At 47.0% G+C, this 1153433-nt stretch overlaps 1 protein-coding gene across 1 annotated transcript; it reads right to left on the bottom strand.

Moving 5' to 3' along the window:
• Positions 1-527232: 527232 nt before the first annotated feature.
• On the bottom strand, positions 527233-1084505 carry LOC138521653 (carcinoembryonic antigen-related cell adhesion molecule 1-like). Its single transcript, XM_069634644.1, has 12 exons — positions 1084368-1084505; positions 976298-976385; positions 682174-682521; positions 668764-669045; positions 634175-634462; positions 620905-621144; positions 619160-619483; positions 605580-605741; positions 605470-605494; positions 545118-545140; positions 529098-529135; positions 527233-528513 (listed from the first exon to the last, which is right to left on the bottom strand). Exons 2-12 carry the CDS (start codon positions 976323-976325, stop codon positions 528400-528402), a joined length of 1872 nt encoding a protein of 623 aa, XP_069490745.1. The 5' UTR covers positions 976326-976385; positions 1084368-1084505; the 3' UTR covers positions 527233-528399.
• Positions 1084506-1153433: the final 68928 nt, after the last annotated feature.

Here is a 1153433-nt window from a genome sequence, read left to right as displayed (position 1 = left end):
TCCCAGCACTGGTCTTTTTAGGGTGTGTGATGGTTCTATCACTCCTATCACTCGTAGGGCCAACATCTTGAAGACTTCCTCCTTTATGGCGTCCCTTACCTTATCAGTCTTCCAGTGAATTCTGCTTTTCAGCAGTCTACTGTCTCCAGTTTCCACATCATAGGTCACCAATCTCCGTGACCTTGAGTCAATTAAAACTGACCAGCAAACTGTCCTCATAAATGGCAACAGTCTGTCAGTTGCTGTTCTGACAGATCAGTTGCAAGGTTGACACCCTCGACTGACCCATCTCTGGCTTCAGTGGGCAGGAGGTCTGGGAGGGGATTGGTCCTCAGTCTCTCCATCTGTCACTAATGCTGTGACCAAATCATCCCAGCTATAATCAGGTTTTAGATGGTTGACATGAAAGGTCTTTGCGCATTTCTTTAGGCCCATTCACAGCAAAGGGATAATTTACCTCACTGACCTTTTCAAGTACACAGTAAGGCCCAGTTCATTGTCCTGAGGGGCACTGTGTTTGACAGGTTGCATAATCCGCACTCACTGGCCTGCAGAATAATCTGTCACTGTGGCCATGTGGTCATGCCAGTGCTTAATCAGCACCTGACTGATCTTTAGATTCTTTGTTGACTGTTCCATGTACTTTGTCATTCTAGACCGAAAGCCAAGAACATAGTCCAACACATCTCACATGGGGGAACAGGTGTTGTCCTCCCATCCCTCTCTCACTAGACTGAGGGGACCTCATACATGGTGTCCAAACAGAAGGCGAACAGGAGGCATGGCAGGAGAATATCACATTATCTCCTCAGGTGCTCTTCTAAGCAGCCACCTATCATGCCTTTCCGGTTCTTGTTGAACCGTTCAATAAGCCAGTTCATTTGTGGATGGAAGGATGTGGAGAACCAGCTGGTGACTCCACACTCTTCCCACGTACCCTTCATATAGAGTGAAATGAAGTGTCTTCCCCGTCAAAACAACTTCCATTGAAAAACCAACACGGGAGAATATCCCAATCAGAGCCTTCACAATCATGGGGGCTTTGATCCTCCTCAGAAGGACAGCCTCAGGGTACCGAGTGGTGTGGCCTACCACCACCCAGATGTATTTGTTCCCTGAGGTGGTGTGGGGATCCAACGGACCCACAATGTCCAAGCCTATTCTCTCTAAAGGATGCCCAACCACAGGTAGTGGAATTAAGGGGGCCTTTGTGGCACCACCTGACTTGCCAGACACCTGACAAGTTGGGCAGGACCGGAGAAATTCCTTAGCATTTACGTCGAACTGTGGCCAGTAAAATTGCTCAGACAAATTCTCTGATATCTGAGTGTTAGGGGTGACCCGCTAAAGGAATCTGGTGAGCCAAATCCAAAAGGAACTTTCTGTGGCATTGGAGAATCAACCAACTATCTGGTGCCTTACCCTGAGAGGCGTTTTGCTCACTGTACAAGAGGAAAACATACAAGTGAGTACAGGCTACCCCACCTTTTAACACAGAGGTCAACAGGAGGACAAGAGTGTGTGTCTCTCTGTTGTTTCTGATCAGCTAATAGTAAAAAAGCTGATAAAACAAAATGTATTCACAATTCATGATACACCAATATAAAAACAACACATAAATATATATCTAACAGAATTGCTAGTAGGTTCAATTTCAACTTCACAAAGTATAACATAGTTAACAGGGATAAAGTGGGGTTAGTACCTAAGTTGATTTAATGTGCTCTACTCATTATCAGCACACTATTCCTCCTGTTGACCTCTAACAGAACCTTACTGTGTTAAAGGGAGGGGTAGCCTGTACTCACTTGTATATTTTCCAATTGACTAGTCCCTCATGAGTCATGCACCCCGATAACACACAAGAGGGTCTTTACCCATATTATTCCTTACATCACTGTACAAGAGTCCATCCTCCAAGTACACTTTGAACAGTCCAGGGGCCTCGCTCTTAGCTTACTGCTCCGCCTGCTTCTGCAGGCACACCAGAGTGGGACACTCTTTCAGGGCTTTAAAGAAGGAAATCTAATATGGGCCTACATCTGATGTAAACTCATCCAGCTTGGGCAGACCGACCCTTCAGATCTGAACTTACCTGGTCCTCCACCTTGCATTCCTGAGCTGCACCAGGCAACTCTAAAGTCACTGAGTCCCCTTGCTACCAAAGTAGGATACTCAGTGGCTACTAGCCCCTCTCCTACAGGAGTAGATGACTCAGCAGTTTGTGGCACTGGACCAGGGGCACCTGGCCATGCCAGACCCTTGCACAAGCCCTCTGGAAATACTTTGGGTCCTAAGGCTCAATCTTGCAGCCTCTTTGGCCTTCGATTTTGTAGCTGCCACAAATTTCTCACGGTCAAGAAGATCATTACCCAACAGACATGGGACAGGGATTGTGTCCTTCACCATTACATGGAACTTGGTCAGACCCATAGACCGTACAATCAGGTCCAGTAATATACGGTCCTTGCTGCACCCAATGCCATATGTCAGTAGAGTTTTGTGTCCATTGATATACAAATCTCTTCTGGAGACCCAGTACTGTTCCAAATCCTGAGCCTATTGGGAGGTCTTCCTATGGGAGGCCCACACCAACGATGGCCTCCACCATGAGTCCAACATTAACTATGGCTTGCTTGGGTAAGCCCTTGCAAGAAGGATCCCCTTTTCTATGGCACAGCGCCTTACACATGAAAAAACATTTGGGTTGAGAGAATGCAGGCGTCCCAGTGTTAGGGGTGTCTGCGCTCTTCTTTTATGTGTGTACGGCTGAACTAATGTTTTGGAATTTCCCTTAATTCTTTTGGGGACCTGGCATAGAAGAGGAGTGGGTTGGACCTTTGTCCTTCCCATCCATGTTACTTTTCTTGTCTCCAGATTTCTCTTCTGGTGTGGGTGTGCACACCTGAGCCATTTTCTGGACTCGAGTACTGACAAACCTGTCGGCAGCCTTTGGAAGCTCCCTAGTATCTGTAATAGTCTTGTCCAAAAATGCTGGTGTAGGTCAACCTCACAATTCTTCAAGACATGCTAACACGCAATTAAATTGTACTTTAAATGTGTCAACATTATTACCAGACACCCACCCGCTCAGGTATTTCAAAGACAAGTTGGTGAATGCTTCAAATGTCTGCCAAATTTTCTTTCCAAACTCTCTGAAGCTCTTGAGATACTGTTCTGGTGTTTTACAAAAATTCCTGAGAAGGGCCACCTTCATGCTCTCATAATCAGGCCTTTCCTCAGGAGTTAACTGAAGAATTCCCCTCGGTTGGTAAGTGACTCATCAGGGCTGCACCCCACAGTACCTTCTCCACCTCTTGGAGCTGAAAAGCCTGCTCGAGAGCTTCAAACCAATCAGAAATATCCTTCCCCACTTCATAAACCTGTGCTAAATCTTTGGGGAAGTTGCACCAGGGCTTATCCCGGGCACCTTGGTTTGAGCCACTACTGCTGCCCTCATTAGAGGGGGATCAGTTGTCCTCCTTCTTCTCTTCTAGTGTATGTGACCTTGTTTCCACTATTTTTGTTCCTCCAGCAGTAGTCACCTCTCCTCCAACAAGAGTTTTCTAGCTGCTACATTGTGTACCACCATAACAAATCCTGGTCCACTTAGAGCCTGTGCCGAGGCCGGGGACCTGTGGGATGCCGCACTAGCCACTGACCTCCCTGACAGTCTGGAGAGTTGAAAAAAACACTTTGCCCCCCGAGGGAAGGTTGGTGAGAAACACCTCTCATACTGTCTTCCTTTCCATCTTGCACAACCCCTTTTGGTAGGCCTTTTCTTTTGGGTACGCAGGGCCTAGCCCATCCCCTGAGGTCTCTTCCTCATCCGCCCTCGCTTCTACCCAAGCTTGGCTGTAAGAAATATTCAATCAACACTACAGCTAAGTCAATGCCTAGTCTGGGATGCTGAGGAAAACCCTTATTGATGTATTTTTATATCCAGTTCAGTACTCTGGATGACAACCCTTGTATAACACCCCCCTCTTAGAATCCTCCTGACCCCACTGAGCCAAGAAGTAGGTTTGTTTTGCAAATTTAAAAACAATTCAACAATATATATCTATCACACTTTATAAATAAATTGATAACTGATATCACACTTCAGAATACGACCGTGATCAACAATGGATAATGTTACAGGGGTACACTGATTTGGTTACTTAGGAGTAGTGTAGAGGATGAGGTAGCTGAAAATGCTTGATGGTTTCAAGGAAATGCAAGGTGGAATAAAATGCAGTACAGAAATAACTTGTTATGATTTTAGCAAAAGGTAATATGATCACTTTTTCTTTTGACAATTCACTCCCCCCTATGCAATACAAGAAATGGAAGGAGAGCACACAGTCTTCAAGAATCCCAACAAATCACACTTTATAATGCAATACACAGTTCCAGTTCCCCCAGCAAGCTTAGAGAAAACAGGGTTGAGTTTTAAACACAGGCGAATTACTTTAATGTGGTTTGCAGTGAAAAGGTGCTAAAATTGCTTTTAATTCCCTCTAGAGGTTCAGGGTGAGTGAGAGATGCTTGTTGGTATTAGTTCAGGCTCACTTTAGCAATGCTCTATGAGTTATTATCAGGTTGCAAACGGATTTTAACAAAGGAAAGAATGGAGCTGCTATTTTGACAAGTGGAGAAATTGAGCCAAAATCGCAAATCGCGGTAAATTTCGCGAGTGCGTGTCTCAGAAAATTTGCAGTATAGGGAGAAGGAAGCCTAGATTCTAAGCTTTCAGATGAAAGTTAAATCTCGTTCCTAGCCCAAACGGTTCTAGAGATACGGACGATTTAATAAAGGTAGATTTTCGGATTTAAAGTAACTCAAAATGACAGGTGACAGCTTGCAGCTGCAGAATTGACAGGTGACAGTTGTGCAGCTTTAAAAATGACAGATGACACGATTTCTAGGAGGCTGTTCTACTTAGGTTAAAATAGTTTGGATTAGATTATTTTAACTAAGAGATTGGTTCTGCACAGTTCTACTAGGTACTCACAATATCAATTTAAAATAGGCCTTGTCACGGTCTGGTCAGGTTGGACGGGACTTCCGGCGGGTGGTTCTGAAGTCCCGGCTATCTGGGTCAGCTCTGCTCTCTGGGTCTGTCAAGCACCGGATCTGCTCACAACAGTCTGGTTTGTGGTTCTCTCGGGTTCCGGATACAGCACTGCTTTCTGGATACTGCTACAGGTTCTTGCAAAAATTCTTGGCAAAAATTCAAACAGCTCGCCCGGCTGTTTGGTTGGTTTTGAGGCCTGCTGAAGAGGATTCAGCTGGTGGATTCAGGCCTCTCTGCTACAAATTCTGGAGTTAATTTCTGCTACAGGTTCTGGAGGTTGATGGATTTGAAGTCTGGATCTCTGGATGTGAAGTCGTCGGTCAGCATGCTCGGCAGCAAATGGAATTGAATGTCCCTACCTGTTCCAGCAGTCTCTTTTTATGTGTTTTAAAAAATGGATGGAGAGGCTAGCATCCCTAAGCCTGCCCCTCTATTGATTCGATAGGTCAATACATTCTTTGGTCCCTGATTTTGGAAGGGATAGTGTGTCAGAGTGATGTCATGTTTATGGCCTGCAGAAATGACACTCCCCTGGTCAATGTACACACAAATCTATTCCTGATCCAAATACATATTTCCCAGGTACACAGTTGTTTGACATCACATACACACATAATATATTACTAAAGATAGTCCCTGTCCCGACTCTGGCGTTTCTAGGAGCTTGCATTCAAAAATGGCAACTTATTTTCGATTTTAGTGGGTTTTGCAACATTGGTTTTTCATCAAAAATTATACAAAGGTACATTTCCCTTCCACATATATCCCAGTAACTTTCCATGTCTCTAGCTTAAACACATTGTCTACAATAATCATAATTAGCAGGGTTTTGCCCCAGAACATGGTACAAATTGGAGTTTGGACTCAAATCGTGAGGGCATTTTTCAAACTAAGACTCTCAAAGTTGTACATTCCTGTCATTTGGTTACAATAAATTATCACTGTTTCTATAAAATATATATTTGTTGCAATTCAACTCCCCCAAAGTGTTTGGGTCTGCCTCCAGGAGTCTGGGTGGGTCAGTGATCACATGTCTCTCCTTGCTGGCAGAGGGCTGTTGACAGGAAACACTCAAAATTAACATACCCCATTCAACAGAAAGAGCCTTTTGTGTGGGCTCCAGCAGGCTGCCTGGAAGTCTCTCCTCAATCAATCAACAGGGTCATGTGATATCCTGCCTCCTGGGGTGGAATCTCTGAGGTGTTAAGGTTTCCCAGCCTCTTGGCCTCTGGGAACAGCAGGTGGCTAGATTTTCAATTAACCAACAAGCTTTGAAGTCCCTGCCCCTCTTGCAACTCCTAAATACAGTTTCCCTGTCAGAGTTTAGACCGCTAGCGCCACCTTGGGGAATTTGTCGGTACTGCATCCATTTTTGAGTTGTCTTGAATTACTGCATTTCAATAGAGTCGTCTTTTGCTTGATAGTATAGGACCCTTGCTTAACATTGTTTTGATGGCATCCTTACAGTAGAGTGGTGATGTGGAACCCCCCACAAGAAGGTTGTATCTTTGGAGTGGTCTCGTGCCAACTGCGCAGTTCTCGTATTCTGGCGTGAATGTGGGTGGCGATAGCTCATCCCCACATCCACCCAGTCTATTGATTTAGTTTGTTCTGGGATAGAATAATGGGCGGCGACAGCTCATCTCCACATCTACCCAGTCTATTGATTCAACATGGGTCAAAACCCTTGACAAATCCCCCCGCCCGACTGCGCTTTGATTCAAGTCGAGGGGAAGTCGGGTGCAAAGGAGGTTTTGAGCCCTTGCGCTGGTATGTCCGCATTATCTTCTTCCAATTCTGTAGATGGCACAGTTCAGCATCTTTTCCTCCACCCAGTTGGATCGATCGGTTCTCCTCGCCGGTCCTGATGGGAATATTGGGCGGTACCCCGGGCCCCTCGGGTCTCTGCTCCCGGTCCCCGGATCGTCCTCCTTGGACAGTCTCCAGGTTTTCTTTCTCCTAGGACGACAAAGGAAAGCGGCAATACCTATTCATAGACATTTCTTCCCCACCATTGATATAGTGGGGTGGCATATACATTTTATAGTCAAAACATTTGCGTTCTTATTTTAACAAAAAACAAGATACAATTATAAGACTTTTTTTTTTTCCAAATCATAATATTTCAGAGACTATATGTGGGATATTTTAGGGTTGGAATTGAATTACTCTGGAGCGGTCCCCTCTGGTATTGCAGAGGACTCCTCCAGTTGTTGCAGAGTGTGCCTGGGATGGCAACACTTTAGCTGATTTATATGGACCCACTTATCTTCCCCCTCTGCCAAACTGCCTTTGGGGATGCAGATCTTATAGGCAACAGGGGAGATCTTGTCTATCATTTCAAACGGTCCCTTCCATGTAGGCAAGAATTTTCGCTGTTTGGCCTGGTTCCTTTGGAAATTGTATAGATAGACCCAGTCTCCCACATCATATTCCTTCCTGGTGGTTTTCAAATCATAGTGCGTTTTTCATACTCTCAGCTGATCTTTCTAGATTCCGCTGAGCATAGGCAAAAGCATGTTGGAGGTGTTTCTTTAAATTCTCCACATACTCATGAGTTGTGGAGGCATTTATCAGTGTCTGCTCTTTGGTCCTGTAGAGCAAATGCTGAGGAAGCACCATCTTGCGTCCGGTCATCAACTCAAATGGTGACATTTTAGTTGCAGATGAAGGGGTAGATCTGATGGCCATTAGGACCAGAGGTAATCGGATATCCCAACTTGGCCCAGAATCTGCCACAACTTTTTTAAGATGCTCACAATGGTTCGGTTATATCTCTCCACTGCTCCAGAAGAAGCTGGCCTGTAAGCAATGTGTAGCTTCCTTTTAACCCCCAGTGTCTCCCACATCTTTGTCATTACTTCACTGGTGAAGTAGCTACCTCTGTCTGACTCAATCCTTTGAGGTAGACCAAAACGGGAAAAGATGTGGTTAATCATCAGGGCAGCTGCTGTTTCTGCCTTTCAGTTTGGAGCTGGGAGACATTCCACCCACTTGGTAAACAAGCATGTAACGGTCAACATGTACTTGTTTCCTCTAGACGAGCGAATCACAGGGCCTACAAAGTCGATTTGCAAATCTGACCATGGCAGTGTCATCCCCCTCTTTTGGAGAGGCGCACGGTGTGTGAGGGATGATGGCTAAAACTGTGCACACACAAGGCACCCCTTCAAGTATTGGTCGAGGTCCTACCCCAAGTGTGGCCAGTATGCAACCTCTCTTGAGATTTCCAGTGTTGTGTGAAACCGCCTATGACCGGCGGTGGCCGCATCATGGGCGTGACTTAACATCAGGCTTCGGAATGAGGTAGGGACCACCCACTGATCATGGCCAGCTTGGGATTTCCTTACCAGCAAACCGTCTTGGATTCGGAACATTTTTGGACATTTCATCAACACTCTTAGGTCCTATTTCCCAATGTAATCGGTATCCGTCAGGGGAAAGTTCTCAGGGTCCTCAATGTGTTGGTAAAACTTACCAATTATTGGATCCCCCTTCTGAGCTGTAATCAAATCAGCATCAGGGGTCTCCTTACTCCATTGTGCAGTTGAAAGATCATTGTGAGCATTTGTCTGGGACCTAGTGATAGCAGTGACCTGGATTTCCCCCAATAGGGACTCTATTTCTATTAGATCCCCTTGGATGGCCCCCGTTTTGGCCAGCTGATCAGTTAGGTCATTTCCAGTTTTGTCTGGTCCCTCTACTTTGGAATGACCCTTGATCTTTTTCCAGTAGATGGTCATCCCATTCGATGTGACCAGATCATCAATGTTTTGGATTAACTTCCCATGTTTCAAGGGTTTGTTATTAGCACATAACATGCCTCTGGTTTTCAAATTAACCAGGTGCTCCACGAACCCGTTCCGTACATAATCCGAATCTGTGATTATGACCAGTTCGTGGAGTTGATGTTGGACAGCAGTGAGGATGGCCTGATGCACAGCCATCAATTCTGCCACCTGACTACTTCGGGGACCAATTTTGTATCCAGCGGAGGGTTCTGGAAACTCCTTCACCCATGCATTCCCTACGCCGGCCACCAGTTCTTTCTCCCCGTTGTTGTCAACATGGTAAGAGCATCCATCCACATAGACAGTGGGCATTCCCTCACACTTGTCTTCTTCAAAGACTTTGTGTGGGGAATTAAGGTATGCCTCCATGTTGTCCTTGATTTTTAGACTTTCGTCCTCGAGACAGTTTTCTCTGGCACAATCATGCAAGTCAGCCAGACCTTGCGCAAGGGGACTCTTCTTGTTTTGGCCATTTCTGACCTCCACAGGAAAGCCTTGCATTGACGGAATCCATGAAGTAATTCGGGAATTACTCACATTTCCGGCCCAGATTCTGTCACTTTGGAGGTATTGCAGAGGCTGGTGTGGAGTCTCCACTATGATGTGTTCCCCCTGGATAAACGGGCGGTAATTCTTCAATGCCCACACCGTTGCCAGGAGTGCCTTCTCACAATCATTGAATTTTTCCTCCACAGAGGATAAAGTTTTGCTCGCATAGGAGATTACTTTATTGACCTTGTCATGCTTTTGGTATAATACTGCCGTCAAGCACGTATTAGAGAATCCTGTCTCCAGGAAGAACTCCTTGTTTCTGACAGGGTAAGCTAGGTAAGGCGCTCGTGAGAGGCTTCTTTTGAGTTGTCTTACTGCCTCGGATTGTTCTGGGCCCCATTCCCACTTGACCCCCCCTTTCAGGAGATGAATCAGGGGTCTAGTGATCTCTGCGTAGCCCTCAATGAACTTTCTGCTGTAATTAGTCAGTCCAAGGAGGCTCCTTAGTTCCCGCAGAGTTGTGGGATCCTTCAGTTTCTGGAGTGCTTCCACTTTCTTTTCTTGGGGTCAGAGACCCTGAGGAGTAATCTCATGCCCTAAGAAATTAACACGAGTTCTACACCACTGTGCTTTCTGAAAGGAAAGTTTTGCTCCGGCGGCCCTCAACTGTGTCAGAACATAACGGATCTCCGCTATGTGTTCCTCCACAGATGAACTTTTGATGAGGACATCATCTACATAAGCCAGGTTACCCCTCGCACCCAGGTCGGGCATGGCCTTATGTAAGAAAATGTTGAATTAATTGCCGGAGTTCAGGTATCCGAAGGGAGTCCGGGTCCATGTGTACTGCTGGCCCCCAAAGGTAAAAGCCAGTTTGTATTGGTCCTCCCTACTGACAGGCACGGTCCAGTATCCATTGGTCAGGTCTATTTCAGTGAATACCTGTGACCTCTGAATCTGGGCCAGCCCTTGGTCAATGTAGGGCAGAGGCCATCGGGAAGTATGGACCCGTTTGTTGAGCTCCCTAAGGTCGGCGCAGAGTCTCCACTGGCCGTTTGGCTTCAATATTCCCAGCACCGGATTATTGAAGGTGCTGTGTACTGGACGGATTATTCCCCAGGACTCAAGTTTTTTACCTATTTCAGTAAGGGACTCCATGGATGCGAGAGGCAAACAATATTGCTTCACAAACACTGGAGTCATTCCAGGGTCCGTGGGAATTGTTGTGGTGTGGATGTCAATGCGACCACAGTCATATGAGTCTACCGCAAAGAGATCTTGGAAATCCAAGAAAACTTGTTTCAACTTTTGCTTCTGTTCCAGAGTCACGCAGGCATCAGCTAGGTTGACTCTCTCTTCCACCATCTGCCTGAAGCCTGGAAAGACTTCTGGTTTGGCTATCTCAGCAGCCTCCTCCAGCTGGGTGGAGAAGTCCCTGGTCAGAGTGCTGATTTGGACTGGAGGCTTCAGGTGAGAAAGGCAGCCCTCATGGACCTGGAAAATCACCTCATCCCTCCTGAAGTCACAAGTCACATCTTCCTTACCATAAGGGCAAGAAGTGTACACCAGGAAGTTCCCCCCATGCCGGGTGAAAATCCTGTCTGGTGTTCTATTGTCCTCACTGTCACTGTCAAAACAGTCCTTGGGGATTGGTCCTAACAGTTCATTTCCTAAATCAATGGAGAAATGTCGGTCATCAACCGCCATTCCAATGATGGTGCCTGCGGCTAGAGTAATACTCTGTAAGTCGCTTTTATCCACCTCTATTGGAATGGTGGCATGTTCTATGTTGACTAATGGAGTTGGGTTTACCCCAACCCTTGCTGTTGGAGAGAAGCATTTAGATGTATGTAAGCATCAGGGTTTTTCAATTTTTGTCCTCTTTTAACTTTCACTTCCAGGGAGAATTGTCGGGTCCTTTCTGGGATGGTGACTTCCTCTTTAATCTGAATTTTAACTGCATAAGGTAGCAATTGAGCTGACCTAAATGCTTTTTCTGGATCATCAAAGCCCATGGGATTATCCGCTAATCGGGACCAAGCTTTGAAGTTTATTAGGTCCAAACTAATGGCAAAGCGATTGAGAATGTCACTGCCTAAGTAAAAGGTGGCAGTAACGTCTCGCACGACCCAACAATTATGGACTATGCTCTTGTTGCCAATGGAGATTTTGAGCATACACCTGCTTGGCAGGAGATGTTTGGAATTAGGTGCTTTCAGGTCCATTTCCCATTTGTCTATCAGTTTAAATGGGGGAATGGCTGGATCTTTTGGGAGTTGGCGGAACATGGCTTCGCTGATGAAGCTCTTACCGTTGTTCACACACACTCGAGCGAGAACAGAGTCCTTCCCATCATTTAACTGAACAGGGATGAACAACTGCTCTCCAATTTGCTGAATATCAGCCAGGCTCTGAGCTGATTTCACATCTTTCTGGACTATAGGAGTGGGAGTTTCTGATTGTGGATTAGTAAAGAATTTCAGGGTGTTTCCTTCCAGTGTGGAATACCACCTTAAACTGGAAGGAAGGTTGATTTTCAGAAATAGAGAGGACCCCCCATCACCAGTTTGTTGTCCTACTGCTATTACTGTCACGTCTGGAATTTGGTTGTTCTGGAAGTGAAATTCTACTTGGTCAGATTTTTGTTCAACCATGTGGCAGGTGCCGTTTAAACTAACATGGTTGACACTCTGTTTTAATTTTATTGGTCGGCTAGTCTGGGTCCAGAGGACCTTGTTTACGCAATCTATTAGGGGTGACAACCTTCTCAGGAGGTCATTCCCTAGTAAACAAGGGGTGCCCTCTGGAGTCACTACTTTGACCGGGTGTTTCACCTTGTGTCGCCCAATTTTGATGTCCAAATATGCAGTCCCCTCGACAGGAATTTCCTTCCCGTCAAAGTTCTGCAGTTGTCCAGGAAGAGAGGTGAGAGGAATACGGTAATTCCCCCCCCCCTTCCTGCATTTAGTTCATCAAAGGCCCTTTTGGACAGAAGGGTAGCTTGGGATCCAGTGTCCACCAGTGCCGAAATTGTACCCTGCCCCTGTACTTGTACCGGGGCATAGTATCTTCCCTCCTTCTCCTCAAGGGGGCACAGATAATGCACATTTTTGGACAACTGGTGGGCTAACTTTCTGGTTTTGGACATTGCTAGCGAAGAGATTTGGGCAGAATTCTGTGGAGAGCCTTGGGAATCTGAAAGAAACAGTTGGCAACTGGAGATCAGAGCCATTGTGGGTTCCCCTGGTTCCGGTTCTGGGAAGCCCCCCCCTTTTTGGAGGCAGTCACCAGGATGGGTTTGAACCAGGGGATTTTGGTATTGTCGGTTCTGGGATGAGATGATGGGCAGCGGTAACTCAGTCTCCACATCTCCCCTGTCTGAATTGGCATCCCTTGGGACCCATTTTTCTTTGGGAGGAGTTCCCCCATCTCTGAAGGAGAAGATCCTTTTCCCAGGATCTTCAGAGGATCCCTCTCCCTCAAATTGGAAGACCTGTACCTCCTCCACAAAGTGGGTCTGTTTGGGTCCTTTGTTTCTCCTACCCCCCCCTCTGCTGCTTGGGAGGCAGGCTTTCAGGGGCAGGAGATTTTGTTTCAGGTTCCTGGTTTTCCAGGGGCTGTTTACAAGTTGGGAAGGAAGCTTCCTCCAAGGCTTTACACCCCCCTTCCCCTTGTGCCTCCTCCCTGGGAACCGGTGGGTTATTGGGGTGCTGCCCCTGTCATTGTTCTGGAGCACCAGGTCCAGAGTTTGGGGCATTCTGCGGTGGCATGCTCATCTGAGGTTTCTGTTGAGCCCTCAGTATGTGACCCAGATCCCGTGCCATATTTTGGACCTGGCGCTCAAGTTGTGAAACCTGCTCCGGCTGATACGGGGCTCTATTTTCTCCCCTGGGCTGATCCCGGGAAGGGTAGCTATCCCTTCTCTGGTAACGTCCCGGATTGGGAAGATTACGGTACCCCTCCACCCTTGGCCTCCCCTCTCCCAGATTAGGTTGTCTGGGCTCAGGGAATTGGGGAAAGAAGGATGGATGATTTTGGGGCTGGAAATTGGGTGGATACCTGGGGAAAAAGTTCTGCCCAGGATTTGGAGAATTTCTGCCCTCCTGTGGGAAGTTGGGAGGGAAGTTCCCTGGGTTAGGTGCTTGGCTGGATCCCCCCCTTGGGCTGGAGGAGTCCACACATAACCCAGGATTGGTCGGTTTCCCTTGTAGCGGGGACTTACATAGTCAGGGGAGCGGGGGACCTCATTTGTGGGACTACCTCATCGACTCCCTGTCTGTGACTGGCCCGAGGGCCTTCTGGGCTGTGAATTATTTGGTGCAGGCAGGTTTTTAGGCCCCCCCATCTCCAAATCTAAAACGGGGGCAACCTTTACCTCTGCCACCTTGGCAGCAGCAGGGGTGCTGTTGGTTTTGGGGTTTTTCGGCGCATTATTTTTATTTTCGATGGGCTTCTGCACCTCATAGATCCGGGTAGCCTGTTCAATGACCCAGTCTAAAGATCTTTTCTCATGAAAATCTCTCACGAGCTGGGTCGTTATGTATTTGGGTAAGGCATGGAAAAACGTATTGATAAATTCTGTGCTATCCGTGCGCACCCTTCTGGTGGTCTGCGCAAAAGCACTCTTTAATTCTTGCACAAACTCTTGTGGGGCCTGATCCTCCCCACATTGCAAATTGTAGGCTGCCTTGCGAGCCTCTTGAGGATTTCTGTGCGCAGAAAAATGTTTCAAGATGGCCGCCCTGTATGTAGACCACCTTGAATGGTTTTGATCCTCCAGCCCCGCAAAGAAACTGGAGTATTCTGGTGAGAAGGTCCACTTTACATATTGAATACAGCTTTGGCTGTCCTTCAAGTGGAAAGTCTCCATCATTTGCTCATAGAGCTCCAAGTGTTCCCAAACAGAATACTTGGCGTTCTTATGATAAGGCGTGATGACACTCCTTATTGCCTTTATTTGTTTTAATGGGTCCTTAAGCAAGGCCCTTTTTTGCCTTATTGGCCTTTTTGGTTCGGGTAACCCTGGTCCATTCAGCCTCCGACTCAGAAGCGCTGCTCCCAGAGGTGCCCGTCTGATCTTCCAGGTTTTCCTGGATTCTGCGAGCCTGGGATTGGCTGGCAGAATGTGGGGACCTGGTCTCCTGTGCCTGTGATGCTCAGAGGAGTCTTCAGATCCCTCCTTGCTACCAGGATTTGCTGGGTATCCCCCCACTGACCTAACTGGGCAGATGTTTTCAGGATGCCCTTAGTGGGCTTACTCTCCTGGGGTTCCCCACTAAATTGCACTGTGCTTGGGTGCCCATACCCGGATGCCCGCCCATCCATTCCTGGAAGGTACTTACCTATGAGCCCCATACTTCTAGCTGGATAGTAATCTGCCATCCCCGTGGCCCTGGGCTCATGTGCGCGAGGGGACATGGGGTTGGCAGAGTCCAGGGACTGGGAGAGATGAAGGCCTCTGGTACTAGGGCTCCTGAGGTTATGCTCAGGAGTTTCTCTTTCCCAGCGAACCTCATCTCTATCCGCCCCTTCTCCCTGTTGCAATGCAAGAGCCTGCGCTTTCAGTTCCTCAGTTAAGGCCTTACTAGACTCTATCAGTCTCTCCTGCATGGCTACCTGTTGCTGGAGCCTATCATTGTGCTGACAGAGAGCCTCATTTTCTCTCTGTGCCTCCTGATTGGTCCTGGAGTACTGGGCCAGTCTCTGCTGCAGGAGGGTTACCTCCTCAGTCCCATCCCTACTGGCCTGCTCCTTTCTTGCCAGCGCCCCCTCTACCCTCCTGGTGTGATCTAGCAAGCCCTGATGCTCTTTTTGTAGGTCACCCAGCCCCTGGAGGGCCAAGTGATTTTCTTCAATTTTTCTTTTTAAATGGCAGACTTCCTTCTGGCGTTCTTCATCAAACTCTGCCTGGTATCCAGGTCTTTCAAAATCAAAGTATTGCTTTCCTCTTTCTCTCTGTCTAGTTGGATTTGCAGGGTGGCTACCTGCTCTGTGCATGCCCTGTTGAAATTGATCTGTTGCTCCAGCGTTTTCTGGCTCTGCAGTAAGGATTCCAAACTGTCTTGGTGCTCCTTCTGCAAAGCCAGAATTCTGGTATTTTGGTCTGTCTTTTCCTGTTGCAGTATATCCATGTCTTCTTTTATTTTAATGATATACTTCCTACTATAATTTTCTGGCTCCTGGCTCCTCTGCAGCCTCTGCTCAGAAGAGACCAGGTCAGATTGGGCCTTTTCTAACGCCATCTGTTGCCTATTTGCCAGATCTTGGCCTTCAGCACATTTGTCCTGCATGGCTCCCATATATAGATACAAATATGCCGCTATCCTGGCAATCTTATTATGTTCATCTTTGGCTTTAGGGGCCATATATAGTTCACTCAGGGCCACATGTAGGGGACCCTGATCTCCCCATATATCTGACCCTGTTTCAGTGACCTGTTGCGCGATTGCCTGCAACCAGACCGTTTGGTCCTGATGAGTCCACTCACCTCTCACAAATAGCTTATGTACGAAGTGCTCTCTGGCTATTTTCATATCTACCAAGGTCGTCATTCTGGAATTTGAGTTCCTTCCTGACTTACAGAAGTTTGTATTTTATTTTGCAAAACAGACTGTTTCCTTAGAGCGTTCCTTTGAGGGAGGCTTTCACAGTGTAAAACAGCGTGGTGATCTAACCGGATATGTGTATCTGGTCAGTTGGCACACTGTATTAATCTGCAGAAGTGGTAAATCTAACCCAGAATATCCCGGCTCCGAGCCCCCACTTTTGTAAGCGATATTCAATCAACACTACAGCTAAGTCAATGCCTAGTCTGGGATGCTGAGGAAAACCCTTATTGATGTATTTTTATATCCAGTTCAGTACTCTGGATGACAACCCTTGTATAACACCCCCCTCTTAGAATCCCCCTGACCCCACTGAGCCAAGAAGTAGGTTTGTTTTGCAAATTTAAAAGGTTTATTTGGACAATTCAACAATATATATCTATCACACTTTATAAATAAATTGATAACTGATATCACACTTCAGAATGCGACGTGATCAACAATGGATAATGTTACAGGGGTACACTGATTTGGTTACTTAGGAGCAGTGTAGAGGATGAGGTAGCTGAAAATGCTTGATGGTTTCAAGGAAATGCAAGGTGGAATAAAATGCAGTACAGAAATAACTTGTTATGATTTTAGCAAAAGGTAAAAGAAATGGAAGGAGAGCACACAGTCTTCAAGAATCCCAACAAATCACACTTTATAATGCAATACACAGTTCCAGTTCCCCCAGCAAGCTTAGAGAAAACAGGGATGAGTTTTAAACACAGGCAAATTACTTTAATGTGGTTTGCAGTGAAGTGAAAAGGTGCTAAAATTGCTTTTAATTCCCTCTAGAGGTTCAGGGTGAGTGAGAGATGCTTGTTGGTATTAGTTCAGGCTCACTTTAGCAATGCTCTATGAGTTATTAAAAGATTGCAAACGGATTTTAACAAAGGAAAGAATGGAGCTGCTATTTTGACAAGTGGAGAAATTGAGCCAAAATCGCAAATCGCGGTAAATTTCGCGAGTGCGTGTCTCGCGATTGCAGAAAAAGTATGGGGAGTAGGAAGTTCCAGAGATACGGACGATTTAATAAAGGTAGATTTTCGGATTTAAAGTGACTCAAAATGACAGGTGACAGCTTGCAGCTGCAGAATTGACAGGTGACAGTTGTGCAGCTTTAAAAATGACAGATGACACGATTTATAGGAGGCTTTTCTACTTAGGTTAAAATAGTGTGGATTAGATTTTTTTAACTAAGAGATTGGTTCTGCACAGTTCTGCTAGGTACTCACAATATCAATTTGAAATAGGCCTCGTCACGGTCTGGTCAGGTTGGATGGATTTCCGGCGGGTGGTTCTGAAGTCCCAGCTATCTGGGTCAGCTCTGCTCTCTGGGTCTGCTCACAACGGTCTGGTTTGTGGGTCTCTCGGGTTCCGGATACAGCACTGCTTTCTGGATACTGCTGCAGGTTCTTGCAAAAATTCTTGGCAAAAATTCAAACAGCTGGCCCGGCTGTTGAATAGTTTGGTTGGTTTTGAGGCCTGCTGAAGAGGATTCAGCTGGTGGATTCAGGCCTCTCTGCTACAAATTCTGGAGTTAATTTCTGCTACAGGTTCTGGAGATTGATGGATTTGAAGTCTGGATCTCTGGATGTGAAGTCATCGGTCAGCATGCTCCGCAGCAAATGGAATTGAATGTCCCTACCTGTCCCAGCAGTCTCTTTTTATGTGTTTTAAAAAATGGGTGTAGAGGCTAGCATCCCTAAGCCTGCCCCTCTCTTGATTTGATAGGTCAATACATTCTTTGGTCCCTGATTTGGGAAGGGATAGTGTGTCAGAGCAATGTCATTTTTATGACCTGCAGAAATGACACTCCCCTGGTCAATGTGCACACAAATCTATTCCTGATCCAAATACATATTTCCCAGGTACACAGTTGTTTGACATCACATACACACATCATATATTACTATAGATAGTCCCTGTCCCGACTCTGGCGTTTCTAGGAGCTTTCATTCAAAAATGGCAACTTATTTTCGATTTTAGTGGGTTTTGCAACATTGGTTTTTCATCTAAAATTATACAAAGCTACATTTCCCTTCCACATATATCCCAGTAACTTTCCATGTCTCTAGCTTAAACACATTGTCTACAATAATCATAATTAGCAGGGTTTTGCCCCAGAACATGGTACAAATTGGAGTTTGGACTCAAATCGTGAGGGCATTTTTCAAACTAAGACTCTCAAAGTTGTACATTCCTGTCATTTGGTTACAATAAATTATCACTGTTTCTATAAAATATATATTTGTTGCAATTCAACTCCCCCAAAGTGTTTGGGTCCGCCTCCAGGAGTCTGGGTGGGTCAGTGATCACATGTCTCTCCTTGCTGGCAGAGGGCTGTTGACAGGAAACACTCAAAATTAACATACCCCATTCAACAGAAAGAGCCTTTTGTGTGGGCTCCAGCAGGCTGCCTGGAAGTCTCTCCTCAATCAATCAACAGGGTCATGTGATATCCTGCCTCCTGGGGTGGAATCTCTGAGGTGTTAAGGTTTCCCAGCCTCTTGGCCTCTGGGAACAGCAGGTGGCTAGATTGTCAATTAACCAACAAGCTTTGAAGTCCCTGCCCCTCTTGCAACTCCTAAATACAGTTTCCCTGTCAGAGTTTAGACCGCTAGCGCCACCTTGGGGAATTTGTCGGTACTGCATCCATTTTTGAGTTGTCTTGAATTACTGCATTTCAATAGAGTGGTCTTTTGCTTGATAGTATAGGAGCCTTGCTTAGCATTGTTTTGATGGCATCCTTACAGTAGAGTGGTGATGTGGAACCCCCCACAAGAAGGTTGTATCTTTGGAGTGGTCTCGTGCCAACTGCGCAGTTCTCGTATTCTGGCGTGAATGTGGGTGGCGATAGCTCATCCCCACATCCACCCAGTCTATTGATTTAGTTTGTTCTGGGATAGAATAATGGGCGGCGACAGCTCATCCCCACATCTACCCAGTCTATTGATTCAACATGGGTCAAAACCCTTGACATGGCGGCTGGTCAGCAACTCAGGTTTATTAATTCTGGTGCTGTGGGGAAGTCCCCTCTCTTGACATAGGATGCACAGGACGTCACTTGCTCATGCATTTCACAATCTCCATTTCAAGATCCATGAATATCAACAAATACCAATGAGTTCTAAATTTTAATTCCAACAGTAACTTTATCATTGGGTGACTAAGCTGTGCGCAAGGCTCCAACTAGATCAAACCATCTGCCACCAATGTGATGAATCTGCTTCTGGGGTACCAGTGGTCCAGGGGTTAATATTGATTTCTAAACCATCAATCAGCCCCACAACTCGAATACACCAGAAGGGATACAAACAGATTGGAAACACAAGCAAACAATTCAAATGTTAAACCTCCTTGCCCAATTTTGGTAACGTGGACAGAACAGCAGGCCTATCTCCTCTAAAGGTTGAGGATCGTTGATTAGTTGCAATACGCAAAAATACAATTAGTACCCGATGATGAAAGGATTGTCCAGTCAAGGTTGCATACAAATATCTACTTTATTATTATCACAACAGACAGTCTAACAACACTAGGAAGTACAACCCACTCTGTAAAGGAATGCAGAGGGCAGACATTTTCGAAAAAGGAAAAGGGATACACTCTGGATACTGACAGGAGGGTAGTCGGAATGGTTAATAACAACAACAGTATGTTAAGATTTCTTGGCTTCAGCTAGGGTCTTAAAATGTCTCTAGGGGCTTATGGGAAAGACCAGGGGGACAGAACCACAACATACTTTTTGCTGTAGGTATTCTTCTTGCTTGACACAGTGAAGTCGGCTTCAGGGTGCTTTGTAGGCTTCTGTGACAAAGTTTGAGATGGGGGTCAGCTGCGGGTATCAGGCAACCAGATGGTTCGGCGAACAAAGCTTGACAAACGGCAGCATGCTGGCCTACATGGCGGGTCAGGGTCTGGAATTGTTGGCTCAGTGATGATCAGTGGTTCTGAAGCACTGGTTGAGACATCTCTGGTTTCTTTTAGCGACTGTGGCTTGACAATGGTCAGCATTGCAGTCGGTTGCAGATCGAGGAACTCGACTGGCTCAAAAATGTCCTTTAAGGCGGACAGAGGTAGGTGGAACCCTTATAGACTGGCTCACCACTTGTTCTCATCTTAGTGCTATTGTACAGGCACCCTTCGTGGGAATGCCTCTAGCATCTGCAAATGTTTTACTGTAAGTCATTTCTGATTCATAATTGACATCCCTGTTCTTCAAATAAATAAAATATATACATACATGCAGAGTTCATTTTGTGGACCCCCAGTAGGGATGTTCAGGTACAAGCTGAAACTCCCACTGGGTGGGCTTTGCCTCTCTTCCCATGAGTGCATCTGTAGTTACACCACTGAGAGCATGGCAGGAGTTGCGATGTCAGTATTAGCCTAGGTGCACCACAAACCCAGGTAAAAGAGGACTGAGTTTACGCACTATTGTCTAAAGCATGCTATGACTTTCCTGAGCACTGTTATAATGTGTATGGGTGGGTGATGTCACGGACAGTGGGGAATGTTGTGAGGTTAGTGTGGAATGTTGAGGTGTGTGACGTACGATTGTTCCAAAGTAGTCAGTTGGAGATCGTTGCTGGCTTGGTGAGATGTGCCAGTGTTCTGTTACTTCTTGACCTACGTTATATGATGGAATAAACATAATTAACTTACCTGCTGGCTCAGGTGGTGATCAATCCATCTTCCATTATTACACTGGCAATGAGGATTTGGCAGCTGCTGTGAAGGGGACGGCAGAAACGTGTCAGAACACTGCCCTTCATACTCCACATCTCATCCTGGGGTGCCAGCCTACCCTAGACAAGATGCTGCAAGTCCAGGGCACTTCGGCAGTGTGGCAGTGCTGAAGTAGAGTGGGCCCAAGTTGTTCCACTGAAGCCGGGTGCTGAGGCTGAGCGCTTGGGGTCCAGTGCAAGAGTCGTGGTCCCGGGTTTGTACTGAAGCCAGGTGCTGGAAGCGGAGCGGCCTGGGGTCCAGTACTGGAGTCACGATCTGGAGCCAGGTCCTCATTGCTGGGGAGCTATGGCAGGGTACCAGGAGCTGCAAGAACGGGGACGGAGAGCAGGAGTGATGGGACCCAGGGGAACAAGTTTCCTACAGCGGGCCATCTGGTAGTAGGGAGCTACAGAGTGGCGGCACACCCCGCAGGAGACTTGTGGTGGACCTGTTTGTCACGTCAGGCGTGTGGGATCTGGTGTTAGTGACCTGGCGGTCCTGGCAGTGAGCACAGTGTGAAGGAAAGGTGTTTGGCCAGTAACCAGTTGGCGCTGGTAGCAGGCAACCTTTCAGCACACAGCGGGAGTAGTGGTCACGGACTGGTTGGTTACAGGTCCGGGCACTGTGCAGTACCAGTTTGAATTTTTGTAACTGTGCCCCCAGAGTTATGGAGGGTGCCAGTGGAATGATCAAGCAGTTTCCAAGGCACGGGGGAGATGGTCAGTGTGTTTGTGATGACAGAGGTGTTTCCTCTGTTGAGCCAGCGACAGAAATGGTGACATCGCCAGCTCCGAAGGTGTGTTCCAGCAATGGAAGCTGGAATGCAGCATTGAAATGGAACGCGGTGCAAGTTCCAAAGAGGGAGAGCAGAGGTGCGTTCTCGTTCCGCCACCGAGAATCGAGTGTTGCTGGAATGGAGCATGAAGTGGCAAGAGCAGAGGAGGATGTGACAGTGTTCTGTTACTTCTTGACCTACGTTATATGATGGAATAAACATACTTAACTTACCTGCTGGCTAGGTGGTGATCAATCCATCTTCCATGATTACACTATGCTTTCAAAAGGTTTCTACATTATGTAACTGGGGCCCACGCGCTCAGTGTGAACCAAGTTCTGTGCTTGTTCACTGCACCTGTCGCTCACCCCTGCCCTCTGTGATAGGTCCATGGAGTCATATAAATTTCTAACTTAAAATCCTTTCCATTTCTGTGCAGACACGATCAAAGGAAATTGAAATAGTGTACATCAAAAAGCTAAAGTCCAACAAATGTAATGGATACCACATCAGTAGCTAGAGTGCTTAATTTGTGGGGGTGGTTGCCGGTGCCCAACACCGGCACTCTTTTTTGGGGACCGGAACATGGCTGGGGCACGTGCAATTACTTTGTTTGTTCAGTTTCCAAAGTTCCAAGATCATAAATCATTCTGAGTCTGCTCTGCGGCTCTGCTTGCAGCTGCAGGCCATGGCTGGCTGCTGGGCCTGGGAGTATAGCAACAAACAGCCAATGGAAACCAACATTCTGTTGTTACTATGCAGTATTTGATACATTCTGTATAGTAACACAGAATGTACAGTTTTCATTGGCTGTTCATCTGAATCTCCAGCCAGTGAAATGACATGATGATGTGTGGGGGTGGATCACGTGGGTCTGTTGTTGTTGCCGAGGCAGGCCACCTTCACCTCACGAGGCACACTTGCTTTGTTAAGGCGTGGCGTGACTCGTGAGGAAGGAAAGCCTGCCCCTGAGGTCCCGTAAGCGGCCTACTTGCAGGCAGCTTAAGAAGGCCTGGCTGGCTGGCTTAGTGTGCGGTGTAAATTCAACTCAACTCAGTAACGTAACGGTAAGTACTAAGCCCCCCCCAACTCCCCAACTTTGACTGCGGCCGGCCGGAGTGGCACGCTGTGGTGACTGGCGCATGCAGGAGGCAGGCAGCTGCTTGCCTGCTCCGCTCGTCGTGTGCCCACGGCCGCCGCAGGCTCAGGATTTGACCCGAGCTGGCAGGCAGGCCGCGGGGCAATGCGAGCGGAGCAGTGTTATGGCTGCTGCTCTTAGCATAGTCCTAGCAGCGGGATGGTACGGCAGCTAGGTGTGTGCAAATGTTTTCTGGGCTTGCCGATGGGCCTGCCCTGCCCAAAAGGTGGCTTGGCAGGCAGGTGCGACAAAGGGTTAAACATTAGTTACGCCCTGGGTGATGGTGAGAGGGCCGCGGGTGTTATTTGGATAACCTGTGACATCTGCTTTCCGGGGGAATGAATTAGGCTAGCGCGTTAGCCGCGTTAATTTAAAGCCATATTGTGAATTGGCCGTACATCAGCAATTGGGCATGGCTGGCGCAGCCGCGCGTTGCATTTGATTATTTATGTTATTGTAAAGTTGATGGCTAGCTGCGCATGGGACATCAGTAGCTCAACGTGTAGAGCATCAGTCTATCAGAAACCACATGCAGGGTTCAAGCTACCTATCATCAGGCAGGTCGCATTTGACCTCCGGGATGCACGCCTTTTCAGTGTTCTGAAAATGTTTTATAAAAAGTGCACCTTTGGGTTTAGCCCCTCTCCCCCCCACATATGTATCTTGACAATTATCTGTTGGCAGTTAAGCTCAGCTGCGCATTTTCTCCATGCTGCAGCAGCCATTGCAGGAATAAACTTGGAATCAAATTTTCTTTTTTTTTTGCAGGCCGATCGCCGTACTGGCTACTAGTGGCCATGAACAAGACGGGCGTTTTAATTAAGCTCTCTAGCAAAAGGAAACAAATAATGTTGTGGGACTGCAGTCTAGCATTGCAAATTAATTAATATTAACGCATTAAAATCCGTCACCTCGATTAAGGTCATATGGGAAATGGGCGCCATAACCGTAGTTTCTTTTGAATTCAATCGTGCATAGGGTTTGTTATTACAATCACTGTAGAGATGGCCGGGACACTTTAAGTTACGATGTTTCATTCGGATGGCTTTGGGCCTGCTCCCATTTTTCATTCAGTGTTAAAGATCCCTTCTTAGGTAGGATTACACGCGCGGGACAGAGAGGCATGTAGAGTTTGTTCCCCATAGGCGTCACTATGTCTTGGTGTGATTTATTCACGCTTGTTTTCCCCAGCTGGTGTGGTTGCCTAAGTGGGGGTGGGGAGCACGCCAGCACAGCACCATGTGGATGGACACCAAGCGACACTCGTTTTAAGACCATTTAGCCTTATGGATTACGCCAGGGGGTTATTGCCAGGAACTGGAATGAGAGGGGTTTATGTGCTGCGTTACAATACATGCATGGATTGTGATTTGGTTCGCTCGTTGTTCCATCCAATGCGGTGCAAAGGAACAACAATTTTATTTGACACGAGTTTTTGTGCTTAAGGGGCTTCGGCTGGTAAAATAGCTCAGTGAGTTGAGCGCCCACTGTGCCAATAGGGACGTGCCATGTCTGTCACAGGTCCAAACAGGAAATGCTTTACAGGATGGCCCAGTTATGGCAACAGTGTGTCTGTGATGAATTTACTTTTAAGAGGTGGTTTTTATCACCGTCCGTTCTACTGACACTGCGAGGGAGGCATATAAAGGGTTCAATCAGCCAGAAACCTCCTATTTATTGTCTCGGTCTGCTTAGAGAGAGGGCGCATTTGAAGGGGGACGGCAGTAGGGCTCCATGCCTGCAAGTTAGGTGGCTACCCTACTGTTCACGTCATTATACAAGCAAAAATATACAAACAATGATAGCACTAAATGGCCATTCTGTGTTATTATACTCTTGTCAGGTGCCACTAATTCGACCAGGCCATTATTAAACATGGTGATGGTATATATCAGTGGTTCAGACATTCATCTTGGTATGTGGCTTTCTTTTTAATGTGTGGTGGATGTGAACCGGCATCAATGACGCATTAATATTTTTAGAAAAAATGAAAATGAAGCAGTTGAACATGTCACCCAGTGCAATTCATCCCCATCATCCACAATATTGCCTTGTGCACAGTGCATTTTAGCACCAGTGGAGCAGAATAGCCAAAAAATGCAATGCAGCACTGCATTCTTCATTTGTGAGTTTGTGACACTGGTGCAGTTGCCCTAATTTGGCCCCCTGCCGGTAATGATCAGAAAGGCCAGAAGGGGGGACTCAAATAGGCACCGGGACTTAAAATGCCTTTTCAAACACAATGAACGATTTATCGATAGCAACATTTACTTCATGGAACACCGAATAATGTTCAGTTTGTGCACTTTGGATGCCAGTGGCACGTTGGAATAGTTAATCTGTATAATTCACCAATACATATAATAATGTATACCTTAATTCATAGCAACTGAGATTTTAGTTTGGGGAAAGTGCGTGTTTAATGTTGCTTTTTCATGCACACTGTGCAAGTGAAATTGGTCAATACTGCCGACAGCACGTTGCACTAACACTAAGTGATGAAACATGCCCACGGTAGCATACAAAAGAGACCCCCGTTTCCCTGTTGGACCAGGCCTTTGGGCATTACCTTATTGACATTTGGGACAGTTTAGTCTGTGGGCAGGGGTGAGGAGGAGCAGGCGTTGCTAAAGGGGGGATTGATTGAGGGGGCTATAACCCCAATCTTTTGCCTCTGGCATTTTTTGGCACTCTTTTGCCTCTGGGGTTGCCGGAATGCTGGAACCACTACACCTACCATAACAAGTGTTTTCCAACTTTAAAGCATTATACTTTCTCAACCCATGTGTGCCCTTCCCCATTCATCCCACTATCAGCCTGTGCCAGCAGTTGCTCATGCAGCGCCAAACATGTGACATGAAGCAGCAGCAGTGTGATGGGCTGCTGGTGGGTCGATCTAGGTCTAGCACTGAAGTGGTGCGGGCGACGCGCTGGTGCCGCACCTGCACTGCGGGCGGCGCCGCGCCTGGTATTATAGGGCCAATATTTTTTGGGGACCGGCACTTATTTTTTTACAAATTAAGCACTGAGTAGCTAGCACGTCATGTCCGGTACCAGTCGAGGACTGGCCAGGCATCCATGGCCTCTTAAATGGTCAGCATCAGAAGGTGAAAGCCATAGCAGTGGGCGCAGGTTTCACATTGTGGTGAGTTGCGAGGTTCCCCAAGGCCAAGAAAACTGCAAGCACCTCAATCGTGCGAAAGGCAGGCTTTCTCAGGTTCTCGTATGGTGTTGGCTTTAAAACCAGCATGACTACGAGTTTTTGGAAATTCTTTTTATTCCCTGTGGGCATCATATAATTTCACTTTCTAATACATAAAGAACTTATGTCTGATGGCATTGCCTGGGATTTCATGATGTTCTCTAGTGCGTTGCTTGAATGACTGAGTGATTGCAGGGCGCCTAAACCTCATTGATTTCTAACTTGCCCTATTTATGACACCTATTTTTCGTAGCATCTGTGTTGTCAATTAGTCGGTTGTCTTGTCCTGTAGTCGCCCTAGCTCTTGACTCTGTGTGTTTCTGCACTACTGCAAATATTGCAAAGCTATAGTGCTTAAATCTTCCACTGCAATAGTCTGTCAAGTGCTTTGCGTCAGTCGTGGGTACAATTCCTCTGCCAGGAATAGTCCACACATCCAGCGAAAATGTAGCCATAGAATCAAGCATATTTTACTAATTCATGAGTACCAACCAAAGTATATGAACATGCTTTATATCCATAGATATGTGCACGATCAAGTACCTTATTGAATGGAATTTCCTCCTGAAGTTAATGCAAAGTATCAAAACAAACACATCCGTTGTCCTTTTGTAGACGTACAGGCAGCCAATGTGTGAGGAATTTCCAGCTGGCAAGGCTGTAGAAGCCCTGGCCTTTTTACTTGCATTAATCTCTGAAAGGAAAATCTGCTGATCGCATTTCCGCTTTCTTAACCTCCATGCAAAAAGCAGAGGGGGTGCCTGGCCCAGCTAAATCAGTATCCTGTGTGATCCCGACCAGTGGCGGCTGGTGAGTTTGAAACCTGGTGGGGCGTATATTTCCCCAGGGCAATTTTCGAAAAATTTTCCAAAATGTGCAATTTACTGTCCAAAAAACCCACCGAAATATGAAAAAAAGCATTAGGTTTTACATACTAATGGTGGTACATTATTCTTATGTGTGCAAGTGTGTGTGTGATGGTGTATTTTACAGCAGCTTGTATTGAGAATAGCTGGTACTATGGTGTATGCATAAAGACATTCATTATATAGTCAGTAATGATGGAAACATATATGTATGTCATGCTGTTACTGGCATTCATATGTCTTCATCCTCTTGCTAAGGTGGGATTTTAGGCATTTTTTGAAATGGGGAGCAACTAAGCTAAAATATGACATTTAAATGAAAGTCCCCCCACCCCCTGCCAAATGAGGGGGACAAAATGGTGTGCTACAAAAGTTGGGGGACACAAACACCCTTGTCCCCCCTGAAATTACTCCCATGAATTCAAGGTGTTCAGACACTGAAATTGTCTTCTCCCTGATACTAAAATGGTGCACACAGAGCCAATGAATATATTCACCTTCCAAAGGGCATTCAACCTACCAGCGCTTTGAAGTCATACCAATGATACATAAGGCGCTATATAAATGCCAAGTAACATAACATACCAACAATTATGAGACATTTTCTTTGAAAATCATATTCTCTCTGGCACCAAAAACATTTGCACTCAAGTCTTAAAGAACTATAAGGTTTGCTATTTGCATCTTTGCAAGCAACAAGAGCTTGCAAGCAACAAGAGCTTGGTATGGCCACTGAAAATAATCCATGTCTGCCGACCAAGAATTTAGTGACTTTTCCTATACATTCAACAAGTTTGCTCTGTTAAAGTGAGCAATGAGGAGGCCTGCAATGGTTGCGAGCTGTAACAATACGTTTTCCATTATAATATTTGATCTCAATCACCAACATGATATTTTTGCCCTGCTTGATAGCTCGATGGATGGCTGTGTCGCAGAGCCTCCAGGGCCAGGCTCAGTCCAACAAGCCTACAGTTTATTGGACTCAATACTCTTTGCAATTGCAAGTACTGTGGCAACAAACACGAACATTTATGCTGTTCTTTGTAAAGTAAAAAGGGTCTGCATCAATGCAAACAGCGTGAGCGGATCAAAACATAATGCAGCATTTCACTTGGGCGCGTGCCTGCTTCCAACAAACAATACATTTCCCAATCTTAATGGGACGCCTACAATTTGCAGTAAGAAGACGAGGCAGTATTATTTAGTAATTTTGGTGGCAGTGGGTGGAGTTCCCCCTCTGCAGAAGGGCCAGGTTACACGTGATTGTATTCACAGCATGGGAGGCCACTAGGCTGGGCCTCGCTTCATTACATTACTAAAGGGAGGCAGCCCGTTTTCTTTGTGCTGGAGCCAGCGTTTGCCTTCAAGCTGTTGGGTACCCGTCACTAGCTCAGGCTGAAGATCATACCAGAAGCACAATATGAGCGAAACAGGTTTCTGGAAAAGGTTGCTGTATTGCAACCGCAACAGTAGATCTCAGCTGTGCAAACCTCTGGGCCTTCTGGGTGGGCCACCCTGAAGTCCCAGACGGTTGCACAGCTGAGATCTACTGGGGTGAGTAACTTCCAGGAAGCAGTGTTCAGTACTCACTTAAACAGTGTAATATGGTAAAAGAAGACGAGTGCGCGTGGTTCTTTGGTGCAGCTCTTCAAATTTATGGGAATCGAGGAAAATAGCTGTCGTATGACTTCAGGCACACGAGGACCCCACCTGGACACAACTTCTTCCATCCCCTTTGTGTCAAACATCTAGAAACAAACCCAGAAACAGAAATCTGACATCCCTGTACTGCATGCACAGGCCAACTCCCAGAGACATGCCATTAAAGAGGCATACGGGTGCTATACATGACTATTCTATGTTACATTAAGAACTCTACACCTCCACAAGTCACACCCAATTATCCTACTGCCACTCCAACCTGTGCACCCTATCACCATGCGCACAACAGGCCCCTATTTGGACACAAATGCCTCTATTTGAGTGATGGGGCAAACCACAGCCCTCTGGACATTATGGGGTGCCGTGCCACTCCCATCAGCCCTAGCTACCAGAGTCAATGGGTCGGTGAATTGTAAGAATTGTGAACCAGAGTATATGGGGGACTGCAGTTTGCCCACCGCTGCTTTATTCACTCTAATTAAACCACACAAATAGACCAACAATACCCCGTGACTTCCGAACTGCTCACAACAATACAGCAGCAAAGCTACCTTGCTTTTCCCTCTCTCCCCACTGAGCTGACCCACCTCCTAATGGAGGTGCGCCAGAGAATCCAAGACCGAACCTTGCCCGAGGGCGCCTCGGGCACTTTTAAAAAAGTAAATGAGCACTATGTATTTCAAATACGTAGTGGTCATTTACTGTTTTAAACTTGGCCTTCACCAGGATTCCAATACTGGTCCAGGTCAGGAGGACATGATTGCAATCCTGGTGAAGGCCCGGTGGAAGGCCAGAGGCACAACACAATGGTCGGCGGGCCGCGGCGGGAGCTGTGACATGCAGCATCTTGCATTCGCCAGTAAGCAGAGTGCTGCAGTCTGCGGCCCGCAACTGCTGGCCACGCCACACACGACAAACCTCTTAGTCTTCACCATGCAGCATGTCGCATGGTGAAGACTAAGAGTTTAGCAGCAGCATGCAAGCCCAACAGGCCAATTATAACACGACTTGTGTTATAATGGGCCTGTTGGGCTTGCATGCTTTACACAACGTCGGTTACGGTTTGTTTCACTTACCTCAAATCACTGTTGTTGGAGTTGGTCTTCGCCAGATACTCTGTCGGCGTACGGCGGGCAGCAGGCAGCAGGCACAGCAGCACACGTGGATGGGCCTACTCGGGAGGGACAGCTGGCACGCACACGACCACCACACCAGCAAGGCCCTGTCGAAAGAACGAGAAAGAGAAGGTGAGGCACCGTGTGCCCACCTATCTCCGCCCACACCAGTCCACACACGGATTGTCATTGGCTGGCAAACAGCCAATGACAATCCAAAACTACCTGTTGCTATGCTGCATGGCCTGCCAGCATACAGTAGGTAGGAGGGGTTTGGAATCACCCGCTGGTGGTGCGCTGTTTGCGCACAATTCCAAGAGTGTGGGGCCACCCCTCCAGCGCCCCGCCAGCCTCCTGAATGGCAGAGTAGTTACGTAGAGTGCGTGGAGCTACGAGCTCCACGCACTCTACATTACAGATTTTTAACTAAATCAGGACGCGCCCCTCCGGGCCTCCGCAGCAGCAGGCCAGGCCCAGCCAAACAGCACAGCATTGCAGAGCGGCAGATTAATTAATAAATTATTAAATAATAATTAGGCTTTTATATAGCGCTACAAACCCTCAGGTATCTGAGGGCTGCTTATTATTACCCACGGTGTGTGGTGCTCATTTATCGACCTCGGAAGGATGAAAGGCTGAGTTTGGCCCCGCCGGGATTCGAACCTGCGTTAACAGGCTCTGCACGGGTGTCAAAGCGGGCGCTCTACTCGCTGTGCCACTTGACCGCCACTTGCCGCTCTGCAGAAATTTAATTTGCATTTTAGTTGAGAAGAAGAGAAATACTCTGTTCTCTTCTTCTCTCTCTTTGGGGTTGGGGGGGCGGCGCCCCCCCGCCCATTGTAAGCAGCCGCCACTGATCCCGACGCATGCTGGGCTCTGCATCTAAGATCTACACTGGGCAAAGCCTTCAAAAACGCTCGAGAGTTTTGATTGGCTGATAGAGATCAGCATTAAGGCCATACATACACTACAGTGGGCCAAGTTGAAAATAAGTACAAGAACTATCCGTGGTGCTGTCTAAAAGTCTACACTGTAAAGTGTTTATGCCTTCAGGCAGGGGCGTGAAAGACAAATTTTGTGGCGCAGCTCTGACATCTTCTGGTCACAAGTGGGATAGCCCAGAGTTAACGGCTCATAGGCCGGACAAATACAATCAAAATGACCTAAAATCTTCATACCTAAAAACCAGATAAATTTTGAAGAAGAGAGATCCAAAAATGCGTCAGCGACAGAGAGTAGGAGCACAAGCATGATTACCGAATTTGCTCGTAAAAGGTTTTTATAGCCAAATATGTTCAAGACAGCCACTAATTATCTAGCAGTGGAGCAGCAAAAGTGCAGGTATAACGTGTATGATTGATGAATGCCTGTGTGGAGTATAGGATTTATAAAGCATGAACCTAGCTGGAACTCAACAGAAGGTTGCTCAAAGGAGACGCGCCCAGGAGTTACAAGTTGTGTGCAGAACTGGGGTGATGTAATGAAAACTAGACACATGGTGGGAAGCAGAGCTGAGACACGTCAAGAAACTGCTCCCAGCAAATTTAATTACTCGTGTGTAGGACTTGGATCTTTGAATATCAGGGCAGCATTAACTTAAGAGCACACATTGGAGTAATGAGCAACTGCAGCTGGGAATATTTGTGAAACAGGCCTCAAGTGTCAACGATCACTTGTAGCACAGATGGAAATGGACTGACCGGGCAGCCATTTCATACTCAAAGCCAAGCAAAGACTCTATGAACAGCCTAACACAATGAATGTCTGCTTCCTGCCAGGTCAAGGATATACGAACATAACAGGAAACATCCTGGACTTTATTGATGGCCAAGTGGATTTTTAGGAAAATGAGAAAAAGAATTTCAGGAGAAGTAGGCATCTGACCAGGCAAATATGGTATACAATAGTACTAAAATAAATTAAAATGTCCCAACTGCAAAGTTGACGCCGAAATCTGAAAAACGAACTACACAGAACAATCCATTAAAGACCGGCAAAGCCCTGTTGAGAAATCACTAACAATGAAGCAACTAACATACAACTTAACAAATGAAGATTAAGTTAATATTTTGTCCCTTGTGATATTTTAAATTAAGATGTTTACATTTAAAACGAATTAGAGTTTTTAGTGCAAATTGCAAAATTCGCAGGCACCTAGTCACAAGAGCTACTTGCCTAAATACATATAGAAGTAGGGATTACTTGGACCCCGACAACCACAGCAGCCTCTGAGTTACCAACAAATTTACATTAAAATCAGAAAGGCCATCTGTATTTTTATGAATGCATCAAGGCTGAATGTGTTCCTATAATAATTACCAATAGAGCCAAACATGACTCATGTCCACACACCGAGCCAGAGATTCCATCCACGGACATCCTTTTGGGGTTAGGAAAGGTTGCGGCTGCTGTCCATGGTTCCCCCTTTCCCAGCTCTGCTGCTCCCCTTGTGGCCACTGGGCTGGTGATTGCAGCAGAATGCAAACAGGGCAACCTCTCAGTCATATGTACTTTCTCTAATTCCCATCTCTCTCCACTAGCCACTTATTTTTATTTATTTGCATTTGTATAGCGCACTGGCAGCCCAGAGGCATCGAGGTGCTCTTACAAGAATTTTGTAGGAAGTTTTGATTCATATGTTAACATGCGATCAAAGGTTTGTTGGTTAAAGGTACAGACTACATGAAATACAGATATGATCAGAGTTACATACAGATAATTAATACAATGACGTCATTTTACAAAGTGATCATTGACAGTTTACTTATATCTCTTAACAAAGTCTGACCGCCACACTGAGTATTTAACTTGATCTTGTATAGTATTCAAAAACAATGAATATTCGTTCCTGTATATAATCATCTTAGAATGTCTGTTCATTGGAAGTTCCACACGTGCACAAACATCCATAGCCTGAGACCCAGCTAACATTCTGTCACGAGGAAAGGAAACATTATCTCCTCGTTTAATGTGAACCCCAATGGAGCCCCTGATGTCGCAGCCATTCTATCTTCACATCTGAGTCCTGAGGCTGTCCACATTGGAATATATGATTCAGCGATGCAAACAGTTTAATGTTAGGGTGAGCGCTGTGAAATAATTAAATAAACACCATGCCCAGTGTGCATTAAGTACTTAGTGATTCAAGCATACAGCCAATTTTTCACAGACATAATTCTCAAATGTAAAGATCTGTGGCCATATGCAAAGCAGGCTGCAAACATCACTGGTGTTATTTGTCCGCTTCCTCACAGCGGTATTTGGAATGGTAGTGCGCCAGACGGTCCATTCTGGAATGATATGACTTATATCAGAAAAAATGTATATGTTTTGATAATGTGCTTTGTTCCGTGAGACAAATCTAACATTTTTATTATTACAAAAATATATACTGGAAGTGATCCTTAGAAAAAAACACTACACATTTTTTTTTAAAACAAACCGTTTTCAATGTTATCACAATTCAATAATTCTGCTTTTTTTTAATAAAAAAAAATCCCTCACCGCTCAAGATATCTGTATTTTACCCTTTGGTCAAGCAGCTGTAAGTAAGGGGTGTTGTGACTGTAGAAAGCACGCACCTGACAACAAGACTCTCACCATCAGAGAAAGAGACAGACAAAGACATAAAGTGAGACCGAAGAGTGAGTGTCAGAGAGAGAGAGAGCGAGAGAGAGAGAGACAGACAGAGAGAGAGACAGAGAGAGGGAGCAGCGAGAGGCAGAGAAAGAGCGAGGACTGGGTTGGCGTATTATACCCCGGGGACATCTAGTTCCATTGTTTTCATTTTGTGAAGATTAATGTATGAAGACTATTCATTGTTATCAGTATTCATAGATTACTAACAGAGTATTATGGATGACTACATGAAGCGGCATTTAGCATATGTTATGTTATGTTATGTTGTGTTATGTTATGTTATGTTATGTTATGTTATGTTAGTGAGCTCTTGTAATACTGTTAGTTCCTCTACAGATGAGGATGTACTGAAACCACAAGGCTGGATTGGGCACTATGGCCCTCATTAGTACTTTGGAGGTAGCCATGCCCTTAATAAGGGCATGGCTACCTCCAAAATCGTGTCTGGGTTCCCTGAATGGGGAAATACCGGCCATTCTTACTTTGGAGGGCCTGGTATTTCCTCATTCAGGGAACCCGGACCTGGTCCTTCCCCATTCCCATTCAAGCCCCGATAGAGCTCAATGGGAATGGGGAGGGAGCTAACAACGGGCTGTTAATAATGGGCCCATTGTTAGCTCCCTGGTCCCCTCGCGGGACCCACTATGGACGTCTGGTAAAACCCGCAAGGGAACCTCGTAATACGGCGGAATGAGATTAACAGCGCCGGCACCATTACCGCCGCTGTTAATCCCATTCCGCCCATCATCTCGTAATGAGGCCCTATGAAAGAAACGAAAAATACTGTAATGTTTGAATTAGCGCCTTTATTTATTTTATGTAGAGGATGAGAATTGATCTCATCATTGTTCTTTACTTGATTAGATTACTTTACTTTTCATTGTAATGTTATGAAGATATCGTCCCTTTCTTCTGTAGGGTGTCCTTCATTCGCAAAACAGTCACAGAATCACTTTTCTTATTTGTTCAGTTGGTTTGTGAAATGACGATTTTGTTTTGTGTTAGATTGCTTTCCAATAGAATGTCCTTCATTCACAAAACAGTCAGTGAATCACTTTCCTTGTTGTTCCCTTGGTTTGTGAAATAACGTCTCTTGTGCTTGTTTTATGTTGTTTTTCAATAGTTTATTTGATTGATTATCTTACATTCCTTTGAGTCGGAGGCACCTCGACTTGTGTTTCCCCGTCTAAGTATTTGGCGGTTCCTCAGGAGGTTCCTGCGTATTTGTTTTAAGTTGCCTCAGAGTGTGATAAGTATTTGGGTATCATCGGCGTAATTAGTGAATGATATACCCAAAGAGTCGAGGTAGTGGTGAAGGGGTTTTGTGTAGATGTAGTATAATGTTGGGGAGACGCAGGAGCCTTGTAGGACTTTGCAGGGAACTTAAGTTTGGTGGGCAGCTGCTCTTCCCACGTAGACAAAGGCCGTTCTGTCTGCAAGGAAAGAGGCGATCCATTTGGCGACCATGGGGGAGAAATTGATGGCTGTGGTAAGGTGGCGGTAGAGAGTTCGTTGGTTGACCAGATCAAATTTGGCCGAAAGGTCTAGCAGTAGAAGGAAGACTAGGTTGCTGGCATCACGAATATCATCTAATTGGTTTTTGAGATCCAGTAGGGCTGATTGTGTGCCATGATCTGGATGAAAGATCGACTTTCGTGGAGTCAGGATTTTGTGTTGTTCGAGGTAGATTTGTATCTGAATGTATGCAGCATAGTTCAGAATTATTAGTAGGAAAGGGACAATGGTAATAGCTCAGTAGTTGATGGGAATTGTAGGATCGAGGGAGGCATTTTTATGAGTGTGGGGATACATTCTTCCTTAAGGGTTGGTGGGACAAACCTGTTGGTGAATTAGGAGTTGATGAATACGGTGATGATAGGAACAAGGGCTTAGACACAGTCCAGGAGGTGTCACCTAGGCAGCATGAGGGTTACAGACCAACAGCTTGGATATTTTGAATTCTGTGCCGCGGCAGAATTCGCGGCAGTTGAAGTAATTTCAGTGGAGGGGAAGGAACAGTCTTGTGGTCCTAGTGAGGATAGAGGCTTGCTTCTTCTCAATTTCTTCCTGAAGGGTGACAATCTTGAGAGCATCTAGGATATTTTGGCACCAGGTTTCATCTTTGGTGTAATTAGCAGTTGGTGTGATGTGTGTTTCAAACTCGGGTAGGATAGAGAATAGTTTTCATGATTGGGCTTTGCAGATTCTGTTCGAAAGGGCAGTTGCTTTCGCTTTAGCTATATGGATGGCTTTTTGTATTCCTTGGAGCAATTTCGGAAATTGGCCGTGTTGGCTGCAGATTTGGATTTACGCTCGATGGAGCACATCTTGGCTCGCATGGCTTGGAGAAACGGTGTAAACCAGGAATTTATATGCCAAGTTGGTTTGGCTCTGCAAGCTTTGAGTGGGGCGATGGCATCGATAGCTGATAGGATGGAAGTGTTGTAAGCAACAACCAAGTCTGTAGGATCAGAAGGTAGGGAGGCTTGGTCGAGGGTGCAATCAGCTGTGAGGACAGGGAGGAGACATTCGTGGGTGAGGTTGCAGGAGTATCTTGTGCTCACAGGGGGTAAATGGAGGATGTTAGTTAGCTGGACAGGGCTAATAGGCACCATGAAGGTGATAGTGTGGTGATCAGATCAGAGATTGGTGGAGATGGCTATGTTGGATGCATTACAGCTCAGGTCTGGGATCCAGTCTAGAGACCTACCTAGTCATATTTTTGGCCGTGAGATATGTTGTGTGAAACCAAGAGAGGCTAGTGAGAGGGGATATTTGTTGGATGGGTCCTTAAGTCCAGGCTTTAGGTCTCCCAAAGTAGGACTTTGGAAGTGGGTTTAATGCTGGTTCTGAGAAGCAAAGAAAGGTCTTCATCAAAGATTTAGCCTGGCCAGGAGTGCAGTAGATGACATGAATGGCTATGGTGCAGGTAGGTGATAGTGTTAGCCTAGTGCTGAGTAGGTAGAGCAGTGGTGGAGATAGTTTTGAAGGTCAATGTGTCTTTGTGGAAGAGGGCGACTCCACCACCTTTGTAAAACAGGTGGTCACAAAGGAGGATCATGGACCTGCGGGAATGGCAATGGCGAGAGCTGGTCCTGACGCAGGGTGTAACTATGTTTCAGTTTCGGCTAAGATGTCCAGATTGTGGTTAGTGATAAGGTCCCAGACATATGAGGCATGAGTGATGATTGATCTCTGGCATGGAATGGGTCTATGCCATACTATTAATGCTAGCTATAAACAGATGTTCTAGGATACAATAGATAAGCCTGTGCACATGGAGCTGTAGTGAGCATTTGATTCAAGGCCTTGCACATTAGGCTATCATTAGTGGCTGTTTCTGAGCCTACGACGATTGATCTCTGGCATATGAGGATGTATCTGGCATTTGACTACATTTGATTTTTGGTGGCAGTAAAGTATGAGGCTTATCCAGGCAAATGATGGCAGGCATGGGGATAAGATAATTGTAGACAACATTGCTGAAGTAATCTCTGAGAATGAACATAGGCTGAAATAAGGATGAGACTGACACGGACATGGTTGTTCCTTCCTATTATAGCACAACAAAGATAAAATAATGTGTCCGATTGGGCTGTCACCCACTCAGGAAGTTCTCAACCTCATTATCTCACTCACTGTGCACTACCAGAGAAGAATCTCCATAACATTCGGCTCGCACCCATGAAGGCAGTGCATCCCAAAACTACCAGCCGATCCACTGGGCAAGAGTTTCAGGAGCAACCCCAGCCTTATTGGGCATCATCCCTCAGGTGCAGGTGTGGTGCTCTGCCTCTCTATGCACAGAGAGCAAGGGGTCAAGGCCTACACTACACTAATCACTTCCAGGGAGACACCAAGTCATTCACAATTAGCCAACAATTTGAAAACTCATCTAATACCAACTAAAATAGCTGGTTCTATGGGCTATTGCAGGGGTCTGCAACCTGCAGCACGCCAGATGTTTTGAGCTTTGACTCCCAAGATCCGTCATCATTGAATATCCTGCATTGGGCTGATGAGAGACCTGTTTTATTTTATTTTTATTTATTTATTTGGATTTGTAGAGCGCACATCTGCCCGGGGGCATCGTGGCGCTAAGAAGTCTTACTTGTTCCAGGCATACATGGTGAATATACAGATATACAGATTAGCATAGACGCGTTTTTTCATACATTTGCTGTTATTTCCATAATTACAGTGGTGAGAATACAGGTGAGGCGGGGTTAGTGGAACAGCGTGGTTTTGAGTAGTCTACGGAAGGCATGGTATGATTTTTCGCTTCTTAAGGCGGTGGGGAGTGCGTTCCAATTTTTGGGTGCTAGGTGTTGGAAGCTGGACCCTCCGGCTTTGCTTCTTTTGAAAGTGGGTACATAGGTCTGGTTGGTCAGGTGTGACCTGGTAGGTCTAGAGGAGGTATGGAGGGTGATCCTTTCAGAAAGATAGGGTGGGGCATTGGCAGAGAGGCATCTGTGTGTGATGGCCATGGATTTAAATAGTATGCGTTCTTTTATAGGTAGCCAGTGTGCTTCTTTTCTGGCTTGGGAGATGTGCTCCCTTTTTGGAATGCTTAGGGCTGCTCTTAGAGCATTGTTTTGTGTGACTTGCATTTTTTTAATGTTTTGTGCAGATGTGCCCAGGAAGAGGGCGTTGCAGTAGTCCAATTTGGTACCTACTGTGGCTCTGGCTACATTCAGGCAGTTTTTAGGGGATAGGAAGGGTTTAATGGCGTTGATTATCTTAGTGGTTAGTGCAGCAGAGGAGGCTACGGCATTGACTTGCCGTGTCATGGAGAGAGTGGAGTCGAGGTATACTCCTAGCGTTTTTACCGCAGTGGAGACTGTGATGGTGCAGTTATCGACGTTAAAGGATTTGTATAGAGGCGGGAGTTTATTTAGTGTTTCTTTGGTGCCAACTAGTAGGATCTCTGTTTTGTCCCCGTTAAGGCAGAGTCCGTTGGCTGCCATCCAGGTTTGAATGGCTGTGTATATTTTAGTTAGTGCTGCGGCGTCTTGTTCATATAAGCCAGTAAGGGGGAGCAGGACTTGTGTGTCGTCAGCATAGTTGGTGTAAGCTATGTGGTGATGGTCGAGGTCATTGAACAGAGGGAGGGTGAAAATGTTGTATAGGGTGGGTGCAGTGCAGGATCCTTGTGGGACGCCACAGTGGATGGTGGTTGGGGTAGCGTTTGCAGATTCAGAAAAGACTTTCATAAGTCGACCCTCGAGGAAGGATTTGACCCAGGAGACGGCTTCCGGCGAGAAGTGAGCTTCATTTTTAAGTTGTGTGCCTAGAATGTCATGATTGACCAGGTCGAAGGCAGCAGATAGGTCTAATAGTAGGAGGAGAGCCGGTTTGCCTTTGTCCATGATGTCATTAAGTTGAATTTTAAGGTCTAGAAGGGCCGATTCGGTCCCATGCCCCGGGCGGAAGCCCGATTGCCTTTTGCCTAAGATGCGATTTTCTTCAAGGTAGTGCTGTATTTGTGAGTAGGCGACTTTGTCGACGATCTTGAGCAGGAAGGGAACTGTTGTAATGAGCAGGAAGGGAACTGTTAGTAGAGCAATCTGTTCCCTACTTTAACTTCTATTCCTTCTCAGAGGTTTTTCTGCCTGGTATTTTCTAAACCCACCAGTCAATGCTAATGAATGCCCACTTTGACCACGCCTATTATGCTGTACAGGAAGGAAGCCGGGGACACAACATTTAACAATGCTAATGTGGCAGAGCATGCACAGAAACCTCACAGTTAGCGTTGTATAAACAGGTAGTACACGTGCACAAGTAGAACGCGCCTAAACCATGGGCATGGAGTGAACTGTGGGTACACCCTATCCTGCTCAATGTACAGAAATGCACCTTAAATCTATTCACCGCTTTTAGTAAAGTGCCCCATATGCTCTCCACCAGCAGGTCCTGAAAGACGAAATAACCAATCACACCTAAAACTTGCTTGAGTCTGATAGGAGGTCACCATACTGGCACCACCCAGTCAGCTGCACCACCTATCAAAATAACATGATCGAAAAAAAAAAACATATGCAGGGAGAAGGATCTTTCTGAAGAAAAAAAAATGAAATCCATCATACGGTCCACCGAGATGCAGCCAGGGCAATATAAGGACTATGAGGATATTAGGCCAATCCAGGGGCCCAGTTGAAATTAAGGTATGGTTCTACAGGGACTGCAGGCCGACACAGCAAGGGCAATATTTCATCATGGTGAAATGCATCTGGGATAATACCGAGACCTCTCGTAGACATAGCTAGGGCAATAGCGCGTTTAGGGTGATATCCTCCTAGTGCAGTACGCACACTACATGCAATATACAGCCTACCTGAAACAGCCCATCCAGAAATATATAAATGTTCTATTTATAAAGTGTAACCTATTGGCACCAAAGGGGCAACTTGGCACTTTAAGAAGAACATTAACAGGGTTGTCAAAAAGGCCCAGGAGCACAAACAGAGAAACCATATTTCACAGAATAGATCCTGCTTTGATAGCCAGTCTGAAATGAAAAAGATGGAAATTAAAACAATAAAATATGCTCAGGCCTCGAATTATAGAAGCGAGTTGCTTGCACCAAATAACAACAGCCACCAAACAGCGGCCGCCAAAGCAATTGAGTGGGAAACTGGCTATCACATGCCTATTACAGGAGAAGGAGGCAGCGCAGAGTACACCGTTAGGACATTAACATTAAGGCAGTAGACGCTGGTATAAGGACGCAGCACAATGTGTTTGTACTGCTTTGCTTTGTAAGACATTGAGATGAATGCATGAAACAGTAAACAAGGGGGATGTTGGGTAATTGGTCCTGCTTCACATGTCCGCTCTCTTCCACACTATGGATCCTGAAATTTGACTGCAAAGATAAGGAGTTAATTCATCTTCACATTTCAGTTGGGATGCTTGTGCAACAAAGCCACGAGGTGAGGTGTCTTGTGAAACCGGGAAAACGTATCCCCATCAGCCCCATAGTGGGGTTTCTCCACTGAATCCTGGTCAAGAAATGTCCACAAATCAAGATCATGTCCATAATACATGAATCCATTCAGAAGTTCAGAGCTACAGCCCAATTCCCAGCATGCTTTGCTGCTCCTCTCCCTTTCCACTCAACTGCAGCACAACCTTTGATGATGGGGAGGAGCGAGGAGGCCTTTCTCAGAGCAGGAGTTCAGCCTCTGGAAGACTGTGACGCAGGGACGTCTTTTCACCAAAATGCCAGGGGTAGCCGAAGTGACATCATATAACCCTTGACCTCTGATGACATCATAGGAAGTGATGTCATTTGACCCCACGCCAAAGTGGTATCACGGGAAGCGATGGAATATGACCTTTCAGCCTGTAACAAAACAGGAAGCGTATCATATAGTCTTGTTCCTATGTACAGTATGAAAAATATGGTTACAATATCACTATAATGTGATATGCATTTCATACAAGAATGGGTCGCCATATGTATCTTGAAGATCAGTGTGTATAGGCCCATATTACCAAATGACTGTAAATGCAAGCAGACGTCCATGGCCAGATGATAATGATGTGTTATTATATAGTGCTTACGCTTAAGCGCTTTATATAGAACAAATATACATACAATTTCACCCAACCTGTGTTGGTACTCATTTACCGACCTCAGAAGGATGAAAGGCTGAGTTGAGGTGTTTAAGAACAGACTAAATCAGTGCCTCACCCTCTGAAGTGTGCCTGAAATAAACCTTTAATGAGTCTAGCAATTATTGTATAGAAGTCCAGAAAGACAAATTATTAGATATTCCCATTCTTTCTTATTTAGGGTCACTGCTGAAAGCGTTAGACTTGTGGACCCCCTGTTTTTTTTAGTCTTTTTTTTAAGAGGCCTGAACAAGAAAGCCAGCCACTCCAGAAGCAAAGAGCCACATGGTGCTGGCCACAGCCCAGGAAATGCATAAAAGCGGGGGTTTAGAGGTAGCAAGGGAGACCACAGGGGTAGCAAGGGAGACTCAGGGGTCGCAGTTGTGACACCTGACGACCCCTAAATGACATCCCTGCTGTGACAATCAAGGTAATTAACTACCCGCTTATTTTAGGTAGGCTGTCCGAACCTAGCTCGTCACAAAGAAATAGCCATGCGGCCCTTAACAGTTGTACTCAGGTTTATGACCATTTCCAAGAAACCATTGCTGCGTCAAAGGAGGCTAGATCACGAAACTGAAGGCTGTTGATCTTTGCATCAGATTTGTAGACTACCTCAAAGCGGTGCAGAATGCAAAGTGGAGGCAAACTCTCACCAGCATCAAAAAGCACAGTTAGTAAACAGAAAAAGACAAAATCATAAACAAATCTACGGTTAAATGTGCCAACACACACGAGATTTTATGAACAAATACTAAAAATGGGCACTGTACGACTCATTCTTTCGGAAAACCACAAAGGCAGGAGTCCTCCAGGTTACGCAAGAGATGAGCAACGCAAAGAGATTAGGCACACTCACTTTCGCCCCTCTCTTCTCTCATGCTTGGGGATCCATTGAAAACAATGGGGATGGCAGTACCTGCTCCCTCCCTGTATGTGACCAGTTACTATAGGGATCACTTAATTTCAGCTCTGCCCCAAAAGCAATTTACAAAGGTAATTTGCAAAATAAAATGTCCTCATTTTGCATTTTGAAGTACCTGCCTAATTTTCCATGACTTCAAACATTTTTGAATTTACATGAAAACACCTTTCTGAAGTATGTGGGAAACCTGTGAAAGAAAATATATGTAGGGCATGTCTGCCCTCTGCTGGTCAAATTTCATTCTTCCGCAAGAAACGATAAGCGTGTGTGAATGACTTAAAAGACAAGCTGCCCCCAGCCAGACAACCAAGAAATATCCAGCATATTCCAGGATTCAGGATTCTTTAAATGATCTAGCTATCATCTGTCTATCTACCTATCTATCATTATATCACTAATATTAGTAATTGTTTGTTTGAAATCATGATGGTCAAATGATTATTTTAGCACGTTTTCTAAAATTGCCATTCATATTTGGTATTCTACGTATGGTAGATAATATACAAAGTAAAATGTTTAATGTTAAATGGAAATGTTAGTGAGCCAAAAAGTAGGCAGACCGCTGTGTATTCATTTTAATTGTTAGTAGTTTGAGGTGACAACAGCCTGCATTTCATTGATTTATTATTTTAGATAAATAATGTTCTGATTAAAAAACACTGTTTCTTGTCCCAGATTATGAGTTGGGGTTGTTGCAGAGAGGATATTTGATCTGTGTCATCCCTTTGTAATAAGTGTACAAGAAACTATATTTTCCTTAGCGATATATTACAACATCATGTCGCCATTACTCTTTAATTTTTACATTCAACCTCTTCTTCACCTTGAGCTAGGAGTTCAGTATACTAACTACGCAGACGATACACAGGTCGTCATCCAGCTTAGCGGTCAGTACAGAAATGATGTTCATGCCATCAATAACATCTACAAAGCCATCCAGGATTGGATGGCTTGTAACTCTTTAGCTTTAAACAACAACAAAACCAAACTAATGATAGTATCCTCCAAGAATACCCAGAGCAAACTAGATAACGACTATGCATATTTCCCTATTGCAGACAACATCATTACTGTCCAGAGGAAGGTAAAAACCTTGGGAGTTGTCTAAGACGACACATTATCTATGAAGCCGCATGTCTCTAACATCAGGTCCAGCTGCGGACTGATCAATAAGCGAATCAATTACATCCGGCCATTTATAACAGCCGAAAACTGTGCACTCTTGTCTACGGCGTTGATAAATTCCAGACTAGACTATTGCAACAGCCTACTGTCCGTCACTACTGCCGCAAATATTCAATCCTTACAAGTGGCCTAGAACAATGCAGTGCGGACCATATTCAACCAATCTCGCCGCTCCCACATTTCCATCTTCAGGAAGACGCTTCATTGGCTTCCTGTTAAACATCATATTACACACAAAATGCTTACAACAGCACATAGATGCCTCTCTTGCAGCAGTCCCATCGACTTGTCTAAACACATTAACATCAAGAGCAATGGAAGAAATCTTCGCTCCTCCTCTGCCACAGTCCTTGCTCCCCACAGATTTAAGACTGTTAAATTTGGTGGCACTACTCTTGACGTTCAAGGTCCTCTACTTTGGAATGCCCTGCCGGCTGGGCTACGACAGATCCAAAACTACCTCCTATTAAAAAAAGCCATAAAAACTAATCTTTTTAACTTGTAGTAATCGTTTATGACCCCTCCTTTCTGCTCCTACTTGCTTTCTTTGTTGTCTTGTCTTTGTCTTTGTTTTTGTGCGCCCTGAGGCCCACGGGCACGCGGCGCATTATAAGAATTAAAATAAATTAAATAATTACTTGTTTCACTTCCCTTATGGACATGAATTAGCAACACTGTGGTGGTACAGTTTTTAAATACTGGAAACATTTTCAGAAATGTGACTACTTCTACATTCATTCAACAATTCAAATGTACAGATCAAATTTGATAAAGCAGCATAAACATCATATTAGCATACATGTGTGTAACACCAGCAGTGGCGGCTGGTGAATTATTTAATTGGAGGGGCATAAATATGTCCCATAAATTTGAAAGAGCAACAGTGTGTAGCTCAGCATCCCGAATCAACACAGTTTATGGACGTTCTCCCCCTGAGCAAATTAATACCAGGTTAAAACGGTGCATTTTACAGCACATTTTCTGTGAGAAATTGAGTAAAAAACCAACACAGTTTGCAATCAATTGTGTAGGGTAACACATGGAAAAATCCAATAAAGGAAAGTAACAAACAGTGGACAGCAATATTTTGCAACATTGTTTCATGATGCCTTTCTCCACAATATATGTCTGTGCAGTCTGCATCAATCTATGCCATTTTTTCCTTTATGAGAGTATACTCATATTTGCTGGGCACGTAATGCCAGTAATAATACTATCCTCATAAGAACATAGTCCTGTTGGCTTTGTCAGTAACTATGCTGTGCTACAGTAAGAAATCACCTCAAGGCCGGCTGCAGTAGTAGGCCAGTTAAGCCACGCAATAACTTTACTTTACATTATTTGTTATGCGCAACAAAAATGGCCTGGAGGCATACGGGAGCATATCCTATCCGTATCTCATCCCCTGGTAAAAGATCTAACCATTACTTCATTTAAATATATGTGTTTTGAGTTTATTTTTAAAAGCATAACACTTACGCTTTCGTCTTGATTCCCATGAAAGAAATTGCCAACTGCTGCATTAAGAAAATAGATTGTGACTGGCACCACCAACTGGGGCCATTACTGCTAAATAATAACACTTATCCTGCTGGCTTTACCCTTGATTCCCAGTAAAAAATGACATGCCACAATAAAGCTATATGGACATAAAAGTAGGCCATTCTTGCCACGTAAGAACACTTATGCTTGCTATACCTCTAATTCCTAGTAGAAAATGCCATACCACAGTAAAAAAGGAATGTGCCCTGGCTACCGCTACACCAACCACCCCCACACCACCCCCCCCAACATCAACATCCCTCTCCCACAACCCCAAATACATGCATTCATTCATCTTATTCACTAGTGAACACATACATCTGTTTCAGGTAACAATGTCCCCATACATAATGTCATTGGCGACATTATATATGGTGACATTATTACCTGATACCGATGTTTATGTACACTAGTGTAATAATGTCACCACAAAAAACTGCAACTTTATTTTGTCAGGAGACATTTTTGTGGGGACATTATTACATGGAACCTATACATCATACACTCTCTCACTCATAGGTGCACAAAACAAACACCCTCTCATTCATGCGCCCACTTACGGACACAAACCCTCATGCAGGAATACATAGATAGATCCATACATACACACATAAATACAATAAATGTCTTTACCTGAAGCCCCCTTTCAGGAACTACTTGCCACAATGGCCCATCAGCTCCCACACCCATTGTCCGGGAAGCAGAGAGAGCTCAGAAGGTTTACACATCACTAGAACAATCTTTTTCACAGGTCCCTACACAGATTCAGACCAGAGAGGGTAACAGAATCTACACTCTACATGGGAAATGCTGAAAAACAACAACAAGCCTAACTCACCGAATGCACACATGCTACTGAACATCCCGGCTGCATTTTTTTGCTATCGCCCACATAATTCTGCCAAAACGATTGGAGAACATCCTGTTAAAAGCAAACGCACTACACTGAATCACATCATTCCTCACAGATATGACAGAATTAAAAGATATGACCCGGCATGCCCATGGCAGGTCATACCCCCATACCTTCACCTTTGGAGTACCCAAGGATTGGATCTTCCTATCCTTCCTTTCTTAGCCACTTGACCTCCTTCTTCGATAGAACAAATCAATAACTTAGGCTTCTGATGCTTCAATTGTGCAAGATGACACCCAAATCAAAAAGCAAGCTGACTGGCACACTGTGTTGTGACTGTACGAGGTGAGAACCAGACATTCCCAGACATTCCGTCCAGCACTGGGAAATTCATGGGTGTGGGACATGCGGGGAATGGGGGAGACAAATCCCCCCACAATCTTCAATGGCGGGATACAATGGCATTTATCCCCCCAGTTTGTGTGTCTGCAGCAGCATGTGCCATGTGCACTGATGTGTGCAAACTTCTGACTCTGAAGGCCAGGCACAGGCCGTGGATTCTATCCGTATCTGCAACAATTCCATTCCATTCCATTCACGATTCCATTCACAACAACAGTGGGGGAGGGGGAGGAGAACGACGCAGGACCATGAGCAAGAGTTGTTCAGAACAACTCTTGCTCGTGCATTCCCCCGCTCCCCCACCCATGGGGAATACGGAACGTGCCAGCCCTGCCCACCCTGGAGTGTGCAGTGTACTTCTGCGCAGCTTGCCAGCCTCCTCCTCCTCACCTTCAGAAGCCACTAGAGCAGCAGGCAGTGACGCGTGCTGCTAGGCTTCCGAGAGTGAGTGTGAGCCTGTTTTAGTGATAGTGTATTAGACTGATGCTCCCTGCCTCCTGCTACGAGTTCTGCGATGCCGACGCCCGTCAAGACTGGACTCACTCGACGTGTCTGGAAGAGCGAACAGAACAATTATCACCAGCTACCAGCTGCACCTCCACGGTCCTCAGGTATTCTTCCTTTCTGTCCCTGCTCACTGAACCGCCTCGTGTTGCAACCACTCGCTTCCCTGCTCTCTGGTTTAGACGCTTGTGATCCTGTGTCCTTTCCCTTCCTCTCACCTGCCTTCTCTCTTCCCGCTGCCTTCTTCCTCCATGTCATCGCGTTTTGGTAAATAATTCTGGAAGGTTTCTAACAACTCTACAGCCACATTATGCATTTAAGGGAAAAGTGGGCTCTAGGATAGAAAACTCCTGTGCTGAGCTCTATTTGTTTTCTGGTTATCACTAATTATTCTGTGCAACAGTTGTGGAAAGCTGAACCCAACACCTTTCATAATTAGAAAGTAGAAATTCCTGGTTAACTTGCTGCAATTTGATTTCATAGAGTTTTGTGACTACAAGAATGTACACGCCTGTAAACTACTGAGGAACAAAACGTATTGAAACGTATCAAAGACCAAAAAAAACAGCTTCAAAATACACCCTTCCCTCGCGTTTTGGTAAATGCGAATTCTGGTGGATTCCTATTTTGTATTGGGTTTCCATGCTTTGTTACTTCGAATCCTGATATATTTAACAACTCTCTTCTCCCACACAAGGCAAGATCAAAATGTACTGCTGTTTGCAGGCTTTTTCACTGATTAAATCTTCAATGCATTTTAAGCTTTTCTGAGTGTTTTGGAGCTTGTATTTACCATCTGTTGATACATTCAACACGTGTGCATACTCACTTGTAGTTTTCTGGCTGGATTTTGAATGATGACATTTTCAATGCATTTTGAGCATCAGGTCTATGTGTTTTTCAGAGCTAGTTTGTCCCTCTCTCCTCCTATGCGTCTAACGGCTAGTTTTTCACTGATGACTCTTTGAATGCATTTTGAGAACTAGGTCTTGCTCTGGAGCTATTTTTCCCCCCACTGGATCTTTCAGTACATTTTGATCCTGCCTTGCGTTTAGAGGCTGGATCATGAATGATGACATTTTCAAAGCATTTTGATCATTTATGTTTGTTTCAGAGGTAGGTTTTCCTCGTTGAACCTCTCAACACGAACTGGTTTTTACTTCGGTTGAAACTGAATACATTTGATTCTACCTTTCAACAAAAAAAAGAAACAACCTGGATGGGCTGACAAAATGTTGCCACTCCACTACTGAACAACCCCAGTATGCATGCACACCCCTAGACTTTCAGAAACACCTGCATGCACACAATTCCATGTAACACGTGTGGCATGGTGCGTGCCAGCAGAAGTGTGTGATTGCATGACTGCAGCACTGCTAACAGAACTGTGTTCATCTCATGGTCTGTGTGGAGGAGTTGTGAGTGCAAGCATAGGTGAGTGAGCACACATGGAAGTGTGAGTTAGGCTATCTTGTTGGATTTATTAGGAGCACCGCTGCTATTTGCATTGTCTCTTAATGTTCTGGGATATGTAAGGGAACATGGTTGGCTTTCGTTAGTACTCACAGCATGAAACAGTACAAGATTGCTTTGATGCTGTATTGATGCATGCAAGCTCTAGTATATTTGTATGTGTTTTGTGTCAAGGAACACTTGATGTATTTGTATCGAGAGATGCGCTTTATGCTTTGCTAGAGCGAGGTTGGTGGACTTATGCTGTATTTTACAAGCAAGTGGAAGTAGTGTTGTGTTTAAATAGTGTGTAGCGGGAAGGTAGACCAAGCTGGTACTCAATGTCCATGTGTGATCGGTTTGGTGAGTCAATGTAATTTGTTATTCAGTTATATACTACAGCAGTTGCCTCTGTAGTATATAACTGGATACTGTGCTTCCACGTGTCCAAAGTGTGGAATATGTTTTCTGTGACCTGGTTCTCCAGTCTACAGATTAGTGGAGCAGAGAATAGGAGGAGAGGATGGATGGAGCGGAAACAGATTTTTGATAAGCCTGAGAGATGTGCAGCGTTGGGCAAGTGTCCGGTGTTGGAAAGCTAGCAATGTGCATGCTCTAAAACTTCATTAACAAATATGTTGTGCTGTGTGCATCTAACATTGTGCTTCATATGTCCTTGGTTCAAAAAGGAACTTTGAAGACCTGAAGCAGTGAAGCGCATGTGTCAGAGTTGATTTTCGATTACTTGCAGCAGCCGAACCTCACACTGGAAAGCAGACAATGTACACAGCATAATAAGCGAGTAAAGTTGATTAACAGAATGGCATATATGTTGCAATCCTCTTTTGTCAGATCCTATGTGTACTGATGATTTTGGTTGGAAGTATTACTGTTTTTATTTCCCTCGCTGACCACACCAACTTCTCATGGGAACACTTTGTGCTCGCTTTATTCAAACCTTACCATCAAACGTTGCTCTCAAGGGCCTGTCAGTGTTTTTTTAAAGCAGTTGCGAACCCACTACTGGTGTAATAAAAATGATGTACCCAGGTCTACCTTCAGCCACTCGATTTATAAGCACTATGCATGTCCTTCACTGAAGTTCTGTTAAAAACACGCATTGGCAAAGCCGACAATTTCAACTTGTTTATCAATATCAGGCATTCATCAAGCAGTGCTATTATATGTCCATAATACCCATGTACTCTCACCACCTTGCAGCTGCTAGAATCCAGTTAAGACCACAATGGAAGTGCTGGAAAATGCCTTTGCCATACCTACACAAAAGCCAACATTGTTGGCATTGCCAATGCCCAATTAAGAATGCCTTTCATCTGTGTGCACTGCTGCCCTTCCCTCTCAACATGGGAGTAGGATGAAATGGGTTGGGGATGCATGTTGCCTCTGGCACCTTGCTTTGTTCGAGAAACTATGTTTATAGAGGTAAGTAATTTATTTTTCTAGTGATATAATTCCCCATGATTTCATTTCCTGTAGTCACCCTACACACATTACATTGGTCCCACTTCCACACTTGAATTGCTGAACTTAACTTCACAAGTCCGTGGAATGGCCCTGAGTGGAGAGCGAGACACAGAAAATATTTCTGGCAAGCCACTCACACATATAACACACACACACACACTTACGCATACTATAGGTTTATGGCCCTAAAAGAAATTGATCAACCCCTCAGTGTTTATTGGCGAGTGGATTTTTTTTTTTTGCATTTCTATATCAACTTTCACTGTGGCATTCAGTGTGCAACCTCCCCACCCTCACCCATCTACCCTGGCCATCAACATATCTGTGAGAAAGTCACAGGAGTGGGCATCTTGGATAGGTACACTGTACTGCAGACAACAAATACTTAAATGGTAACATTGCATTGCCAATTCCATGTCTGGCCGAATTGGTATAGCTGTATAGTCTCCTTTTTTTTCTCTTTCTGAATGTAGTCTTCTTTTTTTCTTTTTCAGAATGGACATTTGTAAATTCTTTGTTACAAAACAGTCCAGTGAAGCAGAGAACATGCCTGTTTTGCAGTTCACTGACCAACAGGTAGGATCAGAGGTTGAATGTACTTATGAGGTTCAAATTGAATGCATTGCAATGACTTCACAAGATGGCATTCTAGCCACGCCCACAAATTAATATAACGAAAGGATCTATGGAGCAGAACATATCCTTGGGGAAACAACTGGCAATGCAGAAGATGACCAGGACAAGTGTGAAATCTTTGTTGAACAAAAATCAACCAGCCTTTCAGATAGTGATGACGAGGGAGCTCTTCTAAGTGCAATGGTTCCAAATCACCCATCTGTGAAATGTTACCAGTTCAAACCATTGTAGTACAGTCCCAAAATCAGAAGAAGCACATATTGCATTTTCAGGAAAGCTGGTTCAAAGATTGTCCATGGTTCACTACAGTACCAAACTGGAAGGAGTTATTTGCTTCCCCTGTGCAAAGTCTGCTGCATTGAAACTGGTTGATCTCTCGAAGAACGCTGAGCAAGTATTTGTTACTATTGGTTTCAACAATTGGAAAAAGGCTATAGAAAAGTTCAACAAGCATCAAAATAGTTCTGCTCATGCATACTCTGTAAAGCAATTGGCACACCATAAATCAAGTAAACCAATTGATTCACAACTTTGGCAACAAGTAAAAAAACAACAACACGATTCTTGGTTGTGCCTTAACAAGATAATTCACATGATTGCTCTTCTGGCAAAACAAGGTCTTGCCCAGCGAGGGCATGATGACAAAGATGGGAATTTTAGGCAAGTTCTCGATGCACAAGCAGATGATGTGCCTTATCTGAAACAATGGATCACATCAAGCAGAGCTGAATACTTGAGTCCAGACATCCAAAATGAAGTTCTGCAGTTATTGTCTAATTTAATTTTGTGTATAATCCATAATAGTATTGGAGACAATCCCTTTGCTGTTATAGTTGATGGCACACAAGATAAAACTGGTCAAGAACAAGAATGTTTTTGTATCCGATATGTTAACCAAGATCTTTGGCCACATGAAGATTTTATTGGACTGTACCAAGCAGAGGATACCAGCGGAGCAACAATTGCTAACATTGTAAAGGATGTTTTATATTGTCAGGGTCTGTCTTTGTCAATGCTTAGAGCACAAACTTATGATGGTGCAGCAAATATGGCAAGGAAGTACCATTGTGCACAAGCAATAATGCGGCAACAACAACCACTTGCATTGTTTCCATTGTGGAGCTCAGGCAGTAGCACAACAGTGTGCCATAATGGAAGATGCAATACTCTATGTTCAAGAGCTTGGTAATCTGTTTGGGCAATCTATGACATGCCGCACACAATTTGAAGATATTGTCCAGCAATCAACGGAAGGTCCAGCCAAGGTTGCCAAAATCAAGCCATTATGTCCGACGCGCTGTTCGGTTCGGGTAAACGCTGTACAAAAAGTAATGGATAATTATGAGGCTATTCTGGAAACATTAGAAGAATTGGCAGTTTCCAAGAATAGTGGTGATTTGTCCGCTCCTGCCCGTGGCCGATTAAAACAATTTCAAAAGGGAATAATTTTCTTAGGCCTGCAGATTGTTGTCCAAGTGATGCAGCTCCTTGAGTGCTTGAATATTGCCATGCAAGGAAACCAACAAACAGTATCCGGATTCATTGCAGCTGTGAATCACATGCACAGTGCCATCCTAAAGCTTTGCAAAAAACAATCATTTGACAGTTCACTGATGTACAATAACAATATGGTGACAAAATATGAACTGAAGGAGATAGAACTGCCCAAACGACACCACATTCCAAAACGTATTGATCAAGGATTAGCTGAAAATGTTCATCCAAGAACCATAAAGGACTACTACAGACCCCATTATTTTTAACTTTTAGATACCATTTCTGTTCAACTTAAGCAGTGTTTTGACCAGGAAGGCATCCAAATGTATGAACACATTGAACAGCTGCTTCTAATGGGCAGAAGCACTGAAAATATTGTTAAGTATCCAGAAATTCAATATCCCCTCCTCTCAGCACAATTAACAACATTAACAAGCGTCCATATATATTCTTCGATCTCAGAATTGGTAGAGATCTTTTGACGGATGCATCCCACAGAAAGAGCTTTCTTTGCACAGGTTGAAAAGCTTCTGCAGATCCTCCTAACTGTTCCATTATCTTCCTGTGAGGCTGAGAGGAGCTTTAGTGCTTTACGATGACTGAAAACATGGCTGTGCACAACTATGACTCAGAAAAGACTCAATCATGTTTGTGTGTGTATTATCCACAAAGATATAATGGATCTGGTGGACATACAAACAATAGCAAAACAATTTATCATGCGTACCGAACACCGGAGAAAATATTTGTTTTTTTTTTACAAATGCTCCTGATCATCACTCACTACCAAATAATGGACAGATAATTTTACTCTGTGGTTTGTGTCTGCAGCAAAGCCCTGTTAAGAGGGTTGTACAGTTTGTGAGATTTGTGGACAAGCCAGGAATGGTGGGTGGACAGCCAATCTTTTTGGGAAGAGTTATGCACAGGCCATGAAAGCCTTTTGACCTGGGAAGTGGTAACATTTTTACGTGAGCTGAGCCTTCTGAAGTGAGATGCCAAATAAAAGGATTTTGTGCTCTGACTGAACTGCTTTTCTTTTTCTTAATTTTCTTCTGTTTTCTTTTTTTCTTTTCTCTTATTTTATACAGTGATGATATATGTGATTTAATACGTACTGCTATTTAAATTTTTGCGAAAAGCCGAGTTCTTTGACTAAAAAACAATAAATAAATAAAAAAAGAAAAGTCCCAAGGTGTCCCCTGTCTCCCCCCCACCCCAGATGTTATGGGTCTCCTACGCCCCTGGGGAAATTGCTTGGGTTTTAATCTGGAGAGGACATGTCCTGTGCTCAGGAACAAGTTTGGGACCCACATATATGCTCTGTGGTGGGTGCACCTGATAAGGAATATCTGCTGCTTCAAGCCAAGATCTGGGCCCCAGGCACGGTCTGAAGAGCCAAACTCTCTGTTCAGTAGTCAAACAAGCTGGGAGGCACAGAAGACTCTAAAATAAGCATGGGCTTCAATTTCTCACATCCAATTCTGCAGTACCCATGTGCCTGTTCCCCCAGCACCCCTTCATCCTTTGTTTCCTTTTGGGGTTTTAATGATGGACCCTTCTTAAGCAGGGTCGGACTGGGACAAGAAATAGGCCCTGTCACCCAAAAAAAAGTGGCCCACCCCTCGCCTCAAAAAGGTGTCCCACCAATCACCTCACAACCCTTGACCTACCGTACCCCAAAGTGAAATCCCGGGAAGTGATGAAACACGACCTTTCACCCCTTGACAAAACAGGAAGTGTCATCAAATAGCATTGTTCCTAGGTACACTAAATTACTGTGAATCCAAGCCGATGTCCAAGGCGAAATGAGAATATGTTATTGTATAGCACTTACGCTTAAGCTCTTTTTATGGACAAAATATGCATACAATATTACCCAACCTGTGTTGGTACTCATTTATCGACCTAAGAAGGGTGAAAGGCTTTTTGAAAAAAAAAAAACCAGTACAAAAAAAGTATTTTTTTTTTTTAAAAATATTTCAAAACCGGCCCAGACATGGCCAGAAACCGGCCCGCACACCCCATGGACGATTTCGGCCCGGCCACGGGCCAATCCAACCCTGTTCTTAAAGCTGTGCTAGGCTCTTCTGCATAGGCAACCGCTTCCCAAAATCCATCCCTATTTTGCAGTTAGTTTCCTTCTTGTGTCACACTAGAGAAGTGGGGTGAACCCCAAATCATTTACATCTAAGAATAAAATATGCCTAATTCTTAAAATCTACATTCAAGGTCCCCTCAGAACACACTGGGCCACTTCAATCCTTCAAACCTATAAACATGACCTTGCAGAAAAACAAGGGTCTCACCAAGACTACAGACCAAGTAGTCTAGAAGAAGCATTTTCAGTAAAGCAGGTGTCCGTTCAAACCTGGATACTAGACTTCCAGTAAGGCACAAGAATCTTTAAACCAATAGACTTCTTTTAAAGAACAAGTCTCTAGAAAATACAGATATGGACCTAAATCGATATGTTGTTCATTTTAGATCTATAGGCATAGATTTTCCAGAAAAGTAGCAGCTTTCAAGAATTTCAATTGTGGGAATTTGTAAAGCACATCTTCGACTAAGAGTTCTTCACAAAGGGTGGGTCTCTGGGAAAGTGGCATATCGTCTCGATCTGAACAGTAGACGTTTCCAAAAGCCTTTTCCGTGGGGAGGGTCCTCGCTGCAACCTTCTGGAACAGCCTAGATGTGCCTCCACTGTCTAAAAAATCCTGTATCGGGGCAATGAGTGCTGACATAACACCAGAAATAGCCCCTGCTCAATCACTATTCCCACGCACCAGATATAATTATGTTTTTAAGGCATCTTTAATCTGGCTAGCTGGACGTTGTACTTTCTTCGTCATCACCTTATTCGTTTGCAGCACTCTTCCCAGCTTGGCAGTGTGTGTGCCAATGCTCTGTCAATACGGTTAGACACCAATGTGTTGGCAATAAAAAGGATTCTTATCATAGCAGTGATTAATATGGATGGAATCTAGGTTAATGGGAAAGGGCTTCATCGCGCCATTGAATAACTCAGTCTCAGTCGCTGTGGGCCCCTGCTCTGTTCCTGTGCTCCTGTAATGCAGTGCGGGGCTGAGCTTTGATCCGAGCTGACACAAAAGATTGCAGAGGCCCGTCCCAGGCAGCATGCTTCTTGAGACATACATATGTGCAGACAATCTTCGATGTTCTAAAACCAGGCCTTGGTTCCTTTGGGGAAGTGTGAGCATGCATAGTCTCTGTGAGGCTCATACTCTCAGGGCTGGATTAAGGGCAGATGGACAATTTGATTGACACTTTGAACCCGCCATATCATTTTGCAGACTGGGGTGGGTCTCTAAGGAGGAGCCGCCACTGATCACCAGAGACATGGTACAGATGTTATTCAGAACTCAAGCTTATGCTGCACAGCTTCGGACCTCCAAGTGGGTTTGTAGCAGTACGTTGTACAGAATAAGATTGGGAAAAACTAACATGCATAGCTTGTCAACTTCCTGATGAAAGTGATAATCCATATGTATGTCATACTGTGCAAATTTACTAGACACATATGTGTACATCTTCCTGTAACAGAACGTTTGAAAACAAAACAAGTTCTTACTAAATGCATCATTATGAAACCACACTTTAGTAAATGGCCAGCTCTCTGCAATTATGAACCATCTGAAATAAGCATCTTCGAAATGTATGAATTAATTTGCAAATCTCATTCCCTAAAAATGGGGGCTTGGTGCGAAGGGGGTGAGGAGGTATGGTGTTGTCTAGAATGGGTGTTTTGGAGGAACACCTCCCCGCCATTTAAAAAACAAAACAATCAGTCAAAATCATGGGGAAGAAAAGTGCACAAAGTGCACACAAATGTATTGCTGACAAAAAACAAAAAACTATATAGAACAGGCATCAAAATGATTAACCTGTACAAGCTTCAATGGAAATCTGTTGACATCAAGTGGATTAGTTGTGGTTACCATTACAATAGAAAGTGGATATTAAAACCATATGGTCAGATGGAAATGTTTGTTAACATTACTCCAAACAATAAAGAAATTCTTAAAATGGAGATCACTGAACTGGTCGATCAAACCACCTAAATGATTTCTGTTTATAATACGTTCTACAATATTACACATTAAAAAAACAATGCTTTAGAATTTGTTGAAAGTGCAGTTTTAATTTAACGGTGCAAATGTCTTTCTTGTGAACATTCACAAATCCTGCCTCAAGTAAAAATAAATATATTATTATTGCCTTCTTCTATAGCTTTTTTTTTTTTACCACGCACAAAGAAGCTGAGTTAATAGGGACATCCATCACTCATGAAGAATCCTTCAACAATGTGAAGGACACCACACAATGCCCACAAATCCAAAATTACTTACAAATGTCCAATGACGAAATTAAGCAAGAAACAATGATTGAAGTGAAACTTCACAAAGAAACCCAGAATGTCAGATTAGACAGCATGCAAATCAGCCATCACCTCAAGGCTATCCAATACTGCACAATGAAGCAAACATGGCAAACAATTAGTTGCTACAATGATTCAGGCACAATTGAAGGAGAGAACCTACAGTAATTACTAAACACATTAAATCAGAGAACCAAGGGATATTGTCAATTCAATTGAAAATAACATAGATCATGATTTTATTTTACATGGACAAAGTGCATGCCATTGTGAAAATGACCAATCTAATTGCATATACCTTAGTGATGAGACTGGTACAGGTAAAAGCTACTTGAAAAAAAGTTATCTTATCTTTTGTTCCTGAAACATTTAAAAGACCATTAGCTTGTGTTGTGACATCACCAACTGGTCTTGTTGCAAATACCTCTGATGGAATTATTGTATTCCATGCATTCATGTTACTAATACAGCATAAATAATTACACGTGGAAGTCACACAAACATTGACAATTTAAAAAAGATTAATGTCCTGATGATGTATGAAATAGTATGGTATCATGACAACGGCCTTAATAGTTTTTTCAGAGACAAAATTCGGAATATTCAAAATAACATCAGGCTTCATGGAAAAGCAGAAAAAGCCTTTCAATCAGAGACTGTTAATCTAACTAAAGAAAATGGGGGGGGCTCTGGAGACGACACCAACTGAGACAACTCAGCTCAGCTTCAAACTAGTCTCAGAGGGTGATATTGCTGCCCTTTTGTCTCAATTGAAACCCACAAACGATTCTTTGTTTTCCAATTCCCGCTCTGGTCGCTAAACGACTTTCTTTGGAACTTTCCCCTTTTATGACTAGATTTTTTAACCTTTCACTAACTCAGGGGTTAGTTCCAGATGCCTTGAAATTATCGGTTGTCTCCACCGCTGTTGAAAAAAGCCAGTTTGGACCATGAGGATTACAACAATTACCGCCCAATCGCCGGTCTTCCTTGGCCGGGCAAAATGCTGGAAAAGTTGGCCACTAAACAATTACAGGACTATGTTGAGGACCACTGCCTTCTCCACCCCCTACAATCTGTTTTTCGCCCCCTGCACGGAATGGAGACGGCATTGATGGTAGTCTGGGATGATATGTTCCTGGCTGGGGATGTAGGTAAACTCTCCCTGCTTGTGATGCTCGACCTGTTCAGTGCCTTTGATACGGTGGACCACGGTATTCTGTTTGACCGTATGAAAAATCTTGTCAATGTGGACTCCTGTGCGCTTAAGTGGTTCACCTCATTACTTACTGGTCACCAACAGCGTGTTCAGGTCAGTGCAGTGGCGTGCCACATGGATCAGCACTTTCTCAACTTCTTTTTAGTACCTAACTTTTGTGCCGTTATGGATATCTTGGAGAAATATCTTCCCATTTGTATGCTGACAATACCCATCTATACATTAGTCTTGATGATGTGGAGGATGCTTTTGCCTTGGTAGGCAGGTGTTTGGAAGAAATAGGAACTTGGATGGAAAAGAATTAGTTACAACTTAATCAAAAAAAAACTGAGGTGATCCTGTTTGGTCCTAGACATCTGCTTGAAGGAAATAGCTGCTCCCCATCACCCCAGTTTTTGGGAACTAGCCTTAAGTATACCACTAGGGTAAAGCATCTTGGCTGCATTTGGCAGAGTGATCTGGGATGTAATGGCCAGGTCTCAGCCAAAGTGCAATAGCTTTTCTGTTATATTTGCCTGCTGCGTTAAGCACTACATTATGTTCCCACTGCTGACTGGCTGTGGTGGTCGGGGCTCTAGTCAATTTCAGTTTAGATTATTGTAATGGACTTTTGGTTGGAGCACTGGGCAAACAGACCAACAGACTTCAAAAAGCGCATAATGCGGGTGTAAGACTGGTTTTTGATGTAGCAAAGAACACCCTCATTTCTGGACTTCGTCGGTCGTTGCACTAGTTAGCGGTGGAAGACCAGATAAAATGTAATATCGGGTGTCTGCTCTACAAATGTTTGACTGAGCTAGCGTCAGTTTAACAAATAAACTGAAGCGCTATCAACCTTCTTGGACCCTTAGGTCTGAAGATCAATTTCTTCTAATTATTCCTAGGACTAACTGTATCTCGAGAGGAGATCGCTGTTTCTCAGTTGCCGGACCAACACTATGGAATAGTCTTCCACTGAGTCTAAGACAGGAAAACTCTTTATTGAGTTTCAGAGCGGGTCTAAAGACCTACCTCTTCAATTAATCTGATGACTTTGGCTATTGTTGAATTTCTGTGGCGTCAGTCTCTACTAGGTTGATGTTTTCTTTTACTATATGGAACCACCTGCGCCAGGACTCGATTAAGTTTGTTGTGTGTGTGTTATAAAGCCTTCAAATTCAAATTCAAATCCAATATAATGTTTTCACTTACATTTTTAAGAATTTGAGAAATATTAAAACATTATTTTATAGATATTTTGGAGTACGCATATCATTTATTTGGAGATCTCTTATTGCTGACTCCTGTAAATAAATGGGCACTCAGTTTGCAATACCGTAAAAACTGAAGACTGTATTAAAACCATTGGTAATATTAGAAATGTCAATTTATGGAAATGTGTCATAATATGTGGCAATGTAATCATCACGAATGTGGTTAAATACTTTAAAAGATTAGGATCGGACAAAAAAAGAACGATAGTGCTATTGATATGTTAATTACAAGACACACCTCAAATTTATAAGGTCAGTGTTCTACTCAACCAGATGTATAAGAACATGAATTCAGGAAGGTACACATTCTATATGTCTAATGACCACATTAGCAGACCATGAAAAATTCAATAATGTCATGTTAAATAAAGAGAAACAGCCATTACTACTAATTGAAAAAGTAGGAAAATAAAACAAGACAGTAGACACTAATAAAATCAACAAGCAAGGTGAAAATGATTACATGATTTAGAAACCACTTGGACAACAAGAGCATAATTAGATAGTGCACTAAATGTCTGTTTAAATTTAAATGTGGAGAGAAAATTGGTCATTTGAGATTTGGGTAATAGAGCAGGTTTCATGTCAAAAAATTGTACATACAGTTTAAATAAAGTTTGACAATATTGTGTACAAGAAACCAAAAGAACTATTTGACTGTACATTTTCCAAACATAAATTAATGTAATTAGAAAACATTTCTGAGTGAGGCAAGCATATACTCCCATTATATAAAAATGACATGGCATATGGTTAACTACTGCAATTTCAGATGTTGGTTCTAAAGTGTTCACAAGTGGAATTATCTATGTCAGACATGTTCAATTGTATGAACATTAGGTTGATTGTACGTTTTAAAATGTAAAGCAAATAAAAGAATTTCTTATATAGCTTAAATAAAAGAATATCTTAGATTACAGACTTTTATATGCAGCTCACATACCTCAAAATGATAGCCACCAACAAATCAAATAGTAAAGTTAAACAGGGCACCCACAAAGAAATCACAAAGTAACCAAGTTCCAAAAATAAGCCCGCATTCAAAAAAGATAGTTAATTAACAGAAAAAGACAAAAATCAAAAGCAAGGCCACCATTGCATGTATTACCAGATACACATGCCTTAGATAATAGTCCACTTAGACAACAGAAGAAAGGGGTACACTCACATGTAGAACCAACCACACTTGTCAAGATTATGGACAATACAATGTCAAAAGATAATAATATGAAAAATCTGGTCTGGGTGATGGTGCTAGGTTGGACCCCTGTGCCTAGTTGGAATCCTGTAGATAATTAGTCAAGAATTATGTAATATCACATTGTGCTGATTAACCATGAATTTTAATCATTGAACAAAGCCAACACGTGTTTCGACCTCACGGTCTTCTTCAAAGGCATTAGGTGCAGTTGATTAATTAAAAGTCAGGAGGCTCCAATTTGGCTGTAACCTTGGAGCACTGGTGACTGAGCACAGCTGCCAATTTTTCACGCTGCAGCCCTGATACCAAAATTGTATACCACCATCAATACGGATGAATAGCACTGTGCAACGTGAGCCTTTTGGCTAAAGCCCCCCTCTCAACCTAGATAATATTCCACCAGTTTTCTCAAATGATACTGAGTAAACTGTGATGCTGTAGTAATGTTATATTTACCCTTAGAAATAACACACATGGTGTAACAAATGAAAAGACCTTCTATACATCACTCTGAAACCAAGCTGTAAATACCCTTCTTTACGACATTAATACAGCCCCAGCTTAAGCCCATGCTTACACTCCTGTACTCAGTGTAATTAATAATATATCAGAATAACAAATATTGACAAACCATGAACAACAATATACTTATGAATTGTTACGTGTAATTTTTTAAACAATAAGCCTCCTCAAAATTGTTTATAAACCACTTGCAGGGTAATTCATGGAATTAATGTGTGCTGAAAACGGGGGCGCAAGTGTGAAAATCACAGCGCACCCATGCGAAAGCCGCGCAAGCGCCCGTTTGGCGATTCAGGAAAGGCGCTGCATGTGTCATTGCGACATCCCGAAGCCAGTGTGCGAGACAGCCAGTGAAGGCACACACCACCGAGCGCACACACCTAAAAAGGGGGTGGAACACGAAGAATGGGGAACAACTCGCGAAAATGTGGCCCTTGCTGGGGAAGTACCGCTGCCAAATCCTCGCAATGCCCACACGCGTGCTAACAACACATATTCATGGAATCGAACAGGGGAAACCCGCGCGCCACAAAAGACGCGCTAAACTGGAAACACGTACGCTAGGCGAACAAGCTCATACCGCTACAATTAATGTACCGTTCCTCAAAGCAGTGGTCGTGGGACACCACAAGAGGAGGAGGAGGAGGATAGCCAGGCCCTGCATTTTTTTACCCAGGACTAGCCTTTTTGGGATGCCTGATGACCAGGTCTATGGCAGCTACAGGTTTCCTGGACCAAGCACCCCGGCAACCGGGATACCACGTTTTCACCACTACCGCGAACCGAAAGGGTAGTACCTTTGTACCAGAGAACTCCGCGGCTGGTTTCTTCCCTGGCAGTGTAACGACCTTCATCCTTCCTCCACGACGAGATACTCTCTTCCTCTGGACGACGCTGTGACTTGCATCTGCTGCCAGGAACAACTGCCCCCGCTGGAGGATCCTCTCCATTTAAGGTACCGTGTTCCGCCTGGCTTCCCTTGCAACCGTTTGAACGGGGTGTATTAAATCCTCGTCTCTCGAACCTGGTTTAGCCTGGGACACCTTAGTTAACTTTTCTGCACTGAACTAAACCTTTTTCGAACTACCTCCACAAACTTCGAAGACTCTGTGTAACTGTCTGATCTTGGGCATCCTCCGCCTGGCTCCCTTGAAAGTGGGCCTGGCACCTAAACTTCCTTGCTCACCAGTAGACTGTGCCTTCCTAAACTTGCTGTGGGTCTTTAAAAAGTGTTTAGTGTGTATGCTTCCATAATTCTGCTTTTCCCTACCTTTTTATCTAACTTGTTGGAGTGCCATCGAATGTTAAGCGCTCACCTCTGTCTGGAAATAAGTGGTGTTAACTAAGACTTGTCCAACAAGTAATCAGGGATGTACATATGCTAATAGTGATTGGCCCTCATTACGACCTTGGCGGAGAACCATGGTGCTATTAGCACCATGGTCCATGGCGCTAAGTTGCCAACTCCGCCATGGTGGTTGGCGGACTTACCGCCCCATTCCGACCTTGGCGGGGCGGTAAGTCCCCAATCCCCATTTACCCTTCCCCATTCCCATTTTTGCCCCATAGGGCATAATGGGAGTGGGGAAGGCGTCAATTACGCCACCGTAAATTACGGTGGCGTAATTAACAACAAGGTCCCTTAGCGCCATGGATTTTAACACCTGCTAAAAGCAGGTGTTAAATCCGCCATGGCGCTGAGGGAACTCGTACTCAGGCGGTAAGGGTCGGCGATGTTTACGCCGGCGTAAACCCCTTACCGCCTGGGTCGTAATGAGGGCCATTGGCCCTCATTACGACCTTGGCGGAGAACCATGGTGCTATTAGCACCATGGTCCATGGCGCTAAGTTGCCAACTCCGCCATGGTGGTTGGCGGACTTACTGCCCCATTCCGACCTTGGCGGGGCGGTAAGTCCCCAATCCCCATTTACCCTTCCCCATTCCCATTTTTGCCCCATAGGGCATAATGGGAGTGGGGAAGGCGTTAATTACGCCACCGTAAATTACGGTGGCGTAATTAACAACAAGGTCCCTTAGCGCCATGGATTTTAACACCTGCTAAAAGCAGGTGTTAAATCCGCCATGGCGCTAAGGGAACTCGTACTCAGGCGGTAAGGGTCGGCGATGTTTACGCCGGCGTAAACCCCTTACCGCCTGGGTCGTAATGAGGGCCATTGTGTTTTGAACTTATCTTACCAATTTAGTGCTAGTGTGTTTTATAAGTGTGTGTCAAATAAATAAGTAAATACTTTTACACCCAAGCTCTGGTCAGTGTTTGCTTGTGCTACTGTATTTCTGTACCTATTTTGTATGCTCTGTATACTGCCTAACTCTTCTTGAGGGAAGTCTGACTGCTCAGCCACAGCTACCAAGTGAATCTGTGTGGTACAGACTGCTACCAAGTGGGTTTACTGCCAAACACCTGTAGTCTTAAATCTTTTGCAGTGGTCCCAGAGGGAACTGCACAGGTTTCTGCCTAACAAGTCATAACTGCCATGTGTGACCCATCTAGTGCCTCCAAGCCATCCCCCGCAATTGAGGTTGGGGTTCACTGTATCCCTACTGACCACTGCAAACACTTTGCACAGGATGACTGCACTTGCCTTTAAACTGCCATCATGCCACGACATTCTTATTACAGTTGTTTCTCTTTATTCTGCCTGATTGATGGAATCATTTGCATGAAAAATGCAGATTTGCATACCTTTCTGCCTGAAAATCCCCATACTGAAGTATGGTGATTTTCGGACAGAAAGTCACGCAAATATATGCTTTTCATGCAAGTCATTCCATCAATCAGGCTGATTGACTGCTGCGCACCTACACATGTACTGCATCCGCTCACTTCTGAGCCCTGTTTGAACCTTCAACATGACAATTCACTTGTGTCATTTCAAAGTGACCTACCATTCATGTATCCATGTGCCTCCCATCACTGTATTTGATCACATTGGCGTTGTTGAGCGTGTGACACATGTGTGTTTTGTCCCACTCTTTTGCATGTCTGTTTGATGATATGCGTTTTACATGGATAGGGGACAGTAGTGATTAACTCCCATCTAGGTGTCCTTGTCAGTTCTGCCATGGCTATGGCACATGCCATCGGTGGGCTGGCATGTGTCATGTTTCTGGATGGTCCATGCCACTCACAGGCTTATGTGTGATACATGTGCTATGCACCATGCAGCACATGTGTTGCTTTTCCATTTTGGAGTCATCAGTATCTGCTTTCAGGGTCCGCTCCACACTATTTGCTCCTGTTCCTGGGGCAGCAGATCAAAGGAGGAATGCAGTGTCATGACCACTGTGAGGGGGCACAAGTTGTTCCACAAGCAGGCTCCCACCCGAACCCTGAGGGCCTTAAAACCACTGCAAAAGGGCTCCTGGAGCCAGTCCTGGCGCCTTTGGCACCAAGCTCATATGTAGGAAGGAAGGGATGTTCAAACTAGGTCCCATTTATGTACATGGACCTTTAAATCCAACATCGAAGCACCCACACAGTCTAGTTCTAAGAACCAAGCCATGCGGTCTAGTGTTTTGGGTCTGGAACTACTTTCCCTGGTACTACTTTACCTGGGCTATATAAACCACACCCTAACTGCAGAACACACTTCGTGTTATTCTGCAACCAGCAGCTCGACGCTCACTGTGTCCAGCTCCTGGTCTTCAGCATCTTCCTATAATCCTGCAAGAACAAGAACAAGATTATTCTGTCTTACCTGAGAAAACACCACCCAGCACTCAGCATCTCAACTGGGCTGCAATTTGTGGAAACCGAGAGAAGAAGAAACATCACTCACCTGTGAGTACTAGTTTAAGGACATTCGGTGAACCGCTACCACAGCTGCTGTTCGGACATTGTGACCTGCAATAACGAGAAAGGGAAAAACAATATTAGAACGTGTGCTTCCAAAACATCGAATTCCATCAGTCTTACCTGAATTCCATCGCGCTATGCCATGCTTCCATCCGGAGCACCACAGCAACATCTGCAATGGAAATAAGACATATTCAGGTTCACTTTCAATATTAAACATCGACAGAGTGCTGTACTTACCTTAGCGGATTCCGGGGGCCTGTTTTTCATTTCACTCTCATCCACTCGCAGCACCACAGTGGCCTGTGAGGAGAAGAAGAAGAAAACACAGTTTAGCTTTAAAAGACAATAAAGGCACTGCGCTTCGCGTTTTCTGTTACCTAGAAACATACCTCTCCATCCGGCATGCCAGCATCAAGACCTTCTCATCTGAAAAAAAGGAGTTAAAGACATTAACAAATTCCCACCATAAACAGAACAAAGACTTACAATTAACAAACCTACCTGCCTACCAGCAGATTTGGGGTCACAGCAGGCCTGGGCCTAGAAAGGCGTACTGCAGAAAGGCGTAGTGCCAGGCCTGTGTGCGCTCAGCAGGGATGGGATTTTAGGTGAAAAATGTTGCCACAAGCTGGGTACGGGCTGCCTCGCCACATGCACTTTCCCCTCCCATGTTGTTGGGGATGTGGGGGCACCACCATGTCCACCGGCACGCCCCGCCGGTTTGCAACGTTGTGCAGGACACATGCTGCCACAATAATCCTGCACACTACTGGGGGCGCATATAGTAGCTGGTTACCAGAGCAGTCAAGGGAGCGGAAACGTGACTTGAGCACTCCAAATGTACGCTCCACTATGCCCCGGGTAGCAATATGGGCTGTGTTGTATCTTACCTCGGGTGGTGTGGTTGGGTTCCGTATTGGCGTCATCATGTAGGTGCTCACAGGGTGGGCACTCTCCCTTGTGGTGGTGATAATGTTTGTGATTAGTTGGGTTTTGCCATTTCTCTGTGTGGGACATGCATGCGCACAGGCATTTGTACTCACCAATGAGCCATGTGTCGCCATTCCTCCCAGCTTCCAGGTCCCGGTTTAGGGGTGACATTCAGAATAAGAAACTATCATGGGTGACCCCTGGATAGTTTGCGTAGACAGAAGTGATTATTTCCTTGGCATCGCATAGCATCTGCACGTTGATGGAATGCCAGTGCTTGCGTTTGCAATAGATGTGCTCATTGGCCCCAGGAGGACGTAGAGCCACATGGGTGCAATCAATGGCACCAAGCAATTTGGGGACGTTTGCCACCCCGTAAAGGTCCTGGCCCACGGCCAGCCTTTCTGCGGGTGTTCTGGGCATGTATATGTGCCTGCGGACTGAGGGGCGTGCAGTTATGATCGCCAACACCTGGTGTAGGCAGCGTGACTGAGTGGGCTGTGAGACACCCCCAACTATGGCACTTGTCCGCTGAAATGACCCAGTGGCCAAAAAATGCAGTACATTTTCCAAGGGGCTCAGTGCTTGGGAGCACAGGGTGGGTGTTGTGAGGTCATCCTCCCACTCAGCGACCAGGTCTAGGACCCCGGTCTAGGTCGTTACACTGCCAGGGAAGAAACCAGCCGCGGAGTTCTCTGGTACAAAGGTACTACCCTTTCGGTTCGCGGTAGTGGTGAAAACGTGGTATCCCGGTTGCCGGGGTGCTTGGCACAGGCAAGGCGGCCACAAGATGCTCCAGGAAGGCGAAAAGAAGGTAGACTGGTTATCCCCACCAGTCGAAGGAAGAAGACTGTCCGGGCTGGAGATCTCCTCTGTCATTGGGAAAAGTGGTGAGACGGTTCAGCAAGGCTCCACCAGTGGTGTCGTCGTTGCAGGCCGGCTCAGTTTCTCCCTCCTCGGATTCTTAGGTCCTGTGGCGACTTCTGAAGTTCCAGTCCCCAAAGCCCTGCTTTTATGCAGCACACCCCCATTCACTCAGCCTAGCTGTCAATCAAACATGCTAAGTGGTGAGCAGGCCAGCTCACCACTTGGGCCAATCACACAAGAGTGCGACTTGAGTTACCAAGGTAACTCAGTCCAGGGTGCCCAAACCCCCTCCCACACCCCCTGTGGTACCCAGACAGAGTGGCACCACTTTTGGAGGCCTCTGTGGAGAAGCCCGCCAAAAAGTGGAACAAAGGGCTCGACTTGGGTTGGAGTCGCAGAAGAGAACACAAACGCCATTTTAGAATCGAGTTCTGGCAAAAAATACCAACCGGCGAATTAATATTAAATAAATAAACCGGCGGTATGATCGAGGCTATAAGAATTAAATAATTAAAGTTGGTAGCCTCGAACAATGGGAAAATCCCATAGAGATATATTCGCGGTCGAATATAAAAAGTAGTATCCACTGCCACCAGCCAAAACTCAATCAAGGGGGACGGAGACGTGCCCCCTCGAACAACAGACCCCGGGGCAATCGAATTGCCCCGACCAGTATGTCCACAATATGATGGTTTGTACTGGTTTCTGTTCATAATTTGGGACTAGCAAAGCCAATGGTGACTTTACATGCCCTGGGAGACAGTAGTCATCCCCAGGGTATGGAGTCTATGTTGGGGGGTCGCTACGACACCCTGGGGTTACGGCACGGAGGGTGCTGTGTAACCCACAACAAAAAAACACATGAGACCCTATGGAGTAAAAGACCCCATAGCCCATAAAACACATGGAAAGTTAAAGGAACACCTCAAATCATGTCTAAGAGTGGGAGCAAAAGAATCTCACTCTTAGCAGGAGAGAAAAAAATAAACCCCGAAAATCCAGCAAAGCTGCTGGGGGACTCACTAGGTTTGGGAAATTAGCCTTACCGAGAATTCTCCCTAACACTCGCCTCTGCCCCCCCAGACTAAGGGACAGGAGGATTTAATCCACACTTGGATGAATCTCATACCTCTATTCGGTTACAAACACCCTAGAGAGACCATCAGCATTTTGGTGGTGACACCCTAACTTCTGTTCAGTGGTAGAGTCAAAGGTTTTCCTTTGTAAGTTATATGACCTACAAACCCTTTGAGGAACAACAGTCTTTTTAAAGTTATAGGGGATCTGGTTGACCAGTCCCTCAGAAGTTGTTACAACTTCTGAACCTGTGTTAGGCTTTTTCAAGGGTTCCTTATAAAGGATTCCCTTAGATCTAGAGGGGCCTCCATAGGTCCTCACCACCTATCTGTTGGTAGAAGGTTGGGTTTTAGGCCTCTTGGTTGGAGGGGATGGAGATAAGCAAGGTACATGCTTCTCCTTTCTCTTAGATCTACCTTTACCTACTTTAGGAGTTTCCCCCTTAAGACTAGGAATTGGGTTGGAGGCTTCTGTGGAAGGTCCAACAGTCTGAAGGTTTTTGGCTTTAGACCTTTCTTTTCTGGTTTTCTACCAGCACTGAGAATTACCAGTTCTCTTAGGCCTAGTTAGGGTTCCAGTAGGTCTATCCACCTCTTCCTCAGAAGCAGGGGGAGTCACAGATTCTAAAACTGGGGGAACAATGATGGAGCTTGGTTGGGGCTCCCATTTCCCTAACATTGTAGCCTGAAATTTGCCTGGGTCAGAGGTCAACTTACCAACACCAGGGCTTGTAGTGGGGTTCTCAGTAGAGGTTCCCACAGGTTTAGAGTGGTTCCTTAAGGTGGCCTCTCTAGCCAATTTGGTTTGGTTCTGGGTCTCCATACTGGGAGGCCTGGGGGTACTGGATACTACTCCTAGAGTTCTTAGATCATTCCCCAACAGGACTCTGCCAGGCACCTCAGTCTGAACACTGACAGGAATCAACACTGTCATGTCATTACACTGAATGAGGGCTGGTAGAATTGGAACCATTTGGACAGGGCCTCCAGACATCTTAGTGGGACCTTTGGGTGCCTTAGCAACATCCTCAGGCCTGAAAAAGCTTTCATCCACTACTGTTCTGCTGGCCCCAGAGTCTCGCCTGGCAGGAGTATCCTGGCCATTGACAAGAACACTGTCCATATAATAAACTTTAGAGTTTTCTGGTATGGAGTTGTACACACTCCTATTCTGATCACTAACCAGACCCACGGACTCTACTGTTACACTTGCTTGAAGATCCAAAGTCAGCAAAGACTTCAAAGTGAGCACTAGCCATTTGGACTTCCTCCTCAGGAGTGAAGGCTAAGGAGACTGTGCTGATCCCTGAAGGTTTACCCTTACATCTGGGATCTCCTTTGATATGGTCAGTTCGCCACAGAGATAGCATGTTCCAAATGCTCTCTGAAAGGGTGGCTTGGCCTGACCTCCTTCTGGTTTGTGACCAGCAGGTACACTAGCCTGTTGCGGTTTACCCTGTGACTTACCCTGGTTATTTTGTTGTTTAAGGCCCTCTTTGGTTTGGGAGGTATTAGAAATCTCTTGGTTCCCTTTTGGTGGCTGCTTTCCCTCATCCTTTTTCTGAGTGACCTCTGAATCCTTGTGAGTAGCCCTGTTGGCAACCCACAAGTCAGCAGCCTTAGCTAATCTTCTAGGATCTAATTCCTTTGAATCAGCCAAGTGCTGGCTGAGCTCAGGAGAGCAGGCATCATAAATTGACTCCAACATTACAAAATGTCTCATTGCCTCATAAGTGTTCACCTTGTAACCCTTAATCCACCCCTCTAAGTTCTTCAAACACTCACTCACCCAGGTAGCCCAAGGGGTACCATCATTCTTTTTGAGGGTCCTAAACCTCTTAAGGTACTTGGAAGGGGTCTTTCCAAATCTAGCTATCAAAGCTAGCTTCACACATTCATAATCCTTCCTATCTTCCTCCCCCAACTCCATTACCACATCAGTTGCAACAGGGGGGAGCCTAGAGAACAACCAGGAAAGTAACTAATTTCCTGTAACGCTCTGGCGCCCATGATTATATTCAAACAAACTCAACCAGTCCAACACATCCAACTTAGGTTCATACATACCCACCAACTCCTTAGACATACGGGGTCTTTTGGGACTGGAACTCCTAGAGGATTCGGAGAGAGAAGCACTTTCCACAGACAATTTTTTCATTTCTAGCTCATGGTTGAGCTCCATTTCTCTGAGTCTTAGTTCTTGGTGCCGTTGTTCTGTTTGAGCATTAATTCTTTTGAATTCTAATTCAAGCTTCATTTTTTCTAGTTCCATATATTGAGGATTAAGTGTGGGACCTGGTAAGGGTCCAGTAGGAACAGCTGGCAGGGCAGGTAGAGGCCCAGGGGAGAGAACTCTAACATCTTCCACCTTCTCTTCTGCTTCTGATTCCAAGTTATCAATACTAACATTCATATCAATATCATTGCTGTTATCTCAGTTGCTGGAGTGGTAGGTTCCTCTGAACCACCATCCAGACTTTGGTTTGCTAACAACCTTTCTATTAGCTCCATTTTCTTGCCTTTAGTCAGGAGATTCTTATGCTTACAGAGAACTCTTAAACAATCAGCAGTTTTTGTAGCAAGGGACTCTTGACTATAACGTTCCATAGTTGACAGGTTTTTAGAAAATACTTCTTTCAGTGCTAAGCTTTGTGGTTATTTGCACTAAGGTATCTCTAAGCACACTAAAATGTATACGCAATACAAATCCCACCTCTGTACACCAGTGTTAGGCAGAAACCTGTGCAGTTCCCTTAGGGACCACTGAAAAAGTTTTAAGACTACAGGTGTTTGGCAGTAAACCCACTTGGTAGCAGTCTGTACCACACAGATTCACTTGGTAGCTGTAGCTGAGCAGTCAGACTTCCCTCAAGAAGAGTTAAGCAGTATACAGAGCATACAAAATAGGTACAGAAATACAGTAGCACAAGCAAAATTTGACCAGAGCTTGGGTGTAAAAGTATATACTTATTTATTTAACACACACTTATAAAACACATTAGCACTAAATTGGTAAAATAAGTTCAAAACACAATCACTATTATCATGTGTGCATCCCTGATTACTTGTTGGACAAGTCTTAGTTAACACCACTTATTTACAGACAGAGGTGAGCGCTTAACGTTCGATGGCACTCCAACAAGTTAGATAAAAATGGAGGGAAAAGCAGAATTATGGAAGCACACACACTAAACACTTTTTAACGACCCACAGCAAGTTTAGGAAGGCACAGTCTACTGGTGAGCAAGGAAGTTTAGGTGCCAGGCCCACTTTCAAGGGAGCCAGGCGGAAGATGCCCAAGATCAGACAGTTACACAGAGTCTTCGAAGTTTGTGGAGGTAGTTCGAAAAAGGTTTAGTTCAGTGCAGAAAAGTTAGCTAAGGTGTCCCAGGCTCACCCAGGTTCGAGAGACGAGGATTTAATACACCCCGTTCAAACGGTTGCAAGGGAAGCCAGGCGGAACACGGTACCTTAAATGGAAAGGATCCTCCAGCGGGGGCAGTTGTTCCTGGCAGCAGGTGCAAGTCACAGCGTCGTCCAGAGAACGTCGTGGAGGAAGGGTGAAGGTCGTTGCACTGCCAGGGAAGAAACCAGCGCGGAGTTCTCTGGTACAAAGGTACTACCCTTTCGGTTCGCGGTAGTGGTGAAAACGTGGTATCCCGGTTGCTGGGGTGCTTGGCACAGGCAAGGCGGCCACGAGATGCTCCAGGAAGGCGAAAAGAAGGTAGACTGGTTATCCCCACCAGTCGAAGGAAGAAGACTGTCCGGGCTGGAGATCTCCTCTGTCGTTGGGAAAAGTGGTGAGACGGTTCAGCAAGGCTCCACCAGTGGTGTCATCGTTGCAGGCCGGCTCAGCTTCTCCCTCCTCGGATTCTTAGGTCCTGTGGCGACTTCTGAAGTTCCAGTCCCCAAATCCCTGCTTTTATGCAGCACACCCCCATTCACTCAGCCTAGCTGTCAATGAAACATGCTAAGTGGTGAGCAGGCCGGCTCACCACTTGGGCCAATCACACAAGAGTGCGACTTGAGTTACCAAGGTAACTCAGTCCAGGGTGCCCAAACCCCCTCCCACACCCCCTGTGGTACCCAGACAGAGTGGCACCACTTTTGGAGGCCTCTGTGGAGAAGCCCGCCAAAAAGTGGAACAAAGGGCTCGACTTGGGTTGGAGTCACAGAAGAGAACACAAACGCCATTTTAGAATCGAGTTCTGGCAAAAAATACCAACCGGCGATTTAATATTAAATAAATAAACCGGCGGTATGATCGAGGCTATAAGAATTAAATAATTAAAGTTGGTAGCCTCGAACAATGGGAAAATCCCATATAGATATATTCGCGGTCGAATATAAAAAGTAGTATCCACTGCCACCTGCCAAAACTCAATCAGGGGGGACGGAGATGTGCCCCCTCGAACAACAGACCCCGGGGCAATCGAATTGCCCCGACCAGTACGTCCACAATATGATGGTTTGTACTGGTTTCTGTTCATAATTTGGGACTAGCAAAGCCAATGGTGACTTTACATGCCCTGGGAGACAGTAGTCATCCCCAGGGTATGGAGTCTATGTTGGGGGGTCGCTACGAGACCCTGGGGTTACGGCACAGAGAGTGCTGTGTAACCCACATCAAAAAAACACATGAGACCCTATGGAGTAAAAGGCCCCATAGCCCATAAAACACATGGGCCCTCATTACGACCCTGGCGGAGTGGGTTACCGCCAGCGGTAATCGTGGCGGACCCGTCCGCCCTACTACGAGTTCCCGTAGCGCCATCGAGCCTTTCTCCGCCTGGTTTTACCGGGCGGAGAAATCCATGGCGCTAAGGGACCTCGTTGTTAATTACGCCACCGTAGTTTACGGTGGCGTAATTAACGCCTTCCCCACTCCCATTATACCCTATGGGGCAAGAATGGGAATGGGGAAGGGCAAAATGGGGATTGGGGATTTACCGCTCCGCCAAGGTCGGCATGGGGTGGAAAATCCGCCAACCCCCATGGCGCTATCGGCAGCTTTCCGCCGTGCTCCGCGGTGCATTTAGCACCGCGAATTCCGCCAGGGTCGTAATGAGGGCCATGGAAAGTTAAAGGAACACCTCAAATCAAGTCTAAGAGTTGGACCAAAAGAATCTCACTCTTAGCAGGAGAGAAAAAAATAAACCCCAAAAATCCAGCAAAGCTGCTGGGGGACTCACTAGGTTTGGGAAATTAGCCTTACAGAGAATTCTCCCTAACATGACTACACAGCCTGACCTGGCACTCGATCACAACACATCACCCAAGCAACATTCACATGGTCTGGACACACACGCATGGGCACTCACTGGACATTGTCTCAAGATCTGGTAGGTCTCCCATGCCTTGGATCTGATCCTCTGCGATGAACCCTCCAGCGATTGCCTCATGTTCTGTGAGTTCATCCTCCTCTGGTGGTGACCCACTGCCAGTCACCAGAGTAGAGGCGTAATTAGAAGCCAGCTTGTTTTTTGCTCTGCGTTTGAAGTAATTCCAACGCTTTGAGCAATCATCAGCTGTGCACTTCACATATCCCAAGGAACTGATGTGGTCCGCGATACACTGCCAGTGGGCCCTACGCTGAGCAGGCGTAATCTTGCACCCTGCCATCACCAGCATGTTGAGGCCATATACTGACACGTAGCCCACAAGTGCGTCTAGTTCCACATTATTGAAACTCTGCTTCCTTGATGTGCCGGAGGGGCGAGCCGTGTCTGTGGTCACAGCCTGTTCCGCAAGAGCATGCTTCTTCCTCTTGAGAGGTGGTGCGGACCCTGAGTGGCTTATGCTGCTCCGGTCTGTAGGGACTGAAGCGCAGGTGGACTGGGCACTGGAGGCATTGGCTGCTGGGTGCTTTTGCCAGGACCAAGTGGCACAACTGCCTTAGTGTGAGGGGCCGGGACCCCTGACCATGCCCCCCAGGCAGCCAATCACCCCTGACCATGCCCCGCAGGCAACCCACACCACAGGGGACCATCCAACACCCCTGACCATGCCCCGCAAGCAGACCACACCACAGAGGACCACTCAACACCCCTGACCATGCCCCACAGGCAGCTAATCACCCCTGACCATGCCCCACAGGTAGCCCTTCACCCCTGTCCATGCCCCGCAGGCAGCCCACACCACAGGGGGGACTTTTTCAATGCTATTTGCGTGGCACAGGAAGGCTAGACGTATTGCAGGGGGTGCACAAGGAGATTTTCACTCTATTTGGCTGCCCGTGCATGGTACGTGTATTTGTGGGGTTACGGTAGGCCTTTTCCACACGAATTTGTAGGCGCGAGCGGTGTACGCGTATTCAAGGGGGTGCGCAAGTAGATTAAAATGCATTTTGCTGCCACGAACGGGGTATGCGTATTGAAGGGGGTGTGCAGGGAGATTTTCACACATTTTGACTGTCGCGAGCAGGTACGCGTATTCAAAGGGGTGCGTGAGTACATTGTTTTGGCTGCCGCAAGCTGGCTACAAGTAATTTTTCACGCGAATGTAGGGGGCCTGCAAGCTACTTCATACTTGTGATGGCTCGTGATGGCTTGGCAGGACTATGCGAATGGAACATGGAATGCGGGTTGAGAGAAGACAGATCGGTTCAGCTGGAGCCTGGCAGTGCTCACACAAGCTCCCTCCTATTCAGCCCATTAATTTACTTTTGATAATTAATAAATATATAAAACTTTCCATCATCCAGACGAATTAGGTATGGATGTACTTGGTCCGGTGTGTAGTAATGGAGTGCAAAGGTTTTGCTTAGTTGTGATTGATCTTTTGACCAGGTGGGTGGAGGTACTGATAACAGTCACAGTGGCGTAACACAAAATGTGGGGGCCCCCATGCGGGCCATGCTGAGGGGGGCCCCCAACTCAGCAACAAATCACGGGTCACGCCACACTCTGGGGCGGCCTAGATTGTCACACTTGTGCAATACGCATGAACGTGCTGCTGAAGGGGTATGCCACACACTGCACTAGGAGAAAGCTAGACTGTTTGCAATTGTTTTGTAGGGTAACACAATCCAATACATGCAAGTCACCAACAGTGCACAGGAACATTAATGCTTTGCTATTAAAAATGCCATGCCACGGGGGGCGTGGCTACGGGGGCCATGTAGGAGGACGTGATCTGGAGGAGCTCCCGAGATCCTGTAATGATCCGGGCGAAAAAGTGCGTAATGATGGGCCGACGGCCGCTGAAAATACACATGTCGGTCTGTGAATGATTGGGCCACTCGTGGTGAACTTCTGGATGGTGCAGGAGAAACGGCGGCAGAGATCGGTGCGGAAAAGATAAGGAGCGCCGGAGACGAAAGACGACACAGAATGGCTGACCAATGTCCGGAACAAAGGAAGGAGCAGGCCGCACGGTGACCTAGCGAAAGGGGCGTACTGAGTGCACATTTGTCATTTGTGCAAAATACAGGTCCTCTGGGTCATGTCGAATAGAACGGTGAGGCCGAAGGCGAAACAGCCCACCTTAGACGACTTCACTAAGACGTCCCCGGGTCAAGACAATACCAAGAGCAGGGACAAGCCGCCTGCAAGCGGCATGACGACTTCGGGCGCTAACCAAGAAGTCCTAGCTGCAATTGCGGACCTAAGGGCGGCCTGGGAATCTAAACTCGAACTAGCCGTCACTGAACTGAAAGCAGCACTGGACCTCAAGGTCGGAGAGGTGCAGGAGGACGTTAATCTACTGCGACAGGATGTCAGGGCCTTGGCGGAGCGCACAGAGTCCCTTGAGAAGGAAGTTAACCCGAATACTGCAGATTGCGCCTCCCATAAGGCCGAATTGCATGCCCTGATACAAAGAGTGGGCAACTTGGAGAGCAGAGCGGAGGAGGCGGAAGGACGAGCCCGACGAAACAACATCTGCATCGTGGGCCTGCCGGAGGGATTGGAGGGCCACGATCCCACGGAATTCATTGAATCCATGCTACTGCAAGAGATACCCAGAGGAGCCCTATCCCAAGGATTTGCAGTGGAAAGGGAACATAGAGCTCTAACAAGGAGGCCGCCGCCAGGGAACCCGCTTAGGCCGGTGATAGCCAAAATTCTTAACTACCGAGATCGGGAGAGGATATTGGAACACTTTCGTAAGGGAGGAACGATTACACGAAGAGCGGCAAACATCACGGCCTACCCAGACCATACCCTGTCTGTGCAGCGTAGCCGCATGAACTTTGGGACGGTAAAACGGAGATTGAGAGAGGCGGGCCACAAATATATGTTACTATATCCGGCAAAATTGAAAGTCATTCATAAACACAAAACTTTGTTTTTTGAGACCCCGGAGGATGCCATGGGTTGGCTCGATGCACAAGGATGTCCCCAGGAGTCAGAAGTTCGGGCGGAGGAAGAGCACGGAAGAGATAAGTAATGCACGAAGAAGGTGCCACAAGATGGCGCGGCACGTGGGACTTGAATATAGTCGTTTGCGCAGCCTTCAGTAGAGAAGGTCAGACTATTGCACTAAATGTTACAAGCACTGTAGTTAATATTGAATTAACGGGAGCCTTACAGAGCGGTTCTCTTTACCCCACAACAATTTTAGTTAAGTGGCCATTAGGGCGACTTCACCCTACTGAGCTCTGTGCATTGTTTGGTGCTTGCAGGGCTAGATGTGGGGGTGCCTGAGTTCCGAGGATGGAGCTGGGCAGCAGTTGGGGTGTGCGATGTTGGGGAAGGTACGGGTGGGGGGAGGGGAGGGAAGTTGGGAATTTGCTGTGTACATAGTTATGGGGAGTTTGAGCTGGTACGAGAAGCTACAAGCAAAGATGGAGAGCTGTATCTGTATCACATGGGCAAAGGGGAGTCGCTACACGGAAGGCAAGAAGACACTCATGAGCCATGGGAGACCTTAAGATCGTAACATGGAATGTCAGGGGACTTAACAGTTACTTAAAGAGAAACAAAGTCATGATGTACTTAAAAAGACAGAAGATTGATATTGCGTTGTTGCAGGAAACACATTTGACCCAGCAAAAATTGGAACTGGTGGGGAAGAAGTGGAGAGGTACTGTAGTAGGCTCTCCGTATTCTGCCTACGCCAGGGGAGTGCTGGTCTGGGTGGCACCGCACGTTCCGCTCCAAGTTACACAAGAGGTGGTGGACACAGAGTGGTGGTCGGTCATATTTAAGGCTTTGGTAGAGAATAGAGAGGTGTGCATTATAAATACGTATGCCCCCAACCAAAACACTGCAACGTATTTTAGGACCCTGTGTACTCATCTGGGCGCGTGTATGGGAGGGGCGGTTATCTGGGGAGGGGACTTCAACTGCGTGCTCAATCCAAAGGCAGACAGATCTGATGGGAAGATTGATAGGCCCACCCCAGCGGCCAGGGTATTGCAGACATTACTAGATGTCTTTGGGCTGGCGGATGTTTGGAGACTGAAACACCCTAATGAAACACAGTACTCGCACTACTCAGCTCCGCAGCACCTGCACACGAGGCTGGATTACTTTTTTGCCAGATGTGGTGATAGAGACCACCCAAATAGACTATAGAGCTAGGGTCCTGTCGGACCACTCGCCACTGGTGCTGAGCTGGCAGTACTGCCGCCCCAGGGCGCGGATACCGACATGGCGCCTCCGGGCGGAGGCGCTCCGAGACCCAGTCTTCAGGGAAGATATCAGGGATGCGATCACACAGTACTTTGAGGTAAACACAGGCAGCGTAGATTCAGCGTGCACGGACTGGGAAGCCTTTAAGGTGGTATTGCGGGGTGCTGCTATTGCTAAGCCAAAAGGCCTACAGGGTGGGGTCCTAACGGAACTAGAGGAAGCGGAAGAGAAACTGGAGCGCGAAAGCAACAGGGCGGGAGGGGATGCGGAACTTGTACTCGAGTTGCAGCAAAGGTGCGCAGAGCTTTGAGAAAGGCTCTGCAACCTTAACTACAAGAAGTATGTCGAGAGGCAACATGCAGGTGGGGATAAAACTGGCCGCTTGTTGGCGTGGTTATATAAGAGCGAAACCCCCAGGCCCCCGATTAGGACAATAACTAGAGAAGACGGGGAGGTGGTTGACACCCAGGAGGGAGTCAACGAGGCATTCTTGGACTATTATAGAACATTATATGAGGACAGAGGAGGGGCCAATCGGGAGGAGATACACTAGAAGACATGGAATTACCTAAGATTAGTGATGAAGAAAGGGAGGAGCTGGACGCACCGATTACCTTAGAGGAATTAGAGGAGGTGGTGAAGCAGCTGCCCACCTGCAAGACCCCGGGCGCGGACGGATTCCCTGGCGAGTTTTACAAAACATATAAAGTGGAAGTACTCCCCCCTATGCTAGAGATGCTCAATGAGTCTTTTGAGAAGGGTCGGCTACCGGAATCGCTCAGAGAAGCATTAATTGTGCCGCTCCCTAAGCCCAACAAGCCAGGATATAGCTGCGGCTCCTATAGGCCGTTGTCAATGTTGAACCAGGATAGCAAGATCTTGACGGCGGTCCTGGCCAATAGGCTGCGAAGGGTTATTAGCAAACTGATACACCCGGATCAGACAGGTTATGTCCCCAACAGAAATATAACCCACAACCACAGGCGACTCCACCGGGTGACTGAAGAGGGAAACAGGAGCGAGGGGGAAATGGCGGTGGTGTCCCTAGATGCAGTCAAAGCTTTTGATTCAGTGAGGTGGCCATGGTTGCTGGCGGCCCTGGAAGAATACGGGATGGGGCCGGGTTATGTTAGGTGGGCAAAATTACTATACAGTGAACCACTGGCCAGAGTACGCACAGGATCGGTGATATCTGAGAGGTGGCAACTCAGAAGAGGCACCAGACAAGGGTGCCCCTGGTCCCCGATGTTACACATTCTAGCCCTGGAGCACCTGGCAGTGTACCTCAGACAACAATATGACATGGTCGGTGATTTATGTTACAGAAATGTTCTTTATGAATGCAGAGTGAATTTCAAAAGAAACTTTTTTTTTTGGGAAAAAAATATTTTCATTTTTTTTAAGTGCGGTCCCCTCCCAGGACATGTGCTGGTGGGGCCCCCCACACTGCGGGGGGCCCCGCACCACAGGGGTTGCAGGGCCCCCTGTTATGCCAGTGAACAGTCACCAATTTCCTTTTAGAAGTCTGTGAGAGAGAGGGGTTTCCGAAAAGTATCATGACTGACAATGGTACACAATTCCGCTCAAAAGAAATGGAGTAGTTTTGCAGCAGGAATTCCATAGAACATAGAAGGAATGCCATATATTACCCACAAACCAATGGAGTAGTGGAACGTTTTAACAAAGTGCTTAAGGAGACCATTTGGTGGGCGTGGTCGAATGGTTTAGACTGGGAGGAAGCTGTACGAGGGAAGATTCTTCCACATCGTTTCACTCCACACTCTGCCACAGGTTTGTCTCCATTTGAGTTGAGCCGGGGGAGAAAAGCTAGCACGAAATTAGTCCCATCATGGATGGATAAAGAAACCGATGTAAAGAGGGATTTTGAGTCGGTGTGTGAGAATATCAGGAAAGTCCAGTTAAAAAAACAAATGTGCTTATGACAAACGTTTCTCTGTGGGTAGAAGAGTCACAAAACCTATAGTAGGTTATGTGGTAAGAATTAAACTTCCACCTACTTTGGAAGAGTTATGGGTAAGTGGTCAAAACCAATTAAAGTTATCGTAGTGTTTAAACACGCCATTAAAACAGTAGATGGGAAGGTATGGAATATAGAGAGAGTGTGTGTTGTGAAGCCACATAACGATAACGTTGAAATTACCAGTGGACGAATGAATGGTGCTACTGCAAGCGAAGGAAGATGTGTGAAGAGAGTATTAAGAATGGAGATTGTGAGGAGAGTTTCTTTGCTGGGTGAGAAGAGAGATGTGTACGCAAGGAAGGGACTGAAATTTTCCTTGCTAGATGTCACCTCAGATGTTCCTCACAAGTCAAGATGGGGAAGAGTTTGTCACAAACCACGACACATGGAAGACTTTGTGTAAATATTTTCGAGTTGTGGACCTCATGAGGACTCTACAGTTATTTGTTTGTGTTATTATTTGTTTTCGTGTTTATTATAGTGGAGGGAAGATGTGTAGCATTTCCATCTATGCTGCAAGCTGCTACTTGCTCATGATGGCTCGTGATGGCTTGGCAGGACTATGTGAATAGAACATGGAACGCGGGTTGAGCGAAGACAGATCAGTCGAGCTGGAGCCTGGCAGCGCTCACACAAGCTCCCTCCTATTCAGCCCATTAATTTACTTTTGATAATTAATAAATATACATAACTTTCCATCATCCGTGTGTATACATATTTAATGGTTATACATTGATAGTACATCACTACATTCCTCATAGTCTCCTCACAGGTCCGGTCTCTGCGCAGTCTCCTTTCAGGTCCGGCTCTGTCCGGACAGCTGGGTCTTTGCGTTTCCTCCTCCTTACATCCGTTGGAGTGGTGTCTTCTTCTCTGGCACCATTGTGGTCTGAATTCGCTTGTAGCCACCGCCCTCCTTGTGGCTGGCTGTCACCACCTCCTCCTCAGGTGGCGTTGGCTCCGGCACTTTGTCACCAATTGTTATGATTCAATGGCCGCCATATACATATGACACGGGACACAGGTTGTGCGTGTGTAACTCCTTTAATCTCCATACACATTCTGTCTTATCCTTCCCCTCTCTGCTCCCCTTCACTTCCTCCCTTAGGTCCTCCTCTTCCTGTTGCGGTCCCTCCCTCCTAAGGGGTCTGTGTCCTTTTCCTCTGCAACACCTGCCCCTCTGTTCTCAGTGATACCCGAATTGGACACTGGGCTTGTGGGATGTTGTGCCTCTGAGTGCTTATTCCTAATGAACTCTGCCCCAGTGCCCTCTCACTGTGAGCACCTAGTGACAAGTTGTGAATGTGAATGAAGCCTGGCCCCATATGCTCCTCTGCCCGGGATTGTTGCTTGCCTCTGCCTCCTTGACTGATTGCGGTGCCTCCTGCCTGTGTGCCCTGGACCCTGTGAAGCCTATCTGTGACCCCAGCCCCCACGCAGCCATGTCAGTGGTGTGGCTCAGGTGCTGTTTGTTTGTGTAAGCATTAGTTTGTTCAAGATCAGTTGCCATATGAAGTCCACCCGACTGGAGGTAAATGGACAGCGAATCACCTTCAGAGACCCTGTGCTCAGCCTCGCTGTCACCTGTACGTTAACAATAGGACACACGGTGACATGGCTGCCCTATAGGATGTCTCATTCTTGAAGGACTATTTCATTTTACAAGTCTTTTCAACCGAATGAAAAAAAACTTTTTTTTCTGCTGAAAAATTTCCAGTCACTGCCAAGAGAAACTATCTTAACCTAGAAAGGCCCAGCTCTCCTTTGCTTATTTAATAACATGTGTGACTCAGGCCACTTCCGTTTACTGAATTCTTGTTCTGCCTTTAGCATTGGTGTCACTCCCAATACAAACATTAAACAAAATACATGCATCTTTCAAATGGTTCCCAATGTCGCTGGCCTATTATTCGGCAGCATTGTTAAAATGTGCCTGCACAGCACGCTACTCCCAGTGAGATAGCTTCCGGCGTTCAAACATGCACATGCATTTGAGGTTGGCAGTGCTCTTTTGTGTGCATGACTGCATTGGTTATGTACTTTCTGCAGCTCGCTCACACTCAATGATGTTTTTTTCCTTATAAAGAATCATAAGGTATGGGGTATGTTTGTAGCGCTGTCCAAACAGCCGGGATGATTTGGGAACTAGGGCATGAATGAGGAGAAAATCCTGATTCATGGAACGTTTTCCTATGGGATTGCTCCAATATAAAACAATTCCATGAATCAGGCCCAATGCATGTCTGGTGCACTTAGTTTTCGGCACCCTCCCGGCCACTGGCCAAATGAGAGCCCCTTCTGTAACTGTGCTGGCCCGTGGGTTGCTAGCTGGCTCTATTGGTGCAGCGTTTTCAGGGCAGTGGTGTAAGTGGAAGAAAGGAACTAGTGGTATTCCGGCTGCATCCAAAAAAGAGGTAGAGGGATGATCGGACAGATTGGGGGAGTGTAGTGATAACCAGGATTACAAACTTTGACTCAAATTGTTGGAACTCAAGGTCTACACAGTAATAATGTCCTATAGAGTTGACTTACAAAAAACATTAATTGCATAATATAGCCACATGACAACATGTAAATCCTTATAGCAACATGTTAAACCAAAAGAATATCATTGTGGGTTTACTTTTCACATCCTGAATGGTAAACTATAAGTCCCAGAATACAAGATAATGGCAACCTGAAAAATCCAGTTAACCCCACTGTACTTTCAGTGATTTAAGACATGGAATACAAGATGGTGTGTGTGTGATAAACAAAGATAGATAGATATGCAGATTATTTGTCGCAAACTTCAAGCTCATTGTTATTCAAGATGTTCAAAACATTTGGCTTAAAGCAACATTTGCATGTCAAGATAGTAGACATTGTGGATATAAATAAATGTTTACATGGGTGCTTTGGGTTGCTCACTTTAATTATCCTAGATTTCAAGTTAGATAACATAAGGAAGCATGAGTACACACACGTGAACAGCCAAATGCGGCAGTGCGGCAGTGTTTGATGTGTGCACTAATTCTAGCACTCTCTTGCAGCGTTTGAACTGCTACTATGACACATTCTGGCACAACAAATTCACAGGAGACAACAAGGCACCCTCTGGGTGATAACTAACCTAAGCTAAGTGTTGCAATACCTCATGTGTTTTTATTATGTTGCTGTGTCTTTGTATACTGCTATAATGATATGGTATGTGTGTGTAGAGTCAGAAAGAGGGACGTGTGTATGAGTGTAACAGCACGCTGGAAGTGTGCGCAGTGGTCAAAATCTTACCCTAACATCCCCAACCTATCCATAACCTCTCTCTAAACCTCAATCCGGGTTTCCTACTTCCCCTATCCTGTCCAACCATTGTCACCCTAACCCTCCTTCCCTGCTGGGGTTTCAGAGCCCTGTTTAAGCATGGACTTGCAGGTGCCAAAACTGCAGTGGAGGGGGTTGGTGTGTGCAACTCCTGCGCCTCAGAGCTGTGGAGCCTGTCACAAAACTGCAAGTATGCAAAGTTATTATTTTTTTTTAATGAGTTGTGTTGTAATGTAATATTTGAGCATACATACAACTGGCAAGGTATTTTCCGGTGTCATCATTTGGCTGTATTGCTAATTAAATGCAACTCTGTTTTCATTACTGGTGGCAACTAGTAAACATGCATTGAGTCTGGTTCTGCAAAATAAGTATAGTATTTAGCAATGTGATGATGATTTTTTTAAAAAAAGATCAAAAGGGATGTTATCCCAAATCATTACATGCAGCAAACACCATTAACCCTCCATAAGTAGTATTTTCTGTAAAGTTGTGAATAGGTGCGATTCACGGATGATGGTTTGAGGGCCACTTTTTTTGAGGTGAGGGGTGGGACACATTTTTTTAGGTGCCCAGGCCTATTTCCTGTCCCAGTCTGACCCAGGAAAGAATCCATATTAGCAATGGGAGGGGAGGCCATAGGGGGAGCCTATATCATAGCTGTGGGAGGAGCAGTGTCTTCTCCTTCTACCTGCTCTTCTTCCTCAGGCTGCAAAGGGCTGACATGATCCTGGAGGTTTTCTAGCCTACTGTGCTTCAGCCATCTCAGTGCAGAGCCCTCAGATGGTCTGAATTAAGGGAATAACTGTATCAGTGACAGCTTCCTTGCATAGGCTGGGGAAACCATTGAAAAACAGATAGATCGTGTATGTGGGGCAGTCACTCATGTCCTAACCAACCCAGGTCCTCCCCATAGGTACTATGCAATGGAGGCATCCTAGATCACAAGGGCAGTGGGAAGGAGGGCAGAAAGGCAGCCCTGATAATGCCCAGTGTCGCAGGTGGAACAGAGTCTCAGTTCAAGGGATTTTACTATCAGATAAGTGGGATCTATAGTGTTCCCTCTCTCCCTCGTCTCATACACCAGCCTCCCTAGCCCAAGTTTCGTTATCCCTGAGTAAGTGCTTCCGATGGTTAGACCGGTAGTATGTTAACATCTAGAATTGGGATGTGAAGATGACCTAGAGGCCATGGCCATATCTATCTAAGGATCCCACAGGGACTTTGTAACTCTCCCTACACTAGCCATGGGGCAGTGGTCTAATGGGCATTGGGCGAGTGCCTTACACCTACTCTGTTGTATTCAACTGGTTCACTCTCATCACTGATCGCCTTGCCCCATCTGCTCAACCTACCACTGCTCCTCTATTTCCTCCCAATGATCCTCTGCCCCTCCGGTGTTGAACTCCACCTGTCTCCTGCCTCCACCCTTTGATATTACCATTCCTACTTCTCCTCCTCCATCTGTACTACTCCTCTTCTTCCCACACTACTTCTCCCCTTCTCTTCCCACACTACTACCTTCCTTACACCAAGTACCAGCCTTTTCACATTCACACCTTACAATGGGCTCATTATGAGAATGGTTTTGCGGGAAACAGAATTACTGCCATATTTCCCGCTCTGCCGTACTATGAGTTTGGTCTTGGAGTGAGGGATTTATTTCCAGCATCACACAGAGGTCAATCTTCCCACTTTCTGATTAAAAGTATGCAACATCCGCAGAATTACCCCCATGGAATCCTATGGACTCCAAATTAATGGGGACTAAGCGTGCCACCACCACTTAATCCAGCGGTAAATCCACTGGACCAAGTGAGAGTAACAGTAATTCAGTTTGGCGCTATTCGATCAGATTTACCAATGGAATACTGCCCAACTCATAATTAGGTCCAATGTCCTCTCACACATCTTACGAAAACACACAATACAGAACCACTATCACTCCTAAGTCAATGCCTCACCTGTTCAAAAACTCTTTTCCACCATTCACTTCTCCTTCCTTCATCCTGCTTGTTTCTTGGTTGCTGTCTACCTCCTCCTCTGACTTCAGATGATACACCCACACTTCCTGTTTCCTGTTACCTCATTATAGAGTCCTGCCTTGTTAAGGTTTGGCCAGATTTCCACATCCAGTCTCCTCTCTACTTTTCCCTCCTCAGATGTGTATGCCTGGCAAAACACTTAAAAAGTAGGCCACTTACTGCACACAGGCTCACCGCCCAGGAGATCTGGAAGTGATGAGAAAACAGTGTTGAAGTTCATCTCTTTGGGGCCTTGGTGGCAGCACCCATGGATAAGTTTGGGGAACCTTTCCCTTTCGAGTTCATGGCAGTCTAATGTGTGATTCTTCATTGCAGGAATGCCGTCTGCCTTTGCCGGTCCCGTTCACTGTGCGGCTGCTCTGTACTGTTGAGCATATGCAGCCAGCCTCTCCTTCACAATGAGTGTGTCCCTGTAGCACTGGGGCTTTTTTCGTGGAGGTAGCTGCTTCTGTTGTTCCCAGCTTTTCGTCCTAAAGTTCGGTGCTTGCATGAATCTCTTCTCTGTCTATGGGGCCTGTACCTGAAATAGCAAAAGAACAGGGGAGAGCCTAGACACTCGGAGGCAAGGCCGGACACAGGGTTCTGCTCAGAAACATACTGGCACAAAGGGGAAAAATAGGTATCAGGGCCTGTTTTGTTGAGATGTCCCCCAGGGTTAGGACTGTGCCTGGACTTCTCATTTCACCTCCTCTTCCAAAACAAAGCAGGGAGCTAATTGAGGGTACAAGCAGTTGCTAACGGGCTGTAATACCAGAATAATCTATGTAGAGAATCCACACAGAAAAGTCACAATGTGTTCCTTTATCCACGAAGATGTTCCAAAAGTAAGAAAAGGAGCAATGCAAAGGAAAATTGACACAACATGTCCATGTATAATGAGAGCTGTCAGAGAGATAGTGCTGAAGTTGAAGTAACGAGATAGAAGGTGAACTAGACTGAGAACTGGAGGGACGAGCAGCAGCCACGTAAAGCGTAGATGACAAGCTATCATAGAAGGGAAAAAGGTTCTCAGAGAATGAAAAAATCGTTACAGATAGCCAGACCACAAAGCAAGTAACAGGTATTGCCTAGTGGACTTGGAAGGATATAGTTGGCCCGAAGAATGTCGTAATTCATGGAGGAGTACAGGAACCTGAGCAAAAACCTAGGAGTTGGGCCTAAACAATAGGAAAAGTACAGGGCAGAAATCCGTACATTAACATAGCTAAGATCAGGAAAAAGTAGTATCAATTTGAAACTGATGAGAGAGGTACAAACAGGGAGGTACTATGAACCAAAGGTGGCCCTGGAAAACGTTTTCAAAGTGGCCCCTTCTATGACCGAATTGGGGCTATCCCCCAAGGAAATGTTGAAGAAAATGAGTCAAAATGAGTGCATTTAAAGTATGCTTGTGGTAGCAGGGAAACTTTGGTTGGAGGAGCCAGGGCTTTCATCAGCATATGGATTACAGTAGTATTGAAAACTAGTGAAACATAGCTTACAGATCATACATAGTACCTGAAGACTATATTGTGTGCATCCCGGTTAGCAGTAATGCCACTTTGCTACATTGGCATTTATCACTTGTTTGCATAAGGTTTTTCACGGTGTGCTGCCAAACTGCCAATCTGATTTGACAGTTGCAAATCAAATGTGAGCTGAGGTTGGAAGCTGTTGACTTGAGTTGCATGCACTAATTTCACAAATGTTTTCAAAGAAATTCTTGATTCCAATGTGTTTTCAAGTTGTTTCAAGAAGGAAGGCTTCTTCGGGGATCTCTGCCTATGAAAGTACGTTAGACCTTAGGCTGTGATAGCGTGTGCAGGACTACATGTACTAGCGAATACTGTTGTGTAAGTATAGCATTTATAATTAGCTAACATGAGTACCCATGAGAATGTATTTCATGTAATTTGGTCTGTTAAGACGGTTCTTGTGGAGTCTGATCTGCTGCAGCAGAAACTGGGGTACAGGGAGCCAGGCCCCACACCAAGATATCTAAACCACCAATGGGACTGACAACCAAAGCACCCATGCCCCTCATTAAAAGTTGCCGGGAAGTCAACCCTCCTTCTGCAGCTTGACTTGTCTACAGCCTTTGATCTTGTCAATCACCAAATCATGTGCCAACACCTGGCCTCAGCAGCACATTTCTCACCAGACGCATTCTCCTGGATATCATCCTTCCTCTCTCAGAGAACCATGAGGGTGTTCTCATCTGGTGCCGCTGCCCTCCAGCCCCTGTTACGTGTGGAGTCCCACATGCATCTTGTGTTTCTCCTACACTTTACAAAATATTCATAAAAGCCACTATTTGATCTGCTTGATGACAAAGGAATCATTTACACAAACTATGCAGATGACACGCAGATCTTGCTCCCTCTCACTGGAAACTATGCCGCTGACTCTTACAATCTCCTCACTATATTCCACATCATCCAGGATTGGATGGCATCTCACCACCTCTGTCTTAATGATGAAAAGACGGAAATCCTGCTGGTCGGGTCACACTCCACTCTTAACAAGCTCGGTCTGCTTACAAATCCTTCACCATTGAGGGCATTCCCATCATGGTTTCCAGGAGTGTCAAGACCCTGGGTGTCTATCTGGACGCTACTCTCTGCCTCTCCAGGTCAACATAATCACATCTTCTGCAGCTCACACCTCTAAATTATTCAATGCCTGCAGACCCTTCGTCACCTGAGAAAGTTGTGTCACCAGTGCCATAGGCCTCGAGGTTTGACTGGACTACTGCAATGCTCTACGAAACTCTTCATGCACTATCAAAAAACTACAAATTGTTGAGAATAATGCCCTTAGAGCAGCACTCAACATTCAGAAGCATGAGCATATTTCTGCAGTATGAAGAGGTGCCCACTGACTCGATATCCGGGAGTACATCATTTTTTAATATTTAGCCATCATGCATAAATGTCTCTCCAAATCTGCACCTAAATACATGTCACAAAAACTTTCCAAATGGCAATCCATCAGACCCATCCGATCTGCTTATGCCCACCAGCTAACCATCCCCATATTCAGAAGAAAGAGATCTGGAGGGGTCAGCTTCCTGGTCATTGCCTCTAAGAACTGGAAAGCTCTCCCCCTAAACCCGAGATCTGAACAATCATACTGGACTTTCTGAAAACACCTCAAGACCTTACTCTTCTCTGCCAACAGGCCTTGTGTCTAAGCTTTCTTATGTAACCTCCTTTGTTCTGCTCTCAGCATGCCGGCACCTCTTACGGGATGACGGCCACAAGTACTTGATATGCCTCTAAGCTTTAACCGAACTTGTAACCAGCGCCTTGATACCTCCGGGTTTAGTGCGCTTAACAAATGCAAAAAATACATAAATACATAAATAAGGCTGCCTTGCAGGTCACAGCAGAAACCTGCATTACTGATTAAACACTCCACAAGAGACTGAAGCGACTCAATGACATGAATCTTATCTAATGACTACTAACTTGTAACAATATCAGCCTTAAAAACAGATACACTTTAAGCAGAACACTACACAGTTGACACACCTAGACCTTGGCCCCTAAGAACTCACATTATGACCTCAACTTTGCATTGCAAAACCCACCGGCATATTTTTCAGAAACACCAAAGTGATATGGGTCCATTAGCTGACGTGGCCCCATTGACAGTGGAATGTTTTAACCCTCACCTGGCTGCACCTAGCACCGCTTCCCCCTCCCAGTCACACCAGGGATACATTGAAGAGGGAATCACCTGTCCCCAAACCAGAGTTTACAGGCACCCCGCCAGCAACAACACCCTACTTCACAGAATACAGAAGCCATCACAACCATACCCACCTACAGCATTTGCATACACTGACTCAGCAAGAGTTAGCCTGAGAGCACAGGTACATCCAAGCAGCAGGCACCCCTAAAATACATGCAAACCTGTGATAATGCATTACAAAACACAAAAGCAACTGTGATAAAAAAAAACTACACCGAACAACTTCAGACCCCAAAACAGACATGCACTAAAAAGCAGCCCCTACGAGTTACGCAATGATCTGCAACTGCAGTCCATAAAGCATGCATATCGGAATCTAAAATAACAGTTTATGCAATTATGCAACTAAGCGAGCCACCTAAACACACCCGGGAATCGAGATCCGAAACAGCAGTCAGCTAAACTAACCACAGACACAAGGGCTGAACCCACAGCCACTTATGCAAGCACAGCATCAGCGTCACCGGGAAAAAGCCACCACATAGGCGAACAGGAAGGAACCTGGTTTCATTTATTTCTGTATTAAAGTGTCTTAAAGTTAACCTCAAATAACAGCCATCTTAACCACTAAATCACAACAAGGCAATTTCAACAGTTAGCCGTCACCTAAACACAGAGGGGGCTCTGGCAGCAGCCCCACAACACACACATTGGAGACACACAGCATGCCCTAATGCCAGAACTCATACACTGGAGCATGCAACCAACCTCCCTCCCTACAGCACACACACACACACAAGGGGTCAGCCACATACAAGCACTGTACGACTCTGCAACATCCGATCCACTAAACATTGATGGCATCACATATGCGCACAGCACTGTTGTGGGACAATGCATGCATGCCATGGAAATCAATGGAGAAGCGGGTCCGACTCCCGCTCAGAGAACGCAGTGTTTTTCAATGCTACATGCTGGACTGTTCATAGGGGAAGCTAACCCAAAAACCCGGAAATTATGCAACAACACAGTCTTCTAACACCCAACATCTTTAAAACAACTCTCCAGAAGAAGCGAAACCAAGGGCCCGATTCTCAAGTCTGTGTTAAATATTGAAAAGGGCGTTAAAAGGCTTAACAACCTTTTCGGTATTTAAGACCTATTCTGAAGTTGGCGCATTCCTCCGAAGTCAGAAGGTATGTGCTAATTTTGGAATATATGTGGCGGTTGCTGGGATGGGTTGGAAACCAACCTGGCAACCGCCACATTTGTAAACTGGCTTTTTGGAAGCCTATTCTTGTGGCACTCCTCCAGTTTAATATGTGCGCTAAACTAGCGCACATTTACAGTACCCTTTTGGTGCCGTTAAACTGGAGGAGTGTCATAAGAAGCCTTGTTTGTTATAAATGGAAGTGTCCATACACCCGTGTTGTAAATGGACGTTTTCATGTACACCAAAGCAAGCAGCTTCAACGTTGCTGCAACGTTGAAGCTGCTCGTTTTGGTGTAAATGAAAGTGTTCATATACACCGCACAGGTGTAGATGAACACTTCCATTTACACCAAAGCAAGCAGCTTCAACGTTGCAGGATGCAAGGTTGAAGCTGCTTGCTTTAAATGAAAGTGTTCATATACACCACACAGATGTATATGAACACTTTCCTATACACCAAAGTAATCAGCTTCAACATCCTGCAATGTTGAAGCTGCTCACTTTGGTGAATAGGAACTGTGTTCTCGGCAGCATTTTTGTAGAATAACGATTCTCTCGTTATTTAACGAAAATGCTGCCGAGATTCTGCAATCCGCCTGTTTCCATTAGAAACAGGCGGATTACAGCGAAAGCACTGTCGTGCTTTGTGAAAACGCCCAGGTCCACATGAGAATAGCAGTGGTGCCTGGGCGTCAAGAAATGGCGCAGTGAGTCGTGCTATTTAGCACGATCACTGTGCCAAGATGAGAATGTGGCCCCCAGTCGCAAGGCTCCTTCTATTGCCTAAAATCAGGGCCTGTTGCTTCGACGAGCAAGTACACGCTGCCATGCCGAGAACCTGCTAATAAACATCATTTCTTTGGCTCTCTAGTGTAATTATCACCTGTGAGTGTGACTGACAAAAGTCAAAGAGATGGTGCCACTGCAGCACCAAGTACTTTTTTTGGCCCAGAGCCATATAAGCGTTACTGTGTGAAACACATGAAATATGCCCTGTCCACAAACCCACCACGGAGAGCTCAGTCAAGGACGACCCATGAGGTCTCCCTTGCTACCCCTACATTATTTATTTTAAAGTTAACGTTTTTTGTTGTTGTTTTTCTTTTAAATGTAAGTGTTAGGCAGAATTACATGCAGTACCCTTTGGGAACACTACACACAATTACGACTACAGGTGTAAGCACAATCTCACCTTTGGTATAAGTCTGTACTACACAGTTTTGTGGTAGCAGGGCTAAGCAGCCAGGCTTATCTCAAGAGGGATGTGAGCAGTACAAGGTGTTGCACAAAGGACTTGCAATCACAGTGGCTCAAACACTTACTCAAGGTTTCTTGGTAAACTAATATTAATGTATTTACACAGTCATTTAGAAAACATTCCACTAACAATAAGCAGCTCAATATCACACTATAATACACTGCAGTACCAAACCAATAGGTTTCTGAACAAGTTAGGCTCCCCTGAAATAGGAGCAAAATGGCACTTCAGTAACTTTAAAAAGGGCTGAAAAGACACAGGTTATAAAAATAACACAAACACTTTCTCAGGCACGGCATATAGTTTCAGTTTACTACAAGAAGAAATTAAATTCAATAGGTCTGGGCCAAAGTCAATGGATCAGTGTCTTGGATAGAATAGCACAGTTCTGGGAGTAAACGGTTAAGTCTTTGCCAATGTTTTTAGAAGTAGTTTGCACGAAAAAGAGTTATATGGCGGATTAGGAGTGAACAAGGCTCCAAAGATGGGAAAGTTTCATGAACTTTCACCGCAGCAGAGAGGATTTCTCAACCGCGTTTGCACAGTACCTTTGTAATGAAGAAAAGCTGTAGCTGAAGAATTTGTTCCTGGCAGTTCCTGCAGATCTCGCTGTTTCTGGGCCTCAGTCATGGCGACAAGAGAGAGGATGTCGAGAGGTTCCTGCACTGCATGGGGATGGAGCCACAAGCTTGGCAAAATATTGGTTTAAGGTGTGAGTGCCTTAAAGTCCACAAACTGGTATCCTTCTCACTGGCTATCGGGTTTTCAACAGCACTCTGAAGAAAATTTGACCAGTATGGAGATGGTTTCCAGGTGGCTTGCGAGTTGGTTGTTCCCACCAGCTCAAGGGAAGAAGTCGTCCTTGAAGGGGGTTCTCTGTTGAGGGAGTTTCAGGCTATTCGGACCTGCAGCAGGGCTTCAGTGGGCAAACCAACTGTCCAGGGGTTCCAGCAGCCGTCTTCCTTCAGCTTGTCTTCAGTTCTTTCGTTCCAGTGGTCGATTCTCCTTCCAAGTCGCAGAGACCTTCTTTTAAACAGTTTGCTCCCATTGATTCCAGCCTGGCTGCCACTCACCAATCATGCCAGAGTGCATTCAGGTCTCCTAGGAGACTAAGCACAGGGAGTTTCAGGCACCTTACTCACTTTCTGTCCACCTCAGACACTCAGGCGCCAGAGGGGGGCTTCATTACTGAAGCCTGCCAAAGGCAAATGAACAAAGGGACCAAACCTGGTTTGGCGCGCAGAGACAAACGCTAGAAGGACCTTTCCAAAAAGTAATGGTGAAAAAAGTTGATCGCAACCTGTTTTTACAGAGGAGACTCAGACGCCATCTTGAAAAACATGGCTCCAGTAGATTTTAGCTACTGGAGTGTTTAAACGGGAAAATCATGGTAATGCCACTGCCAAGAGCCATTCAGAGAGGAAAGGGTAGCTTTTGAGGGCTACATGAGTTTTCTAGGCATAGGGAATACTAGGTATTCCCTCCAGCAGTAAGCCAGTATGTGCTGGGTCTAGTAAATTAAAAAGACTAGCAAAGTCAATTTAACTTTACATTCACTGGGAGACAGTAGTCAGTCCCAGAGAAGGTGTTTAAACCTTGGGAAGTCTGAAAGACATCCCTGTGCCACTGCACTGAGGGTGCTGTGTGACACACAAGAAAAAGATGATGCCTCTGGAGTTGTCTAAAACTCCATATCCAAAGAGCACACAAGTAAAACACACATCAAAATACATGAAAGAGTGGGGACAAAGACTCATACTCTTTCCAGGTATAAATTAAAGTCTTAGAAATCCAGCAAAGTTGCTGGGGGTGTCAAAAGGTAAGTTAAATTAGCACATTTATGAGAATTCTCCCTAACAGTAAACTCCTGGGCTGACACCGCACCATGTCGCTCTTTGTTTCTGGAGTGGCTGGCTTTCTTGTTCAGGCCTCTTTTTAAAAAAAATAAATAAAAAAAACAGGTGCTAGCACAAGTGTAACACTCTGAGCAGTGACCCTAACTAAGAAAGAATAGGAATAACACATCATTCGTCTTTATAGAATTCTATACAATAATTGCTGGACTCATTAAAGGTTTATTTAAAGGCAACACTTCAGGGGTGAGTCACTGATTTAGTCTGTTCTTAAAATCCTCAAAATCAGATTTCATCCTTCTGAGGTCCATACATGAGTACCAACACAGGTTGGGTGATATTGTATATACATATAATTCAATGAAAAAACGTTGTTAAGGGGACGTTATGGTTAAGTTGCACTAATAAAAACCTAGGAAATTCACTGAAAAAACTTTGTTAAAGGGACGTTATGGTTAAGTTGGACTAATAAAAACCTATGAAATTCAATGAAAAAATGTGTTAAAGGGACGTTATGGTTAAGTTGCACTAATAAAAACCAATGAAATTCAGTAAAAACGTTGTTAAAAGGACGTTATGGTTAAAAGTAAAATCGAAAAACCCCTGAAATTTGCCAGTTATGGTAAGCTAAGCAACCATAACTCGCGCCACCACCATGCACTGCTAAGACTGACACCCAGGACCTCAAAGATGACATCACAAATATCACTGATGACATCACTGATGACATCACATGTCTAGCCCCTTCTTTTGTGTTCACTGCCATATCTAGCCCAGGTGGGTTTATTTACTGACAGTCAGAAACTTAACTTTCAAAAGGTATTACATTTAAAGATATTGCTATTCTCACATGTTCTTACACTACTTTCCTTAGAATTTAATTGCATCGTATAATGTGCACATATAGGGGAAGAAGCAGGCCAATAATTTTTGTATGTGAATACAATCATGTAGATTATACACAGTTTCTAATGATACTGCCTCTTGTTTGCTTACTTTACTCTCTATATATAAGCTCCATATGTGTATGCATTGTAGTCTATTTATGTGTTGCGTCTATTAGTAGAAATATGTAGTAAGTGATGCATTATTAGCTATAAAGTCTGATACAGAAGCATTCACCATTTTATTATATTACTTTGGAAAATTACAGATATAGCACCTCTGTATGAGTAGGTTCATGTACTAGAAAGAACACTGCAATGGAATGTTCTTTAGAAGACTATATTGCGTGATGAAGTATTTAGTTTATTACACATCTCCCGATAATCCCTGATACTTTTTTGCCAACATTACATTCACAACCCCTTGTATGAAAGGTAAATGCACATGTGATGTCATCAGTGATGTCATCAATTATATTTGTGATGTCATAACGTCCCTTCAACAAAGTTTTTTCATTGAATTTTATAGGTTTTTATGAGTCCAACTTAACCATAACATCCCTTTAACAAAGGTTTTTCAGTCAATTTCATAGGTTTTCATTAGTGCAACTTAACCATAACGTCTCCTTAACAACTTTTTTCATTGAATTTCATAGGTTTTTATAAGTGCAACTTAACCATAACGTCCCTTTAACAAAGTTTTTTCATTGAATTTCATAGGTTTTTATTAGTCCAACTTAACCATAACGTCCCTTTAACAACATGTTTTTCAGTGAATTTCATGGGTTTTTACCAGTGCATGCTATTTTCGTACATCTTACTAATATTATACTTACCAAATATAACAATATGTGTGTCCAATTTACAAAGTGTCTCCTTAAAACTCTGTGATTTCCCTTCTAGAATCACTTTTAACACTTCTATACACTTTTTGCAACTATTTCAATTAGTGTTGCGCGGCATGATAACGTGTCTGGGAAACCTGTCCACACTTCACAATAAGATCTATCCTTCGCAGACAGTTCGGGACTGCATTTTCTACTGATCTAGGAACTTTCAACTTCAAAATTTCCCTTGCACACCTCCTACACCTTTTCGTACTCATTATCCATTAACAATCCAGTACACAGTACATACTTGGAAGAATTTGATCAAAACTGCTATTTATCTTAAAAATGGCATCAGTTATTCCCATCCCTCCTCCCCAAGAGCCACCACCACCACCAGCTGGAGGACCTTCACAACAAAAAAAAGCGCAGTACTTTCAAAGACAATGAAGAGGACCAAGAAGATGAGGTAGAGGAAGTTCCTACTTCTAGCACCAAGATCGAATCATGGGTGTGCCAGTTCTTTGCTACTGTTGGGAGTGTACCAAAAGCTAAAGCTACCAAAGTGAAATGCACTGAGTGCACTCAGTCGCAGACTACCTGGGCAGTACTCCTATGGGACCACCTCCATGCGCCGCCACACCAAATCCAATGACCGCAATGCTCTCAGAAAGGTTGTTCCTTTCTTAGCAAGTAGTAGGCTGTCTTCTTCCACCTCATCTTCCTCAACAAATACTGTAACCACACAGCCTGATGTCTGCGGGCATTGGTGCGTTATAAATAAATACATAAGGAGGGCTACGGACCATTATCGTCCAGTGCAGCCCCTGAAATGGGGGATAAAGGCCATTAGCACCCCTGGTTCCCAAAGTGGGACCACAGGGTGCTAAAACATAGATTTTTCTTCCTATAGCGGGACGCCTGCGATGTCCTGCTGTAGGAAGGAAAATCCTTTTAAAAGACAGCCAACATGGAAAGAGAAGGCGGGGCTCCGTACACAGCCCCTCTTCCCTTGCCATGGCAGCCTGCAAAACCCTATGAATATATTACCACACGCACTTGTTTTCCCTTTCAAACCTATCCTACCTTCGAATAACTTTATTGCATAGCCGGTACCAGGTAGACATAGCCACTTAAACACCATTTTTCGTCCATAGCGGTCATGGTCAGTAGCCAGATTGTCTGCGTCATGACCTTATGCCATGACCCAGACAATCTGGCTACTGCTCACGGCCACAGGCTATACCTCAATCACCAAAGGTATATGACTATTGTTGGTACCTACATCATTACACTTGTAAAAAAATAAAACACAGGCGCATTTGCAAAACCATGCTTTAATGTCCTTGCCAATGCTCCTCACGAGTTTGCTTGAAATCCGCCATGTTTTATTTTTTTTAAAGTGTCAAAATGTATGTACATACAATGTCATACAACTTAGCCCCCACTTGACAAAATCCATTCAGTCTTTACACAAACATTGAAGATTGGGTCTATAATCTTTCTCAAAACATTTGTCCACATTCGTCAAATAGCAACAAAGTTATAAACCATCTAAAAAGGTTAAGACCCCCCTTCTAATTTTACCCCGTCTTGAGAAAAACCCACTAAACTTTAGAAAACCATTTATATTTAGATCCAAAATCGTTTTGCCAAATGTTGTTCAGATTCGTGAAATGACACCACATTGATATGCCTTTACAATATTTTGGGACCCCTCTGCTAATGTTGCCCCCTCTTGACAGAATCCCACACAACTTTGCAAAACCATTCAGGATTTGTTCTAGAATAAAATTGCAAAATTGCATGCAGTTTGATTGGATGGCGCAAAAGTTATAAGCCATCCAAAAACTGCTTTACCCCAACCCTGTAATACAGAAATAGGAAAGTGTCCGCGAACACCACAGCACTGCCCCCAGGACATCTGAAGTGTTCGCTGACTTTCGGGGGGTGAAACAACCTGTTTTTTGGCTCTTATGGCCATATCCAATTCAATACTCATCCCCCCGACAGCCCCAGAGATTGTTTGTTGAGATTGACAAGCGAAATGCTGCTTTTTAAAAAATGTTTGCACTGCGCTGTCCGTGGACCCCAAAAAAGTCTGCGTATCCAAAATGGCGGGGGCTTCAGGAAAACCGACGCATTTCACGTTTTCCCATCAGCCAATCAGCGGGCACGTCCCGATGTCCGCGGATCAGGCAAAAGTCTGCTGATTTTCTGGCCAATCGGAGGCCAGTCCATAGACAGCACAGCCAATCAGAAGCCAGTCTGCGGACCGAACAGGGAAGTGGGTCCGCGGAGCGGACATAGGTATAATTAATTTTTTTCCCTCACATTTTGGTCATTTAAAAAAAAAAATACCAGACGGCTTTACACCAAATTCACAAAAGAACGCTTTTGGGACCAAGCCGCCGCTCCTGCCGCAAATTTGGTGAAAATCCGTCCAGCGTTTTGGGCTGTAGGCGTGAGCAAAGTTTTTTCCCATTATGTCTATGTGAAAAAAAGAAATTTTGCGACCCCCTATAACTTTGCCCCCCTGGACCAAATCTCACCCAACTTTGCAAAAAGATTCAGCGTGGGCCATATACTTTTTCTGTAAGGTTTGGTGAGGATTCGTCCAGAGAGAGCAAAGTATATATAAGTCACCCAAAAAGTGCTCTTCCTATGGGATTAGCATGTAATAACGCATCATCATTATTTAGCCTTGGACGTCTGCTTGCATTCACAGTAATTTAGTAATAAGGGCCTATACACACTGATATTAAATGTACATCTGGTGATCCATTCCTATATGAAATGTATATCACATTATAGAGATATCATAACCATATTTTTCGTAGTGTACTTAGCAATGCTATGTGATGCCCCTTCCAGTTTTGTCAAGGGGTGAAAGGTCATGTCCCATCACTTCCTGTGATGTCACTTCTGGGTTGGGTCAAATTACATCACTTCCTGTGATGTCATCATAGGTCAAGGGACTTGTGATGTCACTTCAGCTACCCCTGGCATTTTGGCAAAATGACGTTGCTGAGCTCAGTGGTCAAATGGTGGCTGCTGCTGGGATCTGTGTGCCATCCTCAAAGTCAAAACCAAAAATCACTTAGTTGGTATTGCTTGAAATAAATGTGCTCTGACGAATAGCCTCTCTCCCTTGCTAGAGCCACTGCATGAAGGTATGCACGGTCGTCCTGGCATACCGTGGCAATTTAAATTTGCATTTCTATTTCCGTGCCTAACTCGGATGGAGTCTGAGGCAAGCAACTGCCCAGTCCGATACCATCGTGATGCAGCCAAGATGCTTACTGCCTGCACCAGGTAGAAGGCGCTACTGAATGTTCAGGCAACGGCATCCCTCAACCAATGGTGTAACAGGGGCCCCCGCAGCCCCTGCGGAGCGGGGGGCCCCGCCAGCACATATCCTGGAAGGGGGCCCCACTTGAGAAAAAAAAAATGAAAACACATATTTTTTCAAAATCTTTTTTTTTTAATTTCTTTTTGAAATCACTCTGCCTTCAAAAAGAAATTATTTCTGTAGCAGAAATAATGTCTTTATGAAGGCAGAGTGACAACAAATAGAAACTTTCTTTTTGAAGGGCTGCTCCCACCCCATGGCATGGAAGACCCCAGGCTGGAGGCCTGCATGTCATGGGGTGGAGGAGCCCTATGACTTCAAAAAGAAATATTTTATTTTTGAAGTCACTCTGCCTTCATAAAGAAAATATTTCTGTTATGGGTCGATCCTTAACGGAAATAATTTCTTAATGAAGTCAGAGTGATATCAAAAAGAAACAATTTCTTTTTGAAGTAATAGGGCTCCCCTCAACCCCATGACGTGTGCAAGCGTATTGTGAAAGGGTATACACTTAAATGTGTAGGAGGCTGCCTGTGTGAGTGTATGGTGAAAGGGTGCACACAAATGTATGTGTAGCTGGGTGTGCGCGTGTGCGTGTACAGTGAATGGGTGCACACTTAAATGTATGGGTGGCTGCCTGGGTGTGCCTGCATGGTGAAAAGGTGCACCCTTAAATGTATAGGTGGCTGCGTGTGTGAGTGTGTGGTGAAAGGGTGCACACTTAAATGTATGGATGGCTGCCTGTGTGGGCCTGTATGGTGAAAGAGTGCACACTTCAATACATGGATGGCTGGGTGTGCGTGTATACGGTGAATGGTGTGTGTGCTTGTGTTCAGGGGCACAACTATACCTAATTATCGGGGGGCTGATCGTTTAAACGTTGGGAGGAGCGCTAACTTCACTGGCTGTGGGGGAGGGGCAAACTTATTTGTGTGGAGGTGTTAAGCGGAAACCTGTGCAGTTCCCTCTGGGACCACTGCAAAAGATTTAGGCCTACAGGTGTTTGGCAGTAAACCCACTTGGTAGCCGTCTGTACCACACAGATTCACTTGGTAGCTGTGGCTGAGCAGTCAGACTTCTCTCAAGAAAAGTTAGGCAGTATGTGGAGTATACAAAATAGGGCAATTTACACAGTAGAACAAGCAGACACGGAACAGAGCTTGGGTGTCAAGATAAATAATTATTTATTTTAAAAACACATCTATGAAAAACACACTGGCACTAATACGGCAAACAACTTCAATCACAATTACTATAAGTATCTCAATCCTCTAACAATATTTCGACAAGTCTAGGTTCAACGGCACCACTTATTTGCAGACAGAGGTGAATGCTTTAACCTAGATGGCACTCTAATATTCGATAGAACGGGAGAGAAAAGGCAGGGTATGAAACCAACTCGGTACCAACACTTTTTCAAAGCAAATTCAAGGCAAGTACGGCAGGGTCTACTGTTGATCGCAAAGTCAGAGGCCAAGCCCACTCGGAGAGAGGTAAAGCGATATGTCCCAAAAAGTATCACAGTGGAAATGCACTTCGAGTCTTAGTAGCAAATTGTCACAGAAAGGTTGGACCAGTTTAGAACAAAAAGTTAAGAAGGTCTGGTGGCGACCCAATGGAAAGGTAAGGATTTAAGACACCTCACGCTAACCGTCACAAGGGCAGCCAGGCGGACACAGTCCCTTGTAAGTGCAGAGACAGCTCCGGCGGGGGCAGTTGTTCCTGGTGGTGGATGCAAGTCGGGGCTTTGCCAAGAGATGAGATGCTCTCGTCGTCGAAGGAAAGTTGAAGATTGTTGCACCACCAGGGAAGAGACCAGCCGCGGAGTGCTCCGTCACAAGGCACCACCTTTTGGTCGCGATACAGTGGTTAGTGGCTATCCGGTTGCTGGGGTGTTCAGCACGGGCAATTCGACCACTACGTCCTGGAAGCGAAGAAAAAGCAAAGGGACTGGTTGTTCCCACCAGTCAGGGGAAGAACACTCTCAAGCCGGAAAATCTCCTCTGTCGTTGGGAAGTGGTGAGTTAGTTCAGCAGGGCTCTACCGGAGGTGTCGTCATTGCAGGTCGGCTCAGCTTTACCCTCGTCGGATTCTTAGGTCCTGTGGCGACTTCTGAAGATCCAGTCCCAAAAGCTCTGCTTTTATGCAGAAAACCCCCATTCATTCAGCCTAGCTGTCAATCAAACCACGCTAAGTGGTGAGCGGGGTGGCTCACCACTTGGGCCAATCACACCAGAGTGCGACTTGAGTTGGCAAGGCAACTCAGTCCAGGGTGCCTAAACCCCCTCCCACACACACCCCCTGTGGTACCCAGACAGAATGGCACCACTTTGGAGGGCTTCTGTGCAGAAGCCTGCCAAAAGTGGAACAAAGGGCTCAACCTTTGGTTCGGAGTTACAGAGGCGAACACAGACGCCATTTTAAAAACCGAGTTCTGGCAGGAAATACCAACCGGTAGATTTATTTAAGACAAATAAACCGGCGATATGTTAGAGACTAACGGGAAAAAGTATTAGCCCCCAACAATGGGAAGAATCCCATAGAGTTATATTCGGGGTCGAATATAACAAGTCGTTTCCACTGCCACCAGCCAAAACTCGACGAGGGGGGACGGGACAGTGCCCCCTCGAATAACAGACCCAGGGGTAATCGAATTACCCCTACCAGTACGTCCACAATAGGATGGTTTGTACTAGTTCTGTTAGTAAATTTAGGTCTAGTAAAGCCAATGGCGACTTTACATGCCCTGGGAGACAGTAGTCAGTCCCAGGGTATGGAGTCTATGGTGGGGATCCTCTAGGACACCCCAGTGTTACGGCACGGAAGATGCGGTGTAACACACATAGTAAAACACATGAGACCCTATGGAGTAAAAGACCCCATAGCCCATAGAACACATTGACATTCAAAGGAATTAACCACATTCCTGTCCAAGAGTGGGAGAAAAGAGTCTCACTCTTGGCAGGATGGAAAAAAACACAAACTCCAGAAATCCAGCAAAGCTGCTGGGGGACTCACTAGGTTAGGAAATTCAGCCTAAACAGAGAATTCTCCCTTACAGGGGGCATCTAACGCATTTTAATGAGACTATTCTAGTGCAGCTAGTGTTACAAGTAGTTAAATCTCTCCTTCAAGTGTGACAGCACCCACTTATGAACTGCTGTGGGATGAACAGTCCCCTGTTCCCTTTCTACCCTTCCAATCACTTCCCTGGCATGAAAGTACTAAACCCACATCACAATTTAAAGTGCCTACAAAATGTGGCATTTGAATGTATGTACTAACAGTGAATGCTTTACGTTCATAATTGCTGGGCCCTTGTTAACAGCGAAACCCAGGTGCCGTTTAATGTCTGTATCCGGTTCTGTTCGGTTCGGTTCTGTTCGGCAACTGCTCTGAAGGTCAGCCAGGTTGAATCAACATAACCCAACATTTCTGGGGAGTGAGTGCTGCAGCCCAGTCAACTCAATATTGTTAAGCCCCTACTTGTGTTTAATGCCTTAATTACTTATTGGTAATCATCATTACTCCTAGCCCTATTCTTCTTCGCCCCTGTACTTGTGTATGAGTCAGTACTCGTGTATGAGGACATTTGCCTCATACACAAATAATGGGATGAGGTAGAGGTACATGAAGGTAATGCCTGACTTAGCTACCTGTGTCTTCATTACTCCTAATCCCACTCTTCCTCATCCCAGTACTTACCTATGAGGCAAGGACCCTCAAACATAAGCTCTGGGACAAGGAAGAGGGATGTGAAGGTCATTCTGGGCCAAGGAGCTGACTTCGAAGGTTGGGGTAGGGCATGGGAGTGAGAGGGGATGTTTGGGGGTGGGATTGTGTGATAAATCATAATAGTTGTCCATGTCCAGGCCAAGCAGGTATCATATGTGGTATTAGTGGCGAGAGAGGCATTTTGGTGCAGCCAGTTAGTTAGTCCTCAGTTTTGGTATGACTTTTTTTTTAACTGCACATTTCTGATAAAGCAGTCCTGCTAAGTGCAATTAGCTGGCTAGACTGACATTTGGGTGCTGCCAGTCTAGCCGTTTCTTACTGCAGCATTTTATATGTTTTTGGGCATCTGTGATAAAATAATATGATATAAGTCTATTATAACACACCTGTTCACAAGTGTTTCTAGGCGCGACAAGCAAGGGAGGGACGATGGAGGCCAAGACAAATGATCTTACTAGGCCTTGTGTCATTCAGATTGTTGCAGTGCGAGAATGAGAAATGCAAGTTGAAAGGGAGGGGGGATGTGCAAGGAAGAAGGGAGGGGAAAACAGGCAGTAATGCTCAGAGTAAGTGCAGCCAGGGCAATGTGGCTCTGGGTAGTGCAAGGAGAACAAGGGACTGTAGGGTTACAGTTACAGCCCCGAAGTGCGTGGCAGGCCGGAGGCAGTACAAGAGTGACTGATCAAGAAAGAGCCTGGACTCAGTGGGACTCTGAGGGTAGCCAAGCAACCAGTCGGTACAGCAGACAGGTATCCCAGGTAGGTCAACAGGGGAGGGAGAGAGTGAAAACAGAGGAGAAGAGGCATGTTTTGAGCTGCTTCCAGAACATCAGGTGGTCTGCTCAAGTTTGAGGGGGGAAGAGAGGCCATTCCAGAGGGTGGAATCCGCAGAGGAGAGAGATCTACCCCCCACTCTCTACCTGGAGAAGCGTCCAGCCCTTAGAGAGTTCGAGGTAGCTGGGGGAAGGACTCAAGAAAGAAGGTATTTTGGAAGAGAGCATTGGATGTAGTGTGGGCCCAACCCGAGAAAGCCTTGTGGAAAATGCAAAGGGTCTTGAACTTGATTATTGCAACCACCGGGAGCTAGTGCGAGATTTCAGAGCTGGAGAGATGTGATCCCTGGGCTTGTGGCCAACGATAAGTCTCACAGTCCTGGTCTGGCTTAGTTGCGGAGGGCGGAGAGTAGAGGAAGGCAGCTTGAGAAAGAGAGAAAGGGAAGAGTCCCTTTGAGGAGGAGCAGCTGGTAGGTATTGGGACTTCTTGACGATGTTTGAGATGCAAAGAGAGATAGCGAGAGTGGAGTCGATGATGACAGAAAAGGTTTTTTGCCTCGCAGGAAGGCGAAGGAGGGCCCAAGATGGGCAGCTAGAGTGAGAGAGGGAAAGCAGAGCAGGGTTCAATGAGAAGGATCTCCATCTTAATGGCATTAAGGCAGAGATCGATGGAGGTGCACCAATCCTGAATCATGGATAGAGAGTCAGGAACGAGCGAGAGATGAGAGGAGCCTGAAGGAAAGCTGAGTGCCATCTGCATAACACTGAAAGTTAGAGGAGAAGGTATAGATCAGGTAGGCAAAAGGGGCCAAGTATAGGTTGAAAAACCAGGGTGAGAGGATAGAGCCATTGGGAATGCCACAGGTAGAGAGGTGGCAGAGAGAAAGGGACCAAGTTGGACCTGGGAGCGGCAGTCCAAGATGAAGGAGGTCAGCCACTCCAGGGCCAGATCGGTGATGCTCAGGTTCTCACGTAGTCGATTGATCAGTATGGCATGGTTGACTGTGTCGAAAGTAGAGGAAAGATCAAGGAGGATTAGGACAGAAAGAATGCTGGAATCAAGGTTAGAGAGCAGATCTTCACAGGTGTTCAGGAGAGCAGTTTCCATGCCTCTGGCAGCTCTGAAGCCAAACTGATGGTCATGGAGACAACCAACAGATTCAATGTGGAGAGTAAGCTGGGAGATGGCCAGCTTTTTTCAAAAGTTTGCCCAGGAAAGGGCTGATGGAGATTGGTCGATAGTTTGCTGAACAGGTAGGACCCACAGACGGCTTCTTGAGGAGTGGGTGCACAAGAGTGCTTAAGGGGAGAGAGGATTGTTCCAGTGGTGAAAGAGTGATTACAGAAATCGGCCAATGCTGCAGCAAGGGTTTCAATATGGTTGTGATGGTTCTGGAGGAGCAGGGGAGCACCTGTTTGGATGGAACTTTCATGGATCGGACTTGTCTTGAAAACTTGTCAGGTGTTGTCAGAGAGAAAGGGGAGAAAGGAGGAGGAGAGGTAGAGATGGCCAAAGGGGGGCCGAGAGAGGAAGACAGAGAGGAAGAGGAGATAGTGGACTGGATGTCCTGAGTTTTAGCAGCAAAGTGAGAGGCCATAGCCATACAGAGGGCCTGGGAGGGAACAGGAGAAGTGAAGACCGCAGAAGGATTGACCAGTTCCATGCAGATTTTAAAGAGTTTGGCCATGTTGTTAGAGGCCGCAGAGACCCGTGCTTCAATGTGTGCTCTCTTCTTGATGAGTGTTATTGCTTTGACTGGTAGTTTTGTGCTACCGGTCTAGGTATGTCCAAACGTGGCCTGGCACGCTTTACTGTAATGTTATTACGTGTCTACACTGGTCTACATTGTTCAGCCAGCCGGTGACTTGCATGTATTGGATTGGTGTTACCCTACAACACAATTGCAAACACTCTCTCTTTGTAGCCAATTTTTCTCAGAAAGTGTGCTGTACATTGCATTAAAACACATATTTATATCTTTCTCCTAGTACAGTGAGCGGCATACCCCTTCAGCAACACGTTCATGCGTCTTGTGCAAGCGTGATAATCTAGGCCGGCCCAGAGAGTAGCAAGACCCGTGATGTGTTGCAAGTTGGAGGGGGGGCCCTCAGCAGGGCTTGCAGGGGGCCCCCACATTTTGTACTACGCCACTGCCCTCAATTTAAGAATCTTCGTTGCGGTGTCACCGACACACGCAGGTATTCAACATTCAAGCTGATTACATTTACCATCTTTGGTCAATTTGCCTCGCACAGCTGCTGAAGTATGGATAGATATAGCCCCAGGGAGAACAGTAGGGCTCTTGTTTTCTTTAATCCTATAGAAAAAACATATTGATTTATATGAATTTTTATACCACGTCGCATCCTCAAAGTTATCTCCCCTCTCCCACCTGGCATGTCTCAGGCTCACAGGCCACGGTAGCAAAGTTCATGGTGGTTAAATAGGGCTGTGTTCACATGCTAAAAGGATCACATCAGAAACATATAAATAAATAATGTTGCAGGGGTGGGTGCTGAAGCAGCAAAGCCCAGTGAGCACTGGGGTCGTCCTGGTGATCTCAGAGTATAAGAGGCCACAGGCCTGAGATGTTGGGTTAGGGGGCAAATGCAAATATTTCATCCATTGATGGGGACATTGCAGCACGTCTCATCAACAAGATTTTGAGAAACTGCCCTGATTCATGGAATTATTTGCGTGTAACAAGGGATTTGCGTGCCATTCTGCCCGTAAATCCCCATTCGTCAAACAGGGATTTGGGGGCAGAATGGCACGCAAATCCCTTGTTACACGCAAATAATTCCATGATTCAGTGTCTGAAAGTGAGGACTTTAGCTTTTCAGCTGGTATCTCGTATGGATGGAGCGGGTATGTTGCCAGCGGGCCAGCATCAGAGCCTGAAAGGTTATACCAAAAATAGCTTGCATGCAAACCAGTAGATCCATCAGGTCAGGCATACAGGTCCTTTTGCTCGTGGGAGTTTGGGAAGCAGATTTAGACTTGTATTGCAGCTGGAGGCGGGCATTGTGTGAGATCCTGGGGGATATGTGCCTAGGGGTTTCAGTTGTTCATGGGAACTAGCACAGCTTCCTGTGCTTTGCTTCCGAAAACCACAGGTCGACAAATGACCTTTTTCAAAAGCAAAATTACTCGGAAAACAGCATCACCAGGTGTATTGAATACTTCACAAATTAAAGAGCAATTGGGCCTCATTATAAGTTTGCCGGTCCAGTAACAACGATACCGATAAGCTTGCTGGTACTGTTGTTACCGGACCAGCAAACTAAGAGTCCTGCTCGCGGGTGCCTTCCCCATCTGACCTGGCGGGCGTAACGGCACCCGCGAGCAGAGCATGTTGGATGCACCGGCACCATTCTGAATGGTGCGAGTGCATCCGACCTCCCCATTCCCATTGAGCCCTATGGGGCTCATATGGGAATAGGGAGCATTTCATTTCGGCGCCCGCAAATAGGCAATTACGGGGTCCGTTAGGGCCGTAATGACCCAGTAATTGCCCATTCGCGGGTGCCAGAATAATTCGCAATTTTTGCGGCAGCCTGATGGTTTTACTGCCAAACTTGTAATGAGGCCCATTGTAATTACGATCACAGCATTGCAAACTGGTCCAAGGCAATACAGAACAGACGTGTGCTTGGAAGCAGAATGGTGGTTATCAGTCAGGTGTTTAGACTATGCAAATGTAAGCACATGGCACAGCCCTTAAAGGGCTTTAGGCACCAAAGCATAACAGGGCAGACGGCCCACGACGCCCCACCCTGCCTTCTGCCTCAGTAAGGAGGTGCAGAAAATAGGAAGTGGGGTGATAAAGGACCTGCGCTTGGGGAGCAGTGTCTTCGCATGTCCGCTCCCCCTGCAGCAAAACAGAGCAAAGAAAATCCATACAGCTGCTCTTACCTGTAGATGGAACCGTAGGACTGGTAGGACTGCAGCAAAGTCATAGGCAAGGAACAGTGGACATGGGCCGAATACGCTGTACAGCCTGCTGCAGAAGAGGAGCAGGAAAGCATGATCTGGGGGTGAGACAATACAGACTTCCAACCCGCTGGCTGATGCAAGGCGCAATAAAAGACATCAGCCATCCGGTGGCCTCCCTGCTCTGATTTGGAACTCTATCCACATGCCAGTGCAGAAAAGGAGCGGTGCACAGCAAGCGGCAACCGTGTATGAAAGAACCTGGGGCCTCGCAGCACGGGAAAGTTCTCTGCACTTCGCCCCCCGCAAGAAGCGCATCCGTAACAGGGACCTTCCCGGTGTGCAAGAAGGACGATAGGCTGTCAGGAGGAACGGCTGCAGCGCACGTTGTAGGGGCAAGTTAGAGGAAAGGTCTTAGGAACATGTAAGCCAACTTGGCAGCTATCTTGGGGGAAGGAAGCTGCGTAGTGCAAAACCAAATAGTGGAAAGCACATAAGATCGTGGAGGCTGCCCGGTGGCCATTTTTTGGGAACAATAACAGAGTGCCAGGAGCCCATCAAAGGAGTCAGCCTCCTCGCCGCAATACTTGGACAATGTGACAGAAGCACACAAAGGGTAAGACTTGCTGGGAATATTTTGTCTGGCAGCACCGCTCCTGCCTTCAAGAATAATGAAGAATTAGAGGAAGATGGAAGAATGGACATTACCAAGGAGATTGCAGACCTACTGAGGAGGATCAGAGCAGCCACAAGAGACAAAGGTGCGAACTGGGTCATAGAGCAAGCAACATCAAAGGAAGAAACGGAGCAGGAAGGAGTGGTGGAAGGAGTGGTATTGCTGGAAGATGTAAAGAGTGAAGACTACGTCCCAGACACGCCCCCAGAGAGTGGGTGGTCAGAGAACAAGGTGAAGAAGAACAAGACCATGGTGGGGTTCTCTGAAATGCCACTGGAGGCGGTGCTAAAAAGGAAAAGAACGGAAGAGGACACCGACCCGCCAGCAGCTAAGAGACCTCAATGAGCCAGGAAGGCATCAGGGAAGGTGTCAGAAGCTAATAGCAAGAGCGAATCTCCGAAGCACAGGCAGCAGCCGAATGCCAGAGCTAAGAAGCTGCTGGGGGCCTTAACGGCAGCAGCAGAACAGGAAGCATTGGGTGAGAAAATTGCAAAGATGTTAGAAATGCATGTAGAAAGAGCGCTGAAAGGTTTGCATGAGAACTGGCGGGTTGGTAATGTAAATTCCTGCAGGGACAACTATGTGTTACAAGCGGGGACAAGTGTGGAAAAGAATACAAACAAAGTGCTGGTGGAACAAAGGAGGGCCCCGATAGTGGCAAACAAAGCAGCCAATTTGGGGGGGCATGCAGGAGAAAGATTCACTGCCACCTAGTCAGCTGCCGCAGAAGAGGTACGCAGCTCCCGAGCCAAGCAGGGGAGTTCTCAGGAATAAGGGTGTAGCCTCCTCCTCTACTGGTGGGGTTTTCAGGGGAAGCATCGGGGCTCGAAAGGAGTGGTAACCAGGGGACGGAAAGGCAAGGAGACACACCTGCTTCAGCAGTAGGGGTCAGAAGGGACCTCGGGTGCACACCCAAGGCCACCAGGCCTAGTGTGGCACGTACCCATGGAAGTGAAAGAGAAAATGTGGTGCAAGGTATTTATCGACATATTTACTTTATTTGAGCTGGAGCAGGTAGGGTTGGACATAGCAAAGGAGGCGAAGAAGGAGGATGACAGGAGGGATAGCATGATGAGAGTGAGGAAGGAAAGGAACGTCATGAACTGGTACACCTGCATTATGGTTGAGAAGTACCCGGGTGATACCGCTGCGCTAATCACGTATGAGCACCACATCCATGAGGCCCATAAGAGTGTGAGGGGGAGGGGTGCTTGGCTCAAATACAATGAGGGCTTCAGGTAAAAGATGCAAATGTTTCCCAGCATGAACTGGGATGACGAGTATGTGCCAGGATTTATCCACAAAATGATATCTAGCAATGGCCACAAGAGAAGGCCAGTGGGGAGCAGCAGCCAGTTAGGAGTCAATACCCAGATTCAGGGAACAGGAGTTATCAGAGTAGCAAGAGAGGAAAGCACCCCTTTTGGGGCAGAAGTGGTGCCTGGGCCAGGAGCAGTGGATTGGGGAAGAACACCACCTGTTGGAAATTTGAAAAAGGGAACTGCATGTGGGGAGCGAATTGCAAGTTCGGGCACGTGTGCAGCATAGGCGGCTGAGACCACACGGCCACCCATTGCGGAAGGAAGGAGCAACTCGCACCCAAGCAAAGGAAGCAATCAAAGCAGAAGGGAGGTGTTATAAAAAGCTGCCGATCATCTGAGGTTGTAAAAAGTATTGAATATGTTATTGTTTGGTATGAAGTGATAGTGTGAAATATTTAAGAATATAGCTGCAGTCTTGTTGTTCCACGAATAAGAAGAGCTGGTCTGGCCTCAGTTATTTAGCCAAGGTGGGCTACAGCAGGGCGGTATGTATCTTGCCTGGTGGAGGGCAAACAGTACACGACTGTTCATGTTATTATTCTCCTCAAAGGTTGGTAGACTAGCTTGCATTACCAAAGCTGAGGAAACATTACATACATGCCGTGAAAGTGTCCCTTTCTTTGCGTGTTGTTCTTCTTTTGGGTCGCATTTTCTTGTTGCTTTGCTTCAGTCCCATGTTATCCTTATGCCTGTACAGTTGCCCATTTGAACCACAGTTTACACACAACATCTGTGAGAGCTTATCAGCCCCATGCATCCCCAGCCCCAGAGGCACCCGCTTCTTTGCACAGTAAGCAGGACTGACTTCAGTCAGCCAGCAGCAGTGCAGCCACCCATTCATTTAAATGTTCCAAATCCAGGCCAATAGCACGCAGTGCAGATTCATTTAAGTAACTATATAATCTTACTGTCCGATGAGGATGCAGCCTGGATGACCCAGGGTGACGGTCGTCATTGGTGTTTCTGGTGATGAGAACATTGTGCACAGTGGCACTGGCAGCAGCTGCAAGCAGGCCAGGGTGGATGCAGGAGGCACTGTAGCCAGCAGCAACACGGCACTGGCAGTGGCCATGCCTGAGACCTTCTTGCTTCCCCTTTGGGTTGTCTGGGCGGAGTTTGGCTCAGTGTTGCAGGCTGCTGTCTGGTCTGCACTTGCATGCAGCTCATCGTGGAGCACAGCCTGCGCCTCACGCCCGGCTCCAGAAGGGGGAGCAAGGGGACCAGGCCCCCAAGGCCACCCACTGGTCCCCCCTAGAAAGGAGGCCATGCGAACCTGAGGAAGAGGGGGTGTGAGTGGGTGGATTTCACTCAGAACGTGCAGCAGCGCCCTCAGAGACATCATTCTGAGAGGCTGAACTGCAGGAGGCCTGGACAGACAATGATGTATCCCCCAAAGCCATCAAAGCACAAATGACCAGTAAGTTGGGGGGCCATTCACACGTCTAAGTGAGGTGGCACACCTATTCAAACAGGCTGCCTACAACTATTTTCTCAAACCTAAAATCACAATTTTGATTTCTGTAAATTAAAGTATGTTTATTTTTGTGTGGGAATATAGCGGCTTTTCATATCATGCCAAATAAAATGGTTAACTATTTCAAACAATACATTACAGGTAATGTTGCGTGAACATAGATTTCTGCAGAAGGTGCATCACCTGACTGAGGGCCATTACAAATTACATTCAAAGTATATATTGTGCTGCATTAACTACTTGATTATCATTGAAACGATAAGGTTAGTATAAGGTTAGTAGTTACAAAAAGGTAATTCTGGAGGTGAGAGTGTAGTAAAATCAAAAAGTGATAGATGTAAGGCTTTGAATTAAACATTACCACTAACGTTGCTCTGTGCAACATTCCATGTCATAATTCTGTAGTATGTGCATTACAGAATGGGACAAGCTATTAGCAAATGACTATTGGCGCTACCACCAAAGGTTGCAGTTCAATCTCAATTGCTAGGCCATGTTCCCTCTGCACTGGAACATAAGCAACAACATGCATTTTTAGGCTGTGTGGTCTAGCAGTTTAGGAAGGGATTCTCACATTACTGACAGGGTCAAGAATGATTTGCAACACTGGTATGGTAGGCTGGCCAGAGCAAAGCCGGTGGTTATAATTAATTCACAGACTTTTGACTATAAGGTGCAATCACACAGTGGGACACAGAGAGGATGGAGATAAAATGTGAAGAGAAACACACATCCGATGTGTGTGTTTGGTCATTTAAAACCCACAATAAACATAAGACCTGATGACTAGCCATGGCTATGTTAATGCCTATGGCAATACCACCAACTACCTGCCTCTTGCCACCAAAAGGTAACTTTTCTGGAACTCTTTGAGTGAGCTCTATCACAAGGTAAGCCCAAACCTGCTGCTGTATAGGGCCTGCCAGTGTTAAATCTAAGCATTCTTTTGAGTGCTTAGTTACTTAATTACCTTTGTAAATGGCTACTGGTGTAATAAAAATCTCTTAATTTGTGTCTTCAGCCAGTCGATTTTATAAGCAATATCCTTGTCAATGCCTCTGTTCCTTAGACTGGAGTCCTGCCTGAAACCAAGCAATCACAAAGTCAATAATGTTGGCTTTGGTATAGGTATTCGACAGACATTTGCCAGGCAATGCCATCATATTCCCAGGTACTTGCACTGTTTTCCATCTGTTCCCATTTTATGGCCAGGTGTTAGCCTTATGGCAGTGCCTGTCAAATACATATCCATACTTAATCGAAAGCCCAAGCTGTTGGCTTTGTCAATGCATGTTGGCTTCAGGTTTTGTCCCTAAGTGAAATTGTATATTCCCAGATGTGGCTACCTGTTTTCTACTCCTAGGAAATTAAGCTGCACCTCACTGAGCTGGTCCAAAAAGGCCCTAATTGAAAATCATAAGGCTAGGATGACATGTATGGACCAGTTTCAGATCTTCTCATGCATACTTGCCAGTGGGGCTCCGACCTAAATAGAATGTATCTTTTGTCTGTGTGGAAGCCTAGTCCACTCTGCCAGAACATTTCATGATTCTATTCTTCTAGCACTGACTTGATAACCTCATACTGTTTGAGTAGCTTAACAGAGTTTGCATGCAAACAGAATACACCATGGGCCCAATTCATATAAAAGTGTGCATTGATCCCACAAAGTCCCCGTGCTGAGAATGACATTGCGGATCCCTACGTGCAAAATTTCCTATGCGCGCTCTGCCTATTCACAGAATTTAGGCCGCAACGTAACCCTAAGTGACAAATTGCAGCTAAAACGCCCATGACACGCCCCGACACAAAGCACATCCAGCCACATTTACCTACATTTGTGTGTGCCTCGGCCACAAAGTCATACACCATGGTAATACTGCGCAGGTTCCCCCACAACCATTTCTATGCTGGAGCTTGTAGGCTTCCACTCACGATGGGGAAATAAAGCTACAATCATAGGGGGTCCAGCGGAGTGGAAGAAGTGGCACTAAATTCATTTATTGCCACTTTTTATGAGCTGCAGCATTTTGTATGATTTTGCATGTGAAGATGGAATAACAAGGTCCCGCTGCCAAATTGATTGGTTTTCCACAAGGACATATTTTTATGTTGGCAGGAAGCCAATGGATTCCTATGGGATCCACCTGACATTTACACCTGATAAAAGTTGGCAGATTCCAAAGGAATCCATTGTGGATGGCTCCCCCAATCATCAATTGTGGAAATGATTAACACTTTTCCAGACTTGTAGTGGAAAAGTTAAAAGTGAAGGTGATTTTTGCCTGTGTTTTACTCTTTACTTTTCCACTACTTTTCCACTACTTGGTGGAAACTATTAAAATGATTGAATGGCCCTTTTGCAAATCTTTGCAATTTATGATTCAAAACAAAATGCCCCCTTACTCAACACGTTTCTACAATGATGAATACATTGTCAGGTTTGTTCATCATGTGACTTGTGCAGTCTGCATGAAATGTAGTTATTTTATGTATTCAAAACCAATCTTCTACCTTACCTGCTAAAATTAGGTGCCCCTAGAAGTGATTCAGTTCTCAATATAAGCTATTCCGAAAAGCTTCACGCATGGTTTGATAGATGGGTAGCACAGGCATAAGGTCCTGCCAAGACAACACACACACACCCACACACACACACACACACACCTTTTATTGAAAGTATCATGCCACACTTATTGTTATTGTTAATGAATCTTGTACCAGGCACTGTTGCCACTTGAATGGCCACGGTACAACGTCCTTTCATTGGAGGACTTTTTTAACGAAAAGAAACATAACATTTTTTGGGGGGGTTAGAAAATTATATATATGGGATGTGGGTGTTTGGGAATAGATAAAAAATGAAAGGGAATGGGGGGTTTCGTTAAAACATTTGCGGTAAAAAACCCCATGAAAAAACATCCCGGGATGAAATGACATGACGGGATGGAACAATGGCCTCTTGGCGTTCTGGTGTATCTGCAATGTAAGGAGGGTTTGGGGGTCTGTTAGTGGGCTTGAGAGGGAGAAGACCAAGAGAGCTTTGATGTGCTGTTGGCAGTTTCAGTTTGGAGAAACCGGTCACTGAGCGTTGGTGCATTATTCGGCTGTTAGCCGTTATGTGGTGTTGAGGTATGATTGTGTACAGTTTTGTTTCATGTTGGGTGTTGTAAAGTGTGTGCGGTTTGTGATGCGGTAGGGGTGCAGTTGTGTTTAGTTCAGCGTTTGAGTGTGAGCATGCAGAATGGTGAGTTTTTAGTATGGTTTTGGTAGTAAACACATTTCCAACCCCCAACAACCCATCTAGGTGCGACAACATTTACTACCCCCAACAATCCATTGAACAAATTGAACAAAATTGTGTCATTCAATAAAAAAATCAAAGTGATCACATCAAACAAAGAGTCATCATGGACAATTGCATATTATAACCAGTATGTAAACAGTATCTACCAGGCATTGATGTACAGGGGCATGGCAGGGGAGTAAAGCACTCTCCTCCCTGTCACGCCTCAAGTTGAGCGATAGCAGGATGCTGGAATCCCCTCACCCAACACCACCTGCCTCCTGATGTGGCTCTTTTAGCCCTAGAACTCTCTCTTACAAGCTAGCACTCCCTCGCACCCTCAACTCAATTAAAATGTGTTGCAAAAATAAAACCAAAAATAAAATGTTGTGTTTTAAAATGTAATTTTGTAAGAACCAAAATCTCCTATTCCTGGGTTCAGTATTTTGGTTGGGGGGGAGGTTCTACCTTTCACAACAAGATGAAGGGACCATAAGCACCTCCTTCGGGGCCTGCTGGGAATAGCTGCAGTGTTCGGGAAGGCATTTTTGGGGTGAAAACCATTCTGAGATCGTACAAAGACTGGGGACCTCACTGCTCAGCCGTCTCAGAGAAGGAGGAGGTATCCGATTCTCTCCAGCCAGGCCAAGAAAGAGTTTCTGGGGTCTGGTGGGAGTGGAGGTAAATTGGAATGGTGGTTAGGAGAGCTGAAGTAAGGTCACTGGGGGTGAAAGGTGAAGGAGGATAGACATAATAGAAAGGGGAGAGCAGATGGCAAGGGCATATAGGTAGATTAATGTTGAAACACTATTTTCCTTACTTCTCTTTGGCTCTGTACTGTTTTCTATAGAGGGGTGAAAATGTATACTTTTAAGCTGGATCACAGATCTAGAAATCTGGATCAACCCCAGCACTTTTTAGGGTTCTCCTAGACCAACACCCAGTGAAATTTGGGCCCCCCTGATCATAAACCTGCCCCACCCAGATGAAAATTCCTGGAGCCGGGCTTGCCGTGCCTGCTCATTTGTAGATAAGAGCATCCCAGGGCACATGTGTTACCCTATGCTCACAATGCACAGGCACGGGCCCCAAGCCACAGACTATGACTATGACTCCCATGATCCCTCACCACTGACCATACAAACTAGGGTTGATGCCAGTTGTTCTCCAAAACAATTGGGAAGCCACAATACGCAATACATAATTGATTAGCATGTTCAAAAATGTACATGCACCCTCAGGGGAAAACTCAGAAATGGCGGGGATTAAGCTGCAAGAGTCTCATAGATTTGCAGGGTAATTCATAGAATTTCGCACAAAAGTGGCGCATGCGGCTGACGCACACTGTGCGCATGCGAATGTCTGCGCCAGCCACGTGCGCTAAAATCGATTTCCGCGCACTGCGTATTCCTGGATTTTAGCCTCCAAAACCAGCCGTGGCGCAGAGTGGCGCAGCGACCCTGCAGCAGCGCCAGTTACGGCCCCAAGAACGCCTTTGCGCAAGGAAAAGCCATCAAAATTCCCAATTCAGCGGAAAGGGCTGCGCTAACCCTTGACCAGTTTACAGGGCTGCCAAACAGCAAATACCAAGCGGGGAAACTGTATTACTGGGGTGCACATGAAGTTTCACACGCGAAAGGGCCTGTGCGAGTGGGATACGTGTATTATTGGGGTTCACAGGAAGTTTCACACGCGATTTCAGCAGGGTACGTGTATTACGGGGTTCGCAGGAACTTTCACACGCGAAAGGGCCTGCGCGAGTGGGGTACGTGTATTACGGGGTGTGCGGGAAGTTTCACACGCGATTGGGCTGGGTATGTGTATTTCAGGGGTGCGTGGGAAGTTTCACACGCAATTGGCATGGGTACGTGTATTTCAGGGGTGCGCGGGAAGTTTCACATGCGATTGGCCTGGGTACGTGTATTTCGGGGGTGCGCGGGAAGTTTCACACCCGATTGGGCAGGGTACGTGTATTTCAGGGGTGCGCGGGAAGTGTCACACGCAATTGGCCTGGGTATGTGTATTTCATGGGGTGCACGGGAAGTTTCACACGCGATTGGCCTGGGTACGTGTATTTCGGGGGTGCACGGGAAGTTTCACACGCGATTGGGCTGGGTACGTGTATTTCAGGGGTGCGTGGGAAGTTTCACACGCGATTGGAGTAGGGTACGTGTATTACACGCGCGATTTTGCTGTTAGAGCGGGGAACGCGTATTTCGGGGGTGCGCGGGGGGTCCTACACGTGAATTGGCAGTGTGGGTCCTCCCAGGTGTCCCCTCTACCCCCTCCATGGCCTCTGCAGGCAGCCCACACCACAGGGGACTACCCTGCACCCCTGGTCATGTCCCGCAGGCAGCCCATCCACCATGGGCATGCCCCCCAGCCAAGCCACATGTCACGTTGTAATATGATCACCAACTCCCAGCACCCCCACCCCCCAGCAGTGAGGGGCACCTGCCAGCAGGCCCCCACTCATGTCCCCCAGCACCCCCACCCCCCAGCAGTCAGGGGCACCTGCCAGCAGGCCCCCACTCATGTCCCCCTGCACCCCACCCCCCAGCAGTCAGGGGCACCTGCCAGCAGGCCCCCAATCATGTCCCACACATGTCCCCCTGCACCCCCACCCCCCAGCAGTCAGGGGCACCTGCCAGCAGGCCCCCACTCATGTCCCACACATGTCCCCCTGCACCCCCACCCGCCAGCAGTCAGGGGCACCTGCCAGCAGGCCCCCACACATGTCCCCCTGCACCTCCAACTCCCAGCAGTCAGGGGCACCTGCCAGCAGACCCCCACACATGTCCCCCTGCACCCCCACCCCCCAGAAGTGCAGGGCACTTGCCAGCAGGCCCCCACACATGTCCCCTGCACCCCCACCCCCCAGCAGTCAGGGGCACCTGTCAGCAGGCCCCCACTCATGTCCCACACATGTCCCCCTGCACCCCCACCCCTGCTTTCAGGGGCACCTGCCAGCAGGCCCCCACACGTGTCCCCAGCACCCCCACCCCCCAGCAGTGCAGGGAACCTGCCAGCAGGCCCCCACACATGTCCCCCTGCACCCCCACCCCCCAGCAGTCAGGGTCACCTGCCAGCATGCCCCCACTCATTTCCCACACATGTCCCCCAGCACCCCCACCCCCACCCCCCAGCAGTCAGGGGCACCGGCCAGCAGGCCCCCACTCATGTCCCACACATGTCCCCCTGCACCCCCACCCCCCAGCAGTCAGGGGCACCTGACGGCAGGCCCCCACTCATGTCCCACGCATGTCCCCCTGTACCCCCAGCAGTCAGGAGCACCTGCCAGCAGGCCCCCATTCATGTCCCACACATGTCCCCCTGCACCCCCATCCCCCGGCAGTCAGGGGCACCTGCCAGCAGGCCCCCACTCATGTCCCACACATGTCCCCCTGCGCCCCCACCCCCCAGCAGTCAGGGGCACCTGCCAGCAGGCCCCCACACATGTCCCCCTGCACCCCCACCCCCCAGCAGTGCAGGGCACCTGCCAGCAGGCCCCCACACATGTCCCCTGCACCCCCACCCCCCAGCAGTCAGGGGCACCTGTCAGCAGGCCCCCACTCATGTCCCACACATGTGCCCCTGCACCCCCACCCCCCAGCAGTCAGGAGTACCTGCCAGCAGGCCCCCACACATGTCCCCCTGCACCCCACCCCCAGCAGTCAGCGGCACCTGCCAGCAGGCCCCCACAAATTTCCCACACATGTCCCCCAGTACCCCAACCCCCCAGCAGTCAGGGGCACCTGCCAGCAGGCCCCCACTCATGTCCCACACATGTCCCCCTGCACCCCCACCTCCCAGCAGTCAGGGGCACCTGCCAGCAGGCCCCCACACATGTCCCCCTGCACCCCCACCCCCCAGCAGTCAGGGGCACCTGCCAGCAGGCCCCCACTCATGTCCCACACATGTCCCCCTGCACCCCCACCCCTCAGCAGTCAGGGGCACCTGCCAGCAGGCCCCCACTCATGTCCCACACATGTCCCCCTGCACCCCCACCCCCCAGCAGTCAGGGGCACCTGCCAGCAGGCCCCCACTCATGTCCCACACATGTCACCCTGCACCCCTACGCCCCAGCAGTCAGGGGCACCTGCCAGCAGGCCCCCACACATGTCCCCCTGCACCCCCAACCCCAAGCAGTCAGGGGCATCTGCCAGCAGGCCCTCACACATGTCCCCCAGCACCCCCACCCCCCAGCAGTTAGGGGCACCTGCCAGCAGGCCCCCACTCATGTCCCACACTGGTCCCCCTGCACCTCCACCCTCCAGCAGTCAGGGGCACCTGCTAGCAGGCCCCCCCTCATGTCCCACACATGTCCCCCTGCACCCCCACCCCCAGCAGTCAGGGGCACCTGCCAGCAGGCCCCCACACATGTCCCCCCGACAGGTCATCACACTCCAGACCCATGCCCCTCATGGCCACCCAAATCCCACCCCAGTCCAAACACCCCACATTGAATTCCCAAAGTCATGATAGAAAATACATAACCAGCATGGCCATGAATCAATGTCCCTCAGACCCACGCAATGGTGACACATGACTGTGAAAAGATCAACATTGTGACATGCACAAAAGAAAAGAGGTAAGACCACATCAGTAAAGTATATAATATATGTGTATTCAATAATTAACCAAATGAATTAATAAAAACACACAATAATGGAAATAATGAAGAAAGTGCTGCATGTCCAAAATAATCAAAAAAATGTGTGAAAGCAGAATCCAAATCAATCCAAAAGCAAATGGGTCCAAAGAGTCTGTCCGTCCAACCAAATCCAAAGTGTAAAGATAAGACACATCCATTGATCCATGGTAAAAAAGAAACTTAAATTAAGTGAAATCCAGTGTAGAACTATATACAAAGTACAAATCCAGTGTCCATGAGCCCAACCATTGAAAGGAAATCTAGAAAAACCCTACCTAATGAACAACTATATACAAAAAGGTGGGACATTGTCCAAGCGCCCCAAATGAAATGAAAAACAAAAGGAAACCTAACACTAATTAACTATACACAATGGCAGCGGGCTAGTCCGACGGCTCACTTCCTGATTTCCCAGGCCAGGGCATCATCGAACTCCTGCTTGATGTCCCGGAGGCGGTCCTCTTCTAAGGCCCCGAGGGTTCGCAGGGACGATGACATCCAGACCTCCAGGTCTCTGCGAATTGCCTGGAGGCACTCGGCCCACCTCAGAGCCCTTTGCATGGAGTTCTCTGCCCTGACCATCGTGAGCCGTGCCTCTTCCGCCCGCTGCCACTCTGCATCTATAGCATCTATAGCATGGCCTAACCACTGCCACACGGAAGACACTTCCCGTCCTGGGTCCTCCTGTCCTCCGGCCGATGCCTGCCCCTCCGATGTCGAAGGCCCCGAGCCATCATGCCTCCCACCTTGTTGCTGCTGCTGCTGTGCCTGTTCCCGTGCCCTGGCTCCTGCTGCCTGCACATCCTCCTCCGGGTGGGATGCAGTTGTTGAGGTGGCCACACCTGCTGGACGTCCGACTCCCGACTGTGGCAGGGATGTGTCCTCCACCAGCCTGGCCGCACGGTCAGAGGCAGCTCCACAGGGTACCCAGGAGAGACATGGGTGGTAAGATGGCACGGAGGACGACTGGCGCATAGGGGGTTCAGGTGAGGAGGGGGTCGAAGCAAGGTTCAGCAAACTGAGGAATCGGCCTGGGTGACCTGTCCCAGTAGGCTGACGTGGTCAACGAGCCATTCAAGATGACGTGCAGTCTCCCCATGAAAAGACTGCAGGTCACCTCGCATGTCCCGTTGACACAACGCCACCCTACCCAGGACAGGCTCAACCCGGTCCCGGATAGCCACATCCGCAGGGAGAGGAAGGCCAGTTGTGGGAAGCGAATCCCCTCCCTGAAACCGGGTCTGGACGTAGGCATCCCTGCTGGTGCGGGATGATGCAGTCACAGGATCGGGGACAGGATTACACACAGGCACCTCTGCGGCGGCCTGTGCTGCCTCCTGTCCCTGCCCCTGCACTGCATCACTGGCACCAGTGAAATCCCCACCTCCAGACCCCATCTCTGTCCCTTGCGCGGCCTCCTCCTCCACCAAACCCCTCACCAACCTGGATGACTCCGTGCCATCTTCCTTCGTCGGACCCTTCGTCTCAGCTGCCCCTTCTGCTCCCGAGGAGTCCAACTCCGACCTTGCCTCTTGGACCTACCCTCGGCAGCTGCGGCCTGGGACGCGGCACCGGACTCCTCACTCCCTGAGGAGATCACAACCTGGGAGGGGAGCCGGGCCTTGCGTCTCCGGCTGGTGGTGTGATCCCCGCCGCTGTGCTTCACAGCACCTCTCCGCCCTCTTCATCAGTTGACGCTGCAGACAGGGAGAGATAGGAGACAGGAATCAGGACATTGTACAATGGACTGATACACACATGCCAGTTGCACATGAGTGGCAGTGTCGAACTTCAGACATGGCATCACAATCCCCAACACACATGGCATGTCAACTCACACACCTGAGCAATTCCACAGCCATATGGCAACAGCCAGCACCATCCATACACATACAACAGCATGAGCAGCCAAAGGTGAGCCAGACATCACATGAAACACTAGACATGCACACACACCACCACCCTTACATGCATGTGTACACCTCCACCAACTGTCGCAGTGATGAGATCGGCATCCATGTCACATCTGGCAATCAGTCTTCTACATATCAGTGTCCCCAGCATCCATGTTGCATCACTGTTGCACCCTTGTGAAATAAACACACATGCACATGTACATGGTGCAGATACATGCAGCTGGAACCGACATCCATGTGTGACACCACAACCATGCCAACTTACATACACAGTCATTCAAGCATGTGTGCTCACACATCTGCATTTGGCATGCAAGCTTACACACACATGCACCATCCATGTGTCTCACACATGAGAGGACTCGCATGTGTTAGCCTCACGGCCCTGTACATACACATCCATACATGGCCCTACAAAACCACATGTGCAACCTGCACACTACTGGCACACCACCACATGCACAGCTCACAATCAGTATGCATGTGCACTTACCGCTCGACCCCAGACGGGTCTGCCTCTCAAGGACCTGGACGTGGAGCGCTGGGGATATGCGTTCCAGGACCCTCATTTGATGTTCCGACAGGTGGCCCCTGCGCCCCTTAGCATACGCTGCCTTCAAGAGGCGCCGGGCCTTGTTGAGGGTCCTAGACCTGAAGCCCTCCCAGCGCTTCTTGACATGTTGGAATTTTCGGACTGCCACCCCCTCCGCGTTGATGGCAGTCACGATGTCCGTCCAGATCCTGGTCCGTCCTTCCTTGTCGGCGCACGAACTTCCGAAGAGGGCATCATACTGCCCCAGGACTTGCTCCACCAGGACACCAACTTCGGTGGCAGTGAAACTGGTGGCCCTCTGCCTCTCTGGCTGGGGGTTGCCAGTGCTGCCAGATGGTGGTGTAGTCGACATGGCAACCCCAGAGGCAGGCGTGGGTGGGCAACTGGGTCCTGGGGCTGGGCTGTGGAGCAATGGTATCCCAGTCGGGAGTCTTCAGTTCCAACAGGGGTGGTCACAGCAACTGCACCCCTTCAGATGGCTGATGTGCAGGCAGCAAACAGCAGGGCACGTGGGCAGCAGGCAGGCAGGCAGGCAGCAGCAGATGGCAGGTGGGAGCGTGCTCGGGGCTCTTGGGGGCAAGAAAATGGCCTTCAGGGCAGGAGCGTGGTCTTCCGTGTGTTTTCGCGTGGCCAGCTTGATAAGAAGTGATTCGGCACGTGAAAATCTTGCACGTCAGCGTGTAATTCGAGGAAAGGGCCTTAGCGCGTAAGCACGTAAGCGCGTAAGCACGTCAGCGCACGCACGCGATTCCATTGGACCAAAGGCCCTTAGCGCGTAGGCGCGTAAATTACATTACACGCACGGGCGTTTCCCTCATAGCACGTGATGACAGAGCACACGTGGAAAAACTGCACGTCCGAGTGTCATCGCATGTAATTGGATGAAAGCGCCCGCGTACATGCGTCTCTGACGTGTACGTGTTGGCCAGTTTAAAAGCTGCGTGTAGGATGCCATTTCCTTGTACGTGCTTTTCGTGGAGAGCGAGTGGGTGAAATCTGTACTTCTTGTCGGTTCACACGCGATTACTTCACAGCGTTTCTAGTTCGTACTCCCTGTTACCTCTGACAGCTCTTTTCAGATTTTTTGTTGGGCCTGTTTCCTCAAACAGAGTTCACTTCTCCTTTTGTCCTGTTTCCTCAGACAGCGTACAATTCTTCTTTTGGCGGGGGTGTTGCCAACGCGCACACGCACGTATTTTTCACATTCTTTTTCCAGGCAGACGGTGAGGTCCGCACGTACTTAGCAACTGTGCTTGCCCCGTGTGTCGCGTTCCCTTTCAGAGGTCATTGTAGGCTGCGTGTATTATGCGTACGCTTATTTTTGTGTTTCTGGGTGCCACAGCGTAGTGCGAGTTCATTTTTTCATGCACGTGGTCTACGAGGGGTTGCGTGCACGTTTATTTTTGATTTTGGGCTGCCTGTGCATTGCGTGACCTGTCATCTTCCCCCAGGGGTCACAGACAGCCTTGTTAGAGCACTAGGGTACGAATTCCATCTGGTATCCTACCCCTTTGACCCCCAGTTGCCCAGGACAATAGTTTACTGCAACTCCCATACACACAACAAAATCAGTGCCATGGCTGGGAGGCGACTAAGCTGTAAGGGAGGCAAAGGTGGCCGACCCTCAAAAGGTGGGCGTGGTGGGTGCGGTAGGGGACGTGGCCGGGATTTGCAGGGTGCCCCTATGCCCCCATGTGTGGAGGAACAATCAGGGACACCCATGCCCCCCCCCCATGGTTGAGGGAAACGTGGCTGACACCATCCAAGTTCAGCCCCTGTTGGACCAGCCCATTGTGGCACCTGACCTGGCACAGGATGACTCCCTGGCTGACTTCCAGGTCAGCAAGTCTAGGCCACCTGTGGCGGTGCAAGTTGTTGTCACCAATCCACGTGGATCTGGGGCAGCTATGTCATCTGCTGCCCCAAGTATGCAGGGTGGGGAGGCTGCAGGGGCAGCTGCAGCTCCATCCGCCCCAGCTATAACTCTCCCAGCCAGGACAGTGTCAGTCCCAGTCCATCAAACTGACGTTCCCCCTGCCAACATTACCCTACAACCAATGCCTGCAACAAGAACTATGGTCATTGTGCATTTCCAAACTCCTACTATCCAGTCCACTGGTGATTCTGCCCCTACTGACCAGAGCGGCGTAAGCCACTCTGGCTCTGCTCCACCTTTAAAGAAAAGGAAGAAGGGTGCTCTGGCAGGACAGGCTGACACCCCAGACACAGCTACACCTCCGGTACCTCAAGGAAGCCTGGCTTCAATGATCCGGAACTTGATGCACTTGTGCGCTATGTGTCGGCACATAGACACGAAATGGTGGTGACTGCAGGGTGCAAGACCACACCTGGTCAACGTAAGGCACACTGCAGACCATCGCCGACCACATAGGTGCCCTTGGATTTGTGAGGCGCTCATCTGATGATTGCTGCACGCGGTGGAATGACCTGAAACGCAGAGCAAAGAACAAGCTGACATCAAATTATGCCGCTACTCTGGTGACTGGCGGTGGGTCTCCACAAGAGGACAACAAACTCACTGAACATGAGTCTGTTGCTGGGGCCTTCATCACAGAGGAACAGATCCAAGGTGTGGGAGTAATACCTGATTATGAAGCATTGCCAGGTGAGTGCCCAGGCATGTGTGTGTAATGCATGTGTATGTTGTTTGGGTGACGGGTTCTGATTGAGTGCCAGGTGAGGGTGTGTGTGCCTGAGTGGTATGGGTCACCCATGTGCTTCATCCAAAACATTCAGCGGCCTTGGATTTGGGTGTGACAGTATCCCTTCTGCCCACATTAGTAATTTGAATCAACATTACGGCAGTTGCCCTTGAAGTGGCATCTTGCAACAACATTGTTTGTATTTTTCAGTGTTCGTTCAGGCTGATTGTTTCAATTCTCCAACTTTGGCTACGCATTCCTCAGCCCTATTGTCACATTTGTGACATGCTTCTGTCATTGATGAACCCCACATTGGACCACATGTGTTACCTTGTTAGATGAATGATTTGACCATTCAGGCTAATTGAGTATTGGCCTGATCACAGGAATTTATGGGGCCTGTTTGAATGTGGAACATGATAGTTGTTTCCTGTCATATTGAAGTGACAAACCATTGATGTGTACATCGGCCTGCAATCACTGTATTTTCGTACACTGGATGTGTTGCAGTGTGTGGCACATGCCTATTTTGTCACACTATGTATCATTTTTCATCTCATCATGTCCATCTCACATGGATGGCTGACAGTATTCATTCACTGACATGTGGAATTTACCATGGTACATGCCATCTGTGTGAAGGCATGTGTCATGTATGTGTATTGGACATGCCACTCACAGGCCAATGTGTGATGGCAGTGCTACCCAGCATGCAGCAAATGTGTTGCTCTTCCATGTAGGTGTCATCAGTGTCTGCCTTTTGGGTCCCCTTCAAACTCAGTGACAGTGCATGCATGGGAGGGTTATAGTCATGTGGGACATGTGTAAATCGTGTAAATCATGTACTGGTTATGTAGCTTGTCAGACCTATTTGTGTGCTATGGTGCTAATGCCTGTTTCCATTTTTTGTCTTTCATGTTTTTGCAGGGGATGACGCACTTGATGCTGTTGAGGTTGAGGAGATGGTGCAGACACAGGAGGAATCTCAGGCACGACCGGGCACCAGTGGGGGACGTGGTGTGGTGGTGGGTCAGAACCCAATCTTGCTGCAGAACATTCTATCGAGAGGTGCCTCTGGGTGCACCTCCCCAGACCTCTATTCAGGTGCTGATTCAGATGATGAGACCTACGTGGCGTCGCAGGAAAGTGCTTTTGGCAGGGATTCGGTTCTGTCCAACCCACCTGTACCAGGGGTAGAACCCTCTATGGGGATGTCAGTGTTGGTAAGTCCGCCTTTGGCGGTTAAGGATGCAGGGTCACACTCCACAACATCTGATCCTGTTCCTGGGCCAGCGGATCAGAGGGGGAATGCAGTCCTGCAGCCTCAGGCAGTGCCGGCACAGCAAGGCGCAGATCGCCTTGCCCCAAACAGGTGTGGTGCCCGCCGACGCGGTGGCCGTACGCCAACAGGCAATACCGCATGGGAACAATCCATTTACAGTATGGCAACCCAACAGGCAGCATCATTTGAGATGATGGCTCAAGCAATGGAGAGGGTAGCCACTTCCATTGTCCCCCCTGAAAGGGAGATGGAGCTACTACAGTAGGCAACAGACTCCATTTGCCAATCACACAGGGAGGACATGTTGGCGTCCAACAGGGACAGACGGGCGGCACTGGAGACTCTACGCCAATCAATATCAATATAGTCCCAGGGCCACAGGGAAGCCCTGAGGGTAGAACTCCATCACCTCAGGGAGACTCTTGTTGACCTTGAGGCTTCCACTAACTTGAGGACAGAACAGCAGCTGGAGCGGCTCACACGTTCGCTCTCAGCTGAGATGCAGGCAACTCAGGAGGAGCGTCAGGTGCTGCATGGCGATCTCCGCACTATAATCCTCCAAAACGAGACCTTCCACACCCGCATGCTTGCTGCCATGGAGGACCATACCATGGCTTTGCGTGGGCTGCCTCCCATTGCACCACCACCTCCTGTGGCAGCACCACCTCCTGTGGCAGCAGCAGAGGGTGATGATAGCGACAGCAGCAGTTCTCCCACATTGGCATAGCCGTGCAGGCCATGAGCCCATGGAGTTGTTTTTTTTGTTCCCAACATCCACACAGGTGAGTGTTGGTGCGCACCCTGTCCTCGGACCTCCTGGGTGCCCCTCCCAACCCCCACATGGCCATTTTTGATTTTTGATATATTTTTTTTTTTTTGCGGTGTGTTGCCTTGTGTGGCTCCCGTGGGCATCCACTGTATTCCGGCTGGGCACATGCAGGCTTGTCCTGAGTTTGGGTTAGATGCTTGGGTTTGTGAGACACACATCCCTCCCGTTTCTATGGGCTTGCAAAGGGTGTGCCCAAGTGACATTGACGTACACGGTGACGTAGGACTCCCATGAGCTGTGTGGGCAGTCTGTAGTCAATACTGTGTATACATTCCTAGTGGATATTGTTGTTGAATTGTACACTGCATGGTGTATTGCTATGTGCTTGTGCATCCATGTCTTTCGCCTAATTTGCAGGTTAATTCCTCATGTCTTCACAAGGCCGTCTACTATGGAGATGGAGTTCATGTTGTAAGCAGTGCACTTGGACATTTGCGTGGCAGCAGCACTTTACAGTTGGAAGTGGCCGATGTGCTGGCATGATCAGGTTGTAAGACTACCACTACTTTAACTTAGTACTGTCATGTTTATGCTATGTTTGAGGTAGCTGCATTGTATTGTTGGTAAGTATTTGGTCATGTGTGTTGTTAGTTCCACATTACTGGGAGCATATTGTGTGTGGGCAGTTTCCATTGAGGACACTGTACTTTGACACTTGTGTGATGTTTTGGGGATTGCTTTGTTTGCTCTCCCATAGCATTACATGCCATTGTGTGTTGGGTGGCGGTGCTGGGGAGGGGTTGGGTGACATGGCACTGTTGTCATGTTGTATTTTGCAAGGGGGGTAATGATTTTTGCAGCATAGAAGTGTGTCTTTTGATGACACAGCATTGGTGGTGCTTGTGTAGGTAGGGCACACAATATAACACTTCCAGGTGACCAATCTCAGGCTGGTATGGTTGTGACAGTTGACTGTCCCTTATGTCATCATCATTGATTGTCAGTTGGCATGTGCCAGGGCTGTGTGCACTCCACAGGGGTGTGATTTTAGGTGAAGTAATTATCCACCAGCTGTGTACGGGCTGCCTCACCCCGTGCCCTTTTCCCTCCCATGCGCATCTGGCGTGCTTGTGGTTGTGGTTGGGGATGTGGGGGCACCACCATATCCACGGGCAGGCCCCGGCGTGTTGCTACGTTGTGCAGGACACATGCTGCCACTATGATCCTGCACACCACTGGGGGAGCGAATAACAGCTGCGCGCCAGAACGGTCAAGGGAGCGAAAGCGTGTCTTGAGCACTCCGAATGTGCGCTCCACTATGCCCCGGGTTGCAATGTGGGCTGTGTTGTATCTTACCTCGGGTGGCGTGGTGGGGTTTCCAATTGGCATCATCATGTGGGTGCTCAGAGGGTAGGCACTGTCCCTGGGGGAGGTGGTGATGGGTATCATTAGTGGGGTTGTGACATTGCTCAGTATCTGACATGCATGCATGTGCTGTGGCATTTATACTCACCAAGCAGCCATGTGTCGCCATTCCGCCCAGTTTCTAGGTCCGGGTTTAGGGTTGACATTCTGTAGATGAAACTGTTGTGGGTGGACCCTGGATAGTTGGCATACACTGAGGTGATGATTCCCTTGGCATCATATACTACCTGCACGTTGATGGAATGCTAGTGCTTGCAGTTGCTATAGATGTGCTCAGATGCCTTGGGGGGACGTAGAGCCACATGGGTGCAATCAATAGCACCTAGCACTTTGGGAAATTGTGCCTTCCCGTAGAAATCCTGGACGGCAGCCTGCCTTTCTGCAGGTGTTCTGGGCAGGTATATGTGCCTGCGGACTGAGGGGCGTGCAGTGATGATGGCCAAGACCTGGTGTAGACAGCGTGACTGCATGGCCTGTGACACCCCCCCCCACTATGGCACTTGTCCGCTGAAATGATCCAGTGGCCAAGAAGTGCAGTACATTAAGGACCTTCTCCAGGGGGCTGAGTGCTTGGGAGCACAGAGTGGGTGATGTGAGGTCATCCTCCCACTCACTGACCAGGTCGAGTAATATATGAGGTGGAAACCTGTACCTTCCATACACCTGGTCACCAAGCATCCCAAAAAGGCTTGTTCTGGGTGTAAGAATTCTGGCCCTGACTATCTTCCTCCTCCTCCTGCGGTATCCAACGGCCACTGCTGCTAGGAACGGTATATTCATCCTTGTGTCTGAGCTTGTTTGTTGTTTACGCGCACTTTTATGCTGCGCGGGTCAACGTACGCCTGCTTCCTGCTGGCGTACGTCTTTCCGGATTGGCTCGACTTTTTTGGCGCATGCCTTAGCCCCGTTCGATTCCATTAATACGTGTTGTAGGCGAGCGTGTGGCCGTTCCGCGCACTTGCCTCCTGTACTTCCCCGCCCACCCCAGTAATACATGTACCCCGCTCGCCCAGGCCCAATCGCGTGTAAAACTTATCGCGAGCCCCTGAAATACACGTACCCTGCTCGCCCAGGCCCAATCGCATGTAAAGCTTCCCGCGAGCCCCTGAAATACACATACCCTGCTCGCCCAGGCCCAACTGCGTGTAAAACTTCCTGCGAGCCCCTGAAATACACGTACCCCACTCGCCCAGGCCCAATCGCGTGTGAAACTTCACACGAACCCCAGGAATACACGCACCCCACTCGCACAGGGCCTATCGCGTGTGAAACTTCCCGCGAACCACAGATTTACACGTACCCCGCTTGCCCAAGGCCAATCGTGTGTGAAACTTCCCGCGCACCCTGAAATACACCCACACGCTATTTTTGACACAGCGGGTGTCCGTGTTTGTTGCGTACCCCTTTGCACGTCATTTGTCCTAGAGTGCCACAGTATGGGACATTCATCAGAGCTGTATATACGTGCTTTTTGTTAGCGCACATTTTTTTAATGCGCAGGGATGCTACCGCCTGCCTTCGTGTGGCCGACGTGTGTTGATGTACATAGTTGACTTTTGGTTTGTGTCAGAAGATCGCCATTTCACTGCTGGGGGGTGGGGGTGCTGGGGGGCATGAATGGGAGCCTGCTGGCAGGTGCCCCTCACTGCTGGGGGGTGGGGGTGCTGGGGGACATGAGTGGGGGCCTACTGGCAGGTGCCCTGCACTGCTGGGGGTGGGGGTCTTGAGGGACATGAGTGGGGGCCTGCTGGCAGGAGCCCTGCACTGCTGGGGGGTGGGGGTGCTGGGGGACATGAGTGGGGGCCTGCTGGCAGGTGCCCCTCAGTGGTGGGGGGGGGTGCAAGGGGACATGAGTGGGACATGAGTGGGGGCCTGCTGGCAGGTGCCCTGCACTGCTGGTAGGTGGGGGTGCAAGGGGACATGAGTGGGACATGAGTGGGGGCCTGCTGGCAGGTGCCCTGCACTGCTGGGGGTGGGGGTGCTGGGGGACATGAGTGGGGGCCTGCTGGCAGGTGCCCCTCAGTGCTGGGGGGGTGGGGATGCAAGGGGACATGAGTGGGACATGAGTGGGGGCCTGCTGGCAGGTGCCCTGCACTGCTGGAGGGTGGGGGTTCAAGGGGACATGAGTGGGACATGAGTGGGGCCATGCTGGCAGGTGCCCTGCACTGCTGGAGGGTAGGGGTGCTGGGGGACATGAGTGGGGGCCTGCAGGCAGGTGCCCATTAGTGCTGGGGGGTGGGGGTGCTGGGGGACATGAGTGGGACATGAGTGGGGGTCTGCTGGCAGGTGCCCTGCACTGCTGGGGGGTGGGGGTGCAAGGGGACATGAGTGGGACATGAGTGGGGGCCTGCTGGCAGTGCCCTGCACTGCTGGGGGGTGGGGGTGCTGGGGAACATGAGTGGGGGCCTGCTGGCAGGTGCCCCTCAGTGCTGGGGGGTGGAGGTGCAGTGGGACATGAGTGGGGGCCTGCTGGCAGGTGCCCTGCAGTGCTGGGGGGTGGAGGTACAAGGGGACATGAGTGGGGGCCTGCTCTCAGGTGCCCCTCAGTGCTGGGGGGTGGGGTGCTGGGGGACATGAGTGGGGGCCTGCTGGTAGGTGCCCCTCAGTGCTGGGGGTGGTGGTGGAGGGGGTCATGCGTTGGTGATCAGTAGTGCAAGCTGACATGAGGGTTGCCTGGGGGGCATGCCCATGGTGGATGGGCTGCCTGCGGGACATAACCAGGGGTGCAGGGTAGTCCCCTGTGGTGTGGGCTGCCTGCAAGGGCCGTAGAGGGTGTAGAGTGAAGACCTGGGAGGAGCCACACTGCCAATTGACGTGTAGTACTCCATGGCACCCTAGAAATACACGTGCCCTGCTGAAATCATGTATGAGACTTCCAGCGAACCCCAGATTTACACATACCCACGGCAATTGCGTGTGAAACTTCACGCGAACCCCAGGAATACACACACACCACTCGCACAGGGCTTATCGCGTGTGAAACTTCCCGCGAACCCCAGATTTACACGTACCCAGGCCAATTGCACGTGAAACTTCACGCGAACCCCAGAAATACACGCACCCCACTCGCACAGGGCCTATCGCATGTGAAACTTCCCACGAACCCCAGATTTACACGTACCCCACTCGCCCAAGGCCAATCGCATGTGAAACTTCTCACGCACCCCCGAAATACACGCACACGTTATTTTTGACACAGCGGGTGTCCGTGTTTTTCGCGTACCCCTTTGCACGTCATTTGTCCTAGAGGGCCACAGTATGGGACATTCATTTTAGCTGTATATACGTGCTTTTTGTTAGCGCACATTTTGGTGCACATTTTTTTCATGCGCAGGGACGCTACGATTCACGATTCCATGAATACGAGTTGTAGGCGAGCGTGTGGGCATTCCGCTCACTTGCCTCCTGTACTTCCCCCGTGACGCCCACATTTTCACACTTTGTTCCCCATTCCGCATGTCACGCCCCGTGTTACGCCTAGTTTTGTTATTTGCGCCGCGCTATGTGCGCTTTCGCTGTGGCCGTAGCACACGCTGTTAGATGACCTGTGCGCCGGTGGGCGCCACGCAGATTTTCAGCGCACATCCCAGATTTTACTTGTGCAGGGACTTCCATGAATCGATGTGCACGGGTTTCGCTGCGATTTTTGCACTTGCACTGCGATTCGCACGGTTTCGTACGCTTGCGTGGGAATTTTCAGCGCACATTAATTCCATGAATCAAGCTGTTGGATATTTGGAAAGAAACACATTTTGATTAGTAGGCAAATAAGGCATTTAGAAAAAGCCAGTGGTGGAAGGGCGGGCGAGGAAAGCGTGCGTACCAAAAACAGATACCATAAATTAGAGGTTGTCATGTATGGAACAGGAACTGCTCGGTTAAAAGAGTGAGGCAGACTTATATGAGTACAGAGAGTAGGGGAGGCTGAAGAAGAAGGAGACAGGGAGAAAAGGAACTGCTAATCAGGGAGAGGGAAAAATTTAGGGCCCGATTCATGGAATATTTGCCCAGTTCATAGTGAATTTGCAATGCTGAAAAGTGACTTTGCACTACCGACACAAACCCTGATTCATGGAACTGTGCAAAGTGTATTTTTGCAGTGCAAAGCCCGGGCAAAGTGTGCACAGTCATTTTTGCAGTACAAAATGACTATGGGCCTCATTACGACCCTGGCGGAGTGGGTTTACGCCAGCGTTATTCGCGGCGGACCCGTCCGCCCTACTACGAGTTTCCGTAGCGCCATGGAGCGTTTTCCGCCTGGTTTTTCCGGGCGGAGAAATCCATGGCGCTACGGGACCTTGTCGTTAATTACGCCACCGTATTTTGAGGTGGCGTAATTAACGCCTTCCCCACTCCCATTATACCCTATGGGGCAAAAATGGGAATGGGGAAGGGTAAAATGGGGGATGGGGATTTACCGCCCCGCCAAGGTCGGAATGGGGCGGAAAATCCGCCAACCCCCATGGCGCTATCGGCAGCTTTCCGCCGTGCTCCATGGTGCATTTTGCACCGCGATTTCCGCCAGGGTCGTAATGAGGGCCTATGCCTGTCAAAAATACACTTTGCACAGTTCCATGAATCTGGGTGTGTGTTTCGGTAGTGCAAAGTCACTTTTCAGCAGTTCAAATTCACTTTGAACTGGGCAAATATTCCATGAATCAGGCCCATAGGGTCACATTCAGAGTTTGACGGCATTACAACCAAATACAAATGCTGTTACAGCATGTGGTAAGAGTGCATGCAGTCACTTAAAGGGGCCACATGATTCAGAGTCAGGGCAAATCTTCAGTTATTCCCCATTTTGAGAAGAATCAGCTATTAACACATTCGTTTGTTGCCACATGCTGCAATGCCACATGCAGTCATTATTTTTGTGGAAGACATTTCCGCCACAATAAACCAGGTAGCTTTCCCAACTTTCACTTATGGAACTCTGAATTTTGGGGTGCAGTAAAAGTGGTGGTAATTCATTTTTCAGCACATCCCCCACCTTTAAATGAGGCCCACAGTTGGTAAAGGGTGCATCAGGAGCAGAAACAGTGAGGAGGGGTTGATTTTTTTATTTGTACTTATTCAAAGAACATGGGTGTCAATTTCGATCTGAAATGGCTTCTAGCAGAAGAGATGGCGGCAATGCCCAGAAGGATGCCTGTACAATAACGCAAACATGAGAACCATTTATGGGGGAATGAACAAAGATAGACAGTGACCAGGGATAAGAAAAGCATAAAGAATACAAATATAAGAAGCCTAATTTTCAAAGATGATATTAACCATGGGGACGTTAAATAAATGACATCAGACATAGCTGGAATTTCTAAGCCCAGATCAAGTACAGCTCAGGAGAGAGAGAGGACCAAACCTGGGAAAGGATCGGCAGAATAGGATAGCAATTCTGTTGCCAGTATATCTTCTGGCACAGGAGTTTGAGGGGATCCTCATTGGTAAAGCAACGATAATGAGCATTTTCCTATTCTTTGTCCTGGCACAATATCTAAAATTATTTCTCCTGTCTCAAATTTTATCATCATATGATTTTCTCTCCAAAAGATCATATTGCCACTATCAGTCAGTTGTGCATAAATTGGTAGCATTTGATGCACACATTTCTACTCGATACCATGGAAAAAGCTCCAGGGTCCTGCAGAAGGCTCTGAAGGTTTGGATTATTTCATCAGCTCCCCTTCAGGACGGTCTCCAAAACCAGAAATCTATGGTGGTCTAAGTAGATGGACTCTATGATACTATCATGCATTCTTATTGATGTGGTGTGTGTTGTACTTGCTTTGGGATTTATATACTTTGGGTATGTCAAACAATTTGGAATGTTTTTTTATTTTTTATTTAGTATTCATGACAAATTATATTATTGTTTGTATATTGGATTTTTTTTTGTGATTGCAAGACTTTCAATGCCAATACCGTTCATACCGTCCCGCAAATTACGAGTTATGTGCGCGGGTGCCTGACATCCCGCCAGGTCTTACCTGGCGGGCTCTGCGGCACCCGCGAGCATAACTCGTAATTGCACTGTCATCGTTATCAACAATGCCGGTGCATCCATGCTCCCCAGCCCCATGGAGCCTGGCAATACCGCCACCCGCGAATGGGCAATTACCGACCCATTCAACTCGTAATGGGCCGGTTATTGCCCTATCGCGAGTGGCGTTGCCGGTAGCGAGCATGGCAGTAGCTGTGCCTACCATACAGGCAGGGCCACCGCCATGCTCGTAATGAGGCAATTTCTTTAGCAGGACAGTCCTCAATCCCCTTTTCAAACGTATCTGGTTCATATCAGCCAAATGTATCCATTCCATTTGGGGGATGGTAGTCCAGTCCTGGTTTTAACTTTGCATATTTAAACTTGTAGTCCTGATTTTTGTAATGGTGAAATCCAGCACTCCAAATCCCAGAAAAGGTTTAGTGTCTATGGCCTCATTACGACCCTGGCGGTAGCCGTGCCCTTATTAAGGGCACAGCTGCCGCCGGAAATGATTTTTTACTGGGTTCAAGAAAAGGGCAATAACCGGGTTATGCCGACCTTGGCAGACCCGGTAATTGCCCTTTTCTTGGACCCGGTAAAAATCAATCCCCATTCCCATTTGAGCCCTATAGGGCTCAAATGGGAATGAGGAGGATGCTAACAACGTGCCTGTTAATGACGTGCCCGTTGTTAGCATCCTGGCCTGCTAGCGGGTTCCGCTTTTCACGTCTGGTCAGACCAGACGTGAAAAGCGGGACCCGCTAGCAAGCCTCGTAATAGGGCAGCCCGTAATGAACAGTGCTGGTCCCGTACCGGCACCGTTCATTACGAAGTGCCAGGGTCCTAATCAGGTCCTATCTCTGCAATAGAATGGATAATATTGACAGGTATGCCGGTTTGCTGTGCTTTCATGTTTGAGGGCTGAAAACTATTTCAGAAAAGCTTTCATTTGGGTGCAACGTGTGTGTGTGTGCCACACAAAGCTGCTAACAATGTCAGGTTAATGGAGCTATGTTTTGCTAGGTGTCTGGTTGCAAGGCATGTTCTAGACAAAATTGCTCCCAGGGCAAACTACTAGAATGAACACCACACCACTAATCCTGCATTGCAAACCCACCCCAACATTATAAAATGATTGCACTACGAATACAAAAAATGGTTTTACTCATGTAAAACTACAGTTCTTAAATTGTATAAGATGACACAGCAAAGTAGACAATATTGCAAATTAGGTATTCGCTTTCATTATCTCGTGTTGTGTTATGTCATAACGTTTAATACTGCATCAATCACCACCGTAGTTGTATTCAGAGCCAGTTCCTTCTCTGTGAAAACGGTATATGGTTCCCTGTCTGAGGTAAGCAGACTGTAAGTCTGTGGAAGAAAAATAAAGGAAAACAAGGCAAAACATGGTGTGCAGAGATAATCAAGAATAGGATAGCAACACACAGAACTCAGACATTTGGAAGATACAATGGGGTTGTTCTGTTATTCAGCTTTTGCCCCAAATCACCACTGTGGGGGTCTCAGAGCTTCGTTTCTTGTCCCAATGTTGGCGTAATGTGACCCAGCTGGGCTTTCGATGTCCGATTTGTGAACGAAAGAGGTTATACAGAGAGATCTGTGTCTGGGAAGAGACGAGAGTAGGGATAAGGTATCCAGAAGGGAGTGTTTGAAAATGGGTGATCGTTCTGTTACATACAGACACTATGCACATGTTGTAGCATAATAGTGATTTGTTTTAAGTGTCACAAATGGGCATGAACTCAAAGAACTATGGATGGGTATGCCCCTTGCTTCGTAGACACCTGGGGAAAATAGTAATGCAAACACAAAGTGGTGTCTCACGAGAAACTGCAACAATTATCTCCTGGTCAGAGCCCCAATACATGTGAGTGCAATTGTTGATGCCCGTTGTAGCAGCGAATAACAGTACAGAGAAAACAACTGCTGAAAGCATGAGCACTAGAAGAAAGTAGGATACAACCACACAACAGATTTGTAAATATCGATCAATCAACAACCAAAAAAACTAAAATTAGTAGTTCAGAGGGAAATGTACATGGCCATGAGAAATTAAGAAATATAGAAGAAACAAGCTCAGAAAGAGCACAAATTGTGATTTTGGTAAATCAAGAGAAACAAATCTGGAACATCCTGCCTGGCTACCTGAATTTATTACCAGAACAAAAGTAAAAGCTTAATCAGAACAAAAGTCATACCAAGAAGGAACTCCTAAGGAGCAGAATTTATCAGAATCATAAGTGTGGAAAAGTGCTTCACAATTGAGATGCATACCTTTCCACTTACAGACAAGAGAAGGCCAAATGGACTCAGAGCTGCATTCTCATCAAAACACTTCGTTCTCATATACTAATAACCAGATCATTCAACAAAAATTGTCTATACCTAATGCTAATACCTCTGCTACATCCTCAAATTGCTCTAACAAGGCATACCAAAACCAGACACAGATCTATTCAAGTGGAACGCAAAAGAGAGGAGAGAAAGAGTCTACAACAAGCTCAGACTCGTCTAAATCATCAGTTACTTCCACAAGAGACTCGGTCAGACCAAAAAGAAAATCACGAAACGTGTTTGCACCCACCCAAGGAAATCACGAACAGATATATCGCTGTCAAAGAGAGAGAAACAAAATGTCAGAAAACACGGAGCACTTTCAAACACAAAACACCCAAATGTCAGCGCTAACAGTTGTGTTAGCACCATTTATGAAGATCTATCAGTCCATATATGATAGCTTCAAGAATCAGGCTACACTGCTTGCTATGACTCACACAACAATTATCCATATAGAAGCCTTTGTAAATTTATTACAGCAGAAGTTAGACAGAGGGCCTCATTATGGCCATGGCGCTCCCGTAATGAAGGGTGCCGGTACGGGATGCCCTATTACGAGGTTCCCTTGCGGGACCCGATAAGGACACCTGGTAAAACCAGGCGGCCTTAGCAGTCCCGTGAGGGGACCAGGGAGATAATAACGGGGCGGTGATTAACGGGCCCGTTATGGGGATGGGTTTTTCCAATGAGGATTTACCGGGTCCTCCATGGTTGGAATAGCCTGGTAAGTCCTCATTGGAGGAACCAAGTACTGGACCCCGGTATGAAGGCAGCCATACCCTTATTAAGGCAATGGCTATCTCCATACTCGTAATGAGACCCAAAGAAACTGGGGGCCTAATTACGGTTTTGGAGGTAGCCATGCCCTTAAATAAGGGCATGGCTGCCTCCAAACCCTGGTCCGGGTTCCCTGAATGGGGAAATACTGGGCCATTCTAACCTTGGAGGGCCCGGTTTCCCCATCCAGTGAACACGGACCCGGTACATCTCCATTCCGATTCGAGCCCCCAAAGGGCTCAATGGGAATGGGGAGCATGCTAACAACGGGCCCGTTAATGACGGGCCCGTTGTTAGCATGCTGGGCCGCTCGCGGGACCTGCTAAGTACGTCTGGTAAAACAAGGCATCGAGAGCGGATCACGTAAGCGGACCTCATAATGAGGCGGTATGGGGTTAATGGCGCTGGCAACTCTACCGGTGCTGTTAACCCCATAATGGCAGGGTCCTATTGAGGCCCAGAATCAGAAAGCTTGCTACAGAAATTAATAACTAATCATAGGAGAGAAACAGGAACCAATAGAAGGATACAGCTTGAAGTTGCAAAAGAAATACTAAAATGAGGCAAAGAAACACACTCAAAAAAATCACTTGGATCTTGAAAGAACAACTCAATCAACACAAACAAAAGTAACTCAGAGAACAGACTCTGACCCAAACATAGAGAAAGAAGAAGTGCAGAGATCCCTGCCGATGTTAAACCACGAATTAGAAGAGGATTCCATTTCACACAAAAAAAATAAGAATATCTCAGACCTTATTAACAAGAGAATCTGTCAAACTCCCGATAAGGGCAGAATCGAACATACTCAAGCACAAGTTCACCTATGCTCTGTAATGGTCCCAACATCTGTACCAGCTGTGAATAATTTACAAAACGATTCTGTGGAAGTAACAGAGATAATAACACCATTCAACTAGCACATTGGAATCAATGCAGCCATCGACAAGTTCTACAAATATAAATCATGATGCAAATGCTATAAATCCCACAAGCGAACAGGAGGTGAGAACTGGAAATCTCATAAATGAATAGGATGAGAGCGGAGCCAATTATGACATCTTTTATTCACAAACAAATAGCAAAAAATGGCACTCGGACACAAACAAAAAAATCAAAGAATGTTGCAACTCAACAAGTAACTAAACCAAGTGGAGCTAGAAGCTTTATTCGTAACTTGATAATTCCGAGTCAAACGTGCAAATCTATTCCACATCCCTGCAAATCACAGAAAAAAAAAAAACATATGGCGGCTAAAAGTGACATGCCAGAAGAGTCGACAGACTTAACGATCGAAAATATTGAAAATGACCAATCAGATGAATATGTCCATCCACTCCATAAAAGATATAGATTAGATTTCTTTCTGAGAAGAAGGACCTGAAAATTGAGAATTGATTTTCTTATTACTTAAATCAGCACTAAACCCTACTCCAGTTCTAGAGGCTAAGAAGAACAACATGCAGCAAGAAGAGAAGGTAAAGCAGGTGAGTGCGTTGGAATCAACTGATATCTATGGATTTGTAACATTGGAAGAGCGTCAGGAGAATGTTATTCATAATTTCGAGCAAAAAATATACCAAAGTACAAGTGAACAGATGAATCAGAATGTATAGTTTTCAGCACATAAACAATTGATTCCCAATCCCGCGCTATGTAGAAGATGGTTCAAAACATATCCAGTGGCGAAAATGATTATTATAAAACAACGGCTGAATCTAAAAACAATGGAAATCAAAAAGAAATCAAAAGTAACCCTAAAATGATCATAAAAGATAAGACACAATGGGCCTCATTACAAGTTGGCCGGTCCGGTAACTATGGTACCAGTAAGCTTGCCGGTACCGTAGTTACCGGACCGGCAAACTATGAATTCTGCTTGCGGGGGCCATTGCGCCCGCCAGGTCGGACCCTGCTGGTGTACCGGCAAGCGCAAGCAGACACTGCCGGTAGCACCGGCACCATTCTGAATGGTGCTGGTGCTACCGGCCTTCCCATTCCCATTGAGACCTGCTGGGCTCAATGGGAATGGGGAGTAAAGGTTTCTGGCCCCTGGCAATGGGGAAAGACAGGATCTACCAGAGTTGTAATGGCCCTGTATTTCCCCATTGCCAGGGGCTGGAAAATTTCACAGGTTCGGTGGCAGCCTGCTGGTTTTACCGGCAAGGCTACCGCCAAACTTGTAATGAGGCTCCATGTGTATATCTAGAACGGCTATTGCCTATACATGATGGGTTGATGATGAATCGAACTAACATCTTATAGTTGTTCAACCTTATACCTCGCCTGCATAGCTTTGAATCCCGTGATATTGCGGCTGTAGAATTTCCAATCTCTGGATTATTTGATTGTGCATGTCTGAGAATCGAATCAAAAATAATAAGAACGTTACACTTGGAAGAGGCTAAAACTTTATGGCAGTTAGGATTCAACATAAAAGAAGATGGCCCTGGCTCCTCTGTACGATTGGAGCAAACAATGATGCGGTCCAAGTTGGTGAAGTGCCGACGCCATCTGGTAGAACAGCTGCGGAGAAGACAATTAATTTTAAATCTGACCAGACATATAGACCCACATTGAGAGGCCCTCAGCTGTCTGAAAATCTGTAGGAGAGTTTAGCCAAGTCAGGAAAACTGCAAGAGAGTGAATCTAACTCTATGATGATAACATTCAACAATTTGCTTAGAGGCAAATGAGAAATAAGTATACTGCCTACAAAGTTCATTCAACATCCAGCTGTTGAAAATTTGGAATGGCTGTCGAAATGTTTAAACTCTAACCAAAATCAATAGAGTCTTGTGCCCAAAGAAACATTGATAACAGGAAGCTGACATACGCGAAGAGTATACAAACATATTTTCAATACTGAATGTGTACATTTAAAACCAATTGAGATAATTGTTCTAAAAGAAACTTGGCTAAGTGCAGCCCCGCTCGTTGATGGCTACTCCCTTTTCATTAACCCGGCAAGAAAAACAAACAAGAACGACCACCTCCAGAATTAATAATTATGACTGAAATCGAGTTGGGATTCAAAGTCATCAAACAAAAACATCCTAATCACTCGATGCAATTAATGACTCTAGAAACTGAAACCAAACAAGGCCAGTGTAAATCCATACTGTTAATATTAAATCTTTACTGGAATCCAATTGAATGGAAATATGAGTCCTTCACTGATGAAGTGATTGAACCTATAGACAACAACAGAATTGACTATCCTAATAGCCTTGTAATTCTGTGTGGTGACCTAAACATGAATTTCTTAAGTTATAATACAGAGTGCAAGTCAAAAATGATCAAGGAAAGCATTGGGTACTCAGCAAGAATAAACAAATGGATGAAATAAATGAAGGTGCATGATTTACACTTGTTAAATGGTTAAGCAATAGGAGAAATTCCTGCACCTCCAACATGGCGAAGAGGGTGAAAAACATTTACTCTGGACTATTTCTTTGTCTCAAATAATATTCATCAGTTGATCAATTCATTCCAAATCATCAGAACGACAGTGACCACGAATAAGTAGAATTGAACCTACACTGGCAAATCGAAAGGATAACATCAAGTTGAATGTGGCAGTGGAGGCTGAACCAGGTAGAGGGAGACTATGAATAAAACCAAGAAAAATCAGAGAAATGACTCGACAATATCAAACCACATCAGAAAATGAAAACACAGAGTGCAACTACATGTCATTTTTGAATGAATACAAAACAACATTGTTTCTTAATACGAAACCCCACTTCAAACCTATTCATAAATATGATGAAGAGATTGCAGAAAAAAGATGGAAAAGAATAAAGAGTTAAGATGTTTAAAATCCTCGCAATTGAGCTGCATTACATCGCTAATTCGAGCGGGGCCAGGGGTTGGTTTCCTCCTTATATAATATGTTGCTGGTGAAATCCCCATATCTGTCCCCAAAAGCATGTATGGAATGGGCTGATGAGCTTGACATGGAGATCCCAGATGACATGTGGAAGAAACTGTACTTTCATACACGCAGGGTCTCCCTTAATGTTCTGTTCCGCTGCATGCAATATAAACTATTGAATAGATTATACTATACTCCTTATAAACTTACCAAGTTCACCCGGAACAAATACACACCTGTCCTAGATGCCGAATGGAGGGAGCTGATCACCTGCACATGTTCTGGTCATGTAGTGGGTTTAAGGGCTTCTGGGACGAGGTACTTCGGGCTCTCTCTGAGGTTATAGGTTCCTCTGTAGGCCCTGACCCACTTGGAGTGTTGTTTGGGATGTGGACCAATACAGGTGTCAGGAAGATGTCAAGCTTCTTGAATGTAAGTTGTATGGTAGCCAAGAAATGTATTCTTCAATGTTGGAAATGCTCTTCCCCCCTGCTTTTACAATGTGGTTGAATGCACTTACCTAGCCCCAGATCTGTGAGGAGGAATACATTAACTCTCTTCTGATGCAGTCACGCCCGAAAAATGTATGGTCAGCATTCTGCAGTTACCTTATGAGGCAAACTGAAGCCAATCCAGGATCACCTGCCATCGGCCCTCCTTTAAGAGTGACCCCGACCGAATGATAATGATGTAATCCTATGATAAGGCATAACGTACTCCAATTTTTCATTTGCCAATGTGTTTGAGTGATGTCTCTATGTAACTTGAATGACATGTACTTCACTGATTGTGCCTGCTGTAAACATCTGCCAATAAATAAAAGGTTAAAAAGAAAATCCTTGCAAATGGAAGGAAAAGAAATTCGGATGAAACAATGCAAACAAAAATATAGAAATTGGCTACGGAATCACTAACAAAGTATCATTCAAAATGACGCAGAATATATGCTAAGGTTAATCACAGCAAACAATTCTAAATCACTGTGGTCGGTGTTAAACAATCTAGAGGGAAATCAAATAGCACTTCTTGGCTGTCCAGTAGAAGAATCAGCTTGGGTCGAGTTCATTGATGCACTCTTTGGCCAAAAATCAACTGTTCCATCAGATGCATGTGTACAATCTGATGACAAGTGGGATCTGCCAGTGGACAACCATGAATTTGTCATGTTACTAAAAGAAATGAGTAACCCACGTGCACCAGGACCAGGCGGCCTAACCAACTTTACTCTTAAACAAGCGAAAAAAGAATGGGCCAATTTCTGTATAGTGCTATTGAATGACATATGCCAAAAAAGAAAATCCCTCAATCCTGGAATAAAGCAGTTGTGATACCAATCTTCAAAAACTTTCTAAGACCAAACCCGAAGAACTATCGCCCCATCGCATTACTCAAAGTGCTGGGCAAAATATTTGACTCTACCATCTTAATAATTCTTAAGGAGTGGGTTCTTACAACCGGACATTATGACAAAAGGCAAACCACATTTGTCAAAGGTGTAGGTTGTAGTTTAAACCTGTTCATTTTAAACCTCCTTAAATTGAGAGCAATAAGAACAAGCTCCAAAATCTGCACGGCCTCAATTGATTTGGCCCAGGTGTTCAATAGCGTAGATCGTGGGCTGCTGTGGAAAAAATGAGTAGTAGGAATTGTCCACAACACATCTTAGGAACAATGAAAGAGCTATATTCCAACACCTCAATTCAAATAAGATTCAACAACGATGGATTACTTAGTAGAAGTATATCTACTTGGAGAGGATTAAAGCAAGGTTGTCCACATGCTGCTGAACTGTTCAAGGTTTAGTACTAAATACAGTGAGAGCTTTCCCCTGAAAAATAAATGGCCAAAACATAAGCTGGATGTTATATGCAGATGATCTTGTAATTATAGATCAGACTCCGATCAGTATGCAACAAATGCTAACTGCCCTCAATGAGTACATTGAAAGGAACCAGCTGAAAATAAATAACCCGATATCAGGGAAAATAACCCGATATCAGGGATAACGGTCCTGGAAAGAACAAGAGGCAAGTGGAAAAGTGGAAGAAAACATCATCAAGCTGGTATGTAGGTAACACACTGATCAAACAAGTATTCAACATCCAATATTTAGGAATAAACATAAGTTTAGCTATAGGTGATAAACCTCGAATAGAAGAGATAAGATCACGCATGAGGAGTTTTGCATTACAAGCAGCAATGATACAGAAAAATTATGGAAAGTTCTCATTGATTCCGACAATACAGTAATACAGATAAAAAGTAATGCCAACCCTGACGTATGGTGCTGAAGCCCTTCAGTTGTTTCCATGGAAAATATTGGCAATCTTGGAAGGCATGTTTTTGCAGAAAATTATATGTTTGCCAACATGTACTCCTATGAGACTGATAAGATATGAACTAGGCTTATCCCCAATATATTCTGTTGTCGCATGCAAGACCTTGGGCCTCATTACGAGTATGGAGGTAGCCATGGTGCTATTAGCGCCAGGGCTGCCTCCATACCGGGCTCCAATACCGGGTTCCTTTAATGGGAAATTACCAGGTCATTCTAACATTGGAGGACCCAGTAATTGCTCCTTGAAGGAAACATTCCCCATTCCCATTTGAGCCCCTATAGGGCTCACTGGGAATGGGGAGGGAGCTAATAATGGGCATGTTACTAACAGCCTGGTATCAGCTCCCTCTTCCCCTCACGGGATCCGGAAAGGATGTCTGGTTTTACCAGACGTCTGTAAAGGGAACCTTGTAATAGGCACACCCGTAATGAAGGGTGCCGGTCCCGTACCAGCACCCTTCATTACGGGAGCGCCAGGGTCGTAATGAGGCCCCCTGTCTCTCTATCAAAAATGTATCTGTAATTAACCACCATTTAAGTTCTATATGTTTGTTGGAAACACGCAAATGCAAAGAGATAAATTACTAAATCAGTGGTACCACCATTGTGAAGCTATAATAATCAAAGCCAATATAGAGAAAGAAACATTAAAATCAAATCCGGATGCAGCAATACTCAAAAAACGAGATTGCGACTGGGTAGATACAGAAACAGAGAAAGCCTGCTGTAAGCTACATGCAGATCTAAACCGAGACATAAGAGCTGCAAATACAATTGCAAATGTGCCCCTGCAACACATGATCCTACGACACATATTCTTACAACAAATAATCCTACCACACAGGCACCTACAACATTTGCTGCAATCATGTACACACAGTGTATGAGTTTTATAGTTGGCACATTGCAAAAGTAACATCTCAAATCTCACATCAAAGGCAGGTCAGATGAACTATAAAGAGTTATAGGTTTTAATGTTCATACATTACACAATTAACATCTCCTACAAGCTTACATCAAAGAGAAGTCACAGCAAACTTTGATGTCAGTTTTAAAGTGATGGAACAAATGTATACTTTTCATAAGACCTTTACACAAAGCGCATGATTTGTACAGTTCATTCATTATGCAATGTAAGGAAGGCATGGTATCAACAGGTAAGGGCCTCATTATGAGTATGGAGGTATGGAGGTATGCCTCCATACCGGGCTACCATATAGTGGGTTCCTTCAATGAGGAATTACCGGGTCATTCCGACATTGGAGGACCCGGTAATTTCTCCTTGCAGGAACCCATCTCCATTCCCATTTGAGCCCCCATAGGGCTCAATGGGAATGGAGAGGGAGCTAATAACGGCGCCGTCAATAACGGCCTGTTATTAGCTCCCTCTTCCCCCCGCGGGACCCGCTAAGGACACCTGGTTTTACCAAGCATCCTTGGTGGGTCCCACAAAGGGAACCTTGTAATCGGCGCTGCCGTAATGAAGGGTGCCGGTCCCGTACCGGCACCCTTCATTACGGGAGCGCCAGGGTCGTAATGAGGCCCTAAAACAGACACAAGTGACCACAGTTCAAGGGTGTTTATTGAACTTTGATAAAGGTCTATCTAACCCTAAATCTACAGATGGGAGCAATCTATTACCATCAAATTATAATAACGCAGTCCGAGTTGAATCTTGTCAAAATAAAAGGGCCTATACTGATGAGCCTATTGTCAATCCGTACCTCTAAATACTAACAGTGTGGGAAATAGAGTTATGAAAAAGGAGAAAGTGTTTACAAAATGATATGTCAGGATGTTGGCCTCCCTTCCCCACGTTTTCAGCATGGGACAAGGAGGTTCACTAGAGCGCAGCACAGTCTCAGGCTTCTTTAGCATGAGGATACAGTTCATTCATTAGCATCAGGGCCTTCTGTGCTCAAGTCTCTCTGCTTCTCAGAGTCTCTTCATTCAGAGAGCCTGATCCAACCAAGTTGTTTTCCCCTTTAGAATTTCACAAGTATTCACTTTAGGTGATTCACTATTCACCTCGGATCCCCCTCAGCCCGGCTCTGATCCCTTTAGTACAATGCTCGTCATCTTGGATCCCACTCATCTGCGCTCAGATCCCTTTAACATACTGTTCGTAGGATGTTCTTTTTCAGATGACATACGGTTCACAGCGGATCCCCCTCAGCCAGGCTCAGATACCTTTTTAACTCAATTAGTCTCACTTGGCCGGGCTCAGACCAATTTCAATTTTACTTCAAGTATCGAAGACTTTTGAATTTACACAGGGTTTGGCTTGACCAGTTGCTGGACCACTTTGATTTCACAATTCCTTTCCTTTTAACATTCTTCACCTTTCAGTTGGGTACCTAACAGGGACTTTTGTATGAGCACCCACATGGCGCCAGACCCCTCTGTCTACGGTATAGTATTTTAGCTTCAAAGTTCATTCACTCATCTGCTGTTTCAATTATATTTGCTTTGCTTGCCACATATGCTTCATGCACTGTTTTCTTCAATTTTCTGTGTACAATGTTGCCACTTGCAAACTTGGTTTCCATACAGACTGGTCTGGTATCAGTCTCCCCAACTCACTGGCTGTGCTGACTTCACTGGTGCTGCTTTGTTGTTGGAGCCAACGACAGTACCACGGCAGCAAACAATTCTCCCTGTCTTGACTATCAACGTGGGAGAGCCCCGGATACCTCAGACACACAATGCAGGATTCTTCTGCTTTGATTCCAGGTCTTACATTTCCTATTCTTGAAGGCTCATGAAAGTTAAGGTCTTTCATTGAAAAGGTCAAGGGCACTTTCCCCCTTGCAATCCTCTTTGGTCTTGCCGTCTTTCGCCTTGTATTAAACTGCCATCTTGGAACTGCTGTGTCCTTGTGTGCTTTGCCTTGCTCATAGTGTGCTTTCAAGCCCCATCTTTAATCCATGTGGGGAAGTGTGATGGAAGTCAGGTGTGTGTAATGATCAGTAATTGCCTGACCCTGCCTGACCATTGTATTGGGACACGTCAGGTATGCGGCTCTGGTGTTAGTCCATTTTCTCTCACAGTGAGCTGTCCATGATTAAGTGTTTGTGTTGGAAAAGGGGGTGGGGGTTGACTTCCTAAGTATCCTACCTGGTAGGATGACGTAAAGGTATTACAGGGAAGTGGTTATGAATCTCGTCATCCGGTGTCCCACTTCCACTCCCGGAAGACCCCTCATCCAGGTGATTCTCCCACACTGAACCAACCCTAGGTACTGGATCCAAAAGCGATGTCCATGTCCAGGCCACCTGGATGACAGATCCCTGGTGATTAGCGGGTGAGACACCTTCAAGTTTGCCACAACAATTAACATCTAAAAACTCACATCAAAGTTAAGTGACAGCTGCTTTTTATGTCAATTTTAATGTGTTGGAACATATGTGCACTTTTCATTCAAAAAGGTACACCTTTCATATGAAAGTTTACACTTTTCATACCCAAATGCACACTTTAGGAGGCATACAATGCATGAGCAGAATGAGGTCCATTTTATAGTAAATCCCTACGTGTACCTTTGTGATATTCGCATTGTTCAGATTAACATTAATAACACAAACTCTTACTATGCACCCTATGAAAACACACTCTCCTATGACATGTGATTATATAACACACACTACTACAACATGTTCTCCTACCACAGACACTTCTATGACACACTCTTATAAAACATATTCCTATGACCTACAACATGCACTGATATTACTCGTAAGACACACACTGTTATCATCCACTCACCTGACACATGCTCCTATAAAACATGCACCCACAATATTTGCCATTACAACACATGCACATATCACACCTGTGCCTACAACACATCCACCTATAACACATGCACCTACAGAACATGGACCTACAACACATACACCTACCACACATGGAGCTACAACATGTGGATGCATGACGCACTCCTGTGGCACATGCTCCTATAGCATGCCGCCTGACTACACACACTCTTATAACACACACTATTATGACATATGTGCCTACATCATACCCTTCTGCAACACACACTATTCAACACACACTCCTATATCAGGTGCTCCTTCAACACATGCACCTTCAACACACATTACACCCAGTCTTAGGACACATGCTCTTACAACACAGAAGCTGACAACACATGAACTTACAACAATTAGACTTACAAAACGCACTCTTATCAAACATGCACCTATGCCACACACACACTTATACTACATGCTCTCACAACACACACTAGTATTACAAAAAGCACTCAAAATCAATAATCATGTAACAGTAAAAATAAAGTAATTCTTTGAAATTTTCAAGGTTAAACCAACAATAGCTTAAATTCTTCAAACATCAGAAATAATAATATTATGGTAACAACATAAACTTTATTAATAAATAAAAAATATATATGCTATTGAAATTAAATATCATAGTAACCTTAACTCAACCACACACTTAAAAGCATTCAATATTACCATAAAATGTATAAAACGTTCACATATGAAAACATTCAATTGTATAAAATGTACAATTATTCATATGTTTGTAATACAAAATTACTTCATAATACCAAACTTCAAATATGATGTACACAAGCACCATTCCTCAACAAATTGCGATAAAAAATACACAAAATATTTTCAAAAATAGATCTACAATAACAACATTTTCATAAGCATTCAAGTTTCATACTTCACAAATACAATATCAATTTAATGTATTTTTAATGTGTTTATATTTATCTATTTATAAATACAAATCACAGGGAAAGCAATGCATTTTTAGCACAAACACACTTCGATCATTGATAACAGAGTGGAGTACATGGGTCCTTTGCAATGGGGCCAGAGAATGTGACTTCAAGACGGGATGTTCCATAAACCAGGGATGAGGATAGGGCAAAATGACAAAGAAACGGGATGGTGGAGAAAGTTTTGAATGAAGGATGGTGGGTGGAAAAGTGCTGTAGGGTTGTCTATAAAGGGTAGGGAGAGAGGAAAACAGGGCGTTGCACTAACGCAGAGTGCAAGGAAACAGGTTGAGGTTGGATTTAAATAGTGGTACATTTGGTGACAGCAGGGAGAGGAAGAGCATTAGAGTAGGGGAGTGAGGAGAGATAGAGAGTGGAAATGAGAGGGAGCACAGGGGCTCAGGTGGTGGCACAGAGGTGAACTGTGAATTATCTTAATGAGTGAGGAAGAGAGTAGGGAGTGAGATGAGCAGATGGGTTGGGTGGGGTGAGTAATGGATAGTTTTGAAGATAATGAGACAAGGTTTATACTTAGTCCTTTGTTTCCTAGAAAGCCAGCCAATCTGGCAATGGGCAGAGGGAGTAGAGGAAAAGCAAGAAAGGTGAAGGACCGCGAAGCTGAGAGGTGAAAAAGCATAGTTGGAAAGGCCATAGAGTAGATCGGCAAAGTAGTCAGATCTAGAAAGAACTACTGTGCAGGATATTAGCTCCTTAGCAGTATTGATGAATTATTCTGATTTTGAGGAGCTTGAGTCTGGATGCAGTAGCAGATTTGGAGATGAAGAGCGAGAAGTTGTGTGATGTGTCAAACATGATACCAAGGTATGAGCTGAAGCAGAGTAAGGAAGGTAGTCAGAGAGGCAGAGGAGGCAAGGGATGGATAACCTGTTTGACTGGGAAGTAGAGAACTTCAGTCTTAGTGGAGTTGAGTATGAGCAAGTGAGACGCCATCCAATAATTGATAGCGGAGAGATAGTTTGACATGTTTGACAATAGTTCATCACCTTAGAACGTGTGCCCTAATAGCGTTGCTGTATTAAAGTTGAACTTAAAAGTGTGCCATAGTAGCGTCACTGTGTTACAGTTGAACTTAGAAAGTGTGCCTAATAGAATTACTGTGTTAAAGTTGAATCTAGAAAGTGTGCCTAATAGCGTCACTGTGTTAAAGCTGAACTTAGAAACGTGCCCTAATAGCATCACTATGCTAATGTTGAATCTAGACAGTGTTCAAACATCATTGCGTGTGCTCAATAGCGTCACTGTGTTAAAGTTGAACTGTGAAGTATGCCCTAATAGCGTCACTGTAGTAGAAATGAACTTAGTAGGTATTCCCAACATTCACTGAGTGTACCTAGCCACATACACTTTACTGATTACCACAATATCCCACTACTACGCTTACTCTCTCCTATACACCATCATTCAACTAGAACACAGCAGTACTATGAAACATTCGGTAAAGCTGTTCTCATACTAACATTACCCATCAAACTACCCATCATCCTTATAAAACAGATAGCTAGCACACACCGGCTAGCTTAGGCATCTCCTCAGGCCTAACGCAGCCAGAACTCAGTCTGAATGTCCACCCTCCAGACTGAACACATTCAATTGATCTCTTCAGCACCACACCTACCGTTAAGAAGCAGCTATCATGCAACAACCACCCCAGCTGCACACATACCTGGTGTGCCCACACACTTTACGACCCACTCTCTCTCAACTGACTCAAACTGCGGTTCCCGAGGGCGTTCAACCTACCAGCGCCTTCAGATCATACCAATGGTACATAAGGCGCTATACAAATGCAAAATAACATAACAAAACAACATAACATATAAGAAGTGAAAGCAGAAGAAGCATTGAGTGTAATCAGTGAAGAGTTGATAGGAAAAGCCAGAAAAAGGAGATATGGGCACCAAGCTGAATTATAGAGAGTGAAGAGATGTTTACCAAGGACACACCCTTGGGGAACTCCAACAGTAAGGGAGGTGAGTGGGGAGGTAAAGCTTTTCCAGGACACCTTACCTCTGATGCCAAGGAGAGATAATGTAAAAAGAAGGTCAGAATGTTCAACAGTATTAAAGGCAGCAGATGGAGAAGAATAAGAATAAAGTAAAGCTATGTATGCCAAGAAGAGGAGGTGAGGTTGCTGACATTGAGGAGAGATGTCTCAGTAGAGTGAAGAGGTCAGAAGCCAGATTGAAGGGGGTCAAGGAACTCAGTGAGTAGATTGGAAACTACTCACTCTAGGATTTTGGAATAGTATGGTAGAAGAGATACAGGGGGAACGTTGGCAGGACAGTTAGGATCTAGACCAGGTTTCTTAGGGAGAGGAATGACATTAGCTATCTTATAGGATGAAGGAAAAGTGGCATTGTCAAGAGAGGAGTTGGAAGTGGGAAGTAAGATGTGGAGCAACACTGGGAGCTATGTACTTCACAATGTGGGGAGCATTGGTTCAGTAAGGGCACAGGAAGTGTTAGCCTTGAGGAGTAGGGCAATTATCTCATCAGGATTGATGGGGCAAATGACAACATAGTAGCAGGGGAGGAGGGAAGGAATGGTGGAGAAAAGTGAGCAGTAGGACTAGATAGAAGGTAATTAGTGAGATTATTGTGAATGGTAGACATTTTATAAGCAAAGTAGAGAGCAAGATCATTTGCAGAAAGAGTAGAGGAGATGGAGGTGGGTTTAGGAGGCGAGCAAATTGAGTTTAGAGATTTTGGAGGCGCCTAGGTTGGGTGGATTGAGATGAAATGAGAAAGAGATAGAGTCATGATTAGAGATATACAATTAACATAATGCAATGAAAACATACACTGAACAACTAAAAAAGTATTAAATATCATATACAGCAACACCTTGGTAACAATTACTTCAACAAATAATACATACACAACATTTATAGTCATTACACTATGCATAAAACATACAAACATGTAATGTGTGCTGAATTAAATTCAGTAAATAATGCAAGCTGGAAATACTAAAAAAAGCAGCACATTTTTTTTCCAATTCATTTATATTCATAATTTGAAAAACAAAAAGTCTACACACATCAGAAATAATATTGTTACGTTAACAACATAATAAACGTTATTAATACATTAACAAATATATTAACATCAAATGTAATAGCAACCTTACTACCCCTCACCCTTAAAAGCAAACAATATTACCATAAAATTATAACAATTCTACACATACAAACATGTAATTGTATGGAATGTAAAATCATTCAATAGTACATTAAATCTAGACCTATAATATTTTAAGATAGTATAATAAATGTTTGTAATACAAAATTACTACATAACAACAAATGTAAAATTGAATGTGTGCAAGCATAATTGCTCCAAGAAAATGCAATTAAAAGATATTCAAATATGTTTAATAAATCTACAATAGCAGAATATGCATAAGCATTCTAGTGTCATACTTCATATATACAAACATATCAAGGTATATGTAATTATTGTAAATAAATACAATTTACCAAACAATTAACAGAATAATATACAAAGAAAACATACACTGAACAACTAATAAAGTATTATAATATATACAGAAAAATATTAGTAACATTTACTTTTTCAAATAACAATATGTACACAACATTACAAACAAAAGGAGCACATTTTCTTTTCAATATATATACATATCCCCCGAAAAAACGTACTTAAGGTGCAGTTAAATTGCACAGATTTAACGCAACGAAAGCTTGAAATTCAGCAGATGTGGAAAGTTATTGCCAGCTTAACTCAGCGTGTTCCCATTGCAAAGCCCTTGAGCACATACATATTGTAAGAGAAATGATTCACAATGACATGTAAAATGGCATTGTGGTGGACATGGCATAATGGAGGACATCAACGGGAGTGCGCCATGTTAAGCTGGTTATGACTTCCCACATCTGCTGAATTTCAAGGGTTTTGTTGCATTAAATCTGTGCAACTTAACTGCACCTTAACTAAGGTTTTTTCTGTCAATATACATGTACATATATTCAAACAAATAACTTTAGTTGCAGGGACGTTAAGGTGAGAAATTAATGCAACAAAATGCTTGAAGCTCAGCTAAAGCCACCCTAACTCCCCACCCCCTGCTGCACAGCCTATGACCGCATTGATGATGTCAAAAATGACATCACTGATGACATCACTGGTTACATCACTAATGAAATTATCTATGAAATACACACTAGTCAATGTATTAAAAAATGTGGTACTATTTACAGATTACTTTTACTTACTACAGTATGTGTTTGATTTCAATTAACATGTTAATCACTTACGAAGGACACAGAGAAAGAAATATACATCTACTAGCTGTTCCCGGCATAACATACACTGCTCTAGCATACCTTAGAGGTCAATATTGGTTGGTAATTCATAGGGTAACTTCTGTCCCCTTTCTTAAATATTGGAATAACCACTGATCGCTGCCAGGAAGTGGTCCCTTTGACTTATTAATGGTATTTGAAAAGGCTAAACATACCAGAAGGAATGGGCGGAATGCGCGGTATAAGAACATCATCTAAGTTCCATCAATTACACAGGCCTCCATGCAGTGTCTTTGTTGATGCGTAATTGTCCACCTTGTTCCATTGCATAGTCCGAGTGATGGCATAAGATTGCGTAGTAGTATAATTACAGTACCTACTTTTAGTCGTAGCTCATGCAGAGGCATTCGTCCTACAGCATTTCACTCTTGAGAGACTGAAATGTTGAGCCGGTAGTTAACTGGTCATAGACACTGGAACCGCCTTGCACTATGTGAAGAGAAATGGGGATGGAAAGAAGTAACTTCTGAATGTTTGCGATAGTGGAAGGTGACAGTGACCTCATAAAACCGTGCTCATTCTGTTTTGTTCAAATGGTTGCTGTTGTTGAAGTGGGTGCACTTTGCCATTTGGAGAGCAGAGGGCACCCTAATGCTTATAAATTGCATCTGTATGTTGTAATGATAGCTGTTGTTGAAGTGGGTGCGCTTTGCTGTTTGGGCAGCAGAGGGCAAGCTAACACTGATAAATTGCATCAGCTGAGTACGGAAACATACCTAAGCATTTTATATATGGAGAAAGATGTACATATTTTCAAGCAAATGTTGAATTTTAACTACGTTGTTTCTTTTCTACACATATATAAATATAGATAAATAATCCCTTTTTTCAATACCCATGTATGAATATTCTTCAAATATATCCTAATACTTAGTTGTTCCCTTTTTTAAAGAACTTCTCATGTCATTTAGAAAATGATACGTGTACACATTTCTCTTATAATAAAACAATTGAGTATTTACCTATGTTTATTTTAAAACATTGTCAATTATTAGGGTTCAACATGTGCCGATTTCTACTAACTTCTTTTGTAAATCTGTATACAGATGATTTTATAGTGAACATGTCTTAGATATATGTTGCACAAACAGGTATATTCTAAGCAGTGTACTATTTATAATTCAGATATCATCTTTTACAAACGTACTACAAAGGAAAGCTTCACAAGTAGTATTATGATGCATGTGTAGCTGTTTACTGTTTTAAAAAATGTACTCATTGGTACAAACTATTCCAAAATGCTAATATCACATTTCTAGAAATGTAGGGTGTTCTAAATATGGGCAAATATGTCTGATGCCAATAGTTAAATAATCAATGATGTCATTTATGATGATATTAGCAATGATGCCATCAGTGCGGTCATAGATGATGTCATTAGTGATGCCACCAGTCATGTCATCAGTGATGTCATCTTTCATGACATCATTGTGGTCATAGGTTGTCTAACATGGGTCGTGAATTTAAGGTGGCTTTAGCAGAATTTCAGGGGGTTTGCTGCATTATGTTTGCACCTTAACATCTCTGCAACATTTTTTTTTTGTTGAATTTCAGGGGCATTGTTATTTCATACATTTTTAGAACACTTGCCATTGCCTTTGGCTTTATAAAAATAACTTTAAAAGTACACATTCCATGGTGTCACTCAAATATATAAATCCTTATTGAAATAGGTTAGGCAAAAAGTGTTCAATTGTGGCATTATTCCCGCGTCTTGACTGGGAGACCACTAATACCAGAATGCAATTCAGCAAAAGGTAAAAATATTGTCTCTGAGTGCAATACTTTCAAGGGCTGACAGTAGCATGATTTGCCAAAACATTATGAGGAAGCCATGTGTTTTATGAGATATTTAAAAACAAGAACACACAACACCAGACTGTGGACTGTCTCCCATCCGAGCAGTAACCAGGACCAATTCTGCTTAGCTACAAAATGGGAAAGAGGACTGCCCCCTTAGGCCATGTGGCTCTAAGGGGTCTTGTAAGTTAAGCTCACCTGTTAGGCAACATGGCCTGAGAGGGGCTGGCCTTTTCCTTGCTTTGAAGCTGAGCAGGGTTGGTGCTGGTTACTGCATGGATGGGTGACCCAGGTCACCAGTGATTTTTCACCCACAATGTCACTGTCACTGTAAACATATCTATTTAATGTATTAGGTCAAAACAATTTCAGGCTTTGAGAACTCACAATGTTTTAGTCAATGTGCTGTGTGATTAAATTATTTGCCAAGGATCACACACTTTGTGTAAGCAGAGTTCTACAAGCTCCTTTTTTATGGCTGGTCTCTTGGTGAATGTTGTGACATCACATAACCCCAAATAATCACATTTAAGCAGCACGGAAAAGGGTAAACCAAGTGTGTGCTCCTTACTATGGTCTGTGCACTTTCAAGCCAACTTTTATAAACATAGAAATGTGCAACTTATTTCTATGTTTATAAAAGATGGCTTGAAAAGTACACAAACCATAGTAAGGTATGCATACAAATATATAAATGCTTATGTACATTTATATATGTTTGCGCACCCTACTATGGTTTGTGCACTTTTCAGGCCACACCCACCATGGAAGCTCTCAGGTTTCCCCCACAATTAATCCTAGTGCACACCCATAAAATTGATATATCTTACCCTGGAACACCCGAGGATATACCCACCTCATGCACAAGGCGGGCTCCCTCGATCTTCCCGAGGAAAAGTCAAATCTTCATGTTACAGGAATGCTGACTGACTTTTTATATTTTGTTAGATGGTTTTCAGACTTATCCAAATTTGAGCCTCAGAGGAACAATAGGACACGGCCTGATTACGGGGGTATCGAATAGCATGAAAACTACAAGGGTGCCTGTTTAGTCTAATGAAAAGAATGTAATTGCTGTAGAAATTAGCTTATAATTGGAAGCCAGAAGTTATTATTGTATGTGTTTGACCCACGCTGGTGGACTGCACACTCAAGGATCTTTCACAGTATAAAAGATCTGCTAGTTGGATGCCTCAGAAAAGAAGAAGACAATGGGCCTCATTACGATTTTGGCAGCAGCCATGCCGCTATTGGCGGCATGGCTGCAGCCAAAATCGGGTCCAAGTCCGGGTTCCCAGAATAGGGAATTACGAGGCCATTCTGAGTTCGGAGGGCCTGGTAATTCCTCCCTCCAGGAACCCGGGCCCAGACCTTCCCCATTCCCATTTCAGCCCGATAGGGGGAGGGAGCTTACAACGGGCCGATTATGACCGGCCAGTTGTTAGCTCCCTCTTCCCCTCGCGGGACCCGCACTGCACTTCTGGTAAAACCAGACGTGCACGGTGGGTCCCGCGAGGGGACTCGTAATGTGGCAGAATGGTGTTAACGGGTCCGCATCCTTTTGCGGTACCCATTAACCCATTCCATCACTCTTGTAATGAGGCCCAATATGGTTTTACTTGGAGGCGACTTGAACACATATTGCGAGGACCTCAAAGAAGTGCAGGGGAATGATTATGTATCTTCTAAGAGCAAAATGATCTTGCACAGAACTGTTAGACAGGGTAGGTTGTGGCCTCGAGCAGAAGGGGTGGTAAATGCAGTGGGAATAGGATCTTCTGGTCGGCCAGGAACCTAACCAAAATTAATACATTTGTAGCTGATGTATATTATGAAAGGCTGTCTCCAGCAGATAAAATGATGGTGAATGAAATAGAGGTTTGGATTACAAACCTTACGGGTAAATTTACGGTTGGCAGTAACACTTATATAATATGGGATGGGCAGGATGAAGCTAAAGTGTTTAATGTTGCAGTTATGAAAGGCAAAACAGGCTGTCAGAGAGGAAATAAGGAGAATGAGGAGGCTGAACACAGAATTATATGAGATTTCCATGGCAATTAGAAATATTAAGAATAGGTACACTAATTGGATTAAAAGGAGGAGACATACAACATAAAATGTAGGGTGGCAAAAAATACTGAAAGCTTTAAGTGGTGTAGTTGTTAAATGTATATGGGAGATACTGGGAACCTACAAGGGAAACCAAGTTATAAAACCAATCAACCCAGCAAAGACACATGGGAGAAATGTTTAACTGATCATTATTATGCTATAAATGACCTGTTGTACAAGAGAGGGATTTAATCTAATCCTGGATAGGGACAGTATTGAGCTTACCATTAAAAATATTAAAAGGTCCATAGCTCCTAGGCCTAATGACATAGCAAATATTGTTCTAAAACAGGAGCCTGAGTATTGGGCCTCCATCTTGCTAATCGTATTTCAGAACGTTTGTGTGGCCGGTGTGGGGGGGCATTCTTGATTCATGTCGCTGTTCCATTCTCATTCTGGTAAATAAAAAGGGATTAAGGATGTCCCCTTTGAATAACCGTCTACTCTCAATGCTAGAGATGACTAGAAACATATTTGTGTCCTTTGTTCTAGAGGAATTACAGAAAAGGGTTGATTTTTTCACACTGTTAGGAATCTACCATGTGGGTTTTAGAGATGTTCTGGTAACTGTTCACAATATTATGTTGTTAGATATTCTAATTAGAATAGCCAGGAGTAAGAAGGGTCCTCCCTTGAACGTTCCATATGTAGACTTGAAAGCTGCTTTTGACTCTGTCGACAGGGAAACATTGTGGCAGAAATGAATCAGATATGGTATACCAAATTGGCTGCTGCAGGTGTTGATACAACTTCTTGTAAAGACTCAAGTACAGGTATGGTTGAGCACTGGGGGAAAGGGCACAAACCCCATCTTGATAAATGGAGGTGTAAAACAGGTGTGTGTGCTAACCCCCCTTCTGTTTAATATTTATATGGTGGATCTACCTTCTAGATTGCAAAAGGTTCATAATTGCCCGTCAAAGCTGGGAGTGCCCACGTAGAATGGGTATCCTATGCGGACAATATTGTGATATTAGATCATAGCTAAATTGGCTTGTGGAGAATCGTGAATGAGTTGTGTTCCTAAGCCACTGAGAATAACGCTGTATTAAATGCTGAGAAAACAAAATATATGTGTTATGGGGAAAAACACTTTAGGAAAAACCTCTATAAATTCAATAGGACGCACTGCATGAACATATGTATTGTTGGGGTAGTTGATAAGGGACCCATGGGTAAAGAGAAGTTTGAATTGCGCTCGACATATTGGTGGCTGTGGTGACAGCGATGTTGACATGATGTTGCAATTTAGCTATGAATCCAGTGTAGCTAATGGAATGAGATATATGTTATGTTTAGCGTTGTTTGTATTTTAGTTAATACATTTCGAATTGCATGTGCGCAGCAAGATACATGTCAAAACTGCTGATACAATATAAATGCAATATAGGAGTGTCATGCCACATAGCGCCTAACAATCGGGCAGCGAGGAGCTCCACATGTGCATGCAAGTTAAGAGATTTTTAATGGGAAAATCAGTGTGAGAGGATGTGGTAGTCCTGAACATACAGGTAGAGATACACATACATAGGAGTCTCTAGGAAAATAGATTTTGAGCAGTATGAATATACAGATCAGTGTTGCCGCAGTGTTTTCTGATAAGTTAGGAATTGTGCTGGCTGAAAACCTGGGTTGGGCAATTGAACTCTCTGTGACTGAGAAACTAGTTTTACAAGGTTGGGGAAAGGCAGCAGCAGTTGTGATGAATATTAGATTGTCAGTTTCGGGAAGGCCTCTTTATGGCCTGGTACATTGTGATGGGGAGATGCAATTTCTGTAAAGTATATGGTGGTCTGTTATTGAATGAGGGAGGGATTTTGGCCACTTGGTAGTGCTGGATTTTAGGGCCGGACAATTAACCCTGATGCGAGGGTTGCTTGCGGTGAAAGGTGCTTTTCAATTGAGTTGTCAAGGTGTAGTTTGGAACCATGTGGGCTGGAATGGTAAATCGGATAGTTTAGAATGAAATGTAGACACCAACATGTTTCGGCTATAAAACAAGCAACAATAGATCAAAAGGAAATGCGTTTGTTCCTCTCTTCTTCACATCAATGGAATTTCCATAGAATAGCTGTGTGCATCACAAGTAGGGGTAAAGGTTTCCAACCAGATGGAACCTGTAATAATTTAAATTGTTTGTAAGTTGTGTAAAATATGTAACTAGGAGATGGGGCTATGACCAAATGTGGAAGAGCCCCAGAGAGGGGTGTTGTGTAAATATGAAACGTGAAATCATAGGTTGAAGAGGATGGTGCTCAGATGAATCTATCCAATAAGAAGTTTGGGAACTGAAGGGGATATGGTTACATTGTATAGGTGTAACCAATCATGTCTGGGGGTAAAAAAAAAACTCTGGGAGTGTTTTAACTGTTGAAAATTGTATAAAATGTGTGTTCATTGTGCAATTCAGGGAGACAGGTTAGTTTGACTCTTTAATGTCATCTAACCCCTCCCAGCCATTTGTACAATAAACTTGCTTTACGGACAAGCGTACCCTTACTCTTTAAGTATAGGCCTGCTTTGGGTTACGGTGATCAAACTCTCCTACAGTATCTTGGGGTGATGATCGGCCAAAAGAAAAACCATGTTGAATTAATAGCCGAGAAAAGCCATAAAGCTTCCTTGCATATGGCTTTGATAAGAAGGTTTGCTAATGGGACCGCCGGATATAGTCTCCAGGGGATAATTCAACTGTATAAGCAGAGTTTCTGTCCAACCATTCTCTATGGACTTGAAGCACTGGTATAAGAGGATTACCAGTTACAAAAGACTATTAAAGGGATATTTTGGCAAGACATCCTGAATCTTCCCCAAGCTGTCACCATTGAAATTCTCAGACTGGAACTTTGGACTAAATTCATTAGCTGGATTAGCTCAAAGAAGACAGGGGGCACTGTATGTTAAGGCAATTAAAGTCCCACAATGCCCTCTTTTGAACCTGTTGGGGAAGGTGCTGAAAAATGAATCTGACAGTAAAATGGCAGCATATCGTAAAACTGTTATAAAGCTATTCAAATCCATTGAGTGGTCCCCTAATTGGGACGATGATTATTATCGGTTAAAAGTGATTTCGAACGCACATTTGACCTGCGGGATTGGCGATCAAACTTTGGACACACAGCTACACTTAAAAGGTATAGGTCAGAGTGATATTTTTATTTGAGAACGCAAAAATATCTTATAATGTGCCCTTCACATGATGTTAGAAGATAAATCCTGCTAATAAGGATACATCAATTGTCCACTTTAACAACAACAGGTCCCCAATTGCATATACCACACAAGCTCCCCCCAAGCATCCCAATCCGCTCCCCACTCGCTATATGCGGGGCACCTGGCTCTCGGCAAAGCTATTGCTGCAAATCAAACTGTGAACAACGAAGAGCCAGTTGAAAATAATGTGCAAATCGAGACAACCAGTGGAATTCAAGTGAACAGAGAAGAAGAGATGAGTGCTACTCTAGGTGTCTCAATCCCAATGTTATGGGTGTTGGCGTGGCGTGTGGAAGGGGCGGAGGTGGCGTGCTGCCTTAATCAAGACCAGCAAACGCATGAAAAAACATAAGGCGAACAAAATGAGACGGCGCAATGCAAAGTCGCTCAAAGCTACGCTATTACCATGGAACCCCGGCTTGACAATAACTTACAGCAGACTGTCACATCTGATTTATTAGCAGAGTCGAACGTTGCTAAACAACACTAGGAGGAGCAGTGCAAAGCTTTAATCTCCTTATGTGAACTTAGTGTCTTGGCTGGAGCATGTTATTCACACCGAGAAGCAGTGCAAAGGTCCTCAATACACAAACCCCCTATACTATGCTGAATGCACAAATAATCAAAACCAATGGACGCTTCACAGGACAGCATTGAGAACAACTATAGGCTTAACCACATAAGATTGAATGTGGCGTGGACTCAAGTAAGTGTTAACAGTGAAGAAACATTCTCTAGCCAGAACCTTGTAACCGGCACGCCACAAGTGCAACTTAAACCTAATTAAACATCCAAGCAAGCTCGACAACACTTAGAAGTGGTGGTGCCGTCATTGTCATCAAATCCGGACATCAACTATATTCAAGAAAACGCATCCTTAAATTTACGTCCAAATTCATTAGCCGTTGTCGACAAACTACTGAGAGATTTGACTCAGATAAACAACAAATTGAGCTATAGTGCAACGCTCAACAACCCCTCCAAAGTGGATGACCTTATGTGGTTGGATAATTGCCCAACACAGGACGACGTGTTCAAAATGAACACCAACATCAGCAAACACCCACACAAATGCTGAAGAGTGGACCTGAGTGAATCACCGGCCATACTGAAAGACCTCAAACATCAAAAGGAAATACCCGAAAGGGACGTACCTAACAACGTAAACATGATGAAACCAGCTTGAGCGAGGAACGAATGTACCCAAAAATGCAAACAGCTCAAACATGCCAAAACATTGCACTAAATGGAATAAGTCAGCAGATAAAGATACAGCTTGACAGGATGGCAAAAGACCTCATCCCTAACATCATATCCACCATTACTTTAACGGTTTCCCCATTTCTTAAAATGTATGAGCATTTAAATGACAATCTTGAGGATCAAATCACGCTTAGCGCCTTGATGAACTCCAAGTTGGTTACCTTGGAATGTTAACTTGGAACGTGAACTTGCCATTTTAAAATCACACATCTCAAAGGAAATCCCAAACGCAGATACAACAATTAGTCTCCTAAAAGAACAACTAAAGAACAATGCTGAGGATAAGTGATTACTCGCAGAATTAGCGAAAGAAGCTCTATGCACCCTAAAGCAGTGCAAACGAGACCAAGAAATAAAAATGTCATGATGTGTCTTGGACAATTGAATTTAGAAATGTGCCCAGTAGACGCTCTGTGAAAATTGCATTTAGAAGTTTATCCAATAGCCTCTGCGAGAGTTACACTTAGAAGTGTGCCCAGTAGCCTCGCTGATAAATTGAATTTAGAAATGTTCCCAATAGCCTCTGTATGGAAAATTGTACTTACAAGTTCGCCCAGTAGCCTCTCTGTGGAAAATAGAGCTTAGAAGTTCGCCCAGTACCCTATCAGTGAAAGTTGCATTTAGAAGTTTGCACATTGAAAGAGCATATAACCATTCATACCACACCCCACGCTTACTCTCTCCTTTACATCACCACTCAACTAGAACACAGAGATACTATGACACCATTCGGTATAACTGTTCTCATACGAACATCCGCCGCTTACTCCACATCAGCCAGGCGTTATCCTCAGGCCTAACGCAGCCACATCCGTTCCGGATAAATCCTGCCAGAACGAACACATTCTCCTGATCTCTCAACCACCACACCTACCGATAAGAATCAGCTATTGCACGTGTACCTCACGAGCTGCACACATATCCGGTGCACACACGCACCTTTTGACTCTCCCTACTCTCTCTACTGATCTGAACTTCGGTTCCAAAGGGCGTTCAACCTACCAGCGCCTTCAGACCATACCAATGGTATATAAGGCGCTATATAAGTGCAAAATAACAATAACAATAACACAAGGCAAGAACCTGTCGATTATGCCAATCAACTAAGACACTGGAGTCTATTCAGCATGTGTTTACCTCATGTAAAGAAATGGGTCCACTATATATGACAAAGCTGGCGAAATCTGTGCATAGTTACAAAACTATCAGTAGTGATGAGATTTGGAAGTTCTGTTTGAATTCTGGAAATGTCTCATTGCAGATTGTCTTATACAGAATCTGCTAGAAGATCGCACTGAGGTTGAACTTATAATATAGAGGGCATGCTTGCTTTTGAAATGCTGTATCGTGAAATACTTTATCGTGAAACATCTTATACAAAGAGTGTGGAAATCAGTACTGGTTTGGTAATATTGAAGCGGTTTTACTATGAAATACATGAATCATATTTATTATTTCTAATTATGAATTTGGTGCTGTATATAAAATGTTATCTTTTTATTGATTGTTTTACATGTGAAATGTTTCTTTGGAACTGTACCACATGATATATAAATAAAACAATATATATATTATAAAAGATATTAGACATGTTAATTACTCTCCTTCTCTGTTTGCTTCTATATAGACATTACCATTTACTTCAAATACAGCAGTGCCTCTTTTAAGCCAGTGTATGTTTTTGAGTGTGGGGTTGTGATTGTATTGACTGTGTGACGATCATTCACATGTAGGCAAGGACGATTACAACGGACTCCCACGAGGTTGAATTAGAAAAATAATGGTCTCAGAATAGTGTGCTCTTCTCTGATCACACATTTGTGCATTCTTTTCAGAATATGTTTGTGCAGGTTTTTCTGAACATACATATAACTTTCAATATGTGTGTGTGTGAGTGCTGCTTTAAATACACATGTGTGTGCAGCTTTAAAGACACATCTGTGTGTGTTTTGCTTTCAATCTATTCTATTGTGCTTTCCTTCAGCTTAAGAAGTTTGGACTGGGGATGTACTTCTCCAGTCAAAATGTATACTTTTACAGCATCCTTGCCCTATCACATTGCACATAAGTCTGCTTGTGCATTTCAAGACAAGGGATTGCAGAGGTTTAACACTCTCCATGATTCCCTATGAATAGAATAATTCTCTGTGCTTATTTAGTTTTTCACAAACATATAATTAATCGCTAGACTCACATTGGCAAATCATTGCATGAAATCACATTAAGCGGTAGTATGTCACAGATACAATATCATCTGGATAGCATACCTAGATGTTCCCCATAGTCCAACCACAATCTCACGTAGGTTTTTCTTATTTTGCCATGTAGTATGACATCATACACACATCATAGACATATTACTGAAACATGGTTCATGGCCAGATCTTTCACAAGCTTTGACACTCTCCTCCCTGATGGCTACAAGATCCTCTCCGCACCCAGATCCTCCCGGTCTGGTGGGGGGTAGCGCTGATCTTTTGTGAGTGGATTCCTGCCTCTATCATTCCCACTCAGACCTACTCCTCTTTTAAATGCTTTGTCTGTAGGCTTTCTCTCTCACCTACCCATTCTCTTACTGTGGCTACCATCTACCGGCCTCCTTGTCAAATCACCTCATTTCTCTCTCAGTGGGATGACCTCTCCTCCTCCCGCCTGGCCTTTACCACTCAACTCCTCCTCCACTGTGACCTCAATATACATTTAGACGATCCTTGTTCCTCTTCTGTACTCTTCCGTGACCTCTGCGACTTCCTCTTCATGTCCATCCTCCCCTCTGGCCCGACTCACTCTGCAGGGCACACACCCGATGGCTTGATCTCTTCTGACCTCCCCCTCTCCATCCCTCTGACCACTCCTCTCTCCAGGCGTGATCACTCCCTCCTCTCCTCTCATCTCTCCCTCTCTTCCCCCCAAGCCAAGCCTACCCCAACACTGCCACCTACCGTCTCAGACATCCGACCCATGAAGCATGTGTCAGTTGAGGCTTTTGCTGCCACTTTCTCTCCCCCCTTCCACCTCTGGATGTCTCACATCCTGCCACAGCCCTGTCTCTGCTCTACTCTTCGATTTCTGATACTCTTGATGCTCTTGCCCCTGTCATGAGGATCTGTTTGAAGTCCAAAGCCAAGTGCAATTCCTGGTATGACTCTGACCTAGCTACACTTAAATGTAAGTGTAGGGTGGCTAAGAGGAAATGGAGGGCTTTCTGTTCATCCTCTGACAAACTGGCCTGTCACCTGCTACAATGGCAATACCCACTCTCTGTCCTCACCAAGAATAGAGTCCACATTCAAGCTCATGTCTTTGCGCCATCTAACAACTCGGCCAAACTCTTTAAAATCTGCAAGAAACTGGCCAACCCGGTGGTAATCTCTACCCCTCCTGTTTCCTCCCAGGCTCTTTGCAATGCCCTTGTCTCTCACTTCATTTAATAAAAAACAGGCAATCCTGTCCACCCTCTACACCCAACCCCTCCTCTACCCTCTACATATGTGCTTGCTGACTCTCCTTTAGCCACCCCCCCCACCATCCTTCTCGTCCTTTACTCTTTTCTCCCCTAACGAGGTCGTAAACAAGTCTGATCTATGAAAGCCTTGTCAAAAATGGTTCATCCCTGTTCCTCTAAAACCATCAAGGACCACATTGACACCCTCACTCCGGCCCTTGCTGATTTTTGCAAGCACTCCTTTGCCTCAGGATCCTTCTCCTCCCCTCTGAAGCACTCCCTTATGCATCCTCTTCTCAAGAAACTCACAGCTGATCCTTCTTGTCCAGTTAACTATTGCCCAATTTCCATTACTCCCTTTCTGGACAAACTCCTGGAAAAGTTGTCCATCTCTCAGCTTAATCTTCATTCCAGTTCTGTTGGCTGTCTCCATGACCACCAGTCTGGCTTCAGAGCTGCCAGAAGCACGGAAACTTCTCTCCTGAACATCCATGAAGATCTGCTCTCCAACCTTTACTTTAACATTTCCCCTGTATCATCCTCCTCGATCATTCTTCTGCCCTACCATCCTGCTCAACTGTCTCCGTGAAAACCTGGGTATCACTGGTCAAGCTTTGGCCTGGCTGACCTCTTTCCTCTCTTATCGAACCTCCCAGGTCCAACTTGGATACTTCCTATCATCTATCTTCCTCTCTACCTGTGGTGTTCCCCAGGGGTCTTACCTCTCGCCCTGGCTTTGCAACCAATACCTGGCAACTCTCGCCCACTGCATTGCCATTTTCTGCTCAAATTTCCAGTGCTACGCTGATGACACGCAACTAATTTTCAGGCTGCCCGATGCCACCTTCTCTCCCTCTCTCATCTCTGATTGCCTAACTGCCATTCACGATTGGTGTGCCTGCAATGATCTTTGCCTGAATGCCAGCAAGACGGAGATCCTCCTCATTGGCACACCTTCACCATCCTTTCCCCTCACTCTCTGGCCGGCTTCCCTTAGCCCTCCTCCTACCCCCACCTGCGAGGCTAAGAACCTCAGGGTCATCTTTGATTCCACCCTTTACTTCTGTGCACACATCTCTGAGGTCTCTAAAAAGTCATACTTCCTACTGCATCTCCTCAGAGGTACTCTGCCTTTCCGCTCCTTCCCCCAACAGCTCATGATATCCCAAGCTCTGGTTCTCTCTAGGTTGGACTATTGTGACAGCCTCTTTCTAAATCTAACTGCCTCTACTCTCCGACCCCCTGCAACTAATCCAGAACAGAACTGCGAGACTTGTCCTTGGCCTCAAGCCCTGGGATCATATCTCTCCAGCTCTAAATCTCTCCATTGGTTCCCAGTGGATGCAAGGATTACATTCAAAACCCTCTGCATTGTCCACAAAGCTTTCTGGGGCCTGGGTCCAAAAAACCTTCAGCTATCCCTGCACAAATACCTCCCATCTCAAGCTCTTCGCTCCTTTACCTCGAACTCCCACAGGGTCAGTTGTTTTTCAAAGATCTGAGCTGGGGGTAGATTTCTATCTTCGGCTGGGGCCTCCCTCTGGAACATCCTCCCTGCCACTCTTAAACTTAAGGAGAACCATCTCTGGTTCCGGAAGCACCTCAAGACCTTCCTCTTTTCTTCTGCCTTCGCTCCCCCTCTACTCCGCTGATCTGTTCTCTCTTGGCACTGTGCACCTGGCCACACTCTGTCCTCCGGGGCCAGGTACCCGCTCACCCTGTCACCCCACTGCACTGCCTCCGGGCCACCCCTTGCTCTGGGGTCTGTATCTGTACACATACAGCCCCCCCTTTTTCATCCTGCACTTATCAGACCTACCCTGTCTGCTGCCTTAAACCTAGCACTTGCAAATTGCTGGCTGCACTACCACTGTCTGTTGCCTTTATTATTTATTTATTTATTTATGTATTTAATATTATTATTTATGTGTTTTCTGCTTCACACTTTCGACTTCTACCCCCTTCCATGCATTTTTTCCCCTCCCCCTCTCCCATGAACTTGCGCGTTCTCAATGTCACTGGCCCTAGAAAGATCGCTGTTTTGTTCTCCCCTGTTCCCCTGCCTTGCCTTGCCTTGCCTACGGGTTCACTTGTATAGTGGGAGAGAGGCCTAGGTTTCACAATGCATTTAGAGTACACAATAAAAGCACAGCTAGATTTGCGAGACCTGCATAGTGGGCGAGAGGTCTAGGTTTCACAATGCAGTTTGAGTACAAAAGGAAAGCACACCTGGATTTGAGAGACCTGTATAGTTGGGGAGAGGCTTACGTTTTACAATGCAGTTTAAGTACAGGAGAAAAACACACCTAGATTTGAGAGACCTGTATAATGGAAGAGAGGATGTAGCGGTTTTATAACACGGCAGGGACTTCTCCCACTGACACTTAAGGTGGCGGACAATAAAAATGATTATTTTTATTTTTATTTGATTCCTGGATTCTTGGCTTGAGTAGGCCCCAACCCGTCTCATACCCACCTTGACAAATACCCTGCGTCACAATGGACCATGAACCAGGCCGGTGTGTAACAATTAAATGTTTATTTATTTTTTTAATTCAATGCAAAATCAGAGCAAAACAAAATTAGGGCAGCAGCCAGCACGGTGTGGCAATACAAATGCAAAATCTTATAACACAGTTAATTCAACTTCCTAACATAATCTTTGTAAACCTTTAATAGAAACAGAAGCAAAATCTTTTTCTTTTTACAATGACATATGGCACACAGGTTATGCACTCCCCCTGCAACACTTCCCTCAAACACCTGCTGACTAGATTCTTTGTGGATGGAAAGAAGTGGCACAGAGTCAGAAAGAAGGAGAAAAAAACATATTTAACATTCAGTCCACCACCCCAGAATGGGAGGCGAGAAATGAAAATGAAAACCTTCAAAAGGAGCAAAATGGTATAATCTGATTTTACTTGTTACTTATAGATCAGTTACAGGTGTGGTAGGATAGCTATGAAACTAAGCATGCCACAAGTAACAGTGCCATAATGCCTCCGGGCTATATGTGCGCTATACAAATGTAAAAAAAAAAAAAATAGAACAGAACTTTGAGTGGCTGCACTTAAGAAACAAGGAAGCTTACAGACTACTGAGCAGGGCACCAAAGCAACGTGAACACAGGTGAGAAAATTGATTTTTGGTAGTAAAACAATGCACAGGAGAACAAACGTGGCAGAATTGTAATTTCTTATTTTACACAGGCTTTCTAATGACAAACAGCTAAGAAAAGAGGATTAGCAGTCAAAATCGGAAATCGGTTTTTGGGATGAGAAACAAAGGCACAGAACACATAGGATTCTAAGGGAAAGGGGTGACTCTTAATAGGATGATAGTGTGGGTTTTTTTTCTATGAGAAATGCAAATCGGATTTTAAAGAAAAGCAAACACACCGGCAAATTCGGTTTTGCTAGCACAATGACTAGTTCTCCTGAGACTATATTTTAAGGACTATTTTTATTAAAGAAAGGCACGTGACATGAGGTGGTGGAGTTCGAATTGCAACCAGCTCACTGCAAATCTCTTTATAGGGGAATTAATTGATTTAATTCAAAATGGTACTAAGGACTTACACAGATAACTGAAAGAATTAGAAAAGTAATATGCTAACAGATATAGGCTAACACAGATTATTTTATGGAAAGGGTAAACAGAGGATACTAGCAATTTGGGAAATTACTGGGATTTATATGGGATTTTAATAGGATTTGAATAGGATACAAAGGTCAAAGAGCAGGATATGCAGTTTCTGGGTGCTGGGTGGTGTGATGCTTACATGTAAGCTTGAGTTTGGTCATTTGGACAGCCAGCAAGGTCACTGGGACAGCTGGGCTCTCCAGAATGGGATCAGCTGGGCAAGATCTACTTACTTTTGACAGTTAGATAGGTCAGCTGGTCAAGGGGTCTGGTCACTAGGCTCTCCTAAATGGGATCAGCTGCCACTCCTCATTTGTCCCTGGATTCTTGGGTATTGTTGGGTCTGGAGGAGTGGTTCTGCCTGGATCTGGATCAGCTGCCTCTGGGTCTGGTTTTTGAGTCTTAGAATCTTGAATGCCTTTTGTGTCTCCCTATCTCCGCTTTAAATAAACAAAGTGACATCACAGAATTTTACAATCTGGGGGGAAATACTCTGGACTTACCTCTCTACTGGGATAGGCCAGGCTACTGGTGTTCCCTCCTCCCTCTGGGCTGATTGGTTCAGGGGAAGTGACATCATTTTAGGTATGTGCATTTATGATTTCCTTTGTCTCACAAAGCCTGTATTTTACAAAAATGAATTATGGATCAAAATATCAGATTTACGCTAGTCACCATCATAAAAAGCAGATATGTATATCCCATATTTCACAATGAATTGGCCAGTTCGAACACAAATTCTGTGTGATGTTGCATCGCCCTTTGGCACAATTTCATCATTTTCATGAACAGTATAATATTTAAAATTCTGAAAATAACTACACACATGCCCATTAGTATTTGGCATATCTTCCCCAAGTTTTATGTCTGTGCTATTTCTAATTCACCCAGAAATTCAATTTTCCTGCCATTCCAGTCCACCACGTGCCAGAAGGATGCACATGGTCTACTTTTGCTTGTCCAAAAAACCCACAAACTACTAGCATAATATTGAATTCTTGCTTATTTAGGGTGCTGGGCAAAATGTCTTAATGTACAACAGTTTTCAAAATCAATGGGCTAGATTAGTCACTTCTGTGGGTGGTCCTTCCACCACCACAGCCAAATTGTCTTCCTCCTCGGTCAGGTTGCGCAGAGGGTTTCCATCACGCCCTTTGAAGCCATCCAGTGGGTGCTGGGAAGGGATGAAAAAGGAAATCACACCTGCGGATCAAAACACAGGGTGTCACCCCATTCCTTTGTCCTTTTGGGCAGTTCTGCCTGGCAGAGCCAGTAATTATCACACTATTAATCCCAGCACGTGTCCTTGAAGCTTCAGTTTCCTTGTAAGTGCGAAATTGGGAGGCGAGCCTTCCTGCCAAACTGGTTTAAATGGAATTCCTGGGCCTCAGCCAGACTTATTGAAGTCTTATTGGTGGAAAATAACATAATATACATAGCTTTGCAGCCCCTCCACCCGCATAGACAAATGTGTTTCTGTGGCTCTTTTTAAATGGCATTTTCCTGGTTTGCAAAATCAGATGTACCTGTGTGTTCATTTTCTTTCATGTTAATTTCACAAATGCGGTTTCTGCCGCACACAGTTACTTTTGAATTAACTTTCTGGAAGGCTTTTAAAGATATAGTAAGTTTCTGGACACAAAGATATGCTGCAAAGAGTTTTGTTGTAATTGACACAAGGCAAGAGAGAGAGAGCCATGCTATTGCTTTCCTTTGCAGTAATTTGTGTGCGCTGGTTCATTTTAAAAGTAAAACATAGCTGTGTGGACTGAAACAGAATACTTTGCTCTACATGGACTTTATTAATGACAACTATGCCATTCTGGGAGGTATTGCCTTTCTTTATGGCAATCAGATGAAATACACATGCAGTGCTGTGCTTAACGGAGCAAAACTTTGTGGTGTTTAAAATGAAAGGAGGAACACGTGCAATGCCTTCTTGAATGCAGGTCATTTTCTTGTGCTTGATGTGATGCAAAACAAATGCAGCCATTCTCTGGGGTGGCAGTGTTCAAAGATTGCCTTGCATGTGCCAAGGCGAAAACACCACTGCCATTTTTGTGTGAATGGTGAAATGAGGTTACAGCCATTTTGGGGTGAATGTTGAAATGCGGTTCTGTGATGAAGGGAATTTCTGTTAGGGCTGGTAAATGTACCCCACAAGGCCTAGGTTCACAATGCAGTTTGAGTACAAGAGGAAAGCACACCTAGATTTGAGAGTCCTGTATAGTGGGAGAGAGTCCAAGGTTTCACAATGCATTCAGAGTATACGAGAAAAGCACATCTAGAGTGGGAGAGAGGCCTAGGTTTCTTAAAATACTATCTGTCTATGTTGTAAATTCTAGAATGTAAAGGTGAGAGTGTTCCTACCATATCTGATGATGCTGGATGATGGCAGTCTGTTCCTCGTGTGTTTGTCTTAGTACTGTGGCTGTCTGCTACTGCTGGTCTGCTGGTGGGATTGTGCCTTTGCAGCCGCCTCATTGGCTGCTTGGGTGGGGTGCTTGGAGTATGGTGCTGTGCCTGGTGACTTACGTTGGGCGCTCCTGGATCTTCTCTTAGAGCTCTGCGCTGTGAGCCGGAACTAGGCGAAATGGCCTAGAGTGCTTGTCTCATTGTTAAGTACCGCTGTAGGAGGAGGACCCTGGCCTCCCCTGCTGATGCTATCTGGAGCTGCTACTGTGGGAGCCGTCCTTTGCGTTGGGCCCTTAGCCACGGGGCTACACGGGCAGAGGGCTGCCCTGGTAGGTTGGGTTAAGAGTGGTGAATAACGAATCAGGATAGGGGCAGGAGCGAGGTGGGGCCAAGGGCCGGTAGGGAAGGGGAGAGGGATGGATACAATCAGGCACAGAGAGCTCTGGAGTATTGCTATTACCATAAAAAGCAGGCACAAATTCACAAAAATAGAGGCCTAGCAACCAGGAATCTTACTTCACTGCAGGGCAAACACCAGCAGACTGCCTCGACTGCAAACTTGTGGGGCATAGTGCCGTCCACAACACCATGCGATCATGGACCAATCAGGAGAGGGGCAGGAGGGAGGAGAGGACAAGAGCCGGTGGGGAAGGGGAGAAGTAGGGAGACAATCAGGCAAAGAGAGCACTGGAGTAATGCTATTGCCCTAACAAGCTGGCACAAATTCAAGAAAATAGAGGCCTAGCAAGCACAAATCTCCTCTCACGGCAGGGGAAACATCAGCAGAATGTCGTGACTGCAAATGTGTTGGGTCTAGTGCCTTTCACAGCACTGTGCATGCAGGGAACAATCAGGACAGGGAACGGAAGGGACGAGGGGACAAGGCTGCTACGGAAGGGTAGAGGGAGGGATACAATCAGGCGCAGAGAGCACTGGAGTAATGCTATTACCCCAACAAGCAGGCACAAATTCACAAAAATAGAGGCCTAGCAGCCAGCAATCTTACCTCATGTCAGGGGAAAAACCAGCAGAATGCCACAACTGCAAAGGTATGGGGCCTAGTGCCTTCCACAACACCGTGCAAGCAGGGACCAATCAGGAGAGGGAGCGGGAGGGAGGAGGGGACAAGGGCCAGTAGGCAAAAGGAGAGGGAGTTATACAATCGGGTGCAGAGAGCGCTGGCGTAATGCTACTACCACAACAAGCAGGCACAAATTCACAAAAATAGAGGCCTAGCAACCAAGAATCTCACCTCACGGCAGGGGAAACACCAGCAGAATGCTGCAACTTCAGACATGTTGGGCCTAGTGCCTTCCACAACACTATGCGAGCAGGTACCAATCAGGGGAGGGGCGGGAGGAAGGAGTGGACAAGGGCCGGTAGGGAATGGGAGAGAGAGGGATTCAATCAGGCGCAGGGAGCACTAGGGTAATGTTATTACCCCAACAAGCAGGCACAAATTCAGAAAAATAGATGCCTGGCAACAAGGAATCGTACCTCACGTCAGGGGAAACACCAGTAGAATGAAGATGATGAAGACAATGGAAGAAGAGTATTTGGTCAAAGATTCGACCAGAGGGGGGAATGTAGAGGAGCAGGTAGACGCTTTCTCAATAGTTCCTGCCCCCTCACCACCGTTATAATACTGGAATAGCCAGAAAAAAGAAGTAGATGGGACCCCCTCTATTGTTCCCATACAACATCGAGTGTATGAGAGATGTTATGCACTCAGACAGCCATACAGAATGTACCTTCACGTTGAGCCAGTGGAAGGATGCCACATGGAAGGATGTCATGGAATGCTAAGTGAAACCTGGCAAGGGCAGAGTGATGTCATGAAGAAAATGTATGAATCTATGCTGAAATGATATGAAAAAAGAGTGACACTGTAACTGAAGCACTAAGAGAAACATGTACCTAAAGCTAAAGTAATTGTGAATACAAAGACGATGAAGTAATTTATTGATCAATAACTTTAAATACGCAGTAACACAAGGTAGAAGGGAAACGCATAGAAGCTTGCTATAGGAATATATAACGTGGCTAGGACGGCCATACTAGGAAAATGGACACTGGCTCATGTTGAATTCAACAGACAAACTCAGAGACAAACCAGGGCTGCAGAATCAGGAGACGTGGAAGAACAGCTCTGTGTGCAGAACCGGTGATGAGTCAAGGTTGGCCCAGAATTAGGGATGCTATTTTTAATGAATAAGCACAGAGCACAAAGGGAGTTACATGCATAAGCTATGAATGTTGAACATTCCTCACAGATTGAAGGAGAAGAAAACATCTGCAAGGATCCAACGGTTGGTCAGTTAAGTTTGCAAAGTTCATATTGTTATTGTTATTGTTATTTTGCACTTATATAGCGCCTTATATACCATTGGTATGGTCTGAAGGCGCTGGTAGGTTGAACGCCCTTGGGAACCGAAGTTCAGATCAGTAGAGAGAGTAGGGAGAGTCAAAAGGTGCGTGTGTGCACCGGATATGTGTGCAGCTCGTGCGGTACACATGTAATAGCTGATTCTTATTGATAGGTGTGGTGGTTGAGAGATCAGGAGAATGTGTTCGTTCTGGCAGGATTTATCCGGAACGGATGTGGCTGCGTTAGGCCTGAGGAAAACGCCTGGCTGGGGTGTGAGACCAGCAGTGTTTACATAGAATGATGTGGAGTAAGCGGTGGATGTTCGTATGGGAACAGTTATACCGAATGGTGTCATAGTATCTCTGTGTTCTAGTTGAGTGGTGATGTAAAGGAGAGAGTAAGCGTGGGGTGTGGTAAGAATGGTTATATGCTCTTTCAATGTGCAAACTTCTAAAATCACTTTCCCAGAGAGGCTACCGGGCGAACTTCTAAGTACAATTTTCCATACAGAGGCTATTGGGAACGTTTCTAAATTCAGTTTATCAGCGAGGCTACTAGGCACACTTCTAAGTGTAACACTCGCGGAGGCTATTGGGTACACTTCTAAATGCAAATTTTCACAGAGCGTCTACTGGGCTACATTTCTAAGTTCAATTTTCCAGAGAGGCTATTGGGCAAACTTCTACTTGAGACTTTCCAGGGTGTCTATTGGATACACTTCTATAATCAACTTTCACAGATGCTATTGGTAGCACTTCTAAATGCAGCTTTCACAGCGTGGCTAATGGGCACACTTCTAGATGTAGCTTTCACAGAGGATATTGGGCCCATATCTAAATTCAATTTTCCACAGAGAGGCTACTGGGCGCACTATTAACTTCATTTTCCTGCGAGGCTATTGGGGATACTTCCAAATTCAGTTTTCCAGCGAGGCTATTAGGAACATTTCTAAATTCAATTTACCCGGGAGGCTATTGGGCACACCTCTAAATGTAACTCTCATTGCGGCTAATGGGTACACCTCTAAATTTCACAGAGGGGTTGTTGGGCACACTTCTGAAAGCAACTTTCACAGAGTGGTTATTGGGAACACTACTAAATTCACAGCGAGGTTATTGGGCACACTTCTAATGGTACTTTCCAGAGTGTCTATTGGGTACATTTCTAAATGCGGCTTTCCAGAGTGTCTATTGGGCACACTACTGAATGCAATTTTCACAGAGTGGCTATTGGGCTCACTTCTAAATGCATCTTTCACAGAGGATCTTGGGCACACATCTAAATTCAATTTACCAGAGAGGCTATTGGGCACATTTCTAAGCTTGACGGAGAGGCTGTAAGGCACACTTTCTAAATGCAAATTTTACATGCTAACTTTCACAATTCCATCTAAGAGTGGACATGCTAACTTTCGCAATTCCGTCTAGGAGTGGACATGCCAACTTTCACAGTTTTAGAGTGGACATGCTAACTTTCACAATTCCGTTTAGGAGTGGACATGCTAACTTTCACAGTTCTAGAGTGGACATGCTAACTTTCATAATTCCGTCTAGGAGTGGACATGCTAACTTTCACAGTTCTAGAGTGGACATGCTAACTTTCACAATTCCGTCTAGGAGTGGACATGCGAACTTTTACAGTTCTAGAGTGGACATGCTAACTTTCACAACTCCGTCTAGGAGTGGACATGCTAACTTTCACAGTTCTAGAGTGGACATGCTGACTTTCACAATTCCGTCTAGGAGTGGACATGCTAACTTTCACAATTCCATCAAGGAGTGGACATGCCAACTTTCACAATTCAGTCTAGGAGTGGACATGCTAACTTTCACAGTTCTAGAGTGGACATGCTAACTTTCACAATTCCGTCTAGGAGTGGACATGCTAACTTTCACAATTCCGTCTCGGAGTGGACATGCTAACTTTCACAATTCCGTCTAGGAGTGGACATGCTAACTTTCACAATTCCGTCTAGGAGTGGACATGCTAACTTTCACAGTTCTAGAGTGGACATGCTAACTTTCACAGTTCTAGAGTGGACATGCTAACTTTCATAAATTCCGTCTAGGAGTGGACATGCTAACTTTCACAATTCCGTCTAGGAGTGGACATGCTAACTTTCACAGTTCTAGAGTGGACTTGCTAACTTTCACAAATTCCGTCTAGGAGTGGACATGCTAACTTTCACAGTTCTAGAGTGGACATGCTAACTTTCACAATTCCGTCTAGGAGTGGACATGCTAACTTTCACAATTCCGTCTAGGAGTGGACATGCTAACTTTCACAGTTCTAGAGTGGACATGCTAACTTTTCACAAATTCCGTCTAGGAGTGGACATGCTAACTTTCACAGTTCTAGAGTGGACATGCTAACTTTCACAGTTCTAGAGTGGACATGCTAACTTTCACGAATTCCGTCTAGGAGTGGACATGCTAACTTTCACAGTTCTAGAGTGGACATGCTAACTTTCATAATTCCGTCTAGGAGTGGACATGCTAACTTTCACAATTCCATCAAGGAGTGGACATGCCAACTTTCACAATTCAGTCTAGGAGTGGACATGCTAACTTTCACAGTTCTAGAGTGGACATGCAAACTTTCACAATTCCGTTTAGGAGTGGACATGCTAACTTTCACAATTCCGTCTAGGAGTGGACATGCTAACTTTCACAATTCCGTCTAGGAGTGGACATGCTAACTTTCACAGTTCTAGAGTGGACATGCTAACTTTCACAATTCCGTCTACGAGTGGACATGCTAACTTTCACAGTTCTAGAGTGGACATGCTAACTTTCACAGTTCTAGAGTGGACATGCTAACTTTCACAAATTCCGTCTAGGAGTGGACATGCTAACTTTCACAGTTCTAGAGTGGACATGCTAACTTTCACAGTTCTAGAGTGGACATGCTAACTTTCATAAATTCTGTCTAGGAGTGGACATGCTAACTTTCACAGTTCTAGAGTGGACATGCTAACTTTCACGAATTCCGTCTAGGAGTGGACATGCTAACTTTCACAATTCCATCTAGGAGTGGACATGCTAACTTTCACAGTTCTAGAGTGGACATGCTAACTTTCATAAAGTCCGTCTAGGAGTGGACATGCTAACTTTCGCAATTCCGTCTAGGAGTGGACATGCTAACTTTCACAGTTCTAGAGTGGACATGCTAACTTTCACAGTTCTAGAGTGGACATGCTAACTTTCACTAATTCCGTCTAGGAGTGGACATGCTAACTTTCACAAATTCCGTCTAGGAGTGGACATGCTAACATTATGGCAATCTATGTTATTTGGTGGTAAGATAGAGTGGCATGGGCTTTCTGGAGTGGAGTGATTGCTCTACTCCCCTACCCATACCACACTCACGGTTTTGGTGGTGACTGTTGGTTGCTGGCTTCCTTGGCGTCCCCTGCGGACACCTGCTGACACTTCCTGGAGCCGCCTCTGTTGGAGCCGCCCTTGGCCATGGGTCCTTAGCCGATGGGGCTGCCGGGCAGGGGCTGCCCTGGGGGGATTGGCTATGAATGGAAGTCCTCTTGATGCGACCAATGGGAGGGGGTGGGCGGGAGCGGGAGGCGGGGAGGGCCGGGGAATGAGGAAATGGATGCGGGGAGGGAATGGGAGGCGGATGGGCTACGGGGGGGAACGGGGACTACGGATGCCACCAGAAGGGTGGATTCGGACCTAAAACACGGGCGGCTGCACTCACCAGGCTCTCGGGGGCTATGGGAGCCAGGCCGGGCACGCGAGTAGCTAGGGTGGATGAGAAGTTGGCTTGACCAATGGGAGGGGGTGGGCGGGAGGCGGGGAGGGCCGGGGAATGAGGAAATGGATGTGGGGAGGGAATGGGAGGCGGATGGGCTACGGGGGGGAACGGGGACTACGGATGCCACCAGAAGGGTGGATTCGGACCTAAAACACGGGCGGCTGCACTCACCAGGCTCTCAGGGGCTATGGGAGCCAGGCCGGGCACGCGAGTAGCTAGGGTGGATGAGAAGTTGGCTTGACCAATGGGAGGGGGTGGGCGGGAGCGGGAGGCGGGGAGGGCCGGGGAATGAGGAAATGGATGCGGGGAGGGAATGGGAGGCGGATGGGCTACGGGGGGGAACGGGGACTACGGATGCCACCAGAAGGGTGGATTCGGACCTAAAACACGGGCGGCTGCACTCACCAGGCTCTCGGGGGCTATGGGAGCCAGGCCGGGCACGCGAGTAGCTAGGGTGGATGAGAAGTTGGCTTGACCAATGGGAGGGGGTGGGCGGGAGCGGGAGGCGGGGAGGGCCGGGGAATGAGGAAATGGATGTGGGGAGGGAATGGGAGGCGGATGGGCTACGGGGGGGAACGGGGACTACGGATGCCACCAGAAGGGTGGATTCGGACCTAAAACACGGGCGGCTGCACTCACCAGGCTCTCGGGGGCTATGAGATAGAGTGAGAAAGTCTCTAGAGGCCATGAGGAGCAACTGCACCCTGTATAATTAAATCACATAGCAGTAAATAAGAGGCTAAAATGGACACATTCATGGTCTGCTAACACGTGCCTTAGAAGTCGAAAACAAGGGCTATTCATTAAAGCCTCAGAAAAAGATAGTGTTGTGCACACATCCCTTGAATGTTCCAGAACAGTGAGCAGCCAACAAGATTAACTACAAAAGGAAGGCTTTAGCTTATGGCCTGCCGACGGGAGATGATGTTCTAATTGGGAAAATGGGGAGTAGTCTGATGGGATTCAAACACGTAAGTTTTGTTTCACGTACGTGCTGCTAAAGAGTCCAAAGTTCAAGGTTGGGACAGTATGCCAACAAATCAGTTGGTTTGAGGGACTACCTAACATACAATCTTGCATAGACCAATCCACACCTATTTTTTTCGCTATAATCAGTACTAATCCTTTTTAGAGGTAGCTCAAGGCATGCCCTACAGTAAGGGGTAGCCATTGATGCACTAGTCCTTGTATGTTCTATAAGTAGATATGTTCCCATAACCAATCCCTTTCATCGAGAAGTTTTGTATTTTGCCACGTAGAATGCCGTCATAGATGACGCATATTGGGGTATAAGACCTCTATGTTATTAAGCTACTGTGTGAGTGTGCATACATCAGCCCAATGTCTATCAGGTCTTCCTGCTTTATTAAATGAGAATAAAGTAGTGCTTTCCTATATTCCTTGTAATTCCATCTAGCACAAAATACGCTTCAAGGTGCTAGAGCACATCTTTATAAATAATGATGCATTTAAGAGCCATTATCTAGGACAAGGCATTTAAACGGGGGATTGTATTCTGAAAGTTCACCAAACACTTTGTTTGCAGCCCAAATCTGACTTCTTTGAAGACAATTACAATATGTTAACAAAAAAGAGAAGTTAATTATTTTCTTAGTTTTGTTGTGTTTGCTTTTGGTGTGGCAAATACATATTTTTTTTTTGTTTTACGTCACATTTCTCTCAAATCTTATAAAACATGGCTTTATCAAAAGATGAACCCCAGGTTACCTTTTCACATCATGTTTTGTTTTAAGTTTGTAAATCTTGAAAGACAGCCTACAAGCCATTTCTTTTTATCATGCTGTGGAATTGCATCCTGGCATTTGTTGTCTTCAAGATGGGGTGAAAATAATGCAACAGTTGTACTCTTTTTGTTAAACATATTTCTATAAGGATTCCTACACTTCTTGAGTTCTTTAATGATGATGTGAGTCAATTTCAAGGCATCTTTATAAAACAGAGTATGGTTGAAAGCCAAAAGTGGTGGCACAGAGGGGAAAGGATCAGAGGGCAGTAATAATTGACCAGGTCCATGGATGTGGGAAGAGAGGTTTCTGTACTGAAGATGTTATCCCCGGTGCTGTGCTGATTTTCAGGGTACAAGTTTAGGGTGCCTGTGGATTGACAGCATCTGCCCATTTTTTAAACAGTGCCGATGCCATCCCCCTTCTGTGTTTTTGAGGCCAGTATCCAAAATAAGCTTCTTTGTTCAAGTATTCGCCCACCAGGATTTTGACCCTGGTCCTCAAGCTCTCAGGGCACACACATTTACCCACAAGACCACATCAAAGTGTCTTCAAAACACTTCTTGTATTGGTATTCTGCTTTCCATGGAATATTTCAATAAAGATTTTTGGTTTTAAAAGGTGTGCACCTTTTATACTTTGCCAGCAGTGTTATAGGAAAGTCTCCTCTAGCTGGTTATTTTTCAGGTATTGATGATTATGTTTTATAAATAAAATGCTAATTTGTTTTCTGCATTTTCTTCTATTGGGAAAGGCCAGTTGAATTAAATGTGCATATTTCACTTTAAGATCTGGTCAGTCCCTGTGTGCATGTTAATGAGCCACCCCTCTTTTTTTGTGACATTATTAACATTTGAAGACTTGTGGAATTGCTTACTCTGACTGCCTCAGTTCCTTTCCGGCAAATACACTCTGCTCCAGGATTGCCTTATAGTGCAATCGAAACAAAGGCCCTTTAAACCAGTCTGGTCCAGAGCAAATCCCTGCCCTTACATCCTTGGAACGTGTAGTCACATTAGGTATTCTTTGATTACTTACCAGTGATCTTTACTACTCTTTGCCCTGCTCTTCCTCATCACAGTACTTTCTTTTGAGGACTCATGGCTCAGCTCACTCTGTCGGCTAGTCCAACATCAGCATCAATCCTATTATTGATGTACATAAAGGGCCCTACACATGTTTTGTTGCCCAGGGTCCCACAAAACCTAGGGCTGGCTGTGTCAATAGTCATCAGTTGTGGGTCAACCCATTTCAAACTATCGAGGACATGCACTTGCATGTTCTGAACACTCACAAGGCATAGTAGGTTTGTCTTCCCCGCCCCATTGTCTCGATCTTCTTATGTTCCCCTGTCCTCTCCCTGTTGCCCTGTGGGCGCTGTGAAACAGTATTAGCTTCCTGTATAAGCGCCAAATAGGTGAACAATAAATAAATAAATGTACCCTGTCCGGATTGTAACAAAACGAGGCGTTTATGGTTAACGTGAGAACCCACCCTCGAGTCTCTGGTTGGTACCAAACAACCCTGGCACGCAGAGTGCCAGTTTGAGATGTTGCCAGGCAGCAGACAAATCCGGCATGTCCCTCCTGGACAAGCATTAATCTCCCAGAGTCCCCAAACTGGTTTCCCTTCAAGAAAACGAAAGGTAAATTGTGGTACAGGACAACACGAACTTGGCAGCGTGACTGGAATGCAGAACCTCTCTGAGGAGGTGTGGAAAGAGACGGTTGAGAGGCAGTAGGTGAGAAGAAGGAAGCACAGGCGGCATTGTGTGTGTCCGAAACCAGTCTGTTCTGGTTTGGTGCCTGCTTATCTTCTGATAGGATCTTCGCCCCATAAGGGAGGGCCTCTAGTGCTCGGGGCTGTCCCAGTAGCCAGCAGGGGGTGTTGGGCGGGGTCTTGTTTTCTGGGTTTTTCGCAGGGCTTTTTGTTTCGTTTACTTCAGGTTTCAAGGTGATCGGCTGAGGGCTTGGATCAGTAGTGCTGTGCCTTTTCACTTGGCCCTACACCTTCTCAGCGAGCGGCTGCAATGAGGACCACCCTGGCGATGGCACTGGTGCTTCTGCTCTGCCTCTCTCACTGCACGGGCCATAGAGGTAAGAACTCGTGCATGCTTTACTTCATACGTAGAGCGTTGTACGTCGTGCGTGCATTCAGTTTCGCCGCGCTGTTTCTGACTAAAAGGCCCTAATTTAGGCGGCGTCGCTCCCTTGGGAATCCTGATCTATAACAGCCTTTCAATAAGTGCAAAGCCTCCCAGAGGCTTTCATGGCACCACCCGACAAAAAATGCCCTTCTGCAAAAACGTCACACTGGCAGTGCACTCCCCACCCCCTAAAGACTAAACACGCTGAGAGGACGTACTTCTTAATGTATAACAAGGCGTGCATCTTACGTTCTGCCTCATATGGTGTCAGAACGTACGGCGCTTGACTGGGCACACTGACGTACAAGCACTTCTAGGCACATATATCAGATCGTTAATTTTAAACTGTTCTAAAGGTTCCTGCGTTCTGATCAAGGAAGATACGCCGTATCCTCTCAGTATTTCCCGCTGGAGGGCCGGGAAAAGTAAATGTACAGTATGTTTCTCTTCAAACACGTGCAATGAGCACAGGGGGGCTTGCCAGTACGTGTAAATCACCGAGATATTAGGATTGAAATAGCCGGGCTTTCAGGAGAAGCTTTGGTAAACCATTGAAAATATGCTATTACGATTCACTGGACCCAAATGATTAAGAGTATGAGGCCTCCTCCTGGTTGTTGTCATGTAGCCTTCAACAGACGAGACGCAGTCCATCCAGTGACTGCATCTCGTCTTTTCAAGGCTGTGATTGCATTACCAGGAAACGTAAATATGCAATTAAACCAACAGATGTGGAGCAGTTGGGACCTTAGAGCCTCATTTGAAAAATGTTAAAAGCCCCCGACGCCGTCCGTCAGCGCACCCCTACAACCAATGCAGGGAGCTCAAGTTGTCTCATTGCAAGGTAGATTACCACAGTGCGTTTGCATTTCCACCAAACAAAAAAAAAACGTATGTGCTTACTGCGACCATTTGCAATTTCTCATGTGGCAAGCTTTACACATTACCCCGTGGCTCAGTGGTGGGGAAATGGGGGACAGTGCCAGCCTCGGGTCCGCCAGCGCCCTGTGTGAATTATCCGCCGAACAACAAAACCGAGCCCCCTGCTGTTCCTGTGAAGTGTTTTTAAGGGCCTCGCCCAGCGCAGCGTGATTCTTTAACCTTTGATAGGCGCTGGGCCAGACCTTGCCTCCAGCTCAGTGTCATGTACACTTAATTACATGACACGCAGATGGAGGCAAGGCGCCCTTTATTTGCCGCCCGTGCCATATTATGCCTGTGTGCCTAGAGATGAGCTTTCACTTCAGAGATAATCCCGCGTATGCAAATTCGCACCACTTGACTCCAGAAAAAAGCACCTTGTTCCCCGAAAAGGTGGTTTAAAGGTGTGTCCAGCAGGTGTTTCTTGTGGCTCGGTGTGGTGAAGATAGGATGGCTGCATTTTCCCGAATCAAAATCCCGGGACAATTTTACAAAGTTAATCATAGAGAAAGGACTACAGGTGCACATTGGCCCCGTCTATTCTTCCCTCTCTCAGATCCCAGCTGCCATTGCGTGAACTCCTGCTCCTTCCTGTCCCTCTCATAAAATGCCGTGGGCTTTATTTTCCCCCATGACTTGTCCACGCGGTGTTTCATATCTCAGTTGCTGTAATCACTTCTTGGTGCGTTCAAAGCTTTTGTCTTTCCAGCACCAATAAGAGCGGCTTATATTGATTGCCCCCTCTCCCTCCCTCCCCCCACAGAAGGCTTTCCCTTTTGCTGGCAGCTGGCCCACATTCACCTTTTTTTTTTTAAATCAGAGAAGTGCTCTAATAAGGATCTCGTTTTTCTAAAACTGGGGTCTTTGACTGTTTAGCATAAGCTTGAAAAACTGGTACTACACCCATATCCCGCCAAAAAAAATTAACCTATGTGAAGAGGAGCAGACTTTCCAACGTTATATGCGTGGATGCTAAGAGAATGAGTTTCAGGATGTACTCCGATGTGGGGCTTTTTGCAGGTTATTTTTTACACTAACAAAACCCCTTTTCTCATTCCCAGGTTCCCTCAGGCATGAGAAGGGCCTGACCGAGCACCAGTCCTTACCCGGGCGACATCACCATGGACACGGTAAGCAGCATGTCCCCTGGCCTGCAGAGCACCCAAAGCAAAATACTATTTACTGGCTATCTGCGGGGCAGCACATGCTGGTCTAGCTTGATTGCGGGCTCTGCTCCAGCTGTGCGGTGCTCTGCCCTCCACTGCTGTCCGCACTGGGTCCTGTGTGCCTCGTGATTTGTGCTGTGCGCCCTATGACCCGCATGATAGAGGAGTAGGGTTTCCGCTGTACCTGCTGGAGACATATGTATAGGCGGTCAGGGCTTTAAGTATGGCAGGGCTTCCCACAGCGCAGCCCTGGCAGTCTCTTTTTTTTTTAATTCAGTTAGTTAAATATAATCAACCTTACAATAACAAAATATCTACATCATAAATAATTTCATAATAAAATCTTAATTGCATAAAAATCAATCAACATTAGGTACGTGTTAGGAAAGATTTCGTAATTGTAGGTAATTTTCCTTCCATGTGGCAACCCCTAAACTTTTTGCTGTTGTTTTGCACCTTGTTCTTAACTTTGCCAGAGAAGTGCAGCCTTCTGCTGCACTCCTCTGGGCTTTCCCTCCTTCTTACGGGGAAACTGACATGCCCTTAAGACAGTCAGTACCGGGGAACGCTGTTTCCCGTAGTTTCTTTTATCGTGTTGCGGCTTTCGTGCAACATGACACAAGAGGGCACTGTAAGCTAAGTTACAGCTCTCTTGGGTCTCTTGCCTTCTACAGGCCCTAGATACTCTTTTAGGATGGTATTTGATCGGTGCAAGTCATTCAGGGACTCGAATGGTGGCAGCGATCGTTTTGTTTATTTTGAGCTTCTTTTGGCGTTCTGAGCACGTTTTTCGCACTGAACCCAAAATGGTGGCCTGGCTCCCAAAATGGCCAGACCACGAGGCTCCTTTGTCTTGTCCACTGACCGGCTTGCTCCCTTCACCTTCCCCAGGTCGAGCGACCCGGGGCCTTCCTTATTTGGGCATGTACTTTCCCGCGAAACCTGGTTGCTTTCGCGGGCTTCTACATGTCGTTTGTGTGCCTCCAGGGTGTGGGCTGGGATGTCTGGTCCCAATACACATCCTGGGTGCCAGAGAGTCTAGGGTAGTGTGAATGCCTGGGACCACCGTGGTCCGTGATTGGTCCACGTATGGTGTGTGTGTTGATGAGCGGATCTCCCATTGGCTCCCCTCCGTTTTGGCGCGAAGGGAACCGTGGATAAGAGGGGGCTGGAAACACCACTACCATGTCGATCTCCTGAGTTCTCACGAACAAAGGAATACAGGAGCCAAGTATCCTGCAACCACGAGGCTGGACCGAGGAATCGCTGGTGACCCGCTGAAGGAATCCTCCTTTGCACTGCTGTCGTCCTGTGAAACCCTTTCCTCATTTGATCGAACCAGAAGGCCTGTACTGGTGCTTCGACCTTTGGAATAGCAGGAACAGCTATTCCCGGCGACTTCATCATCTCCTGCCAAGTAAGCCTTCGGAAGTGTCTCTGGGCCATCCAGTTGACTGACCAGCTTACAAGGGAGTCCTGCTCTGAAACCGCCGCCAGGTTGTGTTGTATTTCGAGTCCTGGTCACTCTCCCACGCTTCGTACACTTGGCGTTCCCAAGTCTGAAGGGAGGAGTGTACATTTGGCTCGGATACACACGGCCGCTCCGTTGTCCTGCTGCGGCAACAAACTGTGCTGGTTTCGTCGATTGGGACGTCTTTTTGCTCTACACGACTACGAGGCGTTCCCTGCTCTTCTGAACCTGCCAGCTGCTGAAACTAACGTGGAGAAGCCTGGGTCTGCTTGCTTCGGGGACCGGTGAGTAGTTTAGCAAGGATCTGGTCGCCCTCCTGCAGTAGCCCATTGCTTTTCCCCGCTGTGTAAAAACAGCACCCTTTTGTCCGTACTCGCGCTCTGCTTCTGCTCGCTGTGGAGGCTGCGCTTGAGTTGCGGAACCTGTTCTCCTTCTGCTGGGCACTAACCCGAACTGCCTGACTTCCTCCGAAGAGCTTCCCCTTTTGCCAGTTGGCACTGGCGTGGCAGGTACTTTGAGCACAAGGCTCCACTCTTCGCAGGGCTCGGACTTCCATCTAGTTAGGTGCCTCTGAAGGCGAACTGAGTCTAAAGCGTTATCGCACTGCCTGTTTTCCTTCCCTTGCAGGTGGACTACACATTTCGTGCTTATAACGCTAGCGACTGTTGTATTTGTATATATATTGTGTTGATATGGTATGTGTTGGTTTAATATTGTGATATTGTGATTTTCTCGCTACGGTCATTGTTTTAAAGGCCTTAAAATAAATGTGTATCTATTTTTGATATAACAACTGTTTGGAGTAGTTTGTAGCGCTCTTGCTTTGTGTGCTCATTGCGGGCTTTCAGTCACCCTCACCCCTCTTGAGACCTAGTCTTGACCGCCGCGATCGCTACCTTGATTGGTCTGGCTCGTCCAGAGGTTACCCTGTTCCAAGTAATTAGGTTGGCCTTCTGAACTTCTGCGCCACCAGGACAGAGTTCAGAAATCCGTCTTAACAAATTGGTGTACAGCGGTGGGATACGACTGAAGGTATCCAGTGTTGCGCTCGAACTAAGGCATTTCAGGTTATTCCAACCAGTACACGTAGTGAATTGTTGTAGTATAACTTTAAAAAGGCCATAGTCCTATCTAACAGTATGGAAACAAATACCTTGTTAACTTTAAATGCTTCCAAATCAGAAACATTGAAGAAGATGTGTGCGGAGAGAGGTGTTTCCTCTCAAGGCACGAAATTGGAAATGATCCAAAGAATCGTGGCGTGGCAAGAAGTGCAGCTTGACGCTATAACTTCTGAGGACAGTGCAGAAGGTGGTGGGGCTGCTCTCACTGGTAGAACCGACGGTTCTGCCGCTGCACCGATCCATCGCGACCACGAGGACAGGGAGGATGTGATGTCTAATGTTTCCTCTGCCAGTGCTGATGGGGAGGCTATGCTTGAATTCAAGAAGCAAGAGCTGCGGTTTAGGCAGCAGGAGCTTGAATTCAGCATAGCCAAACTAAAAATCGAACAGGCAGAAAAACAGAAAGACAGGGATCACCAGTTGGAACTGGCCAAGCTTCAGGTTGCAAATGGGTCCAAGGGTCCTGGACATGGGTCTGGGGCCTCCTCTCATCCACGGTTTCTGAAAGATCTGCTCAGTGTGTATGAAGAAAGGAATGACATTATGGACTGGCTGAATGCGTTTGAGTATGCATGCAAGGTTCAAGAAGTTGACAATGCTGATAAGATTGCGTGGTTGCTCAGTAGACTGCCCCATTCTGGCTGTAGTGCCATTATGGAAATTTCAAAGGCTGAGCGAGCTGATTTCGCAATGTTAAAGCAAACTCTCATTTTTAAGTTTGGGAAGACTCCGGCCCAATATTTAAAGCGTTTTCGAGAGTATAAGAAAAAGGAAGGTGGTACTTGGGTATCTTATGTCGCTGAATCTTTGAAAAACTTAACTGGCTGGGTCGAAGGTTATAAGGTTTCTACCTTCGAAGGCATGATAAATCTTGTCATGCTGGAACATATTTTTGCTTCTTCTTCCCCGGAGCTTAAGCAGCATTTGGCCGATTCGAAGGAGATAGATCCTAAGAAGCTGGCCATTGCAGCAGACTTATGGGTGTCACATCGAGTGTCCCATAAGGACAAAACTCATCCTGGTAAGCAGGAGGAAGGGAAAAAGTCCAAAGATATGGAGGGTGGAGAATCTGCTAAATCTTCTTCCCATAAGGGCCACAAAAAGAAAAACAAGGGTAAGACACAAGAGAATTCACAGGGTAGTGGAGGTTCGCCTCCGAAACAGAACTCTGGTTACAATAAGCCTCCCTATGTAAACAGACCCACTGGGGCTTGTTTTTCTTGTGGAGCAACTGACCATGTGAAGGGGGATCCCCGGTGTAAGGTTAGACCTTTGGGGGTCCACTCCGCTAATCTGGCCTTCTCCTCCTACGAGGAAGAAGAGATTACAGGAGCATCCTTCTCCTCAGACTCATTTCCCAGCGGGATAGAGGCTGAGGTAGTTTTAGTGTCCCTGGGTTCCTGGGAGCCTAAAGTCGCAGAGGCTTATGCTAGGATTCCGGATAATACCAAGCACTACTTTAAAGACAGTGTGCTGATCAATGGAGTGGATACTCCAGCTCTTAGGAATAGTGGGTGCAGTCGCACTGTAGTGGATTCTACCTTGGTAGACTCAGAGGAAGTTGCCAGAGCTACTCTGATGCCCACTAAGTTGGCTGACGGCCCCCTCCGTATGTTTCCCGTAATACCTGTAAATCTTACTTTAAATGGTACAGCAGTCAGGATTCCAGTGAGCATTCAGAGAAACGTCCCGGGAAAGGTCTTGTTAGGTAATGATCTCAGAGCTTTAGGGCTCGTAGGAGACACTGCCGAAAGACCCTACACACGGTCTCAAGCACGGGCAGCATTGGCCAAGTCCAATACGCCGCCCCAGCCAAAGGGGAAACCCAAGGCGAAAGGAGTCTACAAGTCAAAACGAGGGAAAGAGAATATTCCCCCGAGCTCGCCTACCACTGCGGTGGAGGAAGTTGGTCAATCGCCCGGGCCTGACGAGGAGGTGGCGATGCCTGAAGTATTCGACCCCAACGATCATCCTGAACTAAAAGACTTGTTAGTTGAAGGAGGTCCTGATAGGGACAAATTTAGTAAAGGCCAACGTGAGTGCCCATCTCTGGAAGGCCTAAGGAGACAGGCCTGCTCCCAGCTTGAGGGTGAACCTCCTGGGATGCATAGGATTTATTGGGAAGGTGGACTCCTGTATAGTGAGCCCACAGAGTCTACAGAAGGAGACCATAGGAGGTTGGTGGTTCCCCTTGCTGTTAGGCCCTTCCTCCTGCAGTTGGCGCATGAAGTTCCCCTTGCTGGTCACCTTGGTATGAGGAGGACCAAGCAAAGGTTCTCCATGCACTTCTACTGGCCCAAGATGGGGGAGCAAGTAGAAAGTCACTGCAGGAGTTGTGCCGCCTGCCAGTTGTCTGGTAAGGTTGGCGCGACAATCCAAGCTCCGTTGGTACCGCTCCCAGTTGTGGGGGTACCATTTGAAAGGGTATGGATCGACATGGTTGGTCCCCTTGACCCGCAAACATCCTCGGGCAATAGGTTTATCCTGGTGCTGGTCGACCATGCAACCAGGTATCCTGAGGCCATCCCATGGAAAACTGTAACTGCCAAGTCAGTTGCAGAAGCTTTACTCGGCATATTTACTAGGGTTGGCTTCCCTAAAGAAGTTGTGTCGGATCATGGCAGCAACTTTATGTCGAAGTATAGGCAGGCTATGTGGAAAGAATGTGGGGTCACCTACGGGTTCTCTTCTGCATACCACCCCCAGACCAATGGTCTGGGGGGGCGTTTCAACAGGACGTTAAAGAGCGTGATTGGGGCTCTGGAGGAGCCTCAGAGAAGAAAATGGGATCTTCTTGTTTCATGCTTACTGTTTGCCTACCGAGAGGTACCACAGGAGGGTGTTGGCTTCAGCCCCTTCGAACTTCTGTTCGGTCATCCCGTGCGGGGACCCTTAGCCATCGTCAAAGAGGGATGGGAGATGCCCACTCCCCCTGTTACTACCAATGTAGTTGATTATGTGCTATGGCTCAGAAAACGGATGGTACTTCTGATGGGCTTGGCTAGTGATAAATTGAAGGCAGGGCAAGCGCTGGTGAAACATTGGTACGACCAGAAAGCTTCCCTCATCAACTTTACACTTGGTCAGCAAGTCCTGATCATGAATCCCATAAGGCCTCGAGCTTTACAGGACAAATGGTCAGGCCCTTACCCAGTGGTGGAGCCCCTGGGTGAGGTTAGCTATTCAGTGGACCTTGGAAGGCCTGGACAGGCTCTAAAAGTGTTTCACGTGAATAGGCTGAAGGCTTTCGGCCCAAGCGTCGAAATCGCAGCACTGCTACTGGCTTCAGACGTTGCGGGAGAGGAGTCTGAACCTCTCCCCGACCTGTTCCCAAGCAGTCCTTCAGATAGCTCTTTTGAGGGTGCCCGAGTGGCCCCTCACCAAAATGGACAAGGCTCAGTGGTTTACCTTGGACATGAAGTAGGTGGAGGGAGGAGACAGCCTCTACTCAGTCAGGTACAAGCAGTACAAGACTGGCCTACCCCCACTACGCAAACCCAAGTGAGAGCCTTTTTAGGACTCACGGGGTATTACCGCACTTTTGTGGCAGACTATGGCACCATAGCTGCTCCTCTGACTGCCCTCACAACTCCGAAGAAACCCAAGAAGGTAACTTGGACCGACGAGTGTGAGAAGGCCTTCAATGGCTTAAAAGACTCCTTGTGCCAGGCCCCTGTCCTCAGGGTCCCTGATTATCAAAGACCTTTTATCGTGCAGACGGATGCCTCTGACACTGGGATAGGAGCTGTACTATCACAAGTAGATGAGAAGGGTAAGGAACACCCTATCGGTTTTATTAGTCGCCAGCTTAAGGACAGAGAGCTCAGATGGTCCACGGTAGAGAAAGAATGTTTCTCTGTTGTGTGGGCCCTAAGGAAGCTGAGGCCCTTCCTCTATGGGACCCACTTCACTGTGCAGACTGACCATAAGCCGTTAAAGTGGCTAATGAACATGAAGGGGGAGAATCCAAAGTTGCTTAGGTGGTCCATAAGTCTACAAGGCTTCGACTTCACTATTGAGCACAGGCCAGGTGTCCAACATAGCAATGCTGATGGGTTGTCCAGAATGTTTAACCGACCTGTCAAGAGACTCATCCAGGGGTGGATTAGTTCCCCCTGTCCATAGTCTGGGAGGGGCGAGTGTTAGGAAAGATTTCGTAATTGTAGGTAATTTTCCTTCCATGTGGCAACCCCTAAACTTTTTGCTGTTGTTTTGCACCTTGTTCTTGACTTTGCCAGAGAAGTGCAGCCTTCTGCTGCACTCCTCTGGGCTTTCGCTCCTTCTTACGGGGAAACTGACATGCCCTTAAGACAGTCAGTACCGGGGAACGCTGTTTCCCGTAGTTTCTTTTATCGTGTTGCGGCTTTCGTGCAACATGACACAAGAGGGCACTGTAAGCTAAGTTACAGCTCTCTTGGGTCTCTAGCCTTCTACAGGCCCTAGATACTCTTTTAGGATGGTATTTGATCGGTGCAAGTCATTCAGGGACTCGAATGGTGGCAGCGATCGTTTTGTTTATTTTGAGCTCCTTTTGGCGTTCTGAGCACGTTTTTCGCACTGAACCCAAAATGGTGGCCTGGCTCCCAAAATGGCCAGACCACGAGGCTCCTTTGTCTTGTCCACTGACCGGCTTGCTCCCTTCACCTTCCCCAGGTCGAGCGACCCGGGGCCTTCCTTATTTGGGCATGTACTTTCCCGCGAAACCTGGTTGCTTTCGCGGGCTTCTACATGTCGTTTGTGTGCCTCCAGGGTGTGGGCTGGGATGTCTGGTCCCAATACACATCCTGGGTGCCAGAGAGTCTAGGGTAGTGTGAATGCCTGGGACCACCGTGGTCCGTGATTGGTCCACGTATGGTGTGTGTGTTGATGAGCGGATCTCCCATTGGCTCCCCTCCGTTTTGGCGCGAAGGGAACCGTGGATAAGAGGGGGCTGGAAACACCACTACCATGTCGATCTCCTGAGTTCTCACGAACGAAGGAATACAGGAGCCAAGTATCCTGCAACCACGAGGCTGGACCGAGGAATCGCTGGTGACCCGCTGAAGGAATCCTCCTTTGCACTGCTGTCGTCCTGTGAAACCCTTTCCTCCTTTGATCGAACCAGAAGGCCTGTACTGGTGCTTAGACCTTTGGAATAGCAGGAACAGCTATTCCCGGCGACTTCATCATCTCCTGCCAAGTAAGCCTTCGGAAGTGTCTCTGGGCCATCCAGTTGACTGACCAGCTTACAAGGGAGTCCTGCTCTGTAACCGCCGCCAGGTTGTGTTGTATTTCGAGTCCTGGTCACTCTCCCACGCTTCGTACACTTGGCGTTCCCAGTCTGAAGGGAGGAGTGTACATTTGGCTCGGATACACACGGCCGCTCCGTTGTCCTGCTGCGGCAACAAACTGTGCTGGTTTCGTCGATTGGGACGTCTTTTTGCTCTACACGACTACGAGGCGTTCCCTGCTCTTCTGAACCTGCCAGCTGCTGAAACTAACGTGGAGAAGCCTGGGTCTGCTTGCTTCGGGGACCGGTGAGTAGTTTAGCTAGGATCTGGTCGCCCTCCTGCAGTAGCCCATTGCTTTTCCCCGCTGTGTAAAAACAGCACCCTTTTGTCCGTACTCGCGCTCTGCTTCTGCTCGCTGTGGAGGCTGCGCTTGAGTTGCGGAACCTGTTCTCCTTCTGCTGGGCACTAACCCGAACTGCCTGACTTCCTCCGAAGAGCTTCCCCTTTTGCCAGTTGGCACCGGCGTGGCAGGTACTTTGAGCACAAGGCTCCACTCTTCGCAGGGCTCGGACTTCCATCTAGTTAGGTGCCTCTGAAGGCAAACTGAGTCTAAAGCGTTATCGCACTGCCTGTTTTCCTTCCCTTGCAGGTGGACTACACATTTCGTGCTTATAACGCTAGCGACTGTTGTATTTGTATATATATTGTGTTGATATGGTATGTGTTGGTTTAATATTGTGATATTGTGATTTTCTCGCTACGGTCATTGTTTTAAAGGCCTTAAAATAAATGTGTATCTATTTTTGATATAACAACTGTTTGGAGTAGTTTGTAGCGCTCTTGCTTTGTGTGCTCATTGCGGGCTTTCAGTCACCCTCACCCCTCTTGAGACCTAGTCTTGACCGCCGCGATCGCTACCTTGATTGGTCTGGCTCGTCCAGAGGTTACCCTGTTCCAAGTAATTAGGTTGGCCTTCTGAACTTCTGCGCCACCAGGACAGAGTTCAGAAATCCGTCTTAACAAATTGGTGTACAGCGGTGGGATACGACTGAAGGTATCCGTCTTAACAGTACGTGTGATATAAGTTAGATGTCCCTTTCTTAGGAATGGAATCACTTAAGGAAGAGAAGAAGGAGAAGAATAAAGGAGCAAACATAACAAATAACTAATATCAACATATTTGTAACTCATGATCTTTACATATATACTCATGATTCATAGTTCATTCCTGGTACATTCATAGTTCACGATTTGTTAATAATTGTTTCAACACATAGTTTACAGTCAGTAATGATGAACTTATTTACAATCAATCGATCAGGACATGATGATGAAACGTTTTGAGAAATGCACTATACAGTCTCCAAATATTTCCCTCCAGCCCGGGCTCTGTCAGGGCTCTCCGAACTCACTTCCCTCAGCACATTTCTTGAAAAATCTGAATGGCAATACTGCTATTTGCCACTAGATGGCCCTTCCGTAATGTTTAGAATCACACGATTTAAAGATTTGTGAAATCAGGTACTTTTCAAATAAGAAAGGGGAATTATAAGAGAATGCATGGTTTGATTTTTTTTTCTCCACACATCGTAGAACAGTATTATCATTAAAGTGGGTTAACAAAGGTAGCTGGCGCCCCTCTCTCGACAGAACAAGGCCTGATAACCTGTTCAGTGGTTATTAACCACTTGAGAGTTCGCAGCCACTGCTTTTACTCACTGTGCCTTTCACAGATGGGAAATATCCATTTGCATATCAGTCTTTGTCCTGCCCAGGGGCAGTCCAGCACCGAAATACAATGGCAATTCCAATCTGAACGAGAGTACCACCAGCAACCCCATACACGTGTTTCACCCTTGTTGGGGATCATCAGTGAGGTGAAGCTGATGCCTCTCTAAGCACAGTGAGAGGGAGACCACGTCTGGTTGCCCCCAGGAGACCTAGGGTTACCAATCCCAGGTTCCTTGAAATTTAGTTTACAAAGGTAGCGGGCGCCCCTCTCTCGACAGAACAAGGCCTGATAACCTGTTCAGTGGTTATTAACCACTTGAGAGTTCGCAGCCACTGCTTTTACTCACTGTGCCTTTCACAGATGGGAAATATCCATTTGCATATCAGTCTTTGTCCTGCCCAGGGGCAGTCCAGCACCGAAATACAATGGCAATTCCAATCTGAACGAGAGTACCACCAGCAACCCCATACACGTGTTTCACCCTTGTTGGGGATCATCAGTGAGGTGAAGCTGATGCCTCTCTAAGCACAGTGAGAGGGAGACCACGTCTGGTTGCCCCCAGGAGACCTAGGGTTACCAATCCCAGGTTCCTTGAAATTTAGTTTACAAAGGTAGCGGGCGCCCCTCTCTCGACAGAACAAGGCCTGATAACCTGTTCAGTGGTTATTAACCACTTGAGAGTTCGCAGCCACTGCTTTTACTCACTGTGCCTTTCACAGATGGGAAATATCCATTTGCATATCAGTCTTTGTCCTGCCCAGGGGCAGTCCAGCACCGAAATACAATGGCAATTCCAATCTGAACGAGAGTACCACCAGCAACCCCATACACGTGTTTCACCCTTGTTGGGGATCATCAGTGAGGTGAAGCTGATGCCTCTCTAAGCACAGTGAGAGGGAGACCACGTCTGGTTGCCCCCAGGAGACCTAGGGTTACCAATCCCAGGTTCCTTGAAATTTAGTTTACAAAGGTAGCGGGCGCCCCTCTCTCGACAGAACAAGGCCTGATAACCTGTTCAGTGGTTATTAACCACTTGAGAGTTCGCAGCCACTGCTTTTACTCACTGTGGCTTTCACAGATGGGAAATATCCATTTGCATATCAGTCTTTGTCCTGCCCAGGGGCAGTCCAGCACCGAAATACAATGGCAATTCCAATCTGAACGAGAGTACCACCAGCAACCCCATACACGTGTTTCACCCTTGTTGGGGATCATCAGTGAGGTGAAGCTGATGCCTCTCTAAGCACAGTGAGAGGGAGACCACGTCTGGTTGCCCCCAGGAGACCTAGGGTTACCAATCCCAGGTTCCTTGAAATTTAGTTTACAAAGGTAGCGGGCGCCCCTCTCTCGACAGAACAAGGCCTGATAACCTGTTCAGTGGTTATTAACCACTTGAGAGTTCGCAGCCACTGCTTTTACTCACTGTGCCTTTCACAGATGGGAAATATCCATTTGCATATCAGTCTTTGTCCTGCCCAGGGGCAGTCCAGCACCGAAATACAATGGCAATTCCAATCTGAACGAGAGTACCACCAGCAACCCCATACACGTGTTTCACCCTTGTTGGGGATCATCAGTGAGGTGAAGCTGATGCCTCTCTAAGCACAGTGAGAGGGAGACCACGTCTGGTTGCCCCCAGGAGACCTAGGGTTACCAATCCCAGGTTCCTTGAAATTTAGTTTACAAAGGTAGCGGGCGCCCCTCTCTCGACAGAACAAGGCCTGATAACCTGTTCAGTGGTTATTAACCACTTGAGAGTTCGCAGCCACTGCTTTTACTCACTGTGCCTTTCACAGATGGGAAATATCCATTTGCATATCAGTCTTTGTCCTGCCCAGGGGCAGTCCAGCACCGAAATACAATGGCAATTCCAATCTGAACGAGAGTACCACCAGCAACCCCATACACGTGTTTCACCCTTGTTGGGGATCATCAGTGAGGTGAAGCTGATGCCTCTCTAAGCACAGTGAGAGGGAGACCACGTCTGGTTGCCCCCAGGAGACCTAGGGTTACCAATCCCAGGTTCCTTGAAATTTAGTTTACAAAGGTAGCGGGCGCCCCTCTCTCGACAGAACAAGGCCTGATAACCTGTTCAGTGGTTATTAACCACTTGAGAGTTCGCAGCCACTGCTTTTACTCACTGTGCCTTTCACAGATGGGAAATATCCATTTGCATATCAGTCTTTGTCCTGCCCAGGGGCAGTCCAGCACCGAAATACAATGGCAATTCCAATCTGAACGAGAGTACCACCAGCAACCCCATACACGTGTTTCACCCTTGTTGGGGATCATCAGTGAGGTGAAGCTGATGCCTCTCTAAGCACAGTGAGAGGGAGACCACGTCTGGTTGCCCCCAGGAGACCTAGGGTTACCAATCCCAGGTTCCTTGAAATTTAGTTTACAAAGGTAGCGGGCGCCCCTCTCTCGACAGAACAAGGCCTGATAACCTGTTCAGTGGTTATTAACCACTTGAGAGTTCGCAGCCACTGCTTTTACTCACTGTGCCTTTCACAGATGGGAAATATCCATTTGCATATCAGTCTTTGTCCTGCCCAGGGGCAGTCCAGCACCGAAATACAATGGCAATTCCAATCTGAACGAGAGTACCACCAGCAACCCCATACACGTGTTTCACCCTTGTTGGGGATCATCAGTGAGGTGAAGCTGATGCCTCTCTAAGCACAGTGAGAGGGAGACCACGTCTGTTTGCCCCCAGGAGACCTAGGGTTACCAATCCCAGGTTCCTTGAAATTTAGTTTACAAAGGTAGCGGGCGCCCCTCTCTCGACAGAACAAGGCCTGATAACCTGTTCAGTGATTATTAACCACTTGAGAGTTCGCAGCCACTGCTTTTACTCACTGTGCCTTTCACAGATGGGAAATATCCATTTGCATATCAGTCTTTGTCCTGCCCAGGGGCAGTCCAGCACCGAAATACAATGGCAATTCCAATCTGAACGAGAGTACCACCAGCAACCCCATACACGTGTTTCACCCTTGTTGGGGATCATCAGTGAGGTGAAGCTGATGCCTCTCTAAGCACAGTGAGAGGGAGACCACGTCTGGTTGCCCCCAGGAGACCTAGGGTTACCAATCCCAGGTTCCTTGAAATTTAGTTTACAAAGGTAGCGGGCGCCCCTCTCTCGACAGAACAAGGCCTGATAACCTGTTCAGTGGTTATTAACCACTTGAGAGTTCGCAGCCACTGCTTTTACTCACTGTGCCTTTCACAGATGGGAAATATCCATTTGCATATCAGTCTTTGTCCTGCCCAGGGGCAGTCCAGCACCGAAATACAATGGCAATTCCAATCTGAACGAGAGTACCACCAGCAACCCCATACACGTGTTTCACCCTTGTTGGGGATCATCAGTGAGGTGAAGCTGATGCCTCTCTAAGCACAGTGAGAGGGAGACCACGTCTGGTTGCCCCCAGGAGACCTAGGGTTACCAATCCCAGGTTCCTTGAAATTTAGTTTACAAAGGTAGCGGGCGCCCCTCTCTCGACAGAACAAGGCCTGATAACCTGTTCAGTGGTTATTAACCACTTGAGAGTTCGCAGCCACTGCTTTTACTCACTGTGCCTTTCACAGATGGGAAATATCCATTTGCATATCAGTCTTTGTCCTGCCCAGGGGCAGTCCAGCACCGAAATACAATGGCAATTCCAATCTGAACGAGAGTACCACCAGCAACCCCATACACGTGTTTCACCCTTGTTGGGGATCATCAGTGAGGTGAAGCTGATGCCTCTCTAAGCACAGTGAGAGGGAGACCACGTCTGGTTGCCCCCAGGAGACCTAGGGTTACCAATCCCAGGTTCCTTGAAATTTAGTTTACAAAGGTAGCGGGCGCCCCTCTCTCGACAGAACAAGGCCTGATAACCTGTTCAGTGGTTATTAACCACTTGAGAGTTCGCAGCCACTGCTTTTACTCACTGTGCCTTTCACAGATGGGAAATATCCATTTGCATATCAGTCTTTGTCCTGCCCAGGGGCAGTCCAGCACCGAAATACAATGGCAATTCCAATCTGAACGAGAGTACCACCAGCAACCCCATACACGTGTTTCACCCTTGTTGGGGATCATCAGTGAGGTGAAGCTGATGCCTCTCTAAGCACAGTGAGAGGGAGACCACGTCTGGTTGCCCCCAGGAGACCTAGGGTTACCAATCCCAGGTTCCTTGAAATTTAGTTTACAAAGGTAGCGGGCGCCCCTCTCTCGACAGAACAAGGCCTGATAACCTGTTCAGTGGTTATTAACCACTTGAGAGTTCGCAGCCACTGCTTTTACTCACTGTGCCTTTCACAGATGGGAAATATCCATTTGCATATCAGTCTTTGTCCTGCCCAGGGGCAGTCCAGCACCGAAATACAATGGCAATTCCAATCTGAACGAGAGTACCACCAGCAACCCCATACACGTGTTTCACCCTTGTTGGGGATCATCAGTGAGGTGAAGCTGATGCCTCTCAACTCTCAAGTGGTTAATAACCACTGAACAGGTTATCATGTCTGTTCTTGCGAGAGAGGGGCGCCCGCTACCTTTGTAAAACAATTTTTTAAGGAACCTGGGATTGGTAACCCTAGGTCTCCTGGGGGCAACCAGACCTGGTCTCCCTCTCACTGTGCTTAGAGAGGCATCAGCTTCACCTCACTGATGATCCCCAACAAGGGTGAAACATGTGTATGGGGTTGCTGGTGGTACTCTCGTTCAGATTGGAATTGCCATTGTATTTCGGTGCTGGACTGCCCCTGGGCAGGACAAAGACTGATATGCAAATGGATATTTCCCATCTGTTAAAGGCACAGTGAGTAAAAGCAGTGGCTGCGAACTCTCAAGTGGTTAATAACCACTGAACAGGTTATCATGTCTGTTCTTGCGAGAGAGGGGCGCCCGCTACCTTTGTAAAACTATTTTTTAAGGAACCTGGGATTGGTAACCCTAGGTCTCCTGGGGGCAACCAGACGTGGTCTCCCTCTCACTGTGCTTAGAGACGCATCAGCTTCACCTCACTGATGATCCCCAACAAGGGTGAAACATGTGTATGGGGTTGCTGGTGGTACTCTCGTTCAGATTGGAATTGCCATTGTATTTCGGTGCTGGACTGCCCCTGGGCAGGACAAAGACTGATATGCAAATGGATATTTCCCATCTGTTAAAGGCACAGTGAGTAAAAGCAGTGGCTGCGAACGCTCAAGTGGTTAATAACCACTGAACAGGTTATCATGTCTGTTCTTGCGAGAGAGGGGCGCCCGCTACCTTTGTAAAACTATTTTTTAAGGAACCTGGGATTGGTAACCCTAGGTCTCCTGGGGGCAACCAGACGTGGTCTCCCTCTCACTGTGCTTAGAGAGGCATCAGCTTCACCTCACTGATGATCCCCAACAAGGGTGAAACATGTGTATGGGGTTGCTGGTGGTACTCTCGTTCAGATTGGAATTGCCATTGTATTTCGGTGCTGGACTGCCCCTGGGCAGGACAAAGACTGATATGCAAATGGATATTTCCCATCTGTTAAAGGCACAGTGAGTAAAAGCAGTGGCTGCGAACTCTCAAGTGGTTAATAACCACTGAACAGGTTATCATGTCTGTTCTTGCGAGAGAGGGGCGCCCGCTACCTTTGTAAAACTATTTTTTAAGGAACCTGGGATTGGTAACCCTAGGTCTCCTGGGGGCAACCAGACGTGGTCTCCCTCTCACTGTGCTTAGAGAGGCATCAGCTTCACCTCACTGATGATCCCCAACAAGGGTGAAACATGTGTATGGGGTTGCTGGTGGTACTCTCGTTCAGATTGGAATTGCCATTGTATTTCGGTGCTGGACTGCCCCTGGGCAGGACAAAGACTGATATGCAAATGGATATTTCCCATCTGTTAAAGGCACAGTGAGTAAAAGCAGTGGCTGCGAACTCTCAAGTGGTTAATAACCACTGAACAGGTTATCATGTCTGTTCTTGCGAGAGAGGGGCGCCCGCTACCTTTGTAAAATTATCATTAAAGTGCCTTTAATATGTGTGACTAATGGATTTCTTGCAGAAGAACTTTGTGTTGGCATGGTGTAATTATTTTGGTCAACATTTTTACAAACATTAACCATGTTTAAATACATCTTTTAAACCAGAATGTTTGCCCTTTCATTGCACACATGTAAACTCGATTGGCTCTGTTGATCACTCCTTTAATTACACAGGCCACGCCTCTTTTAAAGCTTCATTAACTACTTGGGATTTTAGGTTACCTGAGACCTTTTATAGGGCCCTCTGACAAATCTCGGGAGGATAGCTCAGCGGCAACGTGCTTGCCTTGGACGCAAAACGACATGGAGCAACACAGGTTCGATCCACAGGTCCGTGCTTAGAAACCTCCTGTTATTAAGCACATTATAAATAACCTACCATCATCAAATATTGCATCACGACACATTAGAGCTTTCGTGCACTTCGACCACTGCTTCTTTCCAAGCTCGACATGGGTCGGAAGAATGAAAGGCTGAGCGCCTCATTTCTGGGAGTAAACCTGTTATTTCAGGGGACACATGTTTCTCTGCAGCCCCTTCTCATGGCAATGATCTGTGCTATCCTGTGCATGGCTCTGCTGTGGTTTAATGCTGGAATCAAGGCAAATTGCGACTTTTGAGAATGGCGGCAAATGAGAGATGTTATTATCGACACACAGATTTACAATTGGGGGACATATTCAGATTTTAAAAATGAGTCGATGGGTAACGGTAGCTCTGCACCCGCATTCCCCCCCTTTTTTTTTAGAACAGTGCAAGACGGGCAGTGCCTGCGTCTTGCGCAAAACATGCATATTATGGGCTAAACCTACACACCCCAAATGTATCAAGGACAGTGCAAGCTATCCCGGTATAGAAACCAAGTGCAATACAGCACGGGCATGGCAACCTGTGCTTGCACTGCACAAAACAGCTCTGTACTGATCAGTGCCTGGTTCTATCACACAGAACTGTTACTATATCGTCCGTGCAAGAACCGCTTACTTTCTGCAAGTAAGAATGCAGACTGCAAGCTTTCCTGGCGACAGCATGGACTGCGCAAGGCCCCACCAAGCACCACAAGCACTGCCTGGACAGTGGCACCTCATCTCACACAGAACATGGAGACTGCAAGCCTCCCTGACACAAAGTGCGCGATGACGACATCAGCCCTTGCCACGGTCACTTGTGAGGGACACCAGAAAGGCACGAAGTGAGACAGGGCGCAGTGCCAGGGTCCAGAAGAACTGGGCTCCTAATCCTGGGGGTCCTTTTGCCATTCCCGGGCATTTACGCCAGAGTGACATGTAATTCCGGGTATTTAAATGTAGATGACAAGCGTCACTTCCGGTCTTAATGAATTCCCAGTGATGCTCAACATCACGTCTAGGTAGATTCCTTTTCGAGTTAACGTCCACCTCTGGTAGTTGTTACTGCCAGGAACCCTATTTTTGCTCACCTGCTCTGCGGGGAGCGTAAGCCAAGCTGCTCCTTTCATTCCTCCAGCGTCATGCGTTTTCCCCGTCATCTATCCTCATAGTGGTCCCTTCGTAAATCTTCCAACGCTCCCATGGATTCATTAATCCCCACATTCATATTCATTTACCCACGCCACCTGCATCCACTGTTCACTCCCTCTGAGTTCCCCATGACATTTCCGGAGTCTGCCTACATGTGTCTTTGATCATGACGTTTTCATCACACAGCAGTCAAAACTGTTGTTTTTGTCAATGTTTGTGTGAGTTTTGGAAAGTAGGCGTCTCACAATAGTCATTCGGATCAACAGGAACTCAGCAAAACAGGTATTTTAAAAAAACAACCTTTCTGCCATTTTGAATGGTTGTCTGGGCCAATTAGTTTCTTAAAAGGCCTTCCTGGTCCCGTAAGATTTACTGTTTCTTCTAAATCCAACAAGACATAGAATGTCCTTTAATATATACCTAAATCCCTAGTGGCCGAAGGATCGGGGGGAGTGAGGGAGAGAAGGGGGGGCGGTGGGGGTGGAGGTATTGATTGCCCTCCCGGAATGGGAGATACGCTCCCAGGGGCCTGTAGGCAGCGGACATTTTTATCATAATTTCAGAAAACCTTTTCGATCCCATTGGACATCATATTTTGTCTCCGTGTAACAGGACCCAGTGGTCTTTTACACAATGACGGGCATCCTTGTATGTGATGGATTATTACTTGAAGTCCCTGCCCCACTCCCTGTTGGCTACTTTAGTATAATTGCACTCTTGCCATCAGACAGCCATTGGAAAGTGGCACTCACAGATCCTGTAAAGAAGCACTATGCTACTATATCATGCTATGGGATGTGGAGAGTGAGGAGATAGTGTTGACCCGTCAGGATTCCGGCCCTCGAGGCCCGGAGTTGGACATCCCTGTGTTAGTGCATTAATCCCATTGTGCATTCATCTGAAATTCCTTTATCTCAACCTCCCCATAAAGTACAGGATTAAGTTCTGGCTTCCAGATGCACCATCTATGAGCCTAAGCCGAACAAGCAGTGGCCAAGCCAACAGTTTTAGCTTGGGATTTCCCATTCAACGCCATGTACTACTATGCCATAAAATGACAGCAGCTGGAAATGGTGTAAGTACCTGGGCATATGATGTCAGTGCCTGGCAAATGTCTATCTAATACATATACATAAGCCAAAATCGTTAGCTCTGCCAATGTTTTTTCAAGTGTTCATTGAAAAGAATTATGCAAGGATACACATATTTCTAATACATCAAGGGGCTGAATGCACTCTCGTTTAAGACCTTTTATTTCATGAACAACTCATTTACTGCTGTAATTAAACCCTTAACCGCAGGAAGAGTGCTTCAGGAGAACAGTGGCAGGCGGTATCAGGTAATATTATCCCCACCAAAAATATCCCCGTATATATGGTCGTCTGGAACGCCATAGGTGACATTTTTTTGGGGGATAATTTGTGGGAGCGGGGGTTGCGGGGGTGTCCCCCACACATTTAAAAATAATGGGGGTTTGCGGGGGTGTCCCCCGCAGGTTGCATGCCTCAATATCGTCGCAAAAATATGGCGATATTTTTGTATCGCAATATTTTTGCGGGGATATTAACACATGGAACCTGGCAGGCTCCATACAACACACAGTTTGATGTGTCTGTGCGAAAGATCTAGCTCTAGGAGAACCCTGGACTGTATAATATGGGTCTGGAAGGCAGGTAGGTGGGAATGGTCATAGGGAATAGCATCGCTATGGATGCTCAATTGTATTTATTATTTATTTATTTATTCTGATTTGTAAAGCGCGCAACAGCTCGGATGCGTTGTGGCGCTGGTTACATAAGGTTACATAAGGGGGTGACAACTTAGTTACATAGGTAGCAGTAAAAAGAGGTCACAACTTAGTTACATCGACAGCAGAAGCAAAACTTAGTTACAGTGGTCGCAGGCAAAGTAGAATACTCATTGAGGAACAGACAGTTTGTAGCAAAGCTAGTGGAGAGGTTTAATTAAAGAGAGAGTAAATAACCAAGCACTGGCCATAATCTGTGTATCCCTCCACACATCCGACCTTCCTCATATCTGTACTCCAATGCAATAGTGTTGGCTTACAGGTGGTGCTAAAAGACCACCTATTAACCAAAACTAAAAAGGGTTTGCTATGTGTATCCCTCACAACCATGTAAGCTTTACTTATATAGGCAGGAGAATCAAATCACCAACATTTCAGTTCTGAGGGTGCTGGGATAATAGATGCATCGCCGTGCTGATCCCCTGAACTAGCTGTAGCAAACTAGCCTGTGCTACTGTTTCTTATTTTCTAATACTTCTGAAACTATGTATCCTCTAGGTGCCATTGAACAGGCGAGTCCTGGATTAGAGGAAAGCGTTGTGCGCCGAAAAGAGGCAAAGGATTGCAACTGTTCCCTCTTCCGCGTGCGTAAGTAATGTTAGGGCGGATACAACTTTCTATCGAAATGACTTCAAGATGGGATATAGAGAGCTGCCAGGGCCCCAGCACCCTTTCCACTCTCCTGCACCTGGTAGACGTCAGCACGCATCAGTCAGAAGTGACGGGGGGGTGTGGCACTATCTAAATTCAGGATTCTCTCTGCATTTAATGCGTTCATGAAGATGGCCTTTACTTTTTCTGATTGAATGGAGGTTATGCTCAACAAACCTCTAGCGTTCAGCGTTTAGTGCCCCGCCCTATTGAGGTAAATTGATGTAAGCTTCCTAATCCATTAACAAGTTATATGCAATCAAACGTTTTTTTCCAATGTGTAAAATGAACATTTCTGGTAGTACATGATTTTCTGTTGAATTTAGATAACACAAGATTTCACTACATCAATGCTAGTCAGTCAATATTAAAGCTTTGGTAAAAGCCCAAGTTCTGAATTTTGATATAAGATTATAGAGGAGCACCTCAGCGAAGCAAAATACCAGTCCACCCCAAACTCCCAGATAGACAATACACCATTACTGTTGTATAAGAGGTTATCTGCATTGATTGTTCTACCACAATGTACAGTTCTTTGCCCTGATTACCCGGCAGCTGTGGCCACTCATCCCTTGTGGATACATAGAGGAGAAACATTGGTTGCATGTGGGAGGGCAATAGTCGTTGTGGTGCAAGTGGCTCTGCGCAGGCATGTCTTGCAATTCTTGAGGTTGCATATGGGCTTGTGAATCATTTGTATTATATCTGCACATACACAGTCCGAAAGAGTGAATCATATTGACATAAAAGCCATATCACTCAAACTTACAAATGTCTCCTCTGCCTCATAGGGAGACGGCGACACGGCAAGATGTCCCGCAACAAGAACAAGACCCGGAAGTGCATGCAGCATTGCAAAGGAATACTAAAGAGAAGTGGCTGCTTCCGAGAACCATGCAACATGGACTTAGCAATGCCCTTGTCATAAACTCCTGAGGGATGTGGCATTACATTGTCAGGATAACAACTTGAGGGATACTGTTCTTTCCGTTTTTAGATGATCTATTCCAGTAGAGCAAAGCCAAGTTGGGCCACGTTCCCCATGGCCTGCCCAGTGGTCAGGAGTGACCATATTGTAGCGATAACAATTTCAGTATTGATGTTGTTTGGAAGACTTACATAGCTCGGCTCACATATGGGAGGCTAACTCTGCAGTACTGAGTAGATGTAGCTATGGGAGGCAAGGCTCCAATCTAGGCATTGTTAGAATGAATCTAGGTATTGTATGCTAGAAGAATTCAAATAATTATGTAAGTCAGTGCGATCAGAAGGGAACCAGCAGCATTATTGATCTCTTTGACGCTACTGCTGGGGGTTTGGCGGATATGGCAGTGTGTGGTTGCCACATGGTTTCTAAAGATAACAGATAGTTGAAGTCTGTCGTTATAATAAAGCTGTCTGTTGCCTAACAAATGCGTGTTTTTGGGAGTTTTGGTACATATGTTGGAGGTTGTGCCACCTGTGGCCAAATAATTGCCAATGAAAAGTGAACAAAAGAAACTTATGAATGAAGAAGGATCTTTGGTTGGCATGGCAATTGCAATACTTGTTGCATGTATTGACTGAAGTAGTATTTCCTATTTTCTGTCTTTCTGCCATGTAAAAGAATAGGGGAGTGTGCTACTGGTTGTGGGCCAATCAGTAGTTGGGTGCAAGGATGGTGTCCACCCTTTAGCTCGCTAATCAGACCCCACGTTGATGTCTGCTCCATCAATAATGCACCCACACCCCCATGTGTATCCTTTCAAGGCATTGTGTGTTGCAGGTGGCACCAGTGTGGTGGCATACTCCAAACTAAGGAAATCCCTCCCCTCTGATAGCAAATGTCCTTGTGCAGGAGCCTGCCCAGCCCGTCAAAGATGAGGAGGAAGGTAAAGAAGCCTTGATTGAGTCAAGCTGTGGTTCCTGCCTGCAAGTGCTGCTACTCTCCCTGGGGGATGGGCTGCCCAGCTCCCTACCCGTATCCTCTTTCCCCTGACCCATGCACTGTGCTTCTGATCTGGTCGCAACATTCACTGTGGTGGTTAGTTTATAACACTGTCACTTTTAATGTTACAGGCATGTGTCTTCGTGAGGGTAAAGCCACGTTGACACCATAGACACACGTTGACTTAGTTCAGCTTGAATATAACAGTTTGAAGTTGTTGCCTGATCTTCCTCCTCCTCCACACTTTGCATCGTGTATCCTTGGCCTGATTGCTTGTGGTGAAAATCCACATTCATGGAGTCCGATAGGACTCCATGCGGGGTTTGCCAGTATTACTTGTGCCAGTATTTTTGGCACCTGTAATGCCAGTGATTTTTACTGGTATGGTGGCGGAATGACCTCCAGCTCATATTTGGAGGTTATTCTGCCACCTCACTGGCAAACTTATAGTTGCCTGGTGCGAAATGTGTGGCACGTTAATTCCACACTGGCCAACTTGTAATGAAGCCCAACGAGCCCTACTTGAATCTTGAGGTGGGCGTGGGAGCAGCATAGGCGGCCAAAACACCCACTATATCAGGTGTGGCCCAGGAACAGTATGGGGAGGATCCCCGGGTTATCCCTGCTGCAAATCAAGACATTAGTCCATTATCAAAACAGCCTCTTTACGAGATGTAATGTGGAGCTTTGTGGGGAAGGTGTGAGTGGACACGGGGTGTTATGATGGCATTTCCAGTGAGTAATTGTTTGCTGTTGTAGACAAGTTGTAAATAGGATCATTGTGTAAAAGAGCTGGGCACAGAGAAGCCATATGTCCCACCAGCTTGTTAGAACAGCTGGGTGTGTTATACATGTTTTTCACTAAGTGGTAACCTCTAATTTATCACCACCTAATATTCAGTCCCAGTCCGCAACTCTGGGACAAGAAACAAGCTGTATTAGAGCTCAATATTTCATTTTATTGTAGTAAAATCAATTCAGAGATTGTTCTCCAAACGTTATTCTGGGGATTTGTTACCACAATATATGATATATACATAAACATAGGCAGCTTGTCTACAGAAGAAAATCAACCTTCATATGAAGTTCTTACTAGGGGTCAAAAGGCACACAGTCTTCCCTATGAATCAGCTAAGTATATTTATGAATATCTAATTCTAATAAGACAAAATAATTTCTAGACAAAGCAATGCAATTCAATTCTTATATTATCGCTTATTGGTCGATATGCTTAAATAATGTACACAACTTATACAAAAAAATCTTTCCTTTGATGAGTAGCAGATTCTTTAGGATACTTTATTTTCTCCGACATCAAAACAAGTATTGGTACCAGAGAAATGTTGTACACAAAAATTCATTCAGCATTTGGCAGATATTTCTTATCAGCAATGTGTTTCCTTGTGCAATGTGGTGTGATTGCTTTCTAACATGCAAAAGCAAGGCAATCTCTAAAGGGTTTCATCCAAATGTACTGGCTTGTTTTAAGGGAAGCTGTGCAATCAAGTTAGCATGCACAGAATGTCAGTTTATCTTCACTATGTATCAACCCAAAATTATGATTTTCTGAAATGATAAGTGCCACCCAACCCAATTCCTTTGGATGATTTGGATATCTTTAAATTGGGGCCCTCACATTTTGCACAACTTAATTGGCAATGTTTTGCTGTTCATTTGAAGTGCATCTTTTCTATGGATGATAACAGTTCAACTAAGCTCCCTTTCACCCTAAAATTTCATTTTAAATGACTAGGCTTTCACAGTTGTGGATTTTATAAATTCTCTGTTAAGTTATGAAGCAGGCGCTTCAGTTCATAGTCTCAGAAATTGACTAAACCTGTGAAAAGTTCAGGTTTAATTTACTTGGCTTTGGTTGTAAGGGAATGCATGATCTCTGCCAAAATGCAACAGGGTTCCAGTTTAAACTACCCTTCCTATGGCATTTAATGTGGACACAAAAGCAGCGCACATTTCAAACTAAAATGCTACACCATTGTACTTGCATTCAATTGGTTATAGTTTGTAAGCCATCACCCTGTGTGGTTACAAATGCTATTTGTTCTACATTAAATCAGACCCCACTTGGGTTTGAATATTGTGAGAAAGCAAGGTGCATTTCACACTAAATAATAAAGCAATATATTTAGAATTAGTTCCCTCTTAATGGCTCTCCCCTTCCAGATTCTCCCATTACATGGAGTTACGATACTGGTGATTTTAGAGGATCTGTATCTAATTGCATTAGGGATTTTTGTACTCACTTTAAAATAAATATTTTAAGGCACAAAACCAGCTTATGCCAACACAGCCTCTAGGTAATTTCTACAGATAGACAGTAACCTCTGATTTCAGCTTAATTCCCATCTGTGAATCAGGGATGCCTTAGGAAAAATCTTCTTCAGGCCCCCTCTTGTATAAGGCACATGGCCTCTGCCATTTGAAGATGTCATCCCAGTTTAGCACTCATTCATTTGGAGAGATATCCTCCTCTCTGCAGCCTTCAAAATGCAAGCGCTCTTCCTCAGGAACACGTGGCATGAATTTATAAGTTTACTACTTTCAAAGTTATTAAATTATATGATTTGATAAATTATTAATAAATATTAACATTTAGACTCATTGTGTTCGGGAGACTCTCATCGTTACAGGATACATTTTCATTTTGCTCTAATGTTGCTGTAGAGTTATGTCAAAAGCTTTGTCACACTTCAGCTACTTTTAAAAATGATAGTTCATTTTCTTGCAAATTGGGATGTGAATACCTTGCCTTCACTTACTGATTTATCTCAGTAGCTAACAGAGTTGTCTTCTGTTTGATTTTCCATTGCTCAACAGATGGTAGATTTTATGGGTAATAATAATAATAATTTAGCATTTATATAGCGCTACGAACCTTCAGGTATCTGAGCACTGCTTATTATTATTGATGGTGTGTGGTGCTCATTTATCGACCTCGGAAGGTTGAAAAGCTGAGTTTGGCCCTGCTGGGATTCAAACCTGTATCAGCAGGCTCTGCACAGATGTCAAAGCGAACACTCTACTTGCTGTCTTATCTGACCAGCTGATTGGCTTTCTCACACTCTGATACCCACTACTTGTAGGGAATAATGTAAAATATTGTTTTAGGTGAAGTGTTGCTTTGCATTTCATACGCTCCATATGCCTTGTTTGCAGAGTTCTGTCAAGTGTTAATGCAGTAAAGTGCCACAATTTATGTTCATTGTTAGAGAGAAAGTACAAGATGCATAAGCACAACAAGGCACCATTCCTGCACCTCTTGCTTGAGATTTAATCAGTCTCCATTTCTCTTAACTGTATCAACAAACTCCACTTGTGGGACCCAGTATGTTTATGCATGCATGGTTTCTATATTCTAAGATGTCCAACCAGTGTTTTAAAGGCTAAGTCCGTGGCACCCAGAAAAGTTGTGAACTGGAATGTGTTACACCTGAGTCTATAAGCCCTTTGCTCCCCAGTCAAGGTCTGCACAGAAGCACTTATGAAGTTCAACTGTGGCTGGTTAGGAAAGACCAGTGGGTGAGATCAGATACATTTAAAGGGGAGCCAGAGAAAGTCACAATGGGGGAGTTTGGCATAGTGGAGCACAGTGGTGCAGTGATGAAAAGAGACGTTGGGGAGATGAAGTTGCAGCAGGAGGAGGAGGTGAAGCAGGAGAGGTTAGAGAAGAAGGTGCAAGAGGAGGAGGAGGTGAAACAGGAAAGTTCATAGGATGTGTAGATATAGGAGAAGGAGTAGACAAATAGGAAATCTTTGAAAAGATCGATCATTGTGTCAGGAGCAGGAAAAGTGGGAGAGGCCACAGGAACAAATAAATGATCACGAGTGGGTGTTGAAGACTGAAGAGATGGAAGGAGGAGATGGAGAGCAGGAGAAGTATGATAGAGGAACATCCAGAACTCCATTGGAAACACAGGGAAAGCCTGAGGCAGGATGAATGGCAATGTAAGGGTGCACATTGGTCCTCATTATAAGTATGACTGTAACAGCAAAAAGTGGTGGTAACGGAATTACTACGACTTTTAACTCTCAGCCACATTAAAGCTGACATAAAGTAGACATTAATGTGGAATTGGGGTATTCTAAATAAGCTGCTTCTTTTGCTGCCAAAACTGCTGCGCTGTTACCATAAGCAATTGGGTCTGTATTTTTAGGGTGTGCTGCGCATGCTGTAAGGCGCCCTAATTCATCTATTAACCTGAAGAGTAATGCAGCATGCTGCATGGGTATACCATCTGATTTTCTTTTTAACAACTTTATTCATTTCAGTTACAGCAGTGATAAACATTACATTCTTTGCTGGATTCCCCTTCCAGGCCATATTTGTATTGCATGCCCAATACCCCCTCCCTTTATTCGGTCACCTGTCCATCCTTTAGTCTGTGGTGCTCTGCTGGGATGGGGATCTGTTAGGACCTTGGGGGCCCAGAAAGTTCGACACCAGGCAGGATTGAAATGTTAACACCGGGAAACAGGAATGATAGTCCAGTAGTGGGGCCAAGAAGTCGGTGAAGCGGTGGAGAGACCCTTCCCTAGCAGCTGTGACCTTCTCCACCACCAAGATCTCCCAAACCCTTATCCACCAGAGGGCCAAAAGAGGACCCTCCTGCACTTTCCACTTCCGTGCCACTGTGATTTTCGCTGCTAGCAGCAGGTGTGTAAGCAGTTTGGCAGCTCAACCTGTTTTGGGATAACAGTCTGGGCTCGCTACCCCGAGAAGGATCACCTCCAGGTCCATCGTTAGTATACGCTGGGTGATGTCCCCAATGATCCGTAGAACCTCCCCCCAGAAGGATTGCACTGTCGGGTATCCCCACCACATGTGGAAAAAGGATCCCCGCTCGCTTCAGCGTCTCCAGCAGCTCGGATCTATCTCAGCGGTGCAGTGTTGCATGTAGACTGGGGAGTAGTACCAGCGGTGAAGAAGCTTTAGGGCGCATTCCTTGTTTCTGGATGTCGAATTGATCCTAGACCATATCTCCACCCATGTCTGATCTTCAATGGGGTGTCCCAGGTCCGCCTCCCATCCAGGCATATATGGAGGTCTAACTTTCAGCATGTCCTCCTGGAGCAGGCGATACAGTTTGGCGATCCGACCCCGGTCTGTATCTTCCCTCAGCGCCTGTTCCAGTGGGTGAAGGTCTTGAGTGGCACCTATACGGACCATGGGCTGCGAGATCCAGTGGCGTAGCTGGGCATATGCAAACCTCTCTCTTTCTGTCAGTTGAAAGAGCTCTTTGCATTCCTCTAAGCTGAGCGGGTTGTTGCTCTCGTAGAGTTGAGAGAGGGTTCGGAGGCCCCCACGGTCCATCGGTTGAAGCACGTTGCCTCCATTCCTGGCCTGAAGTCAGGGTTCCAGATGACCGGGGAGAACAGGCTCAGGCCCCTGGGTACCTTCTTCCTCCGTCAGGCCCACGACCATGCCTCAAGGGTCGCTTTGGTGATCGCTAATATCTATATTCCGTGGCTCTGGTGGGGTCCTGGGATATGTCGTAGGGAGCCTAGTTGTGGCTGGTATCTGGTTCGCTCGATGCGGGACCATTTTGGGGGTGCTCCCAGGTTCACCCAGGCAGCCGTGCTCGCTAGTTGGGCAGCCAGGAAATAGTTCATCAGGTTGGACAGCCCGAAGCCACCCCATTTCGCAACCCCAGTGATGACCCTCATAGGTATTCTGGCTCTGCGTCCCCACCATACAAATTTTGCAAGCTTTCTCCGTAGTTGTTCCAAGGTCTGTTTTGGGGGGGGGGAGCCAGGAGAACTGAACACAGGTACAGCAGTCTAGGGAGGAGGTTCATTTTTCATGCTGTAACCCGTCCCAGTAGAGAGATTTCTTGGCTGTCCCATCGTTTGAGGTCCTTCTCCAGTTCCCTGAATAGTGGGGGGAAGTTAGCGGTATACAACTGTTTCGTGTCCGTTGCGAGGTGTACACCTAGTTAGGCCGATGAGGAGGTGCTCCATGTTAACGTGCACAGTGCCTGAAGGGTGGCTATAAGGGGGGCATCCAGGTTGACACCCAGTGCCTCTGATTTGAAGTAGTTTACCTGAAATCTCGCCACTCTTTTGAATGCCTCCAATTCAGTTAGGACCGCAGGCAGGGAGGATTGACTGTTGGTGATCGAGAATATCACGTCGTCGGCGTACAGGGAGATCTTGAAACATTCACCATTTATTTCTTGCCCAGTGATGTTATTGTTGGCTCGTGTCCTTTGGGCGAAAGGTTTCATGACCAGGGCAAAGATCAGTGAGGAGAGTGGGCATCCTTGTCTTGTCCCGCAGAAGGGTTGGATCGGGGTCGAGGTCTTCTGAGTTCTACCGGAGTGATGTTCTCGGGGCTTTGTAATTTGCTAGCACAATTTTTTGGAATATCAGACCACACTGGAATGCCTCCAACGTGATGCGTATGAATTTCCGGTCCACCCTCTCAAAGGTTTTGGTGGCATCCAGGGTTAAGACTGCCAGGCCTCGTCATTCTTGGGTTGCTATTTCGATAAGATTAAGCGCTCAACAGATGTTGTCTGTGGTGCATCTCCCTCTGATAAACCCTGCCTAATTCTGATCTATGATGGACGGTAGGATTAATGCCAACCTGTTCGCCAGGACCTTTGTGTTTGCATTATTGTCCACATTCAGCAGTGATATCGGCCTGTACGAGGAGCACTCCTTTGGATCCATGTCGGGTTTCAAAAGCATGATTGTGGTAGACTCTTGCATAGAGGGTGCTATAGTGCCTGTGTCTCAAAAGGAGTTAAAGAGCTCTGTCATTGGGTACAGCAGCAGGGGGCAAAAAAGTTTGTAAAATCTTGGTGGGAAGCCGTCTGGGCCCAGGGCCCTAGGTTTCAGAGATTTTAGTACTTCTTCCACCTTTTCGGTTGTGATTGGGGCTTCCAGGGCAGAACTGTCTTTTTCTGAGAGGTACGGTAGCCGGGCGTCAGCTATCAATTGTTCCTGGAGGGCCTGTGGGCGGGGGCTGAGGTCAGGGTGTCGGCCATATGGGCCACCGCCGCTTGAAGTTTTGCCCCTTCTCCGTACAAGGTTTTACCTTTCGGGTCTTTCAGTGCGATAATATGGTTCCGTCGGCGGGATTTGGCTAGCTTGCTCACCAAGTATTTATTAGCTTTGTTGCCATTTACGTAGTAGCTCTGTTTGGTCCAGAGCAGGGTCTGGGCTGTGTCCTCGCCATAGTGAGCTTCCAATTTCGTGTCAGCTAGCCTCACCATTTTGGCCGCTTTAGGTGAACACTTATTTTTTAGGGTTGCATCTGCCTCCGCCATTTCCTTCTCTAGCCGGTTTCTGTTTAAGGTTTGCCTTCTCGTATATATGCGGCAGCCTGCGCTATCAGTTCCCCCCTGATTACTGCCGTCATGGCTTCCCATCTCGTTGCTGTAGAGGTGAGGTTGGGGGGTTTTCCTTAAAATAGTTGCTGATTGCTGTGGCTATTGTGTCACGCACCGCCATGTCGTGTAACATTGGTTCATATAGAGACCACTTGCGTATTTCTGGGGGGTCTGGGTCAAAGATCCTTGCAGTGAGGAGGATCGGGGCATGGTCTGACAGCACTCTCGTGCTGATTTCCTCTTCATCCGTGAACTGCAGGAGCTGATGGCTAGCCAGAATCAGGTCTATTCGGGATTAGGAGCAATGGACGTGGGAGAAGAATGAGTAGTCCACTGCATCTGGATGAAGGACTTTCCAAGTGTCCACCACGCCCAGTATTTTGAGGAGATGGCAGAGGCCCAGATTTAACCTGAAGTCTCTGGTGGATGGGACGCCTGCCCTGTCCAGTTGGGGGTTGGGCACCCAATTAAAGTCCCCACCGAGGACCACCTGCCCCTCGAGGAAGGAGAGGAGAGTGGATTCCAGGGCTGTGTAGAAGGCCTCCTGACCATCATATGGCGCGTAGACCGCGATCAGCGTGTGGAGTTGACCATAGAGATCCCCCTTAATCACTATGAATCTGCCGTCTGGGCTCCGTAGAGTCTCCTTCTCTTTAAAGGAGGTCCCCCTTGCTAGCAGGATCACTGTGCCTTCCTTGTTGCTGGGGCCAGAAGCCAGGTATTATGTTGGGAACGCTCGACATTTCAGTCTAGCAAAGTCCTCGGCTAGGAGGTGGGTCTCTTGGAGGAACCCTACCAAGGCCTGAAGGTCCTGTGGGCATCAAGGATGGCCTTACATTTTGCAGGATAGTTCAGGCCCCTGACATTTAGTGAGATGTAGCGTAGCTTGGTGTGTGCTGGGAGGGAGGTCTGCGGGGTGCCGTTAGTAATCAGGTGGGTGGTGGGGGGGGTTAATCCTGTGCTCAGGGGAGTCCGCCGGGGGGGCGGTGTTGACGTGTGTCCGCTGCAACCGTGTTTTAACTGTGTTCAAAACTGGGCCAACTGAGGCCCGGTAACAAGGGCATGCGGGGGGTGTCTCAGTCCAACAAGAACAAGGGTAAGAACAAAAGTTAACCAAACTGGCCCGAGGGGCCTCGGACTGGAGTGACTGTCCATCCACTCGGCTGGGGCATTGCGTGGGATGCCTGGGTGCCAAGAGTGCAGGTTCCAGCATGAAGCGCTGATGATCATTTACGAGTCTTGTGCGGCGGGAGGTTTTCCTCCTTTTGGAACTTTCATCCAGTGGCTGTGCTGGGGTTTCGGTGTTGAGCTGCACAGTTTATCAGATGGGGAGGTAGATTTATCTCCTCTGGTATCGAGGCCCCCCCCCCATGATACTGCATGCTTCCTTAAGGGCGTGAATTATTCTTGTTTTGCCCTCCAGTGTGAACTGGATCGAGGCTGGGTAGAGCCATCGATATTTGATTTTCTGATCCTGTAGAAAAGTTGTTAAAGGTTGAAGGGCTCCCTGATGTTGGACTGTGGAAGCAGCTAGGTCCTGCAAGAGCTGTATGTTTGGTATCTGAGGTCGCCTTGTGAGCGACTCGCTATCATGGTCTCCTGTTCTGTAGACAAAAAAGGCACTCTGGTGATCACTTCAGGGTTAGCGACTGGCTGGGTATTTCTGCGGTCTCTCAGCCTATGGGTGCGATCCAGCAACAGTAGTGACTTATCGCAGTCCAGGAGGAGAGTCTGGAACAGGTCCCCGATGTAGGCAGGGAGAGCCTGGTCCGGAATCGATGAGGGAACTCCTTTGATGCGGATGTTGTTTCTGCAGGCCCTGTTTTCCAGGTCCTCTTGTTTACGGTGCATATTTTCCGAGTTGTCCTCCAGAGTCTGGATTTTCTGTCACAGCTCTGCAATCTGTGATGTATGTTCCAGGACTTGGTCTTTGATGTCCCCGACTCTATGTTCCACCTCCTCAACGTGGTTGTCCAGGCCATCTATCTTGGTTGTAACCTCTGTCATGCAATTGAGGAATTCCATTTTGATGGTGGCTAGTAGGCCCTAGATATCGTCTTTTGTAGCCCATTGTCCTTGGGCCCTTGCGGGTGAGGAAGGCTGTGTCGGGGGGGGGGGTCCGTCTGCTTGGGCCTCTCCTTCAAGTGGAATAAATTGGCTATGTCTGCTGATTTCAGGCCCTTCTGCTTAGACATCTTGGTGGCCGGGTCGGCAGCGTATTATCCACAAGCCGGTGTTAGGGGGCTAACTGCAATGTGTGTCAGGCGTGGCCAATTGGTCCAGGTTGGAGCAACGGGTTAGAGCTGGGACCGTGCCACTGCCAACTACTGCTGTTGTCCAATAGGGGATATGCCAGGTTGCCAGAGAGAATTATTGTCTCCAAGAGTTGGGTCATAGGCTGGGTCCCTCCGTTCCACAGACCCCTCAGAAGCCTCCGCAGGCCGGAGTTTGCTCCAGCTTACTGCATTGATGGGGCTGTTTCCTACTGTTTTGCCAATTTTGTTTGGCCTGCTGATTGCCTGCTGATCTCAATATTCCAATATAGTGTGTTGGGGCTGTCAAGGCAGATCCTCCAGTGTTGTCCGTGTTAGTGAGGGACCACATGTGTCAGGGGTGAGGTCGGGACCCCTTTGCCAGGCAGCCGAGTGAGGCCAGCGCCGTACCACTGTGGACCCGAGGTGGTGTGCAGAGAGGGGGGCCCCCAAAGCAGTCCAGTTGATCCTCGGATACTGAGGTGAAAAGAACCCAGGGGGTAATTGCCTTGAGCAGGAGGGGACTCAGGAGGAGGAGGTATCTTGGGCCTCCCCCAGGCCGATGTCAAGGTCCGCTGTTGCAGGGATAGAAACATGAGGCAAATCCAGTGAAGGGCCGGCTCCGGCTGATGCTGGGCCCATGCTGGGGGGGCCCTCTGTTGTTCCTCGGGGTCGCAGTGGGTCAACGGGGGACCGTGATGGTGTGATGGTGGGGGCGACACTGCAGGCGGGGTAGGCAGTGTGGCTGGGCCAGCCCCTGGCCGGATATTAGGATTTGGGCCTAGTCCGGGCATTGTTGCATCTGTACTGGAGGGCGGTCGGGCCAGGGGACCCCCCTGCGACTCCCCACCACTCCGGAGCTCAGGCATGGGGGGGCACGTGATGCTGTTCGGGCTCCTAGGCAGTGTCATAGCCCAGCCCCTGCTTCCATGTGCGTGGCTGTGCGCCAGAAGCCGCAGGATGGAGGGCCAGAGCAGGCGCCAGAGCCGCGAGGGAGGGGGTCACCGCGGTTCGCCTCTGCTGGTCAGGATCAGGGTAAGGAGGACCCGCGGTGAAAGAGTGGCAGGCCTGGGGGACCATGGGCGAACAGGGAATATCTTCTGCTCCACCGGCGGGCTCCTGGGGGGAGCTCCTCCGCTGGTGCGGTGGTCACAAGTGGGGGGCACCACGGTACGGCTATGCCGATCAGGATCCAAGAAAGGCGGGCTTGTGGCAGAAGGCAGGTGGGCCCCAGAGACCCCTCGCAGCACCTCACAGTTTACTGGCAGAGGGGACATCCGCTGTTCCGCCGGCTGGGTCCCGGGGGGGCTGGCGTCAAGCCCCAGCTCCTCGTCGCACCAGGCGCTGATCTCCTCCTTGTAGCTGCGTGCAGGGGTACATGGCTGAGGCGAATGCTGCAGCCCCTTGCCGCTCTCAGGCTGGATGTCTGGGGACCTCGGTTTGTGCTGGTCTGGACGGCTGGGCTAGAGGCTTCAGTATGGGCCTGCAAGAGTTGCCATCTTGGTGAATAGCAACATGCCCCGGGGAAGGCTCTTTGGGTAGGAGAACGAGGGGCTTTCCCGTTCCGATTATGCTATAGAATTGGGCTGCTTGCTCCCAGGTTGTTCTGCCGCACCTCAGGCTATCCTCATGCCGGGAATGATGATATTAACAGACATTCTATGGCAGCTCTCAGTGAGTCGTCCGCATCATTGGCGCCTCAAGCCACACCCCCTGATTTTCTTTTTTTAACCCTCTCCTGTGCCTTCGGGGCAGGCCTAAAGGACCAGTAGATGTGCATATGCTGAATCTGAGGAAATGGTAGTGGAGCAATCTTGAGCCATTTCTAAAGCAGTTATGAGGGCCACACGTTCTGCTGCTTGTGCATAGTAGTGGGAGGGCAATGGCACCTTTGCTAACACAGTATGTTCTGATTTTAAGTGCATTCCGCTGACAGTATATGTTTTTAACCTGGGTGCATTTCACTCAGAGTGTATGTTTTGAATCTAGGTCTACCTTGCTCACAGTATATGTTTTGATTCTAAGTGCATTTCGCTCACAGTGTGTTTTTTGAATCTGGGTGTACCATGCTCACAGTATATGTTTTGATTCTAAGTGTATTTAGCTTACAGTATATGTTTTGAATCTACTAACATTTAAGCACTGTCCTCACATTCTAATTGTAATCACAATTTAGGTTCAGCAATGTTTTTGCATCCAGTCGCATTTTAGGTACTGTCTTGCCATCCAAACACTGCTCCATGTAGGCACGCTCTACTGTTTCGGTACAGTTACACCTCTGAAACTAACAACATTGTATAAACTGCCTTTCACACTCCAATTTTAGCTGCATTTAAGGTTTCAGTACTCATTTACATTTGGCGTATCCCAATTAGCAATTGGGTTGAACCTTAACTTACTTCTTAGTTGGCCACTATTTTGAACCTGGCTGTGCTCTCAAATCAACCATTGTCCTAAAAAGTGTTGGGCTTTACACATAGCCACTGTGCTGTACCTCACCGTGCCCCCAAGTTAGCCATTGGGCCGCTTTAAAAGTTTGACGGTAGGCTTGCTGGTAAAACCGGCAGGCTGCCGCCAAATGTGCAATTTTTTGCAGCACCCGCGAATGGGCAATTACCGGGTCCAGCTGGGCCGTAATGACCCGGTAATTGGAAATGGGGAGGTTGTATGCACCAGCACCATTGAGAATGGTGCCGGTGCATCCTTCATGCTCTGCTCGCGCATGCCGTTCTGCCCGCAAGGTCAGACCTGGTGGGAGAAAAGGCACCCGCGAGTAGAACTCCTAGTTTGCCAGTCCGGTAAGTACGGTACCAGCAAGCTTACTGGTACCGTAGTTACCGGACCGGCAAACTTGTAATGAGGCCCATTGTATTTAATTTGCTGTACCCTACAGTCAGCCAATGAGTTGAACCTCGCTAGACTTTACAGATAGCTATTGTGTTGTACCTTGCAATGCTTTATAGACAGCCTCTGGGTTGAACCCTGCTGCATTTTCTAGTTAGCCACTGTCTTAAACCTTGCACTGCTCTATTGTTAGCCACTTTGTTGAACCTCGCTGTGCCTGCTAGGTAGACTCTGTGTTGAACCTTGCTGTGCTTTCCAGTTGGCCACTGTGTTGATCCTTGGTGCGCTCTCTAACTATTATGTTAAATATTGCAGCGCTTTACAGACAGCCACTATGTCAAACGTGGCTGCACCTTCAGTTGGCCACTGTCTTGAACCTTGTTGTGCTTTCCAGTCGGCCATTATGTTTAACCTATTGCACCTTCAAGCGTATGTTTTACAATTAAGTGCTTTCTTCTGACACAGTGTTTGTTTTGAATCTGGGTGCATTTTTATACAGTGGCACTCATTAGGAGTTTGCCAGTACCCTGCCGGTACTACTGGCGCGTTACCGGCAAACTTCTCTTACCGTTACTGGCACACAATATCCTGGTGTTACCACGATATTACAGGAGCCGCCAACAACGCTAAATTCCCATTCCAGGGAGTTGCATATACTCCATGGGATGGGAACCACTGAATCACCGGCACTGCTGCAATGGTGCCAGTGATTCAGTGAATTCTGTGGCGCTAGGGGTCTGAACCCCTGAACTACTGAACTACTCTCTGAACTACTGGCAGATCAGGCATGCCGGTGGTTCACTGCCCCTACCGGTGGACTTTGAGTATGCCTGTCCAGAAGAAAATGTCAGACCAGGTATTACCAGCCATTTTACCGGCATTGTTTCCGGAAGCGCATGATCATAATGAGGCCCAGTGTATGCATTATTTTACAATCTGGGTGCATTTCCACAGAGTTAATGTTTTGAAACTAAGTGCTTGTGTCCGACACAGTGTATGTTTTGAATATACACAGTGGGCCTCATTACGACCCTGGCCCTAATGGGTTAACGGCGCCGTAAAAGGCTGCGGCGCCGTTAACCCATTAGCGCCTGATTACGAGGTCCCTTTGCGGGACCCGACCTTAACGGCTGCTCTACACCAGACGTTAAAGTAGGGACTCGCAAAGGGACCTTGGTGCTAAGTACGGTACCGCAATTTGCGGTACCGTACTTAGCGCCTTCCCCATTCCCATTGAGCCCTATGGGGCAAAAATGGGAATGGGGAAGGGCCATGGAGGAAGGGGGAATTACCGCCCCACCAACCTTGTAATGGGGTGGTAATTCCCCCTTTCTCCATGGCGGAGTCGGTAAGTTACCGGCATGGACCATGGTGCTGTTAGCACCATGGTTTTCCGCCTGGGTCGTAATGAGGCCCAGTGTCTGCTTTGAGGCTGGTGCTTCTCCCACACATTGTATGGTTTAAATCTAGGTGCATTTCCACAAACTGTATGTTCTGAAGCTATACACTTCTTTCCCACACAGTGAATGTAGAAGCTAGGTGCCTCGCCATGCCCTACTCTACCCAGGTCAGAGACGCATGTTGGTATTCCAAAAACCTAGCCAATGACATGCCCCTCCACCGACTCCCCCTCTCCACAATCCAATATCCACCCTCTTCTTCACCCACTCCCCCTCCCTTACCAGCCACTCCGGCCTCCTCTCCCATCATGCTTCCCTCACCCACCTCCAACTCACATCCTCTAAAACCCACCCCCGTTATATCCCCCACACCTCCGGGAACAGAGCGGCACACTGGTGCTCTACTGCCCAGAACATCAGCACCAGCCCACCGATCACCGGTCCCTCTCCTTTACCAACTCCTCCCTCCATTAGGAACCATGCTGGCCCCTCTTCCATCCTACATTCCTTACCCGCCTTCACATCACATCCGCTAAAACCCACTCTGCCTGCATCCCTCACACTACCAGGAACAGAGCAGCACACTGGTGCTCTACTGTCCAGAACATCAGCACCAGCTACAGCCCAACAGTCCCTGCTTTCAAAAACCCTCGCCTCCCTCCAACAGACACTCCCTCCCCGACACCATCCTCCCCTTTTAACCACCAACCCTCTCCCCCTACACCAACTCCCAGTACCCCCATCTTGCGCTTCACCGCCCTTAGTACAGCACTGGCCACCTGGCTAGCACACCATGCTCAACATCCCCTCCCACTCTCACTCACACCCCTATGCCCCCCATATTAGCCCCTAAACACACGAGTCTCTTCAAAGCAGAGTACACCCAGTCCTCACCTGAGCTCCACCCAGGATACCACCGTACACCACCTATTTACTCCTCCCAACCCTCTCCTCCCACTTCCAACCAACCCCATCCTCTTCACCTCCCTGCTAAACCCACCATCCCCTACCAGCAGCCCACATACACCCCCCACCCACAAAACACTGATGTGCCTCCCACCACTTCCCCCCTCCCTGCCTCCAATACCACAACTGATCACCACTCTAATCTCTTCACACCCTCCTCCCTCCCCATCACCCTTCTCTGCTACCCCGACACCAACCTCCCCTGCAAACCCCTATCGTAACCTGCACCAGAAACCAAACCAGCTTTCCTGCATACTCATTTATGCCAGCTCTTTCTAAGAAAACGAATACAAAATTTTGAATCTTATCTCCAATGAAAATCCTGATATCCTATTCATCACTAAAACATGGTTCACCAAAACGAATACAAAATTTTGAATCTTATTTCCAATGAAAATCCTGATATCCTATTCATCACTAAAACATGGTTCACCAATGACTATGGACCCAATGCACATGAGGCTTTCCCCCCGGACAACTCCCTGATTGTACAAAATAGGTCCAGCATAGCAGGAGGCCTAACCATCCTCCACAAGCAACACCTCTCAATCATATCCACTGAGAATCTACCCTGTAACTCTGCATGTGAATCATTACGAGTAAAGATCCGCCTCCACCCACAGCTTCCTTTTCATATATAGGCCTCCAGGTTATAACAGGAACTTCGCCAACTCCCCCTGTGACTTCCTATCAGCCACCCTAATCCTGCATCCATCCCTTAATATATTTGAAGATTTCAACATCTGTTTTGATGTCCCCACTAACCCGATGACCCGTGTGCTAACTGACAACTCTGAAGCTCTCAGCTTAACTCAGCTGATATTGCTCCCAACTCATACAGTAGGGCACACCCTCAATGCCCTTTCAGCACATTGGACCTACTCTCCATCCATCTGTCTCATCCACTAACCTGGACAGATATATTCTTCTCCCTTGTGCACCCTTCTCTCACCCCCCCCTGCCAACCCCACCTCTAACCCCCACCCGCAGTACCTTTCTGGAATAATGTCATCATAAACCCTGATCTGGACAATTCCCTTTTAAAAACCCTTCCAGTCCTCCTATTGCAGGGTGGATACCAGTGGTCGAAGTGAGCGGGAGCGGTCGGGAGCGGTGCTCCTCTACTTTTTTAAATTATGTTTTACAGCTCCTATACTTTTATTTTAAAAAGAAACCGTTCCGGAATGGTTTCGTTTTAAAATAAAAGTGTAGGAAGACGTTGCAGCTTGCACTTTTAGTGCACTGCACTGAACGTTCCCTAAAACAGCAGGTGCAATAGTTTGGGGATTTGGATTGTGTGTGGGAGGGCGTGTGGTGATGTGGCTTGTGGGGAGTGGGTGCAGGCCAGCAGGGAACATAGCTCCACTACTTCTTTTTGTACACTTCGACCACTGGTGGATACCCTTCCATTGACCTTTTTTCGACCCTTGACTCACCAGTGCCCTGACCACCCCCTCACACCGACTAGATGCACCTCTCAGAGATCAGGCCCCATCCCGAACTGGTACACCCCCTCCCTCAAATCCCTTAAAGCCATTAAGCATTGCCTAAAGTGAACGTGGAAGACAAACCCCACACCTCAAAACAAAATTGCGTGTGCAAGATTAAATAGGGCCTACCTGACCAAAATAAGAAGAGCCAAAAAGCCTTCTATGGAAACCAGATTTCTAACTCCAATAACCTGAGCAAGGAACTCCACAAAATCGTCACTGAATTCAAGACCCCGAGCTGCTCAACTCTTTACTCACCACACTCCCAAGCTTTCGGCGGCACACTATTTGACCACTTTCACAACATTACAATGGAGAGGCACGCCTGATCCTGGCCAAACTAGCTTTGCTCACTCCCCTTCCACCTATGCCTCCTTCTGCAAGTCCTTGTTCACATCTCTCTCTCACTCAGAATTCCTCAAACTCCAAGCACTAAGACGACCTCTGGGCTTCCCTGGAGATCCCTGTCCCACTACACTTCTTAAAAAAATCCTAACTACAAAATGTGCTGGCAATGTTGCTTGGGCCATTATTAACAATTCTCTCTCATCTGGTATCTTCCCGGAAGCCTTCAAAACCTTGTGTCTAGTCCCTTCTAAAAAAAAAAACACTCTCGACCCCCTCCTTCCTGTAAACTACAGACCTAACTCCAACACCAGCTTCATTGCAAAACTCCTAGACCACACTGCTTACAAGCAACTCGGCCTATTCACAAAAGCCAATATGCGCCTCGACCCAGCCCAATCTGGCTTCAGGCCCCTTTGAGGAACCAAATCCGCTGTTGTATCCATCTGGGATGATCTAAGAAGAACAGCTGACTCGAAAGGACGTGCTGCACTCATCCTGCTTGATCTAACTGCAGCTTTTGACACCATTGACCATGCAAGTTTCATGGGCAGACTTCACACACTAGGCATCAGAGACTAAGCTCTAAAATGGATCTCATCACTCCTAAATAAATCGATTGCAATTCAAGCTCCTTCTGCCTTTCACCTCCGCCCCACACCTTGTCCTGATAGGAGTACCTGAGGGTGCCTCCCTGTTGGACCTTTTCTTCAATCTCTACCTCATCCCACTGCCGGCACTCATCCGCTCTCACAACCTTGCATCCTATGCATATGATACCCAGAACATTTTAAATATCCCCAAAACAACAACATTCCCTAACCCCTCTTCCTGTCTCTCTGAAATCGATCACTGGATGACAGCCAAACTCATTCTCCTCAACCCTGGCAAAACTGAAATACTGAACAACTGAAATACTACTATGCAGCAAAACCACTCTCATACCACAACTGATACACTGCCACACACCATAAGAGCCCCACATGCAGCTTCCACCTCTGTTAAAATTCTGGGATGCACAATGGACTTGTAGCAATCCCTCTCCCAACACATCAACTCACCGTCCAGAACTTGTAACTTCTACTTATGTATCCTAAGGCAAATCTTACCTTACCTATCCTACCCTCATAGACTCTCTGCAACACTTGCCATTATTCTCTCCTGTTTAGACTATGCCAACTCGCTCTATCTAGGGGTTCCAGCAGACCAGCTCAGGAAACTCCAGGGAATCCAAAACTCTGGGGCTAGACTCCTCCTCACCCTCTCACCCAGAGAACATATCACTCTGCCCTCAGAGTACTAAGCTGGCTGCCTATCAGTCAACGGCCCACCTTTAAAACCATGTGCCTCACACACGGCAATCTCCATAACACTGAATGAGAGTTCCTCCAGGACAAGTTCACTCGTTACCATTGGACCGGATCTCACTGATCAGGCTAGGCACTCCTTCTCGTAATACCCCACCACAACCCCACCAGAATGGGAGGATCCACCTTCTCTGTCCAAGTCCCTTCCATCTAGAACTCCCTTCCACTATGCATCCTCCTCAAGAAACACTACCTCTACTTAAAAAAGGACCTAAAACATGGCTATTTCAAGTGGCGTCCTGAAACGTGCAGTGGAATTGAGTCCCTAACCCATCCCCATCTCAACATCATCACTCTTCAAGCCACAGCCGCATTCCTATCCAAACCAGTCACTCTGAAAGTTGTAGCATGCCACAGATCAGCCAGACCATCTACATCCCCATGCAACAACAGTGCAAAACTCCACCCAGGGACATTACCTGACACTCCAGGCAGTGCCGGCCATTGTCACGGCAGCCCGCTTCACAAACTAGCAATCACAGACCACTATCCACACAACTCAGTCATCCACCAACTATGGACATGCCAGGCTGTTGTTAATGTTGCTAATGCAATGCCCCAATGAGGAACATGGCCACGCTCTACTAGGCTGAGGCTGGCTGTAATCACGGTGCCTTCCACCTAGGAACACCAACATCCCTCTAAATCCCTCTAAATACACAGTGCACATCAACAGTCCAGTCTATAAACTACCACAAAGACCACAAGTCTTAATGAGTTCCTTCCATCACTCGAACCTGGTATTAGGATACCTTATCATCCAGACTCACATTTCTCTGTACACCTAGATAACCTTGTATTGAGCCTGTTCTAATGCACCTTTATGTATGAGCACTGCCCGCAAATAACAAATAAAGATATGCAGGGAGCCTTGTTATCCCATCTAGAAGATAATAAGAAAACATATCAATCCCACCTAGAAGATGCACTATGATAGTTTTCCATGATGCTTGGAAGACCTATCACGGCGATCCGGCTAGTGGGCCTAGAGGACTCCATCTCATGACCACCGTGCCAACAACAAAGGTCAACCCGAGCCTCAAGGTGCGCATAAACGCACCACTTCGGTGGACATCGGCCCCAGGCATGACTACCTGCACTCATGCACCAGAATGCAGAAACGGCCAACAACAAATCCGGTGTAGCTGGGCACATAACCTTTGCTGACTTACACCAGACTAAGCCTCAACTCCTCTGCCATTAAAATGCAGTGATGACCTAAGACAAAATTTGGTCCAGCTGGACACATAACAAGTCTCTTGTACTCACACAATCTCCTGACCTCCCTCAGCACCTAGCCACCTGCCTGATATCTGGGATTTCTTACAGAAGCCCGACCAGCCCACCTAATTCCTTAATGTGGCCATAATGCACACATTCATTCTAAACCTCTATGGGAATTTACCATACTCTGGACTGCGGTCCCCGAGGGCATTCCCATTACAAGCACATTGAGAATGTAGTAATGGTAAAAGGCACTATATAAATTACGACTACCATTATCATTGCAATTTATTGTTATACTCGTAATGAGGTCCATTCTATGGGAGCAGGAGAGGAGGTACAAAAACATAGCATCGTTGAGATGAATAGCCTAATGACAGGTCTAGGTTCAGAAGCAAGATTTAGTGAGGGTCCCAAGCACTAGTGAGCATCATGACAATGAGGAGGCAAGAGAGATTGGCATGACCAGTATTAGTTTCAAGACTCACAAACAGATATGGAGGCGAGCACAAGCTGAGAAAGGCACTCTTAAAAACCAAAGGCCTACCTGTGAGGAATTTGTCCATATGCATGGTCGGCGTGCGCTAGCCAGGGCTTTTTTGGAATTTTAAATGAAATTGAATGATGGTAGATCAACCTCTGGAAAATGTGTGGGGCTAATCCACACACATGTTTCTATGCTCACCGCACAACATATGCATAGACCCATGTACTCTGGGTGGACACAGCCTACAGGTTCAGCCCTCCCTGTCATATTTGGTTGGGATATGACAGGAGGAGTACACAATACATCTCCAGAAGGGGGAGGGCCAAACCTTCCCCCTGCCATAGCCAGCCTAATGAATTAACAAAGGCTGAATGGATCTGCCCTGTCCTTTTGTTGGGCCCTGTAGCTAGTGGCAGCTTTGCATATCATTCACATGGTAATTCAAACAGGCCCTCATGGGACCTGGCTGCAGAAGCTCACAAGGGAAACAGGAAACCCCAACGCCCTTCCATATAGACTGTGTGAACCTGAAACTAGCTCCCGCACTCAGTATCGATTGACAGTGACATGTCATGTCTTGGACTGCGCGTTCACAGTAGTCATCCCTGCAGGGCTACCCCATTCAGAAGGTATGAGATTTGACAGATACAGAAAGTCTGGTCTTGCAGCAGATTCAAGGGAGAGCTGCAGCTTTAATCAGAAACCACAAAGAGCTACATTAACCACAGATACTGTTTGATCCACAACGACAGGAAGATGGGTGGGACTTAGTATTACATATTTTCACCCCTTTACCTTTTCTGTAGCAGAGCACTCTGGTTATGACCTCACACATACAGGAGATTGTTGGTGGGGACCAAAGATTGGTTCAGATTGTTGGTGGGGACCAAGGATTGGTTCATTAAGGTAGGCTTCGGCTACACCAATCCCTGTAGTCCATTTGGCTTTAAAAGAGGGCTGAGTCCCTCTTTTGGGAGATCATCTGAAGGCTTCACCAGAAGCAGGACGAAGCAGTCTGACTTACATTTTTCGTCCAGTGAAAGAAAGCCAGGACCTCCAAGAGGGAAGCAGGATTCCTCCCCTAAACATCTCCCAGGGAACAGAGGGAGACACTAAATCAAGAGGACCCTCCAGCAGCTCCAGAACCAGTACCCAGCCAGCACACAGCGTGCCCTGCTAGGTTCTGCAGCAAGTATCCTATGTGGGAGGTGCCAGACATGCTCTGAACCTGAAACCAAGGACAAGGCAGTTGCCTGCAACACACTCCTCAGCTTTGGGCCGTCCACCTTAAAGAACGACACAAGCCCATTGAAGAAGCTTTGAGAAGTGCCTCAATGAGAATCTACCAACATCTGCCTTAAAGCAAATTTTTTGAACCAGTCGAGTTCCTCAAGCTGCAACCGACTGCAACGGTGACCACTGTTACACCGCAGTCGCTTAAAGGCATCTGAGACATCTAAACAAGTGTTTCAGAACCTCTGACTAGCACTGAGACAATGATTCCTGACCCCAAGCTGCCATGTAGGCCAGCCTGCAGCCGTCCAGCCATCTTCACTCACCAAACTGTTTGCCGCCGGAAACCTCCAGCTGTCTGCCTTCTTGAACTCGCAGAAGCTGCAAAGTGCCCTAAAACCGACTTCACCCTGTCGAGCACCAAGAACACAACAAGCACAAGGTAAATTGTGGGTCTGTCCTCCTGGTCCTTCTCCGAAGGCCCCTAGAGGCATTTTAAGACCCATTACTCCCTTTGTGCTGAAGCCAAGTAACCTTGAACTGTTGTAATTATTTACTGTACCGACCACCCTCCTGTCAGTATCCATAGTGCATCCCTTTTCCTTCTTTGAAACTGTCGGTCTTCTGCATTCCTATACAGGGTGGGTTGCAGTTCGTAGTTTTGCTAGAACTCTCTCTTGTGATTATAATAAAGTAGATATTTTTATACAACCTTGACTGAACAGTCCCTTTTATCATTGGGTAGTAATTGTATTTTCGGTGTGTTGCAACTAAGCAACAATCGACAACATTTTCGGAGATAAGGCTGGCGTTCCATCCACGTTACCAAATTGTACAAGGAGGTTTATAATTTGCTTGTGTTCCTAATCTGTTTGGATCCCTTCTGGAGTGCTAGAGGTGTGGGGCTAATTAATGGGTTAGAAACCGATATTCACCCATGGACCACTGGTGCCCCGGAATTTGATTCATCACACTACCTCACCTCCCTGAGAAGCTGTAGTGCCCACTTCATCAGAGCCTGGCCCTATGACAGGAATAGTTAGAGTATATGTGCAATGCCCTGCATCCATGGCATATCAGGAATACCATTATTCATTCCAATAAGTTCTGACAAAGGTTCAAAATATAAAACAAAAATAGTTGGAGATTAAGGAAAAACATTTCTGGGACCTCTTTGCAATGAAAAGAAAGAGGAGACATTTACATTCATAAAAATAGATCTTTTGGGGTCAGAATATAAAGGTATAAACAAAGACAAATAGAATCCTCGAATGGCAAGCCATTTCAGTGCTTCAAATTGGTAATCCCACTCTACACGATTCAAGGTTTTTTTCAGCATCCAAAGTGATTGCCTTAAAACTATCAGTACATTTATTTTGTGCTAATAATATGAAGCACATTCATCAAAAACTAGCATTGGATGAGATATTCCTTGCTTTGACAAAACCTACCTGATCGGATTTGATTAATTTGATTGTGAATAATTCAATTCTAGTAGCTAATACTTTAGCTAATATTTTATAATCAGAGTTCATTAGTGATATTGGTAAATCATTTTTAGGTAGTTCATTATCCGTATCTGATTTTGGAAAAAGAATCAAAAGTGCTTCAGTAAATGTTCCAGATGTTCCACCAATCTTAGGAAAATATGTATTTAGGGTCTAATTTTCATGTCAAGCAAAATGTGCAAAGAAATCTTTCACCATCCTACACATGTGCACTGTACCTTAATTTCAGAAATAACACTTTGAGTGTGGCCAAGTGTACGTGTACTTGGAAGGTCTTATGCAGTAGCATCTGCCTTGACTGTAGGATAGAGGAAGAGAAGATAATCAATTTTATGTTTTTATGTACTGGATAGAGGCATCTAAGGATACGCTACTCATTCCTCAGCCTCCTCAATATCTGTAGACTTGGCCATGAGCTAATTGTGTGTAAATTAACCAAGAATCTTAATATAGCTCTCACTTTGTTACAAAGCACATTCATTGTGTTTGGCTAAGAAGAAATCAATTGTTTAAATGAATGTATAGGTTTGTTTGCTGCTGATATGCTGAATTGTATTGCTTCCTTCATTCATGTTGAAGTGTGGTGGCTTGAATTATGATGTTCAATTTGTTATATATTTTAATAGATTTTATTTAATGTTATATTAATTGTACTTTATGACTCACGTTGAATAAAGGAATTGAAAAATAAAATGGTGAAGTATCAGTATAAATTGATGAAATGTAAGATTTGACTTTTCAAAATTATGTTTGCCAAATCCAAAATTACTGAATTTCCACCTTTTCGACCCCTTTTCAGGACTATTCAATTCCAGATTTGTGATTACTGGAGCATGATCCAATATTAACAGGCTTTCTGTCCTAGATTCCACCACTGTACTAGATAAGGATTCTGAAATAAAAATGTAGTCAATGCAGGACATTATATTATAAGGAATCGAATGAAATGTGAAATCAGAATCTGTTGGATGTGCGAGTCTCCAAGAATCTATCAATTCAGCCTATACTAAACAGCGTGGAAACTCCTTATGTGTTTTGCAGCTTTTAAATTGACGATTTGATTTTCTATCTAAAAACTGATCAAGAATCTTGTTAAAATCTCCACAGAAAACAAGATAAGGTAAATCAGACTGCATTAACGTTCCTTTCATATGAGCTCAAAATACGGGATCCAGATTTGTGGGACCATATACATTAATTTAACTAAGGACCATCTTCCTTTAGTATCAGATACTTTATGTAGAATTTTATAATTCTTCCCTTTTCTAATCAATATTGTAACACCATTCCGTTATTTTCGACTTGACTAGCAATTCCTTCCCCCACCCAAAATGTTTTCAATTTCATGGATTCCTCTAAAGACAAATGTGTTTCTTGTATAAAAGCTACCAATGGTTTCAATTTGTTGCAATGTGCAAGAACTTGTTGTCTCTTAACCGGATTGTTAAGGCCTTTGATATTCCAAGTGATGCATTTAAATGTCATTGTACTAACATGATATTAAATGATCGTGTTTTTCTTTCAACACTTTATTTAAATTTTCATGAAGAACAGATAATCCAGTAGCACATGGGTTCCAACATTATACAGATTTTAAATCAACACAAGAATACGATTCCTATATTGTCATATATTTCCATCATGAACTTTAAATTCAGCCGCAGAAAATCTCACTCTAACGACACAAAGAATTCACTCTACAATAGCTCTAGCCACATCCAGAAGGACACCCAAAAACACCTTTTAAGAGGAGAACTACTCAATGTTAGGTCCCTAGCCACCCACACAACTGGAATTGCTGATACCATTCTGACTAACAACCTTGACTTCCTCACCATGACAGAAACCTGGCTACATAGATGGTCCATTTTTAACCTTAGCCATTTCTGACAACTATTCCATCCTTAGAGCTGATAGACCCAATGCTCGAGGAGGAGGTGCAGCCATTATCTTTAAATCTACCCTAGACATTAGATTAGCTACTGCCTCACCACTGGCATCCTGTGAACTCCTCACAGTCAAACATCCCCCAAAAATGCCATTACGATTCACCTAATATATAGGCCTCCTGGTCCTCCTGGATCTTTTGAAGAAGACATTACATCCTAGTAGCAGAGAACTCTAAACCTACAGCACACAATATCATCTTTGGCGACTTCAACCTTGTCTACATTGACTCCAACGACCTACCAGCCACCTCTATTGCCAATGCACTAGTTGAACATGGCTTCCTACAAACAAGTACCCAACCCACTCATGTGAAAGGAAGGCAACTTGACTGGGTAGCAGACCTCAACTGCAATATTACCCTTAAGGACTCCCCATCACTTGTGTGGATGGATCATCATCTCCTCTCCGTAGACATCAATATCAACAACCTAAAGCCTAAAAAGACCCCCACGGCACCACCATGTCCGACAAGGTATAAACCCAATATCACAGCAGAAGCTCTAATACCTTTGGTAGTCCCCACACGCAATGCACTGCCTGCCACAGCTAACTTGAATCTGTTGTTCAACACCTACAATGATTCCATGTCGAAAGCCATTGACACCATTTCCCCATTAAAACTGCGTAAAGGTAAACCCAGAGCACACCTGAACTCCTGGTATACCCCTGAACTCAAACTACTAAGGACAGAAAAAAGAAAACTTGAGACACTGAGGAAAATGACACCTTCTACAGAAAATAAATTTAATCTAACAAATATCACTCCTCTGTACAAAAATTAGATAATACACACCAAAAAAGAAACTTTCAATTCCAGAATAATCCAGGCAGTTTCCAGTACAAAAGAAGTATTCAACATCTTAAAGGAACTGGAAAAACCTTATCCTCCTGCAGATACCTGGTACACCAGCATTCAGAATTCTCTCGCCAGTAAAATGACAGGGCTCCAAACTAAAATAGAGGACAAACAACTCACCGTTGGTAAATCTACCAGTCCAATCATGCCACCCTCTGCATACACCAACTCAGGTTTCACATTCAATAAGGTAACTATACCTAAGGTACAAAAAATCATTGCTTCCCTGAAAGCATCTAACTGCAAAGGGGACAGTTGCCCTGCTCAGATTATAAAAGACGCAGCTAGATATCTATCCCCCTTCATTACCAAACTAATACATTCTTCATTCACCAACAATTTAGTCCCAAGCAACTTGAAACAATCGTGGGTCCACCACTACTCAAGAAACAAACACTAGATCCATCCACACCTACTAATTATAGACCAATGACCACTGTCCGGTTCTTACTGAAAATCTTAGATAGAGTTGCTTACCTGCAAATTCAAGACTATCTAGAGACAAACCAACTATTAGGAATCCAGCATTCTGGCCTTAGACCCCAACATAGAACGGAAACTGCCCTTGTTGACCTCAAAAGTCAGACTGATGAACTAATAGATAAAGGTAGAGTCGCCATCCTACTTCTTTTAGACCTCTTGGCAGCCTATGACTTGGTTGACCATAAAATCCTATTTGACCACTTGTCATCAGCACCACACTTCTCCAACTCCACTGTCATGTGGATCCAATCCTTCCTCGCAAACAGAACTATGCGTGTTTTCTCACCCATGGCGGCGGCAGACCCAATCCCCATCACCTACGGTGTCCCACAAGGCTCCTGTGTCTCGCCTACTTTGTATAACAGCTTTACAAAGCCGCTATTCGACAAACTGGACCATCTGGGTGTCACCTACACTAACTATGCAGATGACTCCCAGATACTCCTAACATTATCTGGCACCTACGACTCTGATGTCGACCGGATCAACAAAGTCTTCACAATCATTCAGGCATGGCTAGCCACACATGGCCTCTGTCTGAATGATGACAAGACCGAGTTACTCCTTGTCGGTTCACCTAATAACTTGCTGAAACTCAGTCCTAATTACAGTAGCATCCTCATTGACAGCAATAACATACCTATTGTCAAAAGTGTAAAAACCCTTGGTTTCTACCTTGATGCTAACACTAACCTCACCAAACAAATAAATATGAATGCTTCAGCCACTGCATATACTGGCAAGCTGATCAGAGCCTGTAGACCTCTACTGTCATCTAATAGCTGCCTCATACCGGCTAGGGCACTCATACAGTCCAAACTGGATTACTGCAATGGCCTATACTTAGGCACCAACAAATCCATAATCAACAAATTGCAGGTTCTACAAAATAATGCACTCCGAGCTGCATTAAACATACATAGGAGAGAGCACATCTCGGTCACCAGAAAATCATGCAAATGGCTAGCCATACAAGAAAAAATGGACCTAAAAACTCTCTGCCTCACCTACAAAGCATTGAACCACCAAGCTCCACCCTATATAACAAACAAATTCACCTTGAAATCATCAACTAGAATCACCAGATCTACCAACACTTTATGCCTGGTAGTGCCCAGGTACACCCTTAAAGTGGCTGGCGTAACCAATTTCCCGGTTCTAGCCTCCAAATTATGGAATACAGTCCCACTCGACATCAAATCCATACCTACCTTTCAATCATTCAGAAATCATGCCATCACATGGTTATTGAACACAAACTAACATGACCCTCCCCACACCCGACTTCACCTTGTCGATTACCCCTCTAACAGTATACTATTCCTTCCTGCCACTGCCTTTTTGAATGTTTTATTTGTAATATACCTGTATAAACTGTAATATACCTGTATAAAATGTATAAACTGTACCTTGTAATCATTACCCTCTAGTGCCCAGATACCTCTGGGTCAGGCGCGCTATACAATGAAAATAAACAAACAAACAAATATGAACATATCCATTTAATCATCTCAAGCTACTATAACAAAATATGCAGTGTCCATAGAGCAACAAGATGTAATACATAAAAATAAACTAAATCGACAGAATAGGATAAAACACGAGCAAACACACATGTCGCTACACAACAAATCACCAGACCGACCAAAACAATTTTTCAGAGTGAAGGTTTGCAGATTTTCTCTGATACCGATAAGGCAATACTATCTTGCCAAATGTGAGCCCATCTTATTTTATGTCCTGGATATCTGTACCAATGATATGAGTCTGATTCTTAATAGCATTCAGGGAAAGAAAGAGCTACTGGGCTTATCTATGGCTGTGCCCAATGCAGTTATCCGCCATGAGCTCTGCCTTATATCTCTTAAAGCTAGGTTCCTTTGGAAACAACTTTCCCTGTATAGGAAAATAAGCCACACTCCGACAAATACTCTTTATGAAACTCTAAGAGAGGTTGCTAGATCAGAATTAGTTTTATCCATGGCAAAGTTCTCTGCTAGAATGAACTCAATACTACTTTCCCTTGACCTAACTGTAGAAGATCTTGTGCAATGCCCAGGACTGGTGAAGAGGTTCCTCTTCAGGGCAGACTGGGTGGAAACGGTCGACTGCGTCAATTCTTATTCTATCTATAAAGAATATTCCAATTTTGGCCACGCTAGGGAATGTCTGCCCCTCTACCTGCAGAGGTTCCTGTGTGAGAGAGGAAGAACCAGCTATATGCGCCTTAGGCTCAACCAGTTACCGACCCTCGAGAGGACAAGGCACTGGGCTAATAAAGATGCACCATGGCTGGGTTCTCTTGTCCTGAGGTGTCCTTTTTGTGAAGATACCAACTCCCAAGAGACGCTTAGTTGCTCTTACTTTGAGCCTATACGTGTTTTGACCTTCAAATAAAGGTTTGATAAAGATTCTGAGCTGTCAGTGAATCTTTTCTGGAGTAGATGCATGTGGGGGCTACATATATCCCTAATCACGTCTTTGAATGAGCTCCTGCAAGGTATAACTAAAGATTTGGAAAAAATGAATTTGGTCACTTAGTGCCAAATCACGGATGTGGGAGCTTCGTTTTCTTTTTATGAACTCTGAAAATTTGATTCGGTTTATATCGTTATACTCTATGATGAATTTAATGGACAGGCCAATGTGATGTACTATGTAATATGGATTATTTTTATGGATTATGGATTTATATGATATTTTCTACATGTTGTGTAAGATTTTTTTGTAAGCTAAACGCAACAATAAAAAATAAAAAAAAACTCATAAATTGCTCCAAAATCACTTACAGCCATACATCTCATTGAATGGCCCCCATAATTCCAGATAAATCTCCTCCTGGTTTTGTTTTAATAACATATGCTTTTCAAAGTCTGAAATAGTCTGCACATCTGACAACCAACCCTCAACTAATGGCTTTTTCCTTGTTTTCCACACGGTCAGGATTTGCGTCATCGCCACATTCAGTACTTTATCAATCCAACATCATGAATCACGTGCCACATCACATCTACCTTAGGGTGAAAGCAGGACCACTGCAGATGAAGACCTCGGGGATGCCACCCCCAAGATTGTATCTAACCTATCAAGCACATCCTTCCAGAAGTCAACAACCCTAGTACAGTCCCATAGCATATACAGCAGCGAGCCCCTTTCTTGAGAACAGCCCGACACGCCACAGTGCCAAGCATACCCAATCCACACATCCAGTAGAGGTGACCTAGAATTCTCTGGGGAGTATAGCGTGCATTCAAATCCATTTTAGCCTTTGACGCCACTCTCCACATCCCTTCCCACTGTTTTACTGATATGTTTCTGCCCAGCTATTCAACTCAGGCTTGCCTCAAGCTTCTCCCGAGAAACTGTAAAGCAATCTTCTACCAGCATCATTTTAAGAAATGTGGAAACCATACGGGGCGGTGCATCAAACAAGTCACATACTTTGGGCTTGTCTGCCATTGCTGCATTCAGCATCCCCTGTCTCTCAGATAACAAGACCTCCAGAGCGTTGTACCTCGTGAGCTCCCCATTACCTAAACCATACTTCTGGAAAGAGTCACAAAGGGCATCATTTGTCCTTCCTGCCAGACATCTCCAATCTTCAAAACCCCTTTCCTAACCCAACTACACCAGTTGAATGTCTTGTTATCATTCTGTAGACCTGGGTTATGCCAAATTGAAGCTCTGTAATGCATAAACAGGTTCTGTCCACAGCCCAACAGCCAAGTCGTCAGTGCAATCTTAGTAACATTGATAGATTGTAATCTTGCTGACAGCTTAGGCATTTTTCCAAGTGAATACACACTATCCAGGCAAAACGGCGACATTCTCTCCATCTCCATCGATACCCACAAGGGCTCTGATCTCCCACTTTGAGTAAAATAGTTGGCAGATTTTTTCAACAGGAATCACCTATGATAATTTTCAAGAATTGGGTTACCAAAGCCTCCATCCCTGACACTACGTGTCAAAATGTATCATGGGATCTTTGGCCTCTTTCCAGTACCCCACAGAAATCCCTGAAAAACTCCATCAAGACGTTTAAGTACCTTCTTGGGAAAGTTCAGAGGGAGTGACGGCATAACATACAATACATTCGTCAGAAGCATCATTTTGATGGCATTCACTCTTGCCGAAACATTCAGAGTCATGCACTCCCATCTCCGTATATCCATTTGGAGCACCTCTATCAGCTTATTGACATTAAATTCCACAACCTTTTTAGTCCTCTACACAGTGGAGACTCCTTAATAGGGAAGACCACAGATGTCTCCCAATTGATTTTATGCCCTGAGAGAAGACCCACTTCCTCTAATAGCTTTTCAGTAAGGCCCCTCCTTTATCTGGGTTTGCTAGAAGTATTTTCATGTCATCCGCATAGGCAAGTACCTGTCACGACCCTCAGCATTGCAACTTTCAATTGACTGGTTGCTGAAGCCAGGTGGCCAGAAAACAAAAGAACCACGTTATTCCATCGAGGCTTACGAGGTGAATTAAAGGACGTCTTGGCCCAGGTAGTTGATCCCCCCAGAGACTGTACCGAATTCATAAATCTAGTCGTGCAGCTAGATCATCGCTTGCAGGACAGGAAAGCAGACCGGTCCAAAGCAGACTCTCGAATAGTTTATGTATGACCTAAAGACAATGCACCACGGGGGGGAGACAACGCCATAGAACCCATGCAGATTGGAGGGTTACAACCTCCATTAACAAAACAAGAGTTGGAAAAAAGAAGACAACAGCAACTTTGTTTGTATTGCGGAAAACCAAGACATTTTCTGAAAGACTGCCTAATTAAACCCCCTAGGTGGACAGTCGGGGCCACAGAAAAGGATGAAGTTAAGGAGTTGGAAAACTACCAAGCTCTGCAACCGTAGAGGTCAGTTTGTCGAGTGATGAGAAAGAGCCAGTGACCTCACACTTTGCGATACCCATGATCTTAATAAATCACCAACGATCGTCAAAGATGCATGCTGCAGAAGCGTACATCGACAGCGGAGCAGTTAGGAACTATATAGATCAAGAGTTGGCAGCAAAGATGGGGCTCCCTTTGTGTTCTAAATCTACCAGGGACACAGTGACGACCGTGGATGGGACAGAAATCGCCTCCGGACCAGTAACCCAGTGCACAGAAGTAGTAACCTTGCTGTGCCAGCATGGGCATCAGGAGTGTATTCCGTTTGATATTATAAAGGCACCTCAATTCCGGTTGATACTAGGGATGCCATGGTTGGTTGCTCTCAACCTTCTGATAGACTAGCGGGCACGGAAATTAACCTTCTCCAGCAACTGCTCCCTAACTTGCTACTCCTCCTGACCCGGAACCCGACTCCTGTGTCTCCAAAACTTCCGATATTAGAGTCTCTACCCTGGGAGTAACTAATACTTTGCCAGATGAATATCGTCACTTTCAGGATGTATTCCAAAAAGACTGGGCTAACACATTGCCGCCACATAGGCCTTAAGATTGTCAAAATGACTTTGTTCCTGGGGCACAAATTCCATGCGGCAGGATCTATGCTCTTGCCGAGCCAGAAAACCTTCACCTGAAAACCTATTTGGATCAGTACCTTGCAAACGGATTTATCGACCCATCTAAGTCCCCAGCAGTCAGTCCTTTGTTCTTCGTACCAAAAAAGGAAGGGGACTTGAGGACCTGTATTGATTACCGCGCAATAAACCAGATAACCGTGAAGAACCGCTACCCCTTGCCTCTTATCCCGGAAATGCTAGACCAAGTCAAAGATGCCCGGATCTATACCAAATTAGACCTTCGGGGACCATACCACCTGGTCCGGGTCAGAAGCGGAGATTAGTGGAAAACCGCTTTCCGTACCAAATATGGCTTGTTGGAATATCAAGTCATGTGCCTTTTGGCTTGTGTAACGCTCCTGCAGCGTTTCAATATTTCATGAATGATATCCTGAGAGAACTCTACTCAGCCTCAAAACAAGAATATATCAAGCATGTTTGTTCAGTCATCACCAAGCTCCGCCAACATCGTTTGTATGCAAAGGTAGAAAAATATTTTTTTCATGTCACCGAAGTAGAATTCCTTGGTGTCATCCTTTCGCCGAAAGGCATCAGAATGGACGTACATAAAGTGGACAGAATTTTAAAATGGCCATCACCAACAACTCTGAAGGGGATACAGAGCATGCTAGGCTTTGCAAACTTTTACCGCTGGTTTATTACAGACTTCTCTCAGGTTGTGCACCCGATCACAGTATTGCTATTAAAAAGCAATAAAAAGTTTGCTTGGACTGAGGAAGCAGAAAGAGCCTTTCAGGAACTGAAACAAAGGTTCACCTCTGCTCCAATCCTGCGGCACCCTCGTCCAGACCTCCCTTATGTCGTAGAAACGGATGCTTCCAGTATGGCGATGGGAGCAGTCCTGTCACAGAGGGACCCAGAAACTGGCCAGCTGCATCATGTGGCCTTCTGGTCAAAAAAGTTTTCACCCCCGGAACTTAATTACGCTATCACGGACAAAGAACTCATAGCCATCAAGTCCGCTTTCAAGGCGTGGCGACACTATCTTCTGGGAGCTAGACACACCATTACAGTGATCACAGACCACCAGAACCTGCAATATCCCAAAACAGCCAAAGCCCAGTCTTCACGCCAGTTACAGTGGGCCCTCTTCTTCGCCGAATATGACTACGTAATCACCTTTCGACCTGGGGTCAAGAATGGGAAAGCTGACGCCTTATCTCGAATGGGCATCGATGAAACGGTGTATACAACTCCAGACCCGGCACCCATCATACCTGAAGACAAACTCTTGGGCATCAAAACAGCGTTATCACAAGCCGAATTACAAGACAAAATTCATCAGTCAATGAACCTGGATGCTTTCCTCGCATGGCAAACTCAGGGCGAAGAGTATTGCATCAAGGATCAGTTACCTTATTTTAGAGATCGGCTATATGTACCCGAGAAGGAGTTACAACAGCATATCATTTCAGGTTATCATGACTCCCTGATCGAAGGACACCCTGGAATCGCTAAAACTTTAGCCAAGGTAAAAAAGTATTTTGGTGGCCTACCTGGTGTAAGGATATTGTCCAGTATGTTCAATCCTGCGGCGTCTGTGCACAAAATAAATCACAGAAACAGAAACCATCAGGTCTCCTACAACCACTGGACATCCCTCCCGCTCTATGGCACACTCTTTCCCTCGACTTTATCACGGATCTGCCACCGAGTCAAGGCTTTAACACCATTCTTGTAATCGTGGATTTGTTCTCAAAGATGGCACATTTTATTCCTCTCAAGGGCCTCCCGGACGCCTCCACTCTAGCAGGAGTATTTCTGGAAAACATTGTCAAGCTGCATGGCTTTCCATTAGTTCTGGTCTTCGATCGAGGCAGCCAATTTGTATCCAATTTTTGGAGAATATGTTGCGCAATGGCTCAGATTGACGTCTGGCTATCCACCAGTCACCACCCCCAGACAGACAGCCAAACTGAGAGGACCAACCAGACCCTCGAGCAGTATTTACAGTGCATGCTGCACCATGAATTGAGAGATTGGAAGGATTTACTGTGGATAGCCGAGTATGCATATAACAACTCCGTACATTCTAGCACGGGCCAAACACCCTTTTACACCTTGTATGGCAGACATCCACATACATCAGAACTTGACCTTCCTGCCAGCTCGGAAATGCCTGCAGTAAAGACTCTTCATACAACCATCACTTACGAGTTCAGAAAGGCAAAGGAACATCTTACTCATGCTAATGAAAAAAAACAGCACTTCGCCGACCAGCATCGGAAAAAGGCCCCAGACTATCAAGTAGGAGACCAGGTTTGGTTAGCCGCCAAATACGTACCCATCAAGGGAACTCTGACCTTCCATCCTCGATATTTGGGACCCTATACCATCAAGGCAATTATCAAACCAGCAGCTGTCAAGTTGGATTTACCACCTAATCTACAAATCCATCTGGTATTCCATGTATCCCTCTTAAAACCAATGCAACCAGCTACATGAATCAAAACACCACCTCAACCTATACTAATAGATGGAGAACCAGAATTCGAAGTCAAAAGCATCCTGGACTCTAAGTACTCTAGAACCAAATTGTACTATCTCGTCGACTAGAAGGGGTTTGGGCCTCAAGATAGGTCCTGGGAACCCAGTGAGAACATTCATGCACCACGTCTGATCAAGAAGTTTCATCAAAACTTCCCAACCAAACCTGGACCAGGCAGAAGACACACCTTGGGAGGGGCCTTAGGGGGGGAGTGTTGTCACGACCCTCAGCTCTGATCCCCACTGGCAAGCCCATTGGCCAGGTGGAATCAGGGCTCGGATCATTAATAAGGCCGGGCATCCACTTTTCAGGCCCTTTTGGGGCCAGTCCTGGCGCCTTTGGCGCCAGGCTCATCAGTTAGGAAAGGCATCTGCTTAAGGGACTACTTTATTTAGGCTTTCAGACAACATTTAGGCATCCACATAGCTGGGTTCCTAGAACCAAGCTATGCGGTCTAATGTTTTGGGTGTGGTGGCCTGGGGACTACTTTACCTGGACTACTTTACAGTGGCTTTTTAAACCACACCCGAACATGACCACACGCTTTGCGTTACTTTGCTTCTAGCAACGGGATGCTCACTGTGTCCAGCTTTCTCTCGAACCTGGCGAATTCCGGACCTGCAGCAAACAAAGGAACATCGTTAGCAGTAGAATGTTACCTGCAATCTTCATCCTTCTCTGCTCGCAGCTCCTGGGCAGCTCTGTTGGAGGAGTTCACCGCCCGGATCGAAGGGACCTGAGAAAAGGAGAAAGACATCATTAACGGAGGTACCAGAGACATTACAACCATAAAAGCGCTTAAAGACTGACCGGGCTGGTTGCTTTTCGACCGGCACTGCTCCGGAAACTCAATCTGCGCACTCTCCGCGACCTACGAAAAGAGAAAAGCACAGGTCTGTGAGGACAAGGCATCGCTGCGCTACGCAAAGCGCCTCCTCACCGCATCATAGCACTATGGTGAGCCATCATCTCCCGGTGAGAACCAGAACCAAGTGAACACTCCGTGCTCCTAGAGGAGATAAAAGAGACATTAGAACAGACAAAAGGCATGCAAGAATTACGACGCCATCAATCGCAATAAGACCTACCTGAAAGACACTACAAGGGCCGCAGTCAGTGAAGTAACTGGACCGCCAGAGTCCACAAAAGCCGGACCCGCCCCTGCCCAGAGAGCAGGACGGAGAGGCCACCAATTCCGGCAATCAGGTGAGAAGAGAACCTGGAGGGGCTGGAAACATAAGGAGGTGGGGAATTAAACTATTTACCTTGGTCGCCCAGACCTGATATAGTCTTCATTTTCCAGGCGGAATTCCGTCGACACCGAGACCACCAGGGAACCATTGGGAAGGGCATCAACGACCAGCTGGGTGGCGTCCCCGTGGATACCAGGTGAGCGTAACAGAACCTTAACTTCTTTGTCTCCCACTCTCAGAACCCAAAGGCCTTGCTCTTATCTGATACAGGCTATCAGGGGTTCCAATGCCAGTTTGAATAGAATAGGTGATAGCGGGCAATCTTTTCTTGTATCCCGAAACAACTGTAAGGATCTAGCGGTTATGTTGGACTGCAGTGTATCAGAAAGAAAGGGCCGAATCCCATTTCAAGTAATGTGTAATTAGGAAAGGTCCAATTAACACAGGCAAATGCTTTCTCAGCTTCCCTAAATATTATCAACATATTATCAACATATTTTCCACTTCAGCTTCTGGGAGTCCCATAATAGCCATTACGTTCTAATGTTATCAAATCCAAATCTCTGCCTCATAAACCCTACCTGGGACTGGTCAATTGAATCCCCTATATATTTGTCGAACCTATCAGTTAGTATTCTAGTGAATAGTGATATGATATTTATAACTTTCTATGAAGATTAGATTTATCATTAGACATAAATCCAATCAGGTGAATCTGAACAATGCGTTTCACATGAAGAACCCATTCTAAAAACACCAGTAACCAATACCATTGTAACAGTTTATATGTCATTAGACAAATCAAAGATGAAACAAGAGGAAAAACCAGGGGAAAAAGGAAGAAAACAGCAATACTTGAAACCAGGGTATACATATTCTTCTACATTTGTCACTTTAGAATATGAACTAAAACCACCCGTAGTGAATAATAAGCCAAAAATATAACATATTATAAAAATACCTAAAAACAAGTATGCAGATACAATTCCAAGTGGAGTGTGGGCACAGCCAAAAAGTGGCAGAAGAGCAGGAGTCCACATTTCTCATGCCTACACATTTTTCTCTGACTAAATAGCTGTTACCAAAAAACAAATTACATCTTAATAAGAACAGTCATGTTATAGATGGTTGCTGATCCTGGGTTTGAGTTGAAGTATCCATCTCTTTCATCTTGCAGAGTCTGATAACATTTTTCATATCTGTAGAGTGATCAAATACTGACGTTTTTCCTTTAATAATTACTTTGAATGTGCAGGGATGTACCATTCCAAATCTAGCATTAAATTGCTTGAGAGCAGGTTAATATGATAGTAGTTCTTTTCTCCACTGCACAGTCGCCTTAGATACATCTTGGGATATGAACATTTTGTGACCATTGCATGTTAATTGACATTTTGTGACCATTGCATGTTCATTGATTAAAATCCTTTTCTTTCTTAATGACCAGTTGAAGTTGAGGATCATGTTTCTTTTTAAAACCAAACTTATGTGCCCTATGTATATTTAGAACCAAAGAAGATTGAAATACATGTTTTTTTTCAAAAATAGGACTGCATCATCAGCTCCTTCAGGAAGACCAAATATCCACAGGTTATTTCTGCAATTTCTATTTTCTAAATCCTCATTTTGCTTTTAAAGAGCAAGTACAGATTTTTCTCAACATAACATGTGATGTATAACATCTTCAGCTTCTCCAATCCTTCTTTCCACTTCTCGGTTTCTGGCCTCAAAATTAGACCATCTGTCATCTAGATACTGAAGTTTATTGTTTGTAACTTCTATGAAAGGGTTAAGTGCTCTTTATTCTAATAAGATTGCTTCCATGTTCGCCTCCATCAAACCACACTAAAACTAAACTCTGAAACATTCAATTTACATGTATATTGAACATATTTTACATGCTAACATTTATTGTATTTGTAATTGTTTATTTATACAGCGTGAATGCACAGGTGGAGTGCTTCAAAGCGCTTCAAGGTGGGAGGGAGCAAGGGAATACAGTAATCATTCTTAGGCCTTGAAATTTCCAAATGATCTAACAGAAAATTCTAGCATACTAGGCCTGACAGCGTTTCTCCAAGTAAAGTGAATGAAGTATTACAGTCGCAACCAAAGCTAGAGAGGAGGGGAACAAAGAAGTGGGGTTTGGGGGGACAGGACAAACAAACTTGCAAGTCATAGGTACATTCAGGTCATGCATGCATACAACGGAGGTGGTGGCGGGGGGTGGACGAACAAGCGCTTCCAGTCCAGTACATCTACATATTCTACATATTTTCAGAAGCTGCAACCGATGTATCGTGGCAATTTCTGAATGCCACATTTGGGGACTGTGTCATGTTCCAGAAGTCGTATCTGCAGTATTGTGTCCAGTCGTGAAAGCCCAATGTGTAGTTTTATGTGTGGTTCTGTGGGCTTCATCTGCAGCAGGGTGTTCAATTCTGAATCTCTCATTTTCAGTACTCTTCCAAATTCTGGATGCCACTTGCGGGACGAGTGTCTATTTCTAGATCGTACACTTAAGCTGCTGCATCTAAGCCTCAAATCATACCTCTGGTACTGTTGTCAGTTCTGGACTCATCTCAGATAATGTGCCCAGTTGCATAGGCCACTTGATGGGACATGTGGCAAGTTCTGTAGGACATAACTGTGGCACTATGTTCAGTTGCAGGGGGCACACCTGGATCTCTGTCCACCTTTTTCAATTATGCCTATTTAGTTGGTCAATAATGACAGCTGTCCCAGAACTAGACAGAAATGTTGCAGATGCAGCTTTTCTTGGGTGGGTGCTCCTCATAGAGTTTGAATACCACTGCCATATACTGCTATGTTTACATACATGCAATACCCAAGATGCGGCCTCTTAAACGTGAAAAAGCACCCTTCACATGGCCTGCAGAAATGGGCATAGTACCCAAAGGATGGCCACAAAAACTGGATACTGTAACCTTATGTGCAACCTCAGGATGTACACTTCAAGCAAGGTTGTCTGTGGCCTGGGCACTTAGGGGAATTTGTGGGACATTGGTCAAAGAATACTTGAAAGCTCTATGAGTGTGTACTCTGGGCTTGGTTGGTGAAGTTGATCCAGATATATTGTGTAGTGGGGAATGCATTCATTTGAAAAGGTATGTCTAAACGTGCTATTTGCATACTTGTAAATGTTCCTACCTCTATTTTCCCTTTCCTGTTTTGTTCTATCTGCCACTGGCCCGTCCTTCCTCATCTCAATTCTCCTCCTTCCCCATCTCAATTCTCTGTATTGGCTATCGTGTCCTATTTCTTGCATTGTTTTTCTTTCCATCTCATTTTCATATCTCCCCTTCTTGCCACTGCCCTTGTCTCTGTTATCTTCCTTCCCTACTCTCCTTTTGCCTTTCCCTGTGCATCCCCCACTTCTCAGTATGTGGCTTCTCTCTTGCCCCTTTTTTTCTCTCTCACTTTGTGTTTTCTTTCTCTCTTTCTCTTCAATTCTTCAATACTCTCCTGTTGTATTTCATCCTGTTTCATTCTCTCCTCCCAATCTGCCTCTCATCTTCTCTTTCCCTCTATCTTCCTCTTTCGTCCTCTTGCCTCACTTCTCTCCCACCTTGCCTGTTCCATTCTCCCCTCTGTAATTCTTCCCTGTATCTACATTCAGATGCCTAATTTCTATTCCTGATTCTCCAAAACTCATATTCCCTCCTTTCTCTGCATGTCTCCTACACACATCCATCTTTCTTTCTGCTCTTCCCCTTCTAGTTTTTCTCAAATTTCCATATCACCTCACATTTGGTGCCATAGTGGTGAGGGGTAAGTACTGAGGGGGCACCGGGATTCTAAATGATTAATGATTGAGTCCTGTATGCATGGTTAATGTTTTCAGTGACGAGGTCGAAATATGTCCCCACACTAGAGTGAGAGAGTGACCATAGCATGGGGGTCCAAAATAATTAAGAGGTGTTTCAGGGGATTCTCCTATGAAGAAATAATTGTCCAAATGGTAAATTATTCTTGATATGTTTGGCATGATGACTTTGATACTGGATGAGGGAGTTCTTATCTGTCACCTTATGATAAGGACGTACCAGTAGACAATCCCCTGTACTAAAAATGGTAACATCCAGAAAATTGACTTCAATATGACTCATCTAGTAACTAAACTTCAGGTATCTATTATGTTGGCTAAGCCAGTTGCAAATTCCAATACCAAGTTCTCTGTACCAGACCACAAAATCAAAATGTCATCAATATAGTGTAGACAAGAGTCTATGTTGTTGACCTAGGGGTTGGCATCACTGTTTGATTTAATGTGTTGACATATAAATTGGCTAAGTTAGGATCCATGGCAGCCCCCATGGCTGTCCCTTCTGTCTGTTGAAAGAATTGGTCTTGGAATTTGAAAGAAATTTGTTATTGGTCAATTTTCTGGATGTGACAATTTTTAGTTCAGGGGGTTGTCTACTGGTGCGTCCTTATGATAAGATGACAGATAAGAACTCCCTTATCCAGTATCAAAGTCATCATGCCAAAGATATCAAGAACAATTGACCATTTGGGTAATTATTGTGTTTTAGACGTAATAGTAGCAGTAGCCGACATTTCAAGAGTGAAGCTATCCATCTGAGCAACAAATTGCAAAAAAGAGGGTATCCCAACAAATTGGTTAGAGTTCATGAAACGAGCATCAACTAATAACTGTGAATCACTACTAGAGGAGAGAACAAAAAACAAGGATGTTTCAAATAACTTGGTGTTTGTTTACACATATACAAATATGTTGTTTAAGATAAAATCTTGTATCAACAGGAATTGAAGGAAATGTTTTGATAATACACTGCCTCAACCCATGGTTGCATTTAATCTGATTCACAACAACATCAATTTTGAACTTAAAAACACTGTAGTATTACAGAGTTATGGGACCTGAGATCTGTTGTAGGACATCATAGAAGTGGAAATTGCTCAGTGTGTGAAATCTTCAGCACTACACTTTTTGTGCATTTGCTCCTTTCTAAATTATGGATGCTAAGGGACTTTACAAATTGTAACACAGCTAATGTGGTGTACCTGATCAAATGCCCATATGAGATGTTTTATGTGGGCAAGACTAATCGAACATGTAGAACACCTATCATTGAACATAGGAGCTGCCTCAAAAACCATATCCAGACTGCTCCTCTAGTTAAACATTTCCTGGACAAAGGCAATATATTCATGGAATTCCAGTTGATGGTGTTATTTAAAGTGAACGATCCTAACCAATTTGTCATTAATATGAGGTTGCTACAAGCAGAACAAAGAATGATTTGCATAACTAATAGTCATGTTGCAGGCCTTAATGAGAATATTGAGTGGCAACATGCTTAGATTACTTGTGTGAACTGTTTTACAATATGCCCCCATGATGGGTAAAAGAGTCATATTATTCATGGGGCTACTGACCAAGCTAGGGAGTATATGGCATCTAGTATCAGTATGAGGCAGTGTTGCTTTAATGAACACCCCTGTGTATGAAGTGTTATAGGAACATGGGTCCATTTATATAAATCCTTTCTTATATTTTTTCTTGCACTTGAAAACATTACCTGTTGGGTATTGTGTGTTACTTTTGTTGTTGTTTTTTGGCTCTGGATTGAGCTGTACTGGGTGAAGGCGACCGTAAACCTAGCTTGTTTAAGCTCGGGTTGTCATAGTGACGAGCATTGAAGGAAAAGAGTGAGTGCTGGACGTAAGATGAAGGGTCGCAAATGCATTTAAATTTCCCACTGGTAAACGTGTGGTTTACATATCATGTGACCCACGTAGTAGCAGTAACGTGAAGATCACGTGAGGTGCGAGTTGTTGAATCAGGCTTAATTAAAAATGGAGGTGATACAGGCCACTGCACAACATATTATTGTGGAGTGGGATAGGATTTACACACACGGGTTTGCAACAGTCGGGTACGTGATTAGGTTCAATGTGAATGGTTAAAGGAAATATGCGGCGTGATGGAGTAGTGGAAAGCATGGTATGTTGAAGTTGCATTGATATATGGGGGTCTTCTATCCTCTTTTAGGCAAATGTTACAGCAGTAAGGTTGCGTCCTGTTGATTGGGACAGTGATTTTGTGGAGAGAACAGTTGACTTCGGAATGCCAAGTGTTTGATGCAAGGTGAGCATTGCAACACCCTGGGGTGAGAATTACATCTATAAACATAGTTGGGTTCTCCGGTGGTGTTTGGCAACATACTTTGGTCTTGGTTGGAGATGGTAGGAGTGCAAGAAGATGCAGCTTAACTGCACACTTTCTTGGGTGTCGCAGTGGTGAGTGTGAGGTAGTTGACACCTTGTGTAATCACTATATTAATAGTTTGAGAGATGAGAGTACAGCTGTACATTTAGTTTATATGTTCTGTGTTCTAATTTTAGAGAAAGATACGACTGTAGGAACCTTAAATGTGATTGAAGAAGACACATTGAGAGTGTCAACATAGTCATGGTGGTGTGAACATCCATCATTTCTTAAGAAAATACAGGTATGATTTTGAATTTAGATGTGACATAAATTGACACATTAATTGTGGTAAAATGAAAATATGACCCTTAAGAGTGGTGCTTATGTGTCATTGTGTGTCATTGGGATTTTCTTTTAGAAAGAAGTTCCGAGTTGATGCAGTACTGATCGAGATATTGTGATATACATGTGTCCAGAAATTTGGCAAAGAAAAAATTGAAGAATTATACTTCATATCATTGGTTTACTATTAGAATTGTTACTAATATTCATTCCTATTCAAGAGAGATAATGATGTGGTATTACCCCTGAAGAATGTCTAACATTTATTGGATATGACAGAAATATGTTGAGTTAAAACTTGAATATTATCACGTTTGTTTGAATTGAGACTCATAGCTCAAGTGTACTGCTGATCTTGAGTCCATTCTAGGCAGTTGCACGTACAATCAGTGGAACAATCTATGTTTTAAATTGGAAAATCCCATTTCAAATAGGTGATTTGGCAGTTTGGACACTTCTAATAATGTGCAATTATATTTTGGAATGTATAGAATGTTTTATGAAATTGTGAGATTTCTGTATATATATATTTTATATATTTTTGTATGGTAATTAAAAGTATGTTTGAATATTGTGTATGATCATGTTTGAGTAGGGATCTGTGGGTTAAAATATAGCCACTGAATGCCAGAAATAAAGAGGCCAGAGCGATTTGCGAAGTATAGGGCCAGCACAGAAGTAGTGAAGTCAGACATGAGGCCTATTGAACCAAAAACCAGCCTAAATCTCAGATGAAAGAAAGCGGGCTTTAATCTCAAAAGTGGGAAGATAGGCACAATGCATTTCAGCGAGGAAAAGAAAGACATGTGGCTGACACTGCTGTTTTGCTAAATCCATGGAGAACTGCACTTTCTACTTAAAAAGGCAGATAGCAGCGTGTACAGTATCTTTATTCAACATGAGGCTGTGATTCCGAAATCTTATTTGAAACCAAGCTTCTTGTATTCATAAGAAATAAAAGAACTTCCTTTTTATTTTTCCTCATCCAAATAACAGTATGCAGAGAGAAGTGCCTACTAGACTTTCAGTGTTTGAACATGCTTTTCTCATATAACTGCCCTATACATATGGACAATCCAGAAGTGATACTCACGTCTTTTGCAACTCTGAGTTTAAATAAGTGCATTACACATGGACATGAGGCCCAGGTGCCTTATAAAATGTCATGTAAAATGTATTGCGTGTGAGTGTAAAAACCATTTCTTGCAGAATCTGATATGCAGCTGGGCATTTCTCCTGAAGATGAAACTTAACCTGCAAGACCTTTCCTCGGCTGGTCCTGCAGAGGGAAGTCTGGTTTTCAACAATCAATCAGGTCTATTGCTTAGAAAAATATAAAGAAATACATGTCCTAGTTTTAAACCAGGTGGAAATAGATAAAGCCATGCCTGTTCTTTCAGCAGAAGTGACCTTGAGGTCCCAGAAAAAATGAACATTAGTTTTGCAGCCAGGACCATTACAAGGCCAAAAAGGGAGGGGCAAAGATAAACATGGGCCAGCCTCTGGCTGATCACATGCTTAAGGGGAAATTAAACTTACATTTTTGTGTGATAAGCATAGCAGAAGTTATTAATGATATTTCAGTCTCCCTTCACCTTGGTTCCTCCTTCACAAGGTGATCTTCTGGCCTCTATCAGTCTTCCTTCCCCATCTAGGTCTATACTGTCACTTGTCACATGATCTATTCTGGTCTCCCTGTCCAGTGCTGACACCTCTAACTGTCCTGCTCTTCCATATGTATTACTTCCAAACCACATTCACTGTCACGTACAACTTGTGGTTTTCCATCTGCCACCTCCTTCATATCACTCTCTCCCCCTGATGTTAGCTCCTACTTGTCCTAGGATGTTGCCACCTCCTTCTTCCCCCTGAAACGCACTGCCTCTCTATGACTTACACTCACTTCTCCTGCTATCACCTCCTCCTTAAGACACCCTCCATCTGGTGTTTGAATCTCATATGCCACCCTCTCAACACACCTCCTCTTCTCCCTCTAATTTGACCACCTTCTTCTTTACCCTCTAGGCTCTCACCACCACCTCCTGCTCCCTACTGCTGTCAACCTTCCACTCACCTCTGCCTGTTCTGCTTTTGCTTCGTCCCCCACTCTCCAGACTTCTGCAAAATGTGAGTCTCCCGATCCTGCACGCCAAATTGATTAACTGGACCTCCCTGCCTTAATACTTTTTCCTCCCAACCACTAATGTGTGTCTTTCAGGGGTGTGAAGGGGTCTGCCCCTTCACATTATAAATGGGTAAGCCCTGGGATTTAAGGTTGTCCCTCAGTGCACCTGAGATTACTTAGGGATTACGGGCTGAGTCTAACCTATAATTGGCCTGATCACCATTTTGAAAGTGAATGTTCTCCCTCTGACCTTCCCTGTTGCAGACTATGCTGAGCAGAGGTATCCTGTACATATTGGTTAAGCCCTGCAAAAACGTTGTTCCTGTTTTTATATTGCACATGCAATTAAATTGAAACATTGTATACTCAAGGCAAGAATCCCTTGCTGTGGTTTAATGCTTTTGTAACTTTGTTTGTTGCAATATATTCTCAGCATTCGGGAAGTTGCAGACCGTTAACATTGTATCCAGGGAGCTGCAGAACTCAAGGCAGGTCCAGGAAGCTCTGTTAAATTACTTCTGTGATGTATCATGTGAAGCACTGCCACTGTATCCAAACACATGCTGCTATGCCAAGTGAAGGGAAATGGTTTACCTTAAAGGGAAAGGAGTCTCTTTTTTTGGGTCTTTGCTTAGGTCTGCTCACTGACAGCTTCTGGCTCTCTTATTGGGTAGGGTGTATTATGTTTGTCCTGCAAGGTCTCACAAGGTATTTGGGCGGGGTCAAGGGCTTTGGGGTGGCTTGCCCTGATAGGCTGCTGAAGCAGGGCGAGCCCAGGCCCCTTATAGTGGGCTTTGGTGAGGCATAGTGATTGTCCCCTGTCATGTAATGAAACCAAGGTATGGTGGCGAGTAGATCATTCCCGTACCTCCGCCAGGCCCAGCATCCAGTTTCTCAGGGTAGCTCCTAGCCCCCTGAGTCATCACCTTAGTTGTCCACCAAACTAGTCAGTAGACTTCATCACACTACTCATCTCTTCAGCCAAAGTCCTCAGGCCCACCTGCTCCCTAAATTATTTCTACCAACAAACTACATTTCAACTTGATAACCATTAACCTTAAATCAGGTTTTCAAACTGAAAATGTGTTCTACAGTGCTCTAAAGTGGTCTCAATGTTGACAGGTAATCATCCCCCAATCTTTTTTTTAATGATTGGAGTCATTCAGAACAATTCAACTGAAGTCACCCAATTCAATGGGCCTAGAGACAACAGAACAGAAGGTGTTAGATCATTTTTGGATTTCAGTTCGCTTTGTGATATCCTCAGATGACAGGCAACGTGCTGGTCATTTAGGAACAATAGTAAGGAACAGAAATGCGTTTAGCTCATTCCAGGTGGATCATACAGAAATATTGGGTGTTATTTCATTCTGATCTGACAATGCAAAATATGTTCATCATAACAATGAAGGTTTATTTTGCATTAGAAAACTATTCTGTATCTTGCATGGGGAGTGGCCCAGCAGACTGTGAACACACTGTGTAAGAGCAGGGCTGTGATGAAGACAACCCTGAACAATGAATGCCATTATTACAACCCTCATGAGGTCTTGATGTCAAAAGGGAAATTATATCGTTCCTCCTATTGTGATGAATATATGTATATTGGCCTACGCCAAGCTGCTTATAAGCCACTTGCGAAGAAAATCCGTGTTGCGACCTTAGAATCAATGTAAGCCGCCATTTCAGGTCAATCCGCCATTTTAGGTTCTCTCTGCAAAGTCACCCTGTGAGCTAAAATGGTGGACAGTGTCATTCCGAAAATGTAACATGGCCGTCTTGACCTCTATGTATAAACTAATGTGTAACTTGCCTGCAGGCCACTTGTTAGGGTCATGAACTGAGACCTTGTCCTTCGTTGACCGGTGTGTAAAGGATTACTTGTGTCAATGAAGCTAATCCGCGAGCATATGTTAAGAACAATGTATCCAAATACTGAACTGAGAAGACTTGTTTAAACTACATTGTATAGATGTTTGAGAAGGTCTCTATAAGAAATCCTAAAGTACACTGTTACAATTGAGGCTTGTTGGTGAACACATTAAAAGTAAACCCTAAACGTATAGATCTGTGAACTCGGCACGGGCCCTAGATCTGTAATGTATTAAAGGAATATTAACCCACAGTAGGGTTGGACATCATGTTTCAAAGGTATATAAGGTATGACTATTCTAATGTACAGTCCCACTCACTGAGCACACCGAACCACGCTGGATTTGGCTGCGTTGTACTGAGGGCCGATAGCTATCTGTTGCTTTGTCCTTTGAAACTGTTCAGTATAAATTAAAGATCTTTGTATGTCCCTTTGTAACCCGTGTTCGGTGTGTTTCCTTTTGGGGTACTCAGCCTCGATATTTTCACTTTGTTTTCACATTGAGACACCACAACTGGTGACTTTAATTTTTTTTTGCATGGTTGATGAATGTAAACCCTCCTCCCCCAACCTAAGAATACATAGACAGAATTATTCTTTGAGGGGTTCCGCAGCTGCTGTGCTGATGCAAAATGGAAGCATGGAGAAACCAGGGATCTTCCTTCCCACCCACAGCAATCAGAGCACACGTACAGGAAAGTGAACATTTCTGTAGTCAATGCAATCCTAAACTACTGGAAAGCCTATGGTCCTGCATCCGGCACAGGAATCCAGCCACGTGGGAACTACCAAGGACACAACTCTTTTTCTTTCCCATTTAGGAGGGGGATTATAACCGGGTATGGGTTAAGATTAAAGGGCCCAGAAAGACAACAACCCTATTATAGACCCGCTGCCACAGCATATCCTGCTGGGTTACCTTGATGGAGAATGCCAGCTTGCACTATGCACAACTGAAAGAATCTGTCGACACACTGCTTGGCATGGCATCCATCTAGTTCCCTCAGGTGAAGGGTGGTGTGGCTTTTGAACTGATAAAGTTTCAAAAACATAGGTAAAGGATATGTATACCCTAGAAATTGTATTATTTTGACTACATTCAGGAAAGGCCAGAGGGCCCGGAATAAGTATAATGCAGTTGTAAACAAATGTTCTCTTGCATCCATGAGGAAACAACCTAGAGACGTTATCCTGGCAACAAAAGGCCTTTTTTTGTCAGCTAGTGATTCTGCAGCAAATTCTACTTGCCAAATCCTTTCAGCTGTTCAATTATTGGACAATAAAGTGTCAACCCTTCTGTCCAGATCACTTTAGAATAGGTATAGTCAATTGATGATTTAATAGACTGTAGGTCTGCTACCATTCATAGCCAAATTAAATATAATGGTTTGTCACATACACCTTTTGTTCCAAATTCCTCCAAACTGTGCAGGTCTCAGACATGGCACTCTCACAGTTTAATGTTCAGCTGATCTCTGGTGAAGATCTAAAGTTAATAATGCTATCTATGAAAGTGATTTTCGGCCCTTACACAACCCTTGTCCTACACCCATCATCAGAGTCTGCCTTAATGACCTCATGGCCTTTTATATTGCATTTGATATCTGTTCTTAGTCACACAGGTTGTCCCCTGATCCTGGAACACTCCTCTTTTGAAAGACTCTTCCTTTGACCTAATTACACCTTTCAGTTATTATGCCTACCACTAACGCTCCATTTGTGGCCAAGATCCTTGAGAAGGTGGTTACCTTGCAACTTTAGGAGTTTGTGGTGTTATACTGCCTCATGGGCAATAAACAGTAAGATTTCCATTCTCCTAGGGGCAGGGAACCTGCCCTTCTGTATGCGTGAAAGCATCTTTTATGGAATAGACATAGACTCCCTAACTTCCATCAATACCTGGCATCCTGCCGTACTCTCCCCTGTCCCTCTTTCTTCATGTCAACACTTTACATTATTTCCCTCCTTACATTGAGATTGGATTTTACTGTTATTCATGAGAAACACAGCTGTACTTGACACTGTCACTGGGAAACCTTTCTGATAATGCCTGTCTTTCTATGGTGTTACAAACTATAAAGAATTGGATGGACATCAGCTCCCTAAGCCTTAATGACACCAAGACCGAACTTACTATCTTAGTTGAACCTGGAAATCTAGTGAAGAACAACAGTGTGCATCCTCAATTTACGTTTAACAACTCACCCCTACAATTTCTTTCAAAGATAAAATCCCTGGAGTTGTTATTTGCCCCCATCCCAACCAATGGACACGACAACCCAAATTAATTCTATCATAAGCTCTACATACTACAAACTTCATTTGTTTAAAAAAAGCTAGGGACCACATCTAAGTCACATCAATAGAGCCATGATTGCCTCTAAACCTGACTATGACAGGGCCCTTCTTAATGGCTATAGTAAATCTCAAATTTGACATCTAAAGGTCCTGCAGAATCACATTGCCTGAGCTGTAGTAAATGCGTCCTCTTTGCTCGCAGTACGAGTCTTACGGATTTTACACTGGCTATGGCTAGAAGCCATAATTAATTTTAAAACATCTCTTCTATTACGTACAATTGCCTATTGAGCATTGCCCACTCTATCCAAAATCATTACTCAGATAATATACTCCAATTAGAACCTTGAGATCTTCCTCTTTGAACCCTATTGAATGGGGACACCGTTTTTCTATGGTTAGTGACATAATATTGCAAGCCAAAATAAAGCTTTTTAAATAGACATTATCAATATTGTGGCTTTTCTTTGGCACCGTTGTTTAATGGAATACTGCAAGCGCTGTTATGCCCTTGAGTCCTCAGCACAATATAAGTATTTTTAATAACCTGCCATAAAATGACAAGATCAAAAGGGTAAATGGAGTCTTGGGAAGCACTGGTGGCGGGGCCAGCTACCGGGAAGTTGCAGGCTGAAGGCAACACTCCATGATAGGAAATGGATGCTACAGCAAGAGCCTGTCAAATCTCTCACCTGTGAGAGCACAGTGATTATGTTTAAACAATCCCTTTTAGGGATCAGCCACTAGGGGTGTAGCAAAATTTGAGTATTCGGCTGAAGTTTGGCTGAAATCCATCCATTTGGCTTCGGCCGAATACTTCCTGGAATACTCACTTGAAGCCGAGGTCCACTTTCTATGATTAGCTATCTTGAAGACAGCTAATCACAGAGAATGGAACTGCCAGGGGAAGGCTGCTGCATCCAATAAGCTACTTGTTTATTCACTGCTTCAGCCATCCCCAGGCATGATGTTGTCGACACGGTTTTGCTCACAGAGTCTGCAAAGGAAATCCTTGGAGTCTCTCCATGAGCCAAATACACCCTTCACACCAGTGACTAACATTTACATAACTGCACCCTCTCTGGCTTGCAGAATGTATTTTGCTCATGAAGAGTCGACAATGATTTCCTTTGCAGACTCTCAGTGGGCAAACAACTGACGAGTGAAGGCTGCAGCAGCCAATACACTACTTGTTTGCAGCCTTCCCCAGACAGTCTTTTTGCCAACAGGATTTCGCTGATCAGTTTAATTGTTAAGACAAACAGAAAATGTTCATGTATGCATAGAAAAAGCTGCCCATTTCTATAACATGTCTCCCACAGTGTACTAAACATTAATATACTGCAGGAGGTAACCTGTTTCTAGCAGTATGAAATATGATGCTGGAGGCACGTTATGGAACATTAACTATTCTGCTTCAGTCGAATACTTGAGCCAATTATTTGGTATTCGACTGAATAGTCATTTCACTATTTGGTCCACCCCTACCAGCAACAAATCTACTGTAGCAGAGGACAGAATCCTGTGCTGGTCATGTAAATAAACCCCCATGACAAAGTCAGGATTGATTTGTAGACCAAATAACATATCGGTGCTTATCCCTATGCTTCACCTTTTTTCCTCAACATTATATCAACAGTTGGGAGTGGAGAAACAGCTCCTGTATGAGGTTTACCAAGGGCTGAGTGTGCAATGCAAAGGCACAACTGATAGTAGGCATCAAAGATCCTGGAAGGGCATTGGGTATTGGGTGATCACTGAAAGCCCCACTCATGACCTGCTTTTTAAACATGTCCTCCAAGCCTCCCCAAATGTTAAGGATGGCTACACCCCTGGCAAGCACTCAAACGTTCCATATAGAAGTGGCAGTCAGTGGCTATGCACTAATTTAGATAAAATAGAGCAAATTATACATGTGTTGGGATAGCTAGGTACTTGACATCCTCATTACCCTACAGATGAAACAGACAACTGATGTTGAGCTAGCCTATAGCCACCATATTTGCAAGCCAAACCTTATCCCACTAGCTCTTCCTGGCATAACATACACTGTTCTTGCATAAGGTCAATATCGGTCAGTGACTCATATGTCACTTCTGTCGCCCTTCTAAAATATCAGAATTACCACTGATCACTTCCAGGAAGGGGGTGTAGGTCCCTGTGACTTCTTAATGGTAATTGAAAAGGCTAAATGCATCAGATAGAATGGTCTTTAATGGCCTCAATGATGTGTCTTTATAGATGCGTAATTGCCAACCTTTTTCCATTGCAGAGTCCCCACAATGGCATAAAATTGCGTAGAAGCATAATTACAGCACCTACTTTAAGTTTTAGCTCACGAGGAGGCATGCATCCTAGAGAGGTTCGCTCTTTAGAGACTGAAATGTTGAGCTTGTAATTAACTGTTCATTGACACTGGAACCAATGTGCTCTGTGTGAAGAGAAGTGGGGGTGGAAAGAATCAACTTCCGATTGGTTGTTGAAATGGGAGCTCTTCTTGAAGTGGTTGCACTTTACCATTTGGACAGCAGAGGGTAACCTAACAGTGACAAATTGCTTCAGCTTAGTACGAAACATACCTAAGTATTTTATATATACAGATATTTGTTTCTCCGTGGATTCGCGAGTTCTTGTTAGATTCTGAGACAAGCCGAAGCCTGAACTCAAGTGTGGCTGGCGTGCATGAGACAGGCAGGCCAATTAGCACTATCAAACCTCCCAGAGAGAATCAATGAGCTCAAAAACTCCATAGAATATTTAGAGAGTTTTGCTGGCACTCAAGGTGGTTATTTCTCATCCAAATAAATGTGACATACACGTCTCACAAGGTTGTCCCTAAACTTATCAAGTCCCTAGTTGTATACCACAAGAAGATGGCGTGTGTGTTTCACCATAACGTAAAGCCACTCAATGTAATTTTCTGCTGCCAAACAATGATTTTCTTTTTGCTGGTATTCTCTCTCTACACAAAATAATGTCATACACAGTTAAAGTCTCTGAACATATTCTCCTAGCTTCCTATAAGCAATTCTGTGATTTTCTAACCCCCATTATTCATTGACAAGAAATGTCACATGCATGTATATCATGCCAGATGTTCACTGAAATATTCTCCTTCCTAGTGGTATTAGCCTTTCTTGAGAAGTCATCCTTATTGGATTCTAGCAGGGAGCTTGAAAATGCATCAATCCCCTGCTACGATTTTGATATTAAAGTAATTGCCACATCCACTCTGTTACCTCTTGATTCGGTTGTTGACAGTTTAAAATTCCCTTTAGTAACAGAGGATACATCTATCAGGGAAGGGAGAACGAAAATAGACTTTCCTCAAAGATGCATGAAGCCTGTAAGGGACCCCAGCAGAAACACTTTTGAAGCATGCCTGCCTTAGCACCCTTCTACTAGGATACTTAAGTATCCGAGTAAAAACAGCATTCCTGTTGGTGACTAGGTATATTTCCTTATATTCCTTTGTATGGGAAGTGCAGATGAGAGCTCCAGCCCATACAAGTTATTACTCTAGACCCCAGTTACACTGTGAAGCCCAAAAGCAATGCCCCTGGTATTATTGTTGCTCTCCATTTCATCTACAGCATTCAAGATACTTTGGAGGCTTTCCAGGTGCTGATAAACCAACCACCTTTGAGATGTTCAAACTTCATCACTTGGATTTTAGTTTTCCCAGGGTTGATAACTAAGCCATTCTGCACAGCATACATGCTAAACCCCTCAATGAGCCTTGGCAGTCCGGTCCGAGTAATATCAAACAGGAGGAAATCGTTTGCATACCTTATCCAACAGACTTTGAGCCCCACCCATTTGTTTGGTGGAACAAAGGACGGTTCTGTGCACATAGTTCCCAAAATCAGAGACATCTAGATTAATAATACACGGGGCAACAATGCACCTCTACCTTAATCCAGTCATCACATGAATTCTCTGTGAGAAGTACCCTTCCTGATTCAGTCTAACCCTAATGGCAGAATTTGAATGAAGCCCAATCAACAATTTAAGGAGTCCCCGTGGTAGCCCTCATTTAGAAAGTTAAGTCCAGAGCAGTCTTCGATCAACACTGTCGAATGCATTTGATAGTTCTGTAGAGGCCACATACAAATTCCCTCCAGGTTTTCCCAAGTTTGCTCTTGAAATACCCGCAGCATCATAACGTTCAATGAGTTCGAAGTACTGGTCATTTGTTGGGTAATTTCTGGGATCCCTGTTCTATATTGGGACCACAGTAGCAATTTCCTAAAATGCTGGCAAGACACCCAAATTCACTATTCCCAAAAAATGCAAAGTTAGATTCTTCCCCCTCAAAACAGAATCAGCCTTAAAGGTGCAATTGGTCAGGCTATTCGGCCCAGCCGCTCTGGAAGAGCTGCAAGATTGAATTAAATAACTGATTTCTCCCAGCTCAATCAGAGTTTTCTGAAGATCTGAACTTATAATATATTCCTTGGGGGTTTCCATAAGTGTCCCACCAGGCTTCCCGTATAGCTTTCCAAAAAGGATACCCAGACTGATTCTGGTACTGCATTTATCTGATTCAGTGCAAAACCGGGATCTAGAGAATTTACCAGTGCCAAAAGATACCAGCATCCTACCTAATGAGGACACCCAACATGGCCTCCGTGTCCTTCTGCAAAAGACTCACCTGCCTACTTTTACAAAAATGTCAATAATATGTAGTCTCCTGATTTCAGGTTCAATACTACTGCCTTTAAACACACCCAATTCCTTATCATACATGTGAGTGGTCCTCATTGTTTTTTTTTTCCGTTCGAGTCAGGCCTTGAAGCTTGCTCACAGTCATCTCAAACTCATGTGTTCAAAACACCCCCAATTTCCACTCGAGGTCGGTATGGTCCAACATCATCTTTAGATGTTGGTTTAGATTTTGATATTTTTCCCCGATAGCCGTATTATGTTTCCTTTTGCAATTGAAAAAAATGAACAAGGGGCCCCTGGTTTTCCAATATGTTTTATTATATCAAATTCTGCTATCAACATACATTTGTTGCTCAACCCCTTATTCACAGTTTGAGTTAGTACATTTGCTCATCATTACTTGATCCGTGAAAATATAATCAAGGGTAGACTTACGCTACCCTCTATGCCAAGTAATGTTTTCAGAGCCTTCCTCCATCTTCAAAAAATGAAAAGCTGTCAAGCCAAGCGCACCCAACATAAAACTCCATTTCCTTCCCACTTGGGCCTTTCCATCCATTGTTTTTCAATCCAGGGCTAGATCCCAGAATTCTACCTCATCGTCCAACCATAGGCAGTTTGAATTCAGATCCCCAACCAACACTATCTTCCACTGAGCACACCCATTCTGAATTGTCTGAATGTGCAGCACAATGTGAGACAGCAAGACATCAAGAACCCCCAACCTTGAGTGCCAGTATATATAATAATAAATAGCCTGTTTCCTTATTACTCAGAGCAACTGCCATGGCACCAAAGGGCAGCATCAAACTGTGTGCCACCATAAAGCCAAGGGAGAATTTGTTTGCAATTAACATCCACCCTGAGGGCCTTTGCACTTTGTGAAAAGACCTCATAGCTATCCAAGACCAGTGTTAAGGTTAACCATGTATCCTGTAGCATAATTCAATCAGCACTTTTTAGACATGTAACTTGTGACACATTTGTCTGAAGTTCTCACCACTCAGAACACCCCTCCTACATAGAGAGGACCTGCATCTGTCATGATCTCTGCTTCCAAAAGGTCAGGGTTTTCCCAACTCCCTTGGAAGCAGATCCATAACCCAGGTTCCGAGTGCCAACCAGTCCCAATTGGGACCTTTTGGACCCAGTCCTGGTGCCAGTGGCACCAGGCTCATAAATATGCCCAGTCCCAGCGCTGGAAGCGCCGGGCTCATAATGCTTGGGTGGACTTACCTGCAGCAGACCATGCTGCTTACTTGCCTGCCAGTTGAGCGTCTGATCCTCTTCTGTTTGGAACTACTTTTCCTGTTGGGTGGGGCAGGAGCCACTCCCTAGGTTCAGAACACTGGAACTCTTCTGGAAAGCAGGAACTCTTTTCTTACCTAGGCGTGGCTGTGGAAGGAGACACCTAGGCACTACAGGAGGCTATTTAAACCACACCCGATGGATGAATCTTGCTTTGCGTTATTCTGCATCCTCTGCAGCAGAACGCTCATCGTGTCTTCTGCATCTGATCCTGGGCCTAAGGAAAAAGGCTTACCATCCTGAATCCAGTCTTCAGCAACACCTATAAAGACAAGAAAGAACAGATTAGCATTACGGTCTTCAGTGACAGCGCTTCACTTACCTGGTCCATCGGCTGTCACCAACGCCTCGCGCTGCATTCCGGCATCTGAAAGACAAAGGCTTACCTACTCTTCGTGCGCTCCGGAGGTCTTCGCACTGCATTCCGGCATCTGAAAGACAAAAGCTTACCAACTCTTTGCACGCTCCGGAGGCCTTCGGCGCTGCATCCCGCATCTGAAAGACAAAACAAGGTGCGTTTAAAGACATTGGGGACCTTTAATACTCACGTGCCATTACTCCTTTCCACATCTAACCCAGTGGGTATTCCGGCACCCTGCAGCCGCTCCGAACTTGTACCTGCAAAATAAAAAGACAGTTAGAGCGCATCGTGAAGCAGGCAACAAGCGCTTACTTACGTGCTTCCAGGCGCTTCTATTCATCACACGGGCTCCATCTTCAACTCACTTCAGCCCGTCATCCGCCATCGCCGGAACCCTGCAAAACAAGAGACATCATTACTAAAGACTTTTAAAGACATTAGAATTACTCGAAACTTACCGTTCGTGCAGTAAACGACGGACAGCAGTCCTCTGAAGTCAAGAGGCCTGCTCCCCTTATCCAGTGAAGAAACTGGTTACAGCACCCTGCCCCGAGGCAGATGGAGAGCACGGCGTTCACTTACCTAAGGTGAGAGCGTTAACCTTTGGGGGTTCTACAGGAGAAGAGAAAGGGAAGAAGAGAGAGACATTCAATAACCCAGTTCATTAATCCCATATTTTCTATCTGCAGACATCTTACCCTTCGAGTCAGACATACAGTGCACAGAGGTCCAGCCCAAAGAGCCAGCCGTGTGTTACACATCACCTTTGAAGATACGGTATACGCCCAGTCAAGACCGGCGCCTCTACGGGAATCAGGTGAGCATTACAGCATCTCCCCAACTTCATGTAAATTGTTTACCCCAGAGGGGGGAAGTAACAGAGGCCCAGTCAATAGTGTTTTGAACTTTAGGGTCAGCATGCTCTTTAACACAACTCTGGTCCCACCTCTGAGAATCCCTATGGTTCTGAAGTCCTTCCTGTTTCCATCGCCACTTTGTACACCCACCTTGTCTTCATGTTGTCCAATGTCAAACCCCAAAGAGTGCAGTTTCCCCCTTTCCGACATGACCAGATCAACCACCATTCTAGACCCCAAGTGCAAGATACATCTATCTACCACCGGGCCGTCAAAGAACTGAATTCTGTCAATGTCGAATGAGGAAAAAAAACTCAATGCAGGGATTTCAGAGAATATTTTCAAGACATTACCCTGATTCAGGGACATTTGCAAATTCTCATAGAGACTCCTCAAAACGAGTTTATGAACACACCCCGATTTAGCAAAGGCATTCAGGACTTTTCCAAATTCATCTTTTAAGGAAACCTGAGTATGTACTCCCCTATTCTGATCCTCAGTATAATCTATATTCTTTTCAGGGTACCTCGCTTCAGCAATTCTCTCTCTTGGATGTGCAGCTCCTAGATGCAAATTCTGATTAGTGGAGGTTGGACCCACCCAGTTTGGATCATCAAGACACTTTGGACATAGAAATGTTTCAACATTGTTTCCACCCCCCAAACTTATCATTGGAGGCTCACCCACAAACATTCCAAACTTGTTTCCACTGAGGAATTCATATTCAATTCACCTGCACTGTGGATACCCCGTCACAACACTTCTTGATCAAGGGTCAGTAACCCTCTTCTAGGCATACAACACACCCACATCTCCCTCTCCAAGCCCCTCTCTTTCGATGCTTCCCTAGGTTTTAGGCCATCATGAGGACCTTCAACAAACCAGTCGACCTGGTGCTCAGCGCTTTACTCAGGACTTCCTCAGTGAGCCCAAGCTTTAGACTGCACATTCAGTCAGCACACAAATATACCCCCGAAACCTGGACCCTCAAAATGTCAGGGTGTATTCCGAGGCCCAACTGGACACAGTCGTCTGCTCTGTGGACCTTCACACTGTTCACCAAGGCTAACCGAGGAGGGTGCACCATTATGTCAACCTGGCCACTCGCACTAGTACCCTCTGCTTCAAAACCGATTGCTACCTCTATCACCTTTGTACTCTTATCACTCAAACCAATCTCTGTCTGCTTTCCTCGATCTACCTGTGGTCTTGGCACCACCTCTGTACCCCCACAGAAAACAGCCAAAACAGCACAGCCTCCATCATTCAACCCCTCTTCCCGAGAAGTGAACCTCCTCTGGGTTATAGACCCTGGTGACTGTGACAGGTACAGGTCCAGCTCCTCTATAACCTTGAGCTCCGAGGTCCAGCCCCTTGCAACATTATTCTTCACTCTGCAGCCCTCAACCATTAATTCGGCAATGGATAGGTTATGAGTGAAAGATCTAATAGAGGAGTTTCGTTTCTTCTGCAGTTTCTGATTTTTGGCTTTTTTTGCTGATGGCTTTTAGATGTTTTTTCTTCATAACAATTAATAGGCCCACCTCCTATGAACCTGGCATATTCAAACATACTGCCCCACCTTCCATCCCTCCATCATCAAAGTCAATCATGTTCACATTTCCCACAGCCTTTTCACCACATTGAGTAATGGAGAGGAGGCTTTGGTGAACCAATTGTGGGGCTACCACTACCCCTGTTGTTTCAATACTACTGTCAAAAGACACCTCTGGCTCCCAGGTCCCATCTAAGCAATCGCCCCACCCCTTCCATCACCCGGGTTGATGCACGCTCCACTTCAGCTCCCAAATCCACCACTTTAACATTAATATCCACCAGAAGCATAGTGTGTGCTTTCTCATCAACCCAGACAAACAAGCTCAACACGGCATTTAGGGCAGAGACCATCGGATGCGTTAATCAAATTCTTTTATCCACTTCTCTTAGTGTATAGTGCAGAGCATTGCCATCTGCTTTGTTATGTAGCAGATGTCGAGCTTCAGGCTATCTATTAACAGGAGAGTTTGTGCAAAAGCCATCAAGTTCTGAAGTTACCCTTTGGTTAATAGCATTCAACAGTTCTGTAGGCAAACATACATAGGAGCCATCACAAGTCTGCTGAACAACGCTATTTGTATTTAAATCCGCAGGCATATAGGGCAAAAAGTAATTGGCACAAGTAATATCTGTCACTGAATGGGGCAAGCTACTCTCGTTATGGGAATTCATTAGGGCTGAATCTGCATATTTAATAATACTTAGGTCTTTCACATCAACACCACCTACCACTAGTTGTTTTCAAAGCGTCCCATGCCCGGCTTCCTTCATATTAGATGAGGCTTTTGGAGCTTTTCAGGTGATAAGAGCTTGATTACTGGACACAGAACCAGTTGGAGGCACCTCACGAGAAACAGTACTAGCCCCACTGACTTTCTGGAAGAACTCTGTAATTCTACGATCTGCCACAGGTGTGTGAAGTATTGTGGTAGGTGTCCGGACAGTGGAGGCACTCTGTTTAGCAAAGTTGCTGGCTGCTTGATGATCAAGTCTCGACGCTGCCCCCCTCTCTCCGGCACACCTCGGTCTTGCCACCAAGCAGGGTTTGCCTGGGAAAGGTCTAGGAGATGGTATCCGGTCATTGCAACTAATCCAAAGCATTGACAGACCATACCATCGAAGAAAATGCATCGAAAAAAAAACATTGAATGCATTTTTTGAAATGGTAAAGGGTTTAGTTTAGTAAAAGTGTTTTAATGTTTTAAAAAAGGTGGGGTGGGGGAAACCCCCCATTTAAAAATAAAAAATTGTAATGCTTTCAATGGTTTTTTTTTCCAATGCTTTTTTTGTCAATGGTATGGTTGTCGATGGTTTGGCTGTCGATTGAATCACTACAAACCCTAGGAGACACCACAAGAGACCCTGGATGCAGCCCTTCTGATTTGGAGGCTTCCAGCCCTTTAAGATGAGTAGCAATACCTTGGAGATGGGTGGGAATGCAGATTCTACTCATACATCAAAAATCAAGACGACACAAATAGTTTGGCAAAGTTTGTCTGTTGTAATGCAAGTCTTAAAACAGGGAGTACAACGAACATCAGCAATCACTTGTTACTCTGACTCTAACTACTTCATAAAAAGGAGTATGGGTACTATTCGGCTTCCCTGCGTAGGTGTGACCATCTTGTTCGTCCAACTCTCTTCCAACACGTGACTGGAAACCATGAATGGAGCCTTTTTGTGTATTTGATTTTATTCTTCAATAGTCCTCTGACGTCTTTTGTTTTAGCTTGATCTTCTGGAACAGGAGCTTCTGTTCTTTCAAGTTAATTGTATCTAATGTCAGCCAACTCCTGGTGTGATAAGACCTTGGCTTCCTTGGCTCAGTGAACTCCTTAGCTGAAATGTATTCTGTTTAATGCAATTGCTTTTTGCAACTGAGAAACTGAAAGGGGGCCTTCTCGCGTTGTTCAGTACTGCTTTATACGTGGTGGAAACATTCCTTCTTCACTTAATTCATATGTATCTATGAGGTATATAGGTATATATTGGCACTTGCAGCGGTCTAATCTATTTAAGCATGTGGCTAGCTTCATGTTTGCTTTGCTGCTTGCATTTCATTGCATCTGTACACGTTTAAACTAACTAAATATCTTCATCACGTTTGTGGCATAAGTTTCTTCATCTTGATCCCAAGATGTCATTTATCCTTGGTACTTCTTTGTTCTTTATAATCCTCTGCCTCTCTGGTCCGGTTATCTTTTTATCTCGGTGTCGATTCAACTATGTATGACGTCACCATTCATCCTGGTCATTCAGTTTCTTTGTTTCATCAGGAATCTTATTCAAATGGCCATCATATTGTCTTGGATGCAAGTATGGTTTCCTCGATGGGTACTTTACTTCCCATATTCTCTTAGGTATAGGTATTCTTATGGGTACTGCACAGAGCCATCGCTCTTCTCTTTGTTGGTTTGAATGTTCAGTATACGTCACATATTTTGGTCCATACGTTTCAGGTAATGTAGGCGGGGCAGTTGGAGTGGGGGTACTTGACTCCTCCTCTACACGCCCCCCTCTGGGTGATTTGTCGACCACTCTCACATCTTCTTCTGTATCTAGACATCCTGGTTTGAAGAAATGCTTCTTAGGGATCCATATCTTTGTGACCCCCTTCATGCATCCAGCTGATTTCACATGCTCATCCTTGTTCCATGTCATGAGCATGCACTGTCCACTTGGACTACAGTAAATCCATCTCCCTACATACTTCTTATGGTCCTTTGGATACAGGAACTTTGTTCCCTCAGGTGCATGGATACTGGCCTTCACAAAGTCTCTGATTTCTTCATCAGTCAGATCTTTAGGCTTCCATTCTGGTTCAACATCAATCATAATCTTCATCCCTATAGCTTTCTTTGCTGTCTTCTTGCATTGTGAGATTATTATTTTGATCACATATATTCCAAGCATTACTAATAATAATAAAGCTCCTAAAAACTAGAACATATCTGCCATTCATTGTGGAAACCATGAGAAGAGTGATGCAAACCAGCTGTCATCAGCAATGTCTTCAACCTCTTCTTTCATCTGGCCATGAAGCTTCGTTGGTATATCTATGGCCTTTGTCAATGTTACATTCTCGTCATCATTAGAAGGTATAAATGTGCACCATGATTCTCCAATTTTGGAACAAACACCTCCACCCATAGCTGTGATCGTATCTAGGACATATCTGTTCTGGAGGGTCATCAATCTTACAGCTCTCAGCTCTTCTCTGATTGCATTGAATTCCTTTATGGTAGTGTTAATCATCTGTAGCAGTTCCCATCTGGTGATCTGAAGCCACTTGGTATTTGCTCCAACCTGGAACCTTGGCATGAAGATCAACGTGAACACTGAAGAAGTCTGGCCGAACAGTCTATGTTCATATGGAATAGCATCAAAGGCATCTATTGATTTAGCTGAAAAGTAGTTCTCCCTCTTCATTTGATTTATTAGTTCCACAGATCTTTTATTTCTTAGATGAGAATCTGCTTTCAGGAAACTATCAATGTTCAGGTCACCTTTTGGAATCACTAATGCAGGAACATGGACATTCACCAATGTGCATATTCCTCCCCAATCCTTTGGTAGTCTGATGTAGGCCTTGGATCCATACGCCTAATAATGATCCATAATTACTGTGGTTCTGATATTCATTCCTGGTGCATCGAATATTCGACCACAGTTCAGATTTTCTCCCATTTTTTTGTACCATTGTTCCGGAAGCACAAACTAGAAATATTCAATGGTACTATCTGCAGGGGTCCTCCCCTATCTTCGACCCATGTCAGTAGTTAAGCAAGTTTTGGCCACAGTGGCTTACACAACATTTGTGCATTTTCGATTGTTGGTTGATGGTAAACTATTATTGCCCAGTCTCTGCAGATTACTACTCCTTCTTCGCATCCATCTGGTGATAGGACAGTTCCCCAAATCTGCATCTGGCCTCTGTTCTTCCATCTGCGGATGGCTTCTGTAGGGTGTCCTGGAACTTTCTGTTTTTTTATTTAGTTCTCTTCTTACTCCAGTTCCTTTTACTCCAGGTTTCTCATATCTGATCACAATATTAGTTGTTTTATCATTGTTTCTTGTATTTATGTCTTGAATATAGTCATCTTCATTTGGATCTGTTTCTTTAGTTGCCCATTTGAGAGAGGCTGTTCGACCCATGAATTGGCCTCTGGTACTACAGAAAGCTAGATGCATTATGCAGTGTGCAGTTAGGACATATATTTCAATAGCTATGAATATCTTTGACTTCCCCATGCTGTATGGCAGGTGTGGACATACAGACCTTCTTCCAACTTCTTTCATGTGTTGGTACCATATGTTATTTCCCAAGTGTGCTGTGTTGTCCAAATAATCATTCAGTTCATAATTATCTTCTTGAGTGCTTCTTTTGGTCCTCAAAGTCTTCATGTAGTTACTTATAACTACATCTTTGAATGCATCAGTATAGCTTCTTCTGACTGGTTCCATGCATATAAGAAATTCAGCAAGTCTTTCTTTATCCAACTGTCTTTTTCTGGCAATAGCTAAAAAAGGCCATATAGATTCTGCTATCATCTCTGCTTGTGATTTTTTTGTGGGACTTGGGCTTGGGCTTGGGCCTTTCGTTGCTAGACCAGGTGTGTCTGTATGTATTATTTGTGTAGGCCCAACCTTGGTCAACCCCTTATTTTGTCTAATCCGCCGACCCTGTCTGCGGCGTTTAAAGGCAGTGTTTGAAACTAGTGCTCTGTGTAATTTATTACTGACAACATCCATCTCAAGCTCAGATATCTTCCCATTTTTTCTTGGGACAGGAATAACTTTGTATGGTCTAGGCTGCTTTGTAGTTGCAACGTTCACTGTTTCCTTCTGCTCAGAAACATATATAGGCATCTTTGCATCATGTGCTCCTATATAGAAAGCAGTTTTCACTGTCAGCGAAAGCAATATGAGTATGAATATAATGCATGTGTAAATAATACAGTGGTAAGTGATGCGACAGCATCTACTTCTTGCACAATGTGTACGTCTGTCCTCATGGGACAACACAACATTGCTGTCGAAATTCCCCATCTCGATCATTTGATGCTAAGGATGGCTGTGCATCTTTAGATTGTTTCTGGAAGCTGTTGTCTTAATTCAGCATTCGTCCTTCATCAATTGCCTGATTTCTGGATGCCTTTATGAAATGACTTTATCTTTCTCTCTTGAACTGGTTTTTCACCAATGAGGATGCAAATGTTGCTTTATCGTGAAGAAAAATGTCCTCTGTGAGCCTCTATGCAATCTTCTTCATTTATTAGTTCCCAATCAATGCCTCTAATCTGCTTCAATCCAGATGACATGTTGCTTCGCTGTCAGCATGAACAAAGAGTTTTGTCCTTCATTCAATTCCCCAATCTGTCCCTTGGAGGAAAGTTTCTACACAGCTCTGTGATTTCTTTCAGAATAGATTGCCACCTGGATGATAATTCCTTCCAGGATCACATTCAAGTTCGCAGTATTTCTTGGATCTCTTAAGAAATTCACTACATTTGTGTGTCTTCCAACGAGATGCGGGTATTCTTCAATTAGACGAAAGAACACCACACTGACCAGTCTATGTGCTGCATCGGTTGATAGGGGCATTTGTGTTTTCCTCACTTAACTCATACAACTTCACAAACTATTCAGTGATGATTATGAACAATCTTCTAATATGTTTCTCATTGTCAGGATTCTGGATATATGCTGGAACACGTCAACTTCTCCCCACCAGCGTAGGATAAGAACGTAACACCCACTCAAGATACGTAAGTACGAACCTAGAAAGGTCATCACTGGTTAACGCCATGAGTAGAGCCAAACAAGAACTCTGCGTAAAATGAATCAGGGTATTGTACCGTCTTCCAATTGCTGTGTCCACGATCAAAATTTGGCATATCCTTATTCTTATCAAGGTTTAAGCATGCCTTAGTCCAACGTCAATAAGCTACTGTGGCTTTCAAGAATGCAGATCTTCCCTTAGCCCTGCAACTAAGATGCACAAAGTGTTTGAATGGGTCCTTTTAACCTTTTATTTGTAGCTGAAAAGGGAGTGTCCAAATCAAGTCACAGTCCACTAGTAGGTTCCTTTCTTTCCACTTGTCGGGTTATGTGTCCCTCTTCTTCATCATAATTCTCATCTGCACGTGCTGTGGTTCTTCCCCGATGTTTGTAGTTTCTTTGCGGTTAGGTGAAGGCTGAGGGGTCTCTCTGGAGTAGATCTTTGTATCTCTCAGGAAAATCCAAGCTCACCAACCCTGCAATTTGACAGCAGGTGGCATCACATCCTCAATGACAAAAGGTCAGTTGAAACGAGGCTCGTCCCACTTTTTCCTTGTGTCGTTACGAATTAGGATTGTATCGCCTGGGTAGATTCTAGGAAGTAGAAATCCGGGAGTTTTCATTGTTGAAGCATCTCCTTCTGTGTTCTGCACTGCCTTACACCCTCGTCTCTGCAACTGTCCTGAAATCACAGAAAAACTAGATGTTAAACAATTCAAGTAGTTTTGTAATTCCAGTCCTAGAATTTCTGACGTTGGCTGAGCATCACTTCTAACTCGGGATGGAGGCATTAAAGGTATCCTCATTCTCCTGCCTGTCACAATCTCGTGCGGCGTAAGATGGTGGTCAGAACCTTGTTGGTTCCTTAATGCATACAATGCCAGTGGTATGCAGTGCAACCACCCTTTTTTCAAATGAAGCTTCAACTTAGCTATTCCTTCTTTTAACAGGCCATTGAGCTTTTCACAGATACCATTTCCTTGCGAATACCAAGCAGTGATCTGCTCGAAAACTATATTAACAGAGTGAGGTCCATTATCTGATCTCATTACTTCGCACTCTCCCCATCTGGGAAATACTTGGCGCACTAAAAACTTGGCTGCACAGGTAGAGTCTGGGTGCGTGCATGGACCTGCTTCTATCCATCTAGACAAAGGACACATTACAACTAATAGGTATCTATATCCATTACAAACTTGAATCATGTGGACATAGTCGATATGCAAGTGCTGAAAAGGGCCATTAGGTCTTGGTATGACTCACCTCACTATGCTCAGCCGTCAATTGTTGGAAAACAATACAATTTACCATTAAAAATGCAACATGCTCCATTAGCTTTGGTACGAACCAAACCTCAGCAATGGTTATAGCAAGGTTCTCCCTAGTTGTATGCGCTGGGTAGTGTAGCTGATCTAGTGCCACCCTAAATAAGGCTATAGGCATCATTGGTTTACCGGTGCAGTCTTGTCGCCACAATGCTTCTGAGGGGTTTAAAGAACACCCTCATTGCTTCCATAAGTTATTTTCCTCTTGCGGTGCCTCTCCTTGAAGCTCCACTATCTGTGTTTTAGACATATGACTATATCCCTCATCCACACTCATCATCACATCCACGTGAATGGTTTCAATATTCATTCTCCCGTATCTGTATTTGCTATGTGCTTGGCTTCAGCGTCTGCTGCTTGATTTCCACGCAAGATACAATCTGTCCCTTTCGTGTGATCTGCGCATTTAACAAATGCTTTGCCCACTGGGAGTTGTAGTGACTTAATGAGCCTATCCAATAAGGCTGTGTGCTGCACTGGTGTGCTGTCCACTCAGAGGTAGCCCCTCCTTTTCCAGCACGCTAATCCTGCGTGTACGGTCAAAGTCACATAGGCGGAGTCACTGTACACTGGTACTTCCTGGTCTGTGTGATTCTCAATTGCGAGTATCAACACCAATAATTCTATAGCTTGTGCTTTATAATGAGATGGCAATCGAGTACTCACAAGCACTTGAAATTCTCCATTTGGCAAATGTTTCACTACCGTGGTGCCTGTATATCTTTGCCCATCATTTTGATTGATTCGCAAAGACCCATCAATGAAGAAAATATCTCCCCCTGCGAGTGCATTCTCTTTTACTCTAGGGAGATCATCATAGCATTCTTCATAGTTTGCACAATCGTGAATAGGCTCTCCTTTGGTAATTGGCTCAGCTATAAAAATGACTGGATTCACTATTTTACATTGAACTATTTTAATAGCTGGAGTTCATATGATAACCTCATATGCAGAAGCTTTTTGAGTAGTCAACATGCCTTTTTGTTTTTTCTAAAATGGCAAATAATGCGTGCTCAACAAATAACATCATGGAGCATCCCATCACTATGCTTGTAGCCTTTTCTATGGTGAATGTGGCAGCTGCCAAACTTTGTTCGCATGGAAAGTGACCTCTCATTACTGGGTCCAAAATTCCACTGTAATATGAAGGGGCTTGTACCCAATGTGGTTCTCTGTGTGAGTACTGCTGTCATAAAAGTACCATCTGTATGTGAGACTAAAATGAATTCCTCTGCATAATTGGGGACCCCTAGAACTGGAGCTGTGCAGATTGTTTTTTTCAATTCATCAAACTCTTCTTCCATTGCTTCAGTCCACACAATTATTTCTTTTGTTGCTGGTGCTTTTTTCAAGGCCTGTAAAAGGGGCCTCGTATATAAGCTGTAGTCAAAGACCCATGCTCTGACATAATTACATAGTCCTAGAAAACTCTGCATTTGTTTTATCGTGTGTGGCTGGACTATGCTTAAAATTACCTCAGCTCTGTTAGGATGACCTTCTTTCCCTCATGTGAAATCAATTGGCCTATGTACAACACTTCTTGTTGACAATATTGTAACTTTTCCTTGTCAACCTTATATCCTTTGTCAGCAAGTATAATCATCAGCTGAACAGAATCGCATCTGCACTCTTCCTCTGGGGTGCTGCAAATTAGAATGTCATCTAAGTATTGCAGCACAACCCTCTCTAAAGCAATATTGCTCAAGTCAATCTGAAGGACTCTGTTAAAAATTGATGGGGACTCAGAGTACCACTGAGGCAGCCTTGTGCTTTTTAATCACACTTGTCTCAAAGTAAACAATGTCAAATCTTGTGAGTCTTTGTGCAATGGGATTGAGAAAAATGCATTTTTCAAATCAATCACCATGTAATATCATGCATCAACAGGTATATTACATAAAATCGTAGATGGGTAAGGGACTAGAGGGAACTCAGCCTCTACAATTTGGTTTATTGGGAGAAGGTCTTGTATTAAACGCCACAACCCCCCCTTAGATTTCTTGATAGGATAAACTGACGTATTTCATGGTGACTCTGACATCACTAAGATACCTTGGTCCACCATGGCAGACTTTGTCTTATAAATGCCTTCATCTGCCTCTCTAGACATTTGATATTGTCTTGCTCGAAGTAAAATTGCTCCTGGTTTCAATTTAATCTTAACTTCCCCAACTCCTTTCAGCTAGCCTACGTCATAGGGGCCATTGGTCCATAATTAAATTGGCACTTTTGCCATATCTTCATCAAAATATTCAGGACACTTTTTTGCTAGCATCATTATCTGAAGAACTTCTCTCTTAATCGCCTTTACCCAATAAGTAATGCACATTTCAAATATCACAAAATCTTCAGATATGTCATCTCCAAACAAATCCTCATCAGTGACGTCAGTCACTCTGCAACCTTCCTCAATGGCAATTATTGTGCTCCATCGTCTACCTTTATGATCAGTTGCATCAAGCAAAGACATATTTCCTCGAACTATAGGTGCTTCTATGTCTAAGGGGAAAATGCGCCCCTCCTCTTCGTTCATGGGTATTTGAGGTCTAAATAGAAACTCATCTGGTATTCTCATGGTTTTGCCTACTAGACCTGGCAGCCATGTTAACAAAACACGTATCCCATAATGGAACACTTCGGGTTCCAACGGTATCGCTCTAGGCGCTACTTGCTCTGCGTATGCCCTGATCATTTTGCATACGTTTAAATAATGCATTCCCAGTGTTGAGCATACTATGCCATCATCTTTAAACAAAATGGTCATATTCATTTTCGTCATTAAAACTCGTCCTAATATGTTGACAGGTGTTTGCCTCCAATAAAGCAGTCGCACTGTCATATTGCATTCTCCTATGGAGACTGGTAATTCTTTTGTAAAAGGAACAGGACTTGTTGCTCCTGTAAAGTCCTGAGTATTCATTGCATCGCAAGGCATTGAAAATGTACCCTCATGTATGCATGAACCTGTTGCACCCGTGTCCACTAAGAAGGAAAAAGTATTGCTGTCTATAATTACGTTTACCCTCGGCTCCTCATGAGGATTCGGCCTAATAGATAGGACTGAAAACATCAGGTCTCCCAGTGAGCTGTCCTATTTCGGTTACAGCCTCATTTCATCACTTGTGAATGGATTTCCTCCATCAACAGTGACACCTCCTATTCTCCGCGTCATAGGCGGTTCTGTGTTCGTGTTCTGCTGAAGTTGCATAGGAGATTGCTGCGCTTGTCCTTGCGGTTGATTACCTGTTACTTGCTGTGATTGAAAGCCTTGCTGCACTCTCAGCGCTTGCTGCTGCACTGTTTGATTTTGCACAAATCCATTTCCGCCCTGCTGCGCATATGCAGGTGGATTTGGCATTCCCTGTCTTGAAACTTGATCATTCTGTATCATCCCTTGGCTTCTACACATACGAGCTATGTGCCCTGTCATTCCACATGTCCAACATACAAGCGGCTGTCTCCCCATATTGCATGTTCTGATTACCATTTTGCATATTCTGGAAACCTCCCTGATTATTCTGCCAATACCCTTCATTTCCTTGCCAACCTCTCCCTCGATATCCCCTTCCACATGGAGCATATCCATTATTTGTCTGATCAAACTGTCTTTGGTGATGCACTACCTGCTGCATATTTGATCTACCTATGTTAGTTAACATTGGCCATTCAATGGCATACTTAGAGAGCTGTTTCCGAACTAATTTGGCTTCTTCACCTTTTCGTGCATCATCCTTTTTGCAATTCTTTTCCTGCAGGAGTCTGCAATAATGTGCAATGGTTAACTGGATTTCCGACCATGGTTTAGCTTCAATCCCCACTAATTTTGTGAGCTGTTGCTGTACCTGCTCTGGCAGCCCTGGGCCTAATATATGATAAAATACAGGTATGGACTTCCCACAAACGTCTCGTGTTTCAAGCGCCCATGTGTCTTGAAAACTTTGAATGTACAGCAACAGATCCTCTCCTTCCTTCATTTTTCTTGTCATTATGGGACGTGTCCGGATATAGCACTCGAAGCGCTTTCCAAATCACTGCACTACAGTTATTAAACGGCGCTCTATTGTGCACAGTGTTCACTGTAGTCACACCAGGGTAACCTGCCCGTGTCCACACATCATCAGCTCTTACCAAGTATGGCGATTAGAAGACCTTCAAATCCCCTATAGCTAATGTGTTCTCTCCCGTCATTTTTTCTAACTCATTTATCCATTTTCCAGCATCGGAAGTAAGATTTGGGAGTTTACATTTTAAATTTTCTCTGTCCATCTGGGGCCATGGTATATATTGCGTCCTGTCCCCTCCCTTTTCCAACAAGGGGAACTGTGATGCTCCAAACTCATTCTCATCTCTCATAATTTGTCTATCTATCGCTGGGGTAATATTCCCACATCGCCGTCTACCTGGCAGTGATCTTAGCCTGCTTACATAAGGCGGGGACTCAACCCTCTGACTATGGGGTTGCCTCTTATGTCAATCTGACTGTGCCATTGGCTCTGGTGCCTTAGACATAGGTATTTCTGAATCTGACCATCTTCCTTCCTTATCCATAGTGAGCCACATATCTCACTTCTCTTTTCCCTCGGGAAGATTTCCCTTTCTTCGTCTGATACTTCTTGTGCCCAACTCGTGCAACTTCTCTCCTCATCATCTCTATTTAACGTTACTCTGTGTAAAGACAGCTCCTTATGTCTCGCATTACAGGAGGCTTCCTCCGTGCCATACAACTGAGTGCTCTCGAGACGATAATATTTTTCCTTTTCCTTGTGATTCTTTCTGGGCTTACATTTCATGTTATACCTTTTCAATCGTGTCCCCAATGCTTCGTAATTCAAACTTGTCTTCTTGATTTGCTCTGGACGTGCCTGGTAATGATTCGAACTTGGTGAAGAATTCCTCTATGTCTTCCCATGCTACTCATGGATTGGGATTTCTTGCTTTCCTTTCCAAATACTCGAGATCTTGTGCTCTCTGTCTTCTTTTACATTCCATGTCGTCTTTGACTTCTCGCTTCTTCTCTTACTCTATCTTCCTCTTTCCTTTTCATATCCCATCGTTCATATGCCCTTTGTTTCCTCATCTCTTCGTCTTTGTATTCTTTTCTCTCTTATCCTTTCCTGTTCATCATCTTCTATTCTTTTTCCTTCTAGCCTTTCCTGTTCATCGGCTGTTCTCCTTTTATTATCGTGTTTTCTTTGCGCTTCTGCTCTCTCTTGTTTTTTAGCTTGCTCATCCTGATATAACTGTTCTTGTCTTTGTCTGTCTTTTCTTTTCGCTCCTTCATCTTTCAATTGTTCTTCCCTCTCTTTGTCTTTTTTGTCTTGTTCGTCTTGATCTCCTCTTTGTCTTACCTCTTCAATACCCTTTGCCATCAAGTTTAAGTAGAATCTGACCTCCTAACCATTCGTTCTGTAAGAGCGCTATCTCATCAGTTTTATCCTTTTCTCCTTTCCATTTCTTTATTTCTCTCCTTATGTCTAAAGATGTGCTTGTTCGATCATTTCTCTCCTTATCACGTCTCTCCTTGTCACTCGGGACTTTGGAGGTAATATCTTTCTCAATGTCTTTTTCTGGTCCCTCATCACTACTTTGCATAGGTGACTCATGTGACGGATTGCTATATCCCGTTGCTGCTTTAACCCTTCGTTTATCATTTCAGACGGGGCGGGCGGAGCAGAAGGCTCTTCACCCCCCTCTTTGCAAATATTGAATATCTAATCTAAAGGAGGCTCTTCCTCCTTCTTGTGTTCATACATTTCCCAAAGCTCTAGACTCGCTAGGCGCTTTTCTAACTTTTTTCCTGTGTACGCAGCATGCAAATATGTCATCATATGCTGCAGAACTGCTCTCGATAATGACCCGCCTTGTGGCCATGTGGCCATGACATAAACATTTTATCTGCGGTTCCTTTAACCCATTCTGCACTGTACTGTTTAAGTTTAAGCGCGTGCTTTGGTAGCTGTTTGCAAAGATGCACTAATGGCGTAACTTCTTCCATTTCTTAACCTTTACTTTTCTCTTTGGTGCCACTTGCTTTTGCATTAGTTACAGTTTTTCAATTTTATGTCTTAATCATCACACACTTATGAGCAAGCACCAACCGTCGCAAGCTCCAATCCTGCACAATACAATGTTTTACTTTAACCTTGCTAAAAAACAACCATCAACGTTTAATCTTAAAATAATCACTTTTCGCGTCTACGTTTTTTAATCACTCAAAACATTTCTTTTTTTCAACTCTGACATCATCACACCTTACAACCACATAAAACAAAACAGACAGACTTGTCTGGCTACATGTACATACTGTTTACAATCTTCTTCTAAGACTCATCTTATCCTCTAAATTCTGTTCCGATTGGAACCTAAGTTAATTCTTTTAAGAAAGCCTTTACACTAATCTCGTCTCCTATATGTCCCACGAAAAGGGGCTCTGAATTAAAGCTTCTGCTAGCACTCTTTAAAGTCTAGGAACAGGACGTATCCTCGTAGCGTGGCTACACTCATGACTATTTTTCCTCATATATTACTTGATCATACGCAAGTCAATAAAGATCTCATTTCCATATACACATATATATTACACTCTTAGTCTTGCATTATATTTTATCCTGCTTCCCTCCGTTACTCTTCGTTATTTCCAACGCATGCACCCCTTTGCCATATTCTTTGATCTATTCACTCACCATTCGCATGTTTTTCGTCTTTGGACCCTCTGGATCACTGCCTTCATTACCGCCTCTTCGAGCTGCTTTCAGATCCGCTTCTCGCAGATGTGGACGGGGTATCTATGTCAAAATAAGGGTCCCGTCAAACCTTTTCCTCCAGAGATTTTTCCTATACTAACCACTATCTATGGGGAGCTTCACGTCCTGTCAGCCGAATGGCAAAGGTTGTGCGACATTGCTGAGACTCTAAAATTACTTATGTCAACGGCTGATGGTATCTTATCTAACCATCCCCTGCTACCAAGTGAATTGGAGGCTACCAGCTATTTAAGATGAGCAGCAATACTCTAGAGATACATCAATAATCAAGATGACACAAATAGTTTGGCAAAGTTTGTCTGTTTTAATGAAGTCTTAAAACAGGGAGTACAACGAACATCAGCAATCGCTCGATACTCTGACTCTAACTACTTCATAAAACGTTGGGTTCATATACCCATAATTGGTCATAGGTGACATGTTGACCTGCGTCATTACCAACGTCATACTACGTGGCAAACTACAGAAACCTATCGGGAAGCAGGGTTGGGTCTAAGTGAATAACTAAGCATAGGTACTATGTCTGTATGGAGTGACAGAGAAAGGTAATAGGATAGCTAACATCAGGTGGGGCAACTAAGCCCTCCCTCCAAAATGGCCACTAAGAACATCACTAAATGTACGACGTCCCATTGGCTAAACAAACTAAAGGACCCCTAATTGCATTGTCCCCTACAATTGGGTGGCTTCTAAGCCCCGTCAGTAATCTTCCACCTGTGTGAGCAGCACGCAGACTGAACAACCAGGTGCGGATACGCTCGTCTTGATACCAGCTTCCCACCAATTAAAATATCATCCATCATCACCTCAATAGTCCAGTGTCAATTAGTCCTTTGACATTGGCCTTGAGTCTGCATTGTTCTCTGAATTTTTTTTAAGGAGTATGGGTACTATTCGGCTTCCGTGCATAGGTCTGACCATCTCGTTTGTCCAACTTTCTTCCAACACGTGACTGGACAACATGAATTGAGCCTTTTCTTGTATATTTTATTCTTCAATAGTCCTCTGACGTCTTTTGTTTTTGCTTGACCTTCTTCAACAGGAGGATCTGTTCTTTCAAGTTAATTGTATCCAATGTAAGCCAACTCTTGGTTTGATAAGACCTTGTCTTCCTTGGCTCAGTGAACTCCTTAGCTGAAATGGATTCTGTTTAATGCAAGATGTCACTTATCCTTGGTACTTCTTTGTTCTTTATAATCGTCTGCCTCTCTGGTCTGGTTATCTTTTTATCTGTGTGTCGATTCAACTTTTTATGACGTCACCATTCATCCTGGTCATTCGGTTTCTTTGTATCATCAGGAATCTCACTCACATGGCCATCATATTGTCTTGGATGCAAGTATGGTTTCCTCAATGGGTACTTTACTTCCCATATTCTCTTAGGTGTAGGTATGCTCATGGGTACTGCACAGAGCCCTCGCTCTTCTCTTTGTTGGTTTAACTGTTCAGTATACATCACATATTTTGGTCTATACGTTTCAGGTAATGTAGGCGGGGCAGCTGGAATGGGGGTACTTGACTCCTCCTCTAAACTCCTCTGATCCCTCCTGCTTCAGCTGCCTCCTCAATAATCCCTCTAATAGATGCCACTAACAGATCTTCTTGGGTATGGTTAAGAGACCTGTCAACATTACCTCCCACTACCGTGACCGGAGGCCGCTTCAATTCAATGTCCACCTGGGCTGGCTGGCTCCTCAGGCCTGAGCGAGTCCTTACAACCGACACCACGAGCACCCTAAGCAGATCAAAGGCCAAAGGCCTGCAGTCTCTGCTAGAGGGGACAAGTATGTTTTTTCCTTTTCTAGAGTCCCTAGCACACACTTACTTGCTTGCTTGGTAGTGTTTAGCAGAATGCAACTTCTTACTTCTCCACTGTCCGCTGTCATGCTCCGCGGACCGCAGACTGCTGACTGCATCACACACTTAGCCGGACACTGGTGTAGGTCATTGCACGTTTTGCACATTAGGGAGGCACATGTGACCATTTCCGTTTGCTATGGGTTGCCCCTTATAAGAGGCTTGCTTTAGATAGTGGTTTACGATATTGTGCCATGAAAGGAAGTTCTCAGCATCACACATGTAAAATATGGACAATGCTTATGTACACAGCCACCCGCATATCGTTCACCACACCCAATAGAACGTCATACAGCCATGCATGAAAATATGTGGCCATGGAAAAGATGGCAGGCTACATTGCAGATGGGGAGTGCATTGGGCATGACATGAGCATTTAAACATAGGGTACACTATCGTGTGTTCTGTGTGGTGAGGCCCTAGCACCTTGTATGCAAGGCTGGAGCCCTTGCAGCGACAACTATGTGGCCTGCTTGCAAGTAGGTTTGGCATTGTTGCATTCTGTGTGTGGTTTGTGAGCATTGCATACAATGTTGGTTACATGGGTGTGGTGATTGTTAGCACATCCTACAGTTTTTAGTCCATAGCTGGAGCTGATGGAGTGGACACTCCTGTCATGTGTGTACTGGGTGCTGTTTTGAAATACTGTGTGTATGGAAGTGCATAGGGGAGAACTGGCGATGTTATTTGCTTGGGTAGTGTGCATTGGCAAATTTCTGACTACTGTACTGCACTTTGAAGTATTGGCTGTTTGCACTTACTAGAGTGCTGGGAGAGAATAAAATATTGCAACTTGTACCTTGTGGTGATGGGTGCCACTCTGGGTGAATGTGGATGCTGAAAGCGTCCATACTTTTGGTGTTTTTTTTTACTGGAGGTGCTTTAAAATCATACAAGACGTGTACTCTGAGTGTGTAACGGCACATATGGAGTGCTGTACAGAAATTATAGTGTTGGATGCAGAGCTCTTGGATGTCATTGGTGCATGCCTCTGTGAGTATGTAATAGTGCCTAAGGAGGGAGTGTGGCAAAAAGAATAGTGGAAAGGGAAGAAGGACTCTCCCTGCTTTACTGGGGCGCAGCCTTTACTATAGCTGGGAAAGCACACATACCACATCCTGCCCTTCTCAGCATGTTGGGCAATGAAATGCAACTGTGGGGATTATCCAATCAGGTGTCGAGGTGTGATTATAAGAAGGGGCAGCACTATTTTTTCCCACTACTTTGTGTACTGAGGGTGGCAGCGATGGAGAGACACAGAGTGCTGATAGTGGATGATTCCTTTGTGCAAGATCTGCACAGGTATGCCACACAACGAGGCATTGTTAATTTTGATTTGTAAGGAGTGGAGGCTTTCTGGGGCACTGTGCATGAGGGCAGTTATGGAGGTATGGTTGACCTTTGCAGATGTGTGTCCTCTGTCGGTACTGTGGAGGTTGTCGTGGTGCATTATGGCGGTCTGCATTTCGGGTATATGTCATGTCGATGTTTGCTCCGTCGCCTAAAGAAGTTGATGGAAGCAGTGATGCAGATTTTTCCCACTGCCAAGGTGGTTTTCTCAAGCATACCACCAAGAGGAGAATGGGACCATGCCGGTGTAATTTGTCCCCAGCCAGAGGTCGGAAGGTGTTCTATAAACAGCAGCATTTGTCAATTTATGAGCAGTGCTGGGATGTTCTCCCCCGACTATGACATCATTAAATGAGCAAGCTTTGCACTGGTTTCATGCAAATGGAATTTCTTTTGCCGCCATTGGCAATGTTGTTTTGTTTTACAATGTGCAAGAAGCGTTGAAGAAAATCCTGTAAAAATGTTAGGAGGGGAAGAAAACAGAAACTGGGATAAAGAGCAGAAACAAACAAGGTTCCATGCAATGCCATTTCTTTGAGTGCCACCGGCAATGCTGTTTTTTTACAATATGGAAGAATAGTTGAAGAGAATACTGCAAAAATGTAAGCAGGAAAAGAAAACAGAAACGGAGATAAAGAGCAAAAACAGACAATGCTCTGTGCAAGCACGCAACAAGAAATAAAAAAAATAAATAAAAAGGCTCTTTTCAGAGCCACCACTACAAATGAAATCCCCTACCCTGTTTGAAATGTATGCCCCCTCCCGTTCCTAGCACAATAACTCAGCGGACTCTGCGGTACTGTCAGTATTACATGTGCCACATCCAGGCCTTTTGAGGATGACAGGCATGGAAATGGGAGTGTGGAGGCTATGGCATTGCTCAATAAAGTTTGTGGTTGTGGTGTGAACGCCAAAAACTGTGGCAGAAGGTCTATTTCTACAGACAAATGTAGAAGCCTATGGTCGAAATGTGAAAGGTAAATGGCAGGCATCCTGTTTGTATGCCTGCACTGTATGTACTTGGAGTACATTGCCAAGAAACATTGAATGCTGCTTTTGTGCAATATTTTTACAAATTTTGTAGGAGATGGGTAAGTGCGAAACAAAATGTGTAGCATTGTCGGAAGGAAAGAAGACAGTTACTGTTTGGATATTAGAATGCCTAATATGGGTAAATGAAAACATTGAAAGCATCTTCCAATGCAGTGGCACTTGATGGTAGGTGATGGGAGAAAGAATAGTACGTCTTTTAAGTGCGTTGTGGACGTTCAGTGGCAGACAGCCTGCTCAAAGGCACTTATAACAGCGTTGTAAAAATAGTATACAGAAAATATTTCTACCTGTACTTTGCAGTGATGGGTGGCCATGTGGATGAATGTGGATGCAGAAATCTTGGATAGTTTTAGAGAACTTTCTACTGGAGATGCTTTCGAATGACACGCCACTTGCACTCTGAATGTGTAACGGTACATATGAAGTGTTGTAAAGAAGTGACAGTATTACATGCTGACATCTTCGATGTGATCGGTGGATGCATGTGTGACTATTTAACAGTACCCAATGAGGTAGTGTTGGACAAAAAATAGTGGAAAGGGAGGAAGGACTGGTGCTCCTTTACTGGGGCGCGGCCCTCACGGTAGTTGGGGAAATGCACGTGCCACAAACTGCCTTTCTCAGCATGGTGGGAATGGGACTGTGGGGATTATCCAATCAGGTGCTGTGGGTGTGCTTCACAGGAAGGGGCGGTACAATATTTTACTCTGTGTAGTGAGGCCGGCAGACATAGAAAGACGCACAGTGTTGTTCGTCGGTGATACATTTGTGCAAGTTATGCACAAGTATGCCATACAGAGAGGCCTTCATTGCAATTTGGATTTGGAGGAAGTGGAGGCTTTGTGGGCCGGTGTCACGTGTTCAGTTTCGGCGATGTGCTTGCATGTTGTACAGAAGTGTCCACCTCCGCTAATGTTGACGTAGTGGTGGTGCACTATGGAGCATTCCATTTGGGTTTCATGACTTGTGCACGTGTGTTCCGTCAATTGAAGAAGTTAATTAAAGCAGTGTAGCGCATTGTTTCCCACTGCGAAGGTGCTTTTCTCATCCATCCCACCAAGAAAAGTATGGGACTATTCGAATGCATTTTGTCGCCAGCCAGAGCTCGGAAGGTGTCTTATCAACAGAAGCATGTGTGATTTTATGAGTGCAGCAGGGATGTTTTCCTGTAACAATGACATCACTGGTCCTCGAAATGTGGACCTTTTCAATGTAAATGGCATTTCTTTGTCCATCAAAGGCACTGGTACTTTGTTTTACAATCTACAGGCTCAATTGAAGATGTTATTGTAAGAATGTGAGGAGGAGAAGAAAACAAAAACCTGTCTAAAAAACAAACAAAAAAGGTGCTTCTTTGCAAGCACACAAAAGAAATAAAATCTCAGAGCCACCACTACAAATGATATCCCTGCCCTGGTTGAGATGTATTTACCCACGCCCCACACAGCAGGAAAAGTCTGTGGACATCGCGGAATGTCTAGGATTACACGTGCCACATCTGGGGCTTTTAAGGATGGTGGGCATGGAAATGGGACTGTGGAGGCTAAGGGATTGCTCAGTAAGGTTTCTGGGTGTGGTGTGTACGCATATACTGTGGTAGAAGGTGTATCTATAATGAGGGAGGCAGAAGCGTACAGTTGTGACTGTGTGTTGCAGGAGTCAGACTGGATGAATTTTGGGGGAGTCCTACATACATTGGTTGAAAATTAATGCAAAACACTGTGCAGTGGCTGTTCATTTTGGATTCTATCATGTGGATGCGCACTGGTATGGAGTACCTTCAATAAAGTGGCTGTGTGGTTCCTCTGTGTGGCATTTGTGTGATGCACGATCATCTACCCAATACAATTTTTGATTGTGGAGGGAAATGTTTAGGACATGTTACTGGAATTTCTCTGTAGTTTGCGATGAAGGACGCACTTGGGCAGGTCATGCGTATGTCTAATAACTACTGCATAACTTGTTGTACCATTTCGCAGGCACGAATGTGGCTGTGTTCTTCGTGATTTGGTCCAGAAATGAAGAAAGCGAGGCACATTGCCAAGAAGGCTATTTGTGCCTTCTTCCGACAGGTGACAATGTCCTACTCCACAATGCAAATATTACGTTTCATAGAACGAACATTTTTCCCACCAATGGCGTTCATCTCCCTGATCCAGGCATTCCGGTTTTTCTGCTACTTATGCAAAATGCATTGCTGCCCTTTTTGGACGTACAGCACGCATTTCTCTAGTAGGTCTTCCACACTTCAACCCTTTGCAATGCAAAGAAACACTAGAAGAAACCTCTTTTTACAGGAAACTCTTTGTACCCGAACTGACTGCAATGTTTTCCACAGAGACACGCCTCCCATTATTTGCCGCACAAGGTGTAGAGCGTATACACAGCACGACAGCCTGCATCCTTTCATTGGCAAATCCATTTTTTACCTAGGAAAGGAGCTTTTTGTTGAATGTTTTCCTTTTTCCGTTGTTTTGCATATTTCTTGGTCTTCTAACATATGACACACAAGTAAAGGAAGGGAAGGGAGGGTACGGAAGGACCACCACCCACAAGGATCAAATAGGGCCAGTGCAGACAGAGAAAGATGTTGGGTGGCCTTCACTTTATTAGGCAGCAGTCATTGTCATGCTCCCAGACTGACCATTTCCAAGCACTTCAAAGTTGCTCCCTCCTGCAGAGTACTGCATTGCCGTACATGCACAATACAATGCCCTTTGGTAGGTAATGGTGTGCTGCACAGCATATGGTCTTCAACGGTGCTTTAGGTCTTCACTGCCCTACAGGAGTGTCCCTGGATTTGGCAGGAGCAGAGGTGGAGAATGGTGTACAGGAAAGTAACCTACTGCAGTGTTGGAAGGGCAGTACACTGCACACTGCTGCATTGTATTTCGATTTGAGTTTTCTTCGCATGCACTATGGCCACTTTATGTTACGGCATTAGCCGTAGCACCAGCATTGACGGAGATGAGTAAATTGTGAAATACAAGAATGCTTATGACAAGGACAAATGCAGCTTCATTACGTTGAGCAAGAACATAATTATTCAGGCAGCGCCACGTGGCCACAGTTCCTTTCAAAGCAACACTCATATTGTTTGAGATTAAAAGGTTCTGCTGTTTACTTAGCTGTCAGCACATTTCGTTTTATGGAAGAAACCAAGCAGAAACTGCGATACAGTTTTCCAGACTGGCTACAGATCGTCACACTTGCAGTGACATCTGTTCTCTAACACTAGAAACCACAGGCGAGAATTTGACACTTCACCTCACGGTGCTCAGTGCGGAGACCCTGTGTCTGTTTCATGGGTTATGGAAGGGCTAGCAGCACATTAACCAAAATGGTGGCCCATTTAACATGCCCACCATACACTGGGGGATGCTGCTACTTGCTCCCACTCGGCCTCAGGCAGCTAGGCCTGCTGCAGCCATAATCCCATAGGTTTGGACACCAAAGTATGTAGGCGGTATGACTGCTTTAAATGCGATAGCCTAGAGCATGATTCGGTAGGGTTGGCGACAGGGGCGGTGTTACCAGTACACAGAGGATGAAATACGTCTCTGCATAGCTGTGGAATGGACATACCAGCGCTCCCACACCTAATTAACAGTGCATTAGTAGATGTGGACATGCAGCCCGTACCCGAGTCCTACGATACATGCATTGTGATTGCACATATGCCGGGCAGGTGCAGTCTCCCTAGGAAAGCTCCATTTTGCTTACCTGCTCCCATCTCGCACACTATTCTGCGGCACAGACTCACCATGCAATTTCGACACAATAGGAAAAGCTACTTACACACTCACCAACACTTTACATGTACATGTTTAATGTGCACGATACAGACACCCTACTAGCAAAGGGAAGGGGTAGCAGAAATGGATACATACACAGGGGAATGTGGGATTTCAACAATTTTGTCATGAGGGGAGCCAAGGATTGAGGTGTCATTGTAACCCCTCTGCTCACAGGGATGTTGATGGTGATGATGTGCTGGGAAATGGGGAAGGGGTAGATGTGAAGGTAGGACAGTGGTATTTAATTTCTCCAATAATATGTCCTTGCACAACATCTTTTATAAATTGTTTAGCAATTGTTCTACTTTGACATCCAGGCTGCATAGGTTGCCTTTTTAAGCGTTTCCTTCATTTCCTGTGGCCATATGCTGTTCTGTAAGAGGTGCCACATCTGATGCATTGCTTTAATTTCCTGTATGTCATGTTAAGTTATGTTATTTGGCATTTATATAGCGCCTTATGTTTCATTGGAATGATCTCAAAGCGCTGGTAGGTTGAAAGCCCTCAGGAACCGCTGTTCAAGTCAGTAGAGAGAGAGAGAGAGAGTGTTGTATGGTGTGTGGGTGCACCAGATATGTGTGCAGCTGGTGTGGTTGTTGCATGATAGCTGCTTTTTAGCGGTAGGTGTGGTGCTGATGAAATCAGTTGGATGTGTTCAATCTGGAGGGTGGACACCCAGACTGAGTTTTGGCTGCATTAAGCCTGAAGAGACGCCTACGCTAGCCGGTATGTGCTCAGCTAGCTGTGTTTTATTAGGATGATGAGGTGTTCATGGGGTCATGTTAGTATGAGAAAAGCTAGGCCGAATGTGTCATAGCATAGCTGTGTTCTAGTTGAGTGATGGTGTATAGGAGAGAGTAAACGTAGTGGTGTGATATGGTGGTTATCAGTAAATCGCCTGCGACCAAGCACGAGAGGAGGACAGGGGGCGTACAAAGCGGCATATGTATATAAAGTGACCGGATGGATAGGGTAAACATGTGATACAGATAACATGGGGATACAGGTACATCCATTCCATCCATTCCATCCACTCCATCTGTTCATCCACTCCATCCACTCCATCCACTCCATCCACTCCATCCTTTGCATCCACTCCATCCACTCCTCCACTCCATCCTTTCCATCCATCCCATCCTTTCCATTTATCCCATCCTTTTCATCCACTCTATCTGTTCTGTCCATTCCATCCACTTCATCTGTTCCAGCCTTTCCAGCCTTTCCCATCCTCTCCATCCACTCCATCCTTTCCATCCAGTCCATCCACTCCATCCTTTGCATCCACTTCATCCACTCCTCCACTCCATCCTTTCCATCCATCCCATCCTTTCCATTTATCCCATCCTTTTCATCCACTCTATCTGTTCTGTCCATTCCATCCACTTCATCTGTTCCATCTGTTCCAGCCTTTCCAGCCTTTCCCATCCACTCCATCCACTCCATCCACACCATCCACTCCATCCACCCTATCCACTCTATCCTTCATCCACTATATATTTTCAATCTACTCCATTCACTGTATCCTTCATCCACTCTATCTTTTCCATCTACTCCATCCACTCCAATCAGTTCCATCCACTTCATCCGTTCCATCCACTTCATCCGTTCCATCCAATTCATCTGTTCAATCCATTCCATCCACTTCATCTGTTCCATCCATTTCATCTGTTCCATCCACTTCATCTGTTCCATCCATTTCATCCATTACATCCACTTCATCCGTTCCATTCTCATTATCCGTTTCATTCTCTTCATATATTCCATCCACTCCATCCATTCCATCCACTCTATCCGTTCCATCCACTCTATCTGTTCCATCCACTCTATCCATTTCCATTCACTTCATCTGTTCCATCCACTTCATCTGTTCCATCCACTTCATCCGTTCCATCCACTTCATCCGTTCCATTCTCAATATCCGTTCGATTCTCTTCATCTGTTTCATCCACTCTATCCGTTCCATCCACTCTATCTGTTCCATCCACTCTATCCATTTCCATTCACTTCATCTGTTCCATCCACTTCATCTGTTCCATCCACTTCATCCGTTCCATCCACTTCATCCGTTCCATTCTCAATATCCGTTCGATTCTCTTCATCTGTTTCATCCACTCTATCCGTTCCAACCACTCTATCCGTTCCATCCACTCCATGCGTTCCATCCACTCTATCCGTTCCATCCACTTCATCCTTTCCGTCCACTTCATCATTCAGTCTACTTCATCCGTTCCATCCACTCCATCCATTCCATCCAGTTCATCCGTTTCATCCACTTCATCCGTTCCATCCACTTCACCGGTCCATCCATTTCATCTGTTCCATACACTTCATTTGTTCCATCGACTTCATCATTTCCATCCACTTTGTCCGTTCCTGTAACGCTCACCTTATATCCACAGGGACACCTCTGGACTGGACTGGGACACCGCTGGGCTCTCTACGACTCCCCTGGACTTGGTTTGGCTTGGGATCAGTTCTAGGAAATCGGAGGGATGTTTTAGGGACTCTCCTTGTCTCCCGAGGCCCACCTCCCAGTCTTCCCTTGCGTGTTTTCCCCTTGGGACTTCGCACACATTGGTTTTCATAATGCCACACTCTCCGTCCTGCCAAGCTAGGCAGGGGCGCGTCGTTGTTGGCTTGGTCCGCCGAGTTACTTCACTGGCGTTAATCTGGAGTCCAGACCGGCTGCGACTCCCCCTTTTCAGGTAAGTCTTTAGAGTTTTTAGAATAAAGTCTATGTTGATAATTGTTCGAATGACCTTCTTCTTTTGTCTTGCAGAGGCTGATGGTGAAAGCCGAGGACGACTACTGAGTTCAAGAAGGTAAGGATGCGCTAGTTACGGCGCTGAGAGCGTCCTTGTAAGTGAGCTGACCTGTGCTTTGTTTCTTCTCAGGTCGTGGAGAATTCCTGGAAGCGACGATGGAGTGAAGAACAGAACGCCAAAAGTGATGTTCGGGGTGGCGTAGGACTTCCAGGTGAGATGGTAAGTAGTTTCTAATGCTTGCCTCTTTAGTCCTGAATAAGTGGCGGAGGAGCGATGGAAAAGTCCTCGAAGGCTTCTACTGGATGGAAGAGCTGGAGCGAAGCAAGTAAAAATAGCGATATTCTTCCAAGTTGTTTGCCCGAGCAGGCCAGGATACAGAGCAGGGCTTGGTGAACGTCACGCTGCAAATCAGAATAACGCGAAGCGTGTTCCTCCAGTCAGGCGTGGTTTAAATACCCATCAGGTATCCCAGGTGCCTTAGGGGCGGACCCCGCCCTGAAGCTAGCCTGCTTGCTGCAGTTCCCCGATAATACTCGGGTGGGCAGCCATGTTCACCCATTGTCCATTGGGAACCATACTTGCCAAGTGCGCCTGGTGCCAACGGCGCTAGGATTGCGACCAAGGCACCCGTAGCGGGCTAGTGTGGGTCTTTCTGACCTTGGATCAGTACTGAGGTGGGGGCCATGGTGCACAAGGCCCATAGCCTCGGTTTGAGGTCGTGACAGTTCCATCCACTTCATACGTTCCATCCACTTCATCTGTTCCATCCACTTTATACCTTCCAATCACTTCATCTATTCCATCGAATCCATCCATTCAATTCACTTCATCTGTCCATTCTATCCGTTCCATCTACTCAGTCTTTTCCATCCACTTTGTCTGATTCATCATTTAATCCATTCCATTCTCTTCATCTATTCCATCTACTCCATCCATTCCATGCACTCCATCGGTTCTATCCCCTCATCATTCCATGCATTCTATCTGTTTCTTCCACTCTATCCCTTTCTTCCACTCTATCCGTTTCTTCCATTCTATCCGTTTCATCCACTCTATCCGTTTCATTCACTCTCGATTCGTTTCACCACTCTATCCCTTCCATCTACTCTACGCGTTTCATTTACTCTATCTGTTCTATCTACTCTATTCATTTCATCTACTCGATCTGTTCCATCTATCTTGTCTGTTCCATCTATTCTATCCATTTCACTTGCTCTATTAGTTTCACTCAGTCTATCTGTTTTAGTCTTTACATCCGTTCCATCGACTCCCTTTACTCTTTAAATTTCTTTGTTCAGACAACCTTGGATTTCTGTTTGTTGTGGCTATTCATTCCATTTGCTCTAAGCGTTGATTCTTAAAGGGAAGAGCCATGTTATCAGTAATTTGTGGAATGACAGGTAGTCTCTGCTGTGTCCAATGTGGGGTGGAAGCGAGTTCCATAGCATGGGGGTCAAGGCTGAGAATGATGATCCTCCTAACCTGACTGAGTTGGTGTTTGGGATCACTAAAAGGAGGGCAGAGCTTGATCTTAGAGTGTGCGCTGGGTGGTAGGGTTTTAGCTTGTCCTGTAGGTAAAGAGGGCCGGTTTTATTCACTGCTCAGTGGGAGATGCATAAGGTTTTGAAAGTCACTCTTCCTCCAACCGGGAGCCAGTGGAGAGTTCTGAGAGCTGGAGAGGTCTGGTCTCTTGGGCCAAGGGCTAGAAGCAATTTGGCTGCAGTGTTTTGTGCTCTTTGTAGTTTAATGAGGTGGTATGCTTGGACCCCGAGGTAGAGAGAGTTGGCATAATCCAGTCTCGACATTACAATAGATTGGACAGCGGCGAGTCTGTTGGGAAAGGAGAGGTACGGAAAAATGCATCTAAGAACTTTGAGGTGGAAATGGCAGGACTTAGAGACGTTGTTGATTTGGCAAGAAAGGGATAGGTCAGAGTCCAGAGTGCCTCCAAGGTTTTTTACTGTGGTTGAGGAGGTGGGTGGATTGCCCATGGCTGGTGGCTATGGTAGAGGATAGGGGAGAAGCTTGGCGTTGCCGCACACCATGATTTCGGTTTTAGTGGGGTTTAAGAGGAGGTGATCTGTGGTCATCTAGCGATCAATCTCAAGGAGGCAGGCTGCGAGGTAGGGCTGACAGTAGGGGTTTGGGTTGAGGAGTTTTAGGATTAATTGGGTGTCATCGGCGTAGTTATAGCACAGGATATTGTGCGGGCTGATTATTTCTGGGAGGGTGGACATGTAGAGATTGAACACGAGGGTTGATAGGCATGCTCCTTGTGGAACTCCGGTATTGACTGGTCGGGTGGCGGAGGCAAAGGTGGAGAGGAGGGTTATTTGTTTCTTATTGTTGAGGAAGGATGCTATCCACTTGAGGGCATTTCCACGGATTCCTAGGGAGTGGAGGTGGTCGAGGAGGATTGAGTGGTTGATTGTGTCAAAGGCGGCGGAGAGGTCTAGAAGGATTAGTGCAGCACATCCTGTAGAGTGTCCTGTTAAAGATAAAAATATCTGTTCGGTGTACATGAAGCAATACATATTAACTGTCTTACTTTTCAGACTGTGCTACTGACATTTCCTTCTTCGTTTCTATGTAAAGCAGGAGTACAGTAATATTTTTGAACACAGCCCTCACTTTGCCTATTCGTGCATTCTATTACGGTGTATACTCTATGCTTTTGCTCTGTTTGTTTCACAAGTTCAGAGTTTTCAGACCTACTCCATTGCTCCTTGCAATGCACATACATGGTGCTCTTCGTACATGTGCCTTCACTTTGCTGGACGCAACCGCTATGTAGGAGCACCCCTGCCTTTCTCAGCACATTGGATGCCACCCGATATCCGCCAACTGACACAGTTTGCAACCACTGTGACCATTACTATGGAGCCACTGGTTTCACTGTGCTCTATGGTACATCTATACAAATTACGAGTATCCTGGTAAAACCCTATGGAATTCAGTGCTAAAAACGTTGTTAAAGGGGCGTTATGGGTAAGTTGTGCTACTACAACCCTTTCACCTTAACTGAAAAAACTATGCTAAAGGAACATTATGGATAAAGTGCCCCACTAAAAACCTATGAAAGTCACTGACAAAAAATGTTGTTAAAGGGACGTTATGGTTCAGTTGCCCTAACAAAAACCTATGAATTTCACTGCAACAACCATTTGAAAGGGACAATACAGTTACTTTGCACTAACAACAACCTATCCATATTATGGTTACAAGTAAAACCGAAAACCCCCAGAAATTTGCCAGTTATGGTAAGCTAAGCAACCATAACTCACGCCACCACTGTGCACTGCTAAGACTAACACCCATGACATCACAAGTGATGTGTTGCAGTAGTCTTTTTTAGAAAGCGCTAAAGTTCTAGCTAGCGTCATGCAACTAGTGGGGGACAAGTATGATTTACAGGCACCGATTAGCTTGTTGGTGTAGGCTGTTCATGATGCAATGGAGCTCACTTGTTTCTTTAAGGACAAGGTAGAGTCAAGATACACTCCTAGTGTTTTTATCTCCTTCGCAACTTTGATCGGGTTCCCATCAATAATGAAGGACATATACCGCGGGTCAAGCTTGTTAAGGTGAGCCTGCATGCCGACAATCAGGAGCTCCGTTTTTTCATAATTGAGGCAGAGGCTGTGGGCAGCCATGCATGCCTGTATCTCCAAGTAGATATCGTTAATTAGCTTAGAGTCAACTTCGTAGCATCCTGACAGCTTGATGAGCACCTGGGTGTCATCTGAGTAGTTTGTGTAGATGACACCCATGTTGTCAAGACGGTTGAAGAGGAGCTTCGTGAATATGTTGTATAGCGTTGGTGAAACGCATGAACCTTGGGGCACCCCACAGTGAATGGGGAAAGGGTCTGCAGAGGCAGAGGGCGAAGAGACTCTGGTGGTGCGATTGGATAATCCAATTGGATGTATTGATAGAGAAGGGCGCTGCTGTGGTGAAATGTTCAGCGAGGATCTGTTGATCGACCAGATCAAATGCAGCCAAGCGGTCTAACAAGAGGAGAATGGCCAGTTTGCCCTTGTCTTTCGCCTCATCCATCTGTATTTTGAGATCCAGGAGGGCAGTCTCAGTGCCATGTCTGGGCCGAAATCCGGTATGTCGGAGGATGAGTAAATTATTTTTCTCCAGGTGTTTCTGGATTTGCAGTTATGCAACTCTGTCTAGAATTTTTATAAGGAAGGGGACGGTTGTGATTGGCCTATAGTTTGTTGGTATTTTAGAGTCTAGCTTGTTTTTTTTTAAGAGGGGCATGACCCAAACCTCTGTGAGGTTGTTGGGGACAAGGCTGGCCTTGAAAGATGAGTTTATCACTGTAGCGATGAAAAGAGACAGCTCTTTGGTGCCTTAATTGATGATGGAACTGGGCACATATCTCCTTGACATCTTGAGGCTTTAGAACTCTGATGATGTCTTCCACTTCCTTGGGAGTGACCGGGGAGAATGTAAACGCCGGGCACTGAGGGAGTTGATGCTTAGGAGAGTATTTAGAGGATGAGCTGCTCGAGAGGCTGTTCTTTTTGGCTTCTATTTTGGTTTGGAGTGATGGTATTTTGTCCGCTATATCCTATATATATAGGATACTGCGATAACCATAGCTCTTGAGCAGATGATTTCCACAAAGTTAGGGCATCCCTGACATCATGGGTTGAGTGAGTTAACATACACATTTAAAAGAAGGGGAGGCAGCATGCAACCTTGGCCCATCCATCTGGTCACTGCAAACGCGTTAGCGCTGTCACTCCTCGCTCCAAATCTAACCCTAGTAATAGTGTCAGAATGGAGCAATTGCAATCCCCAGTGACTATTTACTCTGATTCCCCATGTCAAAAGCAGAGACCATGCCCATAATGGTTCAAGTTGGCCCATTTTACACCTCATCACAACCAGGGGAGCCAACATTAGTAACAAAACGAGGACAGCATTTTACCTTTACACGTCATGATAATGACATGTGGTCACTTTCGGTGCACTTGGGACCTTCCATGCTGTTCACTAGCAGCCGACCTTGACCTCAGATAAGCAAGTATTTGATAGATTACGAAAAGCATGTGTTTTTAAAAGTTGTTTTTCCGGGCGTATCCAACATCATTCTACCATTCAGTGAACACCATTCTTATAAAAAACAAATGGAATTTTATTGAGTCCATTATTACTCTGTAATCCATCATATTTAAAAAAGGCCAGGTGGTGGACGTTCCCCAATTAGAAGTGAAAATCACCTCCTACTTATAGGATTTCATGTTTCCAGTTGAAAGTACCCATATTATTCAACTGAGTGACTGAAACAAACTCGCAGACCTGGATAGCTGGTTGTGAAGATTGTCCACTTGGGGAGTTATACAAACTATAAATACCAATAACACATAACCGAATTGCTTCAATTTAAAACGAATCATCCAAAATTGGTTCAAACACACAGTTTACATTAATGGTGATCGAAATCCACAGACCACCCGGATTCCTACCACTTTCATTTTTTTGAAGATTTTGTAAGGGTAGAAAAAAACATGAAGTATGAAAGGATAGGGAATCTATATTCCTTTTTAACGAAATGTCAAAACCCGGTAAATAATAAAAACAGGTCACTCTGATCCAATTTTGAGTAGATTGCTGTAATATTCTGCAAACAAACTCTAAGGCATTTGCTGTCGTGCCTCAGGCGAGTTCCTCTTTTATCATCAGACATCAGGCTGACTACTATGGGTGCATCAAGTCTGCCAACAACAATGTAAACCAATATTCCTCTGTCCACGGGTGGTGCTGACACTGTTGGATGGGGCTCAAGTTAGTCCACAACATCCAATGTTGGCAATGCTGGCAACCCTTGCACTTGGTCTGCACCTGCAACCCTACATTCCCCTTCCTGCACTTATTAGACACGCGTTTTCTGCGCCTTATTCTTGCACTTACCACCTTACAACCTGTTGTTTTGATCATGTGTTCAGCACTTTCCACTCCTCCCATGCCCCCTGCACTTTCCCCCCTTCCCTCTCCCCTGCACTTGTGCGTTCTCAATGTAACTGGGCCTAGTAAGATCATTGTTTTTGTCCTCCCTTGGTCCCCTGCCTTTCCTCATCGCGCCCTGAAAAACTTGTGTATGGCCGCAATATAAATAAAATATCATATCATATCAATGGGGTAATTAATTCAACTCTATTGGAAAGATCTAACTGAAAACTGGAATAGCTTAAGGGTCGATCCACGCAAATAAAAAGCTGAAATCAACTCTACCAGTCGCCTTTTATAAGCCCCACATCTGCAAAGCCATCATCGTCTACTGTATTTTCAAGTCATCATGAAGTCGGCCACTTGGAGCACTGTGTTGTGGTTTGTAAAAGATCCAGCTTTGATGGAAGACTCAGTCAGGGCTGAAATAGCCCAACATTTTAAATGATTCTTTACAATATGAAGGTACATGCAAGTAATCACAACACCGTCCCGACTGAAAAGTGTTTTGCCACTTCTGACCCAGCCAACTCTCCTGATCATAAGGATATACTGATTGCGTTCCAATAATAAGCCTGTTGTAGTATTAAAAAAGTGAACATATTTTAATATTAGAGATGAAGTTGACTTAACTTGACCAGCTTTCGGTTCTGGAACCTGGATGAATGTCATCACCATGGGAGCTGCTTGTGGTAGAAGGAGCATACAAAGGATCCACCTACTGTGTGTTGTTTCTCAGCAAATGTATTATGCAGCACCGGATTCTCTCCTCTAACAATGCCATTGCACAGAAAGTGAGTCATAAAAGAGGTAGAGTTCAAACCTCTCTAATTATATGAATTGGGAGGCAAAGACAATTCCCTTGAGGTTAAAGTTGCCACCTGCTAAGATCATGAGGTACCCGGCACTGTGGCAACTATAGAACGGCGCCTGCTCTCTGTGCTTGTCAGCTCTATGCTGTGCCACAAATACTGCTGCAGTCCTCAAAGTAGCAGGTGGTGTTTGTTCAGAGCATAGATGACCTGTGCTCAGGGAGAGCCTACCCTCCACGGGTTGGCATCTAGTAGTCAAAGAAGCTACTGCTGCTTAAAGAGAGCCGGTTATTAGTGTTGCTTCAGCCAAATATTCTTAGAGTAAATCAATCACAGCTCTCATGATTGAGATCTGGTGAGCAAAGAGCAGACAGGTCTCCATGCCATTCGTTTGTTCAGAGGAAGACAGAAATCCTCTAGGTATTTGGTCAGTGCATTGTATCGAATGAAGTATGTTGATTGAACCAGTTGGTTTATCTGGGACCACATTCCTTAGTAGTTTCCAAGAAGACAACTTATTCAGGTGAAAATTCAACTTATTTCTCGTCCGATTCACTGCTCACAGAATAACTATGTGTCTGTTTAGGGGCTTCAATACCATACCTTTGCTGATCTGGAATGGATGAAACAAGTTTGCGGTCTGACAGAGTTGGAATAGCCCGATGATGTAGACACATTTCTACTGTTACTAGTGGGCTACGTCCTGCCTCCAGGTGGTCTTCTATGGGTAACTCCACTAACATATCTGGGGAGTGGGGGCACCCAAACCTCAGTGAAAAAGCCACTAGTTACACATGCATGAACTTTAAGCGTTTTCCTGAGGGCGGGCTTGTCTGACCCATGACCTAGGGAAAAGGAGAGACAGGCAAAACACCCAATACAACACTTCACCTCAGTTTTCCTAAAGGGCGGCTAGGAAATTGGGTGTACTGCTCGATTTTTCCCCTGGAATTGCACAGAGGTAAATACTCGGGTATTGAAGACGCAATACTCGTAGTCTTGGTAGACATCATTAAGTGCCCCACCCAATGCTTCAGTGCAATATGAGTCTGTACAATAAAACTGTCCTTCAGCATTTCCACACCAAATAGCCCCAGCTTTACTCAGAAGCAGGTGAAGCAACGAAAGTATTGTGAGGGATAGGCTGTTACCATTATCAGATCTCCTTTTAGATAAAAGGAGATCAATGAATTAGAGGAATCTGCAGAATGGGGTTGATGCCCCAAAAATGTCCCTTTGAGGGAGCACACGTCGCAATCATGTTCATACCCAATTCTGGGGCCACCACGGACCACAGGTCATCATTGTCATGGAAGAATCAATACCTGAAGGAAGTATGTTCTAATTGTAAAGTTATTGACTGTGTAACCAGAGACCCTGGCTCTAATTCCGGATCCATCTCTTTTCAGCAGATTATATGAATCTGGGCAAATAAATAGCTCTTTGCTTTAGTCTCCTTGGATGTAAAAAGTAGGAGCACTTCGAAACAGACGCAATCCAGTATAGCACCCAACAGTAAAAAATAATTCGATTAAATAATGAGAACACTAAATGCCTAGAGACACTATCGATACTGTTTAACATCACTCTAATATTAATATATCATGGTAAACACTTTGCCATCTTTCTGATTACGCTATGCCCAAAATAGTAACTAAGCGTGAGCTGTTTACATTAGTTTGCATGCTCCTGAATGTCAGTCAGTGGATCACAAATGTTCATTAAAAACGGCTTTGGGAAAAGTGTTGATGAAACGTGATTGTTTGTTAGTGCATATTTACCTGGCCCATTGGGCATGTAAATCTGAATATGTGGCATTTATTTGCTAGTGAATGTTAACCCTTTACTATTCCAGAGACTTACAATTACCCTACATCAAAGATGAGTAGGTCAATACAGTCCTGTTCTGTCTTTGTATTTTATGACTAGAAATATTGCATTTATTATGTGCATAGTAAACTGCAAGTGGCAGAGATCAGCAAACAAAGGCATGTACTGGATGATGTCCTCACTACTGACATGGACAACGTGAGACTCTTAAAGTGCGCTTCCCAGTGTAAGCCTGCCTCTTTTGCAGATTTCCTTTGTAGCCTCAAGATCAGGAAATGTATGCTTCCCATTACCTCTGTCCGCTTGCTGTGTGATGTCAAGCAGTTTTGACTCCTTGTCGCTAGTCTCTGGATATTCAATAGCCTGATGTTACAGCATAAGGTCTGTGCAGCCAATGTCTTGCTGCATGACAATGGGCAATGCACTTCCACCAACATTCACATCACCTCTATCATATCCTCAAGGTACCGTTTGCAACTACCTAGGGTAGGCACAGGTACAGAGCTCTCCCTGGTGGTGTTCTGGAAGACATCTGCTGGCAACTATACTACAACATGAAGCCACATGTATCTTGCCAGATGGATAGAGAAGGTGGTGATGAAACTGCAGTCTGAGTGTAGATAAAGTTGATGATATGACACATCGATATTTTTGAAGAGCCACTGAGGTAGGCTCTGGTATCATCAATTGTGGGAGTAATGTGCCTTTCCTTATTGATCACCTAGTTTGGCAGCCTCATGTTTACGCAGATCCTGACTTCAACTGGTTCCTTTGGGCCTCATTACGACCCAGGCGGTAAGTTACCGCCTGGGCCGTGACTTTACCACCATGGCGTAAACTACGTTTACGCCATGGTGGTTGGCGGACTTACCGCCCCATTCCGAGGTCGGCGGGGCGGTAAGTCCCCAATCCCCATTTACCCTTCCCCATTCCCATTTTTGCCCCATAGGGCATAATGGGAGTGGGGAAGGCGTTAATTACGCCACCGTAAATTACGGTGGCGTAATTAACACCAAGTTCCCTTACCGCCATGGTTTTTTACACCCGCTAGAAGCAGGTGTAAAATCCGCCATGGCGGAAAGGGAACTCGTGATTGGCGGTAAGGGGTCGGCGCAGCTAACGATGGCGCTAACCCCTTACCGCCAGGGTCGTAATGAGGCCCTTTGACTTTGTTATGATGACCAATGGCTATACCCAGTGTTGTCCCCTCACCATCCCTATGATCCCTGCGTGCATCAAGTTATGTTGGTTCTTTCAACACATTTTCCTTTATGTGAAATGTTATACAGTGGTAAACAGTGGTGTTGCAGAGCCACAGGTTGTGTTGTATCGTCTATGTGTAGTCACACATATGTCCCCTTCAAGGACCAGCAACTGCAAGTTGGCCAGGATTTCATCCAACTCGCAGATCTTTAGACGTCTGACAAAATGGATTAGTTGCATTGGTTCCGATGTGCTAAAGCTCAGTGATATTCCTGCATGCCTTTCAGTAACAAACACCTTTGCCATAACCTAGATCTCTTCTGGTTTGATTCCTGTATGCAATGTTGCTTTTACTGATATGCGTGTCAGGTTACTGTTATGTTCTGTTAATCATTTTTTATTCTGAGCAAAATCACCACTGGACTAGACTCAGAGGGCCTGGGCATGTCTGAGAGTTCACGTATTGTGCCCCCTCGGGTATTCATACATTCATCTAAGTAGGAAAGCAAACAGGGGAAAGACAAGAGAATGGGGAGGGGGTTATAAGTGCCACAGACAAAAAGATTAATAGATGAAGTTGGAGGTGGAAACTTTGTTATAGCATGGATGGGTGTTTGCCAGACCTGTAAACTGGACCCTAGAATTTATAATGTGGAAAATATGGGGTTATTCTAAAGTTTAGGGATTACTTGGCATGTGTTACATGGTAGATTTGGAGAATAGAAAAATCAGTGCACTCGTTATGTGTGAAGAAAAGCTATCTGCATGTGTGTGCAAGCCCAGACTTTCTTGTTGTTACTATGTAAAATAATGATAGTTGTTCTCCATCAGAAAGGGAGATCTGTTAATCAGGCCTCACTTTCTGAATTACCCATGCTGAAAATGTATATTTTAATATATATATTACACATGTGTTCTCGTTTCAGGACACTGCTTTCTGACATCCCAGCGACTGCCATGTGACTTGGCAACATAGCATCGTCATAGTAACATGTACATTCCTGAAGCAGCCTACAGAATCCAAATGATTCCAACAGTCTTAAAAGTGCGTACTCATGATTGAAATTACATGTAACTAGGCATCCCCAAGGCCTGGTTACAGTTTGAGTAAATACAATTATAAAGCTACATTTGGTTTCATGTAGTGGCTTATAGGGAAATGGAGGGGCTACAGTAATAGTCTGTGCTATGAATGAAAGGTAGGCCTTGGAAAATAAGGCACCAAATATTTTATGATTTCCTGAACATATCTCAAGTGCCTCATGCATTCAGACATTACCCCTCTGCTACTCTGCACCTGTAGTTTAAATCACTTGGTTGTGTCACGTTTGTATTGTGCTCTGGTGATCCCCAGCTAGCTTTGTGCTTTATAGGTTACATACATAGATACTGTGACAAATGTACTACTGCTCTGCAGGAGAACAGGGATGAAGTGTGGTTTCTAAACTCCTACTCCACCTCACCCCACTATTAAAGCGACACTGGTCTCAGTCATAATGGTGAACAAGGTGCAACATGCATGGTATGCCTCCTTGTCCTCTTTCAGGTGGCCTGGGCTGAAGGCAGGCTACACTCTTCAATAATGGTGTGGGCCAGCAAGGAAGCATCCAAAACGACAATAGCGCGTGACACCAAAATAAAAGAAATGTCCAATCAAGGTTCTTTACGAATAGAAAACCTCAATCAAACTAAAAGGACAGGCAAATGTATGTAAACCCTAACCTACTTCTGAAAAGAAATAAAAAGCTGATGCAGACATTTGGTTGGTTGACAGAGCTATGCAGGCAACTATCTTTGCAGCACGGTTCAAGTTTAAGGATATGTCTTTATAAAAACGTCTGACTTGGGGCTTCAAATGTCACTAGGGATCTTAGAATAAGGCCAGGGGCACAGAAACATTCGAATCTTCTTCCTGTGGCTGAACATCATTGAAACAAGATTTGTGTCACTTTCCACGGGTCCGAGGCATTGTCAATATGATTGACTCAGTTCAACAGGACAACACTGCAGCCTGCAACAGGCTGCAATTCATTTGAGGCTCGGAGGAAGCTTAGAAATCGGCGAGGTTCAGACCCTTGTGCTTCAATGGCTCCAGGGTGTCTCGATTGGTTGATTGCCTGGATACAATGGCGTGCTGTGGCTCAACAGCAGTTGTCAGATCGAAAGCACTGACAAACAGGCAAATAGGGTCAAGTCGATGGCTCAAATTAGATCAAAGTGGTTTGAAAAGTGTAAAATGTCAAAGGCCGCTCCATTGAGTCTTTTAGCGGTTTGAAAATGACTCAAAAGTAGTTAAGTCATCCCGAAAGTGATGCAAAGTGGGAAACAGAGCATGAGGTTTCTCCTTTTGATCCTATGTTGCTGTGGGATCCTGCTCAGGGTTTCAAAGAAAAGGTAGATAGTTCTTCATTAACATTATTTTGAGCCTATTTATTTTGTTTTGTGGCACTGGGTTATTTGCGACTTTTTTCTGAACTGGTAGATCTTTTGCTAGCACATCTAGGAACTATGCAGATTATGGAGATGTAGGTAGCTGTGAGCTAAATTTCTAACAAATACATACACACACACACACACACACACACACACAGTTCGTCCACTCACACACAGCACATTGCCCCTCCACACATTCCCTGCCCCCATACACACGTACAGCACACACAAACACACACACACTGCTCTCACATACACAAAAAACGCTGCTCTCTGTGTGTCACTCATACACTTTGCACTGCCACCACACACACTGGCACACAATGCCACCACAAACAATGCCCCCCACACATACACACACACACACACACAATGCTCCCTGCAACTTCACCTGTGCTTACACACACTGCGCCTTTCCCCAACACACAAAGAGCCCACGCTTGCACTGCCCACCATACAAACAATCAGACACACAGACTGCCCCATACACACACATGCTGACAATCCCACAAACAATGCCTGCACCCACTTTCTACACACATTCTGGCCACACCATCTGCCTACACCCACTAACACTACACCCCAAACCCACTGCCCACACAGACACACACGTCCCCCTCTTGCACACTGTCCCAAAATACACACACATACACACTACTTTGCAAGCACTGACCCATTCTACACACACACATTGCCAACTCATGCCGCTCCCACACACTCATTCACACATGCATTTCCTACTCACACTGGCTCCCACACACAATTCCTCATAGACGCTGGCCCCAATCACACTGCTGCTGTCACTCACTCACTTTCCCACAGTCGACACATTTTCTACACACTGATAAAAACCTCATGCACCTAATTCCCCCACACACACTGCCACCACACATATGCCCCAAAGACACACACTGCCCCCACACACATACTGCCCCCTACATGCACACACTGCTCCACATACACTTCCCCCAACATAAACTGCCTAGAAACACAGTGAACTGACACACAGACTTCCCACATAGATACACACTCTCTGACTCCCCCACACACAGACACTCCCTCCAAACACACTGTCACCCCCACACATATGGCCAGTCCCGCACACACACACACTTCCCCCACACATGCACTTACCCACTACACACCTACCTTCTGACACACACTGATGTCCACACACACTGCATCCATCCCTACACACACATTGCCCATAAACACACCCACCCAGTGTCCAACACACATACACTGACTGCTCACTAACACAAACACTGCCCATACAACAGTGACCCCCATGACCACACACTAGTCTGCCCACACACTGCCCCCAAAACATTGCTCCACCACACATCCCCACCTTGGCTCCTGGCACAGAACACCCTGTCCCCGTGCACAGCAGATTGCCCCAACACACACGTCCTTGCCCATGCACACTGTACCCACAATCACCATGTCCCACGCATCCACACACTCCCTCACACACACACCGATGCCTAAACACCTCCTCACACATTTTCCATGCACACACACTGCCCCAAACATTCCCCTTCAAGCCCACCCCCATGAAAGCTACCCCTGCCCGATATTGAGCCCTCCACACACAACCCCCGCTGTGCCCCACCACAGACACTCTGCCCAGACACATTTCCTTCATGCAAATGTCCCCTCACACACATTGGCCAGCATCACATACACACACCACACGCACATTGTCCAAGCACACTAACACTACCCCACACACACTAACATTGCCGACAACACACACTTCAGCTATAAATCCACACACACTTCCCCCAGACATGCACTGCCACCCACAGGTATACTGTCCCCACATATAAACTTCTCCCACACAAACACTTCCCAACACACATACACATGCAAACAGACACACACACAGCCCTCACACCCAGGCACACTGTACACCCAACATATACTGTCCACTCACACCTCCTGACCACACACACCCTTTACACACACACATACTGCCCCCACCCATTTAACGATGCCACCACACACAGCACCCCCACACAAACACGGCCCCAAACACAAACTGCCCCTCACTCACAAACTGCTCCGACCCTACACACACCACAAACCCACACACACACTGCCCCCACGCACACACTTCCCAAACTCCCCTGCACACTGACCCATACCAGGAACTGTTCCCCCACAGACACATCCTCTCAAAGACACTGCTGCCCACACACAGCCTCATCCCTACACACAAACGCTGCCCCAACACACTGCCCCACACATGTACTGCCCCAGACATACAGACCCACCCACATTGTCCCGCACACCCCTGTCTCCCAACACACTACCCCCTCCACATACATACATTTAACACACAGCCCACACACACTAACATTGCTCCCACAGCCGTGCTGCCCCTACAAACCAACACTAGCACACACTTCCCATATAAATCCACACAGATCGCCCCCATATGCACACTTGTGCTCACATATACACTGCCCCAAATGAATACATCCTCAACACATACACTTGTCCCGTGCACACACACACACACACACACTGCCCCTAGACCTAGGCACACTGTACCCACACACACCCTGTGTACACGCATGCACACACACACACACACCACTGTCCCATCACGCCCATTGACCCCACACTTTCCACACACACACACTGCCCCACAAACTCCCCACAAACTCACTGCCCACACTCAACCACTGCCCCACAGACTACTCCCTCAAATACACACTGCTTCAAAACATGCACACTGCCCCCTCACTCACAATATTGCTGGTCCCCCATGCACCACTGCCCCCACACACTGCCCCTTCACACTCTCCCGAGCTGCCCCACACACCCTGCTACACCAGGAACTATGTGCTTACAGACACTCCCCCCCACACACAAACACTGCCCCACATGCTGCTTTCTACACATCTATTGCCCCCACACTTAAAGCCCTCACCCACACTGTCCTCCACACCACTGGCTCTAAAACTCACTTTCCCCACACACACACACTGACCCACCACACACACTGCCCACATATAGCACACACACACACACACACACACACACACATACATGCTAATACTGCCCACATGCACACACCGCGCACACCAAAGCAGAGGCTGCACACACACACACAGAGACACACAATGTTGTGAGTACCTGGGCGTTTCAGTGGAATTCATGCCAATAGTTTGTGTACCTGGACATTTGAAGTCATTCCCTGACGATGATGCAGATTCTTGGACCTATGTAGCCAATAGCTGCCAAAAGGTGCAAGTATGATGTGAATCCGGTCAAATGCTTATACAGAGCCTGTTCAAAGGACACAACTGTTGCCTTTATGAATGCTTTCCTTTGCCTTGTGGGGCTTACAGTTTTATTTTCCCTGTTATATATGCAGGACTACACGTTCCAGATTGCAAAGCATAAAAGAGGACTTTGTGACTTTGGCATGGGGTGTGTGGACAAATATGAAATGTGGGTCTAAGATCCACGAATAAAGGTTACAACATTCGATCCCTAGTCAGCTGTTATGGAGTAGCCATGTTGGAAGTAAGAGATGTAGCAGTTCTGTAAGAGAGATACATTCCTACATAGTTTTGCAAAGGTAGCGGGCGCCCCTCTCTCGAAAGAACAGACTTGATAACCTGTTCAGTGGTTATTAACCACTTGAGAGTTCGCAGCCACTGCTTTTACTCACTGTGCCTTTCACAGATGGGAAATATCCATTTGCATATCAGTCTTTGTCCTGCCCAGGGGCAGTCCAGCACCGAAATGCAATGGCAATTCCAACCTGAACGAGAGTACCACCAGCAACCCCATACACGTGTTTCACCCTTGTTGGGGATCATCAGTGAGGTGAAGCTGATGCCTCTCTAAGCACAGTGAGAGGGAGACAGTGAGAAAAAGCAGTGGCTGCGAACTCTCAAGTGGTTAATAACCACTGAACAGGTTATCAGGTCTGTTCTTTCGAGAGAGGGGCGCCTGCTACCTTTGCAAAACTACATTTCTACATAACAAGAGAGGAAAGCGAAAGAAGGATGACGGGATGCGGAGGAGAGGGAAGTGAACGTGTCAAGAGAAAAAGACGATTTCTTTAGAGGAACACTCTTTCTGTATCGGGTATTTCCCACCTCTTCATAGTTCAAGGATCTTCAAACATCCCTGGAACTAGTTTATCAGGAAGTAAAATAATGTTTCCTGTAGATTAGAGGAGGGCAGCTCCCTCTCTTAATTACTCTGCCTGGCAAATCTCCAAACTGTGCAACTCTGAAAACACAAATGGAGGGTATCGGGGGTTGGAAGAGACCGGTGACCTTGAGTTGACAGTACTATCACAAAAAACGTGCAGCTCCCTTAACACAACCCTCTCTGTATGACTGGGTGCCGAGATGAAACAGTGAAATTCTGGCCTGTTGTCAAATTTCTAGTTTTAGTCAGATGTCCCTGAAATCGCACCCCAGCAGGAATGACAATTCACCAAAAGGCTTGGCGTAGCGAAAGTGACATTGCACACCTAATGGCATCACAGGAAGTGAGGTCATATGACCTTTGACCCTGACATCACTTAAAATAACAAGACATGACATTTAACCACATTGACATCACCTGTATTGACTGACAGGTGTAGAAAATGTAAATAATCTTACATGTAATAAGATGCGAAAGCAGTACTAACCACATTTTAACTAGTGCGGTGTCTTGATAGGCCATGGACGAGTTCAATTTATGCCAGTAGAACCAAAATACCCCAGGGGCACTACCAGGCATATGCTACTACAGCCTCACCTGGCCATTTACTGCCATCTTATACCAATTATAGCTGCTCATGTCAGGCCTAGTAACCACATGTCAAGCAAAGCTCAGCATTCCCAGATGCTGCCATAATACAGTATGCCAAATGTGACAAAGATAGCCCCCAACTGGGGATACTGCCATCCAATGTAATTTATAGGCATAATATGTAAGGTAGAGCTTTATGTATCCAGCTGCCTCTTTCATATTCCAAGTGCATCCTCAAATGTCCTGTAATGCCACCCAATGTCAGTCAATGATATGGTTACCATATACGAGTCAGAGCCTCGCATATCTAATGTCTGCCATCTTATGGGAAATGCACCCGCAAATATCCCAGTAATTGCATTCAATGCTGTTTTATGCATGGGATGAGGTAGCATATATGCAGCCTTGTAATAAGTTCTATCATGTGCCAAGCTCAGCCTCAAAAGATCCATAAACACCATATAGTTTCTTACATGCATGGCATCGTTACCATGGGTGATGTGCAGCCCCAAATACCCCCGAAAATGACAATGAATGTCTTCGAAAATGGTACGTCACTGCATGTAAAGCGCAGCCTCAGGCCCAGTTGCTGCTGTCATATCCTAAATGTAGCCTCACATGGCAACTAAAGATTGATTAGTTCCTCATATGCATGGAATCTTTACCCTCAGAGGACTGCAGCGAGTGGATAGTCAGATGTTTCAGCCCATGGCTTCCATGATTCCTCAAAATGGACTATGCTGTATAAAGCTGATGGGCAATGTAGTCCAAGACATCAGGATAGGCAACGATGGCAATAAGACTGCAAAAGTTGATGTGCAGCCTCGTATGTCATTTTACTTCCATCAAGAATCAATTATGGTCTCAAATTCTCCAGCAACGCCAGTTTATGAGAGATTAAGAGAGTAAGAGGCAGCCAAGAGAGAAAAACATCTAAAAAGGAGGTATAGAGTGGAAGGAGACCACAGAGAGACAGATTATAGGAAGCACGAGAAAACATGAGGAATGGATTACCGCACTGCGGAAATAGTGAAGGTATGAGAAGCTGGGAAGGAGAGAGAGAAAGAAAGAGAGCGAGAGAGACAGAGAGCAATGGGGAGAGGCAGGTGACTACTGAGGGCTGAGTAGACTGGTAGGGTCAAAATAAAAAACATGAAGCGAAGAGAGTGTCCTCATTCCCTCCAAGTCACCCCTCAAGTAAGTTACACTTTCCTCTTCATCTCAATCCATCAACTTCCTTTAACAAACAAGCACACACTTCAACCTCACAGACACATTTTAATTCTACCCAATGTCCTTCCATGAGACGTGTGTTTCTCCCAGCCTACTACACTGATATATTAAATGTGCAGACTAACTTTGATTCAATAAAATATATGAAAGTGAAGCCCTTCTTTACAACTTCTATTTTCATTTCAGCCATTTGGTATATGTGAGGGGAAACAAAGAAAATGCCCCCCTCCCTCAGAAAAGTGGTGAAGGCAGCTTTGGGAGCTGGGGGTAGGGTGAGTGCAGGTTTCCTGAGGGGGAACTGGCATTTCAAATGTTTCAAGGTTAGTGGTGGTGGGTGAATATTTCACAATGGAGGGACATTCATATTGACTTGTATTAGCATGAGTGACCAAACTGTGCGTCTCACCCCAAAGCTTTTCTTTTTTAAATATGATGAAATGGTGACCTTTACACTACAATGTGTGAGACAAATGGGATATCTGTTGTGTAGGGTAACTAATGGTAAAAAGGAAAAATATGCTAGGTCACCAACAGTACCCTGGACAATTTAAAAATGCTTTCATGATGCTGCAAACACAATATCTGCCAGCATTTCCATTGTAAAATACTTTCTTGATTGTGCCCACAATATACGCCAGCAAGGCCACTGTGAATGACATGCTCATTGTGCTTAGCCTGCATCCACAATATATACCAGCATGGCCATGTACAACATTGTCCATGCTTCCTGCGCCAAATATGTGCCCACAGAACACTCTCAAACACGTCCATGGCGATGCCCACAATATATGGCAGCATGTCCATGTAAAATACGTTCTCATGCCACCTGTGTCCAAATATATGTCACTACTGTCAATGTAAAACAATTCATAATGGTGTCTGTGCCCACAATATGTGCCAACATGATACCAATGTGCATTTGGTGTGCACAACCTTAGCAAACCCAGACATTATATTATGTAAGAAAGCTTTCATACTGTGCAGTATGACCACCATGTGTGAATCAAGGCGCTAAGTCTTGTACGTGTGTGGGTTTATTGAGCCCACGCCAGGGGTTTCTAGACCGTGCTGTGGGAAGGAAGGGAAAATATACAATGAGGCCAATGAAGGGGCATAGTGGGTGCGGAGTTAGACTAACAGATAGTGTTTTGGAGAAACACATTGCAAAACTGATGATAAGAGTTATGCTTGTGGCCTTTTGGATGCACGCTGATCTCAATGGGTGGACTGGAGGGAGTACCGATGTTGCATTGCATCTGTACCATATAGGCTTTTCAAAGAGACAGTTTTGAGTGATAAACTCACTACCTCGAAGTACTGTGTGGTTGTGTGATGGGCTTGAGATGTGCTCAAGTGGACCGTTGTAGCATGGAGTCCAATATGTTTTCTTCTTCGATGTACTGACCCAAAGGCAAGAGCTGTCAAGGCTGAAAGTGGTATGAGAGCTTCTTACAACTAAGACCTGGCCACTCCTCTCTCTTTTTGTAATCAAGTTGGACGTTATTGAGCATTTCAAACACAAACGATCAAAACAGCATAGTGATAGCATGCCCATGTCCCCCAGTGCAAGGCCCACTGATAATTGAAGTAATATCCATATTTCTCTTTGCATGTTCTCAACATTGGAAACTTTCCATGGCCTCAAATCATTTGTCAGACCATCATTCTTGCTGCATAAATACTCCAACGGGCTACCTGTAACTCTCCCTCCAATTGCCTTCTGGGACTTGTAGTTCGTATAAATCAAAACATGCCTTCAAAACAACGCAGAAGTAAGCAAGTTATGCATACTCAAACTTTTACATTTAAACCATGAGGGAGGATCTGAAGTAAAACAAATACAATTAGCATTACATCCTTTCTGACACCCTAAACACTAAACACGATAATATCTGCCCTAAAGCAGTTTCCATGCATCATGTTCCTGCCCACTCCTGCCTTCACCTTTATGAAATCATGCTAGCACATTTAAGAAACCACACTTGCTCTAGGCGAAAACATGTGTGAAAGGGTATACTGATCCGCAGCTGATGAGAGGAAATGGGTGGCCCATTACACACCTGGGGAGAGAGAGATCGTGCTCCCAGTAGACTTCTACCAACATTTGTCATTTGTTCAACAAAAGGGCCTATGTGGACGTGCAGAAGTGTTTCTTGCGGTCTGCAGTCAGACGCTGTGCTGCTCTACTGTGCTGTCCTTTTGAAGGATTTATTGCCTCTGCCGAACGATTGATGTTCAATTCTACAGGCTGCTGGAACATATAATTACTGGCACGCTGCACATAGCGCATGCGTGCCTAGAAGTGCTGAAGTGTTTATTGTAGTCTGCAGTCTGCAGGGGGCAGGGGGACTGGTGGTCGCAAGCTTGCGCCGGACATAGAATTAGGTACTCATCGTGGTGAAGAACCAACTTGAATCTTGGGGTGAGTCTGGTGTTTTTATTTTTCTGTTATGCTACAACATGAGTATATCATCGTGTTATATGCTCTGAAGTAATTCATAAATTGACGTTGAAATGGAATTAAATACTGGGAAGCGTGCTGCAATGACAGAGGGTCATTAGTGGAGGTAACTAAGGAGGGTTGATAAGCAAATTTGCTCGCAATTGCTGATCTTGTGAATGAAGCAATGAGGGTTTCAGTGAAGTTTCCCATCTTAGGTAAAATGGATAATTCGAAAGTGCAGTTGCCAGTTATGGGTATGTCAGCCAGGGGTGGACTGGGAACTAAAAGAGGCCCTGGAAATAATTACTGGGGACCAAAAGAGGCCCTGGAAATAAAGTTCAAAGTGGCCCCATATGACACATTTTCAGCAAGCCCAATGCTTTTCCTATGAGAAAATTTGGAAATACCACACAAAAGAGGCCCAGGGTGCAGAGGCCCACCGGGAAATCTCCAGAGTTCCCTATAGGCCAGTCCACCCCTGATGTCAGCCACCTCTTCACCCACCGGAGCAAATGTAACAGGGCGTGCTGGAGTTCAAATAAGCGGTCCTAATATTACTGGCAATGTAACTGTGAAATTACAAGCGCATGTGCTATCTGATGCTGAGCTGCTCGCTTGTTGTCCAGTGCTGAGAGAAGTGCAAGTTGCACTGCAAAAAGGATGGCTCCCCGACTAGTATTCAAGAAAATGAAGAAAATGCTTTTAGAGATTTGGAACAGTCACTGGATCTAATCCCAGGCTCATTAACACCAGTTACAGCACCCTGTTCGTTATCATCCTCATAGCCGCAAGCATCTTTGGCGTAATTCTCACCACTGGCAGCAGTAGCAAAGATCATGACGCCCCTTATGGGAGCGACCACAATGTCGGCTATGAATTTTGTCCTTACCTCTCTGGTGCATCTTGATGAGAATGTTAATTACAATTTGTTGGATCATAAACATTTATTGAATACGTTAAATTCAAAGGTCTCCTTCATTGAAGGATACATAGTAGCAAATAAGGTATTCATTTTAAGAAATTCATCAAGTTATGGAGGTTGTGGATAGTGCAATGTCAAATCACATTATACATAGCCCCAAAACCAGAAATAAGGCTCCCGATAAAGTCTGAATTCGATCCTCACAAATCTTTGGTACCTAAGCATACCACGCTTGTAATGAAAAAAACAAATCTGACATTGGAAGAGGCTTTTGGCTGTGGCAAGACCGTCTGTACAAAAATCCCTGTAATGCAAGCTGTGAAGGGAACAAATGCACATATGATAAAACGTCATCAATGTCATCACCCAATTGTTTGTTATTAGAGCGACTCTCTATATTAAGTGATTGAATTACACTTAATAGAACGAATGTGCCAGCCTTATTTAGTTCAGTAGAGAGTTTAGCAGAGGTTAAATCAACAGATATAGAACAGGTTGAATTAGTTGATGATTTTCATTTAGATCGAGATCGCTGCATACGAAAACAAAATTGCTAGTTCGAGTCCTATTAGAGGAAGCAGATACATTATTGCCTTTTAGGTATGAACTAATACAGGCAACATCGGCTGCACTGATTAAAGGATCTCTCTGTGATGAAGATCTTCAACAAATTGGGGGAAGAAATGTAAATGATTTACCAGCTCTAAAAATCTCTTGCTCAATGGGGTCTGTAAATAAGAGGAAAGTGTGTATAAACGGTATAACCACCAAGGCCGAGGCTGAGGACGTTGGTTGGTCATGGCTGGCGGGGGGATTGGCCCCAGATAAAAAAGTAGCATGCTGGGAAACAGGTTGAAGGTTGTTTGAAGATTAATTCATGAAATACTCTGCATTTTTCGCACCTATTTAATAAGAGGGAAACTGAGTCTGAACTGGGAGATATATGACTTTTTAAGGTACCATGGCTCTTCAAATAACCCTTATTGGATGGGGATTCAATGTTTTGAAATCCCTCATTTAAGGGACCTATGGGTCTTCTATCAGCAGGGTTGTTAATCGGAATGCATAATGGTCTGGGGATTGCTGGGCAGAGTTGGGGTAATCCAAATTCATGTACTCAGACCCAAAAATAACTTGGAACCAAACACGTTATCCACATCAGACTATTACCCTCTTAGTGAATGTGTACTGGAATCCCATAGGTATAACTGAGAGTACATTTATTGATGAGTTGGCAGAATTATTGGATAATTGAACCAACTAATCGAAATTGCTATAGTATCGTAGTATGTAGAGATCTGAATATTAACTGCCTTAATCATCTTAAAGATAACATTTTTAAAATAAGTTGTACATCTTTGGCAATAAGGCAGGGAAAGCTTGGATTGACCTTGATTGCAATGTCTAAATGGATGTTTTGAGGGGGGGGGGGCATCAATGCAAGGGTACTTGGAGATGCGTAGAAAGTAATGTAATATTAGACTATATTTACATCTCTGAGGATATATTTTTAAATTGTGCAGCCTTGCAGATAGGGCCTTTCAGAGCAAGTGATCATGCAAATCTCCTATTAGAATAGTCTATCCTCCTCAAGCAAATGTGCCAACCATCTAGAGGTAAACAAGGAAGGAAATAGAGTTTGCTGGAATGGTTTTAAAGTTCAGAAGTTTAATAGACTGTTGGGTGATGCAGTATATATCAAAATCATTTGTTAAAAATTGTTACTGTCAATAATTACTCCTCAGTTTGATAAAGTTTTATGAACAGGTGAGTAATTTGGGTATGTTTATTCAGAAACGGCAACATGTCTTTGACAGGGCATTTGAAGCTTGTGAAAGCTAATTAAGAGAAAAAATAGGAGCTTTAGGTAAAATGAATTCATCAATAACACATTCTATGGTTAAAAAACTTAAGCAGGATTATAAAAATTGGCCAAAAAAATTACATTATATCAACATGATTCCGAAAAGAAAGTTAGCAGCTTTATCCTGAAGAAATGGTGAGAGTGTCTGGCACATTATTAAAAATCCATTTGAATCTCAAATATTTGTTCCGATAAAATCCTATTGCAGAGGACAAATTAATTGAGCATTTTTAAAGTGATCTATAGTACAGACAATGGAACAGACATTTGCAGCACAGTAAAATCTTCTCTTCTGTGGTCCTTAGAACATGACATAGATTCGATATATAATATAATTAGTCAATTAAGGAAGTGTGAGGCCCTGGGGCCAGACAGTCCTTCTAATAATGCCTTGAAAAAATATCTGTGGCTATTGCAAAAGCTTCTACGGGTTATTTTTGAGGAATGTCTGCAGAAGAAGAGGTTTCCACCAGCTTGGACTATGTCTATCATTGTTCCTATCTCCAAAAAAGGAGCTAGGCAAAGCCCCAAGTATTATAGGCTAATGGCCCTATTAGATATACCCAGTAAGATTTTTGACAGTATAATCCATGAGCAGCTGTATCTGTGGGTGGCGAAGGGTGGTAGTCAGTATCAGTTCCAGACCGGATTCGTAAAAAAGGTATGGCACAGCTGTAAATGGATTTGTGCTAAATGTATTAAAAAGGAATGCATTGGCTACAGGAACCATGCTGTACTTTGCATTTGTCGGTTTTGCATATGCATTCAATAGTATCAATAGAGGTCTATTGTGACCAAAATCGATTACATGGGGTGTCCTATCTATTTGATTGAGATGATTAAGTTGTTACACACACATATGTCAACACGGGTAAGATTGCACCAGAGTCGGAACCTCTCAGAATGCATTTTAACTGAGAGAGGTCTTAAGAAAGAGTGTATCCTGGCCATGATTATTTTTAATGTATTTATCTCAGACATAGGCAATCTTTTAAATCAAGCTAGAGCATTCCCGCCACGTTTTGGGACAGCACCATTGTATTGTGAAAAGAGAAAAATAATATGAGGCCGGGAAACCCAAAGGAAACACACTAAACACCGGTTGCAAAGGAACATACAAAGTACTTTATTTTAAGGTCAAGCAATGACAAAGTCAAAGACAGATCGGATAGCTATCGGCCCTCAGTACAACACAACGAACTTCGACGGGGTTCGATGTATTCAGTGAGAGACTGTACATTGGGACATTCAGTATGCGCATAGATCAGTTCCGTTGAGACAGGTAATCCATTTACACACAGGTCAACAGGAGGACAAGGTCTCAGTTCACGACCCTAACAAGTGGCCTGTAGGCGACCCTAACAAGTGGCCTGTAGGCAAGTTATACATTAGCTGTACGGAGGTCATGACGACCAGATTCTGTTCGGAATGGCATCGTCCACCATTTTGATGTATAAGGTGACTTTTACACAGCAAGAGAAATTAAAATGGCGGCTTGATTCAAGATGGCGGCTTACATCAATTTCTAAGGTCAAGACCTTGCCGTAGAGAGTTATTCGCGTACAGTTTTAAGCAACTTGGCGTAGGCCAATATACATACAATCGTTACAATAGGAGGCAAAATTTAATATCCAGTTTTACAGTATGAGACCTTTATATGCAGATGACCTGGTTTTAATCAACCAGATGGCAATTGCGTTGCAAAGGCAATTGTGGCAACTTCAGAACTACGCTGATATTAATGAATTGGTCATGAATGTGCAAAAAATTATATCTTGACGGTGGAGATACCAAATAAGAAAGTTAGGGGGAATATTAAATGGTATTTAGGCACAGACACTATAGAAAAAGTGAAAATGTTTACCTATAAGGTTTCAAACGAAGACAGTATTATGTCCATTAAACATGCGCTAAAGCAGAAGGTAGCTGCCTTGGCTCCGCAAGCAAAAGCAAACAACTGAAAATATGGACGTTTTTCTGTCGTACCTCAGAAAATCTTTAGAAATGTAAAGTTGTTCCTTGTCTGGTATAGGGTGCTGATACTTTATAATCAGTACAATATCAGTGTTATTCCTTCCTAAGGGTGTACCAATATTTACCATTCAATATCAGTTAGGCCTTGTTTCATTAAAGGCTATGGGAAATTGGAAGACGATGGCTTCTTTTAGGAAGAATGTGAGCGCAAACACTAATACTCTGCTGGAGCAAATCCAAAAGGAGATAAGAACTAGGAGAAATAGAATTTAAAATGGTCAGTTACTGGATGTGTAAAAAATGTAGCAGAATTGTAAAGATATTGTAGAAAATCCATAAGGAGTGAAAAAATAAATTATGACAGTATGGTTGGATTGCCACGATTGAAGAATGTGCAAAATGTAAGCTATTTCAGCATGTAATCCTAGATGTTACACAGGAAAACGATTACAAATTATTTTAGTAAACATTTCCAGGTGCTAAAATGAGAGAGAGGTTGGGGGTGCTCGCAATTGGGTACCACAGAATCTTAGAAGCTGTCGGTTTTACAACGAAGAAACACAAATTGAGACACTAAATAACATTACAATGGAATCAACTGGTTTACTGCATCTTTGTCAACTGTATTTTGATAGTTTTTAAAAAAGATTATAGGGTTTTATCTACGGATTCTTGATGGGTAAAACAAAAATAGGATCACATACCTCGTTAACCCTGGCTGTAGTAAATATTTTAAATATGGTTATCATGAAAATGAATGGTGAAGGATCAGTAGTAGTAGGTGGACATTACATTGCACTGTACTTCAGGACAAGTGAGGATTACACAGCCACCTTATTGGCTGTGTAGTTATTGTTAAATTGCTAATCCCATAGGAAGAGTACTTTTTGGGTGGCTTATAACTTTGCTCACCAAACTTTGCAAAAAAAAGTATATGGCCCACTCTGAATTTATTTGCAAAGTTTGGTGAGGTTTTTTCCAGGGGGGGTAAAGTTATAGGGGGGGGTCCCAAAACTTAGTTTTTTCCCATAGACTGAATGGGGAAAAAACTTTGCTCACGCCTACAGAGCAAATCGCTGGATGGATTTTCACCAAATTTGTGGCAGGAGCAGCGGCTTGGTCCCGAAAGCATGCTTTTCTAAATTAGGTGAAAATCCATTCAGTAGTTTTTTTAAAAATGACCAAAAAGTAGATCACAAAAAATGTATGATATTTATGTCCGCTTCACGGACACATTTCCCTGTTCGCTCCGCGGATAGGGCACCGATGGGCTAAATGGCTCACGTCATATCCACGGACATGTGACGTGTTTGCTGATTGGCTGGAATGAAGCGTGAGATGCGTCATATTGTTTTGATGTGCCTGCCATCTTTGATCCGCGGACATCCGCGAACAGAGCTGTGACAAACAGGGGAGAAATACAACTTTGGCAAGTGTGTTGGTATGTAAGAGTGTTTGGGGAGGGTGGGGGAGTAAGAGATGGGTCAAATGCTGTATTTATTTAGGTGGCTGGCACCCCGATTAGTTTGTCATGTCCGCAGACAGCCGCGCTGTCCGCGGACATAAAAGAATAAATGCAGTAGCCCATATAGCCAGTTAAAATGTTTGATTCTATGGGTTTGATATGCTGCGGTGGTTGTGGCCAGGGCCTAGAGTCTTGGGTGCATGGCCGTTTGATTATGTGTGTATGATCTATGGGTGCGATATGCTGCGGTGGTGGTGGCCAGGGCCTAGAGTCTTGGGTGCATGGCCATGTGATTCTATGTGTATGATCTATGGGTGTGATATGCTGCAGTGGTTGTGGCCAGGGACTCTAGAGTCTTGGGTGAATGGCCGAAGACCGTAGGCTGTAAGCAATGCACCCAAGACTCTAGGCCCTGGCCACAACCACCACAGCATATCACACCCATAGAATCAAACATTTTAACTGGCTATATGGGCTACTGCCCATGGATCACATACATAGAATTGAATATCTATGAAATATTTGCAAATCTACAGTTTATGTACTGTTTGATTTGTATAGTTTGTATGTAAAGTTTTGGCTACGTCATGTCATTAAGATTGTAGAGTTTGTTAACAAGGACTGCAATATAACATATCCATGGAGGTAAACATTTTGTATTGTGGTGTACGGTTACATGTTTGCTTCAATGGTTGTGTTATGGAGCAGTATTTATGAGTTGTATTTATTGTAATATACTTACTGTTTGGTTTGGTAACTGGAGCAGATATATTCTTTGTCAATTTCTGTGATAAAAGAAAAGATCATGTTAGTGCCGGTAGTTTATAAAGACATATAACATTGAATAATAGACACTTCTGATTCATTTCGACCCTCACATTTAGTAGTTTACAAACCAGTGTACTGTGCAATTTGCTCAGTTTCTGTGTTTGCTGCTTAAATCATTGGGTCTGTGAAAAAAAAAATCCATGTTGGATTAAAAAAAACCTTTTTTTGTTTAGGTACAGTACATTTATTTCTGTGTTTTCGGTGTTTACTTGTTGTTTATGGCTAATGTTCTATCTGTTGGCTCATTGCAGATTGTTAGATATTTGTTGTTGAATTGTAACTGGTTATAGTTTTTTTATTTAGATTATCAAGATACTAATATATCTGTTGGGTTGTTGCAGATTCTTGGGGCAGTTAGATACATGTTGACCTATTTTAACTGTTTATTTCTTGTTATTTTCCAGTGGTTTTGATTTATCTGTTTGGTTGTTACAAAATCTTGGGGCAGTTAGATACCTGTTGGCGTATTCTAACTGTTTATTTCTTCCTATAATTTAGTGGTATTGATTTATCTGTTTGGTTGTTGCAGAATCTTGGGGCAGTTAGATACCTGTTGACATATTCTAACTGTTTATAGTTTTCTAATTGAAGTTTTATTAATGTTAATATTAAAATTTTGGTTTTAAGAATATTAAATAAGCGTTTATAAGATTTGCTGGTAATCTTTGCTTTAAAGTAATGGTACTATAATTACATTCGAACCATCCACAGTTCTTTATTATATATGCAGTGTAGTGACCTGCATTGGTTGTGATTCCTGCATGGTAGATTATACCTATGGTTGTGAAGGTTTTCTTACCAAGTGATACTTGACCATGAATCTAGTCAGCTTACAGTTGTTTTTGGTACCATTTGCATTCTAACGTAGAAGCATTAATATTACGTATTTGCTATGTGTTTGTATTTGTAAGGTGGAGCGATTATCTGAATTGCAGGTAGTACATAATCTGCCATGGTTTGCATTTTGTACAAGTTGCTGAAATGGAATGGATTCACTTTTAGGTATGGATACATACACAAAACGTTCATAAGGGATTTGTTCGTGTTGCATATTGTTGCACAGAGTGTATGTATGTTTCCACATGTATGAAATCTGGAAGATTTCATTTATGGGTATGTTTTTGCTTTCCAGTACTTGTAGAAAGTACATTAGAAATTCTAGTGGATCTTCTTGTGAGTTTATAGTGAATTTCACCATTCCAGCACAGTAGTCCAATTCTTGTCTTATTCCCTGAACACTATGGGGGTAATTCATAGAATTCAGCGCACAAGTGGCGCACGCGGCTGACGCACAGTGCGCGTGTGGCAGTCTTCGCCAGCCGCGTGCGCCAAAACCCATTTCGGCGCACAGCGTATTCATGGATTTTAACATCCCTAAGCAGCCGTGGCGCAAAGTGGTGCAGTGACCCTGCAGCAGCGCCAGTTACGCCCCCAACCCCGCCCCATGAGCCATGAACAGCGCACAAATCCAGTACATGGTGCACAGGCCAGTGGACCAGCATACAGCTCCCCAACCATGAAAACGCGTGTAAAACTCCCTGTGCACCCCTCGGAATACACGTACCCTGCTCGCGATAGGCCAATCATGTGTAAAACTCCCCGCGCACCCCTCGAAATACACGTACCCCGCTCATTTGTAGGAAGTTTCACATGCGGTAGGCCCTGTGCGAGCGGGGTACGTGTATTCCTGGGGTTCACGGGGAGTTTCACACGCGGTAGGACCTGTGCGAGCAGGGTACGTGTATTTCTGGGGTTCGTGGGGACTTTCACACGCGGTAGGCCCTGTGCGAGTGGGGCACGTGTAATGCTGGGGTTCGCGGGGACTTTCACACGCGGTAGGACCTGTGCGAGCGGGGCACGTGTAATTCTGGGGTTCGCGGGGAGTTTCACACGCGGTAGGCCCTGTGCAAGTGGGGTACATGTATTACTGGAGTTCATGGGAAGTTTCACACGCGATAGGCCCTTTGCGAGTGGGGTATGCGCATTACTGGGGTTCGCGTGAAGTTTCACACGCGATAGGCCCTGTGGGAGTGGGGTTCATGCATAACTGGGTTTGTGGGAATTTTCACACGCGATAGGCCCTGTGCGAGTGGGGTACATGTATTACTGGCGTTCGCGGGAAGTTTCACACGCGATAGGCCCTGTGCGAGTGGGGTACGTGTATAACTGGGGTTTGTGGGAAGTTTCACATGTGATTTTGCTGTTGGAGCGGGGTACATGTATTTCGGGGGTGCGCGGGCAGTCCTACACGTGAATTGGCAGCGTGGGTCCTCCCAGGTGTGCCCTCTACCCCTCCATGGCCCCTGCAGGCAGCCCACACCACAGGGGACTACCCTGCACCCCTGATCATGTCTCACAGGCAGCCCATCCACCATGGGCATGCCCCCCAGCCAAGCCACATGTCACCTTGCACTAGTGATCACCAACTCATGTACCCCAGCACCCCCACCCACCCACCATTGATGGGCACCTGCCAGCAGGCCCCCACTCATGTCCCCCAGCACCCCCCAGCAGTGAGGGGCACCTGTCAACTATGTACATCAACACATGTGCGTCACACACACACACTGGTTGTCATTGATTGTGTAAACCCACATTTTCACATGCATTAACCCAATGAGCGAATCCCACACATGGAACTAAAATATGAAAATGTATTATGAACAAAAATAAAGCAATGAAATGAAAGCATAACAGTGTGGGTCCTCCCAGGTGTGCCCTCTACCCCCTCCACGCCCCTGCAGGCAGCCCACACCACAGGGGACTACCCTGCACCCCTGGTCATGTCCCTCAGGCAGCCCATCCACCATGGGCATGTCCCCCAGTCAAGCCACATGTCACCTTGCACTAGTGATCACCAACTCATGTCCCCCAGCACCCCCACCCACCCACCATTGACGGGCACCTGCCAGCAGGCCCCCACTCATGTCCCCCAGCACCCCCACCACCCAGCAGTGAGGGGCACCAGCCAGCAGGCCCCCACTCATGTCCCCGAGCACCCCCACCCCCAGCAGTGAGGGGCACCTGTCAGCAGGCCCCCACTCATGTCCCCCAGAACCCTCACCCCCCAGCAGTGAGGGGCACCTGCCAGCAGGCCCCCTCTCATGTCCCCCAGCATCCCCACCCCCCAGCAGTGAGGGGCACCTGCCAGCAGGCCCCCACTCATGTCCCCCAGCACCCCCACCCCCAGCAGTGAGGGGCACCTGCCAGCAGGCCCCCACTCATGTCCCCCAGCACCCTCACCCCCAGCAGTAAGGGGCACCTGCCAGCAGGCCCCCACTCATGTCCCACTCATGTCCCCCAGCACCCCCACCCCCCAGCAGTGAGGGGCACCTGCCAGCAGGCCCCCACTCATGTCCTACTCATGTCTCCCAGCACCCCCACACCCCAGCAGTGAGGGGCACCTGCCAGCAGGTTCCTACTCATGTCCCCCCCAAATGAAGTAAAGATGCACAATCATGGCCCACTTCTACACCAAAATACCACAGCACACCACCCCATTCTTGAGACGCAATGATTTCCCAATCCACCCCACACTGACATGCCTATCTCAAGACACAAACCAAAAGTCAACTATGTACATCAACACATGTCCGTCACACACACACACTGGTTGTCATTGATTGTGTAAACCCACATTTTCACATGCATTAACCCAATGAGCGAATCATACACATGGAACTAAAATATGAAAATGTATTATGTACAAAAATAAAGCAATGAAATGAAAAGCATAACAAAATAGCAAACATGAAATGAAAACCATGTGCAAAAGATGAGTAAATGAAAAGTATAACCAATCCAAAGTAATCCTAAAGAAAAATAGTCAAAACTCTCCCTCCACCAAAGCAAATCCAAAGGAAACGTAAAAAGAAAAATCCATTGATCCATGGTGAAATCAAAAGATAAATGTTCAAAATAATCCATTGTCAAACTATGTACAATCCATTGTGCAAAAAAAAATCCATTATTCCATGTTCAAAATCAAATAAAAAGTTCAAATACATCCATTGTCCAACTATGTACAATCCATTGTCAAGGGTCCATGAGCCCAATGAAAGAAATGAAACCTACCTAAGAAACTACCTAATAAAAAAACTATATACAAATGTGTGTGGCATAGTCCACTCACCACAAATCAGAGGAAAAGGAAAAGGAAACCTAACTCTAAAAACTATTTACAATGGCAGCGGGCTAGCCCAACGGCTCACTTTTGGATGTCCCGGGCCAGGGCATCATCGAACTCCTGCTCAATGTCCTGGAGGCAGTCCTCTTCCATGGCCCGAGGGTTCGCAGGGATGACGACATGTTCACCTCCAACTCCCAGCGAATTGCCTCGAGGCACTCAGCCCGCCTCAGGGCCCTCTGCATAGAGTTCTCCGCCCTGACCATTGTGAGCCGTGCCTCTTCCGCCTGCTGCCGCTCTGCATCTATGGCATGGCCCAACCGCTGCCACACGGAAGACACTTGTAATCCTGGGTCCTCCTGTCCTATGGCCGATGCCTGCCCCTCTGATGTTGAAAGCCCCGAGCCATCATTGCTCCCACCATGTTGCTGCTGCTGTGCCTGCGCCCTGGCTCTTGCTGCCTGCACGTCCTCCTCCGGCTGGGGTGCAGTTGTTGTGGTGGCCACCCATTCTGGACGTCCGACTTCCGACTGTGGCAAGGATGTGTCCTCCACCAGCCTGGCCGCTGGGTCAGAGGCAGCTCCACAGGGTACCCAGATGATACATGGGTGGGAAGAATGCATGGAGGACGACTGGCGCGTAGGGGGTTCAGGTGAGGAGAGGGTCGGAAGAAGGTCCAGCACACAGAGGTATCCAGCACTAGTGACACGTCCCAGTAGGTCAACGTGGTCAAAGAGGCATGCGAGACGACATGCAGTCTCTCCACGAAAAGACTGCAGGTCACCTTGCATGCCCCGTTGACGCAACGCTATCGCACTCAGGACAGGCTCAACACAGTCCCGGATAGCCATGTCTGCAGGGAGAGGAAGGCCAGTTGTTGTGCGCTCATCCCCTCCCTGAAAACGGGTCTGGACGTAGGCATCCTTGCTGGTGCCAGATGATGCAGTGACAGGATCAGGGACAGGATTACACACAGGCACCTCCGCGGCTGCCTGTGCTGCCTCCTGTCCCTGCCCCTGCACTGCACCACTAGCACCAGTGGAATCCCCACCTCCAGACCCCGTGTGTGTCCCTTCTGCAGCCTCCTCCTCCACCAAACCCCCCACCAACCTGGATGACTCCGTGCCATCTTCCTCCATCGGATCCTGTGGGGTCTCAGCTGCACCTTCTGCTGCCGAGGAGTCCACCTCTGTCCACCGCCTCTTGGACCTACCCTCGGCAGCTGCGGCTTGGGATGCGGCACCAGACTCCTCACTCCCCGACGAGATGACAATCTGGGAGGGGAGCCGGGCCTTGCGTGTCCGGCTGGTGGTGCGATCCCTGCCGCTGTGCTCCACAGCACCCTCTCCGCCCTCTTCATCAGTTGATGCTGCAGACAGGGAGAGATAAAACACAGGCATCAGAACACTGTACAATGGACTGATACACACATGACAGTTTTACATGAGTGGCAGTGTCATACTTCAGACATGGCATCACACTCCCCAACACACATGTCATTTGTACTCACACACATGAGCAATTCCACAGCAATATTGCACCAGCCAGCACCATCCATACACATACAACAGCATGAGCATTCGAAGGTGAGCCTGACGTCACATGAAACACGGGGAGTGCACAACACATGCACACACGCCACCACACTAACATGCATGCGTACATGTCCACCAACTGTCACAGTGATGAGATCGCCATCCATGTCACATCTGGCATTCAGCCTTCTACTTGTCAGTGTCACATGATTCCAAGTTGCATCACAGTTGCACACTTGTCAAATACGCACACATGCACATGTACACAGTGCAGATACATGCAGCAGGAACCAACATCCATGTGTGACACCACAACCATGCCAACGTACATACACAGAAATTCAAACATGTGTGCTTCCACACCTGTATTTGCCCAGCATGCTTACCAACACATACACCATTGATGTGTCTCACACCTGAGAGGACTCACATGTGGCAGCCTCACGCCCATGTTCATACACATCCCTACATGGCCCTACAAAAACACATGTGCAACCTGCACACTACTGGCACACCACGACACGCACAGCGTCCAATCAGTATGCATGTACACTTACCGCTCGACTCCAGATGGGTCTGCCTCTCAAGGACCTGGACGTGGAGCGCTGGGCATATGCGTTCCAGGACCCTCATTTGGTGGTCGGATAGGTGGCCACGGCGCCCCTTGGCATCCACTGCCTTCGAGAGGCGTCGGGCCTTGTTGAGGGTCCTGGACCTGAAGTCCTCCCAGCGCTTCTTGACATGTTGTAAGTCACGGACTGCCACCCCCTCCGCATTGATGGCAGTCACGATGTCCATCCAGATTCTGGTCCGTCCTTCATAGTCGGCGCGCAAACTTCCAAAGAGGGCATGATACTGCCCCAGGACTTGCTCCACCAGGACACCAACTTCCCTGGCACTGAAGCTGGTGGCCCTCTGCCTCTCTGGCTGGGGGATGCCAGTGGTGCCAGATGGTGTTGTGCCCGACATGGCAACCCCAGAGGCAGGAGTGGGTGGGCAACTGGGTCCTGGGGCTGGGCTGTGGAGCGATGGTATCCCAGTCGGGAGTCTTCGGTTCCAGCAGGGGTGGTCACAGCAACTGCACCCCTGGCTGACATGCAGGCAGCAAATAGCAGGGCACGTGGGCAGCAGGCAGTCAGGCCGCAGCAGATGGTAGGTGGGAGCATGCTCACGGCTCTGGGGGTCAGTAATTCAGTCTTCTGGGCAGGAGTGTGGCCTTCTGTGTGTTTTTGCGTGGCTAGCTTGATACGGAGTGATTGGGCACGTGAAAAAATTAGACGTCAGAGTGTAATTCGAGGAAAGGCCCTTAGCACGTAAGCACGTCTGTGACGTTACGCGCACGGATGTTTCCCCCGTGACGTGGGCATAGTGGTTCAGCGTGCATGAAAAAACTGCACGTCCGCGTGTGAATGTGTGTAATCCGAGGAAAGGGCCTACGCGCGTAAGTGACGTGATGTGCGCAGGTGTTTCCCTCATCACGGGTTAAAGGTGAGCGGGGCCAGCAGTTCGCTGTACGTGCCTTTCGTGGAGACCGACGTGTGTTGCTGCTTTGTGTTGTTTTTTGCGCGCCATCACAACTTCACAGCTATCAAGGACGTATCTCTTCTTTTGGTGGGGGTATTGGCTATGCATGTTTTTCTGCATCGCGCTAGTCAGACGGTGAGTCGCGCACACTGTTTTTCCCACTGCGGGTGCCCCTATGTATCGCACCCGTTTATGAGGTCATAGTAGCCTGCGTGTCCCACCCGTATGCGTTTTTCATGTTACTGGGTGCCACCGCGTACTGCAGGAGGTTGATTCCACGCACGTAGGCTGCAGGGTTGCGTGCACGGTTTTACTGCAGGTTTGGGGTGCCTGAGTGTTGCGTGACCCATCACTACATCCCGGGGTCACATTCAGCCTTGCAGGTGGAGGGGGGCTGTTAACATCTTGCATCCCACCCCCTTTACCCCAATTGCCCAGGTCAATTGTGGTGTACACCTCCCATTGGCACTACTCCATCTGTGCCGGCACTACTACATCTGTGCCATGGGTGGGAGGCCACCAAAGGTGAGGGGTGCCTCAGCTGGGCATCCTGCTCGTGGCGGGTGTGGTCGGGGACGTGGCCGGGGTGACCAGGGAGTAGGGGGACTCCAGGGTGTCTAGGGTGGCCGCAGAGGGGGAAGAGGCAGGGGTGCGCCACTTGAGCACGATGTTGTGCCATGTGTCGGTGCAGTCATGCCACCATCCCCCGTGGTTCCGGGAGATGCAGCTTCTGCATCTGGCACTGGCGCCCGTGTGACCTGGCAGTCTGTTTCATCGACTGCCATGGGCCCAAGGGTAGTGGTAGCTGCAGGTGCAGCTGTGGACACCACCACCCAGGCTCAGGGTCTGCCAGCGCAGGCTGCATTGGCACTTGAAGAGCCCTTCGAATATTTCCAACAGGCCAGGAGAGAAACCGTAGGGGCACGCATGGCTGCCTGACCAAGACACGTGTCCATGAGTCAGTTATGTCATCTGCTGCCCCGAACAGCTGGGTTTTGGCAAGTGCAGGGGCAGATGCACCCAACAACACCCCGGTTGTGAGTCTGCCAACCAGGACAGTTGCAGTCAATGACCCTGCCACAGCAGATGTTGCTGCGCAGGGTCCATTAGAGGGCACCCAGCTGCCACTGACACAAGTCAGGCGTTTGGTCGTCCCTCCACCTGACACTCCCTTGCCTCAATCCACCGAACCCACTGGCCATACTCATCAGGGCAGCATTAGCCTGCCAGGGTCTGCGCCACAATCCAAGAGGAGGAAGGTTGCACCTGCAGCACAGGATGGGACCCCACACACAGCCACAACCTCCTGCACGTCGAGGAAGAAGCCTTTCTGCAAACATGAACTGGACTTCCTCGTGGACTACATGCGGAACCACAGCCGTGACATGCTAGTGGGTGCTAATTGTCAGACTACGGCTGCCCACCGTGATACCCACTGGAAGCAAGTTGCGGAACATGTGAGTGCATTCGGCCATGAGGTGGGCATGGCATAAGAGTGCAAAAAGCGTTGAAATGACCTCAAACGCAGCACTAAGGCTAAGCGTGCCTCAAATTACAACTTGACTCTGGTGACTGGCAGTGGGCCTGCACCAGAGGAGGAAGACCTCTCTGCGCATGAGTCACTCGTTGCGGAGTTCATACCATCTGAATCGGTCGAAGGAGTGGGAGAGATGCCGGACTTTGATGCTCAGTCCAGTGAGTGTTGAAGCGTGTTTGTTGAGGACATGTGTGTTTTACTTGTGTGATGTGTTGTGCATGACTGCCACTACATGTCACGTGTACATGGTTCTGATGTGCAAGTAATGCAATGCTTCGCTGATGCATGTCTGCTATGCTGGATGGGGGACATGTGGAGCAGACGCGGACTGTCCACATCACCACTATTGCACCCTACTCACATGCTGGTTACCAGTATGCCCCTCCGGTCCACGTTCCAGCTCACTGGCCCTTCTGCATGTAGCGTGGGGTGACCTTCCTCTCAGCCCAGGGACAATGTCATAGCATGAGTGACGTGCATGTCCTCTGCCTGCATGCGGGTACTCCATGTAGGCATGCTCCCTTGCCCCTCCACCCCCCGCTCTGCACCCCAATTCCACCTTTGCACTGGATGGCTTCAATATTGCCATTGGGTATTTCCCTGTTCATGCGTCCTGTGTACATGCTAACTTCCAGCGGCCAATCTGCCAGACATATGCTGTGTGGTACATCCTTAGTACTTGATGCAGGGTATGTCACTTGTACTGTGCAGAGGTCAGATGCCACGCAGGGACATGAGTGCCCATTCATGCTCCATGTGCATTCCACGCATGCCCCTATGTGTCCTTGACTGGATGATCACTGTAATACAAGTCCTGGGTGACATACATTGCATTGCATTTCATGAGCCTTCCCATGTCCACTGTGGCTCAGTACTGCGTTGCACACATGTTTAGGGCCTGACAGTCTGTGTGTGTCACAGGCCTCACCCTGTTTAATGCCCAATGACTCTGTCCAACTGGTGTAGTGTCTTCTTCACACGTGGGTGTACTCCAGAGGTTTCATCATGTGTCCTGCTTACTGTCCCATCATCATTTGCTGTGTTGTCACTTGATTCACATGATGGCTGTTGATGCTAGTCAACACTGTCTGTCAATACACAGTTCTATGTTCGACCTTTTGATACCATACTAGGCATCCCTGCATTTGCACTTGGGGGGAGGGGTGGTTTGCTTGTAGACATGCTACCCATTGAATGCACATTGCACGTGATGCCTTAAGTTGACCTTGCCCTGCCTTCACATTTTATGACACACATCATGAAGTTGTTGTACATGTAGACAGTGAGTAACGTACATATTTGCTGCACTGCATTGACCCACTTCAGTGCAAACTGACACCTTATGACATAATCACAGAAGCAATTTCAAGTTGACCCAGCATGCATGGCAGGTTCTTTTTTGTGTGTGACATGTCTGCTTGATGTGTTTGGAGTCTGTGTGTGTGTGTGTTGTGTGCTTCTAACATGTGTAGTGACCTTATTTCTCTCTACTTGTCAGATGATGACGCAATGGAGCCAGAGGATGATGTTGTCATGCCAGGCACAGGGTTGTTATCACTACAGCAACCCGGCACAAGTGGGGGTAGTGGGGTGGTAGGCCACGAAAAACCACATGTGCTACAGTCCATCTTGTCTCTGGCTGGCACTCCTCTGTCCGCGACACCTGCACTGAGTGGTCAGACAGTCTTGGAACCTCCGCCTGTGGTGGATCGGGATGCAGGGTCCCTTCACACCAGTCACTGATGTGCCTGGGCCATCACATCGACGGGGGCATGTAGTCATGGCGGTGCCAACACAACAAGGACACCCAATCCTTGGGTCCCACAGGGGTCAAGCCCAGCAATGCGGTCGCCACGTGCAACCGCAGTATACTGAGTGGGAGCAAGACACGACTGCCAATTCTGAATGGCAGGGGGCAGCAATGGAGAACATCGCTGAGAGCATGGAGCGTGTGGCCCAATCCATGCTCCCGCCTGCTAGGCAGGTGCTTCTCCAGCAGCAGGCGGCACGGTCCACGGCCCGCTCGCTCAGGCTGTGCATGGCGGCCTCAGACAGGGCACGCCAGGCTGAAATGTCATCTCTGCATCAAGCAATTGCTGCTCACGCAGAGACACACATGGAGGCCCTGAGGCAAGAGTATTCTTCCCTCAGATCCACTCTGGGTGTCCTTCTGATGTCCCAGAGGGAGCGGGCAGAGGAGAGGTTTGCACAGCTTGAGCGTACCATCTCGGCTGAGCTACATGCTTGCCGGGAGGTGCAGCGGTTGTCCAGCCAGGCCTTGCAGGAGGAACTCCGTGTTACACGTGCTACCTTGCAAGAGGAAGTACATGTATCACGGTAGGTTCTGCATGCAGACCTACGTGTCATCGCCACACAGAACCAGGCTCACCCGTCTGGCAAACTTGCTGCCGACGAGGGGCAAGCTGTGGCTAGGCGTGGTCATGCTCCTGTGCCACGTCCTCCTTTCCAGGAAGAGCCAGACTCGGACGACAATCTATCTCCCACATAGATCGGGCTGTGCAGACGTTGAGCCCATGGAGTTTTTTATTTCCTCCGCATCATCGCATGTGGGTGTTGAGCAGCACCCTGTACTTCCCCCCTCCTGGGTGCCCCCCCCCAGTTCGTATGTGACCATTTTTGAATTTTCTTTTAGTTTAGTTAGTTAAGTTTCTGTTTGATAGTTAGTTTAAATAGGTAATGTAGGTTTTTCATAGTTAGTGTAATTAGTTAATATAGTTTAAAATTGCTTGTCTATTGTGCTTTCATGTGACAGTGTGGTGCTTTGTGGCTTTTGAAAGCATCCACTGTCTGTTCCAGCTAGGCCCTTCAAGCTTGTCTTGTGTATGTGTTTGCTGCTTGGGGTCCTTGACTCACATATGCCACTCCTGCTTCCCTTATCCATGGGCTCGCAAGGATGGTTCGGTGTAACAGCCTATTACACAAGGGCTTTGGACTGTCATATCTGTGGCATGTTTGCTGCTGTGGAACTTGTGTTAACACCCCTAGTGGGGATGATTGGGGTGTAATTGACCATTGTTCTTCTTTTGCTAGATGGGGTGTTTCATGATTCATGTGTACATTCATTGCTATGCATTGTGTAGTATGTTTCCTATCTTTACTGTACATGTGCTTGTTGCAATTCATGCCGTAGATAGTGTGTTCCACACTTTAGCTGAGAAAGACGGACTGATGGTGTGATTTCTGATGTACATCTCTGACATGGTCCAGTCATGATTTGCCTCAAGAGACACACACAGATGAATCTAAAGCATTAATCATGTGTTTCATGGCCTGTATGCAGAGGGATGAGCCTCCAGACCACCTTTGCCAGCAGACATGGGCTATTGGGCGTCTGGAATCTGGACACGTTTGGTGGTGCCGACATGTGCATGTGTGCGCAAGCAGAGGCACAGGGATTGCGATCATACATCAAACATACATCAAACATACACAAAACTGCTGACGTGTTTCAAGGGACTCCAGACAAGGTGAGCAGCACAGCGGGGTCACAACACAGCAAACCTTCCACCAGGCCAGTTGCACATGCATGCTTAGTAGCAGCACTGACGGTGAGCTTGGACAAATATTGGTGTTGAAGCGCACAATACTTCTCAGATGTGTAAGTGGACTGATGGCTAGTTGATGGGAAGGTTGTCTGGGGCACCTTTAGGGGCAGTGGCACATACCCTCCGGTCCACCATGGTCCATTGAGGCACTTGTATTAGCCATGTAGCATTCCGAGACATGGAAAGAAGCAGCTCACAGGGACAGGCAGCAAGAGACAGACTCAGGTGCTGTGCATTTCATTTCCAAGTAGAATTTGAAACATGCACTATCTACTTTATTTTGGTCATGGTGGTACACGACTTTTTCTGAAGTCATACCTTGCTATATGCGTCTGTCTGCTTATCCAGGGAACATAGCATGTTGTGTGAATTGTGACACATTGGTGTTCCATTTGCCACGCACCCACCGGTGCCTGATTTACTGCATTGACTGTGTATGAACCATAACAGGGGTAATGTTACGTATGGGTACGAAGCATCCACACAGGATTGTCTGTTTGTAGAGTACTTTGTTACTTTGGGGCATATTTGGTGGTGTGTTTGTGTGTTTTGGGCACGCACAGATTATTAACTGTGGCTCTCTTTGCAGCATTGAACTGCTCCTGTTACCGGACCTGAGAGTGCGCAGGCAGAAGGCCAGCACTCACCCCAGAGATAAGTTTCTCTTTGACTTCCATTTGAGTAATTTGCTGCTATGTGCATGATGAACAAGTTTTGTCTAATTGTGTATGTGTTGATGTGAGTACTACATTTTTGTGCATTCCCTACTTTACTGTGTCAATCCTACTCCCCTCTCCTGCCCCTCATTCCGGTTATCCAGTATGCCAATGCCTGTCCCGACTGCATATCCCTGACCCTCCTTCCCCACCAGGGTCCCAGAGGCCTGTGTGAGTTTGACCTTGCAGGCACCCAGACCACGGTGGGGGTGGTTGGTTCGTGCCACTCCTGCGCCTGTGACAGTACACATCCGTTCGTGGTGCATCATTCTATGTTATGTACCACACATGGTACTCATCCTGTTGTGACAGTGTTTTACTGTGCTACCTTGGTTGTTAACATCATTGTCGTAGTACTTGGCCTTTGGGGTGTACTGCTACTTCAAGTCACCTACTGGAGGCTGTTCTGGTTTGTTTTACTGCCTGCAGGCTATTTGCTTGGCTTCTGTGTTGGCCAGCTTTGAGTTCTCTTGGATTTGGTGCTTTTGCAAATCAAGATGGACTCTGAGGGTGCTGGCAACTTTTTACACACAAGGTGGGAGATGGTGACAAAGGGGAAGGGTGATCCTGTGGCCAGGTGAAATTCAAGGATGAAGGCTGAATAACCCAGGTGCAGTTGTTCAGTAGGTCGTGGTGATTTGTGAGGGAGGGGGGGTGTTTTGTTGTTGATAGTTGCCTTGCCCTGCAGTGTGATGGCACCCTGACATTGTAATTGTGGTATCCTATGTACATGATGTATTCTGCTGATCAATGCCTGTTCATGTGTTCTGTTTACCTTTCAGGTGTGAGGGTATAGTTGTGGTTTGACATGCTGGGGTATACACATGGTGAATGTTCACATGTGATGTGTAGAAGACACTGATGGTCACTTGATTACACATGCATATGTTGAGTGCATGTCCCTACTGACCCACACACTCGTGCTATAATCCAATACATGTACAACCACCCTTCCATGTCCATGTGTACACTCTGTTTGCCTTCTGGTGCCCACTGTGTCCCTGCAGCACATGTTCTATGACCAATTGTGGACCCTGTACATGCCTAATTTGCTTTTTGATGTAGTTTGTCGCTTAGATGTGATGCTCAGGGTGTGCATCACACACAATGGCTGTTCACTGTGCTGTGCGCTGAGCAGTGTGTTGCAGGAGGTGGACACGGCACACAGAAGCTGCAGTGTTGATTTTGCAATGCACATTGTGCATGTTGACAGGCATTCATTGTTATGTTACAACTACAACTTTTGGAATGCATTTGGGTATGACTTATTTTGAGTGGGAGGTTGTTGGTCAGTCATTTCATCTGATTCCATGTCAGGCATCATTGTCTGATGTCAATTTACATTTTTCACATGGCATTGTGTACCTTATTGGTACTGTGTTGGTGTATGGCTATTGCTTGCCATGTCATGTTGTGGTTTGGGAGGGTTTGAGTGACATACCAGTGATAGTCATGGCCTGTTTTGCAGGTCTATGTGATTCACACCTTGCATGTGTGCCTTTTGGTCACGCAGGGTTGCTTGTGTTTAAGTAGCTAGGGATGCACACAATGTGGCAATTCCATGGCAACAATCTCAGGGTGGTAAGGTTGTGACAGTTGACTGTCTCTTTGTCATCATCGATTGTCACCTGGTATGTGCCAGGCCTGTGTGCACTCCGCAGGGTTGGGAGTTTAGGTGAAAAATTTGGCCACAAGCTGGGTCCGGGCTTCCTCGCCATGTGCCCTATCCCCTCCCATGGGCAGCGCCTGTGCCTGTGGTTGGGAATGTGGGGGCACCACCATGGCCACCGGTACGCCCTGCCATGTTGCAACATTGTGCAGGACACATGCTGCCACAATGATCCTGCACACTACTGGGGGTGCATAGAGTAGCTGCCCGCCAGAGCGGTTAAGGGAGCAGAAGCGTGACTTGAGCACTCTGAATGTGCGCTCCACTATGGCCCTGGTTGCAATATGGGCCGCGTTGTATCTTACCTGGGGTGGTGTGGTGGGGTTCCAGATTGGCGTCATCATATGGTTGCTCAGAGGGTAGGCACTGTCCCCTGGAGAGGTGACAATGGTTGTGATTATTGGGGTTTGTGCATTTGTGTGTGTGTGTGACATGCATGTATGTTCACGGGCATTTGTACTCACCTAGGAGCCATGTGTCGCCATGCTGCCCAGCTTCCAGGGCCCGGCTGAGGGCGGACATTCTGTATATGAAACTGTCATGGGTGGAGCCAGGGTAGTTTGCATAGACAGAGGTGATGATTCCCTTTGCATTGCATACCACCTGTACGTTGATGGAATGCCAGTGCTTGCGGTTTCGGTAGATGTGTTCAGTGGCCCTAGGTGGACGTAGCGCCACATGGGTGCAATCTATGGCACCGAGCCCTTTGGGGAAGTGTGTGACACTGTAAGAGTCCTGGACAACGGCCTACTTTTCTGTGAGTGTTCTGGGCATGTATATGTGCCTGCGGACTGAGGGGCGCGCTGTCATGATTGCCAAGACCTGGTGTAGGCAGAGTGACTGCGTGGCCTGTGAGACCCCCCCCCACTATGGCAGTAGTCCGCTGAAAAGACCCAGTGGCCAAAAAATGCAGGACATTGAGCACCTTCTCCAAGGGGCTCAATGCTTGGGAGCAGAGGGTGGGGGATGTAAGGTCATCTTCCCACTCCCTGACCAGGTCTAGGATGATACGGGGTGGAAACCTATACCTGCCATAGACCTGGTCGTCAGGCATCCCAAAAAGGCTTGGCCGTGGTGAAAAAATGCGTGCCCTGGCTATTCTTCTCCTCATGCGGTGTCCCACGATCAGTGCTGCGACAAATGGGGCATTCATCGTAGCTGTATATACGTGTTTGTTGTTTGCGTGCACTTTTATACTGTGCACAGGGACGCTTCCGCCTGCCTTCGTGTGGTGGACGCGTTGACGCCTGTGCGCGTCTTTTGCCGTGCGCGGGTTTCCCGTATTCAAATCCATGAATACGGGTTGTTCGCGTGCGTGTGGGCGTTGCGTGTTGTTCCCTGCAGTACTTCCCCAGTTACGCCTTATTTTCACGTGTTATTCCCCATTCCACGTGTTACGTTCACTGTTCCGCCCACTTTTGTTGTGTGCGCCGCGCTATGTGCGCTTTTGCCCTGTGCGTAGCGCACGCCGTTTGATGACGTGTGTGCCCGCGTGCGCCATGCACAGATTTGGTGCTCAACCAGTGGGAAACAAGTGCAGCGCCTTCCTTGAATCGCACGTGTGCGCGTGCGCGTGCGCTTGCTTTCTCACTTTTGCGCCACCTTGCGCCTGCTTGCGCTGTGATTTTCGGCACACGTTTGTTCTATGAATCGGCCCTTATATGTGTTGTCAGGTTTGTTGTTTGCATTTCTATGAAGGACCAACATTGCAAACACAATTGGTCTGTACTGTGTAAGTAAATGATGTCTACAATTGGTGGCAATTGAAATAGAATATGTATTGCTACATTTGCATAGCAATTTACACCAGTTATATTTCAAAATTTGAATGGACCAAATAGTTCTGTGTCCAAGTCATTTCTTCGGAGTGTGTGTTGCTTCTTTGAAGAAGTACCTGAGTTACTTTGAGGAATAGATTCTTCTTTGGTTGTAGTAATTGATGAAGTATTAGCTTTTTTAACTCTCTTTGGAGGATTTGCAGTGAGATCCTGTTGCATTTCAACGGTTTGCTTTTTGTGGAACAGGATAGGTTTTTAGATGGGGTGTATAGTGAACGTAGTCTATTGTATTTTAAAATGCAAGGAATATCATCGTTTACTTTACTTGCATCAAAGTTGATTAGAAATAGACCGTCAAGTGTACGTAAGCGTGATAGTGCAATGTAGCTCATGCCTTCTTTAAAGACTTTATTCCCAATATCTATCAATGCTTTATCTAGGGTAAGACCTTGTAATTTGTGAATGGTGACTACGTATGCTAGAGTTAGAGAAAATTGGTCTCTGCGTACATACATTTCTTTGAAAAGAAGGAATTTAGCTGTTAAGCACCCTATCCTTTTTACTTCTGAAAGTTTGTCAAAGAGAATATTGACAAACTGAATGTTGCTGTCACGTGGGTATGTTTGAAAGCCAACAACTGTACCCAGTGCTCCATTAACTAGTCCTTGCTCCACGTCAAGGTTACGTTTAAGCATTGCTCTACAGTTTAAAGATAATTTTATTATTTTCTCCAAACCAGCTGTGTTGAAGATAGAATTTTCTAAGGTATTTAGTCTTGTTGTGGCTTGTTGACACATGGTTAGTGTCATACCATGTATGTCCAGTTTGTCTGTGGAGCAAATTTCAATTATTGGTTGCATTTCTTTTTTTAACATAGTTTCATTGAATTTGGAACAGCTTGCAAGAGTTGGCATCAAGGACATACTATTGACATTTTTGTGTGCTAATTGTTGCATGACATCAGTAGCACATGAGTTATGGCCATAAAGTGCATGGATGTGCCGGGATTTTAATATTGCTTGTGATTCTTGAGATAGTACACCAACTCTAATACTTTTTAAAATGTTGGCATAGGTGAGGTCTGCAGAGTGGTGCATGTTTTCTGTTAATTCTCTGTATTGGAAATGTTGCCAAAGGTTGACATTTCCTATGCTGCCAACAGTTTTACGGCAGAGTTTGTGTCCTAAGGTTTTAAAAATAGGTTCACCTTTCACTGGTGTCAATTGAAGAAGATCTCCGAAAACAATAATGTGTTTTCCTGCAAAGAGCTATTTGTAGTTTGTTTTAAGTACTTCTTGTAATCTGAGGTGAATCAAAGCCAACATTAGGTTGGAGACCATGCTCACTTCATCTATTAGTAGCATTTTCATTTGTTTTAACACGCTGCGTAGTTCCATTGCAGCTTCTGTAGAAAGTTTGTAATATTCTAATTTGTTTTGGTGTTCTACTGGAAGGAGTAGTAATCGGTGTAAAGTGACACGCCCATGTTGTAGGCAGCAAAACCTGTAGGGGAAGTTACAACAGCTGACAGTTTGTTGTTTGTCAATTGTTGAAGGAACTTGCTGATGATTTTGATTAAGAATGTTTTTCCTGAACCAGCTTCACCACTGACGTATAGTAGTATAGGTTTGTTTTTTTGGCAGGTACATTCTTTATTTTCATATTGTACACCATGTACAATTTCTTTTGTTGCTTCTTGAAAAATGGTATGCTGCTATTTGTTCTGTTTGATTATACTACAGTTAAGTCTTCTGTATCTTCTTCATAGTGACACATGGTGTTTTCTACTTCTGTCATAGCTAATTCTGCCCCATTTGCTATTAGTGGCTGTCCCAGTAGTTCATGGCTTCCTGTTACAAAAGGTTGACTACTGTTGGGAGTGTCCTTATCTAGTTGGGCCTGGAGTTCCACTTCGTGTTGCTGTTCATTGTGCAACATTGTTTTGTACTGTGTAAAGTCTACATCGGATATAGTGCTTTCATTTGCTTTGAAAGCGTCTTCATAGGAGTCATAGATATCTAGTATCTCTTCTTCTTTTCTCCATGGTTTAAAAAGTTGTAGCGGGAACATGTAATATAGTTCTTTATGTTGAGGAGTTTTTAATGACAATTTGATATGATTAATTAATCTTGGTTTGGTCTGTTTCACTAAGCTGCCTTCATAATTTGTCACTCTGCATCTACCTATTTTTTCATCAGGTTTCATATTATTTTTGTATGGGAGGTTTTGGGCCATGTGTTTCTATGTCATCGCATGATATGAGAACTATTTTTCTATAGTTAGCAGGACCAAGTCTTAGCCATACTATATTTTCAGATTTTCCATACAAAGCAGTACCGTTTAAACAATCTGCAGCTACATAGCAGCCACATTCTCTATGAGAGAGCATTTTTATGCCTAAGCTGTACAATATCTGAGACAGTGTTTTGTCCGATGATAGGTCATTCCAGAGGTCTTGAAGCTCTGTTTTTTCTGCGTTGGTTAAGTAGGCTGTAACATATCATGCAGCTGCAGTGGAAATGTCTGCAATGTACTGCACATCTATGTTTGCATTCCCAAAGAAGGCAATGATTGCATTGTAATCATTGATATATTTTGCTTCTTCTGTTCTTTTTATGTAATATGTGTTCTTAGGTGATTTACCTTTAACACTATGTCTAACTGAAGACATGAAGTTGTTCACTTCACCTGTTTCTGTAACTGGTCTAGGGAAACCAAAGCAGCAATTGGTGTAGTATTTCCCTTTGTTTTTGTATTTGCGACAACAATATTTCCCACTTTTGTGTCTTTGAAATTGTACAATTTGTGCATGAAGATCACTATTTGTTGCTTCTGATGGAATTTCACAAGTGACATATTTTTCGATAAACTGTAAAACAGTGGCATCACTGTCTTGACCAAATCTAGGAGCATCTTTAATCCATAAAAGCATGTGGATATGTGGTGCTCCTCTAGCTTTATATTCTTTTCTCCAAAAGAAGTGTTGCACTTCTCCGAGGGGAGGATCAATTGTATTACATATAAAGTGTAGCACAGCAATGAAGTGATGATGGAAATATCTTGAAACATTAACAGGATCTAGAGAGCAAAGTTCTCCACGCGTGTTAGTATATCTATGTTTGTTTTGTTTTTGTTTGATATGCGTAGGAAATCATGTAAATCTTCCCATGCATATTCTGCACAACTTAATGTCACAAACCAAGTGGGTGGGCCAAGGTTTCTTATGCAACGTACATCTCTGTGACGTCGGATCAGTACTCTTTAGTACCACGCATGTTTGCTATGAGATTTGTAATGCTTGATTGTAAAACCTCATATTTTTCTTGCACTTTTTGTAGTAATTGTATAGCTATATTTAAATCTTTAGGGCACCTGGCTAGGTCCCGATTTACCCAGGTGGGTATACGTATAATAAACAAAAATAATCAGGATGGGGAGATCCAAAACAGAGACACAGAGGTGCTAAGCGTGTGTGTTTATTCTATAATCACACAGGAAGAGGTAAGTATCTGTACAATTTATTTTACATTACTTCCGATAAGCACGAAAGGTGGTATAGAGAAGACGGACAGGGTTGGTTATGCAGTGGTGACACAGGTGGGTGCAAACCTCTGGAGTGTAGAGGTCAGCATTACATTGAGATGCATATTGCCTCGTATATCGAGGGGGTATAAGGACCCGCTGTTGAACAAAAACACAAGGAGCACACAATAATCTTGAAAGTGAACAGGTACAAGTAGTGATGCTGTTGTGATGAGTAGTTCGACACAGGGAGTGACACAGGGTGTGTTTCGGCCAAAGAAAGTGGCTTTGGAAGTAGCCGTCTTTATGCTGGCCTTCGTCAGGAAATGGGCACCAGTAGTGGTGCTGTCCGTGGTGTCTGTGGGTGAAACAAAGCTATTAGGACCTCGGGTAGTTGTTCAATGAGTACTCAGAGTATTAAATACGGGCCAAATTAATGCCCAAGAGATACCCCATACGGAGTATCTTAAAAACAGCTTACCTGCCGCCGGAGGGGAGCAGGTGGGTGCTGTCGGGTGAGCCGCGAAGAGTGCGGGCGGACCGGTGCTGGGTATGGCACAAGGTGGAGGGCTGTGATTGCCTACGAGCCTACGTGGTCATGAGTATCACGAAGCAGGAGTGGGGCGTAGCTCGACCCAAGTCTGGAATGAAAATTAAAAGGTATAGGTAACCTGAGGGAGTGAAGTGTTCAGGAAACCAGGGCTATCCCGCGTGAGAGTAGGGGGACTTACTGTAGTCTGGGTGGTACGCTGCCGTGCTAGACGTAGACTGGTGGGAGCCGGATGAGTCGGACACCCGGGTGCCGTGGTTGATTGTATAAATGGCCACCCGTGGCTAGGGACAAACGAATGGGATCCCGCGGTCCAGGAGCGGCAGTCTGCTTGGGCCAATCAAACGGCAGTGCGCCGTGTTCCAATAGAAAGGCGGTACTACGTGTGTGGTGTTGGGTAATGTAGTCCGGTAGGGGCAGAAGGGACTTCTGTTAAAGGGAGCTCGCACGATAAGGCGGGCAGGTACACATGGAGGCCGATATCGGTACTCCAAGACGGTCATGTGGATGAATAGTTATCGCTGCCCACTGTGGGTGGTTCAACACAATGGGTTCTGGTGTGTAATAATCATCAAATCATCATAAGGTGAAAAAACAACGATGTCTCGAGTGTGCACAGAAAGATGGTGACAGTGCACAAAGCATTTTCACGGTAGAAGAACATAGGTGTCTAATGTACATATTAAGATCAATCTGGTGGAGTGGACACTGGTACGTTACCAGAGAGAGGATGTTGGTGACTCATAGCTGGTGGCAATATCTGTTCTAAAAATGTTTCCATTCCACGGTACAATTTCCACGGTGGTAATTGTATAGCTGACATATTTTGAAAGTGGGTTCTAGATTTCAATGTGTGTGCGCAACTCTGTAACATAGAGTTGCTAGTTCACTTCCAAAGAGTAGGTCCAATATGTATTCCACATTTTGTCTAAATCTGGGATCTTCAGAATACATTCGTAACAAGCGGTATTCTGATGCTGTTATCTGAATGGGTCTACCATTGTACCTTCCTCATTTCCCAGTAGGAAATAGTAGAGGAAAAGCATGTGCTTCAATACTTTTTTCCCGTATGCTGATTGGTGATCCTTTGGTTTTTCGCATTTGGTACCTTTCTAGTTCATCATCTATGGTGTCATTAGAGTGTAATGGCTGAATTGTATAATGGTCTAAAATATTGGATGCTGTAGCAGGATCTAGAAGTTCAAATTGACCAGTTTCTGGTGACTCTTCAATTATTCCAGTTGTTTCCCTTAAGTTTTCTTAAATATTCATTTCTTTGTAGTATTTATTAATGTCTTTTAGATATTGCAAGGCTTGTCTAACTTTATGTAAGTCTACGAGTTGTTGCCATTTTATTTGGTCTTTTGTAGGTACACCATTTACTAAGACAATTAAAGATTGCTCTATTAGATGTTGCACTCCCAGAGTGTGCACATTTTCTTTTAGATCTAATGGTAAATAAACTACTTTGCCACAAATGCCTGTGTCTAATTCAGAGGGAGGTCATTTTGCTGTTTTTGGTTGAAGGTGTATTATTGATTGAAATGGGTGCACTGTTTGAATTATGATGCTCTCATATAAATTGAGTTGTTGCAGGGGTTTTGGTAGTGGGAATAATTCCAAGTTATTTGTGATAGCATGTGAAGGAGTTTGGTTGTTGTTAAGTTTTGTAGTGCAGTAACTGCAAAGTATTAAGGGGTCAGTTATTTCAAACCATTTGGAATCTTCATTGTCTTCTATTTTGTATGTTACGTCTATAGTTTTTGTGTTACTTTTATAAAAAGTTCTGCGGCAACACACACACACATGGTTCGGTACTTCAGCGGATTTATTTAGCCAATTTAAATAAAAATCTTCTACATGGTACAGCCTAAGACCTAGTTGAAGAAATAGAGCATATCCAGAGAAAATATTTTGGAAGTGAAAGACACTTTTAGTATTTCTTTTTTTAATGTGTGTAGTAGAAGGTTGCCATCTGTACAATTGTTGCTAGTCTGTTGTAAAGCTATTGCATTTTGTAAGTGGCTTTCACTTTCAAAATATTTTCTCTGGATTTGCTCTATTTCTTCAAGTAGGTCTTTGGCTGTACCATGTAGAAGATTGTTATTTAAATTGGCTAGTGCTAAAGCAGGACTTTTACCATAGTACAGTTTATAGACTAGATTCCTTATAGTTGAATGATGTGTTGATATTATTTTGATATGAAGGAAGGTGCTTTTGCAAATAGGTCCTGAAATGCAGGCTAATGAATGTCCTTGTAGTCCTGTGTATTTGCGCACTGAACAGGTATCCATATTTTGTTGCAGTTTCATTTTGCTTTTGCTTTTGCCTTTCACATACTGATTGAGGAACTGGCGTAAAGATTTGAAAGATTTTATGGCACTGATACACATTGACGTGCATGGCCATTTGTATACTGGACGTTCTGGTTCAGTTGAATGGAGAGGTGATACTGAGTTTTCTGGGGATATTTTTGTAAGCAGTATTTCTTGTTGTATGATGGTATTATTAAGTTTTTCATAACCTTGCCCACTGCTATATATGGCAATTGTGTTTGTTTGCTTTTGTTTGTATGCTTCTTCATTGAAATATGCTTCTGTGCTCGTGGTGTGACTCCATTCACCTCCACAGATATTTAAGAAGATATGTTTGCTTACATTCCGTTTATTGAGAAGTCTTTTTTGTAGTTTAGTAGTTAGTTTTGTTAGTGGTTTCATTCTGTTTAACACTTAAATAAATTACTTCCTTATGAGAAGGATTTCACTGTCTATCAAAGCTTCTGAGATTAATTTTCTACGGTAGGTTTTAAGGGTTGTGCATGATTTCTCTCCTGTTTCTATAAGATTTGAAGAACTCTGTGGCGGAACATTTTTGCTAAAATACTTTTTTTGGTATGGTTACTTGCCACTACATCAAGATTTATAGGAGCAGTGTTAGCAGTAGTGGTAGCTGAATTCTTGTTAATCACTCTCTGTTTCGTTTTACATTTTGATAGAGGAGGCAAAGTTTCTGTACTGGAAGCTTGTTTTGTTTCGCTTAATGACTGTATTAGCTCTTTTGTTTGAACTTTTTGTACAAATTCTGATAGAGATGGATGCTTATTTTGGATACTTTTATTATCATTTGTTCTATTTCTGTGTTGCTTTCTACGGACTTGCTTTTTGGTAGGCTTGCGTTGGGGTCTGTTGAAAAAAAAGAAGGTATGGGTTGGGCTGTTCTGCAATGTATGTGTGCTGTGTGCATGAGTGTCTGAGTATGATGGTAAGGATGTATGTGGTGGTGTGTGATTGTGTATTGGGCAGCTACAATTAGTTGGGAAGGCTATTCTTCTATTTGTGTGTTACTATACTGTGGTTCAGATGACAGTAGAAAGTGAGCTAGTGATGAGGAGAAGCACTAATAGTAAATCTGATGGTGTAAAATTAAAACAGTTCTTTGTTTTGTAATACTAACATTCTATGGACTGAGTTTCGAAAAACAGGGATTTGTGTGCCATTCTGCCTGCTAATCCCTGTTTAAACAATGGGATTAGTGGACAGAATAGTGCACAAATCTCTGTTTTTTTGGTGCACAAATTACATGAATCAACCGCACAGTATCTTTGAGTAACAGTAAGAATATTATGGTAGTATTGTACTTACTCTTTTTTTGTGCAATGAGCAGGTTTCTTCTGAGTTGTTTGTAGTTCAGATGCTGCTTTTCAGGAGAGTGGTTTTCACTGCAATTGTAAAAGAAAGAAGTTAGTAATGTTGTGTGTTTATAGCACTGATGTTAATTTAGATGTTGTTGTAGTATTCTTGTTTGATATCTGAACATAGTGTTTCATGCAGTTTCATTTGACTATGTGAAGCCTTTATATTTTATTTACAATATGTTAGTTCAACATGCTCTGCAAATGAGTAGAATATTAAGTGTATGAAACTCACTTGGTTTTTTAAAGCTGTGTTATAGAATGTTAGGAGAAAGAAGAAATAATGATATATTTATTTTGAAATTTCTATAAGGTAAATGGCAGAAACTGTGTAGAAAAGCATGGAATGTGTGCATTTGTGAAGGTGTGGGTAATAAAGCAGAAGGATGTGATTTACATGCAGTGGTGTTATTGCAGCTGGGAGCTTTTCAATGACAGTATCTATGTGTGAGTGTATGAAGATGCACAACCTTTTCCTTGCTGTGTGTAAATTTATAATACACTACTAAGTGTTTTTCCACAATTATACAGTTATTTCACCCATCTTCTAATATTATAATTTTTTAGATAGGTGTGTGTGTAAAAAAAAATGAGATAGCAGACAGGTTGTGTCATCATCAATTTGTGATGTCATCTTTGATGTCCTGGGTGTTTGTCTTAGCAATGCACGGTGGTGGCACGAGTTATGGTTGCTTATCTTACCATAACTAGCGAATTTCAGGGGTTTTTCGGTTTTACTTTGAACCATAATGTCCCTTTAACAAAGTTTTTTTTACTGAATTTCATAGGTTTTTAGTAGTGCAACTTAACCAATAACGTCCCTTTAACAAAGTTGTTTTACTGAATATAGAATTATATACATTTTAATGTATATATGTGGACATGGAATTGTTAGAGTTTTAGTAAGATTAGCTAGTTATTATGAAAGGTGGGTTTAATTGACTTGTTTTAATAATTATGAATGTATGACTATGATTATGAGATGAAATGTAACCATTATGAATTCATGATTAATGATTAAATGTAAGTAAGGTATGTGAAAGGCTCTTCTGTTTCAAAATGCATTAAATAAATAAAGGGGCCTTTGGCTTCACACTGTCAAATAATTTAAACAAACTGATGCAGCCAACCTCCTTAAAATGCTGTCCATTGGCATAATATGTCTTCATCCCTTTGTTTCTCTTTTTAAAAGTGTATCTTGGACCCCCAAAACCATTCAAACACACAGGAAGCTTTCCCTCAGCCCCATTGACCTCCTGTTTTAATGCCCCATGCTCAAAATGATGTAACACTTACTGCACCGTGTATCTCTGTGAAGTTATAACAAGCCATAATCATAATAATACAAGCTTATGGTTAAGATTGAAGCATGCAGTGAAATTCTCTGAGAGAGCCATATACTGCACATCCATGCCATCCACTCATATCTTCCAATGTTCAACAATACTGTTGGTTGCTTCATGTGAGCAGGAAGACCCTGCAACAAATTGCCAATACGCAATCTTGTTCTGCTTAGTCTCTTCCTCCAGAGTTCTGGAAATTTGAACTTTTATTCCCAGAAGGCCATCTTACTATTCCTGCCTCTTTCTCAGAGTGTTCTGGAAACCCAGCGGGCAATTTTACTATTCCCATCATCTTTCACAGAGTGTTCTGAGAACCTGCAGTTCAGTCCCAGAGGGCGATTTCTCTATTCCTATTCTCTTTGTCAGAGTGTTCATGGAACCTGGACTTCAGTTCCCAGAGGGCAATTCTATTATTCCCAGCATCTATTCCAAAATTTTCTGGGAACCTGCACTTCAGTCTTTCTGTGTTCAGCTTCTTCTTCAGAGTGTGTTCGGGAACCGGATTTCAATTCCCACAGGGTCATCCTATTACTTTTGGGGTTTTCCCCAGCGGGATCTGGGACTTCAATTTCCAGTGATCAATATTTCTTATTGTTACTGCTTCTCCACAAATTCTCTTACTTCCTCAAAAGGATTTGAGAATTACGACATGCACCCCATTAATGCAGCATTTCTTCCATTTATTTGTACTCCACACAGCCACTTTCTGAAAAGAATTTGGAAAAATGCTCTTCAATTCCCTCAATGCATGGTTTCTTGAACTTTGGTGGCAGATGTTGGGATCCTTCCAATTGACCCGCTCCCAGTCTAACCACTACTGAGCATCAGGACCAGTTCTCTTCCTCTCCCATTCTGTTCATCTTGCAACCCCTTCTCCTACTAGCTGCTCGATCTCGAATTTCTGATCCTTGTATACTGATTGTTTCACCAGTTCTGCTTCTCACTGTACATCAGCTCAGTGAGTGTTCTTCACTGCGACAGGCCCCTCTCCAAATCCTCCATCTAGGTGCTTCTATGCTGGTGTAGGAAACTCTTTTACCAGCTTAGGATCAGTATCTTGCTCCTGCCTCTCCAGATGGAATCCGTCAGACAGCTCTGTATCTCATCAATGCTCAGGATGGGCTTGACTATCCATGCTGCTGCCACTGTTCACTGCTACACTCTCAGACATGGGTCGGCCTTCCACTTCTGTCACTCCTTTTAGTGAATAGCACTCTTTCACTTCTCCTCCTCTCACCTCGAGAGCAGAGGATTATGGGGAGTCCAGGACCCTTCCGTCTCCAGCTGATGACATGCCTCCTGTTTGAATCCCCTGCAGTGACACAGATGGATCCTGTGATGATAAAGATGGAAAAAGCCTCTTCATTTGATTTCTTCGCCACATACTTTTCCCTGTTAACTTCCACATCACCTCATTGGTTCCACAGACAGCGTGGAAGCGAGAAAGAAAGTCTGCATTCAGCTGTTTGCTTCTACTAATATCTATAACTGAAAAGTAAAAGAATTGAAGTGTCTGTAACCATCGTTGTATATCCCGCCATTAGTGTCCCTTTTCCATGATAGCCAAAGCAAGATGGCATGATCTTTCACTAAAGTGAGTTTCTTTCCACCACATAGGGCCCCATTATGAGTGTGCTGGTCCAGAATAAATGCTGGAAAAAATGCTGGTAATTCTGGCTCTACATTATTTTTCCAGACAGCCACACTTAAGTTTGCCGGTGTGAGCAATGGATCTCCCGGAAGGCCTGACCTGCTGGGAGTTCTGACCCTTACCGGCAAACAAATGCCTGAATCTCTGGCACCTTTACTAATGGTGGCGGTGGATCAGGAAATCCCATCCAATGAGGTCCATTGGAATGGGAACTTACTGGCACACCGCCACCCATAATATCCCAGTAATACCGGCATATCGGGCAGCAGAGATGGTAAGGGCAGTTTGCCGGTATCCCACCAGTAACACCAGCAAACTTAGAATGAGGGCCATAGTGTTGGATAGCGTCTACTTCACACCTGAAGCCTTGACACTCCTGTTCAACTGCATGACACTGAATTTCTTGTGGAAAGAGTTTGCAGCTGATATAAAATAGAGGTCTCTCTTCTCATGCTCTCTAGTTTGGGCTAGGGTTACCGCTCCCCCTACTCTTGTTGCATCCATCTGTGATAGTAACGGTTAATTTAAATCTGGAGTGTTGAGCACTTTTGGATGGCATAGCACCCCTTTCGGATCTTGACCTACTTGTACAGTGGGCCCGCTCCATCTCAAGAGGGCTGGCTTGTTATTAGAGAGCATGTTAGTGAATAGGCAAGGGAGAGAAAAGAAGTGAGAAATAAACAGACAGAAATAGTTTATTAGGCCTAGAAACAACCTCAAATCGTTTTTCTTCTCCAGCATAACATGGAGACTTGGGGTAAAATCACTCCATTCTCAACATGATACCAGTAGAGGCACAGCAGTTCCCTGCATAGCATCTGAAGGCGAAGTGTGAGGTTAACCAATGGTTATGGGTCCATTGCCTAATGCATTGCTCGTATCAACATGAATCAGTGTGTCCGGCAGTAGCAGCACTGCAGTTTAGGGCATTCAGGGACTGGCTAGTGGCTGCTTATAAAGCAGCAAACTGATAGTGTTTTTGGCACTTTGATAGAGGTCCAGGATGCTGTATGCTTCGATGCTGAGCAACTCTCATGCTGGGGCATAACCCTGGTTAAGAATTTCATGATAGCTGCAATCGTATATGCACCTTTAAATACAGTATGTCTGGGATTAATACAGTGTCTGTTTTTGGATCCAGCAAATAGTGGGTATTTATATTTGTATTTTATTTATTTAAAAAGGCGCTATCACCATAGTGCTGCACATATGGATGAAAATAATACAAAAATCAATTGAACAAAATGTACAAACCAAAAGGAGAAAAGTTAAGAAGATAGCAGATGATTTTTAAGCATAGGCGTAGACAGGGTAAGTCTGGCAAGGCCCACTCAAAATCTGTAAATGCCCACTCAGCAGCGCTTGGTGGGAATTTACAGATGTTAATGTCACAGCAGTAGGCCCAAATACATTATCTTCAGGCCCCAATTGTTAAGCAATCCTTGATGCGCCCCTGTTTTTAAGGTGTGTGTGAAACAGAGAGTAGGAAGGAATAGATCGGATGTGAAGTGGTAAAGCATTCCAGAGCTTAGGAGCGAGAAGACAGAATGAACAGAATTAAGAGTGGGCACAGAGGGGCCTGAGAACAGCAAGAAGGAACTGGGTTGGTGAGCGAAGGGAATAAGAGGGGGATATACAAAGAAACCAGCGAGCAAAAGTAACCATGGGCTAGCCTGTGGACACATTTGAATGTAATACAATTATACCAAAACTGCAGACGGATTTCAAAAGCTAGCTAACAAAGAGTTTGTAGAGTAAAGGAAATGGAAGAGTGAGGGGGTATACTGCAGAGAGTGCGAACTGCAGAATTAAAGAAGGAGTGGAAGGGAGCAAGGTGTGAAGAAGGAAGACCAACAAGAAGACAGGAACAGTAATCAAGATGGGAGAAGACTAAAGTAGTGATAAGAAATGTAGTGGCATGAAAAGTGAGGAAGGTCTGAGCTTTCCGAATGTCAAAGGGTTGAAAACGACAGAACCGAGCAGTGTTTGAGACATGTGACGAAGAGGAGAGTAAATAATCAAAGAGAACACCAAAATTATGGGCAGAAGATAAGAGAGGAAGAGAAACAGGCGGAAAATTAATAGAAGGTGGAGTATTCTGAGAAGGAACAGTAGAGGCAGGGAAAAAGAGAATTTCCGTCTAACAAGCATTAAAGTGAAAAAAGCGTGAGTGCATCCAAGATTGAATTGAGAGAAACTGGTGTTATAAAAGGGACTGGTAGAAGGTTTTGAATAAATCTGAACCACGGCCATTGCTCTGGGCAACCCTCCACACCACTATGCTTTAGTGCCGTTGCAAAAGGAGTCCAGCCATATGCAAATCAGTCAGGTGCTGCCACCAATAGGAGCCACCCATCCAGAAACGCTAGGCCAGGTCCCCGCTGCATGGAAACACAAGCAACCTCAAACATGTTTGAGCCTTGTTGGGCCTCATCAGTGAGGTGCAGCTTGGTTCCCTATGATGCAGAGAGAATTGAGAGAAAACAATCAGAGAAAGAAGTGTGAAGGGTGTCAGAGCAAGAAGAAATGGAAATTAAGATTTGGGAGTCATCGGCATAAAGGTGTAATGACATCCCAAAATAGGAGATGATAGGAGACAGAAGAGTACTGTAGAGTGATAAAAGAAGAGGACCCAGGACTGAGCCTTGGGGAACACCATAAGCAAGAGGAAAAGAGGGGGATTTGGAGCCACCCCACACAACAGCAAAATACTTGTAGATTGATAAGCTCGGAACCCGAACCCAGGCAAAAACAATAGCAGAAAATCCAAGACACTGAAGAGTGGAAACTAGAGTGCAGAGGTGCAAAGTATCAAAGTCCACCGAACGATCAAGAAGAATAAGGACAGATGAGAATGTAGAGTGCCTAGTAGAAAAGAGACTGTGAGAGACAGAGAGAAGAACCATTCCAGGAGAGATGATTGTAATCAAGATAGGACGAGACATGAGTATAAACCATACATTCCAAGATTTTTGAGAGGTAAGGAAGCAGAGAGATAGGTCGGTAGGTAGCTAGAAGGTGCAGAGGTATCTAGAGAGGTTTTTTTCTCCAGAAGTGAAAGTATAACGGCAATCTTAAAGTTGGGGGAAAATAGCAGATGAAATAGAAAGATTAATTAGTGAGGTTAGAGAAGGTAGTAAACGAGGGAAGAGCTTACTAATAAGAACAAGAGGTAAGAGCCTCAGAAAAACGAACAATGTTCTGTTTTCCAAACTAAAAGATACTTTGTTATTGGCGTGCTCTTCGAGGTCACAGATGAGTATTGCGACTTAATAGAACCATGCCAGGCTATAAATTGATCAGAAAATCATCAAAGGTTTCTAGTACCCATTCAGCAGAAGACCTTGAACAAGGCCCAACTACTCTTGATATGCTTTAACTAAATACTGACTTGGAAATTCTACTCACTGAAGTTTTGGAAGGCAACCTATAGTGTGGGACCATTATTTATAAAGCAGACACATCTACAACATCAAATGCCTATAATGACCCGAATGGGAAAACTTCAGACTACTTTCAGAAGAAGACATTGATGATATAATTCAGTTGCACACCGAAATAAGCCATTTTCCTACTACCTGCGCCTGACGTAGGGCATTATGATGATACCTTCCAATCTGTCTCTTAATATGAATACAGTTAGTAAACTGGGAAAGGAAGATGACTTGATGAATCAAAAACGTTTTTAATGAATCTTTGTTGTGTCGCTGCAAAAGTCTTGAACATGAAATAGCTAATCCTGAAAACGTTAAGTTTATTGCAGGCGTGCGTGTGATAAGCCTCCTCATGATACCTTAGTGGAAGTTTGCCCTGAGTCCAGCCAGGGAGTGTACAACAAAGTACAGATAATTCTGTTGCTGCCTAACTGTCTCACATAATAAAATAATTTAGATGAGTAATTTGATGATGGAATTTACCCCTTCCACGTTCTCTTTCGGAGGACTGCGTATAATGCTAAAACAATTGGCAAACGTAAAAGATCCGTTTGTGGGCTAAATTAAAGGGTTGCACACTTATGTTGGGAAGTATCAAAGAGACCAGCTGCACGGAGTATTGCAAGTAGTCAGCAGGTGAAGACGATTCAAATACTTTACATCCATGGTTGGGACATAGTTAACATCTTGGATAGAAATTCAAAGTCCATGTCTAATGTTCCGCCCACAAATACAATTGCTCAGAATGACCACTGCAGCAAGAAGAAGGGTTCAACTGAGTTTCACAGTGTTGTGGAACCTGAACTTACTAAAACAGCTTGAACTACTAAAAAGGAAAGGAGAAGCTACGCAAAATGCCAAATGCTCCAACTAAAAGCAGAAACAATAGAAGGAATTTGGCTGCAACTCGTGAGGAGCTGTCTAAAGTTGGGCCAAGATCTTAGTGGAAGGAGCATTAAATACAACATTGGCCACGAATGAAGATGGAAGACATGACCTGAGAAACAAACTAAGGAAATCAAATGCAGGTTTTAATGTGGGCAAGTACCAACATTAGAAAGGGAAGTGTTGTGTAGGTGATTTAAAGACCATGGGGGGTTTGACTGTGGATAGTTCTCATGTGCCTACGAAGCAAAACAAGGAACTAGTTGCAAGGAAAATAATTGGTGACTGATCTCCGGGTGAAGGGATCAATCCCTGTGCTGGCCAACTGAGTAAGGTTATGGACATGGAGATTTCCTGCAATAAAGGTCTAAAACTTCTATCGACTCATAACATAAGCTCTGCAGTATATGGAAATCAGAGCTAGCCTGCTGAGTCAAGACCTCATTTCATTCCCCTACTTACAACTAATCAAAAAATAGAAACATCAGAACATACAAAACCTCAGGGTCATGTGCCTCTGACCAACTGTTTTCAGAATTCCTCTGGCCCGTCAATGAATTCAACTCTGTTAACAATTGAACAATTATTTCCACCTGCGCAGTGCAAACCTCTAAATAGAGCCTGGTTCTGGCGTTTCTTTCAGAAGATTCAAGAATTAAGGTTTGTAAAATATGACATCTGCCAGGTGGAATTTGGGGGGTTTAATTCTCTTACCAGTATGAACATGCCTTTTAAATATTATTCTATTGTGAAGATACCTACTTTTGAGAAAGGTGAAGTTGTTTCTAGTTATGACTTTCATTGTACATGTTCCACACCTCCTAAAATCAATAGAGAAACAGGACATTGCCAATAGTTCAGCTGGTTCATCTTCAAATGCAAATGTGACAAACATTCGAGAAGGGAGCATGGCTAGATGCTTAGTGTAAGGGATCCGCTCAAAATCCATTGTTCATATAAAAATGATACCGACAGGGTGCTGGAAAGTGGTCATAAGAAAGAGACAACTGCCGCTAAAAGTGTCAGGATATCAATGCTGACCATGTCAGAATAGAAAGTGTATTGTGCCTCCTATTGTAAAAAAAAAATATTTAATATTGGCCTACGCCAAGCTGCTCGAAAGTCGCTTGCGAGAGAAAATCTGTGTTGCAAGGTCCTGACCTTTAATCTATGTAGGCCGCCATTTTAGGTCAAACCGCCATTTTAGGATTCGTTGTGGAAAAGTCACCCTGTGAGCTAAAACGGTGGATGATGTCATTGCAAAATACAACATGGCCGTCTTGACCTCTGTACATGGCTAATGTGTAATCTGCCTGCAGGCCACTTGTTGAGGCCATGAACTGAGACCTCGTCCTTCGTTGACCTATGTGTAAAGGGATCACTCGTGCGGCGATGAAATTAATCCACGATCATATATTGAAATAATGTGTTTACATACTGAACGAAGAAAATCTGTCTTACTACATTGTATTTATGTTTCAGAAGGCCTGCATGCAAAACTTTACAATACACAGCTAATGCAAACGCTTGTTGTTACATGTATTAAAGACAAACCAGTTATATGCGGTTATTTGAGACTCAGCACGAACCTTAGAATTGGTGATGTATAAAGTAGAATATTAACCCGAAGTAGGGCTGGACATAGTGCCCACAAAATGTATAAAAAGCGAATGCATTCTAATGTACAGCGTCTCTCACTGAACACACTGAACCACGCTAGAGTTCGTTGTGTTGTACTGAGGGCCGATAGCTATCTGACTTTGCACTGTATTTGTAATTGAATTTAGTAGAGAATAAAGTACTTTGTATGTTCCTTGTAACCCGTGTTCCGTGTATTTCCTTTTGGGGTACTCAGCCTCGATATTTTCTTTCTGTTTTCATAACCACACTCCAGACGAAAATGATAAGTCATCCGTGTCCAGGGGCAGAAATTCACTCAAACCATTTCAAGAAACTGAAGGGGTAAAAAAAACATCTATAGATGTAGAAATCTGGAATTGTTGCTGAAGCATGACATGTTTTTGCTACAGGAGGTCTGATTTATGGACTCTCCTAGTATAAATGGATATACTATAGCTCTGCAACCAGCAATGAAGGGAGTATCTGGTCGCCCAGGAGCAGGTCTTCCATATGTGCTCAAAATGACAACACATTAACTAAGGTTGATATTCAGAAGGACTTGCATATGTACTGGCTGCAACATCTAGATGTGTTCCGTAGTATTTACTTATTAATGTTTATGACCGCCTGCCAACATCACTTAAGAATTACCAACATTATGACCTCGGTTTCCGCAAATATAGAATTAGCATTTCAATATGAAACATTTTCTTTTAAGGAATTTGAATGGAAAAATACCTACTAGTCACTTTGCTTCTGAAGTAGAGCTGGGTGAAGACTTGCTGTTCTCAACTGAAGTTAATCTTAAACAAACTGCCCCAAATCAGGTTGGTGTTTTGGGGCTAGAGGCTTCAAAGAACTGGGGTTTTGTTATTGTAAATGGAAGCGGTACAGGGGACACCACTAAAGTTTATGCATGTTTGCGTGGTCATTCCTGTTCAATGTTGGATTATATGTTTATTACAGAATCTAATTTTCCTTTCATTAAAAATCTCTGTATTAAACAAAATGAGTATAGTGATGATTGAACTCTTTCAGTCGTGCTAGGATGGGAGCATTAGGACCTTGTGGCAGGACAAGGGACCTGTCAGCGTTCAAGTGAACTGCCCAGGTAACCATCTTAGATGGTCTGATTTCTTTTTAGCTGTTATCTTTCTATTTAACAAAGGGGTTAAATACGCTGTTCAATCACATGTTGAACTTCGACGCCATGGGCCTCATTACGACCTTTGCGGAACGGGTTAACGGGCTCCGCTAATGGAGGCAGACCCGTTAAACCTGTTCTGTGAAATTACGAGGTCTCCAGGCGTCCTTACTGGGTCCCGCGAGGGGAAGTGGGAGCTAACAACGGGCCGGTCGTAATAGCTTCCTCTCCCATTCCCATTGAGCCCTATGGGGGATCAGATGGGAATGGGGAAGGTCCGGGACCGGGTTCCCAGAGGGAGGAATTACCGGGCCCTCCGAACTCGGAATGGTATTGGTAATTCTGCATTCTGGGAACCCGGTAAAGGAGCCCAGTTTGGCGGCAGCCATGGAGCTAATAGCTGCATGGTACCGTCAAACTTGTAATGAGGCCCCATAAGTTACCCCAAATGCTTTTCATTGTGGTCCACTAAGATCTTTAACAATTACACCTTTTACCCTGGGCCCAGCATTTCATCTTTCGATAGCCAACAAAAAAACACTATGACAAGGGAATTTAATTGCACACCATATTTTAAGAAAGCTTCAGGTGCCATTTAGCAATGGATACTGCACTTGATATAGAGGAAAAAGCAAGCAAAATTAAGTGGGACAAAGAAAAATTCTAAAATTGGCTACAACTACGCAAGTGGGCAAATGTGTCACAATGAATAAGTATAAGTGACTCTACGGCAGTTTGTTTTTGTCTTTAGTAAATTACTCAGATGAGAAATCAGTCTTGGCACAAGTGAATCATATTTCTTGCGCAGTTTGGGAACATTCTATAACAAAGGTTTTTGAACTTTGGCTCATGTGCTCAGATATGTGTGTGAGCCCTTTGTTGCCCCGGCTCCTGTGCCCCGTTAGTTGAGTATAATTTCACATGCAAAGCCTTCTGTGCTCCGTGGGCTGCCCTATTCTCCCCGCTTCCTGCTTCCCCCTCCAACCCACCGACCCACCTCCCATCCTGCTCCTGCTCCTGATTGGCTGTTTGAACTGAACTTGTTACTGCGAGAGTTGAGATGCTGCATCTGCACTTCCCGGCACCACTTTGGCTCATGTGCTCAGGTAAGCGTTTGAGCCCTTTGTTATCCCGGCTCCTCTGCCCTGTTTGCATCTATAATTTCACATGCAAAGCCTTCTGCGCTCCTTGCACTGCCCTAATAGTCTCCCCACTTCCTGCTTCCCCCTCCAGCCCACTGACCCGCCTCCCATCCCGTCCCTGATTGGCTGTTTGAACTGAAATCACTACTGAGAGGGTCCAGGGCCTGCAACTGCGCTTCACGACACTACTTTGCCTCGTGTGTGCAGGTAAGCGTGTGAGCCCTTTGTTGCCCTGGCTCCTGGCCCTGTTTGCCACATAGAATTTCACTTGCAAAGCCTTCTGAACTTCATGCACTGCCCTGATAGCCTCCCCACTTTCTGCGTCCTCCTCCAACCCACTGACACACCTCCCAAACTGCCCCTGATTGGCTGTTTGAACTCAACTCGCTACTGCGAGGGTCCAGGGCCTGCAACTGTGCTTCCCGACACCACTTTGGCTTGTGTGATCAGGTAAGCGTGTGAGCCCTTTGTTGCCCCAGCTCCTGTGCCCTATTTGCTGCATATAATTTCACTTTCAAATATCTTCTCTGCTCTGTGCGCTGCCTGATAGTCTCCCTGCTTCTCCCTCAAACAGACCGACCCGCCTCCCATCCCGCCCCCAAACCTGAATGGCTGTTGAGATCCATTTAGCTCAACCACCCGAGGTAGCCCTTCTGTTTCGGCAGCCCCTTTGGCAAAGGACCCCAAGGCAAGCGGCAGCTCCCAAATACACAGTTCCACCCGTCTTTGCTCGTGTCTGCTTGGGATGCCTGCCGCCATCAACCAGCAGCTACTGACAAGGTAAGAGTGGACTAGATGGGGAATGCAACAATTACTGTATTCCGGAAAGCCCTATCTCTGCTCTCACCTACATAACATAGCTTACCAAGGTTTGTTAGCCAGTAAGTATTAGTCTTATCACTGCTGCACTCCAATCATTAAGTACCTTTTCATGAACCCTTGGTTCCCATTCTTCGGTGCTTTCTCAAATCTAGGTGTTTCTGCATTTAGTGTTGTATCCTCATTTTAGGCATTTCTCCCACTATCCATATATCTCAAATCTTCAAATCTAGGTGTTTCTACATTTACTGTTTTGCTTCCACTCTAGGCCTTTCCTCCTCCATCCAGGTATCCCAAGAATAGGTGGTTCTGCATTTACGGTTGTATCGCCAATTTAGTAATTTCTCCCTCTATTCAGGTACCCCAAATCTAGGTGGTTGTGCATTTCCTGTTGTGCCACCAATTGGGTGTGTCTCCCTCTATTCAGGTGTCTCAACTCTGGGTGTTTCTGTATTCACTGTTGTGCCCCCATTTTATGCATTTCTCCCTCTCTCCAGATATGCCAAAGATAGGTGTTTCTGCATTTACTGTGGTGCCACACTCAAGGCGTTTAACCCTCTATCCAGGTATTCCAAACCTAGGTGTTACTGCATTTACTGTTGTGACCCCATTTTAGGCATTTCTCCCTCTATCGAGGTATCCCAAATCTAGGTGATTCAGCATTTACTGGTGTGCCCACAATTGGACCTGACTCCCTCTCTTCAGGTGTCTCAAATCTAGAACTCTGATTCATGGAATTATTTGCACGTAAAACGCACATTTGTACGCCATTCTGCCCGAAAATCCCCATACCTCAAACAGGGATTTTCGGGCAGAATGGCAAGCAAATGTGCATTTTACGTGCAAATAATTCCATGAATCAGGCACTAGATGTTTCTGCATTTACTGTTGTGCCCCATTGTAGGCATTTCTCCCTCTATCCAGGTATCCCATATTTAGGTGTTTCTGCCTCTATCCAGGTATTCCAAATCTAGGTGATTCAGCATTTACTGTTGTGCCCCAAATGGATCTGTCTCCCTCTATTCAAGCCTCTCAAATCTAGGTGTTTATGCATTTTATGTAGTTTCTCCCTCAATCTAGGTATCCCATATCTAGGTGTTTCTGCATTTACTGTTGTATCCCCAATTTAGGCATTTCTCCCTCTACCCAGGTATCCCAAATCTAGTTGTTTCTGCATTTACTTTTGAGCCCCCAATACCTAATCCTCCACACTAGCGTGAGAAGGGGGTTTAGATTCTATTAAAGACAAGGAGGCGAGTATTATGCTTTACAATCTTTAATCCTGAACCACAGCAGCAAAGAAATAAAAAAACGTTTGCAATAAAAAAGTTGTAAATATAAAACTTATAACACAGTTCCAAACAGTGTAAGGGAATCACCCCACTCCAAAATGGAGGGCAGGTCATTCCCCAAAGGCAACCAATGGGACGAGAGACAACCCCATAAAGGTACATTCCTCTAGCACAATCTCCTCTTTCTGAAGCTGTTCTTCCTCAAGCAGCCACTGCACATTCCAACCGCGTAGCACGAAGAGCGAGGGTCTAACGAAGAACAGGCAGAATCTGAACTTCTCTGCAACAAAGCTCCTCTTTGACCAGGACTTCTCTCCCGAAAGCTGAAAGAATAACCAAAACAGATAAGGTCGGGCGATACGGATAATACTCACCTCCTTGCCTTTAATAGAATCTAAACCCCCTTCTCACGCTAGTGTGGGGGATTAGGTATTCTATGGCAAGACAGGAGGCTTCCATTGTGCAAGTTCAAAGCCCTTCCATTAAATCTACTGCAACATGAGCAATACGCTTATCATAAAATGTTTTGAAAGTCAACTCCCTTGACCAATCAGCTGCTTTCAGTATTTGTTCCAAACTACCTCTGACTAAAGCGGCTTTAGAGGCCATAGCTCACCGAACCGAATGGGGACCAAAGGAGGACGTGTCAAACTCCTCCTCCCGCATAACCCACCTAATCCATCTGGCCAAAGTGGAAGGAGATACCGACTTATGGGGCTTCCTGTAGGAAATCAGCAGCTGAGAGGTATTCAGAGGCCTAAGACTTTCTGTTTTCAACTCAAAACATTTCAAACATTTGATAACACATAGTTTACAATCTTCAGGAAAGGCTGGATAGAATTTTGAGGAAGTCAAGCATTTAGTTCTTCATGAAATAAAGAAGGTAACCCCTTGAGGGGTAAACATCTTATTGTCCACATCCAACGCTCTGATATCAGACACTCTCTTAATAGACACCAGACATAACAACATCGCCAATTTTGAAAATAACTGTTGCAAGGACAGGCTTTCATTAGGAGGTCAGACTCGGAAGAGATCCATCACCATATTAACAGCCCAAAGAACCGAATACCTTGGTTTCGGTGGAACCTTAATACAAATGGATTTTAGGGCTCTAAGCACCAAGAAGTGTCTACCCACGGGTTCCCCTTTAACCAAAAGGTGGCCCGCTGAAATAGCAGATCTGAAACCATTAGTGGTCCTGTAAGCTTTCCCTTCCTTAAACAACTCAACCAGAAAATTAGCCACCAATACTGGAGGGGCAGAAACAGGATCGAGGAGTCTAGCCACACACCAGCTAACCCAGCGGTACCATGCTGAAGAGTATCCCGACTTAGTAGAGGGCACCTAGGAGTCCCTGATGACCAACAGAGAAGCCTGTGAAAGTCCTCGGAAGCACCAGGAAGAGCTTAAATCTCCCAAGTCATAAGGGAGAGGTGCCCCTGAAGGACCAGCTCATGAGGGAGACCCCCCGGATCTACCAGCAACTGGGGACAGAGAGGAAGAAAACACGGAACATCCACCGCCAATTCCAGAAGGGCTGGGAACTATACGTGAGAAGGCCAAAAGGGGGCAATCAGCACCAGAGTTGCCACCTGCCTGCGTACTTGAACCAGCACCCTGGCTATCATGGAAAAAGGAGGGAAGGCATACACCAATGGACCCGACCAATCCTGGAGGAACGCGTCAGTAGCTAGAGCACAAGGATCCGGTCTCCTGCTGTAAAACTTGAGAACCTGACAGTTTAACCTCGAGGCAAATGGATCCACTGCAAATGGACCCCCGAGAGAGCCTATCCTGGCAAAGACAGCCCTGTATAACATCCAGTTGCTTCTGTCCTGCAGATACCTGGAGTTCCAATCTGCAACCTCATTGCTGACCCCTGGCAGATACTCTGTTTTCAACACAATATTCTGGTCCAGGCAAAAATGCCAAAACTTTCTCGCCAGATCCGCTAGGGCCTTGGACCTGGTGCCCCCCAAATGATTGATATAGCGCACCACAGTCACATTGTCCATGCGGAAGAGGGCACAACAATTCCCCTGATCCTTGAGAAGGCTTTGGACTGCAAAGGATCCCGTCAACAACTCCAGATAGTTGATATGCAGTTCTTTCTCTGAATCGGACCACTTGCCTCCTGTGGAAACCTGACCCTAGATGGCTCTCCAGCCCGCTCTGCTGGCATCTGACTCCAGAATGACATCCGGAGAGGGACCAAAAATTGCTCTGCCATTCCAGGCATCCATGTGTCTGAGCCACCAAAGGAGCTCCAACCTGGCCTCGTGGGACAACACCACTACCTGCGAGTAAGACAGACACCCGCGCAGATGTTTGGCCTTCAGACACTGCAACGCTCTGTAATATAGGGGAGCTAGAAAGATAGCCTGGATAGACGCTGACAACATCCGACAACCCTGGCCAACTGTCTGAGGGAGATCCTCTCCTTCCTGAGGAGCAGGCAAATCTCCTTCCTTATCTTGGAGAGTCTGCTGTCTGGGAGAAGGAGGATGCAGGTTTTTGAATCTATATTGACGCCCATTAACTGGATACATTGCGTAGGCTTCAATATGGAATTTTTGACATTGAATAAAAAACCTAAGCTCTGTAAAAGGGTCACTGTAAATTCACTAGGTATGCGTCCTTGAGGTCCAATTTGACCGTCCAGTCTGCCGGAAGAAGGGTGTCCTTGTGTAGGTGGATCCCCTCCATCTTGAAATTATGGTATACTACAAAAGAGTTGAGGGCCTTCATGTTTATGACTGGGCGAAACCCCTGTTCTGGCTTCGGAACCAGAAACATGGTACTCAGGAACTGACAGGCCGTGTAGGAGGCTGAGACTACCGCTGCCTTGGAAATGAGGTCCCTGACCTCCACATCTATCAGAGACTGTCTGACCTTGTCGAACACCAAGGGAAGGGGATAGGAGAACTGGCAAGGGGGGGAGTAAATCTATGCAATAACCCTGAGCTGTCTGCAACACCCAAGGGTCCGTGGTGAGGGCCTCCCACTGCGGAAAGAACCTGGCCAGTCTGCCCCCTAGACTTCTGTGGGAAAAAACTTTTAACACATGAGAAATTACCTGATGTTCCTCTTGATCTCCCGTCACCTCTGCCGGCATGTCCTCTCCAATTCGAATTTTGCTGAGGGTAAAATTGGGTATTCGCTCCCCGAGCAAAGGAGGAATTGTGCGCACCTCTAAACGCATACTGGCGGGGACGGGAGGAGCCCTGGGAAAAACGACCAGAGCAGCGGGCCCTACCTCGCCCAGCCTTGGGGAAAACCTTAGGGGCAAACACTTTCTTGATGTTCGTTTGGGCCTTTTCCAGAGCAGAGAATGTATTGACATAGGCGGAGAGATCCTTCAAAAAGCGATCTCCGAACAAATTGCCCTGTGCCAAAGGACCCCCTTCCCTCTCTGACATGTCCGCCAGCCTAGGATCCAACCTCATAAGTAAGGATTTACGCCTCTCCTTGGAGATGGAGGCGTTTGCATTGCCGAGCAGGCAAACCGTTCATTGGATCCACCCCCTCAAGACGTGAACGTCCTCTGGGGCATTAGAGGTCGCCGCCTCCTTGACCAATTCAAAGATTTGCGTGACTGGACCCAAAACATCTGGCAGTTTATCCTGTCACCTACGCCAAGCTTTGTCTACCCCTTTCTTGGGGTCCTTCCCCTTTTGAGAAAGAAAAACAGCCATGTACTGGTCTATTTCAGGCATCAGAGCCACTTTGTCGGAAAGCACCGGCCTAGGGTATTCTAATCATAAATTGTTCCTGTCCTCCTTAGACAAAGGACGTCTGACCAAAAACTCTAGAAACGAGGAAACCTCCTCTGAAGGATGCCACTCGGCAGACCTAGGGTGTTGGATGAGGGCAGGATTGAAAAACGGGTCCCCATCTAGGACCGGGCCTTTTCGGGCAGGGGCACGAACTACCTTCCTCTTGCGCCTTTTAGGAGGCAAGTTGGAATCCTCCGAGCTATCAGAGGTGGAAATAGAAATTATGGGTGCAGCAGCAGGAAGCTGTCCGAGGGTCGGCCAACGGGTATCAGAGAGAGGCTGTTGGGATTCCTCCCGCCTGCGTTTCAGACCCCTCCTTGGGGAAGAAACAGGAGATGGGATACGGGAAGGACCGAGTTGTACTTGAATGTGTTTGGTCTTTTTTGTACATTTTTTAGGGGCTTGAGCTTTGACAGAGGGACCAGCATCTTGGGAAGGGTGAAAATCCACAATCCGATGGATTAGACTATCAAAGGCCGAAGCAAGGGTATTATTGAGGCCAGATAAGGCCATGTCCAATGATGACTAGATCGCCTGCACCATCAAAGGCTGGTTATGAAGGGACTGGTCTCCCACGCCCTCCCCCAACCTTTCAATTTTCTTGCTTGGCCGCAACTGAGTGCTGGCATCTGCAGAAAACACTCTTATCCATGACAGCACCACCCCAACAAAAGGCAGGAAAATTATTAATAAATAAGGAAAACCCAAGAACAAATGAATAAAGTGGGAATCACAAAGCAGCTCAAAGCGCTGCACTGTGGAAAAAACAGCTGAGCAGGCCTTTTTAACGGCTGCACACCTGAACGGACGGAAGAGAGAAACTGACAGTTTGTTTTCAACCTGGAAAGCACCTACACTCCACAATACTAGCATCTCACTAAACAAATATTTCCCATTGCAGCTGAAGCAGAAGAGGAGCGTGCAAAATAAACGCGATCTGCCAGCAAGAAAGACTGATTCAAATTATGTGCGCAGGAAACGGATGGGCCTAAAGTGTTTTTTTTAAGGATTAGTCCCCTGAGTCAGGAGAAAGAAAGAAAGAAAGAAAGAAAGAAAGAAAGAAAGAAAGAAAGAAAGAAAGAAAGAAAGAAAGAAAGAAAGAAAGAAAGAAAGAAAGAAAGAAAGAAAGAAAGAAAATCGAGGGAGCAGAGGGGTGAGTGGAGAGGAGGGCAGAGGAGAGCAAAGTGGCCAGAGGAGATGGTCGAGAACACAGAGGAGAGTAGAGGGGAGAAGGAGAGAGGGGAAGTGACAGAGGCAATAGGGAGAAAGAAAGAAAAGAGGAGAGATGAGAGGCGAAAGGAAGATGTGAGAAGGAAAGAGGAGAGAGGAGCTAGGAGAGGTGAGAAGAAGGAGCGAGGGGAGAGGAGGGACTAGAGAAACAAAGGAGGGGAGTGAAGAGAACGATAAAGGGAGTGTAGGACTAGTGTAGGAAAATTCACAAGGTTGCAAGTAATTATGTGCTAATATAAAATCACAGAGATTGACGCCTTATTTTTTCTGTTTGGAGTCACAGAATCAGAGATAGACCAGTGTTTTCTGAGGAGGCAATCCAAAGTCACAGAAAATAGCATTGGATCTTTGTGTGAAAAGTCAGAAGATGACAGATTGACAACCGAACAGAACAACAGAGAGAGTGACAAACAATTTAATTTGCTCAAATGCAAAATCAATGATATGATATGGCATTTGTAACGCGTTGGTTCAAGGCACGACGAAGCAAAGGAGGGGGAGCGAAGGGAGGACAGACCACGATCCTACTAGGCCAAGTGTCATTCAGATCGCGCAAGTGCATGGGATGGGGGAAGGGGAAAGTGCGGGGGTAGGGGGAAGGGAGAGTGCAATACCTGGGAGGAATAACAATAGGTAAGTAACGGCCATCATGTGGTAGTGCAAATGTAATGCAGAAGTCAGGTGTAAAGTGCTGGCAGTGGGACTGTTGGGATACAGAAACAGTCCACAAGTGTGGGGGTTGACAGGCAGGACGTGCTGGTGTGTGGGACTGGCGGGGCAGGGACCTGGGCCCGAGGTCAGAGGGTGACCAGGTAACCGGTGCAGTTTCAGTTTCAGCCAGGAGGTCAGCAGGGGATAGGAGGAGGAAAAGCAGAAGCAAAGAGAAGGGTTTTGAGGTGCTTTCGGAACCAGAGATGGTTCTCCTCAAGTTTCAGGGAGGCTGTTCCAGAGGGAGGCACCAGCTGCTTTCAGAAGCGACTGACCCTGAGGGAGTTGGAGGCGGATGAGCGAAGAGCTCGAGAAGGAAGATATTTAGGAAGAGAGAGTTGAAGGTATTGAGGACCCAGGCCCCAGAAGGCCTTGGGGATAATGCAGAGGGTTTTGAACTTAATCCTCGCAGCCACTGGGAGCCAGTGCAGAGATTTCAGTCCTGGAGAGATACGATCCCTGGCTTGAGGCCAAGGATAAGTCTTGCAGTCCTGTTCTGGATGAGTTGCAGAGGGCCGAGAGTAGAGGCAGGCAGATTTAGAAAGAGGATGATGCAATTATACAGCCTAGAGAGAACCAGAGCTCTGGAGACAGTGAGCTTCTGGGGGAAGGAGAGGAAAGGAAGAATACCTCTGAGGAGGTGCAGCTGATAGTGTGACTTATTAGAGACATCAGAGATGTGAGTAGAGAAGGAGAGTGTGGAGTCGAAGATGACCCCGAGGTTTTTTGCCTCGCAGGTGGGAGCAGGAAGAGGGCCAAGTGAGGCCGGCCAGAGATTGACAGGAAAGGAGGCAGTGGGGGTGCCAATGGGGAGCATCTCAGTCTTACTGGCATTAAGGCAGAGGCAATTGGCGGCACACCACTCCTGGATAGCAGACAGACAGTCAGTGATGAGAGACGGAGAAGAGGTGGCCGAAGGTAGCCTGAAAATGAGATGAGTGTAATCCACATAGCACTAAAAGTTGGGGCAGAGGGCGGCAATGTGGTGGAAAAGAAGTGCCAGGTATTGGTTGAACAGCCAGGGAGAGAGGTTAGACCCCTGGGGGACACCACATGTAGAGAAAAAGATAGCAGAGAGGAAGGAAGAGGTGACCTGTGACTTCAGGAGGGATGAGGTGATATTCCAAGTCCACAAGGACTGCCTTCCCTGCCTGAAAACCTCTGTCAAGGTCAATACCTTAACCAGGGACTTCTCCACCCAGCTGGAGGAGGCTGCTGAGATAGCCAAACCAGAAGTGTTTCCGGGCTTCAGGCAGATGGTTGAAGAGAAAGTCAACAAAGCTGATGCTTGTGAAACTCTGGAGCAAAGGCAAAGGTTGAAACAAGTTTTCTTAGATTTTCAGGATCTCTTTGCGGTGGACTCATATGACTGTGGTCGCACTGAAATCCATACAACAATTCCCAGGGACCCTAGCATACCTCCAGTGTTTGTGAAGCAAAATCGCTTGCCTCTCGCATAAATGGAGTTCCTCACAGAAATAATTACAAACCTTGAATCCCGTGGGATATTTCGTCCAGTCCACAGCACCTTTAATAATGCGGCGCTGGGGATTTTAAAACCGAACGGCCAGTGGAGACTCTGTGCTGACCCAAGGGAGCTAAACAAATGTGTCCACACGTCCCGATGGCCTCTTCCCTACATTGACCAAGGGCTGGCCCAGATCCAGGGGTCAAAGGTATACACTACCATTGACCTGACCAATGGGTACTGGACCGTACCTGTCAGTAGGGAGGACCAATACAAGCTGGCCTTTACCTTCGGGGGCAGCAGTACACATGGACCTGGACTCCCTTCAGATACATCAACTCCAGCAATGAATTTAATATCTTTTTACACAAGGCCATGCCCGACTTGGGTGAAAGGGGTAACCTGGCCAATGTAGATGATGTTCTGATCAAAATCTCAACTGTGGCGGAACACATAGCGGAGATCCGTTATGTTCTGACACAGTTGAGGGTTGCCGGAGCAAAACTATCTTTCCAAAAGGCACAGTGGTGCACAACCGTGTCAATTTCTTGGGGCATGAGATAACTCCTGAGGGTCTCTGTCCCCAGGAAAAGAAAGTAGAAGCACTCCTGAAACTAAAAGACTCTGCAACTCTGCGTGAGCTAAGGAGCCTCCTTGGACTGACTAATTATAGCAGAAAGTTCATTGAGGATTACACAGAGATCACAAGACCTCTAATACATCTATTGAAGGGGGGTCAAGTGGGAATGGGGTCCAGACCAAGCCGAGGCAGTAAAGCAACTCAAAAGAAGCCTCTCACAAGCGCCTTGTCTAGCTTACCCTGTCAAAAACAAGGAGTTCTTGTTGGAGACAGGGTTCTCAAATACATGCTTGACCGCAGTATTATACCAAAAGCATGACAAGGTCAATAAAGTAATCTCCTATGCAAGCAAGACTTTATCCTCCGTGGAGGAAAAATTCAACGATTGTGAGAAGGCACTCCTGACAATGGTGTTAGCATTGAAAAATTTCCGCCCATTCATCCAGGGGGAACACATCATAGTGGAGACTCCACACCAGCCTCTGCAATACCTTCAAAGTGACAGAATCTGGCCCGGAAATGTGAGTAATTCCAGAATTACTTCCTGGATTCTGTCAATGCAAGGCTTTTCTGTGGAGGTCATATATGGTCAAAACAAGAAGAGTCCCCTCGCGCAAGATCTGGCTGACTTGCATGATTGTGCCAGAGAAAACTGTCTTGAGGGCGAAAGTCTTAAAATCCAGGAGAACATGGAGGCATACCTGAATTCTCCGCACAAAGTCTATGAAGAAGACAAGTGTGAGGGAATGCCCACTATCTATGTGGATGGGTGCTCCTAACATGTTGACAACAATGGGGAAAAGGAACTGGTGGCTGGCGTTGGGAATGCCTGGGTGAATGATGCCCCGGAACCCTCCGCTGGGTACAAAATAGGTCCCCATAGTTGTCAGGTGGCAGAGCTGATGGCAGTTCATCAAGCCATCCTCACTGCTGTCCAACTCCACGAACTGGTCATAATCACTGATTCAGATTATGTCCGGAACGGGTTTGTGGAGCACCTGGTTAATTGGAAAACCAGAGGCATGCTATGTGCTAACAACAAACCACTCGAACATGGCAAGCTAAAACAATATATTGATGATCTGGTCGCCTCTAGTGGGATGACCATCTACTGGAAAAAGATCAAGGTTCATTCCAGAATAGGGTTTATAGTGAATATGTCGAATTTAAAAATGTCAAAAAAAAAAATCTTGAAAAAAAAAATTGAATGTTTTTTTAATTTATTTTTTTAATGGGGGTGCACCACCCCAGCCCCCCATTTTATTTACAAGCAACACCCAAAAATAACATACAAATAAAAAAAAACACATGCTAATTATTTTTTTTCGAGATTATTTTTTTCAACATTTTATTTTCGACATTATAACTGGCTACCCCAGAATAGAGGGACGAGACAAAACTGGAAATGACTTAGCTGATCAGCTGGCCAAAACCGGAGCCATCCAAGGGGATTTCCTTGAGATCGAGTCCCTGTTGGGGGAACTCCATGTCACTGCTATCACTAGGTCCCAGACAAATGCTCACAATTAACTCTCAACTGCCCAGTGGAGTAAGGAAACCCCAGATGCTGATTTAATCATGGCTCAAAAAGGGGATCCAATCATTGGTAGGTTTTATCAACACATTGAGGACCCTGAGAACTTTCCCCTGATGGATACTCATTGCATTGGGAAAGAGGACCTCAGAGTGTTCATGAAATGTCCAAAAATGTTCTGAATCCAAGATGGGTTGTTGGTGAGGAGATCCATATCTGGCTGTGACCGTTGGGTGGTCCCTACCTCATTCCGAAGCCTAATGCTAAGTCACGCCCATGATGCAGCCACAGCCGGTCATCAGGGGTTTCATACTACATTAAAAATCTTGCGAGAGGTTGCAAACTGGCCATACATGGGGCAGGACCTCGACCAATGCTTGAAGGGGTGTCTTATGTGTGCACAATTTCAGCCAACATAACTCACACACCATACTCCCCTCCAAAAGAGGGGGATGACACTGCCTTGGTTAGATTTATAAGTAGATTTCATCGGGCCAGTGATTCGCTCCTCTAGGAGGAACAAGTACATGTTAACCGTAACATGCTTGTTTACTAAATGGGTGGAATGTCTCCCGGCCCCAAATTGCAAGGCAGAAACAGCAGCTGGCCTGATGATCAATTACATATTCTCGCGTTTTAGACTACCCCAGAAGATTGAGTCAGACCGAGGCAGTCTCTTCACCAGCGAAGTGATGACAAAGGGCCTCATTACACGTTGCGCGCTACAAATCGCAAATTACCGGCAAGACGCCCTTAATGTGCTAATAGCGTACCATTACGAGTACGCGGACACGAGCATCGCGCCATGCCGGTAATGCCCCAACTGCCATGCCGCTAAACTCCCCCAATAGTCCCTTATTGGCTTCGACGACAGTGCAGATAGCACCTCTGCCTTGACGCAGCATGCAAATAGCGGTCACTGCTAATAGCGGTGACCGTTAAATAGCGGAACCGGAAACAGCGTCATCGCACAGGAACGGGAAAGAGCACGGCGGCCATCTTTAAAAACACAATCCATTGCCATCCTCTGCCCCCTGGACCTGTTGGTAGGACTTTGCTGTTGGAAAATATCTGGAACACCCTTACCATGCCCAAGGCTCTCAAAAAAACAACTGACCGGCAGCAGAAAGAACAGTTTTCAACTGAGGAGCTACTAATGATGACACAGACCCTATCTGAAAATGCTGCAGTGGTCTTCGCAAACGACATGCGGCGGGAGACACTCCTCCAAAAAAAAGCAATCTGGGAGAGGTGGCACTGAAAGTAAGTGCTGTAGGCACCAGCACCTGCACTGTACGTGAGTGCTGGAAAATATGGGATGACCTTAGACTCCGGGTCAGAATGATCTTGACAGAAAATCACAACATTGCCACAGCCGGTGGATCGGGGTCGCCAATCAAACTAAAAGAATGGGAGGAGACATGTGCCAACCTCATAGGAGTTGAATGCATCGTGGGAGTCGGGAGGATGTAGCATGGCATGGCAGGCACTTCGGACGGAGGTAAGTGTACCAATGAAAGCATGCAATGTGAATCTACTGGTGCCCGCAAATGTCAGCCCAGAATCACCTCACGGATGGCCAAACAGCCACACACGCATCCCACCCTGCCCATGTCAGTGTCAGACCCAAACACACACACACACACATGCACACATCAACAGAGCCAAGTGCTACACACAACACTGCATGGATGAGCCACTGAACTGACACATCACCTGCATCCTTCACAATGAAGTCCAAATGCCCACAACTGCATTGATGATGTATCCTGCATTAAGTACATCGAACCGTAACCAATGCCATCCCCCTTCTTGTCCCCGACAGAGACACATACAGACAGTGGCGATGGTGGGAATGCATCCCAGGCACCCCCTGCGCAGAAGAAAAAAAGGCCACAGCCCACAGAGGACACCCCCACAACATCCAGGGGAAAAGGCACAAGGCTCCATTTGCAGAGCCTCAAACATCGGTCGAGTGCCACTGCCAAGGCCACACCAAAGCCAACTGCCCCACCTCCGGAGGTCCACTCACCACCACCGATCACAGCCACCGAGGGACCACCATCAGCTGCAGCCAGTTCGGCAGGAGAGGCGGCAGCCACTGCTCCATTATCTGATGTGGAGGACCCAACAGAATTCGACCTGGGCATGCACACTCCAAGCCCCCCTGGAACCCCCCAGCCATCACCACCACACACACCTGGCTCCAACGTCACTGGTGATGAGACCATGGGAGCTTTCAGTAGCCCTCCGGTGCCTCCATCTGTTCACCTGCCTGCACCACAATGCACACCAGCCACACCACCAGAGCCCGACACTGCCCCTGACCTGGCCAGCATCAGCCAGCAGCAACAGGGTCTCACTGTGCTGGTTCGGCAGCATGTGGAGGAGGCTGCCCGTCTCAGGGAGGAGATTGCAGAGACATCCAGACAGTCCAGAGAGGGGATGGAGGCATGCATAGACAGGCTGTGCGGTGTGCTCATCCGCGTTCGTGAGGTCCTCACACGTATTGCGGATGCTATGGACCAGCAATTCCCACCACCACCACCACCTGGACAGTCTGCCCCTTCTTCGTCCGCCGTTTGCGGTAGTCAAGCCCACCCCGTCGCTCCGCACACACCACCAGGCGCAGCTCTAGGCAGCCTCCCAATGCTGGTTTTGGCAATGACCAATAGGGAGTTAATGTTCATGCTTCCGCGTGCATGCCTGGACGCATACATTGTGGAAGACACATAAGGGACTGTTGTGGGGGGTGGGGGGAAGGGTGTGATGGGACTGTTGTGGTGGGTGCGGGGTTGGAAGGGTGTGATGGGACTGTTGTGGGGGGTGGGGGTGAAGGGTGTGATGGGACTGTTGTGGGGGGTGGGGGGAGGGTGGTGGGATGTTTCGGGACATTCACATTTTCCTTTTTAAGTTCATTAATACACTGGTGTTTGAGCAAAACACAGGCCTGGACTCCTTCATTGTGTATGTGTACTTTATTGACGCCAGGGTCCATTGTGAGCACACGAGCAGACACCAGTGCATTACTAGCCATATCCAGGTGACAGTATGAGAACATGTTACTCAGAATATTTGGTTGATCAGATGCTGTCTCACAGCACATCCCTCCTGGCCATCCCTTCTTGCATGACCTGCATCCCCTTCACCTCCATCCTCATCACCATCATCATCCTCATCAGGTGCCTCCATTTCAACGTCAGGGGGCAGTGGCACATTCCGTCTGATACACATATTGTGCAGCATGACACATGCCATGGTGATCTTGGCCACCTTGTCATGGCCATACAGGAGAGCACCACCAGACCTGCTAATGCACCTAAACCGTGACTTCAAAAGTCCAAAAGTCTGCTTGATCATGATGCGGGTACGGTTGTGTGCACAATTGTATTCCTCTTCGTGCCTGTTCTGTGGGTTCCGTACAGGGGTGAGGAGCCACCTCTTCAGGGGATAGCCAGCATCACCTATATGGGGGAAGGAATGGGGTCCTGTTACTGTTCACCTCAAGTGTGGCCTGTTCATTTCACAAACATTGACTTGGCATTGAGATTCAAGTACACAATCAACAGCATACATGCAAATGGTCTGTGTAACTGCAATGGGCAAAGGTGGGCTCAACCCTGCAAGTAGACATGCCCCATTAATGCCTCCACCAGTAATTGCCATGTCCTGTGTGAGGCCAGGTCTTAGGTGTCCCTGTGCCCAGGCAGATTTGGTACCACACTAGTGGTGTACTGCCCTTGCAACATTGACGTTGCCATGCTGAGAGGCATCACTTCAGTGGTGCTATGGGTTCGTGATGCATTGCTTTGGCTAGGTGGTATCCCTTAGCGTGCATTGAAGGGCACATTGCATTATTGATGTCGTGCTGGATGAATTCAGCATGACTATGTTGACGGCATGGATGACATTTGTGTATTTTGTGGCGTGGGATGTTGTGCAGTGTGGATGTGGTTTGATGTTTGATGTTTCTAAACTTGGATAGTCATCTGTGTTGTGTAGCATATACTTGCATGTCCGTTCATCTCAAGTACGTTGCGGCCCTCCCAGATGGACATTTGCTTACATCTGTATGTGCATTTGGACGACAGACTACAGGCTAGACCGAGTTGGAGTATCTATCTCTCCCCTCCCCCAAGCACACCCAGTTGGAGTATCTATCTCTCCCCCCGCCAAGCACACTGCCATGTGCTTGGCCTGCTACTCACCAAGTAGCCACGAACGTTGTCCCGTTTGTCGCTCCACGTAGCGGGGGATAGTTGAGTTCCGCAGGACCATGGAATCATGGGTTAATCTGGGAAATCTGGCACAGCAATGTGTGATTATCTTGTTGGCGTCACATACCATTTGGACATTGATGGAGTGGAATTGCTTCCTGTTTCGGTACACTACTTCATTGTGATGTGGGACGACCAATTCCACATGTGTACAGTCGATGGCCCCGATGCAACTTGGGATGCCTGCCAGTGAATAGAAACCGACTTTGGTGTTTGCAATCTCCTGGGCAGTCCGTGGCATGTATATGTGTTCGGGTGCATGCTTCAGGAGGGCATCGAGTACCTGGTTCAGTGTGCATGAGAATACTGGTTGGGAGATGCCATGCATCTGCCCCACTGTATGCTGGTAGGTGCCTGTAGCCAGGAAGTGGAGCACAGTCACCACTTTCAGTAGAGGGGGGATGGCAGTTCTGATGTCTATGAGGCTCACAATGTCGTGGTGTATCATGTCCACGATGCTGGTTATGGTATCCCGGTCCAGACGGTACAGGGTGTGTATCTGCTCAGGTGTTAGGTTCAATGGACTGGCTCGGATCCTGGGAATTGGTGGGTGCCTCTGTGGTATGATTAGGTGCCGTGGTGGTGCTTGCTGTGCCTGTCTTGCCCTTCTCCTCCTCCTGCGTCTCCTCTGTGCTGCCTGTTGTTGTTGCAGCTGCGCTGAAATCAGGTCCTCCAGGCCATGTAATGCTGCTAGTATTGGAACTTTCTTGGTGTGGGAAGGGGTGTGGTGTGCTCCTTTTGAGCAGCCACAGTCTCCATTGCCTCCACCTGTGCTGATTGTGGCTACCTGTGGCAGGTGGTAACACTGCACAGTTCTTTTAACGGGTGGTTCGCGATGGCGGTATTAGTGCCATGCCGGTAAGGGGTTTGGGTGCTTTTCCATGCCGCTATTGGCACGTCCGCCTGGCTTGTGATGATGTGCTAATAGCGGCATGGTGTAAATTACGGACGCGAGGGTCGCGCGCCTGCGGTCTGGCCGCTATTAGTGGCACCGCACTTAGCGGTGCTGCAAATAGCGGTGAGCAAGGTCATAATTTGGATGGGGATTTAGCGTTACCGGTATTCCATTACCGGTAATGTTAAATCCCTACCGCCTACCATGTAATGAGGCCCAAAGATGTGGGAGATACTTGGGGTAAAAGGAAACTACAAATTGCATACCGCCGGTCCTCTAGTGGTGGAGTTGAGAGGTACAATAAAACCATTGTGAGCATATTAAAAAAGTTTGTGGCAGACTCTGGGCCAAGTTGGGATATTCGATTACCCCTTGTCCTGATGGCCATCAGATCTACCCCTTCTTCTGCAACTAAAATGTCTGCATTTGAGCTGATGACTGAACAAAGGATGGTGCTACCACAGCATCTGCTCTATAGAACCCAAGAGCAGACATTGATAAATGCCTCCACAACTCATGAGTATGTTGAGAATCTGAGAAAACACATTCAACATGCTTTTGTGTATGCTCAGCGGAATCTAGAAAGATCTGCAGACAGTATGAAGACCCACTATGACCTCAAGACAACCAAAAAAGAATATCAAATAGGAGGCAGTGTCTACTTGTACAATTTCCAAAGGAACCAAGCCAAGGAGCGCACATTTTTGCCCAGCTGGTGGGGTCCTTTTGAAATTGTGGTCAAAATCTCACCAGTTGCCTACAGAATCTACATCCCTAAGGGTGACTTGACAGAAGAACACAAGTGGGTCCAAATCAATCAGCTAAAGAGTTGCCACCCCAGGCATACTTTGCAGCTAATAGAGGAGCCTACAGAAAACCCAGAGGGAGAGAATTCTGAAACCTAGGAAAGCTTTAAATTGTCACTGAATACATGCAGGGAATATTGTAATTTGTCACTGAATGCATATGTATATCCCACGGCTGTCATCCCTATTGGAGTGCAGTAGTGGGAACATTTTCATAACTGGGTTGTGTTTTGTTTTCTAGTATTGGCACTGCGTGTAGCTAACAACCAAGGGAGACCTCCTCGGGGACCTGTGAGGAAAAACAAAAGAAATCCGCAGTGTCGCTCCACCCTGGAAAATAAAGCATTTGAGAAGATGGGGGTATCATTCCTATTCCAACCAGAGCCGGCGAGGAGAACATGTCGTATCATTCGCTGATGGAAGAAGAACTCACACCTGAAGAAACCTGTGTTCTTCATGAGAGAAAGAAAAATCTCATGTGCCCGACTTGCACACGACTGGAAGTCAAGCCGAAGTCGGAGGGGGCTTCTGTGGGATATGTTGACACATTCCAATGTGCCCCACTGCACACTTTCCAAATGGTGAAAGAAAGAGCCCAAAATGGATGCGCTGACTCCTGTGCGCATCAAAATCTTCAAAACTGTGTTCGGTCAAAACCAGAAAAAAGCTGCACACCCTGCCACAAACAGTCAGCGGGGGTGAAAAACAGAGTTATCACTGCAGGAGCATGCCAGTGGGCTCTGCCACATTCAACATGGAGCAAAGCAGCAGAATTGTGCTGAAAACTGAAAATGTCTTTTAAAATGTTAGCTTTGCAACCTGAAAAAGTGCTGTTTTTGGCACTAGATCCATTCATTTCCATTGAATCATTGAGATTAAAAGGGTACTGCAATGCCCAGGATCTTCCAGTGTGGCTCAGAGGAACCGGGCCTCATTGACTGACAGCTCTACAAAATGTATCTAAGGAAAAGCAGCCCAGGAATCTTTGTTTTCATTTCCAGCTAGAATTGCAACAAATAACAGAATCAGCTGTGCGGAGAGATACTCTAAACAAAGACAGGATACATGTATCCAGACTGCAGACAATCCCAGCACTCAAGGGATTAAATAATGCTGAATAAATTGTTTATGTGCTGCATAGGAAAATCGGATTTAAAAGAACTCAATTTAATGTGTTTTTCCATGAAGAAAGTGCAAAATTGCCTGTTGTGAAAGCATGTTTTTGTTTAAAGGCTTAATTCTTTATGAAATGTCAAAGGATTGCTAATGTAAAAATCCACCTATAAACTGTGTTCATTTTCTATGTTTAAATGAAAGATTTATGTGAAACTTAAAGTAACCCAGTTTTGAGTTAATTAACTATTTTAAAAAAATACAATTCTGCTTGACAGTCCTTAGCATGGGAAAGGTTGACACTTCACTGTTGGCAGGAAATAACTAATTGCTGCAGGGAGGCCTCGCATACTCATGACAAAGGACTTCATTAGGTATTCGTCTGGGCCCCAGGCAAAGACAATGGCAGGCTTGAACACTCATCCTTCCAGGGTAGGGGCAGGATGCTCAATTCTCCTTGGAGAGGCTTCTCATTGAACTTCAAAGTACTTGCCATTTGCTCCCACTTGGGAAGGAAGAAAAAAAAACTGACATGTGATTTTTGGATTTAAAATGCTTATTTGCCACTAAACCTCAAGACATTTAACTTGGCAGCAACAATAAGTAAAGGAATGAAAAGTACATACATTGAAATCTGAATTTATGATAGACATTTGAAGACTTGGTAGGGTTTCTTACTGCATAAGGAACTGAAGTTATGAACACTGACTAATTGCACAGAAACTATTAATGCTGCAAATCTAATATTGTGTACCTATGTGCTAGGGGTGATTCCACATATATGTACCGAATTAGGAATTGTTAGGCCAAACCTTTATGATTGAAATTGCCAAAATTTCACAGAAATACAGAACCAGGTCCCACCGACTTGGAAGTTGGATGTAAATGTGACCCACGAAATATGTAATTTATGTGTTCGATTTTCCTAGAGGGCATAATTATATGAATATGTATTTGTGGGAAAGTTACATTTTGGTCCCAATAATTATGGGAGGTTTCCAAGTCACATCATAAAACATGACAAACCTGTCTGTCATCCAACCAGTAAAAAGCAAGGCAGAAACTGTACCTTTGATCATTCACAGCATTATGGGTGTGGGTTGTAAGTCTGCCCCTACCATAAACTTAATGATGTCATTTGGCAGGATAATTAAGGGAACCTCACAACACACAGACACATACTAATTCCTGACACCATCCTGATTTCTGTGTGGCGCCCTGTTCCTGAATTCTACATCTTGTTCCTGATTCCAGATTTCTTTGCAAAGCCAAGGCCTCAGCATTGCTGAACTCTTTCTCAGCTAGACCCAAATCCTGAAACCATCACAAAACCAAAGGGAAACAATTTTGATCCAGTCTGGCTTGCTACCATTAATGCTTGCCTGCTGAAACTCGCCATTCCATTAGTCTACAGTGTCCAGCAACCATAAGGACCAATCCAATGCAGTCCAGTCCAGTGTGAGGTGCCAGTCCAGTGACCAGAAATGTCCAGCTGACCTATCCTACCAGAAGTGCCCTGCTGCCTGTAGGCCCAAACCGGATGACCAGAACCTTGATGGTCCAAAATCTTAATTTAAAGTGGACTGTATCAATAGGAATCTTAGCAAACCATAGCGTATACTGCTTTACATTGTCCTATCCCAATCTATAAACCATCCTATCTTTAACTTAAGAACTTGTAATATTGTCACCCCAGTCTTGAACCCTTGCCTTTGGTTCCTTGTGCTAGTGATGACTTCTTTAAAATCTTTTTGTCTTGTGAAATCCCAAACCCTTAATCCTCCCTCGGGTAATCGGACTGAGTCCTCCAGGGCAGACACGGAGGTGCTGGGGTTGGTTCCACGGATCAACTCTAGAGCTTACTGTGTTTAAAACTGGTAACAAGCCTGAATGCCCTATGAAGAGCATAATTGGCACTGTAAAAGTTGATTTCTGTTTTATTTTCGCACCTTTATTCTCCAAAAACACCTCTCATTCAAACATGCATAACTTCCTCAATTTAATAGCTAAAGACTTAATTTCAACTCTGACCTGAACATAAGACCTTGAAACAGTGTACTTGACCCAATTTTCTTAAAAACCATTAGTGAAAATTAGGCGGGAATTCACATTTCTGCAAAACTTTTACACGTGTAAATTCCAATTCAAGGTGTTTCCAAACTTCCATTCTGATTCAAAGTGTGTACTATTGCTCATATTATCGCTTATGTTTGTTATTATCTTTTCCGTGTTGCTCCCATAGAGATTTATATAAATTTAAGGATTTCTGCACACTTTTCATTGTTTTACTCAGCCATTTTTCAAATGTCATTTTAAAAAGTGTAAAATTCCCAAAACGTTTTTCACTCTTGTTTGGGCAGGGAAGATTGCATTCAAACCCTACACACTGTTCTATATTCTTGAATACATGTTGATTACTTACATATGTGTAGAATTGCTTCTGTGTGAGTAGAAAAATTAACTGGGGGAAATTTAAACTTAAGCGATATCTTTCAAACAAGCCAAAACTGTTCTTTTCTTTGTGTTTTATATTCTGTGTTGCTATAAGTGAATTCAACTGCCTTACATTCCTATTTGTATTGTCACCACATTGGTGATTGCTGCCCCGTATATTTAAATATATGCTTGATTTGAATTTTAAATACATAAATAAATATTACCTTTACCAACCAGCCTGATTTCTGGTTCATTGTGACGTGGGGGTATTTTGAGAAGGGGTGGGATATGAGTAGTATATCACTCAGAATATTGAACCTATAGACACACTGAATATGTACTTCATTTGTGCATTGCATGCTAGGCTCAGACACGGGTGTATTGCCTGATTGAAATCCTTAACACCACATCCAATTTCATCACCACCTTGCTTCCCACTGGCTCAACATCAAAAGCTCCTGTCTCTCACATGGTACTAACCCGTCTGAATTCAAAACTGGAAAACTCACACCCCTCCTCAAAAAACCATCTCCCCACCACATACTCCTCAATCATTACAACCCCACCACTATCCTGCCATACCTCACCAGAATCATGGAATGCTTAATCACTACTCAAATACTACAGCACATCACTGCAAACAACCTATGCAATCCCTTGCAATCTGGCATTTGACCTTGATACAGCACTGAGAAGACTACACTTCACATCCTTGATGACCTCCATAACATCACAGACAAAGGACACACAGAATTACTTGTACTCATCAAACCCTCTGCAGCCTTCAACAGCATCACCCACACCATTCTACTCACCATCCTATCAGACAGGATGAGGTTCTCAGGTACCATTCTCAACTAGTTCACTTCCTTCCTTACTGTCAGAACACACTTTAGGCCTGATTCACAGAAGCGTTTATAATGGTGCAATCCCATAGGAAAACGTTCTGTGAATCAGGCCCTTTGTCTCCATGCCCTCTTTTCATCCCAACTCCAACTCAGACAAAAATGCTTGTCCTTGTCTCCACTCCTTTACAACCTATTTGCTGAATCACTTGGACAGACCCTTACAAACACAATGTTTTTTTCCACCAATACGCAGTCAACACACACATATACTTCCAAACCTCATGCCCCTAACAGCCCCAGCTCCTCAAAATCTATCTCTCTGTCATCACCACTTGGATGGGCACCCACTAACTCAAGCTCAAACCTTCCAAAGTCCTTCCAAAGCGTAATACCTCCTCACCTGACATCCATCTACAAATCCTAACTCACCCCCTGGATGAAAGAACTTGTCGCAGACAACCCCCATATATCCCTGTCTACACCTATCAAATCCCTTGGCTTAACCATTGATCCCCACCTTTCCTTCACACACCACATAGAGACTGTCACCAAAACATGCCATTTACAAGTACACCTCCTATGTATGAACAGACACACCCTTCCTCCTGATGACTTCCACATCACGATTCAAGCACTAGTTGTCTCCAAGCTGGACTACAACAATGCACGCCTCACTGCACTTCCTAGCAGCACCCTTGTCACCCTGCAAGCCATGCAAAACGCATCAGCCAGACTCATCCTCCACCTACCCAAACATTCACACATCATACCAGTTCTCACCCAGCTCCACTGGCTCCCCATATCCAAAAGAATTGATTTCAAATGATCCTGCATTGTTTTCAAAGCCATCACCCACAAAACCCCATCTTACCTTCAAGACAAACTCAAATCCATCACCCACACAAACACCAGACAAGCAAGTCAGCATCTCCTACACATCCCACTCTGCAAACTGACATGACATGCACACAAAATAAGTATCTACCCACTGGGCACCCAGGTCATGGAACACCCTTCCTCTTCACCTCCACACTACACCCTCCATCATAACTTTCACAAAGAGCCTCAAAACCTACCTGTTCCCCACAAATAACTTTGCCCCTGCTACCACTTGTCTATCCTAATCTTTCTATCCTATCCTGCCAACATTGTGTAACTTCTGTTTCACTTGCCACCTTTTCAAACGTTCATCCATGTAAGGTGCTCTGAGACATCTGTCTAGGTCCGGGGCTGGACAAAAATAGTTATAAATAAGTAAATAACAATACATCTGGCAGAGGGTGAGGAAGAAAGGGTGAGGAAGAAAGATACACCATTCTCCCACTATACCAAGGAAGGTACAAGAGAGGCGTTTGACTTCCCTGTGCTCATCTCTCTACCTACCCACCCTCTGTGTGAGTTACTCCTGCAAGTCCAACTAGCCCCATCAATGTATTTGCCTTCGGTAATGTGATAAGGGGAGCTAAGTGGGGAGTGGAGTGCAGAGACCTTAACCTGTCTTCTTTCCTACTACCCTGCCTAGATCTCTTGCTCTGCTGCCAAATAGATAGAGCACTCCTAATTCAGCATGGCGTGAGCGCTGGGATTCAACTCCTCTGCTTATCAATTTCATCAGCAATTCTGATTAATGGGAGAGTGCAACAGCATCTTCAATAGCAGAAACGCCAGTTAAACTGGCTACGGAGGAGGAGTGAAAGCAGTAATGATGTATGTCTCACCCGCAAGCTTCTACTTGACAACTGGTGTCACTACCTGGGCTTTCAATGGCAGTACCTTGAAGTGAACGGAGTGTCTGCTCTATCAATGGTGACATCTTGCAAAAGGTACGGCGTGTGTGCATATGATGGCAATACCTGGCAATGGTTCCTGGCAATGGTGAAACAATTATGCTTTTGTTTCCAATACCTGAGAATGGGATGGGCGTCTGGGCTTTTAATGTCATTCCTGATAAATGTTTACCTGTCTAGGCTTCTAACAACACCACCTTAGAAAGGTGGTGTTAAGGAGTTGTTCAGAACACCTCTGATGAAGGCTTACAACATAATCAATCCAGTAGTGTGGGCAGAGGGTGGCCACCATATTAATAAAACATTACCTCAATGCAATATGGCAGACCATTTGATTTTTACTCTTAAGTAGGGGAGTAGGCTCTGGTCACATTACATTTAGGCTCAAACAAGAAGACAATACAATTCCCCGCACATAATGAAGTATGGTAAGAAAAAAAGATGACACACTATATGTAAAAAAACATTAAAGGGTTTAAGTAAACCCAACCCATGCCTGAAACACATGGAGTGTTTGCTTTTGCTATAACAGTCCTGAATAAAGTAAATGCAGTACTAGGTCTATAAATTAACATTTCACCAGTAGGACCAGAAGAAGCAAATATGCACATTCAAGCGCAGTTTAGCTACTATAGAAGGCTATTTGGGAGTGAATTGCAATGATTTATCACATTAATACATATTAAAAATGATTTTAAAAGACAGGGATTGCTCTGAAAACCTCAAGGTCCCATGGGGTACAGATGTAAAATGTCATTGCACAAGTGCGCAATTGTTAGTGCCACTTTTAGGAGATTTCAGAGGTTCTAGTTGGTTCACAGGGTTTAACAGGACAAACCACATAGTTCTCTGATGGTTATGGGTACGAATTTAGAGCCCACATGTGCAAGAGAAGTGACAACCACCCAGTTTAGGTATCTGAGGGACCCAAAAAGAGGAGTTCCAGATCAAATGTGTAATAAGTTGTGATCAGAAGGGCACAGAAGATACTGTGCACCCAGAGCTTGGAGACCCTGGAGGACAGGGGCAAGGGTGGCATAGGAAACAGAGGACCCACATCAACCCCTCCTGGTGCATGGAGTGGTAAATATGGCTCATGGAGCACGGGTGTATAGTTATGTTTTCTGGTTAGGATTAGGGATTAGAAACCTTTGGCTCTCCAGATGTTTTGCCCTACATCACCCATGAATCCTCACCATTGACTATCCAACCTTTCACTGATGGGAGTTGTAGTCCCAAATATCTGGGAAGTTAAAGGTTGCGGGCCCATGGGCTGGACAGTGGTAGGGGCCTATGATCAGTAAGATAACAGGGGTGCAAAAAGCCACGATGAAGGGATTCCACGAAGAGGCAACCTGAGCAGATGATTCACAATGATACGTTTATTACAGCAGCAACAGCAGCAACAGCAGCCAATAGAAAACATAGAAGACCCAACACATGGGTCACAGGAGGCTCAGGTGGAGACAATGGATCAACCAGACAGCAGGATATGGCCCCTTGAAGAGAAGAAACTGTATGAAGTGATACACACTGTGCCATGCAGTAACAGGACAAGGCGGAGTAGCAGCAAGCCACTCGGACTGCAGGCAAAGCAGCACAGGGCCTCCCAACTTCAGTCCATGGATGTGCGTGAGAAGCGGAAGCTGCTATTGGAGCATCAGAAGCATGGAGCTCCTGCACACAGTGCCAGAGAGGAACACAAGAAGATCCTTCCAGCACAGAAAGACAGGGCGGCATCCACACAAGGCCATGAAGCACCCAAGCTAGCAGGTGACATCATCCCCAGCAGCAGCCCAACTCACCAGGAGTTTTCCAGGTATGGGCTGTGACGAATATAATCAGCAGCGTCGGGTGTGCCCAGTTATGGCACACAAGTTGGCATGGGAACCCTGCCTAACAATTCACAACCATGTAGATGTCAAAGATTTGCCGCCCAGCCTATCAGTGCAAGCCATTCAAACTTCCGTACACGTAGACACAACTGCATGGATGTGCATTGAGGTGTCAAAGAGATTCGCATCCAGCCTCCAGAGCCTATGTAGGCAGATCAGCCATTTTGTGCATCGCGTAGGCCATTCAAGAAAAGAAAAGGCACAAAACAAAACGGATGGGATGCAGGACTTTAACCCTCAATGGCTACCATACATGGGCATTTGGCTACTAGCGCAGTGAAAAGCCTACAGCATGGTGTATCCAAAAACAAACTCTATAACTGACACGCTTTCTGGGTGAGATAAATCCCCCAGGGGCAAAAAGAGGTGCATAAAAAGCACACCTGCCCGTTTATCCATATTTCCCACTAAGGAAGGCACAGCAAAATGTGATTTATCTGCATGGCGCCGGCTGAAGAAGTCCCTCTGACAGAAAACTAAATGGTTACAAAACAAGAACGCACCCAAAGGGTTCCGGGGGTTCGCAGAGTTAGCCAAAAGAACACCTAAAATAGAATTTTGAATTTTGCCCCAATAAGTGTGTCTGAGCATTTGTTGACAATGTTGACAATGGTGAGAGTACCTGGTCATTTGATGGCAATACCTCACAATAGTGGGAGTGCCTAGGCTTTGACAGTACTGCCTGGCAATGGTGTGAGTAACTGGGTATACGTTGTGCTACATGTTATCTTAAGAATCGTATAAAGAAGTTATGTTGTTAAGTTAAGTTGCGCAAACAGATGGTTCAATCATAGTATCCAATACTCTTTAGTTAGGGTTCCTATCTCATAACAATTCAAAGAGAAAATGTACAATATGTGAATGGTGATTTTTAATTCAAGTACAGCCGACACATGTTTCGACCATCAGGTCGTTCTCAAGGCCAAGATGTTGCTGTGGGTTAATCCCTAAAAGTCTTATAACAGGATGGCTTCATGAAAGGATATTCATTGTTGCGGTGCGTGAGACAAATGTCGCTTGAGGTGGGTCTAAAAGAGGTATGCCCACTTCCAGAATGCCTCAAATGCCTTAAAAAAGAAGAAAGAATGGGGTGCTACACGTTGGCCTGTTCTTTTCACAGTAAGGAACTTTCAGTAATATAGGGTTCAAATACCTTGCCCTACGGTAGGGGATGAATCCCAAAGAGAGACTGAAATTATCTTAAGAATCATTCATACTCCGCACATCACCACGCTAGTGGTCTAGCAGCAACAAGCCGGTTCTGAATGATGACTTATGGTGCCCCTGCCAGGGATGAAGTAGACAGTGGTTTGTGAGGGGAAAGTAAACAGAGAGGGTAGTTGAGAGGGTGGGAGAAGAGGGTCTAGACAAGATATGGAGAGATGAACAGGCAGATAGATACAATGGCCCTCATTACGACCCTGGCGGAAAGGTGAAAACGATGGCGGAAATGCAATTCCGCCATCGAATAGCGCTCGTTGCGACTATGACCCGTCACCGGAAAGTACGAAGCCATTAGCGACACCGTAGTGAACGCCAACGCTAACTGCACCAAGCACGCGCGCGCGCGCCATGCCAAACCGCAAACACCACCATGGCGCAAGGGTACGCCAATTCCGACCCTAGCGGACATGTACCTAACGCCATCAGGCATGGCGTAATGTACCATTCCGCCATGGCGAGAAGTACGGCATCGCGAATCAACCGTAAACGGCCCCACTGAGTGCCTGTACACCGCTCCCTGCCCACAAAGTACAACTCCCCGTAGGTGCAATGAAGTCACAATGCAACCATTGAAATGTACAAGTCACCCCTGCATGGCAACGAACAAAAGAAACACAAGAGGGGCCAATGGGAGCTGCAGGGCACAGATGGCACGAATACAGAAGCCATCCCAATGGACATGACCACAGTCCCCCACCAAGAAACGCACGCAAACACAGGCACCTGTGACCAGCAATATTCCGAAAAACACATCATTCCACCAGTCCACCTGGCTGACCGGCATCTGTTACACAAAACCCAATCCCCCGCCCCTGAGCATGACAACATTCAAACAGTCATATTGGCAGCCCCCATCCCTGACCTCACTGTGCTTCGTAGGCAAACGCGCCCAGCACAGTACCACGCAACTAAACCCCGAAGCTGGAACCCAATGCAGATCTCCTCATAATACATCGCCCCCCAAATAGGCATATGCCACATCACTTGCAAAGAAAAAAGCTACACGGGCCAAATCAGAATAGAAATTTAATGCACATCAAAGTCACCAAGCCCATACAGCCATCAGGCCATGAACTACAAAACACTAATCACCATTGTGGGCTGCATCCGCAAGAAATGACCAGCCACTACCTGTGTGTCGCCCTGTTCCCCCATGGTACACAGAGCCACATTCACGTACGAAAAGGCAACATGGAAGCGCACAGAACCGCAGGGCCGACCCAATGGGGAGGCACTAGTCCAGCTGAAAGGCCGAAATGTTGCTCCGAGCCACCAGTACTGCGTAAGGGCATGTGGGCCATTGGCGATCGTCCCATAAGATCATAATGCTGCTCCACCGATTAACACGAAGCAGCAGGTGTCGGGAGTAAAATCCATCTGCAGGAGTGGCATACAGATGGCAGTGGCAAAAGGGGAGGAGATACCTGTCAACCAAAAGAAAAGAACAAGAACAGAATGGCCATCAGAACTGCATTCGAACAACTCACTTCAATGATCACACGAAATCCACAGCCATATGCATGCTAGCCCACTCAAAAGGATCATCACCACCCCAAAACCACTTGCGACTCATGACCATCTATATCGAGGTGCAAACACCATCACAAACGAGTGTACCTGTGCATGCGTCTGTCAAAACATAATCCATCAGATGGGAATGTTAACGTGCATGGACACAAGTGTCTGAGGGCGCGTCGAGACAGGGAGGGCTCAACAAGGCCAGATAGACGATGGTCCCACTATGGCAGCCCTGCATCACATAGCGTAGGGGAGGCGGATAGATCCCAAGAAGCCCTGTACATGGCAAACTCTGTATCAAATCACCTGCCCATGCATCCATTCATCATTCCCTCATCCCGGGATCAAAACGCATGAATAATTACTCACATAACATTAGAAACATCCATTGAGTCTGTGCGTAATGCAGCCTGCTAAATCCACAGTGCCCCAGCCCGTAATTCCAGTGTTGTGAAGTAACATGTATTTGGGTACGGCCTGCCTCATCGCCCACGTAGCTATTGCGCATCCCAAACTATTCATATCAATCATTGCTCCCTCGCCATGGGCCCTGTCTCAAGGACATTGAACAATAGAACGTTACATTTGCAGTCAGACCTGTGGGCATCTCCTCGCCGCTAGCTGGAAACCGAAAGCGCCGCCCTTCGAATTCCTCATTTGCAACATCACGTCGAAAAGGCATCTGTGGCCGTTTGAAATCACTAATTATTCCATCGAGTGCGGCTGTGTGTGAAAATGGCAACTGCCTTCACCCACAAATGGGAAGCCACGCCCGTCGTTGCAACTCGGTACAGTGATGCATGAGGGCCCACCGTTACTCGAGTACTACGTTCCACTGACCCTTCACAAGTCCGTTCGCGACTGCACAGATAGTATGGGAAACAATGGGACCACAGCAGAATGAACATATCAACCAATCTTACACGGCCATCGGGTACAAATACATGATTGCAATAGCAAGATACCATTCCCCGATTTGCAGCGTTGTGCGCGGGACGTGCTCGGCCAAAGGGGAGAGCAGTTTGCACAGGTGGAATTAATCACCACAGGTGGAGGCCATACAGCCTGGAAACACATAAATTGCACAGCCAGTCTCCTCCCACAACCACACCGAAATGCTACCGGCAGGACTCGCGATGTTGGCCCTGGGGGACCTGATAGCACTGCAAGTGCTCCGACTCCAAGAAGAAGACGAACAACAACTACAACCAGCCGCACGGAGGAGACGCAGGAGGAGGAGGAGGCCAAGGCAGGGCCAGCAAGGCCCAGCAGCACAGCCACTACCACCACGCAGGCAGCCCGCAATCCCACGCCTCCGAGCACATCCGTTCAACCTCACTGATGAGCAGATCCACACCCTCTACCGTCTGGACCGGGACACCATAGCCGCCATTGTGGACATGACACAGGCTGACCTAGTCAGCATGATAGATAGCCCAACCGCCATCCCACCCCTACTGAAGGTGGTGTCTGTACTACACTTCCTGGCCACAGGCACCTACCAGCACACAGTCGGACAGTTGCATGGCATTTCTCAGCCACTGTTCTCACGGACACTATTGCAAGTGCTCGATGCCCTCCTGCAGCACGCAGACGACTACATCTCTCTACCACGCTCGGAGCAGGAAATTACCAACACAAAAGTGGGATTCCATGCACTTGCCGGCATACCGGGTTGCATTGGTGCCATCGACTGCACCCATGTTGAATTGGTCGTCCCACATGCCATGGAGGCCCAGTACCGCAACCGAAAACAATTTCATTCCCTGAATGTACAAATGGTGTGTGACTCCAACAGGATCATTACGCATTGTTGTGCCCGATTCCCTGGATCAACCCATGATTCTATGGTCTTGAGGAACTCTACAATACCACGCTACATGGAGCGACACGCAGGGAACAGATCCTGGCTACTCGGTGAGTCTCATTACATGCATGATGATGTGGGGTATGTGAATTGGCAATGTACTGGCAGGAAGGGGGGGGGTGTGCGTACGTATCAATGGCATTCCACATCATACGTTTCTCGTCCACATACAGGTGATGCTGGATATCCACTGAAGAGATGGCTCCTCACACCAGTCCGGAACCCACGGGACCAGCATGAGGAGGACTACAACCATGCCCACTCACGTACCCGTGTAGTCATTGAGCAGGCATTCGGCCTACTGAAGGGCCGTTTCCGCTGCCTCAGCAGGTCTGGCGGGGCACTCCTGTACCGCCATGAGAAGGTTGCAAAGATGGTGATGGCATGTGTCATGCTCCACAACATGTGCGTATGTAGAAATGTGCCCATGCCCCCTGACGCAGAACTGCAAGCACCTGATGATGGTCATGATGAGGGTGGGGATGTGGCAGCACCTCATGGAGTCTGCGAGGCACCGGAGGCCCGTGACATTCGTCAGCATCTCATTGATGCATGCTTCTAGCACTCACGCCTGGTGGCTGATACATGGACACGGGACTCGTGGCACTGTGTGTGTCTGGGACATGCACAATATGGACTGTACGCCTATGATGGCCTAGTACACAAAGATCAATGTCCACACATCTCATTGGTTGATCGTGCACTGTTTATGGCATATGTGATATCATGTTGAACACCCTATCGACCCGCCACCCAAGTGAGCCCAACACACCCCCTCCACCCTCCTACCTCCCCCCCGAACACCAGTGTCCAAAGATGCTCATTGTAAGTGGGCTGTCGCTATTGCAAGCCCCCTCTGCGGGTATCAGGGGCACCCCTGCCTGTGGAGCGCAGGTTCCTTCCAGATCTACGTTGGGGGCTGCCCTGGACGGAACTTGCAACGGATGATGTGTCTGCCTGCTCACGTCCATGCATGTCCCTAAGGGTTTGCGAGAGCTCAGTGAGCACACGGCGCACTGCGGCAAGTTCGGCACATACGTCTTTGGACGTCGCATGCAGTTCCCCCATCAGGCTCTCGGTGCTTCTCTCAATTTGTGCCCTTAGCGTCTCTGTGCCTCTCTCCATTTCTGCCCTAAGTGTCTCAGTTGATGTTTCTATGTCTGCCTTAGTGCCCCCACATTCATCGGCATGGTCCTTGAGGAGTGTGGCCAGTTGCTGCTGTTGTTCGATCAACTGGTCGAGGGACTGTTGCCTCTGCTGGGCCATGGCCATTTGCGGGGGTGTCGCAGAGGGGCTGTTGTCCTCATGTTGCCTTGCCACAGGGCTTGTGGGGGATGGCCAGTCGTCGTCTTGTGGGTGCCCCTGCGTGGTATCCTCATGTTGTACGGGATGGGACAGACAGGGGGATTGGGACAGGTCATGGATGGATCTGACTTCGGCATCCCCGTTTTCTGTGTCGGAGCATGCTGCCATCAATGAGGTGTCGCCTATGGTGCTGCTGCCACCTGAGGCAGTGCCTTCTGTGGCATCCATTGGGGGGACCTGTGGTGGTGGTGTTGTGGGCATGCTGGCTGCTGGGGTGCCTGTTGATGTTCCCTCCTCTGTGCTGCCACCTGATTTGTGCTGCTGCCGTGTCTTGATGCGTGCAGCTGAGGTGGAGGGTCTCTGGCCGTTGGTCTTGGCCCTCTTTGCAGGTGTGCTGGTAGGGGTGTCCTGTAGCTCGTCGTTTGGATCGGACCCTGTGGTGGAGTAAAGGAGGGCGAGGGTTATTGATGGGTCTGTGGGAATTGGAATGGCATTGTATCACATGCATTGGGGTGGTACCTGAGGGTGATTTGGGTCGGGGCCTTGGAGGTGCTTTGATTTGTGTGTGGAGTGAGGGTGCAGTTGTTTGGCAGCCTGCAGTTAGGGTGTGCCTGCTGCACGTGTAGTGCGTGTTTTAGGGGTTTTTAATTATTTATGTATTTATTGTGGGTTTTAACGTGCGCTATCAGGCCGATGTGTGTGGACGTTCTCCTGGACATGTGTTTCTGTTGCACTATGTGGACGCATGGTACTTCACATGGATGGACTGTGTGGATTTGGCATTGTTTTATCTGGTCCACCTACCTGATTCTTCGGATGTCTGCACTCCTTTCTCCATCCCTCCGACTCCCTCTATGCTCTCCATTCCGATGGTGGAGGCACAGATTTCTTCCCAGGGGGTCAACTTGATGGGTGATTCAGGACCTCCCCCGGTGGCTGTGGCGATGTTGCGGTTGGCAGAGAGTATGCTGCGGACGCGTATCCGCAGGTCGTCCCATCGCTTGCGGCATTGCTGTGGGGTGCGGGGTGCGGTCCCCACCGCACTTACCCGCTGTGCCACCAGAGCCCATATGGCCTTCTTGTTTGCAAGTGCCGTCCTGGTCATTTGCGTGGAGAAGACGACGGCAGCATTCTCCTGGAGGGTCTCTGTTAGCACGGTGAGTTCCTCACGGGAGAAGTGGACCTGCCGCTTGCGGTCGCACGCTTTCTTCGCTACTTTTCCCATTTTTCTTGGTTTCGCTAGGGTGGTTGACGGGTTGGGGTGTGTTTCAGGGTGGTGATTTTAGTGGTTGTGTGGTTTTAGTGTTTTTATAGGTGTACGCCGGGATGTTTCCCGTTCCGGGCCCATGTTTTAACTTCCGTTTCCGTATATTTCCGGTCACCGTACTTTCCGGTAGGCGCACACTGCGGTGACCGCTGAGAGGGGTGGCGGTATTGCACCTAGGGCGCCGTACGGCGGCGGTGTGGGCCGTTTTGGGGTCATTTCCGCCATCGCGGACTTTGCACTTCCGCCGTGGCGTGGTGCTCGTGCCCGATGGGTCGGAATGGGCCGCACTTTGCTCCTTCGTGCAATGGCGGAAACGCTATTTACGCTGTGGCGCTCCGGTCAGTCGCTTTCCGCCAGGGTCGTAATGAGGGCCAATGTGTTAAAGGTAAGGGGTACATTGTCGCGGTAGCAGGGGGTGCTTGTGTAATCAGTGGTAATTGCATCAGACCAGAGATGATCAAGGGAATAGTGAAAAGAACCGCTCCTGATGGAAAATAGTTTTTCCTGAAGGCTGTTTCTGGTACATATCATGGCAGTGCACAGCAAATGATGGTGTGGCCTGTGCATTTGATAGCAAAATCTACCACATTTGATAACTGTATAGGCATATTATGAAAAGCTTGCCAAAGATCAGTTTGCACAGGCACAGGATGGCAATACTTTTGAGAATGCGTGAGTACCTGGGCATTTGATGTTAATCCCTGGTACATCCTTGCAGTATCTGCCGTGTGATGATGCCATTAACTAAGCATACAGCAATTCTTGACAAGTAAATGGCGGCAATCACTAACAAAGGATGTGAGGCATTTGTAGATGCTACATCAACAGGACTCAAATTAACGAGTAACCCAAATGCACGCTAATGTAGGAAATGAACCCCTTCAAACGCTTTACAGAATTCAGACGGTTCAAAAATAACATTAGACAAAATATATGACAACATTTCAACTGGCGAAATTAAGTTAGAATACATTGAAAAAGACAAATAGTATCTCATTACTCAACATTACATTTCAAAAAAGGTTTCGGTGTAATACAGTAAATATGTTTTTAATTCAAGAAAATGAACAATGTTCACATGACAATTTGCTCAAAACAGATATAAAAGAATAGATATTAAATTTTTTTTCAAAAAATAGCTAGAAAGGATTTTTACACAAGATAATCAACACTCTTGTTCCACGACATGCGGCATGAATTGATGGACGTAATCCATTGATATTTTTGCTGAGAAGCACCACATGGGTTTCAGATAGTTATATATATTGTTTTCAAGGGAACTAATGCCATAGCATCTAATCACAGAACACATATATATATTCAGTTCTCGGTAAATTAAACACATTAACAAGTCAGACATTCTGCACAATGGTCGCAAGTTCAACTAAACATAATGAGAGAGGGAATGTCTAGGAGCTTACCTACATAAACTGCTGAAAAAAGTAAGATGGACCCATGCCAATGTATTCAGAGGAAATCCCATCACAGGACATTCTGTGAAGTAGAAGTAAATGACACATAACAAGTCCCCTCAGCGGGCAACCGCAATGAATCACCCAGAAATCGCAAGTCTAGTCAAAGATTCCATGCAAATGATAAGATTTGACAACCGCTCACCGATAGTCCCAACCGTTTCAAGGAATCGTAAGGCCGGGGGAAAGGATCCCTTTTCAAATTCACAGAGTGCAACCTGCAAAGGAATACCTCCGTTAGCACAAGCGAATGATCCCTCAACTAGATGCTATTATCTCCATACCCTGCACCCAGGTCAACAGTACAGTATATACCGCCTGTGTTTATATGAACGCGGAACGAGGCATAGATCTGGCCAACCAGTCTAGTGCCCCACCCCCATTCAATTTAAAGACCTTTTAGATCTATTTTCTGCAAATTGTCATTTGTACATATCATTTTATTGTATATAAAAACATTTTCTGTATTAAACAAACATTCTTTTTGAATTTAATCTTAAGTGATGAGATACTATTTGTCTTATTTCAATTTATTCTAATTTAATTTTGCCAGTTAAAATGTTGTCTTGTATTTTGTCTAGTATAATTGTGTAACATTAGAGAATTTGGAGATGCTAACATCTGCTGAATGATGTTAGCATCTATACTTTTGTTGTAAACACTTGAGAAATGGTGTGAGGAGCTGGTATGTGATGAAATACCCAAAACATTATCAGTCATGAGTCTATTGCACGCGAACCACTGGCCGCACATCAAATACACGGATTCAGAAAGACGAATGACTTTGGCCCTTAGTCAGCGCTTTATAAATTCTGTTACATTACAATACTGTCTGAAAAGCCCCCCACACCCCCTCCCCACGCATCGTGAACAGGCATTCGTCGCACACAGGAAGTCGCTGTGGGGATAGGTTTTACAGACAGTAGGTGTGTGGGCAGGCTGGGAGCATGAGGGGGCTGGAGTGTGAGAGGAGGGTTTGAAGCATTGGTCAAAGTGGGCGGGAGTGGTTGGGAGCAGTGCTCCTCTTCTTTGTTTGATAAAGTTTTACTGTCCCTATACTTTTATTTTAAAAAGAAACCGTTCCGAAATGGTTTCGTTGTAAAATATAAATGCGGGAAGAAGTCGAGCTTGCACTTTCTGTGCACTGAACTGAACATCCACTTAACAGCTACTCATAAGTTTGAGGGATTGTTTTGTGCGTGGGGCGGAAGAGGGCATGGTGATGGGGTTTGTGGAAGCCAGTAGGGAACATAGTTCAACCACTTCTTTTCCTACACTTCGACCACTGGTTTGAAGTGGCCGTGGGGTGCACTCATGCAGTGGAGACGAGGGGATGGGCAGGGAAGCTGCTTACTGTGGGTTTTAGGGGTGAAACCCCCGATGGAGCACGATCAGGCTGGCAGATTGTGTGAGGTATTGATGACGAGTTTGTGGGTCGAACTCCCTGATGGCTGCACAATCCTGCCCTTTGGAGCTCACTCCAGGGAGGGCTAAAAAGGACAATCTTTTTGGAGTGGTCTCCAACGGGCGGGCTAAAGACCCAAACCAAATTACCTCCCCAGATGGCACTACCTGCAGAAGGAGTCAGTACCTGGGCACAGACTGCCTTGTGTTAGCAATCTATGGCATATGATGTTCATTTGCAGTATGTGATGACTTTGCCTAGAATGTGTTAGTAATGTCTGGCAATTCATGGCAGTGCCTGGGCATCTAATGCCAATAAAGGACACATGACGTAAAAAGCTTGGCACACAAGGGCAAGCTGTGTTTAGGATCAGGGCCGGTGCCAACCCTTGTGTTGGGAGTTAAGCCCTCCCATATTGAGAAGGTTGCAGGCAGAAGGCAGCACTCTACCGTGACTCTCAGGCTGGTTCACCGGTCGGAAAGGGGTGCTACAGAAAAAGCCTGTTCAATTTCTCTCCTGGAAGAGCAGAGTATTTACCTGCAGCAGCAGAAAACACAGAAGACAGACGCCTGCCCAGTCGATAACAATACGCCCCCTATCACGAATCCAAAGGCTTCACTGCTGGGCTCAGCTTCTAGATGGTCCACGTCCCCGATGATTAGCAGCTCTTTGTAAAGCTAAATATCCTCTGAAGCAGGATGGAAGGTGCATCTAATGAGCCAATGGAAGTCGTAATATCTATTCAGCCTCCTGGGCTCAGAGGAAAGTAAGGGCAGGGGAGGTGAATAGCCCCACGGGTTCATGGTGAACGGAGGATAGTACAGGGGCAATGTGCAGGTCTTGGAAGCAAGACCATGCGGAGCAACAGAGGTTCAAATTCCGGATCAGAATTATTGGCCCCCACAATGCTCTTTCCTGCTGCCTTTAACACATATGAGGGGGTCATACCTTCCCTCTGAAGTGCCACCCCCCAATCTGGTATTCCCTGTGTTCCTCAACACGCAGGGCCCCGAATGCCCACTATTGTGAGAGCATCACTGCACAGAACATTCACCTCACTCCACCACAGTGTCACCACACAGCAGGAGAGCACACGTGTAAAAGGTGCGGATGTGTGGGGTGCTGGCGAGGATGGTGGGCGGGAGTGTGGCGGTAAATGGAGGATTAGAGGGGGGCATGAAAAAGAAAGGGTTCAACGAGATTGTGCAAATCGGATTGCGCAGGTTGATGAACCTGCAGGGATCCCCCAGATCCCAGTCAAACCATAGCTCCTATCAAAGGCCTGCTGCAACTGGCGCGGTGGGTGGACCTATACCCCTCCCCAACCCCCGATCCTGAGGCAAGTAACGGAGTTCCTTTTTAGTGTTTTACTTGTCCACCTTATCCCTACCAGGCTACTCTCTTGCAATCTTCCTCTTGCAGCGAAATCAGTAGGAATTGTGTTCGCATGTTTGGGGAGAGGGAGGGGGGCGCCCAAGGTGGGATTAGTGGAGAAGCCAGCAGGGATAGCAGCTGGAGCTATCTCTCCCCCTAGCCCACATACACCCAGGCCCACCAGGGTATCCCCCTGGCGCACTAATGAATGAAGCAAACACACAGAGGACGTGATCCCATCACAGGATGGTTGGGGACTATGGTAGAGTGAGTGGCCTCATTGAACTGGACAGAAAGTGCAGATTGTGTGTTATCAGAAGCAAACAAGCGCAAGGAGGCTTGATAGAATGGCGTCTTGATCAGTGAAAGGCGAGGCTTGTTTGATCAGCTGCGGGGACAATGCAGCCCCTTAGTATCCTGATGGAGGCAGAGGGAACCGGGGTCGCAGGCTCCCCCAGTGGGCATCAAGATTCCCAGGAACTAGGGATTACACTGCATTTTATTGTATTCATACACATGGGTTTATTTATTGAACATGGATAGTGCTTTGCCAAGAGACATTGCACAAAGCTCATATTCACTGCTGGAGGAGTTCCATTGCAGGGTGCTTTGCACACCTCATCTAAATCGCAATAGCTGAGCTAATACATCAATCATTCAGGTCACGTGGCGAGCAGGTTCACCCTCAATTCCCATAAGGACTCATCGCAGGCTCTGCCCACTCCTGCACGTGTGAAGGGCGGCAATTAGCCACACTATAAATGCATCTGCATTAGGTACAGATGTATGCAGATGTGCATTCCAGTGGTGGCAGTGTTTGTGGAGTATTGGCGCGTAGAAGGGTGGTATCACTCTAAGACTCTGGGGCTCCGTCTTAGAGAAAAGACGGTTCTTAATTGTGATCTTAACGCCTACCAATGCTGCAAGGCCCTTCATTGCTGGGGATATGACTTTCTAGTGATGGGCGGCGGGGAGGTCTAAAGGAGTGAAGCCGAGAGCCCGCACGCGTGTCTTATTCATGTTGTGTGTTATCTCGGCATTACGGGCATTACGACTATTCACAGCGGCAAAAACAAACCATAGAAAAATAAATTCAGTGGCGAGTCAGGAAACAGCTGGTAATCATTGTTCAGTCATCAAGACAAACAAGCAATGCACTGTCAATCAGGCCTTCTCAAAGTGTACCTGAGTTGCACCTGTGCACATTTACGAGTGGTGCATGTAAGCAGGGTCAGGTCAGATTTCAGCCTTGAGAGCGTGATAAATAGAATACTAATTAGGTGACTCGAAGACAGCTTTATTATTTACACTGCTAAACTCTGGAGTGAACTGAGGTATAAAAGCCTGTGTGTGGATAGTATGGGACTCATTCTGAGTCTGCAGTCCGGCAGAAAAGTGGCGGTATGAACAGATACCAGCACTTTTACCGGAACAACAGACTATGCGTGTGGCAGACCACCTGCCCCGGAAAAACTGGCACAGAAGAACAGGCATCCGCAAATAAAGGCGCTGGTAAAACCGGCACCGATGAGCTCCGGCCGGCCCCCTAACCGTTGCCGGCAGTACCACCACAATGGCAACTCTGCCACATTACGAGGCTCACCCTTCCAGTAACATCGTGGAGGGATCGGAGGAGAAGGAGTAGGCACCATGCAAGACGTGCGCCCATACCCCATGTGCGGGCCACACCATGGACCCTCAGTGACATGGAAATCCTAACCCTGTACCGCCTCAACAGGGAGAGCAGAGCATATGTCCTCAGTATGATCCATCGAGAGCAGGATTGGCATCGACACAACCATACCACCGCTGGTGAAGGTGGTGTTGGTCTTGCACTTCCTTTCAAAGGGTCCTTTCCAGTACACTGTAAGTCAGCTACATGGGCTGGCACAGCCAACTTTCTCAAAAGTGTTGGTGGAGGTGCTGGATGCACTCCTGCTGCATGTGGGATAGCACATTGCAATCCCAACCACCACGCACAGGTGAACACCACCAAGGCAAGGATCTACGCCATGGCAGGCGTTCCCAATGTGGTAGCTGACCTGGATTGTACGCATGTTGAGCTGGTTGCACCACATGCCTAGGAGGAAGTCTAGGGAACCGGAAGCAGTACCATTCACTGAACGTCCAGGTCACTTGTGATGCAGACCTCACGATCACCCACTGCTGTGCCCAGATTCCCTCCTGCGCAACAGCACGCTGGCAGCATACATGGAGAGGCACATAGGGCAATGTACCTGGGCATTGGGTGAGTACAAGTCAAAGTACACTAAGACAGCTGTATGGTGGGGTAGTCACAATGTCACTGATTGGCCAGGGAAGACCCCCACATACACCGGACCCAACCCTCAACAAGACAGGCTGCTGTTCGCCGTAATGTGACACTACACACGGAGCAGCAGTGAATGGGGAAACTGCGCAACTGAAACAGGCCAAAGACAAACACAGCACCACAGGAAACACGATGCAACAGTGCAAAACCCACAGAAAGTATGACCTGCAATGGGGCCAAGGGCATGGGTGCATAGGTGAGCAGGAACTATGTGTTCTGGGGTGAAAATGGCCCTCGAGGATGTGCAGATCCAACATGCCACAACGCACCCCAGCACCATTGTCACTTGGCACAGTCAGCAGGAGCACCCATCACATCAACACGCAACTTACTATGTTAAAAACATTCCTCCTAACTCACAATGGGGCTAGAGGCAGGGTGCTGGACCTCTATAAAATTCTGTATAAGGCTACTCCCGAGCAACTTGGCCCTATATCGACCGCTGGGAGAGGATGATTGTAAGGGAAATTAGCAGGGATGACTGGGTGAGATTGTGAAAGCTGATACCATGAGTGACCAGGGCCTCCCACCTACAAGAATGTTGGTATAAAACATTATTTTGATGTCACTATATCCAGCTCGACTCCACAAGATCTATCCTGAAGTTGTGCAAGATTGCTGGAGAGGATGTGGGGAGGTCGGTACCTGATCCCATATTTGGTGGAGATGCCCCAAGCTCAAGTCATTTTGAGGGAGTAGCGGGTCTTCGGGGAAGGGGTGAGGGGCCCTCTGGAAGAGGTTCTGTTGGGGTTGGACAGAGGGGTAGAGGAGAGTGAACACAGTAGACAGACGAAGGCATGGGTGATACTGACATTAGAAGTGATGCTGCTCATTGCCCAGCGATGGAAGGGAGAGTGAACACCCCCTATTTAAGACTGGCTCTGTAAGGTCTGGGACTTTGTGGTGCTGGAATGGGTGACGTATGCCATGAACAATGACTTTTCACAATTCACCAGGGACCGGAGGGAGGTTGTGCCCTTCCCACAGGAAGACTATAGAGCCTAATGGTGTCCCCAGCGCCTAAGACTCTTGAACTTGAACTAATTGGAATGCTACAGCTTGGTCTCAAGTGGGTTAATTTTTATCACTGGCCACAGAGGGAGGCAACGGAGGGGGGCACAGTAGGGGGGAGCTTTGGGAGTAGAGGGAGGAGGGTATGTTGGGGGAGAGTTGGGGAATATTTTCTTTTATTGTTGAAAAATAATTCTTTTTTACAAAAACACAAAAGTGAATCAATGAACTGCATGGCACACTGCATGTCAGCATGTGATGTTGACCCACACACACACTTGGCTGCTACTACCCTTGTAACCACTCCACCCTAGCACCTGGCCTATGTACTCCTCCCCTTGCCCATACCTTGTAGCCCCTCCCCTGTCTCCTGCACTCCACTTCACTTCACTTGCATGACTGAATGCCACAAGGCCTAGTAGGAATAAGAATATATATTCACTATCTTTTGCCATTATTATTTACTTCCCTGGGCCCTTTCCCAATTTGCCTTGTTGCGCCTGGAAACACTATGTTGTTGTATAGGAACCCAATGAATGCTATATTAATAGAAATATGAATGAATGGATGAAATAGTACACTCTACATCCAATGGGCCATATGCGAATAGGGGTACTGTGCAGCCACATGTGACCTGTTGTGTAACCCTGATCATTGTGTCACTGCTGAAATGATGCACCCATCCACTGTACCCAATTACATGCTCCCATGTCTGTCCCCCTTGCAGGTGAGTCTGGATATCTGCAGATCCAATAGTTGATAACTCCCCCGAGGAATCCACAGATACCACAGGAGGTGGCATACAATCGGGCCCACATCCGGACAAGGGTGACAATTGAGTGCACATTTGACATGTGGAAGGCACGCTTCTGATGTCTACATCGCACAGTGATGTAGAGACCAGACAAGGTGGGCAAGATTGTGCTAGCATGTGCCATGTTGCACAATATATGCATCTGGTGTAACATACCTCTTCCACAGATGTGGAGATCCCCCCCGATGATGATGACGCAGTGCCTGCAGATGGCACGCATGAGGACACAGTGTGTGCAGAAGGCAGGCTGGGTTGGATTGCTCACTAAGAGCTGATGCTGCCTACCACTATCCCTCGCAAGGCATCTTTCACTGTTAATTGCACACAATCGACACATGCGCACATACAGGTATTAGACATCCCATCCCTCCCCAATAACCCACCCCAACAACAGCCTCCACAATCACCCACCCCAATGACACGCTCCCCAATCACCCACCCCAACAACACCCACCCCAATCACCCACCGCAAGAACACCTTCCCCAATCACCCACCCCAACATTACTCATCAACACCATGACTGTGTCTCACTTTCAGAGGCATTTGGGCATAGGGTCTTGTTCTTGGAGCCTTGTGGTGAGGCGGTGCATCGAAACATCACCTTGGCGTGCTTTCCTGGGATCCCTCAATGGGCGCATTGGAGGTTGTGGTAGAGGGCTCAGAACCCTGAACATGAATGAACTGCAGTTAAAACTTCCTGGCCTGTGTAAGAGCCTCTACTGAGGCAGATGTGGCATCCGTGTGTTCATGGACCCTCTGCCCAACTGTGACTATGGCAGCCGTGGCATAACCTGGGATGCGTGCGATGCTGTGGGTGCACCTTTGCATGCAGTTGCGTATTTCACGCAATCCGGACAGTTGTTCCCCTGCCATACTGTGAATGTCCACCTGCTGGCGCTCTATCTGGTGCAGGAGTGACCGTATTGCCTGCTGGTTCCCTTCACACAGTGGTGGCGGGCTATGTAGTGTTGGGGTTTGGCTGGGCTGAAGCCAGGAGTGGTGCCCCCTCATATGGGACATATGACTCCACATCCTCCTCCTCATTGGAGATGTTCACCTCGGCAATGTCCAACTGTGGGGTGTCACATGTGTGTCAGGGCCCTTTCCTGTGGCACATATGCACTGTCACCGCCTGTGCTGGTGTTCAACATCTCAACGGTGTCTGCAGGTGATACTGTTGCTGGCTAGGCAGCTGCTACTGCTGGAGGTGGTGCCTGCTGGGCAGCTGCTGCTTGTGGTGGTGCTTGCTGGGCAGCTGCAGGTGTTCCCGCCAGTGGCTGGGCTGGGTTGGGTCCGCAGCATTGCCATGCTGCCTGCTTTGGCCTTCATGGGTCTGGTCTGCACATGCGTGGGGGCTTTCCTTCTAGCTGCATGTGAGGGTCCTGCCTTGTCGCTGTCCATGGAGAGAGAACCTATTGTGGTGACGAGGTAGGTTGTCACCACTTTGCCACGCATGTTCTCAGGCATGCATTCAATCCATCCCATGATGTGTTTGTCCCAGTGTTGTTGGTATCATGTGTCTCACATGGGTTGTTTTTCTCAGATGTTGGCCATGCATGGGTGTGGGGGGTTTGTGCTGGGTGGGTGCAATTTGCATGCATGCACATTTATTTGTGGTTCCACTGCCATTGATGGGTGTGCACTGTGTGACGTTAGGTGCCATGGGTTATGCCACTTGCCATGCCCGTTACTCTGCGCTCTGCTGGTGGATGAAAGATAGTGAGCTAAAGACTCTGGGTAAGTCTCTCGTAACCAGGACTAATGTCTGGCAGAGGGACTCCCAGGACCCCCCTTGTTAATTTGAATGAAAGGGGGGGCATGAGGACATGCATTGTACTTACTGGCATCTCCTTGGGTCCCCACTCCCACCTCAGCACCTCCAATGCCTACTATCCCGTCCATGTGCAGGATGCTGCTGAGGTGCTTAGGTCTTCCACAGTGCCGCCGCCAGGAGCCGTGCACTCACTCGTGTGCTTTGATATGACTGTATGCACCTTGTCATTGAGGTCATCCCATCTCTTCCTACAGTCCTTTCTTGTACCATGGATGGTTCCACAGCCGTCACATTGGCCACCACCTCTCCCGACATGGCACTCTTCCACTGGCAGTTTGTTATGTGCTGCCTGGATCCAAACAACTCATCTGCGTACTGCAGCACTGTGTCCACCAGGGCTGTTAGTCCAGCATCAGCAAACGTAGGTTTGTGTTGGTGGGAATCCTTGCATGGGGTGCTCTGCTCCTGTGTCATCTTTTGCAGGTAGTTCTGGGCCTGGATGGCTGTGAGAACAAGTGGATTGGGTTGGATTGAGGTTTTAATGATGGCCGCTGCAGTCCTTACAGTTTCGGCTGCACTTCTGTTCCTGGTGCCGGTATTAACGCCTTCCCTGTGTTCCCACCATACTTTTGGCAGATCCTCTACTGCCCCATTTTTGGCTGGGATTGGCGGCTGATTTTCTCATTCATCCACTAATCCCGGCAATCCAGAATTACATCCTCAGGAATGGGTTTGTGCGAGCGCCCAGGTATTTGTAGCATGGCAGGGATTCCGCCACATGCCCAGCCGGAAACACTATTACCGGAGTGGCGGCATGAACTGATTTTTTTCTGGAAAACCCGGAATGAGGCCCTATTTATCATAAATGGCCCGTGTGCATATACAGATAGATTTGTATGAGATGGACTTAAAGATAGTAAATAGAAAACCTAAACTTATTGCTATCGTTCTATGTTAGCAAAGCTCCTTTTTGTGTGGGGTAAGGGAGTAGGGACTACAATGGTCACACAAGAGGAGAAGGAGTGGGGGCGCAATGAGTACGGAAAATGGCTGGCTGAGGGAGCTGGAAAATGCAGGAAGCATTCAGTAATATTCAGGTCTCATATCTGGGCAGAATGCAACCTGCGGGATCCTTGGTACACAAACCTTGAACAAGTAAAGGGCAATTTTGCACAATATTAGCACTCGGGCAAACATTTCCCTAGTCAAAACAAAGATTCTTGCAGTACATTTTCACACCAGGAGAAACTTTGCCCTATTACATGTACCGTTCAACATCAGCAGTAGGGCAACATTGCCCTGATGCAAAGATGCATTGATGCAAGATGCATTGAAATCGGTGGGTGTCCAATTGCTAATAAGGTATACATTACATTGGCACGTGCAAATATTCTCTATTGAGAGTCCTGGTCACAATAAATGTCTGCTTTGTTGATTTCAGGACTTTCTTGGGAAACACAAGAATGCAAAATTCTTTAAAACATTTTGTTTTCTATTTACAGGTTTTTAGAGTCAAACACGTTAGAGCACAAGCATTCCCATGAACACTGTTTAGCTCTGACATATGACGTGTCTCCAGGAATTACACCTCTCCATGTATTATGAACTTTAAGTAACAAATCTCTGAGTAACATGCTCCAAAGATGGGTTGTCTGGTACATATTAATGGAGACGGGCCGATGGTTTACTGATCACACTTTCCACTCGGGGGCACCTTGACACTTCCTTCAGCACCCTTCCCAGTCGCCTCATTCACTGACTACTTTTCCCAGTTCACTGGTCACCTCGCCTCCTTCATTGGTCACACTTTCAGGAGTCTTCAATCTTCAACCTTTGGCTCCTGGGCCAGCCCGAGGCATGGACAGTCTATGACCTTGCCCAGAGCTCTGCTGTCAGAGGGCCCCCAGGCACACATGCCTGCCTCAACTACACCAAGTGATTTTGTTTTAAAGAGGGGCTGTGCTGCTTCCATGTAGGAGACTTGCTTTTCTGTTTATTCCAGTGAGATCACAGTGTCACCTCACAACCCCTTCGATGCTTTAAAGATGAACACCCCCGGCCAGTGGCCTATCGGACTCTGTAGGCCCCATAATTACTGCTTACCACGTTCTTTCTTCTAGCAGTGCTTTTAAAGTAGGATCGATTTATAAGTCGTGGCTCATTTAAGAGACCTTGGTTCTGGACAAGACGTTCTTAACGTTTCTTTGTTAAGAAATGGAAAGGTGCATTTTTATTCTGAAACATCATACAAAGCACCAGTTAGCTACCTAAATCTACTACCCTCCTCCAGGCGCATACAAATATATCACACAAAACAGTTTTAAACAAACTGTTTTTCAGATGTTCATATTTAAGAAGATAGAAAAGCGTATATTTTTGATAGAATGTAATATTTTCATCACATCATATATGAAGCCTGCATTTGTCAAACACTGAAAGACAAACAGGTAAACTTTTCACACATTACCTTTTGTTAGGATTGTTAAAATCTTGAAAATAAATTTTCAAAACCCAAAGGCCATTTGTTGCCTTCCGCTGTATGGCATTCTGGTATTTGTAGTCTCCAATTCAAGATGGGGGGAAATAATGCCAGAACTGTACACTTGTTGCTTAACATATTTCTGTAAGGATGTATGTCCTTGTGTAAGTGCCTTACAATGGTCTGTGTACTTTTCCAGTCATCTTAATACCAGTATTGTTGAAAGCCAAAGATAAGTGTGAGGAGGGAAATTGATGAGAGGGCAAGTGAGTCATGAACATTTGCCCAGGAAGTGGCAAGAGAAGCTGCAGTCCTGGAGACTGAAGAGGTGTTTTTTGCCTGATGGTGGCCATGTGCTGCTTTCCAGGGCACACAGAGAAGATACATGAGGGTGGACAGAGTTTGATCACTTTTCTCAGAGGTCATTTTAAAATATGTTCAATTACTGTGCATATGTTCACGTATGGCAGCTTTTGATTTTCTCTGTGGGGCCACAAGTTGCCACAATGAGTGAAGCGAGGAAGTCATACCCATCCCCAGGTCTTGACACCACATTTTTCAGCACATTTTGCAGTGGGAATAGGAAAAAAGACATATGATTCACAGGAAGATATAAACATATAACATCTCTGGAACAGTCACCTAACCTGCTGAATTGCCTTTGCAACATTCTGCTGAAGGATACCCTCCTTTCCCTGCTATTCCTACACAGGCCCAACAACTTTGGCCTGCTCACCCCCTCCAATCAGGGTTCAGGGGGTACATTGATGAGGCTCCCTTCTCATTTTGAAGTAAACAACACTTGATAATTTTGCAACATGCATGCATAAGGAAATGGAAAACATTTAAAGGGGGATCCCACAAGGGCCAGGGTGGGGTTAGAGTTTGGAGGAGGGTGCAGAGTTCCAAGGGGTAGACTTCCAGGGGCCGGAGCTGGCAGTTGGACTCCGCAAAAAGGAAATGTTCAAAATAATAGTTTAAAAATTGTGCAATTTCTATCATGTTGCTTCTTTTCAAACTCTGCAGTGTACAGCAATTCCACTTTAAATCACTTCTTTGGGAGTGTTGCACCCAAAATACTGTTGGTAATGCAGTGATTTTTAGTACATTAAGGGATACATAGACACACTCTACAGTAGAAGGCTACAAGGTTAGCTCAGCAGGTTGAGAGACAGTTGCTGAGATGTTATATATTCAAACCAGGTTGTTAATCATAGGACTTTTCACAATTCCGTACAGAAAAACAAGTGCTATAAAATGTGTTTGGCCAGGGTATGGGTTGGTTTGGTCGCTTGCTTATATTCAGGCCAAAGGTGGGGGCATTTCTGCCCCTGTAGTGAAAATCAAAAGATGGCACCCATGAACCCACCGTTTTATTTCCTAATAACTGCTTTGAGCACACCAGAAGCATGCATTTGTGATTAACCAGTTTGACAAGCATATAACATCTTTATAAATATAACCTGTGATAAAACACAAAGGAAGGGGCACACACATTACAGAGTGTATTTGTGGTAGTCTGACAAAAAAACACATTTCAAAGAAAACTAGTGAACTAGTGAATGCAAGCAGCATTTTTGAGTTTGTAAATGACTTTATTTTTTCTATGAAAGTGTAAAATGCACATTTGGAAAACAATAGTGTGCTCCGCGTGTAGAAAGACTGCTTTCAACAGTGATGGCCTCTGCGAAATTCATGGCCCATTGATTCCCATTGTGTCCCTTTCAGGCCAGAAGAAAGAAACAGGCTAAGCAAAGAGTCTTGCAGACGCATGAATGACGGTTGTGGAAAGGACCATAGAGCAGATTACATCACCAAGCTCCCAGCTACCCTTGGCGAAGCTGAAGGCTCAGTAAAACATGGCATGGGCTGAGGCAGGCCGGGTCCCGAGATCCGGCTAGACATGTGATGCCAGATCTCTGACCCGGCAAGAGCCGGCCCATTGACCAGCATTGTTAACATGCCATCAAACCAGAACTCAGCAGCAGAGGTACTCCAATCCTGCTACATCCCGTGATTTAGAGGAGCACGGCACTCAATCCAGACCTGCCTAATCTCTGGGTTTAGCCTCTACACTCTGTTTTTTTATGCTCTTCTCTGGTGTCTGGGAAGAGCGTGGAGTCTCCAAGATTTCCGGCTGTCCAAGCAACTCTGCACACGCCTCCATGTGATTGGCTCCAAAAAGACAATTAGTAGCCAATTACATGGAGTTCTGGGCGGAGACACTGTGAGGTATACAAATCCTGCCCATATCAGGTGTACCACAGCATCGTGTTAAGCTTGATTTTTCTAATATGTGGACGGGGTATGTGTTAAGATAGATTTGTAAACTCTGACCTGATGGGCAGAGGTTTAGGATGCCATGCTCGTTTAGTGCAACAGGGAACCTTCTTGACAAACCAGACCAATCGACAGTAGCTTGGCAGGCGATCAAGACTAAGTCTCAGGAGGGGTTATAGAGATCGGAAGCCAAAATGAGCATGCACAGTAAAATTCCACAGATTACTCTTAGACAGATGTATATCAAAAATACATTTATTATAGGCCTTTATAACAAAACACTATTAAACCACAGTATTAATAAAACAGTTATCACACATGCCATTTTACTATGTAACATATATACAAAATTCGTTTAGCCTAATGCTGATGAAAGGGGAGATAATAACCACAACCTGCAACAGAAAGGGCTAAGTTCAACACAGATATCGCATTAGGCAGTCCTTCAAAGTCAATCCCTATCTTATGCAGTCCAGCCCTAAGAAGTGAGGAGCCTTATGCTCAAAGTACAGCAGTGCGTTAACAAGGCGTGGTCGTGCGTAAAACGAAACGTGGGTTCTCTTCAGGGAGCTGCAGCTGTTCAGGAAGGGTGTTGAGGCGATGAAGAATAAAGCTCTACTCCTTGAGAAGGGTCTACCCTTGCAGATAGAGTGACTTTCAGAGTTCAGGAATAGCTGGAGAGTGCAGGGTAGCCCAGCTAAGGTGAGTATCTTTTAAGGGATTCTCGTGTGCAAAAACAAATGGATGTGCCATAGGGCCACCGGTAAGTGATGCAAGTACTCACTGACACTCGACACGATACAGACCAATCTTTGCCAGTCTAGGCCACTTCGCTAGTAGGTTTCACCCCTGCAGTTACAGGACGCTCCAGCTCTCAGCGACTGCGGGACGGGATGATCATCCATGGCGGGACAGTAGCCTTTTCTCAGCTCTCAAAGAAAGGAGAAGGAAAGTCCTGGTGCAGCACCTCTCAGGGCACATTGGGGCATGTCTGAAGGCACTTACAGCAACAGCCACCACAGCGGGGCGACACAGGGACCGCAAATGCACGCAACATGGCATACTCTCATAAATCGTGACCCAAAGGAGCTAGGGCAACGCGTTTTGCCAGTAGAGGGCCCAGGGCTGCAAATAAGTGATGCCCAAAGTCTCGAGTCTAAATTGGGATGGCTTGCTCCTGTGTGGTACCCCTGGATGGAGCGGGTCAGTTCACTGGATGGCCCAGGAACACTTCCGATGAGTCTCTTTGTGAGGGTAAGCAGGAGGTGCCAAGAGTAGATGCTCCCACTACTCCAAAGGGTCAAAGCACCCCTGAAGGCCTTCTTGGTATGCTGCAAAAGCAGGGGTCCGGCGGGACAACAGTGGGTCAGGGTGCTAAGCCTTCCAGCACTTCTCTGGTGGTTCCACGAGTCTGCTCTTTCGTTCAGGATACTTGACTCCTGTTGTAGTTTGGTGTGAACCTCAGGTGATCAACCTTGAATGGATGCAAAGCCCCTTCTCTTACCCAAGATTCGTTTTGTCCCCATATCTGAGATAACCAATGGAAGATGTGCTCTCGTGTATGCACGCCAGGCGTGGGCCAATCGTGGCCCACGGTGGTTTAGTCATTCAGACCTACCAGACATACTGGCACCAGAAGTGTGGATTGGGACCAGACAGTCCCAACCCTCTTCCTGGGCACTAGCACACCTGACGTGGAGAAGCCCACGGAAGATGCGGTTTTTGAGGGAGGCTGCATGCTCAAATTAGTAATACCCGTGTCTCTCGACCTGGGGGAAGGCAAAATGACAAAATGGCTAAGGACAGAACACAAGACTTCATGGCACAGCCATTTTCGGCACTAGACACAGTCTTGGGCTAAACGCGGTATGGTCCATAAGAAACAAGTAAAAATACTTTAAAAGTAGTTCATCCAGGCACACTTGCAGAAACACCAAAAAATCCTTAGAGGGCAGTTAGGGCCATAAAACAAAAGGACCCCTACGCGCGGTACTGTAAGGTACTTGGCACATAGATAAAAAGTTACTAAGAAATGGCAACATAGTCAAAGACTAAGGGAAACATGGTTTCCCAGTACTGACAGCTTGTAGGATATGTCAGTTTCCCCAGAACAAATGAGCGAAACCCTAGAAGAGTGCAGTTGAAGACTGTGCTCCACTGGTAAACGTCAGGTTAGGTAAGCCAAACAAAAGCAAAATGTTTGAGGGGTCCAGAAATGGAGGGAAAATTGCACTTAAGGGAAATCTTTCCTAACAGCATGTGCGTGGGGTCTTGTGACAATGTGGGCAGAGCATCCTTGACATACATTCAGTTTTTGTGCTTTTCCAACATATGCAGGACTGCTCAAGACCGCCCATGTAAGTGCATTGTATTGCACTATATGCCCATCCGGCAGAATAAGCAACCTGCCCTGTCTGCCCTAGGCCCATTCCCTGCCCTGGTATTACATCCTTGAAACATGCTTGAAGTTTATTTCTTTTGACAGTCAAAGTAAACCTTAACTGTAGCTTCTGGGATATAAGCATATTGCCAGATTTGACAATATAGGCAAATATATGTTATCTTGAAACGTCCACAAAAAACAGCAGTGAACGTCAGTTGGCAAAACGCAATCACCATATTTGTGTAATGCCTTCCACAGCCAGATGGTGTTTTCAAACCAAAGTTTCAAAAATATCTTTTGCTAACAATAGTTCTACCAATTACATCTGAGAAGAGATGTGTTCAAATGCCTGAATTGCAGACTGGTCTCAAACCCTGGTACTTAACCAAAGTGCATGCTTCCGGACAAATCCTTTTTTTGTCTCTCTATGCTCTATCTGCCAAAACTAGCAGATGTCTCTGCAAGGTAGTCAGCTCATACTGCCTGCTAATCCTGATATCGCTGCATAGGTAAATATTAAGAGCGACAAATCATATACTGGACGTCATAGATTATGTTTTTCCTGTATTACTCATTCACAAAGTGCCTTTAATTTAACTTCCCATAATGTATTTGCGCATTAAAGACTCATTCTGTGAAATAATTTTCTGTAATATCACTGATGACACTATTTATGCAAATAAGGGGGCCCAGATATGTTTTGCCACCCAGGCCCCGTAAATCCTATAGCCAACCCTGATTGTCTCCACAGGTGGTTTGGACTACAAATCCCATGAGCCCTAGCCAGCATATTCAAAGGTCCATCACATACGCCACAACATATTCAAAGGTCATATTCATAGGACCATCGAGGTGCAGGAGCCCTCAACACTGCAGGAGCAGTGGGCTAGCCCTCCACCAGAGTGAATCCACATTAAGGTAGGCTCCCTGGGCTCGAAAATCCCACCCACTGAAAAGTGCTCCTCCTAGCCCCATAATTACACATGAGCAGTGTAAATTATATTTTTATTGAAAAAAACGAACTAAAAAGCACATTTTGAGCGTTTTTTTTCTGTGCCTCCATTGGAACACATGAGGTGTTCCTGCTTCAACATGGCCGCCGACCTCCTCCTTGCCAAGAAGGCGACCACATGGCATCCAGGAGAGTCCCCATTGGCTAACGGTAACTACAGAAGGCCAATCAGGCACCGGCAGGCAAACGCTGGCCCCCTCATCCAAAGGATCCTCATCACAAGGAACTTTTCCTGTCTGGAGCCTGCCCGGAGGCACCTGAGCCCTGGGCCATGGACTCTGCCTATTTTCTGGTAAGCCTGCCCTGACCCTGCAGCTTGCCCACACCCCCCAGAACCTAACCTTTCCACCTAATCCCTTCATGCGGTACACCTCATGGGTGCCTCTGCTTTTCACTGACTTTGGACAAATGCTTTCTATCACCTGGTCTATTGTTGATATATAATATCTCACTATACTATTTTGCGCATTTACCAGTATTGCTTATCTGCTTGTACTGTATCCTCTTGTGCAGCAAACTGCTACCTATTATGCCCTGCCACCATTTAGCTTCTGCCTGCCCCACTTAGAAAATCGAATTTAGGCATTGTATTTTGTTGAATTGTGACCCACTTGTGACCTGCCTCTGAACTACCTAGCACTGTCGCACAATCCCCCTGTCATTTCTATCACATACCAGCGGCACACACCAGCTGCACACACACACACAGCCACTCTCCACAATCATGATGTCCAAGAGTGCACCTCCCAATCATAGCATAGTATCACTCTCCCGCACTCACCCAGCCTAACAGCCATCCTGATAGCCCTCACTATAATGGCCTCTATGCCTCCCCACAAATTCCCAGCACACCTCACCCAGCGCCCGGCTGTAAATTCACATGCCGCAGCACCAGACTACAACATCACACAGTCTCGGCCACCTAGCCTAGCCACCAGACTCCGCAATCTCAGAAATCGATCACTTCCTAGGTATTTACTCTGCTCACCCACACACATCACGACTAGAAAACACGATATTAGGCACCCGCACTGCACCACTACCCCATACTAAGATGAGTATAGGCACTGCCCCTCTTCCCCCATCACCCAAACTTCCCTCTACACTACTTCGCACTAAGCCCCTCACTACCACACACCACAAACTAGTACAAACAAAAACATCAAAGGCACACAACACCCACCGCTTAAATGTGCACGACTGAACGTACGCTCCCTACCTGCACATGCCCTCGAGATAAATTATCTACTCTCCACACTTAATCTGGACTTACTTTGCATCACCGAATCCTGGCTCAATTATGCCTCCTGCCCAGCCATCGCACTAGCCCTACCCACAGGCTACACCATCCTTAGGAAAGATAGATGTGATAAGATTGGAGGGGGAGTCGCCCTTATCCACAAAGACTCAATATCCATCAGATTAGCAGACCATAGTACATGGGGTGGTAATGCTGATATCCTATCAGCCAAGCTTACGCTCTCCCCCAATAATGTAATCAACATCCACATGCTATACAGACCTCTGGACTCCCAGCTGACTTCCAAGAGCACCTCTCCCATCGACTCAGCAACAACATTAAAAAGTCCTCCAAAATCCTTCTATTAGGAGACTTAAATTTAGGATACAATGATCCTAAGGATAATTCCGCCGCAACCCTAGCTAAAGAACTCGCAGACTTAGGTTTCTCCCAGAGTCCTCACCCCCACTCACTCCAAAGGCCGCACCCTTGACTGGGTCATGGATCACAACTGTGCATGCAACATTACCTCAAACACAGCCCTTCCGTGGACAGACCACACATGCATCGAATTCCTCATCCCCACCAACCCTAAACCTAAGACTCTCACCCACGCACCACCTGCCACAATAAGAAGTTCTAAAAAACTCAACGCAGACAACTTGCGTCCCCACCTTAAAAGCCCCTGCCTAGCACCACCTTTCTCTCAGGACACAAATATACTATCAGCTATCTTCAATGATACTCTCACCAATGCCATAAACTCTATAGCCCCACTTGAAAGCAAGAAGGAAAAAAAATCATTTCACTGCAACTCTTGGTTCTCAGAAGAACTCCAAAACCTCTCAGCTCAAAAGCGCAAGTCGCTTAAAAACTGGCAAATGGATCCGAGGGATCTAAATAAGAGCATCTTCAAACAAATAGCCCTCCAATATAAAAAAGCCATTTTAGCAGCAAAATCAAACTCCTTCAATGATAGGATCTCAAAGGCCAACTCCCAAGCTAAAGAACTATTTGTAATCTTTAATGAATTAGTCACTCTTCTGGCTACCGCTGACGAGATAACTAAAGACAAAGCCTGGTGTGCCAGCATTCAGTCAGCCATGCTCAACAAAATAAAACTCCTCCAGAAAAAAATCCAAAACCACTGCAAAGCCCTCCCAAACCAAAAAACCAACCACCCTACACAAGACAAGCATAGTAATCTCAATCACGCTCAATTCTCCTTCAGAGACGTCACTGAACCTGAGGTCCTTAATCTCATCAAAAACCTTAAACCATCCCTCTGCAAAGCAGACATTTGCCCTCACAAAATCATCAAGGAATGCGCCAATGACCAAGCACCCCTGATTACTGCCTTCATTAACGCATCTTTCCAAACAGGAACTGTCCCAAATAATCTCAAGGATGCCTGGGTGCGGCCACTTCTAAAAAAGGCCACACTTGACCCAGCGCAACCCAACAACTACACACCGATAACGACAGTCCCGTTCCTCCTAAAAATCCTGGACAAAGCAGCTCACATACACATCCAATCATACATAGAAGCTAACTCCATACTAGGCAAAAGACAATCTGGCTTCCGTGTCGGGCATGGAACAGAATCCGCCTTATTAGACCTAAAAAATCAAATCTCACAGATCATGGACAAAGGCAATCCTGCCTTGCTCCACCTTCTCGATCTATCAGCTGCTTTTGACCTGGTAGATCACCAAACACTCACCACCCACCTCACCCATGCAGCCCATTTCTCTAATCAAGCAGCATCCTGGATCACTTCCTTCCTTGAAGGAAGAGCCATGAAAGTCTACTCCGACACAGCTAACGCAAATCCTACCACTATAAACTGTGGTGTCCTCCAAGGATCTTGTAAGCCCCCACCCTCTATAACCTCTTCACAAAACCCCTCTTCGACCTACTTGACTCCATGGGTGTTGCATATACAAACTATGCAAACGACACTCAAGTACTTTTACCCCTATCTGGACTCAATCACCAAGACGCCACAGCCCTTCACAATATCTATGCCACTATCCAAGATTGAATGGCAATCAATGGCCTCTGTCTTAATGGGGAGAAGACTGAAATTATCATCCTGGGCCAGACAAACACATTATCGAAACTAAGCCCCCAATACAACAACTTCAACATAGACAACTCAACCATCTCCGTATCATCCTCTGTCAAGACTCCAGGTGTTCACATTGATGCAAATCTATCAATGAACAAACAAGTCAGCGCCATAGCCTCTGCATCAGTATTCACCACCAAACTCATCAATGCCATTAAACCCTACTTAGCCACCCCCAACCGCTTGGCCATAGCTAGAGCAACTATAGGAGCCAAACTCAATTATTGCAACGCCCTCCTAGCTGGCACCTCCGCCAAAAACATTCACAGATTGCAAACCACACAAAACAATGCCCTCAGAGCCACCATGAGCATCCCTTGAAGAGACCATATATCCCACGCCAGACGTGAAGCCCGGTGGCTCCAGGTCAAAGACTGTATTACTCTGAAAATCCTCACCATCAATCACAGATGCATCAACAAAACTGCTCCAGCATACGTATCTGAAGCAATATCAAGTACCACATCGACTCGCCCCACCAGCGCTCAGTACACCAACCAGCTACACATACCACACATAAAGAGAGCCACAACGGGAGGTCTAGGGTTCTCCTATATTGCACCGAAACTCTGGAACTCACTCCCTGCCACCCTTAGAGCTGAAACTTCCATCTCTGTCTTCCGCAACAACCTCAAGGCCACTCTCCTCAACTAGCAAGTGGAGGACTGCCTCCTCCACTTATGCCATGTATATTGTAATGTAACACAAATGTAATATAACTATATTGTAACCTGTATATATGCTGCTAATGACTATGTAACTATATTGCAACCTGTATATATATATTGCTAATGACCATGTAACTAAGTAACTAAGCTTTGTACTATAACAAGTGCCACTATGTCCTCGGGCTGTTGTGCGCTATATAAATGCGAATAAAACAAACAAAACAAACAAAAGGTGAGAGATCATGAGAGTTGGGATGTGCGTATGTGTGTGTGTGTGTGTCAACCTAGGTTAGGTGATATTGCATGTATATTTGTTCTACATAAAGCGCTTAAGCTTTATCATTTGGCCTTGGATGTCTGCTTGCAATCACAGTCATTTGGTAATATGGGCCTATACACACTGATATTAACAATACATATGGTGATCCATTCTTGTATGAAATGTATATCACATTACAGTGCCATCGTAACCATATTTTTTGGAGTGTACTAAGGAGCAATGCTATGTGATGGCACTTCCTGTTTTGTCAAGGGGTGAAAGGTCATGTTCCATCACTTTCTGTGATGTCACTTTGGGATGGGGTCAACTGACATCACTTCCTGTGATGTCATCAGAGGTCAAGGGTCGTGTGATGTCACTTCCACTACCCCTGTCATTTTGATGAAATGGCATCCCTGGCCAATTGTGCCACTCCTCTCCTACCGCTGTTTCCCTCCACTCCACAACCTCCAATTCCTCTCCCCCCAGTCCCTCACACCCTAACTCCTGTATCCCACAAAATCCCACAACCTGGCTACTGCCACCTCTGCGTTGGCCTTGTATGCCATTACAAATAGTAAAACGGCGACAGTCCGTTTTTTATTACTAATGCCACCATATTTGCTTGTACGTTTTTTTAACAGGAAATCATGCGCCAAATTACACGCAAACCCGATTTTCTTTTTTTTTAAAGCACTATCAACTGCACGGACGACGGACTGGGTGCTTATAGTGTTAAGGACATATTTGGGGGCTGGTGGTGGACTTGAGCCCTCGCCTACAAAAAAATCGGACTGACTGAGCATTACCCAAAGTCCAACCTCAGAAATGTACAAATTACAAATCACCATTTTCCTTGTGTTGTATTTTTAGTCATTCCAATATTCTATCTTATCTTGCATTTTCATATGAGATTGAATGCTGTAAATTAATTGAGCCACTGCTCTTTCTTCTGTCACTTCCTTGTTTTGTTTCATATAATCCCTCTATGACATACTCTGTTTTAAACATTTACCCATTTTCTTTCCTCATAGTCCTTCGCTAAAATGCCGCCGTCTCTGTATCATTCTATGGGGCTCTCTAGCCTTTCTCTGTCCTTAACTTGGTGTGCTCCTCAGACCAAGCCTGGGCTCTCCCTGGTGAATTTCTATCTCGTGCTCTGTTCCTCTCAAGGGTGCACATACATACCAGCCCTTCCTATGTGGCGACTCACAATTTTGTTAGGCATAAATGTTGGTATATTTCAGAGATTTCTACGTTCTCCCTTCTAAAACATCACTTGAAAATGCGAGACAATGTACCCATTTTCCGTCTGAAAATCTCCCCCTTACTGACCTAAAATGTTGGCATGCATGGTTTCATGACTTACGCCCACACTCCCAACCCTCCATCCTTGGCAGAAAGCTGCAACACCTTTCAAGAGATTAAAGTGATCGCCAGTCAGCAGTGAGAACACTGCAGCGTTTGAGTGTTTCTTGTAAACGCCACACCCACTGAAACAAGGAACCAGGCGGGAAATGGAGCCGTTCCCGGCGGCCTTAAGCCAGGCAGCACACATCACTTAGCCATGGCATCTCAAGCACAGCCCGAGCCATTGTCCTCCATAGAAACCCTTGATAAACAAGACACGAGAACCGTTTATTTGTCTAGGGCCAGCCTGGGCATCCCAGTAACACACCTGGCACTGCTTAGCTGTCCCTAAACATCTACTCACGCAATACCTTATTTTTAAATATGTGTTCATATCTGTATTGGTTAAAAACAGATGCAACATTTAACGAAAAGGCCAAGTACAAGAATAAAAAAACACATACACACAATTAAACAAAACAACATTTCATAATGTGTTTACTCCTCAGATAGTTGTGTCATGGGAGAAAAAAAAGAAACCAATTTACTCAATCCATAAAACCAATTCATAAATAAATAGAAAGATGCAGTTCGTGGCCTGTTTATGCTTATTCAAATTAATACAAATCATTTAAGTTCAGGCTGTTAATGAAAGTAACTACTGAGACCACCATTGACCCTTGTGTACCCTCAATGCATTTTCCCCAAAAGTATCCCTGATCCAGACAAACAGCTGAGTCGAAGTGTTTTTGAAAACAACAGTTCCTCCTACATCTCAATGTAAAGCATTCTGTGAACAGGTGCTTCAAGGTTTCGGTTTTATCTGCCTGTTTGCAAAATCTACATTCGGCTTCTGTCACCAAGAGCCTTTTCCACCTAAGCAGAACCTCCTTAGTAGGAAGAAGGTTCCAGCGAAACCGCAGATAGGTATCCCTGATCTTGACATTTGGAAATTTCACCAAATAGGGAACCGCAGTCCCTTTGCTTCTGTGTTCATATTGCAATTGTGACAGGCTGGTGTGTTCATGCAGGCTTTCTGTTTTTGCACACCAATCATGTGCAAAAAGGTTTTTTTTTTACCCGTTCTGGATTGTTTATTAGTTTGTCCTTTCCCATTCCGAACCTACACAGTATGATTACACAGCGGTTAATGAGGTTCGCCAGCGTGGGTACCTGGCCAGAGTTCATAACCACAGCAATGGCCAGGCATAAGGTGTTCGCGAGGTCGCAAACCTTTTGCATATAATAACAAGAGATGCCAATGACCTTTGGCTTTCAAGAAGGTCAACCCAAATTCATGTCTAATGGTGCTCACGGGTACTGAGATTGAAACCCCAGCCTAAAACCTTGTGCCAGATGGTTATAGGTAAAAGGATTAAAAAAAAGGGTCGAATGGTCAAAGGATCGACTCAAAAGTACCGAAAACAAAAAGATCGAAATTTATTTATTTTTTTTAACATTTTTTTTATTTTTTTGGGGGGAGGTCCCCCCAACCCCTGTTTTTTTTGCCAAAAAATTTTTTTTACCCATACGAAAACCCCCAAAAATATATATAATTTAAAAAATAAATTCAATCCTTTTGTTTTCGGCCCTATTGTGTCGATCCTTTTGCATTCGATCCATTTTCATTCGATGCTTTAACTGGACAGCGTGCCAGATCACACCCTCAAGCCGGGTGAGATGTTCCAGAGCCTAGTCTTCCAATAGCTCGATGCCATATAACAGTTTTGGGTTGATGTTACCCTATAAAAATCTGATTAAAGGGACCAGAGAAATCTTGCAATATCGAAACTTAATTATTTTCTTTTGGGGAATGTAGTAATCTGCCTTTACCCTCAGGTGTTTCCTAAGGAAATCTCTATTTGAAGAACTTATAATTGGATAGCCAAGTTAGATAGTTGTATTAACCCTCTCTACAGCAACCCTATTCACAGAGCAATTTAGTGTCATTTTTCGTGCTTGCCTTGCAAACGACATTAGCTGTTGGAGTTTATTTTAAGGTTGTTTTCACTTGCGAAGCCTTCGAATGCCGACAAAAGGCTGTGTAGCCCTGTTTGGGTACAATCCAGTAGCACAAAGTCATTGGCGTAGGCCATCCAACTTTTTGCCACGTTTCCAATTTTGGCGGGGCAAGGGAGGCGGTCTCCAATGAGGGGGCTGCATCCGCAACATACAAGTTGAAAAGGCAGGAGGAAAGAATGCACCCCTGCCTCCTTAGACCTTTGCTTGTGGGTATCTTTTCAGAAGGACTGCCCTGCATATTTAACCTAACTTGGACATTGGGGTGTTCATGCAGTTTAATAATTAATTTCAGCAGACCCTCTGGGATGCCCCACTTCCATAATTTTGCCCAAAATCTGGGTCTGGAGACAGTGTCAATGGCGTTGGATAACTCCAGGGTTGCCAAATGTATGACAGAGTATTTACCTCGATTGACTAGATTCTGGAGGCAGTTTGGTACATATCCTTTCAAATTTGTGCCGTGGTTTTTACGGAAGACAGTTTAAAATGGTGATAACAGGTTTTTGCTTTGAGCTCAAATGTCCAGATGTTTCAAGACCAGACTAGCAACAATGTTGCTGTCAGCATCTAAAATGGAGATGGGTCGATAATTTTTGGTGTCAGATCTGCTACCCCTTTTATGTATCGGAAAAATGTAGGCCGTTCTCCAAGTTCATGGATACATTGTTGTCCTCAGAATGTCATCAAAGAGGAGCCTCAGAATCCCTGCCCACTCTGTTATTGCTCTGCTGAACAAACTATTGGCTGTTTTATTTGGGCCTGGAGCTCTGGAGTTTCTTGCTCTTTTGATAGCCTCAAACACGTCAGACGTGTCAAAAGTGAAAGTGCCCACAAGCTCGTTGTCAGAAATATTGCACCTTTCCTGATTGCATTTGTCTGTGGCATGATCCCGCTCACTGCCATAACATAACATTAACATGCCGAATCCAATTCCCTTCCGAGACAGCATTAATAGAGCTTTCTCCACTACTTTTATTTTGACTGTTCATCATCAAGACCCAGATGGAACTTGAGTCTTTCTCCTGGAGATATCCCAACATTTCCTCTGCATCCGCTTGATCCATTATGGCACAGAGGTTTTTGACCCAGTTCTTATATTTTAACCTGATTTTTCTAATTTGCTCCAAGCTTTCGTTTTCAGGCCCATTTTGTTTTTTATTTATTCTAATCCAGAGGCTCATTTCCTTCTTTTTTTCTGCTACTGCCGCATCATATCAATGTGTTTTCTTGTTGGTTGTATATTTAACCTTACTCCTTTCCCATTTACCACTGAGTCAAGCCTCTTACACTATGCAGAAAGTCACCATAGTTGCCATGGGTGAACGTTAACATTTCTCAGTCATAGTTAAGATGTGATCACTCCAGTTGTTTTGAATAATCTCACAGTCGCTGCAGTTAGTCATCTGGAAGTTGTCGAGGAAGATGTAATCCAGGGGCAGATCTCCTGTCTCCACTGTCCCCAGTAATGTACTCCCATGACTCCCCATTAGTGGAGCCATTTAGAAGGTACAAGCCCATACTATTTAGACAGTTTTTCCACTTGTTACCATTTGCACTAAACAATTCAGAATGAGCAAGATCATCACTGTCACATATGGTTGACCAAGATGAGCAAGTTACATCTAAATCTAGATCAAGATTTATCGAAATTGAGATCACCAAGAACACGTGTCTGTCTTTATGGGACCCCATCCAACCAACAGAAAAGGTGGTCAGGATTTCAAGAAAGATATCTAACTGTTCTACACCCTCGTGCCAGTAAATGTTACAAATTAGAAGTTGTATCTACATCTGGTAATTTTGCATTTCCCACTTAGTAGCCAATAAACCGATTCGAACATCATCTGTTTTTATGTTCTTAAGACCACTGTCACATCTACACATGGTCATAAGGCCCCCTTTCGGTCTCCTTCTCACACCCTTGGTTGCCATTTGTGCTGTGACAGTAAAACCATCCATGGCGGGTATTTCTATCAGCCAGGTCTCCTTGGGACAAATTAAATCTAGTGTTTTCAACATAAGCCCCACAGATGGATTAGCAAAGAGGTGCTTATGGCATCTCGTATTCCAGGTGGCTAATTCAAAGGATGAGGGTGCTAGAGCCTGCATATGGATTTTTGGGACCCATAACTTGAATTGAGAGTCGCTGCCACCCAAGACCAGACCAGCTGGCGCTCACTCCCCCACCCCCCTGCCATTCTGTTGAAAGCCACCCTCCTATCCTGTTTACCCGCATTCATTGTACAGGACATTTGTTGCGAGGGAGTGATGTATTGATGCTGTTCATCACTGGTGGAGGAAACCTTCCCCTTTGTGTGTGGTGGCCTGGACATATCCATGGTTTTAATTACAAACCCAAGTCGCTTCAGTGTCTCAGCCTCCTTCAATATTCATTCAAACACCACTCTGGACTCAAATCCAAGCAACAATGTTGGTGTGGCATTGATCTAAAAAATCCACACTCTCAATATCTCTGGTCGAAATAACACTCAGGTTAACAAATTCAGAGAATAAAGTCAGGACTGCAGAACAATTCAAAACCAGCCCCCTGTTTTGATAGAGTTGGCGTTCCAAAAGGAGTTGATACGTGGCCTGTTGTTTTGCTGGACGTGTTTTGGAGCTAGTGTCCCATTTAAAGGCAGTGGGTTTGTGGAGAGTATCACGTGAGTCACTGTTTCTCTGTGTCAATCCACCTGATTCTTCTCTGCCCCTTGCATTCTTCAAAATTGAAAATGTGACAGTCTGGTGATGGACACCGGAATAATTCAGGGGTTTTTCATTTGTTGACATAGTTTTTCATAGATGTAATGTGCACCATTTGTGTCCAAGTCATTATTATCAAAGCCTTCAAGCTCTGTTCTCCCGCTTGTTATTACGGACCCTGATTTGAGGCCCAGATCATTACTGTCAGTCTCTAGCCCCTGGGTATAATGTAATGAAGTCTGTGTGGCAAGAGCATGGCACCCCTCAAAGCCTTGTCTTGACACTACACCCTCTTTGGTTGCGCAAAATCCAGCGCAACCCGCTGGCATCTTCCATCGTTCATCAATAGCGTGAGGCAGTAGGAGCGGTGCATTGATATCTCCGTATATGGTTTGGTTGCTTGTTTCAGTGGCAACACCAACTCTCAGGGCTGCATCAGGCATCACCTTTTTAACAAACATGCGTTTGGTTTAATCAGTGATTCGCACCAACGGATCCCGAAATACAACCTGCAAAGGAGTGTTTGCATTGATTGTCACTTCACCACACTGTGAGCCGGTCAATTTCATTTTTAGGACAATAGCCAGTGCAGGTTCGGTATCACTACATAATATCGCCAACACAAATATTGCCGTAGATATGGCCGTTTGGTTCGCCATAGGTGATATTTTTGTTGGGGATATTATGTTGGAGCAGGGGTCCCCCACATATTAAAAAATGATGCAGGGTTGCGGGGGTGTCCCCCGCAGGGTCCATGTGTGAATTTCACAGCAAAGATATGGCGATATTTTTGCATTGCAATATTTTTGCCGCAGAATTAAGACATGGAACCGCAGGTTCAGTGGCAGCCTTGTGGTTAAGGCTGCTTGTTGGCACTGACCTGCGTTCCTTTCGGAAGTCTTTGTCCCCACCCTCTTCATCAGAGGCATACATAATTACTGAGTCCGGATCATGCTCATCGTCAGCCATCTCTACAGAGCGGGAGATTCATTTTGTCCTTTTCCCTGCCAGAATTTCTGGTATAGTTAAGTTATGCGTAGATTTCACCACAGAATGTATGGTGGGACTTTTTGCCCCTTTTCCCTTTGTTTGTTTTCTTTGCCTGTTTGCCTTTTTTTTCCAGGGTCATTCCTGATGACAACTTGGCTGCTAGTTATGCCACAAAATATGTACTTGGTCCAGCTGTTCCCCTTTTTTCCTTTGTCAGAGAAGAGACCGTTATTGGAATCGTAGTGCCACCAACAGGATGGACTGTGACAGCAGGAGGCTGTTTGTGTTGAGTCACGTTGTTGGCAGCTTCCAGCACCGTCTTATCAGAAATGAGTAGCACTTATGAGGGGTCCACTCCCCTATTGGAAAGTGTCTGCGATGTAAGGTCAAAGGAGATAGGTCTATTATGTTCTCTTTCAATCAAAGAAACAAGTTGAGTTAGTGCTGTCCCCGTTGTAAAGGGGTCCTGCGACTGCATTTCATGACTTGTGAGTTGTTTGTTTGTGCAATCTAGTTTGTTTTGTATGTCCAGCAGCAACATGGTGTGTTGCTGGACGTCCATTTTTATTTCTTCATAAAGGCCAACCAAGGAAGTAATGACCTGGTTGATTTAGGATAGTGCAGTCTGTGCGTGTAATTCGTTTTTTGACGATTGTCGCATGGAGGGAAAGTACGTGCTGCGTCTGGAGGGCAATTGAGGTGTCGAGGCGTAGGAGGTGCTCGTTTCAGATGAGCTGTCGTACTCACCAGAGTCTGTATAAAAAAATCAGAGATATCACCGCCATTTGTCGGTGCCCTTGTTCGGGCCTCATTGCCGTGGATGTTGACACCTCCCTATCTCCTAGGTTGACGCCCCCGCCCCTTGAGCTGGATTAAGCTCTTCGTCTCCTGCGTCCACGGACTTTGCCTGTTCCAACGTGGCTACTTGGTGAAGACTGCAGCTGCTCGTGCAGCCTTCTGGGGGAGGGGGACTTAAAGTCTCAATGTCAGTTGTTGTGGGCGATGTTGGCACAGGCATCTATCTCACTGGCCATTTCCAACATTTGTTCATGAAGTGACTTTAGGCGAGTGCTTTGAGAGGTTTCTTAAACCGAACATTTGCAATCGTGTTGTGCAAGTTCAAATCATGTAAAGTAATCTTCAGAGCTGTTCTTATATGGGCTAGAGCATGGTGGAAATGATCACAAGTGCAGGCTCATCCTTACCTTGTGTCCCGTGGTGACCCACGGTAAGCCACTCCTGCCCCGTCAGCTGTTAGTTTTAAATGGAGATTTCTTCTAACCTCCGAGCACCACAGAGCACGGCAAAACACTCCCACCTCACTCCGCGCTAACTCCGCGAGAGGCATGGGGTTTTATGGGTAACTCCTCCTTAGCAGTCGTGGCCACAGTGGAAAGACTGCAAGGTACTCACAGCAATTCGGGAAAGCAAACATGGCAAAACACTGCCGCCTCACTCCGTGCGCGCTCGGCGAGAGGCATGGGGTTTTATGGGTAACTCCTCCTTAGCAGTCGTGGCCACAGTGGAAAGACTGCAAGGTACTCACAGCAATTCGGCACAGCAAATATGGCAAAACACTCCCACCTCACTCCGCGCTAACTCCGCGAGAGGCATGGGGTTTTATGGGTAACTCCTCCTTAGCAGTCGTGGCCACAGTGGAAAGACTGCAAGGTACTCACAGCAATTCGGGACAGCAAACATGGCAAAACACTGCCGCCTCACTCCGTGCGCGCTCTGCGAGAGGCATGGGGTTTTATGGGTAACTCCTCCTTAGCAGTCGTGGCCACAGTGGAAAGACTGCAAGGTACTCACAGCAATTCGGCACAGCAAATATGGCAAAACACTGCCGCCTCACTCCGTGCACGCTCTGCGAGAGGCATGGGGTTTTATGGGTAACTCCTCCTTAGCAGTCGTGGCCACAGTGGAAAGACTGCAAGGTACTCGCAGCAATTCGGCACAGTAAATATGGCAAAACACTGCCGCCTCACTCCGTGCGCGCTCTGCGAGAGGCATGGGTTTTATGGGTAACTCCTCCTTAGCAGTCGTGGCCACAGTGGAAAGACTGCAAGATACTCACAGCAATTCGGCACAGCAAATATGGCAAAACACTGCCGCCTCACTCCGTGCACGCTCTGCGAGAGGCATGGGGTTTTATGGGTAACTCCTCCTTAGCAGTCGTGGCCACAGTGGAAAGACTGCAAGGTACTCGCAGCAATTCGGCACAGTAAATAGGGCAAAACACTGCCGCCTCACTCCGTGTGCGCTCTGCGAGAGGCATGGGTTTTATGGGTAACTCCTCCTTAGCAGTCGTGGCCACAGTGGAAAGACTGCAAGATACTCACAGCAATTCGGCACAGCAAATATGGCAAAACACTGCCGCCTCACTCCGTGCGCGCTCTGCGAGAGGCATGGGGTTTTATGGGTAACTCCTCCTTAGCAGTCGTGGCCACAGTGGAAAGGCTGCAAGGTACTCACAGCAATTCGGGACAGCAAACATGGCAAAACACTCCCACCTCACTCCGCAATACCTTAACATGATATAGCACTGAGGGAGATTTACAAGAACACAATGCCTCCCCTTTCTATTCATTGCTGGGCTAAAGTGCATCAAAGAGGGCATGGAGTTGATAGGGGTGTGTGGGGAGGCAGTCAAGGTCAGTGTTGGCAAGGAAGATGAGATGATAAACCAACAACTGAGAATGAATGCCCGTGTGCTGGGAGGAAGTAAGGTGATTAATATAATGCTGCAGAGGGAAGTGCACAAACTCCGGCCTATGCTTGGGAATGCAGGGGTTGCCCAGAAAGAGAAGGGCAGCAGGTTAACCCGAGATGCTGCCTTGTTTGGGGGTGAAGGAGACCAGAAGTCTGGAGGCATGAGAGTGTGCTAGCAGAGCAGCGGTCTGCTTCAAGGGAGACATGGAGAATAGTTAATGTATTTGTTAAAGCAGTGGGCGGGTGACATAGGAGAGAAAAAAACCTATGGCTGTGGGGAGATGAGAAATGAGAGCAGTAGACACAGTTTGGGTGGGAGGAGTCCTTTTCCCATTTTTTCTGACATTAAATCTTGTAAAACCCTTCCGATTTGGGTTCTCTTCTGGGTCATGTCAACACAGGCTTTAAGATAAAACAGCATTGGCAATGCCAACAGCTGGGGCCTTGTGTAGGCATGGGAAAGGCACTTGCCAGGCACAGCTGTAGTGGTATTAACTACCCATTGTTAGTAGCAGGTGCAAAATTGTGCAACTACCTGGGCATCTAATAGCAGTGCCTGGCAAAAGCTTAAAACGTATCCACAAACCAGAAATAATGGCTTTGCCAATGCTTGTGTTTAACAGGACTTAAGGGTGCTTGTAAATCGGGTGGCAGAAAGCAGGCCTGGGAAGTGTTTACAACTCCAAATATGTCATTAACTCTCAGAGGACTGCTTAGAACAAACACTGGCAGGCACTTTGAATGGAAAGCCTGATCGTAAGGCTTGATTAAAGCGAGCTAAAAGAGTTCCCATGAAGAGGTGCTTCAGGAGGGCAGAGGCAGGAATGGCTGAGAATGGCCATAGGGATTAGCGTGGCATGGGCAGGCAAGCAGGCAATGGGTAGGCACATAACCAAACAACACCTAAAGACTCTGTGTCCCTGCTCACATGTCATTCCTCCATATCTGTACTCCAATGCAATCGTTTTGGCTTATAGGCGTTGCAAGTGACACCTAATAGTCCCCAAACTAAAAAGCCCAGGATTTAACTTCAAAGTGGTGGTTATAGCAAATAGTGTATCTGTGTACTAGGGATGACCTGTGCACTAGGGATGATCGTCATTTTGAATGTCACACATGGCTGTAATGTTCCAGTGCTACCTGGTCACACCTGCATTTCATACTCGAGCAGAGCTCGACCAGCTCTATCCTCTGTCTTCTTTTCGCCCTACTCGTAAACCTTCCCAACCTTGGGTTTCCCCTCACCTGCGCTCTGTGCGCCATCTTCTTTGTTGTTTTGAAAGACGCTGGCTTAAGACTAAATCAACGTCTGATCACTCATCTTACTTTTCTTATCATGCTCTTTATGATGACTGTCTACTTTCCAGTAAGCGTCTTTATTTCTCAGATTTTTAACATACCCAGTCTAACCATCCTAGGCCTTTGCTCGGCTCCTTTCCCCTCCCACTCTAGATCACTCTGTTAACTCTTTCTTGTCCGCTTCTGAATTTGCTCAATTATTCTCCTCTAAAGTTCTTTCTGTTCGTAATGATATTGAAGCCTCTACCCCACCTAAAGTTGTTACTCCTACATCTATTCCTCACACTTCTATCGGTGACTTTGCTCTGATTTCCAACTCTGAAGTTTCTCTTTTACTAACTAAAGCTCACCCTACTGCATCCCCTACTGACCCTATTACTTCTGCACTAATTCCTAGGGTCTATCCCATCCTTGTACCCTATCTTGTTTCCTTTTTTAACAACTTTCTCTCTACCTCTACTTTTCCTATGCCATTTAAGCACACTTCTATCATCCCAGTTATAAAGAAACCCACTGTGACCCTCTGATTGTTTCAAATGTTTGTCCCATGTCTTTATTACCTTATCTTTCCAAACTACTAGAACTCTTTGTCTACACTCAGATTTCCACATTTGTTTTTAATTCTTCTATTCTTCCTCAGTTTCAGGCTGGCTTTGGTCCTCTTCACTCCACAGAAACTGCTCTTCTTTCTGTGCTGAATTCTCTTCTCTCTGCTCGATTCTCTAAACACTCATCTTTTCTTATTCTTCTAGATCTGTCAGCTGCTGTTGACACTGTTGTTCACTCTTTACTTCTGGCCTCACTTTCGTCTTTCAGTCTTACCGGGTGTGTTCTGTCTTGGTTTTATTATTATCTATCCAATAGAACATTCTCAGTGTGGGCAAGTTCTCTAAATAGTTTCTGCTTGCCCATGGGATGCCTCAAGGGATTGTATTGTGTCCTTTTCTATTCTCTCTGTATACGTCTTATCTTGCTGCTGTCATTTACTCTTTTGGGTTATTTCAACACTTTAGGCTGATGAAACCCAACTATTTCTCTCTTTGTCTTCTTTTTCTCTCTGCTTGCTTAGTTGCTATCAAATCTTGGATGTCTTCCCACTAACTTACTCTCAACGATGGGAAGAATGAAGTATTGTTTTTTTTCTGTGAATACAATTCTGCCCCATCCTTCACCTTCTTTTATATTCTTTCCGCCATCTAAACTCTCAATCTCACTCATGGCCTGAAATCTTGGCCTTCATTTTGACACTAATCTTTCTTTTTCTTATCACATTTCATTAACTTCTCGTTTCTGTCATTTTCATCTTCTCACCATTCGTAAAGCTTGCTGATTTCTTACTTTTCGAGCATATAAACTCCCAATTTCTTCTTTATTTTTTTCCAGACTTTTCTACTGTTCTACTGCCCTCTCTGGACTTCCTAGCTCTTGTCTTGCTCCTCTTAAACTAGTATTTAATTCCTCATTTCGTCTTTTGTGTCTTACCTCTTTTCGGGATTCAATCTCTTCTTCCCTTGCAACTCTTGGATGACTACCCTTTCATTCTCAAATCAAATTACATTTTTTCTGTCTTGTTTTCAAATCTCTTCATGGTCTGGCTCCCAGTTATGTTACTGCATTGATATCTTTCAATATTTCTTCTCGCTCTCTTCGTTCTTCTCAGTTTTTAGTGGTAGCCCCTGTTCTCTTTGTGCTCAATCTCGTTTTCGCTCTTTTGAACTTCTTGCCCCTCTTCACTGGAATGCTCTTCCTCTTTCTCTCTGTTCTATCTCTGTCTACTCTTTCCATGGTTCCCTGAAGACCTACTCCAACATACCTGAGTGATTGTTCTCTGAATTTTTTATTCAATTTCATTGTACCGTTCCTCATCCTCTGTACAGCACTTTGGTTGAAGGCACTTAATACAATCCAAATAAAATACAAATACAAACTACTGCATGTACAACATGACACCCCTATTGCCTCTCACAGAATGGCTGCCTCATGCGGCTTCCATTTTTCAATCACATGATGCACTTGGTCCTGCACGTGAATTTAACAGGAAACACACTAAAAATAAATCAATCATTTAAAGTCCAGTCTTTTTTTAACGTAAACTTTAGAGAGTCTACTATAAACATGAATGTTAAAAGAAAAGAACAACTGCTTCAATGAGATCACGTGATCAATAATGCAGAAACCAAGAATGAATAAATCTGCGCCTATACCAGCTAGCTTTACCTAGCCCTATTTGGCAAAGCCCCAAACTTTTACCTATATTTGTAGACTGCATTTCCAATGTGAAGTTTTCTGGGGAAACAGTAAATCCCCGATGTGTATTGTCCTCCCCTGGGATGCTGCAATGCATTCTGGGGCTATTTCCAACTAGGAGAACTCACGGTAGTGAAGGGTTGGTACCATTGTCACAAAATGTGGTGCGCCTTATCTTTACGAAAAAGGACAAGGGCCGCTGAATGATGTAATTGTGAAAACAATCCAAAACCAATATTTAATTGACCACCTCATGGTCATTTGTCTGGAGGCTCCACTGATCAATGCGATGCAAACTGGCTGCAAAAAGTCCTTAGTGCACAGGCCTGATCCTACAGAAGCCCCTGTAATAGGGGGAGCATTATGTTAAGGACGATTCTTTTGGCTTTGTTATTAGGGCAGGACCTCACCCCGCTAAACCGAGGTAGACAGTTGATAAGTTATTAAGCAGTCAATGTCAACTCACACGTGGGGTGTACTGCAGAAAAGTATATATAGTTGCACAGAAGTATTATGAAAATATACTTCACTTCTCATGAAACGTGAAAGATGTTGGTACAAGTTACAAACCGAAAGCCTCCGGAGACTGTGCTAAGCACTAGCACCAAGGTTTGTGTTCAATGTGTGGGTCACTGACAGGGTGGGCTACTTGATGCTGTCCCAAAGATGACCATGTGGACTTAGTTGTGATTGGTTGCTAAGCCTGTGAGTTTCTGACGCACCAATGATAGGGGCTTCTGTAGCGACAATTGACCAGGCTAATCAAGTGTTCTAGAGGGACAACATTTTAGGTTGCCCGCTCAGCTGTATCTTAGTGCTATGTCTTAGGTAGCACCCAAATCCCTCAGACTCTGTCGGATGCAAGCGCTCTCAGTGTCCAGTCCTCTCACCACTCCCCACTTTAGAGACAGTGGCCACCAATGAAGGGAAGGTAGAAGTTGCTCAGATTGTTGGAAAGAATTGCAGGTGAGTTCAACATCCACTGAGAGCAAACATTTTTCGTTTCAGTGCAACTGTCTCTCTCCCAACGCCTTTCCACCCGGACTATCGTGTCAGACCTGGCAAGGTTTGCCATTCATAATTGGTGCAATATTTGTGGAGTACTGGGGGTGCATTGCTCTCATGCAACCAAGACTGGAGGCAGAGTGTCATGCCATCAGGGCACCGAAGGTATAATGGCAAGAGAAAAGAAAACATCAGTCTATCAGGAGCATTGGAGGAAAACTGAGAGCTTCAGCACAGGGCACTTATGTGAGAGGAGTTTAGAACACTAGGAACCTAAGGCATTGGTGAAGGAGATGCTAGGGAGCAGCTAAGGACATTGAGGAGAAGTGATCGGAGATGGTCAGCCTAGACAGTATAGAGGTTATGGGAGGGAAGCAGTTAATGACAGAGGGCATAGGGGAAAGTGTATAGGGCAGGTGGCAGTGGAGAGGTGAAAGGGAGGAGAGAGGCATGCTCTGTCAGTTGGTTGAGGATATATGGGGGCAGTAGCCCAGTGCAGGGAAGAAGGAGGTGAGGCAGCTGCATGTTGAGGTAGTGAGGGAGATTTTCATAAGCAACATGATGAATCTGAGACCAGCAGCTAAGGACAATTAGATTTAGCGATAGGAGAGAAACAAAGGCATTTAGCATTATTGGCTTTGTGAGCTGTAATATGGCAATGTGGTGAGTATATAGACGAAGGATGCCTAGGGTGTGTGTGGTGTAGTATGGATGAAAAAAAAGAACGGTACCCAAAGGATTGAATTACAAAATTATGGAGCCCACTTGCCCACATTTTGTAATTCAGTCTGTTGGGATTTTGCCTGTTTGTCCCGCACACTGCCTTTAATGTATGCAGGAGACACCCCTGCAATCTCCGCAGCCCATAATACCGAACTGGGGGAGCTATAGCCACCCCCTCAACCACTGCCCCCCTGTTCAGTATTATGGACTTGGATCTAATCTTCTATGCTGAATGCATAGTGAACGTAAATTCAGCATTTTAGATTCGATCTTTTCGTCCATTTCCGTGTAGAATATGCGGGAGTTCCATCTTAAGAAAACCAGTTGAAGACCAAGGAGTGAGGCAGTGTAGGGCATGTGATCACGGGGTGATAGGAGAGCTGTAGTGTAAGGACATGAGAGGAGAAGATAGTAGATCAGCAATCTAGACCTATTACGAAAAGATATAGGAGAGATGTAAGCTAATACAAATAGAAATGGGCATAGGATAACCTAAGACTGGACTGGTGATAGGGGGAAGATAAGAGAACATCCCAGGGCATCAGGATAATATAAGCTAGTAGAATCTTGGGGCAATTGGTCCAAATATGAAAAGCAGAATATGAAGGCAGTGAGAGGAGCTGAAGGAGAGAAAGCTGTTAAGGCACGGACGGAGGCACCGAAGGATACAGGGGATACAGCAGTACAAATATTTGCTTTTATTATCAAGTTGGGTTCTTTACATGAGCCGCGCAGTTTGTGGCTAACATCTCTTCTCTCCCAATGGCTCTGGCTCTCTGCGTCACGTTCCAGCCATGAGTGCATTCAAATGTCGCGAGACAGTAGCATGTGCTGCAGATGGCAGCGCATGCTGCAGTAACCACAACATACCTCCCTCCTAAAACAACACATTTAACACACAATCTCATAGCTTGGTAGGAACACTACAGACACCTAGAACTCCTTCTTGTTCCTTCAACTACCCCTTCAGTACACAAATCCTCTCCAAGGGACTCCATCAGTTCTTTGCTTCCCTTTTCCTCAACTCTTGATGTGATTCCCTCATTGTTCATGGCATTTCCAGTTATCACGACTGGTTCAACATTTGTTCCGGGGACAGCAAATCCAGCATTTGTCCCAGGGACATCATCTCCATGTGACTCATGCGAAACATCTTACTTCATCTCTCCAATACTACTAAACCTTCCACTCACACATGCTTCAGCACCTGAACCTACCACTTCAGTACTATTCACACCATATCCATCGCTCCACACACTTTCCACAATCCTTCAGTCACACACTCTTCCCTCTGGTTCATGGCACTTAACAAGTTGCCTTATGCACCATTTTGTGACATCATCTAATATTACTACGGTACCTAATGCTTTCCTTATTCCCTTGGGCCTGACAAGTTTTGAATACTTTCCCTTCTAATGCTGGGGTTTCTCACATGTAACTGGTCACCCACTTGGAACGGTTCTACATATATCCGTTTCCTATTATCGAACCACTTACTGTAACTCTCCTGGAATTATTCTGCCCTTTGAATGAGCTCCTGTCTGTTTACTTTGACAGGTCCAGATGTGCCCAACCATTCAGATTCTAACTCACTAACAGACTTCCTCCCCCTCAAAGACACAAATGGTGAAACACTGGTAGTGGAGAGTAGTGTATTTCCTTAAGCCCACAACCTATCCCTCACGGTTGCCACAATATCTAACTTTCACTTGAAAGCCATTCGCAGTGTTCCCTTCACAACTCTATTGAACCTCTCAACAAGTCCATTCGGCCGGGGACAATACAGGGCTGTAGTCTCGTGCTTCAAACCTGCACTTCCAAGGTAGTCTGCAAATACTCTTGACTGAAACTGGTCCGTCAACACCACAGATGGACAACCTTCCTTCCAGGATACACATCCAAATATTCTACCACAGATGTGGCGGTGATATCATCACCCTAATCTACATATGGCCATTTGCTGTGGTAATCCATTAAAACAAACATACATCTCTTGCTCTGATAAACACTTGACAGGGGACCAATAATGTCCAGCGCCACTTTCTCCCGAGGCTGTGTCGGTATCTGAACAGGACCCATGCGTGGCTCTACCGCAACATGTGATTTTTCACTGGCCACACATGGGAGACAATTTACCACTATGTGCTTTATGTCAGCATTCATGCACAGCCACCTATATGTCTCTCTTGCCCTCTGTTTGGTCATATTACATCCTAGGTGCCCTTTATGAGCCATTTCAAGGATCACAGGTCACGGGTGGAACAATATTGTCACCCTGTACTGCATGTTGCCCTCTACCCACAGTTCATTCTGTACTTGATCAAATTGAGCACACACTCCCGAAGAGTGTTTAGGCCACCACCGTTTCACGCATCTGAAACACTTTATTCCACTCCACATCTGCTGCACACTCTTCCTGCCATGGCTCCAAAACCTTTCTATTGGTCACCTGTGCTACAATAGCTCCTTGGTCAGCAGGTAAGCTGTGCACTCCCTCAATAGGGTGATGAGACAGACAGTCTACCACCACACGGAAGGGAATGTGTTGCACATAGGTATACTTTGGGGGCAGGAAAGGTGTTGTACTTAGATGTACAGCGGAGGCAGGAATTACATTACAATAGACATAGGGCCTCATCACGATTTGGGCGGTAATGCCGGCGCTATTAACGCCGGCGCTATCTGCCCTACCGCCGAACCCCCCGGCGCTAATAGTTTGGCGGTAATGTCATTCCCCATTCCCCATTGAGCCCATTTGGGAATGCCCCATTCCCCATTGGGCTCAATGGGGAAATTTCGTGCTCATACAGCCGGCGGATTTCCAGCCGGCGGTATGAGCGTGAATTATCGGCGGATTTCCCCCCAGCTCAGAGCTGGGGCAAAATCCACCGAAGCCCTGATTTGGCGGACCTTTAAATCCAGCAGTAATAGCGCTACCGCCGGATTTAAGGGTTACCGCCAAAGTCGTGATGAGGCCCATAGTGTGTAGATTAACCATGCATCACATTTAGATAGAATTGTGAAGATTAGCCATGCATCACATTTAGATAGAATTGTGAACATCAGCCAAGCGTCACATTTTAGATAGAATTGTGAAGATTAGCCATGCGTCACGTTTTAGGTAGAATGGTGAAGATTAGCTATGCATCACACGCATTACAATTGTGAAGATTAGCCATGCGTCACATTCAGTACAATTGTGAAGATTAGCCATGCGTCACATTTAGATAGACTTGGGAAGATTAGCCATGCGTCACATTCATTAGAATTGTGAAGATTAGCCATGCGTCACATCTACGTAGAATTGTGAGCATTGGCCTTGAGTCACGCTTAGATAGAATGGTGAAGATTAGCCCTGAGTCACATTTGGCAAGAACTGTGAAGACTAGCCATGCATCACATTTAGATGGACATGTGAAGATTAGCCATGCATCACACTTAGATAGATCTGTGAAGACTAGCCATGTGCCACAGTTGGATAGATTGTGAAATTAAGCATAGGTATCACTAGATAGAAGTGCAAAGATTATCCATGTGTCACATTAGATAGAACTGTGTAGATTAGCCACCTAGAAGAACTTTGAGAGTGCCCAATGTAATAATCACTCCCCTCCAACACACCACCCAAATGCTATACATGCCCACTGGGCTAACCAAACAAACACACACCCAACATAAGTAACAGTCGCATACAACAAACAACCACAGACACTGGACTTTATCACTATGGATACAACAAGCCAGTGCGCACAATCACAACCATAAATACCAGCCAGTCTACACATAAAACACACACACACACACACACACACACACACACACAACATAGAAAACATTCACATAGGACAAACAACCCAATCATTGGGCATCACACTTATGGATACAAGGCCACTTAATGTGGTGAACCTTTCAACAAATTTGGAATACTATTCCACTAATCCTAGAAACACTTGTAGCATATCCTTATCATAGGGCGCTGACACCTTTACTATAGCACCTACCAGACTAGTGTTTGGTTTAATACCATACTCATTTACATTACACGGCCCAGGTATGACACTTCCCTAACTTTGAACTTGCATTTCTCTTTCTTCACAGTTAATCCTGCTCATTGTAGGATAGCTAGCACCTCTCATATGCACACATCATATTGATCTGAGTCACCAGTAAATATCAGAATGTCATCTTGAAAACACTGTACATTTCACATTCCACCAAACAAAAACTCCATTATTTGCTGAAAAACTGCAGCAGCCGAAGATACCCCGAAAGGTATTCTTCTAAATCTGGAAGCCCTGAAAGGCATCAAGAATGGAGTGAGGGCACTTGATTCAGGGTGTAATTCTTCGACTTGTGGTAGGCACAAGATGAATCTATGGTCATAAGGTACCTCCCCCCATATAAAAGTGTTATCATCTCTTGCACCCTTGCAAGCGGGTGCCAACCTACTCATATGTTTTTGTTTAGGGAGCATAGGTCTACACACATGTGAATTGCACCATCTGGTTTCTTGACAATCACTACTGGCAAAACCCACTCAGCCGTCTCAATAGGGTCAATAACCTCAGACTTGCATAATTTATCTAATTCAATCTCAATCTTGAGCTTATCTCTTAGCATCAATGGTACAGGCCTCACTTTATGAGCCACTGCCTTTGCATCCCGTTTTAAGACTATTCTGTGTTGGAAACCCTTCAAAGAACCAATTTTTTTGTCTCTAAACACATCCTAGAACTCATCACACATATCACCCCTTACACGCCTTATTGGTTCACTAGCATTTGGGTCAAGTACAATTCCTAAAGCTTTATGATGTGTCCAGCTTAACAGAGACACCCCATTGTCCGCAACATACATATTCCTTTGAGTGTTTCTGCCTTTAAATTCAATCTCTACTAATTTCGAACCACATTTTTTTATTGGCATCCCTCCTTGCCCCTTTGGATTTATGTCGGGATTGTGTAGATCTGCCAATTCGAAACCTAAACTTTTGACAGTGTCTGCACTGATCACTGTGTACTTTGATCCTGAGTCAGTCATCATTCGCAATGTCTGGCCATCAATTCTCACAGCACACCATGGTGCTTCCACATCATGCTCATTTATAATAGAAATTAATAAATTATCCAAACCATCATACAGCCACTGTAAATCATCGTCCACACAACTCACATCACCAGCAACTCTACTACTTTAGATTCTTGCCACATGACCAAACCTCTTGCATTTGCCACACACAACATTCTTAACTGGGCAATGGTCACTGGTAGACACATGATCATTATTGCCACATGCATAACACACAATTCTGTTCCACTGAGGTTTGCTCAAATGTGGTAGCCTCGGCGGGCTTGTGAAGGCATCATGAAGCAAGATACAGACAACAGATTTAAAGTTCAAATAATATATATTTATTATCTTATAAGTCAGGATGGTAGAAGGCCTAACTTGCCCTATGCTAAGGTGGGATTTCCCTACCTGAACGGAACTAAGGAAAGTCTGAGTCATAATAGTTCTACTTAAAAGTCTGTTTGTGTCCAAAACCTATGCTTGCACTCACAACTAAAGCTAAACAGTGCATAGGGATGTCACTGATCAAAGAAATAATGATCAACACAAAGTTATGAGCTGCTTCCAGCTCTTAGCTCCTCTTCAGTTCCCCTTCCCCAAGTTCAATAAAGTTCCACAAAATCTTCAGAATTACCATTCTCATGTTCAAGGTAACAGTTCCACACAATTCTCAGGTTCCCTTCCCCAAGTTCCAAGCAACACAGTTCAAAAGAAAAGGATTGTGAGGCTTTGTTCTCAAGACAATACTTGCAGTTCCTCAAATCTCAGGGTGCCCTTCCACAGAGACAGACTTTAGCTCAACCACTTGCACTTGTTTTAGTCTCTCAAAAAGTTTAACAAAACTCAAGGTCACCCTGACCCTCCGTCAGGATTGCCTCACCATTCACTTGCAAGTGCCTCTTCTTGGTTTATTACACAATGTGCCTCATTACAAGTAAGCCGGTCTGGATTTAATGGTGCCGGTAAAACCGTACCAGCACCGTTTTCTGGACTGGCTTACTACGACTACTGTGGCCGTGTGGTGTTACACCCGCCAGGTCTGACCTGGTGGGCGTAACGCCACCGGCCGCAGACAGACATGGAACCACTGGCACCATTACTGCAGGGTACCAGTGTTTCCACGTCCCCCATTCCCATGGAGTACTATCAGACTCCACGGGAATGGGGAGTAACGGAATGCCGGCTCCGGAATTACCGGATCACCGGGTCTGTAATGCCCCGGTAAGTCTTGCAAGTCCGGAGCTGGCAATTCCCTACGGATCCAGTGGCAGCCTGCCAGTTTTACCGACACGGCTACCGCCGGACTCGTAATGAGGCCCAATGTCTTTAGTTCTCACAGTTCCGGGCTCACTGGTCTAGGCGCAGTTGTGTCACACACCTCTTGCCAGTCTGTGGCCTTGCTGCACTGCATTTAATCATAATGTTCACTTTGTGGTGGTCTTGCTCATGTCTCACCTTTCTATGGCACTCTTTCACACTTGCGGTCTTTCCTATATGTTGTTTTCACATGGGCACTTCCTCTTTGGCTTTCCTTCACTTTGCCCTTTAAAGGTTTTTACTCAATTCCATGTTTCTCAAGCTGAATTGCAAGGTTTCATTCAGTTTAGCATTCAGCAGATATTCAATTTGCTTATTTTCAACTTTCCATTCAGTTTGGTATTCAATGTGCATTTGTTATGCTTGATTTCAAGTTTTCCTTCAATTCAGTAATTAATATGCATTCATTATTTTCAATTTCAAGTTCTCGTTCAATTCAGTAATTAATATGTATTCATTATGCTCAATTTCAAGTTCCTGTTCAGTTTGGTAATTTATATAAATTCAGCCCTCTAGAAATGCCCCGGTGGTCAAGTGCCTCTCCCCAACACTCACTGGTTCTCAGCATGGTTCCTCAGTGGCTCCTGCTGCTTATTTCAACTTCGCAGGTCGGCGAGCCAGCTCCTGGGAGCCACGCTCGCACACCAGGCGCCACCTCGCACATGCTGGTAGCTCTGCTGCCTCTGTGTGAACGCAGACAGCATCCTGGCTTCTCTTGCAAAGTTCCATGATACGGAGGCTCCCTCTTTAGGCATCCTGGCTACTCCATAGGTCCCACCATGTCTGCCTTCTCCTGGAAAAGGGTCCCCTGCAGGTCTTTCCCCCACAGGCCTCCCTGTTTCTCCTCATACTGTTATCTGTCTCTCATTGTATACACCTGCAACCACTTAACAGGTTGCAGGTGTGGATCCTTGGTTAGGTGTGCTTGACTATGATTAAGGGGACATGCCTGACAATCACCATACTCTGCAACTAAAGTTTAGTGTTCATTACTCTCAGTCACCTCTTCTTTGTCACAGTACTTTCAAATGTTACATCTGGGGAAATGAGGAGAGAGGTCTTACAATAGCCCATAAAGGCCAGGGGAGGGTTACTTTTGTCATCAATAGGGCAAGGGGATACCATGTCTCACCTGCGGTGCCCTTCTCTCACTCACCCTTCTTCTATGTCTCCAGAATTTGTAATTCTTTCTGTTGTTACCCTGACCAGAGGAAAAGGGGTAACAATATCCCACAAACGTTTCTGGGATGATGGGGTCATTTTGCAATGGTAAGGGGGAGTACTGTGTCTCCCTCAGGGATGTCCTCTCTCCAGTCCCCAAGGACCCTCTACCCAGGTGGTTCTTCCTCACTTGTCCACCCACAGGGTCTGGATCCAAAAGAGATGGCCTGTCTCTGGCCACCTGGGAAAGGGATCCAAGGGGAGTAGATGTGAGGACGCCCTCAGGTTTCTCACAGCCTCTACTGTGCTCTGGCACCCGTGTAGAAACTCTCCCCTTCCTTGGGCACTTTCGCATTCTTAGTATTCATGCTGTGGACATCGCTCTTAGGCGTGCAGGGCAGAGTTGCTGAGTAGGTGGCTGACTGTTCTTCCAGCTTTGCCATGCTTATCGCCTGGTCCAAGGTGAGTTATTTTATCCTCAGAACTCACTCCTGCAGTCTTTTGCAGTGATGCAGCACACAATTTGGTCTTTGCTAAGGCTAGCCGGTTACCGAATTCTCAATTCGTGGTTAGTCCCTGCATAGGTGCCACAAATGAGCTTACATTTTCATTAGATTCCTGTGAGCAAGAGAAGAACAGGCATGTATGCAGGGGCAAAACTTCTCTGTTATAGTGCGTTCTGTCATTTGATAAATGTTCTGCGCATTGCCATTCCCAGCAGGAACTAAACAGAGGATCTCAAAAATTCTCCTCCCCTCTACACCAAGACTGTGCAGTAGTTTAGCCTGCTTTTTTCAGGGTCAAATGCCTTGCCTCCTATGGCAATTAAATATGTATCAAATATCTTATTCCACTGCACCCACACAATATTAGGTGCATCTGTGGTGGCTTGGAAAGGTGGAGAAGCCTCAATGGTGGAACTGTTATTCTCTTATCCTGAAAGCAGCAACTAAGGTGCGGAGTTAGCGGTGTCAGCCACTAGAGGGCAGAGCGCTACCAGTAATAGATTCTCAGCAATTATTTCGCCCACTCGTCGCCACTGTTAGGGCAAGACAGCAGCATGCCCTGCAGACGGCAGAACGTGATGCAGTAACCACAACACAAGCCTTGGGTATTGAGCGAGGTGAACGAAGAGCAGCTGCTTTGGGAAAATGGTGTGAAAGGAAAGCAACACCTGGGCTGTGTGCCAGGGACGGGTCTTACCTTTGTCCTCAGGGTCATTTTTGAGGTAATGCGGTAGAGTATGCCCCTTCCAGAGGGCACCCTGAACTGCAACAGTATGCAGGTTGCATTGTAAGTGGGCACAGGTTCGGACTGGCCTATAGGGCAATAGGTGAAAGCCCGAATTGCAGGTCCAGCATTGTAGTGTGGGGCCGTTTTTTTGGCCAAAATGGGCATGTTTTTTGGCCGAAGTGGGCCACTTTGATTAGTCTCTTCACTATGCAACTAGTCGTTTTGAACAGTGTCCCCGGGAGTGTTACTGAACACATATCCTTTAAAATGAAGAATTTGTAACATATTTGACTAAAACATCTGCCCTTAGGTACTACTCAAACAGTCTGTCATAAAAGGAATGAATTGCTATTTGCAGCTGTGGGATACTTTTTCCATTGGTGCCCGATCCAGTTTAATGCCACATTCCCACCATGAGTGTGCAGTTGGACGAGGAAACTGCTCTGGGGAAAATGAAGTCTTCAATCCTGAATATGTCGGGTGGTGGCGAGTTGGGCAGGAAGCTGATTAGGCCCCATGAAGCAGTGCAGCTCCTCAAAGAGAACGAGGACAGGACGCAGGTCGAGACGCATCAAGCAGGAGCAAGCTTGTACCGAAGGAACGACTGAGTAAGAACAACACTCAAAACACAGCAGGCGATGGGCGGAAACAAAGAAAGGGAGCAGACATGATTATAAAATGAACCGTTCAATTGGATATCATGAACTGGAAACATGAGGGGAAATGAGCAGGAAAACAAAAGGCGCCAAACTCAGAAGTCTCATTTGAGTCATTGTGACACAATGCTTACTTAGAGGAAGTATGTTTTGTCAATGATTTCCAGGATGCCAATAGATTGTGAAACCTGAAATTGTGTATCTTTTGCAAATCCAATATTGATGCGGAAAGTGAAGAAAGACTCTGTCCAGTAGATGCAAAACATGGTGGGCATCTTATTCTAATACACAGAATAAAGGAATCTTGTGGTTTTGCTCCATCACCATCTTCTCCACACACCAGTCCGATCATGATACTATGGATTTCATTGGTTGCTGGTTAACATTTTTAACGGGTGGATTGTAACTATGTCCCACTAATGAGCACACATGACAAATCATAGCAAAATTCATGGAATTATTTGTGCCGAAAAACAGGGATTTGTGCACCATTGTGCCCTCAAATCCCTGTTTAACAAATGGGGATTTGAGGGCAGAATGGCGCACAAATCCCCTTTTTCCGGCGCAAATTATTACATGAATCAGCCCAATATGTCAAGCATTTTGCATTTTGCGGCACAGTTTTTGTGAAAACCTGGATAAAATGTACAATCAGTTATCTATAGTAGCGAACAAAACAATCTAATCAAAGCCAGGTCAACGACAGTACAAAGGATGCTTATCCAATGAATTGTCATGATGGCTTTTACTGAAAGAAGATGCCAACATTGCCAGAGCAAAACACATTTCATGATGCATCTGCCCACGGTATATGCCGTTATTAACCACTGTAAGTATACATGTTAATGCTGACGTTGCAAAAAAGTGCCAATATTGCCACAGTAAAGATACAGGGGAAAAATAAAGGGGTAGACCTGCGCTTAAACCCTGATCCTTCAGGTATAATACAACAATATCCAAGATTGGATCAGTAATATGGGATGACACTCCTTAGTATATATTCACATTTTATTAGCCAAATTTAGTATATAGAAAAAAAAATTTCACAGGTAAAAAATTCATAAAAAACATCTCATATCGACATTCATAGCCACATACCAAACTCATTCATACAATCGCACAAAATACCAACACCCATAATATTTCATTTCTCATTGGGTTTGGAGAATACAACTTCATTGCATATATTACACAGTAGACCCAGTCCCTAAGATTAGGTGTCATGGTGTGTCTCACACCAGATTTTTAGGTCAGATATTTGTTACACAGAAAAACGTCGACACGTGTTTCGGTCGGAGACCTTCCTCAGGACGTGAGGCAAAGCAAAAGTTCTTCGCCCCGATTCTTAGTATGTAAGGGCCCGTGACCAATCTAAAAACAATCATAAAAATAGTGTCATCCCAATTTATTTAATCAAGTGACTATTAATGTCACAATGTGTGTATGTTACTCAACACACTCGATCCCTACTCACCCCCAAGTTCCAAGTCGAGGAAAGGTGAACGGAATATAAGATATTAATCCTTCACTGGACTCAGTTCAAGTACTGAACCTGCGGAACAAATACAGACATATGCTTTAAAACTCAATCCAGCTACAAGTTTTTCCTTACACCACCAGACTGTACAAATCACAAGCATATACATAAAGCCACACTTACATGTGCCCATGGTAGAGCTTCAGGCAAACCTTTGTTGTTTTACCACTGCAACCTGCAGCGTAAGAAATGGCACGCTTGATTTCCCATTCACTGCGTTCTGCCAAAAAAACACAAGACCACCATATGAGTGACATCCCATATGTGACTTGAGAATTTATGGATCTCCTTATATGCTAAACCATCATCCCCATATGTGGGTTTTATCAGGATTTCACCTGGCATGAAGATAAATAATCACAACAGTGGGACATGCTCGCGATAGGTGTTCATGTTATTTCCAACCACTAAAGAGGGGGTGTGATGCTGGAAATGTATCAGAGGGACAGGGCCTCTGAATCCTTGTCCTCTTCTGCCTTTTATCGTGTGTTCTGTTATGTTTTCTGCCCAGGAATCCATTTGGGACTCCTGGCAGTGCAGCTCTCTCTTTTGGTTTGGTGAACAGACCCCTGGGATACCCTTATGGCACCCATGGGTGGGGGGGTACAACCCTGTGCCCCTAGTGTATGTTTTTGGGCACCTGTGGGTGGCCCACAGAGCAGGGTATGGGCTGGTGGCAGCTCCATGCTGAATTGGACAGGTGCTCTGGGTGTCCTCCATTTTGGGATACCCAGGCCCTGCCATTGGGATCAGTTGATTCCTGATAGAAACAAGATGGCCCCTGTGGCCTCTTGCTTTCTATTGCCTGTTGTCTTGTTTTCCCAAAGTCCTGGGATGCCCTGACTCTGTCCCTTCCCCCTGACTGGCTGTTGGGTGGAAGTTCCATATATGGTGTTGTTGTGAAGGCCCAGCTAGACTGACTGGAGCCTTCCCAGTGACTGTATGTTGTGGGTACCTCCTGTGGGTGGGACCTGGGTGAATGGAGTGTGTGACCAATATACACTCCTTGTTGTGGTTGTCTGGTTTCTGGCATGAGAGACAAAGACTGAGACAGCCCTGCCCGAAACTGGCCTGAATGCAGTGTGTAGTGTTGAATGGCTGGGTACTTGTCCCAATCCACATTCCTTGTTGTGAGTGTCTGAAAGGGAGGAGTGTGGCCTGAATGCACTGTGTGCCTGATTGGCTGACTGACTGCATGAATGCCCTTCTGTGTGATTGGCTGCTGTGTGTGTGCCAGCAGTGTGGATGAGAGACAGAATAGTATATCTGGGGACCTCTCACCACTGGAAATGGTTCAGAAGCATTCAGAAGCTGAGTCTCCACTCAAGAGTAACTGGATTTGCTGATCCTCGACGTCCAGCTGGAAGAAGAAGACTTGCTGTGGCATTTGCTTCGACGGAACTGAAGGTTGTCGAAATCGTCGAGGACTGACCCGAGAGAGGACCTGGTAAGGCGCCCTCTTCCCGTGCTCCGAGGGACCATCGAGCACCGCTGAATCTTCGCCGAAGCGCCCTGGAAGTCAGACCCTCGAAAGGCTGCCGACCCGAGACGGGACCGCCGAGGAGATCGAAGTGAAGCACCCGGACATCGACGCTGTCGAAGTCCATTGCCGTCGACCAGGGTTCGCAGGTCTGTGTAACCGCTGGAGGCCCGTCGAAGTTGTGTTGCCCAGCCGTGGGAACCACTTGACGCCGTGCCGCCGACGATCGGAGCCGTCCGCTCCATTGCCTAAGAACATTCAATCGAAGGACTCTCTCGACCGCATCGTCGACCGCTTATCCTGCCGGAGAAAGTCGAGGACGACCAACGCGCCGAGGAGAAACCTGCCGGTGGGTTTCCCGCCACCCGACGACCCCAAAGACTCGGACGACTCGACGCCCTTGCTGGGCTCCCGTCTCTACAATCTTTGCGGTCCAGAACTATTGTCATCGAGGTGCCCCGCACACCTCCGCCTTGCAGGACGCCGACGCCCCGACGCCGACGAGCACCGCTCGGACGGAGCTGCCGCCTCTTCGACAACGTTCGGCCTCGTTCGTCGACGGACGTTCGACGCCCCGTGCCTCCCGCCTGAAAAGGAAGGCATTCAAGAAGGGCCGTCGATTCCCCGTCGCCGAACAGCGAGTCCCTCGACGCTTGTCGACGCCTTTTCGAGGAACTCGACTCCACCAGGTACATTGGGGGGGTAAAAACATTATAGGAGAAAAATAGACTATTGAACAATATCTGGACTGGGCTGGGGTTATATCTCTTTATTTTGCAGGTTGCCCAGGTGGGGGGATCTCCACACAGAACTGTGTCCAGTAGCAAGGGCCAGTATTCTGCCTATTGTTTCAACCCTCTGTTATCTCTCCTCTCTCTATTGCTGGTTTCCTTCTTATTGATCTGTGTGCCATTTCTACAGTATTGTGAATGCACTTTAATGAGGTCTAATATTAGTGGTACCACTTTAGAATTGTAGATATTTACCATTGCTGATTTTCCTGAGCACAAAGTGCGTTATTGTGATAAGTGTACATAACCCTTGAATATTAATTATATAAAGACTGTGTTTTCAGTAATACAGTGTGTGGACATTCCTTTGTGGGGGCTTGGGGATACACTGTACTTAAGAACCAGCCTGCATCACCTCCTGAGAAGCTAGGCCTTGATTGCTCGTCCATCGCTACCGTATTAGAGAATCTTGGCTGGGGTCCTCTGTGCCTCCCCTCTACCATATAGAGAGCAGAAGTACAGACCCCCCCACCGGTCTTCTTTACAAAGCTGGTGGCAGCGGTGGGATGCTTATGGTTTTAAGACTCAGTGTATAACCGTGCCACTTACAAAATATCCGCACTTTTATTAGATTAAGGTTTGGGTGTGTACCAAATAACTGCATTACAAGCAATGGAGGCCATTGCAAATGGTAAATTGACTCGGATGAGCTTAGAGGCTCTCCAGAGTGCTTGTGAAGCCAGGGAGTTAGACTTTGTGGATAAGTCTAGGGCTGAGCTGATAGCTGCCCTGGTGGATTACCAGACTGATGGTGAAACTCTTGAGGAAGGGGGGGATGCAACCAGTGAGGACTCTGCCCCTGGGGTTGTCGCTGAATCTGTTTCTGGGAATGCCACCATTCCTGCTGCCTCTGTTCCAAACCCCAGCAATTCCATGGAACTTGAGTTATTGAGGATGAAGTTAGCCTTTGAATATCGCAAGTTGGAAATAGAAGCTGAGCTTAAGAAAGAGGAGCTGGCACAGCAAGTGGAACTCAAGAATAGGGATCTTGAACTCAGAAATAAGGACCTTGAACTCAAAAGCCAGGACACTGAATGTCAGAGAATCCAGCTAGAGAAAGCCAGAGTGGAGACTTCAGCTAGATCCAGTGAGAGTGTCAGGTCCCCAGCCACCAAGTTTATGAAAGATTTGGTTGGTGTGTTTGTGGAGGGTTCAGATATCCTCCAATGGATTGAAGCGTTTGAAATGGCTTGTGCAATTCATGATGTAGATAAAAGAGATTGGGCTAAGTGTTTGTTAAGCAGAGTGCCTCAAACTGGATATGACTGTATTCTGAAGCTGAGTGTGGAAGAAAGGGGTCAGTATGAGTGTATGAAGTCTGCTTTGATTGCCAAGTTTGGCAAGACACCTGCCCAATACCTTAAAAGGTTCAGGGAATTTAAGAAAAGAGAGAATGTGTCTTGGGTTGACTGGGTGAGTACTGCGCACATGAACATGATGGGGTGGATTGATGGATACAAGGTGAAAACTTTTGTTGAGTTGTCCCACCTCTTGTTTTTTGAGCATTTTTCTGAAGCCTGTTCACCAGAGCTGCGTCAGTATGTGGCTGACCAGAACATTTTGGACCCCTTTAAGCTGGCTAGGTTGGCTGACAAGTGGGTCTCCCACCGGGTGTCCCCTAAGGACTCCAGTGGGAAGGACAAGGACAAAGAAAAGGGGGCCTCTCAGAAAGCTGAGGAGTCCCAAAAGCAGTCACAGTCGGGTAAACCAAAACCTTCCTCTCCTAAGACCCAAAAATCTAGTGGGGATAAGTCCTCTGTGGGTGGGAATAAGAGTAGTGGTCCACCTGCTGCAAAGCAGGCTCCCAGTGGTTCCAGTACCGTACCCCGCACTCCTGGCACTTGTTGGGATTGTGGGGCTCTGGATCACAAAAGGGGTGACCCCAAGTGTAAAGGTAAGGCACTTGGAGTACAGGCTGTCAGCCTGACCTACCCTTACCCCGTGTCTGAGGTGGAGGCCACTGTCCTCCCCTCCTCTACAGGAATCACATTTGGTGCTCCAGTAGAGATTTCCTTAGTGTCCCTTGGGGCCTGGGACCAGTACGCAGAAGTACTGGCGACTATCCCGCAGAACACCCGTAGGTTTTTGAGAAGTGTCCTCTTGAATGGCCAGCCTTCTACTGGTTTGAGAGACACTGGGGCAAGCATGACAGTGGTGGACAGGACCCTGCTCAAGCCAGAGGACTATGTAGGTGCTCCTCTGAGAACCACCAGGTTAGCTGGTGGGCCTCCCAAATTATCACCTGTAACCCTAGTCACACTCATGATTGGAGACAAGACAGCAAAGCTTCCTGTCCTGGTTCAGGACAATGTCCCTGCTAACATTCTGTTAGGAAACGATCTAGTAGAGTTGGGGTTGATCTCGGATGGTCTTCCCATGACTGCTGCTGCAGTCACTAGGTCACAGGTGACACCGGGTCTGGCTGTGAGTCAGGTATCCGAGCCAAAGGCGAGGCCTAAGGCAAGAAGAAGGAAGACCAAGAAGGCCACCTCTGTGGAGGGAACACCTTCTCTTCCTGCTGTTCCGACAGCACCCAATGGGATCCATGCTCCGGACGGGCTGGGTCCAGCGGAAAACCCAAACTCAACTCCTGTGGGAGAAGAGACAGAAGACTCTCCTGTGGGAGAGGTTCTCAACCCGGAGGATCATCCCGACCTTCAATGCTTGTTAGCTGAAGGGGGACCCTCCCGGGCAGACTTCTGTAAGGGACAGAGAGAGTGCCACTCTCTCGAGGGCCTGAGGAAACAGGCCCTGTCCCAGGCACAAGGTGAAGTGCCTAGGACATTCAAGATTTATTGGGAGGGTGAGCTCCTTGTTAGTGAGCCCACTAAGCCCGAACCTGGTGCCCGCAAGAGGTTGGTGGTACCCCAGGTTTACAGGCCCTTCCTACTGCAGTTGGCGCATGAGGTGCCCTTGGCTGGTCATCTTGGGACCAAGAAGACTAAGCAGAGGCTCTCTGCCCATTTCTACTGGCCACGGATGGGAGTAGAGGTGGAGTCCCACTGCAGGACCTGCCCAACTTGTCAGTTGTCTGGCAAGACTGGAGGCAGGGTCATTGCCCCACTGCAGCCATTACCAGTGGTTGGCACCCCATTTGAGAGGGTGGGCATCGACATCGTCGGTCCCCTTGACCCTCCCACTTCAGGTGGACATCGGTTCATCCTGGTCTTGGTAGATCATGCCACCAGGTACCCTGAGGCAATACCCCTTCGGACTGTTACTGCCAAGGTGGTTGCCAGGGCTCTCCTGGGCATTTTCACCCGTGTTGGATTCCCCAAGGAGGTTGTCTCTGACCGAGGATCCAACTTCATGTCTAGTTACATGAAAACCATGTGGAAAGAGTGCGGGGTAACCTACAAGTTCTCCACCTCTTACCACCCCCAGACCAATGGTCTGGTTGAGAGATTTAACAAAACTCTCAAGGGCATGCTAGGTGCTTTGGAAGAGCCCCTAAGGAGGAAATGGGATCTCCTCCTGCCATGCCTGCTGTTTGCTTACAGAGAGGTACCTCAAGAGGGTGTTGGTTTCAGCCCCTTTGAGTTACTCTTTGGACATCCCGTGAGGGGGCCCCTCGCCTTGATCCGAGAAGGCTTGGAAGCCACCCCTCCAGGTCCCGCCAAGCAAGTGGGGGACTATGTGTTAGGCCTCAGGCGGAGGATGACACAAATGATGGGTCAGGCAACAGCAAATCTCAAGGCCAGCCAGGAATTGAATAAGTACTGGCATGACCTGAAAGCTTCGCAAGTGGATTGGACTCCGGGACAGGAAATCCTTGTGATGGAGCCTACCAAGCCTAGAGCTTTGGCAGACAAGTGGACTGGACCCTTCAGGATCATCTCCAAGATGGGCGAAGTCAATTATCTGGTGGACATGGGAGCCTCTGGGGTAGCCCCCCAGGTATTCCATGTCAACAGGCTCAAGCCTTTCCACAGGCGAGCAGAAGTCTCATGTCTCTTGCTAGCTTCAGGGCAAGAAGAGGATGAGAGTGAGCCCCTTCCTGATTTGCTGCATAGCAACCCTCAGGATGGCTCAGTGGAGGGAGTACAACTCTCTCCCGATTTGACAACAGAGCAGCAGAGGGCCTGCCGGGCTTTGCTCCAGCAGTATGCCCCTCTGTTTTCACTGACACCGGGCCTTACACCGTGGTGTAAGCACGAAATTGACACTGGTGACAGTGTGCCTGTCAAAAGCAGGAGCTATCGTATGTCAGATACCGTCAAAAACCACATCCAGGCTGAGGTCGCCAAGATGTTGGATCTGGGTGTTATTGAACCCTCCACCAGTCCCTGGTCCAGTCCAGTGGTCCTTGTCCCCAAGGCAAGTTCCCCGGCGGGTACCAAGGATTGGAGGTTCTGTGTGGACTACCGAGGAGTCAATGCCGTCACCAAAACTGACGCGCACCCATTGCCCAGGGCTGATGAGCTCGTGGACACTATAGGTGCTGCCAAATTTGTGAGCACCTTTGACCTTACCTCAGGCTATTGGCAAATAGCTCTGACGGACCATGCCAAGGAAAAGACGGCATTCTCCACACCTGAGGGACTCTACCAGTTTAGGGTCATGCCCTTTGGGTTGAAGAATGCCCCTGCCACCTTCCAGAGATTGGTCAACCATGCGCTCAGTGGGCTGGAAGCCTTTTGTGTGGCTTACTTAGACGACATTGCCGTCTACAGTTCCACCTGGGAAGAGCATTTGACACATCTGGATAAGGTGTTGCAGGCCTTGAAAAGGGCTAACCTCACTATCAAGGCCACCAAGTGCCAGATAGCTCAGGGGAAAGTTACCTATCTTGGTCATGAGGTAGGAGGGGGTCAAATCCAACCTCTCTCCAGTAAAGTACAGGACGTACAGAACTGGGAGACTCCCACTACTCAAACCCAGGTGAGAGCCTTTTTGGGCCTCACTGGGTACTATCGCAATTTCATGGCAGACTATGGAACCATAGCTGCACCCCTGACAGCTCTAACTTCACCCAAACAGCCTAGGAAGGTTAATTGGACTGAAGACTGTCAGAGGGCCTTTGATGGCTTGAAAGAAAGTCTGTGTAGGGCACCTGTGTTGAGTGCGCCTGACTACAGCCGACCCTTTATCGTCCAGACGGATGCCTGCGACACCGGAATTGGAGCTGTCTTGTCCCAGTTAGATGACAAAGGGAGAGAACATCCTATCATATTCATCAGTAGACAACTCAAGGGTAGAGAACTTAGGTGGGCTACTGTTGAAAAGGAATGTTTTAGTATAGTTTGGAGCCTTAGGCGTTTTAGGCCCTACCTTACGGGGTCCACCTTCAAGGTCCAAACAGATCATAAGCCCCTGAAGTGGCTTATGCAGATGAAGGGTGAGAATCCGAAATTGCTCAGGTGGTCGATTAGCCTACAAGGGCTAGACTTCACCATAGAGCACAGACCAGGGAAGAGTCACGATAATGCAGATGGCCTTTCCAGAAGGTATGTTGACCGTCTGGATGAGGGTGTCTATCCCGTGGGAGATTAGGCACCCTCCACCTCAGTCTGGGGGGGGCGACTGTGATGCTGGAAATGTATCAGAGGGACAGGGCCTCTGAATCCTTGTCCTCTTCTGCCTTTTATCGTGTGTTCTGTTATGTTTTCTGCCCAGGAATCCATTTGGGACTCCTGGCAGTGCAGCTCTCTCTTTTGGTTTGGTGAACAGACCCCTGGGATACCCTTATGGCACCCATGGGTGGGGGGGTACAACCCTGTGCCCCTAGTGTATGTTTTTGGGCACCTGTGGGTGGCCCACAGAGCAGGGTATGGGCTGGTGGCAGCTCCATGCTGAATTGGACAGGTGCTCTGGGTGTCCTCCATTTTGGGATACCCAGGCCCTGCCATTGGGATCAGTTGATTCCTGATAGAAACAAGATGGCCCCTGTGGCCTCTTGCTTTCTATTGCCTGTTGTCTTGTTTTCCCAAAGTCCTGGGATGCCCTGACTCTGTCCCTTCCCCCTGACTGGCTGTTGGGTGGAAGTTCCATATATGGTGTTGTTGTGAAGGCCCAGCTAGACTGACTGGAGCCTTCCCAGTGACTGTATGTTGTGGGTACCTCCTGTGGGTGGGACCTGGGTGAATGGAGTGTGTGACCAATATACACTCCTTGTTGTGGTTGTCTGGTTTCTGGCATGAGAGACAAAGACTGAGACAGCCCTGCCCGAAACTGGCCTGAATGCAGTGTGTAGTGTTGAATGGCTGGGTACTTGTCCCAATCCACATTCCTTGTTGTGAGTGTCTGAAAGGGAGGAGTGTGGCCTGAATGCACTGTGTGCCTGATTGGCTGACTGACTGCATGAATGCCCTTCTGTGTGATTGGCTGCTGTGTGTGTGCCAGCAGTGTGGATGAGAGACAGAATAGTATATCTGGGGACCTCTCACCACTGGAAATGGTTCAGAAGCATTCAGAAGCTGAGTCTCCACTCAAGAGTAACTGGATTTGCTGATCCTCGACGTCCAGCTGGAAGAAGAAGACTTGCTGTGGCATTTGCTTCGACGGAACTGAAGGTTGTCGAAATCGTCGAGGACTGACCCGAGAGAGGACCTGGTAAGGCGCCCTCTTCCCGTGCTCCGAGGGACCATCGAGCACCGCTGAATCTTCGCCGAAGCGCCCTGGAAGTCAGACCCTCGAAAGGCTGCCGACCCGAGACGGGACCGCCGAGGAGATCGAAGTGAAGCACCCGGACATCGACGCTGTCGAAGTCCATTGCCGTCGACCAGGGTTCGCAGGTCTGTGTAACCGCTGGAGGCCCGTCGAAGTTGTGTTGCCCAGCCGTGGGAACCACTTGACGCCGTGCCGCCGACGATCGGAGCCGTCCGCTCCATTGCCTAAGAACATTCAATCGAAGGACTCTCTCGACCGCATCGTCGACCGCTTATCCTGCCGGAGAAAGTCGAGGACGACCAACGCGCCGAGGAGAAACCTGCCGGTGGGTTTCCCGCCACCCGACGACCCCAAAGACTCGGACGACTCGACGCCCTTGCTGGGCTCCCGTCTCTACAATCTTTGCGGTCCAGAACTATTGTCATCGAGGTGCCCCGCACACCTCCGCCTTGCAGGACGCCGACGCCCCGACGCCGACGAGCACCGCTCGGACGGAGCTGCCGCCTCTTCGACAACGTTCGGCCTCGTTCGTCGACGGACGTTCGACGCCCCGTGCCTCCCGCCTGAAAAGGAAGGCATTCAAGAAGGGCCGTCGATTCCCCGTCGCCGAACAGCGAGTCCCTCGACGCTTGTCGACGCCTTTTCGAGGAACTCGACTCCACCAGGTACATTGGGGGGGTAAAAACATTATAGGAGAAAAATAGACTATTGAACAATATCTGGACTGGGCTGGGGTTATATCTCTTTATTTTGCAGGTTGCCCAGGTGGGGGGATCTCCACACAGAACTGTGTCCAGTAGCAAGGGCCAGTATTCTGCCTATTGTTTCAACCCTCTGTTATCTCTCCTCTCTCTATTGCTGGTTTCCTTCTTATTGATCTGTGTGCCATTTCTACAGTATTGTGAATGCACTTTAATGAGGTCTAATATTAGTGGTACCACTTTAGAATTGTAGATATTTACCATTGCTGATTTTCCTGAGCACAAAGTGCGTTATTGTGATAAGTGTACATAACCCTTGAATATTAATTATATAAAGACTGTGTTTTCAGTAATACAGTGTGTGGACATTCCTTTGTGGGGGCTTGGGGATACACTGTACTTAAGAACCAGCCTGCATCACCTCCTGAGAAGCTAGGCCTTGATTGCTCGTCCATCGCTACCGTATTAGAGAATCTTGGCTGGGGTCCTCTGTGCCTCCCCTCTACCATATAGAGAGCAGAAGTACAGACCCCCCCACCGGTCTTCTTTACAGGGGGTAACGTCTCTTTTATAGTGATTCGAAATGACTATATTGATCACCACATAACAAGTGCAGAAAACCCACATTAGGTTTGAAAAGCAAAGAGACATGCACCCACATTGAAAAAACTCACCGCGAGTCCTATGAGTTGTATACTCACAAAAAATGGGAATTGTACCAAAATGTCCAATCTTATTGCACTAATTATGTCACATAACTCATCTCCCAGTGACCATGCATTATAAACACTAAAGGAAGAGAAGACAGAGAAGACAAGTCCCCAAAACTCTGTGTATATCTGCGGGATTCGTTTCCTACACCGGCATGCAGTTACCCAACGGTAAAAGACCATAGGTGACGAGGCTTCAAAAATGAGCCTTTGGCGGATCTTGACAACAGACATTAAAAATAAACATTTCTCACTAGTTGGTTATCTACTTTACCAACTGATGATGCATCTACGGACAAATAGGGACTCAACCCATATTCAAAAGGCTCACATCAGTACGCGTGTATTATAACACATGTATCAGTGATCTTACCCGCACGGTAGCCGCGTCTCACTTCAATCACTCTCGAATTGGCAGGAAGACAAACATAAGTGAAGGACTATCGCTTTTAAGAGAAGCTCACGTCCATAAACACTAAAAACGGACTCAAACCCCGAATGTTGCATAACCGCCGCGTCTAACTCCAAACTCCTACAGATTGGCAAGAACACAAAAGTAACGGACTAACTTTTTTCGACAGCCGCATCCAACTCCAAACATTTTTTGATTGGCAAAAACCACATGAATGAAAAAAATCTTTTTGTGGGGTGACGCACATTCATGGACACTAAAAAAAGACTACGAGCCCAAGGACAAGCATATCCTGTATATATGTTTCCACGGAGACACTGATAATACCAAAGGCCATAGCAATGACAAATGTTACCGCACAGCCTTACCCTGAGTAGAGACAGTGATGATAATAAAGGCCAAACCAACAATACAGATTGCCGTCATCACGTTTCATGTGGGAAACCTTATTAATGAGAAAAGAGATATTATTGAACTCCCTAATTAAAGGGACTGAGTCTATCTGTCTATAGATAATTATATGTGGTTATCTCAAGTCATTTTCAGATTTTACATTTGTTCCTGAGACAAAATCATAGATCGACATGACCTTCAGCATACACAAAATGCGTATCTTTTTACATTTTATTGTATCGGGAAAAAGAGAGAGATAGTGCCGCAATGCAATAAATTACTATACAATTAGATTTTACGGGAACAGTCTGTTATAAACAACAGTGCAGCTCTTAAGTATGTCTTTTCACATTGTATAAAATCACCAGACACCAGAATAGTTCATTTGGCCCATTTCGTTCAATGCGCAAACTCATGTGTGTTTTTCATTGGAAACTTCAGTGAACAGGCTCTTTACAATATTATGGCCACATTCCCTTTTAGTATATGAAGTGGCCATCAGTCAGATCACTCAGCAAAAAGATTAAATTACTCAGCAAAACATTAATTAGATGCCCTGTTTGGAAACCTTAGGTATAAGGTATTAACCCTTTGTACTTGCATCAATTATTTGTGACCAGGTTATTCCATTCCACCGATACATTCAATCCTTTATGGACTGTATTTAGGGTATGGATCCATTTCTGTTCAATGCGGTGCAATGTTGTACCAATATCGCCTCCTCTCATGTTGGACTTGATATGTTGTAATACAAACCACCTCAAATCTGTATCTTCATGTTTCATTCTTACAAAATGCTCGACCATCGGTTTGTCTGCTACTTTATTCCGTATGCAGTTTCTGTGCTCAGATATACGCTGCCGAATTTCCCGAGTAGTTTTACCTACATATAGTAAATGACATGGGCAAGTAATAATGTAAACCACATTTTATGTCAAACAATTAGTGTGACAATTCATTTTCCAGGTTCTTTTACCATACTGGAACTCTCGTTTTGTCTCTGTCAAGGGGCATGCAACACACCCACCACATTTATAGTGGCCAATAATGGGTGGTAATCCCCATTGATCATTGATAGTAGGCTCTCTGGCTGGCTCTCGATATGTATGCACTAGTCTCTGTCTGATATTTTGATTGCGTTTAAATGCAAACATAGGTTTTTCTTTCAGGGACCCAGGTTGTTTAACTAAATGCCAATGTTTTCCAACTATCCGCTTGACATCCCCACTCACTGGGTTGAAGGTTGTTACACACACCAGACGTTCAGGTTTCGTTTTCATCTGTTTTGTGAGACAGATTTCTCTGTTAGTATTTTCAGCCCTCTTCAATTGGTCCTTTACTAATCTTCTCGGATACACCCTGTTAGTCAACCTTTCCTTCAGTTGTTCTGCGTGTACCTTAAACTCATCCCTCTCGGAACAGTTTCTCTTAATACGTAGAAACGGTCCGTAAGGGAGGTTTTGGCGTAAGCTTGCTGGATGAAAACTATTAAAATGCAACAAAGTATTCTTGTCTGTTGACTTTTTAAACAGAGTAGTAATAAGTTGGTTCCCACTCTTCTTGATCAAGAGATCAAGAAAACTAACTTGACGGTGGTTATATTCAATAGTGAACTTAATGTTCACATCACAGCGATTCACCCATTCATGAAATTCCATAAGTGATGCAATAGAGCCCCTCCATACAAGAAACACATCATCGATGTAACGATGCCACATCTTTAGATGTGTATTCAAAGTTGGATGATTTTTTAGCTCATTATCTGGTCCCAGTATGAATTTATCCTCATAATCAGCCATATACAAATTGGCGATATCTGGGGCAAAAGTTGCACCCATACTGACCCCTTTCTCCTGTTTATAAAGTTGCTTTTTGAACAGGAAAAATTTCTCAGTCATGGCCAACCTGATGCATTCTTGAACAAATTATGTAGGAGGCAAATGTGGTCTGGGCCTTTTATCCAGATAGAGGCCTAAAATATGTAGGCACTTCATCTGTGGAATTGCTGTATACAATGATTCAACATCCATTGTTACAAGGATGTCACCGTCTTCCATTATGATACCCCTAATGATGTTAATCATATGAGTAGAATCTTTTACATATGATGGCATTGTTAGTACTAATGGCTAATAAAATGTGAATATATACTAAGGAGTGTCATCCCATATTACTGATCCAATCTTGGATATTGTTGTATTATACCTGAAGGATCAGGGTTTAAGCGCAGGTCTACCCCTTTATTTTTCCCTGGTTGAGTAAAGCCCGTGGCTGCAGGGGTCTACACATTTATTTGTGTGAGGAGTTTTTCCTCGTACGTAAAAAATCCGGGATGGAGAATACGAATCTCTTTTCTTTTTCGGATGACCAGTACAAGAAGTTGCTGGAGGCACCAGTTGTGCCTTTTGGAGATGGCCCAATAGTAGAGAAAGTGGTTGCCACTAATGAAGTGGAAAAAATTCTACAAAAAATGAAAAATTAACAAGGACTGACCTTCACCGCCAGTTCATGTTACAATATTTAAGGGCTGGAATTATTCCAGAGGGCTTATAGGTTAAGAACATCCCGAGAATATTTGTTGACAACCCCAAGTTTCAAAAGAACTTTAGTGGGGTTGGCAACAGATGTTCTCGGGACTGGATTATGTTAATCATTGAAACAGCTCAGGAGGAAACCAAAAAACAAGGGGAAGAGTTGGAAATAGTATAGAAGGCTTTTTTGGAAAATACTACAATTAAAGATGCAAAAAAGCAACTTGAAGCTCTAGACGAAGAAATTAAAAAATTCAAAGATTTGAATTTAGAAAAGAAAATCAATAAGCTGAAAAAAGATATTTCCAACTACAATGAAGAGAGAACGTACCCCTATCTGAGAAAAGGTTTTTTCACTGATCCCCCAGTGGGTGGATATAATTTTCGGAGAAATAATTGTTACTCTAATTTCTCCAACACCTCAGGATCATCGAGTGAATCAGACCCTGCCCTGAATATGCCACCTAATGTGGGTACAAGTGGGAGGGGACAAAACCAACAACAACAGGTTTTTTTCAGAGGGGAACAGCGAGCAAGGCCCAGACAACAACAGCCCCAATATGGACAGAGACAGGGAATGAGGAGCAGACAATGGTACTCCAACCAGTGACCCAGGATACTGGTGATCAGATGCCCATTTTCAATTTGTCTCAACATCTTCTTAGCAGACCTGATCTGGACCTTTTATCCAAAGGGCTCTCCTATGTTCCTACTATGAGAGCCGATACCTTTAGTATGGAATTGGAACTCCACAGATTTTTTAGAAACATCAGGCTTAAGCATTTTTTTGAGATATATCTTCCGGCTCATCCGTATGAAAAAGGGTCCGCTCTGGATAAAGTACCTAATATCAGTGGTCTCAAATTAAAATCTGGCTTCACCCCACCCCCCTATACATGTCCACCTGAGATTGTGGCATTCGAAAATATTGTTACTCGAGAAGTACTTGAGGCCATTAAGTCAAAGAACCATAAACCTGACAATTTGACTAAAGTGGAGAGACTGAGCCTCACCAAACTATGTAACGATGATTCGATTACTATAAAACCCGCAAACAAGGGGGGCGGGATTGTAATTCAAGATACATGTACTTATGAAGCAGTATGTAGAGGTCTACTAGATGATGTAAAATCATACAAAAAAATGGAGTGGGACCCGACGATACGTTTACAAGAAGAAATAAGAAGCCTGACAGATCATGCTCTGGGTGAAAAATGGATTAGTGAAGAGGAGGGCTGTTTCCTTAATAAACTGAAACCAAGGAGGGCAGCATTTTACACGCTCCCAAAAATCCATAAAAATTCCATTCACCCACCAGGTAGGCCTATTGTTTCAGCTATTGACTCTTTGCTGGAACCTTTGTCTGTGTACACTGATACATGTTTTTTTTCAAACCATTTCTACTAACAATGCCATCATATGTAAAAGATTCTACTCATATGATTAACATCATTAGGGGTATCATAATGGAAGACGGTGACATCCTTGTAACAATGGATGTTGAATCATTGTATACAGCAATTCCACAGATGAAGTGCCTACATATTTTAGGCCTCTATCTGGATAAAAGGCCCAGACCACATTTGCCTCCTACAGAATTTGTTCAAGAATGCATCAGGTTGGCCATGACTGAGAACTTTTTCCTGTTCAAAAAACAACTTTATAAACAGGAGAAAGGGGTCAGTATGGGTGCAACTTTTGCCCCAGATATCGCCAATTTGTATATGGCTGATTATGAGGATAAATTCATACTGGGACCAGATAATGAGCTAAAAAATCATCCAACTTTGAATCCACATCTAAAGATGTGGCATCGTTACATCGATGATGTGTTTCTTGTATGGAGGGGCTCTATTGCATCACTTATGGAATTTCATGAATGGGTGAATCGCTGCGATGTGAACATTAAGTTCACTATTGAATATAACCACCGTCAAGTTAGTTTTCTTGATCTCTTGATCAAGAAGAGTGGGAACCAACTTATTACTACTCTGTTTAAAAAGTCAACAGACAAGAATACTTTGTTGCATTTTAATAGTTTTCATCCAGCAAGCTTACGCCAAAACCTCCCCTACGGACAGTTTCTACGTATTAAGAGAAACTGTCCGAGAGGGATGAGTTTAAGGTACACGCAGAACAACTGAAGGAAAGGTTGACTAACAGGGTGTATCCGAGAAGATTAGTAAAGGACCAATTGAAGAGGGCTGAAAATACTAACAGAGAAATCTGTCTCACAAAACAGATGAAAACGAAACCTGAACGTCTGGTGTGTGTAACAACCTTCAACCCAGTGAGTGGGGATGTCAAGCGGATAGTTGGAAAACATTGGCATTTAGTTAAACAACCTGGGTCCCTGAAAGAAAAACCTATGTTTGCATTTAAACGCTATCAAAATCTCAGACAGAGACTAGTGCATACATATCGAGAGCCAACCAGAGAGCCTACTATCAATGATCAATGGGGATTACCACCCATTATTGGCCACTATAAATGTGGTGGGTGTGTTGCATGCCCCTTGACAGAGACAAAACGAGAGTTCCAGTATGGTAAAAGAACCTGGAAAATGAATTGTCACACTAATTGTTTGACAAAAAATGTGGTTTACATTATTACTTGCCCATGTCATTTACTATATGTAGGTAAAACTACTCGGAAATTCGGCAGCGTATATCTGAGCACAGAAGCTGCATACGGAATAAAGTAGCAGACAAACCGTTGGTCGAGCATTTTGTAAGAATGAAACATAAAGATACAGATTTGAGGTGGTTTGTATTACAACATATCAAGTCCAACATGAGAGGAGGTGATATTGTTACAACATTGCACCGTATTGAACAGAAATTGATTCATACCCTAAATACAGTCCATAAAGGATTGAATGTATTGGTGGAATGGAATAACCTGGTCACAAATAATTGATGCAAGTACAAAGGGTTAATACCTTATACCTAAGGTTTCCAAACAGGGCATCTGATTAATGTTTTGCTGAGTAATTTAATCTTTTTGCTGAGTGATCTGACTGATGGCCACTTCATATACAAAACGGGAATGTGGCCATAATATTGTAAAGAGCATGTTCACTGAAGTTTCCAATGAAAAACACACATGAGTTTGCGCATTGAACGAAATGGGCCAAATGAACTATTCTGGTGTCTGGTGATTTTATACAATGTGAAAAGACATACTTAAGAGCTGCACTGTTGTTTATAACAGATTGTTCCCGTAAAATCTAATTGTATAGTAATTTATTGCATTGCGGCACTATCTCTCCCTATTTCCCGATACAATAAAATGTAAAAAGATACGCATTTTGTGTATGCTGAAGGTCATGTCGATCTATGATTTTGTCTCAGGAACAAATGTAAAATCTGAAAATGACTTGCGATAACCACATATGATTATCTATAGACGGATAGACTCAGTCCCTTTAATTAGGGAGTTCAATAATATCTCTTTTCTCATTAATAAGGTTTCCCACATGAAACGTGATGACGGCAATCTGTATTGTTGGTTTGGCCTTTATTATCATCACTGTCTCTACTCAGGGTAAGGCTGTGCGGTAACATTTGTTGTTGCTATGGCCTTTGGTATTATCAGTGTCTCCGTGGAAACATATATACAGGATATGCCTGTCCTTGGGCTCCTAGTCCTTTTTTAGTGTCTATGAATGCGAGTCACCCCACAAAAAGATTTTTTTCATTTATGTGGTTTTTGCCAATCAAAAAATGTTTGGAGTTGGATGCGGCTGTCGAAAAAAGTTAGTCCGTTACTTTTATGTTCTTGCCAATCTGTAGGAGTTTGGAGTTAGACGCGGCGGTTATGCAACATTCGGGGTTTGAGTCCGTTTTTAGTGTTTATGGAAGTGAGCGTCTCTTAAAAGCGATAGTCCTTCACTTATGTTTGTCTTCCTGCCAATTCGAGAGTGACTGAAGTGAGACGTGGCTACCGTGCGGGTAAGATCACTGATACATGTGTTATAATACACGCGTACTGATATGAGCCTTTTGAATATGGGTTGAGTCCCTATTTGTCCGTAGATGCATCATCAGTTGGTAAAGTAGATAACCAACTAGTGAGAAATGTTTATTTTTAATGTCTGTTGTCAAGATCCGCCATAGGCTCATTTTTGAAGCCTCGTCACCTATGGTCTTTTACCGTTGGGTAACTGCATGCCGGTGTAGGAAACGAATCCCGCAGATATACGCGGAGTTTTGGGGACTTGTCTTCTCTGTCGTCTCTTCCTTTAGTGTTTATAATGCATGGTCACTGGGAGATGAGTTATGTGACATAATTAGTGCAATAAGATTGGACATTTTGTACAATTCCCATTTTTTGTGAGTATACAACTCATAGGACTCGCAGTGAGTTTTTTCAATGTGGGTGCATGTCTCTTTGCTTTTCACCCCTAATGTGGGTTTTCTGCACTTGTTACGTGGTGATCAATATAGTCATTTCGAATCACTATAAAAGAGACGTTACCCCCTCTTTAGTGGTTGGAAATAACATGGATACCTATCTCGAGCATGTCCCACTGTTGTGATTATTTATCTTCATGCCAGGCGAAATCCTGATAAAACCCACATATGGGGATGATGGTTTAGCATATAAGGAGATCCATGAATTCTCAAGTCACATATGGGATGTCACTCATATGGTGGTCTTGTGTTTTTTTGGCAGAACGCAGTGAATGGGAAATCAAGCGTGCCATTTCTTACGCTGCAGGTTGCAGTGGTAAAACAACGACGGTTTGCCTGAAGCTGTACCATGGGCATATGTAAGTGTGGATTTATGTATATGCTTGTGATTTGTACAGTCTAGTGGTGTAAGGAAAAACTTGTAGCTGGATTGAGTTTTAAAGCATATGTCTGTATTTGTTCCGCAGGTTCAGTACTTGCACTGAGTCCAGTGGAGGATTAATATCTTATATTCCGTTCACCTTTCCTCGACTTGGAACTTGGGGGTGAGTAGGGATCGAGTGTGTTGAGTAACATACACACATTGTGACATTAATAGTCACTTGATTAAATAAATTGGGATGACACTCTATTTTTATGATTGTTTTTAGATTGGTCACAGGCCCTTACATACTAAGAATCGGGGCGAAGAACTTTTGCTTTGCCTCACGTCCTGAGGAAGGTCTCCGACCAAAACACGTGTCGACGTTTTTCTGTGTAACAAATATCTGACCTAAAAATCTGGTGTGAGACACACCATGACACCGAATCTTAGGGACTGGGTCTACTGTGTAATATATGCAATGAAGTTGTATTCTCCAAACCCAATGAGAAATGAAATATTATGGGTGTTGGTATTTTGTGCGATTGTATGAATGAGTTTGGTATGTGGCTATGAATGTCGATATGAGATGTTTTTTATGAATTTTTTAACTGTGAAAAATGTTTTTCTACATACTAAATTTGGCTAATAAAATGTGAATATATACTAAGGAGTGTCATCCCATATTACTGATCCAATCTTGGATATTGTTGTTACAGTAAAGATACAGCCATCTTGGCTGTGCCAATATATGACAGAATTGCTACTGTAAGAACATAGTCATGATGGATTTGTTTAATAAAGCCAGTATTGAAAGTGAAAGAAGCTATTTTTATGCCATGCTAGCAGTGCAAATGTATGCCAGTATGGTCACTGTAAGAGAACAGGTGAATTACCTTTTCCCAATAACACCAACATTGCCAGTGCACAAAAACAGCCATGTTGGCTGTACCCATGATACCAGTATTGCGAGTGTAAGAAGACATTTTCATGCTGGAAGTGACAATATGTGTCAGTATGGTTTGCCCGTTAATGCCATTATTGACAGTGTAAGAAGATATGTAGATGTGCCAATATGTTTTAGTATAGCCAATGTAAGAACACACACATAATTGATCTGCTCAACAATGCCAGTATTGCCACTGTTGGACAGTATTTTCATTCTAACTGGGCCGTCCTATACATTTTTTATTGTCACTGTAAAAAAAATGTTTATGTTGACTGTGCTCAGTAAGGCCACTATTGTCATTGTAAGAAGCCATTTTCATGCTACATGTTATGTTATTTTTCTTAATTTAATTTTGTGTGTGTGTAGTACAAAATTGAACTTTTCACACATCAAGTTACATACAAATACACAAATAACAATCAATTACAATTCTTTACATGTTAAAAACTGTGAAACTTTAAAGCCGTAAAGCTTGCCATCCTAGTACGTTTTATGATGACAAAACAAGTATGACAATATAAAAGATACAAAAACGAAAACAAGTGCACACACTACTAACAAGCAGCAATGAGTGACCAGAAAAAGCTGACAGGAGGATTTGAAGACAGGTTTAGTCTGTTTTGTATCCGCTCAAAGCAAGAAAGGAGAAGGAAAGGGGATAACCCTTTCTACTACAATAGTACGACATCCAGAAATTCTAATAGCCCAATGGACAAAGACATTTCATTTGTGTTAAGGATTCTAATCCTTTAGTCCTCCTCCAATATGACTGGGCACATAGCAGTTTTCTCCGACCACAACAGGTGCAGCGCTGGACAAAATACACACAGATGTTTTAGGGTTTTATCATCTAAAGCACGGTGCCTGCCAAGTCTTTTCCCCTTAGGGATCTTTCTCCTTTTACCTAAAACATCCATAGTGGGAAACAGATTTAGCCTTAGCCTCATCATTTGGAACCTGCATTCCCTAGATGGATGTCTCCTCAAATATGGGGGTGGGATGTTGCAGTTCTTCACCCACAAAGCAAAATGATCATTAAAACAGCGATATTCCAGCACACGGATCCTAATCTGTATCCACACATATTTAAAGAGCTTTTGCTTTACTTTGTTAGGATTCATTGGCAGTTCATCCGTTGATGATTCAATTTTGGCAAGAGTCTGCATACACCATGCACCCCAATTCACCAACACCTTGCAAGTGCCTTTTACCCATAATTCATGCTGGTGGGCAAAAACCGAGGCGTTAGGTGGTGAGACTATGCCAGCATCCAAGTGTAGCTTTCCCCAGTCAATCACTGTCTGAATTAGCAGTTGCCCCAACTCAAAATGTATTCCTGCAATTAGGACTGAGGGCTGTAGGTGCAGCACCCTTCTCACAACTTAGCCTCTAGCCTTGCCCAGCAGACACTGTGTTCCCGTGTTTGGGCACAATAAACTAACTTTGGTACAATTATCTGTTTGAACAATTTCAAGACCGGTTGTAATGAAAACCTTCCAAACTTGTAATCAAATTGGATAAGTTGACTAGTCGCTGCCAAAAATGTTGATTCTACTTCAGCTTCTGGTGCCTTTCTGCCATTTCTGTCATAGATACACGAGCCCAGGTCCGTATACACGTTGACCACCTCCAAAGCCTGATCTCTCAAATTCTATCCACATTTTTTGCATTTACTCTTCCCCTTATTGAGCACCAACATTTTAGATTTCAAGGTGTTAATTGAGAGATCAAGCTTACTAAGGCAATTGTCAACCACCTGTAAAGCTCTTTGCAGGCCTATTGGATTATATCACAGATGACAACGCCATCCGCGTACACTAAATAGTGAACTGCTAAGTTTCCCAACATAGGCAGGTTTGTCCTAGCAGTTTTCCAACAGGCAAGCATGTCCTTTATATAAAAACAGAACAGGCCAAGGAGGCACCACTGTCGCAGTCCCCAGTTTGTCTCTATCCATCGGGAGAAGGCACCATGTGAATCCTGTCTAATTTAAATGTTTGTTCCACAATATCAAGCCTCCAAAATACCAATTAACGCTTGGCGACATCCACTATCATTTAGGCTCTTCCAGTGGTTTGCCCTGAAAACATGGTCAAAAGCTTTACTAACATCCAGGAAGGCCAGATAAACTGGCCTCCCCTGTTCCTTAGCTTGTACTGCCAGAAGCGCCAAGACAAAACTATTTAGGGCTGTTCCCACCCCCTTCTTAAAACCTGCCTGGTAGAGATCCAAATAATTAGCACCCCTAGCCCACTCTTGCAATTCCTTTAGAATCATCTTAGCAATAATTTTATTGGAGGAATCCAGCAATGAAATAGGCATGTAGTGCGTCAGGGACAGTCCATCTCTTCCCTTAAAGATTAAAACAATCAATGCCGCACACCAAGTCGCCAGAAGTTTTCTAGTTACCAGGATGTTACCAAACAGAAGTGATAAAAGCTGGGCCCATAGCAGAACATTTGATTTGAAGGTCAAATTAGTCAAACCGTCCGGCCCGGGAGCATTCGATATTTTACTAAGCTTAATCAGAATTGCAATATCACTGAGGGTCCAACTAAGGGCCCCTGCCAGCCAACATGTGCGTATTGGGAACCCCCAAAACCCGCTTCTATATATATACTTCTGAGTAGGTAACCCAGGTGTCTTCGGATATTGCTTGGATTTGCAAATATTGGTCTGTCCCCCTTGGCTTAATAAACTTCAAGAACCTCATAGTGTTATTACCCGGCATGTATTCTGAGTCATTGATCCCCATAAGGATTGTATGGCCCTTTAACCAATTTTTATACGTTTCTTTTACCCACACGGACCTCCCTACACTCCCCGGGCATCCACGTTCTCTGTATCGCCCTTATCTCTATTCACATCTTCTTTCTACACTCCTGGACCAAAGGATTAAAGCCATGATTGTGACCCACCTTCCCTGATCCTTTTTCCAGCTGCTTTGCTGGCAATAGGTCCCCCACGACTTTAGAGATAGAAGGGGTGAACCCTTCTTGGGAGCACAAGATGTCTGCCTATACACATAAGAGACTCCCAAACTTGCTATCAAAGGCCGTAACTATTCTCAGGGACCACTTTACTACATGGTTCCTTGGATTAATTTCAACATTCAAGGCCTTACCCTCAGACCCCGTTACCCTGAACAGGGGAAGCTGACAACAAACCATAGCATCATCACTCAATCCTGATTTTCAAGGTACCACCTTTCTGGAACAAATCTGCTGACAGGAAATAATAGTCGCTAGTCAACTTCCAGTGACCATTTTGCCAAGTAAAACTCAGGGGGACATCACCCAAGAAATGTCCATTCAATGGCACCAAGTCCTAAACCTCAAACTCCTGGCGTACCCTTTTTCCCCTATCCCATGCTTCCCTTGATGTTTTTAATCTCACTGATTCGTGGTAGCAGTAATCATCCAAGCATTCAGCATTGAAAACACCCACAACCATAACCGAAGCTCCATCTTTGGGAATTTCCCCCAGATGTAAGAAGGACAGAAAGTTCCCAGCTTCCTCCATCTTAACAGGTTCCGGGTGTGGATATCCCTTTACCAGCAAACACTGGCAAAACCCTCCCCATCTTTTCCCGTACCTTCAAGCAAGATTGCCAGCATATACCTCCTTTTCAAATCTATTTTTCGGAATGGAAGACCCAGATTTCTCCTAATGGCAATCAATATCCCTCAAAATGGACGACCCCTGGCACCTCATTCTGCCTCAATATAGACTACCTCGTAGCCATTTATAATTGGCGTGTCCATTAGCAAAGTTTCCTGAAAACACACAATGTCAAATGAAGAAAACAAATCTGAATTAATCACAATGTTCACACAACCCCTAGAATTCCAGGCCACAAAAGACAACTCCTCCTTTCAGGCGACCTGATTGTAGTGCAGCCAATCAGGATGAGCAAAGTTCACCTCGAATTGACAAAACTATACGGAGTGCCGTGAAGACCCGGCCATATCTGGCTATGACAATTGTCGCTCCACTTCCCTTTCTCCAACCGCAGGTTCTTGGGAGACAAATCTTAATATAATAGAAACCTCCACATCAGCAATTTCAAAGCCTAGAGAGAGGAATGATTCATTTTCAGCCAAAATTGCATTTTTGACAATTTGTGAGCGTAAAATGCAATCCAGGCAATCATCGTGAACACATTTCACCAGCCCAATATCGCCAGCAGTAACCAACCTTAAACTCGGGATTTCTAACAAAAGGAACAGAATGTAATGTCTGTTTAGGGGGATTCTATTAGAACTTTCAAAGAGGGGACTAAGATATAGACAAAACACCTCTTCCTATGGCTTTTTCTTTATACTAGACACCCTGGTTTGACCCTTGACTTGCCTGCCGACTTGTTGTACAGCAGTTATTTGGAGATGTTTACATTTTGGCATCCCCAACCTCTTTTCTCCAATGGTACGCAACATGGGCACTGAAATTGTATTTTGGGAACCCTCTGTGTCGCCAACTGGTGGTGCCTCCTTTACCACCATAGGCCCGGAGAATATTGAGAACAATTTCTGGTCCCCCAGTGCATGTCTGAAATCCACCATCTCAGATTCGTCCCCCAATAGCCTCCCTGGGTTAATTCCATGGAGGCAGTGAGTAACTGAGCCCCTCATAACACACAACGTACCCCCTTCCTGCCCCACAATTGGGTTGATCTTTAATGGACCATCTTGGTAAAAAAACGTTTATGTTGGCTGTGCTCAGTAAGGCCACTATTGTCATTGTAAGAAGCTATTTTCATGCTACATGTTATGTTATGTTATGTTATGTTATGTTATCTTATGTTACTTGATATTTGTATTGCACCTACTGCCATTGCTATGGATTCAAAGTGCTGTGGGATTGGAAGGCCGTAGTTTGTGCAAACATGAAAATAAAAAGAGCATCACATTCACAAGTAAAATTAGGTGAATATTCCATTACTAACAGAGTTGACTAGTTTGGAGCATTATACAAATCATGCAGAACATTGTGTTCAGCTGCAGCAATGACCGATTTTCCTGTGATTATGTGACAGCTGGACAAAATCAATTGTGGGACTCAGCTGTATTCCATGGTTTCAGCGCAAGTGGGAACATGTATTATAAATGGTCTACATACCACCATGGAAAGTGTCTACTGTTGAGGGCTCTGCTATACTTTACATGCAGAACACATGCCCACTGAATTATGTGCAGTCACATGCAAAGTACATGCACAATTATCAGATATGTGAAGGATAGATTCAATGCATTAACTCTTGTATGTACCAGGTTACTGTGAGATGTTTATTCCTTGATTTCTATCTGCTTCTCTCACATATTAACATCAATGTTTGTGTTGTATATGGCCAGCCAGTGTTATTTTTTAATCAGTCTTCTGAGATTTAATGCCTCAATTTTGCATGTTATGAGTTCCTGTTGTAATTAAGACACATGCGTTTCCTTACACCACTTCCTCGCACAGAAGTTCTCTTAAAAACAAGTACTAAAAAAGGCAAAAGTTGTGATTTTTTTGTAGGTAGTATGCAATGTAATGTAAGTGGTCCTGTATGGCATGTCTGCGACTATTGGTGGCCTTGGGGCACTTGGCTCTGTAAGAAAAAGGGGGGGGTTCAAGACAGAGGAAGTTCATTAGTCAGATTGTGGGAAAGGCAGATGCGAAACCTGTGATAATGATGGGTGCCGCTCCGAAGTGCCCAGTTCCTGATTGACAATCTGCTTTCCATGGGTTTGGCGGAGGAACCTGGGAGTATATTATCCATAGGAAGAGCCAAGGATCTGATAGACTGAAGCACTTTGGGTCTCGTTAGCTGCGGATGTAGGAGAGTGTGAAAGGGCTGAAGAGGGGAGCTTAGTCATGACTCGGTTAGAGTTGGTGTGCTCAAGGCCTGTAGTGGCCATCTGTGAGGGGTTTGTGTGTGTTGTGTAAGGTAGTAGGAGATCCTGGAGGGTAGATTGTTATTCAGGGTAACGCTGGATTAGGCCTTACAATGCGAAACAACCTGCAACTCTTCAATCCCACCACTGGCCTCTTGCATACAAGTCCAATTACAATAGCTCACACTGCCCCTGAGAATCCTTCTCTCTTACTCTCCATTTTTCTCTCTCTCACACACACACACTTTCTCTCTCACACATCAATATATTGTATGCAATGTGCAACAAAACAATCATCTGCAAGTTGGCAGATGAGAGGGTGGGGCAGTCTGTAAACTCCAGTCAATTACCATAAACTGCAGTTAAGGGTTATGGGTGGACTGTACTTTTGGTTCAGAGAAAAGGCTACTTTAAATTTGGGGCATCTTTCCTTACGTAGCCTGCCGGATGGCCTACTGAGAGATGCCTCAAAGCTCACTCTACCATGCCCATGTGCTGTGTCCGGTGGCCTGCTGAGAATTCTGTCATTAAGGGCAGGGCCTGTCTGGGCAGGCCGAAAAGGTGTTTATCAGGCGTTCTTCAGGGCAGGGTCTAGAATCGCTGCACATTTTACCCAGAGGTCTACCTTGCTGTCTCCCTCAAGCCCCAAACTCTTCTTACACAGTACAAAATGAAAAACCCCCTCCACTGCCACCGACAGTACACTGACCAGTTTTTGACATGGCACAAGGCTTTCGGTAAAAGAGTGATGCTGCAACCCTGCATGGGATTCTTCATGATGAAACACAGAGCTGAAAAGATGGAGGGTGGGGCATGAATTCCTCAAAAATATGCTGAACCCTGGCGTAACTATGGGGACAGGGAGGTGCAGAAGCAGCAGCATGGGCAAGAATTTGGGGCTAGGGCTGGGGCATATGATGGACTTTCCAAAAAGGCTGAAATCTTGAGTTTGCAATCTTTCTAGCTAACCGTCGCAGGGTTTTGTTCTTAGTTTTACTCAGCAAGAATAATGACACTTATAATACCAATAGGGCCACTTTAAGGGCACATGGATGCTGGCTGTGGCCAATAATACCATTATTTTCAGTGTAAAAAGACATTTATTGTTGGATGTGCCAATATGTTACAGTATTGCCAATGTAAGGGCACACTCATGTTGGCTGTGCTCAATAATGCCAGGCTGGGCCAATGTATGATAGCATTACCACATTAAGAGCATACTCAGTTTGGTGGTGCTCAGTAATGCAGCATTGGCAATGTATAAAACCATTGCCATGCTAGATGTGTCAATACATTCCAATATTGACGCTGTAGGAGCACAGTTGGCTATGTCTAATAACGCCAATATTGCCAGTGTAAGATCACATACATGCACATTGTGTCCAATAATGCCAGTATTGCCAGGGTGAGAAAGCATTTTCATGCTAGATATGCCGATATGTGCCAGTATTTCCAATGTAAGAACATACTCTCTTGTTGGAGGTGCCCTGTATTGCCACTGTAGGAAGATAGGAAGACATCTTCATCCTGGCTGGGCCATTATGTGCCAGTGTTGCCATGTGGTGGACATGGGTGGAATTAACCCCAAATGGGGCACCAAGCAAAATATACGCAGGCAGCCCTTTGATTCATGCTTGCCATATATTTACGTAGGCCTTGTGGAAATGCAAGGAATATCTGTGGTGAGGAGCCACATGCACTGCAGCAGTAGCAGGGTATCCATTGATGAATAGTAACATGCCATGAGACCAGTTTAAACAAGCCTACGTGTGTTTCTCACTCAGCATGAGGTGCACACGGGTGCTTTGTGCTACACTAGCGAAATAAAGTTGCTACCAAGCGCAGCTACAGTGGACGAATGTTTCATAGTGTACATTACAATAGCAGTGGCTTCGCCTATCATTTTGTGACGATATGCGGGTAGTGTACCTGTGTCATTAGTGAAGGTGGGCATGAGCAGGGCAAAATGCAGAGAGTACCCCAAGGCTCAATTGTCTGTGCAAAGACAAAGAATCCACATTCGTCCCTCACTTCCCACACCTCTGGGCCGCCCGGGTTGGGTGCCAGGAGGCCTGTAGCCACCAGGATGTGCTCCGATTCGGGCCTTCATCGCGCGCGGCCCCGGACTGGGGCGTAATCGTCACCCGGCCCGGGTATTTCTTTACAGCTAGCGGAACATAGCTGGGGGTGACTTCGGTCCCAAGGTTCTTCCTTGTTTGCTTAAGAACCTGGTCGTGTGATCATTTGCTGTTTAAGGGGTAGCTGCCTCTGCAGAGCTGGTCTTTATTTTTGGATGATCAAGCAAAGCAGCCCCCCCCCCATCACCTGGTTATAATCTGCAGGCCTTCCTAAAGTTCTCTCCCAGCCCTTCCTCTGGTCTCCCCTCTAGTGTCTAGACTCCTGGGGAGACTAAGCAGGGCCCCTTTAAAGTTCATCCTCTGAGAGTAATTACAATATTTGATGCCAACCCATTCTGCAGCAGTTAGCGTGCTAATGCAGGGGGAGGTCTGCCCATGGCAGAGCGCCCTTTTTTTCTTCCAGTAAGCTACTGCTGTATATAAAGGGGGGCTACTGCCCCCCTTTATATACAGCAGTAGCTTACTGGAAGAAAAAAAGGGGTGTACATAATCCATGCATATTTGACAAATGAAAAGCAACGAACCAGCGCTGAACACCCCGCAATGCAGGATGGCCCAACAATTGTTCACATTCGAATGCCCACATTTTTTCTGTGAATCGCCCAGGTCTATCTACGTTCCTCTAATCAGCATTCTCAGCACATTTTAAAGCGCTGCACTGTATCCCTAGGCGAACTTTGTGGATTGTTCAGGCCCTGTAAACAATTTGACCCTCAGTCACTAAAAAATCAAGTATTGATAAAGCCGCTTTGCAGTTATTCAGCGAATAACATGCAAGGTGGGAGCGTGGGTGGAGGAGTTGAAGGAACCCAGCTTCCTAATAGAAATTCTCCTGTCACGCTCTGAGTGGTATTATGGCTGTCCTTTGCCAAGCCCCCTCCTCCAAACATACCTACAAGCCTAAATGCATACCCCACGGCTTGTCATCCAGATGGATACTGCAGAGGCGTAGCCAGGATTGTCTAACAGTGGGGCCTGAATATAATGTAGTTTGGTCCAAAGCAGTGGCATTTACCTCCGTAAATGTCCATCAGCGCTACTCAGTGGGCATTTACAGATTTTGAGTGTTCCTTGCCTACTCAGGCCCTACCCGGTCTACGCATCTGAATTGGATAGAGTGTTGGGGGGACATTTCTAGTTCCCGGTTGTGGATGATGGCTTTCTCCAGCTGGATGAGAGCTTATTCTATCATACGGAACTCTGACCGGACATAAACTATGCTGGATGGTGGCCCTTCTACTCCCTGGACTGTGCACCCCACCACATCCCCTCTATATACCACTTCTGAGGAAAGTCCACATCGGGTCAAGTAAGGAGGGACAGGTGCAGGCTGATCACCAGCTTAAGTGTCACTCTTTGTTCTACATTGTCATGATTGGCGTCCCATCAGGTTTTGCAGTCTTTTCAAACTCTCGTTTGTTACTCATTGCTGTGCCTGTGGGCGTTGCCCCATCTTTTCTTCCCACACACCTTTCTCTTAACAGTCTCATGCATAACCATCTCTCGGCTCTCAGTTTTCTACCAGTTGTATTCTCTGTGTTTTTTGACTAGCAAGTCTCAGTACACAAGCGCTTAACACATAGAATGAGAACTAGAAACAAGCTTTTGAGCTTGATTTTTCCGTGCCCATCATTTCTGAGTAAGCTAGGCTACAGCAGTTTATGTCTTGTAAGTTGTGACGCACTGGAGGCCCAGCCCTGGGGTTCATGTGCTAGGGAGACCAGATATTCAAGACAAAAAATGGGACAACCAACAGCATAAAAGAAGTACATCTGGTCACCCTAGCTGTAGATCACAGTTTCCCCGAGCAAGGAGACTAGAGATGTCCCAGCCTCATCACAAGGACTTGCGAGTGCATGTAGACAGGGAAAGCCTGCTGACCACAGGAGCACAATTCAGCAGTACCAAGTGCCTGCTTGGAGGGAAGCAGCATCTCATCATGACTGAAGAAGTGCTATAAACTTGTATGGCAGTCCATGGTTCGAAATTGAGGGCACCTGGGAGCTATAGGATAGCCTGGTCAGCTTAAAACCAACAGCTACCAGGAGGAGCTACTTTTGGCTCCCCAGGCCATCTGGTGCTTTACAAACATGCACATGTGACATTAGCTTTCAGTATTTGAGAATATTAATAAAGAAGAACTAGAATATGTACAGTACACATCTAAACATAATGGATAATACATAATAGGCAAACATTTAAAGTGTGCATCTCATATGAAAGCTAGATTTGTGGGCCCTCAGCAGTAGCTCATGTCTACTGGGTGATGCCAGAAACCCAGTAGCAGGTTTTAGCTCCTGCTCGCTTAGTCTTAATTTCAAACCCTGCAGTCCAAGGTAGGGAAGTTTATTCCCAATCACTCTACGTGCACATTGAACTGGCATGAACGCCATTATGAAGTACACTGCTGAGTACTATCCAGTTTCTGACATGGCTTAATGCCTGGAGACCGCCCTTGGGTGGTAGCGTTGCATGGTATAAATCAAGATAACATAACATTTGTAGTTAGAAACAACTTTTTTCAGGTGTATTATCCAGTCCAAAGAGACTATTTAATTGAACTTTGAAAAGCAAAGGTCTAATATATGCAAGGCACTTCAGAGTGCAACGCACAGCAAGAGATAAGCGACTCAGAACAGCAACCTAAAGTATCATTGATTTTCGATAATTGATGAGTGTGTCATCATGTCTGTCTACAGAACCCATGCGGAGTACAGGCACTTTTTGCTAGTAGGATATAGTTTCAGCATAATTAGACAAATCCCAGGAAAAGCCAGCAGGTGGCAGTCCTGCCTGTCAAATACTTTATTCAAAGTAAAGCCTGGTGCTGCTTGTTTCATAATTCCTGCATGGAGTCTCATCACTCAAACCAAGGGCCTGATTCATGGAAAGTTTTCCTATGGGATTGCGCCACTATAAAACACTTCCATGAAGCAGGCCACAAGTCAAATCATCATTACATGGTGAGCAACTTCAAACAGGGCAACACGTTTTTGTGACTGGCCACTGCTGGTCCATACAGCTATTTGCACTGAGGCGCTACTATGTATGACTCTTTTAGACAGTTTGCTGTACACCATTTTTAGAGGGTTACTTCTTTGCCAGAGGGTACGCAGGCTGTCAATCAATTGCTCCGTGATGCAGCAAGAGTGCAACATGGTGAAAGATCTATTTTTTAGAAGCTAGCACGACTGTGCAAGTTAGGGAGAAAGCTGTCGAACGTTGCTTTTGCACGCTTTGTTGGTTCCCATGCTTCTTGATATATGATGTGCTTTCCTCTTTTGTTCTACATTACATTATGGTTAAAGAATATAATAACTAGGGGTCCAGTCCATAGCAGGCTGCAGCTCCAGGATGCAGAGTGCCTTTCATTGGGACTTTCCATTGTAACTAAAGCAGCACTTTCATAGGCATCTTGGAATGCTAGTACAGGCCTGATCAGTGTGTTATTAGCACCCTGGGAGGCGCGATCCACCATTAAGAATGCTCGGAAAGCGGGCTGTATTCACCAAGGAAAGCCCGCGTTCCGAGCATTCTCATTGGTGTCGGAGTCCTTTCGGCATGGTCCCTGTCTCTCAAGGTCAAAAAACAATAGAACCTTAGCCCGCGAGCAAAAAATCAAAGCCGCTGACCTTCACTCTCCATGAGCGTACATTCTTACTTTGCAACATCCCGTGTAAAGCCATCTGTGAGAACTTGAATTTTCGACTCCATCTTTGTACTAGGCCTCAATGTGCAAATGCGAACTGGCTTCTCTCCCATCTGCAACGCCTCGCTTGGCACGTTCTAAGGCCCCCAATTTTGTTCTCGTTGTCCGCGAGCTTTGCAGCCCTACAGAACCATAACTATGGAGACATTGACTTTTTGGGGGAAGGTCAGGGAAAGTATAAAGTACCCGAGGAGTTGAGTTGAAAGTGAGATTTATTGTTTATTTGTTTTATTATTTGCAATTCGCAAGCCTCCCCTCGGTTAACAGTGCGCAGCATTTACATGAGATTGCGAAACTTAGTTACAGCAGCAAAAATATATACATACACATATTCACAAGGTCAGCGATATGAGGTGAATAGGGAGAGAAGTCAAAGATGACACCCATGTTGTTTTCCACCCAGGATGGTGAATGGAGGGTTTAGGGTTGGCATTCTTTGTATGCACTCTGTACAATAACATTATTTTCAAAAAGACAATCAGATTACAATGATTTATTTAAACCAGGATTTGAACTTCTCAACAAGCTCTGCTTTGGGTGGACATGGCACAGTGGCAATGTTTGGTGGCAATGCATCAGTGCTCTGCATAGAAACGCTCAAAATTCCATATCTGTGTTTCTCTAGTACACTAACAACAAGGCCTTTAACAAAGTAGAACTCCATTTCCTCATATACTGGTTTCACCACCCATTTCTTATTTCTTTTTCCAAAGGTCGTAGTGTAGCGAGGCATCCCAATATTTCCCGTAGTCCTAGACCGTTCACGGCCCACATTCTCGTTATGGGCCAAGACCGCTAGTAGAGTCCTATGTTTCATGCCCTGTATGCCGAAATGCAATCGCTTTGGCCTGTACCTTAGGCACATATTGTGGAACAACTCCAATTCTCCTGTGTGACAGAATTCTGTCAGTCCCCTCAAATCTCTTGATAGAGTTTTATCGAAAACAATCTTCTCAATGGCTTTGTGTGTAGGTCAAGATGCAATCAACCACTTCTTCTTCCGTGCCTCCTCTGTGGATAAAGGGCAATGTTCACATTGGTGGAAATGTTGGTAATCTGTCCAGCGGTGAACGTTGGTACAGTGGTGCATCAGTGACTGCCATTTTTCAAGTAGGATTTCCACTGACCCTTCACAAGTTTTGGAGCTCCACCAAAGATGGTTGCTGATAGACTGGGACCACTGTGAAATACTTTCAAAACCTTTTTTTTCCCTGCAGCCGAGATTTTCTTATTGATTGATTTAGCAAGATGCCATACGTCAAATTGATGTTTAATATATGGGAACTGCTCTCTCATTGTCTTGGCAATTGAAACGTGTCTGTCCGTGGCTATGAGGTCGATATGCATTCCCCTTGATTGTAGATATTGCAATGATTTTATAAATCCTAGTTTCTCCATGGCCAGTGAGGATTTACATTGGGACACCTGCACGACCACCGAACTCACAATTTTCTTACTATCCATGTCCTGAAAGTGGTAGGTGCAGTACTTGGCAGAAAATCCAGGGCTGTCGCACTGTCCATCGCCGGCTAGCCTGAATCGTTTCCCTTCGAATGTACTTGTTAGAGACAATTGTTAAATTTTCCAAGCATCACTAATGGCCGGAAACAGATAATCATGTTGGTATTTGTAGTACTGCGTCTTAAAAATGAAATGAAGTCCCAGAAACTGAAAGAAAGACTCTAACTTTCTAAAACTGGAGCCACTAAAAAGTGATGCAGCTGCACACAGTAGATTGCCTGCTGGCGTTTCCCCAGCATCGGTTGTGCAGACCATGAGAACATATGATGTAATCTACAGGTGGCATGTATTGTGACGTTACTGCCTTGTTTTTGACGAGTCACATGAATCAATGGCTTCCCACATACTTTCCCTCTGACGGAATGCCCACATTTCAGCATACTTATAATATCCATCAAACAACTGTCGAATACTATGTATTTGCCCTCTTTCATTAGACTGTCATCCAGCGTCAAAGTTGTTTCGGCCTGTGACGTTGAGGACATATCAATACATTTGAAAGAAATATCACTGATATCAAGTTCTGATGCGTCGTTGGGTGCTGCTGCTGGTTCATTCTCTGTTATTTCAACATCTGTTACTTCAGCATTGATGGGAGAACACAATGTCGACAGCTTTTTGGGTGGCATTTTTTGGCGGGTGTAGATTGTGTGAATTGATCAGCGACTTCTTCAGAGATATCTTCAATACATTCAGTATCATCTTCTTTTGGTGGTGCTGTCGAACTGTAGCAATGGTCCAATAAAACTTTACTGGATTCTCCGGACACATTCAATGCATGTTCTGGCCATTGGATATGAGCATCTCGAGTCTCAACATGCCGCGTCTGAATTAATAGTTCCTCCATAGTGTAAATGGTCTGGCAAGCAACATCTCTCATTAGCTTTACTGTCTGTGTATGTATAGTTCGTATACCCATGGGTAACTAGAAGACAGATTAAGGGATGTTCATTTTAAACACAATATAAAGTATAGTACAATTGACAGGAAAAAAACATAATATAGCCCCCAACACAAAACAATTCCTAAAATTATGAACTGTTTGTAACTAACCTTATTTTTGTTTCTTTTCTTTGCAACTTTCTTGACCCGAACTTCAACATCTGCACGCTGTTGCTCCGATTCGTTTCCACATGTCTTCCCTTCCTCTTGTGCTGCAACAACTAGATTTTCTGGAGCCGCATAGACAGCACGGAATGACGCTCCATCGACTCCCTGAAATATAGTACTTTCATTACTATGTATCACAATATTGAAAACATAAAACACACGTGAGGACAAACACACAGGTACATCTCAATAGCTAAACACAAATTAAACAGTGTGTAGAACAATCAAACGACGAGTATTCGAGCTCTGATGATCTAGTTCGATGGAACTGTCAGTATCCATACCTCTGGCTCCGCATGGACTGCCATGAATGGTTGTATTGGATTGGAGGCATCAGCAACTCCCTCAAACACAGTACTTGCATTAGTATGGTTTTCAGTATTGGAAACATAACACACACTTGGGGTCAACGGCACAGGTACATATAAAGAGATAACCACAAATGATGCATTGTCTAAAAAGAATATCTAAATATGATCAGATTTCATCGACTTATTTCTCCGATTTCTTTACATCTGCATCACCTACAAGGGATGTTGTAATTGTAGAGGAAGCTCCGTCGTCTCCCTGAAACACAGTACTTGCGTTAATAGGAAAGAAAGTATAGCAAATGGAATCACGTTATATGATGACGCTCGATGGAGCTGTCAGTATCCATACCTCGTGCTGCCGAAGAATATGTAGGGATGTTGTAAATGTAGTGCCCACTTCCGAAAGCTGTTGCGCCGATTCGCATATGCAAGGTCCCACTTCCACTTCCCCTGGAATTACTTGAATGTCAGGCTCCGCATCAAGTGCAGGGGTTGACGCTCCATCAACTGCCTGAAACATAGTACTTGCATTAGTAAGGATTACAATATTGAAAACATATCACATACTTGGGGTCGACCGCACAGGTACATATCAATGGCTAACCATGAATGAATCATTGTGTAGAACAATAAAACGACAGGTATTCCAGCTCTGATGATCTAGTTCGATGGAGCTGTCAGTATCCATACCTCGTGCTGCTGAAGAACATCTAGGGATGTTGTCAATGTGGTGGACGCTTCAGCATCTCCCTGAAAGACAGTACTTGCATTACTATGGATAACACTAATTATAACTGAAAACAAACACCAGTGGACGATAACTAAGGTGTATATCAATTGGAAAACACTAACCAAACATTTGGTAAAATAATTACATGATACAATAAAATATGACTTGACATGCATAAAACAAGTCTGTAGCAGAATAGCCAAGTAAGATTACCTGATACGCGCTAGAAGTGGTTGATAACTGCGAGCATGTCACGGATGTAGAATGTTCTTGCTTCAGATTCAAGGGATAGTCAAGCAGTTGTAAACGTAAATTATTGATTGATAATGAAATGTCAATATTAAAAATTGCCATGTAAGGAGACAGAATACTTGAGAGTAATGCTATTGAAAATGCGCATTATAGCACAGTTCCCTGTGCCCATATATAGATTTTGTTTGTGGGTTATGAAATCGAAAAAGAATATATTGATAAATGTCATTATTCAAAAAGCTATACACTCATATCAATGTCGAAAGTATTACAAGGGACACAACACCTAAAATATCAATGAATCCATTCGGCTACCTACACATTACCGCAAGGCCTAAAGCTAAATCCGGACACTTGACTCACCAGTGGCGGAATGTGGACGAATAGAGTGGGAATAGCGTTCGCGAGCAATTTTTGTGTCGTTCGCCGTTTATTCTTCTTTGTTACCCAAGATGTTGTGTACATTTTCGAGGAAAAGTGCCGGCTGCAGATGCGGCATCGATCACCCCTCTTGTCCTCTAAGACTTGTTGGACACTACTTTCCAGCTCATCCAGTGGATATCCGCAATGTCAGACCCATTCTCTTATTCGATCAACAGTTTTGGGAAATACATGCATTGTAGTGCCTTCAGATTTAGCATGGGTCTTCGAAGGGCAACTGCTAATCGAACAGGCAGGCATTGTTGAAAATTCTGAAAAGTAAATATCAACATTATTATGCAATCTTGATGAATAAAAATGTGATACAAAAGTAAATGAACCATACAATGTTCAATGCAAGATTTGTTTTGGTCGCAGGAACTATACCAGTTCATCATGTGCGGCTTAGTATTTGCATAAATTGCAGAAATGTGTAAATGATGTGACTAAACTCTGAACATGTGCCTCGTCCCTTGGATGTTCTGTCTTGCACAAGAAGGAAACATGCTTACATTATAGATTGGACCCCCGAAGGATGCAATTCGATGACAATTGACACAGATGAAAATAAATAGATCTATTGATAGCATAACAATAGAAACTCAAGTCAATATCAATGAGACCAATGAACATAGCACTATTGAGTACTCTACTCACAAATAGATAGAAATTTGAAAATCAACGAAATATGACTAGGATACATGGCCTTACCTTGACCAACAAACAGTTGGATTCAGCAAGCAAAGCAGTATGTTGCACGAGACAGGTAGATGGCCACAGTTAGCACATTGAAGAGTTTGCTCGAAGCGGTCACAGAAGTTCACGGATAGCACGATGACGAGCAGATTAGCATAGATCTAAGTGGTTCTCAGGTAGCACGTTCAGGAGTTGTCTTGCAAAGCACAAAGATGTTCTCATGAGACATATCAAGTGGTTTATAAAGTATTACAAACAGGGGTGTGTTTGTGAATGAATGACGTGCGTATGCCGTGGTATTATGTGGTTTGCCGGGGGCCGGCCAGCGTGAGGAGGGGGGTCCTGGCCGGACACACGGGGTCTGAGGAGGCCATGTGAGGGATGGGCCCTTGGCGTGGGATACCTTTTGAAGTGTACATGCTGTTTGGCACCTTGGCCGTTCGTGCCCGTGACAGCCCCCCATGGCATCCACTGGCGCGAACTGCCTTTGATAGAGGGGGGTGGGATGGATGGGCCTGGGGCGTGCAGATAAGGCACAGGAAGACTGCTGAATGGAGACACACTTATGTGGTTTGCAGGGGGGCGGCCTGCTTTAAGGGGGGGCCCTGTCTGGAGACACAGAGTCTGAGGAGGCCATGTGAGTGATGGGCCCTTGGCGTGGGACACCTTTTGAAGTGTACATGCTGTTTGGCACCTTGGCCGTTCGCGCCCCTGACAGCCCCCCATGGCATCCACTGGCGCGAACTGCCTTTGATAGAGGGGGGTGGGATGGATGGGGCTGGGGTGTGCAGATAAGGCACAGGAAGACTGCTGAATGGAGACACACTTATGTGGATTGCAGGGGGGCGGCCTGCTTCAAGGGGGAGTCCTGCCTGGAGACACGGAGTCTAAGGAGGCCATGTGAGCGATGGACCCTTGGCGTGGGATACCTTTTGAAGTGTACATGCTGTTTGGCACCTTGGCCGTTCGCGCCCCTGACAGCCCCCCATGGCAGCGCATATCCACTGGACTTGTTGTTATGGACTTTTGTTTTTGTTAAACTAACCACTTTTTTATACTTTATATAGTTATACTTCGCCTTTGATAGGGGAGAGGGGTAGCTGGATGGATGGGCCGGTGGGCGTGCAGCCAAGGAACAGGAAGACTGCTGAATGGAGACACACTTGATTCATTTAAAAAATCGAAACAATCGTTCTTAAAATATATGTGGTGTTTTATTTTGTTTCTTTTTTTGATGGCACAAAAATATAAAACTTTACACATTGTACAGGTCAGGTTGCAGCACAGCAAGGGAAAATGCCCTGTACTGACCGCTGTCACTCGGGAAAGTTTCTCTTATGGCACGAACGGCACAGGTGGGTATTACTCTTCGAACGCGGTGTCCAAGTCCCCGTGAAGCCACCATGTAAAGGAACGATAGGCCACCAGCCGGTACCACCTGTGAAAAATAATGATACAAACTGTTTTTAAATGACCAAGATAAGTTGATTAAATGTTTGTTGTCAATGACAATTCTTGTAACTAATGGCATTCTGCTTGGACAAATGCTATCTAGACACTGCACACTATTGAACGACTTTCATGCGTTACAATGATATGTAGATGTAATTTTGGATACAGGAGATGACCACAAAATAGTAGTGGCATCACAAGCAGATTATACTTACTCATTGCTCGGATTACGAGGACGAACAGTTGCGGGAAGTTCGTGCATAAGTACCATCATTATCCTCAACACGGACCGTGTGAGGCAGGCTGCCCTGAAGTCTGGCAGCTCGGTGATGCATTGTGGTCGTGGCCCGCATTCCGAAATGTTTTCACAGCAGCAGCAGTTTTCCTCCTTGGTTGGCATTAGCTCGCACTGATTGCATGTGCACCAGGTGGAAACACCGCCAATGCGACTAGGTCCAGTGTCTTCATCCGTTGATTCGTCCTGCCAACTGCCGTCTGAAGCCCCATCGTTTTCGCATGTTTCCCTTTCCAGTAGTTCCTCCTGGGTATACTCGGGCTCATACATGTAGGGCATTATTGTAGCCATTGTGTGGTAAACAAACTAAAATAATGTATAGCGATGGTACAGGTGTTCACACGGGCTACAAGCGGCAAAGGTAGCTGACCAGAGCACAGAAACGAGTCACAGAGTACTCAAAGTAACACAGAGAGAGGAATGGAATTGAAAATCTGCTGCTGTGTGTTGTGAAATGGTCTGTTTATACTTATTGGAGAAAGAGGCGTCTTGCCATTTCCATGGCGACACGTCATTAGCTGAAGCGCAGCGATTGTTGACATGAGATGTGCTTTGGCGTTGTGAAATGGGCGGTACGCGTCTGCTGATGACAGGCACAGAGGCGGGGGATATGATTTAGTGCCGTAAAAGCAGGTCAGCCAGGGCGATGGGGCAAGTGATAGGATTATCTCAAAATGGCAGTGCCCTGGTGCCTGTTTTCACATGCGTTTAATGGACGAAAACTCGGGTAAGATCCATAGGAAATTTTTCTAAAATCGAGCGATTTAGGCTTAAAAACACATGGCTGACCCGTAGGGACAATATAAAATGTTGACCGAACCATTCCTTTAACTTAAACTGTAATTGCATGACATCTCAATTCACAAAACCTCTCAGAAATATAAACAACTATAATAATAGTCGAATTAGACAGTTGATTAGAAGAGTACGATTGACTTACAAAATATTCTTACAATAAAAGGTGCCATTTGGATTTGCATTTAAAGCATAGCAAGACTGGCATTGTAATACTACCTGCCAGCCAGGGGTTTCTTAATTGTAGCACGCATCACCTCTTGCTCTGAAGCAGGAAATATATTCAGAGTTATTGCATTAATGAGGAGGGATGGAAAGCAATAAGCAATTGCAGATGGGGAGATTCATTTAATTGCAGCTTGTGATCCTGCGCAAACACCATAGACACTTAGCTCGTTTGTCTTCCTTGAGATGGGCAAGAAAGTAATCAGCACTGCAAGCTAGACAACCAGTACAGTGTCCCCTTGTGATCTTTGACAAGGAGTATGTTCACAGTTCTTGGGTTCCATGGGGAGGAGAGAAAAGCCACTGGCAACGCGAGATGGCAGGATTCAATGTAGTATTGCCTTCTGTTCCTCACAGGCGCTCAAGGGCTAGGATGGGACTTTTGGTCTTGCGTGATGGCAAAAGGCAATAGCAGGGGTTTGTCGTGTCGGCTAAGGTTTGACTTTTCCCGCCTTAGAAAGGAGATTAGGCCTGTGTCAATGATTCACTACAAGCTGTTCCTTGTGGTGTCAGAGCACCCTGTTTTCCAAAAGCATAACCAGTTTTCAAACCCTATTTTCATTATGGCTCACAAAGTCAATTCACTAATTATAGAAACTTGGCGACTAGGAATAGGAATTTGAATTTACATTCAGGAACCACACAGGACGCTTCAGAGAAGAAGACAATAGAGGGATTTATTTGAAAAGGAGAAGCTGTGCTTTCTGTTAAGACAACCTGGGAAGTCCCAAATTACACAGAGGTTCTAGAGCCAGTTCAAACCAGACTCAATAATGGAAGTAGACAAAGTGCAAAGCAAAATCCAGCTTTATTATCATCAAAATAAAGCAGGGACAGCATACAGGCATACAATTCTTGGCGCTAACAATGGTTTATATATTTAACATTTATCATAACTGACATCATACTGTAATCTTAACTACCTAAACCTACCGGGAATGGCGATTGGCTAATAGTGGTGATTACATATACTTTCTATAGGAGTTACATTTCTAATTGGGTAACGCTTGTCTGATGGTTCCTCCTGCAACCACCTCTAAACTGATGAAGGTAAAAAGACATAAGGCCTCATTATGAGTTTGGAGGCAACCATGCCCTTAATAAGGGCTTACCTGCCTCGAAACTTGGGTCCGGGTCCGTGGTCCCTGAATGGGGAAATACCGGGCCATTCCGACTTTGGAGGGCCCGGTATTTCCCCATTCAGGGAACCCGGACCATCCCCATTCCCATTTGAGCCCCCATAGGGCTCAATAGGAATGGGGAGCATGCTAACAATGGACCCGTTAATGACAGGCCCATTGTTAGCATGCTGGGCCGCTCGCGGGACCCGCTCTCGACGTCTGGTAAAACCAGACGTCCAGAGCAGGTCCCGCGAGCGACCCTCGTAATAGGGCAGTATGGGGTTAACGGCTATGGCACCTTTACCGGTGCCATTAACCCCTTACAGCCCACCTCGTAATGCGGCCCATAATCTCTGCAATATGTCATTGGCTGGCATCTTACTTCATGGGCAGTGTAACATTGGGGGTTTTCATTGGTTGGTTTCATACTAACCAACTTTGGACAACTGACATGTTATCAAAACATGAGCCAGACAGGAGTAGGGGGAGAAAGGTCCACAGCCTGCTTTCCTTTCAACGAAAGAATACACAATCCCTCATTTCAAGGCCATGATCCAGGTTGATCTCTTTGTATTTGGCCTTGTGTGGTGTCTCGGTCTTGGGATACGTGTTAGAAGTAAGGCAGTTGTCCTATCTGAGTTTGTTGCTACTGAATAAAAGTATCCTTCATGCCTCCTGAGAATTGATATCTTGGGCTTTCACTGCAATGTTCTGACCCTCCCGTAATTTGTGGTAACCTTTACTGTGGTTGTCAGCTCCTGTCTGAGCTCTGCACTGACCTATAGTTTTGTGGTTTCAGCATTTCAGTTCTTGTGAAGCCTTGAGGCCCCTCGTTTAATTAGAAGCAGATTGTGGCTTCCAGTTTGGAAAAGGTTGCTGCCTATTACTGTTGCGTTTCTCAGTCAGCTATATTTGTGTGTCCTTCATGCTGCATTCCGCTCATACATTTCTTATGTTAGTATTCTTCTTTTCTTATGGATGCTATGTTAATAATCTTCTTGCATAAATGCATATATTACCTAATGTACTTGTTCTTCATGCTGAGTGCATGTTTGCTTCGTGTCTAATGCATCTTTAGCTCAGATTGTGTCTGTCTCCTGCTGTACCTGCCTGTGATAAGGGTGGTATGGTAATCTTAGTGAGTAAGGTTTCTCACATTTACAACATTGGGCCGGAGAGGGGCAAAATCTATGGATGACCTATTGATCTTCCTCCCAACACTTCCTTGGACATAAATAGCAACTTCATCTTTAACTGGTAGCCCCGTTGCGCTGTGCATGGACTTTGACTTCTTGGCCGAGCTTTGTCTACTTCTCCTTCATCGGGATGATTGTAACGAAAGGCTCTACGGTAATTGCAGAAACGTGGAACTTACTATAAAGACTTGATGACCTATCCTTACTCTTTATAATCTTTTGTGTATTCTTTGATCACTTACAGAGTGTGCATTCCGAAATATTTGCTCTTTCAGAATGGATTGGCAATTGGACTGTCCCAGGAATGTGCAGTCTAGTCTTTCAAGAGGTGGCAGAATAACCCTTCCTGAACAGTTTTGAGAGGAGTGGGGATCCCGTTGATGCTATATAGAACGTAACAAGTAAGGGCATTTTGCATGAATGGGCACACTAGTGGTACTGCTGCTTAAACTGAAAATGTACAGGTATCCAGGTGGTCCAAACCCACATCTAGACTCTGTATTCCTGGTGTATTAATGTATGTAGGATTTGGTCATCACACTGAATATGTTCCTATAGGACAGGAGCACTTGGAACTCTTGGTCTGGAGAGGATCACCATTCCCGCTGGGATGGTGGTTAGCTATTGAGTCTGTCCTGGTCCAGGTTGCGCTGACGTCAGATCTTTGAGGGAGGAGGTGAACAGAAGGCATGCTGGGCACATCATAATTAGCAATTGGTCAGTGGGACAATTTTAGGAGAGCACAGAGCCCAGTTGACAATATTTTGATGTAACTTCGTAGATGCTACAGCGATGCGTGCCTGGTCCTCCTTCCAGATTAATTAAAGTCACTATAAGCCAGGTGCAGGACAACGATCAGCCAAACAAATCCAGAGAGGCACAGCTCCACCTCACTGATGAGGCCGAACAAGGCTGAAACACGTGTCTGGGGTTCTGTTGGTACTCTTGTTCAAAGGAGCCTGGCATTTCGGTGCTGGACTGCACTTGTGGGCAGGACAAAGACTGACATGCAACTAGATATTCCTCCTTTGTTAAAGGTACAGTGAGCTAAAAGCGATGACTGCAGACTCTCAAAGTGGGAAAGAAAACACAGAACAGGTTATCATGGCATGTTCTTTCTAGAGAGGGGCACCTGCTACCGTTTTTGTATTTTGTAAAGAACTTGGGCTTGGTCACCCTAAGTTACCTGGGGGAACCCAGGCGTGGCCTCTTGCTCACTATGCTCAGAGAAGCACAGCTCAACCTCACTGACGATGCCCATCAAAGCTGAAACACGTGTATGGGGTTGGGTTGGTACTCTTGCACAAAGGAGGTTTGCCTGGCATGTCGGTACTGAACTGCCCTTGTGGGCGGGACAAAGACTGATATGCAAATAGATATTCCTCCTTTGTTAAAGGTACAGTGAGCTAAAAGTGATGACTGCAGACTCTCAAAGTTGGAAAAAAAACACAGAACAGGTTATCCTGGCATGTTCTTTCTAGAGAGGGGTGTGAGATGTTTTAACCCACTCATCCAAGCCCTGCAACAGTACTGTGCATTGCTGGCAGCAGAAACATCAGAATGGCCACTGGAAGGCATGCTGCTCACTCAAAAACCATCCAAAAATGTGCAGTAAAAACCTGAAAAATAGGCCGCCATCCACTTTTGCCTATCTCAGTGGTAACACAGGAGACCACTGCCTAAAACCACAATTGGGCTACCCACAAAGTAGCCTGAAACCACTTGGAAAAAGCAATGCTGATTGCAAAGGAATACAGATCTGTTCAAAAATCCGTTTTTATTTGGTATCAAAAAGTGCTAAAATCATGGCTCACAAAACCACCTAAAAAGAGCCAACCTTCTTGGTGGGTGTTCCACATCATTACTGAAAGAATCCACATCAATACAATATCAGCAAGACTCAATATGTTCTCAGCGGAAAACCCCCTATTTTAAAGATATTTGATGGGAAGAAAGCTGTCAAAAATGGGTGCAATACCGTTATTCACCTCTACCAGAAAGCCGGCGTTTTAAAACAGCCACTTTTGTAAGGTTAAACAATTGAACTCAAACTATGCCAAAGGAGAGAATTCCATCAAAATGCCAGATAGAGTGCTACATAGTGATTTCATGTTGAAAAAGACTTGATTAAAGACATGTTGCGTATTTTAAGTTATAAATGTATTTTTTTCCATAAGGAACTAGGTTGCAATTGATCAGGAAGTAACCTGATGCAGTTCAGACTTCAGAAGGCTTGCTTTTCATGAGAATCCTTCACACCTGGGGACTCCACACCAGAAGGCAGGATATTGCATGGTCATGTTGATTAAGAGAGAGAAGATTTTCCCTGCAGCCCGGAGGAAAGAGACAATGGATTCTTTCAGCTGAATAGAATATGCTGATTTGGGTATAACTGGTCAAACAACTGCTCTGGGAGAGACAGGCCATGTGACATCTGACTCACCAAGTTCTGGGGGGGCGGACCAGACTGAGATGTGAATTCAATTGAGAGCAAATATATGTTTTATAAAATTGCAATTTACAAAGTGTTCCAAGCTCACAGAAATGTCAAACTTGGAGATTCTTAAAATGACATTTTCACTCACAGTTCAAGACTAAGCTGGACGCCGGGTGATGTTCTGAGACCAAACCCCAGGATTTATTAATATTGTAGATACAGTGTTTTTGTTAGAAACATGTAAACTTACAATAATATGCTCAGAGAGGGTGTGTATGTCTGTGTAAAATTTGGTGCACAACCGATATTGCGAAACCCACCGAAAACGAAAATAAGTTGTCATTTCTGAACCCAAGCTCGTAGGGACATGGGACGTGAACAGAGACATGCCTTCATTCATCTGTGATGTGTATATGTATTATGAACAACTTGTGTATCTGGGAAACCTGGTTGTTATGAAAAATTGATTTTCTATGAAAAAGCAGAGGGGAGGTATTACAGCTAAGCCATAAACACATCATTACTCTGACACACTATTCCTTTCTCCAGTCAGGTCACAGGGAATCCTCTAGTCTATCAAATCCTTAGTGTGTTGGGCATGTAGAGTCAGCCCCCACACCCACTTTGAAAACACATGAACAGAGATGGCATAGGACAGCCAAGGACACACTTCTTTCCACTACTCACCGATTTCTTGCAAAGCGCTCTGCCGGAAAACTCCAGACTCCAGACTCTAGACAGACTCCAGAACCAAACTCTAGAACCCAAACTTTAGAACCTTGGAGAAGCAGAAGCCTAACCGAAAAGCTGAACTCTTCTCGGCAGGCCTCAGAATCTAGCAACCTAACCAAACTATTCAACAGCCTGGCCGTGCTGTTTGATTCTAGCCACAAACCCTGTGCTAGAACCAAGATCCAGAGAGAGCAGTGCTGTAACCCAGAACCGTCAGATCCAGACCGAGGGACCGAGCAGACCAGAGGCCGTGCTGTGAGCAGAATTCCGTGCCTGAGACCTGTCCGGAGGCGAGTGCTGTCCAAACCCCTTGACCAGATCTTTGACGGGCCGCATTCCATTCCAAAACTAGGAGTGAGTATCTAGTCTAGAACTGTACAGAACCAATCTCTTAGTCTCAAGTAATCTTATCCCATCCATTTCAACCTATTCAGAACTGCATTTAGAATATTGTGTCCACCCTGTGATTTCAAATCTGTAAAAGCGCCATCTGTTATCCTGAAATCTTGACTTTATTTCTGAAAATCTACCTTCACAAAAACGTCTGTAACGTTTGAACCGAACATCCTAGAAGTGAAATCTAACAGTCATTGTAAAGCTAAGATCCTCAGCTTTCCTAATAGTTTTTCCGTAATCACGATATATGTACGCCGAAACAGTGCCGCGAATTGCAATTTAGCTCCATTTCATTTTCTGTCAAAAAAGCTGGCTCTTGCTTTCCACTGCTGAAATTCGTTTTCAACCTGGTAATCATGCATGAATCATTGCTAGTGTTGACCTGAACTAGTCCAGAGTAACTCTCACTTATCCTGAATATCCCTAGTGAATTAAAAGCATTGTAGTATATTTTTCCATCCATTGCAATCACATTCCAAAGCGTTTTGACCTGTGTTTTAAAATCATTCCTGTATCTCTCCAAGCTTGCTAGGGGGTGGGGGGAACTGGAATTGAACTGCATTTTTGATTGTATTCTTGAAACCTGTGTACCCTCCTTCCCATCTCTTCATACTGCATAGTGGGGGGAGTGAGTAGTCACAGGGGAACAAGTGATTATATCATCTTCTGATTGAATTCATATCAAGTTTATTTCTGTGCTGCATTCTTTCCCATCTTGCATTTCCTTGAACCATAAAAGTATTCACTGCTACCTTATCCTTCCTATTCCTACTTCTAAGTGATTAAAGAGCGTGTCAAATTTGTAATATTACCCATTGTTGATTACCGTCCATATTCATAAGTGTGCTGTTCAAATATTATTTTATTCATAAAAGTGGGATATGTATATTGTTTAATTCTTCAAATAAATCTTTTAATTTGCAAAACAAACCTACTTCTTGGCTCAGTGAGGTCAGGGGGATTCAAAGAGAGGGGCATTATATAAGGGTTCATTATCCAGATTTAAGAACTTTGACATCAAAACATATCAATAAGGGCTTCCATTGGGCATCCCAGACTAGGCATTGACTTAGTTGGAGTGCTGCATTGAAGTCACTTACAGATTGGGGGCTCGTTGCAGGACTTCTGGATTAGACCTACCACTTGTGCAGCTTAATACAGTGTGCTAACTAATAGGATACATAAATCCTGCTGGGCTACCACGCTGTGTTACGCTGTAAAATCACCCCTCAAAAAGGAACGGTCTCAGGAAACGGTCTGTTTTGCAAAATAAAATAATAAACTTCTGTAAGACAGGAAGGAAATCAATTTCCAGAATGACGACATTGGTAGATATCAAGATAGCTAGAGAACACCTCTTACATAAGCTATTTGTGAGAGGTGAGTGGACTGAGCAGGACCAGAATGTGTGGTTGCAGGCGATCACACAACTGGTCACTGCAACTGGGTTAGATATCTGCAGAGATCAGGGCCCCTTACACGTGGCCCTGAGTGAACTATATATGGCCCATAAAGCCAAAGATGAGCACGACAAGATTGTCAGGATAGCGGCATATTAATATTTATATATGGGAGCTATACAGGACAAATGTGCTGAAGGCCAAGATCTGGAAAGTAGGCAACTGTTGGCATTAGAGAAGGCCCAATCTGATCTGGACTCTTCTGAGCAGAGGCTGCAGAGGAGCCAGGAGTCAGAAAATGATAGTAGGCAGTATATAATTAAAATAAAAGAGGATATGGGTATCCTGCAACAGGAAAGAGCAGACCAGGATACCAGAATTCTGGCCTTGCAAATGAGTATCAAGAAGGTTTGGACTCCCTACTGCAGAGCCAGAAAAAGCTGGAGCAACAGATAGATTTCAACAGGGCATGCACAAAGCAGGTAGCCACCCTGCAAAGCCAATTGGATAAAGAAAAAGAGGAGAGCAATACATTGATTTTGAAAGACCTGGATACCCAGGCAGAGTTTGATGAAGAGCGCCAGAAAGCTGGTGCCCTTCAAAGGCGGAGGGGCGACTTGGTGGCACAGAGGCAGGCTCTTGCTCAGGAAAGGGACACCTTAGGCCAGGAAGTCTGCCACTTAAAAAGGAAAATGGAAGAAAATCACCTGGCCCTCCAGGGACTGGGTGACCTCCAAAAAGAGCATCAGAACTTGTTAGAGTACACCAGGAGGGTGGAAGATGCTCTGGCAAGAAAGGAGCAGGCCAGTAGGGATGGGACTCAGGAGGTAACCCTCCTGCAGCAAAGACTGGCCCAGTACTCCAAGACCAACCAGGAAGCACAGAGGGAAGATGAGGCTCTCTGTCAGCACAATGATAGACTCCAGCAACAGATAGCCATGCAGGAGAAACTGATAGAGTCTAGTAAGGCCTTGATTGAGGAACTGAAAGCACAGGCTCTGGCAGGGCAACACGGAGCAGGGGCTGATAGAGATGAGGTTCGCTGGGAAAGGGAAACACCTGAGCATAACCTCAGTAGCCCTAGTATCAGAGGCCTCCATCTCTCCCAGTCCTTGGACTCTGCCACCCCCATGTCCCCTGGCACACATGAACCCAGGGCCACGGGGATGGCAGATTACTATCCAGTCAGAAGTATGGGGCTCATAGGCCAGTACCTCCCAGGAATGGATGGGCGGGCATCTGGGTATGGGCACCTAAGTACAGTGCAATTTAGTGGGGAACCCCGGGAGAGTAGGCCCGCTAAGGGCATCCTGAAAACCTCTGCCCAGTTAGGCCAGTGGGGGGGTACCCACCAAATCCGGGTAGCCAGGAGGAATCTGAAGACTCCTCTGAGCGTCCCAGGACACAAGAGACTAGGTCCCCAAATTCTGACAGCCATTCCCAGGCTCGCAGAATCCGGGAAAACCTGGAAGATCAGACGGGCACCTCTGGGAGCAGTGCTTCTGAGTCAGAGGATGAATGGACCAGGTTACCCGAACCAAGAAGACCAATAAGGCAAAAAGGGCCTTGCTTAAGGACCCCTTAAAACAGATCAAAGCAATAAGGAGTGTCATCAATCCTTATCATAAGAACTTCAAGTATTCTGTTTGGGAACACTTGGAGCTCTTTGAGCAAATGATGGAGACTTTCCATTTGAAGGACAGCAGTAGCTGCATTCAGCATGTAAAATGGACATTCTCCCCAGAATACTCCAGTTTCTTTGAGGGGCTGGAGGACCAAAATCATTCAAGATGGTCCACATATAGGGCGGCCATCTTGAAACACTTTTCTGTTCACCCAAATCCCCAAGAGGCTCGCAAGGCAGCCTACAATTTGCAATGTGGGGAGGATCAGGCCCCACAAGAATTTGTGCAGGAGTTGAAGGGTGCCTTTGCGCAGACTACCAAAAGGGTGCGCACGGACAGTAAAGAATTTGTAAATACGTTTTTCCATGCCTTACCCAAATACATCATGACCCAGCTAGTGAGAGATTTTCATGAGAAAAGGTCACTAGACTGGGTCATTGAACAGGCCACCCGAATATATGAGGTGCAGAAGCCCATGTAAAATAAAAATAATGCTTAGAAAAACCCCAAACCGACCAGCACCCCTGCTGCTGCCAAGGTGGCAGAGGTAAAGGTTGCCCCCATTTTGGATTTGGAGATGGGGGCCTAAAAACCTGCCTGCACAGAATAATTCCAAGCCCAGAAGGCCCTCGGGCCAGTCACAGACAGGGAGTCAAGGAGGTAGTCCCGCAAATGGGGTCCCTCACTCCCCTGACTATGTAAGCCCCCGCTACAAGTGAAACCGACCCATCCTGGGTTATGTGTGGACTCCTCCAGCTCAAGGGGGGGGGATCCAACCAAGCACCTATCCCAGAGAACTTCCCTCCTAACTTCCCACAGGAGGGCAGAAATTCCCCAAATCCTGGGCAGAACTTTTTCCCCCGGTATCCACCCAACTTCCAACCCCAAAATCATCCATCCTTCTTTCCCCACTTCCCTGAGCCCAGACCACCTAATCCAGGAGAGGGGAGGCCAAGGGTGGAGGGGTACCCAAATCTTCCCAACCCGGGGTACTACCAGAGAAGGGATAGCTACCCTTTCCGGGATCAGCCCAGGGGAGAAAACAGAATCCCGTATCAGCCTGAGCGGGTTTCACAGTTAGAGCACCAGGTCCAAAATATGGCACAGGATCTGGGTTGCATGCTGAGGGCTCAGCAGAACCCTCAGATGAGCATTCCGGCACAGAATGCCCCAAACTCTGGACCTGGTGCTCCAGAACAATGACGGGGGCAGCACCCCGACAACCCACTGGTTCCCAGGGAGGAGGCACAAGGGGAAGGGGAGTGTAAAGCCTTGGAGAAAGCTTCCTTCCCCATTTGTAAACAGCCCCTGGAAACCCAGGAACCGGAAACAACATCTCCTACCCCTGAAAGTCTGCCACCCAAGGAGCAGAGAGGAGGTAGGAGAAACAAAGGACCCAAACAGACCCACTTTGTGGAGGAGATACAGATTTTCCAATTTGAGGGAGAGGGATCCTCAGAGGATCCTGGGAAAAGGATCTTCTCCTTCAGAGATGGGGGAACTCCTCCCAAAGAAAAATGGGTCCCAAGGGATTCACATCCAGACTGGGTAGATGTGGGGACTGAGCTAGCGCCGCCCATCATCCCATCCCAGAACCAACAGCAAGAAAATCCCCTGGTTCAAACCCATCCTGGTGAAGGCCTCCAAAAAGGGGGGGGGCAGCCCAGAACCGGAACCAGGGGAACCCAAAAATTCTCCTGTCTCTAGTTGCCAACTTTTTCTTTCAGATTCCCAAGACTTTCCACAGAATTCTGCCCACATCTCTTCTCTCTCCATGTCGAAAACCAGAAAATTAGCCCACCAGTTGTCCAGAAATGTGCATTATCTGTGCCCCCTTGCGGAGAAGGAGGGTAGATACTATGCCCTGGTACAAGTACAGGGGCAAAGTGCATTTTTGGCACTGGTGGACACTGAGTCCCAAGCGACCATTCTGTCCAGAAAGGCCTTTGATGACCTAAATTCAGGAAAGGACGAGAAATACCAAATTCCTCTCACCTCTCTTCCTGGACAACTTCAGAACTTTAACGGGAAGGAGATTCCCGTCGAGGGGACTGCGGATTTGAACAATAAAATTGGGCGACACAAGGTGAAACACACGGTCATAGTAGTGACTCCAGAGGGCACCCCTTGTTTACTAGGGAATGACCCCCTAAGAAGGTTGTCACCCCTAATAGATTGTATAAACAAGGTCCTCTGGACCCAGACTAGCCGACCCATAAAGTTAAAACAGAGTGTCAACCATGTTAGTCTAAACGGCACATGCCACATGGTTGAACAAAAATCTTACCAAGTCAAATTTCACTTCCAGAACAACCAAATTCCAGACGTGACCGTAATAGCAGTAGGACAACAGACTGGTGATGCCATAAACACAGCATCACTCTGACACACTAATACTTTCTCCAGTCAGTTAACAGGGAATCCTCTAACCTATCAAATCCTTAGTGGGTTGGGCATATAGAGTCAGCCCCCACATCCACTTTGAAAACACATAAATAGAGACGGCATAGGACAGGCAAGGACACACTTCTTTCTACTACTCACCGATTTGCGAAGCGCTCTGCTGAAAAACTCCAGACTCCAGACTCTAGACAGACTCCAGAACCAAACTCTAGAACCCAAACTCTAGAACCTTGGAGAAGCAGAAGCCTAACCCAAAAGCTGAACTCTTCTCAGCAGGCCTCAGAATCTAGCAACCTAACCAAACTATTCAACAGCCTGGCCGTGCTGTTTGATTCTAGCCACGAACCCTGTGCTAGAACCAAGATCCAGAGAGAGCAGTGCTGCAACCCAGAACCGTCAGATCCAGACCGAGGGACCGAACAGACCAGAGGCCGTGCTGTGAGCTGAATTCCGTGCCTGAGACCTATGCGGAGGCGAGTGCAGTCCAAACCCCTTGACCATATCTTTGACGAGGCGCATTCCATTCCAAAATTAGGAGTGAGTATCTAGTCTAGAAATGTTCAGAACCAATCTCTTAGTCTAAAGTAATCTTATCCCATCTATTTCAACCTCTTCAGAACTGCATTTAGAATTTTGTGTCCATCCTGTGATTTCAAATCTGTAAAAGCGCCAGCTGTCATCCTGAAATCTTGAGTTTATTTCTCAAAATCTACCTTCCCAAAAACATCTGTATCCTTTGAACCGCACGTCCTAAAAGCAAAATTTAACTGTCATTTTAAAGCTAACATCCTCCGCTTTCCAACAAACCCGAAATGGCATTCCAATTCCTTATAGATTTACTCACGCGGAAAAAGCGCAGCAAATTGCAACTTAGCTCCATTTAATTTTCTGTCAAACTTGCTGGCTCTTGCTTTCCACTGCTGAAATTCATTTTCAACCTGGTAATCACACATGAATCATTGTTAGTGTTGACCTGAACTAATCCAGAGTAACTCTCACTTACCCTGAATATCCCTCAGTGAATTAAAAGCATTTTAGGATATTTTTCCATCCATTGCAATCACATTCCAAAGTGTTTTGACCTGTGTTTTAAAATCATTCCTGTGTCTCTCTAAGCTTGCTGGTGGGGGAGGGGGAACTGGAATTGAACTGCATTTTTGATTGTATTCTTGAAACCTGTGTACCCTCCTTCCCATCTCTTCATACTGCATAGTGGGGGGAGTGAGAAGTCACAGGGGAAAAAGTGATTATATTATCTTCTGATTGAATTCATATCAAGTTTATTTCTGTGCTGCATTCTTTCCCATCTTGCATTTCCTTGAACCATAAAAGTATTTGCTGCTACCTTATCGTTTCTATTCCTAATCCTAAGTGATTAAAGAGAGTGTCAAATTTGTAATATTACCCATTGTTGATTACCGTCCATATTCATAAGTGTGCTATTCAAATATTATTTTATTCATAAAAGTGGGATATGTATATTGTTTAATTCTTCAAATAAATCTCTTAATTTGCAAAACAAACCTACTTCTTGGGTCAGTGAGGTCAGGGGGATTCAAAGAGAGGGGCGTTATATAAGGGTTAATCATCCAGATTTAAGAACTGTGACATCAAAATATATCAATAAGGGCTTCCATTGGGCATCCCAGACTAGGCATTGACTTAGTTGGAGTGCTGCATTGAAGTCACTTACAGGGGCACCTGCTACCTTGGGGTTGGTCACCCTAAGTTACCTGGGGAACTCAGACGTGGGGCCTCATTACGACCCAGGCGTTAACCATTAGCACCATCGTTGATGCTGGTACCTTACCGATTCCGCCATGGTGAATGGCAGAATTATCGCCCCATTCCAAGGTTTGGCGGGGCGGTAATTCCCCATTCACCATTGGCCCTTCCCCATTCCCATTTTTGCCCCCATAGGGCTCAATGGAAATGGGGAAGGTGGTAATTATAGTACCGCAAATGACCTCCAAGGTCCCTTTGCGGGTCCTGTCCTAACGGCGTTAAGTCAGGACCCGCAAAGGGAACTCGGAATAGGGCGGTAAGGGTTTAACGGCACTGGTCCCGTTATGGTGACCGTTAACCCTTGCCGCCCAGCTCGTAATGACCCCCATGGACTCCTTGCTCACTATGCTCAGAGAAGCACAGCTCGACCTCACTGATGATGCCCAACAAGGCTGGAACACGTGTCTGGGGTTGGTGTTGGTACTCTTGTTCAAAGGAGGTTTACCTGGCATTTCAGTGCTGGACTGCCCCTGTTGGCGGGACAAAGAGTGATATGCAAATGGATATTTCTCCTTTGGGAAAAGTACAGTGAGCTAAAAGCGATGGCTGCAAACTCTCAAAGTGGGAAAAAAACACAGAACAGGTTATCATGCCATGTTCTTTGTAGAGAAGTGTGCCTGCTACCTTTTTTGAATTCTATAAGGAACTTGGGGTTGGTCACCCATGTTACCTGGGAGAACGACGATGTGGACCCCTTGCTTACTGTCTCAGAGAGGCACAGCTCCACCTCACTGATAATACCCAACAAGGTTGAAATACGTGTATGGGGTTGCTGTTGGTATTCTTGTTCAAAGGAAGTTTGCCTGGCCTTTCGGTGCTGGGCTGCCCTTGTGGGCGGGACAAAGACTGATATGCAAATAGATATTCCTCCTTTGTTAATGGTACAGTGAGCTAAAAGCGATGACTGCAGACTCTCAAAGTGGGAATAAAAAACACAGAACAGGTTATCATGGCATGTTCTTTCTAGAGAGGGGCACTTGCTACCTTTTTTGTTTTTTGTAAGGAACTTGGGGTTGGTCACCCCAAGTTACCTGGGGGAACCCAGACGTGGACTCCTTGCTCACTATGCTCAGAGAAGCACAGCTCGACCTCACTGACGATGCCCAACAAGGCTCACTGTACCTTTAATAAAGGAGGAATATCTATTTGCATATCAGTCTTTGTCCCGCCGACTAGGGCAGTCCAGCACCGAAATGGCAGGCAAACCTCCTTTGAGCAAGAGTACCAACAGCAAGCCCAGACACATGTTTCAGCCTTGTTGGGCCTCATCAGTGAGGTGGAGCTGTGACTCTCAGTATTTGTTTGGCTGTTGGTTGTCCTACACCTGGCTTATAGTGACTTTAATCAATCTCGAAGGAGGACCAGGCACGCATCGCTGTAGCATCTCAGAAGTTACATCGAAACATTGTCAACTGGGCCCTGGCCTCTCCTAAAATTGTCTCACTGACCAATCGCTAATTATGCTGTGCCCAGTATGCCTTCTGGCGGAGACAAGGAGCCTTTGTGCAGCCCATAAAGCAATGTTTTCTTACTGTTGCATAACATTTTCTACTGCCATTAGGCCGCAAATACAACATGATCTGTGTTCTTATATGGGGGATTTTTGTAATGATAATGATTTGTTATTTTTATAGCGCTTTCGCCAAAGCACTGTACAGAGAACATATTTATATAAAATGATCACCCAACCGAAGTTGGTACTCATTTATTGACCTCAGAAGTATGAAAGGCTGAGTGGGCCTTGTTAGGACTTGAACTTGTGACCTGCAGATCAAAGCAGAAAGGGCTGAACCCATTGAGTTATTGTACCAGCTAACAAACAAAGCCATGTTTTCTTATTGTGGAATTTTGTTTTTTGTTTTTTTAACTGTCATTAAGGCAAAGCCAACAAAAGCATGTTCTTACACGGGGATACGGCATATATTGGCAGAGCCAGCATGAACATGTTTTGCTATAGTATCATTACTAGCATCATGGGCAAAGCAAACATGAGTATTTTCTGATGTGTGAAGACTGGCATATTAAGGAGCACCAGAATGGATGTGTTTGGGCACAATCAGTATGAAAATGTTTTTTTACACTTGCGGGGTACTGGCATACAGTGGGCAAAGGCATTATGAAAATGTGTTTGAAAATGCACCTGTGCGTTGTTGATGACTTGGCATCTAATGAACCTTATTCATGACGTGCCCTACAAAACCGAATGTAAACTGTGTGACTTTTACCTAATGAATCACAGAAAGTGTACTCTAAAATTCACCATTTCAATCCCTTATTTAAAAAATGTTCTCTGGGAGAGAACCCCTCTGAACCCAATCGGGTTGGTTCGCTCTCCCTCGCAGCGCTCAGTAGCTCCTACAGATTCCTTCAGGGGCAGAACAAGCCCAGTTCCATCTTCGGGCACCCTTCGGGCGAGCCCTACTACGTCAGCTCAAGGCCCCACTTGTTATACAATCTTGGCTAGGCCTCTGGTGAGTTGGGGGTGAAAGATGCATCTGATGGGCCATAGGAAGGCCCAATATCTACTCAGCCTAGGGGGCTCCAGGGGGGCTCCAGGTGGGGATCAAAAGCGAAATAGGTTTAATGATCCCACTCACTACCAGATTTCAATTCTGCCATCGAGTCCCCACAAAATTGTGTGGTTGGCTCCGCCCCGGGTTGACTGTGCAGGTTGTCTTGCTGTGTTAAGCAACCCTCCCTTCACATCTTAAGTCACGCCTCTGTCATGATCTGCCACTACTAGTAACGGGCCCTCTTCCTTGTCACTGGTACTGGCAGTCACCATCGGTCATTCTTCGTCATCTCTGCCCTCTTCGTGTCGTAGGACGTTCATATTTGCTTTGGTGGCAATCGAAACCCACAACAGACGGAGTCATTGAACACATTTCCTGTTTCCCTTCCCTGGGCGAAGGTCGCAGGTATCATAAACTTTAAAATAGCAATGAAAGCTTTCTTATCTAATATGTTATCACCAGAAAAACATGTGGTCCAGTACCAGCCGCTCTGCCTGTCACCACCAGTTTATGAAAAGAGGATTGATGTTGCAAGGCCCGAGCACAGACCTGGGAATAGGAAACCCGCACTAGCGCCCTCTGCTGGTCCAGTGTATTGAGGAAATTCAGCTGTGCTTCCCTCGTCTTCCACTGCCCTACCCAGAAGCATGCTGTGGCCAGTCCCAGGGGCATTGCGTCCATAGAAGTGTGTGCGGGGTAGCAGACTGCCGACTGTGTAGCCGGATCAGGTTTTCTACGCTCTGCCGGTTTGGGAGGCTCGGTTTGGCTGTGTGTGATCTTTTCAATGATTTATCTCAAGTCGACAACGTAAATGTGCGTTCCTTTGAGGCAGCAATTAATTGGAAATTACTGCAAGAACAAGGTCCGATTCAGTGACCCCTTTACACGTTAAACTCCAAACCTTCCTCGGAAGTGCTGATTTTCACTGCGTGCAGAGGTATCTTCATTTTTAAACAAGAATCCTGCCCAAAGAAACCTACATTTTGTGGGGATGAGGGCGGATTGGTGAGGAGGCGAACTGGTGATGGTAGAGTCCACTTCACAAAGTGGTGGGGGCAATAGTTGAGGCTCCACCCCTCTCTGGCCTACCCCAAGGGTTGTCTGGCATGGGGCGCAATTATCAAATGGTAGCTGCCCAGCATTAAACCTAGACGCACATCCGTGCGCACAAACACACACACACACAATTACACATCCACTCACTCATTTAAAAGTCCCACTCGCTCATTTACATGCGCACCCAGCCCCCCACTACATCATGCACTCGTTCACATACATGCACTCATTCACACATACATTACATACACACTCCTTGTACACATGCATACATGCATGAGCTAATCTACAACACCCTTTAATACTACTAGTTTCAGAAAAGTCTCCCCTCGTCTCTGCCTAAGAAAAAGCAAGTGTGCACACGAGTCCCCTTCCCTCCGATGCGAAAGAGCACACAACGTGGCTGATGTGTGCATTTCATTTTTGTTAGACAGAGAGGTGAGGGAAGCCTTTCGTGGAACTAAGGTTGGCTGCGTTTGTGCAAATACATTTTTGTGCACCAACACAGTAACACTTGAAAGCTGCCAGTTTCCTATGGCGCAGCCCCGAAGGGTCTAATGTCACCAGGGCTTAACATGGCGGAGGGGCCAAGCCCCCAGCCCCGACTCATTCTCCTTATGAGAAGGTGCATGAAGCAGGGTTCAATGGGATGGTGACCCTGGAGGAAGAGGAAACGGACAAAAAGGGCTTGGGGACAGGGAGGAGGAAGCCCACTCACCTGGGTAATTCCCTGATTGAAGGAGGCCAAAGGTAACTGCGTAGCTCCAACAGGTGACATCAGAGGCCCATTGGGACCTCTATATAGGGAATGCACATGGGGAGCAGTCTCTTTCTCAGCTCTAACCCCGCTTCAATTTCAACTTTGTCCGCACTTAAGACCTGCTGCAAGTTTTTTGTTGAGAGTTTGTGGTCGCCGCAAGGAGAATACCCTGCTTACCTCTGATACTGCCTTCATGATCCTTGATGGCACGGAGCTGGAAGAGGCCGGGGAGCTGCAGAATCTGGGCCAGGTGTGTCTGACATTCACGGTCAGTGGAGGAAAGGAGCATGCTGTCTCCATTGCCGTACCCAGACGCTGCGAGGTACAGTCAAGCAGGTGCGGGCGGGGGATGGTATTGCAGAAAGAGTGAAGACACGGGAGGACTGCTTACTGAACAGGAGCCTGAGCATGAGCAGAAGGAACTGAAGTGCAGATTAGAGGAAATGACCCAGCAACATCGTGGAGCGTTACCATTTTGGATTACTATAACAACCCATAAACCATATCAATGATAGCAGAACACAGCAAATCTTCCTCATCACAGTACTGATTGAAAGAAATAATCAGGAAATTGAAGTTAATCAAGTTTATTTGCAGTGGTTTTGTGGAATAAATACAAGGATCAATCAGGACATTCAAACAAACACATCTTCATCTGTGACAGTGATGAAGAGCCAGTGCATAGAGCGACCCACCAATCAAGGAGCATAAAGGCCCACTGATTAAAGACGGCTTAAAAAAGGAATTGGCATTTGACAGCAGCCCAATAAGATCTCAGCGGCAGCAAACAAGTAAGATACAGAAGAGATGGAGGACTTGTTGAAGGGGATTAGAGCGGTCACTAAACAGAAAGGCATGGGCTGGCTTATAGCTCAAGCCACAGCTAAAGAAAAGAAGGAGCATAATGGCATATTGGCAGGGTCGGACTGGGGCATACAATTGATTGTCTCGGGCCCCAATGAACAAGTGACCCACAGCTGCAAATAACAATTCATTCCTTTTGTGACAGACTGGTTGAATAGTACCCAAGGGGGATTTTTGATGAAATGTGATGCAAATTGTGCATATTCAGGGACAATGGTCAAAACTACTAGTCGCATAGTGAAGTAACTCATCAAACTGGCCCACATTGGCCAGAAAAACGGCACACACTAGCATTTTGCATTTTTGATTTCGGGCACTGGCATATTGCCCTATAGGCCAGTCTGAGCCTGCATATTTGTGCTGGAAGATGCAGAAGGAGAAGATTGCATCCGGATATGAAGCCCCAGTGGGCAGAGAAAGATGAAGTGAGTCCATCGACGAGTGGGGGGGTCGTAGTCTAAGAAAAAGAAGAGCAAGATCATGGGAGAGTGTCAGGCAAATTAGAGGCAGCTCTTAAAAGAAAAAACAAAGAAGAAGAAGAAGAAGACCCTACAGCATCCAAGAGGCCTAAAAGAGTGAGGAAGTTGTTGGTGAAGGCCTCAGAAGGGAATGATGAGAGGGAAATGCCCCAGATGAGCGCTAGAGGAAAGAAGCCACTGCGGGCCTCAACAGCGGCGGCTGACATTGACGAATTAGATGAGAAGATAACGACATTGGTTTAACTGCATGTTGAAAAAGCGCTATGATGTTTGCATGATAAGTTTTACGTTGACAATATAAATTCCTTCAGAGAGAACTATGGTTCACAGGAAGGCGCACGTGGGAAGGCAATTCTAACACAGCGCTGAGTGATGGTTTCAGAAGTGAACAATGATGCTGGACCACTTGCGAGGTGCGCGCTAGCGGAAAGACATGAAGGCAGCAATTAGTCTGCAGCAAGATTAGAGCGTAACTTCCACAGCCAGCAGTCTAGACCTAGGAAGAGGGGAAGTATCTGTACCATTACAGATAGGCTGCCCAGGGGAGGTTTAGGGCCTCGAGAGGAGGAGCAATCAGATGGCAGACGGACAAGGGGACATGCTGGCTTTATCAGTTGGGATCAGAAGTTACCCGGGCTATACACAGCATGCCTAGTATGGGGCATGCCTGTAGAAATCAAAGAGAAAGTATGGAGTAAAGTGTTTATAGGTATCTTCACCTTGCTAGAGCTAGAGTAGGTTGGGTTAGATATATTAAAAGAGGATAAGAAGGATGATGATGGGCCAGAAGGCAAGAAGGGAGGAAGGAAGGAGATGAACATAATGAATTGGTTCTTTGCATTCAGGAGAAATACCTCCATAATGGTGGAAAAATATCCAGGGGACGCCACTGCACTGATAGCATGCAAGCTGCGCATCCACAAAGCTTATGAAGAGTACGGGGGAGATGCATGGCTTAAATATGATGAAAGGTTTAGGCGTAAAATGCCAATGCATCCCAGCATGAATTGGGATGATGCAGATGTTTTAAGGTACATACATAACATGATATTCAGGAATAGGCATACGGGAAACACAGGGGAGGAGCAGCAGCCAACTCAGAACCAGTACTCAAGTTGGAGGGGTAGGACTTACCATCACAGCGACGGAGGAAGGTGGCCCTTTTTGGGGCAGGTGTGGTGGCTGGTACAGAGGTTATGAACCAGGAAAAAATACCACCTGCTGGAAATTCGAGAAAGGGAACTCCAAAAAGTGGCGCACACCATACGGCTGCCTAGTGTGTTACCAAAGAGAAGCAGTTTCCAAAGCAGAGAGAGGAAACAAAACAGAAATGAGGATGGACCTAGTTTAATTAAAAAAGCCCTAACCTTGATCGAACTAGAAACATTGTTCCCACTTCTTAATGCATTTCACGACAAAATAGCAGCTGAGACACTCTTAAACAGCTTATCAGATGGGTTTAGGATACCGGGCAACAATCGTTTTAGCGGGTTGATCCCCAGGATCCCCACAAATTTGAGTTCAGCAATCAGACAACCAGATGTAGTGGAACTAAAGATTCAAAAAGAAGTAAGGTTAGTCGGGATAAAGGGGCCAAATCGAAGCAACACCATTTCAGGAATTTGTGGTTTCTCCCATGGGGGTGGTGCTGAAGAAAGAAGGAGGCCAATTTAGGCTGATCCACCATGTGTCATACCCCAAGGGAGCTTCAGTAAACAGTGGGATAGATCCAGGATGGTGATAAATCAATAATCTGCAGTGAAAGTTGCCCTCTACCTAGACAACTTGCTTTTTGTAGGAGAGGAAGAATGCAAGGCAGCATTAAGTACATTCATGAAATCGGCAAATCAGCTGGGTGTCCCACTCGCTCAGGAAAAAAATGTTAGGCCATCAAAGAAATTGACATTCCTCGAAAATGAAATTGACTCAATTGAAGGTAACTCTAGGCTCTCTGCAGAGAATTTGGAGAAATTTATGAAGTCAGTGCAGGAAATGAGAAAAAGTGAGAAAGTAACTTTAGGGGAGCTGTATAAATTGATACATCAACTTAAGTTTGCAGGGAAGGTCATCACAGGTGGTAGAGTATTTGCTAGAAGGCTTGCCCGAAAGACTGTGGAGTTCACACAGGCGCATCACTGTATACGTTTGGGGACGGGAGTGAAAAAAGATTGGCAAATCTGGGAAATATTCCTTCAATCCTTTAATGTGGTTTCTGTATGGAGGGATCCATGGCAGTCTAACAAAGAGATAAAGCTTTTCACTGATGCGTTAGGAGGTTTGAGATTTGGAGCCTTTTTGTCAGGATGCTGGTGCGCTAGCTCCTGGCTGGCGGCATGGAAAGAACAGAACCTAATGGGGAACATAACTTTCCTAGAACTGTTTCCCATTGCAGTTAGTTTTTACATCTGGTGAGAGGGGTTGGCCAACAAAAAGATTGCGCTTTGGTGCGATAATCAAGTGGTAGTGCAGGTTTTGAATAATGGCACAACAAATTGTCTGATGGTGCTTGCCTTGCTAATATTCTTGATGCTCACCGGCTGAGGCTGAACACAGAAGTGTCACGACCCTCACCGAAAACCCCCTCTGGCAAACCCATTGGCCTGGTGGAGTCAGGACTTGGGCCTCTAGAGCCTGGCATCCTCTTCAAAAGCCCTCATGGGGCCAGTCCTGGCACCTATGGCACCAAGCTCATACACCATGAAAAACAATGTGCTTGGGAACTACTTTATCGTATTGTCAGCCAACATGGAGGCATCCACATAGCTTGCTTCCTAAGAAACAAGCTATGCGGTCTAGTGTTTTGGGTGTGGTAGCCTAGGGACTACTTTACCTGGACTATTTTGTTGGGGCTATTTAAACCACACCCGAGCAAGACAACACACTTCACGTTACTTTGCAGCTTGCAACGTGACGCTCACCGTGTCCAGCTATTCCCTCGAACCTCGGAGAAGCCGACCCTGCCAGGAGACAAAAGGAACATCATTAGCAGCAGCATCTTATCTGCAGTCTTCATCTTTAAACAATCGTAGCTACTGAGAACAGCTTCCTCGAATCTGCACGCCTCCCGGACAGAACGACCTGAAAGAGGAAGATAGAGGCAACATTAAAGAAGGCAGTAGAGACATTTACAAATTACAAACTCGCGCTGAAGAACACTGCGACCTACAAGGAAGGAAAACAGAGGTTAGCAAAGGCAAGACTTTGCAGCGCTGCGCTTATTGCTTACTTACAGCATCATAGCGCTCTTAATGCGCCATCATTTACCAGCGGGGCTCAACCAAGCCAGTTCGCCCCACTGAAGCTCTGCATACCTAAGGGAGAAAAAAGAGACATTTTAAACAAAGAAAGGAATGCAGGATAGCAACAAAACTAAAGAACAGCAATAAGACTTACCTGAACAATATCAAACGGGCCGGCGTCAATGAAGTAACTGGACCGCACTCGCCCATGAAAGACAATGCGCCCCTGCAAAGAAGGTAGGACGGAGAGCACGCCTAATTCTACCACAAAGTGAGGAGAGGGCGCCAGAGGCCCTGAAATCATACAGGGGTGGAGGCAGGATACTTACCCCAGTCGGTCAGTCTTGAACACATCCCTCCTGTATTTTAGGCAGAATCTTCCCCGCAGACCCCATCAGGGCAAAGCTGGGAAGCATACCAGCGAGTAACCCGGCTGGGTGGCGTCCCTGTGGATACCAGGTGAGCGTAACAAGAAGTTAGGGCCAGACATATACCAGATGTGCAGAACAGCATAGCTGATGCAATGTCTCATTTGTAGTGGCAGAGATTACTGCAGCTCGCACTGGGGCTGAGGAGGAGATGACAATTATGCCAGAGAGGGTCTCCTGGATAGCAAAGATGTTCTAGGTGCACGTGTGGAGAACGTGTTGGCCCCAGGTACGTTGGAACGTTACAAGCGTCATTTTGACAATAATGAAGCCCGGGTGAGCAATTCAAGAACAGGATGTTATGGTGTTAATAAAAAAGGCCTACATGGCCAAGAAGAGAAAGTCATGGGCAGCAGCGAGTTTAGCAGAAGTAGCATTTTTCTGCAAGACCATAGGAGTCATGGACTCCCAAAAAAGCAAGGTTATAAGGGTAGCCGTGAAAGGTTGGGGGAGTCTCTAAAGCAGAGAGCCAGATCGCAGATGCCCCATTACATTCCAAAACCTAACAGAAATGATGAGCAAGATTGCACAGGCGAATACGAGATGAAACTCTTCAAAGCAGCATTTGTGTTAACAGCCTATAGAGTAAGTGAAATTTGCTGCTGTGAGGCTTCAGGGGCTTCAGTGAGGCCAAAGTGGCTATACAAGAATAGGAGGTTAGACTATTACTAAGGTCAAGGATGGATCAAGCAGGAAAATGGCAATGGGTCGTGCTGCAGTTTAAAATGAGATGGCAGCTGCTGCCCAATTTGTTTGTTAAGCAATTGTAGGGCTGTCAGACCTGTACGTGCACAAAACCTGTTGGTCTACAAAAACGGACTATCATTAACAGTATTTCAGTTCCAGGCTATGATGGGAATATTGTTGGGAAGGTTAGGTAGGGACCCAATACATTACGGCGCCCACTTATTCAGAATAGGGGCAGCCACCATGGCAGCAGGAACACGGCCGAGCATTCAAGGAATTAAGGCTATTGGGCAATGGAGATCGGATGTCTGCAGGAAGTATGTGAGGTTTGAAAGGACGTAGGGCACACCAAAAATGGTGGTATATTTTTCGACCCCTGTGATATAGGAGAGCACAAGAAGCAGGAAAATAGCATTGGTCATTGGTCACTCATTTGTAGTGAGAGCAGCACAATGGGCATAACTTCAGGAGGAATAAAAGAAAGAGGACTTTAAAAAAAAACAACAACATTCAATGGTTTGGTAAGCGAGTCATGAGATGGGACGAACTTCAGAGCATGATGTGGAGGTTGACTAAGGAAGCCCCTCCCAACATGGTGGTCATTCATCTAGGTCGGTACGACCTGTCTCAGATGGGCAGGGTGCAACTGCTGAAGGAAATGTGCCTCACTTTTTGGTCTTTGAGCAAGGACCTGGGGGCTTGCGAATTGATTTGGTCTGAGATATCTAAGTTTTCTTGGAGAGGGGTAAAATCATATACAGCAGTAGAAAAGTCAAGGAAGAAATTGAAAATGGCCATGGCAAAATTTTGCAAGGGGCTGGCTTTTCAACAATTAGGTACGGGCTGATAAACCTAGGAGTGCCTGGTTGCTATGAGAAGGACGGGGTTCACCTGTCAGAAATTGGTCTGGATCTCTTTTTATTGAATTTAGAAGATGCACTGAGAGAGCGAGGTTGTGATTAAAAAGCACATTTTTACACAGATGGGGTGACAAAGGGACAAAAACCTCTTTTTACTGTCGTGGTTACTCAGATAATTGAGCGGTGCAAAAACAAACCTCAGAGGGCAAGGATGACCAAGAGTAAATAGCCCCCTGTTTGCCTACCACGGCAGTGGGTGCAGCAATGTCGGATAAAGAAGTGCACCACAGATTTGGTTGTCAGCTTCGAGCCTTTGATGGTGGAAAGGAAAGCATAACAGCGCTCCCCACAGTGCAACAGTGGTGGCTGACAATGTGTTTCATCCTGAGTGGGATGCTAATGAAGGTTCGTGGAGTGACATCTAAGGATGCTTGGTAAAGAGTTGATAAGGAGAAAAAGAAAGCTCACTGGAGACGAATAAAGAGAAAAAAAGGAAAAAAAAAACAAAACTAAACAAAAAGGTGCTGCTGATTGTCTGGGATATTAAAAAATGTATGTGTGTTTTGAAGTTTATGGTTATAAATATGTAATAATAAAAGGTGGCCTTGTTTTGCCGCAATCAGAAGTGGTTGGTCTGGAGCCAGTTATTCAGAAAACTAAGCTACAGAGGAATTGGGCAAGGGTATGTGATGATTTACTTTTCCTGTGAGGTTAGGCAGGTGAGGCCGCTACCCTATAGTACCCTTAGGGATGGTAAAAAGCAGGAGGACCTCACAGGGAGAGACTCCCCCTATAGGGACAAGGACTCCCATTCCGTGATGGCACTCCCTAATCCTCCTATCCTAGAAACCATGAAACCCTTAAAATCTGTTGAGGTTCAGGCTGACAGTACTAATGTGTACACATGTGATACTCCTTCTCTTCTTCCTGTAAGATTAGTAACCATCAATATGAACACTCAGTCTAAATAGGAATGATGGTGTCATATTTTTCTCCCCCTGTGATAGAGGACACCATAAGTAGCAGGAAAATAGCATGGGTCGTTGGTCACTGATTTCTAGTGAGAGCAGCACATGGGCTTAACTTCAGGAGGAATAAAAGAAAGAGGGCTTTAGAAAAGACCGACATTCAATGGTTTGGTAAGCGAGTCATGAGATGGGACGAATTTAAGAGCATGATGTTGAGGTTGACTAAGGAAGCCCCTCCTGACATGGTGGTCATTCATCTAGGTCAGAACGACCTGGCTCAGATGGGCAGAGGGCAACTGCTGAAGGAAGTGTGCCTCACGTTTTGGTCTTTGAGCAAGGACCTGGGGGCATGCAAATTGATTTGGTCTGAGATATCTTGGTTTTCTTGGAAGGTACTGAGAAGAAGACAGATTTAGCATCATAGAGAACAGTCATGTGAAAGATACTGGGACAAGATGGCCCCAAAGAGGCATGAGGAGTACACAACTAAACCTGATGATGGACTATGGCACTCCGTTGTGGAGGTCCCAGCCCAACCATATAATAAGCATAGAATGACTCAGTAAAGAGAGCAACAGGTGCGAAGCCTAGTCAGTCTGGGAAATTCAAATCGGGAGAAGACTGGGCATTGCGGGAGAAACTCATATGCTGGGAGGACACCAGTCACACACCAGAAGAGTCCTTCTATGGCCGAGCGAGAGCAAGCCGAACTGGAAGCTGGAATCCGGGAGATGGTGGTGTGACCTCGAGGAGGTAGACATAGTGGTCCCACAACTATGCCGATATTGCTTGCCCGAAATGCCCACAGCAATGCAGCGGTAACACAGAGAGAGAAGAGCAAAGCCGAACAAGCATTCACCGAGAACACAGAATCCTGATACCCCAGTACTAAAGTAAAGGTAACAGGAGCTATGGGAGACCCCAGAGGAGAGTGGGAGCATGTGAAGAAATCCTCGGGAGTCATCTCCCTCATCTCAGTAGACAAATTGAGAATACGAGTTGTGATGAAAGCCTCAGTAGTGATCTGACTCATCCCAGTAATTGCACTAAGGATAAGAATAGTTGGAAAGAATGCCTTGGAAGGAATCTCTTTAATTTCAATAACTGTTCTAACAGTAATCAAAGTGAACACAACCTCTGGTGCTGTATCCCTCATCTCAGTAAGTGGGACCAGACTGTTAATATCAAAGATAAAGACTGTAATACATTCAGAAGAGCCCTCACAGAAGCCTGGAGGGAACTGGAAGGGCTCATAAGAACTAATGGGAAAATCAGATAGAAGAACACTTTGAGTCGTGGAACCAGGAGAAAGGAGTGATTCTTCTGGTTTGCATTTGTTGAATCAGAAGCTAAAGCTAACGGTTGTATAGGACTGTCAAGAGAAAGTTGAACTGATGGAGCCAGGAGAAGGGAGTCATTCTCCTGGCATTGTCTCTTCAAGAAGAAGAACTGAACTTAATTAAAGACTCTTTAACATTGCCCCTAGGGCTGATCCCTACATAACCAGGAGAAGGGAGTAATTCTCCTGGTACTATTAAGGTTTATTTCTGGTTAGTGGAAGGGTTAGAGTAGAGGAGATTTTTGGATAGCGGACAGATGTTCATTTGGACTTCGACCCTGAATACGAACACCCTTGTGTTCAGGCAGGGTTGTCCCTACCTAACCAATGAATACTTGGTTAGGTAGGGACAACCCTCTAGAACTAGGGAAAGGTCGGGTTTTTCTTCTTTCTTTAAATAAAAGTTATACTGAAATACCACCTCTGTCTCCGACTCCTCACTTCCGCATCCCACATATGGTGTCAATTGTGGGATATAGACAACTTGAAACAAAGGTGACCAATGTCAATACCCTTCTAAGAGTTAAGACTAGTAGGATAGGTCTCAGCTTTCATATTTTAAGCCCTGAAGCCATCCAACCAACCTGTAGCAGAGTAGGAGGGAACAAATATAAAATCCTTAGCCCCTGCAAACAACGGATATCTTGGCAGGACAAAGTTACTCTTAGCCTAAATTCCCGGGTAGAGAACCTTCCTGGTTCTATAGCTTATGTAACTCCACCGACTAAGAGTTCATCCTATATTACATCTGGGAAAAGAGTTCAGACTATTTCTCTTAAATTATTCACCTAAACCCATCACAATCCAGAAAGGGGAAGTGCTAGGTGATCTTTTTTATGAGGTCCCTTTACAGGAACCCTTAAGTATAGAGAAAACAGCGCAATTTGGAAGGAAGAGAGAAACCCGGAGGACAATATTTGTCCTCATGAATCGAAGGAAGAATTAGGTAAAGTCAAGGTACAAATAAAGCCTGTCATCTCCCTAACGCAAAAGTGAACCTTTTGACTCCAAAGAAGATACCCTTACACAAAATGATGAGATTTCTGGGAACCATCAGGAAACCTCTGTAGAAAATCAAACAAAGAACAACGTGTGTTGACAATCTGCCCATCCCTAGAACAAAAAACCCTAGAGTATAATGGGGACACAGAACCCAGAAAAAGGATGACCTGTGTTGCTTCAGTCCTACATTCCCAAAGTTCTTCCTTCCCCAAGAATTATTCCGAAAGCCTAGAGAGGACACTTATCAGTCACCCCAAAAGACAGGGCATGCCCTCTCCTTTGAAAATATAAGATCTTGTAACTCTCAAGTGTGCAGTGATACCCTCTCTCAGACAGAGAAAGAAAACTGTGCGACCCTTGAATTCACATCCTCTCTGCCGTTTTATCAGAGTAGTTTGTACCTCGAACAGGATTTATGTGAAGAACCTGCTTATATAACAGAATTTAAAGAGGGAACAGAAGGCTTTGAGCCACCTAAGACAGTGGGGAAAGTACAGTCCCTGAGGATTTCCCAAGTTAAGAAAACCCATATTTTCAGAAAAGACATCCCAGACAAGCAAGTAGCACCACTTATACCTCTGGCTTCAGCAGAGAATAACGCTTGCTATTGCTGTAGAAAATATGGTCATGTCACAAGTAACTGTCACCTGAATTTGAGGTCTCCTCCATTTACAATAAATAGGATGAGTCATGAAAATACCAGAGAGGTCCAGGAAGAATCTTCCCATTTTTGTTTTTCTACTGTCCTATATGCCCAGATCTCAACAAGGGAAAGAGGGTCAGTATTATTCTCCCCCTAAGGGTAGAAAATCAGGGAAAGGAAGTAAAACAACACATTTTTTGGAAACTATATAACCATCTATAGAGGCCCAGTTACCAGCCAAAATCAGAAGGTTGTGGCCTAGTTAGATATTTGGAGCACAGGATTTGATATCTGGCCTGAGTTAATACCTCTGGAGTGGAAAAGAACACAAAAGAAGGAAGCATGATGCATACATGGACATACTAAGAATTACCCCCATATTAAAACACCTGTGATCATTTTAGGGAAGGAAATCCGATCCCAGTAGCACTGATCCAGAGGCTACCAGACCAAATAATCATAGAACACAACATCCCACAGTTCTCACTTTGGATGTCCGTGATCATCCAGATAGATCTTAAAATAAGATCTTTAGCAGACCCCCCTATTTGGGATTCGAAACAGGTTACAGGAGCTTCTCATCGCAGAGATCCTTTTCCTGAGAACCAAATCCTCATATTAGAAGGGAAAGTTAATTCCATTAGGGGAAGGGTATGTGGGATCTTGTCACTTCTCCCCATGGGGGAGCCCTTCCCTGTGAGGCTAGGGAGGTGAGGTCACTACAATATTCCTGCTAGGGTTGGTAAGAAGCTGGATGACCTCACAGGGACAGACTCCACCTATGGGGACAAGGATTCCCGTTCCATGATGGAACTCCCTAATCCTTCTACCCTAAAGAGAAGAAGAACATTCACAGAGTCATGCAAAACACTCATGTGAAAGATACATGGATGAGATGGCACCAAGGAGGTAACAGGAGTACACAACTAAGCCTGATGGTGGACTCTGTCACTCCGCTGTGGAGGTCCCAGCCAGACAAGATAAAAAGCACTGAAGGACTCAGTAAAGAGAGCACTAGGTGTTGAAGAGAGGGTCCGTAATCAGTAAATCCAACATATGTGAGCAGATATTCTCTTAGACAACCATTCAAACCCTATTCAGCTGATGTCTTCGTGGATACAGGTGCCTCAACACTGGATCAAGTTGACTTACAATAAATATCCAGCCGAGCCTGACATGTGGTGGTATGTCAATCAGACGAATGGGTGTGAACTGTCTACTTGGATTTACATTGACCTGTGCTGCATCACTCTGTGTTTGGCATTACTGTGGTTGGGGTGGAGGAAGGTGGGCACACTGTGGGAGTGTTCCATGGTCACCGTCTTAGCACTTGACTTTGTAATTGCTGTGTAATGCACATGTCGGGCATACACCTTCAGCAGCATGTGCAATCACCCAATGCCTTCTCTCAGGTGCTGGTCAACCTCTACCACTGGGATGCAGTAGTGGCACATATTTCATATTCCTGAGTGGATGCACAATTCACTAGTCTCCGTGAGTCATGCTTTCTCTGACTGCCCTACCATGCATGGACTGGTCATGTGATAGTTCCCTGACAGTGTAGAGGAGACCCCAGACGTGGCCTGCACTCCTGCCCCTCACTTCGAGGTGCCAGTAAAGTACTTGCCAAGGTATGTGACGCATGAGGAGCAGATGAACCAACAAAGGGCTACAATGGGCCTCTGCCCTGTGTACATTAGAAGATCAATACCTGGTGAAATGCCCATAACCAGGCAACCCTGGGCTGCACGGTACCCAATCAGACAACCATACCAGCCGTTGATACGGAATGAGGAGGAATGCCTACTCACGGTCCATGAAGAGACTCCAAAAGCCATAATGAAAGGCCAGTGGAGATGAAACAAGGGCCAGAGCAGCTTCAAGAATGAACTGAAGGAGTACTGAAAGCATGCATGCCAGTACTAACAACTGCGAGGATAATTGTAAAGGACAAAGGGGAGAGACACTGTGAAAAACGTATGAGAATGGTGCCATGAGACAAGATGGAAGCAACCACCTTATTGAACGTGTGTAAATAAGCTTGAAACGCAAGTTGCTAAGTAATCGATTCTGCTTGCAATGCTTAGTAGAAGTTAGAGCGGCAAGCGCGGACTGTATACATCTACCTCAATACAGCACAATGTACACGTGCAACTCCATTTTGAGTAAACAGAAGTACTCCCAGGCGGCCAAGGCCTGACTGGCCAAGTTTCATATCCAGGCCGAAGCTGAGGAAAGGAGCGGGATCGAAATTTAACAAAGGATGGCTCATGCCGGGGAAATCGAGGTCAACCAGAGAAGGGGAGGTGAGCATGAGCTCACGAGGCTCCAACTTCAGAGCATGCCAGCCCACCCGTGAAGGTCGAGATAAGAGAGGCCCATGCAGGTGGTTAAGCACATACAGAATTAAATACACAAAAGGTTGGAAACTGAAGCAGATTCACGGTGGACCAACACGTGACCGACAGGCGTGAAGATGTTCCACCGCCTGATGTCATCCAGATCCAGAGGGTGCCATAACGTTTCCTGATAAGAGACTACAGATCCGAGGCCATACCCAGCCAACTAATTGACACATAGCCCTAAACCACTGATTGATGGAAGGGAGGCAGCGTGAATCGTGGGACACTAGGCATGCTGCTAATGAAAATGGAGATTTATGTTTAGGGGTGTAACTTGCCCAATCACAAGCGACCATGTAATCTAGGGTCCTATAGACATTGTAACCAATGAGACGTCGTACTTGTAGTGATGTCAATCACGTGTGGTGTAGAGGGAAGGGCGTAGACGCCACCCGATAAAAGTTATCCAATCCACTTGCATTATTTCCATATACAGTTATAGCACCTATACTTAAGTTACCTTTCCCAACCAATTGTATTGCATGATGATTTTTTGTTTAATTAGACGTCAATGATGACAGATTTTGCCCATAAAAGAGGCTGTTGTACTGAAGTTCGAGGAAGTTGGGGTGAGGCAGGTGTTCGTGATGCTGCTGATTTCCATAAACTGATGTATGTGTCATTAAACGAATTTCCCTTTGCCAATTTACTGAGTCCTGATTATAGATCCTTGCTGGAGTATGTGAATCCTGCACTCTGTCCTCACATGATGCAGCCATCTTGTATTACTAGTTTTTGAGGGTGAGTCCTGACCAATGGGCTCTTCAGTAATTACCTCTCCTCGTAAAGAACAGGTTGTTTGACACACAGCTCACTCAAGCTCAGGCTGTGACACACCTGCCCATTGTTTGTGGATCTTGCACAAAGTTTTGGTATTTTGGCTTCTGTCGTGGGCACCCATTCAGTCACTGTGCTTTGATGCCATGGCAATGAGGCTTGGCCAGCATGCACCTATGTTAGCAACAACTTGTCACATGTGTATGTTGGGGGATGATTAAGGCCAGGAAGGGTGTGTGAGCAGATGCTCCATTCGTGGATTGAGCTCTGGTGAATGCAGTTGTTTGGATTTGCAGGATACATGTTAATGATGAAATTCATGCTGCGGTCACACTACAGAGGTTCAGGTGTGCAACAGACGATCATTGCAGTGGTGATGTGTCACACTGTCACGGTACTGCCTGCAGGAGGTGTCACTGGTGAGGGGTGCTGGGAGGTGGTGTCCAGTCTGGAGGGGAATGTCTGTTGGGGGTCACAGGTGAGGGCTGCTAGGGGTTGGTGTCCAATCTGGAGGGGGCTGCCTGCAGGTGGTGTCAAAGGTGAGGGGTGCTGGGGGGTTGTGTCCCTTCTGGAGGGGGCTGCCTGTGGGGGGGTGTAACAGGTGAGAGGTGCTAGGCGTGGTGTGCAGTCTGGAGGTGCCTGCCTGCGGGGGTGTCCCTTCTGGAGGGGGCTGCCTGCAGGGAGTGGCACATGTTATGGGTGCTGGGTTGGTGTCCAGTCTGGAGGGGGCTGCCTGCAGGGGTTGTCACAGCTGAAGGGTGCTGGAGGGTGGTGTCCAGTCTGGAGGGGGCTGCCTGCAGGGGGTGTCACAGGTGATGGGACTGGGGTTAGCAGCAGCATCTTACCTGCAGTCTTCATCTTTTAACACTTGCAGCTACTGAGAACAGCTTCCTCGAATCTGCATGCCTCCCAGACAGAACAACCTGAAAGAGGAAGATAGAGGCAACATTAAAGAACACAGTAGAGACATTTACTAATTACGAACTGCTCAAAAGGCTTACATGGCTGGTCACCTCTCAGCTGGCACCACTCCGGGCATTCCACTCATGCTGAAGAACACCGTGACCTACAAGGAAGGAAAACACAGGTGGGCAAAGGTAAGACTTTGCAGCGCTGTGCATAGCGCTTACTTACCGCATCATAGCGCTCTTAATGCGCCATCATTTACCAGCGGGGCTCAACCCAGCCAGTTCGCAGCGCTGAAGCTCCGCATACCTAAGGGAGAAAAAAGAGACATTTTAAACAAAGAAAGGCATGCAGGATAGCAACATAACTAAAGAACAGCAATAAGACATACCTGAACAATATCAAACGGGCCGGCGTCAGTGAAGTAACTGGACCGCACTCGCCCATGAAAGACAATGCGCCCCTGCAAAGAAGGCAGGACGGAGAGCACGCCTAATTCTACCACAAGGTGAGGAGAGGGCGCCAGAGGGACTGAAATCATACAGTGGTGGAGGGAGGATACTTACCCCAGTCGGTCAGTCTTGAACACAGCCCTCCTGAATTTTCAGGCAGAACCTTCCCCGCAGACCACATCAGGGCAAAGCTGAGAAGCATACCAGCGAGTAACCCGGCTGGGTGGCGTCCCTGTGGATACCAGGTGGGCGTAACAAGAAGTTAGGGCCAGACACATACCAGATGTGCAGAACAGCATAGCTGATGCATTTTCTCATTTGTAGTGGCAGAGATTCAGGCAGCTCGCACCGGGGCTGAGGAGGAGATGGCAATTATGCCGGAGAGGGTCTCCTGGATAGCAAAGATGTTCTAGGTACGCGTGTGGAGAACGTGTTGGCGCCAGGTACGTTGGGACGTTACAAGCGTCATTTTGACAATAATGAAGCCCGGGTGAGCAATTCAACAACACGATGTTACGGTGTTAATAAAAAAGGCCTACATGGCCAAGAAGAGAAAGTCATGGGCAGCAACGAGTTTAGCAGAAGTAGAATTTTTCTGCAAGACCATAGGAGTCATGGACTCCCAAAAAAGCAAGGTAGCCGTGAAAGGTTGGGGGAGGCTCTAATGCAGAGAGCCAGATCGCAGATGCCCCATTACATTCCAAAACCTAACAGAAATGATGAGAAAGATTGCACAGGCGAAAACGAGATGAAACTCTTCAAAGCAGCGTTTGTGTTAACAGCCTATAGAGTAAGTGAAATTTGCTGCTGCCAACAAAGCAAGTGATATCCAAAGGGGCTTCAGTGAGGCCAAAGTGGCGATACAAGAATAGGAGGTTAGACTATTACTAAGGTCAAGGATGGATCAAGCAGGAAAATGGCAATAGGTCGTGCTGCAGTTTAAAATGAGATGACAGCTGCTGCCCAATTTGTTTGCTAAGCAATTGTAGGGCTGTCAGACCTGTGCATGAACAAAACCTGTTGGTCTACAAAAACGGACTATCATTAACAGTATTTCAGTTCCAGGCAATGATGGGAATATTGTTGGGAAGGTTAGGTAGGGACCCAATACATTACGGCACCCACTTATTCAGAATAGGGGCAGCCACCATGGCAGCAGGAACACGGCCGAGCATTCAAGGAATTAAGGCTATTGGGCAATGGAGATCGGATGTCTGCAGGAAGTATGTTATATGTGATATATTTTTCTACCCCTGTGATATAGGAGAGCACAAGAAGCAGGAAAATAGCATTGGTCATTGGTCACTCATTTGTAGTGAGAGCAGCACAATGGGCATAACCTCAGGAGGAATAAAAGAAAGAGGACTTTTTTAAAAAAAAAAATCAATGGTTTGGTAAGCGAGTCATGAGATGGGACAAACTTCAGAGCATGATGTGGAGGTTGATAAGGAAGCCCCTCCCAACATGGTGGTCATTCATCTAGGTCGGTACGACCTGTCTCAGATGGGCAGGGTGCAACTGCTGAAGGAAATGTGCCTCACTTTTTGGTCTTTGAGCAAGGACCTGGGGGCTTGCGAATTGATTTGGTCTGAGATATCTAGGTTTTCTTGGAGAGGGGTAAAATCATATACAGCAGTAGAAAAGTCAAGGAAGAAATTGAACATGGCCATTGCAACATTTTGCAGGGGGCTGGCTTTTCAAAAATTAGGCACGGGCTGATAAACCTAGGAGTGCCTGGTTGCTATGAGAAGGACGGGGTTCACCTGTCAGAAATTGGTCTGGATCTCTTTTTATTGAATTTGGAAGATGCACTGAGAGAGCGAGGTTGTGATCAAAAAGCACATTTTTACACAGATGGGGTGAAAAAGGGACAAAGACCTCTTTTTACTGTCGTGGTTACTCAGATAATTGAGCGGTGCAAAAACAAACCTCAGAGGGCAAGGATGACCAAGAGTAAATAGCCCCCTGTTTGCCTACCACGGCAGTGGGGGCAGCAATGTCGGATAAAGAAGTGCACCACAGATTTGGTTGTCAGCTTCGAGCCTTTGATGGTGGAAAGGAAAGCATAACAGCGCTCCCCGCAGTGCAACAGTGGTGGCTGACAATGTGTTTCATCCTGAGTGGGATGCTAATGAAGGTTCGTGGAGTGACATCTAAGGATGCTTGGTAAAGAGTTGATAAGGAGAAAAAGAAAGCTCACTGGAGACGAATAAAGAGATAAAAAGGAAAAAAAGGGGGTGCTGATGAAGAAAACTAAACGAAAAGGTGCTGCTGATTGTCTGGGATATTAAAAAATGTATGTGTGTTTTGAAGTTTATGGTTATAAATATGTAATAATAAAAGATGGCCTTGTTTTGCCGCAATCAGAAGTGGTTGTTCTGGAGCCAGTTATTCAGAAAACTAAGCTACAGATGAATTGGGCAAGGGTATGTGATGATTTACTTTGCCTGTGAGGTTAGGCAGGTGAGGCCGCTACCCTATAGTCCCCTTAGGGATGGTAAAAAGCAGGAGGACCTCACAGGGAGAGACTCCCCCTATGGGGACAAGGACTCCCATTCCGTGATGGCACTCCCTAATCCTCCTATCCTAGAAACCATGAAACCCTTAAAATCTGTTGAGGTTCAGGCTGACAGTACTAATGTGTACACATGTGATACTCCTTCTCTTCTTCCTGTAAGATTAGAAACCATCAATATGAACACTCAGTCTAAATAGGAATGATGGTGTCATATTTTTCTCTCCCTGTGATCGAGGACCTCACAAGTAGCAGGAAAATAGCATGGGCCATTGGTCACTCATTTCTAGTGAGAGCAGCACAATGGGCTTAACTTCAGGAGGAATGAAAGAAAGAGGGATTTTGAAAAGACCAACATTCAATGGTTTGGTAAGCGAGTCATGAGATGGGACGGATTTAAGAGCACGATGTGGAGGTTGATTTAGGAAGCCCCTCCTGACATAGTGGTCATTCATCTAGGTCAGAACGACCTGGCTCAGATGGGCAGAGGGCAACTGCTGAAGGAAATGTGCCTCACGTTTTGGTCTTTGAGCAACGACCTGGGGGCATGCAAATTGATTTGTTCTGAGATATCTTGGTTTTCTTGGAAGGTACTGAGAAGAAGACATATTTAGAGTCATAAAGAACACTCATGTGGAAGATACTGGGACAAGATGGCCCCAAATAGGCAAGAGGAGTACACAACTAAGCCTGATGATGGACTATGGCACTACGCTGTGGAGGTCCCAGCCCAACCATATAATGAGCATAGAAGGACTCAGTAAAGAGAGCAACAGGTGCGAAGCCTAGTCAGTCTGGGAAACTCGAATCGGGAGAAGACTGGGCATTGCGGAAGCAACTCATATGCTGGGAGGACACCAGTCACACACCAGAAGAGTCCTTCTATGGGCGAGCGAGAGCAAGCCGAACTGGAAGCTGGAATCCGGGAGATGGTGGTGTGACCTCGAGGAGGTAGACATAGTGGTCCCACAACTATGCCGATATCGCTTGCCCGAAATGCCCACAGCAATACAGCAGTAACACAGAGAGAGAAGAGCAAAGCCTAACAAGCATTCACTGGGAACACAGAACCCTGATACCCCAGTACTAAAGTAAAGGTAACAGGAGCTATGGGAGACCCCAGAGGAGAGTAGGAGCATGTGAAGAAATCATCGGGAGTCATCTCCCTCATCTCAGTAAACAAGTTGAGAATAAGAATTGTGAAGAAAGCCTCATTAGTGATCTGACTCATCCCAGTAATTGCACTAAGGATAAGAATAGTTGGAAAGAATGCCTTAGAAGGAATCTCTTTAATTTCAATAACTGTTCTAACAGTAATCAAAGTGAACACAACCTCTGGTGCAGTATCCCTCATCTCAGTAAGTGGGACCAGACTGTTAATATCAAAGATAAAGAGTGTAATGCATTCAACAGAGCCCTCACAGAAGCCTGGAGGGGGCTCATAAGAAGTATTGTGAAAATCAGATAGAAGAACACTTTGAGTCGCGGAACCAGGAGAAGGGAGTCATTCTTCTGGTTTACATATGTTGAATCAGAAGCTAAAGCTAAAGGTTGTAGAGGACTGTCAAGAGAAAGTTGAACTGATGGAGCCAGGAGAAGGGAGTCATTCGCCTGGCATTGTCTCTTCAAGAAGAAGAACTGAACTTAATTAAAGACTCTTTAACATTGCCCCTAGGGCTGATCCCTACATAACCAGGAGAAGGGAGTCATTCTCCTGGTACTATTAAGGTTTATTTCTGGTTAGTGGAAGGGTTAGAATAGAGGAGATTTTTGGATAGCGGGCAGATATTCATTTGGACTTCGACCCTGAAGATAAACACTGTTGTTATTCCTTGGTTAGGTCGGGACAACCCTCTAGAACTAGGGAAGTTAGGTGTTTTCTTCTTTCTTTAAATAAAAGTTATACTGAAATACCACCTCTGTCTCCAACTCCTCACTTCAGCATCCCACATATGGTGTCAATAGTGGGATATAGACAACTTAAAACAAAGATGACCAATGTCAATACCCTTCTAAGAGTTAAGACTAGTAGGATAGGTCTCAGCTTTCATATGTTAAGCCCTCAAGCCATGCAACCCACCTGTAGCAGAGTAGAAGGGAACAAATATAAAATCCTTAGCCCCTTCAAACAATGGATATCTTGGCAGGACAAAGTTACTCTTAGCCTAAGTTCCCAGGTAGAGAACCTTTCTGGTTCTATAGCTTATGTAACTCCACCGACTAAGAGTTCATCCTATATTACATCTGGGAAAAGAGTTCAGACTATTTCTCTTAAATTATTCACCTAAACCCATCACAATCCAGAAAGGGGAAGTGCTAGGTGATCTTGTTTATGAGGTCCCTTTCCAGAAACCTTTAAGTATAGAGAAAACAGCGCAATTTGGAAGTAAGAGAGAAACCCGGAGGACAATATTTGTCCTCATGAATCGAAGGAAGAATTAGGTAAAGTCAAGGTACAAATAAAGCCTGTCATCTCCCTAATGCAAAAGTCAACCTTTTGACTCCAAAGAAGATACCCTTGCACAAAATGATGAGATTTCTGGGAACCATCAGGAAACCTCTGTAGAAAATCAAACAAAGAGCAACGTGTGTTGACAATCTGCCCATCCCTAGAAAAGAAAACCCTAGAGTATATGGGGACACAGAACCCAGAAAAAGGATGACCTGTGTTGCTTCAGTCCTACATTCCCAAAGTTCTTTCTTCCCCAAGAATTATTCCTAAAGCCTAGAGAGGACATTTATCAGTCACCCCAAAAGACAGGGCATGCCCTCTCCTTGGAAAATATAAGATCTTGTAACTCTCAAGTGTGCAGTGATACCCTCTCTCCGACAGAGAAAGAAAACTGTGCGACCCTTGAATTCACATCCTCTCTGCCGTTTTATCAGAGTAGTTTGTTCCTCAAACAGGATTTATGGTAAGAACCTGCTTATATAACATAATTTAAAGAGGGAACAGAAGGCTTTGAGTCACCTAAAACAGTGGGGAAAGTAGAGTCCCTGAGGATTTCCCAAGTTAAGAAAACCCATATTTTCAGAAAAGACATCCCAGACAAGCAAGTAGCACCACTTATACCTCTGGCTTCAGCAGAGAATAACGCTTGCTATTCATGTAGAAAATATGGTCATGTCACAAGTAACTGTCACCTGAATTTGAGGTCTCCTCCATTTACAATAAATAGGATGAGTCATGAAAATACCAGAGAGGTCCAGGAAGAATCTTCCCATTTTTGTTTTTCTACTGTCCTATATGCCCAGATCTCAACAAGGGAAAGAGGGTTAGTATTATTCTCCCCCTAAGGGTAGAAAATCAGGGAAAGGAAATAAAACAACACATTTTTTGGAAACAATATTACCATCTATAGAGGCCCAGTTACCAGCCAAAATCAGAAGGTTGTGGCCTAGTTAGATATTTGGAGCACAGGATTTGATATCTGGCCTGAGTTAATACCTCTGGAGTGGAAAAGAACAAAAAAGAAGGAAGCATGATGCATATATGGACATACTAAGAATTACCCCCATATTAAAACACCTGTGATCATTTTAGGGAAGGAAATCCGATCCCAGTAGCACTGATCCAGAGGCTACCAGACCAAATAATCATAGAACACAACATCTCACAGTTCTCACTTTGGATGTCTGTGATCATCCAGATAGATCTTAAAATAAGATCTTTAGCAGACCCCCCTATTTGGGATTCGAAACAGGTTACAGGAGCTTCTCATCGCAGAGATCCTTTTCCTGAGAACCAAATCCTCATATTAGAAGGGAAAGTTAATTCCATTAGGGGAAGGGTATGTGGGATCTTGTCACTTCTCCCCATGGGGGAGCCCTTCCCTGTGAGGCTAGGGAGGTGAGGTCACTACAAGATATTCCTGCTAGGGTTGGTAAGAAGCTGGACGACCTCACAGGGACCGACTCCACCTATGGGGACAAGGATTCCCGTTCCATGATGGAACTCCCTAATCCTTCTACCCTAAAGAGAAGAAGAAGAACATTCACAGAGTCATGCAGAACACTCATGTGAAAGATACATGGACAAGATGGCCCCAAGGAGGCAACAGGAGTACACAACTAACCTCCCAGCACCCCTCACCTGTGACACCCCCTGCAGGCAGTCCCCTGACAGTACAGTGTGACACATCACCACTGCAACGATCGTCTGTTGCACACCTGAACCTCTGTAGTGTGACTGCTAGGAGTTGGTGTCCCTTCTTGAGGGGGCTACCTGCAGGGGGTGTCACAGGTGAGTGGTGCAGGGGGTGGTGTCCAGTCTTGAGGCGGCTGCCTGTGGGAGGTGTCCCATCTGGAGGGGGCTGCCTGCAGGGGGTGTCAGAGGTGAGGGGTGATGGGGGTTGTGTCCCTTCTGGAGGGGGCTGCCTCTGGGGGGTGTCACAGGTGAGAGGTGCTAGGGGTGGTGTGCAGTCTGGAGGTGGCTGCCTGCGGGGGGTGTCCCTTCTGGAGGGGGCTGCCTGCAGGGGGTGTCACAGGTGATGGGTGCTGGGGGTGGTGTCGAGTCTGGAGGGGGCTGCCTGCAGGGGTTGTCACAGCTGAGGGGTGATGGAGGGTGGTGTCCAGTCTGGAGGGGGCTGCCTGCAGGGGGTGTCACAGGTGATGGGGATGGGGTGGTGTGTGGACTACAGTGGTTCATGTACAGTACGGGGGTATGTGTACAGGGTAGATGCGAAGGGTGGTTTTGTAACGGTATAGCCTACACTTACGAGTGGGCCCATGATTTCATTGGGGTACGGGCTGGGCTTGCGATGGAGGGCACACGTTTTATTGGGGGTGTGGCCTGGGAATGCAAGGTATTGTTACGTGATTTCTCTGGGGTACAGCCACGGCTTGCGAGGTAGGGCATGCGTTTTATCTGGGGTGCGGCCTGGGAATGCGAGGTGTTGTGGCAGGATTTCACTGGGTTACGGGCTGGGCTTGCGAGCGAGGGCACATGTTTTTTCTGGGGTGCAGCCAGGGATTGCGAGGTGCTGTCGCGTAATTTTGCTGGGGTACATGCTGGGCTTGTGACGGAGGGCACACATTTTCTCTGGGGTGCGGCATGTGAATGCAAGGTATTTTTCTGTGATTTTGCTGGGGTGCTGGATGCTGGGCCAGGGTTGGCGCAGAAGCAGATGCCGTGTTATTCCTTTAAATTGTTTTTTGTTGTGCGTGGGGTCTTGTTGTTACTTGCGCACCGGCCAGTTATGCCTCTTGAAATCCATGAATATGCATGCCACGCAAGTCTTTTTCTGCAACACCTCTTGCTCAGGATCCTTCTTGGTGCATGGCCCGTGGCCATTTCTGCGCCCGATTCTATAAATTAGGTCCATAATCCCATACACAATATCCACCACTGCCAGAATGCAGATACTGAGGCCTACTCAGCCTTGTTGCACACATTCTACTGATCTCCTATAACCACTGCACCACGCATAGCATTACAATGTAGCTGCACACCTCGTACATCGCACTGGCTGCACACATACTGAGTGCACCCATGCTCTACCTACTACTCTACTCTCTCCAATGACCTGTGACCTGGACTACGGTCCCTGAGAGTGTTCAACTGACAGCACTTTGAGATCATACCAAAACATATCTGTTGATCCATTGTCCTAAGTTCAAGTGCCCTCACGGCAGTAATTCAGATCACACGCCTTTAAAGCTGACATTTCTAGTCAAAACGATATGCTCCACCTATTCTTATAACATTAGTGGACAGCGTAGCCAAACGTACCCTGTCATCACCCACGTCATAATGTTACCTAACGCAGAACCAGGAAGATAAACACACACGTCCACATACAGCGCGAAAGTGTTGTTTCTTTCACAAAAAGAGAAAGCAGCGTGTATTTTGAAGAAAACAGCAATCGTCAGGAATGTAACAAGTACTCATATTTTTATCATAAAGCTCAAAATAGAAGATTACGTCCACAAGAACATTGACACCTTTTGCCAATAGAAGTGATAGCTAGCAAGCATTGCATGCTTTGCTTTTTTCTATAAGTGTCAAATTTCATGAAATATTACTGATTGCATTTATCGATAAATTAATCCCTGTATTGGCATTCTTTAGTCAATGTTCCGTGTGGTTAAATCTAATGCGCTTATGTTCCATCAACAATGTTTGATTGACGCACATGGTGTTCCATTGGTCGAAGAAAGGAGTCATTTCACTTTGAAATGCAACACTTTTCCATCTGCACATTTTCAGACCATAAAGGCAGCATATTACTCCTTATTACTGCTATCGCAAATGGACAAATTGGTGCCAGACTATTGTCCCATAATATCGATATCACAGATGCGTTGTTGACGAATATTGTTCAAATCTGGTGAAAGAACCCACCCACAGGAAGATTGTATCCATGATAAGTGCACATCGGTAGAAGGTAGCTATGTACATTTGAAAATGCAAAATATATTTCAGTACCCAGTTTATAAAAGAATATTTCCAGTACATAAATAAGTTAACTAACAGTTTACGTTAAAATTAACACGTACAATGTCTTGTCTTTGCGTCAAATTGAACATTCATTCAGCACATCGTTAATCATCATGCATATAGCTCACATGCCATCCTCAGTCACCTAAATATTATGTAAAACTGTGCTTATATTATTTGTTGATTTTCCATTCTCACCATGTGAGGCTCAGCAACCGCCTCAAACAACAGATCTCCATAATAGAAATGTAACTTTCTTAAGCCCTGTTTCATTGTAGTCAATCTTATCAATTCTTTGTGGATATTCGACACATTTGGGCCTCATTACGGGGAGGGCAGTAACCCTGCCAGTGCTACTGGTGGGTTGACGCCGGACCTGTAACAAATGACTGGCGCCTTACTTCCCGGTGCCCGGGCTATTCCAAGTCCGTCGGCCGAGGTGTCAGAAACCGGTAATTTTGTTAGTCGCCATTTCCATGGATTCCCATAGGACTCCATGGGAATGGGGACACAGGAGCACTGGCAATGAGTGCCGGTGCTCCCCTGAAACCTTGCGTGTGGGTGCCATACAGCCCAGCAGGACTGTCCCTTGCGCTGCTGTGTCAGGACCGGCACAGTTATACTGAGGCCCATTGTGTCCTTCAAGTTGTCAGTATGGGTGATTAAAGTACAAATAAAAATAAGACCCTTTTATTGTGTGTTCTCAGCCAGCCAAGGGTTGGTTTCGGTTTTGGGAAAACGTGCCACAAAAATGATTTTTTTTAATTTTCTGCTTTCAAATGCAAACGGTGCAGTGAAACACAATGGGCCTCATTATGAGGTGGGCGGTAAGGGTTAACGGGCACCGGTAAGGAGACCGGTGCCGGTAAACCCTTACCGCCCTATTCCGAGGTCCCTTAGCGGGTCCTGCTATGGGTGCCTGGTTTTACCAGGCGCCCTTAGCGGGAGCCGCTAAGGGCCCAGATAGCTATTAACGGACCCGCTATTAGCTCCATCCCCATTGAGCCCTATGGGGGCTCGAATGGGAATGGGGAATGGTTCTCGGAATGGGGACTTACCGGGTCCTCCAAGGTTGGAATGACCCGGTAAGTCCCTATTTCGAGAACCTGGATCTGGAATGCGGTAAGGGGGTAGCCATGGTGCTAATAGCTCAATGGCTACATCCTACGACGTAATGAGGCCCAATGTCATATTTCAACTATTCCACATAGCAAAATATTTACTTCCATTTTAACAGTCTCAAAGTGCCCTGTCCCACACTAGTTTTGTCTACTTTTACAGATGCGGCTAGGAGAGGTGCTTAAAACGGACACCACATATTGCTGTGTGCTAGTGGTTACATACAAGAATTTGTGCCATGGGCATACATGTATTGTTTGATATGGATGCCGGGAAAGGAAGCCATCCTGCCGTGGTGTGCATAGGGTACACATCATTTTGCCCATAACGTTCTGATCGGGCTAGGTGGTGTTTGTAAATCCTCTTTCAACAGTAATGCAAACACGTGCCAGTCTTTCTTCAATGTAAAGTCAAGCAACCACATCACAACAAAACCTAATTGTATCATACCTGTACACATCCAAGCGTGCTCCTTAATATAAAATACAGAATTCAAATACATATGTAAATAGGCTTTCACTGACAACCCAATAGGACCATTTCTGAAATTCTGCCTATCGCTTAAATCATTTCACCCTTGGGCTTTTGCCACTTACTGCAACATTACTCAATGCACCTATTTCTCAACACCTGACAAGTATGTATTGCTGTTAGCTAACTAGCTATTCGCTACCAGCCTTCAGCGCCGATCAAAAATGCACAAACTAATTTCTCAAATCATCGGAGACATAGAGAGATGGTTACAGCGTGAAATACGGATGAATAGATATTGATGAATGAAAAATGGTGGGTTAATATATAGAGATGGTAAAGGTGGACCGGGAAGGGGGAAAAGAGGCGATTGCCCACCAGGTTTGCTTGAATGTTGCGCCGAGGACCAAAGTGCAAGAAAAAATAAATGAGAAAATCACTAAAATTCCAGTCTGCCTAGAATGAGCTGAGTTTTGAAAGCTTACAGGATTCTGTGTAGATCTAGTTCAGCCATCATTTTTGATTTAAGCAATGTTGCAGGGGTGCTTGGTTGGCCTCCACACGTGGGCCTCCAGAGTGAAATGGAAATGAGCATCAGGCACAGGCGCATGTTCATACTGCCCACCGGCAAAGTATGCATTTAAATGGCATATTCTGTCACCCAGGATGTCAATGTTGGCCATCACTGTGGCCCATAAACCCTTGATCTTTTGCATTACTCAGCCACTTACTACGAATCCTACTGGCCAACAAAGTTATACTACACATCTCATAAGAGTTTTTCTTTGTTTTGATTCTGTATGACTGCTTCACTTCTTTTCTGATGAGTTTCTTAAGCACTTGTGAGTTCATTACAAAAAAGTGTTTGGTTAGCACCCTGAATAATAACCATGAATATTAAAAGTATGGTAGTTTGTGGCACTCACTTTTGGGCACGGTTGAATAACAGGCACAGAAGGATGTACAATCAGGTATTACTTATTATTAGAATAATACCATTACTGGTCATATTTTATGCACATAATAGTCAATATTGTCCCTTTTAAGCATTTCCTGTGAAAGGCTGTGAGAATGTGGGCATATGAGATGCTATCCTTTTCACCCGTCCATGGTCCTTTCTTAAAACATTAAGTATTTCGAAGGAAAGCTCCTTCTATTCATTGACTCCGCAAGTATATATTATTGGTCTCACTTATTCCCTCTCCATCACCATATCCCAGGATGACACCCCTCGTAGTTACCTCTGCTTCCATGAACTGAAATATGCAGCAAACCTTACAAGAAAGTGCAAAATGATAGCACAATAATTGACTCACTCAGCTTCTTTCGCTGTGTTGTCCATTGGCAGACGCCATAGCTACAATTACCATCAAGTGCCCTACCACAACTTCTTCTCGTGTCTTGCATAACATGTATGGAAAATAAATGTGATCTATCATGGAGATGTGATCCAAAGCAATGGATGGGTTTGCGTTACAAGCAAGTAGTCAATGGGCAATGTGGACAAATTAAAGGAGTTGCGTGCCAAGTAAGGGAAGGGAAGTAAGTCAAGAGTAAAGGGATGGCACAAACAGAGATCTGAAATGTAATTGTAAGTAAGCGAAGGATGAAGCGGCACCAAGGATGTGGTGCAATGGAAGAACACCATTGGGTTAGATGTATGTAAAATAGGGTTATTGAGACAGAGGTATAAATCATAAAAAGTGAGCACTGGCATATTTAGGCTTTCTGCTGCCCGATGCCTAAATAAGTGCATGCCGCCCGCCAGGAAACCAGTGCCCTCAGGAGGGAATTGATAGTATCAAAAGAAAGAACAGATGATTTGGCCAGACAGCTATTACAAAGCCAGGCTGGACAAACACCTCTACCTGGACTCGGGGCCAGCCCAGCTCCGGTGCCACCGAGTAACCCGGTGCAGATAAACCTTCCTGGAGCCGTTCCCTTGGCTCCGCCTGAACGCTTTGCCGGAGACCCAAAAAGGTTTGCTAAATTCATGAATCAATGTCGCTTACACTTTTTATGTAGACCTTGAGCTTTCCCAAACGATCAAGCCAAGGTAGCTTTTGTACTGTCATATCTCAGCGGCAGTGCAACGGACTGGTCCATTCCGCTAGTAAATCAGGATGACCCGATTCTTCGAGATTTCCAAGGTTTTCAAACAAGGAATCTTTGGCTGTGCATTCTCACAGTGGAGTAATAGATAAGGGCGACCCTGAACATCCATGTGTGGGAAGCAACAGCATTCCTTGTAGCTGCACAATGGTACATACTGTTTACATCATTCCTGTTTGTGCAATTGTTCAAAATACCCAATGTTCCAAAAGTAAAATTGAGCAATGGATCGGGTACTCTAGCACAATATTACCTTTGTGGGTGCGGTGTAGGCTATCGGTCTTCCCAGCTTGCGTTTAAGGTAATTTAAAATGTATGTTAACTCTGAAGAATTGGTTGGACTTTACAATGCTATGGAACATTTTGAAATGTGTGCGTATAGATATAGATGTCCTCCTGTTGTTTGAAATACTGTTTCACAGTAAAAGTCCTACCTTGTATTTAGGTTCTGAGCGCCGGAAATGTTCCTGGGACCTCCCGCACCCCCCCGGCCCTTTTACATTTGATGATACATGGTGAAAATGCAGCACAAACAGGAAGCACTAATTATGGCATAATTTACTGCTGATGAGTGACAGGTGGATAGTCTACATTCTTGTAACCTGAAAACTCTATTGGTGTGCCCTCGTGTTCAGCAAAAAGTAAGAAGACAGGCTACAAAATTACTGAATACATTATTGGTGTGTTGTCGTGTTTAGCAAAAGTAAGAAGCAGAGACTACAAAAGGTTTAATATGAGGGTAACACTATCAGCAAGTCATTCACGTACTGATTAACAGTGGCATGCCAGGTGAGTGATGTCCCAAAAAACACACGATTGATTATTAAATACTCTGGACTAATGCAGTGCAAAACTTCATTGATACAGTGTGCAATTTCCTAACATCTTAGAGGATAGCTGGCTGAGAGGATAGCTCAGGGGCAACGCATGTGTCTTGGAAGCAAGACAACGCATAGCAACACAGGTTGAAATCCCGGGCTCATTCTTAGAAACTGGTTGGTATTAACCGCGTTATAAAAGAAAAATTATAATTATAATTTGAAGCATACACATTTGTGGTCCAATTTTCTTTTCAGGAATTGAGATTCAGAAGTCTATAGAATACTTGATGGGTTTCATCCATTCAACACACTTGTGGTAGCATCCAGCAACACAGAGCTGCAATAAATATCTAGCATTACAGACCAATGATGATGTGCTGAATATTTTAAAATCTTCAATCAGAAGAAAAATCTTTTTGTCACTAGAAAAGACCTACACATGAGAAAGCTAATCTGCACTGTGAATCTGGGAAAAGGTTCAGGGGAACGAGTCCACCTGACAAAATAAACAGGCAAAAAGCCTTTACCAATGCACATAATGTGTGACAAGGTGCCATCTGTGCAGGAAGGTGCCACTCTGCAGTAGGAAGATGGCAGAGAAACCTGTGATAATTCAACCGCTGCAGCTAATTAGTGAAGGCGTGGTGACGGGTTGTGACCCTGAAGTAGCGGAGAGTCCAGGAGCAGCATTTTGATCTTGCGGTCCTGGTGAAAAGGGTGCCTGGTGTTGAACCGCTGTGCCGCCGTACATGAAGGGCCACAGTGGTGCGGAGGCGGAGAGCAAGATGTCTGCATAATACGGTAGCTCCATACCCCGGGAATACAATTTATACATCCTTGTACACCTAAGGCTGATGCAGCACACTTGATCTCACTGGAACTCAAGTTGTTATTCCAGTGGGTGGGCAAGCCTTGTTGTTGGTGGTGCTGGATTAATTTACCAGCCTGATAGGGTTCAATGGGTAAGAAGGTCAGCACACCTTTTCTTCGTTGACACGTCAACATTTTATTTTTGATTCAAGTGATGGTTGTTCTAGTACGTATAGTACTAGTTACATGTGAGAAGAGCCAACACGTGTTTCGACCATAGTCTTTATCAAGGCAGAGATGCAATTGTAGAGCGACTCCTTGGATAAGGAGGTGGTAGGCCACGGGATGGTCCTAAATACTGCTTCTGAGTAGAGGATGCTGGGTAGCCAACCATCGCTTGAATCAAAAACAAAATGTTAACGTGTCAACAAAGACAAGGTGTACTGACCTTCTTACCCATTGAACCCACTGAACCCTATCAGGGTGGTAAATTAATCCAGCGCCAACAATAAGGTTTGCCCACCCATTCGGTTGTACCTTTCCTTTGGGATTTACTGAGCTTTTTCCCAAGCAAACTGTGATGCTGGAAATGCATCGGAGGGACAGGGCCTCCGTATCCTTGTCCTTTACTGCTTTTTATCGTGTGTTCTGTCGTGTTTTCCACGCAGGAGTTCATGTGGGAATCCTGGCGGTGCAGCTCTCTCTTTTGGTTTGGTGTACAGACCCATGGGATACCCTTATGGCACCCATGGGTGGGGGTACAACCCTTTACCCCTAGTGTATGTTTTTGGGCACCTGTGTGTGGCCCACAGAGCAGGGTATGGGCTGGTGGCAGCTCCATGCTGAATTTGACAGGTGCTCTGAGTATCCTCCATTTTGGGATACCCAGGCCCTGCCATTGGAATCAGTTGATTCCTGATAGGAAACAAGATGGCCCCCGTGGCCTCTTGCTTTCTATTGCCTGTTACCTTGTTTTCCCAAAGTCCTGGGAAACCCTGACTCTGTCCCTTCCCCCTGAATGGCTGTTGGGTGGAAGTTCCATATATGGTGTTGTTGTGAAGTCCAGGCCAGACTGGCTGGAGCCTTCCCAGTGACTGTATATTGTGGGCACACCCTGTGGGTGGGACCTGGGTGAATGGAGTGTGTGACAAATATGCATTCTGTGTTGTGGGTGTCTAGTATCTGGTGTTTGACACAATGACTGAGACAACCCTGCCCGAAACTGGTATGAATGCAGTGTGGAGTGTTGAATGGCTGGGTACTTGTCCCAATACACATAACTTGTTTTGAGTGTCTGGAGAGGAGTGAATGGTCTGAATGCACTATGCACCTGATTGGATGCCTGCCTGTATGAATGCCCTTCTGACCGATTGGTTGCCTGAGTGTGAACCAGCAGAATGAATGGGAGATCAACTAGTATATCTGGGGGACTCTCACTGCTAGAATTCGTGTTCAGAAGCTGAAGAGAAACTTGAGTTGAAACTGAAGCTTAACCTTGAAGCCCTGCTGGAAGAGAAGAATTGCTGTTGCTCTCATTCATCAATCTGAAAGCTGCTGTGTCTCCAAGGACTGACCCAGAGAGGACCTGGTAAGGCGCCCTCTTCCCGAGCTACAAGGGACCATCGTGCACCAGCTGATCTTTGCCAAAGCTCCCTGGTAGACAGACCCACAACAGGCTGCCGACCCGAGACAGGGACTGCTGCGGAATCCCAAGGAGAAGCACCCGGACTGTTGTCCGCCACTGTCGACGACCGCCGTCACCGACTGGAGCCGCCATGCTCCTGTTTGCCTAAGAACTTCATTTGATCCGAGGACGCTCTCGTCTGCATCGCCGCCCGCTTTATTCCGCTGTAGAAAGCCTGACTGTCGACGCGCCGATGAGCATCCACCAGTGGGTTTCCGGCCACCTAAAGACCACAGTGACGGCGACGACTCGACACCCTTGCTGGGCCACAGTTCTTCAACATCTCTTTGTGGACCAGAACTACCGTCACCGAGGTGCACCACACGTCTCTTCCTTGCAGGACGCCAACGCTCCGTCGTCGACGAGCACCGCTAGGAACGAAGCTGCCACTTCATCGCTGTAGTTCACCCTGTTCTCCATCAGACGTTTGACGACCCGTGACTCCTGCCTTAAAGGGAAGGCACTCAAGAAGGGCCATCGATTGCCCGACGACGAACGCTACAATTCCAGGTACATTGGGGATGTAGAATTTTTGTAGAGGGAAATAAGACTCTGAGAACAATATATGGACTGGGCTTGTGATACATCTTTGCTTTACAGGTTGCCCAGGTGGGGGATCTCCACACAGAATTGTGCCTAGTTGGTAAAGGCCAGTATTCTAGCAATTGTTCAATCATCTTGCTTTCCTTCCCCTCTCTACTGCTGGTTTCCTCTTTATTGATCTGTGTGACATTTTGACAGTATAGTTGATGCACTTTAATGAGATCTGATAATAGTTGTGGTACCACTGTACAACTGTATATATTTACCATTGTTGATTTTCTGAGCACAAAGTGAGTTATTGTGATAGTGTACATAACCTTGAATATTAATTATATAAAGACTGTGGCCCTCATTCCAAGGTTGGTGTTAGTCATGGCGCTTTTAGCGCCATGACTAGCACCAATACCAGTACCACCACCGACTTGGTGGTATGGGGACTTACCGGTCTATCCCGACCTTAGCGGGACCGGTAAGTCCCCATTTGAAAAGCCATTCCCCATTCCCATTTGAGCCCCCGAGGGCTCAATGGGAAGGGGGAAGGCATCAATAACGGTACATCAAATTGCGGTACCGTTATTGACCCCGGTATCCCTTTGCAGGTCCCGTCCATAACGCCTGGTAAAACCAGGCGTTACTGGAGGGACCCGCAAAGGGACCTCGGAATAGGGCGCAAAGGGATTACCGGCACCGGTGTCATTACCGGGGCCCGGTATCCCTTTTCGCCCAGGTCGTAATGACCCCCTGTGTTTTAACAAATACAGTGTGTGGACATTCCTTTGTGGGGGCTTGGGGACTACACTGTACTTAAGAACCAGCCTGCATCACCTCCTGAGAAGCTACGCCTTGATTGCTCGACCACGATACCAATAATAGAGAATCATGGCTGGGGTCCTCTGTGCCTCTCCTCTACCATATAAAGAGCAGAAGTACAGACACACCCCTCCAGTCTTTACACAAACCATGTACCAGGCTGCAGGATATAACTAAACACCCAAGTGGTACAACTATAGCACAGGGGTCCGTCGCTCCTATAAACTCGCAAACTACCTCTATCAAGTTGCTATTCCCCTGTGCAGAACGGCACACATCAGTGCATAGGGAGGAGAGAACTCAGTAACGCAGCGCGGTTTGCATCCAGAGGCCACACAGGTGATACCGAACGTCGCCACTGGAGTCCGGCTGATGGAAGGGGCGGCAGTGCATGCAGGGTGGGTAGGAGCATTCCGAACAGGATATATGTGTGTGTATGGCTGGCAAAACCCTGGGTAGTTATAATGTAGGCACCATTGGCAGCACAGATAAAAATCAGTCTGCATGGTGTGACAAGATGCTTAATGAGTCAGAAGACAAAATCAGTATGTTTTAATGGTAAAAGACAAAAAACAAAAACAGGCAATTGGGGCTTGCAGTTTGGTCGGATCCATGTATGGCTTTCCCTTAACATTTGTGGGGGTGCCCGCCTCCCTAGCCCCATCTCACTACTCCTACATGTTGTAATGCAGTATCGATTCTCTAGAGCCAAGGTGACCCTGCTGTCCAGTCTATCCTTGTCTTAGGGAAGGCCTAAAGTATGTGACCAAATCGCTCTGTCTCTCTCAGGGACTTCCTCGATGACCTAGCAGGTTAGCCTGATTGTCCTGGCATTCTTTTCCTACGAAGGATGTCTCACAACCCTCACTGTCTGCTTTCTTCTCCACTCCCTGTCTCCCTTCACATCTACTGGTCTCTGTTCTCTCTCTCTCTCCCTCTCTCTCTCTTTCTCTCTCTCTCTCTCTCTGTCTCTCTCTCTCTTCTCTTGTACCCACCCTCCAGTTCCCTTCTGTTCTATCCACTCTAACTACAATCCAACACTTATTTTTTTATATCCGTCCCTTCTCTTGTCAGCACCTGCCAACTACCTCCTGATTCTACCTGCTTCTCCCTGAATCTCACTCCTCCCAACCCTACCCCGCCTTTGCCCTTCTTCGACCTTCTGCATCTCAATTCCCTCTCCTGTCTCTCTCCTACTGTCAACCCACCTCTTACTCTCACTCCAAAATCACCTCAAACCCATCTCTCAATCACACCCCAATTGGTATTCTCCTTTTCCTTAGTTTTATTTAGCCATTGTGCCATCAAAGCAGAATAGATTACATGCAGAACGGCATTAACATTTAAAATCACAGATATAAAATAGTCTTGTATGCTTCTCATTTTAAAAAACTTAAAAATATTTCATCAAACTCAGCCTCATTAACCATGCCCTCTGCAAGGATTTAGCCACCAGAGACACCAGATTGAGATCATTAATTTTTCTGCATACGTCCATGGCTTCCCCTGTGCCTCGGATGCCCTTTAATTTAAATATAGGCTTTAAATACTTAACTCTAAGGGGTTTGTATTTGGGGTAGAGTAGCAGGAAATGGAGTGCATACAGTGTTCCGCACGCCAAGCACTCAGTGTTGCTTTGTCCTTTCCAATTTCGTGTGTAGGATGCCATGTGCAGTGTCCCTGCTCTGAGATTATAGACGAGTGAGTGGAAAAGCCTGGCTGGATAACATCCAATATATTGTTTGTACCCCAAGGTCACCTTGACATGAATATATTGCTGCCCGCCGGAGAGCCTAGAGAAGTCCACCTCCATTGTTCAACTGCCGTCCTGTCTGTATGCCAATTTTGCCACGATCTTGGAATTGGCTTGCATGCAGGTCGGGCTATCTCAGGGCGATTCAACACTCAGTCTCTTGCACCAGAATTTAATGAGCTTTAACCACGGCGTTGATCGGCTGCCATCCAACAACTCTCTGAACATCTGTAATCCCGGTTCTGTCCATACCCGGACCATGAAGAGAAATGGTTTGGTGGAAATAAGATGTTAAATCGGACTTAGGTCACACTCCATATGCAGTATTGCATTAGGAGTTCTTCTGGGTTGCGATAAAAGAGATTTTATGAAAGCATTTTCGGCCACACTTAAGGGACAAATTTCAGTGTGGCCCCAGATTTCCGCATCATATATTGAGGCAAGTGTAGCTTGTATTTTATACAGATCTAGTGCTGGAGTCAAGGCGAGTGGAAGAATTTCCTGATGCCCTCGCTATACTTCCCCAAGCTCAGCCCAGCTTTTGTGGCTTGATCGCCCCAAGTTCCAAGTTCCATTTTCAGTGAATCATAGGCCTAGATAGTTATAAGTGTTGAACTGGCCAACTTTATTCCTTCGATCTCTATACTGGCCTTGACAAGCTTAGCCATTTTATGTCTGAAAACAAGGCTTTTGGTCTTAATTTTATTTATTTATAGGCACAGTTTGCTGTATTTCTTCGCAAAGGCAGCCATGATGTGCTTAATGCCCACAGGGTTAGTTGACAGCGATACTGCATCCTCTGCAAAGAATAAGGCAGGGAAGCGCAAGTTACCCATCTTTGGAGAGTCCAAGGCATTGATCATCAATTCCTCAATAAGCCTGTTGATGTAAATAGAGAAGAGTAGTGGGCCAGTACACACCCCTGCCTTAATCCTCGCTGCACCTCAAAGGTATTATTTTCATACCCCCAACACCTTACATTTTCTTACTGTCAACTGAATCTACATAGTGTAACTGTAACCTCTAAGAAATGCGCCCAGATGCCCTTGGGCCAGGTGCGCTATACAAATAAACAAAATACAAATACAAATATAAACACTGGAACCCAGAACTCTGCCTGCTGAAGTGGGAGCCCTACAACCGTCCATGGTAGCTTTCCTGGTTGGCAATGACATAAGACTAAAGCGGCCACATTCTTCCTCAGGGACCAGCATCAGTCAGACTTTAATTCAGCAGATCGCTTTAACTGTTCACCAGGAGTTAGGGAGAGGGTCCTTACCCTCCCTAGAAATCCTTTTTTTCACCTTAATGGATTGGGACTTTCTGCATCCTTTTCCAAAACTAGCTTCAATAATTACCTTCAAGATCTTTCCAAGATGGCTCTTCAAGATGTTTTTCCAGATGATTTCTAAAGTTGATTCCATTAAGGAAGAGTCGCACCACCTTATACAGTCACTTTGTTACAGTGGATTGGTCCATTGCAAGCCTTCACTAAGGGCACAATCCTTGCTGCCCTAACAAGGGTTTCTCCCGGGATGCTCAAGTTAGGTAGTTTCAGGCAGGAAATGGGTGCCTGGCTAATCCAATATGGCCAACTCCTTCCCCAGAATGAAGGCCATCTACATTGTCCTTCCCCTATACCCTGTCTACCTGAGCACAAAGTGTCTTCAAAACTAATCTCAGTTGTGTGACTTCCCCATCATGCGGCAAGTGTTTCCTTTGAAGCACCAAGGCCTCGCCCAACCCCTAGAGAAGGCATGGCCTGTTCTCCTTCGAAATGTGCCCTAGTTTTACAGAAGAGAACAAAGAACATCCTGTGCAAGGCTCACTCTGTGTTGTGGGAAAAACCTCTAGTCCAGAGCAGTAGACAAATGACTCTGCCCTTCAGGTCCAGTGGAAACCAGCAGGATGTTTTAGGAAATGCTTGCTACTATGTGGCTATCATGTTGCCAAATCACATTGCAGCTGCTGGTGTGGCAGTAGACACAGTACACAAAGTACACACACATGAACTATACTTTTCAGCATGGAGCCTTTTTGAATATGGGCCATGCTAGCAGATCTCACTTTCTGAGAAAGAAATGCACCCTTTTGTGCAATAGCACATATAGCATTCCAAGTGTCGAATGGGATTACCACAATAAGTGATCTCAGGCCCAAATAAATGGACAGACTAAAGGGATATGGCAAAATACGACTTTATTATCAGTTCAATACAGTAGGAAGGCCTGGTGAACAAATAGATTGCAGCTCACACACTCTCAATGCATTTCGGTTACACACAATGTTTTGTACATCAACATACATCAGCTATGATGTCATCCTATGTGGCAACAGTGAAAACCTACTAAGTGGAGGGATTGTTTGAGGGAAACGTATACATATGGTCTAAATTAATGTTAATATCATCATTGGATGCCCTTATCTGGTAGGCGAGCTTTGAACTACCTGTAACTATGTAAAATACTGATAATATCATAACAACAGTAGCAGAAAGGCCCGTGCAACAATGTATGGTCCACCATTACATAGGCCCTCATAATTGGTTGGCACTCTCTTCCAACCTTGAACATTTGGCTCATTAGCAGCATGTAAGCAACAAAACCCAGGTGCAGGGGAACAACGTCAGACAACTGCCTTTCTTGGCTAATTAGCCTACCATCTCTCATCCGTTAGGCCCCAAGCCAATGCTTCTATTTTGTAGTTGACCTTGCTGGACATTCTAGTCCTCAGAACATTAAAGAGAGTGAATGTACATTGCTGTCTTCCTCTGGAGCATTAGTTACAGGTCTTGTCTTCTGGTCCTGAATCATTTGTGAGGAGACCATGCCTTTCCATTTAGCGGTATTTGGTTCTATTATATTGGGGGTTATTACTCTCCTCAGCCTCTGGAGATGCATGTGCTTTTTACATCTTTAATTGTACAATACTTGGCACTCACAAATGTTCACTCCTTTACTTAATCCAAGATAAATATGTCCTGCGTACATGGCTTATCCTCTTTGACTCCTTTCAAGCCTTGCAGTTACTTCTTGCTGTGGAATCCTTGACTCTGAGCTAAACAAATATCATTTGTTCTTGCACAAATCTGTACTCCAGCACCCGTCAGATCTGCAACCTTGGTCTTTCTCTTCTCAATGCAGATGTTACATAGGCCCTCATAATTGGTTGTCACTCTCTCCCAACCTTGAACATTTGGCTCGTTAGCAGCATGTAAGCAACGGAACCCAGGTGCAGGAGAAACACATCAGGCAACTGCCTTCCTTAGCTAATTAGCCTACCATCTCTCATCAGTTAGGCCCTAAGACAAAGCTTCTTCTTTGTAGTTGACCTTGCTGGACATTCTATTCCTCAGAACTTTAAAGAGAGTGAATGTACATTGCTATCTTTGTCTGGAGCTTTAGGTATAGGTCTTGTCTTCTGGTCCTGAATCATGCCTGAGGAGACCATGCCCTTCCAATTAGTGCTATTGGGTTCTATTATATTGGGTGTTATTACTCTCCTCAGCCTCTGGAGACACATGTGCTTTTTACATCTTTAATTGTACAATACTTGGCACTCACTAATGTTCACTCCTTTACTTAATCTAAGAGAAATATGTCCTGCGTACATGGCTTATCCTCTTTGACTCCTTTCAAGCCTTGCAGTTACTTCTTGCTGTGGCATCCTTGACTCTGAGCCAAACAAAAATCCTTTGTTCTTGCACAAATCTGTATTCCAGCACCTGTCCGCTCTGCAGCCTTGGTCTTTCTCTTCCCAAGGCTTCTTGCTTGCTATTACACAATGCCGACTTCCATTTTCTCAATATCGCTGCTTCACTCGAGTTCTATTTCCTACTTTAGCAAGCTTCTATGTTGTCTTATCTTCCTTGCATTTCTGTATATATACATCTACTACATCTCTTGTTACTTATCTTCTTAGTGTATATGGTTTTCTTCATATTTGCATATGTGTTTCATTTGTCACTTCAGTCATAGCTTCATTCTTAAGATATTCATATGTTGGTTTCAACGCGTCCTTATAAAATCTCTTCTTCAAGATGTCACTTAACATCTGTCAGACTTTACTTATATTTATTTATTCATGTATGTATTTATTTATTTATTTTGCATTTGTTAGGTGCTTATACAACAAGTAAATTGTGTTTCAAAGTGGCCACATGGCAACGGGGGGGGGACATGGGATTGAAAAATAAAATGTATAAAGTCAAACCTATTATGCCTTGTGAGTATTCAGAATGTGCAAGTGCAGAGGGAGAAGAGGGGAAGAAGGGATGGGGGTAAGTGCTGGAGTGTCCGTGCTCATGGGACAGCAGAAGATGTAAGTGCCAAGTGTAGTAAGTGCTAGGAAGCGTTGAGTTGCAATAACCGTGTAAGTGCAGGCTTACAATGACACAGGCAGTGGGTCCCGAAACAAGTGCTGTGTGTAACCAGAAGCTGGGGCGATTGGGCGTGGGAGGTCGGGTCCGAGGACACCTAAGGGCCCTGGTCACCAATCACAGCGAGTGTGAGGTTAGCAGAGGAGAGAGGAGGGGAAGGAGGAAATGAACAGGAACGTCTTGAGGAGCTTCTGGAATTTAAGGGGGTCCGGCTCAAGATGAAGAGGAAGGGGGAGGTTGTTCCACAAGAGGGGGCCAGCAGATGCAAGAGATCAGCCTGCAGCCCTCTTTTTAGCGAAACACTTCACACACAGAGGGTTGGTTCCAGAGGAACATAGCGGTCTAAAGGGACAATATTTAGTAATAGCAAGTTGCAGATAGTGTGGTCCCAGGCCCCAGACAGCCTTGTGGAAGATGCAGAGGGATTTGAATTTAATTGTGCAGCAATCGGGAGCCATTGAAGAGTTTTAAGGGCAGGAGAGATGCGGTCGCTTGGCTTGAGGCCAAGGATAAGTCTTTCTGCTCTATTCTGGATTAGCTGGAGCAGTCATAGAGAGGTAAAAGTTAGATTCAAGAGAAGGCTGTTACAGTAGTCAAGCCTAGAGAGAACCAGAGCTCTGGTTACATTAAGTCTTTGAGAAGGAAGAGTTGGAAGTTGGACTTCTTGGAAATGTCCTGAAGTGAGGGAGGAAGGATAGAAAGGAGTCGAAGATGACTCCAAGGTTTCTGGCTTCAGATGAAGAAGAAGGGGGAGTACCCAGAGAGGACAAGCAGAGTGAGAGGAAGAATGAGGGTACAGCGGTCCCAATAGGAAGGATCTCAGTATTGCTGGCATCGAGGCAGAGGTCATTGGAAGTGCACCAGGACTGGATGGCAGATAGGCAGTCTGGGATGATGGATGAGGCAAGAGAGTCAGCAGAAAGTTTGAAGAAGAGTTGAGTGGCTTCTGCGTAGCACTGGAAATTGGAGAAGGAAGAAATGATGCATGCCAGCGGAGCAACATAAGAGTTAAAGAGCCAGGGGGAGAGGTTGAAGCCCTGGGGGATACCACAGGTGGAGAAGAAGGTAGGAGAGGAGAAGGTGCCCAAAATAACCTGGGAAGGACCATCAGTTAGGAAAGAGGTCAGCCAGTCCAGTGCCTGCTGCGAGATACCCAGGATATCATGGAGTCATTTTATGAGGATAGAGTGGTTGACCGTGTGAAAGGCAGGTGAGAGATCATGTAGAATGAGGACAGCTGGAGAGTTGGAATCAAGGAATGTGAGCAGTTCTTCACAGGTGGTCAGAAGAGCAGTTTCCATGCCTCTGGATGCCCTTCTATGTCCAATGGTGTCTGCAGGCCCATGTCTACCGCATCAGTTTGGGGATGCATTCGATACGGTTGTCTGAGCGCATAACATCTCTCACATCTCTGATGTGATATTGGGATGATACCAGTATTTTCTTGCTGTTCTTACAGTATGATGGAGGCGAGGGTGTGGGCTCTATAGATGACGTGTACATATGCCTGTCTGCATTATTTTTGCGTATCCAAAATCAGAAAAGCTCACGATGGCATCCCCTTTTGGATGGAATTCTGTCTCAAATGGTCCTATAATGCATTGGCTTGAGAAGTGGTATGCAAGGTGGTTGCAGAGGTGTTGTGTTGTGACATTTTATTTATGTTAGAAGGGGTGTTCAAATTGCCTTGTGTGAGTGGCTTTGTTGGTATGTGTATTGTGTGTTGGAAAGTAGAAGCAAAGCTCTCAAGTTATGCTGGGTAAGCGTTGGGATGTTTTGTAAATGAGGAGAGCCTAAAAGCCAAGACAGGCAGAGCATATCAATGACATGGGCTAAATTGGAATGTCTTTAATCTGTCTTCCCGGTTATACATTAGTGTTAACATCACCTGCTGTTATCATTGTTTAATACGGTTACATATCGAAATAACAGTCCAATTTCCACCAAGAATAAATATACCTTAAGTTACAGAAAGCCACCAGTGAAGCTTTGAGGGTGGAATATATTCTAAGCAAGCTAAACAAAGCAATTCTGGTTACAATAAAACCACAAGATCTTGTTAGAACCGTATAGACCGCGCTTACTGACATATACAGCCCACAGGCATGCATGCATGCACACACACCTACACAAACATCAACACACACACACACACAACCGCAAAGTAAATAGATAGCCATTTGCGTATACCTCCCGCTGTCTCTCTAGTCCCCGGCATCTGTGGCATCTGTGGAGTAGGTCACACAGTGCTTGGTGACACCACGCCTGAGGAGCAAAGGGAAGGGGTGAAGAGAGTCTTCGTGTAATGCATGACTACCTTCAGTCCTTCTTGTTGTAGCTCTTGCCTCAGTGTCTGAACGGTCAGGTACATGAGTGAAAGGAACACCTGCCCATGTCTTTGGCAATGTGAAATAGGGCACGGAAAATTGTACTAGGGGGGCCCACGCCATGGTCTGCTAGGCCTGGGCTCTGCTACATCCTGTGTTCTGATATGGACGTGTCACTGGTCAAACCATGCTGACGTGTCGCACCAGTTCTTAAACCATGCACAGCACAATTAAAGGCATTAGGAAGCCATGTGTCTTTGTATTGCCAAGGGAAAAAACATGCATTTTGTAATGCAGCTAATGGCGGGTCCCGAACTATTTAAAATTGTGGTTTGGGGGTAAAGTCTCTCTGCTCCCTCCCCCCTCACCCCAGAGGACCTGCTGACCTTTTATTAGTTGTCTCTGAATGTTTACTTCATAAGACAAAAAGACATCAAAATAGGTAATTAAGTAATACATATGGGTATGAAAATGGTTCCAGTTGGGATGAATATATATGTTATGACGTGTCATTTTATAGAGCACAGTAGAATATTCCATAGCTGGACGAGAGAAATTCAGAGAGTCTGAAGTAAGCATTAATTATGGAAAATGTATGCACTAAGTAAAGGGAAAACAAGGACTGGTGAAAGTAGTGACGTAGCCGGCACAGGACGAATTTGAAGCACTGATGGTGTTCATTATTGTGACTTAATATCTATTACAAAATACAGAGAGTTAGAGCATTAATTTATTACATCAAATTATATTGTTTCACATCCTTCATTTTAAAGTGCAAAGTGCACAGTTCCTGCGCCGATACATGTGTTGCACGTTTCCCCGATGTGGATACACATGCCGGTCAGATCCACTTTCTAACACGCCAATATGCACACATCGTTGCAAAATGAATATCATTATCCATGCATGGGGCAAGTTGGACGTCATTTCCTACAAATGTAGCACACTATTGCCAAACCTCCTTGAAATGCACCCAGTTACTTCCCCATGTCAATTACATTGATCGATTTAGAGAGTCATTCTGATCGAACCCATTCTTGCTTTGCCTGATACCGAAACACTTGGGAGATTTGTGATTTTCAGAAATAACAGATGTTTCAAATGTTGAAAAATGTAGGTGACAGTTGTTGCCTTCCTCGCCAGGAGTAGCAAGCGGGACATAGGGCCTCATTACGACTCAGGCGGTAAGGGTTTTACGGCAGCGTAAACAGCGCCGACCCTTACCGCCTGAGTACGAGGTCCCTTAGCGCCATGGCGGACTTAACACCTGCTTTTAGCAGGTGTTAAAATCCATGGCGCTAAGGGACCATGGAGTTAATTACGCCACCGTAATTTACGGTGGCGTAATTAACGCCTTCCCCACTCCCATTATGCCCTATGGGGCAAAAATGGGGATGGGGAAGGGTAAATGGGGATTGGGGACTTACCGCCCCGCCAAGGTCGGAATGGGGCGGTAAGTTCGCCAACCACCATGGCGTAAACTTAGTTTACGCCATGGTGGTAAAGTCACGGCCCAGGCAGTAACTTACCGCCTGGGTCGTAATGAGGCCCGTAGTGTGAGAAGAACCGTTGCCTGGACCTAACTGGAAACAATATGTCCATTTAGTTCCACTCGTTTGCAAAGAGCTCCATTTTTATGAATCGAGCATTTCATTTCACAACACTCTCAGTGGTTCAAATTTAAACTTTTAGTTGACAAAGAAACACATCTCCTTGTTCATGGTGCTCATTTAAAGGCTTTGTTATATCTGTTCAGATGCGAACGTGTGATATCTCTCTCTCTCTCTCTCTCTCTCTCTCTCTCTCTCTCTCTCTCTCTCTCTCTCTCTCTCTCTCTCTCTCTCTCTCTCTCTCTCTCTCTCTCTCTCTCTCTCTCTCTCTCTCTCTCTCTCTCTCTCTCTCTCTCTCTCTCTCTCTCTCTCTCTCTCTCTCTCTCTCTCTCTCTCTCTCTCTCTCTCTCTCTCTCTCTCTCTCTCTCTCTCTCTCTCTCTCTCTCTCTCTCTCTCTCTCTCTCTCTCTCTCTCTCTCTCCCCCCTCCCTCCTCCCCCCATAGCAGAATCATTACCCTGGGTGTTGCCACAAGATTAAGATCAGATAAATTGACCCCATATATTGTGCACACTACAAACTAATGTGCCTCTTGCTTCCTTCAATGGGGCTGATAATAATACTCCATGCAATGCTCCTTGCATGACAAAATTCACATCAGGTTGGTGGCCTGCAAATTAGAGACTGATGTCTAAGGCAAGCACATGGACCCAGAGATTCATTTTAGCCCCCGGCGTAATGTTTTATGACATCTGGATAAAGATCACTTATTATCAAGATTTCTCTTTTCCTCTTGCTAACATCCCTCTCCAGACGAATCCCCCCATGTCTGTTTCCTGCCTCCCTCTTCTGAACGTTTACTGTTGGCAATCTCAGCACCACATTTCTGTCATCCCAAAGAGATGCACAGTTTAGGGACAATTTCCTCTGTTGCTAGAATCTCCAAAAAAGACTCAGCCACTCATATTGCTTTTTGGGAACTCGCCCATTGACCAAAGTCAGTTAGGAAACAAATCACTGAGCTAGAGATTTACCCTGCAGTCTTAGAGAAGTGAGATATACAACACACACCCCTATTTGCGGCAAGCAACATGCAGCACACATTTCTTAGCAAATTGCTAACCCAAAGCATTCCAAACTCAGTTGGCTGTAAATTCAATGAGTCTGGAGCCTGCGTGGAAGTGCCAGACTAGAACAAGTCGTTATGGATTGGGGCTAGCCCAGGGACACGTAGAGAAAAAATTGAGAAAGTTGACGATTGTCCCAGAGTGGAAGGAGCCTGAGAACAGGCTGGGATGGAAAGGCAAAGAAGCATAGACAGAATTTTTAAAAAGTAGATTGACGGAAAAGGTTGCATGACAATGCAAGAGATCGTGGAATACCTTAGCGGAAAGGGTGGGGAGAACTACACAGTGGACTAGGGAAGATTCGGAAATACATTTTTATGTCTTGGAGGGAGAAGGTGCAGCCAAAATGTAAAAGGGGTAGTTTGACAGGCATGGCTAGTTTGACAAACTGCCCGGGACATGGCTGCAATGGTGGTGTGTGGGAACAGACATCCGGCCATGGGCATGGTGGTGCTGATGACAAGGAGGGTCACATGGGTCTGGGCAGCTCAGGTACTCTCTTAGTTCACAACCACTTGAGAAGATGCTTTGAACTTAAGGCACCCTGAGTTCACTTTAGCTTTAGAATGCACAAAGTTGTGTGTGTTCATTTAATTTCCACTCGATTGAATAATGCCGAAATTAACCTTATTAGAGGTACTGACACCTTATTAGAGGTACTGGGACCTTTTTAGAGGTACTGAAAGCGTTTTGCAATGGGAGTGTGTCACTGAAAAAGGCTTTTGTTAATCAGGTGCATAGTATTGTGTGCTTTGGATTGTTGTCTATGTACCACAAGAAGTACGCTTCCTAAATCCAAGGCTCAGCATTTCTCCTTTTGCCAAACCAATAAATAGTTGAATTATCAGAGATCGCATTGTCATCTGGGAAATTGCCTCCAAGTTGAAAACCCCACAGAAGGAAAATGCAAAACTCATTCACTATACACTTTTAATTAGAGTTATTGGAGAGAAGAACAAAAGACGCCATTTTAAAAACAAACAGAACATAACAGAGCTTACATCAAGTCATTTGATTGGCTGATGAGTATCCAAGTTTCGTAGTTTTTCGCACTCTGATTGGCTACAACTTAGAATATTTCAACACGCCTTTGCAAGAGTTTGCTGGGTGTATGGCACAAGCAAATCAGGGAGGGTTAATGGACAAACATAGAGATAACATTCATTAAAATGTTCTGGAACTTCTCTATAGGGTATTCGGGAAACACGTTTGTATAAAGAGACAGTGAGAGGATGATTGATGGAGAGTGAGATATTTAAAAATATAAATAGTGAAACAGGTAGACTGAATGAAACACCTGTTCTTAAAAGAACCATACAGCCAGAACGTATACACACAAAAGTCTTAAAATTCAAATGTTAAGGTGCATCACAACCCTAATGCCAGCGCCTTGTCTTTACAGAGGACATTACAAATGACAACGGGGTGATGGAGGAAATGGGTACGGTCAGGAGATCTGCTGTAACTATGCCGGGTGCCTCAGCGATCGCAGAGGGAATGGAATGTGTGGCCTTCAGGATCCCAGAGTGTGACTGACAAATCAAGGGGTTTTGGAAGCATCTTTCCTGGAAAGACATCCCTAGAATGTTGACACAGTTCAACATTCCTACACAATAGCCAATATGCAAAGAACAAGAGAGTGGGACACATCTTGGGAGCATTTGGCAAACATTAACATCTCGATCTATTCATACTCGGATATTTCAGTTTAAGTCCTTTGTTATGGAGCCACAAATTATACACCCTAAAGATGACAGAATATTATGAGACCTTGCCGTAGACTTTGAATTATAATAAGCATTAATGAATGTTCATATATGTATATAGATTGCACTTTCTCAAAGTCTCTGGAAATTTAAATCTTCTCTAGGTTTAGTCCATAAAATAGGGACAATATAGGTGTTCCTTTAAAATAATACGTTTTACTCTTGTTTTTCTTCGATGGTAAAATGCGAATGCATTTCCTATTCGGGGGGTCACAGACGGGTAAAGGCACCAAATCGATGTTGGCCCAGTTTCGCCAGAGTGGATTGAATGGTTTCAGGAGGTTCCTGGAGTCCCTTCCATTGGATTCACAGCCTTATTGCTTCTTCACCTCGCTGTAAATGTCCTCCTTGGCTTTGGGTTTCCCAGGTGGTGCTGCTGCTGCTGGCTTCATATTATTGAAATTTAAGTCAGCATACTGAATGTCCTCCTAAAAACAAAAGAACAAGGAATTGCCATGTGTTTACTGTTGGTGGCCACCAATCCTGACAGTTCAGGGAAACACTTATTAAACTAAACCAGTTGAAGTGAGTAACAAGCCATTGCCACTGACAAATAATCGAACATGGCTGCCAGGTGATTGCAGACTGCTTATCTCGTAAAGCCCTCCATGAGCTGTTCCTCCATTGGCACGGGATAGATGAGGAGTATGTTCATCAAAGAGGCCGAATTTAGAAGAAAGACCTTCAGGAGTGGAAGAAGACCCCGTAGGATAAATGTCCTAAGGAGATTCATACCAAACAACACCCAGGAGGCAGAAACGTTGTGAACTTACGCTGAATGTGAAATCAAGTTGCTATGGGTTGGAGCTAGGTGTGTTTTTTGAAGGCCAAACAGAGTTAATGAATCAAAATGAAGGAAGGGCAAGAATAGAAGTATTCAAACGGAAAAAAAGAACTTTCCACATGTACACATAACCAGTTCCAGCCCATTGCCACCTCCAACCGCTCACATTGTAATTGTTCATATCAACCACCTTGCCATATTAAGAAAGAGGCTTCATTGCACACCTACCGTGGGGGCCTCCCTCATCGGCAGCGTAACTGAGGTTCCTACGAGAGAGAAGGTTAGAAGGTCATGGTCTAGCAAACTCCAGGCAATGTCAAATCTGTGAAGTAAACACCTCAAAGAGCAAATCTATCTCCAGAGAACACATTACAGAACTCACAGCATTAGCATCACAGGTATCACTATTGTCATTACAGTTAATCATTTGGCAACACCTGCAGAATCCTCAGCTCTCATGAATACAGCAGAGTGGTCGAGAGAGCTGCAGGGGGAAAGGTCAATTAACCCGCTATTGTAGCTACCCATCCTGGCTATAAACCTCATATTCATAACTATTTAGAAAATTCAGTGGAGCAGGAGAATCCCAAATAATAAAAAAAAACTCAAATTGCTATTCTGGAGGGGAGCCCCAAAAAACAGGGATCTGATAGAAATCCATGCATGGAAAGTCAGGGTCTGGCTGGTCAGGCTCCAGCCTTGAAATTAAAAATGATCTCCTGCTTGTCTTTCCTTCTTATCAAGTGCAAAGAAAAAAATCGATGCCGTTGTTAGTACAGCTTCAAAATCACAAGAGGTGCATGTTTTGATAGCTTGTATTGAACTAACTCAAAGCATCTGCACCATCTGATGACGAGATCTGTGGGACTTTTGAAAGATAAGGCCCTGTTCTATCTCTGCACGAAACCTGTGCAAGCCCAGTAAATTTCCTATTTACTAATAATAGGCAATAGAGTAACACACAAAGTACATTTGCCTGGAAGCCAGCGCATAATCCATTAGAAGTGGTAGATAGATTCATGTATTTGGGTTCTGCTATTAAATCTTTCCCAGCATTATCTTTCTATGAAGACCGCATCTTTATGACAACCTAGAAAAAATGGATGGCGATTAACATATTCATAGCCCATAAGGATGGCAACAGCGTGGTAGGACAGTTAACTATCTATTCCACTCTCATACTCCTGGGCCTTCTTTATTGGCTGGTTGTCTTATTGGATCGATATGGGTCTTGGCTCGAACGCCTTGAGGGGAAGATATTGCGGCCCATACTTTGAGTACCCAAATCTGTCCCTGTTGAGGTGTTAAGGTGTGAGCTAGGTAAACAATCGATAAGATCACACTGGCTAATCCAATGTTGTAAATTCTATGCTCAATCGTCAGCCCCCGAGCTCAGCAAACAGACTCTATTGGGAACATTAGCTCTCGACCTTGAACAGGAAAACAAGAATAACTTCCTGGTAGAGCTTAGAAGTTTTAGTTCCTGACACCTGAGAAACATCTCCTTTTCCATGGATCACATGCTGAACTGTCAAACGCTAATGACGCATTGACAAAGAAAAGTTGTGACAGGGAAAAGTTGAGAATGTGCTCAAGTTAGAGGGGAAAAAACGTTATGGAAAATATGGTTGTCAGGGCTTCCAAGATGGAGTCCCTCGATCTTATTTGACTCAATTGAGCGATATGAATTTGAGAAGGTTCATTAATTACCTGTGGTTGAACATGTTGCGCACTTGGGAGTATACTACGAGTTGGGTAAACATACCTTTGAGGCAAGACTATGTAGGCTGTGTCATAATGCAGTTGAGACCTCTCACCGTGTGTTACCAACATGTCCCTGTCTCAATGCTCCCTACATCAAGGGATATCGTGAACTAATTGACTTCATTATGGCAGATCGATTTTGGAGCTCCATGTTCTCTCCAGAATCTCTGGTTGTTACGGCTGCAGCTTTCTACGTTTGGCGAGAGTGTTTAACTGCTATTAAGGCAATCGGTTGATTGTTCCCTCTAGGGGTGTGAGCATCATGGTATTACTGTGTGAATTTTCTGTAATTTTATCTTTTTGAATTGAAATAATGGACTTACGCTTCATAGTATATTATTGTCGATGATTCTATTTTATGGATTATGAAATATATGTATTGTTGTTTTTGTATGTGCCAGAGGTCATGATTAACCAAGCAAACAATAAATAAATAAAAATAAAAAACATTAAAACAAATAGTAGGTGTTGTCTTTTACAGTGAAAGCATTTTGTAGGCTGAGTATTAATGGTAGTGTAAAACTGTGTATGGAGAGACTTTTAACACGTATTCGCAGTTACAACAGATATGCCAAGGCCGGAATCCCCATTAAGTCTGAAATTATTCTTTACCCTACTCACAAACAATGCTAATGTATACTGGAGGGAGTGTCAGAAATGATCAGCAATTCTCACAGCAAAGCTATGCTTATGGAAAGTAGGAAACAAAATGGGGGGCTCCGACCACATATCTAATGTTATATACTTTCTATTAGAATAAAGTATTTCATGTGTTGTATTATTTGCAAATAAATGCTTCAAAAGTAAGCTAAGTATCCAGTAGTAGGGTTATTTTACTCTGGAAATAAATTCCATATACGCATCTTGGGGCACCAATTTTGTGCTTAGTAAAAACTGCTTTTATTTTCAAGGTCCAGTTCTCGGACTGGATTGACACTTATTATAGTCATCTTTCAACAAATGAACAAAAAGTGTCTTATCATAGTCATCAACCACATCACAGCGTATAAATCAAAGGTGTGTTAGCACTTTTTGTGAAGTGTTACATCATGTTCACAGTTTTTATGGAAAGACCAGCACTCCTCACAAGGGTTGCCTTGTGTTTACTGGGACAGTATTGTTTGTGGTAGCACAGATGATTTTTTTTTTTTTGGTTTTGGTTAATTTGGTGGTGGCGCAATCACCACCTAATGGCTAAAATATTGCTAAAGCTAAAACCAGGAGCGAATGGCATGTTATTAAAGATGATTCTGCTTGGCATGGCAACTAGCATGGATTGGGATAAAAAAAAATTCCAAAGTACAAGCCGCGCATTCTGGGCTGGCCTTAGCCCCGGCAGCGCCTGTGAGGAGAACTCAATTTGGTGCTCCCCACACACGGCCCCTGTTGGGGGAGTGGAGTGCTAAATTTGAGTTGCACATGTGCTGCTACCACACCAGCAGGGGAAATGGAAATGAAAAGTGCCACACTCCTAGTGCTGGAGTGGGGCACTTATCAGAGCGCTGCTGTTACACCAGCAATGTGAAACCCTCCCATGGCTGCCCCCTCCTGGTGTAGCACCGATGCTCTGTTGAAAAGGAAAGCACCCCGCTCTCATGCTGGAAAGCTCGGCACCAGAACGAGAGCGAGGCGCTTTTCACTTAAATAGGGTGCCTTCACAACACCAGCTTGGGGGAGCCCTTGAAAAACTACTCCTTTCTGTCATGGCAGGGGGCTCATGTGGCACCTCGGACAACTGCCCAGGTCACCCACGCCTAAAGCCAGCTCTGTGCTCATTGATGAGTTATCTGCAGCTGTGTTCATCCTCCAAGCCGCCCATTGATTAGTTATCTGAATCTGGTGTTGCCACAGAAGGGCTTGCAGACAGTTGTGCACTGCGCCGACACCCAGGCCCACTTCAGAATTAGCGCAGTCTTGGGCGTCAGGAAAGGGCGCAGTGAAGCGTGCTGTTTAACACGCTCCCTGCGCCTGGTTCAGAATCGGGCCCTGAGTGAGGGAACAAGTTCTGTGAAGCATTTAGAGAAATTAAACACCCACAACTGCTCCAACGGAACAACCGACGTTGTCCAAATTATTACATATGCCAAGTGATTTGCACAGATATGTTGCTGTTAGGGTGAGTGTTTTGACAATGAAATCCAAGTGAAAATGACATGGTCGCAACGGCTGCATGCTTGAATCACTATCACCAACATATTTGAAATATACAATTCTGTAATTATTCTTTTGCTCCCAAAATGTACTTTGGTTTTATGCATATCTCGGAGTCCCGAAAACACCCCAAGCCGGCCTCCCTTCTCATGCTGCAGCATGGTATGGGCCAGCAGAGGCATACAGCCAACTTTGCTTTTTTTGGTTGTCTCTCTTTAAGCTATCTCACCTCGCCCCATAGCACAGCACAAAACCACTCTGCACCATGATTCCACTCAACTACACCAGGGTCCACCACCTCATCACTGCACCTGACCCCCCTCAACCCAACAACACAAGCCTGTATCACTCTACATGATGACAAAATACCCTACATCTCTAACACACCTCCACACAATCTCTCTATGAATCTCATAGCACTTCACCACCTAACACACTCCACCACTCTTAAACATGAAACCACCACTCCATACCACCACACCACTCCACACACCAACACACGAATCCACCATCACTCTAAGTCACCACTCCACACCAGGACCCCACGACAACACACGCCACATCATCCGATCATTCCAACCCCCCACTCTACCAACCGGGACCCGGACTTCACACTACCACTCCTCACACCCACTCCACATCACCACACCACTCCATCTTTTCACACTACCACTCCACATCTCTATACCATGATACCCCTACTCCACACCACCACACCTCCACACCACCACACCCCTTCTCCATACCCTTAACTTCACTCATCCACAGTACTCCACATCACCACACAATCACTGCACACCGCAATATCTCCACTGCACACCTCCACATAACCATTCAATACCAAACCTCCACATCACTCCATGCCTCACTCCACCACATCCCCAATCGACACAACACATCCTCATCCACACCACAACTTCATACCACCACTCCACACCGCCACATCACTCCACACTACAACTCCATGCTACCTCACCACTTTACCCCACAACCCCATTCCACCAAAACTCACTACTTGACTCTAGACACCACTGCACCACTCCCGCTATCAACCCTTACTTTAACCCCCACACTCTGACACCATGCCCCATGCTACCCACACATCCCACTGTACCCCTCACTGTCACACTGCCCCTGCCTTTCTCCTCCACATCCCTCTCTATCCCCACCAACCAACCCTCCCCCACCCTGCCTATCCCAATGCACCCATCCTTCTGCATCCCTCTCTACCTCTGCACACCCTTCCTCTTCACTCTCTACCTTCACCACCCTTCCTCACCCCTCTCTATCACCACCTGCCTTTCCACACTTCTCTCCACCACACCCACCCTTTCTATCCCCTCTACCAGGGCTCACCCTTTCTCACTCCTCACTATCCCCACCACCCTTCTTCACCCACACTTCCTCACCACTCTTTACCCCCAACTACCCCAATGCCCTACAAAGGCCCACCATTCACCAATCTGTACCCCACCCATCCTCAACCATCTATATGCCTACACTACCTCACTACTCCATGTCATACCTTTCTCTACCCCAAATTCCCACCTCACCCCAATGCACCCACACTATCCCCCCACTCTATCCGCACCCACCCTACCTCACCCCTGCCTATACACAACAACCAAACCTAGCTCCCCTCTTCCGACTCCCACAAATCCTAGCTGATCCATGCCTCTAACCCCTCCCTACTGCCTGCCACCTTAGCTCCCCCTTCACACTTTCACTTTAGCTTCCCCTTCACCCCTCCATCCTAGGTTACCCTTAAAGGCACTATGCTTACCTTGAAATGTCCTAACATAATGTTTGTTGACATGTAACATACTAAAAAGTCCAAACTTGTGGGAGTACCGTTGAGTACCGCTTTGCCGCAAAGTTCTGGCTGTCCCTGCTGCTGCTGGCTCGTGGATTGCCTTGGTGAACTTTTCAACTTGTGCTCCCAAGGTTTGGACTTTTTGTTTGAAACAGTGTTTTTGGACCCGCCCCTTCAATCACGCGGCCCCGGCTCTCCCCTTCATTACGAGCACGCACGCGCACAGCGTGTGCACACTCGTGGGAGTACTATTGGGTACCGCTTTGCTGCAAGATTCTGGCTGTCCCTGCTGCTGCTGGCTCATGGATTGGCTTGGTGAACCTTTTAACTTGTGCTCCCGAGGCTTGGGCTTTTTGTTTGAAGGTGATGGTGCTTTGTGCCTTGTGCATGTTACAGCAACAGCAATTGTAACACAACGTTACAAACTTCTCACCTTATTGATTGTTTGTTTTTTTACAGCAGTGTTTTTGGAACCGACCGCTCGATCACGTGACCCCGGCTCTCTCCTTCATTACGCGCACACGCACAGCGTGTGCACACTCGTGGGAGTACCGTTGAGTACTGCTTTGTCGCTTAGCCGCGTAGATGCGGATACGTGGCGTTCTTTCCTTTTGAACACTTGCTGGCTTATTGCTGTTGACTGCCTATTATTTGCCATCTGGGCTACTACCTGTGGATTCACGAACTGTTCCAGGCTTAAGGTTACTTATCATTTGTGAATGGTGTTCGTAGTTTATAAATTTACTTCAGATATGCCTGCCAATGCTCACAAAATGTTAACAATTGCTACTAATGGCAGCTTACCTACTCTTTCTCCCATTTTTTACTCAGCTGTCACAACCACACCTACATGTCTTCCTTCGAGACATGGCTCAGTGATAACATCAAAATGTCCATTTAACTTACAATACAATGTACAACTGAGTGAGTCTTTATTAGCCCCATCCTCTTGCACTTCTCGAGTTCGAAGTCACCTTCAGCCTCTTTCTGATGATACAATTTTAGATTCAGTCAAAGGCTGTTTGACGGCGCCCGTGTCGGGAGCTCCTTTATCGCCCATCAATTTTCCCAACTAGAGTCATGACTCCTTTGGCATTTCAATTTATGCCAGCCAGTTTGAATCCCCCATCTCGTTGATCGATGAGGAGTGCTCCCAAGCATCCCCGGGCATTTCCGTGCATGCCTCTACTGTGCATTCTCACTCACTACGACAATCCTTTGTCTACCCAACGCCAAGACCTCAAAAAGTACTGTTCTTCGACAGTATTCCACAGCACTTGTTTATGATACAACCTGCATTAATCGCTATCAATACCACTATCATTAGCTTGTGTAAACTGTTTGAAACACTCGATTCCAAACTGACTCACCAAACAGACCAGTTTGATGAGTTAGTCAAATGGTTACATGCTAATTGCCCTTCTTTAATAGTCAATAGGAGTCATGATATTTCTCAATCTAACTCCTATGCATTGATGATCAGAATCTTCAAGATTCACTGTCACAAGTCACCTCATTGGAAGGCCCCAGTGTCGTTGCCGCATGCTGTTTGCCTTTTATTCCTGGTGTTATTTGTCCAATAATGCTGCAGAGCTCCTCTTCTGAACCTGTAGATCCATTGACTTCTACCATCCAGTGTTTTGGCTGAGGAGCCCTGCCAGCTTCTAAGGCCAAATGTTCTAAGTTAATTAGAAAAGGACCACGTCCATTCCTAAAAAAAACGAAAAACATGGTAGGTGTCAAACACTCAAAAAGCACACTCAGTGCCTTTTTCAGGCACTGTGTAACCCTTCTAAATCAAAAATTAATATTGTTAACTTGAAAGAATCAAAACAAACACTGATATCTTCTGCCAAGGCTGACTCTTGTAACCAAGAACCAGTTCCTCCTGCTTTGAGGCCGCTCGTCTCCTTCCACAGACTGAATCTGTTTCGCCCCTCAGCCATTTAGTCAAGCTGAAGGCGCTAAACAAGTGCTTAGTGAGGCTTCTAAGGTTAAGAATACTGTTTCTTTTTACCTCTTCATTCGTCACCTGTACGCCCAGACAATTCCCTATCTCAAGTGTTGATCGATGAGCTTAAGTCCAGAGTTGATGAATATCTGGCTTCGAGATTGGATAAACCAAATCTTCAGTTGTGTGGGGCTGCCACACTGGTCCTAGCAGGTGATTCCAGTGGCCCTTCCTCAGATCTTGGATCTATGCAGGTCCCTAATCCAACTCAGGGTGCAAATCTGTACCCCCGCGAGGAGGTTTGTCCGTGGCGCCCCAGTCAAAGGGTGGATGTAGATCCCTCTTCTGCGAGATGGACTCCACACATATTTTCCAATCAGTCTTCTTTCAGACATTTGAACCCACAACGTCCTCTCTTTCATTCTTTCATCTTGAAATGTAGAGAAGGTCATTTTCCAGTCTATGATCTAAATAGACACAGCGTTCTAAATATTTTTGGAGATGTAGGGGATCTTCAAGACATTTCCTTGCGTGACATTGATCAAGTCAAGTTTTTGTCAGATTTCAACCGGTCTGTAGTCAGACTTTGGATACCTTCTGGTGTGGTTTGGTCCACCATTTGGTCCACCATTTGGTGTTGTAAAATGCAACTCTTTCACATGGGATTTCTTCTAGCTCAAGTCCTAGAGCGTGAATCAATCAGGGCACAACATGTTAAGCCTAGCTCAAACATCTATCAGGGATCCCATAACATGGAAGGTCGGGCCGTGCTGGCCACATCGCCTACACGTAATTAACCATTCATTTCAGATGAATTGTTATCTCTGAAAATTGCCAGCTGGAACACCCGAGGTCATGCTCATTTACAACTTTCCATATTATTGCTTTACAAGAAACCTGGTTTCTGACTCCACCTATATGGGATAATTATGGCCTTGTGTTGCTACCAGCGATCCCAAGCAAGGGCAGACCATCCTCCGGCCTACTTGTGGCTGTCAATATAAAAATGGGGCTCTCCAATGCGTTTTGGGATTCTGTAAGTGCCTATATCCAGTTAGTCAAGATCACCTGTAAAAACTGGACAATGGCACTAGTCAACATATATCGCAATACTGCAGGTTTGACTGATGAAGCCTTTTATGTTGGCTTAGCTAAAGTCCTTGACATGATACTTTTGAATCCCCATGTTACATATACCATTGTCTTAGGTGACTTGACCTTAGACTGTTGGGATTCCACTCGTGCAAATAAAGAGGTTCGCCTGTGGACCGCGTTCATGCAAGATCGTAATTTCCACATGGTCAATGGTGCAGTTGCGGGTGATTCTCGACCCCAATTCACCTGGCACCGTGGCTCAAGTTCTAGCATCATCGACTAAATCGATGTTGATACAAGCTTGTTTAAGAATGTGCAAAAATTGATCATGTGTGATCAAGCCAACAGTGATCACAGGTTACTCTCTCTTGACATCTCATTGTCTCTCTCACAGGTCAAAAAGTCTTATATCACCTCTGAGTTAACAACTAATTCTACCAGAACTCGTTTACGTTGGAAAGTGATGGATTTGGCTACTTTTTAGAATCTGCTAGAGTTTCATGCCTCAACTGATCACTCAGTACACTATTTAGATCTATTGTGCCCATTGGTTGCCACTATAACTATTCCGTTTCATAACAGAGTGCGACATAAACACGCTTTTGACCCTGTCATACAAAATAAAAGAGCTGAGTATAGGAAGCTAAAGAAAGCTCTTCTGGCCTCCCATCATGTCACTTTTTGGCAAGATCTCAAAACTGCCAAATGTAAATACAAGAATTGGCTAAGAAGTAGACTGCCTCTTACATATCAACACGAAAGTGAAGTCATGTTCGGAGCAATGGCCAATAAAACCTCGGCTGCCATGTGGCATCTAATACATAACCATACTTGTAAGAGTCAGGGTGATTCACAAATTAATGGTGTACATGAGTCATGTTGTATTAAACATTTCTCTGATTTGTATGCTGATCCTGTATATGCTCAGCACAAATATACACAACGGTCCTTGAACCCATGGCAGATTGATTTCTCTCTTGAAACTATTCTAGATTCTATTTTGAAGGCTAGCTCTTCTAGGGCTATGGGCCCTGATGGGCTTTCTAACATGTTGTTTAAAGCAAATCCCCATGAGTGGGCAGCGATTCTAGTTACAATCTTTCGTGCCATATTAAAATCACGTACTATCCCTCCATCTTGGAAAACCTCCATAATTATCCCCATTTAGGTGACCGTAGCTTGCCCTCTAATTATCGCCCAATCACCTTATTGGATGCTCTGGGCAATCTTTTCTCTAAATTGATCCTGCAAGATTTCAATGCGTGGATGTCAACATTCCATCTCTGAGATCCACAGCAAACAGGCTTTGTGGCTGGCATGGGCACTAACATCAACTTATACTGTTTAAATGGCATCAAAGCACAATGCCAGTCTCAGAAACAACAGGTCTTTTTTGCCTTTGTGGATCTCCACGCTGCTTTTGACTCGGTTAGCCGATTGATCTTAATATCAAAGCTACGCAGAGATCAGTGTCTGGCCACCCTGTATGATGTGATACACGCTTACACTCTGACACATGTATACAAATTTGTCTTTCCATAGATGGCCTACTATCTGACAACATTGGTACAGCTCGAGGTTTGAAACAAGGTTGTTTATTAGCTTCCACCATATTCAATTATTTCATTTACAATGTTAGAGATGTATTTGGGAATGTCAGTTCAGATTCACCTAAATTTAATATACATGCCATAAAAACTGTCATGTATGTGGACAACCTTGTCCTTATTTCAAAAACACAGACAGGCTTTCAACATCTTTTGGATGCTCTCCATGACAATATACAAAGAAATGAGCTGAAAATCAACACAGCAAAAACTCAGATAGTCTTATACTCACCCAGGAAATCTGGGCTGTTGTCAAATCTATGACTATTAATCAAACTTATTTGATAGTAGTCCCGCAGTATGCCTACCTTGGAATGATATTTGAGGGCATCTCGACCATGTGGAGGTGAAACTAGCCACAGCCATATCTCAGGCGCGCATCATTATGGCTAAATACGAGACATTTTCCATTAAACCCATATTGCATTTCTGGAATATGAAAATAGTTCCGTCCCTGCTCTATGGTCAGGAAACTTTACCTAGTAGCACTGCCTTTCAATTTGACATGGGAGGCCGAATTCTGGAGGAATTTATTACATCTACCTCAATGTATTCCTTCCGCCTGGTTCAGATATGAGCTGGTTTCCTTCCAAGCGCTATACAATTGGCGGATATGTGCGCTCTTTAAGGAGTGCTTGCTTTCCACAGAGTTTGATATCATTCTGAAAATACTTGCTCAATACATCTTTTCAGTGAAACATGACTGTGAATGCATGGCTATTGAAAGTTTATCAAGTATTAACCAATGCAGATGTATCTCTTGAATTACTGATTACCAACCCTGATAGAGCCAAATTGAAAATATTCCAGGTTGATTGGATTAAAACTAGAGAAAGTTGTCCACAATATAAGGATGGTGATGTGACTAGATTTCCACCCAAAAAAGTTAGCACCCTGCATCCTTATTTAGTATGAGCGTCGTCTGCTTTATATCTCAGAGGTATACTCCCCTTGCAATTTAATTTGTGGCTCACAAGAGACATCTAAGTAAAACGTAAACTTATATTGAAACAAGAAATCTTTTGCTGGTTTTGTTTGAACCATGATACCAGAGAAACCCTAATCCATCTGATCACTGATTGTGGGGCTTTAACATACTTGAGACAGATACATTTGTCTAGACATTGCAATTTCTTGGGAAATCTAGATCCTCACGACTGTTGGTCCATCATTTTATGTTCTTCTTATATGGCCATTCAAGTAGCCACAATCAATTTCCTAGAAAGTTTAAAGCTGGAATCTTAGGAGCACTAAACATGTATAAATCAAGTGGTCAGGCAACACCTTAAAAAATATATTATTGAATGTATTAAGTCGTCAGTTTTTACATTGTTAATTTTGATGTTTTATGTAGAGACTTCTTTTCTCAATCAAATTGTATACTTATCTATCACAAGTTGTAGTTCTGTTTTGAAATTGTTAGTTTTGTATATATTAATTGCTTGGAAATATGTCTCATTTTTTTCTTTTCTTCTCTTGTTGATGTTTGTATCATTTTATTTGCATTTGAGGTTTTATCTGTATTGATTCTTTTTATGTTTTGGATGTTTGACAGGTTGATTTAATTCAGCCAATGCAAACCTTAATAAAAAATAAAAAAAAGTCCAAGCAGTGCAGTAAAGAGAAGTATTTATACTATGTATATTACTATTATTATGTGTCTATATCAGTAATCTATTATTTTTTTTTATTAATAGAAATCACATGGAAAGCAATGCATTTTTGCCACAAAAACATGTACATAATTTGGCATTGATATCAGAGCGGAGGTCATGGGTAGTTTAAATTGGAGTGAGAGAATGTGACTTGAAGACTAGATGTTGCAGGGAAGGTGAACACATAAACCACGGACGAGCACATGGCATAATGACATAGGAACGGGATGGTGGAAAACGTGCTCAATTAAGGAAGGAGGGGTGGCAGGACAGTGCTGTAGGGTTGTCCAGGAAGGGTAGGAAGAGAGGACAACGGGGTGATGCAGTAGTGTGGCGTGCTAGGAAACAGGTTCTTCAGATAGGAGAGCTTTGAGGTTAAATTTAAATAGTGGTAGGGTTGGAGTAGTACAAAGCATGAGCGGAAGAGCATTCCAGAGTAGGGGAGAGGGAGAGAGTGAAAACGAGAAAGAGCACAGGTGGCTGGAGTAGTGGGAAGGAGGTGAGCCAAGGATGATCCCAATGAGCAAGTAGGATAGTAGGGCATGAGCTGAGCAGATAGGTAATGTGGGAAGTGTCCATGGATAGGTTTGAAGATGATGAGAAGACGTTTATACTTAGCCCTTTGTTTCATAGATAGGCAGCCAATCTGGTGATGGGCAGAGGAGGTAGAGGTGAAGAGAGAAAAGTGCACAATGGTGCGAGTTCCTGGGCATCTAATAGCAGTGCCTGGCAAAAGCTTAAACATGATGCACAAGCCAAATTATTTGTTTTTGCCAGTGCGTTTTTTAAACAGGATTACAGTAGCTTTGCAATGCTTGTTTCTAACAGACCTTCAGTGAAGGACACGCAAAGTGCTTATAAATGGAGTGGCTGAAGGCAGTCCTGGTAAGACATTTTTATTACACCAGTAGTGTGTTTACAACTCCAATTAAGTTATTAACTCACAGAAGACTGCTTTGAACAAACACTGGCAGCCATTTTGATTGCAAAGCCTGATGAGAAGGTTTTATTAAAGCAAGCTCAAAGAGTTCCCATGAGGAGGTGTTTTGGGCAGGCAGGGATGGGTGGGAATGGCAATAGGGATTAGCATGTCCATGTGCAGGCAATGGGTGGGCACATAACCAACAACACCTAGAGACTCTGTGTCCCTCCTCAAATGCCATTTATTCCCCTCTGTACTCCAATGCAATAGTTTCGGGTTATACGTCCAAACAAAAAGTAGAGGGAACTTTTTCTGTGGTACAGATGTTTTTTTTTCCTAGTAGCAAAGTCATGTGTCGTTTAAGGAATCAGATAGTGAGCTGTCTCCAGCCGTTGACTTTCATTTTGTTGAATTCACAAAGACTAATATATTTCTAAGTTCATTGTTTCGGTTCAAAGTTTTTCGCATGCTTAATATAATAGAAACGATTTTAAGTATTGTGATATGATCTAAAACCAAAACAATAAAATAAAAATACCCTCTTCCGCCGGACCTCTTACCACTGTAACAGTATACACCGCCGGCAGGGCAGCTAAAACACATGGCGTATTTCCAAATTAAGCGACACAATATATATAAGATGAGGAAAGCTATATGTATGTATTCTCTCAGGCAAGACATCAATAGGCTCCTGCCCTATTTCCCTGATGCAGTGCGTCCCTTTTCTATGACTATGCCACCGATGCGCAGCTCCTGAGCTCTTACAGGTGGAAAATACAAAGATGAGCACGACGTCATGCAGAATACAGATTAAGAGACTTCTGGTCGCTGGGAGACACGAGAGAGCATGCATGCCAATTAGGCCTCAGCGAACTAGTTCAGCATGTCCTGGACTCAAAGGGATTTCCGAGTGATTACACTTTAACCGAATCAACAATCATTTTAGTAATTTAGGCTGCACAATTTCTTCCAAAGGGGCACTGGCAGGGAAACAGGATGCCATATTCTTCATAGCACGTCCATGGTGTTTTTAAACCCCCACTATAAACAGAAATGCTATTTCTTTTGAGGGTGCGGTTGGAATCCCACCCCGTGTTTGTGGTCATTTCGGAGCCCCAACACATTGTTACAGGTGTCTTCAATTTCCGGTAAGGAGGAGGGGCAGCCACGACTATTCCCACGTCACCTTTTGGGAAGGTTTACTGGAGCTAACGTGCATATTAAAAATCTACAGAGTATAACAATGACATGTTAAGATAACTAAAGGTGTATTAATCCTCACTGACTCTTGTCTTTTATGAATGGATTTTCCCATAGCACACTACCCTTGTACCAGAGCTCCATGTGGCCTAGAATAACCGTCTGATTTAACCATAAGCTTAAATCATGCGCACTTTAGGCTCTTTGCCTGTCATGAGGGGTGATAACAGGGCCTGATTCTGAGCTCCATGCAAAATAAAAAACAAAGGGCCTCATTACGACCCAGGCGGTAAGTTACCGCCTGGGTCGTACCTTTACCACCATGGCGTAAACTATGTTTACGCCATGGTGGTTGGCGGATTTACCGCCCCATTCCGAGGTGAGTGGGGCGGTAAGTCCCCATTAACCCATTTACCCTTCCCCATTCCCATTTTTGCCCCATAGGGCATAATGGGAGTGGGGAAGGCGTTAATTACGCCACCGTAAATTACGGTGGCGTAATTAACAACAAGGTCCCTTAGCGCCATGGATTTTAACACCTGCTAAAAGCAGGTGTTAAAACCTCCATGGCACTAAGGGACCTCGGAATCAGGCGGTAAGGGTCGGCGCTGTTTACGCCGCCGTAAACCCCTTACCGCCTGGGTCCTAATGAGGCCCAAAGTGCCATTCTTGGATGGAAAGACTCTTTTGTTATTTGCTCCATATGGTGTGCCTATACCTATATAGATACAGAATGTGGAGCACATTTGAAAAGTGTTGTTCCTGCAGTACATGGCACTATTATTTTCCAAAGGAGCTCAGAATGGAGCCCTCACGGTCAGATACTGGGGTGTGTGCAAACATAGAAAAGTGTTGTTCCATGGAGGAGCACCACTTTTTTCCTAAAAGCAACAACTTCTGTTAAACTAAGAATGGGACAGCCGGGCCTTAAAGCCTCGGTTACAGCCTGACAGTGGCCCCACTGACCATCATTAGTTCAGAACAGACACTGCGAGGGCATTCTCCTTTACTGAGCTTTTCTTTTTCACAATAAAGAAAAGGCATTAAAATGTGGCACCTGTGAGGTGTCGATAACATTTCTACACATGCGTTTTCCTTTAAAAGCTAGGCTTTTCCCTGGATGGCAACATCGCCTCTCTAATTTACTTAAGGCTCAACAGTCTTTTGTAAATAAGAAAAGGGAAGACCTTTTACACATTCTCTTTGGGACACTAGTGCACACATTGCTCCCACAACAAAAGATGTTATGGGCTTTTGCAGCTGAAAAGCACAACATCTTTTCTCCAGTCCTTCCACCCACCTCAGAATGGTAGCGCTGGAAACTGGACGGGAGGGGGGAATGCTAGCTTTCCACTTCAGCTTTTGCCTCAGCTAAGAATCGAGTCCTCTGATGCAGGCTGAGGATTGAACTATAGAAATATGTAGAGGGGTGTAGTGGGCGGAAGGGACATGGGGTACAAAGTTGAACTGGAGGTGGGGAGGAGGACTGAGAGATGTCTGTGCAGGTGGGTGGTATTTTGTGAAGAGTGGATTCTTTGATTTCTTGTGAAATGTGGGGAAAGCAGAGTGGCGTGTACACATGCTCTGGAGGTGTTCCATTCCCAGGATGTTCTGGGAGAGAAGGAGATGGGTTCAGCCATCTTGTGGAGGATGAATACATGTAGCAAGAGGGAGGAACTATGTGTGGAAGTTCACAATGTGCCTCCACAATTAACTTTCAGGGCAAATGTACACAATGCGGTGAAGTCATCTGTGGACATTGCAGAGCAAATTGAAGAGCGTTTTAGCTTTAATGGGGAGCCAGTGCAGTTTTCATCGACATTTCAACAATACAAGTTCTAGGAAGGTTTGACAAGGGATGTGACTGAAATCACAAAGCACCATGACCTTTTAATGACATGCAACACATGACCGTCACCTTATATCGAATAAGGCATTTTGATCGCATCCCCTTATATTCGTCCATAGGCACTCGTGCGACCCAGAAATCACTCAAGGCCACAGTTTGATAAGTAAAGCAGGGGCAGGCAGATTTCAGGTCTCAAGCAGGCAGATTGGGGGATGTTGGGCATGCATTTCAAGAACTGTACCTGATGCGTGTCCTCCAGCAACCCTAGAAAGAGAGTGCAACACAAATTAATATATGCAACATTGTACCAACCTGACTTTTTAAGCGTTCCATGCCTTATGCATGAGAACAGTGAGTGTTTATTTATTGTATTCATAAAGCACTTACGCCTAAACGCTGTACAAAAGTGACAAAATATCAAGAAAAATAAAATACATGAATAGACTGAAGGCACCACGCTATTACATTCCTAACAGTGGGAAGAGGTGAGCGGATCAGGTTTACGAAAAGAGCAAAACTAGGCAAGAGTAGAGGCTGTGTGGAGTCCATAGGGTCGTGATCTTTAGAGTTTAAAAACAAGAAGAGAAAAATAATTGGACACAGGATTGGGCATTGTAAGGGCAAGTACTATAATTAGAGAGATGAGGACCGGAAGAGGCCGAGGTGATAAACAGCCTGAGGTAAGAGAAGAGACGTAAGGAACTAGGCCATGGATACATTTAAAAACAATACAGAGGTAATAGAACTGAGAAAGTGCAGGACATGGAAGCCATCCAAGCAAAGCTACTGAAGGCAAAGTAGGAGAACGGCCATAGAGCTGACGTAAAAGATTAATACAACTATCAACAAGCATTGGCAATGCCAACAGTTTGGGCTTTTGTGTAGGCATGGGGAAGTCACTTGCCAGGCACTATCATAGTGGTATTTACTGGCCATCTATGGTAGCAGCTGCAAAGTAGTTTGAGTACCTGCACATACATGACCACTTCCTGACAAATACCTAATACCGATAGACAATCCAAAACTGTTGGCTCTGCAAATGCTTGTTTTAAACAGGACTTCACTGAAGGACGTGCACAGTGCTTATAAACCTTGGCTGAGGGTGACCTGGTTAAGACATTTTTATTGCATCAGATTACAGCTCCAATTAAGTATCTCTCAGATGACTGCTTTGAAAAAACACTGTCAGGCTCTTAAAGCACAACCTTTAATGGTAAGGCTTGATAAGGTTGGCTCTAAGAGATTACAAGAGGATTTGTTTTGGGCAAGGAGGGGCAGGAAGGAACTAAAAAGGGCCAAAGGAATTAGCATGACATGGGCAGTCATTGGTTGGGTAAGAGCCAAAAAACACTACAAGCTTTGTGTCCCTCCTCATATGCCATATCTCGCTAGCTAGCTATACTCTAATGCAATAGTTTTGGGTTATCAGTGGTGCTTTAGTGACACGTATTACGCAAAACTAAAAATGGTGTTCAGATGAGAAGCAGCATACTTGCAAAGCAAAGGAGATTTGAGGCGCTGTTAAAATCGATTTCTGATCTCTGACCTAGTGGGCAGAGGTTCAGAAGGCCTGCCTAGTTTCTTGGAACAGGGTAACCTTTTGGACAAGCCAGACCAATCAAGGCAGCATTGGCAGCGGAAAAGACTAGGTCTCAGGAGGGGTTGGGGTGACTGAAAGACCTCAATGAGCACACAGATTAAAGGACACCTACTAATCACTCCCAGTCAGGTTTAGATATAAATTAAAACTACAAATACATTTATTCAAGGCTTTTGAGTTTCAACAAAATAGTTATTAACAGTAACAATTTTAAACCAGCACAATCCTACTAAAATACATATATACAAAACCAAGGGGCCTAAAGTGTTAATGAACACAATGGTTTCACAACCTAGAAGTGGGAAGAAAGCAGGTAGTGCAAAGAGTCTTTAGGCAGTTCTGCAGTAATCACAATCCTAAATGAAAGGCCGTTCAGTCCCTAAGAAGAGGGGAGCCTTTTGCCCAAATGTACTTGCAATGCTGGCACACGCGATAGTGCAGATGGGCAAAAACGGGGTCTCTTGTAGGGTCTGTAGCAGCTCTCAGGAAGCTGGGTGAGGTGTTGCAAAATAGGCTCCCACTATTTGCAGAGGGTCTCTCCGTGAGGGCAGAACAGGTTCCACGAGTTGGGAATAGATTGGAAAGGAGAGGGGCCCTCAGGGGCCACTTGTGTGTAAAAATTGCGGGATGCGTTAGGGGCCACTGGTAAGGGTTGCAATTGCTCACCGACCCCTGGTGCACTCCGACCAAACTTTGGCAGTCGAGTCCAATTCGGTTGCAGGTTCAAATGTAGCAATCTCGCGGCTCTGTGGCTTTCAGCTACGAAGTTACAGCATTGATTCCCAAATGGGACAGGGGTAATTTCTCAGCTCCTGGTGGGTGGATAAGGCCAGTTTCACTGTAGCAGGTTTTAGGGCACAGAGGGACACAGCTGCAATGCACTTGGTAAGTTCATCACCACGGCGGGGTGACAAGGTAACCACGTGCACTCCGGTTCGGTGCTCTTTCTTTACTTCAGACCTGGGAATGCCAAGTGTACAAAATTTGGTGTGAGAGTGCCGTGAATGCAGAGCTTGCGATGTACCAAGTTGCAAGGGCCTCCTCCAAACGGTGGCGGTATCAGAGCAAAGGTCCTGCACAAGCTGCTCAGCCCACTGGTTGGCCCAGGGACACTTCCGAGAAGGGTTACATGCAGGGTTTGATGAAAGTGCCAAGAATAGTTAGTCCCACTATTCGAATTGGTCAAAGTGCCTTCGCAGACCTTCTAGTTTAATCAGATGCAGAGGGGTCCATCGGGACAACAGTGGGCTCAGGATGCCAAACCTTCCAGCGGGTCAACAGCTGTTCCTCGACTTGGCTTCTTAGTTTCAGGATACTTGGATCCTATCCTTCGTTCAGTGAAAAATCCAGAGATCGAAGTGGTATGGGTGTTTGGAGCCTTCTCTTATCCAGAATCTCCTTCGCGTCAAAATGAAGAGGACCCAATGGGAGATCTGCTCACATACAGGCGCACCATACGTGGACCAATCATGGACCACGGTGGACCCAGGCATTCACAACACACCAGACTCTCTGGCACCCAGGATGTGTACTGGAACCAGACAGTCCAATCCACATCCTGGAAGCACATACACAAGGCATGCAGAAAGCTTGGCGTTTCACAGGAGAATGCATGCCCAAATAAGGACGGACCCGGGTCGGCTCGACCTGGGGAAGGTTATGTGGCAAGATGGCCAAAGGACAGGACAAAGAACCTCGTGACATGGCTATTTCGGAGCCACACCACCTATCTGTGCCAAACGCAGTAAACATAGTTTACCTGGCACGAAAGGGTTAAAAATACATGAAAAGATAAGCTGCCACCAGACCTGTCCAAGGCACATCTGCACTTCCCCTAAAACATCCTTTGAGAGTATCTAGGGCCTTTAGAAATGACAGGAAGGCCTGAGTGCACTATACCTATAAGGTACATTGTGCACTTACAACATTTTGCAGAAAAGTTGCAACATTGACAAGGACTAAGGGAAACAAAGTCTCCCAGTACTGACTGTCTTTAAGGGCATGTCAGTTTCCCCATAATAAAATGAGCGAAAAGCCCAGGGGAGTGCAGCTGAAGGCTGTGCTCCTCTGGCAAAGTCAGACTATGGTGTATAAAAGCAGCAAAATGTTGTGGGGTACATAACTGGAGGAGAAAATTACACATTAAATGGAAATCTTTCCTAACAGGCACAATAGCCAAGTCACGAAAAAAGTAGGGTGAGAATACGATTCTTAATGGAAGAGAAGGTAACATTCTGCCAGATGTCAAATAAGACACCAAGAAGTAGAGGCCAAGGCCAAGGAGAAAATAAGATGGGGCCTACCGACATACGGCAGGAAGAAAAGGAGGATCTGGGGGGGGTGAAAAAGACACTATTCTATCCTCTGACAAAATGCAGCAGAGAAGAACTGGAGACTAGAGAAATGGGAATCTAAATAGTTATTGTAAAGGCAAAGCGTATATCCATCATGGAGGAAAGAGCTAGTGCAGGAGACAAGTGATAGAGCAGTAGAAGACTGTGTGGGAGACAGAATGCATTGCACAGAGATGCCAGAGTGACAGGTGAGTGGAGAAAGTCAGACAGCAGACAGCAAGCGCAAGAAAGTGGACAGACCAAGAAACGTGCAGACTTTACAGATGCAATCTACCCCGCCTGGCTAAATAGACTCCTCTTAAGGGAAAGTGTGCCACAATGCCCCCACATGAAGCAATGTGTGGCCTATGTCTTCACATAACATCCGTAATGTTTGCTTTCCCTGTACATTATGGGCCTACAGGAGGGAAGCATCTTCTGACAACTTGTAATCGGGAAGGTTTCAGCACTGCTTAAACTGGGCGGTGGTGGCCTTTGCACTCCCCTCTTGTAGTCTGGCCTTTCTTTTAAAACGCTCACTTTTATTTGCAAATGCACGGCCCCGTTCCCCCCTCCTCCTTCCCAATACCAATCTCGAGGAAGGTCATGTTCCTAAAAGTGCTCCTATGTCTTTCTGCCATTACCATATATTTGGGACTGGATTTTTTTCTCTAAGATATCAGAGCACTGTGTAAAAAAGCAAAATAAACCCCTTGTTCCAATTTCCGGGAAACAGAAAGAAGTGTCCAACAAATTAAATATTGGACCTGTCAAAATCCCATATGGAGAAATCTGATTTCACAATGCCAAGGAATTAGTGCCACAGACGCACAGAAAATTCAATTGAAAAGGAACTTGTTTGACTAGAGCTGTTACTGCTGTCTGAAGTCCTGACATGCCGGTAAGGTAGCTGAGCGGGTTGAACACTCGGTGCTGTGATTCGTGTTTGATCTGAAGGTCGCAGGTTCAAATCCCAGCCATGTCGACTCAGCCTTTCACCCCTCCAAGGTTCGATTAAGTGAAAACCAATTTCGGTTGAGTAATAATAATGTATGCAAATAGGTGTATGTAAAGCCCTTTGGATAAAGAGCTATATAATAGCGAGTTATTGTTATTATTAAATCATTGTTATTATTAGACAATCAGCCATTCATTTCATCATGCATGGCGCACACATCTGCTAAGCAGTGTCATGATGCTAATAGTTTTCCAGGTCTGATAGGGAGTGTCGTGATTTATTCTTCTAAGGATTGTCCTGATTCTGATATATAGGCCTTCAGATCTGCTAAGGAGTGGCCTGATTCTTATAAATAGGGCTCCAGGCCTGCTAGGGAGTGTCGTGCTTCGGGTATATTGGGCTCCATTCTATCAAGGAGTGTCTTGCTTTTGATAGGTCATCAGATCTGCCAAGGAGTGTCATGACATTGACATTCAGAACCCAAGATCTGCCAGGCAATGTCATGGTGCTGAGAGCTCTACAAAGAAATTTGGAGTGGCAATATTTGTCTGCCTACTTGTGGAAATTAGCAGTAAAATTGTGTTTGTGGTGCAAACAAGTAATTGTATTTCACACTATTTGGAGAATACAAATATATTTTCGTTTCAAATATTGACTTTTTTGTTGCAGTGCAGTCTTCTTTTTAACTGGTATTTTATTTGGGTGAAAATATGACGTTTGACCATGAAGAACCTCTTCAGATCAGTCAACAGCAATAGTATAGCGCCCTCTTCTGGCCGCATTGGTCTCAACAACTCTACACAGAAGAACTGATAGGAACAGGAGGCAGACTTGCATATCTTTTACTTCCTATTCATGATGTTGTGTCTATTGGCATGCCATTAGGGAACACAACTGGTTTGCATTTCCCCACATAAAGGGCCCTGATGATCAATGATTCCAAATGGAGCAGGACAATTGCACCTCATAAATCTCCATGCCAGTTTTTTTCAGATCCGTAAAGGAACAATGTACCTAATGAATAATCAGCTCAGCTCCTATGGATCATGGCCGCTTTTACAGTCACCAGGGAAGCCAGGAGAAGTCGTGAAACCCAAGAAGAATGTCAGCATCAAATATCAGGGAAGTGGAAGGGGCGAGGGACATAAATGTATCTCTCGCTTCTAAGGTTGTGTGCCAGAAATGTGGAATGTGTACAGAGTTGTACTGAGTTGTACTGTGCCCTCTCCCTTTGCCGTCTCCCTTACCACCTTCTCGAAAAATGTGACACACTTCTCATCAAGAAGTACCTAACCATAAAGGCCCCAGTCCTGCTCCGTTTACCCACTTAACACCACTCTCCAGCTACAATCTCCTCTCCTTCAAGCATGTGTAACTTTTAAGACTGATTCAAGTGATCCTTTTAGACGAGTTTCACCTTGCTTCACCCTTTTCCCCAACTCGGAGAATTAACAAGTGGGTGTTATTTAAAATAATCTCTCCAGGCACTGTGTTCTGCACCTGTCTAGCTCCATCATCAAGCGTTGATCTCCCTCAAGTGCCGTCTGCTCACCTATCTTACCTGTGGTCAGGTAGCCAATGCCAACCATGGGGAAGTTAAGGCGGGCAGCACAAAAGTATATAACACTTTATTATTGTGAAATGAATATCCACACTGTATTATTATAAGTACTTTTCTGAAATGATTTATGTACAGTGAATATCCATAAGAGATGGTGTAATGACACATTGGATTGTACAGATGTATGCAGGATAAGTCCTTTAACCAACCTGGGCTGACAAGGATTAGCTGGCAATACATAAAGGCAAGGAATATACTGACAACCACAGTCGCCTATTGAGGATATTCTTTAAAGACTCAGAGTGTCCAGCTTAAAGCTAACCTCCCGTTACCTTTGAGGTTCCAAAGGTATCTGTATTCTTGTGTGGCCAAAATGTGAGAACAATCCTTTGTAGAGATGTGCTGGTTGTTAACCTCCAGGTGGTGTGAAGTGTGGCCTTCTTGTTAGGCAACATGCACCATCCCCGAAAGTGTCCAAGTTTAGAGGCAGTCCTTTGTCAAAAGCTCTTTCATATTACAATGCAACAATGGGCGTATCCAATGAAAAGCCGAGTGGTATGATCAAAAGGATTTTACTGTGGATACATTTTATGCGAGTCCAAAATGTTGTAATGGCAATTTTCATCTAACCCCATACTCAATTGCGGGGTAGCAGAAGCCAGTGTATGTATCTGCTTTCCCCTAGGAGTTGGTTGTTGTAAAGGATGTTGGCAGGATGCAGACCAAGCACAGACCAGCTGTGAGTCACTTGAGTTTGAAGAACCAGGTACGCTGTATTTACACTTCAGCAGTTCCAGTTACTCTTCAGGTATGCACATAGGAAACCGACCACCCCCTGTCCATCCTCTAGCACACCGGCTCAGGCCCCAACGGACACACTCAGAACTCTCACCAGCAAACACTTATCAACATTCTCCTGAGCTCTCAATCGCTCCATGCACTAAGATCCTCACAGCATACATACATGGCCAGCAGGACAGGACAACATGAATTCTTCACAACACCCCCCCCCTACAAACACACACACACACACACAACCATTCAGTCTAATCATACTGTATCCTTCCACCAACATATAATGGACAAGGTACCATGAACCCAATAGGTGCTGGTGATGGCACCGGTGGGGAACCACAGGTTGTCAAACCCCTGGACTAGGATGTACCCACTTGTGGGTGTAGAGCCTAGGCCTGTCAAACAAGACCACACACGTCCAACATTCACACACACTATCAAGTGGTGTTACACTTATCCAGTGCAACAAGCCAAGTGAGACATGTAGCCTATCACCTTCCACTATCACTCAAGCAACTCAAGCACGAGCAACCTCCCACCAAGGATAGCGGAGGTAAACCAAACATCCCGCTCATTTACCACAAACTGAACCTGTCCCGTACAACTGAACTCTCAGCCCTACCAAGTTCCATTCACTCTACTCACACCTTATTGCATAATAATCAAACATATAACTCCCGTAAGTCACCACACTCCTTCCCACACACACACATACACAAACTGAGACAATGCAATGACAGATATCTTGGGTACCTCCAGGGACCTTACCTAAACGCTCTCCATTTTGAACATATAAACTCTAAATCTTATCTACAGTGGATCCAACAACAATTCTTATTCATATACATACATCGACTTCAACAACCAGAATCCCCTAAGGCCATATTCGGTACTAACAAGCAACACCTGAACAGACTGCCTTCCTGATGAGGGCAAGAGGCATGAAGGCGCTTGGAGGAGAAGATCACCTGGACTGTGGAAGGTTTACTGAGCTGGGACCCAGAGTGCACTGCTCCCTCACCCCCCCCCCCGCCCCACCAGTTTGAATTTTGTTTTGGAAGTTCCGGAATCCAGAGGGGTAGCACTGGGTGACTTATGCCCCACTCTGGAGAGCCACACTGCTGGTTTTCCCCCTCTGCTCATTGTGGAATTTACACTGTGCAATTGGATGGAGAGTTGGTTCCTGGCCACCAGCATTGACTACAGCAACCAGAATCCCCTTAGGCCATATTTTGTACTAACAAGCAACACCTGGACAGACTGCCTCACTGATGAGTGAAAGAGACATGCAAGCACTAGGAGGAGAAATTCATCTGGACTGTGGAATGTTTACTGAGCTGGGAATCAGTGTGTGCCCCTCACCCCCCTAGTTTGAATTTATTTTAGGGCAACAGCAGGGAGACAAGGGGCATGAGCGGGGGGTAAGAGGCAACAGCAGGGAGACACGGGTCATGAGCGGGGGTGGGGAGAACAGGAGAGAGACACGGGGCATGCGCGGGGGGCAACAGCAGGGAGACACGGGGCATGACTGGGGGGTGGGGGGCAACAGGAGAGAGACACGGGGCATGAACGGGGGTGGGGCAACAGCAGGGAGACACGGGGCATGACCGGGGGGTAACAAGAGAGAGACACAGGGCATGAGCGGGGGGTGGGGGGCAACAGCAGGGAGACACGTGGCATGACCGGGGGGTGGGGGGTAACAGGAGAGAGACATGGGGCATGAGCGGGGGTTGGGGGGCAACAGCAGGGAGACACGGGGCATGACAGGGGGGTGGGGAGCAACAGGAGAGAGACACGGGGCATGAGAGGGGGGTGGGGGTAACAGGAGAGAGACATGGGGCATGAGAGGGGGGTGGGGGGCAACAGCAGGGAGACACAGGGCATGAGCAGGGGTTGGGGGGAACACGAGGGAGACACGGGGCATGAGAGGGGGTGGGGGTAACAGGAGAGAGACACGGTGCATGAGCGGGGGGTGGGGGAAACAGCAGGGAGACACGGTGCGTGAGCGGGGTGTGGGGGGCAACATCAGGGAGACACGGGGCATGACAGGGGGTGGGGGGCAACAGCAGGGAGACACGGGGCATGACCGGGGGGTGGGGGGCAACAGGAGAGAGACACAGGGCATGAGATGGGGTGGGGGGTAACTGGAGAGAGAGACAAAGGGCATGAGTGGGGGGTGGGGGCAACAGCAGGGAGACACGGGGCATGAGCGGAGGATGGGGGGCAACAGCAGGGAGACACAGGGCATGAGAGGGGGGTGGGGGTAACAGGAGAGAGACAAAGGGCATGAGTGGGGGGTGGGGGCAACAGGAGAGAGACACAGGGCATGAGCGGAAGGGGGGGGCAACAGCAGGGAGACATGGGATATGAGCGGAGGGTGGGGGGCAACAGCAGGGAGACACGGGGCATGACCGGGGGGTGGGGGGCAACAGGAGAGAGACACGGAGCATGAGCAGGGGCTGGGGGCAACAGCAGGGAGACACGGGGCATGACCAGGGGGTGGGGGGTAACAGGAGAGAGACACGGGCATGAGCGGGGGGTGGGGGCAACTGCAGGGAGACACGGCGCATGACCGGGGGGTGGGAGCAACAGGAGAGAGACACAGGGCATGAGAGGACGGTGGGGGTAACAGGAGAGAGACACAGGGCAGGAGCAGGGGGTGGGGGGCAACAGCAGGGAGACACGGGGCATGGCCAGGGGGTGGGGGGTAACAGGAGAGAGACATGGGGCATGAGCGGGGGGTGGGGGGCAACAGCAGGGAGACACAGGGCATGAGCGGAGGGTGGGGGGCAACAGCAGGGAGACACGGGGCATGAGAGGGGGTGGGGGTAACAGGAGAGAGACACAGGGCATGAGCGGGGGGTGGGGGGTAACAGGAGAGAGACACGGGGCATGAGCGGGGGGTGGGGGGCAAGACCAGGGAGACATGGGGCATGACCGGGGGTGGGGAGTAACAGGAGAGAGACACAAGGCATGAGAGGGGTGTGGGGGGTAACAGGAGAGAGACACGGGGCATGAGAGGGGGGCAACTGCAGGGAGACATGGGGCATGAGTGGGGGGTGGGGGAACATGAGGGAGACACAGGGCATGAGAGGGGGGTGGGGGTAACAGAAGAGAGACACGCGGCATGAGCGAGGGGTGGGGGGCAACAGCAGGGAGACACGGGGAATGAGTGGGGGGTGGGGGGAAACAGCAGGGACATGACCGGGGGCTACGGGGCAACAGCAGGGAGACACGGGGTATGAGCGGGGGTGGGGTGTAACAGGGGAGAGACACGGGGCATGAGCGGGGCATGGGGGGCAACAGCAGGGAGACACGGGGCATGAGAGGGGGGTGGGGGTAACAGGAGAGAGACACGGGGCATGAGAGGGGTGTGGGGGTAACCGGAGAGAGACACAGGGCATGAGAGGGGTGTGGGGGGTTAACAGGAGAGAGACACAGGGCATGAGAGGGGTGGGGGTAACAGGAGAGAGACACGGGGCATGAGCGGGGGGTGGGGGCAGCAAGAGAGAGACACGGGGCATGAGCAGGGGGTGGGGGTAACAGGAGAGAGACACGGGCTTGAGCGGGGGGTGGGGCGTGGGGGGCAACAGGAGAGAGACATGGGGCATGAGCGGTGGGTGGGGGGTAACAGGAGAGAGACACGGGGCATGAGCAGGGGGTGGGGGGCAACAGCAGGGAGACACGGGGCATGACCGGGGGGTAACAGGAGAGAGACACAGGGCATGAGCGGGGGGTGGGGGGCAACAGCAGGGAGACACGTGGCATGACCGGGGGGTGGGGGGTAACAGGAGAGAGACATGGGGCATGAGCGGGGGTTGGGGGGCAACAGCAGGGAGACACGGGGCATGACAGGGGGGTGGGGAGCAACAGGAGAGAGACACGGGGCATGAGAGGGGGGTGGGGGTAACAGGAGAGAGACATGGGGCTTGAGAGGGGGGTGGGGGGCAACAGCAGGGAGACACAGGGCATGAGCAGGGGTTGGGGGGAACACGAGGGAGACACGGGGCATGAGAGGGGGGTGGGGGATAACAGGAGAGAGACACGGTGCATGAGCGGGGGGTGGGGGAAACAGCAGGGAGACACGGTGCGTGAGCGGGGTGTGGGGGGCAACAGCAGGGAGACACGGGGCATGACAGGGGGTGGGGGGCAACAGCAAGGAGACACGGGGCATGACCGGGGGGTGGGGGGCAACAGGAGAGAGACACGGGGCATGAGAGGGGGGTGGGGGTAACAGGGGAGGGACACGGGGCATGAGCGGGGCGTGGGGGGCAACCGCAGGGAGACACGGGGCATGAGAGGGGGTGGGGGGTAACAGGAGAGAGACACGGGGCATGAGAGGGGTGTGGGAGTAACCGGAGAGAGACACAGGGCATGAGAGTGGCGTGGGGGGGTAACAGGGGAGAGACACGGGGCATGAGAGGGGTGTGGGGGTAACCGGAGAGAGACACAGGGCATGAGAGGGGCGTGGGGGGTTAACAGGAGAGAGACACAGGGCATGAGAGGGGGTGGGGGTAACAGGAGAGAGACACGGGGCATGAGCGGGGGGTGGGGGCAGCAAGAGAGAGACACGGGGCATGAGCAGGGGGTGGGGGTAATAGGAGAGAGACACGGGCTTGAGCGGGGGGTGGGGCGTGGGGGGCAACAGGAGAGAGACATGGGGCATGAGCGGTGGGTGGGGGGTAACAGGAGAGAGACACGGGGCATGAGCAGGGGGTGGGGGGCAACAGCAGGGAGACACGGGGCATGACCGGGGGGTAACAGGAGAGAGACACAGGGCATGAGCGGGGGGTGGGGGGCAACAGCAGGGAGACACGTGGCATGACCGGGGGGTGGGGGGTAACAGGAGAGAGACATGGGGCATGAGCGGGGGTTGGGGGGCAACAGCAGGGAGACACGGGGCATGACAGGGGGGTGGGGAGCAACAGGAGAGAGACACGGGGCATGAGAGGGGGGTGGGGGTAACAGGAGAGAGACATGGGGCATGAGAGGGGGGTGGGGGGCAACAGCAGGGAGACACAGGGCATGAGCAGGGGTTGGGGGGAACACGAGGGAGACACGGGGCATGAGAGGGGGGTGGGGGATAACAGGAGAGAGACACGGTGCATGAGCGGGGGGTGGGGGAAACAGCAGGGAGACACGGTGCGTGAGCGGGGTGTGGGGGGCAACAGCAGGGAGACACGGGGCATGACAGGGGGTGGGGGGCAACAGCAGGGAGACACGGGGCATGACCGGGGAGTGGGGGGCAACAGGAGAGAGACACAGGGCATGAGATGGGGGTGGGGGGTAACTGGAGAGAGACAAAGGGCATGAGTGGGGGGTGGGGGCAACAGCAGGGAGACACGGGGCATGAGCGGAGGATGGGGGGCAACAGCAGGGAGACACAGGGCATGAGAGGGCCGTGGGGGTAACAGTAGAGAGACAAAGGGCATGAGTGGGGGGTGGGGGCAACAGGAGAGAGACACGGGGCATGAGCAGGGGGTGAGGGGCAACAGCAGGGAGACACGGGGCATGACAGGGGGTGGGGGGCAACAGCAGGGAGACACGGGGCATGACCGGGGGGTGGGGGGCAACAGGAGAGAGACACAGGGCATGAGATGGGGGTAGGGGGTAACTGGAGAGAGACAAAGGGCATGAGTGGGGGGTGGGGGCAACAGCAGGGAGACACGGGGCATGAGCGGAGGATGGGGGGGCAACAGCAGGGAGACACAGGGCATGAGAGGGGGGTGGGGGTAACAGGAGAGAGACAAAGGGCATGAGCGGGGGGTGAGGGGCAACAGCAGGGAGACATGGGGCATGACCAGGGGTGGGGGGCAACAGAAGGGAGACACTGGGTGTGACCGGGGGGTGGGGGGCAACAGGAGAGAGACACGGAGCATGAGCAGGGGCTGGGGGCAACAGCAGGGAGACACGGGGCATGACCAGGGGGTGGGGGTAACAGGAGAGAGACACGGGCATGAGCGGGGGGTGGGGGCAGTTCCAGGGAGACACGGCGCATGACCGGGGGGTGGGAGCAACAGGAGAGAGACACAGGGCATGAGAGGACAGTGGGGGTAACAGGAGAGAGACACAGGGCAGGAGCAGGGGGTGGGGGGCAACAGCAGGGAGACACGGGGCATGACCAGGGGGTGGGGGGTAACAGGAGAGAGACATGGGGCATGAGCGGGGGGTGGGGGGCAACAGCAGGGGGACACGGGGCATGAGCGGAGGGTGGGGGGCAACAGCAGGGAGACACGGGGCATGAGAGGGGGGTGGGGGTAACAGGAGAGAGACACAGGGCATGAGCGGGGAGTGGGGGGTAACAGGAGAGAGACACGGGCATGAGCGGGGGGTGGGGGGCAAGACCAGGGAGACATGGGGCATGACCGGGGGAGGGGAGTAACAGGAGAGAGACACAGGGCATGAGAGGGGGGTGGGGGGTAACAGGAGAGAGACACGGGGCATGAGAGGGGGGCAACTGCAGGGAGACATGGGGCTTGAGTGGGGGGTGGGGGAACACGAGGGAGACACAGGGCATGAGAGGGGGGTGGGGGTAACAGAAGAGAGACACGCGGCATGAGCGGGGGGTGGGGGGCAACAGCAGGGAGACACGGGGAATGAGTGGGGGGTGGGGGGAAACAGCAGGGACATGACCGGGGGCTACGGGGCAACAGCAGGGAGACACGGGGTATGAGCGGGGGGTGGGGTGTAACAGGGGAGAGACACGGGGCATGAGCGGGGCGTGGGGGGCAACAGCAGGGAGACACGGGGCATGAGAGGGGGGTGTGGGTAACAGGAGAGAGACACGGGGCATGAGAGGGGTGTGGGGGTAACCGGAGAGAGACACAGGGCATGAGAGGGGCGTGGGGGGGTAACAGGAGAGAGACACAGGGCATGAGAGGGGGTGGGGGTAACAGGAGAGAGACACGGGGCATGAGCGGGGGGTGGGGGCAACAAGAGAGAGACACGGGGCATGAGCAGGGGGTGGGGGTAACAGGGGAGAGACACGGGCTTGAGCGGGGGGTGGGGCGTGGGGGGCAACAGGAGAGAGACATGGGGCATGAGCGGTGGGTGGGGGGTAACAGGAGAGAGACACGGGGCATGAGCAGGGGGTGCGGGGCAACAGCAGGGAGACAAGGGGCATGAGCGGGGGGTAAGAGGCAACAGCAGGGAGACACGGGTCATGAGCGGGGGTGGGGAGAACAGGAGAGAGACACGGGGCATGCGCGGGGGGCAACAGCAGGGAGACACGGGGCATGACTGGGGGGTGGGGGGCAACAGGAGAGAGACACGGGGCATGAACGGGGGTGGGGGCAACAGCAGGGAGACACGGGGCATGACCGGGGGGTAACAGGAGAGAGACACAGGGCATGAGCGGGGGGTGGGGGGCAACAGCAGGGAGACACGTGGCATGACCGGGGGGTGGGGGGTAACAGGAGAGAGACATGGGGCATGAGCGGGGGTTGGGGGGCAACAGCAGGGAGACACGGGGCATGACAGGGGGGTGGGGAGCAACAGGAGAGAGACACGGGGCATGAGAGGGGGGTGGAGGTAACAGGAGAGAGACATGGGGCATGAGAGGGGCGTGGGGGGCAACAGCAGGGAGACACAGGGCATGAGCAGGGGTTGGGGGAACACGAGGGAGACACGGGGCATGAGAGGGGGGTGGGGGGTAACAGGAGAGAGACACGGTGCATGAGCGGGGGGTGGGGGAAACAGCAGGGAGACACGGTGCGTGAGCGGGGTGTGGGGGGCAACAGCAGGGAGACACGGGGCATGACAGGGGGTGGGGGGCAACAGCAGGGAGACACGGGGCATGACCTGGGGGTGGGGGGCAACAGGAGAGAGACACAGGGCATGAGATGGGGGTGGGGGGTAACTGGAGAGAGACAAAGGGCATGAGTGGGGGGTGGGGCAACAGCAGGGAGACACGGGGCATGAGCGGAGGATGGGGGGCAACAGCAGGGAGATACAGGGCATGAGAGGGGGGTGGGGGTAACAGGAGAGAGACAAAGGGCATGAGTGGGGGGTGGGGGCAACAGGAGAGAGACACGGGGCATGAGCGGGGGGTGAGGGGCAACAGCAGGGAGACATGGGGCATGACCAGGGGTGGGGGGCAACAGAAGGGAGACACTGGGTGTGACCGGGGGGTGGGGGGCAACAGGAGAGAGACACAGGGCATGAGAGTGGGGTGGGGGATAACAGGAGAGAGACACGGGGCATGAGAGGGGGGTGGGGGTAACAGGGGAGGGACACGGGGCATGAGCGGGGCGTGGGGGGCAACCGCAGGGAGACACGGGGCATGAGAGGGGGTTTGGGGTAACAGGAGAGAGACACGGGGCATGAGAGGGGTGTGGGAGTAACCGGAGAGAGACACAGGGCATGAGAGTGGCGTGGGGGGGTAACAGGAGAGAGACACAGGGCATGAGCGGAAGGGGGGGCAACAGCAGGGAGACATGGGGCATGAGCGGAGGGTGGGGGGCAACAGCAGGGAGACACGGGGCATGACCAGGGGGTGGGGGGTAACAGGAGAGAGACACGGGCATGAGCGGGGGGTGGGGGCAACTGCAGGGAGACACGGCGCATGACCGGGGGGTGGGAGCAACAGGAGAGAGACACAGGGCATGAGAGGACGGTGGGGGTAACAGGAGAGAGACACAGGGCAGGAGCAGGGGGTGGGGGGCAACAGCAGGGAGACACGGGGCATGACCAGGGGGTGGGGGGTAACAGGAGAGAGACATGGGGCATGAGCGGGGGGTGGGGGGCAAGACCAGGGAGACATGGGGCATGACTGGGGGTGGGGAGCAACAGGAGAGAGACACAGGGCATGAGAGGGGGGTGGGGGGTAACAGGAGAGAGACACGGGGCATGAGAGGGGGGCAACAGCAGGGAGACATGGGGCATGAGTGGGGGGTGGGGGAACACGAGGGAGACACAGGGCATAAGAGGGGGGTGGGGGTAACAGAAGAGAGACACGCGGCATGAGCAGGGGGTGGGGGGCAACAGCAGGGAGACACGGGGAATGAGTGGGGGGCAGGGGGCAACAGCAGGGAGACACGGGGCATGACCGGGGGCTACGGGGCAACAGCAGGGAGACACGGGGCATGAGCGGGGGGTGGGGGGTAAAAGGGGAGAGACACGGGGCATGAGCAGGGCGTGGGGGGCAACAGCAGGGAGACACGGGGCATGAGAGGGGGGTGGGGGGTAACAGGAGAGAGACACGGGGCATGAGAGGGGTGTGGGAGTAACCGGAGAGAGACACAGGGCATGAGAGTGGCGTGGGGGGGTAACAGGAGAGAGACACAGGGCATGAGCGGAAGGGGGGGGGCAACAGCAGGGAGACATGGGGCATGAGCGGAGGGTGGGTGGCAACAGCAGGGAGACACGGGGCATGACCGGGGGGTGGGGGGCAACAGGAGAGAGACACGGAGCATGAGCAGGGGCTGGGGGCAACAGCAGGGAGACACGGGGCATGAACAGGAGGTGGGGGGTAACAGGAGAGAGACACGGGCATGAGCGGGACACGGGCATGAGCGGGGGGTGGGGGCAACTGCAGGGAGACACGGCGCATGACCGGGGGGTGGGAGCAACAGGAGAGAGACACAGGGCATGAGAGGACGGTGGGGGTAACAGGAGAGAGACACAGTGCAGGAGCAGGGGGTGAGGGGCAACAGCAGGGAGACACGGGGCATGACCAGGGGGTGGGGGGTAACAGGAGAGAGACATCGGGCATGAGCGGGGGGTGGGGGGCAAGACCAGGGAGACATGGGGCATGACTGGGGGTGGGGAGCAACAGGAGAGAGACACAGGGCATGAGAGTCGGGTGGGGGGTAACAGGAGAGAGACACGGGGCATGAGAGGGGGGCAACAGCAGGGAGACATGGGGCATGAGTGGGGGGTGGGGGAACACGAGGGAGACACAGGGCATGAGAGGGGGGTGGGGGTAACAGAAGAGAGACACGCGGCATGAGCAGGGGGTGGGGGGCAACAGCAGGGAGACACGGGGAATGAGTGGGGGGTGGGGGGCAACAGCAGGGAGACACGGGGCATGACTGGGGGCTACGGGGCAACAGCAGGGACACACGGGGCATGAGCGGGGGGTGGGGGGTAACAGGGGAGAGACACGGGGCATGAGCGGGCGTGGGGGGCAACAGCAGGGAGACACGGGGCATGAGAGGGGGGTGGGGGGGTAACAGGAGAGAGACACGGGGCATGAGAGGGGTGTGGGGGTAACCGGAGAGAGACACAGGGCATGAGCAGGGCGTGGGGGGGTAACAGGAGAAAGACACAGGGCATGAGCGGAGGGTGGGGGGCAACAGCAGGGAGACACGGGGCATGAGCGGAGGGTGGGGGGAAACAGCAGGGAGACACGGGGCATGAGAGGGGGGTGGGGGTAACAGGAGAGAGACACGGGGCATGAGCGGGGGGTCGGGGGTAACAGGAGTGAGACACGGGGCATGAGCGGGGGGTGGGGGGCAAGACCAGGGAGACATGGGGCATGACCGGGTGTGGGGAGTAACAGGAGAGAGACACAGGGCATTAGAGGGGGGTGGGGGGTAACAGGAGAGAGAAACGGGGCATGAGAGGGGGGCAACTGCAGGGAGACATGGGGCATGAGTAGGGGGGTGGGGGAACACGAGGGAGACACAGGGCATGAGAGGGGGTGGGGGTAACAGAAGAGAGACACGCGGCATGAGCGGGGGGTGGGGGGCAACAGCAGGGAGACACGGGGAATGAGTGGGGGGTGGGGGGAAACAGCAGGGACGTGACCGGGGGCTACGGGGCAACAGCAGGGAGACATGGGGTATGAGCGGGGGGTGGGGTGTAAAAGGGGAGAGACACGGGGCATGAGCGGGGCGTGGGGGGCAACAGCAGGGAGACACGGGGCATGAGAGGGGGGTGGGGGTAACAGGAGAGAGACACGGGGCATGAGAGGGGTGTGGGGGTAACCGGAGAGAGACACAGGGCATGAGAGGGGCGTGGGGGGGTAACAGGAGAGAGACACAGGGCATGAGCGGAGGGTGGGGGGCAACAGCAGGGAGACACGGGGCATGAGCGGAGGGTGGGGGGCAACAGCAGGGAGACACGGGGCATGAGAGGGGGGTGGGGGTAACAGGAGAGAGACACGGGGCATGAGCGGGGGGTGGGGGCAACAGGAGAGAGACACGGGGCATGAGCAGGGGGTGGGGGTAACAGGAGAGAGACATGGGCTTGAGCGGGGGGTGGGGTGTGGGGGGCAACAGGAGAGAGACATGAGGCATGAGCGGTGGGTGGGGGGTAACAGGAGAGAGACACGGGGCATGAGCAGGGGGTGGGGGGCAACAGCAGGGAGACACGGGGCATGAGCGGGGGGTAAGAGGCAACAGCAGGGAGACACGGGTCATGAGCGGGGGTGGGGAGAACAGGAGAGAGACACGGGGCATGCGCGGGGGGCAACAGCAGGGAGACACGGGGCATGACTGGGGGGTGGGGGGCAACAGGAGAGAGACATGGGGCATGAACGGGGGTGGGGGCAACAGCAGGGAGACACGGGGCATGACCGGGGGTGTAACAGGAGAGAGACACAGGGCATGAGCGGGGCGTGGGGGGCAACAGCAGGGAGACACGGGGCATGACCGGGGGGTGGGGGGCAACAGGAGAGAGACACGGAGCATGAGCAGGGGCTGGGGGCAACAGCAGGGAGACACGGGGCATGACCAGGGGGTGGGGGGTAACAGGAGAGAGACACGGGCATGAGCGGGGGGTGGGGGCAACTGCAGGGAGACACGGCGCATGACCGGGGGGTGGGAGCAACAGGAGAGAGACACAGGGCATGAGAGGATTGTGGGAGTAACAGAAGAGAGACACAGGGCAGGAGCAGGGGGTGGGGGGCAACAGCAGGGAGACACGGGGCATGACCGGGGGATGGGGGGTAACAGGAGAGAGACATGGGGCATGAGCGGGGGGTGGGGGGCAAGACCAGGGAGACATGGGGCATGACTGGGGGTGGGGAGCAACAGGAGAGAGACACAGGGCATGAGAGGGGGGTGGGGGGTAACAGGAGAGAGACACGGGGCATGAGAGGGGGGCAACAGCAGGGAGACATGGGGCATGAGTGGGGGGGGAACACGAGGGAGACACAGGGCATGAGAGGGGCGTGGGGGTAACAGAAGAGAGACACGCGGCATGAGCGAGGGGTGGGGGGCAACAGTAGGGAGACAAGGGGAATGAGTGGGGGGTGGGGGGCAACAGCAGGGAGACACGGGGCATGACCGGGGGCTACGGGGCAACAGCAGGGAGACACGGGGCATGAGCGGGGGGTGGGGGGTAACAGGGGAGAGACACGGGGCATGAGCGGGGAGTGGGGGGCAACAGCAGGGAGACACGGGGCATGAGAGGGGGGTCGGGGGTAACAGGAGAGAGACACAGGGCATGAGAGGGGTGTGGGGGTAACCGGAGAGAGACACAGGGCATGAGAGGGGCGTGGGGGGGTAACAGGAGAGAGACACAGGGCATGAGCGGAGGGTGGGGGGCAACAGCAGGGAGACACGGGGCAGGAGCGGAGGGTGGGGGGCAACAGGAGGGAGACACGGGGCATGAGAGGGGGGTGGGGGTAACAGGAGAGAGACACGGGGCATGAGCGGGGGGTGGGGGGTAACAGGAGAGAGACACGGGGCATGAGCGGGGGGTGGGGGGCAAGACCAGGGAGACATGGGGCATGACCGGGGGTGGGGAGTAACAGGAGAGAGACACAGGGCATGAGAGGGGGGTGGGGGGTAACAGGAGAGAGACACGGGGCATGAGAGGGGGGCAACTGCAGGGAGACATGGGGCATGAGTGGGGGGTGGGGGAACACGAGGGAGACACAGGGCATGACCGGGGGCTTCGGGGCAACAGCAGGAAGACACGGGGAATGAGCGGGGGGTGGGGGGTAACAGGGGAGAGACACGGGGCATGAGCGGGGCGTGGGGGGCAACAGCAGGGAGACACAGGGCATGAGAGGGGGGTGGGGGGTAACAGGAGAGAGACACGGGGCATGAGAGGGGTGTGGGGGTAACCGGAGAGAGACACAGGGCATGAGCGGGGCGTGGGGGGGTAACAGGAGAGAGACACAGGGCATGAGCGGAGGGTGGGGGGTAACAGGAGAGAGACACGGGGCATGAGAGGGGGCAACTGCAGGGAGACATGGGGCATGAGTGGGGGGTGGAGGAACACGAGGGAGACACAGGGCATGAGAGGGGGGTGGGGGTAACAGAAGAGAGACACGCGGCATGACCGGGGGCTACGGGGCAACAGCAGGGAGACACGGGGTATGAGCGGGGGGTGGGGTGTAAAAGGGGAGAGACACGGGGCATGAGCGGGGCGTGGGGGGCAACAGCAGGGAGACACGGGGCATGAGAGGGGGGTGGGGGTAACAGGAGAGAGACACGGGGCATGAGAGGGGTGTGGGGGTAACCGGAGAGAGACACAGGGCATGAGAGGGGTGTGGGGGGGTAACAGGAGAGAGACACAGGGCATGAGCGGAGGGTGGGGGGCAACAGCAGGGAGACACGGGGCATGAGCGGAGGGTGGGGGGCAACAGCAGGGAGACACGGGGCATGAGAGGGGGGTGGGGGTAACAGGAGAGAGACACGGGCATGAGCGGGGGGTGGGGGCAACAGGAGAGAGACACGGGGCATGAGCAGGGGGTGGGGGTAACAGGAGAGAGACATGGGCTTGAGCGGGGGGTGGGGCGTGGGGGGCAACAGGAGAGAGACATGGGGCATGAGCGGTGGGTGGGGGGTAACAGGAGAGAGACACGAGGCATGAGCAGGGGGTGGGGGCAACAGCAGGGAGACATGGGGCATGAGCGGGGGGTAAGAGGCAACAGCAGGGAGACACGGGTCATGAGCGGGGGTGGGGAGAACAGGAGAGAGACACGGGGCATGCGTGGGGGGCAACAGCAGGGAGACACGGGGCATGACTGGGGGGTGGGGGGCAACAGGAGAGAGACACGGGCATGAACGGGGGTGGGGGCAACAGCAGGGAGACACGGGGCATGACCGGGGGGGTAACAGGAGAGAGACACAGGGCATGAGCGGGGGATGGGGGGCAACAGCAGGGAGACATGGGGCATGACCGGGGGGTGGGGGGCAACAGGAGAGAGACACGGAGCATGAGCAGGGGCTAGAGGCAACAGCTGGGAGACACGGGGCATGACCAGGGGCTGGGGGGTAACAGGAGAGAGACACGGGCATGAGCGGGGGGTGGGGGCAACTGCAGGGAGACACGGCGCATGACCGGGGGGTGGGAGCAACAGGAGAGAGACACAGGGCATGAGAGGACGGTGGGGGTAACAGGAGAGAGACACAGGGCAGGGGGTGGGGGGCAACAGCAGGGAGATACGGGGCATGACCGGGGGGTGGGGGGTAACAGGAGAGAGACATGGGGCATGAGCGGGGGGTGGGGGGCAAGACCAGGGAGACATGGGGCATGACTGGGGGTGGGGAGCAACAGGAGAAAGACACAGGGCATGAGAGGGGGGTGGGGGGTAACAGGAGAGAGACACGGGGCATGAGAGGGGGGCAACAGCAGGGAGACATGGGGCATGAGTGGGGGGGGAACACGAGGGAGACACAGGGCATGAGAGGGGGGTGGGGGTAACATAAGAGAGACACACGGCATGAGCGGGGGGTGGGGGGCAACAGCAGGGAGACACAGGGAATGAGTGGGGGGTGGGGGGCAACAGCAGGGAGACACGGGGCATGACCGGGGGCTACGGGGCAACAGCAGGGAGACACGGGGCATGAGCGGGGGGTGGGGGGTAACAGGGGAGAGACACGGGGCATGAGCGGGGCGTGGGGGGCAACAGCAGGGAGACACGGGGCATGAGAGGAGGGTGGGGGGTAACAGGAGAGAGACACGGGGCATGAGTGGGGTGTGGGGGTAACCGGAGAGAGACACAGGGCATGAGAGGGGCATGGGGGGTAACAGGAGAGAGACACAGGGCATGAGCGGAGGGTGGGGGGCAACAGCAGGGAAACACGGGGCATGAGCAGAGGGTGGGGGGCAACAGCAGGGAGACACGGGGCATGAGAGGGGGGTGGGGGTAACAGGAGAGAGACACAGAGCATGAGCGGGGGGTGGGTGGTAACAGGAGAGAGACACGGGGCATGAGCGGGGGGTGGGGGGCAAGACCAGGGGGACATGGGGCATGACCGGGGGTGGGAGTAACAGGAGAGAGACACAGGGCATGAGAGGGGGGTGGGGGGTAACAGGGGAGAGACACGGGGCATGAGCGGGGCATGGGGGGCAACAGCAGGGAGACACGGGGCATGAGAGGGGGGTGGGGGTTAACAGGAGAGAGACACGGGGCATGAGTGGGGTGTGGGGGTAACCGGAGAGAGACACAGGGCATGAGAGGGGCGTGGGGGGTAACAGGAGAGAGACACAGGGCATGAGCGGAGGGTGGGGGGCAACAGCAGGGAGACACGGGGCATGAGCGGAGGGTGGGGGGCAACAGCAGGGAGACACGGGGCATGAGAGGGGGGTGGGGGTAACAGGAGAGAGACACAGGGCATGAGCGGGGGGTGGGGGGTAACAGGAGAGAGACACGGGGCATGAGCGGGGGCTGGGGGGCAAGACCAGGGGGACATGGGGCATGACCGGGGGTGGGAGTAACAGGAGAGAGACACAGGGCATGAGAGGGGGGTGGGGGGTAACAGGGGAGAGACACGGGGCATGAGCGGGGCATGGGGGGCAACAGCAGGGAGACACGGGGAATGAGAGGGGGGTGGGGGTTAACAGGAGAGAGACACGGGGCATGAGTGGGGTGTGGGGGTAACCGGAGAGAGACACAGGGCATGAGAGGGGCGTGGGGGGTAACAGGAGAGAGACACAGGGCATGAGCGGAGGGTGGGGGGCAACAGCAGGGAGACACGGGGCATGAGCGGAGGGTGGGGGGCAACAGCAGGGAGACACGGGGCATGAGAGGGGGGTGGGGGTAACAGGAGAGAGACACAGGGCATGAGCGGGGGGTGGGGGGTAACAGGAGAGAGACACGGGGCATGAGAGGGGGCAACTGCAGGGAGACACAGGGCATGAGCGGGGGTGGGGGGTAACAGGAGAGAGACACGGGGCATGAGAGGGGGCAACTGCAGGGAGACACGCGGCATGAGCGGGGGGTGGGGGGAAACAGCAGGGAGACACGGGGAATGAGTCCGGGGTGGGGGGAAACAGCAGGGACATGACCGGGGGCTACGGGGCAACAGCAGGGAGACACGGGGTATGAGCGGGGGGTGGGGTGTAACAGGGGAGAGACACGGGGCATGAGCGGGGCGTGGGGGGCAACAGCAGGGAGACACGGGGCATGAGAGGGGGGTGGGGGTAACATGAGAGAGACACGGGGCATGAGAGGGGTGTGGGGGTAACCGGAGAGAGACACAGGGCATGAGAGGGGTGTGGGGGGGTAACAGGAGAGAGACACAGGGCATGAGAGGGGGTGGGGGTAACAGGAGAGAGACACGGGGCATGAGCAGGGGGTGGGGGCAACAAGAGAGAGACACGGGGCATGAGCAGGGGGTGGGGGTAACAGGAGAGAGACACGGGCTTGAGCGGGGGGTGGGGCGTGGGGGGCAACAGGAGAGAGACATGGGGCATGAGCGGTGGGTGGGGGGTAACAGGAGAGAGACACGGGGCATGAGCAGGGGGTGGGGGGCAACAGCAGGGAGACACGGGGCATGAGCGGGGGGTAAGAGGCAACAGCAGGGAGACACGGGTCATGAGCGGGGGTGGGGAGAACAGGAGAGAGACACGGGGCATGCGCGGGGGGCAACAGCAGGGAGACACGGGGCATGACTGGGGGGTGGGGGGCAACAGGAGAGAGACACGGGGCATGAACGGGGGTGGGGGCAACAGCAGGGAGACACGGGGCATGACCGGGGGTAACAGGAGAGAGACACAGGGCATGAGCGGGGGGTGGGGGGCAACAGCAGGGAGACACGTGGCATGACCGGGGGGTGGGGGGTAACAGGAGAGAGACATGGGGCATGAGCGGGGGTTGGGGGGCAACAGCAGGGAGACACGGGGCATGACAGGGGGGTGGGGAGCAACAGGAGAGAGACACGGGGCATGAGAGGGGGGTGGGGGTAACAGGAGAGAGACATGGGGCATGAGAGGGGGGTGGGGGCAACAGCAGCGAGACACAGGGCATGAGCAGGGGTTGGGGGAACACGAGGGAGACACGGGGCATGAGAGGGGGGTGGGGGGTAACAGGAGAGAGACACGGTGCATGAGCGGGGGGTGGGGGAAACAGCAGGGAGACACGGTGCGTGAGCAGGGGGTGGGGGGCAACAGCAGGGAGACACGGGGCATGACAGGGGGTGGGGGGCAACAGCAGGGAGACACGGGGCATGACCGGGGGGTGGGGGGCAACAGGAGAGAGACACAGGGCATGAGATGGGGGTGGGGGGTAACTGGAGAGAGACAAAGGGCATGAGTGGGGGGTGGGGGCAACAGCAGGGAGACACGGGGCATGAGCGGAGGATGGGGGGCAACAGCAGGGAGACACAGGGCATGAGAGGGGGGTGGGGGTAACAGTAGAGAGACAAAGGGCATGAGTGGGGGTTGGGGGCAACAGGAGAGAGACACGGGGCATGAGCGGGGGGTGGGGGTAACAGGAGAGAGGCACGGGGCATGAGGTGGGGGGCAACAGGAGAGAGACACGGGGCATGAGCGGGGGCTGGGGGGTAACAGGAGAGAGACACAGGGCAAAAGCGGGGGGTGGGGGGCAACAGCAGGGAGACACAGTACATGAGCGGGGAGTGGGGGGCAACAGCAGGTAGACACGGGGCGTGAGCGGGGGGAGCAACAGGAGAGAGACACGGGGCATGAGAGGAGGTTGGGAGGTAACAGGAGAGAGACACGGGGCATGAGCGGGAGGTGGGGGGGCAACAGCAGAGAGACACGGGTCATGACCGGGGGGTGGGGGGCAACAGGAGAGAGACATGGGGCATGAGAAGGGGTTGGGGAGACCAGGAGAGAGACACCGGGCATGAGCGGGGGCAACAGCAGGGAAACACGGGGCATGACCGGGGGGTGGGGGGCAACAGGAGAGAGACACGGGGCATGAGCGGGGGCAACAGCAGGGAGACACGGGGCATGAGCAGGGGGTGGGGGGTAACAGGAGAGAGACACGGGGCATGAGCGGGGGTGGGGGGCAACAGCAGGGAGACACAGGGCATGACCGGGGTGTGGGGGGGTAACAGGAGAGAGACATGGGGCATGAGCGGGGGGTTGGGAGGGCAACAGCAGGGAGACACGGGGCATGACCGGGGGGTGGGAGGCAACAGGAGAGAGACACGGGGCATAAAAGGGGGGTGGGGGTAACAGGAGAGAGACATGAGGCATGAGAAGGTGGTGGGGGCAACAGCAGGGAGACACGGGGCATGAGCAGGGGGTGGGGGGAACACGAGGGAGACACAGGGCATGAGAGGGGCGTGGGGGGTAATAGGAGAGAGACACGGTGCATGAGCGGGGGGTGGGGGGCAACAGCAGGTAGACACGGGGCATGACCGGGGGGTGGGGGGCAACAGCAGGGAGACACGGGGCATGACCGGGGGTGGAGGGCAACAGGAGAGAGACACGGGGCATGAGAGGGGGTGGGGGGTAACAGCAGGTAGACACGGGGCATGAGCAGAGGATGGGGGCAACAGCAGGGAGACACGGGGCATGAGAGGGGGTTGGGGGGTAACAGGAGAGAGACACAGGGCATGAGCGGTGGGTGGGGGCAACAGGAGAGAGACACGGGGCATGAGTGGGGGATGGGGGTAAAAGGAGAAGGACACGGGGCATGAGGTGGGGGCAACAGGAGAGAGACACGGGGCATGAGCAGGGGGTGGGGGTAACAGGAGAGAGACACAGGGCATGAGCGGAGGGTGGGGGGCAACAGCAGGGAGACACGGGGCATGAGCCGGGGGGTGAGGGGCAACAGCAGGGAGACACGGGGCGTGAGCGGCCGGAGCAACAGGAGAGAGACACGGGGCATGAGCAGGGGTGGGGGGTAACAGGAGAGAGACACGGGGCATGAGCGGGGGTTGGGGGGCAACAGCAGGGAGACACGGGGCATGAACGGGGGTGGGGAGCAACAGGAGAGGGACATGGGGCATGAGAAGGGGGTGGGGGGTAACAGGAGAGAGACACGGGGCATGAGAGGGGGTGGGGGGGTAACAGGAGAGAGACACAGGACATGAGCGGGGGGTGGGGGGCAACAGCAGGGAGACACGGGGCATGAGCGGGGGGTGGGGGGAACATGAGGGAGACACAGGGCATGAGCGGGGGGTGGGGGGCAACAGCAGGGAGACACGGGGCATGACCGGGGATGACGGGCAACAGCAGGGAGACACAGGGCATGAGCAGGGGGTGGGGGGCAACATCAGGGAGACACGGGCATGAGCGGGGGTAACAGGAGAGAGACACGGGGCATGAGAGGGGGGTGGGGGGTAACAGGTGAGAGACACGGGGCATGAGCAGGGGTGGGGGGCAACAGCAGGGAGACATGGGGCATGAGCGGGGGTTGGGGGGACCATGAGGGAGACAGGGCATGAGCGGGGGGTGGGGGGCAACAGCAGGGAGACATGGGGCATGACCGGGGGATGACGGGCAACAGCAGGGAGACACATGGCATGAGCAGGGGGTGGGGGGCAACATCAGGGAGACACGGGGCATGAGCGGAGGGTGGGGAGTAACAGGAGAGAGACACGGGGCATGAGAGGGGGCTGGGGGGTAACAGGTGAGAGACACGGGGCATGAGAGGAGGGTGGGGGGGTAACAGGAGAGAGACACGGGGCATGAGCGGGGGTGGGGTGCAACAGCAGGGAGACACAGGGCATGAGCAGAGGGTGTGGGGCAACAGCAGGGAGACACGGGGCATGACCGGGGGGTGGGGGCATCAGGAGAGAGACACGGGGCGTGAGAGGGGGGTGGTGGGTAACAGGAGAGAGACACGGGGCATGAGAGGAGGGTGGTGGGTAACAGGAGAGAGACACGGGGCATGAGCCGGAGTGGGGTGCAACAGCAGGGAGAAACAGGGCATGAGCGGAGGATGGGGGGTAACAGGAGAGAGACACGGGGCATGATCAGGCGGGGCAACAGCAGGGAGACACAGGGCATGAGCGCGGGTGGGCGGCAACAGGAGAGAGACATGAGGCATGGGTGGGGGGCAACAGCAGGGAGACACGGGGCATGACCGGCGGGGTGGGGGGCAACAGCAGGGAGACACGGGGCATGAGCGGGGGGTGGGGAGCAACAGGAGAAATACACGGGGCATGAGCGGGGGGTGGGGGGCAACAGCAGGGAGACACAGGGCAGGAGCGGGGAGTGGGGGGCAACAGCAGGGAGACACGGGGCATGAGCGGGGGGTGGGGGGAACACGAGGGAGACATGGGGCATGAGCGGGGGTTGGGGGTAACAGGAGAGAAACACGGGGCATGAGAGGAGGGTGGGGGTAACAGGAGAGAGACACGGGGCATGAGCGGGGGTGGGGTGCAACAGCAGGGAGACACAGGGCATGAGCGGAGGGTGGGGGGGCAACAGCAGGGAGACACGGGGCATGAGCGGGGGTGGGGGTAACACGAGGGAGACACGGGGCATGAGCGGAGGGTGGGGGGTAACAGGACAGAGACACGGGGCATGAGAGGGGGGTGGGGGGTAACAGGTGAGAGACACAGGGCATGAGCGGGGGTGGGGGGCAACAGCAGGGAGACACAGGGCATGAGTGGAGGGTGGGGGGCAACAGCAGGGAGACACGGGGCATGAGCGGTGGTGGGGGGAACACGAGGGAGACACGGGGTATGAGCAGAGGGTGGGGGGTAACAGGAGAGAGACACGGGGCATGAGAGGGGGGTGGGGGGTAACAGGTGAGAGACACGGGGCATGAGCAGGGGTGGGGGGCAACAGCAGGGAGACATGGGGCATGAGCGGGGGGTGGGGGGACCATGAGGGAGACAGGGCATGAGCGGGGGTTGGGGGGCAACAGCAGGGAGACATGGGGCATGACCGGGGGATGACGGGCAACAGCACGGAGACACATGGCATGAGCAGGGGGTGGGGGGCAACATCAGGGAGACACGGGGCATGAGCGGAGGGTGGGGAGTAACAGGAGAGAGACACGGGGCATGAGAGGGGGCTGGGGGGTAACAGGTGAGAGACACAGGGCATGAGCGGGGGTGGGGGGCAACAGCAGGGAGACACGGGGCATGAGCGGGTGGTGGGGGGAACATGAGGGAGACACAGGGCATGACCGGGGGGTGGGGGGCAACAGCAGGGAGACACGGGGCATGACCGGGGGATGACGGGCAACAGCAGGGAGACACAGGACATGAGCAGGGGGTGGGGGGCAACATCAGGGAGACACGGGGCATGAGCGGGGGTGGGGGGGTAACAGGAGAGAGACACATGTCATGAGCGGGGCGTGGGGGGCAACAGCAGGGAAACACGGAGCATGACTAGGGGGTGGGGGCTTCAGGAGAGAGACACGGGGCATGAGAGGGGGGTGGTGGGTAACAGGAGAGAGACACGGGGCATGAGAGGAGGGTGGGGGGTAACAGGAGAGAGACACGGGGCATGAGCGGGGGTGGGGTGCAACAGCAGGGAGACACAGGGCATGAGCGGAGGGTGGGGGGCCACAGCAGGGAGACACGGGGCATGAGCGGGGGGTGGGGGAACACGAGGGAGACACGGGGCATGAGCGGGGGTGGGGGGTAACAGGAGAGAGACACGGGGCATGATCAGGGGGTGGGGGCAACAGCAGGGAGACACAGGGCATGAGCGGGGTGGACGGAAACAGGAGGGAGACATTGGGCATGGGTGGGGGGCAACAGCAGGGAGACACGGGGCATGACCGGGGGGTGGGGGGCAACAGCAGGGAGACACGGGGCATGAGCGGGGGGTGGGGGGCAACAGGAGAAATATACAGGGCATGAGCAGGGGGTGGGGAGCAACAGCAGGGAGACACGGGGTAGGAGCGGGGAGTGGGGGGCAACAGCAGGGAGACACGGGGCATGAGCGGGGGTGGGGGAACACGAGGGAGACATGGGGCATGAGCGGGGGTTGGGAGTAACAGGAGAGAGACACGGGGCATGAGAGGAGGGTGGGGGGTAACAGGAGAGAGACACGGGGCATGAGCGGGGGGTGGGGTGGAACAGCAGGGAGACACAGGGCATGAGCGGAGGGTGGGGGGCAACAGCAGGGAGACACGGGGCATGAGCGGGGGTGGGGGGAACACGAGGGAGACATGGGGCATGAGCAGGGGGTGGGGGTAACAGGAGAGAGACACGGGGCATGAGAGGGGGGTGGGGGGTAACAGGTGAGAGACACGGGGCATGAGCAGGGGTGGGGGGCAACAGCAGGGAGACATGGGGCATGAGCGGGGGGTGGGGGGACCATGAGGGAGACAGGGCATGAGCGGGGGGTGGGGGGCAACAGCAGGGAGACATGGGGCATGACCGGGGGATGACGGGCAACAGCAGGGAGACACATGGCATGAGCCCGGGGTGGGGGGCAACATCAGGGAGACACGGGGCATGAGCGGAGGGTGGGGAGTAACAGGAGAGAGACACGGGGCATGAGAGGGGGCTGGGGGGTAACAGGTGAGAGACACAGGGCATGAGCGGGGGTGGGGGGCAACAGCAGGGAGACACGGGGCATGAGCGGGGGGTGGGGGAACATGAGGGAGACACAGGGCATGAGCGGGGGGTGGGGGGCAACAGCAGGGAGACACGGGGCATGACCGGGGGATGACGGGCAACAGCAGGGAGACACAGGACATGAGCAGGGGGTGGGGGGGCAACATCAGGGAGACACGGGGCATGAGCGGGGGTGGGGGGTAACAGGAGAGAGACACATGTCATGAGCGGGGCGTGGGGGGCAACAGCAGGGAAACACGGAGCATGACCAGGGGGTGGGGGCATCAGGAGAGAGACACGGGGCATGAGAGGGGGGTGGTGGGTAACAGGAGAGAGACACGGGGCATGAGAGGAGGGTGGGGGAGTAACAGGAGAGAGACACGGGGCATGAGCGGGGGTGGGGTGCAACAGCAGGGAGACACAGGGCATGAGCGGAGGGTGGGGGGCAACAGCAGGGAGACACGGGGCATGAGCGGGGGGTGGGGGAACACGAGGGAGACACGGGGCATGAGCGGGGGTGGGGGGTAACAGGAGAGAGACACAGGGCATGATCAGGGGGTGGGGGCAACAGCAGGGAGACACAGGGCATGAGCGGGGTGGGCGGCAACAGGAGGGAGACATTGGGCATGGGTGGGGGGCAACAGCAGGGAGACACGGGGCATGACCGGGGGGTGGGGGGCAACAGCAGGGAGACACGGGGCATGAGCGGGGGGTGGGGGGCAACAGGAGAAATATACAGGGCATGAGCAGGGGGTGGGGAGCAACAGCAGGGAGACACGGGGTAGGAGCGGGGAGTGGGGGGCAACAGCAGGGAGACACGGGGCATGAGCGGGGGTGGGGGAACACGAGGGAGACATGGGGCATGAGCGGGGGTTGGGAGTAACAGGAGAGAGACACGGGGCATGAGAGGAGGGTGGGGGGGTAACAGGAGAGAGACACGGGGCATGAGCGGGGGGTGGGGTGGAACAGCAGGGAGACACAGGGCATGAGCGGAGGGTGGGGGGCAACAGCAGGGAGACACGGGGCATGAGCGGGGGTGGGGGGAACACGAGGGAGACACGGGGCATGAGCAGGGGGTGGGGGGTAACAGGAGAGAGACACGGGGCATGAGAGGGGGGTGGGGGGTAACAGGTGAGAGACACAGGGCATGACCAGGGGTGGGGGGCAACAGCAGGAAGACATGGGGCATGAGCGGGGGGTGGGGGGACCATGAGGGAGACAGGGCATGAGCGGGGGGTGGGGGGCAACAGCAGGGAGACATGGGGCATGACCGGGGGATGACGGGCAACAGCAGGGAGACACATGGCATGAGCAGGGGGTGGGGGGCAATATCAGGGAGACACGGGGCATGAGCGGAGGGTGGGGAGTAACAGGAGAGAGACACGGGGCATGAGAGGGGGCTGCGGGGTAACAGGTGAGAGACACAGGGCATGAGCGGGGGTGGGGGGCAACATCAGGGAGACACGGGGCATGAGCGGGGGTGGGGGGTAAAAGGAGAGAGACACATGTCATGAGCGGGGCATGGGGGGCAACAGCAGGGAAACACGGAGCATGACCAGGGGGTGGGGGCATCAGGAGAGAGAGACGGGGCATGAGAGGGGGGTGGTGGGTAACAGGAGAGAGACAAGGGGCATGAGAGGAGGGTGGGGGGGTAACAGGAGAGAGACACGGGGCATGAGCGGGGGTGGGGTGCAACAGCAGGGAGACACAGGGCATGAGCGGAGGGTGGGGGGCAACAGCAGGGAGACACGGGGCATGAGCGGGGGGTGGGGGAACACGAGGGAGACACGGGGCATGAGCGGGGGTGGGGGGTAACAGGAGAGAGACACGGGGCATGATCAGGGGGTGGGGGCAACAGCAGGGAGACACAGGGCATGAGCGGGGGTCGGCGGCAACAGGAGGGAGACATGGGGCATGGGTGGGGGGCAACAGCAGGGAGACACGGGGCATGACCGGGGGGTGGGGGGCAACAGCAGGGAGACAAGGGGCATGAGCGGGGGGTGGGGGGCAACAGGAGAAATATACGGGGCATGAGCAGGGGGTGGGGAGCAACAGCAGGGAGACACGGGGTAGGAGCGGGGAGTGGGGGGCAACAGCAGGGAGACACGGGGCATGAGCGGGGGTGGGGGAACACGAGGGAGACAAGGGGCATGAGCGGGGGTTGGGAGTAACAGGAGAGAGACACGGGGCATGAGAGGAGGGTGGGGGGTAACAGGAGAGAGACACGGGGCATGAGCGGGGGGTGGGGTGGAACAGCAGGGAGACACAGGGCATGAGCGGAGGGTGGGGGGCAACAGCAGGGAGACACGGGGCATGAGCGGGGGTGGGGGGAACACGAGGGAGACACGGGGCATGAGCGGGGGGTGGGGGGTAACAGGAGAGAGACATGGGGCATGATCGGGGGGTGGGGGCAACAGCAGGGATACACGGGGCATGAGCGGGTGTGGGCGGCAACAGGAGAGAGACATGGGGCATGGGTGGGGGGCAACAGCAGGGAGACACAGGGCATGACTGGGGGATGGGGGGCAACAGCAGGGAGACACGGGGCATGAGCAGGGGTTGGGGGGCAACAGGAGAGATACACGGGGCATGAGCAGGGGTGGGGGGCAACACGAGGGAGACACGGGGCATGAGTGGGGGGTGGGGGGTAACAGGAGAGAGACATGGGGCATAAGCGGGGGGTGGGCGGCAACATCAGGGAGACACAGGGCATGAGCGGGGGGTGAGGGGCAACAGCAGGGAGACACGGGGCATGAGCGCGGGTGGGGGAACACGAGGGAGACATGGGGCATGAGCGGGGGGTGGGGGGCAACAGCAGGGAGACACGGGGCATGACCGGGTGGTGGGGGAACACGAGGGAGACACGGAGCATGAGCGGGGGATGGGGGGGACACAAGGGAGACACGGGGCATGAGCGGGGGCTGGGGGGTAACAGGATAGAGACACGGGGCATGATCGGGGGTGGGGTGCAACAGCAAGGAGACACAGGGCATGAGCGGAGGGTGGGGGGCAACTGCAGGGAGACACGGGGCATGACCGGGGTGGGGGGAACACGAGGGAGACACGGGGCATGAGCGGGGGGTGGGGGGTAACAGGAGAGAGACACAGGGCATGATCAGGGGGTGGGGGCAACAGCAGGTAGACATGGGGCATGAGCGGGGGTGGGCCGCAACAGGAGAGAGACATGGGGCATGGGTGGGGGGCAACAGCAGGGAGACACGGGGCATGACCGGGGGGTGGGGGGCAACAGCAGGGAGACACGGGGCATGAGCGGGGGGTGGGGGGCAACAGGAGAGATACACGGGGCATGAGCACGGGCTGGGGAGCAACAGCAGGGAGACACGAGGCAGGAGTGGGGGGTGGGAGGCAACAGCAGGGAGACACGGGGCATGAGCGGGGCGTGGGGGAAAACGAGGGAGACACGGGGCATGAGAGGGGGTTGGGGTAACAGGAGAGAGACACGGGGCATGAGCAGGGGGGGCAACAGCAGGGAGACACCAGGCATGACCGGGGGGTGGGGGGCAACAGCAGGGAGACACGGGGCATGAGCGGGAGGTGGGGGGCAACAGGAGAGATACACGGGGCATGAGCGGGGGTGGGGGGCAACAGCAGGGAGACACGGGGCATGAGCGGGGGTGGGGGCAACAGGAGAGATACACGGGGCATGAGCGGGGGGCTGGGGGGTAACAGGTGAGAGACACAGGGCATGAGCGGGGGTGAGGGGCAACAGCAGGGAGACACGGGGCATGAGCGGGGGGTGGGGGGAACATGAGGGAGACACAGGGCATGAGCGGGGGGTGGGGGGCAACAGCAGGGAGACACGGGGCATGACCGGGGGATGACGGGCAACAGCAAGGAGACACAGGACATGAGCAGGGGGTGGAGGGCAACATCAGGGAGACACGGGGCATGAGCGGGGGTGGGGGGGTAACAGGAGAGAGACACATGTCATAAGCGGGGCGTGGGGGGCAACAGCAGGGAAACACGGAGCATGACCAGGGGGTGGGGGCATCAGGAGAGAGACACGGGGCATGAGAGGGGGGTGGTGGGTAACAGGAGAGAGACACGGGGCATGAGAGGAGGGTGGGGGGGTAACAGGAGAGAGACACGGGGCATGAGCGGGGGTGGGGTGCAACAGCAGGGAGACACAGGGCATGAGCGGAGGGTGGGGGGCAACAGCAGGGAGACACGGGGCATGAGCGGGGGGTGGGGGAACACGAGGGAGACACGGGGCATGAGCGGGGGTGGGGGGTAACAGGAGAGAGACACGGGGCATGATCAGGGGGTGGGGGCAACAGCAGGGAGACACAGGGCATGAGCGGGGTGGGCGGCAACAGGAGGGAGACATTGGGCATGGGTGGGGGGCAACAGCAGGGAGACACTGGGCATGACCGGGGGGTGGGGGGCAACAGCAGGGAGACACGGGGCATGAGCGGGTGGTGGGGGGCAACAGGAGAAATATACAGGGCATGAGCAGGGGGTGGGGAGCAACAGCAGGGAGACACGGGGTAGGAGCGGGGAGTGGGGGGCAACAGCAGGGAGACACCGGGCATGAGCGGGGGTGGGGGAACACGAGGGAGACATGGGGCATGAGCGGGGGTTGGGAGTAACAGGAGAGAGACACGGGGCATGAGAGGAGGGTGGGGGGGTAACAGGAGAGAGACACGGGGCATGAGCGGGGGGTGGGGTGGAACAGCAGGGAGACACAGGGCATGAGCGGAGGGTGGGGGGCAACAGCAGGGAGACACGGGGCATGAGCGGGGGTGGGGGGAACACGAGGGAGACACGGGGCATGAGCAGGGGGTGGGGGGTAACAGGAGAGAGACACGGGGCATGAGAGGGGGGTGGGGGGTAACAGGTGAGAGACACAGGGCATGACCAGGGGTGGGGGGCAACAGCAGGAAGACATGGGGCATGAGCGGGGGGTGGGGGGACCATGAGGGAGACAGGGCATGAGCGGGGGGTGGGGGGCAACAGCAGGGAGACATGGGGCATGAGCGGGGGTTGGGAGTAACAGGAGAGAGACACGGGGCATGAGAGGAGGGTGGGGGGGTAACAGGAGAGAGACACGGGGCATGAGCGGGGGGTGGGGTGGAACAGCAGGGAGACACAGGGCATGAGCGGAGGGTGGGGGGCAACAGCAGGGAGACACAGGGCATGAGCAGGGGGTGGGGGGCAATATCAGGGAGACACGGGGCATGAGCGGAGGGTGGGGAGTAACAGGAGAGAGACACGGGGCATGAGAGGGGGCTGCGGGGTAACAGGTGAGAGACACAGGGCATGAGCGGGGGTGGGGGGCAACATCAGGGAGACACGGGGCATGAGCGGGGGTGGGGGGTAAAAGGAGAGAGACACATGTCATGAGCGGGCCATGGGGGGCAACAGCAGGGAAACACGGAGCATGACCAGGGGGTGGGGGCATCAGGAGAGAGAGACGGGGCATGAGAGGGGGGTGGTGGGTAACAGGAGAGAGACACGGGGCATGAGAGGAGGGTGGGGGGGTAACAGGAGAGAGACACGGGGCATGAGCGGGGGTGGGGTGCAACAGCAGGGAGACACAGGGCATGAGCGGAGGGTGGGGGGCAACAGCAGGGAGACACGGGGCATGAGCGGGGGGTGGGGGAACACGAGGGAGACACGGGGCATGAGCGGGGGTGGGGGGTAACAGGAGAGAGACACGGGGCATGATCAGGGGGTGGGGGCAACAGCAGGGAGACACAGGGCATGAGCGGGGGTGGGCGGCAACAGGAGGGAGACATGGGGCATGGGTGGGGGGCAACAGCAGGGAGACACGGGGCATGACCGTGGGGTGGGGGGCAACAACAGGGAGACACGGGGCATGAGCGGGGGGTGGGGGGCAACAGGAGAAATATACGGGGCATGAGCAGGGGGTGGGGAGCAACAGCAGGGAGACACGGGGTAGGAGCGGGGAGTGGGGGGCAACAGCAGGGAGACACGGGGCATGAGCGGGGGTGGGGGAACACGAGGGAGACATGGGGCATGAGCGGGGGTTGGGAGTAACAGGAGAGAGACACGGGGCATGAGAGGAGGGTGGGGGGTAACAGGAGAGAGACACGGGGCATGAGCGGGGGGTGGGGTGGAACAGCAGGGAGACACAGGGCATGAGCGGAGGGTGGGGGGCAACAGCAGGGAGACACGGGGAATGAGCGGGGGTGGGGGGAACACGAGGGAGACACGGGGCATGAGCGGGGGGTGGGGGGTAACAGGAGAGAGACATGGGGCATGATCGGGGGGTGGGGGCAACAGCAGGGATACACGGGGCATGAGCGGGTGTGGGCGGCAACAGGAGAGAGACATGGGGCATGGGTGGGGGGCAACAGCAGGGAGACACAGGGCATGACTGGGGGATGGGGGTAACAGCAGGGAGACACGGGGCATGAGCAGGGGTTGTGGGGCAACAGGAGAGATACACGGGGCATGAGCAGGGGCTGTGGGACAACAGCAGGGAGACACGGGGCAGGAGCGGGGGCTGGGGGGCAACAGCAGGGAGACACGGGGCATGAGCGGGGGGTGGGGGAACACGAGGGAGACACGGGGCATGAGCGGGGGTTGGGGTAACAGGAGAGAGACACGGGACATGAGCGGAGGGTGGGGGCAACAGCAGGGAGACACGGGGCATGAGCTGGGGGTGGGGGGTAACATGAGAGAGACACGGGGCATGAGCTGGGGTGGGGGGCAACACGAGGGAGACACGGGGCATGAGTGGGGGGTGGGGGGTAACAGGAGAGAGACATGGGGCATAAGCGGGGGGTGGGCGGCAACATCAGGGAGACACAGGGCATGAGCGGGGGGTGGGGGGTAACAGGAGAGAGACATGGGGCATAAGCGGGGGGTGGGCGGCAACATCAGGGAGACACAGGGCATGAGCGGGGGGTGAGGGGCAACAGCAGGGAGACACAGGGCATGAGCGCGGGTGGGGGAACACGAGGGAGACATGGGGCATGAGCGGGGGGTGGGGGGCAACAGCAGGGAGACACGGGGCATGACCGGGGGTGGGGGAAAACAGAAGGGAGACACGGGGCATGATCGGGGGGTGGGGGAAACACGAGGGAGACATGGGGCATGAGAGGGGGGTGGGGGGCAACAGCAGGGAGACACGGGGCATGACCGGGTGGTGGGGGAACACGAGGGAGACACGGAGCATGAGCGGGGGGTGGGGGGGACACAAGGGAGACACGGGGCATGAGCGGGGGCTGGGGGGTAACAGGATAGAGACACGGGGCATGATCGGGGGTGGGGTGCAACAGCAGGGAGACACAGGGCATGAGCGGAGGGTGGGGGGCAACTGCAGGGAGACACGGGGCATGACCGGGGTGGGGGGAACACGAGGGAGACACGGGGCATGAGCGGGGGGTGGGGGGTAACAGGAGAGAGACACAGGGCATGATCAGGGGATGGGGGCAACAGCAGGTAGACATGGGGCATGAGCGGGGGTGGGCCGCAACAGGAGAGAGACATGGGGCATGGGTGGGGGGCAACAGCAGGGAGACACGGAGCATGACCGGGGGGTGGGGTGCAACAGCAGGGAGACACAGGGCATGAGCGGGGCGTGGGGGGCAACAGGAGAGATACACGGGGCATGAGCACGGGCTGGGGAGCAACAGCAGGGAGACACGGGGCAGGAGCGGGGGGTGGGAGGCAACAGCAGGGAGACACGGGGCATGAGCGGGGGGTGGGGGAAAACGAGGGAGACACGGGGCATGAGAGGGGGTTGGGGTAACAGGAGAGAGACACGGGGCATGAGCAGGGGGGGCAACAGCAGGGAGACACGGGGCATGACCGGGGGGTGGGGGGCAACAGCAGGGAGACACGGGGCATGAGCGGGAGGTGGGGGGCAACAGGAGAGATACACGGGGCATGAGCGGGGGTGGGGGGCAACAGCAGGGAGACACGGGGCATGAGCGGGGGTGGGGGCAACAGGAGAGATACACGGGGCATGAGCGGGGGGTGGGGGCAACAGCAGGGAGACACGGGACAGGAGCGGGAGGTGGGGGGCAACAGCAGGGAGACACAGGGCATGAGCGGGGGTGGGGGAAAACGAGGGAGACACGGGGCATGAGCAGGGGTTGGGGGTAACAGGAGAAATACACAGGCCATGAGCGGGGGGTTGGGGGCAACAGCAGGGAGACACAGGGCATGACCAGGGGGTGGGGGGCAACAGCAGGGAGACACGGGGCATGAGCGGGGGTGGGGGAACACGAGGGAGACATGGGGCATGAGCGGGGTTGGGAGTAACAGGAGAGAGACACGGGGCATGAGAGGAGGGTGGGGGGGTAACAGGAGAGAGACACGGGGCATGAGCGGGGGGTGGGGTGGAAGAGCAGGGAGACACAGGGCATGAGCGGAGGGTGGGGGGCAACAGCAGAGAGACACGGGGCATGAGCGGGGGTGGGGGGAACATGAGGGAGACACGGGGCATGAGCGGTGGGTGGGGGGTAACAGGAGAGAGACATGGGGCATGATCGGGGGGTGGGGGCAACAGCAGGGATACACGGGGCATGAGCGGGTGTGGGCGGCAACAGGAGAGAGACATGGGGCATGGGTGGGGGGCAACAGCAGGGAGACACAGGGCATGACCGGGGGAGTGGGGGGGCAACAGCAGGGAGACACGGGGCATGAGCAGGGGTTGGGGAGCAACAGGAGAGATACACGGGGCAGGGGATGGGGGACAACAGCAGGGAGACACGGGGCAGGAGCGGGGGGTAATGGGGCAACCGCAGGGAGACACGGGGCATGACCGGGGTGTGGGGGGCAACAGCAGGGAGACACGGGGCATGAGCGGGGGGTGGGGGGCAACAGGAGAGATACACGGGGCATGAGCACAGGCTGGGGAGCAACAGCAGGGAGACACGGGGCAGGAGCGGGGGGCAACAGCAGGGAGACACGGGGCATAAGCGGGGGGTGGGGGAAAACGAGGGAGACACGGGGCATGAGAGGGGGTTGGGGTAACAGGAGAGAGACACGGGGCATGAGCGGGGGGGGAACAGCAGGGAGACACGGGGCATGACCGGGGGGTGGGGGGCAACAGCAGGGAGACACGGGGCATGAGGGGGAGGTGGGGGGCAACAGGAGAGATACACGGGGCATGAGCGGGGGTGGGGGGCAACAGCAGGGAGACACGGGGCATGAGCGGGGGTGGGGGCAACAGCAGGGAGACACGGGGCATGATCAGGGGGTGGGGGGAACATGAGGGAGACACGGGGCATGAGCGGGGGGTGGGGGAAAACGAGGGAGACACGGGGCATGAGAGGGGGTTGGGGTAACAGGAGAGAGACACGGGGCATGAGCGGGGGGGCAACAGCAGGGAGACACGGGGCATGACTGGGGGGTGGGGGGCAACAGCAGGGAGACACGGGGCATGAGCGGGAGGTGGGGGGCAACAGGAGAGATACACGGGGCATGAGCGGGGGTGGGGGGCAACAGCAGGGAGACACGGGGCATGAGCGAGGGTGGGGGCAACAGGAGAGATACACGGGGCATGAGCGGGGGGTGGGGGCAACAGCAGGGAGACACGGGGCAGGAGCGGGGGGTGGGGGGCAACAGCAGGGAGACACAGGGCATGAGCGGGGGTGGGGGAAAACGAGGGAGACACGGGGCATGAGCAGGGGTTGGGGGTAACAGGAGAAATACACAGGCCATGAGCGGGGGGTTGGGGGCAACAGCAGGGAGACACAGGGCATGACCAGGGGGTGGGGGGCAACAGCAGGGAGACACGGGGCATGAGCGGGGGTGGGGGAACACGAGGGAGACATGGGGCATGAGCGGGGGTTGGGAGTAACAGGAGAGAGACACGGGGCATGAGAGGAGGGTGGGGGGTAACAGGAGAGAGACACGGGGCATGAGCGGGGGGTGGGGTGGAAGAGCAGGGAGACACAGGGCATGAGCGGAGGGTGGGGGGCAACAGCAGAGAGACACGGGGCATGAGCGGGGGTGCGGGGAACACGAGGGAGACACGGGGCATGAGCGGGGGGTGGGGGGTAACAGGAGAGAGACATGGGGCATGATCGGGGGGTGGGGGCAACAGCAGGGATACACGGGGCATGAGCGGGTGTGGGCGGCAACAGGAGAGAGACATGGGGCATGGGTGGGGGGCAACAGCAGGGAGACACAGGGCATGACCGGGGGAGTGGGGGGGCAACAGCAGGGAGACACGGGGCATGAGCAGGGGTTGGGGAGCAACAGGAGAGATACACGGGGCATGAGCAGGGGATGGGGACAACAGCAGGGAGACACGGGGCAGGAGCGGGGGTTAGGGGGGCAACAGCAGGGAGACACGGGGCATGACCGGGGTGTGGGGGGCAACAGCAGGGAGACACGGGGCATGAGCGGGGGGTGGGGGGCAACAGGAGAGATACACGGGGCATGAGCACAGGCTGGGGAGCAACAGCAGGGAGACACGGGGCAGGAGCGGGGGGCAACAGCAGGGAGACACGGGGCATAAGCGGGGGGTGGGGGAAAACGAGGGAGACACGGGGCATGAGAGGGGGTTGGGGTAACAGGAGAGAGACACGGGGCATGAGCAGGGGGGGCAACAGCAGGGAGACACGGGGCATGATCGGGGGGTGGGGGGCAACAGCAGGGAGACACGGGGCATGAGCGGGAGGTGGGGGGCAACAGGAGAGATACACGGGGCATGAGCGGGGGTGGGGGGCAACAGCAGGGAGACACGGGGCATGAGCGGGGGTGGGGGCAACAGGAGAGATACACGGGGCATGAGCGGGGGGTGGGGGCAACAGCAGGGAGACACAGGGCAGGAGCGGGGGGTTGGGGGCAACAGCAGGGAGACACGGGGCATGAGCAGGGGGTGGGGGAAAACGAGGGAGACACGGGGCATGCGCAGGGGTTGGGGGTAACAGGAGAAATACACAGGCCATGAGCGGGGGTGGGGGCAACAGCAGGGAGACACAGGGCATGACCGGGGGGTGGGGGGCAACAGCAGGGAGACACGGGGCATGAGCAGGGGTGGGGGAACACGAGGGAGACATGGGGCATGAGCGGGGGTTGGGAGTAACAGGAGAGAGACACGGGGCATGAGAGGAGGGTGGGGGGGTAACAGGAGAGAGACACGGGGCATGAGAGGGGGGTGGGGTGGAACAGCAGGGAGACACAGGGCATGAGCGGAGGGTGGGGGGCAACAGCAGGGAGACACGGGGCATGAGCGGGGGTGGGGGGAACACGAGGGAGACACGGGGCATGAGCGGGGGGTGGGGGGTAACAGGAGAGAGACATGGGGCATGATCGGGGGGTGGGGGCAACAGCAGGGATACACGGGGCATGAGCGGGTGTGGGCGGCAACAGGAGAGAGACATGGGGCATGGGTGGGGGGCAACAGCAGGGAGACACAGGGCATGACCGGGGGTGTGGGGGGCAACAGCAGGGAGACACGGGGCATGAGCGGGGGTGGGGGAACACGAGGGGGACACAGGGCATGAGCGGGGGTTGGGGGTAACAGGAGAGAGACACGGGGCATGAGTGGAGGGTGGGGGCAACAGCAGGGAGACACGGGGCATGAGCTGGGGGTGGGGGGTAACAGGAGAGAGACACGGGGCATGAGCTGGGGTGGGGGGCAACAGGAGGGAGACACGGGGCATGAGCGGGGGGTGGGGGGCAACAGCAGGGAGACACTGGGCATGAGCGGGGGTGGAGGCAACAGCAGGGAGACACGGGGCATGAGTGGGGGGTAACAGGAGAGAGACATGGGGCATAAGCGGGGGGTGGGCGGCAACATCAGGGAGACACGGGGCATGAGCGGGGGGTGAGGGGCAACAGCAGGGAGACACAGGGCATGAGCGGGGGTGGGGGAACACGAGGGAGACATGGGGCATGAGCGGGGGTGGGGGGCAACAGCAAGGAGACACGGGGCATGACCGGGGGTGGGGGGAAACAGCAGGGAGACACGGGGGTGGGGGGAACACGAGGGAGACATGGGGCATGAGAGGGGGGTGGGGGGCAACAGCAGGGAGACACAGGGCATGACCGGGGGGTGGGGGAACACGAGGGAGACACGGAGCATGAGCGGGGGGTGGGAGGAACACAAGGGAGACACAGGGCATGAGCGGGGGCTGGGGGTAACAGGATAGAGACACGGGGCATGATCGGGGGGTGGGGTGCAATAGCAGGGGGACACAGGGCATGAGCAGAGGGTGGGGGGCAACTGCAGGGAGAAACGGGGCATGAACGGGGGTGGGGGAAACAAGAGGGAGACACGAGGCATGAGCGGGGGGTGGGGGTAACAGGAGAGAGACACAGGGCATGATCGGGGTGGGGGCAACAGCAGGTAGACACGGGGCATGAGTGGGGGTGGGCGGCAACAGGAGAGAGACATGGGGCATGGGTGGGGGGCAACAGCAGGGAGACACGGGGCATGACCGCGGGGTGGGGGGCAACAGCAGGGAGACACGGGGCATGAGCAGGGGGTGGGGGCGACAGGAGAGATACACGGGGCATGAGCACGGGCTGGGGAGCAACAGCAGGGAGACACGGGGCAGGAGAAGGGGGTGGGGGGCAACAGCAGGGAGACACGGGGCATGAGCGGGGGGTGGGGGAAAACGAGGGAGACACGGGGCATGAGTGGGGGTTGGGGGTAACAGGAGAGAGACACGGGGCATGAGCAGGGGGGGCAACAGCAGGGAGACACGGGGCATGACCGGGGGTGGGGGGCAACAGCAGGGAGACTCGGGGCATGAGTGGGAGGTGGGGGGCAACAGGAGAGATACACGGGGCATGAGCGGGGGTGGGGGGCAACAGCAGGGAGACACGGGGCATGAGCGGGGGTGGGGGGCAACAGGAGAGATACACGGGGCATGAGCGGGGGGTGGGGGCAACAGCAGGGAGACACGGGGCAGGAGCGGGGGGTGGGGGGCAACAGCAGGGAGACACGGGGCATGAGCGGGGGGTGGGGGAAAACGAGGGAGACACGGGGCATGAGCAGGGGTTGGGGGTAACAGGAGAGAGACACGGGGCATGAGCGGAGGGTGGGGTCAAAAGCAGGGAGACACGGGGCATGAGCGGGGGTTGGGGGGAAACAGGAGAGAGACATGGGGCATGAGCGGGGGTGGGGGCAACAGGAGGGAGACACAGGGCATGAGCGGGGGGTGGGGGGCAACAGCAGGGAGACACAGGGCATGAGCGGGGGTGGGGGGAACACGAGGGAGACACGGGCCATGAGTGGGGGGTGGGGGGTAACAGGAGAGAGACATGGGGCGTAAGCGGGGGGTGAGGGGCAACAGCAGGGAGACACGGGGCATGAGCGGGGGGTGGGGGAACACGAGGGAGATATGGGGCATAAGCAGGGGGTGGGGGGCAACAGCAGGGAGACACGGGGCATGACCGGGGGTGGGGGAAACAGCAGGGAGACACGGGGCATGATCAGGGGGTGGGGGGAACATGAGGGAGACACGGGGCATGAGCGGGGGTGGGAGAACACGAGGGAGACATGGGGCATGAGCGGGGGTGGGGGGCAACAGCAAGGAGACACGGGGCATGACCGGGGGTGGGGGGAAACAGCAGGGAGACACGGGGGTGTGGGGAACACGAGGGAGACATGGGGCATGAGAGGGTGGTGGGGGGCGACAGCAGGGAGACACGGGGCATGACCGGGGGGTGGGGGAACACGAGGGAGACACGGAGCATGAGCGGGGGGTGGGAGGAACACAAGGGAGACACGGGGCATGAGCGGGGGCTGGGGGTAACAGGATAGAGACACGGGGCATGATCGGGGGGTGGGGTGCAACAGCAGGGAGCCACAGGGCATGAGCGGAGGGTGGGGGGCAACTGCAGGGAGACACGGGGCATGAACGGGGGTGGGGGAAACAAGAGGGAGACACGAGGCATGAGCGGGGGGTGGGGGGTAACAGGAGAGAGACACAGGGCATGATCGGGGGTGGGGGCAACAGCAGGTAGACACAGGGCATGAGTGGGGGTGGGCGGCAACAGGAGAGAGACATGGGGCATGGGTGGGGGGCAACAGCAGGGAGACACGGGGCATGACCGCGGGGGTGGGGGGCAACAGGAGAGATACACGGGGCATGAACGGGGGGTGGGGGCAACAGCAGGGAGACACGGGGCAGGAGCGGGGGGTGGGGGGCAACAGCAGGGAGACACGGGGCATGAGCGGGGGGTGGGGGAAAACGAGGGAGACACGGGGCATGAGCAGGGGTTGGGGGTAACAGGAGAGAGACACGGGGCATGAGCGGAGGGTGGGGTCAACAGCAGGGAGACACGGGGCATTAGCGGGGGGTGGGGGGCAACAGCAGGGAGACACAGGGCATGAGCGGGGGTGGGGGGAACACGAGGGAGACACGGGCCATGAGTGGGGGGTGGGGGGCAACAGCAGGGAGACACAGGGCATGAGTGGGGGTGGGTGGAACACGAGGGAGACACGGGCCATGAGTGGGGGGTGGGGGGTAACAGGAGAGAGACATGGGGCGTAAGCGGGGGGTGAGGGGCAACAGCAGGGAGACACCGGGCATGAGCGGGGGGTGGGGGAACACGAGGGAGATATGGGGCATGAGCAGGGGGTGGGGGGCAACAGCAGGGAGACACGGGGCATGACCGGGGGTGGGGGAAACAGCAGGGAGACACGGGGCATGATCAGGGGGGGGGGGAACATGAGGGAGACACGGGGCATGAGAGGGGGGTGAGGGGCAACAGCAGGGAGACACAGGGCATGAGCGGGGGTGGGGGAACACGAGGGCGACATGGGGCATGAGCGGGGGGTGGGGGGCAACAGCAAGGAGACACGGGGCATGACCGGGGGTGGGGGGAAACAGCATGGAGACACGGGGCATGATCGGGGGGTGGGGGGAACACGAGGGTGACATGGGGCATGAGAGGGGGGTGGGGGGCAACAGCAGGGAGACACGGGGCATGACCGGGGGGTGGGGGAACATGAGGGAGACACGGAGCATGAGCGGGGGGTGGGGGGAACACAAGGGAGACACGGGGCATGAGCGGGGGCTGGGGGGAACACGAGGGAGACACGGGGCATGAGAGGGGGGTGGGGGGTAACAGAAGAGAGACACGGGGCATGAGCAGGGGGGTGGGGGGCAACAGCAGGGAGACAAGGGGCATGACCGGGGTGGGGGGCAACAGCAGGGAGACACGGGGCATGAGCGGGGGGTGGGGGGCAACAGGAGAGATACATGGGGCATGAGCGGGGGGCAACAGCAGGGAGACACGGGGCAGGAGCGGGGAGTGGGGGGTAACAGAAGAGAGACACGGGGCATGAGCAGGGGCGTGGGGGGCAACAGCAGGGAGACACGGGGCATGACCGGGGGGTGGGGGGCAACAGCAGGGAGACACAGGGCATGAGCGGGGGTGGGGGGAACACGAGGGAGACACGGGGCATGAGTGGGGCGTGGGGGGTAACAGGAGAGAGACATGGGGCATAAGCGGGGGGTGGGGGGCAACAGCAGGGAGACACGGGGCATGAGCGGGGGGTGAGGGGCAACAGCAGGGAGACACGGGGCATGAGCGGGGGGTGGGGGAACACGAGGGAGACATGGGGCATGAGCGGGGGGTGGGGGGCAACAGGAGAGATACATGGGGCATGAGCGGGGGGCAACAGCAGGGAGACACGGGGCAGGAGCGGGGAGTGGGGGGTAACAGAAGAGAGACATGGGGCATGAGCGGGGGGTGGGGGGCAACAGCAGGGAGACACGGGGCATGACCGGGGGGTGGGGGGCAACAGCAGGGAGACACGGGGGGGCAACAGCAGGGAGACACGGGGCATGAGCAGGGGGTGGGGGAACACGAGGGAGACACGGGGCATGAGCGGGGGTTGGGGGTAACAGGAGAGAGACACGGGGTATGAGCGTAGGGGGGGTCAACGGCAGGGAGACACGGGGCATGAGTGGGGGGTAACAGGAGAGAGACACGGGGCATGAGCGGGGGTGGGGGGCAACAGGAGGGAGACACGGGGCATGAGCGGGGGGTGGGGGGCAACAGCAGGGAGACACAGGGCATGAGCGGGGGTGGGGGGAACACGAGGGAGACACGGGGCATGAGTGGGGGGTGGGGGGTAACAGGAGAGAGACATGGGGCATAAGCGGGGGGTGGGGTGCAACAGCAGGGAGACACAGGGCATGAGCGGAGGGTGGGGGGCAACTGCAGGGAGAAACGGGGCATGAACGGGGGTGGGGGAAACAAGAGGGAGACACGAGGCATGAGCGGGGGGTGGGGGTAACAGGAGAGAGACACAGGGCATGATCGGGGTGGGGGCAACAGCAGGTAGACACGGGGCATGAGTGGGGGTGGGCGGCAACAGGAGAGAGACATGGGGCATGGGTGGGGGGCAACAGCAGGGAGACACGGGGCATGACCGCGGGGTGGGGGGCAACAGCAGGGAGACACGGGGCATGAGCAGGGGGTGGGGGCGACAGGAGAGATACACGGGGCATGAGCACGGGCTGGGGAGCAACAGCAGGGAGACACGGGGCAGGAGCGGGGTGTGGGGGGCAACAGCAGGGAGACACGGGGCATGAGCGGGGGTGGGGGAAAACGAGGGAGACACGGGGCATGAGTGGGGGTTGGGGGTAACAGGAGAGAGACACGGGGCATGAGCAGGGGGGGCAACAGCAGGGAGACACGGGGCATGACCGGGGGTGGGGGGCAACAGCAGGGAGACACGGGGCATGAGTGGGAGGTGGGGGGCAACAGGAGAGATACACGGGGCATGAGCGGGGGTGGGGGGCAACAGCAGGGAGACACGGGGCATGAGCGGGGGTGGGGGGCAACAGGAGAGATACACGGGGCATGAGCGGGGGGTGGGGGCAACAGCAGGGAGACACGGGGCAGGAGCGGGGGGTGGGGGGCAACAGCAGGGAGACACGGGGCATGAGCGGGGGGTGGGGGAAAACGAGGGAGACACGGGGCATGAGCAGGGGTTGGGGGTAACAGGAGAGAGACACGGGGCATGAGCGGAGGGTGGGGTCAAAAGCAGGGAGACACGGGGCATGAGCGGGGGTTGGGGGGGAACAGGAGAGAGACATGGGGCATGAGCGGGGGTGGGGGCAACAGGAGGGAGACACAGGGCATGAGCGGGGGGTGGGGGGCAACAGCAGGGAGACACAGGGCATGAGCGGGGGTGGGGGGAACACGAGGGAGACACGGGCCATGAGTGGGGGGTGGGGGGTAACAGGAGAGAGACATGGGGCGTAAGCGGGGGGTGAGGGGCAACAGCAGGGAGACACGGGGCATGAGCGGGGGGTGGGGGAACACGAGGGAGATATGGGGCATGAGCAGGGGGTGGGGGGCAACAGCAGGGAGACACGGGGCATGACCGGGGGTGGGGGAAACAGCAGGGAGACACGGGGCATGATCAGGGGCTGGGGGGAACATGAGGGAGACACGGGGCATGAGCGGGGGTGGGAGAACACGAGGGAGACATGGGGCATGAGCGGGGGTGGGGGGCAACAGCAAGGAGACACGGGGCATGACCGGGGGTGGGGGGAAACAGCAGGGAGACACGGGGGTGTGGGGAACACGAGGGAGACATGGGGCATGAGAGGGGGGTGGGGGGCGACAGCAGGGAGACACGGGGCATGACCGGGGGGTGGGGGAACACGAGGGAGACACGGAGCATGAGCGGGGGGTGGGAGGAACACAAGGGAGACACGGGGCATGAGCGGGGGCTGGGGGTAACAGGATAGAGACACGGGGCATGATCGGGGGGTGGGGTGCAACAGCAGGGAGCCACAGGGCATGAGCGGAGGGTGGGGGGCAACTGCAGGGAGACACGGGGCATGAACGGGGGTGGGGGAAACAAGAGGGAGACACGAGGCATGAGCGGGGGGTAACAGGAGAGAGACACAGGGCATGATCGGGGGTGGGGGCAACAGCAGGTAGACACAGGGCATGAGTGGGGGTGGGCGGCAACAGGAGAGAGACATGGGGCATGGGTGGGGGGCAACAGCAGGGAGACACGGGGCATGACCGCAGGGGTGGGGGGCAACAGGAGAGATACACGGGGCATGAACGGGGGGTGGGGGCAACAGCAGGGAGACACGGGGCAGGAGCGGGGGGTGGGGGGCAACAGCAGGGAGACACGGGGCATGAGCGGGGGGTGGGGGAAAACGAGGGAGACACGGGGCATGAGCAGGGGTTGGGGGTAACAGGAGAGAGACACGGGGCATGAGCGGAGGGTGGGGTCAACAGCAGGGAGACACGGGGCATTAGCGGGGGGTGGGGGGCAACAGCAGGGAGACACAGGGCATGAGCGGGGGTGGGGGGAACACGAGGGAGACACGGGCCATGAGTGGGGGGTGGGGGGCAACAGCAGGGAGACACAGGGCATGAGCGGGGGTGGGTGGAACACGAGGGAGACACGGGCCATGAGTGGGGGGTGGGGGGTAACAGGAGAGAGACATGGGGCGTAAGCGGGGGGTGAGGGGCAACAGCAGGGAGACACGGGGCATGAGCGGGGGGTGGGGGAACACGAGGGAGATATGGGGCATGAGCAGGGGGTGGGGGGCAACAGCAGGGAGACACGGGGCATGACCGGGGGTGGGGGAAACAGCAGGGAGACACGGGGCATGATCAGGGGGGGGGACATGAGGGAGACACGGGGCATGAGAGGGGGGTGAGGGGCAACAGCAGGGAGACACAGGGCATGAGCGGGGGTGGGGGAACACGAGGGCGACATGGGGCATGAGCGGGGGTTGGGGGGCAACAGCAAGGAGACACGGGCATGACCGGGGGTGGGGGGAAACAGCATGGAGACACGGGGCATGATCGGGGGGTGGGGGGAACACGAGGGTGACATGGGGCATGAGCAGGGGGTGGGGGGCAACAGCAGGGAGACACGGGGCATGACCGGGGGGTGGGGGAACACGAGGGAGATATGGGGCATGAGCAGGGGGTGGGGGGCAACAGCAGGGAGACACGGGGCATGACCGGGGGTGGGGGAAACAGCAGGGAGACACGGGGCATGATCAGGGGGGGGGGACATGAGGGAGACACGGGGCATGAGAGGGGGGTGAGGGGCAACAGCAGGGAGACACAGGGCATGAGCGGGGGTGGGAGAACACGAGGGAGACATGGGGCATGAGCGGGGGTGCGGGGCAACAGCAAGGAGACACGGGGCATGACCGGGGGTGGGGGGAAACAGCAGGGAGACACGGGGCATGATCAGGGGGGGGGACATGAGGGAGACACAGGGCATGAGAGGGGGGTGAGGGGCAACAGCAGGGAGACACAGGGCATGAGCGGGGGTGGGAGAACACGAGGGAGACATGGGGCATGAGCGGGGGTGGGGGGCAACAGCAAGGAGACACGGGAAATGACCGGGGGGTGGGGGAACACGAGGGAGATATGGGGCATGAGCAGGGGGTGGGGGGCAACAGCAGGGAGACACGGGGCATGACCGGGGGTGGGGGAAACAGCAGGGAGACACGGGGCATGATCAGGGGGGGGGGACATGAGGGAGACACAGGGCATGAGAGGGGGGTGAGGGGCAACAGCAGGGAGACACAGGGCATGAGCGGGGGTGGGAGAACACGAGGGAGACATGGGGCATGAGCGGGGGTGGGGGGCAACAGCAAGGAGACACGGGGCATGACCGGGGGTGGGTGGAAACAGCAGGGAGACACGGGGGTGTGGGGAACACGAGGGAGACATGGGGCATGAGAGGGGGGTGGGGGGCGACAGCAGGGAGACACGGGGCATGACCGGGGGGTGGGGGAACACGAGGGAGACACGGAGCATGAGCGGGGGTGGGAGGAACACAAGGGAGACACGGGGCATGAGCGGGGGCTGGGGGTAACAGGATAGAGACACGGGGCATGATCGGGGGTGGGGTGCAACAGCAGGGAGCCACAGGGCATGAGCGGAGGGTGGGGGGCAACTGCAGGGAGACACGGGGCATGAACGGGGGTGGGGGAAACAAGAGGGAGACACGAGGCATGAGCGGGGGGTGGGGGGTAACAGGAGAGAGACACAGGGCATGATCGGGGGTGGGGGCAACAGCAGGTAGACACAGGGCATGAGTGGGGGTGGGCGGCAACAGGAGAGAGACATGGGGCATGGGTGGGGGGCAACAGCAGGGAGACACGGGCATGACCGCGGGGGTGGGGGGCAACAGGAGAGATACACGGGGCATGAACGGGGGGTGGGGGCAACAGCAGGGAGACACGGGGCAGGAGCGGGGGGTGGGGGGCAACAGCAGGGAGACACGGGGCATGAGCGGGGGGTGGGGGAAAACGAGGGAGACACGGGGCATGAGCAGGGGTTGGGGGTAACAGGAGAGAGACACGGGGCATGAGCGGAGGGTGGGGTCAACAGCAGGGAGACACGGGGCATTAGCGGGGGGTGGGGGGCAACAGCAGGGAGACACAGGGCATGAGCGGGGGTGGGGGGAACACGAGGGAGACACGGGCCATGAGTGGGGGGTGGGGGGCAACAACAGGGAGACACAGGGCATGAGTGGGGGTGGGTGGAACACGAGGGAGACACGGGCCATGAGTGGGGGGTGGGGGGTAACAGGAGAGAGACATGGGGCGTAAGCGGGGGGTGAGGGGCAACAGCAGGGAGACACGGGGCATGAGCGGGGGGTGGGGGAACACGAGGGAGATATGGGGCATGAGCAGGGGGTGGGGGGCAACAGCAGGGAGACACGGGCATGATCAGGGGGGGGGAACATGAGGGAGACACGGGGCATGAGAGGGGGGTGAGGGGCAACAGCAGGGAGACACAGGGCATGAGCGGGGGTGGGGGAACACGAGGGCGACATGGGGCATGAGCGGGGGGTGGGGGGCAACAGCAAGGAGAGACGGGGCATGACCGGGGGTGGGGGGAAACAGCATGGAGACACGGGGCATGATCGGGGGGTGGGGGGAACACGAGGGTTACATGGGGCTTGAGAGGGGGGTGGGGGGCAACAGCAGGGAGACACGTGGCATGACCGGGGGGTGGGGGAACATGAGGGAGACACGGAGCATGAGCGGGGGGTGGGGGGAACACAAGGGAGACACGGGGCATGAGCGGGGGCTGGGGGGAACACGAGGGAGACACGGGGCATGAGAGGGGGGTGGGGGGTAACAGAAGAGAGACACGGGGCATGAGCAGGGGGGTGGGGGGCAACAGCAGGGAGACAAGGGGCATGACCGGGGTGGGGGGCAACAGCAGGGAGACACGGGGCATGAGCGGGGGGTGGGGGGCAACAGGAGAGATACATGGGGCATGAGCGGGGGGCAACAGCAGGGAGACACGGGGCAGGAGCGGGGAGTGGGGGGTAACAGAAGAGAGACACGGGGCATGAGCAGGGGCGTGGGGGGCAACAGCAGGGAGACACGGGGCATGACCGGGGGGTGGGGGGCAACAGCAGGGAGACACAGGGCATGAGCGGGGGTGGGGGGAACACGAGGGAGACACGGGGCATGAGTGGGGCGTGGGGGGTAACAGGAGAGAGACATGGGGCATAAGCGGGGGGTGGGGGGCAACAGCAGGGAGACACGGGGCATGAGCGGGGGGTGAGGGGCAACAGCAGGGAGACACGGGGCATGAGCGGGGGGTGGGGGAACACGAGGGAGACATGGGGCATGAGCGGGGGGTGGGGGGCAACAGGAGAGATACATGGGGCATGAGCGGGGGGCAACAGCAGGGAGACACGGGGCAGGAGCGGGGAGTGGGGGGTAACAGAAGAGAGACATGGGGCATGAGCGGGGGGTGGGGGGCAACAGCAGGGAGACACGGGGCATGACCGGGGGGTGGGGGGCAACAGCAGGGAGACACGGGGGGGCAACAGCAGGGAGACACGGGGCATGAGCAGGGGGTGGGGGAACACGAGGGAGACACGGGGCATGAGCGGGGGTTGGGGGTAACAGGAGAGAGACACGGGGCATGAGCGTAGGGGGGGTCAACGGCAGGGAGACACGGGGCATGAGTGGGGGGTAACAGGAGAGAGACACGGGGCATGAGCGGGGGTGGGGGGCAACAGGAGGGAGACACGGGGCATGAGCGGGGGGTGGGGGGCAACAGCAGGGAGACACAGGGCATGAGCGGGGGTGGGGGGAACACGAGGGAGACACGGGGCATGAGTGGGGGGTGGGGGGTAACAGGAGAGAGACATGGGGCATAAGCGGGGGGTGGGGTGCAACAGCAGGGAGACACAGGGCATGAGCGGAGGGTGGGGGGCAACTGCAGGGAGAAACGGGGCATGAACGGGGGTGGGGGAAACAAGAGGGAGACACGAGGCATGAGCGGGGGGTGGGGGTAACAGGAGAGAGACACAGGGCATGATCGGGGTGGGGGCAACAGCAGGTAGACACGGGGCATGAGTGGGGGTGGGCGGCAACAGGAGAGAGACATGGGGCATGGGTGGGGGGCAACAGCAGGGAGACACGGGGCATGACCGCGGGGTGGGGGGCAACAGCAGGGAGACACGGGGCATGAGCAGGGGGTGGGGGCGACAGGAGAGATACACGGGGCATGAGCACGGGCTGGGGAGCAACAGCAGGGAGACACGGGGCAGGAGCGGGGGGTGGGGGGCAACAGCAGGGAGACACGGGGCATGAGCGGGGGGTGGGGGAAAACGAGGGAGACACGGGGCATGAGTGGGGGTTGGGGGTAACAGGAGAGAGACATGGGGCATGAGCAGGGGGGACAACAGCAGGGAGACACGGGGCATGACCGGGGGTGGGGGGCAACAGCAGGGAGACACGGGGCATGAGTGGGAGGTGGGGGGCAACAGGAGAGATACACGGGGCATGAGCGGGGGTGGGGGGCAACAGCAGGGAGACACGGGGCATGAGCGGGGGTGGGGGGCAACAGGAGAGATACACGGGGCATGAGCGGGGGGTGGGGGCAACAGCAGGGAGACACGGGGCAGGAGCGGGGGGTGGGGGGCAACAGCAGGGAGACACGGGGCATGAGCGGGGGGTGGGGGAAAACGAGGGAGACACGGGGCATGAGCAGGGGTTGGGGGTAACAGGAGAGAGACACGGGGCATGAGCGGAGGGTGGGGTCAAAAGCAGGGAGACACGGGGCATGAGTGGGGGTTGGGGGGGAACAGGAGAGAGACATGGGGCATGAGCGGGGGTGGGGGCAACAGGAGGGAGACACAGGGCATGAGCGGGGGGTGGGGGGCAACAGCAGGGAGACACAGGGCATGAGCGGGGGTGGGGGGAACACGAGGGAGACACGGGCCATGAGTGGGGGGTGGGGGTAACAGGAGAGAGACATGGGGCGTAAGCGGGGGGTGAGGGGCAACAGCAGGGAGACACGGGGCATGAGCGGGGGGTGGGGGAACACGAGGGAGATATGGGGCATGAGCAGGGGGTGGGGGGCAACAGCAGGGAGACACGGGGCATGACCGGGGGTGGGGGAAACAGCAGGGAGACACGGGGCATGATCAGGGGCTGGGGGGAACATGAGGGAGACACGGGGCATGAGCGGGGGTGGGAGAACACGAGGGAGACATGGGGCATGAGCGGGGGTGGGGGGCAACAGCAAGGAGACACGGGGCATGACCGGGGGTGGGGGGAAACAGCAGGGAGACACGGGGGTGTGGGGAACACGAGGGAGACATGGGGCATGAGAGGGGGGCGACAGCAGGGAGACACGGGGCATGACCGGGGGGTGGGGGAACACGAGAGAGACACGGAGCATGAGCGGGGGGTGGGAGGAACACAAGGGAGACACGGGGCATGAGCGGGGGCTGGGGGTAACAGGATAGAGACACGGGGCATGAGCGGGGGGTGGGGGGCAACAGGAGAGATACATGGGGCATGAGCGGGGGGCAACAGCAGGGAGACACCGGGCAGGAGCGGGGAGTGGGGGGTAACAGAAGAGAGACACGGGGCATGAGCAGGGGGGTGGGGGGCAACAGCAGGGAGACACGGGGCATGACCGGGGGGTGGGGGGCAACAGCAGGGAGACACAGGGCATGAGCGGGGGTGGGGGGAACACGAGGGAGACACGGGGCATGAGTGGGGCGTGGGGGGTAACAGGAGAGAGACATGGGGCATAAGCGGGGGGTGGGGGGCAACAGCAGGGAGACACGGGGCATGAGCGGGGGGTGAGGGGCAACAGCAGGGAGACACGGGGCATGAGCGGGGGGTGGGGGAACACGAGGGAGACATGGGGCATGAGCGGGGGGTGGGGGGCAACAGGAGAGATACATGGGGCATGAGCGGGGGGCAACAGCAGGGAGACACGGGGCAGGAGCGGGGAGTGGGGGGTAACAGAAGAGAGACATGGGGCATGAGCGGGGGGCAACAGCAGGGAGACACGGGGCATGACCGGGGGGTGGGGGGCAACAGCAGGGAGACACGGGGGGCAACAGCAGGGAGACACGGGGCATGAGCAGGGGGTGGGGGAACACGAGGGAGACACGGGGCATGAGCGGGGGTTGGGGGTAACAGGAGAGAGACACGGGGCATGAGCGTAGGGGGGGTCAACGGCAGGGAGACACGGGGCATGAGTGGGGGGTAACAGGAGAGAGACACGGGGCATGAGCGGGGGTGGGGGGCAACAGGAGGGAGACACGGGGCATGAGCGGGGGGTGGGGGGCAACAGCAGGGAGACACAGGGCATGAGCGGGGGTGGGGGGAACACGAGGGAGACACGGGGCATGAGTGGGGGGTGGGGGGTAACAGGAGAGAGACATGGGGCATAAGCAGGGGGTGGGGGCAACAGCAGGGAGACACGGGGCATGAGCGGGGGGTGAGGGGCAACAGCAGGGAGACACGGGGCATGAGCGGGGGGTGGGGGAACACGAGGGAGACATGGGGCATGAGCGGGGGTGGGGGGCAACAGCAGGAAGACACGGGACATGACCGGGTGGGGGGAAACAGCAGGGAGCACGGGGCATGATCGGGGGGTGGGGGGAACATGAGGGAGACACGGGGCATGAGAGAGGGGTGGGGGGTAACAGAAGTGAGACACAGGGCATGAGCAGGGGGGTGGGGGCAACAGCAGGGAGACACGGGGCATGAGAGGGGATGGGGGTAACAGGAGAGAGACACGGGGCATGAGCAGGGGGTGGGGGGATACCGTAGGGAGACACGTGTAATGAGTGGGAGTGGGGGGAACGGGATATCCGCTCCTCTGTCCTCCGCAGGCCACCATGTACCGATGACTGGTGTGTCTCCTGCAAGTCTGCAGCAGCCTCGGATGTTCAGGAAGTGTATTCCACATGAACCTCACACAGCCCCATTGGAGGCCCCGCTGTCCTCTGATCTTATCACATTGGAATTTTCACTTGTTACATTGTGATAGTCACTTGTGAAGTCTGAAGTCACTGCAGAGCTTGCCACAGATGCCAATACACGAACAATAAACTAAGATGGCGGGCATCTCTGAAAATAAGACGCACTGCACGCTTTACTGCAGCCAATGTGAGAGCACGTCAGATGTCCGCGGACATCACGCAAGTCGCTTGCCCAATCCCCGTCCTGTCCGCAGAGTGAACAGGGAAGTGTGTCACAGATATCAGGAATCACTAATCACAAATTTTTTTCACTTACATTTTTTTCTTTTTTTTTAAAACTACTGGACGGATTTACACCAAATTAAGAAAAGCACGCTTTCGGGACCAAGCCGCTGCTCCTGCTGTAAATTTGGTGTAAATCCGTCCAGCGGTTTGGGCTGTAGGCGTGAGCAAAGTTTTTTCCCATTATGTCTATGGGGGAAAAAAAAGTTTGGGGACCCCCCCCCCTATAGCTTTGCCCTCCCTGGACCAAACCTCACCAAACTTTGCAAAATAATTCAGAGTGGGCCATATACTTTTTTTGCAAAGTTTGGTGAGGATTCGTCCAGGGGGATCGAAGTTATAAGCCACCCAAAAAGTGCTCTTCCTATGGAAACAGCAACTTAACCATAACTACATGGCCGCTACCGTGGCCATATAATATATATATATATATATATATATATATATATATATATATATATATATATATATATATATATATATATAGCTGCAGCTATTAAGACATATTTCTGTCTCTAATATTTATAGTCAAGACTGTGTTTTTAAAATCTTCAAAACCACTATGCATTTTCTTTTTCTTCCTCATGGGGGTAAGAACCTAAACATTTGATATTTGACATCAGAAGCTCTGCTGAGTCTAACTCCATCCTAGATTAAAATGACTTATCTGAAATACTGACTCTAAACACTTTTCCATCAAATATACTTTTTGGGGTATTAGATAAACTACATGTTTAATATCTTAGAGCTTAGATGCCAATATAAATATTTTGACCACCTTTACTAACCCCATGTATTCCCAAAACAATGGAGTGCACATCGAAAGTCTGCACATCTATTTACATTCCATTAACTGTAATTAACTTTTTAGGATGCACAATAAATAAATACAAATCATACACTCCGACACAACAATGATAATGAGACTTCTAAATCAACTAGCACTGTTGATGCTATTGTCAAGTCATTTCCTAAATTAGATCTTATAAATAATATATGCCTAACATCTGCTAACAATGGGCACCATAATCCCATACCTATATTGTAGCCCCAACATACTTAACATCTGCTATTATTTCCTAACATAAACTTCAATTTTCCATAAGGAAATAACATAACGCCCCCAACCTACTTCACGTAGGGCATTATTTTATTCCACTAACACTACGCCCGTATGGTGTCCAGTCTTGTCAAATACTGGTGTGGTCAGAAACAGAATTTAAACATATTTTCGAAAAAACAAGATAGTACCTTGTAGTAGAATTCAAAACACTATTCATTCTACTCTGCTCAGGATAACTATCACCCTTAACTTTCCTGTCCTGAGGGGAAAGGAACTGATTATTCATGCAATCCTATGCTGATTCCATTCCCTGAAACACTCCACAAAAGTTGGAGAAACGTTTAGGCTTTCTTTTTATCAAATAGTATCACTCTTCTCCCGTGGGTTTCTTCTTCTTGAACCAGTAATGCTCTTCTCCCACGTTACATTAGGCCTCCAAAGAACACGTCGAGCGAATGTTGCATATATACCAAAGTTCGCGGGCTTGAGCCATACAGAGCTGCCTCGCAATAACACACAGCAAAGACGTTGGACGTACACCAACATCACGGTGACATCATCACTAATTTCCTTGGCATGGAGCCCTACGGAGAACCGAGCCGCTCCGATGGCGTTGCTGGCCAATTCTCTGGCACCGCACACTGCACCTTCTTCAGTGTTCAACATTGACAACTTCCTTCTGTCCCAGTAAGTTTGGGCACCACCAACCTTCCATGCTGCCCCCTTCCACATACCTCCTTCCACTATGCCTTCTCCTTCTTGGAGCCACCAGGTTTTTTTCCCGATCTGTCACTGCACTGTGCTCTCTCCTTCTCTGAGCCTCTGAGAGGGTTTTGCAATCTGTCGCTGTGCAAAGGACTCCCACAGGGTGGGTGCAGAGTGTGAACTCTGTATTGTTACACACACCAACACGGGCCAACCACCAGCCGCAGATGCATTTTCTTTTCTTGTTACCAGAGCAGCACTGCCCTGTCCTCGCTCTATGATAATTGCTGGCATGCACAAGGGTATTTATTTCATGCTGAGGGCTGTTGTGCCCTCTCTCAGGGCTCTTTATCCCTTATGCTTTTAACCCTGCAATTTCTGAGTATGGATTTATCCTTTGGGGGAACAGTGGGGTGTGCTCTCTTAGAATGGATCTGACCTAAAGGGAAAGGTGGGTGGTCTAACTTCCCCCGAGACGGCTCTGTTTACTTTCTTTTTTTATTTCACTCCTGTTCCTCACAGTTTCAACTATGTGTAGTCCCTTCTTCCTTTCCATGATGCCCTGTCTTGTCCGCTCACGAAATGGACCAAAAAGAAGGTATGTGGGGTTGGGAGCGCGAGGAGGGGATTGGTTGGATTGGGGGCAGCAGGGGAGTGAAGATGGCAGCCTCCAGCCGTGTGGTGGCTCGGAGCAGGGATTACCCCGTTCTGAGCCCCCTCATTAGCTGAGTGGCAGTCACCCCCCCCCCTGCCTGGGACAAAGGAAAGGAACTTTGGGAGATGGATTACCAGGTCGGGTAAAGCCCCGGCGAGGGCCAATCAGATTGATTGTTACAATCTGATTGACCCTCGCCAAGTACTAATAATATAAAGTGCTGCACTGTCTCTTTTACAGATATAAATGAAGTGTATACATCGGTTTCTGCAGCAGTCCAACTCCAATGCTCTTAGTACCCTGGTCTTAAGGGCCGGGGTACTAATAGCATTAAGCCCCTCGCTGCAGGGTATTAGCGAGTCAGGTAATGCCCCGGGGCCTTCGTTAAGGAAGTGTAGCTATGGGCCCCGGGGCATTACCTGACTCGGTAATGCCTCCGTGACTCGGAGCTTATTGCGTAAGTATGTCCTTTATAAAGTGCTTCAGATATTATTTTCTGAGACCTTTGCTAAATCATTATTCTATTAGAACTATCATTGATGCCATGATCGTTTGTAAATCGGCTGTTAATAATGTTGTGATAGTAACTGTCTCGAAATATATTCACAGAGCATGGTTACTAAGGAATTCATGGCCAAGCGGAATTCATAAATAATGTATTTTTAGTATACTCATGTGATGATTTTTGGATTTTGACAGTGTTGTATTATCCATGTTTATATGCAGTGATTATGATGATGATTGGTTATTTATAATGCGCTTAATACCCAGAGGTTTCTAAGCGCGGACCCGGGAATCAAACGCATGTTGCTCTGCGTCGTCTTGTTTCCAAGGTGAGCACGTTGCCCCTGAGATATCCTCCCGAGACAAATCTGTTTTATAACGAAATGCAAATAACAAATAACTTTAATAACGAAAAATAAATAACAAATAAATGTCAAATGTTTTGTTAAAATGATATATGGGGTGGGTTTACGGGATTTCAAAGGGTTAGAGTGTTGGGGTGGGGGTAGTAAAGCTAGGGAATCAGGGCACTTGGGGGGGAAATTTAAAAAGAGGAAATACATTGGCATTGTTTCGTTATTTAAAATTAGTTTAAAATGTTTTCGTTATTATGCATTCATTATAATGACATGGAACCGATCTATTTATTATACATTATGGTACTGCTTCTGATTACCTCTGTTAACCTTGTTGTTGCTCAAAGACATCTCAAATTAAAGCATTGATGAAATGAAAAAGGCACCTAAGACCATGGAGTCAGGGGTGCGTTTTTGGAGAGGTGTACCCCTCATGCTTGCAGGACACACCTCCAGGTTACTGGACTGAACACAGGATTCCACACACGGTTCCTGCAGAAGCACCATCTCCAACTTCTCTGACTCCATATGTTGGTCTCCAGGGTAGCCCTCATCGTCCCCATGGGGCTCAGAAAGGACACTTTCAAACAAAGTATTGTGGGCACCGCTGCAGTCATTCACCACCTTTTCCTGAAAGGAATGATGTGGTATATTACTCCTGACTGTGTGTTGCCACTTACAGTACTACATGGTGACCCCTGTTCTAGATGTGAACTAGCACTGCTTGCAGTCTCTTTCCTGCCTTCAGGAGAGTGGGGGCACTTCTCATACCTGATCCATTCAAGTTTTGGAAATTTGGAAAGCTTGCCCTCCTCCACAGAAGAAACGTTAAAGAAACTGAATGCTGGCCATTGAGTGGCCATGATTGCAGCTTCTGAGGTGCCTCTGCACATGTGTTCCGCATGTCAACCTCCTCTACTCATAGGAACTTGACGTCCATCAGTGGTAGACATCTGCAGCCAAAGAGTTATAAATGCAGCCGAACCATGGAGGTGCAGGTGGGGGCTACTGACGGAGTTCCATTACCCCTAAGCCAAGAGGTTAGGGGGCATGGGAAGTTGAGTTGGGGATCATTCAAAGGGCGTGGCCTAACGGGAGGCAGGCGACCCCCAGAAGGGCAGCCCTTTGCAGAGGTCATCACCCTTTCCCCACGAGTGAGAGGGTGAAGATCCCTGCATCTCGTTAAAGGGACCTGGTGGGGAGTCAGCACCACCCCCTTTCTTCCTAAGTCACGGTACCGACCTGTGCCATGCGTCCCTTTAACTAGGAGATGCAGTGATCACTCCTGGGTGATCGCTACATCTCTTAGTTAAAAGGACTCCTCGGGAGGCCAGCGCCACCATTATGGAACAAAAGGCAGGCCTATGTACTTTTTTCTAACACCTGAAGCTCTCACCTGTGAGCGGCAGAATCAGGCTTTTAAAAGTCCTTATTTTTTCGTCTATAATTGTGCTGCCGGCCGCACCAGGCACGGGGTGCCTGTGACTCACTTATGGTAGACAATAAAAACCTTTCTGAAGCCCAAAGCTATCACTCGTGCGCAAGAGCTTTGGCTTTAGAAAAAAAAGCCTTGGAAGTTGGCCTGGGCTTGTGGGCTGGGGCTACCGCTCTTTAGGGAGCCTGAGCAGCATCCCGTCTCAGAGAGATTCTTCAGAGACTGTCGGGGCTCTGCCCCAGCAAGCACCGGTCTACTTAAAGCCCTGCCCTAACCTGTCTGCTTCAGGCCTGACTCAGTGTTCATTGCCTGTTTGGAATGAGGAAATGCACCCACGACAGAGTTGCCACAGGGAGTGGTCATGATGCTATCAACAAGTGCTCAACGCCATCTTGTCTGAGTTTTCCGACACAGGGAGATACCAGCTTTGTTGCATACCTTAGAGGCCTTCCCTAACACATACAACCTCCCTGTAAACCTCCCAGTAATGATCTAGTTAGTGACCTCACCACATAGAGCAGTCCTTGTGTCAGTGCAGATTATCCGCCATGGCTCTTACCTGCTGGCCTTTGGCAGCTGTTTTGCTATGGACAGAAAGAGAAGGCACTGTTAGAACGAGTTACTTTTTCATGTACACAGAGGGAAGGTTTTCTCTCAGTACACCCTTACCTTTCTTCTTTTTCATGACACAGTAAATAATCACAGCAATCAGCACCAGCACGGCCACTACTCCGATTGCGATGCCTGCAATGGCTCCAGGTGACAGACCCCCTGAGGTGCCAGGGGGTTTCGACTCTGTGGGGACCGGTACACTTGTAGTTGTGGCTGGCTCTGCAGAAAAGGAACAATAATATTGGTGAGGAGGCAGAACCAGACCACTAACACAACATTAAATGGACCAAGGAGAGCATGTTTATGGAAGGTATTGTCGCAAAGTATTGTTACACTCGATGACTGTAGCATTAGAATTATGCAAAACCTGCCCACTAGTCTCCAGAACCTATTCTAATAAATTGAGTCTGAACACAAGTAATGCAAGTGACTAATCAGTGATGTCAGGACTATCTGACAGGCCTATGTTGACATTAACAGCCATTAAACAGCAGGGAGCGCTAAGGACCCTGAACCTAAATGACTCCATCTCTTGGAAAAATTGTGGCTTTCACTTTTGTCTTTTTTACCTTTTTGGTAATGTATTAACAGTGCAAACAGAATCTTACAATGTAGTTCAGTGGGGATACGTTTTTATCACCCTAATCTTTAACACTTGGGATTGTTGGTTACTTGTTTATATGCCTAAAGACAAGCTGATGGCAACAGATACATTTTTACCATGTTTGCATTATTTTTAGTGTGTACATTCGCGTTTACTGCGTCTGGCTTCTACAGGTGGCTAGTGCCCTCAAATGGACGTGCCATAATATTTTTCACTTGTCCTTTGGCCATATTGTTATTTGCCCTACTTCCTACCTTCTCAGGTCAGGACATCCCTAATATGGTCCTTCATTAGTCTTGGAAAGCTGCTATCGCAGGCTCCTGCTGGCCTGGTGTGTGTGGACCCAGGAAATGGGTGGGAGTGTCTGATCCCACTCCACACCAAGGTGCCAGAAAGTCTGGGTGTTTGGCATGAGTGAAACCCACAATGGTCCCTGATTGGACCACTGTTGTCTGTATGAATGGTGCAGATGCTTATCATTGGTTGGACTTGCTCCCAGCCAGGATTTAGCATATGAAGAGGACTCCTGCAGCCATTTCATCAGATTAGCGTTGGAGCCAAGTATCCTGTGTAGAAGAGCAGTGGACTGAAGATCAGGGGACAACTCCTGAAGATGCCTGGCATCCCTTCCTGCATTTGGCAGAGTGAAGCTCTGCTGGACTACCTGATCTGCCAAACCCCTGAGCGGTGCTTCAACACTAGGACTGGTAGTAACGTATTCTCAAGGATCCAGCCATCCTGAGCATTCGGAGGTGTCCCTGGACCACCTGGTGGACTGACCAGCTCTCCAGTGGGCTACCTCTGTAGAATCATTGCCATTCTGTGTTTGTCACCGTCACCTGAACTATAGTGGTCCTGCCAAGTTTCAGGTTCCCAGCATCAAGGGTCCTGCTTTAGAAGGTCTTCTTCAAATGCAACTGGAAAGACATCTGCTATCGCCCGTGTGTGGTAGCCATTGCTAGAACTTGTCTTCCCCGTCTGGTGAAGTGTCCTGAAGAGTTCTGCATCAGTGCCTTCTCCATACAGAAAATCAGAGTCAGGGGGGTAAGTAATTGGAATGCATTCACCCCCTCGCCCCCCTTTTTCTGCCTAGAATAAACCTTAGAATAAACTTTGGTTATTCCATTCCATCGCTTTTTGGTCGTTTGATCTAAAAGCTCTATCTAAATGATAGGAAACAAATGTTACTGACATGTAAATTGTTCAAGTATCTTCTGGAACATTTTCACTATCACCAGAACTCTTCTTATATCTGTCCCTTTTCCTAAGAAGAAGCTTTGTGACTTTTGGGCACAAGGCCCCATACATCATAGGGATTGGACTTAAAAAGTTAGGGCATCATTCTTCTGAACTGGTTTCTTTATACTGCATCACTACTTACCTTCTTTCTAGTTGTCTAAGTTATTCTGTACATTCCTAAAACACTAAGGACTGTATATATGTGTTTGATAATCGATTGTTGTGCTATATTGCTACCTGCTTCATTCATTTTCTTATTGTATTTCGGGCCTATAATAAATAGAATATTGCTGCCCTTACCTGTCTAAATTGAGTTATTGTGTACTTCACTGTGTCGACTCATTGTGGGCCCCTGACCACGCTCACGTTCTCCTGAGGCTAAGCCTTGACCACTCTCCACACTTACCTTTATTGGGTTTGGCTAACCTCTCCGAAGTCCCCTGTTCACTGTAACCCGGGCCTTCCCCTAAACTCTGTCCACGAGGCCAGATTCTAGAAATCCATCTTAACAACACCCGCCTTCCTCCTCGTCACTCCATCCTGCTGACTGGTGAAACTCCCTGTCCCCTTACAGTAGGACAGTGGATAAATGTAGCACCAGGCAAAGCCTCCCCTGCATGGCTCATTATAGAATATGGTGCTGCCAAAGGTGGTGGCTCCCAGAAGCCCTGACTGGCTCTTTGGCAAGTAGAGAAACACTTGAAAAATTCAATGGTATCGAGCTGGGCTGAGGTCCTCTACCCAAATGAGAAAAAAAACATACAGCGGATAAGTGTTGTACTGTGCACACGTGCTCTTTGGCATTCCAATGAGTGATACCATCAAGTCACAAGCGCATGTCATCCAGAATGCAGAAGGAAGCGTCCTTGTGGACAATTTATTTGGAAAAATTCTGGGGATGAGGTACCTGTGTGGGGATCAGCGCTTACAAGCATTGTTTAACAAAGCAAGCTTTAGCTGTTTTAGCTTCTTGAGCAGCATATCTCTGACCTTCACCATGGCCAAGCCCTCAAAGAGTCTGAGACATACAAGAGGGTCCCCCACATCCTCTTTGTCTTCCATATCCACATCACCACCCCACATCCACACAAAGAGGTCGCATAGGGGTGACTCAGAGAAAAGAATTAAAAGAATTGTCAGAGATACTGCGCAAGAATTCTCCAGATCAGAGGGTTTAGAGAAAAGTTCAGCCCTAGGGGAGATTTCCAACTCAAAGGTTGACCCAAAAGGTAAAAAACTTGAAGAAGAAAATCAGACAGTAGCCTAAACACCCGTGCCAGAGAATATGGGTCAGGCGATTCTGGCAACACTAAACCCTGCAACGACATATAGGCTCAGGCAGTATGATAGGAATCCGAAAGAGGGGCTCCCCCTGCATCTAGATGTGGAGGACACCATCTTCAAGGAATAGTGGGAACCGGATAAGATAACACTCCCTAGAGTAGTTGCAGAGTAGAACTTTATTGCACAGCATGATAACTAGCTTGAGCCCCACCTGTTGTTCATGAAGACAGAGTGAGCCAGATGGAAGGCAGTGGACCCTGGGGTTGGTCCCCATGTCACCCTCCCATCAGGACGGACCAGGTTTTCAGAGTAGGGCAGAGCCAAGCAAGTAATTATATGGCTGAGGCCCTTCTCTGTGAGCTCCAATATAGGTGTTGCTTCTCTGGATAAGGAACCTGACCATTCCACAATTGCACAGTCCTGTTCTCTTTCATTCCCTCAACAGCTTCCGGGACTAGACTCTCCAATTTCACTGCCACAACATCTACCCTGTTCTCCACAATCTTATCTTGATCACTAACACTAGACCCACAGGCAGAACCCACACTGTGTGGGCCTCCCAGCCCATCTGGAATGCAGCCACCCCTTGCAGTACATGCCAAAACCTTTTGAACATATCCTGCCTGGTCCCTGAGCCTGACATGATAGTGGTGAAATCTGGGCTAAAGTGCAAACTGGGTGATTCAATTTCGACATCAGAGGCATAAACTGCTGAGTCGGCGTTGCAGGCAGCAATATAACCTTTGAGTGTGGGTTAACATTTGGCCAAAGCACGAGACACAGTGGAGAGTGGATGGAGTCCTGATTGAAAAGTGATTGATGTGGCTTCCACTTTGCTTCCTGTAGTACAAGGATGAGAAGCAGCACAACCACCTAATGAGCTCCATACTACCACTAAACCACCAGTGATTCCAATCATAAAGGTAAAACAGACACAGCACAACATGTATACCTCCTTTGCCTTTTGTGGAAATGTGAGCCGAGGCCAGGCTATACTCTCAGGAAAGGTCTAAACTGATAACAATAGCAGCCCAAACAGTATTAGTACCAAAACTCCAAAATTAAAAAAATATCCACTCAAGGTTCTTTACAAAATGCAAACACTTAAGTTATCAGAAATGCAATTAATGAAATAAAAAAATTAGAAAAAACATACCCCTCTAAATAGAAAACAGAAGATGCAGATGAAACAAATTGCACTAATGTCAATGTTCAATAAGATATGTTTTTGTAGAAAAAGGCAGAAAAAAGAGTCTTAAAAATCACGATGGTTCCATAAAAAGGACAAGGGGGAGACCTCTTAACACTACCTTACGTTTTTTCAATACCTGAAAGTGTCAAGTGAGGCTTCTCAGCCTCAAACAGGTGTCTGTGCACTTTAAGCGCTGTGCAGGTGTCGTTTCCAGGAGCGGCAGTGCCGGGCTCCATGATGCAGTGCTGTTCACAGCGGCAATGATCTGTGGGCTGAAGACGCTGAGGACAGCAGATGGTGTTGGGTTGACAGTGCTGGAAGACTCGGCAGCCTCGGGTGCTGAGAAGAGGAGAATGGTTTATGGCTGTGAGAGGCTCTGCTGGCTCAACATTGTCTCAGAGTACTGCAGTAGCATTCATCTGATGCTCGAAGAAGCTGAAGACCAGGCAACAGTGTCGAGCTGGGGACTCTGGAAGACTCAGTGGGTCTCAGATGCGGAGACAGCAGAGCTTCGGCATCTGAATAGAGCAGATTTGGAGATGCAAAAGTGTTTGAGTGTCGAGGACAAGGATCATTCTGGCGTTTCCCTCGCTGCAGCTTGGATGATGTTAAAGGTGCCCTAACCACATCAAATTGGTTCAGAAATGCTGGGGGAGCAAGTGATCACTTTATTGATTGTGCAGTTGCTTTGATTCCCAATCCGGGGGGTCCAGGACAAGGCAAGTTCTTTTGTTGCACTCCCACTCCAGTGAGCTTGTGTGGCACCTACAGGCGATCTTTCACCTCCCGTGAGCAGGATTCTGGTTCTGCTGCAGCCAGCAGTTGAGGCCTTAGTCCATAGCAGTTCACCCTCACTAGTGCTAGGGGGTGGGTTAGGAGAAATAGCTCTCCTTTGACTTGGATGCCTTCTGCCTTCACCTCTGTGTCTGAAGATTATGGAATGGATTGCACTCCCAGGAGAGATCCAAAGGTGTCTTCTTTTTCCTGCTGTTCAAAGATGAATCAAATAAGGAGTGAGCAACCCCTTCCTTATAAAGGCAAATTGTCACTGGGGATTGGACAAAAGCAAGCCTGCTGAAACAGGTGCAACCTCTGTTGCTTTAACAAATGACTCTTGCCTTCTTGCATCATACCCAGAGTGCATTGTTCTGCAGGAAATGAGGGGAGAGAGAGCAAGGAGAGCCCCACCAAAAACCAAAATGTTCCCCTTTTCAAAGGTTCACTTTTCCCCTTATGGCCATTCTAACTAGGGCCTCATCTGATGCCTGCAACTTCAAATGCCCTTTGTTATGTAACACCCTGATGCGAGGCTGGTCTTTTTATGTGATTGCCCCTTTGAAGCAGGGTTCACACAGGATCTCCTGGCAAGAGCTCCTGTGGGCTGAGGAGAGATTTTACCCTTTCTCCTGGGGACTCAAAGAAAGACGGCAACCTGCCTATTGTTTCACTGGGAGTAGAACAAACACCCAGGCTAGCCATGAATCCACATTGGGCCTCATCACAAGTTGTGCCTCCGCCCTGAAATGCGTCAGTAATGCTATTACCGCTGCATTTAAGGGTTGGCTCAATCTCGAGTTGGGCGATAAATTAGAGTTTTACAACAAGCTTTTTGCTGGAGGTAAGAATTTCCACTCACCACTGGTTTTGGGCTGTTTTTGGGGCTATTACCGCCGGTGCAATTACTACCGGTGGTAATATTGCCCCCAACACCAATGGGAATGGGGATTAAGTGCCCTCTTCAACTCGGGATCTGGCGCAAATTGCGCCAGAACGAGTTGCGGTAACGCAAATAGCATTGGGCAGTATCCCGGTGCAATTAGCGCTGGGATGCTGCCCAGGTCTTGATGAGGCCCATTGTTGTCACATGGCTAGCTTGGGCTCACAAAAATCACACTTGTAATATATCAAATTGGTGGTGTGGCTTTCATAATTGTGTGGTCTTATCAGTCATCAGAAGGATAAGGCACTGATTATTACATTTTGAAGATACAATAGTTAATCTGCAGCATCTGTCTTCAGTGACTTTGGGTCATAGTAGCTGTCAGGAATCTACATGTGACCTTTGAACCTGCGCTGTGCAAAATAAGAGCAGGTGCTGCAATTGTAAGAGGAATGGTGCTGCAAAGGCACATGTATGGACTAATGTTTTTGCATGAAGCTTTATGAAAGCTGATTCTGATAAGCAGATCCCTCTTTCAGAAACAGAATTATATGCATCATTTTATTATTTCATAAAAATCAAAAATCCTGGGATTCATGTCCTCACCAGGTCCTCCATCACACTTCACTTAAATAGTTCAAACGTAGCCAGTTTTCAACACAAATAAATTACTTACCAACAGATTCTTGCTTCTTTGATAATAACACGTTTTAGAGTGCTTTATATCATACACCTCCTGTTTCTTTTGCTTTGACAATAGCCGTTATCATTACCCAACTCACTGCTATTCTATTTATCGACTTGGGAAGAGTGATCAGGTGTGTCGACCTAGCCAGGGCTTACACATTGTAAATTGAGGGTTTACCTCACTGTGTATGAGTAGCTAATGAAAAGGTCAGCGGTGTCACTGGGGCTTATCACTCTGGGCTACCTGGCCATTACCAGCCCGGTAAATCCCACCCCCTACCTCCAGAGGCGATTCATTCTCAGTTGCATTCACAATACTATTCCAATACCTGCTCCTTTTGATGCTGCTTAAACTATTTGAAAGCATTTGTTGTTTGGCATTTTATTCATAACTCCTGGATTGATGGACATCTGCTTGTTTGCATTACTACTTAGGAGATATGTAGTTGCTTTCATTATTTTGGCTGGACACTCGTAGTCTACCCTTTGCACATTTAAACCTTAATAAAAAATACATCTGTTCTCATTGTACAAGAGAAAAACGTTGATTTTATTTTTATACCAATCCACTTTTCAGTTTGTGCAAATCACACACAAACACACTTTTCACTTTAAGCACATGTGCTTCAGAAATAGTAATCTTGTTAGAACTGAAGGCTATAAAATCACACGGTTCCAATTTTAATCAGTGTGCCCCTTTAAGTGAATCATGGTAAATAAATTCATAGAACTTCTCAGCCGTGTACATTTTGGTGTTAGTTGAGGGATGGGCCAGCATATGTTTAACCCCAATAAATACTTTTACCCTCTCACCAATGTTAGTGCTTCATGGGTCACTACATGGAGCTATGTCACAAATCGAGAAACAGAGACAGATCTGGTTCTAACATTCTCTTTATTCCGTCTGCCTAATCCTGTTCTAACCCCTCCCCTTCCTCCTTCCTCCACAGTAGTCCTTTCCTCAAAAGGCCAGTGTCCTTTTACACACAACACCTCTCCTTCATATATCTCCCTACGCCCATTTTATATCTCTTCAATCAGACTATGCAGTCTCTTGATCATCCTCTACAGTCCTTCATGGTACAACACTTCGCCTTCACCTGTGTCTTGCTCTCTGTTGTGCTTATTGCCCTCACCCACTGCTGTAGAACTGTGGGTCCCTCGTTCTCGTTCACCTTCTTGTGTATGACCCTTCTCAGTGATGCCCTCTTGTCAAATTAGGTGTTTGTAAAACGAGGCGCTCCTGGTCATCATCTTCCTATCACTCTGGTCTGTCACCATGGTTCCTTTTGTGTCCGTCACTCATAGTGGTGTCATCTCGCATCTTGGGTCAGACTTCCTCTATGTCTTCTGCTTCACTAATACCATGTCTCCCTCATTGAATACTTGCGGTCTGGCCCCTCTCCTCCACTCTGTCCACTCTTTACCCACTCTTTCAGCTGGTTGTCACCTTCTCGTATCTCTTTTACATTGACCCCTGATCCTGACGCCATCATGGGTCACCTTGTCTTTGTTTGGTAGGTCATCATTGGTTCAGCTGGCGTCCTGCCAATAGCCCCATGGGGTGTATTTTTGTAGTGCCTTAACATCCTGCATAAGGCTTGCTGACACAACATACCCTCAATCAGTCCTCTTTGCACAATCTTGTTTATGGATGCCCTGAATCTTTCGGCCATCCGATTGGCTTGGGGCCACACTGGTGTCATCTTCTGGTGCACAAATTCTGGATGTTTTGCAAATGTGCTGAAGTCCTGCCCTTTGAAAGGAGGGCCTTTGTCAGTTTTCATGGTGTGGGGAATCCCCCACTCACTGAAGACTTCATCAATGACCCATGCCATGTGTGCAAATGCGGTCATGCAGGTCTTCTTGACAATCGGGAAATGCAAGAACTCATGAATGATCACTAGCAGGTAATCCCCTTTCTCTATTGGTCCATAAAAGTCCATCTCAATCCTGTTCCATGCCTTTTCCACAATCTACGTCACTGGAAGAGGCAACAGAGGGTACCCTCTTGCTATACACTGGCACGGGAAACAACTCTGCACCACTTCTTCAACCATGTCATCCATGAAGGGAAACCACACATTCTGAAGAAGTTGTTTTTTTGTGGCTTCCACCCCTCTGTGACCCTCATGCACTGTACATACAGTTTCTCTTCTGAGTGATGCTGGGACTATCAGATGGCAGCTCCTCAGCAGTATTTGTTTATCTGACAGGCTATTTCTGCATGCATTTGATCTATTCTCTCAATTTCCTTCCTGTTAGCGTTTGGATAGTCTGTAGTCTCCTCTTCTGGTCTCTCCATTTGTTGTTGTTTGTCAGCTCTATTGTCATGACAATCGATGGATCTGCTCCTGAAGCTTTTGCAACTTCATCCAGTGTGAGCGCAGGGGGCAGTGCATTTGCAGCGATGTAATTGATGTACTCAGTGTCTGCGTCTCTCACTCTCTCTTGTGTCTGGCCTGGGGGTTGTGAAAAGCAGTCAGCTGGGTTAGACTCCCCTCCGGGATGGTGGACGATGTTGTAATCATACTCCTTGAGTCTTCATATGCAGGTTCCCAAAGAGGGACAATAAGGCCTGGTGGTCTGTCACCAATTTGAATTTCTTCCGAATGATGAAGTGATGGAAGTTCTTGCAGGCCCACACTGCCTCCAGGCTTTCCTTCACAGCCTGGGAATAAGCCCTTTCTGTGGGTGATAGTGCTCTGCAAGCATAGGGCACTATGTGGCGTCCTGGTTCGTCGTCTGCATCTTTCTGCACTAAGAGGGCCCTTAGGCCAAACATCTACTGTTATCTCGGTGTTCCACTGCGGATTGAAATACGCCAAGATTTTTACATTTGCCAGTTCTACTTTTATCTGTTCAAACGCTTGTTGGCAATCTGCTGACCACTGGAAGGGTTCCTCCTTTTCAGTTTTGGGAAGGCCTGGAAGCTATACTCTTTCGACATAGTTGTGCAGGTCATTTTTGAGATCACTTCCGTTTTGTTGCTTTGTCTAGCGCTGCAGCACACCACTTAATCTCTGTGTTAATTAACATCTATCAGTCCTAGATCTCTGTCCATCTGGTAGCCGAGCTGGCATCGACCACTGCTGGAACTTTTGAGCACTTGGATAGTGGCAGATGTCAACTGCCCCCTGTGTATAAGTAGCACTGAAATTGTCCCAAGGACAGAAGTGGCATGCTGGCACATCACTGAAATATACAATCTGTCAACTCCACTAGCCTGTATTTGTCTCCTGTCTGGAGAAACTCTCCCATGATGTTCACTGTAGTGCCTATGTTGATGAGGAAACAATGAGTGGTGCCTCCCATGTCAATCATGATCTTCGGTGCTTCGTCAACTCCCAGTCCTCCATGCATGAGTTTAACATACTTGTTTGTGGATTCAGTGTAAAGTTCAGGTGCTACCTCTTCATATTATTCGTACTGTTCCTGAGTGTAGACATACTGTTCTCTATACTCCGTGTGTTGGGTGTGCTGCTCCACATAATGTTCCTCAGTGTATTCCAGACACAGGTCTATCGCCCTGATCATCCTACATGGCATCTGAGATTAGCCCTGCAGCGATCTCCATGAGGACTGTTGCAGTATCCTGATCTGGGGCCTACACATGCCAGTCGTGGGTGGTCTGACCACTGGAAATGGCTTTCCCTCTCTGCACATAGTGTGGAAATATCCTTCCTTAACAAATCTGCAGGATCTTTGGGTGATAGCAGGACATGTCTCTGTGTGTGAAAACGCAAATCCTCATCGGAAGCAAATCCTTTGTAGTTTGGGTGCTTGCGCGGTCTGGTGGTCCTGTTATTTGCTGGTACCCCTTTGCGTGTAGATACCCCTGGTGGGAGTTATTTCTTGACCCTTTGCTGATGAAAGATGCAACTGTCTCTTCCCTTTCCACTTTCTTCTTAGTAGCTTTAATGACTTGTGCTAGTATGTCCACATGTTCATGTACCTTCACCAGTGTGATAACTTCAACTATCTGGGGTCTTCAGCAGCTGTTTTCTGAACATGGAGGATATACATCCTTCTATCACACAGAGACAAATGGCCATGCCATCAGAGAAGTTTGCAAAGTCTGGTGATTAACTTATCAAGCGTTTCATGTGGCAGCTGTGAGAACTGGTTAAAGACGTACCTTTCATATTCTCTATTGGGCTCTATGAACAGTTTCTTCCTCGCTGCTTTGATGAGTGCATTATAGGATGTCTTCTCCGCATCGGGAATTGTCTTTATGACGCCCTTTATTTCTCTCCCGGCCAGATTCGTGAAGATATCAGCGATTGCAGGCACGTTATCCTCCCACACAGCCTGTATGAAGTAATTGAAGTCCTCCAGCCACTCCAACTACTCCAACCACTGTGGACACTTATGATGGTGGGGTTGCAATTGGAAAGGCACAGGCTTCCTGAGTAAAGTGGCTCTCGTGCATGGTCCCAGAAATGCTGGTTGTTCCGCAGCTTGGAAATCCATGACAGCAGGTGGACTGATGGACGGTGGAACATGTGGCGTTTGACCTGTGGGCCGGAGGCACCCTTGCAGTTATGTCATTGCAGTGGGCCACTTCTGTCCTAGAATCCCGGTGCTGAGCCCTAACATAGCTGATTGCAGTCATCAGGGCTTCCCCCGGGGATGATGTGCAGGATTTAACATCAGGATCTCACATCTGCCACGACATGTCAGTCACCCACAGTTATATGCGCATTGGACTGTTTATATTCGTAGGCCGTAGTTGAGTATTATGGTGGCTTGGGTGCAGCGCACATCTATCAAAGTAAATGGGGGGTGGATTGGCATGGATGCATGAAGGCCTTTCTTGTGACACCAGGCCCATGGCCCTGGCTAGGTCGCAGGCAACGTACTGCATTCCCATCTCACAGATGTCACCAGAGGGGGGCGTCACAAATGGACACACTGGCTCCACTGGTGTCGCTGTTTTGGTGTGTTGCTCTGATGCTGTCAGCGGAGCACAGGATGCAATGTACCTGCAGGAGGCACAAAGGCGGGACCAGGCATCGGGCTAGCAGGAGCTGCAGAATATGGCTCATGCATGGCGGGACGCCGCATATGGTCACAGATGCTGGGGCCGTCAATAATTGTAAGCGAGCTGAAACTGCAGCATGCAGTGAACAGTGGGATTGCCAGAGGCACAGCAGGCTGTGGAGTGTACCAGATGACAGGATTGCCAGAGATATCCGATTTGTGGAGTGCAGCGGACAGCAGGATTGCCAGATCTATTGAAGCTGTGGAGTTCACCATACAGCGGGATCGCCAGATGTATTGAAGCTGCACCGACGCAGGCCTTAATCCTCATTGCTGGATGTTAATCCCTCATGGGTCTCAACATGGAGCTAGGTCATAAAGCAGGACACAGTAGAAAGGTCTAGTTCTAACGTCCTATTTATTCTGTCTGCCTCCTCCTGTTCCCACCCCTACCCTTCCTCCTTCCTCCACACTGGTCCTCTCCTCAAAAGGCCAGTGTCCTTCGACGCACACCAACCACATTCAATGCTCAGATACATACTGAGGGACAAGGTAAAATCACAATTAATAAACACAGGACTGAGAAGCCACCACTCACCAACATTCTTTGAAGTCATGACATAAACAGTCAAAAGTTTAACAGCCCCTGTTTGGCTTCTGTAAGGGTGAGCAACGCTTGTGGCGTGTGCTTTTGCTGATGTGGTAAATGAATGTTACAGTAACAAAGCTACTAACCATTGCATGTTGTTACTAACCACAATTTCATAAATTGTGCCAAGAGTAGCCAATCTGTCCATGAATGTTAAGCTTTGAGTCTAATGTTGGGCACTTTGGGCCTCATTATGAGTTTGGTGGCACCTCAACAAATAATCTGCCGATTTATCATCAAAGGAAATTACTGTCACCACGACTCTGTCTCATGGAGTTACCACAGGAATACAAGTGGTGACATCGAGGTGTTATTTCCCATGCTTGTGGTCTTTATGACTCCACTGGGAAGTTTGTTCAGAATTACTACAAGCGACAATTCTGCTGCAGTTATTCCAATGACTTTTGGGGGTATGGTGGATGATTGACTCAGTCTTTTGGCTTGAACCTTTTCCCTACTGGAATGGTGAGACACATTTTCATTTCCCTGTTGTTGTGTGTTGTGCTCTTTGTCGGTCTGGTAAATTAATTTTACAGTAACTCTACTGACTACTGACCTTTGGGTGTTGTTAGTGACAACATATTTATGAATTGTGCCAACAGTAGCTAATTTCTGTATGCATGAAAAACACTGCACGCTTTGGTTATCATTTTTATCTGTGAAAGAATTGTTTCTGTTTCATGCAAAGAAGAATTTTCGTACAGTGAAAGTGCATAATTCATGGCTCCCTAGCCTGATCCTTGTATGGATGACCAGGACCACAATATATTTAGTGTGTCATAATGAGTTCAGCAGAGTGGTAAAATAATTAAATTAATTCTGCTATTGCCCCTTTTTTTGGTAGTAACGGAATAACCACAGTTTTAGCACACCGCTGAATCCAGAGTTTGGAGGAAAAGTGGAGGATTCGCCTCTAGCAACAAGCAGGAGGTGAATCCTCTACTATTGCATCAAAAATCGTACTTATCGCTCACAGTAAATCCAGCAAAACCCCCAAGGAGTCCTATGGACTCAAGAAATGGGGAATTTCACTGCCCCCCACCAATCATAATGCTGTGGTAAGCCCACGGGACCAAGTGGCAGTAGCAGTACATTATTCGGCCAAATTACCAACAAACTCGTAATGAGGCAGTAGATATTGTTTCTTCCTTACCCTTCCTTACCCCAAACACTAACCCTCCCAAAAGACAGCAATGTAGAATGTGTAATCAAATCAGAGCTTACATCATTTATACAAAATATAAATTAGCTCCATGATATGAAGACAGGTGATCCAATTGATTGGAAAGTGCTGGGATCAGCCTACTTTCACACACCATGAATGGGAAAGGGGACCTACCTGGCACCCTTGAAACATTAACCAGATAGGAGAAGCGTGTCGCGGCCATCAGGTTTTTGGCCTCGCAGACGTAGTGACCACTATCGGCTTCGGTTGACTTGTAAATTGTCAACTTAGAGGAGAATTCCTTGGAGGAAACATTGAATCTGCCGCCTGGCGCAATTAAGGAGGATGAGTTATCAAACCAGGAAAAAGTGGCGCTGAGAATCTCCACCGACGAGGCCCGGTTGGTCATCTTCAGGTTCAGTTCCAGTTGCACATCTGCACCTTGTGCAAAGGAGTACACGCTGCTGTTATCGAAACCCAGAGGCGTCTGAGGAATGTCTGCAGGTAAAAGAAAATGTAGACTTGTGAAGTTGCCCTCCTGTACAGTCATGAAGTGGAGGGTTGAACAAGAAGAGGAAGTGGACAAGCAGAGAAGAACGGAGACTACCGGGATATGGTCCTGGAGAAGGAAGGAAGGGGTAGGGGAAGAGGGAAGCCTTATAAAGTCTACCATTAGGGAAGGAAGGATGGAAATATGTACAGCACTTACACATTGGGGAGAAAAAATCTGGATGAAGAATTCACTCAATAGCTATCTCTGAAGAAGCACCTCCATTATGAAAGTGTTAACAATAAAAAATATTGACAGTCGAGGAAAGGAGGATGTGGTGGAAGAGTGGAATTCTCCTATATCTTCATGCAAGCTCTAGCTAAGCTATGCAATGCCACCTAGGGGAGACTAACGAAAGTGAAAAGTAAGGGATTTGTGCAAATTCAGAAGAGGGGGCAGAGCTCTTTTTTTCGGAGCATATGTTTTTCCAGTTCGGATCTTGAGATCCCTATTGGACTACAGAAGGCACATAGTGAAAAGGCCACACATTATCGCACTTAGCAAAGAGGAACAGTGACTGGAGGCCGATACGTCGTGTGGTCTCTCCCTGGTATGTAGCCCCCTGGTTGATAAAGAAAATAGTGGGGCCGACAGGCTGTATGGTTTATCTTGGTGTTTCACTTACATATGCAAACTAGTAAATCCATCTTTCACCCATCCACCTTAAGAAGAGCTATGCCCAGCTTTGCCAATCCTCAAACTCTCTTTTGCCAAAAGCAGCAGGCATGCCACTCATGGTTAATTGCTCTGGATAGAACCGACGACAGGGCCAGTTGGAACCCAGAGGTCCTGCACGCAAGTAAATGCAACATGCCAACACATGGAATGTGTGGATCATGCTCATTTATATGACAATTCTTCATGAAATGGGCTTATAGTGCGTAACCTCTGGGTTGCACATTATCCTTGTCTTCCTTCTGTTCATGACGCCCCCCGTCATGGAATGGGATACTGTGCCTCACTGCAGATATGTGTTGCACAAGCTCATACCAAGCATTTCTTGGTTAGTGTCCGACACACAATGCCTCCATGGTTGCCTGCATCTGCCACAGCTTTGCATTGAATCGTGGTCGCCAAGTCGGGTCCCAGAGAGCCCAAGAACTCCAGGTTTTCCAGATACCCACTGACGAGATGCATAGCTCCTGTTTAGATTCACTATACAAAGTTGTATTGCTTGGATATCCTGAAATATGGACTGGGTTTGGTTCGCGGACCACAGACCTGGAGAGCTCTTCCATAGAGCATAACACAGACAGGTCTTTGCCTCTAAACCCTTGGCTTCAGGATGTGGCCTGGTATTTGCACAGCTGCAGGGAACATGTTCAAAGGGGGTTCTATGATGTCCTTATAGGGTATAAAGTTAACTTACCAAGGAGCACAGAGCAGTTCTGTACTAGACCCTCCTGGTTGCCGTGGCAGGTTTGGGTCATCCCCAGGGTGATTTCACTCCTGGATATGTTGGCCATCACTATGTTGCTTCCGGTCTTGTTAATTTGACTGTATTGCAACTCCACAGAAGTGGACGGATTCCCACCTGTCCACGAACATGAGAACAAAACCTGGTCCCCGCTGGTGTTTGTTCCACACTGGATTGATCCATCGGGTCTCCCTGAAAAGAGGAAGAAAAGTAGACAATGTCATAATACGTAATCACTGGGACCAAACATGCACCCTAACCCATCCAAACCTTTAGAAAGACAGAACTAAGTATGAGAACCAATTTGGCTATTTATCAACTATGTTGTTCCCATCCATCCCAAAGTTCATTATTTCAATGCATTTCTAAGAAAAAAATTAAGTTGTCCCCTTTAAAACTCATAGTCCCTTTTTTTGGTGTTGTTAACGCTGCATGGTTATACATTTACAGACTAAATATTCAACAGGGGCAGCAGAAAAAAGGCCTCACAGTAGGTGAAGCTCACACATGAGGGATACATCACAGGAGAACATGTATGAAGGGAGGGCTGGTGCCAGGCATGACACAAAAGTGCAAATGTGCGTCTAGTCCTCAGTTTTCAGTCTTAGTCCTCAGTCATCAGTCCTAGACCTCACTTAGCAGACTGAGTCCTTGGTCATAATTTCTTCTCCTCGGATCTCATTCTGTCACCTTGGTCCTCATTCTTAATCCTCAATCATTCTTGGTTTTAATCATCAACCCTATGTCCCAGTCATCCTTCCAAATTCTCAGTCATCATTCCTAGTCCACAGCCGCCAGTCTTCCTCCTTCCCCCTCATCACTTTTCCCTCCCATCTCTCCCTCTTTCTCCCCCTGTCCATTATAATTCTCCGTTTTCTGCACACCCTTTCACTCTGATTGAGTAATTTGCTTTCTTTTCACCACACTGTTAAAACACATGCTAGAAGAAAGCAGATTGTCATGGTGCATGCTCCCAAAATCCTGAAACTGGCGAGCCCATCCCTGCCTCAGGCTTCCTTGGAGGCTTCTCAGGCCCCAGCTAGGCTTACCTGGACTCAGACTGGCGCCAGGCTCATGGTAGGTGTTAAACATATGGTCCATATACTTGGCTCTGAGATGCTAAGCCATTCAGTACAGGGTGTGGCTTGGGACTATTTTACCTGAGAGGCAGGATCCAGTTAAGGGGACTATTTTCCTGGAACTACTTGCAAGGCTATTTAAACCGCACCCAGCAAACTGAACACACTTCGCGTTATTCTGCACTCCTGCAGCGTAACACTCACCGTGTCAGTTCAGCTCTTCCTTCCCTTCTGCCACGCCCGTCCAGAGTCTTCTATCCATCGGCACCTGTAAAAAGAGAAGAACAGAAGTTATTCACGCATTGAAGGCCTTACCTGCAGAACATCCTGACCTCGCCTTCTTCTTACCCACGGACCGCCGCATCTGTAGAAGAATCGAACAGAAGGTACCCTCTCGGGTATCTACTCACCTGAATCGGCCACCTCCAGGAACTCCATCGAGCAGTTCTCCATCATTCGGCATCATGCCGCCACTCGACACCATCAAACGGTTCTTCCATCTTCTTCCTGGAATTGCGCCGCACCTGCCGAACAGAAAAGACAAAGCAGGTTAGTCGCACACAGCAAAGGAAAGCTAAATAAAGCGAACAATTAGCGCGTGTCGCACAGGGCTATACTTACCCGCAGGAATCCTGCTCATCATTGTCAGAAGAGTCATTCCATTATCCGAAAGCTGCTTAATGCTGCACCTGAAAGACAAGAACGAACATTAGATACCTTGAGCAGAAAGCCTTAAAGCAGCTTTTCCAAGTAGTTATTGGAATAGAGACTTACCTGCTTACTTCGGTCCTTTCACTTCAGCAACCTCCATTGGATCAGTGAAGTAACTTGATCCTGGAACCACAGTGCAACCGCGCCCCTGCCAGAGTGTGCAGGACGGAGAGCTCACCCATTAAAAAACCAAGGTGAGCCAGAGGAAGAGAAGGAAAATCGGAAGGAGGTGAAAACCAAAACCAGCTCCATTCAGTTGGCTAATATCTTGTTTCGACTTGCAGGCGAACTTCTCCTGAGGCAAGAACGAAAGGAAGACGCAAGCTAGCACCCCCATTTAAGCGGAGCAACACCAGTGCAGACATCATCCTGCTGACACGAGCACGCCCCCGTGGACACCAGGTGAGCCTGACAGAGACAGAACGCGAAGCCATACACATTCTCTACCTGGGCGGCATGGAAACCTCAGAAACCGATCAGCTAGCTCAGCTTTTGGGGGAACTCAGGATCGAGGTACATTCGGCTAGACAGGAAACCAATGCCTTACAAAGGGAACTGATTGTAGCCAAGGACCGCACCGACGATCTCGCCAGACAGTTGCTCCAGTCACAGGCGGGGCAAACGCCGCTACCTGGGGTGGGGTCAACGGTACCCACTGCATCAAGCAATCCAGTTCAGGTGGTCCTCCCAAAGCTGTACCCTTGGCACCAACAGAACGATTTGCTGGGGACCCAAAAAGGTATGCAGTGTTTATGAATCAGTGCCATCTACATTTCCTATGCAGGCCAGGAGCTTTTCCAAACGACCAGTCCAAAGTGGCTTTTGTACTTTCATATCTTAGTGGCAGTGCTGCTGACTGGTCGGTACCGCTGGTCAGTCGGGATGATCCCATCTTGCGAGGCTTCCAAAGATTCCAATTGGATATGGAGAAGCTGTTTACCCGGCGCTGCCAAGGTCAGGCTTTGGACAATGAGCTTTTGTCTTTGCGTCAAGGCAACCAGGATCTGCTAACATACATTGCGACCTTCAACAGACTAGTTGTGGAAACTGATTGGCCGGATGACAAAAGAACAACGCTGTTTTACCGCGGTCTGAGAGGGGTGTTAAAGGACGTTTTAGCTCAAGTAGTTAATCCACCCAGAGACTCTGCTGAATACATAGACTTGGTGGTCCAGCTAGATCACAGACTGCAGAACCGTAAGGCAGATTGTGCTACAATCGATTCTAGGGTATTTGTACGCCCCAAGGAACACACCTCCAAGCCACCGACGAGTCAGAACCCATGCAAATCGTAGGAGTGCGTGGGCCGCTATCCAAGGCTGAAAGGGATAGGAGAAGACAACAACAACTGTGTTTGTATTGTGGGTCAGCCAGCCATTTCCTCCGAGAGTGCCCAGTGAAGCCACCTAAAAAGGCAGTAGGAGTCGCTGGTAAGGTCGAAACAGAGTCTGAGCCGGAAAACTTCTCCGCCCGGCAGGCATAGAGGTCCGCTTGCCCGGTGAAAAGAAGGATTCCCAGACCTCGCACCTAGTTTTGCCTATGGTCCTTATAAACCACCAACAACCGTCTCGAATGCATGCAGTCAGAGCATACATTGACAGTGGAGCCATTGGAAATTATATGGATCAAGAATTGGCTTCGAGGATGAACCTTTCCCTTTGCGAAAAGGCAACAACAGACTTAGTCACCACAGTCGACGGAACTGAAATCGCTTCGGGTCCAGTAACACACTCTATGACAGAGATGACTCTTTTGTGCCAAGACGGTCATCTGAAAACCATAGTGTTTGATATAATCAAGGCTCCACAATTTCATATAATTCTGGGAATGCCATGGTTAGAATCACACAATGCTTGCATAGACTGGCGTGCCAAGAGGTTGACCTTCTCAGTCGATTGTGCTCAAACTTGTTATCCAACTAAAGGACCTTTGGTCACTGGAGTGACAACGATCATGAAACCAACCAACTCCCTACCTCTGGTATATCAAGACCATCAGGATGTATTCCAAAAGGATCAAGCCAACACATTGCCCCCTCATAGGTCATATGACTGCCAGATCTACCTTGTACCAGGAGAACAGATTCCAAGCGGTCTAATCTATGCTCTCACAGAGCCCGAGAACCTGCATTTCAGAAAATATTTAGATCAGTACCTGGCTAACGGTTTCATTCGCCCATCCAAGTCCCCGGCGGCATCACCCTTATTCTTCGTGCCTAAAAAAGAAGGTGACCTTAGGACTTGCATTGACTACCGCGCATTAAATCAGGTCACTGTTAAAAACCGTTACCCGTTGCCTCTGATTCCTGACCTATTGGATCAAGTTAAAGATGCCCGAATTTACACCAAGTTAGACCTCCGCGGAGCATACCACCTGGTACGGATCAGGAAAGGGGACGAATGGAAGACTGCTTTCCGCACCAAATACGGGCTATTCGAATACCAGGTGATGTCTTTTGGCCTTTGCAACGCCCCAGCGGCGTTCCAGTATTTCATGAACGATGTTTTACGAGAAATGATTGATGTGTGTGTCATAGTATACATCGACGACATTCTGGTATACTCCCGTTCAGAGCAAGAATACGTGAAACATGTCCGGGCAGTTTTGGACAAACTTCGACAACACAAACTATTTGCAAAGCTGGAAAAATGTTTTTTCCATGTTACTGAGGTCGAGTTCCTTGGATTTGTCCTAACCCCTCATGGTGTGTGCATGGGTTCACAAAAAGGTTGATGCCATTCTCAACTGCCCGTCGCCAACCTCGATTAAAGGAGTTCAGAGTATGCTCGGATTTGCAAACTTCTATCATTGTTTTATTCCAGGATTTTCGCAAGTAGTGCACCCCATCACCATTTTCAATGGTCCGAAGAGGCTGAGAAAGCCTTCCAGGAGCTAAAACAAAGATTCATATAAGCCCCGAAACTGAAACACCCTCGTCCAGATCTACCGTATGTGGTCGAAAAGGATGCTTCCAGTCTGGCAATGGGAGCAGTCCTTTCACAAAGGGACCCCAAAACTGGTCAACTGCACCCATTAGCCTTTTGGTCATGGAATTTTACGGCTACCGAATTGAATTATGCTATTACGGACAAGGAACTGTTAGCCATGAAGGCGGCCTTCAAAGCCTGGTGGCATTACCTCTTAGGAGCTAGGCACACCATCACAGTAATTACTGACCATCGCAATTTACAGTACCTGAAGGTTGCAAAAGCTCAATCATCTTGCCAACTCCGATGGGCATTATTTTTTGCTGAGTTTGACTTTGTAATTACTTACCAACCTGGCTGTCGAAATGGCAAGGCAGGTGCACTGTCCCGTATAGGAGTAGACGAGGAATACGCCAATCCCGACCCAGTGCCCATCATTCCCGGTGAAAAGATTCTTGGAATTACTTCGTCTCTAACGTTAGAAGACATTCAAGAAAGAATCTCTCATCTCATGGACTCCAACGCCTTAAAGAATTGGCCGACCAAAAGTCCTCACCATTCAGTCACAAATCAATTACCCTATTTTCGAGGACGTCTCTACCTACCCAGCAGAGAACTTCAGGAAAAGGTTGTCTCACATTACCATGACTCATTAGTAGAAGGTCATCCTGTAATTGCAAAAACTGAGGCCAAGGTCAAACAGCATTTTTGTTGGCCGACATGGCGTAAAGACATCAAGCAGTTTGTGCTTTCCTGTGGAGTTTGCGCTCAAAACAAGTCCCAGAAAAAAAAATCACCAGGCCTGCTTCAACCATTAGACATCCCACCTACACCTTGGCATACCCTATCTCTTGATTTTATAACGGACCTTCCTCCTTGTAACAGGTTCAAGACAATTTTAGGAGTGGTGGATTTGTTTTCGAAAATGGCCCATTTCATCCCATTAAAAGGATTGCCTTCAGCTTCAATTCTGGCTAAAGAAATTTTGGAACAGATTGTCCGAATTCATGGATTTCCTTCCATCCTGATCTCAGACCGTGGCAGCCAGTTTATCTCACGCTTCTGGAAGAAATGTTGCGAGTTAGCTCAAATCGACGTAAGACTTTCCACCAGTCACCATCCCCAAACTGATGGCCAGACAGAGAGGACAAACCAGACCTTGGAGCAATATCTCAGGTGCATGTTACATCAAACTGAAGGCAGCTGGAAGGATGTTTTATGGATCACCGAGTATGTCTATAACAACTCCCTACATTCCAGTACAGGTCAAAGTCCCTTCTATACAATCTATGGGTTACACCCGCAAACTTCCAATCTAGACCCGCCGCAACTTCTTGAAATGCCAGCTGTGAAAGGTTTGCACTGTACCATCTCCCAAGCCTTCAAACAAGCAACAGATCATCTAAAGCAAGCTAAGGAAAGGTACAAGAAATCAGCCGACGTGCATAGAAGTGAAGCTCCAAGATATCAGGTTGGGGATGAAGACTGCTTGGCGTCAAAGCACATACCAGTGAGAGGGCCTCGTACCTTCAACCCCAGATATTTAGGTCCATATACCATTAAGGCCATTATCAATCCGGTGGCTATGAAATTGGACTTACCCCCGCACATGAACATTCATCCTGTGTTTCATGTCTCACTTTTGAAACCAGTGCAACCTGGAACACGAGTTGTGAAACCACCGAAACCGGTCACAGTAAACGGGGAACCTGAGTTCGAGGTTAAAGAAATTCTTGACTCAAAAATCACCAAATCAAAACTATTTTACTTGATAGACTGGAAAGGGTACGGACCACATGAAAGATCATGGGAACCTAGCGAGAATGTGCATGCTCCTCACTTATTAAAAAGGTTCCATCGCAATCACCCAAACAAACCAGGACCAATGGGTGAGTCTGCCTTTAGGGGGGCCTTCGGGGGGAGGGCTGTCATGGTGCATGCTCCCAAAACCCTGAAACTGGCGAGCCCATCCCTGCCTCAGGCTTCCTTGGGGGCTTCTCAGGCCCCAGCTAGGCTTACCTGGACTCAGTCCTGGCGCCGCTGGCGCCATGCTCATGGTAGGTGTTAAACATATGGTCCATATACTTGTCTCTGAGATGCTAAGCCATTCAGTACAGGGTGTGGCTTGGGACTATTTTACCTGAGAGGCAGGATACAGTTAAGGTGACTATTTTCCTGGAACTACTTGCAAGACTATGTAAACCGCACCCTGCAAACTGAACACGCTTCGCGTTATTCTGCACTCCTGCAACGTAACACTCACCGTGTCAGTTCAGCTCTTGCTTCCCTTCTGCCACGCCCGTCCAGAGTCTTCTATCCATCGGCACCTGTGAAAAAGAGAAGAACAGGAGTTATTCACGCATTGAAGGCCTTACCTGCAGAACATCCTGACCTCGCCTTCTTCTTACCCACGGACCGCTGCGTCTGTAGAAGAACCGAACAGAAGGTACCTTCTCGGGTAACTACTCACCTGAATCGGCCACCTCCAGGAACTCCATCGAGCAGTTCTCCATCATTCGGCATTGCGCCGCCACTCGACACCATCAAACGGTTCTTCCATCTTCTTCCTGGAATTGCGCCGCACCTGCCGAACAGAAAAGACAAAGCAGGTTAGTCGCACACAGCAAAGGAAAGCTAAATAAAGCGAACAATTAGCGCGTGTCGCACAGCGCTATACTTACCGGCAGGAATCCTGCTCATCATTGTCAGAAGAGTCATTCCATCATCCGAAAGCCGCTTAATGCTTTACCTGAAAGACAAGAACGAACATTAGATACCTTGAGCAGAAAGACTTAAAGCAGCTTTTCCAAGGAGTTATTGGAATAGAGACTTACCTGCTTACTTCGGTCCTTCCACTTTAGCAACCTCCATCGGATCAGTGAAGTAACTTGATCCTGGAACTACAGTGCAACCGCGCCCCTGCCAGAGTGTGCAGGACCGAGACCTCACCCATTAAAAAAACAAGGTGAGCCAGAGGAAGAGAAGGAAAATCGGAAGGAGGTGAAAACCAAAACCAGCTCCATTCAGTTGGCTAATATCTTGTTTTGACTTGCAGGCGTACTTCTCCTGAGGCAAGAACAAAGGGAAGACGCAAGCTAGCACCCTCATTTAAGCGGAGCAACACCAGTGCAGACATCATCTTGCGGACACGAGCATGCCCCCGTGGAGACCAGGTGAGCGTGACACAGATCTTGCAGTGCTCAACTTAGAAGGTAATTGTTTAGCTGGCCCCTACTATGAGTGGACCAGGGAGAGGAGGAAAGAGGGTAAACAGCAGTCCTGCCATGGAGACCAGAAACACCAAGACATTGAAACTGCAGGACTCCAAGTCATAGGTTTTCATGTTTTACATTGGCTGAAATATCTCCCAGGGGAAAACCTGCTTTCTGTGCCAGACTGGACGGTCTGCTACCCACACCCAGAGGGTGACACAGGCATACTGATGTCATTAGACTTGTTTGCAGCATTCAGTTCTATAGATCATTCCATCCTGGCTACATTGAATGACGTAGGTAGCCTACTTATCAGATAGGGACACAACTTGAATCAAACCATTCCTCATTATTATTTATCATCTATATGAAACCTTTGCATGACCATCTGATAGAGCTGGGATTGGTCCTTCAATACTATTCTGATTACACCTATATCATTGTACAACTCGAAGGACGCCCGTCATTGCCCTATTCAGGCTAGCTTTTAAAAAACGTGTATTTTTGATGTCAAAAAACGGGTTGGCCCAAATCAAGATAAGACAGAGCTTTTTTTGGTCTCAACTCAAACAAAGATGACAAAGGAATAAACCTTTTTGTAAGGAGGTAGAAGCACCCAAGGGCCCAATTCACACAGTTTCTTAAGTCTCTTGGGATGATCTTGGATTCCTCCTTGTCATGAAACTGAACATTAGTGCTGTAGTGGCCTCCACAAGTGACCACTTCATGATTCATAGATAACCGAGGCCATTGTTGCCAGAAGCACACAGTGCCGTCATAGCGCGAGCAATCATTGGATCAAAAATCAGTTATTGAAATGCATATTGTGTAGGATCTACTAAGTATGCAAAACAACATTGCCAGATCCTCCAAAATACAGTGGCGTGTATTGTGGCAAATGCTCACAGGCGTGTTCATAGTACCCCTATTCTTAAGAGGCTGCACTGGCTCCCTATTAGCACTAGAATCAGGTTCACAAAGTCCTTTATAGTTGTGCACTAGTGTGTGCTATACAGTGTTTTGCTCAGCATGGGTCTTTGCAACCTCAACGGTGCATTTAACAATATGCCAATAACACCTGATGCAGCTCGCCAGAGCAGATGGTAACACACAGGGCACACGCTATGGGCCCAAGCACAGCGTGTGCCTTAACTATGGGTCTAGCACCACAATCAACACAATCTCTGTTGTAGAGATGCTCCTTTGAATGAATTCTGAGCAGCAGTCAGTGTGTGGGAAGATGTGGAATGACCTCGCACCACAGCGCCTCCTCCTGGTCACCTGCAGGAAGTCGTGTCTTTTTATGACTCTACAGTAGATGTTGCGTTTTAAATTGAACGTAATTTCTGCCCAGTGCTGCCTGGGAGTTGTATCTTATACGTGACATGCCTATAATTAATTACACTTTACAGCATGTGGCTTTCATAAGCCAATTAGGCAGCAGGCTAACAACCGCAAGGGACCCTAGCATTCTGTGGTGCCGCTTTTATGTGCCAATGTTGGCCGCTTTCATGGCTCAGTGCCCTCAGCATCTGGTAGTTTTCACCAATCTATATCCCAGGTGGTAAATTTGTCAAAAAACCCCAAGAAGTCATATAGACTCAAAAAATTGTGAAGTTGTACACATACTGGCCCTCAATACAACTCAGGCGTTAAGGGTTAACGCCACCGTTAACCCTTAACGCCTGATTCCCACCTTAACGCCTGCTTTTTGCAGGCGTTAAGTTCCATGGTGCTAAGGCACCTTGGTGCTAATTACGGCACCGTAATTTACGGTGCCGTAATTAGCGCCTTCCCCACTCCCATTATGCCCTATGGGGCAAAAATGGGAATGGGGAAGGGAAAATGGGAAATGGGGATTTACCGCCCCACTCACCTTGTAATGGGGCGGTAAATCCGCCATCCACCATGGTGTAAACGTAGTTTACACCATGGTGGTAAAGTTGGTGAACTTAGCACCTCAGTTGTAATGTGACTCCACAGGACCAAGTGGCGGTAACGATAGATTCATTAGGCAGTATTTCTGCAAATGTGCCACCCAAATACTGCCAAACCTTTAATGAGGCCCAAACTGTAGTATCCAGCCAGGGACGCTCCATAATTATGAGTTGGACAGTGGGGTCACCCAAGCCTTCCCTCTGTCCCAGATTTACTTATCGGTTATCGGCCTGCTGTCATATGCCATTTTGGGTTTACATTTCATTTCCATGCATATGACATGCACATTTGTTTTTAGACTGCATGGACAAAGTAAACCTGTCATCTCTCCCTTAGCTCTGCACCTTTAGCAGGTGGGTGGCCATTCCAAGTGCCTGCTATGGATGACTCGGTGGACTGCATGGAACAGGCTTAACTTTAACCCTAGAGAAGATTAGGACCAGCTCACTTTAGTTTGCTTGTATTGCACTCACGCCATTGGTTGGCCACTTCCAAGCACTGATAGAAGAACGCAAAGGGTTTTGGGAAGGCTCTTATGTGCGCCAATATGTGGCTGCTGTCAGAACTGCTTCTCAGTTGTGGCAGATTACTAGTAAAGGCCTTAATATAGCCTTGTAGAGTGATGTAGGGGTTAAGATAGGGAAAGGTCATTATCCATGTATTTTATTTTCTGCCAGGCTCCCGGTTCAAGTCTTTCACTGAGACTTTGCAATTATTCCATCTTGAGGTAAAACCGTATGTATAGATTTTAAATATAGTCGTACGTTTGCAATCATACGCTTGAGCCTTCTTTCTTCATTTATTTATTATTAATTTATAATGCACTTGCTGCATTTGTAGGGGGTGTAGAGGTGTGGATATGAATACAAGGGGAAAGGGAGGGGGGGCAGATCATGAAACGTCTTGGAACATTGAGATCAGAAGTGCTAAAGGGAAGGGAGAGAATAACAGGGCTAAGGAACGCAACATGGGTGCTAACACATAAGTGCACTACATAGATGTGATGCAGGTCACCAAGCAGAAGTGCACGTTGACCTGTGTGTCTCCGGGGATGGAACAAACTAAGTGCCAGGAAAATATGTAGAGATCATGGAGTCCAGAGTGGTGACAAGGCGCCTCCTTAGTGAACCCTCTAAAGTGAAACAAGGTTTGGGACACATTTTGAAGGAACCTGGCTAATGAGCCACAAATGCTAGTTTAAAGAGTCAAAGGGTTTCTGTGATGTGAGCCTCTTCGATTTTAAGTATGGCCAATAGAAAGGTACTTCCATAAGCCAGGATATGCTACAGCAGACGATCCTTTACATTACCGGCGTTAGAGATTCTCAGGAGGCTGGGAGACCACTGTTTTGTGATTTTACGTGGCGGCAGGTAGAGGGGTCCTCCACCTGAAATCCCGGTGGAAAAGATGTGTTTTGGACTTGATTTTTGCCCAAATTGGGAGGCAGTGGATAGAGTTGAATGCACGGGTGATGTGATCTCTATGTTTGACAAATAGAATGAGTCTTGCAGCTTTGTTCTGAATTACATGCATTTGATTAATCAAATTGTTTGAGAAGCCCAGGTATAGACTATTACAATAATACAAAGGGGATAGGAGAAAGACTCTTGTCTCTTCCACTTGTTAGGACATATTCAAGAAAAGGAGGATTCTTTTCAGCATGTGTAGGGGAATGTGAGATCTTTTTGTGAGGTCCTGGATTTGTTGCATTAAAGAGTGTGGTTGTTAAAAAGATATCCAGGTTGTTTTGAACTGTGACAGGGTTAAGAGCGGTGGCCATCAGTCTTTCTTTGAGTAGCCTCATTTATTTTTATTTTTGTACATATAACTCTTCCTCTTGACAAATGTCAATTTCATATGTATTTTAATTTTCAGTGTTACCCAATCTAACATGTTTACTTTTGTTTCTTCTTTTTTTTTAATTAGGTCTCATTGGTAAAATACCATTGATAGACAATAGTACAGAACACATATGACACCATTAAAAAATCATATCATCATCACAATTACATTCAAGAATCACTTAGCATATTCCATATTATTTTCTTAATAGATAACATGTATAACATTTTCATGAATATAAAATTCATAAACAAAAAGTTACATCCAATAAGATCTCATGAACCAATTAATAAAATACTTTTTTAATGAAATTGAACATAATAACGATATTTGGAGAATGCAGTGACTATTCCATACCAGTTAAATGATTTTTTAGCATAACCTTCCAAATATAAAAACATACATAGTTCAATGTAAGATCTGTACCAGAATAGACATGGGATCAAAATTGGTCAGAACGAATGCTAATCATACAATGTACCCAACTACTGTACTCTTGCTCATATATCTTGACCCATCTAGGGCACTGTGTCCATACATGGGGAGCAGTCTCTATTTCTCCAGCACATATTCAGCAGATTATTTTGTCAAACGAGATATCAAACCAGGCACCACGACGTTCAAGGCTGGGCAATAGCTTAAACCTAATTCGTAAAATGAAACGTCGTACTCTAGGGTGCCATGCTTTAAGTGAATATCTAAATGGTGTTTTCTCAGTAAATCCTTGGCTACTATACTGAGAATAAGAGGATTTAGATGCCCAGTATTCAATGTTATGGATTCTATCGCCCACATCTGCCTTATTTTTAATGTCTCAAGAATCAGCACTGACATGTATTGGAAAGTTTAATTCTAAACCAATTTCCTTATACCCAACTGATACCTTCAAGCCAATTACTCAAAGCTTTTGTGTTTGTTATAGGGTTCAGTATGTTCCCGAAATATGAATATACCGAGTGCTGGTCTGAACATGAATCGAGTATTTGGAGAAAAAATAGACTACTTTGCACTTTACTTCTAGTGGTCATGGATATACAACCCAACTCTAGGCTAATACCTTCTACAGGTGTATTGGGTAGAAGTCCTAACACATTATTTAAATGAGTGTTTTTATCACAAAAGGAATATTTGAACAGCATTTCATGGTGTTTTAAAAACTGTAACTGTGTTATTATTGTAAACTCTATTCGTACTCATTATACTGACTGCACAAGCATTAAGGACTGACACAGCCGTAACATGATTCAAACTCGTGGATAGCAGGTTGCACAAAGAAAAGTATGCAAACAATTAACTCGCTGAGCTAGTGTACACATTAAAACATTTTTTTCATCAAGTACCATTTTTCTATGGGACTATGCCAATGCGAGAATGAGGAACCTAAATCAAAGCATCACACTTCCCACACGGCCCTAAGAGAACATGGAAATGGTAGAGATTGCAAGATAGACCACCACTTAGCATTAGAGGGAAAAGCTCTTTGGTTTGTCAGCGTATATCAGAGAATACTCACAAGCGATGTCGAGAGATAAAGGTTGACTACTTTGGCTACTGATGCGGTTGGAGGCTCTACAGAGAAAGGCCCCAGTGTCCTTTCTAGTGACAGGGCTGATGGTCAGTGAGGCGTTGTCTGGGGAGAGGTGGTACCGTGGGTCCTGAGGCAGGGCACTGCCATTGAACATCCAGGAGAGGGCAGGATCAGTGCCCAGGGCTGTGCAGCTCAGCTGTACATAGTCTTCATATTCCCAAAGGAGTCCCCCAGTGGTAAAGTTGCTCGAGATTGTCACGTTTGAAATAGGAACTGCCAATCAGAAGAGAAGAACATATTCAAGATGGTGGTGACATTCAAGAAAATACAAAATATTGGCCTTGCACCTTAATGAGAAAGAGAATAGGAAATGTTGGCAACAGAAGGGAGAAAGTCAGAGAGCCAAGATCTCACTGTAGTGGGGCACTTTGCTGGGCAGAGCTCACCACTGATGAACAATACAAATGATAAGAACAACTTTAAAGCCAAATGTAACACAAAAGTGAAAATACGAGAAACAAAACTCCTTATCACCGCTCAGCACCTCTCATCTGATCTCAACTTACCATCAACCCTTAGAATTTGTAATACATTTACTTTTAACCAAATGAATGCTTGTAATGAAAGTAAAGATGGAAGCACTTTCACAACTATTATTTAAAAAACATCTCCATTGTGGTAATTGCTTCAGCTGTTATAATGCCTTTGAGCTTTAAAAGTGGATGGCAGGCAGATTCCTGAAAGGAAATTGACCCACCGGATTCTGAGCCTTTTGCGGATCTGGTGCAAAAGGACCGGCAATATACCACAGGCTTTTGAAATGTTAAAATATCCATTTCTCCTTAGGAATACAATTACTTTTTGGACATGGCCGGTGTGTTGCTTGTTGATGTCACTATCAAATGTGTAATAAACGAAAGGGTGCTTGGCAATTCCTGATCTATCCAGGTAAACATATGTTTATAATAAACAATTATCAGTGTGGATCCAAATATACTGTACCCCAAGAATGTTTTTTTTTTAAATTAATTTTTATTAATTTTTACATAATCATTGCAACTTGCAGACATGTTGCATCATTGCACAACATTTCTCATCAAATTTTGTCTGTCTGCTCCTGCTGTCCCCCCATTGACCCTGACCCCCCCGGCCTACTTCGCACCCAATATACCATACTCTTCTTTTATTCCACATCGCCCCCCCTAGTCCCAATATCTTCTTGTATGAGAGTTTCCTCCATGTCTTTGTCCCTCAGTTCAGAGGGGGCTAAATCTGCGACCAATTGTCTCCAAGCATCCACCCCCCTCTCCTTGTTCCGCGCTCTGCCCTATCGCTTCCTGCCACACCACAGTTTCGGCGTTTCCCCATTTTACTAAGTCCCTTCACCACGTCTGTATAGCTGCCGTCATCTGTGCTTTCCACCCCATCGCTATTATGTATTTCACTACTATTTATGCCAGGTCCTTGAGGTTACTTAATCTCTAGCCTTTGTGGGCCTTGGGAAGCCCCCTAGCAGACAAGCCATGGGGGATACAATGTTCAGCGTGATATCTACCTTCGCTAATGCTTGTGCTACTTCTCCCCAGAATCTACTAATTTCTATACATGCACAAAACATATGCACTAGATCTGCATTTATCTCACTGCATTTCGGGCATGGTTGTGTTGCTGTCTGGCTACATTTGGCAATTTTGCTCAGGGTCAGATATGCCCTATGGTTCACATATAATTGGATCTGCTGTAATCGTGCATTCCTCAACACCTTTTTATGATACACCATCACTCTGCTCCACCTACTGTCCGACATTGGTACTTGTAATTCTGCTTCCCAATTCTGTCTCATCTGTCCCATTTCCCCTTCTATATTAGACATTATTATTCGCCAATTTTGGTTCAACATATTTGTTATGTCGAACAAAAAAAAATTGAAATATTGACAGGATACCATCCACGAGACTTGTGTCACATCAATAAATGTCTCTATAGTCCCGTATAGTTGTAAGGATGTCTCACTCTCAGGCCATCTATGCCTAATACTCCTTTGGAAGTGGGTGTGTGTGATGTGCTGCCCTTGGTGCACCCACAGTATCTCTTATCAGTTCCTCAAAATCCCTGGGCAACCTCTCCTTCAGTACATCTCCCACCGTCGCTACTCCCTTAGGTTCCCAGAACTTCCTAACATTTAACCTCAATTGTTCGTCCACCCCTTTCAGTGCAACGAGCGGGCTCTGAGGGGAATACGGTGTTGAGTTCTCGAACCGCAAACAGGCCCTGCGCCGCATTACACTCCCCAGGCACAACAACAAGTGTGAGTGGTTTGCGCTTGGATCATCTAGCCATATCACTTTGTTCAAAAAGAACGGAGTACTTTCAGCTTGCAGTAACCTTGATTCTTGTGTTTGGCCATCTGACAGCCATTTGGCCACAAATTGCAGCTGGCTCGCTACAAAATCTACCTCAAAATTGGGCACTTTTATTGCCCCTCGTTTGTATGGATTTTGGAGCTTCCACAGTGCCACTCTACACCTCAAATTATGCCATAAGAACCTTCTGCATACACTGTGCAATTCCCAAAAAACGATTTCAGTATCGTAAATTGGATATTTGCAAAATAGTGAATGAGTCTCGGTAGTACCACCATCTTCAGTAATGCTGCATGTCCCATAATGGACAACGGCAATCTAGCCCAGAAAGTCATGCTGTTTTCAATTTTGCTCACTGCCCTCACCATGTTCTGTATATGTTCTATCTCAGGGTTGTGGTAGATGTCTACACCTAAGTACCAAAATATGTCTATTTCCCATTTGAATGGCAACACCGGCAGTTCACGCATGGGCTTCCTTGCGTACCCCCCAAAGGGAACAAACTCGACTTCTGCAGGTTAATAGTTATGCTTAACAGTGCAGCATTTCGCTCCATCACATCCAAAATGTATTGCAAATTTGTCTCAGGGTGCTGCAAGTACAGAAGCATATCATCCGCATACAACAAGATCAAATGCCTCCTTCCAGGTGTGCTGATGCCCGTCTCTCTGTATTCTTCCATCAGATAGACTGCTAGTGGCTCTAACTCCAGGATACAGAGCATCAGGGACCGCAGTCATCCCTGCCTTGTGCCCTTACTCAGCTGCCACTGTTCTGATATACTTGTGCCCATTCTGACCCTTACTACAGGTTTATTATATAGCAACCACACCCATTTAATGTATGTGGGTCAAATACCAAACATTTCTAGCACCGCTAGCAGCCAAGGTCATCTGACTGAGTCAAAAGCTTTTACTGCATCAAGTGACGCCACTGCAACTTCCTGTGTTCCTCCTTGGGTGTAATCTATTATGTGGTGCAATCTTCTCAGGTCGTTGGTAATATTTCTGTGTGGCACATATCTTGTCTGATCTGTATTTATGAGCTTAGCTATAACCGGTTTGAGTCTATGTGTCATGACTACCGTGAGGATCTTCCCATCCTGGTTCAACAACCAGAGGGGCCTATATGAGCCACAGTCGGTATTTAGCATATTTGGTTTAAGAAGGCGGACAATTAATGACTCTATCAGGGACCCATGCAATTTGCCCATGTCTAACGCCTCGTTTAGCATTTCTGGTAGTGGGGTGAGGATTTCTGTCTTGTATTCTTTATAAAATTCACCGGGAAGCCCATCTGCACCTGGGACTTTACTCGTCGGTAGTTTGTTTATCACATACTCTAGTTCTTCTATCGTGATGGGTATCTCTAGGCTGTCCCTCTCCTCCATATTTAGTTTGGGGAGATAGATCTCGGTCAACGCTTCATGTATCTCTATCACTATCCGAGGTATCCCTGTACAGGTGTTTATAATATTCATAAAAACACTTGTTAACCTCATCTTGGGTCTCCCTCAACTCCCCATCCTCATCCCTCACTGCTCTAATTGTATCCCGTTTAGTCTCACTCTTACACAACCGGGCTAGCAATCGCCCCGGCTTATCCCCTTCTGCATGTTTTCTCTCAACACATTCCCTGTAGCTTAATTTGCCTGACATCTCCCTTTCCTTCATTCCTGTTGCAGCGGGACACCTCCTGGGCCGCTTCTATGGACCTGTTTCCTGCCTGCGTTATGATTTCCATTCTACTTTCCACTTTTTGCAAATCCTGTACAATCACATTTTGCATTCCTTTCGACTTTGCTATAGTCGCTTCTCTCACCACTACTTTAATGGCCTCCCACAGTGTACCAGCATATTTTACGCTGCCTGTGTTGTACTTCAAATAATCTTTCACCTCTTCCCTCAAATGTTCCCGGAACCTTGTGTCTTTCAGTGCTTCAACCCTAAGTCTCCATGTCGGGATTCTGGCTCGGGGGGAGGGAGAATCTGCCATGTAACAAACAGAGGGGCATGGTCTGAGAGGACCTGTGCTTTATATTCAGCCTGTATGAATTCTCCCAGCATTTTCTCCCCCACAAACATATAGTCTAGCCTTGTATACAGTTTAGTTGGAGCAGTGTAGTGAGAGTATACTCGGTCCTGCAAGTACATTGTTCTCGATACCTCAGACAACTTGAATGTACGCAATAACGTATTTAGGGCTTTGGCCAAAGGGGTTGGATAAGCAAATTTATCATCCGATCTATCCCTCCTTGGGTCCAACGTACAATAACATTCTCCCCCCATATCAGTGCACAATCTCTGTACGGGCTAATCTTGGGATATAGGGATCTTAAGTAGGCTACTGTGTCCTGATTCAATACATACATATTAATAACACATACTTCCTTATTTTCTACCATTCCCAGAAGTATTACTATCCTACCATCTGTGTCTCAGAAGGTTTGAAGGATCTTGAATGTACGGTTGGCGCCACCCATATTAAGACCCCTCTAGCATATGCTGAGTATGTGGAGCCAAGGTCACCCCCACCTTTTCCGTGCCGACGTATCTTGTCTATCCTTAGTTAGATGAGTTTCCTGCAGGAAAGCTATGTCTATTCTTTGGCGTTTCAAATATACTATAGCCCGGTTCCTTTTAATATAGCTTTCCAGGCCTCTAATATTCCAGGTTGCTATTTTGAGTTCACCTTTTCTCTCTGTTAGTTCTCGCTCTCATTTCTCCCTTGTCACATTCACCTTTCTTCCCCAGTGCGTGTTTGTAGGCCAGCTTCCCTCTAACTACCCAAACTCCCCTCCCTCCTGGCCTCTGCACTCGTGAATTCCCGCCTGGGCTACTGTAATAGTCTCCTGAGTGGCTCCTCCCGCACTTATATCTCTGCATTACAAGTTATTCAAAATAGAGCAGTACAAGCAACTTGTGGCTTGGTCAGGCATGCCCATACCACCTATAACAGAAGAAAACTGCACTGGCTGCCCGTAAAGCATTGCATCACCCACAAAATTCTCACACTGACCCATAAGTTATAAAGTCTCGAGGTCCCCAAATATCTAAGCGACCGCCTGAAGGCATATGTACCCACGTGCAATCTCAGATCTAAGGATCAATCCAGACTGGTGCAGCCAGATACAGGCTTGCCAAATTTGGAGGAACTTGCTTTGATGTCCTAGTAAACGCAACCTGAAAATGAACTGGAACGACATTGGAGTTCAAGAAAAGGTTGTTGACCTTCCTTTTCAACTCCCCTCCTGAGTAAACCTCTTGGCACCTACTCCTTGACTCCTGTGCCATTGTTGTTTTTCTTGTCTGCTTTCTGTGTGCTCTGATGCCCTCGGGCATGCAGCGCTATATACAAATTTAAATTAACAAATAAAAAATAAAAAAATGTCATGCAATGCATATTACTCAAATAAGGTCAGTATTATCATTTACTTCAAAGAAAACTGAGAAGTTGAGATGTATTCCCTATTTTGTATGTTGCACTCTCATACTTTTAACGTTGGTTAAATAAAATAAATGCAGCATCAAGTCAAATTAAATTTGCCTAACAGCCTACCATTAAGGAATATTGTACATCATTGAGGACACTCATTATAGTGCGGCAGTCCTTAAGCTTATAGTTGAGATGAATATCAAGTTCCAAATCAAACTCGAAAATTGAATTGCCAATAACGTTTGACTTGCATGACGGATTTGGCTGATATTTTGCAAACAAAAAGTTTGGCATAGGCGCCCCACCGCTCCCAGACTCTAAATCTTGGGAAAGATTTTTTTAAAAATTGAAAAGTTATTAAGAAAGCAAAATAACGCTGTTTTCGGCTAGCTCCCATTAATTTCACCATAGAAAAAACATCTGCACAGCGCACAGCGAAAACCGTTGAACGGAATTGGACCAGGCATGAAACAACTTGGGCACAAAGCATTGACTCGATTTCCAGGATGGGTTTGGGATATTCCATCTAGTATTTGTTAAAATATTTGCTGGTGAAGGGGGTTCCCCCTTCTCCCAACATTATAGCTATATCTCGCATGGTGCATTGCAGCTGAGAGGATAGAGAAGCTTTTTAAAAATGAAATTGCTAATAACTTTTGACTTGCTGGATGGATTTGGATGACATTGCCAAAACAAAATGTTTTTTCCAGCGTCCCCCTTGTCCCCTCAAACTGAACATTCTGGGTTGAATTTGTTATAAAATGAAAGGTTATTAAGAAAACAAAACACCACATTTTCACAGTATTCAGCCCTTTTATTTTCCCATAGAGAAACAGTGCAGTTTCTGAACAGGCACTTGGCAGATCTGGACCAAATAAGAAATAATTTAGGCACAATGAGGTGACATAATCTCCTTGATTGGTTTGGGGTAAATCTATCCAGCAGTATTTTAAATATTTGACAGAGAATGGGGTGCCCCTTTTGACTTAAAACCTTTATATTGGCCTTGGTGCTTTGAAGCAGACAGGCTGAGAGAGGCTAATAACCTTTGACTTGCAGGATGGGTGAGACAATCTTTATTTTGAAGCATATAAAAAACTTGATAAAGGACATGAAAAACAAATAAACAACGCGCAACAACAAAATATGCAAAAATACAGTAATAACATTATATAAATACATTTTTAAAATGCATTTGCTAGAAAACCATCATAGATTATCAGCGTTTAGCCCATTGAAGCCAGATACATTATAACAGCTCTTCGCGATCAACTGAATTGTTGCTTCTAAATACATATATACAGCCACTGCAACTTCTCTTGTTGGCAGTAAGTGTATATATGTTATTGCCTTCTTGATTGATCTGCAATTAGATTTTCTTTAATTGGTATTAAATACCTTAACCTTGGGTTATAAAATAATGGGCAGAAAATCAAAAAGTATGTAAGAACGCCTGTTAAAATAATATTACATGGGCATCGAATGCTTGATTCCGAGCCAATATAATTCCTGCCATCATGCATATTAATTAACGGCAATAAACGGCTTACCCTTCATTGAAACAAAACACTCCTCTAGTGTTAACTAACAAAGCAGTGTAAGTAGTGTGAATTAAGCCCATTGCAGCCATAATCATTATGCTGTCTGAGCCTGTCCCTTCCTTCTGTATCCTGCAGCCACGGCGAGGAGGTCACCTTTGGTCCCTCTTCCACCCAGTGTCCACTAGCTATCCCTGGTGCTATCCAGGGGCACACATGAAGAGGTCAGCCTTTCTCTGGGCTTCTGTGCACATTCTCTGTCGACATCATGCGCGTGCTCTGCACTTCGGCTGAATTGTATGCTGACAATTCCTGCCTGCATTCTAAAATCGGGATGCATCTTGCTTTGGAGAAACACATGTGTGCACACTTGAAGCCATTGCCTGTGTTACTTTTGTCTTTCTTCATGATGGCCACTCTCATTCTCGGCTCCGATGTGCCTCCGAGGGCTGCACAGGTTGCCATGGTGCTTTCATATACACAAAACTCGTGATTGACTGCCCACTATTCTTTTAGGCCAATTGCAAGCCAGAAGGCGAGGAAAACCGGCCCCCAGCAAAGACCCACTCAAAAGGCCCCTGTCTGACACTGTCCCTTCCTTCAGTATCCTGCAGCCACGGCGAGCTCGCCTGCAGACCCTCTTCCACCCAAAATCCACTACCTATCCCTGGTGCTATCGAGTGGCACACATGACGAGGTAAGCCTTCCTCTGGGCTTGTGTGCACATTCTCTGTCGACATCATGTGCATGCTCTGCACTTTGGCTGAATTGTATGCTGACAATGCCTGCCTGCATTCTAAGATCTGGATGCATCTTGCTTTGGGCAAATACGTGTGTGCGCACTTGGTGCCATTGCCTCTATTACTTTTGTCTCTCTTCATGATGACCGCCCTCATCCTTGGCACCGGAGTGCCTCTGAGGGCTTCACAGGTTGCCACAATGTTTCGGTGTACACAAAGCTCCTGATTGGCTGCCCGCTATTCTTTTAGGCCAATTGCAAGCCAGCAGATGAGGAAAGCCAGCCACCAGCAAAGGTCCACATGAAAGGCCCCAGTTTGAGCCTGTCCCTTCCTTCTGCATCCTGCAGCCACTGAGAGGAGATTTACTGCATCCCCTCTTCCACCCAACATCTACTACCTATCCCTGGTGCTATCCAGCAGCACACATGAAGAGGTAAACCTTCCTTTGGGCTTGTGTGCACATTCTCTGTCGACATCATGCGCATGCTCTACACTTCGGCTGAATTGTACGCTGACAATGCTTGCCTGCATTCTAAGATCTGGATGGCTCTTGCTTTGGGCAAACACGTGTGTGCATACTCGGTGCCATTGCATGTGTTACTTTTGTCTCTCTTAATGATGGCCACCCGCATCCTCGGCACCGGAGTGCTTCTGAGAGCTGCACAGGTTGCCATGGTGCTTCAGTGTGCACAAAGCTCCTGATTGACTGCAAACTATTTTTTTAGGCCAATTGCAAGCCAGCAAGTGAGGAAAGCCGGCCCACGCAAAAGGCTCCTGTCTGAGCTTGTCCGAGCGATTCAAAGCACTGAGCCATATAAACTTCTTCTCTAACTTTGCAACACCAATGACTCTGTGATAAATTCCACTTGCTTGGTAAGCTGCAATGAGGCAGAACACTCCATTCCTGGACACTAACCCTCCTCTTACTGCTTTGTACTCTTTCTTTCCTGCTCATCGACAGCTTACTGTCCACCACTAACAACATCACCACCATCTAATTTTTACCTAAGGTGCCTTGTTTAAAAATAAAAAAGAAATCGAATCTAGGTGCTTACACATCCAGGCAGCCATTTTCGTTTTGTGCTTTAAGAGTGCCCTGCTAAAAAAATAAAATCTAGGTGTTTACACATCCATGCAGCCATTTTCGTTTTGTGCTTTAAGAATGCCCTTTCAAAAATCGAATCTAGGTATTTACACATCCAACGCAGGCATATTCGTTGTGTGCTTTAAGACTGTTGTGTTCAAAAACCTAATCTAGGTGTTTACACATCCATGCAGCCATTTTCGTTTTGTGCTTCAGAAAGCCCCTCATGCGGGTGAGACCTTCCCTCTTTGCTCACTTTTTCTAGTCACTCATCTGCTCAGTCTTTACTGTATCACAGCCTGATTAATGTTACCCCACACTCCTTGAGGTTAGGCTTGGTCACTCTGTGCAATCATACCTATTTAACTTATATGCTGTCTGACGTAGCCCCGTGTAATATGAACTGAGGCTCTGCCTGTCTGCGTAATCATACCTATTTGAATCATAAGCTTTCTGATGCAACCCCCTGTAACATGAGGTCAAGTTTTGCTAGTCAGCGTAATCATACCTATTTGACTCATATGCTGTCTGATTTAGCCCCCTGTAACATGAGGTGAGCATCTGCCAGTGTGCATAATCATACCTATTTGACTCATATGCTTTCTGGTGCAGCCCCCTGTAACATGAGGTCAGGCTTTGACAGTCTGCGTTATCATACTTTTTTTACTCTTATATTGCCTGATGTAGCCTGCTGTAACATGAGGTGGGGCTTTCTCAGCCTGCGTACTCATACATATTTGACTCAAATGCTGTCTGATGTAGCCCCCTGTAGCATGAGGTGAGGTTTTGCCAGCGTGTGTACACAGATCTTTTTTTATGTCTGTAACCATATGCGTATTCTTGCACTAATGTACCATGCACTTTCTGTAACTAGCGCGTATATGGTTCTGGGCTTTGTGCGCTGAAATTAATGCAATAATAAATAAATAAATACTTAAAGCAGACTGAACTGACATGAAACTCCCTTCTGCAATCCATAAATTTTTGCCAAACCAGGGATAGATCATCCCTTGACATGTTAGCAGGAGTAACATAAAGACTCAGAAGACCAAGGCTTCTAAATACTTTGTTCAGGTTGTTCAGCCAAGAGATGTTCCTGGCAGTGTCTGAGATCATCAAATCCTTTATAGTCTCTTGCATTAGATGATGCTTAGCTTGATACCAATAATCTTATCCAAAATGTCAGGGGCTTAAGGGTTATGTGATTGTCTAAGTAATCCAGCCTTAGTTCCTGGTGGAGCAAATAGGTTGCAGTGCTCTTTACAGCCCCCAAAACATGCAAAGGAATCTATTTTCCTTTGCCTGAATTAATAATGTTAATAATGCTGAGGAATGACCCCCCCACGTTGGACCCATAAACACACGACGCTACGGGCCTAGCCTGATAGATGTCAAGTGTGGTGTTGATGGTTAGCCCGCCCATCTCCAATCCAAACCTGTGTAATGCACCACAGGCCTCTGTACATTTCAGGCCGGCTCAGTGATATGGTCGGCCCAATTTCCCCTGCTGTTAAAAGTCACCCCTAGATAAGTACATTTATGGACCCAATCAAGTTTTTGGCCAGATGCGAAGACTTGTTGGATGGATTTAGATGACATTTTCTAAACCAAAGGTTTGTCAAGGGCACACCTAAACTTGAAATTTTGGGAACATTTTTAAAAAAAATCAAGATGTTATTAGGAAAACAGAAAAACACAGTTTTCAGCCTACTCCCATTCTTTTGCCCATTGAGAAAAAAGTGCAGTTTTTGAACAGCCGTAGCATGGAAACCGCAGGAATCAGCGAACTGCCACTCTACTGCAGGCATTTCCGTTACTGGGAATGATTTCTGTGAAATTATCGTTGGAATAAGGAGTTAGAAAAAAAGGTTTAACATCTACGTTGCCTACATCTACTGGGCAGGGGGCAATGGCTGTTTGGCAACAAATTAATGGTGTGACATGGCCAGTGGGCATGGCTAGTAGGCCCAAAAGAAAGATATTTGAGCAACATGTACAGAGGCCACGGCCAAAGGCCAAAGCTAGTGAAAACTCAAGAAACTATGCAACATGTTCTGCCATGGCTAGTGAGCGCAAACGAAAACTATTGATACAATATGTAAGTGGCCACAGCAGAAGGCCATGGCTAGTGGGCCCAGTCGAAACTATGGTATAGTAAAACCTTGAAATTCAGTGAACAGCCATTTAAGAGAGAGTTTAGGTGATCAGATTTAACGCAACAAAACCCCTGAAATTCAGGCCCCGCATTTCAATCAAATCCACCTCAGCGAAGAAAATGCATCATACAAACCAAACACTGATAGGGGTAATGGCCAGGAGAGGATCAGGGAGCAAAAAAGCAATTGGTGGGTGTTGTGGGAGTATGGAAGGGGAGGCAGGCACTTGATGAGTGCCTGTGAGGACAGGGAAGAGTTTGGGATTTTCAAGCATTATTGGGGGAAATCTGAGGAAATCCCATGGGCATGGGTAGTTCAATGCCGCTGTATGTGCAGTTTGTTGCCCATATCAGAGGAATCCTACAGGAATGAGGAGAGAGTGAAATTAGTCAAAGTAATTTTACATCTGCAGTGATCACATCGTCTAGGCTGGGGCAATGGGTCTCTGTGCCGAAGGCCAAAGAAAACTATTGGTACAACATGTACAGAGGCCATCACCAAAGGCAGTGACCATTGCCCATTTCCAAAGGCCATGACTAGTGGGTCCCAATGCAACCTATTGGTGCAACAAGGCCAGTGGCCACGACCTTCGGCCGTGTACTAGTGAAGAATTACAATATTTTATTGGAGGGAAAGTGCCTGATTCTGGTAAATCTATTTCAGGTATTTCAAACATAATGTACTAAGTGTATGTAGTGGTAAATAAAAATTGATAGATATGGAAACATGTTTAAAACTAAGTGTTAGGAAAATAGTCAATGTTCACATTTAAATTCACAATTCTCCTCACTCTAATAATATTACATGAACAGATGTTTTTCTAAATGACAGTTTTTATGAAAAATAATCACATACAAAAGAAAGTACGTTCCTGTGTGCATTGTGAAAATATATATTATAAGAATTTGAATTTTGGCTAATATGAAAAAAATCTATAACTTATGCTATATAATAGTAAACCGCCTGTTACATTTAAAGAAATAAGGGCAGAATACATTGTGCTGTGTAGGTATGAAATATGAACACATATGTTGTGTTAAAAAACAGAGTTGTCATGTTTCAAAATGTAATTAATCAAACCAGTGACATCAGTGATGTCATGCTTGATGTATTTAGTGATGTCAACAGTGATGTCAGCAGGAATGTCATCTGTGATGTCAGCATTGTGGTCATATGCTACGCAGCAGGCGGCGCATAGTTAAGGTGTTGTTGCTCGAAATGCGATTGCTGAATTTCAGGGGTGCTGTTGTATTAAATCTAATCACCTTTACTCTCTCTTAACCCTGATCTTTTCACTGAATTTGAAAGGTTTGGTGTATTTTTTCCGTGAAATCAGATCACCATAAATCTTTCCTAACTAAAGTTTTTTCACTGAATATTGATATGAATATATGATTTGATCTCCATATAATATGGGAATGCAACAGGATCCACACTTAAATGACTGATGAACATGATGAAGACTCAGGGATATTGAATGCCCCTATAGTCGAAACCTGTAGCATGTTGGTTATGTTTACACGCAATTATGAAATTCAAAATTGAATTAGACTCCTCCTGATGTAAAAGAGAGATAGCTTTTGTGATGTAAAGCTGTACATTAATTGATTTATCGCTATTGGTTATTCTGTTATGTTGATTGTTTTCATTCATTGGTGACTAAATGTGTGAATGAAAATTGATGTTGTTAAATTTATCTTCGTTTTTGTGATTTTATGTTTTAGTAAAGAACCTGTGTTGGTGTATACTTTATTGAAATTTTCAAATAAATGAGTGGTTTTATTACAACGTTTTTGAAACATCATATAACAAAATAGACAGAGCACTATCTGTTTTTTGTTGTCAATATTGGAAACTAGGCTATGATTAATGCATGCCATGTACATTGAAGAGATGTTACTTGTCCAGTAAGGAATGCATGAATATATGTGTGGATTGAATGAGAAAAAGTATTCTATTGGACATATTAGTTTTAACTTCAAATACGAAAACCCTTGTGCTCATTTCACCTTAATTAGTTGATTAGGTCACAGGCTGAGAGCTGTCACAAAGCTCATTCTACCTTTCTCACATACCATGCCAATTGGGCTTGTCAGGTGCTCATCAGGTGATTGGGGCAGAGGCCAGAATCCATGGTCATTTGTTCCAGAAGTCTAACCCAAGTGACCCCCACAAACCTGAAAAATCTCTCTCACAACGCAAACAGGCACAGTCCAAAATGAGTTTGTTTACTCACACCCCACATGCCCCATTCATTTGGTGTTGAGGCAACTCGTTAACTTTGGTTTCAGAATGATGTTATGTTAAAGGGTATTTATTCTGTGCACTGTGACAACCAGAGTGGTCTTCTGGCATTCTGGTGAATCTGGAAAGCAAAAGGGTAGGGTAAGGTAGTAGGACTGAGCAGGAAAAAGCACAAGAGAGCTGTTATCTGCTGTTGGCAGCTTGAGTTCGGTTTACACCGTTCGCTGATCGTAGGTGTGATTTTTAGGTCGGTAGTTGCCATGTTCTGTTGTGCGTGGCGATGTGTGGTTTGTTTCATTGTTGTGGTGTAGTGAAGTGTGTGCAGTTTGTTCTGCAATATAGGTATGGTTGTGTTTTGTTTAGCGTTTGAGTAGTGTAATCAGAGGGATGAGTTTTTAGTGGGTCGGTTAGTGGTAGTGCACCATTGTACCTCCTCTGCTTTTACCACCTGTGATATGCATCCCTGCAAGTGCTGCGTATTGTGGTATGCTAGGGAGGGATTGGGGGGGTCCCACTCCTATATGCTGTGCAGGGTTCTGGGATGTCTGCAATGCTATTTAGTGATGTTGCCTACTCCCCCCCACACCAGTGTTAGACTAAGGGATGTCTACACTGCTTTGGCCCCTGGCATATCCTGGTGTTCAGCCGCCATCTCCACCTTGGGCCCCTTGAGGGGGGTGGGACCTCTTCCATGTGCCCTTGAGCTGCCTGGGCCCTGTGGATTATCTGTTTGATCACCGCCCTTTCCCTGTTAACTCTTAGGCCATGTCTGTGGTTCAACCTAGGACGCTCCCATCTCTGTCATTAGCCTCTGGCAGGGTCCTCCAAGGGAACTGGTGCACTTGGGTCTCCCTCCCACTCTGAGGTCTCTCCACCTCCCTGCACTTGTCGTGGTATGGTCTAGTCCTGCATCCTGCCCTATGTATGTTCATTCCAGTGATTGTGGGTGTTTCTCATTAGTTTTCGGCCGGTTCTGAGTTGAAGAGCCAGGTTTTTAGGAGTTTTCTGAATTTTAGATGTTCCTTCATGTTTTGTATTTCTCTCGGGAGGCTAGGACAGAGAATGTTGATCCACCAAGGGTTTTTCCTTGTGAACAGTTTAGGTTCCAGGCAAATTTCATTGATGAATCTGAGTGTTCTGGTCAGCTGGTAAATGGTGATTTTCTTTTGTAGGAATTCTGCTTCTTGGCCTTAGATTGTTCTGTGATTTATGCACATCGTTTTCAGTGTAATTTGTTTTTTGAATGGCAGCTAGTGTAGAATCTTTAACACAGTAGTGATGTGGTCACTTTGTGAGAGTTTGAGGAGAAGTCTGGCCGCTGCGTTCTGCATATGTTGCAGTTTCTTCAGTAGATAATCTGGCATTACGAGGAATAGGCTGTTGGCGTAGTCTGTCCTGGACATGATGAGAGAGGTGATGGCTAGTGTCTTGTGTGTAATGGGGAGGAATGGTAGGTCAAAGAAGCATTTCTTGATAAATGCGTTTACTTGCGATTGTAGGGTTAGTTCATTGTCCATTAGGATTACAAGGTTTTTGACTATTGCTGATGGCGTGGGTGATGTTCCTTGTTTTGTGGTCCATGGGATGTATTGGTTGCTTTCCTGGTTTGTGGATATAATCATGATTTCTGTCTTGCCTGGGTTGAGCTTGAGGCTGTTTGTGTTCATCCATTTGTAGAGTTCTTTCACACAGTCTACTAGCGTTCTGTTCTCCTCTTGTACATCTTCGATTTTGTAGATGATTTGGGTGTCATCTGCAGGGAGCTTTTGGAGATGTTTGGGTGTTTTAGCTGAAAGTTGGATCACAAATGGTATGATGAGGTGGTCGCTCCATAGTATTTGTATTGGTGATGCAGTAGAGATCAGATTTTTGTTGGGGAAAATGGATCGAGACTGTGTCCTGCCATGTGTGTCACTCCATTAACCATCTGATGTATTTTCATGGTCTCGAGTTGCGTGATTAGTGATTTTTGAGAGTTTGCGTTCTCTTCTTCAAACCCTATGTAGATGTCCCTGAGGATTATCAGGTGGCCGTGTTTGATGGCTATGTTTGTGATGGCTTCTATGAAGGTGTCTACAATGGTTGCATCATAGGTCGGTGGTCTATAGATGAGCATGAATATGAGGTTTGTTTTTGAGTTAGCTGTCAGGTGAAGGACAAGGGATTTGCAATTTCTGATGTTCAGCGGGTCATCTGTTTTTATTTTCATGTGTTTTTGTAGGCTATTGCAAGTTTTCTTCCTCTTTTTCCTTTTCTGTTTACCTGTTTGTATTTGAAGTTGTTGGTTAGACAGCTGTGTAGTGTGACTTTATAGTTGCTGTCTAACCAGGTTTCTGTGACGTAGAGTAGATCATAAATCTCTGTAGCATGTTTGGACATTTATCTTGCGTTCATTAGATTGCAGAGTATTTTTTTTAACAGTGCTTTGTTTTGTTCTTGGTTTCGTTTTATGGTGTTCTTGTTGCCGCGTTTATTTGTTGCTCTCAGGATATGAGGTGTGCTCACTAGGGTCTGATTCGAGGAGATCTGCTACGTTTCATTTTGGGTTCCTGACTTCTTCTGGTTCCTCTTCTGTATCCCATTGCAGTTGCTGTAGGTCCCCTCGAGTTTTGATGATATATGCAGTGAGGTTGTCGTTTTCCCTCTTGTTCCTTCTGGATGTTTTTGATCTATTCCTGAGCTGTCCTGGTATCTCCCTGGAGTGTCTAGCATCATTGGTGGTTGTGAATTATTCTGGTTGGTGGTCCGTCGCGAGGTATGGTGTTAGGTATAAAGATGTTTCCCTTCTCTTCGAGTTTGTTCTATTTATAGTCAGGCCTTTGGTTGTGCGTTCCGTTGTCGTGTCTAGGCTTATTGGCGAAGTGCATGGTGTAGTTCCACTGATTTATTCTTTCTCCTAGTTTTCTCTCGCATCATCCAGTTTTGTGTCGTGGTATATTGCAGTCCTTTGGAGTCTACTACTGAGTTTGCAATATTGTGTTTCGGCCAACGGGGGCCGTTTTCCACTGGCAACACTTTCCTGAGTTTTGTTTGGGTTTTAATGTTCCTTTGGCTTCTTTGTGGTTTTCAGTGGCCTGTGGTTATGAACGAGAGGGTGTGGTTGAGGGGGTGGGTGGTCTTACAGTCTGATAGCTAGTAGATTGGGTAGGGAGGGGATTTTAGAGGCAGAGGGGTTGCTGGTTCCTGGATGCATGCTTCAGGTGTCCTTATCCTTTGAGTAAACTACCCCTTGATTCTGGGTATTGTGGGGGTGAGATTGTGGTTGTTGAAGCAGGGGTTGTAGATCCTCATGGTTTGGTCATGTACTGCTATATCTTTTTTGTTTCCGGTTTGGTTTTTGGTGTTTATCCCGGGGTTCTTTTGGTTGTGGTTGTTGAACCAGGGGTAGTAAATACTTGCGGTTCAGTCATTTGCAGGTAATTCCTTTCTTGCTCTGATGTGTTTTTTTTCCCCTTTTTTTGGGGTGTTTATCTTCAGAGTTCTTTGGATGATGCTGTAGAAAGAGGGCTGGTTGTGTGGCTAGCTAGCCGTTGAGGTGGTAAAATACTTGGTGGTTTGCGTATAGCAGGGGAGGGCATTGGGTTGGGGGCACTGTCGATGGTCTGGGGACAACCTAAATTTGGACATTGTGCTAGGTTATGTGAAACCGGTGGTGGGTGGAGGTGTCTGGGTTGGTGTAAGTGGCTTCAACCCAGCACTCCACCTAAGACAATGCCTAGTATGGGATGCCCAATTGAAACCCTTATTTATATATTTGTATGTCAAAAGTTCTTTTATTTCTGGATGATGTACCCTTATATAACGCCCCTCTCTTTGAATCCCCCCGGTCTCACTGAGCCAATAAGTAGGTTTGTTTTGCAAATTTAAAAGATTTATTTGAAGAATTGAACAATATATTTATCACACTTTTATGGATATGAACAATATCTGAATATCACACTTATGAATATTTATGCAATGAGCAGCAATGGGTAATATTACAATATCAACCACTTCTTTAATCAATTAGGAGTAGGAATAGGAAGAATAATGTAGCAGAGAATATTTTGTATGGTTCAAGGAAATGCAATGATAGGAAAGAATGCAACACAGAAATAAAACTTGATATGAATTCAGTCAAAGACAAGATGATCACTCTTTCCCCCTGTTATTACTCACTCCGCCCAATGTGCAATGTGAAGTGATGGAATGAGGATACACAGGTTTCAGGAATAACAATCAACAATTGCAGTTTCAATCCCGATTCCCCCCAGCAAGCTTAGAGAGAACAGTAATGATTTTAACAGGTCAATTGCTTTTGATGTGGTTTGAATTGAATGGGAAAATGCTAAAAATGATTTTTAATGTGCTAAATGAGATTCAGAAATAGTGAGAGTGGGTTTGGATAGTTTCAGGTCAACACTAGCAATGATTGTAGAATGATGAGCAGATGGAAAACGAAATTCAAAAGTTGAGGGCAAGAAATGGCTGTTTTTACATGTGGAGAAATTGAGCCAAATGCAAAGTCGCAGCAACTTTTCCGCACGCGAGAAATGCGATTATGGAAAAATTATGAGGAATTGGAATTGGTTCTTAGTTCGTTTGAAAGCCGGGGATGTTAGCTTCAAAATGACGTTTACATTTCGTTTCTAGGACATACGGTTCAAAAGTTACAGAGGGTTTAATCAAGGTAGATTGTTCTTAGAAAAGAATCAAGATATCAAAATGAAAGATGCGCTTTAAAGATTAGGAACCAAGATGGACTTATACTAAGGGGCTATGAAAGTCCAAGATACCCAACGGGACAGCCACCAGAACAGGGCGCCTTCCGCTCTGACTTTCGTCCGCCAGAACACTTGACTTTCTTCAGAAGAATACCAGCGCACAGATGATTATCACTACAATTATCACAGACTGTATAATGAGAAGGATTTAGGATGGACACAAGATTCTATAATGCAGTTCTGGATAGGTTGAAATGGATTGAAAAGGATTACTTTAAACTAAGAGATGACTATGGACAGTTCTATACTAAATACTCACTACTATGGCTTTGGAATGGAATGGGCCCGTCAAAGATCTGGTCAAGGGTTTGGCTGGGATTCACTCACCACCGGACAGGTCTCAGGTGCTTGGTTCTGCTCTCAGCAAGGCACTCTGGTCTGCACGGCCACTTGGACTGGATCTGATGGGTTCTTGGTTACAGCACTGCTCTACCGGTTTGGATCTCTGGGTTCTAGCACAGGTTCTTGGCCAGAAGCAGCAAAACAGCTCAGCCAGGCTGTTGGATTTTGTGGTGTCCCTTGAAAGTTTAGGGGTTAAATCAGGTTGCATGGTTTTTTAAAGGCCTGCTGAAAAGGGTTCAGCTTTTTGGGTTAGGCCTCTGCTTCAGGGTTTTGAAGTCTGTTTCTGGAGTCTGGTTCTGGAGTCTGGATCTAGAGTCTGGATCTAGAGATGGGTTCTTCCTGCAGAGTGCTTCGCCGGTAGATCAGTGATGAGTGAAAGTGTGTGTGCCTCTGGGTCCTCAACAGTCCCTATTTATCCATGTTCCAAAGGGGTTGGGAGGCTGATTATACAATGCCCAAACCTCTAAGGATCTGATAGGTCAGAGAATTCCACCTCTCCTGATTTGAGAAAGGAACAGTGTGTCATGATGTGTCATCATGTGTCAGAGTGACACAGTGTTTAGGGTCCAGAAAAATCCCTCCCCTTTGTGTCTAACCAGAAAATAATTTTTTTATAAAAAAACACATTTCCAATATCACAAACTTATTGATAATGCATATTTAAATTACAGATTACTTGTGCTTATGTCAAAGTCTCATATTCCTATGAGTTTTGGTTCATAAATTACAGTTTTTTGGTTCGTTACATATTTTCGGATCTGTATATTTTTTTACACATACATGCACATACCATCTGGGCATACTTCTGTAAATTCTCATCTTCATAGCATAATCACAATAGCTACAATATCAAAAATGTTGTGGTTCAGTCTCAGAACATCGCACAGATTCCAGATTAGTTTTAAACTGTGAGCAAATTTTTTATTTTAATACCCTATAAATCTCATATTTTTATCAGTTCCGTACAATTTGCTATAAGTCTTTTTCTAAAACATACAGTTACTTTAGTTTCAAATCCACATTTTAAGTTTGGCCCGCCTCCAAGTCTCGGCTGAGTCAGGGAGTCACATGGGCTTTTTCCTGCCAGGGCAGTTGGTGTCAGTCACACCCGAATTAGCATTTTCATTCAGCTCAAGGGAGTCCTTTGTCTACACTCAGAGCAACATGCCAGAGTGCCCCTCCCATTTCCTTTCACACTTGCCTGTCAGATACTCAGCAGAGAGCAGGGGGAAAGATTCCTTTGTTGGGTAAAAGTGTGTGGAATGTCTTTGAAGCTCAGTGTGCTAAACCTCTTGGGGTTTAGCTGCATCAGGTTACCTTATGCCTTTTCAGATTTTTACCTTTTCAGATTTTTACTGCGCACTTCTGGGTGATTTTTTATCGATCAACATGCTTTCCAGCGACCATTCTGATGTTCCTGATGCAAGCAGCGCACCGGAATGTTGCAGGGTCGGACTAGTGGGTTGAAACATCCCACAAGCTCCCACAAGCTCCCCCTCTTGCGATTTGGCATTGATCATCCATCAATGGGAATTCGCAAGACTGGGATGTCAGTTTCATCTCTTCTGATTCCACAAATGGCAAAGTTCATCCTCTTTTCCTCCATCAGGGGTGGATCAATCGGTTCTCCTCGCCAGTCCTGATGTGGGTATTGAGTGATACTCCGGGCCCTTCAGATCTTTCCTCCCGGTCCCTGGGTAGTCCTCCTTGGTCTGATTCTATGGTTTCCAATCAACTATAGGTTATCCTAGGATGACAAAGCAGAAACATATTTGTAGACATTTCCCCACCACTATTAATGTAGTGGGGCGGACACATACATTTTGATAAACCAGGACACATTTTTAGATGGTAAATCCTGGACTATATATGGAGTATTTTAGAGTTGGAGTTTTATGGAGCTGCAGTGGCCCCCTCTGGGGTTCCAGAAGCCTCCTCCAGTTGCTGCAGAGTGTGCGTAGGATGGCAACACTTTAGTTGCTTAATATGGACCCACTTATCTTCCCCTTCTGCCAAACTGCCTTTGGGGATGCAGAGTTTGTAGGCGACTGGGGAGATTTTGTCTACAATTTCAAAGGACCCCTCCAGGTAGGCAAAAAATTGCGCTGTTTGGCCTGGTTCCTGTGGAAATTGTATAAGTAGACCCGACTCCTACATTTTATTCTTTTCTGGTAGCCTTCAAGTCATAGTTGGTCTTCATGCTGTCTGCAGATCTTTCTAGATTTCGCTGAGCATAGGCAAAAGCATGATGAAGGTGTTTTCTTAATTTTCAACATACTCATGAGTTGTGGAGGCACTGATCAATGTCTGCTCTTGGGTTCTGTAGAGCAGATGCTGGGGAAGCACCATCCTGCGTACAGTCATCAGCTCAAACGGTGACTTTTTAGTTGCAGATGAAGGGGTAGATCTGATGGCCATTAGGACAAGAGGTAATCGAATATCCCAACTTGGCCCAGGTTCTGCCACAAACCTTTTTAATATGCTCACAATGGTTTTGTTGTATCTCTCTACTGCACCACTAGAGGCTGCCGGTAAGCAATGTGTAGCTTCCTTTTGACCCCAAGTATCTCCCACATCTTTGTCATTACTTCGCTGGTGTAATGGCTACCTCTTTCTGACTCAATCATTTGGGGTAGTCCAAAACGTGAAAAGATGTGGTTGATCATCAGGGCAGCTGTTGTTTCTGCCTTGCAGTTTGGGGCCGGGAGACATTCAACCCATTTAGTAAACAAGCATGTCACGGTCAACATGTACTTGTTCCCCCTAGAGGAGCAAATCACGGGCCCCATAAAATCGACTTGCAAATCTGACCATGGCAGTGTCATCCCCCTCTTTTGGAGAGGCGCACGGTGTGAGGAATGTTGGCTAAAATTGTGCACACACAAGACACCCCTTCAGGTATTGGGCGAGGTCCTACCCCATGTGTGGCCAGTATGCAACCTCTCTTAAGATTTCAAGTGTTGTATGAAACCCCCTATGACCGGCTGTGGGCGTGAGTTAACATCAGGCTTCGGAATGAGGTAAGAACCACCCACTGATCATGGCCAGCTAGGTATTTCCTTACCAACAAACCGTCTTGGATTCAGAACATTTTTGGACATTTCATCAACACTCTGAGGCTCTCTTTCCCTATGTAATCGGTATCTGCCAGGGGAAAGTTCTCAGGGTCCTCAATGTGTTGGTAAAACTTACCAATTATTGGATCTGCATTTTGAGCCAAAATCAAATCAGCATCTGGGGTTTCCTTACTCCATTGTGCAGTTGAGAGGTCATTGTGAGCATTTGTCTGGGACCTAGTGATAGCAGTAACCTGAATTTCCCCCAACAGGGACTCAATCTCAATTAGTTCCCCTTGGATGGCTCTGGTTTTGGCCAGCTGATCAGCTAAGTCATTTCCAGTTTTGTCTGGTCCCTCTACCTTGGAATGACCCTTGATCTTTTTCCAGTAGATGGTCATGCCATTCGAGGTGACCAGATCTTCAATATTTTGAATTAATTTCCCATTTTCAAGGGTTTTTTAGTTAACCAGGTGCTCCACGAACCTGTTTCGTACATAATCCGAATCAGTGATTATGACCAGTTCATGGAGTTGATGTCGGACAGCAGTGAGGATGGCTTGATGCACAGCCATCAACTCTGCCACTTGACTACTTCGGGGATTAATCTTGTACCCGGCGGAGGGTTCGGGGGTCTCATTCACCCATGCATTCCCTACGCCGGCCACAAGTTATTTTTCCCCGTTGTTGTCAACATGGTAAGAGCATCCATCCACATAGAGAGTGGGCATTCCCTCACACTTGTCTTCTTCAAAGACTTTGGGCCTCATTACACGGTAGGCGGTAACCATGGCGCTATTAGTGCCATGGTTGCCGCCGGTATTTTACCGTGCCCGCCTTGGTGGATGACGGAATTACCGCCCTGCTCGAAGGTGAGCGGGGGCGGTAAATCCCCATTCACCAAGGCACTTCCCCATTCCCATTTTTGCCCCCATAGGGCTCAATGGGAATGGGGAAAGCGCTAATTACGGTACCGCAAATTGCGGTACCGTAATTAGCACCAAGGTCCCTTAGCGGGCCCGTTCCTTAACAGCTGATAAAACCAGCCGTTAAGGCTGGGTCCCGCAAGGGACCTTGTAGTAAGGTGGTAAGGGTTTACTGGTACCGGTGCCCTTACCGGTACCGGTAAACCCTTACCGCATACCGTGTAATGAGGCCCTTTGTGTGGAGAATTGAGGTATGCCTCCATGTTGTCCTTGATTTTTAGACTCTCATCCTCGAGACAGTTTTCTCTGGCACGATCATGCAAGTCAGCCAGACCTTGTGCGAGGGGACTCTTCTTGTTTTGGCCATATCTGACCTCCACAGGAAAACCTTGCATTGACAGAATCCAGGAAGTAATTTGGGAATTACTCACATTTCCGGCCCGGATTCTGTCACTTTGGTGATATTGCAGAGGCTGGTGTGGAGTCTCCACTATGATGTGTTCCCCCTGAATAAAAGGGCAGTCATTCTTCAATGCCCACACCGTTGCCAGGAGTGCCTTCTCACAATCGTTGAATGTTTCCTCCACAGAGGATAAAGTTTTACTCCCATAGGAAATTACTTTATTGACCTTGTCATGCTTTTGGTATAATACTGCAGTCAAGCATGTATTAGAGAACCCTGTCTCCAAGAAGAACTCCTTGTTTCTGACAGGGTAAGCTAGGGAAGGTGCTTGTGAGAGACTTCTTTTGAGTTGTCTTACTGCCTTGGCTTGTTCTGGACCCCACTCCCACTTGTCCCCCCTTCAAAAGATGAATCAGGGGTCTTGTGATCTCTGTGTAGCCCTCAATGAACTTTCTACTGTAATTAGTCAGTCCAAGGAGGCTCCTTAGTTCCCGCAGAGTTGTGGGATCTTTCAATTTCTGGAGTGCTTCCACTTACTTTTCCTGGGGACAGAGACCCTGAGGAGTAATCTCACGCCCCAAGAAATTGACACGGGTTCTACACCACTGTGCCTTTTGAAAGGAAAGTTTTGCTCCGGTGGCCCTCAACTGTGTCAGAACATAACGGATCTCCGCTATGTGTTCCTCCACAGTTGAGCTTTTGATGAGTACATCATCTACAAAGGCCAGGTTACCCCTCTCACCCAGGTCGGGCATGGCCTTATGTAGAAAAATGTTGAACTCATTGCCGGAGTTGAGGTATCCGAAGGGAGTCTGGGTCCATGTGTACTGCTGCCCCCCAAAGGTAAAGGCCAGCTTGTATTGGTCCTCCCTACTGACAGGTACTGTGCAGTATCCATTGGTCAGGTCTATTGCAGTGAATACCTGTGAACCCTGGATCTGGCCCAGCCCTTGGTCAATGTAGGGAAGAGGCCATCGGGAAGTATGGACCCGTTTTTTGAGCTCCCTAAGGTCAGCGCAGAGTCTCCACTGGCCGTTTGGCTTCAAAATCCCCAGCACCGGATTATTGAAGGTGCTGTGGACTGGACGGATTATCCCACGAGACTCAAGGTTCTTAATTATTTCAGTAAGGGACTCCATTGATGCGAGAGGCAAGCAATTTTGCTTCACAAACTCTGGAGTCATGCCAGGGTCCATGAGAATTGTTGTTGTGTAGATGTCGGTGCGACCACAGTCATATGAGTCCACCGCAAAGAGATCTTGAAAATCTAAGAAGACTTGTTTCAACTTTTGCTTCTGTTCCAGAGTCTCACAGACATCAGCTAGGTTGACTCTCTCTTCAACCATCTGCCTGACGCCTGGAAAGACGTCTGGTTTCGCTATCTAGCGGCCTCCTCCAGCTGGGTGGAGAAGTCCCTGGTCAAAGTGTTGATTTGGACTGGTGGCTTCAGGTGGGGAAGGCATTCCTCATGGACCTGGAAAATCACCTCATCCCTCCTGAAGTCACAAGGCACATCTTCCTTACCATAAGGGCAGGAAGTGTACACCAGGAAGTTCCCCCCATGCCGGGTAAAGATCTTGTCTGGTGTTGTGTTGTCATCACTGTCACTGTCAAAACAGTCCTTGGGGATTGGTCTTAACCGTTCATTGCCTAAATCAATGGAAAAATGTCGGTCATCAACCACCATTCCAATAATGGTGCCTGCGGCTAGACTGATACTCTTTAAGTCGCTGTTATTCACCTCTATTAGAATGGTGTCATGTTCTATGTTGACTAATGGTGTTGGGTTTACCCCCAACCCTTGCTGTTGGAGAGAAGCATTTAGATGAATATAGGCATCAGGGTTTTTCAATTACTGTCCTCTTTTAACTTTCACTTCCAGGGAGAATTGTCGGGTCCTTTCTGGATGGTGACTTCCTCTCCAATCTGAATTTCAACTGCATAAGGCAGCAGTTAAGGTGACCTAAATGCCTTCTCTGGATCATCAAAGCCCATGGGATTATCTGCTAATCGGGAACAACCTTTGAAGTTTATTAGGTCCAAACTAATGGCAAAGCGATTGAGAATGTCACTGCCTAAGTAAAAGGCAGCTGTGACGTCTCGCACGACCCAACAATTATGGACTTTGCTCTTGTTGCCTATGAAGATTTTGAGCAAACACCAGCTTGGCAGGAGATGTTTGGCATTGGGTGCTTCCAGATCCATTTCCCATTTGTCCATGAGTCTAAATGTGGGAATGGCTGGATCTTTTGGGAGTTGGCGGAACATGGCTTCGCTGATGAAACTCTTACCGTTGTTCACACACACTCGGGCGAGAACAGAGTCCTTCCCTTCATTTAACTGAACAGGGATGAACAACTGCTCTCCAATTTGCTGAATATCAGCCAGGCTCTGAGCTGATTTTTCATCTTTCTATACTATAGGAGTAGGAATGTCTGATTGTGGATTGGTAAAGAATTTCAGGAGGTTGATTTTCAGAAATAGAGAGGACCCCCATCACCAGTTTGTTGTCCTACTGCTATTACTGTCACGTCTGGAATTTGGTTGTTCTGGAAGTGAAATTCTACTTGGTCAGATTTTTGTTCAACCATGTGGCAGGTGCCATTTAAACTAACATGGTTGACACTCTGTTTTAATTTTATTGGTCGGCTAGTCAGGGTCCAGAGGACCTTGTTTACGCAATTTATTAGGGGTGACAACGTTCGCAGGAGGTCATTCCCTAGTAAACAAGAGGTGTCCTCTGGAGTCACAACTATGACCGGGTGCTTCACCTTGTGTCACCCAATTTTAATGTCCAAATCCGCAGTCCCCTCGACGGGAATTTCCTTCCCGTCAAAGTTCTGAAGTTGTCCATGAAGAGAGGTGAGAGGAATTTGGTATTTCTCCCCTCTTCCTGAATTTAGTTTATCAAAGGCATTTTTGGACAGAAGGGTAGCTTGGGATCCAGTGTCCACCAGTGCCAAAATTGTACCCTGCCCCTGTACTTGAACCGGGGCATAGTATCTTCCCTCCTTCTCTGCAAGGGGGCACAGATAATGTACATTTTTTGGACAACTGGTGGGTTAGTTTTTTAGTTTTGGACATTGAGAGAGAAGATATGTGGGCCGAATTCTGTGGGGAGTCTTGGGAATCTGCAAAGAAAAGGTGGCAACTAGAGATGGGAGATGTTTTGAGTTCCCCTGGTTCTGGTTCTGGGCCGCCCCCCCTTTTTTGGAGGCAGTCACCAGGATGGTTTTGAAACAGGGGATTTTCATGTTGTTGGTTCTGGGGTTGGATGAAGGGGGGGGCTAGCTCAGTCCCCACATCTACCCAGTCTGGATTTGAATCCTTTGGGACCCATTTTTCCTTGGGAGGAGTTCCCCCATCTCTGAAGGAGAAGATCCTTTTCCCAGAATCCTCTGAGGACCCCTCTCCTTCAAATTGGAAGATTTGTACCTCCTCCACAAAATGGGGCTGTTTGGGTCCTTTGTTTCTCCTACCCCCCCTCTGCTCCTTGGGTGGCAGACTTTCAGGGGCAGAAGATTTTGGTCCCGGTTCCTGGGTTTCCAGGGGCTTTTTACAAATGGGGAAGGAAGCTTCCTCCAAGGCTTTACACCCCCCTTCCCCTTGTGCCTCCTCCCTGGGAACTTGTGAGTTGTTGGGTTGCTGCCCCCGTCATTGCTCTGGAGCACCAGGTCCAGAGTTTGGGGCATTCTGCACCAGCATGCTCATCTGAGGGTTCTGTTGAGCCCTCAGCATGCAACCCAGATCCTGTGCCATGTTTTGGACCTGGCGCTCTAGCTGTGAAACCTGCTCAGGCTGATACAGGGTTCTCATTTCTCCCCTGGGCTGATCCCGGGAAGGGTAGCTATCCCTTCTCTGGTAATACCCCGGGTTGGGAAGATTTGGGTACCCCTCCACCCTTGGTCTCCCCTAACCCGGATTAGGTTGTCTGGGCTCAGGAAAGTGAGGAAAGAAGGATGGACTGTTATGGGTTTGGAGGTTTTGAGGGTACCTGGGGAAAAAGTTCTGCCCAGGATTTGGGGAACTTCTGCCCTCCTGGGGGAAGTGAGGCGGGAAGTTCCCTGGGTTAGGTGCTGCTTGGTTCGATCCCCTCCGCCCTTGGGCTGGAGGAGTCCACACATAACCCAGGATGGGTCTGTTCCCCTTGTAACAGGGACTTATGTAGTCAGGGGAGTGAGGGATCCCATTTGTGGGACTAACTCCTTGGCTCCCTGTCTGTGACTGGCCCGAGGGCCTTCTGGGCTTGGGATTATTCTGCTGTGCAGGAGGGTTTTTAGGCCTCCCCCATCTCCAAATCCAAAATGGGGGCAACCTTTACCTCTGCCACCTTAGCAGCAGTAGGGGTGCTGGTTGTTTTGGGGCTTTTTTGAGTATTCTTGTTTTCTATGGGCTTTTGCACCTCATAGCTTCGGGTGGCCTGTTCAATGACCCAGTCTAGTGATCTTTTCTCATGAAAGTCTCTCACTAGCTGGGTCATGATGTACTTTGGTAGAGCATGGAAAAAAGTATTGACAAATTCTTTGCTGTCCGTGCGCACGCTTCTTGTAGTCTGCACAAAGGCACGCTTTAGTTCCTGCACAAGTTCTGGTGGGGCCTGATCCTCCCCACATTGCAAGTTGTAGGCTGCCTTTCGAGCCCCTTAGGGATTTCTGTGTACAGAACAATGCTTCAAGATGGCCGCCCTATAGGTGGACCATCTAGAATAATTTTGGTCCTCCTGCCCCACAAAGAAACTGGAGTATTCTGGTGAGGATGTCCATTTCACATACTGAATGCAGCTACTACTGTCCTTCAAATGGAAAGTCTCCATCATTTGCTCAAAGAGCTCCAAGTGTTCCCAAACAGAATACTTGGAGTTCTTATGATAAGGATTGATGACACTCCTTATTGCCTTTATTTGTTTCAATGGGTCCTTAAGCAAGGCCCTTTTTGCCTTATTGGCCTTTTTGGTTCGGGTAACCCTGGTCCATTCATCCTCTGACTCAGAGGCACTGCTCCCAGAGGTGCCCATCTGATCTTCCAGGTTTTCCCGGATTCTGCACGCCTGGGAATGGCTGGCAGAATGTGGGAACCTGGTCTCCTGTGTCCTGTGACGCTCAGAGGAGTCTTCAGATCCCTCCTTGCTGCTAGGATTTGATGGGTACCCCCACACTGACCTAACTGGGCAGAGGTTTTCAGGATGCCCTTAATGGGCCTACTCTCCTGGGGTTCCCCACTAAATTGCACTGTGCTTGGGTGCCCATACCCCGATGCCCGCCCCTCCATTCCTGGTTGGTACTGGCCTATGAGCCCCATACTTTCGGTTGGATAGTAATCTGCCATCCCTGTGGCCCTGTGCTCATGTGCGCCAGGGGACATGGGAGTGGCAGAGTCCAGGGACTGAGAGAGATGAAGGCCTCCGGTACTAGGGCTCCTGAGGTTATGCTCAGGTGTTTCCCTTTCCCAGCAAGCTTCATCTCTGTCAGCCCCTGCTCACTGTTGCAATGCAAGGGCCTGCGCCTTCAGTTCCTCAGTTAAGGCCTTACTAGACTCTATCAGTCTCTCCTGCATGGCTACCTGTCGCTGGAGCCTATCATTGTGCTGACAGAGAGCCTAATTTTCTCTCTGTGCCTCCTGATTGGTCCTGGAGTACTGGGCCAGTCTCTGCTGCAGGAGGCTCAGTCCCATCCCTACTGGCCTGCTCCTTTCTTGCCAGAGCCTCCTCCACCCTCCTGGTGTGATCTAGCAAGCCCTGATGCTCTTTTTGGAGGTCACCCAGCCCCTGGAGGGCCAAGTGATTTTCTTCAATTTTTCTTTTTAAATGGCAGACTTCCTGGCCTAAGGTATCCCTTTCCTGACCAAGAGCCTCCATTTGTGACGCCAGGTCGTCCCTCTGCCTTTGAAAGGCACCAGCTTTCTGGCGTTCTTCATCAAACTCTGCCTGGGTATCCAGGTCTTTCAAAATCAATGTATTGCTTTCCTCTTTCTCTCTGTCTAGTTGGATTTGCAGGGTGGCTACCTGCTTTGTGCATGCCCTGTTGAATTTGATCTGTTGCTTCAGCTTTTTCTGGCTCTGCAGTAAGGAGTCCAAACTGTCTTGGTACTCCTTCTGCAAGGCCAGAAATCTGGTATCCTGGTCAGACTTTTCCTGTTGCAGGATACACATGTCCTCTTTGATTTTAATGAGATACTGTCTGCTCTCATTTTCTGACTCCTGGCTTCTGTGCATCCTCTGCTCAGAAGAGACCAGGTTAGATTGGGCCTTCTCTAACGCGATCTGTTGCCTATTTGCCAGATCTTGGCCTTCAGCACATTTGTCCTGCATGGCTCCCATATATAGATACAAATATGCTGCTATCCTGGCAATCTTATTGTGTTCATCTTTGGCCTTAGAAGCCATATATAGTTCACTCAGGGCCACATGTAAGGGACCCTGATCTCTCCACATATCTGACCCAGTTGTAGTGACCTGTTGTGTGATCGACTGCAATCACACACTTATTGATAATGCATATCTACATTACAGATGACTTAAGGTACGCTTCTGTCAAAGTCTCATATTCCTATGAGTTTTGGTTCATAAATAACAGTTTTCCGTGCTTTTGGTTGGTTACACATTTTCGGATCTGTACAATTTTGTACACATACATGCACATACCATCTGGGCATACTTCTGTACATTTTCATCTTCATAGCATAATCACAATAGCTACAATATTACACATTCTGTGGTTCAGTCTCAGAACATCGCACATATTCCAGATTAGTTTTAAACTGTGAGCGAATTTTTCATTTTAATACCCTATAAATCCCATATTTTTATCAGTTCCGTACAATTTGCTATAAGTCTTTTTCTAAAACATACAGTTACTTTAGTTTCAAATCCACATTTTCAGTCTGGCCCGCCTCCAAGGCTCGGCTGAGTCAGAGAGTCACATGGGCTTCTTCCTGCCAGGGCAGTTGGTGTCAATCACACCCGAATTAGCATTTTCATTCAGCTCAAGGGAGTTCTTTGTCTACACTCAGAGCAACATACCAGAGTGCCCCTCCCATTTCCTTTCACACTTGCCTGTCAGCAGAGAGCAGGGGGAAAGGTTCCTTAGTTTGGTAAAAGGGTGTGGAATGTCTTTGAAGCTCAGTGTGGGAAACCTCTTGGAGTTTAGCTGGATCAGGTTACCTTATGGTCAATTGTGAAATGTTTTCTTGTGGAAATTAAAGTTACACATTTTAAAATAAGCAAACATGTCTTCAATTCCTGTCTTTTCAACATGAAAATCAATGTGTGGCACCCCATATTGCATTTGATGGAAGTCCCTTCTTTGGCATATTTAGCTTTTGAGACACAAGTTTCACCTGACAGATTTAGAGATCACCAGCATCTGAGAGAGGCGAGTAACAGTATTGCACCTATTTTCAACTTAATTTTCCAAGCAAGCAATCTTCAATATGGATTTTCTTCTGATAAGTGTACTTCTTTGGACATTGTATGTATGTGGATTCTTGAAGTAGAATGATGTTTAACACCCAACAAGGAGGTTGGGTCTTTTAGGTGGTTTGTGAGCCATGATTTTTGCAAATTTGACAACCAAGAAAAACAGATTTTCACACAGCTCTGTGTTTCTTTTGCAATCAGCCTTGCTTTTTGGGCAGCCAAATGATGGGTTTTTGGCAGTGGTCTCCTGTGTTCCCACTAAAATAGGCAAAAGTGGATGGCGGCCTATTTTTCAGATTTTTACTGCGCACTTCAGGGTGATTTTTAGCGAGCAGCATGCTTTCCGGCGGCCATTGTGATGTTCCTGATGCAAGCAGTGCACCGGAATGTTGCAGGGCCTGGACTAGTGGGTTTAAACATCCCACATTGGTGACACAGTGATTACTCAAAAGGCACCTGTACCTTAGCTACCAGGGGTTGTGGGGTGCCCAGGCTGGGGCACATCACCTGTACTTAACTTGGGGATGCCTGGTGAGTGAGTGGGGGACTAGGATTGCGGTCAAAATTGTAATAGCATTGATACCTCACTGTGGGATACCTAGCAGGTGGAAAAAACTCCCTGGCTGTGGGCGCAGCAGAGAATGGGGTAGCAGCTAGACTTAGGATGCATGGAAAGAGGGAGAGAGGCTCAGATTGAGGACCCGGCAGCAATGCCAGGTATAGCTAATGCAGACCGCTGGCCCGGATGCCAGCTGTGGCTGACTGCAGCGTGGCTATCTTGATTCTAGTACCACGTAGATGTGGGACACATGGATAGAGGAAGAATGGCCTAAAATGGGGTACAGCAGTAAATGCAGTAACACATAGGTTTTGCGAAACCTGGATAGAGGGTGAATGGCCCAAGATGGGGTACAACAAGAAATGCAACAACACTTAGATTTTGGACACCTCAATAGTGGGAACATGGCCTAAAATGCGGTCACGACAGTAAATGCAGTAACACTTAAATTTGGGACACCTGGATAGTGGGTGAATGGCCTAAAATGGGTTACAACAGGAAATGCAGTAACACTTAGATTTGGGACACCTGGATAGAGGGAGAATGGCCTAAAATGGGGGACAACAGTAAATGTAGTAACACCTAAAACTTATGATTTACCAAAGCAAACAGGCTGAATCTGATATATGGCTGACTAACACAGTCAGGCTAAATGCGAGATATGGCTAATTTACACAATTTACCTAGATGTGTGACATGGCTAACTAACACAAACTACCTAGATGCAAGATATGGCTAACTAAGACAATCAGGCCAAAATGCGAGATATGGTTAACTAAAACAATCTGCCTAGATGGGAGATATGGCTAACTAACACAATCTACCTAGATGTGAGATATGGCTAACTAACACAATCTACCTAGATGCGAGATACGGCTAACTAACACAATCTACCTAGATGCGAGATATGGCTAACTAACACTATCTACCTAGATTACAGATATCGTTACCATTCAATTGTGGTGCATCACACTACAGACAACAAGCTAATAATGGGGTAATAAGAATGGTTGATCAGTTTAATGGCGTACAGTGATGGCTGTACCCCCTGCACAAACCATGCTTACCTTGTCAGCGGCTGCTGTTTGACAGCTGCAGGCTCCACAGGCCAACCCGATCTGGAGCTGCTTCTGCACGAGCTGCCCTTTACCTTAGGGCCCTTAGCTGGAGGGGCTGCAATGGGCAGTGGGATGCCCTGGTGAGTTGTGTGATACAGGCACAGTGAACCAATCAGGGGAAAAGCCCCGCAGGGAGGTGGGAGCAGGCATCAAGAACAAAGTGGTGATGAGCGCCAGAGGCAGCAAACAGCAGCAATAAAACAAAAATCTACAGACAAAATGCCCAACTAGGTTGCAGCAAGAAGGATTGTCACGGACCAAAGTGGCTGAGGGAGGCCGTGAGGCATCAGGTCTAGGCCCACACTTTCCTGGTGTTTGGAAAGTCAGTCAATCAGGGGAGGGGGCAGGCAGGGAGGTGGGAACAGGAACCCAGTGGCGCTGAGCAAACAGCAGAAATAAAGCAAACATTTACTGAAAAATACCCAGCCGTTTCTTCACGAGGAGGTTGATGAAATGAGAAGGAAAGAAAAACTGTAATCAAGTAATCTTGAGCTGTTAAATTTTTCAAGCTAATTCAAAAGCCAAGTAATTGTCAAGGAAGCAGATTTTATGGATATCATGTCAACCCCCTAAACAGCACTCCAGGGAGCAGGGAAGATAGCTCAATGTATTAAGCACTTGCCTCAGACAGGGGGCCAGCCTGCAGCTCACAACTTTGAATACCAACAAGGTCAACTAAGCCTTTATCTTTCGAAGTTTCATCGATTGTGTACGTTTTTGGGTAATAATAAAACCTATTATACACTGCTTAAAACGAAGGAATCCAAAATTAAGAACTATGTAAAATAGTATATTTAATTAGGCATTAACCCTTCTTAGGAGGGTAATCTCATGAAATAATGGCCCAGCAAATCAGGTTAAAGGGCAGAGTGAAGCACGGGTACTTAAAAAGATTCCTTGACTGTTATCCCCTCCCCATTGATAGCTTGTTATGGCTATTAGCACCCGACATATTGCTTGAGTTTTTAATAGACATTTTTTTTCTTAAATTGAGAACGGCATGACAGCCATTTACCAAGTTAAAATTACCAGAAGAGAAGGCCAAGAGGGAATGGCGAACAGAAAAAACTCAAAGCCCATTTCCATGGTGGTATCTGTCTATGTCCTGTGTCATGAGGTGAGTGGGTTCAGGTGACAACAGATGCAAAGAGGCTGTAGGGAAGCAGTGAAGGGAAGAGTTCAGGATGAATGTGGGAGGCAGGCTAATGGCAAACGGCATCAGAGAGGGGTGACCAACCTACTAGAGTGCTCGAATTACAGGCTCATACCGTGAGGTAAGTCCCACTATCTGAGTCGACTGATTGGCTAAAGCACTTATTCATGTCACCACCAGGCTTCTAATACATAACATACTATTGGACATTTGTTGTTAGGCTAATTAAACAGGAAATTGGGTGGCCTTCACCAGAATCCAGAATATGGCAAATAATGTCTCTCCAGATTGCAAATCGAAGGAAGCCGAAAACAAAAGCTGAAGCCCCCACATTGCACTGCACCCGCAGTGATCAACCGTGCAGAGTTCTTACATACCAACTCTGAGTTCTACTCCATTTTTCTTTTTTTTGCAATATACTACATTTATGTTTGATTACTGTTAGATGACTGTAGACAGAGCAGAGAGTAGGAAATTGGGAGCAGATATGGTCTGTGGCATGTCCCTTAATTGGTGCGAATATCAAATGATTAGAAATGAGGGGCGTCTATAAGGCAGCATTATGTGTGTAACAATGACTACAAACAGGTGATTGTATCATGCGTTTTCTTTCACCATATCTCTTTTAATCTTGATGGTACATCTTTTGCTAGTACTTTTGTAAAATCCTAAAGAGATTTTTTTAGACTCACATTACTTTGCACGCTGGTATCACATTACTTTGCTCAACATGTTACTATAAAAGTTAAAATGTCTCAGGTTGATTTATTATGTAATTTGTGCACATTTCAAGTTGTCTCTATAAAACTGAGTGTTACAGTATTTTCCCCCAGTGGATTTTAAAACTATTAACAAACCTTTCATTTGATTGTCAGGGCTCCACCGCTAGCCCTACCTCATCACTCTGGCCACTCACCCAACCCCAACAGGAGGCGGGTTTCCACAGTAATTCCTTTTGCATTTCCAGCACTGACAGAGACAGGGGAGAAAAGGAAGCAAGTATAGGAAAATACAAAGGGTAGATTGTGTGTGTCCAGCATAGAAATGCACATGTTAAGTGTGTCAAACAAATTAATAGCATCCATGTTTAAAATGGTTATTTAGTATTGGTGGCCTTACTTGTGGCAGGAAACATTTTGGATAGCTACGTTCTAGCTGGCCAGGTTAGGTGCTGGTTGAAATGATAAAGCGGTGTTTCAGTGATGTAATATTTGAAATGTTAAGGTCGCTCATCTTTGAGCGAGTAAACTCCTTAATTATACAAGCTTCATCTTGCTTACCTTGTTTCACCTTGATCTCCAGAGGTGCGCTGGTGCTGTTGCTAATGGGGTTGTGTATTGTGCAGGTGTAGCTCCCATTGTCAGATTCCTTTATGTGATGGAAGTGCATGAAGCCGCTGCCCTGGCAGGTGATGTGATTCTCCCTGCAGGGGTCATGCAGGTTATCCCGGGAAAATGTGTAGCGGTCCACTGTCTGGTTCCCATCCTGGCACTGCAGAGTCACGTTGTCACCAACAAACTCATACGCTGTGGTATTGGTCAAGGTCGGTGGGGATAGAATCTCTGTGGAAAAAAGGGGTGCAATTAGTACCCGGAGCTTGAGGGACATCTTGACCTATCCCATGACAGTAGGTGCCTTTCCTCCAATCACAGACAAGAGTTAACACCACACAGAATAGAGGAGGCGAGGTAAGGAGACAGACTAAAGCCCACTCTCCCTTTCCCATCACCCTCATTTAAATACTAGCAAGGTGTGGTTACATCAGTTAGAGAACAGAGAAGGAACATATCTGCAGGCAAAGCCTGGGAAATAAAACTGGTCAGGAATTAAAGGCAGGCTGGGAAATGAGGGAAGAAGCCCCTTTTCCTCAGGAAGAACAGAGACAGTGGGCAAAGACTGCAGCACTACCTGATGGGAAATAGATTGGTGTCAATATACCGTTCAAAATAACACCATGTACTCTAAGGGTTTTTTGATGAAATCATAGTTCAAATATGTTAACTAGACACTACTGGTTGTCATATGTGTACTCCTTACCTTTCAAAACACGACTGCCTTACAAGACTGTCCTTTTTCCCTAAAACCTTCTGCCAGTGGAAGGGCAGCTGAAAGAAGGCACCTAACTGCTAGCCCAAAAGTGTTTTGCATTGGGCCAGGTGAATACTTTACAATCCTTCTATTGTGCATCCTAAATAGTATAATCATGTAGCCTCTCCTTGCCTCAATTGATGTTCTCGATCACTTCACCTTATCTCTTGTATTGAAAAGAATCACAATTCATCAACATTTAACTCTATTACCTATATACATTCTATTACAAATAGATGTAATGATGTACACAATGAAGTGCCTGGCAATTGATAACATTAACAATGTTTTACTGTTTGTAGTTTGGCAAACTAAATTAAGCATTTTTATGAATTTGACAAAACAATTGTAACATTACCCACTGTTAAGGAGAATTCTCAGAAATGTGCTAATTCCCTCCACTTTAGAGACCCCCAGCAACTTTGCTGGATTTTGAGGACTTGATTTGCTTTAACCTGGAAAGAGTGAGAACTTTTTCCCACTCTCTCATGTATTTGAATGTGATTGTGTACCCTGTGTAGTCTTTCAGATTTCCCAAAGGTTTGAATACCTTCTCTTGGTTAAACAACTGTTTCCAAGAGCAGTGAAGTGAAATTGACTTTACTTACATTTGTAACTTTCTAGTCCCAGCACACACTATCTTACAATAGAGTACTGGAGGGGTAACCTAGTATCCCCTTTGTCTAGCTACTCATATAACATTTTTATGTTACCCTTTCCTCACTTAATGGCAGGTGGTAGTGGTTTCCTTTTAACTACCATGGTGTGCAGAAATGGCATGGCTACCTCCAAACTCATAATGAGGCACGTTGTGAATTTAATTTGAAAATTGTTATTATTCAGCAAATCACTGAAGACAGTAAATACATTAATGTCACCATCCCAACTAACAAACATATCACCCATATAGCTTTGCTACATTATAATTAGATCCTTTAATTCTATTGGATTTGGTACCCAAGCATGTGCGATAGTGACATGTATACATTTTCCAGGGATTTCACACATCTAGCTCCCCTCCTGACAGCCCCCTTTGCATCTAAATCTTTCAGTTAAAAAGACAAACATTATTTTTTAAAGATAATAGCTATCATGTTGATTACCATTTCATATTAATGCTAAGTAACTAGCTGATTCTTTTTCTATAACAATGGATCACATTTTTACCTAATTCATGTTCAATGAAAATGTACTAAGCTTGTACACCAAAGCTCACCAATAAGCAGCTGGATTTCCATTGAGGATGAGCTAATTTATTAAGTAAATCTAGACTATCCCTAGTATATGTCATGTGTTCTGATGCTATTGGATTTTAAGTTGCATCAACATATTCAGAGATATGTTGTTTAAATGTTCCAATAACACTCATAATCGGCCTTATTGAGGGAAGGTTGAACCTAGTCTTATAGTTTTTTGGTAACAAATTGATCAAGGCTAATGGAGGTCTAAACATACATGAATATTCTTTTTTTTAGAGATAAGTCCCACTGAACACCAATAGTCTGAATTGTTTTAGATCATTGATTGAATGGTATTCATTGGGTCAGAATGCAGTGTCTCATGTCAATATTTGTCTAGCAGGGGCCAGATTATCAAACATTGGCACAAACTTTATTTTCTAAAAACATTTGCACTGGTTCAAAAATACAGTTTCTTGTACTATTTTAGCTGCATAACATAACAATACATCTGTTTGCTATATTTCTTTTCATGTTACTCATTAAACATAGTAGATTCAATATTTTTTAGATAATTCAGATTGGGGCTAAATCTGTTCACTTCATTCCAAATGATCTAAGCAGACAAATCGGTGCTAAATTCATTTGCTCACTTTGATAATCTGGCCCCTGATGTTTAAAACCATGGATACTATAATATTGTCTGTTAAATACAACAATATTTCCACCTTTATCTGATCTCTTGACAATTATAGATGTGCCATTTCCTACCCCGTGCAGGGCCTCTATTTCAAATCTGGATACATACAATTACAAGTGTATTTTCTTACAAAGACACTTCTCTGCCATGTTTCATATATCTTTAGTTACAGTTGCAAGGAATATATCACAATCATTCTCTTGTAATAATTGTGTAGTAAATTTACTTTTGCTTTTGAGATGAGTCTCTCTGCTAATATGGTAATCAATATGAAATGTTTCAAGAACACGTTAATGCTTTCCGTGCCCAATTTCTGCCAGAATTGTCATTGTAAAGACGTTTGCACGCTGTCGCAGGCCAACATGTGCCAGCATGGCGCCGTAAATCAAAAGAAGGGATTCCGACAGCAATGTGTGCAAATGTATTTTAATGAGGCATAATGTAACCACACCCACAATGTACATTTCTTTAAGAAGTCGTGCATTTCAAAACAGAAAGAACTCATAAAGTAGAACAAATTAAACTAAATATATGCATTCAAAACAACGAATAATGGACCTTGATATAATTCAATGTATTCCTGCAAAATCAGCACTACAAAGTCTTTATAGATATTATGTTATGATCTACTTTTGCGTAGAGGCTTTTCTTTATGGTTTGGAAAAACATAGCATTACATGCATATATTATTTTGTAAACACATCGCTTGTGTGTATTAGAACATGTGTGTCCTTATACTGATCCTTGCTACAGGTCCGCTTACATGTGTTTCTACAAACCAATGGCAGTGGATGTCACCAGTTCTCCCGCCTTTTTCTTCGTCAGATCACATGACTTCATACACAAATATGGGATCGATCCAATTACATCAATGAGGGTGCAATATCTCCTTTTCTGCTAAAAGATGTTCATAGAGGCATGTAGATGAAATCTGGGAAGACTAAGAAGAATTAGAATTTCAGGACTAACTCGCTCTTCCGCCATGTAACACACATGGGTAATTTACCTTCCAATATTGATTCCTGCTGCCTTTATTTCACCGGTCAGATCCTCGCTTTAGAGGAGGTTATTCCCCTCTCTTCATTTGCAGGGCTGTAATCAATCAAACTACCGAGGAAGACACATTCTGCATTGATGTTTGGGGAAGACAGAATCTGTGTTACAAATCGCAGGCCCTGTGAGACTATTCATTCTGGCAGCAGGGAAAACGTACTTTCCTTTTGTAAATGTCCATTCCGTGGCCGCATTCTCCCTTAACTTGGGGTGTCATACTTTTGTGGTACAAAAGCTAAAGCCTCTCTGTCTCACAGAAGGGAAATGTATCTGTGCTTAATCATCCATAACAAAGCTGTACAATGAGGCGGGAAAGGAGCCGGTCTGTAGTCAAAGTGACTTGTTATTAACAGTCAGCATTAGAGCGCATGTTCATGCTCTCAGTGCACTCACTATCCTCCGACCCTCTGTGACTTTGTCCCAGGTACGTTTACAGGGGGTGGGAGTTTGTGAGAGCACCAGCAGACTCGCTTTCTCTGCCAAGCCTGCAAGTCCACACATACATACACACACACACACACACACACATACACACACACACACACACACACACACACGTTCAGACTCTCAAACATGTACATGCATGCACACACACTCATTCACACAGGCATGCACACTAATTCGAGCTCTCTCTAACACGCACCTTCCCAACAAACACCGACACACACATACACACATTCATTGGTGGTGCTTCTAACCCTCTGGTCGGGCTTGAGTTCCTCTTGGCAGCAGGTGGGAATAACAGCATATAGTGGTGAGGCATTAGGTGCTCCCCTATCCTCTCCCTGTTTCTGAATCAGGCCAGAGGTGGGGACACCATTCTGACCCAACCATTGCATAAGATAGACAGGCAGTGGGAGAGGTGAAGAGACTTTCATTATGGCCAGTGGAGCTCCAAAGTCCAGCCCACATTAGACCCAACGATTGCTATGACATCACCGTCAAGGGTGCTATGGACTCCCTGACACCCTGAACAGTGCTGTGCATAAATTAGGGTTGAGGCTACTTTTCAATGGACCCAGATGATTTACAGCCCCGTGGAGGGTGACCAGGGGCCCAGTTATTCACATTTCTGAGAATCTCAATCTTTTCAGATTCTGTAAACCACTGCAAGCACGCTTTTCGTTATGGAGCAAGTAAAATGCACTCGCTCCCTGAAACAAATGAAGTCAAGTGTGCATGCTCCAAATCCCTGGGGGTGATAGTTGAGCCACAACTGAATACCACCAGCCCTGTGTCATAACTGCGCTAAGTTTGAGGGAATAAACTTTACTGGCTGAATCCTTCACAAAATTCCAAGCTCAACAAAATGGACCAGATTTTGCTGCATCATAATAATAATAATAATAATAATAATAATAATAATAATAATAATAATAATAATAATAATAAAAGCAATCATAATAATTTCTTATATAGTGTTTCATGGCAGACTCCTTCCACTTCTAAGCACTGTAACAACAAGTACAATTATTATTCTATGTAATGCTGCATAGTGCTTAAAACTGTTAGCAGATGCACACAGTGTTATGTATTTGTATTTAATTGATGTGTATAAAACACTTCCGCCAAAGCACTGTACAATTAGTTAGCAACAATTTGGTACACAATTCAGCGAAAATGAGGTGAATACATCAAGAAAAAGGGAAAGTTTAAGAGTCAGTAAGGGAGAATTATTTTTTTATTGTATGCGTGTATGAGACTTATGGTAAGAGGTGAGAAGCGGAAGGCAAATGAAGGGCATTCCAGAATTTAGGACCGAGGAGAGAAAAGGCACGGAAACGGAGGAGAGAAAGGGGAGCTCTAGGGACTGATCAAAGAAAGAGGAATTGAAAGCGAAGGGTGAGGGAAGGAGAGTGAAATGAGAGCAAGGTAGAGAGATAAAGAGATGCCAGGCCATGGAGGCATTTGTAGACAAAGCATAGAAAGTGGAAAACAATACAGGAGTCAAAGGGTAGCAGTGAAATAGAGAGAAGGGAGGATGAGATTGAGAACGAGGTGGTAGTAAGAAAAGGAGACAGATAGCTTACTTGTAGACAGCGCTAAGAGGGCCAATATGAGAGCAGGGAAGGCCAACTGGTAGAGAGGAGCAGTAGTCAAGGCAAGATAAGGAGGAAATAAGGAGTTTGGTGGCATGAAAGTAGAGAAACTGGTGGACACTGCAACGGGTATAAACAGAGAAACGACAAGAGGGCGGTGTTAGTAATGAAAAGGAAGAATGGAAGAGAAGGATCAAAGATGACACAAAGCTGAAGGAAAGAAGAGGAGGACAGAGGAGGGGAATAGGAGGACTGTAAGGGGGGAGGAGAAGGAAAGAAACTGATCTCTGTTTTAGAGGGATTAAGGTGAAGAAAGTGGGCATCCATCCAAGACTGGACAGCAGCAGGGCAAGAGGAGTTAGTGGAGCGAATGGCATCGGAAAACGAAGTGAAAGAAAAGAAGACGTGTGCATCAGTGTCATAGAAATGACAAGAGTGATTTAAGGAGTTGATGAAGGATGAGAGAGGAACAGTCTAAAGAGAAAAGAGTAAAGGGCCCTCATTACGACCCTGGCGGAAAGGGGTTTACGCCGGCGTAAACCATGGCGCCCCTTTCCGCCTGAGTACGAGTTCCCTTAGCGCCATGGTGATTTTAACGCCTGCTTTTAGCAGGCGTTAAAATCCATGGCGCTAAGGGACCTTGTTGTTAATTACGCCACCGTAATTTACGGTGGCGTAATTAACGCCTTCCCCACTCCCATTATACCCTATGGGGCAAAAATGGGAATGGGGAAGGGTAAATGGGGATTGGGGACTTACCGCCCCGCCAAGGTCGGAATGGGGCGGTAAGTCCGCCAACCACCATGGCGGAGTTGGCAGCTTAGCGCCATGGACCATGGTGCAAATTGCACCATGGTTCTCCGCCAAGGTCGTAATGAGGGCCAAGGTATTAGAACACAGCCTTGAGAGATGTTGAATAGTATAAGATGTGAAGAACAAAGATGAAATGACAAAATCTGCCGAGGTTCACACCTTTTTAGTTTTGAATATTGGGTAGCAGTAAACCACCACCTATAAGCCAGAACTATTGCATAACAGTAAAGCTAGGGAGATATGGCATATGAGGAGGGATACAAATCTTGAAGTTGTTTGGTTATCTACCCACCCATTGACTGCCCTGGGCCATGTTAATCCCTAAGGCCATTGCCACCCACTTCTAGTACCTCCCTGCCCAAAACGCATAACCCTGGAATATCTTTGAGCTAGATTGTTAAAGCCTTACCATCAAACATTGTGATCGAAGTGCTGCCAGTTGTTTTTTTTAAAGCAGTCTTATGATAGTTGATGACTTAATTGAAGCTGTAAACTCACTACTGCGTAATACAAACGTGGACCTGTTCTGTCTTCAGCCAATGAATTTATAAGCACTATGCATGTCCTTCATTGAAGTCCTGTTAAAACAAGCATTGGCAAAGCCAACAGTTTTGGCTTGTGTATAAGTATTAGGCATTTGACAGGCACTGCGATCAGATGCCCAGCTGCTATTTTGCAGCTGCTACCATTGATGGGCAGTTTATACCACCACGGCAGTGCCTGGCAAGTGCCTTTCCCATGCCTAGACAAAAGCCAAAACTGTTGTCATTGCCAATGCTTGTTGCTTTTGTGGTGACGTCAGGAATTAATTTCAGATTTCTCATTCCAAAATCAGCCATTTCATGAGCAAACATATGATCTCACACTTTTCACACGAAACACAGTAAAGTAAAAAAAGAATCACTAATTATGCAGTTAATTTCAGAATTAAAACATTCTGATCCCAAACCAAACGTAAAATATCACATTTGGGAAAAGGAGACAAACAAGAGAAGTCACAGCAGGATTAAGAGTCACATTAAGATACATCACACCGCAGGATGGCAGCAGTAATTCATCAATACGATTCATCCCTAATAGCTAACATTCAGAACCCACATACCTAGTTGATAAAATCAAGCACATATTCCTCTTATCTTGGAGAATAATGAAATAACATGCATTATTGTTAGGGATGCATTGAGCACCAACTAGTAATCTTTCAGCCATCGAGCACGGTTTTCATGACAATATTTCTCAAGGTTGTAACTGCATGATGTGACAACTGAGGGACAACCTGCAACCCAACACCAAATAGCTTTTTCTACTTGTGTTCTGTGATTCATGGAAGGTCTAAGTGAACAAAACAGTGTTCAGGCTAGGATCAAAAGAAATGCCTGAGATTTTTCTAGGCCCTCGTTTTGCTTTGCGACCATAATCCCGACTCTGTAACACTCTTTACAAGTCAGGTCGCTGCACTGCATGAATCAGACCAAACTGTCCTTCTGTTCTTTATGTTCAGGACTTGCCCTCTGTGGACCCAACAGTCCCTCACAGTCATTGTGTTTGCATAGTGCTGCTAAGCACTTCCTATTTGATCTGAGGTCTTTTTGGTCAGGGCAGGTTTTTACAGGATTCAGCATTGACCTTCCTGGACTCTCCTACAATGTGCCACCACCCTGGCACCCTTGCCTCCCCTGACGTGGGTCATCTATGAGATTCCTCAGGAGTAGATGGAACCCAGCGTTCTTTATTGTCCCCTCTTTTAGACAGCTGTTTTTCTAACTGGGGCTCCGGTTCACTTCCCAATGCTCTCTCTTGGCAGCTTATCTCGAGCCCTCCGGCTTTCGAACAAATAGAGACACTTTCCCTCCTCTAGGCTTGTGCTGCCTAATAACTGTGACCCTTCAGCGCCCACCAGCTCCACCAGTTCTGCATTCCTCTACTGGCCCAGGTCTTAAAACGACTAGTTTCCTCCTGGTGTTTAAGTGTCTCTGCCTGGTTCTCCTCATCGTTCCCTATTCCCACTCCTGCCAGCCCTCCACTCTTGGCTACTGACTCACCACCTCTTCTTTGGCGTTTGCCCTTTGTGGTCCTCTCTCCCTCTCTCCCCCATCTTGGAGTCGGGTGAGCCTATTGGTGTGGCAGTCTGGTGTCATTGCTGCACTTCCTGCATGTGCTGCTGCTTCCCCCTTCTGTTTATTTGATTTCACTGCAGGCCTGACCACAAGCTCCTACGAGCTTGCTTGCGGCCGGCAGATGGCGTCCTGTTATTGGCTGATACACTGTTAATGCCTATCTGACAGAGATTTATGGAGCCCCATGAGCACAAGCTCTGGAGCTAGGCCTGCAGAGACCCACATGCGTTCTATGTATGGACCCATGAAGGGGCTCACTGTCTGCCAGACCCTGGGTAATACATGAGGCTAGGGATAGAAAGAAGACCTCAGGGGGTGTGAGAGTCAGTTGGGGGCCTGAGCTGGAGTGAGTGGATGGCAGGTGGGTCTTCTCCTTCATGTATACTGTATCTACCCATACCTGTCCATGTCTTGTCATCCATACTACTGTATATACTTGAGAGTAACTGGAACTGTATATACTGTACCAATAACGCATACCTGGACCAACATCAGTCTCCACAGCTGGTCTGTGTGTCCTGAGTGACTACTAAGAGACTTTACTACATTGGCGACGAGAGTGAAAGAACCCAGGAATATGGACATAAAAAAAAAAAAAGGACAGAGTGCAATAGAGGAGCTGCAGCAACGGTAAAAAGAATAAGGAGAGCTGTGGGGGGGAGCAGCCGTCAATGTGAGACCCACCGTCCCCCCATGCCTGAAATATACCCATCCTGCCCAGCAAAGCATTTGACATTGGTTTCTCTGGGAGGGGGGTCCCCATCACAAATAATAAAATACCCAGAGATTCCCACCAAGGGAGAGCCCACTCCAATCTTGAGAAACACAGTGTGATGTTTGTGCCTTCAATCATTGATAGGAATTGATTTTAGTCTGGTGCCAGTGATTTAAAAAGGAAAAAGAGACACGGATTGTCTTTAAACAGAAGTTAGGGCGGCGTGTGTAAATGAATTCCAGTAGCTTCATGGGAGCGTTTTACAGTTGCAATATTTAACCACTCAGTACATCTGCAACCCACCAGTGGCGCCAGAGCTCCTTACACCCGGAATAATAACTGTGGAAATAAATACGGGAAAGGCAGTGCGCAGTCCGGAATGAATTACATTTTCTATGATATGCCAAGTTTTTCGCGTGTATTGAATAATGCCTATTATGTGGATAAAGCTTGGGGCTTGATCACATCTAGGATCTGACCTGAATTTTAAAAAATGCTGCGTGGAAAGACAGTTAACATCAGAGGCCCAGCGAGGTCTGTCCTCTTCCAGCCCTTCGAGTGAATGATGACGTGTTTTGGAATTCAGTGGGTGATGGTGATCCATGGAATGCGAACAATGGCCCTCATTACGACCCTGGCGGAAATCGCGGTGCTAAATGCACCGCGGAGCACGGCGGAAAGCTGCCGATAGCGCCATGGAGGTTGGCGGATTTTCCGCCCCATGCCGACCTTGGCGGGGCGGTAAATCCCCAATCCCCATTTTACCCTTCCCCATTCCCATTTTTGCCCCATAGGGTATAATGGGAGTGGGGAAGGCGTTAATTGCGCCACCGCAAAATACGGTGGCGTAATTACATCAAGGTCCCGTAGCGCCATGGATTTCTCCGCCCGGAAAAACCAGGCGGAAAACGTTCCATGGCGCTACGGGAACTCGTAGTAGGGCGGACGGGTCCGCCGCGAATAACGCTGGCGTACACCCACTCCGCCAGGGTCGTAATGAGGGCCAATGAAAGCCTGTGATGCGTGACAGCTTAGTTTCTACGTGTTAAGCTGGATTAATGGAGCAAAGACATACTGAGTGCGTGCCTTTAACAAAACATTGGTTTTGGGCGCTTAAAGGAACCTTTTGTAAGACACTATTTTATTTATCCACGGAACTGAAACCACAACGTGGGGGTGCGGCACATCTGTAAAAGAAACTACAGGAAAGCATGTTTTCTTTTGACACCAATATCGTGGATTTATTTGTTTTTGGCAATAATGCAAATGTGATAATTGATAACGTGTTTTTTTTCTTCACAAAAGTTTAGCAACTATTAATGATAGGTGTAATTGCTGCTGTGTTTGGGTTTAGCTACATTTTGTGCGTGGCCCTGATCAAGCCACCACCTACATTAGACTAACACCATATTTCGAAACTATGATAATGCAGCTCTTGGGAATTTCTTTTTAGTGATGCAGGTTCTTGGGGATTTAAAAAAAAAACAATTTTTTTTTAAGGACATTTCTGAAGTGAAATTGCAAAACATCTTGAAATTGACAATGGTGGGTGTAATGTAATGCAGCAAATATGAATTTTTAAACGAAAAGTAAGTTGAATTGCTAAAAAAGTGCAAAATATTTAGTACTAAAACAAAATTGAATGTGTTTCATTGACAAATTGTCATGAGAAAATGTGTATGCGATTGTAAAACCCATATTAAGATTCTAGTGTTGAAGGTTATGGTCTACCCTTTGGAGAGATGTGAACAACACATTAGATACCCTGCAATTGACATTGGGCCATTGTCTTGCTCAGTTTGTGTGATGTTGTGGCCCACTGTTATGTGTCTCATCCCGACCATGACGCACGTGTTGCAGATCATGGTCTCGGTGCAGGTTATTCCAGTTAATGGGTACTGATTAATAAGTGTCCTGGAGGTATTTGGAACTATAATGAGAATTCCAATTTACCGCGAGAGCCATAAAGAAAAATGTTGGCGGTATGTATGCTCTTGTTTGAGGTACATAATATATGCCTACGCTCAAATGTGAGGTAGAGTTACAGAGGTGGCCAACTGACTGAATAAGGGTTGCGCCAGTAAAAAGTTTGGAATTTGCCGGCGGATGTATATAAACTGTATATAGTGCGCACTTTAGAAATAGTTACTGTTAAGCATCATACCACTGTTTCTCATAAGTATAGTTTTAAGTTTAGACATCCGGTGCTGCCAGGAGCACTCCATCTGTTACATGTGGTTTCTATGTGTGAAATTCTGGTTATGTTTAGATATCTGAGTGGGCGAGTGATGTGTGTTTGGCTAAAAAAAAAATTGCATCCAGTATGAAAGGATGATGTTGTGTGTATGAACCTGATATGAAAGGGAGATGTTATGCGTGGGTACATCCGGTATGAAAGGGAGATGCTATGTTGTGGTTGAATCTGGTATGAAAGGGAGATGTTACACATAGTCTTGTACTTTGTCACTGGTCTGGAGTGATTGCCAATAGAATGTGATGTATGATGCAGCTCAGGAGAATGTTGAGTGGATGAGTCTATGAATGTTCTGTGAGAGTCAGTTGGGGGCCTGAGCTGGAGTGAGTGGATGGCCGGTGGGTCTTCTCCTTCATGTATACTGTATCTACCCATACCTGTCCATGTCCTGTCATCCATACTACTGTATATACTTGAGAGTAACTGGAACTGTATATACTGTACCAATAACGCATACCTGGATCAACATCAGTCTCCACAGCTGGTCTGTGTGTCCTGAGTGACTACTAAGAGACTTTACTACAGGGGTTCCCCCCTATATAGCCTTAGGGGCCGGCATCAGTGGATGGTGGCCCCTGACTTTAAGGGTCTCCATCTTCCCAGACCCAATCCGTTGTAATGTGACTTCATCACAAAGTGATTTTGAAGAAAAAGTCTCACAAACATAGGCAAAGCCAATAGTTTTGGCATTCACAATGTATTGCATTTTACATTACAGAGTGTTGTAGAGACAGAGGGAGTGTGTTCAAGCGGGCAAGGAGGTATTGCAGAGGGAGCGCAGAAGAGAGAGAGAGGGGGAGTGTGGCAGACAGAAGGGGAGTGCATTTCAGAGGTGGGAGTATGTTAGGGAGATGAGTGTGGTAGAGAGAGAGGGGTGTGGTAGAAGAGAGGAACTGTAGTAGAAAGAATGGTAGAGAGGCGGAGTATGGTAGAGAAATGGAATGTGGTAGACGGAGTGTGATAGTGAGAAAGAGTGGTAGAGGGAGGTGTAGTAAAACGAGGATGAGTGCAATAGAGTGGGTGAATGTGGTAACAAGAGGTGGAGTGTGCTATAGAGAGGGGGGTTTGATACAGAGAAGGAATGTAGTGAGTGAAGGAGCATGGTAGAGAGAGAATCAGTGTGGCAGAGGAAGGGAGGGGTTTGGTAGCAGAATAAAAATATTGTGGTAGAGAGAGGCAGCGGAATAGAGATTGGGAGTGTGGTAGAGAGTTAGAGTGATAGAGAGAGAATCGGTGTTGTAGAGAGACAGATGTGGTAGGGAGGGAGAGAGGAAGCGAGGAAAAGGTTGCAGTAGAGAGAGGGGTGTGGTAGGAGAGGCATGCGGTAGTGAAAGGGAGTTTGGTAGTGAGAGAAAGAGTGGTATAGAGGGAGTATAGAAGGGTCTGGGTGTGTGGTAGGGAGAGAGAGGGAGAGTGATAGGGACAAGGAGCTTGGGAGAGAGGTAGGGAGAGAGAACATGGAATTAAGGGATTGTGGAAGAAAAGGGGAGCGTGGTAGAGAGATGGGGTGCAGTAGTGTAGTAGTAAGAAAGAGGGACTGTGTTATTGAGAGAGAGGCTGTGTAGTAAAAAGAGGGTGTGGTAGAGAGTGGGAAGCATGGAAGGGAAAAAGAATGTGGTAGAGAAAGAGAGGTGGAGTGGAAATGTAGCAAGAGTGTGAGCTTGATAGAGTGACAATGTCAGAGAGAGGAGTGTGGTTTTGGCTCCTTAAATAAGTGGACATGTCTCACTTACCATAGACTCTCAGCTGCCTGGTGGCTGTTGTTACTTCTATGTTGGTTTGCGTAACTTGCGCATTGTAGCTGCCAGTGTCATTCGTAAACACGCCTCTTATCTGCAAGGATCCATCTGCGAGTGCCACCTCCCGGCCCGTGTGCTGAGAGCCATTGGTCTGTAGGCCACTGGAAGGAGCATAGGAGAGGATCCGTTGCGCATTATCCTCCTGCGCTCCTCTGTACCAGCCAACGACGAGTATATCTGCAGTGACCGGTGCAGTCAGGTTGACGGTCTCTCCCACACGAGCGATCACATGTGCAGGAGTCGGCTGACCCAATATACAGGGGCTCCCGAAGCTCAGCCAGACTGGAAATAAAGGGGAGAAGAGGGAAGAAAGTGACTCTTAGAGTAAGTATTAGGTACTGCCAAAGTGACCCACTGGTGAACTGGTCCTATGAAACATGGATTTTACCCAGCAGGATGCTTGGAATGACTGATTTTGCTACTAGCATTTAATAGAAGTAAAGAAGCAAAACATACTACATACCAATGAGGCATTACAGCGCAGGGAGTTGAGGGATTGTACAGATGTTATTGACTCACACTCCAGCTAAGGACCCGAGACAAAGCCAAGGGCACATCATGTGTGAAAGGGATGATGACTCTTGTTACAACCCATCACACACAGGGCTGTAATGTCGTTTTAATGTGACAAATTCACACAAAACAGGTTACAAATAGCTTAAGAAGAAAACATTCGGGAGGGTGTTGCTGTGAGAGGAAGGGAGGTGGCCAGCATTGCCTTTGAGGACAAGCAGCACAATGATGGACTGCTGCAGACCATAAGGTATGTAGGGGGTCGTGTTGTGATGGGGCAGCGGGGAGCAGGTAGTGGAGTCTGACATGCAGTGAGCATCCACCAGCTCCCCTGAAAGTCAGCCTATGCTGGTGCTTTCCGCCCGCTTTTGCTGGGAGCTGATTGGCTGTCTCCCTCACACTAGGTATTAATGAGCATTCAGATTGAATGCTGGGAGAGAAACACCAGGCTTTGTAACATTGCTTAAGGCCCTCTGCTGACCCATTGGTTACAATGGCCAGCAAAGATTCCAATGTTATAATGCAGATACATTTTGGCTAAACCAGGCTCTGAATTTATCAAGAGCCTTGGAGTCCACGATGCCAAGAAGGGGGTGGGGTGGTGCCACATGGCCAGGGTTGCCCACCACCAATGCAGAGCCTCATCCTTCGGCGATGGGGAACCTGCCACTCCCTAAAGCTCACCAGACCTTTCAACAAAGTCTTCAGTCTTACTAAGGCATGTCAGACTGTACATCATGAATGCTTTACATGTGACTGACTCTCTCTCTGCCCTATTGATCTTTCCGAGGTCAATGACCTGCACCCAAGTACTCAGTTATGAAATAAATAACATCAGAAAAGCAAACTAAACAGGATGAAACATCATGCACCCCTAATCCATGGCTAATCGTTCCCCAGCCCTATAGGGGTTTTAAAGGTCCATGACTTTTTTGAATTCCCTATAATGTAATTACACACACCTCAATAATACAAAATATGTGGACAATTGAATCATAAAAAAAGCAGGCCCAGGCATGCTTGACATGTGACCGACGGTTCTGGTCTGGCACGCAACTTAAGAAGAATGAAAGGCTGAGTTTTTCTTTCCAGATTCAGATTTAAACCTGAGACCTGCACATTACACATATATGTCTGCAGAAGGTGCATTAATCTACTGAGATATCTTAGTGCAGAGTTTAATGTGATGTCCAATTTGGATAACAATCACAGACAAACAGAACTATTTTTCCTATTGCTAACCCAATCCAGAGTCACCCAATCACTCAATTTGCCCTAACGCTTTTCAGACATCCTGAAGCCTTTTAACTTATTTTGTGTGTTTTTTTCCCCACATATCAGCTTGAGCCAGACTGAACTTTCAATGATATTCCCTGAAGACTTATGCCTCATAAAGGCGATTCGGGCAGATTCAGGTTGGAAGAAAAATCTGTGGTAGCTGAGAATCCACCGGAATCTCATTTGGAGATTTGCAGGAGCATGCAGATCACTTTTGACAAAATGTGCCCAGCCTTACCTGCCATCTTCTTGCTGTTTCAAAGCACTTTACATTTGACATTAGGCTATTGGGCTTGCTCGCTGTGTGTAATGTGTGCCAGGTTTGCCAGTTCTGTTTGGTTCCCAGTAATCCATTTCCTCACTCCTAGTGACACACGAGAACTCTTAAAGGACCAGGGCATGTCACTGAAAATGTGCCCCTTTTTTGGACTGACTTTATTTTTCAAACATGATAGAGGTTGCAACAGTTAACAAATGCCTACGCGAGCTAAATCTTTTCAAGAGTGGTTAAAGAGGATTTAGGATTCACAAGGGCAGCCTAGGACAAGGGCACCATCTGTTTGTCCCTGTTCGAACCTGCAAATACCAAGAGCCCCCTGCTCCCCTACTCTACAACCACACTCTGTGCACAGCACGACCACACTCAGCTACCTGGGCAACCACAAACCTCAAAGGAAATGTCGCGACCAGCACGGTTGCATTTGATTGCTATTGTTGGACACTGCATTTAACTTTTACTGTTGATCATTTCCAGCCTGGCTGCATTTCATTTTTATTTTTGACCGCTACCTTCTTAGCTGCATTTTTGTACTATTGGTCACTACCAGCCTAAGTACATGTAATTCTTATTGTTAGTTGCTACCTGCGCAGCTGCATTTAAATGTATTGTCAGTCGCTTCATTTTGTTTGTATTGTTTGTCACTACCAGTGTAGATGCATTCAATTTGTATTGTTGGTGGCTGCATTGCACTTTTATTGTTGGTCACTTCTGCCGTATCTGTATTGCATTGTCATCGTTGGTCGATAAAGGCACATTGATTGAACAGCAATGTACACATCACAGCCCTCTGCTTCCTCTAATCAACCCCCACACCACCCAACTATACTCCTGCTCCACTCACTTCAGCAGGTTCTTTCCTATCCACATCTCTTCTTAACCATACCCTCTCACTCTCTATCACAGAGATTCTGCTTAACACCACACTCTGTCCCACCACGTCTCCTGTCTCGCCCCAGTTTCGCTCCCCATTACCATCATTCGCTCACCCTCTAAATGGATGCCCTGGACACACCACCCACTACAACATTGTCAACTATATGTGTCTTCCTCCAGATAATCTCCACCTACCTCTTCTCTTCCTGTCCCCCTGTTGGTCGCACCATTCTGTGCCTCTGAATCGCTGAACCCCTCTGCAATAAAACTTCTTTCATTATTGATCACTTCAGCTCCCTGCTCCCCAAACTCTTTTTGCTGCCCATTACTAAAACCTGAAACTGCTCCCAAAACGCTGCCACTTGAACTGCCCTCCACACTGACTTTACAACCTTTTCTCATGCCACTCGTATTAGACAGAACAATGGTGGTGTTAGCCTAATGATCAGCAAGGACACCCAAAGAGCCCCACTTGGTATTTCATATTTATTGATATTTATAGAGCGCTTTCACCAAAGCGCTTAACAGGCATTAATATAACAAATAAAATTAACTGATGGAAAATAAAGATTGAGAGAATCCAGCAGAGAATCAATTGTTAGAGCAGAGAGCAAATGAGTGTTTAAGTATGTATGGAAAATATGTAAGGAGTTTGAAGAGAAAACAGATAAGGGAAAGAGTTACAACATGTGGGTGCTAGAAGAGAGAATGAATGAAAGTGAGTGGAGGCATAGGGAGGTTTAAGAATAAATAGAAGTTGAAGAGATTGAGAGTGAAGACGATGAGAAGGGGAATATAAAATAAGAAGAGAGGTTGGCCATGGATACACTTGTAAAAGATACCGAAACAGTACAAAAGATAAGTAAAAAAGGTAGGAAAGGATAGGAGCAAAGAAAGGAAGAAATAGATGAACAATATGGTAAGGAGAATATAATATGAATGTTGAGTTACAGTCTAAAAGAAGAGGAGTGAGATTTTATGCAGGGCAACCAACCAGGAAAGAGAGACCTGAGCACAGTGAATATTGTAAAGCTGAAAATTAACAATCTTGGAGATGCATATGGAGAAAGAGAGAGAAAAATCAAAGATGATGCAACGATTGTAAACAGTTCAAAAGAATGAAAGGAAGAAGGAATAAAAAGATAGCCCAGGAGCAGAAAGAAGGGGAAGGATTAAAGTAAAAGGAAAAAAGAGGGCTCCAGTGTTGAGGAGCAGTTGTATACCTCTGCAGGAGACCCCAACCTCTTTCCTCCCCTATATTAGAGACATGAGACCATGCCGTGTTTGACACCAGTTGTTGTGCCAATACTTCAGCAAGTGTTTGGAAGAAGGTACCCATTGAGAAAACCTTATCAAATGTATCCCAGAAGTGATGATAACCCGCAGGAGGAACTTCCTGAAGGAATATGAGAAAGAGCAAAGAAAGGGAGCTAATGACATCATAAAAAGTATTCACGGCGTCCCGAGATACTGCCTGAAGATGATGTATAGATCCTAAAGAAACATATGATGAAGTAGAGAATTAAGTGAACTTTCAAATATAAAAGAGGAAGATTACATGTGCACAAAGTGCTGCAGAAAAATAACAGTTACATAAATGTACAGACGCTGAAATGCAAGGTAGATTAAGTCATCATAGAAGCTTTCTACGAGTAGTGAATAGAATGCAGGCAAGGCCGCCATTTTACAGAACCTGGACATTGGTATCATGAGTTTAGTAAGCCAGGACCCATGAAGCGGGAATGGAAAAACTGTGTTTCAGCAAGAATAATCAGCTCATGGAGCTGCATGGTGAGGTGGTCTGGCCTAGAGTCAAGACTGAGGCAACCAAGGTCAGCTTTCTATTATGGAAAGGAGAGAGCATGCAGAGGATGAATCATCCCTTGTTAAGGTGCAAAGAACGAACACCAAGGATGCCAGGTTTTATTCATTTAGAGCATTTAAAACCTGCAAAATGGACCAAATCATGGGCTCCTCTCACGTGAGCTAAGGAAGGAAATAGAGTTTGAACTTAATGTCCCAGACACGATAGCGAGTGCCCTCACTCCCTTGCATTTTCAAAGATGAGGATACTCTGCAAGGCCAAAAAAAAAGACAATTTCATGGCAGAAGGCATAGGCGATGAGAGACGCTGGGCTAATTGGTTGGTGGGGTGGTTTCATGACCTATCTCTTGCACTTAGGTCTGGGCTTCAATGCTGCAGACATGGCACAAGCGTGCCAACCTACTACAAAGGACCTTATAGTTTGAAGACAATGAGATACTGTGTATCTAATGTTTCTGGAATTAGATGTTTTTTAGAGGTAGGCATAAGTTGTCCACCTTATAACAAGCAGCCAATAACAACTCCAGCTCCTATAGAAAAGTATACTTATATGTTTCCCTTAACCAATCCTGACCCTCATTAGGTTTTTTATTATTGCCATATAGTATGACGTCACTCTGACGCATTATTGTTATAAAGTATGTTTTTTGCAGAGATCATTGAGAGACTGAGTGTACGTCCGTTGATGTTCTTTGTAACCTCCTTGTTTTAGATCATTGTTAATAAAACAGTACTTAGCCATCTTCCTGAGTTGGTTCCATTATTTGGATTCAGAATTACTCTGGTGTGATCCCATTCATTACATATGCGCATTCCTAAAGGTCCTTAAGGTCACGTGGTAGCGGTGCAGATGGTTTAAATATCTAAACTAGTTTTACTCCAGTATGTTCAGATGATCTGGCATCCTTTACCATTAGCTGGAAGACTGCAGAGTTTCCTGTGAAAAATAGCTCATAGAAATAAACTTGCAAGAAGAATCAAGACGGTAGGCATGTCCCCCTTTGAACAAATCCCTGCTCGGTTTCCACATGCGCTCTGCAGAAGGAAGGCAAAGTTGTCGGATTGAAGCAAGAGTCGAAACCGAAATCCTCGAGTTGATTAAGGAATGTTAAACTCAGGGAAATGGCAATATAAAGGGGCAGGATTGTGATATTTTGAGTAACGGGAAATGTTGTATAGACAAATGTCGCACCTACAAATCCTAGTTCAAAGGAATTGGAAGAAGACATTTCAAACTATAACAGGAGTAGGGATAAAATAGAGAATACACACAGTCAGGACCATGAAAGGTGATGTCTTAAACCCTGTGTAGTGCAAAATAAGTAGAGGCGAGAGAAGTATACCCCTTATTATAGATGACTAATAATAAGGGAAAGGTGACCATGGGGTTGTTAATGTGTAACGTATAACTATTTTAAGTGTTGTTTGTTTTGTGAAGTGTTAAGAAATTGACAGAGCAGTAAAAAGTTGGAAGTAACAGTGTTTGAAGTTAAGGTGCAGTTAGCCATTGGCACAAATCAAAAGATAGATAGGTTAGTGAAATAAGAGGATTGAGCGGCGATTGATGGTGCATGCTCATATTTGTTGTTTTAAAACACTAAAGGTGGTGATTCTGGGTTGAAATAAAAGATTTATTTAACGATCTGGTAAGTATCGACAGTCAGTTGAGACTTGTCATTATGAAGGACACGCCTCTCATGCACCTTTGTAAGACAATGCCAAACATGCGCCCAAGCTCAAACAGTACAGTAATAGTAGAGTGATATAACAAAAGGGACAGTACAGTTTTGGGTAAAGGGCACAGTGGATAAAATGTTCATGCCACAAGGGGGATCTTTGTCAAAAGCGGTATTGCATCACAAGACTACATATCTGCATGCTGCGTGCACAGGAAAGAAATTAGATAAAAGACTAGCAATTTTAGAACTCTGGAAGATGTACCAAGAGGAAAAGGAGGACCCACCACCAGAAGAGTGGATGATTAATCAGCATAAGGGAGAGGGTGTTCAGCCATCAGTTCCTCTTACCTTGCCCAAAAGCAAAAGTGTAAATCTAGATGAAATGGGAATTTATCCTTTAAAGGAGTTGAAGGCAGCAGCGGGGGACAGTAATCCAACATATGAATCCCCCCGCTTACAGTAGTGACGACAGGCCAGATGAGAGTAAAAGAAAGGAAGACGCTTGTAAGTTTATACGAGACAAGGAAGAAAGAGGTGATAGGTTGAATTTACTGACAGACATAGATCGAGAAATTAAGCGATGGAAGGGAGAAAAGGACAGAGCTGACGAGGTAACGCTCGTACAAAATGAATGGATAGGAGGACAGATACTACTTAAATTAGATGGGAAAAGCATTGAGAAAGTGAGGCAGAGAGTGGATACGGACAAACAAGAGAAGAAGGACTGGGAATGAGAAAAGAGATTGAGGGGGGTTGAACAAGGAAGGAAGAGCAGGGAGTGACGGGAACAGGTATATAGGGAGGAATTTGAGAAAGATGAAAAACAGAGGCAGAGGAACAAAGAAAGTACGACAATAGACAAAGAGTGATATAACAAAAGGGACAGTAAGGAAAGAGAGACAGAGAGAGAGAGAGAGAGAGGAGAAAGAAGCTCAAAGATTAAAAGATGAAAGGTTACAGAGAAGTAGAGAAGAAGAGGAATGAAAAGAAGGAGTAAGGATGGAAGAACAAAGGCAGGAGGAAGAAAAAGCTAGAAGGGATGCAAGAAAGAGAAAAGGTCTTGTGGCAGCTATTATTGAGGAGAGGGCAGATGACATATGGAGGAGAGCAGGGTATTCAAGTGTGACTGAACAAAACACAGCGCATAATGGAGCACCATTTAATAATTGTGGGGCAGATGTTTGGACAGTAGGGTACAGTATCTTGACACATCAGATATGGGTGCAATTATGACCCAAAAAATGAAGGCAGATGAAGACCCTATTGCTTATATTCATGATATTCAGGAGAAATGGAAGCTTGAAACTCGCGAGCCGTGGGAAAAGACAGTGGCACTATTTTATCATATTTTATATCAGGCATTACCAGAACCAGTACCGAGACAAATGAAAAAAAACAAGTGGGGATGTATGCGAGATACCGCTCACCATGGTGCATCACTGCCGATTATTACAAGCGAGGAACAAAAAGAAGGAAGAAAATAGAAAAATTGAGGAAGCCAAATAAGTTCAGAAACAGTTGCCAACATTTGCCATAAAAAGGGCCTTATTGACAAGCGGAGAAGGACTGGGAATGCAGAAAGAGATGGGTGCATCGCAGGTGAATAATTCACGCCTGATGGACCAAGGTGGGTATGAGTTTGCGCCACGAGGCAGATGTATGGGTTTTATGGGAAGAGGAGTTATATTTTAGAACAACCGTGGTGGATTCCAAAACACACAGAGTGAGAACCAGGGTGCTCAGGGAGGATACAACCAAGGAGGGTTTGCCAGAGGGCCACCCCCAGTGTGTTGGATGTGTGGAATAACAGGACATATTGCGCGTGTGTGTAGGAGCCAAGGGAATGTACAAAATGGTCAGTTTTCAAGAGGGGGGACAGCTCATCCACCGGCATATAGCACATAAACAAGGGAGGGCTTTGCCCAGGATCACACATTCTATTAGGCACTGGCGCCGCAAATACAGCAAGCGCAACAGTAGGGAAAAGTGCAAATGCACCCACCGCAAGGGCAATCGCAACTGGCACCTATGCAGACACAATATGCGAATACAGGACAAGTTCTGACGTCTTGAATGGGAGGTGTCACTGTGGTAGGAGGAAACCCTTTCACAGGGACAGGGCTGAGTTTGAACCTTCAATAGGACAGCTCACATGGTGACTTAAGGTTTCAGTACTATCTGTGACACCAGACCCCCAAGTGGAACCAATGGTCAATATGGCAATACAGGGCAAATCCTTTTCTTTTATTGTAGACACTGGGGCAACCCGTTTGTGTATACGGATGGGAAAATACCCAATGTCAGGTATTGTCATGCATGCTCAAGAGTTATTCGGAGCTACAAATTAAGTTCCTTTTACTGATAAATTACTGGTCTACATAGGGCAATGTGACATGTACGTTCATTCGGTATATTCAAGGCTGACACCAGTTAACTTTTTGGGAAGAGATTTAATGACAAAACTTAACATGACAATTGCATTTCCTGATCAAGGAACAGTGTGCTTCACTCCAGGAACACACTATTTAAACATGGAAGAGATCAAACTGGCGTTCACAGGGCAAGTGGCTCTGCGAGGCATCCCGGTAGATCCGAAAGTCTTTCTATATGGAGTAAGCATTTTGTTGACCTCGCTACCTTATTTGGTAGGAAAGATTGTGAGGGTACCTGATGAATTTTTATTTAGACCATGAATAGCTATGGATGAGGAAGATGGACAGACTATTCCTATAGAGTTGGTCGCAGCTATAGTACGGGGCGAGATAGCCATGCTTGAAAGGGTAGATGACCAAGGTAGATCATGGAGAACAGTGATAGCTCTTGAGGAGGGATACAGATTGACTGACATAACAGATGACGATATGTTCAGAGAAGAATGTATCAATGATGAAGTAGTGTTCTTCATGAGAATTACCTACTGGATAAGGATCGAGAACAGAGAATTCTGACAGCGAATGGCGATAATGCAGCAACGACCAGCATTTTTCCTGGAAGACCTTGAAAAGGTGCCAAGTGCCCTATGGACCACAGGCCCCTATGATGTAGGTTTGTTAAAGAGAATAGGGGAAGTTAAAATAAAGCTTAAGCCAGGAGAAATTTTACCACAAGCAAAACAGTACCCCATGTCCCGAGAGGCCGATGAAGGTATATTTCAGCACTAAGGAATCAGGTGATCCTGGTGCCTTCGGAATCATTGTGTAATACCATGGTGTATCCGATTAACAAATCTAAAGGGGTGGAGATTTATCCAGGATTTGTGACCTCTTAACCAGATTGTAGAGGCCAAGTTTCCTTTAGTTCCTCATCCTGCAACAAAATTGTGCAGCATCCCAGTTGAGCCTCAGTATTTCACGGTCATCGATTTGAAAAATGCATTTTTCTCGATACCGCTCCACAAGGACTCACAAGACCTGACTTCCTTTATGTTTAGACAATAAAGATTAAAACATACTCTTTTACTCAAGGGTACTGTGAGTAGCCATCGATCTTTAAGAGGGTCCTAAAGATGGACATAAGCAATATCGATCTTCAGAGGGCGATGATACAGTACGTAGATGACATATTGATTTGCAGCACCACAGCGGATAAGTGTAGGCAGGACTCTATCCAACCAAGGATTATTTTAGCAAGCAGAGGATATAAGGTGGACAAAGGAGAAATTACAGTAGTGGCAGAAAGAGGTGTTGTACATAGGTAGGTTGATCTCACATGAGGTGAAGAAAGTGACACCGAAAGGGCTGAGGCAATTTTGAAAACACCAAAACCGAACACAGTGAGACAAATGCAACAATTATTAGGCTTGTGCAATTACTGCAAAGCCTGGGTGTTTTATTACAGCACATATACCAAGCCACATTTGCAAGCACTAAAGAAGGCACAAGTTGGCAAAGAAAAGATAGAATGGAGTGATGAAATGGAGGAAGGATTTGAGGAGTTGAAAAGAGCAATTTGTACAGCTCCAGTTTTAGGGATTTCCAACTATGCTGGGGAATTGTATTTATTTTACACACCAATAGGGCAGTCATGACAGCAGTGCTTACACAAAGGCCCACATTAGGGTAAAAACCTCTGGCATATTATAGCAGGATTTTAGACCCAGTAATAACAGGACACTTCCCTTGCGAACAATATTTGGAGGCTGCCGCATTTACAATTGAGAAGGCCACAAGTATTGTCATGGGCTGTTCTATGACCCTTTATGTGGAACATGCTTTATTTGCCATTTTAGAGAAACCTAATGGCACATTAACATCATAAACAGCTTCAGTTTATGAGGTAATGATTTCCAATCCGTCGATTAAAATTGTAAGATGTAAAATAGTGAACCCAGCCACGTTTGTAGGTGAACCCGTAGAAGAAGGTGATCCTGTCCAAGACTGCAAATTATGTTGAATTTTATGATTACATACCCCATGTAAAAGAGAATGCTTTGGCAGGAGGGGAGATTCTTTTTATTGACCGCTCTTTGAAAATTAATCAGACTAGTGGAGGGAGACATTCAGGATCCGCAGTGGTAAGACAGATTAACTGGTGAATTTGAAGTAGTGGCGAGTACAAGACTATGGTCTCGCTTTTCAGCGCAAGCAGCAGAATTAGTAGTGCTTATTGTTGCACTCGAGAAACATGAAGGACAGGAAGTGACAGTATGCAGTGACTACACCTATGTGACATCAACTGTACATGCAGGGCTGTCACATTGGAAGAGGAGCTATCTTCACACAGACGGCTCTCCGGTACAATGTGCATCCTTATTGGACACAATTATCAAGGCACTACAGCTCCCAGTGGGCATTGCGGTCGTAAAATGTGCAATGCATACTAAACAAACAGACTTTAGCTCTTGCAGAAACAAAGCTGCAGACAAAGAAGCCAAAAGAGTTGCATATTCCCCAGTTCAAGTTTCGATACTGAAGATATTAAGGAAGGTTTAATTAGAACCATGTTAGTATGAGAAGGGTTTAATATGCTGTCAATTACTCAATTAATAGAGATTCAGGGAAGAGCGCTAAAGGAGGAGCAAGAGCTGTGGAAGTGAAGGGGGTGCCCTAACATTACTGCCCCACCCACTGGGGGGCCTGTCCCACAGTTTTTGGTGGCCCTCTCCCCCCCACCCCAAATGGAGGGGGGTGCACTTCACGCAGCCATTAGCAAGAGGCCCAGGGAGGCCTGCATGAGGTGCCCCCGCCACCCATTTGGGGTGAGGTGGAAGAGGGCCACCACAAAATGTCAGACATGCCCCCCAATGGGTGGGGCAGTAGGTTTTGGTCACCCTGGGGGCAGATTGGGACACTATTGGGCCCATCTGCGCCAAGGGGAGTTGGGTTACCAAAGGAAAAAAGTGAAAATGGGAGACAGCATTTAAGGGGGAGGCTGTGGGGCACCCTAAACTGACGGGGAATTTTCTAATGGGAATGGAGTGGGGGCCATGTCATGCAGCCATCCCTGGGGCAGATATTTGCTCCTAGGAAGGGATACCTGAGCCCAGAGAGGCGTGCAGGGCAGCCCCCCTTATCTCCCCTCCGGGAGGGCTACATGAGATGCGCCGCCACTCCAATTGTGGTGGGGTGGAGAGGTGCACCCCCCTTCACATTAGAAAATTCCCCAGTGGTGTAGGGTGCCCCTCAGCCCCCCCCCCCTAAAGTGCAGCCTGCCATTTTCAATTTTTTTCTTTGTTTACCAAAGTTGCCTTGGCGCAGAGGGGCACATTGGTGTGCCAATCTGGCCCCAGGGTGCCTGAACCTTACTGTCCCACCCACTGGGGAGCCTGTGCCAAGATGTTTGGTGGCCCTCTCCCCTCACCCCAAATGGAGGGGGGTGTACCTCACGCAGCCGTTTGTAGGAGGCCCAGGGAGGCCTGCATGAGGTGCCCCGCCACCATTTTAGGGTGAGGGAGGAGTGGGCCACCAACAATTGGGGGACAGGCCCCCCAGTGGGTGGGGCAGTAAGGTTTGGGTACCCTGGGGCCGGATTGACACACCAATGTGTCCCTCTGCGCCAAGGGGAGTTGGGTTACCAAAGGAAAAAAGTGAAAATGGTGGAACGCATTTTACGTGGGGCTGTTAGGCCCCCAAAATGACAGGGAATTTTCTAATGGGACGGGGCAGTGATCCCCTCACCCCCACCCGCAATGGAGTGGGTGCCATGTCATGCAGCCCTCCCTGGGCCCAGGTATCTGCTCCTAGGAAGGGACACCTGAGCCCAGGGATGAGTGCAGGATAGTCCCCCCATTATCTGCCCCCAGGGACGGCTACATGAGATGCGCCGCCCCTCCAATTGGGGTGGGGTGGAGAGGTGCACCCCCTGCACATTGCAAAATTCCCCAGCATTGTAGGGTGCCCCTCAGCACCCCCTAAAGTGCATCCTGCCATTTTCCATTTTTTTCTTTGTTTACCAAACTTGCCTTGGCTCAGAGGGGCACATTAGTGTGCCAATCTTGGCGCGGGGTGCCCAAAATATACTGGCTAATGCAATATGGGGGGGCCAGTATGGGTGGTTTGGTATTTTGGTATTTGGGTGGGCTGACACAGATAATTTATGTTTTGTTTTTCCCTTTACAGGTCTTGAGCAGTTCAAGCTCTCCCTTGTTATATACGTATGGAATTTTAGTTATTTCAACATTGTATAGTACGTGAAGGGCACATTGCTGTTGGGGTGGGTGGGAACTGGGCATGTAGTGTTGGTGTGTGAAGGGGAGTGGGTGCTCTGGGGAGGTATTGGGGCGGGCAGGAAAACACTTGCCGGGGTAGCTCACAAACTGCCCCCCAATCCAACTGTTCCCCTGGGAGGGCAGTTTGCCACTTAGCCACCTGTACAAGGTTTTGTTTTCTGCTTGGGGTTGCCATACACCCACTGGTCTTATTCCAATTTCCTATCATTCTGCAGTCCAGCCTTCCATGGTGGAAGATAACTGAGAAGTGTCATGTATCTGGTGGAAGGAGCTGAAAAATTTACAGATATCTGCCAGACAGTTTGGATGTGTTATTGGTAGGCAAAGCACTGACAGTAATTATTTTCCTTTGTAGTTGCGGCTACTGTAAAGCTTTTGCTGACTTATGTAAGTACTACATATATTACTTGGTAATGTGGGGGTGGAGGGTTACTGTGGTGGGAGGAACTGTGGCTGCAGTGTCAGTGGTACGGGTCGGAAAGGGTAGTGGGGAGGTTCGGGGTGGGGCAGTGATGGGTGTGCCTTGCATTGAGAAAGGTGGCTGCTTTGCAGAAGGAAAAGTTTGGCCGACATAAGTAGCAGCAAACTTTCAAAAATGTGTCCGGTAGTTATGCAGATGGTCATTTTTTCTGAGCATGCTATGCACACTTGGTACAGAGCGCATTCCTTTTACTGCAATGGTCACCATTTCTGTGGGCCAATTCCAGCAGTGGTCCCAGTGAGCACCGCCAGGGTTCCCATCCTTTTGCAGGGGGAAAAGCTGTACTGCAGGGTAGCTAGCGGGGCAGGACGTCGGGGGGGGTGATGTTATTGGCCTTGGGCATCTGCCTCCCAGGTGGATATTTTGTTGCCCAAATTCAGCAGTGGGTGCAGGGTGCCCCGGCAGGGTCCACATCCCTTCCTGGAGGGGAAATCTGTAGTGCTGGCCAGACAGAGATGTAGAGTGGTGGCGGTTGATGTGTGTGACCTTGGCCGCCTCTCTGCCTTCGAGTCGAGTGCCCCCAAGTTCACCAGTGGTCCTGGAGCTGTGGCCGAAGCACTCACAAAGTGTCTAAAGTTGCATCCATTTGCGGCAAATGGGGCACATTCTGTCTGGGTACCTATATTCAGAGAGCGTACAAAGCACACTTGCTGTGGACTTCATATCCTCTGGCACACTAGTCACCCTGCCACCCTGCCAAAGTATAGTGGTGTCGCATGTGCAAGTCACCTTACCACCGATCAGTGCAGTTGGTGGCCCAGCGGAGTAGAAACCTTCACTGAATACAATTGCGCCAGCACAACTGTGTTATTGGCACAAGGTGACACACTGTCTTCACCTCTTTCCCTTGAAAATAATGTGCCAATTACGTATCGACCTACTGTTATCTCACACGAGAGGTACATGTCCAATTGGGTGAAGTGTGTGTCTGGGATTGTTACAAGAGCCATGTGTTGACGCAATCGTTGTGCTATTTGGTAAACTGTAGGTAGGGCCATATTCATGGGGGTTTACTTGTTTCCATTTCTTAGTGAGGATGAGGGTTGTGTAGAAAATTGGATACTCTTTCATCCAAAGTTCTGCACGATTTTTCCGAGGGCCAACCACATCTGGGTCTCAAAGGGATGCCCTCCCGGTGCATTGATTGGGGTCGGGGGAAGCACTTTCACCAGCTCAGAGGAGCCATCAGCGATGTCCAGGCAAAAGGAGATGCAACCCTCCCAACTCCCCTGACCTTACAGTGGTGCACCTGGGAGGAAATGATTTGGCGTCTGTGGGAGGGGAAGGGATACAGGAGCTGCTCACGGAGGAACTGGAATGGATTGCACAGAGGTTTCCAAATACTGGTGGCTTGGTTCCAGATGATTTCAAGGAGGTTTTATTTTTGTGCTGGGGATGCCATACACCCACTGGTCTTATTACCATTTCCAATCAGTGTGCAGTCCAGCCTTCCATGGTGGTAGATGACTGAGAAGCGTCATGTATCTGGTGGAAGGAACTGAAAAATGTACAGATAGCTGCCAGTTTGGATTTGTTGTTGGTAGGTAAAGCACTGAATGTAATTCTTTTATGTTTCCTTTGCAGTTGCGGCTACTGAAAAGCTTTTGCTGACTTATGTAAGTACTACATATATTACTTGGTAATGTGTGGGTGGAGGGTTATTGTGGTGGGAGTAACTGTGGCTGCAGTGTCAGTGGTATTGGTGGGAAAGGGTAGTGTGGAGGTTCGGGGGCCAGTGATGGGTGTGCCTTGCATTGAGGAAAGTAGCTGATTTGCAGAAGGAAAAGTTTGGCCGACATAAGTAGCAGCAAACTTTCAAAAATGTTTCCGGTAGTTATGCAGATGGTAATTTTTTCTTAGCATGCTATGCACACTTAGAACAGAGCGCATTCCTTTTACTGCAACGGTCACCATTTCTGTGGTCCAATTCATTAGGTGGTCCCAGTGAGCCCCACCAGGGTCCCCATCATTTTGCAGGGGGAAAAGCTGTAATGCAGGGTAGCTAGAGGGGCAGGACGTTGGGGGGTGATGTCATTGGCCTAAGGCGTCCGTCTCCCAGGTGGATATTTTGTACCCCAAATTCAGCAGTGGGTGCAGGGTGCCCCGACAGGGTCCCCATCCCTTCCTGGAGGGGAAAGCCGTAGTGCTGGCCAGGCAGAGATGTAGGGTGTTGGTGGTTGATGTGTGTGACCTTGGCCACCTCTCTGCCTTGGTAGTCGAGTGCCCCCAAGTTCACCAGTGGTCCTGGAGCTGTGGCTGAAGCACTCACAATCAAAGTGTCTAAAGTTGCATCCATTTGCGGTAAATGGGGCACATTCTGTCTGAGTACCTATATACAGAGAGACCATACAAAGCACACTTGCTGTGGACTTCATATCCTCTGGCACACTAGTCACCCTGCCAAAGTATTGTGGTGTAGCAGGTGCAAGTCACCTTTCCACCGTTCAGTGCATTTGGTGGCCCACAGGAGTAGAAACCTTCACTGATTACAATTGCGCCAGCACAACTGTGTTATTGGCACAAGGTGACATCCTGTTTTCTTCACCTCTTTCCCCTGAATATAATGTGCCAATTACGTATCGACCTACTGTTATCTCACATGAGAGGTGCATGTCCTATTGGGTGAAGTGTGTGTCTGGGATTGCTACAAGAGCCATGTGTTGACGCAATCATGCTATTTGGTAAACCGTATGTCTAGCCATAATTATGGGGGTTTTCCTGTTTCCATTTCCTAGTGAGGATGAGGGTTGTGTGGATTTTCAGACACTCTTTCGTCCAAAGGGCTGCACGTCTTTTCCGGGGGCCACCCACATCAGGGTCTGGAAGGGATGTGTTACGGAGAATTCTCACTTATGGCTAATTTCCCTTACCTATAGAGTCCCCCAGCAGCTTTGCCGGATTTGAAGAGTTTGTTTCTTTTTACCTGCTAAGAGTGAGACTCTTTTCCCCACTCTTAGGCATTTTTGCTAAGTGTGTTCTAGGCTATTTTTGTGTTTAATGCCTATGGGATCTTTTCTCTCACCCATAGGAACCATCTTTATGCACATGTGTTACACAGCACCCTCTGTGCAGTGACACAGGGGTGTTGTAGCGACCCCCAAACATAGACTCCATACCCTGGGACTGACTATTGTCTCCCAGGGCATGTTAAATCCCCATTGACTTTACTAGTCAATCCATATGAACTAAACCAGTACAACCCATCTTAATATGGAAGTACTGGAAGGGGTTAATAGCTTTTCCCCTATGTTCATTTTCGAGAGGGTACCTTAAAGTTCCCCTCTACAAAGTTTCTGGCTGGTGGCAGTGGTTACTACCTTTTATATTCGACTGCAAATATTTCCCTATGGATTTTCCCATTGTTCGAGGCTAACACTTTTACTGACAGCCGATAACATACCGCCGGTTTATTTTATTATTAACTTTACTCCGGTAGGTTTTATTTGCCAGAACTTTAATATAACTTCTTTCTCGAGTCTTACTCCATTTTCCTAACCCAGGTCGGAGATCCTTTGTTCGCTCTTTTGGCGGGCTTCTGCCAAGAAGCCCTCCCTTCGGCGTCTATGAGTCTGGGGCGGGTCTGTTGTTTGGGAGGGGGAGTAGAACCCCTGGACAGAGTTGCCACAGCAACTCAGGTCGCACTCTAACATGATAGGCTGGAGGGTCTCCCGCCAAGAAGACCACTCCGCTGTGTGAGTGACAGCTAGGCTGTATGAATGGGTTTCTTTCTGCATAAAAGCAGGGTCCTGAGGACTGGAAGAGCAAGACGTCGCCACTGGAACTACGCAACCGAAGGGGAGAGAAGCCACAGACATCTTCAGCATCTACACCACCGGTGAAGCCCTGCTGGATCGTCTCACCACGTTTCATCCACATGGCGAGAGGAGATCTTCAGCGAAAGAGCCTCCTTCCCTTGAGCTGGTGGGGTCAACCAGTTCACCTATCGCTTCCTCGGACCTGCCTTGGTCGAATCGACAGTGCCCCACACTTGGAGACCGGATAGCCAGGCAGCTATCGACCCGGACCGCGATTAAAAGCATTGTACCTTTTAAACTTTGTTTGGCAGCACCGCTGCTGGTTTCATCCCTGTGTAGTGCAGCAACTCGAACCTTCCTCCACAACGAGAGCCTCTCTTCCTCTGTTGGACCCCTCGACCTGCAGGAACTACCAGGAACACCCGCCACCGCAGGAGCCACTTCTTCACGTTTAAGGTACATTGTTCCGCCCTTTCTCCGTGGTAGCCCTAAAGGTGTTTTAAATCCTTTAACTACTTGTGGGTTTGGCCGCCCTCTCTCTTAACATTGTCTTTCGCCTCGCATCTACCTCTTCAATATTTTTCTACTAAAGACTTGACTGCAGCTACAAGAACATTTTTGCTCATAAGCTCTTGGTCCTGTTCCACTGACTCTGGCTCAGGCCTATTGACTCTGGCTGATTTGTTAGATCTGCTCTCACTAGATTGGTTTTCAATGATAAATGTGTTGATGCACCTAAATCTTCTAAACCCCTCATCCTTCCTACTGTCTTAACTTGTGGAGTGCCATTTTGCTCAGTTTTCATTCACTTATCTTTTGGCTAAAGTGATACTGTGCATTACTTGTTCACAAAACTTCAGGGAAATGTTGCTAGGGGGTGTCTGAATATATTTCAGTTTAACTTGTGCTTTCCCTCCCTTTCGTTAAATTGGTAGAGTGCCGTTTGTAGTTGGTTTTCACTGTGCCGTTTTGCTCAGTTTTCACTATACCACAAACTTGTCTACAATTGAATAGGGAGTTGTATATGCTTTTTCTTGACTAAACTTAATTTACTTTATCAACTGTGTTGGAACTAGAGGTTTATAGAATAAATATATTCTCTTTTTGATACAAAGCTTTGGTCAGTGTTTCCTTGCTCCATAGTATTGTACTGTCTATTGTGTAAACCCTGAATACTGCTCATCTCCCTCTTGAGATGAGTCTGACTGCTCAGCCACAGCTAGCAACTAAATCTTTGTGGTATAGACTGATACCAAAGGGGATTTATTGCTCTCACCTGTAGTCCTAATCTGGTGTAGTGCTCCCTAAGAGAACTGCACTGGATTCTGCCTAACACTGGTGTACAGCGCTGAGGATCAAAGTATTGGATTTACATTTTAGTGTGCTACTAGTACCTTGGTGCAACTAACCAAAAGGTTAACAATCACAAAAAGTTATTTTAACAAAGTCAAGTATGGAAAGTTATAGTCAGGAGAACCTCCTTGCAAAAACTGCTGATTATCTTAAAGATTTGTGCAGACAGAAAGGTCTTCCTGTCAAAGGCAAGAAAACAGAAATGATTGATAGACTGTTAGAGAAACAAAGTCTGGATAGTGGTGCTGTAGGCCCTACTACCACAGCAAATGTGCAAACAGTAATGCGGATAATGTTGAAAATGTTATTGTTGAGTCAGATGAGGAAGAGGAGGATAACAATGTTACCCCCTCTGGTCATCTGCCTGCTCAAGGACCTCAACCTGTAGCCACTGGACCGTTACCAGGTCCCACATTAAGTCCTGAATTTATATCTCTAGAAAAAATTAGACTTGAACTTGAATTCAAACGAATTAGTGCCCAAACTGAACAGAGACATCAAGAACTAAGGCTCAAAGAAATGGAGCTCAACCATGAACTTGATATGAAGACATTGTCTTTGGAAAATGCTTCTATCCCTGAATCCTCTAGATTTTCCAGTCCAAAAAGACCTTGGATGCCTAAAGGGTATGTATGAACCTAAGTATGATGTATTAGATTGGCTTGCTATGTTTGAATATAATCATGCGCTCCAGGATATCACAGGGAATCAGTTGATCCCCTGGTTATTCTCTAGGCTCCCTCCTGTTGCATCTGATGTGCTAATGGGTTTGGGGGAGGTGGATAGGATGGACTATGAATGTGTAAAGCTAGCTCTGATAGCTAGATTTGGGAAGACTCCTTCTCAGTACCTTAAGGGGTTTAGTACCCTCAAAAAGCATGATAGTACCCCTTGGGCTACTTGGGTGAATGAATGTTTGAAAAACTTAGAGGGATGGATTAAGGGTTATAGAGTTAACACTTATGAAGGAATGAGAAATCTTGTTATGATGGAGTCTATCTATGATGCCTGCTCTCCTGAGCTCAGACAGTACTTGGCTGATTCTAAGGAATTAGATCCCAAGAAACTGGCTAAGGCTGCTGACTTGTGGGTTGCCAGCAGGGCCACTCACAAGGATTCAGGGGCAACTCAGAAAAAGGATGAGGGAAAGCAGCCTAAGAAAGACACCAAAGAGAATTCAAATAATTCCAATTGCAAAGAGGGCCTCAAACAAAATTCTAAGGGTAAGCCCCCCGGGAAACCTAATCAGGCTAGTGTACCTTCTGGTCCCAGACCAGAAGGAGGTCAGAACAAGCCACCATTCATAAAGACATTTGGGAAATGTTATGTTTGTGGCTCAACTGATCATGTGAAAGGGGATCTCAGATGTAAGGGTAAACCTTCAGGGGTCCACACTGTCTCCTTAGCCTCGCTCCAGAGTAGGAAGTACAGATGGCCAGTGGAAACTTTCAACTGCTGGCTGATGACCCATTTGGAGTCTCAGCTAGTGTATCTTTAGTATCTCTTGGGTTGTGGGAACAACAGAATTTAGATGTGTATAATTCTACCCCTCCTAATACTAAAGAGTATTACAAAGACAGTGTCCTAGTCAATGGTCAGGAGACTCCTGCCATTAGAGACACTGGGGCCAGCATAACTGTGGTGGACAAACCTTTTTTCAAGGTGGAGGATATTGCTAAGGCACCCAAACGTCTCACCAAGTTAGCTGGAGGGCCTGTGCAGATGCTTCCCCAATTACCAGCTCTCATCCAGTGCAATGAAATGACTGTCAGGATACCTGTAAGTGTACAATCTGAAGTACCAGGAAGGGTGCTGTTGGGCAATGATCTGAAAGACCTGGGAGTAGTGTCAAGTACCCCCAGACCTCCTGGTAAGAGATTACAGGAGCTTACCAGACCTGCAAGGGGGAGGACCTTGAGGGGCTCTCCTGGGGAGATGATAGAAAAAGAAATCACTCCTACACCACTAGAGTTATTAACTGCTATTTCAAAGCAACCAGAAGCTAAGAGTAAACCCAAGACTTCCAGGAAAAAGACAGCAGAAAGCACTCCAGTGCTGCCAACCAGGAAATCTCCTAGGTTAGCAAAAATCAAACCTGTGATTCCTCCTCCAGCTGAAGCTGAGAGTGAGGTACAACCCTGTGTGGTTGAACTAGAGCCTGAAGACTCAGATCTAGTAGGAGGCCAGGAACTCATTGGAAATCCTGACCCTGTGGACCATCCTGAGCTGCAGTCGTTACTGGCAGAAGGTGGACCCCAAAGGGCAGACTTCAGTAAGGGACAAAGAGAATGTCCAACTCTGGAAGGTCCTCGCCACCAGGCAGCTTCTCAGCTTGAAGGGCAAGAGCCTGGGAAGTATAGGTTACACTGGGAAAATGGCCTCTTCTATAGTGAACCAACCGAGTCACTCCCTGGGGACTACAAAAGTCTTGTAGTACCCCAAGCAAACCGACTCCAATTCTTTAAACTAGCCCATGAGATACCTTTGGTTGGTCACTTGGGCTTCAAGAAGACCAAGGAAAGGCTCTCTCTCTACTTTTATTGGCCTAAATGGGGTAGATAAGTATTGCAAGAGTTGCCACACTTGCCAAACCTCTGGTAAAAGTGGATCCAAGAACATGGCACCTCTAGTGCCTCTCCCTGTAGTGGGGGTACCATTTGAGAGGGTAGGAATCGACATTGTTGGTCCCCTTGATCCTCCAACTTCTTCAGGCAACAGGTTTATACTTGTTGTAGTAGACCATGCTACTAGTTTTCCTGAAGCAATTCCTATGAGGACTGTTACAGCTCCGGCTGTGACTAAGGCCCTCCTTGGTATTTTTACCAGTGTTGGATTTCCTAAGGAGGTAATATCCAACAGGGGGTCAAATTTGATGTCCCATTACATGAAAGCCATGTGGAAAAACTGTGGAGTTACCTACAAGTTCTCAACCGCATACCACCCTTAGACAAACGGGTTGGTAGAAAGGTTTAACAGAACCATGAAGAGCACGATAGGAGCTTTGGAAGACCCCCTTAAGAACAAATGGGAGCTTCTACTGTCATGCCTTCTCTTTGCATATAGAGAAGTCCCTCAGGAGGGAGTGGGTTACAGTCCCTTTGAACTTCTCTATGGCCATCTGGTTAGAGGTCCATTTGCCCTGATCAAGGAGGGGCTGGAGAGTGCTCCTTCCCCCACCCCAGTCAGAGTCACTGACTATGTGATAGGACTCCGGAGGAGAATGTCACACATGATGGCTGAAGCAAGTGATAACTTGAAAGCAGGTCAGGCTCTGGTCAAACATTGGCATGACCAGAAGGCCAACATGGTTGAGTTTGCTCAAGACCAGCTAGTTCTTGTTATGGTACCAACAAGGCAGAGGGCCTTGCAGGACAAATGGATGGGACCCTTCAAGGTTGTCAGAAAACTTGGAGAGGTAAACTATCTGATGGATTTAGGCAATCCTAAGGAGGATCCTAGAGTCTTTCACATCAACCATCTAAAAGCTTATGTCTCGAGACCAGAACTGGGAGCCTTGCTTCTAGCTTCAGCTCAAGAGGAGGAGGAGAGTGAACCTCTGCCTGACCTCCTCAGAGGCAAACCTTTAGATGAGAAAATAGGAGTTAATCTCTCTTTTACTCTGACACCTGAGCAACATGAGGAGTGCAAACGTTTGTTAAATCAATTTGCCCCCCTGTTCTCTCTGACGCCAGGTTTTACCCCTTGGGGCCAACATGATATCCAAACTGGTGACTGTTTACCTGTCAAAATCAGGGTCTACAGGATGTCAGAATGTGTAAGAACCCACATCAAAGGAGAGGTCAACAAGATGCTTGATCTCGGGTTAATAGAGCCCTCTACTAATCCCTGGGCTAGCCCAGTTGTGTTAGTACCAAAGGCAGGATCCAAAGAATTGAGATTCTGTGTGGACTATAGTGCTCTAAATGCAGTCACTAAGACTGATGCCCATCCTTTGCCCCGGACAGATGAGCTGGTGGATAGACTTGGTTCAGCCAAGTTCCTCAGCACATTTGATCTCACGTCAGGCTGTTGGCAAATAGCCCTGACTGACCATGCCAAGGAGAAAACTGCATTCTCCACCCCAGTTGGCTTATACCAATTTAAGGTGATGCCTTTTGGACTAAAGAATGCACCTGCTACATTCGAAAGGATGGTCATCAGGTTCTGAATGGGATGGAGGACTTCTACATGGCATACTTGGATGACATTGCAGTGTTCAGCCCTACTTGGAAAGAACATGTTGACCAGCTAGGATATGTTTTGCAGGCTCTGCAACAGGCCCATCTGACCCTAAAGGCAAGCAAATGTCAAATTGGCCAGAGTAAAGTGGTCTACCTTGGATATGAGGAGGTGGTGAAATAAGGCCTTTGCTTAGCAAGATTCAAGCTGTGCAAAATTAATTGGACAACCCCTTCTATTCAGACCCAGGTGAGAGCCTTCCTAGGCCTCACTGGGTATTACAGGAATTTCATTGAGAACTATGGATCCATAGCTTCTCCACTGAATGTAATCTCTCCTCCTAAGTTCCCTAAAAAGGTCAAATGGAATAAGGAGTGCAATCAGGCCTTTGAAAGCCTAAAGAAATCCCTTTGTCAAGCTCCAGTTCTCAGAGCTCCTGACTACCACCAACCCTTCATTGTACAGACAGATGCTCCGAATATAGGTATAGGTGCAGTACTCAGTCAACTGGATGAGAAAGGTAGGGAGCACATCATTTGCTTCATCAGTAGGAAACTGAAGGAACCTGAGACAAGGTGGGCAACTATTGAGAGAGAATGTTTTGCCATTGTGTGGGCTTTGAAGAAGTTTAGACCATACTTGTATGGATCTACTTTCATCATTCAAACAGACCATCAACCCTTGCGATGGTTGATGCAAATGAAAGGGGAAAACCCAAAACTGCTAAAATGGACAATCTGCCTCCAAGGGTTTGATTTTACCATTGAGCACAGGTCAGGATGTCACCACCAAAATGCTGATGGTCTCTCTAGGATGTTTATAACCGACTAGAGGTATGAGACTCATCAGGAGTGGGTTAGATCCTCCTGTCCCTTAGTCTGGGGGGGGTGAGTGTTAGGCAGAATTATCACTTATGGCTAATTTCCCTTACTTATAGAGTCCCCCAGCAGCTTTGCTGGATTTGAAGGGTTTGTTTCTTTTTACCTGCTAAGAGTGAGACTTTTTTTCCCACTCTTAGGCATTTTTGCTATGTGTGTTCTAGGCTATTTTTGTGTTTAGTGCCTATGGGATCTTTTCTCTCACCCATAGGAACCATCTTTATGCACATGTGTTACATAGCACCCTCTGTGCAGTGACACAGGGGTGTCGTAGTGACCCCAAAACATAGACTCCATACCCTGGGACTGACTAATGTCTCCCAGGGCATGTAAAGTCCCCATTGACTTTACTAGTCAATCCATATGAACTAAACCAGTACAACCCATCTTAATATGGAAGTACTGGAAGGGGTTAATAGTTTTTCCCCTATGTTCATTTTCGAGAGGGTACCTTAAAGTCCCCCTCTACAAAGTTTCTGGCTGGTGGCAGTGGTTACTACCTTTTATATTCGACCGCAAATATTTCCCTATGGGATTTTCCCATTGTTCGAGGCTTACACTTTTACTGAGAGCCTCTAACATACCGCCGGTTTATTTAATTATTAACTTTACTCCGGTAGGTTTTATTTGCCAGAACTTTAATGTAACTTCTTTCTCGACTCTTACTCCATTTTCCTAACCTAGGTCGGGGATCCTTTGTTCGCTCTTTTGGCGGGCTTCTGCCAAGAAGCCCTCCTTTTGGCGCCTCTGAGTCTGGGGTGGGTTGTTTGGGAGGGGGAGTAGAACCTCTGGACAGAGTTGCCACAGCAACTCAGGTTGCACTCTAACCTGGTAGGCTGGAGGGTCTCCCGCCAAGAAGACAACTCCACTGTGTGAGTGACAGCTAGAGTGTATGAATGGGTCTCTTTCTGCATAAAAGCAGGGTCCTGAGGACTGGAAGAGCAAGATGTCACCACTGGAACTACGGAACCGAAGGGGAGAGAAGCCACAAACTTCTTCAGCATCTACACCACCGGTGAAGCCCTGCCGGATCGTCTCACCACTTTTCTTCCACACGACGAGAGGAGATCTTCAGCGAAAGAGCCTCCTTCCCTTGAGCTGGTGGGGTCAACCAGTTCACCTATCGCTTCCTCAGACCTGCCTTGGTCGAATGAACAGTGCCCCGCACTTGGAGACCAGATAGCCAGGCAGCTATCGACCCGGACCGCAATTAAAAGGAGCAAACCTTTTAAAATTTGTTTGGCAGCACCGCGGCTGGTTTCATCCCTGGGTAGTGCAGCGACTCGAACCTTCCTCCACGATGAGAGCCTCTCTTCCTCTGTTGGATCCCTCAACCTGCAGGAACTACATGGAACAACCGCCACCGCAGGAGCCACTTTTTCACGTTTAAGGTACATTGTTCCGCCAGGCCGCCCTTTCTCCATGGTAGCCCTAAAGATGTTTTAAATCCTTTAACTACTTGTGGGGTCGGCCACCCTCTCTTTTAACATTGTCTTTCGCCTCGCATCTACCTCTTCAATATTTTTCTACGAAAGACTTGACTGCAGCTACAAGAACATTTTTGCTCCTAAGCTCTTGGCCCTGTACCACTGACTCTGGCTCAGGCCTATTGACTCTGGCTGATTTGTTAGATCTGCTCTCACTAGATTGGTTTTCAATGAGAAATGTGTTGATGCACCTAAATCTTCTACACCCCTCATCCTTCCTACTGTTTTAACTTGTGGAGTGCCATTTTGCTCAGTTTTCATTCACTTATCTTTTGGCTAAAGTGTTACTGTGCATTACTTGTTCACAAAACTTCAGGGAAATGTTGCTAGGGGGTGTCTGAATATATTTCAGTTTAACTTGTGCTTTCCCTCCCTTTCGTTAAATTGGTAGAGTGCCATTTGTAATTGGTTTTCACTGTACCGTTTTGCTCAGTTTTCACTATACTGCAAACTTGTCTACAAATGAATAGGGAGTTGTATATGCTTTTTCTTTACTAAACTTAATTTACTTTATCAACTGTTATCTATATGTTGGAACTAGAAGTGTATATAATAAATATATTCTCTTTTTGATACAAAGCTTTGGTCAGTGTTTCCTTACTCCATAGTATTGTACTGCCTATTGTGTAAACCCTGAATACTGCTCATCTCCCTCTTGAGATAAGTCTGACTGCTCAGCCACAGCTACCAACTAAATCTTTATGGTACAGACTGATACCACAGGGGATTTATTGCTCTCACCTGTAGTCCTAATCTGGTGTCGTGCTCCCTAAGGGAACTGCCTGGATTCTTTCTAACAGGATGGTCTCGCATTGCATTGGTTTGGGGTCAGGGGATGCGCCTTCACCAGCTCAGAGGAGCCATCATCGATGCCCATGCAAAAGGAGAGGCCCCCCCTGACCTTATAGTGGTGCACCTGGGAGGAAATGATTTTGCGTCTGTGGGACGGAAGGGGGTATGGGAGCAGCTCCTGGTGGACCTGGAATGGATTGGACAGATGTTTCCAAACACTGTGGTGGCCTGGTCCCAGATGATTCCCAGGAGGGATTGGAGAACTCCAGGGAATGCACGGGCCATCAACCGCTCGGTGTGGAAACTGAATGGCGAGTTCGCTAGACTGACAAAGGGCAACAACAGAATACGAATCATTCACCTTGGCTTTATCAAAGGTGAAGTGATGTTTCACAGAATGGGGTGCACCTTTCGAAAACAGGCATGGAGAGCTTCATAGAAGACATTATGGAATTTGCCAAGACGCTATTCTATGGGGGGGTTCCCAGTAACTGATGGACGTACTGTATTATGTGAAATGTGAATAAAAAGGGTAGTACGCATGTTGGCAGTGAGACTCCCACTTCCTAGCAATTGTTTGTGTTCATGGCATGTCAATGCATTCAGTATGTCTGTGCTACTTATTTCTTAGCTACCCATCACCACTTGCATCAGCCTAAATCAATTTGCTTGCCCTTGCATTAATTTCGTCCTTGTGACCTTTCCCCTTCCAACACACACCCCTATGTGAATGAGCAGGTGTTTTGTCAAAAGTGTGCCTGCAATTGTCTGGAAGGGCCTGCCGTGTAGTTTTCTTATCTTCCCTGTCTGCGTCTTGATTGGCTCTGGCTTCTCAACTCACCCAAGCACTAATATGTTGCATGGTTGCTTCTCACCTCCATTTCCCATCCACCAGCATCCCATGAAGGAGGGCATGGTGCAAAGCACGTTGGCTGTTTCTGAATTGGTAGTGTGGCTGCAATCCTCGTCCCCATACTTGTATTTGTGTAAAGTATAGCGGAAGAGGACATCGTCCTTAGCTTTTTTGTTGTCTTTCTTTTAGGTGCAGGTGTTGTAGCTGTCTACCCCCTTGTAGGAAAGCAGTCTGCTGGTTCTTAGCATTTCACATGAGTGTTTGCAAAGTAGTACGCCGTTTATTGTTGCGTGCAGGGAGTACGTCATATTGCAGAGGGCTGCTACACTTTGTGAGCAAAGTCTGGACCTTTTGGTGTACTTGTGTGGAGTAGGTTTGTGGCACTGAATACCACTTACTCTGCTACGTTCCATACTTTGAGAAGCACACATACTTATTGTTTCAGTATTCATCTGGTCTTTGGGCAGTGAAGGGTTCCATAGAGACAGTACTCATGGCTTCTTGTCGATCAATGTCTGGGGCGGAGGCAGTGATGGAGTCATGCTCAGAGCAAGGCACAGAGGAGGACATGCAATCTGAAACAGATAGTGCTTCAGATGGTCAGGAGGGAAGTGATTGGGGAAGTGAGTTGTCCATTGATGAAAGTCCCTCCTCCACTCATCATCGTCATCATCTGATGACGAAGAGGAAGAAAGAGTGCATCCACCTTTTCGCACACTTCACACACGCAGGGGACCTGTAAGGGGGAGGGGATGTGCAGGATGGCCACGCAATGTGGCAGTTCCTGACATGGCTGAAGAGTCGCAGTGGGTGCCTCCAGCAATGGCTCAGCCTGTTGTGCCCCTTTTCACTGGTAAATCAGGGTGCACAGTGAATACTGATGGGTTTCAGCCTATAGATTTATTCAACCTTTTTGTTGATGATGGGTTCATTGCAGATGTGGTTCAGCAAACCAATTTATACGCTGCACAGTTCTTGAGGTCAAGGGGTCACACTCTGAAACCCCAGTCTAGAGCACAAGCATGGGTTCTCACAACCGATGTTGAAATGAGAACATTTTGGGGTCTCATTCTGCTCATGGGAATTTCCCACAAGCCGTCTGTCTCGATATACTGGTCTACTGTAGCTCCACTCTATTGCCTGTTTTTTGCCGCTACATTGAGCAGAAATCGCTTTCAAGCACTGCGCCGTATGTTGCACTTCAGTGACAACTCGGCAGCATTACCCAGAACTGACCCAAACTTTGATAGGCTCTTCAAACTCCAGCCATTTCTGGACCACTTCACTCAACGATTTGCGGAGGTGTATGTTCCTAGCCAGAACATATCCATCAATCAATCATTGGTGTTGTATAAAGGTTGGCTACTGTTCAGGCAATACATTCCAAGCAAGAGAGCACGATATGGGATCAAAATGTACATGTTGTGTGAAAGTACCACTGGGTATGTCTGCAGCATGAGAGTCTACACTGGTAAAGACTCTACCCTAAACCCTCCGGGCTGCACAGCCCATTTAGGGACAAGTGAGAATATAGTTTGGGATCTTCTCGCAGCATGGCTCCACAAGGGTCACCATTTGTATGTGGACAATTTCTACACAGGAATTCCACTGTTCAAGGAATTGTTCAATGTGGGCACACTGGCATGTGGTACAATCCGCAGTAACTGCAAAGGCTTCTCCAGACAACTTGTGTGTAAGAAGTTGGCCAAGGGAGAATGTATGGCATTGCAGCGGGATGAACTGTTGGCAGTGAAATTCTGTGACAAAAAGGATGTGTACATTCTAAGTACTATTCATGATGAAAGTACTTCAGCAGTCACTCTGTGCAGGCAGACTTGGCAAGTGTGGAAGCGCAACTGCATTCTGGAGTACAACAAGTACATGGGTGGAGTAGACAAAAACAACCAAGTGCTTGAGTCATACCATGCTGAACGCAAGTCGCGTTTCTGGTACAAAAAGTTAGCCACACACATTGTGCATATGGCAACATACAATGCTTATGTGGTGTACCCTGCAGCTACTCCCACAAAATAACCTCTCCTTTTTGAACTTTGAATTAGCAATTGTTCAATCTCTGGCTATGGTTCATGTACAAATTCCCTCCTTTCTAGAGGTAGAATATGTGGCCAGATTGCAAGAGCGCCACTTTGCTGATTATGTTCCTTCCACTGCCACAAAGGCACAACCTTACCCAAAATGTAAGGTGTGTACAAAACAAACAAAGGGGAAGGATACTCGGGTGTACTGTCCCAATGTCCTTCCCAGCTTGCCCTCTGCCTTCAGCCTTGTTTCCTTTTGTATCATACAACGGAACAATATTGGGAGATAGACTGATTTCCGAAAATGCCCATCATTCCTTGAAAGGAACCGTTAGCTGCTGAATTCGTGCATGTCTTATAAAGGAATGGCACTCCTGCTCCCTGCACTGGAGGTGTACCTTCAATGAAAATGCAACAGGATGTCAACTCACTTCACTTGATTTAGCGTGCCTTCACGAGCATTGTTAGTCCTGCTTCCTCCACTTGAGGCCTGACTTGAAAAGGCACACCACAGCCTTAGCTTTCCCTTGAGGCCTGCCTACGAAATAAACATCATTCTAGATCCCTCCGCTCAAGGCGTGACTTGCAAAGGAACGCAAATCAGGCTCCTTCCATTGGGGGCGTGCCTGCGAAATAGTAATCATTACGGATCCCTTCACTCGAGTCGTGCCATGCACAAGAAAGGAACTCCACTGCGGGTCATTCCCCTTTGGTGTGCTTTGGCAGCCAATGCTAGTCATGCTTCTCCACTTGAGGCCTGCCTGGGAAAGAGAAATCACCCTGGTACCTTTCACTTCAGGTCTGCCTCATAAGGAAAAGGCAGTCTCGCTCCCTCTGTGCAGGGTGTGCCTTGCAAAGTAACGCAATGCATTTTCCAAGGTGCATCTCGGAAAGGAATGCCACTATTGCTCCCTCCACTTGAGGTGTGCCTTGGAGAAGATGGGGACTCCCCTCTGGTTCACTCCCCTTTGGCGTGCTTTGGCAAGCAATGCTAGTCCTGCTCCCTCCACTTGAGGCCTGTCCTGGAAAGAGGTATACAAAGAAAGGGCAAATCCCAAGTTTTTTGTTTTCGGGGAAACAATTCTCAAATGGGACGTTAATCAGGGAGCAAAATGGTGCATAAAGCACAGAGAATTGAATACCCCTCACTACTGTGACCCTAAGGATAGTAGAGATTGAACAATTATCCTCATCTACACTATACACAAGCTTCACTATGAAGAAATCCTATGTCCTGAAGATGGCCACTGTACTTGTTTCCGAAGGGACACTTGAGAAAATGTCCAATCTGGTTTTTGGCCGAAACATGTCGACACTGGGCCTCATTAGGACCCAGGCGGTAAGGGGTTTACGGCGGCATAAACAGCGCCGACCCATACCGCCTGATTCCGAGGTCCCTTAGCGCCATGGAGGTATTAACACCTGCTTTTAGCTTTTAAATCCATGGCGCTAAGGGACCTTGTTGTTAATTACGCCACCGTAATTTACGGTGGCGTAATTAACGCCTTCCCCACTCCCATTATGCCCTATGGGGCAAAAATGGGAATGGGGAAGGGTAAATGGGGATTGGGGACTTACCGCCCCGCCAACCTCGGAATGGGGCGGTAAGTCCGCCAACCACCATGGCGTAAACGTAGTAATGAGGCCCACTTTATATCTCTAACAGCGTCAAAATATAGTCGCTATAGTTGAACGTTTTTTTATGTGAAAGTAGGATTTATTAAATTTCCACTTTTTCTACTGTAAGTCTTACTGTTTAGACAGATGTCTTTTGTGTTTTTTGTGATGCACTGATGTATGAATATGTTCTATTTTTAATATTTATTATTAAAGTGATATATATTTTTCCTTACTTGGTTTGTTGAATATGACTTTTTTGCACTAAGGAGTGTGTGAAGATAATCGTTCTATCTCTACTATCCTTAGGGTCACAGTAGTGAGGGGTATTCAATTCTCTGTGCATTATGCACCATTTTGCTCCCTGCCTGGGAAAGAGACATCTGTAAGGACATATATATTTTACCAAAATGTAATGGCATTTTTTATTGCAAAATGTAGTGGCATTTTTGTTGCCAGCAGTAATATGGCATATATATATATATATATATATATATATATATATATATATATATATATATATATATATATATATATATATATATATATATATAGATTTTTTTTTTTTTTTTTGCCAGTATGACATGTAAAGGTGTTGTTGGTGACATGCAAAGTACAGGTTGTACAACACAGCCAAGCCCAACTTGAAACTGCAGAGAATGAAATGCACGCATAGAAAAGCTTAGTGCTGCCAGGCCACATAGTGAAGTGTACCATATTTTTGGGATAATCTCATACATGGAGACTGCATTAAGTTATATAACTGACTAACATGATTAACATTGCTAAAATACTAAATTCTAACTTCCCTAACATTATAATGCAGTCTCATATGCAAAATGAGGTGAAAATCCATGTTTTAGTGGCACTGTTGTAATTCATTTTTAAATGCACTCTGGCATTTTATTTTCTGTCTTAGCTTGTGGAGAGCAGAGGGAAAGAGGCAGCAGGAAGCAAAAGGAAACATTTATTTAGGGAGGCCTAAAGCTCTCATTGTTCTAAACATGAGGGTTGATACAAGACACATTTTTGTTAATCTGATTGGGGGAAATTATAGGCAGACGAGAAACGTCAAAAGGAGAAGGACAGAAGGTTTCTTGGGCCAAGAAATGCGGGGTAAGAGTTAGTTTGTGCTGGGCTGAGAAGACTGACAGTGTCCCAAGGGGTTCAGAGTGCTGGCTGTGAGATATATCTCGCCGGTGCTCCCCACACAAGATCACAGAATCATTTTGCGCTAACACTGCGCCTGCCTTTGCGAGTGGAACAAGGTTGTTCTGGGAACTTCCAAGAAACACTAATCTTGGTAAGACATGTGCCAAGTGAAGATCATTTGAATGCTGTATGTTTGGTTAAGATTTATTACAGAGTAGAAAGGTTAGGAAATCACTGCATGTTTGTTTTTGTCATGTTCAGAATGTGGAAACATTAACCCATGTTTCAAAAGGCTTGTTTGTTCTGTTTTGCTTTCTTTTGTATTTCAGATGACGATGCAATGTATCTATGGTAAGACTTGATGACATGTAAATAAGATTCAATATAATAAGTATCCATGAAAACAAATGGGATTTAGTGTCATTTTTGCATCTGTGAAGTCATTTATATGTATAAAATATACAGGGGAGGTTCATTTCTGTTCAGTAGTGCATTTGCCAATTTACTACTGCAGGTAAAATAACAGCCCAGAAGAAGACAATAATATTCAGTGGTAAAGCAGGTTTGTGTGTGTGTGTGTTTTCCTTGCATGCTGATGGGAAGGAATCTGATATGATATATAGATTACTGGATGTCCATGAGCCAGTAATGCCTAAGGGCACATAGATTAATGGATGTAGATAAGCCAGTGATACCAGCCATAAACTGTAGGTGGCGCTCTGAATAACATTATTGGGTTCTAACAGAGCATAAGTCTGGGGTTCTCTACAGACAACTAAGAGGCATTCTAATAGAAAGGAAAGTTATGTTTTATGATGGGGTTATAGTATAAAGAAGAAAACCATGCTCACCACTATACCACAGAAATAATTACTGCAAAACAAAATACCACTAAAATTACCACCAATATAAGCTAACAGGGTATGGTCACTAAAATAATGTGATGCCAAACCCAATCTAAGTGCAAGACTAATTTACCACCAAATTACCGCCAATATTTTTGCAGTAAGAAAATACTGCCAAATTCCAAATTTACTCCAATAAGATAAAAATCCATTACAGATAATGGTGTGTTGGCCGGGAAAGTGACTGTAGAGCACCTACTGGGCGTGGCAAGTGTGTCTAACACTATACCATATGTGCATTGAAGGGAAACCATTTTATGTGAGCAGCGTGACAATAGAAGTGAATTTCAGAATGTCTCAAATGGAGTCCACATTCCCAGAGTTAGTTCAATATCTGGAGGCAAAGTTATACGCACATGGAACATGGTCATCAATTAACGCCACAGAGTGGCATGACCATATCTATGGTGAAGTGCAGAAAGAACCATTGGACAGCATTTTTGCAGAAGGTAGAATAATCCAGGTCTGTCTTTTGAGATTATTAAATGCTGCTGATAAACATGCAGAGAAAGTTTGTCTGATACGGCTATGTGCCAAGACATGGTTCATTTTAAATAGGTCCCTGTGAATGCAAGAAAATGATGCCAAGCTAATTAGCAGATTAAAAATTTAACTGGAAGGAGCTAATGAACAAGAGGAAAAGTTAAGGGCAGAACTGGAGGTATGTCAAAAGGACATGCAGTCAAAATGTAAAGACCTCGACAATTAATTGTCCCAAAGAAAGAAACAGTTTGAGGATAGTGAGCAGGAATTAAAACACTTGGAAGGGTTAATAGATCATATTAGACAAGATAAAGATGAGGTTATTTTGGAAATGCAGATTTTACAAAAAGAACATTTTGAGAAAGAAAATGATCTTCAAAATGCTGAACAAGAGATAGTTAAAATGTTTCAAGAAAGAGACAAAGAGTTCAATGAATGCCAAATGCAAATGAACGATATGCAAAATGTGATTAATACGATTTGTGATGAAAACACTTACTTGCGTAAGGAGGCAGATCGACTCCCTAAAAAGTGCAAGGATTTGGAACAGCAAATATGCATTTCCAGGTCCCAGGACAAATGACAGGGCACCACATTCAATGGAGTTGAGGTGAATTCTATTTCTACACAGAGAGCTAGTGCCCCAGTGGCTGGGCCGGTGACTGAACTTGGTTGTAGCCCCCTTGGGGAATTTGACACACCCATTGAGGGTCGCCACCAATCCCATACACCTGAAACAAGGGTTGAACCACAAAGTAGTGCAATCCCATGCATAGCAACAAGTAGCCCTATCAAAATAATGAAATCAATCAAGGCTCTGATTAAACCATTTAAAAAGGGAGGGGAGTGCTGTATAGATGACCACTTAGAAGCTGTGCACGATATATTTAAAGCCCTCCAGATACCTAAAGAACAATCCAGACAATACTTTCAATTAACTCTGGACGCTCCCACAGCCAGTATCATTAGAGGATTAAATGAACAGCAGAACATGACATGGGCAGAGTTTGAAAAAGAGATTAGATGTCATTTTTCTCCATTCCAGTCATTACAGGAGGCAAAGAAATTTGCATACACGATTACGGATGGGCCAAATACGTCCCCTTGCCAGTTTTTGCAAGACATAAAAAGTGCTTTCTCTCGCTTTGATGTATCTTTTAATCCCAATTCCAATCAATTTAAAACTGCCTACTTCTATGGGTTGCAGAAAGACATTATATTACAGTTAGTCTGCAAATTTGATCGTGACAAGTCCCTTGAGTGGATTGTGCACCAAAGTACAAAACTATATGAAGTGCTATATTGTCACGGTAGAGAGAGTGAAAAAATGAAAGATACTAGACCAAAATCTAAAGAATCCTCAGCAGCAGTAATGGAGATCAGGTCAGCTAAAATGTCACTTGAGTCTGCTCAAAGTCCAGGCAAAAATAATGTGATATCCAAACAGAGGGGTAATCAAAATAGGTTGCCGTTCTCTGCACCAATGTTTCAATCACATGATCCTAGTAATAGGGATAACTACATTAGCCCTAGGTACTTAGGAGACAGGCCCCGGGCAGGATATCGGTCTGACATGTCAGGTATGAACAATAATCAGAGACCAAATCAAGAACAAAGAAATAATGGTCCCTTCCAGACATTGGGGACACAGAGCAGATTTTACCCCAACACCATGATATATGGTAATCAGGATAGCCCCCGATATGTGGATCGATTTACTGAACATGGGAATCAGCATAGAGGACAATACTCACAAAATGAGAGACAGGACATGAGGCAGAGTATGAATTATGCCCCACGTCAATACAATCAATCACTGCCACTGGAGGACTACAACCAAAGGATAGGTACACCCCGCTCCCCACCCCACAGGAATCAAGAGTTCAGAAACAACCCCAATAGAAATCACTCTCCTGAGAGATATCAGAATAGATTCAATCAGGGGCAAAACAATCAATATCGACCTAGGCCACAGAGAGAAGATTCTAGAGAGATGGAAAGATTCTAGTGTCTCGAGGCCCAAGTGAAAATGTTGGCTGAACAAATAGGAAAACTATGTATGGTTCAAAAACAGTCATCAAAGGAGGGGGCAGAAGGACATAGCAATAACCGGGTGGTTTCCGATAATAAGTGACTGAATATTCATGATACCTGCAATGCTACAAAGTGTGCTTCAATCTGGTATTGAATCCAGCTCTCCCATATTGCAGACCCATCTTTAACCAGAGGCCTTACCAAGGGACCGGGAGAGGGTTCAAGAGTGCAAATCATCCAACCAGGGCTGAGTGGCATCCCCGTGGATACCAGATGAGCGTAACAGAACACAAAGCCTCAATAATATTATCCACCTGGGCGTCATGGAGACTTCAGAGATTGACCAGTTAGCTCAGCTGTTGGGACAATTACGCGCTGAAGTACATTCAGCCAGGCAAGAAACCAACGCTCTTTGGAGGGATTTGATTGTTACTAAGGATCGTACCGACGAAATAAGTAGACAACTGCTCCAATCACATGCAGGACAGACCCCATTACCTGGTAACATATCCCAGCACCTGTACCAACTTCTTCCACCAATCCAGTACGAATAACCCTTCCTGGGAAAGTTCCTTTAGCTCCACCTGAACAATTTACAGGGGACCCCAAGAAGTACGCAACGTTCATGAACCAGTGTCGTCTTCATTTCCTTTGCAGACCTGGGGCTTTTCCTAACGACCAAGCGTGATATGTCTTGTCATATCTGAGTGGCAGTGCTGCGGATTGGTTGGTACCATTGGTGAGTTAGGATAACCCATTGGTACATGACTTTGGGGGTTTCCAGATGGAAATGGAAAAACTCTTTGCTCGTCATACCCAAGGCCAAGCATTAGACAACAAACTTTTGTCACTCCGTCAAGGAAGTCAAGACTTGCTTACATATATCGCAACATTTAACAGACTAGTCGTTGAAGCTGAGTGGCCTGAGGAAAAAAGGACCACACTATTTCATCGGGGTCTACGAGGGGAACTAAAGGATGTCCTTGCTCAAGTGGTTAACCCACCTAAAGACTGTGCAGAATTCATCAACCTTGTGGTGCAATTAAATCACAGATTACAAGACCGAAAAGCAGACCGGATAAGGTTAGACACTCGAGCTGTGTATGTCCGGTCAAAGGATAATGTTCCACGTACATTGGAAAACACGGTAGAACCCATGCAAATTCGAGGTGTTCGGCCCCCTTTAACTAAAACTGAAAGAGACAAGAGATGGCAACAGTAATTATGCTTATATTGCGGAAAATCAGGCCACTTCCTCAAAAAATGTCCAGTGAAACCACCAAGGAGAACTGTTGGAGCCACAGAGAAGGAAGATAATAACAAGGAGTCGGAAAACTACAAAGCCCGGCAAGCATAGAGGTCCGCTTGTTGAGCGAGAAGGATGAGCCACAGACCTCACACTTTGCATTACCAGTAATTTTGATCAATCACCAACAACCTTCTCGGATGCAAGTAAGTCGACTACTGAAAAAGTTACTACTGTTGATGGGACAGAAATAGCTTCCGGACCAGTAACACAATGTACAGCAGCACTAACCCTACTGTGCAGGGATGGACACCGAGAATCTATTGCATTCGATATCATCAAAGCTCCTCAGTTTCGACTAATCTTAGGGATGCCATGGTTGGTAGCTCACAACCCTCTAATAGAATGGCGTGCCAAGAAGTTGGCCTTTTCCAATGATTGTGCTCGCACCTGTTATTACCAAGAAAAGGGGAAAACAGACTTATGTACATCTACTACTCCCAGTATGGCGGTGATTGTACTAGGTGTGACTAGTACTCTACCAAATGAATACCAAGATTTTCAAGACGTGTTCCAGAAAGAACAAGCCAATACTCTACCACCGCCCAGGCACCAGATTGTAACATCGACCTCATACCTGGTGCACAAATTGCTTGTGGCCTAATCTATGCACTTACTGAACCAGAAAACCTCCATTTGAAATCTTATCTTGATCAGTACCTGGCAAATGGATTTGTCTGCCTGTCTAAACCACCGGCAGCCAGTCCCTTATTCTTCGTACCAAAGAAGGAAGGAGATTTGAGGACTTGCATTGACTATCGTGCATTAAACCAGATCACAGTAAAAAAACATTATCCACTGCCCCTTATTCCCAAATTATTGGATCAAGTCAAAGACGCCCACATCTATACCAAACTGGACCTTAGGGGGGCGTACCATCTTGTTCAAGTGAAGAAAGGAGTCGAATGGAAAACTGCCTGTCGTACCAAATACGGCTTGTATGAATACCAGGTAATGCCTTTTGGACTTTGCAATGCTCCCGCTGCATTCCAGTACTTTATGAATGATGTTTTGCGGGAGTTAATTGACGTTTGCGCCCTGGTTTACATTGATGACATCTTAGTGTATTCTGCTACAAAAGAAGACCATGTCAGGCATGTCCGCTCTGTCCTTACTAAACTCTCCCAACATAAACTGTATGCTAAACTCAAAAAATGCTCTTTTCATGTCACCGAAGTGGAGTTCCTCAGTTTTATCCTCACACCAAAAGGTATCAGAATGGATAGGCACAAGGTAGATGCCATTCTTAACTGGCCGTCACCAACTTCATTTAAAGGAATCCAGAGTATGTTGGGCTTTGCAAACATTTACCGCCGATTCATCCCAGATTTTTCCCAGATAGTGCATCCAATTACATCACTATTGCAAAAAAACAATAAAAAGTACCATTGGACCGAAGAAGCAGAGAAGGCCTTTCAAGAACTTAAGATAAAATTAACTTCTGCTCCAGTTCTACGGCATCCTCGCCCAGACCTCCCTTATATAGTTGAAACAGATGCCTCTAGTATGGCTATGGGAGCTGTTCTCTCACAAAGGGACCCAGGAACTGGCCAGTTACATCCTCTGGCCTTCTGGTCATGAACATTCTCACCTCCTGAACTCAACTATGCTATCACAGACAAAGAACTCTTGGCTATAAAATCAGCTTTCAAGGCATGGAGACACTATCTCCTTGGTGCTAGACATACTGTCAAAGTCATAACTGATCATCGAAACCTGCAATACCTAAAAACAGCAAAGGCTCAATCATCCCGTCAACTGCGGTGGGCTCTTTTCTTCGCTGAATATGACTATGTGATCACCTACCGGCCAGGAGTCCGAAACGGAAAGGCAGACGCCCTGTCCCACATGGGTGTTGATGAAAAGTTATACATAACTCCAGATCCAGTAGTCATCATTCCAGAGGACAAACTCCTGGGTCTTACGACAACATTGACACAGGGTGAACTCCAAAACAAGATCCAAATCTTAATGGATCCCACTATCTCACAAGAGTGGTGTACTCAAGGAGAACATTACACCATTAAAGACCAGTTACCATATTTTACGCACCGTCTATACCTGCCAAATAAAGATTTACAAGAGCAGGTTATTTCGGGTTATCATGACTCCCTGATTGAAGATCATCCTGGAATTGCCAAAACTCTATCTAAAGTAAAACAAAACTATTGGTGGCCCACATGGCGTAAATACATCATCCAATTTATCCAATCTTGTGGTGTGTGTGCACAAAACAAGTCCCAAAAGCAAGCAGAAACCAGCTGGTCTTCTCCAACCATCGGAAATTCCTCCCGCACCATGGCACACACTGTCCCTTGATTTCATTACAGATCTACCTCCCAGTCAAGGATTCAACACCATTTTAGGAATTGTAGACTTGTTCTCTGAAATGGCACACTTTATTCCTTTTAAGGTTCTTCCAAATGCATCCAGTTTAGCAAAAGTATTCTTGGAGGAAATCGTACGGCTACAGGGCTTTGCATCGGTCTTGATCTCAGATCGAGGTAGTCAGTTCATATACAACTTCTGGAGGAAATGCTGTTCAATGGCCCAAATTGACATTCGACGATCCACAAGTCACGATCCTCAAACAGATGGCCAAACAGAGAGAACAACCCAAACCCTCGAGCAATACTTACGTTGCATGTTACATCAAGTGGAAAGAAACTGGAAGGACTTGTTATGGATAGCTGAATATGCCTAAAATAATTCATTACACACCAGCACTGGACAAACCCCTTTCTACACTATATATGGTAGACATCCACGTACTTCAGAATTGGATCTCCCAACCCCTTTGGAAATTCCAGCAGTTAAAACCCTACATACGACTATTTCCCAGGCCTTCAAAGAAGCAGCAGAACATTTACTCCAAGCCAAGAACAGACAAAAGAAATTTGCTGACCAACATCGTAGTAAAGCCCCCGACTATCAAATTGGAGACAAGGTCTGGTTAGCATCAAAATATGTGCCCATAAAAGGGACTTGGGCCTTTCGTCCCCGATATCTGGGACCTTATTCTATTGTATCCATAATAAATCCAGTGGCAGGTAAATTAGCCCTACCACCCACTATGCAGATTCATCCTGTGTTTCACGTATCACTCCTGAAACCGGTACAACCTGGTACTGGGTTACAACACCACCAAAACCAGTATTAGTTGATGGAGAACCAGAGTTTGAAGTAAAGGATATCCTAGACTCCAAATACACCAGATCCAAACTATACTACTTAGTCAATTGGAAGGGATACGGCCCTCAAGACAGATCATGGGAACCTAGTGAATACATCCATGCACCTTGCTTGATTAAAAGGTTCCATCAGAATTACGCAGCCAAATCAGGACCAGGCAGAAGCGCCACCGTGAGAGGGGCCTTGGGGGGGAGTGCTGTCATGACCCTTAACCCTGGCCCTCACTGGCAAGTCAGCCTCCCAGTTAGGGCCAGGTCAAAGGCCTGAAAACCTTATCCAAGATTCTCCTGGAGTCAGTCCTGGCGCCTTTGGCGCCAGGCTCATAACCATAATGAAGACCAACATTAGAATGGGACTATTTACTTAAGAACTATTTAACTTGGGGGGTTCAGTCAACATGGAGGCACACACATAGCTCAGTTACAAGGAACTGAGCTATGCGGTCTAGTCTTTTGGGCGTGGCAGGCCTGGGACTACTTTCCCTGGACTCTTTACCTGAGACTATTTAAACCACACCCAAACAGCAGAACACGCTTCGTGTTATTCTGCTGTGGGCAGCGTAACGCTCACCGTGTCCAGTTCTTGGTTCCATCTTACCTGAAACCAAGGACCTGCAGAGAGAGAAAGAACACTACGAAACTTACCTGGAATAGTATCCTGTCTTCAATCCATCGCCGACTTCAGCCCTACTCACCTGAAGGTACGAACTCCATCATCCAGCACCACATGCATCCTGGAATACCATAACCTGGAAAGAGGAGGAAGAAAGACAGCATTAATAAGCGTTTACTCACGTTTCCTCCCGAACGAAAAAGCCACACAATTCTTACCTGGGCAGTCATCTCCTGGTCAGTTTCATTGCTGGAACATCACAACGCTCGGCGAGGAACATCGCGACCTGCAAGGAGAGAAAAGACACAGGTTAGCAATATAAAAGGCAAAACAGCGCCGCGCATCACGCATTACTCACTGCAGAGCATCGCGCACATCGCGCTCATCTTCAAACTGCATGACAACACCAAAATACCTTTCCATACCTAAAAGGAAAGAAGCAAGACATTATTATTCGAACTAAAAGGAACATAAGAGCTGCATATAAAGACTGTAAATCAGCAAACCTACAGAGTTGCAGCAGGCCTGGATTCCCACAGGGGGCTTGCACCAGTGAAGTAACTTGGTCACAGCTCGCCCCCCACATCTACGTGCCCCTGCTACCAGGAGCAGGACAGAGAATCTACCTTTTACAATATTAAGGTGAGGAGAAGGCCAAGAGAGGTGGGAAAACATAAAGACAATCTGGTATTGAATCCAGCTCTCCAATATTGCAGACCCATCTTTAACCAGAGGCCTTACCAAGGGACCGGGAGAGGGTTCGAGAGTGCAAATCATTCAACCAGGGCTTGGTGGCGTCCCCGTGGATACCAGATGAGCGTAACAAAAGACAGATTGCCTGATCTGGTTTTGCATAATGACTCTGAGATGCTCAATGATTTAAAAACAAAAATACCTGCAGATAAACATGAGAGAGAAATTGCAAATAAATCTAAAAAAGAAGTTTGGTTTAACCTGGAGTTAAATCAAACATTGGAGATTTGCACAAATGAAATAGGAAAACATGAAATTCCAAAAGAACAAAGAGACAGATTTAAGAAAGACATCTCATTCATGGGTAATACAATTGATCAGGGAGTAAGTGGGGATGTTAGAACGCTCGCTCTAGACAATGAAAACACTAACAAAACACAGGCAGGAAGAATAAGTACTCAAAAGGAGGGTACAGATCAGTCACCTGAAGATTTCTTTGAGCCACAGATTTTTGAGGAAGTTAAAATGATTGGTACCATGCCAAATACCCACAAATGCCCGGAATTAGAAAGTGAAAAATGATCAAGTAATGTTTCAGTTGGATGATTGTAGTGTGAACTCTGATGATCCCAGATGAAAGGGCGAACAGTGGCCACACTCCAAAGGACCTCTGAATATGGGGAAATGAGTAAGGTTTCCCAAACGGAAATAGACAAAAAGGAGGGAAAAATGTCCTTTCATTTACCAATGTGCTTAGCCAAAAGTGAAAAAGGTCTGAAAAAAGTGAATCCTGAAATTAGTAAGAATTCACAATTTTTGTGTGTGTTAGAGGAAGTTGAGGACCGTTATTATGCTCCCATTAATCTGGATGAAAAATGCAATACATTTGCCTTGATTGACACAGGCGCGCAGGCCTCAATTAAGTCCAAAGAGTTGTTAAAAAGTATCAATGAAGGGAGATCTCCACAGAATCAGATCACAGTGAGACAGAGTGAAGGCCCAGTGCATAACTTTAACGGTGAGGAGGTGCCTATCGTGGGTGTTACAGAGGTTGACATAAAGGTAGGAGAACACAGAATGAAACAGGAAGTGTTGATCACATCGACCTGTGAAATTCCATTCCTAATGGGAACAGATTGCCTGAAAAGATTGTCTCCTCTGATAGATGGGGTAAATGGAGTACTGTGGTCCTTAACAAAAAAACCATTAAGACCTAAGAAAATAAAGTATCAAAACAGCAATGTAAGTGAATGCCATACTGTTGCCAAAACGAATGATGCAGTGGAGGTATACCTACAGAATAGCTGTGTGCCTATTGTCACTGTCATTTTGAAGTGTCAGGATAAAATGCAAAGTGAAAAAGAAAAACAATCTGTGCAAATTTATTTGGATCCTAGGAAGAAATGGCAAACTGAAATAGATGAACACACATTGCGTTTCTATTTAAAACAGAGGAAATGCAAACAGAATGCTATTCCTATAGCAGACACAGAGAAACACATCACCACCCTTGCTGAAATACATATGGAAAATGAACAGCCATGGATTCACATTGATATAAAAGATCATCCTAAAGTTTTAAAAGCTACTTTGGTGCTTGAACAGGAACAGAGTTTTTTATTAATGAGAAATTACTGCAGAGAATAATGGAAACGGAGGAGATACCAACATTTAGAATTAGAAACCAAAATGTCTCTGGTTTGGACAATCCAGATTTTGAAAATCGAATTGCAGGAAGGTGCATGCTAAAGATTAACATGGGACAAAAAACCATCTACCACAATGTGTGGATAGTGAGTGGAACACAAAATGATTTTTACATGGGCAATGATATGATGCACAGAATGTGTATGGTGCTAGATTTCCTTAATCAAAAAGTATGGTCCCAGTTGGGCGGGCCTGCATCCGAATTTGAAGATAAAAGAAAGGCTTATCATTGTGCACAATTGGTACCATATGCAATTGAATTACAGGTGAAGAAGGATATAACTATTCCTGAATTCACCAAGAAGGTTGCTATAACACTAAAGTGCAAGAATGGACAGCAAATGAAAGATTCTGATGCATGTGTGTGCTTAAATGAATCCATGAAACAGCAAGGCCTGGATTATGAAAATACCCCATTGATAGATGTTGGGAAGGGTCTGTCAAAATTATGGTGAATAATAAAGGATGTCAGGATATTCATTTAGAAGAGAATTCTTTATTATGAATGGCCATGCAAAAATCACATTATACTGCAGATTTCAATAATATAGTGATTGGAAATATCCCTGAGAGATGTGTAGATGCACAGGGTGTGTTGCCAGAGTATCTGGATTCTGAGCCCAAAGGGACATTCAAAATTCAGTCTGTGTACCCTTATGATTCCAACGAGACAGTGTGCTGTCACCAGGAGAATTGTATAGTATTTAAATTGAATGAAAATGAAACAGAAAATCAGCGCATTGAAATGGAAGCTGACATGCCAACATATTTAAAAGTGGCAGCTTTACAGAGAATACAGCCACGCAGTTGGAAGAAAGCACAGAGGTTCCTCCACTGCACGATTTCCCTGAATTTTCAAAAATGGTAGAGGAGCAGATTCTGTTAGCAGATGCATGTTATAGCGAAGTGGATAAGAATGAATTGAGAAACATATTTATGGAATTTAAAGATGTTTTTGCCAAAGATGCATATGATTGCGGCCTAATAAATTTACATGTTGCCACATTACCGGAGGGGTGTGGTAGAAATCCAGTATTTGTGCGCCAATATCGATTGCCACTGGCATGCTTAGAGTCATTGGCAGAGATAGTTAAAAACCTGGAGTCTAGGGGAATTATCAGGCCCATTCATAGTACCTCCAACACTGCTATTTTGGGTGTGTTAAAGCCAAATAGTCAATGGCGTCTGTGTGCAGACTTGAGAGAATTAAATAAAAGAGTACCAGTGTCTACATGGCAGCTGCCATTCATTGATCAAGGCCTTGCTCAAATGCATGGGTCAAAGGTGGTTACCACATTAGATCTCACATCTGGATATTGGTGTGTGCCACTGGCAGAGGATATTCAGAATTTATTTTCATTTTCATTTGATAAAACGCAATAGGCATGGGCTAGAACACCATTCGGGTATGTCAATAGTGGGAGCAAATTTGGCATATTTTTGAGAAAGGTCATGCCTGATGCAGCAGAAAGAGGAACTATAGTTTATGTGGATGATGTATTGATAAAAAATGAAAACTTGGAAAGCCATTTTGATGAAATTAGACATGTACTTGACCAATTGCAAAAGGCGGGTGCCAAAGTATCTTTGCAGAAAGCACAATGGCGCAAGAAAAGGTGAATTTCCTAGGCCATGAGATAACTGAACATGGGCTAAATCCACAAAAGAAAAAGGTGGAGGGCATACAGAAATTTAAAGATCCTAGAAATGTGAAATGTTTAAAAAGTGTATTATGAATGACAGGATACAACAGGAAATGTATTGAAAATGATGCTGAAATTACTCAACCATTGACTAAACTATTGAAGCTGAATACACCCTGGAAATGGGAAAAGAAGCAATCTGAGGCAGTTGCTAAATTGAAGGAATGTCTCATAAAGGCACTGTGTTTAACGTATCCCATACAAAACAGAGATTTCTTTATAGAAATAGGTTTCACTGAACATTGTATGTCAGCAATGTTATGTCAAAAACATGATTTGAACCACAAAACCATTGTTTATGCAAGTAAGGCATTTTGCCCTGGTTGAGATCAAATTCAGTGAATGTGAAAAGGACCTTTTCACCACTGTGTGGGCATTGCAGCATTTTCGCCCCATTGTTCAAGGGGAAACTGTAATTATTGAGAAAAATCATCAACCATTACAGTTTGTACAGAGTAAAAGGATTAGGTCAGGCAATTTAGCACAGTCCAGAATTATGTCATGGACATTGGCATTGCAAGGCTTTCCTGCAGAAGTGAGATATGGCCAAAATAAAATGAGCCCAGTTGTACAAGGGTTATCAGATTTACCAGATTTACATGACAGTGCAGCTGAATGTGAATCAACTTAAATAGGAGTAAAATCTGATTTGCAGGAGTTTTAAAAATCACCACACAAAGCTTTTTATGAAAATACATGTAAAAATTTACCAACTGTATATGTTAACGGTTGTGCCTTTCACATTGAAAATTACAGCAATAAACAGTTGGTATCAGGGATAGGAAATGTCTGGTTGAAATGTGAAAACATTCCTAGTATAGGGATGAGAAATGGGGCTAGGAGTAGTCAGATAGCAGAATTGGCAGCCATTTATAAAGCAATTACTACAGCAGTTGATTTTAAATTCAGTGAAATTGTCCTGGTAACTGATTCTGATTATGCACGAAATAGCTTTGTAGAGTATTCGCCTCGCTGGAAAACAAGAGGCATGCTTATATATAATTAAAAAAAACTCAAACATGGAAAAATGATACAGGCTACAGACAAATTAGTGTCCGAAAATGATTTAACAGTTTACAGGAGGAACATTTGTGGGCATTTGAAAACTCCAGGGGAAGATAAGGAGGGAAATGATAAAGCAGATCAATTAGCCAAGATTGGGGCTCTTATGGGAGAGTTATTATCCATTGAACACTTAATTGGTGAAATACAGATAGATGCAGTTACACACTCTAAGGCTCCAAAAGAGGTAGAACAACAAATAGTGCAATGGAGTTATGATACACCAGATCAAGATCTGATTAAGGCACAAAAAGATGATCCAATATTGGGGATCTATTATAATCATTTGATGGCCGCTGAACAAAATCCTTTAACTGAAAATGATTGTACAGGAAAAGAAGAGGTGAGGGTGTTGTTAAAGAATAAAAAAAACGAATTAGACTACAGGATGGACTCATGATCAGGGAATCCATTACAGGACAGATACAATGAGTGGTACCCCTTTCATTCAGAGGGCTAATGCTACACCATGCACATGATGCAATTACTGCAGAACACAGAGCTTCACAAAACACTTTAGAAATACTGAAAGATTACGCTTACTGGCCACATATGTCCCAAGATGTGGAATTTTACACTAGGGGATGTCTAGTATGTGCCCAATTTAAACCTGCCTCACCAATGCATAGAGCTCCACTGATGAAAAAAGTCTTAACCCTTCCATGGTCAGATTTGCAAATTGACTATGTAGGGCCTGTAAAAAGGTCGAGTAGGGGGAACGGTTACCTTTTGACCGTGGTTTGTTTGATGTCAAAATGAGTAGCGTGTATTCCTGCACCAGAATGTAGTTGGCAAACAGCAGCTACATTACTGGTAAATCATATATTTTCAAGATTTGGATTACCATAAAGAATAGAGTCAGACAGAGGAAGTCATTTCACAAGCACCTTGATGAGTACGGTGTGGCAGATATTGGGGGTGAAAAGGAAACTGCATATTGCGTACCGACCTGCCTCTTCTGGGAATGTTGAACGTTGCAACAGGTCTGTTGTGGAGATATTAAAGAGGTTTGTAGCGGAGGCAGGTTCCAGCTGGGATTTACGATTACCTCTGGTTTTGATGGCAATCAGATCGACTCCTGCCAAAGCAACAGGTATCAGCCCTCATGAGGTGTTGACAGGTAGGAAGATGGTACTGCCCAACATTTATTATACTGGACCTATGAGCAGACACTTGTGAGTGCATCTACAGTTCATGAATATGTGAAAGAATTGAGGAAGCATTTACAACATGCATTTGTATTTGTGCAGCGAAATTTGGAAAGAGCTGCTGACAGTGCAAAGTCATATTATCATAGAAAGACGTCCTTGAAACAGTATAATGTAGGGGATCAGGTATATAAATTTCATTTTGGAAAAGTTAAATATAAAAATTTAAAATTTCTTGTGGCCTGGCAAGGGCCATTTCGAATAGTGGATAAGGTGTCCCCAGTAGTTTACAAAATATTGAAGACAAAGGGTGAAATGGTGACAGAGCAATTTGTTCATGTTAACCAAATAAAGCCCTGTCATCACAAACATGAAATCAGGAGACTTGAGCAAGTTGAGACAGCTTAAGTGTCCTGAGTACATGTAGAGAAAGACACAGTGGCTGTCTTCATAGTGTCCCATGCCATAAAAAAAAATATAGATATAATGTTCATTGTAGAGATAAATGTGGATGAAAATACCATAGGTGATAAACATTGATATAAGGTTGAATTACTATGGTACAATGCTGAAATTTGCTGCATGAAAATTGTTTTGCTGTATGATGATGTCATATGTTTGTTATTGTTTCTCTTTAACATGTGCTTAGTTTCAGAAATGAAATGACTACAGCAAAATGTTTTGGACTACATTTTTTTATGGTAGAAAGGCTAAAATTGGTATTGTGCAAAGTACTTAATCCGTCTCTTTTCTATTTACTTTATAAAAAATAATTGATCTTTGATTGAGGTCGGAGGTCGCAGGACCGGAGGACACGAGAGATGACAGCGTCCTGGATTCCACGGTATGAAGATCGAGAAAAGCCTCTGGACCGAAGTATGGAGGTGAAGACAAAACGACAAGGATGCCTATAGAGATGATTCCTATGGAAAAGCATCCAAGAGTGCCAGAATGAGAGAGTTTCACTGAATGAATCAAGTGATGAAAAGTTGATGATCGGGACATCTCGAAGGTGCGGTTATAAAGATGGTGAACGTCATTAATTGAACAGTAGTGAATTGAACTTCATTCTACAGAGTTCCTGATGAAGATTTTATGGGACTGAAAAGAAATGTGGTGGAGAATCAAATGTTTGTTACTTTAATTATTTATTTTAGTTAGTTATATCAGTCATTTATTTTATTTATTTATTTTATTTTATTGTTTTTGTTATCAGATGTGAAATGTTGATGGCGGACAATTCGGTTGAAAAGAAAAGTTATACATGCAATTGCACATTTATATAAGGACTCACGGACCCATATGAGATATGTTTTACTGTTATTATGATTAAGCAGTGGTTCATTATGAAATATTTCAATATTCATTAAATTAAGTTGCTATTATTTCAATTGTGTTCATATAATGGAAAGAAAGAAACACAATTTGGGTTTCATCCAATTGTGGATTTGGGTAGCCAGAATTGTCAGAAAAGGAGGGTATGTAAGGACATATATATTTTATCAAAATGTAATGGCATTTTTTATTGCAAAATGTAGTGGCACTTTTGTTGCCAGCAGTAATATGGCATATAAATATATATATTTTCTTTTTTGCCAGTATGACATGTAAAGGTGTTGTTGGTGACATGCAAAGTACAGGTTTTACAACACAGCCAAGCCCAACTTGTAACTGCAGAGAATGAAATGCACGCATAGAAAAGCTTAGTGCTGCCAGGCCAAATAATGAAGTGTACCATATCTTTTGGATAATATCATACATGGAGACGGCATTAAGTTATATAACTGACTAACATGATTAACAATGCTAAAATACTAAATTCTAACTTCCCTAACATTATAATGCAGTCTCATATGCAAAATGAGGTGAAAATCCATGTTTTAGTGGCACTGCTGTAATTCATTTTTAAATGCACTCGGGCATTTTTTTTTTCTGTATCAGCTTGTGGAGAACAGAGGGAAAGAGGCAGCTGGACGCAAAAGGAAACATTTATTCAGGGAGGCCTACAGCTCTCATTGTTCTAAACATGAGGGTTGATACAAGACACATTTTTGTTAACCTGATTGGGGAAAATTGTAGGCAAACAAGAAACGTCAAAAGGGGAAGGACAGAAGCTTTCTTGGGACAAGAAATGCGGGGAAAGAGTTCGCTTGTACTGGGCTGAGAAGACTGACAGTGTTCCAAGGGTTTCAGAGCACTGATTTTGAGATATATCTCTCCGGCGCTCCCCACACAAGATTACAGAATCATTTTGCGCTAACACTGGGCCTGCCTTTGCGAGTGGAGGAAGGTCGTGCTGGGAACTTCAAAGAAGCACTAATCTTGGTAAGACATGGGCCAAGTGAGGATCATTTAATGCTGTATGTTTGGTTAAGATGTATTACAGTGTAGAAAGGTTAGGAAATCACTGCATGTTTATTTTTGTCATGTTCAGAATGTGGGAACATTAACCCATGTTTCAAAAGGCTTGTTTGTTCTGTTTTGCTTTCTTTTGTATTTCAGATGACGATGCAATGTATCTATGGTAAGACTTGATAACATGTAAATAAGATTCAATATAAAAAGTATCCATGAAAACAAATGGGATTTAGTGTCATTTTTGCATCTGTGAAGTCATTTATATTTATAAAGTATACAGGGGAGGTTCATTTCTGTTCAGTAGTGCATTTGTCAATTTACTACTGCAGGTAAAATAACAACCCAGAAGAAGATAATAATATTCAGTGATGAAGCAGGTTTGTGTGTGTGTGTGTTTTCCTTACATGCTGATGGGAAGGAATCTGATATGATATATAGATTACTGGATGTCCATGAGCTAGTAATGCCTAAGGGCACATAGATTAATGGATGTAGGTAAACCAGTGATACCAGCCATAAACTGTAGGTGGTGCTCTGAATAAAATGATTGTGTTCTAACAGTACATATGTCTGGGGTTCTCTACAGACAACTAAGAGGCATTCTAATAGAAAGGAAAGTTTTGTTGTATGATGGGGTTATAGTATAAAGAAGAAAACCATGCGCACCACTGTACCACAGAAATAATTACTGCAAAACAAAATACCACTTAAATTACCACCGATATAAGCTAACAAGGTATGGTCACTAAAATAATGTGATGGCAAGCCCAATCTAAGTGCAAGACTAATTTACTACCAAATTACTGCCAATATTTTAGTGGTAAGAAAATACCACCAAATTCCAAATTTACCCCAATAAGACAAAAATCCATTACACATCATCCCGGTACCTTTCACTTCAGGTCTGCCTCATAAGGAAAAGGCAGTCTAGCTCCTTTTGCACGAGGTGTGTCTTGCAAAGTAATGCAATTTAGGTTCCTTCCACTTCAGGCGCACCTTGGAAAAGAATGCCACTCCACCCCCTCTACTTGAGGCGGGCCATGGAGAAGATGGGTAGAGCACTCTGGGTCACTCCCCTTTGGGGTGTCTTGGCAAGGCACGCTAGTGCAGCTTGCTCCTGTTTGGGATTGCCATAGAAAAAAACGTCAGGGAAGCCCCATCCGCTTCCGGCGTACATTGGAAAGGAACCCGAATCCGGCTCCTTCCACCTAAGATTTGACATGCAAAGAAACGCCAGTCCTGCTCCCTTTACTCGAGGGGTGCATTGGGGAAGACCGGAACACCATTTAGGTTCCCTCCACTCAAGGGGTGTCTTTTGAAAATAATACACGCCACTTTGGCTCCCTCCCTTGAGGTCTAAGTGTCATGAAAGTGGTACTTGGACACCAACTGTATGGCGGCGGTGTCTTGCGTACCTCGTAACATCTTGCCTTGTTTATTGTTTTACTGCAAGTGATGTTATGTGTAGTGTAAGTGACATGTCTTCTGTAGGAATAAATTGGATATGATTGGTGTGTGAATGAGGTAAAGATACGAAGAACATGCAGATGTCATTTCTGTGAATGCACTTTCCCAGCACAGCAGAAATGATTGCCATGTTGCCGGGTGTATGTTTTGTTTGGGTACGGTTGAACATATGAATGTTTGCCCAGAGTTGCTATGGGCATACTCGAAGTTGGTGTGGAAGATAGTGCCTGTAGGGCAGGGTAGCCAAGTGAGCCAGTATGCACTTGCTATCAGTGTCCATATATGATTGCAGGCACATAATGTTTGAATGCAGACACAGTTTGCTATACAATTGCTGGCAAATGATGGTTAAGAAATTGCTAGAGACACGGGTGCATTGTGAACACATGTCCACGAGATATAAGTGTGTAGATATGCTCATGTGTAGATACGCTTGCTCTGGTGCAAGTGATTTGGTAGAAGTGCGACTCCTGAAAAGGATGCCAACTGACTGCAGACACGAAAGGGATACGAATGTCCAGTGATCCGGTGGGTGCCTTGTCGTGGCATCACTGCTCACAAGAATGATCCTTCTTGTGCTACAGAAGGAGGTTTATCCTTGTGCTAAATCCCACCTTGCCTGTCCAACTGCATTGTGACTGGTATGTATGAGAAATGTGAAGAAAGGTGCATGTGAAATGGATTACTGACAGTACTTTACTGTTTCCTGAGTGCACTAGAGAAGTTACTATACGAATGATGTACCCATTGTCACTCAGGTAGGACACCTGCGCATAAGAGGTCTGCCTCTCATTGGGACACCTGTGGGAATGCAGGAGGATAGGCCATGGTTTGTTGGTGGTGTGTTTCGGTGGGTGAGCCGATTGAAATGTGCAGAAAATGGGTATTTTTCACCACATTTCGGTGTTTGTCAGACCTCTGCGTAATCCCACAGATGTCCTCTTTCTGGAAATGCATGGGGTTCTGCATTTTCTTTGGTGGCTTGGACACCCTAGACCCAAATATGTAGGTTGTCTTCCCAAACCCTTTGAGGGTTACAAGTGGTGTAGCCAACAACACATGGCCTACCGTCCTGCGTTCCCACAGATGTCCCGATGAAAACGGTACCTCACATGTGTGGGTGCACGTACCTTGGCGCCAAGGGGAAAGCCTAAAAGACCCCTAACCCCAAGTCTTTTCCGACAGCTGAATTTCACGATTTTTTCAGACGGCACACCATACAGATATGGGCATAGGGTGTCCAAGCCACCAAGGAAAACAGGGAACCCCATTCATTTCTGAAAAGAGAACACCTGTGGAAATACATAGAGATCTGACTTGCACGAAGCGGGCCAGAATTTATTACCCAGAATCCCCGGCAAATTGAAAATTGTTTTGTTCCCCACCAAATATCACACTTTGTCTGGGATTGTGGGTAATACATTCTGGGCCGCTTCGCGCAAGTCAGACCTCTGTGCATTCCCACAGGTGTCCTCTTTTCAGAAATGCATGGTGTTCCGAGTTCTGCTTGGTGGATTGGACTCAAATCTGTAGGGTGTGCACATTAGTCAAAATCCTGCAATCCTGCTGTGCAAAAATAGTTAGGGTTACCAGTGTATTAGGCTTTCCTCTTGGCGACCAGGTAGGTGCACCCATACATGTGAGGTACTGTTTTCATCGGGTCACCTGTGGGAACGTGGGACGGTGGGCCATGTGTTGTTGGTGGCATGTTTCGATGGGTGAGCCGAGTGAAATGTGCGGAAAATGGGGGTTTTATGCCACATTTCGGACTTTGCTTGGGGTTTCTGGGTAATAAAGTCAGGGCCGATTTGGGCAAGTAAGACCTCTGCGGATTTCCACGGGTGTCCTCTTTTCGGAAATGCATGAGGTTCCCTGTTTTCCTTGGTGGCTTGGACACCCTAGGCCCATATCTGTATGGTGTGCCCATCTGGAAAAATTATGAAATTCAGCTGTCAGAACAGACTTGGGGTTAGGGGTCTTTTAGGCTTTCCCATTGGCGCCCAGGTAGGTGCACCCACACATGTGAGGCACCATTTTCATCGGGACAACTGTGGGAATGCAGGACAGTAGGCCATGTATTGTTGGCGGCGTTTTTCGGTCGGTGAGCCGAGTGAAATGTGTGGAAAATGGGGTTTTTTTGCCGCATTTCGGACTTTACTGGGGTTTCTGGGTAATAAATTCTGGGCCGATTTGTGCAAGTCAGACATCTGCAGATTCCCACGGGTGTCTTCTTTTGGGAAATGCATGGGGTTCCCTGTTTTCCTTGGTGGCTTGGACACCCTGGGCACAGAGCTGTATGGTGTGCCCGTCTGGAAAAATTGTGAAATTCAGCTGTCGGAACAGACTTGAGGTTACCCGTGATGAAGGCTTTCCCCTTGGCGCCCAGGTAGATGCACCCTTACATGTGAGGTACCGTTTTCATCGGGACAACTCTGGGAATGCGGGACGGTAGGCCATGTGTTGTTGGCGGCGTGTTTCGGTGGGTGAGCCGAGTGAAATGTGCAGAAAATGAGTTTTTTTCGCCACATTTTGGATTTTGCTGGGGTTTCTGGGTAATACATTCTGGGCTGATTTGCGCAAGTCAGACCTCTGCAGATTCCCAAGAGTGTCTTATTTTCTAAAATGCATGGGGTTCCCTGTTTTCCTTGGTGGCTTGGACAACCCAGGCCCAAATCTGTAGGATGTGCGCATGAGCAAAACTCCTGAAATGATGCTGTGCCGAAAGACTTGGGGTTACCTGTGTTTTAGGCTATCCACTTGGCGCCCAGGTAGGTGCACCCACACATGTGAGGTACCATTTTTATTGGGACACCTGTGGGGACTTGGACAGTAGACCATGTGTTGTTGGCAGCATGTTTCAGTGCGTGAGCCGAGTGAAATGTGCGGAAAATTAGGTTTTTTTGCCACATTTTGGAATTTGCTGGGTTTTCTGGGTAATAAATTCTCGGTGGATTTGTGCAAGTCAGACCTCTGCGGATTCCCAAGGGTGTCCTCTTTTCGTAAATGCATGGGGTTCCCTGTTTTCCTTTGTGGCTTGGACACCCTAGGCCCAAATCTGTAGGGTGTGCGCATGAGTAGAATTCCTGAAATGATGCTGTGCTGAAAGACTTGGGGTTACCAATGTTTTAGGCTTTCCCCTTGGCACCTAGGTAGATGCTCCCACACATGTGAGGTACCGTTTTCATCGGGACACCTGTGGGAACGAGGGACGGTAGGCCATGTGTTGTTGGTGGTGTGTTTCGGTGGGTGAGCCGAGTGAAATGTGTGGAAAATGGGGTATTTTTGCCACTTTTTGGACTTTGCCTGGGTTCCTAGGTAATAAATTCTGTGCCGATTTGCGCAAGTCAGACCTCTGCGGATTCCCACGGGTGTCCTCTTTTCGTAAATGCATGGGGTTCAATGTTTTCCTTGCTGGCTTGGAGACCCTAGGCCCAAATCTGTACGGTGTGGGCATGAGCAGAACTCCTGAAATGATGCTGTGCCGAAAGACTTGGGGTAACTGTGTTTTAGGCTTTCCCCTTGGCGCCCAGGTAGGTGCACCCACACATGTGAGGTACCATTTTCATCGGGACACCTGTGGGAACGCAGGAAGGTAGGCCATGTGTTGTTGGCAGCTTGTTTCGGTGGGTGAACTGAGTGAAATGTGTGGAAAATTGTTTTTTTTTTGGCGCATTTCAGATTTTGCCGGGTTTCGGGGTAAAAGATTCTGGGCCGATTTGCGCAAGTCAGACCTCTGCGGATTCCCACGGGTGTCTTCTTTTTGGAAATGCATGGCGTTCCCTGTTTTCCTTGGTAGATTGGACACCATAGGCCCATATCTGTAGGGGGTGCGCATGAGCAGAATTCCGGAAATGATGCTGTGCCAAAAGGCTTGGAGTTACCCATGTTTTAGGCTTTCCCTTTGGCACCCAGGTAGGTGCACCCACACATATGAGGTACCGTTTTCATCAGGACATCTCTGGGAATGCGGGACAGTAGTCCATGTGTTGTTGGCAGCTTGTTTCGGTGGGTGAGGGAGTGAAATGTGCAGAATTCTTTTTTTTTTCGCCACTTTTCGGCTTTGCCAGGGTTTCAGGGTAATACATTCTGGGCCGATTTGCACAAGTCAGACCTCTGCAGATTACCACGGGTGTCCTCTTTTTGGAAATGCATGGGGTTCCCTGTTTTCCTTGGTGACTTGGACACCGTAGGCCCATATCTGTATGGGGTGCCCATCTGGAAGAATTGTGAAATTCAGCTGTCAGAACAGAATTGGGGTTTGGGGTTGTTTTATGCCTTCCCCTTGGCGCCCAGGTAGGTGCACCCACACATTTGAGGTACCGTTTTCATCGGAACGCCTGTGGCAATGCGGGACGGTAGGCCATGTGTTGTTGGCGGCATATTTCAGTCAGTGAGCCGGGTGAAATGTGCGGAAAATGGGTTTCTTTTGCCATATTTCGAATTTTGCCAAGGTTTCTGGGTAATACATTCTGGGCCGATTTGCACAAGTCAGACCTCTGTAGATTCCCACGGGTGTGCTCTTTTTGGCAATGCATGGGGTTCGCTGTTTTCCTTGGTGGCTTGGTCACCCTAGGCCCTTATCTGTATGATGTGCCCGTCTGGAAAAATTGTGAAATTCAGCTTTCAGAACAGACTTGGGGTTAGGGGTCTTTTAGGCTTTCCCCTTGGCGCCCAGGTAGGTGCACCCACACATGTGAGGTTCCGGTTTCATCGGGACACCAGTGGAAACGCGTTATGGTAGGCCGTGCTTTTTTGGCAGCGTGTTTCGGTGGGTGAGCCGAGTGAAATGTGCGTGAAATGGGTTTTTTTGCCACTTTTTGGACTTTGTCAGGGTTTCTGGGTAATACATTCTGGGCCGATTTGCGCAAGTCAGACCTATGCAGATTTCCATGGGTGTCCTCTTTTTGGAAATGCATGGGGTTCCCTGTTTTCCTTGGTGACTTGGACACCCTAGGCCCATATCTGTGTCGTGTGCCTGTCTGAAAAAATTGTGAAATTCAGCTGTCGGAACAGACTTGAGGTTACCAGTCATTTAGGCTTTCCCCTTGGCGCCCAGGTCATGTGTTGTTGGCGGCATGTTTCGGTGGATGAGCCGAGTGAAATGTGCGGAAAATGATTTTTTTTCAACAAATTCTGGACTTTGCTAGGTTTTCTGGGTAAATACATTCTCGGTGGATTTGCGCAAGTCAGACCTCTGCGGATTCCCACGGGTGTCCTCTTTTCGGAAATGCATGGGATTCCATGTTTTACTTGGTGTCTTGGACACCCTAGGCCCAAATCTGTAGGGTGTGCGCATGAGAAGAATTCCTGAAATGATGCTGTGCTGAAAGACTTGGGGTTACCAAAGTTTTAGGCTTTCCCCTTGGCACCTAGGTAGATGCTCCCACACATGTGAGGTACTGTTTTCATCAGGACACCTGTGGGAACGAGGGACGGTAGGCCATGTGTTGTTGGTGGTGTGTTTCGGTGGGTGAGCCGAGTGAAATGTGTGGAAAATGGGGTATTTTTGCCACTTTTTGGACTTTGCCTGGGTTCCTAGGTAATAAATTCTGTGCCGATTTGCGCAAGTCAGACCTCTGCGGATTCCCACGGGTGTCCTCTTTTCGTAAATGCATGGGGTTCCCTGTTTTCCTTGCTGGCTTGGACACCCTAGGCCCATATTTGTAAGGTGCGCACATGAACAGAATACCTGATATGATGCTGTGCCAAAAGACTTGGAGTTACCCATGTTTTAGGCTTTCCCCTTGGCGCCCAGGTAGGTGCACCCACACATGTGAGGTACCGTTTTCATCGGGACACCTGTGGGGACTTGGACAGTAGACCATGTGTTGTTGGCTGCGTGTTTCAGTGGGTGAGCGAGTGAAATGTTCGGAAAATGGGTTTCTTGCTCCACATTTCGGACTTTGCCAGGGTTTCTGGGTAATAAATTCTGGGCTGATTTGCGTAAGTCAGACCTCTGCGAATTCACACAGGTATCATCTTTTCGGAAATGCATGGGGTTCCCTGTTTTCCTTGGTGGCTTGGACACCCTAGGCCCAAATCTGTAGAGTGTGCCCGTCTGGAAAAACTGTGAAATTCAGCTGTCGGAACAGACTTGGGGTTACCCGTGATTTAGGCTTTCCCCATGGCGCCCAGGTAGGTACAAACACACATGTGAGGTACCGTTTTCATCGGGACACCTGTCGAAATGCGGGACAGTAGGCCATGTGTTGTTGGCGGTGTGTTTCAGTGGGTGAGCCGGGTGAAATGTGCGGAAAATGGGTTTCTTTTGCCATATTTCGAATTTTGCCAAGGTTTCTGGGTAATAAATACTGGGCCTATTTGCACAAGTCAGACCTCTGCAGATTCCCACGGGTGTCCTCTTTTTGGAAATGCATGGGGTTCGCTGTTTTCCTTGGTGGCTTGGACACCCTAGGCCCAAATCTGTAGGGTGTGCACATGAGTAGAATTCCTGAAATGATGCTGTGCTGAAACACTTGGGGTTATCCTTGTTTTAATCTTTCCCCTTGGCGCCCAGGTAGGTGCTCCCACGCATGTGAGGTACCGTTTTCATCAGGACATCTCTGAGAATGCGGGACAGTAGTCCATGTGTTGTTGGCAGCTTGTTTCGGTGGGTGAGGGAGTGAATTGTGCGGAATATTTTTTTTTCGCCACTTTTCGGCTTTGCCAGGGTTTCAGGGTAATACATTCTGGGCCGATTTGCACAAGTCAGACCTCTGCAGATTACCACAGGTGTCCTCTTTTTGGAAATGCATGGGGTTCCCTGTTTTCCTTGGTGACTTGGACACCCTAGGCCCATATCTGTATGGGGTGCCCCTCTGGAAAAATTGTGAAATTCAGCTGTCAGAACAGAATTGGGGTTTGGGGTTGTTTTATGCCTTCCCCTTGGCGCCCAGGTAGGTGCACCCACACATTTGAGGTACCGTTTTCATCGGAACGCCTGTGGCAATGCGGGACGGTAGGCCATGTGTTGTTGGCGGCATATTTCAGTCAGTGAGCCGGGTGAAATGTGCGGAAAATGGGTTTCTTTTGCCATATTTCGAATTTTGCCAAGGTTTCTGGGTAATAAATTCTGGGCCGATTTGCACAAGTCAGACCTCTGCAGATTCCCACGGGTGTCCTCTTTTTGGCAATGCATGGGGTTCGCTGTTTTCCTTGGTGGCTTGGACACCCTAGGCCCTTATCTGTATGATGTGCCCGTCTGGAAAAATTGTGAAATTCAGCTTTCAGAACAGACTTGGGGTTAGGGGTCTTTTAGGCTTTCCCCTTGGCGCCCAGGTAGGTGCACCCACACATGTGAGGTTCCGGTTTCATCGGGACACCAGTGGGAACGCGTTATGGTAGGCCGTGCTTTTTTGGCAGCGTGTTTCGGTGGGTGAGCCGAGTGAAATGTGCGTGAAATGGGTTTTTTTGCCACTTTTTGGACTTTGTCAGGGTTTCTGGGTAATAAATTCTGGGCCGATTTGCGCAAGTCAGACCTCTGTGGATTCCCACGGGTGTCCTATTTTTGGAAATGAATGGGGAGCCCTGTTCTCCTTGGTGGCTTCGACACCCTAGGCCCAAATCTGTAGGGTGTGCGTATGAGCAGAATTCCTGAAATGATGCTGTGCCAAAAGACTTGGAGTTACCTGTGTTTTAGGCTTTCCCCTTGGTGCCCAGGTACATGCACCCACACATGTGAGGTACCATTTTTATCGGAACACCTGTGGGAACGCGGGACTGTAGGCAATGTGTTGTTGGCAGCTTGATTCGGTGGGTGAGCCGAGTGAAATGTGTGGAAAATTGGGGGTTTTTTGCCGCATTTCGGATTTTGCCGGGTTTCTGGGTAAAAGATTCTGGGCCGATTTGCGCAAGTCAGACCTCTGCGGATTCCCAAGGGTGTCCTCTTTTCGTAAATGCATGGGGTTCCCTGTTTTCCTTGGTGGCTTGGACACCCTAGGCCCATATTTGTAAGGTGCGCACATGAACAGAATACCTGATATGATGCTGTGCCAAAAGACTTGGAGTTACCCATGTTTTAGGCTTTCCCCTTGGCGCCCAGGTAGGTGCACCCACACATGTGAGGTACCGTTTTCATCGGGACACCTGTGGGAACGCGGGACGGTAGTCCATGTGTTGTTGGCTGCGTGTTTCGGTGGGTGAGCGAGTGAAATGTTCGGAAAATGGGTTTCTTGCTCCACATTTCGGACTTTGCCAGGGTTTCTGGGTAATAAATTCTGGGCTGATTTGCGTAAGTCAGACCTCTGCGAATTCACACAGGTATCATCTTTTCGGAAATGCATGGGGTTCCCTGTTTTCCTTGGTGGCTTGGACACCCTAGGCCCAAATCTGTAGGGTGTGCCCGTCTGGAAAAAGTGTGAAATTCAGCTGTCGGAACAGACTTGGGGTTACCCGTGATTTAGGCTTTCCCCATGGCGCCCAGGTAGGTACAAACACACATGTGAGGTACCGTTTTCATCGGGACACCTGTGGAAATGCGGGACAGTAGGCCATGTGTTGTTGGCGGTGTGTTTCAGTGGGTAAGCTGAGTGAAATATGCGGAAAATGATTTTGTTTTGCCACATTTCGGACTTTGCTGGGGTTCCTGGGTAATAAATTCTGGGCGGATTGGTGCAAGTCAGACCTCTGCGGATTCCCACGGGTGTCCTCTTTTCGGAAATGCATGGGGTTGCCTGTTTTGCTTGGTATCTTGGACACCCTAGGCCCAAATCTGTAGGGTGTGCACATGAGTAGAATTCCTGAAATGATGCTGTGCTGAAACACTTGGGGTTATCCTCGTTTTAAGCTTTCCCCTTGGCGCCCAGGTAGATGCACCCACAAATGTGAGGTACCGTTTTCATCGGGACATCTCTGGGAATGTGGGACAGTAGTCCATGTGTTGTTGGCAGCTTGTTTCGGTGGGTGAGGGAGTGAAATGTGCGGAATTTCTTTTTTTCGCCACTTTTCGGCTTTGCCAGGGTTTCAGGGTAATACATCAATGGTCCATTTGTGCAAGTCAGACCTCTGCGGATTACCACGGGTGTCCACTTTTCGGAAATGCATGGGGTTCCCTGTTTTCCTTGGTGGGTTAGACACCCTAGGCCCACATCTGTAAGGTGTGTGCATGAGCAGAACTCCTGAAATGATGCTGTGCTGAAACACTTGGGGTTTTCCGTGTTTTAGGCTTTCCCCTTGGCGCCCAGGTAGGTTCACCCACACATGCGAGGTACCGTTTTCATTGGGACACCTGTGGGAACGCGGGACGGTAGGCCATGTGTTGTTGGTGGCGTGTTTCGGTGGGTGAGCTGAGAGAAATGCTCGGAAAATTAGTTTTTTTGCCACATTTTGGAATTTGCTGGGGGTTCTGGGTAGTAAATTCTAGGCGGATTGGTGCAATCAGACCTCTGTGGATTCCCACGGGTGTCCTCTTTTCGGAAATGCATGAGGTTCCCTGTTTTCCTTGGTGGCTTGGACACCCTAGGCCCAAATCTGTAGGGTGTGCACATGAGTAGAATTCCTGAAATGATGCTGTGCTGAAAGACTTGGGGTTACCCTTGTTTTTAGCTTTCCCCTTGGCGCCCAGGTAGGTGCCCCACACATGTGAGGTACCCTTTTCATCAGGACTGTTAGGCAGAATCCTGTGCAGTTCCCTTGGGGAACACTGCAAAAAGATTAAGACTACAGGAGCAGCAGTAAACCCAATTGGTAGCAGTCTGCACCACCCAGATTTACCTGGTAGCTGTGGCTGAGCAGTCAGACCTCTCTCACGAAGAGTAGGGCAGTATGTAGAGTATACACAATAGGGCCAAAACACAGTAGAGCAAAAAAACACTGACCAGAGCTTTGTATAAAAAGTATATAATTATTTATTTAAAACACACTTTAAGGCATATACTAGCACTCTCAATCAAAAGCAAGTTAAAACACAGTCAGATAAAGTATACACACCTCCCTTAATTGTTATCAGACAAGTCAGGGTTAAAACACTACTATTTTTTAGAACAGATGTGAGCGCTTAACCAAGATGGCACTCTGATAATGTAGTTAAAGGGAGAGAAAAATGCAGAGCATAGAAATAAAACAGTTCACTACAATTTTAAGAGTTCAGAGCAAAGGGAGAAAAGCAGGTTATACTGTAGAGCCAAAGTTCATAGGCTAGGCCCACTTTAAATGGATCAAAGCAAAGTGGTTGAGGTTTGAGAAGAGATGATTTCGTCGAGGAGGAAACATGGAGTCGTTGCATTGCACAGGGATGAAACCAGCCGCGGAGTTCCCGATTAAAAGGTGCAGTCCTTTTATTCGCGGTCAAAAGTGGTGAGCTTGGCTATCCGGCCGCCGGGGTGCTTGGCACGGGCGATTCGACCAAGAGACATCTTTGGAAGGTGAAAAAGGGTGAACTGGTTGATCCCACCAGCTCAGGGGAAGAAGACTCGTCCAGCAGAAGATCTTCTCTTGCCGTTGGGAAAGTGGTGAGGTGGCTGCAGCAGGGCTTCACCAGTGGTGTCATCATTGCAGATGGCTCAGCAGCTTCCCTCTTCGGATTCTTAGGTCCTGTGGCGACTTCTGAAGTTCCAGTCCCAAAAGCCCTGCTTTTATGCAGAAAAACCCCCATTCATCAGCCTAGCTGTCAATCACACATGCTAAGTGGTGAGCCGGCTGGCTCACCACTGGGCCAATCAGAGTAGAGTGCGACGTGGGTTGCTAAGGCAACACAGTCCAGGGTGCCAATTCCCCCCTCCACCCTGCCTGTGGAACCCAGACAGAGTGGCACCATTTGGAGGGCTTCTGTGGAGAAGCCCGCCAAAATAGTGGAACAAAGGGCTCGACCTTGGTCAGAGTTACAGAGACGGACACAAACGCCATTTTAGAATCGAGTTATGGCAAAAAGACCCAACCGGTGATTTAATATTAAATAAATAAACCAGCGGTATCTTTAACATTGCACCAAAATGTGGTGCGTTTAAAATAAATAGGAAAATCCCATAGAGAATATTCCGGGAAGAATATTTTGCGTGGTAACCACTGCCACCAGCCAGAAACTCGATCAGGGGGGACGGGACAGTGCCCCCTTGAAAACAGACCCAGGGGCAATCGAATGACCCCTTACCAGTACTTCCACAATATGATGGTTTGTACTGGTTCTGTTCACAATTTTGGACTAGTAAAGCCAATGGTGACTTTACATGCCTTGGGAGACAGTAGTCAGTCCCAGGGTATGGAGTCTTTGTTTGGGGGTCACTGTGACACCCCTTTGGCACTGCACTGAGGGTGCTGTGTACCACACATACAGAAAAACAGATGATACCCTATGGAGTATAAAGAAACCCCATAGCCCATAAGCACATAACAAGTCAAAGACATACCTCAAATCATGTCTAAGAGTGGGAGTAAAAGAGTCTCACTCTTCGCAGGAGAAAAAAACAAACCCCAAAAATCCAGCAAAGCTGTTGGGGCACTCACTAGGTTTGGGAAATTAGCCTTATCAGAGAATTCTCCCTAACAAGGACACCTGTGGGAACGAGGGACAGTAGGCCATGTGTTGTTGGTGGCGTGTTTCGATGAGTGAGCCGAGTGAAATGTGTGGAAAATTGGGGTTTTTTCCCACATTTCGTACTTTGACGGCTTTTCTGGGTAATACATTCTGGGCCGATTTGCGCAAGTCAGACCTCTGCGGATTTCCACGGGTGTCCTCTTTTCGGAAATGCATGGGGATTCCTGTTTTCCTTGGTGGCTTGGACACCTTAGCCCCATATCTGCATGGTGTGCCAGTCTAGGAAAATTGTGAAATTCAGCTGTCGGAAAAGACTTGGGGTTACCCGTGATTGAGGCTTTCCCCTTGGCGCCCAGGTAGGTGCACCCACACATGTGAGGTACCGTTTTCATTGGGACACCTGTGGGAACGCAGGACAGTAGGCCATGTGTTGTTGGCAGCGTGTTTCGGGGGGTGAGCTGAGTGAAATGTGCGTAAAATTGGGGTCTTTTGCCACTTTTTGGGCTTTTCCGGGGTATCTGGGTAATAAATTCATTGCCAATTTGCACAAGTCAGACCTCTGCGGATTCCCACGGGTGTCATTCTTTTTGGAAATGCATGGGATTCACTGTTTTCCTTGGTGGCTTGGACACCCTAGGCCCAAATCTGAAGGGTGTGCGCATGAGCAGAACTCCTGAAATGATTCTGTGCCGAAAGACTTGGGTTACCCGTGTTTTAGGCTTTCCCCTTGGCGCCCAGGTAGGTGCACCCACATATGTGAGGTACCATTTTCATCGGGTCACCTGTGGGATGCGGGACGGTGGGCCATGTGTTGTTGGCAGCGTGTTTCGGGGGGTGAGCCGAGTGAAATGTGTGGAAAATGAGTTTTTTTCGCCACATTTCGGACTATGCTGAAGATTCTGGGTAATAAATTAATGGCCCATGTGTGTAAGTCAGACCTCTGCAGATTACCACGGGTGACCACTTTTTTTTCGGAAATGCATGGGGTTCACTGTTTTCTTTGGTGGCTTGGACACCCTAGGCCCAAGTCTGTAGAGTGTGCGAATGAGCAGAACTCCTGAAATGATGCTGTGCCGAAAGACTTGGGGTTACCAGGGTTTTGGGCTTTGCCTTTGGCGCCCAGGTAGGTTCACCCACACATTTGAGGTACCGTTTTCATTGGGACACCTGTGGGAACGCGGGTCGGTAGGCCATGTGTTGTTGGCGGCGTGTTTCGGTTCGGTGAGCCGAGTGAAATGTGCGGAAAATGAGTTTTTTCGCCACATTTTGGACTATGCTGCGATTTCTGGGTAATACATTTTGGCCCGATTTGCGCAAGTCAGGCCTCTGTGTATTCACACGGGTATTCTCTTTTCAGAAATGCATGGGGTTCCCTGTTTTCCTTGGTGGCTTGGACACCCTAGATTCAAATCTGTAGGGTGTGCGCATGAGCAGAACTCCTGAAATGATGCTGTGCCGAAAGACTTGGGGTTACCCGTGTTTTAGGCTTTCCCCTTGACTCCCAGGTAGGTGCACCACATATGTGAGGTACCATTTTCATCAGGACACCTGTGGGACCCGGGACGGTAGCCTATGTGTTGTTGGAGGCGTGTTTCAGTGGGTGAGCTGAGTGAAATGTGTGGAAAATGAGTTTTATTCGCCACATTTCGGACTTTTCTGGGGGTTCTGGGTAATAAATTCATGGCCAATTTGCGCAAGTCAGACCTCTGCGGATTACCACGGGTGTCCTCTTTTCGGAAATACATGGGTTTCCCTGTTTTCCTTTGTGGCTTGGACACCCTAGGCCCAAATCTGTAGGGTGTGCGCTGTTAGGCAGAATCCTGTGCAGTTCCCTTGGGGAACACTGGAAAAAGATTAAGACTAGAGGAGTAAGCAGTAAACCCAATTGGTAGCAGTCTGCACCACCCAGATTTACCTGGTAGCTGTGGCTGAGCAGTCAGACTTCTCTCAAGAAGAGTAAGGCAGTACATAGAGTATACACAATAGGGCTAAAAACACAGTAGTGCAAACAAACACTGACCAGAGCTTTGAATAAAAAGTATATAATTATTTATTTAAAACACACTTTAGGCAATATACTAGCACTCTAAATCAAAAGCAAGTTAAAACACAGTCAGGTAAAGTATACACACCTCCCTTAATAACTATTAGACAAGTCAGAGTTAAAACACCACGATTTGTTAAACATATGTGAGCGCATTACCTGATGGCACTCCAATAGTTCAGTTAAAGGGAGAGAAAAAGGCAGAGCATAGAAATACAACAGGTCCCAACACTTTTAGGAGTTCTCAGCAAGGGAATAAAGGCAGTATATACTGTAAAGCCAAAGTTCATAGGCCAGGCCCACTTTAAATGGAGCAAAGCGAAATGTGCCCAGGATCACACAGTTTAAAATGCACTAAAAGTCTTTGCAGAATGTTGAAAAAAGATTGGGGTGATTTAAGAAGGTAACGTTAGAAGGTCGGGGGCCAACCCAGTTGGAAAGCCAAGGATCTAAGGGTCGCCTTGGGCACACCAAAGAAAGGGAGGCCAGGCAGGACAAAGTACCTTAAAGAGAGAGGAAGCTCCAGCGGTGGCAGTTGTTCCTGGCAGTGGTTGCAGTTCATTGTTTCGACCAGGGGAAGAGAGGATCTCGTGGAGGAGGAATCATGGAGTTGTTGCACTGCACAGGGATGAAAACAGCCACAGAGTTCGTCGATAAAAGGTGCGTTCCTTTTATTCGTGGTCCAAGTGGTGAAGCTTGGCTATCTGGCCGCTGGGGTGCTTGGCACGGGCGATTCGACCAAGAGACGTCTTTGGAAGGCAAAAAGGGCAAACTGGTTGGTCCCACCAGCTCAGAGGAAGAAGACTCGTCCAGCAGAAGATCTTCTCTTGTCGTCGGGAAAGTGCTGAGGTAGTTGCAGCAGGGCTTCACCGGTGGTGTCGTCGTTGCAGATGGCTCAGCTTCTTCCCTCTTCAGATTCTTAGGTTCTGTGGCGACTTCTGAAGTTCCAGTCCCAAAGGCCCTCCTTTTATGCAGAAAAACCCCCATTCAACAGTCTAGCTGTCACTCAAACATGCTAAGTCGTGAGCAGGGCGGCTCACCACTGGCCCAATCAGAACAGAGTGTGACTTGAGTTGCTAAGGTAATGCAGTCCAGGGTGCCAATTCCCCTCCCCACCCATCCTGTGGAACCCAGACAGAGTGGCACCATTTGGAGGGCTTCTGTGGAGAAGCTCGCCAAAAAGTGGAACAAAGGGCTCGACCTTGGTCAGAGTTACAGAGACGGACACGAACGCCATTTTAGAAAAGAGTTCTGGCAAAAAGACCCAACCGTGAATTTAATATTAAATAAATAAACCGGCAGTATCTTTAAAATTGCACCAAAAAAGTGGTGCGTTTAAAATCAATGGGAAAATCCCAAAGGAAATATTCCGGTGGAATATTTTGCGTGGTAACCACTGCCACCAGCCAGAAACTCGACAAGGGGGGACTGGACAGTGCCCCCTTGAAAACAGACCCTGGGGCAATTTAATTAACCCCTTCCAGTACTTCCACAATATGATGGTTTGTACTGGTTCTGTTCATAATTTATGACTAGTAAAGTCAATGGTGACTTTACATGCCCTGGGAGACAGTAGTCAGTCCCAGGGTATGGAGTCTATGTTTGGGGGTCACTATGACACCCCTGTGTTACTGCACGGAGGGTGCTGTGTAACACATACAAAAAAAACAGATGATACCCTATGGAGTAAAAGACCACATAGCCCAAAATCACACAAATAGTCAGAGACATACATCAAATCATGTCTAAGAGTGGGAGTAAAAGAGTCTTACTCTTAGCAGGAGAAAAAAACAAACCCCAAAAATCCAGCAAAGCTGCTGGGGGACTCACTAGGTTTTGGAAATTAGCCTTATAAGAGAAGTGTCCCTAACATGCGCATGAGCAGACTCCTGAAATGATGCTGTGCCGAAACACTTGGGATTACCCGTGTTTAAGGGTTTCCCCTTGGCGCCCAGGTAGGTTCACCCACACATGTGAGGTACCGTTTTCATTGAGACACATGTCGGAATGCTGGACGGTAGGCCATGTGTTGTTGGCGGCGTGTTTCGGTGGGTGAGCCGAGTGAAATGTGTGGAAAATGAGTTTTTTTTGCCACATTTCGGACTTTGCTGGGGTTTCTGGGTAATACATTTTGGCCCGATTTGCACAGGTCAGACCTCTGCAGAATCCCACTGGTATCTTCTTTTCAGAAATGCATGGGGTTCCCTGTTTTCCGTCGTGGCTTGGACACCCTAGGGCCAAATCTGTAGGGTGTGCACATGAGCAGAGCTCCTGAAATGATGCTGTGCCGAAAGACTTGGGGTTACCCATGTTTTAGGCTTTCCCCTTGGCACCCAGGTAGGTGCTCCCAGACATGTGAGGTACCGTTTTCATCGGGACAGCTGTGGGAATGCGTGACGGAAGGCCATCTGTTGTTGGCGGCGTGTTTCGGTGGGTGATCTGTGTGAAATGTGCGGAAAATGAGTATTTTTCACCACATTTCGGACTTTGCTGGGGTTTCTGGGTAGTAAATTCAGGGTGGATTGGTGCAAGTCAGACCTCTGCAGATTCCCACAGGTGTCCTCTTTTCGGAAATGCATGGGGTTCCCTGTTTTCCTTTGGGGTTTGGACACCCTAGGCCCAAATCTGTAGGGTGTGCACATGAGAAGAATTCCTGAAATGATGCTGTGCTGAAAGACTTGGGGTTACCCTTGTTTTTAGCTTTCCCCTTGGCGCCCAGGTAGGCGCTCCCATACATGTTAGGTACCGTTTTTATCGGGACACCTGTGAGAACGAAGGACGGTAGGCAATGTGTTGTTGGCGGCGTGTTTCGGTGAATGAGCCGAGTGAAATGTGTGGAAAATTGGGGGTTTTTGCCACATTTCAGAATTTGCCTGGTTTTCTGGGTAATACATTCTGGGCCGATTTGCGCAGGTCAGACCTCTGCGGATTTCCATGCGTGTCCTCTTTTCGGAAATGCATGGGGATCCCTGTTTTCCTTGGTGGCTTGGACACTCCAGGCCCATATCTGTATGGTGTGCCAGTCTAGGAAAATTGTGAAATTCAGCTGTCGGAACAGATTTGGGGTGACCCGTGATTGAGGCTTTCCCCTTGACGCCCAGGTAGGTGCACCCACACATGTGAGGTACCGTTTTTATTGGGACACCTGTGGGAACGCAGGAAGGTAGGCCATGTGTTGTTGGCAGCGTGTTTCGGGGGGTGAGCCGAGTGAAATGTGCGGAAAATTGGGTTCTTTTGCTACTTTTCAGACTTTTCCGGGGTATCTGGATAATACATTCTGGGCCGATTTGCACAAGTCAGACCTCTCCGGATTCCCACGGGTGTCCTGTTTTTGGAAATGCATGGGGTTCCCTGTTTTCCTTGGTGGCTTGGACACCCTAGGCCAAATCTTTAGGGTGTGCCCATGAGCAGAACTCCTGAAATGATGCTGTGCCGAAAGACTTGGGGTTACCCGTGTTTTAGGTTTTCCCCTTGGTGCCCAGGTAGGTGCACCCACATATGTAAGGTACCGTTTTCATTGGGTCACCCGTGGGACGTGAGATGGTAGGCCATGTGTTGTTGGCAGTGTGTTTCGGTGGGTGAGCCGAGTGAAATGTGTGGAAAATGAGTTTTTTTCGCCACATTTCGGACTTTGCTGGGATTTCTGGGTAATAAATGAATGGCCCATTTTTGCAAGTCAGACCTCTGCGGATTACCACGGGTGTCCACATTTCAGAAATGTATGGGGTTCAGGGGTTCACTGTTTTCCTTGGTGGCTTGGACACCGTAGGCCCAAATCTGTAGGGTGTGCGCATAAGCAGAACTTCAGAAATGATGCTGTGCCGAAAGACTAGGTGTTACCAGGGTTTTGGGCTTTCCCTTTGGCGCCTGTTAGGGAGAATTCTCTGTTTAGGCTTAATTTCCTTACCTAGTGAGTCCCCCAGCAGCTTTGCTGGATTTCTGGAGTTTGTTTTTTCCATCCTGCCAAGAGTGAGACTCTTTTTCTCCCACTCTTGGACATGAATGTGGTTAATTCCTTTGAATGTCAATGTGTTCTATGGGCTATGGGGTCTTTTACTCCATAGGGTCTCATATGTTTTGCTATGTGTGTTACAACGCACCCTCCGTGCCGTAACACTGGGGTGTCCTAGAGGAGCTCGACCATAGACTCCATACCCGGGGACTGACTACTGTCTCCCCGGGCATGTAAAGTCACCATTGGCTCTACTAAATTTACTAACAGAACTAGTACAAACCATCCTATTGTGGACGTACTAGTAGGGGTAATTCGATTACTCCTGGGTCTGTTATTCGAGGGGGCACTGTCCCGTCCCCCCTCGTCGAGTTTTGGCTGGTGGCAGTGGAAACTACTTGTTATATTCGACTCCGAATATAACCCTATGGGATTCTTCCCATTGTTGGAGGGTAATACTTTTTCGCGTTAATCTCTAACATACCACCGGTTTATTTATCTTCAATAAATCTATCGGTTGGTATTTTCTGCCAGAACTCGGTTTTTAAAATGGCATCTGTGTTCATCTCTGTGACTCCTAAACCAAAGGTTGAGCCCTTTGTTCCACTTTTGGCGGGCCTCTACACAGAGGCCCTCCAAAGTGGTGCCATTCGTCTGGGTACCACAGGGGGCGTGGGAGGGGGTTTAGGCACCCTGGACTGAGTTGCCTTGCCAACTCAAGTCGCACTCTGGTGTGATTGGCCCAAGTGGTGAGCCACCCCGCTCACCACTTAGCGTGTTTTGATTGACAGCTAGCCTGAATGAATGGGGGTTTTCTGCATAAAAGCAGGGCTTTTGGGACTGGATCTTCAGAAGTCGCCACAGGACCTAAGAATCCGACGAGGTTAAAGCTGAGCCGACCTGCAACGATGACCCCTCCGGTGGAGCCCTGCTGAACCGACTCACCACTTCCCGACGACAGAGGAGATCTCCCTGCCGGAGAGTCTCTTCCCCTGACTGGTGGGATCAACCAGTCCCCTTTGCTTTTTCTTCGCTCCAGGATGCAGTGGTCGAATTGCCCGTGCAGAGCACCTCGGCAACCGGATAGCCACTACCCCTGTACTGCGACCAAAAGGTGGTGCCCTGTGACGGAGCACTCCGTGGCTAGTCTCTTGCCTGGTGGTGCAACGATCTTCAACTTTCCTTCAACTACGAGATCATCTCTTCTCTTGGCAAAGACAAGACGTGCATCCACCACCAGGAACAACTGCCCCCGCCGGAGCTGTCTCTCCACAAACAAGGTACCCTGTCCGCCTGGCTTCCCTTTCTGCCGGATAGAGTGAGGCGTCTTAATCCTCGCCTCTCCATTGGGTCGCCTCCAAGCTTTCTTAACTTTCTGTTCTGAACTGGTCCAATCTTTCCATAACAATTTGCGATAAAGACTCGAAGCGCATTTCCACTGAGACACTTTTTTGGGACATATCGCCTTGCCTCTCTCCGAGTGGGCCTGGCCTCTGAACTTTGTGATCTGCAGTAGACCCTGCCTTACTTGCCTTGCATTTGTTCGTAAAAGTGTTGGTGCCGAGTGATTTCATAAATTGCCTTTTTCTCTTCCGTCCTAACGAATACTAGAGTGCCATCTAGGTTAAAGCATACACCTCTGTCTGCAAATAAGTGATGCCGTTGAACCTAGACTTGTCGAACTATTGTTAGGGGGATTGATCTTTTTCTTATAGTAATTGTGATTGAAGTTGTTCGCCGTATTAGTGCCCGAGTGTTTTTCATAGATGTGTTTTTATAAATAAATAACTATATATCTTTACACCGAAGCCTTGTTCCGTGTTTGCTTGTTCTACTGTGTAGATTGCCCTATTTTGTATACTCCACATACTGCCTAACTCTTCTTGAGGGAGGTCTGACTGCTCAGCCACAGCTACCAAGTGAATCTGTGTGGTACAGACTGCTACCAAGTGGGTTTACTGCCAAACACCTGTAGTCCTAAATCTTTTGCAGTGGTCCCAGAGGGAACTGCACAGGTTTCCGCTTAACAGCGCCCAGGTAGGTTCACCCACACATTTGAGGTACCGTTTTCATTGGGACACCTGTGGGAAAGCGGGACGGTAGGCCATGTGATGTTGGTGGCATGTTTTGGTGGGTGAGCCGAGTGAAATATGCGGAAAATGAGTTTTTTTTGCCACATTTTGGACTATGCTGGGGTTTCTGGGTAATACATTTTGGCCCGATTTGCGCATGTCAGATCTCTGCGTATTCACACGTGTATTCTCTTTTCGGAAATGCATGGGGTTCCCTGTTTTCCTTGGTGGCTTGGACACCCTAGGCCCATATCTGTATGGTGTGCCAGTCTAGGAAAATTGTGACATTCAGCTGTCGGAACAGACTTGGGGTTACCCGTGATTGAGGCTTTCTCCTTGACGCCCAGGTAGGTGCAACCACACATGTGAGGTACTGTTTTCATCGGGACCCCTGTGGAAACGCAGGACAGTAGGCCATGTGTTGTTGGCAGCGTGTTTCGGCGGGTGAGCCGAGTGAAGTGTGCGGAAAATGGGGGTTTTTAGCCACTTTTTTGACTTTTCCGGGGTATCTGGGTAATAAATTCTGGGCCGATTTTCACAAGTCAGACCTCTGCGGATTCCCACGGGTGTCCTCTTTTTGTAAATGCATGGGGTTCCCTGTTTTCCTCGCTAGCTTGGACACCCTGGGCCCAAATCTGTAGGGTGTGAGCATGAGCAGAACTCCTGAAATGATGCTGTACGGGAAGAATTGGGGTTACCCATGTTTTAGGCTTTCCCCTTGGCGCCCAGGTAGGTGTACCCACATATGTGAGGTACCGTTTTCATCGGGTCACCTGTGGGACGTGGGAAGGTAGGCCATGTGTTGTTGGCAGCGTGTTTCGGTGGGTGAGCCGAGTGAAATGTGCGGAAAATTAGTTTTTTTCGCCACAGTTCGGACTTTGCTGGGGTTTCTGAGTAATAAATTAATGGCCCATTTGTGCAAGTCAGACCTCTGCGGATTACCACGGGTGTATACTTTTCGGAAATGCATGGGGTTCTCTGTTTTCCTTGGTAGCTTGGACACCCTATGCCCAAATCTGTAGGGTGTGCGCATGAGCAGAACTCCTGAAATGATGCTGTCCCGAAAGACTTGGGGTTACCAGAGTTTTGGGCTTGCCCTTTGGCGCCCAGGTAGGTTCACCCACACATTTGAGGTACCGTTTTCATTGGGACACCTGTGGGAACCCGGGATGGTAGGCCATGTGTTGTTGGCGGCGTGTTTCGGTGGGTGAGCCGAGTGAAATATGCGGAAAATTAGATTTTTTTGCTACATTTTGGACTATGCTGGGGTTTCTGGGTAATAAATTCATGGCCAATTTGCGCAAGTCAGACCTCTGCGGATTACCACGGGTGTCCTCTTTTCGGAAATGCATGGGGTTCCCTGTTTTCCTTGGTGGCTTGGACACCCTAGGCCCTGTTAGGGACAATTCTCTGATAAGGCTAATTTCCCAAACCTAGTGAGTCCCCCAGCAGCTTTGCTGGATTTTTGGGGTTTGTTTTTTTCTCCTGCTAAGAGTGAGACTATTTTACTCCACTCTTAGACATCATTTGAGGTATGTCTTTGACTTGTTACGTGCTTATGGGCTACAGGGTTTCTTTTTACTCCATAGGGTATCATCTGTTTTTCTGTATGTGTGGTACACAGCACCTTCAGTGCAGTACCACAGGGATGTCACAGTGACCCCCAAACATAGACTCCATACCCTGGGACTGACTACTGTCTCCCAGGGCATGTAAAGTCACAATTGGCTTTACTAGTCCAAACTTGTGAACAGAACCAGTACAAACCATCATATTGTGGAAGTACTGGTAAGGGGTAATTCGATTGCCCCAGGGTCTGTTTTCAAGGGGGCACTGTCCCGTCCCCCCTCGTCGAGTTTCTGGCTGGTGGCAGTGGTTACCACGTGAAATATTCCTCCGGAATACTCTCTATGCTTTTTTCCCATTGATTTTAAACGCACCACTTTTTGGTGTAATGTTAAAGATACCGCTGGTTTATTTATTTAATATTAAATCACCGGTTGGGTCTTTTTGCCAGAACTCGATTCTAAAATGGCGTTTGTGTCCGTCTCTGTAACTCTGAACAAGGTCGAGCCCTTTGTTCCACTATTTTGGTGGACTTCTCCACAGAAGCCCTCTAAATGGTGCCACTCTGTCTGGGTTCCACAGGAAGGGTGGAGGGGGGAATTGGCACCCTGCACTGCGTTGCCTTAGCAACCCAAGTTGCACTCTACTCTGATTGGCCCAGATGAAGCTGAGCCATCTGCAACGACGACACCACCGGTGAAGCCCTGCTGCAGCTACCTCACCACTTTCCTGACGACAAGAGAAGATCTTCTGCTGGGCGAGTCTTCTTCCTCTGAGCTGGTGGGACCAACCAGTTCACCCCTTTTCACCTTCCAAAGATGGGCCTTGGTCGAATCGCCCGTGCCAAGCACCCCGGCAGCCAGATAGCCAAGCTCACCACTTTTGATCGCGAATAAAAGGACCGCACCTTTTAATCAGGAACTCTGCGGATGGTTTCATCCCTGTGCAGTGCAACGACTCTAATTTTCCTCCTCAATGAGATCCTCTCTTCCCCTGGACGGAACAATGATCTGCAACCACTGCCAAGAAAACACTGCCCCCGTTGGAGCTTCCTTTCTCTTTAAGGTACTGTGTCCTACCTGGCCTCCCTTTCTACAGATTGCTAAAGGTGACCCTTAAATCCTTGGCTTCTATGCTGGGTTGACTCCAGACCTCTAACTATATCTTTTGAATCACCCCAACCTATTTTGAATACTCTGCAAAAACTTTAAGTGCACTTTAAACCGTGTGATCCTGGGCACATTTCACTTTGCTCCATTTAAAGTGGGCCTGGCCTATGAACGTTGGCTGTACAGTATAACCTGCCTTTCTCCCTTTGCTCTGAACTCTTAAAAGTGTTGGGAACTGTTTAATTCTTATGCTCTGCCTTTTTCTCTCCATTTAACTACACTATTGGAGTGCCATCTAGGTAAAGCACTCACTTCTGTCTTAACAAATAGTTGTGCTTTAACCTTGACTTGTCTGATAGTTATCAAGGGAGGTGTGTATACTTACCTGACTGTGTTTTAGATTACTTTGCATTGAGAGTGCTAGTGTATTACCTAAAGTGTGTTTTAAATAAATAACTATATACTTTTTATACAAAGCTCTGGTCAGTGTTTGTTTGCTCTACTGTGTTTTGGCCCTATTGTGTATACTCTGTATACTGCCCTACTCTTCTTGAGAGAAGTCTGACTGCTCAACCACAGCTACCAGGTAAATCTGGGTGGTGCAGACTGCTACCAATGGGGTTTACTGCTGCTCCTGTAGTCTTAATCTTTTTGCAGTGTTCCCCAAGGGAACTGCACAGGATTCTGCCTAACACTGGTGGACAGCGGTGGGATTTGTATTGAGTATAGATTTAGCGTGTCTAAATACCTTAGTGCAACTAACCACAAAGCTTAGCACTGAAAAAGCTATTTCTTTAACAAGTCAACTATGGAAAGTTACAGCCAGGAGTCCCTTTTTGCAAAAACTGCTGATTGTTTAAGAGTTCTTTGTAGACATAAAGATCTTCCTGTTAAAGGCAAGAAAATGGAACTAATAGAAAGATTGTTAGAAAACCAAAGTCTGGGTAGTGGTTCAGAGGAACCTACCTCCCCAGCAAATGTAGACAACAGTAATGATGGTAATTTGGATCAAAGTATTGATAATATTGTTGTAGATTCAGAAGAGGAAAGTTAGACTAATGTAACTGTCCCCACTGGCCCTCTGCCTGCTCTAGCACCTCGAGCTATGTCTACTGGACCAGTGTCAGGTCCCACATTAAGTCCTGAATTCATTGAACTAGAAGAAATGAGGCTTGAATTAGAGTTCAAAAGAATTAGTGCCCAATCTGAACAAAAGCACCAAGAACTAAGGCTCAGAGAAATGGAGCTCAAGCATAAACTAGAGATGAAGAAATTGTCTGTTGAAAATACTTCTCTCCCCGGATCCTCTAGGAGTTCCAGTCCCAAAAGACCCTGGATGCCTAAAGAGATTGTGGGTATGTATGAACCTAAGTTGGATGTGTTAGATTGGTTGGCTATGTTTGAGTATAATCATGGTCTCTAGGACATCACAGGGAATCAGTTGCTTCCTTGGTTGTTCTCTAGGCTCCCCCCTGTTGCATCTGATTGGTAATTGAGTTGGGGGAGGTGGATAGGATGGATTATGAATGTGTGAAGCTAGCTTTAATAGCTAGATTTGGGAAGACCCCCTTCCCAGTACCTTAAGAGGTTTAGGACCCTCAAAAAGCATGATGGTACCCCTTGGGCTACCTGGGTGAGTGAAAGTTTGAAAAACTTAGAGGGATGGATTAAGGGTTACAGAGTGAACACTTATGAGGGAATGAGAAATCTTGTTATGTTGGAGTCAATTTATGATGCCTGTTCTCCTGAGCTCAGACAGCACTTGGCTGATTCAAAGGAATTATATTCCAAGAAGCTAGCTAAGGCTGCTGACTTGTGGGTTGCCAACAGGGCTACTCACAAGGATTTTGGGGCAACTCAGAAAAAGGATGAGGGGAAACAGCCAAAAAAGGACTCCAAAGAGAATTCAAATAATTCCAATTCCAAAGAGGGCCCCAAACAAAACTCTAAGGGTAAGCCACAAGGGAAACCAAATCAGGCTAGTGTACCTTCTGGTCCCAGACCAGAAGGAGATTAGAGCAAGCCTCCATTCCAGAAAGCATTAGGAAAATGCTATGTTTGTGGCTCAACTGACCATGTGAAAGGAGATCCCAGATGTAAGGGTAAACCTTCAGGGGTCCAGCTTGTCTCCCTAGCCTTCGCTCCAGAGGAGGAAGTACCAGTGACAAGTGGAAACTTTCTACTTTTGGCTGATAATCCCATTGGAGTCTCAGCCAGTGTTTCTTTAGTGTCCCTGAGGTTGTGATAACAACAGAATTTAGGTGTCTATAATTCTATCCCAGATAATACTAAAGAATATTATAAGGACAGTGTCCAGGTGAATGGTCAGGAGACTCCTGCCTTTAGGGACACTGGGTTCAGCATAACTGTGGTGGATGAATCTTTTTTCAAGGCACAGGAGGTTGCTAGGGCACCCGAATGCCTCACCAAGTTAGCTGGAGGGCCTGTGCAGATGTGTCCCCAGTTACCAGCTCTCATCCAGTGCAATGATATGACTATAAAGATACGTGTCAGTGTACAATGTTAGGTACTAGGAATAATTCTGTTGGGAAATGACCTGAAAGCTCTTGGAGTTGTGTCACATACCCCCAGACCTCCTAGTTAAAGGTTACAGGAACTAACCAGACCTGCAAGGGAGAAAACTTTGAGAGGTTCTCCCAAGGAGATGATGGAAGAAGAACTCACTCCTACTCCACTAGAGCTACTTACTGCAATCTCTAAGCAACCAGAAGCAAAGGGGCAACCCAAGGCTTCGAAGAAGAAACCAGCAGCAAGCACTCCAGTGCTTCCAACAAGGACTTCCCCTAGGTTGTCCAAAGTTACACCCGTAACTCCACATCCAGCTGAGGCTGAGAGGGAGGTACAACCCTGTGTGGTTGAACTAGGCTCTGAAGAAGAGCTAGTTGGAGGCCAAGAACTTATTGGAGATCTGGACCCTGCTGACCATCCTGAGCTGCAGTCTTTACTGGCAGAAGTTGGCCCCAGCAGACCAGCTTTCCGTAAGGCCCAAAGGGAATGTCCAACTCTGGAAGGTCTCCGCCACCAGGCAGCTTCTCAGGCTGATGGCCAAGAGCCTGGAAAGTATAGGTTACACTGGGAAGATGGCCTCTTCTACAGTGAACCAACTGAGTCTGCACCTGGAGACTACAAACAACTTATAGTCCCTCAAGAAAACAGACTTCAGTTCTTGCAGCTAGCCCATGAGATTCCTTTGGCTGGTCACTTGAGTTTCAAGAAGACCAAGGAAAGGCTCTCACTCTACTTTTATTGGCCAAAAATGGGGGCTGAGGTAGATAAGTTCTGCAAGAGCTGTCACACCTGCCAAACTTCTGGCAAGAGTGGTTCCAAGAATGTGGCACCTTTAGTGCCTCTCCCAGTGGTGGGAGTCCCATTTGAGAGGGTAGGGATTGACATTGTTGGTCCCCTTGATCCTCTAACCTACTCAGGCAACAGGTCTATCCTTGTTGTAGTAGACCATGCTACTAGATACCCTGAGGCAATTCCTATGAGGACTGTTTCAGCTCAGGCTGTGGCTAAGGCCCTCCTTGGTATTTTTATCAGGGTTGGGTTTCCTAAGGAGTTAATCTTTTATGTCCCACTACATGAAAGCTGTGTGGAAAAACTATGGAGTTACCTACAAGTTCTCTACTGCCTACCACCCACAGACAAATGGTTTGGTTGAAAAGTTTAATAGAACAATGAAGAGCATGATAGGTGCTTTAGAAGAACCCCTTAGAAGAAAGTGGGACCTTCTACTGCCATGCCTTTTCTTTGCTTATAGAGAAGTCCCTCAGGAGGGAGTAGGCTATAGTCCCTTTGAACCTCTCTATGGCCATCCAGTCAGAGGTCCGTTGGCCCTGATTAAGGAGGGGTTGGAGAGTGCTCCTTCCCCCAAGACAGTCAGAGTGACTGACTACGTGATAGGACTCCAGAGGAGAATATTACAGTTGATGGCTCAAGCTAGTGATAACTGGTAGGCTAGTCAAGCTTTGGTCAAGCACTGGCATGACCAAAAGGCTAACATGGTTGAGTTCGCTCAAGACCAGCTAGTTCTTGTTATGATCCCAACAAGGCAGAGGGCCTTGCAAGACAAATAGATGGGGCCCTTCAAGATTGTGGGAAAACTTGGAGAGGTCAACTATCTGGTGGACTTGGGCAATCCCAAGGAGGCTCCCAGAGTCTTGCACACCAACAGACTGAAGGCTTATGTCTCTAGGCCTGAAGTAGGAGCTTTGCTCATAGCTTCAGCAGCAGAGGAAGTAGAGAGTGAACCTCTCCCTGATCTCCTCAGAGGCTTACCTTTGGATGAAAAGATTGAAGGAGTTAATCTCTCTTCAAATCTGACACCTGAGCAACAAGAGGAGTGCACATCTATGTTAAATCAGTTTGCCTCCCTGTTCTCACTCTCACCAAGCTTGACCCCTTGGGGACAGCATGATATACACACTGGTGACTGTCTGCCAGTAAAAAGCAGAGGACACAGAATGTCAGAGAATGTAAGAACCCACATCAAGGGAGAGGTCAGCAAGATGCTTGACCTCGGGGTAATAGAGCCCTTTACTAGTCCATGGTCTAGCCCAGTTGTTTTAGTACCAAAGGCAGGATCCAAAGAACTGAGATTCTGCGTGGACTATAGAGCTCTTAATGCAGTCACCAAGACTGATGCCCATCCTTTGCCAAGGACAGATGAGTTGGTGGATAAACTTGGTGCAGCCAAGTTCCTCAGCACATTTGATCTGATGTCAGGCTATTGGCAAATAGCCCTGACAGACCATGCCAAGGAGAAAACTGCATTTTCTACCCCCAGTTGGCTTATAACAATTTAAGGTTATGCCTTTTGGACTGAAGAATGCACCTGCTACCTTCCAAAGGATGGTAAATCAGGTTCTGACTGGGATGGAGGACTTCTGCATGGCATACTTGGATGACATTGCAGTGTTCAGCCACTCCTGGGAAGAGCATGTTGACCACGTAGGTCAGGTTTTGCAGGCTCTGGAAAAGGCCAATCTGACCATAAAGGCAAGTAAATGCCAGATTGGGCAGAGTAAAGTAGTCTACCTTAGACATGAGGTAGGAGGTGGTGAAATAAGGCCTTTGCCCAGTAAGATTGAAGCTGTGCATATTGGACAACACCTACTACTCAGACCCAGGTGAGAGCCTTCCTAGGCCTCACTGGGTACTACAGGAATTTCATAGAGAACTATGGGACCAAAGCTTCTCCACTGATGTGATCTCCTCTCCTAAGTTCCCTAAAAAGTTCAAATGGAATGAGGAATGCAATCAGGCCTTTGAAAACCTGAAGAAAGCCCTTTGTCAAGCATTAGTACTCAGAGCTCCTGACTATCACCAAACTTTCATTGTACAAACTGATGCTTCTAATCCAGGTATGGGTGCAGTCCTTAGCCAACTGGATGAGAAAGGTAGGGAGCACCCCATTTGCTTCATCAGAAAAAAACTGAAGGATCCTGAAACAAGGTGGGCAACCATTGAAAGAGAGTGTTTTGCTATGTGGGCTCTGAAGGACTCTCTAGGATTATTGTAACCGACTAGAGGTATGAGATTCATCCAGGAGTGGATTCAATCCTCCTGTCCCTTAGTCTCGGGGGTCGAGTGTTAGGGAGAATTCTCTTATAAGGCTAATTTCCTAAATTTAGTGAGTCCCCCAGCAGCTTTGCTGGATTTTTTTTTTTTCTCCTGCTAAGAGTGAGACTCCATTACTCCCACTCTTAGACATGATTTGAGGTATGTCTTTGACCTGTTATGTGCTTATGGGCTATGGGGTTTCTTTTTACTCCGTAGGGTATCATCTGTTTTTCTGTATGTGTGGTACACAGTGCAATACCACAGGGGTGTCACAGTGACCCCCAAACATAGACTCCATACCCTGGGACTGACTACTGTCTCCCAGGGCATGTTAAGTCACCATTGGCTTTACTAGTCCAAAATTGTGAACAGAACCAGTACAAACCATCATATTGTGGAAGTACTGGTAAGGGGTAATTCGATTGCCCATGGGTCTGTTTTCGCGGGGGGCACTGTCCCGTCCCCCCTCCTCGAGTTTCTGGCTGGTGGCAGTGGTTACCACGCAAAATATTCCACCGGAATATTCTCTATGGGATTTTCCCATTCATTTTAAAGCACCACTTTTTGGTGCAATGTTAAAGATACCGCTGGTTTATTTATTTAATATTAAATCCCCGGTTGGGTCTTTTTATCAGAACTCAATTCTGAAATGGCATTTGTGTCCGTCTCTGTAACTCTGACCAAGGTCGAGCCCTTTGTTCCACTATTTTGGCGGGCTTCTCCACAGAAGCCCTCCAAGTGGTGCCACTCTGTATGGGTTCCACAGGAAGGGTGGAGGGGAGAATTGGCACCCTGGACTGCGTTGCTTAGCAACCCAAGTCGCACTCTACTCTGATTGGCCCAGTGGTGAGCCGCCCGGCTTACCACTTAGCATGTGTGATTGACAGCTAGGCTGATGAATGGGGGTTTTTCTGCATAAAAGCAGGGCCTTTGGGACTGGAACTTCAGAAGTCACCACAGGACCTAAGAATCCAAAGAGGGACGAAGCTGAGCTATCTGCAACGACGACACCACCAGTGAAGCCCTGCTGCAGCTACCTCACCACTTTCCTGACGACAAGAGAAGATCTTCTGCTGGACGAGTCTTCTTCCTCTGAGCTGGTTGGACCAACCAGTTCACGCTTTTTCGCCTTCCAAAGACGGCCCTTTGTCGAATCGCCCGTGCCAAGCACCGCGGCGGCCGGATAGCCAAGCTCATCACTTTTGACCGCGAACAAAACGACTGCACCTTTTAATCGGGAACTCCGTGGCTGTTTTCATCCCTGTGCAGTGCAACGACTCCACGTTTCCTCCTCTACGAGATCCTCTCTTCCCCTGGTCGGAACAGGGAACTGCAACCAGTGTCAAGAACAACTACCCCCGCTGGAGCTTCCTTTCTCTTTAAGGTATTGTGTCCTGCCTGGCTTCCCTTTCTACAGATTGCAAAAGGTGACCATTAAATCCTTCGCTTCTATACTGGGTTGGCTCCAAACCTCTAACTATATCTTTTGAATCACCCCAACCTCTTTTGAACACTTTGCAAAGACTTTCAGTGCACTTTAAACCGTGTGATCCTGGGCACATTTCGCTTTGCTCCATTAAAAGTGGGCCTGGTCTATGAACTTCGGCTCTACAGTATAACCTGCCTTTCTCCCCTTGATCTGAACTCTTAAAAATGTTCGGAACTGTTTTATTCTTATGCTCTGCCTTTTTCTCTCCCTTCAACTACACTATTGGAGTGCCATCTAGGTTAAGCGCTCACCTCTGTCTTAACAAATAGTTGTGCTTTAACCCTGACTTTTCTGATAGTTATCAACGGAGGTGTGTATACTTACCTGACTGTGTTTTAGATTACTTTTCAATGAGAGTGCTAGTGTATTACCTAAAGTGTGTTTTAAATAAATAACTATACTTTTTATACAAAGCTCTGGTCAGTGTTTGTTTGCTCTACTGTGTTTTGGCCCTATTGTGTATACTCTGCATACTGCCCTACTCTTCTTGAGAGAAGTCTGACTGCTCAGCCACAGCTACCAGGTAAATCTGGGTGGTGCAGACTGCTACCAATTGGGTTTACTGCTGCTCCTGTAGTCTTAATCTTTTTGCAGTGTTCCCCAAGGGAACTGCACAGGATTCTGCCTAACAGGCCCAAATCTGTAGGGTGTGCGCATGAGCAGACTCCTAAAATTATGCTGTACCAAAACACTTGGGATTACCCATGTTTTAGGCTTTCCCCTTGGCGCCCAGATAGGTTCACCCACACATGTGAGGTACCGTTTTCATTGGGACACCTGTCGGAACGCAGGACGGTAGGCCATGTATTGTTGGCGGCGTGTTTCGGTGGGTGAGCCGAGTGAAATGTGCACAAAAGTGTGTTTTTTTGCCACATTTCGGACTTTGCAAGGTTTCTGGGTAATACATTCATGGCCCATTTGCACAAGTCAGACCTCTGCGGATTACAACGGGTGTCCTCTTGTCGGAAATGCATGGGGTTCCCTCTTTTCTTTGGCGGCTTGGACACCCTAGGCCCATATCTGTAGGGTGTGCCCGTCTGGAAAAATTGTGAAATTCAGCTGCTCGGAACAGCTTTGGGGTTAGGGGTCTTTTAGGCTTTCCCCTTCACGCCCAGGTAGGTGCACCCACACATGTGAGGTTCTGTTTTCATCGGGACACCAGTGGCAATGCGGTACGGTAGGCCATGATATTTTGGCAGCCTGTTTCGGTGGGTGAGCCGAGTGAAATGTGCGTAAAATGGGGTTTCTTCGCCACTTTCCGGATTTTGCCAGGGTTTCTGGGTAATACATTCTGGGCCGATTTGCGCAAGTCAGACCTCTGTGGATTTCCACGGGTGTCCTCTTTTCGGAAATGCATGGGGTTCCCTGTTTTCCTTGGTGGCTTGGACAACTTAGGCCCATATCTGTAGGGTGTGCCCGTCTGGAAAAATTGTGAAATTCAGCTGTCGGAACAGACTTGGGGTTAGGGGTCTTTTAGGCTTTCCCCTTGGCGGCCAGGTAGGTGCACCCACACATGTGAGGTACCGTTTTCATCAAGACACCTGTGTGAATGCAGGACGGTAGGCCCTATGTTGTTGGCAGCCTGTTTCAGTGAGTGAGCCGAGTGAAATGTGTGGAAAATCAGGGTTTTTTTGACACTTTTTGGACATTGCCGGGGTTTCTGGGTAATACATTCTGGGCCGATTTGTGCAAGTCACACCTCTTCAGATTTCTAAGGGTGTCCTCTTTTTGGAAATGCATGTGGTTCCATATTTTCCTTGGTGGCTTGGACACCCTAGGCCCATATCTGTATGATATGCCCGTCTGGAAAAATTGTGAAATTCAGCTTTCAGAACAGACTTGGGGTTACGGGTCTTTTAGGCTTTCCCCTTGGCGCCCAGGTAGGTGCCCCCACACATGTGAGGTTCCGGTTTAATCGGGACACCAGTGGGAACGCGTTATGGTAGGCCATGCCTTTTTGACAGCGTGTTTCGGTGGGTGAGCCGAGTGAAATGTGCGTAAAATGGGGTTTCTTCGCCACTTTACGGACTTTGCAGGGTTTCTGGGTAATACATTCTGGCCCGATTTGCGCAAGTCAGACCTCTGCGGATTCCCACGGGTGTCCTCTTTACGGAAATGCATAGGGTTCCCTGTTTTCCTGGGTGGTTTGGACACCCTAGGCCCAAATCGGGAAGTTGAGCGCATGAGCAGAACTCCTGATATGATGCTGTGCCGAAAGACTTGAGGTTACTGTGTTTTAGGCTTTCCCCTTGGCGCTTGGTAGGTTCTCCCACACATGTGAGGTACTATTTTCAGTGGGACACCTGTGGGAACGCGGGACGGTAGGCCATGTGTTGTTGGCGGCGGGTTTTGGTGGGTGAGCCGAGTGAAATGTGTGGAACATTGTGGTTTTTTGCCACTTTTCAGACTTTGCCTGGGTTTCTTGGTAAAACATTCTGGGCCAATTTGCACAAGTCAGACCTCTTCCGGATTCCCACTGGTGTCCTCTTTTCGGAAATGCATGGGGTTCCCTGTGTTCCTTGGTGGCTTGGATACCATATGGCCTAATCTGTAGGGTATGCTCATGAGCAGAATTCCTGAAATTATGCTATGCTGAAAGACTTGGGATCGGGTTTTAGGCTTTCCCCTTGGCGCCCAGGTATGTGCACCCACACATGTGAGGTACTGTTTTCATCGGGACAACTGTGGGAACGCAGGACTGTAGGCCATGTGTTGTTGGCGGTGTGTTTCGGTGGGTGAGCCGAGTGAAATGTGCGGAAAATTTGTTTTTCTTTACACTTTTTGGACTTTGTCAGGGTTTCTGCGTAATACATTCTGGGCCGATTTGCGCAAGTCACACCTCTGTGGATTCCCACGGGTGTCCTCTTTTCGGAAATACATGGGGTTCCCTGTTTTCCTTGATGGCTTGGACACCCTTGTTCGGGAGAATTCTCTGTTTAGGCTGAATTTCCTAACCTAGTGAGTCCCCCAGCAGCTTTGCTGGATTTTTGGGGTTTATTTTTTTCTCCTGCCAAGAGTGAGACTCTTTTACTCTCACTCTTGGACATGATTTGAGTGTGTTTCTTTGAATCTAGATGTGTTTAATGGGCTATGGGGTCTTTTACTCCATAGGGCTTCATGTGTTTTTGTGATGTGTGTTACACAGCACCCTCAGTGCAGTGACACAGGGGTGTCATTGTGACCCCCCAGTATAGACTCCATACCCTGGGACTGACTACTGTCTCCCAGGGCATGTAAAATCACCATTGACTTTACTAGTCTTAAATTCTGAACAGAACCAGTACAAACCATCATATTGTGGACGTACTGGCTGGGGCAATTCGATTGCCCCAGGGTCTGTTAGTCGAGGGGGCACGTCTCCGTCCCCCCTGATCGAGTTTTGGCTGGTGGCAGTGGATACTACTTTTTATATTCAACCGCAAATATTTTCCTATGGGATTTCCCATTGTTTTAGGCTACTATCTTTATTTAATTATTTACCGTAGCCTCGAACATACCGCCGGTTTATTTAATTAATATTAATTCTCCGGTTGGTATTTTTTGCCAAAACGTGATTCTAAAATGGCGTTTGTGTTCTCTTCTGTAACTCCAACTCAAGCCGAGCCCTTTGTTCCACTTTTTGGCGGGCTTCTCCACAGAAGCCCTCCAAAGTGGTGCCACTCTGTCTGGGGTACTTAGGAGGGGTGGAGGGGAATTTAGGCACCCTGGACTGAGTTGCCTAGGCAACTCAAGTCGCACTTCATCCTGATTGGCCCAAATGGTGAGCCGGCCTGCTCACCAGTTAGCATGTTTGAGTGACAGCTAGGCTGAGTGAATGGGGGTTTGCTGCATAAAAGCAGGGCTTTGGGGACTGGAACTTCAGAAGTCGCCACAGGACCTAAGAATCTGACGAGGGAGAAGCTGAGCTGACCTGCCACGACACCACCACCGGTGGAGCCCTGCTGGACTGTCTCACCACTTTTCCCAACGACAGAGGAGATCTCCCGCCGGAGAGTCTTCTTCCTTTGACTGGTGGGGATAACCAGTTTCACCGTCTTTTCGCTTTCCCGACGTACCTCGTGGCCGCCTTGCCCGTGCTAAGCACCCCGGCAACCGGGATACCACGTTTTACCACGACCCCGAAACAAAGGTACCACCTTTAACCGGAAAACTCTGCGGCTGGTTTCTTCCCTGGTAGTGCAACGACCTTCATCTTTCCTCCAAGTCGAGATCTTCTCTTCGCCTGGACGACGACACAACTTGCACCCACTACCAGGAACAACTGCCACCGCTGGAGGATCCTTCCCACTTAAGGTACTGTGTCCCGCCTGGCTTCCCTTGCTACTGACTGTACGGGGTAGATTTAGCCCCCGGCTTTTGAACCTGGGTTAGTCTGGGACACCCTGGCTAAACTTTCTTAAAGCCTCTCTAAACCCTTTTTTTGAACCCTCTGCAAGACTTTCTAAGCATAGTGTAACTGTGTGATCTTGGGCGCATTTGTGCTCTGCTCTCTCTAAGAGTGGGCCCAGCCTTTGGACTTTGGCTCACCAGTGACCTTTTGCTCTCTGCCTTGCTAACAGTGTTCCTGAATCTTAGAGTGGTGTACCTATTCATATTCTGTCTTTTTCCCTCCCTTTCTCACAAACTTATCGGAGTGCAATCTAGTTAAGCGCTCACCTCTGTATGAAAATAAGTGGTGTTTCACTGTGACTCATCTGATAAGGAAAAAGGGGTGTATATATTACAATAGTAACTGTGTTTAGAATATTTTACAATAAGAGTGCTGGAGTGTTTCAACTGTGTGTTTTTAAATAAATAATTATATCCTTTGATACCAAAGCTCTGGTCAGTGTTTGCTTGTAGTAATATATCTGAGTGCCTATTGTGTATACTTTGCATACTGCCTAACTCTTCTTGAGGGAAGTCTGACTGCTCAGTCACAGCTACCAGGTAAATATGGGTGGTACAGACTGCTACCAAGTGGGTTTACTGCCAACACCTGTAGTCTTAAATCTTTTGCAGTGGTCCCTAAGGGAACTGCACAGGTTTCTGCCTAACACTGGTGTACAGCGGTGGGATTTGTATTGAGTATACACTTTAGAGTGCTTTAGGATACCTTAGTGCAACTAACCACAAAGCTTAGCACTGAAAAAGTAATCTTTCTAACATGTCAACTATGGAAACTTATAGTCAAGAGTCCCTTGCTACAAAAACTGCTGATTGTTTAAGAGTATTATGTAAGCATAAGAACCTCCTGACTAAAGGCAAGAAAATGGAATTAATAGAAAGGTTGTTAGCTAACCAAAGTCTGGATGATGGGTCTGAGGAACCTACCATGCCAGACAATGTAGATAACAGTATAGAAGTTGATATTGATCAAAGTATTGATAATCTTGAGAAAGAGTCAGAAGAGGAGGGTGAGGCTGCTGTGACTGTCCCCCCTAGGCCTCTATCTGCTCTACCTGCTGTACCTACTGGGCCTTTGCCAAGTCCCACACTAAGTCCTCAATATCTCGAATTAGAGAAAATGAAACTTGAACTAGAGTTCAAGAGACTGAATACTCTGGCTGAACAGAGACATCAGGAAATGAATCAAGAACTAAGGCTAAGGGAAATGGAGCTCAAGCATGAGCTAGAAATGAAGAAATTATCGGTCGAAAATGCTTCTCTCTCTGGCTCCTCCAGAAGTTCCAGTCCTAAAAGACCCCGGATGCCTAAAGAATTGGTTGGTGTGTATGAGCTTAAGTTGGATGTGTTGGATTGGTTGTCTCTGTTTGAATATAATCATGGGCTCCAGAACATCACAGAAAATGACTTACTCACCTGGTTGTTCTCTAGGCTTCCCCCTGTTGCAACTGATGTGGTAATGGAGTTGGGGGAGGAGGATAGGAAAGAGTATGAATGTGTGAAACTAGCTCTGATAGCTAGGTTTGGGAAGACCCCTTCCCAGTATCTTAAGAGGTTTAAAACCCTCAAAAAGCATGATGGTACCCCTTGGGCTACCTGGGTGAGTGAAGGGTTGAAAAACTTAGAGGGATGCATTAAGGGTTACAAAGTGAACACTTATGAAGGTATGAAGAATCTTTTTATGTTGGAGTCAATTTATGATGCCTGCTTTCCTGAGCTCAGACAGCACTTGGCTGGTTCAAAGGAATTAGATTCCCGAAAGCTAGCTAAGGCTGCTGACTTATGGGTTGCCAACAGGGCCACTCACAAGGATTCTGGGGTAACTCAGAAAAAGGATGAGGGGAAACAGCCTAAAAAGGACTCCAAAGAGAATTCTAATACTGCAAATTCCAAAGAGGGCCCCAAACAAAACCAGAAGGGTAAGCCACCAGGGAAACCACAGCAGAATAGTGTCTCCTCTGGTGCCAAACCAGAGGGAGGTCAGAACAAGCCTCCATTCCAGAAGGCATCTGGTAAATGCTTTGTTTGTGGCTCTACTGACCATGTGAAAGGAGATCCCAGATGCAAGGGTAAACCTTCAGGGATCCAACTTGCCTCCTTAGCCTTCGCTCCAGAAGAGGAAGTCCCAATGGCAAGTGGAAACTTTCTACTGCTGGCTGATGAACCCGTTGGAGTCTCAGCCAGTGTTTCTTTAGTCTCTCTGGGGTTGTGGGAACAACAGAATTTAGATGTGTATAATTCTATCCCAGATAATACTAAAGAGTATTATAAAGACGGTGTCCAGGTAAATGGTCAGGAGACTCCTGCCATTAGAGACACTGGGGCCAGCATAACTGTGGTGGATGAATCATTTTTCAAGGCAGAGGATGTTGCTAAGGCACCCAAATGCCTCACCAAGTTAGCTGGAGGGCGTGTGCAGATGTGTCTCCAGTTACCAGTTCTCATCCAGTGTAATGACATGGCTGTAAAAATACCTGTCAGAGTACAATGTGAAGTGCCAGGTAGGGTTCTGTTGGGTAATGACCTAAAAGCTCTTGGAGGTGTGTCACATACCCCCAGACCACCTAGTAAAAGGTTACAGGAGCTCACAAAACCTGCAAGAGAGAAAACCCTGCGAGGGTTATCTCAGGAGATGATGACAGAGATCACTCCTTTACCACTGGAGCAACTCACTGCAGTAACTACCAGATCAGGAGCAAAGGGGCAACCCAAGACTCCTAGGAAAAAGTCAGCAGCAAGCACTCCAGTGCTTCCAACAGTTACACCTGTAACTCCACCCCCAGCTGAGGCTGAGAGGGAGGTACAACCCTGTATGGTTGAACTAGACTCTGAAGAAGAGCTAGTGGGAGGCCAAGAACTTATTGGCGATCTAAACCCTGAGGACCATCCTGAGCTGCAGTCTTTACTGGCAGAAGGTGGACCCAGCAGGGCAGCTTTCCGTAAGGGGCAAAGAGAATGTCCAACTCTGGAGGGTCTCCGCCAACAGGCAGCTGCTCAGGCTGAAGGGCAAGAGCCTGGGAAGTATAGGTTGCACTGGGAAGATGGCCTCTTCTACAGTGAACCAACTGAGTCTGAACCTGGAGACTACAAACGCCTTGTAGTACCTCAAGAAAACAGACAACAGTTCTTGCACTTAGCCCACAAGATTCCTTTGGCTGGTCACTTGAGTTTCAAGAAGACCAAGGAAAGGCTCTCACTCTACTTCTATTGGCCAAAAATGGAGGCCGAAGTAGATAAGTTTTGCAAGCGCTGCCATACCTGCTAAACTTCTGGTAAGGTTGGTGCCAAGAATGTGGCACCATTAGTGCCTCTCCCAGTTGTGGGAGTACCATTTGAGAGGGTAGGGATTGACATTGTTGGTCCCTTGATCCCCCTACCTCCTCAGGCAACAGGTTTATCCTTGTTGTAGTAGACGAAGCTACTATATACCCTGAGGCAATTCCTATGAGAACTGTTACAGCTCCGGCTGTGGCTAAGGCCCTCGTTGGTATTTTTACCAGGGTTGGGTTTCCTAAGGAAGTAATATCCGACAGGGGGTCAAACTTTATGTCCCACTGCATGAAAGCCATGTGGAAAACCTGTGGAGTTACTTACAAGTTCTCAACCGCCTACCACCCCCAAACCAATGGGCTGGTAGAAAGATTTAACAGAACCATGAAGAGCATGATAGGTGCTTTAGAGGAACCTCTGAAAAGAAAGTGGGACCTTCTACTGACATGCCTTCTCTTTGCTTATAGAGAAGTCCCTCAAGAGGGAGTAGGTTATTCTCCCTTTGAACTTCTCTATGGCCATCCGGTCAGAGGTCCATTGGCCCTGATTAAGGAGGGGTTGGAAGGCGCTCCTCCCCTCAAGCCAGTCAGAGTGACTGACTATGTGATAGGTCTCCGAAGGAGAATGTCACACATGATGGCAGAAGCTAGTGATAACCTGAAAGCTGGACAAGATTTGGTCAAGCATTGGCATGATCAAAAGGCTAACATGGTTGAGTTCACTCAAGACCAGCTAGTTCTCGTTATGCTCCCAACAAGGCAGAGGGCCTTGCAAGACAAATGGATGGGACCCTTCAAAGTTGTGGGAAAACTTGGAGAGGTCAACTATCTGGTGGATCTGGGCAGACCCAGGGAAGCTCCTAGAGTCTTCCACACCAACCGACTGAAAGCGTACATCTCCAGACCTGAAGAAGGAGCCTTGCTTCTAGCTTCAGCAGCAGAGGAAGAAGAGAGTGAGTTTTTCCCTGATCTCCTCAGAGGTGTACCTTTAGATGAAAAAATTGAAGGAGTCAATCTCTCTTCAGATCTGACACCTGAGCAACAAGAGGAGTGCAAATCTATGTTAAATCAGTTTGCCTCCCTGTTCTCACTCTCACCAGGCTTGACCCCTTGGGGACAGCACGAGATACTCACTGGTGACTGTCTGCCAGTCAAAAGCAGAGGATACCGAATGTCAGAAAATGTGAGAACCCATATCAAGGGGGAGGTCAAGAAGATGCTTGATCTCTGGGTAATAGAACCATCTACTAGTCCATGGTCTAGCCCAGTTGTGTTAGTACCAAAGGCAGGATTCAAAGACTTGAGATTCTGTGTGGACTATAGAGCTCTTAATGCAGTCACCAAGACTGATGCCCACCCTTTACCAAGGACAGATGAGTTGGTGGATAAACTTAGTGCAGCCAAGTACCTCAACACATTTGACCTTACGTCAGGCTATTGGCAAATAGCCTTGACAGACCATGCCAAGGAGAAAACTGCATTTTCCACCCCAGTTGGCTTGTACCAGTTTAAGGTCATGCCTTTTGGATTAAAAAATGCACCTGCTACATTCCAAAGGATGGTGAACCAAGTTCTAGCTGGGATGGAGGACTTCTGCATGGCATACTTGGATGACATTGCAGTCTTCAGCAACTCCTGGGAGGATCATGTGAACCACCTAGGACATGTTTTGCAGGCTCTTGGACAGGCCAATTTGACTATCAAGGCAAGTAAATGCCAGATAGGTCAAAGTAAGGTGGTCTACCTTGGGCATGAGGTAGGAGGTGGAGAAATAAGGCCTTTGCTCAGCAAAGTTGAAGCTGTGCAAAATTGGACAACACCTACTACTCAAACCCAAGTGAGAGCCTTCCTAGGCCTCACTGGGTATTACAGGAATTTCATTGAGAACTATGGGACCCTAGCTTCTCCACTGAATGTAATCTCCTCTCCAAAATTCCCTAAAAAGGTCAAATGGAATGAGGAGTGCAATCAGGCCTTTGAAAAACTGAAGAAAGCTCTTTGCCAAGCTCCAGTATTGAGAGCTCCTGACTACCACCAAACTTTCATTGTACAAACTGATGCTTCCAATGTAGGTATAGGTGCAGTTCTAAGCCAACTGGATGAGAAGGGTAGGGAGCACCCCATTTGCTTCATCAGCCGTAAGCTGAAGGATCCTGAGACAAGGTGGGCAACAATAGAAAGAGAATGCTTTGCTATTGTGTGGGCACTGAAGAAGTTTAGGCCATACTTGTATAGTTCTACTCTTGTCATTCAGACTGACCACCAACCCTTGAGATGGTTAATGCAAATGAAGGGGGAAAATCCAAAACTATTGAGATGGTCAATCTGCCTACCAGGGTTTGATTTCACCATTGAGCACAGGTCAGGGTGTCACCATCAAAATGCTGATGGACTCTCTAGGATGTATGTCATCGACTAGAGGTATGAGGTTCATCCAGGAGTGGATTAAATCCTCCTGTTCCTTAGTCTGGGTGGGGCGAGTGTTAGGGAGAATTCTCTGTTTAGGCTGAATTTCCTAACCTAGTGAGTCCCCCAGCAGCTTTGCTGGATTTTTGGGGTTTATTTTTTTCTCCTGCCAAGAGTGAGACTTTACCCTCACTCTTGGACATGATTTGAGTGTGTTTCTTTGAATCTAGATGTGTTTAATGGGCTATGGGGTCTTTTACTCCATAGGACTTCATGTGTCTTTGTGATGTGTGTTACACAGCACCCTCAGTGCAGTGACACAGGGGTGTCATAGTGACCCCTCAGTATAGACTCCATACCCTGGGACTGACTACTGTCTCCCAGGGCATGTAAAGTCACCATTGACTTTACTAGTCTTAAATTCTGAACAGAACCAGTACAAACCATCATATTGTGGACGTACTGGCTGGGGCAATTCGATTGCCCCAGGGTTTGTTAGTCGAGGGGGCACGTCTCCGTCCCCCCTGATCGAGTTTTGGCTGGTGGCAGTGGATACTACTTTTTATATTCAACCGCAAATATTTTCCTATGGGATTTCCCATTGTTTTAGGCTACTATCTTTATTTAATTATTTACGGTAGCCTCGAACATACCGCCGGTTTATTTAATTAATATTAATTCTCCGGTTGGTATTTTTTGCCAAAACTTGATTCTAAAATGGCGTTTGTGTTCTCTTCTGTAACTCCAACCCAAGTCGAGCCCTTTGTTCCACCTTTTGGCGGGCTTCTCCACAGAAGCCCTCCAAAGTGGTGCCACTCTGTCTGGGGTACTTAGGAGGGGTGGAGGGGAATTAAGGCACCCTGGACTGAGTTGCCTAGGCAACTCGAGTCGCACTCCATCCTGATTGGCCCAAGTGGTGAGCCGGCCTGCTCACCAGTTAGCATGTTTGAGTGACAGCTAGGCTGAGTGAATGGGGGTTTGCTGCATAAAAGCAGGGCTTTTGGGGACTGGAACTTCAGAAGTCGCCACAGGACCTAAGAATCCGACGAGGGAGAAGCTGAGCCGACCTGCCACGACACCACCACCGGTGGAGCCCTGCTGGACTGTCTCACCACTTTTCCCAACGACAGAGGAGATCTCCCGCCGGAGAGTCTTCTTCCTTTGACTGGTGGGGATAACCAGTTTCACTGTCTTTTCGCTTTCCCGACGTACCTCGTGGCCGCCTTGCCCATGCTAAGCACCCAGGCACCGGGATACCACGTTTTACCACGACCGCGAAACAAAGGTACCACCTTTAACCGGAAAACTCCGCAGCTGGTTTCTTCCCTGGTAGTGCAACGACCTTCATCTTTCCTCCAAGTCGAGATCTTCTCTTCCCCTGGACGACGACGTAACTTGCACCCATTACCAGGAACAACTGCCACCGCTGGAGGATCCTTCCCACTTAAGGTACCGTGTCCCGCCTGGCTTCCCTTGCTACCAACTGTACGGGGTAGATTTAGCCCCCGGCTTTCGAACCTGGGTTAGTCTGGGACACCCTGGCTAAACTTTCTTAAAGCCTCTCTAAACCCTTTTGTTGAACCCTCTGCAAGACTTTCTAAGCATAGTGTAACTGTGTGATCTTGGTCGCATTTGTGCTCTGCTCTCTTTAAGAGTGGGCCCAGCCTTTGGACTTTGGCTCACCAGTGACTTTTTGCTCTCTGCCTTGCTAACAGTGTTCCTGAATCTTAGAGTGGTGTACCTTTTCATATTCTGTCTTTTTCCCTCCTTTTCTCACAAACTTATCGGAGTGCAATCTAGTTAAGCGCTCACCTCTGTATGAAAATAAGTTGTGTTTCACGTTGACTCATCTGATAAGGAAAAAGGGGTGTATATATCCCAATAGTAACTGTGTTTAGAATATTTTACAATAAGAGTGCTGGAGTGTTTCAACTGTGTGTTTTTAAATAAATAATTATATCCTTTGATACCAAAGCTCTGGTCAGTGTTTGCTTGTAGTATTGTATCTGAGTGCCTATTGTGTATACTTTACATACTGCCTAACTCTTCTTGAGGGAAGTCTGACTGCTCAGCCACAGCTACCAGGTAAATCTGGGTGGTACAGACTAAGGGAACTGCACAGGTTTCTGCCTAACAACCCTAGACCCATATCTGTATGATGTGCCCGTCTGGAAAAATTGTGAAATTCAGCTGTCAGAACAGACTTGGGGTTAGGGGTGTTTTAGGCTTTCCCCTTGGTGGCCAGGTAGGTGCACCCACACATGTGAGGTACCGTTTTCATCAAGACACCTGTGTGAACGCAGGACGGTAGGCCCTGTGTTGTTGGCAGCCTGTTTCAGTGAGTGAGCTGAGTGAAATGTGTGGAAAATCAGGGTTTTTTTTGCCACTTTTTGGACATTGCCGGGGTTTCTGGGCAATACATTTTGGGCGGATTTGCGCAAGTCACACCTCTGCAGATTCCCACGGGTGTCCTCTTTTTGGAAATGCATGGGGTTCCCTGTTTTCCTTGGTGGCTTGGACACCTTAGGCCCATATCTGTATGATGTGCCCGTCTGGAAAAATTGTGAAATTGAGCTTTCAGAACAGACTTGGGGTTAGAAGTCTTTTAGGCTTTCCCCTTGGCGCCCAGGTAGGTGCACCCACACATGTGAGGTTCCGGTTTAATCGGAACACCAGTGGGAACGCGTTATGGTAGGCCATGCTTTTTTGGCAGCGTGTTTTCGGTGGGTGAGCCGAGTGAAATGTGCGTAAAATGGGGTTTCTTTGCCACTTTTTGGTCTTTGCGGGGTTTCTGGGTAATATATTCTGGGCCGATTTGCACAAGTCAGACCTCTGCGGATTTCCACCGGTGTCCTCTTTTCAGAAATGCATGGGGTTCCCTGTTTTCCTTGGTGGCTTGGACACCCTAGGCCCATATCTGTAGGGTGTGCCCGTCTGGAAAAATTGTGAACTTCAGCTTTCAGAACAGACTTCGGGTTAGGGGTCTTTTAGGTTTTCCCCTTGGAACCCAGGTAGGTTCACCCACACATGTGAGGTACTGTTTTCATCCGGACACCTGTGGGAATGCGGGACGGTAGGCCATGTGTTGTTGGTGCCGTGTTTCGGTGGGTGAGCCGAGTGAAGTGTGCGGAAAATAGGTTTGTTTTGCCACTTTTCAGACTTTGCTGAGGTTTCTGGGTAATACATTCTGGGCCAATTTGCGCAAGTCAGACCTCTGCGGATTCCCACGAGTGTCCTCTTTACGGAAATGCATAGGGTTCCCTGTTTTGCTGGGTGGTTTGTACACCCTAGGCCCAAATCTGGAAGGTGTGCGCATGAGCAGAACTCCTGAAATGATGCTGTGCCGAAAGACTTGGGATTACTGTGTTTTAGGCTTTCCCCTTGGTGCTTGGTAGGTGCTCCTACACATGTGAGGTACTGTTTTCATTGGGACACCTGTGAGAACGCGCGACAGTAGGCCATGTGTTGTTGGCGGCGGGTTTTGGTGGGTGAGCCGAATGAAATGTGTGGAACATTGTGGTTTTTTGCCACTTTTCAGACTTTGCCTGGGTTTCTGGGTAATAAATTCTGGGCCGATTTGCACAAGTCAGACCTCTGCGGATTCCCACTGGTGTCCTCTTTTCGGAAATGCATGGGGTTCCCTGTTTTCCTTGGTAGCTTGGATATGCTAGGGCCAAATCTGTAGGGTATGCTCATGAGCAGAATTCCTGAAATGATGCTATCCTGAAAGACTTGGGGTTACCCATGTTTTAGGCTTTCCCCTTGGTGCCCAGGTAGGTGCTCCCACAAATGTGAGGTACCGTTTTCATTGGGACACCTGTGGGAACACGGGACGGTAGGCCATGTCGTGTTTTGGTGGGTGAGCTGAGTGAAATGTGTGGAAAATTGGTTTTCTGCCACTTTTCGGACTTTGCCGGGGTTTCTGGGTAATAAATTCTGGGCCGATTTGCACAAGTCAGACCTCTGCGGATTCCCACCGGTAACCTCTTTTCAGAAATGCATGGGGTTCCCTGTTTTCCTTGGTGGCTTGGACACCCTAGGACCAAATCTGGAAGGTGTGCGCATGAGCAGAACTCCTGAAATGATGCTGTGCCGAAAGACTTGGGGTTACTGTGTTTTAGGCTTTCCCCTTGGCGCTTGGTAGGTGCTCCCACACATGTGAGGTACTGTTTTCATAGGGACATCTGTGGGAACGTGGGATGGTAGGACATGTGTTGTTGGCGGCGGGTTTTGGTGGGTGACCCGAGTGAAATGTGTGGAACATTGTGGTTTTTTGCCACTTTTCAGACTTTGCCTGGGTTTCTGGGTAATAAATTCTGGGCCGATTTGCACAAGTCAGACCTCTGCGGATTCTCACTGGTGTCCTCTTTTCGGAAATGCATGGGGTTCCATGTTTTCCTTGGTGGCTTGGATACGCTATGGCCAAATCTGTAGGGTATGCTCATGAGCAGAATTCCTGAAATGATGCTATCCTGAAAGACTTGGGGTTACCTGGGTTTTAGGCTTTCCCCTTGGAGCCCAGGTAGGTGCACCCACACATGTGAGGTACTGTTTTCATCGGGACAACTGTGGGAACGCAGGACGGTAGGCCATGTGTTGTTGGCGGCGTGTTTCGGTGGGTGAGCTGAGTGAAGTGTGCGGAAAATGTTTTTTTTTTGCCACTTTTCAGACTTTGCTGGGTTTTCTGGGTAATATATTTTGGGCCGATTTGCGCAAGTCATACCTCTGCGGATTTCCACGGGTGTCCTCTTTAAGGAAATGCATAGGGTTCCCTGTTTTCCTGGGTGATTTGGACACCCCAGGCCCAAACTAGTAGGGTGTGCGCATGAGCACATCTCCTGAAATGATGCTGTGCCGAAAGTCTTGGGGTTACCCATGTTTTAGGCTTTCCCCTTGGCGCCCAAGTAGGTTCTCCCACACATGTGAGGTACCGTTTTCATTGGGACACCTGTGGGAACACGGGACGGTAGGCCATGTGTTGTTGGCATCGTGTTTTGGTGGGTGAGCTGAGTGAAATGTGTGGAAAATTGGTTTTCTGCCACTTTTCGGACTTTGCCGTAGTTTCTGGGTAATACATTCTGGGCCGATTTGCACAAGTCAGACCTCTGCAGATTCCCACGGGTATCCTCTTTTCAGAAATGTATGGGGTTCCCTGTTTTCCTTGGTGGCTTGGATACCCTAGGCCCAAATCTGTAGGGTGTGAGCATGAGCAGAATTCCTGAAATGATGCTGTGCTGAAAGACTTGGGGTTACCTGTGTTTTAGGCTTTCCCCTTGGTGCCCAGGAAGGTGCACCCACACATGTGAGGTACTGTTTTCATCGGGGCACCTGTAGGAACGCGGGATGGTAGGTCAAGTGTTGTTGGCCGTGTGTTTCAGTGGGTGAGCTGAGTGAAATGTGCGGAAAATTGTTTTTTTTCGCCTCTTTTTGGACTTTGTCAGGGTTTCTGGGTAATACATTCTGGGTCGATTTGCGCAAGTCACACCTCTGCGGATTCCCGCGGGTGTCCTCTTTTCAGAAATGCATGGGGTTCCCTGTTTTCCTTGGTGGCTTGGACACCGTAGGCCCATATCTGAATGGTGTGCCCATCTGGAAAAATTGTGAAATTCAGCTGTCGGAACAGACTTTGGGTTAGTGGTATTTGAGGCTTTCCCCTTGGCACCCAGGTAAGTGCACCCACACATTTGAAGTACCGTTTTCATGGGGACACCAGTAGGAACGAGGTACGGTAGGCCATGCTTTTTTGGCAGCGTGTTTCAGTGTGTGAGCCGAGTGAAATGTGCTGAAAATTGTTTTTTTTGCCACTTTTCTGACTTTTCCGGGGTTTCTGGGTAATACATTCAGGGCCGATTTGCCCAAGTCAGACCTCTGCAGATTTCCACGGGTGTCCTCTTTTCGGAAATGCATGGGGTTCCCTGTTTCCGTTGGTGGCTTGGACACCCTAGGCCCATATCTCTAGTGTGTGCCCGTCTGTAAAAATTGTGAAATTCAACTGTCGGAACAGACTTGGTGTTAGGGGTCTGTTATGTTTTCCACTTGGCGCCCAGGTAGGAGCAACAGCACCTGTGAGGTACTGTTTTCATCGGGACACCTGTGGGAATGCGGGACGGTAGGCCATGTGTTGTTGGCGGTGTGTTTCGGTGAGTGAGCAGAGTGAAATGTGCGGAAAATTGGGTTTCTTTGCCACTTTTTGGACTTTGCCAGGGTTTCTGGGTAATACATTCTGGGCCGATTTGCGCAAGTCAGACCTCTGCGGATTTCCACGGGTGTCCTTTTTTCGTAAATGCATGGGGTTCCCTGGTTCCTTGGTGGCTTGGACACCCTAGGCCCATATCCGTAGCATGTGCCCATCTGGAAAAATTGTGAAATTCAGCTGCTCGGAACAGACTTGGGGTTTGGGGTCTTTTAGGCTTTCCCCTTCGCGCCCAGGTAGCTGCACCCAGACATATGAGGTTCTGTTTTCATCAGGACACCAGTGGCAACGCGGTACGGTAGGCCATGATTTTTTGGCAGCGTGTTTCGGTGGGTGAGTCGAGTGAAATGTGCTTAAAATGGGGTTTCTTTGCCACTTTTCGGACTTTGCCGGTGTTTCTGGGTAATACATTCTGGGCCGATTTGAACAAGTCAGACCTCTGTGGATTTCCAAGGGTGTCCTCTTTTCAAAAATGCATGGGGTTCCCTGTTTTCCTTGGTGGCTTGGACACCCTAGGCCCATATCTGTATGATGTGCCCATCTGGAAAAATTGTGAAATTCAGCTTTCAGAACAGACTTGGGGTTAGGGGTCTTTTAGGCTTTCCCCTTGGCGCCCAGGTAGGTTCACCCACACATGTGAGGTTCTGGTTTCATCGGGACACCAGTGGGAATGCGTTATGGTAGGCCATGCTTTTTTGGCAGCGTGTTTCGGTGGGTGAGCCGAGTGAAATGTGCGTAAAATGGGGTTTCTTTGCCACTTTTCGGACTTTGCGGGGTTTCTGGGTAATACATTCTGGGACGATTTGCACAAGTCAGACCTCTGCGGATTTCCACGGGTGTCCTCTTTTCGGAAATGCATGGGGTTCCCTGTTTTCCTTGGTGGCTTGGACACCCTAGGCCCATATCTGTAGGGTGTGCCCGTCTGGAAAAATTGTGGAATTCAGCTTTCAGAACAGACTTCGGGTTAGGGGTCTTTTAGGTTTTCCCCTTGGAACCCAGGTTTGTGCACCCACACATGTGAGGTACTGTTTTCATCCGGACACCTGTGGGAACACGGGACGATAGGCCATGTGTTGTTGGTGCCGTGTTTCGGTGGGTGAGCCGAGTGAAGTGTGCGGAAAATAGGTTTGTTTTGCCACTTTTCAGACTTTGCTGGGGTTTCTGGGTAATACATTGTGGGCCGATTTGCGCAAGTCAGACCTCTGCGGATTCCCACGGGTGTCCTCTTTACGGAAATGCAGAGGGTTCCCTGTTTTGCTGGGTGGTTTGGACACCCTAAGCCCAAATCTGGAAGGTGTGCGCATGAGCAGAACTCCTGAAATGATGCTCTGCCGAAAGACTTGAGGTAACTGTGTTTTAGGCTTTCCCCTTGGCGCTTGGTAGGTGCTCCCACACATGTGAGGTACTGTTTTCATTGGGACACCTGTGGGAACGCGGGACGGTAGGCCATGTGTTGTTGGCGGCGGGTTTTGTTGGGTGAGCCGAGTGAAATGTGTGGAACATTGTGGTTTTTTGCCACTTTTCAGAATTTGCCTGGGTTTCTGGGTAATAAATTCTGGGCCGATTTGCACAAGTCAGACCTCTGCGGATTCCCACTGGTGTCCTCTTTTCGGAAATGCATGGGGTTCCCTGTTTTCCTTGGTGGCTTAGATACGCTAGGGCCAAATCTGTAGGGTATGCTCATGAGCAGAATTCCTGAAATGATGCTATCCTGAAAGACTTGGGGTTACCTGGGGTTTAGGCTTTCCCCTTGGCGCCCAGTTAGGTGCACCCACACATGTGAGGTACTGTTTTCATCGGGACAACTGTGGGAATGCAGGACGGTAGGCCATGTGTTGTTGGCTGCGTGTTTCGGTGGGTGAGCCGAGTGAAGTGTGCTGAAAATGGGGTTTCTTCGCCTCTTTTTGGACTTTGTCAGGGTTTCTGGGTAATACATTCTGGGTCGATTTGCGCAAGTCACACCTCTGCGGATTTCCACGGGTGTCCTCTTTAAGGAAATGCATAGGGTTCCCTGTTTTCCTGGGTGGTTTGGACACCCCCGGCCCAAATCTATAGGGTTTGCGCATGAGCACATCTCCTGAAATGATGCTGTGCCGAAAGCCTTGGGGTTACCCATGTTTTAGGCTATCCCCTTGGCGCCCAGGTAGGTGCTCCCACACATGTGATGTACCGTTTTCATTGGGACACCTGTGGGAACACGGGACAGTAGGCCATGTGTTGTTGGCGTCGTGTTTTGGTGGGTGAGCTGAGTGAAATGTGTGGAAAATTGGTTTTCTGCCACTTTTTGGACTTTGCCGGGGTTTCTGGGTAATAAATTCTGGGCCGATTTGCAAAAGTCAGACCTCTGCGGATTCCCAGCGGTATCCTCTTTTCAGAAATGCATGGGGTTCCCTGTTTTCCTTGGTGGCTTGGATACCCTAGGCCCAAATCTGTAGAGTGTGCGCATGAGCAGAATTCCTGAAATTATGCTGTGCTGAAAGACTTGGGGTTACCCATGTTTTAGGCTTTCCCCTTGGTGCCCAGGAAGGTGCACCAACACATGTGAGGTACTGTTTTCATCGGGGCACCTGTAGGAACGCGCGACGGTAGGCCATGTGTTGTTGGCGGTGTGTTTCAGTGGGTGAGCCGAGTGAAATGTGCGGAAAATTGTTTTTTTTCGCCTCTTTTTGGACTTTGTCAGGGTTTCTGGGTAATACATTCTGGGTCGATTTGCGCAAGTCACACCTCTGCGGATTCCCACGGGTGTCCTCTTTTCAGAATCGCATGGGGTTTTCCTGTTTTCCTGGGTGGCTTGGACACCGTAGGCCCATATCTAAATGGTGTGCCCATCTAGAAAAATTGTGAAATTCAGCTGTCGGAACAGACTTTGGGTTAGTGGTATTTGAGGCTTTCCCCTTGGCGCCGAGGTAAGTGCACCCACACATGTGAGGTACCGTTTTCATGGGGACACCAGTGGGAACGAGGTACGGTAGGCCATGCTTTTTTGGCAGCGTGTTTCAGTGTGTGAGCCGAGTGAAATGTGCGGAAAATTGGGTTTTTTCCACTTTTCTGACTTTCCGGGGTTTCTGGGTAATACATTCAGGGCCGATTTGCCCAAGTCAGACCTCTGCGGATTTCCACGGGTGTCCTCTTTTTGGAAATGCATGGGGTTCCCTGTTTTCCTTGGTGGCTTGGACACCCTAGGCCCATATCTCTAGTGTGTGCCCGTCTGTAAAAATTGTGAAATTCAACTGAAGGAACAGACTTGGTGTTAGGGGTCTTTTAAGTTTTCCACTTGGCGCCCAGGTAGGTGCACCATCACCTGTGAGGTACTGTTTTCATCGGGACACCTGTGGGAACGCGGGACGGTAGGCCATGTGTTGTTGGCGGTGTGTTTCGGTGGGTGAGCCGAGTGAAACGTGCGTAAAATGGGGTTTCTTTGTCACTTTTCGGACTTTGCCAGGGTTTCTGGGTAATACATTCTGGGTCGATTTGCGCAAGTCAGATCTCTGTGGATTTCCACGGGTGTCTTCTTTTCAGAAATGCATGGGGTTCCCTGTTTTCCTTTGTGGCTTGGACACCCTAGACCCATATCTGTAGGGTGTGCCAGTCTGGAAAAATTGTGAAATTCAGCTGTCGGAACAGACTTTGGGTTAGGGGTCTTTTAGGCTTTCCCCTTGGCGCCCAGGTAGGTGCACCCACACATGTGAGGTACCGTTTTCATCAAGACACCTCTGGGAACGCAGGACGGTAGGCCTTGTGTTGTTGGCAGCCTGTTTCAGTGAATGAGCCAAGTGAAATGCGTGGAAAATCAAGGTTTTTTTGCCACTTTTTGGACATTGCTGGGGTTTCTAGGTAATACATTCTGGGCCGATTTGTGCAAGTCACACCTCTGCAGATTCCCACAGGTGTCCTCTTTTTGGAAATGATTGGAGTTCCCTGTTTTCCTTGGTGGCTTGGAAACCCTAGGCCCATGTCTGTATGATGTGCCCGTCTGGAAAAACTGTGAAAATCAGTTGTCGGAACAGACTTGGTGTTAGGGGTCTTTTAGGCGTTCCCCTTGGCGCCCAGGTAGGTGCACCCACACATGTGAGGTACCGTTTTCATCAAGACACCTGTGGGAATGCAGGACGGTAGGCCCTTTGTTATTGGCAGCCTGTTTCAGTGAGTGAGCCGAGTGAAATGTGCGTGAAATGGGTTTTTGTGCCACTTTTCAGACTTTGCTGGGGTTTCTGGGTAATACATTCTCGGCCGATTTGCGCAAGTCAGACCTCTGCGGATTCCCACGGGTGTTGTCTTTTTGGAAATGCATGGGGTTCCCTGTTTTCCTTGGTGGCTTGGATACCTTAGGCCCAAATCTGTAGGGTGTGCGCATGAGCAGAATACCTGAAATGATGCTGTACTGAAATACTTGAGGTTAGCTGTGTTTTAGGCTTTCCCCTTGGCGCCCAGGTAGGTGAACCCACACATGTGAGGTACTGTTTTCATCGGGACAACCGTGGTAATGCGGCACGGCAGGCCATGTGCTGTTGGCTGTGTGTTTTGGTGGGTCAGCCGAATGAAATGTGTGGAAAATCAGGGTTTGTTTGCCACTTTTTGGACATTGCCGGGGTTTCTGGGTAATACATTCTGGGCCGATTTGCGCAAGTCACACCTCTGCAGATTCCCACGGGTGTCCTCTTTTTGGAAATGCATGGGGTTCCCTGTTTTCCTTGGTGGCTTGGATACCCTAGGCCCATATCTGTAGGGTGTGCCCATCTGGAAAAATTGTGAAATTCAGCTGTCGGAACAGACTTGGTGTTAGGGGTCTTTAAGGCTTTCCCCTTGGCGCCCAGGTAGGTGCACCCACACATGTGAGGTACCGTTTTCATCCGGACACCTGTGGGAACACGGGACGGTAGGCCATGTGTTGTTGATGGCATGTTTCGGTGGGTGAGCCGAGTGAAGTGTGCGGAAAATGTTTTTTTTTTGCCACTTTTCAGACTTTGCTGGGGTTTCTGGGTAATACATTCTCGGCCGATTTGCGCAAGGCAGACCTCTGCGGATTCCCACGGGTGTCGTCTTTTTGGAAATGCATGGGGTTCCCTGTTTTCCTTGGTGGCTTGGATACCCTAGGCCCAAATCTGTAGGGTGTGCTCATGAGCAGAATACCTGAAATGATGCTGTACTGAAATACTTGAGGTTAGCTGTGTTTTAGGCTTTCCCCTTGGCTCCCAGGTAGGTGAACCCACACATGTGAGGTACTGTTTTCATCGGGACAACCGTGGTAACGCGGCACGGCAGGCCATGTGCTGTTGGCTGTGTGTTTTGGTGGGTCAGCCGAGTGAAATGTACGGAAAATTTGGGTTTTTCGCCACTTTTTGGACTTTGTCAGGGTTTCTGGGTAATAAATTCTGGGCAGATTTTCGCAAGTCACACCTCTGCGATTCCCACGGGTGTCCTCTTTTCTGAAATGCATGGGGTTCCCTGTTTTCTTTGGTGGCTTGGACACCCTAGGCCCATATCTGTAGGGTGTGCCAGTCTGGAAAAATTGTGAAATTCAGCTGCTCGGAACAGACTTGGGGTTAGGGGTCTTTTAGGCTTTCCCCTTCGCGCCCAGGTAGGTGCACCCACACATGTGAGGTTCTGTTTTCATCGGGGACACCAGTGGCAACGCGGTACGGTAGGCCATGTTTTTTTGGCAGCGTGTTTCGGTGGGTGAGCCGAGTGAAATGTTCGTAAAATGGGGTTTCTTCGCCACTTTTTGGACTTTGCCAGGGTTTCTGGGAAATACATTCAGGGTCGATTTGCGCAAGTCAGACCCCTACGGATTTCCACGGGTGTCCTCTTTTCGGAAATGCATGGGGTTCCATGTTTTCCTTGGTGGCTTGGACACCCTAGGCCCATATCTCTAGGGTGTGCCTGTCTGTAAAAATTGTGAAATTCAGCTGTCGGAACAGACTTGGTGTTAGTGGTCTTTTAGGTTTTCCCCTTGGCACCCAGGTAAGTGCATCCACACCTGTGAGGTACTGTTTTCATCGGGAAACCTGTGGGAACGCCTGACAGTAGGCCATGTGTTGTTGGTGTCGTGTTTCGGTGGGTGAGCCGAGTGAAATGTGCGGAAAATTGGGTTTCTTCGCCACTTTTTGGACTTTGCCGGGGTTTCTGGTAATACATTCTGGGCCGATTTGCGCAAGTCAGACCTCTGCAGATTTCCACGGGTTTCCTCTTTTCGGATATGCATGGGGTTCCCTGTGTTCTTTGGTGGCTTGGACACCCTAGGCCCATATCTGTAGGGTGTGCCCGTCTGGAAAAATTGTGAAAATCAGCTGTCGGAACAGACTTGGTGTTAGGGGTCTTTTAGGCTTTCCCCTTGGCGCCCAGGTAGATGCACCCACACATGTGAGGTACCGTTTTCATCAAGACACCTGTGGGAACGCAGGATGGTAGGCCCTTTGTTATTGGCAGCCTGTTTCAGTGAGTGAGCTGAATGAAATGTGTGGAAAATCAGGGTTTTTTTGCCACTTTTTGGACATTGCCGGGGTTTCTGGGTAATACATTCTGGGCCGATTTGCGCAAGTCACACCTCTGCAGATTCCCACGGGTGTCCTCTTTTTGGAAATGCATGGGGTTCCCTGTTTTCCTTGGTCGCTTGGACACCCTAGGTCCATATCTGTATGATGTGCCCGTCTGGAAAAATTGTGAAATTCAGCTTTCAGAACAGACTTGGGGTTAGGGGTCTTTTAGGCTTTCCCCTTGGTGCCCAGGTAGGTGCACCCACACATGTGAGGTTCCGGTTTCATCGGGACACCAGTGGGAATGCGTTATGGTAGGCCATGCTTTTTTGGCAGCGTGTTTCGGTGGGTGAGCCGAGTGAAATGTGCGGAAAATGGGGTTTCTTCGCCACTTTTCGGACTTTGTGGGGTTTCTGGGTAATACACTCTGGGCCGATTTGCTCAAGTCAGACCTCTGCAGATTTCCAAGAGGGTGTCCTCTTTTCAGAAATGCATGGGGTTCCCTGTTTTCCTTGGTGGCTTGGACACCCTAGGCCCATATCTGTAGGGTGTGCCCGTCTGGAAAAATTGTGAAATTCAGCTGTCGGAACAGACTTGCTGTTAGGGGTCTTTTAGGCTTTCCCCTTGGCGACCAGGAAGGTGCACCCACACATGTGAGGTACCGTTTTCATCCGGACACCTGTGGGAACACGGGACGGTAGGCCATGTGTTGTTGATGGCATGTTTTGGTGGGTGAGCCGAGTGAAGTTTGCGGAAAATGGGTTTTTTTTGCCACTTTTCGGAATTTGCTGGGGTTTCTGGGTAATGCATTCTGGGCCCATTTGCGCAAGTCAGACCTCTGCGGATTCCCAGGGGTGTCATCTTTTTGGAAATGCATGGGGTTCCCTGGTTTCCTTGGTGGCTTGGATACCCTAGGCCCAAATCTGTAGGGTGTGTGCATGAGCAGAATACCTGAAATGATGCTGTACTGAAATACTTGGGGTTAGCTGTGTTTTAGGCTTTCCCCTTGGCGCCCAGGTAGGTGAACCCACACATGTGAGGTACTGTTTTCATCGGGACACCTGTGGTAACGCGGCACGGCAGGCCATGTGTTGTTGGCAGCGTGTTTTGGTGGGTCAGCTGAGTGAAATGTACGGAAAATTGCGGTTTTTCGCCACTTTTCGGACTTTGTCAGGGTTTCTGGGTAAAGAATTCTGGGCAGATTTTCGCAAGTCACACCTCTGCGATTCCCACGGGTGTCCTCTTTTCAGAAATGCATGGGGTTCCCTCTTTTCTTTGTGGCTTGGACACCCTAGGCCCATATCTGTAGGGTGTGCCAGTCTGTAAAAATTGTGAAATTCAACTGTCGGAACAGACTTGGTGTTAGGGGTCTTTTAGGTTTTCCGCTTGGCGCCCAGGTAGGTGCACCAGCACCTGTGAGGTACTGTTTTCATTGGGACACCTGTGGGAACGCGGGACGGTAGGCCATGTGTTGTGGGCGGTGTGTTTCGGTGGGTGAGCCGAGTGAAATATGCGGAAAATTGGGTTTCTTTGCCACTTTTTGGACTCTGTCTGTGTTTCTGGGTAATACATTCTGGGCCTATTTGTGCAAGTCACACCTCTGCAGATTCCCACGGTTGTCCTCTTTTTGGAAATGCATGGGGTTCCCTGTTTTCCTTGGTGGCTTGGACACCCTAGGCCCATATCTGTATGATGTGCCCGTCTGGAAAAATTGTGAAATTCAGCTTTCAGAACAGACTTGGGGTTAGGGGTCTTTTAGGCTTTCCCCTTGGCGCCCAGGTAGGTGCACCCACACATGTGAGGTTCCGGTTTCATTGGGACACCAGTGGGAACGCGTTATGATAGCCATGCTTTTTTGGCAGCGTGTTTCGGTGGGTGAGCCGAGTGAAATGTGCGTAAAATGGGGTTTCTTCGCCACTTTTCGGACTTGGTGGGGTTTCTGGGTAATACACTCTGGGCCGATTTGCTCAAGTCAGACCTCTACAGATTTCCACTGGTGTCCTCTTTTCGGAAATGCATGGGGATCCCTGTTTTCCTTGGTGGCTTGGACACCCTAGGCCCATATCTGTAGGGTGTGCCCGTCTGGAAAAATTGTGAAAATCAGCTGTCGGAACAGACTTGGTGTTAGGGGTCTTTTAGGCTTTCCCCTTGGCGCACAGGTAGATGCACCCACACATGTGAGGTACCGTTTTCATCAAGACACCTGTGGGAACGCAGGACGGTAGGCCCTTTGTTATTGGCAGCCTGTTTCAGTGAGTGAGCCGAATGAAATGTGTGGAAAATCAGGTTTTTTTTGCCACTTTTTGGACATTGCTGGGGTTCCTGGGTAATACATTCTGGGCCGATTTGCGCAAGTCACACCTCTGCAGATTCCCACGGGTGTCCTCTTTTTGGAAATGCGTGGGGTTCCCTGTTTTCCTTGGTCGCTTGGACACCCTAGGTCCATATCTGTAGATGTGCCCGTCTGGAAAAATTGTGAAATTCAGCTTTCAGAACAGACTTGGGGTTAGGGGTCTTTTAGGCTTTCCCCTTGGCGCCCAGGTAGGTGCACCCACACATGTGAGGTTCCGGTTTCATCGGGACACCAGTGGGAATGCGTTATGGTAGGCCATGCTTTTTTGGCAGCGTGTTTCGGTGGGTGAGCCGAGTGAAATGTGCGAAAAATGGGGTTTCTTCGCCACTTTTCGGACATTGTGGGGTTTCTGGGTAATACACTCTGGGCCGATTTGCTCAAGTCAGACCTCTGCAGATTTCCAAGAGGGTGTCCTCTTTTCAGAAATGCATGGGGTTCCCTGTTTTCCTTGGTGGCTTGGACACCCTAGGCCCATATCTGTAGGGTGTGCCCGTCTGGAAAAATTGTGAAATTCAGCTGTCGGAACAGACTTGGTGTTAGGGGTCTTTTAGGCTTTCCCCTTTGCGCCCAGGTAGGTGCACCCACACATATGAGGTTCTGTTTTCATTGGGACACCAGTGGCAACGCGGTACGGCAGGCCATGATTTTTTGGCAGCGTGTTTCGGTGGGTGAGTCGAGTGAAATGTGCGTAAAATAGGGTTTCTTCGCCACTTTTCGGACTTTGCCAGTGTTTCTGGGTAATACATTCTGGGCCGATTTGTGCAAGTCACACCTCTGCAGATTCCCACGGTTGTCCTGTTTTTGGAAATGTATGGGGTTCCCTGTTTTCCTTGGTGGCTTGGACACCCTAGGCCCATATCTGTATGATGTGCCCGTATGGAATAATTGTGAAATTCAGCTTTCAGAACAGACTTGGGTTTAGGGGTCTTTTAGGCTTTCCCCTTGGCGCCCAGGTAGGTGCACCCACACATGTGAGGTTCCAGTTTCATCGGGACATCAGTGGGAATGCGTTATGATAGCCATGCTTTTTTGGCAGCGTGTTTCGGTGGGTGAGCCGAGTGAAATGTGCGTAAAATGGGGTTTCTTCGCCACTTTTCGGACTTTGTGGGGTTTCTGGGTAATACACTCTGGGCCGATTTGCTCAAGTCAGACCTCTGCAGATTTCCACTGGTGTCCTCTTTCAGAAATGCATGGGGTTCCCTGTTTTCCTTGGTGGCTTGGACACCCTAGGCCCATATCTGTAGGGTGTGCCCGTCTGGAAAAATTGTGAAATTCAGCTGTCGGAACAGACTTGGTGTTAGGGGTCTTTTAGGCTTTCCCCTTGGCGCCCAGGTAGGTGCACCCACACATGTGAGGTACCGTTTTCATCCGGACACCTGTGGGAACACGGGACGGTAGGCCATGTGTTGTTGATGGCATGTTTCGGTGGGTGAGCCGAGTGAAGTGTGCGGAAAATGTTTTTTTTTTTTGCCACTTTTTGGACTTTGCTGGGGTTTCTGGGTAATACATTCTGGGCCGATTTGCGCAAGTCAGACCTCTGCGGATTCCCAAGGTTGTCGTCTTTTTGGAAATGCATGGGGTTCCCTGTTTTCCTTGGCGGCTTGGATACCCTAGGCCCAAATCTGTAGGGTGTGCGCATGAGCAGAATACCTGAAATGATGCTGTACTGTAATACTTGGGGTTAGCTGTGTTTAGGCTTTCCCCTTGGCCCCCAGGTAGGTGAACCCACACATGTGAGGTACTGTTTTCATCGGGACACCTGTGGTAACGCGGCACGGCAGGCCATGTGTTGTTGGCGGCGTGTTTTGGTGGGTCAGCCGAGTGAAATGTACGGAAAATTGGGGTTTTTCACCACTTTTTAGACTTTGTCAGGGTTTCTGGGTAATAAATTCTGGGCAGATTTTCGCAAGTCACACCTCTGCGATTCCCATGGGTGTCCTCTTTTCAGAAATGCATGGGGTTCCCTGTTTTCTTTGGTGGCTTGGACACCCTAGGCCCATATCTGTAGGGTGTGCCAGTCTGTAAAAATTGTGAAATTCAACTGTCGGAACAGACTTGGTGTTAGGGGTCTTTTGGGTTCTCCACTTGGCGGCCAGGTAGGTGCACCAGCACCTGTGAGGTACTGTTTTCATCGGGACACCTGTGGGAATGCGGGACGGTAGGCCATGTGTTGTTGGCGGTGTGTTTCGGTGGGTGAGCCGAGTGAAATGTGTGGAAAATTGGGTTTCTTCGCCACTTTTTGGACTTTGCCAGGGTTTCTGGGTAATACATTCTGGGCCGATTTCCGCAAGTCAGACCTCTGCAGATTTCCACAGGTGTTCTCTTTTCGGAAATGCATGGGGTTCCCTGTTTTCCTTGGTGGCCTGGACACCCTAGGCCCATATCTGTAGGGTTTGCCCGTCTGTATAAATTGTGAAATTCAGCTGTCGGAACGGACTTGGGGTTAGGAGTCTTTTAGGCTTTCCCCTTGGCGCCCAGGTAGGTGCACCCACACATGTGAGGTACCGTTTTCATCAAGACACCTGTGGGAACGCAGGACGGTAGGCCCTTTGTTATTGGCAGCCTGTTTCAGTGAGTGAGCCGAGTGAAATGTGTGGAAAATCAGGTTTTTTTTGCCACTTTTTGGATATTGCCGGGGTTTCTGGGAAATACATTCTGGGCCGATTTGCGCAAGTCACACCTCTGCAGATTCCCACGGGTGTCCTCTTTTCAGAAATGCATGGGGTTCCCTGTTTTCCTTGGTGGTTTGGACACCCTAGGCCCATATCTGTAGGGTGTGCCCATCTGGAAAAATTGTGAAATTCAGCTGTCGGAACAGACTTGGTGTTAGGGGTCTTTTAGGCTTTCCCCTTGGCGCCCAGGTAGGTGCACCCACACATGTGAGGTTCCGGTTTCATCGGGACACCAGTGGGAATGCGTTATGGTAGGCCATGCTTTTTTGGCAGCGTGTTTCGGTGGGTGAGCCGAGTGAAATGTGCGAAAAATGGTGTTTCTTCGCCACTTTTCGGACTTTGGGGGTTTCTGGGTAATACACTCTGGGCCGATTTGCTCAAGTCAGACCTCTGCAGATTTCCAATACGGTGTCCTCTTTTCAGAAATGCATGGGGTTCCCTGTTTTCCTTGGTGGTTTGGACACCCTAGGCCCATATCTGTAGGGTGTGCCCATCTGGAATAATTGTGAAATTCAGCTGTCGGAACAGACTTGGTGTTAGGGGTCTTTTAGGCTTTCCCCTTGGCGACCAGGTAGGTGCACCCACACATGTGAGGTACCGTTTTCATCCGGACACCTGTGGGAACACGGGACGGTATGCCATGTGTTGTTGATGGCATGTTTCGGTGGGTGAGCCGAGTGAAGTTTGCGGAAAATGGGTTTTTTTTGCCACTTTTCGGAATTTGCTGGGGTTTCTGGGTAATGCATTCTGGGCCGATTTGCGCAAGTCAGACCTCTGCGGATTCCCACGGGTGTCATCTTTTTGGAAATGCATGGGGTTCCCTGCTTTCCTTGGTGGCTTGGATACCCTAGGCCCAAATCTGTAGCGTGTGCCCATCTGGAAAAATTGTGAAATTCAGCTGTCAGAACAGACTTGGTGTTAGGGGTCTTTTAGGCTTTCCCCTTCGCGCCCAGGTAGGTGCACCCACACATATGAGGTTCTGTTTTCATCGGGACACCAGTGGCAACGCGGTACGGCAGGCCATGATTTTTTGGCAGCGTGTTTCGGTGGGTGAGTCGAGTGAAATGTGCGTAAAATAGGGTTTCTTCGCCACTTTACGGACTTTGCCGGTGTTTCTGGGTAATACATTCTGGGCCGATTTGTGCAAGTCACACCTCTGCAGATTCCCACGGTTGTCCTCTTTTTGGAAATGTATGGGGTTCCCTGTTTTCCTTGGTGGCTTGGACACCCTAGGCCCATATCTGTATGATGTGCCCGTATGGAATAATTGTGAAATTCAGCTTTCAGAACAGACTTGGGTTTAGGGGTCTTTTAGGCTTTCCCCTTGGCGCCCAGGTAGGTGCACCCACACATGTGAGGTTCCGGTTTCATCGGGACATCAGTGGAAATGCGTTATGATAGCCATGCTTTTTTGGCAGCGTGTTTCGGTGGGTGAGCCGAGTGAAATGTGCGTAAAATGGGGTTTCTTCGCCACTTTTCGGACTTTGTGGGGTTTCTGGGTAATACACTCTGGGCCGATTTGCTCAAGTCAGACCTCTGCAGATTTCCACTGGTGTCCTCTTTCAGAAATGCATGGGGTTCCCTGTTTTCCTTGGTGGCTTGGACACCCTAGGCCCATATCTGTAGGGTGTGCCCGTCTGGAAAAATTGTGAAATTCAGCTGTCGGAACAGACTTGGTGTTAGGGGTCTTTTAGGCTTTCCCCTTGGCGCCCAGGTAGGTGCACCCACACATGTAAGGTACCGTTTTCATCCGGACACCTGTGGGAACAAGGGACGGTAGGCCATGTGTTGTTGATGGCATGTTTCGGTGGGTGAGCCGAGTGAAGTGTGCGGAAAATGGGGTTTTTTTTGCCACTTTTTGGACTTTGCTGGGGTTTCTGGGTAATACATTCTGGGCCGATTTGCGCAAGTCAGACCTCTGCGGATTCCCAAGGGTGTCGTCTTTTTGGAAATGCATGGGGTTCCCTGTTTTCCTTGGCGGCTTGGATACCCTAGGCCCAAATCTGTAGGGTGTGCGCATGAGCAGAATACCTGAAATGATGCTGTACTGTAATACTTGGGGTTAGCTGTGTTTAGGCTTTCCCCTTGGCCCCCAGGTAGGTGAACCCACACATGTGAGGTACTGTTTTCATCGGGACACCTGTGGTAACGCGGCACGGCAGGCCATGTGTTGTTGGCGGCATGTTTTGGTGGGTCAGCCGAGTGAAATGTATGGAAAATTGGGGTTTTTCACCACTTTTTGGACTTTGCCAGGGTTTCTGGGTAATACATTCTGGGCCGATTTGCGCAAGTCAGACCTCTGCAGATTTCCACAGGTGTTCTCTTTTCGGAAATGCATGGGGTTCCCTGTTTTCCTTGGTGGCCTGGACACCCTAGGCCCATATCTGTAGGGTTTGCCCGTCTGTATAAATTGTGAAATTCAGCTGTCGGAACGGACTTGGGGTTAGGAGTCTTTTAGGCTTTCCCCTTGGCGCCCAGGTAGGTGCACCCACACATGTGAGGTACCGTTTTCATCAAGACACCTGTGGGAACGCAGGACGGTAGGCCCTTTGTTATTGGCAGCCTGTTTCAGTGAGTGAGCCGAGTGAAATGTGTGGAAAATCAGGTTTTTTTTGCCACTTTTTGGATATTGCCGGGGTTTCTGGGAAATACATTCTGGGCCGATTTGCGCAAGTCACACCTCTGCAGATTCCCACGGGTGTCCTCTTTTCAGAAATGCATGGGGTTCCCTGTTTTCCTTGGTGGTTTGGACACCCTAGGCCCATATCTGTAGGGTGTGCCCATCTGGAAAAATTGTGAAATTCAGCTGTCGGAACAGACTTGGTGTTAGGGGTCTTTTAGGCTTTCCCCTTGGCGCCCAGGTAGGTGCACCCACAAATGTGAGGTACCGTTTTCATCTGGACACCTGTGGGAACACGGGACGGTAGGCCATGTGTTGTTGATGGCATGTTTCGGTGGGTGAGCCGAGTGAAGTGTGCATAAATGTTTTTTTTGTGCCACTTTTCGGACTTTGCTGGGGTTTCTGGCTAACACATTCTGGGCCGATTTGCGCAAGTCAGACCTCTGCGGATTCCCACGGGTGTCGTCTTTTTGGAAATGCATGGGGTTCCCTGTTTTCCTTGGTGGCTTGGATACCCTAGGCCCAAATCTGTAGGGTGTGCGCATGAGCAGAATACCTGAAATGATGCTGTACTGAAATACTTGGGGTTAGCTGTGTTTTAGGCTTTCCCATTGGCGCCCAGGTAGGTGAACCCACACATGTGAGGTACTGTTTTCATCGGGACAACCGTGGTAACGCGGCACGGCAGGCCATGTGTTGTTGGCGGCTTGTTTTGGTGGGTCAGCCGAGTGAAATGTACGGAAAATTGGGGTTTTTTGCCATTTTTTGGACTTTGTCAGGGTTTCTGGTAATAAATTCTGGGCAGATTTTCGCAAGTCACACCTCTGCGATTCCCACGGGTGTCCTCTTTTCAGAAATGCATGGGGTTCCCTGTTTTCTTTGGTGGCTTGGAGACCCTAGGCCCATATCTGTAGGGTGTGCCAGTCTGTAAAAATTGTGAAATTCAACTGTCGGAACAGACTTGGTGTTAGGGGTCTTTTGGGTTCTCCACTTGGCGCCCAGGTAGGTGCACCAGCACCTGTGAGGTACTGTTTTCATCGGGACACCTGTGGGAATGCGGGACGGTAGACCATGTGTTGTTGGCGGTGTGTTTCGGTGGGTGAGCCGAGTGAAATGTGTGGAAAATTGGGTTTCTTCGCCACTTTTTGGACTTTGCCAGGGTTTCTGGGTAATACATTCTGGGCCGATTTGCGCAAGTCAGACCTCTGCAGATTTCCACAGGTGTTCTCTTTTCGGAAATGCATGGGGTTCCCTGATTTCCTTGGTGGCCTGGACACCCTAGGCCCATATCTGTAGGGTTTGCCCGTCTGTATAAATTGTGAAATTCAGCTGTCGGAACGGACTTGGGGTTAGGAGTCTTTTAGGCTTTCCCCTTGGCACCCAGGTAGGTGCACCCACACATGTGAGGTACCGTTTTCATCAAGACACCTGTGGGAACGCAGGACGGTAGGCCCTTTGTTATTGACAGCCTGTTTCAGTGAGTGAGCCGAGTGAAATGTGTGGAAAATTAGGGTTTTTTTGCCACTTTTTGGATATTGCCGGGGTTTCTGGGAAATACATTCTGGGCCGATTTGCGCAAGTCACACCTCTGCAGATTCCCACGGGTGTCCTCTTTTCAGAAATGCATGGGGTTCCCTGTTTTCCTTGGTGGTTTGGACACCCTAGGCCCATATCTGTAGGGTGTGCCCATCTGGAAAAATTGTGAAATTCAGCTGTCGGAACAGACTTGGTGTAGGGGTCTTTTAGGCTTTCCCCTTGGCGCCCAGGTAGGTGCACCCACAAATGTGAGGTACCGTTTTCATCTGGACACCTGTGGGAACACGGGACGGTAGGCCATGTGTTGTTGATGGTATGTTTCGGTGGGTGAGCCGAGTGAAGTGTGCAGAAATGTTTTTTTTGTGCCACTTTTCGGACTTTGCTGGGGTTTCTGGCTAACACATTCTGGGCCGATTTGCGCAAGTCAGACCTCTGCGGATTCCCAAGGGTGTCGTCTTTTTGGAAATGCATGGGGTTCCCTGTTTTCCTTGGTGGCTTGGATACCCTAGGCCCAAATCTGTAGGGTGTGCGCATGAGCAGAATACCTGAAATGATGCTGTACTGAAATACTTGGGGTTAGCTGTGTTTTAGGCTTTCCCCTTGGCGCCCAGGTAGGTGAACCCACACATGTGAGGTACTGTTTTCATCGGGACAACCGTGGTAACGCGGCACGGCAGGCCATGTGTTGTTGGCGGCTTGTTTTGGTGGGTCAGCCGAGTGAAATGTACTGAAAATAGGGGTTTTTCGCCATTTTTTGGACTTTGTCAGGGTTTCTGGGTAATAAATTCTGGGCAGATTTTCGCAAGTCACACCTCTGCGATTCCCACGGGTGTCCTCTTTTCAGAAATGCATGGGGTTCCCTGTTTTCTTTGGTGGCTTGGAGACCCTAGGCCCATATCTGTAGGGTGTGCCAGTCTGCAAAAATTGTGAAATTCAGCTGCTCGGAACAGACTTCGGGTTAGGGGTCTTTTAGGCTTTCCCCTTCGCGCCCAGGTAGGTGAACCCACACATGTGAGGTTCCGGTTTCATCGGGGCACCAGTGGAAACGCGTTATGATAGCCATGCTTTTTTGGCAGCGTGTTTCGGTGGGTGAGCCGAGTGAAATGTGCGTAAAATGGGGTTTCTTCGCCACTTTTCGGACTTTGTGGGGTTTCTGGGTAATACATTCTGGGCCGATTTGCGCAAGTCAGACCTCTGCAGATTTCCACAGGTGTCCTCTTTTCGGAAATGCATGGGGATCCCTGTTTTCCTTGGTGGCTTGGACACCCTAGGCCCAAATCTGTAGGGTGTGCCCGTCTGGAAAAATTGTGAAAATCAGCTGTCGGAACAGACTTGGTGCTAGGGGCCTTTTAGGCTTTCCCCTTGGCGCCCAGGTAGGTGCACCCACACCTGTGAGGTACCGTTTTCATCAAGACACCTGTGGGAACGCAGGACGGTAGCCCCTTTGTTATTGGCAGCCTGTTTCAGTGAGTGAGTCGAATGAAATGTGTGGAAAATCAGGGTTTTTTTGCCACTTTTTGGACATTGCCGGGGTTTCTGGGTAATACATTGTGGGCCGATTTGGGCAAGTCACACCTCTTCAGATTCCCACGGGTGTCCTCTTTTTGGAAATGCATAGGGTTCCCTGTTTTCCTTGGTGGCTTGGATACCCTAGGCCCATATCTGGAGGGTGTGCCCATCTGGAAAAATTGTGAAATTCAGCTGTCGGAACAGACTTGGTGTTATGGGTCTTTTAGGCTTTCCCCTTGGCGCCCAGGAAGGTGCACCCACACATGTGAGGTACCGTTTTCATCCGGAAACCTGTGCGAACATGGGACGGTAGGCCATGTGTTGTTGATGGCATGTTTCGGTGGGTGAGCCGAGTGAAGTGTGCGGAAAATGTTTTTTTTTGTGCCACTTTTCGGACTTTGCTGGGGTTTCTGGGTAATACATTCTGGGCCGTTTTGCACAAGTCAGACCTCTGTGGATTCCCACGGGTGTCGTCTTTTTGGAAATGCATGGGGTACCCTGTTTTCCTTGGTGGCTTGGATACCCTAGGCCCAAATCTGTAGGGTGTGCGCATGAGCAGAATACCTGAAATGATGCTGTACTGAAATACTTGAGGTTAGCTGTGTTTTAGGCTTTCCTCTTGGCGCCCAGGTAGGTGAACCCACACATGTGAGGTACTGTTTTCATCGGGACAACCGTGGTAACGCGGCACGGCAGGCCATGTGCTGTTGGTGGTGTGTTTTGGTGGGTCAGCCGAGTGAAATGTACGGAAAATTGGGGTTTTTCGCCACTTTTTGGACTTTGTCAGGGTTTCTGGGTAATAAATTCTGGGCAGATTTTCACAAGTCACACCTCTGCGATTCCCACGGGTGTCCTCTTTTCAGAAATGCATGGGGTTCCCTGTTTTCTTTGGTGGCTTGGACACCCTAGGCCCATATCTGTAGGGTGTGCCAGTCTGGAAAAATTGTGAAATTCAGCTGCTCTTAACAGACTTGGGGTTAGGGGTCTTTTAGGCTTTCCCCTTCGCGCCCAGGTAGGTGCACCCACACATGTGAGGTTCTGTTTTCATCGGGACACCAGTGGCAACGCGGTACGGTAGGCCATGATTTTTTGGCAACGTGTTTCGGTGGGTGAGCCGAGTGAAATGTGCGTAAAATGGGGTTTCTTCGCCACTTTTCGGACTTTGCCAGGGTTTCTGGGAAATACATTCAGGGTCGATTTGCGCAAGTCAGACCCCTACGGATTTCCACGGGTGTCCTCTTTTCGGAAATGCATGGGGTTCCCTGTTTTCCTTGGTGGCTTGGACACCCTAGGCCCATATCTCTAGGGTGTGCGTGTCTGAAAAAATTGTGAAATTCAGCTGTCGGAACAGACTTGGTGTTAGGGGTCTTTTAGGTTTTCCCCTTGGCACCCAGGTAAGTGCATCCACACCTGTGAGGTACTGTTTTCATCGGGACACCTGTGGGAACGCCGGACAGTAGGCCATGTGTTGTTGGTGTCGTGTTTTGGTGGGTGAGCCGAGTGAAATGTGCGGAAAATTGGGTTTCTTCGCCACTTTTTGGACTTTGCCGGGGTTTCTGGTAATACATTCTGGGCCGATTTGCGCAAGTCAGACCTCTGCAGATTTCCATGGGTGTCCTCTTTTCGGAAATGCATGGGGTTCCCTGTGTTCTTTGGTGGCTTGGACACCCTAGGCCCATATCTGTATGGTGTGCCCGTCTCGAAAAATTGTGAAATTCAGCTGCTCGGAACAGACTTGGGGTTAGGGGTCTTTTAGGCTTTCCCCTTCGCGCCCAGGTAGGTGCACCCACACATGTGAGGTACCGTTTTCATCAAGACACCTGTGGGAACGCAGGATGGTAGGCCCTTTGTTATTGGCAGCCTGTTTCAGTGAGTGAGCCGAATAAAATGTGTGGAAAATCAGGGTTTTTTTGCCACTTTTTGGACATTGCCAGGGTTTCTGGGTAATACATTCTGGGCCGATTTTCGCAAGTCACACCTCTGCAGATTCCCACGGGTGTCCTCTTTTTGGAAATGCATGGGGTTCCCTGTTTTCCTTGGTGGTTTGGACACCCTAGGTCCATATCTGTATGATGTGCCCGTCTGGAAAAATTGTGAAATTCAGCTTTCAGAACAAACTTGGGGTTAGGGGTCTTTTAGGCTTTCCCCTTCACGCCCAGGTAGGTGCACCCACACATATGAGGTTCTGTTTTCATCGGGACACCAGTGGCAACGCGGTACGGTAGGCCATGATTTTTTGGCAGCGTTTTTCGGTGGGTGAGTCGAGTGAAATGTGCGTAAAATGGGGTTTCTTCGCCACTTTTCGGACTTTGCCGGTGTTTCTGGGTAATACATTCTGGGCCGATTTGTGCAAGTCACACCTCTGCAGATTCCCACTGTTGTCCTCTTTTTGGAAATGCATGGGGTTCCCTGTTTTCCTTGGTGGCTTGGATACCCTGGGCCCATATCTGTATGATGTGCCCATCTGGAAAAATTGTGAAATTCAGCTTTCAGAACAGACTTGGGGTTAGGGGTCTTTTAGGCTTTCCCCTTGGCGCCCAGGTAGGTGCACCCACACATGTGAGGTTCCGGTTTCATTGGGACACCAGTGGGAACGCGTTATGATAGCCATGCTTTTTTGGCAGCGTGTTTCGGTGGGTGAGCCGAGTGAAATGTTCGTAAAACGGGGTTTCTTCGCCACTTTTCGGACTTTGTGGGGTTTCTGGGTAATACATTCTGGGACGATTTACACAAGTCAGACCTCTGCGGATTTCCACGGGTGTCCTCTTTTCAGAAATGCATGGGGTTCTCTGTTTTCCTTGGTGGCTTGGATACCCTAGGCCCATATCTGTAGGGTGTGCCCGTCTGGAAAAATTGTGGAATTCAGCTTTCAGAACAGACTTCGGGTTAGGGGTCTTTTAGGTTTTCCCCTTGGAACCCAGGTTTGTGCACCCACACATGTGAGGTACTGTTTTCATCCGGACACCTGTGGGAACACGGGACGATAGGCCATGTGTTGTTGGTGCCGTGTTTCGGTGGGTGAGCCGAGTGAAGTGTGCGGAAAATAGGTTTGTTTTGCCACTTTTCAGACTTTGCTGGGGTTTCTGGGTAATACTTTCTGGGCCGATTTGCGCAAGTCAGACCTCTGCGGATTCCCACGGGTGTCCTCTTTACGGAAATGCATAGGGTTCCCTGTTTTGCTGGGTGGTTTGGACACCCTAAGCCCAAATCTGGAAGGTGTGCGCATGAGCAGAACTCCTGAAATGATGCTGTGCCGAAAGACTTGGGGTAACTGTGTTTTAGGCTTTCCCCTGGGCGCTTGGTAGGTGCTCCCACACATGTGAGGTACTGTTTTCATTGGGACACCTGTGGGAACGCGGGACGGTAGGCCATGTGTTGTTGGCGGCGGGTTTTCGTGGGTGAGCCGAGTGAAATGTGTGGAACATTGTGGTTTGTTGCCACTTTTCAGACTTTGCCTGGGTTTCTGGGTAATAAATTCTGGGCCGATTTGCACAAGTCAGACCTCTGTGGATTCCCACTGGTGTCCTCTTTTCGGAAATGCATGGGGTTCCCTGTTTTCCTTGGTGGCTTAGATACGCTAGGGCCAAATCTGTAGGGTATGCTCATGAGCAGAATTCCTGAAATGATGCTATCCTGAAAGACTTGGGGTTACCTGGTATTTAGGCTTTCCCCTTGGCGCCCAGGTAGGTGCACCCACACATGTGAGGTACTGTTTTCATCGGGACAACTGTGGGAACGCAGGACGGTAGGCCATGTGTTGTTGGCTGCGTGTTTCGGTGGGTGAGCCGAGTGAAGTGTGCGGAAAATGGGGTTTCTTCGCCTCTTTTTGGACTTTGTCAGGGTTTCTGGGTAATACATTCTGGGTCGATTTGCGCAAATCACACCTCTGCGGATTTCCACAGGTGTCCTCTTTAAGGAAATGCATAGGGTTCCCTGTTTTCCTTGGTGGTTTGGACACCCCAGGCCCAAACCTATTGGGTGTGCGCATGAGCACATCTCCTGAAATGATGCTGTGCCGAAAGACTTGGGGTTACCCATGTTTTAGGCTTTCCCCTTGGCGCCCAGGTAGGTGCTCCCACACATGTGAGGTACCGTTTTCATTGGGACAACTGTGGGAACACGGGACAGTAGGCCATGTGTTGTTGGCGTCGTGTTTTGGTGGGTGAGCTGAGTGAAATGTGTTGGAAATCGGTTTTCTGCCACTTTTCGGACTTTGCCGGGGTTTCTGGGTAATAAATTCTGGGCCGATTTGCACAAGTCAGACCTCTGCGGATTCCCAGCGGTATCCTCTTTTCAGAAATGCATGGGGTTCCCTGTTTTCCTTGGTGGCTTCGATACCCTAGGCCCAAATCTGTAGGGTGTGCGCATGAGCAGAATTCCTGAAATTATGCTGTGCTGAAAGACTTGGGGTTACCCGTGTTTTAGGCTTTCCCCTTGGCGCCGAGGTAAGTACACCCACACATGTGAGGTACCGTTTTCATGGGACCACCAGTGGGAACGAGGTACGGTAGGCCATGCTTTTTTGGCAGCGTGTTTCAGTGTGTGAGCCGAGTGAAATGTGCGGAAAATTGGGTTTTTTGCCACTTTTCTGACTTTCCGGGGTTTCTGGGTAATACATTCAGGGCCGATTTGCCCAAGTCAGACCTCTGCGGATTTCCACGGGTGTCCTCTTTTCGGAAATGCATGGGGTTCCCTGTTTTCCTTGGTGGCTTGGACACCCTAGGCCCATATCTCTAGTGTGTGCCCGTCTGTAAAAATTGTGAAATTCAACTGTCGGAACAGACTTGGTGTTAGGGGTCTTTTAGGTTTTCCACTTGGCGCCCAGGTAGGTGCACCAGCACCTCTGAGGTACTGTTTTCATCGGGACAGCTGTGGGAACACGGGACGGTAGGCCATGTGTTGTTGGCGGTGTGTTACGGTGGGTGAGCCGAGTGAAATGTGTGGAAAATTGGGTTTCTTCGCCACTTTTTGGACTTTGCCAGGGTTTCTGGGTAATACATTCTGGGCCGATTTGCGCAAGTCAGACCTCTGCGGATTTCCACGGGTGTCCTTTTTTCGGAAATGCATGGGGTTCCCTGGTTTCCTTGGTGGCTTGGACACCCTAGGCCAATATCTGTAGCGTGTGCCCATCTGGAAAAATTGTGAAATTCAGCTACTCGGAACAGACTTGGGGTTAGGGGTATTTTATGCTTTCCCCTTCGCGCCCAGGTAGGTGCACCCACACATATGAGGTTCTGTTTTCATTGGGACACCAGTGGCAACGCGGTACGGTAGGCCATGATTTTTTGGCAGCGTGTTTCGGTGGGCGAGTCGAGTGAAATGTGCGTAAAATGGGGTTTCTTTGCCACTTTTCGGACTTTGCCGGTGTTTCTAGGTAATACATTCTGGGCCAATTTGAACAAGTCAGACCACTGTGGATTTACACGGGTGTCCTCTTTTCAAAAATGCATGGGGTTCCCTGTTTTCCTTGGTGGCTTGGACACCCTAGGCCCATATCTGTAGGGTGTGCCCGTCTAGAAAAATTGTGAAATTCAGCTGTCGGAACAGACTTGGTGTTAGGGGTCTTTTAGGCTTTCCCCTTGGCGCCCAGGTAGGTGCACCCACACATGTGAGGTTCCGGTTTCATCGGAACACCGAACACCAGTGGGAACGCGTTATGATAGCCATGCTTTTTTGGCAGCGTGTTTCGGTGGGTGAGCCGAGTAAAATCTGCGAAAAATGGGGTTTCTTCGCCACTTTTCAGACTTTGTGGGGTTTCTGGGTAATACACTCTGGGCCGATTTGCTCAAGTCAGACCTCTGCAGATTTCCAGTGGTGTCCTCTTTTCAGAAATGCATGGGGTTCCCTGTTTTCCTTGGTGGCTTGAACACCCTAGGCCCATATCTGTAGGGTGTGCCGTCTGGAAAAATTGTGAAATTCAGCTGTCGGAACAGACTTGGTGTTAGAGGTCTTTTAGGCTTTCCCCTTGGCGCCCAGGTAGGTGCACCCACACATGTGAGGTACCGTTTTCATCCGGACACCTGTGGGAACACGGGACGGTAGGCCATGTGTTGTTGATGGCATGTTTCGGTGGGTGAGCCGAGTGAAGTGTGTGGAAAATGGGTTTTTTTTGCCATTTTTCGGACTTTGCTGGGGTTTCTGGGTAATACATTCTGGGCCGATTTGCGCAAGTCAGACCTCTGCAGATTCCCAAGGGTGTCGTCTTTTTGGAAATGCATGGGGTTCCCTGTTTTCCTTGGTGGCTTGGATACCCTAGGCCCAAATCTGTAGGGTGTGCGTATGAGCAGAATACCTGAAATGATGCTGTACTGAAATACTTGGGGTTAGCTGTGTTTTAGGCTTTCCCGTTGGCGTCCAGGTAGGTGAACCCACACATGTGAGGTACTGTTTTCATCGGGACAACCGTGGTAACGCGGCACGGCAGGCCATGTGCTGTTGGCGGTGTGTTTTGGTGGGTCAGCCGAGTGAAATGTACGGAAAATTGGGGTTTTTCGCCACTTTTTGGACTTTGTCAGGGTTTCTGGGTAATAAATTCTGGGCAGATTTTCGCAAGTCACACCTCTGCGATTCCCACGGGTGTCCTCTTTTCAGAAATGCATGGGGTTCCCTGTTTTCTTTGGTGGCTTGGACACCCTAGGCCCATATCTGTAGGGTGTGCCAGTCTGGAAAAATTGTGAAATTCAGCTGCTCGGAACAGACTTGGGCTTAGGGGTCTTTTAGGCTTTCCCCTTCGCGCCCAGTTAGGTGCACCCACACATGTGAGGTTCTGTTTTCATCGGGACACCAGTGGCAACGCGGTACGGTAGTCCAGGATTTTTTGGCAGTGTGTTTCGGTGGGTGAGCCGAGTGAAATGTGCGTAAAATGGGGTTTCTTCGCCACTTTTCGGACTTTGTGGGGTTTCTGGGTAATACACTCTGGGCCGGTTTGCGCAAGTCAGACCTCTGCAGATTTCCACAGGTGTCATCTTTTCGGAAATGCATGGGGATCCCTGTTTTCCTTGGTGGCTTGGACCCCCTAGGCCCATATCTGTAGGATGTGCCCGTCTGGAAAAATTGTGAAATTCAGCTTTCAGAACAGACTTGGGGTTAGGGGTCTTTTAGGCTTTCCCTTTGGCGCCCAGGTAGGTGCACCCACACATGTGAGGTTCCGGTTTCATCGGGGCACCAGTGGAAACGCGTTATAGTAGCCATGCTTTTTTGGCAGCGTGTTTCGGTGGGTGAGCCGAGTGAAATGTGCGTAAAATGGGGTTTCTTCGCCACTTTTCGGACTTTGTGGGGTTTCTGGGTAATACATTCTGGGCCGATTTGCGCAAGTCAGACCTCTGCAGATTTCCACAGGTGTCATCTTTTCGGAAATGCATGGGGATCCCTGTTTTCCTTGGTGGCTTGGACCCCCTAGGCCCATATCTGTAGGGTGTGCCCGTCTGGAAAAATTGTGAAAATCAGCTGTCGGAACAGACTTGGTGTTAGGGGTCTTTTAGGCTTTCCCCTTGGCGCCCAGGTAGGTGCACCCACACATGTGAGGTACCGTTTTCATCAAGACACCTGTGGGAACGCAGGACGGTAGCCCCTTTGTTATTGGCAGCCTGTTTCAGTGAGTGAGTCGAATGAAATGTGTGGAAAATCAGGGTTTTTTTGCCCTTTTTGGACATTGCCGGGGTTTCTGGGTAATACATTCTGGGCCGATTTGCGCAAGTCACACCTCTTCAGATTCCCACGGGTGTCCTCTTTTTGGAAATGCATGGGGTTCCCTGTTTTCCTTGGTGGCTTGGATACCCTAGGCCCATATCTGGAGGGTGTGCCCATCTGGAAAAATTGTGAAATTCAGCTGTCGGAACAGACTTGGTGTTATGGGTCTTTTAGGCATTCCCCTTGGCGCCCAGGTAGGTGCACCCACACATGTGAGGTACCGTTTTCATCCGGACACCTGTGCGAACATGGGACGGTAGGCCATGTGTTGTTGATGGCATGTTTCGGTGGGTGAGCCGAGTGAAGTGTGCGGAAAATGTTTTTTTTTTTGCCACTTTTCGGACTTTGCTGGGGTTTCTGGGTAATACATTCTGGGCCGATTTGCGCAAGTCAGACCTCTGCGGATTCCCACGGGTTTCGTCTTTTTGGAAATGCATGGGGTACCCTGTTTTCCTTGGTGGGTTGGATACCCTAGGCCCACATCTGTAGGGTGTGCGCATGAGCAGAATACCTGAAATGATGCTTTACTGAAATACTTGAGGTTAGCTGTGTTTTAGGCTTTCCCCTTGGCGCCCAGGTAGGTGAACCCACACATGTGAGGTACTGTTTTCATCGGGACAACCGTGGTAACGCGGCACGGCAGGCCATGTGCTGTTGGTGGTGTGTTTTGGTGGGTCAGCCGAGTGAAATGTACGGAAAATTGGGGTTTTTCGACACTTTTTGGACTTTGTCAGGGTTTCTGGGTAATAAATTCTGGGCAGATTTTCACAAGTCACACCTCTGCGATTCCCACGGGTGTCCTCTTTTCAGAAATGCATGGGGTTCCCTGTTTTCTTTGGTGGCTTGGACACCCTAGGCCCATATCTGTAGGGTGTGCCAGTCTGGAAAAATTGTGAAATTCAGCTGCTCGGAACAGACTTGGGGTTAGGGGTCTTTTAGGCTTTCCCCTTTTCGCCCAGGTAGGTGCACCCACACATGTGAGGTTCTGTTTTCATCGGGACACCAGTGGCAACGCGGTACTGTAGGCCATGATTTTTTGGCAGCGTGTTTCGGTGGGTGAGCCGAGTGAAATGTGCGTAAAATGGGGTTTCTTCGCCACTTTTCGGACTTTGCCAGGGTTTCTGGGAAATACATTCAGGGTCGATTTGCGCAAGTCAGACCCCTACGGATTTCCACGGGTGTCCTCTTTTCGGAAATGCATGAGGTTCCCTGTTTTCCTTGGTGGCTTGGACCCCCTAGGCCCATATCTCTAGGGTGTGCGTGTCTGAAAAAATTGTGAAATTCAGCTGTCGGAACAGACTTGGTGTTAGGGGTCTTTTAGGTTTTCCCCTTGGCACCTAGGTAAGTGCATCCACACCTGTGAGGTACTGTTTTCATCGGGACACCTGTGGGAACGCCGGACAGTAGGCCATGTGTTGTTGGTGTCGTGTTTCGGTGGGTGAGCCGAGTGAAATGTGCGGAAAATTGGGTTTCTTCGCCACTTTTTGGACTTTGCCGGGGTTTCTGGTAATACATTCTGGGCCGATTTGCGCAAGTCAGACCTCTGCGGATTTCCACGGGTGTCCTCTTTTCGGAAATGCATGGGGTTCCCTGTGTTCTTTGGTGGCTTGGGCACCCTAGGCCCATATCTGTATGGTGTGCCCGTCTCGAAAAATTGTGAAATTCAGCTGCTCGGAACAGACTTGGGGTTAGGGGTCTTTTAGGCTTTCCCCTTCGCGCCCAGGTAGGTGCACCCACACATGTGAGGTACCGTTTTCATCAAGACACCTGTGGGAACGCAGGACGGTAGGCCCTTTGTTATTGGCAGCCTGTTTCAGTGAGTGAGCCGAATGAAATGTGTGGAAAATCAGGGGTTTTTTGCCACTTTTTGGACATTGCCGGGGTTTCTGGGTAATACATTCTGGGACGATTTTCGCAAGTCACACCTCTGCAGATTCCCACGGGTGTCCTCTTTTTGGAAATGCATGGGGTTCCCTGTTTTCCTTGGTGGTTTGGACACCCTAGGTCCATATCTGTATGATGTGCCCGTCTGGAAAAATTGTGAAATTCAGCTTTCAGAACAGACTTGGGGTTAGGGTTCTTTTAGGCTTTCCCCTTCGCGCCCAGGTAGGTGCACCCACACATATGAGGTTCTGTTTTCATCGGGACACCAGTGGCAACGCGGTACGGTAGGCCATAATTTTTTGGCAGCGTTTTTTGGTGGGTGAGTCGAGTGAAATGTGCGTAAAATGGGGTTTCTTCGCCACTTTTCGGACTTTGCCGGTGTTTCTGGGTAATACATTCTGGGCCGATTTGTGCAAGTCACACCTCTGCAGATTCCCACTGTTGTCCTCTTTTTGGAAATGCATGGGGTTCCCTGTTTTCCTTGGTGGCTTGGACACCCTAGGCCCATATCTGTATGATGTGCCCATCTGGAAAAATTGTGAAATTCAGCTTTCAGAACAGGCTTGGGGTTAGGGGTCTTTTAGGCTTTCCCCTTGGCGCCCAGGTAGGTGCACCCACACATGTGAGGTTCCGGTTTCATTGGGACACCAGTGGGAACGCGTTATGATAGCCATGCTTTTTTGGCAGCGTGTTTCGGTGGGTGATCCGAGTGAAATGTGCGTAAAACGGGGTTTCTTCGCCACTTTTCGGACTTTGTGGGGTTCTGGGTAATACATTCTGGGACGATTTACACAAGTCAGACCTCTGCGGATTTCCACGGGTGTCCTCTTTTCGGAAATGCATGGGGTTCTCTGTTTTCCTTGGTGGCTTGGACACCCTAGGCCCATATCTGTAGGGTGTGCCCGTCTGAAAAAATTGTGGAATTCAGCTTTCAGAAAAGACTTCGGGTTAGGGGTCTTTTAGGTTTTCCCCTTGGAACCCAGGTTTGTGCACCCACACATGTGAGGTACTGTTTTCATCCGGACACCTGTGGGAACACGGGACGATAGGCCATGTGTTGTTGGTGCCGTGTTTCGGTGGGTGAGCCGAGTGAAGTGTGCGGAAAATAGGTTTGTTTTGCCACTTTTCAGACTTTGCTAGGGTTTCTGGGTAATACATTCTGGGCCGATTTGCGCAAGTCAGACCTCTGCGGATTCCCACGGGTGTCCTCTTTACGGAAATGCATAGGGTTCCCTGTTTTGCTGGGTGGTTTGGACACCCTAAGCCCAAATCTGGAAGGTGTGCGCATGAGCAGAACTCCTGAAATGATGCTGTGCCGAAAGACTTGGGGTAACTGTGTTTTAGGCTTTCCCCTTGGCGCTTGGTAGGTGCTCCCACACATGTGAGGTACTGTTTTCATTGGGACACCTGTGGGAACGCGGGACGGTAGGCCATGTGTTGTTGGCGGCAGGTTTTCGGGGGTGAGCCGTGTGAAATGTGTGGAACATTGTGGTTTTTTGCCACTTTTCAGACTATGCCTGGGTTTCTGGGTAATAAATTCTGGGCCGATTTGCACAAGTCAGACCTCTGCGGATTCCCACTGGTGTCCTCTTTTCGGAAATGCATGGGGTTCCCTGTTTTCCTTGGTGGCTTAGATACGCTATGGCCAAATCTGTAGGGTATGCTCATGAGCAGAATTCCTGAAATGATCTTTCCCCCAAAGACTTGGGGTTACCTGGGTTTAAGGCTTTCCCCTTGGTGCCCAGGTAGGTGCACCCACACATGTGAGGTACTGTTTTCATCGGGACAACTGTGGGAACGCAGGACGGTAGGCCATGTGTTGTTGGCTGCGTGTTTCGGTGGGTGAGCCGAGTGAAGTGTGCGGAAAATGGGGTTTCTTCGCCTCTTTTTGGACTTTGTCAGGGTTTCTGGTTAATACATTCTGGGTCAATTTGCGCAAGTCACACCTCTGCGGATTTCCACAGGTGTCCTCTTTAAGGAAATGCATAGGGTTCCCTGTTTTCCTGGGTGGTTTGGACACCCCAGGCCCAAACCTATTGGGTGTGCGCATGAGCAGAATTCCTGAAATGATGCTGTGCCGAAAGACTTGGGGTTACCCATGTTTTAGGCTTTCCCCTTGGCGCCCAGGTAGGTGCTCCCACACATGTGAGGTACTGTTTTCATTGGGACACCTGTGGGAACACGGGACAGTAGGCCATGTGTTGTTGGCGTCGTGTTTTGGTGGGTGAGCTGAGTGAAATGTGTGGGAAATTGGTTTTCTGCCACTTTTCGGACTTTGCCGGGGTTTCTGGGTAATAAATTCTGGGCCGATTTGCACAAGTCAGACCTCTGTGCATTCCCAGCGGTATCCTCTTTTCAGAAATGCATGGGGTTCCCTCTTTTCCTTGGTGGCTTCGATACCCTAGGCCCAAATCTGTAGGGTGTGCGCATGAGCAGAATTCCTGAAATTATGCTGTGCTGAAAGACTTGGGGTTACCCGTGTTTTAGGCTTTCCCCTTGGCGCCGAGGTAAGTGCACCCACAAATGTGAGGTACCGTTTTCATGGGGACACCAGTGGGAACGAGGTACGGTAGGCCATGCTTTTTTGGCAGCGTGTTTCAGTGTGTGAGCCGAGTGAAATGTGCGGAAAATTGGGTTTTTTGCCACTTTTCTGACTTTCCGGGGTTTCTGGGTAATACATTCAGGGCCGATAGCCCAAGTTAGACCTCTGCGGATTTCCACGGGTGTCCTCTTTTCGGAAATGCATGGGGTTCCCTGTTTTCCTTGGTGGCTTGGACACCCTAGGCCCATATCTCTAGTGTGTGCCCGTCTGTAAAAATTGTGAAATTCAACTGTCGGAACAGACTTGGTGTTAGGGGTCTTTTAGGTTTTCCACTTGGCGCCCAGGTAGGTGCACCAGCACCTGTGAGGTACTGTTTTCATCGGGACAGCTGTGGGAACACGGGAAGGTAGGCCATGTGTTGTTGGCGGTGTGTTTCGGTGGGCGAGTCGAGTGAAATGTGCGTAAAATGGGGTTTCTTCGCCACTTTTCGGGCTTTGCCGGTGTTTCTGGGTAATACATTCTGGGCCAATTTGAACAAGTCAGACCACTGTGGATTTACACGGGTGTCCTCTTTTCAAAAATGCATGGGGTTCCCTGTTTTCCTTGGTGGCTTGGACACCCTAGGCCCATATCTGTAGGGTGTGCCCGTCTAGAAAAATTGTGAAATTCAGCTGTCGGAACAGACTTGGTGTTAGGGGTCTTTTAGGCTGTCCCCTTGGCGGCAGGTAGGTGCACCCACACATGTGAGGTACCGTTTTCATCAAGACACCTGTGGGAATGCAGGACAGTAGGCCCTGTGTTGTTGGCAGCCTGTTTCAGTGAGTGAGCCGAGTGAAATGTGTGGAAAATCATGTTTTTTTTGCCACTTTTTGGACATTGCTTGGGTTTCTGGAAAATACATTCTGGGCCGATTTGTGCAAGTCACACCTCTGCAGATTCCCACGGTTGTCCTCTTTTTGGAAATGCATGGGGTTCCCTGTTTTCCTTGGTGGCTTGGACACACTAGGCCCATATCTGTATGATGTGCCCGTCTGGAAAAATTGTGAAATTCAGCTTTCAGAACAGACTTGGGGTCAGGGGTCTTTTAGGCTTTCCCCTTGGCGCCCAGGTAGGTGCACCCACACATGTGAGGTTCCGGTTTCATCGGAACACCGAACACCAGTGGGAACGCGTTATGATAGCCATGCTTTTTTGGCAGCGTGTTTCGGTGGGTGAGCCGAGTGAAATGTGCGTAAAATGGGGTTTCTTCACCACTTTTCGGACTTTGTGGGTTTTCTGGGTAATAAATTCTGGGCCGATTTGCGCAAGTCAGACCTCTGCGGATTTCCACAGGTGTCCTCTTTTTGGAAATGCATGGGGATCCCTGTTTTCCTTGGTGGCTTGGACCCCCTAGGCCCATATCTGTAGGGTGTGCCCGTCTGGAAAAATTGTGAAAATCAGCTGTCGGAACAGACTTGGTGTTAGGGGTCTTTTAAGCTTTCCCCTTGGCGCCCAGGTAGGTGCACCCACACATGTGAGGTACCGTTTTCATCAAGACACCTGTGGGAACGCAGGACGGTAGGCCCTTTGTTATTGGCAGCCTGTTTCAGTGAGTGAGCCGAATGAAATGTGTGGAAAATCAGGGTTTTTTTGCCACTTTTTGGACATTGCCGGGGTTTCTGCGTAATACATTCTGGGCCGATTTTCACAAGCCACACCTCTGCAGATTCCCACGGGTGTCCTCTTTTTGGAAATGCATGGGGTTCCCTGTTTTCCTTGGTGGCTTGGACACCCTAGGTCCATATCTGTATGATGTGCCCGTCTGGAAAAATTGTGAAATTCAGCTTTCAGAACAGACTTGGGGTTAGGGGTCTTTTAGGCTTTCCCCTTGGCGCCCACGTAGGTGCACCCACACATGTGAGGTTCCGGTTTCATCGGGACACCAGTGGCAATGCGTTATGGTAGGCCATGCTTTTTTGGCAGCGTGTTTCGGTGGGTGAGCCGAGTAAAATGTGCGAAAAATGGGGTTTCTTCGCCACTTTTCGGACTTTGTGGGGTTTCTGGGTAATACACTCTGGGCCGATTTGCTCAAGTCAGACCTCTGCAGATTTCCAGTGGTGTCCTCTTTTCAGAAATGCATGGGGTTCCCTGTTTTCCTTGGTGGCTTGAACACCCTATGCCCATATCTGTAGGGTGTGCCCGTCTGGAAAAATTGTGAAATTCAGCTGTCGGAACAGACTTGGTGTTAGGGGTCTTTTAGGCTTTCCCCTTGGCGCCCAGGTAGGTGCACCCACACATGTGAGGTACCGTTTTCATCCGGACACCTGTGGGAACACGGGACGGTAGGCCATGTGTTGTTGATGGCATGTTTCGGTGGGTGAGCCGAGTGAAGTGTGTGGAAAATGGGGTTTTTTTGCCACTTTTTGGACTTTGCTGGGGTTTCTGGGTAATACATTCTGGGCCGATTTGCGCAAGTCAGACCTCTGCAGATTCCCAAGGGTGTCGTCTTTTTGGAAATGCATGGGGTTCCCTGTTTTCCTTGGTGGCTTGGATAACCTAGGGCCGAAACCGGAGGGTGTGGGTATGAGCAGAATACCTGAAATGATGCTGTACTGAAATACTTGGGGTTAGCTGTGTTTTAGGCTTTCCCGTTGGCGTCCAGGTAGGTGAACCCACACATGTGAGGTACTGTTTTCATCGGAACAACCGTGGTAACGCGGCACGGCAGGCCATGTGCTGTTGGCGGTGTGTTTTGGTGGGTCAGCCGAGTGAAATGTACGGAAAATTGGGGTTTTTCGCCACTTTTTGGACTTTGTCAGGGTTTCTGGGTAATAAATTCTGGGCAGATTTTCGCAAGTCACACCTCTGCGATTCCCACGGGTGTCCTCTTTTCAGAAATGCATGGGGTTCCCTGTTTTCTTTGGTGGCTTGGACACCCTAGGCCCATATCTGTAGGGTGTGCCAGTCTGGAAAAATTGTGAAATTCAGCTGCTCGGAACAGACTTGGGGTTAGGGGTCTTTTAGGCTTTCCCCTTCGCGCCCAGGTAGGTGCACCCACACAAGTGAGGTTCTGTTTTCATCGGGACACCAGTGGCAACGCGGTACGGTAGGCCAGGATTTTTTGGCAGTGTGTTTCGGTGGGTGAGCCGAGTGAAATGTGCGTAAAATGGGGTTTCTTCGCCACTTTTCGGACTTTGCCAGGGTTTCTGGGAAATACATTTAGGGCCGGTTTGCACAAGTCAGACCCCTGCAGATTTCCACGGGTGTCCTCTTTTTGGAAATGCATGGGGTTCCCTGTTTTCCTTGGTGGCTTGGACACCCTAGGCCCATATCTCTAGGGTGTGCCAGTCTGGAAAAATTGTGAAATTCAGCTGTCGGAACAAACTTTGGGTTAGGGGTCTTTTAGGCTTTCCCCTTGGCGCCCAGGTAGGTGCACCCACACATGTGAGGTACCGTTTTCATCAAGACACCTCTGGGGACGCAGGACGGTAGGCCTTGTGTTGTTGGCAGCCTGTTTCAGTGAGTGAGCCAAGTGAAATGCGTGGAAAATCAGGGTTTTTTTGCCACTTTTTGGACATTGCCGGGGTTTCTGGGTAATACATTCTGGGCCGATTTGCGCAAGTCACACCTCTGCAGATTCCCACAGGTGTACTCTTTTTGGAAATGGATGGAGTTCCCTGTTTTCCTTGGTGGCTTGGAAACCCTAGGACCATGTCTGTATGATGTGCTTGTCTGGAAAAATTGTGAAATTCAGCTTTTAGAACAGACTTGGGGTTAGGGGTCTTTTAGGCTTTCCCCTTGGCGCCCAGGTAGGTGCACCCACACATGTGAGGTTCCGGTTTCATCGGGGCACCAGTGGAAACGCGTTATGATAGCCATGCTTTTTTGGCAGCGTGTTTCGGTGGGTGAGCCGAGTGAAATGTGCGAAAAATGGGGTTTCTTCGCCACTTTTCGGACTTTGTGGGGTTTCTGGGTAATACACTCTGGGCCGATTTGCTCAAGTCAGACCTCTGCAGATTTCCACTGGTGTCCTCTTTTCAGAAATGCATGGGGTACCCTGTTTTCCTTGGTGGCACCCTAGGCCCATATGCAGGACAGTAGGCCCTGTGTTGTTGGCAGCCTGTTTCAGTGAGTGAGCCGAGTGAAATGTGTGGAAAATCATGTTTTTTTTGCCACTTTTTGGACATTGCTTGGGTTTCTGGAAAATACATTCTGGGCCGATTTGTGCAAGTCACACCTCTGCAGATTCCCACGGTTGTCCTCTTTTTGGAAATGCATGGGGTTCCCTGTTTTCCTTGGTGGCTTGGACACACTAGGCCCATATCTGTATGATGTGCCCGTCTGGAAAAATTGTGAAATTCAGCTTTCAGAACAGACTTGGGGTCAGGGGTCTTTTAGGCTTTCCCCTTGGCGCCCAGGTAGGTGCACCCACACATGTGAGGTTCCGGTTTCATCGGAACACCGAACACCAGTGGGAACGCGTTATGATAGCCATGCTTTTTTGGCAGCGTGTTTCGGTGGGTGAGCCGAGTGAAATGTGCGTAAAATGGGGTTTCTTCACCACTTTTCGGACTTTGTGGGTTTTCTGGGTAATAAATTCTGGGCCGATTTGCGCAAGTCAGACCTCTGCGGATTTCCACAGGTGTCCTCTTTTTGGAAATGCATGGGGATCCCTGTTTTCCTTGGTGGCTTGGACCCCCTAGGCCCATATCTGTAGGGTGTGCCCGTCTGGAAAAATTGTGAAAATCAGCTGTCGGAACAGACTTGGTGTTAGGGGTCTTTTAGGCTTTCCCCTTGGCGCCCAGGTAGGTGCACCCACACATGTGAGGTACCGTTTTCATCAAGACACCTGTGGGAACGCAGGACGGTAGGCCCTTTGTTATTGGCAGCCTGTTTCAGTGAGTGAGCCGAATGAAATGTGTGGAAAATCAGGGTTTTTTTGCCACTTTTTGGACATTGCCGGGGTTTCTGCGTAATACATTCTGGGCCGATTTTCACAAGCCACACCTCTGCAGATTCCCACGGGTGTCCTCTTTTTGGAAATGCATGGGGTTCCCTGTTTTCCTTGGTGGCTTGGACACCCTAGGTCCATATCTGTATGATGTGCCCGTCTGGAAAAATTGTGAAATTCAGCTTTCAGAACAGACTTGGGGTTAGGGGTCTTTTAGGCTTTCCCCTTGGCGCCCACGTAGGTGCACCCACACATGTGAGGTTCCGGTTTCATCGGGACACCAGTGGCAATGCGTTATGGTAGGCCATGCTTTTTTGGCAGCGTGTTTCGGTGGGTGAGCCGAGTAAAATGTGCGAAAAATGGGGTTTCTTCGCCACTTTTCGGACTTTGTGGGGTTTCTGGGTAATACACTCTGGGCCGATTTGCTCAAGTCAGACCTCTGCAGATTTCCAGTGGTGTCCTCTTTTCAGAAATGCATGGGGTTCCCTGTTTTCCTTGGTGGCTTGAACACCCTATGCCCATATCTGTAGGGTGTGCCCGTCTGGAAAAATTGTGAAATTCAGCTGTCGGAACAGACTTGGTGTTAGGGGTCTTTTAGGCTTTCCCCTTGGCGCCCAGGTAGGTGCACCCACACATGTGAGGTACCGTTTTCATCCGGACACCTGTGGGAACACGGGACGGTAGGCCATGTGTTGTTGATGGCATGTTTCGGTGGGTGAGCCGAGTGAAGTGTGTGGAAAATGGGGTTTTTTTGCCACTTTTTGGACTTTGCTGGGGTTTCTGGGTAATACATTCTGGGCCGATTTGCGCAAGTCAGACCTCTGCAGATTCCCAAGGGTGTCGTCTTTTTGGAAATGCATGGGGTTCCCTGTTTTCCTTGGTGGCTTGGATACCCTAGGCCCAAATCTGTAGGGTGTGCGTATGAGCAGAATACCTGAAATGATGCTGTACTGAAATACTTGGGGTTAGCTGTGTTTTAGGCTTTCCCGTTGGCGTCCAGGTAGGTGAACCCACACATGTGAGGTACTGTTTTCATCAGAACAACCGTGGTAACGCGGCACGGCAGGCCATGTGCTGTTGGCGGTGTGTTTTGGTGGGTCAGCCGAGTGAAATGTACGGAAAATTGGGGTTTTTCGCCACTTTTTGGACTTTGTCAGGGTTTCTGGGTAATAAATTCTGGGCAGATTTTCGCAAGTCACACCTCTGCGATTCCCACGGGTGTCCTCTTTTCAGAAATGCATGGGGTTCCCTGTTTTCTTTGGTGGCTTGGACACCCTAGGCCCATATCTGTAGGGTGTGCCAGTCTGGAAAAATTGTGAAATTCAGCTGCTCGGAACAGACTTGGGGTTAGGGGTCTTTTAGGCTTTCCCCTTCGCGCCCAGGTAGGTGCACCCACACAAGTGAGGTTCTGTTTTCATCGGGACACCAGTGGCAACGCGGTACGGTAGGCCAGGATTTTTTGGCAGTGTGTTTCGGTGGGTGAGCCGAGTGAAATGTGCGTAAAATGGGGTTTCTTCGCCACTTTTCGGACTTTGCCAGGGTTTCTGGGAAATACATTTAGGGCCGGTTTGCACAAGTCAGACCCCTGCAGATTTCCACGGGTGTCCTCTTTTTGGAAATGCATGGGGTTCCCTGTTTTCCTTGGTGGCTTGGACACCCTAGGCCCATATCTCTAGGGTGTGCCAGTCTGGAAAAATTGTGAAATTCAGCTGTCGGAACAAACTTTGGGTTAGGGGTCTTTTAGGCTTTCCCCTTGGCGCCCAGGTAGGTGCACCCACACATGTGAGGTGCCGTTTTCATCAAGACACCTCTGGGGACGCAGGACGGTAGGCCTTGTGTTGTTGGCAGCCTGTTTCAGTGAGTGAGCCAAGTGAAATGCGTGGAAAATCAGGGTTTTTTTGCCACTTTTTGGACATTGCCGGGGTTTCTGGGTAATACATTCTGGGCCGATTTGCGCAAGTCACACCTCTGCAGATTCCCACAGGTGTCCACTTTTTGGAAATGGATGGAGTTCCCTGTTTTCCTTGGTGGCTTGGAAACCCTAGGACCATGTCTGTATGATGTGCTTGTCTGGAAAAATTGTGAAATTCAGCTTTTAGAACAGACTTGGGGTTAGGGGTCTTTTAGGCTTTCCCCTTGGCGCCCAGGTAGGTGCACCCACACATGTGAGGTTCCGGTTTCATCGGGGCACCAGTGGAAACGCGTTATGATAGCCATGCTTTTTTGGCAGCGTGTTTCGGTGGGTGAGCCGAGTGAAATGTGCGAAAAATGGGGTTTCTTCGCCACTTTTCGGACTTTGTGGGGTTTCTGGGTAATACACTCTGGGCCGATTTGCTCAAGTCAGACCTCTGCAGATTTCCACTGGTGTCCTCTTTTCAGAAATGCATGGGGTACCCTGTTTTCCTTGGTGGCACCCTAGGCCCATATCTGTAGGGTGTGCCCGTCTGGAAAAATTGTGAAATTCAGCTGTCGGAACAGACTTGGTGTTAGGGGTCTTTTAGGCTTTCCCCTTGGCGCCCAGGTAGGTGCACCCACACATGTGAGGTACCGTTTTCATCCGGACACCTGTGGGAACACGGGACGGTAGGCCATGTGTTGTTGATGGCATGTTTCGGTGGGTGAGCCGAGTGAAGTGTGCGGAAAATGGGTTTTTTTTGCCACTTTTCGGACTTTGCTGGGGTTTCTGGGTAATACATTCTGGGCCGATTTGCGCAAGTCAGACCTCTGCAGATTCCCAAGGGTGTCGTCTTTTTGGAAATGCATGGGGTTCCCTGTTTTCCTTGGTGGCTTGGATACCCTAGGCCCAAATCTGTAGGGTGTGCGTATGATCAGAATACCTGAAATGATGCTGTACTGAAATACTTGGGGTTAGCTGTGTTTTAGGCTTTCCCGTTGGCGCCCAGGTAGGTGAACCCACACATGTGAGGTACTGTTTTCATCAGGACAACCGTGGTAACGCGGCACGGCAGGCCATGTGCTGTTGGCGGTGTGTTTTGGTGGGTCAGCCGAGTGAAATGTACGGAAAATTGGGGTTTTTCGCCACTTTTTGGACTTTGTCAGGGTTTCTGGGTAATAAATTCTGGGCAGATTTTCGCAAGTCACACCTCTGCGATTCTCACGGGTGTCCTCTTTTCAGAAATGCATGGGGTTCCCTGTTTTCTTTGGTGGCTTGGACACCCTAGGCCCATATCTGTAGGGTGTGCCAGTCTGGAAAAATTGTGAAATTCAGCTGCTCGGAACAGACTTGGGGTTAGGGGTCTTTTAGGCTTTCCCCTTCGCGCCCAGGTAGGTGCACCCACACATGTGAGGTTCTGTTTTCATCGGGACACCAGTGGCAACGTGGTACGGTAGGCCAGGATTTTTTGGCAGTGTGTTTCGGTGGGTGAGCCGAGTGAAATGTGCCTAAAATGGGGTTTCTTCGCCACTTTTCGGACTTTGCCAGGGTTTCTGGGAAATACATTCAGGGCCGATTTGCGCAAGTCAGACCCCTGCGGATTCCCACGGGTGTCCTCTTTTCAGAAATGCATGGGGTTCCCTGTTTTCTTTGGTGGCTGGGACACCCTAGGCCCATATCTGTAGGGTGTGCCAGTCTGGAAAAATTGTGAAATTCAGCTGCTCGGAACAGACTTGGGGTTAGGGGTCTTTTAGGCTTTCCCCTTCGCGCCCAGGTAGGTGCACCCACACATGTGAGGTTCTGTTTTCATCGGGACACCAGTGGCAACGTGGTACGGTAGGCCAGGATTTTTTGGCAGTGTGTTTCGGTGGGTGAGCCGAGTGAAATGTGCGTAAAATGGGGTTTCTTCGCCACTTTTCGGACTTTGCCAGGGTTTCTGGGAAATACATTCAGGGCTGATTTGCGCAAGTCAGACCCCTGCGGATTTCCACGGGTGTCCTCTTTTTGGAAATGCATGGGGTTCCCTGTTTTCCCTGGTGGCTTGGACACCCTAGGCCCATATCTCTAGGGTGTGCCAGTCTGGAAAAATTGTGAAATTCAGCTGTCGGAACAGACTTTGGGTTAGGGGTCTTTTAGGCTTTCCCCTTGGCGCCCAGGTAGGTGCACCCACACATGTGAGGTACCGTTTTCATCAAGACACCTCTGGGAACGCAGGGCGGCAGGCCTTGTGTTGTTGGCAGCCTGTTTCAGTGAGTGAGCCAAGTGAAATGCGTGGAAAATCAGGGTTTTTTTGCCACTTTTTGGACATTGCCGGGGTTTCTGGGTAATACATTCTGGGCCGATTTGCGCAAGTCACACCTCTGCAGATTCCCACAGGTGTCCTCTTTTTGGAAATGGATGGAGTTCCCTGTTTTCCTTGGTGGCTTGGAAACCCTAGGCCCATGTCTGTATGATGAGCCCGTCTGGAAAAATTGTGAAATTCAGCTTTCAGAACAGACTTAGTGTTAGGGGTCTTTTAGGCTTTCCCCTTGGCGCCCAGGTAGGTGCACCCACACATGTGAGGTTCCGGTTTCATCGGGGCACCAGTGGAAACGCGTTATGATAGCCATGCTTTTTTGGCAGCGTGTTTCGGTGGGTGAGCCGAGTGAAATGTGCGTAAAATGGGCTTTCTTTGCCACTTTTCGGACTTTGTGGGGTTTCTGGGTAATACATTCTGGGCCGATTTGCGCAAGTCAGACCTCTGCAGATTTCCACAGGTATCCTCTTTTCGGAAATGCATGGGGATCCCTGTTTTCCTTGGTGGCTTGGACCCCCTAGGCCCATATCTGTAGGGTGTGCCCGTCTGGAAAAATTGTGAAAATCAGCTGTCGGAACAGACTTGGTGTTAGGGGTCTTTTAGGCTTTCCCCTTGGCGCCCAGGTAGGTGCACCCACACATGTGAGGTACCGTTTTCATCAAGACACCTGTGGGAACGCAGGACGGTACCCCTTTGTTATTGGCAGCCTGTTTCAGTGAGTGAGTCGAATGAAATGTGTGGAAAATCAGGGTTTTTTTGCCACTTTTTGGACATTGCCGGGGTTTCTGGGTAATACATTCTGGGCCGATTTGCGCAAGTCACACCTCTTCAGATTCCCACGGGTGTCCTCTTTTTGGAAATGCATGGGGTTCCCTGTTTTCCTTGGTGGCTTGGATACCCTAGGCACATATCTGGAGGGTGTGCCCATCAAGAAAAATTGTGAAATTCAGCTGTCGGAACAGACTTGGTGTTATGGGTCTTTTAGGCTTTCCCCTTGGCGCCCAGGTAGGTGCACCCACACATGTGAGGTACCGTTTTCATCCGGACACCTGTGCGAACATGGGACGGTAGGCCATGTGTTGTTGATGGCATGTTTCGGTGGGTGAGCCGAGTGAAGTGTGCGGAAAATGTTTTTTTTTTGCCACTTTTTGGACTTTGCTGGGGTTTCTGGGTAATACATTCTGGGCCGATTTGCGCAAGTCAGACCTCTGTGGATTCCCACGGGTGTCGTCTTTTTGGAAATCCATGGGGTACCCTGTTTTCCTTGGTGGCTTGGATACCCTACGCCCAAATCTGTAGGGTGTGCGCATGAGCAGAATACATGAAATGATGCTGTACTGAAATACTTGAGGTTAGCTGTGTTTTAGGCTTTCCCCTTGGCGCCCAGGTAGGTGAACCCACACATGTGAGGTACTGTTTTCATCGAGACAACCGTGGTAACGCGGCACGGCAGGCCATGTGCTGTTGGTGGTGTGTTTTGGTGGGTCAGCCGAGTGAAATGTACGGAAAATTGGTGTTTTTCGCCACTTTTTGGACTTTGTCAGGGTTTCTGGGTAATAAATTCTGGGCAGATTTTCACAAGTCACACCTCTGCAATTCCCACGGGTGTCCTCTTTTCAGAAATGCATGGGGTTCCCTGTTTTCTCTGGTGGCTTGGACACCCTAGGCCCATATCTGTAGGGTGTGCCAGTCTGGAAAAATTGTGAAATTCAGCTGCTCGGAACAGACTTGGGGTTAGGGGTCTTTTAGGCTTTCCCCTTCGCGCCCAGGTAGGTGCACCCACACATGTGAGGTTCTGTTTTCATTGGGACACCAGTGGCAACGCGGTACGGTAGGCCATGATTTTTTGGCAGCGTGTTTCGGTGGGTGAGCCGAGTGAAATGTGCGTAAAATGGGGTTTCTTCGCCACTTTCCGGACTTTGCCAGGGTTTCTGGGAAATACATTCAGGGTCGATTTGCGCAAGTCAGACCCCTACGGATTTCCACGGGTGTCCTCTTTTCGAAAATGCATGGGGTTCCCTGTTTTCCTTGGTGGCTTGGACACCCTAGGCCCATATCTCTAGGGTGTGCGTGTCTGAAAAAATTGTGAAATTCAGCTGTCGGAACAGACTTGGTCTTAGGGGTCTTTTAGGTTTTCCCCTTGGCACCCAGGTAAGTGCATCCACACCTGTGAGGTACTGTTTTCATCGGGACACCTGTGGGAACGCCGGACAGTAGGCCATGTGTTGTTGGTGTCGTGTTTCGGTGGGTGAGCCGAGTGAAATGTGCGGAAAATTGGGTTTCTTCGCCACTTTTTGGACTTTGCCGGGGTTTCTGGTAATACATTCTGGGCCGATTTGCGCAAGTCAGACCTCTGCGGATTTCCACGGGTGTCCTCTTTTCGGAAATGCATGGGGTTCCCTGTGTTCTTTGGTGGCTTGGACACCCTAGGCCCATATCTGTATGGTGTGCCCGTCTCAAAAAATTGTGAAATTCAGCTGCTCGGAACAGACTTGGGGTTAGGGGTCTTTTAGGCTTTCCCCTTCGCGCCCAGGTAGGTGCACCCACACATGTGAGGTTCTGTTTTCATCGGGACACCAGTGGCAACGTGGTACGGTAGGCCAGGATTTTTTGGCAGTGTGTTTCGGTGGGTGAGCCGAGTGAAATGTGCCTAAAATGGGGTTTCTTCGCCACTTTTCGGACTTTGCCAGGGTTTCTGGGAAATACATTCAGGGCCGATTTGCGCAAGTCAGACCCCTGCGGATTCCCACGGGTGTCCTCTTTTCAGAAATGCATGGGGTTCCCTGTTTTCTTTGGTGGCTGGGACACCCTAGGCCCATATCTGTAGGGTGTGCCAGTCTGGAAAAATTGTGAAATTCAGCTGCTCGGAACAGACTTGGGGTTAGGGGTCTTTTAGGCTTTCCCCTTCGCGCCCAGGTAGGTGCACCCACACATGTGAGGTTCTGTTTTCATCGGGACACCAGTGGCAACGTGGTACGGTAGGCCAGGATTTTTTGGCAGTGTGTTTCGGTGGGTGAGCCGAGTGAAATGTGCGTAAAATGGGGTTTCTTCGCCACTTTTCGGACTTTGCCAGGGTTTCTGGGAAATACATTCAGGGCCGATTTGCGCAAGTCAGACCCCTGCGGATTTCCACGGGTGTCCTCTTTTTGGAAATGCATGGGGTTCCCTGTTTTCCCTGGTGGCTTGGACACCCTAGGCCCATATCTCTAGGGTGTGCCAGTCTGGAAAAATTGTGAAATTCAGCTGTCGGAACAGACTTTGGGTTAGGGGTCTTTTAGGCTTTCCCCTTGGCGCCCAGGTAGGTGCACCCACACATGTGAGGTACCGTTTTCATCAAGACACCTCTGGGAACGCAGGGCGGCAGGCCTTGTGTTGTTGGCAGCCTGTTTCAGTGAGTGAGCCAAGTGAAATGCGTGGAAAATCAGGGTTTTTTTGCCACTTTTTGGACATTGCCGGGGTTTCTGGGTAATACATTCTGGGCCGATTTGCGCAAGTCACACCTCTGCAGATTCCCACAGGTGTCCTCTTTTTGGAAATGGATGGAGTTCCCTGTTTTCCTTGGTGGCTTGGAAACCCTAGGCCCATGTCTGTATGATGAGCCCGTCTGGAAAAATTGTGAAATTCAGCTTTCAGAACAGACTTAGTGTTAGGGGTCTTTTAGGCTTTCCCCTTGGCGCCCAGGTAGGTGCACCCACACATGTGAGGTTCCGGTTTCATCGGGGCACCAGTGGAAACGCGTTATGATAGCCATGCTTTTTTGGCAGCGTGTTTCGGTGGGTGAGCCGAGTGAAATGTGCGTAAAATGGGCTTTCTTTGCCACTTTTCGGACTTTGTGGGGTTTCTGGGTAATACATTCTGGGCCGATTTGCGCAAGTCAGACCTCTGCAGATTTCCACAGGTATCCTCTTTTCGGAAATGCATGGGGATCCCTGTTTTCCTTGGTGGCTTGGACCCCCTAGGCCCATATCTGTAGGGTGTGCCCGTCTGGAAAAATTGTGAAAATCAGCTGTCGGAACAGACTTGGTGTTAGGGGTCTTTTAGGCTTTCCCCTTGGCGCCCAGGTAGGTGCACCCACACATGTGAGGTACCGTTTTCATCAAGACACCTGTGGGAACGCAGGACGGTACCCCTTTGTTATTGGCAGCCTGTTTCAGTGAGTGAGTCGAATGAAATGTGTGGAAAATCAGGGTTTTTTTGCCACTTTTTGGACATTGCCGGGGTTTCTGGGTAATACATTCTGGGCCGATTTGCGCAAGTCACACCTCTTCAGATTCCCACGGGTGTCCTCTTTTTGGAAATGCATGGGGTTCCCTGTTTTCCTTGGTGGCTTGGATACCCTAGGCACATATCTGGAGGGTGTGCCCATCAAGAAAAATTGTGAAATTCAGCTGTCGGAACAGACTTGGTGTTATGGGTCTTTTAGGCTTTCCCCTTGGCGCCCAGGTAGGTGCACCCACACATGTGAGGTACCGTTTTCATCCGGACACCTGTGCGAACATGGGACGGTAGGCCATGTGTTGTTGATGGCATGTTTCGGTGGGTGAGCCGAGTGAAGTGTGCGGAAAATGTTTTTTTTTTGCCACTTTTTGGACTTTGCTGGGGTTTCTGGGTAATACATTCTGGGCCGATTTGCGCAAGTCAGACCTCTGTGGATTCCCACGGGTGTCGTCTTTTTGGAAATCCATGGGGTACCCTGTTTTCCTTGGTGGCTTGGATACCCTACGCCCAAATCTGTAGGGTGTGCGCATGAGCAGAATACATGAAATGATGCTGTACTGAAATACTTGAGGTTAGCTGTGTTTTAGGCTTTCCCCTTGGCGCCCAGGTAGGTGAACCCACACATGTGAGGTACTGTTTTCATCGAGACAACCGTGGTAACGCGGCACGGCAGGCCATGTGCTGTTGGTGGTGTGTTTTGGTGGGTCAGCCGAGTGAAATGTACGGAAAATTGGTGTTTTTCGCCACTTTTTGGACTTTGTCAGGGTTTCTGGGTAATAAATTCTGGGCAGATTTTCACAAGTCACACCTCTGCAATTCCCACGGGTGTCCTCTTTTCAGAAATGCATGGGGTTCCCTGTTTTCTCTGGTGGCTTGGACACCCTAGGCCCATATCTGTAGGGTGTGCCAGTCTGGAAAAATTGTGAAATTCAGCTGCTCGGAACAGACTTGGGGTTAGGGGTCTTTTAGGCTTTCCCCTTCGCGCCCAGGTAGGTGCACCCACACATGTGAGGTTCTGTTTTCATTGGGACACCAGTGGCAACGCGGTACGGTAGGCCATGATTTTTTGGCAGCGTGTTTCGGTGGGTGAGCCGAGTGAAATGTGCGTAAAATGGGGTTTCTTCGCCACTTTCCGGACTTTGCCAGGGTTTCTGGGAAATACATTCAGGGTCGATTTGCGCAAGTCAGACCCCTACGGATTTCCACGGGTGTCCTCTTTTCGAAAATGCATGGGGTTCCCTGTTTTCCTTGGTGGCTTGGACACCCTAGGCCCATATCTCTAGGGTGTGCGTGTCTGAAAAAATTGTGAAATTCAGCTGTCGGAACAGACTTGGTCTTAGGGGTCTTTTAGGTTTTCCCCTTGGCACCCAGGTAAGTGCATCCACACCTGTGAGGTACTGTTTTCATCGGGACACCTGTGGGAACGCCGGACAGTAGGCCATGTGTTGTTGGTGTCGTGTTTCGGTGGGTGAGCCGAGTGAAATGTGCGGAAAATTGGGTTTCTTCGCCACTTTTTGGACTTTGCCGGGGTTTCTGGTAATACATTCTGGGCCGATTTGCGCAAGTCAGACCTCTGCGGATTTCCACGGGTGTCCTCTTTTCGGAAATGCATGGGGTTCCCTGTGTTCTTTGGTGGCTTGGACACCCTAGGCCCATATCTGTATGGTGTGCCCGTCTCAAAAAATTGTGAAATTCAGCTGCTCGGAACAGACTTGGGGTTAGGGGTCTTTTAGGCTTTCCCCTTCGCGCCCAGGTAGGTGCACCCACACATGTGAGGTGCCGTTTTCATCAAGACACCTGTGGGAACGCAGGACGGTAGGCCCTTTGTTATTGGCAGCCTGTTTCAGTGAGTGAGCCGAATGAAATGTGTGAAAAATCAGGGTTTTTTTGCCACTTTTTGGACAATGCCGGGGTTTCTGGGTAATACACTCTGGGCCGATTTTCGCAAGTCACACCTCTGCAGATTCCCACGGGTGTCCTCTTTTTGGAAATGCATGGGGTTCCCTGTTTTCCTTGGTGGCTTGGACACCCTAGGCCCATATCTGTATGATGTGCCCATCTGGAAAAATTGTGAAATTCAGCTTTCAGAACAGACTTGGGGTTAGGGGTCTTTTAGGCTTTCCCCTTGGCGCCCAGGTAGGTGCACCCACACATGTGAGGTTCCGGTTTCATTGGGACACCAGTGGGAACGCGTTATGATAGCCATGCTTTTTTGGCAGCGTGTTTCGGTGGGTGAGCCGAGTGAAATGTGCGTAAAACGGGGTTTCTTCGCCACTTTTCGGACTTTGTGGGGTTTCTGGGTAATACACTCTGGGCCGATTTGCTCAAGTCAGACCTCTGCAGATTTCCACTGGTGTCCTCTTTTCGGGAATGCATGGGGATCCCTGTTTTCCTTGGTGGCTTGGACACCCTAGGCTCATATCTGTAGGGTGTGCCCGTCTGGAAAAATTGTGAAAATCAGCTGTCGGAACAGACTTGGAATTAGGGGTCTTTTAGGCTTTCCCCTTGGCGCCCAGGTAGGTGCACCCACACATGTGAGGTACCGTTTTCATCAAGACATCTGTGGGAACGCAGGACGGTAGGCCCTTTGTTATTGGCAGCCTGTTTCAGTGAGTGAGCCGAATGAAATGTGTGGAAAATCAGGGGTTTTTTTGCCACTTTTTGGACATTGCCGGGGTTTCTGGGTAATACATTCTGGGCCGATTTGCGCAAGTCACACCTCTGCAGATTCCCACGGGTGTCCTCTTTTTGAAAATGCATGGGGTTCCCTGTTTTCCTTGGTGGCTTGGATACCCTAGGTCCATATCTGTATGATGTGCCCGTCTGGAAAAATTGTGAAATTCAGCTTTCAGAACAGACTTGGGGTTAGGGGTCTTTTAGGCTTTCCTCTTGGCGCCCAGGTAGGTGCACCCACACATGTGAGGTTCCGGTTTCATCGGGACACCAGTGGGAATGCGTTATGGTAGGCCATGCTTTTTGGCAGCGTGTTTCGGTGGGTGAGCCGAGTGAAATGTGCGAAAAATGGGGTTTCTTCGCCACTTTTCGGACTTTGTGGGGTTTCTGGGTAATACACTCTGGGCCGATTTGCTCAAGTCAGACCTCTGCAGATTTCCAAGAGGGTGTCCTCTTTTCAGAAATGCATGGGGTTCCCTGTTTTCTTTGGTGGCTTGGACACCCTAGGCCCATATCTGTAGGGTGTGCCCGTCTGGAAAAATTGTGAAATTCAGCGGTCGGAACAGACTTGGTGTTAGGGGTCTTTTAGGCTTTCCCCTTGGCGCCCAGGTAGGTGCACCCACACATGTGAGGTACCGTTTTCATCCGGACACCTGTGGGAACACGGGACGGTAGGCCATGTGTTGTTGATGGCATGTTTCGGTGGGTGAGCCGAGTGAAGTTTGCGGAAAATGTTTTTTTTTTGCCACTTTTCGGAATTTGCTGGGGTTTCTGGGTAATGCATTCTGGGCCGATTTGCGCAAGTCAGACCTCTGCGGATTCCCACGGGTGTCATCTTTTTGGAAATGCATGGGGTTCCCTGTTTTCCTTGGTGGATTGGATACCCTAGGCCCAAATCTGTAGGGTGTGGCATGAGCAGAATACCTGAAATGATGTTGTACTGAAATACTTGGGGTTAGCTGTGTTTTAGGCTTTCCCCTTGGCGCCCAGGTAGGTGAACCCACACATGTGAGGTACTGTTTTCATCGGGACACCTGTGGTAACGCGGCACGGCAGGCCATGTGTTGTTGGCAGCGTGTTTTGGTGGGTCAGCCGAGTGAAATGTACGGAAAATTGGGGTTTTTCGCCACTTTTCGGGTTTTGTCAGGGTTTCTGGGTAATACATTCTGGGCAGATTTTCGCAAGTCACACCTCTGCGATTCCCACGGGTGTCCTCTTTTCAGAAATGCATGGGGTTCCCTCTTTTCTTTGGTGGCTTGGACACCCTAGGCCCATATCTGTAGGGTGTGCCAGTCTGTAAAAATTGTGAAATTCAACTGTCGGAACAGACTTGGTGTTCGGGGTCTTTTAGGTTTTCCACTTGGCGCCCAGGTAGGTGCACCGGCACCTGTGAGGTACTGTTTTCATCGGGACACCTGTGGGAACGCGGGACGGTAGGCCATGTGTTGTGGGCGGTGTGTTTCGGTGGGTGAGCCGAGTGAAATATGCGGAAAATTGGGTTTCTTTGCCACTTTTTGGACTTTGCCAGGGTTTCTGGGTAATACATTCTGGGCCGATTCGCGCAAGTCAGACCTCTGCGGATTTCCACGGGTGTCCTTTTTTCGGAAAGGCATGGGGTTCCCTAGTTTCCTTGGTGGCTTGGACACCCTAGGCCCATATCTGTAGCGTGTGCCCATCTGGAAAAATTGTGAAATTCAGCTGCTCGGAACAGACTTGGGGTTAGGGGTCTTTTAGGCTTTCCCCTTCGCGCCCAGGTAGGTGCACCCACACATATGAGATTCTGTTTTCATCGGGACACCAGTGGCAACGCGGTACGGTAGGCCATGATTTTTTGGCAGCGTGTTTCGGGTGGTGAGTCGAGTGAAATGTGCGTAAAATGGGGTTTCTTTGCCACTTTTCAGACTTTGCCGGTGTTTCTGGGTAATACATTCTGGGCCGATTTGTGCAAGTCACACCTCTGCAGATTCTCACGGTTGTCCTCTTTTTGGAAGTGCATGGGGTTCCCTGTTTTCCTTGGTGGCTTTGACACCCTAGGCCCATATCTGTATGATGTGCCCATCTGGAATAATTGTGAAATTCAGCTTTCAGAACAGACTTGGGTTTAGGGGTCTTTTAGGCTTTCCCCTTGGCGCCCAGGTAGGTGCACCCACACATGTGAGGTTCCGGTTTCATCGGGACACCTGTGGGAATGCGTTATGATAGCCATGCTTTTTTGGCAGCGTGTTTCGGTGGGTGAGCCGAGTGAAATGTGCGTAAAATGGGGTTTCTTCGCCACTTTTCGGACTTTGTGGGGTTTCTGGGTAATACACTCTGGGCCGATTTGCTCAAGTCAGACCTCTGCAGATTTCCACTGGTGTCCTCTTTTCAGAAATGCATGGGGTTCCCTGTTTTCCTTGGTGGCTTGGACACCCTAGGCCCATATCTGTAGGGTGTGCCCGTCTGGAAAAATTGTGAAATTCAGCTGTCGGAACAGACTTGGTGTTAGGGGTCTTTTAGGCTTTCCCCTTGGCGCCCAGGTAGGTGCACCCACACATGTGAGGTACCGTTTTCATCCAGACACCTGTGGGAACACGGGACGGTAGGCCATGTGTTGTTGATGGCATGTTTCGGTGGGTGAGCCGAGTGAAGTGTGCGGAAAATGGGGTTTTTTTTGCCACTTTTCGGACTTTGCTGGGGTTTATGGGTAATACATTCTGGGCCGATTTGCGCAAGTCAGACCTCTGCGGATTCCCAAGGGTGTCGTCTTTTTGGAAATGCATGGGGTTCCCTGTTTTCCTTGGTGGCTTGGATACCCTAGGCCCAAATCTGTAGGGTGTGCGCTTGAGCAGAATACCTGAAATGATGCTGTACTGAAATACTTGGGGTTAGCTGTGTTTAGGCTTTCCCCTTGGCGCCCAGGTAGGTGAACCCACACATGTGAGGTACTGTTTTCATCGGGACACCTGTGGTAACGCGGCACGGCAGGCCATGTGTTGTTGGCGGCGTGTTTTGGTGGGTCAGCCGAGTGAAATGTACGGAAAATTGGGATTTTTCCCCACTTTTTGGATTTTGTCAGGGTTTCTGGGTAATACATTCTGGGCAGATTTTCGCAAGTCACACCTCTGCGATTCCCATGATGTCCTCTTTTCAGAAATGCATGGGGTTCCCTGTTTTCTTTGGTGGCTTGGACACCCTAGGCCCATATCTGTAGGGTGTGCCAGTCTATAAAAATTGTGAAATTCAACTGTCGGAACAGACTTGGTGTTAGGGATCTTTTGGGTTCTCCACTTGGCGCCCAGGTAGGTGCACCAGCACCTGTGAGGTACTGTTTTCATCGGGACACCTGTGGGAATGCGGGACGGTAGGCCATGTGTTGTTGGCGGTGTGTTTCGGTGGGTGAGCCGAGTGAAATGTGCGGAAAATTGGGTTTCTTCGCCACTTTTTGGACTTTGCCAGGGTTTCTGGGTAATACATTCTGGGCCGATTTGCGCAAGTCAGACCTCTGCGGATTCCCACGGGTGTCCTTTTTTCGGAAATGCATAGGGTTCCCTGGTTTCCTTGGTGGCTTGGACACCCTAGGCCCATATCTGTAGGGTGTGCCCGTCTAGAAAAGTAGTGAAATTCAGCTGTCGGAACAGACTTGGGGTTAGGGGTCTTTTAGGCTTTCCCCTTGGCGGCCAGGTAGGTGCACCCGCACATGTGAGGTACCATTTTCATCAAGACACCTGTGGGAATGCAGGACGGTAGGCCCTGTGTTGTTGGCAGCCTGTTTCAGTGAGTGAGCCGAGTGAAATGTGTGGAAAATCTGGTTTTTTTGCCACTTTTTGGACATTGCTGGGGTTTCTGGGTAATACATTCTGGGCCGATTTGTGCAAGTCACACCTCTGCAGATTCCCACGGTTGTCCTCTTTTTGGAAATGCATGGGGTTCCCTGTTTTCCTTGGTGGCTTGGACACCCTAGGCCCATATCTGTAGGGTGTGCCCGTCTAGAAAAATTGTGAAATTAAGCTTTCAGAACAGACTTGGGGTTAGGGGTCTTTTAGGCTTTCCCCTTGGCGCCCAGGTACGTGCACCCACACATGTGAGGTTACGGTTTCATCGGGACACCAGTGGGAACGCGTTATGATAGCCATGCTTTTTTGGCAGCGTGTTTCGGTGGGTGAGCCGAGTGAAATGTGTGTAAAATGGGGTTTCTTCGCCACTTTTCGGACTTTGCAGGGTTTCTGGGTAATACATTCTGGGCCGATTTGCGCAAGTCAGACCTCTGCAGATTTCCACTGGTGTCCACTTTTCAGAAATGCATAGTGTTCCCTGTTTTCCTTGGTGGCTTGGACACCCTAGGCCCATATCTCTAGGGTGTGCCCGTCTCGAAAAATTGTGAAATTCAGCTGCTCGGAACAGACTTGGGGTAGGGGTCTTTTAGGCTTTCCCCTTCGCGCCCAGGTAGGTGCACCCACACATATGAGGTTCTGTTTTCATCGGGACACCAGTGGCAACACGGTACGGTAGGCCATGATTTTTTGGCACCGTGTTTCGGTGGGTGAGTTGAGTTAAATGTGCGTAAAATGGGGTTTCTTCGCCACTTTTCGGACTTTGCCGGTGTTTCTGGGTAATACATTCTGGCCCGATTTGTGCAAGTCACACCTCTGCAGATTCCCACGGTTGTCCTCTTTTTGGAAATGCATGGGGTTCCCTGTTTTCCTTGGTGGCTTGGACACCCTAGGCCCATATCTGTATGATGTGCCCGTCTGGAAAAATTGTGAAATTCAGCTTTCAGAACAGACTTGGGGTTAGGGGTCTTTTAGGCTTTCCCCTTGGCGCCCAGGTAAATGCACCCACACATGTGAGGTTCCGGTTTCATCGGGACACCAGTGGGAACGCGTTATGATAGCCATGCTTTTTTGGCAGCGTGTTTCGGTCGGTGAGCCGAGTGAAATGTGCGTAAAATGGGGTTTCTTCGCCACTTTTCAGACTTTGTGGCGTTTCTGGGTAATACACTCTGGGCCGATTTGCTCAAGTCAGACCTCTGCAGATTTCCACTGGTGTCCACTTTTCAGAAATGCATAGTGTTCCCTGTTTTCCTTGGTGGCTTGGACACCCTAGGCCCATATCTGTAGGGTGTGCCCGTCTGGAAAAATTGTGAAATTCAGCGGTCGGAACAGACTTGGTGTTAGGGGTCTTTTAGGCTTTCCCCTTGGCGCCCAGGTAGGTGCACCCACACATGTGAGGTACCGTTTTCATCCGGACACCTGTGGGAACACGGGACGGTAGGCCATGTGTTGTTGATGGCATGTTTCGGTGGGTGAGCCGAGTGAAGTTTGCGGAAAATGTTTTTTTTTTGCCACTTTTCGGAATTTGCTGGGGTGTCTGGGTAATGCATTCTGGGTCGATTTGCGCAAGTCAGACCTCTGCGGATTCCCACGGGTGTCATCTTTTTGGAAATGCATGGGGTTCCCTGTTTTCCTTGGTGGCTTGGACACCCTAGGCCCATATCTGTAGGGTGTGCCCGTCTGGAAAAATTGTGAAATTCAGCTGTGGGAACAGACTTGGTGTTAGGCGTCTTTTAGGCTTTCCCCTTGGCGCCCAGGTAGGTGCACCCACACATGTGAGGTACCGTTTTCATCCGGACACTTGTGGGAACACGGGACGGTAGGTCATGTGTTGTTGATGGTATGTTTCGGTGGGTGAGCCGAGTGAAGTGTGCGGAAAATGGGGTTTTTTTGCCACTTTTCGGACTTTGCTGGGGTTTCTGGGTAATACATTCTGGGCCGATTTGCGCAAGTCAGACCTCTGCGGATTCCCATGGGTGTCGTCTTTTTGGAAATGCATGGGGTTCCCTGTTTTCCTTGGTGGCTTGGATACCCTATGCCCAAATCTGTAGGGTGTGCGCATGAGCAGAATACCTGAAATGATGCTGTACTGAAATACTTGGGGTTAGCTGTGTTTTAGGCTTTCCCCTTGGCGCCCAGGTAGGTGAACCCACACATGTGAGGTACTGTTTTCATCGGGACACCTGTGGTAACGCGGCACGGCAGGCCATGTGTTGTTGGCTGCGTGTTTTGGTGGGTCAGCCGAGTGAAATGTACGGAAAATTGTGGTTTTTCACCACTTTTTGGACTTTGTCAGGGTTTCTGGGTAATAAATTCTGGGCAGATTTTCGCAAGTCACACCTCTGCGATTCCCACGGGTGTCCTCTTTTCAGAAATGCATGGGGTTCCCTGTTTTCTTTGGTGGCTTGGACACCTTAGGCCCATATCTGTAGGGTGTGCCAGTCTGTAAAAATTGTGAAATTCAGCTGCTCGGAACAGACTTGGGGTTAGGGGTCTTTTAGGCTTTCCCCTTCGCGCCCAGGTAGGTGCACCCACACATATGAGGTTCTGTTTTCATCGGGACACCAGTGGCAATGCGGTACGGTAGGCCATGATTTTTTGGCAGCGTGTTTCGGTGGGTGAGTCGAGTGAAATGTGCGTAAAATAGGGTTTCTTTGCCACTTTTTGGACTTTGCCGGTGTTTCTGGGTAATACATTCTGGGCCGATTTGCACAAGTCAGACCTCTGTGGATTTCCACGGGTGTCCTATTTTCAAAAATGCATGGGGTTCCCTGTTTTCCTTGGTGGCTTGGACACCCTAGGCCCATATCTGTAGGGTGTGCCCGTCTAGAAAAATAGTGAAATTCAGCTGTCGGAACAGACTTGGGGTTAGGGGTCTTTTAGGCTTTCCCCTTGGCTGCCAGGTAGGTGCACCCGCACATGTGAGGTACCGTTTTCATCAAGACACCTGTGGGAATGCAGGACGGTAGGCCCTGTGTTGTTGGCAGCCTGTTTCAGTGAGTGAGCCGAGTGAAATGTGTGGAAAATCATTGTTTTTTGCCACTTTTTGGACATTGCCGGGGTTTCTGGGTAATACATTCTGGCCCGATTTGTGCAAGTCACACCTCTGCAGATTCCCACGGTTGTCCTCTTTTTGGAAATGCATGGGGTTTCCTGTTTTCCTTGGTGGCTTGGACACCCTAGGCCCATATCTGTATGATGTGCCCGTCTGGAAAAATTGTGAAATTAAGCTTTCAGAACAGACTTGGGGTTAGGGGTCTTTTAGGCTTTCCCCTTGGCGCCCAGGTACGTGCACCCACACATGTGAGGTTACGGTTTCATCGGGACACCAGTGGGAACGCGTTATGATAGCCATGCTTTTTGGCAGCGTGTTTCGGTGGGTGAGCCGAGTGAAATGTGTGTAAAATGGGGTTTCTTCGCCACTTTTCGGACTTTGCAGGGTTTCTGGGTAATACATTCTGGGCCGATTTGCGCAAGTCAGACCTCTGCAGATTTCCACTGGTGTCCACTTTTCAGAAATGCATAGTGTTCCCTGTTTTCCTTGGTGACTTGGACACCCTAGGCCCATATCTCTAGGGTGTGCCCGTCTCGAAAAATTGTGAAATTCAGCTGCTCGGAACAGACTTGGGGTAGGGGTCTTTTAGGCTTTCCCCTTCGCGCCCAGGTAGGTGCACCCACACATATGAGGTTCTGTTTTCATCGGGACACCAGTGGCAACACGGTACGGTAGGCCATGATTTTTTGGCACCGTGTTTCGGTGGGTGAGTTGAGTTAAATGTGCGTAAAATGGGGTTTCTTCGCCACTTTTCGGACTTTGCCGGTGTTTCTGGGTAATACATTCTGGCCCGCTTTGTGCAAGTCACACCTCTGCAGATTCCCACGGTTGTCCTCTTTTCGGAAATGCATGGGGTTCCCTGTTTTCCTTGGTGGCTTGGACACCCTAGGCCCATATCTCTAGGGTGTGCCCGTCTCGAAAAATTGTGAAATTCAGCTGCTCGGAACAGACTTGGGGTTAGGGGTCTTTTAGGCTTTCCCCTTCGCGCACTGGTAGGTGCACCCACACATGTAAGGTTCTGTTTTCATCGGGACACCAGTGGCAAAGCGGTACGGTAGGCCATGATTTTTTTGCAGCGTGTTTCGGTGGGTGAGCCGAGTGAAATGTGCGTAAAATGGGGTATCTTTCCCACTTTTCAGACTTTGCCAGGGTTTCTGGGTAATACATTCTGGGCCGATTTGCGCAAGTCAGATCTCTGTGGATTTCCACGGGTGTCCTCTTTTCGGAAATACATGGGGTTCCCTGTTTTCCTTTGTGGCTTGGACACCCTAGGTCCATATCTGTAGGGTGTGCCTGTCTGGAAAAATTGTGAAATTCAGCTGTCGGAACAGACTTTGGGTTAGGGGTCTTTTAGGCTTTCCCCTTGGCGCCCAGGTAGGTGCACCCACACATGTGAGGTACCATTTTCATCAAGACACCTCTGGAAACGCAGGACGGTAGGCCTTGTGTTGTTGGCAGCCTGTTTCAGTGAGTGAGCCAAGTGAAATGCGTGGAAAATCAGGGTTTTTTTGCCACTTTTTGGACATTGCCGGGGTTTCTGGGTAATACATTCTGGGCCGATTTGCGCAAGTCACACTTCTGCAGATTCCCACAGGTGTCCTCTTTTTGGAAATGGATGGAGTTCCCTGTTTTCCCTGGTGGCTTGGAAACCCTAGGCCCATGTCTGTATGATGTGCCCGTCTGGAAAAATTGTGAAATTCAGCTTTCAGAACAGACTTGGGGTTAGGGGTCTTTTAGGCTTTCCCTTTGGCGCCCAGGTAGGTGCACCCACACATGTGAGGTTCCGGTTTCATCGGGACACCAGTGGGAACGCGTAATGATAGCCATGCTTTTTTGGCAGCGTGTTTCTGTGGGTGAGCCGAGTGAAATGTGCGTAAAATGGGGTTTCTTCGCCACTTTTCGGACTTTGTGGGGTTTCTGGGTAATACATTCTGGGCCGATTTGCGCAAGTCAGACCTCTGCGGATTTCCACAGGTGTCCTCTTTTCGGAAATGCATGGAGATCCCTGTTTTCCTTGGTGGCTTGGACCCCCTAGGTCCATATCTGTAGGGTGTGCCCGTCTGGAAAAATTGTGAAAATCTGCTGTCGGAACAGACTTGGTGTTAGGGTTCTTTTAGGCTTTCCCCTTGGTGCCCAGGTAGGTGCACCCACACATGTGAGGTACCGTTTTCATCAAGACACCTGTGGGAACGCAGGACGGTAGGCCCTTTGTTATTGGCAGCCTATTTCAGTGAGTGAGCCGAATGAAATGTGTGGAAAATCAGGTTTTTTTGCCACATTTTGGACATTGCCGGGGTTTCTGGGTAATACATTCTGGGCCGATTTGCGCAAGTCACACCTCTGCAGATTCCCACGGGTGTCCTCTTTTTGGAAATGCATGGGGTTCCCTGTTTTCCTTAGTGGCTTGTACAACCTAGGTCCATATCTGTATGATGTGCCCGTCTGGAAAAATTGTGAAATTCAGCTTTCAGAACAGACTTGGGGTTAGGGGTCTTTTAGGCTTTCCCCTTCGCGCCCACGTAGGTGCACCCACACATGTGAGGTTCCAGTTTCATCGGGACACCAGTGGGAATGCGTTATGGTAGGCCATGCTTTTTTGGCAGCGTGTTTCGGTGGGTGAGCCGATTGAAATGTGCGAAAAATGGGTTTCTTTGCCACTTTTCGGACTTTGTGGGGTTTCTGGTTAATACACTCTGGGCCGATTTGCTCAAGTCAGACCTCTGCAGATTTCCACATGTGTCCTCTTTTCAGAAATCCATGGGGTTCCCTGTTTTCCTTGGTGGCTTGGACACCCTAGGCCCATATCTGTAGGGTGTGCCAGTCTGTAAAAATTGTGAAATTCAACTGTCGGAACAGACTTGGTGTTAGGGGTCTTTTAGGTTTTCCACTTGGCACCCAGGTAGGTGCACCAGCACCTGTGAGGTACTGTTTTCATCGGGACACCTGTGGGAATGCGGGACGGTAGGCCATGTGTCGTTGGCGGTGTGTTTCGGTGGGTGAGTTGAGTGAAATGTGCGTAAAATGGGGTTTCTTCGCCACTTTTTGGACTTTGCCAGGGTTTCTGGGTAATACATTCTGGGCCGATTTGCGCAAGTCAGACCTCTGCGGATTTCCACGGGTGTCCTTTTTTCGGAAATGCATGGGGTTCCCTGGTTTCCTTGGTGGCTTGGACACCCTAGGCCCATATCTGTAGCGTGTGCCCATCTGGAAAAATTGTGAAATTCAGCTGCTCGGAACAGACTTGGGGTTAGGGGTCTTTTAGGCTTTCCCCTTCGCGCCCAGGTAGGTGCACCCACACATATGAGGTTCTGTTTTCATCGGGACACCAGTGGCAACGCGGTACGGTAGGCCATGATTTTTTGGCAGCGTGTTTCGGTGGGTGAGTCGAGTGAAATGTGCGTAAAATAGGGTTTCTTCGCCACTTTTTGGACTTTGCCGGTGTTTCTGGGTAATACATCCTGGGCCGATTTGCACAAGTCAGACCTCTGTGGATTTCCACGGGTGTCCTCTTTTCAAAAATGCATGGGGTTCCCTGTTTTCCTTGGTGGCTTGGACACCCTAGGCCCCTATCTGTAGGGTGTGCCCATCTAGAAAAATAGTGAAATTCAGCTGTCGGAACAGACTTGGGGTTAGGGGTCTTTTAGGCTTTCCCCTTGGCGGCCAGGTAGGTGCACCCGCACATGTGAGGTACCGTTTTCATCAAGAAACCTGTGGGAATGCAGGACGGTAGGCCCTGTGTTGTTGGCAGTCTGTTTCAGTGACTGAGCCGAGTGAAATGTGTGGAAAATCAGGTTTTTTTTGCCACTTTTTGGAAATTGCCGGGGTTTCTGGGTAATACATTCGGGGCCGATTTGTGCAAGTCACACCTCTGCAGATTCCCACGGTTGTCCTCTTTTTGGAAATGCATGGGGTTTCCTGTTTTCCTTGGTGGCTTGGACACCCTAGGCCCATATCTGTATGATGTGCCCGTCTGGAAAAATTGTGAAATTCAGCTTTCAGAACAGACTTGGGGCTAGGGGTCTTTTAGGCTTTCCCCTTGGGTCCCAGGTAGGTGCACCCACACATGTGAGGTTCCGGTTTCATCGGGACACCAGTGGGAACGCGTTTTGATAGCCATGCTTTTTTGGCAGCGTGTTTCGGTGGGTGAGCTGAGTGAAATGTGCGTAAAATGGGGTTTCTTCGCCACTTTTTGAACTTTGCGGGGTTTCTGGGTAATACATTCTTGGATACCCTAGACCCAAATCTGTAGGGTGTGCTCATGAGCAGAATACCTGAAATGATGCTCTACTGAAATACTTGGGGTTACCTGTGTTTTAGGCTTTGCCCTTGGCGCCCAGGTAGGTGAACACACACATGTGAGGTACTGTTTTCATCGGGACACCTGTGGTAACGCGGGACAGCAGGCCATGTGTTGTTGGCGGCGTGTTTTGATTTGGACTTTGTCAGTGTTTCTGGGTGATACATTCTGGGCCGATTTTCGCAAGTCACACCTCTGGGGATTCAAACGGGTGTCCTCTTTTCGGAGATGCATGGGGTTCCCTGTTTTCTTTGGTGGCTTGGACACCCTAGGCCCATATCTGTAGGGTGAGTCTGTCTGGAAAAATTGTGAAATTCAGCTGCTCGGAACAGACTTGGGGTTAGGGGTCTTTTAGGCCTTATCCCTTCGCGCCCAGGTAGGTGCACCCACACATGTGAGGTTCTGTTTTCATCGAACACCTGTGGCAATGTGGTGCGGTATGCCATGATTTTTTGGCAGCGTGTTTCGGTGGGTGAGCCGAGTGAAATGTGCGTAAAATAGGGTTTCTTCGCAACTTTCGAACTTTGCCAGGGTTTCTGTGTAATACATTTTGGGCCGATTTGCGCAAGTCAGACCTCTGCGGATTTTCACGAGTGTCCTCTTTCCGGAAATGCATGGGGTTCCCTGTTTTCCTTGGTGGCTTGGACACCCTAGGCCCATATCTGTAGGGTGTGCCTGTCTGGAAAAAATGTGAAATTCAGCTGTCGGAACAGACTTGGGGTTAGGGCTCTTTTAGGCTTTCCCCTTGGCAGCCAGGGAGGCGCACCCACACATGTGAGGTACCTTTTTCATCAAGACACCTGTGGGAACGCAGGACGGTAGGCCCTTTTTTGTTGGCAGCCTGTTTCAGTGAGTGAGCCGAGTGAAATGTGTGGAAAATCAGGTTTTTTTTGCCACTTTTTGGACATTGCCGGGGTTTCTTGGTAATACATTCTGGCCCGATTTGTCCAAGTCACACCTCTGCAGATTCTGACGGGTGTCCTCTTTTTGGAAATGCATGGGGTTCCCTGTTTTCCTTGGTGGCTTCAACACCCTAGGCCCATATCTGTATGATGTGCCCGTCTGGAAAAATTGTGAAATTCAGCTTTCAGAACAGACTTGGGGTTAGGGGTCTTTTAGGCTTTCCCCTTGGCGCCAGGTAGGTGCACCCACACATGTGAGGTTCCGGTTTCCTCGGGACACCAGTGGGAATGCGTTATGGTTGGCCATGCTTTTTTGGCAGCGTGTTTCGGTGGGTGAGCCGAGTGAAATATGCGTAAAATGGGGTTCCTTCGCCACTTTTCGGAATTTGCGGGGTTTCTGGGTAATACATTATGGGCCGATTTGCGCAAGTCAGACCTCTGCGGATTTCCACGGGTGTCCTCCTTTCAGAAATGAATGGGGTTCCCTATTTTCCTTGGTGGCTTGGACACCCTAGGCCCATATCTGTAGGGTGTACCCGTCTGGAAAAATTGTGAAATTCAGCTGTCGGAACCGACTTGGTGTTAGGGTTTTTTTAGGCTTTCCCCTTGGCGCCCAGGTAGGTGCACCCACACATGTGAGGTACCGTTTTCATCCGGACACCTGTGGGAACGCGGGACGGTAGGCCCAGTCTTGTTAGTGGCATGTTTTGGTGGGTGAGCCGAGTGAAGTGTGCAGAAAATGGGTTTTTTTTGCCACTTTTCGGACTTTGCTGGGGTTTCTCGTAATACATTCTGGGCCGATTTGCGCAAGTCAGACCTCTGTGGATTCCCACGGGTGTCCTCTTTTTGGAAATGCATGGGGTTCCCTGTTTTCCTTGGTGGCTTGGATACCCTAGGCCCAAATCTGTAGGGTGTGCGCATGAGCAGAATTCCTGAAATGATGCTGTGCTGAAAGACTTGGGGATACCTGTGTTTTAGGCTTTCCCCTTGATGCCCAGGAAGGTGCACCCACACATGTGAGGTACTGTTTTCATCGGAACACCTGTGGGAATGCGGGACGGTAGGCCATGTGTTGTTGGCGGCGTGTTTCAGTGGGTGAGCCTAGTGAAATGTGCGGAAAATGGGGTTTCTTAGCCACTTTTCTGACAATTCCGGGGTTTCTGGGTAATACATTCAGGGCCGATTTGCGCAAGTCAGACCTCTGCGGATTTCCATGGGTGTCCTCTATTTGGAAATGCATGGGGTTCCCTGTTTTCCTTGGTGGCTTGGACACCCTAGGCCCATATGTAGGGTGTGCCCGTCTGGAAAAATTGTGAAATTCAGCTCCTCGGAACAGACTTGGGGTTAGGGGTCTTTTAGGCTTTCCCCTTCGCGCCCAGGTAGGTGCACCCACACATGTGAGGTTCTGTTTTCATCGGGACACCAGTGGCAATGCGGTACGGTAGGCCATGATTTTTTGGCAGCGTGTTTCGGTGGGTGAGCCGAGTGAAATGTGCGTAAAATGGGGTTTCTTCACCACTTTTCGGACTTTGCCAGGGTTTCTGGGTAATACATTCTGGGCCGATTTGCGCAAGTCAGACCTCTGTGGATTTCCACGGGTGTCCTCTTTTCGGAAATGTATGGGGTTCCCTGTTTTCCTTGGTGGCTTGGACACCCTAGGACCATATCTGTAGGGTGGGCCCATCTGTAAAAATTATGAAATTCAGCTGTCGGAACAGACTTGGGGTTAGGGGTCTTTTAGGCTTTCCCCTTAGCGGCCGGGTAGGTGCACCCACACATGTGAGGTTCTGTTTTCATCGGGACACCAGTGGCAATGCGGTACGGTACCCCATGATTTTTTGGCAGCGTGTTTCGGTGGGTAAGTCGAGTGAAATGTGCGTAAAATGGGGTTTCTTCGCCACTTTTCGGACTTTGCCAGGGTTTCTGGGTAATACATTCTGGGCCGATTTGCGCAAGTCAGACCTCTGTGGATTTCCACGGGTGTCCTCTTTTCGGAAATGCATGGGGTTCCCTGTTTTCCTTGGTGGCTTGGACACCCTAGGCCCATATCTGTAGGGAGGGCCCGTCTGTAAAAATTTTGAAATTCATCTGTCGGAACAGACTTGGGGTTAGGGGTCTTTTAGGCTTTCCCCTTAGCGGCCAGGTAGGTGCACCCACACATGTGATGTACAAATTTCATCAAGACACCTGTGGGAACGCAGGACAGTAGGCCCTTTGTTGTTGGCAGCCTGTTTCAGTGAGCGAGCTGAGTGAAATGTGTGGAAAATTAGGTTTTTTTTGCCACTTTTTGGACATTCCTGGTGTTTCTGGGTAATACATTCTGGGCCGATTTGCGCAAATCACACCTCTGCAGATTCCCACGGGTGTCCTCTTTTTGGAAATGCATGTGGTTCCCTGTTTTCCTTGGTGGCTTGGACACCCTAGGCCCATATCTGTATGATGTGCCCGTCTGGAAAAATTGTGAAATTCAGTTTACAGAACAGACTTGGGGTTAGGCGTATTTTAGGCTTTCCCCTTGGCGCCCAGGTAGGTGCACCTACACATGTGCGGTTCTGGTTTCATCGGGACACCAGTGGGAATGCGTTATGGTAGGCCATGCGTTTTTGGCAACGTGTTTCGGTGGGTGAGCCGAGTGAAATGTGCATAAAATGGGGTTTCTTTGCCAATTTTCGGACTTTGCAGGGTTTCTAGGTAATACACTCTGGGCCGATTTGCGCAAGTCAGACCTCTGCGGATTTCCACGGGTGTCCTCTTTTCAGAAATGCATGGGGTTCCCTGTTTTACTTGGTGTGCTTAGACACCCTAGGCCCATATCTGTAGGGTGTGCCCGTCTGGAAAAATTGTGAAATTCAGCTGTCGGAACAGGCTTGGTGTTAGGGGTCTTTTAGGCTTTCCCCTTGGCGCCCAGGTAGGTGCACCCACACATGTGAGGTACCGTTTTCATCTGGACACCTGTGGGAACGCGGGACGGTAGGCCATGTGTTGTTGGTGGCATGTTTCGGTGTGTGAGCCGAGTGAAGTGTGCAGAAAATGGGGTTTTTTGCCACTTTTCGTAATTTCCTGGGGTTTCTGGGTAATACATTCAGGGCCGATTTGCGCAAGTCAGACCTCTGCGGATTCCCACGGGTGTCGACTTTTTGGAAATGTATGGGGTTGTCTGTTTTCCTTGGTGGCTTGGATACCCTAGACCCAAATCTGTAGGGTGTGCTCATGAGCAGAATACTGGAAATGATGCTCTACTGAAATTCTTGGGGTTACCTGTGTTTTAGGCTTTGCCCTTGGCGCCCAGGTAAGTGAACCCACACATGTGAGGTACTGTTTTCATCGGGACACCTGTGGTAACGCGGGACAGCAGGCCATGTGTTGTTGGCGGCGTGTTTTGATGGGTCAGCCGAGTGAAATATACGGAAAATTGGGGTTTTTGCCACTTTTTGGACTTTGGCAGGGTTTCTGGGTGATACATTTTCGGCCGATTTTCGCAAGTCACACCTCTGCGGATTCCCACGGGTGTCCTCTTTTCGGAAATGCATGGGGTTCCCTGTTTTCTTTGGTGGCTTGGACACACTAGGCCCATATCTGTAGGGTGTGCCCGTCTGGAAAAATTGTGAAATTCAGCTGCTCGGAACAGACTTGGGGTTAGGGGTCTTTTAGGCTTTCCCCTTCTCGCCCAGGTAGATGCACCCACACATGTGAGGTTCTGTTTTCATCGAACACCTGTGGCAATGCGGTGCGGTATGCCATGATTTTTTGGCAGCGTGTTTCGGTGGGTGAGCCGAGTGAAATGTGCGTAAAATAGGGTTTCTTCGCAACTTTCGAACTTTGCCAGGGTTTCTGTGTAATACATTTTGGGCCGATTTGCGCAAGTCAGACCTCTGCGGATTTTCACGGGTGTCCTCTTTTCGGAAATGCATGGGGTTCCCTGTTTTCCTTGGTGGCTTGGACACCCTAGGCCCATATCTGTAGGGTGTGCCTGTCTGGAAAAAATGTGAAATTCAGCTGTCGGAACAGACTTGGGGTTAGGGCTCTTTTAGGCTTTCCCCTTGGCAGCCAGGGAGGTGCACCCACACATGTGAGGTACCGTTTTCATCAAGACACCTGTGGGAATGCAGGACGGTAGGCCCTTTTTTGTTGGCAGCCTGTTTCAGTGACTGAGACGAGTGAAATGTGTGGAAAATCAGGTTTTTTTTGCCACTTTTTGGACATTGCCGGGGTTTCTTGGTAATACATTCTGGCCCGATTTGTCCAAGACACACCTCTGCAGATTCGCACGGGTGTCCTCTTTTTGGAAATGCATGGGGTTCCCTGTTTTCCTTGGTGGCTTCGACACCCTAGGCCCATATCTGTATGATGTGCCCGTCTGGAAAAATTGTGAAATTCAGCTTTCAGAACAGTCTTGGGGTTAGGGGTCTTTTAGGCTTTCCCCTTGGCGCCAGGTAGGTGCACCCACACATGTGAGGTTCCGGTTTCCTCGGGACACCAGTGGGAATGTGTTAAGGTAGGCCATGCTTTTTTGGCAGCGTGTTTCATTGGGTGAGCTGAGTGAAATATGGGTAAAATGGGGTTTCTTCGCCACTTTTCGGAATTTGGGGGTTTCTGGGTAATACATTCTGGGCCGATTTGCGCAAGTCAGACCTCTGCGGATTTCCACAGGTGTCCTCCTTTCGGAAATGCATGGGGTTCCCTGTTTTCCTTCGTGGCTTGGACACCCTAGGCCCATATCTGTAGGGTGTACCCGTCTGGAAAAATTGTGAAATTCAGCTGTCGGAACCGACTTGGTGTTAGGGTTTTTTTAGGCTTTCCCCTTGGCACCCAGGTAGGTGCACCCACACATGTGAGGTACCGTTTTCATCCGGACACCTGTGGGAACGCGGGACGGTAGGCCCAGTCTTGTTAGTGGCATGTTTTGGTGGGTGAGCCGAGTGAAGTGTGCGGAAAATGGTTTTTTTGGCCACTTTTTGGACTTTGCTGGGGTTTCTCGTAATACATTCTGGGCCGATTTGCGCAAGTCAGACCTCTGTGGATTCCCACGGGTGTCCTCTTTTTGGAAATGCATGGGGTTCCCTGTTTTCCTTGGTGGCTTGGATACCCTAGGCCCAAATCTGTAGGGTGTGCGCATGAGCAGAATTCCTGAAATGATGCTGTGCTGAAAGACTTGGGGATACCCGTGTTTAAGGCTTTCCCCTTGATGCCCAGGAAGGTGCACCCACACATGTGAGGTACTGTTTTCATCGGAACACTTGTGGGAATGCGGGACGGTAGGCCATGTGTTGTTGGCGGCATGTTTCAGTGGGTGAGCCTAGTGAAATATGCGGAAAATCGGGTTTCTTAGCCACTTTTCTGACAAATCCGGGGTTTCTGGGTAATACATTCAGGGCCGATTTGCGCAAGTCAGACCTCTGCGGATTTCCATGGGTGCCTTCTTTTTGGAAATGCATGGGGTTCCCTGTTTTCCTTGGTGGCTTGTACACCCTAGGCCCATATCTCTAGGGTGTGCCGTCTGTAAAAATTGTGAAATTCAGCTGTCGGAACAGACTTGGTGTTAGGGGTCTTTTAGGCTTTCCCCTTGGCGCCCAGGTAGGTGCACCCACACATGTGAGGTACCGTTTTCATCTGGACACCTGTGGGAACGCGGGAAGGTAGGCCATGTGTTGTTGGTGGCATGTTTCGGTGGGTGAGCCGAGTGAAGTGTGCGGAAAATGGGTTTTTTTGCCACTTTTCGGAATTTCCTGGGGTTTCTGGGTAATACATTCTGGGCCGATTTGCGCAAGTCAGACCTCTGCGGATTCCCACGGGTGTCGACTTTTTGGAAATGCATGGGGTTGTCTGTTTTCCTTGGTGGCTTGGATACCCTAGACCCAAATCTGTAGGGTGTGCTCATGAGCAGAATACCTGAAATGATGCTCTACTGAAATACTTGGGGTTACCTGTGTTTTAGGCTTTGCCCTTGGCGCCCAGGTAGGTGAACCCACACATGTGAGGTACTGTTTTCATCGGGACACCTGTGGTAATGCGGGACAGCAGGCCATGTGTTCTTGGCTGCGTGTTTTGATGGGTCAGCCGAGTGAAATATACGGAAAATTGGGGTTTTTGCCACTTTTTGAACTTTGTCAGGGTTTCTGGGTGATACATTCTGGGCCGATTTTCGCAAGTCACACCTCTGCGGATTCCCACGGGTGTCCTCTTTTCGGAAATGCATGGGGTTCCCTGTTTTCTTTGGTGGCTTGGACATACTAGGCCCATATCTGTAGGGTGTGCCCGTCTGGAAAAATTGTGAAATTCAGCTGCTCGGAACAGACTTGGGGTTAGGGGTCTTTTAGGCTTTCCCCTTCGCGCCCAGGTAGGTGCACCCACACATGTGAGGTTCTGTTTTCATCGGGACACCAGTGGCAACGTGGTACGGTAGGCCATGACTTTTTGGCAGCGTGTTTCGGTGGGTGAGTCGAGTGAAATGTGCGTAAAATGGGGTTTCTTTGCCACTTTTCGGACTTTGCTGGGGTTTCTCTTAATACATTCTGGGCCGATTTGCGCAAATCACACCTCTGTGGATTCCCACGGGTGTCCTCTTTTTGGAAATGCATGGGGTTCCCTGTTTTCCTTGGTGGCTTGGATACCCTAGGCCCAAATCTGTATGGTGTGTGCATGAGCAGAATTCCTGAAATTATGCTGTATTGAAATACTTGAGGTTACCTGTGTTTTAGGCTTTCCCCTTGGCGCCCAGGTAGGTGAACCCACACATGTGAGGTACTGTTTTCATCGGGACACCTGTGGTAACGCGGGACAGCAGGCCATGTGTTGTTGGCAGCGTGTTTTGGTGGGTGAGCCGAGTGAAATATATGGAAAATTGGGTTTTTTCACCATTTTTTGGAATTTGTCAGGGTTTCTGGGTAATACATTCTGGGCCGATTTTCCCAAGTCACATCTCTGTGGATTCCAACGGGTGTCCTCTTTTCGGAAATTCATGGGGTTCCCTGTTTCCTTTGGTGGCTTGGACACCCTAGGCCCATATCTGTAGGGTGTCCCTGTCTGGAAAAATTGTGAAATTCAGCTGCTCGGAACAGACTTGGGGTTAGGGGTCTTTTAGGCTTTACCCTTCGCGCCCAGGTAGGTGCACCCACACATGTGAGGTTCTGTTTTCATTGGGACACCAGTGGCAATGCGGTACGGTAGGCTATGATTTTTTGGCCGCGTGTTTCGGTGGGTGAGCCGAGTGAAATGTGCGTAAAATAGGGTTTCTTCGCAACTTTCGAACTTTGCCAGGGTTTCTGGGTAATACATTTTGGGCCGATTTGCGCAAGTCAGACCTCTGCGGATTTTCACGGGTGTCCTCTTTTCGGAAATGCATGGGGTTCCCTGTTTTCCTTGGTGGCTTGTACACCCTAGGCCCATATCTGTAGGGTGTGCCTGTCTGGAAAAAATGTGAAATTCAGCTGTCGGAACAGACTTGGGGTTAGGGCTCTTTTAGGCTTTCCCCTTGGCAGCCAGGTAGGTGCACCCACACATGTCAGGTTTTGGTTTCCTCGGGACACCAGTGGGAATGTGATAAGGTAGGCCATGCTTTTTTGGCAGCGTGTTTCGGTGGGTGAGCCGAGTGAAATATGCGTAAAATGGGGTTTCTTCGCCACTTTTCGGAATTTGCGGGGTTTCTGGGTAATACATTCTGGGCCGATTTGCGCAAGTCAGACCTCTGCGGATTTCCACGGGTGTCCTCCTTTCGGAAATGCATGGGGTTCCCTGTTTTCCTTGGTGGCTTGGACACCCTAGGCCCATATCTGTAGGGTGTACCCGTCTGGAAAAATTGTGAAATTCAGCTGTCGGAACAGACTTGGGGTTAGGCGTATTTTAGGCTTTCCCCTTGGCGCCCAGGTAGGTGCACCTACACATGTGCGGTTCTGGTTTCATCGGGACACCAGTGGGAATGCGTTATGGTAGGCCATGCGTTTTTGGCAGCGTGTTTCGGTGGGTGAGCCGAGTGAAATGTGCATAAAATGGGGTTTCTTTGCCAATTTTCGGACTTTGCAGGGTTTCTGGGTAATACACTCTGGGACGATTTGCGCAAGTCAGACCTCTGCGGATTTCCACGGGTGTCCTCTTTTCAGAAATGCATGGGGTTCCCTGTTTTACTTGGTGTGCTTAGACACCCTAGGCCCATATCTGTAGGGTGTGCCCGTCTGGAAAAATTGTGAAATTCAGCTGTCGGAACAGACTTGGTGTTAGGGGTCTTTTAGGCTTTCCCCTTGGCGCCCAGGTAGGTGCACCCACACATGTGAGGTACCGTTTTCATCCGGACACCTGGGGGAACGCGGGACGGTAGGCCATGTGTTGTTGGTGGCATGTTTCTGTGGGTGGGCCGAGTGAAGTGTGCGGAAAATGTTTTTTTTTGCCACTTTTCGGAATTTCCTGGGGTTTCTGGGTAATACATTCAGGGGCGATTTGCGCAAGTCAGACCTCTGCGGATTCCCACGGGTGTCGACTTTTTGGAAACGCATGGGGTTGTCTGTTTTCCTTGGTGGCTTGGATACCCTAGACCCAAATCTGTAGGGTGTGCTCATGAGCAGAATACCTGAAATGATGCTCTACTGAAATACTTGGGGTTACCTGTGTTTTAGGGTTTGCCCTTGGCGCCCAGTTAGGTGAACCCACACATGTGAGGTACTGTTTTCATCAGGACACCTGTGGTAATGCGGGACAGCAGACCATGTGTTGTTGGCGGCGTGTTTTGATGGGTCAGCCGAGTGAAATATACGGAAAATTGGGGTTTTTGCCACTTTTTGGACTTTGGCAGGGTTTCTGGGTGATACATTCTGGGCCGATTTTCGCAAGTCACACCTCTGCGGATTCCCACGGGTTTCCTCTTTTCGGAAATGCATGGGGTTCCCTGTTTTCTTTGGTGGCTTGGAAACACTAGGCCCATATCTGTAGGGTGTGCCCGTCTGGAAAAATTGTGAAATTCAGCTGCTCGGAACAGACTTGGGGTTAGGGGTCTTTTAGGCTTTCCCCTTCTCGCCCGGGTAGATGCACCCACACATGTGAGGTTCTGTTTTCATCGAACACCTGTGGCAATGCGGTGCGGTATGCCATGATTTTTTGGCAGCGTCTTTCGGTGGGTGAGCCGAGTGAAATGTGCGTAAAATAGGGTTTCTTCGCAACTTTCGAACTTTGCCAGGGTTTCTGTGTAATACATTTTGGGCCGATTTGCGCAAGTCAGACCTCTGCGGATTTTCACGGGTGTCCTCTTTTCGGAAATGCATGGGGTTCCCTGTTTTCCTTGGTGGCTTGGACACCCTAGGCCCATATCTGTAGGGTGTGCCTGTGTGGAAAAAATGTGAAATTCAGCTGTCGGAACAGACTTGGGGTTAGGGCTCTTTTAGGCTTTCCCCTTGGCAGCCAGGTAGGTGCACCCACACATGTCAGGTTTTGGTTTCCTCGGGACACCAGTGGGAATGTGATAAGGTAGGCCATGCTTTTTTGGCAGCGTGTTTCGGTGGGTGAGCCGAGTGAAATATGCGTAAAATGGGGTTTCTTCGCCACTTTTCGGAATTTGCGGGGTTTCTGGGTAATACATTCTGGGCCGATTTGCGCAAGTCAGACCTCTGCGGATTTCCACGGGTGTCCTCCTTTCGGAAATGCATGGGGTTCCCTGTTTTCCTTGGTGGCTTGGACACCCTAGGCCCATATCTGTAGGGTGTACCCGTCTGGAAAAATTGTGAAATTCAGCTGTCGGAACCGACTTGGTGTTAGGGTTTTTTTAGGCTTTCCCCTTGGTGCCCAGGTAGGTGCACCCACACATCTGAGGTACCGTTTTCATCCAGACACCTGTGGGAACGCGGGACGGTAGGCCCAGTCTTGTTAGTGGCAGGTTTTGGTGGGTGAGCCGAGTGAAGTGTGCGGAAAATGGTTTTTATTGGCCACTTTTTGGACTTTGCTGGGGTTTCTCGTAATACATTCTGGGCCGATTTGCGCAAGTCAGACCTCTGTGGATTCCCACGGGTGTCCTCTTTTTGGAAATGCATGGGGTTCCCTGTTTTCCTTTGTGGCTTGGATACCCTAGGCCCAAATCTGTAGGGTGTGCACATGAGCAGAATTCCTGAAATGATGCTGTGCTGAAAGACTTGGGGATACCCGTGTTTTAGGCTTTCCCCTTGATGCCCAGGAAGGTGCACCCACACATGTGAGGTACTGTTTTCATCGGAACACTTGTGGGAATGCGGGACGGTAGGCCATTTGTTGTTGGCGGCGTGTTTCAATGGGTGAGCCTAGTGAAATGTGCGGAAAATGGGGTTTCTTAGCCACTTTTCTGACAATTCCGGGGTTTCTGGGTAATACATTCAGGGCCGATTTGCGCAAGTCAGACCTCTGCGGATTTCCATGGGTGTCCTCTTTTTGGAAATGCATGGGGTTCCCTGTTTTCCTTGGTGGCTTGGACACCCTAGGCCCATATCTGTAGGGTGTGCCCGTCTGTAAAAATTGTGAAATTCAGCTGTCGGAACAGACTTGGGATAAGGGGTCTTTTAGGCTTTCCCCTTAGCGGCCAGGTAGGTGCACCCACACATGTGAGGTACAGATTTCATCAAGACACCTGTGGGAACGCAGGACAGTAGGCCCTTTGTTGTTGGCAGCCTGTTTCAGTGAGCGAGCCGAATGAAATGTGTGGAAAATCAGTTTTTTTTTACCACTTTTTGGACATTGCTGGTGTTTCTGGGTAATACATTCTGGGCCGATTTGCGCAAATCACACCTCTGCAGATTCCCACGGGTGTCCTCTTTTTGGAAATGCATGTGGTTCCCTGTTTTCCTTGGTGGCTTGGACACCCTAGGCCCATATCTGTATGATGTGCCCGTCTGGAAAAATTGTGAAATTCAGTTTACAGAACAGACTTGGGGTTAGGGGTATTTTAGGCTTTCCAATTGGCGCCCAGGTAGGTGCACCGACACATGTGCGGTTCTGGTATCATCGGGACATCAGTGGGAATGCGTTATGGTAGGCCATGCGTTTTTTGCAGCGTGTTTCGGTGGGTGAGCTGAGTGAAATGTGCGTAAAATGGGGTTTCTTTGCCAATTTTCGGACTTTGCGGGGTTTCTGGGTAATACACTCTGGGCCGATTTGCGCAAGTCAGACCTCTGCGGATTTCCACGGGTGTCCTCTTTTGAGAAATGCATGGGGTTCCCTGTTTTACTTGGTGTGCTTAGACACCCTAGGCCCATATCTGTAGGGTGTGCCCGTCTGGAAAAATTGTGAAATTCAGCTGTCGGAACAGACTTGGTGTTAAGGGTCTTTTAGGCTTTCCCCTTGGCGCCCAGGTAGGTGAACCCACACATGTGAGGTACCATTTTCATCTGGACACCTGTGGGAACGCGGGCCGGTAGGCCATGTGTTGTTGGTGGCATGTTTCGGTGGGTGAGCCGAGTGAAGTGTGCGGAAAATGGGTTTTTTTGCCACTTTTCGGAATTTCCTGGGGTTTCTGGGTAATACATTCTGGGCCGATTTGCGCAAGTCAGACCTCTGCGGATTCCCGACGGGTGTCGACATTTTGGAAATGCATGGGGTTGTCTGTTTTCCTTGGTGGCTTGGATACCCTAGACCCAAATCTGTAGGGTGTGCTCATGAGCAGAATACCTGAAATGATGCTCTACTGAAATACTTGGGGTTACCTGTGTTTTAGGCTTTGCCCTTGGCGCCCAGGTAGGTGAACCCACACATGTGAGGTACTGTTTTCATCGGGACACCTGTGGTAACGCGGGACAGCAGGCCATGTGTTGTTGGCGGCGTGTTTTGATGGGTCAGCCGAGTGAAATATACGGAAAATTGGGTTTTTTTGCCACTTTTTGGACTTTGTCAGGGTTTCTGGGTGATACATTCTGGGCCGATTTTCACAAGTCACACCTCTGCGGATTCCCACGGGTGTCATCTTTTCGGAGATGCATGGGGTTCCCTGTTTTCTTTGGTGGCTTGGACACCCTAGGCCCATATCTGTAGGGTGAGTCCGTCTGGAAAAATTGTGAAATTCAGCTGCTCGGAACAGACTTGGGGTTAGGGGTCTTTTAGGCTTTCCCCTTCGCGCCCAGCTAGGTGCACACACACATGTGAGGTTCTGTTTTCATCGAACACCTGTGGCAATGCGGTGCGGTATGCCATGATTTTTTGGCAGCGTGTTTCGGTGGGTGAGCCAAGTGAAATGTGCGTAAAATAGGGTTTCTTCGCAACTTTCGAACTTTGCCAGGGTTTCTGGGTAATACATTTTGGGCCGATTTGCGCAAGTCAGACCTCTGCGGATTTTCACGGGTGTCCTCTTTTCGGAAATGCATGGGGCTCCCTGTTTTCCTTGGTGGTTTGGACACCCTAGGCCCATATCTGTAGGGTGTGCCTGTCTGGAAAAAATGTGAAATTCAGCTGTCGGAACAGACTTGGGGTTAGGGCTCTTTTAAGCTTTCCCCTTGGCAGCCAGGGAGGTGCACCCACACATGTGAGGTACCGTTTTCATCAAGACACCTGTGGGAACGCAGGACGGTAGGCCCTTTTTTGTTGGCAGCCTGTTTCAGTGAGTGAGCCGAGTGAAATGTGTGGAAAATCAGGTTTATTTTGCCACTTTTTGGACATTGCCGGGGTTTCTTGGTAATACATTCTGGCCCGATTTGTCCAAGTCACACCTCTGCAGATTCCCACGGGTGTCCTCTTTTTGGAAATGCATGGGGTTCCCTGTTTTCCTTGGTGGCTTCGACACCCTAGGCCCATATCTGTATGATGTGCCAGTCTGGAAAAATTGTGAAATTCAGCTTTCAGAACAGACTTGGGGTTAGGGGTCTTTTAGGCTTTCCCCTTGGCGCCAGGTAGGTGCACCCACACATGTGAGGTTCCGGTTTCCTCGGGACACCAGTGGGAATGCGTTATGGTAGGCCATGCTTTTTTGGCAGCGTGTTTCGGTGGGTGAGCCGAGTGAAATATGCGTAAAATGGGGTTTCTTCGCCACTTTTCGGAATTTGCGGGGTTTCTGGGTAATACATTCTGGGCCGATTTGCGCAAGTCAGACCTCTGCGGATTTCCACGGGTGTCCTCCTTTCGTAAATGCATGGGGTTCCCTGTTTTCCCTGGTGGCTTGGACACCCTAGGCCCATATCTAGGGTGTACCCGTCTGGAAAAATTGTGAAATTCAACTGTCGGAACCGACTTGGTGTTAGGGTTTTTTTAGGCTTTCCCCTTGGTGCCCAGGTAGGTGCACCCACACATGTGAGGTACCGTTTTCATCCGGACACCTGTGGGAACACGGGACGGTAGGCCCAGTCTTGTTAGTGGCATGTTTTCGTGGGTGAGCCGAGTGAAGTGTGCGGAAAATGGGGTTTTTTTGCCACTTTTCGGACTTTGCTGGGGTTTCTCGTAATACATTCTGGGCCGATTTGCGCAAGTCAGACCTCTGTGGATTCCCACGGGTGTCCTCTTTTTGGAAATGCATGGGGTTCCCTGTTTTCCTTGGTGGCTTGGACACCCTAGGCCCATATCTGTAGGGTGTGCGCATGAGCAGAATTCCTGAAATGATGGTGTGCTGAAAGACTTGGGGATACCCGTGTTTTAGGCTTTCCCCTTGATGCCCAGGAAGTTGCACCCACACATGTGAGGTACTGTTTTCATCGGAACACCTGTGGGAATGCGGGACGGTAGGCCATGTGTTGTTGGCGGCGTGTTTCAGTGGGTGAGCCTAGTGAAATGTGCGGAAAATGGGGTTTCTTAGCCACTTTTCTGACAATTCCGGGGTTTCTGGGTAATACATTCAGGGACGATTTGCGCAAGTCAGACCTCTGCGGATTTCCATGGGTGTCCTCTTTTTGGAAATGCATGGGGTTCCCTGTTTTCCTTGGTGGCTTGGACACCCTAGGCCCATATCTCTAGGGTGTGCCCGTCTGTAAAAATTGTGAAATTCAGCTGTCGGAACAGACTTGGTGTTAGGGGTCTTTTAGGTTTTCCCCTTGGCACCCAGGTAGGTGCACCCACACCTGTGAGGTACTGTTTTCATCGGGACACCTGTGGGAATGCGGGACGGTAGGCCATGTATTGTTGGCGGCGTGTTTCCGTGGGTGAGCCGAGTGAAATCTGCGGAAAATTGGGTTTCTTCGCCACTTTTTGGACTTTGCCGGGGTTTCTGGGTAATACATTCTGGGACGATTTGCGCAAGTCAGACCTCTGCGGATTTCCACGGGTGTCCTCTTTTCAGAAATGCATGGGGTTCCCTGTTTTCTTTGGTGGCTTGGACACCCTAGGCCCATATCTGTAGGGTGTGCCCGTCTGGAAAAATTGTGAAATTTAGCTGTCGGGACAGTCTTTGGGTTAGGGGTCTTTTAGGCTTTCCCCTTGGCGCCCAGGTAGGTGCACCCACACATGTGAGGTACCGTTTTCATCAAGACACCTGTGGGAACGCAGGACGGTAGGCCCTGTGTTGTTGGCAGCCTGTGTCAGTGAGTGAGCCGAGTGAAATGTGTGGAAAATCACGGGTTTTTTTACGCCTTTTTGGACATTGCCGGGGTTTCTGGGTAATACATTCTGGGCCGATTTGCGCAAGTCACACCTCTGCAGATTCCCACAGGAGTCCTCTTTTTGGAAATACATGGGGTTCCCTGTTTTCCTTGGTGGCTTGGACACCGTAAGCCCATATATGTAGTGTGTACCCGTCTGGAAAAATTGTGAAATTCAGCTGTCGGAACCGACTTGGTGTTAGGGTTTTTTTTAGGCTTTCCCCTTGATGCCCAGGAAGGTGCACCCACACATGTGAGGTTCTGGATTCATCGGAACACCAGTGGGAACGCGTTATGGTAGGCCATGCTTTATTGGCAGCGTGTTTCGGTGGGTGAGCCGAGAGAAATGTGCCTAAAATGGGTTTTCTTCACCACTTTTCGGACTTTGTGGGGTTTCTGGGTAATACATTCTGGCCCGATTTGCGCAAGTCAGACCTCTGTGGATTTCCACGGGTGTCCTCTTTTTGGAAATGCATGGGGTTCCCTCTTTTCCTTGGTGGCTTGGACACCCTTGGCCCATATCTGTAGGCTGTGCCCGTCTGTAAAAATTGTGAAATTCAGCTGTCGGAACAGACTTTGGGTTAGGGGTCTTTTAGGCTTTCCCCTTGGCGCCCAAGTAGGTGCAACCACACATGTGAGGTACCGTTTCAATCAAGACACCTGTTGGAACGCAGGACGGTAGGTCCTGTCTTGTTGGCAGCCTGTTTCTGTGAGTGAGCCGAGTGAAATGTGTGGAAAATCACGTTTTTTTTGCCATTTTTTGGACATTGCCGGGGTTTCTGGGTAATACATTCTGGGCCGATTTGCGCAAGTCACACCTCTGCAGATTCCCACAGGAGTCCTCTTTTTGGAAATGCATGGGGTTCCCTGTTTTCCTTGGTGGCTTGGACACCCTAAACCCATATCTGTATGATGTGCCCGTCTGGAAAAATTGTGAAATTCAGTTTTGAGAACAGACTTGGGGTTAGGGGACTTTTAGGCTTTCCCCTTGGCGCCCAGGTAGGTGCACCCACACACGTGAGGTTCTGGTTTCATCGGGACACCAGTGGCAACACGTTATGGTAGGCTATGGTTTTTTGGCAGCGTGTTTCTGTGGGTGAGCCGAGTGAAATGTCCGTAAAATGGGGTTTCTTTGCCACTTTTCGGACTTTGCGGGGTTTCTGGGTAATACATTCAGGGCCGATCTGCGCAAGTCACACCTCTGCAGATTACCACGGGTGGCCTCCTTTCGGAAATGCATGGGGTTCCCTGTTTTCCTTGGTGGCTTGGACACCCTAGGCCCATATCTGTAGGGTGTACCCGTCTGGAAAAATTGTGAAATTCAGCTGTCAGAACCGACTTGGTGTTAGGGTTTTTTTTAGGCTTTCCCCTTGATGCCCAGGAAGGTGCACCCACACATGTGAGGTACTGTTTTCATCGGGACACCTGTGGGAACGCGGGACGGTAGGCCATGAGTTGTTGGCGGCGTGTTTCATTGGGTGAGCCGAGTGAAATATGCGGAAAATGGGGTTTCTTAGCCACTTTTCTGACAATTCCGGGGTTTCTGGGTAATACATTCAGGGCCGATTTGCGCAAGTCAGACCTCTGCGGATTTCCATGGGTGTCCTCTTTTTGGAAATGCATGGGGCTCCCTGTTTTCCTTGGTGGCTTGGACACCCTAGGCCCATATCCCTAGGGTGTGCCCGTCTGTAAAAATTGTGAAATTCAGCTGTCGGAACAGACTTGGTGTTAGGGGTCTTTTAGGTTTTCCCCTTGGCACCCAGGTAGGTGCGCCCACACCTGTGAGGTACTGTTTTCATCGGGACACCTGTGGGAACGCCGGACGGTAGGCCATGTGTTGTTGGCGGCGTGTTTCTGTGGGTGAGCCGAGTGAAATATGCGTAAAATGGGGTTTCTTTGCCACTTTTCGGACTTTGCCAGGGTTTCTGGGTAATACATTCTGGGCCTATTTGCACAAGTCAGACCTCTGTGGATTTCCACGGGTGTAATCTTTTTCGAAATGCATGGGGTTCCCTGTTTTCCTTGGTGGCTTGGACACCCTAGGCCCATATCTGTAGGGTGTGCCCGTCTGGAAAAATTGTGAAATTTAGCTGTCGGAACAGTCTTTGGGATAGGGGTCTTTTAGGCTTTCCCCTTGGCGCCCAGGTAGGTGCACCCACACATGTGAGGTACCGTTTTCATCAAGACACCTGTGGGAACGCAGGACAGTAGGCCCTGTGTTGTTGGCAGCCTGTGTCAGTGAGTGAGCCGAGTGAAATGTGTGGAAAATCAGGGTTTTTTTGCCACTTTTTGGAAATTGCCGGGGTTTCTGGGTAATACATTCTGGGCAGATTTGCACAAGTCACACCTCTGCAGATTCCCACAGGAGTCCTCTTTTTGGAAATACATGGGGTTCCCTGTTTTTTTTGGTGGCTTGGACACCCTAAGCCCATATCTGTATGATGTGCCTGTCTGGAAAAATTGTGAAATTCAGCTTTCAGAACAGACTTGGGGTTAGGGGACTTTTAGGCTTTCCCCTTGGCGCCCAGGTAGGTGCACCCACACACGTGAGGTTCTGGATTCATCGGGACACCAGTGGGAAACGCGTTATGGTAGGCCATGCTTTTTTGGCAGCGTGTTTCGGTGAGTGAGCCGAGAGAAATATGCGTAAAATGGGTTTTCTTCGCCACTTTTCGGAATTTGTGGGGTTTCTGGGTAATACATTCTGGCCTGATTTGCGCAAGTCAGACCTCTGTGGATTTCCACGGGTGTCCTCTTTTTGGAAATGCATGGGGTGCCCTCTTTTCCTGGGTGGCTTGGACACCCTAGGTCCATATCTGTAGGCTGTGCCCGTCTGTAAAAATTGTGAAATTCAGCTGTCGGAACAGACTTTGGGTTAGGGGTCTTTTAGGCTTTCCCCTTGGCGCCCAAGTAGGTGCAACCACACATGTGAGGTACCGTTTCAATCAAGACACCTCTGGGAACGCAGGACGGTAGGTCCTGTCTTGTTGGCAGCCTGTTTCTGTGAGTGAGCCGAGTGAAATGTGTGGAAAATCACGTTTTTTTTGCCATTTTTTGGGCATTGCCGGGGTTTCTGGGTAATACATTCTGGGCCGATTTGTGCAAGTCACACCTCTGCAGATTCCCACAGGAGTCCTCTTTTTGGAAATGCATGGGGTTCGCTGTTTTCCTTGGTGGCTTGGACACCCTAAACCCATATCTGTATGATGTGCCCGTCTGGAAAAATTGTGAAATTCAGTTTTCAGAACAGACTTGGGGTTAGGGGACTTTTAGGCTTTCCCCTTGGCGCCCAGGTAGGTGCACCCACACACGTGAGGTTCTGGTTTCATCGGGACACCAGTGGCAACACGTTATGGTAGGCTATGGTTTTTTGGCAGCGTGTTTCTGTGGGTGAGCCGAGTGAAATGTCCGTAAAATGGGGTTTCTTTGCCACTTTTCGGACTTTGCGGGGTTTCTGGGTAATACATTCAGGGCCGATCTGCGCAAGTCACACCTCTGCAGATTACCACGGGTGGCCTCCTTTCGGAAATGCATGGGGTTCCCTGTTTTCCTTGGTGGCTTGGACACCCTAGGCCCATATCTGTAGGGTGTACCCGTCTGGAAAAATTGTGAAATTCAGCTGTCAGAACCGACTTGGTGTTAGGGTTTTTTTTAGGCTTTCCCCTTGATGCCCAGGAAGGTGCACCCACACATGTGAGGTACTGTTTTCATCGGGACACCTGTGGGAACGCGGGACGGTAGGCCATGTGTTGTTGGCGGCGTGTTTCATTGGGTGAGCCGAGTGAAATATGCGGAAAATGGGGTTTCTTAGCCACTTTTCTGACAATTCCGGGGTTTCTGGGTAATACATTCAGGGCCGATTTGCGCAATTCAGACCTCTGCGGATTTCCATGGGTGTCCTCTTTTTGGAAATGCATGGGGCTCCCTGTTTTCCTTGGTGGCTTGGACACCCTAGGCCCATATCCCTAGGGTGTGCCCGTCTGTAAAAATTGTGAAATTCAGCTGTCGGAACAGACTTGGTGTTAGGGGTCTTTTAGGTTTTCCCCTTGGCACCCAGGTAGGTGCGCCCACACCTGTGAGGTACTGTTTTCATCGGGACACCTGTGGGAACGCCGGACGGTAGGCCATGTGTTGTTGGCGGCGTGTTTCCGTGGGTGAGCCGAGTGAAATATGCGTAAAATGGGGTTTCTTTGCCACTTTTCGGACTTTGCCAGGGTTTCTGGGTAATACATTCTGGGCCTATTTGCACAAGTCAGACCTCTGTGGATTTCCACGGGTGTAATCTTTTTCGAAATGCATGGGGTTCCCTGTTTTCCTTGGTGGCTTGGACACCCTAGGCCCATATCTGTAGGGTGTGCCCGTCTTGAAAAATTGTGAAATTTAGCTGTCGGAACAGTCTTTGGGATAGGGGTCTTTTAGGCTATGCCCTTGGCGCCCAGGTAAGTGCACCCACACATGTGAGGTACCGTTTTCATCAAGACACCTGTGGGAACGCAGGACGGTAGGCCCTGTGTTGTTGGCAGCCTGTGTCAGTGAGTGAGCCGAGTGAAATGGGTGGAAAATCAGGGTTTTTTTTGCCACTTTTTGGACATTGCCGGGGTTTCTGGGTAATACATTCTGGGCAGATTTGCACAAGTCACACCTCTGCAGATTCCCACAGGAGTCCTCTTTTTGGAAATACATGGGGTTCCCTGTTTTTTTTGGTGGCTTGGACACCCTAAGCCCATATCTGTATGATGTGCCTGTCTGGAAAAATTGTGAAATTCAGCTTTCAGAACAGACTTGGGGTTAGGGGACTTTTAGGCTTTCCCCTTGGCGCCCAGGTAGGTGCACCCACACACGTAAGGGTCTGGATTCATCTGGACACCAGTGGGAAACGCGTTATGGTAGGCCATGCTTTTTTGGCAGCGTGTTTCGGTGAGTGAGCCGAGAGAAATATGCGTAAAATGGGTTTTCTTCGCCACTTTTCGGAATTTGTGGGGTTTCTGGGTAATACATTCTGGCCTGATTTGCGCAAGTCAGACCTCTGTGGATTTCCACGGGTGTCCTCTTTTTGGAAATGCATGGGGTTCCCTCTTTTCCTTGGTGGCTTGGACACCCTAGGTCCATATCTGTAGGCTGTGCCCGTCTGGAAAAATTGTGAAATTCAGCTGTCGGAACAGACTTTGGGTTAGGGGTCTTTTAGGCATTCCCCTTGGCGCCCAAGTAGGTGCAACCACACATGTGAGGTACCGTTTCAATCAAGACACCTGTGGGAACGCAGGACGGTAGGTCCTGTCTTGTTGGCAGCCTGTTTCTGTGAGTGAGCCGAGTGAAATGTGTGGAAAATCATGTTTTTTTTGCCAGTTTTTGGACATTGCCGGGGTTTCTGGGTAATACATTCTGGGCCGATTTGCGCAAGTCACACCTCTGCAGATTCCCACAGGAGTCGTCTTTTTGGAAATGCATGGGGTTCCCTGTTTTCCTTGGTGGCTTGGACACCCTAAACCCAAATCTCTATGATGTGCCCGTCTCGAAAAATTGTGAAATTCAGTTTTCCGAACAGACTTGGGGTTAGGGTAATTTTAGACTTTCCCCTTGGCGCCCAGGTAGGTGCACCCACACACGTGAGGTTCTGGTTTCAGCGGGACACCAGTGGGAACGCGTTATGGTAGGCTATGGTTTTTTGGCAGCGTGTTTTGGTGGGTGAGCCGAGTGAAATGTCCGTAAAATGGGGTTTCTTTGCCACTTTTTGGACTTTGCGGGGTTTCTGGGTAATACATTCTGGGCCGATTTGCGCAAGTCACACCTCTGCAGATTACCACGGGTGTCCTCTTTTTGGAAATGCATGGGGTTCCCTGTTTTCCTTGGTGGCTTGGACACCCTAAATCCATATCTGTATGATGTGCCCGTCTGGAAAAATTGTGAAATTCAGCTTTCAGAACAGACTTGGGGTTAGGGGTATTTTAGGCTTTCCCCTTGGCGCCCAGGTAGGTGCACCCACACATGTGAGGTTCCGGTTTCATCGGGACACCAGTGGGAATGCGTTATGGTAGGCCATGCTTTTTTGGCAGCGTGTTTCCATGGGTGAGCCGAGTGAAATATGCGTAAAATGGGGTTTCTCTGCCACTTTTCGGAATTTGCTGGGTTTCTGGGTAATACATTCTGGGCCGATTTGCGCAAGTCAGACCTCTGCGGATTTCTAGGGGTGTCCTCCTTTCGGAAATGCATGGGGTTCCCTGTTTTCCTTGGTGGCTTGGACACCCTAGGCCCCTATCTGTAGGGTGTACCCGTCTGGAAAAATTGTGAAATTCAGCTGTCGGAACCGACTTGGTGTTACGTTTTTTTTTAGGCTTTCCCCTTGGCGCCCAGGTAGGTGCACAGACACATGTGAGGTACCGTTTTCATCCAGACACCTGTGGGAACGCGGGACGGTAGGCCCAGTCTTGTTAGTGGCATGTTTTGGTGGGTGAGCCGAGTGAAGTGTGCGGAAAATTGGTTTTTTTTGCCACTTTTCAGACTTTGCTGGGGTTTCTCGTAATACATTCTGGGCCGATTTGCACAAGTCAGACCTCTGTGGATTCCCACAGGTGTCCTCTTTTTGGAAATGCATGGGGTTCCCTGTTTTCCTTGGTGGCTTGGATACCCTAGGCCCAAATCTGTAGGGTGTGCGCATGAGCAGAATTCCTGAAATGATGCTGTGCTGAAAGACTTGGGGATACACGTGTTTTAGGCTTTCCCGTTGATGCCCAGGAAGGTGCACCCACACATGTGAGGTACAGTTTTGGAAATGCATGGGGTTCCCTGTTTTCCTTGGTGGCTTGGAAACCCTAGGCCCAAATCTGTAGGGTGTGCGCATGAGCAGAATTCCTGAAATGATGCTGTGCTGAAAGACTTGGGGATACCTGTGTTTTAGGCTCTCCCCTTGATGCCCAGGAAGGTGCACCCACACATGTGAGGTACTGTTTTCATCGAGACACCTGTGGGAATGCGGGACGGTAGGCCATGTGTTGTTGGCAGCGTGTTTCAGTGGGTGAGCCGAGTGAAATGTGCGGAAAATGGGGTATCTTAGCCACTTTTCTGACAATTCCGGGGTTTCTGGGTAATACATTCTGGGCCGATTTGCGCAAGTCAGACCTCTGTGGATATCCATGGGTGTCCTCTTTTTGGAAATGCATGGGGTTCCCTGTTTTCCTTGGTGGCTTGGACACCCTAGGCCCCTATATCTCGGGTGTGCCCGTCTGGAAAAATTGTGAAATTCAGCTGTCGGAACAGACTTGGTGTTAGGTGTCTTTTAGGCTTTCCCCTTGGCGCCCAGGTAGGTGCACCCACACATGTGAGGTACCGTTTTCATCCGGACACCTGTGGAACGTGGGACAGTAGGCCATGTGTTGTTGGTGGCATGTTTCGGTGGGTGAGCTGAGTGAAGTGTGCGGAAAATGTTTTTTTTTGCCACTTTTCGGACTTTGCTGGGGTTTCTGGGTCATACATTCTGGCCCGATTTGCGCAAGTTAGACCTCTGTGGATTCCCACGGGTGTCCACTTTTTGGAAATGCATGGGATTCCCTGTTTTCCTTGGTGGCTTGGATACCCTAGGCCCATATCTGTAGGGTGTGCGCATGAGCATAATTCCTGAAATTATGCTGTACTGAAAGACTTGGGGTTACCCGTGTTTTAGGCTTTCCCCTTGGCGCCCAGGAAGGTGCACCCACACATGTGAGGTACTGTTTTCATCGGGACACCTGTGGGAACGCGGGACGGCAGGCCATGTGTTGTTGGCGGCGTGTTTTGGTGGGTGAGCCGAGTGAAATGTACAGAAAATTGGGTTTTTTCTCCACTTTTTGGACTTTGTCAGGGTTTCTGGGTAGTACATTCTGGGCCGATTTTCGCAAGTCACACCTCTGTGGATTCCCACGGGTGTCCTCCTTTTGGAAATGCATGGGATTCCCTGTTTTCTTTGGTGGCTTGGACACCCTAGGCCCATATCTGTATGATGTGCCCGTCTGGAAAAATTGTGAAATTCAGCTGTCGGAACATACTTGGTGTTAGGTGTTTTTACGCTTTCCCCTTGGCGCCCAGGTAGGTGCACCCACACATGTGAGGTTCTGTTTTCATCGGGACACCAGTGGCAATGCGGTACGGTAGGCCATGGTTTTTTGGCAGTGTGTTTTGGTGGGTGAGCCGAGTGAAAAGTGCGTAAAATGGGGTTTCTTAACCACTTTTCAGACTTTGCCAGGGTTTCTGGGTAATACATTCTGGGCCGATTTGTGCAAGTCAGACCTCTGTGGATTTCCACGGGTGTCCTCTTTTCGGAAATGCATGGGTTTCCCTGGTTTCCTTGGTGGCTTGGACACCCTAGGCCCATATCTGTAGGGTGTGCCCGTCTGGAAAAATTGTGAAATTCAGCTTTCAGAACAGACTTGGAGTTAGTGGTCTTTTAGGCTTTCCCCTTGGCGCCCAGGTAGGTGCACCCACACATGTGAGGTACCGTTTTCATTCGGACAACTGTGAGAACGCGGGACGGCAGGCCATGTGTTGTTGGTGGCGTGTTTTTGTGGGTGAGCCGAGTGAAATGCACGGAAAATTGGGTTTTTTCGACAATTTTTGGACTTTGTCAGGGTTTCTGGGTAATACATTCTGGGCCGATTTTCACAAATCACACCTCTGCGGATTCCCACGGGTGTCCTCTTTTCGGAAATGCATGGGGTTCCCTGTTTTCTTTGGTGGCTTGGACACCCTAGGCCCATATCTGTATGATGTGCCCGTCTGGAAAAATTGTGAAATTCAGCTGTCGGAACAGACTTGGTGTTAGGTGTCTTTTAGGCTTTCCCTTTGGCGCCCAGGTAGGTGCACCCACACATGTGAGGTACCGTTTTCATCCGGACACCTGTGGAACGCGGGACAGTAGGCCATGTGTTGTTGGTGGCATGTTTTGGTGGGTGAGCTGAGTGAAGTGTGCGGAAAATGGTTTTTTTTTGCCACTTTTCGGACTTTGCTGGGGTTTCTGGGTAGTACATTCTGGGCCGATTTTCGCAAGTCACACCTCTGCGGATTCCCACGGGTGTCCTCTTTTTGCAAATGCATGTGATTCCCTGTTTTCTTTTGTGGCTTGGCACCCTAGGCCCATATCTGTATGATGTGCCCGTCTGGAAAAATTGTGAAATTCAGCTGTCGGAACAGACTTGGGATTAGGTGTTTTTAGGCTTTCCCCTTGGCGCCCAGGTAGGTGCACCCACACATGTGAGGTTCTGTTTTCATCGGGATACCAGTGGCAATGCGGTACGGTAGGCCATGGTTTTTTGGCAGTATGTTTCGGTGGGTGAGCCGAGTGAAAATTGCGTATAATGGGGTTTCTTCGCCACTTTTCAGACTTTGCCAGGGTTTCTGGGTAATACATTCTGGGCCGATTTGTGCAAGTCAGACCTCTGTGGATTCCCACGGGTGTCTGCTTTTTGGAAATGCATGGGGTTCCCTGTTTTCCTTGGTGGCTTGGATACCCTAGGCCCAAATGTGTAGGGTGTGCGCATGAGCAGAATTCCTGAAATTATGCTGTACTGAAAGACTTGGGGTTACCCGTGTTTTAGGCTTTCCCCTTGGCGCCCAGGAAGGTGCACCCACACATGTGAGGTACTGTTTTCATCGGGACACCTGTGGGAACGCGGGACGGCATGCCATGTGTTGTTGGCAGCGTGTTTTGGTGGGTGAGCTGAGTGAAATGTACGTGAAATTTGGGTTTTTTTGCCACTTTTTGGACTTTGTCAGGGTTTCTGGGTAATACATTCTGGGCCGATTTTCACAAATCACACCTCTGCGGATTCCCACGGGTGTCCTCTTTTCGGAAATGCATGGGTTTCCCTGTTTTCCTTGGTGGCTTGGACACCCTAGGCCCATATCTGTAGGGTGTGCCCGTCTGGAAAAATTGTGAAATTCAGCTTTCAGAACAGACTTGGGGTTAGGGGTCTTTTAGGCTTTCCCCTTGGTGCCCAGATAGGTGCACCCACACATGTGAGGTACTGTTTTCATCCGGACAACTGTGGGAACGCGGGACGGTGGGCCATGTGTTGTTGGTGGCATGTTTTGGTGGGTGGGCTGAATGAAGTTTGCGAAAAATGGGTTTTTTTTGCCACTTTTCGGACTTTGCTGGGGTTTCTGGGTAATATATTCTTGGACGATTTGCGCAAGTCAGACCTCTGTGCATTCCCACAGGTGTCCTCTTTTTGGAAATGCATGGGGTTCCCTGTTTTCCTAGGTGGCTTGGATATCCTAGGCCCAAATCTGTAGGGTGTGCGCATGAGCAGAATTCCTGAAATTATGCTGTACTGAAAGACTTGGGGTTACCCTTGTTTTGGGCTTTCCCCTTGGTGCCCCGGAAGGTCCACCCACACATGTGAGGTACTGTTTTCATCGGGACACCTGTGGGAACGCGGGACGGCAGGCCATGTGTTGTTGGTGGCGTGTTTTGGTGGGTGAGCCGAGTGAAATGTACGGAAAATTTGTTTTTTTCGCCACTTTTTGGACTTTGTCAGGGTTTCTGGGTAATACATTCTGGGCCGATTTTCACAAATCACACCTCTGCGGATTCCCACGGGTGTCCTCTTTTCGGAAATGCATGGGGTTCCCTGTTTTCTTTGGTGGCTTGGACACCCTAGGCCCATATCTGTATGATGTGCCCGTCTGGAAAAATTGTGAAATTCAGCTGTCGGAATAGACTTGGGATTAGGGATTTTGAGGCTTTCCCCTTTGGCGCCCAGGTAGGTGCAACCACACATGTGAGGTACCGTTTTCATCCGGACAACTGTGGGAACGCGGGGCGGTGGGCCATGTGTTGTTGGTGGCATGTTTCGGTGGGTGAGCTGAGTGAAATGTGCAGAAAATGTTTTTTTTTGCCACTTTTCAGACTTTGCTGGGGATTCTGGGTAATACATTCTGGGCCGATTTGCGCAAGTCAGACCTCTGTGGATTCCCACCGGTGTCCTCTTTTGGAAATGCATGGGGTTCCCTGTTTTCCATGGTGGCTTGGACACCCTAGGCCCATATCTGTAGGGTGTGCCTGTCTGGAAAAATTGTGAAATTCAGCTGTCGGAACAGTTTTGGGGTTTGGGGACTTTTAGGCTTTCCCCTTGGCGCCCAGGTAGGTGCACCCACACATGTGAGGTACCGTTTTCATCCGGACAACTGTGGGAATGTGCGACCGTGGGCCATGTGTTGTTGGTGCCATGTTTCTGTGGGTGAGCCGAGTGAAGATTGCGGAAAATTGTGGTTTTTTGCCACTTTTCAGACTTTGCTGGGATTTCTGGGTAATACATTCTTGGACGATTTGCGCAAGTCAGACCTATGTGGATTCCCACGGGTGTCCTCTTTTTGGAAATGCATGGGGTTCCCTGTTTTCCTTGGTGGCTTGGATATCCTAGGCCCAAATCTGTAGGGTGTGCGCATGAGCAGAATTCCTGAAATGATGCTGTACTGAAAGACTTGGGGTTACCTGTGTTTTAGGTTTTCCCCTTGGCGCCCAGGTAGGTGAACCCACACTTGTGAGGTACTGTTTTCATCGGGACACCTGTGGTAACGCGGGATGGCAGGCCATGTGTTGTTGGCAGGGTGTTTTGATGGGTCAGCCGAGTGAAATGTACGGAAAATTGGGGTATTTCGCCACTTTTTGGACTTTGTCAGGGTTTCTGGGTAATACATTCTGGACCGATTTTCGCAAGTCACACCTCTGCGGATTCCCACGGGTGTCCTCTTTTCGGAAATGCATGGGGTTCCCTGTTTTCTTTGGTGGCTTGGACACCCTAGGCCCATATCTGTAGGGTGTGCCCGTCTGGAAAAATTGTGAAATTCAGCTGTCGGAACAGACTTGGGATTAAGTGTTTTTAGGTTTTCCCCCTGGCGCCCAGGTAGGTGCACCCACACATGTGAGGTTCTGTTTTCATCGGGACACCAGTGGCAATGCGGTATGGTAGCCCATGATTTTTTGGCAGTGTGTTTCGGTGGGTGAGCCGAGTGAAATGTGCGTAAAATGGGGTTTCCTCGCCACTTTTCGGACTTTGCCAGGGTTTCTGGGTAATACATTCTGGGCCGATTTGCGCAAGTCAGACCTCTGTGGATTTCCACGGGTGTCCTCTTTTTGGAAATGCATGGAGTTCCCTGTTTTCCTTGGTGGCTTGGACACCCTAGGCCCATATCTGTAGGGTGTGCCCGTCTGGAAAAATTGTGAAATTCAGCTGTCGGAACAGACTTGGGGTTAGGGGTCTTTTAGGCTTTCCCCTTGGTGGCCAGGTAGGTTCACCCACACATGTGAGGTACCGTTTTCATCAAGACACCTGTGGGAACGCAGGACGGTAGGCCGTGTGTTGTTGGCAGCCTGTTTCAGTGAGTGAGCCGAGTGAAATGTGTGGAAAATCAGGGTTTTTTTGCCACTTTTTGGACATTGCTGGGGTTTCTGGGTAATACATTCTGGGCCGATTTGCTCAAGTCACACCTCTGCAGATTCCCACGGGTGTCCTTTTTTGGAAATGCATGGGGTTCCCTGATTTCCTTGGTGGCTTCGACACCCTAGGCCCATATCTGTATGATGTGCCCGTCTGGAAAAATTGTGAAATTCAGCTGTCGGAATAGACTTGGTGTTAGGGTTTTTTTTAGGCTTTCCCCAGGCGCCCAGGTAGGTGCACCCACACATGTGAGGTACCGTTTTCATCCAGACACCTGTGGGAACGTGGGACGGTAGGCCCAGTGTTGTTGAGGGCATGTTTTGGTATGTGAGCCGAGTGAAGTGTGCGGAAAATGGGTTTTTTTTTGCCACTTTTCGGAGTTTGCTGGGGTTTCTCGTAATACATTCTGTGCCGATTTGCGCAAGTCAGACCTCTGTGGATTCCCACGGGTGTCCTCTTTTTGGAAATCCATGGGGTTCCCTGCTTTCCTTGGTGGCTTGGATACCCTAGGCGCAAATCTGTAGGCTGTGCGCATGAGCAGAATTCCTGAAATGATGCTGTGCTGAAAGACTTGGGGTTACCCGTTTTTTAGGCTTTCCCCTTGATGCCCAGGAAGGTGCACCCACACATGTGAGGTACTGTTTTCATCGGGACACCTGTTTGAATGCGGGACGGTAGGCCATGTGTTGTTGGCGGCGTGTTTCAGTATGTGAGCCAAGTGAAATTTGCTGAAAATGGGGTTTCTTAGCCACTTTTCTGACAATTCCGGGGTTTCTGGGTAATACATTCAGGGCCGATTTGCGCAAGTCAGACCTCTGCGGATTTCCACGGGTGTCCTCTTTTCGGAAATGCATGGGGTTCCATGTTTTCTTTGTTGGCTTGGACATCCTAGGCCCATATCTGTAGGATGTGCCCGTCTAGAAAAATTGTGAAATTCAGCTGCTCGGAACAGACTTGGGGTTAGGGGTCTTTTAAGTTTTCCCCTTGGCACCCAGGTAGGTGCACCCACACCTGTGAGGTACTGTTTTCATCGGGACACCTGTGGGAACGCGGGACGGTAGGCCATGTGTTGTTGGCGGCGTGTTTCGGTGGGTGAGCCGAGTGAAATGTGCGGAAAATTGGGTTTCTTCGCCACTTTTTGGACTTTGCCGGGGTTTCTGGGTAATACATTCTGGGCCTATTTGCGCAAGTCAGACCTCTGTGGATTTCCACTGGTGTCCTCTTTTCGGAAATGCATGGGGTTCCATGTTTTCTTTGGTGGCTTGGACATCCTAGGCCCATATCTGTAGGATGTGCCTGTCTGGAAAAATTGTGAAATTCAGCTGCTCGGAACAGACTTGGGGTTAGGGGTCTTTTAGGCTTTCCCCATCGCGCCCAGGTAGGTGCACCCACACATGTGAGGTTCTGTTTTCATCGGGACACCTGTGGCAACGTGGTACGGTAGGCCATGATTTTTTGGCAGCGTGTTTCGGTGGGTGAGCCGAGTGAAATGTGCGTAAAATGGGGTTTCTTCTCCACTTTTCGGACTTTGCCAGGGTTTCTGGGTAATACATTCTGGGCTGATTTGCGCAAGTCAGACCTCTGTGGATTTCCACGGGTGTCCTCTTTTTGGAAATGCATGGGGTTCCCTGTTTTCCTTGGTGGCTTGGACACCCTAGGCGCATATCTGTAGGGTGTGCCCGTCTGGAAAAATTGTGAAATTCAGCTGTCGGAACAGACTTGGGATTAGGGGTCTTTTAGGCTTTCCCCTTGGCGGCCAGGTGGGTGCACCCACTCATGTGAGGTACCGTTTTCATCAAGACACCTGTGGGAACGAAGGACGGTAGGCCCTGTGTTGTTGGCAGCCTGTTTCAGTGAGTGAGCCAAGTGAAATGTGCGGAAAATCAGGTTTTTTTTGCCACTTTTTGGACATTGCTGGGGTTTCTGGGTAATACATTCTGGGCCGATTTGCGCAAGTCACACCTCTGCAGATTCCCACGGGTGTCCTTTTTTTGGTAATGCATGGGGTTCCCTGTTTTACTTGGTGGCTTCGACACCCTAGGCCCATATCTGTATGATGTGCCCGTCTGGAAAAATTGTGAAATTCATCTTTCAGAACAGACTTGGAGTTAGTGGTCTTTTAGGCTTTCCCCTTGGCGCCCAGGTAGGTGCACCCACACATGTGAGGTACCGTTTTCATTCGGACAACTGTGGGAACGCGGGACGGCAGGCCATGTGTTGTTGGTGGCGTGTTTTTGTGGGTGAGCCGAGTGAAATGTACGGAAAATTGGGTTTTTTCGCCACTTTTTGGACTTTGTCAGGGTCTCTGCGTAATACATTCTGGGCCGATTTTCACAAATCACACCTCTGCGGATTCCCACGGGTGTCCTGTTTTCGGAAATGCATGGGGTTCCCTGTTTTCTTTGGTGGCTTGGACACCCTAGGCCCATATTTGTATGATGTGCCCGTCTGGAAAAATTGTGAAATTCAGCTGTCGGAACAGACTTGGTGTTAGGTGTCTTTTAGGCTTTCCCTTTGGCGCCCAGGTAGGTGCACCCACACATGTGAGGTACCGTTTTCATCCGGACACCTGTGGAACGCGGGACAGTAGGCCATGTGTTGTTGGTGGCATGTTTTGGTGGGTGAGCTGAGTGAAGTGTGCGGAAAATGTTTTTTTTTTGCCACTTTTCGGACTTTGCTGGGGTTTCTGGGTAGTACATTCTGGGCCGATTTTCGCAAGTCACACCTCTGCGGATTCCCACGGGTGTCCTCTTTTTGCAAATGCATGTGATTCCCTGTTTTCTTTGGTGGCTTGGCACCCTAGGCCCATATCTGTATGATGTGCCCATCTGGAAAAATTGTGAAATTCAGCTGTCGGAACAGACTTGGGATTAGGTGTTTTTAGGCTTTCCCCTTGGCGCCCAGGTAGGTGCACCCACACATGTGAGGTTCTGTTTTCATCGGGACACCAGTGGCAATGCGGTACGGTAGGCCATGGTTTTTTGGCAGTATGTTTCGGTGGGTGAGCCGAGTGAAAATTGCGTTAAATGGGGTTTCTTCGCCACTTTTTGGACTTTGTCAGGGTTTCTGGGTAATACATTCTGGGCCGATTTTCACAGATCACACCTCTGCGGATTCCCACGGGTGTCCTCTTTTTGGAAATGCATGGGTTTCCCTGTTTTCCTTGGTGGCTTGGACACCCTAGGCCCATATCTGTAGGGTGTGCCCGTCTGGAAAAATTGTGAAATTCAGCTGTCGGAACAGACTTGGGGTTAGGGGTCTTTTAGGCTTTCCCCTTGGTGGCCAGGTAGGTTCACCCACACATGTGAGGTACCGTTTTCATCAAGACACCTGTGGGAACGCAGGACGGTAGGCCGTGTGTTGTTGGCAGCCTGTTTCAGTGAGTGAGCCGAGTGAAATGTGTGGAAAATCAGGTTTTTTTTGCCACTTTTTGGACATTGCTGGGGTTTCTGGGTAATACATTCTGGGCCGATTTGCTCAAGTCACACCTCTGCAGATTCCCACGGGTGTCCTTTTTTGGAAATGCATGGGGTTCCCTGTTTTCTTTGGTGGCTTGGACACCCGAGGCCCATATTTGTATGATGTGCCCGTCTGGAAAAATTGTGAAATTCAGCTGTCGGAACAGACTTGGTGTTAGGTGTCTTTTAGGCTTTCCCTTTGGCGCCCAGGTAGGTGCACCCACACATGTGAGGTACCGTTTTCATCCGGACACCTGTGGAACGCGGGACAGTAGGCCATGTGTTGTTGGTGGCATGTTTTGGTGGGTGAGCTGAGTGAAGTGTGCGGAAAATGTTTTTTTTTTGCCACTTTTTTTGAATTTGCTGGGGTTTCTGGGTAATATATTCTTGGACGATTTGCGCAAGTCAGACCTCTGTGCATTCCCACAGGTGTCCTCTTTTTGGAAATGCATGGGGTTCCCTGTTTTCCTAGGTGGCTTGGATATCCTAGGCCCAAATCTGTAGGGTGTGCGCATGAGCAGAATTCCTGAAATTATGCTGTACTGAAAGACTTGGGGTTACCCTTGTTTTAGGCTTTCCCCTTGGTGCCCCGGAAGGTCCACCCACACATGTGAGGTACTGTTTTCATCGGGACACCTGTGGGAACGCGGGACGGCAGGCCATGTGTTGTTGGTGGCGTGTTTTGGTGGGTGAGCCGAGTGAAATGTACGGAAAATTTGTTTTTTTCGCCACTTTTTGGACTTTATCAGGGTTTCTGGGTAATACATTCTGGGCCGATTTTCACAAATCACACCTCTGCGGATTCCCACGGGTGTCCTCTTTTCGGAAATGCATGGGGTTCCCTGTTTTCTTTGGTGGCTTGGACACCCTAGGCCCATATCTGTATGATGTGCCCGTCTGGAAAAATTGTGAAATTCAGCTGTCGGAATAGACTTGGGATTAGGGATTTTGAGGCTTTCCCTTTTGGCGCCCAGGTAGGTGCAACCACACATGTGAGGTACCGTTTTCATCCGGACAACTGTGGGAACGCGGGGCGGTGGGCCATGTGTTGTTGGTGGCATGTTTCGGTGGGTGAGCTGAGTGAAATGTGCGGAAAATGTTTTTTTTTGCCACTTTTCAGACTTTGCTGGGGTTTCTGGGTAATACATTCTGGGCCGATTTGCGCAAGTCAGACCTCTGTGGATTCCCACCGGTGTCCTCTTTTGGAAATGCATGGGGTTCACTGTTTTCCATGGTGGCTTGGACACCCTAGGCCCATATCTGTAGGGTGTGCCTGTCTGGAAAAATTGTGAAATTCAGCTGTCGGAACAGTTTTGGGGTTTGGGGACTTTTAGGCTTTCCCCTTGGCGCCCAGGTAGGTGCACCCACACATTTGAGGTACCGTTTTCATCTGGACAACTGTGGGAACGTGCGACCGTGGGCCATGTGTTGTTGGTGCCATGTTTCTGTGGGTGAGCCGAGTGAAGATTGCGGAAAATTGGGGTTTTTTGCCACTTTTCAGACTTTGCTGGGGTTTCTGGGTAATACATTCTTGGACGATTTGCGCAAGTCAGACCTATGTGGATTCCCACGGGTGTCCTCTTTTTGGAAATGCATGGGGTTCCCTGTTTTCCTTGGTGGCTTGGATATCCTAGGCCCAAATCTGTAGGGTGTGCGCATGAGCAGAATTCCTGAAATGATGCTGTACTGAAAGACTTGGGGTTACCTGTGTTTTAGGTTTTCCCCTTGGCGCCCAGGTAGGTGAACCCACACTTGTGAGGTACTGTTTTCATCGGGACACCTGTGGTAACGCGGGACGGCAGGCCATGTGTTGTTGGCAGGGTGTTTTGATGGGTCAGCCGAGTGAAATGTACGGAAAATTGGGGTATTTCGCCACTTTTTGGACTTTGTCAGGGTTTCTGGGTAATACATTCTGGACCGATTTTCGCAAGTCACACCTCTGCGGATTCCCACGGGTGTCCTCTTTTCGGAAATGCATGGGGTTCCCTTTTTTCTTTGGTGGCTTGGACACCCTAGGCCCATATCTGTAGGGTGTGCCCGTCTGGAAAAATTGTGAAATTCAGCTGTCGGAACAGACTTGGGATTAAGTTTTTTTAGGCTTTCCCCCTGGCGCCCAGGTAGGTGCACCCACACAAGTGAGGTTCTGTTTTCATCGGGACACCAGTGGCAATGCGGTATGGTAGCCCATGATTTTTTGGCAGTGTGTTTCGGTGGGTGAGCCGAGTGAAATGTGCGTAAAATGGGGTTTCCTCGCCACTTTTCGGACTTTGCCAGGGTTTCTGGGTAATACATTCTGGGCCGATTTGCGCAAGTCAGACCTCTGTGGATTTCCACGGGTGTCCTCTTTTTGGAAATGCATGGAGTTCCCTGTTTTCCTTGGTGGCTTGGACACCCTAGGCCCATATCTGTAGGGTGTGCCCGTCTGGAAAAATTGTGAAATTCAGCTGTCGGAACAGACTTGGGGTTAGGGGTCTTTTAGGCTTTCCCCTTGGTGGCCAGGTAGGTTCACCCACACATGTGAGGTACCGTTTTCATCAAGACACCTGTGGGAACGCAGGACGGTAGGCCGTGTGTTGTTGGCAGCCTGTTTCAGTGAGTGAGCCGAGTGAAATGTGTGGAAAATCAGGGTTTTTTTGCCACTTTTTGGACATTGCTGGGGTTTCTGGGTAATACATTCTGGGCCGATTTGCTCAAGTCACACCTCTGCAGATTCCCACGGGTGTCCTTTTTTGGAAATGCATGGGGTTCCCTGATTTCCTTGGTGGCTTCGACACCCTAGGCCCATATCTGTATGATGTGCCCGTCTGGAAAAATTGTGAAATTCAGCTGTCGGAATAGACTTGGTGTTAGGGTTTTTTTTAGGCTTTCCCCAGGCGCCCAGGTAGGTGCACCCACACATGTGAGGTACCGTTTTCATCCAGACACCTGTGGGAACGTGGGACGGTAGGCCCAGTGTTGTTGAGGGCATGTTTTGGTATGTGAGCCGAGTGAAGTGTGCGGAAAATGGGTTTTTTTTTGCCACTTTTCGGAGTTTGCTGGGGTTTCTCGTAATACATTCTGTGCCGATTTGCGCAAGTCAGACCTCTGTGGATTCCCACGGGTGTCCTCTTTTTGGAAATCCATGGGGTTCCCTGCTTTCCTTGGTGGCTTGGATACCCTAGGCGCAAATCTGTAGGCTGTGCGCATGAGCAGAATTCCTGAAATGATGCTGTGCTGAAAGACTTGGGGTTACCCGTTTTTTAGGCTTTCCCCTTGATGCCCAGGAAGGTGCACCCACACATGTGAGGTACTGTTTTCATCGGGACACCTGTTTGAATGCGGGACGGTAGGCCATGTGTTGTTGGCGGCGTGTTTCAGTATGTGAGCCAAGTGAAATTTGCTGAAAATGGGGTTTCTTAGCCACTTTTCTGACAATTCCGGGGTTTCTGGGTAATACATTCAGGGCCGATTTGCGCAAGTCAGACCTCTGCGGATTTCCACGGGTGTCCTCTTTTCGGAAATGCATGGGGTTCCATGTTTTCTTTGTTGGCTTGGACATCCTAGGCCCATATCTGTAGGATGTGCCCGTCTAGAAAAATTGTGAAATTCAGCTGCTCGGAACAGACTTGGGGTTAGGGGTCTTTTAAGTTTTCCCCTTGGCACCCAGGTAGGTGCACCCACACCTGTGAGGTACTGTTTTCATCGGGACACCTGTGGGAACGCGGGACGGTAGGCCATGTGTTGTTGGCGGCGTGTTTCGGTGGGTGAGCCGAGTGAAATGTGCGGAAAATTGGGTTTCTTCGCCACTTTTTGGACTTTGCCGGGGTTTCTGGGTAATACATTCTGGGCCTATTTGCGCAAGTCAGACCTCTGTGGATTTCCACTGGTGTCCTCTTTTCGGAAATGCATGGGGTTCCATGTTTTCTTTGGTGGCTTGGACATCCTAGGCCCATATCTGTAGGATGTGCCTGTCTGGAAAAATTGTGAAATTCAGCTGCTCGGAACAGACTTGGGGTTAGGGGTCTTTTAGGCTTTCCCCATCGCGCCCAGGTAGGTGCACCCACACATGTGAGGTTCTGTTTTCATCGGGACACCTGTGGCAACGTGGTACGGTAGGCCATGATTTTTTGGCAGCGTGTTTCGGTGGGTGAGCCGAGTGAAATGTGCGTAAAATGGGGTTTCTTCTCCACTTTTCGGACTTTGCCAGGGTTTCTGGGTAATACATTCTGGGCTGATTTGCGCAAGTCAGACCTCTGTGGATTTCCACGGGTGTCCTCTTTTTGGAAATGCATGGGGTTCCCTGTTTTCCTTGGTGGCTTGGACACCCTAGGCGCATATCTGTAGGGTGTGCCCGTCTGGAAAAATTGTGAAATTCAGCTGTCAGAACAGACTTGGGATTAGGGGTCTTTTAGGCTTTCCCCTTGGCGGCCAGGTGGGTGCACCCACTCATGTGAGGTACCGTTTTCATCAAGACACCTGTGGGAACGAAGGACGGTAGGCCCTGTGTTGTTGGCAGCCTGTTTCAGTGAGTGAGCCAAGTGAAATGTGCGGAAAATCAGGTTTTTTTTGCCACTTTTTGGACATTGCTGGGGTTTCTGGGTAATACATTCTGGGCCGATTTGCGCAAGTCACACCTCTGCAGATTCCCACGGGTGTCCTTTTTTTGGTAATGCATGGGGTTCCCTGTTTTACTTGGTGGCTTCGACACCCTAGGCCCATATCTGTATGATGTGCCCGTCTGGAAAAATTGTGAAATTCATCTTTCAGAACAGACTTGGAGTTAGTGGTCTTTTAGGCTTTCCCCTTGGCGCCCAGGTAGGTGCACCCACACATGTGAGGTACCGTTTTCATTCGGACAACTGTGGGAACGCGGGACGGCAGGCCATGTGTTGTTGGTGGCGTGTTTTTGTGGGTGAGCCGAGTGAAATGTACGGAAAATTGGGTTTTTTCGCCACTTTTTGGACTTTGTCAGGGTCTCTGCGTAATACATTCTGGGCCGATTTTCACAAATCACACCTCTGCGGATTCCCACGGGTGTCCTGTTTTCGGAAATGCATGGGGTTCCCTGTTTTCTTTGGTGGCTTGGACACCCTAGGCCCATATTTGTATGATGTGCCCGTCTGGAAAAATTGTGAAATTCAGCTGTCGGAACAGACTTGGTGTTAGGTGTCTTTTAGGCTTTCCCTTTGGCGCCCAGGTAGGTGCACCCACACATGTGAGGTACCGTTTTCATCCGGACACCTGTGGAACGCGGGACAGTAGGCCATGTGTTGTTGGTGGCATGTTTTGGTGGGTGAGCTGAGTGAAGTGTGCGGAAAATGTTTTTTTTTTGCCACTTTTCGGACTTTGCTGGGGTTTCTGGGTAGTACATTCTGGGCCGATTTTCGCAAGTCACACCTCTGCGGATTCCCACGGGTGTCCTCTTTTTGCAAATGCATGTGATTCCCTGTTTTCTTTGGTGGCTTGGCACCCTAGGCCCATATCTGTATGATGTGCCCATCTGGAAAAATTGTGAAATTCAGCTGTCGGAACAGACTTGGGATTAGGTGTTTTTAGGCTTTCCCCTTGGCGCCCAGGTAGGTGCACCCACACATGTGAGGTTCTGTTTTCATCGGGACACCAGTGGCAATGCGGTACGGTAGGCCATGGTTTTTTGGCAGTATGTTTCGGTGGGTGAGCCGAGTGAAAATTGCGTTAAATGGGGTTTCTTCGCCACTTTTTGGACTTTGTCAGGGTTTCTGGGTAATACATTCTGGGCCGATTTTCACAGATCACACCTCTGCGGATTCCCACGGGTGTCCTCTTTTTGGAAATGCATGGGTTTCCCTGTTTTCCTTGGTGGCTTGGACACCCTAGGCCCATATCTGTAGGGTGTGCCCGTCTGGAAAAATTGTGAAATTCAGCTGTCGGAACAGACTTGGGGTTAGGGGTCTTTTAGGCTTTCCCCTTGGTGGCCAGGTAGGTTCACCCACACATGTGAGGTACCGTTTTCATCAAGACACCTGTGGGAACGCAGGACGGTAGGCCGTGTGTTGTTGGCAGCCTGTTTCAGTGAGTGAGCCGAGTGAAATGTGTGGAAAATCAGGTTTTTTTTGCCACTTTTTGGACATTGCTGGGGTTTCTGGGTAATACATTCTGGGCCGATTTGCTCAAGTCACACCTCTGCAGATTCCCACGGGTGTCCTTTTTTGGAAATGCATGGGGTTCCCTGTTTTCTTTGGTGGCTTGGACACCCGAGGCCCATATTTGTATGATGTGCCCGTCTGGAAAAATTGTGAAATTCAGCTGTCGGAACAGACTTGGTGTTAGGTGTCTTTTAGGCTTTCCCTTTGGCGCCCAGGTAGGTGCACCCACACATGTGAGGTACCGTTTTCATCCGGACACCTGTGGAACGCGGGACAGTAGGCCATGTGTTGTTGGTGGCATGTTTTGGTGGGTGAGCTGAGTGAAGTGTGCGGAAAATGTTTTTTTTTTTGCCACTTTTTTTGAATTTGCTGGGGTTTCTGGGTAATATATTCTTGGACGATTTGCGCAAGTCAGACCTCTGTGCATTCCCACAGGTGTCCTCTTTTTGGAAATGCATGGGGTTCCCTGTTTTCCTAGGTGGCTTGGATATCCTAGGCCCAAATCTGTAGGGTGTGCGCATGAGCAGAATTCCTGAAATTATGCTGTACTGAAAGACTTGGGGTTACCCTTGTTTTAGGCTTTCCCCTTGGTGCCCCGGAAGGTCCACCCACACATGTGAGGTACTGTTTTCATCGGGACACCTGTGGGAACGCGGGACGGCAGGCCATGTGTTGTTGGTGGCGTGTTTTGGTGGGTGAGCCGAGTGAAATGTACGGAAAATTTGTTTTTTTCGCCACTTTTTGGACTTTATCAGGGTTTCTGGGTAATACATTCTGGGCCGATTTTCACAAATCACACCTCTGCGGATTCCCACGGGTGTCCTCTTTTCGGAAATGCATGGGGTTCCCTGTTTTCTTTGGTGGCTTGGACACCCTAGGCCCATATCTGTATGATGTGCCCGTCTGGAAAAATTGTGAAATTCAGCTGTCGGAATAGACTTGGGATTAGGGATTTTGAGGCTTTCCCTTTTGGCGCCCAGGTAGGTGCAACCACACATGTGAGGTACCGTTTTCATCCGGACAACTGTGGGAACGCGGGGCGGTGGGCCATGTGTTGTTGGTGGCATGTTTCGGTGGGTGAGCTGAGTGAAATGTGCGGAAAATGTTTTTTTTTGCCACTTTTCAGACTTTGCTGGGGTTTCTGGGTAATACATTCTGGGCCGATTTGCGCAAGTCAGACCTCTGTGGATTCCCACCGGTGTCCTCTTTTGGAAATGCATGGGGTTCACTGTTTTCCATGGTGGCTTGGACACCCTAGGCCCATATCTGTAGGGTGTGCCTGTCTGGAAAAATTGTGAAATTCAGCTGTCGGAACAGTTTTGGGGTTTGGGGACTTTTAGGCTTTCCCCTTGGCGCCCAGGTAGGTGCACCCACACATTTGAGGTACCGTTTTCATCTGGACAACTGTGGGAACGTGCGACCGTGGGCCATGTGTTGTTGGTGCCATGTTTCTGTGGGTGAGCCGAGTGAAGATTGCGGAAAATTGGGGTTTTTTGCCACTTTTCAGACTTTGCTGGGGTTTCTGGGTAATACATTCTTGGACGATTTGCGCAAGTCAGACCTATGTGGATTCCCACGGGTGTCCTCTTTTTGGAAATGCATGGGGTTCCCTGTTTTCCTTGGTGGCTTGGATATCCTAGGCCCAAATCTGTAGGGTGTGCGCATGAGCAGAATTCCTGAAATGATGCTGTACTGAAAGACTTGGGGTTACCTGTGTTTTAGGTTTTCCCCTTGGCGCCCAGGTAGGTGAACCCACACTTGTGAGGTACTGTTTTCATCGGGACACCTGTGGTAACGCGGGACGGCAGGCCATGTGTTGTTGGCAGGGTGTTTTGATGGGTCAGCCGAGTGAAATGTACGGAAAATTGGGGTATTTCGCCACTTTTTGGACTTTGTCAGGGTTTCTGGGTAATACATTCTGGACCGATTTTCGCAAGTCACACCTCTGCGGATTCCCACGGGTGTCCTCTTTTCGGAAATGCATGGGGTTCCCTTTTTTCTTTGGTGGCTTGGACACCCTAGGCCCATATCTGTAGGGTGTGCCCGTCTGGAAAAATTGTGAAATTCAGCTGTCGGAACAGACTTGGGATTAAGTTTTTTTAGGCTTTCCCCCTGGCGCCCAGGTAGGTGCACCCACACAAGTGAGGTTCTGTTTTCATCGGGACACCAGTGGCAATGCGGTACGGTAGGCCATGATTTTTTGGCAGTGTGTTTCTGTGAGTGAGCCGAGTGAAATGTGCGTAAAATGGGGTTTCTTTGCCACTTTTCGGACTTTGTCAGGGTTTCTGGGTAATACATTCTGGGCCGATTTGCGCAAGTCAGACCTCTGTGGATTTCCACGGGTGTCCTCTTTTCGGAAATGCATGGGGTTCCCTGTTTTCTTTGGTGGCTTGGACACCCTAGGCCCATATCTGTAGGGTGTGCCCGTCTGGAAAAATTGTGAAATTCAGCTGTCGGAACAGACTTGGGGTTAGGGGTCTTTTAGGCTTTCCCCTTGGCGGCCAGGTAGGTTCACCCACACATGTGAGGTACCGTTTTCATCAAGACACCTGTGGGAACGCAGGACGGTAGGCCGTGTGTTCTTGGCAGCCTGTTTCAGTGAGTGAGCCGAGTGAAATGTGTGGAAAATCAGGGTTTTTTTGCCACTTTTTGGACATTGCTAAGGTTTCTGGGTAATACATTCTGGGCCGATTTGCTCAAGTCACACCTCTGCAGATTCCCATGGGTGTCCTTTTTTGAAAATGCATGGGGTTCCCTGTTTTCCTTGGTGGCTTCGACACCCTAGGCCCATATCTGTATGATGTGCCCGTCTGGAAAAATTGTGAAATTCAGCTGTCGGAATAGACTTGGTGTTAGGGTTTTTTTTAGGCTTTCCCCTGGCGCCCAGGTAGGTGCACCCACACATGTGAGGTACCGTTTTCATCCAGACACCTGTGGGAACGTGGGACGGTAGGCCCAGTGTTGTTGAGGGCATGTTTCGGTATGTGAGCCGAGTGAAGTGTGCGGAAAATGGGTTTTTTTTTGCCACTTTTTGGACTTTGCTGGGGTTTCTCGTAATACATTCTGGGCCGATTTGCGCAAGTCAGACCTCTGTGGATTCCCACGGGTGTCCTCTTTTTGGAAATCCATGGGGTTCCCTGTTTTCCTTGGTGGCTTGGATACCCTAGGCCCAAATCTGTAGGGTGTGCGCATGAGCAGAATTCCTGAAATGATGCTGTGCTGAAAGACTTGGGGTTACCCGTTTTTTAGGCTTTCCCCTTGATGCCCAGGAAGGTGCACCCACACATGTGAGGTACTGTTTTCATCGGGACACCTGTTTGAATGCGGGACAGTAGGCCATGTGTTGTTGGCGGCGTGTTTCAGTGGGTGAGCCGAGTGAAATTTCCTGAAAATGGGGTTTTCTGACAATTCCGGGGATTCTGGGTAATACATTCAGGGCCGATTTGCGCAAGTCAGACCTCTGCGGATTTCCACGGGTGTCCTCTTTTCGGAAATGCATGGGGTTCCATGTTTTCTTTGTTGGCTTGGACATCCTAGGCCCATATCTGTAGGATGTGCCCGTCTAGAAAAATTGTGAAATTCAGCTGCTCGGAACAGACTTGGGGTTAGGGGTCTTTTAAGTTTTCCCCTTGGCACCCAGGTAGGTGCACCCACACCTCTGAGGTACTGTTTTCATCGGGACACCTGTGGGAACGCGGGACGGCAGGCCATGTGTTGTTGGCGGCGTGTTTCGGTGGGTGAGCCGAGTGAAATGTGCGGAAAATTGGGTTTCTTCTCCACTTTTTGGACTTTGCCGGGGTTTCTGGGTAATACATTCTGGGCCGATTCGTGCAAGTCAGACCTCTGCGGATTTCCACGGGTGTCCTCTTTTCGGAAATGCATGGGGTTCCATGTTTTCTTTGGTGGCTTGGACATCCTAGGCCCATATCTATAGGATGTGCCTGTCTGGAAAAATTGTGAAATTCAGCTGCTCGGAACAGACTTGGGGTTAGGGGTCTTTTAGGCTTTCCCCATCGCGCCCAGGTAGGTGCACCCACACATGTGAGGTTCTGTTTTCATCGGGACACCTCTGGCAACGTATTACGGTAGGCCATGATTTTTTGGCAGCGTGTTTCGGTGGGTGAGCCGAGTGAAATGTGCGTAATATGGGGTTTCTTCGCCACTTTTCGTACTTTGCCAGGGTTTCTGGGTAATACATTCTGGGCTGATTTGCGCAAGTCAGACCTCTGTGGATTTCCACGGGTGTCCTCTTTTTGGAAATGCATGGGGTTCCCTGTTTTCCTTGGTGGCTTGGACACCCTAGGCGCATATCTGTAGGGTGTGCCCGTCTGGAAAAATTGTGAAATTCAGCTGTCGGAACAGACTTGGGGTTAGGGGTCTTTTAGGCTTTCCCCTTGGCGGCCAGGTGGGTGCACCCACACATGTGAGGTACCGTTTTCATCCGGACACCTGTGGAACGCGGGACAGTAGGCCATGTGTTGTTGGTGGCATGTTTTGGTGGGTGAGCTGAGTGAAGTGTGCGGAAAATGGGTTTTTTTTGCCACTTTTCAGACTTTGCTGGGGTTTCTGGGTAGTACATTCTGGGCCGATTTTCGCAAGTCACACCTCTGCGGATTCCCACGGGTGTCCTCTTTTTGCAAATGCATGTGATTCCCTGTTTTCTTTGGTGGCTTGGCACCCTAGGCCCATATCTGTATGATGTGCCCGTCTGGAAAAATTGTGAAATTCAGCTGTCGGAACAGACTTGGGATAAGGTGTTTTTAGGCTTTCCCCTTGGCGCCCAGGTAGGTGCACCCACACATGTGAGGTTCTGTTTTCATCGGGACACCAGTGGCAATGCGGTACGGTAGGCCATGGTTTTTTGGCAGTATGTTTCGGTGGGTGAGCCGAGTGAAAATTGCGTAAAATGGGGTTTCTTCGCCACTTTTCAGACTTTGCCAGGGTTTCTGGGTAATACATTCTGGGCCGTTTTGTGCAAGTCAGACCTCTGTGGATTCCCACGGGTGTCCGCTTTTTGGAAATGCATGGGGTTCCCTGTTTTCCTTGGTGGCTTGGATACCCTAGGCCCAAATGTGTAGGGTGTGCGCATGAGCAGAATTCCTGAAATTATGCTGTACTGAAAGACTTGGGGTTACCCGTGTTTTAGGCTTTCCCCTTGGCGCCCAGGAAGGTGCACCCACACATGTGAGGTACTGTTTTCATCGGGACACCTGTGGGAACGCGGGACGGTGGGCCATGTGTTGTTGGTGGCATGTTTTGGTGGGTGGGCTGAATGAAGTTTGCGGAAAATGGGTTTTTTTTGCCACTTTTCGGACTTTGCTGGGGTTTCTGGGTAATATATTCTTGGACGATTTGCGCAAGTCAGACCTCTGTGCATTCCCACAGGTGTCCTCTTTTTGGAAATGCATGGGGTTCCCTGTTTTCCTAGGTGGCTTGGATATCCTAGGCCCAAATCTGTAGGGTGTGCGCATGAGCAGAATTCCTGAAATTATGCTGTACTGAAAGACTTGGGGTTACCCTTGTTTTAGGCTTTCCCCTTGGTGCCCCGGAAGGTCCACCCACACATGTGAGGTACTGTTTTCATCGGGACACCTGTGGGAACGCGGGACGGCAGGCCATGTGTTGTTGGTGGCGTGTTTTGGTGGGTGAGCCGAGTGAAATGTACAGAAAATTTGTTTTTTTCGCCACTTTTTGGACTTTGTCAGGGTTTCTGGGTAATACATTCTGGGCCGATTTTCACAAATCACACCTCTGCGGATTCCCACGGGTGTCCTCTTTTCGGAAATGCATGGGGTTCCCTGTTTTCTTTGGTGGCTTGGACACCCTAGGCCCATATCTGTATGATGTGCCCGTCTGGAAAAATTGTGAAATTCAGCTGTCGGAATAGACTTGGGATTAGGGATTTTGAGGCTTTCCCTTTTGGCGCCCAGGTAGGTGCAACCACACATGTGAGGTACCGTTTTCATCCGGACAACTGTGGGAACGCGGGGCGGTGGGCCATGTGTTGTTGGTGGCATGTTTCGGTGGGTGAGCTGAGTGAAATGTGCGGAAAATGGTTTTTTTTGCCACTTTTCAGACTTTGCTGGGGTTTCTGGGTAATACATTCTGGGCCGATTTGCGCAAGTCAGACCTCTGTGGATTCCCACCGGTGTCCTCTTTTGGAAATGCATGGGGTTCACTGTTTTCCATGGTGGCTTGGACACCCTAGGCCCATATCTGTAGGGTGTGCCTGTCTGGAAAAATTGTGAAATTCAGCTGTCGGAACAGTTTTGGGGTTTGGGGACTTTTAGGCTTTCCCCTTGGCGCCCAGGTAGGTGCACCCACACATTTGAGGTACCGTTTTCATCCGGACAACTGTGGGAACGTGCGACCGTGGGCCATGTGTTGTTGGTGCCATGTTTCTGTGGGTGAGCCGAGTGAAGATTGCGGAAAATTGGGTTTTTTTGACACTTTTCAGACTTTGCTGGGGTTTCTGGGTAATACATTCTTGGACGATTTGCGCAAGTCAGACCTATGTGGATTCCCACGGGTGTCCTCTTTTTGGAAATGCATGGGGTTCCCTGTTTTCCTTGGTGGCTTGGATATCCTAGGCCCAAATCTGTAGGGTGTGCGCATGAGCAGAATTCCTGAAATGATGCTGTATTGAAAGACTTGGGGTTACCTGTGTTTTAGGTTTTCCCCTTGGCGCCCAGGTAGGTGAACCCACACTTGTGAGGTACTGTTTTCATCGGGACACCTGTGGTAACGCGGGACGGCAGGCCATGTGTTGTTGGCAGGGTGTTTTGATGGGTCAGCCGAGTGAAATGTACGGAAAATTGGGGTATTTCGCCACTTTTTGGACTTTGTCAGGGTTTCTGGGTAATACATTCTGGACCGATTTTCGCAAGTCACACCTCTGCGGATTCCCACGGGTGTCCTCTTTTCGGAAATGCATGGGGTTCCCTTTTTTCTTTGGTGGCTTGGACACCCTAGGCCCATATCTGTAGGGTGTGCCCGTCTGGAAAAATTATGAAATTCAGCTGTCGGAACAGACTTGGGATTAAGTTTTTTTAGGCTTTCCCCTGGCGCCCAGGTAGGTGCACCCACACATGTGAGGTTCTGTTTTCATCGGGACACCAGTGGCAATGCGGTACGGTAGGCCATGATTTTTTGGCAGTGTGTTTCGGTGGGTGAGCCGAGTGAAATGTGCGTAAAATGGGGTTTCTTCGCCACTTTTCGGACTTTGCCAGGGTTTCTGGGTAATACATTCTGGGCCGATTTGCGCAAGTCAGACCTCTGTGGATTTCCACGGGTGTCCTCTTTTTGGAAATGCATGGGGTTCCCTGTTTTCCTTGGTGGCTTGGACACCCTAGGCCCATATCTGTAGGGTGTGCCCGTCTGGAAAAATTGTGAAATTCAGCTGTCGGAACAGACTTGGGGTTAGGGGTCTTTTAGGCTTTCCCCTTGGCGGCCAGGTAGGTTCACCCACACATGTGAGGTACCGTTTTCATCAAGACACCTGTGGGAACGCAGGACGGTAGGCCGTGTGTTCTTGGCAGCCTGTTTCAGTGAGTGAGCCGAGTGAAATGTGTGGAAAATCAGGGTTTTTTTGCCACTTTTTGGACATTGCTGGGGTTTCTGGGTAATACATTCTGGGCCGATTTGCTCAAGTCACACCTCTGCAGATTCCCACGGGTGTCCTTTTTTGGAAATGCATGGGGTTCCCTGTTTTCCTTGGTGGCTTCGACACCCTAGGCCCATATCTGTATGATGTGCCCGTCTGGAAAAATTGTGAAATTCAGCTGTCGGAATAGACTTGGTGTTAGGGTTTTTTTTAGGCTTTCCCCTGGCGCCCAGGTAGGTGCACCCACACATGTGAGGTACCGTTTTCATCCAGACACCTGTGGGAACGTGGGACGGTAGGCCCAGTGTTGTTGAGGGCATGTTTCGGTATGTGAGCCGAGTGAAGTGTGCGGAAAATGGGGTTTTTTTTGCCACTTTTCGGACTTTGCTGGGGTTTCTCGTAATACATTCTGGGCCGATTTGCGCAAGTCAGACCTCTGTGGATTCCCACGGGTGTCCTCTTTTTGGAAATCCATGGGGTTCCCTGTTTTCCTTGGTGGCTTGGATACCCTAGGCCCAAATCTGTAGGGTGTGCGCATGAGCAGAATTCCTGAAATGATGCTGTGCTGAAAGACTTGGGGTTACCCGTTTTTTAGGCTTTCCCCTTGATGCCCAGGAAGGTGCACCCACACATGTGAGGTACTGTTTTCATCGGGACACCTGTTTGAATGCGGGACGGTAGGCCATGTGTTGTTGGCGGCGTGTTTCAGTATGTGAGCCGAGTGAAATTTGCTGAAAATGGGGTTTCTTAGCCACTTTTCTGACAATTCCGGGGTTTCTGGGTAATACATTCAGGGCCGATTTGCGCAAGTCAGACCTCTGCGGATTTCCACGGGTGTCCTCTTTTCGGAAATGCATGGGGTTCCATGTTTTCTTTGTTGGCTTGGACATCCTAGGCCCATATCTGTAGGATGTGCCCGTCTAGAAAAATTGTGAAATTCAGCTGCTCGGAACAGACTTGGGGTTAGGGGTCTTTTAAGTTTTCCCCTTGGCACCCAGGTAGGTGCACCCACACCTGTGAGGTACTGTTTTCATCGGGACACCTGTGGGAACGCGGGACGGTAGGCCATGATTTTTTGGCAGCGTGTTTCGGTGGGTGAGGCGAGTGAAATGTGCGTAAAATGGGGTTTCTTCGCCACTTTTCGGACTTTGCCAGGGTTTCTGGGTAATACATTCTGGGCTGATTTGCGCAAGTCAGACCTCTGTGGATTTCCACGGGTGTCCTCTTTTTGGAAATGCATGGGGTTCCCTGTTTTCCTTGGTGGCTTGGACACCCTAGGCGCATATCTGTAGGGTGTGCCCGTCTGGAAAAATTGTGAAATTCAGCTGTCGGAACAGACTTGGGGTTAGGGGTCTTTTAGGCTTTCCCCTTGGCAGCCAGGTGGGTGCACCCACTCATGTGAGGTACCGTTTTCATCAAGACACCTGTGGGAACGAAGGACGGTAGGCCCTGTGTTGTTGGCAGCCTGTTTCAGTGAGTGAGCCAAGTGAAATGTGTGGAAAATCAGGTTTTTTTTGCCACTTTTTGGACATTGCTGGGGTTTCTGGGTAATACATTCTGGGCCGATTTGCGCAAGTCACACCTCTGCAGATTCCCACGGGTGTCCTTTTTTTGGTAATGCATGGGGTTCCCTGTTTTCCTTGGTGGCTTCGACACCCTAGGCCCATATCTGTATGATGTGCCCGTCTGGAAAAATTGTGAAATTCATCTTTCAGAACAGACTTGGAGTTAGTGGTCTTTTAGGCTTTCCCCTTGGCGCCCAGGTAGGTGCACCCACACATGTGAGGTACCGTTTTCATTCGGACAACTGTGGGAACGCGGGACGGCAGGCCATGTGTTGTTGGTGGCGTGTTTTTGTGGGTGAGCCAAGTGAAATGTACGGAAAATTGGGTTTTTTCGCCACTTTTTGGACTTTGTCAGGGTTTCTGCGTAATACATTCTAGGCCGATTTTCACAAATCACACCTCTGCGGATTCCCACGGGTGTCCTGTTTTCGGAAATGCATGGGGTTCCCTGTTTTCTTTGGTGGCTTGGACACCCTAGGCCCATATTTGTATGATGTGCCCGTCTGGAAAAATTGTGAAATTCAGCTGTCGGAACAGACTTGGTGTTAGGTGTCTTTTAGGCTTTCCCTTTGGCGCCCAGGTAGGTGCACCCACACATGTGAGGTACCGTTTTCATCCGGACACCTGTGGAACGCGGGACAGTAGGCCATGTGTTGTTGGTGGCATGTTTTGGTGGGTGAGCTGAGTGAAGTGTGCGGAAAATGTTTTTTTTTTGCCACTTTTCGGAATTTGCTGGGGTTTCTGGGTAGTACATTCTGGGCCGATTTTCGCAAGTCACACCTCTGCGGATTCCCACGGGTGTCCTCTTTTTGCAAATGCATGTGATTCCCTGTTTTCTTTGGTGGCTTGGCACCCTAGGCCCATATCTGTATGATGTGCCCGTCTGGAAAAATTGTGAAATTCAGCTGTCGGAACAGACTTGGGATTAGGTGTTTTTAGGCGTCCCCTTGGCGCCCAGGTAGGTGCACCCACACATGTGAGGTTCTGTTTTCATCGGGACACCAGTGGCAATGCGGTACGGTAGGCCATGGTTTTTTGGCAGTATGTTTCGGTGGGTGAGCCGAGTGAAAATTGCGTTAAATGGGGTTTCTTCGCCACTTTTTGGACTTTGTCAGGGTTTCTGGGTAATACATTCTGGGCCGATTTTCACAAATCACACCTCTGCGGATTCCCACGGGTGTCCTCTTTTCGGAAATGCATGGGTTTCCCTGTTTTCCTTGGTGGCTTGGACACCCTAGGCCCATATCTGTAGGGTGTGCCCGTCTGGAAAAATTGTGAAATTCAGCTTTCAGAACAGACTTGGGGTTAGGGGTCTTTTAGGCTTTCCCCTTGGTGCCCAGGTAGGTGCACCCACACATGTGAGGTACTGTTTTCATCCGGAAAACTGTGGGAACGCGGGACGGTGGGCCATGTGTTGTTGGTGGCATGTTTTGGTGGGTGGGCTGAATGAAGTTTGCGGAAAATTGGTTTTTTTTGCCACTTTTCGGACTTTGCTGGGGTTTCTGGGTAATATATTCTTGGACGATTTGCGCAAGTCAGACCTCTGTGCATTCCCACAGGTGTCCTCTTTTTGGAAATGCATGGGGTTCCCTGTTTTCCTAGGTGGCTTGGATATCCTAGGCCCAAATCTGTAGGGTGTGCGCATGAGCAGAATTCCTGAAATTATGCTGTACTGAAAGACTTGGGGTTACCCTTGTTTTAGGCTTTCCCCTTGGTGCCCCGGAAGGTCCACCCACACATGTGAGGTACTGTTTTCATCGGGACACCAGTGGCAATACGGTACGGTAGGCCATGATTTTTTGGCAGTGTGTTTCTGTGGGTGAGCCGAGTGAAATGTGCGTAAAATGGGGTTTCTTCGCCACTTTTCGGACTTTGCCACGGTTTCTGGGTAATACATTCTGGGCTGATTTGCGCAAGTCAGACCTCTGTGGATTTCCACGGGTGTCCTCTTTTTGGAAATGCATGGGGTTCCCTGTTTTCCTTGGTGGCTTGGACACCCTAGGCGCATATCTGTAGGGTGTGCCCGTCTGGAAAAATTGTGAAATTCAGCTGTCGGAACAGACTTGGGGTTAGGGGTCTTTTAGGCTTTCCCCTTGGCGGCCAGGTGGGTGCACCCACTCATGTGAGGTACCGTTTTCATCAAGACACCTGTGGGAACGAAGGACGGTAGGCCCTGTGTTGTTGGCAGCCTGTTTCAGTGAGTGAGCCAAGTGAAATGTGTGGAAAATCAGGTTTTTTTTGCCACTTTTTGGACATTGCTGGGGTTTCTGGGTAATACATTCTGGGCCGATTTTCACAAATCACACCTCTGCGGATTCCCACGGGTGTCCTCTTTTCAGAAATGCATGGGGTTCCCTGTTTTCTTTGGTGGCTTGGACACCCTAGGCCCATATCTGTATGATGTGCCCGTCTGGAAAAATTGTGAAATTCAGCTGTCGGAATAGACTTGGGATTAGGGATTTTGAGGCTTTCCCTTTTGGCGCCCAGGTAGGTGCAACCACACATGTGAGGTACCGTTTTCATCCGGACAACTGTGGGAACGCGGGGCGGTGGGCCATGTGTTGTTGGTGGCATGTTTCGGTGGGTGAGCTGAGTGAAATGTGCGGAAAATGTTTTTTTTTGCCACTTTTCAGACTTTGCTGGGGTTTCTGGGTAATACATTCTGGGCCGATTTGCGCAAGTCAGACCTCTGTGGATTCCCACCGGTGTCCTCTTTTGGAAATGCATGGGGTTCACTGTTTTCCATGGTGGCTTGGACACCCTAGGCCCATATCTGTAGGGTGTGCCTGTCTGGAAAAATTGTGAAATTCAGCTGTCGGAACAGTTTTGGGGTTTGGGGACTTTTAGGCTTTCCCCTTGGCGCCCAGGTAGGTGCACCCACACATTTGAGGTACCGTTTTCATCCGGACAACTGTGGGAACGTGCGACCGTGGGCCATGTGTTGTTGGTGCCATGTTTCTGTGGGTGAGCCGAGTGAAGATTGCGGAAAATTGGGGTTTTTTGCCACTTTTCAGACTTTGCTGGGGTTTCTGGGTAATACATTCTGGGCAGATTTGTGCAAGTCAGACCTCTGTGGATTCCCACGGGTGTCCGCTTTTTGGAAATGCATGGGGTTCCCTGTTTTCCTTGGTGGCTTGGATACCCTAGGCCCAAATGTGTAGGGTGTGCGCATGAGCAGAATTCCTGAAATTATGCTGTACTGAAAGACTTGGGGTTACCCGTGTTTTAGGCTTTCCCCTTGGCGCCCAGGAAGGTGCACCCACACATGTGAGGTACTGTTTTCATCGGGACACCTGTGGGAACGCGGGACGGCAGGCCATGTGTTGTTGGCGGCGTGTATTGGTGGGTGAGCTGAGTGAAATGTACGGGAAATTGGGTTTTTTCGCCACTTTTTGGACTTTGTCAGGGTTTCTGGGTAATACATTCTAGGCCGATTTTCACAAATCACACCTCTGCGGATTCCCACGGGTGTCCTCTTTTCGGAAATGCATGGGTTTCACTGTTTTCCTTGGTGGCTTGGACACCCTAGGCCCATATCTGTAGGGTGTGCCCGTCTGGAAAAATTGTGAAATTCAGCTTTCAGAACAGACTTGGGGTTAGGGGTCTTTTAGGCTTTCCCCTTAGTGCCCAGGTAGGTGCACCCACACATGTGAGGTACTGTTTTCATCCGGACAACTGTGGGAACGCGGGACGGTGGGCCATGTGTTCTTGGTGGCATGTTTTGGTGGATGGGTTGAATGAAGTTTGCGGAAAATGGGTTTTTTTTTGCCACTTTTCGGACTTTGCTGGGGTTTCTGGGTAATATATTCTTGGACGATTTGCGCAAGTCAGACCTCTGTGCATTCCCACAGGTGTCCTCTTTTTGGAAATGCATGAGGTTCCCTGTTTTCCTAGGTGTCTTGGATATCCTAGGCCCAAATCTGTAGGGTGTGCGCATGAGCAGAATTCCTGAAATTATGCTGTACTGAAAGACTTGGGGTTACCCTTGTTTTAGGCTTTCCCCTTGGTGCCCCGGAAGGTCCACCCACACATGTGAGGTACTGTTTTCATCGGGACACCTGTGGGAACGCGGGACGGCAGGCCATGTGTTGTTGGTGGCGTGTTTTGGTGGGTGAGCCGAGTGAAATGTACGGAAAATTTGTTTTTTTCGCCACTTTTTGGACTTTGTCAGGGTTTCTGGGTAATACATTCTGGGACGATTTTCACAAATCACACCTCTGCGGATTCCCACGGGTGTCCTCTTTTCGGAAATGCATGGGGTTCCCTGTTTTCTTTGGTGGCTTGGACACCCTAGGCCCATATCTGTATGATGTGCCCGTCTGGAAAAATTGTGAAATTCAGCTGTCGGAATAGACTTGGGATTAGGGATTTTGAGGCTTTCCCTTTTGGCGCCCAGGTAGGTGCAACCACACATGTGAGGTACCGTTTTCATCCGGACAACTGTGGGAACGCGGGGCGGTGGGCCATGTGTTGTTGGTGGCATGTTTCGGTGGGTGAGCTGAGTGAAATGTGCGGAAAATGGTTTTTTTTGCCACTTTTCAGACTTTGCTGGGGTTTCTGGGTAATACATTCTGGGCCGATTTGCGCAAGTCAGACCTCTGTGGATTCCCACCGGTGTCCTCTTTTGGAAATGCATGGGGTTCACTGTTTTCCATGGTGGCTTGGACACCCTAGGCCCATATCTGTAGGGTGTGCCTGTCTGGAAAAATTGTGAAATTCAGCTGTCGGAACAGTTTTGGGGTTTGGGGACTTTTAGGCTTTCCCCTTGGCGCCCAGGTAGGTGCACCCACACATTTGAGGTACCGTTTTCATCCGGACAACTGTGGGAACGTGCGACCGTGGGCCATGTGTTGTTGGTGTCATGTTTCTGTGGGTGAGCCGAGTGAAGATTGCGGAAAATTGGGGTTTTTTGCCACTTTTCAGACTTTGCTGGGGTTTCTGGGTAATACATTCTTGGACGATTTGCGCAAGTCAGACCTATGTGGATTCCCACGGGTGTCCTCTTTTTGGAAATGCATGGGGTTCCCTGTTTTCCTTGGTGGCTTGGATATCCTAGGCCCAAATCTGTAGGGTGTGCGCATGAGCAGAATTCCTGAAATGATGCTGTACTGAAAGACTTGGGGTTACCTGTGTTTTAGGTTTTCCCCTTGGCGCCCAGGTAGGTGAACCCACACTTGTGAGGTACTGTTTTCATCGGGACACCTGTGGTAACGCGGGACGGCAGGCCATGTGTTGTTGGCAGGGTGTTTTGATGGGTCAGCCGAGTGAAATGTACGGAAAATTGGGGTATTTCGCCACTTTTTGGACTTTGTCAGGGTTTCTGGGTAATACATTCTGGACCGATTTTCGCAAGTCACACCTCTGCGGATTCCCACGGGTGTCCTCTTTTCGGAAATGCATGGGGTTCCCTTTTTTCTTTGGTGGCTTGGACACCCTAGGCCCATATCTGTAGGGTGTGCCCGTCTGGAAAAATTGAGAAATTCAGCTGTCGGAACAGACTTGGGATTAAGTTTTTTTAGGCTTTCCCCCTGGCGCCCAGGTAGGTGCACCCACACATGTGAGGTTCTGTTTTCATCGGGACACCAGTGGCAATGCGGAACGGTAGGCCATGATTTTTTGGCAGTGTGTTTCGGTGGGTGAGCCGAGTGAAATGTGCGTAAAATGGGGTTTCTTCGCCACTTTTCGGACTTTGCCAGGGTTTCTGGGTAATACATTCTGGGCCGATTTGCGCAAGTCAGACCTCTGTGGATTTCCACGGGTGTCCTCTTTTTGGAAATGCATGGGGTTCCCTGTTTTCCTTGGTGGCTTGGACACCCTAGGCCCATATCTGTAGGGTGTGCCCGTCTGGAAAAATTGTGAAATTCAGCTGTCGGAACAGACTTGGGGTTAGGGGTCTTTTAGGCTTTCCCCTTGGCGGCCAGGTAGGTTCACCCACACATGTGAGGTACCGTTTTCATCAAGACACCTGTGGGAACGCAGGACGGTAGGCCGTGTGTTCTTGGCAGCCTGTTTCAGTGAGTGAGCCGAGTGAAATGTGTGGAAAATCAGGTTTTTTTTGCCACTTTTTGGACATTGCTGGGGTTTCTGGGTAATACATTCTGGGCCGATTTGCTCAAGTCACACCTCTGCAGATTCCCACGGGTGTCCTTTTTTGAAAATGCATGGGGTTCCCTGTTTTCCTTGGTGGCTTCGACACCCTAGGCCCATATCTGTATGATGTGCCCGTCTGGAAAAATTGTGAAATTCAGCTGTCGGAATAGACTTGGTGTTAGGGTTTTTTTTAGGCTTTCCCCTGGCGCCCAGGTAGGTGCACCCACACATGTGAGGTACCGTTTTCATCCAGACACCTGTGGGAACGTGGGACGGTAGGCCCAGTGTTGTTGAGGGCATGTTTTGGTATGTGAGCCGAGTGAAGTGTGCGGAAAATGGGGTTTTTTTTGCCACTTTTCGGACTTTGCTGGGGTTTCTCGTAATACATTCTGGGCCGATTTGCGCAAGTCAGACCTCTGTGGATTCCCACGGGTGTCCTCTTTTTGGAAATCCATGGGGTTCCCTGTTTTCCTTGGTGGCTTGGATACCCTAGGCCCAAATCTGTAGGGTGTGCGCATGAGCAGAATTCCTGAAATGATGCTGTGCTGAAAGACTTGGGGTTACCCATTTTTTAGGCTTCCCCTTGATGCCCAGGAAGGTGCACCCACACATGTGAGGTACTGTTTTCATCGGGACACCTGTTTGAATGCGGGACGGTAGGCCATGTGTTGTTGGCGGCGTGTTTCAGTGGGTGAGCCGAGTGAAATTTCCTGAAAATGGGGTTTTCTGACAATTCCGGGGATTCTGGGTAATACATTCAGGGCCGATTTGCGCAAGTCAGACCTCTGCGGATTTCCACGGGTGTCCTCTTTTCGGAAATGCATGGGGTTCCATGTTTTCTTTGTTGGCTTGGACATCCTAGGCCCATATCTGTAGGATGTGCCCGTCTAGAAAAATTGTGAAATTCAGCTGCTCGGAACAGACTTGGGGTTAGGGGTCTTTTAAGTTTTCCCCTTGGCACCTAGGTAGGTGCACCCACACCTCTGAGGTACTGTTTTCATCGGGACAACTGTGGGAACGCGGGACGGCAGGGCATGTGTTGTTGGCGGCGTGTTTCGGTGGGTGAGCCGAGTGAAATGTGCGGAAAATTGGGTTTCTTCGCCACTTTTTGGACTTTGCCGGGGTTTCTGGGTAATACATTCTGGGCCGATTTGTGCAAGTCAGACCTCTGCGGATTTCCACGGGTGTCCTCTTTTCGGAAATGCATGGGGTTCCATGTTTTCTTTGGTGGCTTGGACATCCTAGGCCCATATCTGTAGGATGTGCCTGTCTGGAAAAATTGTGAAATTCAGCTGCTCGGAACAGACTTGGGGTTAGGGGTCTTTTAGGCTTTCCCCATCGCGCCCAGGTAGGTGCACCCACACATGTGAGGTTCTGTTTTCATCGGGACACCTGTGGCAACGTGGTACGGTAGGCCATGATTTTTTGGCAGCGTGTTTCGGTGGGTGAGCCGAGTGAAATGTGCGTAAAATGGGGTTTCTTCGCCACTTTTTGGACTTTGCCAGGGTTTCTGGGTAATACATTCTGGGCTGATTTGCGCAAGTCAGACCTCTGTGGATTTCCACGGGTGTCCTCTTTTTGGAAATGCATGGGGTTCCCTGTTTTCCTTGGTGGCTTGGACACCCTAGGCGCATATCTGTAGGGTGTGCCCGTCTGGAAAAATTGTGAAATTCAGCTGTCGGAACAGACTTGGGGTTAGGGGTCTTTTAGGCTTTCCCCTTGGCGGCCAGGTGGGTGCACCCACACATGTGAGGTACCGTTTTCATCCGGACACCTGTGGAACGCGGGACAGTAGGCCATGTGTTGTTGGTGGCATGTTTTGGTGGGTGAGCTGAGTGAAGTGTGCGGAAAATGGGTTTTTTTTGCCACTTTTCAGACTTTGCTGGGGTTTCTGGGTAGTACATTCTGGGCCGATTTTCGCAAGTCACACCTCTGCGGATTCCCACGGGTGTCCTCTTTTTGCAAATGCATGTGATTCCCTGTTTTCTTTGGTGGCTTGGCACCCTAGGCCCATATCTGTATGATGTGCCCGTCTGGAAAAATTGTGAAATTCAGCTGTCGGAACAGACTTGGGATAAGGTGTTTTTAGGCTTTCCCCTTGGCGCCCAGGTAGGTGCACCCACACATGTGAGGTTCTGTTTTCATCGGGACACCAGTGGCAATGCGGTACGGTAGGCCATGGTTTTTTGGCAGTATGTTTCGGTGGGTGAGCCGAGTGAAAATTGCGTAAAATGGGGTTTCTTCGCCACTTTTCAGACTTTGCCAGGGTTTCTGGGTAATACATTCTGGGCCGTTTTGTGCAAGTCAGACCTCTGTGGATTCCCACGGGTGTCCGCTTTTTGGAAATGCATGGGGTTCCCTGTTTTCCTTGGTGGCTTGGATACCCTAGGCCCAAATGTGTAGGGTGTGCGCATGAGCAGAATTCCTGAAATTATGCTGTACTGAAAGACTTGGGGTTACCCGTGTTTTAGGCTTTCCCCTTGGCGCCCAGGAAGGTGCACCCACACATGTGAGGTACTGTTTTCATCGGGACACCTGTGGGAACGCGGGACGGTGGGCCATGTGTTGTTGGTGGCATGTTTTGGTGGGTGGGCTGAATGAAGTTTGCGGAAAATGGGTTTTTTTTGCCACTTTTCGGACTTTGCTGGGGTTTCTGGGTAATATATTCTTGGACGATTTGCGCAAGTCAGACCTCTGTGCATTCCCACAGGTGTCCTCTTTTTGGAAATGCATGGGGTTCCCTGTTTTCCTAGGTGGCTTGGATATCCTAGGCCCAAATCGGTAGGGTGTGCGCATGAGCAGAATTCCTGAAATTATGCTGTACTGAAAGACTTGGGGTTACCCTTGTTTTGGGCTTTCCCCTTGGTGCCCCGGAAGGTCCACCCACACATGTGAGGTACTGTTTTCATCGGGACACCTGTGGGAACGCGGGACGGCAGGCCATGTGTTGTTGGTGGCGTGTTTTGGTGGGTGAGCCGAGTGAAATGTACAGAAAATTTGTTTTTTTCGCCACTTTTTGAACTTTGTCAGGGTTTCTGGGTAATACATTCTGGGCCGATTTTCACAAATCACACCTCTGCGGATTCCCACGGGTGTCCTCTTTTCGAAAATTCATGGGGTTCCCTGTTTTCTTTGGTGGCTTGGACACCCTAGGCCCATATCTGTATGATATGCCCGTCTGGAAAAATTGTGAAATTCAGCTGTCGGAATAGACTTGGGATTAGGGATTTTGAGGCTTTCCCTTTTGGCGCCCAGGTAGGTGCAACCACACATGTGAGGTACCGTTTTCATCCGGACAACTGTGGGAACTCGGGGCGGTGGGCCATGTGTTGTTGGTGGCATGTTTCGGTGGGTGAGCTGAGTGAAATGTGCGGAAAATGGGTTTTTTTGCCACTTTTCAGACTTTGCTGGGGTTTCTGGGTAATACATTCTGGGCCGATTTGCGCAAGTCAGACCTCTGTGGATTCCCACCGGTGTCCTCTTTTGGAAATGCATGGGGTTCACTGTTTTCCATGGTGGCTTGGACACCCTAGCCCCATATCTGTAGGGTGTGCCTGTCTGGAAAAATTGTGAAATTCAGCTGTCGGAACAGTTTTGGGGTTTGGGGACTTTTAGGCTTTCCCCTTGGCGCCCAGGTAGGTGCACCCACACATTTGAGGTACCGTTTTCATCCGGACAACTGTGGGAACGTGCGACCGTGGGCCATGTGTTGTTGGTGCCATGTTTCTGTGGGTGAGCCGTGTGAAGATTGCGGAAAATTGGGGTTTTTTGCCACTTTTCAGACTTTGCTGGGGATTCTGGGTAATACATTCTTGGACGATTTGCGCAAGTCAGACCTATGTGGATTCCCACGGGTGTCCTCTTTTTGGAAATGCATGGGGTTCCCTGTTTTCCTTGGTGGCTTGGATATCCTAGGCCCAAATCTGTAGGGTGTGCGCATGAGCAGAATTCCTGAAATGATGCTGTATTGAAAGACTTGGGGTTACCTGTGTTTTAGGTTTTCCCCTTGGCGCCCAGGTAGGTGAACCCACACTTGTGAGGTACTGTTTTCATCGGGACACCTGTGGTAACGCGGGACGGCAGGCCATGTGTTGTTGGCAGGGTGTTTTGATGGGTCAGCCGAGTGAAATGTACGGAAAATTGGGGTATTTTGCCACTTTTTGGACTTTGTCAGGGTTTCTGGGTAATATATTCTGGACCGATTTTCGCAAGTCACACCTCTGCGGATTCCCACGGGTGTCCTCTTTTCGGAAATGCATGGGGTTCCCTTTTTTCTTTGGTGGCTTGGACACCCTAGGCCCATATCTGTAGGGTGTGCCCGTCTGGAAAAATTGTGAAATTCAGCTGTCGGAACAGACTTGGGATTAAGTTTTTTTAGGCTTTCCCCCTGGCGCCCAGGTAGGTGCACCCACACATGTGAGGTTCTGTTTTCATCGGGACACCAGTGGCAATGCGGTACGGAAGGCCATGATTTTTTGGCAGTGTGTTTCGATGGGTGAGCCGAGTGAAATGTGCGTAAAATGGGGTTTCTTCGCCACTTTTCGGACTTTGCCAGGGTTTCTGGGTAATACATTCTGGGCCGATTTGCGCAAGTCAGACCTCTGTGGATTTCCACGGGTGTCCTCTTTTTGGAAATGCATGGGGTTCCCTGTTTTCCTTGGTGGCTTGGACACCCTAGGCCCATATCTGTAGGGTGTGCCCGTCTGGAAAAATTGTGAAATTCAGCAGTCGGAACAGACTTGGGGTTAGGGGTCTTTTAGGCTTTCCCCTTGGCGGCCAGGTAGGTTCACCCACACATGTGAGGTACCGTTTTCATCAAGACACCTGTGGGAACGCAGGACGGTAGGCCGTGTGTTCTTGGCAGCCTGTTTCAGTGAGTGAGCCGAGTGAAATGTGTGGAAAATCAGGTTTTTTTTGACACTTTTTGGACATTGCTGGGGTTTCTGGGTAATACATTCTGGGCCGATTTGCTCAAGTCACACCTCTGCAGATTCCCACGGGTGTCCTTTTTTGGAAATGCATGGGGTTCCCTGTTTTCCTTGGTGGCTTCGACACCCTAGGCCCATATCTGTATGATGTGCCCGTCTGGAAAAATTGTGAAATTCAGCTGTCGGAATAGACTTGGTGTTAGGGTTTTTTTTAGGCTTTCCCCTGGCGCCCAGGTAGGTGCACCCACACATGTGAGGTACCGTTTTCATCCAGACACCTGTGGGAACGTGGGACGGTAGGCCATGTGTTGTTGGTGGCGTGTTTTGGTGGGTGAGCCGAGTGAAATGTACGGAAAATTTGTTTTTTTCGCCACTTTTTGGACTTTGTCAGGGTTTCTGGGTAATACATTCTGGGCTGATTTTCACAAATCACACCTCTGCGGATTCCCACGGGTGTCCTCTTATCGGAAATGCATGGGGTTCCCTGTTTTCTTTGGTGGCTTGGACACCCTAGGCCCATATCTGTATGATGTGCCCGTCTGGAAAAATTGTGAAATTCAGCTGTCGGAATAGACTTGGGATTAGGGATTTTGAGGCTTTCCCCTTTGGCACCCAGGTAGGTGCAACCACACATGTGAGGTACCGTTTTCATCCGGACAACTGTGGGAATGCGGGGCGGTGGGCCATGTGTTGTTGGTGGCATGTTTCGGTGGGTGAGCTGAGTGAAATGTGCGGAAAATGTTTTTTTTTGCCACTTTTCAGACTTTGCTGGGGTTTCTGGGTAATACATTCTGGGCCGATTTGCGCAAGTCAGACCTCTGTGGATTCCCACCGGTGTCCTCTTGTGGAAATGCATGGGGTTTTCTGTTTTCCATGGTGGCTTGGACACCCTAGTCCCATATCTGTAGGGTGTGCCTGTCTGGAAAAATTGTGAAATTCAGCTGTCGGAACATTTTTGGGGTTTGGGGACTTTTAGCCTTTCCCCTTGGCGCCCAGGTAGGTGCACCCACACATTTGAGGTACCGTTTTCATCCGGACAACTGTGGGAACGTGCGACCGTGGGCCATGTGTTGTTGGTGCCATGTTTCTGTGGGTGAGCCGAGTGAAGATTGCGGAAAATTGGGGTTTTTTGCCACTTTTCAGACTTTGCTGGGGTTTCTGGGTAATACATTCTTGGACGATTTGCGCAAGTCAGAACTATGTGGATTCCCACGGGTGTCCTCTTTTTGGAAATGCATGGGGTTCCCTGTTTTCCTTGGTGGCTTGGATATCCTAGGCCCAAATCTGTAGGGTGTGCGCATGAGCAGAATTCCTGAAATGATGCTGTACTGAAAGACTTGGGGTTACCTGTGTTTTAGGTTTTCCCCTTGGCGCCCAGGTAGGTGAACCCACACTTGTGAGGTACTGTTTTCATCGGGACACCTGTGGTAACGCGGGACGGCAGGCCATGTGTTGTTGGCAGGGTGTTTTGATGGGTCAGCCGAGTGAAATGTACGGAAAATTGGGGTATTTCGCCACTTTTTGGACTCTGTCAGGGTTTCTGGGTAATACATTCTGGACCGATTTTCGCAAGTCACACCTCTGCGGATTCCCACGGGTGTCCTCTTTTCGGAAATGCATGGGGTTCCCTGTTTTCTTTGGTGGCTTGGACACCCTAGGCCCATATCTGTAGGGTGTTCCCGTCTGGAAAAATTGTGAAATTCAGCTGTCGGAACAGACTTGGGATTAAGTGTTTTTAGGCTTTCCCCCTGGCGCCCAGGTAGGTGCACCCACACATGTGAGGTTCTGTTTTCATCGGACACCAGTGGCAATGCGGTACGGTAGGCCATGATTTTTTGGCAGTGTGTTTCGGTGGGTGAGCCGAGTGAAATGTGCGTAAAATGGGGTTTCTTTGCCACTTTTCGGACTTTGCCAGGGTTTCTGGGTAATACATTCTGGGCCGATTTGCGCAAGTCAGACCTCTGTGGATTTCCACGGGTGTCCTCTTTTTGGAAATGCATGGGGTTCCCTGTTTTCCTTGGTGGCTTGGACACCCTAGGCCCATATCTGTAGGGTGTGCCCATCTGGAAAAATTGTGAAATTCAGCTGTCGGAACAGACTTGGGGTTAGGGGTCTTTTAGGCTTTCCCCTTGGCGGCCAGGTAGGTTTACCCACACATGTGAGGTACCGTTTTCATCAAGACACCTGTGGGAACGCAGGACGGTAGGCCGTGTGTTCTTGGCAGCCTGTTTCAGTGAGTGAGCCAAGTGAAATGTGTGGAAAATCAGGTTTTTTTTGACACTTTTTGGACATTGCTGGGGTTTCTGGGTAATACATTCTGGGCCGATTTGCTCAAGTCACACCTCTGCAGATTCCCACGGGTGTCCTTTTTTGGAAATGCATGGGGTTCCCTGTTTTCCTTGGTGGCTTGGACACCCTAGGCCCATATCTGTAGGGTGTGCCCGTCTGGAAAAATTGTGAAATTCAGCTGTCGGAACAGACTTGGGGTTAGGGGTCTTTTAGGCTTTCCCCTTGGCGGCCAGGTAGGTTTACCCACACATGTGAGGTACCGTTTTCATCCAGACACCTGTGGGAACGTGGGACGGTAGGCCCAGTGTTGTTGAGGGCATGTTTCGGTATGTGAGCCGAGTGAAGTGTGCGGAAAATGGGGTTTTTTTTGCCACTTTTTGGACTTTGCTGGGGTTTCTCGTAATACATTCTGGGCCGATTTGCGCAAGTCAGACCTCTGTGGATTCCCACGGGTGTCCTCTTTTTGGAAATCCATGGGGTTCCCCGTTTTCCTTGGTGGCTTGGATACCCTAGGCCCAAATCTGTAGGGTGTGCGCATGAGCAGAATTCCTGAAATGATGCTGTGCTGAAAGACTTGGGGTTACCCGTTTTTTAGGCTTTCCCCTTGATGCCCAGGAAGGTGCACCCACACATGTGAGGTACTGTTTTCATCGGGACACCTGTTTGAATGCGGGACGGTAGGCAATGTGTTGTTGGCGGCGTGTTTCAGTGGGTGAGCCGAGTGAAATTTGCTGAAAATGGGGTTTCTTAGCGACTTTTCTGACAATTCCGGGGTTTCTGGGTAATACATTCAGGGCCGATTTGCGCAAGTCAGACCTCTGCGGATTTCCACGGGTGTCCTCTTTTCGGAAATGCATGGGGTTCCATGTTTTCTTTGTTGGCTTGGACATCCTAGGCCCATATCTGTAGGATGTGCCCGTCTAGAAAAATTGTGAAATTCAGCTGCTCGGAACAGACTTGGGGTTAGCGGTCTTTTAAGTTTTCCCCTTGGCACCCAGGTAGGTGCACACACACCTGTGAGGTACTGTTTTCATCGGGACACCTGTGGGAACGCGGGACGGTAGGCCATGTGTTGTTGGCGGCGTGTTTCGGTGGGTGAGCTGAGTGAAATGTGCGGAAAATTGGGTTTCTTCACCACTTTTTGGACTTTGCCAGGGTTTCTGGGTAATACATTCTGGGCCGATTTGTGCAAGTCAGACCTCTGCGGATTTCCACGGGTGTCCTCTTTTCGGAAATGCATGGGGTTCCATGTTTTCTTTGGTGGCTTGGACATCCTAGGCCCATATCTGTAGGATGTGCCTGTCTGGAAAAATTGTGAAATTCAGCTGCTCGGAACAGACTTGGGGTTAGGGGTCTTTTAGGCTTTCCCCATCGCGCCCAGGTAGGTGCACCCACACATGTGAGGTTCTGTTTTCATCGGGACACCTGTGGCAACGTGGTACGGTAGGCCATGAATTTTTGGCAGCGTGTTTCGGTGGGTGAGCCGAGTGAAATGTGCGTAAAATGGGGTTTCTTTGCCACTTTTCGGACTTTGCCAGGGTTTCTGGGTAATACATTCTGGGCTGATTTGCGCAAGTCAGACCTCTGTGGATTTCCACGGGTGTCCTCTTTTTGGAAATGCATGGGGTTCCCTTTTTTCCTTGGTGGCTTGGACACCCTAGGCGCATATCTGTAGGGTGTGCCCGTCTGGAAAAATTGTGAAATTCAGCTGTCGGAACAGACTTGGGGTTAGGGGTCTTTTAGGCTTCCCCTTGGCGGCCAGGTGGGTGCACCCACACATGTGAGGTACCGTTTTCATCCGGACACCTGTGGAACGCGGGACAGTAGGCCATGTGTCGTTGGTGGCATGTTTTGGTGGGTGAGCTGAGTGAAGTGTGCGGAAGATGGGTTTTTTTTGCCACTTTTCGGACTTTGCTGGGGTTTCTGGGTAGTACATTCTGGGCCGATTTTCGCAAGTCACACCTCTGCGGATTCCCACGGGTGTCCTCTTTTTGCAAATGCATGTGATTCCCTGTTTTCTTTGGTGGCTTGGCACCCTAGGTGTTAGGGAGAATTCTCTGGTTAGGCTGAATTTCCCTACCTAGTGAGTCCCCCAGCAGCTTTGCTGGATTTCTGGGGTTTAATTTTTTTCTCCTGCCAAGAGTGAGACTCTTTTACCCTCACTCTTGGACATGTTGAAGTGTGTTTTCTTGGTTAAACCTTGTGTTGAATGGGCTATGGGGTCTTTTACTCCATAGGGCCTCATGTATTTTTGTGATGTGGGTCACACAGCACCCTCTGTGCCGTGACCCAGGGGTGTCCTAGGGACTCCCCAACATAGACTCCATACCCTGGGACTGACTACTGTCTCCCAGGGCATGTAAAGTCACCAAAGACTTTGCTAGTCTTGAATCCTGAACAGAACCAGTACAAACCATCATATTGTGGACGTACTGGCTGGGGCAATTCGATTGCCCCAGGGTCTGTTAGTCGAGGGGGCACGTCTCCGTCCCCCCTGATCGAGTTTTGGCTGGTGGCAGTGGAAACTACTTTTTATATTCGACCGCGAATATTTCCCTATGGGATTTCCCATTGTTTTAGGCTAACACATTTAATTATTTATTTACGGTAGCCTTAAACATACCGCCGGTTTATATATTTATTTTTATAACTCCGGTTGGGACTTTTTGCCAAAACTTGATTCTAAAATGGCGTTGGTGTTCGCCTCTGTAACTCTGACCCAAAGTGGAGCCCTTTGTTCCACTTTTGGCGGGCTTCTCCACAGAAGCCCTCCAAAGTGGTGCCACTCTGTCTGGGGTACTTAGGAGGGGTGGAGGGGGATTTAGGCACCCTGGACTGAGTTACCTTGGTAACTCAAGTCGCACTCCGTCCTGATTGGCCCAAGTGGTGAGCCGCCCGGCTCACCACTTAGCATGTTTGAGTGACAGCTAGGCTGGGTGAATGGGGGTTTGCTGCATAAAAGCAGGGCTTTGGGGACTGGGACTTCAGAAGTCGCCACAGGACCAAGAATCCGACGAGGGAAGAGCTGAGCCGACCTGCTTCGACGACACCACCCGGTGGAGCCCTGCTGAACCGTCTCACCACTTTTTTCCCGACGACCGAGGAGAACTCTTAACGGAGTGGCTCCTTCCCTTGACTGGTGGGGACAACCAGTTTTCGCCTTCTTTCCGTCCTTTTGAGGTATCTCGTGGCCGCCTTGCCTGTGCCAAGCACCCCGGCATCCGGAATACCACACTTTACCCCCATACCGCGAAAGTCGGTACCAACCCTTTAACCGGAGGACTCCGCGGCTGGTTTCTTCCCGGGCAGTGCTACGACCTTTCTCTTCTGCTCTTCAGCGAGATATTCTTCTCCCCTGACCGACGTCGAGCCTTGCTGTCGCTGCCTGGAACAACTGCCCCCGCTGGAGGATCCTTTCCGCTTAAGGTACTGTGTTCCGCCTGGCTTCCCTTGCTACCGACTGTACGGGGTAGATTTAGTCCCCGGCTTTCGAACCTGGGAGTGCCTGGGACACTTTGGCTAAACTTTCTGAGCCACTCTAAACTCTTTTTGACTCTTTGCAAGACTTTGAATCTCTAACTAACAGTGTGATCTTGGGCACATTTTCGCTCCGGCTACTCTAAGAGTGGGCCCTGCCTAGTGACTTTTGCTCACCTGTGACTTTATTCTTCTTTAAGCCTATTGCAAGTGTTCTGGACCTTAGAGTGGTGTGTCTAACCTATTTCTGCTTTTTCTCTCCCTTTCTTGGAAACTACTAGAGTGTCATCTAACGTTAAGCACTCACCTCTGTTTTAATTAAGTGGTGTTAACCTAGAGTTGTCTAGATAGGAGAAAGGATTGAATTTACTTTCAGTATAACTGTGTTGAAGTGCTTTTACTATATTTTTGCTAGAGTGTTTTTAACTTATGTGTATTTTAAATAAATAACTATATACTTTTGAAACCAAGCTCTGGTCAGTGTTTGCTTGTGCTATTGTGTTTTGGTACATATTGTGTATACTTTACATACTGCCTAACTCTTCTTGAGAGAAGTCTGACTGCTCAGCCACAGCTACCAGGTAAATCTGGGTGGTGCAGACTGCTACCAAAGGGGTTTACTGCTCTACCTGTAGTCTTAAATCTTTTGCAGTGTTCCCCAAGGGAACTGCACAGGTTTCTGCCTAACACTGGTGTACAGCGGTGGGATTTGTATTGAGTATACATTTTATTGTGCTTTAGATACCTTAGTGCAACTAACCACAAAGCTTAGCACTGAAAAAGTAAAACCTCTAACATGTCAGTTATAGAAAGCTATAGTCAAGAGTCCCTTGCAGCCAAAACTGCTGATTGTTTAAGAGTGCTCTGTAAACATAAGGATCTCCTGACTAAGGGCAAGAAAATGGAGCTGATTGAAAGATTGTTAGCTAACCAAAGTCTGGGTGATGGTTCAGAGGAGCCTACCACTCCAGCAACTGTAGATGACAGTATTGAAGTTAACATGGAGCAAAATGTTGATGTTTCTGAGGAAGAGTCAGAAGAGGAGGGTGAGGCTGTTGTAACTGTCCCCCCTAGGCCTCTGCCTGCTCTACCTGCTGTGCCTACTGGACCTTTACCAGGTCCCACATTTAGTCCTCAGTACTTTGAACTGGAGAAAATGAAGCTAGAATTGGAATATAAGAAACTTAATGCTCAAACTGACAAAGAACTAAGGCTAAGGGAAATGGAGCTCAAGTATGACTTAGAAATGAAGAAATTATCTGTTGAGAATGTTTCTCTCTCTGGCTCCTCTAGAAGTTCCAGTCCTAAAAGACCCCGGATGCCTAAAGAATTGGTTGGTATGTATGAGCCTAAGTTGGATGTGTTGGATTGGTTGTCTCTGTTTGAATATAATCATGGGCTCCAGAACATCACAGGAAATGACTTACTCACCTGGTTGTTCTCTAGGCTTCCCCCTGTTGCAACTGATGTGGTAATGGAGATGGGGGAGGAGGATAGGAAGGACTATGAATGTGTGAAACTAGCTTTGATAGCTAGGTTTGGGAAGACCCCTTCCCAGTATCTTAAGAGGTTTAGGAGCCTCAAAAAGCATGATGGTACCCCTTGGGCTACCTGGGTGAATGAATGTTTGAAAAACTTAGAGGGATGGATTAAGGGTTACAAGGTGAACACTTATGAAGGTATGAAGAATTTGTTTATGTTGGAGACTATTTATGATGCCTGCTCTCCTGAGCTCAGACAACACTTGGCTGATTCCAGGGAATTGGATTCCCGGAAGCTAGCTAAGGCTGCTGACTTGTGGGTTGCCAACAGGGCCACTCACAAGGATTCTGGGGTAACTCAGAAGAAGGATGGGGAAAAACAGTCTAAGAAGGACTCCAAAGAGAATTCTAATACTACAAATTCCAAAGAGGGCCCCAAACAAAACTATAAGGGTAAGCCACAAGGGAAACCAAATCAGGCTAGTGTACCTTCTGGTCCCAGACCAGAAGGAGGTCAGAACAAGCCTCCATTCCAGCGAGCCTTTGGCTCATGCTTTGTTTGTAAGGCTACTGACCATGTGAAAGGAGATCCCAGATGTAAGGGTAAACCTTCAGGGGTCCAGCTTGCCTCCTTAGCCTTCGCTCCAGAAGAGGAAGTACATATGGCAAGTGGAAACTTTCTATTACTAGCTGATGAACCCACTGGAGTCTCAGCTAGTGTTTCTTTAGTCTCTCTGGGGTTGTGGGAGCAACAGAATTTAGATGTCTATAACTCTATCCCAGATAATACTAAAGAGTATTATAAGGACAGTGTCCAGGTGAATGGTCAGGAGACTCCTGCCATTAGGGACACTGGAGCCAGCATAACTGTGGTGGATGAATCATTTTTCAAGGCAGAGGATGTTGCTAAGGCACCCAAATGCCTCACCAAGTTAGCTGGTGGGCCTGTGCAGATGTGTCCCCAGTTACCAGTTCTCATCCAATGTAATGATATGGCTGTAAAAATACCTGTCAGTGTACAATGTGAAGTGCCAGGTAGGGTTCTGTTGGGTAATGACCTCAAAGCTCTTGGAGTTGTATCTCATACCCCCAGACCTCCTAGCAAAAGGTTTCAGGAACTCACAAAACCTGCAAGGGAGAAAACCCTGAGAGGGTTATCTCAGGAGATGATGACAGAAATCACTCCTCTACCACTGGAGCAACTTACTGCAGTAACTACCAGATCAGGAGCAAAGGGGCAACCCAAGACTCCTAGGAAAAAGCCAGCAGCAAGCACTCCAGTGCTTCCAACAAGGACTTCCCCTAGGTTGTCCAAAGTTACACCTGTAACTCCCCCTCCAGCTGAGGCTGAGAGAGAGGTACAACCCTGTGTGGTTGAGCTAGACTCTGAGGAAGAGCTAGAAGGAGGCCCCAACCTTATTGGAGATTTGGACCCTGAGGACCATCCTGAGCTGCAGTCTTTACTGGCAGAAGGTGGGCCTAGCAGGGCAGCTTTTCGTAAGGGGCAAAGAGAATGTCCAACTCTGGAGGGTCTCCGCCACCAGGCAGCTTCTCAAGCTGATGGGCAAGAGCCTGGGAAGTATAGGTTGCACTGGGAAGATGGCCTCTTCTACAGTGAACCCACTGAGTCTGAACCTGGAGACTACAAACGCCTTGTAGTCCCACAAGAAAACAGACAACAGTTCTTACAACTAGCCCATGAGATACCTTTGGCTGGCCACTTGAGTTTCAAGAAGACCAAGGAAAGGCTCTCACTCTACTTTTATTGGCCAAAGATGGGGGCTGAAGTAGATAGATATTGTAAGAGCTGCCATACCTGCCAGACTTCTGGTAAGGTTGGTTCCAAGAATGTGGCACCTTTAGTGCCTCTCCCAGTTGTGGGAGTCCCATTTGAGAGGGTAGGGATTGACATTGTTGGTCCCCTTGATCCTCCAACCTCCTCAGGCAACAGGTTTATCCTTGTTGTAGTAGACCATGCTACTAGATACCCTGAGGCCATTCCTATGAGGACTGTTACAGCTCCGGCTGTGGCTAAGGCCCTCCTTGGTATTTTTACCAGGGTTGGGTTTCCTAAGGAGGTAATCTCTGACAGGGGGTCAAACTTTATGTCCCACTACATGAAGGCCATGTGGAAAACCTGTGGAGTTACCTACAAGTTCTCAACCGCCTACCACCCTCAGACAAACGGGTTGGTTGAAAGGTTTAACAGAACCATGAAGAGCATGATAGGTGCTTTAGAAGAACCCCTTAAGAAAAAGTGGGACCTTCTACTGCCATGCCTTCTCTTTGCTTATAGAGAAGTCCCTCAGGAGGGAGTAGGTTATTCTCCCTTTGAGCTTCTCTATGGCCATCCAGTCAGAGGTCCATTGGCCCTGATTAAGGAGGGGTTGGAAGGTGCTCCTCCCCTCAAGCCAGTCAGAGTGACTGACTATGTGATAGGTCTCCGGAGGAGAATGTCACACATGATGGCAGAAGCAAGTGACAACTTGAAAGCTGGTCAAGCCCTGGTCAAACATTGGCACGACCAGAAGGCTAACATGGTTGAGTTTACTCAAGACCAGCTAGTTCTAGTTATGCTCCCAACAAGGCAGAGGGCCTTGCAAGACAAATGGATGGGACCCTTCAAGGTTGTGGGAAAACTTGGAGAGGTCAACTATCTGGTGGATCTGGGCAGACCCAGGGAAGCTCCTAGAGTCTTCCACACCAACCGACTAAAAGCCTACATCTCCAGACCTGATGTAGGAGCCTTGCTCCTAGCTTCAGCTGCAGAGGAGGAAGAGAGTGAATCTCTCCCTGATCTCCTCAGAGGTGTACCTTTAGATGAAAAAGTTGAAGGAGTCAATCTCTCTTCAGACCTGACACCTGAGCAACAAGAGGAGTGCAAATCTATGTTAAATCAGTTTGCCTCCCTGTTCTCACTGTCACCAGGCTTGACCCCTTGGGGCCAGCATGAGATACTCACTGGTGACTGTCTGCCAGTCAAAAGCAGAGGATACAGAATGTCGGAACATATCAGAGCCCACATCAAAGGAGAGGTCAAGAAGATGCTTGATCTCGGGGTAATAGAGCCCTCTACTAGTCCATGGTCTAGCCCAGTTGTGTTAGTACCAAAGGCAGGATCCAAAGACTTGAGATTCTGTGTGGACTATAGAGCTCTAAATGCAGTCACCAAGACTGATGCCCACCCTTTGCCCAGGACAGATGAGTTGGTGGATAAACTTGGTGCAGCCAAGTACCTCAGCACATTTGACCTGACGTCAGGCTATTGGCAAATAGCCCTGACAGACCATGCCAAGGAGAAAACTGCATTTTCGACCCCAGTTGGCTTGTACCAGTTTAAGGTCATGCCTTTTGGACTAAAAAATGCACCTGCCACATTCCAAAGGATGGTGAACCAGGTTCTGGCTGGGATGGAAGATTTCTGCATGGCATACTTGGATGACATTGCAGTCTTCAGCCACTCCTGGGAAGAACATGTGAACCACCTAGGACATGTGTTGCAGGCTCTGAAACAGGCCCATTTGACAATCAAAGCCAGTAAGTGCCAGATTGGTCAAAGTAAAGTGGTCTACCTTGGACATGAGGTAGGAGGTGGAGAAATAAGGCCTTTGCCCAGCAAGATTGAAGCTGTGCAAAATTGGACAACACCAACTACTCAAACCCAAGTGAGAGCTTTTCTAGGCCTCACTGGGTATTACAGGAATTTCATTGAGAACTATGGGACCATAGCTTCTCCACTGAATGTAATCTCCTCTCCCAAATTCCCTAAGAAGGTAAAATGGAATGAGGAGTGCAATCAGGCCTTTGAAAAACTGAAGAGAGCTCTTTGCCAGGCTCCAGTATTGAGAGCTCCTGACTACCACCAACCTTTCATTGTACAAACTGATGCTTCCAATGTAGGTATAGGTGCAGTTCTAAGCCAACTGGATGAGAAGGGTAGGGAGCACCCCATTTGCTTCATCAGTAGGAAACTGAAGGATCCTGAGACAAGGTGGGCAACTATCGAAAGAGAATGCTTTGCTATTGTGTGGGCACTGAAGAAGTTTAGGCCATACTTGTATGGTTCTACTTTTGTTATTCAGACTGACCACCAACCCTTGAGATGGTTAATGCAAATGAAAGGGGAAAATCCAAAACTATTGAGATGGTCAATCTGCCTGCAAGGGTTTGATTTCACCATTGAGCACAGGTCAGGGTGTCACCATCAAAATGCTGATGGACTCTCTAGGATGTATATCATCGACTAGAGGTATGAGGTTCATCCAGGAGTGGATTAAATCCTCCTGTCCCTTAGTCTGGGGGGGGCGAGTGTTAGGGAGAATTCTCTGGTTAGGCTGAATTTCCCTACCTAGTGAGTCCCCCAGCAGCTTTGCTGGATTTCTGGGGTTTAATTTTTTTCTCCTGCCAAGAGTGAGACTCTTTTACCCTCACTCTTGGACATGTTGAAGTGTGTTTTCTTGGTTAAACCTTGTGTTGAATGGGCTATGGGGTCTTTTACTCCATAGGGCCTCATGTATTTTTGTGATGTGGGTCACACAGCACCCTCTGTGCCGTGACCCAGGGGTGTCCTAGGGACTCCCCAACATAGACTCCATACCCTGGGACTGACTACTGTCTCCCAGGGCATGTAAAGTCACCAAAGACTTTGCTAGTCTTGAATCCTGAACAGAACCAGTACAAACCATCATATTGTGGACGTACTGGCTGGGGCAATTCGATTGCCCCAGGGTCTGTTAGTCGAGGGGGCACGTCTCCGTCCCCCCTGATCGAGTTTTGGCTGGTGGCAGTGGAAACTACTTTTTATATTCGACCGCGAATATTTCCCTATGGGATTTCCCATTGTTTTAGGCTAACACATTTAATTATTTATTTACGGTAGCCTTAAACATACCGCCGGTTTATATATTTATTTTTATAACTCCGGTTGGGACTTTTTGCCAAAACTTGATTCTAAAATGGCGTTGGTGTTCGCCTCTGTAACTCTGACCCAAAGTGGAGCCCTTTGTTCCACTTTTGGCGGGCTTCTCCACAGAAGCCCTCCAAAGTGGTGCCACTCTGTCTGGGGTACTTAGGAGGGGTGGAGGGGGATTTAGGCACCCTGGACTGAGTTACCTTGGTAACTCAAGTCGCACTCCGTCCTGATTGGCCCAAGTGGTGAGCCGCCCGGCTCACCACTTAGCATGTTTGAGTGACAGCTAGGCTGGGTGAATGGGGGTTTGCTGCATAAAAGCAGGGCTTTGGGGACTGGGACTTCAGAAGTCGCCACAGGACCAAGAATCCGACGAGGGAAGAGCTGAGCCGACCTGCTTCGACGACACCACCCGGTGGAGCCCTGCTGAACCGTCTCACCACTTTTTTCCCGACGACCGAGGAGAACTCTTAACGGAGTGGCTCCTTCCCTTGACTGGTGGGGACAACCAGTTTTCGCCTTCTTTCCGTCCTTTTGAGGTATCTCGTGGCCGCCTTGCCTGTGCCAAGCACCCCGGCATCCGGAATACCACACTTTACCCCCATACCGCGAAAGTCGGTACCAACCCTTTAACCGGAGGACTCCGCGGCTGGTTTCTTCCCGGGCAGTGCTACGACCTTTCTCTTCTGCTCTTCAGCGAGATATTCTTCTCCCCTGACCGACGTCGAGCCTTGCTGTCGCTGCCTGGAACAACTGCCCCCGCTGGAGGATCCTTTCCGCTTAAGGTACTGTGTTCCGCCTGGCTTCCCTTGCTACCGACTGTACGGGGTAGATTTAGTCCCCGGCTTTCGAACCTGGGAGTGCCTGGGACACTTTGGCTAAACTTTCTGAGCCACTCTAAACTCTTTTTGACTCTTTGCAAGACTTTGAATCTCTAACTAACAGTGTGATCTTGGGCACATTTTCGCTCCGGCTACTCTAAGAGTGGGCCCTGCCTAGTGACTTTTGCTCACCTGTGACTTTATTCTTCTTTAAGCCTATTGCAAGTGTTCTGGACCTTAGAGTGGTGTGTCTAACCTATTTCTGCTTTTTCTCTCCCTTTCTTGGAAACTACTAGAGTGTCATCTAACGTTAAGCACTCACCTCTGTTTTAATTAAGTGGTGTTAACCTAGAGTTGTCTAGATAGGAGAAAGGATTGAATTTACTTTCAGTATAACTGTGTTGAAGTGCTTTTACTATATTTTTGCTAGAGTGTTTTTAACTTATGTGTATTTTAAATAAATAACTATATACTTTTGAAACCAAGCTCTGGTCAGTGTTTGCTTGTGCTATTGTGTTTTGGTACATATTGTGTATACTTTACATACTGCCTAACTCTTCTTGAGAGAAGTCTGACTGCTCAGCCACAGCTACCAGGTAAATCTGGGTGGTGCAGACTGCTACCAAAGGGGTTTACTGCTCTACCTGTAGTCTTAAATCTTTTGCAGTGTTCCCCAAGGGAACTGCACAGGTTTCTGCCTAACACTAGGCCCATATCTGTATGATGTGCCCGTCTGGAAAAATTGTGAAATTCAGCTGTCGGAACAGACTTGGGATAAGGTGTTTTTAGGCTTTCCCCTTGGCGCCCAGGTAGGTGCACCCACACATGTGAGGTTCTGTTTTCATCGGGACACCAGTGGCAATGCGGTACGGTAGGCCATGGTTTTTTGGCAGTATGTTTCGGTGGGTGAGCCGAGTGAAAATTGCGTAAAATGGGGTTTCTTCGCCACTTTTCAGACTTTGCCAGGGTTTCTGGGTAATACATTCTGGGCCAATTTGTGCAAGTCAGACCTCTGTGGATTCCCACGGGTGTCCGCTTTTTGGAAATGAATGGGGTTCCCTGTTTTCCTTGGTGGCTTGGATACCCTAGGCCCAAATGTGTAGGGTGTGCGCATGAGCAGAATTCCTGAAATTATGCTGTACTGAAAGACTTGGGGTTACCCGTGTTTTAGGCTTTCCCCTTGGCGTCCAGGAAGGTGGACCCACACATGTGAGGTACTGTTTTCATCGGGACACCTGTGGGAACGCGGGACGGCAGGCCATGTGTTGTTGGCGGCGTGTTTTGGTGGGTGAGCTGAGTGAAATGTACGGGAAATTGGGTTTTTTCGCCACTTTTTGGACTTTGTCAGGGTTTCTGGGTAATACATTCTGGGCCGATTTTTACAAATCACACCTCTGCGGATTCCCACGGGTGTCCTCTTTTCGGAAATGCATGGGTTTCCCTGTTTTCCTTGGTGGCTTGGACACCCTAGGCCCATATCTGTAGGGTGTGCCCGTCTGGAAAAATTATGAAATTCAGCTTTCAGAACAGACTTGGAGTTAGGGGTCTTTTAGGCTTTCCCCTTGGTGCCCAGGTAGGTGCACCCACACATGTGAGGTACAGTTTTCATCCGGACAACTGTGGGAACGCGGGACGGTGGGCCATGTGTTGTTGGTGGCATGTTTTGGTGGGTGGGCTGAATGAAGTTTGCGGAAAATTGGTTTTTTTTGCCACTTTTCCGACTTTGCTGGGGTTTCTGGGTAATATATTCTTGGACGATTTGCGCAAGTCAGACCTCTGTGCATTCCCACAGGTGTCCTCTTTTTGGAAATGCATGGGGTTCCCTGTTTTCCTAGGTGGCTTGGATATCCTAGGCCCAAATCTGTAGGGTGTGCGCATGAGCAGAATTCCTGAAATTATGCTGTACTGAAAGACTTGGGGTTACCCTTGTTTTAGGCTTTCCCCTTGGTGCCCCGGAAGGTCCACCCACACATGTGAGGTACTGTTTTCATCGGGACACCTGTGGGAACGCGGGACGGCAGGCCATGTGTTGTTGGTGGCGTGTTTTGGTGGGTGAGCCGAGTGAAATGTACGGAAAATTTGTTTTTTTCGCCAATTTTTGGACTTTGTCAGGGTTTCTGGGTAATACATTCTGGGCCGATTTTCACAAATCACACCTCTGCGGATTCCCACGGGTGTCCTCTTTTCGGAAATGCATGGGGTTCTCTGTTTTCTTTGGTGGCTTGGACACCCTAGGCCCATATCTGTATGATGTGCCCGTCTGGAAAAATTGTGAAATTCAGCTGTCGGAATAGACTTGGGATTAGGGATTTTGAGGCTTTCCCCTTTGGCGCCCAGGTAGGTGCAACCACACATGTGAGGTACCATTTTCATCCGGACAACTGTGGGAACGCGGGGCGGTCGGCCATGTGTTGTTGGTGGCATGTTTCGGTGGGTGAGCTGAGTGAAATGTGCGGAAAATGGTTTTTTTTGCCACTTTTCAGACTTTGCTGGGGTTTCTGGGTAATACATTCTGGGCCGATTTGCGCAAGTCAGACCTCTGTGGATTCCCACCGGTGTCCTCTTTTGGAAATGCATGGGGTTCCCTGTTTTCCATGGTGGCTTGGACACCCTAGGCCCATATCTGTAGGGTGTGCCTGTCTGGAAAAATTGTGAAATTCAGCTGTCGGAACAGTTTTGGGGTTTGGGGACTTTTAGGCTTTCCCCTTGGCGCCCAGGTAGGTGCATCCACACATTTGAGGTACCGTTTTCATCCGGACAACTGTGGGAACGTGCGACCGTGGGCCATGTGTTGTTGGTGCCATGTTTCTGTGGGTGAGCCGAGTGAAGATTGCGGAAAATTGGGGTTTTTTGCCACTTTTCAGACTTTGCTGGGGTTTCTGGGTGATACATTCTTGGACGATTTGCGCAAGTCAGACCTATGTGGATTCCCACGGGTGTCCTCTTTTTGGAAATGCATGGGGTTCCCTGTTTTCCTTGGTGGCTTGGATATCCTAGGCCCAAATCTGTAGGGTGTGCGCATGAGCAGAATTCCTGAAATGATGCTGTACTGAAAGACGTGGGGTTACCTGTGTTTTAGGTTTTCCCCTTGGCGCCCAGGTAGGTGAACCCACACTTGTGAGGTACTGTTTTCATCGGGACACCTGTGGTAACGCGGGACGGCAGGCCATGTGTTGTTGGCAGGGTGTTTTGATGGGTCAGCCGAGTGAAATGTACGGAAAATTGGGGTATTTCGCCACTTTTTGGACTTTGTCAGGGTTTCTGGGTAATACATTCTGGACCGATTTTCGCAAGTCACACCTCTGCGGATTCCCACGGGTGTCCTCTTTTTGGAAATGCATGGGGTTCCCTGTTTTCTTTGGTGGCTTGGACACCCTAGGCCCATATCTGTAGGGTGTGCCCGTCTGGAAAAATTGTGAAATTCAGCTGTCGGAACAGACTTGGGATTAAGTGTTTTTAGGCTTTCCCCCTGGCGCCCAGGTAGGTGCACCCACACATGTGAGGTTCTGTTTTCATCGGGACACCAGTGGCAATGCGGTACGGTAGGCCATGATTTTTTGGCAGTGTGTTTCGGTGGGTGAGCCGAGTGAAATGTGCGTAAAATGGGGTTTCTTCGCCACTTTTCAGACTTTGCCAGGGTTTCTGGGTAATACATTCTGGGCCGATTTGCGCAAGTCAGACCTCTGTGGATTTCCACGGGTGTCCTCTTTTTGGAAATGCATGGGGTTCCCTGTTTTCCTTGGTGGCTTGGACACCCTAGGCCCATATCTGTAGGGTGTGCCCGTCTGGAAAAATTGTGAAATTCAGCTGTCGGAACAGACTTGGGGTTAGGGGTCTTTTAGGCTTTCCCCTTGGCGGCCAGGTAGGTTCACCCACACATGTGAGGTACCGTTTTCATCAAGACACCTGTGGGAACGCAGGACGGTAGGCCGTGTGTTGTTGGCAGCCTGTTTCAGTGAGTGAGCCGAGTGAAATGTGTGGAAAATCAGGTTTTTTTTGCCACTTTTTGGACATTGCTGGGGTTTCTGGGTAATACATTCTGGGCCGATTTGCTCAAGTCACACCTCTGCAGATTCCCACGGGTGTCCTTTTTTGGAAATGCATGGGGTTCCCTGTTTTCCTTGGTGGCTTCGACACCCTAGGCCCATATCTGTATGATGTGCTCGTCTGGGAAAATTGTGAAATTCAGCTGTCAGAATAGACTTGGTGTTAGGGTTTTTTTTAGGCTTTCCCCTTGGCGCCCAGGTAGGTGCACCCAAACATGTGAGGTACTGTTTTCATCCAGACACCTGTGGGAACGTGGGACGGTAGGCCCAGTGTTGTTGAGGGCATGTTTCGGTATGTGAGCCGAGTGAAGTGTGCGGAAAATGGGGTTTTTTTTGCCACTTTTCGGACTTTGCTGGGGTTTCTCGTAATACATTCTGGGCTGATTTGCGCAAGTCAGACCTCTGTGGATTCCTACGGGTGTCCTCTTTTTGGAAATCCATGGGGTTCCCTGTTTTCCTTGGTGGCTTGGATACCCTAGGCCCAAATCTGTAGGGTGTGCGCATGAGCAGAATTCCTGAAATGCATGGAATCTGTGTGCCAGGTATGAGATTGATTTGACAGTCATAAGATCTATGGAGAGGCAGAGTGTTGGCTTGATCCTTCTGGAAAACATCCTGGTAATCTTGATACTCTGGGGGCAGTGGATTAACTAGGCTCATGATCGTTGTCGCTTCCTTGACCAGGGGTTCTTTTACCTGATAGCAGGTACGAGCACATTCACCTGAGAAGGTCAGACTCTTTGCACGCCAGTCGATGCAAGGATTGTGTAATACTAGCCAAGGCATTCCCAGAATAACTTGGAATTGTGGGGCCTTAAATATATCGAACACAATGGCTTCCCGATGTCCGTCTTGGCACAGAAGTGTCATCTCAGTCATTGAGTGCGTTACAGGACCCAAAGCGATCTTTGTTCTGTCGACAGTGGTGACTAGGTCTGTTGTTGCCTTTTCACAGAGAGGAAGATTCATCCTTGTAGCCAATTCTTGGTCCATATAATTTCCAATGGCTCCGCTGTCAATATAAGCTTGAACTTCATGCATTCGAGACGGCTGTTGGTGATTTATAAGGATCATTGGCAAGGCTAGGTGTGAGGTCTGGAAGTCCGTCTTTTCGCTCGACAAGCGGACCTCTACGTCGGGCGGGGTAGTTTTCCGACTCTGGCTCTGCTTCCATTTTGCAGCCAACCCGAACTGTTTTCTTCGGAGGCTCCATGGGGCAATGTCAGAGAAAATGGCCGGTGGACCCACAATATAAACACAGCTGCTGCTGCCGTCTCCGATCTCTCTCAGCCTTGGATAGTGGCCCGCGCACCCCTCCAATCTGCATGGGTTCGGCCAAGTTGGTGGTTCTAGATGCACTTTCCTTTGGGCGTACAAATACCCGAGTGTCCATTCTAGCTCGGTCCGCCTTACGATTCTGTAGTCTATGATCAAGCTGAACCATCAAGTCTATATATTCAGCACAGTCACTAGGAGGTATAACCACTTGAGACAAAACATCCTTTAATTCACCTCTTAACCCTCGGTGAAACAGTGTTGTTCTTTTGTTATCTGGCCAGTCGGTTTCCACTACCAGCCGATTAAAAGTGGTGATGTAAGTTAACAGATCTTGATTGCCTTGGCATAGAGACAAGAGTTTGTTATCCAATGCATAGCCCTGGGAATGGCGGGCAAAAAGCTTCTCCATGTTCAATTGGAACCTCTGAAAGTCCCGCAAAATAGGATCCTCCCGACTTACTAGTGGCACTGACCAGTCCGCCGCGCTGCCACTGAGATATGACAACACAAAGGCCACCTTAGCTTGGTCGTTCGGAAAGGCTCCTGGCCTACAAAGAAAATGCAGTCGGCACTGATTGATAAAGACTGCATACCTTTTTGGGTCTCCCGCAAAGCGTTCCAGAGGTGCCAAAGGTACGGCCCCTGGAAGGACCACTTGGACTGGATTACTTGACGTTGTTGGAACCGTTGACCCCAATCCAGGTAACAGTGTTTGCCCCGCCTGTGACTGAAGCAATTGTCTAGCAAGGTCATCAGTACGATCCTTGGCCACGATCAGTTCTCTCCTCAAGGCATTGGTTTCCTGCCAAGCTGAATGTACCTCAACCCTGAGTTCCCCCAAAAGCTGAGCTAGTTGATCTGTCTCAGAAGTTTCCATTACACCCGGGTAGAGGTTTTTGTATAAGGCTTCATGTTCTGTCACGCTCACCTGGTCTCCACGGGGGCGTAGCACGTGGCTGCATGAATGATGTCTGTGCTGGCGTGGTGCTGCATGATTGGTGATGTCGCTGCGACTTCTCCCTTGTTTTCACCCTCCCGAGGCTTTGGTCTGCAAGGTCAAAATAAGGTTTTAGCGACTGAGGAGGGAGTTGAGTTGGACCTACCTCTGCCACCACCTGATGCCCTTCTCTGCTTGCTCTCACCTTGAAGTTTTGTAAGGTAGGCTCTCCGTCCTGCAATCTAGCAGGGGCGCGAATAACACAGTCTTTCCAGGATCGAGTTACTTCACTGATCCGATGAGCGATTGGCAGGTCTTGGAGAGCTTGGTCAAACAGGTAAGTCTCTATGCCAATGACTGCTTGGTATAAAGTCTTTGAGTCTTTATTTTGTCCCTACTCCTTTTAATCGGTATCTTTGTCTTTACTTTCAGGTGCGACTTCGAATGGATTTTGCATGAGGGTTCAAATGGACTTAGAACGCTGAGCAGATGTCCTACAGGTGAGTGGAAGCGCAAGAATGAAGCGCTGTAAGTCTGAAGTACTGTTTTTCCTTTCCGTGCGTGACTAACCTGTCACTCTTCTTCTTTTGCAGAGGCGGCGCGGTGCTGGAATGAAGAATGGAGGAACTGCTCCGAAGATGCTCCGGAAGGATGCTGAACCCGAGAGGACTCTTACAGCCAGAATGAAGACCATCCCCTTCAGCCGGTGCGAAGACCCGGGAGCGGCTGAAGAAGCTGAAGAAGCAACCGATGGAAGGATGCTGCAGGTAAGGCTTAGCCGTTGTACTGACTTGTTTTTCTTCTGTCTTTTTCCCTTCCAGGTACTGATGGATGAAGTCCTGGACGGGCGTGGCTGTAGAAGTTCAGCAACAGAACAGGCACAGTGAGCGTTACGCTGCAGGAGTGCAGAATAATGCGAAGCGTGTTCTGTATGCAGGGCATAGCTTTAATAGCCTTGCAAGTAATCCCAGGTAAAGTAGTCCCTTTACTACACCCTGTTCTTTGAATAAAATAGTCCCTCAGCCACAAACTGAGGAAACAGAAAGGCTCAGCCTGGCTAGACTGGGCAAGTAGTTCCACATGATTTATCCCATATTATGAGCATGGCGCCAAAGGCGCCAGGACTGAGTCCAAGAGGCTCTGGGGGCTTGAAAAGCCCTTATGGGAGTCGCTGAATGGGGGGGGGGGCATCAGATCCATGGAGCCTTTAGTGCGAACCATGACAGCTAGTGACATCATAAAAAGTATGCACAACATCCCAAGATACCTGCTGAAGATGATGTATAGATCCTAAAGAAACTAATGACCAAGTAAAGAATTCAGTGAACTTTCAAATATAAAAGAGGAAGATTCCACATGCACAAAATGCTACAGAAAAACAACAGTTCAATAAATGTACAGACGCTGAAACACAAGATAGATAAAGTCATCATAGAAGCTGGCCATGAGTAGTGAATTGAATGCAGGTGAGGCCGCCATGATACAGAAACTGGACATTGGTATCATGAATTTAGTAAACCAGAGCCCATGAATCGGGAATGGAAAAACTGTGTTTCAACAAGAATAATCGGCTTGTGGAGCTGCATGGTGAGATTGTATGGCCTAGAGTCAAGACTGAAGCAACCAAGGTCAGCTATCTATTATGGAAAGGAGCGAGCATGCAGAGGATGAATCTTAACTTGTTAAGGTGCAAAGAAAGAACACCAAGGATGCCATGTTTTATTCCTTTAGAGCATTTAAAACCTGCAAAATGGATCAAATCACTTGAGCCAAGGATGGAAATAGAGTTTGAACTTCAAGCCATAGACATGATAGCGAGTGCCCTTTCTCCCGTGTATTTTCAAAGATGAGGATACTCTGCAAGGCCAAGTACAAAGACAATTTCATGGCAGAAGGCATGGGTGTTGAGAGATGCTGGACTAATTGGGTGGTAGAGTGGTTTCATACCCTATCTCCTTGCACCTGGGTCTGGGCTTACATACTTCTATAGTGAACCAAATGTTCCAGACATGACACAAGCGGGCCAACCAATTATATTAGTCCATATAAGGAAGGACTTTATAGTTTGAAGACCAATGAGAAACTGTGTCTCTAATGTTTCTGAAATTACATGTTTTTTAGAGGTAGGCATAAGTAGTTCACCTGATAACAGGCAGTCAATAACAATCCAAGCTCCTATAGAAAAGTATATTTAGATGTTTCCCTTAACCAATCCCGACCCTCAATAGGTTTTTCTTTATTGCCACGTGGTATGATGTCACTCACAGATCATTGAGAGACTGAGCGCACGTCCATTGATGTTCGTTGTAACCTCCCTGTTTTAGATAATTGTTAATAAAACAGTACTTTGCCATATTCCTGAGTTGGTTCCATTCAGAATTACTCTGGTGTGATCCCATCCATTACATATGCACGTTCCGAAATGCCTTAAACTCTCCAGTTTTGGTGGGGTGGAGATGGGGAAAGTGTGAGTGCACCCAGAATTGCACAGCACAGAGACCAGAGGAGACAGTAGAATTAAGAGTTTCAGAGAAGGAGGAAAAATAAAAGCAAATCGCCTCCAAAGAAGTGGCATAAGTGATTGAAAGACGATATAAGAGCTGAGAGAGGAAAAGTATAGGTAGAAAAGGGAAGGGAGGCAAGCACAGAGCCCTGGGGAAACATTTTTGACTACCCCAAAAGACAGAAAAAGTGCAAATGAACAGGACCGTGTTGCAGGAATGCTACCCTTTACCCTTCCACTGAGCATTATCAGTCCCCAGGCTTCACATTTATCTGTGCACAATACCCTTCATTATTTGGTTTCAGGGGAAACCTACTGCTCATTCCTGTATCTAGACTGTTCAAACGTATTTGAGTATAATGTTCCTTTCCAATGACACCTGTAATTGCAGCATTAAAATCACCAACAAGAATGACTTTAATCATAGACATATTTAATATTTCTTCCAAGATAGTATTTACGGAGGAAGGTACTAACTAAGAAACCGAATGTTCCAGGGAATTACAAATATTTTTAAAAAGTCATGAATCTCGCCATACGTCAGAAAATGATCTACCACATTTCTAGTTTTTGTCTATCCCTCTATTATTGGTAGAGTGTTTTGCAGGGCAACCAATAGTGTATCAGACGGGCAACTTCTGTACCCTTTCAATGCTGGATCCCGATAGCACATGTAGCCATCTGTGAACGGAGAATAGCACAGATACAACGCGCTAGTCTTGAAAGCAAGGCCATGCCGAGCAGCAGAGGTTTGAATACGAGATCCACGCTTAGAAGCCAAACTCAGGTATGGTATTAGTTTCGTTTTTTTAAAACAATTAAATAAATATAGGGGTACAGGTGGTCAGCCATACGTCTTGTGGGGCTGCTGATAACACTTTAAATAGCCAAGACCAATCTTCAAACTCCGAGCAAGGTTTTTCTCCCCTTTCGTTACTCATAAGGTTGTAATACCTCAACCAGCACCTTCTGTCAGGCTGATCCTAATATATTTTGTCATACCTTTTGCTTCTTTTTTTTATTATAAAGGACACATTTATTTTTATTTGTTTTATTGTAGGTGGAAGACACTTCGACCCTGTGTTATTTCAATAGTGCCTTTAATTCTGAGTTTTCATCGTAATTTACCTTTTCACTTTCTATGTTTAAGATGTCATAGACCATTGTGAGGAAAGCTTCAGCTTCCAAAATAATCATATTTACTTCTGCTCGTGAGGTAAAATGCACATTCACAGGCTGCGAATAATCCTTCCTCTCTCATCCCTCAGTAGCAGACTCCCATTTAACTTCGGTCCATTTCTCTTTGTCTTACTGCGTGGTCCATTCGCCTGTGAAATATATCCATTGTGTTTTTTAACTGCATGTGCAATATTTCATTGTTTTTGACAAGCGGGAATCTGAGTAGACCCATGTTTCAATGCTGCATTGACATCTTTGTCAAATAAGATCTGTAAATGCCTCCCGCATATGCGTGTCTGGCTGGACGAGGCAAGTACATGGATTCCTATGGAATTTGCCATATCTGCGCAGGTACGAATAGCCGACCGGCTCCATGGGAAAGCTTCAAAATCTGGCTGGTGTAGATGCTGCCATATTTGACAGGTGAGCAGACGACGGCACCAGGATCCTACATTTTGATCCTTGCCAGTGCTCAAAATTAAGCCCAAAGTAAATGAGCATAAGCCCCTGTCACCAGTTGTTTTTAGATAGGCATTAACCAAGTGAATATGGACCTCCTTAGAAGTTTGATGGTATTTTGACAGTAAATCACCAAAAAACCACCAAATGGATTTACTGTTAACGCCACTTGGAATTACCACCAGAATACCAGTGGTGGTAGTTGGTGTTAGTCTCCACTTATTACAGTCGATGCTACTTGATGGGGATTTCGGCAGTAATTGCACCAGCAGCAATTATGCCGATTTTGCCAATTTCTGGAGGTAACACAGCAGATTTACCTCCAGCTTTTTTTGGGAAGTAAATCTTCCACATCACTGCTGATATTATGATATGACAAGATAAGGCATTTATAACGCGTCTATACACAAGTGTTTCAAGGCGCGACGAGGCAAGGAAGGGGAAACAGAGGGAAGACAGAGACAACGATCCCACTAAGCCATGTGACATTGAGATCATGCAAGTGCAGGGTAGGGGGGAAGGGGAAAAGTGCAGGGGCAGGGGGGCAGTGCAATACACAGGATAGCAGTAAAATAAATAAAGACAATAAATAAAAGTGCAGCCAGCTGATGGCAAGTGCAGGGGTAAGTGCAGACATCAGGTGTCAAGTGCTAGTAGGGGCTGTAGGGATACAGAAACAGACCCCGAATGCAGGGTTGCCAGGGAGGCAGTGCAGGTGTGCAACTGGTGGGGGGCACCTGGGCCCGAGATTAGAGAGTAGCCAGGAACCAGTGCAGTTTCAGATTCAGCCAGGAGGTCAGCGGGGGAGAGGAGGAGAGAAAGCATAAGTAAAGAGGAAGGTCTTGAGGTGCTTCCGGAACCAGAGATGGTTCTCCTCAAGTTTCAGAGAGGCAGGGAGGCTGTTTCAGAGGGAGGCCCAAGCAAAAGAAAGAGATCTACCACCAACTCACTGCTTGGAGAAGCGACTGACCCTGAGGGAGTTGGAGGCGGATGAGCGAAGAGCTTGGGAAGGAAGATATTTCGGAAGAGATAGTGGAAGGTATTGAGGTCCCAGACCCCAGAAGGCCTTGTGGACAATGCAAAGGGTTTTGAACTTAATCCTCACCGCCACTGGGAGCAAGTGCAGAGATTTCAGTCCTGGAGGGATACAATCCCTGAGCTTGAGGCCAAGGACATGTCTCAGAGTCGTTTTGGATGAGTTGCAGAGGGCGGAGAGTAGAGGCAGGCAGATTTAGGAAGAGACTGTTGCAGTAGTACAGCCTAGAGAGAACCAGAGCTCTGGAGACAGTGAACTTCTTAGAGACGTCAGAGATGTGAGGAGAGAAGGAAAGTGTGGAGTTGAAGATGACCCCAAGGTTTTTAGCCTCAGAGGTGGGAGAAGGAAGAGGGCCAAGAGAGGACAGCCAGAGAGTGACAGGAAAGGAGGGAGCAGATGTGCCGATGAGGAGAATCTCAGTCTTACTGGCATTAAGGCAGATATCATTGGCGGCACACCACTCCTGGACGGGGGACGAACAGTCAGAGATGAGAGAAGGAGAGGAGGTGGCGGAAGGGAGCCTGAAAATGAGTTGAGTGTCATCCGCATAGCACTCAAAATTGGGGCAGAGAGCGGCAATGTGGTGGGCAAGAAGAGCTAGTTATTGGTTGAACAGCCAGGGAGAGGGGTTAGGCCCCTGGGGAACACAACAGGTAGAGATAGAGATAGAGGAGAGGAAGGACCCAAGTTGGACCTGTGGGGGGTCGATAAGAGAGGAAGGATGTCAGCCAAGCCGGGGTTGATCGGTGATACCCAGGTTATCATGGAGACGGTTGAGCAGGATGGCATGGTTGACTATTTCAAAGGCAGTAGAGAGATCAAGTAAGATGAGGACACAGGGGATGTTGGAATCAAGGTTGGAGATCAGGTCTTCATGGATGTTCAGGAGAGCAGTTGCCATGCTTCTGGCAGCTCTGAAGCCAGACTGAAGGTCATGGAGACAACCAACAGATTCAGTGTGAAGATTCAGCTGGGAGATGGCCAGCTTTTTCTGGAGTTTGCTCAGGAAAGTAGTGATGAAGACTGGACGATAGTTAGCCGGGCAGGAAGGGTCGGCAGAGGGTTTCTTAAGAAGCTTGTACACAAGAGAGTGCTTCAGGGGGGAGGGGAAGACTCCAGTGGCGAAGGAGTGGTTGCATAAATCAGCCAGAGCAGGAGCCAGGGTGTCAATGTGGTTCTTAATGGTTTTGGAAGAACAGGGGTGAACCTGTTTTGACGAGACATTTATAAATCGGACTTGTCTATAAACCTTGTCTGGGGAGAACAGAGGAAAGGCAGAGAAGGAGGGAGAAGGGGTACGGCGGTGAGGTACTGCGGCAGTAATGGAGTTACCTCCATTTTACTGCAGTTTTGTATCACACCGCTGTACATGTAATGTGACCCTATATTTTTTTTGTTAAAAGTGTAGGTGATTTTAATGTATGGATGGGTGGCAGCGTACATATCTGTCCTTTTGTTTGGGAGCTGTTTTTGTGTGTGAATTCCTGTTTCGGATTTTGGATAAATGTGTCTACATATGGTGTTTTATAAAAGGATGTAATTATAGCTGGAGTGGGGTATCAATGGCCACCTCAGTGTGTAATGGTGGAGTGGAAATATTTTCTGAGGTGGTGCCACTGGTCACAAAGAGGGAGGAACAGAACAATTGGGTACCAGATTTTGGTTTCATCAATTTTATTGGTACGATTGGAAGGTGTCAGGCACAAAGAAAATAACTCAGCAGGATGCCCCGTGGGCAATGCAGTTCAAACAACACAAACGATTGTGGCTTACTTTTCTCACAGTCTTTCTACTGGGATCCCATGCAAATTACTGTATATTTACTGTCTCGTGGATAGGACAAGGTGAAACATCCCTGGTTTCACAACCTCTTTACTTCAGACTACACCTGCCTCTGGTCTGGGTCATTGTGGTTGCACTTCATAGGTTTCAAGGGAGAGAAGTGGATGAAAAATTCCTACAATTTCACATGGATTCTCTCAACAACACACAAAAGAAGGGAGCTCTCTAGGATCAAAGATGCAGTGCTGGGAAAACCTATGAAGTGATTCACCTACTCTGAAAGGATTGGTGGCCCTGAGACCAGAAGTCTCTATCTTAGTCTAAAAATCAAGGTTCAACCTGTCATATATGCTGGGGAACAGGCAGGGACAAGATGAGTTACGGCCTGGCAAACTAGACATACATTGCAGGCATTCACCGCTCCCATTCACCCTTTCACAATAAGGTACACTTTACAACTGGCCCCGGCCCCCTTAGATGAGCCTGATTGGTTCAGCCACACTTACTGTACATCCAATATGGCCCCTGGCAGCCTTTCAGTGAATCTTGCAGCACGCTCTAGCCTATGGGCGTGGTTGGCTTTATAAGCCATGCCCAGATGCAGATCCGTGCTTCGTGTTGTATCTGTAGCTTCAAGCAACACGCTCACCGTGATCCAGCTCACTCTGGCCTTCGAGTGAGACTCCTTGAACTTCAGCTACCTCAATTTGCTTTCAGCTCCGGAACCGCCGCACGCACGCTCCTGGACTCTGCACCTAAGAGAAAAGGAAAGACAAAAAGACAATACCTGTAAGTGCTCGCACATTGATCCGACTCCTGGCTTGTCCTCGCAAGAGCACACGCAAGCTGCAGCACAATTTACCCGAACTCCTTGGTGAATCCTGAGCAGTATAGTGAGTTTTCGCGAACTTCCTTCTCTCAGTGAACTCTTCTGAGAAACCTGTGGAGAGAAAACAAAGGTTAGACTTGCATCAGCAACTCTTTTTTCTCACCTGCGCTGGCATGCAGAACTCCCCATAACCTAAGCATATGCCGTGGCCGCTAAAAGTTTCCTCAAACACTTACCTTCAGATACGCACCTATCTACGAACGGGGAACAGCACTGGATCCAGTGAAGCAACTGGAAATCCGAACTTACCTGCAACAGCAGGCTCGAAATCCACTGGGTGAAGAAACTCAGTGAATGGCAGAACAGTGATACCAGACCCAGGGTCAAGTGGAGTAACTGATCCATGGGTTCCAGAAACATAGCGCCCCTGCCTAGTTCAGGATAGAGAGTTTGTCTAACTAATCCCTAAGGTGAGCCAAACTCCTTACCACCACACCACCACAGCACACTACAGGGGGAGGGAGACGGAGGGTTCAAATCTTGGCAGTCTAAGCATCTACCCTTTCTATTGGCAGGTGGTCTGCGGTCCAATGCTAGGGGTCCCGAGGAAGTGGGAAAGGGTCTAGAAGGCTTCATCACTCCTACAGAGATCCAGATGAGTGTGACAGAACACGAAGCCCTTCTGAAAAACTCTGCCTGAGCGATGGAGACTTCTGAGGTTGACCAGTTAGCACAGTTGTTGGGGGAGTTGCGGGCAGAAGTACACGCGGCCCGCTCAGAGACCATCTCATTGAGGTGGGAGTTAGTGGTAAACAGAGACAAGACTGAGGAGTTGGCAAGGCAGTTACTGCAAGCACAGGCATGTTTGTCCCCTCTTCTGGGTGGGGTTCCCCAGGGGCCAAGCCCAGCATCTTCATCGGCGACGCCTGTAAAAGTCGTCATCCCAGGGAATGTACCGTTGGCCCCTACGGAGAAGTTCACAGGAGATCCAAGAAGGTTCAGAACCTTCATGAATCAGTGTCGCTTACACTTTCTGTGCAAGCCTGGACTGTTCCCCCCAGACCAGTCGAGAATAGCCTTTGTGCTCTCATATTTGGGGGGTCATGCAGCAGATTGTTCAGTTCCATTGGTCAGCAGAGATGACCCCTTACTACGAAATTATGCAGGTTTCCAACGTGAGTTGGAGAAGCTCTTTGCCCACCACACACAGGGCCAAGCACTTGATGAGGAGCTACTGTCCCTTCGTCAGGGTAATCAGGAATTTATAGCTTATGTAGCCACATTCAACCACCTGATTGCTGAATCAAACTGGCCAGAAGAAAAATGCATGACGTTGTTTTACCGGGGTTTACGTGGTGAATTAAAGGATGTCCTTGCCCAAGTAGTTAATCCTCCAGACGGCTGAGGGCCGTACTGAAAGCCGGGCAATTTATGTACGACCTAAGGAGAACTCAACCCAACCACATGCAGAAATGCATCCAGAACCCATGCAATTGGGGGTGCTCCGCGGCCCTCTCACAAAGGCCAAACGCAAATGAAGATGCCAGGAACAACTATGTTTGTATTGTGGCCAATCAGGTCACTTCCTTCGGAATTGCCCCGCAAAGCCTCCACGAAAGGCGGTAGGAGCCATGGACAGCCCCAAAGGAGAAGATGAGACGGGAAACGCCGATGCCCGGCATGCTTAGAGGTCGGTTTGTCGAGCACAAGAAAGATTCACTTGACCTCCCTTTTTGCAATTCTGGTGGTCTTAGTATATCAGCAACAACCAACCAAGATGCACGCACTTGAGGCGTTTGTGGACAGCGGAGCAGTCGGGAATTACATGGACTTAGAGACCGCGGGCAGGATAGGGTTGCCAATCTGCATGAAAAAGAACGTAGAGAACGTAACAGCATTGGATGGAACCCAATTGCTTTTGCGCCCAGTAACCCAATGCACCGCCGAGATCACATTAATCTGTCAAGATGGCCATAGCGAAAGCATCTCATTTGATCTCATCGCTGCTCCTCATTTCCAGGTGATACTTGGCATACCCTGGCTGGAACTACACAACCCACTTATAGATTGGCGCACACGAACGCTGACTTTCCCCAGAGAGTGCTGCCACTGTTACAGTAAGGAACGGGGATCAGAATATCCATCACCAGCGTCTGTAAGGGTGATATCAGGGTTGGGTATTATAGGAACATTACCTACAGAGTATCAAGAATTCCAGGATGTTTTTGCCAAAGAGCAAGCCAACACCTTGCCTCCTCACAGGGTCTATGATTGCCAAATCGACCTGATAACCGGCGAGCAGATACCCTGCGGTCAGATTTACGCCGTGACCGAAAAAGAGAATGCTCATTTGAAGACTTACTTAGCCCAATATCTGGCAAACGGTTTTATCAGACCTTCAAAATACCCCGCAGCCTCACCACTTTTCTTTGTACCCAAGAAAACAGGTGACCTACGAACATGTATCAACTACCGGGCCTTGAACCAAGTAATAATAAAAAACAGATAACCATTACCATTGATCCCAGTACTACTCGACCAGGTGCGACGAGCTAAAATCTTCACGACATTGGATCTTCGTGGCGCCTATCATTTAGTACGCGTCAAAGAGGGCGATGAATGGAAGACCACTTTCCCACCAGGTACAGCCTGTTCGAATACCAAGTAATGCCCTTCGGGCTTTGCAATGCTCCAGCAGCATTTCAACACTTCATGAATGATGTACTCAGGGAACTACTATACATCTGTGCAGTCGTATACATCAACAACATTCTTATCTATTCAGCTAATATGCAAGAACACGTGTCGCATGTACAGGCAGTGCTTCAGAAACTACGGGAAAACCATCTATATGCCAAACTTGAGAAATGCTTGTTTTATATCAATGAAGTGGAATTTCTGGGATTTAAGATGGACAACAGAAACGTCGAGGCAATCATCACTTGGCCGTCACCTACATCAGTAAAGGAGTGCAAAGCTTTCTTGGTTTTGCGAACTTTTATCAATGGTTTATACCTGGGTTTTCACACCTAGTACACCCAATTAAATCCTTGTTATGCAAAAACCAAAAATTTGATTGGACACCTGCAGCAGAAGAGGCGTTTCGAGCCTTGAAAGACAAGTTCACCTCAGCACCAGTGCTACAACATCCACAACCAGATCTTCCGTACATATTGGAAACAGACGCCTCCAGCGTTGCCATGGGGTCCGTCCTGTCTCTGCAAAGCCCGGAGACGGGGTGTCTACACCCGGTGGCCTTTTGGTCCAGAAAATGTTCTCCAGCAGAACTCAATTATGCAGTTACTGACAAGGAACTGCTCGCGATTAAAGACGCCTTGTAGGAATGGAGACACTACCTATGTGGTGCCAAACACACTATCACCATCATAAATGATCACCGGAATCTACAATATTTATGCTCTGCAAAAGCGCAGTCATCCCAGCAACTCTGTTGGGCCCTGTTCCTGTCAGAATACGACTTTGTGACAACATACCAGCCCGGAATCAAGAATGGAAAGGCTGACACCCTCTTTCGAATTGGCAAGGGCAAAGACGCTTACATTACCCCTGACCCGGTAGATATGGCCACAAGATTCTGGGGCTTTGTGGTGGATCTTCAACGTCACTGGATGCACTTCAAAGAACAGTCAAGAGCAGTCTATCAAGAGACGAGAAGCAGACCTGGAGCAAAAAAGGAAATCAGTTTATTATTCAAAATGGTCTGCCTTACCAACAAAATCTTCTGTACCTCCCAACTCATGCTCTCCAAAAGGAAGTGATAGCCAGTTACCATAACTCTCCTTTGGAAGCCCATCTGGGAATAACTAAAACCTTTGAGAAAGTCAAGAAAAATTACTGATGGCTGATGTGGCGAGAAGATGTTGCTGAGTTTGTTAACTCCTGTGGGGTCTGTGCTCAATACAAAACATCCAGACAGAAACCAGCTGGTCAAAAACTACCTTTGGCGATACCACCTGCACCTTGGCATACCATCTCAATGGACTTCATCACAGATCTACCTCCAAGTTCCGGGTACAATACCATACTAGTGGTCGTTGTCCTCTTTTCCAAAATGGCCCATTTCATAGCACTAAAAGGAATTCCATCGGCATCAATACTAGCACAAGTCTTCCTGAGCGCATAGTAAGAATACACAGATTCCCCTCTGTGATCATTTCGGACAGGGGCAGTCAATTTGTGTCTCACTTCTGGAAAAAATGTTGCACCCTCACAGGGGTCGAAATTCGATTGTCAACCAGCCATCATCCCCAAACCCCATGGCCAAACAGAACTCACTAACCAGACCATAGAGCAGTATCTTCGCTGTCTCCTACATCAAACCGATCAAGCTTGGACAGAAACCTTATGGATGACAGAATACGCTTATAATAACTCAACCCATGCTTCTACACAGCTGACCCCCTTTTATACTCTGTATGGCTGAAATCCACGGACCTCTGTGTTCGACCCACCGAAAGCTATTGAAATGCCTGCAGTCAAAACATTAAATGAGCGAATAACTCAATCGGCACAAGAAGCAATCACACATTTGCAGGCAGCCAAGGCTACACAAAAGAGGTATGCAGACTAGCATCGAAGGGAAGCACCGAATTACCAAGTGGGGGATTCCGTATGGTTGGCATCTAAATATATAGCCCTGGAAGGACCAAGGAAATTTCAGCCTAAATACATCAGGCCATTACCATCGAAAAAGTAATCAACGCTGGAGCCATGAAACTGGCACTACCATCCAACATGCAAATACACCCAGTATTTCATGTCTCGTTATTAAAACATGTACACCCTGGTGTGATGCTGGAAATGCATCAGAGGGACAGGCCCTCTGTATCCTTGTCCTTTACTGCCTTTTTATTGTGTGTTCTGTCATATTTTACGCGCAGGAGTTCATGTGGGACGCCTGGCGGTGCAGCCCTCTCTCTTTTGGTTTGGTGAACAGACCCATGGGATACCCTTATGGCACCCATGGGTGGGGGTACAACCCTGTGCCCCTAGTGTATGTTTTTGGGCACCTGTGGGTGGCCCACAGAGCAGGGTATGGGCTGGTGGCAGCTCCATGCTGAATTTGACAGGTGCTCTGGGTGTCCTCCATTTTGGGATACCCAGGCCCTGCCATTGGAATCAGTTGATTCCTGATAGGAAACAAGATGGCTCCTGTGGCCTCTTGCTTTCTATTGTCTGTTACCTTGTTTTCCCAAAGTTCTGGGAAGCCCTGACTCGGTCCCTTCCCCCTGACTGGCTGTTGGGTGGAAGTGCCATATATGGTGTTGTTGTGAAGGCCCGGCCAGACTAGCTGGAGCCTTCCCAGTGACTGTATGTTGTGGGTACCTCCTGTGGGTGCGACCTGGGTGAATGGAGTGTGTGACCAATATGCACTTCTTGTTGTGGTTGTCTGGTTTCTGGCATGAGAGACAAAGACTGAGACAGCCCTGCCCAAAACTGGCCTGAATGCAGTGTGTAGTGTTGAATGGCTGGGATCTTGTCCCAATCCACATTCCTTATTGTTAGTGTCTGAGAGGGAGGAGGATGGCCTGAATGCACTGTGTGCCTGATTGGTTGACTGAATGCATGAATGCCCTTCATTATGATTGGCTGCTGAGAGTGACCCAGCAGTGTGAATGAGAGACAGAATAGTATATCTGGGGACCTCTCACCACTGGAAATTGTTCAGAAGCGTTCAGAAGCTGTGTCTACACTTTAAGAGTAACTGGAACTGCTGATCCTCGACGCCCAGCCGGAAGAAAAAGACTTGCTGTTGCATTTGCTTCGACCGATCTGAAAGCTGCCGAATCCGTCGAAGACTGATCCGAGAGTGGACCTGGTAAGGCGCCATCTTCCCATGCTCTGAGGGACCATCGAGCACCGCTAAACTTCGCCGAAGCTCCCTGGAAGTCAGACCCTCGAAAGGCTGCCGATCCGAGACAGGACCGCTGAAGAGATCGAAGTGAAGCACCCGGACATCGCCGCCGTCGAAGTCCATTGCCGTCGACCAGGGTTCGCAGGTTTGTTTAACCGCTGGAGGCCCATCGAAGTTGTGTTGCCCAGACGCGGGGACCACTTGACACCGTGCCGCCGACGACCGGAGCCGCCCGCTCCTTTGCCTAAGAACATTCGAATCGAAGGACTCCCTTGTCCGCGCCGTCGACCACTTTATCCCGCCGGAGAAAGTCGAGGACGACCAACGCGCCAAGGAGAATCCGCGGGTGGGTTTCCCGCCACCTCACGACTACAAAGACTTCGACGACTTGACGCCCTTGCTGGGCCACAGTTCTTTACACTCTTTGCGGTCCAGAACTATCGTCACCGAGGTGCCCCGCACGCCTCTTCCTTGCAGGATGCCAACGCTCCGTCGTCGACGAGCACCGCTCGGATCGAAGCTGCCGCCTCATCAACGCCGTTCTACCCTGTTCACCGTTGGACGTTCGACAACCCATGACTCCTGCTTTAAAGGGAGGGCACTCAAGAACGGTCGCCGATTCCCCGACGCCAAACGCCAAGTTCGCCTTCCTCGACGCCTCTCGACGATCCGTGACTCCTGCTTTAAAGGGGGTCACTCAAGAAGAATCTGTCGATGCCTCTTCGAAGAACTCTACTCCACCAGGTACATTGGGGGGGGGGTAAAAACATTATAGGTGGGAATAAGACTATTGAACAATATACAGACTGGGCTTGTGCTATATATCTTATTTTACAGGTTGCCCAGGTGGGGTATCTCCACACAGAACTGTAGTTAAGTAGCTGACTCAGTACTCTGCCTATTGTTTCAACCATCTTGCTTTCCTTCCTCTCTATTGCTGGTTTCCTCTTTATTGATCTGTGTGACATATTTACATTGCTATGGATGCACTTTAATGAGATCTAATAATATTGGTGGTACCACTTTATAATTGTAGATATTTACCATTGTTGATTTTCCTGAGCACAAAGTGAGTTATTGTGACAGTGTACATACCTTTGAATATTAATTATATAAAGACTGTGTTTTCAGTAATACAGTGTGTGGATATTCCTTTGTGGGGGCTTGGGGACTACACTGTACTTAAGAACCAGCCTGCATCACCTCCTGAGAAGCTAGGCCTTGATTGCTCATCCATTGCTACCATAATAGAGAATCTTGGCTGGGTTCTTCTGTGCCTCTCCTCTACCATATAGAGAGCAGAAGTACAGACACTCCCCTCCAGTCTTTACACCTGGCACTCAGGTGCAAATTCCTCAGGCACCAATAGTGCTCGAAGGAGGTGAACCCGAATACGAAGTGAAAAGGTGTCCTGGACTATAAAATCGTGAAGAAAACTCTGTACTATTTGATAGACTGGAAAGGGTATGGACCTCAAGATAGGTTGTGGGAACCCATTGAAATCGTCCATGCCCCTTGATTACTACGCAAATTCCAACAAGATAACCATACCAAACCAGGAGCAGGAAACATACCGTTAGGAGGGGCCTTGAGGGGGAAGACTGTCATATATGCTGGGGAACAGGCAGGGGCAAGATGGGTTAGGGCCTGGCAAACTAGACATACATTGCAGGCATCCACCACTCCCATTCCACCCTCTCACAATAAGGTACACTTTACAACTGACCCCCGAACCCTTATATGAGCCTGATTGGTTCAGCCATACTTCCTGTACATCCAATATGGCCCCTGGCAGCCTTTCAGTGAATCTTGCAGCACGCTCTAGCCTATGGGTGTGGTTGGCTTTATAAGCCACACCCAAAGGCAGATCTGTGCTTTGTGTTGCATCTCTAGCTTCAAGCAACACACTCACCGCGGTCCAGCTCACTCCGGCCCTCAAGTGAGATTCCTTGAACTTCAGCTACCTGGCAGGCACGACCATCATGTCCACGCACAGCAGGAGCACTGAGTCTGTGAATGTCAATTCATCTCAGATCCTCTACAGCTGCTCCGGAGTTACTCGAGCCTCCTGAGTTCTCTTACCTAGGCCCTCCAGGAGTGACTTCCATTCCCCTCTCTGCAGTGCGTCCCTGAGGATCTGGAAGCACTTATCACTTTATGATGCCCTCTCCAGTTCCTGAATGAGCATTGAGTTTGGGGTAGCTCATTCCATGATGAGTTGAACATGCTCGCCTCCTCGACGCTGGTTACGTTCTCCCCATCCATTTTGTCCTGGGGGTGGTGTGACAAATAGTCAGTGGGGTTGTTTGCCCCTGGCTGGTACACCAGTGATACACCATACTCCAGCAGCGCCAGCATCCACCTCTCAATCCAGGCTGTCGGCTTCGATGATGAGCACAGCATAATGGGCAGTAAAGGCTTGTGATCCATCACCACCGTCACCAGTCTACCCAGCACATATAGCTAACAGTGCCTGCACCCCCACAGCACAGCAAGGACCTCACACTCAATCTGGCAGTACCTCTGTTCGGTCTCCGACAAAGCACGGCTAGCAAAAGTAATGAGCCTCACTTCTCCTTTAGTGTCCATCTGCGTTAGAACTGCTCCCAGAACAAATGGACTGGCGTCGACCACCACCTCAGATGGAATAGATGGGTCAAAGAATGCCATCGTATCTTCAGCAGCGAGGGCTCTCTTTACATCCTAGAATTCTGCTTGCTCAAGAAGGCCCCACTGCCTGGTGGTATCCTCCCTCGTGAGGTTCTTCAGGGGCTCTGACCGCATGGCCAGGTTCCTTATAAATTTCCTGCAGTAAGTCACCATGCCCACGATGCTGTGAAGCTCTGTCACATTCTGTCACATTCTCCAGGGGCCTTGCTTCCATTATATCCTTGACCTTGCGGGTGTCAGGCGACAACCCTCCTTCTTTAAACACAAAGCCAAAGAACTCAATTCTCATCTGCAGGAATTCACACTTCTTCCGATGCAGCATTAGGCCCAGTGCCTTTATGCATTCCAGGGTCCTCACCAGGCGTGCCATGTGCTCTACCTCTGTCATGGCAAACAATAGGATGTTGTCACTGATATTTAAGACACCTTGCAAGTCCCCCAGAACCCCTCGTATCAAGTTCTGGGACACTTCAGCAGCTGACGACACACGAAGCTGAGGCATTTGTATCGGTACAGTCCCCAGTGTGTCGTGAATGTCATGATGTACCTAGATTCTGGGTGTAACACGACCTGGTGGTATGCAGCCCTCAAGTCCAGCGTGGAGAAAAACCTTGCAACCTGCAGCTTTGTGATGATGGGATCAATCGTCGGGCTAAGGTGTTGCTCCCCCTTGATTGCCTTGTTGGGAAATCGCATGTCCACGCAGATTCTGACAGAGTCAGGCTGTTGGGGTTTTCGAGCTATCCTGATAGGTGACACCCAGGGCGTTGGGCCTTCCACATTTTCAATTATGTCCAAGTTCACGAGATTCTCCAGTTCCATGTCCACTAGCTCTCGTAAGTGAAAAGGGACTCTTCAGTGCTTCAAAGCCACTGGTTGGATGCACTCACCAATGTTCAGTCTCACTGGCTCAACGACCATCTGACAGATCCCCACAAACTTTGTAGCATTTCTAGGCTTGTTGTGAACTGTAGCATTATTTGTTTGTAGCAGAGAATTCTAGCCTATTTTAGAAAGTGATCGTGTTTTTAGCACTGTGCACTTTTATATCTCTGTGTACATTTTAATATTTAATTTTAAGTTATGTGTGACTGAAATATTATCACTTGTTCAGTCCCCACGTCGACAACCCACTTAAATCTTCTATTCCTGAAATAGTTTGCCCAGAAACCCTAGCGGAGATTGCTAACTACAACCCCCAGACGTCTTGGTAGTTCTCGTGTTGCTTAACTTTGCAAATCAGGCGCGAGGGCACCAGTGTGAGAACCCAAGCAGTCTGTGGTGGTCTTTGATGTGTGGGTAAGGCACGGAAGGTATGTCTTCTTTAATACTCTTTTTACCAATCTGTCTTGACTAAAATATGGGTATAACAGAGGTTCTGGATGTAATTAAGGCAGCTAGGGTCAGGCTAGATAATAACAGCAACACGTTTGCAGCGCAAGATAGTATTTTAAGGAGGAGACGGCAAATCGATACCGTACTCTCACCTGGATCCCACAATACTCTTCTACCATTTGTGCCCTTGGGCTCCGATCACTCCTGTGAGGTTGCTTCTAAGGCTCAAAGGGATGCGGATCTCACTGCAAACCTATTGCATAGTATGCAGCATAAGAACGGAATCGAGAAGTATCAGAAGTTAACACCTAACCAATATCATCCCTCTCAGCAAGTAGGACTGTGTATTAAAAAGGATATTTTAGTAGGCGGATTCAATGACATAAAAGGGATCAGAGGTAATGATACTAGTGTGAGATGTGCATTGGAGTGCCTCAAACTGTTACTACTGAATACTAGGTCCTTATTAATGCATGCTATAGAAGTGGCAACATGTATCAATAGCCAAGATATTGATATATGTGCAGTCACAGAAACCTGGAGTCATGAAGCAGCTGGATCTACAATAACACTGGCCATGCCAGAGGGATGTAGTATGGTACAGCAGTTTGTAGCTACAGGAAAAGGAGGGGGTAGCATTTATATAAAAATCCTGCCTGGATGTTTGGGAAGGACAGCCCTAAATTAGTGATGGAATTGAGTTTAAACATATAAAGATCAGGACAAATGCTGAAACCACTATAAACATGTTATTACTCTATAGACCAGCCACTTACATGCCAGACTTTTCTAACTAGCTGAGCAGCATTCTACTGACCTTACTGAAAGTTAATACCAGGGCAATGGTTCTTAGAGATTTAAATCTTTGGTTGGGCAATGAGAATGACCCTATGGCCAAGAGGCTGGAAGACTTTCTAGACAATCTGGGTTCCAAACAACATGTGCCTATGCCTACCCATGAAAAAGGAAATATACTGGATTGGATAGCCACACATAATAATAAAATAAAGGAAGTACATATCCTACCAGGACCTTTTGTGTACACTGTTTGGTAAACACTGAGAACACCGTTAAACTAAAAACAGAAGGAAAGGTATTTATAAGGGCTAGAAATTTGAAACAAACATACAGCCAAGGCACTAGAAACATGGCTAATATCCTTATCGCAAAAAATTATGAATCTCACAACTTCTGATAGAATGACAGAGATATATAAACAAATGATGCAGGAAGCCACTGACTCTCTTGCAGCAAAAAATCTTTTTATGATGATAGGATTACCAAGGCACAGTCAAGTTTTAAAGAACTTTTTAAAGTACTTAAGGTGTTGGAAAAGCTGTGTAAGGTTAATACAGACACTATTGTAAAGAATGATGCATGGTGTAATACTATTCAAGATGCGTTGATGGGAAAAATGTATACAATTAAGGGGAATATTGAAGCTAATAAAAAAACTGTTTTACAACAGGTAATACACTGATAGATGATTCCACCCAGCAGTCAGAGAGTCATGAACTCCGGTTTAACTTTTACCCTGTTACAGAAACTGATCTGGCCGAAATCATCACCAATTTTAAACCAACAAATTGTAAGGGTGACCTATGCCCGGCCTTGGTAATAAAGGAATGCGCTCCACAGTTGATAGGCGTACTCTGTACATTTGTAAACACATCATTCGCAGAGAACCATGTTCCTGATGACTTAAAGAATGTGTGGATTACACCAATGATTGAGAAGCCTGGCCTCTGTCCAGAGACAGCCCTAAATTATTGTTCTATCTCAAATACACCTTTTTGTTGAAGATCTTAGACCTCCATACAACTCTCTGTGTTCTTGAATGAGCATGATATTTTGAACAAGTGGCAATCAGGCTTCAGAAAGGGACGCAGTACAGAGACAACTTTACTGGATTTAAAATCACGGCTGCTACAGCATATGGATAAAGGGCAGATGGTGACACTGATGCTGCTGGACCTGTCTGCCACCTTTGATCTGATGGACCATGGTAAATTGGCCACCAGCTTAAGAGAGGTAGCAAGGTTCTCAGACAATTCAGCCCTATGGGTTGAGTCACTTTTAAGCAAACAAGATTGTAGAGTATGGAGTGGGGAGGCTGAGGCTACTCCTTTAACTTTGAAGTGTGGTGTCCTACAGGGAGCATGCATATTGCCATCATTATTCAACATATTTACAGTGCCCTTTTTCAACCTGTTGGAAAAAAGAACATAGGGTTCACTAACTCTGCTGATGACATCCAGTGTGTCATTCCTATGTCAGGTCAACATATGAAAGACGAAAAAAGGTTAAATGAGACCTATGAGATTATCCATTTTGGATGATGGAAAATGGCCTGGCACTCAATAAAGAAAAAACCGAGCTGATGGTAATAGGCACAAGTAATAAAATAAAGAAACTGGAAGAAGATTAAAAACACTTTGTAATAGCTGGGTGTGATACAGAAACAAAAGGAAAGTGAAGACCCTAGGTGTTGTCCTCGATCAGAATCTAAATACGAAAGCACACATAGGTAGCCTGGTGTCTTCTATGGTTTATCATATTAAATTGCTGGCCCAACTTAGAGTCTACATCTCCCAAACCAACTGCGAGACACTTGCTAGGGATATTTCTAGGTCTATTGCTGGGTCCAAGATTGACTACTGTAGTAGTCTCCTAGTGGGAACATCTAAGACTGATATCTCACGACTTCAGACACCACAAAACACTATGGTTAGAACTATTGTTTGCCTTAAAAAGAGAGACCATATTTCGGAGGCCAGACAAGGCCAGAAACTCCACCCCAACAGAGAGGAGAGAAGAAAAGAAAAAAACCTATCTCCCCACTCCTCCTGCAAAGTCACATGTTCCCCTCACCTTCCTTCTCTTCGATGGGGTATCCAACCTCCCAACTTTCAGATGTATACCCATGTGCGGTGGGTTTGTCCAAAGGTTTGGCGTGGGAGGCACACAAGCACTCCTCTAAGGAGCCGCAAACTCCTCCACCAGTATGGCATAAAATGGCGGCCGAAAAAACACTGTACACGCTGGCTCTGCAGCTTGAGAGAAAGTTATTTCATTGGGCCACAGCTCTCATCTCACCACCGACCTTAGCCCAGCAGGTCTGTGCATGCATGGACGTCCACCTCGTTGCCAATGTGAAAGTGGGCCCCCTGCTATGAGGCCTCTCATTGCACCATGAGACTCTGTGGCCAACAGAAGACACAGAAGACTCTGATTCCCATCCGGATTCCACAAGTGCTCTGGGGAGCGCCAGTGACGCGCCCCATTTATTCAAATCCAGACGCAACAGAGTTACGACACTCTGCCGCGTGTGCCTGTTAAAGGGACACCACAGTCCTGATATTCCATGACCCTTTGAAGCTGCCTCCTCCATAGATGGATGTACACAACCCATTGATTGAAAGTGCAGAAAATTATGTGCTACATGAGTCCAGCCCCAGTATTTTTCCACAATCACAGGGTCAAGCAGGAGTCACTGCAGCTTCTCATGCCAGTGTTTTGGCTAACTGGCTCTTGGTAAATGGGCTTAATGTTACCAGAGTCTGTGAGTAAGGGAAAGCAGAGGTCTGCGTTCATGCACATAGCATGAGTGTCTGACTCCTGTCTTTGACCTCCCTGACTTACATCTTCCTTTGAGACCCATTTGCGATCAATGCAGAGCTTTGTACCGATGACAAACTTGGAATTGGTAGTCCCCACCAGAATGAGTCAGGATTATCTGGCGGTCTTCTCTTTCTCTTGAAAACTGTCACTAAACAATTATGTATGTATTTCACTGAGGTTTCTGCACGAGATATTTAACCCTTGCTGGATATGTTTTTGAGACACATGTTTTTCTTCACTTTACTACTGAGAGCGGGTTGCCCTCCTTGCCCTTTAGATTACCACAGTCTCCTTTTGCTGACAAACATATGAGAATTTGCAACAGGATTGTGGATGGTCACCCCAAAGAAGGTTTTGAATGGAAAGCGAATAGAAATGTGGGGGTAAAAAATGAATGCACTTTGAGACTGATGAAAACAGATTTGAATTTAGAGATATGCACAGTGCGTTTTGGATTTATTGGCAAAACATTTTTGCGAAAGAAAAAATAATAGCAGTTTTAAAAGTCTTTTAGACAAATCCAGTTGTAAATGTGGTTGATTGTATGCATTTTTTGTGAAGGTCTTGAAGTTATTGCCTAAAATATTAAGTAACCGGGTTCAATTGTAAACAATTCTATGTAAGTTTCTATACCAAATAAACTATAGTTGAGATACAAAAAACTATTTGTAAATAGGTTGAAGAGGATGGTGGGAGAGAGCTCTGCTGATAGGCTTCCTGAGCCCTTAGAGGAGGGTGGGATGAGTGAGGATAGTGGCGAGTTAGAGACATACCACCGGAGGGCTGGATTCAGCAGCAGTACAGTAAAGAGAGACAAACCTCTAAGTGGATATCTCAGCCAGCACCTTAAAGAGTGCTCAACTATGCCCCAGTAGCATTTCCGCCACCATAACCACTGGTGACATTATGGAGCTACGCCCTCCCCCAATGCCTTCCCTTGGTGCAGAGCACGCTAGCCACACAGCCGATCCAAAGGCTGTGAAGGCTGGAACAGGAGCCGATGTGAAGGGGTGTCAATGCTGGAATACTCCATGACTTGGGGTGCTTTGAGGTCATGCAGTGAGAGTCAGTGAGCTGGACCGAGGTTTGGAGGTGCCCCGCAATGAAGAGTAATGATTGGAGAATGGAATCTCCTGGGGCTAAGGGCAGTTGAAATGCAAGAAGAGGCTGGAACACCCACCGACCTGAAGTGGATGAATAATACGATTAAGTGAGATTAGGAATGTAAGTGTGTTTCTGAACTGTACAGCCATTGAGCAGTTTTACTTCTCATTCCATAGATCTCCCAGAGCGAATAGCAATAGTGAAGTCCCAAGCACATGCCAAAGGTGAGGATCCTATCTCCAGGGGCGTTTGTGAGGTGTAAAGTTCTCCTCGCTCTGAGCCTAAGGGCAGGGGCCAGGCAACGGGACTGCTGTTGCTATGTGGCTTGGTAGCCAATCACATGAGCAGGCCGCATGCACCTGGTGTGTTGTGCTGCTGGGTATGGGTGTGGTTAGTCACTCACTACGACATCCCTCCACCCTGCACATTTGGGAAGCAATGAAGGAACTGCTGACATGGAGCAGCAGCCTGCACACCTCTGGCTCTCTGGCTGTGGCAAAGCATGTACAACTTGCAAGTGTAACGACAAGGCCTCTATTAGGAGCTGCACCAGGCTGACAGCAGCCTGTGCCTGGTCCAACCCAGCCCTGCAGCCCAGCCGAGGTGGACAGCAGAAGACATTATTTGTGCACGCACATGGGCCGGCATAAACACATAGTAAGTAAAGATAAAAACATCAAATGAAGGGTCCGGTGCCCTCAAGGTCATCTACCCTTTATAGCATGTTTATCTCTGGAGGACTGGACTGGGCTTGTAGACCATCTGTAAGCCCAGTCCTCGAGGCACATCCACTCCATGCAGAGACCCCTGCTGTAAAGAGACTTAAATGAACTAGACATTTCTCTGAAGCCGCCGCCGTCTGAAATCGCTTTAAAACTAAAAGAAATGACCCGGCTACTGCTTGAAATGGACCGATGAGTCAGGGTCAAAGGGAGAAACAAAGCAGAACACCCAAGCATGCCCTAGACCCGTTGTAGCACTGCTGCTTTTAGAAGTCACTATACGGATGCCGCTAAGAGGACCCCGTTTATTTTGCAGTTTTGCAATGTACTTTTGTACTCTATTAGGAGCTGCACCAGTCTGACAGCAGCCTGTGCCTGACCCAACCCAGCCCTGCAGCCCAGCCGAAGTGGACAGCAGAAGACATTATTTGTGCACGCACATGGGCCGCCGTAAACACACAGTAAGTAAAGATAAAAACATAAAATGAAGGGTACCGTGCCCACCAGGTCATCTACCCTTTATAGCATTTTTATCTCTGGAGGACTGGACTGGGCTTGTAGACCATCTGTAAGCCCAGTCCAAGAGGCACATCCACTCCATGCAAAGACCCCTGCTGTAAAGAGACTTAAATGAACTAGTGATTTCTCTGAGGTTGCCACCGTCTGAAACCTCTTTAAAACTAAAAGAAATGACCCGGCTACTGCTTGAAATGGACACATGTGCTGAGGGTGAAAGGGAGAAACAGAGCAGAACACCCAACCATGCACTAGACCCGTTGTAGCACTGCTGCTTTTAGAAGTCACTGTAGCGATGCCGCTAAGAGGACCCCGTTTATTTTGCAGTTTTGCAATGTACTTTTGTACTCTTGTTATTAGTATTCCTAGTGCTACCAGTAAATCTAAAAATATATTTATTTGTTCAAAATGGGCCTTTATTAAATTAACTGAATGAACAGGAAAATAAATCCCAGCACCTGATAGCGGAGTGTGCATGACTGAAATGACTGAAATGACATTCCCAGTGGGCAAATTGCCCAATGTACAGATACTTCAATCGAACATCACATTATGATAACAGCCTTTTTAACAGAGTGGAATGTCCCAGCAGCCATCTATATATCTTAAAAAAATATGCGCCCTAAGAACCCATTTCCTTATCTTTTACAACATTTCTAACAGTGAGTATGCTAAAGTAAATGCATGGTAGTGTTCAATTATTTGTTTGATCTAATACATCGAGTACACTGTCTGCTCCAATCTGTATACTTCAAGAAATCATGTTCTGAGTCTAGTTTCTTTTTCAAAACAATTAAACTCCATTGTGCATCTGGCGCTGCCCATTTCTGTAGCTTTCTGTCTACGATTTTGCAGTACATGGAAACACGTGTAACAGACTACACTCCATCACAAATCGGGGCGTTTTATGTTCATTTAGATTGGCCGAGACCAGGTCTCTGACCGCAGACAAGTTTTGGAGGAACTCGCCCGCCCTGTGCTGAGATCAATTCGATACGTACACACACACACTGCATATACATACACATTTCTTTTTAATTTCTAAACTTCCCTTTTATATTAGGTGATCTTCTTTATGGTCGGTGCAGGTCAGCAACACAGCACGCTCCACATGATGACTAATATTTTGACATGTGTACAATAAATAGTGGCTTTATGTCACTAATCAAATGTTTTCAACATCACCTTCATGGACAACAACAAGTAGATGAGGCATTCCAGCAATTATCAACCTGCGGATGCATCTGGTCTGTTTCTGTGGGGAGAGTACCTTGTGGTTTGCATGGGGTAGGTAGGCAGATTGGAGAATGGTGTTTCAATGTGTATGCTTCTTATGAAAAGATAAGTTGAATTAGTGCATGGAAATGCAGGGCCAAAGATTAGATCTGTGCAGTTCTAGCTCTCTTGAAACGTGGTTTGGTCAGTCAGTGCCGAGCACACTCCAGTTTTGGCGTAGCACAGCCAGTGTGATGCACCCTTCTTCCATCACTACTGCTGCAAGTGCCAGATGTGTGCTGGAGGATCTGAGAGTTGATGGAAATGTCATCTTTGCAGGCATTGAGTCCCCGTCTATTGCCCCTCAGCATGTGAGTGCGCTTTACATGGAAATGCCCCAGAAACTGCAGGTACATGCAGTTAACTGAATTTTTTGCTCAATCCTGTGAACGACTGTAAATAGTGTGCCAGAAAGTGCATTTACTTATTATCCTAATTATGTGAAACTTTTAAGTGACTCCCTTAACAGAGCAAAGCTCAGACGCATCATTGAGACCCAAAGTTTACATATTTAATCTGCTGCTTTCAGGATGCAGCTATCTGGGTGCCAGCAACAGAGCTTCACTGACCAAAAGCACCTGTTTAAAATAAACGCTAAACAAGGTTCATACATTGCCACATGAATTCATTTAAGCGCTACGGAGAGACCTAACCGATGGATGGATGAATGGATGGATGGATGGACGGACGGACGGCATAGGTTGATGTATATATTAATGGATCCACGGATGGATGGATGGGCAGATGTGAGCTGGGTGAGCTGGAGGTTGGAGACAAAGAATCTCCATATCGGAGTTTATTACAAAACATATATTATTGCATGTCTGAAAATCACTGAAAGTATAGTGCGTTTACATCGATTTTTCAGGTTGGCATATTCTTGCATTCTCGGACTAATAGTATACTCTTGAGGATGTGAAAATTAAAGCCGCAATGATATTCTTTTGGTTTAACATGTTGCTATTAGGACTTACATGTTGTCATGTGGCTCAATTATGCCATTTCTGTTTTTTTTTAAGTAAACTCTATAAAACATTATTACTGAAGGCCTTGAAATCTAAACAATTTGTACACTAGTCAAGCTTGGAGGGTATGTTATCAAATTTGAAGAGTGTCACTTTGCTGTTCAGCTAAAGTTTGTGATCCTTCTAGTCCATTCGCCGCACACTCTCAACCAGCTGCTCTGCCATCCCACTCTCCCCTTTTTGGATGCAGCCAGTGTACCACTAGTTTCTTTTTTCCACTTCCACCACTGCACACTGTTAGGCAGAATCCTGTGCAGTTCACTTGGGGACCACTGCAAGAAGATTAAGACTACAGGAGTAAGCAGTAAACCCAATTGGTAGCAGTCTGTACCACCCAGATTTACCTGGTAGCTGTGGCTGAGCAGTCAGACTTCTCTCAAGAAGAGTAGGGCAGTATACAGAGGATACACAATAAGGCTAAAAACACAGTAGAGCAAGTAAACACTGACCAGAGCTTGGTATCAAAAGTATATAATTATTTATTTAACACACACTTAATGAAATACACTAGCACTATAAATCAAAGCAATTTCAAACACAATCAGAAAAGTATACACATCTCCCTTAAGAATTATTAGACAAGTCTAAGTCAAAACACCACTATTTGTAAAAACAGATGTGAGCGCGTAACTTCGATGGCACTCCAATAATTAAGTAAAAGGGAGAGAAAAAGGCAGGTCATAAAAATAAAACAGTTCCAAATACTTTTCTAAGACCAAAACAAGTTAGTGAAGGCAGAGTCTACTGCAGAGCCAAAATTCATAGGCCAGGCCCACTTTAAATGGAGAAAGGTGAAATGTGCCCAAGATCACACAGTTTAGAATTGCATTCAAGTCTTTGTAAAAATGTTCAAAAGAGTTTGGGTTGATTCAGAAGGTAAAGTTAGAAGGTCTGGGGCCAACCCAGTTGGAAAGCCAAGGATTTAAGTGTCACCTTTAGCAAACAGAAGAAAGGGAGGCCAGGTGAAACACAGTACCTTTAAAGTTGAGGAAGCTCCAGCGGTGGCAGTTGTTCCTGGCAGCGGGTGCAGTTCATGGTTTCGACCAGGGGAAGAGAGGATCTCATCGAGGAGGAAACTTGGAGTTGTTGCACTGCCCAGGGAAGAAACCAGCCGCGGAGTTCGTCGGTTAAAAGGTGCGTTCCTGTTATTCGTTATCACAGTGTTGAAGCTTGGCTATCCGGCCGCCGGGGTGCTTGGCACGGGCGATTCGACCAAGAGACGTCCTGGAAGGCAAAATGGCGAACTGGTTGATCCCACCAGCTCAGAGGAAGAAGACTCTTTCAGCAGAAGATCTTCTCTTGTCGTCAGGAAAGTGGTGAGGTTGTTGCAGCAGGGCTCCACCGGTGGTGTCGTCGTTGCAGATGGCTCAGCTTCTCCCCTCTTTGTATTTCTTAGGTCCTGTGGCGACTTCTGAAATTCCAGTCCCAAAAGCCCTGCTTTTATGCAGAAAAACCCCCATTCAACAGCCTAGCTGTCACTCATACATGCTAAGTGGTGAGCCGGGCGGCTCACCATTGGGCCAATCAGAACAGAGTGCGACTTGGGTTGCTAAGGCAACGCAGTCCAGGGTGCCAATTCCCCCACCCACACATCCTGTGGAATCCAGACAGAGTGGCACCAGTTGGAGGGCTTCTGTGGAGAAGCCCGCCAAAAAGTGGAACAAAGGGCCCGACCTTGGTTGGAGTTACAGAGACGGACACGAACGCCATTTTAGAAAAGAGTTCCGGCGAAAAGACCCAACTGCTGATTTTATATTAAATAAATAAACCAGCGGTATCTTTAACATTGCACCAAAAAGTAGTGCGTTTAAAATCAATGGGAAAATCCCATAGGAAATATTCAGGTGGAATATTTTGCGTGGTAACCACTGCCACCAGCCAGAAACGCGACAAGGGGGGACTGGACAGTGCCCCCTTGGAAACAGACCAAGGGGCAATCTAATTAACCCCTTCCAGTACTTCCACAATATGATGGTTTGTACTGGTTCTGTTCACAATTTTGGACTAGTAAAGCCAATGGTGACTTTACATGCCCTGGGAGACAGTAGTCAGTCCCAGGGTATGGAGTCTATGTTTGGGGGTCACTATGACACCCCTGTGTTACTGCACTGAGGATGCTGTGTAACACATACATTAAAACAGATGATACCCAATGGAGTAAAAGACCGCATAGCTCATAAGCACACAATAAGTCAAAGACATACCTCAAATCATGCCTAAGAGTGGGAGAAAAAGAGTCTCACTCTTAGCAGGAGAAAAAAACAAACCCCAAAAATCCAGCAAAGCTGCTGGGGGACTCACTAGGTTTGGGAAATTAGCCTTATAAGAGAATTCTCCCTAACACTGCCCCCCCCCCCCCACTAAGGGACAGGAGGATTGAATCCACTCCTGGATGAATCTCATACCTCTAGTCGGTTACAAACATCCTAGAGCAGGGGTGCACAACTAATTTTGACAGAGAGCCGAAAGTACCTTACATGAGGGCTATAGTGGGCCGAAAAATAAATGTGTGCGGGGTGGTAGGCGGGGCGTGGCAGGAGGCTTTTTCAACCCCCAATTTGTATTAAACACATGGAAAAAGAATATGTTTTTGAGGAGTAAAGATTTTTATTGCATTTCAAACTTACATTTTGTACTACACATTTTCCATTGTTATAATTTATTTCGATTTAGTTAATGTATATCGTCTATTTAATTAAATGATATATATATTTTATTGACCTATGATTGGACATTCCGTTATTTTGGACTGCTATAGTTTGCTGTTTGGGTTGCCCAAAGGGAGTATGGCCTTCGTTGAGTCAGGTTTCCTCAAAAAAGCAAAGGATGTACATCTCCTAACTGTGCCTGTTTTAGCTTTATTATTGGGTTCACTCTTGGATTGCAACACTGTGCCCCATGGCTCCCACCCCCAACCAAACACTATGCTTCATGGCCCCCTCACCCCCAACCAAACACTATGCCCCATGTCCCTCACCCCCAACCAAACACTATGCCCCATGCCCATGGCTCCCACCCCCAACCAAACACTATGCCCCATGGCTCCCACCCCCAACCAAACACTATGCCCCATGGCCCCCTCACCCCCAACCAAACACTATGCCCATGGCCCCTCACCCCCAACCAAACACTATGCCCCATGGCTCCCACCCCCAACCAAACACTTTGCCCCATGGCCCCCTCAACCCCAACCAAACACTATGCCCCATGCCCATGTCCCTCACCCCCAACCAAACACTATGCCCCATGCCCATGGCTCCCACCCCCAACCAAACAATATGCCCCATGGCTCCCACACCCAACCAAACACTATTTTCTTTATTTATATTTGATACAGCTGCAATAAATCAACTTTTCAAAATTACATAATTAATATACAAAATAAAACTATGAACGTTTCAAATTTCACATTGGAGCAAAAGGGGACAAAAGAAAGATACTGGAGCAACTTAAAAATCACATAGAGAACACAAAAACACGTATACATGCCTAGACCTTTTGAGGAAACCAGGTAACATTATTTAAGCAAAATTCCCATGTAAACAAGATAACATACATAGGTACATAGACATAAAATTGTGACACTAAGTAATTTAAAAATAAATTTCCGTAGGTAAAATGGTTTCCAAGAAATGTACCAAGGACTTCATGTCCGTAAATCTAGGACTATTAACTAAAATGCTCCATGTCTCACCTTCATCCCATGCCAAATGCAGGTTCATTAAATTAGTGAATTGTTTAGTGCGTATGGCCATTAAGTATGGACATGTTACTATCAGATGTTGCAACGTTTCTATTGCAATAGAAGATTCACAAAATCGACAACATTTTTGATCAGCAGGAATGATTTTTCGCCTCACCAGTACTTCCCGCGTGGGCCACAAGTTCATCCTTACTCGTAAGAACTGATTCCTTATTTTTGCCGAAGGACATTTCCCAAGATAGCCGGCAGCTTGCCCCAACCGTTTAATACCAAAGGTTTTTATATTAAAGTCTCTATATATCATAGTTTTGAAACCAAACCCATTGATAATATTTAACTTTGGCTCTTGATGGATTTTCAATTAAATACTGTAAGGAAATATCAGCTTCCAATAGAGTATTCAAAACTGAACTTCGCCATTTCGAGGGGAAGGTCAGAGAGGAGAAAGACAAATATCTGGCAACCGTGCTCAATATGTTATTGTGAGTGACACCAAGCAAACACTTACGAAAGAAAGAGCACATGCTCCATTTGACCCTGCTGGATAATGGTTTTATACCCAGTTCAAAACGCAGGATAGGCATGGGCAAACAGTTTGGCAAGTGGAGTACCTTTCTCCAAAAGGCCGCCTCCAATTTGTCCCAAGCCTGATCATTGGAGTACAGTTTTGCTTCGGCGCCATATGTGAGAATGGGGATGACTTTTTGCTCGTAAAACAATAGCAGGTGCTTTAACGAAAATTTGCCATACTTGTAGACAAGAATTTTAGCCTGTGATGTAAGAGACAAAAGTTTTGCTCGCAAAATGTTCGAGTATCTAGAGTCACCCACACTATTTTGGATAAATAATCCCAAATATTTGTATTCCAGAACTATGTCCATTGGTTCTTGTTGTAGGTACCAAACAGTATTTCGTATGTTTGCTCTCCCCGGGGGCCTACAGACCATAATCTGTGATTTTTCAAGATTTACAATCAATTGGTTCTCCAGAGCATATTTGGATAAGGCAGATAATAAATTTTGAGGACCCATTGGCGTTTGGGAAATTAATACAAGATCGTCAGCGTAAAGAAGCCACGGGATACGCTGGCCACCTAGTTCAGGGGCATCCGAAAGTATTCGAAGAAAGGAATGACCCATGTCAAAAATAAACAGATTGAACAGAATTGACGCCAATATACACCCCTGCTTTAAACCCAGAAAAGTGGCAAAAGATGCAGAAAGATGGCCTTCAATGGAGAGCCTTACACGCATGGAGGTCTCAGTATGTAGCTGCATGATAATTGACAACAAGGAAGCGGGACATCCAAGATCGTTTAACTTGTGGAATAGTAAGTTACGATTTATAGAGTCAAACGCTGAACGAAAATCAATAAAAGCAAAATATAAAGATTGTTTTCTAATAGCGTATTTAGACTTAAGCATGTTTATTGTAATCATATTGGGTAGAGTGCCTAGGCCAGTGACAAAGCCTGATTGCAGGGGATCTACATTGGAGCATTTGTTTGCCCAGTTTTTCAACTTCCTCAATAGTATTCGGGAATAAATCTTCCCAGGTACGTCAAGGAGTGAAATGGGACGATAGCTGGCTGGATTGGCTCTCTCACCCTTCTTATAGATGGGAATAACAATAGACTGTTTCCATGACAGGGGAATCTTCTGAGTGGCATTGATAGTTTCAAATATAAGAAGAAGGATATCTGCCCAAATATCAGGGAAACATTTAAGATGTCTATTCGACAGACCATCCGGGCCAGGGGCCCCGGAATTACTTACTTGTTTTATACAACACAAGATATCGTCTTTGTCAAATGCTATGTGGAAAGGAGGTAAGGAGTCAGGTATAAATAGACCTGACAGTGCAGGTGGAGCAGCAAATAAGGCAGAATAGTGTTGAATCCACCTGTCCTCCGTGACATCATTCATCTGAATGGCCACCTGATGCCCTGCTGTGGCTTGATTTATGATGTTCCATGTCTGAGCTGTATTCTTAGTGGCCAAGGCCTTCAACATGTTGTTTCCATCAATTTGATAAAGCTTGGCTCTTAAACCTCTTACCCAGTTTCTATATTTAGTTTTGATGTTGGATAGGGCGCCAGTACGCATAGATAGCGGCAACTTGGTAATAGCTCTTTTATCTGCACGCAGCCTAGCTTTCCTAGCTCTTATTTCATGATCATGAGTGTGGAGATGAGGAGTTTGTTTATGTTTGTGTGCAATGGACCCTGGTTGAAATAATTGCATTAGATCATAATATAGTATATTGTCAGCGCCAGGACCTCCCTTTCCACTCATCAACTCAGCGTGATAGCAGTTCCTAAATGCTGCTAGGGAAGACTCAGTCCATGTCAGTCTGTTCCGAGCAGAATTTACGCTAAAGGAACCCGGGATGGATACAGAATAAGATTGATTAATCTCAGACTTTGAGGTCCAAATCATATGTAAAATATTGTGATCACTTGCTTCTGTTTGAATTATTTGAAAAGCTGTGACATTATTTAACATGTGTGCTGAAGTATACATGAAGTCTATAATTCCTGTGGACCCACCTCTATGCCAGGTAGACCGCGGCGGAATGTCCTGTGGGAAGACTCCATTTAACATATGCAAATTTCGTGACTTCACAAAGGTTAACCATTTCTCGAGCCGCGTTCTTTCAAGATGACGTGGATGCCCCAGACAATGGAGGTTTAGGTGACCAGCTACAAGGATACGGTCAGTAAGGCCTTCAAGTATGACTTTATCAAGGGCTTTAGCCATACAATCCAAGAAGCAATCATCCGAAATGCCCGCCGGATTCCAGTAGACATTTATAGCAGCACAAGAAAGCTTGTTCTCAAATATTTTTGTCATTTGTAAAAAAGGATTTGGAGAATACCAGGGCACGATTTTTAAGGATGAGGACTGCTTAACGGCCGTCAACAAGCCCGATGTGGGACGACCCCACAATCCTTTTACTTCTGGGATTAAAAGAACATCAAAATTGTTCCATGATGGCACATTAATGAACCAGGATTCTTGCAACATAACAACATCATGATCAATTAACCACACATTCTTGTTATTTAACAAATGACTGTGCCCTCTAGAATTCCAACTAATGAAGGACAGAGCTGGTTTTATCAAAACCTGATTCTAACATTGACTGATTTTGGCGTCACACTTGTTTGGGAATTGATAACTGGTTTTTACTTAAAGTTTGGTTTGGGTGTGGAATCCAAGGACTATTTACAAGAGAGTCTGAAGAGTCCGACATGGTCTGGAGCTTAAAGCCCAGCTCAAACAATTGAGTTTTTACAGCCCATATGGTGTTTACCACAATCCTCGAGTTGAACCAAAGATTGACAGACGTGCGGTTTGTTTGGTTAATAAATTCGACAAGCTCAATATCAATAGTGCTGATGTCATCCAATTCTGGGATTTCTCCAAAAATTGCCAGGACAGAAGCACGATTGAGATTGTATTCTTTGGCTGGCGCGGGCAGACAGGTAAGTGTCAATGCATGAACCGCAGGGCCCGTAAATCCTACTGTCCTTCGCTTTTTATTTTCTGTTGGAGGCAAAGTTTTCGAATTTTGCTGATCTACTGGACAGGCTTTAGTTTGAGAAAAAACAGAATTCTCAAAAAACTTGGTCAAAGAGGACTGGATCAGCAATTCTATGTCTCCAGCAGCAACAGTTTCGCACGAAGAGACAATTGGTTCAATCGGAGGATGCGCTTGAGGGACAGTTTGTCTAGGCGCACCCTTCGGAACATTTTGTGAAGGTATTTGCGGTCGCTGTGCATCAGACACAGCAGATTTTACAGCAAGAGTTGGGTCATTTGTGGTAAAAGTCAAATTTTTAGGGACAGATTTAAGTGCCATGTATTCATCGATCGCGTGCCTTAATTCTTTGAGTCGCGTTGCTTTATCTACGCAAATCATCGAAGGGGCCGCATTAGATGAAGAATCATTAGATGCCTGATTTTGCTGAGAATTTTTAGACATGTCAGAAGCAACACAAATCAGGTCATTTAAAGGACTATGATCGACCACCGGGGCTACCGACACCGGAAGGGAACCTGCTTTTCGTGTGTCTGCGATTGTGCGGAGTATTTTTTGGCGATCACTTTGGCCGCAACTACAGCATTTGCAGCTGGAATGGAGAGGTTTTTGACAAAAGATTTAATTTGCGAAGAACATTTGGCCACAGCTTTAATGTTTTTAAATGTTTTTGTGGGGGGAGGCTTTTTAAACCCCAACCTACTAACATCAAAAGGGTTTGAATTTCCATCAAACAAAGGATATGTGGCTTTTTGAGGAAGACCCAGGGCAGTGTCGTATGTGCCACTCACATGATCAGTTATGGGGTTCAAAAAACAAGGATTAGTCTGGTAAGCATGTGAGGAAAAAGGAGCCGGGAGGTAAGTCTGAGAGGCTATAGACCTCTTGCTACTCAGGGGGATGCCAGCTTGAGACAAGCTCTCCAATTTGGAAACAAGCGTAAGATGCTCTGCCAATAGCTGATTGAGTTGAGTGGAGTGCAAATCAGCCTTTGTGACTAGAGCCTCAAACAATTTTGCTAAGGCTAAGATGGCAGTATTCATAGACATGAGGGCAATCCCTGTATTTACGCTAAGGGGGTCAACCGACCCTGATTCTATGATGCCCTGAGTAGAAATTTTACGCGGAGTAGGGGCTATGAATGACAAATTTGCTACAGACTGAGCAGCACTGATATTTGTGAACAGTATGGGGGATTTGGACACATTTTCTGAACGAGTGCAAGATGAGAAAGCAGTAGCATTGAAGTCAAGATCAATTACAGGCATAACCCCCGTATTTGGAGTAGGAAATGTTGTCGACTTCGTGGAGGCAGTTATAGAAATGACAGCAGGCTCAGCAGTTTCAGCGGGAGGAACAGCAGTACCTGTCAATACATTATTTAATAAAATGCTGTCTGTAAGAGACACATTTTCTTTAGCAAAGATGATGGTGCCGGCTACCGCAAGGGCGGGTTCAACCGAGTCTTTTGTTATGCCTTCCTCCGCTACCAACTTGATTGTGGGGACAACTGAGTCCATTTTTTTGTATATTATTGTGTATATTATTAGCTTTGGTAGGTATAGCTAGGGACGGAACACTCGAGTCACAACAGAAAGGACGAATATCCATCCCTGCTAGTATTTCTGCTTTGGTTTTAGATTTTAAACTCACGTTGTTCACACGAGGAGTGGAACCCACGCGTGGTTTCTTGATTTTGGCAGATGACAAGTTTTCAGCGAGGTTTTCTTCATTTGAGAAATGTAGAACCGAGGCTGGGGGCATGCCTCTTTTTAATGATGAAATGCTCAGTTTCATTTTCAGTCAAAAGCGGTCAAAAACAACAATATCAAAGGGCAACAAAAATACAGAGTAAATAACCTCGCCCGATGCCGCGACAAGCGCGGCAAAGCGGCTAAGCGGGACTTGACCGGGATTTGCTCCCAGTGCTTTATAGCACCGCCCACACAAACGGCAGCAAAGCCTAAGAAAGAGAAAAGTGAATTAGTTCCAGTCCAAATCTACTCATGTAGATCGTAGTGAGCTTCAGTTATAATTCACCTTCTGGACGTTGTAGTAAACAGTGTCCAAAGTTCACACAGCACAACAAAAATCCAAATGTGGTCATCAGCGATCAGCGGCTAAGCGGGACTTGACCGGGACTTGCTCCGGGGCGCGCACGCGGTGCGCGCGCTCCTAGTGCTTTATAGCACCGCCCACACAAACGGCAGCAAAGCCTTCTGGACGTTGTAGTAAACAGTGTCCAAAGTTCACACAGCACAACAAAAATCCAAATGTGGTCAGCAGCGATCAGCGGCTAAGCGGGACGTGACCGGGACTTGCTCCGGTGCGCCAACCAAACACTATGCCCCATGGCCCGCTCACCCCCAAACCAAACACTATGCCCCATGGCCCCCTCACCCCCAACCAAACACTATGCCCCATGGCTCCCACCCCCAACCAAATACTATGCCCTATGGCGCCCTCACCCCAACCAAACACTATGCCCCATGCCCATGTCCCCCACCCCCAACCAAACACTAAGCCCCATGGCCCCCTCACCCCCAACCAAACAGTATGCCCCATGGCCCCCTCACCCGCAACCAAACACTATGCCCCATGCCCCTCACCCCCAACCAAACACTATGCCCCATGCCCATGTCCCCCACCCCCAACCAAACACTATGCCCCATGGCTCCCAAATCCAACCAAACACTATGCCCCATGCCCATGTCCCCACCCCCAACCAAACACTATGCCCCATGGCTCCCACCCCCAACCAAACACTATGCCCCATGGCCCCCTCACCCCCAACCATACACTATGCCCCATGGCCCCCTCACCCCCAACCAAACACTGCCCCATGGGCCCCGCACCTCCAACCAAACACTATGCCCCATGGCTCCCACCCCCAACCAAACACTATGCCCCATGGCCCCCTTACCCCAACCAAACACTATGCCCCATGGCCCCCTCACCCCCAACCAAACACATAGCCCCATGGGCCCCGCACCCCCAACCAAACACTATGCCCCATGGCTCCCACCCCCAACAAAACACTATGCCCCATGGCCCCCTCACCCCCAACCAAACACTATTCCCCATGTCCCTCACCCCCAACCAAACACTATGCCCCAAACACAACCGAACCCCCCCACCCCCCACCTCAGCACACACACTCTCAAGCATGCACCCATACAGACCTGAACCCCAACCCCCCAACTCAGCACACACACTCTCAAGCATGCACCCATACAGACCCAAACCCCCACCCCCAACTCAGCACACACACTCTCAAGCATGCACCCATACAGACCCGAACCCCCACCCCCAACTCAGCACAGACTCTCAAGCATGCACCCATACAGACCCAAACCCCCCAACCCCCAACTCAGCACACACACTCTCAAGCATGCACCCATACAGACCCGAACCCCCCAACTCAGCACATACACCCTCAAGCATACACCCATACAGACCCAAACACCCCACCCCCTAACTCAGCACACACACTCTCAAGCATGCACCCATACAGACCCGAACCCCCATCTCAGCACACACACCCTCAAGCATGCACCCATACAAACCCGAACCCCCAACCCCCAACTCAGCACACACACTCAAGCATGCACCCATACAGACCCGAACCCCCCACCCCCCAACTCAGCACACACACTCAAGCATGCACCCATACAGACCCGAACCCCCCACCACCCAGCTCAGCACACACACTCAAGCATGCACCCATACAGACCCGAACCCCCCACCCCCAACTCAGCACACACACTCAAGCATGCACCCATACAGACCCAAACACCCCCCAACTCAGCACACACATTCTCAAGCATGCACCCATACAGACCCAAACCCCCCACGCCCCCATCTCAACATACACAACACAAACACTCAAAAACAAACATTCATACACATCCGACACCCCCATCTCAACATACACAACACAAACACTCAAAAACAAACATTCATATACATCCGACCCCCCCACCCCCTATCTCAACATACACAACACAAACATTCAAAAACAAACATGCATACACATCCAACACCCCCCCACCCACCAACTCAACATACACAACACAAACACTCAAAAACAAACATTCATACACACCCGACACCCCCCAACCCCCATCTCAACATACACAACACAAACATTCAAAAACAAACATTCATGCACATCCGACACCCCCCACACCCCTATCTAAACATACACAACACACTCAAAAACAAACATTCATACACATCCGACGCCCCCCCACCCCATCTCAACATACACAACACAAACATTCAAAAACAAACATCTATACACATCCAACACCCCCCAACCCCCCATCTCAACATACACAACACAAACATTCAAAAACAAACATTCATGCACATCCGACACCCCCCCACACCCACATCTAAACATACACAACACACTCAAAAACAAACATTCATACACATCTGGCACCCCCCACCCCCCATCTCAACATACACAACACAAACATTCAAAAACAAACATTCATGCACATCCGACACCCCCCCACACCCCTATCTAAACATACACAACACACTCAAAAACAAACATTCATACACATCTGGCACCCCCCACCCCCCATCTCAACATACACAACACAAACATTCAAAAACAAACATTCATACACATCCGACACCCCCCCAACATACACAACACAAACATACAGCAGAACAGACCCGACACACAAAAACAAACAAACAGACCACTTACCGGACGTGCTGGAAGGCAGGTAAGCTGGAACGCTGGCGAGGTGAATGGTACTATGGCTGGCGTGGCCAGCAAGGCTGAAATGCCTTCTGGCATCAAGCCTTACTGGCCATGCCAGCCGTAGTGCTGGCCCTCCATTGGTGCAGCACACACGCACTACGTGGCTCGTAGGAGCAACGTGGTGCGTGTGTGCTGAGCCAATGACGGCCAGTGTTTTGTCCGGCCCGGAAGACAACAAAGACTTTCCTAATGGAGGGCGGCCGATGCTGCTTGCGGGCCGCCCTCCATTAGGAAAGTGTTTATGCCTCGCAGGCCGGAAAAAACAGCATGGCGGGCCGCAACTGGCCCGCGGGCCATATGTTGTGCACCTATGTCCTAGAGAGACCATCAGCATTTTGGTGGTGACACCCTGACCTGTGCTCAATGGTGAAATCAAACCCCTGGAGGCAGATTGACCATCTCAATAGTTTTGGGTTTTCCCCTTTCATTTGCATTAACCATTTCAAGGGTTGGTGGTCAGTCTGAATAACAAAAGTAGAACCATACAAGTATGGCCTAAACTTCTTCAGAGCCCACACAATAGCAAAACACTCTCTTTCGATGGTTGTCTCTGGTTCCTTCAGTTTTCTACTGATGAAGCAAATGGGGGGCTCCCTACCTTTCCCATCCAGTTGACTAAGGACTGCACCTATGCCTGCATTTGAAGCATCTGTCTGTACAATGAAAGTTTGGTGGTAGTCAGGAGCTCTTAGTACTGGAGCTTGACAAAGGGCTTTCTTCAGGTTTTCAAAGGCCTGATTGCACTTCTCATTCCATCTGACCTTTTTAAGGAACTTAGGAGAGGAGATCACATTCAGTGGAGAAGCTATGGTCCCATAGTTCTCTATGAAATTCCTGTAGTACCCAGTGAGACCTAAGAAGGCTCTCACCTGGGTCTGAGTAGTAGGTGTTGTCCAATTTTGCACAGCTTCAATCTTACTGGGCAAAGTCCTTATTTCTCCACCTCCTACCTCATGTCCAAGGTAGACCACTTTACTCTGTCCAATCTGGCATTTACTTGCCTTTATGGTCAGATTGGCCTTCTCAAGAGCCTGCAAAACATGTCCTAGGTGGTCAACATGCTCTTCCCAGGAGTGGCTGAACACTGCAATGTCATCCAAGTATGCCATGCAGAAATCCTCCATCCCAGTCAGAACCTGATTTACCATCCTTTGGAATATAGCAGGTGCATTCTTCAGTCCAAAAGGCATAACCTTAAATTGGTATAAGCCAACTGGGGTAGAACATGCAGTTTTCTCCTTGGCATGGTCTGTCAGGTCTATTTGCCAATAGCCTGACGTCAGATCAAATGTGCTGAGGTACTTGGCTGAACCAAGTCTGTCCACCAACTCATCTGTCCTTGGCAAAGGATGGGCATCAGTCTTGGTGACTGCATTAAGAGCTCCATAGTCCATACAGAATCTCATTCTTTGGATCCTGCCTTTGGTACTAACACAACTGGGCTAGACCATGGACTAGTAGAGGGTTCTATTACCCCGAGGTCAAGCATCTTGCTGACCTCTCCTTTGATGTGGGTTCTTACATTCGCTGACATTCTGTACCCTCTGCTTTTTACAGGCAGACAGTCACCAGTGAGTATATCATGCTGGCCCCAAGGGGTCAAGCCTGGTGAAAGTGAGAACAGGGAGGCAAACTGATTTAACATAGATGTGCACCCCTCTTGTTGCTCAGGTGTCAGATTTGAAGAGAGATTAACTCCTTCAATCTTTTCATCCAAAGGTAAGCCTCTGAGGAGATCAGGGAGAGGTTCACTCTCTTCTTCCTCTTCTGCTGAAGCTAGAAGCAAAGCTCCTACTTCAGGCCTAGAGACATAAGCCTTCAGTCTGTTGGTGTGGAAGACTCTGGGAGCCTCCTTGGGATTACCCAGGTCCACCAGATAGTTCACCTCTCCAAGTTTTCCCACAACCTTGAAGGGTCCCATCCTTTTGTCTTGCAAGGCCCTCTGCCTTGTTGGTTTCATAACGAGAACTAGCTGGTCTTGAGTGAACTCAACCATGTTAGCCTTTTGATCATGCCAGTGCTTGACCAAAGCTTGACCAGCCTTCAGGTTATCACTAGCTTGGGCCATCATCTGTGACATTCTCCTCTGGAGTCCTATCACGTAGTCAGTCACTCTGACTGGCTTGCGGGAAGGAGCACTCTCCAACCCCTCCTTAATCAGGGCCAATGGACCTCTGACTGGATGGCCATAAAGAAGCTCAAAGGGACTATAACCTACTCCCTCCTGAGGGACTTCTCTATAAGCAAAGAGAAGGCATGGCAGTAGAAGATCCCACTTTCCCTTAAGGGGTTCTTCTAAAGCACCTATCATGATCGTTATGGTCCTATTAAACCTTTCAACCAATCCATTTGTCTGAGGGTGGTAGGAGGTCAAGAACTTGTAGGTAACTCCACAGTTTTTCCACATGGCTTTCATGTAGTGGGACATAAAATTTGACCCACTGTCAGAGATTACCTCCTTAGGAAACACAACCCTGGTAAAAATACCAAGGAGGGCCTTAGCCACAGCTTGCGCTGTAATTGTCCTTATAGGAATTGCCTCAGGCTACCTAGTAGCATGGTCTACTACAACAAGGATAAACTTGTTGCCTGAGGAGGTTGGAGTATCAAGGGGACTAACAATGTCAATTCCTACCCTCTCAAATGGGACTCCCACTACTGGGAGAGGCACTAAAGGTGCCACATTCTTGGAACCACTCTTACCAGAAGTTTGGCAGGTGTGGCAGCTCTTGCAGAACTTATCTACCTCAGCCCCCATCTTTGGCCAATAAAAGTAGAGAGAGAGCCTTTCCTTGGTCTTCTTGAAACTCAAGTGACCAGCCAAAGGAATCTCATGGGCTAGTTGCAAGAACTGGAGTCTGTTTTCTTGAGGCACTACAAGTCGCTTGTAGTCTCCAGGTGCAGACTCAGTCGGTTAACTGTAGAAAAGGCCATCTTCCCAGTGTAACCTATACTTCCCAGGCTCTTGCCCATCAGCCTGAGAAGCTGCCTGGTGGTGAAGGCCTTCCAGAGATGGACATTCTCTTTGTCCCTTACTGAAGTCTGCCCTGTTGGGTCCACCTTCTGCCAGTAAAGACTGCAGCTCAGGATGGTCAACAGGATCCAGATCTCCAATACATTCTTGGCCTTCTACTAGCTGTCTCTTCAGAGTCTAGTTCAACCACACAGGGTTGTACCCCCCTCTCAGCCTCAGCTGGAGGTGGAGTTACAGGTGTAACTTTGGACAACCTAGGGGAAGTCCTAGTTGGAAGCACTGGAGTGCTTGCTGCTGGTTTCCTTCTAGAAGTCTTGGGTTTCCCCTTTGCTTCTTGTTGCTCAGATGTAGCAGTAAGTAGCTCCAGTGGAGTAGGAGTGATTTCTTTTCTCATCATCTCCTTGGGAGAACCTCTTATGGTTTTCTCCCTTGCAGGTCTGGTTAGCTCCAGTAACCTTTTACTAGGAGGCCTGGGGGTATGTGACAATACTCCAAGAGTTTTCAGGTCATTTCCCAACGGAACCCTTCCTGGTACCTCACATTGTACACTGACAGGTATCTACACAGTCATATCATTGCACTGGATGAGAACTAGTAACTGGGGAAGCATCTGCACAGGCCCTCCAGCTAATTTGGTGAGGTGTTTGGGTGCCTTAGCAACATTCTCTGCCTTCAAAAAAGATTCATCCACCACAGTTATGCTGGCCCCAGTGTCCCTAATGGTAGGAGTCTCCTGACCATTCACTTGGACACTGTCCTTATAGTACTCTTTAGTATTATCTGGGATAGAAGTATATATATCTAAATTCTGTTGTTCCCACAACCCCAGGGACACTAAAGAAACACTAGCTGAGACTCCTATGGGTTCGTCAGCCAGTAATAGAAAGTTTCCACTTGCCATTTGGACTTCCTCCTCTGGAGCGAAAGCTAAGGAGACAGTGTGGACCCCTGAAGGTTTACCCTTACATCTGGGATCCCCTTTCACATGGTCAGTAAAGCTACAAACATAGCATTTCCCAAATGCCTTCACGAATGGTGGCTTGTTCTGATCTCCTTCTGGTTTGGGACCAGAAAGTACACTAGCCTGATTTGGTTTCCCATGTGGCTTACCCTTGTGGTTCTGTTTGGGGCCCTCTTTGGAATTGGAATTATTGGAATTCTCTTTGGGGTCCTTTTTAGGCTGTTTTCCCTCATCCTTTTTCTGAGTTGCCCCAGAATCCTTGTGAGTAGCCCTGTTGGCAACCCACAAGTCAGCAGCCTTAGCTAGCTTCTTGGAATCTATTTCCTTTGAATCAGCCAAGTGTTGTCTGAGCTCAGAAGAGCAGGCATCATAAATGGACTCCAACATAACAAGATTTTCCATTCCTTCATAAGCATTCACTCTGTAACCCTTAATCCATTCCTCTAAATTCTTCAAACTTTCACTCACCCAGGTAGCCCAAGGGGTATCATCATGCTTTTTGAGGGTCCTAAACCTCTTAAGGTACTGGGAAGGGGTCTTCCCAAATCTAGCTATTAAAGCTAGCTTCACACATTCATAGTCCATCCTATCCACCTCCCCCAACTCCATTACCACATCAGATGCAACAGGGGGAGCCTAGAGAACAACCAAGGAAGCAACTGATTCCCTGTGATGTCCTGGAGCCCATGAATATACTCAAACATAGCCAACCAATCCAACACATCCAACTTAGGTTCATACATACACACAATCTCTTTAGGCATCCATGGTCTTTTGGGACTGGAACTCCTAGAGTATCCTGGGAGAGAAGCATGTTCCACAGACAATTTCTTCATCTCTAGCTCATGTGTGAGCTCCATTTCTCTGAGCCTTAGTTCTTGGTGCTTTTGTTCAGATTGGGCACCAATTCTTTTGAACTCTAATTCAAGCCTCATATTTTCTAGTTCAATGAATGCAGGACTTAATGTGGGACCTGACAAAGGTCCAGTAGACACAGCTTAAGGTGCTAGAGCAGGCATAGGGCCAGTGGGGGCAGTTACATTGGCCTCACTTTCCTCACCTGACTCTACAACAATATTATCAACACTTTGATCCATATTAACTTCATTACTGTTGTCTACATTTGCTGGGGAGGCAGGCTCATCTGAACCACTACCCAGACTTTGGTTTTCTAACAATCTTTCAATCAATTCTATTTTCTTGCCTTTTACAGGGAGATTCTTGTGTCTACAAAGGGCTCTTAAACAATCAGCTGTATTTGCAGTAAGAGACTCCTGGCTGTAACTTTCCATAGCTGCTTTGTTTAGAAAATAAACTTTTCTAGTGCTAAGCTTTGTGGTTGCACTAAAGTATCAGAAGCACTCTATAATGTATCCTCAATAAATATCCCACCCCTGCCACCAGTGTTAGGCAGAATCCTGTGTAGTTCCCTTGGGGACCACTGCAAGAAGATTAAGACTACAGGAGTAAGCAGTAAACCCAATTGGTAGCAGTCTGTACCGCCCAGATTTACCTGGTAGCTGTGGCTGAGCAGTCAGACTTCTCTCAAGAAGAGTAGGGCAGTATACAGAGGATACACAATAGGGCTAAAAACACAGTAGAGCAAGCAAACACCGACCAGAGCTTGGCATCAAAAGTATATAATTATTTATTTAACACACACTTAATGAAAGACACTAGCACTATAAATCAAAGCAAGTTCAAACACAATCAGAAAAGTATACACACCTCCCTTAAGAATTATTAGACAAGTCTAAGTCAAAACACCACTATTTGAAAAAACAGATGTGAGCGCGTAACTTAGATGGCACTCCAATAATTAAGTAAAAGGGAGAGAAAAAAGCAGGTCATAAAAATAAAACAGTTCCCAACACTTTTCTAAGACCAAAACAGGTTAGTGAAGGCAGAGTCTACTGTAGAGCCAAAGTTCATAGGCCAGGCCCACTTTAAATGGAGCAAGGTGAAATGTGCCCAAGATCACACAGTTTAGAATTGCATTCAAGTCTTTGTAAAAATGTCCAAAAGAGTTTGGGTTGATTCAGAAGGTAAAGTTAGAAGGTCTGGGGCCAACCCAGTTGGAAAGCCAAGGATTTAAGGGTCACCTTTAGCAAACAGAAGAAAGGGAGGCCAGGTGGAACACAGTACCTTTAAAGGTGAGGAAGCTACAGCGGTGGCAGTTGTTCCTGGCAGCGGGTGCAGTTTGTGGTTTCGACCAGGTTAAGAGAGGATCTTGTCGAGGAGGAAACTTGGAGTCGTTGCACTGCCCAGGGAAGAAACCAGCCGCGAAGGGTTCTACGTGATTTTGCCGCCTGATTTTACATTGCCACCCTTTCATCGCCAATTTTTTTATTTTTTTATTGGGGGGGTGCGCCCCCCCAAACCACCCCTTACTTAGATAAACATACCCCAACCCGCACAAACACCCCCCCTAAAAAAAAAAAAATGAAAAAAAAAAAAAATTGGCGATGAAAGGGTCGGCGATGAAAAGTCCCATGATGTAAAATCAGGCGACGAAATGCGTGTATACCCCGCGGAGTTCATCGGTTAAAAGGTGCGTTCCTGTTATTCGCGGTCACAGTGGTGAAGCTTGGCTATCCAGCCGCCGGGGTGCTTGGCACAGGCGATTCGATCAAGAGACATCCTGGAAGGAGAAATGGTGAACTGGTTGATCCCACCAGCTCAGAGGAAGCAGACTCTTTCAGCAGAAGATCTTCTCTTGTCGTCGGGAAAGTGGTGAGGTTGTTGCAGCAGGGCTCCACCGGTGGTGTCGTCATTGCAGATGGCTCAGCTTCTCCCCTCTTCGGATTTCTTAGGTCCTGTGGCGCCTTCTGAAGTTCCAGTCCAAAAAGCCCTGCTTTTATGCAGAAAACCCGCCATTTAACAGCCTAGCTGTTACTCATACATGCTAAGTGGTGAGCCGGGCGGCTCACCATTGGGCCAATCAGAACAGAGTGCGACTTGGGTTGCTAAGGCAACGCAGTCCAGGGTGCCAATTCCCCCACCCACACACCCTGTGGAATCCAGACAGAGTGGCACCAGTTGGAGGGCTTGTGTGGAGAAGCCCGCCAAAAAGTGGAACAAAGGGCCCGACCTTGGTTGGAGTTACAGAGACGGACATGAACACCATTTTAGAAAAGAGTTCTGGCGAAAATACCCAACCGGTGATTTTATATTAAATAAATAAACCAGCGTTATCTTTAACATTGCACCAAAAAGTGGTGCGTTTAAAATCAATGGGAAAATCCCATAGGAAATATTCTGGTGGAATATTTTGTGTGGTAACCACTGCCACCAGCCAGAAACTCGACAAGGGGGGCCTGGACAGTGCCCCCTTGGAAACAGACCCAGGGGCAATCTAATTAACCCCTTCCAGTACTTCCACAATATGATGGTTTGTACTGGTTCTGTTCACAATTTTGGACTAGTAAAGCCAATGGTGACTTTACATGCCCTGAGAGACAGTAGTCAGTCCCAGGGTATGGAGTCTATGTTTGGGGGTCACTATGACACCCGTGTTACTGCACTGAGGGTGCTGTGTAGCACATACATTAAAACAGATGATACCCTATGTAGTAAAAGACCCCATAGCCCATAAGCACACAATAAGTCAAAGACATACCTCAAATCATGCCTAAGAGTGGGAGAAAAAGAGTCTCACTCTTAGCAGGAGAAAAAAAGAAACCCCAAAAATCCAGCAAAGCTGCTGGGGGACTCACTAGGTTTGGAAAATTAGCCTTATAAGAGAATTCTCCCTAACACACACATCACAGTCCCCAAAACTGTACAACACATGCATTACTCCACTCCTTTTCATGCATAGGTTGTTCTTGCGGGGTGAGTTCTCGGATTGCCTTGGGGTTCCCGGTGGCACCAATGGAGAGGGGTAGATTCATGCAGCGTGGGTCAACCCAGGTACTCCCATCCAGAACATGGGCTGCATCTGTGATTCTTCTGTAACGGTGGGTGATGCCTGTGCAATACACAACCTAATTGGTCCGATTTCTGCAGCAGGTCTGTTCCCCCACTGGATTATCATACTTGTGCATGCTATCAAGCATACACTGTTCTTGCAGGAGATAGGACCTGCAAGTTCAGAGAGTTGTGGGATCGCCAGCGGTACCATGTGGCACCAACGAAGTGGGGTAGATGTTGGCAGTGTGTGCCAGGTACTCAAGTCCATCTTACAGGATGTGAGATGCCTCTGTATGGCAGGTCACACCTGATACCATAACATTCCTCCACAGATTTCTACAGCAGGTGTACTCGCCCATTTGGTTATCTTACTGGTGTCATGAATTGACGCGATTCACGATGATGTTTTGAGGGCCCCTCTTTTTAAGGCCGAGGGGTGGGCTACTTTCTTTTTAGGTGCCTTGGCCTATTTCTTGTCCCAGTCCAACCCTGGTGAGATCCTGCAGTCCTCACTTCACCAATGAGATGTTCCAGCATATTACAACCTTGCTCGGAATCGAACACAAATTCTCCTGTGCCTATCAACCACAAGCGAACAGGATATGTGAACACCTCAATGGCTTGCTTAAAGAAACTATAGGCAAAACTAAAAAGGCTTTGAACAAAAACTTGGCTGCAGGGCCTTCTTTTAGCCTTGTTCGCTCTGCGCAATAAGCCCGGGTTCGACCACCATTTAACCCCAAATGAGGTGGTGAAAGGATGTGCATGTGACTTCCTCTGGCTCCTCCCACTAAGGCGACAAATAATGCTGAGAATGTGGCTGATGTATTAGGTCAGGAAATGTAGGAGTATACAACTTCCTTGATTGCTAGTGGCTCTTTTATTTCTTACTAGCTGCAAAGACAACAGGAGAGGCCTGAAGCCGAAGAAGAGAGTGACAGCGTTGAAAGCAACGTGGACTTACTTAATCAGGCACCGTTGTACCCAGGGGATCAGGTTCTCCTACGGAATTTTGCAAGTGGGATGCGCCACGGTTTACTGGCCCCCACATAGTAGAACTTGTGACTGAGAGAGCAGTTAAACTAGTCAGGAAGAATGTATGAAATCACCTTGGTGAGTTCAAGCCCTGCAAAGCAGTGGCCTCTCCTACCACCAACATGAGCCAAGGATACGCAAGAAGAGCAAACAAATAGTTCAGAATCAGCACTGCCGAGCCAAGGACACCCAATGGTTACTAGCTCACGAAAGCGAGAGTTACGGCAAGGACTTCCTACACATCCAGAGTGAGGGTCCACTGTCTGTTATTTTCCTTTCCACACACATTTATTGTGAAGGTGCGACTATGTTTATTGCATTTCTGCCATTCTTCCCACTGATCCTGATCCTGAAACTTTCCAAGGCCAATTTGTCCAATGTGTTAGAAGATCCAACAGACCTCAGCGGTGGCATCCTAATAAGTATTTCCATGTCTTCATAGCATATCTGGCCCAGGTTTACCCACAACTAGACAACTAGAAAGAGGACACCCATCCATTCTTGCAGTCCTCAGAGATCCTAGAATTAAAGCTGTGTGGGAACAACTATTCATTTTTGCCATGACAGACTACATGGTCCACTGGGCTTGAATTAACATAATACACGCTCATTTTGCGCATTTCAAGCAGGCAACTTATATCTTCAAGCTCAAGCTGCACCAGGATCCAAGCAGCACAGGTAATTGAGATAGTTATTGCAAAAATGCTCATCTTGTCTTTTCTCTGATTTCCAAGTGGTGTTCTTGCTTTCCTTTTTTGGCGAATATCTCTTGTTACTAGTGTTACTGCAGTATCCCCTACTAACATTAACCCGACCTAAGTAGGTGGAACGACAATGTCAGGTGGACAGGGGAGCATTGTAAGCACAGTAAGGAGAGGTAAGTGCAATGCTGACACAGACATGGGAGGGGTGTACTTATATCTCACTGACACTGCTCGACTGTCTAACAGTATGTGGTACAAGCACATGACCAAAGTAGGTAAAGAAACCACTGAGGAGAGCTGCTATATCTGCTCACTAATCCCCTATGCCACAAGCACCTCCGGAACATTTGAAGCAACTAAAATACCAGCAGCAAGAGGACAATGTTTTATGTACCTATCCATGGTTACAACCCGAGGAAGATTCCAAGGGAAAACAGCAACATTGAGATTGAGGTCCAAAGCAACGTTCCCCTGTGAAGACTGTTATATGAAGACAGTTATATAAAGTCTCTTGACAAGATGAACAATTACTGGCAATTAAACCAGGCTATACAATACATAACTGATGGCCCATAGAAAGGAGAGACGAAAACAATAACACTGTAGGAAGGAATTACCATGCCAGAAGAGGAAATAGGAAGGGTGCCATGATGTGGGAAAGACCACAAATGCATGTGTATGGCCAAGTATACACAGCAGAAAGATGGAAAGAGGGAGTATTAGGAAGCAAAGCACACACCCTAGTACAAGTACTGGTAAACAAAGTGCAAGGAGAAAATGACAAGTGCCTGAAAGAATGGGAGTCAAGCACCAAGTTGCTGAACTGGGTGGACAATGAAGCTGGACTAATGCCCATAATACCACTGAAGAAACCAGCATTATGTTACCAAAATGACGGTGCAGTAAAAGCTGGCGAAAACACAGAGTGTAGGTACACAGAAAAGCATTCAGCTATGAATTTTAGAACGGCAGTATTAATGCATCACTATTGGGCGTGCAGATCCAAGGCATACGAGAAGCTGTCACCCAACTAGGGAGGGCTTTGCTCGTTGGTGCATATCAATATGCCAGCACTGGTAGTGCAACAGAAGGATGTGAAGATAGATGGCTTTCCTAAAATGGAGACTAACAAGAGAAAGAAGAGATCAATAGAATTGGAAGGAAAGGGAAGAATGAAACAGTCAGTGGAAGTTAGTAGAATGAAAAGCGACAACTATTTCTCATCAGAAGCATCACTAGACAAGGTACCACCTGAGCACCGATTGTTCAGTAGGACAGAGATGCTTTTTGCGTCAGTAGTTCCAGCTGTGCAGACATATACAAACACGTTGCAGATAACAAGATGGGAGCTGATGCAGATGATAAACTCTACAGTAAATTGCTTCAATGCGATAAAAGAAGAGCTAAAGCATTAAGGTTAATGGCACTCCAGAATAGATATATTCTAGACCTTCTCACAGCAACGGAAGTTTGCGCGAAGATCGGGAGTTCCTGTTGCACGTTCATGCCTGCAAATGACAGAGAGAATGACACTCTACCAGAAGCAGTGACAAGGTTATCGACGATGCACGCAAAGATGGAGGAGAAAGCAAGAGGGATAGGAAAAGACCAAAGCTGGTTGTCATACACATGATCATGGATGCCGACATGATTAGCAGATGGACTGAAAGTATTACTCAGACTGTGTGTGATCAAGATCTGCATTAAACAATTTCGCAAAACTACTGAGAAGAAAATAGGGATGCAAGTGTTAGTGATGTGAACATGGAAGAAGAAAAGAACAAGATAGTGGAAGAAAGAAATAACCTGAAAGCAAGGATAAAGGAATGCCCACTGTTCCTGACTGAGATGATAACATTTGAAAATCCCTTTGACAACAACAGATACTGGGGGAAATGGGTATGGTGCAACCCCGAGGGAGACTGTAGCCTTATGACCTGGAGTTTCGATTATCATGCAAATTACTATGGACATCTTGAAGGAGATACGAAGATATGGCTAGCCAAAGCAAGAGTGACGATGTCTGGAGGTTCGGTGACGCTACCTTGCAACACAACGACCTGACACAGGCTTGGGAGGGGTGACTTTTGAATGTCCTGTATGATCCCTGTCGGTTTTTGTAATAAACAACAGTTCTAACTTGCCCTTGGCTGAGTCCTCCATTTGTTACTGGGGGAGGGTTGTTGGGCCCTGGGACCTGAACGGGAAAGCTTGTGGTAACCCCTAGACCCATGGCATAACCAAGCCAACACATTGTGAACCTGACTTAACTCAAACTGCATAAATTCTCAGAGACAGATGCATTGCTAGGTAAGCTGAGGGGGCTATAGACCTGGGTCTTTGGTTGTAGCCCGGATAGAAGCTCAGGTGCTACAACCCAAAGGATAGCTAGCCCAAAGGCTAGCTAGCCCCGATTCCCAACAGTCCTGAAATTACCGTAGACTCAGATCTTTTCCAGAACTAGCAACACCCCTGCTCAGAGAATCCTGTCTCAATGCTGTTGAGAAACAAGGAAAAAGCCCAGAAGGTATTTGTGGTTACCCAACCTGGCCTACCTTAAAGGGTTGATGTGACATGTATTGCCCCACTCATTACATTTGTATAGACATCTTCACTGAACTTCAACATTGCTGCTGAAAATATTGCCTGCCTTCCTCTGTCTTCAGACCGAAGATGTCTCTTTAATCTTAAATCTGCATACTCTGTCTCTAATCTTACAAGGGTGAGCTATAGTGTTTTTGGTTAGTGTGTTCGTATCTTTAGTTTAAAATCACCTATTTAGTGTATAGAACCGTGGTTGGACTTTATTTTTTTTGGTACCACAATACTATTGTTCGTTGGAATGCTTCTGTTCTAGCTCATATCCCTCTTGTTTGTTTGTTTATTTATTTGATAATGCACTCTGAACCCTTAGGTAACTGAGCGCAGCAGAGATAAGTAGACTTCAAGCTTGGTTACAACAGATACAAAATCACAATATGGACACAGAATCACAATATGGACAACATAGTCACCTAGTGCCGTTTACAGGTGCAGTAGTGCTAAGGTGGCAAAAATAGTGGAAACAAGGGCATGGTGGCTTCATACTTAGGTTACCATGGATATAGTAGATACAGGGGTAATGGTCAAGAGCAGGTGAGGCAAGTGAAGGAGCCTTCATTACCTGGTTTGTAGTGGGAGCAGAGTGGCGTCGTATTAGTGGTCATTTATTCGTAGCCAGTTAATCATGCTGTGTCTGAATTTTCAGTAGGGATGTGCAATTCTCAGGTCTCAGGGCAGTGCATTGCAGGAGGTGGCCGCTTTGACTGGGAAGCTGGAGCCACCCGCTTTTGTTCGTTTGAATCTAGGAATCTTCAGGAGGTGTGCATTGGTAGATCTGGTGAGTCATTTTGAGGTTTTCCTGTTTATTCTTTCTGTGAGGTAGGGAGGTGCTATATTATTCAGACATTTGGAGGTAAGTGATGCTATTTTGAGACAAATTCTGTCACTTGTTTTTAGCCAGTGTGCCTCTCTTCTGAAGTTAGAAATGTGCTCTCTGTTGGGGATATTTACTGCTGCTCTTAAAGCGTTATTTTGTAGCCTCTGAATTTTGTCTAGTATATATTGGTTGGCACCTGAATATAGAGTGTTACAATAGTCCAGTTTGGACATTATTAGAGCGTTAGCTAATGTGAGGCAGCTAGTTTTAGATAGGAATGGTCGACAGGATCTAATGAGTTTACAGGTATAGGCTGTCGAGGATGCCAGGGAGTTGACCTGTTTTTTTAGTGTTAGGGTGGAGTCTAGGTAGAAGCGTAGTGTTTCAACTACAGGCATCACCTTGATTGTGTTGCCATCTATACTGAACGAGTTATAGCAGGGACTAAGTTTGTTTATGTTGGACTCTGTGCCTAGGATCAAAATCTCAGTTTTATCGTCATTTAGGCAGAGGCCGTGGGATGCCATCCATGCCTGAATGAGGAGGTATATCTTGTTTACCAAAGCCGTGTCCTCAAGAAAATTGCCCAAAAGGGGAATAATAATCTGGGTTTCGTCTGCATAGTTAGTGTAGGTGACACCCAGTCTGTCCAATTTGTCGAAGAGGGGCTTGGTAAAGATGTTATACATAGTGGGTGAGACACAGGAGCTGTAACGCTCACCTGGTATCCACGGGGAAGTCACTCAGCCTGTTCTGACCTCTTACGACCTCAAACCCTTCCCTGGAGGCTATTCGACTGGAGACTGGGCCTGAAACACAGGATTGGTAGAGTTTAACTCCCTATTGTCTCTGTGTGCTTGAACCCCTTCTTCCCCGGGGTTCAACCCTTCCCTTTGATCCACAGCTCACCTTGTTTTCTTGGATAGTGTGCTCTCCATCCTGCTTTCAGCGCAGGGGCGCGTTGATTGATGCAGGCTCGGTGCTGCCTAGTTACTTCACTGGCAAGAGTCCGACAGGTAAGTATAATGAGTCTTTTGAACAGTTCTCTAACTTCATTCCTTTCCTTCCTTAGATGATGGCCGGCGTCCGGGGATGGAGGCGTGCTGCTGAGATGAGTAGCGCTGAAGGTGAGTGAGAGCGCGATGCACCCCTTTCGTATTTGCATTGAACTGAGTTCTTTTTCTGTGTCTTTTAGGTGCCGCGATGTTTTCAGCCTGGATGCCAGTTATGAAGAACAAATGCGGTGGGTAAGCGATGTATGCTGCGCCTCTAGATGTTTCCACGCTAACCTGGTGTGTCTTTTCACTCTTTCAGATGGATGAGAAGGTCCGGAGACAGAGTTCCCCCAGAGCGGCTGGGATTCAGGTAAGTATTTGAAGCTCGTACAGTATTTAAAAATAAGCAAAGATTTGCAGAATGCTTACTAATGCTTTTTTTCTGTTCTTTTCCCTTTTCCTTAGGAAGCGGCGTGCTGGGATGGGAATGATACCGCTGAAGATGCCAACAGAACAGAAGGAGCGATGAATGATGGGCAGAAGCGCCGCAAGGTAAGGCTGTTCCTAACGGTGTTCTTGTTCTTGCAGGAGCTGAGCGCAAAAGAAAGATGCAGGCCTACTGGAGACCGATCCGAACACGGTGAGTGTCACGCTACAGGTGCAGAAAACGCAAAGCATGTTTCTCAGTCTGGGTGTGGCTTAAATAGTCTCTGGGTATCCCAGGTGTCTCTGGGCTGAACCACACCCGAAAGACTAGACTGCACATGCAGTTCTGGGAACCGAAATATGTGCGGGCATCCATCTTGTCCCCATCAATGAACTACAAGTCCAATCCCCAATGTTATCCTATGGGAGTGAGTGAGTCTGGTGCCACAAGCGCCAAGTCTGACTCCAAGTGGGTCTTTGGAGGGATGGAGAGGCCCTTGAGGGCCATGTAGGTGATCGTGGCCTGGCTCAAGCCTGACATCTTGGAGGGCTGGGGACATGAGGGGCAGGAATCATGACAGGAGCCCTGTGGCATGCCGCAGGAGATTTTGATGGGATTTGCTGAGTCTGAGGTGGCGAAGACTCTCATCGTGCGGTTTGCTAGAAAGGACTGGACCCAAGATATAGCATCACTTGAGAAATTGGCAGCTGATTCCAGTTGTTTGCATAAAACTGCATGATCCACCAGGTCAAAAGCATCCGATAGGTCAAGGAGGAGTAGCATTGCTGTTTTCCCATTACCTTCAGCTCATCAATTTGGGTCTTCAAGTCTATTAATGCTGTTTTTGTGCCGTGTTGGGGACGAAAGCCAGACTGGCGGAATCCTAGGAGATGGTTAAGTTCCAGGTACTCCTGGATTTGGATGTAGGATACTCTATCAATTATTTTAAGGAGGAGGGGGACAGTAGTAATCGGTCTGTAGTTAGTCGGGATGGCAGAATCTAAGTTTTGTTTTTTCAGAAGTGGGAGAACCCATGATGGGACCACTTGATGGGACCACCCACGATGGGACCCATGGGAGAACCACTTGAATAGGGTAGCATGCCCTCAGGCCATATTACTGTAAGAAGTCAAAGGAGATTTATCCTTCATGTAGTGTCTGTTTCACCTTCATGAATGAGATCACTATTGGTTAAGTAGTAGTGTGGTGTCCACCCTCTCCTTCTCTCCTCACATCTCTGACATCTCTAAGAAGTCAAATTATCAGTTGCACCTCCTCAGAGTTATTCTTCCTTTTCTCACTTTTCCCCAGAAGCTCACTATCTCCAGAGCTCTGATTCTCTCTAGGCTGGACTATTGCAACGGCCTCTTTCTAAATCTTCCTGCCTCTACTCAACCTTTACAACTTATCCAGAACAGGACTGGGAGAATTGTCCTTGGCCTCAAGCCCAGGGATCGTATCTCTCTAGCTCTGAAATCTCTTCACTGGCTCCCCATGGCTGCAAGGACCAACTTAAAGACGCTCTGCATCGTCCAGAAGGCTTTCAGGGCCCTGGGACCGCTCTTCCTCCAACTTTCTCTTCCAAAACATCTTCCTTCTCGGGCTCTCCGCTCATCCACTTCAAACTCTCTGAGGGACAGGCGCTTCGCCAAGCAGAGATTTGGCAGCAGAAATATCTCCTCGGCTGGGGCCTACTTCTGAAACAACCTCCCTGCCTCTCTCAAACTTGAGCAGAAGCACCTCCGGTTCCGGGAGCAACTCAAGAACTTCCTTTTCGCTTCCGCTTTCTCTCTTCCTCTCCCCTGCTGATGCACCTGAATGATTTGTGCACTGGTCACCTGGTCAACCTCTGAACTCGGGCCAAGGCTCATGCATGTGCAGTTACCCTTGCACTGCCTCCGGGCTCCCCAGCACTTAAGGGTCTGTATCTGCAACCCTACAGTCCCTTCTTGCTTCACTTATGAGCCACCCGCTGGCTGCACTTGTGAGTTAACTGCACTTCCCCAACCCCTCCCCCCTGGCACTTCTCCCCTTCCCTCTTCCCCGCACTTGTGTGATCTGAATGACACAAGTCCTTGTAAGATTGTTATTTTGTCCTCCCTTTGTTTCCCCCTCCTTGTCTTGTCACACCTAGAAACACTTGTGTACATGCACGTTATAAATGCTACATCATATCATATCATATAATTAGGAGCTTTATACACCACTCATACCTGTTCTCCCGGAGAGCAGTAGTCATTTATTCACAGTAGGGTATGGCCACACATGTGCAGATGCCCCCTCGCACCACATTCACCTGTATTATCTACAAAGGGACTCCACAGACGCGCAATCCTCCTGCTACTGTCCTGGTACCACAGGTAATCTTTTTCCGAGATGTTTCTCTTGCTAAGCACAATCCATCAGCAACATCTTACTGGGGGACTGAGGGTGGGAAATGTAGTTCCATCCCTTGATTTCACATAATGCTGCATAGACTTTACTCCTAAAAACTCAGAACAATTAGGTCCCTTCCTTCTCCAGGCAAGTGCCCTTGTCATTTGCTGCTTTGCAGATGCTGGTTTCTAAGCCTTCACACTGTTGTCCCGGTATGTTAATAAAGTGGAAATGCATGTTATTTTAGCCGTCTGGCCTAAGGAGACTCTGAGGTTGCATGCGCTGAAACCCGGGTTTGCCTTGCGTTTGACTGAGTAAATGAACCTTAAGATCATGTCACTCCTCCTTCATTGTCTACAGTGTTATGGTATGTTACTGGGTTTTATACTATCAACTGCTGCAAGTTGTATGGTCTCCAGATGCTCTAGTGCAAGACAGATTACTTCTGGAGGATGAAAGTAATTAAAAATCCAGAGTCATTGAGTATACACTATTGTTGTTATTGTTCCATTTGTGGGTATATTTCAGAATTGCTGTTGATTGGGAAAGTATCCATTATAAAAGTCATTGAGAAATATGCTGGTGTTTTTATTTTCAGAAAAATGTAAAACCTCCTGCGTACACAGGGCTAAGCTATGGCCTTATTAATGCCCTCCTCTCCCACCCGCCGCCACCACATAGTGGCAATTATTAAAATACCACCGCTCATAGGAATAGAGAAAGGAAATTTGAGAAAGGTATGTACTTTTTGCGAACAGCTGTGCTCAAAGATGTCTAACGATCACACGCAGGTTTTTCTGCCGATTTGAGCTTTTCACAGGTGTCATGTAAATATGCTGCCACACAATACTATCACCATTAGTTACTTGGCACAGCTCTCATCATATTGACCGCTATTACTATGGTGTCGGTGGATTGGACCTTTTCACATGTGCCATGTAAATCTCTGGATTGGCCAATGAAGAATGCCAAGGAAATGACAAGTTGACCTATTACAGCCTTGCCCCATGTCCCAATACTGCCAGCCACGGTCCGGACACAGTATCACTTGTTTGTTGTTTGCTCTTGGGATGATGTCCATAGTAAAAAGTGCTGAACTCGTATTTTTCCCAATAGGTTCTACGTGGTTGGTCACCAGATGACCCACACTGTCCTCAGATGTCAGGAAATGTTCTCAAGTTCTAGGGTAGAATTTTTGTTAACTTCCTGACTTAGCCAAAGGGGTCTTCGGAAGCTGCCTTTTGCTCACATTCTGGTAGACTTGATTGAGCCATTTATGCCAGGCTCTCAGGAACGGAGTAGTGTGGCCAGCGTGGGTCAACCATGGCATTATTAGCTGAGAAAGGGTCCTGACGTTCAGTTAATTTAACATAGGCATCAATCGATGTGTGCTTGGCTGTAGTTTATAGCACTCACATAGGTCTGGCATGTTGTGCACCGACCATGATTCGTGTATAGCTGTAGGTCTCAGGCTACAATGGGTAGCATTTCTGTTCTTGTGGGTCTTCTGTCCTAGCACCATGGTCACTTATGCTTGTTGGTCTAGCGAGATAGTGATGGCAGGAATGTGGATGCATGGAAAATGTACAACAGTCCTGGTCTCACCCCTGGTAGGTAGGAATTCCAATTCCATATGGTTCCCGAAAGTGTTGGGGCTACTCCTAGTTTCGTAAGAGCCATCCCCGCCCCGTCATCATGTGAGGCAGCTTCTTCCATATGAGTGTGAGACACTGAAACATACTGAATATATATGGGGACATGGAGTAGTGGTAAGGATGCTAAATAAATAATTGCAATGGCCACAGTTATAGGGTTGTGCAGAGGTCAGTGCAGTTCCCACCAGACCTGGGTACACAGAGTTACAACGAGCTCCAGAAAAAGTACTGTTCATTAATTTGTTTAAAATCACTTTGTTTTACTGTCAATGTTGGTTTTACACTTTCCTATGATTAAACCTAAACAGTTTTGTTTCTGCAACAAAGCTGATTTTTTGTGAAGTTTCCAACTTAACAATCTTCTTTATGTGCCTTTGAAAATAAAAGTTGGTATACATTAACGCTGTCCCTTTTACATCGTATTTCATACATAGCTCCCATGTTTCAATAAACAATGACACTATGGGCTCCAAGGAACAACAATCCCTAATTGGATTGATGGCTCACTCAGCCCATCAACCTCGCAAGGTCAATAAACTGAACAACATTAAATTGTATAATAATAAGAGCCATTATTATAGTGCTTTTATCAGAGGAAGGGAGTCTTGATTATATTAAGGACACTGAGGTGAACATTAGGTTTCAACTTCTTTAATTCTGCTCTTACAGCAGATTTAAATGTTTATATTTCTTTAAGGTTTTTTTTTAAAACAACAAAAACAAACCACACTAAAAACGACATCCCATGGGTCCTAGTGTCCTTGGTATTCCACAGTCCATATCCTGTCTCTCGGGCCCACATGTCACTTCCTGCCAGGTCCTTTCCTCTTCTTTGGATGCCCTCCAACTGACATCTGTTGCAACAAAACCTTGAAATTGTATGCCTGCCGCTTGTAGGCCGTGTGTACTCTGACGCTGTCTCCCAAGCAGCGCTACAAACTCAATCAGTGCTCACTCAACATCTGTGCTACTCAGCACTCATCCACTCTTCTGGTCTTCCCCTGCCAAACGAGACATATATTAGGGCAAAGAGCTACAATACAGTTGACAATCATCATATCTTGCGCGTCCCTGTGGGGGTAATGCATATATGTCAAGACCGTAGGCAAACATTATGCTTGTTCAAAACTACTTATCACTACTGCTGCTGCGCACGCAATAGGCTTAAGATAAAAGGTCCTAAATCTAGCGTCACTAGAGCAATCAGCTGCCTTTAAAATTTCCTGGCGGCTAGCTCCTGGCCCAAAGGCTTTGGATGCCGTAGCGCCCAAACAGAATGCACTCTGAAACGCGTGACATCAATACCTGTGAGGGCCATGACTTCGGGCACCCATCTATCAATAGTTGCCGCTGCTACCGCCTTAACCGGTTTTCTGCACATAATCAGTAGTTCAAACACGCCTGGCAGCCTCACTTCGTTTGTCCTAGCTTCATATTCTTTGATACATTGAGCTGCGCACCACTTAGGCTGCACTTGAAAATAGGGACATGATATCACTGGCGAGTGTCCCTTTGTCCTTCTCTCAATCGCGAAAGACACTCTGTCCGGACCAAAGGTTTCCCTGTCTATCATGAGTGTTTTCACATCCTCTACTCTTTGACAGGAGACCAGACACAGCAGCATGGCTAGCTTCCCTGAGAGCTGCTGGTCATGTAAGGCTATGTTACAAGGTCAATCTCTAAATAGCTGCAGCACTGCATTGATGTCCCACATCTGCGTGTACTTGGGGACGGGAGTCGTACAAATCTTCATGCCACGCAGTAGTCTAATTACTGCTGGATGTTCTCCTACCGGAACCCCCTCCAACGGTTCATGACCCACTGAGATGGCTGACCTGTACACGTCTACGGTCCTAAATGCCTTGCCTCCTTTGGGAAAGGAAGCGCTAGGAAATTCAGCACATGCACGAGGGGCAGAAAGGGGATGAAGAGAGCACTTTCTGCACCATAGGCTCCATCTCCCCCATGCTGCCTCATAGCTCCGGAGGGTAGAGGGGGCACACGATTATTTGATCAATTCTGCAGCTGGTTCCAAAATACCAGACATTCTCCAACTGCTCCTGACACCCTGAATGCTAGTAGAGGAAGCTGGCATGTCTTCGTCAGAGGATGATAATTCCCTGACAGGTCCAACAGGAAATCCTACTTGGGAGGAAGCACTCACGGAAAAACATGCTTGCAATGTCCAATTTGGGGCTATTATCAAACTCCTGGCCAACATTATGAAGGGGGAAAAGCATAGTGAACTGCTCCCACCCATGATTGCAGGATAGTGTTTGCCCCCTGGCCTCCGGGTCCAGCTTCCAGCTGAATAACTTGACCAATTGTCTGTTCAATCTGGATGTGATAAGGTCAGTGTACAGAGGACCCCTCGGGGCATCTATCTGGGCAAGCACTACTTTGTGAAGTCTCCAATCGCCGGAGTCGTGCCAGTGGTGGTATTTCCAATCTGCCACTACCTTCTGTACTCCCAGTAGATACAATGTCGTAACAGAGATCGTCCGGTCGAGGCGATAATTGATATTGATATTCTATTTCTATCGCGCTCATACACAAGTGTTTCAGAGCACGGCAGGGCAAGGGGAACAGGGGAGAACAAAAGCAACGATCTTACTAGGACCAGTGACATTGAGAACACGCAAGTGCAGGGTAGAGGGGGAAGGGAGAGAAGTGCATGGAAGGGGGAACAAAAGGAGAGTGCGGAGCGAGAAGGAAAAAACAAAAACAATAATAAAATAATAAATAGAAAGGCAACAAACAATGGGAGTGCAGTCAGCAAGTGGCAAGTGCTGGGTTTATGGCAGCAGGCCGGGTAGGTCTGAAAGTGCAGGAAGAAAAGGGGAGGGCTATATGGGTACAGATACAGACCCCAGTGCAAGGGGTGGCCCAGAGGCAGTGCGTGAGGGTGGCAAGATGAGCAGGTACCTGGGCCCGGAGGACAGAGGGTGACTAGGTGCATGGTGCCGAGGGAGAGTAGAATCAACAGGGGAGAGGAGAGGAGAAGGCAGAAGCAAAGAGGAAGGTTTTGAGGTGCTTCCGGAACCGGAGATGGTTCTCTTCAAGTTTGAGAGTTGCAGGGAGGCTGTTCCAGAGGGAGGCCCCAGCCGAAGACAGAGATCTACCCCCAGCTCGTTTCTTTGAGAAACGACTGACCCTGAGGGAGTTAGAGGTAGAGGAGCGGAGTGCTCAAGATGGGAGGTATTTGCATAGGGATAGCTGAAGGTATGTTGGACCCAGGCCCCAGAAAGCCTTGTGGACAATGCAGAGGGTTTTGAATTTAATCCTTGCACCCACTGGGAGTCAATGGAGAGATTTCAGAGCTGGAGAGATGCGATCCCAGGGCTTGAGGCCAAGGACAAGTCTTGCAGTCCTGTTCTGGATAAATTGTAAAGGGCGGAGAGTAGAGGCAGGTAGATTAAGAAAGAGGCTTTTGCAATAGTCCAGTTTAGAGAGAACCAGAGCTTGGGAGACAGTGAGCTTCTGGGGGAATGAGAGGAAAGGAAGAATACCTCTGAAGAGGTGCAATAGGATAATGCCAGAAGTCCTTCGCTAGTCCTACTAACATACGGGACCGGGTACCTCCCAGGTGGTTGTTGTACCGTACTGTTGAGATGTTGTCCATCCTGAGAAGAATGCAACACTCTGCCTTGACCTTCGCAAAAGCTTTTATTGTGAACAAGCCTGTGAGAAGCTCCAGACAATTGATGTGGAGGAATAATTCCTCTTGTGGCCATTTGCTGCCCGTCTCCAGGTGGCGGCAGCTCGTTCCCCAGCTTGTACTGTTCGCATCAGACTCTATGATTAGATCTGGGGTGTCTCCACGATCATACGCCCGTTCCAGGCTTCCATGTTCTGATAAAAAACAACAAACCCAAAGTGGGAGCCTCAACTTTCACTGATACCTAGAGGTAACACCAAGTAATATGAACAAAGTAATATGAACATATTCCATGTTCTGATGCCACCACTCCAGCTCTGAATTTTCCTTCCCGGTCTAGGTGGACTAACCAATGGTACTTGAGACCTTCCCGCAGGTGCTGAATCTTCAACCTCTGCAGGACTCTGTAGTGTAATGGGCTAGGAAGGATAGCTTGGATGGATGCTGCTAACAGGCCTACTATCCTCACCGGAGCTCGCAGAGATATCTCTGGTTTCGCCAGCGCTGCCCTCAGTTCCTTTTTTATTGCTGTCATTTTGGTCCTCGGCAACTCCAGAGATGGCTTTGTGGTGTTTACTATGAACCCTAGGAACTCTAGGCACTGCCTGGGAGTGCACTCTGGTTGATCAAGAACCCCAGAGATGAAAGGAGCTGAGATGCCCACTGCATCTGCTCGATAAGGGACTGCTTGATGCTTGCTAGCATGAGGATATCGTCTAGGTATATTATCATTTGGATACCCTCTCCCTCAGGGGTGCTGCCACTGGTCTCATAACTTTCGTGAAGGCCCATGGCGCCGCCACAAGACTGAATGGCAGGCATTTGAACTGCCATATTTGCTCGCCCCCGTGGAAGCTCAGATACTTGCAGTCCTCTCTGGCCACTGGGATTGTTAGATATTCATCTTCTAAGTGTAATCGCACTAGCCATTCTCCATTGCGGATGATGTCCCTGGGAAGTTGAACTCCCTCCATCTTGAAGTGTCTGTAGACCAGTCACCCATTGCTCTCCTTTAGGTTGATAACTGGTCTCACTTTCTCTTTTCTGTGGACCAGGAACATGCAGCTTATGAACGCTTGTGCCACGCTGACGTTTTGCTCTATCACACCCTTGCCCACTAGCTGTCGCATCTCTCTCTCTAGGAGTATGTGCTCTTGTCGTATTTGCACTAACTGAAGTTGTCTGCCTTGCTGGATCAGCTCTGCTGTGAACTCCAGCAAAAACCTGCAACAGTCTGAAGTAGCCATGCATTGCTGGAAAGCTCTTGCCAATAGCTTAAGCATAAAAGCGTCCCTCCTCCCACAGGGGGATAAACTCGGGCACTCCTCACCTGTCTGGGCTCCTGGGTGCTGGTAGTATCCTCAGCATCTGTGCCCTCATTAGCTGCAGCCTCGCAGGGAAAAGGTCATCCTGTTGACGGGACTCACAATAGTGCGCTCTCAGGTTCTGAGGTCTTTTCTGCCCGTTGAATCGACCGGAAAGAAAACCTATACTTCGGCCAGTGCCTACAAAAGCTCTTGGGGGCAAGATCTTTTTAATGGACGACTGTGCTTTTTCAAGGGCTGAGTTCGTACCAACAAATCTCCCCATTTCCTTGGTGAACACCTCAGCAAATAGTAGGCCCTGTGCTGCTTCCCCAGCTTTGTAAGAGGCCAGGTCTCCTAACTTGGTGTCGAGTTTTAAAAGTAGGCTTCTTCTCTCGGAAGACAGGGCACAGTTAGCGTTCCCCAGGATGCACATAGCCCTTTCTGCCCAGTTTGCTAGAGTGTTAGGATCCACTGGTTCGCCCGTGTCCCTGGCTCTCTCCGTAAGAGCCATGATCTTAGCTATCAGACCTGCCTTGTCTAAGACTTTTTCTTAGCACCCTATCCAGGTGCAGTCCAGGCCTCTTTTAAGGTCTCTAGAGGCTTAAGAGATAAAGGTGATCATTTTCGGATCTTATTCTGGTGTTTCAGCTTCTTTCCCTGGCAGGTCCGGGCACAGCACTCCTATCGCATCTGCAATCTTTTTTCTTTTTCATTTGGCTTGTGTAGCCTCTGAGTCATATATGAGGTCACCCTCGGCGAAGAAAGCATGTTGTTTGATCTGGGATGCACAATCGTCTTCGGGTCGAACATATCGGTCAGCTCCTCTTTGTGCTTCTCTTCGCACTTTCTCTTTCCACCCTTCGATCTTGGAGAGGATGTGGAGTCTGACACCTTGGCCTCTGCTGAGGAGTCATGATCCCCTATATTTTGTGTCCCTGGGGAAGGGGGTAGGAGGCTCAGCACAGTCGACTGTCTCATGAAAGCCCCTTTAAGCTACTCAAACACGTTGACAGCCTAAGGAGGCTTTCTCTTTACCCTTCTTTCAAGGACCTGGGGCAGTCGGAGGGGTTTTCAGCTTGCGGGTCTGGTCTCCCCCCTTATAAGCTTGAGGTTGGCTGGAGGACATGCTATCATCTGCTTAAGAGCCTTTGTTCTTAAGGCCATCCCCAATTAATAACTCTATTGCTTCCAGTCGTTAGTGTAGCGGGCACACACTTGAGCTAATGCATCCACCAGGGAATCTCCTAGGACTCTCTTAAAACTAAGAGTCAGCTCAGAATCATCTTCAAAATCCCCCTGGTCTTGACTCCACACACTCCCGACATCAGACTATGTTATTGAGTCCCTAAAATGAATTACAGTGTCTGGGTGCCTGGGCAATGCCGGCTGAAGGGCACGTCCTCCTTGATGAGGTATGTGAAGTCTATGGGGATATAAGCAGTATGTCCCACTGCCCACAGTCTTATGTGTTCATCTGAACGTTCACTGTCCCTGATTGTGCTTTTAAATGTGGCTCTCTGAGGCTTTCTGAGGGTCTTACTTGCTTTGCTTTTGTTGTTTGTGCACTTCTGCAGCCTCGCCGTGTTTATAGTATGTTGCAAGGCAAGCTGAAGGGCACGTGTTGTGGGAGAGAAGCGCTCGCTCCACGAATAAAATATACTTGAGCCGATGTCGGGCGTGTATTCTGGTGCGGGCCTCTTCTGTTGTTTTCAGGCCCATAGCGCTCTGACCACCGAGTGCTGTACCGTTCTACACTCGGCGGTGAGCGGCTCACAGTATCGAGCTCTGGTGCTTTCTTAATACACACCTGGATCTGATACCATTCATATGAGCATGCAGGAGCGTATCAGTGCTCCGACATGACATTCCTCGGTTTGCGCACGTGGTCGAGGCAGGGCAAAAAGTCCACCCCGTACTGCCACGAAGAGGCCGTAAGGATAACAGAAAGAACAATAAATAAACAAATCCGGGTGCCCTAACCAGTGATTTATCTACTCACGGGTGCAAATGTGTAGCACAGACTGCAATTTAAAAAGTCGGCAAATTGGTAAGTACGCAGTGCAATACGTGCTCTCACAATAATAACACAGCGCACAGACGATGTGCTTAATGAACACTGAAACGCACACTGCTGTGCAAAATAAATACAGGAGATTCCAATGGGGCTATTCATACCCTATAATACAACATTCACTCCAAAATACTGGAGCTCTACAAAAGTAGTACTTAACTGAAGGAAGAGCAGAAAAAGAAGAGGAAAGGACCTGAGCAGGAAGTGACATGTAGTCCCAGAGACAGGATATGGACTGTGGACTACCAGGAAAACTGGGACCCATGGTATATGTAGTTTTCAGTGTGATTTGTTATATTTTTGGTGTTAAAGAAGTTGACGCATTTTGCTTACCTCCGGTCTTGAAATACAATTATCATTATTCTTCTTATTATTATTATATTAAAATTATTATTATTGAATCTTTCTGGTAGAATTCTTGAGATGTGGATTTGCTGAGGGCTTCACATATCGTAATCACACCAGCTTTGCCAGCCACCCTCTGGAAATGTTCAGTAGGTGAGTTATGACTACCTGCTATGGCCACCTCTCTGTCACGGCCTATTATACAGGGACTGGTATCCAGTCCACCCACGGGACCTTGCCACTGGATACTGGAAAGAGGGCCTGGAGTCTTAACCACGGGGTGCAGCTGTGCTGTACTCTCTGATAATTGCCTCTTACTCACATATCAAATATATATAGAGTGCAACATGGTTTAATCCATGCCTTTGGAAGTTAATAATACCAGGGCTACACACGAGGAGTTGTATGCTTGAAAAACTAGGGATTGGAGCACATTAAGATAAAGTCAAACCATGACTCAACAAGGTAGAAAAATCTAATAAATTATAAATAGGCATTTGCAGAAGAGCTGCAATGTAAGACATATGCTCTTACACTCACCCGGTCCATCAGAGAACACTTTGCCAAACTATTTACACCACTTAGCCTCTGTTTCCGCATTCATGACCGGGTTTGGGACACTGCGGTCTATTTTATTAGCCAACTCCTTCTGATGCCTCCCACATAACAAGAACACACCCTTAATAGACACATGGGTGGTCCTTAGGAGTATGGTTGTATTCCAGAGGAATTTAGTGTATGCGGTAATCTGAGGTGAACTTCATATACCATAAAAGATGCATTTGATAATTACTGTTAGCACATGTGCTTAATTCAAGCCTAAAGAGTGATGGCTGAAAGGCTTTGAATGAATCAAAACCACAGGCAGTGCTCTAGGCAACCCTCCACCCAGCTCTTTTCAGATCCACCTTCTGTAAACATTGACCTCCCAAAATGCAGTTCCTTCCCAATGAAACATGTGGTTGCTGGAATAACTCCCACACATCCAAATGACTGAATGACCAGTTCCATACCGCACTCCTATCGATGTAACTAGATTATGCAGTAAAGGTTCTTTGATTGTTCGACGTGTCCTTTGTATTCATGCATGGTCAGATAAACATCTCTTACCTGTTATCATAAAGCAGTGAAACTTCATGTTGGGTTATAAATTACAGGTCTCCGGACGAGGCAGCATTGGTGATGAATAACCAGAGAGCTGTGTGTGAGACAAGACACATATGTTACATTCCATTCTCTCAAGGCAAAAAGCATACACATTCCTTATGTTGATAACAGGAAAAAGCGTTAATCCCTACCATATACTGCCCTATCACTACTCGGGATTGTGTTTAAGAGGAGAATTAAACAGATGATTTTCTGGCTGAAAGTTTGGAATAGTGAACAACTTAAACATTACATTGACTCACGTAACACATTTTTTAAATTACCAGATGCTGGGGATCTGGCATGGTTTAAATGTGTTAAACATATGTTATGCGTGTTGAAATAACCAGATCTTTGGCATACACCCTTCTCGATATTGAAATAGGCGTATGGCCCCTGGGTTACGAGTTAAATAGTGCAGACGAGCGAGGAAGGCTGCCTCTCTAGAAACTAGTTGCTGCATATAAAACATGATGGTGCTTTCGATGCAAATCTTGAAGGATACGAGGCTAATTAACGCTCCCTTTTGGCCAACATGCAATTGGGAATTCTCCCCCTAAATGCAAAGACTCATACATGGGAGGATCATCACTCTGCCAAATGTTGCTACTGTATAACTCAGGGCGAAACCCTAACCCATTTCCGCAATTTTGCCCTTTGTATAAGTCACTAAAATCCCAATTGCCGATACCTTTGCTAAAAGCAAAAGCCAATATAAATGTAGTAAAGGACACATCCAAATTTAGCAAAATGCTAAATGATTATGCAACTGAAAAACCTGTGCTACAATTTTTAACTGATGCTTGGAGGAAAAGATCAAGATTTGTACAGGTTTTAAGTTAACCTTGCACTGCATGTTGATATGTATTGTAAAGTATTTTGACCCACCAACGATTGTATGTGTAGCATTTTCCAATTTTATTTCAGTATATGCTTTTACCTCTGATGTGAGATAACTAAGGTTCGACTAGTACATGTCTATGGCATGGCTTTTTATTGTTCAGTGAGTTTTATCACTATATAGGTATGTTATTTTGATGCACAATGCACTTTAGTAATCTGTGAGGATATTGTTTTGGTAACACCCTGCTATTTATTAAATTAGGATCAGTGATGAACCCGACTCCAGATTAACATTTTAATAGTGATACTTTTTAATGTTGTCAACTGTATTGTTAGCTATTGGCTTTTGTAAATTCGAATTTGACATGTATTCATGAACTGGGTGATAGATATCTGCAGGTGCCTCCCTCTGGAATGGCCTCCCTGCCACTCTCTGCCTTGAGCCAGACCTCCTTAAGTTCCAGAAGCTCCTCAAGACCTTCCCTTTCTCCTCTTCATTCTCTCTGCCTCTCTCCTGCTAACCTTTCCCCACCTCCTTTTATCTCTGCCTTCCCTCTGCTATCCTTCCCTTCCTCCTGCTCAGTTAAGTTGAGCGGCTCCCTGGTGCTCTTCTGAGTCATATAGGACACGTGCACCCCCCCTGCCCAGTCCCTAGCACTTGCCTTCGGGCCTTCCTGCACTGCCACCTCGCCCTCCTTGCACTTCCGAGGCATGTTCCCCTTGGAGTCCCTGCCTCCTTGCACTTAACCCAAAGCACTGATCCATTGGGTGCACTTCTCCCTCTCCCCTCCCCTGCACTTCTTGTCTGGCACTTGCAGGATCTAAATGATACTAGGCCTAGTAAGATTGTTTGTCTTGTTCTCCCCTGTTCTCCCCTCCCTGCTATGTTGCACCTTGAAACACTTATGTATGGGCGCATTATAAATAACTTATCAGTAAATAAATAAATCAATTTGAGCTGTCATTTTATTTGAACTGTTTTATAAGATATATTAGGATGTTTTGAATGTTTATGTGTTTGTTTTATGGCTAGGCAGAAATAAACAATTGATGATAACAGGGGTAACAGATACGATTATTCAATTTAGTTGCAAAAGTGTGCGTAGTTTGGGACAGAACAACAGCAGGAAATGCACAAGAACATGGCTTAGTCCAGGACATTTAAATCTAAGATTTTGCCAGGGATCCACATTACACAAAGTAATGTTCACGCTGTGACTATCTGGATTTGGAGATCTCTAAAACAGAAGCAATCACACTTCCCCACAGAGAAAGCTGGCTGGCCGTGGATAACTCGGATTCAGACGATTTCGCCAAAAATAATTCCTTGACAGGTCGCTTTCATCGTATGGTGGACTATCGAGGACTGTGCATACGTTTACTGTGCACAGCGCAGGCAGGAAGAAGCTGTGGTCTGGAAGGTAAGGAGGAGTTTTGGGGAAGGGGTGGGGGCCTCTGTATGTGTGTGGGCAGGATGCATGGGCCTGCGTGTATGTTATGGGTGAGTGGGGTGGGTCAGGGAAAAGGGACATCGGGATTCAGGGGAGGCGGGATTGGACCCACTCGATAGACATTAGGGAATGGGTGGGTTGAGGGTTGGGGAGGATATGTGGGTTGCGGGAATGTCCTCTGCATTAGGAAACTGAAGGGGAGGGGATGCTGACATGGAAAAAGCGATTCCTTGCAGTTCTATTTTCATTGTAATCATACTCGATTTAATGCATTTTCATGCATGCAGAAATCACATAGATCTGAAAACTCCAAACAACTGAAATAAAGCTTTATGAGTCTTAAAACTAGCCTGAAGCGATGCAAGAGAAAATTTAGAAATAGAGCATTTCTCTCTATCCATTACAAATATTATAATACTGAATATAACAATGCATGACTTGACACGCGATTAATTTTGGCGAGAACAGCAAGCTATGTGATGAAGTACCCTCTGTAATCTATGAGGAAATAAGATGTTCAGAGCTTGCATACCTGGTTTTTAGGCAGGTGACCTGGCCTGTTGTACCACAGTCAAAAGAAAAGTCCCATGGAATTATGAGGGAAGAGTGATCTTTGCCAAAGGCTGTGAAAGGTGAAACATCTGCGCCAAGAGAAACCCTGATTGGCAAGCGTAAGGAGAAGGAATGTGGAGACAGAGTGATACGAAGCCTATTGTCATGCGCCAGCCATGGCAGATCTGGCCGCGGTGGAAGAATCATTACCGATCATTACGATGCGCTAATTTTGGTGCCAGAAGTCACAGTGACGGACTAGTCCTCATCCAAGATGGCCGTCTGACATCACTATAACAACACACTACGTGGTACGCGCAGTGCGTTGTGTCCGTCTTTCTTCCGGGTTCTCGCTACTGCCTTCTGTAGTCCCTTACCATCTTGTGTTGCTGCTACGTTCCGTATCCAGCTACTTCCCCTTGGCCTTCTGTTTCTCTTGCCTTCTCTTCTGCCATTATTTAGCTGCCTAGACCTTGTCTTCTTCTGTGCCCTTTTTCGTAGCTTTGTACTGCAGCTTTCACTGCGGTATCTCCTCCTTCGTTTCCCGGCACTCGTCGACTTGTCTACTTTCCGTTCTTGCTTCTGCCCTTGTGCATTCCAAGTAAGTTGTTTATTGTGTTCTGTACGTCTGTACACCCTATAACCGGTCTGGTTTTCTCCCTATTTCTCTACTTTGCTTCCACCTGTGACCCATCTTTTCTTTATATATTCCTTATCTATCTCTGTTGCCACGCTCAGTTCTGAAAGATTCCCGGCTGTCATTTACTCTTATCAGCCATCCCTTCAAGAGGACTTATTTGTACAAGATTTATGGACAGCTGCTCTTTCTAATTAACAGAAGGAGTATACTCACCAGTAGTATTCCTACCCTAGTCCCCATGATTAAACTCACCCCAGGGTTTTTTGGTGCCAGCAAGCTTTTTCCCTTCATTTTGGGTTGGCTCCCCGGGATTACCTTTTAGTTAGGACTTAAGATCCTGCCAGGGTGGCCTTTGGGGGAGCCAGACCCTGCCTACATTATAAGAAAGAAAGGAAACCCAAGAAGCCTAAGGAGTCAAGAAAGACACGCCACAAGACCACATTTGTGACCCTGAATGGCTCATCTGAAGAGTAAGGTGGGGATGGGTTATGGGAGGGTACTCCAGAGCCATCTAAACAGGACACCCTGCTCTGTGGAATTGTTGAATATCTGACATTGAGTTTCTCGGCAACAGCAGCCATAGGGAGAAATAAACCCCTTCCAAGTGGAGAAGACACGGTAACATGGAGAAAAGGCAAGTGTGGGACATGCAGGAGGCACACAAACCGCTTCGGCTGAGTAAAGCCACTGGATGAAAACCTGATGTGGGGGCTCAAGCCTGAGATCTGGATTGAGGAGAAAGACAGGGTTATTGAGTTGCCCATAGCTTGGAAAGAAGTGGAAGTCCTTGAACAGATGCCAGAGTGAAGAGACAGAGTGGATGGAGTCCCAGATGCTGAAGAGAGTCATCTGGAACTAAACCATGACAATAGAAGAAGCAGTGAGTAAACATGCTTTATGCTTGGACTTGCAGTGCATGTTTCCTAGAGTGCCTTGGGAAAGCTGCACTGAGTAGACATGTGGCAAGCTGGAATTTAGAGGGAGGTTCCTGACAATACAGGAAGAAGATTCAATTGCTAAACCACGGTGGTTTCTAGAACAGGATTCCACCTCCTATAGTATCTTGGGAAAAGGACTTGGCGGAATACAATACATTCTTGAACTTGGGAGTTAGACCTTCTAAAGACATTGGGCGTCATTACGAGATGGGTGTCAGCCATGGAGCTATTAGCTCCATGGGTGCCTCCCATACCGTGCCCGTGTCCAGTATCGTTCAATGGGGACTTACCGGTGTAGTCCGACCCTGGCGGGACCGGTAAGTCCCCATTGAACATACCATTCCCCATTTCCATTTGAGCCCTCATAGGGCTCAATGGGAATGGGGAGGGCGCTAATAATGGGCTCGCGACTTGCAAGCCCGTTATTAGCCCACCTTGTAATGACCACCATTGAAAAGATACATTGCAAGTGGGTGCACACTTTGGGCAGATGAGGGGCAGGTGCAAGTGGGTCTAGGTCTCCTGGCCTAAGCCCCACCCACCTAGTGCCTTCCTGGTTGCCACTCTTTTTCCCTACTTAAGGAGTCCTCCAGCCTCTCTTCCTTTACAAATGGGGAGCAGGTGCAAGTGGGTCTAGGTCACCTGGCCTAAGCCCCCCCACCTGGTGCCTTCCTGGTTGCTGCTCTTTTTCACTACTTAAGGAGCCCTCCAGCCTCTCTTACTTTGCAGATGGAGAGCAGGTAAGTCGCCTGACCTAAGACACGCCCACCTGGTGCCTTCCTGGTTGCCACTCTTTTTCCACACTTAGCAAGTCCCGCACACCTGGTGCCTTCCTGGTTGGTTCTCTTTTTCCCTACTTAAGGAGCCCTCCAACCCCTCTTCCTTTGCAGATGGGGAGCAGGTGCAAGTGGGTCTAAGTCACCTGGCCTAAGCCGCACCCACCTGGTGCCTTCCTAGTTGCTGCCTTTTTCCCCACTTAGTAAGCCCCACCCACCCGGTGCCTTCCTGGTTGCTTCTCTTTTTCCCTACTTAAGCAGCCCTCCAGCCTCACTTCCTTTGCAGATGGGTAGCAGGTGCAAGTGGGTCTTGGTGACCTGGCCTAAACCCCGCCCACCTGGCGCCTTCTTGCTTGCCGCTCTTTTTCCCCACTTAGCAAGCCCTGCCCACCTGGTGCCTTCCTGGTTGCCACTCTTTTTCCCTACTTAAGTAGCCCTCCAGCCTCTCTGACGTTGCAGATGGAGAGCAGGTACAAGTCGGTCTAGGTCAACTGGCCTAAAACCCACCCACCTGGTGCTTTCCTGGTTGCCGCTATTTTTTCCCACTTACCAAGCCCTGCCCACCTGGTGCCTTCCTGGTTGCCGCTCTTTTTCCCTAGTTAAAGAGCCCTCCAGCCTCTCTTCCTTTGCAGTTGGGGAGCAGGTGCAAGTGGGTCTAGGTCACCTGGCCTAAGCCCCACCCACCTGGTACCTTCCTGGTTGCTGCTCTTTTTCCCCACTTCGCAAGCTCCGCCCACCTGGTGCCTTCCTGGTTGCCACTCTTTTTCCTTACTTAAGGAGCCCTCCAGCCTCTCTGACTTTGCAGATGGGGAGCAGGTGCAAGTCAGTCTAGGTCACCTGGCCTAAGACCCGCCCACCTGGTGCTTTCCTGGTTGCTGCTATTTTTCCCCACTTACCAAGCCCTACCCACCTGGTGCCTTCCTGGTTGCCGCTCTTTTTCCCTAGTTAAAGAGCCCTCCAGCCTCTCTTCCTTTGCAGATGGGTAGCAGGTGCCAGTGGGTTAGGTCACCTGGCCTAAGCCCCGCCCACTGGTGCCTTCCTGGTTGCAGCTCTTTTTCCCTACTAAAGGAGCCCTCCAGCCTCTCTTCCTTTGCAGATGGGGAGCAGGTGCAAGTGGGTCTAGGTCACCTAGTCTAAGCCCCACCCACCTGGTGCCTTCCTGGTGGCTGCTCTTTTTTCCCACTTAGCAAGCCCCGCCTACCTGGTGCCTTCCTGGTTGCCGCTCTTTTTCCCTACTTAAGGAGCCCTCCAGCCTGTCCTCCTTTGCAGACGGGTAGCAGATGCAAGCGGGTCTAAGTCACCTAGTGTAAGCCCCACCCACCTGGTGCCTTCCTGGTGGCTGCTCTTTTTCCCCACTTAGCAAGCCCCGCCTACCTGGTGCCTTCCTGGTTGCCGCTCTTTTTCCCTACTTAAGGAGCCCTCCAGCCTCTCCTCCTTTGCAGACGGGTAGCAGATGCAAGTGGGTCTAGGTCACCTGGTCTAAGCCCCACCCACCTGGTGCCTTCCTGGTTGATGCTCTTTTTCCCCACTTAGCAAGCCCCACCCACCTGGTGCCTTCCTGGTTGCTGCTCTTTTTCCCTACTTAAGGAGCCCTCCAGCCTCTTTTCCTTTGCAGATGGGGAGCAGGTGCAAGTGGGTCTAGGTCACCTGGCCTAAGCACCACCCACCTCCTGCCTCTTCCTTCCTTCTCTCAACTCTTAGATCAAGATCAAGGCGTCTGAAGCGAAGGGCAGACAAAGAAAAGGGCTATTACTGTTTGGACCTGTTCGGACCAGGAGGACCCAGGGCCCGAACCCGTGCTCAGACAGCAGGTAAGCATGATGTGATGTTGTGTGCCGTTCCCATGCCCCCCCCACCCCTTCCTATTTGCTTGTGTTTCCTGCCTTGGCTTATTCCTGTCTATCCTGCCTTACCATCCCTCTTAGCCCTCTCCCTCTGCCCCCGCCCCCACATCATACCACTGCAGGAGTTTTAACTTGATACACTTTTGCTCTCCCATCACTGTGTTGTTGCAAATACTTGGTTTTGACTTTGTGGATTCTTTTGACTCTTGTATCATGCTCTGCCATTTTCATCCTGAATCCTATCTTGCATTTGCTGGTCCCTGCAACATCATGTGTTATCAGTGACTCTGCAACTGCATTAGTCTCTCCCCACTTGCCGCTTCACTCTTTTTCACTGCTGGCTCTCTTCTCTCCTCTTCTCCCCTTCTTCCTTTTCCCTTTCTCCTCTCCCCCTTTCCCTTCTTTACTCTATGCACTTACTCTATCAGAATTGTCCTTGGACATAGTATGATAGCTACCTTGTTTGTCTCCCACCCCCTCCCCTCTCATTCCTCTTTCTCGCCCTTCCTCTCCAGCACTATCTGAAATGTCGTCAGGCCTAGTACGCAAGTCGCTTGTTTTGTTCCTCTCCTCCCTTCTCCTCCGCCTCACCCACTCCTTTTGTAATCCTCCAGGTCTATCAGAAATGTAGTCAGGCCTAGTACGTTAGACGCCTGTCTATTTCCTTTCTCTTCCCACCCACCTACTCTCTCCCTTATCTTGCACTATCTGAAATGTCGCCAGGCCGAGTATGATAGTACATTTCACATTCTTATTGTTCAAAGCCTTGTAAGAATGGTCACTGCTTGTATTTTTCCCATGTTCCCTCCCTTGCCTTGAAGCGCTTTGAAACACATTGTGTATAGGCGCTATACAAATAAACTATCCTATCACATCATATCACAGACTGAGAAAAATGTCTAACATGGGACAATGTAGGGAGCCGTGGGCATGTAAGCCGTATGAGTGTTGTATCTGAATGTGCTAATTGCTCCTGGCATGCTGATGTATGGTTGTTTTGTGGGTGTATCTTCATATCACAATAATGGTATCATATTCCTGAACTGAATAACTCTAAATCATGGAGATAGCCAGTGTGACGAAATGACTGCTGCTCTACTGAAGCACAGGTATGAGTCATGGATAAAGTGCCTACTCAGTCCAATACTACAACTAAACCAGCAGTGTTACCAATCATAAAGTAAAACATGCACAACCTGGCAGATCGACCTCCTTCACTTTTTAGGGTCATGCAGGCCTATATCAGGCTATGCACTTCAGGAGGGGTATGAGCTGGTATATAAGGATTACAAACAATATTTCTGTGGTACCAAAATAAAAGAATGTCGAAACCAGGTTGCATAAAAATGTATCTTTAATTACCCTAAATGTACACACAACTAATAAAAACTACTAGTCCATCTGAGCAAGTGAAAACACAGATAAAGAAGACTTTAAAATAAAGGGGCACTCTACATTTGTAAATAGGCATGCTCAGGCAACGGCTTCATTAGCAAAACGCCACAGTTAAGGAATATGGCTTTGCAAAGCTAGATAAAGGAACCACCTCAAAGCCACTGGGGTCTTTTAAGGCAGACATGGGGAACATGCCTGATTCAAATACCTTCATTGCTTATCTTTCTGGGCACAATAGTATTGCGTAGATTTTTCTGCAGCAAACCTGGAGTCTGGGCATTCTTAGTGCCAAGCCAGAGCCGTGCCAGGAAAGCACCATCAATGGGATGCAAGGACATGGGGCATTTTGTCAGAGTCAATGGCTTGCGGGTTGAAGGAGAGACAGTAGGTGATGTCTGGTCAGCTACGTTCACCAGCCTCGGGTATGAAGAAGCAGAGACTTGCCTTTAGAAGTGAGTGGGCTTGGCTAGCTCAGCACAATATCCTGCTACTGCAGAGGCAATGACGTTATGTCACTAGAAGACTTGCTGGGTCTCAGATGTGGAGACAGCAGAGTCGATACGTCAGCATTAAGCAAAATGGGCAGAGGCGGGCAAGTATCGAGATCGAAGATGACTCTGGCTGTTCGCTTGCAGCAGGTTCAATAGCATCAAAGGTTCCCACACATTTGTTAAGATGGGCAGGATGAGTCCTTTCTTTTGCCTTTCTGAATCAGGAAGGTCTGTAAAGAGCACTTGTAGCATTCTATCATCTCTACTGAGCAGGGTTCTGGGTTCCAGCGTCTAAGTTGAAGTAGGCCTTTCCCAGCTAGCTGGTCATCGAATATAGACCCTTGGGAAAGTTAAGGAAAATAACTTTCCTCTTCCTTGAAGATCCTGGTCTTCCGCTCTCTGCCAGAGCACTTTGGAGAAAACTGTGGTTCCAATCAGGTTCCCGTAAATCCTTTTTCAAGCAATGACCAAAATGAATCAACTAAAGCGGAGCCCTTGATTACATAATCAAAGCTCAACAGTGGATTGGTTCCTTCCTAGCCTTCTGTAAAGGCTCCAATCCATGCTGCTGTAACAAGTGTCATGTTCCTTGTGATATCATACTCAAAGCACTTTGCTTGCAGGAAATGGGGATGGCACAGGAAGTTTGGGAGCCCTAACAAAACCCAAGCTGGTCGTACGGACCCCTCTGTGGCCTGAACCTTTCCCCAGGGCTACTCTAACCCAAACCACGTACTTTGTAAGCCTACATTAAAAGAACTCCAGTAATGAGCCCCGTAGTTTGAGGTGACCATTGTAATAAAATGCTGCCTCTGAAGCTCTGGCTCCCACCTAACATTCCATGGAGAGTTCCTGTGCTCAAAAGAAGGTGGCAATCCTTGCCAAGGGGATCAAAGAGAGGGTTTCCTTGGTGGGTTCCAAATGGATGATTTGGGTAAGTCCAGCCTAGACACAATTAATACACACCAGGCCCTGTCAAGTATGAGTCTGTGCACCAAGCTCATACTAAACTGGCAGCAATTGCTTTTGGCAGTATTATTGTGTGATCCCGGTAGCCGCCACTTCTAAACCAGACATGGCTGGTATTTAGAGGGAAAAGGGTGTTGTAAGGTGGACTCCTTTAGATTCTGTGGAGTTACTCCTGCCCTGCCAACATTTCTTTCCTTCTCTTTTGTATTTTTTCTTTCTTTTCTCTCTCCTTCTTTGCTTCTCTCTTTTTTCACTTTTTAGTGTTAGTCTACACGCAAATAGGATGGTTATATGTTTTTATTTGAATGATTGTGTTCTTAAGTTTTGTAAATGAAGGCTTTTAAGTAATGAGATACTTTAGTTTTCAAGACTGAATTGCGAGTAACTTGTATATTTTTGAGATGATTATGTATATGAAATTTTGAAAAAGGTTATTTTACCCAAATACAATTAAAATATATATATATATATTATTAATAAATTTGCATTGGGCTGTCTAGGAGGACACACATATGGTATTTTGAAACAAAAGGGCTTACAGTTAACAAGCCACTACATGTGTTGGAACTTCGGGTCCTAGCAGCTATGTTCAGGAAAGTGCATGTGACCTATGAAACTGCCCTGTTGCCAATGCAGGGCATATACTGGTGAATGTCAATAGACAGCTACAGTAAGGTACATTTGTATACTATGCTTTTTGGCCTGTATCATTTATAAAAGTGAGCCTGATTAGCAGAACTTGCTTTCAGAGACAACATTCCCGACATGATTTTAACAATAAAAATCGAAAGCTCGAAGCTCAGGCATTCCCGCCTTCTCCAGATGGCATTCTGCCATAGCCGAGAGATCTGGAAAAGAGGGTTAAGTGGATTTCATTGCTGAAAGCGGTCCAAGCTGGTTGTTCGAGATCAACCTGTCCCAAAATCTGTGGGCAAAGGTAAAGGTGAGGGTTGCTCACTGCTGGAAGGGGAAAGCTTTAGCAAAAAGGAACATTTTCAGCTGTGCTTTAAACCATTCATAGTTTTCTTGTAATCTCAAAGAAAAAGTCATATCATTAAATGTTTTTGATCCTGTCCCACTGATACAGCTGACACCTTTACTGCATTGCTTGAAGCATGGAATCATGAGAAGGGCAATATTGCTGGATTTCAGATTTCCTGGTGGTTTGCACCATTTAACTTCTGACAAGATTTAATTATTTCACGCGTTCCTTCTATTCACATAGTTAGTAACACATATTTAATTGCAAATTAAAAAAAAAGTTGCAAATTATTACATTTTGAAATAATTATATACTGAAGTGGTTTTCTTTGTTAAGAGAAAGACATTATTTTCCTTGTATACAGCACTAAGTATGAAAAGATTGGTCGACACATGTTTCACAAAGTGGGATGATTCTTATTAAATCCCCACTGTTTCTGAGATTCTTCAGGGCCTAATTTGTCCACTTGATAGGTTTCCTTTTACATAATTGGCAAGAGATCAATATGGTAAACCAAATACATTATAGAATATAAGATCAAATAAAAATAAACGAGGAAGAGGGAAAGAAAAAGAGAACACAAAATAATAAATAAAGCACAGTATTCAGAAAAACATATTCATTCTCTATATATAAAAATTCACTGAAAAAACATTGTTAAAGGGACATTATGGTTAAGTAGCACTAATAAAAACCTATGAAATTCAATGAAAAAACGTTGCTAAAGGGACGTTATGCTTACAAGTAAAACCGAAAAACCTCAGAAGTTCGCCAGTTATGGTAAGCTAAGCAACAATAACTCGCGCCACCACCGTGCAATACTAAAACTAACACCCAGGACATAAAAGATGACATCACAAATGGCATTAATGACATCACATATCTGGGCCACTTATTTTTGTACACTGACATATCTAGGCCATGTGGTTTTGTTCACTGACAGTCAGAATATTAAAATTCAAAAGGTGCTATATATCTAGACGTTAACATTGTCATATTTTCTTAAAGTACTTTCCTTAGGGTTTGGTCCCAGCTCATGGTGCACATACATGGGGAAATAAGCAGGCCTCAAACACACAATTCATTTGTATACATGAAGATGAACTTTAATGTTATTAACATTTTCTGATGATGCTGTTTCTTTCTTCCTCACTTCAGTTTCCCTGTATGTGCCTCTGATTTGTATACATTGTGGGTCTTCATATGTATTGATTGTACAAGCACAAGTGTGTAGTAATTCTTGAATTGTTAGCTAGTAATTACATGTTTAACATTACTCAAAACTCTGATAAGGTAGCATCCATTATTTTACTCTCCAAAATTACAAGGTTATAAATATTATACTTCTATGGTGCATGCTGCAGCCATTGCCTATGTTTATGTATGATTAGGTTCCTGTATTAACAACAAACCTCGAATACAATGTTGTTTAGATGAGTACATTCTTTAATACATTAAATAATTCATGATAGGTCTCTCGATTACCCCTGACACCTTGTTACCAACATTATAAACACAACCTCTTGTAGGGACTTTTGATCAAAATTAATTTCATATGTGATGTCATCAATGACATTTGTTATGTCATCTTTTATGTCCTGGGTGTTAGTCTTAGCCGTCCACGGTGGTGGTGCGAGTTATGGTTGCTTAACTTATCATAACTGGCAAATTTCTGAGGTTTTTCAGTTTTACTTGTAACCATAACATCCCTTTACCAAAGTTTTTTCATTGAATTTCATAGGTTTTTATTAGTGCAACTTAACCATAACAGACCTTTAACAACTTTTTTCAGTGAATTTCATAGGTTTTATTAGTGCAACTTAACCACAGCGTCCCTTTAACAAAGTTTTTTCAGTGAATTGCATGGGTTTTTACCAGTGCATGCTATTTTCCTACAACGTACTAATATCATACTTACCCCAATATAGCAACATTTCTGTCCAATTTTCAAAGTTTCACCTTAAAACTCTGCCATTTCCCACCTTCTAGCATAATTTTTAACACCTCAATACACTTTTTGCAACTTATTCCACTGTTTTTCCGTCTGTCGATGTCCGCGCACGTCTTATGTCATTGCGGACCTTCCGCACAGTGCCTACCTGTAGCACCCAGAGAGAAACATGGGTGTCACAGTTCTTAACCACTGTTGGAAATGTACCAAAGGCTAAAGCTACCATAGTAAAATGCACTGAGTGCCACTTTGTACTAATTTGTGGACTACCTGGACAGTACTCCTACGGGTTCACCTCCATGCACCGCCACACAAAATCCAACCACTGCAATAATCTCAGAAAGGATGTTAGTTTCTTAGCAAGTAGTAGGCTGTGTTCCTCCACCTCATATTTCTCGACCAATACTATAACCACAGAGCCTACTTCTGTGGGACACAAAATCAAACCAGCTACCTTGCAAGCAATAAAAGAGGCTGTTGATCCATATCTTTCGAAGACAACAGTCCTCTGTATATACTGCAACACACCTTTCTCCAGTGGGAAGCAATTTAGTGCTTTGGAAGATCTAATCAAGGAGCATGAGAAACACTGCACCCTACCATAGTGTCATGATTACTAAACTCGCGGTCTCATATAAACCAGTAACCCCTTTAAGTCTGGCAAGTGGAAGCAGGTGGGGAAATCAGGTAGGGGCCAAGTGGGTGAAAGCCTGGCATTCAAAACACTCACAGCAGCCACTCAAAACAAACACTCCCATCACTTAGAAAGCTGGACACCTTGCTGGTTTTTACATCACTTCCTGTCACTTCAATATGGACATTGTGGAACATCCGGGCATCCTGGTAGCTACAGTGCGCTCTAGTGTTTGGGCATGGCTCTCTATAAAATCCACGCCCGGAGATCAGCCCGTGCTTCGTGTGCTTCCTATAAGTTTGAGAGCACATGCTGACTGCCGCCACGTCTTCAGTCTCCAGTCTTTACCCAATCCGATTCCTTCAGACGACCGGAGTCACTGCTGCCTTCATCAACCCTGCAACGAGAAGAAGGAGAGAGAGAAAGCAGTTAGCGGACAGTGAGTTACACGCGCCTGCAAATCTCCACGCGGCATGCTTTGAGGCAGAACGGTAAAACTTACCTTGCGCATCGGTTACAGTGGTTCATCATATCTCGCGCATCTTCCACCCGACTCGTGTAACCTGCAAGGGAAGAGAAAAGACATTAGAAGCAAGAGCCACGGCAGATCGGAGACAGCATATTTGAATAATCCCAGTGAGGTAACTGGGCAGTTACGAACATTGTGATTCTACTTACCTGAACTTACCTGTGACCTTACCTGAACTGAAATCCCAGTGCAGTGACTGGGTAACACGAACTAGTACAATTAAAGCAGCAAACTCAGCAACTCTGGAGCAGCTCCTAAGATATAGCGCCCCTGCATGAGCAGGATGGGGTGCGCACCAAATGAAACACACAGGTGAGACACGCAATATAGTGTATTAGACATATAGGTGGGTTGGGAGGGAGAAGGAGGGTAGACAATCCCTTTAATTCAACCCTAACATTTCATTCTTCTGGCAGGTCAGACTCCCACTAACGGAGGGGTGGTATAGAACCAGAGACGGAACTGGAGGACTCCATTGCTCCTGCAGAGACTCAGGTAAGCGTGATACATAGAAATAATGCATGCGCAACATCTTCCCCTGTCCACCTGCCCCTCCATATTAATGCTTGGTGCCTCCTCCCTCATTTCCCTCCCCACCTTACGTTCTAACCTCTCCTGCAAAACAAAAACAAAAAATACATCAAACAACAACAAAAGGAAGGGTGCTTTAGGAACCACCTTTCAGGGTTAAAAAATAGAACTGAAGAAAATTCTTATAGACTCCATCTACTTTACATTTCTCAGTAAAGTACATAGACTCAATAATATGTTCCAACATTTCCATTAGCATTTTGTGTTATATTAATGGAAATAATGTGGTGTTCATCTCCTCTTCCAGTAACTGCAATGGGGGATAACGGCCCGGCAGACCAGGGTATCGGCCCAAGCAAAGCAAGGGTGGATAATGAGGGCTCCGGACCGTTATCCCCGTTACAGCCCCTGCAATAGGGGATGAAGGCCACTAGCAACCCGGGTTCCCAAAGCGGTAACCTGGGGTGCTAAAACAAAAGGATTTTTCTTCCTACACCGGGACGCCTGCTGCGTCCCGCTGTAGGAAGTAAAATCCTTTTCCAAGATGGCCACCATGGAAAGGGAAGGCGGGGTTCCGTACAGAGCCCCTCTTCCCTTTCCATGGCAGCCTGCAGAAGGCAAAGCGAGAACCCTATGACCATATTACCACGAGCACAATTTCCTTTCCCTTTCAAACCTATCCAACTTTCGAATAACTTTACCACATAGCCGGTCCCAGGTGGACATGGCCACTTTAACCCCGTTTTTCGTCCATCGTGGTCATGGCCAGTAACCAGATTGTCCGGATTATGACATTATGCCATGACCCAAACAATATGGCCACTGCCCATGGACACAGGCTATACCTCAGTCACCAAAAGTATATTACTATTTGTTGTACCTACATTATGACACTTGTCAAAAAATGAAACACGGGCACATTTGCAAAACCATGCTTTAAGGTCCTTTTCCAATGCTCCTTACATGAGTTTGCTGGAAATCTGCATGTGTTTTATTTATTCAAAAGTGTCAAAATGTATGTTATGTTATGTTAGCGGTACTTGTATAGCGCACCGGCACAAACCGAATTGGTCCCCAGGTGCTCTGGCGGATCTGTAAACAGGAAGGGTGGGTAGGGTTAGTCGGGAAGAGGGGAGAAGGAGAGTAGGAGAAGTGGTGTGCTGTTGGCAGCTTGAGCTCGGTATACAACGAGTGCTGGGCTTTGGTGCTAGTATCGGATCGGGCGAAGGCCTCGAGTGCTGTGGGTGAAGTTTATGTGTTGTTGATGCGGTGTGGTAAAGTGCGTGCAGATTGCTAGGAGAGAGATGGTTGTGTGGTTTTGTGTGGGTTTAAGCTTGCAGAAGATTGAGGGTTGGGTTAGTGGGGTCTGTATCCTGATTCAGGTACTTATGGTTCCGTTAGAGTTGTATACCTGTGGGTTGGGATGTTGCTGGTTCCTCATGGGCCGACTCGATTTGGCGGTGTTGCGCTGATCCAATTGTATCCTATTGAGTTTAGTTTGGATTGGTACGTGCGTCTGAACCTAATCTTCAGGTGTGGGAGTGGGTGGGTAATATCTATTCTCAGGTTATCTAGTGTGACCCTGGTTGGTTAAGGCTTTGAATGGTTCTCGGTCAGAGTCGTGTTGATGTGTTGTCCTAGTGGATCCGTCTTGGTGAGCCTGTGTATTCAGACATTCGTATCCTTCTGTCCTGACTGGTTCTTTGGTTTCCGTGGGGTGAAAATCCTTGGGACTATTGTTTAGTTGTAGTTTTGTGTGGTGTGGCATTGTGCTTCCTGCTTTGTATTGGTGGACAGTGTGTAGTGATGAAACATTCTGTTTCTCACCCATTGCATTGGGGCCCGTGGGGCAGTGCTTCCTTTCCTTCTCTATATTTTGTCCTTAGGGATGTTGGGGAAGGTAATAGTTAAAGTCATGGTCCTCTTGATGATTCGTTCTAGTCTTTCAGTCTTAGTTTGCTATGTTTACTGTCTTTGGTCGTATTGCGGCTGTCTCCCGTTTGGTCCTTTAGTATGTCAGGGGATGTTTACCTTGTCTTTTCCCATTGATTGATCGGTGTGTGTCGTGGTCGCTCTACGTTCATTGATGTTTTAGTTATGTTGGTGCCCCTTTGGCCAGTCTTTCTAGTTATGACGTGAAGAGCCAGGTTTTGAGTAATTTCCTGAATAATAGGTGGTTTCTTGTGTTACATATGTACTTTAGAAGGTCGTTCCAGGTTTTCGGGGCTTGGTGAGAGAAGGAGGATCCTCCAAGTTTTCTTTTGTTGTAGGGCTTCGGTTCCAGGCGGATGTCTATGCTTGATCTCAGGGTTCTTGTTGGTTGATGTAGGCACAGTTTGTCTCTTAGGAACTAACCGCCTTCGTTCTGTACTGCTCTGTGAGTAATGCACATTGTTTTGAATTGTATTTGTTGTTTTATTGGTAGCCAATGTAGTGTTTTCAGTGCTGGTGCAGTGTGTTCTCTTCGGGGTAGTTTCATAAGTAGTCTGTCTGCCGCATTTTGAATGCATTGTAGTTTATTTAGGAGTCGTTCAGGCATGCCTAGGTATAGGCTATTGGCATAGTCTACTTTGGACATGACCAGGGCGATGATGGTGGTTGTTTTGTTGGTGAACGATAGGAACGGTAAGATTCTCTTTGCCGCTCGCAGGAGGAAGAAGCATTTCTTGAGGAGAGCGTTTTATTGTGGCTCTAGCGTGAGATTATTGTCCATCAGAACCCCCAGGTTTTTTACAATCGGCGAGGGTGCTGGGGTTGTCCCGAGTTCCCTTGGCCAAGGGATGAATTGGTTTTCTCCTCCATTTTTTGTGACGATCATTATTTCAATTTTGCCTTGGTTGATTTTGAGGGAGTTGGAGTTCATCCAGAAGAGTACATTGCAGAGGCAGTTTTCTAGAGTTGAGTTTCTTTCCGGGTTGTCTTGTATTTTTAAGATTATTTGTGTATCGTCAGCGTAGTTGTAGCAGGTGAGGCTGTGGCTTTTGATGATTCTAATAAGTAGATACAGCCAGATGTTGAATAGTAGCAGGGAGAAGGATGATGCTTTCGGTACTCCACAGGTGAAATCACTCGGGCTGGATTTGAAGGGTTTCATCCATACGGTTTCCATTCTGTTTGTTAGGAAGGATTTGATCCATATTAGGGTGGTGTCTGTTATTCAAAGTCCTTCTAATCTCGTTATGAGTGTGTCATGGTCGACTGTGTCAAATGCTGCCGATAGGTCTAGGAGTATCAAGGCAGTGCTGTTGTCCGAGTCTGCATTGATTTTTAGATCATTACATATTGAGAGTAGAGCTGATTTCCGTTCCTCTCAGTGGTCTGAAGCCAACTTGTGCCTGGTCTAGTAGGCCGTGCTCTTCTATAAACTCTTGGGTTGTTTTGTTTATGTATGTTTCAAGCAGCTTGGCTGTATACGGGATGTTGGAGATGGGTCTGTAGTTGGAGAGGTCCTCTACGTTTCCCGCTGTATCTTTGAGTAGTGGCCTGATGTATGCAGTTTTGAAGGCTTGTGGTACTTTCCCAGTTGTGATGGAATGGTTGAGGACGTTCCTGTGATATTCCATGGGCGTTTCTTGTTTAAGAATCGATTTGTATATGTCTGGTGGGCAGGGGTCTTCAGGGGACCCTGAGTTATTGCTTTCATTCACCAGTTTGATGAATGTCTCCACTGATATGTCTGGAAAGCTTTGTAGTTTGTTTGGGAGTTCCTCCCAGGTGTAGGTTGGGGTTGTGGTCAGATCAGACGGTCTTCTTTGTATGGTTTGTTGGATGTTGGTGATTTTGTTTTTGAAGTGGTCTGCAATGTCGTTGCAGAGTTTCGCAGACAGAGTTGGTGTGTTGTTACATCCCGCAGGGTTTTTGATTTCGTTTATGATTTTGAAGAGCTCTTTTTGGTTGTTTGGTGCTTCGAAGATTCGGTTGTCGTAGTGTTTCCTCTTTGCTTTTTGTATTTCCTTTTTGTAAACCCGGTTGTTTCAGTTTGTTTGCCGCGTCGTTTTGTTTTCTCCAATCAAGTTCTAGTCTTCGTTTTTTCTTTTCATGGTGCTAAGTAGTGGGGAGAACCATTTTGCCATTGACTGTTTATTAGAAGAAGCGAAGGGTTTTTCTTTGGCGATGTTGTCTATAGTAGTTATAATCCAGGAATGCAGCAGGGTTACCTTTTTGTCCAGGTCATCTTCTCCCATGAATGTTGGGTGTGGTTTGTTTAGCTCCAGGAGTTCATTCAGGTTGGAGTTTTTGATGGTTCTCCAATTTCTTTTCATGGTTTTTGTTGTTTTGTCTGGTTGACTGTTTGTTAGTGTGGTCATTCTGATTACGAAGGGGATGATGAGGTGGTCGGACCAGGGTATTTGAATTGGGGGTGCCGTGGTGAGGAGTAGTCTGTTCATGAAGATTGCGTCAAGTGTATGCCCTGCCGAGTGGGTTGCCCCTTTGACTAGTTGTTATAGGTTCATTGCTGCTAGTTGGCTGGTTAGCGATTTTTGTATGGTCGTGCTTTCTTCTTCAAACCAGATGTTGAAGTCTCCTAGGACTATCAGGTGATTGTGTTTGATGGCTATGCCGGTGATTGCTTCTGTGAAGGAGTCTACGAAGGTTGCATCGTAGGTTGGTGGTCTATATATTAGTATGAATTTCAAGTTTGTTTTGGGTGTTCCTGCTAGACATATGATTAGGGATTCACATTTATCGATGATTAGTGGGTCTTCCAGTTTGATATCCAGGTGTTCCTTGAGAATGATTGCCAGCCCTCCCCCTCTTTTTGGTTTTTCTGTTTGATTGGACGCATTTGAAGTATAAAGGCAAGCAATTGTTGAGGGTGATCTTGTAATTGTCGTCTAGCCAAGTTTCTGTTACAAATAGGATGTCGATCCCGCCATCGCAGAGCAGATCGTATATCGCAATGGCAGTGGCAATGTTTGGACATTGACCTTGCATTGATGAGGTTGCTGTGGATCTTTTTGGTGTGGTGTTGCTTGTTGGTTGTTCCTTATTTTGGTTTGTGGTTGTTTGCTTGTGTTGCATCATTATTGGTGTTGATTGGGGGTGGATGAGGATCAGCAAAGGCTGCTTCTTCATTGTAGGAGGGCGTATGAGGATCAGCGGAAGCTGCATCTTCAGTGACGCGGTCTGCTAGATTGAACGCTTGGCTGTTCAGTGGTGTTGCTTCTCCGTTTGTGCTGGTTAGGTGAAGGTCCGTGAAGGCTTCTTCTTCGTTGAATTGGTCAGTTAGTTTCATGTTTGGGTTGTTGGTTATAAAATCTTCGTCGTCGTTATGTCTGGTATGGCGCGGGTGTTGAGGGTGTCCTTCTGTTCTTGTGATGTATGGGGTGATGGGGTCGGACTCTAGCCACATTCTTCTTGGGTGTTCCTGTCTTCTTCATGGTTGTCTCGGGATGTTCTTTGTGTGTCTTGATGTCTCTGTGTCGTTGGGGTATCCTGGTTCTGGGGTTGATGCGAGGTATGGTGTGAGATATAAGGAATTTTCCCTTTGGAATTTTGTTCTGGTCGTTTTGGTTTTTGGCGTTGTGTTTCCTCTATTTGAGGTTGTTGTTTCGGCGGTAGGTTGGATTTGTGTGCCTGTGTCCAGTGCAGCCTTGTCTTGTGCCCTTTCTCGGCATCCCTTTCTGGTCCGGGGCATTTTGGTGCTCAGTGCGGAGGTGCCGATTGAGTGGTTGGCTGCTGTGTCTTGTGATGGGAGTGCTGGTATTTCTTCTTGTGTTGGTAGGCTTGGGTGCTTTTGTGCCGTCTGTTCTTCCGGTGGGTCGGTTTGTGTATCCTCCGAGCGCTGTCCAGTGGGGATTTGGTGCTGGGCGTACTGTTGTCAGGGGTGTAGGTCAAAGTTCAGTGCTGTCTATGCAGGTCTCTCGGAAAGGGTGAGGACGGTAGAACTGTTCTGTCACGGTCTGGTCCTCACTAGGAGTATGTTAAGGTGGTTAAGCTAAGTTTGTGCTTGAGACTAATGTTGTCTATCTTCTAGAGTCTCGTATGGTAGGAGGGACCCTACGGAGTATTGTAATCCTTATGATTCAAAAATTTGGGAGCAGAGTCCCTGCTAAATTTGGGAGACCTGTATAGTGGGAGAGAGGCCTATCAATGTAATCTGAATGGCACAAAATGCAATTTTTTGGATAGAACCCCTGCTAAATTTGGGAGACCCATATAGTGGGAGAGAGGCCTATCAATGCAATCTGAATATCATAAAATACAGTATGGGAACAGAGCCCCTGATAAAATTGGGAGACCTGCACGGTGGGAGAGAGGCCCCCCAATGCATTCCGAATATCACACAATGCAGTCTGGGAACAGAACCCCTGCCAAATTTGGGAGACCTGTAGAGTGGGAGAGAGGCCTATCAATGCAATCTGAATGTCATACAATACAATTTTGGGGATAGAACCGCTGCTAAATTTGGGAGACCTGTATAGTGGGAGAGAGGCCTATCAATGAAATCTGGATATCATACAATACAGTATGGGAACAGAGGCCCTGATAAAATTGGGAGACCTGCACGGTGGGAGAGAGGCCCCCAAATGCAATCCGAATACCAAACAATACAGTCTGGGAACAGAACCCCTGCCAAATTTGGAAGACCTGTATAGTGGGAGAGAAGCCTATCAATGCAATCTGAATGTCATACAATAAAATTTTGGAATAGAACCCCTGATAATTTTGGGAGACCTGTATAGTGGGAGAGATGCCTATCAATGCAATCTGAATATCATACAATACAACTATCAAGGCGATCTGAATGTCATACAATGCTATTTTTGAATAGAACCCCTAATAATTTTGGGAGACCTGTATAGTGGGAGGGAGGCCTATCAATGCAATCTGAATATCATACAATACAACTTGGGGACAGAACCCCTGATGAATTTGGGGGACCTGTATAGTGGGAGAGAGGTCTAACAGTGCAATCTGAATATCACACAAATTGACCTGCACAGTGGGAGAGAGGCCCATCAATGCAGTCTGAACATCACGCAATGCAATTTTGAGGACAGAACCCCCGCCAAATCTGGGAGACCTGTATAGTGGGTGAGAGGCCCACCAATGCAATCTGAACATCACACAATACGATTTGGGAATAGAACCCCTGCTAGATTTGGGAGACCTGTATAGTGGGAGAGAGGCCCATCAATGCAATCTGAACATCACACAATACAATTTAGGAGCAGAACCTCTGATACATTTTGGAGACTTGTATAATGGGAGAGAGGCCTACCAATGCAATCTGAGTATCATACAATACAACTTGAGGACAGAACCCCTGATAAGTTTGGGAGACCTGTATAGTGGGAGAGAGGCCTATCAATGCAATCAGAATATCATACTACACAGTCTGGGGACAGAACCCCTGATCAATTTGGTGGACCTGTATAGTGGGGAAGAGACCTATCAGTGCAATATTAATATCATACAATACAGTTGTAGACAGAACCTATGATAGATTTGGGAGACCTGTATAGTGGGAGAGAGGCCTATCAATGCAATCAGAATATCATACAATTCAATTTCGGAATGGAAACCCTCATAAATTTGGGAGACCTGTTTATTGGGGTGGGGGAGACTTATCAATGCAATCTGAATATCATACAATATAATTTGGGAACAGAAACCCTGCCAAATTTGGGAGACCTGTGTATTGGGAGGGAGGACTATCTACGTAATCTGAATATCATACAATACAATTTGGGAACAGAAACCCTGATACATTTGGAGACCTGTATAGTGGGAGAGAGGCCTATCAATGCAATCTGAATATCTTATCATGCAATTTGGGAACAGAAACTCTGACATTTTGGAGACCTGTATAATATCTACTATAGCGTATAGTATCTATAGCTAATAACACTGTTTTATATCGGTTTGTTAAGTGGCTAGAGTGGTTGATCTACTCCTACCTTACTGGTCCTTGTAGTTGATGGTTGACAGCTGGCACCTGGCTTCCCCCGTGGACTCCTGCTGACAGTTCCTGGAGCCTCCTCTGTTGGGGCTGCCCTTGGCCTTGGGGCCTTTAGCCGCAGGGGCTGCCGGGCATAGGGCTGCCCTGAGAAGGCCAGTGAAGAAGGCTTCCCAATGAAGGAAGCAGGGGGTGGGAGAGAAGGGCAGTGGGCAGCAACAGCGCTGGGGTGCTGGAATGGGCACGGAAAGTTAATGCTGCGGGCCTAGGGGGCCCTCTGGAAGCGGCTGCACTTACCTGCCTCTGGGGTGGGTCGGGAGGCGAGGCGGAAGGGAAAAGCAGGAAGAGGGTGTGGGTGGGGAAGGACTACTGCGGGTTAGGATGGGGCCTCGGGGCCAACACAGATGTTGCTGAAGGACAGTTGAATGAGGGCGCGACACTCACCGTGCTTCTGGACCAAATCCAGATGTCGCACGGAGCAAAGCTCCAATCAGGACTCGGGGCGGGATGGGAGGCGGGAGGGCTGGGATCCAGGAAGGGGAGGGTTGTGGCAGGCTGGGGAGGGAAGCAGGCCTGGTCGTGGGTGTTTTATTGTTGTTGGGGTGCCGGGGGGCCTAGGGGCTGTGGGCAGCCTTACCTGGGTTTGCAGCCGGGGAATGAGCCGAGTGGCTTACGTAGGTCGATGGACCTAATACACACGGAGAAAAGCTCCAATCAGGGATCGGGGTGGGATGGGAGGCGGGAGGGCTGGGATCCAGGAAGGGGAGCTGGGAGGGTTTTGGCGGGGTGGGGAGGGAAGCAGGCCTGGTCGTGGGTGTTTTTTTGTTGTTGGGTTGCCGGGGGGCCTAGGGGCTGTGGCTAGCCTTACCTGGGTTTGCAGCCGGGGAATGAGATGAGTGGCTCATGTAGGTCGATGGACCTAATACACACAGAGCAAAGCTCCAATCAGGCCTCGGGGGCGGGATGGGATGCGGGAGGGCTGGGATCCAGGAAGGGGAGCTGGGAGGGTTGTGGTGCGCTAGGGAGGGAAGCGAGCCAGGTCGCAGGTGTTTTTTTGTTGTTGGGGTGCCGGGGGGCTTAGGGGCTGTGCACAGCCTTACCTGGGTTTGCAGCCGGGGAATGAGCCGAGTGGCTCACGTAGGTCGATGGACCTAATACACACAGAGCAAAGCTCCAATCAGGGCTCGGGGGCAGGATGGGAGGCGGGAGGGCTGGTATCCAGGAAGGGGAGCTGGGAGGGTTGTGGCGGGCTGGGGAGGGAAGCAGGCCTGGTTGCAGGTGTTTTTTTGTTGTTGGGGTGCCGGGGGCATAGGGGCTGTGGGCAGCCTTACCTGGGTTTGCAGCCGGGGAATGAGCCGAGTGGCTCACGTAGGTCGATGGACCTAATACACATGGAGCAAAGCTCCAATCAGGGCTCGGGGGCGGGATGGGAGGCGGGAGTGCTGGGATCCAGGAAGGGGAGCTGGGAGGGTTGTGGCAAGCTGGGGAGGGAAGGGGCCTGGTCGCAGGTGTTTTTTTGTTGTTGGGGTGCCGGGGGGTCTAGGGGCTGTGGGCAGCCTTACCTGGGTTTGCAGCTGGGGAATGAGCCGAGTGGCTCACGTAGGTCGATGGACCCAATACAAACGGAGCAAAGCTCCAATCAGGGCTCGGGGGCGGGATGGGAGGCGGAAGGGCTGGGATCCAGGAAGGGGAGCTGGGAGGGTTGTGGTGGGCTGGGGAGGGAAGCAGGCCTGGTTGTGGGTATTTTTTTGTTGTTGGGTTGCCGGGAGGCCTAGGGGCTGTGGGCAGCCTTACCTGGCTTTGCAGCCGGGGAATGAGACGAGTGGCTCACGTAGGTCGATGGACCTAATACACACGGAGCAAAGCTCCAATCAGGCCTTGGGGGCGGGATGGGAGGCGGGAGGGCTGAAATCGAGGAACGGGAGCTGGGAGAGTTGTGGCGAGCTGGGGAGGGAAGCGGGCCTGGTCGTGGGTGTTTTTGTTGTTGTTGGGGTGCCGGGGGGCCTAGGGACTGTGGGCAGCCTTACCTGGGTTTGCAGCCGGGGAATGAGCCGAGTGGTTCACGTAGGTCGATGGACCTAATACACATGGAGCAAAGCTCCAATCAGGGCTCGGGGGCGGGATGGGAGGCGGGAGGGATGGGATCCAGGAAGGGGTGCTGGGAGGGTTGTGGCGAGCTGGGGAGGGAAGCAGGCCTGGTCGCAGGTGTTTTTGTTGTTGTTGGGGTGCCGGGAGGGCTAGGGGCTGTGGGCAGCCTTACCTGGGTTTGCAGCCGGGGAATGAGCCGAGTGGCTCACGTAGGTCGATGGACCTAATACACACGGAGCAAAGCTCCAATCAGGGATCGGGGCAGGATGGGAGGCAGGACGGCTGGGATCCAAGAAGGGGAGCTGGGAGGGTTGTGGCGAGCTGGGGAGGGTTGTGGCGAGCTGGGGAGGGAAGTGGGCCTGGTCACAGGTGTTTTTTTGTTGTTGGGGTGCCGGGGGGCTTAGGGCAGCCTTACCTGGGTTTGCAGCCGGGGAATGAGCCGAGTGGCTCACGTAGGTTGATGGACCTAATACACACGAGCAAAGCTCCGATCAGGGCTCGGGGTGGGATCGGAGGCGGGAGGGCTGGGATCCAGGAAGGGGAGCTGGGAGGGTTGTGGCGGGCTAGGGAGGGAAGCAGGCCTGGTCGTGGGTGTTTTTTTGTTGTTGCGGTGCCGGGGGGCCTAGGGGCGGTTGGCAGCCTTACCTGGGTTTGCAGACGGGGAAGGAGCCGAGTGGCTCACGTAGCTCGATGGACCTAATACACATGGAGCAAAGCTCCAATCAGGGCTCGGGCGGGATGGGAGGCGGGAGGGCTGGGATCCAGGAAGGGGAGCTGGGAGGGTTGTGGTGAGCTGGGGAGGGAACCGGGCTTGGTCGCAGGTGTTTTTTTGTTGTTGGGGTGCCGGGGGGCCTACGGGCTGTGGGCAGCCTTACCTGGGTTTGCAGCCCGGGAATGAGCCGAGTGGCTCACGTAGGTCAATGGACCTAAAGCACACGGAGCAAAGCTCCGATCAGGGCTCGGGGGGTGGGATGGAAGGCGGGAGGGCTGGGATCCAGGAAGGGGAGCTGGGAGGGTTGTGGCGGGCTGGGGAGGGAAGTAGGCCTGGTCGTGGGTGTTTTTTTGTTGTTGGGTTGCCGAGGGGCCTAGGGGCTATGGGCAGCCTTACCTGGGTTTGCAGCCAGGGAATGAGACGAGTGGCTCACATAGGTCGATGGACCTAATACACACAGAGCAAAGCTCCAATCAGGCCTCAGGGGCGGGATGGGAGGCGGGAGGACTGGGATCCAAGAAGGGGAGTTGGGAGGGTTGTGGCGAGCTGGGGAGGGAAGTGGGCCTGGTCGCGGGTGCTTTTTTTGTTGTTGGGGTGCCGGGGGACCTAGGGGCTGTGGGCAGCCTTACCTGGGTTTGCAGCCGGGGAATGAGCCGAGTGGCTCACGTAGGTCGATGGACCTAATACACATGGAGCAAAGCTCCAATCAGGGCTCGGGGTTGGGATGGGAGGCGGGAGGGCTGGGATCCAGGAAGGGGAGCTGGGAGGGTTGTGGCGGGCTGGGGAGGGAAGCAGGCCTGGTCGTGGGGTTTTTTTTGTTGTTGGGTTGCCGGGGGGCCTAGGGGCTGTGGGCAGCCTTACCTGGGTTTGCAGCCGGGGAATGAGACGAGTGGCTCACATAGGTCTGTCAGTCCAGAAAAAGCAGACACCCCTCAATCGTAAGGCAATGTACTTTGTTGGCCGAAGACCAACCGCCTCATGTGTTTAGTATTAGAAAAATGTAGCCATAAGCTTGACTGAAGTGCGGCCATTTTAAGGTGACTGAAATCACTATTTTGTTTTCTCTAACATTTGCTTTTTGCTTCATGTCAAACCTGCTTCTCTGAAATATTATTCTGCTCCACTGGTGCATAACGCAATGCCGCGAGAGACATGTTGAAACATAACGCAGTAACCCAGACAGAAATGCCCGGTCTCCTCCCTCACATATCCTTGGAAAGTAAACAGCAAGGCATTCTAATCAGTACAGCAGGTGCCAGCTAGTCTCGGTAACACAGTAGAAATGCTAGAAGCGAACATTAAATTACTTGAATTATGCTCTTCTTTGCGGCTCGCCTTTCCTGAGCCCTGTAGAGCCCTGAACAGCAAGTTGACCCCCAGCACACAAATAGAAACCAGGAGATAGCAAGGCCTGGATTGTGTCTCTCCCCTACGCGCAGCTTGCTTGCAGAACCAGAAGCATTGTGTTCTTTAAAACAAAGACTTATGTCTCTGGGCTCACAAAATTGCAAACTCTTGCTAAATGAATGTTTGAAGGTGTCATACTCGTCACCATTGTCAATCATCGTGCGCTATTCAAAGGAAATGTATTAAGGGGCGGTATTGAAAGTGTCACTACTGATTACAAAACGCTTGCTTTGTATATATGTAACTGTTGTATGATCTTCTCTCTCTTGTGTCCCCCGAGGTTTGGTAACACACGTCGTGGGACGTGGGACCCAGTTGGCCAACTGAGACTATTTGCTTTGCAATAAACCCTAGATTTTGGGAATACAACCTCGTGTCTGACATATCAGTTTGAGTGTGGTGATTGAGCCTTGTTTCCACATGCGAGGGTCCCTCGGGGCCCCTTCAAGATGACGCCCGAATAGGGACCCTCCCCCACTTGTTCCATCGTGTACGTTGTAAGATAAGGAAGGCGGAGAGAACGGCGAGGATGGGACGATCGAGCCGGGATCAAGAGGTGTTCGGGGCGCCCCAGCAAAAGCGATGAGAGACTCCTTTGCAGATCTGCACACAACTGATCCATGATCGACGTGCCCGGCCAGAGAACAAGGAGGCGAGGGTCCCGAAACGAGACAGAGTGAGCCAAGATACGCAGACACAACGTCATTGGTTGCGTCAGTATACGGACGAATTGTGTCTTGAAAGACAACTTGACTGATCAGGTGAGTCGTGCCCCGATTCAAAGTAATCCTGATATTGGTTGAGAGTTGATTTTGCAAAATCAAACACCCAGTTTAAGTTTGATTAGCCAAGGGTAAGGTTAAAACATGCCTGTGGTATTGTCCACCTTAGCGGGATTTTTCCGCTGCTGTAGACAATCTTTGGAAACTGGCCAGGTTGTGCCACCCGTGGGAACGCCGGCGTATGAGATGTATGTGAAATATGGTATGGGAGCGATAATGTTTTGTGAGACTTGGCATAGGCAAACCAGAAAACAGGAAGATCTTCAGTGGCCGAATCATGGGAGTTTTGAGATGACGAGAATAGATAATTTGGAGAAGGTGTTGATGAAAAAGAAAACACGCTGGACTGGAGAAGGGAATGCTATGCTTCGCTGGAGAAGTAGAGAGAAACATGCGGGCGGGCATAAATCGAAAGCAGCGAGAGTGAAAGAAAAGGAGGAGGAGGAGTGGAATGATAGTTTGAGAAAGTCAAATAGACGCGATCATTTGAGTATAGAAAAGATATACCCACAACGAGAGTTGCATTCATCAGACGAATTGATAAATAAAATATTAACTGATACAAAGCGAGGCCCAAGGGGAGAGACCAAAAAGACTGCGTCAGTAACCATTGCTCAGCCCCCTCCAGTTGCTCAGCCCCTCCCAACTGACCAAATCCCAGCACAGCCACAGACCGCACAATCAGCGCCTCCCATTACCCAGCCAGCGCTGCAACAGTCATTTCTCGTTCCCGTTGTCCCATCTGCACCTCCCTCCCTAGAGATCAATCCTGTCCCATCTGCCCCTCCCGTGATTAAACTTGAACTTGTTGAAACAGAAGAAGGGGCTGGACTAAGTGGATGTGCGAGAGTGACCCGTAGTGCGATCAGCAATGAGAGAAAGCGAGAGTTGCAAGAACAGGCCAAAATGTATATAAATGGGAATGATGAAACGTCAGCGCTAGCTTCGATGTATGAATTCAAGAGGAGCAACGAAAGACAGGTAGTGTTGGAATACATGGGGGAATATTTACTGGCGAGATGGAAACAGTTAATCGGAAAGCTACCGCCGCAACGATTGTTGGATTTGAATGCATTGGCACATTGTAGAGGGAGGGATGAAGAGATAAGGGAACATGTAGACAGACTTTTTGAACTTAAGAATGAACTTGATGATGAATATGCTGAAATGTTTGCCACACCAGGGTATAGGAGTTGAGATATCAGGATATATAGGACGTAAGCGGTGGAGCCCTATATACAGCGGCGATATTTGCCGTCGTCAAGACAGACAGGCAATAAACTAAAAGTATGTATACGAGAGGCGTTAAAATGGATTTCAGATCCTAGAATCCCCACAATGGAAATGAGATGTTTGATGAATACCCCTTACCAATGAGAATAGAAGCACTATGAACAATGGTTGAAGTGCTACTCCAGCAAGTGGCGGGACACAATAGAGGAAGAGGAAATGCACAAGGCAGAGGTAATTCAAACATGCATGGAGGGCCCCTGGGATTGAATCAATGTGCGTATTGCAGAGAGGAAGGTCACTGGCGAGCGCAATGTCCTCGCTTGCAAAATAGAAATGGGTATGGCCAGAGAAGACAGCATAGGGGCCATCCAGGAGCAAATGGGCTTCATAGAAATAACATGCAGCAGCACCAAAATAGTCAAGGGAATGGTACCCAAAATCCGAACCAAGCTCAGAATCAAACCTCTACTCAGAATCAGAGCCATCAAAACACACAGAATGGGAATAGAGGAAGGGGCGGGAACATTTTTGACACCCAAGCAAACGCGTACTATAATAACAGCAGCGATTACACATCGGATGATGTGTTATTTCCCCAATAGGACAGCCCAAGACAGGGGTTGGAACCAGTGTCTATTCCCGTGGATCAGAAAGGACCCTACGTCGAAATGAAAGTCGGGAATAGAGAGCATAGCTTTCTCGTAGATACGGGGGCACAAAAGTACTCAATAGATCATCACTTGGTTCCAGAAATACCACTGTCAGGGCAAAGAAACATTTCAGTAGGGTTTGCAGGCACCCCAGTGATAAATCCAGTGTCCCAACCAGTAGCAGTGACATTAGGCCCATTCACTGAATATTGTCAATTTCTCCTAACAGAGAATTGTGGTGAGAATCTTTTGGGGTTAAATCTATTTAAAAAACTAAGTGCAGTTATCCACTGTACGCCAGATGGAGTATTTTTGACCATTTCACCACAGAATGTACCAGTATCTGAATTTTTGTCCAAACTTTTGCCAGGAGAATTGAGTGAAGTACCAACTTGTACATGGGCGATGAATGACAATGATGTGGGATGCTTGAAGATAGAGCCAGTGAAAATTGCCCTGAAAGAAGGAATAACGTTACCACGTATTCCACAGTATAAAATCTCAGCAGAAAGAGAGAAAGAATTGAAAAGTATTGTTGCTGATTTGATAAATTGGGGGTGATTGAAGAGATTACAGGCAGTACATGTAACAGTCCCATTCTTCCAGTGCATAAGAAAGGAGGTAATGAGGTACTGTATCGTTTCATAATTGATCTGCGTGCACTAAACAAGGTGGTAGATCCCCAATTCCCATTGGTTCCAGATGTCACCACAATTTTGACAATGATTCCTGCCTCGGCTGAGTGCTTTAGTGTCATTGACTTGAAGAATGCGTTCTTTAGCATTCCAGTACACAAGGAAAGTAGAAATTTGTTCGCCTTCACACTAGGAGGACGATCATTCACATTCACACGCATTCCACAGGGCTACACAGAGAGTCCGAGTATTTACAGCAGAGCATCGAAAGAACAACTAGACATGCTAGAATTACCGGCAGGTTGCGTATTGTTACAGTATATAGATGATTTATTGATTGCTGCAGACACAGAGGAGATTTGTAAAAAGAGTACGGTGTTGTTATTGACCCATTTAGCAGCGCATGGCCATAAAGCAAGCTTAAAGAAATTCCAATATTGTTGAAAGGAGGTGACTTATTTTGGTTACCTACTTTCGAGAGAAGGGAGAAGACTGATGCCAGAAAGAATAGAGACCATTTCTGGTATGCCTATTCCAAAGACACAGAAAGGAGTCAGAGCCATAATAGGCATGGCTTCATTTGTCGACAGTGGATTGTAAACTTTGCATTGATTGTGAAGCCAATGGTGGAGTTGACAAAGAAGTATGTTGTGATGCCTTTGCAGTGGAATGAAGAATGTCAGAGAGCATTTGATTGTCATGATGCCAGACCAAGTCCAGCAACCCCGCAAGCAGGCATCAAGTTATCCCAAGCAAGCCCAACAACCCCTGCTAGGGGCTATTTGGGTGCAGTCCTGGCGCCTATGGTGCCAAGCTCATATGGAGAGTCAGTCCTGGCGCCATAGGCGCCAAGCTCATAGATTAAAACTTACCTGATGCAGACCATGCTGCAAACTTACCTGATGCAGACCATGCTGCAAGAGCTCCAAGCCAAAAGAGGCTTGGAAGGGACTACTTTACCTAGGGGCTATTTTTTACTCGGGTGGGGCTGGGGAGGAATACTTACCTGGGACTATTTTGGAGGCTATTTAAACCACGCCTGAAGAGCAGCACACGCTTCGCGTTATTCTGCATCCAGCAGCGTAACGCTCACCGTGCCTGCAAGTCTGCATCCAGCCTTCTGCCACGCCCACCTCGAGTTTGGAGCTTTTAGAAAAAGGGAGAAAGAAGGAGAAAACGTTAGAACAAGAGCAATACCTTTGATCCTTACCTGAATTCCCGATCCACTGCGCCTTCGAGCTGGAAGAAAGAAGTTATTTTATGCGCGTTGCCTCGCCTGCTGCTGCGCCGTGCTGAACTCACCAGCCTTCGCAGCATCTTCACATTCCACCGCATCCTCCTGCATGTTCCCGCCGCACTCCAGCACCTAAGGAGAAGACAAGAACAGCAAGGTGAGCCAAGGGAATACACAGAGGAATATTAGTTACCCCCCATAGACTTACTTGATTTTACCATCGGGGGTACTATTCCTCTTCACGGGTCGGCGCAGCTTCAACGGCATCTTCGCTGAACCCCGGCCCCTAAGGGGAAACAAAAGGACAGCAAGGTGAAACAAAGGGACTAACAAGGGGAACCCTCCTCACCACAATAGACTTACCTGATTCTACCGCCGGAGGTATTATTTCCCAAGACTTCATACTTTCTCTCAGCGTCTGAATAAGGGAGAAAGCAACAGGTTACATATTGACATTATTTTTTCGAACTGTGTTGGATAATACAAATCCTTACCAGAATATTACCGGTTGCCACGAGGAACTCTTCACTAGGGTCAAGCTGCAACCTGCAAGGAATCGGACAAGAGTGAAAGTCAGGCATTTGGACTCTTACGAACTACATACTTACGCATCTTGCCGGGAATCTCAGAGTCAATATTGTTCTGGAACTCACCAATTCCTTCGAGCCAGTGAAGCAACTGGTTATCTACGCGCCCCTGCGCTCAATGCAGGATGGAGAGCACATCTTTTCAAACCATCAGGTGAGACTATAAGAGGGGACATCAAAGGTGATCAGTGGGGAGAACAGCGGGGTGGGGGGATTTATGCTCAACTCCACGGGTGGTTAATTCCCTTTCTCCATTTGCAGAAGAATATTCCTACGGGCCAAGCAAACGAAGTTAGGTGGGCCAGTCCAGTCTGTCATCTCGGCCCTACGCATCACATTGGTGGAGACCGCAGTTGTCCAGTTCAGATCGACGCCTCTGTGGGAGCCAGGTGAGCGTAACATTGATCTGCTCAAAACTGCATTGTGTTCTGCTCCCGTTTTGGGCACACCAAATTATGAAAACGTTTTCAGATTGTTTGTATACGAGAGTGAAGGCTGTGCGTTGTCTGTATTGACGCAGGAACAAGGTGGAAGAAATAGGCCATGCAGCTATCCCGCGCTGGACCCTGTAGCGCGCACTACAATGATTTTTGTGAGTTGTTGCAGCTGTTGCTGCGTCAGTGAAACAAACCGAAGGAATGGTATTGGGGCACACCTTAATTTTGATGTTGCCACATGCCATAGACGTTCTACTAAATAGAACGCAGACCCAACACCTCACCACTGCTAGATTGACTAGATATGAAATTGTCCTCTTTGCTCCACACATCCAAATTATGTGGTGTAGCGCTTTGAATCCTGCAGAATTAATGCCACTGCCCACGGAAGAACTCAGTGAAAATGAATCACCTCCCAATGATTGCTTAATGGTTACTGAGGAAGAAACGAAGGGGAGAATTGATTTAAGAGATACCCCACAAAAAGGGCCAGATGGAGAACTGTTTTGTGACGGCTCCTGTTTTAAACTACCTGATGGCACATCAACTGCTGCCTATGCTATCACCATGTTAAAGAGTATTGTAGAGAGTAAAAGAATCCCTTACAACTCTGCACAAGCGGCGGAGATAACAGGTTTGACCAGAGCATGTGAGATTTCTGAGAATCTGAGTGTAAACATATATACTGACAGCCAATACGCCTTTGGCGTGGTTCATAATTTTGGCCAACTCTGGGCTGAGAGGGGTTTCTTGACATTGCATGGGGCCAGAATTCAACATGGCCCTTTGATTGTATGATTGCTGTCTGCACTCACGTGTCCAAAGCGCCTAGCAATAGTGAAATGCGAGGCGCACAAAAAAGTAACATGTAAAGTGGAAGAAGAAACGCATTTGCAGATTTGCAGACAGGATTGCGAAACAAACTGCCACTGACTTGAATACCAAAATATTAACACTACAGTCAGAGGAAGTGCCCTGCATGATAGAGAATGGAATTGCCACCGTCAAAGAGATGCAGGCAGAAGCCACTGCAGATGAAATACAAGGGTGGGCTGAGGGCTCTGCAGAGCTAGATTTAGAAGGTTGTTGGGTAGACAAGAAGAGTAGAAACTGGATGCTGCCCAATTCCTATGTAACTGCAATGGTCACGATGGCCCACAGCCCTACTCATATTTGTGCCAAAAAGATAGTTCAGCATTTAGCCACAGTATGGGAGAACACGCACATAAAGAAAAATGCTGAGAGGATGGTTCAGAATTGTGTCACGTGTCTACAACACAATGTGGGGAAGGGAACGGTGACTCCAACAGGCAGTTTTGGCGCTCCCTCTATGCCTTTTGAGGTAATCCATTTTGATTTCATAGAGATGGAGAGATGCCAAAACCTGAAATATGTCCTAGTAGTTATATGTGCATTCAGTAAATGGGTGGAAGCATATCCACTAAAAGACTATACCACCATGAGCACTGCAAAAGCAATGTTGAAGGAGTACTTCTCCTGTTTTGGCCTGCCCCGTGTCATATGGTCTGATAACGGTCCGCATTTTGTGGGCGCGGTAATATTACAGATATGCGCAGGTCTCCAGATCGATAAGCGATTCCATTGTTCTAGACATCCCATGAGTGCCGGTCTTATTGAACGACACAACGGCATTCTAAAAGCCAAAATAAGCAAGATCTGTGCAGGGAACAAGTTAAGCTGGGTAGACGCATTAACAATAGCGTTACTTTGTATGCGTACATCTGTGCAGGCAAGAACTGGGCTCTCCCCATATGACATAGTCATGGGGAGACCCGCAAATGTTTGGTGTGCATCGCAGCCAAAACGGTTGAGGGAGCTCGAATACCCTGTGCTCAGCATTTATTGTAATCTGTTAATAGAAAAATTGCATTTGATTCTTCAGAAGGTGCAGGAGGCATTACCAATAAGATACACTTGTCCGGGACATGCATTGGAACCCGGAGAGTGGGTGCTTATCAAGAACTTTGAACGGAAGACATTGCTTGCACCAAGGTGGTGCGGACCCTACCAGATCCTCTTGACCACGCAGACCGCAATTCGTGTGGATGGGAGAAAAGCATGGATTCACGCCACGCACGCTAAAAAGGTCCCGTCACCATCTGAAAAACTGCCTGATCGAGATGACCAGAAAGAGACAGCGGTCCCGGAAACGAAAGAGACGGTTGCCAGTTCTTTGCCACAAAATCTGCCTAATCCTGAAACCAAGCCTGAGGAGATTGCTGTAAAAGAGGAAGGGCAACAAGTTCCCCAACATTGTCCAGCAGACCCTGCATCACTGCTGGCTGACACAAAACGTGTACCGCTTTGGCGCCCACCCTCTTACATTGCGCCGCAGCCTGAAACGAAATCTGCATCATCACTTGGGCGCCCGCCATCATCTGTCATTGCGCCACAAGCTGACTCCGAGCTTGAGTCTGGAAGTGCATCTGCACTATTCATTGATCTCACTATACCAGGAGCAAGGCGGTATAATCTGCGGAACAGAAAGAAGGAGTGATCAAATCTTCATTTCTTTTGATCTTTTTGTTGCCTCTGTTTCCTATCACGGATGAAATAGGAACCGGAGGCCTAGAGGAGAGCGACGTGAGGGTTGTGCAAATCGCACAGCCAAAAAATCGAGGCTCCTCGGTGCTAAAAAAAAAATAATCCATGTGCAGATCACCCCTTGGGGACGAGAGGGGCTCACATCGTACGAAGGCAATTGATAACTGCTCTGGAGTTCTTTGAGCAATGTGCAAATGCACAGAGATCTTGCCTAATGTATAGCAATCCAGGCTGCTAAGAACTGGCAGAATAGACTGTGGACAATTATCGAACATATTGACATTTGAACGAGTGCAACAAGGAGAGATATTCACGCCGAACATTGCAGAAGAAGAAGGACCGAGAAAGAAGAATGCCGGAACCAGCTTTTACCCCTCCTGCACCACTGCTGATAATGAGTTAAACATAGCGCATAGAAGGTTACAAAAAAAGAAGTTGTTGAAAAAATGATATGCTGATCTTAACGATAATTATGTGCATAATGAGTATATTAGCCCCAATAATGACAGTACTGGTAATATGGTACTTGGAAGAAATACACCCAATAGAAGTGCTCTTGCTGTTAGAAACATTTCCACTACTGAAAGCCCAGTTCATGTGATTACTTAAACCTTGTCCCCAATGGAAGAAAGACACAGGGACGGTTATGGTATTAACACATTACTGCTAATAATGAATATGACACACTCAATATTAACAAAAAATAATTGTTGGGTTTGTGCCCACTTGCCACAGCATGGTGGTAAGGGGATTGGTTGTTATGTGCAGCCCCTGCCATTGAGTTCTGCATGTTACGCTTCTTTGAGTGCATTATATTATGGGAAATGGAACGAAAGTGAAACTGGTCAACTAGACAGAACAAATATGAATGATTTTGAAGAAATCATTATGAAACTAGTAGGCTGTTCCATATTTCACAAAGCACGATTGATTACATCAGTGAGGATGCCACAAGATAGATTGTCTGTGCCCTATAAATCATCTGTGATCACGTTTCATGTGAACCCAGAAGGAAATAAAGATATAGTGCCCCCCTCCTATACAGTCAATTACAGTCCACGTTCTGTCCCTTTTTGCCTAAGGAAGAAGGCTTCTTATTCGGTGGGAACATAAACTAGATGCATGAATATAGCATTCTTTGATAAGGTGGTAGAGCCAATTTATGTAGGAGATTCTGTTTATTTTATATGTGGAGAAAAAGCGTATCCCTGGTTACCTAGAAACTGGGGAGGTACTTGTTACTTAGGCTTCCTATTCCCTGGGGTATTCCTTTCAATAACAGCAGACATAGCCAAATTGGCCAGGTCAAGACCCCGACGAAATGAGGAAGGAGGTTTGATCGTAGAGGACATAGCAAAATCATTCATACCTTTTTGGGGCCAAGCAATAAACTCTTATAATATAAGATGACTGTCCAGAATATCAGAGGAAACAATAAATGGAACGACAGATATATTATATAATATGACACTAGAGGAAAAAGGAATTGGATTAATGTCACTCCAGAATAGAATGGCTCTTGATGTAATTCTGGTTGATCGTGGTGGTGTTTGCAAAATCGTGGGATCAGCATGTTGCGTATTCGTAAGTGACTCCTCCCCCACGATTTTTGAAGCGATAATATAATTGCACGTTTTAAGCTCTGACCTTCGCCCTCCTGAAGGAAATTGGGAATTAAACATAAGTTCCTGGTTCTGGGAAGTATTACGATCATGGGGATGGAAATTATTTGCGATCCTAGTCGCAGTGCTAGGAGTATTCATGACATGTTGCTGTTGCATACACTGCTTACTTATAATATGCACTGAAATAAGCGAGGGATGTGTACAGATGATGGAAAGGAAAAACACTACTAAAGCAAACACTCACGGTAATGATGAATTAAAGACAGTAAAAGAATTCATGGCGATCAATATAGATGACAATGAGGAGGAGACCAGTAGTGTGCAAGATTCAGAATCAGAATCAGATACTTGGTCAGAGGAGGATGCAATGTATGGATGAGGCGTTTGGCAAACGGCCAAAAGGAGGGTTTGTCAGTCCAGAAAAAGCAGACACCCCTCAATCGTAAGGCAATGTACTTTGTTGGCCGAAGACCAACCGCCTCATGTGTTTAGTATTAGAAAAATGTAGCCATAAACTTGACTGATGTGCTGCCATTTTAAGGTGACTGAAATCGCCATTTTATTTTCTCTAACATTTGCCTTTTGCTTCATGTCAAAACTGCTTCGCTGAAATATTATTCTGCTCCAGTGGTGCATAACGCAAGGCCCCGAGAGAGGCATGCTGAAACATAACGCAGTAACCCAGACAGAAATGCCCGGCCTCCTCCCTCACATATCCTTGGAAAGTAAGCAGCAAGGCATTCTAATCAGTACAGCAGGTGCCAGCTAGTCTCGGTAACACAGTAGAAATGCTAGAAGCGAACATTAAATGACTTGAATTATGCTCTTCTTTGCGGCCCCCCTTTCCTTAGCCCTGTAGAGCCCTGAAGAGCACGTTGACCCCCAGCACACAAATAGAAACCAGGAGATAGCAAGGCCTGGAATGTGTCTCTCCCCTACGCACAGCTTGCTTGCAGAAACAGAAGCATTGTGTTCTTTAGAACAAAGACTTATGTCTGTGGGCTCACAAAATTGCAAACTGTTGCTAAATGAATGTTTGAAGGTTTCATACTCGTCACCATTGTCAATCATTGTGCCCAATTCAAAGGAAATGTATTAAGGGGCGGTATTGAATGTGTAACTACTGATTACAAAACGCTTGCTTTGTATATATTTAACTGTTGTACGATCTTCTCTCTCTTGCGTCCCCCGAGATTTGGTAACACACGTCGCGGGACGTGGGACTCAGTTGGCCAACTGAGACTATTTACTTAGCAATAAACCCTAGATTTTGGGAATACAACCTCTTGTCTGGCGTATCAGTTTGAGTGTGGTGATTGTGCATTGTTTCCACATACGAGGGTCCCTCAGGGGCCCCTTCAGGTCGATGGACCTAATACACACCGAGCAAAGCTCCAATCAGGCCTCGGGGGTGGGATGGGAGGCGGGAGGGCTAGGATCCAGGAAGGGGAGCTGGGAGGGTTGTGGCGAGCTGGGGAGGGAAGCGTTGTTTCCACATACGAGGGTCCCTCAGGGGCCCCTTCAGGTCGATGGACCTAATACACACCGAGCAAAGCTCCAATCAGGCCTCGGGGGTGGGATGGGAGGCGGGAGGGCTGGTATCCAGGAAGGGGAGCTGGGAGGGTTGTGGCGAGCTGGGGAGGGAAGCGGGCCTGGTCGCAGGTGTTTTTTTGTTGTTGGGGCTGTGGGTAGCCTTACCTGGGTTTGCAGCTGGGGAATGAGCAGAGTGGCTCACGTAGGTCGATGGGCCTAATACACATGGAGCAAAGCTCCAATCAGTGCTCGGGGGCGGGATGGGAGGCGGGAGGGCTGGGATCCAGGTGTTAGGGAGAATTCTCATCTATGGCTAATTTCCCTCACCTAGTGAGTCCCCCAACAGCTTTGCTGGCCTTCTGGAGATTATTTTTTTTCCACTTGGTAAGAGTGAGAGCTTTTTCCCCACTCTTACCTGTATTTTGCTATGTGTTTCTACCTGTTTTTGTGATTGTGGTCTCTGAAGTACACCACTTCAGTAGCCCTCTTCTTTTTGTATGTCACACAGCACCTTCAGTGGCGTGGCACAGGGTTGTCTTTGAGACTTCCCTCGACTCCATTACTGAGGCGACTACCGTTCCCCAGAAAAGGGTAAAGTTACCATTAACTTTACTTAGTCAATCTACCACAGATCCAGTACACCCCATCTTCCATGGAGTACTGGAAAGGGTTAATTTGTATCCCTTTTTATCTGTACCTCCGAGAGCATTGTTTCGCTCTTTTAACATATAGACTTGGCTGGTGGCAGTGGTATCTACCCTAACTTTTCTAGTGCGATTATATTAGTTAAACGTGGTACTGTTCTTGGCTATTATATTAGCCTCGAACATAAACCGGCTTTCACCAAATCGTCTTTCGGTTGGCTCTGGTTGGGTTTATTCGCCATTTCTTTTTTGTTAAAGTCCTTCTTGTGTTTTACTTTGCGTGGCAAACTAGGTTCGCCTTCTTTGTTCACTGTCTTTTGGCGGGCTCCTGCTCAGAAGCCCTCCTCAAGGCGCCTGGGTGTCTAAGTGGGCTGAATGTGAGGGAGGGGTGTAGTCACCCCCTGCACAGGGTATCCTAGGAAACCCAAGTCCCACTTTGTCATGATTGGCCAGGGTAGTTGTCCAGGCCGAACAACCCCCCTGCTGGGTGATTGACAGCCAGGCTGTGTGAATCGGGGTTTTTCGCATAAAAGGCAGGTCTCTTGGGCTAGAAGTCAGAGAGTCACCACTGGAACTACAAGGAACTGAAGAGAAGCAGAGAGAACGACAGCTGCTGCAACTACCCCGTCCCGGTGAAGCCCTGCTGCAGTCCTGAGCTATCTTCCCTTCAACGGCTCAGAGAAGATCCAGCCCGGAGTCTTCTTCCCTTGAGCTTGGTGTGGATAACCATCTCATTTTCCACAGCCAGAGGATCCTCTTCCTTGGTCGAAATCGCTGCACGCTGCTGTAGTGGTCCGGATAGCCACCTGAAGAGCCTCTCCTGTTTTTTTGGAGCGTACCTTTTATTCCTCGTCGCTGCTGCCGGCTTCATCCCTGTGTGGTGCAGACCCTCTTCAGACGTCCTCCTTCACAGCGAAGCTCCAGGAATCGTGGGTCTGCGGGAAACCAACAGGAACAAGTGCCAGGGCACCAGCTGCACCATTGGAACAAGGTACTGTGTTCTACTTGAGGAAACTGGGTGAATCCCTTTTCTTAATTTCCAAGGCTTGCCCTTGTTTTCCCTCCTTCTTCTAACTTTTGCTTCCAACATTGACAATATCGAAGTACTTTTGGCTACGTTGAATCGTGAACTGTCTGACTGTGTGATCTTCGGCAACAGGCCCTGGTGTCTTTCGACCCTGGCTCCGGCACTTTGACTTTTGAACTCCTGTCTCTGAGTGTTTCTTGATTCTGCCTGCCTAACCAAAATAGTGGGGGTCATTCTGAGGTTGGAGGTAAGGGAAAAACGATGCTGGTAAAGGATTACCGGCATTGCTTACTGCTACTGGCTATTCTGACCAACCAGGCCACTATTTACGGCACCGTAAAGTACGATGCCGTAAATAGCGGTCTAGGGGTGTGCGCGCGACACCCCATGCCGATATTAGCGGCATGCCGTAAACCGAAGCTGATCCAAAGTAATGCGGACATGCAAATAACGGCCTCCTGAAACCCGAAAAGTACCTTACCGGCATGGAGTAAATACCGGCATCTCCGAGAAGGTGTTAAGAACCCTGAGCAGTGTTTCCAAGAGCCACAGGTGCACACAATCAGCACAGGTGAAGGCAATGGAGTCTGGCATAGCACAAAAGGAGCACACCCACACACTGCACCCCCTCACACACCAAGATGATACCAATAGTACTAGCATTACTGGAGCTGGAGGCCCTGCTTGCAAGGCAGCAACAACAACAACAACAACAGCAACAACAACAACCACAGCCCCCACCACAGAGGATACACAGGAGGAGAAGGAGGGTGAGACAGGCCCAGCATGCCCCACCAGTGCAGCCAGCAGTACCACGTGGGCAGACCCCAATCCCTCGCATCAGATCTACCCACTTCATCCTAACACCAGAGCAGATCCACACCCTGTACCGGCTTGACCGTGACACCATCACCACCATAGTGGACCTGATACATGACGTCATAGTGAGCCTCATAGAAATACGCACTGCCATCCCCCCTCTACTGAAGGTAGTGTCTGTGCTCCACTTCCTTGCCACAGGCACCTACCAGCACACAGTGGGGCACATGCATGGCATATCACAACCCTTATTTTCCCGGATACCGAACCAAGTGCTGGATGCCCTCCTCAAGCACACAAGGGACTACATATCCCTACCACGGACTCCCCAGGAGATATTTGATACAAAAGTTGCCTTCCATGCACTTGCAGGCATGCCAAATTGCATAGGTGCCCTTGACTGCACCCACTGTCATGATGCCTACCTCCAAGGAGCCAGACCAGGCCCAGCTATCCCAGAGGCAGACATCATGTCCCCGAGGGAAGTCTCAGCAGCCCCAAGTAGGGGCCCTTTGGACTCAGTCCTGGCGCCTTTGGCGCCAGGCTCATATTGGACAACAGTCCTGGTGCCATAGGCGCCAGGCTCATAAAAGATGACTTTGTGTTTAAAGGTGCTTGGTGTAAACCTACCTGATGCAGACCATGCTGCAACATCCGGGCCATCTAGAGGTCTGAATGGGACTACTTTATCTTTGGGGACTACTTAACCACACGGTTGTGGCCGGAGGAAGAATACATACCTGAGAGGAAGGATACATACCTGGAACTACTTTGAAGGCTATTTAAGCCACGCCCAAGCAGCAACTCACACTTCGCGTTGTTCTGCATCTAGCAGCTGGACGCTCACCGTGTCTGCTCCTGCATCCTGACTTCTGCCACGCCCGCCAGCATCCTGGAACACCTGCAAAGGGAGAAGAGAAGAGAATAGGTGAAAGAAGAGTCCTTACCTGCTAAATCCGCATTCCGGAGACATTTCGCCGACGATCCTGAAAAGGAAGACATTCATTTTAAAAGCACATCGCATCGATCGCTGCAGCGCCGCATTCCACTCACCTTTACTAGGTGCCTCCATGTTCATCAGCGACCATCTGGATCCGCAGCCACATTTCAGCGCCTAGGGAGAAAAAGACAAGAACAAAGGTGAGCTAGGGAAGAGAATAAGAAAACCTTAATTCGCCATCATAAGACTTACCTGTTAGGTCATTCCCACTTCATTTCGGGTCGGTGCCGCATCCTGGCATTTCCGGACCCCAGCCCCTAAGGGGAAAAAAGAGACATCAGCGTTAGTGAGCGAATGCTAAGACATTACCTGAACGCTCATTAAAGACTTACCTGATATCTACTGGAACTGCACCTCTCTCTTCGGGTCGGTGCCATATCTCTGGCATTTCCGAACCCCGGCCCCTATGGGGAAAAAAGACACAAGCATTAGTGCATTAATGCAAGGACACTAAAGGAACCTCTCATCAAACAACTCACCTGAGTTTCCTTCGTCAGTTCCATTGCTCATCTCGGAATCTTTGTTCTGCACCTGAAATAGAGACAACGGACAATTATTATTTCGGGCTCATACTTATAAACAGAATTCTCACAGTACTTTACCGGGAAGGTCAAGCAAACTTGAACTCTCTACAATCCATGATCCAGTGAAGTAACTGGATTACAACGCGCCCCTGCATCAGAAGCAGGATGGAGAGCTCGTCCTTTCAGACCCTAAGGCAGTGGTCTTCAAACTTTTTTGGCTCGGGCCCCCCCTGAGCCAAGTTCGGGCAGGCCGGGCCCCCCTAAAAGTGCCGGATGGACAGTATGTAGAAATCGCTATGAACTTTTTGCGTGCCGTCACCGCACCCTTCTCCCAATACAGACCCTGGGCTCTCCCCCACCATACTCCCACCACTTTCCCAGTGCTGCCGCCCATCCTGCTCCAACCAGAGTCCCATAACACAAGCATACACACATCCATACACATTTAAATAAAAAATAAATCGCCGTGAACTTACCTTCTGCAGGGGCCTGCGCATGGTTGCTACAATGCCCCGCTCCAGGTTGCTCTGCCCGTATGTGCGAGGAGGCGCAGGAGCACCCCCTCGCACATACATCCATGCAGTGCCCCAGCCAGCATTTCCAATGAGCTATGCAAGGCTGGCGAAGCAAAACGCCCCCAACGTTGCATGGCTCAGTGATCATGTGTGGCTGGGGAAATGAACTGTCAAAGGCAAACAGTGTTTCCCTTTGACAGTTCAGCCAGCCCAGGAGCACTCACTCAGCTGGAAAAAGCAGCTGAGGGAGTGCTTGGTGTTTCACTGGGCTGACTCCTCGGTTCCTCCATAATGGGTGAGGTGGCCAGTGGGTGGACGCCCCCTCACCCATTATGGATCAGTCGGCAGACTTGGGCTGGCCTATAGGGCAACAGGGTGATGACTGTACCAAAAACGCAAAATGCTAGTGTAGGCCAATCAAAATGGGCCACTTCTTTGGCCAATGTGGGCCAGTTTGAGGAGTTGCTTCACTATGCAGCTAGTAGTTTTGACCATTGTCGTTGAATAAATATTCTTTAAATATCACAATTTGTTTACATTTGAATGAAAAACAACCCCTTGGGTACTATTCAAACAGTCTGTGACTAAAGGACTGAATATCCATTTGCAACTGCTGCCCATGTTTTCATTGGTGCCTAAGACCGTTTTATGGTCCAGTCTGACTATGTGAGCTGCCCCCTCCCATTTCCTCCAATCTAAAAAAAAAAAAAAAAAAAAAAAAAGATTTTTTTTTTTTTTTACATTTCATGCTGGGCTCTGGCGCCCCCCCTAGGACGCGGCCGCGCCCCTCTGGGGGGGCACGCCCCACAGTTTGAAGACCTCTGCCCTAAGGTGAGGCTTCACAGGGAATCGCAGACGGGTTTCGTGGAAGGTGAGAAGGGAGTGGGAGGCTTACACATTATTCCGCAGATTGTTAATACTCCCTTTTCACACACAGAAGGATATTTCTGCGAGCCAGACAAGCCAGATTTGAGGGCCCGGTCCTGTCCATCTTCCGAGTCCTGCGCTTCACCATAGAAGAGGCAACAGCACTCCAAACCAGGCCTGCGCCTCTGTGGGAGTCAGGTGAGCGTAACAGAACGCGAAGCCTACCTACAATTTCCCACCCGGGCGCAATCGAAACTTCCGAGACAGACCAGCTGGCCCAGCTTTTGGGGGAATTACGGGCAGAAGTACACTCCGCCCGCCAGGAGACTAACGCTCTCAAAAGAGAACTGATCCTATCTAAGGAAAGAACTGATGACCTGGCCAAACGGTTGTTGCAGGGTCAGGCAGGACAAACTCCTTTACCTAGTTCCGGGGGTAATCCCACTTCTATGATTTCGAATAACCCGGTACAAATCAATCTACCTGGAAACATGCCTTTGGCCCCGCCTGAACGTTTTGCTGGAGACCCCAAGAAATATGCCGTTTTTATGAACCAATGTCGCTTACACTTCCTATGCAGACCTGGGGCCTTCCCTAATTACCAGACCAAGGTAGCTTTTGTACTATCTTATCTCAGCGGCAGTGCTGCCGATTGGTCAGTTCCTTTGGTAAATCAAGACGACCCAATTCTCCAGGATTTTCAAGGCTTCCAGGCAAGCATGGTAAGATTATTCGCTCGACACTCTCAGGGACAGGCCCTAGACAACGAACTGCTATCCTTACGACAAGGTAACCAGGATCTCTTATCTTACATCGCAACCTTTAATAGGTTGGTTGTGGAAACTGGGTGGCCAGAGAATAAAAGGATCACATTATTTCATCAAGGTCTGCGCGGAGAACTGAAAGACGTGCTAGCCCAAATAGTAAATCCACCCCAAGTCTGCGCGGAGTACATAGACCTTGTGGTCCAACTTGATCACAGACTTCAGAATAGAAAAGCAGATCGATCCAAGTTTGAAACCAGAGTGTTGATCAAAACTCAGGCTAACCCCAAGAGTACCGACGTTTCAGAACCTATGCAAATCGGTGGAGTTAAAGGACCGTTAACGCAGAAGGAACGGGAGAGAAGGCGGCAAAAGCAATTATGTCTCTATTGCGGGGCTTCTGGTCACTTTCTACGAGATTGTCCGGTAAAACCACCTAAGAAGGTGGTTGGAGCCACTGACAACAATTTAACAGAACCTGATTGGGGAAACGACCAAGCCCAACAAGCGTAGAGGTCCACTTGCCGAGCTTGAAAACAAACTCTTTGACCTCACATTTCATCATGCCAATGGTCCTCGTGGATCCGAAACAGCCTCGGCGGTTGCATGCTATAAAGGCATACATGGACAGTGGAGCTATTGGAAACTATGTAGATCGTGAATTGGCCTCCAGGATTAATCTCCCTCTCCGTCCGAAAACTAACAAGGATGTCATTACTACAGTTGATGGAACCGAAATAGCCTCAGGGCCAGTAACTCATTCCACTATAGAAGTGACACTAGTGGGTCAGGATGGACATCGGGAAGCTATTGTGTTTGACGTAATCAAGGCCCCACAGTTTCAAGTAATTCTAGGAATTCCTTGGTTAGAAACACATAATCCTCGAATAGACTGGCGAGCAAAGAGAATAACCTTTCCTGATTGTGAACAAACTTGTTATCCAAGAAATTCAAATATGGGCCTGGCCTCAGTAACTTCCGCCACTGTACAACTACCGGCTGAGTACCAAGAATTCCAAGACGTTTTCCAAAAAGAACAGGCCAACACGTTACCTCCCCACCGGTCGTACGATTGTCAAATCAATCTGGTACCCAATGCTCAACCGCCTTGTAGTAGGATTTATGCTCTTACTGAACCTGAGAACCTTCATTTGAGTCAGTATTTAGATCAGTACCTTGCCAATGGTTTTATTCGCCCATCAAAGTCTCCTGTTTCCTCAGCTCTGTTCTTCGTGCCGAAAAAAGAAGGCGACCTTAGAACATGTATTGACTACCGCGCCCTAAATCAAATAACGATTAAGAATCGTTATCCTCTGCCTCTGATCCCTGAACTTCTCGACCAGGTAAAAGATGCTTGTATGTACACCAAGTTAGATCTCCGGGGAGCTTATCACCTGGTGCGTATAAAAGAAGGCGACGAATGGAAGACTGCATTCCGCACCAAATATGGGCTCTTTGAATATCAGGTGATGCCCTTCGGATTGTGCAATGCACCTGCTGCCTTTCAATACTTTATGAATGATGTTCTTCAGGAACTTATCGATGTTTGTGTCATCGTATATATCGACGACATCCTGGTGTACTCCTCTTCGGAATCCGATCACAGAAAACATGGCAGGACAGTTCTTGAAAAATTGCGCCAGCACAAACTGTTTGCAAAACTCGAAAAATGCGTTTTTCATACCACAGAAGTCGAGTTTCTCGGATTCATCCTGACACCTAAAGGAGTCCGAATGGACTCGCGAAAGGTGGACGCCATCCTCAAATGGCCATCTCCTAGCTCTGTGAAGGGGGTTCAGAGCATGCTTGGTTTTGCCAATTTTTATCGAAGATTCATCCCGGAATTTTCTCGAGTGGTCCAACCCATCACAGCTCTCTTACGGAAGAATAAACGCTTCGAATGGACTCATGAGGCAGAAGAGGCCTTTCAAGACCTAAAGACTAAATTCACCTCCGCACCTGTGTTGAAGCATCCACGGCCAGATCTCCCTTACATTGTTGAAACCGACGCATCCAGCTTAGCCATGGGAGCTGTCCTTTCTCAACGGGATCCAATAACTAACCAACTACACCCTGTAGCCTTTTGGTCCAGAAAATTCTCGGCTCCTGAAATTAATTACGCAATCACCGACAAGGAGTTACTAGCTATTAAGTCCGCCTTCAAAGCTTGGCGTCATTACCTCCTCGGCGCAAGACACACCATCACGGTGATTACAGATCACAGAAATTTGCAATATTTAAAGACGGCCAAAGCCCAATCATCACGTCAACTCCGATGGGCTTTATTCTTTGCGGAATTTGATTTTGTAATCACATATCGCCCTGGTTGCAAGAATGGCAAAGCGGACGCTTTATCCCGGATTGGGATGGAAGAAACAAATTCGAGCTTAGAACCTGTACCGATTATACCTGAACAGAGAATTTTGGGTTTGACCTCTTTACAAACTATTGAGGACGTTCAAACTCGAGTTAAACAACTATTAGACTCCACAGCCTTACAAGAATGGAGCCAAAAGGGGTCACACTTTTCCGTTAATAACGATTTACCGTACTTCCAGGGGCGATTATTTCTGCCTAACAAAGAACTGCAAGAACTCGTTATTGCCCATTATCATGATACATTAATGGAAGGACATCCTGGTATCGCTAAAACTGAGGAAAAGATCAACGACAATTCTGGTGGCCATCCTGGAGAAAAGACATAAAATCTTTTGTGATGTCTTGCGGAGTTTGCGCCCAAAATAAAGGTCAAAAGAAAAGACCAGCCGGTCTTCTACAACCTTTGGATATTCCACCGGCACCTTGGCACACCTTGTCGATGGACTTTATTACCGACCTGCCTCCTTGCTATGGATACAACACTATCTTGGTGATTGTGGATCTCTTCTCCAAAATGGCCCATTTTATCCCTTTAAAAGGGTTACCCTCAGCCTCCATCTTGGCCAAGGAACTTCTGAAGAACATAGTTCGTATGCATGGTTTTCCATCCATATTAGTCTCAGATTGAGGAAGCCAGTTTATTTCCCATTTTTGGAGGAAATGTTGTCAACTGGCGCAAATTGCTGTACGACTATCCACCAGTCACCATCCCCAAACCGATGGCCAAACCGAGAGAACTAACCAAACCCTTGAACAATATCTTCGGTGTATGTTGCACCAATCTGAAAGCAATTGGAAAGACATTCTTTGGATCGCAGAATATGCATATAACAATTTTGTACATTCTGGAACAGGACAAACCCCTTTTTACACCTTGTATGGTCATCATCCTCAAACCTCAGACCTGGACCCTCCTCAAAACCTGGAAATGCCTGCGGTAGATCATTTGCATTCCACGATAACCCGAGCTTTCAAAGAAGCTACGACTCATCTTCAGCAAGCCAAGAGAAAGTACAAAGAAAATGCTGATTTACATCGAAGTGAAGCACCTCCGTACCAAATAGGGGACCAGGTGTGGCTAGCAACTAGACATTTACCTCTCAAAGGACCGCGGACTTTCAACCCCAGATACATAGGACCCTATCCCATCAAAGCTATAATCAACCCGGTGGCCTTTAAACTCGATCTACCAGCGAACATGCAAATTCATCCCGTTTTTCACGCCTCACTGTTGAAACCGGTGCAACCAGGAACCAGACTGATCAAACCACCAGAACCAATTCAGATTGATGGGGAATTAGAATTTGAAGTTAAAGACATATTGGATTCCAAAGTGTTAAAGTCAAATCTCTTCTATATAGTTGATTGGAAGGGGTATGGACCTCAGGAGAGATCTTGGGAACCAAGCGACCATGTACACGCGCCGCGATTAATACAAAAATTCCACCGAAAATTCCCAAACAATCCAAAACCCCCGGAGAGAATCACCTTGGGAAGGGCCTTGGGAGGGGGTACTGTCATGATGCCTACCTCCAAGGAGCCAGACCAGGCCCAGCTACCCCAGAGGCAGACATCATGTCCCTGAGTGAAGTCTCAGCAGCCCCAAGTAGGGGCCCTTTGGACTCAGTCCTGGCGCCTTTGGCGCCAAGCTCATATTGGACAACAGTCCTGGTGCGGTGTCCGCTCATTTGGTCGAAAAAAAAAGATCGAATGACCATTTGGTCGAAACCAAATGGTCGAAAAAAAAATGGTCGAAATTTTTTTAAAATGTATTTATATATTTTTTTTCGTTTTGTTTGGTAAAAAAAAATAATAATAATATATAAAAAGGGGGGTTGGGGGGGAACCCCCCCCCCAAAAAAAAAGTAAAAAAAAAAAAAAAAGAAAATTCGACCATTTGGATTTCGACCATTTGGTGTCGACCAAACGGTCATTCGACCATTTGGTTGTCGACCAAATGACTGGTAACCTCCTGGCGCCATAGGCGCCAGGCTCATAAAAGATGACTTTTTGTTTAAAGGTGCTTGGTGTGAATTTACCTGATGCAGACCATGCTGCAACATCCAGGCCATCTAGAGGTCTGAATGGGACTACTTTATCTTTGGGGACTACTTAACCACATGGGTGTGGCCGGAGGAAGAATACATACCTGAGAGGAAGGATACATACCTGGAACTACTTTGAAGGCTATTTAAGCCACGCCCAAGCAGCAACTCACGCTTCGCGTTGTTCTGCATCTAGCAGCTGGACGCTCACCGTGTCTGCTCCTGCATCCTGACTAATGCCACGCCTGCCAGCATCCTGGAACACCAGCAAAGGGAGAAGAGAAGAGAATAGGTGAAAGAAGAGTCCTTACCTGCTATATCCGCATTCCGGAGACATTTCGCCGACGATCCTGAAAAGGAAGACATTCATTTTAAAAGCACATCGCATCGATCGCTGCAGCGCCGCATTCCACTCATCTTTACTAGGCGCCTCCATGTTCATCAGCGACCATCTGGATCCGCAGCCACATTTCAGCGCCTAGGGAGAAAAAGACAAGAACAAAGGTGAGCTAGGGAAGCGAATAAGAAAACTTTAATTCGCCATCATAAGACTTACCTGTTGGGTCATTCCCACTTAATTTCGGGTCGGTGCCGCATCCTGGCATTTCCGGACCCCGGCCCCTAAGGGGAAAAAAGAGACATCAGCGTTAGTGAGCGAATGCTAAGACATTACCTGAACGCTCATTAAAGACTTACCTGATATCTACTGGAACTGCACCTCTCACTTCGGGTCGGTGCCATATCTCCGGCATTTCCGAACCCCGGCCCCTATGGGGAAAAAAGACACAAGCATTAGTGCATTAATGCAATGACACTAAAGGAACCTCTCATCAAACAACTCACCTGAGTTTCCTTCGTCGGTTCCATTGCTCATCTCGGAATCTTTGTTCTACACCTGAAATAGAGACAACGGACAATTATTATTTCGGGCTCATACTTATAAATAGAATTCTCACAGTACTTTACCGGGAAGGTCAAGCAAACTTGAACTCTCTACAATCCATGATCCAGTGAAGTAACTGGATTACAACGCGCCCCTGCATCAGAAGCAGGATGGAGAGCTCGTCCTTTCAGACCCTAGGGTGAGGCTTCACGGGGAATCGCAGAAGGGTTTCGTGGAGGGTGAGAAGGGAGTGGGAGGCTTACACATTATTCCGCAGATTGTTAATACTCCATTTTCACACACAGAAGGATATTTCTGCGAGCCAGACAAGCCAGATTTGAGGGCCCGGTCCTGTCCATCTTCCGAGTCCTGCGCTTCACCATAGAAGAGGCAACAGCACTCCAAACCAGGCCTGCGCCTCCGTGGGAGTCAGGTGAGCGTAACACCCACATGGAGTTGGTGGTCCCGCATGCCATGGAGGTGGCATATCGCAACCGCAAGCAATACCACTCCATCAACGTGCAGTTGGTATTCAACGCCAGCAAGATCATCACACATTGCTGTGCCTGATTTCCAGGATCAACTCATGACTCTTTGGTCCTGCGGAACTCCACGCTACCATGCTATATGGAGCGACATGCTGGACGATGTGCCTCGCTGCTTAGTGAGTTGCCTGACTGGGCCATGGCAGTGCATCGGGGTTGTGAGGTGGGTGCCTGCATACTCCACCTGGGTGGGAAGTGGTGGGGGAGATGCATACTCCACTTGGGTGGAAATGTTGACGCCAGTGCACGATGTGCACCTCACTGAACACTGTGCCCCAGAGCCAGTGAAACGGCACATGACTACCAAATCCCACAGTGATGAAGTAAGGCCGACACCTAACACTACATGACTAACAGGTGACCAGGCCACATCCCACAACACATGCACCACTCATCGGCGGCCCTCACACACCGTAAGGGCATCTAGCACTATGCACTGCATATGCACTATGTCGCTGCCTCCAGCATATCACCACACAGGACAGTCAGCCCTGGGAGTGCATTGAACTGAGCCTAACAGGGATAACACAGATGGTTCAGAATTGTGTCACATGTCTACAACACAATGTGGGGAAGGGAACGGTGACTCCAACAGGCAGTTTTGGCCCTCCCTCTATGCCTTTTGAGGTAATCCATTTTGATTTCATAGAGATGGAGAGATGCCAAAACTTGAAATATGTCCTACTAGTTATATGTGCATTCACTAAATGGGTGCAAGCATATCCACTAAAAGACTATACCGCCATGAGCACTGCAAAAGTAATGTTGAAGGAGCTTCTCCTGTTTTGGCCTGCCCCATGTCATATGGTCTGATAACGGTCCGCATTTTGTGGGCGCGGTAATATTACAGATATGCGCACGTCTCCAGATCGATAAGCGATTCCATTGTTCTAGACATCCCATGAGTGCCGGTCTTATTGAACGCCACAACGGCATTCTAAAAGCCAAAATAAGCAAGATCTGTGCAGGGAACAAGTTAAGCTGGGTAGACGCATTAACAATAGCGTTATTGTGTATGCGTACATCTGTGCAGGCAAGAACTGGGCTCTCCCCATATGAAATAGTCATGGGGAGACCCGCGAATGTTTGGTGTGCACCGCAGCCAAAACGGTTGAGGGAGCTCGAATACCCTGTGCTCAGCATTTATTGTAATCTGTTAATAGAAAAATTGTGTTTGATTCATCAGCAGGTGCAGGAGGCATTACCAATAAGATACACTGGTCTGGGACATGCATTGGAACCCGGAGAGTGGGTGCTTATCAAGAACTTTGAACGGAAGACATCGCTTGCACCAAGGTGGCGTCGACCCTACCAGATCCTCTTGACCACGCAGACCACAATTCGTGTGGACGGGAGAAAAGCGTGGATTCACGCCACGCAAGCTAAAAAGGTCCCGTCACCATCTGAAAAACTGCCTGATCGAGATGACCAGAAAGAGACAGCGGTCCCGGAAACGAAAGAGACGGTTGCCAGTTCTTTGCCACAAAATCTGCCTAATCCTGAAACCAAGCCTGAGGAGATTGCTGTAAAAGAGGAAGGGCAAAGAGTGCCCCAACATTGTCCAGCAGACCCTGCATCACTGCTGGCTGACACAAAACGTGTACCGCTTTGGCGCCCACCCTCTTACATTGCGCCGCAGCCTGAAACGAAATCTGCATCATCACTTGGGCGCCCGCCATCTTCTGTCATTGCGCCACAAGCTGACTCCAAGCTTGAGTCTGGAAGTGCATCTGCACTATTCATTGATCTCACTATACCAGGAGCAAGGCGGTATAATCTGCGGAACAGAAAGAAGGAGTGATCAAATCTTCATTTCTTTTGATCTTTTTGTTGCCTCTGTTTCCTATCACGGATGAAGTAGGAACCGGAGGCCTAGAGGAGAGCGGCGTGAGGGTTGTGCAAATCGGACAGCCAAAACATCGAGGCTCCTCGGTGCTAAAAAAAAAAAAATCCATGTGCAGATCACCCCTTGGGGACGAGAGCGGCTCACATCGTACAAAGGCAATTGATAACTGCTCTGGAGTTCTTTGAGCAATGTGCAAATGCACAGAGATCTTGCCTAATGTATAGCAATCCAGGCTGCTAAGAACTGGCAGAATAGACTGTGGACAATTATCGAACATATTGACATTTGAACGAGTGCAATGAGGAGAGATATTCACGACGAACACTGCAGAAGAAGAAGGACCGAGAGAGAAGAATGCCGGAACCAGCTTTTACCCCTCCTGCACCAATGCTGATAATGAGTTAAACATAGCGCATAGAAGGTTACAGAAAAAGAAGTTGTCGAAAAAATGGTATGCTGATCTTAACGATAATTATGTGCATAATTAGTATATGAGCCCCAATAATGACAGTACTGGTATTATGGTACTTGGAAGAAATACACCCATTAGAAGTGCTCTTGCTGTTAGAAACATTTCCACTACTGAAAGCCCAGTTCATGTGATTACTTACACCTTGTCCCCAATGGAAGAAAGACACAGGGATGGTTATGGAAATAACACATTACTGCTAATAATGAATATGACACACTCAATATTAAGAAAAAATAATTGTTGGGTTTGTGCCCACTTGCCACAGCATGGTGGTAAGGGGATTGGTTGTTATGTGCAGCCCCTGCCATTGAGTTCTGCATGTTGTGCTTCTTTGAGTGCATTATATTATGGGAAATGGAACGAAAGTGAAACTGGTCAACTAGACAGAACAAATATGAATGAATTTGAAGAAATCATTATGAAACTAGTAGGTTGTTCCATATTTCACAAAGCACGATTGATTACACCAGTAATGATGCCACAAGATAGATTGTCTGTGCCCTATAAATCATCTGTGATCACGTTTCATGTGAACCCAGAAGGAAATAAAGATACAGTGCCCCCCTCCTATACAGTCATTTACAGACCATGTTCTGTCCCTTTTTGCCTAAGGAAGAAGGGTTCTTATTCGGTGGGAACATTCACTAGATGCATGAATATAGCATTCTTTGATAAGGTGGTAGAGCCAATTTATGTAGGAGATTCTGTTTATTTTATATGTGGAGAAAAAGCGTATCGCTGGTAACCTAGAAACTGGGGAGGTACTTGTTAGTTAGGGTTCCTATTCCCTGGGGTATTCCTTTCAAGAACAGCAGACATAGCCAAATTGGCCAGGTCAAGACCCCGACGAAATGAGGAAGGAGGTTTGATCATAGAGGACATAGCAAAATCATTCATACCTTTTTGGGGATGATGCAAAAAACTCTTATAATATAAGATGACTGTCCAGAATATTAGAGGAAACAATAAATGGAACGACAGATATATTATATAATATGACACTAGAGGAAAAAGGAATTAGATTAATGTCACTCCAGAATAGAATGGCTCTTGATGTAATTCTGGTTGATCGTGGTGGTGTTTGCAAAATCGTAGGATCAGCATGTTGCCTATTCGTAAGTGACTCCTCCCCCACGATTTTTGAAGCGATTAGAAAATTGCATGTTTTAAGCTCTGACCTTCCCCCTCCTGAAGGAAATTGGGAATTAAACATAAGTTCCTGGTTCTGGGAAGTATTACGATCATGGGGATGGAAATTATTTGCGATCCTAGTAGAAGTGCTAGGAATATTCATGACATGTTGCTGTTGCATACACTGCTTACTTATAATATGCACTGAAATAAGCGAGGGATGTGTACAGATGATGGAAAGGAAAAACACTACTAAAGCAAACACTCACAGTAATGATGAATTAAAGACAGTAAAAGAATTCATGGCAATAAATATAGATGACAATGAGGAGGAGACCAGTAGTGTGCAAGATTCAGAATCAGAATCAGATACTTGGTCAGAGGAGGATGCAATGTATGGATGAGGCGTTTGGCAAACGGCCAAAAGGAGGGTTTGTCAGTCCAGAAAAAGCAGACACCCCTCAATCGTAAGGCAATGTACTTTGTTGGCCGAAGACCAACCGCCTCATGTGTTTACTATTAGAAAAATGTAGCCATAAACTTGACTGATGTGCTGCCATTTTAAGGTGACTGAAATCGCCATTTTATTTTCTCTAACGTTTGCCTTTAGCTTCATGTCAAAACTGCTTCGCTGAAATATTATTCTGCTCCACTGGTGCATAACGCAAGGCCCCGAGAGAGACATGCTGAAACATAATGCAGTAACCCAGACAGAAATGCCCAGTCTCCTCCCTCACATATCCTTGGAAAGTAGGCCGCAAGGCATTCTAATTAGTACAGCAGGTGCCAGCTAGTCTCGGTAACACAATAGAAATGCTAGAAGCGAACATTAAATGACTTAAATTATGTTCTTCTTTGCGGCCCCCCTTTCCTGAGCCCTGTAGAGCCCGGAAGAGCAAGTTGACCCCCAGCACACAAATAGAAACCAGGAGATAGCAAGGCCTGGAATGTGTCTCTACCTTACGCGCAGCTTGCTTGCAGAAACAGAAGCATTGTGTTCTTTAAAACAAAGACTTATGTCTGTGGGCTCACAGAATTGCAAACTGTTGCTAAATGAATGTTTGAAGGTGTCATACTCGTCACCATTGTCAATCATCGTGCCCAATTCAAAGGAAATGTATTAAGGGGCGGTATTGAATGTGTCACTACTGATTACAAAACGCTTGCTTTGTATATATTTAACTGTTGTACGATCTTCGCTCTCTTGCGTCCCCCGAGATTTGGTAACACAAGTTGCGGGACGTGGGACTCAGTTGGCCAACTGAGACTATTTGCCTTGCAATAAACCCTAGATTTTGGGAATACAACATCTTGTCTGGCGTATCATTTTGAGTGTGGTGATTGTGCATTGTTTCCACATGCGAGGGTCCCTCAGGGGCCCCTTCAGGTCGATGGACCTAATACACACCGAGCAAAGCTCCAATCAGGCCTCGGGGGTGGGACCGGAGGCGGGAGGGCTGGGATCCTGGAAGGGGAGCTGGGAGGGTTGTGGCGAGCTGGGGAGGGAAGCGGGCCTGGTCGCAGGTGTTTTTTTGTTGTTGGGCTGTGGGCAGCCTTACCTGGGTTTGCAGCCGGGGAATGAGCCGAGTGGCTCACGTAGGTCGATGGACCTAATACACATGTATCAAAGCTCCAATCAGGGCTGGGGGGCGGGATGGGAGGCGGGAGGGCTGGGATCCAGGTGTTAGGGAGAATTCTCATCTATGGCTAATTTCCCTCACCTAGTGAGTCCCCCAGCAGCTTTGCTGGACTTCTGGAGTTTATTTTTTTTCCACTTGGTAAGAGTGAGAGCTTTTTCCCCACTCTTACCTGTGTTTTGCTATGTGTTTCTACCTGTTTTTGTGATTGTGGTCTCTGAAGTACACCACTTCAGTAGCCCTCTTCTTTTTGTGTGTCACACAGCACCTTCAGTGCCGTGGCACAGGGTTGTCTTTGAGACTTCCCTCGACTCCATTTCTGAGGCGACTACCGTTCCCCAGAAAATGGTAAAATTACCATTAACTTTACTTAGTCAATCTACCACAGATCCAGTACACCCCATCTTCCATGGAGTACTGGAAAGGGTTAATTTGTATCTCTTTTTATCTGTACCTCCTAGAGCATTGTTTCGCTCTTTTAACATATAGACTTGGCTGATGGCAGTGGTATCTACCCTAACTATTTTTACCGCGATTATATTAGATAAACGTGGTACTGTTCTTGGCTATTATATTAGCCTCGAACATAAACCCGCTTGACCAAATCGTCTTTCGTTTGGCTCCGGTTGGGTTTATTCGCTATTTCTTTTTTGTTACAGTCCTTCTTGTGTTTTACTTTGCATGGCAAACTAGGTTCGCCTTCTTTGTTCACTGTCTTTTGGCAGGCTTCTGCTCAGAAGCCCTCCTCAAGGCGCCTGGGTGTCTAGGTGGGCTGAATGTGAGGGAGGGGTGTAGTCACCCCCTGCACAGGGTATCCTAGGAAACACAATTCCCACTTTGTCATGATTGGCCAGGGTAGTAGTCCAGGCCGGACAACACCCATGCTGGGTGATTGACAGCCATGCTGTGTGATTCGGGGTTTTTCGCATAAAAGGCAGGTCTCTTGGGCTAGAAGTCAGAGAGTCACCACTGGAACTACAAGGAACCGAAGAGAAGCGGAGAGAACGACAGCTGCTGCAACTACCACGTCCCGGTGAAGCCCTGCTGCAGTCCTGAGCTATCTTCCCTTCAACGACTCAGAGAAGATCCAGCCCGGAGTCTTCTTGCCTTGAGCTTGGTGTGGATAACCAGCTCATCTTCCACAGGCAGAGGATCCTCTTCCTTGGTCGAAATCGCTGCACGCTGCTGTAGTGGTCCGGATAGCCACCTGAAGAGCCTCTCCTGTTTTTAAGGAGCGCACCTTTTATTCCTCGTCGCTGCGGCCAGCTTCATCCCTGTGGTGTGCAGGCCCTTTTCAGACGTCCTCCTTCACAGCGAAGCTCCAGGAATCGTGGGTCTGCGGGAAACCAACAGGAACAAGTGCCAGGGCACCAGCTGCACCATTCAAACAAGGTACTGTGTTCTACTTGAGGAAACTGGGTGAATCCCTTTTCTTCATTTCAAAGGCTTGCCCTTGTCTTCCCTCCTTCTTCTAACTTTTGCTTCCAACATTGACAATATCGAAGTACTTTTGGCTACGTTGAATCATGAACTGTCTGACTGCGTGATCTTCGGCAACAGGCCCCGGTGTCTTTTGACTCTGGCTCCGGCCCTTTGACTTTTGAACTCATGTCTCTGAGTGTTTCTTGATTCTGCCTGCCTAACCAAAATATTGCCTGTGATTTTTGCCTCCAACTCCCTCTGGGTATATCAGGTGCTAAGAGTTTTTTTGCCCCCGTAGCATTTCATGTCACGGATACGCGTTTAGTTAGTAGACCGAACTGTCAAAAAGTGATCGCAAATCGTATTTGCAGTAACGTGTTTTGTTCGTAACACCGATTTGTTCAAACACAGGGTACTTACCTTGAGACTTACTGTACAAAGTGAATTGGTTAGTTGTAGTATATTTAACGTGTGGTTTTTATTTGAGTTTAATAGAAGTGGTGTGTTTATAACAAATGGTTTAAAAATAAATGTACTTATATTTTTTTACCTGAAACCTTGAGTCAGTGTTTGCTTCAGTCACAGTAATTGTGGTCCCTTTGTGTAATCTTTGCTATTGCTCATATACTTTTGAGATAAGTCTGGCTGCTCCGCCACTGCTACCACTCTGACATAGTAGTACAGGCTTGTACCAAAGGTAAAACTTGTATTGCCACCTGTAGTCTTAATTGTGTGTAGTGGTCCCTAAGGGCACTGCACAGGATTCTGCCTAACACCAGGAAGGGGAGCTGGGAGGGTTGTGGCGGGCTGGGGAGGGTAGCAGGCCTGGTCGCAGGTGTTTTTTTGTTGTTGGGGTGCCGGGGGGCCCAGGGGCTGTGGGCAGCCTTACCTGGGTTTGCAGCCGGGGAATGAGCCGAGTGGCTCACGTAGGTCGATGGACCTAATAAACACAGAGCAAAGCTCCAATCAGGGCTCGGGGGCAGGATGGGAGGCGGGAGGGCTGGGATCCAGGAAGGGGAGCTGGGAGGGTTGTGGTGAGCTGGGAGGGAAGCAGGCCTAGTTGCAGTTGGTTTTTTGTTGCTGGGGAGCCGGGGGGCCTAGGGGCTATGGGCAGCCTTACCTGGGTTTGCAGACGGGGAATGAGCCGAGTGGCTCACGTAGGTCGATGGACCTAATACACATGGAGCAAAGCTCCAATCAGGGCTCAGGGGCGGGATGGGAGGCGGGAGGGCTGGGATCCAGGAAGGGGAGCTGGGAGGGTTGTGGCGGGCTGGGGCGGGAAGCGGGCCTCGTCGCAGGTGTTTTTTTGTTGTTGTGGTGCCGGCGGGCCTAGGGGCTGTGGGCAACCTTACCTGGGTTTGCAGCCGGGGAATGAGCCGAGTGGCTCACGTAAGTCGATGGACCTAATACCAACGGAGCAAAGCTCCAATCAGGACTCGGGGGCGGGATGGTAGGCGGGAGGGCTGGGATCCAGGAAGGGGAGCTGGGAGGGTTGTGGCGGGCTGGGGCGGGAAGCGGGCCTGGTCGCAGGTGTTTTTTTGTTGTTGGGGTGCCGAGGGGCCTAGGGGCTGTGGGCAGCCTTACCTGGGTTTGCAGCCGGGGAATGAGCCGAGTGGCTCACGTAGGTCGATGGACCTAATCCACACGGAGCAAAGCTCCGGTCAGGGCTCGGGGTGGGATGGGAGGCGGGAGGGCTGCGATCCAGGAAGGGGAGCTGGGAGGGTTGTGGCGGGCTGGGGAGAGAAGCGGGCCTGGTCGCGGATGTTTTTTTGTTGTTGGGGTGCCGGGGGGCCTAGGGGCTGTGGGCAGCCTTACCTGGGTTTGCAGCTGGGGAATGAGCTGTACATACAATAGTCATATAACTTAGCCCCCACTTGACAAAATCCATTCAGACTTTACACAAATATTCACGTTTGGGTCTATAATCTTTCTGGAAACATTTGTCCACATTTGCCAAACGGCAGCAAAGTTATAAGCCATTTAAAAATGTTGAGACCTACCCTCTAATTTAGCCCCCTCTTGACAAAATCCCACCAAACTTCACAGAACCATTCAGAATCAAGTCTAGAATAAAATTCCCAAATATCATGCAGCTTCATTGAGTGGCGCCAAAGTTTTAAGCCATCCAAAAACTGCTTTTCACCAACCCTGTAAAGCAGAAATAGGCATAGATGCCCCCAAACATCTGAAGTATTTGCGAACATCACAGGACTGCCCCCTGAACATCCGGACTGTTCACGGACTTTGGGGACGAAAAGCACCAGTTTTCTGGCTTCTTACGGTCATATCCCATCTCATCCTCATCACCCCTCACCTCCCCAGAGATTGCTTGATAAGATTGACAAGTGCAGTGTTCTGTCTTTTAATATGTTTTTACTGCAATGTCAGTGGACACCGGCCGTTGAAGGCAAATCCAACATGGCAGGCATTTCCAAAAATCGGACGCACTTCACGCTTTTCACCATTCAATCAGTGGGTGCGTCCGAGATCTGGAGACATCACGTTGCCCTCTAGGCCAATCGGATGCCCGTCCATGGACCGAATAGGGAAGTAGGTCTGCGGACCAAACCCAGATATCACTATTTTTTCTTTACCTGCTTTTAGCCCATTTTAAAGAAAACTACTGGATGGATTTACACCAAATTTACAAAAAAAAAGCATGCTTTCGGGACCAAGCTGCCTCTACTGCCACAAATTTGGTGAAAATGCATCCAGCGGTTTGGGCTGTAGGCGTGAGCAATTTCTTTTTCAATTGTCTATGGAAAATGAAACATTTTTGGGACCACCCTATAACTTGCCTTGATGAAACCTCAACAAACTTGCCAAACAAATTCAGACAGGGCCATATACTTTTTTTGCAAAGTTTGATAAGGATTTGTCCATGGGAGCAAAGTTACAAGCCGCCCAAAAAGTACTCTTCGTATGAGTTGAGCAACTTAACCATAACTATAGGGTCGCTACCGCAGGCCCTGTAATGTAAATAGTTGATGCACAAATATTATAAAATAAAAAGCATTTTAAAATAGTTCTTGTTAACAATTATGTTACATCTGGATGACAGTATTTTAGTTTCAGACTGATGACATCATAAGTAAGTGTGCACGACGTCCTGAGATACTGAATGAAGAGGATGTATGGATCTTAGAGGAGAAATGATGAAGAAAATAATCAAGTGAACCTTAAAATGAAAAAGGAGAAGATTACACAGTAAAAAGTGCTGTAGAAATCGGAAGTTTAATGAATGTATATATGCTGAAACGTAAGATAGATCAAGTCATCGTATAGGCTAGCTATAAGGATTGAATAGAATGCAGTATAGAAACTGGACTTTGTTATCATGAAATAGAAAGCCAAAGAAGGGTCTATGGGCCTCATTATGAGTTTGGAGGTAAGTAACTGTCCTTACCGGCATGGAGCAAATACTGTGTCCGTGCAGTAAAGAGCCCGCTAATAGAGGGCCATTACGAGTATGCATGCATGAGCTTTGCGCCATGCGGGTAACAACATTACCGGCATGCCATTAAAGTTCCGAAGATGGCCTTTAGTGGCATCATGGAAAGCGCAGACAGCACTACTGGCATCAATTGAAACGGCATGCTATTAGCGGTCACCGTAAATAAGTGGAACCGGAAGTAGCGTCATCGCACAGGAACGGGAAAGAGCACAGCGGCCATCTTTAAAGACACAATCTATTGCCATCCTCAGCACCCAGGACCTGGAGCATATTGCTGAGTACATAGATCAAACTCCAACTATATAATGCCCAAGGCAATTAAAAAAGGCGCCTCCCGCCAGCGCAAGGAGCGCTTTAACGAGGATGAGCTCACCATGCTGGCTGAGACCCTGGCTGACAATGCCGATGTCGTATTTGCAAACAGCCTCAAGAGGGAGGCAGTCCTCAAGAAAAGGAAATCTGGGAACTAGTCACCCAAAGGGTCAGCGCTGTAGGCAACATCCCCCCGCACCACAAAGGATGTCCGTAAGAGATGGGATGACCTGCGCCTGCGAGTGAGGGACATCCTGTCTGCAAACAGTAGCCAGGCCATGGCTACTGGTGGAGGACCAAGTTTACCAATAAAGCTGAGCTGGTGGTAGGAGATCTGTGCCCGCACGATTGGCATATGGAGGCCATCGAAGGTGTGGCCGATATGGAGTGTGGCACCACGTCATCGGTGGAAGGAGGCGAGTTGCCTAAGAAAACACTGTAATGGAAAGTCTGATGACAGTCCACCAATTTGTCTGTCTAAAGAGGCAAAGCATGGCTCAATACATACACATTCCCAGCCCCGTTGTCGTCTGCAGCACAGACACATGCACATGCATGCAGCATGGTAATGCCATAGCTGACACACACCACACAAATATGAAAATGGCATAGGTCACACTGCACACAGGCCACAACAGAAATGCATGTTACATAGCATACGCCGGCCCCAACATGAGTGACCCCGACGGATGCCTGCATGATCCACCCATATAGCAAGAAACTTGAACATCAAAACTCCACTGCCTATTCCCCTCTAATGTGTAAATGAGCAATAATACAAATGTTTGCATGATGCTTGTCAAACTATCCCTCATACCGTCCCACTCTTCGTCCCCCACAGGCTCAGATCCTGACAGCAAGGCCCGGGACTCACCGCCCAAGGCGAATACACCCCGGAAGAGGGCCAGGGATGAAGGCAACAGGCCTTCCACTTCCAAAGCCCCACACAAGCCACGACAGGCACCAAAGACCAAACCAGCCCTGGATGCCACAGCACTGGTGCCGCCAAGGCCCATCACCACAGTACCCACAACACCTGTGGCACCTGCAGAGGAGACAGTTGAAGGGCCACAATCTGCAGAGAACAGCTCTGTTTGGGAGGCGGCAGCTACAGCACCCCTCACAGATGACGACGTGCAGGGACAGATGTGTGTGCCTGTCGAGGACAACTCCTCCGACCTACCTGCTACACCAAGTCCGTCCCCATCCCCCCAGCTCACACCTGTCGACTCAAACCTTGACAGCACCCCGGAGCAGTCTGGGGGGGAGTCCATACAAGGGAGCATGAGTCCCATAGAGGACCCAAATGCAGTTGCCCATGTAACACATGCACCCTCCACCTCCACTGGTGTAACGGCGGGGTTGCACCAGCTAGGACACGGTGCGCAGCGGCAGGAGGAACTCACTGCCCTGGTGAGACAGTTCATCACAGACAGTGCCCAAGCAAGGCAGGAGGGGCGCGACAACACCGCCTCCCTGAGGCAGATAATTGTGGAAGGCACAAATAGATTGTGTGAGGAGGTGTCTGCCCCGAGGCAGGTCCTCACCCGCATTGCTGATTCAATGGAGGCTGAGCGTCAAGCCCCAGAATGGATCAGGCGGCCACCCCATCTTCCTCAAGCCCAACGCAAACCAGCCCCCTACGCAGGTCGGCGTGCACCCTGCGCCGCTCGGACATGCCGCCACCTGGTGCAGGGAGTGGCAGGATGTAGACGGGGCAGCCTGATTAAGGCAATAGACAATTGCTTGGACACCATGTGTGGGGGAGTTGTGGGGGGAGGGGAAGGGGGGTGAGGGTGTGTGTGGAAGTTGTGGGGGGAGGTGGAGGGGGTAGAGGGTGTGTGGGGGAGTTGTACGGGGTGGGGGAGGGGGAGAGGGTGTGTGGGGGAGTTGTGGGGGCAGGGGGTGGGGGAGAGGGTGTGTGGGGGAGTTGTGGGAAGAGGGGGAGGTGGAGGGGGGAAGAGGGTGTGTGTGGTGGAGGGTTAGAGCACTTTAATCTTTATTGGACAGTTAAATACACCCGTTGTGTGAAAGAAATATCTTGAGTGGACATTCCTCATTGCATATGTGTCATTTATTCATATACAGTGCCTAGTGTACATGTACTCCCACACCCAGTGCCCTCTATCCAACTTTCATGTCAGCCTCTGCACCCATGTGTTAGAAATATTGTGCAATCACTGACTGACGCACAGCACTTCCCTCCTGTGCATCGGCACCGCGATGATGTGCAGCCACTTCTTCTTCATCCCCTTCATCATCACCAGGTGGTTGCAGTTCAATGTCAGTGGGCAGGGGCACGTTCCGTGGGATACACATGTTGTGCAGCATGACACATACCATAATGATCTTGGCCACTTTCTCATGCCTGTAGAGGAATGTCCCACCCGACCAGCTAAGGCAGCAAAACCGTGCTTTCAACAGGCCAAAGGTCTGCTCGATGACCACACGGGTACGGGCATGGGAATGATTGTAGTCCTCCTTGTTCCTGTTCTGTGGGTTTCGGACAGGGGTGAGGAGCCACGGCTTCAAGGGATAGCCACTATCACCTGCATGAGAGGCAATAAAAGGTATATGTCAGTCGATTCATGATGGACAGCTGTAGTAGTCACACATGCCTGCAGATTATCGTTGGTCACATGCACATGTCCCTGGTTGTATGCACACAATTTTCATGCCCTCAATGTGTTCTGTGCCATAGACCTGTGGTGTGGGTTGCATCTCCAAGTTGATACACGGTGTACACTGCCTTGATGTTGCTCATGCATTGTGGACGCATACCGCTGTGTTTGTGTCAAATTTGTGATGTGTAGTGTTCTATCTGATTTTCTAACTGGCAGCGTTGGCAGTAGGCTCTGCAATATTAGGCATTCAGTGCTGATTATTACGATGGTGACATGCTGCACTTCTGTGGTGGTGGCGGCCCTGTGACCAGCAGTGGAGTCCCTTGGTGATTTTGTTCAGTGCACTTCCATGGATGCTTGTCCTGTGTAGTGATTTGCTGCAGTCATTTACATAGTGAATATTCACAGCATATTCCAGGATTGTGTTACAGAAGATGAGGTACGATGATGGGTGGAGGACGTGTTGTGGCATGTGGGGTGTTTTCAAGTTTGGCATGTTGTGCTAGGTGTCCAGCTTACTTCATTGCTATGGGATTTTGTCATCATGTTCAGTTAGGGATGCTTTGGGGCACAGTGCTTTGTGATGTGCACATCGTGCTGTCACATCAGCAATGACCCCATGGTGGTGTGTGCATCTATCCCCACATTTCACTGCCATGTGCCTCTAATGCAACTTACCAAGCAGCCAGGCACGTCGTCCTGCATGTCACTCCATGTAGCCTGGTAGCATAGAGTTCCGCAGGACCATTAAGTCATGTGTTGGTCCAGGATATCGGGCACAACAATGTGTGATTATCTTGCTGGCATCACATACCATCTGTACATTGATAGAGTGGTATTGTTTGCGGTTGTGGTACACCACCTCCATGGCATGTGGGACCACCAACTCCACGTGGGTGCAGTCGAGGGCTCCTATACAATTTGGCATGCCTGCCAGTGCATGAAGGCCAACTTTTGTGTCAAAAGTCTCCTGGGGAGTCCATGGTAGGGATATGTGGGCCCTTGCGTGCTTCAGGAGGGCATCCAGCACTTGGTTCAGCGTGCGAGAAAATAAGGGTTGCAATATGCCATGCATGTGCCCCACTGTGTGCTGGTAGGTGCCTGTGGCAAGGAAGTGGAGCACCGACACTACCTTCAGTAGAGGGGGGGTGGCGGTGAGTATTTCTATGAGGCTGACAATGTTGTCGTGTATCATGTCCACGATGGTGGTGATGGTGTCCCGGTCCAGATGGCACAGGGTGTGGATCTGCTCAGGGGTTAGGTTGAATGGACTGGCTCTGATGCGAGGGATTGGGGGCTGGCTGTGTGGTACCACTGGCTGCACTGGTGGGGCATGCTGGGCCTGTCCCACCCTCCTTCCCCTCCTGCATCTCCTCTGTGGTGCCTGTTGTTGTTGTTGTTGTTGTTGCTGGTGTAGCAATGCAAGCATGTCCTCCATCCCCTGTATTGCTACTACTAGTGGAATCATTTTGGTGTGGGAAGGGGTGTGGTGTGTGGGTGTGCTCCTTTTGTGCTGGCCCAGACTCCATTGCCTCCACCAGTGCTGATTGTGTGTACCTGTGGCAGTTGGGAACACTGCACATAGCATGTTATGGGTGCTTCGCAATGCCGGTATTGCCGGCATGCCTGTATCCCCTATTAGCGCCTTCATGATGCCGGTATTTGCATGTCCGCCCGACCTGTGATGTCCTCCTGTTAGCGGCATCCTGGTATTGCCAGCCTGAAGCCTTGCGTGCCCCCGCCCTTGCCGCTATTAGAGGCACCATTATTAGCGGTGCCTCTAATACCATTTTCTCAGGTCGGAATAGCCCGGAGCGGTATGCAATGCCGGTAATCCTTTACCGGCATCGGTTTTCCATTACCTCCAACTTCATAATGACCCCCTATGTCTTTACAACGACACCCAAAATAACGACATACTAAATAATGAAAAAAGTTGATTTCTTTTTTTTTATTTGGGGGGTCACCCTGTTTCCACTGCCTTTTTACCCTCCCCCCTACTATCTCCACTCCTTTAAATCCCTTAACCCACCCCCATATATACTTTTACTTTTAAAAGAATGTTCATTATTTAGATGTCGAGTAAAAGGTTTGTCGTTATTATTTTGTTGTTATAAACACTGGATACCCCAAAGAATCATTGAGAAAGAATGAAAAACTGTGTCGCAGTAGAATAGCAGGTAGTTGGAGCTGCGTTGGGAGGCTGTCAGGCCTAAAGTCAAGAACTAAGAATTCAAGGTCAGTTATCTACACTGAAGAAGAACGAGTGTGCGGAGGATGAATCCTTGCACGTTAAGGTGCAAGAAAGAACACAAAGGATGCTAAGTCTTAATTCATTTAAATAATTTAAAAACTTGCAGAATGAAAAGATTTGTGGTCTCTTGTCACGTGAGTCAAGGATGGAGTTTCAGATATGCTAGTGAGTGCCCTCACTCCTGTGCATTCTCAGGACAAAAATTCTCTGCAAGGCCAGGTACAAGGAGAATTCCATGGCAGAAGGCATGGGTGATGAGAGATGCTGGGCTAATTAGGGTGTAGGGCAGTCCAATGTCCTATCTACTTGCACCTGGGTATTAGCTTACTTGCTCCTAATTGAACCGAATGTTCCAGACATGGTGCAAGCATGGTAACCAATTGTATTAGTCAGTGTAACAAAGGACTTTGTAGCTTGAGAAACCAATGAAACAATGGCCCTCATTAGGACTCCGGCCGAAAACCAATGTGCTATTAGCACCATGGTCGATGCCGGAGTCCGCCATGGCGGAATGGGGAATTACCACCCCATTCCAAGGTTGGCAGGGCGGTAATTCCCCATGCCACCATGGCTCTTCCCCATTCCCATTTTTGCCCCATAGGGCATAATGGGAATGGGGAAGGCGGTAAGTACCTCGAGAGTCCCTTTGCGAGCCCCTACTTTAACGGCTGGTCTAGACCAGCCGTTAAGGTCAGGTCCCGCAAAGGGACCTCATAGTAAGGCGTTAAGGGTTTAACGGCGCTGACACCTTTTACGGCGCCGTTAACCCCTTAACGCCTGGGTCCTAATGAGGCCCAATGTGTAACTGATTTGTCTTAAAGTGACACGTATGAAGAGGTAGGAATAAACTGTCCACCTGAAATCGGACGGCCAATAACAAACGTAGCTCCTAAATGATTGTTTATCTAGATGTGTCCCTTAACCAATCCCAACCCTTAATAGGTTTTTTACTATTGTCACACTGTATGATGTTACTCTGGCGCATAAAGAAGTATATATTTGTGTTTTTTTGTGAAAATCACATCCATTGATTTAGATAATTGTTAATAAAAACAGCAACTTGCCATCTTCTTGAGTTTGTCTGGTCATTTAGACTCAGAATTATTCTGGTGTAATCCCATCCAGCCATAAATGCACGTTCCAAGGGCCATAAGCTCATCTGGTAGTGGTGCGGATGGTTTCAGATCTGAACTAGTTTGACTTTAGAGTTTCAGATGATCGGGCATCCTGCGCCATCAGCTGGAAGGGTTCCATGTGTTAATAACCCCACAAAAATATCGCCATACAAAAATATCACCATATTTTTGCAGCAAAATTAAGCCATGGAACCTGCGGGGGACACCCCTGCAACCCCATAATTTGTTTTATTTAATAGAGGGCACACCTCCAACGGCCGGTCCTAATAACCCCATAAATTATCCCCAATAATAATATGGCCTATGGCCTTACCCCACAACCATATGTATGGCGATATTATTGGTGGGTATAATATTACCTGATACCGCTGGAAGATCGTGGAGTTTCCTGTGGAGAGCCGCTGATAGAAATAAACTTGCAAGAAGAATCAGGACGGTGCGCAGGTCCCTCTTTGAAGAAATCCCTGCTCGGTTTTGAAAGGTGCTCCGTGGCGGAAGGCAAAGTGGTCGGATTGGAGGAGGAGACGATTCTGAAGGCCTCAAGTTGATTAAACGGATGTAAGAAGAGTAAGGGAAATGGCAATAAGAGGGGGTGGATTGTGATATTTTTGGGTAACGGGAAATTTTGTGTGGATAAAGGAACGCCTATGTAATCCTATTTCAAGAGACATAGAAGCAGACGTTCCAAATTACAGTCAGAATATTAAGAGAGAAAATAAGCATGGTCAGGACGTGTAAGGTGACGTCTTAAACTCTGTACGGGGTAATATAATTGGAGGCGAGGAGAGAATACCTCTTACTATAAATGAGTATATGGAAAAGGGAAGGTGATCACAAGAGTTATTAATGTGTATTATGTTATTATTTTAAGTGTTATTTTGATGTATGAAGTTTTGAGAGGTAACAAGCTGTGAAGGTTTGAAGTGACGTTGTTTTGAGTTAAGTGTAGTAATCGATTGGGGCCAATCAGAAGATAGGTTGTTGAAATAAAAAAGGATTGAGCAGTGATTCATGGTGCTTGCTCATATTTATTTATTGTTTTGGGATTAAAAGTGTCGAGCAATAAACTTTGAGATAGGTAGAGATGTATTAATGATGTGGTAAGTATCAACAGTTAATTGCGACTTGTCATTATGGAGGATACGCCTGTTATGCACCTTTGTAAAACATTACCACGACATGCGCCCAAGCACAAATAGTACAGTGCAGAATGGTTAAAGAGCACAATGACAAAATGTTCATGTCATGGCCACAAGGGAGATCATGGTCAAAGGCCGGATTACAACACATGACCACATATGTGCTCGCTGCTTACACAGGAAAGAAATTGGAGAAAAGATTGACAGTTTTAGAACTTTGGAAAATGTACCAAGAATAGAAAGAAGACCCATTACAGGAGGAGTGGATGCTTAATCAGCATAAAGGGGAGGGCATCGAGCACTCGGCTCCTCTTACTGCACCCAAGACTAAGAGCGTAGATGTAGAAGAGATAGGATTCTATCCTTTAAAGGAATTAAAAGCTGTGACGGGGTATAGTAACCTGACATATGAACCACCCGCTTATAGTAGCGATGACAGTCCAGAAGAGAGAAAAAGAAAGGAAGATGACTGTAAATTCCTACAGATAAAGAGGAAAGAGGCAAGAGATCGAATATGTCAACAGATATAGATAGAGGAATCAAGATATGGAAAGGAGAAAATGGTAGAGTATCAAGGAGATTAGGAAAAAGGGAAGACAAAGACGAGCAAGAAAAGAAGGAAAGGGAACAAGAAAAGTGGTTGAGGGAAGATGAGTAAGGAAGAAAAAGCAGGGAACGACGGCAAAAGATATATAGAGAAGAACAAGAGAAAGATGAAAAGCGAGTGGATTAACAAAAGAAGTACGGCAGTAGGGAGAAAGAAATAGAAGAAAGGCATAGGAGAGAAAGAAAGAGAGGAAGAAGATGCACTATGAGTGAATGAAAAAAGATGACAGAGAAGAACGAAGGGAAAAAAAAAGAAGGGCACAGCGAAAGCAAGAAGAAAAAGGGGCAAGGAGAGACTCAAGAGAGCGAAGGAAGGTGGAAGAAGGAATAGAATAGAATAGAAGGCAGCAAAGAAATACAGGGATGATGGGACACAGTAAGTGTAGTTTTCCCAATGAGAGAAATGACTCAAGAAGTACCTAAAGTAGCACAGGAAGAGGAAGGATATGATGCAGAAAGTATTGGAGAAAGGATTGTTAAGCTATATCAGCAAATGAGGCAGACAGCAAGTATGGAACTCAAGGGAGCGGCAAACTATCCATGATACCAAACCACGGGATGAGGAGGAAAACATGTTCAGTGATGTACACAGAGCATTGTGTTTGAGTAGATTAAATCTAGACAGAGAAGAGGAGCGAGATAGTCATACCAGTTGGGGTATAGCAATGTCAGATGAAGAAAGACAGTCAGGTCATGGGATAGAGGGGAGGGTACATGCGTCCCCTTGGGAACTCCAAATCTGGAAAAGGAGGTGAGATGGTCGGATCTGGAACACCGTATGGAAATAACACCAGATCCTGTACCATATCTCGAACTTCCCCAAAAACAATCCTGTAGTGTGAGAGAAGAATCTCCACCTTATGTGAGTAGGTTAAGGTTGTTGCCAGCACAAAGATGAATAGGGACAATCACCCCAGCGTTGGGTAAATGAATAATGGGAGCCACTTATGGGATGGGGTTCTCACAGTTCCCCTTGCTAGAGATGGGGGGGGTGAGGGCAAGACCGCAATATTTTCCATGACCTCAGATGGATAAGGATAACTTAAAATGCAAGTCACCTAGTTTGACTTCGGAGGCTGGGAAGTGTACATACGAATTAGAGAAAATGACAGGGGGAAATCCTTTGGCTATAGGGGACATAAAATGTTTATTGACAGCTATTCTTGGAGAGAGAGCTGATGACATTTGGAGACGAGCGGGATATGTGAGTGTGACAGCACAAAGCACAGAGCATGATGGAGGGCCATTTAATAATTGCAGGGCAGATGTTTGGAGGGCTCTCAGGGTACAGTATCCTGATACATCAGATATGGGTGCAATTATGACACGTAAAATGAAAGATGAGGACCCTATTGATTATATTCAGGATATTCAAGGGAAATGGCAGCTTGAGGCGTGTGAACCATGGGAAAAGAAGGTGGCGCTATTGTATCACATTTTGTGTCAGGGGTTGCCAGAACAGGTACAAAGACAAATGAAAAAACATGTAGGAATTGAAGCGAAGCCGAGGGCTGATATACAGTTAACTATCATGCATCATTGTCAGTTATTACAAGAGAAGAACAGAAAGAAAGATGAGAACAGAAAAATCAAGGGAACTAAGTTAGTTCAGAAAAATTGTAAAAATGTGTTATAGAAGGGGCTGTATTGACAATTGGAGAATGAGCAGGAATGAAAGAAATAACGGGTGCATCACAGGTGAATAATGTACACCCAATGGATCAAAGTGGGTATAGGTTTTGGCCACGAGGTAGAGGTGGAGGATTTAGATTAAGAGAAGGTGGATTTCAGAACACCCAGGGTGGATTTCAAAATGCCCAGGGTGGAAGTCAGAATTCTCAGAAAGGATATAATGGTGGGTTTGCCTGAGGGCCACCCCAAGTGTGTTTGAATTGTGGGATGACAGGGCTTATTGTGCGTGTATGTAGAAGCCGAGGAAACGCGCAACAAAATGGACACCGCCATGCAGTACAAAAACACAAGACGGCTTTGCCCAGGATCACACATCCTATCAGACACAGCAGCGGTCAGTACAAATGCACCCACTGCAAGGACAATCGCAACAAGCACCTATGCAAACACAACAGAAAGCAAACACAGGGCAAATATTAACATCTAGGATAGGGCGTGTCACGGTGGTAGGAAGAAACCCTTTTACAGGGACAAGGGATGAATGTGTACCCTCAATAGGACAGCTCACAAGACAACTTGATTTGTCCAGTATTATCAGTAACACCAGTCCCCAAGAGGACCCAAGGGTCAATGTGATGATAGGAGGCAAATATTTTTCTTTTCTTGTAGACACTGGGGCGACTCGCTTTTGTATAAGGGAGGGAAAATACCCATTGTCAGGTATTGCCATGAATGCTCAAGGGTTCTCTGGAGCTACGAATTTAGTTCCTTTTACTGATAAACTGCCTGTTTCTATAGGGGAATGTGGCATGTTTGTCCCCTTGTTATATTTGTGACAAACGCCAGTTAACATTTTGGGTAGAGATTTGATGATGAAAATTAACATGACAATTTCATTCACTCATCAAGGAATAGTGTGCTCTACTCCAGGAATACACTATTTAAATGTAGGAGAGTTTACACTGGCATTTACAGGGCAAGTGGCTCTACGTGGCGTCCCAGTAGATCTGGAAGTCTTCATGTATTGAGTGAGCATTTTATTAACATGGCAACCTGGATTAGGAGGGGAAATTGTGAGGATAGCTGATGAGTTTTTATCCAGACCACAAGTACCTATGGATGATGAAGAAGGGCAGACTATTCCTATAGAATTGGAAGCAGCTATAGTATGAGGGGAAATAGCAATGCTAGAAAGAGTAGGTGACGAAGGCAGAGCATGGGGGATAGTGATCGCTCTTGAGGAGGGATACAGATTAACTGACATAACAGATGAAGATATGTTCAGAGATTAACGTATAGATGATGAGGCAGTGTTTTTTATAAGCATTACATATTGGAAAAGAATTGGGAAAAGGGACGTCTTCTGCACATTGTAATGTTTATCCCATTTCTGAATTTGGGATGTGCATTAAAATGTGCACCAACACCCCTTTATATGTGCACATGTGTGAAGCTGATGCAAAGAGGAATCCGAATGTACACATCTATGATGCCTAGAGCAAGGGAACTTTCTGAATGGGGCCCATCTTTATTGGGCATTGGAATGAGGTGCACTGGTGGATTTCATCAGTTGCACCAACAATCGTTATGAGAAGAAGCCTCTCACTATAGATATATATTATGTGTTTTTTCAAGGCACAGAGCTCATAACAGTGCATTCCGACCTGAGTAAATGCTATTCCTTTAAGGAATGTCAGAGTCTACAACATGACTGCTTGACATGTCAATGGCCCTACCTCAGCTCTACTGGCCTTTCTGAGGTCATTGACCTGCCGTTATGGACTCCCACTATTGTTAAATAAATACTACAATGAGTCTTCTTGAAACAAACCTCAGCTGGATACAACGTCAAGCACACTTAATGCATGTCTGTCTCATCCCCAGCCCCATAGGCTTTGCAGAGGTCCATGTCTGTTAAGAATTGCTTATACTCAATATTATAAAGCTCAATAATAGTCAACTTGTTGACCTCTGAATGATGAAAAGCAGGCCCACACGTGCCTGAATTGTGAATGACCCTCCTGGCATGAGATGCAATCTTACAATTCCCTACTTCAACTTTAATAGTATCCACTTCAAAAGAATGAAAGGCTGAGCCCTTACCCAGATTCAAACCTGGAGCCTGCAATTTACATTACAATCTCTGCAGTAGGTGTATTGATCTACTGAGATATCTTACTGTGGAGTTTAATGTGCTATACTACTTGGATAACATTCACAGATGACAGGACTCCATCTTCTCTAGCTAACCCAACCCCCTCCACCAAGCCTTCAGCCGACCCCTGCCTTTCCCCATAACCTTTCTCTACCTTCCTGAAGCATTTTAATTTATTTTGTGAATGTTTCTCCCAAAGAATCAGCCCAAACATCTTCTGAAATTCCCTGAAGATGTGGGGCTCTTAAAGGAGATTTAGCCCGATTCAGTCTGGATGAAAAACTTGCAGAAATATGCACACCTACCCGATTTGAGAAGGTTTGCCCACACCTAGTTTTATTTATCTGTCTTCGACTCAGTGACAGAGGGCCATTCCCCTCTTGGCTCGAGTGCCAGCTTGCCACACATAACCCTGAAATCTGTAACATAAGTAGCCCACCTGTGAGATCCAAAGCTTGGCACTCATGTACTAATGAATAATATTATTTTCTCAACATAATTGAGTATGTGTGTGGAGTTGTTTTTGTTTGTTCTTTTCTTGCAAGGCTGAAGGTTGTCCAAGGAGGTTACATATTACTGAGGGTTTCTGGAGAGAGAGCCAAAATATCATTTTGCCTCGCACAACAAATATCCTTCTACCGAAGCTGTCAAGGGTAATCGATCTTGAGGCCAATAGCAAAGTTCCCTATGCATAGAGAAGCGGCAGGAGTTGTTTTCGTGCCAACATAAAGGTGTCTAATGTGGCAGCCTTTAGGCCGCCCTCCAGCCTGTTAATCTATAACAAGAACGACCAGGGGGACAGCACCAGGGACATCATTTAGGGGTCACCAGGGGTCGTAACTGCAACCCCTGATGTCCCCCTTGGTACACCTATTTTCTCCCTTGCCACCCCTGAAAACATTACCCCTCATTTTTTTAAAATTAAATTGAGGCTCCTGGGCTGTGGCCAGCAGCATGTGGCTCGTTGTTTCTGGAGTGGCTGCTTTTCTGATAGCTATGGCCGTTAAGCTAGCTCAGTGGGTTGAGCGCTCGCTACTGCAATGTGTTTATGATCTGCATATTGCAGGTTTGACTCCTGACAAGGTCAACTCAGCCTTTCATCCTGCTGAGGTTGATAAATGAGTACGGACACAGGTTGGGTAATATTGTATGTATATTTGTACTATATGAAGCGCTTAAGCCTAAGTGCTATAGTCATGGTTTTATTACAAAGCACACTCCAGCCAGGGACTCCTTCCCCAACACCCATCTCACACCCAACCTCCACAAACAACCCGTGTCACAATGGACTAGGAACCAGGCCGGTGTTTGTTTGTTTGTTTGTTTATTTATTTATTGTGCGCACCAGACCCTAGGGTAGCAGGGCGCAAGAGAACAAGGAGGTTTACAGCTTAGTTAACGTTTACAGGTTACAGATTAGTTAACGTTACAGGTTACAGGCATAGTGGACATTTCGAGTCTGCAGGGTAGGGCAAGTGCAAGTGCAGATAAGGCGTAGCTAAACAGTCAAATCTATGGCGATCAAACAGTAAAAGCAGGTTAGTACAAACATTATAAGAAGACGTTACGTATAAAGTGACATGCGCTATGTCGCATTCTCAATCAGCCATTTTATGGTGTTCTTTCTGAAGTTATTGAAGGTTTGGTCAGATCTGAGTGCAAGGGGTAGGGAGTTCCATAACTGTGCTGCCTTAACTGGGAAGCTGGAACCTCCAATGGTGGCTAGTTTGAATCTGGGCACTAGGAGGCAGTTGGGGCTGGCTGTCCTTGTGAGTCTCGTTGGATTTTTCCTGTTGAAGCGTTCTGAGAGGTATCGGGGAGCTTTGTTGTTTAGGCATTTGTGGATAAGGGACGCAGATTTAAGGTTGATTTTTTCTTGGGTGGAAAGCCATTTGTGTTTTCGTCTTATTTCTGAAATGTGTGCACTTCTGGGGATACTTAGGGCCGGTGTGTATAAATAAGATATTTATTAATTTATTATTTAATGAAAAAAGAAAATCAAATAATTTCACAGTCATCAATGTTGTGGCAGCACAAAATGCAATGATCTCTACAGAACAACTAGGTTAAGATCTACCCTTACAGTTCACTCAGGTCTTTAATGGCAAAACAGAAAAAGAACAATTTTTACAAAGTAATAGCACTGACGATTTAGCACTCCCCCCAAACATCAATTAAACTTGATTCCTTTGAAAGGAAGGCAGTGGCGAGAAGTAGGAATATAGAGCGAAAATCGGTTTTGGGGTAAAGCCCACCACCCCAACATGGGAAGTCAGCAAAGAAAGGGAAAACCCATTTTTGGAGCAAAATGGCAGAATGGGATTTTGATTATTACTCACAACTGCTAGGGGACAGAATAAAAGGAAATTCAAATGTCTTACACTTTAGGAGATAGAGAAAGTTTAGAGAATACTAATCAGCAGACCAGGGCAACAATAGAAATGAAGTGGGAAAATCAGTTTTTGGAGAAAAGCAAATCCAAAGGGAAAATACAGTGGCAAATGGAAAATGTGTTTATACTGAGGTTTACAATGACAGGCAGCTTAGCAAAGGGGTTTAGCTTACAATAGAAAAATCGGTTTTCAATGCAAAGGATAGAGGCACATAACAGGTAGACTTTTATGCAAAAGGGATTGCTCACAATGGGAACCACAGTTTGGGTTGAATGGGCCAGATGCAAATAGGAATTTGTTTGGTAATGCACAACATACACTGACAAATTCCGTTTTTAGTCACAAGGAGACTAATTATTTTGAGGCAATACTTTAATGAGTATAGCAATTAAATACAAACACCAGGAACAAGATGGTTGATTTCGAATTGCAACTATATTATAACATGAATTTCAATGGGGGAATTAATTGATTTACTTGAAAGCTAGGACAAGGGGTCTGGTCACTGCACTCTCAAAGATGGTAAGGTCCAGCAGCCTTCTCTCCATCCTCCTTCTCCTGTCTCCCAGTTTTTGTGTCTCCCTGACCTAGTACAGCCCTCTTATATAGCAAAAATGACATCACTGACTTTACAATCTAGGGGGAGTATCCAGTAATTATCCCTGCCACTTGGATAGGACAGTTTACCATTCCTCTCTCCGCCCCCTGTCAGGACTGGTTCAGGGGTGGAGAGCACCATCTGTCTGTTTGCATTTATTACCTTCCTTTGTTCTCATTATCACTTTTTGGCAGAAACTAGTTATGTATTATAACTTCCTAATTATACTAGCCCCTGCCATGTGAAACATATATTCAGTTTTAGCTGGTCATAAGGAATTAGGTGAGTCAATCACCAAATCCATACTATGTAGCATGGCCTTTTCATAAAATGTTTAACAGTTAGGCATCTGCAAATGATCAAGCATGTTCCTAATATCATTTTCCATCTTTTCGCCAATGGTGTTATTTGTCACAAGTTCAGATCCGCCAGAAACTAGTCTTAACTGGCCATTTCAGTCCCCAAAGTCCTAGGGAAATGCAATTTATATGTTTTAAACCACCTGGAAATTACATGAAAAAATGGCATAAAACTAAATTAATCCTCATTTTTTTTTTAAACTTTATTTTATAGAGAGCCACAGCAGACAGAGACAGTACAGGCAGAATGCAGCGCCACAACAAACATTACACATAATTTCCAATGTTTTATCACATAGTATTTGAGGGATCATGGTGTAGACAACGGTGTAAAATCATTGTCATAGAGCATATTACAAAGGTAGCTCCTAAACGGAGCCCAAATGTCTTTAGGTTGGCAGGTGACAGGTACAGTTAACAGAAATTGTTCCTCATATTCGTTCACCACTGTAAGGTCCTTAAGAAAGTTTTCTCAACAGGCTGCATTTGCAGATTTCCAGCACTTCAAAATACAGCGTTTTGCAATTACACAAGCAATGTTAAATAATCGCTGAGTAGTCTTGGCTGTTTTCCCAATATCTCCAAATAGATATTTCAGAGGAAATGGAGAGGCTGGGATTGGTGTGATTTCCTCTATGATGTCAGCAACTTCGCTTCAAAACACAGCCACTGAGGGGCACACCTAATACGTATGGTAGGCGTCAGCATCTGGTGCGTCAAATTTCAAGCATTTCCCCGTGCTTCCAGCAACAAATTTAGCCAGTCTGTCGGGGTTATAGTGCAACTGATTGAGTATCTTAAATTGAATCAGACGCAACCCTGAGTTCAAGGAAACCGCTTTTGTGAATTGACAGTATTTAAGCCATTGCCCCTCGCTCACATTAGTTCCCAGGTCCCGTTCCAATGTTTCCTTCATAGTGTTACAGGAGGCTGAATGTGTCTGAATTAGATTATATACCAGCGAAACACCTTTCTTCCGCACATCAGTCACCGTTATAGCCCTTATACAGCCTGAATGCAGCCTTCATGTAGTGCTATTGGAAACGTTTGAGCAGGCCACAACCCACCGTATCCTTGACGTCCCCCAGTTCAACATAAAATCCCCCAGGGAACATATCCCGCATTTTAAGTTGTTTGGTAGGGTCCCAAGCCAGTTGTAAGGCCTTATCAAACATGTGTGAGATGTTGGGATAGTTCCAAAGTGGGACCTCTGGGGCGTATGGGACCTCAATCCAAAGTCTTTTATACATTTTGGACCATGCGTGTAAAGTAGCACTCACCGGGTTGAACTCACAGGAGTCTTTGTGTTTGGAGCCAAAAAAAATCGTTCGAACATCAGTGGGGGAGGCTGCATATTTCTCAATGTGGATGTCAGTGGCTGTGTCGGCTTCGTCAAACAAATGTTTGGCAAATTGGGCCTGGGATGCTAGATAATATAGTTCAAAATCCAGGGCCGCGATTCCGCCGCTCGAAAACGGTTCCACCATCTTAGCCCACTTCATCATGTTGTCTTCCCACCCCATACAAATGAAGTGGCAAGCGATTGAAGTTTCATAAAGAAAGTTTTGCCAGGCCAAATTGGGATATTACGGAAACAATACAGTAGTTTGGGGAGGACTATCATTTTCCAAAGAACCACTCAGCCATATAGAGAAATGGGGAATTTAGTCCACAAGTACAATTCAATCGTTAATGTCTGAAGGAGTTCTTCATATTTGTCCTTAAACAGTGTCGTTTTATTGCTAGATACCACTACTCCCAGGTAGCGGACCCGTATAGGTCAGACAGGTCAAGCGCGGCCGGGTTCAGCAGAAACAATTCCGATTTGGAAACATTAATTTTATACCCAGAATGTTCCGAAAATAAATGTATATCGGCCATAATAGGTGCCAAATTGGATTTTGGGTCACAGACATAGAGTAGAGCATCATTAGCATATAGAGATATGATTTGTGGGGGGGCCTATCATTCGGATACCTCTGTGTGCATGGGTTTTCCGGACGAATTCTGCCATGGGCTCAATCATTAGGGCGAACAAAATGGGGGAGAAGGGACAGCCCTGTCTGGTGCCTCTACCCAGGGAGAAGAGGGAAGATAAAGTGTGATTGGTACGGACCCTAGCTTTTGGGTTAGTATAGAGCAGTCTAACACACTTGAGGAAATACTGTCCCATGCCGAAGCATTCCAGCACCGAGAAAAGATAAGTCCATGAAACCGAATCAAAGGCCTTCTTGGCGTATAAGGCCGCGATTTGTGTGTTTGCTTTTGGGTTTATCTGATCCACCACACCAAAGAGCCGTCGCAGGTTAAGAGCTGTGGATCGAGTGGGAATGAAGCCCGCCTGGTCGGGGTGAACCAATGAGGGGATGTGTGGCAAAAGTCTGGTCGCAAGAACTTTGGCAAAAATGTGGGCGTCCGTATGGATTGGGAGAGGGATCTATATGAAGATATATCATGTGTAGGTGTCTAGGCTTAAGGAGTACGGTAATTACAGCTTTGCGCATGGATGCAGGGAGTGAGCCACGTTCCATTGCTTCTTCCCACACTTTTAGCAAAATAGGGGCTATATTATCTTGAAACTCCTTATACAGTTTGGCACCTAGGCCATCCGAACTTGGGGCATTGACTGATGTTAACGCCTTTATCGCTGAAGTGATTTCTTCGAGCATTATGGGCAAATCTAATGCAGCGCATGTTTCCAGATTAAGGTAAGGAAGATCGAGTTCTTGTAAATAATTGGTTATCTCCTCTTTGAATTTAGTATCCCGGTTAGAGTATAAGGTTCTGTAGAATTCAGCAAATGTGACATTTATGTCTTCCTCCCTGTGTACTATCTCCCCCTGCGTGGTCTGGGTGCTGGCTATCGGGCTACAGTGACCTTCCATTTTAAGAATGTTGGCGAGGAATTTACCTGCTTTATTACTTTTGGCATATCTGCGAGCTCGGGCCGCAATATACAAGACCTCTCTATTGGCCAATGTATTAAATTCACACACTGTGTCATGTATCGCGGATAGAGTTTCTCTGCTATTTGTAGCACTGTAGTCCATCTCGAGCGATGCTAATTTAGTTTCCGCTATTCCCAATTCTCTCCTGACTGTCATTAGCAACGCTGTGGTCTTTGCAATCATAATACCACGCACCCACACCTTAAACACTTCCCAAAGTGTGGAATATGCCCCAACTGAGCCTTCATTCAGGTCAAAGAACTTGTTTATCTCAGTGTGAAGCGACTCGCATACATGTGGGTCTCTAAGTATAGCCGAGGGCATCCTCCAGCGCCTAGCGCGTGGTGAAATACCTTGCAGATTTAGGGTAAGGGTTATCGCGGAGTGGTCTGAAAGAGTCTGAGGGTGTATGTCGCTAACCAATATTGCATCAGTGAGGGATGAGCTGATGAGCCAATAAACAATACAGGACTCTGAGTCATGGACCGTTGAGTAATATGTATATTGTCTAGCAAGTGGATGGAGTGTGTGCCATGCATCTATGAGGGATACGTGTGCCATTATTTGTAGTGGCCGCAGCTTTCATGATACCGCGGGGGCAACAGAGGATCTGTCAAGTGTGATGTCTAGTATTGAATTCAAGTCTCCCCCCCATAGTACCAGTGCATCTCCTGGTGCGTCGAGCATACTTAGTATTATCCGATAAAATTCTGGATCATCAAAATTCGGCCCATAGGTTTTAACCTGGTACACAAATGCCTCCACAGCAAGGACAGGTCGCTGTGGACACCCGTTAACACAAATGAATGAGCAGCCACCTCCCCCCATACCATCACAAACCTGCCCTGGGCATCCACACTGCTGTCTGAATATCAGAACCCCAATGATGGATGTATCAAGGTGAGTCCCCCCTGGATTGAGCTGAGTATTCTGTATAATATCGGAGAGGGCCCCAGCGTGGGTGAAAAGTTAAGTTTACATTTCTCAGTGCATGTGTCTCCTGTAGCAGCAGTATTTGCGGGTTGTGTCTCATTATATATGCAGCTACCTTCTTGGTCTTGACCGGGTTATTAAGCCCTCGAACATTCCAGGAGAGTAACTTAACATGCAGCCCCTTCTCAAAATGTGTTATACGTGTCATGTGTTGAATTGCTTTTGCTTGTGTGTTGGCATGCGCCAGACAACCCGACCACACTTCTGCTGACATGACTCTCTGCTTTAAAACTTTTAACATCCCCAAGATACCTCAGCCGAGGGCAAAACTTCCCGCAATTTCCCCCCTACACCCGCCCGCACCATCAACCCCAACCTGATGATGAAACCCATTATACAACTTCTGGAACTCTCCGAGGTACGAATGTCACGGCTCACAACTGCCACAGTAAAACATCAATCATCCCGTCTGCAAAAACAAGTGTCTGTCGGTGCCACCCAGGAACCCATTCTCTTCACTTATGCAATCGTAAAAAGGATATCAGGATCAACGTGATTAATCAGCTGGATCTCTTCTGTCTCCTGCGCGGTGCAGAAGTCTATTTTGGTCTTTTCTCTGTCATTGCGGTGGCAGTGGGATAGTAGCCTCTATGTAGTCCATGACTGCCGTGGGATGTTCAAAAAAGTGCGCATGACCTCCATGTTGTATGCGCAGCTTTGACGGGAAAATCAATGCATACAGGACCTGTCGCAGGCAGAGTTATTTTTTGACCTGGTCATATGATCTTCTCTGGCCCTGTACCCTGGCCGCAAAATCAGGATAGATCTGAATGTTGTCGCCTTCATGTCGAAGGGGTCCCATTTCTCTTGCGAAGCGGAGAGCAGTGTCTCTGTCCCTATAGTTCAGCAGTCTAGCAATTATGGTTCGGGGTGGAGCTCCAGGCTTGGGCATCAGTGCCAATGTGCGATGGGCCCTCTCAACTAAAAGATTTTCAGAGAAGGCATCGTCCCCAAATAAGGATTTCAATAGAGACTCCACATGTGTCTCCATGGGGCCTTTGCAAGAGGATTCTGCCACCCCCACAATGTGGATATTGTTACGACGGGATTGGGACTCTAAATCATTGCATTTCCCACGTAGTTTTCCCATCTCGCCTTTCAGTAGGGTAATCTCACAAGTTTTTTGGCCGATAGAGTCCTCATTATTGCTGATCCTTGATTCAGCCTCTGTCATAGGCGCACTTTCTTTCTCAACGCGGGCTTTCAATGAACCAATGGAAGGCGACGATGTCGTCTAATTTCACATTGACTGACATAAACCCACTTTGTACCGTGGTGAGGTAGCTGCTCATATCTGGCATTCTCGGGTGAAGTTGACAGGGACTAAGCCGGTGGTAGAGGCATGGTAACTGGAGACTGGCTGCTTGTAAAAGAGTCCATAGGCCCGGTCTTCTTTTTCTTTGGCCGATAGAGTCCTCATTGTTGCTGATCCTTGATTCAGCTCTGTCATAGGCGCACTTTCTTTCTCAACGCGGGCTTTCAATGAACCAATGGAAGGCGACGATGACGTCTAATTTCACATTGACTGACATAAACCCACTTTGTACCATGGTGAGGTAGCTGCTCATATCTGGCATTCTCGGGTGAAGTTGACGGGGGCTCAGCCGGTGTTGGAGGCATGGTAACTGGAGACTGGCTGCTTGTAAAGGAGTCCATAGGCCCGTTCTTCTTTTTCTTGGAGCCGGCTCCTTTGGTCATCGCCGAGTCATTGGAGCGTAGGTGTCCATTCGCTTCACACGTGGCTGGTACACAAATGCCTCCACAGCAAGGACAGGTCGCTGTGGACACCCGTTATGGCTTCCAACAACCCACAGCTTATATGGCCACTAAACCACCAATAGCTCTTGAGGCAGTAGTGTAATAAGGCACTCAGACTGTGCTTAGTCCTCGTGGCAGCCCTGTTTCTGGGAGGAGAGGGTCTTTCAGAAAATAGTTTGATAGGGTTTGAGTGCCCGTGCGTGACTCCGGTCAAGCACCAGGTCAGTTATTTCTAGCCAACTGGCGATTCAGGATATGTTGTGTGGGATTTTATAACACAAAGGGGCTAAGTCACAGGACCATTCGTAGATACCACTATCACCTCAGTGAGTGCTGTACCCCTTGCTCGTGGAGTATTGTATTGCTTGAATGAGTTGTGCCCTCCCACGTAACCACAACAATGAGCCTGTTTTGCTGCTGTTACTCTGCCTCGGCGATCCTTACATCACGTATTGTTCCAGCAGTGTCCTGTGAATACACTGTGATTATGTTCGTAGTGTAAATCATCCACTGTTCTGCGCTGCTGCGGCTGAATGGGTGAGCAGCCTGAGGCAATTCTAATGCTTAGGTCCAGGCGGATATCGCAGCTCCCCAAACCCCTTTAGCGCCCTGCTCACCGGATGATTGGAGTGATCCTCTCAATTTATGCCTGTATAAAATCACCCACAAGTCCCAGGCCGCGGAGGATGAGCCGCCTAGGAATCGCTGCACCATCATCGGGTGTTCAACAGCCCGCCTGAGTAGTATTGATTTGCTTGAATGTATTGTGCCCTACACGTACCCCCAGCGAGGATCCAGCAGTTCTTCTATGTTTCCTCAGGCGATTCATCAAAGCCCCAGCGTCCAGCTCGTGGTATGGTGACTCAGACGGATCTCGTAGCATGTACCGGTTTTCGGCACCCTCTCTTACTGGACTGCACCATAGGGATCTCAGCCACGCAGTGCACAACGCAGCCAGCGGCTATTCCTGCCTCCGCTACCACCACCACAATACATTGGGACAGTTCAGAGTCACAACAGAGCTTGCCCCATGGCCCGGTACCTCGCTTGTGTAGTTTGTGCCACGTAGTAGCAGTATCCAAGTGAGTAGGATTCGCCGGGCGCTTCCCTCCACGGACCGTTAGCAGGATGCCCACCTCCTCCGGGGTCTGTTCTGCTCACCGGATATTATGTGCACTGCAATCACCTGCTGCCGGTGTGGGTCAGGAGCAGAATATGTCCTTCCAGACCAGTGTTGTAGTTCGGGGCGTGGGCCTACAGCCTCTGACACGTCGCAGGATGTCTCCAAGGAGAATCTTGTCACACTTCTTCACGCAGCCCGGCGATCATCCACCGCTGCAGGGCTAGGGCAGGGTGCCAGAGAGGCAAGCGTACCTATCAGGTCCTCGGGCTGCAGGTCTAATGTTGAGAGGGCTGGACGCCTTCAAGTAGCGGAGACAGTGGAGCGGGAAGGGTAGTGTGCCCCTTACGGTCTCCGGGTTCAGATTGTGCAATTCGTGAGCTGATGGGCCGCTCACAAAGCATGTATATGTCGCTGCCGCTAGCTTGGCGGTGTTGGCAGTGGTTAGAGTCACCGCCACAAGGCTTAGCAGAGATGTAGTCCTGTAGTAGGTATGTCACCTCGAGTGACCACCACGATTCGGTGCAGCTGTTGCATATGTTATGGGAAAGCCTGCGTGCCACTTCCAGGCCGCTGCGCAGTCTCTGCCCACCTGGGGCCATAAAGCGTTTCCCAGCCAGCAGGCTCGAGTGGCCACAGTGCGGTACTCCCTCTCGGCTTCTCGTTCCCGCCTCACTCGCCCAATCTAGTAAAACGGCTTTCCAGCCAAATGTTGTCCATTTTCGCCCGTGATTTTCACAGGAAGTGCACCCGTATTCTGGGGTCAGGCACACATTGTATGGGTCTCCGGGGTGGCTCCCGAGCAGGATTTTTACTGATAAAGGATTTTAGCTGGAGAGGAGCTCAAACCTCAGGCAGCCATCTCATGTGCGCGAAACAGCGCCCCCCATAAATTAATCCTCATTTTGATTGCTGCAAAAAATGCCTAAAATGAAATCAGTCTTTTAATGTCAATTGGGAGTGTCTTGTTCCACCGGTGGGAGAGCTGCTTCATCCTACACAGCCATCTGTCTTTCTCTGGGCTCAGCCAGTGACCAGAGATTTCTATGACTACCTTTGAAATTGGCAGTTTACTCTTAGTACTGAGTGCAGGAAGGGCTCACATCTCCTGGTCATGCTTTAGCCACACTTTGCCTTCTTTGAACTCTCTGTGCTCGAGCCTACATGTCTGCAGAGCAGGGAATTATGATGCCCTCAGCAGCATCACATTTTATTGCAGGGTTGTTCACTGGTAGGTGCAACTTCTAGCTGGAAGCAGGTCTTTTAATTGTGAAGTTTCCTGCCCCCAGCCAGAACAGTTTTTTCCTGCAGCAAGTGTCTCTTCAAAGCTCACTGGAGTCTGGTGGGGGAAACGTAATATAAATTTGCTTTGGTCACCCCGCCCACATCAGGTTTTGCTTTCTGACACTTCCTGTGAGCAGTGCTATCTTTTTCCACTGTGGCTTTTTAAAGCCGTTTTTATTTTCACACATGTGCAGGCCATTTTTGCTTTTAATGTTAATATCTTCTTGGGAGGATAGCTCAGCTGCAATGTGCTCACCTTGGAAGCAAGACGACACTGAGCAACACAGGTTCGATCCCCGGTTCCGTGCTTAGAAAACTCTGGGTATTAAGCGCGTTATAAATAACCTATCATATCATATCCTGTCTTGCAGGTCACAGGATTCTTAGATATCTCTTTCTTGGGTGAATTTATATTGCTGCTTGTCCATAGATGATGAGGGGTAGGCCCCCTTTCCCCACGGTGCATTAATTTGACATAAACACATGCTGTTCATGTACAAGGGAAAGCAAAAAGCCGTTTTTGGTTGTAGTGTTGACATTCTTGCCCCTCATGTGACATAAAAGTAAGGCAAGGCCGTTTTTGGTTGTAGTGTTGAAATTCTTGCCTCTCCTGTGACATTAAAGTAAGGCAAGGCCGTTTTTGGTTGCAGTGTATAACTTCTTGTCACTCAGGTGATATGAAAGTAAAACAAGCCAATTTTTGGTAGCAGTGTTTAAATGCTGCTGTTCAGGTGAGAGGGGTTTCTGTCTAGGGCCTTTAAATGTACCCCGTACTATATAATAACACATAATTATCATTGGGCCTTGGACGTCTGCTTGCATTCACAGTAATTGGTAATATGGGCCTATACCCGCTAATATTAATGATACATATGGTGATCCATTCTTGCATACATGTATATCACTTTACAGTGATATCATAACCATATTTTTCGTAGTGTACTTAGAAACAATGCTATGTGATGCCACTTCGTGTTTTGTCAAGGGGTGAAATGTCGTGTTGCATTGCTTCCTGTGATGTCACTTTGGGGTGGGTCAAATGACATCACTTCCTGTGATATCATCAGAAGTCAAGGGTTGTGTGATGTCACTTCCGCTACCCCTGGCATTTTGGTGAAATGACGTCCCTGGACAACACACATCCCTGGCTGATTCCCCTTGTTGACTCGAATGGAGACACCTTCTGCCTACTCTGACAGGGCTCTTTAGCTTCATGTGCAACTGAATTAAAATATTAATGAAGGATTTCTGTATTTTCATGCCCCAGACAACCTCCCACAAAGAGCCCTATATTCTAAGTCAAAGGATGTGCTCAAGTACATTAATGCATGTCCCACATTGCCTCTCCCTGTGTCTTGTATCTCTAGGCCAGCAGATGCAAATGAAAGAAATGCATGAAGATGTAGATGCAAATTTCAATAGCATGAATGAAGGCAGTGACTGGATGATTCAGTGCATGCTGCTACCTAACATCTTTACAAATAGCCTTGAAATAAATCTAAACTTTAAGCACACCTGTCTTTAAAATAATTTATATATTCATGTGTAACTCATGGTTATGTGCAACCTTACCTTACAGAAGAACACAGCTTATATAATATCAAAATATCTGGTTTCTTCAACTAGTGCTACAGAGTGTTCTCAATATTTTGAACAGAAATTAAACATGCTTAACACCCACATTGAGAGTCATTTTAATTTCAACCCTGAACTGAATGCAGGGGACTTCCAGTTGCACTTAAATTAATGACATTTTTTAATTTCACGTGAAGCAGGAGACGTGGGTTGTGAAATTGCCAAAAATTCTTCAAGATTGTCGTTGCTCAATATGTAAATAAGATATACACATTTTTCAAAAAAATGTGAGTCTTTGTTGTGTTTCAAAAAACAATCGTTTATCAAAAAATCTCAAGGAACAGTCACTAATTGATTCTTAGTGAGGAAACGGCTAACACATCTCTTATTTAGAACAGACTTAGTGTGCCAATGCATTTAGGAGAATCTTCTCCTTCGTTAGGGCTATTCTGTTGAGTTACAAATCAATCAAATGCACATCAGCAAAACAATAATTACATCAGTATCATGAAATGGAAATAGTAACATACCAAACGTAGGCAGTTTCAGATGTGAGTGAAGTTCCGTAAAAAAGAAGAAATGCAGCAATGTGAAAAACACACAATCATACATATTCATTGGGAAGGAAGTAGAATGGATATCGTTCACCTGTAGAGTGTGTAAAGCCTAAGTGCGAAATGGTGCAGTACTTTGACCATGTGTGTGGTCATACATGGCGTTCGAGGTGAACACCAGATTCGAAACAGGGCGAAGTGATCGTTCCGCTCTTCAAATAGACATAAAATCAGAATCAGTGTTAAGTGCCAGGTGCTGAAGTCTAGCAATGGACAGATCCATTACGGACATACCTGAAGTATGAGTGTAGTCTCTGTCAAAGATCCTCGGCAGACGCGGAGACGCAGCCTCGCATTGCCATGTTTAGCCGTTGCTAAGGCAACGGTGCTTTTTGTTACCTCGCGACCGCATCGCATCTGGAAAATGGCGCGGTGCGGTAAGCTCCATTAGAATACTGCAAATGAGGTCACCAGGTATTGAATAAAAAAAGTAAACATTTAAATGATTTCCCACTATTATTCTGTCAATTGTAGTGGGTCTAAATGGAAAAAAAGAAAATAATGTACAAGCATATACATAGAGGAAATACGAGGCATAGAAACAAGAGGAAAGACAGAAGCATATACAAAAATATATATGTAACATGTAACTTATATATAACAGCAACTGCGGTTATTCAGAAACTGGAAAGTACCAGTGCATTAATCTCAGAGAGGGCTGATGGGTGGTACGTCATGCAATTAGAATATGCATCTTTCTCTCGGGTGGTGATGCCACTGGGTGTCACCTCGGGTCCCAGAATGTTGGTCCGGGATCTGCGACAATGGTGCTATAGCGCTGCTGCGCTGGTGGAATTCTTAATTGTAAAGTCACTCCTTGCAGGAAGGCATGATAACAAAGTACTCATAATGCTCAAAAACCATATACATAATGGGGGACAACTATGGGCTGTAAAGGTAAGCTGGTCTATATAGTGTCATAAAAGTGCAAAAAGTACAACAGGAAATACATCAGATTTCAAATAAAACAGTGATAATTGATCTCCTCATTGAGACCGTTTGGAGCCAAACTGCAAAGATTATCGATCCAAAATGTTTCTCTTCTATTGAGCCTCAAGCCCAAATCTTCATGTGGATTGTCTTTAGTCAAAACTTCTAGGATCAGAAACCTAATTTGTGTTAAGTTGTGGTGCTTTTCGATCCAATGTCGAGCCACTGCTAAATTAGGGTTCACATTGCGAATGCAGGAGCGATGTTCGTTCCAACGTATTCTGGCCACTCTAGTGGATTGGCCTTCATAATATTTCCCACATGGGCATTTGATGCCACAGATAATGTTGGCACTACCACAAGTGCCGAAAGTTTTGAGGATTTTTTTTTTGCCTCTATGTGGATGATATATAATGTTGCCTTTGATTACCAAATTGCAATTAGTACAGTGGAGACAGGGGAATGTCCCGGTTCGCTGCGTGATGGGTTCTTTTGTGGGCGGTCTTGTGCAAACCAATTTGTCACGTAAGTTCCTACTCCTCTGGTAGGCAAACACCGGAAGTTGGTCAAATATATTTTGTACCCTTATGTCATTCTTAAAGATGCTTCAATGTTTCTTAATGGTGTTTTTGATCTTGTTACTTTGAACAGAGAATTTAGAAACATATACTGGCGATTTGAGTTTTCTCTTGTTTTTTTTTATACTAGAAAGTAAAGTATCTCGGTCAAGAGTATTCACTCTCTGGGATGCTGAGTCTAATTCTTCTTTCTTATAGCCACATGCCAAGAATTTGTCTTTCATCTCCGATTGCTGTACTAAATAGTCATCCGGGTCACTGACAATCTTTTTGACACGTAGTAATTGGCTATAGGGCAGGTTCTTGAGTAAGCTAGGTTGGGGAAAGCTCAAACGGTGCAGCAAATTGTTACGATCAGTGGTTTTGCAGAACAGGGTGGTGCCGTAGCCAGTATCTCTCTTCTCTATTTTAACATCGATGAAAGTAATCTTATCATGTGATATTTCACTGCTAAATTGAATGCATATGTCGATGTTGTTAAGGTATTCAAAGAAGACATTGAATGCTACTTCAGTGCCTGTCCAAATTCCCAAAATATCGTCAATGTATTGTGTCCACAGGTGGATATTTTTGCTCCATTCCTGATTGTTAAGTACGTAATCCATTTCGAATTTGTGCATAAAGCAGTTTGCATATGTGGGTGCGATGGTGGCCCCCATCGATGTTCCGGAGGTCTGCAGAAAAAACTGATTGCGATACTGGAAATAGGAATTCTCTGCAATGAATTGAAGAAGGGTAAGTATGAATTCTTTTTGTGCTCGAACCACAGGTGTTTATAGTAGTAACCATTCAGCGGATTCTATGCCAAGGTCGTGGGGTATGGATGTGTATAAACTTTTGACGTCAATGGTAAACATCAGGTGATCCTGTTGAAACGTCGTAGTGTTGAGCTTCTGCAAAAAATGAGTGGTGTCTCGGATGTAGGGAGAGGTGTTATGTATCAACGGTTGGAGAAAGAAATCGATTTAGACTCCCAATGGTTGATTAATACTATCCATACCTGCAACTATTGGTCTTCCGGGTGGTTTGGTCAAATCTTTATGAATTTTGGGTAATGTATAGAAGTCCGCGGCGGTTTCTGCTGTTAGGCTGGTATCACTGTGCATTGCTGTGACTTTCCTCCATAGAACTTACCATCTTTTGCTCAAAAGACCCGCTCCAACTCGCGTAAGACTGCCAGCTGGAGCTGACAGCAGCTGAAGCGAGTGGGTCTTTCCCTTGATCTTTCACGTGACATCTGTCACGTGACATCTTGTGACACACCTCCAGGAAGCGCCTCATAAAAGCAGGACAGCGCGACCCTTGCGGCGTGAAGCCCGCGGAGGAGTTAAGGGCGCAGCTGTTTCTGCTGTTAGGCTGGGATCACTGTGCATTGCTGTGACTTTCCTCCATAGAACTTACCATCTTTTGCTCAAAAGACCTGCTCCAACACGCCTAAGACTACCAGCTGGAGCTGACAGCAGTTGAAGCAAGTGAGTCTTTCCCTTGATCTTTCACGTGACATCCATCACGTGACACCTTGTGACACACCTCCAGGAAGCGCCTCATAAAAGCAGGACAGTGCGACCCTTGCAGCGTGAAGCCTGCAGAGGAGTTAAGGGCATGACTGTTTCTGCTGTTTCCGGCTGATCCCGGTGGGAACTGCAGTAAGTGTTCGTCAAATTAGCATTCAATCTTATATTTTATACAACACTACTTAGCACTTACCTATTGTCCTTGCACCAAAGTCCATCAATGGAACCTACAAAACGCCGCATGAAGCTCCAGGGGAAACTAGAGGAATCTGTAGCCTTAACGACTAAAACCTCAATTCAGCAAGAGTTGTACGAGAGATCCTTGTTCATTTCTAATCTTACAGAGGAAAAGAATAAAGATTTAACAAGCACTGCATGTTCAATCCAGAAACCAAATATAGAAGTCAAACCTTTAGTATCTGTTCTCACGGTGCCATCGCCTCCAAAATACCATTCCTCTGATTAAGATATTCCCATATCAGATCATTTACCAGAGTCGAAAAATTAGCCAATAACAAAAAACATAAGCCATCTCATTAATGCAAAGACTTCCATGCAGACAGTTCTCCCAAAGGTCGTTTCCGTGAATCAGAACACCGGTATCCCTATGTCTCAGCTATCGACCAAAGCAAATGACATTATTGATAGACTGTCACTTGATCACTCAATTCCATCTTCTTCAGTAAAAGTGCCACTGCAATCCCTGAGTAAAATATCTCAAAAACCTATAACTCAAAGACCAAATTGCAAAGACACATGCTCTACGCCATCTCTTCAAGAAAGAGCAAGAGAAGCCAAACAGCACTGGCAGTCAACATATTTCCCTGTTGATCCTACCAACGATGAGCATACCAAACCTCTGTCTGTTCGTATTGCACGCCTCTCTCTTGACATCACAGAGATAGACGCCATTATGGAAAAAAGAACCAAGGTCTTTAGTGGAGTCTTTACTCCTAAGCAAATCGAAAAAATCGATACGTCTCCGCCCATTGCACCCAAAAGAATGTATTCTCCTTTGAAAGAATCTATACAATCCTCTAATAATTTGTCAACTAAGCATAAAACGGAGGATATTGAATCTTTTTCTTCAAGTATGAAATATGAACATCAGAGTAATTGTCCTGAAAGCCCACAAAGACTGCCAACGACAACGCTCGACCTACAGAACACACTAGTAGCAGTATTATCAACTGCGATGATTCCATTTTTAAAGATCCAAGAATCTATGGCCGATTCAACAAAAGACCAGGCGACGCTGTTAGCAATGATCATGACCAAACAAACCCATTTGGAAACCTTTATAAGTACTATTCAGGAGTGTTTGAAATACGAAGCTGAAACCTCTAGAATATGGCAAACCCGCCTAGCTGAACTGGCAAGAGTAGATCGAGCAGAAAAGCAGAACCTAATGGAAACAGTATCAATAATTTTAAAAAAATGATGCAAAAAAACATTTGATAAAAGAGATCTATACGGAGACTTCTTCAAGATTTTTGACACACAAATGACAACTGAAGAAAGATGGGCAAAACTGCTACAAGGAAAAGATCAGCAGTTTATTATTACAGTGATCACATTTTGGAATGAGATTAGTAAAGACTTAAATGAATGACAAGAATGTAATGTTTTATATATTTCTGAAATGTAACAGAAGTACAAATGAAAAGTTTGTCAAATCAAACAAAACATTTTAAATTTAAAAAAAAGTTATGTATAGAAGTTCGGAATTCTGGGTGAATTATTGTTAAAAAATGTACGAGTGTGTTCATTAATCCAGTCGAGTTCCATGGCTTTGTCTAATAGTGTCTCCAAATTTTGTTTGATGGAAATGGTAGGGTCATGATCCAAAAGGGCATAGAGAGTTTGATCTTGCAATTGTCTCATGCTTTCTGCATCATAGTCGACAGTGTTCATGATGACCAGAGCACCTCCTTTATCGGCTGGGCGTATCGTTATGCTCTTGTCACTGTAGAGATCCCTAATGAGTTTCATCTCATGAGGTTTGAGATGCTAGTGCAGGGGAGTTTTGTAGCTGATCCGTTCGAGGTCTCTGGTAACAAGTTTTTGAAACATATCGATCGACGGTACCATGATAGGTGGTATAAATCCACTCTTAGCTCTGAACTCTTGGAAATCAGGGATGTTTGCTGCAATCTCATGAGTTTCTAACTCTTCAAAAAAGACCTTAAGTTTGAGCTTTCTTACAAACTTGTACAGTTCTATCTTGGTGTCAAATAATGTCATACTAGTCTCCTGCTTCACATGTTTTTCGAGTCAGGGTGTCTCCAGACTCATCACAGCCAGCTCCTGCAAATTTTTCTAACTAAACCTAAGAATGTATTTCTTTATACGAACTATTAAATTCAAGCGGACTTTACCAAGTGGTGCCCACTTATTCTTTCTTTATTTTTTAATTTTTCACCGTGTAGTGAAAAGTAAAGAGTAAAACAAAGGTAACTTTTCCACTATGTTGAAAAACAAAAATGTCACCCGCAATTAATGACTGCGGGAAGCATTTATGATGGATTCAAACGAAACCTACCGGCTGTTACACTTGGTAATTTCAGGCAGATTATATAGCATTCCTTTAACGACTGTCAGCATGAAAATATATGCTGGGGATAATGCCACATTTCTCAGCCAGAGCAGGAATGGCAGAGGGACATTTAACGTCTGCCCTGCACCCCAACTCGGCCTGACGAATTGTTGAAAATCCCACGGATTGGCAAAAATGGTGGTCCGTGTACTGCCACTTTTATAGACATTTGTATCGATCCCACTGACCCGCAACATGTCAGCAATGAACAGTACAGATAGGGTACAAAATGATGAAGTTGTCTCAATTTAGAAGACTTCCCTGAAAAGCTAGCAGAGGACATGAAACAATAACTTTGCTATCACCAAATATTAAACCTACAGAGGGTGACATGGACCAACGAGACGACAGGCAAATCGGCATTCTCAGACAGTGGGCGATCATTGAACAAGTCAACGATCTGTGACCTCTCTTTATACACACAATGATGCTTGCAATTTACAGCCCTAAGAAACCCAGAGCCAACATAGTGAGCGCAGACATTACTGGACCAATTTAACTGCAAAGGAGTTTAGTGGCAACAAATATGGGCACATAGCCACGCATAGACTGCAGTTGTAGCCATGTAATGAAAGAGGCCCGAGTGCGACATACACCCAAAGTCCTGATGAAATCCTTCAGCAGCTTCTTTTGTCATCTATCTGATGGAAAGTACAAGGCATAAACAACACAAAAAGTCTTTAAAAGAATTATTGAACATTAGAACAGTGTGAGCTTGCATAACTTCACAACCCCCATTGGTAGCCATTTCAAAAGCACAAACTAATCTATGCTAAAGCTTCAATTCCCAGTGTTAGAACAATAGCATATCACCCATGGGATGGAAAACACAGAGAAACTGAAACAAAGAGAATCCTCTTAGATTCACATACTGGAGAGCATGCGTCCTGGAGGACTCAACAAAATGTAGACAACACATTGCTTTCTTAAGGACAGCAGCTACCACCCAAAGTCAGGGCAATCACAAATCAAATCACAACTCAATATTTCTTTAGATATAGGGCCTCATTACGAGTTGCCCGGTAAAACCGGGTTCATTACCGGCATGCCGGAATGAGCGGGTCCGTTTTCGTATGAACCCGCTAATAGCGGGTGATTACGAGTGCGCGAGCACGCGTGTCCCCCCATGCTGGTAGTGGCAATACCGCCATGCCACTAAAGGGCCTCCAACTCCCCTATACCGGCATCGCGGGACCCGCCCATAGCGGTACCGCCTCATACCAACCCCTAAATACCGGCATGGTAATACCGGCATGGTAATACCGTGTTCGCAAAAAAACAGACCCGGAAATTACGTCATCGCGCAGGAACGGGAAATGGGCCAGCGGCCATCTTTAAAAACACAATCCATTGCCATCCTCCATAACCACCAGTCGATACTCGGAGAGCACAGTGGAAATCCATAGAGGATGTCAAAGGCTACCAGGAAGACCACCCCCCGGCTGCGTAAACAGCGTTACTCAGACGCAGAGTTTACCGTATTAGCGGACACTCTAGCTGCACATGCAGACACAATACAATCCCACGACAAATAGCGGGAGCTGCAGCAACAAAAGAGGCAAATCTGGCAGGAGGTAGCCCGCAAGGTATCAGCCGTAGGTCCCACCCCGCGCAATGTGAGGGACTGCAGGAAGCAGTGGGATGACCTCCGGTTGAGGGTACGCAATATCATGGCCACCAATCGGAAGGAGGCCATGGCCACAGGCGGGGATGCCCACCCCCCTGCCAAATTGATGCCCTGGGAGGAGACGGCCAGCAGATTCATCAGTCCTGAGTCCATCGAGGGATTACGCGAGATGGAGACGGGTGCGGCATCAACCGCGGAAGGAGGTAAGTGACCCTGCAGATCCCTATAGGGGAGACCATGAAGTAGCACAAGTGAAGTGGTAGAGAGTCTAGGCAAGGCAATGCATGTCCCAACACCCACATGACCATACCCAAATACAGATGGCAGGCCAAACGCTGCCACACTGAAATGCTGCTGAGTGCCCATCCCTTAACCAACACACAGCCAACACACCTGGAGCTTGCCCATGTGATACTTCACACAAACCCAAAATCAACGGCATGCCACCTGCCATGCAGTGAATGCTTACATGCCCCCTCTGAATACCCTGCGTGACACACCTGTAAGACATGAAAGCATGATCAAATGAATAATGAACAGCACCGCCACTGCCATGTCACACCATCACTGATGCCCTGCATCTCTTCTACCCCCCCAGGCACTGATGAGGAAGAAGCAACCCAGGAGACAACTGCAAGGTTATCCACCTCACACCGTAAGAAGAGGGCAACCACCACCACCACCTCCGCTGGAGACAAGCAGGCCACACCCACACCTGTCCAAGGGGAGTCCCTGGAAGCACCAGCCTCCACTGGGGAAGAACTTGATGCCAGTGTGGAGCCTGAGGGAGACACCGAGGTGACATGCCCGGCCACCCCGAGCCCCATGCCCACCCCCTTGCCCCAACACCTGCAGTCACCCACCTGCAGTGAAGTTGATCCCTGCCTCCGTGACTGTGACCTACCCACCTCTGAGGAGTCCAGTCCCAAAAATGCCATCCATGTGACTGCACAACCCACCACTCCAGACCCCTCCAGAACCCTGGAAACACGATTGTCGATGGTGGAGGCCTAACAGGAGGCCATGTTAGACCTACTCCGCCAGTACATAGCGGACGGGAAGGAAACCAGGTGGGGTATTGCCACAGCAATTGCAGGGACCACAGCGGCCATCGAAGCAAACACAGCCGCTGTCAATGCATCGGCTCGGCTAATGAGGGACTGCTGGGGGCGGTGACACAGGTGCTGACCTCAATGCTGCTTCATAGGCAGCGGCCACGGCTTGCAGGAGGTGTGGAACCTGCCAGCGAATCACCTACTACCTCCACACCAGCTTCATCTGTCCCCACCAGTCCAGTGCGCCACACACGTAGGAGTGCAAGGCACACTGAAATGCCGCCTCTGGACAGGAAGAAGTTCCGGAAGTAGTGTGGGGGAACAATGGTAGTGGGACACAAGGTTGGGGGTGAAGGGGAGCATCTTGTGGAGTCTATTAGGGATGTTGGTGTTTGTTGGGGGGGTCAGGGAGTTTGTTGGGGGGGTCAGGGAGTTTGTTGGGGGTCAGGGAGTTTGTTGGGGGAGTCTGGGAGGGGGGAGTGGGCACATTTTTGCTGTTGTAAATAATACACACGTTGTGATAAGAAAAATCCATGGCTGGACATTTTTATTTTTGTGTGCATCCATTTAATGGATGTGTTCAGTGCCCAACTCCCAACATTCCCTGTGTGCATGTCCACATTGGCCCAGTGTCTGACTGACACAAGTCTTTCATAGTCCCTGTGTTGCAGAAGTATTCGTGAATTAGTGCTTGGCATACAGCATGGCCATCCCGTGCATCACGTACTGGCAGGGGGGCTACTTCACCTCCGTCTCCATCCTCATCATCCTCACCTGGCCCATGCATGCCAATGTCAGGTGGCAGTGGTACATTTCTCCGGACGCACATGTTGTGCAGCATGACACAGGCGATGGTGATCTTTGCCACCTTCTCAGGCCTATATAGGAGTGCCACACCTGACCTGCTGAGGCAGCGGAACCGCCCCTTCAACAGGCCAAAGGTCTGCTCAATCACAACACGGGTACGGGTGTGCACATGATTGTACTCCTCCTCATCAAAAACCAACAAAAAATGTCCCCACAGGTTATAAACTGGTGATATGGTATATGTATTACCTGTACACACCTCTTTCTCTCTGACCAAACAAAAAAATATATAATTGGATCATTTACTTTGATTTTGTCACTTAACCAAATATGAAGATACACCCTATACATTAAGGATGTTTTTTTTCCCAATTATTTAATAAAGAACATAAAACAATATATTACACATGAGCCTCTGTGACATTTCACTAGCTGTTAGACACTTTTTTTTCTTTTTTTAGGTATGTATCAGGCTCAAAACATATGACAATCAGATCAACAATATCTCAATAAATCATACCCCATACAGAACGATAATAATCCAAAAAAGACCTGCATCAATTGCAAAAAGAAAAACTATACATTTTGAAAAAACAAACAAGAAAAAATTAAACATAGAAAAAAGAAATTTTCCCTTCAATAGAGACACTGAATGTCACAAAAAAAAATATACATTCTTGTTCTATATCCAAGAAGTGTTCTGGGATCACTTTGCTTCCATCCTGTTTCAATTATGGAAAACCTCAGATAATACTGCTCGGGTTTCACTTCTTACAAAACTGCTCGGGTCTACGTATAGGATCTGGCCTAACAGATGCAGGCACAGATATCACCTCTGGGGGCCGAAAAAGGTCAACCAGGTGTGGTCAAATACGTTTCGGCGTAAAGACTTTAACAGAAAACGCCTTCCTCAGGACCAAAGGTCAGATGTGTAAGACATTAACCCCTAGGGAAAAAAAGACAAAAATGACAAAGGGGGGATGTTAAAGTTAAAAGAGCCACCCAACGATGGCTGAACAATACTTAAAAGCATTCCAATTCCTAGCCCAGGGTTGTAGCAAATGGATAATTCGAAAGTGCTATATTCTAAGCAGATAATCAATGTAACCGCTGGGACAGAAAGGGAGAGTAAGAGAACACACCCGATCTCAGTGTGAAGTAATTCAACATACACTAGAGAATCGTGCTTTAAAGGGATAAAAGGGTGTGTAACTCTTAGCCCAAAAATAAAATAATTAAAGTAAATGAAAAAGTAAATAATTCAATAGAAACGCCACATTATGGTTTCAGTAGGAAGAAAAAGAAGAGGAAAACACCATCCCATGTGCATGCTGGTTCGCCTAAATGAAATAGGACATTACAGGCAATAGGCCCTCAATGATGCCGGAAAGGACAAAGCTGAAGAAGGGGTGCCCAAAAGCTAAGGGCAATACTTTACCTCAAATAGAGTTTCGAAGTTAAGCACAAAACCAGCAGGGCCGGAAAATGCAAAAAAGTCAACTCTCTGAAGGGCATCAAGGTGCACTTCATCAGATGTAGTCTGTGTCTGCTACACAATGCCTGAAGCAAAACAAAAACAAAAAACCAAGCCACAGTATGTATATTTGTAATCCTCTAGTCTCGAAGAGTCCCAAAGAGGATATAGCATATTAGTAACAAGGAATAAAGCGTATGATTAAAAGCAATACCTTGCTATAATGTTCTTAAGATGCCCTGTGTTTTCATGTTAGGCTCTAATATCTGTGGCAGCTGGCTGGTCACTGGTTGTGAATACGTCTAGGAGCGGAAGAGATAAAAATACAAATGGCGTGTCAGAGGTGCACTATCGTTGTGTGCTAACCGTAATTATAAAAGGAAAGGATTTGAATTGTTAACAAATAGCAAACACAAACACTAACTCACCAACTTCTACAGTGCGGCAAAGTTGCTTCCTTCACTATAATTAAGCGCACGATTCTTCAAGAAGCAGAGCATATACCGTCGCTCTGGGAATCCAAATGGGTCAGTCCGTTTGGTAACGCGCTGCACAGAGGTCTCCCCGTTACCGTGTGGCAGAGTAAACAGGGCAGCCTATATGTGCTCCAGTATATTTACAATGATTTGTATTGGAGCATCGAGTTGCGTGACGTACAGCGGGTAGTCCACGCTTCCATAGTGGTTGGGGACTGCAACAGTAGTCCAAGTTGAGGGAAGAGCGCCATTGTTAAGATAGCGGTCAAGTAGGAAAATACATCCTACCCTAGAGGATTTCTCTGTATTAACAAAGGCCAATATTTAAAATGACGGGTAGAATCAACATCAAAGACTCAATGACAATGCGGTCTTAATAATATATGCCATAATATTTGGTAGACTAATACCCCTCAAATAGCTGCAGGCTGTTCAAAAATAGCCATATATCCCTGGAGGTTAACTTAACCTCGTGTATGTCAGCTATGGGGAAGTAAATGAAGTACAATAGATGGCTGCTGTGTCAACCAACTAGGGAGAAAAGGTGGCAGCCAGAGTCTGCAAAAAAGCGGGCACTGAACAAGGTGATAGGTAAAGTGAAAATGACCGGTGGCCTCCAGTAATCAAAGTGTAGTAGGTGCCAAGTAAGCAAATATAAATCTAACGAGTAAAGTGTGTTTCAGCACTGCGGATTTTGAATCCATATTTTAGAGATACAAAATGTTATAGAGATTTTAAACAGAGCCCTATGCGGGTGAGTTGACAAGACCTTGATTACAAGGGTCACTGACAGATTAAGGCATGCCCAAAATCATTAGGAGAGTTCATAGGAGGGAGATTCTTCATTAAGTCCTCTCGATTTATCGAGAGTTTGCATACGATGGATCCATCTGGATTCTTTGTTACTCAGAGCTCTCTTCGGGTTGGAGCTGTTTTTCACAACATCTAACACCCACCATTGAATGTCATCCGGGGTATGTGCAAAAGCAACAAAATGAGACACCATTGGTGCTTGGTGGTTCTTGCACCTAATCCTGGATCGATGTTCATTAATCCTTATGTGCACTGATCTTGTGGTTTGGCCCACATATCTCAGTCCACATGGGCATTGGATACAGTATATTGCATTCGATGTTTTGCAATTGGATAAGAAGCGTATGTTCCATGTTCTCTCCTGGATTTTAAAATTGGACATTTTTCTCGTGAATTTGCAGGCCTGGCAATTTCCACAAGGGTAGTGTCCCAACAATGGTCTGAGAGTTCTAAGGCTTATATTCGGCTTGCCGTAGCTCGTTGAATGCACCAGTTTGTCTCTCAGATTTCGCGATCTTTTGAAGGCAAACAATGGTTTGCCTTTATCTTGTAGGCAGTTACTCACCATTGGCCAGTATTTCAAAAGTGTCTTCTTAATCAAAAAAGATTGTGTACTGTAAGTAGTGACACATGTTATACGATTCTGGTTTCCCTCCCTCAGGCTAGGCTCTAGCAAATTTTCCCGGGGGGTGAATCTTGCTCTTTTGAGGGAGTGAGACACCAGTTTCTTTGGGTAGCCTCGTTCTTTGAGGTCACTGGCAAGTTTGTTAGCATGTTTGTAATAATCAGCAATCTCTGTACAGTTTCTGTGGAGTCTGAGAAATTGACTGAACGGCAAATTCTCTTTAAGGGATCTAGGATGAAAGCTCTTAAAGTGTAAAAAGGTGTTTCTGTCGGTCGTTTTTTTATGTAGAGAGCAAGCCAGATGTCCTACTTTTACATTAATGCATAAGTCCAGAAAATTGATTGTCGACTTAGAGTGCAACATCGTGAATTTGATGGTGTTATGCTGGCAGTTCAAATAGGCAAAAAATTCCTGTAGAGACTCAATATTGCCTCTCCAGAGAAAAATCACATCATCGATATACCTATACCATTTTCTAATATATGGTCTATGGATGTTGTCTTCCGAGAGGACATATCTCATCTCGAAAGCAGCCATGAACAAAATCGCCAGGCTAGGAGCAAATGCTGCTCCCATTGCCGTGCCTCTTGTTTGTAGGAAGAACTGCCCTGAATAAATAAAGACATTTCTTTGTAGAGCAATAGTCATTAATTCGACTATAAAAGCCGCTGGGACCCTATGTTGGGTCGCCTGGTGAGTGAGGAAAAGATGAACTATCTCTATTGCCTCCTCTTGAGGGATGTTTGTATAGAGCGATGTAATATCCATTGTAACTAAGAAGTCCTGGTCTTCATCAAATGGTTCTCCCTCAAAGATTTTTATAGTTGCTGTGGTGTCTTTCAGATATGTGTCTGTTTGTTGGCTGATCGGTTGCAAAAATAGATCTATAAACTTACATAAAGGTTCCAAAATGGAACCACAGCCCGACACAATTGGTCTACCCGGAGGGTGTATTTGGTCCTTGTGGATCTTAGGAAGACTGTAAAAAGAAGGAGTCCTTTTTTCCGAGTAATTAAGATATTCAAATTCTTCCTTTGTTATCCATGATTGTTCTACTGCATATTGCGTGACATCCCTGATCTCTTTTTCTATGTCTAATGAGGGATCCTTCCTCAGGTGGCAATAGCTTTGGGTGTCTTCCAGTAAGTCTAGAGCCATACGGTTGTATCGTTCCCACGAGAAGAGGACAATACCTCCCCCCTTGTCAGCGGGTTTAATGATCAGGTTGGGATTTGATGTTAGTTCTTCCAGTGCTTTCTTCTCTTTATTTGAGAGATTATTTCTGACCTGATGATTTATATTCTGGATTCTTTTCAGATCATTCAAAACACATTTTTCAAATAGGACAATTTCCTCTGCCACCTGATTATCGGATGGAGTAAAGGCCGAGGGGACCCTAAGTCCAGTGTCTGTCGAAGTCTCGTGGTCCCCTTGTTCACAAAAAAAGTTACTAAGTCTAACTTTTCTGAAAAATTGTTTCATCTCAATTTCCGTAGAATACCAATCCGTCCTGTTGGTGGGGACGAACGAAAGGCCCTTTGTGAGGAGCTGAATTTGTTGTTCAGACAATACTATGTCTGATAGATTAAAAACTGGAATAGTTTAACTTCCCTATTTCTTACCTGAGGGATAGTGGGGATTTCTATTGGTTGTAGCCTCTCCTGCGGGATCGTTGCCACCTTCTTCCTCCCCACGTGTCCCATGGCTGGCTGTAAAAATCCCCTGGGTAGCCTCGAAACTGGCCTCTCCCTAAAAAAGATCTTTGTCCCCTAGATCTAAAGGTTTTTTGGGGTCCCAGTTGGTGCTGGTCATCCCCGGCAGAGTCACTGCTAGTGTCCGAAAATGTCACCCACCTTCTAGTTCCCCTCCTGTTTCGTCCGGTCTGTTGGGATCTCTCTTGGTTTTTTTGTTGCAAATATTCTGCACTCAGGTATGGATATATTCTCTCTAATCTAAACTCTTGGATATCTTTATTAAGTTTTTTGGTTTTTTTTGATAATGTAGATGTTTTAAATTCTTCAAAAAGTTTTTCAATTTCTCATAATTTCTCCTCCGCATTGACAATTAGAGGATTAGATTTAAATTTAAGTTCATCCGTTTCAATATCCTACTCCTCCTCATGGCTGTTCTGCGGGTTACGCACAGGGGTGAGTAGCCACGGCCTCAAGGGATATCCTCCATCAGCTGCAAGCAGATTCAAATAGGTGTGTGTCACTCTAAACTGCCACATTCTGGGAGCACAGTCATGGCGGCAGCTGTTTGGTGTAGACATTCACATGTCCCTGTAAGCATGAAAAAATGTTATCTAGGTGCAATGTATACTGTCATGAGGTGTGGTAGTCTGGATGGCGTTCAATAGATGATGCAGGGTGTAATCATGCATGCTGAGGCAGATATGCTGTGGTAGTGCAACAATGTTTTGACTCCAATTCATGCTGTTCCTTATTTACTATGCATGGTCACACTGCCTACATTGCCACACTTGCCATCCTGTTCATTCATGCATTGCTTGCCATCACCATGGTGGCCTGGTTGTGCCTCTTACTTGTTCTCATCGATATGCATTATTTGTGATATGTGGCCCAGTGAAGTGTCATGTACCGTTTGACTGGTTCAGGTCAGGAGTGTTTGGCTCTGCATGCATTCTCCAATCACCGGCTATTCCCACCCAGGTGCAGTATTCCCCCCCTTATGCATCCCCACATATCAGTACCCCAAAGCACTGCCATGGGACGGTTGTGAAACTCACCAAGCAGTCAGGTACGTGGTCCGGCATGTCGCTCCATGTGATGGGGTAGCGTGGAATTACCCAGTAACATGGCATCATGTGCTGATCCAAGAAATCGGGCGCAGCAATGGGTGATGATCTTCCTGCAGTCACATACCATTTGCACATTGATGGAGTGGTATTGCTTGCAATTGCGGTACACCGCCTCTATGGCATGGGGGACTACCAATTCCACATGGGTGCAGTCGATGGCACCGACACAATTGGGCATGCCTGCCAGTGCATGGAAGCCTACTTTGGTTTTGGCTATCTCCTGGGCAGTCTGTGGTAGGGATATGTGGGTGCTTGCGTGCTTCAGGAGGGCATCCAGCACTTGGTTCAGCATGCGTGAAAATAGTGGTTGTGAAATGCCATGCAGCTGGCCCACTGGTGTTGGTAGGTGCCTGTGGCCAGGAAGTGTAGCACAGACACCACCTTTAGTAGTGGGGGGATGGCAGTGCATATTCCTATGTGGCTGGCAATGTCATTCTGTATCATGTCCACTATGGTGGTGATGGTGTCACGGTCCAACCGGTACAGGGTGTGGATCTGCTCAGGGGTTAGGTTGAATGGGCTGGGTCTGGTGCGAGGCACTGGTGGCTACGCTGGTGGTAATTGCTGGGCCTGTCTCACCCTCCTTCTCCTCCTACGTCTCCTCTGTGTAGCCTGTTCTTGATGCTGTAGTTGTTGCTGTTGTTGCTGTTGTTGCTGTAGTTGTAGCAGTATAGGTATGTCCTCCAGTGCCATGATTGCAACTGCTAGTGGTAGCATTTTGGTGTAGGAAGGGGTGTGGTGTGTAGGTGTGCTCCTTTTGTACTGGGCCACTCTACATTGCCTACACCTGTGTGGGGGGGGGGTTGTGGTGTGTGCTCAGTTTATACTGGCACAGCCTCCATTGACTCCACCTGTGGGGATTGTGTGCACCTATGGCAGCTGCCTTGTATCCTGCTTGCTGTTTGCAGGTGGTCCGAGATGCCTGTATGGCCGGCATCGTGCAGGCCGTGATTACCGGCTTCGCGATGCCGGTATTTGCATGTATGCGTGGGTTGGAATTACCCCCTATTACCGGCATGCTGGTATTTGCTCCCTGAAGGGGCGCATGCACACGCCTATGCCGCTATTAGCGGCACCGTTGTTTAGTGTGCCTCTAATACCGGGTTTGCGGGTCGGAATGCAATGGGACGGTAAACGATGCCGGTATTACCACACCGGCATCGTTTTTGCCTTACCGGCATACCTCGTAATGAGGCCATAATGTTTTTTGCTCAAGTTCAATCTTTTTCTTCCCCGTGTTAAAGTTATCTTATTGTATTGAGCTTTAAATGGCTAACCTGATACACTGGTCAGCCCCTTGCAAAGGTTAGTGTTGAGAACATGTATGTCGCTCCTTGTACCCGCATGGATGCTGGGAGTGCATTTCATCATGATGGGCCCTTAAAGGCCTTGTCATTGTGAAATGTGTAAAAAGAAGAAAGCATTTATATCCCTGTTTGAGGAACAGTAATGTAAGTGGGACAGCAGAGGTTAATGACGCTGCAGTTTAACACTTAAAAACATGCACGGCTGGATCAGAAATTACACTGTCATACGTTTCACTGCCCCTCTGCCAGTTCCATAGAGGTCAGGAGAAAGTGTGTCTTCTCTGCACAGTTTAATGTACATCCTATTTCTGAATTCAGGATGTGCACTAAAATGTGAAGAAACACCCTTTTATTTGTGAAAATGTGCAAAGGGGATGAAAAAGGGAATCTGAATGTACGCATCTATGATGCCCACATTAAAGGAACTTTGTGAATAAGGCACTTCTTTATTGGGTGCAGGTGATGATGTGCACTAGCGCATTTCATCACTTGGGTCAACATAAATGTTGAAATGTGCCTCTTACTAAGATATGTTATGTGTATTTTCCATATACAGAGTTCATAACATTCAAATCCTACTTGACTAAATGGTATTCCTTTAAGGAAAGTTGGAGCCTACATCCTGAATGCCTCTAGCTCAGCCCTGTTGGCCTTACTGACATTATTGACATGCATCCCTGGAAGATCACTATTATTAAATAAGTAACCTCAGTAGTCCTCATGGATGACAACTCAGCAGGATAAAACCTTATGCACCCCTGGTGCATGACTGACTCTTCCCCAGCTCCATAGTCTTTTTAGACGTCTAGGTCTATTATGAATTCCCTATATTGTAATAGTAAAAACTGTATTTTTACTCAATGCTCAACCTCTGAATGATGCAAAACTGAACCAGGCATGCCTGAAATGTGACTGACTCTGCTGGCCTGGAATTAAATCCTACAGTTCCCCACTTTGTAATCAACTTCACAAAGATGACAGACTGACTTCCTCTTGCCCAGATTCAAACCTGGGACCTGCAGCTTACACATGGATCTCTGCAGTGGGTGCATTCATCTACTGAGATATCTTACTGTAGAGTTTAATGTGCTATCCTAACTGGATAAAATTCAGATGCATAGGAATCCATTTCGTCTTGCTAACCCTCCCACACACAGCCTCGCCCAACCACTCCCTTTTCCTTATCCTTTATCTTCCTTCCTGGAGTCTTTTAAATTATTTTGTTTATATATTTTTCCCCAAGACTCAGCCCAAACTTTTTCTGAATTCCCTGAATATTTTTGGTTCTTAACTGAGATTTGAGCAGATTCGGGATGGAAGGAAGATGTGCAGGAACCTGCAACCTGCCCATTTCTCACCAGGTGATTTGCGGGGGCCTACAGATCACATTGGAGAAAGTTTACCCACGCCTAGTTTCATGCATCTGTCTTCAAATCAGCGACAAGGGATCGTTCACCTCCTGACTGCAGTACCCGCTGCCACACATAACCTTGAAATCCGTCCCCACAGTAGCCCACCAGTGAAAATCAAAGCTAGGCACTCAAGTACTAATTAATAATATTTTGTTCTCAACATAATTGAGTTTGTATGTGGAGGTTTTTTGTCTTGCAAGACTGAAGGTTGTCTGAGGTGCTTACGTGTACCTGGGGATTCAGGAGAGGGAGGCAAAATATCACTTCGCCTCAGGCAGCAAAACTCCTTGTACTGACACTGTAAAGGGCGATAGATCGTTGGGCCAACAGCACAGTGCCATATGCATAGAGGAGCGGCAGGAGTTGTGTTCCTGCCACTATTTAGGTATATATTTTGGCAGCACGTAGGCTGCCTTCAGGCTATAACTCTATACCAAGAACAACCAGAGGCACAGCACACCCCCTTGTCTGACACCTCTTGTTGACCCGAATGGACAGTGTCACTTTCCTCTTCTGCCTTCCCTGAAAGGGCTCCGCAGCTTTGCATGCAACTGATTTAAAAAGTCAATCAATACTTCCCACAAAGGCGGTGCCCGGGTCCATGAACGCAAGTCCCACAAATGTAAATGTAAGCATGGCATGAACAGTGGTGGGTTGGCCTACAGGGAACTCTGGAAAGGTCTTTGTGGACCTCTGCACCATGGGCCCCTTTGTGTGGGTACCCTGCTTTTCTGCTCCTCTTACTCTCTTTCTCAGACACCCCAACCCCATCCTTCCTTCTTGTCTCATCCCCCATATTCATTTGAAGCAAATAATTTGTTATAAAGCTTCCAGTGGGTCATACCCACTCTTAACAAATGTTTTATGTCAGTGTTTAGGTATGTTCAACTTATTTTTAACAGCTATGTAGGAATGAAGGTAGTGACTGGATGATTTAGTGCAGGCTTCCTTCGCAGTCCTTTACAAATAGCCTTGAAATAATCTCAGACACGTTAAGCGCATTTGTGTTCAAAGCATTTAAAATATGTATTTGTAACTCATTGTTATGTGAAACCATAGCTTACAGAGAAATGTAACTTGTACATCATTTGCAAAATATCTGGTTTGTTCAACTAGTTTTGAAGTGTTTTCACAAAAGTTGGCACAGAAACTCAACACGCTTAACACACACTTGTGGGTGACTTTTACACCAGCCCTGAATTGGACTGAGGGGACCACTTGCATGTAGGCTTAACTACAATAGGTCCTCATCATGCAATTTTAAGTTTTCACACCACAAAGAGAAAAGGTCAAGAGCAACACAAAGATGAAATCACCTTCAGGCTTTACTTCTCTGCTATGTTTGTGGAAAAGTGAACATGACGCCCACAATCAATGACTGTCGAGTCATTTATAATTGATTGCTATGGAATCTCCCTGCTTTTGCAGGTGGTAATTTAAGGTGCATCTCATAGTGGTGCTGTAAATGACTGCATCATGAAAATGCATGCCGACGGTAATCCAGCCACATTTGTTAGCCGAAGCGGGACAATCAGTTGGACATTTAAAGTCCGCCCGCTCCCCAACTGATCCTGAATTGTTGAAAATCCTGCAGCCTCATAAAAATGTAGGGTAAAAGTGTTACTGCCATTTTTACCACCATTTTTATTCATCCCACCCAGAGGCAACAAGGCAGCCATCAACAGTACAAATATGGTACAAGATAAGGAGAGTTGTCTGAATTCAGAAGACTTCTCTGAAAAGAGTCTACTCTCAAGGGATACCTGACTCAGCCATAAAAGCTGGCAGAGAACATGACACAATTCGGCATCATTATAAGTTTGGTGGTATCCCGTTGGTAAATCCGGCGGTATTCCACCAAACGGTAATAATTTTCCCACCATTTGGTCTTCTGGCATTTCAGGCAGATTACAAGTGGCGGGAAGGGTGGGAAATCCCCATTCCATGGAGTGCCATAGGACTCCATGAGGGAATTTCCGGTATTACCGAAGGTTTGCTTGCTGGTGGGGTTCCTGACTTATGTAAATCAGGTGCCTCACCTGAAAACTCAGGGTATGCCGGTTCGGAAACATGACGGTCCGAATTTACTGGCGCGCGTGTTAATTCCGGACCGGCATACTTATGATGAGCCCCACTTTACTATCACCGTGTATTAAACCTAAAGAGAATCACCTTCTGACGTATGTAATCAGATACACACCAACAAGACAACAGACAAAGCAAGTACACTCAAAAACTTGGCGATCATTGAACAAGTCAACGAGCTGTGACCTCCCTTTTTACACAAAATGATCTTTGTCCTTTACTGCCCTTAGAAACGCAGAGCCAAGTTAATGAGAGCTGACATAATCCAACCAATTGAACAGCAAAGGAGTTTAGTGCCAACAAAGATGGGCACATAGCCACGTTTAAAGTCTAGTTGTAATAATGTGACAAAAAATCCCACAGTGCGACATCCAGGCAATGGAAAAGAGACCTGATAAAAATCCTTCAGCAGCTGCTTTTGTCATCGATCTGACGAAAAGCACAAGGCAGAAACAACCCAAAAAGTCTTTAAAAAATAATGAACATAATAGCAGTGTACGATCACATAATGTCACAACCCTCACTGGTAGAACTTGTAAACACACAATATCATTTTTATTAAAGCTTCAATTTCACTGGAACACATACCCTGTCCCCAATGGGATGGAAGCCACGTGAAGAAACTGAAACAAAGAGAATCTTCTTGGATCCACAAACTGCAGAGCCTGTGTCCTGGAGGACACAACATTTTGAAGAATTGCTTTCTTTAGGACAGCTCCTGCCACCCAAAGTCAGGACAATCACAAAACAAAATTTCTTTGGGTCTAACAATTTTTGTACAGGCTCATTCATGTTTTTCTTTGTGTTAACATCGTGTTACTTTATTGGGCTTTAAATGGTGCTGCTGCTCGCTGGGTGGTCATGGTCTCAGGGCACTTTTGGACCTGCAGGAGGAATGGGCCTGACGGGCCTGGTTGAGGGCTGGCATTATGCATATTATGCAATGAAGTTATGGACCTGTGGGGCGAGTTGTCCATTAGGGTCTCTGCTTCAAGCGTGTGTTTGTTGTGTGTCCTGCCCCAGTCAATGCAGGATGATATTGCAGTATGCAGTCAAATAAGTGAGTATTAATGCGGAGCAGAGCAACAGAGGGTGCACTCATAGATCAGGAACTAAACATCATGATCACTGTCCACCCTGGGGGAGGTAGGCAGTACTAGTTAGAATCTCAAATAAGTGCCACTTTGATATTCTCGTTCAGTCATGTGCGCTCTTGAAAAGTAGCAGCTTCGTGTTTTACTTGAGTGTGTGATATAATATCGCACCAGCCATCGCTCACCAGAGGGTGTTTATGTGTGCCTGAATAACCTGTAACCTGCTGGTTGTCTGCTTAGGCCAAGGTTTTGTGTCTAATATAGATTTATGTTGTATCTTAAATGGCCACCAGCGGAAAAGTCTGGGAAAGCCGTTCTGAATTCAAATGTTACTGAGCGAAACAATTTGCTACTAAGGAAATAATCCAATGTGGACATTTGTCGCAATAAATGAATCTGTAAACCCAATCAAAAGTGAGAGCGTGCTATACGTATGCGAAAATAAAGTGAAGGAAACATAACGACAGACGACATCAATACTGGGTATTTTTCATTGCTGCTCTTCAGGTAATATCCAACGTAGTCCCGAGAAACCATTTGGACGAGGCAGGGGAGCGCAGAGCGATAGCGCGCCTGCACCAGGGTTAGGGGTGTGGGGGGGGGGGTACGTTTAGCCTCCGGGTGACAATCAAAGCCCCCACCTTTCCTTCCGGTTGCATAATCCCTATCATGCCCCAGCTGCTTTCACTACCCACATGACCCCCCTTGACTACAAACACCCGTCATATATTAATGTTAGTTTATCACTGGACCGTCGGGACCCAATGTCCGCACCCCATGGACTCCACACCAGCAACTCGCTGGAGTCTCCAGCACAAGGAGACTAACTCCAGCACTCGCTCCCACCTAAAATAATGAAAACCCCAATGTAATTCTCTGGGGACATTGCTTTCTCCTGCTTTCTGGAGAGCAGGTGTCATGTCTGCGCCTAGCCACCTAGTCCATGGTAAGAAGCAGTCCCCTCCATCATATGGGACAGTCTTGAGAGCCATATTACCCCCTCGGTGCTGCTTCCAAAGAGACGGCCGCCAGCTGAGCCATTCCACTGATTTCCAAGGCATGTCTACCACGGCTTCTGTTTAGCACAGTACACATTGGTGGCGAGTAACAAGTGAAGGAAATTTAAACATGGAGGTTCAACGTCGCCAGCAGGGGGAGTATATCTGATAATGTTATGTTAAGCGAGCCTACCACACACACACAGCACAAGCTGTGTAGGTAGTAGTGTGCACACAGAGCTACATGCATGCCGAAGTAGCAGAGATATGTATGCAGGCATACGGTACATACACAGGCGCATTCAGAATACTATCGGAGTTCTGACGTGAACTGAGTAAAGGCACTGTGCTGGGCGCTTTAATATCACGGGTCTGGGAGTATGCATAATCCATTCTACGCAGGAAGAGTCTGTAAGAATCCTAGCACTTACCGTGCTCCTGCTTCCTGCCCTTTCCCTGTGGCCAGCAGCCCTTTTGCAGGATCAGTGACAGACCAAAACGCTCCTCAGAGTTCACGACTTGTGGTTTGTTCGGCTGCCGTAGACACCCAGAGCTGACAGATGGGCCCCTGCTAACGTGTATCGTTTACTCTCATCTCTTCCTCATTTACCTTCAGACTTTGCTCGGGAAAGAGGTGGACAGGCACACGCACAGTGGAGGGCGACCCTTGCACCCTGGCTCACGCATAGATGTGTTAGAATCACCCATTACTTCCTGTTGGCAGCCTCGTTTGGGGAGTCCCGGCACACAAGGACGCTCTGCGCTTGAGTGCTACCCAAGGCTCGCGACATAGATTGAGCACATTTCTAAAGAGCTCGAGGGTTTAAAATCGAAGCCATCTTCAGACGTCACATCTGTGAAGAGCAGAGTTTAAGGAGAAAAGAGAGGTTCCGGTTTTGCCATGAATATAAGTCATTTCAGATGACTAAAAGAAAAAATATATTCATATGGCGCCAATATGTCTTCGGAGCATTTGCCACTGAAAACAGTTGCCAACATGTAAATAGGGTTAATAATTGCGGAAGGCGAGTTGGGTTAGGGGTGTGTGGGCCGACGAAAGGTAGTCACAAAATGGATGATTTTCTATAATCCGAACAATGCCCCAAATGCTGTCTGATTGCTGCAGTTTTTTTAGCCCCTCTTTGTTTTAGGGGCCCTTCCTGTATATTTCCCAAAGAGATTCTTTCCTCCGCAGGCTCATTAAGCCATGTTGTGCTGTGCTATATTAGCAAGCTTTTATATTGCGCCAATATAGCCGCAGCTGTCACTCTTAAAGAAACATTAATGTCAGGGTCAGAAATAACCATGTCTAGATTTCTGCCCACCATGTGCCTGTTCCGGACAGGCATCGTCATTCCTGCACATCAAATTTCATAATTCAGATGTGCTGTTAAATGTGCAGACGCGGCCCCTGATTTGTGCAAATGCCTTCAAAAAGTGCATCTCAATAAGTGCATGTAAAATGCGCTCAATCAGATGTCCTTTGTGGATTGGGCGCCTCTATTTTTGCCACTTTTTTGGCTCATTACTTGCGGTAACAAAAATATTTAAGAAACTGCCCCTACAACATTATTTTGAGCATATGCTTGCGTTCATCAATGCTAAAATTAGGGCGTTTTTAATAATCTATTACTTATAAAGCACTTTTGCCAAAGCACTTTACATAAAACACACTTATTTAAAATTATTTTCAGCTGAAATGAATGCTCATTTGATGGCCTCAAAAGGATGACAGGATAGCCTCATTACAAATCAGGCGGTCCGGAAATAACTGTGGCGGTAAACCCTCCGCCACCGTTGTTTCCGGACCGCCTGATCCCGACTCCTGCAGGCGGGAGGTGATGTTCCCGCCAGGTTTGACCTGGCGGGTTTCCCATAGGACTCAATGGGAATGGGGATTAACACCATTCCGCCTCGGTGATTCCCGGAAAACCGGGGTTGTAATGCCCCGGTAATTCCGGGAATCACGGAGGCGGAATGGTAATACGAGTCCGGCAGTAACCAGGCGGTTTTACCGCCTCGGTTACCGCCAGACTCGTAATGAGGCCCTTTGTCATGCAAAACACACATAGTTCCCAGCAGTGAGCACTTAATCCGCTGAGCTATTTTACTGGCCATTTCTTTTTAAGTGTGCATTCCACAGCATTTGGTAATGCATTGACTCTGGGGGTAACATTCTTATTAACATTAGACATTTTATTACAGTGCTTAGAAGCTGGAGGCCCACTAGGAAACCTGATAAAAGTAGTGTTATATTTTGTTTTAAAGAATACTGATCCGGGTCAGGAGAGGGAGGAGCGACAATATTCTAATACATGTTTCTTTTTAAACTGCACAATTAATTAAACAGCATTCTGTGTCACAACTGGATAGGTCAGCAAGTCAAAGCTCAAATCTGACATGTGCCGGCCTGCACTTTCAAAGTTCAGATTTCAACAGGGCTGATTCAGCCCGTCATGCTTCTGAGGTTGATACATAAAGTACTATTACATTTCATTTTAATAACACCTATTTTAAAGTGCTTAGAAACAGGAGGAGTAACGAGTCAGACATGAAGCGCTATGCATACAAATGTGTTATAATACCAACTATTTTACTACAATACTAGAATACTTGGGGCACAGTAACATCGAAATGTAGACTATTGTTGCACAAAATGATAGGCCTCAGAAACATTCAAAATTAAAGGTGACTCTAAATAAGAAGCTCTGGGTCTGGGGCATTCAGTCTTTCTTGCCTATATTGGCAAATACTAATCCCCAGCTGCAGCTTTGCGTAACTAGTACATTCGACAAAGCCAAATGTCACAGGGTTGATTTCCGAAATGAAAGAGGGCTCTAAGAATCTGCTTTATTTTGTTTCCACAATGCTGTTCCAATCCTTTACCATCTGTTGCTGAGGCAGTGCCAGAGTTCGCAAAGAAGTCACCAGGAGTCGCAGCCGTTAACCCTGGCGATGCCCAAATGATATCCATGAATCCTAGTCCACATCTCCTTTGCCTTTTGCAGGGAACACTCACACACCCCCATCTCCTTCAAGGCCCCCCACAGTTTCCTCCTGTAACTCCTTCTTTCTCACTGCTTCCCAATCAGGCCCTCCACCGCATCCCCTCCTTACCTCTCCCATCATACCGCCACCACATCCACTGCCACCAGCGAATATCACATGCACTATTTCTCGACAGGCCGCCATTTGGGAAAGGTGGCCTGTCAAGGTAACTCAACAAAAGTGGGCAAATCCTATAGAGTATGAACATTGGAGCTTATTTGTAGAGAATAAGAAAATAGTACACAATGAAGGACCCGCAAAGTCCTCACTCCAAATGCGAGTTTGGGCGTTACTTTGTGCAAAGGTTCCAATTTGCGCTCCGCATGTTCATGGACTCCAAATCACAAAGCAACCCGACCCTCTGACAACCAAGCTGCGCAAGGAACGCCCACAAAACACATCCATGCAAACCCAAACCATAGCTATAGACCAACCTTTGCGCAAACCTCCGCAAAGTCCCACGTAAGTAATGCCTGCACTCCTGCGATTCTGCGCGAGTTCTTCCATAAGTAATGGCTGCACCACTGCAAATTTTGCAACGAGGGCCCTCGTAAAAAAAGGCTGCCCCCCAGCGAAACTGCGTGCGCTCCCCGTAAGTAACACCTGCACCCGTGCGATTCTGTGTGAGATCCCCGGTAAGTTAAGGCTGCACCCCAGCAAAACCGTGCACGCTCCCCCGTAAGTAACGGCTGCACCCCTGCGACACTGCGTGAGCTCCCCATAAGAAAAGGCTGCACCCCTGTGAAACTGCGAGAACCCCCATAAGTAACCACTGCCCCCCTGCAATTCTGCGTGATGTCCCCCTTATGCAAAGACTGCACCCTGTCGAAACTGCGCAAGCTTCCCCATAAGAAAATGCTGCTGGCATAAACCCCTACTGCACAGCAGCCCCCTCAAGCCCAGACAACACCCACCAGCCCCCCTAATCCCAAAACTACTCCAGGCAGCCCCCTCAAGCCCAACACCACCCACCAGCGCCCCTCATCCTGACACTACTCCAGGCAGCCCCTTCAAGCCCAGACACCACCCACCAGCCCCCCTTACCTCAACACTACTCCAGGCAGCCCCCACAAGCCCACACACTACCCACTAGCCCCCTCACCTCAGCCACTACACCAAAGCAGCCCTGACACCAAACACCAGGCCCCTTTACCTCGGCCACTACCCCAAGGTAGCCTCTCCGGTCTTGACATCACCCACCAGCCCCCCTCACCTCTGCCACTACCCCCAGACAGCCCCTCAAGTCCTGACATCACCCACCAGCCCCCCTCACGGTTATATGTGATATTACCAATGCAAATTTCAGAGTGGTACATTTCACCGCAACCAAAATACCAAAAAAAAACACATTTTCTTTTTTTAAAATTTGCGGTGTCCCCCGCAAGCCGCTTGTTTTTCTATCCTTATAACCCCACACCAACCCCATCCGAACCATTTCAGATTTCAGATTTTTTTTTCAGTAAATTGACTGGATACCCCCCTCACCTCTGACACTATCCCCAGGCAGCCCTGACACCACCCACCAGCCCCCCTCACCTCCGCCACTACCCCCAAGCAGCCCCTCAGGTCCTGACACCACCCACCAGCCCCCCTCCCCTCTGACACTACCTACAGGGAGCCCTGACATCATACACAAAGCAATGTAATGCAATGTTCCATTGCAATGGCCTCAACGTGCTGTATGTGAATTTCCTTGGAGGACACAAGTCCATGAGATCACTGACAGGACAGAGTCACATGTAATGTGTGTGTGCATAGTAGCATGTATAAATCAGTGAATAAAGGCAGTCAGATAGGAGGGCATAGCTATCAGAGTCCCTGCAAGTAGCACAAATAGAACATGATTGTGCTTGGGTGATGTGAAGGCTGTCTGAAAGTGTGTGAGCCAAGGAGATAGATGATGTGTACAGCCAGACTCAAACAATCTATCATGTGAATATGTAGAATTTGAGTGACAGATGTGCCGCATTACATGAGAGCATCTTCTCAGTGATAGCTTATCTGGGCAGGTGGGTGGCTATGAATTGAGAGGGATACAGCTACCGAATAACGACTGCACACGTGATGAGTGTATCCCACACATCCATAGTGAGGCCGCCAACCAAGGTGACTGTCACTGAACAAATACCTTCCTAAACCAGACCGAACCAAATTTGGCACATGAACAAAGAGCCAGCAACAAGTGCATGATCAAGAAACTGAAATCTGTATTCCAAATAGGTATTCTTTCACAGGTACTGCTACTGCTACGGAAAGCACATTATTCACAGCACGTGCAATTACGCCACACACGGCTTAAGCTTTCACTTGGTCCCTTTTAACAACACTGTCAGTGCATATTTTATCTTTGCTGCTCACGAGTGTCAGGGAGCCAATCTGTGTGTTTGATTGTATGCGTGGCAGAGAGCAAAGCACTCTCGTGTTTGTGTGTTGAACTGAAAGTAGTTCGCTGGAACTACACTTCCCAGGTCCTCCTGGGGTATTTCATCTTTGTCCAGGCGCTTCAGCGCCAGCACTTCTGGGTTGCCCTGGTCTTCACCGGTCATCGCCGCAGCTCGCCGGGTCGCTGAAAATCTCTGCTTCTGCGGGGCTTGTGACTTTCCTGTTCGCTAGCTGCTTCTTTCTTAAAGTAAGTTGGACACGCTCCTCGCCTTTGCTCCATTATGTGTTTGAATAAAACATTGCGACGGTCCAACAAGAAAGGATCCAAGATTGCACCATTGTTGATCTCATCTTTCTCCCTTCTTAATACACGCTCATTATACAAACACGGCGTGGAAATTGCGGATTTAACCAATGATCTCAAGCCTGACTTTTCCGGCATAAACAAAACCTGGCTCAATTCTGACTTACCCACCCAAGCCACACTCTCCACGCCCGACGAATACACCCTTTTCAGAGCAGATCGCTCGCTGGGTAAAGGTGGCGGCGTTGCACTGATGTGCAAGTTCAGCCTTGATTGTTATGAAATTCCCCATATTTCTCCGGAAGGCTGAGACTTTGTGGGTGAAAATAAAAACTTCCCCACATACTACTTTAAATACACTCACGATCTATCGTCCACCCAGAGACATGCCCCTCTTTGAAGAGCAGCTTAGTGATCAGATTTGCACTACTAAAGGCCCCGTTATTGTCATGGGTGATTTCAACTATTGGGCCAACGACCAACAGGACAAAGCGGGTACCAATCTTATGGATACCATCACCTTCTTTGGCCTTACTCAGTGGATGAAGTCTCCCACGCAAAATAAGGGTCATACCCTGGATTGGCTTTTGTTTCAAAATACCAACATCTCTGACATCTCGCCATGCCATGCATTTGGTCTGACCACTTTCTTATCCAGGCCAAGATTTTATTACCCTCCTCCCCTCCTAAACTGAACACCCACCCACGCATTCAAAAAATGTCTTGCAACCTTAAAAACCTAACAGCCCCTAAATTAGCCACACTGCTGTCAACCAAGCTTTAGTCCCTAGATAACTTTGATGACTCCTTGGAACTTATTAACCACCTGTCACTTAACATTAAAGAAGCAGTTAACGATCTTGCTCCATTGAAAATGAAGGCAATAAAGACTGAAACCACAAAGAACACTTGGTTCTCTAACGAAATTCTTTTTGCCAGACAAGAAAAGAGAGCTCTCGAAAGAGCTTGGAGGAAGTATCCTAATGAAAACACCTTAAAAAATTATGCAAAATACATCCTTAGCTACAAAAAACTCATCAATGAGGCTAAGGCCACACACTATAATGACACAATTGTGAAAGCACAATCCAAATCTGGTGAGCTATTCAAAATCCTAGCGGAATTTCAAAATCAGCCTCCATCCACTAAAAACATCATCAAGGATGATAAGTGGTGTCAAGGCATTCATGATGCCTTTCTATCCAATATCGACTCTCACAAAGAAAAAATCAAGAAAGCCCTTGGCAACGTAGCATCGACACAAACTTCCACTGATACTACTCCCTCCAACACCATTGAAAACACTATCTCTCAATTCTCATTTACGCACTACACCGAAGACGAAGTATCCAAAGTCATACAATACCTCAAAGCCACTTCCTGTCATGCTGATGACTGTCCCACTAGCATTTTTAAGGAGTCCTCGGAAACCTTGGTTCCATGGATTACCAAACTGGTAAATCTCTCCTTCGATGAGGGTTTGGTGCGGGACCTGTTAAAATCGACATTGATTACAACTTTACTGAAAAAGGAAAACCTTGCTCCAACCAGCAATGATAATTACAGGCCCATAACAAACGTGCCGTTTATCCTTAAGATACTTGATAAACTTGCCTACCTGCAGTTACAGGCCCATGTTGAAAAACATAACATCCTGGGAACCCGTCAGTCGGGCTATAGAGCTCGTCATGGGACTGAGAAAGCTATGCTAGATCTCAAATCCACCCTAGCCAGCACAGCTGACAAAAACCAAGCTGCATTGCTCATGCTATTAGACCTCTCTGCAGCCTTTGACCTAATTGATCACAGCTTACTGGTGTCAAGGCTTGGAGAGGTTGCTAACTGCTCTGTAATAGCATCCAAATGGATTGCTTCCTTTCTGGGTCCCAGAATAGTTAGGGTTTGCGTTGGCAATGATCAATGTTCTCCCATTTCTCAGACATGCAGAGTTCCCCAGGGCTCCTGTCTGTCTCCTTTGCTTTTTAATCTATACTTCCGTCCCCTTCTTTACCTCCTAAACAGATTAGGAGTGCAATATACAAACTACGCTGACGATACTCAGGTAGTCATACAGCTGAGTGGCTCTTATAGCAGTGATGTGGAAACAATCAATAAAATACACAAAGCCATACAAGACTGGATGGCCTGCAACTCTCTTGCTCTGAATGACAAAAAGACAGAACTTCTCATTGTGTCATCTAAAAATATTCGGACTAAACTTGACTCCAACTATGGTAGTTTCCCTATTGCAGATGACGTTATCACTGTCCAAAAGAAAGTCAAGACCTTAGGAGTTGTTCTGATGAAGAACTCTCCATGAAGTCCCACGTCTCCAGCATTAAGTCTAGCTGCGGTCTCATAAACAATTGAATAGGATACATTCGCCCATTCATCTCGGAAGAGAACTGTGCTCTCTTGTCCACTGCACTGATTAATTCCAGATTAGACTACTGTAATAGTCTCCTAGCGGGCACCACAGCCTCTAACATCCAGTCATTACAAGTGGCTCAGAATAATGCTGTGCGTAATATCTTCAACCAATCTCGTTGAACGCACATCTCCACTTTTAGGAAAAAACTTCATTGGCTTCAAGTCAAACATCGTATAACACACAAGGTGCTTACCACGACCCACAAATGCCTTAGTCTAAGTTGTCCTACATACCTGTCTGCTTGTATTAGCACCAAGCCTAATGTGAGGAATCTTCGTTCATCCTCTGCGATTGTCCTTAAACACCCCAAATTCAGGACAGCCAAACTTGGAGGTACCACTCTCGATGCTCAGGGCTCCCTTCTTTGGAACACACTTCCAGCCCGGATACAGCAGATCCAGAGCTATTCTGTATTCAAACATGCCATAAAAACTCACTTTTTTAACCTGGAATAACTCATTGGGCCTCATTACGACCCAGGCGGTAAGTTACCGCCTGGGCCGTGACTTTACCACCATGGCGTAAACTACGTTTACGCCATGGTGGTTGGCGGACTTACCGCCCCATTCCGACCTTGGCGGGGCGGTAAGTCCCCAATCCCCATTTACCCTTCCCCATTCCCATTTTTGCCCCATAGGGTATAATGGGAGTGGGGAAGGCGTTAATTACGCCACCGTAAATTACGGTGGCGTAATTAACTCCATGGTCCCTTAGCGCCATGGATTTTAAAACCTGCTAAAAGCAGGTGTTAAAAGCGCCATGGCGCTAAGGGACCTCGTACTCAGGCGGTAAGGGTCGGCGCTGTTAACGCTGCCGTTAACCCCTTACCGCCTGGGTCGTAATGAGGCCCATTGACTCTTTTCTCCTCTTCTTCCTTTTGTGCCTGTTGTCCTTGTCTTGTCTCTGGGTGCGCCCTGAGGCCCTCGGGCATGTTGGCGCGTTACAAAAATTAAAATAAAATAAATAAAATACACTACAATAAAAAACTGTGTGAAAGGGGGAAATGTCCAAGGATGAAAAATGAACAAAAGTCAAAAAGGAAAATGCACACAAAGAACTATTTACAGTGGTAGTGGGCTCAAATGTCTCTCAATGCGTCCTCCAGGGCCGAGTCACATTCTTCGTCCTCGGCTTTGAGGTGGGCCTCTGTTCTTGTCTGGATGGCTTGCAGACGCCCTACCATCCTCCTCTCCTCTGCATCCCTGCAAGCATCCTCCAGGATGCCTGCCTCAAAGTACACCTCTCCACAACCTCTTCCCTGGCCCTTGTAATCTTTGCCTGCCTCGCCCCATTCTTCTCTGTCATCTGCTGCCTCTGAAATTCCATCCTGACGCACATTATATACTCGGGGTTCCTCCGTTCCTCCTGGTATATGTCACAACTGTCCTGCCCAACTTGCCTCCTCATTGACGAATGGCCCTGCATGGATTGCCTCTGGACACTCCTCATCTGCTGCTGCCTAGTTAAGTGTAGGCTGCACAGGTACCCCCGCCCCTGGCTGGATGTCACACGTCAGGGTGTACAGTGCCAGCACTGTCCTGAGGTGCCAGCTATCCCACTGCTACCTGTCCCTGTGTTGGTGCCTTGGCAGGGAAAGTGACCACCTCTTCCTTTGTGCATGGGACCTCCACCAGAGGCAGGGATGTGCTCACCACCAGACCGGGTGGTGTGGGTGGGATTGGCGAAGAGGGGGCCTTGATGGTAACTATCAAGGAATGCTCCTCGGACGACATCTGGGACAGAGAGAAGGGAGTGGAGAAGGGAGCAAATGAATGTGTCAGCGCACAGAGACCACCCGGAAGTAGTGTACGTGCCAGCTGGCACGGGTAGAGGCACATCTAATTGTGATGCTGTGCCAACTCCTTGCAAGAAGCTGTCAGAGCATCACGAATCATGGCTGTCCATCTCGCCAGACTCGCCAGCAGAGCATGCACCAGTTCTAGGCTGGTCTCTTCAGGCACAAGGGGGACTCGGTCTGGGTGGAGGCATCCACGATTGTGGTCTCTGCCGCAGCAGATGGACCAGGTACGGGAGGTTGTACAGCTCCTTCCACAGTGCACTGCACATCCTCGTGTCCCTGGACCAGGGGTGCAGCCTGAACACCCTCCTGGATGCCCCACCAGACATTGTGTGCTGGCCTTCACTTGCCTCCTCTTGCACCTCAACCGCTATCTCCCTGGTGACTCCAGAGAGTCTTCCTTCCTCGATGGTCCCTCTGTCTGCGGACCCTGGCCCACAGCCATTGAGGAGTCCCCCACCACAACCACATCCTGAGATGTACCCCAGCAGCTCTGTCTGATGGTACTTATGCTCGCCCAGCCAACTCTCCCTCAGATGAGGTGGTGTCAATTGTGGCTGGCCGGGGTATGTGCTTCGGTCTGGTGGCCCAGTCCCTGCCCTTCCCCTCCACATCAAGGCCTCCTTCCTCTTCTCGAGCTGCAGTAACTGTGGAAAATGGGGCAAAAACGCTGACAACAGTTATTGTTGTCAATGCATGTGTGGCATACACAACATGTATATCACCAATCATTTCAAAAAAGGTAGCAGGCGCTCCTCTCCGGATGAGAAATACTCATTTGCATATCAGTCTTTGTCCCACTCACATGGGCAGTCCAGCACCGAAATGCTATGGCAATTCCTCTCTGAACAAGAGTATCAACAGCAACCCCATACACGTGTTTCAGCCTTGTTGGGCCTCATCATTTAGGTGAAGCTGTGCCTCGCTGAGCACAGTGAGCAGGGAGTCCACGTCTGGTTGCCCCCAGGTAACTTAGGGTGACCACCCCAAGTTCCTTGCAAATATTTCAAAAAAGGTAGCAGGCGCTCTTCTCCAAAAAGAACATGGCAGGATAACCTGTTCTGAGATGAGAGTTTGCAGCACACACTTTTTGCTCACCGTACCTTTCACAGATGGGAAACTCCATTTGCATACCAGTCTTTGTATCACCCACAGTGAGCAGGGAGTCCATGGTGGGGTTGCCCCCAGGTAACTTAGGGTGACCACCCCAAGTTCCTTGCAAATATTTCGAAAAAGGTAGCAGGCGCTCCTCTCCAGAAAGAACATGGCATGATAACCTGTTCTGAGATGAGAGTTTGCAGCACCGATCATGCAGCATGTTGCAACCAGAAACTTAGACGCACACACACGGACACGCGCATGCAAACTGCACGTCTACTGCCACATGAGTGTCATTTCAACGATGAATCACAAACATTACACACGCACATGTCAACACAGCACATTGACGTGTGTCCACAAACACATTACCAAAAACATGCAATGCCACCATACCAATCATCAACCAACACAAGTATGAAGTGCAGCCAGGGGGCACGGGAACTGCACCACGGCACCTGCCACACAATCACAGTCACCAACATGCATCTGTGACAGCCTGACCTACAAGCAAGCAACATGTACTGGCACACTAACTGGGATTCAATTGCTCATGTCGTGTGGCCCAGCATACACATATAGCATGTACACAGACACACTTGTGAACCAAATGCAGTGGGCTGACCTGTCACGTCCCTGTCCCTGAGATATCAATGCATCAACTTAACATTCACAGGCATACATGCACATGTGTCACTCTCAGCAGATGTGTCTGCATGGGCGCACTTGCAGGTGTGCCACACATGGAGGTGTCCATCATACATACCTTGCACATGGCCACAACATAGCATGCCTGAGTCCAACAAGTCACAGAGGGAGAATTCAGCCAATACCCATGCATATGCCAGAATACAATGTCTGACACCACATACGCCCAGCATTGCCATGTGGCAGCATGCTGCTGTGTCTCAAACAAGCACCCAAGCTGCATACAGAATGGGGCATCTGCAAACACATACACTATAGAGCATTGGTCCACATGCTTACTCACCAGCAGATTCAAGACAACTTCTCCATGCACAGATCTGGGTGTGAAGGGCTGCATAAAACCTCTCAAGGACCTGCAGCTCTATCTGGAGAACTGGTGGCAGCCCGCATGGTACACCTCCACGGTGGGCACCTTGGTGATGGCTGCCACCACCTATGAATTGCTATGTGCCCTAAGTTCATCCCATTGTTTCCGGACATCCCCTCTGCATTGATGGCAGCTGTGATGTCTTATCAGATCTGTTGTTGTGTGTCGTTACCCAGCTGTGTTGCTGGGAGAAAGAGGGCATCATAGGCTGCCATGACCCAATCTGCCAGGATGCCAACTTCGGTGTACGTGAAGTTTGCAGCCCTCTTCCTCTCTAACGTTGGGGTGCTGCACTCTTCCAAGGAGGTAGATGGTCCAGACATGCCATGCCCCATGGCAGGTATGTCTTTGCTGGGTCCTGGAGAGGTGTTTTGGATCTTTGGTGGTGTTGGCAGGGAGAGGTGGAAGTCCCAAACACAGAAGAGGTGGTCACAGGCCCAAAACAGGAGTACAGGTACTAGCAGGACAGCTGGCACTCGGAGACAGTGCTAGTAGCAAGAAGGCACTCACATTCAAGCAGGCAGCAGCAGATAAGGAGTGTGTGAGGCAAAGCAGGACCAAAGGAGGCAAAAGCAAGCGTTGGTGTGCAGTAGGAACTCGGGTGTGCGTCTCTCATCAGTATCAGCCGACAACAGAGTAGCGATGCTTAATGTGTAAGTTGTGTCCTATGCGCTGAATGCAGTGCACCTACACAACGCACCTACAGGGCTCACAGCAATGACGTTGTTATTTAAGTTGCATGATGTGCATCCCTGATTGTGCATGCAAAGGTATCAGACAGATGAGTATAACATACACGTATTTGTGGGTGTTATGCAAGCCGTTTCCTTCAGCTTGTGTGTATCCAATTTTCATTTTTGGGGGTCGACCTCTGAGCATGTGTATATTTAATCTTTTCCATTTTTAAGCCTGCCAAGTGTCGCATATGTAATTTTTGTGTTTTGGGGTGCCTCTATATATCACATACTGCTTTTTTCACTTTTCAGAAACTTTCAGTGTATTGTGTACATACATATTGTCTTTTGGGGTGCCTCTGCGTTCACGTACTGCTTTTTTCACCTTTCGGAAGCTTTCTGGGTATCACAAGTGTCATTTTGGGGTTTTGGGGTGCCTTTGCGTATCTCACACACATATATTTGCTTTTGGGGTGCATTGGAGCATTGCTGGACCACACATCTGCATCACACATCACATAGAGTGCACCTGTCCTCATATTTCCCAGAAAAAAAAAATCTGGGTGTGCCTTCCATTTATCCATTACACCTGCAACATGAGTGGAAAGACCCCAAAAGGTAAAGGGAGTAGACATGGTCAGGGATGTGGTGAGGAAACATCTGCCCCAGCCACATCCGCCCCAGTCCCAGGAGGACGTGGTGGACCTCAGGCCACAGTTGACACAGCACCTGGACGTTAATGTGGTCACAGCCAGACAGTTGAAGCACCAGGACCTAGGGCCAAGAAGGGATGCCCTGTAGAGCAGGAACAGTCTCCACCCTAAGACACGACACAGGAGAAGGGTTAGCAGAGGAAGATGCACTTCACTGATGCAGAGCTTAAGTTTCTCGTTGACTATGCAACCGATAACCATTGTGAGATGTTCCCGTATGCAGGGAGCACGTTTACATCCACACAACAAATGGTATATTAGTGTCACATCACAGACCTCACCAACGTCTTAGGTTGTGAGATGCGCAATGCAGAACAGGTCCAGAAGCAGTGGAATGATTTCATGCGGAGGACCAAGCATGAGCTTAGTGTCAACCTGGCCTCTGCACTGGCCACTGGAGGGGGCCACCAGAGGAGGAGGCTCTGACTCCAATCGAAGAGGCCACGAGTCAACTCATCAGCATTGAGCAGGTGCAAGGTATGGGAGGCGTGGAGACCAATGATGACACATCTGGTGAATGTCGTTTTTGTGTATTGTATATGTGGACAATCATGGTTGCCCTACCCATATTTGTGTAATCGTACAGCTGGCTGTAGTTATCGTCCATCCTTGGGCAATGCATGTATGCTACCGTGTACACTTCTCTCACATGGCCTGCGTTCAGTGATTTTCCTGTGTGGTCCACATGTGTGGCACATGTTAGCATGACTGTTGACATCACTGTCTGCTGGCCTACACAGCCAGTACTTGCATGCAGGGTTTCAACGTTAGAGACATGGGAAAATTGCAATACCCCATGACATGCACCCCTGACAGGCACACATCACCCACAGGGCACTCCTATGTGTCATGCCCTGAGGCGTAATATATTGGCATCTTGTAGATCTAATCCCTGTGAGATGGAAAGCTTGATGACTGCACTGAATGATGAACTCTCAGCCACAAGGACACAGCTCCATGACGAAATGGATGCGTTGAGGCAGACACTGTCCGAGCAACTGTGAGCACGCCTACAGACTCTGTGGCCATTCATGATGAAGCATATCGTGAACTCACCACCTTTGGGATGCTGGTGCATGCGCCTGTGTCACGGTTGACCCTGACCAATGAAGACCAGGACTTGGGCGTGCGTGGATTGGATCCACCACCACCATTTCTCTGGAGGCCATAGTTTGGATAATATCCTTTCTGAGCAATAGGACAATGAGTGTCTTCGCACCGGCAGCAGTGGCAGGCGCCATTCCTATCACTTGTGGAGTGCCTCAGGGTTCCTGTGTCTCACCCACAATGTACACTATATTTAATTAGCCCCTTTTCGATGATCTAGACCTTCTTGGTATCACCTACACTAACTATGCAGATGATACCCAGATTCCCATACCACTTACTGGGGATTATGGCAAGGATTTGGCCTTGGTAAACAGAATCTACCTCATCATCCAAGCATGGTTGGCTGTCCATGGTCTATGCCTGAATGATGACAAAACTGAACTTATCATTTTGGGAACTACCTCTAACCTCAATAAACTTGGCCCTAAATACACATACTTCAATATCGACGGCAACACTATTAAAGTTACCAAAGAGGTCAAAACCATCGGCTTTTACATAGATTCCACCGTCACCTTTACCAAACAGGTCCATGGCCTCTGCCTCTGCATACACATGCAAGCTAATTAAAGCCGGTAAACCATTCCTATCCAAGAAGAGCTGTATCATCCTGTCCAGAGCTCTAATCTTGTCTATATTGGACTATTGTAACTCCATTTACATTGGTGCCAATAAATACATTGTCAGCAAAATTCAGAATCTCCAGAATAATGCCCTTAGAGCAACTTTGGGTATAGCGAGAAGAGAGCACATTTCAGAGGAAAGGAGACAGAATAACTGGCTATCCACCAGTGACAACATCCTGCTGAAACTGCCTCGCTAACACACAAGTGCCTCAACAACACCGCGCCCGCTATCTCATAGAGAGATTCAAGAGAAAATCCTCCAGCCGGACCACCACAATTTCCAACACACTGTCTGACCAAGGTTCAAATTAACCAAAGTGGGGGGGGGTGGGGAGTAGCTTCCCAGTTGAAGCTGCACAGCTATGGAACTCTCTATCACCCTCCTTGAGAGCAGACCAAACCCACTTGAACTTTAGACATAACACCATCACCTGGCTTAGTGAAAATGACCACTAATACACTCCAGCTAATTTCCTTCTGTCTCGACCACCACTTGCACTGTAAATAGATATTATAATGTCCAGTCTATGTTTGATCCTAACTATGTAAAGTTGTATTGCTTATTCCTACTGTATGTATCCACCACTGTCTGTATATGTTAGCCTATCCTTTTATTTTACTATGTAACATTAAGCTGAAAGTATTCTTGTATCTCCTGTGCCCTGATACCCTTGGGTCTGGCGCGCATTACAAATAACAAAACACACAAACAAACAAACCACAACCACCTGCAGAACTACCGCAGGATGGGGGGACCAGCACACCCACACCTCCTCAAGAGCCCATGAAGGAATTTTCTTTTGAATTATTTTTTCTTTTTTTTTGTGGCCCGCTCAAGTTATATTAACATGCAACCTCCCACCCCCTGGGTGTACTTTATTTACCTAACCGGTGTGGTTGGAGTTTTCATCTTTTAGACTCCTTGATCGGGGTGGACCCATTCTTCTTATGTTTTCATACCCCTGTCCAGGATGGAGGTATGTGTTTTTTTTTCCCCTATCCAAGATGGACTCTTTATATTTTTTATTTTTCCTTGAGAGGTGTGCCCTCTCAAAGTAATAATGAGTGCAGAAGTGGAGATACAGCCATGCACATTGTTGTCAACTGCCATGGTTGCCTTGATAACATCAGGATGATTTGTGCAAGAAACAATGGGCTGATGGCCTTTTTCCACATTTGTGCTCAATGCAAGATGTGCTACTATGGCTGTTGACATACAATGTACCATGTTGTTGCAGTGATCCTGATTCATCCAGTGACTGCACTCTATGGATGGCCTACCCTGCACACTTTGACCTCCGAAGTCCCCATGACCTCTGCCAGGCACTGATCCTCCTTTCATAAATTTGGAGGTACAGTTTCCGGTGGGGGTGATGAGGAAATCACATCAGGACAGCTCTGTTAGCAGGTAAGGACAAGCACTGTCTCTTGTGTTAAATCTGTATTAGAGGTCTGTATTAGAGGTCACCATGATCTTTGCATGCATTCTCACACATGCTTTCTGGGGTGTTATAATTGAAGCACGTAAATGTCAGTGCAGGTATCTGTTCGTCCACATACATGTTTGTGTATGTGCCCTTCTACTTCAATGTGTGTGCATTGTTTCTGAGGTTGCACTTACAGAATTAACTACAAAAATAATGGTAATATGCAGCACTTATCCGACTTTCGCCATTGGCAGTTTTTGGTACATTCTGGATCTGCATCCTCATTAACTTCCTGCATTCTCTGTGTACCTGCATTTAGGTTGTTCACCACTTGCCTCGCTGATCGTTATGTCTTCTTACTGCCCCATGTGTCCTACGGTGACTTGCAGATCTACTCCCTGTCCACGGTACTGTTTGCCCTGTGCCAGTGCCCACTCCACTCCCTTATCCGCTCACATGATCTGCCCTGCTGCAATTCAACATCTAACACACACGTCCATTGTCAGGTCTACACTACCTCGGCTGCTCCGCTTCATGGCAACACTGATCTGGGTATTTTTCTACATTGACTTCACAGAACAGGTTTGTCACACTTGGTGCATCTAGGGTTGTCAGCTATGTGCATGTGTACCCAGACAGACTGTACCTGTGTTCCCCAATTAGGCTGCATGTTGTTCATTGTTCTTTTCAGTATGTTCTCTCCACCTGGATGAATTGCATTACTTCTTTTTTCTATTTCTCATTGTTGAAATCCAGCACTGTGAGAGACTGCATTGTGTGTGAGCACATTGTGGGCAGATGCCCGTGGTACATCGTCCACTCCCCCATCTTCTGTTCATCTGTTGTCCCTGTAGGTGTTGCCAGTGCTTCCTGGCATCCCTGCACACTTAATGAGACTGTCTCCTCCAGGGTGTGTTGTCTGTTGGAGAGTGAGTCAACAGCTGCATATTGTCTGCATGTCCATTTACAATGGTGTCCAACAGGGGGGCGCTGGTGGTTGGTGCAGGGTATGGGGATGTGGCTGAAGGCACATATTTGTGGGGATGATGCAGATATGGGTCTTGTTCTGGTTTACATGGCAGAGTGGGTTGAACATGTTATTTCTGTGATGTGAAGATGCTGATTGACCATTCACAAGTTGCCTTTGTTTTCGAATCTGCCCTTTTCCCTCATCCACATTTGTCCTTCCTCACCCTCAACATGTGCTACTTTCTTTGTGCCTTCCAGCCTCTATGACCATGATGCTTTTTTCAAGTGTTCCTGTCTCTGCCTTTCTCTCTTGCCCATCTTCTCTTTGCCCTCACCCACTGTATTGTCCAACATCTTTCTCCTCATCACCTCACCAACCAGTCTCCCCTTTGCACCACAATTCCTCTATCACACTCCCCTCTCTCTTCATTTGGTGTCCTTTTCGTCCCCTGCATCCATGGGTGACCTAATGGCACACGTAACACCAGACAGTGGGTGCGAAGAACTTGTATGCCTGAAATCAATGTCCCACTTGTGCCTGCATCCCAGTTCTGACTGACACCTGTTTCCAAAGCGCATGTCGTGTTTGTATTCTGTTTGCTTTGGTGCCAGGGATTTCTCTGTTGGTGAATTTTGCTGTTGGGATGTTGATAGTTGCTCACGCTTGGTTATTTGTACTTCTGGACATTGACGCTGGCTGGTCCATGGCCATTTCCTTGTTCCATCCAGGAGTTGGCAAGGCTGTCCAGTATCTTTACATTGATGCAATGCATTTCTTTGCAAGTTCAGAATGTTGTTTCAGGTGGGATGCTATGGATGCGGAACAGGTGGGTACCTTATGCAGGCAAGTTTAAGGCACTCGCTGTGGCACTTGTTGTGGTTTTGGTGGCATAGAGTCTGGCACTGTGTGAGGTGTTTTTTTTTCCCTTGTACTTATGTGAGCATGTCTGGCTTCATGTGTGTGGGGGCACACTGTGATCGTAGGCTGGTGGTTGTATGCTTTCTGTTTTTGCATGCCAATCATGGGGCACTGGTTGAGGGGTGATTGTTGTGAGGGAGGCTGTCACTGTAGGGCATTTATTGGTGAGATGTCATGAGGGTGGCCAGTCCGGCTGCATGGATGCTGGGACACATGGTGATGGGAGTCTAAATAGTGATTTCTTACAGTATTTGCATGCATGTTGCCTGCCGCGTGGCTTTCCGTTCACTCAGCTATTCACGTCATGTCTAGCCATGCTGGCAGTCCACTCTTGGTATCACTTTTAACTTATTTAACAGTTCTTCATATATAGAACCAATCAATACAACCATAAAATATAAAATTAGTGATTGTACGCACTCAAATCAATTTACCACTTCTTTTAGCGAGATTCTTATCTCATAAATTATCGAATTATTCAATGCTCCTCCAATTTTTCGCATAGCTCCTCATCAATAGCTTAAAGTAATTCAACCAGTGCTAAATTAAGACACATACTGTCACCCCTCATACCTAGATTCCACATAGACCCCAGAGTAAATGGACCTTAGTTTCTCAGATAACGGTTCAATATCCTATCTCTTTGTTGATTAAAGTGGGGACAATCCATTACAAGATGCTTCAATGATTCGACACAATCACACTATGTTGAAAATCGACATATCCCGTCCAATTGAACCCCACTCAAGTTCTTCCAATGTTTATTTTTATCTAGTGTGGGTAACTGATTAAGTTTAAATCTCATAAACATTTTTCTGGCTCTGGGACATGGGAATTGTGTCAAGTACAAAGGTCTCTCTTCCCATTTTCTGTGATAGCCCTTAAATTCATGATATGACTGATAGGTTCCTATTTTGTCAGATTGTATGCACCAATAATATTCTTGAAACTTATTTTTACATGAGGGTAAATAGGCACATAACTCTTCATTACTGACAATTATATCATTAAGTATACCATTCATTTTATCACAATATATATTAATAGACTGCACATTCTTCTCAATTGATATCTGATGCAAATCTTCATACAGTGAGTCTTTGGGGGCAATCAGAATTTTAATATAGTTCCTCAGACAATGCCACATTCTTTTAACTGATAAAGGAAGTAGATTGAGTTCATGACATACCATGCAGTTGGGAATCGAGCTTGATAGGCCTAGAACATTTTTCCATAGACAGCCCTGCATTACATCGAGTTGTGCCTCAAGCTCACTTCCACATATGTCTAAATAATATAGTACAGTTGTCTCAACCTTAAGGATATAAAATTGAATTAAGGGTAGTAGGGGGAACATGCAATATTTGCGCATCACAATTTTCATTTGTGATGTCAACGGTTTAAGTTTGCTTTTCAACAAGTCTATCCACATCTTGACCAAATAATTATCAGTTAGAGTATTTCCTAGATATCGAATTGAAGGTGCTTGCACCACCAGAACACTATTTAGTGTCCAGGTGAATTTTGTAAGTTTGCGTCTGCCGTTAGCAAATACAATGATGTTTGATTTAGTCGGGTTTACCTCCAGATCGTGTTTCGAGGAAAACATCACAAGCTGGTCTAATTTGGGCTGCAACCCAAATGGTGTTTTATCAAAAAACAGTAGATCGTCAGCGAAAGTGATCCAATCAGGTTTTAGTGAGCCAGGATTCACAGGACAGATTATTAGATCATTCCAATCAATGTCCAGATCTTTTCCCTAAGTGCACCCTGACGGTTCAATCTAATCCTGTAACTGGTTTTACTGTGTAGTTTTGAAATCAATGTAACCACGTCTTTCGGGAAGCCTCTTCTAAGCATTTTTCCCCATAACACTGTTCTGATTACAAAATTAAAAGTGGCTGTTAAGTCTAGGGATGCCATATATACTGCTCCAATATTGGCCAACTTAGACTGTGCTTGAAGATGTTTAAGAATAGTCGTGTTAAGCGTGCATAACGAGATAGAACCTTATGTAAATCTATAAACTGTTGGATCTGTTTTAACAATAAAAGTGAAAAGATTTTGCTAGATACATCTGTTAAAGCAATAGGTCTACAATTTGCAGGATTTTCAGGTGGTCCTTTTTATATATTGGAATAATTATTGCAGTAGACCAGGAGGTTGGAATTGCACCACCACTGTAGATGTTATAACATTTGACCATCAATATTTCTGCCCATAGATCAGGATCGGCTTTATAGAAACACGCTGGAAGCCCGGCAGGACCCGGGGCTTAAGACATCATTGATCTGCTGGATTGCATCTCTGATATTGTCTAAAGTCCAAGGGGAATGCTCATCGACCCTCACCTCCGACACCTCGTTGTTTAGAAACTTAAATTTTTCGGGCAGTGAATATTTCGTATAAATATATGTCACCCATACTTGGGCAGAGATACCAGGCTCTAACAGCTTTTCTTTTTGAGAGCTAATCACACGAAGCATAGCCCAAACTTGACGAGTATCCTGTTTCAACAGTAGATGGATCATCTTTTGATTATCTGCTATCATAAGTGCATTCCTTAAGTATTTCATTTTATTTTTATACGATTGCTTGATTATTCAAGCTTTCTCTTGTATTCGAAAATCGGAGATAATTGCCTGCTCAGGCCTCCCAATGCATCATTTTATTCATTTTTCAATTGAGCAATATCATAGTTAAAAAGGTGTTGAGGATGAACCGATGTCCCAACGCCCCCTTGGACTGTACAATCATCGCTCTCAAGTGTAGATCTATAGATCGATCAAATACCCTAAAAGAGAGACTCTCACTAGCAATTTTCCAGCAATTCTGTACTTCAGACCTAATTTTAGTCAAGAATTTTGTACATGTGGTGGGCAACCTTCTTACATTGAGTGTCTGACGGTCAGGAACAATGAGACCCATTCTGAGCTATTTCTTGTATTTGAGATGCGAGAGATTTATTTATTTTTTAAAATTTGGATTTATTGATTTTAAACAAATGAATTCACATTATATAGTACATGAATATTGGCTCATGGTTACATGAGAAGAACTAAGTTTATAACATTTTTATATTAATAAACATTTTACACTCGTCTTCATTCTCAAAATGTAACAGTTAACAAAAGGAACGTTGCCCTCCCTTTCCCCCCGTTGGTTGAGCAGACATCATGCAAATTCCATACATGTTGTGGGAAGAAAGTGATCAGAGTTCTACTGATGCAGTAGTTTCTCAGTTAGGAGATCTGGGCTTTCTTCCTAGGTCTTGTTTTGATCTCTCCAGTTTGCATTAAGTCTCTGAAGGTTCATCTGACGGTGCTAGCTATCTGTTTTTGAATTCCATCTATAGGATTTCGCACTGTGAGGCTTTGTTGTGCAGGGAGGCCGTGATCATTTCCATGATATAGATGTTGGAAGCTATATTGATCCATTAATTTTTCCCCGGGACAGTTATGGATTTCCATTTCATCACCAGCAAGACACGGGCCACCAGTATTAATTGTGGTGTCAGTCCTTTAATTCTGATCCAATTGTCTTCATTCTTTTCCAGCCCAAATAGGATCAAGGAAGGGTTGGCAGTTCTCTGTATACCGTCTATTTCTTTGATCCAACCCAGAACCTCATTCCAGAACACCTTTATGTGCGGGCAGCTCCACCACATATGCCAGTAGTCAGCTGTTTCCCCACATTTTCTCCAGCATTTTGGACTCATTGTTTGGGACATTTTGGAGAGCCTGAGTGAGTCGTATTGCCACCTATGTAATAATTTAATGGCGTGAAGTTTGTATTGGTTGGATATGGATGTCTGGATGCTGCTTTACACATTGTTTCCCACTGGTCAGCGCTTATCTCGTCCCCTATGTCTTTTTCCCATCTATTTCTCAGAGGGTCTGTGGATCCATCTCCTGCTTCTATTATTTATTTGTTCATTGCGGATATGAGGCCCTTCATTTCGGATTTAGAGTCTAGGAGTTTCTCGAATGGGGTAAGGTCTCGTTTAAGTTTATCCTTCCATTCAGGTTTCGTTAAAACGCCTTTTATTTGAATGTATTGGAATATGGATAGTGTACCTATTCCTAGGGCTTCAGTCAGTTCTGGGAGGGAAATGAAAGAGTCTTTTCTTTGTAGTTGCCCCACCCTCTCCAGGCCTGCCTCATACCAGGCTTGAAATCTTCCTACATTAGGGATGTGGTCGTTTATGCCAGGGGGCCATAGATGGCTAAGTGGGCCCGCCAAGTGGTAGTCTTGCGCATTTCTATGCCGATTTGCCATATGCTCCATATGGTGCTTAATATTGGGTGGCCTTTGACTCTACGTTGAAGCCTTTTCTGCGGGGTCCATAACCACTCTGATACCGTGGCTGGTGATAGGTAATGGTTGTCCATTTGAATCCATTGGAGGTTTTTGTCATCACGGAGATGTGGAATGAGGAGGCGTAACTGGGTGGCCTTGTAATAGGTTTGTAGGTCTGGTAGCCCTAGCCCACCTTTGTCTTTGGAAAGTGTCAATGTGTTGTATGGGATTCTCGCCATCTTCCCCTGCCAGAGGAATCTTACCATAGTCTCTTTGGCCTCAATAAAGAATTCTTTTGGTATTTCGACAGGTAGCATTTGGAAGGGATACAGGAATCGGGGAGACACACCATTTTGATGGCGTTGATTCGCCCTAACCTGGAAATTGTAAGTTTATTCCATTTATTCAGGTCAGCAGCGAATCGCTGGAGAAGGGGAGGGAAATTGGCTTTGTATAGGTCGATAAAAGTCTTTGTGATCTGTATACCCAAGTATATTAGTGTGGAGTGCTCAATTTTGAGGCCTAGTGGAAGGAGTCTGATTTCCTTTTCTTCTTTGGATCCTTGGAGGGGGAATAGTATCGATTTTGTCTTATTCACCTTGAACCCTGAGAGTCGTCGATATTCTTCTAGTAGGTGTAGAGCGCGGGGAATGGATACAGAAGGGTTAGTTATGTGTAATAGTATATCGTCTGCGTAGAGTGCTACCTTATATTCTGCTGTGCCTAGTCGCATACCCTTCACCATGGGGTCGATTCTCATTTTTTGGGCTAGGGTTCTAGGGAAAGCACAAAGAGAATTGCGGAGAGGGGACAGCCTTGTCGGGTTCCGCGTTTTAATTCGAGCCATCTGGAGTTTTCTCTGTTTACAAATATTGATGCTTTGGGGGATGTGTACACTGCCTGTATTCCCTTTCTAAATTTTGGTCCTATTCCCACCTTCCTCAACACCGCTCTTAGGAAATCCCACTCCACTCTGTCAAAAGCCTTCTCTGCATCTATCGATAAGAGGGTGGGATCGTCAGGTAGGGTATGCAAAGCGTGAACCAGGTGGAGTGTTTTGCGCATAGTGTCTGCCCCTTGCCTTCCCAATATAAACCCGACCTGGTCAGGGTGTGTTATCTGAGGCATTAATACCTATAGTCTAGCAGCTAACACCCTCGTATAGATTTTGGCATCAAGATTGAGTAGGGAGATAGGGCGGTATGATCCACAATGTTTAGAGTCTTTCCCATCTTTAGGGATCACCGTTATCAGTGCCTTTTTGAAGACGTCTGGGGCTTCTCCTGTCTCTAGTATCTCATTAAATAGGCTTGTCATGATTGGTGTTAGTTGTTTGCTGAAGGTTTTATAGAAGCCGGCCGTATATCCATCTTCCCCTGGGGATTTGCCCAGGGTTAGCCTTTTTATTGCATCTTGGACTTCCTGTTCAACTATTGGAGCTTCTGAGTATGTTATTTTGGGCATTTGGATTGGGGATAAGTAGGAATCTGTGTCTAATGGTCAGGTGTTACTTCTGAGGTATACAGGGTCTCAAAGAAGTTGGCAAACACTCTGGTATGGTGTGAGGGGTTTGACTCGAGGAGGGATTGTCCTCTATTATTTCTTGTACCTTGCGTTCTGCTCTTTGTTCTCTAAGTCTGGCGGCTAATAGTGCATCAGCCTTGTCCTCTTTTTCGTAGAATTTTTGTTTAAGAAATCGTAATTTACGCAGTACTTGTTCATGCTCCAACAATCGTAGTTCCTCCCTTTTTTGTTGTGCTGTATTTATTTTATCGGCGTCTACCTCAGGGTTCTTTCTTATATGGCTTTCTAATTGGCATATTTCAGCTCTGAGTCTGTGTTCTATGATCTTTCATTCTCTCTTCTTAAAGGACCCTTCATGTATTAGGATGCTTTCCCCGCCTCCCAGATTGTTTGTTTGGATACTTCCCCATTATCGTTCATTTTAAAGTATTCGTTAATTTCAGTCTCCATATCTGTTTTAAAAACAGCATCTTTCCACAGGCTCTCATTGCACTGCCATTTACCTCCCATAACAGGTAGATCTATCCAGTTAATGTATGCCAGGACCATGTCGTGATCTGACCACGTGATTGGAATGATTTCTGAGTACGTTGTGGTGTTAAGGAGATCCCTAGTAAGGATTACATAATCAATAAGGGTGAATGTGTTGTGTGGGCTCGAGTAGAAGGTGAATCCTCTATCATTGGTGTGTAAGATTCTCCACACATCCTTCATTTGATACATGTCCATGATTTCTAAGAGTTCAGTGCGGTCGCTTTTGGTGTGGTTTCTCGTTTTGGGGTTACCTGGTTTTCAGTCTTTGGTCGGGTCTGCCCACTGGTTGAAGTCACCTCCCAGAATAAATTTGACCTGAGGCTTCCAGAATTATTTTGGGGATTGTTTTCTCAAGAAATTTGGTTTGCCCAGTGTTGGGGGAGTATACCGTAGCAATTGTTACCTTTACTTTTGCAATTTTTCCCGTTATCAACAGAGCACGTCCTCCCACATCTGACCAAGTTTTATCCACCTCAAAGTTAATGCCCTTCTTGAGCTGGATTCCAACACCTCCCTTTCTAAGTGGCCCAGAGCCCCAGAATTCTAGTCCTCCCTGCTTCCCCAGAATGCTTCATTCTTCACCCTTTGCAAACTTTGTCAATTCTGGCTCCCTGGAATTCTCTAGATACCAACGACCTCTTGGTTTGGTGAGTTCAACCCCTTTACAGTAATTGTCCTTACTCTGAGAGAGTCTCTCCCCTTCAGCTCTTCAGGTGAAGCCATTGTTATTCTTTATTGGGGAGTTATTTATGTTCCACAACCACAAAGTTCTTTGCTCACCAAGTCCCACAACGTCTTTAATATTTCTGATAAACTTAGATGTTGCTACAACCTTTTCCAAATGTCTGTTCCCCCTTCCCTCCCCCTCCTTCCCTAAATTGATGATGTTCGATTGAACCTAGATGGTTACTCTGGTCCTGCATCGAACCACCTATGGGGACCGTTAATTCACGGCCCCCTAGCTTAATATAACTTCTCAATTTCACTTGAGCCCCCTACTCCCCCCCCCCTCATGTTCGGATCTTGATCTTGTTGTCAACCAAAAATTAAAAAATGTGTCCAATCATGTCTCTATTTTGTACATCAAAACATATGCCATCTAACCGATATGCCATGTGGGTAGTCAATTGGCTACCTCCGGGGAGGCATTACCTCTTCGGTATTTCCTCGAGCCCTTCACCTGTCTTCTCCTGGGACCCTGTAGGCACCATTTTCTGTCCTCCCGCCGTGGTCCTTCTCGGTTATCTTCTTCTGAGCGCGGTCCAAGTAGTTCAGAGATGTATGTTTTGATTTATTTTTCCGAGCTCAGCCCTATTTTGTCGCATTTGTATTCAAAGGAGATGGAGAAGGGGTAGCCCCATCTGGATCTTATGTTTTTCTCTTTCAGGTGCTTTGTAAGGAGTCCGCACATCCACCGGATTGCAAGTGTCATAGATGACAAGTCTTGATATATTGAGATCTGAGCGCTTCCGAGCGTGATCGAAGTGCTGTTTCTTGCCTTTTCTAGCATTCTGGCCTTGTCCTGGAAGCGATGGAATCGGGTGGGTACCGATCTTGGTCCACATGAGGGGCCTCCAGCTCTATGTATTCTTTCAGTTTTGGGTTCATCAATTGCGTCGTCAGCGACTAGGAGTTTAATGATGTCATGCAAAATATTTCTCTGGTTGCTCTCTGTTTCCCCATCTCGTTCGGGGATACCAAAAATACGTATGTTGTTCCGTCTTTCCCGATTTTCCAAGTCATCGAGCTTTAGTTTGAAGTTTTCTTCCCACTGTTCTAGCTCCGTCATCCTCTGGTCGAGCTGCGACTCTAGAGTGTCTATTGAGGCTTAGTTGTTTTCAACTCCTTCCAGCCTTTCTTCCATACTGTATAGGCGATTTGTCATTTTGTCTATTTTACATCCAATGCTGGTCCCCAAGTTCTTTATCTCTCCTAACAGGGCAGCAATGTAGCCTTTGGTGGCCACTAATTCACTCGCCATTGTGTCTGTGTTTGCCATGTTAGGTTTGCTGGAACCAGAGGGTAAAAAGGCATAGGGCAATGGGGCTAATTTCTCTTTTATGCTCATGGGGTCGGGGAGGTCTCAGAGGCGATGTTCATTTGGAGTTGGGCCAGCGTCGGAACAATTGTATGGGGGGCGGTTTACCAGGTTGATTCTTTGATTCAAGTTTTCTATGCGCCCTGCAGAGTTTGATTGGGGGGAATGCTGTTGTATACTCATGGATCTGAGGTCGTGGTTTGCTCTATTGTGCTCTCCATGAAGTGAGGCCCAGAGATTCCCCGAGATATGGGCTATGGTGAGTCGGGTTTTCTTCTTTGTTGTTTGTTGGGTCAAACAGGCGGGCGTACTGTATGGGTGTTTGATTTATTTCAGGCCCAATCTTTGTGAGATGAGGGGAGACCCAATCTTCATCCTCTGAGAGAAGGTTCACTCTCTACGAGCTGAGGGGAGGAGATTCAAGTGCCTCGTGTCGTTTTCCTTATCTTGTGCTGTGTAGAACTGGGGACTCTGCGGCTGTTGTCTCCTGTCTTTTTTGCCAATTCGCCTCGGGGAACACCTTGTGGTGTAGGATGCTGGTCCTTGGAGCGGGCTACTCACGGGGACAAGAGCACGCAGCACGCATCTGCTGTCTCAAGCAGAGCGAGCCGTGCGCGATCAAAGGCACCTACCTCCTCGCCTCATTAGGGTGCCGGAGTCTCTGCTGTGGTTCCTTCTTTCACTGTAGTTAGGATCAGCATGTCACCGTGTCTGGGGGTGTATTTTGGGTGTGTGGTGCCCTTCAGTGCCTGTGTGCCTCATAAGTTTCACTTTCGCGTCAGCCAACTTGTTAAGGCCATTTCATGTCGCGTTGATTTATTGGTGACTTATTTGCCGATTTTCTTCAAATTTTCACCCACTTGATGGGGGGCTATTCCGACTGGTGGTGTTTCGTTTGTAGCTGTGGGGTGGTCCTGTAAGTGGGGGCTCAATCCACTTTTCGAGGGCTTAGGAACGGAGTTCACGCAGAGAGCATTGTTGCCTCTGCACCCCCTGGTGGCCAACCATACAAGAGATTTATAACCAATTTTATCGCCAAGTGATCACTGGCTGCAGGGGGTTCAATAGACACAGGTTTATGATAGTGGTACAATTGAGTAGATATAAAAAAAAAAAAATCAATAAAAGAAGCACTATTACTGCGGCACCAAGTATAAGCATGTGGCCCCTCTTCCATTATCTCCATCTGTACATCCCAGTCCAAAAAGAATTCAATCAATTTGTCCCCATTAGAAGTTGCCTGAGTATAATAGTTACTCTTGTAGCCATTTATAACTTCCAATGACACATAGCACCACGAGATGAAATCCCCTCCAGCAAGTATTTTAGTATCAGAATTCTGAGAAAAGGCCTCTTCTAATATGATATTAATATCATCGAGTAACTGAGTTAGGTGGATGCTATTTTTATTCCAATAAATGCATACCAGTAAAAGACAGGTTTCAAGCTCAGCTCCAATATGTATCTCGACTGCCACAATTTGATCAGATTTAAACACCAACATGGCAGTCGCTATACATGCAATGTTAACTAGGATAGCAATCCCTCCGGTAGGGCGACCAAGCATTCCATGATTAGCGAGCTGGATAAATGCCTCATAGCCTTCCAATTGGAAGAGAGTCACACACATCGTTTCCTGTAAGAATATTATATTGGGGAGCCTCGTCTCATCAAGTTGCGCATGCCATCGTAGAAAATTATTAAGACCACATGAATTCTACGAAATTATTGCTAACCATGCTTCGTCGCTAAACCGATTCTAGCGATTGTTTGCATGGGAGATCTACTTTCTGCTGAGCTGGAGCTGATATACCCTTAACTGCTTGAAGAAAGACGTTAATTGTTTTAGTATGTCTTCATTAATATAGGAGTTTATTGGTCGCTCAGTGTGTCCACTGCCAGCTCCATCATTTGTTGGCGGGATCTCCAAAAAGCTGGCAGCATCTTCTTCAGATTTGAATACAAAAGGAGTCAAACCTATAAAAGGGAAATTGTCCTTTTGTGTCCATATCATTTTCATGATTACACTAGAATTCAGACCACAGATCATCCGATTATTATTTATGGATGCTAATTTCACCCAATTCATATCATCAGATCTGAGGGTCCGGAGACCGGGAATGGCTTGGAAGGTTTTAAGCATATACGCTCGGTTTAGCCATGCATCGCCATTGCGACCTTGATCGCTTATCCATTCCTTTATAGGTGGTGTATCTATGGTGTATCTATGGACAGCCTCATTGCATCTTTTTCATCTCCGATTCTATCACACGCTGGCTGGTTTACCCTAACCTTGTTAGACCTTTGCTCACCTGGTACAGCCGCCTGGCCGTTTAAGTCACTAGTCAATCTGAGTGCGTGTGCCCCCTCATTTGTTGCCCTAGTAGTTCTTTTAAAACCTCTTGAGGGGAAGAAACTGTGTAACGCAGGCTGTTTCTGTGAAATGGAAAAGGGCACAACAGTTGAATCAATGCTCTGACTGACCTTGTATTTTTCAAGTAGAAACATATCCATCTTTAACCTGCTTTTTTTTGCTTTTATTGTTTATAGTAGTTTTAGGTTCAGCGTTATTAGCAGCTCCTAAATAAATGCCTTCTTTGGAGCTAGGAGCTTTTTCACTGCACCCATTAGGTTGTTTCAGGTCAAGTAACAATTTCGACTCTTCATTGAGCTGTTGCAAGTCAATGATAGCATCCTTGTCAGAGATATTTTGAAGCCCTTTTAGATATGAATTGTGATGATCATCCTTTATCTTAACCTGATTTTTCGTTTTTCTTTCAGACTTTTCATTCATTTTCTTGCCCAGAGCTTTATGTTTTTCCACTCTGGCTTTTATTTCTTTTTGATTCCATGTGAGTTTTATCACCCGGCACTCCTCAATTAATAATCGAGCGCTATGACCTGCCTTAGTTAGTTCCGTCTGCAATCGCACCTCTGACAAATCAATAAGATCAGTCAGCACAGTTGGACTATCTGGCATTGTATTACAAGAACCTAGAGCAGAATCAGCTGCTCTCTCCTCACTTATTGGGGTCTTGGGCACTAGCTGTTTTAGGGAGAACAACTCATTAACCTTATTTGACAGATCCTTCATTTGGACTGAATTCTGAGCCAATATTTTTAGTAATAGCGATTTGTTTGTCACTATGTGCTCATCGCTGATCAGCGGTTTCACAGCTACTACGTCTGCATAAGTGTTGTTTGTGTTGATGCACTATTTTATTCTCATTTTTGCCTTTTGGATGGGTAAGTGCGACAATGGAGCTACATGCAAATAAAAGTCCCTCAATCTTATTTACTTTGCCCATAATTTCATTTAAGATAGCCTGGAGTGCTTTAATTTCCCAATGGGTCCGTTTGTGGCCCTTGTCCAATGCCTCCCGGGGCAATGAAAACTCATCCTGCGAAGTCTCTTGGGGACCTTGCATCTGAATTTCAGGTGAGGTTTCATAGGACGGGCTTTGATCATTGGCACCAGTGGGTCTCATTATCATGGAATGATCGTTTTCGTTTTTTGTAACCCTATTCTCTTCTGTAGATATTTGTCCAGATGACTCAGTCGCACCGGGATAGACCGTTTGTTTATTTTGCATCCCAGTGCAAGTAGTCATTGATCCTTTAAAATCGCATAGCGATTTTGTTGCATATTGTGGCATACTTTTGTATAGATAAACATTTCCTTTACCAAATATTCTTAGAGTTATGGGAGTAGAGGGCTCATGGGGGAGCGAGAAGCGTTTACCTAATTTGGACTCAACTACTGGTGCTAGCATGGAGACATTAGCTATGTAATTGTTGAAGTGCTCTAATCCCATTTCTTTTCTGATTGCCTGTCGGTCAAATAATTCATTAGGTTTCTCGTTATGACTATTCCAAGGGTCATGAATTGAATCATTTGCTTCATGAACAGTATACTTCATGGGAATAATGGGCACTACCTTTGGACTATTACTGGTATTTCCGACCAGGGAGGAGCTTAGTTTGGGAACCTCCGTACATGACAGTTGAGAGATTTGTTCGCTAATTGCCTCATCCATCAAATTTTTAATGTTCCTTCCTGAATGTCGGGAATTCATAGTTAAGCATTGCGAGGTCGTTTTCAGTAACATTTCCTTTTCAAACTTTTGGATTTGACCCTTAGAGTCAAGGGGCAGAGTACAATCAAGCTTTGTTGCCATAGTATTTTGCGTGTTTGCCGGGGATATTGGAGGTATGTTCTTGATATCACCCATTGCTGCTTCCCACACCACCACCTGTGACTGCAGTTCAGAAGAGTTTAATAAACCCAAAATAGTGCCCTGAACGAACAGTTTGGTTCCAACGGCGCAGTTTCAAGTCTTGCGGTCAATTTTCTGTCGCTCCTTAAGCCGTTAACCATGATTCCTTTTTAGGAAGTTATTACAAGCAATTCATTATGGCCATGGATCAGTAAGTAATCCTAAGCGTCTATGATTGTATAATTTTAAAGTCTAAATAACGTTTTTACTTCATTATCTCAATTGTGTGTGATGTCTATGGAATCATTTATGGCTTCTATCAGTCTATGGAGATGGCTTCTGAATAGCTTAGAACAATCTTATATACAACCCACGTTCCACCTGACGTAGATCCATCTAGGCCGTTTCTCCCACATTAACTATTGTTACCTAGAATACTGCCTACCTAGAAGAAGCTCCCGGAGGAGCAGGAGCTCCACATGTTGCCGGAGCAGCGACCCGCTCCCCACCTTTCCTGGCGTACTGTAGAGGTAAGCCATATGGCCACTGCACCAGCCTACGATTTTCAAAGCCAAGATTACTCTTAGCGCACCCGCGCGGTAATCTACCATCAGAATGCTCCACATTATGCTGCATGCTGAATGCTGCATCAATAACATCGAAAAGAGCCGTCATCTGAGAAGCGCCTTTAGTGAAGAAGCATTACAGAATCGGCCACCACTGCCTTACACGAGGCAATCTCCCCTTTAAGATGGCCGCTGTATTATCTGCCATTCCCGAAATGGGCCAGTCTGCATGCTCTTATCCCTGATTGGCGCCAGCTGGCTACCAAGAAGCCAATCAGCCACCGGAGGCGTGAGCCGGCCCACCTCCAGAAAGGCCCACGCTCGCAAGGCCATCGCCTGTCCCAGCCTGCATAGCTGCAGAAGGCCCCAGGAGGAGCAGGAGCTCCACATGTTGCCGGAGCAGCGACCCGCTCCCCACCTTTCCTGGCATACGGTAGAGGTAAGCCATATGGCCACTGCACCAGCCTACGATTTTCAAAGCCAAGATTACTCTTAGCGCACCCGCGCGGTAATCTACCATCAGAATGCTCCACATTATGCTGCATGGTGAATGCTGCATCAATAACATCTAAAAGAGCCGTCATCTGAGAAGCGCCTTTAATGAAGAAGCATTACAGAATCGGCCACCATTGCCTTACATGAGGCAATCTCCCCTTTAAGATGGCCGCCGTATTATCTGCCATTCCCGAAATGGGCCAGTCTGCATGCTCTTATCCCTGATTGGCGCCAGCTGGCTACTGTGGCGCTGCCCCGTGTGGGACGTGCACGCGGCGGCGTGACGTTGCACGCTAGGCTGCGTGCTGCATAAATAAACGGGGCGTTCCCAGCTGCGGCAGAGTGACCGGGAAGCCCGAACTGGAAGGACGTGTGAGCAGTGTGGTCCTTTCAGGGTGGGGGTTTGCGGGCACGCATGGGGCCAAGGACAAACCCCCAACAGTGGCGACGAGTGTCAACGGATGCCTGGGCCTGGCGGTGAAGGCATTCCGGAATTTTTCCCTGAAACGGAACATTCGGATGTTTCGTTTCACGCCGTGGCTGCGGATCGTATACGTGGCTGGCGGCCATTTTGTCTCTGAGGCCATGGAACTTCATCAGGCTCCGGTTTGGAGGGTGAAGGTGATCCAGGTCTAATTTTTTGATATTCTGCTTGCAGGCAGACTAACCTGCACACCCATGCCTGGTTTGTGAATTTTACTCCAGTTTTGGGACTTCTACGTCGAGTGAAAGCTAGGGGAAGGGCTAACATGGCAGGGCCTATCTAGTCCACTCCACAATTGTAGCTTAATTTTTGGAACATCCACACCCCTGTGGACTACGGCAAGGTGGAAACACAGCGTTTTTCTTTGTCCCCTTCATCATCAGGACGCTGTGGCTTCTTCTTTGTCCCCTTCATCATCACGAGGTTGGCTGCAGTGGGTGTCTTCTTCTCCTCCAGTGGTCTTGTGGCTGGAAGCTGTCCCAGGTGAGCGAGGGACAAGTCACCACCGCCTCTCCCCCAGGTTGGACTGTTGCTGTGCCTGGAAGAGGGGGGGAGGCTTTTTGTCTGCATGGTGGTGGTGGGTGGTTGAGTTCGGCCCTCAGGACACTAGGTGGGGGTGCCTGTGCGCTCAAGCCCATGAGTGACATTGATGATCAGGAGGGTGAGGCCGCCGTAGCTGCACAGCTTCCTCAGGATGGTGGCCAAGCGGTGCATCATCAGCAGGTTTTGTAGCCCCCAGTGCTTCCAGTTCAACAACCAGCGGCGGCTCTACAGCTGCCCCCGCTAGTAGGTGTTCAGGCTCCTGTACCCCAGGTGCTGCTGGTGGCAGAGCCAGGTGCTCAGCAAGGACTCCCTGTCATGGCTCAGGCACGAGCCCAGGCTGCCCTGAAGCCCATCCCCGAATTTGATGCATCAGGCCCACCTTCCAGCATGGGGCCCCGGTGGAGGAGGTGGGTTGGCCACCTGGACATGTATTTCAGGGCTGCTCAGGTGACGGACGACGACAGCATGGTGGCCACTATGCTGTACTCGGCGGGGCCTGCGGTCCAGGAAATTTTTGAGTCGCTTACTCCGGTGGACCAATCCTATGATGCGGCCAAGGCGGTGCTCCTTGCGCACTTTCTGCCCCTTGCCAACGTGGACTATAAAAGATTTGTCATGCTGTCGGCCAAACAAAAGGACGATGAGACACTGGACACCTTTTATGGTGGCCTGCGCCGCCTCTCCCAGGGATGTGCATGGGGGGACGCGGAGGACATGATGCGCACGATGCTGATTCAGGCGTGTTCCTCCGGCAAGCTCAGGAGGCAGGTCCTGAGAGAGCCGGGCATCACTCTGCCCCGCATATTGGAACTGGGCCGATGTCATGAGGTGGCAGAGGCTCGTGCGAGCAAGATGGAGGCGGGGTCCCGCTCAATAAAGTCGGAGGAGGTGTGTGCTGTGTGGCGAGGCGGCAGAGGAATGAGAAGGCCGGGCGGAGGACCCTGGGACAGAGCAGGAAGATCAGGGGAGTCGTGCCAGAAGTGTGGCTATGACCTTCCCCACTCGACGGAGTGCCCGGCAGCGGGAAGAACATGTGGCAGGTGCGGCCTGCCTGACCATTTCTCTAGAGTGTGCAAGGCGGCCCTGCCCGTGATGGTACCTAGAGGTCCGGCCTGGACATGGACTCCGCGCCAGAGCCGACCACCAAATGTGGCCCAGGTGGAGCAAGGTGAAGAGAAGGCCCAGGTGGACGAGGCAGATGAGGAAGAGGAAGAGAACATCTTCTTTGTTTCGAGTGTTGAAGTCCTGAAGGGGAAGAGCAGGAGGCAGCTGAGGTGTGTGGTGGAGGTTAACCACTCTCCGGTCCCAGTGCTGGTGGACACAGGGGCGTCGGTCAATGTAATGGCCAGGGGACACTATGACGCCCTTGACCCGCCCCCGGACTTGGCTACGCCGAGAGCCCGCATATTCGCTTTTGGAGGACTACAACCAATACCGCTGGACGGTGCCTTCGTGGCAAGTGTGGAGCATCAGGGCTCCCGGATCAGGGCTCGGTTCTATGTGACCCCTGTGAGTAACAACACTCTCCTAAGCTGTGCTGCTGCCGAGGCTCTCGGAATTGTCAGTTTCGCGTACTCGGTGTACTTGGAAGACATCAACGACCTCCTGGACAAGTATGCTGCCCTCTTCAACGGTATTGGAAAGATGACCGGTGACCCGGTCTGGCTGCACATTGATGACTCTGTACAGCCCATTGCCCTGAAGCACCGCAGGGTGCCGTTTCATCTGAGGGAGCAGGTGGACAAGGAGTTAGACAACCTGGTGAGTCTGAACATTATCGAAAAGGTCGAGGGCCCGCCGCCCTGGGTGTCCCCCATTGTGGTGGCTAGAAAACCTAAACAACCTGACTCTGTCCGGATTTGTGTGGACATGAGGCTACCCAACAAGGCCATTAAGAGGGAGCGGCATCTCACCCCTACCATCGACGACATTATCGCTGAAGTACAAGGGGCCCGTTTCTTCTCCAAGTTAGACCTTCGAGCAGGATATCATCAGGTTGTCCTCCACCCCGAGTCCCGGTACATAACAACGTTTACCACCCACCGTGGGCTATACAGGTACAAGAGGTTGAGTTTTGGGGTGTCATCGGCTGCAGAAGTATTTCAGAACATTATACGGGGCGCCCTAGCAGATCTGGAGGGTGTCCTTAATATCAGCGATGATATTTTGGTGTTCGCTAGGACAGATGTGGACCATCTGAGGAGGCTTGGAAAGACTTTTGAGAGGCTGCAGTCACTGGGCCTCACCCTTCATAGGGATAAATGTGAGTTCCTGCGCCCCTCCATCGAATTCTTCGGGTTCGTGTTCAAGGAGGGGGGGTGTCGCCCGATCCGAGGAAGGTTCAGGACATTAAGAAGGCGCAGCCCCCCGAGTCGGTGTCTGACGTGAGGAGCTTCCTTGGTATGGTGACATACGGTGGGAGCTTCATTCAAAATCTCGCATCAAGGTCCGAGCCGCTCAGGGCGTTGACGAAGAAGGAGTCGACCTGGCAGTGGGGCCCACTTGAGCAGTTGGCTTTTGAGGACATTAAGAGCGCCTTAACAGCAGAGGACACCATGGCATTCTTCGATCCGGCGCTGGCGTCCGAGATCATTGTGGACGCCAGTCCGTTCGGCCTGGGGGCTGTACTGACTCAGGTGGACCGGGACGGGAGCGTCCGCCCAGTAGTATACGCCAGCAAGGCGCTCTCGGAGACGGAGCAACGATACTCCCAGATCGAGTGGGAGGCGCTGGCGGTCCTCTGGGGTTGCAGACATTTTCGACTCTATGTCTTGGGGCGTCCAGTGACCGTGGTAACAGACCACAAGCCATTGCTTCCAATTCTGGCTGGGTCATCCTCGAAGCCCCCGGCTAGGATTGAGAGGTGGATGCTTGCCTTGCTTGAGTACGGAGTTACCCTGGTGTATAAGCCCGGGGCCAATAACGCAGCAGACTACCTCTCCCGGCATCCTGGAGTGCGCAGGGGAGAGGAGTACGACACCTGTGCGGAGGAGGCCGATGACCATGTTCGAATGGTGGTGGAGGGAGCCACGCCAAATGCAATGCCCCTGTCGGACCTGGAGGCGGCCGCGGCCGAGGATGAGTGCTTCCAGATCCTAAAGCACTCAATGCAACACAGCTCCTGGAAATCCATCTTGGAGGCTCTGGCGGGGCGGACCCAGGAGGCGAGGACAGGGCTCGAGCAATTATGGAAGGTCAAGGACGAGCTGTTCTTCTCGGAATCGGGCCTCCTACTCCGAGGTGATCGCATAGTGGTCCCCCAATCCAAGATGATGGAGGTAATCACCTTGGCCCACCATGGACATCAGGGCGCTGCAAAGACCAAGGCGAGGCTGCGGCTGAAGGTCTGGTTTCCGGAACTGGAAAGAAGGGTGGATGACTTTGTGGCGGCCTGTGTGTGGTGCCAGGCGGTTTCTCCCGTGCAACCAGAGCCGGCCATCGAGGCGATGCCCCGGGGGACCCGGCCCTGGGAGGTCGTCCATGTGGACTTTGGGTCGACGTCCGTAGGCACCCATTTTCTCGTAATCGTTGATGAGTACTCACGATACCCGGAGGTGGAGTTTGTGGAGTCGGTGGCCTTCGAGCACGTGCTCGTGGCCGCGGAAAAGGTGTTTGCGGCCCATGGCTTCCCCATCACTCTGTGCTCGGATTATGGGTCGCCATTCCAAAGTGAGCGGTTCTCGGAGTTCCTGGAGAGCTGCGGGATTCAGCACAGGAAGATATCCCCGCTGTGGCCCCGAGCTAATGGTGACGCTGAAAGACTGATGCGGACACTCAAAAAGACCTTCAGGATTGCCCATGGACAAGGGCAGCCACTCCAACGAGCCCTCTACCAATTCCTGCGAGTGTACCGCACCACCCCACATGCCTCCACGGGGGTAGCCCCGGCGGAGGCGCTGTTCAGGAGAAGCCCCCGGGCCCTACTGCCCGAGGTCCGGGAGAAGGAGCCGGGAGTAATTGACAACCAGCAGGTGGAGGCCGACAGGCAGGTCAGGATTGACCAGGAGAACTTGCGAAGGGGTCTTAGCCCCCAGCGGCTGGAACCGGGAGACGAGGTGCTCATTCGAAACTGACACCCCCATGGGAAGCTCTCGCTCCCCTATGAGCCGGAGCCATTGGACGTGGTAGCCGTAAAGGGGTCCATGGTGACGGCCTCGGATGGAAAATCTGCCGTCACCCAAAACGTCAGTTTCTTTAAGAAGCTGGGTGATCCACGAACTGAACCACCACTGGACCCGGATGTGGCGGAGGTGCCGGAGGACGCTGGAGGTCCCTTGGACACACCGCATTCCACCGTCCGGGGAACTGCTGCGGAAGGACTTCCCGTGCCGGAGGTAAGCGGGAGGTACCCCCAGAGGGCTGGGCGATGGAAACCCGCTTACCTCAGCGAATACGTGCTGGGACATGTGAACAGTATGCCCGACTAAGGGGGACCCGGGCGGCTGACATTAAAGGGGTATGGGCGTAAAATGTTGCTGTTATTGTGTTGTGTGGTTTGTAGTGTTTAGTAATAAAAGCAGTTGTGTGTCCTCCCGAAAAAGGAGGAGTGTGGCGCTGCCCCGTGTGGGACGCGCACGCAGCGGCGTGACGTTGCACGCCGCCGCGTGCTGCATAAATAAACAGGCGTTCCCGGCCGTGGCAGAGCGACCGGGAAGCCCGAACTGGAAGGACGTGTGAGCAGTGTGGTCCTTTCCGGGTGGGGGCTTGCGGGCACGCATTGGGCCAAGGACAAACCCCCAACAGCTACCAAGAAGCCAATCAGCCACCGGAGGCGTGAGCCGGCCCACCTCCAGAAAGGCCCACGCTCACAAGGCCATCGCCTGTCCCAGCCTGCATAGCTGCAGAAGGCCGCAGGAGGAGCAGGAGCTCCACATGTTGCCGGAGCAGCGACCCGCTCCCCACCTTTCCTGGCATACTGTAGAGGTAAGCCATATGGCCACTGCACCAGCCTACGATTTTCAAAGCCAAGATTACTCTTAGCGCACCCGCGCGGTAATCTACCATCACAATGCTCCACATTATGCTGCATGCTGAATGCTGCATCAATAGCATCTAAAAGAGCCGTCATCTGAGAAGCGCCTTTAATGAAGAAGCATTACAGAATCGGCCACCATTGCCTTACACGAGGCAATCTCCCCTTTAAGATGGCCGCCATATTATCTGCCATTCCCGAAATGGGCCAGTCTGCATGCTCTTATCCGTGATTGGCGCCAGCTGGCTACCAAGAAGCCAATCAGCCACCGGAGGCGTGAGCCGGCCCACCTCCAGAAAGGCCCACGCTCGCAAGGCCATCGCCTGTCCCAGCCTGTCCGGAGCCGTTCGGACCTCGGCCAGAACTTCTGCCCATTGCCATACCATCTGTGAGTACTAGCCACTTCGTCCCCGTCCACTGTCTGCGTGGAAAGTAGCGAACCTTTGTAAAGTGGCTCCTCCATTCTAGTACGCTGACTCACGTTACCCACACGGTACCAGATTCCGATATAAATACATTACATTTCCAGTCCTAACTTACCGACTAACTATGGTATCATCACGGTAACTATTTGTTCCTTGTTGTAAATGTCTCCTCCATTTTATCCTTATTTCTCAAATTCGCCCGCTCTGCCTCATATTGCAGTTTGACACGCGGCCCTAAGCACGTGAATCACACTGATACATGACAGGATTGGTGTATGCTTACTATCTACCTAATGGTGCTCTTAGCTGCTGACGCTATACAAACGGAACACATTCCACATTCCAGCATCATGTTTACTTACTTTCATTACTGAATGCAGACGTCCGCCACAGATGCTCACCGCCAGACTCTACCGATACTCTAGTTTGTTACTTGCTGAAATAGCCCACTGTGCCTTTGCCAAGAATGCTATATGTTGAAATAGCCTACTGTGCTTGAACCTAGCTCGGCACATACTGAAATAGCCTATTGTGCCACTGCCAAGATTGCTATATGTTGAAATAGCCCACTGTGCTTCTATCTACAGTTACTATTGTTTTAGACCGTTTGTGCTAAATTCGAATCTAGATGCCAGCATGCTAGAACATCCTCACTGCATCTTTACAATTTAAAGGTTTTGCATATTAGCCTACTATACCCCTCAATCATTAGCGCGCTAGCCCTTTCTTGTGCTCTCCAGTCACTAGTGTTTAGGCCCCCTGTGCTAAATTTCAATCTAGATGCCAGCATGTTTGAACACCCTTACTGCATTTCTACAATTGAAATGTACTGAATGTTAGCCTACTGAACCCTCAGTCATTAGTGTGTCAGCCTTCTTTTGTGCTCTCCACTCACTAATGCTTCAGGCCCCTACGCCAAATTCGAATCTAAATGCCAGCATGTTTGAATTTCCTCACTGCATCTCTACAATTTAAATTTATTGAATGTTAGCATCTCTACAATTTAAATGTATTGAATGTTAGCCCACTGCACCCCCCAGTCATTAGTGTCTTAGGCATTAGTGCTCTAGACATAATACTGAATATATCTGCCACCTAAACTATAATACCTAAACGCCAGCACATAGTATGCTCCCGGCATAGACAGAATGTCCCCTACCTGCCCCATCAAAGTCACCCTGATACTGGCCTACTTGTGCAATTGATATTAGCCTACCTGTGTGCAATTGATATTAGCCTACCTGTGCAACTGATACTGGCCTACCTGTGCAATTGATATTAGCCTACCTGTGCAACTGATACTGGCCTACCTGTGCAATTGATATTAGCCTACCTGTGCAACTGATACTGGCCTACCTGTGCAATTGATATTAGCATACCTGTGTGAAATTGATATTAGCCTACCTGTGCAACTGATACTGGCCTACCTGTGCAATTGATATTAGCATACCTGTGTGCAATTGATATTAGCCTACCTGTGCAATTGATATTAGCCTACCTGTGCAACTGATACTGGCCTACCTGTGCAACTGATACTGGTCTACCTGTGCAATTGATATTAGCATACCTGTGTGCAATTGATATTAGCCTATCTGTGCAACTGATACTGGCCTACCTGTGCAACTGATACCGGCCTACCCGTGCAATTGATATTAGCCTACCTGTGCGCAATTGATATCAGCCTACCTGTGCAATTGACATTAGCCTACCTGTGCAACCTTTCTGCCTACCTAACCCACTAGTGCAATTGTTGTACAATCAACACTAACCTGTGTGATTTTCACCTGAGCCAAAACACCATTTGAGACCCCCCACGGCATAGCCCTGAACATGCTTCACAACCTGAAAACCCTTCCTTTAGTACTTACACTTAGCCTCCTAGTCACTATGGCTCTAGCCACCCTCCTAACGCGCCCTCCTCTGAATAGAAACATGAGACTCAGATCTAGACTATCCCGGCTCTATGATCCTAAAAATACCAACAACTGTACAGTGTTAACCACTCCTAATAACCGGACTACATCCAATATAGTAAAAAGAAATGTTGCTAATCCCAATACACCTGAAATCAAACTTCCCCCCTACCCTACAAATAAAGGCACACTATCCCTATCGGGATCACTTATCAACGCCAGATCCCTAGTAGCCCATGCCTCTGAAATCGCAGACACATTACACAATGAGAACCTAGACCTACTAGCCGTAACTGAAACTTGGCTCCATGATGCGGCAGGTCCTGCCCTCATGATAGCAATACCCGAGGGCTACCAGATTATCAGAGTGGATAGGCCTAACTCTCGCGGTGGCGGCCTAGCCATCATCGCCAAAACTAGCCTTTCCATCAGACTTGCCACTCCAACTACATGCCCCTCATGCGAAGTCCTTATGGCTAAACTTCCCCTATCTAACAATCGTACTTTAACGATCCACCTGATATACAGACCTCCAGGCCCATTAGGAACCTTTGAGGAGGACCTTGCAGATATCATAACTAGCAACACTAAAAACCACTCACAATCTTTGCTACTGGGGGATTTCAACCTCGACTTCAATGAGGCTGGAAACAAACACACCCAAGCTTCACTTCTAAAAGATCATGGACTAATACAAAAAGTCCTATCCCCACCCACATCAAAGGTAGAACTTTGGATTGGGTGGCTGACTCGAACTGTAACATTATTATTACAGATAATGTTCCACAATTATGGTCCGACCATCACCTCATTACATTCTCAGCCACACTCAACCTCCTTAGTCCTAAAACCATTGAGATGGCACCCCCACTCACCACAAGAAGCAAAAAGGACATCACAGCAGAACAATTACTCCCGCACCTCCTCCCTTCTTTGAATAACGTTAACAATAATGCTGAACCTAAATCTTTAGTGGAAATCTTCAATGCAGACATGTCCCATGCCCTGGATTCCACCACCCCACTAAAAATGCACAAAGCTAGACAAAAATCCCACCTCAACGCATGGTTCACACCTCAACTTAAAGAGTTGAGATTAGAGAAAAGAAAACTGCAAACGATCTGGCGCCATTCCCCGACTACTGTCAATAAGGCTAAATTAACAGAACTTTCCAAACACTACAAAAAAGAAATAACCAACACAAAAAAAATATATTCAACGATAGAATTGCAAAAGCCAGTTCCAATACTAAGGAACTGTTCTCCATCCTCCGCGAAATGGAAGACCCAACTCCCCCGGCAGACACTGTCCCGAAGGACAAGCCATGGTGCACTGCAATTCAAAAAGCCCTCCTAAACAAAATCACTACACTCCAACAGAAAATAGCTATTAAAAAAGCCTCTCTACCCCCTTCTGAGCAACAACCATCCCCTGACACAAGTTGTAACACAACTACTCCATTTACCTTTAAAGAAATCTCTATTCTCGACACTGAAAAAATCATTCTCTCCCTAAAACCATCAAATTGCAAGGGCGACAGTTGCCCGGCACAAATTATAAAGGATGCGGCTAGAGACCTTGCCCCATTTATCTCCAAGCTCATAAACGCTTCCTTTAAAACCAATACTGTACCTAATAACCTCAAAGAATCCTGGGTCCTTCCCCTGCTCAAAAAACAATCACTAGACCCTACCATCCCCACCAATTCTAGACCCATTACCACTGTCCTTTTTCTACTTAAAATTATTGATAGAGTGGCCTATATTCAAATTCAGGAATACCTAGAAGCTAATCATCTACTAGGATCACGACAGTCTGGCTTCCGCCCACTCCACGGCACAGAAACTGCCTTGCTAGACCTTAAGACGCAAATTGACGAATTGAAGGACAAGGGACAAACAGCTATGCTACTTCTCCTGGGCCTCTCTGCAGCGTTCGACCTAGTGGATCATGCAGTTCTATGTAACCATCTTAGGTCGGCGGCGCACTTCTCTGGGGAAGCCATAGCTTGGGTCCAGTCCTTCCTGGCCAACAGGACAATGCGAGTCTTTTCCCCACTAACGGCTGCTGACCCTACTCAAATCTCCTGCGGAGTACCCCAAGGATCCTGTGTCTCACCCACTATGTATAATATATTTACTAAGCCTTTGTTCGACAAATTGGACGGACTGGGTATCACCTACACAAATTATGCAGATGATACCCAGATCCTCATTCCCCTATCGGGCAACTTTTTGGAGGACACAGCCTTAGTAAATAGAGTATACCTCCTCATTCAGGCATGGATGGCATCACATGGCCTCTGCCTAAATGACGAAAAAACTGAGATACTGATCCTAGGCTCCGAAACTAACATAAAAAAACTTAGCCCTAACTATACCACCTTCAATATCGACAACAATCTCATCAAGGTGATGCCAGTGGTCAAAACACTAGGCTTCTATCTTGATGCCACTCTCTCACTGAAGAAACAAGTCAACTCACTCTCATCCTCCACAGCTTACACCTGTAAGCTTATCCGAGCTTGCAGACCATTCCTCTCTACCTCGAGTTGCATCACCCTCGCCAATGCCCTTGTAATGTCGAGATTAGACTATTGTAACGCTCTCTACTCAGGTGCCAACAAAAATATCATCAACAAAATACAAATAATGCAAAGTAATAAGAGCAGCACTGAATATCCCTAGGAGAGAACACATCTCCGATGCTAGAAGAGAGGTTCATTGGCTAAAAATATCTGACAGGATACTTCTAAAAACAGCCTCCCTCACTTCCAAATGCTTAAACAACTTGGCCCCACCCTACTTTGCTGAAAGGATAAATAGATCGTCCACACGCCCAACGAGAACAGCCAATGCCCACACCCTGGAAACACCTAGATTTAAACGTGCCACAGCGGGAGGATCTAGCTTCCCAGTTATCGCAGCACAAACTTGGAACGCACTACCGCACGCCCTCAGAAAGGAACAACCATATCCTAAATTTAGACTCAATATAATTAAATGGCTACGAACAAATGACTGTTAGCTTACCTTCCAGGCTTGTCTCTGCTGCTTGTCTCTTAACTTGCTATCTTCAACTGTTTTTGTATATTATATGCTTCTTTGTAAATATTATGTAACCATTATATGCTTCTTTGTACACATTATGTAACCAAGTTTAAGCTGTCTTGACCTCTACTGCGCCCGGCTACCTAATGGGTTTGGTGCGCATTATCAAATAAACAAACAAACAAACAAACTGCCTCGCTAAATCGAGCGAGAACAGGCGAAAACCGGCATTTCTGGGGCGCGTGCCGAGGGCGCTGTCCCAGTGCCTTATATTTGGGAAATAAACGACAGGCTGTAAGCTGGAGGTGGGGCTAAGCAAACTCCTAGGAACAGCAGCGTCTATGGACAGTAGAAAAAAATTACTTTCACTTTCTTTGTCTTTGAAGTAGTATACTCATTCACTCAATCTCTATACAATATTACGCGTATCAACCCAAAACTCTCTACAATATTACGCGTATCAACCCAAGAGCTCTCTTTAGTGATTACGTATCGTCCGATTACCTTTCCACTATCTAGCACTCAATATTTAGTATGTGAGTGCGGCGGACACATTAATAGTCCCAAAACCGAACCTCAGGCTTAATATACATTGTCCTTGCTAATGGATGAGTGGGTAGTTCTTGTGTACACCGTGACAACAGTAGAGCAGCAGGATTTTTTTCCTTTCAAGTAGAACGAGTCCTGTGATGCTTTACACTCTTGAGCAAGGGAACAGGCGAAAACAGGCACTTACTGGCACTTCCGGGGGCGCGCGCCGAGGGTGCTGTCCCAGTGCCTTATATTGTAGAAATAAACGATGGGCTGTAAACTGGAGGAGGGGCTAAGCAAACGCCTAGCAACAGCAGCATCGTGACACCAGCAGTGCTCCAGTCCAGAGAAGTGGATTTGTTTCCTTTAAAGTAGAACGAGTCCTGTGATGCTGTATACCATTGAGCAGGGGAACAGGTGAAAACAGGCACTTACTGGCACTTCCAGGGCGCACGCCGAGGGCGCTGTCCCAGTGCCTTATATTGTGGAAATAAACAACGGGCTGTAAGCTGGAGGTGGGGCTAAGCAAACACCTGGCAACAGCATCATCGTGACAACAGCAGTGCTCCAGTCCAGAGACGTGGATTTTTTTCCTTATGTAATGTAAGTAATGGAAATTGGGCGATAGTTAGCCGGACAAGAGGATCAGCTGTGGGTTTCATGAGGAGAGGATGAACAAGGGAGTGCTTCAGAGGGGGGGGAAAGAACCAGAGGCAAAAGAATGGTTACAGAAATTGGCATGGGCAGGTGCAAGGGTATCGATGTGGTCCTTAATGGTTTTAGAGGAACAGGAATGAACCTGTTTTGATGAGGTTTTCATAGATTGGACTTGTCTAGAAACCTCATCCGGGGAGCAAAGAGGAAAGGAGGAGGAAGAGGGCGGGAGGGTGGCTGAGGGAAGGTCAGCAAGCTGGGACAGAGAGGGAAGAGGAGGGGGTGAACAGGAGAGGGTGGGCAAGATGTCCTGGGTTTTAGAATTAAAGTGAGAGGCAAGGGCATTGCAAAGAGAGTGGTGGCTGGTGGCAAATGTAGCTGTCAAGCGTGCTACCAGGGAAATTGGCATTCACTTGCATGATCACTCCATTTGAGTCATAGACAACCTGCACAATAATGGAATGCCCGTGCATGCAATTAGGATATATGTGCTCCGTCAATCGGGGGAGGGGAGGGCGGTGTGCGACATATGTACAGTCGATGGCTCCAAGTAAACATGGAAAGTATGCAACTGCATATTTATGTGCATACGCAGACAGACAGGTGCTGTTATGCAGGCGAAGACCTGGTGGAGACAGTGGGATTGTGTAGTTTGAGATATCCCACCAACTATGGAAGTGGTGCACTGAAAGGAGCCCGCGGCATTGAAATGTAGTGCTGTCAGCACCTTTTCAACAGTGGTAAGGGCCTGGGAGTAGATGGTGGGTGATGCTAGGTCAACTGAAGGCAGGAGAATTCCAGATACCAAGATAGTGTGCCACCTGTAGAAATTCAGGCTAAAATCCTCATAATTACAGACAAGAGGGCTTCATTTCGTGGTCTTGACACACGTAACTTAGCTCAATAGGACAATGCCCATTCAGCCCAAGTAGACAGAGAGAGCTGCTCCCAGCGGACCAACGGAGAAGAAGTTACAAGTGTTGCCCATGATTCCTTAGCTGACAGCACTCTCCCAGGGTTAGGTGATCAGAGAATAGCAACATTAGAGAACGCTTAACACCTCAATGTTCTTTCTCATTGCCTTGAAACTGTACATTCAGTCTGCGAACTGTCTAGGGTCGCAGGGATGGGAGGACACATTCTGCCCAATCCAAATTCACCTTCCATGTGGGGATATCATTTGTTGCAAGGGCCAATGGTCTTTTGGCGACCCTGCAACATTGTAGACGGGTACTAGTAGAAGTGGTGCTAGGAGGAGCCACTGGATATGGCTAACCAATTATAAATCTGGGCTATATTTTCTTTATATGTAACTTACCCAAACTGACCAATGTAAATGGCTGATAGGTTTCCAGGAGAGAACCTGGATTAGTGACATCACACCAGGATAAAACCTGGTGACACATGCTTAGAACCTGAGAACTCTAATTGAAACTTGCTTTTCTTGAGTGATCTCTATTATGTCTATTTGCTAACATATGTAATTTATGAAGATGATTTGATAGATTGGTGTTTGGTATTAACTATTAACTATGTACTATTTCTCTTTAACATTTACAGACATATGAGGGTATTTTCCCTGATGATGGGACTTGTGGTGCCGAAACGCGTAGGATTCTTTTCAACAATACCCCATATTTTATGAATTTCTACTATACTGTTAATATACTACTAAGGTTTATATGGGGACAGTGATAAAAGTGTTTAGGGTTTCTCCATAAGAATATTTTACATATCTCTCTCCTGGAGGGTGTGGCAATATAAGGCGATTTAACCGGAACCGGGCAATCTGATGTTCCATACATTTGATATTTAAGTTTTGGGACTGTGAAATTCGTTCCAAAATTCTTTTTTCAATTTTCGGTTAATGATTGAGATGTAAATATACACGAATGTTGAAGTGTAAGGGTTTGTTTTGATTACATTTTGACTTGAACTCTTTTTTTATCTACCCATTGTGTGATATTAAATGGTTAAGGTTAGTAGGATCATCCATATCAGGTTTGAGTGTGCAGGTAGAGCTCTGGACTGTATATGTGCAGACATACAGACTGGTATTTTCCATTTAGGGGCGAGGGAGCCAACTCCTTTTAGACTACCAGCACCTCCATAAATCTTTCTATATTTATTGACACCTACAAGTGCAGTTCCCATTTGCTAATTTCTATATTTGCTAACAAATGACAGTAACTTTGCCCCATGGCTGAGTCTTCCGTTCTTGTGTCGGGGAGTCTTGGAGGGGCCCAAGTGTACCCTGCTGATAATTAGGGTGACTGCTACAGGATTCTGCCCACGCTATACAGTCTAGTAGCAGATATTGTGACAAATGGACTTCTGCTCTGCTGGAGTACTAGGATGATCTCATGAAGGCTGCACCCCCAACTCATCTTTCACATCCTGTAGAAGGAAATTGTCAGTACCTCAATGAATAATGGTATTCCTCACTGCATATGGATGGACTAGGTACTTAGGGATGCAGTGGCTAGGCTTCCCTTGGGTGCCACCTCTAGAGGTACTCCATTCCCCACTTCTCTTTGACTCTCAATCTCCATTTTGGTTATGCTGCGTTTGCTCCTCTAGAGCAGCAGTCTTCTGTTTCTGTATCTCCAGAGCAGCAGCATCCTTCTGCTTTCGTGCTCATAAAGCCAAACATTTATCTTCAAGGCAGAGCTCCCTACCTGTTAGATCTTCTTCAGGGTGGCTTCCCTAGGACCGAAGGAAAATCTTGACCTTACCAAAGCATGATATCTGACTGAGACCTGGGACTGGTGGGACATTTGGGAGTATGTGAGACTATGCTACCTGCTCAATGTTGTGGTCCCCTTACACGTCAATGCTCCTTATAGAAACGTGTACTTGAGCTGTAGGCTCAGTACTGCTAATGACCTCCTGGCAATCTTCCAGACCCCTAGTTTCCTCAAAAGATTGGAGACTTCAACAGTTCAGCCTTTTTAAGCTTACGACCACAAGGGAGAACCCTGAATAGAAAAAGATCCTGCAGTTCACCTACTGACAAACTGGGCGCAGAGCTCATATCGCTTTCTATTGTAGCAATTCAAAAATGCCTTTGCAGTGAATTTAACTTTAAATACATATTTACCCATTTTTATTTTGGCTGGCTAAGGTGTAGGAGTAGTCTGTTCCAAATCCCAAAGCTGCCACTAGTGTGACGAATTGACTACTACCCTGCAGGAGTACAAGGATATGTAGAGGCTAAAGCACCTCGGCCCTCACACTTCTAAAAAACAAGAGTGAATCCAATCACGAAGGTCAAACAGGCATAATTTAGAGATATTCCTCCTTCACCTATTGTGGTAATATGAGCCACAGGAAGGCTCTACTGTCAAGAGGGGTGTGAATATGAAACAGTAGAAACCCAAACAACGACGAGATGAAGTAAAGGAATGAGACAACTCATTATCTTGAAAGGAATGGATACATTAGGTCCCATTTATTGGACTTGCAAGCCATAAACACACAGTATCCCATCCTAGCGAAACCACCCAAGCCAACCCATCCCACCCTCCACCTCACCTGCCATTACACCATACCTGTGGTCCAACCACACACTTATAACAACACATCTGGGTAACATTTCCCACCAACTTCAGACAATGGGCTCATATATACAATCCATGACCGTACTGCATTCACAGTCTCTCGTGTATGGTCACATGTTGTTCTCCTTCCAGATCAGTCTACTCCCTCTGATGACATCCGGCCTCCACATTCTCAGCTGAGGGGTATTGGTCTCACACCAGTGCTTCAAGAAGACATTCAAAACATGGCTAGTTAAAGAATTAGAGCCTGATAACCCCCACCCCCCACTTGGTCAACAAGGACAGAAAGGAACAGTTAGCCTCTTGAACAGCATTCATTACCGCACACACTAGTACATAACTCCAGAACAATACTGCACGGCCCTAGCCCTATGATTTAATGCCATGTAATGTACTTTGATTTTCATACATACAATCTTTATTATGAAATTCTACAAAATGTAACGTGATTTATTCTATACATAAGCAAGATGTCTGTAACTACGACGTGTTACCTTCGGGTTTGGGAGTACAATAAATGCAAGGAGTGCATTGCCCAAATTCAAGTGGGATAGGACCAATGCTTGAACGGTGGATCTAAAGCTGTCCGGAGGGAGGAAGGGCTTCACTGTTCACAGGAGGGAGAGCTGATACCAAGCTATCTGAATTTTCTTATCTGTGTGTGACTTGAAGGAGAGGTGATTGTTGATGTTGAACCCGAGGGACTTGGCACAGGAGGTGAGCACAGGTGTGAAGCCCTCAGAGTTCCTGGTTGATAGCCGGGTCTGTATATCTGGGTGTCTGAAGTTGGTGATGAGTAGGAATTCTGTCTTCGAAGGGCATACTGTACTGGCATTCCGTCTGATTTCTGTACCCTCTTCTTTTCCAGTGAGATAATCCTGAATGTGCTGTTGATGTTACATATGCTGAATCAGAGTAGATTGTCACCTCTGTGTCAGCTTAGATTTCTAGTGCTGTTGTCAACGCCACTAGTTCTGCGGCTTGCAAGGGTAATCTCTGTCTCACTACTACCTCGAGATCTCCATCTTCACTGTGTACAACTGCAGCTCCCGTGTGTCTCAGTCCTGCGCCCTGATCAATCATCAATGACCCATCAACTAACACAATCTCTCCCCCTCTGGTTTGTTCTCCTTAACCTGGGGTATGTCATCATATATGTCAGTATACGTGAAGCAGTCATGTACCCAATTTTCTTCCTTTACTGGCTCGTAGATGAATGTTCTAGGATTCACTGTGCGACACCTCACAACCTTTATTGCTAGGTTAGATATGATAACCTTGTTCTGTGTAGTGAGCATGGATTTTAGCTTTTTCAAAACTGCAAAAACAGCGTGCTCTACATACAGTGTCACTGCACACCCCATTGTTATTGCTGCTAATTTCTCAATGGCAAATGTAGCTGCATTCAATGCTTGCTCACATGGGAAATGTCCCTTCATCACTGGGTCCAAAAGAACACTATAATATGCCAGGGGTGTGTACTCCATCACAGTTTTCTGTGTGAGGACAGCCATAATCACATACCCATTTGAATGGGAAACTAAGAAAAACTCTACTGTGTAATCTGGTACTGCCAAAACTGGGGCAGTAGTAATCGCATTCTTCAAATCATTAAATGCTTCAGTAATTTATACTGTCCACTTTAGTGTAGATTTCTCTTCTTATTTTAATGCTTGTAACAGGGGTCTAATGTATGCGGTATAGTTAAAAACCCATGATCGGCAATAATGGCACAATCCCAAAAACGGTTGCATTTCCTTTAGTGTAGTTTGAGGGGCATGTTATGGATTGCTTCTGTGCTTTCTGGTGTCACCTTCCTGCCTTCTGACAATATTATCTGTTCCAAATAGATCACTTACTTCTGATAATACTGCACTCTCTCTCTCTGTCTACTTTGTATCTCTTCACTGCCAATAAGGTCAGAAGCAACACAGAATCTTTCCCACATTGCTCCTCCATGGGGCAGCATTCCAAAAGATCGTCAACATATTGTATCACTGTGCTCTGTGTCTGTATGTTGACAAATCCATCTGTAATTCTCTATTAAATAAATTAGGGGATTCACAGTACCCCTGTTGTAATCTTGTTTGTTAGAATCCAAGGTGAGGTATTTTTATTGATATAGCTGAAATGTATCAACTTTACAATACAATACAGTGTTTAAAATCATCCTGTACAGTTATGTTTGCAAGTTCTTCAATAGATTCTTAAGGATCTAGAAATATCAAAATCAATAATAACTCCAATAGTATGATGTAATCATGATCATTAGAATGCTTAAGCAGCTAAATGGGCAGTCCATATTAACTTTAACATCATGCATAAAATAGAAAAGGGAAATATTCTATCAAAGCAGAGGTAAACAATAATTAGAACAATCAGAAAACAATAGTATGGTGCCTCAATCAGATACACTGCCATAATAGAGCTGGACCGTTCCCTAGTTGTTAACTTAAAAAGGTCAGCAGCATGATCAACTTGTATACAAAATAATTTTTAATACATTGGAATTGTCATATATTTTTTTAGAAAACATACACAGCCAGGCTTGAGTTCTGATTTTGCCATTTAATATTGGTTTCAATCTGGTAAATTCTATTTACAATAGATGTTCATAGGGCAACATGTATATCTAAAACTGTTGAAATGCAAAGGTAGATGGCTCTTCATTGATTCAACAGTAGATCATTCAAAGACCCAAATACAGCAATCCTTACTGAAATTAATTTCAAGTTAAAGATAATTTGCTATATAGAATTCGATGAGAGGTTTCTATACTTCTGAAAATACTTTCCTAGATGCATAGATAGTTTATGTTTTAATGCTGAGCATTCAGCTAGTAGGTGGCGTGTATTTTCTATCTTTGAGGGTATCAAACAGTAACAACAAAATGTATCTTGTTTAGGCAAAAGACCACTTATGGTTTGTACTTCTTCTGTCAGCCACAAATTGAATCTAAGACACAGATATGCAGCTCGTTGAGCACTTGAAGGGCATTTGGTTAAGTAGGGTTCAACAGTGGAATACGTCTTATCTAAGAAAGGGTTGTTTTTGTAACCTTGGTATGACACTTAGCCCATGTGCAAATCCAATCATATTGAAATAATTTGGTTTTTGCCCGAGTGGGATTCTCGATCAGTAAGCTTATCGTGATGTCAGTCTCAGACAAAATATTTACAATTGTGCTCCTCCATTTAATTACAAACAGTGCTTGGAGGAAAATATGTATTTTGAAGTAATCCCCAAAAGCATGTTTGTCCATGGAGCAATGAGACATTTCCTGAAAAGGGCCATTAAGTTCCACTGATACCTTCCATATAAGGAAATAGGCCCTTACTCATGCCTAATCCAGACCATAGGCATGCATTTTGGTAGATTTAAAGCTTTTCAACAGAATTGCCCTTCAAATGTCACCCAGTAGCTCTCTAGCAGTCTTTCTTGTGTTTCAGAAGCATATAGCAATGTAGAAGTTGTTTTCTGCCGATAATAAATAAGGACAGAAGTTATGGAAAACTTGCCATATTTTGTCAGTATAATGGTGGTCTGAGATATGGCTGTCCTTAATTTATTTCGCAAGTGACATAAATGAGCATTGTTATTATCTAGATTGAGATATGGGAGGCCTAGGTAGACATATTGATGCACAATCTCTAGGTCGCAATTCTGTACGGCTCACTCCATTGCAGTGCATGATCTTTGTCTTATCCAGGTTGATGACTAATGAGTTATCTTGCACGTAAGTTCCTAAAGCATCTAATAACCTTTGAAGCACTTGCAGAGTTTTTGACAGTAAAATTAAATCATCCGCACACAGTAGTGCTGGCACATGGTGGGAACCTAATTTTGGAGCATCTGTGACAATATGTGAAAAAGAATCTTTCAAATCAAAAATGAAGAAATCAAAAAGTGCCGAAGCAAGGATACATACTTGATTCAAGCCACAGAATGTTTTGATCGGGGAAGTCATGTCACCTTCCAGAGTGGTTCTGATCTGTACGGTGGTATCAGTGTGTAAAGGTTCAATCAAAGAGCAAACATAGAAGGGGCAGTCAGCTTGATGTAGTTTATCGATAAGAAGTTCTTTAGAAACAGAGTCAAATGCTGCACGGAAATCTATGCACACCATATAAAGAGGTTGTTTGGTCAAAGCTAAATGAGCTTTAATGGCTGTAATCGTAAAAAGATTAATAGCTGTCCCAAGCCCAGCGCCGAAGCCAGTCTGAAAAGGGTCTTGCTTTCCATGAGTAATAGTCCATTGATTAAAATCTCTCAAGATGAACCTGGCAGAAATCTTGCCAAGTGCATCTAAGAGGGCAATCGGCCTATAGCTGGAAGGCAGAGAACAATCACCTTTTTTAAATATAGGCACTATGATAGAAGAGCGCCAAGAATTTGGAATGTTATTACTGAGTAAGATTTGCAAAAAAACATTAAATAGAATCCAAGACCAGGCCCGCGGGTGCTGTTTAAACATTGCCTTATTTAACCCAACAGGGCCAGGGGCTAAAAAACTACTCGATTTATGAATAAAATGTTCAGTATCTTCTTGTGATATCGTTAATTTGGTTTTAGTAGCAAGAGATGTGTTTGTCGGCATCTCATAGTTGGGAGAGCAGCATATAGCTTGATGTAGTAAGCTATGCGTTGAGTTTCAGAGACCCCATTAATCTGAACAAAGGTTTGGTCTATATGGTTGGCACTATTGAGAAGCGTCCATATCTGTCCTGTATTTTTAGATGCTATGGCGTGGAGCCATTGTTCTCCGTCCTATTGATAGAGCAAGATCTTGCAGGACTATGTCCAATTAATATATTTACATTTGAGGCTACACACAGCTATCGTACGATCTACAGAGTTGTATTGGCTAATAATAATTTCTTTTGTTTATGAAAAAGAGCCTTTCTTGCTTTGAGTTCAGGGTCAAAGTTATGCCTGTTTTGGAAGTTTGGATGTGGTCTTCCAGAAGGGCAAGTTAAATATGCATGTAAAAGTATGGAAAAAAAATGCATTCTTAAGATCAATTACTGTACAAAATGTGGCACTTGTTGGTATGTTACACAAAATTGTTGCTGGGGTAGGGACCACTGGAAACTCTGCCTCCACAATATTATTCAAGGGACGTAAATCTTGTATGAATCTCCATAACCCCCTCTTTTATTTTCACTGAGTACACAGCCGTGTTACATGGGGATTCTGATGGTACTATTATGCCTTGCTGTACCACTGCAGCAAATGTCTCATAAATTCCCTCATCTGCTTCTCTGGGCATGGGGTACTGCCTTACTCACGCGAACAGTGTTCCTTTCTTTAGTGTAATTCTAACAATTTTAAACAGACCTACATCATGGGGATTGCTAGTCCAAAATTCCTTTGTTACTTTCTCAAACAATTCTTGAAAGCGCAGTGATACTTTTTTGATAGCAATATTTAATGTGGGACTTCTCCATATCTCCATGCTCTGTTTTTAATTGACATGGTTTGCTTATGTGAAATATTATCTCCTCATCCTCATCCTCTGCCTTGAAACAAGTGTTTGTCAGTCAATCCCAATGGGGGATCAATAGCTAGAACTGCATGCCAATCAATGCCCACCACATCTGTTCCATGAAATATCACTCCATCTTCCCTTACTACTACTGCTTCTACATGTACTGTAATCACTGTGTCTTGTTCAATGCCTGTTGATACTTCTGGCCTAAACAAATACTCTGTGGGCAGTTGTAAAAGCTTCTCTTTTATATTGGGTTCCCATCCTAACCTGTAATTCATAAGAAAACAATTCTGCAGTGAGTGGCACTCCTCTCAAAACTCTTTGGCCACAAAATGCCTGTATAAATGCTCTGACACTTACATAATGAATGCCTGGGGTAGAACATACTGTACCCTGTTCCATAAATGAAATGGTCAAGTCCAATTTGCTCATCAAATCTTTGCCTAATATGTTCCCTGGTGTGCTTAGGGAATACAACAAGGGTGCTGTGACAAACCAGATCCTGTCTCACATACTGATCCCCTGGCTTTGTCTTCCAGGTGGCCAGGCCACAGCCATCATTGATGGATCCAGTTCCTCGGGGTGCACCAGTGCGGGATCCTCAGTAAGTAGTGTAGGGGCATCCAATGGTAGAACGCGGTATCCTTTTTCCTTCCAAACCTGTTCCACATCCTACTGTGTAAGATTTGCTGACTTTACACATCCCCACCCCCTTTTTCATGTAAAGACTGAGACAAGGAAGAGAGGGACTGAGATGATGAAGATCAATGGTGGAAAACACAGTCAGACAAAGAAAACAGACTGTTCCCCTTTAACAGCAGACTGTCCCAGTAATGAGGCCAGGCACAGTCAGGCCCCCCTATTCAACTACTGACACCTCACTCCACTTTTATCTCCCAGGAAGTATAAATGTAGGAGCAGAAGAGCATACTTTGAGCGAGTTGGGGATGCTGGAAGGTGTGAGTAACCAGAGGAAGACCAAAAGAGCTCCAGAGACCCTGGGAGACCTGGAGGAGGAGAACACCACCCTGACACTGGCCCTTTGAGTTCAGAGTAAACTGCAGTGTGGAGAGAAAGCTATATCTCCAGAAGGCAAGACCAGGGGCAGCTAGGTTTGCCTGGCAGTACCCACAACAGAACTCCTCCCCTGGACCAGGCAGGAACCCCATGTCTCTGAGGGCCAGGTGGAGAGACCTTGACCTCAGTTCAACATCCCGTTTTAGCTCCTGCAGCTCCCAAAGACAGAAAATGCCATTTTGGGGAGATGTGAAGTGGGAGCAAAATTAGCCCACTGCATTCTGGGACTGGGAGTCCCAAGACCTTTTTTTGTGAAATTAAGAATTTTGAATGGAGGCTCAAGGCTGGGAGATGGAAGCCTTCTAAGTGAGCTATGATATGTGAAGGGAGGCTCAAATCTGACTGAGGTAAGCCCTCAATATGACCTGTGCTGCATGAGAGAAGGCTCAAGTCTGATTGAGGGAAGCCTTCATTGTGAACTTTGAGAGCTTGAAAGGAGGTGAGTCACGCCTGACCGAAAACCTTGCTGAACAAAGCAGTGCCAGTGAAGACAGCACAGCCGGTGAGTCAGAGAGAATGATACCAAACCAGCCTGTGTTAGACCCAAGGTTGCAAGCTGCAAAATTATCTGAAGAAATCTAAAGAGATCAGTGTGTGAAACGTATGTGATGAGCAGCGTGAATACAATTGAAAACCAGAGGAGTGACTGATCTTTGTAGTTCACGAAAGATACCGTAGACAGTGTGGTCCGGCACAATGTGGGTGCTCATTCGAAGGTCTCTGTTAGGTATTCAACTGGTTGGCAACTGTGAGAAAGGGAATGCTGAGATCGAAGTGGTCCTGCAACAGGTCAAGCTAAACCTGTGGACATTGGAAGGTCTTCACTACTGTAATGCGAAATGAAGTTGGTCCGAGCCCGGCTGAGTGAGACTAATTGCACAAGAGCAACAATCTGAGCCCAACTGAGGGGGATCCGGGGTGAACCGCGAGTCACCCGAGAAAGAATATTCTTTGACCATTGTAATTAATTGGCTATGACCCTGGAAGAGGGGGATCTACAATAACAACCCTGATATAAAAGGGATCTGCCCCAGCTGAGGCAGATCCCAGGTGAATCACCCAAATTGAATACTTACAAGAGAAAAGGAACTTTGTGTTTTTGGTTTTTGTACATCAGGTCCTCTGAATCAAGATACTTTTGAGAAGTAAAGAGACTTGGGTACAGTAGGCCCTGGCACTGGTAATGGAACTGTATCCTTGTGCCGAAGAAGCCAGAGTGTGTGCTTTCCTCGAGTGCCCACCTTGCCCCGTGCTGTAAACGTAGGGAAGGGAGGCCAATGCCTGAACATCCTGACACATTATTTTATGAACACTTCTTTCTTTTTCATGAACACTACCGACACAATTATGTATTTAGCAGTAGGGATTGGCAATAGTTTTATCTTGACCAGACTTGACTATGACAGTATTTTCTTTTGTTTTGATGGTGATAGCCCATTCCCATTGTTAGAGGGTAGGCTAGACAGGTGTTTTTCCAACCCTCATCAAGTTCAATGAACACTTGTGAACTAACTGTATGATATTGTGTCTGTCTTGCTTATTATACCATGCCTTCCTTACAGTGCTGACATCTCATGTGGCCCAACTGTAATCAATAGATCTTCTGTGAAAGGAATCACTAAAAGAGCCCCGGAAAATCCCTGTGTGTCCATGATCATGTCTTACAATGGAACCCCCCTCTCTGACACAGAATTTAATTTCCCCTTTATCTACCATGAAAGAGAATGTCCTGTTCCTATTCTCACCCCCACCCTTGGTTCCTCTTACTAATAGAAATAGACAAGTCAGAGCCCTCTATGGGCTGTCCTGTTGTGGTTATATGCTTGTACCTGTAGGTAAAAAGGGGTTCTCTCCTGTTACTGAAGCCCCACCAAAATTTGGTACAGCACCCGCTGGTATCAAGTTCTTGTCCAACTGCTGCGTTGTCTGCTGTGCTTGTATTTGCAAGGCATTTGATTGCTGTTACTGAATTTGTGGCTGTGGCTGTTGCAGTATCTGTGTCGCCGCACTTGGAAGTGCCTGGTGCTGTGAAAATGTCTGCTGCTGTGCATAATCAAAAGTGTTTGTCAGAGCATATGGCACCCGCTGTACTTGTGGTGCATTATAAGGATACTGTATCTAATATTGTGGTGGGTAGGTGGTGCAGAATGTGATACCCTACCTCAATGGCCATGAGGGGACAACACATATGGTGTCATTCTCCTACTACTACATCTTCTCGCATAGTGTCCTATCTTTCCACATGTCCAACATTGTCCACCGTAATTCCCATAGCCACCAAACCAAGTCTGCCTCTGTCAAATCCCCCTCCATATGCCAGTCCGAATCCTTTTCCAATTCCCCTCTGCGAGTTCCCGCTCGCTCTTAGATTGTATATCTGCACTCCTCTCCCTGTATTATATTCAAGGGGTCCTTCTTGCTGATAGCTTTGCTTATATTGTTCCTCACCACATTTGTAATCACTGCTCCTTCTACTGTAATTTTTGCTAGTTATTTCTGAACCAATGTTGCTTCCTCTCTCTCTATCTCTGTCTTCGAATGTCTTCCTTTCTTTCTACTGTTTCAATCAGCAAAATCCCTACCACCTTTTGCAATTGGCCTGCATTTCCTCAGGAAGACCCAGACTTATAATTTCATGAAACACTGGGACATTGTTCTTGCCTTTCTCATTTACAAGCGCCACTTCTCCTTCATCTTCTGAATATATTGTACAGGGTCCTCCTTTATTTGTATTTTCCACATCATAATGGGGCTCATGTCTGATGTAGCTGGGATTACTACCCTTAATGCCTTCCACATATTCGACCATACATTTATTATATGATGATTCCTCGTGGTTGTTAATATATGATGTTACACATATGTATCCTGCCCTCTTTCAACCATAATCTTCGTGTTCTCCCAATATCGAAGCAAATACACTTTTCATATCGCCCACAATTAAAGTGATTCCTGCAGATCTTTTTTTCAAATTTGTGAATTCACTTGCTTGTACCTGCCGTGAGTGATGGCAATTTATTTATTAGTATCTATCTGGGGCCACATGATGTACTGAGCCAGTCCTGTCCCCTTCTGTAACAAGGGAAACTGAGTACCGTGATTCTTGTGTGTGGGTGTTTCTTGCTTTCTTTTCCATCACCACTGCCATTCAGTTTGGAAAACTCAGAGCCTTTCTCTATATAAAAACTCCCTTCTTGCATTCAATGGGGGCACCCCAGGAACAGGTGCCCTGGTAGCCTCATCTCATCCATTTGCTGGTTGTTGCCCTGGAGATCGTCAAATTCATCTTCATTATACCCCCATTCCTCTTCCTCGTCCCCATGCACTGAATCATAATCAGTACTCTCAAGATGTCCCACACTCGAGCAATCTCTCTCCTCCATATTTGTTCATCTGCTCTATCTGACATGTTCAGCCAGTCCTCCCTCTGCCTTTATGCATTAACTTCTGCCGGCAGTCATTTCTGTTCTACACAGCATGGCCTTCCCCCTCTGGAGATCTCCTTGGTATTCCTTGCTATTCACAAATAGTAAAATTCTGCAATGCTGTTTTCCCTCAATACAAACAGGTGTATCCACTTCTTCATATCTTCTCCATTATCTATTTATAAAGCTTTTATTCTACAATCACGTGGCCTCCATGGATAACTGGAAACGCATCCCCTTGTTCACGAAAGATATCATCTGTACCATTTCTAATAATCTCAACATTAAAAAAAAATAAAAATCATACATACATAAACTGCTGTTTCTTTGTGCGTTGGTATACGCAGGTTCTAAGAATTCTGAGGTTCTCTGATGTCGAACCTCCCCAACTGGCTGCACTTCCCTCAGCCCAGCGTGTTATCTGTGAGATCGGGCAGGACTCTCATAGAAGTCGGTGCCTGCTAACCTCCTCGTTTGTGCACGTGGAATCTAGTCTTGACGGGCCAACACCATTGCCCAATAGGAGCCTTCGACCCTCTGAGACGCTGAAAATCTTGCTGGGGCCTGCAATTGAATTCATTCTCCCAAACACACACATATCCAAAAATAAAGGAGCGGACTACGAAAACAGTTTCATTTACTTTATTCAAAAGGAAATAGTCCAGAGGAAGGTACAGGATGTTCTCAAATAGTCCATGTCAACCAGGGGTTATAAACCATGTACAAATCATCATCGACACTTATAATAAAAAACTTTATTCTCAGATAATAATTGGTTGTTAAAAAAGCAAACACCTATATTATTCCATACATTAACAATGGTCATTGGATAATCCCTAATCTCCATCCCCTCCCATGGTCCTTCCCTCTAGGTGAAATGTCATTTCAACTTCTGATTGGCTGGCACCACAATATTCTGACACTGTTACAAACAAGGCACCCCATTGTTTGGTTCTTATTCATGCGGCCTTAGATGTTACATTTTGGCCTTGCCAGCTCAATTATATTTGATGTGAAGGACGAGAATAAAAGTTGCCCTAGGCAAAGAATAATAAGCTTACTCCTGTCTTACTTTCTCATTCCGGGCCTCAATCTCCCAGACAGTTTCCCAACTTTGGCCAGCCCACCATGACCCCCTTCCATGCCTGACATTGCCTGAAGATGCCTGAAGATGCATAATCAAATTAAAAAGTGTCTTAATTTTAGTGCTGGGCCAGAGTAAAAAACTAATTACTTCAGTTTATTTGTCTTGCTACTGTGTTCTTCGTGTGTGCATGAAACCTATTTCACCATTCGGGACACTATGTGTTCATCTTGCTGTTGTGTTGTTGGCAACATTACTGCGTGCACCTTGAAATTAAAGCTTTGTGTGTTTATTTCTGTCATCGACAGAAACCAACTTAATTGTTGCTTATCTAAGCTAAAACTCTTGGAAAGACCAATTCATGCAACTTCAGCTGCTCCCTATTGTGTCCTCCTTTCTTTCTCAACCTTGGCATTTGCAGCTTTCTGAATACCATCTGTGGACCAACAAAATCTATACTAAGCCATTCAAACTCCAATGCTAAAAAACCTCAGCTACAAGCTGTGCAGAGCCTTGCACAAAATGGTGATCCTCTTGTCAGGTATTATGTTCCCACATATACTCTACCTAGCTACACATACTGCCATTCACTATGTTCCTTCTCTTTGTATTCAGCAACCTTAGCCTCCCTATAATGTAACACTAGTTCCCTATAATGTAACACTAGTTCCCTATAGTGTGGCAAAACTAACTCTATCTTGCTTGTGTTAACTTCTGCTAAACAACATGACGGCTGCAAACACAAAAAACAGCAAACTATTCCAGTTTCCTTTTCTACATGTCTGTTCTCGTTTCAGAACTGCTGGGGGCATGGTCTGGCGCTCCACTAGTTATATCTCCACCATCTCACATGTGTGGCACTAACTTAGACCAACCCTTCAAAAATCCAATGCACAGTTTCACTTTTCACCTTTATATAACTGATTAGAAAACTGCAAACTGAATGCACTCTGTATGTACTGGAAAATGTACAGCAATTTCTGGAGGTGACATTAGTTCTGCAGACTTATCCTTCCTTCAAGAAGAAACATTTTTCTTCAAACCAGGCTATTTCCTGCACCTTCCCAACAAACTATATTTCTTACTACCATAATCTGCTCTTTATCTAGCTTATTCAAGCATTGCAACTGCAGGGGCTGTAAAAGTCACAATTCCCAATTTGAGCCAATGCAAAACCACAAATCAAGAGTCATCCCCTGAACAGAGACACTGTCAGGCGGTTTCAACTCCCAGACTTCATGATGGGTCACCCAATCCCAGCCGCATCCTGCCCATGGACCAGGCAGTATTCGGATTGCAAGCTCCCACAATCCTTTGATCAGATCTTGTCTTGTGAAAGAACACTCTTTTGGCTTACAGTTGCACCGCTGTACTTCCCAAAAAATCTCCAGGACCAAAGGTTCTGATATTTCTCAATCACTTTTCATCAGCCATGGACAGCTTTCATGTCGGATGTCTTCCTAGATGGAGAGCAGTTGCGAGTTCAGATAATCTTGTACCTCTTTGCATGTAATGTCCCATTCAAGGTTCTTGCTTGCTTTGATCACCCTGCTCATCAAGCGCTGCAGGGCTACCTGTGTCAGTTGGCTAGGATGCAGATGACGTGCAGCACCCCAATGTGTGCCTTACTGCTGGATAGTTCTTCCCCAGATATGAGCCTGGTGGCGTTTTGTAGCTAATCTACTCGGCATCCAAATGTGACCCTTTGAAAATACCCCACATTGAAAGAGTTGTATTTGCCCAATCCATATTTTATACTGAATCTGGAGTCCTTTTAAATTGTTATGATGACAACACCCAGCTGGTGTTTCGGCTGGACTCCCCTCAAACAGCTCCCCCTGAGAAACTGCGGGACTGTTTGGAAAACGTAAGCAGTTGGATGTCAGCCAACTGGTTGAAACTGAAAGTTAGCAAAACAAAAGTCCTGATTTTCCGACCTCAAAAGGTGGATCATCTTTGGAATTCGCAGTATTGGTCCGAATGGTTGGGCCACTGTCCGTTGTCCTGTGCCTCAGTAAAAAGCCTTGGGGTGAAACTCTTACCCAATGGCTGGCATGAGGCACAGATCTCTGTGATATGCTGGGCCGGTTTTTGAAGACTGAAGGGTCTGAGGAAGATTCTCCCTTTGCTTACTATAGCCAATCAAACAACATTGGTGACATCAACTATAATGGGGTCATTGGAGTATTGCAATGGAATATACTTGGGACAACCCAAGTACCAGATCCAAAGGATGCAGGTACTCCAAAACTCGGCAGCTACACTGGCACTTATGGTGCCCTGTTTGACCCCTTTAATAGCTCTCCTGCACTGTTTGCATTGGTTGCCAGTGACTGTCCAATGCTAGGCCTCAGTACCTAAAAGAGAAATTAGAGTGGTACTGCCCAACTAGACAACTGAGCTCTGCCTCTCACTTGCTTCTCAAGATCCCAAATACCAGCGAAAGTGATTAAGTAGCCATTCTTTCTCAGTTCTGGCCCCTAGCTTATGGGATGCTCTCCTGCTATTCCTAAGAACTATTGACAAGTATCTCCCGTTTAGTAGAGCGTTGAAAACCCATCTGTTTTAACTCAGTTTCTTCTGTAGATCAGGAGTGTGAATTATTAGTCGCAGGGCTGCAGTCTTTAGCGTCTAGATGCCTTTGGGCCTTAGTTTTGCGCTTTATTCGTTTTCAAATAATAGTAATAATAATAATACTTCCCTTGTCTGTCGTCCTCCAAACATCTCTTCTTTTTGCTGTTCCAACTGATTTTCATCTCCTTTGTGCAAAATGGGTAATGAGTAGTAACCTGAAAGGCAGATATGGGGAGAGCAAATAATACACTGGCTACTGTTGCATTCAACACTAAATATCCATATCCAGTTCTATCCAACTTTGACACAGTATTAAGCCAAGCTTTCTGGGTATATAGTTGCGAATATTTCATAAACTCCTCTGTATCCATTTCTGGCGGCTGATAATGTTGGATCATAGTACAAGTTATATTATCTAAATCACCAGAAAACAGACCCTGTGCATCTGTTGAACTAGAACATATCTTTACCATCCAAGTATTATTCTTAGAGTCTGGGATTATCAGTAAATAGAATTCTAGTGTACAGATCGCTCCCTAGTTCTCACTAAAACAATGCTAAGATTCTCCAACTCACAATACCCAGGCACCTCAACTCAGTGCACTGCTAAGGGAAGGTTAACATAGCTTGATCTCAAGTTGACATTGACACTAAGTACTCACTGTGCTGGCAGAACCATAGCTCTGGGCCATTGTTTATACCAATCATTGAGTTTGGAAATCTTCTTGTTTCTTTTCCTGGTAAAAAGGATAGAATAACAATAGTTAATCAAATCAAATATGTGGGAAGGCTCAGGGTATATATCAACTGCTTTATCTGTTGTGGTAAGTATGTTAGTAGTAGACAAAGCTCTTTCTCTAATGTGAAGTTGGTGTGTTAAAGAGGTTTCTTACATTTCTGCACTCAGGGCTTTGAGATAGTTGTCTATGATCATCCAATTTGGAAGAGCCTCACATGCATAAGGAACTACCCCAACCGTGCAATTGGCGGGTCGTGGTATAAGCCTTAACGAGAAATCCACCTCACACTCTGAGGCACCACTCAAATCCCATGTGCCACCTTGTCAGCACACAACACAATGTTCCTTATACCATGGCCAAGCCCTTATATCAGAAGATGTTAATACATTAGTTAGCCTACTCATAGCTAATATTATCTGTATAATGTGTCAGTATAAAAAAGCATGCCATACTAACCATAATCATTCACTGCAGAGGTTAACGCCCTTTTGCAGTGGCTGACATGCACCCATGCTGTGTGTCCATGGACCTTCACTGCTGAGTTCAAAGTAAGAAGTATCAGGAATGCCCCCTTCCACCTAGGAAGAGATGGTTTAGGACCCTAGGTTGTAACAAATGGCCTCATCTAGCTGGTTCTCATGACAGAGTTGCTTGGACCTGATTATAAATTAAATTGACAGAAGATATTAAGGTCTTCACATACTCAAGTGATCGGTCATCTGACAGCTGCAAATTATCAAGTACACTTTTAAAAGGAGATGAGACAGGTAATTACATAGGTTGCCCACAGAGAATGTCATAGGGAGTTAGCCCAGTTTTCTTAATCAGGGTACATCTCGTAATGAATAGGACCCATAGAAGGGCCTCTGGCTACTTTAACTCAATCTCCTGACATAGCTTTTCTATTTTTTATCTTTAGACCGTCATTTCGTGTCTCCACCTTCCCCGCTGACTGAGGGTGGTGGAAACAGTGTAGGTTATGTTGGATCTTTAATGTGGCCAATAGTGGCTTGATAATCCTATTAATTAAGTGAGTGCCCAGATCAGTGTTAATACACACTGATATCCCAAATCTAGGTAAACATTCTCGTATTTGTATTTTTGCTACCGGCTTCTGCTTTTCTACATGGGTCGGATTCCACCCAGTCAGAGAACACGCCCATGACAATGAGCAGAGACTTCCACTGATTATAATGCAGTAACTGCAGAAAATCAATCTGCAGTCCCACGAATAGCCCGTATGGGGGTGGATGTGCCCCTTGTCTGTCCAGCACAGTTTCCCCTACATTATTTTGCAAGTAAATAATCTTGATAATATTCTTGTGCCATAGTTGTAAAGTCAGGTGCAAACCATCAAATGTTCATCAGCATTATCATGTCATCTTGTCTCAAGTTTGACATTAATATTTTAGGAGCCACTAACCGTCCCTGCTTGTCTCTGCAGTGACATTCCTTGTGTAACTGGCAGCCCTTTCTCACTTGTTGGGGCATTTTCTTGCATACAACCCAGGTCCTCTGTAATTTTATACAGACCTGGTTCAGGCGCAGGTTTGACAGGCAGAATATATGCATCACCTTCCTCTGAAGTGGCTGCTAATTTGACTGTTTTGTCAGCAAAGTCATTGCCACAAATGATTAGGTCATCCAAAGACTGATGTACTGCACATTTGATGATCGCAATCCATTCAGGAAACATTATAGCATCTAATAAGGCAATTACATATTGACTATTCTTTATAGGCATTCCGGTTATTGTCATGAAGTCTCTCATTTTTCAGAGCTGACCAAAGTCATGGGCCATGACAAAAGCATAACAAGAATCTGTGTGAATGTTGATTGATTTTTGAGCAGCCAATCTGCAGGCCCTGATGAGGGCCACCTGCTCGGTTACCTGTGCTGAAGTCACCTGTGGTAGATTTCCACTCTCTATTACCGCCCTGAGGGGCACATACTGTCTACTCTGCAACCACCTTCCCATTCTGATCACCAAAAGTATGAATGTTCACAACATATTCTAAGTATGGGTCTGCTAACGATACATCAGAAAGGTATGTTCTGGTAATAAGCAGGCAAACATGAGGAGTAGAGTTGTGAGGCTCTCCGTGTTGTGGTGGGGCAGCAGAGAGGCTGCGTTCAAAACAAACCACCTAGTTATTTTTGATGAATTTATCAGATGTAGCTGATACTATCTCTACAGAAAGAAATATGTTGGGTGTTCATTTTCAAGAATAAGGATACAACTGCATGTGGGACTGTCACTTCTAAAGGTCATCCTAATACAATCTTCTTACTCTGTTCTATGGCTAGCACAGTCACAGCCATTGATATTAAGCAGGGCTGCATCATGCCTAATCAGATCTAGTTCCTAACTGTAATAATCAACAGACCTATAGTGGATCCTGGGTTTTTGGGTAAGTACTGCTAGCTCAATTCCGTTTCTTTGATGACAGTATAAAGTGAATCCCTTTTTATAGTCTGGTAATCCCAAGGCTGGTGCTGCAGCCAGATATTATTTAATTTTTAGTAAAAGCATCCTCTGCATCTGGTATCCACTCTAAGGGTTCTTTAGTATTCAGGCAGGTATAGGCTTGGGGTGATTTTGCTATCTCTTTGTTACCCCAAGATCCATTGTCGACTGTAACATACAAATGTTTTCATTTGAGTAATTGTTTGAGGCTTAGGGATTTTGGAAACTGCCTCCTTTCAGGAAGAGGATATCAGCCAATCTGCCTCCATAATGTCATGACTGAAGTAATGTATTGTACCGGCGCATAACTCGAGCTTTCTCTTCAAAACCTTGTGCCCCTTTTCTGCCAACGCTGTTAATAGCACTTTAGTGTCTTCTTTACTGGCATCGGGTGATCAGTAAATCATCGACATAGTGCACCAAAACAGATTTCCAAGGCAACGTAATGTTGTCTAGATCTTTCTTAAGATGTTGTGAAAAGAGGATAGGGGATTCTGTATAACCCAGTTGTAAACATGCCCACATGTACTGGACTCCTGTATGGGATAACGCAAAAAGGTAATTACTATCCTTGTGTATTGTGTCATGAATCCGGTGGAGTCATCACTGAATGCCCAGCAGTAATCTCATCCCATGTGGCCAGGGGACGGCAGTTGCTATCAGATCCTGACCCTGGGGGTGGATATATGAGGGAGGATCACATGGAAGGAGACAGCTGTCAGGGGGAGATGATGACTCCATTAGATAAAACGCGGTATTCATCCCTTTCTCCTGAAGAAGACTTTATAATACTCATGTTCTTGATGGCTTGTTGTCATCCTACAAATCCCCCAAATTGTAAAAGCCAGAAACCCCTTCCTTTTTGTCACTCTAGTCAAAATCCCATTTAGACCTCAAACATACACAACACACATATAACATCTCCTGTTTCTGATGTTTCTCTGTCTTAAACTTTTGAACAACATCAGTTCAGAGATCCAGTAGCATATAGGGACTTCAGCGCCCATTAGGCCTAAAGTACTGAGACGAAGAAGAGGATGAAGGAGTTGATGCAGATTGACAAAAGCTCAATGAACAACACGCAAACTGGCTGTTTTCCAAACCCTAAAGTGTGCTGGACTTTTAAAATCAGGAGCCCCATTGTGGGAAGAGAGAGTGCAGGAAAGGACGTCAGGTCCCAGCTGGAGGCTCACAGATGTGAAGCACATAGAACCTAAGAAAGCTGCTGGTGCTGGGGGAGAGACAAAGCTGATGAGCGTGGAAGGTCCAGGAGGCTTTGGGAGAAAAGCAGAAGCTCCCAAGTGTGGACCGCTCTACAGGACAGCAATACTGTACCCGAACCAAAGAGGCAATCTAACCTGTAACCGCAGAGCCACATGGACAGCCAGAGGAACTTTCATAAACTCAAAGCTGGAGAATGGGTGAAGGAATTAGCCCACCAAGACGCAAACCACATTGGAGGCATAACAAAAACTCTGTGAGTTCACCTAAAGTTAATGTGGACCCAGCAACACTACGAAAACAGCATCAGCATGTGAATGCAGAGATTATATATGAGTTATTTGAAAGCAGACAAGACAAAGTACAAACGCCAAGATTATATAAATACAGACAAAACCAATGCACAAAAGGGAGAACATTTGAATACAGACCAGATAAACTGCAGTCACACAACTTGAATGAATATCTATGCATGAAATGTCAATGTGGGGATAGCTGGAGCAAGTATTACCCTAAGTAAACATATTAAAGCACAATAAAGTTGATATGACTCTGGCATAGTGAAAAAGGACAGTTAAACCAATGAGAAATCATTTAAAAAGGAATACACCAGGCAGTTGATAATTGAGGAAAGATATCTGGCAGGAAAGTATACCAGGGGATCGCAGGAGCACAGAGAAGATTACTGGCAGAGGAGTATACCAGGAAATCCACCTAAGTTACATACAAGTTTCTAAAACTGTGGCAAGATGCCTGGCAGGGAAGTATACCAGGGGTTCTAAGAAGTTCATTAAAAAAAAAGTCCTGCCAACCAAATTACCAGGCTTTTTGAAACTGTATAAGAACTTTAAAACTGGGAAGATACCTGGCAGGGAAGTACACCAGTGGATCTGAAGAGCCCATCTGAGGATTCCTGGCCGGGGAGTATACCACGAGTTCCACCCAAGATTGTAGAGCAAGGTTTATTCATGTTACAAAACACCTGGCAAAGAAGTATAGCAGGGAAGTTAAGAAACACATTAAAAAAGTTATAGTAGGCAGATACACCAGGCGTTTGGAATCTAAATGACTTTTAACACTGTGTCAAGATACCTAGCAGGGGAGTATACCAGGAGATCTGAAGAGCTCACAAGGGGATTCCTGGTAAAGGAGTACACCAGGTCATCTGCTAAAGTACAAGAGTGGTGAAAGAAAACTTAAAGTTGGCATTTTTGTGTGATTTCAGTATCTTTCTGAATCCAGTATTAAGTACCAAGAAACTGTTGTTTCAAAGAGACACTTCTGCCGTCCTACGTAAATATCCAGGGGAAGGGAACCACCCTCTGGAACAATGGGTCTCTCCTTGTAAAACACTGCATGTTGGATTCAACTTTGTAAACAGACACTTTGTGATACCAAGAAACTGTTGTTCTATAGAGACACTCCTGCCTTCTACTTAAATATCCAGGTGAAGGGAACCACCCTCTGGAACCAAGGGTTTCTCCTTGGAAAACAATTTTCTGTTGGATTTATTTTTATAATTTGGTTACAAGCACTTTCTGCTAAACATTTGTCAGAGACGTTTCCTTGCACCCCTTAGTTTCTCCTGTGAGGGTCAGATTAGACTTCCTTAGGATAGGGTCCGAGAGGCATTGATCTAACCTATTTCTGTTTAATAAAAATGTCTTACAATTAGAGTATTAGAACTTTGTGTTTGCCTCTCATTTCTGACCCCTCAAAATGGGCACTTCAAAAAGGCAGAACCTAGGTCAATTACCATAAAATATGTTGCCTTTAGAAGGATACAAGACAGTATTGTGGCCGGATTAGGCACCACTGGAAATTAAGTTATTATCACATCAATAATGGCCCTTAAATCCTGAACCAAATGATAAACGGCCTTCACCAGCTTTTTCACTGTCAAAATTGGAGTATTACATGAGCTACTAGTAGGGACAATGATTGCTTGGCTCATCAGAGATTCAGTGATTGGTGTGATACCTGATTCAGCATTGGATTTTAAAGAGTATTGGGGAATACAGGGCAACTTCTTAAAGAGCTCAATCTCTATTAATACAGGCTCAGCGGTATGCATATATCCTACCTCGTTGTCATGAGTGGCCCACACGTAGGCAGGTATCAAAATAATCAAAGCCTGCACTAGTCCACAGTTTTTTCCTCTTCCTCAGGCTCTTCCCCCTGTTCTTCTCCAAGAACTGCCATGACTGCTTCAGTATTGTCAGAGGGCATGTTCAAAAATAGACCACCGGGGTGCCATATATGGTGCACCTAATCTTGCATAGAAGATCTCTCCCTAGTAAATGTACAGGTGAAGTGGGGCATAGAAGGAATCCATGATCGTCAGTTATATCCCCTAGAGTAACAGTGAGGAGTTTGGTAACTGGGTGAATAATCATGGTATTTGAAATGCACACTGCCTTTACTGTTTCCTTAGATAATGGGATATGGGGAAAAACATTAATTTGCTATGCAGATCTATGCGCTCCTATGTCTACTAAGTAAGCTACCAGTTTCCATTGACCCTGGCATTGGACATATGAACCTTCCTGGTCTACTGGAATCAATGGAGCGTCCAGTGTCCCTCCCCCCTCTGGTTGTCAGAAGACACTCTATTCATTATGATCCCTGGGGATATAAGGGTTTATATTCGGGTTTGGGAATTGGGGCTTCGACATCTGGGCCCATCCACACTCTTGTGGTGTTTGGGCATTTATAGGTCCAATGTTCCCCAGATGGTTCGGTCTCATTATTATTATTATTATTATTATTATTATTATTATATTCATCGAGCACAGACATGGCTTCACAAAGCAATGGAGATCTTTATAGAGGTATACAACAATACAGATACATAACGAAGCGCTTAACAGAGGTAGTCAACATTACAGCTGCATAACTGAGTGGTCTCTGCCGTCTAAATGGACATTTGTTCTTCCAATGGTCATCCTGTCTACAATAATTACATATCAAGGATGTTGGCACTGCAGCCCTTGGAACCAGTTGGTTCTGCCATCCTCCCTATTCCTGATGGTCCTGCGT

This window comes from Ambystoma mexicanum, chromosome 1q (genome assembly GCF_040938575.1).
Source record: "Ambystoma mexicanum isolate Mex_15411 chromosome 1q, UKY_AmexF1_1, whole genome shotgun sequence".
Classification (NCBI taxonomy): Eukaryota; Metazoa; Chordata; class Amphibia; order Caudata; family Ambystomatidae; genus Ambystoma; species Ambystoma mexicanum.
The sequence above is the reverse complement of the archived record's forward strand: the minus strand, read 5'-3'. Positions and strand labels throughout refer to the sequence as shown.

Bases quoted from the DNA above. Each gene is read 5' to 3' on its own strand.
- LOC138521653 (XM_069634644.1), bottom strand. From the start codon at position 976,325: ATGAAGTTTCACTGCTTTATGATAACAG. The intron at 545,141-605,469 runs GTAAGAGCCATG...CTCTCTTTCTAG, and splicing joins CAGCTGCCAAAGGCCAGCAG to GGTTGCTGGAGGACACGCAT. The intron at 529,136-545,117 runs GTACAGTTCTTG...TCTCTCTCGTAG, and splicing joins TGCTGGAGGACACGCATCAG to GAACCTCAGTTACGCTGCCG.